The following is a 1,153,433-nucleotide window of genomic DNA, read 5'->3' as shown; positions in this document are numbered from 1 at the left end:
CATAATTAAAAAACAGTTAGTTCCAATGTTGTAGTTATACCCTCAGATATTTGTTGAGCTTGTTGATCAAGTGCCTGTGAATTTATTGAGAGTTCGTTCTGTTAATATACCTTTATTTACCCGGCGTTTCATTTTTCACATAATTAGAAAACTGACCGCAGCTTTTAATGACTGTGTATTTAATGAAGACTATAATTATTTTACACCGCGGACAAATGCGCAGAATGAACTACTATAGGAGGGGACGTAGTCAGACAAGAAATAAACCAAACCTTACAGAGAGAGGACTCTAAGACAGTAATATATTAAATATTGCAGCGATCGATTTCAATACCCTGAGTGGACACGGGAATAAAAATTCACCCCCAAGATGAAATGATTAAGAATTCTTTGTTGGGAGGGAAAAAAAAAAGCGACTATTTTTTTTTTTGTTCCCCCCAGTTCCTTATTGTTCAGGTCAGAAGAGGGCCGGGCGAGCATCTTTCAAGCTCTCGGGTCCCGGTTTGGGATATAACCCTAAAGGTTAGCAGCATCTCAATGGCGTTTCTCCGTGGTAAAAAGACGGGTCTTTGTCCGAAGAGAGCCGTATTAAATATCAAGCCCGGCTCCGGTGCGCGGTACAGGGGCAGGACACCCCCCCCCCCAAACCCCGGGCAGGGCTGCGCACCGGGGGTCCTGCCTGGGGGCAACCGGGAGCCCAGGATGGGCCGGGCCGGGCCGGGCCGGGCAGGGCGGCGGGGGCCGGCTCTCGCCCCGGGACGGCGGCGGCGGGAGCGCGCCCCGGTGACGGCGCTGGGCGGGGGGGAGCGGCACCGGGCCGCTCCCCCCCCCGGCAGCCCCTTTGTAGCCAGGCCAATTAAAACGGCACACAAAGCTGCGCCCCAGCCACCCTCTGCTCCCACCGCTGCCCCCAGCCCTCTCTTCCCTTCCTTCCTTCCCCACACCACCATCCCCCAGCCACGGCCCTTCTCGGCTTTAATTAATAATTAAAAGGCGGAATGAAAATTAAAGAGAGGGCAGAGGAGGGGCGAGGCGTTTCCGAGCCCCGCGGGAGCCCGCCTGGGCGCTGGGGATGGGGGCGAAGGAGGCCGGGAGTCGTGCGGGGCTGTCGGGCTGGGGTCCCCCCGCACCCTCCCGGCCATCTCCCTCCTCCTCCTTATCCTCCTCCTCCTCCTTATCCTCCTCCTTCTCCTCCTCCTCTTTTCGGGGGTGCCGGGGTGGCCGCCCCGCACAAGGCTGTTGGCGGCATCCGGGGCTGAGGGCAGCGGCCGGGGGCTGGGGTCTGCTCCGCTCCCGCTCGGCTGCGGCGGGGAGGAATTACGGTCCAGAAAATGTGAACCTGTTGCCTGCCGCATCCCGAGTGAAAAGGCCGGTAGTCTTTTACATTCCCAAACCTATGAAGTTGGGATGCCACGGCTGGGCCCCTGGATTCACCTGTCACTGCAATCACTGCCCCTGAGCACTGACAAATATTCACAATAAAAGAGTGAAAGGGTCTCTTAAGGTTCACTGATTTGTGTGTAGAACTTTGGAAAACTGCAAACAAGCGAGAAAAATTGTCCATTCTTGTGAAGGGAAATACAAGTTTGCACTTAAACCGTTCAGCGACAAAACCCGAGGACTGGCCAAAGAGGGGGTGACATACACTGTAATCTCCATAACAATTTCATTTCCTCTCTTCCCCCTCTCCCTCTTTACTGGTTAGCAAAGGGGAAAATCTAAGGATTTAATCCCGAGGAAGGCTTTCCATTTATTCCCACTGCAGGGAGAAGGCGATATTGAGAAAAGCCAACAGATCCCCAACAAAATGGAGAGGGAAGTCCTCGGGCTCTGCGCTGGGAGAGGCGGGTTGGGAGCATCCAGCCGAAAGACACATGCGAGTCAGAGTGAAATAGAAACTGGGGCTATTAAATTTCCTTTTAAGTGTGCCTTTGGATTAGTTGTACACGGAATCTAGTAATTAAGGCCCTTCTCTTTAGAGGAAAACCTTTTCGGTTTCGTATTCCAGCGTCGGGCGTGATTGCTGCGTGCCCGAGAGAAAAAAATAAAGGACCAGTTTTTCCTTGGAGCGCAAAAAGTTGCTGCCACGTAAGTGGTTTTTCCTAAAGACGACACTAAATTGTAGGGTATTAGCAATAATCACCGAAGGATCTGTTTGGTACCGTCTGAGGCCTCAGAATCTGCTGTTCCCGTCTTGCTGGGACCAGGGAAAAGCGCTTCCCGATTAAATTCTGCATTAATAGAACTTGGCAACCGGCAACAAAAACCTTGCTTAAGTGAAATGAAGAGACAAAAGGCACTTTAAATGCCGAGGCTGGGGGCTGGGGAGCTTATGCCACTAATTTTAAATGAAGACGACGTTCATGCCTCGCAACCGGTGGAGAGAACCCGTGCTTGGGCTGGGTGAGGTATAGCACTAATTCCCCTCCGAGGGCTCGCCCCGAGGCTTCGGGCAAGGGCTCGCCGCCCCCCCTCCCCCCCCTCCCCGCATCCTCCCGCGCCTCCCGGGGACGAGACCTGGGAGATCCGCAAAAAAAACCCCAACCACCCCACCCCTGAGCTTCCAGCCGGAGCTGCCTCCACCTCATCCGACCTGGCGATTCAAAAGAAGGGACCTCCGTTGCGCCGGCCACCGGGACCGGCGGGGCTGGCGGGAGGCGGGGTAGGAGGGTGTCCCCCACGCACCGCCCGGGAGAAACCTTCGAAATGGGGCATTTCCGCGACTTGCCCCGGGGAAGGTTGTTTCACCTCCCCCTCGAGCCGCCGGTGTCTCTTCCCACGGGGACACGCGACTTCGTAAGCCCCTTCCCGATGCCCATGAGCTCTGTGCTACGTGGGGGGGTGGTGGGGGTGGGGGTGGTGGGGGGGTGGTGTGAGGGCAGCTCCCACGCGTGTCTGCCGCCCGGCAGCGCGGCGGCCGCGGGACGGAGCACCCCCCCCCCCCCTCCTCCCCTTCCCGCGGGGTGTGCGCGGAGCGCGGAGCGGGGCCGCAGCCCGTGCCGGGGGCCGGCTTCTGGGCACGGAAATAGAAATGTAACATCTCTCCAGACAAATTAATTTTTGACGGATTTATGGCACGGTTTGCTTTCAAGATATTCATTGGCTCCTCCGAGCTGTAATAAAGTCCAGAGCGCAGAAATATAAACACACGCCGTCTGCTCGGCGGAAACCCTCCAACAGTATCTGCCAGCCAAAGATCAAGACACTTTGTGCATTTTCCACAGATAATGCCCATATTCCGACTGAGTGATCAGAGAACTCCGGTATTGTTAAGTAAAATGAGAGGAAGGCGAGTGACGTGGGAGCCGAACAATGGCATTTCTGAATCAGTTTGGTTGATTGACATTTGGGGGCTTCATGACCCGAGGGAATAGGACTCATTACCGTGAATACACCAAAACATCAACCGAGATTAGAACTCTGGATCTTTTAAAAATCCTATTTCATTCTAAATTATAGTGGGAAAATACCAATTCTAAGAAAAAAGAAAGAGAGAGGGAAGAAATTACTCCCTTATGCTCCTTTAATTGCTCAAAGCTCCCAAATAGAGTAAGAAATAGCGTTAAGATTTTAGGCAGCATTTAAGAGGAGAAAATTAACTTTACAGACTAAAAAATCTTGCCGCTGACGGAACACTGGAGACGAGGAAATACATATTTCTGGGAGCTGCAGATCTTGCTCCGAGCTGACATGGGAATAGGCTCACGGTGCAGGAATAACTTAATAAGAAAGATATTTGACAGATTGAGATGAATAACAAATTAGTTATTATTCCATTTTCCTTTGCTACGCGTTTTATGTACCAAATCATCAGAAAAAGGGCAAATAAGCGTGAGGGATAAAAAAATAGAGGGGACAATAAAAGAGTGAGGAAAAAAAATGCGTGCAAAGCAGCCCGGAGAGTCCGGACCGGCAACGGCCAGGGGTGCCACGGGATTCTGTCTGGAAGATCGGCTGGCTCCGAACAAAATCCACTTCTCACAAAATTGGGACAAAAAAAAAAAAAAGTAAAAGAGAAAAGAAAATAGTAGGGTGCGCGCAGAGGAGGGCAAATTCCCCAAGGGCCGGTGCCCGTCCTGCCCCGGTAGAACAGCCCCAGCCGCAGGCAGTGGCCATCACGATTTGCCCATCTTCGAAACTATCTCCGGATCCTGAAGCCCAAAAAAACCCCCAAAAACCAAACCCCGTCCCTGTCTCCAGCACAGGGCCAGGGTATTTTAAATATAGTTGTATTTGCTTCTTCCTATCTTTAGGAAATAAATGCCCACGGGGTTCCTGAGAGAGGACGAAGCGCCCAACCGCCGGCATTACGAAGGTGGCTGCAGGGGAAGGTGGCCCTGCTATCAAATTTTTCGGTCGGTTCTGGAAGCTGATCGCTTAGGAGTCACCGCTCTGCACAATAGAAACAAGGACGGTTTCATTTATTCGGCGACCAGAAATACAAATAATGAGGACCTTGGCACTCCTGCCAAATAAATGTAGTGTTTTCAGGTTAAAACACAGACACACAAACAAACCCGATGATTATCTAAATGTTCAATTGTACATTTAATAATACGGCCAATGACTCAAAGCGTCCGCGCGCCTAGATATCATCTTTATACGGAGACATCTTGGTTTTAATTAATGACTGCTTTATTCTCGTTATTGTCCGGAAAACTAGGGGTCACGTCACATTCAAATTAAGTTTATTTTAATTTATTTAGGCTCTTAAGAAAAATCAGTGTAATTATATTTGGAATTGGGAGGGAGAGGCAGTTTAGCTCGTTGGAGGGTTGGAACAAAGACACGCCACCCGGGAACGCGCGGTGCCGAGCCCGGGGCAGGGAGAAGGAGCGACCCCGCTTTCCCCCGGCTTCTCCTTAGGTACCGTCCGGAGGGAAGAGCGGGACAAAGTGCTCCCGCGGCACCGCGCCGGTCACCCGCAGACCCCGGCCGCGACCCACCGGCGGGCACGGCCACTCGGGCGGCAAAAGTTAAACCTGCGGCTCTCCTGCCCGTCAGCTCATCCCTGGGCACGGCGGGGAGAGGCGCGCCCGTCCCCTCCCGCCAGCCTGCCCGGAGCGGGGGCGGCGGGGCACGCTCCGCTCCACCGGGAAGCGGCGGTCCCGACCCCGCACCTGCGCGGGGGCCCGGCGGAGAAGGAGCTCCCCGGGGTGGCGGCGGCGGCGGTGGGGGGAAGGCAGCGTCCCCCGGCCGCCGGGGGAACAAAGGCGGCGGGGCGGGGGGCGCCGGCTCGGCCGCGGCGGCGGGTGCCGGGCGCGAGGAGGCCGCGGCGGAGGGGCCGCCCCGCCACCCCCGGGGCCGCCGCATCCCCCGCCGCCGCCGGTGGCGCCAAACGCGGGCCGGCAGCGCCCCCTGCAGGGCGGCGGCGGCGCAGCAGCGCCCGGGCGGCGACACCGCCCCTTAAAGGGGCAGGAGCTCTTAAGGTGGAACGGGCGAGGAGCGGCGGCCGCGGCGGCGGCGGGGGGACTCCCCGCGTCCCGCCTGACGGCGGCGGCCCGGCCGCTTTTGGCGTCCTGAAATACCCTCGACGCTGCCGACGTCTCCATTCTCGCCCCCCGATCCCCGGCGCCGGCGTTGCTGGTTTTGTCGCGCGCGGCGGTGAAGCGCGGAGTGCTCCCCACGGGCGCGATTTCCCACGCGGAAGCCGCGGGGCGGGTGGAACGGCCGGGGGGTGAGGACGCCGGGGCAACCCCGCCGCCGGCTGTAGCGGGGGCACCCCCGAGGGAGGTGCCGGTGGGGCCGCCTGGGCCGAAACCGCCCCTCCGACGGCCGCGGCGCCGTTCACGGGCCCGATCCTCGTGTGTGTCGTCGTCCCCCCCCCCCGAGACCCCGGCGCTTCGTGCTTCGCTTTGTGGCGGGGAAAACTCCTGCCATCCTCGGGCAGCTTTAGCGGGGGGGTTCGTCCGGTTGCGAGGGCAGATGCTCTCCCGCGGCCCCGTGTTCCCCCCCAGCGCACACGGGGACGGCGACAGTTCCCTTTCGGGGGAGGCGCTGCGGGGGCGTTCCCCGGCAAGCTGTTGCCGTGGAGCATCCTCCCCCTGCCTTGCGCCGCTCGTCCCTAGAGCAAACCAAATAAAGTTAATTAAGAAAAAAATTAAAAGGGCGGGGGGCAAATGTCCCCCTCCACAATGTCTGGCAGCCGTGCGTCCCCGTCTCGCCCTCCTCGGGGCAGCGGGTCCCCTCCCCACCCGTCGGCCTCACCGGGTAATGATTTTATTCTGGCTCTTGGGGTTAGTGAGAAGGCGCGGTGACGCTCGGAGTGACACCCGGAAAAGCGCCGGCGCTGAGCCCCCCGAGGGGGCTGGTGCCAGCGGCGGGGGCGGCCGAACCGCGCAGTTCCCAGCGCCGGGTCCCCGGCCGCGGCGGCGGGACGAGCGGACGCTGGCGAACGTCGGCAAGGACACCCACATCTGCACCTCTTTTGGCCTCAAAAAAGAAGCCGAGAAGGCAGGCGCAGGGCTGGGGGGATGCCTGTCGCTTGCGCAAGGGCGCGATCGTTGCTCTGAAAATTCGGGGCCGAATTTCTCACGTTCCTAGACGAGGGATGGTGGGTGTTTTTGGGGGGTGGGTGGGTGGTGTCGGGAACTAATGAAGAAATCACTCAAACCTACAAATCTACATTAGAGCTACTCCGCTCAGGCCATTAAGCACGACGAGGTTTCCCTCTCGTGTTTTTAAGCGGTGATTTTCGAGCGCCACGTATGGCGGTAGCGGCGGGGCGGCCCTTCCGCGCAGCGCCGCGCAGCGCCCGCGCCCTCACGCTGGCTGCAAGCTCCGAGCCCCCGCCGAGCTGGCCGAAATAAGGGCGAAACGTTTTCAAAATTAGACCCATTTTCTGCGCCCCCCCCCCACGCCCCGCGCAACAGAGCTGAACGACGCCGGCTGGCGCAGCGCTGCGCGGCTCTGCGCGGCGCTGTGCGGAGCCGTCCTCGACCTCGTCCGCCGGCTGTTTTAAGTGAAATAGCCCAGCGAAGCTCTGAAACACGGCGAGGAAGGAAGGGCCGTGTCCTCCGTGCATCGCCACCTTATCTTTTGTTTTCCGCTTGAAGTTTCTGCGGAGTAGCCAAGAAATTAGCGCGGGGTCCCTCCCGGCCATAAATTTGGCATCTCTGTATTTCGCTTGCTGGCAAGCTTTCGTAGACGGTAAAGCTGGAAGCTGAGGAAACTAGACAAAAATCTACACCCTGCCGAATTACCGAAGGCACACAGATGCTGGAGAGGGGAAGCGATGTTTCACCCCGGGGGTTCACGCACAAGAGAATTAAAAATAGTACGCGGCGATTTATTGATTAATCGGATGTTTGGGGAAAGGCTGTAAAATCCTGAAGAGGCAAGCTGTGCCACGAGAAAGCAACAATCCCACAGACTTCAGCGGACCGTGTCACAATAAGCCATAATAACCGCGATTAAAGCGGCAGCAGCAAATCAGGTACCTTATCTCCCCTTTTAATCTAAAGCATCAGAATATTCTGTCTTCCCTTGACAAACGAGCCCTCATCCGAAGCATTTTGTCCCTTGCCGGAATGAAACACATTTTCCTCCCCAAAGTAAACATAATGCATGTGACTAAAACACTGGCAGGGCCAACAGCAGGGAATTTAACTTTTAAAGAAACCGATCTCTGTCCGTGATTGATGCTGTGTCGCTCTGACAACAGAGAGTGTGTAGCTAATTGCCTCTATAAACGAAAAAGATATTGCCCTCATTTTATCAAACACATTCTTTGTCCGGGGCTAAAACAAGTGTCACAGTAAATGAACATGACTGTAGAGATTAATAGTTTCCAAGAGTGAAATCTGAATAAGAACCCCACGTTGGCAACCAGTGTCTGGTTTAAACTGTGAAGGAGGTTTGCATTAATTTTTGAGGAGCAGTTTCCCTTCCAAGGATCCACCTATGGAGCTACGATCACCTGAGCGTTGCTGGGTAGGGTAACCCACAACTCCTGTCACCAGGACCCTGAGGACCTCCTGGAGGCCCTTGGGACCCCTCCAGCTGTAGGGACCTCTCTGGCCCTTGGAGCTTCTCTGGGCAGAGATTTGGCCATGGCTGGTCTACAGGGTACAGCACTCCCACCCACCCAAGCTGTCACGGAAAAGGGACTGCAATAGGTTTCATTTGGGTTTCACTAAAGGACAGGGCAGTCCTGACTTTTTCTTGCAGAGGAGCTTCAGATATTTTCTCTTCAAGAATATTTTTTTTCTTTATATCTTGAAGGCCAACAGATAGTATTAAGAAGAAAAAGTGAAAGCTTTGCAGCAATATTGATTCAAACAGGTAACAGCAAATTCTGTGTGAGCACCTAACAAAATAAAATTTAATCTTTAGTCACACCAAAATGTGACTTCTGGGATCTCCCTTTCACAACTGGCTCAGTTTATACTTTTACTCCCATTCTTTCCATTACAAGCCACTCCCTCAACTTTATAAGGTAATGATGCTTTGGTAAGGTAATGATGCTTTGTCGCACTCTTAGTTTTGTTTTGAAGAGATATTGGAATTTTGAAGAGCATGGAGACCATCCCATGCTTACTTTTTGAAATCCAAAAGTGTCATGTAAGATGTATCCTTTCTTAAGGGACTTGATTACAACATGAAACATGCTCAAGAGATGGAAATGTGAAGTGTAGAAGGTCTCTCTAACCTAGTGGGGAAAGGAATAGCCTGACAAATAGCTGGAAACTGGAGCCAGAAAAATTCGCGTGTGAAGGAAAGCATTCATTTGTAGAACACTGCCCAGGGAAGTGGCAATTCACCGCTATTTGGTGCTTTTAAGCTTTCCTGGAAATTATGCTTTTGTCAGACACAAGTTATGGGGCACAATACTGGGTGAAGTGGATGACATCTAATGGCCAATGCCCAACAAAATGTAGTATCTGCTCCTCTAGATTTGATGGTTTTGTAGATTCATAGAATTTAACACTGAGGGTCACGGTTTCTTCTTCTGCTTAGTTCAAAATCAACGACACTGGTCAAGAAGCATGTGAAGATCCTGAAGCACAGGCACCTTCCCATGAGGCTGCTGTCATGGAGTTTTTAATTTTCCTTCAGTTTATCTGGAGTCGTTGTTGACAAAGTACTACCAGAGTAAAGCATCTTCGCATAATTATTTATGCTCCAGATTTAAACTCTCAAGTCCATTCCCTTGTCTATTCTCTCTGAGATTTTGCCCGTTACACCATGGAATAACAAGCATATTCTCGGTGCTGATGTTTTCCCTGCAGAACCTGCCTTACAGATAGCATGAACAGTGCAGTTATGCCTATTAGTCACAGTGCTCGGCCCTGGTGTTAGACTAATTTGGAAAGACTTCCTGCGTAGCAAGAAACAGCAGGATTTGATCATAGTCGGAGATCCATTACAACGTGCAGCAAGGCTCTTTAAGGAGCCCTTATCACCTGGGACATTTAAAAACCGCGCTCCATGAGGCATCAGTAAAAAAAACCACAAAGAAACATTGCATTCAAAGGAAGACGGATCACTCGATCTGCTAGATCTTCTCCATCACTGAATTCTAGGACAGTGATTTGATTAAATAGTAATAATAATAAAAAAATCTGACAAAACAAGGAGAGAGTGGGCAGCAAATATTGACTCTTTAACTGCACTGTTTTGTGGAATATTGAATTAATGTTCCTGCGTGATGTCCAGGCATCAATCCTGATCTCCCTGGAGTCAATGGTGACATTTCTATTGCCTTCCGTGGAAGAGGGCTATTTATCTGAGGGCATCTTGATCAAAATAAACACAAGGAAATAGATTGTACTTGGAAATATTTTGAACTTCCTTTTGCTTGATTTGAACAATTGCTTTGGTCCGAGGAGGTTATTAAATCTCGACTTTACCCCAAGAGAGGTTGCTGTTGTATTACTATCCTCTTTCCTTTGCTGCAGGGATAATCAAACATTTCAATAGCTTTCTGTTGTCTGTGAGACTATAGTTACTTTTAACCCTTTTTCAGCCTAGTCAAACAAAAATGTTAATGAAAACATCTCCAGACAGTGGTCAATTTAAATATCGATTAGACTTAAAAAAGAAAAACCGAGTACTCTATCAACTGTTAAAAAGCAGGTATTTTACAGAGAGGGAAATGCATTGATACACTTTGTATTGAAAAGAAAATCACCTTGTGAAATTTGAGCACCCGTGCTAGGCAAATATACAGCAGATTTGGAGGACATCTTCTGTTTTAAAGTGCTACCCTAGAGCTCACAGCTCATATCTTGGGCTCACAGCCACTGAAATAGTATTCTTTTTTTTTTTTTTTTTTTTTTAAAATGAAATAAAACATGCTGATCTTTGAATGAGCACTATGGGAAAAAAAGTGCATCTCTTCTGGTTTATATTAGACAGCCTTTTTGCTTCCTTCTTGTAACCCTTTTTTTGCCTCATGAAAACATCCCCGCAATAAGATTCACAGCTGTTTACATGAATGTCTAACTATTAGCTGCGGAGGGAGAGAGCTATAAACTTAACTAGTTATTCTTTGGTTTTAACTAATGAAGCTGTCAGTCAATTTTTTCCCTTGATTCCCAGGACAAAAGTAAGTAGTACTGGGAAAATGTGGTTGGTTTTCCAAGTGTGTTTTTGTAGGATCCTATAAATAATACTCTTCAGAAGCATGCAAGGTACAAGCCCCGTTATATTATCCGTCCTCTTAGGTATGAACATTGTGCATTTCTATAGCCTTATTTAAGCAGTCAAATTACAGATAAACACAGACCAACACAACAAACTCCGAGCAAGGATTTACCAGCGGCATCTCAGTATAAAAACCTTCCCCAATGAGTGGATAATTTACTTCCCTCGTTCAGCAATATAACTCAGCTGGACAATTAGAGGCCCTGGTATTTTAATAAAGGTTCTAGGGGGTGGAGGAGGCAGGGAAGGGTTAAGCTGCTCAGCCTCGCCTGCCTCCCAGCCCCTTCCGCGGGGGTGGGTGCAGGGTAAGGAGTGTGGCCTTTTTCTAAGGAGAGAGGGGTGCGAAGGGAAAGCCCACTGGCTGTGTGTGCTGTTTGCTCAAGGGAAAAAGCTTTGTTTGGTGTTACTTTGTGTATTAATGAACCATGCCTTAAGGGAAGGGCCTACAAGAGATTTGGGAGTTTCCCGGGCGGGCAAGGGTCTCCCCGGGCTGCGAGGGAGCTCGGCGCTCCGGAGGGATGCTGAGATCACCGGCTCCTGGGGTTACACGGGCACAAAGCCGGCAGGGACACGGGCCTGTGGCCGTTCTTCGGTAGAACAAGTTGTCCCATCGGGACCCCCCCTGACACTTTTCCCCTCTCCAGTCCAGGCTCCTTACGAGCTCGTCCAGCGGCAACTCCATCCCCGCCTCCGACCACCCCCCTCTCCCCCCGAGACCCCCCGCGGGCCGGCGGAGGAGGCGGGGGGGTCACAGCCTCCCCCAGACCTGAGCAGCCCAGCCCCATTTTTTGCCCGGCTTTTACAGGAATTTCGTGCCTTTACGGTCGCGGGCACCGTTTTGCCGGGCCGGAGCCGCCCACGCGTGGGAGCCGGGCGGGCAGCGCCGGTGCGCTCGTCTCGTTTCCCGCGGGTACCGCGCTCGAAAGGCAACAGCCGGCTTCAAAAGCCGGGGAGGCACGGGAGCATCTTCTGCTTCTGCGGGGGCCACGCCGCCGGTTTGACCCACGGGCTTAAAAATACCCCAGCGGGGATTTTCCGTCCCATCCCCCGTCCGCCCGCGAACAGCCGGGGGTTCCTAAATAGCTGCTTGGGCGCAGTTGTTTAGCGCTCCCGCGGGAGCCGGTGGAGGTGAAACCCGCCCCCCACCCACGTCGCCAGCCGCCCCCCACCCGCGGGTGGGTGTCCTCTCCCTCCCCCTTGCTCTTTTCTGTAATATGCGGCCCCCTCTCCAAACCCACCCTCCTGTTCTTCCATGCATGCCGTGCTGTGAATGCAGCAAATGGATCAGTAATACCTGGGTTCCGGTATTCCCCAGGAGTTCAAAAAACTCCTTTTGGGAAACTAAGGATGATAGAAAACTGGGAATTGCCTATCCACAACCAAATTCTCCTCCAGAGCTAAAGACAGTGAAATGTATTTAGTACTGAGTCTCAATGGAGTGTTTCCTTAAAAATAACCTCATTTATTACACAAACTTGATTAATGCTTTATGTCTGTAGCTGTTTATTGACTACCGAATCAAGTCTTGTGGAACAAAACCAAAACCCACAACAAATCCTAATAATATATGGTAGTGCAGTTAAAGACTGTCTTATAGTGTGTGCACAAAAGGGACTAAATAAAACCCACACGAGCAGCCTTATGCATCCTAACTCTTCGGTACCTTTCTCTGTAGGCTGGGTTTTCTAAAGGTGAAAACAATCTTTCTGTCTTCCCCCCCTCTCCCTCCGGATTTCAACGTGGAATTCCCAGCGATGGCAGCAGCATTCCTCCTTAGCAGGACCCGAAACCTGAACCTTCAGCCCGGCACCCAATTTGAGTTACAGGATTAACTGAATAACAATAGCGTTATTTTGGGTGTGGAAAACGGGTTGTTGGGGTCACGCTGGGAGCGGGCAGTGGGCTGTGCACCCCTCTGCTCCCCACTTTCACCCTCACTGCTCGCCCTCAGCCTCCGGTGCAGTGGGTGCTACAGCTGCTCCCACAGTAGAACCTTGGCCTGGCCTTCAGTTGAAATGTGCACGCGCAGTTATTTTTGGTGCGTTGCCACCATTTTTGTTGAGAATACGACTGAAAGGAATGTTGGCAGCTTTGTATCTTGACCAAATCATAGCACAAAGCTATGGGGCAGAGCAAAGGCTCTTTCCTGGTGCTGGGTCTTTCCTCTTGCTAAATTTCAAAAATCTTTTGAAAGCAAGTTGAAGATATTATAAATTCCCTAATATGTTCCAAAAATATTTTATAAAGGAAAGTGTTTTGCAGCACAAATGCTAGGGCAATCACTTAGTTTACCAATATTTTAATTCAATTGTGAAAATTCCGAGGCACCATTGACAAGGCATTCATTGCTTGTCGTCTCCATCCTCATTTCAAAATTGCTAATACTTCTGTTGTGACAAAGGACTGATTTTACTGTTGTCTGTGTCTACATGTGAAAATTTACCACTAGATGGATTTTTTTTAGAGAAGTACATAGGGAAGACTGTTTCTATGGTCTCTTTGCAAGAGGTTTGCTTATCCCTGTCAGAGTTCTACAGGCCACTACTGATTTTACTAAAACTGAAACGCTTACTTTGACTTTGCATTGTGCATTGTTTTAACAGCAGAAGATGGCATATAAACACCTTTTATCTACTTTCCCTCCTACCGGGCTTGTAACATCAAAGATCATCCCATTCATCTTTGTTTCAAGGCGGGCTGTAAGTTTTCATCTGACAGGGTTGTTGAAAATCAAACTGACTATACTTGATCACAGTGAGATCTGCATGAAAACCCATCTACAAGTTGAGCTGTAACATTTACCTGTCTAGGTCAATTTGAGAACAACAAGAATGATAAGCACATGAAGCTGAAATAGCGTTGTTTCACAGTAGGACTGTTCCACCGCCAGTATAGCAGAAAAGGCTGATTTAAGTAAACGTGGAGCTGCATGCAAAGCCACACGATTTTATCCTAGAGGTTATTAGATGCAATTCGTTGGGATAATTTGTCTTTCCACTTGCCCTGACTTCACGTGCCACATTGCCTGGGGATTATCCCAGCTGAAGAAGGAGGGTTAAGGTATGTGAAGGAATGTAGTGGAAGTGTCAGTAGAGGTTTCCTGTTGAACAGGAGAAGAGAAAAAAAAATAATCCATTCATATGCCTCAGTGTCGTGGGAGCGAAAATGCTGGTCTCCACTGGGGCTCGAGCTCTCACTGTAAAGCTTACAGGTACAGGGCACAACCACAGCCAGCATGAGCTGGAGATTCAGCTCCAGCCTATTGTGGGGGAGCCCTGGGAGGCCACGGTTTCTTGTTGGTGTAGTTTTGGCATTGCTAAGCAAAACAGACCCAGCAGCGGATCATATATTTATTTATACCTTGTTATTCTATCAATTATATAATTTATATATGCAGAAAAGTGGAAAAATGAGAAAAATCATTTCCCTTTTCAACAGGAAATGACAGTATGCTACGATGTTCTGCCACTTTTGTACAGTCTTATATATCAAATAACCTAACTATATTAATCAGATAAGTAAGCAAAATACTTTTTTTTTTGCCTGGAGAGTTAGCCTTGGCTGAAAAAAAAGGGTTTTTTTGACTTAGATATACTGGCTCTCCATGGACATGAGTAGCCCTAAAGAAGCTATTCCCATAAGTAAGTCTTGGACATCATGTATTTATTTGGAAATTCAGTCATTAGCTGAATGACTATAATAGTTTGAGCAAGTTAGCCAGATATATGAGTGTTTATATGTGTATTAGTGGTTGAGCTAGTAATATTGCCTATAACTAAAGCTTTCTGACTCTATCCATTATGTGGCCATGTTTATAACTCAGCCAAACTTTAACTACTGGGACTGAAACTTTTCCAAAGAAATATTGAGCCTGAGGCAGAACTTGCAACAGAAAGTTTCAACTAAAAGAGTTCAGATTTCTCTAAAAACAAGAGTGAGAAAATTGCTTTGTTTGGCTCATGTTAACAAAATAAAAAAAAAAAAATCCCAAACCTTACAGAAAAGCTGTAGTGTTTTCTATAACAGTGTCATGATCCACTGTTTGGGGGAACAACAGTATTTGGAAAGACACTTTTAGCTGCTCCTGGGAAAACATGTGGGAGTTTGGTCAAGCCATGATCCTCAGGGTGGTTACGGTTTGAGAGTCTTTGGGCTTTTCTGTTCAAGTCTCCCAAGGATTTGACCCGACTGGAGCCCTTGTTTCTTCCAAGCTGGGAGGCTGCCATGGGGCTGCCATGGGGAGCAACCTGGAGGGGCTGGGGCAGTGCCTCAGAGCATTCCACGCTTCGGGCCAGGAAGGCTGTGGGGTGCTGCCTATCCTTTCCATGAAGGAAATTTCCATTCGGAAATTATGTACAAAAATAAGTAGAGGTTGTGAAGTCAAGTGCTCAGGAATTAGGAAATGCCAGAGTGACATTTCCTGTGCTGTCTTCCCTTTTTATCCCCCTTCTGTGTAGCCGTTATGATGCAACCTTTGAGCACTCAAACTGTTTTTACAGCTTTCTCCTTAAAGGCTTTTCTTTTCTTGTGATAATTATTTTTTTTTTAATTGTTTAGCAGCAATCGCCTGGTGGCTGTGCATATTACAGAATAAAAATGGAGGTTTTTTTCTTGAGCAAAGTGGTTTTAGTCAAAATCTGATGCTGTTGAAACCGAGTGTTCTGCGATCCTGATGGAGATAGACATCAGTAAATGAATTGGATCTGTAAGAGCTGTTGTCTCTCTTCTTCATCTTTTGTTTGATGCTGTCTTGTCATTTTTGACCATTCTTAGTCCTTATCTCGATGCTGGAGCAAGGAGGCCAGTATTCAGCAAAACAAAACAAAAAAACCAGGCTGGCTAAAACGGAGCAGTTCATGTTGCCCCAAAGAGGAAGGAAGGATGCCTCTTCCTGCCCAACCGACGGCGTGTTCTGCAAGGCGTTACTTATTGCTCTGCCTTCCCCTGCCTGTTTCCTGGAGAAGGTGGAAAGCAAAATGATAAACGTCCTTGGCTGAAGCTTGCACAAATTAAGTTTCAGAGACAGATTACTTCCCAGATCTTATTGTAAATCCTTGGCAGGTTTTGTCTAAACATTAAAAAAAGGTGTTCTGTATATTCCTGTCCCATTATTGCCTGCAAATATATAAATTAAACATACTGAAGCAGAATAAACTTTAATTGTGTCAGATGCAAGTTGTACTTCCAAAAAGAAAGAAGTCTGAATAAGGAAGATGTAACAGCAGTGGTGAAGTTCCTACTTTCATACTGACTCAAATCTGATGATTGTCTTCTAGCATTTAAAAGGCAAATTTTTACAACTGTCCGTAGAAAGCAGTGAGCTTTTTGAAATATAATAGATGAAAACTTCATTGGCTAATATAAAACCAGAGATCAGTTGACTGCCATAGAAGACAGGGTTCTAGATTTCTACACTTGGTAGAAAAGCTAAATGAATTATTTCCCTCCCCCTCCGGGAAGTTTAACAAAATTTAAAAGCAATTGCAGAAATGCCATCGCTGTTGTGACTTGCAGGGGTGTGGACAGCCTTCCCCCCTGTTGCTGCTGCCAGCCTGCCTGCCCAGCCCTGCAGGGAGAGGATGATGCTCTGTCGGGGGAGGCGGCTAGGGGCAGGCAGGGCTCATGGTTCCCCCCAGCCCCTTAGCCCCCCCGCCGGCCACACAGGCTCTCTGACACACTCTGCCATCTGGGGGGTGTTTGAGCGTGCCAGAGCAGCTCCTTGGGTGCTATGAGTCCTATCTCTTATCAGGAGAAATAAGATTCTTCTAGAATATCATCAAGTTCCCTTTAGCACCTGTCTGGAAGAGTTTCTGTGGGTTTTTTTTTTTTTTTAGTATTTTGATTTTTCCAGTCTTTCACTGAATCTGCATAGCTTTTCTTAACATATTACAAGGTATTGTGCACCGGCTTTTTCTTCAGCAGGCACAGATTGTGTTGTTCCCCAATTATTAACATTCCCTTTGAATAAATGTGTGCTTGGGAGTTTCCCCCCAGATTTCTCCTGTTGCTCAGACCCACTGCCCTGCTTGCAGAATGGGCACTTATCCCTGCTCTCACTGCCCATCTCCATCCTGGCACCTCCTCTTCTGCCTCAAGCTCTCTTCTACCTCCTGGCACCGTGTTGCCCTGGAGTCACTGAAACAGGTCTCTCTCCTCTCACACACCTGTAGAAACGCTAGACACCATGTCTGAAAATCAAGCTAGGGTTTGTGGGGTTAAAAATAGCTCCACCGGGAGACAGACAGGCAGCTGAGCCCTATCTCGTTAATTGTAATTAGTTGAAGGTATCTTCCAAACACAGTCCTGTTGTTCTTGGATGAGAAGTGTGAGCATGGAGCCAGTAGGGTGATTCCTCTTAATTCCTTTCACAAACCACCTTATAATATATTTACCTTATGTTATACTATGTATAATGTGATCATATGTTTACCTTAAGCTTTTGGCACACACACGTCAGGTTCTTTCTCGGTATCACCAGAGATGCGGCCTTGTGGGCTGAACCACAGCATTACAGGTCTCATCAACGTGTCTGTAACAGTCTCAAGCTCCTTTTCATGCTCTGCTGTTATGTATTTCCAGAAGTGTCATACACAACCAGAAAGTTGTGATTTTCAGATGGTATTTTTCAGTCCTTGAAATTAATCTGTATGAACTCCAGGCGATTACCCTGTCTATGCTCTGTTTGAACTGGGGTCTCCTTTGATAGACACTTTTGTGCACAAGAAGTAACCAGGATCCTCAGGTCGGTCGTGTCCTATATAGGCAGACCAGAGGGAGCCTGAGCACACTTGTGACCTGCAAACAGCAGCCACATTTTCCTTTTGTTTTCTGTTGAGCTGCAAATGTTTATTTGGCTGGTTTGTGAATCCATCTCCATGGATGTTTTGCTAGGCTGTGCTTGATAAGGAGTTGCTACAGGCTGTTGTGAGCCTGTGTACACTGACTTCCTTATTGAGGAAATGTAAATGAGAGGATTTGAGGACTTCCACAACAATTGAACTCTCCAGTTCTGTAGCAACCCTCATTTAATCTGTGGGAAACTCATCAAAGAGCACCTACCAGCCTCATCAGTTTTGGATCTCCCCAGGAGATTTTGGGGCATTGCAATCTCCTGCAGACTGAGGGGTGGATCTGAAAACGTGAGCAAAACATGGCTCAGAAACCATTCCTTTGTTTTACTCATCAGCTTTTCTTCTTCCTTTGTCTAGACTGTTTGTTTCTTAAATGACAAGATGGTGTTGTCAGTTCTGATAATGTGCTCAAAGCTTTTGTAGATGTGGTGTCTTCTGTGCAGATAGCCTGTGGTTTTGCCGGTAGTTTTTGTTTTGTATGCTTTCTGGTGGTGGTCTGAAACTTTCAGCCTGTCCTCACTGACTATATGCTCAGGATGCAGCGCCTTACAGGCTGCTAATTGTTTCTTGAGGTTTAAGCCTTTAAAAGCTTAAAAATTGTTGCCACTCTTAATGTGTCTTATGAAATATGCGAAGGCTTCTTCGGTTCTCAGAAACAATATTTTGAACTGAATGAAAATCTCTTTAGTTCTTTTCATTTAAAAGTCTCTATATATCCTTCAGTACCTCTAAATTGTGCCTGATTCATTCCAGGTGCAGAAGACACTCTGAAGGACTGAAGCAATCCAAATAGGCAGTTTATTTCCTTGGTCCTTTGCTCCCATCATTACCTAAGATTATCCAAATTAAAACTGTTGAAATGTCTTGGTCCTAATATTTTATCCATGTGTTTGACCCTCCTGTGCATTATGTCTCATGCAGACAGTGCATGTTTTTACATCTCTTTCGGGCTTTTGAGGGTGTGCAAGTGGGCATGTCCAGGGTTAGGCATGTTGTCCAGTCAGGTTAACCTCCAGAATATCTCTTAACTTCGCTGATACCTGATATTCAGGGAATTCAAGCTGGGAACTGCCTGCCAGGAATGTTCCTTAGTTTCAGCGTGATCTGATGTTGCGCTTGATCATATCTTGACCAGCTCCCCTTTATTCCTGAAGGATGCACTGGTGCAGCATTACCGCAGCTGTGCTAATTGCTTCTTTTCACTGCCTTCCACCAAGGCTTATGTTAAGTCAATCCCTAACTTGTACCAGCCAGGCTGCCTCACCACTTTTCACCTCTGTCGCTGTCAGAGGCTTTGAGATGCTGTCTCCACCGTCTGATTTTTCACTAGCCGCACCTCCTGCTCAGGCTTAGCGATGGCTCCCGTGCACAGCTCATTCTTCGGTTCAGCCTGAGGCACACTTCTGCTGAACAGCAATCTTGCTCTTGCACAAGAACGTGGATCTTGCCAGGTTCAGGAAGAGTGGGATTTCCACTGTTGCCTGCAGTAGGTGCTCGGCGACAGCCATTACTTTAATTTGTATGGTCCACACTTGCTCTTCTTCCAGCATGTCGGTTTGTGCAAGAGCTGGAGTCGTTTCAGATCTCGGAGCCATCACTGTGGTGTGCTGGCTACTGATGTCCTCAAGCCCAAAGGTGCAAGTACAGCTCTTTGCATGGATCAAACTAGCAGTTGCTGGCAATGGCTCTTTTCTGCCAGGAGCTTTATTCTCTTGCCTACGGTTTCCCCCTGGACAACCCGTGCTTAGCGTTGTTGCCTGCCTAGCAGGGCCTGTGGGCATCACCTGGCCTGGGACCCAGTGGGGAAAATGCTTCTTTCATCCACTGTAGGTCAGAGCTTCTGCCATTACCCTCTCTAATGTGTAATTGCTCCGCTAGCCACTATTTCTTCAAGTGCATAAAGGTTTGACAAAGGAGCCCTCCTCTGGTAGAGAATTAGCAGCCAATGCCCCTAAAGAAACTGCATTTCTGTTTTCACACTTCTAATTCTCCAGAAGTAACCTGTACCAGGACCTGCGCCTGTAGAAAGCAGGCAGTTGCCAGGGGCACTAAACTGCTGGGGACAGGAAAAATGGTCACAGATTTGCTGCCTGCTTTGCTTGTGTCAAGATGCAGGAGGACCAGGCTGGTTTCTTTTTCTGGGGGAAAGGCACGTTGGCTTCGCTTGGTGCAGAGAGGCAGCTCCGGGCAGCAGTCGTGCTGCTTCCCACTCCTCTCTGCAAGCCTGGATCTGGCCTCTTCTTCTGTCTGGTCCCATCTGCTCTGCCCCTTTCCAGTAGCCTCTTGTTGCGGCTGAGCTGGGCCCCTCTTTCCCGGAGTTGTCACCTCCCTCCTGCTGAGCTCCGAGCTGCTCTATGAGGGTGATGGAGACCTCTCAGCGTGCTGGGCTCTCCTCCACAGGGGTGACCTGCCAAGCCCCCTCCTCCCAGCCCCTCTCCGGCCGCTGGTACAGCCTGGGGTGCTGCGTGTTGCTGCCTGACTGCCGTCCTTCGTCATCTGGCAGGGGCCAGCCCCCCATTTGTCGCTGGCTGTCTCGGAGGGACACTGGTGGGTGCTAAATTGTCTGAAGCTGATAAAAAGCAACTGGGTGCATATTTTAAACAGAGCATTCACTGCATCTGTAAATCTGTAAAAACAAATGCCAAGACAAACCTCCAGCAAGTTTATAGCCCTGTTTTGTGTTTCCAGCCCTTCAGCTCCAGCTTTTCTGGCTCTGAAGAGAGGATGCTGGTGGCACAGGCATTTGTGCCCTCAAACACGGTCTTCGGCCAACAGTCTGAAACCATATAATACAATCTTTAAAATTCCACTTCTTTTTCAGTTTGGGTGAAGTTTCTTCCTCCTTGTGATTAAGACAATATGTTTATTGTCTTTTCTGGGTGAGATGAAACCCACTCTGTGGACGACTTTGTGCCACTACATCCACAGCTGACCTTCCTACATATATTGGGAGTGGGGCTGCTAGAGAGCCTGCATTACTCTAGCTCATGTCACTGTGTTGAAATGCTCACACCCAATCTGCTGGGGAAAGGGAGGTTTGTCCTCATCCAGGTCACAAAAGCTTTCCTCACAGCTCAGGGTTCCCAAAATACCGTTCTTCCCTTTACCCATTTTTCTTCAGCTTTCCAAAACTCTTTGCCTTAACTATCACTTCAAGTCTATTCAACATGATTTATTTACTGTCAAATTCTGTTAATTCCTAAAGGGGGATGGTTTCTTTGTTTCATGCCTAATAAACATGTTACGCTGTGGTTTTGCCCAGTGAAGAAATGACAAATGTGGTCAGAGCCTTGGTCAGCTGCCAGGTGGTGAAGAGCTTGCAGAAGGAGCAGGGAGGGCAGTGCACACAGGAGAGGACAGAAAAAGGGTTTCCTCTCCTTCTTCTGCCGGCTTCTTCTCCCACCGGCCAGCCAAGAGATGGTAGGACCTTGCTCTCCCCCTTTCATTGACATGGTGAACGGGTTGGAGGCAAACATCAGGAAGGAAGAAGAGCAATCTGAGCTAACAGGCAGCATTGGGTCAAGTGGGGTATAAGCTGCCAGTGATTGAATTTTGGGTAGAAATTAGAAGAATGTTTCCCATCATTAGAAGAGCATGGTTTTGGAGGCTTTGTGGTGCTTTTGGAGCTTATGTGACATAGTGTGTGCTGTAGTCGGGAACTCTGATTAATTTAAATTGTATCTTCATTCTTGACTTGTAGTTATAATTTAGGAACCATGTTTTCAGGAGCTTGCAGATTTAACAGGCTACCTGTTTTGATGTCAGAATAACATATTTTCCTACTAGTATAAAACTGAGGAAGGACAGATTTTTAATGTCTTATTTGCCTGGTTTTCCACTCATATGCCATTATGGCAATAAATCTGGCATGGGACATGGGTATAAATATTAAGTACATTTTATACCTTTGTAATATTTAGTGTAATAATTACTTTGAAACTTGAAGCTGGTATCCAGCATGGACAGGAGGCTGAAGTCTGATCTCCCAGAAGTGAAGAGCTGGGGTTTTCCTGGCAGAGTGCTGAAAAAGGAGACCCAGAGCCTCTGCAGGTTGAGAGCCCCCCCTCTGTGCTCCTCTCTTTCTCTTTAAGGTGAGAAGATGTCATATGTCTGAAAGTGGTTTCTGTAGGTAGGCTGAGGACAGTCGACCATGAATTATAAGTTGTATGGTGGGAGTCCTGTAACTCCTACACTGGATCCACTTAAATGCTTGGATATGTTAAGCTAATAAAGCTGCAGGCTGCTGCTGAAATCCATCCCAGAGTCTGTCTTCAATAGCCTCCTTGTAGTGATTAATGACAGCAAGCCCGTTGCTGTTTGCAATGAAGGATTTGCTTGTATCTGTCTGCGTTTGCAGATAGCGAAGTTTCAGATAACGGATTATAGTTCCTGTGGTTCTTTGTTGCCTAGATCACGGCACAGAAATTTTACACCCCTGTAAATTGTTGTCAAATGCTGCTATTCTGGTTTAGTAATCCACGTGCTCATTTTGCATAGCTGTAACTGAATAGGAGGAGAATCGGGACCCTTGATTCCAGTCGTGTTGCTGTACCAGTAGTTCAGACAGCTTTTCCCCTTCCAGTTCTGAGTAGATGTGTACTGGAATATTTTTATAGATGCTGGCAGCCCAGGAAAGAATAATTAGCATGATGATGACTAGTAAATTGCCATCAATGGCTTGTTTTATTTACAAAACATCTGTTTTTCATAAGTCCTCCTCTTCTTTCCCTTTTTCATCATGCTTATGCCCATGACATTAAAAAAAAATTCTTAATTTTTTTTCTCTTAAAAAAAATGACATGAAAGTTGCTCAAGTATAAGTAAAACAAACTCCAGGAATTATTAAGCTATCAAATGTTTTCTGTGTAAGTACCAATAACCATTCTCTAATTGTATTGCAACAACAATACAACAGTTTGTCGTTTAAATATTCTGCAGTTCTTGATGGGATGAAGATATAGAAAAGCAAAAAGAAAGATCTGATTTCCCAAGGCCATGTCTTGGCTATTGTCAAGGCTCCTGATTCCTTGAGGATGTCTTCTTTCTCGTGGTCAAACCTCAGACAAAGAAACAGATTTGCTGGAGTTCCCTCATCCTGCCTTCCTGCTAAAACTCAAAATGTTTTTTAGATTCCTTCAGTGCTTTCTGCAATAGCCTCAGGCATTAGTTAGATCTCTCAATTAGAAGCATATTATAATGTCATTTATAATACAGCTGTGAGGTCCAACACACATGTACATATACTTGCAAATCAAAAGTGTCTTTCTGTTTGGTTTGGTACCAGTCACAGTGCGTACAAGTGCTGCAGGTCTGATGTGTGCAGCCACAGGGCTTCTTGTTCACTTTGTTAAAGGAAATACCTCCCATTAGACTCAGGCGAGTGATTAAAAAAAAAATAATTATGCAGATTTCCACAAACAGGTTTCACCCACTTGACTTGGAGTGTTCAAACACCACTTGTACTATTGATATTTTCTTCACTATATTTATAATTTTGTGTTACATTTACAGATATTTTTGGGTTGTATCCTTCACTTTGGATCCTTCCAGTGTCCTTCCCATTAAAATTAATCTGAATATTTCCTTACTGGAGGAAAGCAGGGAGAGGCAGGGGAAATTCCCATTCATCGGTTCGGCAGCGCTGATGGAGCTGAATGACATCTTTCCGCTCATTCAGTTTCTACTGCCTAATATTCACCGCCTTGTGACTCCTTGGCTTGTGCCCATGGCACACTGAATTCCCAGATGGTTGCCGCATTGAAACGCTAGCCAGGCCTGTTCAGCTAGTTCAGCTTCCAAGATGAGGCAAAACTGGGTGCATTGAGTCTAGCATGGCGAAAGGCCAACCTGCACCTAACCATGTAATAATTTACAGATACATACGAATCCTTCATATTCTGGAAGATATTTTTCATTTGCTATACATACATATGTCCCATTAAATTGAGTAACAGTTACACGTGTTCATGGAGAGGAGAATAACTTCTGTGTTTTCCTTCTTACAAGGCATATGCTGTTAAGATATATATTTTTAATTGATTAAGAGGTGGGAACAGTAACAGTGTATCTGATCCAAGTTTTTAGCAAAAGACTCTTTATTGGCCTCCATACTGTAAAACATTATTCTAGGCATGATCCCAAAGGCATTTTTAATCATCAGGGTAGATGAAAAGAATATACATTTCTAAGTATCCTGGAAGTACTAGTAATTTAAATTACAAGTTTATCTTGTTAACATTTTGTTTGGTGGGCAATAAGCCACAATTCAAAAATGTTAAACAAAATCCTGTCTTTTTTATAAAAATATGTTTCAGAGCTTTGGAAGCTTTTCTCTTCTCAGTCCTTTGCTGTTTGCATGGTAGGATCTCAAATACTTATCAGAAATACTCTCCTTGTTTTTAGCAGAAGAATGGTCCTTGCACCCTGAATTTGGGGTGGCTGTGGCACCCCAGGTTATCGCTCAGTATGGGCCCATGTTTGTCCATGCCATGAGGGTCCTGAGACCTATCAACTTGTCCTAGGCATTATATGATCAAAAATGATGCCTCATATCCGAAGCACACGGGAGGTGACTTTTCTGGTATTTTCAAGGCAAGGAAGTGGCTGTGGCTGGACTCGCAGTGTTAGGTAGTTGTGGGGTCGTCTTGTGAATCTGTAATTAATCTATTTGGGACTGTAGCCCTCACTTAGCACTTATCCTGCACCCACAGCCAGAATGTGCTTCCTTGAAAGGTACTCTCTTAAATTCCTCCCCTCATTGTATTTTTACACTTTAAATAATGCTCAAGCATTTTAATACTAAAGGCCAATGTAAACATTTATATACACTTAAGTAACCCAAATTAGTGTGCATGGTCTATAGACTCTTTTCTGAAAAAAAAAATAAAATAAAAAATCACCTTCCTTTCCTTTGCAAATGATTTATAGCATGAGAATCTATCATTATTTTCATAAGCTCATACTGTATGAAAGTGTAGCATGGACTATCTCAGAGCTATTGAAATAGGTGATGAAAACCATAAAGTTAGGAAAGTACACAATTGTATGATAAGTATTCATACGTCCGCTTTGAAATAAGGATATGCCACGTAAAAGTTAAGTTTTATGAGCAGACATGTTAGCACGACCTCTTATTGAGGTCTCCTGTTAGTTTTTACTAAAAGACTCAGTCCTCAGTTGTTTATAACTCTGCCATCTGTTATCTGCTTAGACTGAAATTTCCCGTAGCGTGAACCTGGGTTGTGCTGTATTAGTTTGGAAAACTTGAGCCAGAACGGTTCAGCTGGTAGGGGGAAACGGCTTTAGCCATGTTGAAACTCCTTTTTGAATGGCATAAGAGCTTCTTGCTTTGGAACAAACTTCTTGATAAAGGGATGGGGAAGAAGGGTCTTGGATCAGGATTTTTGTCTTATTCTGAAACTAAAAACCTGGTTAAACGTGGTTTATAAAACAAAGCCATTGTGTGCAGGTGCCCTGTAGAGATACTGTAGACTATAGTCTCTATGCTTCTAACCAGAAATCTCATGCATGGAGAGCATCTCAAGCCTCTGATAGCTCATGTGTGTGATTTGAAACCATGTTTCTGACAGCATAGGAGGGTGATGGTGAACCCCAGCTTTGGAGGGTGAGTGCCTAGGACGGCCTTGCGTGATGGTGCCATTCCCAAACAGGACAGAGTTTAATGGGACAAGGACAGTCCTGCCTGGGCAATTATTTTGTGAAGGACAGTTGGCAGGCAATGCTGAGCATTTCAGAGGGATCACCTTGTCACGTTCAGTAGCAACATTACGACCCTGAAGGCTGCCACCATGCCTTAACATGCCAAGGCTCACAAGAACTTGCCATCAGTGGCCTTCAGTGGTCTAACTCATGATCTCTTCCCAGAGAGGCCAGAGAGCACAAATGGGACATCATTGCTCTGTGTTGAGCCTGTCTTGGGGGACAAGTTTAACATTTCAGCTTCCTCCCACCTCTCTCCATTAGCTGCATTTGTGTGTGTGCCTGTGCGTGGTTCTATTTACCAAGAATCAATTGCTGCTGTCTGAGCCATATCTGCCCCTGTAATTCTCGCTGTGCCCAGAGTGCCGAGCTAAAAGAGATGCCTGAGCAGTCCAGATGTAGTGAGGATTTGCCATGTTGCTAACAAAGGTCTGCAGTTTTCAATAAACTGAACTGTGAGTATTGAAGGCAGAACTGCAGTTTCCTATCTTTCATCATTTTTCTTCCTTCTTGTTATTTATCTTGTTTGACCCTAAAAATAAAAGGAATTAGTCTTTAACCATTTACACCATTTACCATGAAAGCTGAGAGCTATCATTTAAATATTTTTACCAACAAGATACATTTGATACTCTTTGGGACATTGCCAAGTGAAGAAAAATGTTATAAATAGAGAAGAAGAAGGAGATTGTATAAAATTTGGCATAGCAAGTATTTGATTTGTTTTTCCCTTTTGTTTCTGTGTGTGTTCAATCAGTTATCTTGGTGGGTGAAATATTACAAGTGAAACCAACTTATTGGTAACAAAATCTCACTGCAAAACTGAATTTGCTTGGGCTGGACGGGGACTGTGGGCTGAGCCCACAGCATTATCCTCCGCTTTAGCTTTGGTTTTCGATGTATCTGTTTTGGCTGGAGGCTTGACATAGATAGTGACTCCAGCTTTTAAGGGAAATATCTGTTTACTGGAGATTTTCTACCCCATACCTAAAGCTTCGCGCATGACTTCAAAATAAATATTATGTTGAGCTTTTTAATGTGTAATTAAATTATTGAAGTGAGTAACATATTGACTGACATTAATAGTTTCAGTCAGGGTTCAATGGAGTTAACCCAAACACTCCTTACTAAGGGACAGTAACCAGAGAGACCCCCAAACAAAGGCCTAAAATATCCCTGGAATGGATGTGATGTTGGTTAAAATCATTCTCCCTGATGAGGCAGAGAAACACAAAGGAGAGACTTTTCTTAAAGTCTGGGTAGGGAAATAAGTGCAAGTCACCTGAGATTCTCCAGCCAGGGATGATGAGTCTGGCCTGGGTGCCTGTGCTCCAGCCCCAGCAGCGTGGTGCTCACTAGAAGCAGAGAGTCTGGGTCCGAGAATTGATATGAGGCACCAGAAGTGAAGATCTGGCCAACACGCTCTTCCTTTTTTGATAAAAACAGAAATAGGCATCTGTGAAAAGAGGGACTTCTGGAGGGCAGCTCAGACCATGACTCGGTCTGGGCTGAAGACCTGGAGAGCTGCGGAGAAGCTGATAAATGTTTGTCTGATGTGAACTTTGAAGTTCACAGACACATAGAAATCCCAAGGAATGATGCAGACTCAGAGAGACAAAAGATAGTCTCTAGCTGAAAGCATCTGCAAGTTATTTGCCAAAAGTGTAGCTATAAAATAGAGCTTGTAGAGTCCTTTTAATCTGTACAGCCTTTAATCTGTACAGCCTGGTAAGGAAGGGTATTTCACATGGTCTAGCATTTGGGCAGCAAGTCTTTATTTAGACAGAGATGGTGAAGGTGGCTTTGGTTAATGTGATTAAAATAAAAAGCATCTACTTTCATATGGATGTATTCCTGCACATTAGTAAGTCAAAAAAGATTCATATTTAAATATAATTACTGTAAACAGGGAATTTGCTGAAATAACTGTCTAAAAATGATGTTGCATGAAAAGTATTCTTTTATGAAGATTATTAAGATGCAGTTATTTCATTTATGCTTCATGTTACCTTAGGTTAATGGGCATTTATTTCAAAAGAAAAATTCACTGAGATAATATAATCATGTAGTCAATTGTACTGGCTATGCTAGGAATGATTGTATCGAATACCGATACAAGAATTGTGACAAGAATGATTGTAACTTCTACAGAAAAAAAATGTATAAGGAATGAATTACTGGTGTAAAAATGTAGAATTATCTTTCTTCATGCCAATCTGTAAAATTCAAATTTACAAGTCCAACACTGGACTTCATCAAAGAAAAACACTGTTTTCATTTATATTATTTAAAATCTTATAAAAATCAGCAGTTTTAAATGACATTAGGATTTTTAAAATTACTTTCATTTACTTTATTCTTATAGGATACTTCTAAATTTTTAGGTTTTATTTTGTTTATATATATGATATGCATTGGAAAGAAATTAAATCTCATTGTAAGATTTTCTGCAGCTATTAGCCCTCTAAACCAGTCTCAAATTCTGCTTTTTGCCAATTTTGCAGTAGGGGAGTATTTAGATTCCATGTGTTTTTTTAGTGGTAGAGTAGAAGGACATCTAAGAACAAAGCTCCTCTTTTATCTGCATTTTGCTTCTTATCCACAACATTTGATTCACATCACGGTGAATCGAATCTGCTTCTAGCCGAGAGGTACACAATCAGCTAGCGGGGATGAAATGGAGTGATATTCCTGAAATATCTGTTTACTTCTGCCCTAAAACCTAATGCCACGTGCTCTTATTGTGTTTCTAAACCGGTCTGAACCTGGAACTTGTTTCCTTGTAACCTGGCTATTAGACTCTTTTTCCATTGGCACGAGACAGACAACTTGGTGTGTTCACCCAGCTCAGGGCCCCTTTTATACAGACAAATTTACTGTGCCAGAAGTTACATTAAAGCATCATACTGCCCTAGTTGTTTTAGAACAGGATTCTGTAACATGCGAAACTTTCCTACATAAACATTTACCTATGCAGAATTTATGCCTGTACATTTTTTGCTTTTTTAAAAAATAAAAATCACATTTTTCATTCTTGAAGTGGTGAAGACAACTTTCACATATATACTACTACATTGCCTTTTCCTGTTTCCAGAGAAAAAATATTGTCTACTATGAAGGCTAACCCTTTCCTTTAGATTTACAGCATTATCTGCACACCTACTCAGCTGAAAGGGATGAAGAGACGGGAGTCAAATAAATGGATACCGCTGGGCTTACCAGCCCAGAAAAAAAAATGAAGAAAAGCGGCCTCAACATATTTTATTTCCCACTAAATGACGATAAACATAACATAAATTAGCTCTCCTAATGACCCTATCTATACTAACTGTCATATGTGGGTATCTGGTACTCCAAAGTGATTGCAACGCAGTCTGTTAACAATCTTTGGAAAGTCACAGCGTTTTGGATGGAGACCAGCGTACACATTGACTTAAAATATCCTGGTAAGTAAGAATCAAGTCTTCAGGGCAGGGCTTTAGAAAGCTCTTCCTCTGAATGGTATGTGTATCAGTAACCGGGTATGTGCACCAGGGAAGCGGAGCGCTTCCAGCATTATTATGAAGTATAACTAGGGCAATTTGCTGAAATAAAAATAAGAATCGGATCTCTAGAAGAATTGCGTTCTGATTCATAGATGTGTTTGATTGTATGATAACTTGGAAATTGCTAGCTGAAGAAAGTTGTTGAAACACTGCTGTTGAGGTGTTTATAATGAAAATGGTTGTGTTCAGATCAAAACGGGACGGATGCTGGACACAGTAAGTCATTGGGAGGCCTTTCTGCCTTTCTTCCTTTCATTTACTTTGTCCTGCAAGTCATCACCCAGCCTGTGAAAACTGCGGAAATTTGTCTTTATTTGATATTAATACATGCCAACATTCTTTAATTGATGTAATTGAATAGTGATAGTACTGTTTCCTCTTTGTGGTATTTAATGTTGGGAAAACCTCTGGGGAACGCCCCTACTGCCCGGCTGGGTTCAGCGTGGTGGTCCTCAGGCTGCAGCTGCTCCGGCGCCGTGGCCCCAAGCAGCACTGTGTGGGTTTTGGCAGGAGTCCTGGCTGCAGCGTGACTGCATGAGCGTGATGAGGGCTGCCTTTTTGCAGGCAAACGGCTGTCCTGGGTGCGGCACTCAGGAGACGTGGCTCTGCTGCTTCGGTGCCGGCAGCTAGCTTGGTTGGAGCGAGCTTAAATCTCCCCGCACCAGGCTCCACGGAGAGGCACAGAGTGGCCTTGAAGAGCCTTGGGATAATTAAGTTTTGCTTTAGAAGTCTTGCCCCACTGAACTCCATGGCAAAACTGCAGTTGACTTCACAGGGATAAAACCTGTCTCTTATTCTTGCTAGGTTTGGACTAGAAATCTCAGCTTCCACTAAAGCTAATGGAAGTCACATGCACGTTCCAGGAGGAGAGCAGATCTCTTTCATCTCTTGAGTACCATGCTCCTCTGTGGCACTTCCAAGGCTGCATCAGTTATCACAGGTCCGTTTATTTTAATGATGCAGCAGGAGTGTCCTAACTTCCTATGAAGGTACTTTGTTGTAATTATCTTGTATGTCTAGGGGCACCACAAGGGGTTACATTTATTTTACTGCCAAAGAACTGTTGTTTCAGCTGCAGTTCTATGAAGAAACAATCACATCTCCAGCAGTTTGTTAGATTAATCACAGGTGTGTAATCCCAGCGCATACCCTAGAGGGTATATCCTTTGACCCGTTTCCTTTTTTAAAGGGGAAACTCTGAATTAATATCAGTTGCATTGCTTATCGCCATTCACATTGGGTTTCTGCAAGACGCTGCGGAAAATATACTAAAAGTTTCTATGACCTTTATTTTACTTGTGTATAAGTGAGTATTGTAAGTTAACAAACTTGAATTGCTCATTGGCAAAACACACTGAAAACTGAAAGTTAATGATAAGAGTTTGAATTCAGAAGTGGTTCGGGAGCTAAGTGAAGTCTGTAGAAGAAAAGAATTTGTCTACTCAGCACCTAGCTGTGCTTCAGAGTTTTATCCCAATGGCATTAAAATAATTAGCTCATCAACTCATTATTTATTACATTGTAGTTTGCAGTAGCTAAAGATCTCTGATCCTCGGCAATCTATGTGGTCATTGAACAGGTTTAAAATAGGATCACCTTTGATTTTAACCTGTTCCTTCAGGTTAACAGTAGCACAAGGATGCACCATTTCCAGCTTCATTCGATGTCTTGTGCTACAAAACAGCAGGTTTAACAGAAGGTTAAGCATCTTTAGAGACAAACCAGAAGGTTTTCTGGACTTTTATATTTCAATCATGTAACCATCTAATGTAGAAACAAGTAAATATCTAAGAACTAGACCTTTTGTAAACTACAGTATGTTTAAAAGCCTCATCTGGGGAAAATTCAATGAGTATATGAGAAAGGATATGCACTTACCTTTATTATAAGCTGGATTCTTACAATAAAATAGCCTTAGGAATAGAATCTCTGTAGGGGAATGGATTTCTGTACATTAAATATGTCTAATGATTCATAGAAACATATGAACTGTTTTACCCAGGAGTATAGTTTTAAGTAATTTTTGGCTGCTTAGTCCTCTCGTGTTTTTTTTGGAAATGAGGTTTTTGTTTTACCTGAAACAGTGAACATGGTGGGTTGGTATCAGTGTCTACCACAGGACTCCAGAGACATGTGTGCTCTGTGAGAAAGCGGGATGAAATATTAGGGCTTCAGAATAACTGTATCTGTATTTCTGAACTTCCATGTTGAGCCCTATCCTTAAACAAATTCAGACCAAAGAAAAATCTTTGCTGAAGGATTGTTCCGTACCAAGACTCAGCTCCACACCAAAATGTAGCAGTACGTGAATCAGAGAATGTGCACCTGAATAGGTATTTAATTAAGGTGATGAATGCAAATGATGAATGACTACTGGCATGGATTTTGCAAGGGCTTGTGCAGGAATGCAGCTCTTCCCAAGCGCAGAGCCCTGTGGACTGCTAGTCTGTGGCGGTGCAGATGTGCACAGTTTGTAAAGCAGAGAGGAAGTTTGGGAAAACACCATTCTGGAAGGGGTTATACCTGAGTTTTCTTGCTGTCTGTATTCTTCACTCATGCTATCCTGGAAGTCTAGAGTGACTCTTGGATATTTAGAAGTTGACCTTAATATAAGCCTTTTGTATAAGCTAAATAAAAGTCTTTTGTATGTCCTAAGGATCTGTTCAAAATGCACAGTACATCCTTAGTTCCCCAATTTATCACTAAGCACAGAAAAGCAGGTTTGCTATTGTTTTAGCAGAAGTCTCTCTAGGAAAGGAGTGGTCTGTTTGGTCTTGCAGAACAAGGCAATAGCTGCAGTTCTTCAAGATATTTATATGAAACGCATCCAATGGGAATTCAGATTCCTTCTGGGATTTCTTTCTTGGACAGGGTATTGCAAGTAATAACCTTTAACTGCTATTAATAATCTATTAACTCCTTTGATAGCTCTAGTGAACACAGCTGTGTGACAGGAAATCTTGGTTTGGGAGAATGGATGTACAGAGTCCACCCTGAAAAAGATATTTGTGGGAAGAAGGGATTTTAAAAAAAATACATGTGCCTTGCCTTAGCTGAGTGTTTGTTTCTCATATTATTGTGCTTTATAATAGCACCATCTTCAAAGCCCAATTAACACTTCTGTGAACACAGTAAGGCTGGTGAAATAGTTCACATGTTTTTTTCTAGAGACAATGTTGTTCTCTGCTAGGGCAAATTCATACGAAGGCTTTCTCAAAACAGACACTACTTGAAACCTAATTGAAAATGACAACTTACAATTCTGAAAAATACTGCAAAAATTAACATTAATTTTTTTTTGCTGTAAGGTTTTGTTTAGCATCACTGGGATTGAGCTAGTGACAAATGCCTATTTGGCTTCCTACATGAAGCTGCTATATTGCAGTAATAGAAGATTAATCAGAGAAAATGACTAATACTGGAAATATAATACTTAATTTTTCAGGCACTGCTAATTTGTTAAATTTGGCCTGCAATGATCCAAACTGCTAACAACCACTGTGTTGCAAAAGGAGCAAAACCCCCCTTTGTTCCTACTGAATCATTTCATATGCTGGTATTTTTGCTTTGAGACTTGTCGAAAGAGTACTAACAGTAAGAGGAAAGCATATTAAATTTATAAAAAAAGAATAAGCCTCCCACTTTGATTGTTTCCATTGAATGCTTAGTGATGTAAGTTTTACCCAAGGATCACATAAGAACTGAATAAAGCCTTCAGAATTTCTCTGCACAGTGATAACTTGGATTTGTACCAGACATCTCTCTTGCAAAATCCTGGGAGTGCTTTCCCTCTGCATAAGTCTTGGCAGCAGAAAGTCATAGCAATTGCCACCACCAGGCTGTGGAATAAGTTTGTTAGTATTTGCAGACAGAAGAAACTGAATGATCATACATCCTAGTCCAGTGGGGCACTTTATATTGTTGTTGTTATTTGAATTTTAAATTGGGAAATGATAACATATGAAAACCCAATTTTACTGAAATCAAAGGGGAAAAATTGCAGTGACTCTAATTAAGCAGAATTTCATCCAAGATCCCTATTCAAAGTGTTTTGGTTTTTTTTTTAACAAGAACAATATATATTGAATACTTTGTAGGGATATAGTACAGAGAAAGACCATCTCCCTCAGTTTTGTATGTGTTTTAATTAAGACTCGCAGGTCCTCTGAACAGGGAGGTAGAGCCACTTCGCTTGGAAAGAATTAGATTTCTTAAAACAGAATAGAACGATGGGAAATGCATGCAAAGCCTGGGCCAGGTATGACTTATTTACATATATACTTATGTACACTTTACATAAAGCTGTATACCACTCCCTGACAATCTTGCTTGACCCCAGCACTTGACTTGTGGCATAGTTACTGCTGGCCAACATTAGTAAAACTGGTAGACCATATGCCTCTAGGAAAGCTAGCATTAAAAGCTGGATCTCAGGGGTTAAACCCAGTGCACTATCCATAGGCGACCCTTTCTCTGATTTTCAAGGACAGCCCAATACTAGAACATATTAATGCAATAAATCTCTTTTTTTATTTATTTATTTTTCCATTTTAAAACCCACCAGGTGTAAGGAATGCTGTTAAGATTTAAAGTTTTGAAATTCCATGAAACCGCCTTCTGACAGCTCACACCCCCGTGTTTTGCAGAGGACACCCCCTCGCTCAGCACACGTCTTTCCCACCACCATAAACAGCCGGGAGCAGGGAGAGGGAGAGGTGGCTTGGTCAGGGCACGGGAGGCTGAGAAGCCGCACATGGCCATGTCCCCGTGGGCAGCCTGCCTGGCAGGTCCCACCCGGCTTGGAGCTGGGGACATGGGGAAGGTGGAGCTGGAGACCCCTTGGCTGATTGATGCTGGCTGGGGGCTGGCCTGGCCGGGTGCCAGAACCTCCGCCACTTTGAAAGACTTCTTTGAACCACATCTGTTTTTTCCAGCGATGGAGGACGAGTCAGTGCTAATCCAAGGACTAGTCCTGCAAAGTATGAAAAGTCCAAATTTGTTGTTTGCTGACAGGGTTCTGTTTTTTTTTGTTGGTTTTTTTTTTGTTTTTTTTTTTTTAAATTATTTTAGAGGATTTCTTCATCTTAGCTGTATGTTCCAGCACATAAGGCATATCGATTTGAGAATAAAGACTGTGATTCTTGTGTATTTAAGTGAGTTCTGCTGTATCCTGTAGCTGCTTCTCTAAGCAGCAGAGTGTGTAAATGCAAATGATACATTTAATTCTTGCAATTAAGTGTAGATATCTAACAGAAGGAAAGGGAAAGAGAAGGGAAGGGAAGGTAAGGTAAGGTCTAGAATACAGGATAAATTTTATTTTAAAATTACCTATAGTATCTCAGATATGTCTATTGTTGATTTATATTATTTGTCATGCATGTGTTTATTTAATGTAACCAATGGTAACCTCTTTGAAATTAACTGTGTACTAGTAACACCTGTTTGTCAGTTTTACATGCAGTTGCTCTGGGATTTAATGCTGTGTAACCCTTCCTGGAAAAACAGAACTCTCTTCTTCAGCAAAGATTTAAAGTGAGAAGGAGATGTAGCAGAATTGCAGAGGACATTCATTCAGTGCCCTTGTTCTGTGAAATCATTTTTTAAAATCTAAAAACCTAATATTTTTTTTTCCAGCAGAAGGAAGATCTTTTATTCAGAGAATGAAGACTTAATCTGTACTTTAATTCCTCACCACTCGCTGTTTGCCATATGTAATATAGTGTGTTCAAAGTCATCTGAATAAAAAAAAAAATTGTCCAGATCTTTGCTGAGACACTCTATCACTGGGTCAGTGCTTTATGAAAATGATTTTTCTTTACACCACACAGATGTGTGATTTTATTATTATCATTATTTATATATCAGTGTTGGAGAGCTGTGGCTCAGGAATGTTATTATAAAAACTAAGGAGACCTTTTTGAGATTCTCAGACCTGTTCTTTCAGAGCATCCAGATAACAGATCAATTTTTATGTTCAGAGGCTGACTTGGGTTGACTTTGGGTGAGGGTGGGAGAGTTGAGGACCTCTGCGAGTTCCCCAGCCCCAGGGCGCGGGTTCGGCTTGCCAGAAAAGAGGAACTTACGGTTAGTGACTGTGTGTGAACTCTTTGCTGTAGGCTAGCTCTCGAAGAAGTCTGTGGCAGAAGCAGGGCTAGAATAGAAAGGCAACGCTCAACTGTCTTAACCACAGCGCCAATTCTCTCTTCTTGCAAGTCACCAGCAAGGCTGAAACCTGTAGATTTACCGCCAAGATTGCTGATGCTGGACGTAACGGAATAACTGTTTGCCACAGCAGGTTCTCATCCTCCTTGCCCTGGGATGCTGTGCTGTGGTGGGGGATCCCAGAGCTGCCGGGGTAGCAGCCCGGGGCACCCTGCTCTGCTCTGGAGCCCTTTACTTGGGCTTTGTTTTCTTCAGCCTGTCTCACATCTATTTCAACCCTCTGAACCCCCGTTTCAGTGCCAGGCTTCCTGTCCCCTTCAGAAGCCCTTCTCTAGGGCTTCTCATCCCAGATATCTGGCTCAGCCAGGGAGTATAATTTTGAAGAACATAGTTCGAGTGGTTTCCTCACTTCTACCCCTTCCCAGAATAGCAAGAGACAAAGCCCAGACACTTAGATAACTGCTTTCACAAGTTTTTAGTTCCCTAGCCAGAAATACAAAGACTGTCCTGACGCAGTTTCAGGTTTTGGGACCAGTTTTCTCCTTCACTTTTGTCTTTGGATAGAGCTGAACTGTTTTCCTTGAAGTTTTCAAGTCAGACAGAGGCAGGCCCTCTGCATGAAAATTTTAGCCTGGAAGTTCAAGTGAAAACATAATCTTGGAATAGAAAGTGCCAGGACCACATTCAGTGCAGGCAGAATGATCAGCTTATCCTGTAATTCTCCTTTATTCTTTCCATTCCTTCCTACTGTTGCTCCCCATTAGGATCTCTTAATCAAAAAAGTTTGAGGAATGAGTTCCAGGAAAAAAAAAAAAACAACCCAAAGTATTCCAAATAACTGATTTTGAGAGAATTTTACCAGGAGAATAAATGATAGAATACAGCAAATAAGACAAATCAATTTTAAATGAATATCACATGGAAGATATGTATAATTAGTGTAATAGTATAACAGAAAGAGAATAGTCTTAATACAGAAGTTCTTGTAAGATTTAAAGAAAACTTTCAGAAGTTAAATGGTAAGAAACACTAACAGGTAACAGGTGAACAGTCAGTTAGGGCTAATCCTCTTCCAGGTGTGGGGTTGTCCATCCAGAGGGGCCTCATAGCACCTGCAGGCAGAGGGCATTGCTCGAGCAGCAGGTCAGAGCTGGAGGAACCAGCTGCAGGGCAGAGCTGGGCCTCTTGCTATTTAATTGCTAATATAAAGCTGTGTTATTTTAAGTATGGAAAGTGCATGCACTCAGTGTATCACCTTGTTTTTGGAGAGGCTAGATTTAACCCTTAGCTTGATTTTCTTTTTTTTTTTTTTTTTTAAATAGTCTGTGTTTACTCAGGCCAGTCTGGCTTGTTCTGGTCATTCCTGTGACTGTTTTTCTTATTGCTGCTGCTTCTTTTGCCTTCTCTTTTGAGCTTAGGCTAGAAGCTTAACTGTCAGAAAGATAGTAAAACTGTCACATTTTAGTCGACCTGTGTCCTTACTGCCATTTTCTTCAATATTTCCTGCTTGTCCTTTACCTTATCAGGGGGCTCTGAATGCTGCTTGTACCCTGCTGCATCTGGCAGAGCTGTGGGGTGGGAGCTGGGCTCCCAGGTGCTGCTCAGAGTCCTCAGGTGATACTGGAGACATTGCAGGTACATCTGTTTTGTCCCAGATATGCTGAAATGTCAGAGTGTGCAGCAGAAACGGCCTGGGTAAGTACAACTATCAAAGCTTTATCGCTTACCAAAAAGATGCTGTATTGTCCTCTGAACTGGGTTTTTATAAGTGGAAGTGCCGCTTGCTCTTTGGTGTTGCCGAAGATGTTTTTTAATCCTTTGCTACTTCCTTATTTGCCAGGGAGAGGAATCACATAAATGGAGGGAGTAGAGAGAAGTCAGGTTTTGGCAGTATTTCGGTTAGAGGAGGTAAAGGAGCCAGTGCTCAGTTAAGGACTGCATTACCTGCACTTCAGGAAAAACAATTTTCCTTTATAGCTAGCTGGGAAACTGCTGCAGTCATGTTAAAACTGAAGATTGAGCTGAGCTCAAACCTCGACCGTGAATTCCCAAGTAGATTTCACAGAAATTTGGGCAGTGTTTACCTGTGGCTGATGTGGTGTTTCTGCTTTGGACAATCTCATTCTTGTTGAAAATGATGCTAAATAGTACCTACGTCAAAATGACTTCCGGTAACACCATATAAACAAGACTGAGGTGTATTCTGAGATAATGAGTATTAATCATTGCTCAAATACAGTACCTATGCCTCAATATGTTTTTGAAACAAAATAATCAGTGATGTTTACATTTGTTTCTCCTTCCTTAAAAAGTAGATCCAGTGCCTTTGTCTGTAGCTGGAATCTCTCCTGTGAAACTCTTTCAGCCGGAGAGCAGCTTTATGAACGCTGAATTTGAGTCCCAAACTTGCAGTATTTCTCCCAAGCTTTAACTGTCATATACTAGTTAAATAAAACTTGATATTTGTAGTAATGCCTTCTAGCCATTTACAGTAATATTGCTTCTTTCAGTTAATATTTGATATCTTGTACTGCATATTGTGATTGACTTGTGGCTGAAGAGCAAAATAAGTGGAAATAAAAGATTTCCTAGGGGTGATGGCTGATCACAAGAGAGAGAAAAATCCCAGCACCTTCAAGATACTAAGTAACTCTTTGGGAATAGGGCAGTTGTGATTAAATATATCTTGATAGCTAAGTGTTGATTCAATAGTGCTTCAGCTTCAATAAATGCTTGGTTACCCTCCTCGGTTTGCTCTCACTGGAAAACTTACTGATCTGAATAGTTTTGTTAAGTGCTTGCCTATCACTTCAAGTCACTTGCAATCTGATTTTTAGCAATTAAATGTAGTCAAAGTCTGTCAGCAAGTAGCTGCCTTATCCCTTTCAGTCACTGCCAAAACCAATAACAACAGGTCAAAACTTATCCTTTTCTGGGCTTTGATTTTTCTCTAAGAAAATAAAATGAAAACACAAAATCCACTCCAAGTCATCTTTCCAGGGCTGGCTGCTTTCCAAGGTTCGCTCAGCTCACGCCCCCTCGTCCTCTTGTAATAAACAGTAACGAACATACGAGTCATAGTGAACATAGAGAGCCACCACACCTTTCTTTAGTGTGGTTGGGAAAGTGTGCTACCTGCCTTGTCCCTTTTGAAGGCTTTGGTAGTCAGATCAGCTTGTACCCTGTAACAGGGTACGTGGAATTGGTTTCCAGTGAATCCAGCTGTTGAAAAAGTTTTTTCATACAAACAAAACCCATTCTTGTACCTGATTAAAGACAAATCTTTGCCTTTGATGTAGTGTTAAGATGCTTCAGTCATGGTTCACCTTTGGTGATGTTCAGGCAGAAGGTGATGCTCTTTAATTCGGACCCTCAGAGCTCCCACTTCACCTCAGGATAACTCAAAAACACAAAATGAAACAAAGCCAAAAGCATCTGTACTGAAGCAGATGAAACACGTGTAAAATGTTTGTAGGGTTTCAGCCCAATATCACTTCAATATGATGAACTGAAATCAAAGAATGAATTTGTCTCACTGTAGTTACTTTACTAGTAAAACTTCAGTGTGGCAAATTCAGGTCAGGAAAAGCTTGCTAATAGGACATTGCATTTATAACTTCTTGCCATAATTATTTAGAAAAAAAAAAAGAATGTTTTTGCCATGTAACCTCCTCCTGCTAATTTTCAAATTTGCTTTGGTGTAGAAATCCACCTCAGTCAGGGCTTCTTATCAGGATATAATCACCCACCCTTGTTTCTGATTCTAAAGCAAATTTAAGAAGATAAGAGGAGAAATTAGACAAGTGCTTTCCTTCCCTCTGGAGGCTGAAGGTGACACTTCTGAGCTATAGCTGCTTCCTCTCAGTCCTGGCCCTTGCAGCTCAAGTCTTTCAAAGAGTGAGGGTGTGTCACTGCAGCTGCTGCATCAAACGAAATCAAAGAGATTTGATTAATATAAACTTCAAAATCAGTGCCATCTTTCCTTCACAAAATGCTTCAAACACAGCAAGAAATGTCATCTCCCAGATGATGGGAGTTAATCTACTTAATCTCCTCTTTTCCTTGCATCTGAATGCAAGCTACTGGAATATACACAATTACATCTTGCCAGTCAGAATAAATTCCTCATTCCAATAACTTCAATCAGATTTTAAGAGGAGACTTGCAGTCCTTTTGTAATACCAACTTGGCTTCTGAACCCATAAAGCAGGATGGACAAAACAGCAACCACAAACTCCTGCTTGTCACACTGTCAGAGCGGGCGATTAAAAAGTCCTGGGCTAAAATTTGTTCTTTGATTGGAAACCTTGGAGTTCAATGGATGTGGCAGGGGCTGGAGTCAACAGGATTTGGCCAACTGTCTGTAGCAGCAGTGTGACTCTATTATTTTAGACAGGAAAATCTTCATAACGCCATCAGATTTATAATCCAGAAACTCCTAAATTTACACATGAAAGGCTCGTTTCTGGTGTTGAAACTCATTGCTTACAGGAGCTTTCTCCCATCAATGATTTTTAAGACTGAAGTAAACATGTATGTGCATACCAACCTCAAACTTTTCTATTCACACGATTATACTGTCTACTCTTTAAAATTGCTGAAATGATAGAAAGATAAATTTATTGCTATCCTAAGAAATTTCCTACTGCCAGTCCAACACTGCTTTGCTCAGTGACTAATACATTTTTATGGACTAGCATTTTCGTTTGTTTGTTTCATGTTTTCTAATGTTATTTTACTCTCTTGTATTGTTTGCCTTCTGTTTGTTGTTTCGAATCAGACATTTAGAATGTTTGAATACTCAGTGAAACTGCATACATCTTTCTTAGTGGTCTGAAAGTGCAGAAGGGTTAACTCTGTCCCCCAGTCCCTGCAAAACATTAAACAAACAGACACGTGAGCAGGATTCCACACGTGTTCCGGTTCTTAGCGTAATACAAGACTATAAATGAAATGTTCAGCTTTAAGTTTGCAGAAAAGAACAATTCTAAATCCCTTCTGTAAGGTTATGTAGCAAAGCAATTTAAATGAGATTGAAATGAAACCAAGCCCCCCCCCCCCAGTACTTGTATCGTGCCCGGAGAATAGCGCAGTCCATATTCAGGGGTACGCAGCAAATTCAAGTGACAAAATGTGATATACTCACATCTTAAAATTCAGTTGCTGCCATTTAAAAACTCATTACAACTTGGTAGTTGTACTAAGATAATGACTGAAAGTTTACCCCTCGCAGAATTAAGTAATTTGATGTAGATACTGGAATAATAGAAACCAACAAATATAATCACCTAATGTTTCAGTTAGCATTATTTTTAACTTGATGATTCATATGCTTTTTGAAACTACGTTATTTATCTCAACTTTTCTAACTATAGAAGATTTTTATGTCTGTCTTAAGTGTTTATTTCAGAAGAGAAAATCTAGGCTGTAATTTTCCTTAGTACTTTCCTGTATTTAAATAGTCCCTTGGAACCAGTCATGGTGAGATTGCTGCCAAATTCCCAATTGCTACTGAATAAAAAACAAATACAACAAATCGTTGCCAGACAGGGCAATACTCTGATGCTTTTGGCAATAATAAATATGCATATGAAGTTTTGGTATTGCGTTTGTCAACTGTGGTGATTGAATGGAGATGGAATTGAAGACATTTCAACCTCGGCAGTAAGCTCCCTGCTGTCCCTGCAGGCACCTCCTGGTGAGCCATGCTGGGAAACAATGAACTCGGGAACAAAAGGACAACTACTCAAAGAAACTACCAAAAGAAACTTTTAACTCCTGCCCATAATCCCAGGGTTTGAGAAAAGTCACACAGAGTGGAGCATAGCTGCATTTTGGCTGAAAGGTATGGGAGGGCAGGGCAGAAGCAGATTTGGTCTGATCATACTGTCCTTTTTCAAGAAGGGAGAGAAGTCGCGGTAAAGGTTGGGCAGGGAACAATGCTGGAGCTCTGTCCACTGTGGTCCAAGCAGCCACACTGAAGGACAAGGCAGGGGAGCATCGGCTGCCCTGGCCCCTGGGGAGCAAGGGAAGATGCAGACAAAGCCAGCTCTGCTCCATATCTACTTTTCTGAATCTCATCTGTGGGATTGGATAGCACCAATAAGGGCTCACTAAGTCCAGCAGTGGCTGAAATAAAAATACAAATGTTCAGAATCTTTACTGTGGCATGATTAGGTTACTTTGGCAAACTTTTTTACATCAGGATTTCCTGTATTTTGTAACACATCCAACAGTTAATGTTGGCCAGTTGACAACAACCAAGGAGTGCAATGAAAAATCAACTCCCAGCGTGGTAAAATTAACAGGAGAATGCTTTGAGATGCCATGCAAAACCCTCTGCTGTTGCATATACTTTTTTGTAATCTGGAAAGAAAAGAGACAAAGGGGGACAGGTAGCTTGCTCTTCAAATTCCTCTATGTAGGTTAGCCACTATAAAAGAAAACTGTGGGGAAGCTGATTGAGATTTAAACCTGCTAGAGAAACAAGCAAAAAGATGGTGAATTAACTTCAGTGTTGATAAATGCAAAAAAAGTATACACTGGATGGAAAAATACAGAATTTTTCTATTCTTTGAAAGACCCTTGATTATAACAGCTTTATGGCGTTAGATTACATATGCACAGAAAAGTGATCAATATTGTAATACTTTTACAGAAACGAGGGTGAGATCCCCCTTGGGAGAACAAGTACGTTCTGCTCTACAAGGATGTTCTAGAATTAAAGCACTCAGAGATGGGCAGGACTAAATTATTCACATCTAATCACACATAACATATACTGAGGACAAGATTCAGTTAGTTAAATGTAGGTGCTGGTTTCATTTTAGATGCAGCAGAGAATCTTCCCTGGTGTCCAGTTGCAGCTCAAAAGCAGACAGTCTTGGAAATACAAAGCAATTAAAATTGCACTGTTTGGGTAGATTAATTTACTTCTAAGTCCTCTTCCTTGCTGCTTTTTGGGTGCTCTTTAGCTCCCAGAAATGCCACTAATGCCTAGACAAATTGTTACCCTCTTTGGTGTACAGTTGAAGAAAATACTCATGATGCTATTCACTGGTCTTACTGGGAAGCTGTGAAAACCAGCTTTCAGCTAATCACTATATAGTAATTCTTTACCCAGTGTTATATGGTCTCTGTTTGCTAGAAGACTATTAAGAGAGATCATGATCTTGTCCTTACAGCAGTTTGAGCTGCCTGTTTCTTTTGACATCCCCAGCAAATAGAACACCCTCGCAGTATAATGTTATATGCCTGCCCAGCTGGCAACTGTGCAATGACAAAGACCATGGAAATTTGTCAAGGAAAATTATGGACACAAGCAAGAGGCTCAGGTTTTTTTGTTTCTTTGCATTTTTTTTATTGCTAGCTGACAGTAGAATTAAGCAGGTCATTCATATAACTACAGTAGTTCGCATTCAGGGAGCTATTTTCACAACTGTGAGGGCTGGATTTTCCTTTTTATCCTTAAAATAGAGCTTAAGTTCTGATTAAATTGCTTGGGGTCACCTGCAGTGCACACGATGTCGCATTAGTAAGTAAGCATTAGTAAGTTAAATATAAGCACTGTTAGCTTTGTCTGGCCCTGCATTCAATCACTTGTCGAGGAACTGCACTGACCAACTTCTTTCTAATCCTTTGTATAGTTACAGTGAATTAATCTAATATACCTGACATCCTCCCCCTTTAATGCAGTTAGTGGTATTTTCCATACTTGCCTCTGGGATTTCATACTATTTATAGCACAGTAATACCACAAATATACTGGGCAGTTTCCAGACATATAGCTGACCATGCTTGATTAGCTGGAGGATAGACATCCTAACTGTAGGCATGACCTGACCAAGACAGTGCGAGGTGATGAATTAATGGGAGACCAAGAACTCTAATGATTGTTAAGTTGTTATGCAGATTTCCCAGCCTTTCCAAATTCCTTTCTGAAGTAACGTGCCTCCTTAAATTACGACCATCTTCACCTGTATAGCCTCACATACACATGCTGTCTCTCCTCTCTTCTTATTCTGGTCTCCTCCACCAGCCACCAGCTTAACTGGCCTTGTCCATGCTGGTGTCCTGCTTCGCCACCCAGCTGCCTTGCACTGATGGGGCTGGACACAGCCCATTTGCGAGCAGCTGGGCTCTTCCCTCAGCATGACTCCTCTCTCCTTTTATGACTCTGCTGTTAGATGTTTCCAGGCCTGCTTTTCCCATTCCCGCTGGCTTTCCCAGCCCAAATTGCGTGAGCAGACCTCACTCCAGGGAGTGTTCCCACATGCCCTGGCAGGGCTACTCACTCCCTACTCAGCTGGGGAAGGTCTGCTGGGACTGAGGACCCCACAGATTACTCAGTTATGAATTGACTCTTGTTCCCAGTGTGACATACTCTATCTAAAAGTCATGAGTTGGGAAGAGCCAGCAGCTCTGGCTAGGCTGATCTCATTATCTGGCTGGCACAAACCCCACCGTTACTGGTGCAGTTTCTGCCTTCTAGACCTTGAAAATCCAAAACTTTTCTCTTATCAACCAGTGTTTATGTTTTGTAGTCTTGCAGGGTATGAAATTTTTCTTTGATGAAGCAGCTGGCTCGCTCTGTCCTCCCCTTTGTTTATTATATCTTGACACCTGGTTCTTTCATTTGTGTTTATGGTGAGATGCTTTTCTTCTCTGCGAGCGTTCAGAACCCAGATTCCTTTTTAAAAATATCGATTTATCCACTTATAAACACGACTGGGGATGTTTTTTCCTTTAATTTTCCTGCTTAATGGTGAGATTTCCCCATGCAGAAAAGCTACATTATTTTATTACATTGTTGTGAATTGCTACAAGACTAGAACAAGGGACTAGCTGAGGCGTGGGGAAAGGTGGCAGTATTCTTTTGTGCACATACATTGCCTGCAAATGGTCTTAAGTGTGCCTGACTATGTCTTGGTATTTTCCAAAACTGACCATTCCTCCTATATTTCTGTGAAGCAGCAAAAAAGCACTATGAACATTTGAGCCTGCCACATGCATCCTCATGACTCTCGTGAGGACTCTTTAGTAGTCCAATGACACATTGACCAGTATAATGTTGAACTTAATTTTATTACTGTTTTTATTTTTTAGCTTTATTATTTGTTTTTTCTTTACACTTTATCATTTATTCTGTCTGCTTTTGCTTACTTTGTTCTTCTCTGCTTCCGTTTCCTTTTCCCAAGGTTAATAAGTACCAAATATTTAGTTGCTGCTGGTGGCAGCCACATTAAAGGTTCATCTGGCCCAATTTAATGTCATACGCTGTGGCCAGCTCCAGAGAAAGAATTAGAGGCTGCATAATTACCTTTCAGTTCCCTAAAGAACCTAATCAGTCTCATTCCCTGAAGAACAAAGGTTTACAGCCTCATTTTTTAAAATAAAGTTTTTTCTTTCTAATTTGTGAATGATTCCTGTGGAATACATGTAGTAGTCTTAAGCAATTTTTTCAGTTCTCCTGAGCGCTTTACCTATTCTTGTAAATTCATTTCGCAAACTAGTAATACATATTTTTCTGAGTAAAGAGGTGTTTTCTTCTATCAGATCTGTTTGTTACTGCCACTGGCTGTCTCCATGCTCTTGTACTAAAAAAATTATGCTTGTTTCCTCTGTACATTTTTAATTTCTCTCCTGTTCCCTCTCTCAATTAAACAGTCCCAAGTTTTTCCTATGTTTCTTTTCCTTTGCCATCTATCTCTAAAGCCATTCTGCAGCTCATGTGTCTTTTCTGAGATAAGCTGACCAGAGGACATCAGTCCAAGTGCAAGATTCATACAGTGCTATTTCCAGTTCTTTCTATCCACATCTGTAAGTGCTCACACTTCATTTGCTTACTTGTCCACCACTGTAAGTTAAACACAGCCACAAGTACACATCAGAGGTCCTCAGGGACTGTAAAGAGGGATCTTTATTCTGTAGTCCAGTTGTTAGAGCACTTGTTAGGCAGTAAGTCCATTTTCTCATGCAAGAAATCTGAATTTGAATGGAAAGTGCACAAGTTGCCCAGGACCAAAATCCACATCTACCCCCTCTTGGGTGGATTCCTGAACATTGGGCCACTGTGCAGTCTTGGGTGGTCTCCCTACACATATCCATACCCATGACCCACCACCTGTGATATCTCAGCTACCTCATTGCTTACCTCAGGTCAGCAGAGTTTTTGCATAGATAATTAGGAAGTACCTGACTTCCATGCAAATTGCACTGTAAGTGCTTGTGTTTGCTTTTGAGACTCACTGTAAGGGTACATCTATACGAATCTGGAACTGCAAGAAGTGATGTCCAGGCTGGCAAAGACCAAGTGAGCTCCAGTCTGAGAAGAAGGATGATCACATCAGCACATGTGGTGCCTTGGTGAGAGAGTCAAGCTTGTTAGGGTGGCTGCACAGCTTCAGGGCTGTGGTTAGTTTACCTCTGAGAGGGTGGTGTATCTGCTCAGCACGAGCATGTGCAGTGCAGATGGGTGCCCTGGGATAGGTATGATCATCTCTGCAGAAATGGCTGGGAAACAAAAGCTAGCAAAGAAGGAGAGATACCTAAGACGAAGGATATTGCTGGTGTAAGAGCAAGTGGACATGTGCTTAGGCTAGAAATAGTGCCAATGTGTTTAATGGTTCAAAGAACCAGTTTTTGGAACAACATTCCAGAAGTAATGGGGACTGCTATTGCTAAAATGAAGCTTGATAAATTTAAGGGCAGGCTTTATGGGATCCTTTACAGGCACAGGTTTGAACTGATGAACCCACATGGTCAATTTGGGTCCTGTGTCTTCTTTCCTAATAATTCAGGAGGTTTTCCAAATCCCTATAAACATCCAGTCCTTTCAGAATTTCATAACGCTCTTTCTTTATTAACCTCCTGAGGCAGCAAGTTACACCATTTAATTATACAAACAGTTTAATAGGAATGTATTTTACTGCTTTGCAGTATCCCATCCTAAATTTAATCAAGTGCTCCTTTACTGTTATATATGATGGATAGACCATAACCCCATCTCTGTGCTACTCTTCAGAACCTACATCTTTTTATGTTCCCTCTTTTTCATTTTCTTTGTAAGATACTTCCAGAGAAAAAGTTTTTGGAAATTTTTGCCCTGCCTTTATGTAGGAGTTTTCTGTACCCTTGATCATTCCTGTTTTAGATAAAAAAAGTCAATTGAGTGAGCAAAAGCAGCAATGCTGAGAAATGAGTACCCTTGCTACAAGTATTTAAATGAATGAACGAGCATGCCCTTTCTGTGTTTCCCTCTACCTCCCTCTGGCTTCCTCCTCCTTGGAAGATACCACATTATAAAAGTGACTGCACTTCAGATGAAAGCATTGAGAAAAAAGGAAAATATGTCCAGAAACTCTGTGTCTAAATACTTTTATGAATGTCATAACTGCTGGCATTTGGATTTTCAGTGTTTCTTTCCTTGCGTGGCATTCTTGAAGGGATGGTAGAAGTAGACAGCTCTGCATGAGCTACTCATGGTCTGAGATATCGGCTGTGGACAGCATGTATAATGAGTGTATGAGTCTTGGGAAACATCCAAATATAGCCCCCATAGTAACACTGCTTAGGCATGAACTGAATGCATGATGTTAATGACTGGAATTTGATTATACATTTAGTGTCTAGATAAGATAATTAACCAGTTGAGAAATGTATGATGGGCACACAATAAAAGGTAATAACTACTAACACGTGACACAGCATAATGGACATAATCAAATACTTGTAAGGGGAAACCAGGGTCACGATTGAAACCAGTTCATCATTTGGAGTGATTCAAACCATTGGATGCATGGGATCCTGCAAGGTACAGTACTAGTACAACTAGTCCCAGTGCTTACTGTCTTCTCTACTGCTCCAGAAAGGAAATCTGAGAGTCAAGTGTTCAGCTGAGTCTTGAGGCTGGCCAGAAGGTGGTTGAGTCTAGTGTTTGGAAAAGACGAGTAAGAAACAAACTTGGGCAGACTGGGCCCTGGAGAGCTGGCCATCCCTGCAGTGAGGGACAGTCACTGTGGGACAGAGTGGCCAAAGGGAGAAGCAAGGCTCTAAGGAGCAGACAAGCTACATATTTGATTTTAGCTAAGAGCATGCAAGACTGAATCTTGCAAGGCCTGGAAAACGTGTACAGCTGTCTCAGTGCATAGCTCTGAAACTTCGGGATGGCTGGTAGTGACTCCCATCTCTCTTCGGTTCTGCAGGTAGACTGTGGAGAGCTGGTTTAAATTGTTTATTTTATGGGGACATATGGAAAATTTTGCTTCTTTATTTTATCCGTGGGTGTCTTTCATTAGATTGATCTGGATTTCAGTTTCAGTATTGAACTATGCTTTACTGTGGTATGTAAGTGCTGTCCTTACATTAACTTTGGGGGTTGGCTGAGAACAATATGGCAAATGTGTTTAATGAGCTGTTGTGTTTCAGTGTTGACTAGAAGCTGTTATCTTACATGAGGCAAAGACATATGCACAGGACACAGACATATGCCAGCAGATCCAGAGAAGTGATTCTGCCACTTTACACTGCTCTGGTGAGACCTCACCTGGAGTACTGTGTGCAGGTCTGGAGCCCTCAACATAGGAAGGACATGGACCTGATGGAGAGGGTCCAGAGGAGGGCCACGAAAATGATCAGGGGGTTGGAGCACCTCTGCTACGAGGACAGGCTGAGGGATCTGGGGTTGTTCAGCCTGGAGAAGAGGAGGCTCCGGGGAGACCTTATAGCAACCTTCCAGTACCTGAGGGGGGCCTACAGGAAGGCTGGAGACAGTCTGTTTACAAAGGCCGGCAATGACAGAAGAAGGGGTAATGGCTTTAAACTGGAAAAAAGCAGATTTAGATTAGACATTAGGAATAAGTTCTTTACCATGAGGGTGGTGGAGCACTGGAATAGGTTGCCCAGGGAGGTGGTTGAGGCCCCTTCCCTTGAGATATTCAAGGTGAGGCTCGACGAGGCCCTGGGCAACCTGGTCTAGTTGGGGGTGTCCCCGCTGACTGCGGCGGGGGTCGGACTAGATGACCTTTGAAGGTCCCTTCTGGCCCAGATGATTCTATGATTCTATGACAGGCTTAGCATGCAAGCTAAAAGGCTGTGTAAAAACTTCCCTGAGTCCTAAAAGTCTCCTCTAAAATTGCCTCTAGCTGGCACAGTGCAAGGTATCCTGCATCTTTTTAATAACTTTAATGCAATATATTCAAAGCATAAAACCATCAAGGAAGCATATACTTTTCATTTAGGCCTGGAATTGATTTCCTCGTCAATATGAGGAAAGAGCTAAGTGAAAGACATGTGACTGTACGAGTGAAATGGCAACAGCAGTGATATCTTAGCTCATAAGGTCGTTCATCTAAAATCTTCAAACAGTTGGCTCAAAGCCTAAAGAGAGTACAAGTTTAGGTATAGATGAGTTGTCCGGAAATATTTGTTGCCTCTAGCACAGACTGTGTAGGTAGAAAAAAAAAAAAAGGGGAAAAAAAAAAAAGAAGGGGTGTGGTAATATTGCTCTTTCAGACAGTGAGAATTTATATTCCCCCTCCTTTGTATTGAATGCTTCTCCACAACTTTTTAGGTCTTTTCTCTTGGCTTTAATGGTTTTCCATGTGATTAGAAGTGTTATTATGAAGTGTCAAGATAGATGGTATTTTTCAGAAACGCAAAATTCCTGGAATCAAATAATTTGTGAGAATTTCAGCTTTTTATGTCTGAAGTTTTCTGAGATAATGGTTGAGGAGAAACATTTGTGACTATTAAAAGAAAAAGAGGCATAAACCCTGAACACTAACAAAAAAAAGTTTCAAATAGTAAAATTATTCTACTTTAGATTTCAACTCTTCTCCTTGTTAGCCTATTTTGTTATTATGTACTATAACATCTCTAATAATAATCTACCTTCAATTTAGTATCCTGTAATTCTGCAACTTTACAGAGATGTCAATGAAAACATCACCCTTGAATTAAATAGGTTAATGACATAAAGCTATATTTTCAACAATCTTTAAACTATTTAACTTTCAGTCTTGCAAACTGATGTAAAACATACATCTGTATAAACTTAAGAATGATGCAGAAAGGTGCCAGAGGAATGTTTTAACATTATTTTTCCGTATTCGTGTAACAGTATTTGAATAAGCTCACCAGCAGAAGGTCCTGCTTATGGTGATACTGGAAGACTTCTGTATCCGTTTAAGGCGATCCTTTTAAGAAAGAGTACCGGCTCCCAAGTTGGGGGGCAGAGGTGGCTTCCCACGGGCGGGCCCTACCTGCTGCATCCACCAGATGGTGCCACTCTTCAGCAGAAGCCACCATCTCTATTTGGAGGGAGCCTGCACGTTTCAAGCTCGCAGAAGGAAACTTTTCTTTCTTTTCCTAAGAACAGAGTTCAGGTTCTCAGACACACTCTTTAGTCTCTGATATGTCTTATTTGTGTGACAACCTACAAAAGCTTTTTTGGTTATTTTTTTTCTCTGAATTACCTAAATTAATTGTTCTTCTGCTGTACGGAAACTGAAGGGAGCAAGAGCCTTAAAAAAAAAAAAAAATCACAAAGAAGCTCTGTTACACAAGCCCACTTAAGTGCTGTCTCCATCAAGCAGTTGATACTTTATTCTACTTTCCACCTACATTTACCACCGATATAATTTTTCACTTTAAAAATAATATGCACACTACTGGATATGCAAATGCATTCAGTGCTTTTATAAAGTGCAGAAAACTCTTCTCTTCAGTTATATTCAACACTAAGAAGTCAGGGCTGAGGTGAGGGTGGGCTGTTGTAATGAACTGATACTTCCATTTTCTGTGTTAAAAAAAAAAAAAAGAGAAAAGAACTGCTAAAATCCCAAAGAGCTGAACATGGTCGATTTTTCTAGTTGTTGAAACTCTATTTTTTTTTTTTTTTTTTTTAATTATGTCTTGGCACTATAAGTTTGTTGAGTTCTCCTGTGCAATGTGGGTACGTTTTATGGCACTGGCAGCACAACTCACTGTTGTGATTCAAAGGAAGACATTTCATTGCAAGAGTGATCTTGTAGAGAGGCCCTGTGACCCTCACGCTCTGTGGGAGCCAGCTTATGTCTACTCCCTTCCCACGATGTTCTTCCAAGGCAGGCAGAACAGACTGGGTTACAGGGAAAACTATGGCTGGAACAGCCCCTTCACTCTCCATCCTTCAGTGCACACCCCTGACTTGTACATCCACCCACCACTCTTCAACCTACAGCGAACCACAGCTCTGGCAAAATTCTGGCAGCTTACATCAACTAGCTTTCCATCCTTTCTTGGATGTGGGGGGAAACGTAATGACAAAGGATGAGGAAATGGCTGAGGTACTTAATGCCTTCTTTGCCTCAGTCTTTAGTAGTAGGACCAGTTCTCTGGGCACTCAGCCCCCTGGGCTGGAAGATAGGAAAGAGGAGCAGAAAGAAGCCCCTGTAATCCAAGCAGAAATAGTTAGTGACTTGCTACAGCACTTAGACATACAGAAGTCTATGGGGCCAGATGGGGTCCACCCAAGGGTACTGAGGGAGCTGGCAGAAGTGCTCATCAAGCCACTTTCCATTGTTTATCAGCAGTCTTGGCAAACCGAGGAGGTCTCCGTTGACTACAATTCGGCAAATGTGATACCCAGCTGCAAGAAGGGTTGGAAGGAGGAACCAGAGAACTATAGGCCTGTCAGTCTGACCTTGGTGCTGGGAAAGGTTATGGAGCAGATCATCTTGAGTACCATCATGTGGCACATGCAGGACAACCAGCCGATCAGACCCAGTCAGCATGGGTTCATGAAAGGCAGTTCCTGCTTGACTAACCTGATCTCCTTCTATGACAAGGTGACCGGCTATGAAGGAAAGGCTGTAGATGTTGTCTACCTGGACTTTAGTAAAGCCTTTGGCACCATTTTGCGCTGTGTTCTCCTGGAGAAACTGGCTGCTTGTGGCTTGGATGGGCGTATGCTTCACTGAGTAAAAAAACTGGCTGGGCAGGCCCAAAGAGTGGTGGTGAGTGGAGTTAAATCTAGTTGGCGGCCACGCACAATGGTACTCCCCAGGGCTTGGTATTGGGGCCAGTTCTCTTTAATATCTTCGTAAAATACCTGGACAAGGAGATCAAGTGCACCCTCAGTAAGGTTGCAGGCAGAACCAAGTTGGGCAGGAGTGTTGACCTGCTTGAGGGTAGGAAGACTCTACAGAGGGATTTGGACAGGCTGGATCAATGGGTTGAGGCCAATGGTATGAGGTTTAGGAAGGCCAAGTGCTGGGTCCTGCACTTGGGTCACAACAACCCCATGCAAGGCCTGGGGAAGTGGCTGGAGAGCTGTCTGACAGAAAAAGACCTGGAGGTGTTGGTCGACAGCCGACTGAATATGAACCACCAACATGCCCAGGTGGCCAAAAAGGTCAGTAGCTTCCTGGTTTGTATCAGAAATAGGGTGGCCAGCAGGACTGGGGAAGTGATTGTCCCCCTGTGCTCATCACTGGTGAGGTTACACCTCGAATACTGTGTCCAGTTTTGGGCCACTCCCTAGTGGAAAGACATTGAGGTGCTGGAGCATGTCCAGAGAAGGGCAATGAAGCTGGTGAGGGGTCTGGAGCACAAGTCTTATGAGGAGCGGCTGAGAGAATTGGGGTTATTTAGTCTGGAGAAAAGGAAGCTGAGGGGAGACCTTATGTCTCTACAACTACCTGAAAGGAGGGTGTAGAGAGGTGGGAGGTGGTCTCTTCTCCCAAGTAACAGGTGATAGGACAAGAGGAAATGGCCTCAAGTTGCACCACGGAGGTTTAGAATGGATATTAGGAAAAATTTCTTCACTGAAAGGGTTATTAAGCATTGGAATGGGCTGCCCAGGGAGGTGGTTGAGGCACCATCCCTGGAGGTATTTAAAACGCATGTAGATGTGGTGCTGAGGGACATGGTTTAGTGGTGGATTTGGCAGTGCTACATTAATTGTTGGACTTGATGATCTTAAAGGTCTTTTCCAAGCTAAATAATTTTGTGATTCTATAATTGGTGGCGGGATTAGAGCATTTTAAAGGAAAGTTTTCTGCCAGACCTCTACTTCCACATTTTGTGGAACTAGATTCACAAAACATTGGGTGGAAGCAAGTGAAACAGAACTAATTGTTTAACTTAAAAGAGACTAAAGATCATAGTTAAATACATCTGTGAGCAAGAGCTAGATCTTTTAACTTTAATGCTGTTGCAGTTTCTCTCCACCAATAACTGGAGGTCTGTATTACTCTTATACTCTTATATACTTGCTACAAGTAGTCAGTAAGAGAAGATTTGCTTTTGACAGCAAAGGAAGTGGCATAAAAAAGCCTGCATGGGCTCTCTATGCCATGCACCCTATTTACCAAAAAACTAGGAGAACCACAGCTAAAAAGAATGATCAGTAGTAACCACCCACTAATGTCCACTGAGCTAACGTTTTCTAACTCACACAAAAAGTCTGTCAATTAGTCTGTCTAGCATCTTAATCATCTCACTGATTAAATCTCTTTTAAAAATTCACATATAATTCCGTCCACGTAATTTTACTGGAAACCATAGAATTTACAAACCTTTCAAAGCTGCAGTCTGTGAATTTCCCTGAGCTGGCCCATCATTGACAAGAAAATGCTGCCAGTGATTACTTCTGCATGTTGTGACCTATCACAGTGATTCCAAAAACCAAATATTCAGAACTAGTTACAGGTCTCCTGCAGGTCACTTCCAAACAAACCCATCTTAAATAAGTAGTAAATGTGGATTACTTTGGAGCACATTTGTATTACCAATTACTATTGTAAGGGTAAAATTGAGAAGTAGCTATTGGTAGTGTTCAACATAATTATATTTTATCTCATTTCTTAGTCTTAATCAACTAATGCTGTCTTTTATCAGACTCAGCTGCTGGCTATCATTCTGTTATCTTCCAAAATTTGCTGCATATTTTGCTTTAAAGACCACTGTTGTGATGTGAGGAGTAGTAGGTCATAGCTGCCTGAAGGTGCTGGTTGATCGGTCAGGAGACTACATGCGTACTTTTCTGTTTTACCCCTGAGTCTGAGTAAGAGCATTTACTGGCTTCCACAGAAACTCCAGGTTTGGTTTCTTTTCTTCAAAAGGCTTTATAATGCTGCACAAAGTAACAGTAAGTTACTTTAACTACTAACAATTACTACTTTAATTACTAACAATAAGTCGTAAAAAAGTACAGTATGGCATGGGATATATTTGAATATAAAGACATATATCCTGGGTCAACAGAAGCTATGATGTTTTCTATTAGATTTTTAATAACCACAATTTATTTCTTATGCATTATTTTACAAATTACTAAGCGTGAGGTGTGCGCACAGTTCCTTACATTAACTGCAGAAAAGATATGATGGTGGAGTTTGCTTTAGAGAAGTGGCTGAGATATTCTGCAAAAGAAAAGTATTGTATCTTTTGTACTTATTTGAAATAAAGCATATTTTTGGCTATATCAGTCTAACAAGCTTAGCATGTTCAAAACATTTAATTCTGATTTGTATTTGAGTTGCCACTTTCCCCAGCTATTTATCCTGATTCTCATGAGCTGTCAGGGACAAACCACTCTGCCAAGAAGCCATCCTCCTGGAGGATATAAGCAAGGTTTTCCTCTGAGCCAAGAGCTCCAGGGCGCATAGGAATGAAGCAGGCTCTGTTCTCCCTTCGCAGAGGTACAATGCTCCTGGATGCCACTGACCTGGTGAGGAAAAGCCACAAACTTGCTCCAGAGCCCTGAGACACCTGGCCAGCTTCTTCAACCTTTCAGTGACACCCTTTAAGCTCACAAATTTGTTTATAGTAATATTTATCCCTCACAGACATTTTCCTGGGGCGGTCTCTCTCATATTTCTGCTCATTTGATTAGTTTCCATAGTGACACTTATTTGTAGAGTTGCTCATAGCAGGTTTCTGCAAATGCTAGCCGTTTGTGTGCCATGTTAATAAGACAAAGTCAGTCCTATTTCTTTCTCTTTGGTGCCCTGGTTTTGCTCTGCAGTTGGGGGTATCCTTGGGGGGAAAAAAAAAGAAAGTGTATGTGAGGCTCCTTTGGATTCAAGATCCAGGGGCTGTTAGCTTATTATTCTGGATGGTATTTTTGACTGGACTCGTTCTGTCTGAATCACAGTGGCAGCCTCTGAAGGGCTTTCTGTCTGTGTGAACTATTTTGTAAGCTGGGGAAACCTTCCATTACAGCAAGGCCTTTAGACTGATGCTTTATTTAAAATGCGGAATTACATGAAAAAGCAATTCACTTGAGTGGTGCCTTGTAGGTTGCCTTTTATCCCAGGTTGAGGTAGGAATTTTCTTTTCTTCAAGTTACTACTATTTTAAAAATAGGAGTGATAAAATCAGATACAAACTCGTGTACACACACACACACATCTTACCAGTGTGCTTGCCTGTGGAAGGGATAAACAAGTATCTGCAATAAATGAATAAAAGGTGACTTCCACACTGACAAGAAGAATTTCAGGGGCATGGTTATTTAAAACAATGCTGATTCTTACTAGCAATCAAAACAATTTCATAGCAGACTGGAAGAGAATTAGGAAAAAAAAGTACGAGCTAAGTATGGGCCACAGACAGGTATCCCCACCAGATAGGTATCCTCACAGGACAGCTTCTGGAATTTATATAATAGGTCATTGTACATATTTTTTTCCACTTTTGGGGAAGAATATGTAGAGGGAAAACTAGATTTGACAAGGATTTTGTCACACTGGGTATTCTCTTAGGTTTCTTGCAGAGGCTTTGAGGCCTCTCATGTTAGTTTGATATATTTCTTTCTGCAATACACTGGGAAGTTTTTTGAGCCACTGACATTTATGCACAAAAATAAAGCAACAATTACAGGAGCTCCTAATAGCGTCTGGCCAGAGGAAAGACAAGGAGCAGCACTCCCAGGAGACCAGAGTTACGATTCTGCTCTTGTATAGCAGAGAAAATAAAGAACAGACTCTCTGAAGCCACAGCAATTAAATTGGGGTAAAAGTGATGTGAGTCCAGCTGGACACTGGCCCTGGAGTTCACAAGCAATCTTGAATGCACTGCTAAGGTGGAGGCCAAAGGAAGCTGTACATGTCACGGAAGGACTCTCCTGACCTACACAAGGGCAAATGCTAACCTCTGTAGCACTTTCCCCAGCAGCCTTTGACTCTCAGTAATGTAAAGGAAGTTTTATTATTTTATTAAGATAACTCAATAAAAAGAAAACCAAAAGAAATGCTTAAACCTGTTGATTATTTAAAGAAAAGTGAAAATAAGAGGCAAAAACTGTTTTCCTCAAGAGCATTTTAAGGAAAAATATTGTAATTGTAAAATGAGAGCTAAAATTTTAAAGTTTCTGTTTTCTCCACCCTCCTCCCTCTCCCTCCCCCCCGCAATCTTTACAAAAAGTAAGTATTCAGAGGAGGGAAAGAAGAAATTTCATATTTAATATTTATAAAACACTAAACCTCCTTGACATCAGTTTGTGATAATTTTTAACAGCTAGGCAACTGTGCCCCGTATCAGATCCAGCAATGGAAGGGTGACATCAAATTGTGAATTTCATGCGATGCAGTCAGCCTTCAGGAACACTGCAAAGAGGAGGACAAAGAGGTCCTCAAAAGCATCCCATGCTACTCAACAGGATTAATGGGATCTACTGGGGAAGCTCTTCAGCTCTGTCTCAGTGAGCCAGATGGTGGCTGCAGGTGAAATCTTTCCAAGAAATCAATTTAAATCTCCTGTGAATATTATTACGGGTCTAAGATCAGTGCTCTCTTTATTTAGGTTGCCAATTTTCTCTATTTAAAGAATATTTATTAGCAGCTTTGTTTTGTGGAAACCCTTAGAAATTTGGGAGGGAGAAAGTCTCTAGTGACTAGAAAAGTGCATTTTCTTTGCCCTATGAAATTCCACTCGGATTTGATTGAGAGATTAAGCTTGACAGGAAGAAAATGATGATTTTTTTTTTCAGTTGCATAGCCAACAAAATAATGGCAGCGTGTCAAAAACAAGTGGTAAAGATGAAAAAACTTGTCTAAGACCGATTCTGTGCAACCACAAAGGAAAGCAGCACTGAGAAGAACAGATGGCCTTTCTGGAAGCAGGGAGGGAGAGCGAGGCCAAGCTCCTTGGACCCATCCACCCTCCAGATAAGGTGTGTGCGTTCAGGCTTGTGTCAGGACGGAGCAGTCATGGATGTGCTGGGGCAGTGGTCACCATGTGGTAGCTTTGGCAGATAGGCAATGTGCCATAGAGCAAAACGCTGGTTTTCAACTTGGGAGATATTCACTTGACATCCCAGCCCCAGCTTCAAAACAGGTTGTATCTACAGACATTTAGCTCATTTTACCCATTTGTGCTATCAAAACAGTAATATTCTTGTCCTGGAATGGAGATTATACATTTGTGAGGCACAAAGAAATGTGAGTTTTGTAAGAAAAGCCTTGAGGAAACAAGTAGCTCTGCATTAATTGCTGCCATTGGGTGGATCACTGGAAAGAAATATGCTCTACTAATTAAAAGATGAAGGATAAAAATATCAAATGCCTTTCTCATTATATGAGCATCAGTCAGAGAGATGAGGGGAGGCAGTAACTGGTAATGATACACATATATAGGCTGACAATGCCTATAACCGTAGGTTATGAATCTGTCCCTGTTTACCTTGGTTTCCCAAGGAAGAGAGACTTCCGTGAGTGTGCTCTTGATCTGTCCATCCATCAGTCTTTCTGTCATTTCACCCCAGTAACTTTTGAACTCGTCTAAATGCAATCAAATCTGATGGAAAACCAAGAAGTCTCAAAGTTATGAAAATCGGTGTCTGAGTAAGAAATAGAGTCTTGATGACTGTCCTGGCTTTGGAGAGGCTTCAGTGGGAAGTTGAGAGCTTCTTTTTCAGATGGCTAGTTTGCCATCTAGCCCATCAGCACATGCACTGGCTGGCCAGTCACTGCAGATGTGTCTTAGACACTGCACGTGCTGCCTCTTGGCTAGGAGGTATTTTACAGACATGAGAAACAGATGAAAGTAAGATGGGGCTTTACAGAGTATGAAGGAGAACTGGAAGTACTGCACAAAGGTCACGGTTATTTTAGCGGGGTCTACTGAGGCAGGACACACTTCTCCGGGAGACCAGACATCACTAGATCTGGAACTGTTCACTGATTTCCAGTCAGGAGGTGCATCTCTATAAAGAATACAGACTTAGGAGAAGATTTTAGTGGCATTCAAAACTGCAAAGACAACATTATTCTTTTTCAAAGTATTTTGGCATTCGTGTCTACCGACGGATTCATGCCTATTGACTGATTCCATGGGCTAAGCCTGCACTTGCTCTGCTGCAGTGGAGACATGATTCAAACTGTTCAAGACTACCAAGGTCAAAAGCTTGTTCTTGTGTGAAAACACTTACAATTTGAAATTCTGATTCTATCTATAGATAAATGAAAATTTTCCTTTACAAGTCTGATGTCATCCAGATTGAAGATGAAAGAAAGGCTTCGGCTGACTACAGAAACAGATATATATGTTGCTTTAGAGTAAAAAAAAAATAAAAAAAATATACATATATATATATGTAAAATAAATTATCTGAAAGATCTGGAAAGTAAAACTTGGAGTAGAACTCCCATGGTTGCAGAAGACATCACAGCTTTAGTAATCTTGGCAGTAGATGTCCAGGAGTGGTAGACAGGCCACAGCTGTCGGTTGTACAGGTAATGCTCTTGGTTAGGACCACTGGTGGGTTTTGTCCCCCTCTTTTTTTTTTTTTTAAGAGAAGTGTTAATGGACAGACAGAAACTCATACAATAATTTTGATGGCGTTCATTTATTATGTGCCACCATGTGTCACTGATCTTACAAACATCCCTTAAAAACAGTCTGCTACCTGATTTTTTTTTTTTAATATAAATTGAGTTCTGCACTGGTGCTTTGGAGCAAGTCAAAATTTATGTGCACAGGTCAACTTCTGTAAGAAGTAGTCTAGAAACCCATCTCAGCAGCCACAGTCTATTGGGTGTTCTGTAAATACTCCATATTTGTAAGGTACCCACCAGCTTAACATTTTTTGTAACGTAATTGGTTTAGATAATATGTTTATGTTTGAATTATCACATCATTTCCCTTGAAAACAATTAGCCACTGCAGAAATGGAAAATTACTTATCTTTCATATGGTCAGGCCATGGGTATGTTGTTTACCACAAGATCACAGAATCACAGGATATTTTTGGTTGGATGGGACCTTTCAGATCATAGAGTCCAACCAACAAAAAAACCCAAACAAACAAAAAAACAAAACAAATCACCAAAAACAAACAACCCCCCCCCCCAAAATCCCAGAACACCAAACACCAAAACCAAACCAAAACAAACGCCCACAACCACACACCACACCCACCCACAAACAGACACAAACCAACAATCTCGGGCACTAAAGCATGCCCTGAAGTGCCATGTCTACACGTTTCTTAAATACCTCCAGGGATGGCGACTCCACCATCTCCCTGGGCAGGCTGTTCCAGTGCCTGACCACTCTCTCAGTAAAGGAATTCTTCCTAATATCTAATCTAAACCTCCCCTGCCGCAACTTCAGACCATTTCCTCTGGTCCTGTCATGATTCCCTTTGGAGAAGAGTCCAACATCCACCTCTCTACACCCTCCTTTCAGGTAGTTGTAGAGGGCAATGAGGTCCCTCCTCAGCCTCCTCTTCTCCAAACTAAACATGCCCAGTTCCCTCAGCCTCTCCTCATATGGCTTGTTCTCTAGACCCCTCACCAGCTTGGTGGCTCTCCTCTGGACATGCTCCAGCACTTCAAGGTCCTTCCTGTAGTGAGGGGCCCAGAACTGAACACAGCCCTCGAGGTGAGGCCTCACCAGCGCCCAGTACAGAGGCACCATCACTGCCCTACTCCTGCTGGCCATGCTGTTCCTGATACAGGCCAGGATGCTGTTGGCCTTCTTGGTCACCTGGGCACACTGCTGGCTCATGTTCAGCCGGCTGTCCACCAACACCCCCAGGTCCTTTTCTGCCAGGCAGCTTTCCAGCCACTCTTCCCCAAGCCTGTAGTGTTGCCTGGGGTTGTTGTGACCGAAATGCAGGACCCGGCACTTGGCCTTATTAAACCTCATCTCATTGGCCTTGGCCCATTGATCCAACCTGTCCAGGTCCCTCTGTAGAGCCTTCCGACCCTCAAGCAGATCAACACTCCCACCTAGTTTGGTGTCATCTGCAAAGTTACTGAGGGTGCACTCAATCCCCTTATCCAGATCATCAGTAAAGATATTAAACAAGACCGGCCCCAAAACTGAGCCCTGAGGGACACCACTGGTGACCGGCCGCCAACTGGATTTCACCCCATTAACTATAACTCTCTGGGTACGGCCATCCAGCCAGTTTTTTACCCAGTGAAGGGTACACTTGTCTATGCCATGATTCACCAGCTTCTCCAGGAGAACGCTGTGGGGGACGGTGTCAAAGGCCTTACCAAAGTCCAGGTAGACAATGTCCCCAGCCTTCCCCGCATTGAGAAGGCGGGTCACATGGTCATAGAAAGAGATCAAGTTGGTTAAGCAGGATCTCCCTTTCATAAAGCCATGCTGGCTGGCCCTGATCCCTTGGCTGCCCTGCACTTGCCGTGAGAGCTCACTCAAGATGATCCTCTCCATGATCTTTCCCAGTACCGAGGTCAGACTGACAGGCCTATAGTTTCCCAGATCATCCTTCCGGCCCTTCTTGTAGATGGGCGTCATATTGGCCACCCTCCAGTCATCTGGTACCTCTCCTGTTGACCAGGACTGTTGATAGATAATGGGGAGAGGCTTGGTGAGCTCTCCCGCCAGCGAATAAAAGATGAATTGGTATCCAAAAAACCAGAGTGGATTCTCACATAATTTAATTGCACCTTTCATAACAGGTCCAGAAATATCTAGGAGGTTACAGAAGTTTTTGTCTTTGTGGTCATATCTTGCCTCTTCCCACCTACCCAATACCAGTCGACTCATTTCTTGTGAGACTTGGTTGCTTCTTATCTGCTCCTTGTGTTACAAGCATTTATACAATGATATCCTATAATGAAGTTCATCTTCTTCCTTAATAATTAAGTAGGAATTTACTTGATCACTGTGACTTAGATAAAAAGTGCAGCCTGATGCATTTTGGCATTCAAAATGCCGTTTTGAAAGAGGAGTGAACTGAACACTATATTAAAACCGAAATTAAGTGTTTGGCAGTGTGCCATTTATCCATACTGCCAGGGACAGGTACTGAAGGTGCTTTATAGGCACTAGATAGGTCTCAGAGAAGTATTCATCCCGTAGGTTTGGGCCTCCAAGCCTCCTGCCTCCCTCATTACCCCCAGCTGGTTTATCACCCTCTTGAGAAGAAAACAGACCACACTGTCTCTTTTCTGAGCCTGAACTCATCAGCTGATGCAGGGCCTAATCATTTAAGTGTGGTGCGCGTGCCAATACCACGCAGAGATGTAAGAGCTGCCTTTGAACCAAACCTGGTGGGGTAGCAAAACTAACTCTGTTAAATCATCCCCCTCAGAGTGCTTTGCAGCTTTGCTTTTCCTGTCTGAATGAGCTCGCCCAGGTAAAACCGCTCTACGTTGTGATGAGTACACCAGTTGCTTGTCCCTCTCCACTACCCGACGTCTTCTTGCGCCCCCTGCTCAGTCAAGGCAGTTTCTTCTCTGCAAACTAAAAAATCAAGCACCTATTCTAGTAATGATTTCTGTGTATCTTCTGCATCTTTAGATCTCATGCCATGTTGACGATGCTGGGCCTTTTGTTTAGCATGCACTAAAATTTCAGTGTAAGATTGTGTAATATTTAAGAATTTTAGCTTAGTTTAAAAATTTTCTTTCGTGTAGGACTCCAAGTAATTTTCCAGGCTGCTGCCATGCTCCAAAGAAAAAGAAACATCAACATTCAAAGGATTTATTTTCCTCCTCAAAAACTTATATTATACTTCCAGTTGTAGAATCTTCAAATATAGATTAAGTTTTCTCCTCAGGCATTTAAATAGTGCAAACATTTTATTCAAGGGTAAATAGCTGTTAAACTAATTTTGGCTTATCTAGCAATTAAAAAATCTCCAGTAAACCAGCTAGAGTTATAACATAAAGCTCAGTGCCTTAGAAGACTATTGAAACAATACCAGGAAGAGCTCAGAAAGGAAGCCCATGAAAATGGATGTATCTGGAAAACCTTGTTATAAAGCACAGTCAGTTTTGAATATTTCTTTCTTGATTCTTCTTGAATGAAGTGACTTCTTTTCATAGTAAACTATTTCAGAAAAAAAGGTTATATTTATACACATACACACACTCCACTCATGTAATATTCATGGTGTCTCTCTGAAGTGCCTGTGTCCTCTCACCTGGGCTTTATTACACTTTGCAGTGTTTGTGCCTACAAATTTAGGCATAGATGATAAAAAACGAAGTCTGTCCGATAAAAAAGCTGGTCAGGAATGACTGAAGTTGCTAATGACTCTAGATTTCATAGCAATCAGGGAAAGGATTAAGGGATTAATATGTGCTAATCTTGTTATCAATGAGGTCCTGAAGCTGCAAAATTTGATATTGAAGCTAAACTAGGACAATGTGCGAGGTTGAACTCATACTTTATAATCAACTCTATGTAATGGTAACATAACACTTAGTTTTGTCACCTTTATTTGAATGATTAATTACAAATAAAAAAATATATACCATGCAGTGTATAACTGGAGGCATGGGTTCCTAAATCTTTATGCTGTACTCTGTATGTCCTCTGTGGTTACTGGCTGCCTTCAAGGGTAGTCTTGAAACGTATATAAAAACATAAATGGTAGAAAAGAAGTAGATTCTGTGGAAATAAGAAAACTTAGAATTAAAGTTCATCTTAAGTTCAGAACAGAAAATATTTCTCTATACTTGATTCCAACTTCTTCTATTATATTTATTATATTCGTATAGATGTTACCCTGTACTGCTGAATTCATAGTATTCTGAAGTCATGAATCAGAGATGAATAAATACACAGGAAATATAAAATTTACTTAATTTTACTTTCTATTTTTGATATCCATAAACCCCCAAAAATACAAATACTCAACCTAGAGAACTAGAGTCATTACAAAATTAAAAATAAATCAAATTGAAATTAATGCAGTTTTACAATTTCTAGATTGCATTGTCTGGAGTTTTAATAAAAAAGAGACTGTTGGTGGAATGGCACGTTACTCTCAATAATGCTTTCTTACTAAGAATAAAAGCATTACCTTTGATTTCAGCTATTTTTAAAGCATTTCCCATAACAACCTATAAGTTATTCCTGCTAATTATCTATAAGCAATTGTCTTGTGTTGTGGAAGTGCTGTTCTTTCTCATTAATTTGATCTTGGTTATCCTGTGCGTGAAAAACAAATGGCTGCAACCCAATCGAGTGCCTCGTGAACGGAGGTGGCACATGCGATTCTCCCCATCCTTTTGTGAGGGCCTGCTGTTGGTTCCCAACACAGGACAAGAAGCGAACTTTACTGAGATGAGGGCAGGGACAAGAGGTATTTAAGGAGCCCTGTGAAGAATACAGTCCCCTGGCTGCAGTGGTAGCCCCTCACTGGTGTTACCACGTGTCCCTGCTTTGGGTAGGACATGTGGGAAGTATACGAAAGCAGGGATGCTGATTTGGAATTGGATCACTGCTTTCTGCTATATTGTAACTCTCTGTACAGACATCCCTTTAAATTCTAAAGGGACATATCGTCTTTAGCATTTTTAAAGTCTACCACACCGTGATGTGCATGCGTTAGGGGGACTTTGCCACTTACAGCTATTTTGCACAGTCAGAGCAATTTAGAGTGAACACTGACGAAAAAAGAAATCTGTTGTGTACATCTTTGCTTTTTTTTTTTTACCTCACTAGATGCTTTATTTATTATGTCAGAAACTATTCAATTTTGGAATAAATCCTCAACATTCTTAATTTCATTTTCTATTGATTTAGTTTAAAACTAGTTTGTTTTATAAGTATATTTCACAGAAACGTCTTATATCGTCATGAGCTGCCACTTCTGCTGGGCATGGTAATGTTACCAACAATTGCAAGTGAAATACGGATCCCATATCTCAGCATGTAGGAAAAAGATGCATATGCTTGTTCAAATGTGATTTTTAAGTGCGCTTACTTGCAAATGTTAAAGCCCACAGACAAATTGCACTCTGATGCTAAATGCTGACTGAACTCATCAGATGAAAGAGGCTGATGCTGTGGGAGCACAGGGTACTCTCCCCACAAAACTGTGAGTCAGCTTTGTGGAGAGACTACTGAAGCAGTTTCTGAAGGATACCATGCTTCTGGAGGGTTTCCATGGCTTGGTGAGCCCTGGCCTGAATCTCTCAGCCCTGGATCTCCCATGCCCTCTGCCTGCTGCTGGGGAAGAGACCTGCACAGTCGGGTGATGACCAGCAGACCCCCAAGATTCAGAGGACTGGAGGTTCCATCTGAAGCCTCATAAGGCAGGTAAAACATATTTCTAAAATAATCTGCATTTGCCTTAAAACAAAATTTAAAAAAAAAAAAAGGAATTTTGGATTCCTGTTAGGAACTCACAATTAAAAAAAAATAAATTAGTTTCACTTGGAGCCAGTTGTTAGAATTAGATAATAGGCTCTGCTGGATCAATGGGTTACTGGTATTTCAGTAGATCAGGCCTGAGGCAACAAAGAAATGCTTTCAAAGGAATTCTAATTCATTTATTAGCATTTTCTTCAGGTTCTATTAAACACTTCTAGATGGAGGTCTCGCAGATACGGGCCAGTGAACAAGGATAATCTTATGCTTTAAAGAATGTGCTCAAGTTATGTAGTTTGCTGAATCTGGGACAGCTTTTCACTGCTGGGCTTCAGGGTAGCGCTTCTGCCACACTGAAAGATCTGAGGAGAGGCATCAATGGCAAATCCTGGTAGCTGGTTAGCGAGCTACATAATGAACTACTTGTCTTTGATCTCCAGGTTCTTCAAAGTCATCTCATACACTACCATTTCTACCAGGCTGCCTATACACCTCTGATCGATCTGCTGCCTTTGTGGGCCACTTGCTAAATTTTTAAATGAAGTTTCTCTGTTCTTTCTCTCTTGCTGGAAAGAAGCTCACAGATATTCACCAGGTCAACTTTTCTTTTCAAAACTTTCCTTCTTCCAGCAAGAACTGAAGTTAGTCTGTGCGTGCGTGTGTAAATTACCACAGTCACCAACCGACTCATTCTGTTTTTTTCATTTCTCTTATGTCTTTAACTACTTCTTGTCCTTTGCCTTATCTGTATCTTGTCCTTTGCCACGTTATCTATGAGACTGAATGTCTTCTGATTTTTTGTTTATCTAGGAACTCATAAAATAGAATCTGGTTCAGTAAATGGCATGAATACGTACTGCAGTAACAAATGTAAGCATCTTGGGGAGGTAGTCCCCTTGTGACATGCCCCATTTTGTGATTGTGCTTTTTCTTTGCCAGCCTTAATTAAACCACAGTGTTGTGTTGACTTGTTTTTATTCAAACTTTCCTAATCCTTATTTTAACCATAGCTCTCAAGATTCTTTGTCCCTTAAATGAAATTGCAGACTCTCTGTACCATTTAGATCTCTCTCAAAGGCAGAGAAATCTGCTTAGACCCAATTCTTCTTTAAAATGGGGAACTAATGAGCACTCACAATCCTTCTGGATTTAATATACGCTACTCTATCCCTGCTGAGAGACGGGTTCCCTAACTGCAGCTTTCCAGACCAAATACCTGTGCCTGCAGAGGTTCTGTGTCTGTTTTCATATTAGTATCCATATTTGTCTTCAAGTCATCTGACTTCCTAAATTCCTTAGCCAAGCTGAGTGGCCCATGCAGACACCCAACCCCCTTACACCCCTGTGCCCCTGCCATCTCCAGAGGAGAATTGGGATCTCTTTAAGGTCTCCATTTGCAGCAGGTGATCCAGCCCTACCCAAGCATCAGGGTACAGCCACGAGCCCTGAATGTCTGTGATCAGCAATGAGCAAACCTTGATGGTTACTAAGCCAAACTTTTCTTGGGCTCTTCCTATTCATCATGATTGTTCTGCATGGTTTTGGAGACCACAGGAAGACACACTTCTAGCTTTCAGTCCAGGAATAAGATTTTTTTTTTTTTTTTTCCAACAAAGCCTTCTTTAAAAGCCACTTTATAACTTGCTGTGGCAGTGTTTATGTCCAGCAGAGTATCTCATCAAGCCTTGACCAATGCTTCTCTGCCTCACCACACATCAGCTACCGAGAATGCTTTTCCCAGCCCTTGGGTGTACATATTCCTGCTTTGTTAGGACTGGACAGGGTTTAGTTGCTGTATCACTGGCTGGGTTTCTGTAGTTACATGGTTTTTGGAGGAGTGTCTGACATAAGAGCTCTCCCAGCATTAGCAGTGACATTCTGAAAACATGCAGCTGCTACCAGAAATGAAACATTTGATTTAGTTTCAGTCCAATTACTCTGAAACTAGCACTAACCCTCTCAGTCCCACTCCTTGCTGAACACTCACCAGAGTCCTAGTGAAATGATGTGCCCTTTTGTTTTGGGGCAAATTCAGCCCTGAATGGGTGATGTGAGCCCCTGTGTTGAGCCACTGCATCCGTACTGGCTCACATGAAAGAGGTGCTAACAGCCAGAAGAGGAAAGAGGACACAAACTCACACCTTCACATGTCTGGAGCACAACAGTGTAGCTTCCCTTTGGCCATGTAAGACCAGGGAGAAGCTGCAGTACTGTTCTGCTCTATGGGAGCCACCAGTGTCACAGTGGAGTGGGTGAAATGGAGCCAAAGCCGGGGGCTAAGGTCTTTCCAGCCTCCCCGTGGAAATCCGTGTTTATATTTCACTCATCAGAAAATGTACATTAGCACAAGTTATTAACATGCAGATTCGGAACAGGCACTGTTATGTAAGCACGTGCTGTCTTCCCTCTAACCTAAATTTCCCTTACAGAGAAAATACAGAAGGCATGCAGATCCACGTGAAAATAACATCCAAGTGTCTTCAGCCATCTAAGCCCTGCCAGGTTTTTGTCAGCCCTCTTAAGGTATGAAGACCCTTGGTATCACCTTCCTTTCCATTCTTTGGCCATTCTTTTTCTGTCCTAGTTGCTGAGACAGAGCTACTCAGAAGAGATCTTACTCTATTACAACCTTCTAGGCCTTTTCCATCATCCTTAAAGCTTCCCCTCAGGATTATTGAGATCTACTGAATTTTTCAGATTTACCATCAGCTTAACATGTAGGCTCAAAAATGTGATTGCTGCTGCTCAGCCACCCCTTGTAGTTAGCATCAACTCACTGTATCAATAAGATAGTCCTATTCATAGTTATAAGACTCGATAATATTGCAACATGGCTTCTGTGCAGTATGTGACAGTTCCTCTTAGCCAATCGCTGATTCAGTCCACATGGAAACATTCAGTGATACAGAGCTTTTATAAAATCAATCAGAGTTTGCAGGCTTACATAGACAGATTTCCTGGTGTCAAAAAATACTAAGAAAATGATAATAATTTTTCTTATAGATTTATTCAGAAGATAATGATTTTTAACAATTATTAAAAGACAGTGTCTATAAGGCAGCCATTTAAATCTCATTATTTTTTCAAAGACTTCCAATAAGTATGAGAGACCGTGGCAGTGGAAACCGATATATCACACTATGAGTCTGTCTTTGGGCAGTCAATTCAGCATTCTGTTTGGAGCATGTACCACAGCAATTCTGCATCCCTGGAGAAATGTGTTTGCTAGATTGCAAATAACAGGCTGATCAATTCAAATTCTTGGAATAGCAAGCTAGTTCTACACCCATTTTATTTATAATTATTTTTCTGTGAAAAAGCCCTTTCCCAAATTTCGTATTGGTATGTTCTTAGAACTAACCTAGTTCAATAAAAGGATAGGGTCAGCTTTCCCCCCGCCCCCAATTTCCCTACACTGGTCTGTAGTGTTTACTGCATTTTAGACAGAGGCATTTCCATATTAGATAAATTACTCTGATCTCTGCATTGAATGATGAAGCTAATGCTTCTTCCAGGCAGACAAAAGAAAAGAAAAAAATTTCCTCCCTCGCTTTTACCTGAATTTTGCCAATGTATTAATTTATTAAGGAAAAGATCTTTAAATATCACAGTAAAACCAAACAGTAAGTAAAATATAATGGCCACACATTTTCTACTAAGCAAATATTTAGCATACTTAAATATATGCGTCCTTCTCAGGTTATTGAAGACATCTTATGCAGAGAGCACTCACCATTTTAGGGAGAGGTAAATAAATTCATTCAAGCTCCATTATGGACCTTCTATGCAGAATAACACTATTACTACTATTTCTACTTATATAGAGAGGATACTCAATGAATGTTCTCTTCTATTAGCATTTCCTTTGGGTAAATGCTTTCTGTTTTCTGTCAAAGAGCAATCCAAAATATTAACCATCCTTGAAATGTTAAGTAATAGTGTTCCAATCTGTCATTAAAGCAGCAATGCTGGGCAGTAGTAAACCTGCAATTTTCAAAGTTGGGTGGTGCACAGAAAAAAACCCTGTGAAATCCTTAATTATAAGCAGTCATTCATTATCTTCAGTGAACCCTGTAAGCTGCTGGAGTACTGTAAACATGAACCATTATAGTTAAAATCGAAAAAACAGCATTTAAATATTTTTTTCCTCTGAACAAAATGTTTTCATCTTTTCCAGGAAGACATGCACTTTGAAAGAATCTTGACACTTAATAAAGCTTCCAGAAATGTAAATATACATTTTAAATCACCTAAGTAACTTTGTCACTGCCTCCTTACAAGTAAAAACATAAAATTAACCAAAATATAGGACTGAAATAAAAAGTCAGCAGTTAGTTAGTCCTCTCTTCAAACAACTGATATCTTCACTGCTTCAGTGGCTTGGAAAATTGTGAAGCTATCTAGCTGAACCTCTGTATGGCTTGTTTACAAACCAGTTGTATTTTAGGCTCTTCTAATATTTAGATTGAATTTCAGTTGCTTTTATATCAGCAGAGCCAAATACTGATGTCTTCTTAAATAATTAGATGAAGTTTTTGAAGACAATATTATTGTAAATTACTTTCCCATTCACTAGATAAGAGATACAATCTTCTTACCAACTTAGACCTTTTTTGCCTCAGAAATTCATTTTTCCAATGTCAGAATTGCCCACCGGTAAAGGTCACTGTAAATTTTGCAAGGCGTTATCCTGCTGCTGCCCAGTTTTAGTTTCCTGTCCCCTCATAGTCTTGTCCTGGTGATGGGGCTCTTTGCTCCCCTCTGGTGCGGTCTGGGCCCACTGCTGGCTCATTCGCAGCAGAAAGGCACATGAAATGGGAAGGAAATTCCCTCCCACGTAAAGCTGGGTGGATGTTCAGACACAGTTAACGTGGAGGAGCTGCCTAATCAAATCATTGGGCTGAAAGGTACTTCAAAAGGTCGACCAAACCCAAGTTCCTGCCTCACGGCACGATCAGTATTATCTGCATCATTCTCAATAGAAAACCATAGAACAATTTAGGTTGGGAGAGACCTCAGGGGACTACCTCGCTCAGCCTCTCACCCGATGTGGGCTAACATCAGCACTGGCTAACCTGTTTTTAAAGCCCAGCAAAGATGGAGACTATCATACCACCCTCCCACCCCCAGCAGTTTATTCCAGTGCTTTACTGTCCCCGCTCTTATAAATTTTTCTTAATATCTAACCTGGATTTAATTAATTAATAATAAAATAAAGAGTTTGTGATCTTTTTCGTCTTTGTCCAAGAAGAACCTGTTGACAGGAGAGATAAAAAATAAATCTGTTTTCAGTGCTATAAGAACAGCCATCTCCGTGCAACACAGCCCAAAGCTTGCCAGGCTTAGACCTTCCTTAATCTGCTGTAGTCGTGAGGGCTGGATATCAGCTGGGTTCTTGTTATCATTAGTTCTCATCTCTTACATTATTTTGTAATAAGTATGCTTCAATTTCACACATACTTTTGTGCTCAAACTTTCTGTTATTCTTTATTAACAATATCACTGATTATTTTAGCTCTGTAAGTTACATTTGATTATTATTATTTTTGGGGAGATTATGTTACCTAAAAGAAATGTGTGGTTTGTGTTCCAGGAGGTTTGGTGGGTTAGCAGAAGGTCTTGACTTACATTTGGAACACTTTGCAGGTTAGTTGATAAGAACAGCAAAAGAGAATAAAGGAAATTTCACATGACAGTTATTATATGTAATTATGAGGATATACTCGAGAAATTTTGGTATAATTTGAAAACCTGACAGCTTGTGGGTTTTCTGATCTATCATTAGTTCAGTGGATTAATTTTACAACTGTAACTCATATGCAACCAAGATCTTTCCTTAATGATTTTTCATATTTTCTTCCTTTCCAGGATCATGAAGAGCTTTGCAGTATTGTAAGTGTTAGAAAAATTATATCCTAGTAAGAGGAGCATATTTGAGTTGAAAACAAATTAAATTCAACAAACTTTTGAGTGCAGATTTCCCATTCTATTTTCTTTTTTCTTGCCTTTATGCTTGCTGTTGAATTGTGATTTTATTTTTTCTTCTAAAAATAGGGCTGTGATCTCAGTAATTACTGAGTAGGACTGCATAATATTAAGTAATATGCTGGATCCGTCATACCAGTCACTCTCCCACTGCAGAGGCACTCAGAAGTTACGAAGGGGAGCATGAAGGCATGATAAAAATACATTATGGACTAAGTGACTGATTCAGTGTGGAGATGATCTTGATGTTAGAGCTGGTCATACTGTCTACATCAGCTTAGATATTCACAAGTGCAATTCCAGTTTTGCTTATGAGGAAAGTTTTCTGATAGGATATAACATTTGATCTGCAGTGCAATCCTGCCTTATTTAACTGGATTTATGGAGAGTAGATGTACTGTAGTTATACAGAGCAGTTATCCAAAATGTAATTTATGCATTGACCTCAATATTTATCCCAGCTGGAATACAGGCTGAGCAAAGGATCAGCCAAGTGCTGATTCAAAAAAGTCTAGAAAAGATGGTAATCTTTTCTTTTGCTCCTGAAGAGCTGGGTACAGTATGTGTTGTGGCCTTAAGTACATGGACTGAGGCACCATTTCTGAATGATAATTGAAGGGGCATGTATTTACTACACCAGAGAAATGTCATGTTGACATTTTCCTCTTGAAGTAATTTGATAACATTGAAGCGGAGAAGGTTACTACTTTCTGTGTTTTGTTTGAAAGTTTTCCCTTAGTACAATTTCCAGGGTGATGCACTATTTAATAAGCTTTCTGCGAGCATGAAGAATTTGTTTTTACTAAGAATCTCTTTGAAAGATGACTTGGAGGGGTTGACACCTATTTATCAGGATATTATGGATAAATAGTTCTAGATTTTAATTCAGTATAATAGTATCTGAAATAGCCCCCAGAAACCCAGCCTCTCTTTCATCAAAGAGCTAACTATGACAAAGAGAAAAATAAAAGCTATGCATAACATTGTCTCAGTAGCTTCCTATGCACTTGCACCAACCGGTGTTGTGAAAGGAGCTTATGACATTTAAAATTGGTGTGTGGTGCCAGCACGTAACCAACCACACTGTTTTCTGTTTATGCTGAACCTCCTCCTTAGTGCAAATTAAATAGTCTATTGTATTTAAGCTCTAATCTAGCACACCCTGATGTTAGAGGGACTCTTTCAGTTGGTTTCAACGTGTTGGATCAATCCCAATCAGACTAGCAAACTACGTCAATGTTTCTTTGGTGTGAAGACTTGCCTCTGGAGGGAGTCTTGGGCTGGTGCATTGAGTATCTACAACTACATTCCTGGGCACAACAGGTATCGTATGAGCCCTCACCGAAGAGAAGACAAGGCCCTTATAGCCCTTACCTCACTTCTTTACTTCTCATTTGTGATTCGCCTTAAAAAGAGACAGTCCTATCCTATATTTGTCATTATTTATTGCTATCTCTTAGCAGAGGGACTGAAGGTAGATAATCAGGTTCAGCCCGGCTCAGATGGCTGCAAGGATCTCAGCCCACCCTAGCATCATTTTTAGTAACCTAAGTGCACATGGGCTTGTGGTAGGGATGGGGGGTTAATTAGGCTAGATGGGTGAATGTGTTTAAATTGTTTGTGGTAGGAGGAAGGAGAGCTAAACGGATTCCCTTCTGCTTGCCCCAGACGATGCCATCCTGGAAAACCTGCTGGCTCTGAACTGTGTTTCTCTGCACCACATAGCAGACAGGAGCTTCTAAGGAAAAAAATGTACCAGGTGCACCAACGTGTGTGGTCAGAAGCAGCAGGGCATGGTACCGCGCTCTCATTGCAGATGGATGGTAGCTCGTTGTGAGGTTGATGTGAGTTGATGGCCACTGGTGGGTTGGTACCTAGTTATTAGTGTCGGAGCAAGGGCCTGGCCTGGGGAAGCTGGAAAATTGGGGAAGATCAGGTGCTGTAGCCGCACTGGTAAATTTGGGAAGCTCTCTTAGAAAGATTGGCGTGGTTATTTCAGGGCTGCAGCGCTAATTCTTCATAAAATATTTCTCTACACTGTGGCAGGAGATGCTGCTGGCTGTGACGTGCTGCCTCACACAATTGCTGCTGCTGGTACGGGCAGCTCTGGCTGCCTGATGAGTCACACCAGCAGGGACTCTGAAAACCAAATCCTCTGGCGTTTTCCCTCCTCCCCTCGATGGACCAAGTAGGTCACTCTCATGGTAATGTGAAATGTACTCTGCTGCCAAGCCAATGCGGACAGTTAGAAGATTTGGTTTAGAGTGTACGGCAGGAGAAGGTGCGGACATGGCTAAATCATCAGGGCTCTTACAATGTGAATAAAACAAATGAAACATCCTGGGTAATGTAACTTCATCATAATTTCCTCTGTGGCATGTTCCAAAACTGTAACCTTCACGGGCAACTCAACCACTGCTTGCCACAATGTAACTTTAGAACCATTTAACAATGCTGTTTTCCTTCCTTTATGGTTCGGTAGTCAAAGGAAAATTAACCGGTATCTCTGCAGTGTACCAATATTTGTGCTCTACTTAATGCTCCACATAATAATTGCCTTTTCTAAGATAACATTTAAGATAATTCATAGATAGCTGTCAGGGAAAAATGAGAACTTCACACTGAAAACCTTCAATTACATGTTAGAAAATTTAATTTATGTGAAATGTTGCTCTCCATTTACTTCTTGAGACTAAAGCTAATGTGCTACCTGTAATTCTAAAGTTAGAAGGAAAAAAAGTTAAGTAGCCCCTTTTAAAGTTCCTCTTTCTTTTGTATATGCCTTTGTACTGTATCTAAAAAGAAACTCTAAAATGCAACATTACTGAGAAGCTTACTCAAGGTCTAGAGTATTCAGATGAACTTTTGGCTGAATAATTACTATATTTTTGTTTCTTCTCTTCTAATTTTTTATTAATGAGCAAGTGCAGACATCTGATGAAAAGAAAGACACTTGTATCTTCTTCATCACAGCAGCATAGAGCCTGCTATTGTCTATGTTGTCTATTGCAGAGTGGAAATAAATAAAAACAATAGGTTCAGACTAAAGAGATAATACAGATTTTATAAAGTCATTGTATGTACAGCACAACTAGCTTTCATAGCATAACTATCAGTTAAATAGTCAAGCTGTTTAAAAACACTTGCAATGGATTTATTATTAGTTTTCTAATGCAGTTATATTTAATTTAAACTAAACAAGTAGAAGATTAAATAAGTATTTTGCCATCCAAGGCTCATATAACCCCATATGATAGTTCTGTGTTTAGGAAGATGGTTCAAATTAGACCTTGTTCTGGGCCCAGTAAAGAAGCCTATGGAAAAAAACATGGAAAGATGTTGGAGAGAGAAGACTTTGCTTCTAAGTTGTTATCCCTGACTTTTCAATGAAAGCCACAGTGTACCAGGCCACAAATGGTGCCCTTCAGGTCACCAGAGATCCATATGGTGGTGAGGGTGAGGACTGGGTCTCTGCCTCGGCCTTTTGTTCCCAACCTTTCAATCCTTTGAAGCTCTGTTAAAAATTCAGGGGTAAGGCAGAACTCACAGCCACATCCTTAAAGTGTCTGAGCTGAGCTTAAAGTGAGATAGGCTTTACTAAATTTATTGTTTGTTTTGATTTTAGCACTTTGTCTCCAAGTACGTTGAGGAAGGTGAATATTCCTCAATCCTGTCTCATATTCTACCAGCATGTTCTGTGAGCTTGAGACCGGGAATGGTGCTGCAGAAGCCAATGTTGTTGCTGGGAGAAGACTATCACCAGTCATTGTCTTGCTGACCTAAGCCTGTAACATACCTGAACTGTGTTTTTTTTAATTTGTTTATTTATAAATTATAATTTAGAAAGTTTATAACATTTTATTTAATAGCCTTGGAGCTCATAGTATCTCTGTTCAGAACAGAAGATTTAAAAAGTAACATAAATTGGAAAAACGCTAACATTGAATTATGAATTACTTTTTACTTTCTGGAAAGGGATTTTACTATTTCCAGGAATTCCCCCAGAATCTATCCTTCTTTTTGGCAATGCAGCCATCCTAGACTGTGCCTCCTCCTCCTCCTCTCTTGCTCCCTGATGTCCCACGGTAGCTGCAGCTGTTTGGCAGGTCGCAGGCTGGGCCATCCAGCTGTGCCCGGCATGTGGGGGTAGAGGATGGGAGAGGAGCCATGGTGCAGTGTTGCAAATGAGCACGATACAGGTCAACTCGCAGGGGAGGTAGGTTGGGAGCCAAACGTGTGAGACTCCCTCTCAACGTGTGAGATTTGACAGGTCTGGACTGTGAAGGCTATAATTTTAAAATCTTGCTACGAGGGTTGGAAATAAAGTTTCCTCTGAAGCCTGCAGTCAGGCTTGTTAATGATTCTGTATCTTTATGACAAGAAGCTGTTTCTTTTGGCAATGGAGGGAGCATATTCCCTATGATACTTTCAGGCCATCTACAGATTAAGCGTATTTAGTTACTCTGAACTGGTCACGTAACCTTTTAAAACACTAAATTCAAGAATCCGGTCCAATCACAGCCCAACCCTTCCTGTATTTCAGCATGCTGTTCAGTTTTAAAAAGGAAACCTTATTTTAAATGCTTTATAGACCAAGTTCCATCTACGTGAACTGTTTATTTAGGCAGGAAGCTACTCGACTACTATTTCTGGAAATAATGGGAAAGTAGTTGCATAGACAAGAGTATGAATAATGCCATTGTTGTCCTTTTATTCAAAGCCACCAGAACCCTCTCATTAGATTTGAAAATTCAGTTTAGAATCCTAATTCTATCTCTAAATTCCTATTTTGTTCTCAGGCTAAACATAGGCCAGTAAACAATACCCACAATTAACAAATAATCTTTTATTTCTATTTCATCTTCATAAGCAAAACCAATTGGCTTTATATTTTTACTCAATACAGCAAATAAAAAGTGATAGCTATTAAAACAGAATGAATAATTAACATTTTGTCCATCCACAGCTGACAGTCCAGCATAGAGCCTTTTGCCTGGGCTGTGTTGTATTGGTTGTCTGTGGTGGTAAAGTTTTTGAAAATCTCTTTGAATTGGGATTAAGCAACTAGTTTTGCTTCTTGACACAGGGTAGTAGATCTGACTGAAGACATTCTCCTCCTGCAGCTTCTCCAAGAGCTCTGATGATGGCTTTTCATTCCTGTATCAATTAGTTGTTCATGCAAATTAATTGCTTTAGTAAATAAAATATATAGACTTTTTATCTCCACCAATCCTTATTTCTATTTAATGTGTTTTTATTCCTTCAAAATATGGTAGGAATCTCTAATTCTGACAGGAAAGGGAGGAAAGGCAGCTGGTAGAGAATTTACCAATGCATTCAACGCAATATACATAAAATGTTTCGCTCCATTTATGTGGCTGAAACATCCTCTGAGCTGTAACTGGATTGAAAAATTACAGAGACTGTAACAGAGAGAAGGGATTAAAAGAAGGTACTAATAATGCGTATTTCTTCTAAGCACTGTCACTGAATATGGAAATTTCATTTGAAAGCTTCCAGAATCCAAGCTACTTTCTGCGGGAACAGTGTTTTGGGCTCTGCAAGCTCCTCACCTCGGTCTGCAAATGAAACGATAGAGCGAATGGTTGAATGGAGGCGCTGGGACCAGCGTAGCTCTGGCAGCGAGGAACGCGGCTCTTGCTGCGCTCTGCCTGCACCTGTTCACATTGCTCATTCCGCCCAAACTATAGACATGCAAGTTTCATGTGGAGGGTGCCCAGGCACCCCAACCTCTGGTATTAGAATATGTTGCTGAGCCATAAATCAGGTTGACTGTTGCTACGCTCCCAAAACACAGAAGATGCATTGTACAAAATACTGGCTGTATGGTTACAGCCTCCTGCTTGTGCTCATTGGCCTCCACCTCTGGATATGCCAGCTCAAAAAGCTAACACCGAAGCATGCGCTGCCAAATTCTCAAAACACCCTGTGTATTGCTATCCACAGAACTCTACCTGCTTTATGCACCTGAATTATAAAGTGCATATGCCTCACTGATGCTGGCTGCTTTTTCTGAAATACATACATATGCACACAGGTAATAAGATTTGCACCAGAATGAAGTTTTCAATCTGGCTTTTTGCTCATAAATCAGCTATTCTAGGTTCAAACGAAACCAAATGAGCTAGGCAACAACCTTCTGTTCAGCATAATCTGAGTATCCAGCCCATTTTTACTAAGCTTTATTACAGCTGGCTTTTGCCTTCAGTCAAACATAAAACCAAATTTTTTTTTCCCTTCACAATTTGAAGAGAAATTATCAGCCAAGTATCCTGAAAGACCTATTAACAAGGGAAAATCCTGACCCCATGCCTGAAGCAATAGAAAATTCCATTGCAACTTTAATACTGAGAGAATAAAAGCCCCTTCTTCTAGACAATTCCATAGTCACACCGACTCTTCATTATTACTTTTTCATATAGCTGTTAAGCATATAACCATTGTGGAATGCAATATTTGGTTTGCACAATTTTTGAGTGAAGAAAGGAGATCCTAAGAACAGAAAACACTGCTGGTGATTGACTAAGCACTTTTGTTCTAGTGTTTCCTTGCTCTATTAGATTAATCTGAACAGCTAAAGATTGCCTAATTCTGGAAACGCATATTGAGATTCCACTGCAGATTATTGTTTGGATCGTATTACAGAAAATAATAAAGTCTAACCATTGGTGGTTTTGTTTCGGTTTCATTAGGAAAACATTCCCTTTTGGTTTTAGCTTTTCTAAAGCTGAAGTTGAAAACACGCTTCCACTGACCCTTGCATACAAAGAGTATAAATTCCTCTTTCACAGTTGAGAATTTAAAAGCACATTTCTCTAACAGTACCCCGGGTAGCTCTAAACAAGGTCACATTAAAGTTGCATTGTTCCTATTTGAAATGTAACTATGCAGTTTCTCCTTTTATGTGGTTAAATGCAAGCTCAAACAGTAAGGGTCAAAAATTGACTGGCAACTCCTGTGCCAACCAATATATGTTTAATGTTTTCCCTTCCTACATAATTAAGGACAGCCGCAGAGTTTCACAAAACCTCTTTCCGTATTATTTATCTGTATTGCAGTACTGCTCAGAGGCTTCATCTGCAATTCTCAATGCAGTGCCTTAACTGTGAAATCATCCTTCCACTTAAATATAATACCTGTTATCTGCTGGAGCTTATACACAAACCTTATGAGCTGGTTACAGCAGTAAGATCATATTTTGCGTACATTACCCTAACCTGTTAGTTATCCCACCTTTTATACTGGTATAAAGAATAGATGTGGTATGAAAAATCAGTGAAATATACAGAACATTATTTTTACAACAGTCCTTCAGAGTATAAGAACATATTGTCACATTTATTTCAGAAAAAACACCAAATTATGACACTGCAAGTGGGTCATCAGCCGTTAACCGAGGCATACTGCATTCAGCATTTTTTTCCACAAAATGTAATTAAATGTATCCATATCTGAATGAAAGAAAACTACATTCTTTGCTGTGAAAATGATAGATCACTATGCTTACATGAACTCCTATTTGTCCGATAGGGCTCTATACATCCATAACATTGTGAGCAAACTCCATTTGTAGAAACTTAGGTGAAGAGACAATACCTTCATGTGATCCTGGAAGGCAGTAAGCACCTTCTCAGAGCTTTTATGTATGGCCTGGGAAATGCATTCAAGACAGAAGCCTTGGCTTTCTTGTGATGCTTAGAAGTTCACTTGATGGCTCCAACAGGTCTTAACCACAGCCATGAAAGATGGGTTATAAGGAGCCTATTTTATGGGAAAGAGAACTGAGGAAGTTCATGAGAAACCTTTTAGAAGAACTAGATTTAAAACAGAGATCCCTATGATCCCATAGAAACAAGTCTGTATGGGTCACCTCTTTCAAGATGTTTTCATGTCGCTTTCAATAACATAGGCTAACTTTATAGTTTAACAGTGTTTTTAAACATTTCTGTCTCATGTAAAATTCAGTATCAACGTGTGAAATCACACATTAACTTTTTTTTTCCTACAGCACACATTTTCATGTTTATCATCCAAATAAACAGAAAGGAGCACTGAAAACCCTCCTCTCAAATAAATAAACAAATAAAAATGCAGTTGGTGATGGTATTGGCCCACATAAATAGGAACTTTAGTAATCACCATTTTACCCAGTCATAATACTTCTAATGCTGTATCACTGCTGCCCCAGAAGGTTTTTCTCACTGGGACCACTGTAGGTATGCTGACAAAAATTTAGTTGCAGGTGTTGCTGATTTGCATTGCTCAGCTAAACACTCACTTTTCAATCACCTAGGCTAGATAAAGAGCCCTGAAATGCACCAGATGATAGTCTAAACATTTGGGATACAACTTAAAACTTGTTAATACGTACCAGTTGTGAACCAATGCTGAATCCTATCTAGAGGTCCACCACCTACTACAGTCTCGATGTTTGTGGCAACAGTTCTTTAGCTAGGGCGCAAAGTCTTTGCTCTTCTGTGTTTCATAGTCTTTGGTTGACACGCTCTTAGCCAGTGACAGAGCTGGGTTGTTGTGTTTTGCTTTGCTGGACTTCACCATTGCATCAATGTTCAGAAAAAAAAGAATGACTACTGATGATTAACATTTCACTGCTTTCCCACAGACACGGGTGAAGGAGATTTCTCTCTCCCACTGGTTTGTATAGAGCAAAAGAACCTGCTTGCTTTTCAATACAGTAGCACTAGGAAAAAAAAGTTGTGCCTGATGAGGAAAGAGCTCTGTGCTGTGGAAATGAAGACTGTGATTCAGACACTATTTTCCTTCCTTGTGGAGAAAACTAATAAAAGTTAATAAAAGGAACCTGAAATAATGATAAACATTTGAATGCTTTTATACTGCCAAACCACTAATTTTGGATTTAACTGTAGGTACTCCTATTGATTTTACTGTTCCATTTTTAGTGTTGATATTTTGGTTAATACAAGTTTTCCCTTCAAGAATAAGGTGGGAATAATAGCATTGAGAGTAATATCCAAATGATTTTTGTCTGCACACCGAGGAGAAGGCTCTGAATGTTATTTTAATAAACTGGAACTTCCAGGAATGAAGCCTCTATCTCAAGGATTTCATATCAGTGGTTTGGAGGAGCTGTATGCTTCTAGTTATTTCTAATGAGCTATGGGACCTTTCCACCCGTAAACCATCAGGTTGAATCTAAGCAAAGAAAGAAGTCAGCTAAGAAAGTTTTTTTTTTTTTCCATGTAAGTAACTTTCACTGCCCTCTATTTGAGATTAATTTAGCTGTCTCCACCCCAGCTCCTACTTTGCAGAACAGCGATTGCTTACCTACGTGTTAGGCCTAATTCAACTCAGATGTGATCTTAGATGGATCCGCAAATGACAGTTCCTGCAGAAAACACTGAGTTACCATGTATTCAAGTTTCCTTTACCAACATACTCAGATGCCTAGCATTCAGAGTTCCTTGAATAAAAGCTATTGTTCACTGCCAGTCAGACCTTCCAACAGAAAACGTAAGGTGATCTGTATAGCACAGATGCAGCAGATGATGAGACTCACTACATCGGCGTTGCAGAGTGCATATGCACCTATTTCAATCTGGGGAATCTTAGACTGAGGCCAAATTGGTCTTCAGGTATTTGTGAAAAATTACCATGCAACTGTCAGTGACGAACAGTGAGAAGACAAAACCAATTTGGTTGACCACCACACCATTTAAAAAAAAATAATAAAAAAAAATCTGATTCTGGATTTTTGAGAACTGCAAATCGGTAGTATTGGCCCCGAAATGGACAAGCCTGCAGCCTGCAGGAATGGAAACGGAGCTGGTCAGCAGTTTGTCTATTTCCTACTGCCCCGAGACAGCCAAAGCAGACAATAGGCATTTACAAGACTGCCTGCAAATCTGCTTTCCTGTGGCTTGCAGCATGGCCAGCATCTCAACCTTATGAGTTTCACTGGGTGCCAGATGTTTATGTCTAGATGAGGCAGAAGTTCTACAACTTCTGTCATGTAATATTTAAATGATTAGGTATTTCTCATTTAATCACATATATTACTAATTTCAATGAAATTACTGTTCCCCCCCCCCTGCCTTTAACCAGCCAGTGCATAAAAGTTGGGTTGCTAAGGAAGGATTATAGCCAACTATTCCAGTTTAGCTGACTGCGTTCTGATTACTTAATAACGCCCAAGTATGTGCAGAATTTGTCCTTGCTGTGCGCCACTCGGAGTGCTGCACTACTGAAAAAAAATAAAAAAACCAAAGCCTCAGAAAAGGCTGCACTGCACTGGCTTAAGCACTTTCCTCCGCGTGGTTTATATTCCAGGTAGTTAAACGAAGTCCACAGCGAAGGAAAAACGCGTGACTTCTTGCTGTACCGTTCCCACAGCGCTAATGAGCGTGTGAAAAAAAAAATTAAAAAAAAAAAAATGGCAAAAGCCTGCTCTGAGGAGCTGAATTTACCGTTCTGGCTGAGATTTGCTTGCCCCGTGGGGCGGCTGCCGTGCCCCGGAGGGACTCAGCCTCGGAAAGGCAGCGGCACCCAGCCCGAAAGCCGGCATTCCTCACCCCGCCAACCCGCACCGCCGCCCGGCCTGTCAAGCTGCCCTGAGGCTGCGCCCCCCCCTCCCCCCCGCCCACACCGGCGCCGCCCCGCCCGGCAGGTGCCCTCCGGCGCACGGCCAGGCCTGGGGCCTAACTTCGGGGAACGGCTGAGCTCCCCCGCCGCCCCCGTCCATCTCTCCCTCCCGCCGGGCCCTTAAGGGTCTGGGGCCGCCTCAGCGGGCCTCGCACAGGTGCGCCCGGGAGGCGGCCGCAGGCTGGCGCACCCCCCCCACCCGGCAACCTCCGCGCCTCAGGGCGGCGGCGCGGGGCCCGCCATCTCGCCCCCCTCGGGGCTCGCCCTCCCCTTCCTCCCTCCCCTCGCTGCGGGCCGCGCTGGTGGGCTTGGCTTGGCTTGCGGCTGCAGCGCGGGGCTCGGCGTGAGTCACCCAGCTCCGCGGTGCGGGGAGCCGAGCGCGCAGGCACCCGGAGGAGGAGGAGGAGGCGGCGGGGGCGGGCGGCGGCGGGGCGGCGAGCGGGCGGGGGCGACAGGCACCGGCTCCCCGCCCGCCCACTCACACATGCTGCCGAGCCGCAGTCAGCTGGAGCGCCGCTCCCTCCTCAGCCGCCGCCGATGACCTCCTCGCCCGCCGGCAGCCGCTGAGGACCCCCGGCGTCCCCGCCAGGGCAGGGGATGGTAGATCGGCCGCCCGGAGCCCACTCCAGCCCAGCCCGCCGCACCGCAGCCTCGGCCGCCGCCGCCCGCGGGAGCCGCCGCCGCCCGAGAGGAGCCGAAAAATGAACCCCCAGTGCGCCCGCTGTGGCAAAGTGGTCTATCCCACCGAGAAAGTCAACTGCCTGGACAAGGTGCTGGGGGGCGGGCGAGCGGGAGGGGATGGCGCCTGCCGGGCGCGCCCGCCCTGTGCCCCTCTCCCCCCGGCTCCGGCGGAGCGGGCCGGGCCGGGCCGGCGGGGGAGCGGGGCGAGCCGGCAGGTGGCAAACGCAGCGCCTCAGGGGGCTAGCGCTGCGCCGGCATCCGCGCCGCCACCGCCGGGTGACAACCGCCGTGTCACCGCGCCAGTGCGGGGCGGGGAGCGAGTCGGGCCGGAGAGACGCTGCCGGGGGGTGGGGTGGTGGTGGATGGGTCCCTCCGGCATCGTCCCCCCGGCCCCAGCTTCCAGAGGGATGAAGTTGTAGGCGGACCCCCCCGGCTGTAGCTGTCGGTGCCTCCCCGAGCTGGGGCGGCTTCGGCTGCCCCGCACGCCATGGCCGCCGCGGCGGGGGGGACGGTGGCTGGGGCACTGGGGGTGGCGACAGCCCCGTTCCCTCGGGGGTATCCCCCGGTGATGCTGGTTACCGCCGAGCGCGGTAGCTCCGTAAATAACAGCAGTGAGGCTGTGACAGATGCGCCAAATTAACGTCCTCGGAAAGGCAAAGCGGCAGGAGCTACCGGAGGCAAATTCTGTATTACGTGCTAAATTTAGTGTCTGTTCAGTGTGCCCAACAGCCAGCCGTCACGTTAGTTAGTGATTTTATTCACATCGTATAGCATCCTTAGCAAGCTCTGTTGTGATTTTTTTTTTTTTTTTTTTTTTTTCTTTAACGAGGCAAAATGTCAAACTCTTGCTTTAGTTATGTTTAAAATAATCCTGACACGGTCAGCGTGCGGGAGGTCTTGGCATTCACCTTAGCAGAGAATTTATGTTTCTGGGAGTGTTTCAGAAGCACCTTTGGTCTCGTGTGAAAGTAATTGTTTTGATTTAGTTTACAGAGACCTATAATGCATGGGCAAAATATTGATGTGTAATTGTGTTTTTACATTTGCTGTACCCTAATATAGCTTTCAAAATGTCAGTATCGTAAGTAATTCTACTTTATGTTTCTTTACAGTACTGGCATAAAGGATGTTTCCACTGTGAAGTTTGCAAAATGGCTCTGAACATGAATAACTACAAAGGATATGAAAAGAAACCTTATTGCAATGCGTAAGTATTGTAAATGTCAAGTCTTGCAGAAATGCACATGAAAAGAAAACCTGGCTGTGGATATTGTCAAATAGGTATTGTCGTGCTTTAAAAACTTAATCTAGAGATGTGGCAGTGCAGTCTAAGGCAGTTCAGTATCTCTTCAGATGGCGTATTCTACTTGTATTGAATTGATAAAAGATAAAAATACTTGATTATGATGTGGTTAGGCAGTGTTTTAATATCAGATCTCAGGATGCAGGTCCTTTCCTCCCAGAAAGTGTCGGATCTGGCGCTGACTCCTTTTACGTTCATTATTGGCCTGCTGGATTACAGTGGTCCATTATGCAGCTCTCTGTTCAGGGTTATGGACCTCATCAGCATTTTATAATAAGAAAACCAAGTGCTTCTCGTTTGTGTAGTTTGCCAGAGACAATATTCTGTTAGAGATAGTGGCAACCTATTTTTAAAACTGTTATGTCGTTCACATATCTCAGATTACTAAGGTAGATATTTACAAAATCCCTGCTTCTAGTGCCTCATGCTATTTTCATTCTCTCTTAGATTTTGATAAGGAAAATAGATTAATTTTGGTCGTAGAGTATAATCATGTTGTATTCCACTTTTAGATTTTGTTGTGTGGATTTGAAGAGTGCTTTGGTGTTTGGCTTGCAAATACTGCAGAAGAGCATTATGATACATGTAGAAAAAAGGTGCTTATTGTTCTTTGTAATGCTCCTAAGATTTGCTAAGTGCATTTCAGTGTGTTTTAATCTTTAATATGCTTTGTTAGAAGGATATCTCTAAAGAATTTGGCATCAAAAGTGATCTTATATATTGTTCATATATTGTAATTATTTTCACCTTTACCTACTTAAAACATATGTTTTAAGAGACAGACTTTTGAAACTATAGGCACATTGTATTTTTCCCAGAAATAGACTCCTATGCTCATCTTAAAATATTTGTTTCATGTTGAGGTAGACAGTCTGTGGCTGGCCGTCACAGAATAGCTCAACAGCATATGCTCATTTCTTCCAGGCTAAAATTGAAGCCAGCCAGTGCCTATCTCTCTAAAATATGAGTTTTGTTATAAAAGCTGCTGTCCTGCCAAAACTTGAAACACCTGTTTCAATGTGCACAGTTGTACTTAGATTGCTTTAGGAACATATGGGGTTGAACACATACATTTCTAGCTTTCCTTGAAGTGCTCTACAGTGTAGGGGGGTGACGTTAGACCTCTTGTAATAAAGTGTGGTTGGTTGCCAGCTTTACGTGCTGTAGAGAAGGATCTGTGGGAAGGGAGGTTCATGCTTCAACAGGTGGCACACAGCAAGTCAAGACTAACCTAAAGGTTATTTGCCCTAGATGGGGCTCCACTTTTGGTACTATTTGAGTTGAAGTATAAGTACTGGTTTACATCCTTTACAGTGTTTAAAACTCTGATAATACTTTGAGCCTTTTGCCTAAACTTTTGTGGTTAAATTTCACTGCTGATACTTTGGTTGCTTGATATTTCATAAGTAACTGGATCCTTGTACTTAATAGCGCTGTTTGTTACAGAGTCTCCTCCATGTATTGGTGTTTCTGTGCTGTACATATTTAACTTCTGTTGTAGGAGAGTTTTTCATCTGTGTAGTTATGCTATGTGGTGTGTCCGTCTGTTTACAGATGAGGTGTTTAAGGATGATGGATATGTTACGTACCGTTGAAGTGCTAGTCTTTCTAGTAGTTGTTTTAATGAGCTTTGTAATACTGATCCTTGAAAAAATAATCTCTATCTTTGAAATATGTCCCTCAAACCTGAGGTATGAAACAGGAAAACATGATGTAAAAACATGAAAGAATGGGTTCCATGTATTAAGGAAGAGAGAAAATTTAATATATATTATCAGTGATGTGTATTTTGTTCTTAAGTTTCGGTAAAGGTAAGGTGGTGTGGTGTGTTTTTTTTTTTTTTTTTTAATAGAGATACTTTAAGTAATCTAAATAATTTTAAGCTCTGTATGGATCCACTAAGGGAAGACCAAGGTGTGTTCTGTGGTTTCAACAAACTTTAATATCCTTCAAAGGAGGGATAAGATGTTTATGCAAAACTGTGTTTTGAAAATACAGTTGACTTAAATTATCATATTTTGACACAGTACTCTTGCATCTCAAAGGTTACTTATTTGCAAAGCAGACACCATTATTGTATTTCAAATTATGATGTGTCTTATCCAGTGTTCATTAGTAAGAGGCAAATCCATTTTTATGTTAAACACTGCTTGATCAGAAAATCTGTGAAGAAAAGAATGCAAATGTACTCATACAAACACCTACAAGCCCTTGACAAAGAGCAATTACTGTTAGACTGTTTATTGAGGCTATCCATCAATGAGAGTGCAATTGGTAGATAAAAGTGAAGAAGTATGCACTAATTTGAATGGAAGAGAATACCATAAAGTTGTTTAATGGGTTTGGAAGCCATAGTTGGCTTTTTGTAAGGTTGCGTCAAAAAGCATGTATCTACAATAATTTCTGTATCTGTTTGTTAGTTCACAGATTAGATAATGTGCTTGAGTATATTTTGACCTTAAAGAATTCCATGCTTTTTTTTTGGATGCTGAAGCAAATAATTTTGGCTGCACTACTGGGAAAAAACACAAGTTACTATACCACTAACACATTATTGCATTTCTGTTAATATAAGAAAAAGATACTGATTTGTGACTGTTCAAACTGTACTTCTGATGGAGGAGAGTGGAGTCAGATGGATTAACAGGAACTGCCAAGCCAAGAAGGAATATATTGTGAAATACTTTATTTCAGTGTCCATTAGAAAAGAACAGAAATATTTGTAAATGCAGGATTCTACTTTTTTTAAGGGCAAGTTTTCCGTTGAGCAGCTTGTTGCATTTCTAGCTAAATGGTTGTATATGTTCCTTGTGATAAGGGTACAGTGATAGCAAAGTGATGACTGGGCTACAGACGTTGTAGAACCGGTATAGGTCAAGAAGCTGAGTTTCTTAGTATCGCACTTCGGATACTGCTTTTGTAAGATGTAGATTTATGAGAGATTTTGCAGCTGGGTTATAAGGGGAAACTTTTTCTACATGTGCTTGTGTATATATGGCTTTGAATAGAATGATCTTTGTATCGCAGAGTTTCTGTGAAGTTTCTTGATCTATCTCCTTTAAACATTTCAGTTCTCTTTTTCAGTTCTCATCTTTTTTATTATTTACATAATTTTAAGCTGTTTGAATCAGGATAGTTTCTCTCTGCTTGTTTGCATGGTGCCTACGGTATCATGCTTTGATCTCAGCTGGGACCTCTAAGTAGTACAGTACTCTGATGACTTATTGTGTTTCTCACTTTACTTGTATTCATGTTTCATCTGAAAGGCTTCATACACAACATTTTGAAGCTTGTAGATGCTTAGCACGTGGACATTGCTAGGCTTGCCTTACAATGTTAGTCTTGCCTTTTTCTTGCTGTGTGACTTTAGATGTGCCACGTTGCCAGAGAACTGCCTGATTTGTGAAAGAATGTTGATGAGGTTAAGGGCGTAGACTTGTAGTCCAGTTTTGCAGTTCAGCCAGACACTATGCGTTGCCTGATGCAGGTCAATGAGCCATGCTTTGAATGTGCATATAGATAGTAAAAGAAGGGTTAGGACAATTAAAATGGCTTGGATAATCTGATGATTTGTTAAATCAAGGTGGCTTTAATGCAAATCCAAAGAGGAATCCTATTCCTCTTTGATATTTGCAGGTAGAGGTTATTAAATATTTGTTTAATATACATGGAAATGATAAGAAGAAAAGTTGTTGCTATTATTTGCAAACTCAGAGCTGATTCTTCTCAGCTGTAAATAACCAAGATGATGCAAGGAAATGAATGGCATTTTGGCAACTAACCATCTGTGTACTAGTTCTCAAGCTTGTTAAATGATTGAATCATGTAGGATGATTACATGGTAACTTATTCTTACAAATATTCATATAAATACTTTTTTGACAGATTCACCAGACCAAAACACACGACTACTTTTTATGCAAAATGTAGAAGATGAAATGCATATTTTTGGAATGTTCTCTCCACATTAGCTATACCTGCTGATGCAAACAGGCTTCCTGCATGTGTGAACGCATCCAACAGAGATGTATTTTTTAATTTTTGCAAAACCTAACAGCTTAAGCTTCTGCAGACCTGATATACCCTCTTGCCAAAGGCAAATAACCTCGCTATTGGAGTAAATACTTCTTGAAATATTTAGTATCTAAAATTTTGCTAATCACCTGCACACAGGGTACTTGAACTTCGTTCAAGTTTTTATTTATGACAGTCACCATATGGAATGATTACATAACTTTGAAATTTAAATCTACTGTCATCAGTCTTAGTGTGAATTATTGACATGAAGAAAAACTCATCATAACTTTATTTTTTCTAGATTTAATTTCTTTCTAACTCATGCCAGTAGGAAATAGATATGCAAATACATTTGAAATATTGAGATGTTGTTAGTAGAATTGTACTACAGTTTCAATCTGCAAGTGCAGCCAAACCTTACATTTTAAGATACTATAGGGGAGGGATGAAAAATGTCAAAGTTATTTTATACCAGCCTGAAATGGTAAGAACATGGTACAACTTTCTGGACAGTCAGGTGGGCTGGAAAGTGGAAGCAGCTGCTTGTAATCAGTGGATGAATGTGGCCATTAAATATGATCTGTTGTCCTGAAAGGTGAATTTGTCTGTTGAAGTTTGATTTTAGTTGTGAAACATGGAGTGAGTTTTCTTTCTACCAGTCAGAAAACTTCTAGAAAGTGACTGGGAGTGTGATGATATATTCTCGCTAGAAATAGCTAGCTTTATCTTATTTTTCAGTATTGATTTCAGCAGGTGATTATTTATCAGTTTAAATATGGCAGGAAGGAAGAAAATGAGGGGTAAGGAGCAGCAAGAGTAATCATTCTGATGTATGATGGAGCCAGTTCTAGGAGTTTGCACTGGGTTTGCGTGTCAAGGTTTTGTTAGTGGAGGGGCTTCTGTGAGAAGCTGCTAGAAGTTTCCCTTGTGTCCGATAGAGCCAATGCCAGCTAGCTCCAAGACAGACCCACTGCTGGCCAAGCCCATCAGCAACAGTGGTAGTGCTTCTAGGATAACGTTTTTAAGAAGGGGAAAAACCCCCCTGTGTGACAGCAACCAGGAGAGGTGTGAAACGGCTATGTAGAAGCCAAGGTCAGTGAAGAAGGAGGGGGAGGAGGTGCTCCAGGTGCCAGAGCAGATTCCCCTGCAGCCTGTAGTGAAGACCACGGTGAGGTAGGCTGTCCCTCTGCAGCCTGTGGAGGTTAATGGTGGAGCAGATATCCACCTGCAGCCCATGGAGGTTAATGGTGGAGCAGATATCCACCTGCAGCCCGTGGAGGTTAATGGTGGAGCAGATGGCTGCACCTGAAGGAGGCTGTGACCCTGTGGGAAGCCTGTGCTGGAGCAGGCTCTAGGCAGGACCTGTGGACCCATGGAGAGAGGAGGCCACACTGGAGCAAGTTTGCTGGCAGGACTTAAGACCCCATGTGGGGCTCACACTGGAGCAGTCTGTTCCTGAAGGAGCCCATGGAAGGACTCAAGATGGAGAGCTGTCTCCCATGGGAGGGACCCCATGACGGAGCAGGGGACGAATGTAAGGAGTCTTCCCCCTGAGGAGGCAGGAGAGGCAGAAAAACATGTGATGAGCTGACCACAACCCCCATTCCCCATCCCCTTGCATGGCTTGGGGGGAGGAGGTAGAGAAAATCGGGAGTGAAGTTGAGCCTGAGTAAGTTGGAAGAAGGAAGGGGTGGGAGGAAAGATTTTTTTAAAATTTATTTTTTATTTGTCATTATCCTACTCTGATTGGATTGTAATAGATTAAATTAATTTTCCCCAAGTCAAGTCTGTTTTGCCCATGACAATAATTGCTGAGTTATCTCCCTGTCCTTATCTTGACCCACGAGCCTTTTGTTATATTTTCTTTCCCTCTGTCCAGTTGGGGAGGGGGAGTGACAGAGCAGCTTTGGTGGGCACCTGGTGTCCAGCCAGGGTCAACCCACCACAGAGTTGTAGTAAAGAGAACATACAGAGTATTGTTTTCTAATTCTCCATCTTCAACTGAACAGCAATTTAGTTAGTGTAAAAGGATAACAGTGAGTTTGCGTTGGGGAGGAAGATTGTTTTATGGCATGGTTAATCTTACAGTCAGTTACATGTATGTGTGGTTTTGTTTTTTCCCCTCTCATCATTTTGGGCTTTTCAGCTGTTTCTGATCATTAGATTTGATCAAAAGTAAGCTATTATATAGGTTAACCCAATATGGCCATTCTTATAAAAAGAAACAACCCAGAAACTCCCATGCAAACCTTGGCAGAGAGGCAAGAGATAAAGGCAAGGATTTGCACTTTATCACTGTACTAACTTTGTGTATTCACAACTTTCCTCTTAGGATGTAGTGTAAAATGAGTAATGTGAATAACAGAACCACTAGAAAAACAGCTGGTAAGGGCCTCAAATCAGCCAAATGCACCTATGTCATTCAGGTCCATTATTTCTTGTTCAGCATCTCATTAAATACAGACTTCAGTATTTGAAAACAGTTATCATGTCTCCCCTTGGCCATCTTTTCTTTAAACAGAACAGCTCTAACTGTTTCCTTGTAGATCATATTTTCTGGTAATTCTTGTCTCTCTGCCTTCAATTGTCTCTGAATAGTCCACATATATATGTGTATATGTATGTATATTTGAATTGCAGTGCCCAGTGGAGCATTACCAGAGCTGGTAGAATAGCAAGTGTGCCCATGCAACTCATTTCTCCTAAGTCCCCATACAGTCACTGCCATTTTTTTGTTGTTGTTGCAAAACTCAAACTGTTAAGTCATATTCAGATTGTTGTGTGCTACAGTTTTATCTTTCTATGCAGAATCGCAGCCTCAGCAGTTGTTGTTATCCATTATCTGAGCAGCTAATTGTTCTTGGCTAAGCACAGAATCTTCCACTTGGTTCTTATTGAACTGAATCTCCATTTTTCCCTAGGCTGTTTCTCCAATTTGTCAAGTTCATTTTATATTCTAATTTTGTTCTTTCATGTGCTTGCAGCCCCTTCTTATCAACCTATCAACCTTCCCACCAGACAGCCTGTAAGCACACTGCAGATTTAATAAGTGTAATCTTCATTTCATCACCCAGGTTGCAGGCTGAAGGCCTGGAAGGGTGTTGGGCGCAGTATGTGCCTCTGTGGTCTAATGCAGCCTTCCCTCCTGTAGTGAGCAGTGAAGTACTTTATCTTCTCTACCTATTCATGGAGCGCTACATCAAGCGTTAAGAAAGAAAATAAAATTGTGAAAGAGCGTGATCATAGTGGATATTTATACAAGCTCTGCTTGAATATGAGGAACAGCTACAAGTACTCCTGTTGAGGAAACGTGTTCCTGTTGAGGAAACTTGTTCCTGCTGCTCCTTGTTGAGGTATCTTGCTTGGTTAATTAAGTCCAAATTAGTATTGGTGGTATCCAGTAATGAAAAGGAAAGTAGGACAAGAAGCTGAGCCTATTTGCTAGAACGGTTGAAGGAGCTTCTTAGGCAAAATATATTTGAGTCTCTGAATGGTGTTCAATGCATATCTTTAAACTCTTTTAAGAAGGCACATGAGAACGCTTTGTCAGAGTTGCTGAATACTGTGCACGAGGCGGGTGGTGGTTATTTGTAAAGAAGTTACTAGAGAATAATCATCGCAGACATTCAGATCTTGGGAAGAGTTGGGCTGCGTTTGATCCCCATGACTGTGTCTGAGTAAGGGGGTGCAAAAATATTTCTCAGGTTCCATTTCACCATGTTCAGTTGGCCGTGTTCTGATTTCGCATTTGAACGAGACCCGCGTATGACGCCTTACACGCGTGTGCTGGTGGGTGTGCAGGGAGAGGACTCCGTGTGCTCCAACAGGCCCCTTGGTTTGCGTTGCTGCTAGCTGTGGAGAGCACCACAGCTTAGCTGCAGCCAGCCTGCTTCCCTGCTGCTGCAAATGGAGTAGAAAAACTGCCCCAAGGGAGATGAGTTGTTACCTTTTTTTTTTTTTTTTCCCCTCTCTCAGAGCAGGTGAATTCTCAGACTGCGTTGAGCAAGTACTGTCACGTCTAGTACCTGATGTGAGTATAGGCTCTGTGTTTAGAATTCATATCTTTTAATATTCTGCCTGTTGGTGAAATTCCTCTACAAGGACAATTAGAAGTTTGTGTTATTTAGGACGTTGCTGGGGCAAATAAATAGAAAATACAAAAATTAATATTACATATTTTATTTTTATTTTTCTGTGAGAATGCAATAAACATGGCAGAGCTATTTGCAAGAAGTGCTTGTAGAAATCCTTGCGGTGTGGAATCCTGATCTGTTGCCAGTTTATATCTTGGCTTGAGTAAATAGGCGTTTTTAATTTGTATGATCATTGGTCATCGTAGACTGCAGATAATTTTTCCAGGGAAGAATATGTGCATCTCCTCAACACCTGTTGACATAGAATATATTGAATGTGTATTATTAGGGGGCTGTAGTTACTGAGACACAATTTCAGTAAGTGGGATTTTCTTTGCTTGCTAGTATCTTAGCCACTGTTGATGCTCAACATAATCTTGATTTTTCTTAATAACTATTACTTTCTGTACTCATTCCTAAAGATTGATGAATTTTGTTTCATTATATTTACTAAAATATTTAGGCAACAGAACAAGAACAATAGATGAAATTTTGGGATTCCAAATAATTTACTTATTTGCATTTCATAGCTAGAGCTTTGAAAGAGGTAATAACCAGTTGGAGCAGGCCTGTGAAATCTTAATGGTATGTTTTGTTAGCAGCTTTGTCATTTAACTGTTTGGGGTTTTAAATGTTCTAAGCCATGGAATTTTCTATCATATTTGCCAAAGAAAAAAAAAAAAAAAAAAGTATTTTTACTTTGCTGAATTTTAAGTTCTGTGTAGCTCTGCTTATGTTGATGGTCACAAGTAAACCTGCTGTCCTGATTTACTCTATATACTTTATAAAACTTGAATAAAAATAAGTTTATGTTCCAATCTTTCATGTCACTTTGAATTTTTAGTCAGTGATGTCAATAGAGAATGACAACATCATGTCAGTCAATTCAGTGTCAAGAGGCATGTTTTGCTGTTTACATATAATGTCAGTGGAAGCTTCCTGTAATTATCCAGACAATGTACGGTCTTGGCTGAGTGGACAGTTATTTTCATAATTTTGAATATTGTGGGGTGCTTACAGAAACCTTGCTAAATTTAGAGATTGTAGAAGTTACACTGAGGGCAGAGTTTGGCTATGTGATGTTGAGATTTCTTGAAAAGAGAGTAGGCAGGACTTGCAAGGGGAAAGTTTGCTGCAAGAAGAGATGGGTGAAATACTTGTTGAATAACTGGACTGTTCATGCTGCCCCTAGTTATGTCATCTCATGCAGTAACTTTCTGAAAAAAGAGAAACCTGCAGTTAATTCTCCTTCTTGATTTGCAGATTAGTCCATTTCTTTTCTCTGTGCCTCCCTCTGTCTTCTGATGTTAGAGTTGATGTTGCATCAGAGTTGTCCAAACTATTTTACTTTGCTTTTTATTCGTGTTGCCTGTGTAACTTTTCTTTGTACCAGGAGGAAATGTCTGGATGATGAGCAGTGCAGAATTTTTAGTTTTTTGTATTTCCTCCACCTGTATCTTTTGCTCCCCTCCTCCAAATCCTCCTGTTCTCAGTTGTGGTGGAATTGCATGATGGTAGCTGATCTCATAACATCTTAATGTGAGGAGGGCACAAAAATGTGCAATCAGCGTCACACCTGAGAGAAGACTACAGCGGCTTAGTTTTTAAAAATGAAAAACTTAATTGTAATTTGGCCCGTAATTGTTTAAGCATATATATTGCAATATACGGGAAGTGCAGCGTTTCTTAAAATGTAAAACTATATGGAACCTGTGTAAGTTTCTTCCTTCTTTCAAAGTTTCAAAAATTCACACTAGATCTTTTTTTTTTTTTTTCCCTGCTTAAGAGAGCAAATGTTTGGAGGTAGTCCATCATTAAATGGCAGCATTTTTCACACAGGTGTATTGGTGTAATGCCAATTTCACAAATTTAAAAATAATTTAGTGCTGCATTATAATTTAGTTATACCTCAGATATCTTTTTGAACTGGCAAACTAAATGGTAATAGCTGGTTTTTGGTTTGGTTTTTTTTTTTTTTTTTCCAGTTTTACTCTGGAAGAATTCAATACTTGTATGCAATTCCTTCTAGCATCAGAAAGCTGTAACTAGAAATACTTAGGGAAGGATTTCTTTAAAAATTGATGATTTTAGACATAATTAAAATGCAAGTGGCTAGGTTTGTGGAGGGGAAAAAGTGGTAAATTACCAAACCCCCCCCCCAAAACCAAAAAAAAACCCCCCAAAAACCAAACCAAACCAAAAACAAAAAACCAACATAAACCATTTCTGCTGAATGGTGTAGAGTGGCATACGTTCAACACAGTAGCGTGTTCACGTGTTGCATAGTACTGGTTGTGTGCATCTGCAAATGCAAGAGAGAAGAAATTTCTGACTGCCATTTGCCAGGTGATACTAGAGGAAAAGGGGCCGGTATGAGGATTTCTAGCAACAGAAGTGCTCAATAGGTGGTTGACCAGGAGATGATTACCACTGTTAGAATTGGCAGCATGCTTGGTATGTTGCTGTAAGGGAGGTTGTAGTTCAAGTTTTAAAGAACCTGCCTGAAAATATATATTTAGGAAAGCAAAGCTTCCTAAAGGACTCAAATTTATTTTTTTGGAGCTTCTATTTGTGTTTGATACAGTGATGCTAGTGCCTTTGTTGATGTTCATATTTGATGGGTAGTAGAGAAGTGATATTGATTGGGGGTGAATGAAGAGAAGGAATGACAGTTGAAAGAAGCTTTCTTAAAAAAATAGTTGCTGAGTGGCCCATTGTGTAGGTGTACTTGATATAAATTTTGCTCTAACATAGGAAGGTCTTGAGTGTTTTACTTTGAAGTAGTTGATTGGATTTTGTCAGGCTATCAGAAACAGAGCCGAAGTTTGTTACAACAGTTACTAGCGTAACTTGTTGAAACACTGTGGCGTTAGCATAAAATTGTTAGGAGGAAAGGGGAAAGGAGGCTGGAAGAAAAAATATATAAAGATATATTTAGAAGAACAACATTCCTTGAAATATGTGAAAGAAATTGCCACCTCTAGTAAATGAGACTGAGAAATAATTATTATGGGTAACTTACCAGTGATAATGTGTCTACTTACACACGGGGGGAAAAAAGAGTATGCATGCAGAGAAAGCAAGGATAGATGGAAAAGAGAAATAATTAATTTATAAAAATGTTTGTTGAGCTTTTCAATGTAGCAGTAACAAATTAAATTTCTGAAATGGTCGCACTTTTGAGTCTTTGATTAGGAACAGGGTACTGTCATGGTGAGTGATCAGTCAGGATATGTCATGAGCTTTTTGGCTTCTTTTGATCTGAAGATCAAAAGGGAGATTAAACACAGTCATTCTCAGATAGCAGTTTAAATAGTGAGTTATGTGGCTTACATCGTAGTTGTGTCAGAAATGCTGGAAATCCATATTAAAAAGTATGGCAGAAGCTAGAAGAAGAAAAAGGAAGAGCAAGTAGATGAGCTTTAGTTGAGTTAATGGTCAGCCTGCTCCATTTATGCTTCTCTCCGTGCAGTCAGGTCTCAATTCTTGCAGGGGCTGAAACTATTTGCTCACAGTCCAACTTCTGTTAGTTCTGTCATTATTTTAACAATAGTAAATTGATATTCAGACTAGAAAAAGAGATACTGTTATTGGGTCAAATATCATGTGGTTTATTTGCACTGCAGGTACTGAAGACTTTGTCCTGCTTTGAGGAACTTGCAAATTGTTATGTAGTAATTAATAAGAAATACCAGGACAATTGGAAAAAATACAGTTTCTCACTTAATTTTGTGCCCCCTGAAAAATGCTCTGTACACTGAAACAGTAGGCTACTAAATAGCATCCCCAGGAAGATGAAAAGCTTGAGGGGAAACTAAGAAGTACGGTGAGAGTTGTGTGAAAATGAGATCAGTGTGTGTGATTAGTTTTTCTGATAATCTAATGCAAACTTTCACACAAAAGTATGTTGCGAACTTTATTTTTTTTTCCAATAAGATGTAGGTGGATATTCTTCTGAGCAGTAATGACTTAGTTGCTGTAGTGTTTTGTGTTTATCAGTTATCAACAACTCAACATAGCCAGATAATTATATTGGAGTTTGTTTTGAAATGTAGGAGATCATCTGGTTCTACAGGCTACTAAGCTGCTTCAGTACCAATGAATATTTTTGTAGGACCTGAAGAACTTAAAAATGATGTGTAAAATAGGGCTTTTTGTATTTTTTACTTCAGGAAGTTTGGGAAGAAGTTCTGAAGTCTGAACACAAGCTGGTCGAGCCTTGTATTAATTCCTCCTTGAGCTAAAGAACTTCTTTCAGATGACTCTTGCCTTTGTGGAGGAGAAAGTCAAAAGTGTAACATCCAGTTTCTTGCACTGATTGAATGCTTAACTTTCATCACCATGCTACTTCTGTTTCAAGCCTCATTTGGGTCAACAGCAGGAGTCTTTCTTACTGCCCAAAAAGCAATGACAGATTATATCTCCTATACAGAATAATACTGTATATGGAAAAGATTAACAAAAGGGAAAATTAAACTTGTCATCTGGGTATGGATGTAAAGGAGACTGTAATATGCTTTTAGAAATTGAAGGAAATGGGGTTTAAAAAAAAAAAAAGAAAAGGTTATTTTGCTCTAATTTCACCCTGAGGAGAATGGCAGCTCCTCTTTTTCATACCTCACTTCACCCAGTTGCTTCTGCTGTGCTGGAGGTGTAGAGATGTAGGCTCTGGTGGACTTAGTTTGGTGACCAAACAGGCCCTTTTATTTTCCTCTGCCATTTTTCTTTGTGCATTGGCACAGCCACCTGGCTGTTGGGTGTCAGGTGCGAGACACGTGTGTCTCCCTTGGATTTTCCATCTGCACTGTTTGTATACAACTTGGGTCTCATGTGGAAATGTTTCAGGGTCTCTCTTTGATGTGTATCTTCAAAAAGACTGCTACAAAAAGGCACTACTTCACAACTGGGATAAGAAATGTTAATACATGCAGTTACTATTAACTATACGTTTTATACCAAAGAAATCAGAACTGGCTGTTCAGGAACAGACTTATAATGGATCTTTGAAATTGATAGTATAGTAGATTAACAGTTCATAGTAATAATTAATACTAATTAATTTTATACCTGCTCTACTTGATTTTCAGTGGACCAGTTTCTTACTAGATGTTTTGCATTAATCTGCTGGTTTCAAGTCTTTTGTTTTTTTTTTATGTGTGTATAGGAAACTGTGTTTTAACTGTGTTGGTTTCATAGTAGCAGAATGCTCAATTTCAGGGACAAATTTAGCTTTGTCAGTTGGACTTATTTTGCTTAGGTGTATTTTTACCAGAACAGCTTTTATAAAAACATTAAAATATTATGTGTTAATTATATATGTTAATTTAATTATAGTTGTATATTATATTTAGCATTATGATGACAATATACAAATAAGAATCTCTAAATGCTGAAGGAGATAAAACACATTATTTTCAAGAGGATGGAGTTGTAATATAGCAGGGGTTCTTTGCTATAGCTTGTGAAGAACAGCCATTTTAAGAGAAAATGTTTTTTGAAGAAAAGTTTGAATATTAAAAAAAATCCAGATCACAGTTCTTCTCAAAAAAGAACTGGTTTTCCCAATCACATGTAATGTTAAGAATGTTTTGTGTATTTGTGCGAGAAGCTCTGCTGCTCCCCAAGGTGTGGGAGGAAGTCTAAAGGAAGTTCATAGTAGTGGTGGCCTTGTGGAGCGCTTTTACACATGGACTTTATAGTTGTTGCAGCCTACAATCTTTATTTTCGTCTTATTAGGCATACGCTCTTTTAATTTTATTGGGGCTTTATTAACAGCTGTGATGTTTCTTTTTTATGTAGGCTTCAATTAACATTTCTGGTCCACTCCCTATTACTTTAATATGTCAAGCAGTGTGTTGAAAAGACTGTGAAAAGACAACAAATATGTTGAATATTGCCCTGGAAAGCAGAGTCCTGAGCCTCAAGCATAGTTAACTCCAAACAATCCCAAGACGGTTAAAATGCTTACAAAGACAGTATTTCAATATATTCCAATTTGTTTCTCTCCTAAACACATAGATCTAACTTATTTTGAATTGGATTCCTTACCCTCTATGGTTTGTGTTTCCTGTATGATTGTTCTGTAAGGTTTTGGCTCGAGGTCTAAAACTGATATCGTGTCTGCTGAAATTTTTGCTCTTGCAATGAAGTTACGGAGTAAAACTTAGTCTTATAATCCAGTCATCCTTTGGAACTTGATGTCTTTTGTAATCATGCGTATGATTAATATATTGCTAGAATGGAGACTATACCTTTAAACACAAAATAATTTAAAAGTTGCTAACAAATGTGTTTCATATCCCATGAATGATCATTCTTTTGCTGTATGTATATCTTTTTTGAGAGAAACCTTTTAGAGAAGAGGCACTCTTGTATTTGCACAATTGGCTTTTCTTACCTGAGATACAGACTAATGTCAATTTGTATTTTGTTACTGGGAACAGCTATGTGCCACGTATGCAATGAAAAAGAAAGATACTGCTCTGACTAGTATCCTGACAGTTTTAGTTTAGACTGTTGAAGTTAGGGAGATTTTAAATTTGACTCCTTGGCACTTTGTTGTTTTTCACAGTGAAATTACATGTCATGGTTTTGTACGTTTTCCTATGCAACGTAACTACTTGATAACTGTAAGCAAATTAAAGTTAAGATAAAAATGATTCCTCTACTTTTCATCACAGCTGTATGCACACCTGCTTTCACTCAAACCAAATTTTCACAGAATCATAGGGGTTGGAAGGGACCTTTGGAGATCATCTAGTCCAAACCACCTGCCAAAGCAGGTTCACCCAGAGCAGGCTGGACAGGAATGCAGCCAGGCAGGTTTTGAATATCTCCAGAGAAGGAGACTCCACAACCTCTTTGGGCAGCCTGTTCCAGTGCTTTGTTACTCTCAAAGTAAAGAAGTTTTTCCTCATGTTGAGAGGGAATTTCATGTGTTCCAGTTTGGGCCTGTTGCTCCTTGTCCTGTCACCAGGCACCACTGAAAAGAGCCTGACCCCATCCTCTTGGCACCCACCCTTTAGATATTTATAAGCATTGATAAGATCTGCCTCTCAGTCTTCTCTTGTCCAGGCTAAACAGACCCAGGTCCCTCAGCCTTTCCTCATGAGAGAGATGCTCCAGTCCCCTGATCATCTTTGTAGCCCTCTGCTGGACTCTTTTCAGTAGTTCCCTGTCCTTCTTGAACTGGAGGGCCAGAATTTTTTTTAATTCCAGACTTGAAAAAATACATCCTCTAAGTGCTAGACAAAAATATATCAATGGTATTGTTTTCCTATGCTTATTATAGTGAAAAAGTGTACTGAGCTATAGAAGATATTATTATTTGAAAAATGTTTATTGTGGAAAGAGCTGTGCTGGTCATTTCAGTACATGAGTTGCTTGCTATTTTTAGTTTGGGCAGTAATGGTCACTGAGACAATTTAATAGTAAATTGTCGTCTTACAAATTTTTTTCTGTCTCAATGTACCTTGTGAGAATGCTTATGTTAATTTTCAAAAGTTCTTTTTCTAAAGCAAAATAAGTGAAAAGTAGTAATCTGACACTTTCTTTAAAGAGAAATAAACTACACTGGAAGCCTTCATGGCACCATTTTCATATATGCTATAAAGCAACTATACTAAAGCAATTCATCTGTTTTGGTTATAGTAAATTAAGGCGTAGATGGACAAGAGTTGGGAAAACATAGCATTCAGAGCTCTACAAATAGTCAAGCAACTATCAATTTCCCCAAAGAAGCGATGGGATTATTTTTGAATAGGAGAGGCATAATCACACCTTTAGTATGTGGAAGACGCTGGATGTAAAACCGGCGGGTAATGTTAGAAGTAGACATCTGAGCTGGAAAGATTTTCCATATGCCACAATCTTCATGAAGACTGTACTAAGTAGACCTTCATAAACAATTCTGTTGATGCATAGGAATTTATCTCAGCTGTGTTAGCCTTGCAATATAGATGGGCAAAAAGCAGAAAATACCTGCTGTTCCCGTAAAAAATCAGACCTTAAAATAGGAATGCACTGAACACACAAAAGAAAAAGATCCCACAGAGTCAGAATGTCATTTGTAATGTCATTTTTAAAGTGAAACACTTTAAAAGCACTATTGTCAATTATTTTGTTGTTTGCAGAGTACCTGTTATTGTCATAGTTGAATACCTTTTACCCAGGGGATGTTAGTTTATGTAGAACTGATGGGCCAATATATTATAAAACAGTGCATGTCTGATGGGGGGCTGGAATTCATCATGTCCTGGGACATCGTTGTGAAGACTGACTTAAAAGTGAGGACAGTTGACTGAAACAGCCTTGCCATAAGTGTAGCGTATCAAGGGAAGATTGGCAGAATTAAATACTCAAAAATATCTTGTGGACTGTAGTATGGTGGTAGGTTTTTTTTCAGACACTGCTTTGAAGAGGATCCCTTAAAAGTTTTAAAAGCACCTTAAAAGGTGCTTTTTAGATGTGGTTGCAAATAGTTGGCTTAGAACTGTTGCTCATATCTCCTAAGCTTCTCCCATCACAGGAAAACAGTAGTGTAGATGGTGTCTCTGGAAAGTAATTGAAAAAAATAATTGAAGTAGGCCACTATCTACTCTGTGTTATGTTTTCTCAATGGAAGGAATTAAGAAATACAGTGTTTTGTACTTTCTTGAGTGTTCCATTTGTCACCCTTTTCCCAGTGGGAGAGACGTGCTCAGTGGAATATCTTCTAATGGTTTGATTTCATACTTGCTGTAAGCAGAACAGCTTTTATTGGCCTTACAAGAAGATGTAGACATTAGGCTAGTGGAGAGTGTGGTTAATGTATATTTTGACTGACATAAAATGTTAAAACTCGTAACCATTTTTGTGAGACAAGAAATATGTAAAGCAGTGGGTAGAGAAGTACTCACTGCACGGTATTTCTGGCACAAAGCGGTGGTATATTAAAGTACATCCTGGGTGAAAGAAGAGTGGGGAGGTACAGAAATGTGGCATTTCAAGAAGGCTAGGGTATGGACCAAGTTGTCACTGCAGGAGAATTCAGAATAGAAAGGGCTATGCACATATTATATGGTCTTAAAATGTTTAAAACAGAAGAACTTAAAAATCATGAGTGAATAAAGCTGGCAAGTTTCCCCTTCTGCTCCATCCACACAGGTTGTTAAATGATTCTCCTTGCTGTGGTAGCGGAAAGCATGCTGCCAGGAGTGCATTAAGCATCGTGATTAATGTCTGTCACATGTTTATTCTCTCATCTTCTCCCCAGCAGGTGGTGTGTATATGCAGTGCAGGGTGTTTTTTTTGTAGGTTTAAAGAAAACAAGACTGTTTGCTAAGATGCATGTATGTGTGAGACAATATCAAAGAAATAGAACATGTGCTTGGAGCAGAAAGGGCTTATGGTGGCCCCACGCTCCTGGAAACCAGGCTGAACAAGAAACAAATCACCTCCAGGAAGGTTCTGTCTCCACTGTAGGTGATCTCTGCTCTCGTTGTAGAGATTTCTTGTGAGCCAGAAATAGTAAAATCAGAGTCATCCTTCCTTAAATTTGAGTTGCCTTTTAAAATAGTCACATTCAGTATGAGGTCAGGTAACTCGAACTTTGAAACTCTGTGGGAAGGCAGCACTGACAGTGGCAGAGAGGTTTCAAGTGTTTATGGCAACCTCTTCTGGTTAGAGGGTATTCTGGTCTACTCTGCCTGAACTGGAGTTGCCTCGGTTACTTGATGTGCCCAGTGCTGGAATGATGGGGACATGCATACCAAGTGCAGCCAGTTCTTAGAAAGGTGCTTATACTAAAGTGTATTTACGACTGGGGAAAAAAGGCTATTTTATGTTGAAGTGCAGCAAAACAAATTAACCACTGTATTACAGTATTCTTCTTACACACTGTCTATGTGAGTGTGATGTTTTTTCTTAAGAGTCTTAATAATAACTAATAATACATTACTTATGGTAGTGTCAATTTTTGTATGGTTTGGATACCATTAGGTGGAAGAATGAAATGTATATGAAGAATAGTGAAAGTAATTTGACCAAGTTTCTAGTTATTTTATCTGAAAAATATACCGGGATTGTTAGATCTTTGCACGGTTCATTGTATGGTGTAAATGCCTACAACTGATATATACAGATCTACATTTTCTACATATCTAAACTATTTCAACAACCATAAAACTAAACAGACCTTTTTCCTTTAATATGAACACGTTTGACTCTTTGGCTTTTGAATGTGAGGTTGTATTTGAGTATCATTACCTTGGAATTTTAATCTCATTTACACAAGGTCTTGGTTACAGTTGCTTAGTAACACGCTGCAGAAACAGATTTGTTGATTTATGATAATATATCTACAATATCCTTATAATTAAAGATGTTGTAAGGAAAGCAAGTACACAATGTGGGCGTGTATTTCAGCTGAATGTTTTCCAATAACCCCTGTCTTCACACTGTATCTTACAGTGAGTGTCTTTGTACAGATGTCAACCATTTATGTCACTCACCTGACACCTGACTCACACCGTTGTGTGTGGTTTGGTGGTAGTTTTGGGTAATGCTGATTTGCAATTTGCAGGTGAGTCCGAAATACTGAGGTTTAGCAATTTACTTCCATGGGGCAGCAATTCTGATGTGGCAGTTGTTTTGTAAGACTTGCACTGATATCAGGAACGCATCAGGGACAAGTTGTGAGAGAGTGAGAGAGAGTCTCGTGGTTCATTTTTACATGGTGTTACACTTTCATTCCCAGGAGAGAGAAGTGTGTTAGAGATTAAACATCATGAGACTTGTAAAACATCTCTTTTTTTTTTTTTTTTTTGACAGCTAAATGAAGTATCTAGAGAAGTGTTGGCTGTTGTGTGTTGCATGTCCTCAAGTATTTGCAATTAGTGTATTTTAAGGTTTCCTGAAATCTTTAAGGTCTTTCATGTCTTTGCAAACAGGGCTCAAGATTTGTTTACCTCCTCTGCAATATATCGCAGGAGAATTCAAAACCTGAGACATTTCTAACACTAGCATGTTTATTATGTAAAATGTCTATGAAAGCAAAAATTAAGCAAGTGCCTCTGTGTCAGATGAAGTGTTATTAAAATCCTGGAGCCTGCTCTAAGCAGAGACCCAACCCCAGGGAAAAAAAAGGCAAATAAACAAATTTATAAATAAAACTAAACAGCCTGTGTGATGAGACCTGAGTTTATTCTGCTGTTCTATATATATTTTAAAGCATAAAAAGCTTGTGTTCTTCAGCTCAGAACATTTAAACAACACTTAGGCCACACACCTGGATGTTTTGCGTGAGGCCAAACATGTTGGTGTTACATAATGAAATAATAATAGTTTTGCCTCTCTGCCAAATACGTTTACCTCAGTTTCCTTGTGAAATTAAGTGATTCAAGTTCCTATCAGGATTAAAAATTTACAAAGACCCGTATAAATTGATATCTGTAACTTCTTCAGACTTTTTTTTTCCTGTAATGCAAGAATGCAGAAGAAATTATTATTATTTTAAAAGTGTCATTCACGTGGTTCTGTTCAGTTCAATGTTTTGCTTTCTGCTTTCAAATGCTTGTAAGCTATTATGGTTGTTCCACTACTGTTATATCCCTTTACTGGAAAACTGTGGGTGGCATTCATCTCACCTTTGACATATCCCATGCTGGTGTACGTTGGCTGAAATAATTGCTCTAGTCCCATTTTTGTATTCAGTGGAGAAATAAATGCTTTAAGATTTCAGTTCATCTGACTCATTTGACGATAGGTGAAACAGACTTATTCATTGTTAGTTATGTTAATCTTCATGGACTGACTCGGATACAGAGGTTTACCTTTCAAGTGGATCTTCTGTGTGTGGGAGAGCCAGTTTACAATGGCTGTCAGAACAAAATATCTTCATTTTTTGGTGCTCCTACCAGCTCATGTTTCCAACCCTTTGGTGTTTTGTAGGCACTTGCTCAAGTCTGTGGGAGAGGAAAGATTTTGGTTGTTCCATTCCATTTTTAAGCCTATTTCTGAGCTCTGCTTGTCACCTCACTGCACACAGAGCCCTAGAAGACTGTTTCTGCATCGTTGCCTTCTTCAGATTCTTGTGTTATTCAAACCTGCATCATTAGTATAAAAACAAACCAAAAAACAACTACAAAAAATTTAGCATTTTGTATCTCCAAAATATTTATTATCCCAGTTTAAAAAGAAAAATAGTTGTTGTTCTGTTTTTGGTGATCGCTTGTTCTGCATCTCCAGGCTGCACCTGGAGATCTGTGTCTAGTTTTCATCCCCACCATTCAAGAAAGACACAAAAAGACTGGAGAGGGTCCAAAGGAGGGCTGCAAAGATGATCAAAGGACAGGAGAAACTGCTGTATGAAGGCTTTAGGTCTTTTCTCTCTGGAGAAGAGAAGGCTCAAGGGGAACATCATCACAGTATTCCAGTACTTAAAGGGCAGCTACAAAGAGGAAGGAGGCTCTCTCTTCACAAGGAGACACATGGAGAAGAGAAGGGACAATGGGTACAAGTTGCACTGGGAGAAGATTTATCTTGACACACGAAAGAAATATTTCTTTTTTTTTTTGTTATTTTTTTATAGTAAGAACAATCATTCACTGGAACAGCCTCCCCGGGGATGTGGTAGCATCCCCATTGCTGGAGGTTTTCAAAATGCTAGAACAGGGTGCTAGATATTCTCACCTAGGCTCCTTTTCCCAAGAAAGGTTGGATCAGATGATTTCTTGAGGTCCCTTCCGACCTGGGCTGTGTTATGATTGATCTGAAATTTATGGCAGTATTGTCTTGGGCCTAATAACTAAGGGCAGTTTGTGAATTTCTCAAGTATAGCTATGAGGAAAATTAGGTGAGTTCAAACATAATTTATTTTGTATTGATGGTTTCATGGAGATTGGATTTGCTATAAGTCACATTAAAACTGACAATGCAGGATTCATTCAGCTGAGATATTTTTGCATTTTGAGTTACATTTTGGATTGACATTTTTAAAAATGTCTAATATCCTGAAAAAAAAAATGTGTTTCAGCCAAATGTGTAACAGCCAATTAAATATATTACAAAAAGTCTGAATTTAGTCATACGCCTTTTTTAAATCTTAATGAAAAATGTGGAGTAACTCAGCAATGAGCATCTGTTATTTTAAAAAATATTTTTCTAAATGTACTTTTAAAAAGAAAATTGTACAGCATTGGACTGGTTTCTGAAACTACATGCAGAGAACAATGAGGTAAAATGATTTATGACATGGAGAAATAAGCAATAACGCTGTATGGTAGGCTCTCCAACAAGCAGAGGCCTTTTTCTTCCAAGATGCAGGATTTCAGTCACTTTGGGCAACCCTGCAGCCAGACAGCACAGAAAGGCTATACTCTTTATACTCTTTTAGTATAAGATCTGATGGACTACTCATGGTTTTTTTTTTTCTTTTTTTCCCCTGGTTTACTTTTGCCTTTTCAGAATGATTCGATTAATTTGTGTTCAGTGTATGGAAACCCTTTCTATGGTCTTTCATTAAAAAAAAAAAATATTAATTTGCTAAATCCAAGTCAGCAATTTATTTCCTCTCTCCAAGCTCTCTGTTTTATAATCTCCTGTGTGTTTTTTCTGTCTTTTATTAAATCTTTATTTATATATAAAGGAAGACACGTACAAATTCTTCAACGGAAGATCTATGCTCATGATACTGTATACCCAGTAAATCTTAAATTTATATAATAAAGATCTGTCCTTGACATTTTTTGGATAGGAACTGGAAAAAACCAAATACTATTAAAATGTAACTTTTTCTGTTAATTTAAAAGCTCAAGAAAACATTTTGCTTATTTTGGTGATAACTGTGTAGGCAATGAAAGCGGTATTTTCAGAATACTCTGCTAGTTAGTCATGAGACTTTTTTATTTACCAGGCTCTATGGAGGTGGTGGTTGGCATTAACCATGCTTTTTAGTCAGCGCTGCAACACCAGCATATTGCTTTGACCACATTTCTCATAGTGTAAAGTTCTGGCCTTAGCCTTACAGTGGCTGGATTTACTTTTGAAAGAAAAAGGAAACCATGGTGTGAGACCCTGCCTATAGAAGGGCCAGAATTCTTCTTCTTCTTTTTTTTTTTAATCCGGTGGACTTTCTGTCCACAGCAAATCATCGCACTGCCTTTCACACCATGAAATCGCTCAGTTGGTAATGTAGTTTCCATCAAGCGAGTACCCACGTTGTTCTGCTTTTTGAAGTGTTTGCTTCTCAGTTGTGTCGAAACATGGAGACTGCTTTCTGCTGCTGCTTTTAGGGGTTCTCCTGGGTCTGCCAGGTGACATTCCCTTACAACTTTTGAAAAAGCAAGAATCGAACAGTTGTTATTTATATAATATATTTTTTTCTGTTTGATTAACAAAGGTGAGTGATGGCCATTTTGAGGTAGAAAAAACCCTTTATTAATATTTTAGAAATGCAACTCCATATGAAGGTCCTTCTGCATTGCCTTTAGATTTCCCCCTACACTTGTACAACTCGCATGCTATATGAATAAAATAAAAGAAACACTATTGCAAAATGTTCCTTTTGTTTCAGTTTGAGGGTTGAAGTTAATGAACTGTCCAACTAATAACATGGATCCAGATTTAATAGAGAAGTTAACAGTTGGTCTGTGTATGGCTGTTGTCTGTGACTATTTTTGCTGCCACTCACTGAGTGTTTAACAGACTTCTGAAAAAACCTTGAAGCTGGAGAGCCCAGTGACCTATAATCTGTTACAGTGAGAGAACCCACAGAAGTGTTTTCTTTGTTTGAAAGAGGATAAAATTCTTTATTGAAGAACCTTGCTTCTTAAGAACATAATACTGAAAATATCTAACTATTTAACAGTTTAACTAATGGGAAAAAATTCCATTTGATTTATTGTTACTTATTCTTTTTTGAGGGACCCATTCCCTGCTCATTTACTTGAGAAGCTAAATTTTCCATAAGATAGACATTTAATATTAAATTTCTGGCCTAGTTATAAATGTACCCATAATCTCGTAAATATTGTCCTGACATTATCTCTAAAGTAAAAGGGAAGTTATGAATATGTTTCTTGTTCTGGTTTATAATATCTTATGTAAAATGTATACTTCAGACTATACATAAATTAGGATTTTCTTTTTTCATAGAACAGTTCCTGTATAATAAAAGTTTAGCGTATTTGGACATTTAGGTTTAGTTTACTTTGAGTATTGATTAGATCTTTGACCAGCAGGGATGGCTGGTGGAAATATATCAGCCCCATATTAATATTCTTTGTAAATAAAATACATGGAAAAAATGGTGAATATGGTTAGATACTGAATGTCATGTTAGTCTGACTAGACATTAAGTATTAATTTTCATTCTGTCAATTAATATAGTGATATGTAAAACCAGAAGACAACACCTCCCTAACCCCAAGCTTCCTTATTGCTGATAAGATCCTATCTATCTAAAAGCATACACTGCCCTTCATGGTTACGTGTTGCCTTTAGGTAATGAGGAGAGTGAGCAAGCCCCATACCTGGGGTGTTGAGTCCTTTAATAGTGCGCTGCTGGAGCGGCTCTGAAGTGTTGCAAGAGACAAAAAATAGGGTGTGAGAGCTGAAAGGTGGTGGGTGTGCTGGGTAAGGGAAATTCTGTGGAAATGGGGCTTATTGCTTTTCAAGTATTGTTATGTTACCTCTTACAAAGCAAAAGAGGCCAAAGACTTGTCCCTGCTTTTGCTGGCTCGTAGCAGTAGTCTAGGTAAGACATAAATTTTTGTAGTAAGTGGCACATAAGGAGTTGACATACCCAGCATCATGTCTGAAACTATTTCAGCTCTCTGGTGTAAGTGACAAAGAGCGTACCCAGTGCAGGTCTGTGATAGGACACTGAAAAGGGTGTACGGTAATAATATCTAGGGGTAGAGAAGTGTCATTTTGTCTACCGGAAGTGGAAATAAATTAATCTTTATGAAGATACTTGTGAATATTAAATGGCGAATCAATATAATTATTCTAATTGTTCTGTCTTTTCATAAAAGTATAGCTAATGCATGCATTTGTCTTAGTGAAGTGCATGGAAGAGCTAAAGACTGGAAAACAACTTTAGATCATTTTAGCCTGCCTTGTACTGCAGTAGGACTAAGTTTACCTAAATTATGCTGAATATGTGTTTGCCTAATCTGTTCTTAAAATTCAGTTTTCGTAGAGTCCTTGCTCTATTATGTCCTTACAGTTCATAGTTTTTCTGAAATTAATCTTATTTTCTGCAGTTTTATCTTAATTATTTTTTTTTCTTCCCTAGTGGATGTGGAGAACAACTGCTAGCTTTGCTTTTTTTGTAACATTTTATGCATTAGAATGCTGTTACCATGGCTCACCTCAGACTTTGTCTTTTTAGACTGAAAAAACTTAATTCCTCTAGCCCTTTTTCCTAAATTATACTTTCAGAAACTCTTCTAATTCCTGCTGCTTTCTACAGATCCCTCCTACTTTGTCTTTTCCAGAGTGACACTTACATTTTAACAACAGTATCATAGTGCTGACTTGTATTTAGCCTGTCTTCTCTATCACTTCCAAAGGCTTTCTTCCCAATCACTGCATAGGCAAAAATGAACTAATGGAAATGTGACTCTTAAGAAAATTTTTGAGAAAGTGTCTAAAAGATGGAATATACTGAAGGTGGCTGAAACGGACGTCTTCAGAGGAGAGCACGACAAAGTGAGAGAGTAATACGTGCTGTTCAGTGGGAAGACACTGCCATCCCTGTGTTAATCCTCCTATCTCTTTTCCAAAATGAGGGCCTGCTGTCCTGGGGTTGGTATCTGGTATTTGTGGTTTTTAGTAAGATAAGCTATCTAGAGTCAGGTTCAAAACAGGTACAGGATCTGGGCTATGGTTCTTATACTATATACGTGTTAATATCCAGGTAGCCAGTTACACTTGAGAGTTGAGAAGAACTCAGAGAGGACCTAGAAATTATGTCTCAATGAGATAGCGATAGTAGTCCCACCTAATGCTACCACAGTGCAGACTCTGCAGCAGGACCATGCCCTGTTGTTTACCCGTGCATGTGCTGCAATTTTGACCGTACGTAGGCTGGCTGTGATTATGTGGCTTTGCCTGAAATGTTTACCCAGCAGGGACTGTATCAGCACTGTGCCCAGTGTCCAAAATACACAGGACCTCGCCGTGCTGTGGGCTTAAATGGACCTAGGAGAAGGTCAGATGCAGTGAGGAAACGGCAGAGAGGCCGCCTGATCTGGTGAGCTGGTTATGGACGGATGTTGGTTTTCATTTAAAGGTATTTCTCGGTGATCCTGGCAAAAAAAATTAAATAATTCTCTGAAAGTTCTTTAACTGCAAAATATCACTTGTCTTCTAGAGGCAGGAATAGCATAGAGAGGGCACGTTAGGAAAGCTTATTTACATTTTTATTTAAAAAAAGACAATACACTCTTGCCTCTGTCCTCCTACGCACCTCCAAAAATGCGCAGCACTTTGATCTTCCCGCGACTGAGGTATGCAGGTCCCTTGTTCTCTGCAAACCAGGGCATTATTGCATCAGCAGCGCGGAGCAGAGCTGAGTCCTGGTCCCTTGAACAGGGTGCTAAAGTGCTGCTTAGCAACACGCGCCTGCCAGTGCCAGCGGCCGCCCCAGCCTGTGGAGGCTGCCAGGGGAGACGAGTTTTCAAAGTGAGATCTTCTATTTAAATATTTCTTACAGTGTACAGATAGCTGGAAAAGAGGGCAGCAGGCAGAATGAAAGCAAAGAAACTGCGGAGGAGGAATGAGAAATAAAGGAAGGGTGTCGAGGCTCTGATTGAGCGAGGATCCAAGGCAAAAGAAAAGGAGAAGAGAGTAAAATTGGGGAAGGAAAACTGCAGGATATAAGAGGGGATGTGATTAAAGAAATCAGCAGATACTGAGAACTATAACTGCTAGAAGAGGGATGTTTTCATCTTCAGGATGAATGTTTGGGGATAAAATCTTACCAAAGTGAAATGATGTTGAAATAAGATGTTATAACAGTTGAGATTTCGGTATTGTTTTTCTTTTGTCCACCTCTTTTCAGAATTTATTCAGAAACAGTTAAATACAATTATGCAGTAACTATGCAGAATACTATTCACAGTAAAATGGCATAGCCCTTATTGAGAATTAAAAAAATAAGCAAGTTCTGTGCAACTTCTTATGCTGCTAACCTCACAGAGAGGGCTATAATTTCTCCTTATTTAAGACAGCATTGAATTAGTCTGTATTACTAGAAGTGCTTTCTGCCCTTTTCTGTATAGACATAGACCAGTTAGGAGTTTCATTTATCATTGGAATTTTGTGGATATAATAAAATAGAGAGTTGGCAACATTGGCTTTTTCTTTCCAGCTTCCTTAGCAGCTACAATTGCCCTTTCCTTCTCCCTTATGCTTCTGTGCTGCTTGAGAATGCTGTCTACTCTCTTACCCTTGACATTATTGCTAGTTCTCTGTTTGGCCGTTTCTTCTTTGGTCTCCTTTATTCCCTGGAAATTGCACTTTAGACTCGATAACAACAGTGTTTACCTGGCCACATTGTAAGACACCTTTTTATACTTCTAGTACCTGGGTATTTCTGACGACATCAGTCTCATTAATCACTCACATGAGAAATGCTTTTTTCCTTCAGGCTTCACAATGTTGGTTGTTTTTTTTTTTTTTTTTTTTTCCCCTCTCTCTTTTTTTTTTTCTTTGCTTTTTTCCTTCCAAGTTTGGGCATGGGTTTTGCCAACATTTGTGGTATCTTCTAGTGCTTAATCTGCTGTTTTATTTATGGTGTGGGGAAAGAGAACTTCCATTAGGTCTCTCCTCGTATAACTTGGTAACTTATCCCCAGGTAACTTCATCTCATTTTGGGATTTTATATGCTAGGTGTGCATAAGGGTTTAATAGATGATCTTTCTCTCCTTACCTCAGACTTTCCCACATGGCATTTTGCCAATAAAATGTAAACATGGCAAAACCTGCCCACCTCTTTCGCTCAGGCTCTTGTACTTATGCTCTTCCTTGAGGGCCACTGGCTTCATCTTCCTGTCTTGCGTAAGCAAAACTGTGGTATGTAACTTTCCCACCTCTTCTTTCTCCCTCAGCTTGATACCATTGCCTACTGCATTTCACTTGTAGCATCTCCAGTAGTGTCCTCCTTGTCTCCACTTCTGCTTTGAAACTGTTGTCTTGGCACTGATGGTTTGTTTGTCACAATACCTTTTTCTTATTTGAATGTCCAGATCTCCAGCCTTTCTAAATGTGGCTGGGAGCTGCCCTATTTCGTCTCTGATTTTGACTATACCTACTGGATGATATGTAACTAATAATTCCTTTTTTATTCCTTTCACTTCCACCCTTGTCTTTCATGTCTTGATTCCATTCTCATTCAAATTCCTCTTTTGTGAACAGGCATTCAAAGGAGCCTTTAAATCCTGGCTTTTTAGTTGCATCTTCACTAAGGCTTAATTTAAGAAGTAAAACGACTCAGAAAATACAGAAAGTAAGCACAAACTAACCCCTCCTAACCTTATACGAATACAACATCTCTGCTTTATTCTGCCTTCCAACTGCATTGACCTTCATTACTGGTTCTTCTTGTATTGTCTATATATATTAAAAAGCTGTATCAAGGATCGAGTTGTACCTGCAAAGTACTGGCACGCTGTGGGTGTTCTATAAAGAGAATGGTGATGATGATTTAGCAAATCTAGTACATTTTGAAATTGGATACATTTTAGTGTTTGACGGATTTTTTTTTTTTTATTTTATTAGCATTTTCCTCATGTAATAGAATGACTCCTGCATTATGCACCTTGCAGTGAAAGTACATGGATTTTAAGCTCTTTTTATTATTCAGAATTTTTTTGAAATAGTATTTTCCATTCAGCTTGTTGCTAATAACATATTTATATGTTCTCATCCAGTCCCCTCTGTCTCCTCAGTTGTTAAGCTTTGCAAGCTGAATTTTCGTAAATCACATAAAGTGTAATAACTTGATTATTGAACTCTGAGATGTTCTTGGGTGCTACATAAAATAGTATTTAACTTCCAGACTGTATCAAGAAAGAATGAACTTCACAGCAAGTTCTGCTCAGATTAAATGGCTCTCACTAGATGCAGAGAAGAGATTATAAGCAGTGTCATGTGGTTGAATAGTTGCGTTTGTTTCAGGCAGTAATTCCTGCTGAAAATTCCTGAGTATCGGTTTAGGGAGGCTGGTGAGGAGATACTGGGGAAAGGCTACTTCTACACGAAGGATAGCAAGAAGTAAAGCCTGAGAAGGACCACAAAATTCAACTGGTTCATGAAGCCTGTGGAAGGTAATGGGGCTGATGAACATGGGAAGGACGATCCACACATCTTCTGTAGGCATTAAAATGAGCAGAAGCAAGGTGTGTGTATCTGAGGTCAAGACAGCTGAAGCTAGAGGTGGCTTCAAAAGAGCAGCACAGGGAAAAAAGCAGGTGAAAATTCAGACAGAGATAAGAGTCAGGCTGCAAAATGTGTGAGAATAGTTGTTTTGATCTGCAGTAAGCTGCATTGAACATACAAGTTTTTATTGAATGCATGTTGAATACACTTATTTTGCCTAGCCAGTAATCTCTGTATGTGTTGTGACTGTGAGATGAGTACACTTAAGAGTTATGACAAGTTTCAATAATTCGTAAGGCAAAAGCAATGTGTTGATTTAACTTTTGTTTCTATTGGTGCAGGTATTCTGACTGAATTTGTTTTCCAGTTTTGAATACTTTTTATGTATAAGATCCAAATTCACCTTTAAAGTATGCAAGGAATGGAAATTTCCACTGTCAGATTTTCCTTGCAGTGAAATATTTTGCCTCCCACACGCTGTAGTAGTATTATATTCGCAGTCCTACGCAGGGTATGCCTGATCTGTTTCTTCATCTTGTCATACTCAAACAGGGGCTGAGGTGTAGCTTTAGATGTCACTGTACAAGTACATGTAGATTTGCATCATTTCTGTGGCTCTTTGAGCTGTCCATCTCCGAAGAATAATTGACATACTGTGGCAATATCTCTACCAGAATATAACTGTGGAATGGTAGAGAACAGATGTAGTAAGATAAAGCCCTGCAGTTACGTTCCATGTGCAAGAGTCCGTAAATTGTAGGTTCTATTTATTTATCTTTATAATAAATGGAAAAAAGTTCACACCCAGAGGGGAATCACCACTAGGTAATCAGAATTTTCCAACAATGACTTGAATAAGCTGAGACATTCTAAGTCTTGTGTTTTGCAGTTTTGTGTTGTGCTCCAAGGTAACATCAGCTGTTTTAAAGGTGGTAGAGAAAGTACTTATTTCTGTGTCAGCCACAGTTACAAGTGCAGGTCTATCTGCAGTGTCCTGGTAACTTCTACGCTTGATTTTTAGTGTTTGCATACTGAAAGAGATTTTGACTTGACTTTGAAAGTGGAATAGTATTTTCTTTTTTCCTCCTAGTGTCCTACTTTAAAGTTACCACAGCCTGGGGAGAATTCAAAGCAAAGAAGTGCAGGCTAGTGAACGGTTAACTCAATTTTTGAATGTGATGTTTGCGTTGTAAGGTTAGACACTGTGAATGTGCGGTGGAACGTCATGGAAAGCCTTGGCAATTGCAGAGCAGCCTTGAATGGTAAAGGTTTAGAAAATGTGTAAGTCTATAGCTGACCTGCTATGAGAAAAGCTGAAAAGCCACTGCTCCCGCTGTGTGTTGCTTACTGCTGGGTGCTCAGCAGTTGGGACAATAGGATGTATTATTTCAGTAGGGCAGAGCATTTGTAAGAGTTTCTAAGCCACTCTTATTGAAACGAAAACTGAGTTCCTTTTGTTTTGTTTTTTTTCTTGTAAAAATTGATGATGATTTTTTTTTTTTACACTCAGTTTGAATGCTTATGACTTCGAACTCTCCCAACTTTTTGTCTGCCACACTCAGCACTTATTTCTGTGAATCTTTAGAACTGATTCTGTCTGTAATTGTAATCAGCTGTATTGTTGGAAAACTTGTTTTAAACACTGCTCGCTACATGTCTGTGATTTATAGTGACTGCTACAATTCATGGCTTGATATTGGCTGGGGGTATCAGTAAGAAATCGCAAGGGTGTTATTTCGGCGAGCTGCATTTGACCATCTTCCAGCTACTCTTGTTTTGAACTGATGTCAGAGAAGTACAAGGTTTTGCAGGCATGAGATAGTGTTAGAGCCTTGGCATAGTGATTCGATACATGGGCCAGACCGGCTGGTGCATTTTGCCTGGGAAAAAGATGCAAAATTCTGTCATTGCACATTTAACAAAAATTATGGACAAAACTGATGGAAACTGTGCGTGTTCCTTTTAGGGCCAATTCTGATCAGTGTAACTATTCAGTGACAAGCGGTGGTGAGATAGCATGATTGCCTGTTAGTGTAAAAGGAATCTGCCATTGCGGTATCAAATTTAATAGCTGCAGTTTAAATGCTTGAGTTGTCTCCGTATGTTTGGCACAGTTTTAGTATTACTATTTCCAGCTGTTTAGTATTAAGCATTAATTTTTGAGATTGTTAGATGCTGTAAATTAGAATGTTGTCTTTCTTTTTTGAATCAGTTACAAAGGAAATTAAGTATCTCTACTGAAATGCTTATTCAGTAAGTTAATGTAATTTAACAATACATTATGCAAAAGAAGCCAAAAATCAAACTAGAAGATTATTTAACAATTAGTGAATCTTTCATGAATAGACACTGGGAGAGACTGGAGAAGGAGAAGTGTTGCTTCCCTCTCAGATTTCTAGTAGAATGATCCTATGATGATTTAAAATACAAGATCAAATCACTTCTTAACATTAATTTGATGAGTTTGAAAGAATGAAAAATCCAAGGAAGTTATAAAACAGTTGATGACATCCAGAAAAAGCTATGCACAAAAGGTCAGAGAAATTTTGCATGATTCAGCGTATGAATAATACATTATTTTTCAGAGAATATTTTATGAAGTGATTGTCCTTTGTTATGTTTATGTGTGAGAACTGGGTTTTGTCACCGGCAAGAAGAATTCATTTTCCTGTAGCTTTTTCTTAAATGCTAATTTATTGCTATGAAAGATGCCAAAGTGACAGATCTGAAGAATGAAGCCCTCTATTTATCTTCTGAATGGATGGAGCATGAGTAGCAGTGAAGCCTTTCTCATGCTCTTTTGCCAGTGTGCCACAATCTTTTTACCATGTCCTGAGCATATTTTTACCAGTGAGAGGTGCTTATTCATTCCATAGTTTCCCTAATGGACTACCAAGGGTATCAATTAGTGACAAGTGAACAGTAGCTTTATAGCTTGGATACCTGCCCAGTAGGAACAGAAACTACCAACTCTTTCACATAGGCCATAGGACAACCATCAGAGTAGAGAATTAGTGTCACTGCAGATAGGAGCTTTTTGCAGTTGAGCAAAGGGAAGACAGAAGGATCTTGTTTTTACCACCAAGCATCTTAATGAGTGGAAAGGGATTCCAGTTTCACTCACTTGTCTTTACACCATGGAATAGTTTTTTACTTATGACAGTAAAGTTGCAGTGCTACAGATGCTGCAAGTATAAGTGAATAATAGATGAAGTATTTTTTGTGTGGATGTTATCTCAGTGCCCTTTTGTGTACTTTGTATAAGCTTCATATGAGTGGTATTAGTGCCTTTAAAAACCTAGGACTAGACAATAGGGTTGTTGTGGCTTAGAACTAGCATTTATATTCCAAATTTATTTGCAGTGTTGTGCTTTGTTTGGTTATGGGTACTGAATTTAATTCCTTAGTCCTGCAAACATTCAAACAGAAACAAGAAAAAAACATAGCAGAAAAGAGCATGATAAATTGGAATCTTGTATAAAACATGCCTAAGATAAAAGCAGTACTTGTTTAGGTTAGTCTTCTTGAGCATTCAGGTAATACAGCTTTCCGTGTTCTTAACAATTGTTCCTGTGCCTAACACCGTATCACATCAGTTATTCAACAGCAGATTTGTTCCTGTAAATCTTGTCCAGGCTTGTCCAGACTTGCATATTGAGTTTGAAACTCTCCTAATTCCCTCCTACTTCCAGCTCCCCTGCTGTTAGGCTTGTGCTCCAAATGCAAGCACAATTCTGTCTCCTCGCACTGGTCCTGGCTTACACAAAAGCCAGTGCAGAACCGGGGAGAGAAGATTGCAGGGCCTGGGTTTCACAGAGTGACTGTATGGGCATGCTCAGGAAAGTGAAGTTTAATTAACGAGGGGGTGAATTTGTGACATATTAATTAAATCAGATTAAACTGGGCCACTTATGAATTAAAATGTCCACATGGGGGTTTAATATGTTTTAACTAATGTGTTTTAAACTCACACTTGAAGTCAGTTTGGCTCAGTGTTCACAATTTTCACTGCGCAGATATGCCCACAGACTTTTAAATAAGAAAAAGGTTTGATCCAATTTCTAATAAAGATCCCTCCCCAGAAGTAGATCTGCAAGCTTTATCTGTCAGTGAATAGAAACAGTAGAAGAGGTGGAAGCTAGATACTGAGCAGAGGTGGGGTGATGCTCCTTTCTCATGCTCCCAGCAGTTGCCATTACTGAGAAGCAGGAATTAGGGAACCAGGTTCCTGTTCCAAAGCAGGCTGAACTCCTGGATCTCACTGCTCATGCACTCTAGAATCGGTAAGGGAGCATTTGGGATGGCACGCTCTCATACTTAAGCACTGTGTGTTTTTTCTTTTTTTTTTTTTTTTTTTGTCCTACCTCCCAAGTAAGAGCCTAAAACTAAAACATCCCACTATAGACTCATTCTGACTGTGCTGACCTCTGACTCGATGAATACTTAAATACTTCATGGAAAGTTAGATATCTCTGAGGAAAGAAAGATTAAAGGAGTACTCCGGAGTACTTAGTGATGCAACAATTAATGCAAGATGATGTCTATAATGCTTTGACTCAAAGAAAATTACAGATCTGAGCAGGTGAGGTAGTGTTTCTTAAAATAAAAATAGTTACATTCAATTTGCCCAGAAGAGAGATTTAAAAAATTTGGCTCTTTTATTGAAATGAGCAGACATTTTGTGTAGCCTTAAGTTTTGGAGAAGAAAATTAATCGATTGGGAATGAAAATAACATTACTCATAAGAGACAAGCTATAATCCTAACAGAATTATTTTTTTTTTCTCTTTTAAAAGTGAGAGAGGGGGGTGACAATTTAGTTGTGTGTTTTTTTTTTTTTTACTTGTAAGCATGTAAATGTGGAATAATTTTTACGTCATTATATAGTATCTGAATGAGAGTGACATTGGGGATCTTGAATAATATTGATTTCTTATTTAATATAAGTGACTAATAAAACAGTAGTAAATATGCTTGTAATCCCTGTAAAAAGATCATAAAATGTGGCTAAATTGTGTGAAGTTTTAGATATCAGGTTTTTTTAAAATGTGCTTTTTCTAGTTACCAGATTACACTTTTTTTTCATAGCCATGAGTAGCCATTTTTCTCTCTTTTACAACGTCAGAAATTTTGAGATTCTCATTCTACTGTCTTCACTGACTCTTCCTTGATTTCACTGTTCTTAGAAGATAAAGCAGACCATAAGGATCTGTTCATAGTAATTCCTGTCCGGTATCTTTATCTTTAGTCTATTTAGAGGTAAGCTGTCCTGTTTTTCTCAAATCTCTTCTAGATGCAAAGATTAAAGTTCATAAAAATTGCTATGTATACACATAGTTTAAAAGTTTTTACTGTACAAAATCGGAATTTTCAGCTGTGCGTTGTCTCTTCTGGAGTCATTGAGCAAACTGTTTGTAGTCCTGGCATTAGTTTGGGTGTTGCTTTGTGATCATTGTTCAAGTTGAGCTCAGACTGGACTGCCATTGAAGGTCTTAGTTCTGCCCTCCCTTCTCCTGCTCCCAACACTCTTCTACCTCCTTCTTGGGGTCAGTATTGGTGGTCCTGGGGCTGTGTGATTAGCAGTACTGAAACTAGAGGGACATCAGATTTACATAGCAGAGTGGTGAGGGAGAGGTGGTGGTGGATCCCGTCTCTTGACAGTAACGTGGTGTTAGGTTCCTAGGTTCTTGCATTGGTGTAAGCTGATTAAGAAACTGTACTTTTGGCCTATTTAAATGATTTGTAATTTCAGCTGGGACAAGTGTGTGGCTTGTAGTTTCTGCCCCAATTTGAAGTGGGATACTGGTCCAGATAACCTCAGTACATGTGAAGATGCTTCAGTCAAAGTGGTAACAAATAAAAGTTCGTCTGAATCATCCTGTGATCTTTTTGGCCCTCCTGCTGTTTGTTTCAATGTGCCTCTCAATTATTTCCTGCTCACAGAAAGCATGTGCTGTGTTAGCAGTGAGTAACTTTTTATTTTTTTTTTTTTTTTTTTTTAATGTGTGTGTTGGACATGCCACCACCTGGTGACCAGGTTTTGAACTACCATATTGCTTCTAGTTCTTTCTGAATTGTTTCCACGTTGGGAGATACTGTGTGGAGTGAGCAGATGGACAGGATTTTCCAGACAACCTCAGGAGCAGCTATGGTAAAGTACACACTCAGACTATAAAGGACTATCATCTAGACAGATCATGGGCTTTAACTATCCTGGGTTCTGTTACTGATGATTCTGTGGCTTGGCTTGACCAGCTGTGCATACCATAATAGCAGTAATTATAATGGAAAACACTGAGATAATGGCACTGCTTTGAGCTGTCAAGTTAGACACAATCCTCCTTCCTCCTCCTCCAAATCCAATTAATTCCATCTGCAGTTTCTTCTAATTCCCATTGGTATTTATGAAATAAAATCTTAAGTTTCTAATCTAAGAAATAATTGTAAATTAATAGCACTAGTATGTAACAAAGAGAAGGATTAATGCAGGCCCACACATTCACTTTTCCTTTTTGATTACATTTCTGTATTGGATGGATCTCTCAGGACTGCTACCAAGCTGTAACACAGTCAGAAAAGCATTTTATACAGTGATGAGAGAGGTGTGGGGTTTTTTCATACTTATTGCTTGTCTAGGTTTCTGATTTTTTTTTTTTTTTTTTTTAAGAATTCTGTGTTGCTGTCCTGTGAACAGTCTTTTCATGGTTTTGATGAATTGTTGTATTTATTACTGGGGGCATGGGAATGATTTAGAGTAACTATAGATGGTTTTGCAAGAAAATCAATGAAGTTTGTTGGTTTGCTTTTGTGTTTAAGTGTCGCCAGAATTACTTGCAAAATGGAAAGCCTAAAATTTACTGTTCTTTTTACTATTCGAACAATATTCCTGAGCTGTATTTTGAATGTCCTGGATTTGTTACCTACTATCATTTCTTGTGTCCTTTATACTTGTATAACTGAAGACATCTCTCTTACTAGCTTTCTAAATGTTAAAGTGCATTTGCTTGCGATGCATGAATTTGCATTTGTCTTGGAAAGGTAATGTTTTCAACTTGAAGACTGCTGATAGTCTGATGATGATTAGTGTCTTTTCTTGTTAATCAAACTGTGCTGCTTTTCTCTTTGTGTCTCTCTCTGCTTTTCATTAGTGTAAATGTTTAGTACTCTATGCAGGCTCTGTATGATGCTGGAGGAAATATCTGCAGCTTGGCTCTTGTTTCCCCTTAAATCTTATGCTCTGTTACTACTTTGGTCTTGTAGGGACTGTCCTTTATCATTTCCTATATTATCCATATGTGTCTGACCATCATTGATATTAATAACAGATTAGACCTTTGCTGTCTGCCATGAGATCTTCCAAACTTCCACTGGGCTTAACATCCTACCAAAGAAGAAAGAGCTCTTCTAGGAGAGGGAGAAGTCTATTTAGAGAGCTGAAAAGACAACAAACCAAGATTGCTCCTTAGTGTCCATCTCTGGGACACATCTAGTTCTCTTCACACAACAGACTTTTTGAGACAGGACTGCTTTATCTTTTCAGAATCAAGCATTTTGTTGGCATGCAGCATAATAGTGCGGATGCATTATTGCAGCTAAAAAAAACAATCTTGTGTGAAATTATTTACGCTTAACAAAAGTAAATGCTTCCTTGGACTGGAGTGTTTAGGATTCAGTTCACTTTCTAACCCTTCTCTGTCATTGTGCTAGTTTGAGAGCTGTGCAAATAATTTTTTGACAGGAGTCCTGTTAAGCTTAATGACAAAAGTTGTTAAATTTTCTCAGCATCTGTATCGTGTGTTTTCTCAAAGGAATCATAAAAGTAGATGTAAACACCGAAGCGCATTCAGTTATCCAGTGGCTCAATTCTGACTCTGTCAGTTCATTTTTTTATCACTCCTCTGGAGCAAAGAGGTCCAGTGTCTGGTGGGTTTTTCTGCTGTGAAGTGGAGCTCCTGAGCACTGGAGCATGGAGTTGTCTGTGTGGCCTCTTCCAGGCTCAGGTGGCTGAGCTATGCCCAGAGGTTCCCAGCTACCAGACTGGCTTTTGGAGTCTCTGTGCCCTGGATTTTAAAATAGTAACATCACGAAGGCCTGTTAGGACAGTTAGGAGGAGACAGACAGCATCCTTTGAGGCTTCTTAAGCTGGAAGTGAGCAGTCTGTCTTTATTAAATATAGTTAACCACCTTGTTCAGGTGAAGATGCTAGTTGTTCTGGAAGAGGCTCATGGTAAAGGGTTATGAAGCCTTTCCTGGCTGGAGGGAGTGCAGCTTTGTCTGCAACTAGTGACTCAGCCAAATGTCAGAACAGTTTGGTTTCTAGCTGACTAGCAAACCTTTCCTTTCTGAGCATGGTGATGGACAAATCAGCCAATGACTCTCTTCAGACCCATCAAATTGAAGCCAGTATCCTTGGTTGTGCCCAAGGGTCAGACTTGAGATAAAAAGGCATTAGTATCGTTGAACAATTCTGCCAATGAGTAGTGGACAAACATGTAACTACTTTTCTCTGATTTATTTAAAGAATTTGATAGTTTGAGATACTGATGACTCTCCTTAATGGCAGTAGCAAGGGCTTTATTTTTCTTGCAGTAGGAAAGGGGAGACTGTTCATTAATATGGGGTGGTTCATTTTTACTGCTTAATAATCAGACCAACAACTACTGAAGCTGTTAGGATTCAGATCACCCCTCTCTGGAAAGACTTTTTGCATGATGTTGTGGCTAGGACAGCAAGCAATTAAAATGAAAGTTTTGAGAAAGGAGAAAGCTATGTTGCTGTTGCTGATTTTTAAGTGTATAATAGACAAATGCTGCCTAAAAAAAACAGATGGGAAGCGCGGGTATTGAATTCACTCCATACAGCCCATTTAACATGTAGTAGATGGAAGGAATGTTACTTATTTCTAACAAGCTTGGCACAGCAGCAGTATGCATTAGAAGTAAACACTTTTGCTGAAGTACACTAAACCGTGTTAGTTGTTTCAATTGACTTGTGTTGTAACTGATATATTTCTTAAATATATCTGGTTGGGATATTTTTTGTAATACAAAGCAAGCAATAGATGCCTTTGTTTATAAAGATGAAACGTTAACATTGGTAACACTATAATTGATAGTACTAAACATACATACCAGGCAGTTATCAGTAATTTTAATTTACTTTGCTGTGTTAAGTAAATATACAAAAGTTTTCATCTAATTTAAGGTGCGAGTTACTTTCAATCTACTGTCAAATTCTATTTCACTACAGGCCAGTGTTCTCTTCTGTCTCCTGTATCTTTGTACTTTGACTCCAATTGTCAATATCTTATGCTGGATTGTTGCTAGAGACTTGCGCATGCCGGTGCAGATCTCTGCCATGTGGCCCAGCATGTAGTTGATTGAAGATTATCAAAACATTAAACAAAATGTCTTTGAGCAGAAAGTGTGATTAAATTTCCAAAGGAGAAATTCTATTTCTTGACCAACTACGCCATTAGTATTGATACTTGGAACCTGGTATGTCTTCCTCCTGTAATTAACGAACCTTTATGATCCTCGTACACATTCACAATGATGCCCCAAATGACCGTCTCAACATGGAAATTACCCTCTCTATCACTTCTTCTCTGCTTCCTGTTCCTTTGTCAGGACACATGGCTTTTGGAATTGAGCTTATTAGAGTCAGAATCGTGTGGTTTTGTTTGTGGCTGTTTTAAGCTTTTCAGCCCTCTTTTTCTGACAGGGGCTGCTGTGTTGTTCAGGGTGTTTTCGATCCGTTTCCTCTCCTTCCTACATCTTGCTGGTAAGGAGGTTGGGCTTCCACCCCTGTCATTTGGCCCTTTGCTGCAGTTGGCATCTTCCAGGAGTGAACTCTATGACAGCTGTTGAGAGATTTTATTTTGCTATAATAATGATATTTTATTCCCAGACTTTTCTCCTGCTTGTAGGAATTAGATATGCTCCCATTACCAAGAGACATGCCGATTTTAGAGACTCTGTTCTGCTTGCATTGAGCAGCCATACATCTAGCTTCACCAGTCAATAAAAAGGACGAATTTCATTTTGATAATTAAAAGAAGCTGAGTCAGTGATTGAAGTTGCCATTCTTTTAAGAGCTCCATTCACATGCTTCAGCTTCAGAAGGCATAATTGTAGTGGTATGCCCTGTTTGTAAGGAGTAGGAAGGAAATTACATCATTCAGGAGGGACATAATTGTGCAAAAGGTGCAAATTATAGCTGGCTTTAAAGCTGCAAATAATTGCTTTGATTTGTTGACTTAAAATTATAGTGGGGGCAAAAAGAAAGCACGGCTAGTGTTTCTTCATGCAACCTCCACTGGAAGCTCTTGGTGGCATGTTGTGTGTGTGTAAATTGACACTGTTCCACTGCTGTTATTGTAAACAAGCAAACTCGAACCAGCTGAGGCTCTGCCCCTATATGTTTTGTGTACAATATTACTTTGTCTCATGCTAAGAGAACAACTGTTTTCCTACTTGGCTTTGCACAACAGTGAAAGATTTATAGCTTTGTTCCATCTCTTGTGCTCTTTCCAGAAAGGAACCCGAACAGAGTTCAAATTACTGTGTGCCAAAGGAGTTAGAGAAGTGAGCTACGCTCTTGAAATTAAGAACATCCATTAGAACTGGTTTGTGAAAACATCTATTATACATATTTGAATAATTTATACAAACCGAAGGCTATATTGAAACAGCAACTTGTATCCGGGGCTATGGTATTAAGCCACACCAGTGCTCTTAGCTGTCTGTCAGTAAAATAGAGATTGCATGTAGGTCCTAGCTGTATTTATTTTCTTCTGTTCACCTGTCACCTTACAAAGACTATTAATACTGTGTATCCTTTCCACGTGGATGAATTTATAAATGGGAAGAATGCCTCCAAACCCCTGTTCCTCAGCTCCTGTGTTTCACCAACCTCTGCTTTAAGAGTTGAGGATTATGATCTTGCATGGGGTAAGGAGGGGGTTGTGCTGTTACCCAGGATTCCTCTTTCCCTGGTAGCCAGTACTAAAATGTTGAGTAAAGATACAGAAACAGCCATATGGGTTCATGCAGTCATCCGGTCCATGTAATATGTATCCTACTTATAAGAGTGGCCAGTGATAGATGCTTGAGAATGTCTGTCTGAATATGTCAGACAGACAAGAACTTGGAAGGTTTCTGTCACATATATTCCTATTTTCCAGCACTCTGTGATATGATGCTTCCTCAGTTAAAGCTCTGTCATTGTGTTGAACTGTTCTGAACAGACTTTTTTTTTCTTCTAATTTAATAAATTTTTGAATCCAACATCTGGCTTCCTTTATGTTCTCTCAGATTTTCTGTCATGAAGAACACCTAGCGAAGATTTTTTTTTTTTTTTTTTTTTTTTTTTTTGTTTCTTCTCTAGCCTTTGCAGCGCTGACCCTGCATTATTAATGTGGAGTTAGGAGTCTGTATGAAATTGAGAATTTCCTCCCAGGTTGTCTTTATACTTGCTTCTGGGATTCAACGGTTGTGTATCAGGCCTGCTCTTCTCTGGGGATTTTCTTTCTCTAATTCCTCATCTGCTGTTTCATAGGAGCAGAACATATACCTGACTGTCTTATTTGTGAGCAATCTTTAAAGTGCTTTGTTTTTGAAATACGTCAATTCAATTTGTGAACCCACTTTCTGACAAGATTGCAGAGTGAAAAGTAATTGGACTGAGTGAAATTTTGCATTTGAAAATGTGTGAAACTAGATTGTTTTTACTTGAAAAGCAAGTGGAAAAAATATCAAATCTGTCATTCAGAGTGGATGTGAAACTTGTATCTTGGTCACTTGTAGTCATTAAAGAATTTGTAGCAATTCTGGAAATATTAGAATGGTCTGTTTCTATGGTATACTGATGGTATTTTGTATTTCTGTTTCTTAAACTGAAATTTCATTATAAATATAATTCTTTTTCCTCCTAAATGGGTCTCCTAATGTATGCGTAAACAGTTCCTTTTTGCTAGGAAGTGAGTGAAGTAAGCTAACACAGACAGTAGTTTAAATCACAGAACAACTGAGGTTGGAGAGATCTCTGGAGACCATCTAGTCTGTTCCCTTGCTCAAAGCACAGTCAACTAGAGCAGGTTGCTCAGGACCATGCCCAGACCTCTTCTGAATATCTTCAAGGATGGATATTCCACGACCTCTCTGGGCAACCCATGCATCTTTGTTCTTGAATCTGAGAGCATAGTTTAGCCTAAAAGTTCATACCAGGAGTACTCATTCTGTGGATATTGGTAGATTTGAATAACGTAGATTCAGATCTTAGTGATGGTATGTGTTAGGTGGGGTAAAATGCAGATTGTCTAAGACAAAGGAAGGACAGTTATTATTTGCAGTGTTCCATTGTATGGGTTTTTTTATTTATTTTATTTTTCTTATATACTGCAAGCTATTCTTGATAAATAGAATGGGATATCCTGAAAGACAGAACATATATCTGCAGTCCTATCTAGATAGGACTATACCGTTTGGGTAACTGGCTTTGCATCTAGATAGTCAACTGAAGTCCTTGTAGGAGCTCTTTATGATTTATCTAGAAGACAGCAAAACCAGCAATTATTTACATGGAACTTTTCTTAGTATCATCGTAAAAAATTACATTCAGGTGGTATCTTGAGAATGTGTTATTTTTGCCATGAGATGACAAGAAATTACCAATTTAGCAACAACCTGTGCATGTGTCTGTGGCTATAAACTGATTATTTTATTGCCTCTTTAGAGCTGTCCTTTATAATAGAGCGATTGCAGTTGAGAATTGTTAAGTTCAACCAAGGATTTCGCACCCTACTGAAGAGAGAGCCATTATTATCATTATTATTTTGGAGAAAACAAAGCTGAGTGTAGGTGTTTTAAAAGTGCCTAGAGGATGGATGTAGGTATCTAGCTCTCGTTTAGGGAGCTGGTGCACAACTTCAAGGTGCTTATAAGAATGCAGCTCTCGGGATATGTCCCTGAGGCACAGTACAGTGCTATGCAGAGATGCACTCAAGAGGCTCTAAACAAGCTTGTTCAAGTACTAAAAGCAATACTGCTGTGTTAGCACAAAGGTCTGCCCAAGTTAATTAACCCTGCAGAGGAACTCGATAAAATAAGTGTGGTAGAGGGCTATACTTACACCGCAGAGCAGGTTAGTGGAAAAGAACAGGCTATGCGGTACTTCTGTTGAATTACATTAATGTATGCTATAGAGCTATGCAGTAATAATGTGAAAAGAAAATCGTATTGCTGGGAATGTTACGAAATAAAATCACAGGTTGTGTCTGGTCAAGGACCATAAGTTACCCGTCTCTCATGGATTCAGTCATGAAGGGAGATTGTTGGTAAAGCATTTTTAGCCCTTCTCCAAGCATTGCACCATGCTGTGTGTGAGATTCAAGTCATATGACATTATTGGTTATTGCAGCTCTTCTGTCCCTTTCTTCTCATCTTCTTTTCCACACTGTGGCCGTAACTAGACCCAGACATACTCTTAACTGCTTATTTTAAGGCGTATTTGCTCTGTATGCAAGCAGAGTGACTCATGGTTGATAACCAGTGGCTTAACATCTCTTCAACTCTGCTGTCAGATAAGAGTTAAATAGTAACGGGGGATGTTTTGGATTTGTATATACAAGTGGCCAAACCACGTTCACAAAAAACTGGTGAAGTGTGATTGAAGTAATTGACAGTTGTTGTTGTTTTTGTGTGTTCCTTGCACAGACGCAGATAGAACTGCACGGTCCAGGTGTTGAAATATGGGAAGCAGCAACAGCAATAAAAATCATGGTGTTTGATATCAATGGCACTCTGCTTGCAATTAAGTGCTGCCTTGAAGTGGAGCTTCAGAGTTGCATTTCATGGCTTTTGCATCAACTCCTGTGTTCTATTGGAAGTGCCAGGGATCCTCCGGCAGGAAGGGATGGAGCCAGAGGGTAGCTGGGCAGGAGCGCGGGGGCTGCAGGACAGCCTGCCATCAGCTGACACATAGCTGCGCCGGGAAGCTGGGGCAGATCTGTTTGAGGAGGGTATGAAAGCTGCGGGGAGAAGGCAGAAGGGAAAGGCTCTAATAGGAAAAAAAAGAGCAGCAGAATGAAATAAAAAGTCTGATTTATTACTGAAGAATTTCAGGATTCTGAAATTGCTGAATTCTTTTATATTGCCGGCAACTGTCAGCACATCACTGAAGTAAAAGTCTAGATAGAAGGGTCAAAACCAGAACCAGAGATGTAATGGAGTTGTATAATCTGCCTTTCAGTGAATAGGAAACCTGCAAGAGGATAACGATCCCAAAATAAATTCTAAAATTTTTTTCTAGGATTTACAAATAGAGTATAGTGTGTTTCAGTTAGTAAGTCTTTAAAAATAAATTACTGCTGCATTGGGTTGATGCCATTATAGTGACAGATGACCTGGATTGTTTTGCTGGGAAGGAAACACCCTTCCCTTGAGAAAAAGTCACAGCTGCTTATCTTGGCTGTGCAAAAACAAACCCTTAAATATTTATTTATTTATTTATTTATTTATGTATTTTACATGGAGAGTTCAAAGGGGAAACATAATTCCTTTTATTTACAGTAACAGTGAAATAATGCAGATTTCTTTTTGCTTTGAGGACCTGTTATGGATACTAAAAATACCTGCGGAGAGTTTGCAGTGGTCATTGACAGGCCTCCTCTTTTCATAACAAAAGGTGTAGTGAGATATAGATGATAACTTTCTGCGAACTGATAGTTGAAAAATAGCCATAACAAAGTCGTCATAATTTGTGAACTTTGCTTCAAAGGGCATGGTTGTTTCTCTAAACCTAGCTAATGGAAAACCAGTCATGTCTGGCTATTTGCTCTAGTGGCTAATTTTAAATTCTTCGTTCTTGTGCTTTAATCAATGGCATTCAGAAAGACTGGTGTGAAAAAAGTGTCATTTGTTTTGAGATCATAGGAAGTAGACAGAGAGAGCCTATGTCTCCCTGTTCGTGGTTGCTTCTGCATGGGCAGGGCTGCCTTGCATAGATGCTAGAAGGTGTTAGAATCCCCTCTCCTCCCCCAATTTAAATTTAGATACGCTAAATTGTGTCTTTGAAAAAATGAACTTGAAACTTTATTTACTGAATGTGTATCTTGTACATAGGCTTGAGAAATTTTATTTTCCATTGTGAAAATTTGTAATTTTAAATGCAGAACAGTGTATCTCTAAATCTCTAAGTCCTGTCACTTTAATGTAACTTCTTGATGACATGTAATCAAGCATGTATTAATCAAAGGAGAACTGAAGCATGTCAGCAATTTAAAACAAAAGCAAAATATTTTTGACTGCGCACATGCAGTGATGCTATGAGAAATACAACAGTTTGCTGAAAGCATGCAAGTTGTCATGTTGGCACGGTTTTAAACAAGCAAGGCTAAATGAGGCACAATATGACATTTTGGAGTTCATGTTGGGAGTAAACATGCCATAACAATTAACGGTCTTGTCAAAGAGCTACAAAAATAATTTATTTCCCCTCCAGAGCAACTCCTAGGGAAAGAATAGTTAGTGTATTAGCTGTCTGGGAAAAAATTAATATGCAGATATGAAAGGGGAGAATGTTTGGGTCATGCGAAAAAGAAACATCAAAAGGAAATGTAGTTGTTGAATCTATTTTTTTGAGCACCAAAGTGAACAGCTCACCATAATTTCCGTTTACGCCTGTTTCATAATCAAGTATATTTCACCAGCAGGATGTATAGATGAGACCGCTGTTTGAATATAAAATATGTTCTTGGCTGTTCGGCAAATCCTTCCAGTATTTTCTTTGATCTGTTTTATTTATTCTAAAACTGTAATAAATAAGCATAAGTGTATATCAGATATTGCTATATATATCAGGGGATTATTTTTTAAATGGTGGTTTTCTATGTAGTTGTTGAAGAATCTTTAAAATTAAAAGTTGTATTTGTAAATATTTTGCATTGGCATCATAGTAAATACAGTGACTTTAATTTCCTCCTTGAGTTACCATCTGAAACCAGCAACAAGATCTACTTATGAGACCTTTCCCATCAGAAGTGTTTGAGCAGGAAGTAGGATGCTGTCAGATGCTGTCAAGGACTTTTCTGTAAATTGCAACGACTTTGACAGGCAGGATTTTAGGAAGCCTGCTTTTCTTGGCCAATGACGGGTGCCGAGGGTCCAAGTCCTTCCTGTAGCACTCCACCATCACGTTATTTTGTGCAAGGTTTTATTGTGAATCATAAAAAGGTTTCTGTTTCATACAGAAAACAGCTCCTGAATTTAAGGAATTAAAGAGAATCTGAAAACAAATCTGTAAGCCTCATTCAGAGAAGTTTTTAGCAAAACTTTACATCATGACAGTAAGACTACAATGCTGGGCATTGACATGGAGACTTCTTTTTTTTTTTTTTTTTTTTTTTACAAAGCTTTTGGGGGTCACTTAGGCCACCTAATTTAAGGACCGACTTTGAGATGAATCTGGACTGCAAATATATACCATGTTCATAAGCAGACATGTGAGGATGCTGTGCTTGGTAAGAAGACTTTGCCACTTTTTTGATTTTTTGATTGTACTGTCAATCGCTTTTTGTCCGGACAAACGTGATGGCAGTCTGCTTTCCTCATTATGCTGAGGACATGCCACGTGTCTGTCTGGTCATTTCTCGGCAACTGTTAAGCCTTTTGCTTGGTTTCAACCAAATTTGATGGGAGGTCAGATGGCTGATGGTTTGTGTGGGTTTCCCAGAAAGGCACCCAAAGAGAAGGAGGAGAGAAAGCTTACTCAGATGAAAGCGTGTGATAAAGCAAGGTCATGAATTCACTGCTTCTGGGATATCAGGAATCTGCATGCAATATTGTCTTCCAAAATTGTATCTACAGAACCCCAAATTTCAGCTGTTTTGTACTTGTTTTCTGCCATGTTTCACTATTGCTTTTCTATCACACTGTTTGTTGCCAGCTTTTCCTTTGTTTTCTTTCACATTGAAAAACTTCATCTCAAAACTGTCTTCTAAAATATCTGCGTGGTGTTCTCCTTAATTGCTGATGAAGGCCTTGGTAAGATTCAGGCTATAATAGGAGATGCTGTGACCTCGTTTCTGAGATTTCAAGAGGGTTTTTTTTGGCAGGATGGTGGTGTATCTTTTGTAACAGATATTACCAAGGGACAATGCAAAGTATGTATGTGGTACTGTTTGGGCTGGGGGGAGATGCATATTAACGTGATTACTTGCAGGAAGAAAGATGGTGAGGTATTTAAACTGGCCCTGGATTTATACCAAACTGAAAAATTAATGGGCTGTAATGTCGTTGGCTTTGTTTGATGAAGTGCTCAGTGAATGTTCTTCAACTGAAGAATAAATATTCTTGATACAGTTGTTGAGAGGACAGCAAAAACATTGCAGCACACTGTAAATTGCTGGTGTTAAGCATTCATTTAACCAGCATGTTAATCATTAGCTTTGGATTTGTCTTTCAAGTTCTGGAGTGAGGCAAGGCTGTTCACAAAAGTACATTTAAGAATGTGAGGTGGCCAAATCAGAGGCTTAATTACTGAGCAGGTTTTGTTTCAGTAACTATGTGGTGTATTGCAAAGGGCTAGAGACTATGAAGCTTTGCCTGACTGTTCTAAATTTAGATCTAGGTACTGTATTTCATTGCAATGCCTGTGACTTTCTGTTGCCTTTACATCAACAGGATCCCTCTAAGGTCATTGTGGGCAGCTCTTACAGCCAGTAAGTGCAAGATACGTGGGTATGTGATTGAAGAGATGTAACAAGGAGAGGCACATTGAAAATATCAGTGGATGAATAAATAGTTGAATAAACTTTTTATGAAGAAGTTTGTGGTGAATGCAAAGCATATAGTGCAAGTAAAAATTTTTTTTTTTTTTTTAGCCATTGCTACAACACTCTTCTGGATATATTAACGATAATCATCCAAACTGAGTAGCACTTTGCAGAGAAGGGTATGATGGTGTGTGGGGGTGTTTGCCCTTCGACATATTATTATTGTATGCTTGTAATGTGAAATTTTTCTAAGTGAGAAATACAAGTTGTGATTGAAATCTGAGAGAAAATGTCTGGGGGATGCTTGGGGCGAGGCATTTTAACTGCAGAATGAGGGAAAGAAACTTTGAAGAAATTTCTTATCTAAATGTGGGATGATGTCGTCTTGGATAAAATATTGAATCATACAAGCTGTTGGCTTTTCTTGATAGTTTGAAGTTTCAGCTATTGCTACAGAAGATTATTAAATACTTTTTTTTGTTCTTATATCTTTCTTACATTGTGTAAGAGAGTGTTGATGGAGTTGGTGGACATCTCTCGACTATAGTACCCTGTATTATCTTTCCATTATTGAATTACTTTTATTAGTTTTTATTTTTATTTGGTTAAGGTAGCACAAAAATTCTTAATTAAGTTTGACTAGTCTGGCATGTGCATTCATTTATCTGATTTTGTGAATCAAACCAGAAAAAGAGAAGTTAATTTGTACTATAAAGTGACTTGGCTACTGCAGCTGCGATAGAGTAATACTGATAATGTGTAACTTTAGCCAGTTACGATACAGGATAAAGATGTACAGACTTTTCTCTTTATAAATATCTCATTTTTTTGTGAGTAGCAAAAGTTAGTTTTTAGTATATTATAAAAAGGGTACACAGTTAGCACTGGCAATTAAATTTAAGAAAGGATTAGAACTGACCAATTTAATAAGGGCTGTAAATAAATATAAGATCTCCTACCCCCTGCCCAAAGCTTTTGAAGTATCTGTTGAAAGAGTGTTGACAAAGATACATCGTATCTGCAACATGGAGCTTTCTGAGGTGAAAGCTGCCTGTTAGGCTAGCATCAAAGTATTTTTATTTAGAAACTGCTTAAAACACTACCTGGGAGGCCGATGTGTATTTTAAAAGAACAGCACCAGTGAAAGCCGCTTGGGTGGTAGGTTTCACAATCATGAAATATTTCGTGTTGAGTAAGGAGACTTCCCTTGTGTGGCACAGCTGACCTGTTGTGCTGCAGATTTTAGACACTCAGTGAAACCACAAATCTTCCTGCAAGGGCAAAGGACTCCTAGAAATGTGACATGGAGTCACACTTGTTGGTATGAGAAATCCCAGTAATGCACGGATCTTTTGGAACAGAAGTAAACTTGGAGATGATGTTGTTTCATGTGAATTTTCAGAGTACTGCTGTTCTGGATATATGAAACTTCAGTCCTAAAAACCTGAAAGCGTAAGTTGGTTTTTGATGCCCCCCTAGCCCCTGGGATCAGAAATGGCCTTCATTACAGTACGCTACACTGGCCTTTAAGAACTGGAGTCCTAAGGCCAGGATCCTGTCAGCTGCCCAGGCAGCGTTATTTCCTATTTGTTATAACCAGATAATAACTGAACTGAATAAAAGCCCACCTAATCTTTTCTTTGTTTAAAAAAACCAATCAATTTGTGCATAATACTTGCCCTTGATGGCAAAGTACAGCCTTTCTTTGTGAAGCAGGAAGATTGATATCCATGAGATTTGTTGAGATGACCGAGAGGGGAAATAAGCAGATCTGTCAAACCAAAACATTGAATTTTTTAATTAACGTTTTTGTAATTCTGCCTGTGTCTGGGTCCTGTGTGAAATTCTCAGAATAGCTTGATTCTATGGAGATTTTAAAACGGTAATGACAATTTTTTTTTTTTTAAACTAAAGTATTAGTAAACCCCCTCCCCTCCCCCTCCGCCCCCTGATAATGAAAGGTCACTGTAAAATGGACACAGAAGAGAGTAGTTTCTATTAAGAAAAGTACTTCAGTTTTGTTTAGGCCAACGATCCCCATACGGAAGCGTATATACCACTGGTGGTAAAGTGAACTGCTTTAAACTGGTGTGGTGTGGCGGCAGCTGGAGTGAGGTTCCCTCCCACACCATGGGACAGTGCCATGGCAGCTCCCACGAGCAGCCTGGTGGTCCTGGCTCTCCACTTCTTCCTCTCAACACCCAGAAGGCAGCGCGCATGAGGCCAGGAGCGGTCTGTTGTAGAGCCCAAGTTTGGTGGCAGCAGATGGGCTTTGCCGTGTGGCAGAATGAAGGGCTCTGGTTTTGACTGGGGGGTGATCAGGAGGAGGGTGAAGGTGAGGACCTGCCATATCCCCTGTACACAGGGGCTGGGATAAGGGGGGACATGGAGGTGAAGTCCCAGCTGGGGCTTTGAAATACTGATGCTGTTGTTGATGCCCACTGCTCTTGAGCCAGCTGAGCTGAGTTGTTTTTTCCTTCCAGTAGTTCATTTGTGTAGTAATATGTAACTCTTCACCTTTTTTTTTTCTAACCTGTGTGGCTGTTCATTACTAATGACACAAAAGAGGATAGCATGATAACGTGAAAATGTGTACAATTTACCCAGTGCGTGTGAAAGCAAGGATGCGTATAACACCAAAACACTGAGGATTGCCAAAATACAGGAATCTGCGTTATCTTATGGCTCACATTTGAGTCAGTTACCTTAGCAGCAGAAGGACTTTGCAAAAAATAGGCTGGAACTGTGAAATCTCTTGTGTGCATTATGGATACTAGTTTCCATTTCAGGGCTGTACAAAACTTTACTAATTTTAAAGGAGAATCCTAGGGTTTTTTTTGCCATATGGCAAACAGTTCCCATGTGTATTGGAGGTGATGAGTGCAGGCAACGTCGCTCTGAGAGTCTGCTCCCTGGAAGAATTCCTTTGCATGAGTGTGCTGCTTCTGGCTCTCTTATTCACTATTTCTTTTGAATCTGTATTGTGCTTGCTTGTGGAGACATGACCTAATGTAAATAGGATCTAATCCATTAATGACTTAAAAGTAAGGTCTGGTCTAAAACTTAGGCTGGCATTGGGAACAGACCCAGGAAGTTGCGGAAAGAAAGTTACTGTTGCCCTTGTTCTGCTCGTCGTCACTTAAACAGGAGATAAAGTGTATTTGGAGCTTATATCAGTGTGAGTACATCCTTGTTTGGGAGAGCGGCAAAAAGGCACTTGCTGAACTAGAACTGAAAAAAGCCAGCAAACAAACCCACTACTTTACAGGACAATGCTATGTATACTTTACATAGCAGGTGTCACAAGAAACTGTCAGGCTATGACTGTGGGCTTGACAACACCAGTGGAAAAGAAGTAAGGATACAGCCTTCCTGCTAGCTAGTTGGCAGGTTTACACATCCAAATAGATTCGCTTTGTGTTCTAACTGTGGTGGGTTTTAGCCCAATTTCTTGGACGTTCAACCTGCACCTAAATAGTTGTGTCACTCAGCCATGAGTATTTAAAAAGAATAATTTACTGATAATATTAACAGTAACAGCAGCTGAGGATGGGGTATACAGGTTGTCACTGACCTCTCCTGGGTTATTGTCTTGATAAAGGCACATGCGGTTTTGCATGAATTTTCAAGATAAAAGGGCATCATATACATTGTTGAAGATGAAGGCCTGGCTCAGCGAGGAACAACTCCTTTTTTTTTTTTTTCCTGTTAAAGAAAATACTGATCTTTGTGTTATCTTGGAAGATATTAAACAAAAACTACAAAAGAAGTCTCACCTTGAATATCTGTTCACACTCATTTCCACAAACTGTCCTGTTGAGAATCATAGCTGAATGCTGGAAAAGAGCCTTTTCTCATTCACTTGGGTTGTTACATCAGTGAAGTTCACAGGAGCTTTGAGCACCATTAACTGGTATATATCTTCACCTTGTGCTTTGGAAAGCCTCTGCAGAGATTTCTGGAAATGCTTTTTAGCCTGTGCTTTGGTGGAACTTAGAAAGAAACTCAGGGAGCAAGTAAGCTAGTGCCCAGTTCAAAAGTCAAACTCTCTGGGGCTGTGTGATTTCTACCTTTTGCTCGTCTAAGGGACTGCTATCATAGCAGTTCTGAAAGGAGGTCACTGAATGGTTTCTAATTCCTTCCAGACTTGTATTTAATAGATGATCTTCTCCACAACTGTTAATTTAATGCTTGTGCAGCACTTTGATTAGGAGAGCAGTAAAATAAATTTAAACTTTAGCATGAAGTGCTTGGAAGAATTACACTAATGCCAGGATCTAATTCTGCATTTGTTATGTATTGCTCTATAGAGCATTACATTGTATTGCAGTATATCCTTCATGTTTGAGGCAGTATTTGTGTTGTTAATAGTTCTTGTAGCCAAGTTTTGCTCTTCGACTCTTTCAGTTTAGAAGTAATAATGATTGGGTGCATTGTAAGTGATGACTCTTTAGTATAAAGTCATGTATCTTGTGGAAAATGAGCATTTTTCAGCATGACAACAGTATTTAATCTCAGAACGTTTGCTTCGGAAGCACAGAAAAACCCCGTGCAGAAGAATTTCAGTGTGGTTTGGTGGAAGGAGTAATCACTTCTGCATTCTGCCTCTCACTCTCCAGTTGGCTGCAGACTCTCACAACACCAGGCACCTGTGTTGTGGACACTGTTCTTTGGCAAGAAAAGCTGCCTGCTCTCACCCATAAAATTATCAAGTCCCATGGCTGGGCCTACGCTGCCTCCCCCTGCTCATCCCTCCAGACCTTTTCTGGAGCTGAAGCTCAAGGTGCCCAGTTATTCTGGCCTGTCACCCATCCAGCCATCTCTTACACACTGCGTCCAGCTATTCAGGTTACAACAGACAAAGGCTCAGAGTTAGGAGGACAGCCTCGGGTATTTCCACTCCATCCTTTAGTCCTCACAATTTAAGGAATCCCCTCTGGTCCCACCCTTACTACAGCTGCAGAAGGATGAGGAGGGAGATAATCTGTTTTACATATCTGTTTCGTTTAGATGGTAAGATAATATAACCCTGTACCTACGCGCTGGAATAGGTTGCAGGGGGTGGTGGTGGTGAGGGATGCCATGGAGTCTCCGTGCCTGAAGATTGTTTGTCAGAAACAGTCTGGGTGGTCATATTGCAGTTCTGAAGCAAGGGATGAACCAGGTGATGCCTTGAGCTTTCTTCAAAGCCCATGTTTTAGGATGGTGTGTTTTTGTATTGAAGCAAAGCCAGTGACTATACTGTTATCAGGGTCAGATTTGCACTATAATCCTTTTGAAAAGAAACAGTGCTTTGCTAAGAGTTAAAAAAAATTACCTAGAGAATATTTTTAATGATCTCTCTCCCTTGCAGGATTTAATTTTTCAAATGTTTATTTTACATTTTACTGCAGTACAGGTAACCTGACATGAAAGGGAAAATTTAACCATTTGTTTGTTTTTTCCTTCCTTCCTTGTATAGTTTTTTCCTCTCTTGCTTGAGACCATTCAGAAGCTATTTCATAGCATACAGAAAGGGAAGTAAAAGAATGAACAAAATGATTAATGTGGAGGAAAACTCCGAATTCAAGAGAGATTGGAGAGAAATTTGTGGTTGAGAAACCGAGACTGTTTCTGGGAGGAATTGTGCTCACTGGGCATCCTGCTCCATACTCCTTTCAAAACCATCCCTTTGCTGACTCTCTGGGAGGCCACACATGCACCTAGCAGCAATCATCCTGACTGGCTTCTCCCTCGCACACTTGCAACAGCCACTCTTCCTATCAGCCCAGGTCCAGATATTGTTTTGCAAGGACAAATTTTATGCCAGCTCTTCTTTTTCTGCTGTTTCTTCCCCTTCCAAAGCACTGGGCTAGTCTGATATCAGAGTATGATGAATATGTTGTACTGTTGTTGATTGAGCAGAAGAACTTGTATTTTTTTCTTTTCTAAAATTGTGTTACTACTACTCTGTTAGTACCAGAATGGTATTTTTTTCTTTCCGCCTTTCAAATTTATTTTAGGAGTTGAAATCAGGTATAAAACCCCTAAATTGTTTTCATGGCTAAATGAGAATGGAATTATTTTCAAGGGGTAATATTATTTCTCAAGCCTGCTTTAATTAGTGTATTTCATTTTGGTTGTGGTTTTTTTTTTAATTATTATTGTAATGTATTTCAAGTAGACGGTTTTTGTTTTATTGTTTTTAAAGCATACTGGCAAAATAGGGTATTGTTGTGGTTTAACCCTGGCTGGCAACCAAGCAGCACACAGCTGCTCTCTCACTTCCCCCCATGGCGGGATGGGGGAGAGAATCAAAAGAGTAAAAGTGAGAAATGTTGTGGATTTGAGATAAAGACAGTTTAATAAGTCAAGCAAAAGCTGCACACACAAGCAAAGCAAAACAAGGAACTAATTCACTGCTTCCCATTGGCAGGCAGGTGCTCAGCCATCTGCAGGAGAGCAGGGCTCCATCGTGTTTAATGGTTACTTGGGAAGACAAATGCCATAACTCTGAATGTCTTCCCCTTCCTTCTACTTCCCCAGCTTTCTATGCTGAGCATGACATCAAATGGTATGGAATATCCTTTTGGCCAGTTTGGGTCAGCTGTCCTGGCCATGTCTACTCCCAGCTTCCTGTGTGCCCCTTGCCTTCTTGTTGGCAGGCCAGTATGAGAAGCTGAAAAGTCCTTGAGGGCTCAGCAACAACTAAAATATTAGTGTATTATCAACATTTAGGATGAGAATAATCCAAAACACAGCACTGTACCAGCTGCTAGTAAGAAAATTAACTCTATCCCAGCCGAAACCAGGATACGTACACACAAATTTTCCATTGTTGTCTGTTAGAAAGCACCATAAATCAAAAGATGTCTTCAGGTTAGGGCCCTCTGACCAGTAGTTCACTGAGTTTCGCTTAGAGGATATAAAAACATAGCTAATGTATTATTATGAAAAATAACTTATTTCCAATTAGCTACCCAAAGGCATGCAGAAAATATGTAGGATGGATGTCTTTTTTGTTTTTTTGAGAAAATCAGCCTGTGCAAATGCATGTGTCTGATGTATGCTCAGAACTTTGAAAATATATTTTTTTAATGCTAAGTTGCAACAGTACATTGGAATGTGGTGGATCAAAACCTTTATTTTGGAAAAAAGTGTCTGTCATTAGTTGATTTAGTAGTTTTAATACAAAGGTTAAATATTGTAGGTGTATTACAAATATTGTAAGTATAAAATAAGAAACAGTAGGTAGGTATGACAAATAGTGGAAGCAGAAAAATAGTAACAAGGAGGCTAGGGGTTGAATAGTGTGTGCCTTAGAAGGATAGCAGGCTGTTTCTAAAGAGCTGTTAGAGAAGTAGAGTTTACACAGTATACTGAACTTTTACATTGTAGGAGTCAGTATCACCTGAAATCTGTTTGTAGTCGATGGAGAGGAATAGTCCCTTTTAAGACATGACTCTTCAGATCTATATTAGATATCTAGGAAGTGCCTCTCTGTTAATTAGCAATGGAGTCTAGATGACTAGCCTCAGATGTAGACGCATATATTGTAGATGTCTGTGTTTGATTAGGTGAATCTAGTTAGATGAACCCCCCTGCCTGAGGAGAGAGATCCTGACAGCAAAGTCACAGCTGGAAGTTTTAGGCAGAATGGAAATTTGCTTGCAAATGCAAGTTGTGAAGAGAGAGCTAGGGGGAAAGGGGCCAAAGATGGAGTGCTGTTGGATTGCCATAAGAAAGCGGAAGCTGCCTGGGGAGAAACTCCTGGATAAAGCATCAATAGTGTGGTTAGAGGGTAAGGCAGGAAAAAACAAACCAGCCAAGGAGATGGTTCCAAAAGCAAGTTCAGATGTTACAAACTCTAGATGATTTCAAGATTGGGAATCGAGCATGATTTAATTGCTCATCGTTGATTATGACCCAAAATCTTTGGGAAAATGTCCTCCCATTCTAGGCTGTACTCTCATTAGATCTTCTTATAAACAGCTTAGAAAAATTCTACCACAATTGCTTCCACAGCTAGAACATAATGGACAATTTCATTCACAACATTTGATTCTTTGGTTTTTGATAGAGGGTGTGAAAAATAGAGGGAACTAGAGAAATTCTGTGGATATGATCAAGCATTTCTAACTGGAGAAACCAGTTAAAAAGTTCTAGACTTTAGCTATAAAAATGGAATTGAAACTATAGTGACCATCAAACAATATGATGCTAAAAGAGAAATTTTGCTGGTGTGAAAAATTTATAATAAAGTGTGTGATGTTTGTGGGGGTACTAAGAACCAAAAAATAGATGAATTTCAGTTGGTTTTAAATTTCAAGCATGTTTCATGATTGCAGAGCAACATGGTAGGACTTTCCAGTATCCCAGGAGCTGAGACTCCATGCTATTCTGCATATTGGAAGAATAATCAAACAACGAAAAAAAGCCCACCCCCAAACCCAACCCAATCGGATTCACTTCTCTGTGACCTGACTCTAGGAATATGAGAGAAATTGTCACAAATTGATGGTCCCTGTTCCTCTTTTTGCCAGACTTGCAGTCAACAGAAAAAGGGTTTATTGGAAAAAAAAATTGAAATTAAATTGGAATGCTTCAAAAAGCAGTAAGATACTTTATGAAATGCATGATAAGGCTTCTGTAATTCTCTGTATAGGAAGCAGTCATAATCCTGAAAAGTTTCTCTGTACTTTTTTTTTTTAAGAATAGCACTATAGTCACTTATATTTGGTATTCAAGGAAAAAAAATAAGTTCTCGGAAAACTTTTTCCAGAAGTGTGACAAACACTGATTAGTCATTTGATTTATTAAACATGTCTACATAAATGTAGTGATGTTTTTTATTTTATTTTTTAAACCTGAATTCTTTGATACGAGAAAGGAAACAAGTATGTTGTTCCACATACAGTAGGCCTTTGATGCTGTCTTGCTGATAGAGCACTTTCCCTATATGAAAAGTGGTATAGATTTTTCCAAATTGGGCAACATAAACTGTATTACACTCTTGAAGTTTACTTTGCAACCAAAATAATATTGTGCCGCAGCATTTCTTGGTAAAAAGCAAGAGTAGGTGATAAGATCCAATGATTATTGCTTAGGAAGGAGCGTCAGGACTGATTAGTATCTCATTCAGGTTCAGCAGCTTCCCAGGGCTGCTTGTGTTAGATTGCTATCGACTTCTTCCCCTGTTATTGGGGAAGGTCAGTAATAGCTTGTTGCAGGAAGTACCTTGCTTGTTTTTTCTCCTTGGTGTAGAAACCTGAGCAGAGAATCTGTTTTACACTGCCTTGCCAATGTTTGTCTTATTTACACATGAACTCCGAAGTGTTTGTTGCACTAAAAACATGAATTGAAACCAAGTGCCTTCCCTCAGTTACCTAATAGTTGATTCTAGGAATATGTGCTTGATTTAGTGTCTTTCTGGGCATTTTTGATTTGATGCATCTTTGTCTGTTGTGAGAAGTTTATGGAACACACTAGCATTTTATATAATCAATATTAGTGAACTTTGAAATATCACCCCTCCTGATCACAGTAGTATTTCCACTTACTTTGTGTGCAATAGCTCTGCAGCTGGACTGTCAACAGGTGTAAAAAGAATTTTTAGACTTTAAACATTTTTTTTAATATTTCCATCTAACAACAAGTCTCCCAAGTTCAGTGTCACACTTGAAATAAAAATTACCAAGTGAACTGAAGACATAAATATTTTTTAGCTTTTACTATATTTTTCACACGTGAAATATACATATTATTAGTGCCTAGGAACAGAGGACTCAAGTTGGCTGAGGTTGGGGGGACTCCTCCATCTTGCTGTACTTTAATAATCTATATGCATGTGGAAATGCTGAAAATTCTATATGATGTTTGAGTGTACTCTTTCTCAACCATATTTTTCTGTCTCTCCAGTGCCATAGTGAAAATCTGGGTGAGAGTAGTTTCAGGTTTCTTTTACCAGTATAGTTATTTACTCTGTTCTCAATGGTTGTGAAGATTATCTTATTAACTAAATATTCATTTCTGTCCGTAAAGTAAAAATTTTCCAATGGCTCATAGCCTCTCCCAGAATCTTCAATGCTCTCATTTCCAGGCTCTAATGAGGGAAGAACTAGATGCAGAGAGGTTGAGTAGGATAAATGATGACAGTGGAAGAGGAAACTTGAATCGTCCTTCAGTGATGTTGCATTACATAGGAGTCTCAGGCAGTACTAGTTGATCTGCTGGGAAGTTCTCAAAAAGCCAGGTGGTATCTGTCAGCTGCTGCGAGTCATCCCCTTCCAAGAGGTTCCATGGACAGGTGATGGGTTGTGGCTTTTCTTCACCTTGTCTTGCATAAGCCGTTTGGAAAGATGATTGCTGAATCTTTTATATACGGTGTCTCAGCTCTTACAGAATGTGATGTTTGAGGCACCCTTCGAAGGTGTCTGTCTTTATCCATTGATGGCAGCCTTGTGGTTACTTAAATGAGATAGCTGATTCACATTCCACCTTGGCTGTGACAAATTGTTTGCAGTCTGTTAGTTTCTTTTTGGAGGAAAGCCTGATTCTTACCCCCTTACAACTAATCTGTCCCTGCTTTAGTCCGCTGACACAACTTATTGTACCATTACTGATGTTCAGGTAACCATTCAGGAGATACACTTGGGCCTTGAAAACCCTGTTAGATGTAGCTCAACTGTTACCAGAAAATTGTTCAGTTGTTCAATGAAACTTGACCCAGTGTCAGATTTTTGGTTAGAGATCACAAAGAAAGAAACAAAATGAAAAATAAAATAAAATCCCACATACCTGTGTACTTCACTGGGTGAAGAAAATTCTGGTAACTTTAATTTTCTCAGCATTTGTATGTTTTTATGCCTTTGCCAAGTTTGATAGTGACCTTGGTAAGGAGTTTCAGAAATCCATGTGATGTTTTTGGGTAGAGAATAGCAACATTCTTGAGGCTACATTGGAGACCAATTGGGGAACTGTCTCCAAACCCCAAAATGTTCATTGGTGGCATTTAGCTAAGGCAGACTGAGCCATGTTTTTTTTCGGAGGTGCACGTGTAATTTGTTCAGGTTTGTTCATTTGACCTAATGCCTCATTGGTAATTTTACTGTAGCTCACATAACAGGAGGCAGCATGCCAACTTCCAGGCTGGCCAGGACACTGGCTTTTTGACTGGAGGCTGCGGACCGTCCCTTGAGTGGATCAATTTCTCACAGGTCCCATCAGCAAAACCAATTAAGCTCTTACTGAAGAAAGTGTAAGCAATGCATGTACTTTAAGGTAGTCTGTATTCAAACACACAGCTATTGGTGATTGTTTTAGATACCAGCATTGGGGATCTGTTGGCGAAACGTTACTTTATATAGCTGTTGGCCATAGGCTATAGCAATATAAATGGTTGTTTCTTTTAATTGACCTTAAAAAGAGTAATTTATTCCATATAGTGATGTCTGGACAGTAAACTAAGAACCCATTATGAAATGCCTTCTCCGGAGAGGAGAGAGCCCACGTTTTGGCTCAGCAACAAACCGATAGGTACTATTTACTGTGGGGGTAGAACATCGCTGTATTTGCAATTGGCTTTACACCTTTTAAAGAGAGTAATCTCTTTACCAAAGTTATTACCAAAGTAATAATCTAAAAGTAAACAAAAAACCAAACAAAACCACTCCGCCAAACCCGAACAAAGAATCTCTGTATATTAATTTACTGACTTTCTGTGTTGCTGCTGCCCAGTGAATTACCAGTCAATAACCATTTTCCATATTCTGACTCCCATTATGTGGTTGTCTGAAGATCTGCTTTTGACAATTTTTTTTTTTAAAGTTTTCTCTCTTTCCTTTTCTCTTTTCTTTTTGTGCTCAGCCAACAGTCATGTGCTGACAATGACACGCTTTCTTCTAGCTACTGCTTCAGCGGTGTTTATTAAAGATGATGATTGTGCCCTCCTCCGTGTTTCCTTCCCTGCAAATCTTTCTGATTGCAGTCGTGAGGGAGTAATTTTCCCTGCTATGCAGTTGCTGTAATTGTGATTTCTAACCTAATCGATATCTCGAGAGATTTTTAAAGTTTAGCAGGCTCTGGATGGTAGGCCCACAAATGCTGAGTCATTTTCCCTGAGCTGCAATAAAATGTCACTTTTTGTTGCTTCTGACTTCTTTTTTTCCCTCACTAATTTGCTCTTTGGTATCTTTTTTTCCTTTGTCACTTCATATTTACAAAACTCTCTGTGTGTGTGTATATATATTTTATTTTCTTGGCCTGACTGCCCCGTCTCCTTTATTTTCTTTCCCGCTTTATTTTTATTTTTTATTAAAAGAGTCCTACAGTGGCAGTGTTTGTGTGCTGCTGGTAATGTTTCCTTTCCCTTGTGATGGCTTTTGCAGGCTTGCTATTGTCCACCTGCAGAAGTCAGGCGCTTTACTCAAAGCTGTGAACTGTGGTTAAAAATACAATTAAAAACGGTAGCAAAGCCTTTAGAGCAGTGAATGGTCACCTTGCTCAGGATATATGCCACTAAAAAGTCCAGATTGAGCAGGTTTGCAATTCCATGCAGGATTTTTCTGAGAACCTTTGAATAAAAGGCATCTTGTTTTTATGTTATCTTCTAAATGTGAAATTCTTTAGATCTGATTTAATGCACTTGAATTATAAAGGGCACTCTACATTCCTGAGGATCAGCTAAGGAGGAGTCAGTGGGGAACCCTCCAATTGCATAGGAACATGTTGGATCTGGTTTTGTTTATTTTAAATATATTTTAGCTAAATCAAACAGAAAATGTAGCACTTGGACACCATATGGATTCATGATGTTTATGAGAAGTATTACAAGGGATATGAGATCCATAAATCAGGGAGTGGCTCCCATTGATCTGTAAGTGTATTCCCTTTCCCAGCGACAGAGATAGATAGTCATGTTCAGATTTCTTGACATTTCAGGGCAGATTGTAGATAGCAGGCACGAGAGACTTGCTTGTACTTTGCTTGCATCTCGTGTTATGTGTTTCTAAAAGACCATCCTGTCCTCTTTTCTTCTGGACAGAGACAGCAATGTGGAGTTTTCTGTTCTTCTAGCTTTGTTCACCTGTTTTCCATCTATTTCTGTTACTGTGTCAGTTAATAGTACATTGTCAGGAAAGAAAATAGTTTATGCTCTCTTCTTCAGCTGCTTTCCTCCACTTCCTTTAGTTATGAAATGCTATTTTTTGGGAGCCTCCTTTTTCCTCAGCCTCTTTCTTCTTTTTTTTTTTTTTTTTCCCGAGATACAACTGTGTACTTTATCATATTTCCCTGCATGCTTCAGATGGTTCTGCCTCTCAATGAAAGGTTAGTTTTCTAATCTACGTGAAATAGGTCTTTTAAAAACAGGCAAAGCTCAATTGAACTTATCAACTCAAGAGAAAGGAAATGGGAAAACATGAAACTGCTTTAACTCAAAACTTGTATTTAAGGCTAGTATGGATTAGGTCACATTTGGCAAGAGCGTGCATCTCTGAGTTGCATCCATTAACTGGGTGCATGGTCCCAGAATCAGTGGAAAAATAAAGAGAAAAGTAATCGGTGGAACTTAAAGTCACAACACTGACCAGTGACAGGAGATAACTTTGCATTTGCTGTTCTGGCTGCATATACAGGTTTTACATTTGAAAGTGGTGCTTTGTTTTAATTTCTACTGCATCACTATTTTCTGTCTCAGCAGAGGTCAATAAATGCAAAGTTATGAAAATTTCCTCTTTTAATTATAAGAGGTCTGTGATCCACGTTCAAAACAGCATATAACTGAAGAGGTCTTTCAATTAAGTAGCTAATTGTTTTAACTGCTCACCGTTTTAGTCTTTGAATTATTGCTTATTTCTAATATTATGCCATTTGGTAGCACCTTGGGTGTGTGTTGCAGGTAACAAATAAGGAGCTGTGCAGATATCTGATGTTTTAAACTGTCAGACTTTGGTACCACGAGGTCTTTCCTCAGGCAGTTATCTACAAGGGGGACTGCAGTGAGAAGCCTTAACAGTCCTTCCCTTCCTTAAGTCAAGTTCAGCTGTCAGTGGGATGCAAAGCTGTGGGAAGCTATACTGCGTTCCCATTCCATTGAAGAGTTTCTTGGAGGTATTCGGGACTGTGTTGCGGTCACATAGTGCAGTCAGTCCACTTTCATCTGCCGAGCCAGTCGTTCACTTTCTTTCTGTTCCAGTGACAGCCCCTGCTGCCCATGTGCATCAGGACCAGCTGCTTCTTAGCCTGGGTCACCTTTGCTTCCTTCAAAGGCAATTGTGGCTTGAGTGCTTTTGGACCAGTGAGGATCTCAGTGGAGTGTTTTGTAGTAGATAGGTGTGCATGTGTATAATGCAGCAGTGCTGTAAGTAAGGAATGTGCTACGAGCAAGGGCAGGATAGGTTATTCAGTATCAGGGTAATAGTAACATGTGAGAATACTTAGTTACTGTAGCCTGGAAAAACAGAAAAAATAGCCATTACTTTGCAAAGGACCTTGTAAATTTTTTCCTCTATGCTCTTGTTCTGTGCTCAGTCCAATTTATCAGCCCATCTCTGTGCACTGACAAGATTCCTGCTGAGGGCTACTGAGCTGGTACATGCATGCATGAGTACTCTGTAGGACACTTACTGAACTTGTTTTTCATTACACAAAATCTATTTTGTTCAACTTCACTCTACCTGGGAGGGTCGAAGCACATGCTTGTACATGAGCTTCATGTATAAATACGTGCATGGATGAATTCTCACTGCTCACCTCACAAATGAAGTCACAAGACAACTCGGTTGTTGGCACCTCCTAACTTCTGCACTTTGTGCTCAGCCTGGTTGTTGCACGCTCATCTTTGATGAAACTCAGGGAAAACTCCACTGAGGTCATAGTACATTTTCTATTCTGGTATATATTTGCTTTTCCAGCATGCTGGGGCACGGTGCACTTTCTTGACTTAGTTCAAGAGGGAATTCAGATTTTAGCAAAGGACTAAAGTTCTGTGGGGTGTGGACCCCACTTTCCACAACATAAGAGCCATCCCAGATCAAAGATATCTGTACAGAGCCTTATGAATGTGAATGGAAGCTACCATGGGGTCATATGATAATTCACAGTGAAGGGACCTCCTGAGGTCCTGTTCAAAGTATAGTCAGCTGTGATCAGTCAAATCTTGAAAACATCCAAGGATGGAGCCCATGTAACCTCTTTGGGTAGTCTTTTCCATTACTTGACTATCCTCATGGTGGAAGAGTTTCTTGTTATGTCCAGTCTGAGGCTCTCTTTTTCAATTTATGAACACTGTCTACTGTGTTCCCACAAGGCACCACTGCGAAGAGCCTGGCTCCCTGTTCTTGATGTTCCTTGCAGGAGTTCTTCAACTCCTTGTAAGCATTAGAAGGCTGCTCTTAGGTCCTTTCAAAACCATCTCTTCGCTAGCCTGAACAAGCCTTGTTCCCTTAGCCTGTTCTCACCGGGCAGGTGCTCAGCCACCTGACCATCTTGGTAGCCCTTGTTGCTCTCACTCCTGTTTATTGATTTTTCTGGTATTGGAAGCCCAGTGCTGGATGCAGTATTGCAGATGCGGTCAGAGTAATTGCTTCTCTCAATCTGCTAGCTGTGTTCCTGTTAACACAGCCCCAGGCGTCCTCCTGTGTAAGGAAAAGCTGTGTTGCCCCATGCAGGGTGTAAGCAGAGGGCTCAGGCTCTCTAACAAAACCAGGGTGTTTTAAACTGCAGCTTGCATTGTCAAGCAAGTAGCAGGAGGCAGATGGTTGAGCCTTCTTCTCTAGTAGTGATCAGTATGCCACCGTGGTATGTCTCTTTCTGCCTCCATCTGTTGTCAGGCTGGTGGTAGAGTAACCTATGGTGGGACATATGCAAGGCTATCATTGTATGCTGCACCACAGAGAGAGAATTGTACACATGATTAGCTGTACTGCTGTCCCTTTTTTCAAGAATTATTGTTGGAAACAGAACTCTTTTCTGGCACATCAGAGTCCTTGTTCGTTTGTGCTTCTTTCCCAACACTTTCAGCTAAGAAGCAATAGGCAGAATTTTAAGGGTAGATATTTGAGAAGAAGCTAATCAATGACAGAAGAAAGGGACGAGAAGTGAAAGGCAATGAGAGGGTTTGAGTTGTGTTTCCCCGGCCAGATGCAGTGCTGGCCACTGGAAAGATTTCACCTTGATCCCACTACTGGTTTTACTTTGGTGAGTGTTTGCAGCTGTGTTTTCCTCATTTACTTCAGCAGTTGTTGGCTTTGGGGAGAAAAAAACCTATATGAGAGCTCTTAATAGTGGGAAATTTACCATTAAGGCATAGTAGTGACAAGAAACTAGCAACCATAACAAAATTTGACTGTTGAAATATTAAATTTATGTGTCTTTTTCTTTCTTATTTAAACCACTAATAGAAAGATAGGGTTTTGAACCCTATTTTCAATTTTTATCCTGGCATCAGAGAATAAAGGTGGGAGCATCTCAGAAAGTCCAGGAGTTGTGAATAGGAGGGTAGATACATATAGCTGTCTCTGAAAAGCACATCAGTATTATTGTAATCTCTGCCATTTAATCTATTGTTTGTATGAGTGAATTGTGTAGTCTGATAGTTCTTAAGTGCATTGTATCATCAAGATATTTTAGTTTTCAGTTGGATAACATACTTAGCAAACTTGGGCTATGGTGTGCAGAGGTTTTCCCTTTGCTTTTCTTGGCCACTGCTCTGCTCCAGAGACACCTTGAGCTTTCTCAGGTGACATCTTCCACACTGTGATTTGAGTAGAAGTGATGGTGCTAAACACCTTGGAAATCTTTGTGGGTTTTGATGAAAATGCCAGCAGACCTCCATCAGCCAAAGACTTGTGTGTATTGGTGCAGGAGGACAGATAGATGAAGGAGCGTGATAGAACTGAGCTTTTCTGCAGACTTCAGCAATGTGTTTTAAGTTTTGAATGTGTTCCAAGTTGTTGCAGTTTTAAGCAGGTGCTTAAGAGATGCTTTAAGCACTTGGAAATGCTTTAGTTTGAATGTTGAAACTGTTTTTATTTGGTGTATTTGTTCTTGTGTTAAAAGTTATTTGTGGAAGGAACCCTATGCTGCTGTCTGGTTGTAGACTTTTTTCAGTGTAAACATCCATATGAAGCCCCCAGGAGTAATCTCAATGCAAGTAAAGAAGTATGGTTATATATCCAAGAGACATTTGCAGTACAGTTCAGTTTTGGCAGAAGGCATATGGCTCTTTAAGCTTTAAAATATTGTTTTATTTTCTGAAATATACAGAAAATACAGAGTTCTTGGAATCAAAAATATTTTTTAGTGTAAATTGCAACAGCTCCATAGAAGAAGCCATGTGCTTTACCAGTGATTTGATGCGAGTTGGCTGGCACTCAGGTGATTTTTAGTCACTGAACTGCTTCAGAGGCTTCAGGCTTCTTCCTCGCTAAGTTGCAAGAAATTGGTAGAAACATACTTCTTGTTCCTATGAACAGACAGGGTTGGCTGGCTCACTGTGTGCAAAGATTATCGGTAAGTCTGTTGGGGGAAAAAAAAAAAATCTAACTCCCAATAGAAAAATTAGTGATTCTGTGGAAACTGAGTTAAAGTTGCATATAAATAATTAAATAATTTTCTGGATTGCTCTTTCCTTCATTTTTATAAAATAAGTATTTTGTTATTTTTTAAAAATAGTTTGTTAATAATAATCAGTATGCAATTGGAATAAAGAGAGAAAGTCATTAGCATTGAAGTGAAAATGCAGAACAAAGTACTTTTTGTCAAAAAAATTAGCTTACCAGCTGAAATAAATCCTCAGCTTAAAGAAAACTCTGTGGTCTTGCAACCTTGATTTATTAACTTAAGATGACCATTTAATTGTTTAACTTTCTTTTACGGTAGCAGGGAAAAGAGGTGGTACTGAGCACGCACACAAATAATAATAGTATAAATAATAGTTTTTCAACCATGGGACTAGTTTTAGGTGTTCATGTGGAAGCTTCAGCTATGAACATATTTCCTGCAAGTCATTGTGAACTTCAATACAGCAGCTACAAATAGTTTGCTTTGTGTTCCCTATCATCTCTCTCTCTGTGTCTTACTCAAAGACACGTTCAGTTTTATTCTGGAGGGATTCAGTTGCTCCTTGAGGGCTCTGGCCATAGAGGATCTAGGTGATGGGTTTGCAGGAGATATAGAGGAGTAGAAGGGGCTCAGACAGTGACATCTGACAGGTTTGGGGCCTTCAGCATTTAGGAATAAGGAGGAAAGTTAGGAGATGTTTCACTTTCTTTTTTTTCATGATTATAAGTACCCTCCCAGATCTTCTGTGTTCCTGTGGTGTAAATGCTATTTACGGGCTAAGCTGTGTGATTTGAAGCACAAGCTTTCCCTTTCATCTTACACATACCACATGTTTTCATGATTAGTTCAGTGACTTCCTTTCTTCTCCATCTATCCCATAACTCACCTTTTTGCACTTGATCTGACAGACACTACATCTGCCCTTATAGGCTGAAGTTTTACATAGCTCATGGAAATTACTTTTTCTTCTGCATTTTGTTGTAGTTAAAATACTTGGTTTATGCTTTGGAAAGCCCATCTTTGTGAATTAGCTTAGGAATAGTTTGCATTCCTCTTATATGCTATGCAAGTAACACGGTTTTGTTTGTGACTATTTTACATCTTAAAAGCTTTGTTGGTTGGGATATGGACAGCCATTCAGCAGCGCCTCTCCTCTTTCCAGGAAGGAGATGGGAAAGGTGCCTTTGCCTTTTGATCTGAAGTTGTTGAGAGAGGCAAATCAAGAGTGAGGCCTTCAGGCTAAAGGAGTGAAAAGCTCAGATGTTACCATGTTCTGCTCGTTTGAGTAACTTTCTCTGTGGAAACTTGTGAAAGTCACCTGGGATGGCATCCAGTGCAGTTGCTTTGGTCTCTGAAGCAATACTTGGGTAGAATTTAGGGTCTGTGTCCAAGAAAGCGATGAGAAAGTCCATGCTCTATTAGTTATCTAAAGCTTATTCATTTGTCTGAGTCTTTATTGAGAATGCTAAGGGCTGTGACACCAACCCCTGTACTTTAATGGGAAGATACATAGTGGTATAGTTTCAAGCAGGGAGAAAAGAGAGAAAGCAAAGAGGGGAGAATACAGCCTTTGTAGCAATACTGATGGAGCATTTAATTAGCAATGGCAACTGCACCTGATTCTACTCAAAATAATTAACAGTCCATGAGGTGTAGAGAGCATAATGTATGCAGAAATTCTGGAGGTGTTTGCAGGGTATTAGTGAAAATATGTTACCTGGTTGTTGCACTTTCACGGTAAATAAATAAATAAAAAAAAAATAACTGTTGTTTAGCCTAATTATATAGGCTTTAGAGTCTGGTACTTACAGACTGCATATTCTATGAAGTATTGTTGCCGGTCATCATGAGGGGCCTATGGAGTGTTGTATGAAATTGTATTAAATTAATGTAATAATACATTGACTTTTGCCAAGTATTTACATTAAAAGTTACAGCATTTGCTTTTACATTCTCTTATCGTTTCAGCAGAATAGGCCAAAGCAGGCTTTAATGAGACAATTTTTCATTTGCAAGCAAAAGCTGGATGTGTCATCCAGTAATTTTGTGTAGGTAAATGTGCTGTAATATGAGATCTTATATGCTATCTTTTCTAAAATGCTTGCATGGTATAACAATTTTTCTTGTTCTGCTATTACTAATTTTATACAAGTGCATACGTTAAAGGGGACGGTTCATAAAGCTGTACAGATAACACATCCACTTAAAATTTAAAATATGTGAACAAGCAACTAGTAAAATTTTTGAAATGATTAGAAATATTGTATTGAATGTAAAAATACAAATCCATACTTTCTCAAGGTATTTCTTTACAGTATTAACTAATTTAAAACTTGTACTGTAATAAAAAACTCTTCCAAAGAGGAAATGATTTCTAAATAAATAAAATGTAAAAATGGTAGTAATAACAGGTCAAGGTCTTTATGTTTGAGGCTGAAAAAAGTAAATACTGAATATTTTTTATCAACCATGAGTTTGTATACAGTATTAGCCATGAGCAGGTAGAAAGCTTGTGGGTAGGAATTAGAGATCGGGACAACAAAGGAAACCTTGTGGTAGGAGTCTACTACAGGCCCCCTGACCAGGCAGAGCCTGTTGACAATGCCTTCTTACTCCAGCTGGAAGAGGCATCACGATCACAGGCTTTCATCCTGCTGGGTGACTTTAACCACCCTGACATCTGTTGGAAAAGCAACACGGCTGGCTGCAGGCACTCCAGAAAGCTTCTAGAGTGCCTAGACGACAACTTCTTGAGACAAGAAATCACCAGCCCTACTCGAGGAGATGCATTGTCGGACCTGTTGGTCACAAATGCAAGTGAGGCCATCAGGGATATCAAAGTTGAAGGCAGTCTGGGCTGCAGTGATCATGCTCTAGTGCAGTTCACTCTCTTAAGAAGTTTGAAGCCCAAGAGGAACACCGTCAGGACGCTAAATTTTATGAAAGCAAACTTCCAACTCTTCAAGGAGTTAGTAAATAGGACCCCATGGGAAACTGCCCTTAGGGACAAGGGAGCAGAACAAAGCTGGCAGATCTTTAAGGATGCTCTCCATAGAGCACAAAAGATCTCAATCCCAACATGTAGGAAATTGGGTAAGGAAGGCAAGAAACCACCATGGTTGAGCTGGGACCTGCTGGTCAAACTAAGGGGTAAGATGGGGCTACACAGGAAATGGAAGAAGGGACAGGCAACCTGGGAAGAGTATAGGGATGTTGCCCGGCTGTGTAGGGATGAGGTCAGAGAGGCCAAGGCACAGCTAGAATTGGACTTGGCAAGGGACATAAAGAAAAACAAGAAAGGCTTCTACAGGTACATTAATCAGAAAAGGAAGGTTAAAGAAAATGTACCCCCCCCTAATGAGCAGCAATGGGGAACTTGTATCAACGGAGGAAGAGAAGGCAGAAGTTCTCAATAATTTTTTTGCCTCAGTCTTCACTGGCAACCCCTCTCCTCCTAGCTCTTGTGTTGATGGCCCACAAGTTGAGGATCCAGGTGACAAAGTCCATCCCACTATAACTGAAGGCATGGTATGTGATCACCTAAGGAATCTAAAGATATACAAGTCCATGGGACCTGATGAAATCCATCCCAGAGTCCTGAAGGAACTGGCTGATGAAGTTGCAAAGCCACTTTCCATGATATTCGAAAAGTCATGGCAGTCAGGTGAAGTCCCTGCAGACTGGAAGAAAGGAAACATCACACCCATTTTTAAAAAGGGAAGAAAGGAGGACCCTGGGAGCTACCGACCTGTCAGCCTCACCTCTGTGCCTGGGAAGATCATGGAGCAGATCCTTCTGGATGCCATGCTTGGGCACATGGAGGACAGGGGGATGATTCAGGACAGCCAACATGGCTTTACTAGGGGCAAGTCCTGCCTGACTAACCTAGTGGCCTTCTATGATGAAGTGACTAGGTCAGTAGACAAGGGGCGACCTATGGATGTGATCTATCTGGACTTCTGTAAGGCCTTTGACACGGTTCCTCACAACATCCTGCTTGCCAAATTGGAGGGATACGGATTTGATGGGTGGACAGTTCGGTGGATAAGGAATTGGCTGAATGGTCACACCCAGAAGGTGGTACTCAATGGCTTTAAGTCCAGATGGAGAGCAGTGACAAGTGGTGTCCCTCAAGGGTCCGTCCTGGGACCAGTACTGTTTAACATTTTTATCAAAGACATAGACAGAGGGATTGAGAGCACCATCAGCAAGTTTGCAGATGACACCAAGCTGTGTGGTGTTGTCGATACACCAGAGGGACGGGATGTCATTCAGAGGGACCTGGACAGGCTGGAGAGGTGGGCCCAGTTGAACCTCATGAGGTTCAACAAAAGCAAGTGCAGGATTCTGCACCTGGGAAGAAACAATCCTCAGTATAAATACAGACTGGGGGATGAGGTATTAGAAAGCAGCCCTGAGGAAAGGGACTTGGGGGTGCTGATGGACGAGAAGCTGGACATGAGCAGGCAATGTGCTCTCGCAGCCCAGAAGGCCAATCACATCCTGGGCTGCATCAAAAGAAGTGTTGCCAGCAGATCCAGAGAGGTGATTCTGCCACTTTACTCTGCTCTGGTGAGACCTCACCTGGAGTACTGTGTGCAGGTCTGGAGCCCTTAATATAGAAAGGACATGGACCTGATGGAGCGGGTCCAGAGGAGGGCCACCAAAATGATCAGGGGGCTGGAGCACCTCTCCTATGAGGACAGACTGAGGGAGCTGGGGTTGTTTAGCTTGGAGAAAAGGAGGCTCCGGGGAGACCTCATAGCGGCCTTCCAGTACCTGAGGGGGGCCTACAGGAAGGCTGGGGAGGGTCTGTTTACAAAGGCCTGCAGTGACAGGATGAGGGGCAATGGCTTTAAGTTGGAGAAGGGGAGATTTAGATTGGATATTAGGAAAAAATTCTTTACCATGAGGGTGGTGGAGCACTGGAACAGGTTGCCCAGGGAGGTGGTTGAGGCCCCTTCCCTGGAGATATTCAGGGTGAAGCTCGACGAGGCCCTGGGCAACCTGGTCTAGTTGGGGGTGTCCCTGCTGACTGCGGGGAAGTCGGACTAGATGACCCTTGGAGGTCCCTTCCGGCCTGGACCAATCTATGAATTTGCCAACCCTATTAGAAATGTAAAAGCAGAATGGTGTCTTTCCCCTACTAATTTTGTCATTTTCCACGTGGCAAAAAGCCAGCTTTTCCCTTCTTTTTTCCTCTAGTGCACATGTAAACATAACTGTTTAATGTACTTTTTTTTGCTCCTAGCTTGGAGTTGCTGATGTTGGCACAGTTTTAGAGGACAAACGCTTAACACACTGCGGTTATAGTTAAAGAGGCAGCAATATTAAGACCTTGGAGACAAGTTGTTTCCATCTCCCTTCTGGTCTCCTCCCCTTATTTTTTCATAGTGTCCAAATTACTGAAGTTACAATATCTGATGTTTACTACTATAGGTAGTTGCAGAAACAGGCCCTTTAAAGGGAGTAGTGCATTATGTAGATGGCTAAGCTCTCCATGATGACACCTCTAGCTCCTGAGGAGCTCAGTCAGTTCTGACTTGAGCTTAGTAGCCTGATGATTTGGCAGATGCCTTTTGGCTTTTAGGGGTCTTAGATTTTTTCCACCCTCTTGATAGCCATCTAAGTAGTATTTTTTGTGAGGTCGAAAAACGCTGTGATGTCTTTCTAGCACTCACTTCTTTTCTGTCTTCCAGGTGGCTTATTAGTGTTTCCTTGGTCCTATTTGCCATGTCTTTGAATGATAACTTTGGAATTACTAAAATGGAACTTTGGATTTACAGGTTGGATCAATGGGCTGAGACCAACGGGATGAGGTTCAACAAGGCGAAGTGCCGGGTCCTCCACTTGGGTCATTACAACCCCAGGCAGCTCTACAGGCTTGGGGAAGAGTGGCTGGAGAGCTGCCTGGCAGAAAAGGACCTGGGGGTGTTGGTGGACAGCTGGCTAAACATGAGCCAGCAGTGTGCCCAGGTGGCCAAGAAGGCCAACAGCATCCTGGCCTGTATCAGGAATAGTGTGGCGAGTAGGACTCGGGAGGTGATCGTCCCCCTGTACTCGGCACTGGTGAGGCCCCACCTCAAGTACTGTGTCCAGTTTTGGGCCCCCTACCACAAAAAAGACATCGAGGTGCTGGAGCGGGTCCAGAGAAGAGCAACAAGGCTGGTGAGGGGTCTGGAGCACAAGTCTTATGAGGAGAGGCTGAGGGAACTAGGGTTATTCAGCCTGGAGAAAAGGAGGCTGAGGGGAGACCTTATGGCTCTCTCCAACTACCTGAAAGGAGGCTGTAGAGAGGCGGGGGTCGGTCTCTTCTCCCAAGTCAAGGGCAACAGGACTAGAGGAAACGGCCTCAAGTTGCACCAGGGGAGGTTCAGGCTGGATTTTAGGAAAAATTTTTTCACCGAAAGGGTTATCAGACATTGGAATGGGCTGCCCAGGGAGGTGGTTGAGGCACCATCCCTGGAAGTGTTCAAAAGACAGGCTGACGTGGTGCCAGGAGACATGGTTTAGTGATGGTGTTGCATTTTGTTGTTTTGTGGGTGTTTATTTTTGTCAGTTAGGTTGATGGTTGGACAAGATGATCTTGAAGGTCCCTTCCAACCTAGAAGATTCTGTGATTCTGTGAATTCAGAAGCACCAATAAATTGTCTAATATAGCTTGGCTTTATAGCTTTGCAAAAGAAACAAAGAAAAGCTCAAAGATTAAAAGCCAGTAAGCTTACATAGAAGAGTTAAGAATTAGAAAACATGGAAGCTAGGAGCTAGAAGAAAAATCTAGTCCATATTGTTTCCCAGGTTTTGGGTTTATAAGTAGCTTTCTTCCTTCAGTTTTAGGAGACTGCAAGAGCCGCACTGCAATTTCATTACAACTTTGATCTGCTGATACATGGCCTAACAGTTTTTCAATGAATGAATGAGAATTCAATTTTTTTAGTAGCCAATATTCTTTTAGTCAGTATTTTCTTGGAAGACAAGGGCTTAATACAAGCAGTAAGCAGTAGATAATCAGTCTTTCTGGATCTCTGATGTTATTGTAATAGATTTTTGACATAAAAAATTTTAGAATGAGAGTTCTGTTGTATTTCTTGCATTTGAAAAGCTGGCAGAGAAAAAGGCATTATTAGGATAGGTTCAAGCTTTACTTCTCTTCTGCTTGTAGATGGGCTTAGTATCAGGAAGCCTTACATTTAGATGCCTGTTTAGATGTTGCATTTAAATCCCCATACTGAGTGCTTCCGATTGCCTAGGAGCTTTTGAAACTGCCTGATCTGTTCTTAAGTATGTGTTTGTAAGACATGGCTACTGGCAAGATTTCCTCAGAATGACTAAGTGAACATTGGAGTGTTTCTTGAGTACAGTGTTTTGTCTTAAATGCCAACCACTGGTGTGCTGCACAGAACATTAATAACATTAATAATAAAGCATAGAAAAAATAATAATTCAGGGTGAAACCCTTTTCTTTATGTTCATCAGTTGAGTGGGACTCTTAATTCTAGGCAGGAATGCAAAGACTCTTGGATATTCAGCCAAAGGTTGTTCAGCCTGGAGAAGAGAAGGCTCTGGGGAGATCTTATAGCGGCCTTCCACTATCTGAAGGGTGCCTATAGGAGAGCTGGAGGAGGGACTTTTTGCAAGGGCATGTAGTGATAGGACCAAGAGGTAATGGCTTCAAACTGGAAGACGTTAGATTTAAATTAGGTATCAGGAAGAAATTTTTCACTGTGAGGGTGGTGAGACACTGGAACAGGTTGCCCAGAGAAGCTGTGGATGCCCCATCCCTGTGTTTAAGGCCAGGTTGAATGGGGCTTTGAGCAACCTGGTCTAGTGGGAGGTGTCCCTGCCCATGGCAGAGGGGTTGGAACTCCATGATCTATCTTTAAGGTCCCTTCCAACCTAAACCATTCTATGATTCACAAAGTAGCTTTAATTTCTGCTAATGGAAGGATATGCAACAATGTTACCCAACTGGCTACGTGTTTCAGCGCAGAAAAGATGAGTTAGGTGTAGAGCCTGTAACTGGGCTTGATTTCCAATTTGCTTGTCGGGATTTGCAGTCACGTAGGGCTGGACAAAACCCTATACCAGCTGGGTTGTGGTGTTTACCATCCCTACAATTTTCTGTTATAAATATGCTATTGCAGTACTGAAACAGTATTTTTTCCAATATTCAGATGAAGAATGTAGTTTCTATCTTAGGCTGTTTCTTTGTTGTGCTATGATATTTAATGTGAATAGTTCTTTTGAAATCCTCCTTGATTAAGGGAGGTCACTTAACATGTCTTAACTGCTGCTTGTGGGGAGACCTTTCACGTCTTTATCAGTCATGAGAAAGCTTGACTTGCTATACAAGCACAGAAAGAGTTGCTGCTTCTAAATGTGGCAGGCTGAGGTATAACACCGTTCTTTCTATTAAAAGTACCTCACTGTGTATGAAGGATAGGAATAGGCTAGATGTGCTGTTGGAATATCAGGGAAGTAATGTTGGTTAAGCTACTTGTAAAGATGCAGTTTAATGTAACATGGCATTCCTTTTGGTAATAAAATGATTAAATAAATTACCTATATAGTCTTGGACACATTTCACTGAATACAAATAGATTTTATTACCTGGGAAAGACTTACGTAAAAGATTTAAGTGTACATACCTGTGGTTAGAAATCGGATGATGAAATGACAGTATTTGGAAGAAAGGAAACTACGTAACTTTCAGCTGTAAACCTGTCAAGACTCGTCAGTGTTGATGTGTAAGATGGGAACCCCTGGGGTTACTCATGTACAGAAATACTGACTTGTGGTAAGCAGAGAAAGCTTTTACACGAGTAAATATTTTTTTTTTCTCATATAAGTTCTTATTACTTGAAAATATTCCAGAACTGAGGGGTGGGGTGGGTGGGTGGGAGGAAGGGACATGGATGATGGGACAGATGGGTCAGACGGACGGAAACAAACCACATTTATCAGTGTCATGCTGTGTGAGATACTGATCCATTTCTGAAAGAATAATTAAGAGGAAAATTTAGGAAATCTGTAAGAAAATATGCCACTGCTGTGTGCATGAATTATACCCAGCCAAGCCTAGAACTTGAGTAGAGGTTTGATAAATATCTATATCCGTAGCACATCAGGACTATGCTGAAGTAGGCAGACCAAGCATTTAGACCTCTGCAAAACATGCTGCTTTTATGGTGTATTTCTGTGTACTCTTGCTGACGTTCTTTAAAGATGACAGCAAGATGTTGAAGGGATAAAAAAAATAGGCCATAGCAACTATAGGTCATACTATGTACTATGTGGTTTTTTTACCCTGGTAGATCTGCTGTAAATCTGCAAGTGAAGTTATTGAGAAAGTCAGCTTCAGTCTGTGTTTTTTGCTGCTCATATTCATGGACTTTTGTCTCCTGGATATTTTCAAAGAAATAGTAATAGTCACACTATCTGGAAGAAAAGTATTTGGAAATGCTGAAGCACCAGCCTTTTGTTGTGCCACTGGTGATCACTTTAAAATATATAAAAGCAAAGTTTCCATAAACACCTGTGGAGTTTTCTGTGTCTAAGTAATGTACAAACCCAGGTGAGCTCTGGGTGATCTCACCGGGTGATATCCTGGGAGCAGTCTAGCAGTGGGAAGTGGTAAGATATGTGTGTGTCTTCTCCCTTCTTGGCTGATTTCCTGTGCTCTTCAGTGGATTTTGCTGTTGCAGTCAGATTTTTGTTTATTGTTTATTTGCCACAGTTGCCTTCGCCTGCCAAGTCTCCTTGAACTTCTTGTGCATCTTTTGTGGATCCTCTTCCATCAGTGGCTCTCACTTTTTGATCTGTTGTCAATACCAATTAGTGTGCTGCTGATGGCTTCCTGCACAGCTCCTGGCTACCCTGTAGTTCTCAGTGTGCTGCTTATCATTTTCTTTCCCCAAGCATTGGCATCCCATAGCTGAGGAATAGGTAAATTATAGAAATGGTGGGTGCCTGGCTCCACTGAAAATTCTGGCAGTTCTACTTTTGACATTCATGGTGCTTGGATTTTACTCTTTTTGATCTTTTTTCTAAATCCACTTACAACGATGCCACTTGTATTATGACAGTTATTTTTATTATATGGTAAGTTTCTTAAAGATGAACTGTGTTCCTTCTACTGTATTTTTTCAAATTTTTAAGATGAAAAGGTTTTGACCTGGATTTCTTGAGAATAAAGACTCACTCATCTCCTTAACAATGTATCTTTCTATGTATAATAAATATGAAATTGCACAAGAGATTTAAAAGAAAAATGTAAGAAATGGGAAAAATGCGAGTATCGCCTAAGAGCTGGAGGATTTTTTCATTCTGAGACAATTTTGGGTAGGAAGTGGGAAGACAGCAATCCATGGTGGTCAAAGCATGTGCCACACTGCCTGCGTGACGCAGTGCTGGTGGTGGCCTGGCGGCGCTTGTCCTTCTGTCTTCACCAGCCCTTCTCAGAGCAGTTCTCAGGGCAACTGATTGAAATCAAAATCTCAGTACGGGAACACTGCAGATTCAGAGAACCCATTTATCTGCTGACTGATATCTGAAAATGTATTTGGAGTAGGTTTCTTGGTCATTTTAGTATTGTAAGTACAAAGTAATTTAATGTTGCTATGTCTGCGCTTTTTTTCTAAAACATAGTCAATACTGTCTGCTTGAGGAACGTTAATGCTTTTGGATATAGGCTGTGAAAACATTGGAAGTTTACAAGATTTTACTATTTTTTCAAAATAAATTGGCTTTTAAAATTCCAAACTAAGCTACTGTAGGTTCCAGATCTTCTATCTAACCTGTTTTCCACAGCTGCCCCTTCTGCCAGTGCTTATAAGATTACTGTGTAGACCTGAACTCTGTGAGTTCAGGTGTTCTTCATCCTGTGACACGCATTTGCAGAGCTGACCACTCCACTGATGCAGTAGAATTTCTGTACGTTATCTCAAATGGAGTAAAATGAAAGTTGATATTAGCATTGGCTCCTCAATTTTTTCACCGTTTTATCTGAAATGTTAACACCATTTTTTGCCTTGCTATTTTTCAGCCTCTAGCAGAGGACACTAAGGCACTGACCTGTGTCTTGGGGCCAGATCCAGTGGGAATTTTTATTTTTTTTTAATATATTATATATTATTATATATATTTGTAATTAATTTAAGGTCCCTAACCTTAGCTTTTATCAGGAGGCCCAGATATGGGTCTCTGTAGACAGGTATCAGGTGCACGTCTGGTAGCACAATGGTGTGCAACATATCTCTGGTTGTATGATAGTGTGATGTGGATGTTTCACTCACTGCAGGAGGGAGGATGTTATGGCTTACCCCAACAGCCAGGTGGAATATCCTTGCTTGTGACATTTTTTTTCATGGATCTTACGGTTTGCTAAATCTCCTCCAAACCAATGCAAACTCATTTCTCCAGGGGGATTTTTCTCAAACACAGGATCTTGTATTTAGCTAGCATATGGGAATATCTTTCTCTTTAACTTCAAATAAGAAGTACAGATGCACAAATTAAATATCTGAAAAAGTAAGTCCCTTGAACAATAGAAGACAAAGACGGAAAAATATTTTCCAAAGCAAGCTAATTGCAGCCAGAGTATCTATTCTTCATGCAGCAGGGTAGATACCAGTTGCCAAAGAGAATGCCACCTTCAGAGTCATTTGTAGAGAATTGTGAAATCTTCCTTGTGCACTTCATTCCCTGAGTTCTGCCATACTGAAACTGTATTATCCGCTAGTTACATTATTCCTCCACCAGAGGCCTTTATAATCGCATGTGAAAAAGTGATCTTGCACAGAAAGTTCAAAACAAAACCCAGAGAAATCCCTCCCGGAGCTTCAGAGCAGAAAGCACAACCGAGCAAGAATTTCAAAGCAAGAATTCCAAAGCAAGAATTCAGCTGTGGGCAAGGTTTCCCCCCTGCTGCTTCTTTCTCTGCTGTTGTGCATTTTGCAGGTCTTTCTGCGAAGGTAAGGAGTGGAAAGCAGTCCCATGCCTCTTCAAACCTGGGGGTAAACTGCCAGTTTAAACACTCCCTGCTCAGCACAACTTAATATCTTATCACCTTTTTCCTGGGTAATTTATTTCATCTCGTGTCTTTTATATGAGAGTTAATTGGAGATCTCCTGTGTTTGTTCTCTGTGTTTGTGGATGTGGGCTCAGATCACAATTAACAGACTGGGCCCTTGCAGGTCTGAGATGGAGCTTCCCTACACGTCCATCAGTTGTGAACTTGAGTTGCATCCAAACTGCTACATCATTATCCACTATTTAATTTCAATTTGAAACTTTTGCGTACATGATACTGCACTGCTACTTGTAAAAGCACAACTAGCTTTTATAATCTTTTGTAACTCTTGTAAAATTTGTTTAAATTAATTTTGTTATTTTTCAGGTTTTTTTTTTGTTACACTCTGTATTACTGCAACTGAAAATAAGTATATTTCCCCCCTACCCCCTCCCTGCTTATCTTTTAGAGTTCACATTAATTAGAAGAACAGTTATTACAAACAGAAAGTAGGAGAGGACAGATATAGCCTAACGTGATAGCAGTGATGGTAATTGGTATTATGAAAAGATGTGATGGAGCTGACACTCTGCTTAGGAGAGTAATTTTTTTTGGTGTAGTTTGTGGCTGTTCTCTGGTTAAAAGATATCACAGATTGTAGATTGCAGGCAATTTACTGCATAGGTATTCTAGGGGAGTGATAACCCAACAGAAATCTAGTAATTCTGACAAGGGTTATAATTCTGTAACTATGAACAGTTAGTGTTACAGTTAGAAAATACACACACACACAACAATCTCCTAGTCTTATCGTAAATGTTGAATAAGTCAGAATGAGGCATGAACAAGTTAATTTTAGTACAGGCTTGAATTAATCTCAGGTTTTGAATCTGACCCTTTTCAAAAGAGGGAAAGCTGAGTCTTCATCCCAGTATCTCTCAGAACATGTTTTTTATTCCTTTTGTTGGTTTGAAAGTGTGAAAAAGCTGATGAAAACCTTACAGCTAAACAAGTATTTGGGAGAATTTCTATGTTTAGTCATTGGAAAAGCTAGGAAACTTTCAGGTAATTTCCTGAATTCTTGGAGGTTTTACTGATGATGTTTCCAAATATCAAAAGTGAAGGAGTTTCCTCATAAGGAGCCAGAGATTGAGTTGTGGTTTGATTTATTAATCAAGCTGTGCAGCTGAAGCAGGCAATATAGTAACCCGCAGCAGAGATGCCATACTGTGTATCCTGATTTGTTCTGGAACTTCTTGTATAGGTCTTTATACAGGATTAATCCTAATAGCATTAGTGGGGTAAGACATATTGCTAAGTAGACTTAGACTGCTAACAAAGACTTAAAACAAACAAAAAAAAGTCCTTTGGACATTGCTATTAAATAGCTGACATGACATCAACCTCTTTAACCAATTCTCTGCTTTTTCTCAGACATCATCTCAGACAAAAGGGAAAGTGAGCAACGGATTACCAGAGACCATGATAGCACTGTTAGCATTTTGAATTAAAGGCAGTTGCCATCCAGTTACTCATCCTTATACAGAACATTGTAATAAAAGGTCGTATACTCTTAAACTGATAGTTAAAAAGCACATTTGATCATTTTAATGCTTGTGTTTACAAGCCTTCTATTTCAGTCAAAAGTATCCAATGGTACAATGCATCTTAGATAGTTTTCAGATAATTTAGTATCTTAAATACTGATACTTTAGATGATCCCGAAGGCATAATATCAGTAAGCTTAAAACAAATGTGAATGCTGAAGATAGGATTTAAATTTAACAGTAGTCTTTTTAATGGTTCTGAGGCAAGAATTTCCATAAATTAGAAGGCTGTATCTAAACCCGTGTCTTTCTGGTTTGATATACTGTGTAGGTGGTTTCATAAATCAGCTGCAGTTAAAATGACAACCCATAGTAGAATGCTCTGCTAATTTAATTTTGCTAAATGATTCTTTTTTTTTTTTAATCACTGTAATACATTGCGATAAATGGTTAATGTGATCAGTTTAAAGGCCGATTTAAATTTCAGCAGGCTTTCTCACTTCTGTCATGTGTATTGTTTACTTCCATGGTCAAATGCAAATACTTTTCATTGATATAATCAGTTTACATAGTCATTTCAAGCATAATAAAGCACTGTTTGGTCAAGGCTAAGCATACCTTTTTTTACTTGAAGTATGGAGCTACTGCTTCTAAAATAAGTGAAATAGGTACATTGGTTCTTAAGTAGTTTGCTCTGACTGTTGAAATACCTATGAACCTCTCAATACTAATTATTTGGTACTCAATACTAATTATTATTAGTATCTCAATACTAATTATTACTAATTATAAATACTATTACGGTGGAAGAAACCATTTCGTTTGCAAATGATCACAAGTAAAAGCTGGTATATTATAGGGACAAGGTATACGTTCCTATGCTTCAAATTTGGAAGCCTGGTTTTACAGAGACATTCTCTGCCGCTGTTGCTAACAGGCTACCCAAGCGTTGTGACTGTGACACCTGCCTCGGTGTTGTCCACGTGTCACAAAGGGATTAGGCCAAAACCCCCATCTGAAAGGCGTGAGTGCAGGTAATTGCTATGTTCACAGTGCCAGGGTCATGGTATGTGACCGCAGTGGAACGCTGTCCTATGAAAGTTTGTGGGAATGCTTTTGGTATTCAATATGTGCACGGCATCAATTTTTAATTGCCTGTGTGGTAGTTGAGTTTCTTGGGGGCAGGAATTCTGTCATCTATGTGAGTTACGCATGGATATCTGAATGGCTGCTATTTTTTTAAGGTGTGCGTTACGCACCGTTCATGGCTACAATCTTCCTTGGATATCAGCAAGCCCTGGCTGTGCAGTGGCTTGTTGCCTTCCCCATCTGTCCATTGCTGCTTTCCAAACAGGGCTTATGACACTACTTGTGGCTAGTCTGGCATTTGCTTTTCTCCTCTATACAGAATAAGGAAGGGTGAGATAGAAAAGGTGAAATAAAGGAAAAAAAAAAAAAAAAGAAAAAAAAAAAGAAAAAAGAAGCCTTTCTGGAAGCATCTTCCTTGTCCCAAGGTATTACACTGTGTTGATACCATTTGCTTCATGCAAGAGTGAGTTCCACTTGATGTCCTCTAAGCAAAACCTATTTCTATCTCCCTGTGTGTTGCTGGAGCTGTGGCTAAGCTATTTGGCTCGCTGGCATTGCCTGGCTGTAAGGGGGGTGGTGGTGAAAAGGGAGGGAGACAGGCAGCAGCATATGGAGCACCCCTAGTGGTTTCTCTATCCAAAGCTATACCTTAGGTGGGAATCGGGAGGACTTGGCTGTCACTACAAAAGAACAGGCTGGAGGATGTCATGTCTAGAAATTCCGTTTTCCAGTTTTCAGTGACATGAGCTATCTGAGACAAGTGGCTAACATAATGGGTGAGAATCACAGAATCACCTAGGTTGGAAGGGACCCTTTAAGATCATCTAGTCCAACCAATGAAAAAAAAAAAAACAAAACAAAAAACCACAACACACATACCCCACCACACCACCCAACACTAATCCATATCCCCAAGCACCATGTCAACTCCTCTCTTGAATACCTCCAGGGATGGTGCCTCAACCACCTCCCTGGGCAGCCCATTCCAATGCCTGATAACCCTTTCAGTAAAGAAATATTTCCTAATATCTAACCTGAACTTCCCCTGGCGTAACTTGAGGCCATTACCCCTTGTCCTATCATCTGTAACGTGGGAGAAGAGACCGACCCCCGCCTCTCTACAGCCTCCTTTCAGTAGTTGTAGAGAGCGATAAGGTTTCCCCTCAGTCTCCTCTTCCCCAGACTGAACAACCCCAGCTCCCTCAGCCTCTCCTCGTAAGACTTGTGCTCCAGACCCCTCACCAGCTTCGTTGCCCTTCTCTGGACCTGCTCCAGCACCTCAATGTCTTTCCTGTGGTAGGGGGCCCAAAGCTGGACACAGTACTCGAGGTGGGGTCTCACCAGTGCCGAGTACAGGGGGACGATCACCTCTCGGGTCCTACTCACCACACTGTTCTTGATACAGGTCAGGATGCTGTTGGCCTTTTTGGCCACCTGGGCACACTGCTGGCTCATGTTCAGCCGACAGTCGACCAACACCCCCAGGTCCTTTTCTGCCAGGCAGCTCTCCAGCCATTCTTCCCCAAGCCTGTAGCGCTGCCTGGGATTGTTGTGACCCAAGTGCAGGACCCGGCACTTGGCCTTATTGAACCTCATTCCGTTGGTCTCAGCCCATCCAGCCAGCCTGTCTAGATCCCTCTGCAAAGGCTCTCTACCCTCCAGCAGATCAACACTCCCACCCAACTTGGTGTCGTCTGCAAATTTGCTGAGGGTGCATTCGATCCCCTCGTCCAGATCATTGATAAAGATGTTGAAGAGAACCGGCCCCAGTACCGAGCCCTGTGGGACACCACTCGTGACCAGTCGCCAACTGGACTTCATTCACCACCACTCCCTGGGCCCGGCCCTCCAGCCAGTTTTTAACCCAGCGGAGAGTATACCCATCTAAGCCATGAGCATCCAGTTTCTCCAGCAGAATACTGTGGGACACTGTATCAAAGGCCTTGCTAAAGTCTAGGTAGATAACATCCACAGCCTTTCCTTCATCCACCAAGTGAGTCACTTTGTCATAGAAGGAGATCAGGTTTGTCAAGCAGGACCTGCCCCTCGTGAACCCATGCTGGCTGGGCCTGATCACCTGGGCATTCTTCATGTGTTGCATAATGGCACTCAGGATGACCTGTTCCATCACCTTCCCAGGCACCAAGGTCAGACTGACAGGCCTGTAGTTCCCTGGATCATCCTTCCGGCCCTTCTTGTGGATGGGCGTCACATTTGCTAGGTGCCAGTTGGCTGGGACCTCCCCAGTTTGCCACGACTGTTGGTAGATGATGGAAAGTGGCTCTGCAAGCACTTCTGCCAGCTCCCTCAGAACCCTCAGGTGAATCCCATCTGGGCCCATAGACTTGTTTATGTCGAGGTTCTGGAACAAGTCCCTCACCATCTCCCTTAGAATTACGGGGGCTTCATCCTGCTCCCCGCCCCTAACTGCTAGCTCAGGGGTCTGGGTACTTGGGGGACACCCTACTCCACTGCTAAAGACTGAGGCAAAGAAGGCATTCAGTACCTCAGCCTTCTCCTCATCCTTTGTCACTATGTTACCTCCCATATCCAGGAGAGAGTGGAGGTTCTCCCGAGTCCTCCTCTTGCTATTAATATATTTATAGAAATTCTTTTTATTGTTTTTAACATCCAGGGCCAGGTTAAGTTCTAGCTGAGCTTTGGCCTTCCTAATCTTTTCCCTGCATAACTTTACTACACCTTTGTAATCTTCCCAAGTAGCCCGTCCTTTTTTCCAAAGGACATAAACTTTCCTTTTTTCCCTGAGCTGTGACCTTATCTCCTTGTTCAGCCAGGCCAGTCTCTTCCCTCGACAGCTCGCTTTCCTGCACACAGGGACGGCCTGCTCCTGCGCTTTTAAGACTTCCTCCTTGAAAAATGTCCAGCCTTCCTGGACTCCTTTGCCCTTCAGGGCTGCCTCCCAAGGGACTCTGTCAAGCAGACTTTTGAAAAGACCAAAGTCTGCCCTCTGAAAGTCCATGATGGCAGTCCTGCTGGTTCCCCTTCTCGCTTCCCTGAGAATCAGAAACTCTATCATTTCATGATCACTGTACCCCAGACAGCCTCCAACTGTTACATCCCCCACAAGTTCCTCTCTGTTTACAAACAGCAGATCTAGTAGTGCTCCTTCCCTAGTTGGCTCACTCACCAGCTGTGTCAGGAAGTTATCCCCGACACACTCCAGGAATCTCCTAGACTGTTCCCTCTCAGCTGTATGGAGTGCCCAGCTGATATCTGGTAGGTTGAAGTCACCCACCAGGACAAGTGCAAGTGATCTCGAGACACCTGCTAGCTGCTTATAGAACATTTCATCAACCTCTGCATCCTGGTTGGGTGGTCTGTAATAGACTCCCACCACAATATCAGCCTTGCTGGTCCTCCCCTTGATTCGTACCCACAGGCACTCAACTCTACTATTACCCTCATTTATCTCCACACATTCATATTCCTCCCTAACATACAGGGCCACTCCTCCTCCTCTCCTTCCTTGCCTGTCCCTTCTGAAGAGCTTGTAGCCATCCATTGCAGCACTCCAGTCATTCGATTCATCCCACCACGTTTCCGTGATGGCAACTACATCACAGCTTTCATGCCGTACAATGGCTTCCAGCTCCTCCTGTTTGTTGCCCATACTATGTGCATTTGTGTAAATGCACTTTAGCTGGGCTAGTTTTCTTGCCATTTTTATGGGGGGGTGAGGCCCAACACCTCCCTGACCATGCTCAGACCCTTCTGTGGTTGCCAGCCTATCACTGTCCCTCATGTCATTACCACATGGGTTACGATCCTCCACCTCTGCTGAGGCAACAGGCCACAAGACCTTGCTAGCACTTTTACCCATCGGCACTGGTAATCTGCTCCCAGGCTCCTCTTTAGTAATCCTGCTTTCATCCCCATCCCCCTTCAACCCTAGTTTAAAGTCCTTTCAATGAGCCCTGCTAATTCTTGTCCTAGTATTCCTCTTTCCCTTTGGGTAAGGCTTGCCCTACCAGTTGCCACCAGGTCTAATGTCCTATAGATCATCCCATGATGAAAGAAACCAAAGTACTGACGGTGACACCAGCCTTGGAGCCAAGAGTTAATCTGCTGGCTCTTCCTGTTTATACCCTCATCAATTCCTGCAAGTAATGGGATGGAGGAGAACACAATTTGTGCTCCTCATCCCTTAACCAGCTGTCCAAGGGCCCTAAAGTCTTTCTCCAGGGCCCTTGGACTACTGTTAGCTACCTGATCCCTGCCTACTTGAAATACCAATAATGGATAGTAATCCGAGGGGCGGACCAGGGTAGGGAGATTTTTCTTTATATCCTTAATCCTGGCCCCAGGGAGGCAGCAGACTTCTCTGTGGGAAGGATCTGGTCTGCAAATGGGGCCTTCTGTTCCCCGCAAAAGAGAGTCACCCACCACAATTACCTTCCTCTTTTTTTTTGTTGCTGAAGTCGGAAGGCGTGGGGGTGGCTGGCTGACTCTGGGTAGTTCACTGTCTAAATCCTTGTCCCTATCCTCATATGCCTGGCCCTCGATTTCCAAAGCACCGTACCTATTTTCTAAGTGCAACTGGGAAGGTGAGGGGGGCTGGCAGGAGTTTTGCTTGCCCTTCCGAGGAGGGACCTGCCTCCATTCCTCATTGTCCCTTAGGTTCCTTTCTTCTGCCTGGTGACAAGCAGAAGGGAGATCTTCCACATCCTGCAGAGCCTCTGCCCCACTCCTGCGCCTCAGTGTACGGCTCCACCAATCTATTTCGCTTTCACTGTCTCTAATACTTCTAAGTCTATCCACCTCTTCCTTCAGTTCAACCACCTGCCTGAGCAGGTGGTTTATTTGATCACACCGCACACATGTGGTGTCTCTGGCTCCATTAGGAACACATGCCAGGCTGAGGCATTCACTGCAGCTGGAGAGCTGCACAGACACGTGTTTTTGTGGGAGCTCCGTCTGAGTTTCCACATTCTTCCTTGTGGGGCATTTTGCACGTGTTGGGGCCATGTTCTTGTCTAGAGCCATGAGGGGATCGACAACTGATGGCTGCTCCCACCCGCTGTGCGCTCGTGCGCTAATATACTCGCTCTTGCTCTCGCGCGCACCCGGCACACGCTCTGACCCTGTTGCGGCTATGTATTTCACCATAAGCTTTTAAACTGTACTGGGCACTGGTGAGGCCCCACCTCGAGTGCTGTGTCCCCTTGCCACAAAAAGGACATTGAGGTGCTGGAGTGGGTCCAGAGAAGGGCAACGGAGCTGGTGAGGGGTCTGGAGAGTAAGCCTTGTGAGGAAAGACTGAGGGAGCTGGGACTGTTTAGCATAGAGAAAAGGAGGCTGAGGGGAGACCTTCTCGCCCTCTACAACTCCCTGAAAGGAGGTCGTAGAGAAGTGGGAATTGGTCTCTTCTCCCAAGTCACAAGTGACAGGACAAGAGGAAATGGCCTCAAGTTGCGCCAGGGGAGGTTCAGATTGGATAGTAGGAAAAATTTTTACACTGAAAGAGTGTAAGCATTGGAATGGGCTGCCCAGGGAAGTGGTTAGGGCACCATCCCTGAAAGTTTTCAAAAGATGGGTTGACATAGTGCTTAGTGACATAGTTTAGTGATTTTTTTTTTTTTTTATGGTTTTCTTTTTTTTTTTTTTTTTTATTATCAGAAGTTAGGTTGATGGAAGGGACCTTTAAGGTCATCTAGTCCAACCAACCTAGACAATTCTATGATTCTAAACTTACATTGGCGTTATTCATCCATCCAGTATCCAACTTGGGATGGCTTTTACATTTCTGTCAGGAAAAAGTTCCTTCCATCAAAGTGTTGTATCTTTGCCCTTTCTGTGCAGTTATTAGTCCTTGGGAACCCGAAATCCCCAGGTTGTCCTGTATTTCTCCTCTGTTTTCCTGTGTAGTGACACCATAAATGAGGGGATGTTTCACAGCCTCTTAATGCATCAGTCTATGGTATGGAAGTCTGGCAATTGCAAGATGGGGGACATCAGGCCTGTAGCAGAGACTGGACTTTATGAAATCCAGGCAGCGTTTCTTGTCAAGTATTGCTTTTGTATTTCTGAACAGGAAACATTCAACTTTTGGCTAAGATCCAAAATCCTTCTTCATGGAAATAAAGCTTGTAAATGGAAAATAAAACTTTCTTACAAAATACAATTTTGAATGAAAATATGTATCATCTTTACATCTTTACAAGGCACAGAAATTTTATGATGGAGCCGTAGCTACTGAACTAGTTGCTGGAAGAGCACATTAGAGATAGTCTGGAGTTTGAACATGGAAATGTTTAATACTGAATATCTTCAGTCCTTAGATGCTTGCTTACTGCTTACTCCCTCTGTAGAAATTAATGCTACAAATGTTATTGTGTCTAAAATGCTATGCCTGTTGTCTTGTACATCTGAAATATTGGAGTGACAAATGGGGTAGCTGGCAGACATAGGAACCTGTGAGTGGTAACTGAAGGCACGAGTACCTCACTTGGTTGTAAGGTGTCCCGGTTTGAAGTAAAACCGAACCAATTTTCTGTTCTGTAACTTTACATCCTCGCTAGGCCTCCTCTAACTCTCTGAAATTAACGGCATATTGTGGAGAAATATTTCGGCTTGAGACTGAAGATGCTGGAAACTAGTTAGTTAGAATCAGTTTCCTTATAGTGTTGCTGGCTCATAATAATATATCTATTTTGGGATAGACTGTTTAATTTTGTTATTTCCCTCTTTTTGTGGCCTTTCCATACTAGAACTTTGGTATTTTTTTGGCTGTAAAGTTGCAGCATAAGTCCATGAAAATGAATAAATCATGGTTCTGTAAATGAGTAGGATTTGACTATTAAAGTTGTTTATCAAATGGCAAAGCAAATAGAAGGAACATATTGTAAAGGTTTAAAATTTCAAATGAAAAGACAGATGCCTGATAGATTGCAGTTCTGAGAAACTACAATCTTTGGTACTGGATATTACAGCACTGTATTGACACATTGACCATTAAAGTATTTGACTTTCCTGTACCCAGAATGTACCTGCCTTGATCGTTCTGGTTTCTGCACTAATGGATTTAAAACACCATGGTACTCCAGCTGCACTCATTGATGTAACTTCAGTTTCTGTAAAACACTTCTATTTTAAGGCCTTTTAGTTTAGTCTTTGTTCAGCATGTGACTATAACAGGACGATGCAATTAAACATAATTTTGTTCAGTTTATTGAAAACAAATTTTGGCTGGTCAGTCTCTACAGTCTATGGGCAGGATAAATGGGTGGGACTTAGACTCATTATAGGAACCTCTTCATGTTGCTTCTGCAAGGCACGACCGACACAATATTTTTAGAGAAAATACTTCTAACACAAACCCAGTAAACTATGAAAGAGTTCTGTACACTGTAGGAAAGAGAGGTGGGGGGCATTTGACTTTCTAGCACGTGTAAATATTTACTGTTTGGCTTTGTGCTTCTTCTTCTAGACATTACCCAAAGCAGTCCTTCACTACAGTGGCCGATACACCAGAAAATCTTCGCCTGAAGCAACAAAGTGAATTGCAAAGCCAGGTAAATCAAATAATTCTTTGGGTTCATTATTATTAGACTGTCAGTCCACTTCTCTATAGTTTTTCTAAGTAGCATTAGTATTTCTTTGTACTAATATATAGTAGCACTCTAACTGTAATAAATATTTTTAGGTTGGTATAACACTGCAAAGCTTAGGGGTTTATTTTTGATCTCACTTATACTAGTTACCATATGATGTTACGTACTAGTTACTGTTCTAGTTACACAGATGTAAGTCCATTGACATCACTGAAACGTTATCACTCAACCCAGTGTTCATTTGTGTTAGACAAACTGTCATTGTTAGCTTGCATCAAACTTAGTCATAAAATAGCTGTGTGATTAGCAAACAATTAATTTGTCATGAGCAAACATTTAGAAGCCTTTAATACTTGTCAACACTGAACTGACTGATCAGTTTGTGGATCTGTTATGTCCTTTGTGAACTCATATATGGAGCAGTCTGTAAGCCAGTTGTGATAAATGTTATCAATCAAAACTTGTGTAAGCTATCAAGAAATACATAATTCCTTTACCTCCTCCCTCCTTCCTCTTCCCCATCCCGCCTCCAGTAACTTTCCTGTTGTTTGATTTTATGCAACACTGGAAGTTGGCCTGGCTGTGAGACAATTGATAATATTTGATTGCATTTTATTTTGTGAAAGTTGTTTTTTGTTGTTGGTTTTTTTTTTCTATTGTTGTTGTAGTCTGGATTTAGTTGTAATCTCTCATTATAAATTGATAATTATTGTTGTCAATTAATATAGTAAAAACCTGTAGCAGAAAACAGACAGTAGGCAACAAAAGCTTTCTTGTTTAGGAACTTCTCTGTAGGTTAATGGGTGAAATTAAAGGAGTGCTAAGGAGAAATGCTAGCACAGATATTTAGCATGATATAAATTTTTCAAAATTCTTTACCTTTTGCCATTACAGTTATTGATTATAAAAGTTAGAGAAATTCTTTTGTGCTGAAATTGTGCCATCTGGAAAGATGAGAGTTTGTGGAATGTGCATCTCTTGACTTTAGCGGTTTTTAGAGCAGAGTTGCTTCATTTTCTCATAGTTCAGTGGTTCTGTGTACCCTAATTACCCTTCTGTCACAGAGTTAAGAGGAACTTGTAAACTATACCTTTTACAGGTCTGTTTAAAAGAATATAAACTTTGAGCCCACTATTTTTTAGTGGCTTGATAGAAAATGTTGGGATTCAGGACAACAATAAAATTTTCCTCTTCTTTCTGTTGGTTTTTCACTGGATTGTCTTGTGTATCTGTACACACAGCCACGTGCACATGGATATATATAAATCTCAGGCCAAAGCTTAAAGCAGTGAGGTGTATGCTTTGCCAATGGCTACCGCTGTCTGCTTATTCCCAGGATATCAGTTACACCATGGGCAAGTTTGCCCTCTGGGACTTTATAAGGATTCAGCTACATGAGTCTAATTTGGTGACAGCTCTCTGGTGACGGGTGGAGTGGAAGAGAAGCCGGCTGACTTCCTCAAGGCTGTGTCACCTGCTTCGGGAGCCCGTGGTGAAAAAAGCTGAAGCAAAGATTTCAAACCTTGTGCTCACAATTCTGTACCTTTACTGTCATGTGAGTTGTGAACCTTAATCTAAAAGGCCCACAGGGAAGCCTCCAGAGACATATTATTTAAGATACTGGCAAAAGACAGATTTTAATGGGACTGATTTCTGTAGGCAGGTAGGCTTTAACTGGAGAGCTTGTTTGAAGTTAGTTAAGAAAAGTATGGATGGGAAGAATCCTGATTGGGTGCTTAGAGAGGACAACTCTTGAGTATGAAGTTCAGACAGATTAGACACTCATTTAGGAAATTTACCTTGTCTTAAAGCAGTCTACTTACTCCGTGGTTATTGTGATAGTACTTCTGAGGGATGTGGGGCTGTTGAGAATTGTCAGGGAGGTGTAGAGGTCAACTGGTAGTCATCAGTCTGAGTTAAGACTAATGTAGCAAGGACTGAAATAATTTCTTGTTTATGACTCTGTGCCATCGCAAGACGTGATGGGCTTGGTACATCCGCAGTTTAGCTCGCATGTTCCAAGCTTGCCTGGATCAATTGTCTGCTTTGGCTAAATGTTGACTAACCCAAGGACTGTGGTCTATTTCTAGAGCGTGTAAGAGAAATTGCTTTCCCTAACCTATTTGAAACATGCTGACATGGCACTTTGGAAGTGTAAGGAAACTTGTTCTGTTATTGTTCTCTATTTGTAAACAGAGGACCTAGTATTCTAGGACTGGATAAGCAATATCAATGAGAAACTTGGAGTTTGTTTATGTATAATCTTGCTGCAACTGCCCACAATGCACTGGCATAAAATGCTAGATAAGGATCTACTCAAAGCTTGGAAATTGAGAGAAACCCTTAATTTGTGCAATGTGCCTTTTTTTCTGAGGCAGTAAAAGATTTGCAGTTGATGCAAATATAGTTCTAAATTGTAAGGGCAAAAATTTACCTGCTTGGGAGAAAGGCCATAATATTTCTGATCATCATTTGCTTCCTTGATGTTGATTCACATCAAGACTGTGTAAAGTAGCCTAGCCTGTAAACTGTTTTAATGCTGAAACAAAGATTCCAGAGACTTTTCATAATCCAATTTAAATCTCGTCGTAAAATAAAACTGTAAATTCTGAATAATTTCTGTAATATTTTGAAGAGTGTAAGGACAGAGAAATTGCCATCCTGAATCAGCCCTATTGGCCGTCTAGTCCATCATCCTATCTTCCCTGAGAAAGTTGCAAGGCTCCCAACAGAAACAAGTACATGATGTATAATTTGCCATCGTTCAGGTCTCATCCTATTTTAGTGCTGTGCAGTAGAAAACACTCTGTACATGGTTTAAGAAAAGCCTTTCACATGAAACCAAGCTTGGCTGGATAGAATCACTTTATTACTACCTTCCAGTATTCATCAGAGCTGCTTGAGCATCCTGCCAATGCAGTGACAATTTGGGATTGAACAAATTCCGTGTTAGGTAATGTAAAAAATTATGTTAACTTCTGAGTGAGAAGAAATGCTTTTCTACAGTAATAGATGCTTTCTGGTTTCTAAGTAAACATCTTTAATGCTTTTAGTTCTGAAGAGGCAACAACCCTGTGTTTAACTGCAGGACTCCAAGCGGCTTTTCATAATCTGTAGCTTTAGAACTATTGTTTGTCTTACTCAGCAAAGCAGGAGGAATTGGTAAAGGAAACACCATTAAATATTGTATATGCTAAAAGACATGTGTAGTTGTAAATTTGTTGTTTGGATTTTCATTTAAGCAGCAATTGACAGGGCTTTAAGTTGAAGTGCTGGGTCCTCTATCAAGACTCCATTAAGGTCAGCGTCAGGTGCCAGGCTGTCATGTTGACATAACATGACAAGAGCAAAACAAACAAAACCAAAATACTGTTTTCTGGAGGAGTCAATAGAAAATGGATTGCTCTTTAGAACACTTGAAAAATGATGCTGTTAAGAAGTCGAAGGGCAACATTTCAAAGCTTTCCGGAGAACGTTCTTCTATATAATATAATTTCAGAGCTTTTCCCTCCTTTAGCCTTTTGCTTACACGGGCTTCCATTCAACTCCGTAGTTTGAAGGAGACACAAATACGTTTTAGGAGGAGCCTGTAAGTTTGATTTCCCATTCTGGAAAACTCCCCAGTTCAGTGTGCCTCCTGACTGAAGAAAAATGAGTTTTAAGGTCTTTCATCCTTTGAATAAAGAGTATAGACAGGGATCCAGTGTCTTCAATAAGATTATGGCTCTCTGATGAAAAATCCCTGTCTTTACTGTGGTGGAGATTAATGCATTCTCTTGCTCCATAGCATACAATGGATACTTTCCACATGCACTTGCCTCTCCTAGATGAACTGAGCTACAGAAGTTACCAATATGCTTACCTCAACTATATTTACTTGGGAATTTCCTTTATGTACCTTAGCTACTGATCTCTCTAACTTTATAACAGTGTAAATTGCTCCGTGGCCTTTAGTTCTTGTCTGTGGCAATGCTGTGGAGATCAAAAGCAGCAACTTCAGTTGAACTTGCAGAAAGAAACAGAGGTGTTCTGCAGGAGCTCTTGGCAGGAAGGATATCAAAATACCGGATCAAAGGGAGGGCTGATATTTAAGGCGGGTTCTCACACTCTCTGACACTTCCTGAGGTAATCTGCTTTCCGCTAAGTCTTGGGGAACGTGATACAAAATCACAGGTATCGTCCTACTGCCGCCTTGTCCTAAATATCTGGTGACACAGCCTGAGGCTGCTCTTCTTGGAAACTCCTCGTGCTCCTTTTCATAAGGGAGAAAATATTTTTCTTGTATTTCCTTTACAGCAGCTCAGATACTGAAAGTGTATGGGGTGTTTTTCTGTGGGAAGAAACATACTTGCAGTTTTTCTTGTTAAATTGAGTTCATAAAATGTTGATTTTCAAGAAGTATCATCTTTCCTTAGGAGACATACCCAACTGCATCAGGCTATTATCCGAATAGTCTAATAATTTAAGAGTCCTTACTTTCTCAGGAGTTGGTTGTGTTTGTATCTTTATCTGCCAGCTCTCACCAGGATAATCATGGTAATACTGAGCATTTGGAAGACAGTGAACCTCAGAAAAGGGCACAAAAAATCCTTGTGGTCAGATGTTTGCCTCTAGGATGGCCATACTGCTCTCCGTTCAGGTTGAAGAAGATATAGACTCTGCCTAGCAGTTCCCTGTGGAAGCACAAGAGATGATGGTTGTAAACTGAAATACGGAAAATTCCGTTTATACATAGGGAAAAACTTTTCCAATGTGAGTGTGACTGAACACTGGCAGGGGTGGCCTGGAGAGGCTGTGGAGTGTCCATCTTCAGAGATTTTCTGAAAAGGACTGGGCACAGTCCTGAGCAATCTGCTGTAGTTAACTGTGCTTCAAGTAGGGTGATGCACTAGATGATCTCCAGAGCTCCCCTCCAGCTTCAGCTGTTCTCAGATTCTATGATTCCTCTCTGTTCTGTCCTTCCTTGGGTTCCTCTTGACCATTTCTGTCTTCTTCTTTCATGCTGTCTTCTCTTTGCTTCCTCCAAGAATATGTGCTAGCAAACTTCCAGGCAGATTCTTTTTATTAGCTGTTTTTCTTGATGTGTTAAAAAGCTTTTTCAGTTTATATTCTCTGCTTTTATGAAGTCTTTGGAATGAACTGACACAGTGAATGCTATAGGGGAACAAAATGCTGGATGGATTACTAAAGCAGACATTTAATGGATTTCCTGGGGTATGAGTGAGCTCATTGGAGAAGTCATGGAGAAAACAGTCCTTGGAGCTAGAGGCCAAGATAAAAATATCCTCATTCAGCTGAGGAAAGGAGGAAGAAATATGGGATAGCAAGGAGACAGGCCTGGTTGTAGATTTATGGGTGATTTTGGAAGTTGTGCCAGAGGACCCTGGAATAGAATTTAAAGATGGGATTTTTCCAGATAGCCATCAGGCACTGATTATTTATCTGCTCCTCTCTCCAGTTGTCCAAGGATCTGAACCCAATCGACCGTATGTGTATGAGGAGAGGAGTGAGATACAAAAGTAGTGCAGGCTTCTCAGTCGTTTAATTGCTATTACTTGTGAGTGAGAAGTCCTGGAGTAGCTGATTGCCTTTTTGCATTAATATAAACCCAGGCTGCCTGCAGGAGGTTCTCCCTTGCTCCCCTGTAAGCCCCTGCACAGCAGCATTTTGTAGATCATGCTCACCTACTAAATGTGATTTTTTTTTCAACTTGTGGTTGGTTCCTTCTTCCCCTTTGAAGACTATTTAAATGACTTGTTTTATCTGCATGAGTCAAAGGCATAAAAATCTTTCTTGATGTGAATAATACAAAGCTCGGGAGGAGTGCAGGAGGCAAAATGGATTTCAGTCTTCTGGGAAAATGGTTGTCACCTCTTCTGATTGTTATCTTGCTAAGTACATGAGGGATTCTGTCTACATCCTCTCTGCACTGGGCTGGCTCCTGTTACAGTGCTACCCTGTATCTACATGGTTTCTGGGGTTTTTTTTGGTTGTTTTGGTTGGGTTTTTTTTTTTGTTTGTGTGGTGTGTGGGTGTGGTGTGGTTTTTTTGTTTTTTTGGTTTTTTTTTTTTGGTGGTGTTTTTTTGTTTTTTCTTCCTGCAGTTACTAGACAGGCTGTAAGATTCAGGATGTGACAGTAGTGCTTCTCCTTTCCTGTCTGCTGCTCCTCACTGGCACAGAGGCTGGACCAGCATGTGGAGATAAACAAGCTGTAACCCTCTGGTCAGGAGTCACCAGAACATGAAGCAAAGACACCAAACAGTGTGTTGTACTGTAATAGTTGATAAACAGATTGAAAGGCAGAGAGGGAGTTTCTCTGTGGAATACATTAACTTATTTCTGCGTTACTGACATGTTTCTAGTATCCTGAAATTCTTTGATTTCACAGTTGGAAACACAAATCTGCTGGGATATAAGATGTGATTATGGACTACTTTTTAAAATAGAAAAGAAGAATGGTTTGCTTTAGCTTGAAGTTGTTAAGACTTAAGTCTTAAATCTGATTCCTGGTACTGTCTGCATATTCTACATTTTTGTAAAATTGTTTTTTTTATCAAATATCATTGGCCTGCATAATTATACAGAATTTAAACTAACTTCCAATGGTATTGTGCTGGTCACTGTAACAAAAGTTACCTGTATAAACGGGTTGAGATAGTAGTATTTTTTTGTTGTTGTTGTTTTTACTTGTTTATGAAAATAACTATTTTTTTTCTTATGATGTTGACTGTTCTTTCACCTGTTTTCTTCTTGGGCCAGATCACGCCTTGAAAATCAGTGGGTTAAGCTGTGTAGATAAAAGCAATTCTTTTCTTTTTTTTTTTTTTTGAACCTATGCTATTATGTGTATCTGCTATATCTAAGGACACAAGTTTCAGTGCCTAAGCAAAACAACTGCTTCAGACCATTCTTTTTGTAGTATTTCTTCATTTCTTTGCAAAAAAAAAAATAATCTGCAATGATGATGGAAGGAGCACATTGCAAAGCAAAGATGAATACTTGCCCAACATTCAGAGGGAACTTTAGACAGACTCTTGCATGTGAGCATCTGTGGAAAATGTCCACCTGTCTAACTTCTCAGCTTTTCACTATTGATTTGACGATAGAAAAGTAAAAGTGACAGCATTTTTTTTTTTTTGCATTAATGCTTGACCTGTTATTAATGTCCATAATGATTTGAAAACCTGATGTAATTTGCTAGGGGAAGGGAAAAAACAGAATTGAAGTACATTTAAGGAAGCACAGTAGTGCTTCCTTCTGCAGAGACTCCTAAGCAAGCAGTGCAAACTGTTCCTGCTGGCCAGAAAATTATGAAATCTATAAAAGTCACAGTCACAGGAGAAAAATCACCTCTCCCAGTGCAAATACTCAGAAGTGGGATGCAAAATATATGAATATAATGAGATCTGTTTTTCTACTATATATTGAAGAGGGGAAAAAAAATTGTATGTTTTCTCTTTCATATGCCTATTTCAGATGCACATAATGTTTACCTGTAAAAAGTGAAGGGATAATACATTTACATGAAATATAGGTAATTTTTGTGGTAGGATGAGGGCAGAGTGGTCATGATTGTTAAATAGAGTACTTACTGAGCAAACCCATTTTTATAGACTTTCTTATGACATCCAATCAATGTGCAGCAAGTAGGACATCCTTAATAGAAAACCTAAGGATCAATAAAATTGAAAGTGATTCAGATCACCTTTATTTGTACAACCAGCAGTAATAGAAAAGGAATGAAAGAGAGCCACAGAATTCATGGCTGTTACTTGTAAGTTGAGTTGTGGAATTCTTAACTGCATCAACACTAGTATTGAAATGTCTATAACTTTTTAGAGGAACAATTAATAAAAATACTACCTTAAAAATTAAGATGTTATCAGAATTTCTATGATTTAAAAAAATTATTCACTTAATCTCTTATATTCTAATCTTTAAAAAACAATTTGTTTTTTTCTGGGTAAGTGAGCACAGGCCATGCTAACTTGTATGTTCCTTTGCAAGTCTTGTCAAGTTTATCTTCTGTATATGTTGAGCTTCTTTCTGCTGTTTATTTTTGGAACTAGATTTTTTTTAATGGTTGGTCTGTGTAACTCTGTTGCAGGAAATTGGATGCTGTGATTCTTGTTATGTTTTTGTTGCATTACTGCACGGCATTTAAACCCACATGAAGGAAAAATACATTCAGTTGTAGAGAACTTAAAATGAAGAACAAGAACAGAACAATTGTCATAGGAAGTGAAACATCCAGGGACCGCAAATCGGATGTTGAGGGCATATCTGTACTGCTAAATACAAGAGCGGCTGAAAGACATTCCTAATCCAAAAGACAAGTAGTGGCTTATGTACACATTCTGCTCCCCTTATAATGGAGAGAGAGAGAGAGATATTTTGTAGTATTTATATTTTAATATATATATTATTTTATATATAATATATTGTACTGTATATATTTTAATAGTGTTTGAGAGAGTGTGAGGGCTGCATACCAGCCCATCAGAGTGGCACTCGTGCAGCATGACATTGAATGTCTGTGAAACCTGATGGCACGTGGGGAGTTTGCAGGGTCAGTATCCTGTTGGTTGTGTGGTTTGCTGCCCAGAGGGGTGGTGGAGTCTCCTTCTCTGGAGACATTCAAAACCCGCTTGGATATGTTCCTATGCAACCTGCTCTAGGTGGACCTGCTTTGGCAGGGGGATTGGACTAGATGATCTCCAGAGGTCCGTTCCAACCCCATGATTCGGTGATTCTGTGTGGAATGGCTGTTCGGGTCAAAGGGAGCAAAACTGGTGCTGGCGTGTCCATGCTGCCTTTTGGGCGTGCTTCCTCAGCTGCAATAGACACAGAGTTGTGTGTGGTCTTGCCTTGCGGATGGCAGTACAGCAGAGCTGGGGAACAGGCTCAGCAGTGTGAGGTATTGACGTGCCAGTACCGGAGTTCATTCCCTTGCCCTCTCCTGTTTGCAGAGTAGTTGTACTGAGGAAGTCTGTCAAAGCCAGAAAATGAAATCACATCACTCTTCCTTCCTTTCTGGGCTTCAGATCTGCATCTTTCAGAGACTGCCATGTTTAATCAAAAAAGGTCCATGTAGTCTCGCTTCCAATTGCTGACACTGCCGTTTTTTCCTGCAACACTTCGTACTTATTGAGATCAGCAAGAGGAAACTTGACTCGATGGGTGACTGGTTTGATCCAGTGTGGAGTATTGGTAATATCAGCATTAAAAGGAAGGACAGCTAAGGAGCATGCCTTTACTTATTCACCCTGGGATGTAAAAAAGGAATTTTCAGGAATATGTTTTTATTCAATGTACTGAATCAGGAGAACTTGTTTTTGTGTGGTGTGTTTTTTTTTTTTTTTTTTTCCCCCCCTTAATGTTGCCAGTGTCTTCCTCTCGGAAGTCCTTAGTTTTTGCCCTGGACTTCCATTTGTGTAATTGTGGGGATAAATTATCTCCTTTTTTTCCCAGAAAATTGTAGTGTCTGGCATATTTAATAATTTGTAAGTGGCATTATGAGTATTTTTGTTAATATCCTTTCATCCAAAGTAAAAGCTCAACATTTTCATTTTCAGTGTGAGATTATAACAATGAATTCTTCATACATCAAAGCATTGGATTAACCCATTTGGCATTTCACATTGTGACAATTAATGGCTTCCATTTAGTTCCTCATTTTAACCTCATATCTTTTCAGAAGTCCTGACCTGTTTCTTACCAAGGAAGGAAGCTAGTGATCCATCCTGTTATAATGTAACCAATTTTTATGTTCATCTGTGGCAATTTCTTAACAAACTTCAGAGGTTCTGGACTGAGAATTTCTAGAGGCAAGGTTAATTTTGCTCTTCATTTTTTCTTGTCCTTATTCTTATGGCCTTACATTATATGCGTTGAAAGAATATGATGAATGACCATATTTCTCCTAATTGTATTGGTTCTTTGAAAATGTTTTGAATTTGGTCCTTATCCCTTTGCAAAGTTTTATTCAACAAGGATGAACCACTTTTGCTCTTTGGACATTATTATTTTTTTTTTTTTTCCCCGCTGATGCTGCAAGCTTAACCTGTCAGTTTTTCTAGCTCAAGGGATTCTTGAGAGTGATCGTTGCTCACACTGTTGTGTTGATTTGCAGATATCCATGATTCCCTTTCCAAGGAGAAAGCAAACAGAAAGTTTTAACATATATTTGAGTTTAACATATATTTGAGTATATATCTATCTACCAATAGATATAGAGATAAAAGCCTACTCTAACATACCTCTGGAAATTGCCTCAAGTCCATAGTTAGTTTGTGCCATAGTTGAATATTTTTTCCTGGCATGCAATTGGAGAACAGAATTTCTATGAGCACGATTATATTTCTTTTTATTTCATGCAGTTACTTTTTTTCGTAGAACACCTGCACTCTTTAGATCTGAATTGAAAAAAAGGAAAATATTGATTTACCTACAGACTTCTCCCATGTGATTAACTGTGATGTAAGTCTGATTTTGAAGAGCCTTTATAAGTATGCATTTTGTTTAGCAGTTACACATATCTGCTAAAGTATTTTAAATTGCTGAAGATTTCTATATAACAGTTGAGAGTGGCTGGATTTCTTTATCTTTTCGTTTTTGGTTTTTTTTTTTTTTTTGAGTTTAACAAAAAAAGTCTATCCAAATGCGTATCTTTGCTTTGTGTAAAACAGCTGTCCCCATTGTGTGCATTGGCAATTGAGTAGTACCCTTTAAATCCATTATTAATTCTGGTTTTGGTCAGCATTTGTTCTGGAGGTGGCCTTAACAAAATGACCAGCAAAGCTGCTTAATAGGAGAAATCCAAGCCTGGTGAGAGAGTCACATTCTCTCAATTGGAAGTCTTACAAAATAAAAGCTTTAAGCAAATGAAACAGCAAAAAGAGAACTTTAGCCTTCGTGGACAAATTAAAAACTGAATAAAAAAAGTCTCTCTCATCCCCCGTGTTCCCCAACAAAATGTAGTGCGCTGGCTTCTGGAGTTTGCATAGCTGCAGAAGGGCTTTGTCTGCTCCAGCCAGAGATGCTTTTTGCACTTTGAAGCTTTGTGGATCTTTCTCACTGCCTCTCTCTTTGACTTTCTTTTTCAGTTCTTTGTAATTTCTGACTGTTAAGTCTGAGCCGTCTGCTCATGGTGCAAAGAGCGCTTGTAATGTGCTGATGATGGCTATGAGAAGGAGAAAGGAGAAGCTGGCCTTGGCTTGCTTGGTGGTGCAAGGCCAAAACAACACATGAATCAGAAATCGCATGGTATTAGGCCTTTCAGAATATTTGGAAGAAGAAGAAAGGCTGGAGGGTTCCTGGGCAGTCCTACCCCTTGACCCCAATAAAAGGCCATGAGTGTTCGTCAGCATTTTAGTTGGTCATTTTCCTGATGCTTAGGTTACTTATTGATGGGGCTGGTTTAGATCCAAGAAATATATTGTCCTCCTGATTTATTCTCAGATGGTGCAGGGACCATTCAGAGTTCAACGATTTCTTGTAACTGCTGCCTCGCAGGATGGATTGAGGTCTATTCGGGGTGATAGTTTGTCAGGTAGTGCTATGCTTGCAGGAGATTATGTTGATGGGCTTTCAAGTGAAAGGGTCAGGAAAGAAAGAGAAAGGAAAAAGGGTAGGATTAGTATAATCTTTAACCTTGCCCAAAACAAAGTGAGTAGAATAAAATACTAAATGCTTTCATTGCACCAAGTGTTAGTGTTAGAGCTCTGAAGATATTTGGTGGAAATACTTTTGTTTGCAAAAAAGTTAATGTTAGAATCTGCCCGGAGGAAGGTTTTGTGTTTGGTGTGTGGTTTTTTTTTTTTTTTTTCCCCAGTAGCTTACTAGACTGGAAATTTTGAAGGGAAAAATACATAAGCTGTTTTAATTAAAAAAAAAAAAAAAGGCAAAAAGCTGTTGCCTACTGGCACTAAAAAATCAGAAACCTAAATTAAAAATACTGATTTGTTATCAATGACCTAAATGTAAATATTTTGCATTAATATAAACTTACAGTTCAGTTTTATTTAAATTTTAAACATCTATATAAAAATATATCTACACTTAGTATATTGATTTTTAATCCCTTATGAATTAAAAATAGTTGAATTTCACTTGAAAAAAAATAATTTTACTGTGTAAAATTAAGCATAAATTCCTTGTTTTAACATTTTTTCAGGAACTATAAGTAAATTGCTTTAAAGCTTTAGAAGAATAGATGCGAATGCGAGTGGAGCTACCCCATATATGAAGAGCTGTCCTCATTTTTGCAAACAAGATAACTTTTTAATAACGTAACAAACAGTAAACGTTACTTGACATAAACTTCAATATGGAAACAAGGTCAGCAGAACGGTGCAAGTTGCTTAACCCTGTCAAGAAGAGAGTAAGAGAGATAAGAGCGTCCAGCATGGGATGCTCCAGTGCTTGTGTGATGAAGCTGGAATGCGAGCACCCATCGCAGAGGCAGGTTGAGCATACGGTACTGCACCATTTGAGATAAATGAGAAGTGGGATATGTGGCTTGTGTTAATTGACGTAAAACGTTTTGATCACTGTATAAGAGGAGAATTAAAAAAATCAAGTAATGCTATTCTGCTACACCGTTGGTCTGTCCACCCTTACGTTGTTAGCTCCATGCCTTGTGAACACTTTGCTACCAGCCTGCGCCCGTGGTCACTCCATATGGAATAACAGGAGCACTGGAGTCTTGTGATACTGCTGCTGTCTCCATGAGCTACTGCAACAGAAGCTACTTTTCCTTTTCTATCTTCTTAAATGTAACTCACTTCTTCAGTTAAATTCCATCCTTTTCCAATATCCCAACCAATCTTACAGCCTTAAGTCCAGCTCTTGCTTTTGGCCTTTGTTTTTACTTCATGTTAATTCTGCTTTTGCAGTCTGGGCTGCCAGGCTTTCTCAGTGATATGTGAACTGGGCGTGCAGGAATTGGAATACTTTGAAAGAAGTGATACTAATGAAAAATGGAGCTGCCGCGCTGGAAGGTTGTCAGCAGGGCACAGCACGAGAAACGGCAGAGCTCAATAGGTCAGCAGTTGCTAAGTGAAGTGGGGGGGTTGCGGAGAGCAGGCAAAAAGGGAGGACCAAGGGTAAAATGCTATGCTTAAGGCAGGGCTTGGGTGCAGGTAGAGTCAGACATTAGAGAAGCTTCCAGCACATGAAGAGTTGCGCTAAGGAGAGCTCATCGCTGTGCTGAGAGCTGCCTCTCTGGACTTCAGCTCCATCACCCCTGTGCTCTGAGTTATAGTTACAAATACATATGTACTGATGATGGATTAAGTTAGTAGGTGAAAACTTTTAAAATTCCCTCTGTTTTGCTGAAGCCATGGGGCAGTATTCTTCTGACATCTGGGATGTAATATGACCTGGATGAATCAGAACATCTAAAATAGGTTGTATGAATAGTGCCCCTAAAAACTCCTGTTTCTGCCCATTAACTATGAAGAAAGTGTCAGATGGCTGTCTCGAGTAAACCTACTTTAAACACTTTTAAAGCAGGGTAGAATCCAATGCCTTGTTACTTAGCAGGTGGTGTTTGAATACTGAACGACATGATAACCAGACCACGTTTGGCTTTGCAGAGGCTGGAGTCAAATGTAAGAAAAAAAGACTAGAGAGCGATAGGGCACATCAGAAATCTAGTGAAAAGCACATCTGCTGTCCTGAACCAGCAAGTTGTGGAAGGTTATATTGGTCATCTTATTTTATAGAACCCTATAGTACATTCTTGTTCCCAGAAGCATAGCAAGGGGGCTCACCAAAAACATTTTTCGTTAATGTTTTACTTCTGCTGCTTTCTCCTCTTCAGAAAGCATGGGAAGAAACTTCCTAGTGAACATAGGTATAGAAGGTATTTATTTTAAATAGAAACATAGGGTGTGCAGAAATATATAACTTGGCCTCTTTCTAAGGGAAGTCCCACCTGCTTCTGGTGTGTTGAGGAGTGGATGTTCATAAATGTTCTTAACGGGCTTCTCTAATTATTCGTTAGACTTTGTTTAATGGCAACTGATTTGACATAAGCATTAATTCTTGGAGCATTTAAGTGTTTCTGATTCATTACGCCTGTCTACTTCCAAGAAAATTGTGTTTTACAAGTTAAGAGTTTATGTACTTTAGGGACTTCTTCATTAATTTTGTTACTGAGCTCTCTGGAGCCATTTGGGTTTTATATCTCCCTGATGAAGGAAGAACCTCTAGGTGCGATGTACAAAGAATACAATCATATGATTTTTTTTTTTTTTCTTTTGGCAATAATGAACAATTCTAGTGGTTAAAATTTTTGTTTTATTACTCTCCTGAGAAACCAGTTTCTTGTTATGACTCCGAATGGACTTTTGTCAGCTCTTGTAAGCTTTAACTAGGTAGAAGTATTTAAGATCTACTGCAGCTCTTGTTACAGAGCCCAATATTACAAAAACACAAGGTGTTGATTTTAAATATGACTAAGCAGATAACCAGGAAGATGATGCAGGCTAAGATGATAGAAAAGATTATGTATATCTCCAGATATATTGAGGAAATGGCAACTAATCGCTGGATTTACACTTATTCCAGATCTGTCTAATTAGTTGAAAGGCTGATTTGTGACTAATTCTTTCGATATGCTATAAGTGACAAATTCAAAACATTGTTTTGAAGGGATTTTTTTTTTTCCAGAAATGTTGGCCCAGAAGTTGAAAACAATGGAAATTCAAAAGTTGAAAAAATATTTTAAGAATCTGAGTACTTAGTTTTAGAAAAACAAATCGGAAAAAAAATTCAAGTAGAAATATTAAGAATTAAAATTGACACATAAAATGTGTCTGAGTTCTCAGATACACTTCCCCCCTTCTTAAAAACATGTTGTTAGAAAATATTCCTGTAGACATTTCACTCATCTCTGAGTGGTCTAGAGACCAGGAAGGCTTAGCTATATTCCACTCAGTCTGTATTGTAACGGCTTCCAGCCAGCTTCTCTCACTTCCTAGGTCCAGTAGAAATAGAGAAGAAAACGTATTTCACACAGCTAATTTCTCTCTTTCCATGAACAAACCTCAAAGCATTAAGAATTCCTCTACAAGCACACTGAGCCAAATCCTGAACTTGTGCAAAATGTCTTTATCTTATTGGTTTCTTTTGTTTCCCAATTTAGTTAAAGCTGGTTTTCAGTACTGGAGAGTGGCAGCTTTTGCTGTCAATGGCATTGCAGTGTTTTCAGCATAAAAATTAAATTTCTTTATTAAATGTATACATTTAATTTTAAGGTTATCCATATGCTTTGTTATGGAAAAGTTACTTTTGAGATAAATCAGCAGCAGCAAGAGAAATAATAGTTGGGGAAATAGAACTTATAGGACTCAGTCAAGCGTATTAAATTAAAGTTAGTTTTCTCCACTTTTAATAATTACAATACAAAATAATAAGATAATTTAGATCATTCTTAGCAAATGTTTCTTTAACCCTGTAAATCACGTAAGCCTGAAAGATGTTAGTCCGGTGAGTTATTTTTAGTATCTATATATCTTGCTTCTGATGCAGTTAAAACAGAGGGTTTTTGGCTAGAATGGAGTGTTTCAATAATCATCAAATTTGTCTCTAACATATGCTGAAGGAAGCCCATATTTTATTTCAAAATAATATGGTCTTAATTTTTCATTCATTTCCCTCTGCTTCAAAACTTTGGGTGCATCACTGATGATGGGAATCAGAACTTGGAATTTTACTGAAATCAAAGAAAAATATTCCTTTGCTGAAATGAGCTGACAGTGTGAAGTCACAGCAGGAACTTCCTCTGCGTGGTACAGTCATCTCAAGCTGCTTGGGAACTGGATGCAGTATAGCTGCTGCTGTGGCACGGGTACTCAGCTAAGGGAATTTATTCAGCTGAGTAGTTCGTATTGCAAAGAGAGTTAAACAGCAATACTTCAGTATCTTGATACCTCTCTATGAGGCTGGATGGAGCAATGCAGACCTTGGATCTGTAAATAAATTGACTACAAAAGACTTCACTGGGAATCATAGTTAAGTAGCCAAAATCAAAATATCACATAGGAACTTCTTCATATTATTGGATATTTGGTTTACAGAGATTTTTTTTTTTCAGTTGTATGCTGATGTTATTACAAGTCTCCCAGAAATAAGTACTAAAGAAGCCAAGTAAATATATTTTGTTGTGCCACTTGGCTATTAAATGGTAAATATTTATATTGTAGGGAAAAAAAAATAGTAGCTTTACACTGGAATAATACTTTGAGGGGAAAAAAGTTAGCAAATATAATCCCAGGGTTAAATTGGGCATTTATCAATAATGTTGCTTTATAAATAAATAGACCATTTCCTTTTTATAATCGTTGGGATGACAGCAGCAAATTTTTCATCTGCGAGCTCTGTTTCTGTACTGAATTGATGGCTGAGGTCCATTGTGCTTACCAGGTTGATTCATGTTCGCTATGTAAATGGTTGAATAGCTGGCTGTTGTTACTACCTTGGTAATGAGCTACAACAGTGATCGGGAGATGTTGTCTGTCTAAGGAAAAAGATGTATTTCACCTAGGAAAGGAAAGGTTGGGAAAATGTATTTCCTGTTCGAGATTTTATTTGAAAGAGCAGATCAGAAAGAAACATGTGAGTTACAATTGGTTTATATCAATCCTATCTTCCTTTACTTACCAGGCTTTTCTTCTTTGTGGTGTGCGTTCTTTGCAGCAGAAGTGAAACAAATACTAACAGCTGTCCTGACCCTGATTTGGAAATAAATTACTGAAGCATATTATATCTTAAGGGTGTCTGCTTTGTGTATATTTCAATTATTGTAGGAATGTATGCTGTTGAAAAACAGAGGTTATTGCCCTAGTTCTTACCTCGCTTTCAATTAAATCTTATTTCTGTTGCCATAGCATTGCCTGCTCCTGTGCTGCTCAGTCCAGTGCTGGTCATTTGTGCGTATTTTCTATTTGACTGTGTGGCTGTTCTTACACTTTTGGCACCAGCAGCCCCGTCCAGTATTTTTGGTCTGTGGAGGGTGGTCAGGCAGCTGTTTTTCACAACCGATGCAATTGCTAATATGTTTCCTATGCATGAAGGCAGACTTCTATTCAGTGCCCCTGGGGACTGTAAACATCGTTTTTATCATGTTGGAACTACAGGCTCTGTCAGCCCGGTGAAGTTGTTCTCAATTAGTACGAGGCAGCCCAATTCAGAAGGGAATAGCTGCTCCTGTTCGAGCCTATTTTTCTTTGAGTGTTGCCTACACTGATTTCCAGCTGTTACTGTGCAGCTTTGGGGAGCTCATGGGGTGCATTGGGAACATCTATCTCAAAAGGAAATGCCTGAGCCAGTGTCTAGTTGAATGATTGGAGGTTTTCACACACACAAAAAAACAATTAATACCCACTTAGCTAATTATCTCTCAATATACGTGATCATCCTTTCCAGTCCAGTAATTAAAGAAAATTAAGTGGAACCTTGCTAATTTGCACTAATGTTGGGAACAGCCTATTGTCAATTACTGAATTTTGTGAATTAGTGCAAATGAAAACAAGCACTTTTTACAAACTGTAGAGTAACATGTGCTGAACCTTATCCAATAATGCCATATTATTATTACACTGCCAGTAACTCACCTGTACATGCAGGGGAAGTTAATATGTTATAAATTGAGGACAGAGTCTTTCTCATGCTGAAGCTTGCCCTTTGTTAACTGTGTAAAGATTACTATACTGAGGTTTAAATTCGTATAATGCTTCTTGACTACCATTACCCTGCTTTCTCGTAGAGTTCAACGTGACCTTTAGAGATCTCCTTGCATTCTAATATAACTTAAGTTTCTTCTCTTTTGAAGCAGCTGCAATTGTCCCCATGGCTGCTGAAGCTAGCACAGCATCTTGCTTTCATCCTTTTGAGCTGTTGTGAGAGGCTGAGAAGCTGGAAAAAGCAGCCCTTCTGAAAAACACAGAATCACATGGGGTTGGAAGGGACCTCTGGAGATCATCTAGTCCGACCCCCCTGCCAAAGCAGGTCCACCTAGAGCAGGTTGCACAGGAATGTGTCCAGGCAGGTTTTGAATGTCTCCAGAGAAGGAGACTCCACCACCTCCTCTCTGGGCAGCCTGTTCCAGTGCTCTGCCACCCTCAAAGTAAAGAAGTTCCTCCTCATGTTTAGGTGGAACTTCTTGTATTCAAGTTTGTGCCCATTTTCTCTTGTACTGAGATCCAGTGCAAGTGAAAGATCATTAACTGCTGTGTTTTCAAACTGCCCCTGTTACCTTTTCCTCCATGAAAGCAGTTTTGCTGACAAGCTCAGTCCTAATCTTTCTTTCAGAAGGATCCTCCTCCACTCCGGTTTGTAGTGCCAGAGCTAAACCCGTGTTTCCCAGACATCCAGTTTTCTCTCAGACTTGGTTGGGTCGCCCCTAGAAAGCAGGCTGCCTTCTCGCCCACATCCGTTATACGAGCTCTGCCCATTGCTTTTGGCATGACCATTGTCCAGACCCCAATAAAATGCTAAAGCCTCTGGTGAGCATGTGCTAAATAACTCCTGGCTGTTGCCAAAAAGTTAGCTGTCACTTGCAAACCTAATCATTTAGAGGCAAAAGGCTATTTTGACACATTTTGAGGTTTCTGTACCATCCCCGTCTCCCTCATCTGAACACCAAATAATGGCAAATTTTTTGTGTTCAGATATAATTTATCCTAATGTTTTTGCATATGCTCTGAGGCTTGGTGAGAAACAATTGAGACCACCTTGCACCAAAGTTTATTAGATGTCTGTTCCCTTGTTCCAGTCACCATCTTTCAATTGTTTTCCTATCCGTGTTCTCACCCTCCACCTTTCTTTGGGAAAATTTCACTTCTGAAATGAGTTAAATTTATCTCCAAAGCCAAAATATTTCCTTCGCAACTTCAGCTTTGCAGTCATCCTCTTTAATAGCTGTGCATCTTTCCAAGGTGCCTCTCCATCCAGTCCGAGGTGGTAATCTGAATTTCTTTTATTGTAATCTCTCCGGTCACAGTAACACAAAACTGATGAAACCTGGATGCCTGTAACTTTCCAGAGCTCCAGCTTACAGATAGGAAGGTGAAATGCTGTAGGTAGAGCAGCCAAGTATGCAGTCTCTGACCTAATGGCAAGAGTATGGCAATCTAGTTAGATGACCTGCTTTTCATTTTAGGCTACCTTTTACTTTTCTGTTGAGACACCTAGTTATAGGAAACTGCCTGTAAGATGTAGGAGCCAAATGCCTCAAGGTATTCATTTTATATGGTGTAAAAAGTGGGAAACTAATGAAGATTGTGGGTTTTTGCTTGTATTCTACCAGCTGTCCTTTTTGGTCATGGAAGAACTCCTACTGGCATAAAAATGATGTTTGGTAAACTTAAAGTTATGAGGAATGAAACAGAAGATAAGGGTTGGTTTTTTTTTTTTTTTTATCCCCACTCCTTTACATTCTGATTTCCAAACCAGAGTCAGTTCCCCAAAGGGCCTAAGCCAAATTTATTTTCATTACAACCAGAACACCTGAATATTTAAATCAGTCCTAGGAACTAAAACGATTAAGTTGCTTCTTGACACTTAGCCTTCTGGGTCATGCAGTAGCTTTTTGAAAAGCATAAAAAATTCAAACCAATTCTATTAAGAACTCTGTTTTAATGGTCTCATTCCATTATTTTTAGATGTTAGCCCCTGGATTTGGTTAATTAGAAGTAAAAAACAGTACTAAGATAACTAGTACATAAAAGCCAGTGTCATTTTTTTCATAAAATCAGGTATAAAAACCAAATACTCTACCCTCACTGCTCTTGCTCTCTACAGTCCTCCCAGCCACCTTTCTATAGAACAATAAGGAGCTACAGCAAATTCATAATGTTGTTTTTACTTTTCTGTCAAAAAAAAAAAAAAATTGAAGCTCAAGAAGAATTTATGTGATTTTACTGAATGTGTTTTTTTCTTTTTTTTTTTTTGTCAAATCTGAAGCCCATATAGTAATTTCAGGATAAGCAAGGTTGAGAATAAACATTGCTTATTTAGCAATTAAAATTTGTTTTGGTTGAACACCTAGAACAATTCCATTAAATTTAGTCACACTTAATGAGCTATCGTAGAAGCTGGAAATGGCTTATGAAAAATTCTGTGATGGATCTTACATCATGACTAATATGTTCTCTGCAGAGCGTTCTGTAACTGTTTATATACTGGTCAACATTTTTGCAAAAGGCCTGTGTAGGGGAACATTTGTGCTTGGGAAAGTTATGGCTGTATCCAAATGCTGTTCAAGTGCTCAGGAAGAAATATTATGAACAAGTTTCCCTATGGAAGCATTCCAGCTGCATAGCTTGGGATGCAAATTTAGCCGCAGCCATACAGTACAGACTATGCTGACTCTGGGCCTGCCAATATGGATCAGATTATATGGTTTATTAAGAAAATTTGGCCCTTACTGTGCTATATGGCCAGACCGTTGTTACAACAGCAGCCTAGAAAATAAGGATAATTGCTTTAGTATGACATTACACGTGATCGTCTTGTGTGTGTTTGCGTAGTTTTATAATACTGGAGCTAATGCAGAAGGCCTTTGGTTTGTGCAGAGGCGTAAAGCATTCCCTGCAAAATTTGAGCTTAATGCTGAGTGCTGGAAGATTAGTTGGACTATTTCTTGGAGAGGGTCCAGGGGAAGGCCACTGTCATGGGTTAGCTCTGCTAGGCAGCACACAGCCTCAGTTTCCCTGCCGGCCCCCTCCTAGTAGGATGCGGGGAGAGAAAAGGAAGAGTAAAAGCAAGAAAACTCTTTGGTTGAGATAAAAATAGCTTAATAAGGAGACGTTGAAGAGGAAAGAAAGAAAGGACAACACAACCAGTGATATAAAAGCAATCTACTCTGCACCTTCCATAGGTAGATAATACCCAGATGTTTCCCCCCCAAAATATGGCTAACCTACCTAAACACCTCTCCTCTCTGTTTTATTGCTGAGTGTGATGTTAAATAGCATGGAACATCTCTTAGGTTAGCTTGGGTCATCTGCCTGACTGTGTCCCCTCCCAACCTCTTGCACACCCCCAATCTAATCACTGGGGGTGCAGGATGAGAAACAGAGAAGACCTTGATGCTGTGCAAATGCTGTTCAGCAACAGCTAAGACGTTAATGTGCTATCAGCATTGCTTTGGTCACAAATCTAAAACACAGCACCATACCAGCTGCTATGAAGAAAACCTAACTCCACCCCAGCCAGATCCCAATACAGCCACAAAGATGATAAAAGGGCTGGAGAACTTGACATCTGAAGTAGGACTGATAGAACTGGGTTTTCTCAGCCTAAAGAAGAGAAGGCTAAGGGGAAATATTATCACAGTCTTCCAATAACTAAAAAGGTAGCTACAGACAACGTTGGACGTTCTCTCTTTACAAGGTTGTGTGGTGGTAGGAGAAGATGCAAAGGGAATAGTTGCTTCGGGAGAAATTCTGTCCTGGGTATGAGAAAAACGTCTTCACCATGTGAACAATTAACCATCAGAATAAGTTGCCCAGAGAAGTGGTGAAATCCCCCTTGTTGGAAAAATCCAAGATTTGTCTTATTTTTAACACACTAGAAGAGTAATATCCAATAAGCACCATCTAACAGTTAAAGTGCTGTTTGTGATGCTGTATAGTTGCTTTTAGCCAAGCATTTCTTGTATTTAGCAGATATTCCTCAGGGACAAGGTCATTTCGGGTTGAAATATAGTGGTGTTTAAACAGCAGTGAGATTTCTTATTTTTTCTGTCTTTTAAAACAGTACAATTTTAAATCTTAAATAGGATACAAGCTCTCCTAGGAATTATGTTGTAGATGTATATTTTTCTGTTACTGTTTATGTAAAATTTTTGGAGCTGTTTATTTTTAGTTTGAAGGGAAAATTCTCAAATTATGCTTTAAAATGTTTATTTTTGAATTTTTGGAAAGGGCAATAAAAATACATTCCTGATATTGATAGAGATACATTAATTTTTGTGTTGCAGTCCCTGATAACACTATTCAAGGGGCAGTAATTGTGAATGCAACGAAAACCATCAGACAAATGCTGTCAGGAGTGGGAGGAGGAGTTCACTGGAGTTCACTGAGAGTGTCATGTGAAAAAAATTCCCGTGTTGAATTTTTTTTTTTTTTCCTTCGAAATATGATGAGCATTTATTGTAGCACATATGTAGCCACATATGTGGCTTTACATGGGTTTATAGGAGAAACTGAAAGCAAAAATTGTGGCAAAATGATGACAATCACGTTTGCATAAGCAATATATGCTGTAAACATTTGTCTTGTCATTTTAAAATATAAAGTGAAGCAGGACAGTAGATCAGATTCTGTCCTTCATCAAAAGAAGAGTGGATTAAAGCATCTGAATTATGTGGATGCAGCAAAATAATTGTACAGGGACCCTTAAAAACTGTAAGGCTCACAGATGCAGTGTTTCAAAAAGGAAGGAAAAAAAATCTCCCAGATTAAAGCAACTTCTTTTTTAAAAAAATGGTTTTAGTCATAAAATGGAAATAAAGAACAAGGAAGAGGGTTAACTGTTGCCTTCTTCCCTCCTGGGAAATATATCAGACCATATGTTTGAAAATAAGAAAACTTTCTTTCAATTCTATGGCAGCTGATGTTAGGAAACTCTTAAGATAGTGCAGTACTGACCTCCTGTGTTTCAGGATATAACAAAATAAATGTGTGAGAAAATGTCTAGCAGTTATGAAATAACATATCAATGGCTTTTTGCTGATGTGTAGGAAGAGAAGAGAAACCAGTAATGCTGTCTTCTAGTTCAGCATTATAAACACACTCATTTGGGACTTCAGATTTAGCCTGCTGGTATCAGGCAGTAGATAGGTAGTTTTTGCCAGGAAACTTCATATTAGCACTTGTATTTTCCTAAGAATGGGTGAACCCATGGGTTTTGGATCTTACTTTCTTCTTTAAAACATTTACCATCTTAGTATTGCCCCTGTTGTTATCCCATTTTCTTTCTTCAACAGTCTTGGGGTGAGATGAATCACCAAATAAAAATGCCTGAGTTGTGAATTAGACAAGGAAAAGGTACTCATAAATGAGGCTGATGCTGTGAAGGTCCTGAATGTAGCCCATCTGTTATTTATTTCCTATTAATTTTTTTTGTCTTACCACTCTGTTCATTTTTATTTCAGTTACTTTCCTTTTGTTTCTCCAGTCTTCTATTAATAATCTGTTCTTCATTTTTCACATTTCCCCCTTCTCACACTTTTAGGTCTCTTAACTTCTCTAAAAAGAATTTTGCATGTACTCAAATGACAGAGTTATCTGTCAAACTCATAGCTATGTCATCCCTAAAATTTTGTTCAAAAGTTCATGTTTGCTTTTGTAAAACAAATAAGGAAAGCTTTATGTTGAACTCTTTTTCTCTGGAAACCCTTGGTTGTGGAAAGTAATTGATTGTTATGTCAAGATGTAGTGGCATCCAGCTTGGGAAGGATTGATTATGAGCGTAAAGAAAAAGGCTCCATCTCTGCTGATGGGTTAGGGGGGAAGGGAGATGAAAAAGAGAAGAAAAAGCGGGAGAGCGGGGAGAAAGAAGAGGTTAAGAAGAAAAAGCTTTAAACGTTTAGAGCTCTCAAGATGGGCTTTGAAGTATTGTGGCAAAGAGACGCTTTTAAAACATGTTCTGTGCTCTTGCTAATTATTGTGTGATACTTGTACACTCATGTGATAGAGGCTGGAGAAATATCTACAATGGAGGTAAATCCGCCTTGCATTATTCATTCAGTTTTGCAAGTGTCCATGGCAGAATTTGTATTAAAAATAGTCAATAGTGTTTCTGGCTTATTATGGATAGTTTTGAATCCTTTGCAGTGTTACATTGGGTTTTGGGTGGTGAATATCTTTTATAGTTGTAATTATTTAATGCTATATTCAGTGCTCTCTGCTGCCTGAGAAGGGAAGGTTGAGCACTATATTTGCGTTTCCCACCTGTACATTTAGGACTTAGAGATGAATAAGTAAATTACAAGAAATTTTACTATTCTTAAGTGGGGGTTTTAGACTATGCCTGTATTGTTTTCAGCAAAGAAAAAAGAATAAATAGCTAGTATTTCAGAATGTATTGCAGAAAGGTATCCAGGAGCAAACTCTGCTTTCTCCACATTGAGGGTCAGTCGATACTGTGAGTGATGGCTCAGCAGGGGCCTGAGAAGCCTTTCCCAACCTCATCTAGAGTCTCTGTGCATCCCAGTATGGATGGAGATAGCACATCTGGCAGTATTTGCTCTGAAGCAGGAAGCGTGAGTTTGCGATTGTGGCACCGTCTCTGTTGCACTGGCTGGCAGAGCAACTCAAGCACGTGAAAAGCATACACTGCATCCATTCAAAATGTGGTCGAGCATCTGTAGCCATCATACACTCCCTTGAATTCCTGGCATAAATTCCAGCTGAATCAGCTAGAATTGCACCTGGCACTTCCATCGCGCTATGGTAAAAGGAACGGGTTGACCTAAACTCCAGATTTATGTGGATTTAGTTATGGAACTCTCAATAAAATCAGTGCTAACTTTGAGGGCTGTATATCACTTTGGAGTAGATAATATTTACTGCATTTGGGTAATTTTTGCATTTTTCCTGAGGAGAAAGAATAGCATCCTGTTCTGCTTAGTGAGTCTTTCTTGGTTGTAAGATAGGTATGTAATTACTGGAGTCACAGAATTGCTTTAGTATAAGCTGAAGGAATCATAAAAAGTTTCATGGGAAAGGTGGTGTTTCTCTGGGATATGCTGAAGCTTTTTTGACGTTTAAAGAAGCAAGATGTGGTGTGGAGTTCACAGAGGATTTCAAGCTGTAGTTAAAAGTAAGTTGGAATTTGTTTGACCTTTTTCCCTGCACATTCTTCCCAGATCATTAGGTGGCTGAGGTCAAGCTGAAATGTGTCACTGGTCAGTGTCTGAATTTAATTAGTAAGCAAGGACTCTGAGAACTCTAAAGTACAAGATGCTTGATCACCACCTACCCATTTCAAATAAAAACAGAACATGATCTGTTTGTGTTTTCCTTCCACCAGCTGGTACAGTTTTCTTGAATTTGTTTGTTTCTAAATTCAAGGTTTAAATGTGGGAAATGTTACAGAAAACTGTTGTGCTACCAGGCTGCTTACTCAGCCTGGTTTATGACATCTGCAATGGTTTATGTGGACAGTCCCTACTATATATTATACTTAATAACAGAAATTATAAACGGTTACCATACTTGCTGAACTAATTTCCTTGCTTCCTAGTCAAAATGACAAGCTTTGTGTTGATTTATAGATAAATCTAAGAAAAATTAAATGAATACAATTTACTCTTTAAGAGACAGAGACTGTTGTAGATGATTGGGATGAAGTGCGATATAAATACCCACTGACACTTAAAAAAAGCAACAATTTCAGCTAGTCGAGCATGGCTTTCCTAAGCCAAAACACAGTAGTAACACTCTGCATCTTGGTAACAAGTATGTTTGCAATAACTCAAACATTTTTGTTCCTGCAACTCAGCCTGCCTGATTTCTTTACATACTACTCTCAGCATTTAAAATAATGGCAAGCTTGAATAGCTCAAGAGAATGATGTGCCCCCAGTTTGAAAACACTGTGCAAATAGTTGACTCTTTTTACACATAGTCTTTTAATAGTTATCATATCAAAAGAGAAGAATCAAGAAATTCTAGGAGGTAAATGTGCATGATAGGGAGTTTTAGTAAAATAATCCACCTTTGATATGTATTGATTATTTCCATGTTACCAAAATGACTCTTGCCAAAATACAATTTAGATATGGCCTTTAATTCCAAGTCCTCAAGTATTCACTAAAAGTCGTGGCAGCACAGATATATGTCAACTTTCCCCTTGTAAAACTGGAAAATCTTTTATATTGACTATTAATAAAGAGTAATAGAAATGGAAATGAAATTTAATAGAATAGTTTGAAGTATAGGATTATACCAAGAGTGTTTTCTCAGGTAATTTTCTGTTCTTTCTCTGAAGAGCTCTCTACATCATCACTTAGTCATGTATTTTCTGTGCTTTAAGTTTTAAATTCTTGACTGACTTAGCAAAGTGATGGGCGGCTGAGAAGAGACAGGGTCATTGGTCTCCTGTTAACGGGTGTTTCCACAGTGTAGTTATTTTTGTCATGGTATCAATAGAGTAGATAGGGTATTGAGGCTACAGTGCTCCAATTAACACTGCATTGTGCATTCGGTAAAAGATGCCAGTGCAGAGCCCTCGATACCAAGTTTGAACTGGATTCCTGTTGGATGCCACGGGGATGCAGCCCTGTGACAGCACTGCTGTATTTTCAGGATTCCTGATGTTTATTGGAGGTTCTTTCTCACTGTGCCTGGTGTGTCCTTCGATTTCTGTTCATCAGGATTCCTCTTATTAGCTTGAACTAATAACAGCCTTAGTTCGCATTTAACAGTAATTAATACTTTCAGACGATAAAGCATTTGTCAGAAATTTAGCTGGCAGGTGCAAATGGGCAGAGCAAGTTTGTCCGATACAGTGCTGGTGAAAAGAAGTAGTTAATAAAAAGAAATAAAAGAAAAAGAATCAAGTTACCAGTCAAGAGTTATCTCAGAGCAGAGTCGTGTTTAATCTTCTTAGTGCACAATATGATTGTGATGACAAGCTTCTGCACATATACCATGATAAATGGATGCTATTCTTTTATGGCAATGATTGCATTATACATTTTGGCGTTTATGGGGCATAATTGCATTTTTTTAGAATATTCAATCTTCTTGACGTGTTTTCATCTATTGTTTTCTCTGACAGCTGGAATAAGACCATGAAGTCAAGTGGCAAAGGCCATAAGGGCCTGGGGTTGCTGAACTGCTTCTGAGCTTCAATTTTCAAGTTAGATTTGCTTGCTATACTTGTTATTTTTCTATTTCTATTTGGTGATTTATTTCATATCTAAAATAAAAAAAGCAAACACTTTGAGCCAAAGTCTTTAAACTCTGTGTGCAAAATTGTCATTAGATATTTTGTGGGTGTGGATCAGTAATGTGCAAAAGCAACGTATCATGTAACTGCCTACTGCAGATGTGCAAACAAGAGGTTTTTCATGGAGGCAAATGAACCTGCAGATTGCCTTTGCTCTCCCCCATCTGAAAAATTAGCCTTGCATACGCTTCATATTTTGAAGTAATAACTGATCTTAGTTTGGGACGGTAATAACCATCTTGAAGCAATGAGACTTCAGAGAACTATCTTTGGGGGAAAAAAAAAGTCTATGTGAAATTCAAATGTGGTTTCTTTTTAATTTAATTTTAAATGACAGATCAATAAATTTTGGTCTTTGGTTTCGTCCTTTGTACTCACCTACAGTTCTGCCCCCCCCTGCTTTTTCCCTCCTTCCTCTGTATTTTTCTCTTTTGTGTTGAGTTGCCTTCTTTGTAATCTGAACATTTCTGGCTGTTTCGCAGCTTTTTTACTGTATGGTATGTGGAGGAGCTGGACGGGAGGACAATGATAAACCATTAGCAAAAATATCATAATTCATGTGTAATATTACGAGCATTAAATTAACTGCTATTTAGATATAATTCAGGATGGCCTTGCCTGTAATTTTTTCTTTTTTAACGAGTTGCCATGTATTTAACACTGCTGTCCATTTGCTGGATTCCCTTTGCTTTATGGTAGCTTTTATTTGTCTAATTGTGTATATTTTAATAGTTAACAGTTCCTATTTCTGTCTCATTTGATGCTGGTGCTATTAACAAAGAGAAAACTGAGACCAGATGGTTGCCAAACAGTGAAGCCACCTGGTATACTAGCAATGCCAAATATATTTTCCCCTTCCATTTTTCTTCAGAAAATTACTGAGATGGGTCCACGATTTTTTGAGGATCCCAAGAATGTATGCATGCAACCAGACAAATATCCCAAGCCCTCTTAAGTTTATCCTCACAATTCTCTTCCCTGCTGTTCTCTCTCAGGTAATTCCATCTCTCTCCCTCTTTCTGGTGTCCCACTCCCGTCTTCCAGCCAAGTTCCGTGCTGCCGGCTCTCAGGTTTGCAGACCTTGCTCCACTGAGCTGCCTCTTCACTGAGGCTGTAGGTGCTTGCTCTACCACCTCTGAAGCCACCAGCGCTGCCGGGGTGGGACGAGGAGCTCTCATTGCAAGCAGAATCCAACAGGGTGAACCTGCCAGGAGTCCCCCAGGAGCTTCTCCCCACCTCTTGGGCGATTACTGTTGTGCAGCAAACGAGATAAAAAACACCTTGAAGAGCAAGGCGTTTCGGATGCAGCAGTCTGTGGCTTGCCGTCTGATGCCTCATTGAATCGAGGGCCAAATCTGGACTGAAGCTGTTGTCAGGGATGTGACAGTGTGAGTTGGGACTGACGTGATCACAGACTGCGTACACAATAGTGCACACACCGTGCACAGTTTGCTTCGAGTGGCAGGAGCTAGACTAAGCCAACCAAAAATATTTTTTTCTCTGGTACAAACAGCATCTAGGCTCTGCTCCCCATGGCAGTGCCATACGCTGGTATGAGCTGCACCATGTGCACGGTGACAGACGAGCTCCTCGAATGTGTGCTTCTCACACATTTCAGAAGCCTGGTATAGGCAGTGCCTGCGTCAGTATTGATATATCTTTGAGACAAGCAGCGTTAACACACCATATTGACACAGGTCTGGGTCAGGGAATGGAGTGTAACTCCTCACTCAGCCGCTGCCAGTCCTCCTCTGCCTCCTCTCTTTCCTTCCTCTGCCTTTGTAGCCGACTTCCTGGACCCTGCTGGTTTGTAGACTCCGAATACCTTGAATGATACTGTTGTGAACCCCTGGGTCCTGTGGGTGACTGAGTGTAGGTGTCCGTCTGAACACCCCGGTTGAATTCTGGTGGAGAGAACAACTACCACTATCTCACCTCTCGGCAAATACCCAAATTGCTGCAGTATCTAGTGGATTGAGGGCCAGCACGCTGTGCTAGGAGCTGCACAAATTCAACACCCCCCCCACCCCCCCCCCCCCCCCGCCTGGTATCTGCCTGAAAAGAGCTTATACTCCATTTGTAAGAGCCAGGAGAAGGGTGTAAACAGATGAGATATTCAGCAGTGTGACAGATAGCTGTCTGGAATGCTGTATGTACGATATATCTGTACCTGTTCATTTCTTATGACTCCTTTCCTGTGCTGTGGTGTGACAGTGGTGGTGGCAGCATTGAACTCTCTTCTTGGAGCCCTCTGTCTTGTGCTGGGTGTATGGTGCCTTTATTCCTTTGCTCACCATCCTCTTATGTTATGTACCTGTTCCCAGCATATTCTGAAAGTGTCAGAAGAAAGTGTAGGTCATCCTCCAGTTGGCAGGATTTGAGCTTCGCTATCGCTCTACCAATGATTGCCTCACTGCTCGCATGGTTTCCCTAGCCTGCTGCAGGCCACCATGCAGAACAGTCCCCTTAATACACTGACTCTAGTTGAAGTTGGATTTCTAGAGGTCCGTGTTCCTGCTGGTTACAGGGTGCTGGACACAGTCCCATTACAGCACACGCAGACCAGTTCAGCAGCAGGAGATCTTCCAGAAAAAAAACATCATCAGAATGGCCTCCCTTCAAAACTTTCCATCCTTTGGGAAAGTACTCCAGCATATCTTTCCAGCAGGTAGGGCTTACAATGTGAGTTTAAGCTTTGTCATAGGAAAATAACATAAAAACACTATCTTGGTGGAAATACTGCCCATAAAGTGCCTGCCTAGAATTACTCCTATTTGGCCTGTTTCAGCAACAAGGCATAATGATTCAAATGTGCTTTCCAGAGGAAGTCGCCTGGAGTGACAAGGATGTTGCTTTTTGGGGCTTTTCTGTTGTGAAAGACTGTGTTTACCTTCACACTTCTTTTCTGTATTATATTAAAACTAATTTTTCAATATTTACCTTTTCTCAAAATATGTGAATGTGCATTGAAGTTGACAGTAGACCCAATGATCAAACTTACTGCTGTGAGTAACTGCGTTTCCCCGCAGCCAAAAATATTAAAAATTACCAAGGAAAAGGACAATCATTCTTTGGAATCTGGGAAGTTTGTATCTAATCTCTGTCATTCAAATAAGTATGTTGGAAAGCACATTATGCAATTGCCAGAAGTTGTGCATTTTTCTCTTATGCCAGTGCATGAGGGCCCTCTGGGCTTTGGATGAAATTCTCTACAATTAATGAACGTTTCAGTGCATTTAAATGGGGCTTTTTTTCTGCCTTTTTGATTTGTGGAGGCTGGTTGTATTACTCGCAGAAGCAGTATTGGCCTTCATTGGAATATACCTCCCTCCACGGGTGAATTGAACAGCACAGACCAAAATCCCTGTTGCATCTCACCTATAGGATATCGTATTTCCTGAGAGATTAAAAAGGGGCTAGTGTGCTGGCTGAATGTAGGCTCAGCCTTCTCCCTTCTAGATAAGCAAATCTCTAAAAAATATGCGAACCATTTCATATCTGAGAAAATTAGCATCTTTCGGAGTTTTATTTTAACATCGTGTGCCAGTCCTCCTGTCTCCTTGCATACAAATGACACATACAGTTTGTATCATTACTGTCAGACTATCCCTGCAACTATTCTCCCTCCCCTAAAATAAAAAGATTAGGTTGTCTTGGGAGGTGTAATTTCCTGATTATTAGAAGTGAGAAAGGAATAAAAAAAACAAAACCACAAACAAAAAAACAACAACCCAACCCACCAATATTGAAAGTTATGACAAAGTTATTTTCATCGGTCTACTTTGTTTCACAAGTAGAAAGCTTTACGGTAATGATAAAGCTCATCTGTGTAGAGGTTTTCAAAACCTAAAAGCAATCAGAAGGTAGGATACGTACAGATTTAGGAATGTCATTCCAGTCTTCTATAAGTCAATGACCTCTTTCCTGGTTTCCCCTGGTCACTAAAGAGGAAAAAAACCAAACAACCCAAAACCCAAGCCTGTGGTCTTTAGTGCTTGGAACTAAAAAATAGTTGGTTTTATTATACATTTCTAAGGAGGTTTTGAAAAAGCAGCACAGGATAGCATTTAAATAACAAAGATCCTTCGTTAAATTCCCACCTTCTCTCCACTAACTGCCATTTAACAAAGGGTGCAGTTTTTACGGCTGGGGTGATTTGTAACTGTTCTCTTCTTTCTCTTCCCTCCCTCCTCTCCTACTCATTGTTATTAGCTAACATCTCTGATAAGAAATGCAATATACGGCCCCTGTCTGCTCCTTCAGGATGCCCGGTCTTGCTTTTCTGAAACAGTTTTTTGGTGTTTTTTTTGTTTGTTTGTTTTGTGGGGTTTTTGTTTGTTTGTTTTTTAAAGTTTTCAGTTCATATCTGGAATAATTTCTCTAATTTGTGGACCCTTCTTTTCTTTCCACTTTTTTTTCTGTGTGTAAGCAGGCCCTGCTGCTACACCCCACTTTTTGCTCTGATCCTAGCCCAACCAACTGTCACTTTTTAGCCTGCAGGGAACCTTCTGGTACTAGCATTCCTGCCTTGTTTTTATTAGAAGGGCATCTCTCACAACATATCCCTCGCTGTTTGAAGCAGAAGTCATGTGTATTCAGTAGGAATGAATAATGGATATATTTAAAGGGTACCTTGCCCTTCTCGTTCCTTTGCACGTCATAAATAACCATTCTTTTAGTTTGGATTTACATATTGCTCTACAGGCACAGTTTGGAAAAAATCTGGTGATTCAGCTCTCAACTCAAAAAGCACTGTGCTGTATGCAGCTGATAGTTTCTGTGTCTGAAAACTGATCCCAAACCAAACTCAGTACTGGCCTCTAGAGTTCTGAAGATCTAGGAAACTGGTCATGAATTTATTTTGAAACATCTCACAAAAATACAGCATGACAGGACATATATAGACAACATGATGGGGAACGTTTGAGCTCTGGATAGAGTTCATTTCACCTGGCTTTAGATGTCTTTTTAAGATACCTAAATATATTTTAAGTATTTTTAAGATGTATTTTTATATTTTAAGGTATTTTTAAGATGTTTAAAATGTCTTTTTCAGGGTGAGCTGAGTTGTTACCTGTTTCTCTCCACTCACTGTAAAAGCAAGTTGGTTGATGAGGTTGTGTGTAGATGTCTGTATGAGAGACATCTGCTTTTTGTCCGATGAGCCCGCTGTTCCTGGCCACTTATCACCATCTGAGAGTTCTCTGGAATAATGGCTGTATTAAAGGATAAACTGAATTTGCTCAGAATTTTCCTATTAGCTGTAACAAGCTTTAGCTGAGGCTCCCAAAGAAGATCCCAAAATTGAAGGCCAGGCTTGGAGGATGATTTAATTACCTGAGCTCAGTTTAAGGATGTTAAAGTGAGAGTCTGAGCAACAAATGTTTTTGATGGGGGTGGGATGAGGGGACTGGATGTATTTTTATTGCCTAGATAACTGATAAATGGAGTGGCCTGATTTCCCTGTTACCATCAACGCTGTAAAACTATTCCCAAGATATCATGTTCTCACTGTAGTGCTTTCCCTTGAGCATGTGGCTAAGATTTTTTGATACGTGTCCCTGTGTCTTGTAGCTTCAGGAGTCTAGGACAACCTATGTCTCTTTCCCCCTGAGTTGTGGCAGGACTGTGGTCCAATTCCTGGTGTGCACAGGGAAGCGTGGGCTTGAGCCAGGGACTCTGGAGTGATGAGCCAACGTTCTCTTTGTGAATGAGGTAGATTACCCATCTAAGCGTTTTCTAGGTGTAGAGGCAAACAATCTGGAGGTATTGGAAAGAGTATACTCAGATGATTCAAGCATCAGAGTGGATGCAGAAAAGGCAGTCAGAACCAGGTTGCAACACTTGATTTTACTGGTGGCCTTTGGCATCTTCTGACCTCAGTTCATGTGGCAATTTTGGAATTGTATGACTTTTCTGTGTTTCTAACAGTTTCACTCTGCTTGTTGTCATGATAATTGAGAGGCTGATGATGTAAATATCAGGTTTGCATCTACAGGAAGGTGCCTACATACTGAAGGGCAGGGGAGAGGAACTACCTATCTTGCCCATTTAACTGTAAGCAGATTCTGAAATCCTTAAATTTTTTCTGCCCTCCAAGCTATTTTTCCTCCACTCAGTAATGAAGATAAAACCCTATACGGAGGCAGAGGAATGGACTGCGTGAGACATCTATAACTAATATGGCAAAGGGGGTACAGAGCTTGTACAACAGGTATGGATTTTGCAACCAGGGTTGCACTGCAGGCTTCCACTTGATAAATCAGTTTCCAAGAAATAACTGATAAATGATGGAATAAACAGTTGTAAGGAGCTTCCATAAGAGCACATAAAGGCAAATGGTACATTAACTCCATAGAATAAGAGATGGCATGTCCTTATCAAGGAAATATATAAGAGAAGCTGTAGGATAATAAGGCATGGGGATAGTTTACTATGTAAATGGTATATAAGGTGCCAGCTACATGGCACCTGAGTGACAGACATGAGACACCCCGAGTTTGCTAAGCTGTTAGCAGAGGCCAGAAGGTATAATTGCCATTGCATTTCATCATTTTCTGTAATGCCTGTGTGCCTGCATGTTTGCTTTGCTCGCATCTAGATTTTTTTTCACATCTCTTTCCTCTGCACTTTGTTTGGGGCTGCATTCTGGTTGCTCTCAGTTGGACTCATTTCAGCCCCTTTCTTCTGCTAGAGCAGCGAATGTTCCCTGATTTTTTGGCAGTTGTTCATGGAAGTTTTACAGACTTTTTTTTTTTTCCCCATGCGTGTCATTTGCTGGTTTCTGCTGCCTGATAGTATTTGTTTTGGTTACCTTTTGCATTATATGATTACAACTTGCACACTTGCTCTATACAGTTTTCTGAAGCCGATCTTCTTTACATCCCATGCTATATGTTTTAGTTCAGTTTTTGGCTTGGCTTTTTGAATTTTTTTGCTCTCTTTGGACTAATATGGTCCTTGTGTTATATGAAAGATTTATTAGGTGGGTTATTGGTGGTTTTTTTTGGGGGGGTGGGGGTTGGGGAGAGAGGGCAGGACTTAGTGTTTGGTTTTTTTCCTCCTTTTTTATTTTCCTCCCCAGAATGGTTGTTGTGGCTGCCTGTCTTTTCTGTGGATGTGCATTTTTGGGTTATAACTTTCTGGAACATAGTGGGCAGATGCCTCTGAGCTCTGCTAGTACTATGAGCCAACTAAAGGCTGCATGGCCATGGTTTGTGTGGCACTGAGCCCAAGCTAACATATCCTGCCTCTCAGCAGGACTTACTAGCTCAATCTCGGTGCCCTAGCCAACCAGCAGTTACGCATTTTCTGTCCAGCTTGGAGAGTAGGCAGAGCAAGCTCACACGTGCTTGTGATTTTCTGCGTACTTCCTTCAGAGTACACAGCTCATGAGCTCATCAATTTCCTGGTGGATGCCTGAGCATTCTCCTTCCTGATGGAGAGAACGGCAATACAGTGACTGTTTAGTTCAGAACCTGGAGTTAAAACCATATTCCAAGATTTAGTTGGTTTTTTTTTTTTAATTTTATTTTTTCCTCTTGTACCCACTTTATGTCTGATAATTATCCTTCTCTTTGGAGGAGTTTGCTGTCACTAGTTTCATTTTTGAGGTTATTATTAAAATTTGTGGTAAAATATCAGGTTGCATTTAGATTATATATATGTATATATCTCTCATTTTCTGCCTGGAGATGAGATACGGTAAAAGCAGATCTATTTCTGTTGTGGCAGAGTAAGAAATCCTTCACATCCTCAGACTTCTGTTCCTTGGAGATAAACTAGTTCAAATAGAGAATATACCAAATGATAAAGTGGACAGAAGATCTGACAGTATTTCTCTGAAACGAGATGAGGTTGCAACTTCATCTCTCCTTGGCTGCAGTTCTGCACGGAATTTGTTTACTGCTTCTCAAATGTTGATGTAAAGTTTCTTTCACAAATTAAATGGATGATAATTGCTGGTGGAAATGGGGGCAAAGCAGTTAATCTGCCACTGGCTCGTTCTTTATGTAGCCTTCTCTGGGCACGTGGACTTTGAAGAATATTAGTGCTGTTTTAATAAAAAAGGATATGACTGGCCTCCACTTTGCCCAATAGCAAAACAAGGTGCAAGGCACTTGAGCAGCATATTTAGTGACATAAAAATAATTTCTTGAGCGGAAGCACCTAAGTAGTTTCAGTGGCAATAACTTTTGATGGAGTGGAGCCTCGGTGATTTGTTTGGATGTCAGCCTGTTGAAACAGTCTTGGATCGCCCTCTACTCAGTCATAATTTTACTTGGATCCCAGCTACTGTTCACATGCTGTTGTGATACATCCAAATGGAGGACTCCATCTTTCTCTCATTCTGAAATTATTGATCTCTCACTGCCTCCAGTTTCCTGTCCCTGCACATCCCGGGGTCTAGAACGCTTTTTCGTGTGATTTTTCTGTGAACCACTCTCACCATCCTCGGTATAAAGAGACCACATTATAGAGACATTATCTTAGAGTTACTATTTATACATTTTAATTTGCACCCATCCAACATTTTAACTCTTCTGACGTGGATTCCAAGATTTTTATTTGTTAGAAGTAGTTCCCTGGCAAAACTGTGAAGGTCCTCAGGGAATTACAGTGCAGAGATTTGCAGATGGTCGGAGACTTGCTCAGATGTACTCTACAGGGTTGCAGAGACAGACTTGCCCAATGTTTGAATGGTGTATATAGAAAGACCGTATATTTAATGTTAGTGATGGCACTTGAACCTTTTAACTCAGTATATTTGAAAATGTTTTTTGTAGTGTTGGAGTGCTGGCCTTTTCAGATTTAAAACATCTTTAAATGAGAAACTTTCTTCTCTCAGAAAGTTTCAACTATTATGATGAAGGCTTCAGAGCTGTGAGTTCTGAAAATGTCTTTTTTACTATATTAAAAGGAAAGATTTCTGAAATATGACCGTGTGCATTCTAAAGACTGAAAAAATTACAAAATGCAGTCTTGGGGAATTTTTGTTTTGTTTTATTTTACTCCCTACAGGTGTTTTTTTTTTTTCTTTTAGCACAGATTCCTTTAGCTGACTAAGAACAGTAAAACTAAGGGGGTGAAATCTTCAACCCTGTAGTCCCCTCGTTCCACCAACACTCATTCATCAGTGGCCTTTTAGGATTCCATAGCTCCTTGATTTCCCTAAGGAATGCCCAACCTGTAGCTTCCAGTTCATATAAAAACCTGAGGACAGTTTAGTCTGCCCTGATGGCTGTTCCCAGTTCTTGTCTTCCAGATGTCTCTTTAGATTTACTGTGGACAATATTTCTAATTGAGTGACAGTGGGAGGGCCATGTTTTACTGCCATTAGGAGAAGCAGTGCTTGGGGAGGTTGGGTACCAGCTGTTGTTGGGTCTTGGATGGTACTTAAATGTAGCTCTAATACAAGCAGGATATGAATGGGATTTAGAGTTACGGGCGATGTTAGAAGACAGGCTATGCCATGAAGACTGAAACCTAGCTTTGTCAGGTAGGATAATGTTGGGGATCCTTCGTAAGAGAGATTAGTCAAATTAAAGGAAGTCTTATTGAGTTTAATCATGAATTGTTTTTTATGTTTGATTTACCTGTAAACACTTTTTTTTTTTTAGCCATGTTCATAAAACCCTAAATTGCAGAGTAAATTTTTTCTCTGTCTTGCTATTATGTTTATAAGAAGCAAGATAAATCAAGGCAAAATCAACAGATGTAGGTGCTCTATGGAAGAAAAGGATCCAAACAAAAGCATCTTTGCCAAAATGTACCTGAAGGACCTGTACTGTGGGAGAGGATTTCTTGCCAGTCTGTAAAAACCAGTGCATTAGCAGATGGTGACCTTTGGGAAAGTGTTGTGTGTGCTGGGCACAGAAGGAGCAGATGGCTCTGGGCAAACCTCAAAAACGACATACTGAAACAAATTCATAAATATTCAGGGTGTGGTAAAGATTGTAGGTCTGTGAACATTCCCCTCGGGGCAAACATGGTGTGAGGGGTCCCGTTCTCTCTCTGCTTACTCCTTCCTTGCTGGACATCAGGCATTGATGATGCCACAGTCTATGGGGCTGTGCAGTGTGTGAGAGTAAGGAAAGGTGATATTTTGGAAGCAGGTTATTGGCATAGTTACCTGGTCTGTACAGGAAAGTGAAGAAGGGACTGTACATGAAACCAGCTTTGATATTGCCTTAGCTTTGGGGGATTTAATATTCACTTTGTAGTGGCTGAGTAACTTTTTGAGGTAGAGATGGAACGAAGAGTGTTTATGAAGTCGACATTATTCACAGCTCTCTGGTGATGATAAGAGCATGAGGGTCCACCATGCTGAATTCTTTTTATGATTTTGTTTTATTTGGTGTTCCTGGATTCCTATATTTGTCCAACTGATATGCGCTTCTGTTATTGCAAATGAGTCTGGACTAAGGGTAGGTGCCAAAAAACGCAAGAGAATAATCAATCTTTTAGGCTCTGTTTATATTTTCAGTGTATTTTTCTCAGGAAAAATTAATCTTGTTTTGCTAATAGGTGGCTTTGCTGCCAAGTACCAAGTATATAAAAAAAAAAAAAGTGCAGCATTTTCTCCAGCATAAGATTTTATGTACAGAGTAAGGTGGACCCTCTGTCCTTGGCTGACAGGATTTACACAATCCTGTCTTTGAGCCTCTCAGAGATATCTTGCTGATGCCACGAATTTGAGAAGTTTAGTTTGTTAAAGATCTGTTGGATCACTTAGTCCTTTCACTGTGGGTCTGTGCAGAATTACTTCTCGTGAAGTATTTTCACTTAAAACTTTTTCATTTATGGTGATTTATTACTGTTTTATTTCTAATGTTTATGCCACACGTTGTTTCTCAAAGGATCAATTTTTCAGGGCACACACTACCGAGGGTGCTCTGCATTTGTGAGGCTGCACTGAATTTTGGAGCCAAGAGGGAGGCATTACAAACCACTGGCTGGGATTTTGGTGAGGAGTTGTTAAAAAGCATCTTTGTAGGAAATTACCTCATTTATTATTCCATCATTAGGGGTTATAGACATTTCCATTTCAAAACTAAATTTCAAGGGTTCCAGTTTGGTGTGGGTTGACCTTGGCTGGCTGCTGGGTGCCCACCAAGATGTGCTCTCACTCTCCCTCCTTGGCAGGACAGAGGGAGAAAATACGATGAAAAAAACCTTGTAGTTTTAATGGAAAAAAAAAAAGCAAAGGCCATGCATGGAAGCAAAGGAAAAAAAAAAATCTATTCTCTACTTCCCATCAGCAGGCGATGTCCATCCACTTCCTGGGAAGTAGGGCCTCAGTACACTTATTGGTTGCTTCAGAAGACAAATGCCGCTCCCCTCCCTAGCTTTTGTTGCTGAGTGTGTTGGTTTACGGTATGGAATATCCCTTTGGTCAGCTTGGGTCAGCTGTCCTGGCTGTGTCCTCTCCCAACCTCTCACTCACCCTCCACCTTTGGGTGGGGTTGGCAAGATACTCTTGATGCTACGCAAGCACTGCTTAGCAATAGCCAGGACGCTGGTGTGTTATCAACACTGTTGTAGCTAGAAATACAAAGCATAGCACTCTATGGGCTGCTGTGAGGAAAATTAACTCCATCCCAGCCAGACCCAGTATGCAGTTAAGTCATTCACTGTAGTGATATTTACAGCTCCTATACAGAATATTCTTTTGTGTTGTAAATTGGTTTAAAGTCATTAAATTGCATTTTACTCCCTGATTTTGCAGTTACAAAAATTTTATGGGTAAGAAAAATTTGAATTTTTTAATTATCTAAAATTGGGGGTCAGTCAGAAGTTGTTTTCTCCCATCTTCATTCAGATGCATTCTTGATACTGAATAGGACGTTTTTGGATCCAAATTCTGAATTACTGATGGTATCTTAATTGTCTGACATTTTCTGGAAGCTGCAGGGTTTTGTTCTTTTGGGCTGAACTGTGGCCTTCATGAAACGTTAAATTTCTTTGTGATTTTTTTTTATAACTTAAAACTACATTTTGAAGTTAGATAGCAAAATCCGGTAATGCATATATTAACTCTGCTAATATTTTAAATTCATAGATTCATAGATTGGTCCAGGCCAGAAGGGACCTCCAAAGGTCATCTAGTCCAACCTCCCCGCAGTCAGCAGGGACACCCCCAACTAGACCAGGTTGCCCAGGGCCTCGTCGAGCTTCACCTTGAATATCTCCAGGGAAGGGGCCTCAACCACCTCCCTGGGCAACCTGTTCCAGTGCTCCACCACCCTCATGGTAAAGAATTTTTTCCTAATATCCAATCTAAATCTCCCCTTCTCCAACTTAAAACCATTGCCCCTTGTCCTGTCACTGGCGGCCTTTGTAAACAGACCCTCCCCAGCCTTCCTGTAGGCCCCCCTCAGGTACTGGAAGGCCGCTATGAGGTCTCCCCGGAGCCTCCTTTTCTCCAAGCTAAACAACCCCAGCTCCCTCAGTCTGTCCTCATAGGAGAGGTGCTCCAGCCCCCTGATCATTTTGGTGGCCCTCCTCTGGACCCGCTCCATCAGGTCCATGTCCTTTCTATATTAAGGGCTCCAGACCTGCACACGGTACTCCAGGTGAGGTCTCACCAGAGCAGAGTAAAGTGGCAGAATCACCTCTCTGGATCTGCTGGCAACACTTCTCTTGATGCAGCCCAGGATGTGATTGGCCTTCTGGGCTGCGAGAGCACATTGCCTGCTCCTGTCCAGCTTCTCGTCCATCAGCACCCCCAAGTCCCTTTCCTCAGGGCTGCTTTCTAATACCTCATCCCCCAGTCTGTATTTATACTGAGGATTGTTTCTTCCCAGGTGCAGAATCCTGCACTTGCTTTTGTTGAACCTCATGAGGTTCATCTGGGCCCACCTCTCCAGCCTGTCCAGGTCCCTCTGAATGACATCCCGTCCCTCTGGTGTATCGACAACACCACACAGCTTGGTGTCATCTGCAAACTTGCTGATGGTGCTCTCAATCCCTCTGTCTATGTCTTTGATAAAAATGTTAAACAGTACTGGTCCCAGGACGGACCCTTGAGGGACACCACTTGTCACTGCTCTCCATCTGGACTTAAAGCCATTGAGTACCACCTTCTGGGTGCGACCATTCAGCCAATTCCTTATCCACCGAACCGTCCACCCATCAAATCCGTATCCCTCCAATTTGGCAAGCAGGATGTTGTGAGGAACCGTGTCAAAGGCCTTACAGAAGTCCAGATAGATCACATCCATAGGTCGCCCCTTGTCTACTGACCTAGTCACTTCATCATAGAAGGCCACTAGGTTAGTCAGGCAGGACTTGCCCCTAGTAAAGCCATGTTGGCTGTCCTGAATCATCCCCCTGTCCTCCATGTGCCCAAGCATGGCGTCCAGAAGGATCTGCTCCATGATCTTCCCAGGCACAGAGGTGAGGCTGACAGGTCGGTAGTTCCCAGGGTCCTCCTTTCTTCCCTTTTTAAAAATGGGTGTGATGTTTCCTTTCTTCCAGTCTGCAGGGACTTCACCTGACTGCCATGACTTTTCGAATATCATGGAAAGTGGCTTTGCAACTTCATCAGCCAGTTCCTTCAGGACTCTGGGATGGATTTCATCAGGTCCCATGGACTTGTATATCTTTAGATTCCTTAGGTGATCACGTACCATGCCTTCAGTTATAGTGGGATGGACTTTGTCACCTGGATCCTCAACTTGTGGGCCATCAACACAAGAGCTAGGAGGAGAGGGGTTGCCAGTGAAGACTGAGGCAAAAAAATTATTGAGAACTGCCTTCTCTTCCTCCGTTGATACAAGTTCCCCATTGCTGCTCATTAGGGGGGGTACATTTTCTTTAACCTTCCTTTTCTGATTAATGTACCTGTAGAAGCCTTTCTTGTTTTTCTTTATGTCCCTTGCCAAGTCCAATTCTAGCGGTGCCTTGGCCTCCCTGACCTCATCCCTACACAGCCGGGCAACATCCCTATACTCTTCCCAGGTTGCCTGTCCCTTCTTCCATTTCCTGTGTAGCCCCATCTTACCCCTTAGTTTGACCAGCAGGTCCCGTCTCAACCATGGTGGTTTCTTGCCTTCCTTACCCAATTTCCTTACCCAATTTCCTACATGTTGGGATTGAGATCTTATGATCTCTGATTGAGATCATAAATTATTTATTTATGATTTCAGAGTAGTTGCTCTAAAGGATATAGTTAACCTTACTCCTCTGAAGTGATTTATTAATAGCGAGTAGGAGTCCTTTTTATCTGACTGACGGATTAAAATAATGCGAAGTTAAAACTATCTAGTTCCCTCCCTCTCCTGTTCTTTTGTAAGACCAAAAAAGCTCATTTGAAGTTAACGGCTGGTACATTTGGAACTAGTAACAGGAAATGCTCTTTCTAACAATAGGTAATCTTTCTTATAGGCAGGGTTGAGCCCATTTCCCATTACAAGATGTGTTCGCTTCGTCATAATTCTGGTAAACTTTAAGCAGTAAGGCTGATCATTTCCGTGTCAGCTGTCCCCCTCAGGCCAAATTTGGAATTTTTATGCAAAATACTCAGCTGTTTCCAAGGCTGAGAGCAGAACAGACTTTATTCTCTTAGTTGAAATTCTTGACACTTTTGGTTTGGTTTTTTTTTTTTTTTTTTTTTTTTTGTGTGTGTTGAACAGCTCTGTTGTGTTAGCATTTAGGGCTGAAGATTTGAAGCTTTCTGAGATGGAAGAAAGTCTTTTGTGTTAGGCACGTGTCCTTGGCTGTAGAAGTCTGTCCAAATCTGGTAAAGTTTTGTATGACTTCAAATAAAGTTCACATATACTTATAAGACCTCTTTCTTAGCACCAGACAGTCTGGAATATTATGTCCAGCCAGTATGATCAAGGAAGCCTCTGCGAGTCAGTGGGAAGATGGAGAGCCATTTGGTAGAAGTAAAGGGAGGTAATAGGCAAGGAAAAAAGTGTATTTGAGAAAGGTATTTGAAGTGCCTTGGGTAAAGTGACTTAGCAAGAAGCCATGGAGAAGTGGACTAGACTAGTTTAGAAGCTCAGAGGGAGACAAAGTGATGCCTGATAATGGTGGTCAAATGGAAAGAAATGGCTTGAACCTGGGGGAGAGGAACAGAAGGGCATGGGCCACCAGTCCATGCTTTCCTCAAAAGCCTGAGTGGAAGCTCTGTTTCCTTAGTCTGAGGGTGACATGAAAAGAATATACTGGTCTGAAGTCATTTGTGTGTGAATTTCAGCTAACTCTGCAGGTGGAACACAGGAAAAATGGTTGTTGCTGTGGTCATTTACTACTACAGTGTCTTAAGGATTTGTATGATGTGCCTATGTGTGAACAGTATACAATGATATCTATATGAACTAAAGCTGCATTTAAAGAAAACGCAAAGGGTTTTTTTGAGGATTAGGATGGGCAGGATAAACTGTATTCTATCGCCTTGTGAAACTTTACTTTTTATGATCGAGGGTATTTTTTCCTGTATACCACCATGATAATATTAAGTGCTTGGTGGTGAATTAAACCTCAGCCAGCCTTGAACTAAATGTTTGGTGCATTAGCTGGATGTTTTCTGGTTACCAATTGTGTGAAGGAGAATACTGCTTTTTCTACTACTGCTCTCCCATGTGTTGCAAAATCTGGATGTGTATAGTGAATAACGCAGGGGACATAAGAAGTGAAAGGAAAATGTTATGGATAAGGCAGCTGAATTCATCTGTGGAGACATGGGTCCCAACTCTGTTTTTGCTACGGAGTTCTGTCTGTTGCTCAACAGTGACTTAAGATTTTGTGGATTTCATCTTGTTTCTTTATGTTGAAATTGAGATTGCCCAAGACTCATTTACAGAAGTGCTGAGTATTTGTACAAGTGACTTAAGTCCATAATTTGAACATATTCAAGTGTTAGGAATGTGCCAGTGAACACCCTCAGACCCCTGTATGGTTTTAGAAATTAAGCCTTTTTCACCTCGGTTTGCAGGTTGCTCTAGAAGTACAGATAATACCATTCCTGCTTTCCAGGGTGCATTATGAAAATTGATTAATGACTGTGATGAGAGCTATAACGCCCCACCGCCCTGAGGAAACTAATATCCCTACCTTGATGGTAGGATTTGAATAATCTGGTCCAAAAAAGGATACAACCACCTATAGAGCCATCTCTGCTGTGTACAGAATAAAGCAGGGGGCTGTCAAAGGGTGATAAACGAGGACCCGATTAAAGACAATATCCAAATGCATACATGCGAGAGGGACAAATTAAGCTTGTATAGGCAGCCATTCCCTAACTTGTGAATGTTTGACTTTGCAATTTTCTAAATACTCTTTTCATGCAGCATTTTTTTAAATGAGTAATTTACGTTTCAACTGGGGAGGAGAATGGTAGGCTCATCATGAAGAGAAGCTGGAATGCGAAGGTGCCTATCAGAAGACTCCAGATACAGTTATAGCTATTTTTTTTGTGTGGGAAAATAAGTGCTTGCTTGATGCTGTGCTGGCATCCGTAGTTCTGTGGTTACTGCTCTGAGAATGAAGTGACCACGGAGAGGGAGAGATCTCTCTACAGTTACTGTATGCATGGAGGTGAGCCCACGGCACCCCCGGGGGAGGCAGTTGCCCGGGTACTGGGGAATTTTGCCCAGTTGCTGCCTATCTCTGTCTGGATGAAGGAAGGCTTTCCCTTTAAGGGCTGAAAGCCTTTCTCAAATGCTTTATTTACAGTAAAAAAGAATTGCTACATTGCTAGAGGCACATTGTGGAAAATGAAAACAACCCTGTTCTTCTGTATTTTCTATTCTGTAGGTAAAATACAAAAGAGACTTTGAAGAAAGCAAAGGAAGAGGGTTCAGTATTGTGACCGATACGCCCGAGTTACAAAGACTGAAAAGGACTCAGGAACAAATCAGTAATGTATGTGACTGCCACCTAAAGTGATTGTAGATGGAGAAATAGTGTGTCTAAGAAAAGGCGTGTTTGGTGTTTCTGATGAAGTCTGTGAGAGTGAAGAATCTGATTTTGGTGACCGATTTGTGTATGTCAGATTTTGAAGTGTGTGTAACTTTATACCACGGACTTGTACAGCACATGGGTGATGTGTGTTCACCTCTCCAGCTTTCAGCAAGTATGCTCAAAGTATTTTCTATATTAAAATGATTTGACCCTTTTTGCTTTTTTAATAGATTTGCCAGCAAGTAAAATTACTTTTGTAACTTTTTATTTACATGTAAACTGTATAAATTATGTAAGTTATAAAGTTTGATCTTTTTTTTAGCAGGGGCTGTCAAAATTAGCATAACTGCCAAGATGGAGTTTTCTAGAAGCAGATAAGGTCCTGATACTGGGTTTTAAAAGAAAATATAAGCAAGACAATGTTCTGCAAGATGAGAAAGGAATGGCAAATAACAAAACCATGTGTTTCATTAGCTTAGAGCTTGAATGGAGACCGCTTTCAGGAGTAGGATTTTTAAAAATGGGACTTTTCCTGACTTATGTTTTCACTAGGAAAGTTATTTATTTATATTGTATTCCCTTGTTGCACACTTAACTCACTGCATGATGGAATATTGGATGATATGTAGTGCAAGTTATGATATGTATGAAATAGGTTAAGAACTAGAGGGAGCTAGAAGTGATACAGAATCAACACCATCACCTTGTCCTTGCTTCCCTCCTGATTGTCCTTCTGCTGCGAGAACTTGTCTCCATAGATAATTTTGTGAATTTTTTTTTTAATCCTTCCATGTAGTAATGAAATAACGGCATGGCATCAGAAGCACCCAGTGTAAGTACAATCAGAAGAAAATGATGGAGTTTATTTACTTGAAAGAAAAAAATTTTTTCTTGGTTGGGATGTTATTGAAAAGAAAAAAAAGAGTCACTGAAAAATACTAGTTTATCACAGCAATGGAGATGTACCATTCTTGCTGAAGCATTCCCTAGTTAAGATTTTGATGTCAAGAGCTGGTCTTTGAGGTGAAAAATTGGGGCTCGTTTCCTGGAGCCCTGGCCAATGGGGAAGACAGTTAATTTAAGAGCCATGCAATTGCTCCTGTGGGTAGGTAAGACGAGAACAAAAGCTCATACCTTATATTAATGCTGGGGCTGACTGAAATGTCTGATTTTTGAGAGAGAAAGATGTATTCTTCAGAGTGACAAAAAGCGTGGCTATTAAGGCTTCCTTGTGGGATCTGGGAAACTTCAGTGAGTCCCTGCTTTTAATCAGCTGTATTTTTTATTCAGACCAGGGACTTAAATTAGGTCCTCTCATGACCTACATAGCTTCTTCGAGCAAGAGTGATTCTTTTGTGTGGGGTAGTTCTGGAACACATCAAGGAGATGAAACGAGCAATGCTCTGATGAATACTTAATCCTTTGCATGGGTCTGCCCTGATAGGAGAGGTTGGGAGGAGTCCTCTGCAGCAGGCCTGTGGTACTCACTTTTGGACACTGGCATGCCAAGAAATTTAATTAGATCTCCCAAGCTCAGTACCCTCAACATTAGAATATAGAATCGTATGACACAGCTCACTTGCATACTCTTTCTCTCTCTCTTGTTCAAAGCATATTGGGTTTTCTGTTGTGGGAAAGGGGGAAAATAAAAACAAACAAGTAGTTTTGTGAAATGGGAAGGAGTTTTCTTCCCATCTCTATTTTTGAGTGGGACATGGGAGTTTCTCTTCTAGCAGAAGACCTTGTGCAATTTATGATACTGTTTGGCTCCTGAATGAAAGGTATCTACTTGACTTTTCAGACCCTGAAATATATTTTTAAGTGTGAAAAGTGTTCTTCTTTTCTATTTTTTTTTTTTCAGTTTTTTTTCTTGGTGGTTGGATGTACCACTTCTGTCACTTCATTCCTAACCACCCAGTCTTAACAATATAGATTTGTTCCATCCAGCCTTAACAATAGGGAGTTGTTCTATTCAGCCTTAACAGTGCAGAGTTGTTTTCTTTTCCTGATTTATGTAGCTGACAGAGAGTCCAAGTCATGGACTCTATTAGAAATAATTATTATTGAAGGGTAAAAAGGAGTTTTAAAACGTGCATGATAAAAGAATTTGCATTTCATTTACGCTTAAACTAAAATAATAATTTGATTTATAGCATTACATCCTAGAAAAATAATTCTGCATAGGCCACAGTTTGACTCTAATTAGAAGACTCCTGTACTATAAAAGTGCATTCCACACAGAGTAGTTTCTGTATTTATCAGATTAACAGTATACATCACGGACTAAGGATCTAATTAAGGTTTCAAGACATTGAAAGGTAAGCACTTTAATAATTCTAAAATAATTTTACTTTTCATATGTAGCAAAATGGAAGAATACTAATATATATATTTAATTTTCAGTTTTGTTTTGATTTCACCTTGAAGTATTTAGAAACTTCTCAAAGAGCCTATTTGAAACAAAATTGTAACAACTTCATTGAAGGGGTAAGTGAGCACAGTTAAGTGCTATTCTTGATGAAGATAAATAACAAAATAAACCTAATGATAATAGACGTTACTTAGCAGAAATCTTTGTAAAATAATGTCTTTTTGTCCTGGTATGAAGTTTTGCAGCATACATTAGGTCCCTTCCAACCCCATATCATTCTGTGATTCATTCTGTGATTCTGTGAACATTAATATTAGCACAGTGCTCTGACTTTTTATAGAATCTCTTATGCTATCAATATAACCCTTGCAAGGAAAAAAGATAGTGGGGGGAGTGGGAGGAGAGTGGGTTGATGGAAGGGGCTGGATTTCGGTTGCTATTTTGCCACCAGCGATCCTGCCTCTGAAGACTTAGGCCAAACTAGTGGAATTTATTTTGTGGCTCCATGGACGTGTCAGGATCAGAATGGAGTTTCTTAGAAAAGAATGAAATTTACCTGTGTCTCACGTTTTTTAGCATTAAAAGCCTAATTCTGCAGGTTTAACACATGCTCGTTAGAAAGAATCATGAATTCTCTCTGGGACATTCAGGTTCAGCTGCCCCAAACTGCAACAGTTATAGCTGCTTAGCACTGAGTTAGCTTGAAAGGTGGAAACCACACGTACTAATGTGCTAGTCTAGGTTGGTGTGGGGAAGACTGCATAAACTAAGCAGCTTTTTTAACCGATGGGTTTGCAGGACTTATAGTACCCTTGGCATGACTGAGCAGGCTTTTTAAAATTAAAATAAATTTTACATGTTAATATGTGTGAAAATGTTTATAAGTGTTATAAAAAATGTAGAAGTTTATAAGTATTATAGAAGGTTTCCAATTATTCCAAATATAAAATTTCCATCACTACTTCTGCAGATGTCATTGTTTCTTGGCATTGAATAGGTAGTTAATACACACAAAATTTATACTGTTCATACAGAGAAATGTGTTAATTTTTTTAAAAGACCTTGCAGTGGTTTTTGTCCGTCTTGAACTTTGAGAGGATTTTCAATAGGAACGCAAATATTATCAAAACAAAAAATACCACGTATTTTTAGGTGATTTTGCCAATAAACTAACTGTAAACTGATTTTACAAGGAAAAAGTTAAGGTGGCAAAAGGAACACAATAATTAAAGAAGATGGCAAAAGTCTTTTTATTGATCTATCATGGCACACGGCTAAATGAAGAAGTGGGAACTCAATCTAATAATATTTCCTTTGGGGAAATGGAACACTTTCAGCAGTTTGCAGCAATGAGCTGCAGCTTACTGCCACTGCACTTTTATGTCTAGATATATGGTTTGAAGCATGTTTTGTCCTATGTGAAATAAGTCGCTCTTTCCTAAATATGTTCCTGGTAAATGTCTGCAAACTATAAAGCAAAACAGGTGTCCATACAAATTGATGGAGTGAGAAGCTTTCATTAAGATAAAGGCCAGTGCTTGGATAGTAGAGATTGCTGGCATGGCTGTATGGCTGGAAGGGCACATGGAAGCTTTCACAGTGGCTGCCCTCATTACATTGAGAGCCCGTGTAAGCATTTCTCACTTCCACATTCGTGCTGTTGTGAACTGAAGTCATGTGGGAGCAAGAAGCAGTACACATCTGTGCCTTTCTTCCCTTCGAGAACTAGCAAAATGGAATCGTGCAGTTCGTTTATGTGTATGTGACTAGTTTTCCAGGAGGTTTGGATTGTATATGAAATGAAGACTATACCTTAAGGTAAAAAAGGAAAATAATAAACCAGATTAAATTTGGTTTACATCGGATGTTTCTAAGGTGTAAGATCTTCACCTATTTTGGTGAAGACCTTAAGTTAGAAAGAACAGTAGAGTTAGTAAAGAGAATGTCACTGAATCACCCCTGGGAGTTGGCGATGTCTCCCCCATGTACTAGGAGTTGAATTCTTTACTGAAGTTAGAGAAGCTTGGATGCAAAGAGAGAGAGAATGAAATCCAGCTGATTTTGGGAAAGCCACAAATAAAGCTAACCAGTAGCAATTTTTTTTTTAAAATTAAAAAAAATCCTGATTCCAAGAAATAAATTAACATACTTTAGCTTATTTGTGTGAAAACAATGTTTTAAACATTCATTGAATTATTATGTAAAATTGTACTTTCTTTAGATATAATTTTTGGTTACATACAATATAATTTTCTTATAAATTAAAATCTTGTAACATTCTCAAATACAGTGTATGTGGATTTGAATGACAAAGGCTGTTTATTCATTGTCTTTAATGAAATATGGTGCATGTTTGTTTTTTTTTTTTTTTTTAAGTATGAAGGGTCACATTCTACCTCCATTTAAATGTATACAGCTTCAGGGGAAGGATTCCCCCCATGATTTGAATCAGCTAAACACCTGTTTTCTGGACAAAGACACATATGATAAGGAGTTGGGTACTACCTCAGACGTGATCTAAATACGTCTTCATGTAGCAACTAAAAGAGGAAACAAATGACATTGCTACTGTGCTTGTGCACATCTGAAATTAGAAACTCTCCCTAGCAGACACTGAGCCGTGGGTCTGTATTTGGAAGCTATTGGCAGAGTTGTTCAACCTATTTACTTCCTCAAACATAAAATGGCCTCTTAAGTTGCCAAAACAGATTGTAGAGAAAATTGGCAGGAGAAGATGTTAACAACAAGGCCCAGAGCTCCACTTGTAGGATTCACAGCGTAAAGCCTCATCTCTAAGGGCTTTTTTCCCTCCATTGAATTCAAGTGAAGGAGAAGAATAGCATGAAAGGGAACAAGAAAAATTGACAGCAACATCAATGTCTACATTTCACAAAACCAACCATGGCATATCAATGAAGAGACTGCGTAAGCATGTTAAATTGCATACAAAAAGAGCTTATATTGTTCTGGGCAATGCTGGGATTTTCACTGTTTCTGAAGTGATTCACGTTTTTTCTGGCTTTCATATGCCTAAGCATGATTTTTCTTTTTGTTGTTTCATTTGGAAAATATGCATTTAATCATATATGTCAGCCATGTCTACTATCACAGTCAGAATAGCACTCGCTGACCAGTGTACAAAGTGCTGCTTGCCCATAGCAGGCATGGAAGGCTCGGTGTCCCATGGTACCGATTGTCTTCTGCTCCCCTTGGTTCCTCTGACCTCCAAGAACTCCTCCAAGAGCTATTCCAACTCCAAGAGCTATTCCTTATTTGGTATGCTGTAGGCTTAGTTCCACACAACTGCATTTCGAATATACTGCATATAACTCACGTGATTAAGCTGGAACACCAGTTGTGTTCCACGGCTTTTTTTTTTTTTCTGTCTGGAAGCTAGGAGGTTGAATATGTTATTCCTATTGCTAATACTAGTGTACCACTGCAAGAAGGTGGAGTTCCTACTGTGCTCCGGTATGGTGAACATGCATGCGTAGAGTCATGTCCAACCTTGTCCCTTTACTAGGTTTTATTTCTAATCTTCCTTTGTATAGATACGCACAAATGGAAATTCTGAGAAGTGCCAGGTCATTTGGCTTTCTAATATTTCTGTGTTGAAGTGTTTTTGAGTTTTCGTTTTGGCTAAGCAGAAATAATTCTGCCTTTAAATGCAGAGTTCTAATAAATGCTTTAGAAATGACTTAGCAGAAGAATCACATTAATAGTCAATGACTATGAGTATTTTTTGCAGATTTTTTTTATAGCTTTCATATACTGTACAGCTTTCAGAAATTTGTAAAATGACAGAAGACATGCTTAAAAAATAATGAGTCTAAGGAAATGTAACTAATATTTTAGATGGAATTTGCACTAAGTGAGCAACTGGAAATTTTTGAGAGTTCATGTCAAACCTCAATGTGTATTGTACTTAAAAAAGAAAATCTTTCTTTAATGATCATTATCAAAGTATTATGCAAAGTTAGGAAAAGACAGAGTTAAATTAGCCCCTATGCGTATGAATTCTTTACCTACACTTTCAGTAAAAAGTCTTAGATTATTTGTTGGCATGCTGCTTTGTCCGCTTCTTCCTTTTTTTGATCCCTGGCTAGAACAACAGTCACCTAGCAGTCAGCTTCATAATATTTGCTTTTATTTACTGTTTATTTTCTATTACATATGATTTTCCACACACCATAAAATGTTGTAACTTCTTTGTGGAGTTTCCCTCAAAGCTTTTTTCTCACTTCTTTAACTGTGTGGAATGAAATTGTTTTCAGAGTTGCCTAAGAAATGGGGAGGTATTGGAATCCCCTTTTGTACAGTCCCTATTTACATGAAGAACTAGAGCACAAAGATTAAATGCTAATCCAGGAAGTGGCACCTAGAGTAAACCATTATCTTCTATGTCAGTCTTCCATTAGAGATAGAGGGAGGCACAACCTTTGCTAGGGAATTTTACAGCTCTTTGTTGGGGAGGAAAAGATGAGTGAGAATCCAGAGCAGTGTTTGTGATTCATCATGGGTGGCAATGACTTCTTTTTCAGTCCCCGTGAATTTTTCAGATTCTCTTTGTTGGTCTCCCTTTCTTAATCTTGTCATATACATGATAGTAACTCACACCATGTGGGAAGAAACTGTATTTTTAGACCCCAGAATGCCAAGCTGAAGGATACTTTTTGGACTATCAGATACCCATTACAATTGTTATGTGGGAATCTGTCAGTACAGGTGGAATTGAGTAATTTAGTTGACTTTAACTACTGCAAAAGTTCTACTGAGCAGGTGGACTTTCAATTTGCAGCAGGGTATAACTCAGTCACATTAGGTCATGTTCTATGGGGCTAGAAAAATGGGTATCCCTAACATGGTGACGTTCTTCACCTGCTGAAGATCAGCTTCCTGGTCCAGAGCAGGAAAAGCATTAGAGTCTATCAAAGACATTGTTATAAGACTACTTTTGTAACGCAGGTGGAAAGGTGCGTGACTCTTCACCAGAAAGAAGTATTTTACCACTGAGAAGCTGGAAAACAAATCCCTGCCCAAGAGAGGCAACTGCGTTTGGGAAAACTGTTAGCATTAGAAACAGGGATTTATAACGGGTGTTAGTGACTTGTTTGACCTATTATATGCCATGCTGCCCATAATAGCATCAGATGTGTAAATTCAGATAGGCATTTGGGTAAATCCATTGAAATGCAACTCCCAAATCTATACTGAAGTTCTGGTAAGCTACTAAGGTGTTGAGAGAAACACCACATCAGCAAATTGTATAAAATGGAAGTGCTTGTCTGTCAGATGCAAGTCTATTTGGACTTGCATGGCATGTGACCTTGAGACAATTTCTCCTTGGGGAAGGCTCCCTTTCAGCACCCCCACAGTGAAGATGGGTAAGTGACCTCAAAAGAACCCTCACAAATGTGAAGCTGAAACTGTCCTCAGATATATAGGGGGAAATATTTTAGGTTAAGTGGATCTCTGGTAGTCAAAGCAAGCAGATGTGACGCTTATGTAGCTGCCTTTGTAAATGGTCTTATTCCATCTGGCTTCATTCTACAGGCTTGGTTAGAAAAAACTATTTTCTCTCCTTTTTTAGGAAATAGAATATGATGCATATTGTGGTCTATTATATTTTTCTAGGATTTCAGAAGCCTTTTTTTAAAGTTTATCGAAGAAAATGTTGTAACTATTGCTTATTTTCTTCTATATCACTGCTTTCATATGAAATCGGTTGATTACAAAAGTTATAGAGCCTTTATGATGTTGAAATAGATCTCAAAGTTTCAAAAAGTTTTCAGTGAAGTTCCACAGGGAATAGTATAGTCTTTCTGATTCTAATTCAAATAAATAAATTTGACAGGATGACTGTAACCTTGCTCACCATATTGACAAAATAGAGTGAGTTGTGTGGTGGAAGTAAAACAAGCCATCCAGAAAAATTCCCAAGGGTATGGATTTACTGCATTGTGTAAGTGGGTCATCTCATGCCTGAGAAACGAATGCTAATTGTAAACTGGTTGCAAGACTGTATACATTAAACTGAATTGAATCAAATGATAACCTAAATATTTTGATAGAGATGTCCTATCATGCTTCTCTTTGGAAAACAGCAAGAAAGCTGAGCATTACAGAGAACAGTGTCATTCAACTCCAAAATCAAAGGCATTGTATTCATTTATGTCACTGGCACCGGTAAACTTTAAGTTGAACCGGTATTTGGGTAAACCTATATTTGGGTTGATTGTTTTACATGAGATACACTTTAATTCAGTAAGGAATGCTCTAATATTTTGATGATCAAAATGTTCAATCCAGTCTAGAAAAATACCTCTTGGGCTTTTCCTGATAAAATAGAAATATCTAGTTAAGAGATACAAAGCAAAAAGATAGAAATTTCTGTTTTACTTGGTTCATCTTCTATTTGTGATATTCATATTGCAAGGCAAGGCTTACATGAAAGGCATCAGTAGTTTAAGAAACTACTATATAATCTTCAAATGGACTTCATTTTTAGTGGACTTCATTTTTAATCCATGGTAATTACTGTATCTTGTCAACAGATGCATGTGTTCCAGAAATAGAAGTAAACCTCTAGGTCAATATATACTTATTTAAAACTCTGAACATCCTAATTGGTGGCTAAAAATGTGAACAATAAATTGACAGTTATGCTATTTTCATATTTTCCTGCAGTATTGACTGTATTGCACATGCGTCTGTACTGTAGTATATGGAATGAAAAATTCCAAGCAGTAATAAAGACAACTATGAACAGTGTTTTGTGGCAGTTGTTGCAAGCACTAGTCTGTCATCTGACTAAAGGACTTGAGTCTCTAAGCGCTAGAGACTGCAAGACTTAATTGACTTGGAACTTCTGATATTTAAATATATGGCTTTTTTGTGTTATGATTTAGTTGCTTAGTGCCACGACAAAACCTCAGCAACTTCTTTTTCCTGTGTCACTTGAATGTATTTAAGCAATATCAAAATCATTATTTTTAATGAGTACATACTTTTGAAGCCAGTGTTTTTTACATATAGTGAAAAGAATGAAAATAAAATCTCTTCATTGTAGCTCAACTTGGGAGCTAATTAAAATGAAACTTTTAAAATGAGAAAAAATTAATTAGTCAAAAAGTTGAGAACCAAGAGTTAGCACCTCCAGAGTAGTTAAATGCTTGCAAGGAAAAAATAATTTCTGATTTGTTTGTTTTCCTATATTGTCCGTTACCCTCTTATCATTTTAGCTTTTAATTCTGTCTTATCTGATGCTTTTGTACTGTGCATCAGTTGCTAGGGCAGCTTCTTAGGCAGTAAACCTTCTGCTGAAGAACAAGATGGTCTGTTTCTTCTAAAGCTAATACCATCTTTAATCTTGATCCCTGGAGATTTGAATGTCTCGCCCCTATGATGCTCACAGGCTTCGTTGACCTTGACAGCAGGAGTGTCTGGTCCTCTATGTCACTCAGCTATTTTTTTTTTTTCGCATGTTAACACGTATGTCTTGTGATTTCCTTAGCCTGTCAGTACATGCATTAGTTGTGACAAAACCAGCACTGTAGTCTGTGTAATGATTAAACTTTTTAACCATCCTAACACAAGAGGGGAAGTAGCAAAAGTTTGCATATGATGCTTCTGCTTGTGTCTACAAAGATCTTGGATGATAAGAGTTTACTTTTCCAAAAAGCAGATTAGAGGGACACAAGTATTGCTGTCTAACCCTTTCTGCTCTCAGTATTACTCAATTATTTAGTTACAGAAATTTTTATGTACTTTTTTGAAAGGTTCTTTCTCTGGCTCACACCAATATAGTCTAGCTGTTAGCAACAACAGTATTTTCATGGAAAATTGAAGTTTGGTTGTTTGTTTTTTTTTTTCCCCAGATCTGCCTTGTTTTAGTTTCTTTCTCTCCTGTCTTTTCTCAGTTGGTAAGTAAGTGACCCTGTTGAGTCCTTCAGAAAGATGAGGTATAAAGGGGCAGATACTGAATATTTCATTAAGCAAGCCACAGGCACCAAATAGAGGGAGTCTGAACCTCAGTCCCTGTAGTGACTAAATACTGGACTTTGGGGTAGTCTAGTCTCAGGAAAATGTCATTTGAGAGGTGGTTGTTTTGAACTTCAAGGCTGGTTGTTTTCAGCCTTTCTGAGATTCACTCTTGCTGCGCTCCTGTTCTGTATCAGTTTCCCCCTTTCTTCACTGGGGAATGATGTTGTAAAGTGAATCCCTACCCAGTTTGACCAGTCCAGCCCTTTTTCAGCCTTTAGAAGAGAAATATACTCTGGAGTGAATGACTTATTTTGCAGGGGTTAGCTGATTTTTATAGGGTTTGTCATAATAGGGTATCTCTTTCCAGTCTCCAGAATCATAGAATGGCTAGAGTTGGAAGGGACTTTAAAGATCATCACACAAATCCCTATGCTTATTATTTCAGGCCAAGGCAGGTAAGTTCCTCTTTAGTCAAGTACATTAAAGTAGATGTTCAGCTCAAAATCATAGCATCATAGAGTGGTTAGTGTTGAAAGGGACTTTAAAGATCATCTAGTTCCAACACCTTTGCCTTGGTCAGCCACACCTCCCACTAGACCAGGTTGCTCAAAGCTCCATTGAGCCTGGTCTTGAACAATTCCAGGGATGGAGCACACACAACTTCTCTGGGCAACCTGTTCCAGTGTCTCACCATCCTCACAGTAAAGAATTTCTTCCTGATATCTAAATCTCCCCTCTTTCAGTTTAAAACTGTTACCCCTCGTTCTATCGCTCCACTGCCTGATAAAGAGTCCCTCTCCACATTTTCTGTCGGCCCCCTTTAAGTACTGAAAGGCTGCAATAATGTCTCCCTGTAGCCTTCTCTTCTCCAGACTGAACAACACCAACTCTCTCAGCTTGTCCTTCATAGGAGGGGTGCTCCAGCCCTCTCGTCATCTTCGTGACCTTCCTTTGGACCTGTTCCAACAGGTCCATGTCCTTCCTGTGCTGAGGACTCCAGAGCCACATACAGTACTCCAGGTGAGGTCTCGCCAGAGCTGAGAAGAGGGGAGGAATCACCTCCCTCACCCTGCTGGCTGCACTTGTTTTGGTGTAGCCCAGGATACGGTTGGCTTTTTGGGCTGATCTCAATCCATTCTCCACCCAGCCTATATTTGTGCTTGGGATTGCTGTGACCCATGTGCAAGACCTTGCAGTTAGTCTTATCAAACTTCATGAGGTTTGCACAGGCCCACCTCTCAAGCCTGTCAAGGTCCCTCTGAATGGCATCTCTCTTCCTCCAGTATGTTGACCATGCCACGCAGGTTGGTGTTGTCAGCAAACTTATTGAGAATAGCAACTGGGTAAGCAACTGAGGAGAATAGTGAGGATGGTGTGGGTTTTGGCACCGCAGAGGTGGTCTTTGGGGGAAAAGAGGAGGATTAGCTTAAGGGAAAGCTGTGGCAAGACCCAGAGTCTGCATCAGGGCAAGGTCTGTGTGTCTTCAGGTTGTGCCTCAGGGTACCAATATTGAGCAGGGATTGTACTCCCTCCTATTCTCAGCTAGTGGGACAAAGGCACTTTGTCACCTTTTATCTTGAATGGTATTGGCTACCATTTTGTTTCAGATTTGGAGCCAGTCAATAGTGCTGCTCCTTCAGGCACCACTCAGAACTGTTTAATTCTAGAGATCTGCTCCTATTGTGCTGCAGTACTTGCTAATGGAAACATTGCTAATGTTATCCTGTTTAGGGAACAATCTTCTCTTTGAAGTTGTGTTCCTATGAGACTGGAGAGTGATACTAACTAAACTACAGGCTGTAAAATTCAGAAAGTAGAAGGGTGGAAATAGTGGGTGCTGAAAATCAGATTGTTGCATGACCTCTGTTTGCCCTGTCAAGGGGTCACTGAGACTTGTCTAGTGTGTGCACTAAACTTGTAATTTATGTTTGTGGAGGATGTCAGGAGGAAGATTCATGTCTGGATGTGCAGGTGCTCCATTAGGACTTAGAAAGACGTGAATTGATTAGGTGGTTATTGCCACATGCAAAATTAGCCTGGTCAGAGACCCTTGACAGGGAAGCTTAGTGCATAACCAGTGAGCCAGGCTGCAGCTGATAGAGCCTCAAAACGTTAACAGTGGATGACTAAGATAACTTTGGGAGTTATTGCATCTGATACGCTGGGCCTGAACTTTGCAGATGACGTACTGCACCTGTCAGATGCGGGAACTGATTTTTGCCATGGTTTTTGAGTCTGGATCAGCAGATGATAGGCACACAGCCCCTTTGTCTGTGTGGGTATATGTATGTGTGATACAGGAGGGAAGGCAGGTAGCCAGAAATGTAGCCGTGCTGGTTGCTGTTGCTTTGGCAGCAGTGTATAAATATATGCCAGATGTATAAATGAGACTTGGGAATGGAGTATATCCCACAGGTATAAATGAGACTTAGGAGTTAGCTGGTAGGCTTATGTCTGTAGGAATAGATATTCTGTGGTTCAGAACAGCTTGAGGAACCTGGGCAATCCAAGAAAATCTGCTCCATGTTAGCAATTTGTTTATATTTTGCAACACGACCCTTTCTGACACCAACTCCAAATAAAATGAGAGGGTTGAGAGCTGAGGCACACAGTTCTTCTCTGTTAAACTAACAAAGCTGGCTGTTAAAATGTATCCTGTGGATCTGGCGTTCATTCACCTGTGTATCCTGGCTCTGTCTTTGGTTTCTGTTCTGAGATGTCTACTGCACAGAAATGGGTCCATTTGCTCAGTCCTATTTCTTAAGGTTTTCAAGGACTGGCTGGACAGAAGAGAGGGGGTTCAGAAAGTGTTTCCCGTTGCATGAGCACTTGGACTCACTCTAGTTCGGAACCCTGGGTTGTAAGGGGCACTGAATCAGGTCCTCAGCTGTCAACAGCGCTTCCTTACACAAATCTTGCCATGCATGTTTTGAACCTGATCTTGAAAGCCTTGAGTTTTTTTGTCTTCAGTATCTGACCAGGTGTTACCTTCAGTGTTTCTTGTTTGTCAGACAATTTCTCTTAGACACGATGGAATGCATGGATCAGCCATTGCTGGTTCCTATGAAGAGAGGGCAATACAGCTCATTACACCTGGATTTTGGAAGTCTGCTCTTTATTCCTAACCTTGCTAGATGGCTTTCTTTGTTGCTGTATCACTTCTGTTTCCCTTTCTGCAAAATGGTGCTGAGGCCCTTTGTAACACTGTTTAAATTTATAATGAAAATGACAGAACTGCTGAATGGCCACACTCACTGACTGCAATGTCTAATCGCAGTCCTTTTTCCCTTATTTCCTTTTTCTTTTTTTTTTTTTTACATATTTCCTTGATTATGTTAAGTTTTTATCTAAGTGAAGTTGAGAGAGTCATTGCTTATTGAAATGATGGTTTCTAAATACCCCGAAGTCGTTTAAACTAAATTTCTTTTTGGTATCTTAAAAGTCTTGTTCTTGTACAGGGTTTTGCCAACATCTCTGCTTTGTCTGTGCTTTCCCACACAGATGCCTTCCACACTTCCCCCTCATACATCTGTAGCTTTGGCAGGTTGGTTAGAAATACTCTTAAGTCAGCACAAAGGAAATCAAGGCTTTTAAAATGCTCACTTTTTTTTCTTTCCTGGATTTTCTGGCTCTGTCTTAATTCAGTAAACTTTGCTAGAATTCTATTATGGAAATGCTATGTCAGATAATAATGATGAGAATTCCCTACTCCACTGCTTTGTGGGAACCTGCTTGAGAGAGTGTTAAAAAGTATCCTTAATAAAAATAAATTAATGTGACTGATAAAAGTTCTAATAGTGAATGTGGTGACAAGCGGTGCTGTTTTGAAAAAACAATTTAAAAACCTTAAATCATCATTTAAGTTATTCAGGATAGTGCAAGAGTAGAATGTGAAGAATTAAAAAAGGCTTCACAAGTAACTGAACAATTAAATAGAAAATGGGATTAAAAGGGCAGATAAATGCATATGTATAGCTCTGAACTGACCATTACCTGTCATGAACTATTTCTGTGAAGACACTCAGTGCTTAATAGCAGTCAAAAAAGCAATTCAAACATTAGAAATAAACAGGAAAACAATGGAAAACGAAAGAAAAAAATGATTATATCTCTGTGGAAATCCCTTTTTCACCCATACTTTGAATCATGTTTTTGCTTCTGGTATCTTCAACTTAAAAAATAAAAGTTTTTGGAAAGTCACCGTGATCACATTCAATGGGTGAAATAAACGAGTTTAGGAGTCTACAGCCTGTCTGAAAGGTGTTAAGGAATTTCCAAAGGTCGTGTAGAAAGGTCTACAAAATCATCATAGAGAGTGCAGTCAGGGAGTGACTACTCTCCCTGTCTTCTAATGCAAGAACTAGGAATTCACAAATGAAGCTTCTCAAAAGCACAATAAACCAAGCAAAAGGAGATGCTTATTTGTGGAAAGTATTAAATGATGGATTTTAGTACTAGAAGGTGATTCAAGTACAAAAAAGTTTAGGTTAGTTCAAGGACAGGGCAAACATTGAGAGGAAAAATCCGCTGTGGAATAAGACAAACCACACCAGTTTCAGGAAAAATGCCAGACTGAAAACAGTTGGAGTCAGGGAGTGTGTAAGTGGGGGAAGTATCATGTGTGTTTACTCTGTCCATACTGCTTCCTACTAATGCTTGTGGCCATTCTTGGATAAAGAACACTAGGCCAGATGGACCTTTGGTCTGAGCCAGTACCAGACACTCTTAAATTCTTTCTTAATATAGAAGCAGTGATAAAACATTTTTATAAAATATTTTTATAAAAATATAAAATTAAAAAATGTATATAATAGATGGAAAGAAATTGATGCTGAATATAAGTTACTAGCTAAATACAAAGGATATAGAAAGGTGAAAGAGTCCATTATAAATGGCTAACAGAGTTAAAAATAATAAAGCTTTTAAAATAAAGGATCATTATAAGATGTAGTTTTTAGCTATAACCAAGATAACTTCTGCCAATGTAATCTTATTTCTAGGCAATGGAATGCGGTTTCTAATCTGATCCTTTCCAATTTGTTTTAGTGTTTTGCATGTTGAATTTATATTTGAAATCGGAAAGCTCTTATTTCACATTTGGGATTTAGGCTTTTTAAAGTTACAACTAGGAGATAGAAAAAGTTACAGTATTTTTTGAATGAAGCAGAAAGATGTGTCCACCCGGCTTCCTCAAGGTATCTGAAGCTGGACCACATGACTGTTTAAAGAGGGTTTGTTTTCTGTGATTAACGAGGCATATGTTAGTTGTCTAACTGGCAGATTTCAAGAGGTAGTTGTTACCAAAGGGATATCTCAAATGGGGATGCTTTTAGTAGTTTCCCCAGGGGCTAGTCCTTGGTCAAAGACTTGAAGTGTTTTTATTGGTACTCTAGTGAGATGAGACGTTTGCTGGTAAATTATGCAGATACAATGTTAAATAATGCCAGAAGTAAAAGGAAACTTGGTGATCTTTCAACAAGTACCATTATAGAGTGCTTCTGGAACAAACAAAAGGATAGAAAACCTAACAATATGATGCTTGAATGTGAGTTGGGATATAGATACTTCATGCAAGATGGACATCAGCTGCTTATGCAGGAACCAGAAGAATTAACACAATCCTTACAGGTATAAACCTAGAGAAGTCATTGTCTCTTTCTCTATTAGTATTCCTCAGTAGAAGCAACAGTTTCAGTTCTGATGAAACTGTTGAAAAAGCCCAACAAACTAAGGAAGGTTTGGAGAAATGCTAAAGGATTGCTCTAAGGCAAGATTTTAGTCCTTAGAGAGGGTAATCCTTTTTTTTTTCTTGTTTTTGAATAAAATACTGAAAATATTTCATGTTTTTGAAGGATCAACCATGGGGGTTTGTCAGAAAAAGTTCGTATTTGTTACGACCAAGGGTAAGTCACGCTTATGTTTGTATGAGCAAAAGCTCGTCTTTTACAACAGTTTGGGGATTCATGGCAAGAAAACTGGTCAAATGTCACAGAGCAGGTCGACTCAAGAAGGGCTTACCTACTCTGGCCAGGAGTTGGGGGTGGCAAAGAACAAAATTTGTAGAAGGGAAACGCTTACTATTCTGCAGGGGTCGTTCTGCATACAGGGCTCATGGTTGACCAGAAGGACGCGTGTCAGGCTGCGGTGTGGCAGTCATCTTGATCTGATCTAACATTACATTGCTGCTAAAGGAGGTGCTTCTGCTGCCCACTGCGACAGTGACAGATCCGTTCCCATCCATCTGCGCTGGAAGTTAACATGTGGGAGTTGTGTGACAAGACAGGGAAAGGACAGGATTGCTCTCTTTAAGTGACAATGAAGTTCTGAGGTGGATTAAAGAGAATGAGAAGAATTTTATTGTTTAATTGGTCAGTTCAAAGACAATATGTGACATAATGCCGGAACTGTATTAAACTTCTTAAATGAAAGTTATGCTGCAATTTCAGTCCATTTTGCTACAGAGAAAAATTTTCCTATCATAATTTGGTTTTATGTAGATAATGGATGAAATTAATTTTGCAGAGACTTCATAATTTTGTTTTGGTATATGAAATACCACTTTATATTTTCCTTTTGGCATTTTTCATGAAAATTACCGTTTCATCAAATGTGGGTTTTGTAGTACGAGCTCTGATTTTTCAGAAGATTAGCGTTCAGAATAAATGGATGCATAAATATTGAATTTGTGCAATTAAAATGGTTTCCAAGAAGACGGAGGAAGTGGTTTAAGAGTGTGCTGAGTTGCTTATTGTGCTTATATCTGTTGCAATGACAATAGATGCTGGTGTTGACCCTCTGTTACCAATTTAATTGCGTGTAGGGATATAAATTTTCCCTTATAAAGCAATAAAGACACTGTTCTTATAGAATCAGTGGCAAACGTTGAGGCATCCATTGCGTTTTATCCATAATGTAAAACAGTCTCTCATAGAGATAAATAAAAGTCAATTAAATTCCACATGGTAGTGGCTGGGATTATTTGTTTCTTGTGAGCCGGAATCAGAAGTGGGCATCAGGTTTTTATTTCCTGTGCTGTTAGACGATGGCTCTAAAGTCCCTGCTGGTTGGCACTCTGACTATTTCATCCATAACTGTTGCAAAATGCAAGTCATTATTTTGTGAATCATGTATAACTTGCTAGTAGTTTAAATAAGTAGAATATGAGTTAGAGTGGCTTAAACCAGGTCTATTTCTATGCATGGAGCAATTTCTGGATTATTCAAAATTATTGAGGCAATTTCTAGTAAATACCAATTATAGACATGTATTTCTCCCTTCAAATTAGATAAGTAATTTGCATTTCCTATCGCATACAATTTTGATCATAGTGTTAAGCACTGCTCCTATGAGGAAACTCATATGGGTGCACAATTTTGTGCAGTGAAGTCTTTGTACTGTGAAGTCTTTAGTACTTTGCATAAAGGCGGATCTTTACCTGTGTGGAGCTCAATGCAGGACTGTAGATGTAAAGTCTGCATTAAAAAACCTGGAAAGTATGAAAACTTGTATAATTCCTATGAGAAAAATATTATTTGCCACCTTCTAAAGATTAAACAGAGTAGTTCATGCTTTAAGTTACTCTAAAGATACTTGGGCTGGATTCGGCTCCTGCATACTTGTTGATATGATTATGGTTAAGTATAAATCCCTGTATTTAAATGTAATTTGATCTCTGCTGATGCATACATTTCTATATAAGAATATACACTTACACTGTGCTCTACTGGCAGTGGTGGAAATCCCTAGGGATGTGAAACGCAGAATTCCAAGCAGAATTAGAGCCATAAGTTCAGTTTCCACTTTATGAAATATTTTTTTTGCAAAGAAAATATTGGAAAATGAATGGAAATAGATTGAGATTGCTGGAAAATATGAGGACCATGCCACAAGAAGTAAATTTCTCTTGTTCTTCCCTTAAGCAAAAACTCCATGGTAATCGAAATGGACAGAATGAATATCAATTCCTCAGCCCTAGTATTCTGACTAGCAATGCCATGGCCCCTGTCACTGCCTGGTCAACATTTATTAAATGATAACAAAATAAACGTAGATTAAGGCTTTTCATTTTTAGATGTAATTACAGAAAAATGCATTTGTGTATTTATGCTATATACTCTGATGCAGGAATTACTATATGAAATTTTATGAGTTTTCATAAACCAGAAGTTAAGAATATGTAGTGGTCTCTTGGCTGAAAACTCATGATTTCAGGATTGGTTTCTTTCAACTGTAACTCTGGATAGTCTATACTTTATTTTTGAATAATTAGAACTATTGTTGTTGGGTTTTTTTGCCTAATCTCCCTGAGAAATGCGGACATGGTTTAGTGGTAAATTGGCAGTGCTGGGTTAACGGTTGGACTTGGTGGTCTTAAAGCTCTCTTCCAACCGAAACAATTCTATGATACTATGAATCTGTCATTTCCATTACCGGCTGAATTTTCAGTAGTCAGTAGAACATTCTATTAATGCATGTTTACAATGTCCGTTTATCATGCCTGTGACCTGAGCCCAGGTTTAAGGCAGTTTCTGTTCTATTCTCTTTTAGAGGTTTTCAAAACTTTTTTGTTTAACAGCATAGTGAAGGAAAAGCAATTACTTTAAGGTGCATCTAAAACAACTCAAACATTAAAAAAAAGGAAAGTATAATTTATATTTACCTTTTCAATAGCATTAGCATTAACCATTTCTAATCATAGAATCATAGAATCATTCATGTTGGAAAAGACCCTTGGGATCATCGAGTCCAACCATCTACCCTACTCTACAAAGTTCTTCCCTACACCATATCCCCCAACGCCACATCTAAACGACTCTTAAACTCATCCAAGGATGGTGACTCAACCACCTCCCTGGGCAGCCTGTTCCAGTGTCTGATCACTCTTACTGTGAAGAACTTCTTCCTAATGTCTAGTCTAAACCTATCCTGTTGCAACTTGAAGCCATTACCTCTTGTTCTATCGCTGTTTGCTTGTGAGAAGAGACCAGCACCAACCTCTCTACCATGTCCTTTCAAGTAGTTATAGAGAATGATGAGGTCACCCCTCAGTCTCCTCTTCCTCGAACTAAACAGTCCCAGCTCCCTCAATCGTTCTTCGTACGATTTATTCTCCAGCCCCTTCACCAGCTTTGTTGCCCTCCTCTGCACCCGCTCCAGCACCTCGATATCTCTCTTGTATTGAGGTGCCCAAAACTGGACACAATACTCGAGGTGTGGCCTCACCAGTGCTGAGTACAGGGGGACAATCACCTCCCTACTTCTGCTGGTCACACTATTTCTAATACAAGCCAGGGTGCCATTGGCTTTCTTGGCCACCTGGGCACACTGCTGGCTCATATTCAGCCGCTTGTCAATTAGAACCCCCAAGTCCTTTTCCGCCAGGCAGCTTTCCAGCCACACTTCCCCAAGCCTGTACCGATGCATGGGGTTGTTGTGGCCCAAGTGCGAAATGGAACACATTTTTTGCAGTATTGAGTGACTCAAATGACCTTTCAGTTGAGTTTGGCAGTCTGTGGTGACTTGGTGTGATTTTGGCATCAGTTGGTGTTTCTATAGAAAATGTCACTACCAGTGGCTCTCTTCCCTTAAAGAGATGCCTAGAAGGGAAAGCAAGCCTGCATTGTAACTTAGAGAAATTACAGTGATCAATGCAGAGTTCTAGTGTCAGCGTGCAGTAGTGAATATTGTATATGGTCCACATTTGTTTTTCTTGGAGAAAGCTTGAAAAAGGTCCTGTTACTAAGGGGGAGGACTAGACTAGTTTTTGGGCAATGTGTGTTACTTATGTGTAGCCGGTTCTGTAGAATATTAATAAAACTGCACCTCCTTCTTGGGTGTTCCAAAACTGCTGATATGATAGTTTCTGAAATTAAACAGCACTTTTGAGACCCACAGTTTACAGATTGCATTTTGAACTTAACTTTTGTGACATTTCTCTGTTTGAGTTGGGTTTTTTTTTTTGTATATATACTTCATGGGGAAAAAACCCGTAGTGTTATATGGCATTATGAAAGAAAGAATTGGTTTCATATGCCACTGCTTGTATAGAAAAAAGTTTCAAAAAAATGGAACCTAGTCAGCAGAGCCATGAGTTTTATTCTGACGTTAGTATGTTAAGAGTATCTTTCTTCCTTTTGCCTTGTTTTTTCAAGGGCACCAGTAAAATGCTGAGAAGGCAGAGAGCTCACAGTCATTTTTTTTTCCACTTTTTTTTTTTTTTTTTTTTCCTTTCTAGAGACTTCATAGAAGTTTAGAGATGTAAAAGGAGAGTAAGTGGGGGGAAATTTGTTTCAAATCCAAAGCAGAGTTAGGATAATAAATTAAAAAAAAAGATCTCAAACTGGTAGGTAATGGGAGGCATACAGACGGACTTTGTGATGTTTTGAATACAACTGTACTGTTAGCCAGAAAGAATACACTGGGAAAGAGGAAGTGCAGTCCCGTATTCACAGACTTGTATATGTTTGCTGGTCTTCCATGGACTTTTCTGTGACCTTGGACCACTCGTAATCTTCCTAGATGAGGAAAAATACCCCATCTGATTCAGAAGCAAGTAGATTTATATCTAAGAGGAGGTGGCATCCTATGATGAGGAATGCTATAGAAATGTAAATGAATTATTATGCTTTCATGTTTATTCTCAGCAGAACCCACATTGTGCAAGACAATTACAGAGTACAGAAGATAAACAGTGGTGGAGTTCAGGATTGCATAAAGGCTGACAACAACTTGTATTTAGAATATAAGCTGTCTAGGGGGGAGGGAGTTTTGGCAGCTCTTAAGACCTAGCACAGTGGAGACATAATTGCAGATCAGGACCACTCAGCAATACCTCAATAAAATCTGAAAGCATAGTTTGCAATTCAGCCAGATAGTATGTTATCGGTTAAGAAGAATCTAAACATAATTAGAGAAATAGGGGTGCCAAAATAGGAAAATTAACCATATCCAGAGATACTGTGGTGATGTGGTGACATTGAAGCATTCTTGACTCGTAGCTTTCATACTTGATTTTTTTTTTTCAATGGACAGAAAGAAAAAGGAGAGTAGTTAATGAAAGATTCAGAGAGGAAGCAGGGAGAGAAAGCTGGAGGAAGACAAAAGCTACTGGATTAGAATTAGATTAATGTGACTCTTGTCTCTTCCTATCCTAATGCTGCATTTGTACATTGTAATAGGATGTACCCAGGAAGCACTAAATGTGACCAGAAGTACAGTCTTCATTTTTTTTTTCAAATAGAGAACAAGAATGTTGTTAACAAGAGAAGGGACCTTCTGGGGTTCTTTTTGTTTAGGAGTATGTGATAAATCAAACACCCCTAAATCACAGTGTCAGTCTTACTTATTATATTTTAATATACCCAGCAATGACAGGGTTTACTTTTATCCTCTCTAAGATTTCATAAGACCTTGAATGAAGTCACAGTACTTGCCAAGTTTTCATTGGAAATAATGATGGTCAGCCAGAACAACATGTATTAATGTTGGACATACTGGTTTGGATAGGAATAGACTACAGTCATTGTGTCTGTAACTCAGAGGGAATTGAAGACAAATACTAATTTTATGTATTTGTTTGTTTGCTTTACTGGATGTAAAGTAATAAAATTTGTTAAGTTGTATGCTTATTCAAAGCAAAGGTAAGCAAGTTTTCTTCTAAAACCAGAATACAGATGAAAGCTGCATAGCTTTTCAGTAAGAGTAGCTCCATACCTTTTCTATGTCAAAAGTTATTGGTAGTTTGTAATTTCTCATCTTCAGTCTAGTTTTGCTACAATTATCTGTTTCCATTGCTGGTAACTCTCCTTTCTTTCATTGTGTAGAGAGTTTCTCCACCAAGTACAGTAGCTTTTCAGCAGTACTTATCAGGGTGCTCAAAGGTGAACTCTGAGGCACAGGTTTAGATATGGATAGGAGGATATGGAGCTGTCTGTTGCAGTGTTTGTCCCATAGTTTCTATTGTAAATGCTTCCTTCTGTCTAACCTTTCTACTTGGAAATGAAAATTCCCATGTCAGTTGTCATGCTGGAGCAGCTCTTCCAAAGACTAAGGAAAATGTATACTACTTTGCTTATGTTTTAAAAATGTATCTGTTTTTTTTTCTTTGAATAACTTCATTTTATTTTGTGCTGTATTTGCTAGTGTTGCCAAAAAATGAAATGAGGCAGTAGAGGAGGATGATTTATATGATGGGTGAATGTTTTTCTTTTGATCTCTAATTTGCTTTAGTATTACAGCATGGCTAGAATTTGGTATATGACAACTATTCAGGATTGCCTCTGCGTTTGCTACTGGATGTTGGGCTGCTGCATATTGGATCAAGCTGAAATATCTGAAATATGAATAGGGAATTTCTCCTTTCTATACCATCAGTGCCCTGACAGTCTACAGGTGATTCCTGCGTAAAGGAGAAGAAAACAAATTTATGGGAAGATGTAAAGAGATTGAAAAAAACTGAGAAGGAAGAGCATTGAAATTGGGACTAGCTATTGTTTGGTGGAGATGGAAGAAAATAGGACAATCTGAACATGGAAACTGGGACAAATCAGTTTGGAAATAACTAATAGTGTTTGGGGAAAGGTATAGCAGAAACGTTAATTTTCACAGGGAGCTATTTTGAGCCTGGCAGGACTGGAAGCCTGAGGTGTGTGGCAGAGGACATGACGGTCTGCTCTTGTCAGCTCTTGCATTTTCATTGTCAGGCACTTGTCTTGCCACCCCATGATTATGTATCCAAGACTGACCTTGAATTATAAATATGAGACATGAAGTTCATTCCAGCTTCTAACACATCTTGGCTCATCTTCCTACTTTTGGTCCACAGTTGTTCCAGTGACTCTTTACCTGAAAGACCTTTTTTTCTTTATTCTTATTATTCACTTTGTGTTATTTCATAAAAACTGATTTAAAAGTTGACTTAGACCTTTTAAAGTTCTTCACAATGTGTAAATTTTCTGGAGAAGTATGGGGTTTTTTTTCACACTGCTTTTGTGAAGGATTGGTTTTTGGTGTGTGTTTTGGTGTGCTAAAAGTAGAGTTCTCATCTGAGGAGCGACAATGTAAAGCTGACATCTTGAGATTGAACACATCTGCTTTTTGTGTACTCACAATCATCTGTTGATTTAATTTGAAAATTAATGTTCACTGCTCTATATCTTTCCTGGTGGTATTGACTCTGTTTTATGAGGTAGAAAAGTATGAACTCAGCGGACTTCCATAGAATACGTTTTTCATATGATAGCCTGCTCTGGTCATAGTCATACATTCTTTGTAGAAATTGTTGTCTTACTGTGTGCCAGCATCTGCTTTGCTAGGGACAGTCTGCAAAAGATCATTGACCAGAAAACAGTGGAATTAAACTACCTTGGTTGACTTTGCACTGGAGCATATTTGGTATATAAAGAAATATTAAAGATTGTAGTCTTTAAACTCTCACATGCCCAGAGTGAGTGTGCTGCAACTCAAATATAAGGAGACTTGCACAAGTGTCACCAGTGGAAGGAGCGTAGCAGCGGGAGAGGAATGGGGATCGTGCTGGAACAGACAAGAAGTTAGCCTGCGGGAGCATTGGAAAACTAGTTGGCAGTTTTTAGTATGAATGTCTTCATCTCGGCAGTTTTGTGAGAGCTGACCTTTCTTCCCTTCCCCCTCCTCAGCTCCTTGTCATAGAAACCCTGCATTAATGCAAACAGCATGCTCGCAATATTGCCTGTGCGGTGTGTTAGACCAGCTCTGATTTTCACAGTATCATGGGATACGCAGTATGCTTTCTGTGTAGGTGGTCTCACCAAAATTACCTCTGAACTGGTATGTGGAGCTACAGTGATATTGTCTGAGAATGGGCTAGTATGACATAGCCCGTGAGTTCTGTTCAGGCTAAACAGACTTGGGGAGGGGAAGCACGAGGTCAGTGATTCTTGAGGTTCATTCAGTCTGGCCAGGAGGAACTTCACATCGTTTAGGGTTTCTGGAGATGGAAGCAGGATGAGAAGGGTGAGGCAGAGGAAGTAGAACGGTCACTCTGACATCTTTAATTGCTTTCATACCATGTCTTGTGCAAAGTTGAGTATGTGGCAGCAGTCTTCAGTAAATAAGATCAGGCTGTAGGATTTAAGTAAAAAACATTTTTAACTGTACCATACAATACAAGAACATGTTATTGAAAGTATCACACAGTGCTCTATTTTCACAAATGTTTTCAGCTTTAGTTTTTGGAAGAAGAATGGGTGCTCTGTGCTGCCAGCTTTCCCTTCTGCTTGTTTCTTCCATAAATCTTGAAACGATAGTGGGAACTGTGCAGCCAAGCACTGCTGGTGAATGGAGGTTGGAAAAAAGAATGAGAAGCCACAGTGGTATGGAGGAAATCATGTGGCTACAGCTATCTGTAGGAAAAATAAACATTCTTTTTACCACTTCCCCACAAAAATGTTTTTGTATCTGGGAAAAATATGGAGCGAAGGCAGATAGAATACTGAAAGGAATTAACATTTATACACAAAAGACACTGCTCATGTAAATACAGTATTTAACAAACCGTTTCACCTGAGAGGAAGAATCTGTCATTACAGATAAATTTGAGAATTAAAACAAGTCTATGGAAGGGAATATAACAATATAGTTGAAAATAAAATTTCTTGCACAGTCTAAAAATATTGACAATAATGCATGGAAGATAAAAGGAAAAGAATACATACACCATTTATAATTTTGTTTCAATAAGTTTATGACAGAGCTCAGGACTGTCCCTGGCTATAAAAGATTTTCTTGTCTAGGCTTTTGTACCTGTGCGTTCTTTCTTTATTTTTTCTTCTTTTTTTCTTTTTATGCAGCATCTTTTTTGCCATCCACAGTCATTCTTGTCTTAAACTGTCTTTAGTCTGTATTTTTCCAATTTGGTTTCAAGAGTAGAAGTGCAAAGAGACATTTTCAAAATCACAAAGCTGGGTCATGAAAAGCATGTTATTTAAGCTTACCATATAAAGCACTTATTCAGAAGACAAACGTGCGCTTTAAAAATGTTTATTGTTGTAGCTGTTGCCAGCTTCTGATTCAGCAATGACATGAGTACGTCTCTCCAAGTGGAGCATTTTTTCCAATAACATAGCATTCTGAATGAATTTTTGATGAAAGACTGGGCAGGAGTCATTAATATTCACTCAGAACAAAAGAGGAGCTTTACTAATGTCAACTCTCACTCCATTTTTCTCTTGATTCTGAACACCGTCCATCATTCTGAACACTCATTCCACTGGACTGCCCAGGGTAGATGCAGAGCATTTACGTTCATGCTGATATGTTTTGAACAAATACTTCTTAGTTACGTAAAAAGACAAAGCTTTTTTATTTTTTATTTATTTAATGAAAAATTAGGACACCTAGGTGTCCTGAAAGGATGAGTTGGGAAACTAAGAAACTATGTGGAAAAACACAGGGCTGTCCAGTTAAGACCAGGATAAATACTCTTTTTGGTTCTTCAAACAAGAAATTTCTGCATCCTTATGAATCTTAAATAGTGACAGACTGTATTTAGCATACTTTGACTCCAAACCTATACATTGTCTTTCACAATAAGCAAAGACATGAAAACCTTTTGTCTTTTTCTGTTTAGGTTTGAATCAAGACAAATAATGCATATTTCAGTATGTAACAGGTGATAGAGGAACATTGTTCCATTCCAAATTATTTCTTCCCATGGATAGAGAATATATGAGTAGAATTCTTTCATACCAATGAGTACATTTACCGGTTTTGGCAGGGTATAATCTACAATTCAGAGTGCACTAAACTAAACCATACTGTGGAAAATACATCCTTTAAAAGAAGGAAATCTGAATTTTCGTTGTAAACTGAGACTTACTTAATGAGCTCATCTTCTATTTATACCTAATTGTTTTTAAAGTTTAGCTAACTTTAGCCTTTTTTCCAAGCTCTCCCCAGCTCCAGAAAAATGAAAACAAACCCATTTTTGGACTCTGCAATACCTATATTGATTGCATTGGTAATCAATACGTATCAGCTACTGTATCTAAAAGCTGTATGTAGAGCTACTCTTTACAGTTTGCCTGAAAAGATCTCATCTTAAAGGGTTCTGAACATATGAATTAGCTTGATAGTGATTCAGCAGTTTCTTCTCTCAATGCCTTAGATAAATGGACTACATCGCGTTAAACAGATATTTGCAAAACTTTCTGAAGTCTTGTGTTTTTCGCATTATTGTGATCTGAGTGTGAGTTGCTTCAAAGCTCGCATGAGGTTAACCTGTTAATAATGAGAATTGTTTTTCACAGATAAGATTATTTTTTAATGAATAGTTGAAAGCATTTCTATTCAGGATAGTCTATGAAAGGTCAGATAGTGGTAAGCTACAAACTGAATTTGCGCTAAACTAATCTTAACACTATCTTTGCATTGTGCAAGTAAATATGCATGCTTTTGACTAAAATAAAGATATTGAAACAGAAAATAACTAAACTATTGTTTCTTCAGACATAATGATACAGATGCATAGCCAATTATGCTATTTTACAGTGCTTGGGAATAGTTATATAATGAGTTCTGGTCATCTGTGATATTTTCTCCTAGTTATGGATTCTGCTATTTTCATAAATGTTAATTGTAAATGGCAGAGAATTTCACATATATTTGGTCTTAAACATAGCTGATTTGACAGGACTTAATTGGGACCCTTAGGGATTATTTTTGTGTGGTCCTTGTTAATGGAAAGATAATGGCTATCTACATGGGATGAAAACTGTTGGCTTTTTTTAGAACATAGAACTTTGTTTATTTTTAAACACTCCTCTCTTTTGTGCGTAGAATACAAGGAAGGAGTAGTGGATTAAAGTACATCGTTAATTTTAATCCCCAGCAGAATGAATTATAATTTGTAGTGGACAGAAAATCTATGAGGAATGTCCATATTCTTGCATTGTCTGGAAGTCATTTTACACTAAAAGAAACGAATAATAACAGAAAATCTGTGCTTTTTCAAATGAAAGCAAAGCACCAGAGTCTGATAGACCTGAGCAGGAAGTAAAGGCAAACCAAATTTTATGTAACAAAAATTGATTTTGATTAAATTGGAAAAATCACAATTTAATCTAGATTTCTACATGTGGACAAAATTCATTTATCTGCTTGCATAACTTGTATCTGTACATCTATTTACTCATAACAGGGAAAAAGATGGCATTTTTGCAGTTAAAATGCAGATAAAAGCAGCTTTCAAAGAAAAAGCTAATTAAAATTTATGAAGTTAAATCTTAATATTTTATCTGAATCAACATGGGACAGAGAACGTATACTTCAAGGTTATTAAACCCAAGTGCAGAATTAAAATCTTAGTCATTTTCTCTGGTTTACTTATCTTTTTTTTTTTTTTTGTCTTATGTTTTTGAATTTAAGGATTTTTTAAAAATTCTATGAGATTCAGGAGTTCTGTCCTTGTCGTGACCCTATGCTTCTTACAAGTTGAGTTTCAGAAATTGGAGTGTCACTTCTCTAGACTAGGTCTTAACAAAATGGTGATTCTTTATTCTCCATATTAAGATGGTTAGTAGTTTCAGGTAGGGTGGTTTGTGTTGTCCTTTTTGAAACTGAGTAGCAACTATATAAAACTTTCATTTGGCAAATAACTGCTTTTATTTTTAAAATTTTGATCTAGCAAAGTTCATGAGCACTTTTTAAATTTTAGTCTCGTAATTTGAATTTAATGCTGTTGGTCTGATAAATGATATCTTCGCCTGCTTCTACATCATTATGAAGTTATCCAAATACTATTCGGAAAAGCTACTGGGGCTGGCCCACTGATCCATCGTTGTAAAGTTTTGATATTAAAAAAGATTCTGTCTGCAGTTATGTTGTAAACTATAGTCTGGTAATCTGAGTTCTTAAATTAAGGAGTTGAAGATCGTGGCATCCACAAAAGATTTGGATGCTGATGATGTGAAGTGAGATGTGCCCGGAATGTCATTTTCAAAACTCTGAGTCTGCGGATCTGTTACAGCATCCTGCAGGTATTCAGTATCCTCCCTCCAAACGGTCCCTTGTCTGCCCTTTACTTATATCCTGTCAGAGTCCCCCATATTTAGGTGGAATTTGGAGCCTGCCTGCCACTCTGCAACTGCAAACACACTTGCTCAGAAACTGGCTGTGTGTTTAGAGAGGGGAAGGCTTGTGGCCATTTTTCTATTAGTTCAGGTGTGATGGCATTCCTCTTGGAAATATTTCTTCCAGCCCAACAGGTGTTTGAGCCCGCAGTTGAGTGGCCTAATCCAGGCTGTGATGGGGGTCCTGACAGGCACTTTGCTGAAGTTACACCATGGCATAGACAAGAACATAAGATTCGTGGGCCATGGAAGGGTCTAGGGAGGGAGCAGGGCTCTCTGGCTGAGTCCTGTGGTTATCACGCAGTAGGGACAGGGTAGCTGGGTTCTGACTGCTTCCCCAAAGGCTGTTTGTATGTTTAATGATGGTGAAAAAATAAGATTAAACTCATTATTTGCCTTACAACCAACATGAGATTAACCAGACTTGTGCTCTTATATTCATTTTTCACCTCAGTTTGATTTTTAGCTGTAGAAAGTTCTAACATCTTAAGAAAACCCTGCGGGTAGCATTAGTCAAATACTGTGCTGTATGGGGTGTTAATATCCTAGGATTTAAATATAAGCTTGGGGAAGCTGAGTCTGACATATTTTGAATGTCTATAGAGAGCATATTATAGCTGCATCTTCATCTTGCAAAGAAATGGTTTAAAATTGTTAAAAGGAAGTGAAATATGTAGTCACTTCTGGGGCTGTAGAATAGCATCCATGTATGTAAGATTAGGCACTTCCCACCCCCAGGGTTTGCAGTTTTGTATTACAGATTAACGTTATTCCGTACACTTTTCTGATGAGATTGAGAAATTTCTTTAACTGTAGTGTAAAACTGCCAAAATACATCTACCACAGACCTGAAGGCGAATATAATTCTTCCAGAGGGAGCCTCAGGCTTTGGAGGTTTTTTTGCTGAAAGGCAGGCTCAGACTTCCCATGAGATCATCTGAGAGATAAAAAGACTAAAAGCTCTTCAAAGCTAGGCCTTAGGCCCTAACATAAATTAATTCTCTGGTGATGGTTTATGTATGTAAAAAAATGAATAAATATTTACAAAAATGCAATTTAAATAGAACCTTACCCAACTGCACTTGAAATTAACTTTTTAATATCACCTATTTGTTTGAATTCAAAACAAAAACTTCTTAATGTAATTTTAATTTAGACTTCAGAGGGCAAGGAAGGAACATGGTATTTTGTCTTTCTTTCTATATGCCAGGTTTCAGAGAGGTTATCTTGCTTGTTTCATGCCAAATAGTTACTACCCATAACTCAATAGACATTGAAATTAATTTGCATAACAAATAACTATTCTGTTATTCTAACTCTATGCTGCACATTAACCCAGTTGCTTACTAATTAAAATGTAGTATAAGGTCCTAAATGAAAGACAGCTCTGTGTTCTGTTCTCCTCCCCCTTTTTCCCTTCTGACTTTTAAAGTTATATTAACACTAAAATTTTTTCTAAAATTTTGTTCAGCAAAATGTTCTAGAAAAAAACCCATCTTCAATGTGTAAGTAGAGTATTATAGTTTATGCTGGAAACGACTTAACAGGAATATCACTGAAAAAGAGCCACGAAAAATCCTGCTGAGAAGTTCTATGATATCAGCATTAAAACTGTAGGGCCTGGGAGTCAAGAGATCTTGATTTATCACAGGCTTCCTTTCTTTACTCTGAGAACGCTGCTTTACATCATGGCCCCATATTCTCCACCTTGTAAAACAGAATTTTAGGATAATCATACATCTTCAGGTACATAGCAAGGAGCAGTTCTATAGAGTAGTTATTTATCCTGGTCTGAATTCTCTTACAAAATTCTAGATTTGAAGAAGACTTAAGACAACTTGTTCCTTGAATCAAGCCCTCTGCACCTCCCAAACCTCTGGTCATACTGTGATTGTCAAGTAGCCGAGAGTCAGCAGTATGATCTGGAGCGGGTTTTCCGGTTAGGCCTAAGCCTAACCTACCCGTAGCTGGTCTTTCAGCTGACTCCAGTCTAGTCCTTAAATGCCTGAGGACAGGGAGAGGACTTGGCTTGCTCTGCGTCAGTACCCTCCATCAAAGGCTCTAGCCTTGTATCTATAAAATTCTTTAAAATCCTATCCCCAAGAAGCTATATGAGTGTAAAGTAGTTACTGTTCTTTAATGTTATTAAACAGCAACAAGCGATCATGCCTAAAGGTGTTATTTCTGGATAATTTGTAGTGTACAAAACATTGCTATATTATTTCTTTTACCTTCCTCCTCTCAGAAGGTACTTACTGCATTATTTCATGTGGTGCAGGCATTAGCTTTCCTGGATTTGAAGAACTGTAATTCAGTGTGCTTTTAATGTGGTAATAATGTGGTACTGTGTTATATGAAGAGCACTGGTAGGGCTAAATTTTTATTATTAATTCATAGGAACTATTTTTTCCTATAGTAATATGTAAGAACTGACATTTTAATAAGTATTATGATGGTACTTTATAGATTGAGAAGTATGCTTACCGAGAAGTAACAATATTGAGATAACTGCAAGTTTAAATTCCACTGATGTCATCGGAATTGCTTATTTTCAGGGGCAACCAGATCCCAGAAATGGCTATAAAGTAGCTGGAGCAAGAAATGCCAGTTTTGTGGCCACTACTGTTTTGAAGAAAACCATTCAGACTAGAAGTAAGATGGTGCTCTAATGTGAAAGCAAATTATGTAACTGATAAAGCAGAACTGCCTTATCATTTTTTGTGAATGATGGAGCAAAATGAAGCTAATTTAAAAATAAGGCATTCTTCTGCTAAAATCTATACTGTTTCTTTGGGAAATGCTAGATCAACTTTTGTTTGATCTATGCATAAGAGACTTCCACAGGAGAAAATTTTTTTTAAGTTGAAATTTGCAGCTAAACTATGGAAAATGACTAAAGTAAAAGGTAAAGTTGTGTGTAACTTCATTTAAAAGACAATAAGATCAGATCATGAATCATTTTAATCTGCTTCAGATATTCAGTTAAATCCTTTAAAGATATGAAGTGCATTTCTCTGAATATAAAAATACGTTACTAAATGCAAGTCGACATTTCTAAATTAGGTGCTTGCCACTTCATCAATGATATAAGCATAAATGTGTTTTTCAGCGGATGATGGAAGAAGATGTTTTTATCATCTTGTCACTGTTGTCATGGAAACTTGTGTATATCATTGTTAAACAGAGTGTACGTAAGGATCTAACATTCCTGTGACATATTATTGCTAGCTATTGTATTTTTAGTGTATTTTCTTCAATGCTGTAGTCAATGCTTAAGAACTTGTGAGGTGCTCTCCTGAGTTACAACCATGAACTCAATTACAGGATTAGGCTGTCCAGAGAGCACTTAGTATAGGATTCTTTGCTATAAGATTCTTTTCAATACAGGGTTATTAACAGTTGTATTTCCAAATCCATTGTAGCCTATTATAAGCACTTCAAAAATAATATTTACTCTATTCAAGCAGACTGTTTTGCCACAGCAGCTTTCCAGAAGGAATGAGCTATCCATCGGTCATTATAAACAACTCTCTATCTTGAAAATTACGGATATTTTCTGAATGCGCATTTTGTATATTAAGTGCTTTGTCTTTGAACACACTGCTAAATTCATAGCACAGCTCTTGTGTTCAGTTGTCTTAACCTGTCATGCACAGAATGGTAGGTTGAGAGGGAAGCTTGTCTGTTACAATCCAGACTTAAACCCACCTGGACACAAAGTAGGTGTAATTTGTATTCTTGTTTAAATCTTATGATAAGCACAGTTCACAAAGTAGAAAAAAAGGTAAACTAGTTTCTCCAAATGAGAACTCTTTAAGAGTCAGTAATTTTAAGCACAATAAGGGCATTGTATGTTTTACATAATTAAGGTTTTATTTTTGTCTTTTTGGGTCTGAAGATATTTCAAAATATACCTTCTTCATCAGTTATTTATGACTTGAAATTATTTGTCTTGATCGAAAAATGAGGTTACTGGAATAAATTTTTCATCATTGAACAAGTGACTTCTGTTGCTTCAAATGTGTTCATTAAATCATAGTAACATGAAATGTTCCAGAATAGTAAAGTTATAAAGGTTTTTTTAAAGAGGTGTATTTCTTATGGTATTGTTCCCTCCAGAGAGAGTACGACTGAAGTTACAATATTAGGTCTATCAAAACACAAGAAGAGCAAAAATATGGAGAAGAAAAAACTCAGTTAAATACAAGTAAAATAAACCACTGTGGTTTTAGTTTCTAGAAAAATGCATGCATTAAGTAAGTGAGGGTAATAGGCTGGTGGATGTAGTTACAACTGAAATTAAATTTATAGGAAAGGTCCAATTTTCTCTTCCTGCCTCAGGAGATTTTGTCTCTTCAGGCAGTTGAAGTAATGCCACAAGAAAAATTCCTGGTCAGTACACGTGCTCAGTCTATAGGGCTAAGAAGATGCATGCAAGAGTCTCTGTATAAGCCGAATATGTCTTTCTATTATTTCAGATTGCAGTAAGCTGTATATGAAAAGAGAAAGGGAGTATCTTCAGCTTTTTAGGATTTATTGAGGCAAAACAGAACTTATTACTGGCTTCATACCTCTTACATACAATTACTGATAATTATAGCTGTGATTTATAGCAAGGTAAAATTGTCAAATTCTTATTATATAGTCCTGGCTCATTCTTCCATAGGATTTATGTTTGGATAAAATGAAAATTTTTTGAATGGAAAACTTTGATCTATTATCTAAGCTTTTCCCCATTTAAGAAGTCCTGCGAGAAAAGCTGTAACTTCTCTGTTGAATCCCTCTTCTGCCGAATGTGATCTTGCTTTTATCGCTACCTCACACACTAACCCAGGCAGGGGATAATTTCATTCGCTAGCCATCTTCTGTAGAAAAGCCTTATGAAATCTCAGCCACAAGTTTCAGGGCAGAGGGATTGCTACAGGGCAGGAGTGTGCAGGTTCTCTCAATTACTAGCATACGGGACTAGCGTCAGGGCTCCAGTTTTGTAGGTAATAGGAATAAATGTCTTGACTATTTAATGTTGTAATGGCACTAGTGAGAGATTGAGGAGTGCTGAAGAGCCTGAGCTGCTGGGCTCCAGAGCTGTTATCTCTGGTGGACTCCTGTACCTAGCTGGACACTTGAATAAGGGGAGGGAGGTTTTATGATACTCAGTGAGAAAGAGAAATGCTACGTCAGGAAGAGTGGATTAAACAGTTGCAATGCAGTCAAATGTGGCTGATTCTGATCTTAGCTCCTGATGCATCAACGTGTAAAGAGAGCTGTAGGAGTGGTAGATTTTTCAGGCTTTGGGTTAAACTGAAAATATTAGGGGATGGAAAGACCAAATTCTTCCATTATTGAGGATTTAATTTCTTGACAAATGAAAAATTAGAAAAAAAAAAAAAGGTGAAACTGTACATCCCACTTAGGAAATGCCATCTTTGAGGGTTGAAAACTATTGTGTAAACGTAATAGGCGATTATGAATATTGTCAGAAAAATGAAGCTGAGTTTTTTTAGAATACATTAGTATCTGAAAAAGCTTTATGCTGGTTTATTTCAATGTATTGTTGCTGATCACAGCTAAGGTTACATCTGCCATGGCACAATCTTGTGCCCTGATAAATACTCCCACTTCTGAATGAGTTCATTTTTCAGGATAATTAGCAGTGTGGGAAAGAGCTTATTAACTCAGGCAGTGTCATGCTAGTGTAGCTATCCTGCTTCTGGTAACTAGATTAGATTGGCTATTATTATGTGAAACTAGTTGCATGTTAACAGACATCTTAAATGCTCTGTCATCAAGATCCAGTTGGGCTAGATGTCTCCGTGAGTACGTGTTTGCAAAAAATGTCCGTATTTATGTATTCATTAGGTTTTCTGGGATTTGCAAATCAGTATTCTCACGTCTCATTTGTATTCATCTTTAAAAATACCATTGCCACTTCTCTACTTTACCAAAACCTTAAATGAAATAACTTTCACTGAATGAAAATATTAGGTTAGAACCAGGAGATATTTGCAGGTTTTGAGGTGTTGTTGATAAATGCAGTGCTAATGATCTGACAGATACGAGTTTATTGACAAGCTTTTTTTCTAAATAGAACTATCTCTTGAATTTCTTCTGTTAAAGTTAATTAGTATTTCATGTTCAGGGGAAGTTAAAATTGGCAGGCTGGGATCCCTTGCTTTCTTTCTGTTTGTGATTGCAATGCTGATAGCCTAACTATGAACTTCCTTATGCAGGGCTGCTAGTAACTTCCAGTCTGATAGATGAGTATTTCTAGAAATGAGAAGTAATTGGATCTCAGCACTTACAAATGCCTTGTGTGCTTCTTGAAAAGAGGCCACCAGCTGTGTTGTGTTGAATTAATTGTACTTATTTCAGTGATGTGTGTGTCTGTCCAGCGAGAACAGAAAGTAACATTTTCATTTCAGGGACCTATGTGGGTTGATTTTTAACTCATTGGAAGCAGAATAGTTAAAGCACTAAAACTCTACCTCTTTTCTTACTACATTTTCAGTCCAGAATTGAAAGGAGCGTATTCATTGCATGTATATACCTCTCACTGTAATGCTGTGCAGGTTTTCCAGCTGAAGTGCCTCAGTCTTTAACTTCTGTAGAAAACTTGTGACCTATGTCCAAGTACCCCATGAGGAACTCTGCTAAATACGTTTGAGATTGTGATGTTTCTAGTATCTTTTCTAGGACAAGCACAGTTCCTGATATTCTGTGAAATGGTAGAGAAGTCTTTTCAGCTCAACAGTACATGTGGATGTTGCAGATCTCAGAAGGCTTTTGGGGATTATGCCAAAAAAGTCCAATGATGTTGTCTGTTCGGTGACAGAACTGTGCGCAACTACTATATTGTTATGTGTATCAGGGCCAAACGGAGATGAAGCCTTTTAACTTTCTGGGCTAACATCTCCCAAATGTATTTCTTAAAAGATTGATAAAGGGACGAGAAGATGGCAGGGCTTTGGCCAGATGGGGACACAGCTGTGTCTGATCAAAGCAGGAAAGGTGCACAGCTGTGTGCCTGAACCATTGGCATGCAGGGCCATGGGGGACTCATGGGGACTTGGGCTCCTTTACAGTAACCACCATGTTTCTTCCCCTTCTGCCTCATCAGCAGATATGCATTTAGGCCAAGTATTTGACTATCGTTCTGTGTCAAAAAATAGTACATCGATACAACTGAATGATGGCTGTAAGCATGGGGAGATTAAGCTGTCTCCTTTCTTAGGATAAACTGTACAGTTTGCTTATAGAAGGCTTGTCTTCTCTATCAGAAGTTCATGCACAATGAAGACTGTGTACTGCAAATACTGTGCTTCTGTGAACAATCTGGACACGGCACAGTTATATTGATTTTATTGCAGCTTCTTCAACAAAATAACCTCATTCTTAAGGCTGAATTTGAACCAAGATGTGAAACTTCCATGCGGGGTGGCTGGAAGTGGCAATGTGGAGCTATGCAGCATTCCCTTACAAAATTTGAATGAGTTCATATTGAGTACTTCCCTGAAGAACCATTTTCTACCTGTTTTGTGCATTTTAAGATATCTATAATGCAATAATAAAGTTATTTTTTGCTCTGTATGCATACAAATATTGTTGTGTATACACAGCTTAGCAGTCCATTACAGCGTTTCCTTAAAATTCTGTGCAATTGGATTTTGTTTAATGTGTGCTGTTTCATGCCAGAACAAATGACTACAGATTATTCCATTATATACAGTGGAAAATGGTTTAGAAGTGTCAGTTTGGAGGTTTGGTAAAATGCAGGTTTTGTAGGTGAAAAGTCGTCTTTACAACATCCTTCAAAGACTTTTTGGGGATGCAAAGCTCATCATTTTAACTAGGTCTTTATTCAGATTAGATTTAGTATTTTTAGAGTAGTTTTTAAAGTATCTGTAAATATACACAAACATTTGCTGTGCCAAACATGCCTGCTGATCCTAATTCTTTTTAATATTGCTTCTTATGGAAGTAATCTAAGCTTCCTCTTGACCTGCAGGCTGCTAGTAGAATGACAATGCACTTCTAAACCATGCAACTCTTAAATGGTCATAACAAACTCTTCTCTGAATTATATCTGGATATATTTAATTTTCAGGCTTGCTTTATTGCACAATGAGTGTTATCTCACAGGATTCAGTGTTTTGAGGAGGATGCTAAAAAGGGAGGCAGGTTTCTGTGTCATAGTCTCTTATTGCATCTGTTATGCGAAGAGTGCCATTTTGAATAACTTGTGTATGGTTAGTTGATAGTGTGATATTTTTTCCCTTGCTCCCTTTGTGCAGAGTATTATATTTTTCTTTAATATGATGAGTTATAGCAGCTGTCTTGCAATTCCCATATTAATAAGTTACATGGAACGTAGCATATTTGGACGCTCAGTTATGCCTGACCCAGATGATGTAAAAATGGAAAAAATAAATTCTATCAAATGACTTGAAGATCATGCTAAAGAGAAAGCAGATCTTCATTAAGTAGAAACCATTACAGGAAAACCATGATTAATATGTAAGCTTTGGTATGCAGCTGCTGAACAACCAGCAGATACAATGTAAGCATGTTAAAAAGCTGAACAGCCTCCTCTTCCCCCTGCAAACCTGAACAGTTTTGACTTTGTGATTTTGACCATATTTGCTTTCCGGTGCAAAAAATAGCAAAAGATTTCCTCATATTCAGCAAGCTTTGCAGCTACTAATAGCTCTTCTCAACTCTGTAAAATATTTTTCAATGTCTCCACTTAAGAATTTTATTAAATGTAGGAAGGAAAGGGAAATTAACTGTGCTGGAAGAATGTAGTATTTGCAATATTATCACAAAAATCTCCAAATGAAGCCTTGGTGCTGTATTTCTGTCTGGCACTTTTGTAGGCACTCTGTGTCCTTAACATGTGGTCCTTGAAATCATGCACGAGTCTGTTGTTTATGAATATATTTCCTGTGGCCATAATCTTCAAAAATGACCTGTTACTGTGAATACCCATCTTATAAGACTAAACCATTTGTTTCTATAATGGTGAAACATCCTGAGCTCCAAAAGTAGTCAGCATAAATTACAGGTAATCCTCACCTATATAAGCCAGACTTCTTGGTTTCAGCCTTAACTTCAGCAATGCCAATCCAAATCTGAACTTTAGGAGCTCATACTTGAAATAGTTGAATGGAAAATCTTGAAGCTCTCTGTACTATTAACGTATAAAGAATCCGACCTCTTGGTTACTATAGACTGAAAGCAGCCTGTGCCTTTGTTCTTGATATTTTTTTCAGGTTTTCAGACCTTAACTAAGTCAAATACTGTATTTGTCCTTCTCTTTGAAATGTTTCTTTTTCTAAGGAAATGTGTGTTTTTAAATAAGCTCTAAGGACATTGTGTTTGGGCACAAGTACTTAAAATTCTTGGAAGAGGTTATTTAACAGTACACATTCCATATATCTTTGCCTGATTGCAAAGCTGTGTAGCGGTGAATCACTTTGCTAGATAAAGTTGAAAATCATGACCTCTATAAAATGAGAAGAAAAAGAATGTTAAAATGCTGGTTACTCCAACTAGTCCTGTAATACCTCTTTGCTTGTTTTACAGAAACAAGCACTGTGACACTCTATCCATCGGCACAAGGATATCTATCAGTTTCATTGCAGCTGGAGTCAATGACTTCATACTGAAAAAGGCTGGTTTTGAGTCTACAGACAAGACAGTTTTTAACAGTGAAGGAAAATTCATGTTTGTGTAAATACATAGCCATGTATACTTGTAAGTATAGAGATGTGTTTGTATCTATGTATGCACAGGCTTAACCTTCAGCTGACCTAATATGCAAAACATTTAAGGAATTTTATGTGCTTTGTGGAAAAGGGGTATTTCCTGAAAAAATTTACTAGCGGTTACACCTACTGGAAAATGAGAATAGCGTGGGGTTTTTTTTAATCAGAAAGCTCTGTTATTGAACCAAGAAAATATTTGTGATAACTGTTTTTGGAGTCGGTGATGCCTTGGATCTTAGAACTGGGCAGTTTTCCCATAACCCTGGAGTCAATATTCCCCTTTTAAGCCTGCTAATTTTACTAAATTACTTAAGTTATGAATTAGCAGCATCACAGTATTTTAATTAAGTGTGTTCATAGTCATTAAAAATAGTTGACTGGGATAGGTCATTTAATTATATTTTATCTGTAAGAAAGCATTAGCTCTGGTGCGACTGATAGCTAACAAGGCCATCTGCAATGCCTTTCGGTTCACTCACTGAATTGTTCAGATAAAGACTGTCAAGTGCTGCCTAAATAAGGAAGGAGCCTTGGTAGAGTTAAGTGCAGTGGAGGACACAAATGAAGCATTGATTCCAGGCATACTGTAGGGTCTGAGCCATTTCCTGCAGCCCTGAACCTTGTTAGAGTTCTCATTGTTGTTTTCTGCAAAGTATTAAAATGCGAGTATCTGTCATTCAGGATTTCAGGGAAGATGAAAATGAGGATGGGGAGGAAGAAGAAAAGGTGAGTTAAACCCCAATAGCTTTGAAAAGTACTTATTTCCTTCTATTGGTACCCTTTTAGGACAATAAACCTGAAATGATTCCTTTTCTCTTACAGGTCTTCCTCAAGCCTGTTATTGAGGACAGAAATATGGAACTGGCCCGAAAATGCAGTGAAATAATAAGTGACGTAAGTGGTGGTGACTGTTTGCATCCTTACATTTGCATTTCTCTTTCCAGTGGCTTTATGTTTACGATACGTATTTTTTTCAGATATGTACAGTGCAGTGTGTGCCCATCCAAGGGTCAAATATAAAAGCACACAGAATAATAGAAAAGCAGAGCCTACTCTGGTACCTTAAATTATCAGCTGCAAAAGTATGAGCTTTTCAGAGCATTTGAACGGTATGAAGCCTAGGCCTTAGGAAGGAGAATGTTCCAAAAAGTGGGTCTCGGGCGGAGGGTGTTGCCCATGAGAACACCTTGGCTGATTTCATTGGAAAAATGTAGGTTTTTTTGGAGTTATAGCCTAATGCTATGAAGCTTGATTGGTTAGAACAGATCTGGGTGCCAGTATACATAGCTGTAAGGAGGGAGGATAAAAATAGATGAATTTTCAGTGTTATCTATTAGTCTGTGGTGATAGGTGCTCAAAACTGCATAGCATATTATTATTGACTTACACTTATGGAAAGATTCCACTGAAATGCTAGAATATGTTTAAAAATTATTTAGCTAGAAAATTCTTGACTTAGTTACTATAGATTTTTAAAGCTGCCAATCAGATATAGACATTACATAAGCATGATAGATTAGATCCAAGACATTTCAAATTGGAGGAGATCCAATTGCTTCCACATAACAGCATCAGATTTACCTTGGTGGAAGTTTATTTCTGTGTCCCTCAGGGAATGTGTGTCTGAAAAGTAACTTTGTCCCTTCGTGTGAATGGGAGTTAGGGTGATGTTTCTCCTGTGAAGATGGTGGCTGTCAGCAGATGAGACATTACTGAGGAGAGAGGGACTTTAACAAGCGTTCTTCTGAAGAAACCAAAAATTGACTTCTGGCTCCTGTTATGTTGTAATCTGATATTTAGATTTGGGATGTTATTGTTCAAGGTGAAATGAGTATGTTGATTTTATGAGAACATACAGAATCTACGCTTAAGGTATAAATTATTAGGGCTTATGTACCAGAAAAGAATAGGTAACTCAGAAAACCACTATCTGGGATGTGTAGGTGTTACGGTGTCGGCTTGAAAGTGTGACTTGACATACTTTAATTTTCCCAAAAAGATTACTGAAAATTGGATAGAACCTTAAGAGAAGCTACCAAGATGGCTCCTTTGTAATCTCAAGCTACTTTAGATAGTAGCTATTAGGTGTTAATGTTTTTACTGGTGGTTATCTACATGCTTTCTTTGGGAAAATAATGGCATATGGTACAATAAGTCCCTGTCAACTCATGTAAAGGCCAAAATGAAAATGGACCTAGAGCACTTATCTGACCCAAAATATATTTATTGCTTCCATGCCACTCATTTCTATACATGGTTGCTGTTCTTAAAGGCAAAAACTCCCTGAAAAATGCTAAAGAAATATTTTCTTTAATTGAAAAGGAATTATTACTGTGCTGTGTACCCATTAAGAATAATATTGGCTGTGGCTGTTAATTAACTGATAAATGGAGTGGCTGTACTTTCTCTGATTGTCTGCAGGGGCTTGGGAGCTAAGATGAATAACTAAGTCAAGCCAGGTTTCTGAAGCCTATAATGGTTCGATGTTGTGGGCTTTTGCTGAAAATTTGTGATGCCTTTACCCTGCAAGTGTGTTAAATTTTCCTTGAGATATGTAAAGTATAATGGCAAAGTGCCATTCCTGCTTTCAAAGCAGTAGAAATATGTAATGGTCCAGACCAATTTAATTTCAAAGAAGAGACTCTGTGTTTAAAAATGGCATCCAGTATTGGGGCCCTATTCAGCCTCCACTGAAATCAGCAGGTGTTTCTTCATCGGCTTCATTGGCGTATATAAGGGGGTGAATTTTGTTTCCCAGATTTTTTTCTATAATTGGAATTTCTTATGACCGGTGAAGTCCTTTGTGCTGAGGCATAAGTTCCTTACCCTGCACACTTCATTGTGGAGGCCAATAGACTGCAAGGAATTTGCATTCTTGCCTTTGTTTTTTGACTCACTAATGTTCAGAAATTTTTATATATTCTTTATCCTTTTTAGCATGAGTCTTTGCACAAATTGCTGTTTGTGTGGATGTACCGTTGATGTACATCTGTACATTTTAGGTGTGCAACGGTTTCATGGTGCTTGCCTAAGATGACCTTGACGCAGCAGCCTGTGTCCTTACTGACCACGAGACCAGGTGATTGTCCTTTTCTGCCGGTGGAGCTGTCAGCGCAGCTCCTCCATCAGAACACAGGGCCAGGAGTGCTCTTGAGTGAGATACTGGAGTTGCATTATGCTTGCCCTGCGTTCTTCGCAGGCTGACTTTAATTTGGCAAGCTGGTTTTAAAAAAGTGTTAGGCCGGCAGCCCGTAGTGCGTGCGTAACTGCCATCCTTGAACTGTAGGTAGGGGAAGGTGTGAAGTGTTTATGTCCTCCAGTTCTTGAGGAAATCCCCCTTTTCATTTGAGGTTGGCAGATGTTTGTTCTGTGGCTGTGATACCCCCTGGATTGCTTCTCCCTAAAGCCATTTCATTTAATCTTCCTCCATTATGCAATTTTATTTGACAGATATTTTCAGAAAGTCAGGTGTGTTTGATTTTTATGAATTACCTTCCTTTCCAGGTCTTTTCTCTTCCATATTGAAATTGAGCCTGTCCATTTGCTTGTATTATTTACATTTTGGTATATTTTCATCTCTTCTTTGTTTCGATGCTGTGGTGCCATGTTGTGAATACTGTCATAAACAGAGAGCAGAATTATTATTTTAAAAAAATGATCATTGATCAAACTATCATAATCCTTTTTGATAGAGAGGCAGACACTCTTCTTCTGAAGATTCTGCAGAATTTTGGTAATGTGTGGTACCAGTGCTTCTTTTCCCCTATAGCAAAAAATGCTACTTGCCATTTAACTGTCCTTATACAGAGTCCAACTTTGCTTTAGCATGTCTCTTTGTTATAAAGCAAGGACCAAGAAGACCTAAGAGTCAAGTACAGAAAAGGAGTTCCTTTCCACTGATATCAATAGGCTTGTGACCACCTAATTCATGGTGGAGCTGTTCCTCTGCCATCACTAGTAACAGCCCCTAACTCAGGAGGACTTTGAGGTCCAAATTGCTGGAGACTAGTAAAATACTGTGGGGCAGTGATACTGTATGCTTGGCCTGTTCTCATATTCTTTTTTACATTTCTGTGGCCACAGAGGATTTTGTATTAGATGGATCTGTGGTCTGACACAGCTCTTGGTCTTACGAGATATAAATTCAGAAATGTAGGGTTGAGAAGGGAATCCTTAATAGAAGAAAGTTCCCTTTCGGTTTAGCGTAAGAGCTAGATAAGAACATTAAGATGTTTTTGTGGCTTTTCTAAGTTTAAAGGGGTCTTTGAGAGATGACAGTTCTCTAATGGATCTTGGCACGATGACTGTCAACATAGTTACCTCACTGATGTCAAGATACCAAGAACAGTTTTTTGAGTATACTCAGATTAATACGTGTCCCTGAATACAAAGGAAAGGTGGCTGCTCAGATTAAGCTGTTACCCTCAGAGCCTTCCTTTTTGCCCACAGTGTCCTCCTGTGTTTCCCCTGGGAAAAATGCTGATGGAACAGGCCATGGTGAGATGAATTGCCTTGGTGAGCTAGGAAGGTTCAGCCTAAAGAGTGGATGCCCTTGTTTCATAAAGTTGATCTTGCCACATAACATCCATTAAGAAAAAAATGCAATTTTAAGTTTACTGTTTTGGTGGTTGTCTAGGAATTTTAATCCACCCTTACTGTATAGCTGTGCTGCTGGTCAGGGTAGTTTTATCATGAGTCAGGGAGAAGAAAGAGATCAGGAGAGAGCTATTAAAAATTGGGCCCTTAGTGAGCTATTGGACTTCAAAAGTATATCAAAAGAGCAGTGGTTGCTCCAGGCCGCCTTTTGCAAATTCTACTACTTATCTGCTTTTTCGCAAGGCTTACCAGATCTACTCAACCTAAACAGTGTATTTTGTGGTGAAGGATAAGTCACACTCACAGGCAAAATTTCCAATTCAGTATTTTAGACATTTGAGTTTGTAACCCCAAACTTTGAAGAGGGATATTAACTTCTCTGCATATTCCTTCCAGCCATTGGTTATGTTCAGTCATAGCCAACCTCTTAAGCCTCTAGCTTACATCATTTACCATAAATACACTTTATAAGTGCAGATGTAATGACTTCATTATACTTATCCCATCTAATCTTCCATCTTTCTGATTCCAAGTGATGCAGACGCTTCTGTAACAGAACAGAGTGTGTTGGATCAGAGTTTACCACGCATTTTGTTACACGTCCTCTCTAAATTGCTCGTTTGAGCCTACGTGCATCTTGTGGCCTCTATGGGTTACTGTAATAAATGTGAATAATAAAGGAATAAGGAGGTGGCATTTATCCTTACTGCTTTCAGTTATTTTGAAAGCATGATTTCTACAGCACAATGACTTTATTTCTTCTAGTTGCGTCATGTCATCCCCCCCAGTTAAGAGATACCTTAGCAGGCTTTCATGTTTGATTTAAAAATGGAATTATTGCTCTGTAATTAAAATGGATGTAATTACAGCCAGCTCTCAGTTATTTGTGAGTGATTTATCTAAGCTGGGAGCCGCAAGACTCTCCCATCTCCCCTAAGAGAATCTCAAACCTAACCAGTAGACAGTCAGCTCTTTAGATTTCCCCCATCACTTCTCAGCTGTATCACCACGAATGACCATAATTCTACGAAGCCTTTTAAAGCTGTTCATGTACACATTCTCTGCCCCCCTGGCCTTGCAAGTCCATGCACGCATGCTGGTACTCGTGTGCAGAATGACAGTAAGTGCCTGCTCATGCTTATCACAAAACTGCCCTTTTTTTGTATTGCTCTATAGTTACCTAGGGGTACGGTGTCACATACAGGTTACATGAACCATTGGATTTGTGTGTCTCGGAGTAAAATGATGGCATACAGTAATTTTACACTCGTTGTTCGCCAAACAGTTTTTATTTAGAATACACTGTAATCCACATAGGCAGACAATACGATTCGGTAATGGGATGTACAACCCTTCAGTAGTCCAAACCTAGATGAGCTTAATAGTAACCAAAATTATTTCATGTGTGAGGATTATGTAGCCATCAGTTTGAGATGAATCTGGCATTTTCTAATCCCATTTTGTGGTGAGCAAAAAGTTTGCATCAGAAAGTACAGGAGCTGATTCTGTGTCAGCCACCATCCTTCTCATGAATTTTCCAAGTCCCTGTAGAGGAGCATAGACTAGACCTTGTGATATCCATTAAGGATTCAGAGAGAGAGGAAATTAAGACTGCATATTTCTGTACTGCTCAGATGCAGATCATATTGCTTCTGTCAGTGCTTGTCAGCAAGTCTAGAGTGCATGAATGCAAGCTGCTGTTGTGCAGAATGTGAAAACGAGGTTAGAGAAATGGTAGCAGATAATAACCGTGAAAGCTTAATACTAAATAATTCATTTTACATTGAAGTAAACTATTCTGTGCACAAAGAAAGAAATATTACAAAAAGCATTTAAGGCTATCCATGTAAGATGTCTATCTTTAAAATGTATTTAGTCTGTCTCATCACAGACATGCTGTTCTTACATAATAAAGATCCCTGCACATTCACCACGTTCATGGACTTCATCCTCTTTGCAATCTCACCACTCCAAACTGTGGTTCTGACTTCATCAATAGTCATGCATTTATTTTTTGGTAACTGCTTGCTACACCTGCCCACATTGTTTGCCCCGTGGTAAGAAAAAGGTTGGCTCTTTAAACAGAACACAACAAACACCTTTGGGTTTTTTTCCCCCAAAATACCTTGTGGTGTTTTGCATCAAAAATTGTTCCTGTTGTGCATACGTATAACTTAAAAAATGGCTCAATTTAAAATTGAAATGCTCTTAAACTCTGATATTACCTGCGTGTCACAACTGTTGGGGTGCTCTGTAGGCAATGATTTGGCAGTGCCCTTCTGAATTTCTTCATTTAACTCTTGGATTCATAAAGCCTTTGGCAGTGGCTTTTGATTGGTTTATACAGATATAAGACCTAGTGCTTGCTAGGTCTGTGTTAGAAGTTAGTTTAGCAATTTTATTTTTGAGATCAAGGCGAAAATACTTTATTCAATTCTCCTTCCTCTCTAAAGGAACTACTAGAACATCTATGTGATGAAAGTGGTGAAAATGTGTTGTAGATGTAGAAAAAAAAAAAATCTTTTTCATCTTTATTATTAAAGAGTTCTGTGCCTTTTTCATAACCCTGGTACTGTGTGTGAGAACTGGGCATTTCCCTGTGTGGCCTAATTTGATCCAGCCTGAGGTGTTTGCAAGCTACCCAGCATAATATCTATAAATATTAATATGACAACACCACCAATAAAAGTAGCCATTGTTTCTTTTTCTGTTGTGGTTTTTTTTTTTTTAAAAGAACAATTAAACTTTTTTCTCCTCTTTGTAGATACACTATAAAGAAGAATTTAAAAAATCTAAGGGCAAGTGTATATTTGTACCTGACACCCCGCAGCTAAAACATGTGAAAAGTCTCGGTGCTTTTATTTCTGAGGTAAGACCTAAAAGATTGAAGAATTTTCTTTGCTTCTTATGCCTCATAAAAACTCTCTGAATTGACTATGGTGTTTTTTAAGCAGCGGAAAGATGGCTTATTTCAAATAACAATTCTGTTTGAAGTGACTTAAAGCGCTGTAATTAGTGTAAACTGTATATATGAGTAATAATAATTTGGAATTATGCAACGCTTTTATTCTGGGATTCAAAGATGTTTTATTAATGGTTCCGAGGTGGTCTTAGCTATCGCATTTTATGGATGGATAAACTGAGGAGTCAGAAAAGGATTTCTTCTTAGTTATTCTGCAGCGGTGGGGTTTTCAAATTATACCTGTGCGCACTTTCCCGGCTGCGGAGAATTCACAGCCTGACTATCAAGCAGAAGGAGGGAAGGACATCGTTACCCTGTCATCACCCTTGTCCTCCTTCAGCGAGGGGACTGAGGCAGAGATCTGCCATCTGCAGGTCCCCTGAGCGCTTGCATGCATATGTCTGCGTACCCACATCAGAGTTTCTAGGTCTTCGCATACACACAGGCATAGACACAGAGCTGCGGTGGCAAAGGGAGAACGGCAGCTTCCAAAATGCCAGAGCAGAGTTTACTCCCAGCTCTTCATGTCCCAGGATTGCATCTCTGATTATTTCCACAAGTGAGAACAACAGCAGGAGTTCTACCTGACAGAGTTGCTTTTGTTCAGGAACTGCTGGTTCCGAGTGATTTTTCTGTCACTGTGACCCTTGGAAGACTTAAAGTTTTAGTGCCTCAATTTTTGTCCTACCTTCATCGTTACGAATAAGAACATCCCAATAACCCTGTCTGGAGTTATGTAATTTATATACATCCTATATTCTGTTTCTGACACACATCGGTTTGCTGTGTGGCTACATTCATTATAAATGCATCTAATGAACATTTTTGTTATATTTGTCTTCATATTTTATGAGAAAGAGTGGCACGTCCCAAGAGGCATAAACGTAATGAAAGTATACTTTCTAAGAGACAGACTACTGTAGTCTACAAAAGTACAATATAGAGAATTTACTGAATCCATCTGTCTGCTTCCAAAGAAAAGCTGCTAATTATTAATCAAAGTCTTTGAGATATAAAGGAATTTCAAAATTTAAAACCCTGTGTATTTTATGATATTACACTGTTGAGCACTCTGTTGCTTATTGCAGCATTACCTGCAGCCAGTGATGTGACGGATGGTTTATCTTGTAAATTACTGACCTCTAGTGTCCCATAACCTGTTTTTGCAAAACGTGTATGCTGAAATTCTCAGCAGCACCTATTGCAGTGAAAAAGAGCCCTCTGTTTTGGGAAGCAGCAACAAATACTACAGCAAATTATTGATATATATAATATATATGGGGAACTAGTCTCTAATGAACAGTTGTATATCACAGAGAAAATAAATTAATTAGACAATATCATTTAAGATATCCTTGATATTTATGATTACTTTCACAGCAATCCTTGACATTATTGTTTTATGAATTTGAAAAACTTAGATCTGAGGCAAAAGCCTCTCAGATTTTGAACTTTTATTCTGGCCTGTCTCATAAAACCCTTTTGTGAGGAACTGCTAGTACTGAACAGGGGAGAAAGTACAGGATAAATAAAAAGTAATTTAAAAATGAGGCTGTGATATGAGATGACTAACTAGAAATGATAGCAGACATGCTAACTTCAATGTTCCTGTCCTTTCTGATTACATTTAATTGCTACCACTGTAAAATATTTTTTGTTGGCCTCTCATTGCTCCCATTGTGCAAAATTTGGGAAAATGGAAAGAAAAAAGATAATTTTGGTTTTTTTTGGAAATTATTTAAGAAAAGACAGAAAAAATAACTGCCTTGCTTACCTTATTTTATACTTCCTCCCAAATTATTGAATTTAACTAGGAGATACTTTGCATTGCTTTGGGAATTAGACACATCCACCTAAAGTATTTTAAAATTGTTATTTAAAGATCTGATTTGCTTGAAAGTTTATTAGATTTTTCCAGTTCTAACGGTCTATACCATTTTATTTAAAAGAAAAAATAGGTTGTATGATTACTGTATTTTAGTTTTTGCGTTATATGTCGCCTTTTTCTCCTCTCTAGGTGAAGTATAAAGGAGCTGCTAAGAAAGACCTTTCCAACTCTCTCTATCAGCAGATGCCAGCCACAATTGACAGTGTATTTGCAAAAGAATTAACACAACTTCAGAGCAAGGTACAATTTTAGAATGATTTTTAGATAAATTGTGTGACAGATTATCACCAATTTGAACAATATATTTGAACAGATACTTGACTTCCTGCTTGATTTATCTGGGTGAGTGTATCACCCCAAGTTTATGACCATAACTTCTTAACTTCAAGAACTACTCACTTTTAAAATGTTGACAATTTTACTCGTTATGTTTATTAAATATAAGTTTAAAAACTGCTAGTGCATTCATCAATCCAATGAAATCCGTTAGAAATATATCAATGCAATAAGGAATTATTGAATTCAGTAACATTGCACTGCGTTTACAGTATCTTCTGTAATAAGGATTTCAATTTGGGTGTTGTATTAGCTTTATAAAATGTTTGATACTGAAGGGAAAAAATATAATACTTTAATGACTTTTGAAGGCACTTACTGGTAACAATAAATGTATTTCTGATGGTCTACATACTACCACTCACAATAAATTTTATAGAATTAAAAGATATAAAAACAAGTATATTGAACATAGTGTTAACCATGCAAACCATGAGTGAAATAGTAAATTCCAGTTTGATTGCCTCGAGGGCCTTAAAAATATAATACCCTTAATGTAGGCAGGTGACCCTTCACTTCCATTGATCTCAGTAGAATTGTGAGTATTAAGTATGTGTAATATGAATGTAGTTGCAGATTTTCATTGTTACTCATGGGAATTACAGCTAATAGATGGTCATGGCTTTCTGTCCAACAAGCATTTCCACGTTTTTCTGGTTTTGTCTTTCTTCTCTCTTAAAAAGATAAACTACGTATAGTTTTAATACAGCAAGTCTGTGAAGTGAACATGGTCCTAAATCCATATTATTGATTGTATCTCAATATACATGCTTCTAATGCAGTAATTTATTTTCTTTCAAACAAAGGAAAATATTCATAAAAAAAGAAAGCACTAAAATGTCAGGACAGCTTGTGAAGAAATATTTTGGTTTAAAACAATGTGTTAATCAAGGCTATATTAAGCAAATATAATAACATATATAAAGAATATTTTAGTTTTCATGGTTTGAAATGGAACATATACTCTCAATTTAAAGCAGCACAGTAGCTGAAAAGACATTAGTGTGACATTTCATTATAAAGTGAGTGATTAGAAGAATTACAGTAGAAATAAATTGGGATTTAAACTTGTATAACATTATTTAAACCATTAGCTTGATTTATAAAACATTAGTTAACTAGTTTGCCACAGATTTACTCCTGGATTCATTCCAAATGAATACATTCTACATTAGTTTACCCAAATGAGTTTAATTAACATCAGTGATGTGGCAGAAAAGATAAATAACTGAGACTAAAAATGGAACCATTTGATTCACCAAAAAAACCCCACCCTTTTAAGGAAAAGACTGACATTTTCATTTGATATTTTTGGAGGGATTTCTTCAGTCATCCAACAGTCATAAAGAAACAAATATGCATATAGCATGAGTTATATTTTAGCAGAAACTTTTCCTGTAAAATTCATACCATCCTCTTAGGAATAGATGCATTATAAATCATAATCTATCATAAAACTGAAAGATACGCTGACACATTTTCCCAACTTGTGGTTACTGTTGCAGTGGACCTGAATTTAATGCTACTTTGAGAGAGATCCTAGGGGATTTTCTAGTGGAAAATCTTCTCTACAGTGTTCAAATCTAATCCATATTGTGCCTATCACTGCGGTACCTAAGTAGTAGCTAATACAAGGATTTCAGATTTCAACTGGGTCAGGATATGGCAGAGAGGATTTCTGCTGCATCTTTTTAGCTGAGATTTTTAATTTCCAGGTCATCACTTCAGCAAGAGGAGACCAAGGGTATGCCATAGCAGAGAGAACAGCACCAGCCGGCCATTGTGCCAACTCTTCTGCCACAAGGCTGTTGCATGTATGCAACTACAGTCTGTTTCTCAGTTAGAGTAAGTTGATTTTAAATAGATGCTGATTTCCTGAGAGGTGGAAAATACAAGTACGTGTCTTCCTCCCCATACATTAGAAGAATGTGCATCACATTAGAAGATGTGTGCACCTTTGACTCCCTTTTCATGCTTCTGGGATGCAAGGCCAGGCTTGACAGCTTTTGAAGGCAGATCGAGCAGGTGCTTTCTCGCTCTGTGATGGCATGTTCTTGGCAGGATCCGTAGCCTCATCTGCCAAGCAGGTGTGTCGGGTCTAGGGGATGACGGTGTGGAAGAAAGCAAGCTATTGACTCTTCCCGTTACTGCTGGCTGGCACAGGACTGCTGAGGCTGGTATGCCTCTGCCGGGTGACTTCCTTACACAGCTGTGTCCTCAGCAAATGGTGCCTCCCATGATTTGATGTTTAATACTGAAATGGTGCTGCTGCACTGCTGCTGACCAGCCCCTCTGTTTTCAGCCTACCTAGATGTAGCCCAATTTATTAATTTTATCCACTGTTTCAGATCACACTCATGCTTTAGGAAGTTGGAGGCAACTAGGGGAAATTTCCTTTTTCTCACAAGAAATTATTACAAGAAATTATTCCCCGCCTACCATTGCCCTCCACTGTCCTCTCCAGAGACGGGCTGCCATAGCACCATCTATCACTTTTGCACGCTCTAGCTGACACGGCAATTGTCCTTGACTTCCGCAGAGCCAGGACTTTGTTCCGCAGGTTCCAGCCATACAATGTCGGCACTGACAGGATCTTGCCATAATGGAGAGTTCAACACCCTGACAGTTGTGGTTCTCCTCCTGTGGAGCTTTCTCCCTGTATTGGCTCTATAGATTTATGCTCAATTCCCTCTTCAAAATACACAGGAAAGACTAAATCAAGACTGCCTTTGGGGGCTTTTGCATAAAGCCCACATTTGCTCTTCTGTGTTTTATACAGAAGTGGCACGAAGGTGGAAATAAATACCCATAGAGAAGGAAATCCGTCTGAAATTTTGACAAAAAATCATGGCGTTATTGATGGAAAAAAAAATGCTTCAGGAGAATGAAAACAAAGATTCGTAGCCCCACATACTTGGGTGGCTTTTATCAATTTCATTTTTTCCTCTATGCAGAAAATTTGACTGTTGCCTTCTAAATAGCTTGAGGCTGAGCAACCACATTTTCCTCCCTCTGTCTCTTTTGTCGTAGCTATCCCCGGGGTAAACTAGAGAGAGCAGAAGTCCCAGTCCCCAGTGCGTAACGTCAGCCTCCTTGCCAGCCTCCGAAGCTCTCACCAGTTTCCCTGTTCTCTGCAATGACAAAGTTGATGAGAGCAGTCTGGGCAGGGAGCCCTCATTTTGATTTTCCTGAGAGGAAATGGACATTTTCTGGAAAAATTGCAATTTTCCTGTGGAAAATATTTCTGAAGGAAAATTTCTGATTATTGCTAGCTTTGTGCCAAGTCTCTTTCTTGTCTTGAAGTATACTTGAAGACCAGTATACTCAGTTCTTCCTTACGCAGAACATTTTTTTAATAAGGTGTCACAAGCAATGATAAAGGTATTTAAAATTGCTTGAGGGGGAAACAATGTTGAAAAAAAAGTATGTTTCATCACTTTTTTCATCACTTTATTTCTGCCATAAGAAGAGATTGCAGTGTTTTTCTTCTTATCTGAAAGGAATAATCTAAAGCAAACTGAAGGCAGTTTAATTTTCTCCTTTGCACAGGGCAATATCTCAAATAGTAACTATATGTCAATGCTCAACAGTATTTTCTTTTTGTTTTTAAAGGTGATGAGCCAAGTGAATCTTAAGCAATATTTTTAACTTCCAAAGAGAGTTTCAGAGTTTTTCTTACTTGTTGGCAGAATCCTCCTTTTATTTTCATATGTATTTTTTTACTATGATAAAGTTATTTTTTGGTTTACTGCATTATTCACAATTATATTACACATGATCAGACTGTTTTGTGTAATTCTTCATGGCTTTTTATAGTATCAAATCTCATGTTCAAGACTACTTCTTTTTTATGGTAGCAGGTGTTAGTCTCCTGGACTTCTCTGGTATTGTTTTACACAAATACATTGGATAATCTTATTCTCTATCTAGAGATTAAAATGGTATTCTTTGTGTTCTTGAACATTTCCTCCTACAAAATCCTACATTGTGGATTTTAAGTTCGCAGCTCAACTTACTGACTATAAAGGGAGATATAAAAATAAAAATTTAATAGTGTTTAAAGTATTCCAAACCAGAGGGTCAGTCAGAGTTAAGTTAAAAGAGCACAAAGCCTTCCTTAATGCAGCTTCTTATTGACACACTGGTGTACAAGAGAGATAAGAAAAATAAAAAATGAGTACTTACAAATTAGTTCAATCTGAAGTCATACGTACTTAAATAATTGCCTTGTATTTCTGGAGTTAATAAATGGTGCCACTACACAGTAGAGGTTATGTCAGTGACCTGTAATACCTGATCTCTCTGTAGACTAGTTTCGTATATAGATTTGAGAAAGAAAATTCAGTTTAGCTAAAGCTTGAAAATTAACATGAAATGAGAAATAAATGTACATGCGCTAACATGTGAAATAATGATTCTAAGAATATTGGTGAAATAATAATATTTTTTTCATGCTTCCGTGGAACTGGTTTACAGATCTGAGAATAGTTTTGCCCTAAACTGTCCAAAACTAAAAGTTATTGAACTCCTCCTAGCCTGTGGTGGCTTCAAGGTTACTTAAGTCAGTTAATAAGAATAATTTAAAAGATAGGAAGAACACAGCCATCAAATATCAAGTCAAATATTCCTACATTAAGCTAAAGAAACAGTCATTTTTTACAATTGGACACTCAATTGTAATTTTTGTTCTTTTTCTCATGTTGGGAGTTGATGTGCTTTTGTTTTTTGATATCTTGGTTACATAGCCCATGTGCCAAAAGAAAAATATGGATGCTGAACCAGCAAAGTGGCAATGTAATAAAATAACTGTAAATTAGTAGATTTTGGAAGTAATGGTACGGGTCTGCTTTTCAGAACGGTATTAAGTGGTGAACGTCTTAAAAGTGACAATCTGAAGCCGAAGTAGCAAGAGTTTGTAAGGCATATGTTTATATAGTAATTACACTTTTGCAGGGAATCATTTGTTAGTGATGCTTCAGTCTTGTTAAAGATTATTTGCTTTGCCAGTTGCAAGATGTAATCAGTATAGGGAGGTTATAGACCGTTTTTTGTTTCAATTTAATTTGTGTTTGTTTCCCCAGAGGCCTGATCATGTTGGATTTACACTGTATAAGGAGATGACACATTTTAGGTTTCCTAATTTGATACTTTCATTCATATAGGAGCAGTGCTACTATAAAACCCCACCATCTTTTTGTCTAAATCTCTCAACCTATATATCATTTTGTAATCTGAGATAGTCAGGGCAGATACTAATATATTGCCTTGGGCACCCTGATCTGTGACTCAGATGCAATCTTGCTGCCTTAAACACAAATAGATACAACATTTTCTCACAGTTCTAGTATCCTGTCCTAAAAGAGTTTGAATCACCATAGTCAAGAGTTCCCATCACAAAACTTTCGCAGTATTCTTTTATTGCTATCAAGGGTTTTAGTTTCAAATCCTTCTCCTCCTGGTCAGCTTTCAATCTCATTTAGTATTTGCTGTTTTCTTAGGGATTATTTTAATGCTTGCTTCTGCAAGCTATTAGTAAATGAATTCACTTGATGCTTGCTGCTTCTCTAGGCATCAAAACCTGGTGAATTTTCTTAATGTAAGCCTAAAAGCTTCTGACAAGGATAAGTGCAAGATCAGCTTTTCAGGCAGTTTTAGTATGTGAGTGTGTGTATATGTAAGTATAACACAGTACAGTGAAAGCTGGATGAATGCCCAACACTGAGCTCAGTTTCTATTATAAAAATAAATTTGTTTATAAACTCACAATCCAATTCCATTTTCCTTTCTGTGGTGACAATTGAATGTAAATATTATTTCTCTTTGTGAACCTGGAGGCTAGTCAAAATGTGTATTGTGCTAGTAATTTCCTTATAGTGGAATAAATAGATGTTTGGGCTATGAGTATTTCATGGAAGCCTGTTTATTTATGAGGAATGTACAAAATCTTAGCTTTTTTTTTTTTTCTCTGAAAACAGGGAAAAAAAAAACCCCAAACCCACAAGGAAATATTTATTTAGCTGATAGATTCAAGTGTGTTTTGAGCAAAAGAACTTTCCCTTATGCTTTTCCCTGGACTGCCTTCGCACTGTGTTGATTTTCTGTTTCTGTGTATTTCTTTTTCTTCCTTCTGTCTACTCATACCTCTGCTGCAATAACAGACTCGGAGAAACCTCTCTGCTGACTGTGCCTCATATGTCTCTGTTTTGGGTAGAAGCTGCTCTTGTTTCAGGGTTCTGGTTCCATTAAGGAGCTTAATTATTTATTACATTTCTTCCTGAATACAGGCACACTATGACGCTAGGCTTAACCCAGCTCATATAATAATACCTGCTCTGCCGAGGTCACAGAAGTATAATGTTGCTCTTTTTCAGGTTCTCTACAAACAAAAACATGATGCTGAGAAAGGAACTTCAGATTATGCACATATGAAGGAGCCTCCAGATGTTAAGCATGCCATGGAAGTCAATAAATATCAGAGTGATGTAAGTACTTCCCCATCTGAAATGAGTTCACTTGTTTGGGGTAGAAACATCTATTATAGCTAACTGAAATGAATTGGGCATGGAATATTTTCCTATTTCATTAGTTGGTATTTTTTTACATTATTTGCTCTGAGTAATATGGGACACGATGTGTGTTTAAAATATGCTATGAGTAATGGTATGTGACTTTTATTCTAAACTGCAGCGGAAAGCAGTTCTTATTGTTTATTAGTGGGAATTGTTATTAAGTGCAATCAGTTTGTAACGAAATTACAAAGACAGGTTCTCTGAATTCGTTTGTACCTACTTGTACTTTAAAAGCATATAAAGCTCTTTGTTTACATGAACACAGAATGGCTTCAGTGTCTTAGACTGTCAACATTTGGGTAGTTCTTCAAGGGTTTTGTGTAGGGAGGGTGGCTGTTTCTGCCTTGCTCTTCACTCTTTTATGCTTATGAATAACTTTGTTCCCGCCTCTTGAATACGTATGAAATGAGTTCTAAAGAACAATTTATGACTTATTTTACATATTTTGAGCCATAAAGTTCAATTTGATACCTGGCACTAGTTTATGCCATTGACCAGAGTATTTGTTCTTGTAGTCTTACTTGAATAATTTACAAATAAATCATAGTATTTAACAATATTTTTAAAGGTTAGTTTGGGGTTTTTTTTGTTGGTTTTTTACAGCTGCTTGTTAACTTCTTGAAGTTCTTTAGGTTTTCACAATATAAAAAGCCTAATAATAGTATTTACATTTTTTTATTAGTTTCATTTGATTTCATGGTTAAGCTAGCTTATACTAGCTCAATGCACCATTGCTAGGGGTGGAAATGCTACCAAGATTAGCGTCTTGAATTATACCAATGCAACTCTGAAGAAAAATGTCTTAGACTTTGTAAAAGCTTGCTTATGAGAAAAGTAAATTTTTGGAGAAGACTGGCTAAAATAGTGAGGTCATTTTAAGGGTACACAAAAACAATTAGAGCAGCTGGCATGTAAAAACCTTTAAAGTTAGGATACGTTTCCATTTTTCTTAGGCAAGCAAGTCAAGTCAGGTAGGTATGTGATTTTAGAACTCTCATTTCTCTGTTAAACGGGATATTTGATTGCTGCTAATAATATAGAAAATGAAGCTTGGGTGTTCATTTTGAATTAACTTAAATTTACCCTGTCTTCCCTACTGACAGTGTAACAAACACTCTTAGGTTATATAGGCTGAAAGCTAAATGTCAATGTTAGATGTATGTCCGTGTGTGCAGAATCTTGACAGCTGGCCGCTGATTAAAAGGCTGCTGGAAAACTTCAGGGAAGCATTATGTTTGAAGAATAACTTTTTCTTCTGCTGGGAAGTACCTGCCTTGGAACTCCCAGAGGTAATTTGCAACCTGCCTTGATTACAGAATTCCCTCTTCCTGTCAAATTCCGTCCATCTCAGCTGCTGGAAGCGTAAGGATGTCAGATTGGCGGAGGGTAGGACCTGGGAACATGAACTTCACTCCCCATAAGAAAGAGGTTTTTTTACCCAGCAGTAGGAGTGATGGTGGACAACTAGGGAAGGAAGTAATGTTGGGAAGAGAGATGCGAATCCCTCTCGGAGAAGGTGGTGGGACCAGGAGGAATATGAGACGAGTTTTTGAATCAAATTCATCATGGTCTGAGGATTAGTATGCTAGCGAAAAACCCATTCCCTTCTACAGCTGTACATCACCTGCTAACTGAATTAAGGAGTGCAGGGTACAGATGTGAGAGTAAATGAAATTCAGTTGTTTCATCTTCTTTCACCCTTAAAGCAAGCAAAAAAAAAGGAAATGAAAGCAAACATTGGAGAGAAGTATGTTTTGATAAATGAGAACTTTTAACAGCATGTTAAAAATAATGAAAAAATATGAAGGAAATTATTTTCAGCCTGAGCAAACTTAAAAAAAATCAAACAAACCCTCCAACATAAAACTCAAACCAGTTAGTTTCATCTGTTTAAGAACAGTTTCTTTCTGGTTGCTCATGGGGAGCTGCAGTGCAATGGGGATATATCTTTATCACACATAAAGGAGCAAGCTATGTAAGTCCAGTTATTGTTCAGTGGAGTTATACAGCTCCCGTGGGTAATTGTTTGGGCACCATGGTGAATAGCTGCGGATTTCTTATTTTGTAAGCACAGGTTTAATTAAGAGCCGTGTGAGTTTTCATCTTTGAGTCAAAGTGTGGAATAGCGAGCATCCCAAACGTGGAGCATTTGTCTTTCTGAAATATTTCAGGCTATTAGGAGAATCACAGCTTTGAAAGTGCAAGGGAAAAGGAGGGAAACTACTGGGGGAATAGAAGGACAAAGCTCTTTTATCCACCACTCAGTACGGTATACCTATGGGAGCAGAATGCGTGTTTACCTACAATGCTCTGCCAACTCAATTCAACCTTTACATGCAGGGTTTGCATCTAATAGGATTAGGATGTGTTTAAGACTATTTACTCAACCTTAAAATAAGGCTGACATTTATACTCAACTCTGTGAAATGTGCAATTTCTTTTAAAAATTAAGACTGTATTCAACTTACAATACATTTGTGCTGACATTTTGAAACTGTCATGTGCTATAGGCCCTCACACCACTTTGAATACCATTAACATGCTGTATAAGCGTGGGCTGAAGCTACATAATAGGGAAATACTGTAAAATTTCCTGAACAATGTGATCACGTATAAGAAAAACATTTTTCTCTTGTTCATACTCAGACTGAAGAAAATTGTTCTCAAAAGAACAAAAGTGACTTTTTTAATGATAGGGAATTTAACTTGAAAAATAATTTAAATACTACATAATGCTTGAATGAACACATGGTTATCCAAACCAGAGTACTTTTCTCTATAAATCATGTTTGTATTTTGTGAAGTGAATGTTAATGTTGTGACTTTGGCACACAAAGGCATTTGGAGAAAAGTGAAGTAGGAACCATCAGCCTACTTTATGCCTGTCATTTAGCTAATGTCATTTAGCTGTCATTTAGTTCATCTACAGGTTTCCAAACTTGGGACCAAAATTAGGTGGTGGCCCCTAGAAAACCGTAAGGTCACAAAATGGTGGTTTTCCCTATGTGTAGCTGAGGATCAAATGGATGGAAGAACGTAACTGAACAATGAAATGACATGACAGTTAAGTTTCTAAAGCAAAGCAAACAGTTGCCACATTGTGCGTGGGTGGAAGCTGCACATGGCATTTGATGAAGGTACTCAAAGCTGTGGATCACAGTTTCATCTGTTCCATTACCTGGTCCATCACTGGGCATTATGAATAGCAAAATAGGGTTAAGTATTTGTACAGCAATTTATATGTTCTGCTTGGTTAAAGTTATTGATTCTCCTCACAGCATTACATTGTATGAAATAAGGAAGTAGTGTTCTGATTTTACAAATAAGAAAACTACAATAGACTCATCTATGGACATTTAAAAGGCAGTTGCAGAAATGAGGTTGGAGCTCTGGTATCTTTTCTCTTATGCTTATGTAGAAAACAATATTGCTTTAAAAAATGTTAGTTGACAGTTGGGCAAACCTTTGATGTATATGCATTCTCTTTGCAGTCCATATGATGTCAGTAGTGGTAATTTATAATGTTTCATGGATCATCTAAATTTGAATATTTAAGATGTCTATATTGTCTTAGGAGTAAGCTTTTTTTTTCATGTGCAGGATATTGTGCAGTCACAATCCATACACAAAAATTTACATTCTTTCTGGTACGACCAAATCAACAGCTCTTAAACTTGATGTGCTTAAACACCACCAATAACATACCAAAATGTCGATGTTTGTTTTGATGCAGATCGTATTAAAGTCAAGCTTCTCCCGGCTTGCTGTTCAGCATCTGCATTAGAAAAATCACCTTTCACTGACTAACTTTCTGCTGACAGTGGTTGTCAACAGCAGGTCCCCCTGGACCACTTCCAACTGGTGCTGAAAATGATGTGTTTACTCCTGATGTAATTGGGACCAATCAATTTTCAAGCCCATTACTGGAAAGGATGACTGCATCAATCTGTAATGGGCCAGAAATGTGTTTGTCTCTCCTACACGAGCCGGGAAACCGTTTTCAACACCATTTGAGTGGGGATCAGAAAAGCTCTTGCCAATGATGATTGTCACCAGCTAGTCATTTTCTTGGTGCTGATGGACCCCAAAGTGCAGATGAGAGAAAAGGGGGCAGAGACACAGCTGACAGGCCATTAGTTAGTGGACTTGCAGCTCTTAGATAACACTAAGCAGGGGTGAACACTAAGAGACAGATTCTCTTGCAGATAGGTGTGCCCAGCTCCTTGCTGACTTCTGTGTGTGCATTTCAAGAGGGCAAAATGTGTTCATAGCTGCTTGTGCATATTTTAATAATTACCTATAGTTATCGAATTGGCATAGAGGAGAAGACAAAAGACTGCAAGGAAGGTCTGAGTCCTTTAAGCCTAGGTGTGCTTGGGTCACCATGTAGCAGAGGTTTCTGTTGTTGATTGACAACTGGAGATGTTTTGCAGTCTTGTTAGAAATCTGATTACTTTGCAGCATTGTAGTGCATTCCAGTGCACTGGCACCATCATGAAAGGTGAAGCATCTTCAGGACCCTCAGTTGGAGTAAATGGACCGGCATGTTTGTCCTCAGGGGACCTTATGCCTTTTTATAAGAGCTAGAGGTTTGGCCCTGTTACAATTAGTCTACCAATTATGAGCAAGCCCTGAATATTTTCCATGCTTTGCAAAAACTGCTGGCAATTCAGAGTATGTAATCACATTTGGGATTGAAGATGAGAAATGTCTTTTATTCAGATTATCAATGTTTTTTTGAAATATTCAACAATGGAGCTACTTCTTACTGTAATTTCAAGTTGGGGTAGAAATATGCTTTAAATTTAGTTAGTATTTGTAATTGACTATTTGCAACTTCAAAACTAGAGATGGTACAATTTTTTCCCCTTTTTGTTCCAGCTTCTTTCTCACTCGCATTTCTCACTGGTCTGCTGTAACTCTCCATTTAGGTCTTTCACTGCTGGTGTTGTCAGTATCTCGGTTACTTTTTCCTATGCAAAGGCCAGTTTGTGCAGATGTTCCGTAGACCTGTGGTCCTCATAAAAATGAGTAATTCCTGAGCCTTTGGTGATGGTTTTTGGTCCAGTCTGAGAAACCTTTTGAAGTGAAGATTGAGTAAAGACACTCAGTAATGCCTGGAGGTTCCAGTCAGGGTTGGAGCCTCTTGGTAAGGGTCTGAACGAGCTTAGGAGAAAAGATGTCCCCTTCCCTAGGTGCTTCTGCTGTTTCCTTTCTTTTGTTGCTTGGCCAGGCTTCGTTTTCTCTTCTCCCCTCTTGTAGGCTTCTCTACTTTCCATCTTCTTGGTGCCTATTGGTGCACACACTAACCTGGTTGCCTTGCCCTGTCTACATCTGTTCCCTGCTCTCTCGGAATAGCTCTGGTTTTACTGTTTTAACATAGCACTAGAAACAAAAAGCAACAACAGAAAAAATATATGTATTTCACTAGATGGAACAGAATAGCAGCTGTGTAATAGAGGCCAGCACACTGTCCCAGTGGGAAAGGGTCAGCATCCAGGGATTGAGGTTATTCAGGAAATGGGAAACATATTTTTTCTTTCTTTGGCCTACCTCTGACAAACTACTGTTCTGCTGCATAACATTTTTATTCTCACCGGAGTATGACAAGCTGCAGAATGGAGCAAATATATATTGCAGACATTTGTAAAATGCTAGATGACTTTCCCTCAGACATAAGTAATAGGTATACTGGTTTAGGTGCAGGAAGAATAATAATTCACTCAGGGAAAGCTATAGCAATTGGCCTTGCATCTAATATAATTGAAAATGGTGAAATATAAAGGACTGTCACTGTCTTATCCCCACCCCCCCCCGCCCTACCCCCTCCCGCCCTTTCTCTCTGAAATTAACCACAATCCATTATTTCATGTACTATATGATCATGTCATTTGGGAGCAATAAGTGACCACATTTCCTCAACTTTATCACCACTATTCTTGATTCTCTGTTGTTAAATTCACTCCATTCCTAATTTCTATTTTGAGCACATATGCTGGCCTTTAATTTGCAATTTACATGGATGATAGGGCGCTATTCAGAAACCTGTTTCTGCTGCCTTTGTGGTTTTCACCTCACCTCATGTGGTCATTAGGATGAACAGCATATAATTAACTAAATTCATGTAAAGCCCTGAATTGCAAATGCTTGTCTGTACAACTAGTTTCTTAAAAAAATAGAGGAAATCCAAACCTAACCAAAACAAAACTTCAGTGGTTTTAACGAACTGTAAGAAACAGTTTCTGTTTTCTTGGTAGGTGATACTTTGGGGCTGTATTCATCCAACCTATTTATTTATTTATTTTATCAGTGATTACACTTGTGTGTCACTCCTTGTAGGTTAAAAATTATAAGATCTATTTGTGGGCAAGCAGCCAACAATGAAGCCTATTTAGCTTGTCTACTTAGCTGAAGCCATATGGGCACAAAATTACTTTCCTGTTGCCTGTAAAATATTTGCCAAAAAAGTAAAATTTTTTTTCTTTTCTTTTTACAGTAAAATTTCTACAAATTATATATTATTTGTTGGGTACTGCAGTTTACGAGTTTGTTGCATTGTACCCAAAGTAAAACTTTACATTGGAAATAGGAGCTAGATGTGGAGGTCATAAGTGAAGCTTCAAGCTGAGGACTTTCTTGATGGTGAAATACGATCTTGAGAGGTTGGTTAACTTTGTTAAACAACAGAAGAAGATCTAAAAGACTGTCCAGTAAAGCAGGAATTATTCCAATACTTTCTATTTCCTGTAGACTTTGTTTTCTAACTTTTGCCTGAAACTTCAGTTTCTCAGACACTTTTAAATACCAGGGATGATTTTCTTAATAATTCAGAATAATTCAGTATGACAGCTCTTAGAAATTGGCTTAGATTGGCACATGTACAAGGGAGAGGAAAAAGTCTACAGACCCTGGAGAGGGAGAAGAAGGATAACTTGTGGTCTCCGCGTTCTGTAACGTCCCTGAGGTCTATGCTGTTTCTGTGATTGGTTTGCTGAATGGAGAATGTTTGGACTCTCCTACCCTGTGGTTTACCTTCAGGCCAAAGTTTTCTGAGGCCATTCATTATAGTAGCGGCTTTTGCATAAACCAAAAGATTCAGTCTTGTACTCCACATGCTGGAACACTCAGCCTTCTTGTTCCCGTGATTGTGCAAAGGAGCAGACAAGTGAAGTTGTGGGGAGTGGGGGATGCTGGGGTGGAGTCATGTCATTGAATTACATACCAGCTACACGGCTGCCTATTACTGAGAAAGATGTTCACCGTGGAGAATGACAGTCTGTTCAGTGTAGCTGTAATCTGCTAGGCTGCGGTGCTCAGTATCATAGGGGAGGTAATTTATATTAAGAAAGAGTACAGCATAGAAAAAATGCTGTACTCTTGGAAATCCTCTAAAATGTAACGATAAAACCCAATATTTGGGTCTTTGCAGTGCTTTCAATTTCTTCTATGCTTCTAAGCAAAACCATTTTTTATTTTAATATTGTATTTTATGCTTTTGAATTTCTTCCTTATCCTGTTAACCTGTGTGTGGGTCTTACTAAATAATGCCTGTCAAGCAGGACTGTGTTGCAATAAATTAGGCAGAGTTCTGTTGAATGTGATGGCTGAGTTGATAGGTCATTCAAAGATTATTTATAAACTTTAAAAGTTTTTGTTTGTTTGTTTTAAACAAAACTGTTTTTTGTTTGACAGGTATCCTATAAGAAGGATGTGCAAGATACTCATAGATACACTGAAGTGCTGAACAGGCCAGACATAAAGATAGCAACTGAGTTAACAAAGATAATAAGTGATGTATGTTCTCCTGTTACTCTATCTGTATTTTTTAGACATGTTATTTTATTTATTCCAATTTCAGTCAGATTGAGAATTTCAGCAGCATTCTAAACGTCATGAGCAGAAAACTTGCAACCCCAAATCTGATATGGAGGTTTGATTAAAAAAAAGACCAAAACCCAACAAAATAAAACTCCTTGCCTGGTACGTTACAAAGTTATGGGTTTCTCCTATTTTGATGTACGAACCTTTGCAATTATTGGTCATTGATCTAAAGACAACGTCAAGCTTACTAAAGTTGGTTTTGTTTCAGCTTTATTCGTGATAACCGTTCTCAAAATAAGTCATATGCTCGTATGCTATACTACACTTCAGAAGACATACCAAGTCTTTTTTCACCTCAGCACAAGGGACACTCGCATCCCAGGACTCTCCTTCCTCCTTCCATCTCAGCCATCAGCAACAGGGAAATGCAATTCCCCACTGTCCTTCTGGGAGCTGTGCAAACACACCGCCTCTTGCGTGGGGGCTCTCCTCCCCGAACTCCCCTCTCAAATTCTTTTCCCTCTGACGGTGACATCTGCTAACGGATAGGTCAAGGAGCAGTTTGAGAAGCAGTGATGTGTGATGCGGTTTAATATTTTATTGTAGATAACTCAAACAATGTGTATATTAAAAGCCCTGAGCCAAGATTTTAATTAACTGCTGATAGTTTCATGTGAGACTGACGAAGCACCTATGGAGGGACAGTTTTAAGAGACCTGAGATTCACCTTTTGAATATTCAGGATTTTCTGAAAACCAAGAACTTCTACTAAGTCTTATGTTCAACACCCAATTTACTAATTGCTGTTCAAGCCGCCTTGAGTTAGAATGGCTTTGGGACTTTTATTTCTCTCAGTCTGTTGTTATGACGTGTCCTTGCTGATTCACAGCGCCTGAGTAATGCAATATGCCTATTTTAGGCAATGGGTAATTTTGTGAATATCGCAAAGCGCCTATTGTCGATTCATCTGTGCTGATTCCTAATGCACTGTGGAAAAAAATTGCAGCAATTTGCATGGGAGGCAGTTCAGCTGGAAAGATCACATAACACCGGCCCTATGGGACTAATTCCGCTCTGTTACACCAATGCAACCTCACTGACATCCAGCAAGATTGCAGTGGTAAAACTGAGAGTGGAATTTGACTTAAATTTCAAAAAAGCTGCCCCTCAGCCTAGTTTTTCTTCAAGACTAGTTTCAGCTGCTACAAATAATCTTGTGTAAACTGTAGACCCTGTCGTAAGAAATGCTGAGCCACTGTAACTCCTTCTGCCGTGATTGGGAGAACAATATTTCTCAGGCTTAAGCTATGCATTTGGTTAAAGTTGAATTTTGTGAATGCTGTGCATTATGTTTTACAATAAGTAAATATTATGTGTTGTTAAGGAGCTGAAGCCTGAAAAGGGCTTTTTTTCAGAAAGGCTCTGAAAGTAGTGTCAATGCAGATCACTAAATGAGACTTTTCTACTAGCTTTAATGCTTGAAGTTATCTTGATAAAACAAAAGCAAACAATTTAATAGTGATTCATAATCATTTTTCTTAAGGCTGCATACAAGAAAGGAAGGGGAGAGATGAATAAGGAGCCTGCTGTGCTTGGAAGACCAGATTTTGAACATGCTAAAGGAGTTTCTAAACTGTTAAGCCAAGTAAGATTCTCTGTGATTTTACAATGACTTCATTCAGATATCTTGTTCCTAGTAATGCAAGAAAATACTTAGATTTTTAGATTATTATCTCTAATTGCATGAATTGCATTATGTTCTCAAACGCTTTTCATACAGTATTGCAATGACTTGTGAATTTAAGATTCTTAGGAAATAGAATATACATTTTTATGTAAAAATACAATTAACTTTGTTACAACTCTTCTTTTGTGGAGATGGTGTATATTTACACAGATTACCTAGGATTTCTAAAATATTGACTGTATGTAATATAAAGGCAAATTTTGCTACTTGTTCAGTTTGAGTGGAACCTTACTCTGTGATTAATTCCACTGAAGTAACCGAGGTCTTTTGTGTAACTACTTGCTAATGTGAGTAATGGGATCTGAATTTGGCCTGACATGCTAACAGCCTGCCTTCCCATCCCCGGAAAGGGAACCTTTTATGCACTACTTTCTGTTACATGTTAACCTTAAAAAAAAAAAAAAAAAAAGAAAAAAAAGGAGAAAAATGGAAGGATTACTTTATTCCATAAATAAAAAGATAGCTGAGAACAAAATATTCCCTCTTTTCCTCTTGTGAGTCTTCCACTCATAAGATCTACTCATAAGACCCTACTACAGATCAGCCTGACATCATGAGAAAGGATTTTTGACTGCTGACCTGTTTGGTTTTTTTCCTGTTTTTCTGTTTTTCTGGAGTAGTTCTTTAACAGTGCCTTGCATAATCCTTGCTAGTAATCCTGTCAGGCTACACTTAGAACTTTTGTAAACCTAGGAACAAATTCTGCCTGTCTGTCTTCCCAGAACTAGGGAAAAAACCCAAGTGTAGTGGGGTGTACACTATGACAGTTTGAAAATCAGTGTTGTGTAGCAAATGCTTGTGATTTGGCTGGACAGCAAACGTCTTCCCCAGAACTAGGACAAAATGAGAATAATGTGGCGTAAAGGGCAAGCTGCAAAACAGTGCAGTGTCTGCTTGCCAAGGCTGAGCTCCTTTTGCTGTCACCAAACGCTGTCCTTAGATACCTGCTACGTGAGTTCCTGTTTCACACTAAACCATCATTCACTTTGAAGCATTAATACTACACAAAGGGAAAAAGAGGAAAATAGATGTTTTTTATTGCTTTATTAATGATATGTTCAGAATCAAAATTAGTTTGTGTTTTCCAAATAGATTTCTTTCTTCCGTTTTTCAGTGGATCATGTGCTCACTCCTCTGTTGATGGGCAAGTCTGCTAAGAGATAGATTCTTCTGTGTTTAGCGTTGTGCAGGCTTGGAAGTCAACCCGTGCTTTCTAGGAAGAGCTAGTGCTATGCTACCGTCGCTTAGAGGAAAAGGAGCTGTCTGTCATTTAGCAAGCATCTTTAGCGGGTTTTAAAAGGGTTCATATCTAAATTTAGTGTGTGATATCCTTTATTTCTACTCGGTGGCTGTCTACACACTCCTTGCAGCCTATTTCAGAATCTAGTGGGCTTGCAGCTGCCTGTCATCATAAACGGGACCACAGCGGCTCCCTTTCCGATATCCCTCTCCGTCTCACTAGGCCTGGTAGCCCTGAGGTTGTGGCCAACAATCGCAACAATCAAAAAAATACCAGCTGGATCATGGGGTCCTGCAGGCTGGTGCTGAGCCAGCTGCACCACAGGCTTCATCAATGCACTTTTTATCTCATTTTTATTAGATGTGTTTTTCCTCTTGGACAATGCATGCTGCATCTGCAAAAGCTTTATAATAGAGTCTCTTCACTGCCAGGAGCTGGAGTGACAGCAGTTCCAGTTCAGATCCTTCTGCAGAAGAGGCGATTTGGTGTGAAATTTTAAATTCTTTAGAGAGCCCCAAATAGTGCAGAAGGTATGGCAGGAAGAGAGGGGCGGTTGACAGCTTATTTGCAAAGAAGACCCTTAGTAAACCTTGGTAGTCCAAACTCTGCAGCCACTGGGCCTGGATGCAGGTTTTGGGATCCTTCCTTCTCTTGTCCTCTCCTCATTGTACATTATTGTGGCTGCTTGTGTGTACCCTTGTGGCCAAGAAGGCCAATGGCATCCTGGGGTGCATCAGGAAGAGTGTGACCAGCAGGTCGAGGGAGGTCATCCTCTCCCTCTGCTCTGCCCTGGTGAAGCCCCATCTGGAGCACTGTGTCCTGTTATGGGCTCCCCAGTTCAAGAAGGACAGGCAAGTGCTGGAGAGGGTACAGCAGAGAGCTACAAAGATGATGAGGGGCCTGGAGCATCTCCCTTATGAGGAAAGGCTGAGGGACTTGGGTCTTTTTAGTCTGGAGAAGAGAAGGCTGAGGGGGGATCTGATCAATGCTTATAAATACTTAAAGGGAGGGTGTCAAGAGGATGGGGCTGGTCTTTTTTCAGTGGTGCCCAGGGATAGGACAAGAGGAAATGGGCACAAACTTGAACATAAGAAGTTCCACCTAAACATGAGGAGGAACTTCTTTGAGGGTGGCAGAGCCCTGGAACAGGCTGCCCAGGGAGGTGGTGGAGTATCCTTCTCTGGAGACATTCAAAACCCGCCTGGACAAGTTCCTGTGCAACTTGCTTTGGCAGGGGGGGTTGGACTAGATGATCCCCAGAGGTTCCTTCCAACCCCATGTTATTCTGTGATTCTGTGTGTGTGATACATGTACTTGTAGAAAGGGATGCCTGGCACTGCACTGCCAGCCCTCTGCGTAGAGCAGCACGGAGGCGTAAATACCAGGCAGCTTTCAGCAGTGGGGAGGCACACTCAGCAGTTCCCCCACCTCCTCTGAAGGAAAGGCAGTGGTGGCCATGAGTTGTCTAACATTTTTATATATATTATTTGAATCATCATAACACTTAGACATGCTGGTCATAAATCAAGAGCCCAGCAAAATGAAGATGACCCCTGTGTCCAAAGAGCAGGGTGGTGGGGCAGGATGAGGAATGCACCTGTGCTGCAGGAGAGGAAGAGCCCTAAATGTGGGTCAGTCATGTCAGTCCTCTTCATGCAAGGATCGTGAAGCAGGCTTGTAACAATTACAAGATTTAAAAAATAGTAAAGTTAATGATCTCTTTATTGTCTCCAGACTTTCTGGCTTCTAGAGTTGCCATTTGTTTCTCAGCAAATGGGAGCGTTATAAACTTTTTGTGCTGAAAGTTGATAATCTCCCTTAATAGCATGAATCTGTAAGCTGCGACATGCAGAGAAATATTAGTTATTTGACCCTCACAGTAAATTTGCAAAGTTGACAATTCTGATGGATGTAACGGGAAGAGAAGATGATAACATGTTTTAATGTGGTGCATATGGCTGGTAATTTAGGGAGTATAGAGAACAGGAGCAAGAAGAGGTCAAGCAGTGTGGGTGTAACAAAGGGAGAAAGCAATCAAGACAAGCAGGAAGACAAACAAAGTGAAGAAAATAGTGTTAATGTTTGACTACAAATTCTACAAAATCAGTGGACTCTCACTCTTTCCTTTTTTTCCTTTTTTTTTTCTTTTATTATTTAACAAAGCTTTTGACAACAGCAGCAGCAAAAATAACAGCTCCCAGGACTAGTATATTTACCCACAGCATGCAGTAACCCCTTTCTGTTGATTTTAAACCAAATTTAAAACAGAAACTTTGTTAGCCCTTGTGAAAATATGAAGCTTGTCAATTTGCTGAATGTACATTGTATAATTTGGGTTATTTTTTGTATTTTTTATAAAAACAAGCCCTTGTTTAGGTCTTCTTTATGTCTCCTAATGCATTTTATTAGCTTTTTCAGAACTGCTGATATGAAGCATTTCCCTGATGGTATTCAGTAATTGGTTTTATGATGAATAATTTTGGATATTTGTATTTTATGCTGGATGTGATGCTTATTGTTTCAGGGATAAAATATTTAGAGGTAGAGTGTTTTTTAAACTTTACCTTCTCTGAGATTATCACTAACAACACAAAGAGCCTAGGATTTTCTCAGACTTTCTTTCCTTTAAACTCTGCTAGTGCTTTTAGCAACCAATATTTTAATTTAGCTCTTTGTTTATGTTCCATTTCCTTCAATGTCTGTGTGCTCTGACAGGTTTTTCATTTTTTTTAATATACTTTCATATGGTCATGAGGAAATGCTTTAGCTGCAAGTGTCTGCTTCATCCTGAGATCTCAGTGGTTGAATGATTCAATTTTTGTAGTTTCTTTGTAAATCTGAACAGTGGGTGATGTCATCCACTTCTGAAACTGAACACTCCCTGTGTGAACAGCTTTGAACTACAGATTTGATTTAGGAATGTTGCTGCAAAGCTTCAAAAGACACTGCTCTGTCCAGCTGCAATTCTGACTTTTATAGGTTTTGTGCAAGGCCAATGAGAAGTTTGTTTACCCTGGCCTTATTTAATTCCAGTTTGGTTTTCAGAGATGTTGTTGTGTTAAAAGCCTGCAAAGTCTGCTTTTTCTTTAGCAACAATTAGAGAGCAGCTTACATGCATTTCTTTTAAATTAACCCCCACTACATACTCTCTAAAAAAATAAACAAAGTTAAGACTTTAATTAAGATGTTAAATAAGTAGCCATCATTTTAAACCCTCATTAAAGCAAAGCTTTTGGTTAATGATGAAATTTGTAGATAAGCTTCCACTAACAACTGTCATTTCTACTCCTGCTTTTTGTTTGCTCCTCCACCATGTTTTAACATTGCTACGGCCTCCCCCCTTCAGATGTTTTAGAAAACACTGATGAAGTATTTTTCTTCCTTGTTTTTAATCAGAACCCTTTCTCTCAGGCTTATTTTTCCCCTTTAAACTGCATCCACAACTTTCTCCTGTTGAAAAGAAGGATAAATACCATGTGCGTTACTTCACAGTGACTCATCCATGGGCTTGCTCTTCTTTCCTCTCCCTCTCCCACCCCACGCTTTCTTTCAAAACGGAGAAGGAAACAGGAAAATACCGATAGAAGAGAAAGCGAATATGTGTGTAGCTTTCAGTGAGACGAATCCCCTACGACAAGTCAGAGTTAAATTACTGCTGGAAGTGCTCCTGAGATACTGCCTGGGCCATCTGATATTATTGTGCTGCTTCCATTTTGCCCCAGAGCGCCATGTGCGGTGGTTCTGAGATATCCCTCACTGTGATGGGAAAGTTTACAGTTGGATTGCTGGGCGGTCTCCTTAAATTTGGAACCCTTTCCATACATTTGCATCCAGACACACAGCCTGAGAAGACTGGGTTCACTGTCTCCCCCGCTTACCTTCAGTAGCAGCAATGTGGTCTGAAGTGACACTAATGGGGATTTATTACTGGAATCTCTACATTGAAATGTATTGCTAAAAAAAAAAATCTTCTAAAAAATGGCATGAAATGGCTGCAGCTGAAAGATGGCAAGATGGCAGTTGTGAGGATGGCACTGATTTTTTCACACTTAACAAGAATATCAAGGACCATGTCGTGCATTTGGTCTGCACCGTTTGGGGCCATTTGTTGGCTGGGCAGAAGACAGCCTGCAGTAGTTGGGTATTTAAACTCTTGTGCATGGTGTCGTTATGATGTGAGGTGATGCCCAAGGAGTAAAAGACAATTTTGCTTACCATGCTGACTTGATTGCTGGTTTCAGAGGCTTTTTAAATCACATATTCCAGCACTGCCTGATTTTTATTAGAAGGCAAGGTTTGGATACATCCTTTAAAGAGAAAAGCCCTCTGATTTATTCCTTCACTGCTCATACAGAATGTGGATTTGCCTTTGACAAAGGCAGTGTCTTTGTATTCAGATATATGCTTTTGCACTTGATCCAAAGCCAAGGCAAATATCAAACAATATGAACCATATGAATCTACCAGAAGGCAACAGATATTCTCTTCTAGAGTTAGTGTGAAAGATTATGAAGTTCAGATAAAGTTTCTCTTTAAAAGTGACAATGTTTTAGAATTTCCATCCTTTGAAAAATTAACGTAAGTGCTGGAATCATAATGTAGTTCTTGAACATATATTGTTAGTTTCTGTTTGGGTGGCTTAGTTTTGGTTTCTTGTTATGCTGATTAATGAAATATTGGGCATTGTGGCTAAACATAACAAGGTTGTGTAAGCTAAACCATGTTGAAAGCCTTCTGAAGCAAGGAAAAACTAAAGAGGAAAAAGAAAATTCTTCCCACAACTAAAGCTGAGAAAAAAAATAATTTTTGAAGGAGATTGTTTGAGGTGGTCTAACCACTTTATCAGACATTCATGTGGGAATAGAGAAAAAAGGAGTAAGGAAAAAGCTGTGTATTTATTTGGTGCAGAGCGTGGTAAATTATAATGGATGCTGCATAGGCTGAGATATCAGGTGTCTGACTAACATTCATGAAAGCAGCATAATTCAGACTGAACTTTATTCTCCTCCATTATGCCCAGCTGTTGGAAAGAAGCAAGGCATGTGTGCAAAGTCTCCAGATGTTTGATGATCATGTACAACAAGGGGGGCAAAGGAGGGAGATTTACTATTTGCTCGATTTCATTTTTGCAGATTCTGAATTCAGTTCTTCAGCATGTTTTATGGAATTTTTGTGGTTTATTTACTTTTAATGCCATGGCCTCAACATTTATGTGTTGCTCATTTCCTCTTTTGAACAAGAAGAAAAGAGAGTGAAAGTGGTGGCAGACAGTCTTTTAATTATGCTTTCTAACACTGTAATGAGGTGGGCATTGTCCTCAAGAATGGACTGTGCTACAGAGAAATTCCTGGGGTTCTCTTGGGAAATTTCTGGCAGAATTAAAAATAGACCTGGGGGACTCTGGGGACAGCCTAGCACAGTGTGAGTGACACATGGATCTGGAGGTGGGAAGACGGCTGAGTGGGAAGTTTGATTCTGTCTTCCCACTTTCAAGTGGCTGAAAAGTTTACAAGTGATTTATTTTACAAGTTTTACAGTATATTCATCTTATAATTTTTTTTTTTTTTTTGTTAAAAACATTTTTGATGTTAATTATGAATTGAATGATTCTGAGCAAGTAGATTAGTATTGCTGGTCAAACAGTTCTGGTTTATTTACTGGTTTATTACTCAGGTGATTCATATGGTTTTGTTTCTGTTTGCTTTTTATAAATCCTTCCGCACCAGTAATCACATATGACAATCTTAAAATTATTTTTCTTAATTTAGTAAAATTCAGATACATAAAAATTACTTTGAAACTAGCACAAGACCATCACAGGTGTGGTTAAACTGAGCTTCTTTAAACATCTTCGTTGTTTGAAGATTTATGGAGAAGGCAATTGCCTTTAATAAGCTCCTTTGTAGTCTGGATTCTCAATGCTTTCTTTAAGTGCTACATGTTAATATTAGATATGTTTGTTCTGGTGGAAGGTGAAATACAAAGAGCAGTTCAATAAGGAAATGAAGAGCCACCACTACAATCCTCTTGACAGTGCTTCCTTCAAGCAAGCACAGATTGCATCCACCTTGGCAAGTGATGTAAGTGCTTTGTATTTTACATACATTTACATCCTGAAAAACCTAACATTTGTTCTCAAGCAGAGTTCCTTTTTCCATCTTACAGATTACTCTGAGCAGCAGTCTCTGCTACATGGTGTGTCTGTACAGCAGGTACTGCCTGTTATCCATTTCTTCCTCTGGTTCTGACAAAGCCCTTCTCCGAGGGCCTGCAGAGTTTTTCAGAACCATTTTAGATGAGATTCATCTCGCTTAACTTTGTGAGTCAAAAGATATGGCTGCTTACTCTGAGCTGGTTGCCTCGTACTTGGTCCCTTTGTATTTGGGAAAGAAGTAAGCAGGTATAGAGTAATTCTCCTGACCTGTTGTAGATGCCTGTCTTTGGAGGGGCGAAGTGCTGGCATCTCTTTAGTGGATGTAGAAAGAGATTGTTGCATGAGCACATGAGATTTGGATGTCTGTATTTTAGACTTCATTCTGCTGGTTGATCTTCTGAATGGTATTCCAAAGTACAGCAGTGACCAGATTCTGCAATGGTCACCTGCTACTGGAGCCAGATTGGAGAAAATGTCTATATCAAGTGGTAATATTGTTGGGATGATATATTTAACAGCATGTCTAATGCTAAAAACGTGAGCTCCTTGGGGCTGTGAAGCCAGATAGCTAAGAGACAAGCCTTCATTCTGTAGTCTAGTGTTTCCAAAGTGTGGAGCACCACCCAATGGGAACACGAGAGGCCAGCTCTGGGAGGGGTCCAACAGAATATGTAACTGTTTCCAAAATCTAAGTGTTTCCTAAAAATTTCCTTGAAGTAATTATTATTATAAGAGATATGCAAATTGAGTATTGTTGATTTGAAGTCTGCCTATATCAGTCAAGAACATGATACTTATGTGGAATTGACTGAAGGTATTGGTTTAAAAGATTTGTCATCCAAGATAGGCGAGGTGGCTGGTCTTCCTTAAAGATGGGCACGCAGCTATCAGAAGTATGGCAAATCTTACTAGAGACTGATAGGAAGCTGTCTTCTGCCACTTCATGAAGTGATTATCTTTTGCCTTAGGTGATTATATTGCTTATCTTTTCTGAAAGCAATCTGCATTAAATCATAGAATCATAGAATTGTCTAGCAGCACTTCCCGTTAACTGTTGTATATACAACTTTTTTATTTGGACAGTTAGTGTAATTCCTGAATGAAGAGAAAAAGAAAAAGAATCAACAGTACTTAAAATGAGTAAGCTGGAGAAGATACTCTTGATTTACATTTTATGGTGAAAAAAAAGAAAAAAGAGAAACAATAGTGGTTCCTTTCTAGTCTGAAAGTGATACAAAGTGTGATTTTGTTGTAAGTGTCCTTTTTGAGCAAAAGTTTGAGTAGTTGCCAAATGTTTGCTCAGTAGAATGAATCCTTTATTGATTTTTCCTTTTCCTCCTAATAACAGTGAATGACCACCATCTAGTGGCTGGTAGAGAATGTTCAGGCAAACACGTAATGCTTTCTCTTTCTGGATGGCTGCACTGTACTATGAAGCTATTAATTTTTGTTAGTCTTTATTTACGTAACCTGAATTCTCTTTCCAGGTGAATTACAAGAAAGATTTGGAAAGTCTACATGATCCAGCCTCTGATCTACCAAACCTGCTATATTTAAACCATGCTTTAAATATCAGCAAAACGCATAGCGATGTAAGTTGCCTTTATAAGCATGATCTGAAAAATATATGTAGTAAGGAATGTAGTATGTATAGTCACTGTGGAATACATACATTTTTGGTACTTGCTTCATTGTCTCAAGTAGTAGACTGTAGTGTTGTAACCGTAGTGGTTGGGGGAGGTAGTGCTTTTAGGTAGAGCTATTTCAGTTAATAGAACAAATAATATACAGGGTAAGAATCACACGGACTTCTGATATGTGAGCATTTGTTCTTATATGTCTGAAACTTTGTATGTTTTTTCCTTTATTGATCTAAGGTACTTCTTTCCTTGCAAATCTCGATTTGTCTAAGATATTACTTTCATCTGCAAGTCTCTGTACAAAAGTGAGCATTATGCTAGTTTAATATTTGGACTTTTGCCATCAACAGCCACTCGAGTGCTAGCTTCATTAGAGTTTCTCTGTCTAAGCCTTTTTTTCCTCATCAATGTCTGAGGCTTACTATGCTGGATCTGGTAACAGGCACATATTCCATTCTGCCACGTAACAAGACATACCCCTTGATGGGGCTGGTGGTCTGACATAGGATAGTGATGGGTGTTGAAATAGGGAGGAAGAGGTAGGAAACCCCTGTCTTCTGTGCAATGCTGAAACTTCTCTCCCAGTCCAAGAGCACTTATGCTATATGCACAGTGCTTGTAGGCTGGTTAGCTGCATTTGTCATCTTTTCTCCAGAAACCACAGAATGGCCACAGAACAGCTGTGGAAAGGCATGAGTGGGTGGTTTTTTTCACGCTCAGTAGGAGGCGAGCTCTTCACACACAAAGGGTTAGCCCTAATGACCAGGAACATACTGGGTCATCTTCTGAGTCAAGCTATGGAGGCTTGTGTCTAAAATAATCAAAATAATCCAGCCTTCCTGTTTGTACTTGATTTTTGTGTTGCTCTTTCATAGAATCATGGAATGGTTTGGGTTGGAAGCAACGTTAAAGATCACCTAGTTCCAACCCCCCTGCCATGGGCAGGGACACCTCCCACGAGACCAGGTCGCTCAAAGCCCTGTCCAACCTGGCCTTGAACACTTCCAGGGATGAGGCATCCACAGCTTCCCTGGGCAACCTGTTCCAGTGTCTCACCACCGTCAGAGTGAAAAATTTCTTCCTGATACCTAGTTTAAATCTCCCCTCTTTCAGTATAAAAACATGAGCCCTTGTCCTGTTGCAACAAGTCCTGCTAAAATGTTTGTCATCATCATTCCTGTAGGCCCCCTTTAAGTACTGAAAGGCTGCAATAAAGTCTCCCTGGAGCCTTCTCTTCTCCAGGCTGAACAACCCCAACTCTCTCAGCATAGGAGAGGTGCTCTGGCCCTCTGATCATCTTTGCGTCCCTCCTCTGGACCCATTCCAACAGGTCCATGTCTTTTGTGTGTTGGGGGCCCTAGACCTGGACGCAGTACTCCAGGTGGGGGTCTCATGAGAGCGGAGCAGAGGGAGTGAATTCTTTGGTGAACTGAAACTTGCTTTTTATCTGTCTCACTTCGACATGTGAAGTTAACACTGGCTATCCTCTTTTGTATGGGTAATAAATGAGTTGATAGCTTTCACTTCTTGCATTCTTTGTGTGCATTTTGGCCTACCTAATTCTAGTTTCCTTCAGTGTAAGGTAAGATTGGTGTGTTTTTTTTTTTTTTTGCTGATTAAATGAACACCCTCAGAATGAACTCAATCGATTTGTCATCTTAGATCTAATGAGATAGAAACCTGGACTTTTCCTTAGGACAGCTCACTTCTTGCAAAATTTATTTCTTTCTATTGCCCAGGAAGGGTTGATTCATATTGTCTATGCCCTTTTCTGAGGACATAGACCATAAATACTAAGTCTCTGATTTTTTGTATTGTCCAGATGCTGGTGGATATTTTTTCTGGCTGCGAGCAGGAAGAAAAATGCTTTGTCGATCCCTAAGGTCTCCACTAGCTATTTGTTTTCTACAGAAATCCTGTTTTCAAAATCCTTCTCAGATTTGACCTTGCCATGTCATCTCTTTGATTTTAACATGGCTTACTGTCCTGCCTTTCTCCATACTTTTCCAATACCTTCTTTGTGTTCTCCTTGTCTTTCCACAGCTTGTACCAAATCTTTCTTGAAGTCTGCTTCCACTGTATGAAACAGTCTTCCTGACTGTGCCTTTAACCGGTTTCCAAAAACTGATTGCATGGTCAGTTTTTGGTTCTTTTTCCCCTCTGAAACGTTGAGCTTCTTGCTAATTTCCCAGTTTTGCTCTTTAACTGTAGTATACCTTTCTCCCTTGAACTTTATATGCTTCTCTTCATCTTTTGCATAACATAGCTCCACCTGCCCCAGTGTGATACCTTGTATGGTTAATTAAACTCATAAATTAATATGGTTGATTGAGCTGGTCTGCTGATTGACCTGGAGTGTAGAAGTGTGCGCAACATTATGAAACACATATACTATAATACCAATGCAAAGCTGTTACACAAATCGGCTTCCATGGGAATAAATTCCAGCAGTTAAGAGGAAAGCTTGATGGGCACGTTTGGACACATATAGACAGATTCTGACAGGTTGAACTCATCCTGTTTTCTTTATTTTGATGGGGAAGAATGCTCACAAGGTGAAACTTACCCCTCGTATGGTATACATGTAATTCTCTTTGGCATGAGCTACATTATTTAAAAATTTGATATACGTACAACGGCTTTGCACATTTTAAATCTGTTTCTAATGTAGAGACTTTGAGATACTAATGAACTACTGGCTAAAAAACCCAAAGGAACTTAGATGTGTTTCATTTTATGAAACAGGGTGAATAAATAGGACTTACGAAACGGATTCTGGTGTCTGTAGTTTAGTGTAGCAAAATGTTGTGTGATTTACCTCATTTAATTTTATAGACTTTTTTTTTTTTATTTTTTTTCCATTAGTTGAGGAGTGGAGTAAAAGTATGAAGTCTGTATCTGTAGATGGAGATAATTTTCGTTTCAACTACAGAAGTGATTTTGTTGTATGACATTTATAATTATTTCCACTAGGAGGCAAACCCAGACCATCATATGCATTCCTTTGCACTTCAAATGCAAATAGTAATGGTTATTTTGTAGCAAACATAAACATTTGATGTTGGGATGAGCAGGACAAGCATTTTCTCTAAGAATTTACAAAAGCTATTTTTGCATGATAACCTTTTATAATTTCATCACAGGTTGTAAACTCAAATTTAGCAGTAGAACTTCCGAGTTGAGAGGCCTAAAATATAGTTTCTTTTATGCTGTTTCTCCCATAGTTATTTTAAATGGTATTTAAATTGCAAAACCTTCTAAATTTTGTTTGTGAAAACATTCTTGGATTTTTTTTTTTGTTTCTGTATGAATATAAGAAATCATTTAAGCAAAGCAAGGGCTTCTATCATTTCACCCCAGATACAGCTGAACAAATTCATCACAAAGGAAATGCAGTGCTTCAAAGTCAAGTATACACAAGCATAAATACATCTTGCAAAGTGAAAAATGCAGAATTCTAACAGTGATTAAATCAGGCACAAAAGTGCATGACAAATTAAAGTGATGTAGAGCGCATCTTCACTCAGAAGCATCCCATGAGGAGAGAGGAGAGTGTTTTTGCAGGACCTGAACCAGGCAGAGGCCTGTCAGGGAAAGAGATTAACATTTTTCTCAAATTCAGACATTACTAGTTTTGAAGAGACAAATATATTAAAATATTACTCATTCTGAGTATCATACCTTGATATGTAGCTATTTACTTTCCTCAATGGCTTATTCCTAAAGGAATAAATGACTCCAGAATATTCCACCATATCACAGGCCGGTCGATTGACCTAAATAATGTGTTTGTCCATCTTAATCAAAAGAGTGGGAATGAATGAGTTCAGAAGGGTTCTCCAGGTTTCCAACAAGGTGTATTTGCTTTGTGAGTTAGTAAAAAGCTGCATGTTGGTGTCTTAACCCTGTGCCCTTCAATGTAACTTTGCGGCTACCTTTAAGGTCATGGTCACTGGTAGCTGTGAGGGGAATGTTGGTGCAAGACCAGACTCTACTGAGGCAGTAGTTTCCTTCCCACAGGTACAAAAAAAGTGCATTTTAGAATGGTGCTCCTGAGCCTGGAAGAAAGGCCTGTGGGGCCTGGGTGTGAAAGAGATTTTGTTGTTGTTACAGTAAATGTCTTGTTTAATGGTAACATGACAGGGGATCCTATATAAAAGCTGCCAACTGACAGGGGATCCTATTTAAAAGCTGCCAACATAGGTCATTCAGCCCAAATCATACAATTAGTTTAAGGATCGTGATTGATGCTCCTCACTCCTGCTGTCTTCAAAGTTCACCATTTTAAAGTCTGACATTTTGAAGCAAAGGAATAAATGACTCCGGGAAAAAATTCCTTGTCTAGCTGCCCTATGTCTCCAACAGGTTAAATTTGGGAGGAGTCTTCAAAGTCAAAACCTCTAAGGAGTCTGGCTAAGAGAGGATTTGTCTGTCGCCATAGGAAGCAATCAGATCTCACATTCTCTCAGCTGTTAACAGCATTTATTTTCATTTTCCTAGGTTAAGTACAAAGAGAATTATGAAAAATCTAAAGGCAGATCAATGCTGGAGTTTGTGGATACACCGATGTATCAAGTTTCAAAGGAGGCTCAAAAGATGCAAAGTGAGGTTAGTAAAACTTTGTGCTAACTAAAACTAGCAAAATTTAGGTCAACTGAGAAGCTAACAGACATCTTGTACTCAGGTTAAGAAAATGGATGAAGCGGATTATAAAAGTTTTATAAATTGAGGATATGGTAGAATTAGTACTGAATAGTTCTCTTTGCTATTCTCTGTTCTTCCTTCATTTTTTTTTCTCCAAAGGCCATTGGTGCTAACACTAGGCAGTGATTGTATGTAGCATCATTTGATTGAGAAGAAGCTGAAGAGGCCATCTAGATCAGAGATTACTAACTGTTTCACATTTTGCCTATAATTTCATCTTTAATGATGGAGAGTTCTCAGGTGGGAGTGAGTGAAGCTGCAAAGCCCAGTCCAACCCCATGCCTTAACTGAAATGTGCTGCTGCCTGCTCAGTCTGGGGAGCTCAGCAAGGGGGAAAGACTGTTCCTGGGCTCCAGAACAGCACTGGCTGTCTGAAGCCAGACCATATTTTTCTAACTTTTTTATTAAAAACTCCCAATGGTGGAGGTTTCAAGACCTCCCAGACAACCTAGTCCAGTGCTTCACCATCCATCCTGAGAGAGAGTGTTTCCCTGTGTCTCCCTTGATGCAGTTTGATTCATTATATTTCCGATGTGTCATGAAAACAGATTATTTCATCTTTTTTGGTAGAAACTTTTACGTGTTTAAGCTGTTACCTTGTGTGCCATTTGTCCTCTCTTTTCCCTACTAAAAAAATAGTTTCTTTCATAGATCAGGTTAAACAATCTCTTTGGAGGTATCATACGTGCGTATTTTTGTCTAAATTGTGTGTGTGTCTTGTGTAGATAATTTAGGTAATGAAATGAATAATGAAATTGCTTATTAATGTGATAACTGATTTATAGCACAGCTCACTTCTGGATCTATTTACAGTGTTATTTCTGAAATATGCTTGGAAATGCACATGTATGTACCACTAATTGTTGGGTTTGCTTCAATAGAAAATGTATCGCAAAGATTTTGAAGAAGAGATCAAGGGAAGACCCTCAATGGATTTAGACAAGACCCCAGAGTTCTTGCATATAAAAGAAGTCACTAATCTTCTGAAAGAGGTAGAGGATTTTTGTTTCTTTTTTTGTTGTTGCTTTTAAGTTGTAGCAAGCTGAGCAATAAGCAGCATCACCACAAGCTAGTGAGTGCTGAACAACTTACAGTTAACTTGGTAGCTAAATGCAAAAGTGACTTCATGAGAAAAATTTGCAGCATGTCCTCTTATTCTTATTCTGAATAGTTCTGTAGTAAAAATCAATACTTTTTGAAGTTTCCTTATGAACATAAGGAAACAATAAAGCTCAGCACACCTGAACCAGAAAAACAGAATTAAATGAACAAATCGGATGACTCCATAGAAAATGGATCATTGGCAGGACTTTCCCTCTCAGGGCCTCACTTTTGGAATTTGTTCACCCCCTGGGCTCAAATAGCCCAAATTTGGTGACCTTCCAGGCATGCTGCAAAAGACATCTGTTTGATAGGGTTTTAGAGAGGGCCTGGAGTTTTCTTTCCCTATAGGTGAAGGAGTGGAAAGGAGGATTTCTGTTGGTGTCCAGATGGCAGTTTTTCCTTTTGAGTAATTATTTCAGGTTTATGATAGTCGGTTGTGGTTGTATGGATGCCTCGAGCTGCGTGTGGTCACTTTAAACTAATTTATTTGAAAAAATTATCCATCATACATGTTATGGATGAAAATAAGGAATAACAAACTTTTGTAGTATAGCTGTGATATTATATAATCTACTTTAAGTGTATTTTATTAGAAGGTGCAGATTTCTGTATGCCCACTCTTTCTTTAAGATTTGTCCAATGTTCTTCAGTTGTATGTGGCATTATAAGTGAAATAATTTTTTTTTCCATAACTGAGAATCCTTCTGTCTTTAATATTTTCATATTGTTATTCAAAACTGCTTTCATGTTAGGTTTTGAGTATTGTTTGGTTCTATAGATTAGGCTTACTATTTGATCAAATTTATAAGTAAATATATCAACAAAATTCATAGTTAGAAATAGCAGAGCTGCTAGATATCCTCTATTTGAATTGGGGAGCAAGCAGTACGTTATTTATTGCATTAAGAATTCACATTTTTGTTGCGGCCCGGGCGAACAAATTGAGGGTACTAGAATGAAAAACGTTTGAACTGTGTTCTTTTCCTTGTTCTTTAAACAACTTATCCCAGTCTATGCTAGATTTCATATGGTTAAAGAAAATGTTTTCTTTTCAGATTTTTTTTATTATTCATCCTTTAATAAATAATTTATTCTGATAAGCTTGGCTGTCAGGTAGACAAGTCTCAAGCTAGATCTACTTTGCACAGTACCGTTCTGTGCATACATGTCTCATGTATGGCTACTGTCTAGGGGAAAATGCAAATGCTTGTATTCCATTGAATTAATCTTGCTGAATGTCTACAGAACTGGTTAGTGCTTGCATGGTTGCAGATGTGCTGTATATGTTCATGTTTGAAAATTTTTATGTAACTTCGCTCCATAGTCCTACCCGCATTAAGATCTTCCCTAATTCTTACCTCCACAAGTTTTATGACTTGTTACTTTGGGAGTAGACCATGCTTATAAGCCAGAGAGGAAGAATATGAGAAAATGGAAGTGGTATTTTAATGCATAACAGCATGAATTTCAGATAATTTATATCCACATTCAAGGAACATACATTCCAAAACCAAAGAATCACATAGGTAAAATTAATTATCTTTCAAGATTCAGCAAAATTATATATTTCCTAATAGTCAAGGAAATAGCTCAGTATTTTTGCAGGAAGGCTCATAATAAAGTTTAGATAGATACTGGATGAAACAAGAAGGAGAACCTGGAGTTATTAAAAAATGAATTATTTGTTCAATTACTTTTTTTTTTTAAGTGTCAGCTGTGTTCCAGCTTGTTCTGTTGCCTTCCTACTGTAGAGAATTCTGCAAATATTTTGCATTTTGTGACAATAAGAACTTTCTTCTTGGGAACTACATTCATAGCTCCTTCAGAAGAGATAGGTGAATTTAATAATTCTAAATTAATAGAAGTTGTTTCCTCCTTGTTGTAGGACATGCTTCTGATGATAAAGAGAAGCTTCTTTAAAAATAATTGGTTTCCTTTTGTTTAAGTAAAGAGCTTATACAGAGACAAAGGTGCTCACTACTGCTTATGAAATATAACACATGATTAGAAGTGTTAATTCATGTCTATATAAACCCTTCGAAAAAATATTTTACTGAAATTTTTTCTAGTTTCCTTGCTTATAAAAAGCAAACCCAAACCTGGAGATGGGAAAAGCAATTAAATATCCTTATAAAACTTTGGCTTCAGTGGACTTATGTCAGCTTTCTAGGAATTGAGAAGAAAAAGAACCAAATGTCCATGGGCAGGTTCTGGTGTGGTTTTAATTTTATACTGGAGATTTGAGTACTCTGCAGTTGCTAAATGTTGATAGATCATATCAGTGCAGTGTCTGAGGGGCACAGAAGAGATATGGTAGGAATATTGCTTCTACATTATAATTTATCACACAGTCATTTTAACAGGTCCTAGTATAGTGTTCAGGGCATCCATCCTGATTGCGAAGCCATTAGTGGAACAGAGGTAAAAACTGCAGGACAGCAAATATTGGTCTGTAAAAGCAAATGCTACTGCAGTTACAACGTCTTTAGAGAGGCAGCTGAGGCTCCTAAACAACGTACTGTATAGGAGAGGACTATTTTTCAAGAGCACAACAGGAAAATACATGACTACATTAAAACCTTTTCACTTTTTCAACATTGTACCTTTTGATTTCATAATTTCTAATTCTATTTTAACTCTGAAACCTGTACTTCAGTTAATTCATATTTCATAGAAATTTCAAAGAGACCCTTCAGACATTTAATAAGTGGCATTTCTTTTCAAGATCTTGCACACAATATTAAGTGGAGAAATCTCTCTCTTTTTTTTAAATCCTTAGAAAGAGTACAGAAAAGATTTGGAAGAAGGGATGAAAGGAAAAGGAATGACAGTGTTTGAAGATACACCAGATTTGATAAGAGTGAAAAACGCAGCTCAGATACTAAATGAGGTATGTTATGCTAGTCAAGCTTATTGATGTCACAGAAAGTTCACTCTTTATGTTCTACTCAACTGGAAATATTCCAATTTTTTTTTAATATAATCGGCAATGAAATATGTATCAAAACTAAATCTATTTCTGTTTTGCTTTAAGAATATAGAAAAGCTCTGAGAAAAACCCAATTTATGACAAATATTTCAGGTTTTTACACAATGGAAATTGTTAGTGGGGTCAGTAAATAGAGCATTTAAAACTGGGTTCATTTTTCCATCTATTTATTTGTTCAGCTAGTATAATTAATACTGTAATGGAAAAAGAGTTGACTGTTAATGGACTTGTAAAGAAAAGTCAATGAAATAGTTTTGAGGTTTTGGAATCACAAACCTGCTATCTGAAAATAAATATTGGTAATGACTGCCAGGCATCTTGGGAAGATCTTTTGTCCAAGCTATTCTACTTGTGAAAACATTTTTCCAAAAGTAGAGTTGCTCCTGAAGAAATGGATTTTCTTGAGCTTGTGGTTCATCCCATGCAAACAGACAGGTGGAGGCTCCTTCCAGAGTGTATTTTTAGAACCAAACTTTGGGATTAACTATGCTGGTCTAAGTTGCTCTGGAGGTTACATGGAAGCACGTTAAGTGTGCGACCTACTCCCATTGTGAAGAGTTGGGAGTGGAAGTGGAAGACTCCCTCATCTGGGTACTGTCTCCTGAAGACCATCCTGAGGAACTCATGCGCTCGGCAACGCTGTGTGCTCAGCAGAGCGGCAAGTTTCAAAGCTGGCACGGCAGCAGGTCCTGAGGATGAGCTTGCACAGAGCTTGCACAGGCTGCCTGGGGAGCAGCAGTGGGGCTGGAGGGTGTGGGGAGGAAAGAGGGAAGGCAAAGCTCATGCTGCACTTCACACCTTTGGGGAGTCATTCTTTCAGAGCAATGTATACATTTATTTTATATATTTGTATAAGTTTTTTATTCATTTAATATGTAGATATATGTTTATTTGCACACATATACACACATAGCCATAAGAAGCAGAAGGAATGCAATGCATAGGGCCAACCTTACCACTGTGTACAAGTGCAGGAATATATAGCTGTAACTCCCAGGATTGTCTTTTCCTTGGCGTTTTACACAGTAGGAAGCTAGGAGGAAACATCTGCCATTCCACCTTTAGCAGGGAGGAAGAGAGAGATGATGTCTTCTCACAGATTAACACATACTTTTTGCAAAAAAAACGTGATTTGGGAAGCAGAGTTGCTTTATCACATTTATTTCCATGTCAGAGTGAGACAGAGATGAAAGACTGAAAGTCTTTTTGCTCTTTTTCTCGTAACTTTATGCTATAAGTGATCAGACCATTGCATTGAACAGAAAGATATTTTCCTTCTTCTAACTAAAGTACAACCTAAAAAATATTTAACAAACAGGAAAAGTAATAAGAAAATATTTTAGTTATATGTATTTATTTTGAAAAAAAACCTCCAAACCTGTTTTCCACAGTCAGAAACTATAATAGAAAAGAATGATTACTACTAGAAATAGCACTGCCTAAGAATAACGTAATTTTTTATTAAAAAAAAAAAGTACACGTATTGTATACAATATTTCAATATTACATTCTAATATCATGTGCTGATGAATGAGAAATTTATCCTTGCTTGGATAAGATGAAGATGAAATATTTATTTTGTTTCCTGGTTATTGGTTATTTATAATTTATGTTGTGGGGAAAAAGCAGCAATCGTGGATGAGTACTGCCACTTGCCTAATGGCTGTGGTTCAGGAAAGACCTATTAAATGAATAAATTACAACTTCCTGCTCTGAAAGTTCACTGGAAACAATGCTGTATGGTATCAAATTTCTAACATGTAGTCTTTTCATAAATAAAATATTTTCTTAAATGTAAAATGTGTTTCAATTAGGCTGGCCTCAAGTACCAGCTTATTACACTATGTTCTGCAGAGCTAAACTTCCCCTTTACTTTAGAGGATAATTGTAACAGGCTGTATGGACTGATTTCCCCCATCCTCTGCGAAATTAAAAATTCAGTGGTAGTTTTGTACATTCAGTGAATATATCCTCAAGTTTTCCTTCTGTAGTTTATGTGTTTTCCTGACAAAAGCTTGCCAACACTCTTGAGAGCTGTGACTCTTAACTTGAGATTTTTTGATTGACTCTAAATCTTAAATTGGATCTCTTGTGCAAAAATCTACCTGTAACTCTCTGGCTACTGTGAATATAATCTATGAAGTTTTATCTTCACAGAAACAATACAAGAAAGACTTGGAAACTGAAATTAAAGGAAAGGGTATGCAAGTTGGTCCAGATACTCCTGAGATAAGACGAGCCAAGAGAGCTTCTGAAATTGCAAGCACGGTCAGTACTGTACCTGGTGGAAGCTTTCAATTTGACAGAATGCAGCAGATTATTGTCATTGAGAATTCCAGGTGGTGACCAGTCTAGGCTACCACAAATTTCACCAAACACTTAATCCATTGAGCTGTGTAGAGTCTAAAAGTTGCATCATCAGCATATGGGGGAAGGTTAAGACTTCCCAGGACTTTGACCTTTCCATCATCTTTTGCAGGTGGCTCTTGTTCATTAGGGCCAAATAATAAACAGAGTTAGAGAGAAGCTAAAGCCTTATGACCCCAGTCTTGCGAAGCACTGCTGAGGGAGAAAGTCTGGTCTACGTGTCTGTGATTGTGGCTGCCGAAGCTCAAAGACAGTAGATGTGAAAAGCTATGTGAGATTTGAAGTAAGCAGTCTGTTACAAGAATTTTTTAACTGGTCAGCAGCTACAGCATAGGTGTCTCATAGATAGATCCTACAAAGCTAATGCTGTTGAATCAGAAGTTATTTGGTGTTTTAAGAATGCTGTTCAGTGGAATCGCAAATTAAAGTAGGAAGAATTTAAGAATTTGGCTGTCAGACGCGAGTATTTCCAATGCTGTACTTTTCAGAAAGAATACAAGAAAGACTTGGAGAATGAAATTAAAGGAAAGGGAATGGAAGTGGGCATGGATACCCCTGATATACAACGAGCCAAAAAAGCTTCTGAAATTGTAAGCCAGGTGAGTACAGAATGGATTGCCTAAGATTACTTTGGAAGTAAAACACAGTGAGATGTTAAAAACATACAATCTTCTTGAACAGACTTGGGCTAAAAGGAATAAGCAATGCACAATAAAAAAAAATTAAATTCAACAAATTGAAGAATTAATTTTAAAGTCTGACTCATGCTACCAGAATAGCTTTGAAGATATCATGTACAAATAACTGTAGAATTAGTTATGAGTTTTTTCGTTCTTTTTTTCTTCAGAAAGAATATAAAAAGGATCTGGAGACTGAAATTATAGGAAAAGGGATGCAAGTTGGCCCGTATACTCCGGAAATACAGCGAGTCAAAAGGGCTTCAGAAATAGCAAGCCAGGTAAGCATAGTTCAAAGGCTGAATGTTTTAGTTCTGTATAACAATGAGTGCTTGACATACATTGCTCCAAATACTTCTTCTCTAGCTCTGTAGAGGCTTTCATACCCATATTAAATTAATTTATATGTAGTAAAAAACCTTACTGCCTGATTCTTACTTGTATTTAAGCCTGTCATGCCATGTAAATTGAATTTAATTGTTTAGATCGACTTCCAGGTCTTAATATATTACCTAATGAGAAGGGTATGTATATCCTGAGAGTGAAGGGAAAATATATAATATATATAAGAATATATATTTATAAATATATATATATGATATATTTTCAGTAGGGGCCACAGTGTCAGGTGTCCCACACAGACAATGAGAACAATATCACAGAGGACAGAGGTTGACATAAATACTGTACAAGGACGTTGAGGTTCATCAACAGTAAGCATCTTTTGTTGCAGTTTGGATATTCTGAGCCCAAGAAAGCAGGAAATAGATGTTTTAAAATTATTTTTCAGAAAATGTACAAAGATGAAGCAGAGAAGATGCTCTGTAACTATTCTGCTGTCCCAGACACTCCAGAGATGCAGAGGATAAAAAGTACTCAGAAAAACATCAGTTCAGTGAGTAATAGTGCTTCTCTCTTTGCTTGCAACTGTTCAGATGTTTCTCAGTTTAAATAGGTTCTCTTGTGCTGCAGCATGAAATGGGGAACTTATGAGTAAATGTCCTTTGAACCATTTGCATAATTTTCCTGGCAAAAGCTGTATCACTCACTGCTTTCAGTAAAAAAAACTACCCAGCTTTTCTAGGTGTGACACTGGTATTTTGAATTGCTAAACCACTTATACCACTTTGCCAAGCCACAGTTATTTTTAAATGAAAATTTTTTTTTTTTTTCCATCAAGCCCCAGGAAGAACTTTATTCAAAGGGACAAAAAAATCTAAGGCTTGTTATTATGCATGTAAGATTTTTCATCTGTTTCCTATCATATCTACAGAACATCAAGATTTGGGTATAAACTGTAAGAGATTGGGTTTCATAAATATATATGTCTAATGATTTTATATTATACTGGATATTTTTTTAATTTTATGCTAGATTTAAGTTTCAGTTTATCCCTAAATATAAATTATGAACTTAGATTTCTAAAATCTCTGTTTGTGAGGCATTCAGTTCCATTTCCTTTTTGGGCCCATTAATTCTGCTGTTTCTAATTCTAGCTTTGCTTGTAATATAAGAGAGGAGAGGAGTAAATATAGCCTCTGGAACCAAAGGCTGTTCAGTTAGTGTCTGGTTTTTATGGCAGACTAAGTAATACTAATAAAGCCAATGATTTGAGAGAAAGGAATATAAGTTACTTAAATATCTTAGAGGTTATCTGACACAGATGTTGTTCTTTTGCTTAGAGATATTCTCAGCTTCTCCGGCTCCACAGGAGTACAAGGTCAATTAGTTTCTGTCGGAGGTGTTTGCCTGCAGCTGTCCCATATCACTGTAGCTTCCCTGGGGGAGTAAGAGCCTGTGGGGAGAGGAGAGAAGAAAAGTCTCTGAGGCTGCTCTAGGCAGCGCTCTCTCCTGTAACGTCTTCCAGCTATTACCTGCTCCTTTTCTTCCTTCAGAGGGGAGCAGCTGAAACCTACATCTTTCTGATAGGAACTGTTGACAGGCCCACTGGCCCCAATTTTGGTTTTTGTAATCTGTTACCTCTTGGTTTTGAATGGTGCTCTACGGCACAGAGTGGTGGTGATTAGCACCGTATCTCGTGTCACTGGTGTCCTAACATGCTGTGCCGAAACTCCGTGTAACAGAGGGGATCCAAGCAGGCATCTACTGATCTGCTTTCCTCCCTGCTCCAGTCTTTGATAGCTTTTGATTGAGTCCTCAAAGAGGTCAGCGGGTCTGACATTATGGACTCACTAGCAATTAGATACCAGGCACATAATAACCTTCCACTACTTAATTAAGCCTTGACAAGCCTCTGATGCATCTGAACCCCTTGCAGACCTGTAAGCCAGTCTGAGCTTTCAGTGCCAAGGCTGAAATTATCCTCTTTGTTAGTGTACTAGATAATATGAAATAAAAATATTTTGTCTTTGAGGTGATTTGTATTTGCTTTATTTTGTGATCATCGTTTTACTGTTTCTGAACTGGATCCTCCAAATGTAGGAAACCAATTTATAGCTGTGATTGAATTATCATTTTTTTCTTTCTCTAAATTTTAATCTTTCAGTATTCTGTGCAATTTAGATTATAAAGGTAAGTTACTTTTTTACTAAGTTAAGATATAGCTGGGAACAGTCCTAATAGAAAAAAATTAATGACCACTAATAGGCTTCTGATTTTTGGATTTTGTCTCAAGTATTTTTATGCCTTAAGGGACAAAAAAGCGGCTGGCTTTGCAGATAAGATCAGTGCTGCTTTTGGCAGATGATTTACAATAGGATATTTACTGCACAATCATCTCTTTCATAGAAAAATTCCTAGCTCCAGCATTTTTTACCACTCCTTCCTTGGTAGAGGAGAAAAGTCTATTTTAGTTCAGACCACTATGTAAATCTTTCTACCTGGTCCTAACATGTTGGTGCAGAAGAATTTCCAAGTTGTTACTCATAAACTGTCTCTGCTCTGACATGGTATAACAAAATTCTAAATTGTTAAAGGTTTTCTGAATATTTAAAAAATGAGTTATGGTTATAAATTATTGCCTGTCCTCTAGAATATTTGGTGGTACTGATTCCCCTAGGTTAGAGAGGACTTCAAGGAAGTAGGAGAGAGGCATCAAGAGTGAGGTTTTATTGTTTAAGGTTTATTGACAGGAAAAAAGAAAAAAGTTAAATAAATCTTGGTTTAAGAAAGGCAGAAATACTGAATGGTAAAGATTTATTTTATAAACTCCAGGATCAGACTGGTTTTTACACTACCAGCCTGGAAATACTTATTGGACCGGCAACAGCTGTGTCACCAAATACTGAAATTCAAATAAAACTTCTTTATGAGTTTTGCAGCATGAACTGGTGCTCCATGGTTATTGCAATTATACCCACATTTGGAATTTGTGGAGCAGTTATTTACTGTCACTTTCAGTAACTTTGAATGATTGATTCTAGTGATGCGCTTTGGGTTTTATCGTTCACTGAAACAATTGAAATAGAGAAGAGAATTATGTACACAGCATGTGTATCTTTTTCAGAAGTGAGCTTTGGTTTTAGATGTAGTCCTCAGCTTTCTGGCTTGAACCCAGAAATCAAAAAATTGCTTGACTTGCATTGTGGCTCTGGCTGTTCTGGTTATTTTGTCATAAATACATCAATTTTCTAGTTTGCTAAATTAGAAATAATAGTATCTGTTCACTTCTCAGTATTTTAAAATCCAAAGATTAAAAAAAACAATTCAAATATTGCAGGTACATGCACGTTCAAATACATTGAATTGAGTGAGGTTACTCAAGCCTAAAGTTGCATTTGTAAACACTTATAGATTATGATCTAAGTTTTAATATTATTTCCAAAGTTAAAACTATCATTACAAGTACTTACAAATGTTTGAAGTCAGTCTGAAGGGTAATAATAGAATATCTGGGTTACAGTTGAAAACAAACAGAATGTTATTATAGTTATTGATAATTGGTCTGATTTATGAAAAATTAAAGTATTTGCTTTCTTAGCAAGGTTTATGATCAGACCAATTTGGAACTTGGAAAATTGCCCATTCTTTTTATGAGAGCTTGTACTTGCATTGCTAACAGTCTCATAATTACTTTTTCTTTTGGGGAACTGGAGGTGTTTTATAAGAAGGAAGTAGGAGCTGGCACAGCTGTAAAAGAGACTCCAGAGATTGAAAGAGTAAAGAAAAATCAACAGATTATTAGTTCGGTAAGTGCTGTGAACATTAATTACGCTTATGTGCGTAAATACTTGTCAAAAATTCTGTGTTTTCATACCACACATCTCATTCAAATACTACTTCACTGGATTTTGGATATAGAGCTCTATTCTGGTAGAGTTAGAGCTCCACTCTAGTGTAGTTCTGTGTCCAAAGGTAGAGTTTCAAATTGAAGCATCATGAAAAACAGGAAAAAAAGTTTTAACTAAATATGTGAGGAAAGACTTCTGTCTTTCAAGAGCGGGAAACATGAAATGTATTTCCTGATATGACAGACTGAATGGCAATTGTAGTTTACAATTTAGAAAAATGTCAAGTCACAAAATAGAAAATTTCTGAAGTTCCTGTAGAGTCTGCGTGTATTACACTTCAAGAGGAGGAAAATTATGTCCAGGCTCAAGCTATGTGAAAAGCTGGAGGGTTTGTGCCTCTTTACGTGCTGATGTCAAGTGGATCTGTGGATCTGATAAGGCTGGTTCTGAATTGAAATTATGGTTTATCTATGGATGCTCAATGTCTTTGGCACGTTAATGGGCAACTAAAAAGAAAGTATCAAAATGAGAGGCTTCTACAAGTAGAACATGCTCTTCTAATAAGTACCTGGCAAAACTTGGAAAAAAAGTGGAGAAATGACTGCCAAGCAAGAAAACACTTGTACCTGCATTGTTCTCTTGTTTGGACTTTTTGGTGGAGAGTCTCCTGGGGCCATTTTTATGTTTGTGATGTGACTTTTCTGATGATTAGATGCTTTTTAAAAAATAAAGTTTGAAAGTAATGCATAGACATGACACTAGATTGTGTTTAAATATTAGTTGAAATTCAGATAAGGGTCTCTGGGCACGTATTCTACTAGAGTTTCCTTGTTTACTGAGTAGTGTTAAATAGGGCATTTCCCACCAAAGTAAGGTCAGGTAGGGATTTTCCATAAAAATTTGAAACACTCATATTTTCCTTGGAATTTTTCTCTGTCCCATCCATCACTTTTCATCTTGTCATTTTGAGTCACAGTGCAATTTGAAGATTGAGTGCAACCTACCGTGTGTTCTGAATCCTGAAGCAGTGTTTCTGGTTGGGAAGCTGAAGGTTGTCGTGATTTTTGTTGTTCTTTTTTGGGTTTTTTGTTTGTTTTTTCCCCCACCCTGTGCAATTATGGTTTTGGGGCTTTTTTTAGCCAGATTTGTACTGGTGTTCTAGAAACAGAAACCTAATCTCTTGCTACCTATTTGATTTCCAGTTACCACAGACATTTATTCTGAGTGTAGTGACACACACACACACAGAGGTTTATTAGGGCTAGTCTTCCGCTAATGCTTTTTCTCGATACCTTTCAAAGTGAAATGGAAAAATAGTCTTCAGTGCACTTGCTGTTTTAGAAATCCTAAACAGTGGTGAAGAGGGGAAAATGAAAGGTGGGTCAGTATGCTCGTAAACACACTTGAACAAAAGCATATCAAGAGAAACACAAAATGCATTAGTGTTTTAGTGGTATGATGTATGTAGCATGGCCTTTACCTTGCTAGTCTGTGTGCAGGGTTAATATTTCATAAAAGATATTTTATTACGTGGAGTGTATTTTAGATTATTTATTAAAAGTGTAGAATGCCAAATTTAAAGGCAATGTGCAAGAAAGTTTTAAATTATATGTCAGTAAGAGGGAAATTATATTGTCTAATTTACAGGAGTCCCAAAGGGACGGTAAATCACACCAATTTTGACTCCATTAAATTTAAACATTTTACAAATGTCTTTGAATTTGGCCAGAAGGACTTATGACAGCTTTAAAACTATTTGCTGAGCTAAATGAAACTGTAGAATGTGAAGCACATCTGCAGTGCAAAACAACCCGGAACACCAAACCAAAATAACACTCACAACCAAACCGTGCAAAAAAAGTCTATTGCATCATATTCTGAAAGTGATCAGATTCTTCCAGATGACATATATTGGAGACAAAGATCAGAACAGTCTGTTTTCAAATCATAAAAAACAAGGTGGTGACAGCCAAGAGGGTTGAGCTCATCTCACCTGTTGTGATGATTGGCTTGGAAGAAGCAGCCTCCTAAATAGTTGGAATCAAGATCTCACAGAAGCAAACACCAGACCCATGGATTGTAACTGAATGTGAACTGAGAAGCTACAAATAACTAAGGGTTTTTTAAAAAAGTTTTTATATTGAGGGACAAGCAGGGCTGGACACAGTACTGGGAAGAAGGCTTTTGGGGGAAGATGTGTTTTTGTTTGTGTGCAATCCATGAGGAAACGCCTGTGATAAGTCAGTCAACACCACAAAGCTAGGGTCTGACTAAAACTCAAGCAATGGACATTTTGAAGCTTTTTAAGGACTGGTAGCACTGCCAATTCTTAAGCTTACCTAATAGTCACTATTAAAAGACCCTTTTTTCCAGTGGTTTAATACTTCTGCCAGTCCTAAACTGTCTGGACTGAAATTTTCCATTCCTGGTTTGTGCTTTGGGCTGGTTTGGTTTTATTTATTTATTTATAAATTTCAGCCAAAGCAGCTTCCAAGTATGAGCTTAGAGAAAAACAAGTTGTTTTGTCTGTGTTAAAAATTTGGCACTCTTCAGAAGTACCATGTCTTGGAGAAGAGAGATGAAAATTATCTAAGTGACATTTGGTACAGTGGATTTGGGAAAAAAGAGTCTGGGGTAAGGAACTGAAAGTGTAGAAGGGCTTAGTCAAAGTGGACAGGCTAAATGTGGGGAAAGATGGGCAGAGTGAGGTGCTCCTGTGCATAGGTGCTTCCTTCCAGAAGAACTGAATCACAGAATCACAGAATATTTTTGATTGGATGGGACCTTTGAGATCATCGGGTCCAACTAGCAAAAAAAAAAAAAAAACACACACCAAAAAAACCCACAACACAAAAAACCCCAAACACACCAAAAACAAACAAACCCCCCCCCCCCCCCCCCCAAAATCCCAGAACACCAAACACCAAAACCAAACCAAAACAAACACCCACAACCACACCCCACCCCACCCACAGACAGACACAAACCAACAATCTCAGGCACTAGAGCATGCCCTGAAGTGCCATGTCTACACGTTTCTTAAATACCTCCAGGGATGGTGACTCCGCCACCTCCCTGGGCAGGCTGTTCCAGAGCCTGACCACTCTCTCAGTAAAGGAATTCTTCCTAATATCTAATCTAAACCTCCCCTGCCGCAACTTCAGACCATTTCCTCTGGTCCTGTCATGATTCCCTTTGGAGAAGAGTCCAACATCCACCTCTCTACACCCTCCTTTCAGGTAGTTGTAGAGGGCAATGAGGTCCCTCCTCAGCCTCCTCTTCTCCAAACTAAACATGCCCAGTTCCCTCAGCCTCTCCTCATATGGCTTGTTCTCTAGACCCCTCACCAGCTTGGTGGCTCTCCTCTGGACATGCTCCAGCACTTCAAGGTCCTTCCTGTAGTGAGGGGCCCAGAACTGAACACAGCCCTCGAGGTGAGGCCTCACCAGTGCCCAGTACAGAGGCACCATCACTGCCCTACTCCTGCTGGCCACGCTGTTCCTGAGACAGGCCAGGATGCTGTTGGCCTTCTTGGCCACCTGGGCACACTGCTGGCTCATGTTCAGCCGGCTGTCCACCAACACCCCCAGGTCCTTTTCTGCCGGGCAGCTTTCCAGCCACTCTTCCCCAAGCCTGTAGTGTTGCCTGGGGTTGTTGTGACCGAAATGCAGGACCCGGCACTTGGCCTTATTAAACCTCATCTCATTGGCCTTGGCCCATTGATCCAACCTGTCCAGGTCCCTCTGTAGAGCCTTCCGACCCTCAAGCAGATCAACACTCCCACCTAGTTTGGTGTCATCTGCAAAGTTACTGAGGGTGCACTCAATCCCCTTATCCAGATCATCAGTAAAGATATTAAACAAGACCGGCCCCAAAACTGAGCCCTGAGGGACACCACTGGTGACTGGCTGCCAATTGGATTTCACCCCATTAATTACAACTCTCTGGGTACGGCCATCCAGCCAGTTTTTTACCCAGTGAAGGGTACACTTGTCTATGCCATGATTCGCCAGCTTCTCCAGGAGAACGCTGTGGGGGACGGTGTCAAAGGCCTTACCAAAGTCCAGGTAGACAATGTCCCCAGCCTTCCCCGCATTGAGAAGGCGGGTCACATGGTCATAGAAAGAGATCAAGTTGGTTAAGCAGGATCTCCCTTTCATAAAGCCATGCTGGCTGGCCCTGATCCCTTGGCTGCCCTGCACTTGCCGTGAGAGCTCACTCAAGATGATCCTCTCCATGATCTTTCCCAGTACCGAGGTCAGACTGACAGGCCTATAGTTTCCCAGATCATCCTTCCGGCCCTTCTTGTAGATGGGCGTCACATTGGCCACCCTCCAGTCATCTGGTACCTCTCCTGTTGACCAGGACTGTTGATAGATAATGGAGAGAGGCTTGGTGAGCTCTCCCGCCAGCTCTCTGAGTACCCTTGGGTGAATCCCACCCAGCCCCATGGACTTATGCCTGTCCAGGTGCATAAGCAAATCATTAACTACTTCCTCCTGGATTACGGGGCGGTCGTTCTGCTCTCCATCCTTATCTTCCAGCCCAGGAGGCTGTACACCCTGGGGGTAGCTAGTCCGACTATTGAAGACAGAGGCAAAGAAGGCATTAAGTATCTCAGCCTTCTCCTCGTCCTTGGTCGCAATGTTTACCACTGCATCCAGTAAGGGATGGAGATTCTCCCTGACTCTTTTTGTTGATGTATTTATAAAAACTTTTTTTGTTGTCCCTTATATTAATGGCCAGGTTGAGTACCAGCTGGGCTTTTGCCTTCCTATTTTTTTCTCTGTATAACCTAACAAGATCTCTGTACTCTTCCTGAATTGCTTGTCCCTTCTTCCAAAGGTGATAAACCTTCCTTTTTTCCCTAAGTCCCATCAAAAGCTCTTTGTTCATCCAGGCTGGCCATTTTCCCCTCCCTTTAATTTTGCGCCTCATGGGAACAGCCTGCTCCTGGGCCTTTAGGATTTCCTTCTTGAAGACCGTCCAGCCTTCCTGGACCCCTTTGCCCCGCAGGATTATCTCCCAAGGGACCCTCCCAACCAGGGTTCTAAACAGGCTAAAGTCCACCCTCCGGAAGTCCAAGGTGGAGGTTTTGCTAACCCCCTTCCTTACTTCACTAAGAATTGAAAACTTGACCATTTCATGATCACTAAGACCAAGACGGCCTCCGACCTCTACATCTCCCACTAGTCCTTCTTTGTTTGTGAAAAGTAGGTCTAGCGAGGCACCTCCCCTGGTAGGCTCTCCTACCAGTTGTGTCAGGAAGTTATCTTCCATACACTCAAGGAACCTCCTAGACTGCCTGCTCTCTGCTGTGTTATATTTCCAGCAGGTATCCGGTAGGTTGAAGTCCCCAACCAGAACAAGGGCTGGTGATTGTGAGACTTCAGCCAGCCTCTTATAGAATACTTCATCAACCTGCTCATCCTGGTTGGGTGGTCTATAGCAGACTCCCAACACAAAATCCCCCTTGTTAGCCTTCCCCTTCATCCTTACCCACAAACATTCAACTTCATCGTCACTGGAATCTAGCTCTATGCAGTCAAAACACTCCCGAATGTACAGAGCCACACTCCCGCCTCTCTTTCCTTGCCTATTCCTCCTGAAGAGCTTATAGCCACTCATTGCAGTATTCCAGTCGTGACTGTCATCCCACCATGTTTCCGTGATGGCGGCTACGTCACAGCTGTCCTGCTGCACCATGGCTTCCAGCTCATCCTGTTTGTTGCCCATGCTATGTGCATTAGCATAGATGCGCTTGAGCTGGGTTCCCGATTTCACCCCCATCCTTGGCCCTTTACCCCCAGGCTCATTATCAGTGGGCCTGGTTTTATCCCCTTCCCCCTCCACCTCTAGTTTAAAGCTCTGTCCATGAGCTTTGTTAACTCCTGGCCTAGTACCCTTTTCCACTTTCGGGATAGGGTTTTCCCATTGTTCGTAATCAGAAACTTCTAAATGTCTATCGCTTTTCTCAGATCAAATGACAGAGCGAGAGTCCTCACTAACCCAGCATCCTTCAAGCCTTGGCATGCTTCCCTTGGGTTTAATCCTGACAGGCCCAGTTAGTTCCCCATCCCCCCTCATATCTAGTTTAAAGCCCTACCAATGAGCCCTGCTAACTCCTGCCCCAAAATTCTTTTCCCCCTCTGGGACAGGTGCATCCCACCTGCCCCCAGCATGCCAGGTGTCTCGTATAGCTGCCTATGCTGAAAAAACCCAAAACCCTGCCGATAACTCCAGTCCCGGAGCCACGAGTTGACCTGTTGCCACTTCCTATTAATTTCCTCATTCATAGTTGCACTGAAGGGATAGAGGAGAACACAACTTGCGTTCCTGATCCCTTAAGCAGCCATCCCAGGGCTTTAAAATCTCTTTTAATGGATTTTGGCCTCCTTCTACCCACTTCCTCACTACCCACCCGAAATACTAACAGGGTTAATAATCAGAGTGGTTTCCCAGGGCAGGAAGTTTTTCCAACATGTCCCTAACCCGTGCCCCAGGCAGGCAGCAGACTTCCCTGTGAAGTGGGTCAGGGCGGCATATTGGTCCCTCTGCCCCCCTCACTAGAGAGTTGCGCACAACAATGACCCGTCTGCTTTTCCTTTTGGAGCTAGTAGTGATGCCGGGTCTATGGTGACTTGTTCTATCTGACTTCTCCAGCCTGGGTGTACCGTCCTCCTCTCCAACAGCCAGTTCCTCCTGCAGGACTCCATACCTGTTCTGCAAGGGTAACTGGGAAGATGAGAGGGGCCGGGAGGGGGCTCACCTGCTTCCCCGAGCAGGGACCTGTTTCCATTCCCCCTCTTCTCTGAGATCTCCTCCTATTGCTTGGTGACAAGAGGGGAGGGGGTTCTCTGATTTATGTGTGGCCTCAACCTGTTCCCTTACTCTCAGGGAGCGGGCCCACCAGTCAATCTCTCTTTCACACTCCCTGATACTCCTCAGCCTCTCCACTTCATCATTCAGCTTGGCCACCAGGCTGAGCAGATCCTTCACCTGTTCACATCTGATACAGGTGTTGTCTCCCCTACCCTCCATGGCAAGAGCCAGGCCCCGGCACTCTCTGCAGCCAGAGGCCTGAACGCCCACATGTTTGTGTGAGGCCTCTGTCTGGGTGCCCACAGCTTTCCTAACAGTCTTTGACCAGGTAGCAACCATGGCTGGATCTCTACAAGCAACTGGTACCTTGCGACTCGAAGGTCAGTTGGGATGAGCTCCCTAGTCCTCTGGCCTCTTGGAGGGGTTGAACTTACCTCGTACACTGGTAGAGGTTCAGCACCCTGCCGTACAGACTACAGCTGGCTGAGGGACCCGCCGGGGCACACAGACAAGCACCGGGTGCTCGCTCTGGGCTCTATAGGCAGGGACTAGTCCCTGTCCTCCCTGAGGCTTCTTATAACCTGGAGGCTTGGTGAACCGGGGGGGGGGGGTGGTGGCTCCACCCAGGCTCCCTCAGCAGCACCTCCCACCAGCTGTCAGCCCCAGCACAAGCAGAGGGCTTGTCCCGGCTTCAAAAAACAGAACCCAAGTCATATAGACTCATCACTCCCTTGCTGTCAGCATGTATCTGAAGTACCCTTGTGTTGTGGTTTCGGCCGAATTTACTGAAACCAGACCGACAGATGGCCCTTTCCCCCCTCCCCCCAAAATAGAGAGAGAGAAGAGAAAGAGATAAGGAGATTCAGAAGTTTAGAATGAACTAAACTACTTTAATGAAGAATTAATATTAAAATAAAAATAAAGAAGAAAATAATGAAATAGATACAATATATACAAAACCGTATCAAGCTCCCAGGATGACAGTCACGTCACCGGCAGGCACTGGGGAAGTCCCAGACTAGACTCAGTGACGAATGGGAACTGGATTCCAGCTCTGGAGTCAGGAACACACGGATTGGGATCAAAGGCAGATGAACAGACAGAGTCCTCTCTGGACGTCGGCCATCGCAGGAAGGGGGTTGACTCTTTGATCCCTCAGCTTTTATACTGAGCATGGGGCAGATGGGATGGAATAGCCCAGTTGGTCAGGTTTGGGTCACCTGTCCTGTCCACTTCTCCCCACTGATGTGACCCCTCTACGTTTTTTCCGTTTCCGACCCTCTAAGGGGGCAAATAACGAAATTGGCTGACCTTGGTTGTTATAGCAATAAGTATAAGCAAGGGCCTCCTGCATACCATTCCTTGGCATGGAGCACAAACATTGGTCTTATCATTCTGAGAACGAGCAGTTTTCTCCACAATATACCGTTAATTTCAGAGAGTTAGAGGAGGCCTAGCTAGGATGTAAAGTTACAGAACAGAAAATTGGTTTGGTTTTACTTCAAACCGGGACACCTTGGTCAAATATTTTCCCTTTCTTTAATGGTGGTGTCCATAGAGGTAACAAATTACGATTGTTCTCATGGGTTTGGGCAGTCAATCTAAACAAACCACAAAGGGCTTAAGATGAAGGGGCACAAGAAGGAATGTACATCATGAGAAACTGTGTCCCCAAGAGATACCTTTAGGGAGTATTATTAAGGTCACTAAGTCAATATTCCAAAGCAAGAACCTGAATTCAAGTTCCTGTGTCTAGACCTGATGATCCGTTGCCAAAGTATATGATTTTATACTTTGCCACGGAGGCGGACCTGCTCTGGTTTTGCATTTTGCAGATGTTCAATGGGAATTCTCATTTGAATGCAGGTGCTGTATAATCCTATGTTTTTTAAAATTATGTAGCCAGATTAGCTGTTACTTTTCTGCGCTCTCTAGTAAAAATAGTACTTTTCCTTGTCACAATTCTCTTTTTTCTCATTTCACAGCAAAATTAGTGAATTAATGTGTGTGGAAAAACTCAGATACTTTAGCGAGGAGCAACATAGAAAAGTTCCTGAAGAAATTAGTCATTCTGTCATCAAGCAGGACCTTAGAGCAGTTAAAGAAAAAAAACCCACCCATGAGTCATGGTCCGCATGTGAACTACTCACTAAGTAAGGGTCATTGATTATGTGTAGTGAATTCTCTTCAGAGGCAGAATTCTCTTGAGCAAAGCAGCTTTTGGTAATAGATAAAGAAGATTATTAAGCACTTAAAGAGGAAAATAATGAAGTGGTATAAAATATATTAAAATCTGGTTATGGAGCATATTTGTACAAAGGGCAAAACTAAGGTTACAATTAAGTGAATTGTGTCATTTTCTGATTTTTGCAGCCTTAAAATGTATTTAACAGAAGTTTTGTATGCTGCGTTATATAAAACTGTACAAATCGATTCATTATACAGTTCCCTTGTTCTTAAAGTACTTTTCCTTCCTTGAGTCTTGCTAATGAAAAATGTTTCCAGCTATTACGTATTGCCACACACACAATTTTGAATGTTTTTGTGAATTTTGCTGGTTTATTACCATTGTAAAGAAAAAGAAAGCATGCCATATCCCTGTAAAGGATGGCATGGTCTAAAAGTATTGCTTATTTTACAGTGGCATAAGAGATTTAAAGCTGAATGTGCTGAATACTGGACAGGTATTTAGTAACAGTAAAACAAATACACAGATTTGTCCAAGATGACCCTTCTGGATAGCATACGGAAAACGAGAAAATATGATGCCTTTCTTTTTAGTACTACATCCACTTAACCTTAGAATTCTTTCTTGTTAAATTCAATTCCAGTTTTGGTACATATGGTGTATAATTGGAAAAATTCTGGTTCTGTGCATTTTTCAAATTATGGAGTCTACCATATCCAAACATGCTGCTGCTTAGAAGAGATTAAATGTGGCAAAAGCAACAGTAAATATCTGACGGCATCTTCAAAGGCATCATCCATCCAAACATCTGCATTCTCCCTGATGTGTCTGTGTGTTTTTAGAGAACTTGAATGAGACTTTGAAGTCATCTTTTAAGAACACATCTGGGAAATGTTTGGTTTCTGAAATGGACTGGTAGACTCCATAGCAAGATAACAGCAAGACCAAGTAATTGTGCAGCATCCCAATTATCATGAAGATAGCCACAATCCCATCTGATGTATATTCCCACTGTAAGAGTCTTACGATACGAGGCTTGTTATATGTGCTCTCTGCTGCATGGTATCAAACAAGATGCATTGGAGACTCTAGTAGCCTGTTTCAGAAATTTGATATAACTGTTTCTTTTCAGGTCAGTAGCATTGATAGGTGTGGTCTAGCTGTGCAGTACGTGTAAGGGAGAGATTGCAAAATGTTTGTTGTGGTTTAGCGCTTGTCTGTATCATCTTTGATTGCTAATATTTTGTAATATTTATTGTCCAGATTAAATACAAGGAAGAAATCCAGCATGCAACAACTATTTCTGATCCACCTGAACTAAGGAGGGTTAAGGAAAACCAGAAGTATATTAGCAATGTGTGTCTCATTTTCATTGCTTGCAGACTTCTCTCTGATGTATTACATGTGTTTGTGCCTCAGTAAATATGTCTGCAGTGTTTGTGCTAGTTCCTGTTTGTCCACACAGACTAATCTAATCAATTAATGGTAAAATGATAACTGCTTAGCCTTGCACTTTGATTACCATCAATGAGAGTGAAGTATTTGTGTTGAAGTATCAGTTGTCTGTGTCTGAAATGGAAGAATTGCCAGAAGGTGGGTACTAAGTATTGTGTGGAAAGATGTGGGTATTTATTAACGAACGGTAATGCAGTGTGCTCTTTAATGATGTCTAATACGCTGTTGTATTTCTGTTACTTGAAAGTCTCTGTGTAACATCTTCTGCGATGTTTGCCAGGTTCAGTACAAAGAACAGCTCTGCAAAGCGACACCTGTGACTATCACCCCTGAGATCGAAAGAGTCAAGAGGAATCAAGAGAATGTCAGCATGGGAAGTTGCTCTCATTTAATCCTTTGTATAATTTTTGGGTGCAGAGGACGAGTACAAAGTTCTGCCTTCAGAAACTGTGACTGTTCTTTATTAAAGAGCAGGCTCAGTAATGGAATTACTTGAAAACCCTGATTTAGGAAGAAATTTTGAAAAGCCGTTGCTTGGTTTGGGAAACGGCATGTGAAGCATCACATATTCCACTAAAGAAAGGGCTGCGATGTTTTGAAATGTGATTCTCTGTCTTGGATATTTGCAGGAAATCTTGACAGATTTTTTTCTTTTTTTAAAAAACAGAATATATTTTTCCATCTTATTTTTTTTTTAATTATTATTTTTGTAAAAAATTGGCTATAGTTGTACTCAAACTCCAGCTCTTTTACTTGTCTCTTTTTGGTTCCTCAGTAACCTTCCTATCAGTCTAATGGTTGATACAGCCATTAGAAAGTCATGCTGTTTGCAGGAGCGCAGGGAAGGCGGCAAGGACTTGTGGAGCGCACTGCTGCCTTCCTCCATTGTTGAAGTTGTACCCCGTTAATGAGTCTTTGAGAGACCACCTGCTCTCCTCACTGGGAACTTCCATCACCAGCCCTATTTCATGGTGCTACAAATAGCTACAGTGTTTCTCTGGGGTGTTTTCTGACACATTCCTCAAATTAATCTAGTTACAATTTTCAAGAATTTTGTATGCTTATATTCCTGGATTTATGTTGATAAATCTAGCTCTTCTAAAATGCACGCTATTTAAACAAACCTGTTTTCCCAAGTGATTCAAGCCAGTCTCTGTAGTCGTTCTATTCACATAATTGTTTACCTTTTACCAATTTTTGTGTTGTGTACATTTCATTGGAAAGTTTAAATTCTCGTTCAGGACACTGAAATAGCTTTTCTTTAACTTCAGACATTTCTAGAAACATGAAGTCTTGAAAAATCATTTTGCCTTTACAAATGTCAGTTTGCAAGTTTAATCCATTTGATAGCTTACCATCATTTTTATAAGATGTTAATTTTTCAATTGGAATATGGTATGCTTATAAATATCTTAAGGGCGGGTGTCAAGAGGTTGGGGTCAAACTCTTCTCAGTGGTGCCCAGTGACAGGACAAAGGGCAACGGACACAGGCTGGAACACGGGAAATTCCATCTCAACATGAAGAAAAACTTCTTTACTTTGAGGGTAGCAGAGCACTGGAACAGGCTGCCCGGAGAGGTTGTGGAGCCTACTTCTCTGGAGACATTCAAAACCCACCTGGATGCGTTCCTGTCCAGCCTGCTCTGGGTGGACCTGCTTTGGCAGGGGGGTTGGACTTGATCTCCAAAGGTCCCTTCCAACCCCTACCATTCTGTGATTCTGTGATGTGGACGGACCAAAACTGTGTTGTGTGGGAAGACAATTGCTTGAACAATACGTACATTGCTCCCACAGTGCATTACAGAATCATGACCATAATGTATCAGCACAGTCATCCTTATCACATAAAACCAAGAGCGTATTAAAAAAAAAAAAACAAAAAAAGAAAAAAATGTTTGTATGAAAAGATTTATTTTACATAAAACTACATGGATTGGCATAAATAATGCAAGAATCTGTAATTATTTACTAAATATTTACCGTATCTGACTTCCTAGTATTTGAGGCCAGGGTTAACATTAGACTGATTGGTCTGTCAATGCCACATCCTATCCTTTATCTTCTTTAGATACTGATCCTGCCTTGTGTGTGCATTTGGTTAATGCATCGTTGCTACAAACATATGTTGTTAAAAAGCAATAGAGGGGATGTTCCTACATGGTGAAATTTAGGCAGTTTTATTCATTGGCACTTGCCTGATGTATTGCACCCACTGTGTTTAATCACCTTTGTATATATAGAGTATAAAAGTTCGAACATTGATGGTATCCTTATGGAATGTCTGTGTCTGGATAAACATACATTTACACTGGGCATTGCTGAAATTCAGTTTTTTGTGTGCTCTGTCTGACTTTACTGCATTATTTGTGCTGTACTCCATTCCAAATATATTTCTGTATACAGCCAAGGACCAGTGTGGTAAATGTCAAGATGTTGTGTGCCTATGTGTGTATATATCCACACAAACGCATTAATAAGAATACTATACAGAAAGAATTCAAGGTTATGCTTCAAAAATCAAGTTTTATAAGCTTTAATAAACTTCAAATGCATTTTAGCTTTTCAGTTGTTTCCTTTATGACCTTTTAAATCATACATTTTAATGTAAAACAATGTGATATTCCTCTAGCTGAAATAGTATGTACCATTTTATTCTGTTAAATAATAGGTTCACTACAGAGAGCAGCCTGGCAAAGCTACTGCTGTGAGCGTCACTCCTGAGATAGAGAGAGTCAAGAAAAATCAAGACAACATCAGCTCGGCAAGTTGTTTGAATCTTTTTGTCATTTAGATTTTCAGTCATTGTAGGAATATAACAAGGATATGCTTTTCCATTTAGATTTGATGCATCAAATGAATCCGACTGCATCATCCGTTGAGTGGATTTTATTTTTTTTTCCTTTGAGTACATGCACTGCACATATGGGCAACAAAAATATTTAGACTTGACTGATTATTCTTGCAAAAAAGTAAGTGGTTGTGTTGGCGCAAGTATTTTTCAAGAAGGGAGTCAGTAGAGGTTAGTTATTCTTTCAAGAACCTTTGTCTCTTGTTACCAAGTTTTAGTTGCTAGGTTGCAGGAGTAGATTACAGTAAAGAACAAAGGAAATGAGAATTTAACTTTAATGCAAATTTCATTTTTTTTGTGATTCAAAGGATGGAAGTATATAGTCATTCATTCCACTCTGTAACATGCCACCTGTGTCAGAACTGAGTAGTCATAAGTAAATCCTGTCCTAGTGTCCTTAGTGTTTAGTCCTAAACACTAAAGAGTAAAATACTAATTTTTTTCTTGACTTTTATGATAATACTTACTTTTTTTTTTTTTTAATTGCCACTACAGTGGTGTAAGAAGCAGCAGACAGTTTTAATCAGGAGCAAAGAAGTCAAAACAGCGTGGTGAAGTAAAGGACCAGAGTAGTTGCATTACAGTCTGTGTCCTCAACCCTGACACAACATCAGTGACAAAGCCCCTGCAGGCAGTAAATAGAACAGGTTTCATGCAGAGCCACTGTTTCAAGGTGGCAGAAAAGAATTAATAGTAGTGAATGCTTTAGAACTGAGTGTAGGAGTGAAAAGTAAAGCAAGTTGGATTTGTCAGGGCGTTTGTCTAAGAGCAAAGGAATGGAATCTGACCTTGTAACTACATATGTCTTAAGTATGTTCTTAAAATGCTCATGCATATGTACCAAAGTCAATCAGTTTTGAGGTGCATAGTTAAAAATAAGAGGAAAACTACCCAACAATTCTTTCAATTTAAATATTTTTTTTATTTCTGAAAATTAAGCTTTTTTTTTTCCCCCAAGTGACTCCTTCACTTTTTCTCAAGATTTACAGGCATAAATAGTCCTCTATGTTAATAAGCAGTGAATGAACCCCAAACTGTTGGCTGTAATTATTCTGTCCAGACAATGCCCTATTTATAGCATATGTAGCTGAATATATTTGCTAAGAAAATTTACTGTTTAATAAAGAAGGGTTTGAAGAATATGCAGTACCATATAATTCTGTTTCTCTGTACATTACTTCAAACTAACATATGAAACAGATACCAGGATTCATATTTGCATAGGTATGTTGTGCTTAGCTAATATGTAATTTTAAGGAGGTTTAGAAAATTTCAATACTTCGTATCTCTCAGCACAAATGCATGGTGAAATAGATTTGCACAGCTGATTTGAGAGGTAATACTTTGAGCGTCAATATATAGGTAAATCTAAAATATTTACTAACGCTCAGTGCACAGGTTACAATGCAATGTAGGAGCTAAGAGGGTCCATTAGTAGAAGAATTTAACCAGCCAGAAGAAACTGTAAGAGTACTTGCTCTAGAACCAACAAGTAGGAACAACTACTTGTACTGTTTTACAATTTTGAGGCAGGGGGGGGTTGCCCCTGTTGTTTTTAAAACAGGCAATTAACCTTGCATCTTTATAAGTCTGTAAAATACCACAAAAGGAGCTAATAAAAAGAAAGGTGACATAGGAGGTTCTGTACTTACTGATGCACAAAACACAGGGCTCAAACGTTCTCTTTGAAAACAGCATATTCTGATTTGTGCCAGATGTGTTGCTTTTGTGCTGCTGGCAATGACCTAGCTACTGAACAGGAGTAAGAAGGCTACCAAAGGAATAATCTGCTGTAAGGGTTCAATTCCCTGGGGACCCACGGGTTCTCAGCTAATCCACAGCTGAAAGGAGACTAAGGACAGAATCTAGGTCTGTCTGGGTAATAAGAAGGTAGCTTATCATCAGCCGTTCAAATACTTTTTACAGATGTCCCAAGTCACAGTGGTGTTTTCTTATTAAACTTGTTATCTTATTTTTCAGTTGATAAATGAATTTTTTCATTTATGTCATGTAAACAGTCAAGAGTTTCAGCTTTCAGGTAAATACTATTTTCTTGAGTCATTGATAGAATAAACATGCCCTTTGGTCTTACCAATATACGAGGTTTATCTCTATCCTCTGAAATAAGTTACTAGAAAATTAGTATAAAGAAATAAACAAGAAGAATGTCAGGAATTGTTATTTGCAAAGGGTACCATTGCATGATACGAGTCTTACCATCCATTCTACTGTAAACAAAAACTTCATGTGTGCTGTTGTTGCTGTTTTGCAGGTCAAGTACAGCAGTGAGCAGAGGCAGATGAAAGGTAGACCTAGTGTGCTTCTAGACACACCTGAGCTAAGGCATGTCAAAGAAACACAAAACAACATCTCAATGGTAGGGTACTTTCTTCCTATAACTAGAGTATACTAAAGAATGGCACTTGACTTCCACTGGATTTTGCCTTCCGTTAATATAGGTAACTAATGAAACTCTCTGCTCAAGTATGGAAGGAATATTTTCTTCTTATGCCTGTGGAAGGAGTGTTTGCTAACTGCATATGACTGTAATGAACATTTTCAAAATACTAATAAACAGTTTTCTAACAGTTAAATGTCTGTTCTTTTGTTTCATTTTTTTTTCTTTAAAAAAGTACACACCTCATTTGAGCATCACATAATTTGACTGGATTAGGTGACACACTTCACCTTGTGCCTGTGCACGTTCCTGGTTTCTGCGTGACTTTTGTTCTTGGAATGGGTTGTTTTGTGTGCATTTGCTTGCGTGAGAATGTTTGTCAATTTAATTCTTTGATGATTAAGACAATTAAAAAGTAAATATGCATAGTCAGGGGTACTACCTTCATAACTCTTACTAATATTGGTTTTGTTCCAACACTTGGTTATATAACACTTTCCACCCTAATGTTCTTGGTCCTTGTTTTTAATTTTTTTTTTTTTTTGAAAGCAGGCTGCTCTAGAATAACTGCAATTCTTTCTAAAAACCTATGTTTAAAGCCAGCTGGCATATGATGAAACAAAAGAGCAAAAGAGTACCTTTTGTATGAAACTGTATAATCAAAATACTCAGTGAATGAAAATACGCGAGTTCTTTAGAACTATTGCTGCTGGAACATTTTTTACTGACAGATGTAGTTGTCTACATCAGTAGGGAGCTATCCTATCTTAGAGAAGAAGAGACCAGATAACCTCCTGAGGGCCTTTCCTGTCCTGTGTGACTGTAAGATGATGCTTTGCTGCTTGAGTTAATGCCTAATTCAGTGGCAATGGAAAACATGCAAAAGTGATAATAAAATATCAGGAAATCAAGTTAGGGAGAGAGAAAAGAGTTGGCCAGCTATCCAGCCTATCTCATCTGTATAACAATTCTATTATGGTGCGAACTCCGAAGAATATAAGTGCCTCATAAAGCAAACACATATGCAGTCCTGCATAGAATAACCATTTGCTGGCAATTGCAGTTTGGGGAAAAATGTAATTCTTCTTGTTTTCCTAGGTAAAATACCATGAAGATTTTGAGAAGACAAAGGGCAGAGGCTTCACCCCAGTGGTAGATGATCCTGTAACAGAGCGTGTGCGGAAAAACACCCAAATTGTGAGTGATGCAGCATATAAAGGTGTGCATCCACATATCGTTGAAATGGATAGAAGACCTGGAATAATTGTTGGTAAGTTGTTAAATACTGTTGCCATTGAAAACATTGTGGGGAAGATGAAAGCCTCTGCTTGTGTTGTCCATTGTAACCAAGAAAAAGTACTCCCAGATTTCATTTTCACTCTTTTCTCAGCATGAAACCTGTGTTGAACCACTGGGTCAAGGCCAGATTCTAACGAAGTAAAAATGGGAATGAATGGGAGATATGGTATCGTTTGCTCTGTAATATGTTTTTTTAAAATATGGATAATCACTATTATTTTAAATTTGAATTTTGACTCTTCAAGAAAGGCCAAAATATCTGCAATAATCTTCATTTTGCACAGGAGATGATTAAAGCTGTGGTCCTCCAAGATTTCAATGTTTAAGACCAGTTTGAGATTTCACCTGCTGTCAGTCAGCAATTTCTCCAGAGCTGCACATGCTACATTTACCTCTTGTTTTAGAATTTCACACAGCTTTCAAAATACCTCAAGCTATAATTCATCAGTTCATTCATTGGATCTCTGGTAAGCCAAACACCAGTGTTCAGAAGTGATGTTCTAAAAGATCGTCCAAGATAAGATCTGGCATTCACGGGGTAGAATACAGATTGGTTTTGTATGTAGAGACAGAGTATTAAGAGCATTAAGATGTCATTTGGGGTATTCATAATAAACGCCAGTTCAAAATCACAATGAATATTTGAAATCTCTTAAAAGTTAGCAAGTCTGCTATGGCAAAGGAAATGGTGACCCGACATTTTTATTTTTTGCTCCTTTGTTTTTCTTTTGGTGTGCCCTTTTTCTGTTTTTCTGTGATTTACAACAATGTAAACCTTTGCATATGGAAAAACATGCTGAGATGGCACTCTTAAATCCTTCATAAGTAGTAATAATAGCAAGGGTTGACTTAGTCTACCTCTCAAAAATCTGAGAAATTGCAGGTCAAATGGTCCAATCAGTGGGTCATGTAGTCCATCCTTCTGCCTAAAGCAAGGTTAACTTATATCTATATCATCCCTAGCGTCCCTTCAGTCTTTTTCTTAAAGTCTCCAAATGAGTCTCCACCACATAAAGAAGTGCATTTCTTTCCTTTTGTACAGCCAACTTTTACATGTTTGTAACTACAGCCTTATGTCAGGAGCGATTTTGCAAGTGAGAAAGTGAGATTTCTCTGCCTGGGGAAGGTGCTGATGCTTTTAAGATCATGCAAGTATCAGAGGGTCACACATACTGGATCTAGGGCAACAACTTGTTCAGAAAACCATTGTCTGTAGATACCCAAGCAGTTGAATTCATTTCCATAGCTAGAAGTGGTACAGCCAAAGAGAGAGAGAGAAAAGCTCCTGCAAAATTGCAGTTCAATACAGAGTTTGCAATATGCTATTTAGTGCACTTCCAGCCTCCCACTCTGTGCTGTGTTGCGCATGTGCTGTAGCCCTGTGCAAGAATCATGTGTTCAATAACTAAGGGCATGCTAGCACAAGCAGATTAGGATTAAGAACATCCTTGAGATAAATTCTTGAGCTGTAAGTAACTGAAATATTGGTACTGTTTATCACCTTAAAATACTCCAGTATCAAAACACACAGAATTCTTAACTTCCCATGCCCACCAAACAGCAAAAATAGCACAACTATTTAAAGGAAAGAGGCCATGACATACCTGTGAGCCTAATATCCAGTGATATTTCACCTAATGCTTTTTCAGAGTGAACTGCAATTATAATATCTGTTTGTTTAAAACAAAGCAGTGAACTCCCTGCTCGTGGAATGTCCCTGGCAGTTAGAAAAAAAAATCACAGACTGAAAAAAACAACTATGACTCTCTTGAGTTTTTTCGTAGCTGATAATTGTTCAGCCAGTTCGGAAAAGTACTTCTCTGTTAGAAGTCCATCTGGTTGTTTTTTAAAGTATTATCGGTGAAGCTGTAACAACTTTTTCAAATGCCTGATTCCTAAAATGAATGGCTCTGTTTTGGAAAATAGGCCCTAGTTTTAACCATGCTAAAGCCATTCTAAACCCATCAAGATAAACTAATCTGACTGAGCTTTGGATCTGTGACTAAAGAAGCTCCATAATTCTCACGTGAGTATAAGGATATTTTAAATTGGCAAAAGTTACCAGGAAGTTAAAATTGATTGGTGTTATAAATTGCCAACATTCTGTTTCTGTGTATGTTATTTCAGATTACAGAGATGGATCAAATCAGTAGAAATCAATGGCTGCTTCACTGGTGCTGCCATGAAGCCATACTTACTACGTTTTTACTTACTAAGGCATGATCAAACAGGAAAAGTTGGGCATTCACCAGTTCCCCACCCCTCTCATGCCTGTCAGTGCTTTATGTAGTTGCATAATTTATCACTGTTAGGACTAACACGTAGTTTATCAAAAGATTTTGCATTGGATGTATATGTCTTGTCAAGAGGGAGTTAGCACTATGCCTTACCTTATGGGAGTTGCAGTAGATAACACATAATGTACATACATTGAATGTATTCTAAAGCCGTGGGATTTATTTTATTAGCTCTGTCTGTTCTTTCCATTGCCTGTAGGCTGTTAATCATTTAAAACATGACATATTTGGGGTCCCCACAGTCTTACTTTACCTACCAACCAACCCATTATTTAGCTTGGTACCACTCAAACCAGCAAAGGGACAAAGCTGGGCAATTATTTTTCCCACTTTCAATGCAATGAGTAAATCTTGCAGACAGGTCTGCCCAAGAAACAAACCACTAGTAAAAAGGTGTGATATAGTAGATTTGTGCTTTAACTGATTGTACTTTACATCAAGGTTTTATTTTAAACTGGTTTGGAGAGATTAAATGATTATTGTCTTTTTAGATATAGCAGATATGAATTGTATATATTAGATTGATGTGAGTAGATCAAGAATTTACACTGTAGTTGCTTCTGCATTTGTTATAAGCCCCCTTTTAACTTGTAAAACACTGTAATTATTTGTCAAATGTTTGTTAATAACATAGTTGAATCTGTGTTCACATTTCTGCTGTAGTTATAACTTAAACACAGATATAAAATTTATTATTTCTTATGGGCTCTTTTTTTCTTTCAATATCCAGTTCAGATGTGAATTCAAGAGATATTAATAGCTTACTTGTATGAATTAAAGCTGAAAATATTACAATTAATACTGTTATTGAATCCATACATTGAATTCCAAAAATGCTTTTTGATAGTGGGGTAATGAATCCACAGTAAGTCTGTGTCCCAGGAAACTTAGATATTTGGAAGACAAAGGGAATTGCTAGTTAAGATCAAGAGTGGGCTTCATTTTACCCAGCTGTAGTTGTCTACAATGTAGATTTCTACAGCTGAGGTTGCCACCCTAGTCCATTTTTTCTATTAAGAAAGATGGATACTTTACAGTTTATATGAATTCCACAACTTGTAGAAATTTATATTGGATAAGATGAACTATGCCCCTGATTCTGCCTGTTAGGCTGACTGATCTCTTCTGCACGCAAAGGAAGGCCTGTAGTGCCTCTGTCAGCTGTGGAGGTGTACACTGCCAACTGTCAGCTATAGGGATATATATACTGCAGCATCTCCATGGAGTAAGGATGCTGTTGGTGGACTGGGGAAATAATTTTGTAGCTCTGATGATTTTGGTTCTTCTAGTGGAAAAGAGCTCTGGTATGTGATATTTCATTTGTTTCCATTTATTTAGACTTAAGAAAATGCTAGGGTCATATTCAGAAAAGGAAAACAAAAGTTGTAAGAAAAAGTCTCCTAAAAACTGTCAACACTGAAAATGAATAGACTAAGTTCTTTTAAGCAGGAAATTAATGCTTTCCAGTCCTTTCAGGTGAATATCTATGTCTATATAGGTGTATATCTAGGTAATTTCTAGGATGAAGAAAATTGGTTGCTGATTGTTCAAACTCATTCCTTTCATGCTTTTACTTCCTTTGTTGTTTGTCTGTCTTATAATTTCTGTGCTTTGGGAAAAGATCTTAAAGTTTGGCGCACAGATCCTGGCTCCATCTTCGACATTGATCCTCTGGAGGACAATATTCAGTCTAGGAGTCTGCATATGCTTTCTGGTATTGCTTATATCCTGACTTTTCCCCAATTCAGCTTTTTATGTTTATGAAACTAAGTTGATACAGTAAATTTTCAGGCCAATATGCCTGCCATATGTTTTATAAGTATGTTTTCATATACATATATGTATAAAACTAGTATTTTAAAAGCAGTGTTTTATAGGAACTTCAGCTGTAATCACAAGTGCAGCTAAGAAATAGTGAAATAAATCTTATCCTAAACAACAGTTATTCATACCACTTACAAGTGGTCACTTAAAAAGCGTTGACCTACTTTGTTCTCACTGTAAGTAGAATTTTCAAATAGTTAGACCTTATTAAAATTTCAGAGATATAGATGGTGGCCTATTTCTGAAAATGATTTCTTTTCTATGAACATTTTGCTTATATGACACATGATATTTTGCCTTGTGCTGTTGTTTTCAGCTCCAAGGTGTTCATAATCTAAGGCTAGATAGAAAAGGAGAGAAGGTAATGTAATAATAGGCAGCGATGTTTTGGGTCTACAAGTTTTCAGATTTTTTTTTCTCCCTAGAAGTGTTTATTTTGAATGTTTAAATTTGCACGTGTATTTTCTTTGCTACTAATAGTGGAACTTTAAATATTAGTTTGAATATCATACAGCAATATTTCCACATGCCACTTGTATGCATGCTGGGATAAAGGAACATTTTGATTTTCCACTGGAAATTTTCATATGCTACATCTTCATCCCCTTTTTTTTCCAGTATCTCAATCCTACCTTCAATTTTTGCTATTCTTTTAAGGCAGAGAACAAGCTTAGTTGTACCTGGTTTTGAAGCCACCTTTTGAACTAATGGTGTTCAAAACGGATACAAAATTGTGAACAATTCAGTTTTCTCTAATTTTAATGCCATCAGTGTATGAATTTCAGTGTTAGAAGTGTTGGGGTTTTTGTTGTTGCTTGTCTTTGCACTTCTGTCATCTATTTACTGTGATATTCATTCATTCTTTCTTTCTTTCTTTCTTTCTACCTTTGTAGAAAGAGCAAGCCGTTACAGTAAGCTGTATTTACATTCTACCAGTTTGGGAGATTATAAGTCAGATGGCTCTGACACGAACCCTACCTTTTCTTACTGCAGTGAGATAACAAGGCCATCTGATGAAGGAGGTACCCCTTATTCCCACCTTTTTCACTAATGACACTGTCCCGGTGTCTTGACACCTCACAGACCTGTATTAACGCCGTGTCCTTGTATAGTCACAAATCATTAGCAACTATGTGAGCTGTTGCCTGATTGATTAAGGAAGCAAAGCAAAATCTGAAGACTGTAGTTTCTTGCATGCCATATTGGTTTATCCTGTATTCTCTTTCCCCACGTGGTAACGCTGTCAATCTGAAGGCTCTACTAACTCCCATTTACAGTGGTTAAGACAGGATGTGTTGTGTTTCTGCAAAATGCCCTTGAATCTGTTTTGTTTTGCTCTTGAAAGACACGACGTAACTGAAAACATACACCTCTGAATGTAAAAAAATAAATTCACATTGTGCTCCTCAGTGGACAAATCAAACATATAATAGTATTTTAGTGAGTGAAGTACCTCCCACATTAAACTGTGCAGGTGCTTGTGGCTCTCTGTTTCCATCCCGATAAAAGTGTATCAACTGGCAACTTTCGCACATATGAAAGTTTTTTTATACTCTCAGCAGTTTGGGAACCAGGGTTAATATTCAGCTGGGAATTTTATATAGTCTGATGATGTTTAATGTGGATTAATATTAGAATACTTTGATGAACCTGCATTCCCAGGTAAAAAACACGTCTTGCATCTGTTTGATGCCATAGGTTAGAACAAAATACATGAAAATGATGAATAAGTGTCTAGTAATCCTAGTGGCATTACAGTGCATACTAGATAACTGGTGAATAGTAAATATTCAGAAACACTGCATTTTAAATATATGGTTTTTAAAAATAGTGATTTCTACTTCTCAGTTGCTAAAGAAGGTGCATTGAAAAGGTTATCCAAAGGGTTACTGTATTTATTTTTTTTTTAAAGAAGGTGTTAAAGATATTGCTATGATTTAGTTGCCTGGCATCCTTGAATTATCCATGCTTTTACATTTTAAAGCATCTTAATTGTAGACTGTGCCTGTTTATGTTCTCCCACTCACCAGAGTAATAGGTTGTTGTTTAGGGAGTCTATGTTGCGTTAGGAGCCATGTAAATACATACAAGCAGCTCTGATGAGGAAAGGATAAGGAAGAAAGTGCGCAGACGGAAAAACTAACTCTGAACAAAGAAAGAAACACATGTCTTTGACAGAACTGGAATCCCTTATATCATGTCTGTCCATCTTTATTTGATATTTTAACTATATTCCCAACTCTTTTCATAGATGATAGCAATAATGTACATCATGCTGTTTTTTATGTCTCTTCCTGTGATGATGGAAAGTGGACTTCACAGTCCAGTGCATATTGCCTCTCTGTATCTGTTCTGATCTTTTTTGGCTCTATTCCAAGCCATTTTAACATTGCCTTGTCAGCTTGATTTGATTGTTAACAGATATTTTTTATTACTAGCCATATTGAGAATAGGAAATGGGCTTTATTTTCCCCTGTTGTTTTGGCACTAGCAAGCTTGCTTTCTGTGTCTCTATTTAAACCTATTGTTGTGGTGATGTGTTGAATAGATCCTTGCCAAGACCAACATACTTTAGCAAGATATTGTTTCCGCTTTTGACCCAGCTGGCTAGCTGGGGTTTGAGCACTTGCAGACAGTTCCCATTGCGGGGAAGAAATAAATGCCAGTGCTAAGTAATTTGACATAATCCTAATGCTTTACAAGAAAATGCCATTTCTGTGAACACAGTCAGAAAAAAACAGCAGAAGATAGCATCTTTGGTCAAAAATACCAACCTTTTTCATGGCAGCATCCCATCTAAAATGTCGTTTAGCACATAGCCACAAGGTGAGTTTGCCCTTGACTGTTATGGAGTATCTCTTATGGCATATCCCTGTAAATGAGAACCATTTTGTTGAGAATTCATGTCTGTTTCTCATGGAGTTTGTACTTTTGGATCCAGCAGTGTTTCTCACTGGCAATTGTTCAAGCTGATGGCTTGATGCCAACAAGAAGGACAGTTAGAGACCTGTGACCAATTTTACAGCCCCTAAGTGTCTTTGGCCTTGTCTCGTTATCTTTCAGTTATTTCTGTGTTGTTCAATTGCTAATTTGCTCTAGATACCTTTGCTGATATTTGACCCACAATTCAAGTCTTCCACTGCTGATGGAACTGTTCCTTAACCACCTCTCCCAGCCATTAGCTGGGTCCCTGGCCTCATACCACATGTTAAAAGCTTATTTAGATCTAAATAAGTCTCTCTCTTGTCTTTGGGGAATTTCAGTAACAGCATCACAGGGAGGTTACTAACATTGTTCACTAGAATTACTTCTTCCTATTTGATTCCCTGACCATTATTTTAGATGATGAAGTAGAGCTGAGCCAAGTGTGCCACCCAGGGATCTTTCCCTACAAAATCAGTAGATTTTTGCATGATGTAAGTTCAGGTAAATCCCGGTTCTCCCTTTTAGACTACTGCAGGTAAAACTGAATAGGAAACAATTGTTAACACTTTCCAGGAAGCCTGGTGCAGGTGATGAACTTACATTTTGATACTCCTTTTGAAATTACTTTCAGCTTTATCCGTCCTTTTTGCAGCTTCTCTCTGATAGTGTTTTTCAAGGTGACTTTATTACTTCATCGTATCATTGAATTTTTTTGCCATGCTGGACAGAAGGTGTTGCACTAGAGCTTCTCAGTGTACCTAAATGCTTTGTAATTAATTACCACCCTAACAAAGATTTCCTTTTTACCTGCAAGCCATTCTGTAGCACTTCCCAGAAACAGCTGGGTGCCACATTAGTTCTTGCAAAATTCTCAGCTATTTTTCAAGTAGTTATTTTCAGCTTGGCTAAAGAGGAACAGAGGCTAACGATTTCTCTCTTTCAATGCTGCTTTTAACACTGGTGTTGCAACTTCTTAGACATGGAGCTATTCACTCATTTTTGGAAGGATTTTCAGATTATTTTCGTCAGAAACAGAACTCGAGATATATGGATATCAGATTTTTTTTTTGTTTATAAAGACAGACTAGACAGTTCCTTCTTCACACACCACTGTAGGAAAAAAGGCAACTAGAGACAGTTTCTTTGCTTTCAATTAAGGTCTTTCTAGACAGCATTGTGTCTGACAAGTTTCTCAACTGTTTTTTTGGTTGTTTTTCTTTTTTTTTCTTGAGTTTTTTTGTAGCGTCTTTTCTGTCTGTCCTGGTTTTCTGTGCAGTCTTACACACTGTTTTTCTCCCAATTCTTTTCAGACTCACTCTTTTGCTCCCCTTCTTTTCCTACAAGTAAGGTCCCATCCTGTTAGTTTGCATTCAGGAACCAGGAGAGGATGATCTGGTTCATATGGCTCAACACCTTTTCCAGTCTTGCATTATTTTAGACAGTCATATTTGTATTTCAGCCATCTACCCCATGAAGGAGATTAATTGCTTTTACATATAACTCCCATTTATGTATAATCATAGAGATTTCAGTGGCTGGTGACAGAAAGGAACACAGATATCACCTAATTTGACTTCTTGCATTCATGGTCTCAACAGCGCTTCTCAGAAGTTGTGCTAAAGCATGTATTTTTATGAAGATATCTTATCCAATTTTATTGTCTTCATATAAAATTAATCTACCATCTTCTGCTAGTAATTAACGTCAGTAAGTGAAAATGGCATGATCTCACACACTCACGGCTCAAGACTCTAGTTGCATTCCCACAAAAGTAAGAGTAAAAATGCTTGAAAGTAGCACAAGTTCACAATATTGGAGACTTTTTTTTTAAGGCTTGTTATTTTAAAACATTTTCTACATATATTCTTCTCAGTACCTCCATCTCCGGAGACTGAGGCGAGGAAAGGACTGTTTAACACTTGAGTGTTAATATGTGGTACAATGTAAGATACGGAAATGAATTTGTGGTGTATGATCCAGTGCCAATCCCAGAAACCAAGCTCAGTTGCTCAAAGCTGTGTGTGTGCAAGTATAGACAAAGAGTGGCAAGATAAAGTGAATTCTGGTTTAGGTTTAAAATATCAAACAACATAAGTCTTTGAGAGTGCAGAAACTTGTCCTTAAGGGAGTTGACCCAGTGTCTACAGGGGTCACTTAGCTACTACTGGAGCAAATGCCAGGCTTTGACATGATGGCAGGGAAGTGGTTTATGCATTTGTGTATTACTAGAACACTGTGTCCTGATGACTGGCTAGATGATAGCAGATGAGCCATGGCACTGCTACTAGGGCTACCGTTTTTGTCACTCTGACTCATTTTGAGGTGAAGAATTCCTCTTAGTGTGTTTGGAATGACAAGACTCACCTGTGCCAAAGGGTATCACTGTTATTCTCATTTCACTGTTATTTATTCATTCTCTCTCTCTCTGTCTTTTATTATGCAACAATTTGTGTGCACATTTTCTTTGCGGTATACCCCAGTGAAAGTGTTTTCCTTAGGGTTTCTCCTCTTGTTTTAGTTTATGCCTTTCATGCTGCTTTCCTTCATTCCTGTTAGAACTGCAGAATGTTTTCATTTCACTTTCTAATATTCTTCCCTCTCTCAGTTTTTACTGTAATTATCTTTCAATTTATTGTATCTCTGTGGGGCTTGCTGTTTATTTTTCTGCTATTTTTCTTTGATTTAAATCAGTGGGATTTTATTTAATATTACCAAGTTTTGCTCTCAGTCTGAAGGTTTCTACTTTAAAATTATCTTCATGAACATCTTGCAATAGATGAACCTAACTTTTTTTGTCCCTGGTACACCTTTTTTTTTTCTCTTTAGTTGAAACCTTTTAGTTTGGTTTTCTCTCCTTTGCTTTTGACCTTCCTTTTTCTTGCCTTCCATTTCCTATTAATTTCTAGTTTAATTGGTGTGCATCAGAATATAGACATTTTTCCTTACCATACGTTCACAATTTTTCAGTGTATTAAAGTGTCCCTTTGTTCTTATTTTAAAATGTGTGTAGTCTGTAGATGAAGAAAAATTAGAGATGAGTATCAGATCCTTTCAGTCATGGATATATTATTACTCTTCTGGGAAAAAAAAAATGATTTCTTAGTTATTTTCTAAGTCTTCATCACATTCTCTTAAAAGCTATCTAGGAGTCAGTCTGTAGGAGACAGAAATCAGGTTCACTGTACTCCCAAAAGCTCATGTTATGTAGGAAATGTTAGTGGATATTAGGACAGAATTTTCAAGTGCCTTTCATTGCATTTTAAATATGAGTGCTAAAATTTTCATGGATTTGGTCGGAGTCAGTGTGTTACTGATTGGCTGCATGTTCAGTATTTACACTTGTCTCCTTCAGGCTGAGAGAACTCTTCAGGTGCAGTTCACCTGCTGTCACCAGAAAAGTAGTGAGAATTAACATAAAGAGGCCTTGATCTGAGATTTAAGGACTTCCTTCCTTTATTCTGATGAAAAGGATCTGCCCTCACGTCTCTTACTTTGCCTTTGCCTGGGAAGCTACCTTCTTTTACTCACACTGGCAATCCAAATACATGGATTTCAATGAACCATGAAATTCCACTTATATTTTATAATCTCTTAATTTTTCTTATCAACCTTAAAAGTAACCTGTAGGTTGCTATGAGAAAACTGAGAATTTGTATTAGGTACTTGATTGATACTACATAACAGTTGGTCAGATCCAGAAAAGATTAGTGCAAACAACCTTTGAGAAATAAATATGGCAAATGGGCATGCTGGCAATTTGACTCCAAAGTCTATAAAGACTGCAGAACACACAGTACACGGTATCTTCCTGTGGGATATGGGTACTTGAAGTTTTGAAGTCTTTGTATAGCTTGGAGTGAAAGATAAGTCAATAAGAAACAGTAAGTCCTTTCATCTCTCTCCCTAGTGGCGTGTCCTCCTTGTGTGATACGAGCCTTCTGAAGAAGAAGTGCTCCAGAGTAGCTGAGCCTGCTCCCCTCCCTTTCTCCAGACTCTAGGGGTTATCTTTTTCCTTTCCTCACCAAGGCAGGAATGTATTATAGGCCATTAGAACTATTGTTTGAACTGCAGTGTGAGCATAGCCCTGCAAAGAGCAAATGTATTATTGAGTGTCACTGGCAGCAGCCTCTCACTCTGTACCAGCTCATGGAGAGGGCTTTTGTTGCTCAGCCCACCACTGGCGTTTTAAACATCAATTTCAGAGATGTCTCCTGCTCTCCCCCTAGCACACCCCAATATCTGTGGCTCTGTTATGTAAAATGTTTATTTGTAGGATTTGCCTGAGTGTTTGACACCCATGCATATGTACCACAGAAAATCCTGTGCTGCTGCTTCTTCTCCTGGTTAGTCTGGTCATAAGACAAGTTAGTCAGATGAAATGGAGAAAAAAACCTGTTCATTTCACACACTGGAATTGCAAAGATGCTCCCTGGTACGTGGGCCAAGGAGTCTACTTGTGCTGGAGCAGTGGTAATACTCTTCTGCCAATAGATGGAAGGAGGAGAGGAAAGGAAACAGGGTTTGGTTCCCTTCCTTGCTCTGTCCTTCCCATCATTTTTTATAAAAAAAAAAAACAACTTTGGTTTTGAGGATGGGAAAAATCACCATTAGTAAAAGACAAGTCAAAAAAAAGAGGGAATAATACCTGACTGCTCTTTATGTTATAGTGTAAAGATCTGTCTTCCATTTCCAGGTGCAGCTGGCAGGAACACGGGGCAGAAATCCTTCACCCCTCTTCATATTCAGTTGTTAAACTCTGTCATTTTAAGGAGGTCAAGCAGAATGACACAGCAGTTACATTTTCTTCTCTGGCAGCCAAGGAAGAATGGTTCTTTTATGCTAGGTAGCTGAACTCTCTTTCCGTAACGTTGCTCCCTAGAGTCTGGTAATCAAATGTGGCATTTGGAGGGAGAGGAATTGTAGATTTCATAGGAAGAACTATAGACTCTTTGGGTTTCTTGTCTCCTTTCAAGCGTATCAGCAGGCTGCACTGCCACAGAAGGCTGAACACATCAAAACAACGGTCTGTGTACTCCCTCTTGGTGAGGGTCACATCCACGCTTCTCTTATCCAACAGATTCTTACATCTGTTTCTGCCTCTTTTTTTATTTTTATTTCGGACTAGATGGTGCTTTGGTTTTGCCTCTTTTACATTCAAGCCTCTAGCAGATCTGCCAACCTGAAAGCTAATGTGTGGGAAAAAGTAGTCTTCCACTGAACAGCATCATGGTAAAACTGTGCTTTTTCAGCTTGGTAATCAGATGATTTTCCGTTCTTAAGTGTATGATGTAGTACAAATGCTTGCAGTCAAATAATAATAACCTCACCCGTAAACCTCTCTTGATATTTTTGAACTGGGCTAAATACTTCTCTGTGTATGTAATATGGGCAGAAGTGCATACATGTGTTTCATACCTAGCTGATACCACAAATTATTTAGCATGAACAGGTTTAGTTGTTAGAGAGCTTACAATCCTTCAGAATTGTTGACTCCTGGTCTCCCATTCTCAGAGTTTTGCTGAAATGATATAGCTTCCTTTGTAAAGGTTTGCTGTAACCACATTGTACCCCAAAAGGACAGTGGTTGTTCAGGCAGCAAGACATAGCTCTCTCCCTTCTCCCTTCTCTCCCCACCTTTCATTTGAAGGAGGTGTGTTTTGCTTTTTCCACTTCTGCCTCCTGTTTTGCAGTGATTCTTAATGTTCAAATGACATTTTATTTTATTTTTTTCTGATTAAAAATAATGACATTACAGATAGAGGAGTTTTCAAAAACAGTGGGAGGTTTCCTAGTATTAGAAAGGTGGTATCTTTCTAGATTTGAGGTAAAAAGAAAATTAAATGCAAGGTTAGTTGTGAGATTTCAGATTTCAGTTAGAAACAGGTTAGGTGTGTTCCCTATACATGTGCTAATTTCTATATAAGTTTCTGTGAAAGAAGATTTCTGGCTGCTTAATATATATTTTGGTCTCTCAATAATCAATGTCGGTCTTTTAAGCCATCTAAGTAGAGGAATGCAGAATAGGAATAGGACCACATTTATGCGCTGTCTTGAGCATTATTGAATCTCTCTGTCCTAGTCTGGACCATCAGACTCTTTAGCACTCTGCCGAGTGCTTTGTTATATGCAGAACATGAGAGAAATGAGTCCAGAAAATTAGATTTCATTCTTTTCCACTACAAAGAGGCATGAAGTATCTGTAAAACATTTTTTATGTAAAACTTGAAACTTCATATAGGACTCCAAGTGAGGGCTTAGGTAAGTTTTGATTAAGGTTTGATTTAGGGCTCTGGGAATAAAACTAAATATCCCACATTGGTTGTAATACATTAAGATATAAATCATCATTCTTCCGAAAGCACATTTTCATTCAGTGTGTGTTCACTGAGGATGAGTTAATGTTCCAGGGAGAGCTTTACATTTCACACTTCCAAAATATTTTTGCTTAGATTCCCTCTGCCTATCTTTGATTCCTGTGCTCTCTCCCACACCTTTGACATCTGCCAGCATCAAAAGGCAATTCCCACACATACAGGTGGAGCAGAATCCAGAAGAGATGTCCCATTTTCAGTTTCTGTAGCGTGGCAGCAGTTCAGGGGATCCTTCTGTTTGCCCTGCCAGCTGTCCGAGTTTGATGTTCCTTTAAATAGTTAGCGAGCCAAAAGTGGAAAGGAGATTTCCAAGTGACTCAACAGTTGGAAGTGTTAATGGCACCCTTGGCAAGTAGTTGTTTCAGTTGTTCAGTGTGGCTCCCTAAAGCAGCTTTTGATGCACTTCAGAGGACTTTATATCCAGCAGACAAATAAATATCATTAGTAGAATTATGTGCAGTCACATACTTGATCCTGGTTGATGCTATCCTTCCACCATTGTTCAGGTTGGTTATATCCACTATGCAAATAAATAGCTGCACAGAAATCAAAGCACAGCTTCCATGAGAACTTGCAGGCTCCTCTCTTTAATGTAAATGAGCAACAGTTGATGTTCCGTAAATGTGAGGGAGTTCAAATTGTAATTGAAGGTGTGTGGGTAATATAACATGTTAACATAACCTTCATTTTACTAACTCTTTCCATTTGTGAGGAAGCCTAGAGCAAAAACCTGCCTATTCACAATGTAAGAGGGAATTGCAGCTTCCTGTGGTACACCATGGCCCCGCTAGGACTGAGGATGCCTCAGGCTGGCTTCCAGACATTTTGTGCCTTCATAAATAAAAGAATGTGATGTGGCGTGTGAGGGAAGGAAAGGCATATTGTACTCTTGTTTTCTCAGCTGAGACATGCTGCAGTTTAGCTGGAATGTCAGGCAAAAAAGTCGGCTGGCAATAAGGTTTATTTGTCAGTGACACCAAATCCTGACTGCAATTTATATTCAGAACTCCAGAGCCTTGTGATTTGGTTATGTCCCAGTTACAACACCAGTAGGAGAAATGGGGACACATGTTATAATATACCAGCTGTTAATAGGTACATAGGGTAAGCTCTTTGGACTGTATGGCTACCATTGAAAGCTAATTCCAAAATAATATTCATAGTGGTTTCTGTTATTATCCATATAAAATGAATGGGAGCAGTCCTTTTATGTTTGAACTGCTCGAACAATTTCTAAGACATAATGCACTTAGAACATATATGTGGAAATACATGCATTAGAAGTTGTAAAGATGAGTTGAAGACCTCAGCTTTTAGAATCTATGGTTAAAAAAACTCATTTTCACAGTCTAGATAGGTTAATGGGTCTGCCAAAGCAAAAACAGCCAGCCAAGCACCTCCCCACTTCGATAGCGTCTGTATAAACTGTGCTCCAAATATACAATCCGTTCTCCTTAGTCCCAGCTAGTAATTCTTTTGTCCTTAGTTTGCAATAGAGTATTTAATGTATTAAATCTGATTTTGTGAGGCAAATGAGTGAATTAAATATCTAGAAAAGATTTTGTGGTTGAATATTCAAAGTGTAATTTTTTGTAGTCGCACTACGTTTAACTGGTTTAGAATATTCTGTCTTAATCATAACAACCCTGAAATGACATTTTAGGATTCAAAACTGGGGACGAATAGGACTCCAGTTTTAGGGTTAGAAGCCAAATACTTGAGGTAGTTTTATTTTTACAGTACTGTAGGAAGAACTGGTTGGTGGCATCTGGAAGGGGGATAAATGATTTGTATTTTAAGTGAATTAAATTGTAAGTGAAGTACCCTTGTGAAAATTCTAAATGTCAAATATAGACTTCATACAGTTTTTAAAATTCCAAAAACAACTGTTCGTAGAAGTTGGATGAAGACAATAATTTTGTCATTAATTCTAAATTGTAATTTTGTGTTGTGTTCACTCCTATTTTATCCTGGTTTTTAGCAAAACACAAAAAAATACATCAGTATGAGCGAATACTACAAACAGCCTCTTCCTATATTTTGAAGGCTTTTGAAACATCTTCTAATTGAGTTTCCTGGTAGATCATTTACCACCCTATTTTATAACAAATATCTTTAGCTTCTGTGTGAAAAAAAGCTTTTGTTTCAAGGGGCTGCTATGGAATTACACTTATCAGATCTGTTTTTCTGAGTGTTTATGGTCTTACAGTACTAAATGGCCATTCCAAAGGCAGTCTGGGGGAGCTGATGGCATTTGCTGTTCATCAGAATTGTCTGCTCTGCCAGGACAGGACGGGCTTGTGCTCTTTGCAGGCTATGAGGCTGCCACTCACCACCTCACTGCTCCACAGTCAGACACAGTTACAGACAGGGACTCTATGGGTTGTTTGAGATCCGGCGGCTTCTCCTCTCCTGTTGGCAGAGCACAAGATTGTGTGCATGTAATACCTTACAACTCTGTGATGCTTTGCAATGACAATAATGTGCTAATGATCACAAAAGCTCTTGAGCTGTCACTCAGTATCCTCCACCCCTGGGTTCTTCAGTAGAAAGGATGCTCTAAGGAGTACCCACTTCCTCTCAAAAATATTCCCTTTGCTATTGTCTTTTGATGGAGAGGGTGGATGTTAGTTGACCATCCTCTTTCTTTTAATGCCGACAATAGAAAACAGGACATCCTGGGGTTCCTTTCATTTTTTTTCTCAACTATGACATTTAATACCTGCTTGCAGACGTAGCTTCTGGAGACTGTGCTACCCTGGGCTTTCTCTGAATATAGCCTTTCTTGTGCAGTTCCTCTGAAGGGAAATGAAAGCTGTACTACTTTTATTTAAAGGAAAATATGTCCACGACAGACTGGCTTTTTGTAGTACAGACATTTTAGACCCCTCAGAGAGGCCACAGTGTACCTCAAGAAATAGATTGCCCTGAAAAAGTATATAACACAATTGACTGATCCACCGTTCTTCAAAATATGAAGAGTTAAGGAGAAGGGCTGAATGACCAAACACGTAGACCATGATGTACTGGAGAGGCAATTTGCCAACCGTTCTTCCACTGGACTAGCTAATACTTCCTGAATTCCCACTCCATCTGCTATTGGATGTATGATGGACTTGTACAACAAAGACCAGTGTAACCAGTATTAGTGATATTGGCTGTTCATAGAAATCAGGAATTTTGGAACAGGTGAATATTTTGTGACTGTGTTTGCTCTTGGGAGTAACTGAAATATGAGATAGTTCCCCCCTAAAAGGAAAACAAATTACGAACAAAATACAGGATTCCATGTGGCATAAGCACATTAGACGTTCTTTTTGTCATTTCTTTGAAAATTTCTTTGTTTCCTTTGACATATGCTAAACAGCTATGTGTGATCTTCTGGTGTAATTTAATGCAAAATCAAATTTTAATTTCTTATATTGAAACTGCTTTGAGGAGTTATAATTGTATGATTCTGCGTTTCCCATAATAACCTACTTCAGCTTACATGGTGGGTACAAATAGTTAGGCTCAAATATTACTAGCTGATAAAATGGTGTTATAAAATAATAGCACTTAAAACAGTCTTAGTCTAATCACGACACTAATGAAGTTTAGTTTAAAACATTTTATTTTACCCATTGTAGTGTATCACTAAGTAGTCTTGAGAGTAGAGACATTTTGATTTTTTGCACCATGCATAATTAATGTTAGTAATTTTAAATACAAGTTTAATAATTTTGTTGATCTCCCTCCCCCATTTTTTTCAAGTATTTGAAGATTGCATGGTTTATTTTTTATATCTTTAAAATTTAGGTTATGGAAACTTCCTAAGCTTGTAACGTTCTGAATTTACCATTGACTCCAAGTAGTTAAGAGCTTCAATTATAATGAGGTCAGTGCGCATGGCAGATATTTATTAGCACCCTGTGTGAATTAGGCCATACTTTCAGGTTGTTATTTCAACAACCTAATTATATCTGGGTTTGATATTCCAATTTACTAACTGATAGTGACTCCTGTAATGGATAGTATGCAGACAAACTGCTGCTTCTGACAGCACCACTGAGAGCAACAAGCCTGGTAGCTTGGAGAGCCGTGAAAGCAGCCTAACTGACGAGTAAAGGTCAAGAAAAAGAGGAAAAACAAAGAAAGGAAAGAAATGAAGGGAAAGTTAATGTTACAAGAAAAAATGCCAAGATGCCTTACCATGTTGTTTTCTACTGTTCTAAAAACAGCACTCTTCTGTATCAGGTCTCAGCATCTGCAGTCTTCAGGTTAGTGCTTTTTATATGCTTATGCAGTCTGACCTATTCCCAGTAAATTTGGCTGTGCTGTGCTACTCTTTCTGACTAGAAAATAATAAAACTCTATAATAGATAAGAGTTATCATCAGTTTAGAGTATGTGTTTCTATTTTCTAGGTTATTTGAAAAGTTAATGCTGAGCAATTTAATTTTAGAGATGGCTGGGAATTTTTCAATATTTTTCATCGGAAGATAGCAGTTCAATGCCAAACTTCTTTATAGGAATGGATCACTTGTGATTAATGTCTTAATGCCAAACACACCGTTTTATTCAGTTTTGAGATTGTTAGAATTATAGCTTGACTTTTTTGAAATAAAGAATCCAGCTTTATGTTGAACTATGTTTTGAAGAGTCACATAAATTATAATAAACATTGAAAATGATCAAAATTAAACCTAGAACTTTTGAAATGTTTGGCATAAAATTGTTTCTTTATCTGATTTTTAAAAGTTATTTTTGTGTGAAACTTTTGAGGATTTTTTTAGGTTTGTTTTTTTTTTTTTTTTTTTTTTTTAATCCTAGTTTGGGACAGGAGCATTCTTGGAAATCTGTTCTGTGCTGGAAAATTATTACTGATGTTTTCCTAATGTTGTCTGTATGTAACATATCTGTGCTTTTCTGTTTGTTCTCTATAATCCTGTGACTGCTTTTTTTATCGTGTACTTTAGAGGCTATCCCCTTGCTCTGTACCATGGGGTTGCTGCGGAGTTCTCAGCCTCTTCACCATCTCTATCTCTGGGCAGTCCTTGCACGCTCGTCAAAGTATTTAAGTTCTATGATACCTGTTTTTACTGTCAAGTAAACTGCTCTTGCTGGCTACATTAGGCTTAATCTTCTCTAAACTTCCACTGTGACTTTTTTCAAGTACTGCGGAGACCTATGATACAAGTAGTTGAGCAGTGCATGCCCCATGCTAGCGCACAGGAGCATTCTGCATTACATGGGATGCATTGTTTGGAGCTGGATGACGGGACATCCAGAGGGAAGCATCTCTAGTAGGCTCAGCTCTTTTGTGGTTTGAACCCAGAGGGAGCTTGCACAGAAGTGAGGTGCTTGGGGGTGGGGGTTATACCTTGGGAGAGCTGATCTGATCTAGTGGTTTGCTGCTTTCTGCTGCCTGTGGCCTTGGGTACCTGCTCCTGCCTCCTTCCTTGCACTGCATCTGTCATGGGTCTGATCCCTTGCTGAGCTGGCTTAGCTCACCAAGCCAGCAGAAAAACAACATAGCTGAGAGGAAGGGAAAGGGTGGTAGGACTGTTAGGTTGCCTCAGCCAGCTCATAGAGCATCAGCCTCAGATGTGCAGTGGGAATCGGGGATGGACTGCCTCTTTGAGACTTATCACCTCATCACTCCTGCTGAGTTTTTCCAACACTTAACTTTAGCAGAGAATGATGTTTAGCACATCATCTTTAAAAGCTTTCTAAAAACTCATTTGTCATAGCAGTCAAGTCACTTCTCTTTTTATGTCTTTCACATCCTAGCCTCATCATATCTATCCTGCCTTACTTGCTGCCAAAGTATCAAGATTCTTGTTTCTGATCAGCCCGTGATACAAGCCTTCTTTAAAACGTTCATTAAATTCTTGGTTGACAACAATTATGTTCCATTTGTCCTGCTGTTCATGCTTGAGCAGGACGTGAACTTCTGCAGAATTCATGAGTTAACCTTCTTCAAACCGTTTCTCAAGATGATTGTATGGTTAACACAATGCTGGACTGAGCTCATCTCAAGAGCTTGTACAGGAATATACAATGCATGGGAAATAAAAAGGAGGAGTGATAGGGTTTGTGGTTACCCAAAGAGATGTAGTGAAAACTCCATCCCGAACTCAAAACTGATAGGACAAGGCCTGAAGAAACCAACCTAACTGCAAATTTGGCCCTGATTTTAAATGGAGGATGGACTATATTACTCCTGGAAGTCTTTTCCAGTGCAAATCACTTTAAATATTTTAATGATGGGGAGCAGCAGCTGACATCTGGGGAAAGTGATAGAAAATCAAAAATAAAGTGCTGAGTCAGAGTTTGTAACCAAAGTTACCTCTGTGCCACTTTCGGGAGAAGGCTTAAAAAAGGGATCAGTTGTTATTTTTCACCAGCTTCAGCACAGCAATAAGAGTTCACCCTGGGGCTGTATTCCCTTAGCTATGTATTCTTGTAACTTGGATTGGGAAGCGGTCAAGGAGGTTGTGCAGTCCGGGCAGTGACCCATCCACATGAACAACACATAGGGTGTACCCGGGTACCCCAGAAGTCTACTCTAGAGCCACGCTTCCCACATGTGATTGCATCACAACTTTGACAATGTTTTCTGCTGCACGGGACATAGCTGAGTAATTTCTAAGGGAAGGGCAGCAGAAAGAAGGAACTGAAAGCTATGGGAGAGGCCTTCTAAAGTAAGGCCATGAGGCCTGCTGTAGATGTTGCAACCTGTGGAAAATAAGGCAGCAGCAACGCAAAATGGGGGAAGGACTTCAATATATGTGGAGCAACATGATTCCCATAAGCAAATTTCGGGGGAGCTAGTCATAAAGTCAGTAACACAAAGACATATGGTGATGCTGTATTCTGGCTCTATTGCAACTTTTGTGCTCCTCGGAAAATCTCCAGCTTGATTTCTAGTGTCTTGCAGACACTAGAATTAAGCACATAATAATCATCATCTTTCTTTTTACTTCCTGCTCTCTCATGTTGTTATTACAAAGTGTTGCAATGTTCTTTGTGAGTTCTCTGAAGTCTTAGGAATGAAACCGTGAATTGAGATAGCATCAACATATGAAGTGAAATAAATGCTTAAAACTGCATGATATCTGTAAGAATGAATGAAGTGATTGTTATTTTACATCTGGTCCAGTAAGTGGCATGTATTGCAGTACATTGCGAAAGTGCAGTACTTAGCAGTCGAGGGTACATTATTTTACCATGGATTGTCCAGGTTCTGCTGTACAAAAGAATGGAAGAGAGTCTAAGTACGGTTTTGATAAAATATATCTTGAAACCTACCCTTTAAATGACTTTTCAGCATAAAGTTTTTTTAACCTCGTAGTTATACAATGCTCTCTTAATTATTCCTTTCCTGTTTCCACAGTCTGATCTTTTTCTTTCCCAGTCCTTTTCAAAGCATGTCCTGATTGGTACACACTGTGCAGACCCCGTTGTCTGCTGCGGCAAGCTGATACTCACTATCATTCTTCCAGCTTCTTTCTCTTGGAGGCTTCCTCTCTGTTTGCTTTTTATCATGTTCATTCAGTTTTCTCTCTTTCCTCTGGGGAAGCCTATAAAGATATAGTAAGAGATATATGATAAATTTCTTCAAGTAGATAATTTAAAATTAACATCTGGCTTGTTTGGTAAGTGGGACAAGAAAAAAAGTAAGTTTTGATACATCAGAATGCATCTGGTAAAGTTTTAATGCAACAAGAAAAAACATTCATCTGTACTTCTGGGAGCAATGGTCAGCCCTCAGCTCCCTCACCAATAAATCTGGTTTCAGCTAAATGAATTTCATGTTCCACCACTGTGTTTTATTGTTCCCTTAGGTTAACTAAAACCATTGCTTTTGCTGCTGCTGCAGTCAATGATGTTATAGAACTTTATACTTTGGTCTGAGCCAAAAGATTGCAGTTAACTATGGGTGATGATGATGAAGAAAAGTCAAAATCTTTCTCTGCATCATTTAATCTCACCTTGAATTATCTGTATATCACCAAAACCACAGCTCAGCTCTGTTACCTCTTCACTAATCTGCTTATTTATGTGATTCCCAAATTATCTTCCAAATGGACAACCATCTGGAGATTTCTTACATATTTTTTGTAAAAAATTGTTACAAACTATTGATTTTTTTTTTTGGTAGTCTCAATACAGTATTCTTAATGGAAAAAAAAGGGTGGAATTAATCAAGTGTCTTCAGCACTGATATGTGCTGATATATATGCTCGTATGTATGATACCCTTAATTAAAGGACTAGAAGATAATTAGCAAAGCGTATCCTAGAAATTCCTTAATTTTGTCTCTATAGAATCTTTTTTGAATGCTTCTAACACTTCCCAGATTTTCTCCTGCTTTGGAAGACATGCTTTATTTCCCCGGGTTTATGTTTTCCATTGTTGCAGGTGAATTAGCAAACAGGTTCGCTGAGGCAGTTTGATAGAATTCTCTCAGCTTGTGAAAAGCTGACTGCAAAACAGGAAAGCACGTCTCAGACCTGCTGCTGACAATTGTCACAGAGGCAGGAGGCATGGGTTATTGTTCCCAAACTAAGCCTGTAGATTTGGAGGCTCTAATGACACTGACCGTCAGTAGGCTTGCTGCCTTACGCTGACAAGGGATGATTGGTAGGAATTGAGAAAGACCTGTTTTGAGGAGAAGGAATCAAGAGCAAAAAGTTTCTACCAGCATCTTCACTTGTCTTAGGAAGAAGAAAGGGACTCTGAGAGTGTCTGCTCCTGCCAGGGACCAGGGAAAAACTACCAGCCTTTTGTCGCTGTAGAGCAGGCAGTGTGCTGACTGATCAGTGGCCAATGTCAGCTTAAGAAACTACTTCTTATTAAGTTAAAAAGTTCAAGCTGTGCTCAGTTTTCAACCCGCATAATGGATTTACTGCTGTTATGAGGAGATGAGACTCTGTTGGCTTCTGTGAACTGACCTACGTTTATGCTGGTGGTGAATTAGGCAAAATATATTCATTCTGGCTTGATCGCAAAACCTTTGATTAAATTATGGGGTTTTTTTATATTCTCATGAAGCGCTACATCTGGACATGTAGCAATAGCTTGTATCAACACTGAAACATAAATTATTTGATGAACTATTTAGGACTATTCACTTAATGCATGATAATCCTGTGAACATGTTAACAAGCAGCAATTCTCTGGTGATTAAACTGCTTTAAAATGTCTTTGTACTCATATGTCATTAGAATGAACTTGGCGTTTCTAAAACATCCATTATTCATCATGTTCCAGTGTTGCATCTGACTGTGTATCACTTTAATTTCACTCACTTAACAGAGCAATCTATTCATTACAATAGTTTGAAACGTGTTTTCTAAATCAGAAAAACTCTAGCTGAATATACAGCGTTACTTATCTTTGCAAGTATAGTGGAGCAAAAAGTAACATCCCAAGTTGTAATTACATACTTAGTGCATTTGAATATACTAACCAAAACTAAATGGATATTTTAAGAAGAACTTTTGTTGAAAACAATTATTTTGTTATCTGGGAATTTTGTTAGCTGGACTTTTTAGTAGGATAGGTAAAGCAGTAAAACACCTTGCTGAAAGCAGAAGATTGACTTTTTTTTTTCTTAAATAGTTCAGCAAACAACTTTTCGGTAATCCTCTTTTACATGCATTTGTTGTCCTCGTCACTCAAGAAGCAGAGAAGGATAGAATATTATTACTGCAAATATGAATACTACTTTTTTTTTTTTTTTTTTTTTGAGGTTTCCTGCTTCTTCCGTGTTTTTTCATTTTACAAGCCCTGGGTTCTTCCATACATTGCGAACCCTATTAAATCCTACATTAGCTTTGCTCTTTCTGAATCTGTGTGTGATGGCTGCTCCAGAAGTGGTTCTTACTTCCCAGCAAGCCCAAGAGATGTATCTGAGAACGTATTGGACTGCTGAATGACTCCATGTTTGAAGATTTTTGGCTTATGGGCTTCATGGGCTCCATCTCCTGTAAGAGAAAGATGGCTATTGTCAGAGGAGTTAGATAGAATACCAGCTAAATGGACCACTTGAAGAAGTATCAACAGAAATGCATTTTCTTTCCATTACAGCTAAATGAATTTCCAGTTGAACTAGTAAAATTCTGGTAAATAACAGTGGAGATGGGCTAATGACCTCCCATACAAGCCAGAAGTCTTTATTCTCAGAGTGTAAAACATGCACAAATATTGGTGACTAAACTTTTAATCTTTAGATTTTGAAAACCACTTTAGTCTCTTAGTTTTGCTTTAAAAATGCATATTGGGCTTACTAGGAAAATGGTGAGTAGTCACTTATGCGGTGCTTATTTCTGACAGATTTTTGATCAACTGTGTTTTTAACACATTCTGTTTCGATGTGTTGCTGAAGTAAGGTGTTTGAGCAGATATGGAAAGTTTATGAATGCTTTCTAGTAAGCAATAGAGGTAGGGAGTCCTTACTGATTATATTAACTCTTTCAGCAGATTTTGGTACAATAAAAGTCAACATATTAATGATTAGCATGCAGGATCATTAAAGTAATGTAACTTAAAATAATGTGAATAACATATGTGTGAAAGAGATGGAACATTTGAGCGGTAAGAGGAAGATACTGAAAAAAGTGGACTTGGAAATGTTTAAATAACTATTGATCTCTCTGTGTTTGGCTAAGAATGCTAATTGAATCAGAATAAACTAAGAAACACAGCTGTGGGCTCACTTTTTTATATTTCTGTCTCTTCCTGTGAGTCACAGTCCTTTGTTCATGGCCAAATAAATAAGAGTTAGTTTGCAACAAGTTAAGAATTAATTGCAGATAATTTCTACTGAAACATTTCAAAATTATATTGGTATGTAGCTTTTTTCATCAATCTTACCTTAAAAAATGGCAGTTTATGGCACATGATATTTAGTGCATCATCTGTGCCAGTATCAAAATTGAGTTTGTGGTGTCTCAAGCTTTCATACACCTTTTCTGTGGTCCGAGGGTATGTTAAGCTTTTCCTTCCAACTAACCTTGATAGTGTTTGTGGATATATTGCTATAGCTTTGGCTATATTTATGTGTATTCAATCTATGAAAAGCCTTATGTTATATATGGAAATCATTCTGAACTGTTTCATACTGAGGAATTGTTATTTACAGGGCAAGTAATCTACAGTTTCTACACAATGCTAGATAAGGACTTTTTTCTAAACTTAATTAATGTGTCTGTATTTCTTTAACACACAGCCCCTGTTCTCCCTGGGGCATATCAGCAAAGTCAGTCCCAAGGATATGGATACATGCACCAGACCAGTATGTCATCCATGAGGTCCATGCATTCACAGCCTCATTCAGCAGCTCTGGTGAGTATTAGATTTAAAGAATGCTTTTCTTTGGTCAGCAACATAATCAGCTATTGTGAAATCTCTTAAACATGAGTGAATTGGTCCTCTTGAGTTCTATAGTTGGACTATTTGACTGTCCTAGTCCTAAATGTGACAGTCCTCGTATATAAAAAAGGTTAAGTGACTGAGGGTGATGGCAAGGACTTTTATGTTAGAAACCATTAAAAAAAAATCATTTATGATCTCCAGAAGGCAGAGAAATAACTGACTCTTCTACCTGCTTAAAACAAGTAGTAAACGCTTGGACAGTATTTCACAGGTTGAGCTTTGATGTTATGCTCTGTGATGAATTCAGGCTCTTAGGGCCGGATGAAAACCACTGATTTCTTAAGATCACCCTGTTGGTTTAAATTTGTTTCAAATCTTTTGACTTGTTGATTTTGTACTAGCAGGCTTTTTTCCTATCTGTATTACTCATCTCTGCTTGCATAATAACTAGCTCAGGCTCTGTATTGGTGTGCCCTTTCTAATTCAACAGAACAGTCATGCACCCACGCGTGCCTGATCCCAATTGAGTTATACTGCTGGGCAACTGAGAGAAAGGTTTATCATGAAACCATAGCTACAGTCATGAAGTTCTTAATTGTGGTGGATGGCAATGTAAAGCTGGAGTGAATATTTTGTTTTTAGAAGTAACTGGTCATGGAAGGAGAGCTGAATGGATATTCAGCTTGGATTTTTAGGAAATTGAGCTTCTTTTTTCTTTTTGAACTCTTTATATATAAAGTTAGATTTTATGATTATAATTTTTTTTTCTCGTATCACTGCCTAGAGATTTCATAGTTCAGATCCAGTCACCTTTTACCTTAAAAATATCGACTTGTAATTTTGCATTTTAAACTATTTTGAACAGATGTATATTTAGTATCTCTGTCACCTTTTTTAGAGATGAAGAAGTATTTTATTATGAACCAAACTCAGATCGTGCTGAACTGGAAAAAACTGCTTTCAAGATTATTGGAAATTTGTGTTTTTCTTTAAGACTGAAACTCCACGGCATTTATTGCAAAGATCATGACATTCTTTGAGGTTTGGGTACTTTCAGGCTTGCTGGTTTCTCAGCTGCTTGGAGGCTGAGGGGGCTAACTTGCTGGGAAGTCTGGGATCCAGATACCTTCATCTTTGGGTGAGCCAGTAACCTGAGAAACTCTCTGGAGACCTGCAATGGCAGCTGTGAGGCAGCTGATACTGGAATCAACCATTAATTTCCAAGGATATCGCAAGGCACTTGGGGAGCTGCATGCTTTCCCAGAGGGACAGACTCCAAAAATTGGGATACCTGGAAGTCTGGGCTTTGCCAGCAGATTTGCTAGTCACTGGGGAGCAAAGCAAAGAGTCTTCAAGTCCAGGGGGTAGAGATTAGAGATGCCTGCAAATCTCAAAATGCATGTAGCAACCTTCGCAGCTATGTGGGCAGGTAGATGGCTACTGTTTCCCTAATATCTCTACCTCCCAGTGACTTACCTGGTGGGCTGCCTGTCGAAACAATATAATTTCAGTCATCTTGAGAATCATCATTTGCCTCTCCTTCCAGAATTGGGAATGCGGAGGAAAAGGAAGAGTGATGTTAAAGCATTTTAAAAATGAAGAATTGACTCAGTGACTCCTTTCAACAGGATTTCTTATCCCCTTTGTGAAACTGTTGTCATTTGACATTCTTTTAAGTGATAATAGCTGTTTTTCTTGGGGAGAAAAGGAAACGGCAAACTTCATGGTTGGAAAAGATCTTGTTGCTGTTAAAAACTGTGTGGGTTTCCTTGAGGACAATAAACCTCAAACGTTTCCAGAGAGAGAAAAACAAGGACTGCTGGTCTGGTGCTGACTGCTAACTTGCCAGTCTGGTGAGGAAGGTAGAGTGTGGTCTTATTACCCCCAGGGTGATGATTCTGCTCCAAAAGAAGCATCTTGGATGCAGCTAGAAACCTGGCATGCTCCCTTGTTTTTCCACATCCTCATCAAAAGACTATCTTTTCTCTAGCCTGTGCAGCTTTATCCAGGTGTGCTGGGCATGTTACATTCAGCTATTGGGCTGATACCGAGGGCTCTCAGTGTGTGCTGGGGGAAACCCCTGGTTGGGGATGTGTTTAAATGTAGTGATTTTGCACAGGCTGAAGACTGATGGCAGTCTTGGAGTACTTTTAAAATGCAGTGTGGACATGCCCTAGGAGATCTGACAAACTTACACAACGTTAGATTCATTGCTTTCAGAAGCAGAGGGGAGAAGAAAGTAAGAGGGGGAGAAGACTGGCAGTAAGAAATCCTAGCCTGAATACAGATCTCAAAGCACAAGCAGTTTTTCAGACTTAAGGAAAAGCAATAAAGGTGAAGTCACCCATCAGCACCTGAGTTTGGCCAGGACATCTCTAGGGTGAGAGAGATTAAGATCCCATGGGCTATATCAGGGCAGGGAAGATTGGAGAGTTAGCTGCTGTAGTAAAACCTACTCCTTCCAGCCAGTTTGTTGCACTGTTATCAAATCAGGGTCCCCAAAAGACATAGGTTAATTTTATAATCACATTCACCAATTTCCTATATTGAGAAATAGAAATGTTTTAATTTCTAAATTTTGGTTTATTTAATTTTGAGCTGTGTGTGTTTTGTGTCAGGCATGATTCTAACACAGACTTTGGGTAGATTTTTTTTTTTTCTCCATATAAATTGCATTGTTTTCTGATTCTTAACTTTTGCTCACTTCCTATGAGCAGTTCTGCATAATGGGCCAGCTTAAATTGTTGCTCAGAGTACAGAATGTTTTATAACAGACCCCTGAAGGCTGTGTGCCTCTTTGGAAAATAACAGAGGGTGTTCTCAGGCCTTTAGATAACTAGAAGTGAAAACAAAACCTGGGTTGCAAGTTGGCTTTCCTTGATAGCTGTTGTATGGGAAGGACACTGCAACAGGTACCACTCTTTGCAAGGAGGGATCCATAGAATAAGTATAAACTGGTGGAGGAAGTGGAAATGTGCATCTGTCAGCTCACATCTGGCTGGGGAGCTGGGAATATGACAGCTGGGCTTTAGTTCTTCATATGCACAAGACTTACCATTCTGTCTGAGTGGTAGCTGCAAGTTAGACCTTTGAGGAGGTGGGAGATAACTGAGTATTTGTTTTACAAACCCCCAACCTTTTCTTATAGCCTCTTGTACTCTCAGTACCTGCTAAACTCACGACTGACAGAGGAATAATTCACTAAAATGCATTTTAAAAATCCCTGCTTTCAGTCCTTTAAGCATTGTAATTCTCAATTATACAGCCCAGACTACACTCTGAAGTGATAATTAGGCATTAAATGCTAACAGGATTATTATGGAGATTTCTCCTGACAGCCATTTAGCACCTAATTAGGTGTTAAGGCCATAAATTTAGGTTTCTCAGCAGCATTTAGGGCCCTAATAAATTTTTTTTAAAGTTTGAAATTACAAGCTTGTCTCCACAACTGTGCCACCACAGTGATGTAGTCAAGCTGCCTTAAAGGAGACAGCAGTAGTGTGTCCTGCACCATGATGCTCTAAGGATGAGTGAGCATCCTTCTGGGTGAGCAAAAACTCTGTTTTTTCACAATTATGTGTTAGTTTAATAAAAAATTTAATCTCTTCCCCCAATCTTTGCCCATTTAAGGGAGACATATAAGCACGGCTCAGAGGAAAATCCATTCTCTGCATTATGCCACATATGGACTTGCTACCATTTTTCTTGAATAGACTTTTTTTTAAAATAAATTGTTTAAAGGACTAACTGCTGCTGAGCAGTAATAGCATCTTTTTCACTGTTTTTTTTTGAGTTAGTTTCAAGGCTCAGTGGAGAGATTGGTTGAAATAGTTGGAAGAAAGATTCTCAAAGGCAGAGATGATTCCTTAGGAACTTCCAGCAGTTAGTTTTTGAGTTTGCGAATCTTTAAGGAATTTTTTGGTGATGATAGAATCCTCCCAATTAGCTGCTTCAATGTAGTACATAATCATAGAATCATAGAATGGTTAGAGTTGGAAGGGACCTTAAAGATCATCTAGTTCCAACCCCCCTGCCATGGGCAGGGACACCTCCCACTAGAGCAGGTTGCTCAAAGTCCCATCCAGCCTGGCCTTGAACACCTCCAGGGATGGTGCATCCACAACTTCTCTGGGCAACCTGTTGCATGATGCTTTTTTTTCCTTCACTTTCCGTAAACACTTGGAAGACATTAACGAACCACCAAGAAACCACATACATCTGTTTGAAAATCACTCTTGGTCAGAGCCTGTAGGGCAGCAACATTACAAAGCGTGGCAGAGAACAGTTATACAGAGCAAGATTCAAATACAGTACAGAGTAGGCTTGTCAGGAAAGGTAGTGGTCTCCAGTGTTTAACCAGGAGTTGATTTCTCTGTAGTGTTTAATCTGCATTACCAATGATAAAGGCAGAATCAAGACAAAAAGTGTATTTCTAGCATGGGAGCAGTAATAATGAGTTGCCCTATAGTGTTTGGATTAGATGACCCCATATTTCCAATGTGACAAATGGCCTACTCACTGTGTATGGAGGAATCTCCATCTTTTCTGAAAATAATTTCATGAAAAAACCTCAAAAAAACATATATGAGACGAACTAAAACTTAGAGTTGTTTTCCTCAGCTGGGAAGCAGAACAAAGTTTGCTGTCTCTTAACAGGTTCAGACAATAGTACTAGGCATTAACTCAAACATTGACTGTTTTTTCCTTTTTTCCTCTATAAACCATTGTACCAGAAAAATTCAGCTAGATATGGTGACATATCAAAAGTTACTGGTAGGGAAATTGGATATTATCAGTGATGCTTGAACTGCTCTTGATTTCTGTTAAGAGACAGGATAAGGAAAAGAAAATACTGCTGGGAATTATTAAATGAGGTAGTTTTGTTCTGCTGTTACGATACAAAGGGAGACTGTTCCCTCTGAGTTTGAAAATCCACTTTGAATTCCAGTAAATGATAACATTTTACTGGTTATGAGTGGGAATAAATACTCTGTTTAGAAAGAAAATGGAAATCTTGGCTTACAGTGGACAGAGGTGTAGAGAAATTTTGGGTTAGTTAATTACAGGACATCGTGTTCTGTTTAAATCAATCTTTTATCTGAATATGCAAAAATGAGTATTCATTAAAATTATTTTTGCAGACTTTTGGAAATCTTGTCTTTTTTTTTCATTAGGTAATGATATATTCCTAATTCTTAATTTGGGCTAAAATCCTAATGAAATGAAGGACGTTCAGTGAGATGGGAAAGTTAATGACCTGGACGAAGACTGTATTTCTTTTCTGTAGTGAAGGCACAGGAGAAGCTATTTGGGAATCATGCAAATAAGGAGCAGAAGCACTGCTAGTCACGGCTGGATGTAATGAACTGTTACTAGTGAATATACGAAACAACAGTTGGAATATTTCAAGAGGCGGTGAATGACTTGAAATCTGTTTGTATGAGAACTTTGGGCAGTGTAGGTTCACAAAAATAATTATTTTGGTACTCAGAAAAAGGAGCTGTATTCATTGTATATTTGACAGGGCGGAGGGTGTACTGTTTCTTTTCAGTAGATAGCTTGTGATTTCTCTCTCTGCCTTGCTCCCTGTTTCCTTATTCCAGCTCTTTTCATTTTCTTTATACAAAAAAGAAAAGGAATCTATCTCTGTTTAGGCTTGAGACTTTACAGCTTTGTTTTCTTTCCTTCAACAGAGAACATACAGAGCTATGTATGACTACAGTGCTCAAGATGAAGATGAAGTTTCCTTCAGGGATGGTGATTATATCATCAATGTGCAACCAATTGATGATGGCTGGATGTATGGTACTGTTCAGAGAACTGGGAAAACAGGAATGCTTCCAGCAAATTATATTGAGTTTGTTAACTAATTTTTGTCTCTAGTCCTTTGAGCTTTATGATTTACTCAAAATCTAACCTTTTAGAAAAAGTCAGAGGAATCTTTTCAGAGTACATGTTCATTACTTTATCACTGCTATAACAGTCTGCATTCTCACTCAGAATCCAATTTAGAATCCTTTAAAGTAAAGATAAAGAATCAACAAGAAGCTCAGAGCTTTGAAAACGGCATTGTTTATAATAGTGCTCTCTCAAAATGAAAAACATATATGGAAGCCCGGTGCTGCCAATCCTATAAAGTTTTCAGTCAATTAGCTATAAAGGGAAAATACCTTTTCCCTACACCTCAAAGACATTATTTCTCTTTATAATAACAACCATAAAATTCATTCACTTCTTATGGCACTCTGAAGTCACAGGAGGTTAACACACTGTGTTTGAACACGTCTTCAAATTATTAGGGGGATGTTTAATGTTTTAGCAGTTAGCATCCTAATAAAAACAAAAATGTTGAGCAGATAATTCAATCATTTGAAATAATGACAAGTAATATGCTAGTAAAAAAAACAACAAATAAAGCCCCCCCTACTCCCCAGCAGCCTTACAGCAAAGAGGTCTATTTTGACAGCAAAAATTTCCTGACTCTTGGAAGCCCACATTGTTTATTCCTGGATTGCTCATTTTCTCTGATTTCCAACAGTGACCTCTTCTATCAGCTTTGCTTGCGACCCAGTCCATCAGTTATATCCATGCCTGGATTCCTAGTTCTTCAGTATCTTTTCCACAGAAAATTCCGTGCAAAGACTATCTAGAGTATAAAACCTGTCAACTCTTCTGTTTCCTTCTAATAATACTTAGCATTTAAATAGAAGCTTCCATTAGGGCAATGTACAACCAATACTTCATATTAGTTCCTTTACCTTCTGCTGTACTGCTGTAAATAAATATCCTGTGTGAGGCCCCAGTGCTGTGCAGTCACACAACGCCTGCCGTCACATCCCTCCTCCTTATCACAGGTAACTCGCTTAATGGCTGCTTTGCTGATGAGCTAATGTACCTACCCCCGCTGCAAAAATACTTGCACCTCCATTGAGGGAGCAGAGGAGAGCTCTGGTTATTGTAGTGCATTTCAGCTCAATGGCCCATTGCTTTAGTTTCCTCCAAAAATCTTGGTGATCCAACAGTGGGTTGTAAGCTTGCCAAATGATTAATGATGGAGAAATATTATGTTTTCTTTTACTGATTTAATCCTTCTCGTAACTGACACCGAAGGGAAAACTAACCAAACAGTAGTCCAACATACTCTATGCTATCATGCTTCAGTTTAGCCATCCGTAGAAAACAGTGAAAATATTTTGCTGACAAACCTTCACACGTGCTATTTGCTGTCCGTTAACTTACCATCAGAACTGAAGGATGCAGGTCTCAGTCTGTGAGGCGGAGGAGAGGATCAGATATGTGGTGACGTAATGGACCTGCAAGAGGGACTATGTCAGCAGGCTTGGGTCTCAGGGAAGTTGCTTTTACTTTGACTGGGTGCCAGGAGAGTGCCACGTTCCCTCCCAGGGAGAAACTCTGGGAGGAAGGAAAAAGAGTTAAAGATTCAAGTGGGAACTTACTCATGTGGATGCATACATGTGTAAGGAAGGAAATGAAAATGGTTTTGCTGATAATATAATTTCAGCCATGTGCTAGAGAGGTTAATTTTGGAGCAGCTCTCAGAATTTGAGCCTGCACTGGCTTTCTTCATTTCTGAAATTTTAAAAGTAGAATTAAATATAGAGTTAATAGACAATTTTGTATTTCTCATTTCACAAAGTAAGCAAGCCTGCAGTATCTGTTTAAAGAATAAAGAAGGAAGGCAGTATGGATTTGTTATGTCAACTGAAAGTTGTCAATGCAAATACCTGCTAGGTCTATTTTTGCATACCATTAGGAATTGGATAGCTTAGGCGATTTTTTTTTTAGGTGTTGCTAACATGGGGCTGATTCCAGCTGCCAAACAGACTGTGGAATTGCCTGTGCTTTCTTGTCAGCTGCCTGATTTACAACTCTTGAAAGTTTTGCATATAGAGCTGCTGCTGTAACAGACCCTTATGCATTACTGTTGACTTGCACGTTAAATTAGCAAACTTTGCAAGTCAAGTGGCTTTTTCAAAAGGCCGATGTGGTAAGCTGAGCTAGAAGCTCTGAAGCAAGCAGTCTGCTTCTGTGTTGGTTTTCATCACCAGCCATCAACAAAAAGGAGGGGAATCCCATCTTATGATGGCTGACAAATTTTTCTGGTGATTCCTGAGGCAGAATTGGCTATCATTGCTAATTGCAATTTTTAGTGACTTATAAAAAAGAAAGTCTCCACCTATAAATACACTATAAATACACAGCATTCTTTCTAAGCGAGGAGACAGTTTGCAGTGTTGAACACTGTATGTATAGTGAAAAGTAAATCAGAGAACGAGCATTTGATGACATAGAGGACTACGTTTTGCTAGACAATGGAACTAAAATTTCCTTTATGAATTTTGATATTCATTAGCTTGGCAAAGCAGCTAAAGCAATGTGCAAAATAAAAAAGATCAAGAAAACAAAGCAGTATGTGAACTGTATTTCTGTTGAGAATGGTATGTCAGCAGAATTATTAAGATCTGTTTTAAGTTACACATTCATGTAGTCAGGTTTTTATGTTGTATATGCTTAATAATTTGTGTTCATATGGAATGGTTCTGCTTTTTGATATAAAACAAACTTTAGTGACATTATGCAGCTTTGTTCTAAGCAGTGCTATCAGAAGCCCAAAATTATCAGAGTGCACTTATAAAAATGTTTTTTAAGATCTAAAATTTGTAAGGTAGGGTAAGTCAGCCAGCACTAAATTGTGTCAGCACAGGTTTTACAAGACATATGTTGGAGCCTGTTACATGCAGTGGGATATGGGGGTGAACAGATGTTATATGCTGTCTTGTCACCTTTAAAGTATATATTCCTTTTTAACACAGCATGTTCCCCTCACTGTACTTCCTTCCTGTAGACAATGTTTTTCTGGGGAAAGGAAAAGACTTTTAAGGAGCAAAATTTCCCAAGATGTTCCAAAGTTCAGGTTGGAAGTTCAAACATTCCCATTTTAAGCATTCTAGAAATAAAGAAGATACAATGTGCTATAATTCTTGCTAACATGAGTATAAACGTGAGAAACAACATAGAGCATATTCATACATATGGACAAGAACAAATGGGTGCCTTGCTTTTCATTACTCTTTCTTGCCTGGCTAATCTTCATTTTCTAAACAAAGCTACTTACAGATACTGCAATTGTAATTTTTCATTATGGAACATTAGCATTTAATCTTGATGAAACAGGGTTTTCTTGATTACATTTGACATACCATAAAACACTTCAGCAGATTGGAATTTGACAGAGAATCACCTCCCATGGATGATATTTTTGACAAATGTGTCCCTACCGAGTGTTCCTTGGGGGTATGGAAGGTCTCCAATACTTGGAAAAGGTAATAATTCTAGTTTTTATTGTACGGTGACTGCATGTCATCTTGTACAATGAAAAAGAAATGACAAATACCGAACTCTTTGGCAGAAAGTGGTACAGGGTATAAAATGTTAGATTTTAATTATGTTGATTAATGCTCCATTTAAATTGCAGAATATGCTTTAGTTAGTAAATGTTTAAATAATATACTGAAACAGACAAAAGATGCTGTTGAAAGAAGATCTCCAAACTGATGTGCTGGCAAATGCAAAGTATTGGTGAGCTGTAGAAGAATAAACCATTCAGCAATGCTTTAGTGATTTTCTCCAGCTTTATGCCATAGGAACCCCATCTCTCCTTTTGAAGGAAAACCTGAAAGCTGTATTTCCTAAACTGCCTGCACTACAACAGTATATTCAAAGGAATTTCATATGCTTCTTGTGTCTGATGAATAGAATTTGCATATTGTACTTAAGTTGTAATCCAGTTGTTGTTGACATTTGTTTAATTATTATTATTATTTTAGGGGAGAAAATAAGCTATACTGTAGCATTTCAATCATGTTGTATTTAATATTACTATTAGAAACTGCTAGGCCATTGGAAGACAGCAATGACTGTATTGACACTGATTAGCATGATGTGGAAAACCCTCTCAGCTGTTGGTTTTTGCAGTGTGATATAAAAAGCAAAAATGAACCGCTGTGCAGTTTGGCTTATGTTTGCTTTGAAGTGTGTAAAGTTTTAGTTATTTTGCAAACTGTACTGTATTTTGGGAGTATACAGTTATGAAGGTAACAATTGTTTTTCAAAGGACAGATGAACTTACTCTTGGATCATATGATGTATCATCTTAATTTGGCTTTTGTTATGCAGGAAGTTAACACCAGCTATTAAAATATATTTTAGTAGAAATGCTTTAATTCCTGTTTCTTCCTCTACACTGTGAATATTTAAGCCTTGGTGGACTAGAGCAACATCATGCTGCCCAAAGTACTAACCTATGCAAACTAGTTCACATATTAGTTGATGTCACAGTGGATGTAACATAATGATTTATTTTGCATAACATTAAACGTCATTCAAATAAAATATTAAACCCAGCACTATGTATGTATTATATTCATAAACAGTACCCTGCAAAGCTGCCATACCCATTAATATAACCTATCAGAGAAATATATTGTTTTAACTAAGGATGCTTTGAGTTTTTAAACTTAAGTAGAATATTTAGCACTATTACTCTTCAAGCTTGACCTCAGAAAATAGTTTTCTAAAGCACCATTTTATTTTCAGAATTGCCCTCTCCACAGAGGGTTAATTTACTTTTTCAGTCTGTATTTGTAACCCTTCAATAGAAGAGCAAGTTACATTCCGTGTTCCTTGGTTGTAAGTGTAAGTAGTAAGTGAAGGAGGTCTGGTGATTTGACTGATACCAGTTTGCTGGTCTTTGAACAGGCATTTGGTGAGGTATGCTCTCAGTGCAACACTAATGAGAACAAATTGTGTTACTGGCCTCTTAAAGACAATTTTATACACAAATGTGGTTCTTGGGTTATCCTTATTCACTTACATGATTTTATTTTTACAACACTGTAAGAAAGTTTAAGATAAAATAAAATCCAGAAGTTTTTTGGAACTGCTCTGCCTGTACTTGAAGAAGATTATTATACTTAGGGACACGTTTTATTTATTTGAGTGTTAAGCATACAGTCCAATTGTACTGCATTAGAATCTTTTAATTTTTATCAAGTGCTAGTTTGAAGAAGGCTGTTAACAATGAATGAGGACAAATGGCAGCTAGAAATGAAGCTGTTTAGTTCATTATAGGTAAGTGATGTGCAGTTGCTACCACACTAACCTCCTTAAAAAATACATGTTAGCATTTCCTATGAAGTTTAATTAGTTACAGAATTCTGTGGTGCTTTTATATATTGAAATGCTGCCAGTAGAGCAAAATCCAGTCTTTATATATACTGTAGGAAATAACAGTTTTCAGTAAGAAAAAAAGATTTAACAGCTGCCAAAATGGACCTCAAGCACTTGGAATGTGTTTTATTTGTAAATCTCTCCATAATCTGCTAGAGCAACTTGGGTACTTGATTTTCTATTTCTGTGCTAAATATATGTTTCAGGTGAAGGTTCTTCTCCTGAGAGCCACTGATGTGAAGTCAGTAGGAGTCGTTGGTTTGACATCTGAAGGATTATGTCCTTACTCACTAGCAGTGTCAAATCTAACAAATGACTGAAATGGAGAAGTCTTTCCTGTCTTTACTGACCCTAGAGAGTATCATTATCAAAAGCACCTTTCTTAAAGGTCCCTTCCAACGTAGACGATTCTATGATTCTATGTATTGGCACTTCAAAATCCTGTGGAGATCCTCCACACTGTGTATTGGATAGACTGAGAGTTTCTAGCTCCTGCTGCTTTTAGGATTCCCTCATTTCTCCTCTGTCACAGAACTAGGCTTTTGATTTTCTCTGTTGTGTTAATTAGCAAGAGTTAGCTAATTTTATGTAGAGTTCTCTGGGCTGAGGGAATAGCTGCCCAATGCATTGGCTGTAACAAGTACTGCCTTCCTTCCCTCTGCCTGCTTAAAGCCCAACCATGTTTCCAATCCTGTCCTGCAGTGTACCTCTCTCTTCTTTCCATGAAGCTACCTGTGGGACACGCTGAAACGGTATCAACAAATGATCCAGATTTGGGTTTTTTCTTCCAAATGATTCCTTTTATCATCATTCTTTCAGTGATATAGTTTATTGCACAACCTCAAAATCAGTAATCTCAGCATAAGGAAAGAGGTAACATAAAGTAAGGAGGCATGGCCAAAGTGAAAAGCCACAGATTTCTTACTTGGGTTTTTCTGCAGAGGTTAGTACAAGTCAACCATCTATCTGAGAGTGCTGGCTGAACAACTAACCTGTAAGCTGAGCAAATCTGTGTAGATGTGCTTGGCCTGTCTCTGTGCTTATGTCCATGCTGTGGCATCAGAAGTGACTATGGACAGTCACAGTCATGTCAGTAGTGGGCTTACACCTAGTCCAGCTTTTGAGCAATTACTCTGAGACCCAGTGGCAGGCCATCCACTGACATGGCATTTGTAAGGGCAAATTTGTCCTGGCAGAAAATGAGGCTTCAGATACTACAGAGGAAACAAATTGTCAGTCAGTTTAAACTGCATGGTCTTGTGCCCTGCAGGAAGGAAATCCCTCGTGTACAGTCAGGAGATTGAGGCCCGTGGCACCATGGCAAGTTCCTAACTCTGAACTGTGTAAGTAGGAGGGTGAGATGATGTGCCACAGAGCTAACCTGCTCCACAAATTGGATATGACGTGCTGGGTGTGCGTTTAACAATGCCAGTGAAAACTGGAGATTCATATTTATGCACTATGTCCTAAACAGAGTCTAAGCAGTCCTTGATTTTATATATTTTAACTTTGATTTCTTTTCCCACTTGCCTGCTGTTGATAAAATCTACATATGGAGAGGCCTGTTCTCATGCAGGAGACTACTGGCTTGTGGCTTTGACCCCTTGTGTCTACAAAGAGAGATCTCCAGGTGTTACCATCTGTCTCTTAAAATATTGCTTGGCATATAAATATCCATTTTCAATGATTTCACAAACAGCTGGCAGCTTTTGTTGTTGGTCTGATTCAAACCATAATTTTTCTGTGTTATTTCTCCTCCTCCTCCATCTTTCCTCTCCTTGACATGCCTACAGCCTCAGGGACTGCATTGCTTTGGACAGCAGCTTTTCCAGGACCCAAAGGAGATATTTTTAATAGGCTTTCACTGAATTTCACTGAATTTTTAGAGTTGGAAGGGACCATAAAGATCATCTAGTCCAACTTCTCAAGGCACTGAGAAGAATTTAAATTGCTTTAAAATTGCTAGTGTTATCTCCCCATTAAGCTCTCCCTCACACAGCAGTTGTACAGTGGCTTCGCTGTACATCTTGGCCTTTTGCCTCCTCTTTCAGCCAGGCTGACATCTCTGTTACCAAACCCAATGGGTTTGGGGTCTCTCCAGTCAGGCCTTCAGACCACTCTCTGGCTTCTGTAGTTCCTGCATTCAGGATTGGAACTGTAGCCTGGCTCACCTGCTGCTTCTTCTGTCAAAACCTTTGAGCAGAACTCAAAGAATATTGACATGTGCCCGTTTGTCCCAGGGGGTGTTAGAGTTCTGCTGACTCAGCTGTGAACAATTCTCTTCACTGTGAAGAGTCCCCTTGACTGTGCTTTCATTGTCTCTCCTTGCCTCTGAGTGCTTCTGTCTGCTTCTGAGCTCAGCTGCTGATTTCAGAAAAGAGGGGATCACATTTCTCTCTGTCTTACCAGTACCCAAAACAGTTCTTGTTCATTCTCTTCTTCAGAGAATTATAGATTTGCATTATGTTATCCCTGACTCTGAGCTGAACTCTTGATTCAGGAGTCTTTCTCTCCATCGGTGTTAGAGCGAAGGTTCCATGCCATGTAGCTGTAGTGTGTTGCTCACTGTGGAAGCTGTGTTGGTAGGCACTGTCCTGCTTACTGGAACCTTTCCATTCCTTGCACTGCTTGTTCTGAATTTGTCAGATAGGATCTGTGTGAGACACAATTATCTGTACCAAAATCAAGCCTTTCGATAAATAAATATGTCATTATAAAATAAACACTTTTTCCTGACATGTTTCCTCTGACTCAAGATGACATTGACATCTTCCAATTTCATAGCTTGAACTGACCTCGGGAAGCGTATATCTAGAATGAGTTAGATGAATTAGGCTCTAAGGGACTGTTCAGGCAGACCTCGATGACTGCAGCTGTGATACAGTATGGATATCTCAAGTTAGATGGGATAAATGGCAGATGAGGTCTTGCTGGGAAGTGTTTATTTGAGTGACCCAGCTATTCAAGAGACTGTCATTTAATTTCTACTCCAGCAGTTGAAAACACAAGAATTAGATGACAACTATTTATAATCAGCTAATTAGCTGTGCGGCTTAAACAATTACTTGATCAACACGGAAATAGAGAAAGTGAATCGGATAGTTTTGGCAAACCATGTGCAAGGCAGAGCAAACAAGCAGGTTGAATGTCAGGCTGGATTGACATTCAGTGTGCTTGCATTTCCAACCTTTATCTTTACTTCTAACTTTTTCAAAACAGTAATGGGAACGCTCTGCTCCTCACAGCATGACTTGGTGTGCTGTTAGACAAATTATTCTTTAATGGAAGAATAGGTTCAAGGGCAGGGGTGAGATCTTGGAAGACAACATTTCACAGTTATGCTTTCAAATCTTGAAGTTACCAAGGTCCTGTTATTAAATGAACTTTTGCTTTGGTCCTCAGCATTTTCTATTGGCCCTCAAAACACACTAAAATTATTTTACTCTGCTGTACTTTCAGTGTTACGTTCCTTGTGGCAGTTACCTTTGTGACAAGGGAAAAAGACCAGAAATTTTGGAGTACTTCAAATAACTTTCTCTTCCTACAATTTTTCATTGCTATGCTAAATAACATCTGTGAAATATCCTCCATTCCAAAAGCCCTTTATTCCACTCTCAAGCAACGTATCAAAAGAAGTAACATATTCCCTGTCCAAATGCCACTGGCCATGATGCTTTGTTGTGCAGCTGTGATTATTATGAAAGGGAAGACGTGCTCCAATGACAACTGCTACAGTCTTGATGTTTGAGCAAGCACCTAGCAAAGACTCCTGCGAGAACTTTCTCAGCTCGTTACTCCTTTGAAATCAGTAGCCATCACTACGGTACCAGTGCTCTGTGAGATCAGTAAAGTTGTAACTTTGCAATTTGGTTTATTTTCTGGATGCTATCAAGTAAACACAGCTGCAGTTGCTTTTGGGCAAATTGATTTTAGATGTTTTGACTAGTTGCTACTTACATTTTTGTTGGTGTTCTACTGCCTTTTTTTTTTTCCCTACTTCTCATGATATGGTGGCCAAGCCAGAAGAACACATCAGATCTGTTCATTTGAGAGCCTTCTGCCAGTCTAGAGATGTATGTTTTCTTATTTTAAGCCTTTCCCCACACTGCCAAACTGGTTGTCAAAGATCAAGGATATGTGCAGGAGTGTACTTGCCCTCCTACAAGAAGGCCAGAACTTTGATCTGAGCTGGTACGAAATGACTCAAAACAAGAGCATGTTCATTCTTCACAATCAAAATAATTTGTTCCCTAAGTTCAATGCATGATCCATGAAGCACACACAGTCCTGTGCCCCTAAAAATTTTCTTTCTCTAAGTGCTGCTGGTCTAGTGCTGGTCTAGGGTTACATGAACCTTGTCTGAAAAACACGCTTTTTTGGGTAAAATAACAACAGGCTTTTCATGTCTTATTGCCACATACCTTAACCCTGATGACTATAAGGAACCTACAACTGGACCAGATCTTCACAGCTTAATAAGGTAAGTGGAACAAGCTTACTTAGTCTGTGCATTAGTTTATTTTAAAAAGCTTTTTCTCATTTGAATTCTGTACAAAGGACTGAACCTTTTTATCTGGTTTTGGAAAGCAACGTTGGGAAACCACGTATCATATCAGAGTAACCGGACCTTGTTTTTTAGGCCAGACTAAGGTTTCTTAGTCTGCTGTATTTCTTGTGTGTATCATGCTGTGTGTTCAGCTGGGGCAAAAACAAGATGGAAGAGGCAGATTTCATAATATATTTAGGTTCAGAACCAAGAAGATGAGACAAGTGGGATGTTTAAATCGCATCTGAAATTGCCAGCATTGGTTACAGAGTGGTGTTGGAAATTTCACTCAATATTTTTAGACTCCAATCTACTTTAAGAAATCAGTTATCATCCTTTAATGACTTACCTATAAATGGTGAAATGTTCACTGAATTAAAGCTCATAAAAATTTTGATTACCCTTAAACCAAGTATCTAGCAACTGGGTAGAGCTATGTTGACTCTTTTTCCATCTCATTAGTCTGAGGAATGTTTAATTAGGCTAATGAAATGGGACATCATCAGTGAAATGGATGTCAGTTCTGAATTCTCCATGTAGTTATTCTTGTACAAGATACTTATTCAAAACCCCTTCAATGGTGAGAAGAACAAACAAATCCTGGGTGAGGATTTGAGTTACTGGATTAAGAGAGAGCTAAATATGTGCCCTAGTCATGCTCTGAAAGACAATCTCTTCTTGATTTTTTTTAATAAGACTGAGATACACCCTCAGCAAAGCGTTCAGGGTTGCGAAACATGGGATGGATGAGTACTTTTGCCATCCCAGGTAGGGAGCTTCAGCTCGGAGATATTTGAGACCTGTTTTTGGCCTCAGCAGTTCCTACCTGCTGTCAAGAAACTGTGAAGGGGTGATAAATAGCATATAGCTCTGACGCAGTATGTCCTTTGTGGCAGGACACATGTCCATGGGTATTTTTTGAATCATGTTATGTGGAATGGATGGGAGAATGCTCATGTTGGTCTTTAACAGATAGGAAATTCTCAAGCAGAAATGGGCCATTTGGAAGAAGTAAGAGCCAAATCCTAGTTTAATGTCCCAGCTTTGTTAAGAGTATGGGTGCTCTTCACAAAGCTCCAAGGAATTGAGAGATTTTGCCCCCAGTGGGCTGGTAGTGCCTCACATCTGCTGGTTGTAGCAGGTCCTGAGCGCAGACCTCTTTGGGGTAGGTCACTTTGTGTGGGCGGCCTTCCTCAAACCTGCAGCTCAGCCTCACCATTCAGCATTGTCTCAGTACTAGCAGATTCCTGAGCCCTCCTCTTTCTTTATGTGGTTTTTTTTTGTTGTTTTGGGGTTTTTTTGTTGTTTTTGGTGTTTTTTTTTTTCCCCTGTGAGTTGCTCTTTCTACTTTGTGGCATATTTTTATCTCGGGAAGCAGAGCAGTAGCTGTGGCAGGAGGGACATCTGTGAGTTGCTCTTTCTACTTTGTGGCATATTTTTATCTCGGGAAGCAGAGCAGTAGCTGTGGCAGGAGGGACATGTCGTTGTGTTATCTGGAGGTGGGAGTGCAGCTATGGAGGAAATGTGGCTGGTGTGCCAGCAGGGGATACAGACCTGGGGGAGGCAGAAGGAGCTGCAGAGCTGGAGGTACCCCAGTGAGCTGCAATAGACTGAGTTGCCCAGGAACTGAGCCCCACCACTCCTTCCTGCTCATGAAGGGCAAGAAAGTGTGGTGTATGTTCAAGCACCATTGCTCCTAAGTGGATATAACTTCTTAATAAATAAAATAACTTCTTAATCCAGGTAATAGCCCTATCGGAGGAGATGTGATACTGGACCTGATGGTTACAAGTGAGCTTACCAGTGATGTCAAGACTGGAGGTAGCCTGGGCTGCAGTGATCATGCCCTGGTGGAGTTTACAGTCCTGAGGGATATAGGTCAGGGGAAGAGTAAAGTGAGGACCCTGAGTTTTAGGATACTAAACTTTCAGCTCTTCAAGGAGTTAGTCAATAGGACCCCCTGGGAAACTGTGCTCACGGACAAGGGAGAAGAAACAGAGCTGGCAGATCTTTAAGGATACTTTCCATAAAGTGCAAGACTTCTTGATCCCCAGGTGTTAAAAAATCAGAAAAGGAGGGGAAGAGACTGGCATGGCTGAGTTTTGACCTGTTGGTCAAACTAAAGGGCAAGAAAGAGATGTACAGGCAGTAGAAGCAGGGACAGGTGTCACTGCCCGGTTGTGTAGGGAAGGCCAAGGTGTAGCTGGAGCTGAACGTGGCAAGGGATGCAAAGAATAATAAGAAGGGCTTCTACAGGTATGTCAGCCAAAAAGGCAGGTCAAAGAAAGTATATCCCCCCTGATAAGCAAGATTGGCAAACTGGTAACAACAGAGGAGGAGAAAGCTAAGGTACTCAACAACTTTTTTGCCTCAGTCTTCACTGGCAACCCTTCTCCCCACACCTCTTGAGATGATGGACCACAAGGCAGGGACTGGGGGAGAAAAGTCCCTTCCACTGTAAGAGAGGTCAGATTCATGATCACCTGAGGAACCTGAACACAGAGAAATCTATGGGAGCTGACAAGATGAATCCCAGAGTCCCGAGGGAACTGGCTGATGGAGTTGCCAAGCCACTCTCCATGATGTTTGAAAAGTCGTGGAAGTCAGGTGAAGTCCTCGGTGACTGGAGAAAGGGAAACATTGCACCCATTTTTAAAAAGGGTAGAAAGGAGGACCCTGGGAACTACTGACCTGTCAGCCTCATCTCTGCACCTTGAAAGATCATGGAACAGATCTTCCTAGAAGCTATGCTAAGGCACACGGTGGACAGGAAGGTGATTCGAGACAGCCAGCATGGCTTCACTGGGCGCAAGTCCTGTCTGACCAACCTAGTGGCCTGCTATAATGGAGTGACTGCATCAGAGGACAAGGAAAGTGCTATGGATGTTGTCTATCTCAACTTCTGTAAGGCCTTTCACACGGGCTCCCACATCATTCTCTTTAAACTGGAGATAATGGATTTGGTGGATGAGGAATTGGTTGGATGGTCACATCCATGTTTTGGTCAAAGGTGCAATGTCCAGATGGAGCTTGGTAACAAGTGGTGTCCCTCAGGAGTCTGTACTAGGACCAATACTGTTCAATATCTTCATCAATGACATAGTGGGATCAAGTGCACCCTCAGCAAGTTTGTGGATGACGCTAAGCTGAGTGTTGTGGTTGACACGCCTGACAGATGGAATGCCATCCAGAGGGACCTGGACAGGCTCGAGAAGTGGGCCTGTGTGAACTTCATGAGGTTCAACAAGGCCAAGTGTGAGGTCTTGCACTTGGGTTGGGGCAACCCCCAGTATCAATACAGGCTGGGAAATGAAGGCATTGAGAATAGCCCTGCCAAGAAGATCTTGGGGATACTGGTGAATGAGAAGCTGGACAGGAGATGACAATGTGCGCTTGCAGCCCAGAAAGCTGGGCCGTATCCTGTGCAGCATCAGAAGAAGTGTGGCCAGCAAGTCAAGGGAAGTGATTCTGCCCCACTACAGCACTCTGGTGATACCCCACCTGGAGTACTACATCCAGCTCTGGACCCCTCAGCGCAGGAAAGATATAGACCTGTTGGAGTGGGTCCAGAGGAGGGCCACAAAATGATCAGGGGGATGGAGAACCTCTCCTGTGAGGACAGGCTGAGAAAGTTGGGGTTGTTCAGCCTCAGGGACACCTTATTATGGCCTTTCAGTACTTAAAGGGAGCCTACAGCAAAGATGGGGACAAACTTTTTAGCAGGGCCTATTGCGATAGGACAAGGGGTAATGGCTTTAAACTAAAAGAAGGAAGATTGCAATTAGATGTAAGGAAGAAATTTTTTACATCCCTGGAAATATTCAAGGCCAGGTTGGATGGGGCTCTGAGCAGCCTGATCTAGTTGAAGATGTCCTTGCTCATTGCAGGGAGGTTGGACTAGATGACCTTAAAGATCCCTTCCAACCCAAATTATTCTATGATTTTATGATGCACTTCTGAATGATATGCGCACTTCTGAAAAGTATTTTCACAGGTTCCAGGCCAACTACAAAACCTGGAGGAACAGAAGGAGCAATGCTAGAATAAAATTTAATTTTTTTACTTCAAATCAAATTATCCTTGAAAGCACATGATGCCTCCCTTGGCCTACCATTTTCCAACTGTGGTAGATTTTACCATGAAAAACAGCCTTCATGGTTTATTTTCTTTCTTTTTGAAGTGCAAAGCAAACTTCCTTTTGTTTCTTCTTTTATTTGAGCAGTTTCCTGCTGTGATGGGTGCAAAGGCCCCTCTACCTAGGGAGTAATAAAGACATTCAGAAACTACCACTGGCCACAGTTACTTGCTGTAATCCTCCTGATACACGTAGCACTGGTAGCTATGTACCTATCCACATTTTTCTAAATCTCTCTGCGTTTTTAGAAAAAATGTCCAGGAGCTGAGATGGAGATAGACAATAATATCTCTTTTCCTCTTTTCTATTGTACACTGAAAGGGAAGCTAAGGAGCAAAATACCTCCATGTGAGCTTTTGAAACAGGACTGGATGAGCCGTAGTTCATTAGTCCCCTTAGCAATAAAAAAGACAGTCATGTAAAACTGGCACAAGGGGGCAGATGTGCACCATTAAAAAGTCTTCATAGTTGAAGCTTGAAATTGTTTTTATGAATGATCAGAATTAGCTGCAGGACGTAGTCTGGTAATTGTCTTGTTATGTGCATAAATAGCTATGTTAATTGTGTTTTAAGTAAAATTGTACTGTATATTTAATTAGAATGAAAACTCACATTTCTACATAAAATCAAAATGGTTTAGCAATACAAATGGATTGCAAAATTTGATTTCCAGTGCAGATCAATAGCAGAGATAACTAGGGAATAATAATATGTTTCTTCAGTATTTTTTACTGGATCAGATGAGACGAGCCATTCAACTATCATAATTCAATGTTTAAAATATAAACATATTTGCACCATATTGTTGTGGTGCTTAAAGGTGTCCTAGTACTTAAAAATGTGTATGTGCTCCCTGAGCAGTGATAATTACTTGGAAACCTGTGGTGGTGCCTATGATGGTGTCTTAGGAGTTCGTGGAGTTAAATATGTGTACGAAATGCTGTATATGACTGCAAGAAGAAAGCTGGTACAGGAAGCATGGTGAAGGAAAAGCTTCAGTAAGAGATGCTACAGCAGCAGAGGTTTCATTATGCTATTAAGACAAATTAATCTGCTGGAGAGAGAACTACTCATGCAGTGATAGGATTTTTCTCCCCAAACCTCTCCTTGCTGTGACATACACTGCATCTTCATTGCCTGATCTTTTCCACACTTCATCCAAAGCAAATTAATATTTTTTGATTTTTCTTTTTTTTTAACTAAAACACAAAACTCAGGTACTGGAGATAAAAGCAGTAATTTTATTTCATGTGATTCCATTAAAATCGAGCTTTTATTGCTGGCTGGAATTGGACTTAACATAGCACTTTGTTGCTTGACCAATGGCAAATTAAAAAATCGTATCCTATTTAGATTCATCTCCTTTTTCAATATGCAAGACATGGAGATAAGGCTTTGCAAGAACAGGAGTGTTTCATGAGAATTTCACTGTGGCTGAGTTGAAATTAATGGAATTAATACAGGAGAATAAACTATTTGTACATATGTATACAGGGTGAGTCTGCAATTCAGTTTTCATTTGGGAGACTTTCTGTGGAAGGAAAAGGCACTCAAGACTGTTTAAAAATCTCACTGTTTTATTGTTACGATAACATTGTGCCAGCAGATGATTAAAACTTGCCTCGAAGCACTGGGGGCTCTGTTCAGCTGGAGACAGTGCAGAGATGAGTAGATGATGCTTCCCTGCCACCTTTCATGTTTCCAAGCACAGTTCTCAGCCTCACTTGGATTGTTCCAGGACAGAAATGAGGATATTCCTTTCCAAACCGTTGGTATCTGGCTGTCAGAGTCATCCCTGACTGATGTTCCCTAAATATTTCAATTCTTCATTTTACCTACTGACCTGTATTACTGACATGATAAGCAGTTCCTTTGCCTTTTCTTTATGCAGATGCTTTCTATAAGAGCATAGCTTTAATTTCTCTTTCATATTTGCCAAATGTATTATTTTCTTAAAAAAATTCTTCATATGCCAGTTGCAAATAATTTCAGTTCTTCTCTCAATTTCCTCCATTTTCTCTCTGTTTCTCTCATTGCCTAAAATGAGTACAAGGATTAAGAAAGCTCCAGCAGAAGTGCAGAAAGATGGACAACTTCTATCTTGCTCTAAGAAGTGGAGCCAGTTGCGTAGGGCCCACCTGAGGTCCATGACTGTGATGGAGAGAAAAGCCTGGGCAGCATCTGATCCATCAGACACTGCTAAGACTTGGCTTCTGCTCCTCTTGGGCCTCTGTAGAAAGTCTGGTGCTCTTATAGCTCTGCTTGTTTCCTCATATTTATTAGGTCTACAAAATTACATCTCCTTTACCGCTTTCTTCCAACTTGGGTGCATGTGCCTGGGTCCTCTGTGGCTCTTCCTTACACTTGGGTATCCTGGTCTTGGAGATCCAGCTGATGTGCTCCAAACTAGAACTGGATAACATGGCAATAAAAAAAATAATCATTTGGCATGAAAGTGAATTCAAACTCAGGCTGATGTAGAGTTTTAGATGTGGCTGTGTGGTTTCACTTCCCTGAGTAGAATCAAAGACTGGCTCAAGTCCCTGGGAATGAGCCTCTGTGAAAAGCCGTGCATTGAAGGCCTGCTTCTCCTAGCTTTCTGTGTGGCACCATACCATCTCCTCTCCTTTATTTTAGAATATAATAAAGTGGCTGATAAGTGGTTAGTTGCCATGATTGCCCTTTTCCAAGCTTTAAGTGTAGATCCTACAGCTACTTTTAAGGAATCTCCATGGCCTTGAATTTTAATTGCTTGTGGTTCATTAAACTCCTTAGTTATGTCCCTAGCTCCTTAGCCTGAATATCACCGGGATGCATTTTTTAACATTTTTCTACGTATTCTCTTTTCCAGTCATAATGTTACAAATAAGAGTTCCAAACCTGCTTTCAGCTTGTATTTTTGTTGGGTTTTTTTTCTCTACAAACAACAATTTACCTAATTAATTTTGACTGTAGAATTGCTGAATTCCTACACTGTGCTTTGGGAACGTAATAAGAGCAGAAGATATGAGAACTTAATTTTAATTTCAGATTTTAATTTTTTTTTTTATAGCTGATCATTGCCAAGATGTTATAGAGACACTTTGACTAAAACAAAAAATAAATAAATTACTAAAAGCAGGAAGACTGAGTACTAAAATAAAGCTATTTAGCATGTCATAATCTTTTAAATTCTAGTTACCTGCTCTTTAAACCCAGGCTAAAAGTGATTTCTTTGTAACATGATCCAGTCCCACAGGAAATGTCCTGACATTATAAAAGTAATTTTAAACTTTGTACATTATTTACACAATATGATCAAGAACATTTCCAAGTACATTGATGAAGACTTAATTTATGGTCTGTCAAGAGGAAATGTCTGGCATTGAAACAATTTCCCTGGTTCATCTTTCAACTCCAGTTTGTTTTCTTTCTCAAGTTTTACTTGTCAGTGTTTATTAACCTACATTTGACAAGACATATAGTTTTAGCCAATCCATTCTTGTAGGTTGATCATCGTTGTCCTGGCATATTGTACAAGTTGTTTCTGACCTCAGTCCTCTGAAAACATGGAAAACAGTATTTCCTAAGTTTTAGTGGAAGATTTGTGATAAACATTGCTATATTTACTGAGTGTTTGTAAAGCACCAAATTATGTTCAGCTAATGACTGTTTAGTGCTGAAGTCCAGCACATCTCACAGCTGGACATTAGCTAAAGAACACAAGCTGGTCTAAATGTAATAGCTGTTTATTGTCTCAAGAAAAAAACAACTAAGTTTTATCCCAGAAAGCCTGGGTAAAACTTTTAAACCAGACAGTTTTACAGACGTGTTGTCATTCCTCAAATTAAGAATATTTCTGCACCGCCTGTCCCTGCTGTAGGAGCTATGAATGGTGACTCAGTAAAGGATCACTTTCTGTAGCTGTTTTTTTCAAAGGTGCTGACACAGAGTGCTGTAGAGCAATATTCTGCCATGCATAAAACCAAGTCATTAAAATCGTGCGCTGCTCTTAAAGTACAACTTAGAACAGGAGGAGTATTATTCCCTGTGTCCTGACCCAATTTGTGTTTGCATCATTATTTTCTATTTTCATAATTCTAATTATTTTCTATTTTGGTATTAATTTACTGGTTTCGGTGGAGAGGAAACTGATTTTGTTGGTATACAGTGTTGGTATACTAGGTAGTGTCCAGGCTGCTGCACTGGTACAGAGTTGGGCTGTTGAGTTCTTTATTACACTAGAATTGCTGCTGCTTCCCAAGATGGCTTGTTGGTACCTTTTGTAAGCAACAAGTAATTAATAGAGAATTTTTTAGTGAGTTTTGCTTAAATAGTTATCTCTGGTGGTGCTATAACTTAGAAGTCATGCTATGAGAAAATTTTATATGCAGTGACTAGAAAATAAGTCTGGATGAAACAATACCGGATTTTCCAGTGAAAACTTGGACATTTGTTCCCTGAAGATTTTAGTGACTATTTCTCCTGGTTTTGTATCTGTGCTTTGCAAAACTCTTCGTGAACAAGCAGACAGGTGATCTGCTCAGTCAGCCCCAGCTTTAAACTCTGAGAGAAGTGACAGGTGGAAGAAAAGAGAGAAAACAGGACAATAGAACATGTCTTACAGAGTTGAGAAGTGCTTGTGATGTTTTTTTCCTTTTTTTGCCAGATCTTCAAACATCATCAGTCAAATAATATAGAGGAATTCATTCTGTAACCCTTGTTGACTCCATGTGGCAGAATTCAATGAGGATGTGACAGGTATTTTGAAGTTGCACCACAAAGCTTGCAGTTCAGCTCTTGCTTCCCTGGCTGAAAACATCGTCACTGCCAAAAAACTATCAAAGGCGGTAACTAATTTTCAGGACCAGAACTGAAAAGGTTACTATGGCCCGTAGATATCTCTTCCACTTCTTGATTTCAAATATTCAGTGTTTCATTTTGCTCATGGGGTGGATTTGTTGTGAAATGAATCATACATTTACATCTCTGCATTCAGACTGAGATCTTACGTGTAGCAATATGCATCAGATGTTAAATACAATATTAACAATGGCATAAAAAGACAATCCATTGTATATATTGAGGTTCACGAATCCTTAATTTCTGTCCTACATATAACAAAGGAAGTGATCTATGCTGTCCAAAATGAAACCTGAAGTAATGCTAAAAAGTAAAAAGCAAAATATGCTTGGATACTGGATATGCTAAGATCAGGAGTGTCTTATTATGTCTTAGAAGTGTCTTATGTCAAGTGTCCCTGGAAGAAATACTGCGAATTTGGAGAAGAATCACAATTTATTAATAGCTTATTGGTGACTGAGTAGCTTTTCTTGGCAGTACGTCATGGATGCAAAACAAATTCCTGAGTGACTAATGTCTTTTTGCTCTCATTTAATATTATCAAGTGGTTATTACATGATTGTCTGGTGGAAGAACATTATGGGATGAAGTTTTGACCCTTTTACTTTCCTTAGGTTCTTGTTCCTACCAAGAGTTTACATGCAAGTTGAGCAAGTTGCTTACTTTTGTATAAACTAGTGAAGGATGGCTCTCAATATTTTCACTTTTAAACAAGTCTATTATATTAAAGATGCTGCTTTAGTTACGATTTAAGATCTCACTTCAGCTTTCTTTGAAGTGTATTTCAATGTGTACGTACGTATATGTGCCTACCTCTCACCATTGTTAACAGATACATGAAAAGCTTACTGGGACTTTACTGTTTAGAATTTACTTTTGGTTGTGTAAGGCGAAGTCGAAAGCAGAGATGCAGTTCTGTGGGTGGTTTTGCCTGATGTGATCTATGTCAGTAAGAAAAGGAACCAGCCCTGCCCAGCCAGCCTTTTGTTTTGCCCTGTACTCTCCTCACTATTACGCCAGCAGAAGTGTCTGCACAGCCCATCAGTGAACAAATCCAGCAGCTGAGCACGACTACAGCTAACTCACAAAAAAAAAAACCCCAAAACCCAGAAGTTAGTTTTAACCTTGATCAATTCCCTATCCCAGGTCCTGGCATGACTGATGAATGCAATCCGCTACTCGGTACTAGAGGTCAGCCAAGAAAGAGCAAAAAGCCTGTCAGAGCTTATTAGTAGAAGATAAATTTCTGAGTAGAGAATCTTTCTTCAGTGACATTATAGCGTTGTTTTCACTGCTGTTTTCCAGAGTGTAGGACACCTTTCTTTTTTAAAAAAGTAAAGAATCTAGTTAGATTTGTGTCCAATTTTTGTGTGTGTGTGAAAGGTTTTTTTCCTGTCTTTTAGGGTATTTGCAATAAAGAGCAATGAAGTTTCAGTCTTGGTAAAGAACTCTAATAGAACAGGAACAGTAAAGGGTAGGTGTCCTACCTTGCTAACACCAGTTTAATTTCATCAGTTGTAGGCATACAGGAAGCTCTGGGTGTGGTGTGGGGTTTCGCTGGAGATTGTCATGTTGCTGTCATGGTACATTTGTCCTGTGTAGATGGGGTTTGAGCCAAAGCATAGCTACTGATTCGCAGTTCAATATCAGTAAGAATTTTAAAGTCAAATTTTGTGTGGAAGTAGAAACATAATCATTAGAATTTAAATTCTTCTGACAATGTTTTGAGCTTATTCCTACTCTGTTTGAAGGAGGTTTGCTAAGATTCTTAAGCTAAATATGGGATGTTTTGCTATGCAGCTTGGATAAACATATTCGAGGTATGTTAAGATAACTAGCCTGGATCCTGCCAATTGTGAAGGCATGGTTTGCGAAGTAAAACCTGATCAAGGAGCTAGGTGAGAGCTTCAGTGTTTTGCTGTGCTGAACTCTACATTACTGTAGCTGTCAATACTGAATTAGCTACATCAAGGCTAACTTGGACGTGTTTACCTGAACTGCAGGGACTTCAGCAGACATGCCCATTGTGTACTTCCAGCAAATATAAGAGAAACTATAATGCAAAGTACTCATTAGAAGATAAACAACAATTCAGTTTCTGGTGTCAGTAAAACTTAATAGGATTCATGGGGGTTAGGGAAAGCATTCCAATTTGAGATGACAGTCTACTAGCCAAAGTAGAGACTGTGGGCGGGAAGTTGTGCTTGGCTCTTTCCCTTGATTACGTCCAAAGTGAAAAATAGAAACAAAGATCTAGTAAGCCCAAAAAGCAAGGTAGTCTGGGGCTTGATTTTACTTGAGCTATACCAATGCCAAACACTTGAGAGTGAAATTCAGACACTATAGCACTCACTGAGGAACATTCATTTCTGCCCTTGATTTGGTGGGCAAAGATGTTGTCCAGTCTGCTTAGGAGAGGAAAACTGGGGTTTCTGTGGAAAAAAGTCCACTTTTATCTGCTTTCTTAAAAGGGAGAAACTTCCTGGGCTACCTGGAAAATCCATGCCCTTTCACTTGGCAGCTATATTTTGAGCAAACTTTTCAGGCTGTTACAGGAAACAGATGTAGGTTTTAAGATCTGTCATTACATATTTATCTATTGTGTATGTGTGGCCTTGCAGCAGAAAAATGTTCTGTACCAACAGTATCTGCATCTTGTTTTATATAATCCCTATAATATTAATGGGATAACATTAGAGATAGCTTTAAAAATAAGTAGTGTATCATTTCATGTTAGTGTTCATTGCTTTCTAGGTCTATATTTAGAAATAAGCATGTAAGCCTCTTCTGCTTGGGCCAACAGAGATAATACAAGAAAACTATAAATGTTGGGTTGCCTGTGTCCTGATTTCCCATGCAGACCCTCAATAATGCAAATTGTTGAGCCAGCTCTGGTTACGGGTGTTGATAAACAGGTAGGGAGTTTTTTTCTCTCTGTGATGACAATTCTTTCCCTTCCTTGCTCCTAACCTGTGGGCATAAACTCAATAAACTTAATAAAATCAATAAACTTAGCAATAATAGACTCGTTACCTTCAGTAATTTTAGTAATTTCAGTAATTTTAGTTACCTTCAGTAATTTTTCAGTAATACCTTCAGTATTTTTTTTTCCCTCACAGGAATCTAAATATATTTTCTTCATCAAAGACAAGATCGTGAATGAGAGTGACTACTTTATAAAACAAGACATTATAAAAAGAAAGGAAACCGTGTTTGAATGCCTAAGCTTTCTGCAGGCAGCCCAATTAGCAATAAAGGAGCTTTGACTTTATGGAAAAGCTATGATGGTAACTCTATTAGAATGAAAAAAGACAGACTTTTTTCAGTCTTTATCCCTTTAAAAATCTTATGGCCATTTGCATTTTTTTTTTACTATTGAATTTCTAACCTATTCATCAAGAGACAGACACTTTACACATTAAATTATGCTTTTGTGTGTGTATATTCAATAGGTCCTTTCACTCCCCTAAATCCACTATTAGTCCTATTACAATGTTTGCTTACGTCTTTTCTGTGTCAGGAAGCTTCTTGCTATTCAAGTCTGCATGAAATAACAACATTTCCTAATTTCATACAGTCCTAGGATATCAGAGCAACCCACTGAGCAGTTGTTCAGCTGGTGAATTAGCTGTATGAATTCGTTGGTCCTTCGCCCATTGTATCTGCTCGGGCACCTGGTGTGGGAGAAGTCCCAACTTTCCCATCACAGCAACCCTGTTAGATGTTCCCCTCCCCCTTCTGCTCAGCAAACAGCACATACCTAAAATGTCTTTGGTGATGATGAAGGCTCCCTGTCTTAATTTTAAACCTGACATACCCAGTGTAGTGGTGTAATTCAGGCTTTGTCTGTCACGCATCCTGTGCCCTGGGATACAGGAGGGCAAGACTTAAAAAGCGTTAGGTTCTTCTTCCTCTCCCCTCCATTATCCCAGCAAGTAAGTGCCATGTACTCATGAATCATTTATGTATGATGTTTTTTTCCAGTTAAACTACAGCCACAAGAGCTTGGAAATGCATAAATTTAAATATATTTAAAGAATTTTAAAATTAACACGACATACACCAAGTCCCTTGAGAGTGACTGAGTGACGTTCTTTCTCTCAGAGGGACTGCAGTTTAATAAAATAACCAGGACTTCATAATAGATTTTATGTCTGAAATGTAAAGTTCCAAACTTACTGCGCACTCCCAGAATGATCATATATCATCATTAAAACTGGGCAGATAGTGAGAAATTGTTTGTAAACATGACTTAATTAGATGCACACTACTGAGTCATTCTTTTCTTTTAAAGGTTTGGTGAGAAGCGGGCAGGAAAAAAGAGATTGAATGAGCTTCGAAGCCTTAATTTGGTCAGCCAGGCTTTTTCAAATGGAGAGAGAAGAATGAACAGCCTATGCCTTTGCAAACTCAAACCACATTGTCTTAATTCCTCCAATTCATCACTCCGATGTTCACCTTATACACAGAATGGGAGTCTGGACAAAGTTAGCATCCCCTGTCCTGCTATAAGTAGCAGCATTTTGTGTTATATTGGATGAAGTTCATTCAAAATAACTCTTCATCGGCCTTGGAGCTCGGGCAGCAGTTGGGTATTTGAACTATTAGGGGCAGTGTAAAGTTTACAGAACACTCTAAAAGTGCGGCCTTGAATCCTGTGCAGTTTGGAAGGCTGACATGAGGCGCAGTATATGAATCACAAAAACCTCTAAACCCTTTTGCAGGGGAATGCCGCTTTTGAGAGACATTTTAGGCAGCGAGGGGGAAATACTGGCCTGAATGTAAATTTTGTGAAGTTAAAATAATTTTCAGCAGCTCCAGAAGGCCAGCATGCTTTAGCAAGATATTGGAACTCTTATAATAACAATGTACTTTTAGAGATAACAGTAGGTAATAGAGCCTGTAGGGCAAACAAGGATAGGAGATATCCTAACATTCTGAGATTTGATGCTGCAGCTCACTCCAGAGAAACAGAGTTTACTTCAGTTCCAAGGGCTTCAGAACCAGGCACAATCTAACGTAGAGAGAATTAAAAAAGAATAAACTCAAAATTCTGTTACTGTTTTCTTTATTCTGCTAGCCAGCACTTTCAACTTATGGCTAAAACATTAATATTCCAGGAACAGAAGAAAAGACCTTTTCTGGACAGCTGTTTCCATAGCTTCTGTCTCATTGCGTCCTCTTTTAATAATAGTAAATGGAGATGGCTTTTGAAAGTGTGATAATTGCCACACTAGCTTAAACATGATAAAAGAAGAATAATGAATTTATTTTTCAGGCAATCGGATAATTTAAGCAGTACTGTATGATGGCCAGGAAGGTTTCACAAAGTGCTGTGAAATACAAAAGGACCAAGAACATTATAATGAAAACAGACAAAATTATGGTATCAGCTCCTGGAAAGTAAAATCACGCTGAGGATGTCACCTCAGTGTTGCAACTTTCTGACTCTGATAGTCTGCTTGATCAGTTTGCACTAATAAGCAAAGATCTATTTTATGCTGTGACTCTGAGCAATCAGGCAGCAGAGAAGCAAAAGTTTCTTTTCTCACAGGACTAGAATATAGTGGAAATAGCTGAGTCTGTATTATGTGTGTTAGCATTACAACTACTGCAATTCTCTTTCTTGTACTTTCACAAGTAGGTTTAGCCTCTTGTCACAGTAGGGTGGTATTCTGTTGTGAAAAAGCCGTTAGAAACAGTGGGAGAAAGGTGCCATAACTGCTATGCTGTGCTGCAGAAAATCAAGTTCAACTCTGATACCAACATTACACTTTTTAATGATAATATTAATTACATTCAACTGACAAGTATTTTAAACAAATACAGTGGACTTTGGTTCCACTATGTAAACCCGGTCACTCTAATAATAACACTTGGCATTTTTATACATTCTTAGTGCTTCATATCTATCAATTAGTCAATACAACATTCTTATAAAGTAGGTGGGTAGAATGTAGTACTCCTCCTTTACAACAAATAAAATGAGTCAAAAAGGCAAATGACTGCCCAAGGCTGTGCACTGAGAGAGTTGCAGAATTGGGATTAAAGCTGTAAGGAACTTGTGAACATGCTGCTTCATTGGTGATACTTGTTCTGCACAAATGGCCAATAAACAAAGAGGAATGCAAAGTTCCCTGTTGATAGAGAGATGAAGAGAGATGAACTCTAGATTTTTTTTTAAGAGCAGAATCTCTTCAGTGGAGCTGTAAGTACTTTGTTTAAATAGTTTAAAAAAGCTACTCTCTAGACTGCATTACTTTGCCAGCTCAGCATAAAACAAAACAGATATAGAAGGAATAGCATCTAGATCATGACCCAAAGTAGAGATGTTAGTAAAAAAATCAACAAGGACCTTTAAAATGTCTGAATCTGAATGGTGACATTTTGTCTGCTGCCTTATATGACGTATCTTCAAGATGATGTTGAATATTTATTTTTATTGAAAAGATCAAAGCATACTCCTGAAACCTTTAAGGGAAATTGTGGCTTCTTCATCCTCTCCCTTTTAGTGAAAAGAAGATGGAGCTGATTGATAACAAAGCAGAGTACTTGATAGACAATCAGTGGTACACGTAGTAAGTTGGTAAATGTCCTGAGAACATTTTGATAATCCAGCCAATCTGTACCTGTAGGGTGCTGTATTTGTATGAATTTTTATCTTGGTGGAATAAGGCATATCTGATTAATTAAACAACCCGTAAATGAAATCACAAAAGATGTGCTTAAAGGTATCCAATTGTTATAAGGTATCCTAAAATAATATAATAATTTTTTAAAATCAATAAATTTTTGCAGATTAGCCCAATAGAGTGCTTATGTGTTGTGTCCAAAATGTTTCTAGTACCTGGTTTAACTCACAGCTAATACAGGAGTCTCCCTTGGACAGGAGAGATCTTGACCTTTTAGGTCAGATTATGTTTTGCTTTCTTAAATTGAAAGTTAAATAACCCTACTGCAAGAGGGAAGTGAATGAGGTTCATTAGACTTCAGTTTAAGGCTCGATTTGGGTGCCTACACTCAGCTCACATACCCTGGCATTTCCCACCTGGCCTCCAGCTGCCAGTGCAGCGGGGCACCGATCTCTCTTAGATCTCCTGGCTTATCTATAGCCCTAAATAAATAAACTCTGCCCTAGGAGTCAATGCAGATGTCAACTTCAGTTGAGTTGGTCACTGTAGTGCTCTCTTTGTAGTAAATGCAATGAGAGGAGTTGTGGAGTGAGACTAGTCTGACCTATTTTAAATGTTTTCCTTAGGGTGAGAAGAACTGCACCCTGGAGTCTATCGAACATTAGCTCGTTCTCCATTGAATGGAGCAGGCTGGGAAGGCTAGCTCTGGTGTGTTTACACTGGAGACGTGTGTCGTTAATCATATGAACCTTGTCGAGTGTGACTGAGCACAGAGCAGCCTGGAGCAGTTTGGGGCAGCTGATCTATCACTTTGTTATTGGTTTCTTGGGACATCACTTTGCATTATGTCTGAATTAAGCTGCAGAATCCCGTCTGTGCTCAAGCTGGTGTGCAAGGAGGAAACCTGCCACAAGATTCTCCAGGTACAGTATATCCAGCTGTTCTGTAGGAAATTTCGATCCTTTTTTTTGGCCATTGTAGGCCCAGAGGAATTTTTAAGCATAGAATTCAGAATCAAGTAATCAAAGGAATCCTGAGGTGGCAAGAACTTCTAATCAGTTCAGCTGCCATTTTCAGTCAGAATTTATACGTCTATACCACTGATTAATATGGCTGCTGACTTCACCAATGTTAACAGGCTTTGCTGAAGAGATATTATTACATTAAGAGTGATTAAAGATATATTGCAAGAAGTAATGATTCACAGGACCATACTTGTTATTGAAATGTTGACAACATTGATATCAGGATTTTAATATCCTGCTTGATAATTAAACTTCTGCCTGGCAAAGATTTCCTCTGGGTCTGCTGTATGGGAACCAGATACTACCTCTGAGTTACTGAAGAGAATTATATTCATGTACTGGTCAGTGAAAGATTGCCACTAGTGCTTTATTCTTGGTAATGTTTCATAAAGATGAGCCTAAAGTTACAAAGAGCAGCTGCCAGCTGAGGAGAAAAAATCAGGCTCTCTACTCTTTGAATCTTCCAGCTTGTCTTCAGTTTCAGGCTAACATGCTTTAGGGTACTCTGTGCTGTCAGGCTTTCATTTGATATGGGGGTGTGGTTAGACTAAGGAAAAGAGAGAAGCTTTATAAAAGAAAACATCAAAGAATGATGAGCTCCTTGCAGATGTCAGCGTTGTACAGCACATTTTACATGAATTATTGGTGTTGTCGACTCTTCTGCTGGAGCACAGAGAAGAATGGGCTCTGCTTCAGTTCACTGCTCGATTCTTGATTTCCCTTAAAATAAATGAAACAAAAGACAGCTTATTAAAGAGAAGGCGTTGTTTGGAGGCTGCCATGGAATGATAACTGCTATTTTACTGTTTTTCTAATGGATTTCTTATTTTTTCAGACTTTTTAATTAAAATATCTTTAGTGTGGCTTCCTAGGGGAAGAAGGGTTGTAGTAACACGCCACATTTCTTTGCATAGCTTTCCAAATCCTCTTCTGGAGAAAGTCTGTTGACTAATACCAATCCAATGTAACAAAAAGGGGAAGTGCTATGAAGAATCATAATTTCCTATATGGTTTAAGAAAATATAAAGCCAGGCTAAAAAAACAGGCTCTGCTATATCCTTATTGAAACAAAGACTGCAGAGAGAATTCAGACACCAGGTAATCCATGTGCAACAGAGAAAATAGCAGCTATCCTGTTTTTTGAAAACACACCATTTGTTGGTCACAATTTGTTAGATATCGGAGCCGAAATTCATATAAGCTGATTGTAAACATCTACAGTGTGGACAGCTACACCTGAGCTGTTCACCCTGGAATTCCTTTAAATCAGTGGAGAAAAATATGCAAATTGTGGCTTGTTTTGTATGGCTTTTTTAGGATAAGAAGAGTGATTTTTAATAAGGGTCTTATCAAGAGTTTCTTGGAAGCTGATGCCTCCAGCAGTCAGACTGAAAGGACTCAGGTATGCCACAGGCTTTGTCATATCTTCCAGGTATAGCTTACATATTCTAGGGCATGTCATATGGCACTAAATGCCTGTCCTTGAACACCTAAGTCGAGCCCTCCCAGTCCTAGACTCAGCCAGTGCTTCCTGTATGCATCTTCTTATGCCGCTGTCCCCATGCTGTGACTGAGTGCAAAATGCTTCCCCTAAAACTTTGCTTTACTTCATGTGCTTCTGGGTGCTGCCCAGAGTATCTTGGCTGAGCGTTTCCCCCGCCTCCCACGCCACAGCACAGTCCTCCTCTTGGCAGCAACAAAAGCCAAACTCGGTTGTATAAAACTTTTAAAACATACTAACTCAAGCCCTGTCCAGAATCCTTTTGAAGCACAATGAACGAGGTATTGAATAACTGTCTGTAACTGACAGAACTTTATTGGAGAAGGGGAAAATAAAATCAGCTATAATTATGGGAATCTGAATGGCCGATGACAGGCAAGATTACAAGAGTCTTTGCCCTTTCCCTCACTATGCTGGTCAGCCGTGCTGTTTGCTGTGCTCAGTGCTAACTGGGTTCACCCTTAATTGTGCCACTTAGTGTTCCTCACCACCTTCTCCTGCCTGGGTTCACCGTTAGCTGCTCGTGGAGCGCTGCACGCAGCCAGCCCCATGGTTTCTCTGCCGTGGCAGAAAGGAACAACTCGCTGAACAGAATTGCTCTCTTCCCTTATATACCCTTCCATCCCAGTGTTGTTCACCTGGAGGTGAAGGCACGCTTTCCACCCCACAAAGGCACACTCCTAACTGGCCAGGTGAGTATTCTTTCTCTAATTTTATTGTAACTACTGTATATATACACATACCTATATCTCAGAGCCAGCAAAATCTACTACCGTAGCTCTTCTGCCACCAGGTAAATAAAAAAAAAGTTTTGTTTTCTGTCTCCCCAGTGAATCTTGTACAGGATATGAATGTTCTGTTCTTTCTCAAACATCAGCCCACACTCAGAAATGAGACTAGATACCTAATTCCCATTGATTTCCAATTGGTTTCAGTGCAAGTTGGACACCCAGTTGGAAATTAGATTCCCAAGTATCTTTATGAATCTGGATCTTGCTTCCTGATGTCACAAGATCAAGTTGAGGAGGAGGAGGAGGAGGAGAACGGAAAAGGAGAAAGAAGAACAAATTAAGATTTTTTTGGTAACATGAACTTATTTCCTGAGCTATTTTCCAGGTTATTTTGAAATTTATTTTGAGGCATTTCAGTTGCTGCATACCGAAAATGTCATTCTAAGTGGCTAGTGAGAATCGTATTATTCCAGCCACAGATGGGAAAGGTAGTATACAAAAAAAACTATGCCTGTCAGGTTTCTAGGGATTTATGCATGGCCGGGTTTAATCTTGAAGTGGGAAGTTCTAATGTTCTGTATGTAGATGTTATAGGTAATTTATAAAGATATGTATTTTAATGGATTGCTAGATTGGGGCTTTATAGAACAGTTTTGGCATTATTGTTTAGAGTCACATTGCATAATTATATAATTTTGAATTCAGAAGGACAAAGTGCTCTTTTTCCTTTGATAATAGCATATATAACAGGTGTATTTTAGGCTATTAATTCTTCCACAAAAAATGCCTTATAGCTTTATCTAGTAGTTTTTATGTCAAGCTGAAAATGAATGGGTAAAACTTGAAAGAGATAAAGGAGAATGATCATAATTATGTAAATACAACTTTGCAATGAAAGCAGGAGTTTTTTCTCTCTAGTGGGGTCTGGCAAGATTTTATGTAGCAGAGGTTTGGAAGATAGTGTAGGTAAATGATAATGATCTCTACACTTCGGTATTTAAATCTGCAGCTCATCCATTTTAACAGAGTTCTTTGGATAGAGGATTCTTTTCAAACTTTTGTTTAGACTTCAGAAAGCTGAACATCTGATTGAGCCAGGGTGTCCCACTGAGCTATAGAAAGACCAGTTTTCTGTGGCTGACAGCACACAGAAACCAGTATGGCTATCATTGCATCCAGCTGCCTTTGATGCCTCAGGTCTATTAACTTTGTATTATTTATAGCTTCATAGAGCAGGAGTTTGCTTCCTCATGAGTCTGAAAGAAGGTCTGAACTCTTGTCTCTGAGTCTGTAATAAAAATAGCTAAACTGTTTTGTCACAATATCTTCTTGCTCTGAGGTTAGTGTATAAGTATACGCATGTTGTGTGTACATAAAATTATCAATGTACACATTGATAATTTTATGTATCACAGTCTTGCTTGACTAGACCATGTGTCATGATGTCAGCAGCCTGGAAGGTTTTGTGTTTACTATGTCATTATCAACTTAAAATTATTGTTGCCAATGAGGGCAGGTTTTAATTTTTAAGTTGTTGATAGATATGAATGGATGTTATTGCAAGAAGATAAATGGCCACTCACACAGAGGACACGTCCAGTGTTTTGAGGGAGACTGGCAAAAATGGTGTATCTAGGGAAGAGTTAGTGAACTCAGTTTAAAGCCGTCAATGTATAAGGTCCTCCCAGTGGACTTTATTAAATATTTTGACAGGATTTGAAGTCGGGATTAACACTTCCACTTTGTTGCAAAGAGAAGGCAGAGGATCAGATTCCTTGGGCTGCTTTGGCAGCTTTACACTGTGTCAGCAACACAAAGCAATAATAAAGCTAGTTTAACTGGCTTGTTAAACCTGGTTTACAGCTGCTTCGCATCACTGGAGTGGTACAAAGCAGCCGGTATCCACCGGTGAGTCTGGCCCTACATGCTTAGTAGTCTGCTGCTGATGCTGGTAGCGGCAGGATGGTTGTGAATGACCCCAATGTGAACTGTGTGAGTGATGTTTGGTAGTGTTAGGGTTGGACTGCTGGCAAGGAGAAGTTACTAAATTTTATTCTCTAATGAGTACATGGCTAAGAGCCCTTTCTGAATGGCTGTTTCTCGTTTGTTTCCCTTTGAAGCAAAGAAAGGTATCAAAAGGCAGCGAAAAGCTTTGATGGCGCTAGAGCTGAACTGATTTGCAGTGAAACTTAAGGTCATTTTTTTCCTAATGTTTCTTATGTCCTGTCCAGTGTTTCTCTGCTTCAGAGAGCTTTTTGCTGTGAATGCCTTTGGACCAAGTTTCTTTTAAGATAGCACAGTTTTCGATAAAAGGGGAAAGCCTCTGTCTCTAGTCCCTCCGCCTTCTTTTCATGACTGCTGCTCTAGTCTGAAATGGCTGACACAGCATCACCATGCATCAACCCTTTCTGCATCAACTGTCACCAAAGCGTTGTTTTCTTATTCCCTGGTATTTCCATGACCTGAAATCACAAGGATGCCAAAGCTGTGCATGACTTGGGGGCAAACCCATGGGTTCGACTTGTGACAAGGACAGGTCTCCTTGTTTACCTTCCCTGGAGATTTTTTCTGGAAATATTTGCTTCCTAATACAAATCTACGTGATCTGTGTTTGTGAATTCTTGTGCAGTGAACTTGTCCACCTTGCAGGCTGGGATGTAAACAAAACCTTTAAGTTCATGATGCTCTCATGCAGTTGAATTTCTGCTTTGTGAGCTGAGGAGACAACATTATATAGTGGTTTCAGTAGGCTTCCTCTGGGTGGAGGACGCTGATGGTTGGAGGCTGTGCTCCAAGCTGGAGGCCGGTAACACCTCCTTTGGAAATCTCTTGCAGGGATCTGCTATCCCAGAGTGTCCATTGGTTTGTTTAGAGATGGGAGGAAATGCAACAAACTTAATATCAACAAATGCCATCAAACTTTAGCTATTTGTGTATTCACTAATGGGGCAGCTAAAAAGTCACTTTGGCACTAAGAAATCATCTTTTGGCTGAGCAGCGACCACTTCAACTAAACTGAACTCAAATTTAGAGCGAAGGCACTGGAAAACTACCTGGAACCTTGTTTCTCTTCCTCTAAAGCTCCCATTCATCAAAGCGCACAACATCTTGCTGGCCTCCTTGCTAAGATGGGGTAACTGGGAAATGTCAGTATTTAAAATTGCCTTTTCTCACCTCCAGCTTCTCAAGAAACAGCCCCTCTTTTCGAGCAAAGAGCTATCCACAGCAAATACTGAATGAGCACATTTGTCACAGCTAGCCATTTGTCAGCTCCAATTGGGATTACTGTATAATGGTCTTCCTGCTGGTCACAATATGGCTCAGGCTACCACATACTCCAGTTCCCACAGTGATTGCTGGGCTCCTGGTGACTGTTTAGTGTCCTGGTTCACTCTCCAGAGCTACCGGTGCAGCAGTCCCCGGTTACTTTAAAGCGTCTTTTCCAGTTTGACTTTTTGACTGCCACAGCAGACCAAGAAATAAGGATAAGGTTTATAAGTACCTGGATCAAAGTTTTCTCTGTTGAAAAAAAAAAAGAAAAAAACCCTATGAAACCAAATTTCAGAGCAGAATAAATGAATCGAGTTCTCTAGAGGTGGCTGCATAATGTTCCTCTCTCTAACATGGTGAGAATGATGGTCTCAACCTCTCAGCATTGGCAGCCCTTTTTATCCCAAATCCACCCAAACAAAAGAGGAAAGAAAATATGGCAAGCAAAAAAACCCCGACACAAAAAACAACACACAAGGATACTCCTAACAGCATTTTGACAATGGAAACAGAAGTGTTGAATACTGCACAAAGTCATCTGGACACCTAGACATAGGTACAGAGTGTGAGATAATTAGACAGAGGGATGATGGGCAGTGATATAACACAGCACATTAATAATTCTGATAATAATAATAAAATTATAATAATATAATAATAATAATTCTCTTTTGTGATTGTCCTGTAATGCTCTCTCCTGCCTGTTAGGCAGGATGTTGGTGTGGGCATGTACCCACTTACATGTGCAAGAAAGAGAGAAGCAGAGTAAGATGGGGGACAAATGTCTCACGTTAAAACGAGTTTGCTGACAAGGCAAAGAAATGTGTGAAGAGCCCCGCAGCAAACATTCGGTATGCTCCAGTTTACACCAGAGGACAGCTGCTACACGGACGGCCTGGGATCTGAGGGGTACAAAGCTGCTTTAAGCCACACATACTTTCCCTCGTGAGTCGGCGTGTGCATGGTTGCTGTGAGCAAAGTTTTCTTCTGCCAGCCCAGCCCAGGGGGGTGGGACAAGGCAGATCGTGAGGAAGGGATTGCATTGTTGCCTAACAGTCTTCTTGATCCTTTTGGTTAATTATATCAGGTTTTGGAATACACTGTCATCTTGGAAAGCTGGCTTGGGCTATCACGATCTCAGAAAAGCTTTGTCTTCTGCACGCAGTGTTTTTGGAGTAGATTGGAATGCAAATGATGTAGCTTACTATATATTTTTTCCTAAAAATCCAAATGCAAAATGAATACTTCAGATGAAGGGTCCTAGCTGGCACCAGTCCAGTTCTTCAAAAGGAAAGGACTGTGCTTGTTTTCCTTGTCCATAAGTGTTGCACAGGAGTCTTTGTATATTGAGATTCTCTGTAGAGACCACTAATCCCGAGAGAACGCAATGTGAGGGAGCAGATTTCCACATCCTGCATATGTGCCAAGGATGGATAAGGCAAAACAGTTCTCTCTGTGTCTTAGATTTTCCTGTGGGGGCATAATTACCTGACATACAGTAAAATTTGTAGGGCAGTGTGTCTTGTTCAGTTTTAGCCTTACCTGAGAGTGAATGCCCTGCCTGGTTCTTTACTCTGTGCTTTCCTGGCATCATCTTTGTACATTGGGAGTTATTTTCTTTTAATGATCAGAGGCAGTGGAGGGTGGGAGGATGGACAGTCGGTAGTCAAAAGGATGCCTCTGAGTGGGGATCATTGACTCAGTGTGGTAACGGGCTTTCACATCTGTGACTTAAAATGTTCATGAGTTTTACAGTGGAAAGATAGTAATGGGCAATGATGTGATCCAAATTGCCATCACAAAACACCAAGCTCTGTGTTTCTGATTTCTGTTGCTTTCTGCTGCTCTCTGTATTCAAAAAAACACATACAGGCAATCCTGTCTCTAAATACAAAAAAGCTGAAGTGTTGTTTTCCATGTGCTTAAAAAATATGAATGCAATGGCACTTGCAGTGGATAACTGCTGATTTTATCAAATAATCTTTGATTTGAACAGCATGTTGGTTACATATACAAGGAACTCTAAAAAACCTCCAACCTTCTTTTGAAATTCTTATTTTGTTCCAAAACAGAAATAACTGCTGCTGTGGAAAACAAATTATCTAGGATATGTTTCACAGATTTATTATCCAATCCACAAAAGAACAATTTTTCATGTTGTTGTTTGCTTATTATTTTTTTTTCCCCCAAAGATTTGTGATTTGTGTTTGCTAAGGAAAAAAGCCTCTCTCTGTGATGTTAATTCTGTTTGTTTATAGTGAGTCGGGCACCACCCTGGAGAGTCACAATTATTGTGATGGAAGATTTGCAGAAAATGCATATTGGTTGTGGAATTAATTCAGTGCATCTCTCTTGAAAATGAAATATCTCATGAAAATACTACTAATAATATCGTACTTGTGCTCTTGTCTTTCATTTTAAAGTATTCAATAATTTTGCTCATATTATTCCTAGTGGCTGAAATGTACTGGAGTGACAATTCACTTTACAAGTGTCACTTAGAGAGTGTACTGGAGCAGACTTTGGAGTGATTCGTATCAACTGCTATGTGCTTTGGAGCAGCCTTTCGGTTCATATCTCCATAGGGTATCTCTAAGGTCACTTGATATTTAGACAGCTAAGTACATATTTGCATGTACTTTTATGACAGTTCTGTGTGAATTATGGTTAATGTATTTGCCAATGTAGGCAGAAGTAGTATTTCATACAAACGGAGTCCTAGTCATAGCTGAGGTGATGCATCTGTGTAACATGATTTGAATAATGTATCTCTACCACATGTACAGTTTTTACAGTGTATAGTACAACAGGAATTCCTTGGTTGGTTAGCATAGTTATGGTGATTGAAACATAAAGAAGTGAAAATGCAGCAGCTTTTCTTCTTACCTTGTAAAAAATGTAACCAAAAAACCAAATAATCTGTCAGACTGCAGATTGAGAAGATGTGGCTATATATCATCAATATCACAGCAAGCTTCATTTCCCTGCTACTTAGAGGAAATTTGTAAGGTAAGTAAGGAGGTAGTTTATATCTTCATTTTGTGCCCCTAGAATTTTAAGAGTTGACAGTTTTTAATTTATAGTTCACCTTCCTTTACTGAAGGCAGTAGCCTTTCTCTTACTCTGTTTTCTGCTTCTAAAACTATAAAATCACCTATGGACATGAGATATTAGAAATGTTCCTGTCACTGATTAATTTAGTCACTTTCTCTCTGCCAGAATTTTACCAATAAAAGAGGATCGTGGGTGTGAGATTACTTTAAAGCAACACTGGGGAAACTGGGAAGTGTTAAACTTGAATTGCAATAAATGTTTGAATGTTCAGGGTGAAATTACTCTTGCTTGAGTTTAGACGCCTATAATACAGATGTTTATTTGTGCTAGTGGTCAGTGGAGAGCAACGGGCATTTCTGGGGTGTGATTCAGCTGATCTGTTTTAGATTTCTTAGGGTCTTAGATCTTAGGGTGTGATGAATTTCAGTTTAAATGTAGTTCGCCATTGACATGAAAAGGAGTCTGACCTGCAGGTTGGGAAATGAGTGCCAGACTTTGGCATTAAACACATTTAAGTTTGGGGGCAGGAGTCCTACTCTGTGCCTCACACATTTTCCTTCCATTCTGAATTCCCATTCTGTTGCATACTTTTTTGTTATATTGCACAAACTATGACTTTTTTCTTTAATCCAGCTAGGTAGCAGGAATAATTGTCATATTTTAGGTAAGGCTGAACATGAAGCTAACATGCCAGGATTGATTGTCCAGGGTAGTGTATGGCCTTTTTAAAAATACTGTAACGAAAAGGATATTTCCTCAGAGATTTCTTCAGAAATATAGCTATAAGTGTAAAATTGGCATTTAAACATTTGGGAAGCAAAATGTTTATACCCGTAAGCTGTTAACCTTAGAATCAATAACACTGATTTCTCACAGGGTCTGCAAAACAAACTCATGGCAGCAGTTTCCAAAGACGTGTGCATTATAAAAAAAACCTTAACCTGTAGGCTGCAGCATAATTGACTTCCAGAGAGTGGTAATTAGATATGGACATTTTTATGTAGAATATTCCCTTTACTGTGACATCACTTGAGATGTTCACAACAGCTTCATTAAGCTCAGCAGACACTGTCGGCTCTAATTTTTTAATGAGCCAATGAACATTTAATTGTGGTCTGCTGTCAAAGCATGTGTGACGAAGTCCACACTAATTAAAGGCAATATACAATCTGAATCAGTGCAGTAGAAAATACCTGTGGTAAGCAAAATATTAAAGATTAATGTCAAAGCATTGGTAAGGGCAAATATGGCAAACTGACTTCATTTTAGATGGGTGTGAAAGTGAAATTCCTTTTGTGTTCAGTAATCTGTTTTATAGAGTATCTGAGTGTGAAAACATGTTGCACATAAATTTCATTTCACCTGAACTCCCTCATAAACAGTGCATTCTTTTAACTCCTCTGCCACATTTAAAAATAAAACGTTCAGAAAAAAGTTGCCTAGATGCACCGCTAATATCTTCTATTTCTGAAAACACTGAATCCTATGGAAAGAATTCCTACATTGTTGTAACAAGTCTAGTATGTAAAGGTATTGAGCTGTCTTTTGTCAAGAAGTATATTATTCTCGCAAAAGTAATTCTTGAAGTTTTGCTTTCTCAAGAAAATGACAGAAGTTCTGTCCAACTAATTAGAAAGGTTGTTTACTTTTTTATACTTTCCTACTTATAGTAGACAAGTGCTTCCTCAGCAGAAAAAAGAAAGATGTGCTGGATAAGTAAGACAAATGAAGTGCATATGGAATATAAAGCAGAAAGGTAGAAATAATCCAAAATTTTAAACAATGTGTCCAGAAAACAAAGGGAAAAAATAAATGTTTCAGCAAATATGAGAAAAAGAGTAGCAAATGTGAGCAAACTGGAAAAAAAGTGAAAAATTACATGAGATAAAAATTCATTGACCAAACTAAAGAAGGCTGAGCTGACATGAGAAACAAGTTCATAAATGGCTGAGCCACAGGTTTACAATGTTAATCAGTCTACACATTTCTTGTTCATATTCTTGAATGTGAAAATGAAGTCCAATTTAATGTTATTCCAAATTGTTTCATTAATTGAAGTGTGATCTGATAATACATCATTATAACTCTAACTAGAGTTATCAGATTTCCCAGGAATGGTAATTTACTAGATTAAATTACAAATGCTACCAGAAAAAAATACCACTAAGCAACTATTTTGATTTTAATTCAGTGATAAGATTTGATAGACAAATTCGGATCAATGTAAAAAATTTCAGCTGTAAGTTGCAGGATATGGAAGTGTATTTCTGCAAGACATTTATGTTGTCCAAATGTAACCGAGTCCTAACAAACCTCTTTTCAATGCCTGCTTAGAAAATAGTACATAATAACAGAAAGATTTGAGTTGGAAGAATCCCCTCTAGGTCACGAAGTTCAATCATCTCTCAAAACAGGGCTAGCATTAAATCTAGAGCAGGATGCTCAGGGCACAGTCCAGTAGAGGTTTGAAAATCTCCAGGGATGGCAGATCCACAGTCTCTCTGAGCATCCTGTTCTAGTGCCTTAGCTACTCACATGGTAAAGAATATTTTCCTGTGTATAATCAGAATTTCCATTGTCACAACTTGTAAGCCTTGCTTCTTGTCCTTTGGCTGTGCACCAAAGTGGAAGTACAGGTCTCTTCTGTATAATGTTCTTTCAGGTTGTACATAGCTGCAACTAAATTTCTCTTTTAGCCTTCTCTTCACAAGGCTTAATAAATCCTGATTTTATAGAAGAGTTCCAGTAATTTTGATCTAACATTTAGATACAAATACAGGCCATTGAATGGAGTTCAGTTTTATATAAAGTACCTTCAGAAAAATCTGAGCAGTGACCATCTGACTCCATGGGAGTGTAGACTTGCAGCACACATCTTTATTTGGCCCCAGACCTGTGCATCTGTATTTGCCTCATGGTGCAGGTTGTGTCCAGCTGCCTTGTTTTGGGAATCAGATCATTCACTAAGTGCCCTTGTGAAGGATTTCTGTTGGGGGGTATCTTTGATTGGAGAAGCTGACAAAGGACTCCAATCCACTAAATGTCTAAGCACACGTAGCACTCAGTAACTCTAAGAAAATGTAGCTGTATCATAGCATCACAGAATAATCCAGGTTAGAAGGGACCTCTGGAGTCCTCTTTGCCCTGCACAATGCAGGTCATACCATACTAAGCCTGACAAAGTCATGTTGGCTTTGCCTAACAGCCTTGGGACTAGGGCACTCCAGAGACTGGAGAGTCCAGGTCTGTCCACTCCTGCATTCAGGGGGCTCTGACCCACAAATCTTCTCCCTGTGGACAGGTCTGTGATGGCCAGGCTATAAGCTGAAGAGGCATAGGGGCACCCTCTCGTGCTGCTGGCAAAAGCAGGAATCAAGGAGAATGTTCTGTATGAGTGCATTAAACAGTTCTGGGGAATCATAGAATGGTTAGAGTTGGAAGCGACCCTAAAGATCACCCAGTTCCAACCCCCCTGCCCTGGGCAGGGACACCTCCACTAGACCAGGTTGCTCAAAGCCCCATCCAGCCTGGCCTTGAACGCTTCCAGGGATGGGGCATCCACAGCTTCCCTGGACAGCACTTCACCACCCTCACAGTAAAGAATTTCTTTCTGGTATCTAATCTAAATCTCCCCTCTTCCCATTTAAAACCATTACCCCTTGTCCTGTCACTACATTTCCTGACAAAGAGTCCCTCTCCGGCTCTCCTGTAGGCTCCCTTCAGATATTGGAAGGCTGCTATGAGGTCTCCCCGGAGCCTTGCCTTCTCCAGGCTGAACAACCCCAGCTCTCTCAGCCTGTCTTCATAGGAGAGGTGCTCCAGCCCTCTGACCATCTTCATGGCCCTCCGCTGGACCCGTTCCAACAGATCCATGTCCTTCCTGTGCTGAGGACTCCAAAATTGGACACAGTACTCCGGGTGGGATGCTGCCAGTTGTTGGGAAATCAGTGTTTACTCTTAAATCCTCTAAATAGGCAATTGTGTGGCTTTGGCTTCCTGATTTTCCAAATTGTTCCCCTACCTGGTTTGGGAGCTACTGCAGGCCAGGGACCTCTTCCAGCTGGCAGTTTACATGTGGCCACCTTGTTTTGGAAGTTAGGAAAGTTTGGAGGCATGAATGTGGCTTGATCCATGCCACCTGACCTCAGGGCCAGGCGATGGTCATGAACACATCTAGTTTATTTACAGAGACATCACTACTGGCTTAGAGAAAGATGGTGTGCGTGAGAGGAAACATGATTCAGCCCTGGGGCTCACTGCTGAGATCATCCTGGACTCGTCTCTCTCTTCTGAGTGGTGTCTGCATTTTACATTAAACAGTTGGTTGCTAAACTATAGCAGTAGAAGCTGTGACCACAAATACAGAAATGCTTGAATAAATGATGTGAACACTGGGTTACAAAGTCAAACCCTTCCCTGCCATTGCTTCCTCTTTCTCTGATCCTGTAAATTTTCATTTTCAGCTCAGTGCACATACCCAATAGGATCTGCATTCCCATTCATGAATGTTTAGAATTGGCAGTTTGGGTGCTCTCCTGGGAAGTGGTAATTGCTTGGAAAGTGTGAAATGTAGGTTCTTATCTCTCTAGGCAGAGAATCTTATCGAACCCTTGCTTCCCACTGCCAAGATGGGCACAGGAGCAAGTAAGAGTTTATATGAAAGCAGCAATTGGTGTATCCTTCTCTGTGGCTTTTAAAGGAAAGTAGACACTGTTGCATTTTTGTGATATTGATTTCATTTTGCATGGAAGAGGTGTGCTCTGAAAATATCTGCTAGATCAATTATCAAAGGGACTTAAATATGGAGATAACTCTCATCTGAATCAAACCAGGTTTAGACAATTAACTTAGCCGGTAAGCTCTACAGGCTTCCTGTTCTGCACAAAATTACAAGTCCAGGCAGATGGCTGGGGGTCTATTTTGTCAGCAAAATGTGTTTTTGAGGATGGCAGTTTGGCCACGGACACTTATGCCATTCATGTCTCTGGCTCTCTCTTCTTAAGTACTTCCCCAACCAACTCCTGCCAAAGAAAGAGCATTAACCCACAGGAGTACCTTCTATGTCCAGGATGGCATGGCTTCTGTCTTCAACACGACACAGCCTGCAGTGTCTAATGTCATGACTGGAAGACTGCATGCTAGTGCTGTAAGCTATGAAGCTAGCCAGGATTTGAAACACTAGGATCATAAAAAGTAAGGTGGCTACATCTGTGCCTAGTACGCCACAGAATCAGTTAGATTTTAAAGCATTTGCTTAGGACCTTGTATATGGAAATGGTTGCCTAACACTTTTTAGGATTTTACCTTTCAAAATCTTGGCTGGAGTCCCAAATGCATGTGAAAGAACAATCTGAGCTTTCTAAACATGGCAATCAGCCATTACCAGTTGCTGAAAGCCCATGCAGCAAAAGCAGTGCCAAGAGCCGAGCTGCGAAACAGCTCAGCTCAGTAGCAGTCATCACCTGCAGCTGCTTGTCAACTTGTTGATTCTAATGTGATAATGAGAAATGCATTGGTCCTGACATTAAATGCTTGTGCAGGCATCCAGAGAGAGGATGTTTAGGATGTTGTGGGATCAGGAAACAGGTGAGGGTTGGAAGCTTGTGTTCTTCTGTTCTTCGTGTTCAAGGCAAACTTCAGTGAAGTGCAAGGAACTGACAAGGTAACGATTGGGTAACAAATGGTAATGAGTCCATTAGGTATTACTGAGCTGTAGAGGCTAACAAAATTAACATTTTCTTTGAAAGGGGGATGTGGCTTCCAAAGACTGCTGAAAAGTATCACTCTTTGGCATGCAGACTGAGTTGTGCTGTTGAGACGGAAGGTTTTATAATCCAGGTTTAACACACTGACCCTAGAAAAACATGAAGCATGAGGGAACCTGTCTGTGTCCTTTTGATTTAAATCACCACCTGATCAACTAAGATACAATGTGCACACAAGGTACCCAATTTAATTTTTTCCCCAGCAGGGCCTTTTTTTGAATATTACATTTTTTTGACGTCACACCACCATGTAGTTAAGTTTTCTTTGTGAATGAATAAAGGCATTTAAGTACATTCTGTTAGTGTAGGGCAATCACAATTAACATGATACATTTGGTTAGAAAGTTCTGATTTGTTATAGGACAATTATATCTCCAGATATAAATTCACCTATTAATGCTTCTAGGTTTAGTTTAAAAGGGTCTGGAAAATATAATAATTTTCCAGGTTTCATTTTTAATGCTATTACAATCAAGCAAAACCAGCTGGTACTGCACTATTTCTTCTCTTCAGAATAGTGAAAATCTTTGAAAATTTTTATTGTGAGATTTCCAGAGATCATACCACAATGAGGAAGAAATCTTTTAAGAATTACTAAAGAGATTTCAAGCACAGATATTATGGACTGTATTCACTCTCACGCACACAGAAAATTGCACACATGGCTAGAATTAATACACACTTACTTCTGAACACACACCTAGGTGGCTGATACCTACTTCTGATAAAACTCCTGGTAAGAAAGATTTCTGACATATACATTCTAAAACTTTTCCAAATACCGTATCTCTAGACGCCTCTATACACATGCTTTTAGTGTCTTTATGGTGTACCAAATAGCTTTCCTATTCAAATCTTCAAGCCATTTCTCCCCCAGAAGCCACAGCTGTAGCTTGTTAACATCTTGAAAAGTCATGGTTACTAAACACTATTTACTGTCTAATCTGTCTATTGTATTGAATTTAACTGCTATACTAGGCAACTAAGGAAGAATTAAAATGATTTAAAGTTTTCTGCATTTTATGTGTGTCCTATGAGTTTGCAAAACTATTAATAGGTGCTACAGATACTGCAGATACTAGGTTTTAGATGTTTTGTAGCTGGATTATTAGTACCAATAACGTAATTATTGCTGTTTTTTTTTTCTGGAGGTGTTCACAATATGCTGTTATTTTGCCAGCAGAATAAGAAATGCAGCAGTTTCATCTACAGCCCTTGAAAATCCCTTGGGCCCAGGATGTTGCTAACAAGCTACAATCCTGGCTGGTGGAAGAAAAAAAAAGTGTGTTTGATATTTGATGTGAGAGAGAATCCAAAGCTAACAGGACATTTATTGGCTTCAGTTCACATAGGTTCATACTCCAGCATTTCTGAATGCACTTGGGATTTAAACAAATCTCCCCATGAAAACTAAAATTCTACTGGATCCATAGAGTTGTTTTTTTTTAAACATGCTTTCAGGTCCTTCAAGCTTTTGATCTGCATTCATGGGAAATTCAAGCCAACTTTGACATGTGGCTTGCAAACTCAGGTGAACCTGAGCTTCCATTCTGGAATCTGATAGTAGAGCTGCAGCACTATGAAAACTGGTTTAGGACCCTTCACAGCACATGCAGTTAAGCATGACTTGATGCCAAGTAAATGGGGTGTCTCAAAGTAACCAAACTTATCAATTGTCTGAAACAGGAGTCCAATAGTCAATATTTGATCTACACCAGGCTGGGACTGGATAATGCTTTTGTTCATATGCACTGATTGCTACCAATAGACAAAAGAGAAAAAAATTGCATCGTAGGAAAATAAAAGGGACATTTAAATGTAAGAAAGTGTAAAGGAAAACAGTTTCTTAGCTGCACTGTAGATATTCAGTCTACCTCCAATCCCTGTTAATTCAGCCTAAATCAAGCACTAAACATATGGTATGTGCAGATGGCTCATGCAGCTGCTTGTGCCTAGAATCCAGGTGGGTGTTTCTCTGCAGTTTCATCATATTTTGTTTCAAAATTGTGTTCCAATTTTTAATGAGGAAGTTCATGAGAATGCAGTAATAAGAAATGTCTCTGGTTAAGGACTCTGGGCAATAGACAGTATCCTCATTTGGGGTTAACTTGCATTACTATTAGGTGTCAGGCCCTTGATCTGAAATAGGGATCCTCAGGGCATTTTTCCCAATAGGTCTTCCAGCACGTTATTCAGGGTCTTACCCATTTGCTTACCTACAGATGCTGTACACAGGTGCTGAGATTCCTGCACCAAATCACCACCACACAGTGTATGTAAAGATACATACATGAGGAGCAATACCAGATTTCTTTCCCTAGAAAAGAAGATACCAGTGATGAAATCCTCCCAACAGGGCAGGTGGCCAGTGGGAGTTCTTTGGATCAGATAAAGTTATTTAGAGATTTTCTAATGCTAACTGTTCATCCCAAGACTAACAATGATGCCTCTGGATAGTGTTGTTTTCACTTTGCAGAGCAACGGACTGAATCAAATATGCCTTCAGAAACACATGGCCATTCAGGGTTGTCTTGTCCTTCCTCTGTTGATAGCTCTGTTCTATTCTCAGTCAGTAAATTACTCAATACAAACCATGGCTGTTAAGAAACTTCAGTATTGATGCTTCCTGCCTCATCACCCTAACTTGATTCCTGCCTTTTCTGCAGCTCTCTCTTTCCTATTTTGAAGTGCATGTGAAGGGGATCTGTAGTTTTTCTTTCAAAAGCTATTTGTATCTTGCTCATTACATTGGTATTGTCTCTTTAATTACCTTTGTGTGGGTTACATGAAAGAGTTGTTAGTGCCATGCTGTCTGATCCACCAGAGTCTCACAGAGCTGGGAAAAAAAGTCACTCTGCTTATGGTGGGCTGCAACGGACCTGCCTGGAGGAATGCTGCATCCCTGTTTCCTAAGGTACTGTGGTCTTAGAGTGGTGGGTGGCTAAAAGCCTCAGAAACACAATTAGATTAAATACAACATCTGATATTTTTGTAATTGAAATAAAGTTGTAACTTTTACTGACTATATGACTATGTCTTGTTCGGATACTGCTCTTAGGATTTACAAACTGAAGTGGACTTGAGTGTTTAGGGCTTTGTATCTTGATCAAAGGAAGGTTTCTTCCTGAAGTTCAGAAAAAGACAAGCCAAGCAGAGTTGATCTATTAAGTTGGTGCTGTAAAAGGAGTCATCCTGCTTTTCTCTCCTCTCCTGCTTTATGCGTACACTCCCAACCTGTATCTTGTTCTGGAGTTTGTCAGAGCATTGATTTGTTTCACTGAATTTGGCAGAAAACTGACCCAGCAATAAAACAAGTAGTTTACTGAGTTTAGCTGATCACTGAGGGACCAGGTAATTGTCAAAACTGGAAGAAGGAAGAGGAGAAGAATCAGGATAGGACCATCATTCATGGCAGCAGTTGGCAATTAAATCTGACATTGGCTCACCCATCTCACTAAACTTCATCTCATGGAAATATTGCCACAGAGATGGTTGGGATTGAGGACATATTCCTTAGTTCAATATTTCCTTGTTAGCTAGCTTGTATTGTTTCATACTTTGTTTATAAGGATTTAAGTCTGAGGTGCTTTTCTCCCTCTACTCATTGATTCTGTATAGGACTGTGAATTCTATCATTTAAGTCAGTTAGGCAATGTGCTGCTCATCGTTGCAGTCCCTAACTCCACTCCGGATCTGTGCCTGCCTTCTCCATGGGGTGGATGTTGAAATCTTCCTTACTTTTCTCTGAGGCAAATTTCACGTAGACTAAAATTCAATTCATGTTTTTCCTGGATCTGCAGGGGATTAGTAGAAAGAGGACAAACAAAACAGAGAAGAGATTGCTTGGTATAAATCAAATAACATTAGCTAAAAGTAATGGAGTTATCCACCAGCTGAGGATCTTATCTGTTTTTTTTCATCTTTGGTTCAAACCATTCAGACTGTGATTTTTGTTTACCTGTGTTTAAATAGGCTCATCTCCATTGCAATTTTAAACATTTGTTTGATTGAAAACTAAAGAAGGACCTCAAGTTCCAGGCTTTTGTTAATTTAATATAAGTCCTTTTAGATGAAACCACTTCAAGATATGGTTCCTTTCGGCTCTTCAGTATAATTTAATTAAGTGGCTCAATCTAAAATATTGAATGTATTTCTTTCAAAGTAAACATTTTGTTTATCCCCTTCAGGATAAAACTCTTCTCTAAGAAAAAGATGAAAAGATTACTTTCTACTGATATGACTACAGTGTAATAATAATTGAGGTGATTCCTAGATCCTTTGTAAGGCATGGCATTTGTCCTGGTTTGAAGTAAAACAGAATCATCTTTCTGTTCAGTAATTTTACCTTTTAGCATTTTTCTTCCTGGAAGGTTTCATGTGAATACTTTGTCATTGCCTGTAAAAGAGAGCCTCCCCAGTCTAACCTACTTCAGTTCGATCAGGAGACAGGGGTGTACACATTACAGGAAATCTTCTAAACCTGGAGTCGTAAGTTATGAAAGAAGTGAAAGGTATAGGGAAGCAGTTTAGGTGAAATGTTTTGCTGCAGAATAATAGAATCCAGGTTTTGTTGAGAATATATGACTACAGTTCATATAAGCAGTCTTCTTAAATTAGAAAATAGAAAGTTTGATGAGTATTTTTACAATAATGTTGTAATGTGCCTTTGTGCAATATTAATCACAAAATTTTACCTCAAATAAATAGTCATTATTAGTTTACTTTTTTTTTTTAAAGTTGAATCAACTGTTTTTCAGGAACTTGGCTATAAAAATGCTCTGGACTTGCAGATGTGGTCCAGAGTAGGAATGTGTAACATGTAGGAGGCATTAGGGGCATATATGTACTAAGCATTTATGTATCCATAGTGAGATGAAAGGATACTTGAAGTTATTAAGAATGTTATAGCTCAAGAATCATCTTTTGATTATTGCTCGCTCAATTTCTTATTCACATTTTAGGGTTATTAAAGAGGTAACTTTCAGTACAAAATTCGTATACACTTCAATGTCTAACATGGCATCTGAAATATATTCAGTTTTTATATCATCTCTGTACAGATTTGAGGAGAAAAAACAGTAAGACTATTAGTACAAGTATCGTAAATATATTCATTTGATAGTGCTTTAAGTGTGTGTTGATGAAACACCTATGCATACTGAGTTTCAGGACAAAATATCTCAAAACATACCAACATTGAATATTGAAACAAAAGCCCTCATCCAGAAAGTAAGTTCAATTCTTTTTGAGCCTTTGAGACAGCTCGGCCAACTTCTCCTCTTTATATTTGCCTTTCTATATATCTGCTCTTGGGCTATTTCCAGACAACTGGAAGCATAAAATGCAAGAATACCTGGTCTCTTGAGATTTTCAGCCCAAATTTACTCACTTCAGAGTGTAACAGGGCTCTGACTTGATTTTTAAGATGAATAATAGTGTAGATGAGCAAACATATTTTTGTGGGCCTATTCAAACTGAATTTCAGCTTAGTTTAGGGCTCTAAACACATTTATTCATACAGAGTATGGACAGAATATAAAGTGGTGATTGTACAAAAGCCTCAGGAATCAGTCATTCTAGGCATACCAGTGGATTTAGACTAGCCTTTTAATCTCTCAGCTCTGATTTAAAAATGAAACACAAAGAAACAATTATATATTAAGCTTTACTTTTCTCTCTACTACCTAGTTATATTCTTTATTGTTTAAAAACACTATGCAAAGCTGCAGACCTTTTGGATTTACTCCCTAGAAATCTTCAGTTATCGAGCTGAGGTGGGGGTGAATGGCTCCGCATTTTATTTTTTATGGTTGGTGAATGACATCTGAGGAAACTTTGCAAATAGGAGTACATGACAAGAGGGTGCAGAGGGACTATCAGCACTAGTGCCAAAGCTTGAATGCTGTCATATGCTTGCATAAAAGCAACGCTCGCAAGTGCTGCTGCTGGCTACGGAGGAATTTCTAATCCCATCTGAAGTTCATTCCAGAACCTCGCAGCAGAATAACAAAGTAACCTTCTAGCAATAGAGCTAATCACCTTTGGGACAACAAAATGTAAACAAAGAAATATTCTTAAAAATTATGATTGAAGCCTGTAACGGTGTAATGACTTGGCAGCTAGCACAGTATTGCTTTACAAACAAACAGAAACCAATACCAATGTGTCTCTTGGGCTGGGAAGTAAATGTATAATCACTCAGATTAAACCCTTTGCTTTTAATGCAAATCTCAAGGCTGCATAATAAGGTATACTTAGACTCAAGCTGCAGTGGGAACCGGTGAACCAATTTGTCGGGTCACTTTGCCATAGAGTTAATGAGCAGACAAGATGTCCTCCATGCAGAAAAACTATTATATTCTCTACCTCACTAGCTACTTCAGATTCTTTGATGACTGAAAAAGTATTAGGAAGTGAGTAGAGGCACATTAAACAAGGGCACACACTGGAGTGAAGGATAATACTGCTGAATTCCTTATTCCTGCCATAAGAAAGAAGTAAATTGGGTGGTGATTCTCTAAAATTTGAGGTTGCCTCCTATAAAATACACATGAGCAAATAAGAAGAATGTTTTATGGAGTAGACTATCAAATCTGATTACTTCATGCATATTATTTGTTGGTTTTCCTTGTGGAGTTCATTTTAGATCCTGTGATTGGGTGATGAGAGAAGAGAGAAAGAATTCCAGCTGAGCGCAGAGGGAAGGTTTTATACCTGTCATCAAATGTCAGATCCCTCATCCTGGGTGTGGATCAGATGTGCCTTGCATCAAGGTAGGAGCTGTAGTGTGGCAAGTTTCTAAGGACAATAGAGCTCAGGAAAGGACACTAGGTAAGAGGAAAGGGAAAACGCAGAAAAATTATGTTAGCGTGTGTATTAAAAGAGAAGGATATCTCTGGAGACATATCCTGTGGCAAATTTTTATAGCACTAAAGATGAACGAGCCAGTAGTATTTTCCAGAAACCTAATAGAGACCTTAAGGAATTACGCAAAATACTTCACTGAATGATTTTTCTCTTCTACACTCTTTCAATCTTTTTGTAAAATTCCTCAGCAGCAACAATGGACCAAGACCTATCAAGTTAACGTGGTTAAGGTATGTTTATTTTTGAATCATGTGTAGAAGAATAATATGGCACCATGTCTGGCCATCTTTGATTCCTTAGCTCAGCAAGCCAGTGCACATTTGCAGCTTGCTTGCTTGGAGGCAGTGCTCAGCAGGAGTTCAGGGCAGGGCTTAGACCTGTGCTGCACCCTCTTAGTGAGACCTTCTGACTATTCTACTCCTCTAATTACCCAATTTTTGAACATATAAATATAGAAAATACGTGGATTACAAAGATGTGTGCATGTATGCACATATAATCATACCTTGCAGATATACACAGAGGTAATCCTTCATCCCAGAATTCTAGAGGATGTCTCTGTAAAATGATATTTCAAATTTGCTGTCACAGTGGGCTTCAGAAAGCAGCAAAACAAATGGAGGATGTACTGCATGCAGGGTAACCTGGAGCTCTGCTGCATGGAAATACTAAGCATAACATGAGCAATTAGTTATTACTAAACTCCTGTCCAGTGTAATGATCAGGTTTGGAACAGAAAAATACATGGCAGGGAACTGCTGCACTTGGGAGGGAAAAGGCAATAGAGCAGCAGACAGCCTTCATTTTTCAGAATGCTGTAGAGAGCAACGCTAAAACAATGTTCTGCATAAGTGAGTGAAAAAATGCTTTTAAAGTCAAGTCACAAACACTTTTAACACATGAAATAAGATGGGAATCTGTGACCTATTTCCAGAAGTGACATAGATGTAACTTATATTAAGGAAATACAAGTTACATGCAGAGGTGTAGGATTTTTCATTTGCATCATTAAGCAAGTAAAATTCCCTAGGTAGATGCTGTCATCACTAGGAAGGTGTCAGTGTGACCACTTTTGTATGAGCATAGCTGTGTTTCTGGGTGGGAGGTGTTGGAGCTGCTGATGTAATTAGGGTGGTATAGATAAAGGAGAACAAAGTTTTAGTGTAGGCATGAGGACCTACTTTCACCCAATGGATGGATGCAATCACACTCAAAGTTTAATGTGACACCTTATTTTCAAAGGATGATTTAGCTCTTAGTTGAGCTGAATCATCCTAGTAGTTCCCATGATGTCCAGACATCCTAGAAGTCTAATAGAGGCACTACATTTAAATGCCTAAACCAAGATGGGTTATATCCAGACCTTCTTCACAGTAAGGTCCAGCCCCAGCATTTATGTGTATGTTTGCTAAGTTTTTGGTTACCATTCCTCCGTAACCAGCTTCTGCTTATCACAGACCACCCTACCAGACTACAGAAGGGCAGAGATGTCCTATAAATATTTGACACAGAAGGTAAATGACACAGAGTCATCCTAGAGTATGCAAAAATTTGAGCTCTATTATACTCATCTTGCTACAACTGACACCAGCTACCAGTTCCTTGTATCCCCAGTGATTCTTTTCCATCACGTTGCCCTTTCAAGGATTGGTACAAAAGGTGAATTTTTAGGAATTGACTTGCATTAAAAGGACACATAGACTTTATACATTTGCTGTGTCTTCAGTTGTTATACGTTGTGGAACCCAAAGCCCAGCTCTGCCCATCTCAGCTGCTCGTGTACCCAGCACTTAGAAATGTGGTGTTATGTGGGACAAAACCTCTGTGCTTAGAGCTGAGGAAGCCATTTGTTTCATTTCATTTAAGCTGGTGATCTCATAAAGCTTTTCCACTTGAGGAAACTGACTGATAGATTAATAGTCTTTTATTTTTAATAAAGCTATTGTTTAATAAAATCAGTTTAATCTGGAATCATATCCACATGGAGTAGGTAAACTGGGATAGTTAAGGGGAGGAAGGAGAATACATTATTCTGTTAAATTACACTGTCATTATGCCAATCAATTTCCCTAAGTAGGCATGCTCTAATGGCCTGATTCTATGAGACTGGAAACGTATCCTGCAAATCTTATTTGCAGCAGTTCATATCACTTTTTGTTATTTTTTAATTGCTTTTCTAATTATTTACTTCATTGCCTGCCAGATATTAGACATTTCTGGACATGGACAGTAATGTTCTGTGCCCGCACCTCTAATTTATGTATTCTTCTCTCAAAAGCAAATTGTGCAGATAATAAAATATTGTAGAAAAATTACTTTATCTGGACGAAGTATTTCAAGCTGAATTCAGCATAGTTATAAACCTTTCTAGATGTGCCATGATAATGGCAATGGAAGCGCAGTCTTAAATTAGAAAGCACTTTGGTGACAGGTGTGATGGCAGTGAATTATGGATCCCTTTAGAAAGGCATGAAAAATCTTCATATTCCTGTTATAATTAGCTGAGTGTGTGTCCCTTTGTTCTGATTGTTGCTGGATTTTTTCCCATTAAGAAGGAAAAGGACCATCTGCCTCAGTTCCTTATTAACCACCAGTCTGGAGGACATGTTGGTGGGAAGGCAGCCATGTCCTCAGAGTTACTGGACCTGATAGTTCCCTCTCAGTACCTCTTGTGTCAGCTAGAGGAGATCAGAGGCACTGAAAGATGCTGGTGTTTGAAGCCACCCTTATTCTGTGTTGGAAAGCTGATGTTAAATTACTTGGGAGATATAATCCCCTTGTCCCAAATGGTTGGGACTTACTATCTTCTGTCAAATGCAGCTGGAATTGCTCAATGTTTCAAAAGCTGTGGGAGGAAGATAAGGAGGATGGGGTCTGACAGATGGGCAGAGTGACTGACAGGTGCCCACATACAGCCATCGTGGTCCCTTTTTGCCTGAAAGCAGGAAAATGAATGTGTCCCTCCACCAATTGAGGATGGGGAGGAGGCACTTGGCAGGGTTAGAGTGACTCTATATAATGTTTAAAAGAAAGTCTTCAAGAGGAATTACTTCTTCTTCACTGTGGGCTTGATGTCAGTCACTGAACCTCAGTGAACCTCAGACCCACGGTAACTCCCCCCTCCCCTCCTGCCTCCGGCAGCATCAGCAGGAGGTGCTTCAGGCCCTAGGGGAGGCAGGTATTAAATGCTAAGCTTTACAGGGACATCTAACAAGTTCTGACACAAAACTTGTTGTTTCCCCTGCAGTTTTCCTTAAAATTAATTACTGGCACCATGAACGTTTCTTTCATTCATGTCCATGTCCTGCCCGTCTCCAGATCTTGGCTTATAAACTGTTGGCTTCTCAGCAAAAGTCTCCTCCAACCTCTCTCTCAGATGGATTTTCACACTGTTTCTTGTCTCCAGAGTATCTGCTCAGCCTCCATGAAAAAATAATTATAGTAAAGTTAATTGGGTTACTATAGATTTACACACTTGTGTAGAAAATACAGTTGCCTTTTGTTTCCCAGGTTTCACTCTTTATATTCTGGTAGGGAATGATGAATCTTAGTCAGTGATCCAGAGCACATTCATTCTGTCTCTGGCCTTGCTTGTGTTAGGTGGTTTTCTTTAAAAGAAAAATTATTTTTGCTATCCAAACAGAGTCAATTCAACAAAATGTGGGAATGAGATATGAAAAAAGTCACAATTAGTAAAGAAAAAATAAAAAATACTGTAAGTGGCATTGGAGTCACTGGTAGAAGCTTTGTTTGTTACAGAGATGTTTTGACAAATACAGTAAATGGCTGTGAGACTCTAGCTCCTGGTAGTTGGGTAGCTTGCAGAAAGGAGCTGTTTGGGGTTATAAAGAGAATATGATTGCTCAGGGGTTTGTCTGTTTTTCCCTTCTTTGTGTTAGCCAACTTTATTGGGCCCTATTCTGTGCCCAAGAATTTGAGGTGTTTTTCCCAGAACTCCTGAGTCTGTGACGTATAAAGCATCCTCAGTTTCTATAGATTCTGATGGGAACTGGAAGTCTCCTCAGGCCAGTGGCCTGTAACTGTACCATGGGTTTATATCCTGTATTTCCATTTTTACCTCTCACAACAGCAGTGAAGAAACCATCTGAAGTGGTTGCAGGTTCAGTGTTGCAGGCAATATGATGTCTCTAGAAGCTTCTGAAAGTGTAAGAGTAAACACGATAGCTTCTGGGCATGTTCCAAGACTGAAAAACAAACCCTTCTGCATCTCCTCAATCTCCTTCTGTTTGGAGACGTGAACACTGTCAACAGTGCTTGCTTCACTCCGGGGAGCATATGCATTGCAATATGGCCTTTAATTACTCAGTCATAAACTATTCCTCAAGTAATATGGAGTTGTATCCATATTGCTCTGCAACCTCAGATCACTGTTTGCTGCTCTGCATGTGCCAGGCAAACACAGCCCTGGAGCCCCTTGTGAGGGAAGTACAGAGAATTACATAGTAATACATAATAAAATATTTGCACGTTTGGTGTATTGTCTGTAGGCCACGTTAATTTTCAGCTGACAAAAAAAAAAAAAAAAGGCATGCTCTTGTAAGGCTGCTGTTTTGCAGTGTATTTTTCTACCCAGGAACTCAGTACAGCTTTGGTGTGTGTCGTTGGTCTTGGAGGATAGATCCTCGCTGGGCTCTCAAGAGGCACTGTGTGACATCAGGAAGGTTCTTGGGAGCAGTAGTGAATATGAATACATTTTTCAGTCATGATGAACTTACGTCTCGCTGTGGGTTTATACTGAGAAACTACAAATGTCAGCTTAAGATTGGCTCCTTCTGGAATTCCTAATGATTGAAGTTTCCATTAATCTGTTGATTTTAGTGATATTATTTGAAACGTAGGCCTTAATTCTTCCATCTAGACATGTTTTGCACAGACCTGCTTATGTAGAATTCTGCAGGGCTCAAATCTTACACTGCAATAGGCCATGGTTTTTCTTCTTTTTTTCTTTCCTGCTCTGTAAGTTAAGAATGGACATATTTAAAATATTTGACAATCAAATGCATGACCTCAGATGTCATATGCAGAGTGTCAAGCCATTGAAGTGTGTAATTTGAGGGATGAAAATGGGTATTGGTAAAAGGAAATGCTGATGCATCCAAAACTCTGCAGTCCCAAAGGTTGCCACCGTAATGTAATTTACTAGAGATTAAAGCAAGAGGGGAAGGGTCTCTAATGCCTGTCATACTGCACTAACAACAAACACGGCACATTTAAAAATGATTAATGGTGAGAGGATAAAAAAAGTATTAATTTTAACAGATGTTAATAAACAGTATTTAATAAGAAGAAGGCTGTGCAGGATGTCTGATATTTATTTATGTCTACTCAGGGGTACAAAAAGAGAAGAGTATAAATTCTTCCTGACATGTCAATTCTCAACAGAATTCTGCTGCATGTAGAAAAGCTATGCAATATCTTTAGTTTATTATAAGCTATGTGACCAGGGCGTGTAGTTATGAAATAAGGTGTTGACAAATGCTTTCCTCTAAGCCGAAAATAGTGCTGTCAGCCTGGAAATGTGTAATTGCTGTGCTTCAGCTAGCACTAAGTCTTAGGCTCTGTTCAGTCTTTTTGAGGTGATGGCTGTAATGCAAAAAATGCAGGCTTAAAGAGAGGTGCTTTTATCAAACTTGGGAGTAGGGCACTGGAAATTATGTCCATGGCTGAGGATAAAGAAAAGGGGTAAAAAAGACAGGGAGGGGGTGGTCATGACTTTGTCTTTCTCTCAGAATCCTCGTGCTGGTATGGAAAAGGTTTAGAAGTGATGTCCCAAGAGAAAAGACAGTTAAATATAAAAACTAAAAGCATCAGGAATCTACTGCACAAGGAGGAAATCTGCGAATGAATTGTGGTGTGAAAAAAGGAGGAGAAACCAGATCCTTAGTGGTATACGTCAACACAACCCCATGTGAATGAATGAATAAGTACTAAAGGAACAAATTTAGGAAGAAAGGTGCCTGGTTGCTCAGCATGCACCCAGAATAGTGGGGCACGGAAGATGCTGCATGTGCTGAGGGTGAAAGCATGGGTGTGGAAAGAAGAGCCAGAGGCAAACAAAAGCAGTTAACATGATGAAATCCCCTCTGTCCCCTGCCCTGTGTGTACAAGACACTCACTGCTAGCCCTGAGGAACAGACCTGGCTGCAGAGCTATGGGCGGTTGACTGCACAGAGCCAGGTATGACAGTGGGAATCTGGCACTGAAGGGTTTCATTTTAGATGCTCCACTCTTGCCACCCTCCATGGTTGCTATAGAAGGAAGCTTTGCTTTTCTTGGCTTCAGTACCTCTTGCCAATCAACTTCTCTAGGAGTTGAATCAATTTGCAATAAATGTCCCACTCACAATAATTATGCAATCCTTGTCTAACAACTAGCACGCTCTGCGTAAAGACATGATACTTATATTTATGAAATTAAGAGAATAGTATGTTCAGCTGTATTATTAATACCAGAACTTGCTGTGAGTAGTAATATATTTTCTGTAGTAAAAGCAGGAAGAGATTGAGATGGGAACCAAGGAAGTCCTGGGCAAGGGTCCTGGGGAGCAGAAGTCCTATGTAATATCAGAGGGGCTACTGAAAGTGTAGTTACATACTACAAAACAGCTTCCTAGGAAGAAGCACCTGAAGAAGAAGATGCTCTGTGTTATTTCCCACTCTTTGATTTCAAAATCTTCAGCACTTCTTAATGTAGACAGAACCCCAAGTTGTCATCCTTGCTGTCTCAATGATCAGCTTCCACTAGTCTCACCACCACAACTCTTACACAAGCTCCTCTCAAACTCTTGCTACTCTTTTCTGTCCAGAACTACTCTCTTTTCCTCAATAATCTATTTCAGAGCACCTTGTCTCCTACTGATCCTTTCCATTTTTTCATGGTGCTCCCATCCCCCACCAAACATCCTTCTACTGAAGCTCTTTTGTCCTTCCTTCCTCGGTCCCCAGTCACAGCCTTCTCACCTCAGGCACTCCATCACTGCCCATTCTCTGTTCACTGATTTTGATGGAACAAGCTGGCACTTCTTGCTGCTGTGCCTGTTGCTGGTTTTGTGTTTTTTGGGGAAAAGGAAGGAGGAAGGGCAGAAACTTCCCCTCTCTGTCCAACCCAGAAGCAGCCAGCAATTATTAAAAAATAAATCCATATAGAACAGACCTTGGGGATATATCTTAGGAAGATTAGACATATGGTAATCCCAGCTGTGAAGTCCCCAGGACTTGGCAAAGCATATTGAAGCCCCAGAGCAAAACACCTGTTGAAGACAGAAGGGTGAGAGCAGGAAGGTGATTGATGTGGGACTACCTTCTTCCCCGCTTCTCATTGCTCACTGTTAGCAGCTAAGCTTGCTAAAGTGAATCACCGTCCTGTTACCAAACTGTTAAGAGTGCGAATTTGTTAATGTATTTGGCTTGCTTATTTTTAATTGCATTTGTCAGGAAAGAGAAATCTTAGAGATCCTCTGAAGTCCAGCACTCATCCAAAGGAACGCCACATAACACTTCATTCGGGTTGCTGATGCAGTCTCGCAAAGTGCATTTAAGTTCCAAAACAAGCCTTTTTTCCTTGTCTTCTCATCTATCACAGGGCCACGCTCTGGGAACATATACAATGCAGTTGACTTATTGCATGACACAACCAATCTCAGTTGTTCCTCAGATGTTCCTCGGTGGTCCATAGGAAGGAAAATAGCTGGAACCAGGTTACAGCTGCCCAAAGAAGATAACAGGCCAGCTCATCCTGGTAGGCTGTTAAGTCAACCTCAGACTAGATATAAAAGAAAGTCATCAACATTTATATTTAGGTTTTATTTCCTGTGGTTTGGGTCTTCAATCCTTGGTATTGTCTCAGCCACTTCAGCTTACAGCCTGGCTGGGTCTGTGCTGTCTCAGCACTGAGAGGACCTGGAGAGAATGACTCTAGTGATGCAGGCATTTATGCAGCCTGGTGATCTGTTATACATATTTCCCAAAGCCTTTTTTTGATGCAGGTTTGGAGACGTCAGTGCTAAATTCCCTGGTACGGGTGCTCCTGAGGAATAATAGAAATTCTCTAACTTGCATTCTGGGACAAGACATACCCCATTAGTTGTGAACTACATTGGCACAACAGAGTATTGTAAAATTCTCTGAGAATAGCAAGGAACAGGCAATCACCAGTAGCCTGTGGTCAGAAAGAAGCTTCCTCTCACGGGTATGTCATTATATGTTTGTCTTGCATTTTCTTCTGAAGCAGGTGGTGCTACTGTTGTTAGAACAGGATATCAGATTCAACAGCCCCAGGGCAATGCATGCTCCTTTTTTCCTCTTCTTTCTGCCTCTGAGGCAGCTGGAGGTGGAGTACACATTTTCCTTTCTCTCCTAGAGTCCAGGAAAGGCCTGTTGCAGGTAGAATATTGCCTTTCACTGTAGTGGGGTTCCTTATTTCTGTTGCACATCAGTCTTGAATTCTTTAGTGAAAAGTGTTGTAAAAGTTTGTAGTGCAAGGTGACCACCTAAAAGGGGGGACTTTATGTGACATTACTCTTCTAAATGCTTGTGCATTGCAGCATGCAGGGAAGGGTGGCTGTGCATACAAAAGCACAGGACATTTGGGGAAGGGAGGAAACCGTTTTAATAGAAAGGGGAAAGACACAGTGGTCTCCCAGGTGGGAAAGGCGGGCAGCAGGGAGAAGGGACTGCACTTCTTCACAAAGTTTGACTTGCAGGCTTTCATCTTCACACGTGTCTGAACATGTGGATGATCTTCCAGCCGAATCCATGAACCTCCCATCTGTCCTCAGCCTGTGTGGCTGTTCTCAGAGAGGCCAGGGCCTCAGCACTGCATGCCATGTCACCAGGGTCCTGTAACGAATAAGCCCATCAGACCTGAGGCCACACGCAGGTTTTGTCCAGAATTCCCTCCAGAGTGCAAACCTGCATTACTGATCCTTAATTCTATTTTCACTTATCATCTCCAGCTGTTTCAGCCTGCAGCACTAGCTCTTTTATTAGTAACAGCTGCACCAAATTTCAGAGGCAATACTCTTGTTAATTTTGCCTGAAGCAGACTCTGAATGGCTTGAAATGTCTCTAACGTATTTATGTATGTTTAATATTTCTGTTACCATTCAACAGCAGAAGTGGAGACTAGAATTATACTCAAATACAGAGAAAGAAGAAAATATTATTAAGTAAGTGGGCTACCTTTAGCTTTTATCTTTCTGCTACTGTATTTGTTTTGGGGTTTATGAACATAATAAATTTCAGGGACTAAGTGGAGTCTATTCAGTCTATTAAGGTTCATTTTCTTTTAATACTCTAATCCCCTCAGGATGCCATTTGCCGTAATTGTTTCTTGAATGATCCTCCAGTGTTTAAGCTTCAGCCTCTGACTCATAAGCTATTCTGCATACACTTGTGGCTCTGTGCAAAGAAAAAATGGGACACATGACATCTGTTTCAAATTTGTTTTTCTTTACTTTGCAATTATGCCCCTTGTCCTCTTATCTGTCTCCCAGCAAAAAAATAGTAAGTGCATTTGGCATTAACTATAGTGTTTAAGATTTTATATACCAAAATTAAATCTCCTCAGACTGCATTTTTATAGTCTATAAATTCAGATTTTATGGTCCCTTCTCATACTTTTTTGTCCTTGGATCAATAGTACTGCCCTTCTTCTGAACTTTACAAACATTACAAACATTAGGCAGGCCCATGAAGTTGTGCTGGCCAGAACAATATATTGCATTGAAGGGAGAGTGCAGCCAGACTGCAATTTTTCCACTTATAATGGTTTTGACTTGTGGCTTAAATTCTATGTATACTTTTACATTCAGTTCTTTTAAAATTCCTTAGCATTTTTTTGATTAATCTAGTTCACGAGCAAGTATTTATTTTTAACTGTTCAATATTTTTAGACTAATATCTGTTATTCTCAACACTACAATTTTATTTCCATGGAAGTCTTACTGAAAAAAAGACAAAAGATCTTTAAAAAAAAAATCCAGTCTGTGTTCCTGGTGAAGCTTCTTTCTCTGTATTTTCTTAGTGTTTTGTCCAGCCTGACTCGAAAAGTCTCTGAGTTTCTCTGATATTCTTTGGAAACCATTTTAGTCTTATAGAACATAATATGAGGAAGGAAATTTGCCTGACATTCAGTCTGAATTTCCGCTTCTTAAATTCATGTCACTTATACTGTATTTTAATATTACCGATACTGTATTTTCAGGTATCGTACTAAAGGATGCCTCACAACAAGACCCCCTCCCCTTGCCCTTCAATACTACACTTAGCCAAGCTACACATCCTCATCTCTTTTGATTTACTCATAAATCAGTCCCACTGTGCCCTGAACATTCCCGTTTCTGCTTTCTGAGCTTCCGCCCAGGCTCCCCGGAGGTGACAAAGCACCCCCAGCTGAGTGGAGCACCGTAGTGCAATAGCGCCAGAACCCATCCTGCAGCTGTGCCAGCTGTCAGCAGTGAAAAAGGCAATGGACCCATCATAATTTACACTATTTACAGATTTCCTCCCGTGCTTAATCTTGTGCACCCCTGCTATTGTATTGCAATATGATGCCTTCATTTAGGCTCTCTGAAACTGCTCAAGTAGTTTCTGCAGTACATCTCCTTGCATGTATATCTTACATGTACTGCTCTATCACTCAAACTTCTGTTACAGCATTGACACTTCCCACATTTCTCACTTACATTGAGTATTTCATGTATGAGGTTAAGTTCCTCTCAACAGCCATACAGGAGCATGCTTTTATTTCAGTGTATCTACTTGTGGGATTTTTCTACTGTATTTCTATAATTTCCAGATCTGTTCTGCGTTATTTCTTTACCACAACCAGTTTTTGCTGCACTTTCCAAGGGACTATATGCAAATTTTGCGCTATACAATTCTATGCTGTACTACATATATTAATTATACATCGTATTTATTGTTTACATTTATATGTAATACTATGTCTCAAACTTTGCTTTTCCTTAATTTATGTTTCTTTACTTTTCTAGATGATTGATAAAAAATGAAAACATCAATATGTGCAGAATTTTATCAAACGAGTACTTCACCTGGTTAGGAACTTTTGTTTTTATCCCTGGTTTACTTGTTTGTTTTTTTTTTTTTTTCCAAAAATTCTAGACTACAGTGATGTTTTTATTCAAGCTGTTGATTTTCATCCAGATAAGCGTTAGTGAGACATAGTATTTACAGTAGGTAAAGGTAGAATGCAAACTTTAAAAAGTAATTCCCACAAGACCATTTTTCTTAAGTAAATTTTAACAAGAACTTTCCCAAGATGATACGAACATGCTGTCATTTTATACGTGGGTTTTTTCCTCTGAAAGAAAGGAAGGGAGAAGGAAAAGCATTAATTGGTGAGTGGTGGAGAAAACAGTCCTGTCATCAATTTACGGGTTCTTACTCGGGAAAGACAGAAAAATAGGAAAAAGGGAGAGAATTTGAAAAACGTATCTTTTATCTTCTTTCCTCTTTTCGATACTAAGAAATGAGGAAAGTAAAGAGGAGAAAATTAGAACAGTTTAATTTTTCTTTTTCTTTTTTTTTTTTTAAATGTACTTCAAATGTTTCTTATTAAAATAGGAGAATTTTAAAATGGAATTTGTTCTTACTGAGGATATTTTGAGGACAGTGTAAAAACCACGAATTTTCAGTAGGTCCAACTGCTGCCATATAGCAGATGCTGTTTAAGATCTGGGGGTATTATGTAAAGTGTATCTGTACAGCTCATGTGTCCCTTCTTCAGGCTCCTTTCTACTCCCCACCCTCCTCTTTTCCTAAAATGTTAGTGTGACTGGTGATGCCTGTAACCTTTCATTGACATAGTTACCAACAAATGCTTGCGCAGTGAGGGCTAGTCCAATGCAGTTTATCAGACTGCAAGTGGTACAACAGTCAGGGATGTTTCATCAATGAAATACGCAGCAGTGAGTAAGTAGAGTGGAAAATATGGTGATAGGTTCTGGGATGTTGCTTTCCCAGCCACACACCTTAACGTTGAATTGTTCAGTTTGCTGAGGCTATGGGGATGGCTCCAGCTTCTGCATGTGTAATTTTCTCCCTGCTGCTTTCAGCTGACAAATTTCTCTGGTGGGGGGTGTATAAAACCTGATTGATTTGCCTTAATGGAATGCTCTGCTTCCTAGAGATTGCTCCTGGGCTTTCCAGCAACTGCAGGGGTGTGTTTTACTGAGGACCATACTTGGCGTTCTGTGCATTGCTCTGCCAAAGTGCAGGATTCAACCAAAGCTTGTGTCTCAGCATCCCTGAGCCTTTTGCTTTATTACACTAGAGAAAATCGATTGTTGCAGCATAAAAATGTGGGTCATCAATGTACGTTCTCTTTCCTTCTCCTTGAAATGACGAATGTAGACGATTAATCTCCATGCTATCTATTTCCAGCTTTGGCTTCCAAACAGAGGACATCAGAGAAAGTGGTACATATATTCTTTAAACTAAGCGACATGAGGCAGCAGCCAGATAAATAAATGTCTTTCATGTTCAGAGCTCTAAGTAACAATTACAGTATTACAATGAGAGGTATGTGAGCTCATGGGGATTAAACTATACTGACTAAATACAGAGCAACTGCTGGGAAAGCTTTGTGAATAATGGGAAGAGCTTGCCTAGCTGGCTCTACAAAGCGAACAGCAGCCCTTTGGGGAGTGTGTGATACCTTTGTTACGGAGGGCTGTGGGTGAACACAGATACAGAAAATAAGAGTACACCCAAGTGATAGGGAAAGGTGGCTTGCAAGCACTATGCTGAAAGAAAACTAGTGAAAGAAGACCAGAAAGCTGAAAAAAACCTTTTTCTCATCAAACGGCAGTGCTCAAAGAAGGAAAACAGCTGGTAAGGGGAAGTGAGAGCAGTATCACTGGTGATCAATTGTCTTTACAAAAGAGAGGTCAGTCATCCCATAGTGGGTGTTTAGTATATGAGGCAGGACAGCTGGTGGGTGAAAACACCTCATATACATCTAGCATTTTATCCCAGCTGCTGTATGGCTTAAAAAAGCCTACCCTTTGACTGTTGCTCAGTTATTCAGAGAACTTGAAACTCAAGTCCACTCAGGAATTTTAAAAATACTCCTTCAAAATTCAATGAGACCATAAAAGTTTCTTTACAGAAGCAACTTTTCCAAGACACTAATGGGATTAAATGCTCAAGTCCTATTGACTTTTAATGCGAGTTAGGCATCTGACTTCCCTTTATGCCTTTGAAAAACTCCTTGTTAATCTTCACAGTTTACAATTTACCCTCTGAGACTGCTCCCTCTTAAAATAAATAAGCTCTGATCATCCTGAGAGTTTGAAGGGCTGTAGATCTAGCAAAATCCCCCCAGGAATGCAGTATATGTGGTGAGCGAGGATTCTTGTTTGTTATTTTGCTCGGGATCTCTTATGCAGTTTCATGCATAAATCGGAGACCCTGAACATCCACCAGTTCAACTAATAACTGAAAGTAAAGGTGCAAAGTATCTCAGTCTTGTGGTCCACTGTAGTAATAGCAAATCTAAATCACTGCGGTGGTATTTGATACATGATTAATACAGTCTGATGTTATTTAATGGTACTACTCAGATAGAAAGTCTCCAACAAGTCCCAGAAACTGAACACTTGCTTGTGAGTCCTGCCTAAAGAGATGCTAAGCAGAGAGATACCCTTGCCCAAAGGTTACATTTTATGAAGAACCACTTCTGTTGCCTCTTTCCAGACTTATAAAGCCACAAATGCCTCTACAGTTTTGAAATAAGCTGCACTACTTCAGGTAATGCCCTGAGAGTCTCATCTACAAACATCTTTGCTGCTTCAATAATTCACGTTGGTTTATGTTCTCCAAGGTATATTACTCATGACTTGATTAGTGGCCATATCACATCCTGAACTACAGTCATCCTGCACTAAACCATAAACAGATGTGTGTGCTCCACACTCACTTAACAGATTTCTCTGTTCGCGTTGCAAATAAGAGCAAGAGCAGGTTAGAGAGGCAGTGTATGGAAGCAGAATGAAGAACGTAGAAGCACCAGGGGAGGAAAAGATCCAGAAAAGTGCGTATTCCCTGTGTCAACCAAATACCAGCAGAACCAAAGGTAGTTTGAACTGCTAAACTTAATGATCTCTGAAGCCAGCGAAGCCAGCTTGCATAGATAATCTCTACAAAATTTGAGTGATAGTAAAAATCAGTGAAGCCACAAACATTCCAGATACAGTGAAAGAGATTCAGTCTGATTGTCCTCAGATTAGGCAAACCTGAACACACGCAGACCAACTTTGAGGTGAGATTAAGGATGCTATTTTACAAAACATAATGAAACAAATAATTGAACAGAACAAGTGCCTCTTGGACAAAAAGAGCAATGTCTTTTCCCAAAGACAGCAGACACTTAATGAGATACTCAGCAAGAAATGAATTCAAGTCCTCACATTTTATTTAAAAAAACTGAACATTTATGTTTCTCTCTTTCTGAATTTAGAAACAGAAAACATTTTACAGAGACTGGGATTGCATCAGTCCCTTAGACTTATGCAGGCTTTGTGTGGGAAGGTAATTTTAGTGATAGTCTTCTTGCTGGTAGACCAGAACTGTCAGACTCTCATAGCCTGCAGTTTTTTTTGGCACCTGAGGAGTGAGTGATTCAGTGGAAGCCAAATTTATATTTGTAAATTGCTTTGATTTCCATGGAAATCTGGACTAAACTGATTTTGCACAATTTACATAAAGATTTAGCAAGATTCCTTAACTATTATTATTCTTCTGGATGTCATATCAAGGAAAATAACTTCCCAAACACTGACCAATTTCTATCATTGTTTCTGTTTCTGATTAGTTTGTCCAGAACAAAGGCAAGGTTCTCTTTGCATACTTCTTAAGTTATTAATCTGTCTGAGCAGTCAGTGCTATTTTGTTTTCAAGTGTGCGACTGAGCCCCTGGGGTAATGGTTTCTGTCTTGTTGTGTCTCAGCCTACCAACAAAAGCAATTGTCCTCAGAAGAAGAAAAAAACTGTGCATGTGACATTTAGCTATATTTAGTACAACCGTAACATTTGCCTGCCTTTTCATTATTTATTAAATAATATACTGATGTCACCACTCATACATTAAAGGCTGGCTTTGGCAAACCAGATTGAAAACATATAGCAATACACGTAATAGTCTAGAAGCACAGCAATAAAAAAAAGCACGTAGCTAATTATATGAGTATTGAAGATTTTCACTTGAAATGTATGTACATCCGCTGATCTATTTCATGCTAAACCAGAAAAAAAATTAGAGCAATAATTATACTTTTGCACTGATAGCAGAAAATGCTGATATATCCCATTCCAGAACTCCTCAGAAGTCAAATATGTACCTTATTATACTTATTTGGAATTTAAAGATTAAAACAAGGAGTAGATTTGTAGTTTTGAGTTGCTGATTTGTAGTTATCCTTTTTTTCTGGACAGCTGACTGTGCATATATGCAGCGTAACGCTAAGATATATGAGTCACCTCTGAACTCATTACCTGTGGCACTACAAGTTGTGTAGGTACTTCAGAACTCATCTATGCATGGGTTTCTCAGCAAACCTAACAAGCCTGCAAGACGTGCTGACAGCTACGCTGCATCTTGCAGCACAGTAGCTCTGTGTGCACTGGGTGGGGAAGTATCCTTCTACTCCTGCACAGCTTGAGTTGATGAGATGAATTTACTTATTCCTGTAAAACAGCATTGGTATGGTAACATTTCTGAAACAGATGTAGTATTCTCAGTGGCAGTGGGTTTCCACTGCTGAAGCAACAATTTCTCTGCATGAGATTTGGAAAACACACAGAGACCTTTCTATAGTGGTTGCTGTGGAAAAATCAGCATCTGTTAGCAACTACCACAGAGCAAGAAGTCTAGGGTGCCTGACTTGCTGGGCTATAGCAATAGACTGTAATAGCCCCTGTACTGCATGGTTAATTTAATGTAATCTCAAGCACTGAATACATCTGAATAGCTGTAAGGTTGCAGCAAATGTTTCAAAAGTGAAGAAATAATGGAGAGTGAAGAAACACTTTGTTACAGTGGGATATAAAAGGACAATATATGTTAGTGAAATATCTTTCTACTAATTATTCTTTCCCTACCTAATTCATTTTAACCCTTCAAGAAAACTGTTACTGATGCGTTTATTTTTGCTGTAAAGGTTGCTAGGAAGTGTTAGTCTGGCTTCTCAGAGTTTCTACAGCTGCAGTTACAACTGAGATTGAAAATCCTTTCGGTCAAAGAAGGGAAAGATCTTTCTTTTGCTTTCTGAGATATATGTTGAGTGTATGGTTACTAGCTTACTGCAATTTAGGTTTCATATAACAGCTGGAACCAGATATTGTACTGTCTGCCAATAGCTGTTCTCATAGGGTCCAGGGTGGGGCGACCACAGAGGCTTTATTGTACCTTTCCCTTTGCACGCTCACAACCTCATTTTACTCCTTAGCAAGGAAAACTTTATTTTGGATTAGGTTTCCCTGTGACATATCAGAATAGCGTAAAGATGATTTGCTCCTTGTGTTTGTCTTCTCCTAGAAAATAAGTTTCAGCATTAGAATGATTTTGCACCCCTCTTGCACCTGCATTGCAGTCTCCAAGCCTCAAGCTTGGGGTTCTGTGTTACACAAAGACCAGAAAATAATGCTGATGGGGAGTGGGAATGTACTGAAATTATCAAACATCCATTACTACACAATTTACATAAAAAATTTTTTAGCAAAATTAAATGCTTTCCTCATTAAAGCTATTCTCCTTAAATAGGGCATATATTTCATGGCCATCTTGCAAACTTTAAAGAAAACGCATGAACACTTCTGGCCTCAATCTAGGTGCTTTGTTAACTTTTGTATTTTTTTGTGTACTAATAGAACCAATGAAGACCATTGTATTTGTTTTTAAGGACAAGGAGAGTAAAAGGTTGAACTAGTTTTTCATCAGAGTACATGTTATAATCTGTTTTACAAAATACTGTACACAACCAGAAGATATGAGAAAATATAGTGTAGAGTACCATAACTGCACTGAATCTAAGTATTTTCCAACAGTGTTTTGTGTTGAAAATCAATCTGATGGCATATAAAGCTCCAGTATTTTCTGTAAATTGATTATAGCAGGACTCTTCCTTGCGCTATATATATATTTGATATATAATGGTTTTTCCTTGAGCTGCAAGTAACATATCAGCACTTTCCATTTCAAGGCTGGTAGTCCAGAGACAGATGTTTCCCTATACTAAATAAAAACTATTTCTGCCACTGTTGGGCACTTACAGAGACCAATGGGGCTGAAATTCTCATCATTCCCTTCAGCCAATCTACACTTCCATCTAAAACTGACACATTTTTTCAGGTTTGTCTCAGAAACACTCAACCCAAGCATTCTGTCAGAAGGAAAAGACCAAAGAAGGGTGAGTCCCTCCACATGCTGTGACAGTAATATATATGACAATGGGGTAATTCAGCAGGAAATACTACCACAAGATGATAAGTCACCGGTGTATCTACTGATTTCAATAAGACTGACTCATAGAAAAATGTACAACCCTAAGACAGACCTACTGCAAGATACAATTTTCACTTCAACACATGGATGTAAAATTTGGAAATATCAATGGGATAAACGTGTCTAAATCGTTTGAAAGTGAACATCTCAGGGAAAAACAAAGTTGTAAATGGAAAGAATCTACAATAATTGCTCAGATTTATTAGAAATTTCACTTTCTGGAAAGGAAAATGGAACTATTTAGAATATATTAAGGGTGAGGTCAATGGCAACCAACTATTAGGCATCTGGGAAACAGGGAGGATCCAGTGCAAAGAATCTGCTAAAAGTCCTCAGGAAGGGAAAACTTTCAGGAAGACAAGGAGAGAGAAGTAGAGAGTACACAGTGATGGGGCAATATAAATTTGTACAATATGAAATTTGATGATGGGAAAAGGACTTGTGCAGGAATCTGATAGAAAGAGGAGAGCATACCATGGACTCCAAGGTAGAGTAGAAGTTCCTCAGCTCTGAATTAAAGCAGATTGAATGAATAAGAAGAAAAAATGATTTGTGTTTGTATTTATATTCGTATACAGGTCTTCGTTAGAAGGTTCTAAGGAATATTTGGAATCTTTTTTTTCCCTGGAAAATGCAGCAGAACTAGGTCTAAAGATTTTTTTTTAACTCTGGGGGAGTTAAAACCTGGTGGGAGGCTTTCAAAGCTGGCATTCACGAGGAGTTTATGTCTTTGTTGCAGTGCACATGATCTTGTCAAACAATGCCTAGAAATTCATACTCAGCACAAACTCTCTGGTGCAGGGCTCTACACATAGTTTTTATCTGGTTAAATTTGATTCATGTTTTTTTTCCCAAACCTTAAGACTTAACTTAATAAGAATGTACAGATACCAATGTGGCATTGCATTTTTTCATTATATACAATACACCTATGTCTAAGAAAATACCATAGCCACGTCAAATTAAATGGCAAGCATTGAAAGAAAACTTGTTAAAAGGAAATATTTTCTTCTCTTTTTGAATATGAAATACAAATAACAGTTTTTTACTTTAACCAGCACTACAGTGGACAAGCAGCGGGCAAGCCATCTGCCGTGATAACGACAGTCCCACTTACTACTGGCCTATTTACATGTTTAAGTGTTTTAGAAATATAAAGTGAGAAAGAAAAACTATTTATCTGGACAGTGACTGTATGAAAACGAGACTTCAAAAGTGAATATGCCTGACTACTGGCTTTTAGCTGCCTGTTTTCCCTGTTCCTCAATTCAGCCCTGCTTCTGGTCCTTTTTTCTTTTTCTTTTTTGTTTTTTAAAAGAAGAATATATAGCAAAATTATCTTCATAGCATCTTTATAGGTGACCTAGAGTCACACATGTGAGTGTAAATATTTTTTCTCTCAGCTAAATAGAATGAACTGAGGGAAAACATCTCATATCATCATTTGCAAAAAGAGGAGGAAAACTTTGAATTTAATACTCTGAGAGATCTTGTTTCATGGTTTAAAAATCCACAAATATGTTGTATGCATGTCCTGGAAGTATCTCCCTAGACAGTGAATGACAGCTTCAGGTTTTATACAATTGGAACACCTGATCCACATTATCGATTTTCAATGATTTGAGTAAGTTTTGGATCAAGTGCTGGGCCAATCTCATTTTCAGGGAATAAGTCATATTCTTTTGTGATGTGAGCATGCGGAGTCTGTCATAGTAAGTTCTGCCAACCTCAGAGGTCTGCAGTGTACTCATCTATATGTGAACTCTTCTCCTAAGGATCCGTTTATAGCTAATGAAGGGAAATAGGCACTTTTTGGGTGCATTTCCTCTTAACTATTCTATGCATGTATTTAGGGTAAGATGAATCATGTCTCTGCTATACTGACTAGACAGATTTCCATTGACGGTAGACAAAGCCTTAGTGATTAGCTCATATAGATGTCTGCATTAGGCAGATGAATGCCACCTCTTAGTGTTCAAAGCTGACCCTGATAATTTCAAACAAGCTGCCAAGAAGAATAGATAACCATTGCTGATACAGGATTAAATTCAAATAATTACCTAAAGGCTTGAAGATATTTATCAAATTTTCAGTAACTTGAATCAGTCAATATTCCTAATTGTTTGTTTTGGTGAGTACATCAGAATCCTTCACATTAAGCACATTACTAGTAATTTAAACATCTTTTAAAATATTCTTAACTCTTTCGTGGAGCACTGCAGTCATTTAATGACAAGTGGCTCCTCTTGTATGTAAAAATTGATTGCTGGCACCCAGTGTTTTATTACCTATTTTTTTTTCCCATTTCTAGACCCTGAACTGCTGACTGACTTCCTGGCTTGACCTTGGATTCACCTCAGCACTGGGCACGTGCCTGGCAAACGCTGGGCTGTGTCTGACCCTGATCGTGCACACTGGTCCAGCTCTGTTTGCCCCGCTTGTGCGTTGTGGGACCTTGCCAGTGAGGCCCCTGCCCGGCTGGTGTCTGCCTCCCCATGCCTGTGGGGCACCCCCCGGCTTGCTGCACCGTGATGCTCAGGATAGAGAAGAAAAAGTCTTCTTTACAAGAAAACCCTTTACTTGCTTCTTTACAAGTGAAGGTAAAGTGTCTGAAGGGAAAAACTCCTGTATCAGAAACACCGTGTATGCGGTTCTCAAGCCTCAACAAGAACACAACTAGTGATTTCTTAAGACAGCTAAAAGGATGCATACATTATTGCACTCATGCAGTATGTGTGCTTTCATTGCTCAGTTGACACTGTCCTCAATTCCCATTTCAGAACCTACCTGCAGTCCTGTCCTCACCAAAGACTATGTGTATACCTTGGTTTTCCCTTCTTGTATTAAGTTTTCTCATCCTCTTTTCCTGAGAGAAGTTCTGTATACCAACTTTCCTCCCATGCCGAGCCACTGATGTCCCATAAGTCACCAAAAGTTTTCATTTTTTGGACGCTCCTTTTCTGATTCTGTCTTTTTGGGTATTTCAGGGCCTCGTGCCTCTATAATTAATTTACAAGTTCATCTTTCCTCAGGCAAGCTTAATTTATATGCTGGCATCTTATAAGAATAATTTGCTTCCCCTTTCCAGTTAGTATGTTTTGCATGTTCACTCGGGGAGCATCTCTTATCTCACTGACTCTGCTTTGGTTGTGCTTTGTTCCTTCCCGGGTTTAGTTGTTGCGAGTTGCCATGAGTTTGTTTCTGAAGAAGAAAAAAAAGGCTTAATGAAGTTCCAGCCTTTTTAGTATGTTTGTGATGTCTTGTTTGTGACAGAAAGAGGTGAGATGGGAGAAAACCTCTGCTTTGGCAGACCTTACACTAGCTCTCCAAGGTTTCAAGCAGCCAAATATGTGTTGCTTATGCAAGAATCGTACAAATGGGAATGTCTATGTTGACCTCTTATAAAGCAAGTACATTTGTCTGAATAGTTTGGTAGTTGATAGGAACCGAATGAATAAACTACTTGAAGAAAATGTATCCTTGACCTCTTCTTTGAATTCCTTACATCAACATCCTGTTTAACTTCTCATAAAGCTTTAATTCCTGAGAGAATATTTGTTAAATCTTCAGTTTTATATTGGTGATGATCTTATTGCCCAGTTTGTCTGTGTCTGGAGGTCTGAGGTGCCTTTGAAGAAAAAGGAGTAATAGCAATTTTGGTGAAGCTGCATCCCTAGAAGCAGCACCAGAAGAGAGAGTTTTTGGAGCAATATTTTTTCCCTTCCTGAACTCTGACCGTGCATGGACTGTGAAACTAAGCCATGAACTTTGTTTTCTGTTTCATTCTCAAGTTCACTTTTTTTCCTTCTCTCTCTCTGTCGGCAGGAGTTTGACATCTCTCTGGACTGGGGGACTTGAGTTACAGACCACATTTTGTCTACTGAATTGCTATGCCAACCTGAAGAAATATTATGAACTACTGCCACATGAGTACCAATTTTTTGCAAATCTTTTCAATGTATCATGTTCCATGCTCCATAGTTCGGAGAATTTAATTGAAAAAAACCACCATATTAAACTTTGTTATTGTTGTCATGGGGACTTCTCCCTCCCACAGATCAGTCTGAGATGCAGTTCCTCCCTCATGGTTGCCTCAGCAAGCCTCAGTTCCTTGTGTGCCCTTTTGTCCCTGGTACCGGTAACCAAAGCCCAGAGGTCAGCATGGGGTAAACCAGAAGGAAGATATTCCAGCTCAGTAGGAACTGGACTCCGAAACTTTCCCACACCTGAGCTCAGCAGGCTTTGGAAGTCATTCTGGCTCTATGGCAATACCCAAAATCAGGAAGTGAGTCTAGATTAGTCTGGATAAAGAATGAACTTCTGAAATTAGTCTCCTGCTGAGCCCTCTAAGGCTCCCAGAGAAACTCAGCTTCCTGTAGGCTATGAGCCTGTGCAGCTGCAAGTGCATTGGCCCAGTGTGTTCTGAGATGATTGAAGGCTGGGTGATGGGGTGATACATGGAGTCAAGATTTTTGTCCCCTTCTGGGTGTTATGGCTTCTGTAAACTCGGAATTTTCTCAGAAAACCCCACACTGGGTTCCAGCAAACATTTCAAATGGAGTCTTTATCCCTTGAAAGCTGATATGTGTCTGTCTCCAAGCGAACAAGTGAGCAAACAGACTTAAAAAAAAGAAAAAAGTAAAAGCACAATATTCTTCTTTATGCCTTTGTATACCGAGTGCTGCCCATGACACACAACATTTTTAAAGTATTGTTTATTTAGAACCAAAGACTGACTGAGAAATCATATCATAAGCCACTAATCTATCTGTATGATTTCTGCCTCCTTCCAAGTCTCACTTTTTTTTAGTTCAGAGAAGGACTCTGATCCTCACTGTACTTGTCACTCTTGCCAGCCCCTGGTCTGTTTTATTTCACCATCCCTCTTTTTAAGGCACCATTTTTGAGTATTTTTAATATATCTTTCTTTGTAGGATAGTTTCTAGAGATTAGGAAAGCTTATAGGCAAGAGCTTTAGCTATCATCTTTCAAGTTTGATCCTGATTATTTGTATCTGAGAAAGTATTACATTACCTTCCTTTTTGTTCTTTCTATAGCTGTCATTGAAATAAACAATGCTAAGGCTTATAAGAAACATTGCACTATAAATAAGACCTAATCAGAATTCTTAATTTATTGAATAGTAAGTAGTCCTATCTGCTACAACATTATCCTATGAAATATGAATTAAACATCTGAAAAAGGAAAAATAACAGATGTATAATGTTTAGCTATGCTATTCCATTTGTAACTTCTTTATTTAAAGAAGTTGGATTCTCATTCCACAGACGATTTGAAATATGGATTTAATTAGTCATTTTATAGTAATTGTAGATTGATAGTAATAAAATTTTTGTTGTAATTGCTGCAGCATAAAGCAATGAAAGCTGGGCACTGCATAGAAAACAGGATGCACAGTATTCTGTTATTAGGATCCATTGTTTGTTATTCCTAACTATTTCCTGAGTTAGCTGTACACAGTCTTTGTAGCATAATGCATTCTTTGTCCTGATCTTCCTTGATTTTTTTAATTGAAAAGTTTTATATTTAGACATACTTTGAGGCCAATGCTCTGTGACATGACACTGGAGGTGAGGCACCTGTTTCCTCGCATTACGTTCCCAGAATGGGTGCATTTAGAACAAGTGTCACGTGGTGGTTGTACCGACTTGAGTCATTCCCGGGACCACATAGCAGGCATGTTCCGGGCAGAGACTTCCTCTTCTCCAAGTTTTTTATTAAAAGCACCTTTAGGAATATGGAAACAACACAATAATGAGGCATCCCTGTGAAATGACATGCTCTAGGTAAGATAACTCAGAAAATTTTGTAAGTAATCCCAGGATATCCAAACCTTATCCATCTTAAGTCTGTGTTCTGGAACCTAAACCTGTTGAGATATATCTAAACAATCTATGAAATTCTTGAAATCTTTGCTGTGTAACATGTTTTACTTATCTGCATGCATGAAAAGCCCTGGTGTTTTAACATTGTCTTGAAATCTGGAGGTCTCAATTCAGTTGTTGAACATAGGTGTCTCTAGTGTGTCTTTGAGATGCCACAGGGATTGAAATCTCTGCTTGTGATGAGGACGTACCGTGCCTTTGGATGATTTTCAGTGGCTATATTTGTGCAACAGGATCAAGATTGGTGTGTCTCTTGCTAAGTTGTCTGGTCTCAAAGTGTAGCACTAGCAAAGTCTTCCTGAAACAGCACAAACAAGGCCAGGTGGAACTGCTTAGGAATTCTGAACCTTACGCAATCAAACTAAAGGAATAATCAATCCCTTCCAAACGACTTCTCTCCTCAAATTCTTAGCCTTAGAACAGGAGAAGGTCAGAAGTAGAGCCAATGGCATAAGGATAATGAATATCTATGGCCCATTTAAATTCTTGCATCAACTTTATGCTTTTTGACTTTCTTTTACATAAGTAAGTGTATCTCAGCAGCTTAGCTAAGAATAGTCTGGCTCTATTCATATCATAATAATAATTGACAGAAAAAGACATATAATAAGGAACTTTACAGATCTGTAGATTCCAGGACATAATGCTAAATTAAAAATATATTTGGGCACCAGGAATCTGTTGTTTGTAATAGTAAGCTGTTAGCATGGTCTCAGGTATGGTTCTGGTGATTCCCAAAGGTGTTTTGGATGAGGACAGTCTTCTGTAGGATACTTTACCTACGTCTCCAAAGCCATTCTGTTTTGGCTGGCCTTGGTGCCAGAGAAAAATTCTGGCTATGTCTAATTTACTAATACAGACATAGCCCAAGAGTTGGCAAAAACCAAGTTCCAGCCCATTTTCTTGATATTATCTATATGGCAAAAGAGACAATCCCATACTAAGTGATAAAAACTCTTCACAGAATTTAATAAGGCCTGTAACCTTGAAAATATCAACAAAAACCTCCCTTTCCTCCAGGAAAAAAAATCTAATAGAGTTTCACTCTGGAACTTCTTTCTTAAATCCTCAGTTGTTTACAACGTCGGTTTTGTTAGGTTTGTCCCACAAAAAAATGTTGTGGTTTCGGCCGAATTTACCAAAACCAGACCGACAGATGGCCCTTCCCCCCCTCTTCTCCGCCCCAAAAGAGTAGAGAGGAGGAGAAAGAGATAAGGATATTCAGAAGTTTAGAATGAACTAAACTACTTTAATGAAGAATTAATATTAAAATAAAAATAAAGAAGAAAATAATGAAATAGATACAATATATACAAAACCATATCAAGCTCCCAGGATGACAGTCACATCACCGGCAGGCACTGGGGAAGTCCCAGACTGGACTCAGTGATGAATGGAAACTGGATTCCAGCTCTGGAGTCAGGAACACACGGATCGGGATCAAAGGCAGATGAACAGAGTCGTCTCTGGACGTCGGCCATCGCAGGAAGGGGGTTGACCCTTTGATCCCTCAGCTTTTATACTGAGAATGGGGCGGATGGGATGGAATACCCCAGTTGGTCAGGTTTGGGTCACCTGTCCTGTCCACTCCTCCCCACTGATGTGACCCCTCTACGTTTTTTCCGTTTCCGACCCTCTAAGGGGCAAATAACGAAATTGGCTGACCTTGGTTGTTATAGCAATAAGTATAAGCAAGGGCCTCTCTGCACGCCATTCCTTGGCATGGAGCACAAACATTGGTCTTATCACTCTGAGAACGAGCAGTTTTCTCCACAATATACTGTTATACTCTCCGCTGGGTTAAAAACTGGCTGGAGGGCCGGGCCCAGAGAGTGGTGGTGAACGGAGTGAAGTCCAGTTGGCGACCGGTCACGAGTGATGTCCCACAGGGCTCGGTACTGGGGCCGGTTCTCTTCAACATCTATATCAATGATCTGGATGAGGGGATCGAATGCACCCTCAGCAAATTTGCAGATGACACCAAGTTGGGTGGGAGTGTTGATCTGCTGGAGGGTAGAGAGGCTTTGCAGAGGGATCTAGACAGGCTGGCTGGATGGGCTGAGACCAACGGGATGAGGTTCAATAAGGCCAAGTGCCGGGTCCTGCACTTGGGTCACAACAATCCCAGGCAGCACTACAGGCTTGGGGCAGAGTGGCTGGAGAGCTGCCTGGCAGAAAAGGACCTGGGGGTGTTGGTCGACTGTCGGCTGAACATGAGCCAGCAGTGTGCCCAGGTGGCCAAAAAGGCCAACAGCATCCTGACCTGTATCAAGAACAGTGTGGTGAGTAGGACCCGAGAGGTGATCGTCCCCCTGTACTCGGCACTGGTGAGACCCCACCTCGAGTACTGTGTCCAGTTTTGGGCCCTCTACCACAGGAAAGACATTGAGGTGCTGGAGCAGGTCCAGAGAAGGGCAACGAAGCTGGTGAGGGGTCTGGAGCACAAGTCTTACGAGGAGAGGCTGAGGGAGCTGGGGTTGTTCAGTCTGGGGAAGAGGAGACTGAGGGGAAACCTTATCGCTCTCTACAACTACTGAAAGGAGGCTGTAGAGAGGCGGGGGTCGGTCTCTTCTCCCACGTTACAGATGATAGGACAAGGGGTAATGGCCTCAAGTTACGGCAGGGGAAGTTCAGGTTAGATATTAGGAAATATTTCTTTACTGAAAGGGTTATCAGGCATTGGAATGGGCTGCCCAGGGAGGTGGTTGAGGCACCATCCCTGGAGGTATTCAAGAGAGGAGTTGACATGATGCTTGGGGATATGGATTAGTGTTGGGTGGTGTGGTGGTGTGTGTGTGGGTTGTGTGTGGTGTGTGTGTGTGGTTTTTGTTTGGGTTTTTTTTGTTTGTTTGTTTTTTTCCATTGGTTGGACTAGATGATCTTAAAGGGTCCCTTCCAACCTAGGTGATTCTGTGATTCTGTTAATTTCAGAGAGTTAGAGGAGGCCTAGCTAGGATGTAAAGTTACAGAACAGAAAATTGGTTCGGTTTTACTTCAGACCGGGACAAAAAATTATTGCATTAAGTTGTATTTTTAATATGGAGAAAAACAAAAAAACAGATCATCTTTATTGTTAAAATAAAACTCAGTTGCAAAAAAATCAATCGTTTTCTGCAGTCTTGTAGCACTGAATATGAAACAAATGACTGGCCCTGAGGAATCATCTTGTAGAAAAGCTCTGAAGGTTGTTTTTAATATAATTTTCACTTTGAATCAGCTTAATTATAGAGTCATCAATGTGATTCACTTAACATATTCCAGACCCAACAATAAATCTGGTATGCAACATTTCATTTGTGAAACATTGCATTATACATTAAATTACAGCATCATCTATACTTAACCTTGTGTACACACACGCACACACGCACGTGCTCACATTTCTTCAGTTAAAATAGTTTGTCTTGTGAAATATCGTTCATAACTACCAAAATGATTTTTCTTTCTATTTTGTAAAAAGCTACTCTGATTTTACCAAACTGATGCATCACATCAACATGAAAACCTGATTTATTAAAAAAGAGATGTTCTTCATTTCAATGTTAAATTATGTTTCCCTCCATTCGTTATCAGCTTATGGTTCATTAGGCCCTTGCAGTTTTAAACCCCAGTCTTTCCCTTACTAGTTTCAACAAAGCTACTAAAATTAAATCTTTATATGAGTGCCACAGCTGTCTCCTTTGAGATCAGTAGTTTAATTATGAATAGTCATTACCTGGTTATTTCCATTACCTGGTTGATTTCCATTACACAAAATCTTTGCATTTTGTTAGCAGTCTAAGCTGTAAATTTAGCAATAAGTTTGTTTTTCAAATTCAAGGGTAATTGCTTCAAGCAAAGTTTAGTAGTTAGGATAGCCTATAACATTTAATTTTTAAAATTGGAGATAGGGAAAATATTTGTGTGACCAGTTATATTGGGCTTACAGGAAATAAAATAAAAAGAAAATGGTCTAATTCTAGCCATAGTAAAATGTTACAATACTAGTTCCGATACAGTACAGAACGTTTCTGGTGGCTATAATCCTGCTGTATTAAGCTATGTGGTGACCTTCATTGCATGTGTTACAAGTGAAGGTGACGAGGATTGTGACTGGTGTCTCTGCAAAAATTTATGTACGTTTTTGCTGAGCTTAGTCATGTGAGTACAATGTTTGGCACCTTTAACTCAAGCATCTTAGCAGTCTCACAGAAAACAAGTACTGTTGGAAAATCTTCAACATACATATTCAGAAGGAAAAGCTTAAGAAAAGAACAAGTCAACATGTAAGCAAGCAAAACCAAGCAATCCCCTCATGTACTCTCGCTTCAATACTGTCATAGGTTTTGTCTTCAAAAATTGTTAAGTCACTTTCTGTCAGGCAAGAGACTTTCCCAGCCTTTAGCTAAATTATCATCTCAAGAAAAACAGCCTTTGTAGTAGAAGTGCTGACAAAAGCTTAACTACATTATTATGAAGCCATGCATAGCTAATAAATGACACCACCTTTCCCAGCAGCTTTTCATTGCATGTTGTAGGTAATTATTAAAACTCTCTGATCTTATACCAACCAGAAATTCCTAGATGCCCCTAGTTCTCATTTCTTTTTGTGTCAGAGGAACACTGAATTATTTGTTGTGGTCTTGATAGGTATAATGTGTCCCATGCTGATGGAATTCTGTCTGGGATTTTATAAAAGAGCCAAAAATGACAGTTCCCTGGTTTGGCACGCACAGACGCTACAAAATGTCACAGACGCTGGGGATTGCCTGCAAGTGTGTTCAGATTGGTGAGTAGACTTCAGGGACAATTTTGGCATGGGCTCAAATCCAGTTCAGAGAAGTGGCAAAACCAATGATTTACTGTGTATTATAAAAAACACCTGAAACATTATTGTGAAGAAACAGGAAAGATGTAAGTTTCTGTAAAGTGTAGACTTTAGGAACACATTTGAAAATTATATTTACTTACAATAATACAGTGTACTGGCAGCTATTGTTATAACATAGCTACAAGCACATGCAGGGACACATGAGTGATGCATAGTTAATGAGCTCCAGGCAGCGTACATACCCCTTAGCCAGAATCCTGTCACCTCTGTTGAGTAATATCTCCCTACACACTGTATCAATTAGAGGTCTGTACAGTGGTAGGAGAAGACTGACTACTGGGGAAGGGAGGCTTTGTAGTGTCAAAAACCTGTGCCTCTGTTAATAAAGAGGACGCTTTGGTCTAGCATCCATGATATATACAAAAATAAATCAGAGCTTCATGTATTAGGCCTTAGACAGACAAAACTTGTACTATCGGTAACGGTAATCTTGTGAATGATAAACAGTGGGAAAGTTATAAGCAGAGGGCACATTATAAAGCCCCTTTATTAGTAACCCATGCTCGTACTGAGCTTGTAGTCATGCGTGATGTTGTTTTACCCTTAGGCTCTAAGGGTGAGTGAAGGAAAAGTTGGTTGGCAGTAGCTAGTAACAGGTATTGAGATGTGTATGATACACAGGGTTGCCCTTCTTAGTCACCAATTCTTAGCAGCAAGTGTGTATTTAGCATCATGTGTGCTATAAAATATGGAACATGTTAGCTTTTTGTTTTGTTACCTATTTGAATTCACATACCTGGTGATAAAACCTTAATTAGGCAGATATGTCAGCTGAGCATGTCTGCATGTTGCTGTCAGTATTCCTCTCGGCTTTATTTCCTCTGATTGAGTTGTGGGTGTGGAGAGCTGTTTCCTTCAAAGGGTCAGTTTTCTGTGGAACCCCATTTCCGATTTTAAAAAGATCTCAATCAATCAGGAGGGAGCTTTAATATATTTTTTTTTTTAACTATGGAAGAAAAATATTGGCCTTCCTGCTAATTAAATTGGACCAGTCATCAAAATCTCTGGGATTTCTGGCAAAAGGGAGAAGTACATTTTGGCATGATGTTTGTACAATGCTCTTTCTACATTTCCTATGAAAAGGACAGGAAAAAAGGTAAATCACCTCTTATATTTATCTTCATCTCTGTTTCCATTGTACTTCACATACGTATCTGGAGTACTGTGTCCAGCTCTGAAGTTCTCAGCACAGGAAAGACATGGACCTGTTGGAGCAGGTCCAGAGGTGTGCCACAAAAATGATCAGAGAGATGGAACACCTCTCTGATGAAAACAGGTTGAGAGAATTGGGGTTGCTCAGCCTGGAGAAGAGAAGGCTCTGGGGAGACCTTATAGTAGCCTTCCAGTACTTAAAGGAAGCTTATAAGTAAGATGGTGACAGACTTTTTAATAGGTCCTGTAGCCATAGCACAAGGAGTAATGGTTTTAAACTAAAAGAGGGTAGATTCAGACTAGTTATAAAGAAGAAATTTTTTATGATGGGGGTGGTGAAACACAGGAACAGGTTGCCCAGAGAGGTGGTAGATGCCCTGTCCCTGGAACCATTCAAGGTCAGGTTGGACAGGGCTCTAAGAAACCTGATCTAGTTGAAGATGTTCCTGCCCATGGCAGGGGGGTTGGACTAGATGACCTTTGAAGGTCCCTTCCAACCCCAACTATTCTGTGATTCTATGATTCATACCTAGATTCAGAACACATTTTTCAGCAAAATAAAATGGATGAGCACAATGAGAAAGGGAATAAAAATCACACTTGATTTTAATCCAAGCTCACATTTGTTTTATTCTGTTCCCTCTTTTATTCCTTTATTTAGAACAAACATTAATAAGATTATGGCTCTAATTCTTATTTTCATTATGGATGTTTTGGAGGCTCTGCCTCATTCCAGCCCAGAGCTTTGACCACCTGTACACACAAATACAACAGTCTGGGCCAGCTACCCAGAGTATGGCATTTGATTTTGTTCTGTTCTCCTTCTGTTCTCCCCCCTGCATTACTGCATTACCAGGGAGGACAAGACAACAGATACACAGTAGGCATAGTTTAACCAGGTGGTACAGGGAGACCTGGGATGTACAGACTGGCATTTCTTAGAACATTTGGGCTCTGTGCCACAGAGGCAGCATGTGGTCCAAAGGACACCATGGGACATGTGGGGATGGCATATACTCAAGTCTCATTCTAAAAGGCAGAGAGAATATGGCAGGACACGTGGCTGAGGATAAGAATGCCAATATGCCACAGTTCAGACACAACCCATGCTTTTTATATATTTCCATGATATCTCCACTCTACGGGTTAACTGGTTCATCTGCTGTAGACTCTTAGATGACAGAAAGGAGTATGAAGTGGGATATGTCCACAGCTGGAGAAGAATGTATGATGTGGGCGGAAATAGCTTCCCATGACAGAGTGAAGAAATAATCCAGGGAAGTGGGATTATTGGCAATGGGGGGAACTAGTGCTATTTTAAGACCTGGTCCCACTGAGCTTGAGTCCTGGCATTCCAGGTAGAACAAGAGTCCCAAAGTGTATTAGGCAGTGCATGCACAAGGACTCAATGCCAGATGGTCTGGACTTATCTGTCTATCCAGTTCATGTTACTTCCACATCTCACGTGGTGCATCCTGTCTCATTGATCATGCATTGTAAAATCATTCTATTTTGGTAAGCAAGTCTAACATTTTGGGTTGATGTGTGGGCTTAGGCAAAAACTGTCCAGTGTGCCTAAAATCCTAAAAATGGCTCTAGATGGAATAAATTCCAGCTGCTTCACACCAACAGAAAACCAAAAGCCTGGACAGTCCACCTCCACCAAGCTGCTGGGACATCTGGGAGTGTAATTTCCCACAGCCACTGATTCCTGGCTCAAGGTATAGAGCTCCAAACTGTGCTACTTTGGCAGAGGAGAAGTGGGCAGCTATTTTCCAGGAGGCAGGGGACAAGCAAAGGAGTGAAAGAGTAATTATGAAGTGTACTGTCATCTTGTGCTGTCCTTACCCCTTCCTCATTATAATGTAATATGTGAGTAAAGTTAGGCTCAGATAGTTGTGGGGGGGTTTTGTAGCAACTAAAGTATTAGTAACTTGAGAACGTGTGGGCCTGTTTTTCTATATGTTAGAGAGCATTAAGAAACCTGGTCACAAGAACATGCGAAAACAAAAAAGTGAAGAAGTGGTGAAAGACTACTTGTTATTAAAAAAGAATAAAAATAGCAATAATGGAAAGGACACACAAAAGCATGGAAGATTTTCAGTTTAATGAGAATGGTAAGAATATGAAATACAAGTTCAAGATGTGCAGTCGTATTTTTATGTATGTACTTTCAGAGACAGTAGTAAGGAAAATCTGCCTGAATTATAGTTGGAAAAGTGTCATTTATGTTATGAAGAGATTCAAATTTTGTGCAGGCATTGGGTGAATTTCACTATGAAGATTTAGCAAAAACCTTATAACTGCAAGATTGGTTTTGTTTAAAGAGAGAGGTGAGAGCAAAATGAGGCTTTATGGCCATCTAAAACAAATCCCAAGATGTCCTTTCCCTGTTGAATTGGTTTCTGTGGAAAAAGTGAGAAAACGTTTTGCTTAATAATACAAAAGAGCCTGAGAGGGAGAACTGGGCAACCAAGGAACAAACTGTACTATTTGATTTAGAAAAAAAGCCTCCACTTCACATTTTAAAAAAGTTTCCTTTAGCTTTCAGTATGTAGGAAGAAAGACTCTATCTGAAAGTAAAGAAGAGATAATAATTAATAAATTGTGAATGGTAAAAGTTTCCATTATTCAAGGACTTTATGTTTATATGCTCTTTAATAAGCTTCAGTCCAAAAAGGATAATAAGAAGGTCTGTTGAATATAGTAATGCTGAGAAAAAAATATTAGTTACTCTAAACATGGAGATTAGAGCACTTATTTCACTTCTCCGAGACAGACATGACAGGTGAACAGATTGTACCTTATATTTAAAGACTGTCTCTTAAAACAGCACATTATACTTTCTTATCATCATATTAAGTGTCAGAGGAGATTCTTTACTATGGTTACATGAATTTTAATGTAAAAGAGATATGCATGTTAAGATGCTGGTTAAGTTGGAAGGAATACTTCATACTTTGGAAACAAACAAAAAAAGAATATGAATTATTTTCAGCAGAATACTGACCATAGTGAATTAGCTGTATTTGCAGAGATGTCTTAACCATACTTGATTTATTTAGTAGCGACCAGACAGGTTAGAGCCTTTTCCTTCTCACCTGTAACTGAATTGTATCCCGAAAAGTGTAGGCAAGTGCCTAATTGGGTTTAGGATGGCCAAACACAATCCACAAGATTAGTACTTCAGCTGCTGAGGTGAGCTGAGGCACAGTCTTTTGTTGCTTATGGATTACCTGAAGAGATTAGTTCAGATAAAGGTCCTCAGTCTGTTCCTGAAGAGTTTCAAATACTCCTAAGGAGAAATTCAGTAAAGCACACTCCGTCTATTGCTTCTCAGCTAACAGTATCAGATAGGGTAGCTAAATGCTTTTGCAGACTCTTTCAAAGGGTCCTAGGAAAGAAACAATAATCAATAGTCTGCCATACAGAAAATTCCAGCAGTTATTTCTGAAATGTCAGATATTAATTAGGTTTGATTTATTGGATTTTGTTTTAGCAAAACAACTAAGAAAACAGCAGAGTAGATGTTTTTGAGTACACATGCTTTGACTAAGGAGTTAGTTCAGGGAAGTATATTTTGGGAGGCGTGTTGCAGTCCATATTTTCTGCAGCAGGATTAAAATGACAGATAATGAAGAAATGGGATGACCGTTTGCTCTAATGTAGAAACTTCCAGAAAGGGAACAGGTTTGGCAGTACTGAGGATGTTTCTAGAAAGGGAGAAATGAGATACATATATTGCTGTAGAGGCATGAAGGCAGATATTCACATTTTGATCTGGGGGACAGTAAAGTCATTTCTGGATCAAGCATCTGGGGTCATAATGAAATATAATGCTTTACAAGTCCAGTTGTACAAACACTTAAAAAATTGAATAGTATATAGCTACTTCAGTGCTATTCCAGTATGATTATATAAAGTATATGTAATTCATGTATACATAGTGGGTAAATATAGTATACATGAAAAATACAGCTGCAATGGTTTTCATTTTCATGCATGTCACCTCTATCTTTATAGGATGTCACTGTGGCAAACGGAACCCTTCCATGAGGAAAACCTGTTATAATGATCACTGGAGAAGAAACACTCTGCTGCCTCCAAGGGCCTGACATTTGGTCTTTCTTACCTGGCTACTTCACTTAATCTAGAGGAAATCTTGTTATGACTCATGGTGTATGACATTCCCTCTGTATATGAACTGCAGCCAGTCCCATTACCAACCTTGTGAGTTAACTAGTCATCCCTTTACTCCTGGGAACTTTCTGAACCTATAAAACCACTTTCCTTTCTGAAATAGCTGAGTTTTCTTTTTTTATTAAGAGCCAGTCACAAAGGAAACTAGAGGCATCGGTATGTCGTCTCCGATTTCAAAAAGTACTGAGCAGACAACATTTGATATTTATTAACCCTAGATAAAAAAAAGCAGTATCTTAAACTGGAAGCCTTAAATGTCATCCTTTAGTTTTTTACCTGGAAGTGGTGGGAATTATATCTTCCGAAGACTAACCAGCAGTTTGCAGCAGGCAAACGAGTGAGATGATAAAATGCAAGGGATCTTTTGTCATTGTTATTGATAGCACCTTACATTATCTTAACACATTTTATCAGTCTCCAAGACTGATCTCTGCTATTACTGAACATGGTTTATTTTTTTAATTCTCTTTTTGTGAAGCTTGCTTGAATATTAAGCCATGACAAACATAAATTACATTTAATAATTATGCTAAACATGCATTCAAATCTGTCACACAACAAGCAGAAGTGTCTAAGAAGCATTTTAAAGCACTATATTAATTTATTCTAAAACATGATAGTGTCTTACGTTAGATTAAAAATGTTGTTGTGTTGAGCGACCCTGAAAGATTTGCTGAACTAAAGGAGAAAGATTTTTAAAATTATGAGAGTTAGAAATATCTAAGTTATCTAAGATATTTAAGTATCTAAAGGGTGGGTTGAAGGAGGAGGGAGCCAGACTCTTTTCACTGGTTGCCAGTGAGAGGACGAGGGGCAACGGGCACAAGCTGGAACATAGGAGGTTCCACTCAAATATGAGAAGAAACTTCTTTACGGTGAGGGTGACAGAGCCCTGGAACAGGCTGCCCAGGGAGGTTGTGGAGTCCCCTTCTTTGGAGATTTTCAAGACCTGCCTGGATGCAGTCCTGAGTAACATGCTCTGACATGCTCTGGGCAATCCTGCTTCGGCAGGGGAGTTGGACTAGATGATCTTTATGGTCCCTTCCAACTCTAAAAATTCAGTGAAATTCAGTGAAATAGAAGAAAATTACAGCTTTGCACACCAGATTGTTGTGTGTGAGATCCCTTGTAAATGAGGGATATGAACACCAAATAATTTGATGCACCCAGCTGAAGGAAATGAGCAGTGTGATCAAATTGAAGCCTGGGAAAGTAAATATGAATATTTATGAGATTTCTGGAAGTAGGAAATAACCATGTGATGAAAAATATCATTACTTGCTACGTTAGTGGAGTAGGTTTTGTAGGTTGCTGTTACTTTGGTGGGTATCTACTTGCCGGTTGAGTGCACAGTTGCCTGCACAAGACGGATCCGCCATGGCACAAGAACAGGAGGATCTGATGCCTTTGCAGAGACATTTCTCACAGATGAACTCTGCAAAACCCACATTGGCATGCTTTATGGCCACAATTCTAAGAATCAGAGAAAATTTGCAGACCAACAAAAGAGCGGACTGGGGAGTAGAAAGAAATGCTTTCTCTCTCATATGACACCATCAAAATCAGATCAGAAAGTAAGTAAAGATCATAGATAAAGAATTATTTCTGTAAATAGTTCATCCTTAACAAGAGTAACTATTGCCTGAGAAGAATTCTTTTCTTTTTAGCATCATAGAAATCACTGGTGTGGAACTGGAGTCCTGCCTGCAAATATTCCCCTCTGTGACAGATCCCACATCTGTTATTCGCTGAGGCAACATTTCTCTAACCACTATTGTAGAGAACTGTGTGTCTTGAAAGGCTCTTGGAGGAGTATATTTTACCAAAATTTTCATGTATTATCCAATCTCCCTTTTGGCCTTTCACACAAGAGGCACAACCTGGCACAGCAGAGGTCTGACATGATGGTAAGCAAGCAGGAGAACAGATTTTTTTTCTACGTTTAGGCATATTATTTTGTTGTTAGCAGGCATCACAAATGTTCCCCTTTTATTTTATCGGTGTATTAAACCAGTGTCTGAGTTGTCAAAAATGTTGATCACCAATACTGAAAATGAAATATTTTAACATCACCTTGAATTGGGGAAACAAGTCTTGAGCAGCAAGATGCTCAAAAAGGTAATGTTTATACTGGAAGTCTTGGATCTTAGATTTCCCCTCAAAGTTTGCAAGTACTCATTAGAACTATTTGTAAGGTATTTGCTTTAGAAATCGGCTGTGGGGTACCTGATGCTAACAGTAGCCGGAAGCTGATAATTGAGAGTGGGCAAGTGAAGAGCTCCACAGTCTTGACTGTGCTTATGATTTACTCATAGCCTCATCTCAGGCTCACCAGCCACTCTAGCACTGCCCCACAGTAGTGACCCATTGCTCTCCTAGAGGTGATAATTTACTACCAACACTAGATGTCGCCTCACCTAAGAAACATAAATAACCAAAATTTCTGTGTATTTCTGTATTTTATGGTTTTATAAAGGTTAATCCGATCCCTGCTCTAACAATAAGAAAATTTCTTCGCTGACAAATTTTGCCTATCATGACGTTCATATTTCATTTTTATAGCTGGGAGTTCAAGCCAAAACCACAAAGTAAGAAACTGAAGCAGAACATTGTTTACATTTCCTCTGCCTGTTTAGATAGGTAGGGTAATAGCACTTTATTTGCAAGACAAACAGAACACTTAAGAGGATAATACAGAATTTCTAGGTTAACAAATTGTGGCAGCAGGATTAATGCTTCATTGATAAAACAATTCATAGTGCCACTTCATGGATAGATTCATTGTAGGAAAACACATGGTTAGTCATAGGATTGAGCTTGGTGGTAAGAAACTCCACTCCAGACCAGACTTTATTGCAGTCTGCACTGTCGTGTTAAATTAGGGTTCCAGCTTGCACTTGCATCCACACGTCTGCTTATTGATTTATACTCCAACTAATGTCTGGAGCATACCAGCCAATTGACCAGGTTGGAGAAAGATAGACACGGGAAATTGAATCCTGCCTTTTTAAGCCGGGGCAACTCCAATCTCTCAAACCACAGGGCATAAACTCTGGGTTATCCTTCATCATAATTAGCTACTTAATACGGATTAGAACAGCATAGAAATCACCCCCAAAATCCCCGCCAAGCTCCACAATATCAAGTATCACGATCTGATATTGTGATTTCTCCTGGGGCTGTATCTGATCAATATGCATTTTTTTTTTTTCATTCTTTCTCTCTGCACACCAATGCTTCTGATTTTTATCAAGACAGCAAAGAGTGACAGAACAGAAAAGATGTTAAGGCTGAAACATTATCTTCCTTAACTTCCTTAGAGTGTTCAGGATTATGCAGGAAGCGAAAAAACAACCCTCAAGAACATTGAAACCACTGTTGACTTCTTTCCAGATGTTTCTAAGATCATAACATTTGATTCTGGCCAGAGCCTGAGGTCAGTAGTACATTTTAATTTCAGCTAATTTCCTGCATTCCAGTAATTTTGCTTTTGATTCCAGTTAATGCCAGAAAATATAGTTGTGCAATTTCCAAACATGAATTTAACTGTACTTTTTCTAACCCCACAATACAGTTTATCAGTAAAGTCCATGAATTTTGTCACACGGCTCGATGGGCCACCCAGACTATTTTGCCCACCTCTCACTGAAAACTTGCCTATTTTTATCTTTTTTATTTGTTGCTTCACTGCCTGCTACTGCCAAAATATTTCTCAAAAAAAAAAAAAGGTAAATTCTCTGTAATCAGCCATCTATGCATTAAAACTTGCACCTCCAAAGTAATCAACGCCTTTTACTCCCAATTGCCATGTAATTATTGAATTTCTGGTGCATACCTTCTTATTAAGCTCATTATACCTTCACCCTTGCAAAAACATGGGGAATGGGAACTGCTGGAACTGTAGTCCCAAACAGTTGTAGTTTCCAACCAGTTGCTCAGTTGGCGATGTTGTTAGCAATACAGGGCGGCAAATTGCTCAGGCTACCCAGATTATGTATCATACTCCAAAAGAGTTAAGGATTGAGATGACTTCCACTTTCATAGTTAATATAAAAGTTTTCTACAAAGACGGTTGTAAGAAATTCTCTGTACACCAACAATAAAAATATTTTCAGGTATTATGCTTTATTTTTTTGTGTATAACCTCCTTAATAAGGGACTGATTCTATCCCTGGACGTATGTACGTAAAATGAAACAAGCTCTGTGCATGTGTAAGGTGTGATTAGAGATTTCTGTTTTTTAATTTAAAGTCTGCTCTCCCTGACCTTTCAACAGAAATGGGTTACTCATAATACCTATGTGCTCCAGAGTCTAAAAATACACCTGTAATATAGATCTGAATTGCAGAATATATGGTGTCAAATGGAATAATATTTTCCCCTTAAGACTGCATTCTCTGAATAAAAATGGGGTAATAGTTCTTTAACATACTTGCTAGAAATCTCTGTCCTGACCAGAACATTTTTTTTCTATGAATAAGTTTTTCTCAGTGGGGAAAAGGGAGTATGATTCAATGTTCTTTAAAAATATCACCACTTCTAAATATATAAAGAGTGAGTGAATTCAGAATAATCCCGATACATTCCTGTATTTATGGAAATGCTTGGGTTGAGAGTGGGAGAACATTATCTGTTTAGACTTCCTCATCTTCTGAGAAAGTGAGGAAGAGAGAAAGGTACTTCCATTTCTTAAAATTATACCTTTCACAGAATTACTTTCTCTTTAATTAAGAGAAAGCTGAACATATTTTTCCTATCTGAAAAATATCCAGAAAATGGAAAAATAAATATGGGGAATTTAATCTGAATTCTTTCTCCTTTTTTTCTACTGGAAGTCAGATTTTTTTGTTAGAAAATTAAATGAGAACACTGCAAAAAAAGTGAAAATGCTTAAATTTTTTTGAAATTATTATTTATTTGGACTAAAATACTTTGGTGAATATTTATGGGAAAAAGATATTTTCCATTCGACTTTTAAATCTGTATATTTGTATTATGACTTAGAATTCACTGAACAAAAAAAAATATTTCAAAGTGACCAGATTCCAATGGGTTAAATTCAACCTTAGTTCTTGTTTCAAGTGTCTCTTTTCCTTTGAAAAGCAGCTAAGGGTTAGTGTCAGCCAGTAACAAGCACCAGGAATAAAACACTTGTGTTGATAATCAATTAACTGGTGTGGACTGAAAAGTCTTCTTAGGAGAAGGGAGCAGGTGGTAATGATTCAAATGAAGTCACTCTTGGATCTGACTGGGAGGCTGAGCTTACCAAGGAAGAGAAGATCTGACAATTTACATTTATGTCACAAGGTAAAAACTCAAAAAAGGGTCACTTGAAGATCACATAAGATATTCAAAATTATTTTTGTAACTTTAAAATTTTGGTTTTCTGATGTTATATCTTTTCAGAATATTTTGAAAATTGGGTATTTTCAAGTTTTTACTAGTACTTGAAAGATTTATGAGGTGTTTAACAAAAACTATGTAAGTTTGTATTCCAATCTCTGAAGCTACATGGGTATTTAATCTTTCTACGGATGGTATATTCTGAATTTCACTGAATTTCACTGAATTTTTTGAGTTGGAAGGGACCATAGAGATCATCTAGTCCAACTCCCCTGCCGAAGCAGGATTGCCTAGAGCATGTTACTCAGGACTGCATCCAGGCAGGTCTTGAAAATCTCCAAAGAAGGGGACTCCACAACCTCCCTGGGCAGCCTGTTCCAGGGCTCTGTCAAATTCTGATGATCTAAATTTCATTTAAACAACACAAATGGTCTCCTTTTGTCGTTTCCTTAAAAATAAAGTGCAGCCAGTTGGTTCATTATGACTAGTATACTTTGTATTCCAGATGTATTGAGCTGTTCTTGTCTTTGTGTATTGTAAGTTACCTTAAAATTGTGCTTCCTTTGTGGATATTGATTTATTTAAAAATTTATTTAGCCAGAAGCGTACAGAAAGATAAACTACATATTTTTTTTTAATTTATTTAAAACTAGAGTTGAAAGTGCATCTAATGCTATTTTGAATTATCCCAGGTTACAAATTGTAGGAATTAAATATCTGCCCATGCTCTCTGTAGTGAAATGTGGAGTCTAAACTGAAATAGTTGAGTCCAAAGTAAGTAATTGAACTCCAAGTAATAGAATTGCGGAAGTGCTGAGGATAAGTAAAGTTCAGTTGTTCAGCACAAAACCAAAAGGCACGCCACATCAGGAGAGATGAGATAGAAGGAGGAATAAATAAAAAAAGTATTTTTCAATTAAAAAAATATCTAGCTGGTTTTTTTTGTTTGTTTTGTTTTGTTTCTTTTTCTCCAGAAAGATTCTTTTTTTCAAAGAGTTTTACAATCTGGAAAACTAGCTTTTTGGTGCTTGCAGTTGTCAGTAGGTTTTGTATTTCGTTCACCAAAGCCGCTGGAGCGCAAAAGCTGCAGAGTGCCGGGGGTGAGCACAAAGGGAAGATCATCAAACTGGTGCATGTGAGTCCCAGCATGTGGCACAAAGGCAGGGCTGAGACTGCCCTTGGGATGGGTCTGGGTTTCCTTTGGGTATTACATCTTCATTTTACTTTGCAGCATAGCCCACAGACAGCCTGGACTCCTCCTATTTGCCTGACTATTTCCTCAGGCAAATAGGAAGGGATTGATTAAGATCAGAAGACTGGTATTTATGTAAGGGGCTTGTAATCTTGGCTGTGCTTTCAGGACTTTCCTTCCACTTGCCTGATGCTCTGGTAGGGAAAAGCAGATGCTGAGGTCAATGCTTGGCTCAGCCAGGTGGAGTGACTGATGTCTCCATCCTTTAGGTAATCCTCTGAGTATATCTACTGCAAACAAGAGTAGCTCTGACTGCTCAATTAAAATTTCCAGCTGGCAACATTAGCTCCCTAATTTTTTTTGTAGAGTAGCTTCAAGTAGGCTTCCAAGGAAATAGGGTAGACACCAAGGCATGAGTTGAGGTGGAGGAGAGGAGCATGGCACCCTGCCTCTTGCCATGCAAGCCTGTCATAGAGCAAACATATTGTGGCCAGGAGGTGAGTCCTAGCTGTGGTTCCTGTACTGAAGCTTTTTATGGCTATTACAGTTTGCTTTTTCCCCTAAGATTGTCTAGTCTCAATGCTTAGGTGAGATGAAATGCATAAATGATTCCTGTAGAAGCAAAGCCATCTCCTGAGCCAGCCCTGAGTTGGGTTTCTGAGCTCCCTGGAGCAGTCAGAGCTCAGAAATGTCCTGCTGGCTAGTGCATTGGGGTTTGGGCATACCTCATGTGGTACCCACTTTTCCCTGGGGAATCTATAGAAACCTCAGTTCCTGTCATTGGCTTTTGGCTTCTCACTCCCAAATCCAGGTATTTGGAAAAAAACCAAACAAACCCACAACAAAAAAAACACAAACCACAAAGAAACCCACAACATACACTGCCTAAAGGCCAGACCAAGACCTTGACAAACTCCTGGTCTTTGAATTTAGGATGTCTTGACTTGGTACTCAGACTGCCCAGACTGTTGACATGGTGTAGCTAAGCTGTTAGATGATTGCACAGCAAATTTAATTTTACCATGAGCTATTATGGATATAAATCACAATGACAGAAACCATTTGTTTAAAAAGAAAAATTGATGAAAGGGATAAAAGAAAACTTTTTGCAAAGAGTTGCTGATTTGATGAATATCTTTGGGGGGAGGGGGGATAATCACTACTATATCAGCACTAAAGAAGTCTACCAAGACAGCTTGATTAATAGAAAAAATATTACCTGAATGTATGAGTGCAGAGATAAGATGAATTTTTATAATTCTGAAGTTTTATAAAATACCAGCTAGAAGATTAGAAAGATAGAGTATTACTTTAAAAAAAATTGGTACAAGGAAGATTCAGTGTAAGTCAGTTCAGTTCTGAGTAAGAGTAAAATAAGAGACAGTCATATAATATTTGATTTTGAAAAGATAACATTTGTTAACATACATACAACATCTTAAATGTTATGTAAGTCTGGACGTAATTCAACAGGAGTTACTGATACATTACCTTTTTTGATCAAATATATCTTCTGTGACTGTGATAAATTATTATTTTTGACTGATTACTTCCTGCTTAAAGAGACCCCATTAATATAGAAAGTGTAGCATATCAGGAACTTTCCTCATATGTTTAAAGATATGCCATTTCTTGGCATATCTGGGTTTGTTTCTTTATTAAAGAATAGAAAAAACTTTTCATTAGCTACATTTATGAGATTATGGGGCTCATCTGAATTTGTTTCTATGAGGAAGTTGGAAATGAAATGTCGTGATGTTTTGAAGTGGATAATTTCTGTTCTAGGCATAAAAACTTTTACAGTAGAACAATTAATTTTGCTTATATTAAAATAAAGAAAACACAGTTACTTAGAAGCTAAATACTTTAAATATTGCCATTTTTCATAAAACTGCAATATCAGTCTATCTTCAGATAATGCATCATGACATGATCCTGAGTTCTTAGCTCTCACATCTGTTTGCTGGTACCGTGGATGGCATGCCACCTCCATATTTAGTAATTTTCAGCTCCTAAACATAGTTTCAGTATGAGATGAGACACAAATAGACACAGGTGCACTGTTAGTAGCAACTGATGCAGATGGAAAAGCTGCACATCAAATGCTGTAAAATGCATGCATAAGTTGGTCTGAGTGTAATATTTTGGGGGGAAAAGAGTAAATTTATTAACTCTTTTGAAAAGCTCATCAATAAGCTGATCAATGCACCTGGAGAAGACTAATTGGCTACCACCTGCTCCTCCTGCTGGTTATCTGAAATTATTCTGTTTACGGGAATCCTAAACCCAATAAAACTTTACCTGTCATGGATCTTCCTTGACTCTTATAGGTGTCACTACAGATCTTGCTTCACTGTCGCACAGCCACTGAGACTATTCCAGGCATGTGCCTGGTATGACCAGAGGTTGCCTTTCCCTTTATCTTTCATGGTATGTCCATAATTCTGCTGTAGCTTGGTGTTTAGTACCAAGACCACATCCCCTTGCCATATGCGTATGGTCTGTGCTTAAAAGTCTCTGCACAGATAGTGTTATGATAGTACAAGCTTTTGAGGAGTACCAATAACTATTTAAATTTGGGTTTAGAAACTTAAGTTGTATGTACCAAGATGAACTGGCTGGATGCTTTATAATGAATGCTGCATACACAATAGTCTTATTCACTTAGCACTCTGCATTTTTTTTTCTGGATTGTTTTGGCACAGGACAGAGTGTCAGGTTTAATCACCTGGAAAATTTTAGGTAGAATATTCAATAACTTTAGGGTAATATGTGATAGGGTAATATGTAAAGTAAGTGTCTTAAGAAATTATTTTTGGCTTTAGAAAGAATTTTTTTAGGCTTATATACTGTGTCTAAAAATGGCTGGGTGCAGTTAAGTTTGTAGGATGCTCTCTTCAAAAGTCCAAATCTCCAGTCGAAACCATTCATAATTAATTGCAAGAAGAATATGTATTTAAATAATAAACTCTATTTATGCTAATTTCACCCTCCCCACCCCCCCAATCACTTTCATCTGCAGCGTGACACCTGGGGTAGGTGGTTTTTTGCCATGGACCTGCTTTCTTTTGACATAACTATGAAAAGCATGACAGGCATTTCAGAAGTATGGTAGTTTTTTTTTTTTTTTTTTTATATAATTGAAAGGATTTTTATGTACCTCTGATTTTGGATGGGGGTTTGTGTACAGTAGAGGGCTTAGCAGTGGTAAACAGCCTGCGAGTGTAGTCTATGAGTGAAGTTCAGGCTTAAGCCAATGAGGTCCCTGGTGAAGAAAAGCATGTCTGGAAAGCAAGTGAGAAACGTGAAGCACTTGCAACCGCTCGCTCTTTTGGGAACTGTGTGTGTGTATCTGAAACCACAGTTTGGTCTGCTGTTTGAAAAGGTTGCTTGGGGTTAAATTCTGCCATAAGATTTTGGCATCTGGCTCTGATTGGAGTCAATGGGAGTCCTCTGAGCGCATCTGAGGGCACAGCATGACCCTTACTGCTTGTTTTCACTCACTATGTTTTTATGCTGTGGCATCTCTGAGCAGGGAAATCTCAACTGCTCACTCACTTTAAAGGCCATCTGTAAGGAAAGCTATTGTGTTTCCTTTCATTCTCTAAGCAGTCCTTAGCCTTCTTTCATGACTTCCTTTCTTGTTGATTTATTAAGCTACTAATGCTCACATCACAGTCTATAAAAATTAAAACTTCAATCTGAAAAAAAATAACCAAGTAGATAACGTAAGTACAAGATAATAGCACAAGCAGCTACTGGCAGACACAGTATATTTCATTTTCAGCCATCTTCTCAAAGATAAAGAACAGTTCAATCAAATTAAAAATGTGGAGAGATTTTCCTTCAAGCCACATTGAGAAATCAAGTCTGAAAAACCCAGCCATACTGTGCTCCTGAAGCAGATAATAATATCAGTGATGAGGTATTACTATTAGCAGTAAATGGCTCCTGTAAAATAATAAACTGATTTAATGGGCCAAATGATGATAAGGTAGTTTTCATGGATATGCCAGAGGCAGAAATTATTTCATCAGGATTGGAGTCCTAACTTGACATTCCTGTTGCAAAGCTCCAGAAGGCTTGAGGCTCATAGCAGTCTTGTGATTATCATGATGGAAACTGAGGTGGGACCCTGAAAGTGGAATGCTCCACAGCCCGTTTAAGTATTCTTTAGGATGGGCAATGCTTAAAGTTCTGGCTTTTGTTCTGTGTTGAAGCTTGTGTGATTGCAGGATCACTGTGCTCACAACTGAAGCTACTACTGAGCAAAGCTCCTTTAGTCAAAAGTGGTACAGGCATGGCATGTTTATGAGGATGATTCATGAAATATTTTATGTTACATTTAAATATTAAATATCTTGCTTTTGTTTGGAGTTCATGACTTTTCCCCTGTAGATCTTCTTTTCTCCCTTCCTTTCCATAGAGCCAATTACATTCCCTGGAGCCTGATTTGAAGGCACCTCTGTCCGATAGCTTTGCCCAAGTGCTAGTTCTCTGTCCTGTTGCCTGAATTTGTTATTGTGCATTTCAACTACTTTCCCTTATTTTAAAGCTTTCTGAGGAGTGCTAGTTTCAGGAGTCATAGCCACTCAAAAACTAGATTACAGATCACTCTGTAATATTAGTGATATAATATTTAAATATGCTGTTGCTGTAGCAGGATCCTAGTATGACACCAGGATTTGTTGCACAATACAGGAAGAATTAGACACCTCAGAAAAGTTATCTATAGGGGGCATGTTGTTGCCTAGAGGTAGCCTACAGGGCAATGATAAACAGAAAAGGAGTATCTGCATGTTTGCCCACCTCTGTCATTGGAACATGCATGAACAAGCTAAGGTGCTAGGGAAGGACTCCATACAAGAAGATATGAATGAGGAACCTTTAATGGAGAAAGGCTTTCTCTGTTCAAAATGCACTTCTACCTTGTGGACAAAAGAAGCTGGCCTTGGTGAGCTATGAACTCTTCTGTAGCCTGTATCACTTGTTTCTATATTTGCTGGATTCCTGATTCACAAGGAAGGCACAGGGATACCTGCTCTGAAGAGTAGAAAACCCATGTTGTCTCCAAAATCCTATGATTTCCCTACAGTTCTACTGCTTGCAATCTGCAAACTGTCCTCCAGCCCTTCTTCCTAAAGAGCTGGCGTCATGTCAAAGTGAGACACAGAGTGCTCTGTTTTCATGGTATTACCAGAGGATTTGTTGTGTCAATGACTGCTTGCAATGCAGATGTCCAGATGCTGATCCCTGACTCTGCATCATGCGGTGGAAAGGTAGAGCTGGCACAGGTGTTTCTTGTCCTGTTACCCAAATGGAAAATGCTCTAAATGATCTTACCTTTCATATTTCGATGGCCTGCTGGAGAGAGATTCAAGAGGAAGACTCAGTTTGTAGAGGGAAGAGCTGAACAACTTGGTCTGACTTTGTAGCTGATCCTGTTATGAACAGGAGGTTAGACTGGAGACCTCCTGAGGTCCCTTCCAGCTTGAACTATCTGATGAGCTTATGAGAACAGGACTCCAAATACCTTTTCACCTAACTGAGCTTTCAGGCAGTTGCAGGAAAAGTCAGTATGTGGATGTTTAGACACTCTATTTTCTGAAGAGAGCTCAGATTCCTGAAGTACTTATGGAAGTATCTTTTGGTAAAAAAATTCAGTAAATAAACAAAAAGCTGCCATCTTTGCAGTGAGTATTTTATTATTGTAATTTACTGTTTTCTGTACCATACCCGTGTCTCCTTGGAAATGTTCATCTCTGTGACAGTTCAGGCCAAGAATATGAATGGAATTTGGGAGTTTCCTAAATTGTCTGGTGCCATCTTTTTGTGCCTTGATATTTTTATTCAGGTGCAAGAAGAAAGTAGCCACAGTAAAAAACTTTGCTAATAGTACTTTAAGGAAGACATGGCTCCTAGGATATGCCTTTCAGATTCTAGATGACACTGAAAGTACTTTCTAATTGTTGGGTCCCCAATGTAAATGAAACGTGAAGCAGATTTTCGTTCAAAAATTGCACCGTCCTCATGAGTTTTTCCTTTACTTGGAATTCCCCAATAGCCAGTGACTTGAATGTAACATTGATTTTAAATAAAAATATAATGTCAAAACTATTCTCAATCTAGTTTGAGAAAAAGAAATTAAGCAATAAATCAGTGTAAATAGGGATTTTCCTTATAGAGCATATTCTGCAAATTAGACTCTTTTTTTTTTTTTTTAGTGTGTTTTTTGCGTGGTTAGTATCCAGTTGTGGAGAGACTTTAAAACAGTTGCTAGAGCCTTGATGAATATAGAGAAAGGGAAAAATGAACATGTAACTTTGAATGAAATGCAAATATTTTAGTTGCAAAATGTTTGGTTTATGCAGAGATATGACCAAGTTCAGCCGTAATTCAAATAAAATGTTTTAGTGTCCTAGGAAGTTTTATTGTTGGAACCAAAGATTCTTCTGAAACTTTTTTTTTTATGTCCTCATATATCTTTCTTACTATAAAAGTAATGAATTTACAGAAGAAAAGAAACAGCTGAAAAAATACTGTGGAAAGAGTTTGGAGGGTTCAAACTAGATATGATGAATAAACTTGCCTTCTGTATATTGGTAAGACAGGGAGAAGGACAAATTGATTTACTCCCAGTTTTCAAAACATGAGACCCAAAGCATAAAAACATATAGAACTTAAGGAAGTATCACCTCACGTTTTAATATTGAACTTTGTTTTCTCAGGATGGCATTTTGTGACTAAAAATTGCCTAAAGCATAGATCTAAATGCAGTTCCTGACATTCTAACAACTTATTATCTCACGGGGGTTGCACTATGCACTTACTATGAAGTTATCTTTCTCAGCTTACAATATTTTTATTTTGGTTTTGTATTTGGGTATATACCTGTGAACTGATTTCCTCAATTTTCTGTTCTATATATTAAAAAATATTCTGACATTTCTGGGTTTTTTATTTGGGTAAACATATCACAAAGATACGTATAATCCCACAACAACAGGAAAAGTGTTGGCTGAAAAAAACCTTCATTATCAGTAACATTCAGGGAGTATTAAGTCATCTGAGAACACACAATGAGTGCCTTTTCAGGTCTGCATTTCTGATATGTTTCCATGAAAATTTCCTGAATGTTTTATGAAGGCTTCTGCATTTTCTATGAGACTGGCCATGCATAATCTCTTTTCCTTGCAAATCAGCTTCAAAAAACTATCTTATCACTGCTTAGCACTTTTGTGATGGGCTCAGATGTGTCTCACTAGTGGTGTTAAGTGTATGTATAACATAATAGCTTTTGCTGATAAATGATAACATTATTTAGGCAAAAGCACTTGAGAACCATCAAGAATTGTATTCTGATGAACAGATATCAGTCTAAATGGCTCATATTCCGACAGTTGTTGGGAGTACTACATGGAAGGCTAAGGCACAGGAGGAGGATACAGCCCCTGCTTGGCTAATTATTGCTTGGAAGAAGAGAGACTTTTTTTTCTTTGGAGATTGCAGTGTCTGAAGGTTATGTTAATTGTTTAATCTGTTGTGACAAAAATCTGGTTAAGAAATAGAACAAGAGAGAAAAATGCACATGTGGGGAACTTTTGTTAAACTGAGTATATGGTTTACTGAATCTCTAGTCCAGTAAAACCCCTCTGTTTGCTTTTCTCTGCATAGTTGGAATACTTGATCAGTGATTGTGTTCAGAGGCATGCAGGGCTTCTAGGACACAGTAGAAACATAGCATATCTCCTTGGTGCAGAGAAGTGCATTCTACCTTTGAGGTTAATACTTCAGAAGAATCCTTGGATTCGGCATGTTGACTTGTGGTTGGTGGTGATTTTTCTCCTTATACATCACATGTCTGAGGTCTTTTGGGGGACTGATGAAGACAGATGATCTGTTATGTATTTTCACCAAGTAGCTTTTGAATTTCTATAAAGGGTTTCCTTGGCCAGATTACCTGAAGAGAAAAAGAAAAGGCCATCCTAATAATCTGTTTTCTCTAGACCCATTGCCAGCACTGCCACAAGAGTAAGTATATATTTCAGTGTTGTAAATGCTTTTCCATTGATCACTACATCTGACAGCGTAAAAATATAACTTCCTTTTCATGCTTGGATTTTTTTTCTTGTTCCATTAGCATTGATAATAGTTATCTCTGCATAGATTAATGGAATTCCATACCTCTAATTAATATATCATTCATACAGATAACATATGTTTCTAACTTTTAAAATTCCTTGAATTAAAAAAGGCATTTATTGTTCAAAGATCTACTCAGACATCTTTCTGTGATATTTTTTCCAATTGATTAATCTCTACTATGTATTTTGAATATTACAACTTGAAAGCTTGTATTTGAAAGACATAACTGTATTGTGATATCTATAGCAAACTACTACAATTCATAAATGGAAATTACGTTACTTTTAGACACTAGTGCAATGCAGTTGGTCTGGATTCTTAACACAGTTGGCATTTTTTTTTTAATATCTTCCCTCCCCCGCCCCCAGTGATTCTACAGTTAGAAAGTTATTATTTCGTTGATTAAGAGATTCAGAAAAGGATCGACCTGACTTTTTCCGAACACTAGCTCTTTTGTCTTAGCACTGATGCCACCTGTTTGTTGACCTGGATAAGAAAGGATGCAGTCTTATACAAGAGTTTAATCCCACCACGTTGAAGTTAATAGGAACTCTTTCATGAATGGAGATGGGAGCAGCAGCAAGGTTGTACAACACTCACTGCATACAAATTACTTAACTTTCCTTTGAAAAAAGACGAGGACAGGAAAGTGTCAGCAGCAGAAATGGCAGTAAGGAAGAAAATTTTTACTATTAATACAAGTTCCTTCCAGGTTCCTTTCTTGGATGTGGACATGGAGAAAAAAGCTTCCTTGCACTCTGCTGTGTTTATGGCAGAGATGGAAGTACTCCTTTAACTGACATTGTCCAAATGCCTTTTATGAGACAGTTAACAAATACTTAGAAACTTTGCCAAAACATTACTTCAATTACGTTGATATATTCGATGTTAGATGTCTGGGTAAGCCAAAACACCTCTGTGTCAAGCAGCAGGGCTGAGGAAGCACATTGTTTTGCCATGTTGTCTTTGAAGTGCTCTAACTCCAAATCCAAAACTGAGAGGGAATCTAAATTCTTTCTTTGTCATTACCTCTGTACCTTTACATGGCAATCAAGAAGAGGAATATATTTCTGCTATACCTCATTCAAAGAAAATCAATACATTTTTTTTAGTCTGACCTAATGCAGTCTAGGCTGATTACGTTTTTGCTTTTATTGATATAAATAGTGGATTTCTGTGTTTCAGCAAGTAACCTAATAATATAGCAATGTACTTTGCAGAAATATGAATTCCTTCAGGACAGGAAAATTATTTTACTTTCCTAAACTTTTTTTCTGATCATTGATCTGTCACTTAAAAGTTAAGAAATGAAAATAAACCACAATGGTGAGAAGCCACTCTGGGCCTATAAAAATTACTGGAAGAGCTTCACCTTCTAGGAAAATACTGGATGAACCACCTATTGAAAGGATCCTGTAATTAAAAGGTAGAAATTTTTTTCTTCCAATAATTGAAACCCATGAAACTCTTGTCACCAAGTTAACTTGGTGAGATTGGCTGTTTAAGGAGGTTTCCTCTCTGGGCTAACAAGATAAAGATGGGGCAGGATGTCAGGACCATTATTTCTACAATTTCTACAGCTTCAGCTCAGTAGATTGTCTGGGAGTTAAGCTGGTGGGCTGGTAGGAAAATATACAAGTTTCAAACAAGCTTATCCAAAATCTGTCCAAATGGATTTATTTATTTATTTTCCAAAAGTGCTCCGTTTTCAACAAAAGTGCAAATTCTAAAGAAAAATGTTTTGTTGGATCCTCCCCTCCTCCTGCCCCAGCTCTAGAATGTGAAATTACATTATGAAGGTCAGATTCAAGATGATGCAATAATGAAACATTCTTATTTATGTTTTAGGGGAAAGAATTAAGCCTTAAATATTGGAAATTACTTAAGACATTGCTGGCACTCTTCGAGTATGCAGACATAGTTAGCACTGCCCAGAAAGTTAAACACTTATTCAGCGTCTTTAGATCCACAAACATGAATGAATTGGTGTCATTGTTGCTCAGTAGGTTTTACAAAATTAATATTAAGGAAACATGTTGCCTTCCGTATGATCGATGCTGTGGCACAAAGAAAAGATGAGGAATGTATGGAGTAATTTGCTTTCACTTGCAGAAAAGTAGGGCTGCATTGAAAATCTATCAGTTGAAAATTAAAGAGAGGCTGAAATAAGGCAGCTGTGTTGTCTTCAGTAGCGATGTTGAAACTGAAGAAGTGAAGGCTTTGAAAATTTGAAATGCTAATGAATAATAGGAAAGAATAGCCAGTTTAATTTAATTTTGATACCATATATAAAATGATGTTCTATCTTAATAGAATAAACCATGTGACAATTTCTCTTTTCATTTGTATCGCAAGATTGCTTCCTTCTATTTTACAAAAGTGTTGTTATGTTAAACCTTAGCAACCATCCTTACTGAGATGCAAACATTGATCTCCACCTCTTTCATATATATTTTAGTGAATTTTATAGATTTTTGTGTTCAGGTCTTAATTACCTTCATATAAAGTATTCTGCATACAAGAAGGTTAAATCTGAATCTATTCCCTCAGTGACTCTACTGCATAAATCTGCTACCATGGAAGATATAAATATATTGCATTTTTAATTTGCCATGAAGCAAAGATGAAAACTAAGTATGAAAATGATTTTTATGTATTTCAAGACTGACATTAAAAAATAGAGACCTTCATTTCTCATGAAAAGACAGTGATGGCTGTTTTTAGTATGAAAATAAAAAGCAAATTGTTCTTCCATCAGTCTCATTATTTCCATTTAAAATAATATAAATTAACAGGCTTTATCAAGCACATGGCAGTCTGCCTATTTTCATGCTAAAGAAAACGGATACTTAAATATGAGAGCACAGTGTTGAATTTCTGAAAGAAATAGGGACCAGATCCAGTAAATCACTTGAACTGGATCTGCAGGTACTGGCGTGTGACAGGGCTGAGGCTGCTTAACCCACTCTTTAGGGAACACCTCTGGAAGTGAAAACTGCATTCTGTTCCTAGGCTGCCTTTTACAACAGTTAAGAGAACAAATGTACCTCAGAATAAGATGCAAACCCATCACCTTATTTGGGTGGGATGCTGCTGAAATCTGTGTAGGAGTGCTTCAAGCCAGCCAAATGGAAACACTGAGCACAGGCATGTTTCTGTAATGTCATGCCCTTCCACCATGCAAATGCTTCTGGTGCCTTCGGATCCAAAAGCTGGACCTCTACTTGAAGACTGGTATCTATAATCTTTCTTCCAAAGGAGTAAGCTCTCTCTCTGCTTAGAGGAAGGAAGGTTGGTTATTTCTATAGCTGCATATTTCTTCTAGCCTAGTCTCTCAGAGCAGTCACTCTGCAAGTGCTTCAGGCTATGAAGATTCAAATCCACAGCTCTCTCCTAGGCTCTTTTGGCAGGTGAAGACAATTCAAGATGCCTTAGGAAGTGGAAAGAGAGAGGGAGGAAATAACTATAGACCTGTAAACTAATGCTTGTCACAGTCACCTCAAAGGTGATTATTTTGAGGTTATCATCTGCGTGTCCAGGTTTTTAGGCTGTTATCTGACATTAATCACTCACAATAAGGAAAGTCCTGGGCTTAAGTGCTGTTAAGTGTGAGGATAGTTGCAGGAGAGAAGTACATTTGGATCTTTGAAGGCAAAACAAGGAATCATCCAGTGTTGTAATGACTAATTAGCTGCACAAAAGACAAAACCAGCAAGCTGTAGGGAACCAGCACTGATGGTGTATCTTTGTGTGTCTTGAGAACATCTATAGGTCAAGCTTCCTGAAAGACAAAGGTGGAGGAGCACCTAGTCTATGCAGACATCAGACATGCCTAGTTCCAGTTCAGAAAATAAAATTTTGAGACTGAAAGTCCCTTAAGTAGTACAGCAGATATTTTGGAAAAAACAGCGCAAAAAACTCTTAGAAAAAAGATCAATAATAGAATGCTTGGTAATAGTAATTCTTGTCCCCTGGCCATTACATTAATGTATCTACATAAATCAGATCAGACTTTGCAACAAAACTTACATGGAATGAGCCCTTTCTTCTAATTACCTTATGGGCAGTGACTCTTAAATAATTGTTGTTCATTTCCAGGGTTTATGAAGCAAAGTTAACTGCTCAGTTTTTGAAGCTGCTGGTCTAGACTTGTAGGGCCAACTGGCAAAGACCTCACCTATACCAATTTGGAAATGGATGGAAAAGAAACAATCTTACCTCTTGCAGGAGACTTGAAAAATTTTCTCAAAGATGCCAAGTGTCAGGAAGTAACCCGAGTGTCTTCAACTCAAGGCGTCCAGTGGAGAGGTGAGAGATGGCTTTGAAGACTTCTTATATCCATGTTATTTTGTCAGTTGAGCAGGAATTTGTTTACGAGAGCCAGGGAGATTTCAGCAATGGTCATACCAAAGATTTTGTGTGAATCAAATGAAGTTTGGACAAGCATCTGAATGACAGAGACCATTTGGTCCCAAAGGCTAACTGATACAACACAGTTTACATCCATAGAGCTAAATTATTTTACCCTTAACTCACCTATTTTTGTGTTAACTTGGAGTTTGTGACTGTGAATTTTTTTTTGAGAGGGTGCTAACTGGTAGGAGCTAAAAGTATACAAGGACTATGCTAAAACTAAATGGTGATGATGATGATAGGATGGTGGCAGTAGGTTTGCTTTGACAGAGTTTTGTTTACAGTTTACCTGCACAAAAGGTATTGAAGAGAAACCCTCAGTTGAATACACTACCCCATGAGCAAGTTTGTTTGTTCTCTTGTCTCTGTTCTAACCCGGTCCATGGTACCTGACAGAATTTGTAGGTAGACAGACTGTGCAGGTCAGGCTGATTTACAGCATTGTTAATCGTTCCTTTTCTGCTTAGAAAGAAAGTTTCTATCCAACTTGTGCAGTGAATTCTCTTGTATTTGAGCAGATCTTTTGCAATTGTGCTTGACTGGCACGTAATGGTTTGGAGGACTGTGTCCTAATTGTTGAAATCCTGAAATAACTGTTTATTAGTGCCTGGAGCTCTAAACTTTCACCCTCACTCAAGCTCGAACCTCAAAGCTACCCTTGACCATTTCCAGTCTGACCCTCTAAAAAACAGGAGACACCACTGCATACACCATCAGTCCTATTAACTGACCATATCTTGCAAAATTTAGCAATAAACGGAATTCCACAGCCACTTCTGTCCATAGCGTTATGATAAGGGTTAATAACTCAAGGGTTAATAGCAGGGTCATTGCTTGGCTTAAGCTGTGTATCTATAGCCTAAAGCCATTGCCAAGATGTTTAGGCAAAGAAAGGATGTGTTGAAACCATAAAGTGGTCACATCGGCCTTGCTGGGAGATAACGGAACAATTGGTATTCTCAGTTGTCTTGACAGAGCGATCATCTGGTTTCCCAACCCCGTGGCCGGGAGCAACACATTAACATTAAAAGCGAGAGGTACACAGCGAGGAAGACATATGGCCTTCATCCCTGAGACCCCGGCCCACGACCACCAGGAGACACTGCGCATGTGCAGCTGGGAGGAGTTAAAGGCGGAGACTATGGAAATGATTGCTCGTAACTCATTGTAATAAAGACCGCCTTTTCGGGGAAAGGTCATGGATATAGGTGCATCTTGAATATGTAAAGTGTGATTGTATAAATCCTAAGCTAACTGCTGCGGTGGGTGCTTATGATTTTGGTGGGGTGACCCCCCGTGCTGCCCGGCGCCGAATAAACATACCTACTTTGCAACCTCACAGGTTGTGGAGTCTGCTTCCGCATGTCAGTTGCCCTAATCATAGCCATATCTCTTCCCTGATTAGTATTAGTACCATTGTGTTAAATTTCCTAGTCCAATTTCCCAGTCCAAATCAGTTAATCAACCTGCCTGACAGCTCATTATGAAGCCTTGTAGACCTTGCTGTCTGAAGTAGTACAAAGAGTTTTCTATGCAGATTCGGGAAGCATGTTCTGCCGGAGATGAAAGCTGTATATTAAGCTAGGCATGGGTCATAGTGATGGTGTAATGCTTAAGCTTAGAATTAGCTTAATCTTAGGGTATGGGGAAGAGTAACTGCAATTTTGCTTACTGACGTGTTCTTTCATGCTTATTTGATCTAGGAAGACTGGTCATCAGTCAGAATAGCTGGGTATAAAATGAGAGGCAGAGAAGGTGTTTGGAGGAGGATGACTGCGGAATTTTATTAATCCCTAAATTTTTCAAATCTGATGACATCGGGAAAAGGGCTGTTGCTGCCAGAAGCTCAAGATCTCATCATTGTACTGACGGGATTGGAAAGTTCTACGAAACTAAAATGCGATGCTTACAGAAATCCGTGAACAGAAATCTTCTGTTTAACTTCAGATAATGATGCTTTTGTAATGATTAAGACCAGCTTTAGGGCTGGCAGGAGAGTTAGGATTCAGAAAATCAACATCTGAGGAACTGGCCTGTTGCTGTTTTCTGCTGAGGTCACCAAGCTGAGGTAAGTGTGGTAGAGGCAGAGGCCAATGTTGTCCAGTGAATGAGGCAGTATATTGGGATCACCAGGTCATACTCAAACGACAGGTTGATCAGGAAAATATGGGCATGGGGAATTGTTTTCTTTCCAGTTCAAGAACTCCACCCCTTGTGAAGCTGTTTGGCAGAAGGTTGTCCCGAATGCATTTTAGCAGAGGAGATCTAACACTTGAAAGTCCTCTTCAGGTTGCTGCTCTTTGTAAACTCGCTCAAGAGGGAATAATACCATGCAAAGGTTTGCTGTTTAAAATTTAACTGTAGCTTAACATGCATTAATTTATCAGGAAATTTACTTCTAAGGTGAAAAGAGACAAATAACTGTAGTATAAATTGTCCTGTTGCAAGACTATATACCATTTCAACTGGAGGCACTCGGTGTCCTGCAGGATCAGTAGTTTAATATCTGTAAATGGGACAGATGGTGGGCCAATTAGAGTATATCCTGTTTGTCAGGAGAATTTCAGCAACACTAAGCACTCCTAGGCTGAGAACTGTGTTTTTCCAGGGGAATGAAATCAGTTCCATTGCTGAGCCATTTTATATGAGGCTGGGCCAGACCTTCCTGAGAGCAAGAATCTTGAAGGAAATGGAAAAAAAAATAATTGTAGCTTTTTCCTGCCTCCTGTGGAGTGAAATACTGTCTGCTGGGTAAATGACACGTCTGTGACATTAGCATATGAGATCTATATAAGAGCACAAGTACAGAAATGAAACTTGGAAAGTTCTTTGGCCTGATCCTGCTATTTATATACAAGAAAGATTCCCCAAGGAGTATGAGCTCGTGTCTTTTGACTGAAAACTCCACAGATCCATAAATTGCTTACACAGACTTACTATTAGACTGCTTATTTATATAGTTTTATTTATAAGCCAGAAGTTAATAATATGTTCAAAAATAGATTCCTAACTTCAGTTTTAATAAATGATTTTGGATGTTTTACTTTGGAAAAACCTATTTCATGAGAGGTCCAGGAAGTATCAAATGGGAGTTACAGTGTACATAGGTTTGTGCTCTTCCAAGCTGCATAATTCTGAAGTGTGAAAAGGCTAATCTGATACGCATTCTAGTTATTTTTAATGCATAAGTCTTTTGATATTGGAGCATTACAAATCTCTCAGAGGGAAGCCATTATCCAGTATTTATGCAAAGCTATGTGAATACTCTGTTATCCCTCTGCAAGCTTTGCTTCCTCTTGCTGGACATTATGCAGTGACAATAACCAGGCAGCACTCACTTGTGGAATTTACAGAGAGATTATGTATTCCCTAAATTGGGTGGACCACAGGCAGGGCTAGGATGCTGCTAGGGAAATAAAGACAAAGAGTGCTTCCGCTTTTGTTCCCTCACTAGTTGTTTAATATAAAATGCATTACTTTTGGTATTTAAATAAATTAGCTGGCAGCTGTAGAAGATCAGTTTTCTAACATTCAGCAAGGTGTTTGATATTTGCAAACATAAAGGTCTTAGTAGAATATCCATTAAAAACCTGAAAAAATGAATGTGATACTTCACAATTCAGGTTAAGCAAGGGTCGTGGGGAGATGTAAAACCTTTTACTAGATCAGCTGACACAATTAGAAAAAACAGGTAAGTTTAAAGTAATGAAAACCTTTCTACACTTTTGAAACATAAGACATCAACTTTCAAAGCTAAGTACTAGTGGAGAATAATTGCTCAGAATTTAACTTGCTTATGTTCAATTCAAGACTCAGAGAAAAAAAGCTGGTTACAATTAGTAGAGCAAAGCTCCAAGGGAATATCATAGTGAGGGAAGAGCCCAGGTGGTGCTGAGAGGGGAAGAAAAGGGAGTAAGTTTCTGATGAACACTCAATGGTTAGAAGTAGAAAGAGAAAAAAGAAAATCAGTCTGTCACAAAAACAGAATATTTTTTGTCTTTGATATTTAATGTTCAGGATGGTTACAAATTTGAGTTTCTGCACAGTAAAACCACACTATAGCACAGGTGACTCTTTCTGTATTTTCCTGTGCAACAATATATAATATTTGTATAGAGCTAAAGAGGCATTTTTAAACAGAAAAAACTGTCATCTTTGATGCAGTTAAGGAAAAAAACTAAGCACATGTCACATTATGTACTCCCGTTTGGCACAAGTGTTTCTGCAGACTAGAAGGATCAATGATACAGAGGATCACAGGGTTAAGAAAATAATTTTGCACCAGTTTTATTAAAGAACTGTGCACTGGATGCATATCAGAATAAGTGTAGCTTTCCACAGAATCACTGAAGAAGAGTTTTCGCAAACCATGGATACTATCTAAGAGTTAGAGACTCTTGGAAGGATTTTTTTTTTTTTTTTTTTTTCCCCTGGGTAACTCATCAATGAACCATTCCATCAAGTTTTCCATGTAAGAAATGACTAGATGTGATTTATTGTGTGTTTTGTGTATTTACAGTTGCGTAGACCAACAAAAGAGAGTTTTACTGTCCACTCCCTCCCCAGCTTATTTTTCCCGAGTCTACAAATTACAAATCTTTGCTTATGGATATATGTCATTGTCTGTTGAAATATCACAAAGCTGTTTAGTATCTGTACGTGTATGCAGGAAAAGGGAGAAGCTGTTATTTCTCGTGGGAGTGGAAGAGGATTCAGCAGAAAGCTGTGTGTTTAAAGGAAGAAAGGATCAGTCCTGAGGGACTGGCTCAAGCTGTGAAGATTTAAGCCTTAGTCATGTCCACACTTTCCTCCTATAGAACTAATATTTTATCTGATGTATTGAGGTTAGAGTTTTCATGAAAAAGGAGCAATAGCTGAGAACTGTCTGAATTTTCAGCTCAGCCTGAAAAATTCCCTCCAAGTGTCTTGGAAGGAATACTAAGCACACATGGAGTGGTGATATACTGGGCTGGGGGACCTGCCCAGACTGTTTGTTAGTCTGAGTATTTGATTTTGTGAATAGCACTGAAGTCTTTTTCATTGACCTCTGAAGGATTAATTTCTTAATTTAACACTCATTGACAAAGAAGCCTGGAGGAAAAAAAAAACATTGGATGTGCATATAATGAATTGCAGTGTTTATATAGTTTGTATAAGGCACAAACCCCATAATCTGCTGATTGGAGTTGAATTTGAAAAGTACTAATTCATGAGCTTTGACATTCCAATTATTTTGTTATTAATATGTTCTGCATCCACCTGTACTGCTGTCTTAGCATCATTTCAATAGCCCTGCTAAACAGACAATGGGAAATACCATATCGTTGTGCATTTTTCTAAAGGAGGGTGTGGGAAATTTAGTGATACTTTTATTTGATTTAAGGTGGCTGCTTTTCAAAGCAGAAATACAAGGTGGTGTTTAATTGTGCTGACAAAGGAAAGTAGAAAGTGAATAAAAATTTCACTCCATTGAAATTTTAGACTTGTTCAACCAATAATTTTTGTGCTTGGCATATTTACTGGTGGCCTGCTGCAAATGGCTTAATATTTCTTAAAAGTGTTGCAATCATTTTAGCTATAAATTATTCTTTTTCTTTTTATCTCTAGATGGATTTAACCTCAAATACAAATATCCAAGTCATGTTGCCCTATAATTAAAGCGCGTAAGAAGGGAAACAAATATAAAGGAATATAGAGGATTACCTGAAAGTGCTTTTCAAGGAGTAAGTTCTTCCTGGTTACAGTGAAATTATTATAGAAGTAAGACAGTGATATGGCTTTAATGGTGTGACATGAAGACTGTGTAATATGATAACACCAGACAACCTTTCCTGGAGTGACTAAAAAAGAGACTAAAGGCATTTAAAACCACCTGTATCACCACCACACCCACAAGGAGGAAAAGAAGGGTTATAGCTGTTGGGGACTCCTTCCTGAGGGGGACGGAGGGCCCAATATGCCAGGTGACCCTCCTCATAGGGAAGTCTGCTGTCTTCCTGGGGCCCAGGTTAAGGACGTCACCAGGATACTTCCTGGCGTGGTATGGTCCTCAGACTATTACCCGTTATTGATCTTCCATGTAGGTGGGGAGGAAGCTGTGACACTTAGTTCAAAAGCAATAAAAAGAAACTTCAGGGCCTTGGGAGGGTTGGTGACGGAATGTGGGCACAGGTTATTTTTTCCTCACTCCTTCCAGTTGCAGGCACTGACACTGGGAGGAGCAGACAGATCCAGTCCATTAATACATGGCTCTGTGGCTGGTGTCACCACCACAATTTTGTTTTTTTTGACAATGGGATGGCCTACACAGCACCAGGCTTGCTGGCATCAAATTGGAGACACCTTTCTTAAAGGGGGAAGAGGTCCAAGAGATTGCTGGGCTGATTGACAGGGCTTTAAAAGAGTTGTGAAGGGGGAGGGGGATAATATAATCAGGCTTGTCTGGGACAAGCTGTGGGATAACAAATCAGGGTTAGAGGGATGGGGTGCTAGTTAGGGCCTTGAGCCTGTTGCCCTGAGGCATGCTGGGAACACTGCATTGCGGGTAAAACCTGTACTTGAGCCTAGAGATACTCAGGATAAAGTGCTAGTTTTCTTCAAGTCAATGGCAAAGCTTCTTCTGGCTATCATGTGGCCTGGATTTCACCCAAGTCTCGTTAATGAATCGCATGTTCTTCATATAGCATTATCACCAAATATGTATGAAGAGTGGGAATTTTAGTCGAAAGTAAAGAATCGGAAGTTGTTTTGTCTCCAGGAGAATGAAAGACAAAATCACCTAAACTTTAATATGGTTGGACAGAAGAACAGAATGTATTTCAAGCCATAGCAAGGCTGAAATTTTCTGTTTTGCTCTTGGGGAGGGGGAGTAATTGCCTTTTCACTTCTGATTTAATGGAATCAAGATCTTCTGCACATTCGTAAGTACTCTTCTCCCTACTAGAGCACCAATTAGAGGCCCATGAGATTCCTGTTGAGCCATGCACAATAAAAACAACTTTTTTGTTTGTTAACTTAATGAAAAAGGAGGTAGCTGGTACGTTAAGGGTGGACAGGAAAAAACCCAGAAGCATGAAGAAATGAAGAGACCAACTGCAGTTGTACTTAGACCACTGAACTGACAGGTTTCTGTCCAGTAAGTTGCAGTTCTCTTCAAACAGGACTTCTTTCTTTTGGAAATGTAAGCCAGAGATGGCTACGGTGAATATCTACTGTGAATATGCCTTTAACAACTCCTACTTTATTCCTTCTGTATTCTATTATAGAATAGAGCTTGAGGTACTGATTTTTTTCTGTGACTTGAGATATGTTTGGGCAAAACTCTCGCACAAAAAGCCCTTGTTAGGTACCATGCTGTCTTTATCTGAGATAAATAGGGAAATGGAGATTGACGGTGTTTGCTACCAGCAGACTTGAGACATCTCCCAGTGTCTGGAATAGAAAATCAATGTGAGGATCTGGAAGAGAAAATGAAGCAATTAACAGGTAAATTGATTCCACCTGATCTACTTGGAAAAGTAGCTATCTCTTCTCAGACCTGGGAAGAGCTTTGTTCTCATCACCAACAATGCACATTGTCTGATGTTTATTTACTATATTTATAGGTAATGAAAGTATGTAAATCTGATATGAAAGAAGCAGAAAGCAATTCTATTTTATTCTTCTACTAGTTTTCTTTTTGCATTTTTTTAAATGATAGATGCAAGAAATTACAACTGTCAGTGGTGCAAATGTGTCTATGTATGTCCCCTAAAGAGGCTTACTGCATTTATGTTCTTTACCGATATAGGAACTCGCAGAAAGAGCATATGATTAGCTCAAAGTCAGCCCCCCCTTTTCAAGTATTTTTAAAAAAGACATATTCTTGAAATTTTGGGTTCTAATCTAAGATGCATTTAATCTTGGTGCCCCTCTGATAGCAAGGGTTTATTTTCTGTGCTAAACTGTTGTTTCACTAAAATAAATAAATAAGCCTGATGATTTCCTGCAACTCTGCTTACACAGAATTATAAAAGCTTTTATGGAAACTTACAATGGGTCTCAACTGAAAATTCCTCAGAAAAAAAGAAATTTCTTGACAGCTTATGTTGGCTTGAGAATGTTAGTCTTGAGATCCAAATAATGGCCAAACTGTGGGGAGTCCATAATTAAAATCAGACATGGCCTGATGAGGCTTCAGTAGTGGTAGATTATCCCCCACAGCTCATATGAGTTATGGTACTATCACATCTACATGTTCTCAGAAAAGATCCTACTTAATCTGTAGTAAAAAATGAAAAAGAAAGCTTTATGGCTGAAAGCTAATTCATTAGTCTTCCCTGCCATATATAAAAATCTGCTGCATTTAGTAATGGTAGATTTAGAAGTGAAAGTGTAGAAAGCGTGGCTATATTAATCGTGTATTTCATATCATGGTTAGTTACAACTCTGCAATGCGGGAAAGGGGTATCTTCACTGAGCCTGCGTATAAGCAGAAAAACCTGTCAAATGTGTTTCAAAGTGTGTCAGTTGTTTTTTGTTTTGCTTGTTTGCTTGTTTTGTATTTTTTTTTTTCTTTTAAATTGTGAGACAGAAGATCATTGTCTTTACATCTTTAAAGCTGTAAGATTGACTGCCCTTTAAGTATTCTGGTAGCAGTCCTGCCGTACTTGCTAGACCCACTGAGAAAGGTTGTCATGTACATATATGTAATCTTCTTTTATTTATTTTTTCACTTTTTATTTTCCCCTGGGTCAGGAATCGTTGTTGTGGTCATTCCACCTGGTGCCATCCTTTTAAGGTAGGACTACATTCACCAGGAGGGTGTAGGATTACTGTTTTCACTAATCCTGTGAGATTATGGGTTGAGTTTGGTGCAGATAAGAAAAGGTGTAAATTGTAGAAATAACCAATTGTGAGAAGATAAGAGCCTGTCACGTCCATGAGTATCCTGTTCATGTTATAAAGAGAGGTACATGGGTGGCTGTGCAAGCATCCTAAGTGCCTGTAGTGTGGATATAGATGGTGCTCCAGACTGGGATGCCCACACTGGAATAACCTAAGAAGGTACTGAAGAGATTTGAAAAACTTTCAGTAAAGGCCATAGATGAAAATACAAGGATCTGAGACCTGACATGGCCCTGGAGAACTGAGAAGTCCCACTGTACACGTTGAAGAAATATCTGTTGAGGAAATCTTTGATTTAAATTGCTCTTCGGTGAAGGGCTGCATTTTTATGAGCATTCTCAGGGCTGGAAAAGCAGAAGGTGGGAGAAACTTGTAAAAGAGATGGGTTTTTTCTGTGGATTATTTTCCAAGATCATTTAGTGAACTTTACTGTGTGACCTCCGCAAACCACTCTGTTTGTCCATCTGTGAGGTTGCAATAAATGTTAACAGAGGAGCAAAAGTAAGTTAGGGGAGTGGGAAGGCAAAAAACTTTAAGAGCTCCTTAAGCCAGATTTGCCACTAAAATCAGTACATTATGAAATTAATCTTATATTGGTGTAAATTTCTGTAAGTTAAAAACTAAGAGTTTTGACAATCTATAAGTTGCCTTTATAAACTGGGCCTGATTGATAAGTTGAATTATTTTCTTCCACTTATCTTCTGATAAGTCCAAAATATGATGTCGTTGTCTGAAATGAGTCAAGTCCTGGGAATGAAAGCGTATTATATAGAGATACATAGCATCATCCTAGTTTGCTGAGAGACTGCTATCAGAAGCTATTTAATGACTTTTCTGACTGTATTCCCACGTTGTCTTTCATCCAGCAAAGAGGATCTGTTCTAGTTTCAAACAGGCGATGGAGGATGCAGAGTTGGAGTGTCTAAAGTCAGTCAACATGCTTTTCACTTGGTTTAGGGAATACCTAAGGCTGCTAGTTGTCTGCCTGAAATTCAAATAGTAGTAAAGATATTTTCACAAAGGAATATTTATCCAGACTTAATTTTGAAAGGGCACCAATTGTGGTGGAGCAAGAAAATGAGCTGACACTACATATGCTGACAATTACCCTTTTCAAAACCTGTGTGTGAGAATGGGCCTGGTAACTTATGTCAGATGCTGAACTCAAGCCCATCTGCCTCGGGGATTAAGGTGGGAAGGAGCAAAATACACCCATAGCCATCCACATGACTGTTTTGTTTGTGGATGAACAGTGGGTTTATGTGCTTGGCTCCTATCGGCGCTGTTCCACATGCACTGCACAGATGATGGGGGTGATGATGACCTTTGCTTTAACACATGCATGGTAAGTCTGAGACATCGCACAATGATGAACTCACTGTCTAGCCACTGTACAGTTCTTGTGCACATATTTCAGTCTCAGAAATCCCAGACAGAAATATGAATCCCCAGGGTTGTAAATCACCATTTTCTTGCTGAACCCTAAGGCTGATGAAGCTCGGGTTGGCTTCAAGCCTCTACACAAGCAATGGAGATGTTTGGGCTGTGGAAAGTCTAGAGGTTTTAAATAAATCGCTGAAGTCTTCAGACTGTGGAGATTTCAGAAGTGGAAAAGGGGGTGATCGAAGAGAGTCAAACAGATGACAGATTTCAATATTTTAAAATATTTTTTTAGATTAATATTTCTTAAATCCAATGTGACTTGCCACATCTAGGTGTGGAGATTAAATGTTGAAGTGTTAGTATTGCTAGGTAGGCAATCCCTTTCCTGTCTCTTTTTAGTTTGGTAAATCAGGAGACATCTTATTTCATCCCCAAATCACTTCTTAAGTTCTATCTCAAGCAATAAAATTCCCATCTCCACAACAGGTTTTTCCACATATAGGTCTTTCAGGCTACAGAAAAGAATAAGCCAAAAATTCCTTTGCGCCTCAGACCACTTTAATTTTACTCAAAGTGTTTTTTGCATTTTTCTACTGACTAAAGATGGATGAAGGTTGTTTGGGTTGGCTTGATGAAGGGTGTTTGGGTTGGCCTGTTCTGTTTGCTGCAACGCAGCTGTACTGACAACATCCTTTTATTTCTTTTTTTTTTTTTTTCCTTATGAACGCATATTGAATAGCGCACGCGCGCACACACACACACCCTTGCCCTGCAGCTGAGGAAATCCGCATGGGAGTCCTCGCCACCGGAAAACGTTCATTAGAAAAAGGTAATCAAAAGCAGTAGGTAAAGTTCTTCATCTCAACACATTTAAATGCATTTCCAGTTCTTCGTCTCAGTGCATTTGAATGCACTTTCCGTTGTCATTGTATTCAGCTACCAGAGCTCTTTGCCTTCTGTCCATTAAGAGCTTTAGGAGCATACCTGAAACATCTTAGCAGCTGCAAATCAAAGATGGGCTTTTCTTGTGATACTTTCATTTTCTGATTAAAGTTGCCATATGCTCATAAAGAAGGTATTTTGCCTGGTACTGAGCAGGCAGATACGGTGGCTGATGCAGGCCGGCTATACACTTAACCAGTCATGTTCAGGACTCGAATGCCTTCCTATGGAACAGAGACTGACAGGATGGGACACAAGCAAAAGTAAGAGGACCCCAAGCCATTGGACAGGCAGAGCAAAGGTTGAGCTGCCCCACGCTCACAGAACCAGCGGGTTGCACCTTCCAGCCATGTGCTTAATCAAGCTATGACATTTTGGTTTTACCATGGGCTGGCAGAACAATTTGCTTAGTAATTTAAAAATTTAAACCAGACTTGTAACTAGGGCTTAAAGCTACAGGATGAGAGAATTGGCCTTTGTGTTGTTTATAAAATGTCACAACCATCTATAGCTTTAGAAGGAAAATATTTATTGTTGTTCCTCTTGCTCAGCTCTAGCCATTGTGCCTTCTACAAATTGTGTGAATCTCTCTAGAGTTACTTGTTCTGCCTTTAGTTAAGATTCACAATGTCACTTGCCATTGTAAGATTTTTTTTTTTTTCAGTTTCACTTATGCTTCTGTAAGTCTACGCTCAGGGATATACCATATAGTCAGGTTTTCATTATAGTCTAAAAGATTAATCAAAACCAATCTGAGCATTAAAAAAAAATAGATGGAAAATATTGTTTGCTTATATTAAAAACGTTTAAATGAGAAGCATTTATTATCTGTGTCCTTTGTAGTAGAAGCTGGAAGAGTGGTTCATGATTATTTCTCTGTTGCCAGGTGAAACTGCTCAACTATGCCAAAATCTGAGCATTTAAATTTAAAATCTCCAAGAGAAACATTTGCCATGTGTGAGACAAGAAGACCAATATTTCTCACCTTGTGGTCTGTACCAGAAAGCTAGTCATTAAATGACTGCAACTCTTCTTTTTGGATATTTACACATCCACCCACAAAAGCATGAAAATAAACAAAATGGAAAGAATGTCCAATGTTAGTTAGTTGCCTTCCTTTTTTTGATTTTTTTTTTTTTTTTTTTCCTTTTTCCAGAAAGGGTGGGTCAAACTTAATTTTGCTTCAGAATGACTGTGGGATTCTGTTTAAAAAAAAAAAAAAGAAAGAAGGAAAGAAAAAAGAAAGAAAGAAATAAACTTGGCAATGCTATGCATGATAGTCATATCATGCATAGGCACTTATTCCTAGGATGCTCCTCCTCCCGTGCACAGAACAAGAGAGACATCCCACATCCCTTAGAAGAAGAGCATGGAAACTTGTATTTAAAGGCAGAATTGTATCTGAGGACTGAATCGCAGCATGCAAACACAAATGTGCTGTGACAAACCAGGTATTTTAATTCTTGCTTTCCTCATTATAAGCAATTTCAAGGAGGTAGTAAACACAACTATGCTTAGATATATTGTCCGTAATTTTATTTGGTATCCATTTTTAGAGTGTATGCTAATTGCTCCTAGAAAACATTAAGTCACAGTGTCATTTGCCCAGCTCGTTTTACATATACAATTTTCCATTAATATTACATACACAGATGTCTCTGTTCCATCCTGCTGCTCTTTTTTGTTCAGCATGAAATCAGTGTAATTTTAAATATCATACCTGTCAAATTAGATGTATTATATTACTCATAAAACATATTAAAGCAGTTAAGGTTTTTTATTGATCCTTAAAAATATCCCAACATAACAGTGAATTTAATAACATTATATTTGGGAGGAAGAACTAAATAACAGGAAATAATCTATATTTCGTAGCTCCAAGTATCAAGCAAATAATATATACTACTCAATTTCCTTATTGCTGATATGACTTTTTTTAGGAATAACAAATTAGAAATTTAAAAATGTCCTCTTCTCTCATTTTAATATATTTTCCTGACATGAAATTTGATCATGTTGGATCAGTCTTCAGGAATGGAAAAAAGATAGATAAAAAGCTGTAGCTTGGAGACAAGCAGGAAGAGCAAATAAGCTATTTAGCGTAGCAATACTTTGTCTCTTTAATGGTTTTCTGCTGATTGTACAACTTCATCTGGAGAACATTAATGAAATAGCAGTGTGAAATATATGTCTGGTGAGACTAAGGCAATGTAATAAGCAACTTTGTAGGTAACGTTTTGTGATTTTTAAAGAGTATTTTTGGTTTGTTATTGCCTTAAGCTTGTTCGATGTGCTCAATTTACATTTGACTTTTTCTCAGATATGCCTTCTATGTTATGGGTTCTTTCAAACAGAAAATAGTGAAGATGCCAAAACTTATAATAAAGGAGGGTTTAGAAATGAAGTTTTAATCTGAGGCAGACAGATTAAGGTCCTGACTTTTTGCAGCACTGAATACCAAAGGGTTCCTGCTGATTTCAAGGTTTAATAACAGTGACTCTTTTGTTTGCTACAGGGTAGTTACAATTTTGTGCTATACCTGTCCTGGCTCTCCCTACCTAACCTGGCATGCTGGGAGGACAGCTGGACCACAGGCGCTGGCAGTTCACTTTCCTGGAGGGCGGTGACACCATGGCAGGACTAGACAACTGGCCAGTACTAAACACAAAATGTTTGCAAGCAGCTTTACTTTTAAATGTGGGTTTTTTTGGCTGCTACTCCTTTAAAAACAGGTCTTTCCACTCTGTTTCCATTGTTTCTTAGTCCTCCTCCTGCCCATGTAATGCTGTGCCCTGCAGGATGAGGTGGGCTTCATGTACGCAGGGCTGGTGCCTGCCCTGTCTTTGTCAGCTGGCTCAGCACAGGGCTCCTGCCTTGCCCTGTTGAGGGGGTGGATAAATGGGGATAAGCTCCTTGCAGCACTTCTCCCCAGCAAGACCACACAAGATTCTCATGCACATTGTGTAGTCCCTGTGTGTTAGGGGTATTCTCATTCATAAAATTTTGTTCCAGCTTTGTTCCAGGAAGGATCACGTAGCGCAGTGCCAGACAGAGCTCATTTTAGCAGCCTGTAATATATTTGCACTTAAACTTCTTGCCCGCGCCCTTACAGCTCTATTCCACTGAGCACATTTCCTCTAGCTGGAAGACCCATGGAATTTTGTTTGCACTTTGTCAGTGGGGAAATTGCATGAGAGTCTAACATTCCTCACTTCTGGGCTTGAATTACACTGTTATCCTGCTGTCTGCTGTGAAGAGCTTTTAAGTGGAGTGTTTGCCATTATGAGCCTCTCCACGTGAATTATTTACTATTGACAGTGGTAGCTAGTAGGGAACATTTCTGTGGGATATGGATTTATAATTACACTGTTAGCTTAAGGATTAAAGCTTTTTTTTCATGGCTCAGAGAAAAGCATTTTTTGGTTTTGAAACCATAGGAGACGTATGAGAAATCTGACCTATCATGTTGCCTCTGGCTCGGGAGAGGGAACATGGGATGAATAATAATAATAATAAATATAAGACAAAGAATTATTTTCTCTAAAAGCACTTTAATCTGATTCCATGGACAGATGGCCAAAGCAGAAATTGTTGTGTTATTTTGAAAGGTTTGTGTGGCTGCCTGGAAGCTATTGTCCCTGCAGCAGGGCAGGCAGAGTGAGCCAAAGAAATTCTCCTGGTGAGCTTCGATGAGAAGTCAGCCAGATTCAATCAGCAGCCAAAGAACTATAACTTAAAAGTAAGGCAAAAATAATGTCATCATGTCTGTTTCTGTGCCACCCTGGATTTACGGTACACATATCATACAGTATGTCTCCACATACTCCGGACCAGGAGTGGAAGGATGGCTGCCATCCGACAGGACACGGCTCTGCAGTGTGTCCCTTGGATCTGGACAGAGGTCTGGCTGCTCGCCTGGGGAGCGCCACTGCTGGGATGCTGTGCTCGGCTTCTTCACTGGGGAGGCTCTGCCTTCAGCTGGCTCTGGCTATGATCAGAGAAGTGTTTGCCTGGAGTGCATGTCAAGAAGGATATATCCCACGTTAAAGTTTTATAAAGAGCTTTGACTCTAACCTTGGGTGTTAGTATCCAAATGAAGACTATGAACAGGGAAAGTCTTATTTAGTGACCATAGAAGTAAGATTTAAAATATACAACTCCATTAGGCCCTCCTAACTTTATTCCCTCTAAAAGTGTAATACTTTTGAAGTACAGCTTTTTAAAAGTAATTTGATAAATTATGACAATATAACAAGTTGTCATTTATTTATTTAAGGTAATTATTCAAAATAACCTTAGAAAGACAGCCTAAGAATATCGTCCAGCACAAGGTGGATATGTTTCTTTAAGCAACCAGTTTGAAAGTGGTAGGCTTCTAACAGTGGAAAAAAAAATTGGCTATTCTCTGAATCAAAATAAAAAGCTTAACTAATTTTTAGTCTACTTCCTAACTGAAATAGCAAAGGGTAATGAGTACAAATGTAGTTTTCCAATCGGACAATTACAATTGTCCTTGTTTTTGGAAGCCAGTGCGATGGTCGTACAAGGAATTTCAGAAAACCACAATCCTGAAAATGTGAGATTGCCTGAGGAGGTGGGCAGTGTGCCGGAAAGATATTACATTAACTTACAAACAAGTTGCTAGAAATTATAATGACTGACTGTCTCTAGCTGTGTTACAAATGGGTGTAAAGCAGTCACTGAGGATACAGCCTGGCAGCGGTGGTGTGGTGCTGCCAGTGAGGTGCCACTCACCGTCCAGGTGAAGCACCTGCTGGAAGAGCTGCCATGTGCCAATTGCGAAGCCATTGTGACCATGGCTGTTAGCTTTTCCTGCCTATAGTGTTTTTCCCAGCTATGGTAAAATGGTTCAGACAAGTGCCAGACTGAAATCTCAGAAAAATTCTATTTTTCTACAAGCCTTACTCTTTAAAGTGACATAAAATAATGGTGTTCCTCTGTCTTTGTATAAATGACTAAGCATGTGTCATCAAACTGTTGAGTAGATTTTAAGTACATCCATTTTTAATATTATATTTATTTTACAATGGCTTTCACAGTGAGCTGACTGACAAAACCATATGAAATGTGTGTTTTTGCTTAAATATTCAGATAAATCAAAAAGCCATTCTCCTAGAATGCTTTTTCAGGGCAGAAAAAAATATGGTGATTGACTTACAAACCCTTGACAGTCATTTACAGTAAAAATGCTGATACAGCAGGAACTGTGATGCTGTGACCTATATTTCTAGAATGTAAATATTCTACTTTCCTGTTTTATTTTGCTTTTCTCTTCAGCAGCTTGTTGAGAGCATTAACTAATGCATTTGAAATATGCGACAATCATTTCTTGCTCTACCTCTTCCAGAAAGAGAATTCCACAGGCACAATGAAAACTTAATGATCAAAACAAAGTTGTGAACTGAGAAAATAATCTCAAATTTTCACAAAGACTGCTTAACTCTGTTCTGGTAAGGTTATGGCTGATTTTAAGCTTGAGCTTTTGTTGGGATTAAACCTTGTTTCATTGAGACCCTCCCATTCAACATGAATTAATAACAACCATATTAATACATAGAATTACATAAAATGTATAAGAGATCTGAATTCATAGAATTAAAATAAAATGTTCAGAATAGCTAGAGTTACATGAGAATAAGAATCCATGTCCACAAGAAAAAAATCATAGAAGAGAGCACCAGATTTGGTATATCCTACTTTATAACAGTTCTTACAGCATTGAGAAGGCCTCAAGGCATCCTAGATGTTCCAGAAGCTGGGCTGGAAGGGGCACAGAACTTCTGCTTTGGATGGACTCTGGGGGTGCATAGAAGAGAGCCTGGTCCTGGGCAGAGGGAAGAAGAATAGGGAACCTAACAACCGGGTCTTAACACATGAGATTCGAAAGATGTGTACTAGTGGTTTGCCGAGATGTTACACACACTGACCTCTGACTTAATTAATACCTGGGATTTCATTTATGTATATTAGAAAGATGGAATAGTCGTTTGTCATCCTGAAGTAAATTAGTGCAATTACAGAAACAAGTCTTTCCGTTTCAAGATCACAGGAGAAATTTTATCTCACAAGAAATATACTTGTTAGACAGATGAGGCTGAAGTCACAAAGCAAACAAGAAATCACTCAAATACATTGTGTCTGACTGTCTTAGAGGCCCCTGTGGCTTGTCATCTGGATTTACTGGGTATTCACGACATGTTCTAGTCTTATGAAATGTAAAAAGATAACCCAAAAGGTAACAGTGAAATCAGGCTGACAAGCAAGTTTACGTTTATAATATGCCATGAACCAGAAAGGAAGAGTGGATGCTGTTTGCTGAGTGAACACAACAAGGATTACAATATTTACCTACATGGTCTATTGACAACATCAGACTAGAGCAGTCTCAGGATCCTGGGTTGCTTTTTATGTGTGAATAGATCCACTAAGGGACCGAGTAGATTTTCCACAGGTCAGGGGAAATTCTCATTTGATCAGGGTATTGATGATCTAGTTTTGAAGTCACTGACACTGCCTTGCCAGCAAATTTACAGATAATTAGTTCTATAGGGTCTTTATGCTAATAAAGTAGCCCACCACCATTAAACACAGTGTCTTTTTGTGTTGCAAATGCTAAGAGATGGAAAATGCTAAAAGGGACAACTGACTCTCTTGGGGGGGGGGAAAAAAATCAGAACGTCTTGATGTAGAAAGTACTTGAAATTCCTACAGCTTGTTTCAAGAAAGCTGCAATCTAATACTCCAGACTGGAAATCACTGCCAGTGGGATGGACAGCATTTTCTCAAAGGATGAGATAATGCAGATATTGGGATGAAGCAATGGAGAAAATTATGACTGTGCTGAAGAAGCTTGGAATAGTACGGTGCATCCAAACTGCCCCCACAGCGACCTGGGGACCATTAGCGGGGATCTGCTGAGCCACTCACCAGGATGCTGGACAGCCTGCCTATGCTGCAGCTACTGGGGAAGTAAAGAGAGTAGAACGTGCTGAGGGCTCCATGACTGGAGTATTAATCAGTGAAAATGTGGGATGTAGAGAAACTTCATCTTTGCATATAATTAGCTGGCATTCCAGCCACTGTCTCTACGGGATTAGGTTTAGGCTCCGGTGATGCAGCTGAGCGGGGCATGTTAATTCAGCACAGTTGCATGTGCAGATAGTAGCTCTTGGATGCTGGCTCGAGTCCTGAAAGCAGTACAACAGTGTTGGCTATAAATAATACAGCAGGGAATATGCAGGCAATGCTGTTTTCAATCCTCATGTTAATCTATTGCAAGTTTGCTTTGGTATCTCTCCCTGACACAGCGTTGTGCTGACTGACTTACCCTGCGTGTGCAAGCAGTGAAACTCACTGGTTTTCCTGCGCTTAGGCAATATGTAGCTTTATAGTCACAGCTGTACTCTGGAAAGGGGAGGAACAGCTGGGGTGAAAGTGAGCATGCCACGTTCAAAATGTCAATTAAAGGAAAATTTTATGCTTCTTGTTGAGGGATAAAAATCCAAAGGAGAAAAGTCATTAGTTTATTTTGGTTCAGACTGTCATATGAAAACGAGGACCTCATGGTTTCACTGGAAAACCACGGAAGGAGAATGCTGAGAACGGACAAGAGAGAGGGACAAGAGAAGAGGACTTTGAAATATTGCATAAACTTTTCATCCTGGTAGTAATGGAGAAAGAATGGCCAGTCTTCAGGCTGCAGACACACCGTGTTCGTTCATACTTCTGCCTACAGACTGGAGGAGCTTTGGCTGTGCTTGGAGATATGAACCCTGCAGGCGGCAGTCTTAATTCTAATGGCAGGTGAGAAGTGAGTGGCTGAACACAGGGTTAGCAAACACCTATACTGTGCCCCTTGTAATTGCCACAATAATAAAACATTACTACCTTTCTCAGATTTCTGAAAAACTACAAACAAGAAGGTCACAGTAAGGCCAACAGGGAACATTTCTGAATTTATTTTATTGTCTGTTTTATATTATGTTGTGTCTGATTTGTGGAACTCAAAGTGAGGTAAGTCACGGGTAAGTATGTGCATGCCTCTGCACCCACATATACTGAAGTTGTTCCTTACAGTTGGTCAAAAATCCTCTGGTTTCTATAAATTATTATGATAAAATGTAACAATATTAAAATAAAAAAAAAAAGGCAATGTCCTTACCTAGTTTTGTACATGGTGGTAGAAGAGATTAAGGTGACAACAGTAATGTATGAGGAAGGATGAAGCTTGAAAGAGTAATACAAATCAGTTTGATCAGGTACGCATACTTCACTAGAATTTTCAAATTATTTTTTTTTCCCTTCTTATCCACATATTAAAAATCACTTATTTCTTCTCAGAAGCCTCTTTGCAGTCAATAGCATCTTGTGGGATCTGGTGTACTGTCAGGGAACTTTGGCGCTTGAAGAAAAGGGCGGGCAGAAATGGACAGGTCTGTGGGTTTCCTGGCTGCTTATGAGCTTTGCTGGGAGCAAGGGCAATGCTCCACAGCTTGGAGGAAATCACAGGGTCATGTCTTAAGGCTATAGGGTCACTAAATCTGTGTATGCCTCTTTCTTAATCCATCTGCATACCAAGCTTTTCCTTTTTCATATGAATGGTTTTGAAAGTGTTTCTGATCTATATTTGCATATGGATGCCAGATGATGGTGCGTTGAGTCTTCAAGCTGAGCTGAGCGTAAAAACATGCTCAAATGAAGCAGGAAAATATTGCTGTGTCAAAGCCATAGATAATATTCCAGACACAAAATTTACCCAGCAAGTTGCTGGAAAAGAGCCATCTCTTGAGTCTTGCAGCAATAAGATTAATATTTAACTAAAACAGCAATATTTCTCATTGACAAAGAGTACATAAGAAAGTAATAGGTCAGATCTTTAAAAGGACCTAAAATCTATCTAGCACTGGAAATCAGTTATGGAATGGATTTTGACTAAAACCAATATATGAGTATCACCTGATAAGGCTATTTAGAAAAAAAAAATTGCTTGAACATGTAATTCACATTGCTTCTTAAGTCACCTGAGACTTAAAGATTAAGAGTATGTTATGCATGCCTTCTGATGATAATATAATACACTTGGTGTGCCACATTTGACTCTGTTGTATCTGGCCATGCTTCAAGAGCTATTTCTAAAGTGTATTTTATCACTTCCAGTACACAGCATTGCTTTAAGGATTGGTGTGTGATGGCTGAGATGATGGTGTGCTACAAATGGGATTTCCATTACTACAGGCGCCAAATAAGACTTACCTGAAAAGTCTCTTCTTCCTGAATCTGCAAGGTTTTCTTTAACAATTGCAATAATAGAAAAACAGTTTTTGGATTCTTTGCAGAGAGAGATGAGAGTACCAAAGGCCTCTCTATTTTCAAAGAAAAAGTTTGAAATTTTCTCTATCTTTCATATTTCATTCTTTGAACTCTGATTTAGCAACAGACGGCTTGACTGTCTTGACAACTTGAGTACTACAGACAGCAGGCACTTTTTTCCTTATGAGCAACCAAACTTCTGTTTTAAGTATAAGTGACATTACAGGATGTCAACAAAATATATGGAGTTGTGCTGCTCCTCGGATCTTGGCTATGCAAGTGTACTCCTCTTGCTTTCAATGCCTCTCTGTTCCAAATTCAAAGCAGAAGACTTCAGGACATGGAAAAAGTAAAGCAGCATAATTTTCATATGTTCTTCCACTCATGACTCAGTACATTTTTTTTGCACCATGAAGTTTGCATTAGACTTCATTCTTTCCTTGGACCTACACCTTTCTCTCTTCTGTATGAGACATTTTGCTTGGTAAATGGACGCTTACTGCAGCTAAAATGTGTTTCAATTACTGCAGTGTGAATGACACTTACTGTCTACTAAATAACTTTTTCAGCTGTACGTAACAACCATCTGAAAGTCAGACAAGGTTGTGTCTTTTCCCAAGGACATAGTTTCAAATTTACCAGGCAAAGTTGCAACCTGCAATTTTTATGCAAGGCAAGGAACTAATGAGATAGATAGTGCTCATCATTTGATTTCATACTTGTTCCACAAGCTTTAAGCACAGGAAACCTATGTTAGATTTATTTCATTGCTCGCTCAGATCTTTACTGTTCAGGATAAAGAACAAGAATGTCTGCAAGGACATCTTTGAATTCTTTCTTTTAATTTCCTGTAAGAGAGGATACCGGAAAGGTTTTTAGTACTACACGTACTTCATTGCTATCTATAGCCAAGGGTGACTTCTGATCAAACATGTATCTTAGAAAGAAGGTTAGTGGTGGTCCTTGAAATAAATGCAAACTTTCTTGCCCAAGGGCTAGAGAGAAGCAGGAGTAAGTCTATAAAGAGGGAACGGGGCAGTATTATTAGTGTAAGTGCACTACAGCCAACAAAAACTATTCCGTAAAAGGCCTGTTTCCTCAATGGAAAAGGGCTTTGTTTCAGTAATCTAATACAGAGTTTAATAAAACTTTGGGAAATGTCTTCATTTTTAGATATTGCTGTGACAAACATCACCAACTAGAATGTTTATAGGTAAAATTTTCTCTGTTCTGTTTTTTAACACACTGGCAAATTTTGTGGTGTTTGCAAAGTCTCTACCGTGTTACCTCTTAAGGGAGAGCCAGTGTCCACAAACCAGAAGCTGGTCCTGAGCTAAGCTTCCTGGGAGCAGGAGTTAACCCACGTGCTGATTGGTTGTCTGGTTTAATAATTCATATATGTATATAATGCTGATGTGATAAAACTATTTTGAAATTCAATGTCATTAATATCCTCTTTCCTCCATGAGAAGCCAGTCCATTGCCACTTGGCAGGAAGTGGCCTGGTATGACATAGTAAGAACACATACTGTGACATAACTTGGCATATATCAGTATCTTTCCTTTAATAATATATACAAAATTTCTCTTTGATAATAATTTGTTCCTCATTTATTTCATCGTAGTTTGAATTGTATAGATACCTATTTTAAGCTCTCCAGTTATTGCCAGAACTTGCATGTGAAAGAATTTAATTTAATAGTTTTCAGTAGTCCTGATCCATGAGTAGTGTCATTCGGCATTTAAGAAAGCTGTAAAATGTGAGCTATCCCAGAAGAACATACATCAGGCACATCTAGATAGTCATATTCTGCTTGAAAACCAAAACATTCCACAGCACTTTCTTCTAGTACTATTTTCTTTTCAACTTTGTGTGAAGACGACCTTTGGTGCAGACATTTGATTTTTCAAATAAGTATTGAAATAAAGTGTATTAAAAGTTGCAAGTAAGTCCAGAGCCTTGAGTTTTGTTCATATTTGCTTCATATATAACCCAGTTTTCTTCCACTTAGAAAGAACTCAGGAATTGTCAACTGATCTCTTTGAAGTGGCATTAAGCATTGTCAGATAGAAGAATGCTTTGAATTGAACCTGGAAGTAGATTTCTTGGTCATCTGTATAAATGTGATGTCTGTGGTCTACTCTGGAGCTAGTCAACCAGCTTCCTCCAGAGCAATGCCCGGGATGGCTGTAGGGACCCCTTCCTCTAGGCAGGATGAATGACTTTATTGGGTTTGCGTGGCAAGGTTTTAGTGGGAGAGGGATACAGGGGTGGCTTCACTGAGAAGCTGCTAGAGGCTTCCCCCATGTCCCATAGAGCCAATGTCAGCCAGCTCCTAGATGGACCTGCTGCTGACCAAGGCTGAGCCCATCACTGGATGGTGGTAGCGCCTCTGGGATAACATATTTAAGAAGCAGGAGGAAAAACCCAACTGCACAATTGCAGCCAGAGGGAGGATTGAGGGTATGTGAGAGCAACAACTCTGTAGACATCAAGGTCAGTGAAGAAGCAGGGACAGGAAATGCTCCAGACACTGGAGTAGAGATTCCCCTGCAGCCTGTAGTGAAGACCATGGCGAGGCAGGCTAAGTTAATTTTCCCCAAGTCAAGTCTGTTTTTCCCATGATGGTAATCGTTAAATGATCCCTCCTGTCCTTATCTTGACCTATGAATCTTTTCATTACATTTTCTCTCCCCTGTCCAGCTGAGGAGGGGGAGTGACAGATGGGCACCTGGCATCCAGCCAGGGTCAACCCACCACAGTGAAAATGCACCAAGCTGGGCTCATAGGTACCCTGTACAGCTGCCCAGTGCTAACACAACTAACTTCACCTTTGTATGTGTCTTAATGCTGCACAATGTGTTAGGACCCAAAAAGGCCTGTAGTATTTTACTGTAGAACCATCGTTCCTCCCTTGCAACACCACCCAGTAAAGGCTAGTAACTGTACCTTACCACTAAGGGGGACCTTCCTGCCGTTCTGAAGAAAACAGGACATTAGTCTCCATATACATTGAAATTCCCCCAAAGTAGAAATGTTTTGCCTCAGTCTGGACCAGATACCATCCAGTGCTTCTGAGCTGATAGAGAGCTGACTGTGAATGCCCACCCATCTGCCTCATAGTCTTTGTAGACCCTATGTCTCTATGGGATAGACAAAAGAAAATGTGAGCTTTTATTTTCTCTCTCCCTGCCCTCTCCCCGCCCGCCCCCCCCTCAGTTTTTCAGTCAATCTTTATGACAGAAATGATATAAAACAGAATGTTTTTCTTTTTTCTTTGAATTCTCTGTTGGCGGTGCTAGTCCTAAAACACTACAAATTTAGCCTTGCCTGAATATCTTTTTAAAATGAAGTTTCTTTTAACTCATTGGAATGTTCCAGCTGTTTCAATGTTTCTGTATGTGGATCTGACGAAAACTTTTGAGTTATAGAGGACTGCAGAGACATCCAGAGGCTCCAATTTAGAAAGGCATTTAATGCATTCAGGAAGTCCACAGAGTTTTTGTTCTACTGAAGCTGGGGAACCTGAAGTATATCCTTAAATAAACTCTAGTTTTAAAAATAAAAATACTTCAAACTGCAGACGAGAACTGTTAAATTACCTTGATATACCCTTTGTTTCAGGAGATTATCCCAAAGAATCATTCAATCTTTTCCAGCAAAAATGGTCTCAAATTTAGCAATGTTTTAATGTATTATATGTACAAGGTTTTAGGGTGATAGTATCTTTTAGTAAAAGAACTAACATAGTTCAGAGCTTGATAGCCCCCAGACATATCTGTTTTTTCCAGCTTTATCATTCAGGCTAATAAAAGACACTATTTCTTCCTCTAAACTCTGCTTGTTTCAGCATAATCATTCCTTGGTAGGAAATGATAGTTTTTGCAAATTTCTCCTTTGCCATTTAGACAAGACACTGTCTGATATTACAGCAGAAAGACATATGGAGAGAGACCTTGGCATTTACAGAAGTAGGAAAATCCTCAGATGGAGATAACATTAACATCTGAATGTCCCTTAGCCCTCTTAAATCCCTTGATACGAAGAGGTGGAGCACCACAGAACAATTATACAAAAGACCGGAGAAAAAATGAATGGGGTGTTTAACTGTATGAAAATGTGTTTGCTGGATAAGAACCTCTAGTTTCTTGACCATCAGAGTTTATTTTCCCCTTACCTCTTATGCCCTTAATCCCAGGCATATTCTCGTACAGAGGCAGTATTTTAAGTGTGACGATGAATAGTGCCTTTGCCAATGGTGCATTGACAAGGAGAGAGATTTCAGACCAGAAATCTCTCAAGCTGTCACCTAGATAAAGTCATCTTTAAAATAAAGGGGTATACACTTTCTTTGGTGGGAATAGGGTGCAATGCAGCTACAGGCAATGGTAGGATAATGTAGCGGAGAGAAGAGATACTTTGTTTATGCTGTTATCAGAAGACAGTTAAATGAAAAATCAGTGAATATGTACAAATTCTGTTGGCCTTGCTCCTCTCAGGATCATAAGATATATGATGGAAAAACAAATATGAACTAAACGGAAAAATATTTCCCCAACAATTTATGCTGTCAGAATACCTTGTGCGTTGTGTACTATTGTTTATTTACTGTTACAGTTTCCTAATATCAGATATTGTGCTGCCTCCTTTTACGTTATGGAGATATTATATCCAGATGATATATAGATTGGGAAGATTATAATAGTGTTTGGGAACAAAAGGCTAAATAATAAGGCTAAATTCCTCTTCTGCCTTCAGACAGCAGTTGTATAAGGAAAAACGGCTTACATGAAAAAAGAGTAAAGAAGTGTTTAAGAGGAAGGTTAATGATTGGTTAATAACCAGTTAAAGAAACTGTAGCAAGGTCCCTATGAACAGATTTCTTTAATTTTGCCATTTTTTAACTAGAGTGCTTGATTTTTCAAATTTGCAAAAGACATTTTTAGCATCTTCCAATAACTTTTAAAAAATGCACCTCCTACTACTTTAAAATTAATTGAGAAAACAGAAATTCTGTCTGTTGGAATGACACAGAACAAACACTGTGTTTTCAACTAGGGGAACTGATGGGAATAATAATGTTAGCCTTCATGCCGCTTTGTCTTTAGAAGGAAGGAAAAGAAACATTTTAGTAGTGGATTATGCTGAATTTTACTAAAAAGAGGGGGAATGAGCCCTGGAAATGCTGAATCCAGTGGCAGGTTCTGAAGAAAAGTATGCTACCACCATCTGACTCCTTCACCTTTTCCTGCCTCACTCTTCCAAATGATCTCATCACCTGTTTTTCCTCTCTGCTTTTTTATCAATGTGGCTTTGATTGTTTTTTTCACCTTTCTATTTCTTCCTTCTACTAGAAAACTCTTTTTTTGGTCTCCTGTTCTTTTCCTGCAGTATTTTAAGTCTCATCTTGATCTTTTTTCCTCTTCCTATTTGCACTGGAGCTAGAAATGCAGTGCTTGGGAGGGTAGGAAGAGGGATTAGGGAAGTGTGGGTAGGGAAAAGAAGCAGGGAAGGCATTAGGGTTTCTAGGGTGAGAGAGGTTTGGCAGGGCTCCAGGGTAAGGATAAAAAATTCTGGACATCAACTCTTGCTCCCAGGAGGGAAGACAGATGGGGGTGGAAGGGAGAACGACTAAAAACAGCATCTTTAGAAAACTGTGCAAAGGGAATCCGCAGTTTGAATGATGTTTGCTGCTGTAACAGGTGAGATATGTCTCTCTCTTCTGCCTAGCAAACTGAGCAGCCTGCAGCCCTAGCCGCCAGCTTGTGACCCCAGGCCGGCTTTCCTTTGTCTAAAGATGTTTGTGCCACTCTTGGTCACATTCCTTGGAATGACCCAGGAATTCCTGCTTCTAATCTCTTTCCAGGGCTGGCAGTTTTATTTTTGCCAGTGAATGGGTGCTGGCTGAAGAATCACTCAGCTCCCACAGGCTCTGTGCCATTGCCCACTGCTTGACACTTGGGTGTGAGGAACTGAAGGGAGGGTGACCCCAGAACTAGAGATGCTCTATCAGTTTGTGAATGTTCAGTGGTGGTGTTATCTCCAGATGGTTTAGTGAGCAGCAAATATCTCCTTTTTGATTTACCACGTGTATTTTTAGTGAAGTTTGGTTACACAGGGGTAAATTGTGTCCCTGAGGTGAGGATAACCATACTCCTTGATTTGAAATCTCTGATTAAGAGCGTTTCAATGATTCCACACACTCCTTCAAATATACTCAAACATCAGTGTTTTTCAATCAATAGTAATTTCTTCTTCTCCAATCCCATAGCATATAATGTATCACTGTTTATCAACTTTTTATCTATGTGAAATGGAATCCACAGCCTATTTCTTTATTCTTGTTCATTGATGAACTTCCACTACTTCAGTTTTTCCAGAAAGCCTGAAATACTTTACATTTTTTCCTTTCCTTTGAATTTTCTGTGTTGTCTAGATTTTTGTTCATGTATAATGTTAAAAGACAGAGGCCTTGCTCAATATATTACATATAGTCCCAGATATAGTAAAATGATTAAGTTATAATAGCACCTTTAGAATATGCTATAAAGAGATTTGCCTTTTTTTTTTGAAGCAGCATTATGATTTACAATATACTTTTAATCCTTTCCTAAAGTAGTTTTTAAACTTTTTACTCCATATTTTTCATTTATGCATTCTATCTATTCCCTTCTCATGTGGTCTACCTTATATGTAACACATCATATATCAACTTCTTAACAACTTTGAGAAATCATCTGAAAGATAATTTTAAATTTTAATTCTCTTATCCAGAGAGCTTTGTATTTGGTGTTGTCCATTAATTTTGCCAATATATTCTCTGTATAATTTTTCACCTTAATGAAAATATTGAAGAATTTAAGACATAGGCCATACCTGTGTGAGAATCCATTTAATCTCCTTTTGATAGAAAACAGACTTTGCTGTACAGAAAGTTGAATACAGAATAGTTCAGTTTTACCTAGAATATATTTCTCTAGTTTGATTATGAAGATGTCACGTCAGTCTGTGTCAAAAGCCGTAATAAAGACAAGATATGTCACATTTCATGCTTCCCACTCATCAACTTAATCAATTATGTTGTTGAAGGACGAAATTATATTGCATGAGCACAATTTGTTTCAGACAAATACATGTTAAATGGTTCTTATTACCCTCTTGGTGTTAACAAACTGATAGATTGTTTGATAATTTATTCCAGTACCCTTTGAGGTACTGAAGATAGGTTGAATAGCCACTAATTCCTGAGATACATCTTTTTTTATATTTGAGAAAGATTTTCTTTTAGCCCTTTTCCAGTCCTCTGCGATCTCACTGTCTTCTAAGCATCTTCAGAAATCAATGCTGATAGTTCTGAGACTGCTCTGGCTACTGTTCCGAGTACCCAGTGGGATATTTTGGCGGGTGTTGCTGACTTCGGTTTCTCTAACACCTAAATAGTCTTCCATGCTTCTAGCTTATCTCCCTTCCTCTTGCTACTAATTACACAATAATTTTGGTATTATTTACTAAGAGCTTGCACCCATAGGTATTTTGCTCTGAAACGCTGCAATTCATTGAGGGACTCCCCACAAAACCCAAGTGTTCACCAGGTATCCACATCTATGGCCGTGGTTAGATCCATGTCCTACTCTCCTTTGCTGCCTGGGGAAGAGAAGTGCCAAGCTTTCCCCTGGCACCCACAGGCATTTGAAGCTTCATGAGCACTGAGCTCAGCACAAGGCCTGCTTCAAATACAATCTATCTCTCATAAGAGTAATGGAGGGTTCAGTTTTCCTTTAAAGCAAAATGAATCTAACAGCTGGCACCCTGAGGTGAAGTCGCAGTGCCCAGGCTCTGGCCCTGCATACCCCTATCACTCCCTCATGAGAGCCAGCGCCATGCCAGGGACACACTGGGAGAGCACAGGAGGGAAACAGAAAGGAAGGGCCAGGACAAGAAGGAGTGATCCTCGTGCTGTTCTACTGGTACGTAGGAAGAGAAAAGGTTAAGCTATGGTCTCTGCTCCAATGATTGTTCCTGATTCTTTTGATCACAGAACTGTTAAAGTTTAGGAAATTTCTAAAATTGGCAAGTTTTATGAAAATTTTATGAAAAACTCATTTTGTAAAGAAGATGTGTTACATTGTGAAATAATGTTTTAAATAACTTGGTTATCTATTAGCAAGTACTCATCGTGTCATATTTGTCATGCCTTCTGGCATAACAAATTTAGCATTTACTGCAAGACACATTGGCTGCTGTCACAGGAGGTGACAAAATTGATTTAAAAGAGGGACAGCATATGGAAAAAATATCACTTTGGTAAAGGACATAATAGTGTAATTAATAAAAGAATAAAATAATCTTCTTGTATAGAAAAATCTAATACATTTAAAGTACATCCCCAGAGCAGTCTGCTGTGCTTCCAAGCCTAGGTGAGTTCTCTTAGGTACAGTAAACTTCCAGTGTAATTGACTTTATCAGGACTATGCCAAGCAGGAACACGTAGCAGCTAGAGCATAGAATATACAATAAGCTAGAATCTTTCCCTCCCTCCCTGACATTTTGACTTGATGAACTTTTGTACAGAGGTCTTTCTTCCTTGAAAAAGAAAACAGTATATATACCTGAGCTGTACTGTCATACCTCTTCCTTGCTGCTGCATCACAGTGAAATAAATTTTTTGGTGGCATGTGTTGGTATCTCTGAATTCTGGTTTGCCTAGAAGCAGAGCTGAAGCAAGGACGTCAGTAAAATACTGCTCTTTGATCGGGGAAGGGGGCAAAAAACCAATGCACATGGATTCAATAAAAAAGTGGGTAAAACTCCCATCTTTAGAAGGCCAGGTGGCTGTTGCAAGTCCACTTAGGTGTTTATTCTAAAAGTTATAGCAAATGAAAATACAAAGCAAAGCCTCCTGAAGAGGTGTGCGTTCCCTATTTTTCCAGAAGATAAGGAGAGGTTAATTCAGTTATAGAAGAGAAGGAAGTTGACCTGCTAGATTGTTGCAATTGCTTTTAAGGACTTTTACTTTTTAGAGAACAAGGAATGTGGGATAGTATAGGAGTAGATGTTTGACTTTGTAAAGCTCTGAAGAGTGGGTTTGGCACATTGCAAACAAGTGAGAAGCAGATCCCTGGAGCGGTTTGCTGGTAGGCCAGAGAGATCTCAGGCAGTAAATAGAGTTTGTTAAAGTGATTGACTCAAATAGACTAATCTGTGCTTATTTCCATGGAAAAGCTGCAGCAAGTCCTCCAGGAACCTTTAGATTGCAGTTTGTCCAAGGTCATGTCATGCACACAGCATCAGCTATCGGTGCACAGAACAAAATGCACCCGCGGTCATACAGACTGAGGAGCGTAGAAAGGGTCATATGCAAAAGCTATGCAAGTCATCTGTAGTTCCTCAGCTCCACACCAGGGATCCTTCTTGAGATTGGTCATAGGGCAGGGAAATGGAAGGTGAATAAAAAAAAAAACAACCCAAAAAGCAACACCACCACTGCCACCCCTCTCCTTCTGAGAAATTAACAACATGGAAACTTATGTAAAAGGAAAGTTGTATCCAAGGAATGTGATATTTTATTGATATGGTCAGACTACCTGTGGATTTTCTTCTAAAAAATCAGTAGAAATGAAGTGCACAAACCTGGGGGCAACTTATCTCTTCCTGGCATAAATCTCCTCTTAGTTTTCCAAGCACTCAATTTTTCAACAGTTTCTCTGAAATACTGATAAGCTTTCAAAGAAGAGATTGGGGGAACGAAGAATGATAACCATATGAAAATGTATTTTCTTTCTGCTTTATAAAAAAAAGCATAAAGCAAGGTAAGAAAGAATTCTTGTTTATTATACTATAATAACAAGAATCTGGTCTCTCGGTTTATTATTAGTCATGTTCCAGCCAGCCTGATAAATAGACTTACATCATTTGCACTTTATACATAGTACGCAGCCAAATGAAAATTTAATTTGTTCTCCTTTATAACATTCATATGAAAGATTATTTTTTGAGATTTAGAATTTTTAAGTGGTTTTATTTATAGAGTGTTGTTTTGCTTATTTCCTATTTTGTAATAACAAATAGTGACTTAGCCTCCAAACAACATTTCTTTTAACGTAATCCTTTTTAGGAGCAAAGAAGTCACAAAGCTGCTTGCAACAACAAATAAGCCATCAGGAGCTCAAGAGAACCTGTTTGTTTCTAGCTGCCCAGTACTACACCTTCAAAGCAAAATCTGTAGAGACAGCCCTGCTCTGCGTATCAAACTGTCAGTCTAGCAGGAATAACCACTGACTAATACATAAGAGCACAGAGAAGGACCCAGTATAATGGGAATGAAGGGGTTTTTCAGACATGTCTGCGAAAACATCCATGTCGGTTTGTACCAATCACATCTCATTGACACCCGAAAGCACAAACTGGCAACAGAGAATAGAATCAAGTTTGTAAAGACTTGATATTTACATTTGCTTGCTTTTCAAGAGAGAGTTGTAACATAGTGCTGGGCACAGACCAAAGAATGACTGACTTTTGTTCTATATATTCTCCTTAAATATCTGCTAGTGGATTAAGACAAATCTGGGTGAAATCTCACCAGAACTGAGATGTCAGATCACTAGCAGGGAGCCTTAATAACCATGTATCTTCCTCATTATTAATATATATATATTTTTTTTTTTTTTCCAGAATCAAAAGCTCAAAATGCTCTTTTTGAGCATCTCTCAGAGGACAATTTCTGTGCTGGTCAAGGATGGAGTCTCTTCAAGGGTGTTGTACATGACAATGTTACAGCTGAAAGTTGCTGAGAACTGATATGTTTTGCCCCACGACTTCCTACTGGTACAAACTGCCAAAGCATCCAGGACAAGAAGAAAATTACTGAGGAGTTACTCTGGCCATGTAGGAATACAGTTGAACAGAACAGTGTGAGAAAGGTTTTTGGTTTGATGATCCACAAGCACTGCTCTTTTAATAGGTATGCAATTTTGGGGGGGTGGTAAATAATGCAAAAGTGTATTTCATAGGGGAGGTCATTCACGTAGCCACAGCTAACTTGCAGGCTTGAAGACAATAGAAAAGCACACATTATTAGCAAGGTGCAAAAATAATGTATTTTGTTTTCTTTGGCGAAGAATTCACGTCGGAGTGGGAGACGGACCCAGAGTAACGATGAGTCTCAATATGAGTATGGTCGTTCTCACTTTATTCAAGTTCACACAGAGTATATAAAGACAGACAAGCAGAGCACGCGCTAGCAACAGTTATACGATTGGCTTACAGTCTCTGTTCACGCGCCTAGAGCGCTCACACAATTAGTGCAGACCTCTTGTCCACGCGCAGCAGATGTTTCTCTATCTCCCGGAGGCAGTACCGCTTATCACTTACTTATCATGTAGCTACTTCTTCATACTTCTGTTTCTCAAGGAGAGTTCACAGCCTCCTCCGGGCTTTCATCCCTATCAAAGACTGGGTTGCTCATTGTAATCAAGTCATGCCCTTTTTCACTCAGCCATTCCTCCACAAATTCAGATTCATTTTTGTATCTGGGTTTGGATGAAATGTTACTGCCATTTGTGCAGCACAGTGATAACTGCAAAGCATTCTGAATATTTGTCTGTGTACAGCAATATTTTGTGTCATAAATCATGGATCACATTAGCCAGGCCATTCATAAACTCAGTAGGTAATGACAAATGGAAAGCCAAATTTGTTTTTCAGTTGTGCTGGTGTAAATCTGTAGTAGCTTTGAAATCTACGGAACACTCAATTTTAGAAGAAACTCTGTATTTTCAATATTCCCAGATGACCTGAAAAATCAAAGGGCTACTTTCAGAGCACTAAGAGCAGCATATCATTTAAGGTAAAAGTTTGAGAAATCCAGAGATTTTTGTGAAAAAGAAACCTGTTTTCTAAATTTGCATGTTCCAATAAATGTTTTCATAGTTAAATATATGGTGGCAAATGTTCTGATTAGCAAATCTTAAATCTGAAGTGACCACAGAAGGCAATAAGCTGAAGCAGCATAGGAACTAAATTGTTCTGGATCAGTTTGTGTGGATGTACTGGTACCTTCTTGTTCCTCTGCTCAGGGCTGGTAGGAAGGCTCTGGTTCATTTTTCAGCTGTGTTGTGTCCTGTGGGTGGGAGAAAAGTCTTCCTGACCTCAGCTGGGAGGATGTTGTAGCTGATACTCCAGACTTTACCTGAAGACCTAGTTCTTGGTAAGCATTCTCCCTGCTTTCCAGTACTAATAGGTCTGGTTGTTGCTCTTTAATTAATTAATGGGGACCTGATTATTATGCTGCTAGTTGGTAGCTGTAGATGGTGAGGAGACTAAAGATAACTAAAATCAGATGGAGACGAAGGTGGTATTGTTCTACGTAAATAGGAAAGAAAACAAGGGTAAGACCTCCCTCATCCTTCAGTCCTGAGATGCCAGAATTATGTCAGTTTTTGCCATTGTGCCCTGTGAGCAGGGCAGGAGGGCCAGAAGTCCAGTGTTTCTGCAGAACAGGTCTAATCTGTTAGGGGTCTGGGGTTTTAGGAATTATGTCTTAGTCTATCTCTCCATTGGTAGAGGTTTCCGTCTAAGGGTCTTTACACATGGGTCTTGGAGGATTTTGTGCATGGAAACTCATATGCTCAGAGAAGCAATTCGGAGTGTGTCCTCATTTGAGTGCATCAGAAGCACAGCTAGTAAAACAGCAGTGAGACAGAAAAGGAGTAACAATTGGACACTGAATATATCAGGTATTAACTTGATGTAAAACAAGTCTGTGCAGAGATATGCGTGGAGTTTGTAGTGCTTTTGGGATGAACCCAGAACATGGACGTCTAAACTCCCTTCAAATGTGGACCAGTGTCCCTGTTGCCTAAATCAATGGGGGACAATGTAGTAAAGCCACAGGTCACTAGAACTAGTTATTTGCTAAGAGGTCTGCAAGGTCTGCTCTGGTACTGACCAGTTTTGGGTGAAGAGCAGACATGAAGTTCAACCAGGCCAAGTGCAGGGTCCTGCACCTGGGACGTGGCAATCCCAGGCACAAATACAGGTTGGGCGGAGAATTGCTAGAGAGCAGCCCTGAGGAGAAGGACTTGGGGGTGTTGGTGGATGAGAAGCTTAACATGAGCTGGCAACGTGCACTGGCAGCCCAGAAAGCCAACCACATCCTGTGCTGCATCAAGAGAAGCGTGGCCAGCAGGTTGCAGGAGGTGATTCTACCCCTCTACTCTGCGTTCGTGAGACCCCACCTGGAGTACTGTGTCCAGCTCTGGAGTCCTCAACACAGGAAGGACATGGACCTGTTGGAACGGGTCCAGCAGAGGGCCACAAAGATGATCAGAGGGCTGGAGCACCTCTCCTATGAAGACAGGCTGAGAGAGCTGGGGTTGTTCAGCCTGGAGAAGAGAAGGCTCTGGGGAGACCTCATAGCTGCCTTCCAGTACCTAAAGGGAGCCTGCAGGGGAGCCGGAGAGGGACTCTTTGTCAGGAAATGTAGTGACAGGACAAGGGGTAATGGTTTTAAATTGGAAGAGGGGAGATTTAGATTAGATCTTAGGAGGAAATTCTTTCCTGTGAGGGTGGTGAAGCACTGGAACAGGTTGCCCAGGGAAGTTGTGGATGCCCCATCCCTGGAAGTGTTTAAGGCCAGGCTGGATGGGGCTTTGAGCAACCTGCTCTAGTGGGAAGTGTCCCTGCCCATGGCAGGGGGTGGGAACTAGATGATCTTTAAGGTCCCTTCCAACTCTAACCATTCTATGATTCTATGATCAGACTATCCTGATTTAATACATATTCTAAGCTTATGCACATGCTTCCTTTGGTGTGTGAATATCTATGAAAAGCAGTGTGTCCATATTGCTGTGTGGAGGAGGTAGGGATGAAGTTGTCAAAATCCATGTGTAAGCAGCAAAGCTGCTGTACTTCAGGGATACTTGGCTCTGGAGCAGAGGAGAAGTAGGGAGGTATTTGAGTTATGCCTACTGCTAATCTGTATTAACAAAAAAGCGCTGCAAGCTATTTTCATTATCCTTTCCTTGCTTTTTGCTAATCCTTCACTAGTCAGAAAAAAAACAGTGGCATTTTGAAGACTCAAATTTATTTGCATCTGTTGTAGATTCACAAGTAGTGAGGAGCACAAGCACATGCTTAGAATATTATCAGTCCAGGTGTTGTATACATTCCTCTAATTGAAGACCACCTGACTGCTTGAATGAATTCCTATTAACTAGAGTTGGCTGAACTGTTACCTTTTTTTGTTTCCTCTCCTACCACTAGATCATATGGAAAAAACAGTTTCTCAGATAGTCAGACAGAACTTTTTATATTGGAATTGAACAGCAATGCAGCCTCCCACTTGTTGCCAGATTCCTTGTGTGAATTGGTAGCAAAAATAAAAAAAAAGATACTTACCATTTACATCCTCAAAGTACTTTCTCTCTACAATGCCCAAACCACCTATCATCTCCAGTTTGGTCAGCTGCAAATGAAAGATTAATGATTTGCTCAAGACAACATGAGTAATCACATAGGTTTTTTTCCTGCCTTTTCAGCATTGCAATTAATCATCTGACATACTGCTTTTTCAAGATGATAGCAGAATTCTATTCAACTTGACTCTAGCATAGTGATACAAAGTGATATTTGCCCAAAATTTTCAAGTTCAAAGCGAAAGCTACAAACTTTCAGACATATCTACATTGTGTATCCTGACTGTAAATAACAGGAGCATCCCAGATGTTTTTGGTAATACGTGGGGAGCAAACAGAGCAGGCACATTCAAGAGAAAAGCTAGAAGACTTTACAAAGCTAAAAGAGCTCATGAGATTTAGAAAACTTGTATTGGATCTCTACATTTGAACAAAATAATTTGTTCCTGCAGGATCTGAATTCTGCTGACAGCACTCTCAGAGCTTCATAAAAAAACATATTGTCATACCAGAAAAATATCTGACCCAAATAGCTGAATTTATAGGTATTTTCTTACTGAACCACATGGTGACAGTTACTTGCAGCAGAAAAGGAAAATGAGTTGAAATAAACTGAAAAAGAGAAAGCTGAGCTAGAAAGGGGAATAGAGGAATGAAATAATAGAGCAATAATGGGTGACTGTGACACAGATGGGTTTTGAGTTCAGTTTTGACCAGTCTTATAAGGTACAAAAAATGTCCTTTCCCCAACTTTCTACTGTTCAAATTGATCCATTACACTATTTCTATTTTTCTAGTCTCGGATAGATTTCTTCTAAAGACTGCTTCAAAACGTTTGGAGAAATCCCCTCTGATGAGGTCTTGAAACATACGTTTCTTTTTTTTTCCTGGAAAAGGCTATTCTGCCCTGCTGGCAAGCTTGCCTTCTTTCCTCAGGCTCTGTTTCTCTTACACAAGAACTAGTTTGCCAGAAATTATCAAGTTTCTGCAAAGGCTAGGGTAGACTGACCTGCTTTTAGCTACCAAGAAAGTCTTTTTAGTCCATGGCCTAGTGCAGGTCCATTTCAAAGGGACAGACAATGTATTATGACGTCCCTGTATTGTGTACATTCTCTAGGAGCCTCATGTGAGCCCGTTCTAGTGTAACATGTTTTCCATCCATTTAATTAATTGAATCCTTCCTGCCATTATCTAGCTACGTACATCTTTTCCTAGCTTCTCATATATGTATTTTGAATTGAGTTTGTAAAGCTTGTTAGCTGATGATTGGCGATTCTGTCCCTTTTCTTGGTGCTTTCCAATTAGGTAATTTTCTCAATCTTCTTTAAACTTCCTCTTCTGTGATCCGCACTTCACTTTGATTAATCACATCACTCCATTCACAGGTCCTTTTTTCAATCTACTTTGCCAAAGGGTTATATGATGCCTCCCATTCCCATTGTTCTTTCCAAAAATCAGTCATGCTTAGTTCATTTGTCACTGCATTCTTCTCATCTTTCTGCCTGACAGTTTGAAAGATTTCCTCTGGTCATCTCCACTTCACTGGTAATGGTGTTGTTCGTGTGTGTATTCCCTTAGTTCTTGTGTCTGTATCAATAAGTTCTCCTTCAACTCCACTTCAACTTGTGCAATGTTATGATATGAGATTAAGATTTTTTTCCTGTGATTGCATTAGTATTGATTGACTTTTCAGTTTCCCCTTACTCACGTCACCCCAAGTAAAGCTGCTGTCATTACAATGTTCCTGTAGACACAGTGGGACAAGTACAGGGTGGATATGAAATGGAGCCATGCCTATAAATCAATAAGTATAATTTTATACATGGAACAGGTTCAAAAATGTAAACTGTGCAGCATCATGGCTATTTAGATCTCTTTATTATTATGGCTATGTCTTTTAAAGTAACACTCTCCTGTAGGAGTCTTCCATGATTCTTTACCGATTCCCTCAGGAATTTTCACTTCTTTCCCAGGTAAAATGCTTACTACATAAATGCATATATAATGTTATATTTCACACTAAAAGTGAGAAACTAAGACACGAAATTCTACAATATATTCTGTTTCTCTGTCTCTCCCCTGCTATCCTGATGGATGAAATAGGACAGAAACGTGGCGGAATTCCTATGGCTTTCTGTTCACAACTTCTGTGTCAACTGGAAGCTGAGGTTTCTCAAAGTGACAACTATCATGCTGTCTGAAGAAAAGTTTCAGAATTTGAAGAAAAAATTATGTAATGTTTGGTTTTCTGCTCTGCTCTGCATCAATTTTTTTTTTTTTATTTGGAAAAATCAGTATTTTCATTGTGCTTTGTTTCTGAACTAGGTAATAAAATTTAGAACCTGTCGTAGTGAGTGACTGACCATGTGATTTAGGTCAGGATTGCCAACATTATGGTCTACCATATATGAGGAAACCAGCTATACTAAATGTATTAATTTCTGGTAAATCAGTCAGAAAGAGAACTGTGCATGTTCTTTTAACACTGTGAGTTTCTATGCTCTTGATAAATATTGCCCCTATCTGCATGATAATAAAGGACCTATTTTATTTTTACATGATCACTTACAACTCACTGTAAGTAAAATATATTTTCTGAGACCTGTGCCTTGATAGAACACATGGGAGTCTGTTCCTCCTGTGAAAAAAGTGGATGACTTGCATACAACATAGAGACATTATTTTAAATTTTAAATCTGCTTACTGGAGAGAGGAATGTGTCTGAAGCAACAGTTTCATAATTTGGAACTAGCTAGAGCATCTGTTGTTTTGCAGATAAAGGGCAAGTGTAGTCTGAATCAAATTACATCAACCATTATTTTATCTCTGTGTTGGTGGTGTTCTTGCACTTAACCTCATCACTTCTGTCTAAACTCTTGAATACTGGAAGTGACTTGGTGAGAAATAATTTTTTCCCACATTAGGATTTATTTTGTTGCCTACCATTTGTTTTATATTCTTTCTTCCCATTGTTATGCTACCTTTGTCAGCTCTTTTGAAAGTGTATCGTGTGAAACACATAATTAAATAGAAATAATTCTACAAAATGTGACTACAAAGTACCAATACTTCAGAAGAAAATCCTGTTAACACACTTATTTTCCCTTCTTCTGCACTGCTTCCTTCCTCTCTGCATTAACTCTGTACATGGAGATATGCAAAACTCCTGGCAATTACTGTGTTTGAAAACTTCTACCTTATGCAACCTAAGAAGCACTGCGTAAGTAAACAGCACATCCACATCACAGTAATTCTTTGATGTTGTAGGGTCAGTACAAGCTTCTCCTATGAATTCTTGTCCATTATAATTAAGGATTGCCAAAATCTTTTTCTCATGTGCTCTCTAAACACCCTTTCTCTTAGGCTAGAAATCTCTGCTGCATAAATATAGTTTGGTTAGTGATGTCTAGACTAGCTTTAATACTTCACAGCTGCTAGCAATGAAGTAAAACTTTGGCAGCCCCCTTGGCAGATCCCTTAATAAATTCTCAGGACTTTTAACCACCATACTGCTAATTTCTGGGTAGATGGTCATAGAATTTAGCTAAATCTTTTATAGTCCCCAGATATGCCCACTGATTTCAAAGCCCTAGTATGAATAGTTCCACACCTAAAATATCAAGCTGAATAGCAGTCAGCCATGGGAAGCAAACTAGACTGGATAGTTTAGTGGACAAGATACCTGGGAAGATCTTAAAGCTAGTCTTGGCTGTACAGTCATGTCTTAAATTTCTTTAAGAAATACAGTAAACTGTCTCTGTCTCAGTTCTTTCAGTGTAAAATGGGATTTCTAGTGCCTCCTGATCGTGTGTTTGTATATACATATATACATACACATACTCACACATACGAGGCCATGTCCATCCTTGTCCTTAGTGTTGTGAAGAGGCTGGTAGAGCTCTTAAATGTTTAATACTTATGGATAAAAGTGAGATTCATCTCAGTCAGCAACAGGCTTCTGAAAATTTAGGCATCTAGGATCTCCCAATAATTAAGAGAAAGTGAAAGCCTCAGTCTTGCCTGCCTCAGACACCTATCAGCAGATGGAATGAATCACTGCTCTGAAGGTGCATATGTCTCCTCAGGGATGACAGAGGTTACTGGATTAATCTATAATTCCTGCTTTCAGAGGCTATATTTGATTGAGGTTCATATTCTAAATGGAAATCTATATTATGGTTGTAAGTAGAAAGTACCGTTTGTTACATTAGAATGAATCAGAGATGATGATGATATACCAGGAAACGGCCATATCAGAAACTTCTAAATGAATAGAATTTCTGAACTTAGAGACAAAAAAAATTTTTTTAGAAACTGAAGTTAAAGGAAAAGAAAGTAACTGAGTGAAGTTCGTTTTTTCTTCTATTCTAGGTGTTGAAGCATAAAATAAGCTCCTGTCCAGATTGGATGTTGACTTCTCTTTACTACCTCAGACACTTGTTAGCTTCAGTCTGCATTGTGTTTTATTACCAGTTCTATGCAGAATCAGTAGGAAATCCTGACTGGGGTACTATGAGTCTGAGGTAGCCATTAGTGAGTAGCTGTGAATGTAAAATGAGTATCAGTCACATTATACTATTTTAAATACCTACCTCTATGCAACAGAGAGTACAGAGAAGCTGTGGCTCCACATCAGATTACCGCTCAAATCTTTAAGCACACATTTATTCAGGAAAAGCATGGCATGTAGACACTCATCTTCCACTGAGATTCGAGCAGATCCACCACATTACTAAGCAAGCATCAGCTTTTTGCTTCTTTACATGTTACCCTGGAAAGCTTAGAGGTATTAGGTGAATGGTTAGGGACGTATTTTGACCAAGATGTGCAAGAGAAGAGCTTCGCTTTTTTCAAAATCTTGCATTGGTACTCAGCACAGTCTCTGAACATGCTTGGAAATCTGAATAAAATGCATAAACAATAGGTAATGAGAAAGAAAAAGGCTATGTGAATAACTTAAATCATTCCAAGTTGTGTCTGCAATTCTGGCACTTTTTGCCAATTAAAATAATGATGGTTTTGTCACTTAAAACTGAATGTATGGAGAAAGCTACTTGGTTCAGTCCTGTATATTCTAAAGTCCTTGCTATGAAATAATTGAAAAATTTTCTGTCCACATGTGCTGAAGTGGATTCTCTTTAAAAGTTTTCTTGCTTAAAGGTCATTGACTCCTGTCTGTGGTGGATAAATAACAGGATCTGAGGATCTATTTATCATAAGAAAAGGCATTGTATGAAGGAACAGGGTGGTAACATTCCCCTTCAAAACAGCTGTGCTGCAACACTGCATTCATTTCTGAACACCTTGTTTCTATGTAAATTATTGATGGGATATCTAAGAAAAGAAATTATAATGATGAGAGAGACAGAGAGACAAAGAGACAAAGAGACTGACTTCCTAGAGAAGACAAAGAGCCACACGTACATATGGTGGCTTGGAAAAGTGATTAATGGCTACTGGAACTATGACAGAGGTGTTCCAATATTTAATGGGCATGAACACAGAGAAGTGATTGAACTTTTTAGAATAATGAAAGTGAAGAAAGTGTAAATCTTTTTGGATAGGAGCCTGTTGTATAGGAGATGGTCTATTAACTCTGTTGAAATAATCTCTGTCCGTGATTGTCCTAGTTTTGGTTCATAACTTATACATGACTGCTAGAAATTTGCTTTAATAACAATAAGGAGAAATGCAGTCAAAGTAACAAGAATAGAAAAACTCAATTTTGAGAGGAAAATCTTCCTGACTGGTGACTTTGATGAGCTCTAAAACTTGAAATGTAGAAAAAGTCCTGTGTCTTGAAACAATTAGTAGGAGAATGGGAAAGATGTAGCAAATGCATAATAGAAAGATTGATAAAGAGGAAACCTAGATTTCCTGGGGATTATCCATTTCAAGTTTCAAAGATAATCAAAGCCTTTAACTTAAAAGCACATTTCCCTTTGGTGCATCTATAATTCAGAAAACACTAGAAAAGCTAAGCAAAAGAAATATGCAAAAGGTCCTACTGTGTTGAGGCACGTCTCGTCCTCCTCTTCTGAGAACTATGCCCCAGAGGGAGCAATGGAGTGAGGATCATTCAAGTTTATTCTGGAATACAAGCATCTTCACCAGGACTGGCATGCGCTTACGTTGCTTTATGTACCAGAATAGGATGACAAACTTCAGCAATTTTTATCATCCACTTAAATGTTTGCAGCATGACCAGGACCAGCGAGCCATATGATGCAGCATCTCAGAAGCTCACTCCTAGAAAGTGTGGGGCAGTTACTGATGCTACCAGGCCTGGGATGGGCACTCAGGGTGATGTCAGGGTGCTCAGGCCATCTGTACTGGTTACTCTCCTGTTTACTTTGGGAAGAAACCTACTTCCCCAGTCTATCCTCCTGACTACAGAGACATGGTCGACTCCTGTCAGGTGGTCAGAAGAGTGTGTTTGGTTTATTTTCCTGCTTTGGCTGTGGTGATGAAGTACAAAGCTGCTTGACAGGTACCCCTGAACAGCACTGGCTGCACACTTTATTACCTCTTTTTTTTTCCTTTTTTTCTCTGCTCTTGCACATACAGTTCTCTGACCTGATCTTCTCCCAGATAAACAACCAATCCCTAACTACTTTATCCCCATTTTTGTCAGTTTGGTGACATTCACACCCATGTTCTGTATATGTGTTACCATTCTTTAGTTAATCTTAACGTTATATGGTATTACTGCTCTAGTCACTCAGACACTGTTGACCTTGCAATACTTGATTACCCCAGGAGTCCCCAGTGCTCCCCTCTAGTTATCTGTGAAGTCTGGCCATTTCACATGTAACTTCTCATTAACCACCCGTGAAATTCAGACCTCTCCTACAGCACTCTCTGTAACTTTTGATAGCATCTCACACTGTTATCTGTCACATCCAAGGACTTCTCAGGTTGAGTTCATCCAGTGGATTTTCATGCCCTGTCCAGCTTAGCCTCACTGGGACTCAGTCCAGAAGCCCTGGCACCTGCCTACAGCACACTTGATCTATGCTCTTCTGTCTTTCTCTTATTTTCCTCCACTTGGCATATTTTACTCTTTCTGAGGTTGTTTCCTTTTCTACTTTTCAGCTTCCTTCCACTTTGAAAAAAAAATCTTTCCATAAATAAAAATGTAAAAGACCAGTGCGTTGTGGTCTTAACCTATATCTGGCTACAGTCTCTGAAAGAAAGAGTGAATCAGAGTCTGGAGTAACCTGCATGAGCTCTGATGTCTTGTGTGATTTCATAGTACTGTACGATTTAAGTGCTTACACATATCACTCCTTTCTCTCTCCCTAGAGGAAGGGAATGTCATAGTTGGTAAGAGATAATGGGTGCAAAATTGCACTATTTCATGTAATTTCTATCAGTGTTGCCAATGTATTTTACATTTTTAAGGTTTCTTTTATAAAATACCTCCCCCTTTACTTTTTCCTATTAAAAGAAATAATTAAATAGTATATGTGCATGTGTGTGTGTGCATGCCCTTTTCTATTCAACAACAAAAATCTTCCATCAGGACAACGTAGCCGTTTACTGAGCAGGCATAAGATGGACTGTACCTTAAATAGTAAGATATCACTTGCTAGTTGGGTGTGTTTAACACACACTATGGGTGAGGACAAATTTAGCACTTTTTTTTTGGCCTCAACTGTAAAAAGACTTTCTACAGTAGAGCTGAATTTCAATTTACACAGTACTGATGTGTTATCCTTATGATAAAATCCCAGTGCACTACAAATGACTGGTATTCCATTTCTGCTTTCCATCTCCTATATTTTCTCCAATTCTGATCATTGCTGATTGTTGCTGCTCAATATTTTCTGTATTTTCAATGTGATAAGGATCTCTGCCTTTCTTTGCTTTCTTTGCCACATCTGGTCTTTTCACATATATTCCAACTCCAACAACAGTAACATTTGAAAAAATTGGCAATACTTTTTCGCTTCTTATTTTCTACATCTTTGTGTCTTATGAAGATAACATTCCTTTCTTACTTGCTGCACATTACTGCCAAGTTTCTAATATAGTAATTTATACTCATCTCCAGACAGCTAGATGTATCAATTGAAATGTGATTTATAGTTAATGGGGCTCGATTACACATTTTATTGTCTGAATTCACATTTTCCCTGTCTTCTGTTTTTGCATTAACATATCTTATGCAAATGACCTATTTTGAGCAGTCATATTTAAAACTTTAGTCTGTTCTGTCCTTTCTCCTTTGTCAGGTCACTTGTAATTTTCCATTTTGTTCAATGAGATGTTGTAAAAGATACTCCATGTGGGGTTTTTCCATCTCTTTCTGCTTGGGTATCTTTTCCTGTTGGCTAATGACTTATTGTCAGAAATAGTATATTCCTCAGATAGTTTTGGTTTTGATCCAGTAAGTCCATCTCTCATAGTTTCCTGTCATTACTCATTGTATTCCCCGACATCCTTCACTGATCTCATCTTTTCTTCTGTACACTTCATGCCGACATAAAGTCACTTCAGGTCAGAGTTCATACAGTGCTAACTTCCTCCCTCCTGCTGCTCCTGTCAGATTCTCTTAAATCCACTTTTCATCAAGTCACTAATCCCAGGCATATGATCTAATTGGGTGATATGTTGCAGCTCCTTAAGTAAGCCTAAACATTACTGAATTTCCCTTAAAAATACTCTTTATTTTCTTCATTTCCTTATCACAACTCTCTTCTATTGAACTCCTGTATAAAGCTGTCTACATCTGCACTGTCAGAGCCCATGCCTCTTTCCTGTGGCATTTGTGCAACTCCTTTCAGTATCACAAGACACTATTAAATCTAAATACTACCTCTCAAGTCTCAGAAAATTTTCACTGAGCGATTAATATCAAGGAAAACCTGCATATTTTAAAACCCATTTCAATATGTGCAACTTAAAACCCCAAGGAGACAAGCAAGAGCAAACTAGGCCTTTCCTAAACTCGTCTTCCTGTTGTAACAATCCATTCTTTTTATCTCACAGCCTATTTTAAATCCTAATCTCAGATAGCCTTAAAAGATTCAAACATATTATTGCAAATTTCTATCAATGTGATACTGTTGTATACTGCAGTGTAATTTGCTCAACTAAACTGCAGGCTTTTCCTCGTTTGTTTGGCAAGGCTTTGCTCTCCATGTCATCCTTGTCTGCTATCTGATGGCTCTTTACAACCTGAAGCTTTGGCATCTTGCTTGCTCTCGAGGAGTCCTATCATTACTTTCAACATGCTTGACATTTTTTTTGCTATTAATACAGTTAATGCAGTTCAGTTACACCCAGATCTCGGGAAAGCAGAATATAGACTTTAAAGTTTAGCTGGAACATTTTACTTTGTAACACTATTTTTCATTAACAAAAAATCTTTCATCCCATCATTCAGTTAAACACATCTTTTCCTGATTGCATACATTTTCTGAGCAGATTTATGTTTGCAACCCCCTTGATTTTAGATTCCTGTCATTCCCCGTTGCTTTCCAGTTTGGTAATTCTCTCTGAACATCCTCATTTGTGATATGCACTTAATTCTGATTACCCACATCATGTTATTTGCGCTTTGTTTATAATATCCACTTCTCAAAGAAGTCTTTTTTTCCCTTCAATCAAGAAACCAAGAATACTTTTTCTTCAGTAGTTGTATTTTAATTTGTTTCAATCATCTATGCAATTTCCTCTTCATTTACAAATTGCTTTTTTGGTGGAAGCATCATCCTTATAAGCAAAGCTAGTAGCAATCTGGAAGGTTATCCCCACATTAGAAGGTTATCCCCACATTTAAGCTGTAACAAACATAATATTACTGACTCTAAGTATGCCCTTCTTCAAAATAAATTATATTATTTCAATTTAATTTTGAGATTGAAGGTCTGTGGAAGGAAAACCATGTATGAATTTTTAATTGGGAATGATAAGGGCTCCCCAAATTGGTTACCAAGTAATGATTAATTCCACTTCATACGGAAAGTGCCTTCTGCCATTGTTTGTGAGCACAGTAAATATACATCAATGGTGATCTTTTCTATTGGTACTGTTTAAAAGAAGACACACACACAGAATTCAAGGATTTCTTTCTTTAAGTAATGGTATATGAGAGTCTTTCAGGCTCTGAGTCTTGGAAAGATTTGCTTCTCTGCCAGCCTCATGACTGCCAAAGAATAGAACAGGTCGCCATCCTACTGCGTTAATACACAAAAAGCCTACATGGCCTGCAGCATGCCTGACTGCCTTTGCTTACTGAAGAAAGTAGTCTGGCAAGAAGCCCTAGATAAAGTTACCATCTGTTGGGCCTTTGTATTTTCTCAATAAGGCTCCCCTGCCCTCCATAGCCAAGTCTCTATGGAGAAATCAGCATTGGACAACGTCATGCTTTGCCTTTCCATGTTGGTGCCGCAAAATGAGACCACTGACAACAAGGAAAGGAACTGGGATTTTGGCAACTACATCGGAGCGCATGATTCTTGGCAGTGAAGGTTGTTATGAGGAGCACATAATTCAACACAAAAACTCTTAGTAATGTAATAACTGGCCCAGAATTTGCTGACTGCTTGTTAATTATTTAACAATCCCAAACTGTCTGACCAAAATCCTACCCTATGTCTCCTCAGCTGCTTGTCCCAGATGACTAATAGCAACAGTTTTTGAAAGAGATCCAGGAATGTCTTTGTAGTGCCTTTATTTTTCCACAGCTCTAGGCAAGCGTCTATGTACCAAGAACCCTGAAACTCTGAGCCAAAACCTCTCTCTCCTGGTACTTCTTCCATAAACAAGTTCTCTGGTAGATTTCAAATACAGCTGACACTGAATTATGCCAAAAAAGAAGCTTGAACAGAAGGATTCTTTGATTAGAAATTCTCTTATAATCTTAAAAAAAATATGGCTTCTTTGTTACAATTAGTGAGAGTAACAGAGAGAGGAAGGGAAAAATGCAAAACATCAACTCCTTAGACAAGCAACAAGAGGTAATAGTCTCTAAATTCAGCTGTGAATAACAGAAAAAGGACATTTTGTACACAAGGTGCCTGTTCCTGTATCTCTCTAAGTTTTCAGAGGAATTTGGGGAACGAAGACCAGATATTATCTTCTGGCCTGAATTTTCAGAGGTGACACCTCTAAAAATTAGTTTTAAAATGCTTTTCTTTAGAAACTTGTGCTTACTTTTGACAAATAAGAAAAAGGTGGTTAGTTTTACAAAATCAGCTGCAACCGAAAGAGAAGCTATAACAAAGGTTCATTTCCAGAACAGGTATCTGTCTTATTTCTGTCATAGCTTGCAAATACTACTGTTGTGAGGTTTGTAAAAGGAGAACAAGATTATTCCTTGATCAGCCCTGATTCGCTACTGTGTAAAGAACTTGTCAAATGAGATCCATGACTAGTTTATTCAGTCTTATTCCTCAGATGTTGTGCAAGCACAGGCTTTATTCATATTCTGAATTTTAACAGTACCATGTGCTAACCCTTCCAACACGATTCAGAGACTCTTTTCTCATTAAGAAAAGCTTTCATTTCTTCCTTTTGTGATGTGGTCACATCTACTAATCAAGCCAAAGGAAGAAGAAATACTTAAAATCCTCTTCTTCAGCATAATAGAAATTAATATACCTTGACCCTTTCCTGTCCCTAGTGTCCACAGAAGTGACTAAAAAGCACTGCAATAGTCTTTCTTGCTATGTCCTATACCCTTGTGTATTCATCAGGCAGGCAAAGCAATTTCATTTGCTTTTCCTCTCTCTCTCTATGGAAATGTTGCCATTTCCCCTTTAACTCTTTTGATTTACTCTTTGCTTGGGAATTTGACCTGTAAGTAGCCTAGTCTTTTAACAAGCACTTTTGTGCCACTGTATATCCTCTTAGTCTCTCCAGATGGCTTAGTGAAAATCTTGACACTTTTAGGTGGAAAATTAGAATACATAGAAACTAGCAATTTTGTCTATTTTATACTTAGCAGCATGCTTTTCTCATAATCCCTCTCTTCAGTTTGGTTACTTGCCATTTAAACGTGTATTATTGTTCTACCTGCTAAAATATGTATCCTAATCTATCCTTTGTCTCCTTGGTCTCCATATTCATACTAAATCAGAAATCTTGAGAATCAGTGGCAACCAAAAAAATAATGCTCCTCTCCATGTCTCACCCCAATATCTTCTCTTAAATCTTCTACCTGATGCCACATCAGACAGTGTTTCTTCAACTCAGTTCTTAGGGAGGAATCCAGAACTGTGAATTAGTTGTGAAGGTGCCTCCTACAGTTTAGGAGAAAAATTAGAGACATCAGGATGGGACTGAAAATAACCAATGGAGTGATCCATCTAGTGCAAGTTAATGGGAAATACCGAGGATGGGAAGTCCTCTGATTTTTTCCTAGGCATTTTCAGGGTTGTACCTTTATATAGGGACTTACAGTCATAGCCTTGGATTCCCTCCTCGTAACAGCTCCAAATAATGGTTCTTCCCATGAGCTTAGCAGCGTTCGTTCTATTTATTTACAGGAGGAGGATGGTGACATCACCTATTTTTTGTAGAAAAGTGTAATTACTATGGACATTCTGAAAAACAGAAGAAAATTCAGTTTAGTCAGGCTGCTGCAAGTTCTTTGTATTGCAATTTGAACAGTTACCTAAATCCTCTGTTGTTACGAAAAAAAAAAATCTCTCCTGAAGACAAGTCAGTGTTATAAAACTATGTGTTTTAAATTGTCATTATATTGGTGAGAAAACTGGAATTAAATCAGCTATCTAGGATGTTTGACGGAAATGTTTTCACCTACTTGAGTTGGAAAATGTATTTCATATTTATTTGTTAAATAAGCTATCTTTAGCTTTAATAATTAATGAATTTCTGGAATGTGTGAACTGTAACCTGCATCAGGAAGGTTATGAAGAGGAAAGGACGACAGGTCAAACAGCTATACTGCAATTTGTTTATTGGAGTTGTGTTTATAGTAGGGTTTCAAAGAACAAGAATGGTATTCCTGTGCTAGAATTCAGGCAATACATCTGGGGTCTTAGAATTATATTGCATTTTGACTAATGTTCTCATCACAAAGTTTGATTTTTCATTGAACAGCACCTTATGTAACCATTTGGCAGGTATTACGAGGTACACACATTTTGAGACACTGGAGGAAAGGTCCTAAAACTATCAGGAGCGATTTAAACACTTTTCCCTGAGCTCTGTGAACCCTCTCTCACTCAATTTGTGGCACATACGGTAAAATGTAACCTGGAAGGGAGAAGTTTCTAGTTTTGCAACAGGCATTTTGCAGAATGACTGTTTTTAAACCTCCAATTTCTCTCTTTTCATGGCTACGAACACAAACAAGAACCAAACTCTTAGCCAAATAAGTTTCCATCTCTGGTATGCTTTGGTGGTAGGCTGAAGGGAAAAGTAAGTCCAAACCAGCTTTGGCTTTGCTTTTGCAAAATTAAATATCTTATGATAAGGTTTTGAAAGACCAAAACCAAAATCTGATTAATATGTCTTGGTATAGTTAACTTCCCTAAGGTAAATTTGATCAAAGTTGAACATACCAGGATTTTAGCTAATTGGCTGCCTTAGTATCTTTCTTCATCTCTTGTCTCTGTTTTTAATATGACAGTTCCCTCTGTGGCCTCAGATTCCCTTTCAGTCGTAACCTTCAAGTCTGACCTCCTTCTTTGTCTTTCTCCCCTACAACCCTTATTACCCACAGACTTCCTGACCATGTTATTGAAATAATATTTCTCACAAGAGATACTCCAAAACACACTTTTTACCAAGCCAGAGAATACACTGTGTGGCTACTTCCCTGGTATTTTGTCTATATCTTGTCTTTGTGCATGAAGAAGTGGTTCCCTGGGTTTTGCTCTTGGAGCCTACATGTCTGTGATTATGTCTACCCTTAAAGTGATGGTAATCCAGTGCTGGCTGCCCGTCGCTGTCAGACCTCAGGATCCGGAGCAGATCTTTGTGCTTGGGCCCTCCGCCAATATTTATCATTAATAATATTAGTTAGAGAACTAATCGGTCTCCAACTTTAGGTTTTTACAGTATGATTTGGTCTAGGAGAGCAACTGTGCTGAATTTAGAGATTTAAACTCTAAGAGTTGCATCATTATTTACAAAAATGAGTTAAAGAGCTTGATGATTTAAAAAAAAGTAATAATCCAGACATCTGTCCTGCCTTTTCTTTTCATGGGCATACATTCTCTCATTTCAATAGTTTCTTTGTTTTGATGTCACCACATACCAACTAGTGGTTGAAAGGCTGATGATGTCACTTGGAGATTGTTCAGTGACTAAGAGCTGTGTAGTTATCATGCAAATTGAATCTGCAAAATGAACCTGAACTTTTCCAAATATAACTCTATTATGAGTAGTCTATTGATTAGTGGCTGTACTTTGTGCTAAGTAGCCACATCCCAGCTGCTTCCCAGAGCGGATGAAAGGCTGCCATGCTATTGCACCCGCACAAGGTATGACTGTCACATCTGGGGCTGGCAAGATGAGCACCAACAGTATGAGTTTAAAGTACACAGGAGACATCACAGACCAGACTGAGGTGCCAGCTGGGGTTTTTTTCAGTGCACTGAACAAGTTAGGTACCACATACTTAACAGTTTCACAGGATGGTGGACGTTTAACCCATTTTGAAAAACCAAGTAAGCACATATTTAGCATCTAAATATTTCTGAATAGCTGCTTCATGATGACTAGAAACAGTTTGTCCTTTTGTTCAGTATAGGTGGTGTCACTATTTAATAAGATATTTTTATGTGCCTTTTTTGTTTTATATTCTGAATGTATAAGGCTTCATTCAGTCAATAAAAACATGTTGATTTGGCAGATTTTTAATGTACTTCTAGTTTCCACCAGAATACAGAGTGGCACAAATCCCAATTAAAAAAAAAAATACCCTTGGCATGCCAATAAGTAATGCAACATATGTTGTTTTTTGAACAAAATGGAAAAAATGCAAAAATTAAGAAGCTGGCTATTTTGGATTACGATGAATCACACTTTAGAAGTGCATGTCTTGTGCAACTAGCTAGAGTGGATTTAACTTAAATTGGGTGCTGAGTTTCTAGATGTCTAAAGTTAAGTTACATGACTCACGCCTTCCCTGGATGGTCTATAACTGCAAATTAAACAGAACCAAATTTTCTTTAATAACTGACCATAAACAGAGATTCATTGTTTTGAGGGAAATGTTATACAAACACATAACATGACAAAAATCAATATTGTAAAAAAACCTTATTTTAAAACTTACAATTTTAAATCACAAATAAAAAATGGTTTTAAATCTCTTGGCCTTAATACAATTCACCACAATGATAACAGATCATCAAAATAATAGTTTAGCTTTCCAAGCTACTGGAGAACTTGAAAAGAGATGAAATGGTGCAAACACTATGTGGTTGCTCCATTGATTTGAAGCACAGTGTCAAAGGCATGAAGTACAGGACCATGTTTTAATGAGAACTTGAAGTATCTATTGTGGGAAGAAAATATTTTTTTAAATTATTATTTTAAAATTAAAATGATTAGGCATCAGTGAAATTTGGAATTGGGTACAAGTATTCTGTGCAACACATGAACTTCCTGTGTGCATTAAGTCACTGCTCATTTTTAGATTTGCATAGATTTAATTCAATATTGTGATTCAAAATGTCTCAACCCCATTTCTTCATGTAACACTTAGAAATGAGCAAATATTGAGATACTTTCTCTTTTTGGTACACTGCAGCCAGTGCAAATAGGAGAGGTCTGATGTGAGAGGCCAGTCATCTGGGACTTACTACCTCTAGAAACTGGGGCAACTAAGAAAACTGTCCATATTTTTAGATGTTTATTTGAGCTCTCCAAATAAGCTAATAACTTTGAGAGATTCTTGGGTCCTTATGCATTTTTATGAGCAGGTAGTAAAAACAATATTTCAGTTCCTATCATTGTAGATACATTTCAGAAATTGAGTGTGCTGATCTTATGATATCTAGACCTAAAAATGAAGACAACAGAGAGAGTTTCCATTAAAGAAGGAAGGTGGTTAACATACTCTGATAAAAGGAAGTAAATATACAGAAAAAATTAAGAGTATATGCATGTGTGCCATTGAAGTCGAGATTTACGTGTCCAAACAGAAGCTTATATAAAGAAATGGCAATAAGAATTATTTCACAGACTCTGGATGTATTTGGCCCACTGAGTCAGTTCATAAGCTCTTAGGACCCAGCAGTAAAAAAGGATACCTCAAAATGCATAAAAGCAGTGAACTGAATATTAATGAAACTACATGCAAATATGACTAAGTAGATTGCAGACTGGAATGTATTCAACCCAGCCTATACACGTATAATTTTTTCCTGGGCAATATTTTTCTGCTATGTCCCTTTCTCTACCCTTTGCCCAATTCTTTCTTTCAGTGAAGAATTAGAATCATAGAATCATAGAATGGTTAGAGTTGCAAGGGATCTTAAAGATCATTGAGTTCCAACCCCCCTGCCATGGGCAGGGACACCTCCCACTAGACCAGGTTGCCCAAAGCCCCATCCAGCCTGGTCTTGAACACTTCCAGGGATGGGGCATTCACAACTTCTCCGGGCAACCTGTTCCACTGTCTCACCACCCTCACAGTAAAGAATTTCTTTCTAATATCTAATCTAAATCTGCCCTCTTTCAGTTTAAAACCACTACCTCTCGTCCTATTGCTACAGGCCCTGATACAACCCCAGCTATCTCAGCTTGTCCTATAGGAGAGGTGCTCCAGCCCTCTGATCATCTTTGTGACCCTCTGCTGGACCTATTCCAACAGGTCTATGTCTTTCCTGTGTTGAGGACTCCAGAGCTGGACACAGTACTCCAGGTGGGGTCTCATGAGCACAGAGTAGAGGGGTAGAATCACTTCCTTTGACCTGCTGGACACGCTTCTTTTGATGCAGCCCATGATGCGGTTGGCTTTCTGGGCTGCCAGCATGCATTGTCAGCTCATGTTGAGCTTCTTGTCCACTGTCACCCCCAAGTCCTTCTCCTCAGGGCTGCTCTCTAGCAATTCTTCGCCCAACCTGTATTTGTGCCTGGGATTGATGTGACCTAGGTGCAGGACCTTGCAGGCCTGGTTGAACTTCATGAGGTTTGCATGGGCCCACCTCTCAAGCCTATCTGGCCCCCTCTGGATGGCATCCCTTCCCTACAGCATGTTGATGGCACCACACAGCTTGGTGTTGTTGAAAAACTTGCTGAGGGTGCACTCTATCCCACTGTCCATGTCTCCGACAAAGATGTAAAACAACACTGGTCCCCGTACTGACCCCTGAGGAACGCCACTCGTCACTGGCTTCCACTTGGACATTGAGCTGTTGACCACAACCCTTTGAGTGCTGCCATCTATCCAGTTCCTGATCCATCCACCAAATCCATGACTTTCCAATTTAGAGATCAAGATGTCATGCGGGACAGTGTCAAACGCTTTGCATAAGTCCAGGTAGATGACGCCTGTTGCTCTCTCCTTATCCACCAATGCTGTGGCAATATCATAAAAGGCCACCAAATTTGTCAGGCATGACTTCCCCTTGTTGAAGCCATGTTGGCTGTCACCAGTTGATAAAGTGCATGTTGCTTCTTCATGCTGTTTCAGTTTATCCACACAAGACACATGAAACATTAATCGTTGTCATCTAATTATGATATAGGCAGAGCTATGTTAGAAAATAAAGATTTCCAGTGCACACGTGGCTGTATATTTTAGTCTGCTAACCTTCCCAGTATTCAGTGGGCTGGAGAGAAACTATATATTTGATATTTCTTTCAAGATAACTGAGAAAGAAATGAATGAAAGGAATGCAAGTAAGTGCCATTGACCTTCTCCCCTCTTTCTTTTTGAATCTTTTCGTAAACCTGCTCATATAAATTCCTTTGGTTCTGACAATTTAGCTGTTGACTGCAATAAAACTGAACAATGTAGGCAGGCAATGAGTCGCTTAAATTTTCAGATTGAGAGTGACTGTCTCCAAATAAGTGCTAATGAACAATCTGAACAGCACAGATTCTGAAAACATCACTAGCTCAGTTGCACCTCACTTCACAGACAAGCCTTGGAAAGAGTGAGGCCACTTGCAGGGTAAGGATCAATTTTGCAGCTGTGAGCTTATCATCATTTACTTACATAGTGGACTTTAGAGGGTGCTTTATGTATTTCTAGTAATGTTATTTTCAATCCCGCAGAACAGAGGAAAAATACACCCTCTGCCAATACTTTGCATTTTTTCTTACAGAAACCTTTAGTGCTTACTGGCTTCAGAAGAAGATGTATATTATTACATTTTGACATTTGTTTTTTGCCAAAGAAGCAGGGAATGTTTTGAAGAACTTTGGTCATGGAGCAAAAAGAAAAGTATTTCCAGTCCTTTGTTTTATTTTTTTTTTCCTCTTTGCCACATCCAGTACTGTCCCAGAAGCATGTCCTTAGTGTACTTTCAGAGTAGCATGGCAGTTTCTGAATACCTACCTGTAATGTCACTACTTATACCCATATGAATACCTACCTATAATGTCACAAGGAATTGTGTATAATTTTCATGTAAAATAGCTGGTTGCGTCTTTTATGTCAACAGAAATGTGACAACAATAATGAATGGGATGCAATGCAGATTAACTAAATTATGTAAAAAGTCATATGTTGGCTACACAATATTGAAACATCCACTTTCTTCCTGATTAAATTTCAGAGGGCACTGCGCGTACAAAGAGGATTCGTAGCTCCTATCTGCTGTTCAGTAGGTGCTAAGCTCTCAGATCTGAACTCAGCAGTATACCACTGATAAACGGTGTGCAGACTGAAGGAATCCATATATATGTTGTAGCCATTTTTATATATATTATTCCAAAGTTAATAAGTTATTCATAAGAGTACAAACCTTTGACAGATACTGTTCTCTTCTCGAGGAAATTGTCACCTATATTTATTCTCTCTGTAAACCCACAGCTCCTTCAAGCAGACTGGATTACCTTCTCACCGAAAGTGTAATGGCGTCTGATCAGCTGGAGAATCCTTATTCAATCCTTATTCTTATTAAAATATTCAACCACATTCTGATAAAGGTGACGTCTGAACTGAAACAGACATACAAGTTTCAAAAAGCAATGCAAGTCTGAAACTAGGAGCTCATCATAAGCAAAAAATATTGGTATCACAAGTTACTATGATATTTAACCTGGGACTATCACAAATTGCAAGAGGGAAGTGGGAAAACTATCCTAGCTGTTAGATTTCTATTTAATGAATCACATTTCCTTTCTGTGAAAATGAAACCTTATACATCAATGCCCAGTTGATCATGAATAAAAGAAATTGAAAAGCTGAAATATGATCTCAAACTTAGAATAGCATGTAATAGTTCTATGTTTATTTCAGAGCACAGAACAATGTAATTGAAAGAACACAGCATTTTAGAGTTTAAAAATATATAATTTTTCTGTCCAGTTGATGTTTCAAGCTATTTGTACATGAACCTCTCTGTATCAATGAAAGCTCTAAGAGCATGTTTGTGTCATCTTCTCAAATGATAATATGCTCTATGATAGACTTATACATTTGTCCTTAATGACAGAAATAGTCTTCAATTTGGGCATGTTTGCACAGTTAATTCAGGACATCGAATTGTCCTGCCAGAACTGCAGGCTGGCTTGAAACCACTTATTTTAAACAAACAACTGTGCTCCTTTTAATATCCTCTACTGCCTCAGTTGAAGAACATGTCACATATCTCCTCAGTAAACAGAAGTGATGGAAGTTTGGAAAAGCCCTTCCTCTTACCTGGTGGACTTTCTATAGGTGACTTTTTCTAGACATGAGTTTTTGGAAGTAATAAAATTCTCTCCCCCAGTCTTTCAGTGGGTTCTGTAGATGGTCATGACCCAGGCGTATCAGTGTCCATAGCCACCCTCAGTTTATGGCTCTGTGTAAGCCAAAACCATCATCTATCACAAATTATTACAGCTGTCTCAGTGTTCTTTAGCAATTGGTTTTAGACAACAGACCCTGCTGAAGCAGACAACCAAGAATTAGAAACAAGAGCAGTTTAAAACTACACTTCTATCACATCATTTCCTCAATTCATCTCCTGCTTTTCATTCTCTTCTTTAACTTTGCATCCCAGAATGATGAGGTAGATGTCAAAGAGACATAGACTTTGCACTGACCGCACCAGGAGAGCAGGTCAGCAGGGCTCCTTTGTCGGCCAGCCCCAGTATGGCTCCTGAGTCGTATCCACAGAGATCTATCTGCAAGCTGACGGGAGAGCAACACCTTAGTAGCTGATTTTAAGGCATGGTTAAGATTTCAGATGTAAAATTTAGCTTTGCAGTGAAATTGTCCCGGTTTGAAGTAAAACCGAACCAATTTTCTGTTCTGTAACTTTACATCCTAGCTAGGCTTCCTCTAACTCTCTGAAATTAACGGCATATTGTGGAGAAAACTGCTCATTCTCAGAATGATAAGACCAATGTTTGTGCTCCATGCCAAGGAATGGTATGCAGGGAGGCCCTTGCTTATACTTATTGCTATAACAACCAAGGTCGGCCAATTTCGTTATTTGCCCCCTTAGAGGGTCGGAAACGGAAAAAACGTAGAGGGGTCACATCGGTCCGGAGGAGCGGACAGGACAGGTGACCCAAACCTGACCAACTGGGGTATTCCATCCCATCTGCCCCATGCTCAGTATAAAGGCTGAGGGATCAAAGGGTCAGCCCCCTTCCTGCGATGGCCGACGTCCAGAGAGGACTCTGTCTGTTCATCTGCCTTTGATCCTGATCCGTGTGTTCCTGACTCCAGAGCTGGAATCCAGTTCCCATTTGTCACTGAGTCCAGTCTGGGACTTCCCCAGTGCCTGCCGGTGATGTGACTGTCATCCTGGGAGCTTGATACGATTTTGTATATATTGTACCTATTTCATTATTTTCTTCTTTATTTTTATTTTAATATTAATTCTTCATTAAAGTAGTTTAGTTCATTCTAAACTTCTGAATATCCTTATCTCTTTCTCCTCCTCTCTCCTCTTTTGAGGGGGGGAGAAGGGGGGGGAAGGGCCATCTGTTGGTCTGGTTTTGGTAAATTCAGCCGAAACCACGACAGAAATAAGGAAAAACAGAAGGGAACCAGCGGTGAAGGAAAAGTCTGACAGACATGTCAGTCTAATGGAGAATCCCAAGGGTTTTGGTTACCTTTGCTCAAACCCAGAGGATGAGATCCTGGTATGAATCAGGAGAATCACCTAGGTAAAAAGGATAATACTGACTTCTCCAGCTGAAAATCTGATCTGCAATTATTTCCCATCTCCTCTCTCTCAAAGTTTATTGAACGAAGCTCATTTAGAAGACAACTGGAGAAAAGGAACTAGAAACATTCTCTGCCTCCAGCTTTAATTTAACACAGCAAACCTTGGAGTTTTCTTCTTCATGGTGTTATGGTCTGAGAATTGTCCTGCTGGGAGCCTGCCCTGCAGCTTTATAGTACAAACTTTGGGTAATTCCTTTCTAAAACCAGCTGGTATATCTGGCCTTGCTACTGACCTATCTGTTTGAAGCATGTTCATATTAGCTGAGGCTAAACTTCTGTTTGCAGGGAATTAGCACAGCTCAGAGCGCAGTCTCATGCAGTCTTACTGACTCGTGCATACTGATGAGAAAGAAGTTTCACCTTTTTAGTTTCCTGGAAGCTAACGCCTGTCTTTCAGCTTATTACTGTCGTCATTGGTATTACATTCTTGCAAAATAATTAACTGAGCTTTGCTTTCTTTTCTAAGATCTTTTACAGCAACATGAGCTCAATTACATCTCATTTAGATTTATAAAACATTTTACTTAAATACCTTTTGATACATGATGCTAGTTCATATTAACTATATAATTTTGAGTGCTTCTCATGCTCTTGAATAACTTTGTCATTTTCATCCATATAGCTGATGTCAGGCTAACTCTACTTTAAATATAACAGACTGTAACACTGGATCAGGAAATAATAACAGTGCAAGAGATGAAAGATGCAAAATGTGCTTGTGCTTCTCTCCAGCAACGCAATGAAATGCATTAGAGTCAAAAGCGCATCATGGACAGAGGAACTCCTAAGAACATTATTTATTCAGCCTTGACTGGCATCTCTCTGTACCCTCTTCCTCTCTTGTAGAAAATGTTGTTTTGTTGATGGAAAGTGAAAGCTTACAGTCTACCTTGGTGGGGGGTATCCTCTGCTGCTATAGAGTTGCTATCTCGTGCACCCTCTGGTTCCTAGAAAGCTGATCTCTCTAGGGCTAGGCTAGGACCAGAAAAACACCACTGCTCTCCAGCAGTGCCTGTGTTGTGCAGTTGCCCAGCCGAGCAGCAGATCTGCTTTTTGTGCACCTTGATAATGCATCAGCAGTCAGGGACCCGGTCATGAGCAATTCTGACCTGTTCCATCAGTGAGAGACTGTAAATCTCAGCCTCTGCCAAGACTGGCAGCCAGTTGACAGCTAATATCTGTTGTGACATCTTTGCTTGGTGACACCCGTACATAGAAAGAAGCCAGTGATCATCACTTAATTGTTCTCATCCTCAGTTAGAATCTCCAAGTCACCCATTTTTTAAAGCAGACCATATGAACTATGAACAAATGCATCTTCTGGATAAGCGGTTATGGGAAAATAGTTTTTACAGTAGATATTTACAATTTATTTTTTTTTATTTGTAGCAATGATAAATGTAGTTGTCTGTAAATAAGCCTTTCAAATGAACTGATGGTTTAGATTATTTTTATAGCATTAAGTTTGGTAAATACTGAAATTTCAGAAGTTACTTGGCAAGTCAGTCTAAGGTTTCCCTTATTTACAGTGATCTACAATAAAAACATCTGCTGCTACTGTTGCTGTTTTTTATATGTTCCCTTCTGTGCAGCATGTTTTTTTGGCTATGTGCTGAAACACAGCCTATGCAGAAGAGCGTAAAACAACAACTTAATTGCTATGTTGATGCTTTCTTGGATCCCGTTGACTTTCTTGGGCAGCCTGGAAGCCCAATCAGAATGTAGAAATTTGGCATACCATAGGCGTGTGTGAAATGTTCAGGGACAGGAGAAGGACAGGAAACCTGTGGCTCTAATGAAATAGAGGAGAATCAATTTACCAGCTTGAAGGCAAAGCAGATACATTAACTGACAACAGCTAAAGTGCTTTGTAAATAGTTTTAACTAATTCAAATAACAGCGGAATAAACAAACAAACCTTAATATTGACAAATGCTGAGGGAGGGATATTTTTGTTGGTAGAAAGGGATGGGTAAGTGTACCAAGAGGGGGAGAGGGGCAGAGGAGGGAAGGGTGACCTCCATCCCTCCACCCTTGCATTGGATTCTTGGCTGATTCTGTTCTACAGACACTAGATGGTACCTCAGCCGAGAGAAACAGAGAAAACAGGAAATTTATTTTTATTATAATAGCAATAATTTCAAGACTGATCTTCCAAAGAGATTGCTGCTTTTCACAGGTGGTTGAAGCTGCTTGTCTTGCTGCCCTCATGCCTTACACCAGGGAACTATAATTGCCTACAAACACACTGCCAGTCTTTTCTGATGGCTTCATTATAGCTCGGGTTTGTTAGCTCCCACTCTCCTTTTCTTTATCTGCAAATTTATTTAGCATTCCCTGTATTTGGAATGGTGGGTAATGACAAGTAGGATATCAGTGTGTTAAATCTGTTTGCTAAATTACTACAAATGTTTTTTAAACATTTAACATTATTTACCAATATTCCTTAGATGATATTTAAAGGTAATGATATGGGCAATGTAGTTGGTTCTCTCTTGGAATTATTTTTTTGTAAAAACTAAAAGGATTAGAAAGCTGCTTGGAATTATTCTGTTTGGATTAATGCAGGGTTAGTACATTTTCAAATTCACTGCCTTAATGTAGTGCTAAATAAAGAAAACTAAAGGTGTACTCTCAGTAAACTCTTAATAATGCACTTCCAGCTATCACCGGTTTTGCTTGAGAGTATCAAAATTAGCAGATGTGTAAACATCCTGGTAGTAAAGGACCCTAAGGGCGCTAAAATTCTGAAGAATTTCATTTAGAGAAAACAATTCAAAGCTTGTGTTGACCCTGTCAAAACCATTTTGCTGCACAGTACTTTCATTTCTAAATGGATGTTTTTTCTTCTTGGAAAAACAAGAGAAAATACATTTAGGTTAATAAAATCCTAGTCATATAAGTACCATGAAGGAAAGGAAAAGATATGTTTTAATTGGGAATGAACAGCTCAGGGGTTTATTTCATGTGAAAGCTTTTGAAAATTTATGGGAATAAATGCCTAAATTATTAAATACATGAAATTAGGCAGAGTTTTTAAAATTATAATGTTACACATAGTCAAGACAGCAAGGTCACTGCTACTCCATCCAAAGGCACAGATATGTTTCCGTATCCTGTGATGAATTGTTTCTTAATACTGCATTACTTTAGGCATGTGTGCTCCTGGAGGAGATCCACCAAAGAATATAATCTATATTGCTGGCAGTGTTTGTCAATTATCTTTCCCTATGAACGATATTATTTTTTGTTAAGTGAAATAGCTCTCCTAGGAACAATAAAATTGTTCATTGTCTATAAAGGATATGGTGAAAAATATTTTTGGCATCTTGGCCTTGGAATAGCAACCTAGGTACCTGGCTTAGGGGACTTACGGGTTGAGATAAGAAAATACAAAACCACTGCACCCCTAGTAGGGAGTTGGATTAACATTAGTACATCTCCAAAGACTAAGTGTCTTCTGTCCATCAACTAACCTAGGTACTTCCCTGATTTCTATGTCCGAAGAGGGCACAGGAGTTTATAGTTTGGGTGGTGAGACTGATGTGGTCACGGAAGCTAACTTTGAGGTGTAGTGAGCATCCTTGGGATCACTAATAAGAACCGAATGAATTTTCAACAGCTTCAGCATTAAATATCAGCTTAAGGTAGTTGGATGTTTTTATGATTGGGGAGGTAGGAATTTCCACTTTGAATATACAAACCTATAGGTTACTTAAAACCTCACCTATGTAAGCACACGATTTCTTTTTAAGATAAACTCTACAGTGAATATCTAGAGGCTTCGTCTCTCCCTTATAAAAGGAGGACTCTCAGGCACAACTGAAGGGATGGATGTTGATGATTCCATCCTCAGCTGCTCTCAGACTTAACTGTCTAATACCAGAGTATGGCCATTACATATAATAATATTTTGATAGAGAAAATAAACCAAAGACCTGAAATGAGGTTGTAGAGAAGCAGGGATTGGTCTGTTCTCCCAAGTCACAGGCAATAGGACAAGAGGAAATGGCCTCAAGTTGCACCAGGGGAGATTCAGGTTGGATATTAGGAAAAATTTTTACACTGAAAGGGTTATTAAGCATTGGAATGGCCTGCCCAGGGAGGTGGTTGAGGCACCATCCCTGAAGGTATTTAAAAGACAGGTTGATACAGTAATTAGAGACATGGTTTAGTAATGTGGGTGTGTTTCGGTTTTTTGTTTGTTTTGGTTTTCTTTTTTTTTCTAGAGTTAGGTTGATGGTTGGACTAGATGATCTTAAAGGTCCCTTCCAACCTAGACAATTCTATGATTCTAAGATGGGCTTCTAACTAGGCTGATAACTTCAAGTCCTTTAGAGCAAGTGATAAGAGATAGATGCCCCCATAGTTTGTTTCAGTTTATTCTAAGGTATAGATGAGGAAAATCTGTCTCTGGAAGTGCCAGTTTCTGTTCACCAGCTGCACTTTGGTCCTAGATAGCTAATAGAAAGAGATATTTCTGTATTTTCAGACAGCAAAAAAAGGCGTGAGGTAAATCCTGCCCTTTGTATGTAGCCTTTGCTTTTAGTTACGATTATGGTCATTCATGGATATATGAGCTTTTTCATCTCTTTTAAGATTATCTGAAGTGGTAACTTACTTAATGAGTATATGCCTTCATTCTTCTCCACTAACAGGCAAAGGAAATTCAGGCACCTTTGTAGTTTTGGAATGTTGTAAAATACTATAGTTCAGCTTTTAGTAGTTTGAAAAATCAAGCAAAAAGATTAAACTTGTAGTAAGACCTTTTATATGATTACATCTGCTGCACTGGGAGGAATAGTACCTTATCTCACTGCAGCAGATGACCTCCAGGACCTCTTTCACTTGTGAGCTTGCTGCTGAGACCTTTGTGTTATACTGCTTGTAAAAATCCTGGGAGGAACATTTCATTTCCCTTGCTGTCAAATTGTTATCTATTCATCCACTTCAAATTCATCATGAGCACAGGGAACTCAAATGTGTTGGAGAAAACACATAGCTCATAATTTTAGTGATGTTTAGTGCTATTAAGAAGTGCTCAGTTTAGAAAGATTTATCTTCATAAGCTGTCTCCTCTTTATCTATACAGTTGCAATTCCTATATTTCCCATAGAAGACAAACCATAATGGTAAAAAGAAGGCAGTGCCTGTCAGGGCTACTAGTTCATTTTATGCTAAATTGCATATTTGAATATTCTTATTTACTAAGAAAACACTGTGAAGTCCACGATTTTTTGATCTGTGGATATATATTTTCAAGAGACTTGCACTAGCATTTTTGCCAGCGTGGTGATTTTCACCCAAGGGTACCTGTTTTGAAATCAGCAGAGGAGTGTCTGAATCTCACTAACAGCAAGAAAATAATGGTTAATCATTAGTTAGGCTTGATTACACAGGGCACAACCAAAATATAACCTCTTTTCTGAACATTGCAGAATGTTTTTCAGAGTTGACAACAGTGACTCTTAAATGTAGCTTCTGGGCTCATTCCAGCTAAGCTTCATGCAGTCAGCTGGACCACTCACCAGCAAGGCTTAAATGGGGGTCCAGCACTCCCTCTGTAACTTTAAAAGAAATTGAATATCTTTTACCTGTATGGCAGGTCTGGGATCTTATCCAAATTTTGTCTGAAAGGGATCATAATTGATAGTACTAACTAATGAAGTCATGCTAATGTATGAATGTGTCCCAGTGCGAGCCAGCTAGCCAGGAAACAGAGGAGCTGTGAAACCTCTCTTTGGATTTTCTTCAACAGTGCCAAGTTTTCCTGTGGCCCAGAGAAAAAGTGAGGACCTAGTATTTCCAATCTGAAAGGGAGACAATGCAAAAAAGCAAAAAAAGTCCGATTATTTTGAAAGATAAATTCTTGAATCTTCTTTACACAAGATAAATAAACATTCAAGAATGGAAAATGAATAAATAAGCATTAAAGATATCTTCTGCTTTGTAGGTCACCTTTCAGGCTTCCAGCTCTTAGAGAGTCTTTTGCCTAAAGATATCACAAATCTACTGCTTTAAAATATCTTATTATCAGATAAAAAAAGAAGAATCTTTCATTTTGATACTAATTGAAATGCTTTGACAAATTTTTACCGGACAGAGACAGCAGGAATAAACATTATTTAGCAAAGTTATGCACTCAAGAAAGATACTCAGAGGATGATTTAAGTACATAAGGAAAAACGAGTATATTTTTCCCATCAAGTGTCTGCCCAAAGCTGTATTAGGGGTATTGCCAAAACTGAGTATTTCTGGCACATTCCTCTCCTTGACTTCCTCACTTATCAGTTTCTATAACTACCCGAAAGGAGGTGGTAGCGAGGTGGGTGTTGGTCTCTTCTCCCACGTAATAAGTGACAGGATGAGACGAATTGGCCTCAAGCTGCTCCAGGAGATGTTGAAATTGGATACTAGGAAAAATTTCTTCACTGAAAGGACTATCAAGCATTGGAACAGGCTGCCCAGGGTAGAGGTTGAGTCACCATCCCTGGAGGTATTTAAAAGACATGTAGATGTAGTGCTGAGGGACCTGTTTAAGTGGTAGACTTGGCAGTTCTAGGCTAACGGTTGGACTTGATGATCTTAAAAGTCTTTTCCATTCTAAATGATTCTATGATTCTATGAGTGGGAAGTTTAAGTCTTGCTTCCACTCTGCCTGTTATGGATCAAAGTGCTGAGCCCCAGCACATACACAGGTAAGACACTATGGACAAGCTGGGTTATTTCACAGGGGTTGGTGAACCCCCTTTCCTAAAGCAAGCTCCTAGAGTTAAGGTGCTGCCATCATCACAGGATGGCAAGGATAGCATTTCTTTGTCCTAGAATCCCCTTGAGAGTCAGGGCCATGGTGATTTGCCCAGACTCGTGGAGGAGGAAGCAGGTGGGTAATCAGGGAACTGCATGGAAATCTCTCAGATCTGTAGTGGCCACTAAATGTACTTGTCTTCTAACTATTTTTATCAGCTATATGTGACTCTCCAGGGTGGAACCCACCATCTTAATCATGTAATCAACACTGACAAAAGTAAAGGGTAACCTTCCAAACAAATCCTGTTCTTTTTAAAACAAAGACAACTCCCTCTTTGCCTTGTGCAAAAGAAGCTGACAAATATGTCTTTTTCTCCTCTTTCACTCAGAAACATGTAGGCACTGAACTGATGGGTATCTGCAGTGTTCTAATATAACTGTTGAGGGCAAAGAATAAAAAAGAACAAGGACAAAAAAACCGTTTCCTTCAGTGCCGATGGCAAGTTCTGCTCTAATAGCAAAAGGAGCACTGCTACCGCCTGTTGAAGCAGAAAGAATATATTGCTGGAGGAAAAAAAAAATCAATGTAAATTATTTTAAATGTCCTGCATTATATTACTCTCTAAGTCAGACAAACCAGATGAAAGCAATGCCGCCGTATGTGATGGAGAAAGGATGTAGCTAAATACAGAAAGGCATGAATTATTTAAAGGCTAATGGATGACAGAAACAATTCAACGCAGATGACTTATGATCTGAGAATTCGCCTTACAAGTTTATATAATGTAAAGAAGAGAAGCAGTTGGGAACTAATGCAGGAAGATGATGTGAAATGATAATGAATGAGAAGGAAAAGAAAAGCAAGTGAGAAACCAACATAACTGCACCGGAGTAAAGGCTGTGCCTCTATCAAGTCACCTTTTTTGCCACAACCTCTTGAGCAGGAGGCATTGGTGTGTCCCAAACCGTGGGCTTCTGAGGCCATACTAGCTGAGCAGTATATCCCATGAGGCTCTGTGGTCCAAGAATGCCTAGTTCATAGAGGGCTTTTCAACTGCAGTGTAGTGCTGGGCTCTCCCCCTCCTCTGTGGCCCACAGTCCTTCCCCATCATCTCTCCTGCCATGTGAGATACCATGGTCAAGTGGACAAAAGTGGAGACACCTTTGTAATCAGATGTAGCTTTGTTATCTCATGAAGGACAAGGGCCAGAGCTGCTTTGCTCTGTAACACACAAAAATGTTATTGCTGTTGAATGACTTCTTAGCAGCGTTAAACAACCTGGGACCAACTCTGCCCAGATGTTGTGGTCAGCACATCTGGCAGGTTGAGCAAACTGAAAAAATTACTGCTATAATAAGATACTCATAAGGCTGCTGAAAAATCACCCACATAGCAGCATCTGGAGATGGGGAGCTCTACCCTGCCAGGAGGTATGGGATCTTCCCCATTGCCCCCAGAAGACACCTTCAAAACTACATAAGCCTTTCACAGGGTTGTGAGGTAATGAAAACCTGTTAAACATTTAAAAAAATTTCCTTATGTTTACCAATTTCAGAGGCAAATTGGTATTTAAATCAGCACTAAAATCTTAGCTTCAACTGTATGAGCTCATCACTAGCACATACAGAGCCTTACCAACTATGTTCCTATGGTTTCTTATATGTCAGAGTCATTCTTTACTTTTGGAAGTAACACTATAATCACACTATAATCAAGCACCTGATAAAATTCTATGAATAGCAATTGAAATCCCAAGATCACCACTTCAAATGATAAAATGTACTTAGGAAGCAAGATATACCTATAACATCTCATAAACAAGATGTAACACATTACATTAGAGTTCTAGACCATCTTGAAGGTCTCAGTTTCAGTTTTTTTTCTCTTGGGCACCTGGAGCCTTTAAAGGTTCCCACCTTCAGCTTTGAGCAATGCATTCAGAGCACTGGGTTTCAATTGCAAGAATATTTTGACTGTTGTGAAATAGAGAATCAGGAACAAAGAAAAGTATGCTGGCTGGTGATGCTAGCAGAGATTGAAGAAATATATTTCTCCCATTTCTGCACAACCTGTAAAAAAGGATGTTTTGGTGGTTGTTGCTCTGATTTTGAACTCAGTTTTAGGCAAGAAGGTGAGTTTTCAAATGCCTAAGTAATGTGCTCTAGCAGTCCACTTGGTTACCTTCCTTAACCCATTTCATTTGGTCTTTCAGAAAGCTAGGGCAGGTGGGTCCTCTGTCATCTGCTGGCTTTCACAGATCAAATGCTGACACTGCTTGTTGCTAGTGCAATGTAAAGTCAGTGTCTCACCCTCAACTTGAACAATGCAGAACAATGTGGCTCTAAGATTTTACTCTCAATGGCTTTGTGCAATGGTTGACATTTAACTTATAAGTTATATTTAACTTATAAGTCTCCCAGTGTTTTATAAATAAATGGCCTGAGCAAGTAAATCCTAAACTAAGAATTCAGTTTTTCAATATTTAAGTTTTCCCTTTCCAGTAGGTATCAAGCATAAATAATCTACAATCAGGTGTAATTTTTTCTGTACCAGCCTTCATAATGCATCCATTAAATAAATGTTCTTTATTCCAACAAGAAAGCCCATTGCCACTCTTTTTTAGCAGGTAAACAACAGTAATCTGTGTAATATGTTCCTTTGGCTGAAATCAATATTCAAACGTATTTAAGAGGAATAAAAGTAACGGAATAAAATATTTTTATTTAAATCTAAAGGCTTCCCAGGGATTTTAAATGCCATTAGCGCAATTTCATTGTGGGAAGAGATAGTAAGAAAAGGCTCCTCAAATATTTTTTAATTTGGCAAAACTGGAAGGCACGCTTATGAGTAGCAAAAGATCTTGTATGGGAGAATGCTGGAAAATACTACAGAGAAGTGGTAAGTTTTATGTGTAATAGGATATATTGAAGTTTCACCTTGTTTTTTAATGCAGGCTCAAACTCACTAATTCTAAAGAAAATGGGAGCTCTGACTGACACTAGACAATATGCTGCCATTGGAAAGGTTTCCATTGCCGGTTAAAAAAGTTCATTTCTATACCTGTATCAAAATTGAGTACTCAGTTCAACTGTATACAAATCAATTGAGGTCAAGCTATTTCTTGCAGTTATTTCCCTCAAGCTTCATTGAAGCCCTTTTTGGTTTTTAGGATAGTACAAAAACTCAAGTTAAGTCAATATAAGTTTCTAGTTTGCCCCCAAGTATGAATAAAATTGAAAAGATTTTGTTTGCTTGGGTCTAAAGCAGTGGCTTTAATCAGACATCATAGGTAATATGTAATGTATTGTTCAATAAGGTTTGCCACCATGACTCAGCTGTAGGAAGTTGCCTTTATTATAGACCATTTTGAAAGGGAGAATATAATATGACACTGCCTACATCTGTCTGTCTACTCTAGATTGCTGCCCAGGGGCTACTAAAGGTGAAGGACGGATGATTTGAACATTATACTGATTTATTTTGTGTTGTTTTCTTCTTCTGAGATGCACACAGTTCTTAATTTCATCCTAAATAGTCAAGCATTTGGCTGTAACAGACATTTATACCAAGCTATACCTGTGCTATCAGCAATCACGTTAATTGGAACATAATAGCAGTGTATAATCTGGACAGGCTGTAAACAAGGCGCCATGAGCTAAGTGTGTGCACATTTCAGATCATTACCCACACACTCTGTTTTTGCTTTCTGCGCAAAAAATGACTGACTGCATTTCCTGAACTTCTCTGGAAATTCAGCATACATCAGGCTGTATGAATGTGGGGAGCACCAGAGGGAGAAGAAAGGAACAACACTGTAGTGCAAAGAAAACCCCCTGACATTCTGGAAGAATTATAAATATGTGTGTGAAGGACATTTGGAAATAAAATAACCCTGACTACCATTTTCACACTCATATAGGTATTTCCAGAAGAAGAATAGTGATGAGTATGGGAACAATGATGAGCTGGAATGACAAAGTGTCAATAAACCCCTCAAATTTGGCTCTTTAAAGGTCAGAAACTTTTTAACATTAGAACATTGAAGGACTGGGAAATAGCATAGAACACGCTATAAATCTTCTAGCAGAAGCCTGCAGAAAGCTATAAAAAATCAGTGTTACAACATACATATGATTGAATTTCAATGAATCATCATTTTATAGTGTCCAAGATGTGAAATCTCCATCTTCCTCTGAAATTGAAGGTTAAGAGTGATACGCTACTTTACATTGCCCTGGTGTTTATATAGAATTCTGAAAACAGCATAAAGAAAAGCAAAAAAATAAAGGAGACACACTAAAAACTATGTAAGATAACAGGGCAACCACTGTTCTGTTATACATAGATAGTTAACTGGGGAAAAAACCCACCTTAAATTAGTACTGTCCTTCATTTTATTCGTGTAATGATCAAGACTGCCTTGCTTTGGCAGCTGTAGCTTTATATATAACAACATATATATCTAAACAACATATCCAAAGCTTTTAGAAGTAGAAGTAATTTTGATTTCATTTTTTAAGTGACTAGCTCAAGCTTTGATTTCATCCTGCAATTGATTTGTTCACAATATGGCACCAAGATTTTAAATACAATTCTGGGAAAATCCAAAAAAACCATAATGAAGACTCTTATGGCTCTATGAGTTTTGACTTCTGGCTGGAGGTATAACTGGTCATCTAGTAAGAGTGCTAAACACTCCTACATCAGGAATTTTCACATGCCAGTTGACTTCTAATTTTCCTGTGCTAAGTCAATAGTCATACATATTGCAGTTAGTAATACTCCCATGGGTTTGGTAACTGGCTCTTTGCAAAATAATGGAGGCTGATCCTACTGTAAATAACAGTAGTTACATGTGGTGTATGAGATATGTAATATGCATTATAGGCCTAATTTAGGAAGTGACTTTTCCTATTTTTCCAACCAAATAAAAACTTAGGTGCACCATCCTATTTGGATAAAAAAAATTTAAATAAGTTTATGAAAGATAAACCCAATATATTCACAGAACAAGAGAGTGAAGAGAGAAAAGATTATTGCATTACTGGCCTCTTAGAACGGGATTTAGACACTATGGTCCATTTTCTGATTATAACACTGATTCTGACACCACCTGGGACAACTTCTTGTAATCTCAGTACCTAGTATCCTTTCTTGTCTCCCAAAGATATTTGGCATCAAGCTAAATTGACTTATATTTAGGGGCTCAGTTCTATCACTTTAAAGGATTTTGGTGCTCAGGATAACAAAAACTGCCTAAGTACATACAGCAGGCAGAGTAGTAATAATAATAATAATAATAGTAATGATAATAATAAAATAATAAAATACCAGTGCCAGAAAAAAATCTACCCTACCTCCTTTTGGTAACATGTCCCAGATGGCAACAGATGATCTGGTAGGTATGTGAATGTAAACCTTGTATGTGAATGGAATATCAAAACCTGTCTGTTCTGAGAGGATGTTCGCTCCAAAACTAATGACACAAACAGGAAACTAACAATGTGTTGTTTATCTGTTGCATTGCTGGTACTGTATCCTGAATGTGTAGTTCAGGATAACTACACATTTGCTTGGTAATTGTGTGTCATTAGTAAATCAATAAACTGTTTCCATCCCACTTCCCACTGCTTCCCTGTATCATAACCAGTGTTGTTTATGGTCTTGACACCTACAACTGAAAAAATTTGGAAAAGACAGTAGGCTCAAACAAAAGAATAAGAAAGCACAAAAATCAAAATGCAAGGGTCAAGATTTCTTCTGTAAGTTGTAATTAATTGTACTTGCACGGTTAAGATATGCTGTTGATAGAGATTACTGTAAATCTCCTTTTTGCTAGCTGAGATATGTCGCCAACTAGCAGGGAGGAGAGCACAAGACCTGTCTTGCATTCAACATGAGATTTTTATGCCAATTCAGTTTCTTATAGTATAAACTAGTGACGGGAAAATTAGCAAAGTAGTAACTTTGATATAGTACTTATATGGAACTTTTTGTCTGAAATAATTTTGTTCCATTGTACTAGCTCTTCTATAAACTTAAAAGTTAAAAGACGCTTCCCTGAGCGAGATGCTCAGTGCTGGACTTTTTGCAGGTGAAGCCCCGAACTTGCACATGCCTGGGGTGAGGAGTGCTGTGGTGGTTTGGCTTCTGCCCTGAGTTTGGTCAGCCCTCAGGTCTGAATATAATGTGACTATGCATGCTGTGGCAGTCCCTGTGACATTCAGTAGAGGCTGTTGTATTGCCTGGAGTTACTTACACAAGAGCTCTGCTTTCCAACCGCAGCTGGAAACCTGTACATTTATGGTGATGTTGGAGGACAGTGCATAGGTTGCTGAGGCACAATTACTCCACTGTGGGGAAGCCTTCTCACCAGCAACAGGATCTGATAGAGCTGTATGGCTTTGGGTGTATAGTTTATCTACATGATGCTTTTCCACACAATGGATGCACCAGTTCAGAGGAAGCTGCATTGGCAGTCTCTATCACCATACTCCTGAGGCTTGAAATGCCTTCAAAGTGCACTGTATCCTTCAATTATCAAAAAGAAAATTTAATGTTAAGATGGGATACCTAAGAGAAAATATGTTTTAGTGGTAACCATTACAGATTTTGAACAGACTAACGTGACTGGGCTCACTTGAGCAGTAAGTGCTTGTTGTACATTGGCCACAGATATGTAGGAGGTACACCAGTTGGTTTAGTGGTCCTTTGTGGTTTCAGACTTGATGGTGAGAATGAGCAGGGATAGCATAAATCACTGACATAAGTATTTTCATACTAATTCTTTGGTTTCATCGGGTTTCATTTTTGACTTGAGTCAAAACTGAAACTTCTGGGCATTTGTCACTCTCAAGATTTAGCAAGAGCTTTTGGAAGTTCCATAAAACAGGAGTGAGAGGCATTTCTATCATAGCAATTACAAATTTTATCTTTTCTGGACAAGGTGATGGTTTGATTTTGTTTGGTGGGAGGTGGAATGAATGAAGGCCTATGGTAGGAAGAATAACTAAAAATCATCAGCATGTCTGCAGTAGCTCAATTACAGCAACCATGAAATAACCTTGAGAGCAAAGCCAAATTGTCTGAGATGAACAATAGATAGCAATCACAAAAAGGCCTGCAACACCACAAGCTTAATCACAGCTAGTGGTAATAACCAGGACTGAGAGTGTTTGTTCATTTAGTTTGTCATTAGTGTTTGACCACTAATGACTGTAGCTAGAAAATGCATTGCAGTAGAGCTGAAAGGTGTGTGTGGGCAAATATTGTGCAGTACATTTACATTGCAATTGTAAATGCCTCTCATGGTGTTTTGTATCGGAAGGCGAAGAACAGATGACAACTTTTGTTTTACACCAAGACCAAATTCTGCATTGGCGTGCATATATTTTATTTGTTACTGACCAGCAAACCTAATGCTGAAAAGAGCTTAGCACCTCTTGGGCAGTATGTGTGGGAATCTGGGGTACATCGTATCTTCTGGGCCTCATATCATTCAACTAAGTAATAAGCCTTTTATTTCAAACCTGGCTGTTTTAACAGACATGACACTAAAAGCCCCATGACTTTAGCCACCTGAGAATTGCAATATATCATTACCATGAAATGCTCAGCCTGAAATGTCTGCTTATAATAAAAGTGAATAGATAAGAAAGGAGAATTTATAGTTCCACACATTTATTAGACTTTTTATATGCAAGGAGTGAATTTTATGAATCAGATCATCAGGACATTCCAGTTACTTCTGCTTGTCTGAAAACCTTATTAACAGTGTATAATGCTTTTCCTGTCACTTTTATTGTTTTAAGTAAGGCTGGATCATGATAAGGTCTTGTGTAAAAATGACCCCACATTATTTAATAGATTTGGTTCCCTGTTTAGTTCATCTATGTATTAATATATATGGTTAAGTAGGATCGGTTTGTAATAATCCCTTCACGCCAGGCTGCACAATTTGCCAAGGCAGTAAAAGAGAGCAAGCTGGATTGTACTCCTGCTCACACCTCATCAGCAGATTGTTGCCTGCAGACCAGTTCCTGGAGGAGTGTTAGATGTGAGCAAATCCACCGAGGGCATTCAAAATGCACTCAAGGTAGAAAAGGAAAACAATCCGCCAGCCCAGACCTCTGACATCAGTGTTTAGCCTTATGTGACCTGTATTACTGGAGCTGATATATGGGGAGGAAAACAGTTGTACTGACCTTCAAAGCCCAGCTATGATTTTTCCAGGGTAATATTTAGTCAAGGATACAATTAGGTTCATATCCTATAAAACAAAATAATTATGTTTGGAATTACCAAGGACAAAAGATATGGATGCTCACAATGACACTTTTACCAGATGCTTTGTATTATGACTCTACATTAGTTCAGGATGACAATTTCTAAAGGGAATTTTATTGATTTTTTTTTCTTGTAAAGTTCCTGGTTCAGAGCCTCAGCTGTGTGGATCACCACGTCTCATTTGAAGTTGGCAACATAACTGATGGTCATATTCATCCACGGTGTGAGCTTTTTATGAATATGAGTTTGGCGTGGTATGCCGCTGAACATTTTTTTGGAAATATTTTAAGATACACCTCCAAGGTTTCCATCAGAAAACTGAATAACGCCAGACTGGGAGTCCACAAAGTCATATTTTGGTGCTGTCCTTCCACAAATAACTAACTAGTAAGCAACAAAGAAACAGAGTTTTATATTAAACATATATTTGTTTAATATAGCATTAAAAAAAGAGAGACTAATTCATAACACTTTTGGCACCCTTAGGGAGAAAAAAGCAAAAAAAAAAAAGGAAAAAAGTAAGAAATAAAATGGACAGAAGAATATAAATGCAACACTGCTTCATTTGTATGCAGAGGAAAAAAAAGACTTTTGGTGTGATGGCTGACCTCTGTCAAAAGATGAAAAGATTTGATTACAATACATAACAAAGCAGGTATAATTTTTATTAATGTATTTTAAATTTGTAGGCTTACAAGTTCATTTTTTTTTCTTTTTTAACAGAAGCTTTTACAGAATTCAAGAGCTTACATTGAATTCCTCCTAGATATATTTCTTCCCTTGTGTTCTGTTTAACCAAAGTGAGATATTCTATTTTATGGTAAACTGACTATTTTAGAAATTTACCTAGCTATCTGTAAGTCCATAAATGGATCCAGCATTTTCTTTGCCCTGTTTCTTATTAATCTATATACCAGATGTATTATCTCACCTCCAGTTCCATTGAAATGAGAAAGAGGATTACTTTTTGTAATTCCCATTTGTCATCAGTGCAGCAGTCCTGGAGCATTAGAAGTCCATCTCTCCATTTATTTTTTGTAGTCTGATTATTGCCCACTGTTTGGAAACAACTTCTGCAATACCCAGGACTGCAAGATGGATCCCCATTCAAGTATTAACTAGCCTATCTTGGACCCAAATAGCGTTTCTGACAAAATTAAATTGGCAACATTGAGTTTTGAATTTCATTTGAGAGTGGTGGAAATAAACTGACACTTGCTGGTCAGTATATGCTCAATACTAGGAAAATCTGACAAGGAAACACTAGTTCTCTTTTTTTTTTTTTTTTTTTGTGTTGAGATAAAAGACTAATCCTTGGATGACAATGTTTGGAAACAGAGTTTCTTGAGTTATTAACAATAAAATACATTGCCAACGGGTCTTGAAAGCCTGGCTCTGTATACAGCCAGTACTTCAGGATTCCTCCCAAGGTTGTTGTCCTGTACAGAGATCTCATTACTTCCTGGCATATGGCAAGGATGGAAATGGAGAATGCTCAGATTTGCCGTTGCTGTTCAAATTGCACTTGGATTTTTGAGTCTGATATTGAATCAGACACTGCTTTCTCCTGGTGTTTCTACCCACATTTCCTCTTGTATGCATTAACCTGCCCGTACTCCCACTTTGACTTACTCATCTATTACAAGGAAAATAAAGGTTCTAAGGCCTAGGAGCTCTTGTTAGCAGTCCAGAAATAAGGTTGTACTTTTAAGTTTGTAGAGTTGTCCCATAAAAGCAGAGGAGAGAAGATAAACTTGAGCACTGGAAAGCTCAGGCTTTACAGTAGAAATCTTACGGAATCACAGAATTGTTAGAGTTGGAAGGGACCTCTAGAGATCATCTAGTCCAACTCCCCTGCTAAAGCAGGATTTCCTATAGCACATCACTCAGGACTGCATCCAGGCGGGTCTTGAAAATCTCCAGAGTAGGGGACTCCATGACCTCCCTGGGCAGCCTGTTCCAGGGCTCTGCCACCCTCACCAGAAAGAAGTTTCTCCTCATATTTAAATGGAACTTCCTATGTCCACCAGGACTCCCAGATTCTTCTCCTCAATAGTGCTTTCCAGAAGATCCATCCCTAACCTATATTGGTGCCTGGGGTTCTTCCTCCCCAGGTGCAGGACCCTACGCTTGCCCTTGTTGAACCTCATTAGGTTCTTCTTGGTCCAGCTCTCCAGCCTGTTCAGGTCACGCTGGATGGTGGCACAGCCCTCTGGAGTGTCGGCTAGCCCTCCCAGTTTGGTATCATCAGCGAACTTGCTGAGGATACACTCTGTCCTCTCGTCCAGGTCATTGATGAATATGTTGAACAGGACTGGGCCTACACCTATAAAGGACTCGGTTACAGCTGCTCTGTGGTAACAGGTGAGCAGATAGGATCTTCCTTCGCTCATGTTTCAGTTCAGATAGACTTGAGCTAGCTGGGTACGTGATGCAAGGTACCTGTCATATTACTGGGCTGAGGCTATGCTGACAATTTTAGGAGGTCATTTGTGTAATATCTGTATAATGACAAAGAGTTTGGCCTTTCCTTAAGAGGAGTTACAGAGCCCCCATACAATTCAGGTTTAAGAATAAGGATTTTTATAGTAAATGACTGAGGTTTCTTTTATGTGTGCACTTTAAATTGCTTTCTGGAGGTTTTGAAGTACTTCAGGTACAGAAACCACGTGTAATTTTGGCTTCACTTGTGGTGTTGTCCACTCAGTTCTACTAGGAAGGCTAAGGGTATATGCGCTTTTGTGTTGGGAATTTTCTCAAATTGAACATTTCTGTGCTAGTTCACACTGAAACAAGAGTCAGAGAAAAGATACCGCAAGTAGACGGGAGAACCACCTCCACCTCTGCAGAAAAGCCACATTTTGTTGTGCTTTCTTTGTGCATGGTTGCCCTGTTTCTTGTTTTTCTCTTTTTCCACTGCTATGCCAATTATCTTGATACCGGAAACACACTTCAGGGATCCAAGACTTGCCAAGCTCAGTCCTGACTGTTAGCAGCTGGAACTGGAGTTTGCATGGCCATTTATCATTGGTTTTCTGAAATTTCTGAAATGCTTAATTTCTACCTGTAAAACCACCACCACTAGAAATGTTGGTGTGTGGAAGAGCTCATTTCATGCCTTTTGGGTTTCTGCCTCTGGTGCGACAAGAGCAGAGGCGACTAATGACCTCAGTGGTGCTGCATTCTTGAGGCAAGCATGCTGGTGGCACGTGTCCCCTCCTCCTGAAGCCCAGCCTCTTGCCTTTGCCCATGCCGATGACCAGCTGTCAGCTGCTTCCCCGGCTGGGCTCCCAGCAAACACTTCACCAACTGCCTGTTGTTGTGAGGGCGTGCTCGTTCCCACAGCAACCTGCTCCCCCAGCAATGTCTGTGTGGACAGGCATCAGACCAGAAAATTCCCTGTGGGAACTGGATTTCTGTTTTCCCTTCTAATGCAACAACATGTGTTTCAACGCAGGGCTCTTTATTGGTTGCTGACAATATTCTCCTGTAAAGGGTTGTGTCTCTGCCAAAGTCATATATGAGCATGACACGAATTATCATCCTGAGTAAAGTTGTGTACTGCATTACACAGACCCTTAGAAGAAAAAAAAAAGGAGCAACAGCTATAGCAGCACTTATATTTATGAGCAGTATTTCATGGCATTAGTTCCATTTAGGCTGTAATGCTTCTCTGACACAGATGCTTAATCTGCTCTTTATTTTCAAGAATGCCATGCTAATGTTATCCAATAATTCTCATTTCAAATCTACCAGCACACCCTCCCCCAGCCCTTTGGCTAATCACTGGGTCAAGGATTTTTTCATAAATCTTTCCTTTCAGGTACTATAATGAATTAGCTGAGCTTTTTTTTGGTTATGTTTTTATTGGGGTTTATTTTTGGGAAGTGGTGAGCTACAACAGGACTGACTGCTGCGTAGAGTCAGAGGGGAAGCCATCCTGCAGTAGCCTACAATAGCTGATGTATCTGCTCTAAAGGAAGAAATCAGGAAATAGCACAGTGTTTAAGCTGATTTGGGAATTCACAAGTTTCAGTAAACTGGTTGGGCATAAAATTGAGCTGTCCTCTTTCTCTCCAGGTTTGCATACCTTTGCCCCCCTAGGAGGTGTCAGTCAGCTGAAGCACCCTATTTTTGGGCACTTCAGTAACTGGTGGATGATTCTTAATGGTTTCCATATTCCAATTTAATGTCAGTAGAAGGGAACTAAAGCTTTGCCATGGAAATAGCCATTTTTGGATCTAGCTTTTCAAGGATGCTCTTCATTTGGTCACTGAGGTCAGTGGGATGATTGACAAAGAAAGATGTTAACTTTGATGTTTGTCAGTGTATTTAAATATCACTTCCCTCTTTTCTTTTTTCCTCCACAATTTGGAGTTCTTTTGAGTAAAATGTGTAAAAAGGCATCTATATTTTGAATCTTTATGTATAAGGTTTTGTTAGTATTTACATGCCACTGCTAAATGTTTGCTTATATTCCTTTCAATATTTGAAATATTTCAGTGGTTTTAGTGCTGATGTCAAAGATTACATTAATTAAATATATGATGTCAAAGATTACATTAATTAAATATAGAACATTAATATAAATATAGAAAATTAATTTCAAAACATCTGAAATGCTTTTACTGACAATACACAGCACAACAGGCTGGCATCCCACATGTAATCAGTAAGGAAAAAACCACTAATGCTATCCAACCAGACAGGCATTCATATTTTTAAACCTAATGAAAAAAGTTTGCCTTTTATTTATTTTGGGCTGCTGACTATGATTATAACTTCATGGAAGTTATAACTAATATATATTATATATATAGTTATAATATATATAGTATATATTATAACTAATATATATATAACTTCTCCTTTATTCAGATCAAATATACTGCTGCTTATTTAACACGCAGAAACATTCCATGACAATTTTCATTAAAATATCTGAGTGCTAGCAGATCTGGTGAGTGTTGTTTGTCTGAGTGCGGTTTTACTCATTCTTTTCCCATTACCATGTGCAGCAATTGACATTCACTTGCAGTACGTCAGCTGAGCTGTCTACATGCTGTACAAATATTAATATCCACTGCAGGGAGAAAGAAGGAGCAAAACCATGGGGCTCAGAGTTTCTCTCGAAGCTAAAGCATCATTGCTTATTCAATATAGGGACAGCTGGCAGAACTTTTACAAAACCTATAATAACCTAGATATGTCTCTATAAACCTCAGTTTTACATATACACTATCTTAGAAGCAGAAAAGCTGACATATTTCCGAGCAGCAATAGGCAGTGACTGGAGAGAAGACACAGACCACACAAATAAAAGCTCCATACATCATTTAGTTCCCAATGTACAAGGTGACTGTGCTAAACCATTAGAACAGATTGTGGCTGGACTAGCCTACACACAGCACTTCATTGCTTCTGCAGTGAAGGGTTCATCTGATTTCATTAATGTCTTGCTCAGGATTTCCTACTGTGCAGCAGAGAGAAGTGTTTGGCTTTTCTTTGTGTGTGTGTGTTCTTTATTCCTACTGATGCTCATCATTAACACCTCAGCATCCTAGAGTAATGCTTTACATGTCCTCACTCCTAAGGCACCTAGCAAGTCAGGGAAGAGCATACAGTGATGAAGAGAATTTCCATATTAGTTCCAGCAATTAAATTCCCCAGACAAATGTTCGCAAGCACATGTATACCTAAGTCTATATATTGGAGGCTTGGATTCCTGAGAATGAGGCTGATGAAAAATGACATGATGTACAAGGCAAGGGTGTTTTATGCCTAGGCTGTTCCTAGTAAAATAGCAGCATATGTCTGAAAATCCATGTCTTACTCATTTTGGGAGTCCAGCATTCCTGATTTAAGTGTATATTTGAGTCAGAGCCACAACCTGAAACTGCTTCCTACTTCTACAAGTTCAAATGCCACCTCTAGAGCAGAATCCAGGACCCAGCACATCCCTTGTCCCTTGTCAGTTGGGCACTGACTAATCCCGTCCCACCCTCACTCACTCTTTTGGGGTCAAAGACTCTTGCATCTTTTCTGCACTGGGGCGAGGAGCAGCTTCTGTAGAAAAGGGTTGTGGAAGCTTAATCTTTATGCCATTAGTTGAGGTGTTCTCTTGGATGAGGATACTTTACATGCCTCCCAGGCTGAGGGCTGCTTCTGTCATGGTCAAATGAGCTAATTGGTAAGCTTAGTCTCTAAGAGGGGTCAGAGATCACCATTAGCTCTGAATATAGGCGGAGGTGGCTGCTGAGTTCTCTGCTGCGATCTTTGCTCTTGGCTAGTGCTAATTGTAGGCTGTGTCCTCCTCTTTGCTCTGGCCCTTGAGGTCACTGCTGTGTAGGATAACTCAGCCAATGCTGGTCATATGTGTCAAATAACTCCACATACCAAAGTCAGTTCACTAAGGAAAATTTAATCCTTAGCTGTATTTTTAGATGTTAGGTCTTTCCTAAAATATTGGTTGTCAGCTCCCACCAGGCTCCTTGTCATGCCTGGTTCTCTCTAGGCAGTAGTCTGCAGGCCAAGTCAAACCCCAAACACTTGCCACCTTTCACTGACATGTTCACCCGCACCTCAGGCGATGAGGACTGTCCGGGTTTGAAGTAAAACCGAACCAATTTTCTGTTCTGTAACTTTACATCCTAGCTAGGCCTCCTCTAACTCTCTGAAATTAACGGCACATTGTGGAAAAAACTGCTCGTTCTCAGAATGATAAGACCAATGTTTGTGCTCCATGCCAAGGAATGGTATGCAGGGAGGCCCTTGCTTATACTTATTGCTATAACAACCAAGGTCAGCCAATTTTGTTATTTGCCCCCTTAGAGGGTCGGAAACGGAAAAAACGTAGAGGGGTCACATCGGTCCGGAGGAGCGGACAGGACAGGTGACCCAAACCTGACCAACTGGGGTATTCCATCCCATCCGCCCCATGCTCAGTATAAAAGCTGAGGGATCAAAGGGTCAGCCCCCTTCCTGCGATGGCCGACGTCCAGAGAGGACTCTGTCTGTTCATCTGCCTTTGATCCTGATCCGTGTGTTCCTGACTCCAGAGCTGGAATCCAGTTCCCATCCGTTGCTGAGTCCAGTCTGGGACTTCCCCAGTGCCTGCCGGTGATGTGACTGTCATCCTGGGAGCTTGATACGATTTTGTATATATTGTACCTATTTCATTATTTTCTTCTTTATTTTTATTTTAATATTAATTCTTCATTAAAGTAGTTTAGTTCATTCTAAACTTCTGAATCTCCTTATCTCTTTCTCCTGCTCTCTCCTCTTTTGAGGGGGGGAGAAGGGGGGGGAAGGGCCATCTGTTGGTCTGGTTTTGGTAAATTAGGCCAAAACCACGACAAGGACGAAGTACTAGGAGGAGATCTGTCAGGTCCTCACAACAGGATGCACATTGGTGCTGTGGGAGACAGAGAGTGAAATAGAGTGAAATGACTTTGTGTCATCTTTTACGGTAACAGAGTGCTCTTGTTTTTGTATTATCCACGTTGCTCACTACTCTAGGCCCTGCACTGAGGAGACAGTTGAAACCCAACATGCAGGGTCGACAGCAGCTGGAAGAAGCGGGTGAGTGTGATGGGGTGCACGTGGGCACCTGCACAGCTGTGGGGTGCCATCCCGCATGGAAACATGGTTGTGCTCATGGTTCCTGTCTTACCCTGCTGCGCTTTTCTCGTGGGGTCACTGAGGAGACCCTCTGCTCATCCTCAGTGCTGAGAGGACAGGAGGTGGCATGAGGTCATCCACTTTTTCTGGAGAGTGGAAGTCTTAGTGAAGGTTGTCTCTGTGCAGGAATGCCATCTGCAGTCCTCCAAGCATCTCCTGCCCTGCCTTCTCCTCAGCCCACAGCCTGCTGTGCTGAGGTCCCAGGCTGGAGGCTGATGAGCACTGGAGGTATTTTCATCCAGCGACACTGGAGCCGCACATGGTTTATATTTTGCAGAGTTAGTTATTTTCAGTCACACTCCGTTTGTAATCTAGACTGCCAGACTCATCTCTCTAGGAACAGGATTCATTCTGGAAACAGGCCATTGTGAAAATACCCACATGTCTATGAAAGGCACACCATTTCCTTCCTTTGGAAAGCTGCATTTTGTCATTAAAACAGGGGTGTGTGGTGTGATCCTGACGTCTGCACAGGCAAGGTAGAGCTGGAAAGCTTCAAGCTGAAAAGCTTAGATAAAAGGACACCGTTGCTGATGTGTAGTGAAATGTGACAATCAGATCACAGTATCATTTGCTATCTCCCACAGCAAAATTTAATGACTGTTATGGAAATTGAAAAAAAAACCACCAAACAACCTAGTAATAAAAACAGCAGTCCAAAGCAAGCTAGACAGGCTCAAGTGATATTTATTCCTAATAGCTTCTAGGTGTCTGAGGAAACATTGTGCCATCCAAGCAGTCAATAAACTAAGTCTCTTTCAAACTAACATTAGCAATTAAAAAAACCAGCTTTTTTGTTTTTCAAATAAGAGCTACTCTAATGGAAATAATGCAAACTGCATGGGAAGGATTTAATTAATATCCCTAAACACTATCTTCCTAGAGAGACAACAAAGAAGCAGGCATCTATATTAATTAATTGGGAAAAAATATCTGCTTAGTTGAATGGATGTAATTAAAAGTAATGTCTTGAGGCTGCTTCTAAAGTCCTTTTGCTGCTTTAAAAAATTATCTGGGACAAGTTTTCCACTGAAGAGACTAGTAGAGAGAGACGTGTTTGACCATAATGTCTAAACAAAAACTTTCCAAGAGATTCAGAATTTAGCTTGCTAACTGCCGTGGACAGAATTCAGTCAATAACAGGAAAACATACCTTCAGATAGTTGTATTAACCAGAACCTACATAACAAAAGAAAAATCAAGTGGGCCTTTCTTCAGACTGAGGCTTATTTTGAGCGACACTGAAAGTGGTTGTTTCAGCATGAAATTCAGGGCTTACAGGAGTGCAAGAAAGTAAAGTAGTAAGAAAGCAGAATTAGATCAGAAGTGGAGAAGAACCGAAGACAAGAATAAAAAAGTGAGGCAGCAGGTAGATATTCAAAAATCTTGCATGAGACAAAGAATTGCACTGAAAAGCATGAAACGTGTCCTGAGAAAGACAGTGGAGTCATCATGAGACCTGCTGAAATGACCTGTGCACAGGTCTCTACTCCAGTCAGGACAAAACTATGTCAGGAGATGAGACTTTTCTTATCAGAAAGATACTTTATTCCTCTTGAAATTCTCAACAGCTTTCAACTCCATACAAAATGAAAAAGTCAAGGAAGAGTTCTAAGATTTGACAATAAACTGGTTGTTAAAGGCCAGTTTTAGGATTGTGGTATTGCCTAAATCAAGTCAAATCAGCCCACTGAACTTGAATATTTTATCAGTGCTCCAGCCATAAAGATATTGTCTGTTCTGGATAAAATTAATCTCATTTGACCATTTCAAGTTTTATGCAAGCTGCATCCTGCTTTGTCACATTTGGCTTCTGGTAAAGCACTACTGGCACGCTGTTACACTGTTTGCAGTTCAAGCTTTTTTCGCTACGGAGAGACATTAACTTTCCATCAGGTGAAATATGGACTCCTGCAGATTTAGACAGAAGCTAGTGGTTCTGGTGACATTTCTGATTTTTCAATGATGGAGCTGGACATGAAGGAAAACCTCATGTTTTCACTCAGTGCCACTGGCTCACGGTACTGATGCTTTCAAGGGTGTACATAAGGTTTCTTGCCCTGCCTCTAGAACATCCGGGAATGCTGGCACCCATCCCTTCCTCTCCTGCATTTTTCCCTTCTCCTCCTACTCCAAATAAAACCAAATCCCAAAACCCAGCACCCAAACCCAGCTTACCATTACATCCATAAAGAAAAGCAGGTATCAGTTCCTGAAGACTGATATTAGGGTGAATGCTACATTTTCGCTCAGTAGCATTTCATTCTGGAGTTTTTCAGGCTAGAGGCTTCAAGTAGTTCTCTGCAAGCAGGTACACGGGTAGAAGGACTCCAATGACCTTGCTCCGGACAACAGTGCTTGCTGCTGTTCTTTCTCCTCACTGGAAGCAACACATTCCCCGAGATCAAAAAATGTTGATCTGAGCTGAATTTGTGCTCTATTCCAGTTCTTCTCCTAATGGCTAATACTATGGCTGTAGGCACTACGATTTTGCGCAGCTGAGATAGGTGGATGCCAAATCTTGTCTTTATACAAAGTTTCCTTGCTGGTGTCAGAAAACAACAACATAGCCATTTCTTCAGTAACTGCAAGCACTCAAAATGAATTTTTTCCTTTGATGGTCTGTGAGCTGGAACATGAACCAATACAGGGTACTCTGCATGCTCTAGTCATCCACCTACTATATGAAACACTGCCAGCTCATGACAACTGCTTGTAGAATCTTGTTTAGAGATTCTCTACAAATAAAAGAGATGGATGTTGTCATTTACAGTTTCTTTTGCTTATCCAAGAGGTGCTCTAATAGAATTTCTAATAGAAATATTCTCATGTTTTTCTTGGAAGTCTTATTACTCTTCTGTTAAGAGCACCTCTTCCCCGCTCACTGGCAAACTGGCTCACCATTTCCTCTTCCATTGCTATTCACATTTGGATGGCAAACTAGTGATTCAGCTATTCAGTTGGCTGAGATACTTGTGTAGTGAGTTTTATGGTTTGAACTCTGTTGAGCAAGGAAAAATGGTGAAATTTGCAAAGTCAAATATTCTGTTCAGCTTGCAGGAATTTAATTTTGCTCCCACAGTTTTTCAAAATAAGGAGGAGAAAAACATGGAATAGTTGCTTCTTACAAGCAGTCTGCATTCTCTATGTCCAATGCATCATAGGGTGCACTGAGGAACATGGCAGGCAATTAAATAAGACCACATCATCATATACATGTACATGGGAGTGAGATTACAATTGTACTTCTTCTGTAGTTCCAGAATTTCTTAATGTCTGAATATAATTTTGCAAATTTAAGGGTCTTTTTTTAACAGTCTCTGTGTGTGATACATGTCGTTTCATCTTACTGAGATTTAAAGAGTAAAGTTCTTTGAATCCTTGTAGTTCAAATTTTCCTTTTTTTTTCTGTGAAACAGGATGAGCTGAAGCATAGCACTGAGAGTGTTAGATGTTATGGAACATTTAACACTAAAATGGAAAATAATAACAAATGATAATTTTGGGAGGTCTTGCAATCATTAAATGCATTAGATACATGAATTTACAGAAAAGTTTGAGTTAAAATAACTATTAGAATAAATGATTCTGTAAGGAAGCATTTAAGCAAATGAAATATTCTGAAGTACTTTCAAAGGAAGGACCAGTGGGAATGCTAGTGAAGCCACTGTTTCAGAGACCTAGATGGAAATCTCTTTATGAATTGTTGAATAACAGATCAGCTGGAGCTCTGAGAGGGGGTTACAGGACACTTCTTTGGTCTGGATAAATTGATCTGGGACTTTATAAAATTATAAGAATCAGTTTCTTAGTTAATTTTAATATTTCATCACACCTATAGATTAATATTTGTATAATTTTTAATGTGGCAATTTTAATTATTAAAAAATTAGAAAACTAGATGGAATTACAAAACAGCAACAGATTACTTAATTAACTTTTGCCTACTGAGATAAATAGAACATACCACAGAATATATCAAAGCAGACACCAATGAGACACTATACATCCATTAGTATGCAGGAGGTTTTCTCTTCAAATATCAGTTGTTATCAGACATAAGCATATGCCTATCAATCTTATTAAGTAAACCCAGCAACTCATCATGTGATAATCCATACATTTAACATCATGGCAAAAATCAAAAGAAGTCCACTGTGATGCTCCCCATAGACCAGTGAAATCTGCCACCAAATTACTAGAGCTGGTGAACAAAGAGTGAAAAAAATAATTGCTATTATTTTATGAAGGAGTATGAAATTTAACTTAATTTGCAAATACTAGTAAACATCCTTCAGCTGTGCAAGAGGGCCTTAAAACAAAAGTAATCAAAATACTGTTTCTTAAAATTGCTACCGTATTTGTCTCATCATGTCACAAACATTCTGAAAGTTCCATCGCATGACTTGCATCACATACATGGATAAAAATGTGAAAAACGTAAGTGAATCAGTCAAAGTGCAGACCTGTCAACTCATAATAATATAAATATTCTTTACTTATATGAAATATCCCTTCAACTTATTGCAGTACTGTGTAGATTTTTCTAAATCTCTTAGTATAATTTGCCAAGATGTGCTCTGAAATAGGAATTATTTAAACAGGATTCCAGCATGCTTCAAATAGAAGCTCTACAACTGCTTCATGTGGACAATGAACCCTAGCTGATGACTTCCAAGATTCCTAGAAAAACTGATACGTGTATAGATGATGTGCACTGATACCTTTTTATTCAACAAAAATGAGTGTCACCAGGTATATATGTGCATACATTTGGTTATTGCTATTGGAATTTACAGCCTGCAATTTAATCCCCGTCTATTAGAAACAGGGCTCAGCAGACCCAGACAAATTGAAATGAATACTTGCCACAGGCTTTTCACCAGGCTTCAAGACAATGTGTTTGTTAGTACCTTCAGATTAATACCAGTTATGTTTTGAGCAGTTTCAATCTCACGCTAGATGATTTAAAACAGATGAAAATAAAAGTGTGTTACACAAAATAAAAGAATACAGAAAATACAGTATTGTATTATTTACTGAACAAAATAACAAGTAAAAATCATGTTTGTTTTTGTTTTTAAACAGTATTAAGTAATCAAATTTAGGCCATACAAGCATCAACAAGAAATGTAAATAACTGTACTATTAAGGTGGTATCTACAACTTTTTTTAACTGCTTGAGATCCGAAACTGCAAATGTTGTATACCTCACTTTAAAATTATTCAAGTGCCTTATACAGTATGTAAAAAATTTTATAGTCAATGACTACAATGAAATGTACATACAATACCTGAATTTAGTATTTTATTATTTTAGGCCCAGATCATTAAAGTATTTAGGTTGCCACTCCTCGAGGAAAATCTGGGTCTCAGTGTATATTAATCCCTTCCATGAAAGGCATAACTGTTTTTGATGGTGTGAATTTATAGTCTTGTCTTTCCCTATACAGGGAGGGAAAGGGTCGATACTTAAGAAAGAGTGGTTCCAATAAGCAGAAAGGGTATGGCACTGCAACTACATGAACCACCTTCCCTACACAACATAAAAATATTCTAATATTAAGGATTATTTTACAACTCAGTGGAAATATGCAGTAATGCAATCCATTTCCTTTGTCTGGATGACAAAAATGCAGTCTTAACAGTCACAAGAGCCTGCCTTGTGTTAGCTATAAAAAAAAATATATTTATATATATATTTATGCAACTACTATGTGCATTAAACAAAATCATTGTATGAATCAGCAGGGTTCAGTAACACTTGTATCTGCATCTCTGGAAGGGGTGCATTGAAATCTCAGTAAGGGGTGCTTCTCAGTAAGGACTCAATGAAATGGCAAAGGATAGAAACCCATTTGTTTAAAATCTTGTATTTCATATCACATTGCCTAAGAAATGGTCCAAAAGATCTCTGGCAGCTAAAAGCATCTGTTGCTGTGACTTCAGCCTAATGCTCAGAAATGAAAGATAACCATCAAAACAAACCTGATAATTAATTTTTAGTGAGCACTGAAACTGAAGATCAGCCCAATTTCATTGTGAACTCCCACGAAATAAAATAATTTCACCATTGTGAAAATTCTCTGTTGTCTTAATTTCTTACCAATTTGTACATCATGAGTTGTTTAGAAGGACAGTAATCAGCAATGTGCAAGAAACATTGCACTACTCCTGGAAAGCGTATATATCGTGACTCGCTCAGACAGGTGGGAAGGTTAATTCAGAATTGAAAAGTGAGTGTATTTCATTCACTATTCCACTTGCAGAAGTACTGGAAAATTAATTTTCTTCCTCTTTACCTGCATTGACATACTTTTCTCAATCACCTGTGAACACTGATCAGTGCTCTTTGCACTGAAAGGGTACAGATTTGTCACTGAGTCTTTGCGATACCAGAGAAAAACACTTGAAGCAAAGGGTAATACCCTTGTGCACCAAAGCTTTATTATGTTTTTGATTACTGTGCACCCCCATACCTAAAGCCAATAACACGGCACTTGTGCCACAGTTCCGATACCGTAGGTGTCCACTGACAAGTGTTCTGCATGACCCACCGTGTCTCAGTCCACTAACAAAAACTACTGAGCAGTGGTAATCTGGTATCTTAGATAGTTTTTCTTCTTGGACAAAGCTTATCCAAAATCTTCTTTCTATCAGGCTACAGCAGCTTAGGGCTCCTTTTCTTTAAAGAGAGGCAAAGTAAATGTCTTACACCTGTAGGCCAGTACTGGTGTTCTGTCCTAGAAATTTTAGCACTGCTCTGATACAATGAACCCTTCTTTTTCTCCAACTGGTTCCACTTCAGCATAGGCAGGATGTCCAGATCCTCTTCTGAATTTCATTGCTGGCCATCTGCTTGGACGTCGCTGTAACAGCAACAGTAAGAAAATAAACTTTCAGAATATGAAGAGTACAAGAATAAATTAATAATAATAAACTTTAACGATGCCCTGTAATTTTGGTCTTTCTCTCATGCATAAACCCACTCTGTGTAGTTGTTACGGGTATGGAGAAGCACAGTTCAGCAACAAAAGTCAGAGGAATTAATCCCTCTTTCTAAATCTGTGGTTGCTGGCTGTTCTCAAAGACCTAAATAATTGCCACTAGTCCTAGCAATGAAGATGATGAAATAGCTCCTGTCTAAAACTGTAGATTAGCGGATTTTTTCATATAAAGGCCTGCTGATCCACTACCCTCTAAAGGATCCGTTCACTGCTCTTCCTTCCTAGTTCTGCATAGGAATTTGCTAACATACTCTACTCCATGGGAGAATGTGTAGCAGAGTCCACAGAAACTGTACTTATAAAAATTATTTTGAACAAAATTCTGGCATGTTGTGGCAGGACTGCCAAAATAATGACTTTCTATTCAAGGGACATCATTTCTACTTAAGTAGTTTACTTTGATGGTTCAAATAGAAGCAACCTCTTTGTTTTAACTCTTGTGACCTTTGGGCACAAGGGTCTTAAGAGGTCCTAAACAATTTTCATTAGGATCTTTTCTGCCTGCTTTAAAAACAGCTAACAAACAGAGAAAAAAAGTAGATCTTCTCTAGGAAAGATAAAACAATTCTTGTATGATTGTGATACCTCTAGGAAGGAAAAGTGCTTCAATAATCCTGTATTTTCAAACCAATTAATGTCTGGGAAGGCTCAGACTTTGGATGACCAAGCTGAGATTCTGTTAAAGGGAATAGTTTTCAGGAAAGTAAGGAAACTCTTTTTTAAAGTCAGTTAGCAGAAAAAGCTATCCTGAAATTATTATTCCCTATTGAAAACTTTATCTGCCAAATATGCTGATACATATTTGTTTTTATTTACTGACAGCAGTTACAATCTGCTTGAAAAGAGGGCCGGAAGATATAGTAACCTATATAGAAAAATTGCATGAAAATGAGAGGACAAACAGTGAAGATAAGTTACAGCCTATATTTCCACTGACAGTTCAAAATCCGAACAATTTCACTTTATGATCTTTCTTCTGAAAATAAACATTGTATTTGATATTCTGTCCCCATAATACCCCACTTTGATTGCCTTCTGATCACTAAGGGTATTTCATGATGCTGAGGGGCAGCACTGGGGACCACAGAACAGCCACAGCCATGACATTATGCTAGGACTCATGGTGCTGTTGGGCAGCAGTCACTAAAGAAATCTTGAGGGACCATTGAATCTTGTTACCAACAAACCACACATCTGTCTGCAGGTTTAGCACAAAGTCTTCCTCAGTCAGTGATCACTGTTAGGAAGACACAATATAAAAGGAACTGGTTTCTTTTTCTCCCATTTCAGGATCAGGTTACTTTTGAGGCATCCAGAGTTAAATTCTACTTGGCAGGTAATTTAAAATCCCAAGCCTTTCAGTGCAACACCTTCCTACCAAGTAGGAAGACAGAACACTGTTCTCTTTAATGGATGTCTTTTCCTAATAAGAAAATTTGGTCTATTCAAACTTTGGAGACTTTTTTCTATCTAAGCTTGATTCAGCATAGTTTCAAAATCAAGGACAGTTTGGTTACTGCTAAAGAAAAAGGATCATATTATGTTCTCAGACTCACTAAAGCAAATAAAGAATAATTCAATTAAATGTAAAGGACTTATTCCAGATTTATACTGGTATAAATAAGTAAAGAATTTGGCTGAGAAGTCTCTAATGAAAAGAGAAAATAAAAAAAACCCAAAACATTGGAAAGCCAGCAGGAAAAAATAATTAGAAACAGTCTCAAATGGCAGCGTATAAGGATGAGCTGAGTTTTAATCTATTAAGTTGCTCCCTAACTTCATTTTAAGATGTACCCATGATTAGCCACTACTTCCTTGCTCCGTTGCTGTCAGAAATATCTACCATTTTGGGCTACTCTTTTTAATTGACCTTTCCAGATGATGAAATATGGAACAGGTGTGTATCAATTCTTATGATACAATGCCATACAACATAAACATCAGCTGTTGTTCCAGAAATAAACAAACAGATTCAAAGGTCATCTCCAAATGTTACAATTACAGCTTTCTGTGGTTTCTCTTCATGACTGAGGTGAGATTTTCCATTCCTACCAACAGGCTGTTTAATTTCAACTTCTTTGTGTGCATGTGGCTAATGCAAGTGGTTGCCAGTCTTAAAAGAGACCACTGATGAGCTATCAATTCATTGACTTGCGTGTGGACCCCAGAAGGCTGTAGAGACATTACGGTATTAATTGATAAAACCAAAAGTAACTTAATTGATATCAGGAAATACAAAGTTCCTTGAGTTACTGAAACAGCTCAGGAAATACCTAGTACATTCTGCCCTTTTATTCTCTGTGAAACAGAGTAGTAAGAAGATTAAAAAAAAACCTAGTCGTGTCCCCAACCCCCCCCCCCCCCCAAAAAAAAACCCCAAACAACAAAAAAACAGGGAGAAAACAAGCTGAGTATTTTAACTAATTCCTTAGTTTTGTCATCCAATTTAGCGGGAAAAAATATGCTTCTTTCTCTGGAATTAGAACTCTTAGAGGAAATCCTCTGATCTGTAGCTGGAGTGTTGTAACTCTTGTTTCCTTTCAATGTATTACAAACCAAGAAAGCAGGACTAGGATTTTTTCTCACAGGACTGAAGCTTCCTTGGATTCTTTATTTTAAGCAAATAAGGATGAGGGAAAAGTACTTGTGACCTTATATGACCAGGATAAGAAGGTACATCAGGTGCAGAAGAATAATTTGATACACATTAAAAAAAAGTTAGTTCCTATTGAAGATCAATAAGACAAAATGAAAGAAACTAGCTGTTGGATAATCCATAGAAAGCGAGATCTACCTTTCATGTTTCTTACATTATGCCTGTCTACACCACTCTTGGTGGCTCTGCAGTGTATTTGACTTCCTACAGCAATACTGAGGTTAGATTAAGTGTCTTTACATAAATCTTGTAGTAGAGGCAGAATGGATACTATTTGTCTTGCTTGCGAGAAAAAAAAAGAGGGTATTCAATGCATTTTAACTAAAGGGTGGAGACTGGAGTATCTTCTCATTGTTGTTGCATGGACAGGTCTCCTAGGGTGTTCTTGTGGTTGACCAGTTTCTTCTTTTGACATCTTTCAATATGAGGGAATTTTGAGCCTTATAAGGCCTCTTTTATCCATCAAAATGGTATGATGTCATTAAGATGTGATAAAACCAAAGAGGTTTGGTACATATCTGAGTGCACTAGATTGAATATTGCCTAAACAAAACTCAGTTGGTATGATCTGAACATGGTTTCCAGTGCTACAGTCTATGACATTTTTGAGGTTGCTAGCTTTCCTACTGAACGTAACTTTTTAAGCGAAAGAGAAAAACGCGGCTCAAGTTGAAAACTACAGGAGTGTCAGACAGGTCAGTGCTTTCTGTATGTGTTTTACTGTATTGGAATTTTACAAAGAAATTTCCTGTAAACTTGATCATATTTAAAGAGAGGAAAGGGAAAAGGACCCATCAGTTTTTATATTAACTCTGCTAATTGTCCAGAGATCAATTAAGTTAAGCCATTTATTTTTTGCTGTCAGTAAGGCTCCTGCCTATTATGAGCCACTACATCACCAGTAATGCAACTACAAAATAAGAGCAGAATAGTCTGCTACAATTTAGTAAGAAGGTAAAATTCAGTAAGAATTATATATTTCTACACTGACTTACAGACTAGAACCCAATCAGTGTCTCAAATTAATATTATATTGAAAACAAAGGAAGCAATCAATTCCGACTTCCATGAAGAAGCTGGTACAAAATAAATTCAAGATTTTTTCATGGATTTTAAAAGTCTTTGAAAAGAATAAACTGCATACCCATAAACAAGAAATGAAATCTACTTTGTACATGCCATAAGAAAATAAATTGTAAGGGATAAGCAATATACAAGACCAATTACAGGAAGACACACAGTTGTATAAAGTTGTATTGAAATACTGGTATATGAAGATTGGTGCCCTGCTCCTGAGAGATTCTAGTGCTGACATTATACACTATCTCTAAAATTTATGCCAGTTAACACTTTTCACCCGAGATGGTAATTCATTAAAAGCAATTGCCTCATCATTGCTTATAAATTTATATGTCAAGAGGATGTCAAGAGGATTGAGCCAGACTCTTTTCAGTGGTGTCCAGCAACAGGACAAGGGGTAATGGGCACAAACTGGAACACAGAAAGTTCCATCTGCACATAAAGAATAACTTTACTTTGAGGGTAACAGGGCACTGGAACAGGTTGCCCAGAGAGGCTGTGGAATCTCCTTCTCTGGAGGTATTCAAAACCTGCCTGGCTGCATTCCTGTCCAACCTGCTCTAGGTGAACCTGCTTTGGCAGGGGGGTTGGACTAGATGATCTTCAAAGGTCCCTTCCAACCCCTACCATTCTGTGATTCTGTGATTGTAATAATGTATGTTTTGTTAGCGGCAGTAATTCTAAGCTTTTACATTTCCTTTCACACATCTGCATTAAGACAAGTTTCTATCAGTAATGGACAGAAGGAACCTGGCAATGTGTATTACATGTTTGATATTCTTACATCCTATCCTCTACTATCGCCATCCCATCCTCACCCTATCTTTCAATACAGAAAAATGGAATGAGCATGATTCTGTACAGATCTGCAATGTCAGAAAAGCAGTGAAGGGAAAACATAATGAAAAATCTGCCCCTCTGCCATCTCCCCAGCCCTGCCACACACACATTTTGTTCGGAAAATTTTCTAAAAGATTATCAAAAGTTCCTGTGCATATTTCAACCAGCATAAAGTCCCAGAGTGCTTATGCATGGACCAACTCTTCATTCCTATTCAGTAGTAAACTTGAACAGCAGATTTCACCAACACACAGAGATTCTCTTTTCAAACTGAGTTTATGTGAGTATAAATACTTGAATTAGCATGAGAAGGTCAATCTTTCACAGTCTTGAAAGACTCTCCAGAGCTCCCTAGCAAACTTCATTTCCCACTAGTCATGGTTTCAGCTGGGATGGAGTTGACTTTCTTACCAGCATCTGGATCTGGTATAGTGCTATGATCTGGATTTGGGATGAGAATGGTATTTATTGCACACTGGTGTTTTTGGTTGTTGCTGGCAGTGTCAAAAAGTCGGGAGGAGACACAGCCCAGCTGACCCCAACTGACCAAAGGCATATTCCATACCATATGACATCATGCTCAGTATACAAAGCTGGCGGAAGAAGGTGGGAGACGTTCAGAATTATGGCATTTTGTCTTCCCAAGCAATCACTATGCGTGATGGAGCCCTGCTTTCCTGGACATGGCTGAACACCTACCTGTTGATGGGAAGTAGTGAATGAATTCCTTGTTTTGCTTTGCTTGTGCGTGCGGCTTTTGCTTTGCTTATTAAACTGTCTTTATCTCAACCCATGAGTTTTCTCACTTTTACTCTTCCGATTCTCTTGCCCATCCCAACTCGGGAGGGCAGTGAGCAAGTGGATGCATGGTGCTTGGTTGCTGGCTGGGGTTAAACTACAATGCCACTAAACTACACAAAAGCTTAAGTTATTGAATACTTTTTGGGCTGAATGCTCTGATGCAACTTTGTCTTCTCTATTTATTGATTATTTTCCTATATTTCAAGTCTTCCAAACTTTCAGAGAATTGTTTCACTGTTTCTACTGAAGTCTGGATCTTACATTTCCACTGATGTCAAGTTCCATGTCTTATTCAAGGGCATATATTTAAAAACTGTATTCTATAACCATTCTTCGCCATAAGGCCTATTTAACTCTCTTAACTGGAAATATGTAAATACAGAGCTATCCAAATTCCAGATCAATTCTCAAAACCCCAGAAAAATCATAATGACTTATTCAAATGGATTAAGAAAAGGACAAAAAAGTATAGTAAGGTCTAATACTGTATGACCATATGTTAACCTGAAACCATCAAGACCCATTAGTCTAAGTACTTGTCCACTGCTAATCTGTCTGGGTATCCAGGCCTTCTGTGTTTTCATGACAAGGAAAGATCTTTCTGTTACCAACTACCTTGCCCAAAACATGTGTTTGTGTGCTCAAAGTTACCTGAAATATCGTTTAAGCAGTTGTAATTTGTGCATCAGTCTTTAATCTCTCCTAGAAACACCCAGTTTATTTGTCAAATCACAGTTAGAAATGGATGAGGCTTCAAATATCTGAAACTGTACTTCTGATATGCATTTCCAGGAATAAGAAAAGATCAATTGCCTGACACTATGTTAAATTAATATTTTGAAGAAAATGTTCTGAAATAAAGATTGCTTCAGACTTAAAATGCAGTCTGATCATTTACCAGCTTCATTTATTTTTCTTTTTGATAGAAGAGCTTGTTTAAACTATCTCTCTGTGATTTAAACCCCTTCTTGTTATAACAGTGTTTCTGCAGTCTTAGGTTGATCTAAGTAGCTGGCTGCTGATGGACGAGAAACAGAATGCCTTCTTCCTCCCCACCTTTGACTTTTATTGTCAGTGTTGATTATTTATTTTAGTGCTTCTCCCTTGTGGCTGATTTAGGTTTCCTTTGCTGAGCTGCTGGTTCCTGCTGAACTGGATAAGCTTTGGAAAAAATAACTTTACAGTACAGGACAATGACAGCGAGATCAATGACAATACCCCAAATGCCAGGACACTGCAGGACTTTGAAAGAGGAGAAGAATAATACTTGTTCTCTTCTTTTAAATCATCATTTTCATGAAATGCAATTCAGCCCAAACTTCTGGACAAAACCAAATTGATTACTGTGTCAAGCCTTCTTCAAACTAAAAGGAAAATCCCCTGCAAAATGTATACACAATAAAAACAATGGGCCATGTCCCAAAAGAAATCAGCACAGCTGTGTGAGCTTCATCAACTGTCCAAGCCAGCTAAGGATCCTATGCTTTTTCAAAAAATTCCTTCTTTCTTTTTTACTCTGTCTCCTATTTACTTCTCATTTGTTTGAAGACATTCACTGCATCTGCGACATTAATGCAGAAACCTGGAAATGGTGCATGGAGAACAGCGCTGGCTGCTAAATGATGGCTCTTATTTGTGTTGTGCTGCTATGAGCAAAGATGTTAACAGTGAGCCAGAAATGTCCATTAATTCCCTGAGCTCTGAAACATTAAGAACTGTCTCCGGCTTTTTTGACTATTTTCTCTTTCTATTTCCTTCCTCTAAGCAGACAGGGGATGAGAAGGTCAAAATCTGAAGAAAATCTACCACTAGATCTGAATGTTTCCAGATACTGCAACAGTGAATGTTTCCAGACATTGCAACACAGTCCACTATACAGCTCAGTTGTTAGAAAAAGTACCCAACAATTACTGTTTTCTCAGACCACCCCAGCTAGGGCTCAGGATTCAGGAACCATCCTCAGTCCATGCTTATAGTCTGCATGCCGTCACATTACAGTGAGGCTGACAGAGTCAAATGACAGGAATACAGATCCCTCCATGCTGGTTGGTCTCTATGCTAAAAACAGTCTCAGGCTTATTTAATTTACCAGTAAAGACATAATTCAAGTTAAATCAGGAAGAGTTGAGGTGCATCCCCCAGGCTCTGATCACTCACTATTATTTTATTTGCTGAAGATCTGCAGCTGCTCATTCCTTCCTCCCTCCCTCTCTTTCTCCCCAAGGTCACCTTCTGGCTCCATATCACCAGTTCAACTCTCTATGTGGCCATTTGAAAAAGCAGATTTGTGAAATTATCCAGCTTAAATATCCAACACGAAGTAAAACAAACAACTAAAAAAGACATAGCAATGTGCATGTGTGTGTACAAGTGTACACGCGTGTTTCTAAGCAGCTGAATCAGCTGAATAAAGCTCTGGAAAACCTCCAGAAAGGGGGGGAACATGAAGGCAAAGGCTATGACCTTTAAAATGAGATCTTAACTCAAAAGAATGATAACTTGTAATCACAAACACCCACACTTCTCTTCAGTGTGTGACGTATTAACTACTGTTAAGACATACACAGCTGCCATTAAGAAATACACAGGCTCTGAATGCACTCATATCCCTGCAGCTTCAGAGTCTACATAAGTTGAATTTGGTTTTGTACCTGTAAGCTGAATACAGGAGAAAGGCTCTTCACCTGAGGTTAAGGTGGTCCCAACTTGCAATGTTAGCTTAGACTTCTTAAAAGCCTCTACCCGCAGAGAACTGCCACAGAAAAAGTTTATTCTGCTGTTGTTGAGCCTTACATAAGGACATTTGGCAACGGTATCTCTGTGTCCAGCTGGGGAAAGTCATCACGATGTCTGACTCCCTGCCTTCATATTGGCCAGCAATTCCTCTGCTTTCTTCTCAGCTGTGGCCAGATCATGTTGCCTTTGTTCCCCAAAGGCAGAGCACTGGGATGACCGCTGAGGTAAACTTCAAAGATTAAAAGGACTTTGGACCAATGCATAAGTAAGAAAGGTAAGAAAACACATGAAAGCATGCACATGAAAACTTATTGTGTCACGTGGAACCCTTTTGTCCACAAATAACTGGGTGCAAACAGGCAAAGTCAACCGAGTAAAAGACAGTTTGCCTTACGCTCAGCTTTTCGATTTGCTAAATGTTCCCTGGACATTAACGGCTTTCAGTGCCATAGTTTGCACACAAATGTAAATCAATAAAGGCTAAAAATATAAGAAAAAAAGAACATGAAAAAAAAGAAGGGAAGAAGTAAAATCTAAAATACTACTCAACCTGCTATTTGGCCCATAACTCAATGACACTTCAGCAAATCCACCTGACTCACGAATTTCTTTACTCCTGTTTGCATTCAGCTCCAGATATCTCTATCACTTTTGCTATGATCTATATCACAGGCATGCAATCCACTACAACTGGGACATCATGCTCGGCTTCTTGGCCACCAAACCTCAAATCCTGAATGCAAGTATACTACATAAATTAGTGAATAAATTAATTACTTTTAATTGTGGTATAGCTAGTGTGTAGCTATACGTGCTATAGCTAGACTACCGACATAAGCTTCTGCTTTGTTAAAAAGACATGGAGAGCACTATTTGACATGTATGTTACTTTTAAAAAATCAGTTCATATAAGTTCAAAGTATACTCAAGAGACATAAGATTCCTCAAAGTAAGAGTAGGTATGTAACTTGATTCAAAAGGGGAAATTCTTTGCAACAAAATCAAATTCAAGGGAGACAAAATACCACAGGGCTAACCACAAATAAATAAAAGAGCAAAATATACAACATCTCTTCAGCCACTCTGCAAGATAATCTCTAATCAACATTTACTCTCAGCTTTTAGAAACAGCCTGCATTCATTGGAACTTTGACTGGCACCCCCCTTAACTTTAAAAGTTGGTAATTCTTCTGTCTTTACGTCACCAGAGATGTGTCCAACTCAAACAGTGAAACACATGTTGAATAGTGTGGGGGCTGGAAGAAACAGGAAAACATTGCATTTTGACTTGAATCTTCTACACACTTAACAAAACGGGGAACTTTTTTGGAAAAAGTATTGAACTATTTGGATTACTTTCTTTCAAAATGATACGCTATCATGGGCAAATTGAATAGGATTGGCATTCAAGACTTCTCAAGCTGTTTGTTCAAAATAGCTATTTTTTTCCAGGTGGGGCTGCACATATGCAGTGTGCACAACAGCTATGAAAAAAAACACTAGAGGAAACATTTCCTTCTGGCTTTAGGGGTAAAAAAAAAATCACAGAATAGTGTTACTGTTCTAAAAAAATAGTTGCTTTTGGAACAAATGGCATTTTTCTTGGCTTTTGTGTACCACTTATTTAAATCAACTAATGCACTCAGGATATCATTTAATGGTGCTCAAAGGTGTCATAAGGGATTGTATTTATCAGTGCAAAGTTAAACAGTGCAGTCAAAATGTGGGTGTATTTATCCTTATCTGGGGGACTTCAGTGAGAAAAGGGACTGCATGACAAACATGAGTGGCATCATGAGTAGGATTCGAGATGAGCTATGTGAAAACCTGAACCAGGTGGTAAGTGAATATTGGATGGTATCTGCAGAGAGCACAAGGGAGAAAGAGTCTTAAAGTCTCCAATATGGGATCAGTTTATTATACTTTTCTTTATTCAGTAACCAGCCACAACTATAAACAAATTCAACCCAAAATTTCCTACATAGCCCTTAACCTAAAAAACCCATGAGAATCTGACTGAAAATGATGCTTTACCTACAAAACCATGACAGCATCCTAGAATCTTAGACATAAAAAGTAGTTTCTCTCTTAGTCATGTTATAGTTTTGAATGTGTGCTATGTTCATGTCAATATAATGTCTCTGTAAAGTATCTTCTTTAAAAGTAAATATAAATGGGGCAGGTCCCTGTTCTTCATTTTGCCCAGCCTTAGATTTATATTAATTACTAACAATAGAGAAACTGATGCAGATCTTGATTTGGCTAGGAGACTTGATGGCAGACTACAGTGTTCTAGTAATTTTTTAGACAACTTCATGAGGGAGCTGCCTGTCCATCTGTCACTTCTTGTGTTAACTGTGCAACTTGCTTTATGAATCAAGAGACTCATGCAAAACAATACTATTTTCTGAAATATTTATGTGCTTGTTCTCATTTCATGACCAAGCCCATGGCAATCCTCTTGAGCTCTTTCCCCAGAATGGTAACATCAGATCCACATTTCATTTGTTTCCGATAAGTAATACAGCTTGTCTGTTGTGGTATATGCAGTACCATGTTATCTGTAACAGCTTACTCAGAAATATTTTTCAATTGCTTCAATAGGAATGCTTTTTTGTAACAGTGGCCTATTTATACCAGTTATGCCTTATTATTTTTTTGCACTTCAGTTTCAAAATGCAAGTCTGAGAAGATTCATTCTCCTCTTTATTTGAAACATGTACATCCTATAGATCAGATGAATATAAGAATAATATATTCTACTCTCTATTTCTTGAATTGGTCGAACTATTTTTTTCCTTTGGAAATTAAATTATTAAGCTTCCTACAAAAAATTTCATTTGGGGAATGAAATTCTGCTCTCCTATGCTTATGATACCAGCAATGGCTTTAAAATTTTGGAATTTATGGAAATGTTCTGAAATACAGAGGAATCCCTCTCTCCACCCCTTGTGGTTTTACCTCTGCATCAGTGGTTTTACCGCTTACAGGGAAACGCCACCCCTTCATGGCTACATTATTTTTTGTAATTCTTGCTAAATAGCTGATTCTTCACAAATATCACAATTTTCCTAGTAACCAAAAGAGGATGTAGTTTATACCACATTTTGCATAAATTTGATTTTGACTGATTTACTTCCTCCTGTCCTTATTCAATTATTTCTTCTTAATTTTAAACAGAAAGACTATGTTTTTCTACTTTTTCTAAAAGCCTACGCTGCTTGCTAAAAGACATTTTAGCTTTGATTGCATAGATTGATTAATGCCACCTAAAGATTAAATTCAGTGGAGCAGGTTTAACAAAACTGATTAGGACACCACTGTTTGCATGATGAGTATGATATCTATGAATGAAAAAAATTAACAGGTGTGTTTTAATTTGGTATTCTTCTCTTCTTTTTAAATAATAATGTTGCCATTTACTTAGCCTTTTCAGTCACATCATAACAGGTAAGAAACGTGTATTTATTAGAGTGAAATAACAGCAATTTAATCTGTGTGAAAAAAAGAAAGGGACAAATCCTTCTCTTTTGTACAAGCATTTCAGTGGAGTTTTGTTTGCCTACATCAATACAGAACTGGCTTGAAATGTCACGTAGACATGAAAGAAAACTATTGATTTTATTACGTGGATGCTGTTCCCTGTTGGTTAACACAGTTACATCACTTGAGCCTGGAATACTGATAAACAATTCATTTTGATTTCTGCCACTACCGTTGCATCTAAGCAGTATATTTATTACAGTATGATTTTAAAGATCAATCATTCTGTTCATGTTCATGTCTCACTTCAATTCACGCTGCTGTCGCTAAGAATGAATATCTATATCTTCCTGGTCCAGGCTTTTTCCTAAGCAATTCCTAGGTACGTCCCTAGTGACGCTTCCAGTGGTTCTGCATCTTCACTATTGCCCATTAGAAAGTGCCCAGGCTCTTAAAAGTAAGAGAGTAGTTCAGGTGGGGGTTATGAACAATCATTTTCCTTCATGATTCGCAATTCTATACTTATGATAAGGTAGAGGAACACTGCTGAGTCGAAGAAAACACAAGTAAGTGTAGGTATTCACAGTTTTTTGTAGAATCAAACTCCTATGGAAAATGTTCCTTTCTGATATTGTCACGTACAGTGGAGCTGAACTGACTAAATGTCAGCATCTGCAATGTAGATGTCTGCACCTGAGATAGCTAGCTATATTTGAGGGAGAAAAATGGTAATTCACCTAATCCTAGAGGAGATGTCTCAAATATGTCAGATGAATCATGGTCTAAAAGAGTTTGTTTCTCTCCACACTAATAAAAGGAGCAAAGGGAGATTATATTAAATTTAGATGTTAAAATTAGGTGAAAAGAATCTTTTCCACACTCTGTGGCCAAGCGTTAAAAAAGATTTCTCCAAATGAATGTATGGAACAGCTAATACATGTTTCCAGCTAAAAATTTACTTTAAGTCAGCTTTTCTGGAGAATTAATGAATGCAAACATTTTATTTTTCCACAGGAAATTAATTAAAAAAAAAAAAAAGTCCCAAAATAAAATGTCAGTGCACATGACAGCTAATGGAAAAATGCTATGGTGAGGACAACGAAGGAAAAGAAAGAGAGGTAGAGTGGTATCTGAGATATATCTTTTAGGTATATGTCCTGTGTGAAAACAAAAAAAGTTAATAGCAATAGTAGTTAAAGAGGCAGCTGAGTGACAAACATGTTAACAAAACAGCACCACCTGATAGGTGAGGCAGGTCCATTTCTTCAAAGTTTACACTACAAACACAAGGATATTTTCCAGATTTAGTTAAGAATGTTCTATTCTGGAGAGCCCAATTACACGAGCCGAGTGACAAGACTAGCAACATAACATGTTACTTACCTCTATAAAGAAGAGACTAGCCGCTGACGTTGGATGATGATACATATAGACGGTCACGAGGATGGCTGCAGCCACAATGAGGACCAGGACTAGAATGCCAACAATTAAGCCAGCATGAAGCGTTCCACCTTTCTTCTCCGCCGCACTGTCGTCTGTGGAAGCTGCACAAATGGCACACTTATTAGCACAGTAACTTATGTCTGATCCATTCCACTTCACAGCTGGCAATTGAGCATTTGCTTTTTCTGTGTTACATGTCCCTCATTTTCCACAGCCCAAGTTAGAAAAAGATGTTAGATATCTCTTCCCACAACTGAATACTCTCATAATCTTAATGAACAGACATTTCGAAATGTTTTACTAATTCTAAGTCAATAAGCAAAATTAATATCCTTTTTTTTGAATGCAATCTGGTCATTCTGAAGTTCCTAATTACCTTCATAATGAATTTTGCTTTGATTTTCTCATAAAACTACTGCAGTTGCCCTACAGACAAAAAGTACTAATTGAATATATTTTGAATTATTTTTTTTTAAAGCTTCAAGTTGAGACACACCACAAACCCATGTGAGGTCTAGCTAATAAATACATTCTGAAAGCCTGATTCATTAGCTTGGAGAGGGGTTTTGAATCATCCTGTGCAACTGAATCAGACAGCCAAAAGTGTAACAGATGGATGTTAAATGACCCTGCAATATTCTAATCTTGGTCTGAATGGCACCCTCATCATAACAAAGTATTACAGAAGACCATCCATTTACTAAACTTGATACCTAGAGGCTGCTCATTCTATGCTCCCATCAGGAGAAAAGAGGACTGTCTCTGCCACACAAGCGACTTGTCAGCAGGGCTTCCAAATAAGTGATAGAAACTGTAACCTTTGTGGAAAAAGTCTCTCAATAAATTAACCAGCATCTGCAGAACTGCCTGCGCTCAGGTGTGATTTGTACTTTGGACAACCTGGAATATCGCAGCAAATACAAACATAGTGATAAGCAATGATTCTTCAGCATCCTTGTACACAGAAAGAGAAGAGCTGTTCTACCTACCACTGCAGGCAAGAGTGGTTCAGAAGCCCTAGGTTTAAGAAACACCATCAGAGCACTAGCCAGTTGACTTTACAAACTTACATCATTCTCCTAATATTCCCACTGCTTTCTGTCTTTCTGTCAATCCTTAAAATCACCTCCATTCCTTACTCCATACAAAACCTGTCTCTGATCTTGCTTATGAGAAATTTTCTTTCGATTCCACTTTTAAATTTCCTCTCAAAATGCTTGTTTTCCAAGCTGACTATAATGAAAACTTTTGGTTTTTACAGTCATCCTTTTTGTTGTGCCAGCCCCCTGAACTATTTGTTTGGTTGTCTTAGAGTGTCATGATCTGTGAGGTGAGGCACTGTCCTTTTATTTGTTCTTGGAAAACAGCTATTGAGTTATAGGTACCAATTACAAACAAGTTACTGCTATTGTTATTAATAGTAACAATAACAATAACTGTACATGCTCTTTTACCATTCATCAGATTGTAAGCAGAGCACTGCACACTAATATTAAAAAAAGAGAACTGGAAATAATAGAAGAAAGGTCCTTATACAATTGATCTAGGTCCTTATACAATGTTAAATGCCTTGTATGAGGGGCAATAAAAGAAAATAGGAACATTTAACCTCAGTGTAACAGCTCATCCACGTGTGGCAGCACTTTTTCTTGCCAGACCGAGGAAGATTGCATGGCCCAGTGGATTGCACAGCACCATTGTGACAATAGGGAGAAAAGGAAAATGAAAATGCATTATCTTAGCCAAAAGCTACATCTAACTATAATATGGAAGTGAATCTATGGGAGAGTGAAGAGATTCATCTAAATTTCCCGTGCTTTAGTTCATATTTCCTCAATCTTGAGTCAAGATAGCTGAAACCCTGCAGCGTTGCTCTGCTCTTTCCCATGAAGTCAGTAAGGCAGCTTGCAGAGTAAGGAGATGAGTAACAGAATCAGAGGATAAAGAAAAAGAACCCAATAATTTGGGGGGCTGAACTAAGACATGGGAGGCATTAATGAACCTAATAAAAAGTTGCAAGCATGAACCCCCACTCAGGTACTGCTGAATCCTGAAGGTATCTTTCTTTTTACTGAAAAGTTCACACAAGAACTTCAGTTTTAATTTTGCTGACTGTGAACATCAAGTTTGAGCTTAGGTGTGAACAGGATCCAAGAATCAGGCCTCTCCCTGCTTAAATCCTACGAAGAGATTTACTTAGCTCTCTTAAAGCTTAGTTCACACAGATTTATTGGCACTTTTAAAAAATAAAAGCAGTGTCAGCCCTATTTGATTTTTCTTTTCTTTTTTTTTTTTTAACACAGTACATACAGTGAAAAATTCCAGGCTATCCTTTACATTGCAGTAAAAAGGTGATATTGCCTAGGATATGGAAAATCTATTTTCAAATGTATTCCCACCCAAAGGACACTTAAAACATTTCCTGGTAGTTGTAGCACTGTATAGCAAAGGATGCAAGATTCATGGTGGAGAAAGGAAAGATACGTGACCCTAAAAAAGGTTCCTCTAACTTTCGTACAGCAGAGTCTTTTACTTGACTTAACCATTAATAATTTATTAAATAGCTATTCACTTTCAGCAGAGAATAGATGAATGTATACAAGCTCCAGTTTTAATTTCTGTTCATGCACTGTAACAATACTTAGTACTTGCACATATCTTTCAAATCACGAAGCAAATGCAAATTAAGCAACTGAAAGGCCATCAGGAAAGGCCTGCTTTATCGTACATGCTCTGGGCTGGGCTATTAATTCCCAGTGATAAGCATTTAGTTGTGTGAGTCACCCTACTGAGATGTAACTGCTCCCCAGAAGGAGCAGGGGATTCATAGTTTTTCTGTCTCATAATGGTCTTTTTGACAACTTCATACTCTTCAACTCTTCCCTTCAGTGGCCACATCGGTGCATCATAAACTACTTTATCATTTGTACCTATTTTCAGGCCAATTTGCACTAAATGAGTAATCTGTATTGTTACTATGTTACGGTTGAAGGCAGAACATCATATTCTGCATATTAAAAATCGCTGGACTTCAGCAAAAGTCCTAACCACCCAGTAAAGGTCATCAAATTAATCCCCTTTGAGCTGATATTTTCTCAGTGTTTAGCATCCAGCTTTGCAAACGAGAACACCATCTCTTCCAAATAACACAGGTGACAAGTGCCTGCCCAGATTTCTACTGGTCTAGAGTGGAGCAATGCATGGACATCAGTGCAGTGATCAGAATGCCAAATGCAAAAAGTAATGAAATACAAGAAATGCTTTTTTTAAATGACAAGTGTAAGTAACTTGTAATTTCCATAATCGAAATTTAGTTCATTGACCCCAGGGCTCAAATACTCATGAGAAATTGATTTCACTCTCTTTGCACAGAGACAATAAACAGTGTTGTTAACTTAGAAAATGCTCTCTGCTGCAAAATTAACTGACAGTTCTTTTAAAAAGCCACCAGTTCTTTTAAACAGCCCACCAAGGGAAACAGATGAAAAAAAGGACTCATAAACTTCTTCAGGTGCAGAAATCTTACTATGATTATCACACACATCTGCTGTTTCGAGCAAGGCTAAACCCTTGGGAAGATATTTGTCTTATGACCAGCCATTTCCATAAGGAGCTCTCAGCAGAACTTTCCCCACACTTTCCTTTTCTTGTGGTCAAAAAACCAGTTGTTACATACAATATGCTCTATTTATAACTCTTTCCCTAATTCTTACATATTTAAACCGTTTAAGCAGAAGGACCATGTTAACATCACCAAGGTTAGTCTGCTTCTCATTAGGAGCTGAATGACAGACAGAAACAGCAAGTAACATTTTTTCCCAAATATAAAGGCACGCAATACAAAAATGAAATAACTGCTCTCCTGCTGGAATGCTGTTTAAAAAACAAAAGTGAAAACACAATAAAAATGTTCTCTTTGTTTGCATGACAAACACGTAAAGACTATATAATCTTTTATTTTAAATTAGTATGTTATGTCTCATGTTACAGTTGGGCTAGCTTCTTTTGGTGTAGGAAAACCAAAAAAATTCAAGGAATTTTAATGAATGAAAATTTTGTCCTGGCCCACGGGGACTGTGATGCTGACTTCAACAGGAACAAAGGTGTGTACAAACTAGGACTGCTCTTTAGAGTGTTTGCAAACATATTGTGTATACTTACTCAACATTATTTTACTCACTATTGCATATTAACCATTGAGGTCAGCTAAGTAATGAAATACATTACTTTCTATTATCTAAATTGAAGGTTTACACAAATTTTCTATTGTGATAGTTTTATATATGAGCAAAATTGTGATACACCTCTCATGATATGAGATGGAAAAGCATTTATTTACCAGAGATTAATATCTCCTTCTGTGAGAGCAGAGAAACAAAAAAGTTTTATGGTAAAATGGAGGAAAAATAGATGAACTTCTGATACCTCCTGGCTAGAAACTTCCCTTTATATAATGAGACATGGAACCAAGGGCAAATGACAGAAAAAAAGGAGAATTTCATTGTGTGGACTTGGAAAATAAAGCTTTGTTTTTCCCGTCCAAAAGCCATGTCATTCCTTTTTACTCTTGCATTGTGATCAGATGGTAAAAAGCACCAATTCAGACTTCAGACTCACTTATTTTATTACAACCTCAGCATGTTTTCTGATGACACCATGCTGTGTGGTGTGGTTGGCACACTGGAGGGAAGGGATGCCATCCAGAGGTGCCTGGACAGGTTTGAGAGGTGGGCCTGTGCAAACCTCATGAAGTTCCACAAGGCCAAGTGCAAGATCCTGCAGCTGAGTAGGGGCAATCCCAAGCACAAATACAGGCTGGGCAGAGAATGGATTGAGAGGAGCCCTGAGAAGGACTTGGGGGTGTTGGTGGATCAGAAGCTTGACATGAACTGGCAATGTGCGCTGGCAGCCCAGAAAGCTAAATGTATCAAAAGAAGTTTTGTCAGCAGGTTGAGGGAGGTGATTCTGCCCCTCTACTCCACTGTCATGAGACCCCATCTGGAGTACTGTGTCCAGCTCTGGGTCACCCAACATAAGAAAGATAGGGACCTATTGGAATGAGTCCAGCTGAGGGCCACAAAAATGATCAGAGGACTGGAGCACCCCTCCTGTGGAGACAGGCTGAGAGAGTTGGAGTTGTTCAGCCTGGAGAAGAGAAGGCTCCGGGGAGACCTTATAACGGCCTTCTAAAGGAGGCCTACAGGAGAGATGGGGAGGGACTCTTTATCAGGGCCTGTAGGAATAGGACAAGGGGTAATGGTTTTAAACTGAAAGAGGGGAGATTTAGATTAGATATGGGGAAGAAATTCTTTATTCTGAGGGTAGTGAGACACGGAAACAGGTTGCCCAGAGAAGATGTGAATGCCCCATCCCTAGAAGTGTTCAAGGCCAGGCTGGATGGGGCCTTGAGCAACCTGGTCTATTGGAAGGCGTCCCTGCTTATGGCAAGGGGGTTGGAAGCAGATGACTTTTATGTCCCTTCCAACTCTAACTAGTCTATGGCTCTATGCACATGCAACTTTAAAAGATAAAATGCTTATTTGACCCTCCTGACTGACGGCTATACTAGCAAAGCCAGGGACACAGATGACCTAAATAGCAGCAATCAGCCTAAAGATGATAACTCAGTACTGAGCTCTGTTCTTTTCTCCCCTCCTTTTACCAGAAGACTGAATTTTCATGGCAAACCCCTGAATTTGTCACAGAGACAGAGTATGAACCCTGCAATTTCTTCTCATGCTTTGTGATAAAATGAGTATTTGCTGTTGGGTGATGTGGCAGGAATTGGATGAATTCTTATGTTCATCAACAGCCATGATTTTTTTAGCTGGTTGGTCAGATGAATATGAAACTATCACATGGGTATAAGAGCATCTATTCAGTCCTATTGGTACAGAAATGCTGGATTATTAAATTAACAGTGGTCTGTCATGTTCTTAGCTTTATGGCAAAACGGGTCTGGGTACAAGTGCATGAGAACAGCTCCTACAGATGAAGCAGACTGGAAAAAATTATGGATTCAGATATAACCACTTCTCCAGTAAAGATGTACATTCTTTTACTCCTATTACTTATGAGCATGCACTAGATAGACTAATCATTACAGAAACAGAATGTGTGATAATATTTTCAGAGCCTCCATGCAATCATGCAATTTTTTTAATAGTTTAAGTTGTTAACTGCAGAAGTTCCCTTGCATTCCCCAACGTACACGGGTGCATTAGGTAATGACTATTTTGGTATTGGCCTTGATTTTGAAGCTGTAGCACATCCAGCTTTATAAAAACATTTATTGATTAAAGTAGATTATGCCATACTATTAGTACTAATGCAAAACAAGTATCTTACTGTTCTTACATAAACACCACTATCCTTCAAATACTAACTTAGGAAAGTCAAATGTGTTTATTTATTTTTATTACTATTATTATTATTACTATTACTATTATCATTATTACTATTACTTTGAAATTATTCTAGAATCACAGAAACTTGATGATCCTTAAAGAATGCAGCGTTTAGATAACTTAGAATTTGCTGTCACAACAGAATACCGCTTTTTCATATTGTTCACAGGGATGCCATCAGAGACTGCAAGTTTTGTAATTCACTCTGTATAAAATATCTCAGTCTGAAGGCCTGAGCCGTGGGGAAAAGTGAGATATTGAAAGCTGATTTCTTCCTGCCCATTTCTACTTCTTGGTTGGGTGCTGGGTACTACTTTTGCTAGTTATATAAATTTGATAAATAAACGAAGGCATGTACTGCTTAGGATAGATGCTATTTGATGTATCAGAAATCCAGGATAATACATACCCATCTTTTTAAAAGTAATCTAAGCAAGAAATTAAGCAATTTTAAACTCTCTCCAAGGTTTATTTCAGGGTAATAAAACTGTCTGCCAGTGACAGTGCTGGAACATTCTGACTTTGGGCAAATCAGCTGAATCTGGCAGCTCAAACCCATCTCTCCTCGCTACTATCCCTGTTATTTGTCCAATACACTAATGTACCTATGCTAATCTCATTGGACCGTCCTTACACCCATGATTATTCTTCCATAGCCATCCTTGGACCAATATTGATCTGGTTCTTCTCATCCAGGAGCTTCATGGTGTCCGTTAGCTGTTTCCACATGAGAGATCCCTACAAGCCATTTGGCAACGTCTCCTCTCCATGTGTTTGCTCTCCTCTTTGGGCAGCCAAAGAGCAGAAACCCTTTCTTGCTGCATGGACCGAGACTAACATGGACCTCCAGATCCAAGTTCACTCCACCAGCCCTCCACCATGTCATTTCTAGCCTGGAAGCTATATTACCCTATTTGCATGACCATGTGGGTTTTAGCTAATATGCACCTGCAAAGAGGGAGACATAATGTTCAGGACAGCTGAGCACACAGGGTTACAGCCTACAGTGAGCTCAGAAGACCCACTGGATTTTTCCCCTCTTTGGGCCCCCATTTACATCTGGAATGTGAGTCTACCAGGAGACTGCAGGTATATGGTTCTCCAATTCTAAGCTTTTTTCCTGTACATAATGCAGATTCCGGAACAGATGATTAACAACCTACATATAGTGACTGTGGGAGGGAATAAGGGAATGTACAACTGGAAGGATTCTCCAGAGGCTTAGAGGAATCTACATAAAAAAGTTCTTTCTGCCTCTTTTGGGAACAGCATGCTCTGGACTTCTCAGCTTCTTCATGGTAATGGAGTGTGATTTTCTTGCTTTTGTGGGTTCATTCCCTTAGCGTTTGTTAACATTCTGAGGCTAAGCCATTGATACACTTTACTCGGTTTCATGATGATTTATAAAGTTATGGTTCAGCTAACACCTTAAAAATTGGTTTCCGATTGCATGTAAGGAATGAAAGGTGGTCTTTGAGTGCAAATATTATGAACTGTAACCCACAAATTCTGAATTCAATATCTGGTTTGCTATCAATTTTCTGTAGGACTCAGGGCAACTCAGTAAGTCTCTGAGTGATCAACCGCTTAGTGCAGTAAATGGATGAGAGTGCACTAAAATCAAATCCTTCTGTTTATAGGATGACAGCACTCTAAATATGTTAGCTAAGGACTTTCATTCTTCTTCTCTAAAATATCGTCTAACACTACAACAGTTGTCATCAGTATTAATTTTAGTTTGAGTCACTTGAGGCCATGAAAGCAATTACAATACTTTGTAGCACCAAGCAGTGGCCATCACAAAGCTCAGGATTATACTGTATTGTACCATGCCATTTGGCCTGGCAAGGCAGCTGACTGTTGCCAAATCCAGAAGAACAACAAGTTACCAGATTACATGAATTTCAATTCAATCGGCCCATTGACTCATCTTAAACCTACTGGAAGCAAACAGAAGACCATTGGGTCAAGCAGGCTGTTCCTCTCTAAAGCTGTGTCTAATGCTTCCAGAGTTAGTTACCCCCATGCCCCCTCACCTTGTGGAATCATAGAATCATAGAATGGTCAGAGTTGGAAGGGACCTTAAAGATCATCGAGTTCCAACCCCCCTGCCATGGGCAGGGACACCTCCACTAGAGCAGGTTGCTCAAAGCCCCATCCAGCCTGGCCTTAAACACTTCCAGGGATGCGGCATTGTCCTGGGTCTGGCGGGGATAGGGTTAATTCTCCCCAGGACCTAGCAGGGGCACAGGTATTCCATCCCATGTGAGCCATGCCCAGGGGGTAACAGGAGCTAGCCGGGGAAGGGGAGGGGCAGGAAGTCGGGGGGGCGGGGGAAGGAAGTCATCCCCCGGGGGAGCGGAGCGGTCGGGGGGCGTCCCGGGTGCGGTCGGCAAGCGGTAGTATCGTACTCGTGGTTGTATATTCCTCTGTCGGTGTTATTATTGTTGTTTCTTGCTCCCCTTGCTGTTCTGTTAAATTGCCTTTGTCTCAACCCACGAGTTTTTGCCTTTTTCTTCCGATTCTCCCCTCCCCGCCGCGCTGGCGGGGGTGGGGGGGCGATCTGAGCGAGAGGCTGCCACGTGGTCCTTCGTTGCCGTCTGAGGCTAAACCACGACAGGCATCCACAGCTTCCCTGGGCAACCTTCCCTGGGTGTTCCAGTGCTTCACCACCTGCACAGTAAAGAATTTCCTCCTAATATCTAATCGAAATCTCCCCTCTTCCAATTTAAAACTATTACCCCTTGTCCTGTCAGAGGAGTGGAGACAGAACAACTTCAGATACATCAGCTTAAATGCAAAATGTACATCTATATATTAGTCTTCTTTCACTTGACCTCCATCTTCATCATCCTTCACAATTACCCATGGACACTTATGACAAAGATGAGCGAGCAATGTAGAGGAGATTGCAGGAGGCTGCTGACTGCAACTACTGGGTTCACTCCACACAGAATAGGTAGTTAAAAAGACCAGAGGACCTTTGAGTGCCCTAGCTGTCATACTGCCACAGTACTGTGACAGCAACAGGAACAGATTATAAGCTAAAACATTAAGTAATGCAGCCTTGTCTTAAAAGTTTATCTACTCCATTCTGCTGAGAGCCCAGATGGAGTACTGTGTCCAGTTCTGGAACCCTCAGCATAAGAAAGACATGGACCTGTTGGAACGGGTCCAGCGGAGGGCCACAAAAATGATCAGAGGGCTGGAGCACCTCTCCTATGAAGAGAAGCTGATAGAGTTGGGGTCGTTCAGCCTGGAGAAAAGAAGGCCTTGGGGACACCTTATTGTGGCCTTTCAGTACTTAAAGGGGGCTTATAAGAAAGACAGGGACAAGCTTCTTGGCAGGCCCTGTTGCAGTAGGAGAAGGGGTAATGGCTTTAAACTAAAAGAGGGTAGGATCAGACTAGAGATAAGGAAGAAATTTTTCACTCCAAGGGTGGTTTGACACCGGAACACGTTGCCCAGAGAGGTAGTAGATGCCCCATCCCTGGAAACATTCAAGGTCAGGTTGGACAGGGCTCTGAGCAACCTGACCTAGTTGAAGATGTCCCTGCTCATTGCAGGGTGTTTGGACTATAGGACATTTAAATGTCCCTTCCCATCCAAACTGTTCTATGATTTTATGACTTAGCCCTTCACAAGATCTCCATTGAAATCTTCATGTGGTTTTCACATTAATTCTTTGAGCTGGCAGAAATTGTGTTTAACAAAATCAGTTAAATGTGTGCCTTTATAGCAAAGTCATGACAATTTTAAGGGTAGATACTGTATATCATTTTATGTCTGGCTTAGAAAACTGATGTAAAACTACACTGGTGTAAGTCAGACTTCAATATAAGTCAAAAGGTCTACACATAGTTGTTCTGGTTTAGCTACACTGTTTTAACATCATACTGCTTTAACATAATATGGTATATAATGCCTAATATGATGTAAAAATTCAGAAATGTAAAAATGATTTCTGGGGGATGCATTCCAGTGCCACTACTTTGGATAAACCTCTGTCATTATTTGTTTGACTTTCTGCAGATTGGATTGGCGTTTTTCACATATTCTGTGATGATAGCTGTAATATGATGCTGACAGCAAAATTGGGATACAGTGGAGATGCAAGAAATTCTGTTCTAAGTAACATTTAAGTACAATCCAGTGTACCATGAAGCAAACAGAAAATATCACAATTTATTAATTCTAACACTTTAAATGTCCTATGAATAAATGTTATTCATCCGTGATTCTATTTTTCACCCAGAATGGATGAGTTCAGCACTTTTCATTTGTATTTGCTTTAAAAACCACACATGCAGCCCACTGTGTGCTGTGTATAGTATGTAGAATATGTTTTTCCTGTGTCTGATGCACAATAGGAATATTTATCAGAGGCCGTTGCTTTACGAAGCTTATGTTCTTGCCTTTGAAAGGCTCTGTTTCTGTAAGATATCTGCCAGTAGGCACTGATGTAGTATCATACTGAACACCAGCAAGACTGTACAGGTTTTCCTTAAGTCACAGGATTTCCTGAGAAGGAAGAACTGGAATTACACTGGGCACACAATTTCTTCTTTCTTACAGCAACGTACTATGGTAGATCCCATACTTTTTCCTAAGAATAATGTTTTCCTATTCTGAGTGCTACAGCTGAACTTGCAGAAAGCAGTGAGCAGCATTTAGCAAATTGCTTGGCGTCTAAAGTTCAACTTCGATCATGCTTTGATCATACTGAAGAAAACAAGAGAGATCTCTGATATATCTTAAGACCTGTCTCTAACTAGTACTGAGAATAGACTGCTGAGAAATGATAGAGGAGGAGCAGCTTGGAAATGATCAGGGAGAAACAGAGAATAAAATGTGGAGATGTATCAGCATTTCTTAGCTTGTAATCTACAGTGTGAAATACAATATATGGGAAGACTCGCTGGATTATTTGAGTTATATTTTATGTGTTCCCTTTGGAATTTTCCTCTACCTAGGTGTAACGAAAAGGATAAACAATCTGATAAACTGTTTACAAGGCTCTTTCTGGTTTATTTGATAATCAAGGTGGCTAATTGTTCTTCTTTAATCTACCTTTCTTCATATTCTTATTCTTATAACACATTTCTATCCATCACCACCTCTAGTGGAAGGTGTCCCTGCCCACAGCAGGGTGGTTAGATTTAAGGTCCCTTCCAACCTATGATTCTACGATTTTGCTTATCTCTGTGTTAGGATACTTTCCTCTATGTCTTCTATTTCCATCACTATTGAAACTGTCCCAAGGCTACTCCTTGATAAAAAATTTTTTATCCAAGCACAGCATATAGTACAGCATAGATAAATGAAACTTCATGACAAGTTGTCTCCAAGGAAATCCTTGCTTGCCTAAAAGTGTACGAACCACACAATTTTAGGGGAACAACAGCAGTTTTGAGTAAGGGGAACATACAGAAGTAAACACATATATTATCCATAACCTAGGCTCAACAGGATTTTTGGAATAATGGTAAAAACCTTATATCCTCCATTTTTCATGAGAGAAGAGTGGAAGAAGTCTGAATTTTGGTCTGCCAGGTTTCTGGACAGGGATGGAAACAGAATACATTAGCTAGGACACCCTGAGGAGAGTTTATGTAAGAAAACCTTGGGTACCTACAAGTAAGATGCCTACTCTTAGTGTGTAATTTGGATTTTTCTCTGTAGCTGATAAGAGACAGGCACCTCTACATAGTAACTTATCCCACTTTGGGTACTTCTTTTACCATGACATAAAAGACTTCCTCTTGCCTGTTGCTTGCCACTGGCTATGAGAAAGGCCAAAAAGAATAATTTGTGGCTTTCTGGCTAACGCCACTTGATATTAAGCTTCTGGAAAGTCATATCCTGTGGCCAGGCCAAGATCTGGCAATAAACCAAAACCATATCCTGTGGATCTTATCCCATACAAGGTCCATTTAAAACGTTTTTAAATCAACACAAAGATTAGGTTTAGCATTGTTTAATGTGTTTTACTTTAAAATGGGAGAGGACTCAGCTAATCTGTAGTGACTTGTTAGCCTGAGTTAGCCATTTTGGACTGTGTGGTCATAATAACTTTTGTTATTTCAAAAATATTTGTTTTCCCTAAAAGGTTGGCTTGTCTCTTTCTTGAAATAGGTCTCATTTTCTGGATCATTTAGAAACTTAATATATTAGAAAGAAATAAGATGATTACTAGCAGGCATGAACTAGTGTTACATATGTTGCAGCTAAAGTTCAGGGTACACAAGAAAAACAGGCCTGAGACGTCTCCATAATTTGTCAAGAATTCCTATGGTAGGAAGAGCTCAGACTGCAATTTTAAAGGGAAATTAAGAAGACAGATGTCTAATGGGAGCTAGTTTCCAGGCATAGGGGACTATTAAAAAAATAGCCTTGGGTAAATTTATCATTGTATATAAAATATATAAAAATTGGTTTCTTTTTTCAAAACTTGGGCCTGCATTTTGGTCATTTGTTATCGAGTTCCCTAACCTTTCAAATTAAGATCTATACAGCGCTAATGTTAATCTTGTAGATTACTAATGTCTGTATCTAGACCATCTCTGAAAAAGTCCACCAGAGAGTGAAAGTAGCAGGACACATACATTTCCTAGCAATATATATGTTCTCAAATAAATAAAACAGCTTTCTCCCTCAGGCAGATTTTTTTTGCATAGCTTTACTTTTTTTAACAGTAATTTCTGTACATCTTGATGAATGAGAAGTGTAGCAGTTTCTCTGACACTTTCTGTCCAACCCACATGCACTTTTCTTTTGAGTTATAAAGCTGAGGCACTGAGAGGGACTCATAGCAATCAAATCATCACAATAAGGTGTCTAGAAAGGTCAAATAAAATGTCTAGATGTGCTGGCCAATCAGCTAAATCATTCACCAAAGAGCCCTCAACAGAAAAATACTCCATTACTGTATAGCCAGAGCCAAATGCTCACAATTTTTATGAAAAATTAGGCTTTTAAACTGTTTAGTCAGCTGTGTTGTGCTATAAGAAAAAATGAAAAAAACCAACAGAATTTGCAATTAATAACAAAAATATACATTTGTAGTGCTGGCCACATCTTAAAATTTATAAAATGTTTGTTATTTTAAAGAGAATTAAATTTAACAAAAGTTGCAACAGCATGCCAGCTGTTTTTTAAAATGGTTTAGGCATGTATATATTAGGCATCTATCATGTGTCTAGGAGAAAGAGGGAAGACAGAAGAAACAGAAGCAAGCAAATTTAAAACGTATGTTTAAAATAGGCCACAGAAGACTCGGTGAATTACAGCACTAACTTGCAAGTGATTTTCTCATATAATTAAAAGGTCAAAGCAGTTTGACGAAATTGAATGTAAATTTAATTCCTGCTTTAGAACATTTGGCTTCAAAAGTTCCAGGTAGAGGTGAGATGCAGACTTTCTATACAATCCTTTTGTTGTACCTAACCAGATATTGACTGCTATCATCCAAGGACACATGAAGCTATAGGCTATCATTGATCTAATATAGCTTTGGTTTTCCATTATAAAAGGTTCCTTTTCATTAGAGTTTTAAAGGATCTAGTGTGAGAAAGTAAAGACCCTGCATTCGTGACCTGAAATAATCTACTCTTTATGAAAGGCTGACAAATCACAGAGAATCAAAGAACGTGCCTGCGGCTTGCAGAGGTTTTATCTGAGCCTAATCTAGGGGTCACTGGAAAATTCAATGCATAATTGAAGATTCATCAAAAAGAACTTCTCAGATTAAAAGCTACGTTTACTGTGTGAATGAGAAATCCTGGTGTGTTGCTTTGCTTCAGTGTTGTTTGAAGTCAGTTTCTTTTTTTAAAAATTCAAGAATAAAAGAAACAGCTCAAGGAAAATGAATAATTGCATCAGCTGCTGGTTTATCCTCCTAAAATGCAGCAGCTTTCCGCACAGAAGTGGACTTCCTATATTTAAGATAAGTGATGCCACTAATCCTATCACCTCACTCTACCAAGTAGGTCACAGCCGTCTCCCACTTGCTCTAGTATTCAATATTTTGTTTGCTTTCACAGGGTTTTTCTGTTCAGATCCTGGGCAAGGATTGGACAAGTGGAAAAATAATCTTGAAAGAAACTTGGATGTATTGTCCAAAGCCCACCTTTTGAATTATTTTTTTATTATATTTTTTTATTTAACAGCGTATTATTCTTAGCTGTTCACAAGATGCTCAAGACAGAGCACTGCCTGGTCCCAGGCCAGCCGCCTGCCATGAAGCAGCGTCTCATGAGGGAGAGTGTGGATGCAGCTCGGCTGGGACTGCGCCTCATGGACAGAGCAGACATGAAGCAGGAGAGTGCAGCGTGAAGCGAGGAAGCTGATTTGCCTTGCCTGTTGATCTGTAAGAGCACTGAAGCACTTTTCACAACAAAATAAAAAGCAATTTGATTTCAAGAAGAGTAAGAGAAAGTAGGTTCAGGGACATTCTGGTAGAAAAAATGCCTAAGAGTACCACCCTGAGTTTACAGATGACCTTATTCCAAGGGATCATTTTTGTGTCAAAGCCACGTCAAACAACAACACTACCAACAAACGGACAATTCAATGCCCAGTATAGCATGTGACTGGCCATGCCATGGTTAGTGACAGTAAAATGACAGAGGAACAACTGGCGATGAAGGGGATGGCAACTGCATCCTGTGGAGTGAGCAGATCTTTAATTTGAGGGATATATAATGGCTGAATATTACTGAAGAACAAACAACAGGAAAAAAGACCAAAATGCTAAGTGGCATCCACACACTGTGCTTTTTCAAAACTTGAACAATTCTCTGTGAGGGCCCTGAGAGACCACAACTATGCCTCAGCTGACCTGATCAGCCGCACCTGGGGCTCCTGCCCATGGGGACTCCATGTAAGCTCAAGCGCAAGACTCAGCTATGTTGTAGGTGTACCTGTGTTCAGTCCCATCCCTGATCTTGTTTCCTGCACCAACCTTGGATCAGTGCTGCAAGTAGCTTGTCTGCAGTCCTGTCCCTGGCCATGTCTCCTTGAATGGACCTTGGAGCTGTGTTGTAGCCTTAACTGTGGTCCTGTCTCCTTTTGCTGGTTGCTGGACTCCCTGTATGGACCTGGTTTATCATCTCACCTTCTCTGGGACTGTGGATGGCAGCTGCTTCCTTTGGTCCTTGACTGAGCTGTGCTGCTGGCTGCTGTGCCTCGCCTGCTCCCTCACTGCTCCTAGCCTTGCCTTGCCATCCTGGCTTCCTGCCTTGACCCTGGGCTTGCCTCCTCACTGCAGACTCAGCTGATGATCACTAGGCTGGGGTTGACCCCAATTGCTGTCCCTGAGCTGCTGGACTCACCCTGCACCTTGCCCATGCCCGCTGCCATGCTTGCTGCCGGAGGAAAGGCAATCAAAGCCAATAATATGCCCCTTCATATCGAATTTATTTCAATTTGCTCAGCAAATCATCCCTGCTTTGATAGACCATTCTGAAGTCTGCAGAAATCAACCCAAATCTTTCCTTTCTCCTCAGCAAGCTCTACATTGGCAGTGAACACAGATGCTGCTTACATCTAATGAACCAGTGCTATTCTAATAGCAAAATTCTCATCAATTTCAAAGGGAGAGGGAACAAACCTCAGGTCTCAGTCCTTGAACCCACAAAGAAGATGACAAAAGCAGTCCCTTGCAGAGCCTCTTTTAACAGAGGCCTTTATCAGTAAGACAAGGTGATCTTATTAACTTGCATGGGGAATGTGCATGGATACATACAGGATCTCTGCTAGCACAGAAATACAGATATTACAGGGATTTGTTTATTAATAAATCATCATGTAATAATTCACTATTATGAAGGAATTTATAACACAATATTATTATTTAGAACTAGCATCATATCCTCTCTTAGTACAGTTAAATAATACTGTATTATTATACTACAGTTACTAATTGTATTAATACAGTTAAAAATTTACTTAATATGTCCATATTTGGAAGTTAATTAAACCTGTTGTTTTATTAAAGAGTTTTAAAGATAGTTGTAAATGTTTAATTTGCTAAGCAGTTGCTATACTTATTTGCCCTGTTGTTCTTCCACATAGATGCGGAAGGCTGAAGTTCTTTGAAAGCCTGGTAAAAGTTATTTCTATGATCTGATTCTGATTAATGAAGTTCAGTGGGGCATAATTTGAGAAACTACTGACATTATTTACATACAAAAAATTAATCTCTTACCTCCGTTATCTTTTAGGTGTAGCGCTATCTTGGTGTCATCTATAAAGAAAAATCAAAGTTAGTTGTAGGAAAATTTTTCTAGGTCATGAGTCATTTTAGGAATGACTTTCTAATGTCAAAGAAATTCCACAATTAGAAAATGATTTGTGACTGAACTCAATGAGAATTAGATTGTGGTGTTCTTACTTACACTGAGCAACACTTTACTTTCTTACTACTAAATAAACATTTATGAAAGTGTTACAGTGTAAAGGAGGATTCAAAATACTTGTAAATAAGGGTACTAGAATCTGTCTCATAACACAAATAATACATGTGTGTCACATGTTCATACATAGTTTGAGCATTCTATCATATTAAGGATTATGAATGAACATATGACAGTGAAGTAAAACAATGACTTAATTCCTCTTCTAAGAAACATAAAAGTTCTATCAGTTTTAAATCCTATTTATTTCCATATTCCTCTTCTTGTGAGTTTTAATGAACAAAATGCCAGGAAACAATGCTGCTAATGCAGTCCAAATCCTGCACTGACAGTTCCTGAACTCTTGCAGCAAACAAAACCAAGATTCCCACCTTGTAATGCCTTTAGCTCAAGTTTTGCTGTCACAGGCCACTTAAAAAAAATCTGCACTCACTCATTATCTTTTCTTGAGTTAACACACAACTCCAACAGAAACATCCTTCTTGCCTCATTCTATTTTGTAGATTCTATTTGATTAATCTGGGTTAGCTGAATTTTCTCCAGAAGCAGGAAAGCAGGGTATCTCAACTGCAGAAAGGCAAGATTTAAGCAGCCAGTGGAACAAGGATGAGAACTGACATGCCATCACTTACCCAGTTAATTCGGTTCAGAAGCCCTATAGAAACTATTTCATAACAGTGAGCACTACATGAAAAGAACAGTGTCAACTGACTGAAAAAAAGTAAACAGGCAAATTTCAAAGAGGTTTTTAATTTGGGCTATCTCTAATTTTCACCTGGCTAAGTAAAATACTTAAAGGGATGCAAAATTCATTAAGTCTGAGATGGGAGTTCCTTCACTAACTTTAGCAGGACTCTCTCCATCTCCCATTTCAACAGGTTTTGGACTGTGGCCTGATAGGTAAAGGAACACAAGAAACTCATTATAACCACAAGTTCTCCAGACGTCTGCCTGGTTTGTCCATGCTCCCACAGTGCCTCCCCCTCCTCCAGCACTCATCCCCTTTGCACCGAACTGTTACGAGAGCAAGTTGCAATTTAAAAGCAGTAGCATACATTGCCTTGACTGCAACTCCCCACTCCTTCCACTGTCCCAAAGAGAAAAGGTCAACACGAACACATACTTAAAGGAAATAAATTACTTTTAGGCTTGTAAATGACACATTTGTACTATAGAATGATGCAGTCTATACACTTCACCTTCTGTGGGCAGGCTAGTTGGCAGGTGGGAAGTGGTGGATCCTCTGGTGGTCGTTAAAACTCTGAACTTTGTGGTGGTTGGCATAAGGGTGGTGATGGAATATGGCGGTGTTTCTGTTGTATCTATATTCTTCTCACAAATCTTATCTTTTGACTGTTAGGAAACAAAAAAAAATGAAGAGAAAATTAATTCTCAGTGGAGACTGTCACTGAATGAAGAATTTAAGCATGAACAAGCTGCAGAACAAAAACAATGAAAACAGAAACCCTTAATCACGGAATTTCAAGAGCTTGCTTTTCTTTTTTTCCCTTTGAAGTGCTCTACACAGCATTCAGCAACATATATTTTTCATTTAGCTGCAAAACTTATAATGCTCAATGGTTAACGACAAGGCTTCAAAGTCATCCCTGAATGCCAAACGTTATTTCCCCCAATCAGATTTTAACAACTGAGATTATAATTTAAATTCTCATTCTTCTATTGTAAATTCTTACTGCCATTGGTCTGGGTGCCATAATGCTTCTTAAAAAAGATATGCAGGAATTAAATTGTTGTTATTCATAGTGAGTAATGTGTAGTTATCTGGAACACTTAATTAAGCTTTACATGCAGTTATCACAGAAGATTATGCATATGTATGTAAAATGTGTGCACATATAAAGTCTATAGAGTATGTATATACCACACTACAGACCAACACATTCACTATATGTGTATTAATTCTATATAATATTAAAATTTCATGTATTATATGTGTATATATAATATAAAAATTACTATGTATTATAAAGTATAAACGATATATAAATCTTTTAATAATAATGATATATTATTTATATATACTATTTATTATATACTATAATATTTAATAATATATATTTATAATATTATATATTATAATTATACATAATAATATATAATAATAAAATAATATTTATATATACTATTTATTATATACTATAATACTACTACAATATTTTGATAAAAATCTCAAGTCATTTTTTCCCCCCAATTTCTACACACTTTAAAAATTCTGCAGGTGTAATGAATGTTTTCTTTTATGGATCACACAGTTTTTCAGGAAAATACATCCAATTAGCTAGCAGAAAATATGGGAACTGCCTGTAACTCCTGCTGTCCCCATTCAATTTAATGAGAAGTGGAATCCCACAAAGCCTCTTCATTTTATTGAGATCTGCCTGTCAAAAGCCAGTGGATGTTGTCTTTCTTTTAATATGTATGGTATTTTATTGTCCTTCATTTTACCAGAAACAATATATTACATTAAGAAAAGATATCAGTACCTGCAGTATAATTATTCTTTAAATTTCTTTATGTTTTAGCTTGTTAATTTCACTGATGCAATTTAATCAAAATTTAACTCAAAATCTATATTACAAAGAAGGAAACATTATTATAAGAATCCTCATTACTCATCCTCTTGAATGAATGCATCTACAAGTAACCTTTGTGTGCTAATTATTGATCCTTCGTTGAGCTCCAGCAGTCAGCTCAGGCATCATTCTGGAAGATGCTAAATAAGCTGTTGTTTCTACTCCAGGGAGCCTGAAAGCTAGACTGTGAGCAGCAATCAAGTAGCCTGAAATTGGCAAATCAAACTATCAGTTTCTCAGATACACTTAGTGTATCAATAACTTCCTCCCAGATCACGCACCAAGGCTTGGAGCACTAGTTGTGTTGACACAGGGGAGAAGCAGAATGGGATGCTACTGTCATGCAGAGAGCAGCTTTTGGATAACTTCATCTACAGGCACAACTGAGTCCTAGCTAATTATAATCCAGATTAAGGCAATACAAAAGTCGTGCACTATAATAACAAATGCTCCCAGTAACGTTTATTGTATGTTCTTGAACAGGTTGTCCTCCACAGACAAAAAATCTCACATAAATTCAGTTCTTAAATCAGCAGATTACAAACTGCAAAACTGAAGCTTCAACCTCATGTAACAAGGCAGTATGTAAGATGCAGTTATTTTGCAATTACTGTTATAAGAAAAGAAATTTCTTCCATCAGTCTGGATTTATATCATTACTTCTCTTTGCTTCTACTGAGAATAAAACAGAATGTGCTTTCCTAACTAGATACTTGGGGCTACACTTTGGCCTCACTTTCACCTGGCATTACACTTCAGAAAGGCTATGTTGCTGAAACTCAGGACAGAATTTAGCCCTTTCAACTAAAATGCAAAAATAGCTGCTTTTTAAAGGCCACCAGATTAAAAGTGTTGTAAAAAGAATTTGTTCCTATTACGACAATCCCCATATGAAAAAAAAAAAACCAAACCCCAAAAAACCCCAATCCCCAAACCAAAAAACCTTCTAAAGGGGGGACACTGGGAAAGAATCAGTAGCAATATATTTATGTATGTGTCTTGAAAATGAACTGCTCCGTACCAGGAATACCTGGAGTAACTCTCTTAGAAGCTATAGTCCACCACTGTCACAGTCAGATATCTTTCTGCTTGTCTCACTGCCTCTCCATGAAAGGAAATTCAAATGTCTTGTAGGTTTTTTGTTTTGTTTGGTTTTTGGTTTTTTTTTTTAATCTATTTGAATTCATCTATGTAATTCCTTCTGTATGAAATGATTTGGCCAGATTTCATAATCAAAATGCAAGCATTGCCTGTTTTTCACTTGAGATTACTCTGGCAGAGGGTTTTCTAAACTGTGGAACATCACAGTTTCTTCCCCTTTTCTGCCAAGAGTCAGAGATCTAAGAGAAAAACAGTGCAGGGACACTGTTTAGGGGCAGGCTTTCTGGAATTTTAACTTTTTATTTAAAGTATTTTCTCAGAGATAAAATTTTTACTTTGTCTCCATTTTATTCCCTCAAATGGGGAGTGAAATTGCTCAGCCTATTTTTCTTTATTATGGCTTACAGCATTTCCACTGAATGATAAATACAGCATGTCTTTGGCCCTGAAACCGTGCTTCATAATCTGAAGAATTTAATCAAATGCATCATAAGTGTATAAATGGCCTCTGATGGGCTGAGGATGTAAACTGTTCACATACCTCTTCAGGGCAGCCACTGTCTACCCAATCTTGCCGGTGACGGTCAAATCCACTGGAGCATCTTTAAATGATGAAATAGATAGAAGTTGTTGGGATGGAAATAGAAGGAAAACAAGAACAAGAAAGAAAGGGAGATGAAGAGAAGAGAATGACAGAGAGAATAAGTAAATGATGTGATTTAATTTAACATCCATATGATTTATGTGTTATTACTTTTATTTAAGATGCTGTCGCTTGCAATATGAATCAATCATTTAATCCATTTCAGTGAAAGGCACTTCAATGAATGAACCATTATTTTCTTCTTTTTTTTTTAATTTAGAGTTTTTAAATAAGAATATCTCCCTTCCACTGGATAATTATTCTTAAAACCACACCGAGCCATGGCATTTTTAAGTTTGATGTCAGCCATCTGGATGTAAATTGGTTTAATTATTTCTGTCCAACTTCTTAGCCATCAAAATTTAATCCCACCAAGGATGTAGTGAACCAGTCGCTGCTTTTGTCAGGCAAGGTAATCTGAGACATCATGATATACATATAACGATGCGATCAATGTTCACAGATTTAGGTAACACTCCTTAGAACACCCTTCATGACGATTAGAGAATACTATACAGCTGCTTCTACCTCCTCACTAGCTGCAGAAATTTTAAGTTGCATGCACATTTATCAAATTGTGTGATAACCTGTTCGCCATATCCTTTCGTATTTGCAATATGTAACAAAGAAATTTTAAAGCAACTTCTAACACTTTAATATAATGATTCCCAGGGCAATCCCCGTCTCACGAGAGTGTTATCAGTGTTTGTACAGTACCTTAGAGTTTCCTAGACAACAGGTAGAATTACAAATGCAAATGGAAAGCAGCATTAAAACATCAAGCAAATAACTAAACCATGACGCCTGTCTTTGAAAGACATTCTCTCCAGTTAGGATTTTAAAATATTTTCTTTTTTTTTTTCCTGCATTCATTTTCTGCAGTATTTTGTTATGAGACAGAATGGTATCATTTGGCATCCATGGTCATAACATACCTGACACTACAGCAAATAACCTTCTCTCTTTTAATAAGACTGGGAAAGCAAATAGCGCCACTGCTATGGTTAGCTCTATTTATGGGGCAATTTTTTTGTTCTCAATGAACTGAAAGATACCAAGACATGCCAAGTATGCTACTTCAGCCAAGGTAAATAGGGATCCACTTTGGAAGAGTGGAACAGCAGAATTGTTCTGAAAGTAGAAGAGGATATTCCAATAGGATGTAAACAACATTAACAACTCACTCGGGATTATAAACTTCTCTGCGTAATTATTCTGAGCAGAATCTGTAATGTCTTTGACAAAAGAGTTTGAGAAAATGTTGATTCTCATTAGCTGTACTTGCACTGATCTGCATTCCACCATTTGCAATGTTACTAAAAACAACACCCCAACCCTAACAGGTGAGCATTGGCTCACTCTATAGCAAATGACTTTTCCAAAAACCCACTGTAGTGAAGAAAAAAGATGCCCAAACCAGAAATGTATTCTAGAGAGTACAGAGACCTCCTTCCCAATACACGGGAATAGGGAATAAAGAGGAATTGAAGAATATGAAGAATTTTTTCTTCTTGCTGATGGGGAGTGTTGCCTCCCCATCTTTGGGGTGTTCTGTCTCCATGAATGTTTGAGAGAACAAGGAGGACCTTGCTAAGCAGAAAGAAATGACGTGACCTTCCAGTTATGAATACAACAAATTTTTTTGAAGTCTCAGTCTCTCCTACTTTTCTCTAAAGTTTAAAGAACTTCATTATCAACTGATGTGCCTATCTTGAAGGAGAACCAGACTAATTTTCAGGTGTACTGAATATGCACATACGCATTACATTTCAGTCATACTGCTCTGGATAAATTCTAATAAGCTTGACGCTAATCTCTACATCTGAAAATCAAGCCCAACATTTAGATATCACATCAAGCCACTCTGTAAATTTCTACAGTAGAAGCAATTACTGGAGTTACATATCCATGCTAATTCAAACCCAACTCTACTTAGACTAGTAAGGATTAATGACCTTCTATCTTAGATTTCATCTTGTATCTAAATGGCATCAACCTTAAGGCTCCAAAGATTGAATAAAAGCTTATCCCAGGTGCATTCATTTACAGTTATTAAGTCTTTTCTGACAAACTTCTGAAATGCCATGGCAGTAATGGCGCTAGTGCTGATTTTTACCCAGGAATTAACAAACCACCAAAAGTTGAATGCAACACGCAAGGACTTGGGATAGCTCTTTGAAATATCTGAGACACTCTTCAGATGACCCTACTTTAAAGAAAAATACATTAAACCCTGGACACTGTTTATTTAACATTTTCTATTGATGTAATGTTGAGTCCAAACAATATTATCAGAAGGCAGCTCTGTCAGGAACTAGATAGGCTCCAAGCAAACCTGTTTGTGAACTTCCTTTGAGGCATGAGTCAATGAGATATCAGCTGTAGCAGATACTATCATTGCTGCATTGTTAAGTTAGAATTCTGGGAACTGTCATTTCAGTGCACCACCCACTCTACCAACTGCATTTTTAAGACCTTCATCTAGTAGCATGGTGATAATTCCCTGTTGCCATTAAAACATTGGAGCAGATCTGATTAGCTATGCCATTTACGCCATCTGTCAACATGGCCATTTTATAACAACTTCATTTTCAAGTGATGACTGAAATCAGCTCCTAGCAAAGCAATAACAAAGATGTTCTAGGACATGAAAATAGGGACATTCATGAAATGTAAGGAACTCCAGGATTTGTGTGGAACTTGGGAATAACGGTTCAGGGAGCAAAGGGAGAATTTGAGCCTTTGCACGTATAGCAATGATGATTTGGTACAACTAATGCAGCTGAGTCTGGGTAACAAGAGAGATGTCAGAATCCTTTCAGTGAACTCTACGGAGATGAAGATGTCATCAGATCTACCAGATGCCATTTACCACTATTCGGCAGAGAATATTTAAATGACAAGAAGTGTCCATTCAGTGTATGAGCTGAAATGCTTTACTTCTATTTTAAGAGAGCTCAATGAGGATTGATAATAATAATAAAAAAAATTAGATACTGTGTATATAGAAAATTCATCAAGGTTTAACCTGTAAAAGCTAAAAACATAATGGAAAAATATTGTGAAGGAAAGGGACAAAATCTGAATGGAAAAATCTTTTCACCAGGTTGAGCTGGTATAAAACAAGAGCATTAAAATGCACAACACGTGTCCTATAAACCAACTATTCCCTAGTTCGTTTTTTTGTTTGTTGGTTGTTCCCCCACCCCCCACTAGGATATCTGTAACAGCATATGAAGAATGGATTTCTGGGAACTGAAGGGCATTCCAGAAATATGAAATGATTTCTTAAATACCATGTAATTACTCAGCTCAGTTAAAATGTTTATTAACTCCTCTAAATAGAAAGTTAAACTGGAAAATTAAATAGAAAATTGAACAGACAGAACTCTTTTCTGCCTTTAACCACTAAGGAAGACACATCACATTAAGAAGAGTAAGACACTTGCCAAGTTGTTTGAATTACTAAAAATAAAGTTAGAACACTTTAAAGTGGAATTTCTTTCCAAGCTGAGGGAGATAGGAAGTAAAATATAAAAATAAATAAATATATTAAAAATACATATATACATGTAATTTAATTTAAAATTTAATTTAAAAAAAAAAATAATAAAAAAACTGGAAGCCTTGAACTTTGTGTCTGTCCAACTGAAAAAAAACCCTAATCACAGAGCAATTTTGGGAGGAAAAAAGCACTATCTTTGTGCTCTGTCTGGCTTTTCCTCTCTTTACCACAAAGCAGGCTCCATTTTGGTTCCTCCATCCTTTGAATATCACTTTCTTGTCACTCTGAGCTATCTGGGAAAAGACTGCATTTTCCTCCCTTTGTTATTTTCCACTTTCCCTTGTCACAAATGCAGAACTTTATCACAGCTTGAAGTGCTTATGAAGTTCATGTGAAGTGTCACTGTGAGTGACTGTGGTATGAATTTGTAAGGTATTTGAATGGTATTTGTGCTTATCATTTAGCTCAATACACCTAGTTTAGATCTGAATTCAAGCATAAATGTGTTTTCTGCATTTACCCTTTATTTAAATGTATTGCTTAATTAAACTGTACTTCAGAATAGAATGACAATTTGAATTGTTAGAAGATGATTTGCTCATAAGGTAAGAATAGCTAAGAATATTAAACATGCAGCACTACAAACAGGCTGTACCATTTCATTGTTTATGAAAAATTCAAATATAATTACTAAGGCATAGTTAATACTTGATGCAGCCTATCTGTGTCTGCAGTGCTGAATTCCATCACTGTCTTAACGTTGCTTGTCTCTCAAAATTTCCACCATTCAGGTGATGATAGGGAGGATCGGAGGGTGGTACATGTTTCAGCAGGTAATCTTCAACCTGATGATGGTTCCACAATTTCATGGGCTGGAAAGTTTGGAAAAATACAGCTACATATTCTGTACAATATAAAGTACTCCTGCTATATTATGTAAACCGAGAATTGAAAAGATGTTAAAAAAAAAGCTGCTATTTTACAGTAAAAGAGATTGAACACGAGTAAGACTTGATATTTGTAGCTCTGACATAACATGTGAATAGGCAGTAAGAAATAAGGACTCCCATAGGGAATTCTAGCAGTTGGAAGAGTGTAAGAATAAAAGTGGGCTAAATGAAGTAAGTTTTATTTCCAATTCAACTGAAAGAAAGGAAAAAAACTCGAGTTAAAGTGAGACTTGGCAGAGTTCTGGTTAAAAAAGAATAGGAGGATATTTTCTATAATCTTAATGTCAGTTACAACAACAAAGGAAACAAGTTGAGAAGCAAAAAAAGAATAAAAAATAAGCTTTTGCTAAAGGCTCGGCTTTGAATAACTAGAAGGAAAAAGAAAGTATAAGAGGAGGGCCCTAGAGTCAAATCTATGAGATTATGGTATCAGAATTTCCAACAGAATCAGCAGAAAATAATAACAACCAAACATGTTCTCTGGGAAGGAGCCACACTAAAATTACTCTCTGATAGTAGATTACATTCCCCACTGCCTTTGACTTTGTGCATTTGTACCTGCACAAAGTGGGTGTAAAGAGGTAATAGCAACAGAAATTAGCAGAGAATTCTGATCTGTTGGCATCGGTACCTGTTTTACACACAAGAAATTACTCGGGGTTCGAGGCAAAGAGCTCTGAAGCACTACTGGGTGTACTTCACACTCTTGTTGTTGATCCCAACTAGCACAATTGACCTGCCTTTCTCACCTTTACCTCATTGTCTGAACTATTTCCTATCTTTGAAAATTCAAAATTATCTCTTCAATTTTAGGGTGGATGCTCCCATGATCTTACACTTTTTTCCCCAGTATTACATGTTACGTTTCCTTCTGGTTAAATAAATAAAAGTGAAGGGCCAGCTGTATTTTGAAAACTGCTTTATAATGCTTTGCACTGACAACTTCAGAAATACAGTTAGCCTCACATACCCCTTGCTTCGTCTCTTGTTTTTAAAATAAAAATATGAAGGTCACCTTTGGAGAAAATATTTCCTTTTCTACTTTAGAGATGAGGAAATAGAGCATAGGGACATGGAAAAGATTCAGCTGAGATAACATAGAATTCCATAACAGAACCTAAAGTCAAACCCAGATTTTCTGAAAACCTGACAAGCATACACTAATTTGTAGCTCCTACGCTTCCCATAGTACTCCCAGACATATCAATTGTAGAACTGGGAATGATATTGAAAAACATCAAGTCTCTAGTGGCAGGCACCAAGGCACAGATCTCATTTACACATCGGCTAAGCTCCGTTTTTTATTCATATACTTTTACTGGGATTTTGCTCCTTTATAAAAAAACACTGATAACATTAACAAGTAGTAGAGTCCTTGGGACAGGATGAAAGTGGCCTGGTGCCTAGAGATTGTATGAAATAGGGCTATTCACATCTCTGTTATCACACATGGAGGCCCAGCAATTGTGCAATACATAACATGGCTGTTTCAGTACTAGTGGGCATCAGCATCTGGGCTGATGGAAAGAGAAGTGCAGAGATGTTTTGGTTAGGCTAGGTTACTGCTCCTGTTATATCTCATTCCCAAACATAAAAAGACTAAGAAGTCAAGGGAAGCAGGAGCTATGACAGAAGAAGGAGGCATAATGTGCTAACTTGACTCTACATAAGCCAATGTTTATATGCTTATAAAAGTGTGCCAACAAATCAGGAGAACATTCTGCACAAAGAACACAGTTTTGAAACTGCATATTCATACTACTGCGTTTGTGGAAAGTATGGATGAATTAGGGTTAAGAAAAACACCTGCTGTAAAGGCTCAGTGAATTCTTCAGCTACTGAACAAAAGAAAGGAAAGGCATGAATCATCCTGTAACTGATTTTGTTCAAAGGACCTTAAAGTTCAGAAAGTTACTTGTTTCCCAAATTAGTATTCTACTTGCATCTCATTTTTTTCTCTAAAAGTGAGTCAAATTCTGAAGTCAACGTTTAGCAAGAGCAGTCTGCAAAACAGATTACCAAAGAATTACAGAACAGTTGGGGCTCATCAGTTTCTTCATTAATTGTATATATTAATATTTGTTTTGATATCTGGTGGGAAGCAAGTGGCTTCATTAATGGTATATGATAATGTAGATATTGGAAGAGTTAATAGACCTGAATAGAAGGGGACTGAAGATGTAATGGTGCACAGAAAAGCCTTGATATTTAGGAAGAATACTGAGAAAACTTCGTTTATTTCCCTGAAACTGGGAATACCTCCTGCAGAGAAATATTAGAGTCCCCACTATTTAGGTGACTGGAAAGACTGATAAAGAATATATCCTATAGAGAATCAGTAGAATATGTTGAGAAATTGAACAGTTTGCCTTAGCAGGTCTTCATCTCAGTTTATCCGAATTTTATGAAGAGACATGCAGATTTCAGATTTGTCTAAGTAAAAATTTCTGGCAACATCGCATAGGAGTCTGTGTATAGCAATATGTCAAATTTAAGATATTATGCTAATAAAAAGAGACTTTTCATTTATGGCCCTTCCTTAAAGGAAGGCTAGGAGACAGATATGATTTCAGTGATGCTCAAGCTTTATTGAGGAGTACAACCATCAGAGGCTAGCTCTTCTGGAAGGCAGTTAAGACTATTGTGATCATTCTAGCTATTTCTATACTAGTAAAATAAACATGCCCAGAAATGTTCCTTGGCACTGAAGACTGCTGGCACAGAATGGCTTACGCCTGAACAAGTAAACTCTCTCAACCTTGAAAAGAAGGAGGCTGCACATAAACTGCCAATTGGGAATAATCCCTGGAACACTCCAACTCCTGCACCATGCCTGGGAACTGTTCTGGACAGTGCTCCTGGGCATGGACTGAAATCACATCAGGGAACATCATAACTATTTAATGGCACACATAATTGTTTTCCAATGCACAGGAAGCTTCTCAGGCTCTGTTTAATTTGCAAGTAATTCTATGTCGAAAAATATTTGGTATGGGAAGATGAACTACAGCTGTAGAAGTGGCTGTTTTGTACAAGTGCTGAACTGACCATTAAACAAATCTGACTGTGACTGCCATTCTGCATTATATTTCAGTGAAACAAAAAAAAAAAAAGTAAAGAAAAAGAAAATTTTATATAGTGTAAAACTTTCAATTGAAAAAATTCTTGATTTATTCCATTAAAAAATACTTGATTTATTTAATTCTTTATTTTATTTATCTCCCTTGGAATGACAGCAGAGGAAATGAAGAGCGACAGTCACAAAATTGGTGGAAGACAGATTTCTCCACAGTAATGCAGTGGGTTAGATGCTTATATGAAGGGAAGAAAACTAATTTCCACAAAAGTACATTAACAATCATCCTATAAAGTATCCTAGAGTCAGGGATGATAACGTGGGCTGCCTGTCTCCACAGACTTGTCCTGAATTTCTGTCCTGAACATGGAGGTCTTCTTAAATGCTTTGTTATCAGTTTCTGTTCTTTCACTTTTTATATACACTTGGAATAAGGAAAGAAAGAGGCAGTTGAGAAAATAATTATCTAGCACAAGAATTTAGGATACGATGGGGAGGTGGCACGTGGGTTCTGTAATATAGTCTCGTGAACATCAAATATTCGATAAAAGATACACAGCAACTAACTTCTTGGAACGTACCATTTTCCCACAGTCAAGAAAGGAGTTAGGAACTACAAATTAAATTCATCTCAGACATGAAAGGAAGAAATTTGATACCTTGTTCCTGACTAAATTAGTGTTCTGCCAAGAGGGCCTATTGGACAAAATGCACCTACTGCACAATCATTATTTTTGCTAATCCATTAATGAAGCTTTTTCTGTAACTGAATTTATCCAACAATTTGTCCTGAAGTCATAAAGCTTGGGTTGGTCAAATTTATGTATTTTCTTTGTTCATTGTTGGAAAAGAAAAAAAATCCCAAGTCGTCCAGCTGTTGTAAGCAGTAAAGTTGATTTACTTCAGTCCATTGGAGAAGAAGGCAAGGTAACTGGAAAATAGCAGTAGCACTGCTCTGTGTATAGTGATGCAAAAAAGTATTACAAAATGAGGAATTACAGATAATGGAACTAACCTGTTTCAGTACTATCCTACCTTTTAGGATTAAGAATTCAGTTAGGACTACAAAAAATAATTCATTTCATTAGAAGTACCTTGCTTATATATTTGGTTCATAAACTAGGACAACTGCTGTTGTAGGGCCTAACTGCTCTCTTTAGAAACTAAACACCACTTAAGTTTTCTTTTTTTTTAAATTTTTTTCCCTTAGTTTCCATATTAGAACTTTGAAGCATTTTTGTCTCCAAAGTCAAAACTCCTTATATCCTGCTGTACTTGATTTCAGGAGTAGTGACCATGAACTTCTTAAAAATTCACTATTTTCATTAAGGGAAGAGACCAGATAATTTACTTCTAACTTTTCTAGTGGCACAGGAATAGTAGGTAGCATAAAATAATAAAAAAAACCCTATATATGATAGTCAACAGAGAGAGAAGTGGAAAAAATATCAGTAGTTTAGCAAATAAAGGTAACTCTTCCGGATAAACGATTGTTAAGGAAAAGGTTAAGGATAGGTTAAGGAAAAGTTAGCAAATTTCAGAGGTATGAAAAAGAAATGGGTTGGGGCTTTACACACACAAGAAGTGGAAGAAATAGCCTCAGGACCGAGAAGACAACCTAAGCAGGGTAAAAATTAATCTGTAGACAAGATGATATCTGATTATTTTAGGTCAAGATACACAATAGTGAGACAACCAAAAAGGATTTTGAGACCCTGACTTCATTCCTGTGTCTTTGAACCTGTGCTCATACAGAAGAGGTTCTGACCTGCAGATGTCAAAACCTTCTTGAAGCTCTGTCTCTGAATTCAGGTAAAGTAGGTAAAATTTCTGCCTTACCTGGTAACTTCCCTCTCAGTGTTTTTGAAGTAATCTTTACTCTTGTGTTTAAGTAGTTGTCTTGTTTTTGTTCTCATTTCTGTTCTGTATTCACTTCATCATCCTCTACCTGTATCTCACATTACTGTACCATGCAAATTAACTTCATAACTCTTTTGCATTATACTTTATTTACCCAGCATAATGCATGAGCATTAAAGCAGAAATCTTTTCATTTATTATCAGGAAAGCCTGTTTTCTTTGAGCTGTGTTCCTTGCACTCTTCTGATTATACAATTAAGTCTAATAGTTGCATGAGACCACCATTTGAGACATTATTTGGGAATCAGCTGGACTATAATGCCTGGTATAGAAATTCAGTCCTTAGGTAGCCCATCACATGGTATAGAAGAATGACCAGAAGTCTGAGCCAAGCTTCTTAAAATCTCTAGGATACGTATGAGTTGCCTGCTGATGCATCTGTCTGTGGAGCCCTTTCAAGTGTCAGCTTTCACCAGTGACATAGGAACATGTTTGAATCCGAACTTGCCGGTAGTAGCTATCAATGTAAGAAATGAACAGATCAAAATGAAAAAAAAGCAGAGAAGAATTTGGGGCTGCTGTGTGACTGACCATCGTGCAGTTCTGCCAGAAAATGACTGTTTAATCCCAGAGTGAATGCCGGTTTAATAAAGCAGGGCAATACCCACTATTATGGCTATAGCACTCAGGGTAAACAAACAATGCAGAATTAAGCCTGATCTCAAATCCGTTGTGATTTGAAAGATTTATGGCTGGCATAGAATTTGTAGTTCTAGTTATAAATGGTTCATCAAAGACTGAACGTGGTTTTGTCTTATTGTTCTAATACAACAAACGAAGAATAAAAAGTTACTAGTATATAAAAGAATTGCAAAAAAAATTTCTACAGAAAAGAGCTGTGCTACCTACCTATTTATCTAGTGTTTTATCACTGTGGTATCTTAAGTCCATCTGTGAAATTAAACATGGAAATTAAACACAGATTTTGTGATCTTCCTTCCAAATTAATCAGCAAAAGTAAATATTCTCAAAGGTATAAATAACAGATGGATGTCTATTTTCCCTCCTCTCAACAGGATTTAAGTACTTAACTGTCGTCTGTATCTTTGATAACTACTTCCCACATTTATAATAAACACCCTTAGGAATGTGATATATTTGGTAGACCTACATGAGACAGACTTTGCATTAAGATCTTAAAACAGTCCAGACAGTGGTCGTTTTTGTATCGACTGTGATATCTATGTCATGGCCAAGCTGTGTTGCAAAACTGGATACCACAGAAACCTGAAGAGGGAATAATGAACAGAGTTTCTAAGTCCCAGAAGACACAGCAATGTCTCTGGCAAGGGAACCAATTGTCTAGTGAAACCAATCTCAAATTTTGAAAGGCAAATAATATGGTAAGAAACACAAGTATACAATATGAGTAGTGCGAGTGATGTGGCTTAAATAAATCACTGTGTTTATATCCAGATTAAGAAATTTCAAAATGTTTCCCAGTCTTCAGATCCAGGATTTAATAGAAAATATTTCAAAAGAAAGATTAGGGTTTCAGAGTAATTAGAATTGTAGCAATCTTTTGCCCATTTCCTAGAAATAATTTAAAGTTTTGTAACCCAGCCTTGCATTTCTTAAAAATCTGCATCAGTTATGAGCATGACTGTTGTCCTCATGTTGTTCTGATTTATTCAGGAAAACAAAGCAGGCACACATATGTAAAAGTGTGTGACTAATGCTTCAGCTGTAAGAAAACTGGCTAGTTTGTGTATTAAAGCAGGATGCAAATTAAGTTGGGTAGATACCAAATCTATTAATGGTAGGATAGCGATAGTTTTATTCTCTAGCTTGGGGCTGCTGAGAAACATCAGCAAGTGGAAAGGAGGACACTGCAGAAGAACATGTGGAGAAAGGAAACTTGAGGAATGAAGCTCATAAGACAAAGTTCTACTTATGCAGGAAAAACGTCAAGTGTTTGCCCTGAAAAAGTATTTCACATAGCTCTCAGGCAGTATCTGTTCGTTTTAAGGTATCAGCTTTGAATCACCAGCAGCAAGAGGACGATTCTACTCTAGAGGGTCCCACACCTTATCTAGCGAATTGGCTGGTCTTGCTCTGACATGTCCTAGGCCCCTGAGAGCTACTGCATCTTCACTAGAGTTCTCTTCAGAGACTGAACTTTTTAGGTATATTTGTATTAATCATAGGAACTGTTCCAGACAATCTGTGCTCAAGGGGAATTACAGAAATTCCACAACAATTCCACGGAATCCAGTGACTAACAAATTCCACAAACTTATCAAAAAATCTAGAAAGGCTGTTTATCTGCTATTTATCCACATATCAATCTCAGCAAAAAGTTAGTTCATCTGGCTGCAGGCTAATGTTCAATAAAAACATTTTAAGAGCTCAGGATCGTCTATGTTCCATAACAGTACTTTAAAATGTACCTTTATGTACATTTTACTGATATGTACATCTTTACCGTTATGTATTTTTAAATATACCTTCAGGCTCACTGAAGCTTACACTATCTTCTAAATAGAACTGCCATCCCACTTGAGAAGATCTATTACTATGATCTTATGATGCTTCTTTCATCAAACAATGCCATCCCTGGGCTCACTCTGGTTTGAGAAAATGCTTTGTTCATTAAGCACTTCGGTGCCACTTTCTTTTCTTGCTTTACTCCCATCAGGCTTGCCGTGCATATAAAATTCTCAATTATTGAATGCTAATTTCCTAACAGTTTCTTGCAGTTCATGTGTTCAAATTAGCTCGTCAAATTAAGAGCGAGCATCTTGAAAAGGATTTGAAGAAGTTGGGTGTGGAGCAATTTTCTGCTCAATAAAGTATAGATCTAGTTATCGTAGTGTTCTTATCAGTAATGTATCAGGGCTGACAATATCTACACATTCATTCTCGATACATTCGTTGCACTTGATTAAAATGACCAATTGCTGTCTCAACACAACTTTCAGAACAGAAGAAAAATATGTTGTGTTTTAATCAGAGCAAAATCTGACGAAGGGCCAGTATTTCTACTTCTCAGATTTTCAATATGATTGCTCCATAATTGGCAAAGAAATAGTATATAATTTAGAAAAATAGTACTGACATTACTTTTCATTTATCACAAGGTAAATTTGATCTAACTCAATAATCTGATGTTAAGACCCAGGTGTTAGGACTCTGCCGTGTTTTCATATAAAACTACTCTGGTATAAAGAACCGCTGTAGTGGAATACAAATTTTAGAGACAGGCAGAATCTGGGCACATTTCCTTGCCTTTGCCTGAAGCAGCAGTATGATCAGCAAATTCATGAAATTATACACACTGATAGAACGGAATATATCTTACAGAATTTTTATTTTAAAACTCTACTCCTTCTGAAACATTTAAAATGAGATCTTCCATGTCATTTGTATATGAATCTATTAGACTGATTGGATTATATATGCTCCCTCTGGTGGTTTACTTAATCCATACAAATGCCTCATTTTTTAAATTTTATTTTGTAATCCAATGGCTAAGATCCTGTGGCCAATTTTGTAACAGCAGCACACTACTGTCAATTAAATAGTGTTGGGATAAAAACAGTCCCAGTAAAAATCAGCAAGTCCTCCTCCCATCTTTTAATTTGGAATTGAAATATGTAATATCCCTAAAGTAAACAAACAAGGAAAATTAAACCTTCAAATAGTTAAAACCAGGAAGCATTTAAAAGTGTGCATTTGAACCAACCTACTGGCCTTCTATGATGGAATGACTACATCAGTGGACACGGAAAGAGCTATGAATGCCATCCATCTGGACTTGTGTAAGGTCTTTCATATGGTCCCCCCCTCAACATCCTTCTCTCTAAATTGGAGAGATATGGATTTGGTGGGTGGACTGTTCAGTGGATAATGAATTGATTGGATGGTCATATCCACAGGGTAGTGGTCAATGGCTCAATATCCAGATAGAGATCAGTGACAAGTGGTGTCCTTCAGGGGTCTCTACTGGGACCAATACTGTTTAATACCTTCATTAATGACAGACAGTGGGACCAAGTGCACCCTCAGCAAGTTTGCGCATGACACCAAGCTGAGTGGTACAGCTGACATTCCTAAAGGACAGGATGCCATACAGAAGGACGTGGACAAGCTTTAAAAGTGGGTCCCTGTGAACCTCATGAGGTTCAACAAGGCCAAGTGCAAGGTCCTGCAACCTCCAGTATCAATACAGTTTGGAGGATGAAGGAATTGAGAGCAGCTCCACCAAGAAGGACTTGAGGATACTATTGGATGAAAAGCTGGACACGAGCTGACAATGTGCACTTGCAGCCCAGAAAGCCAACTGCATTCTGAGCTGCATCAAAAGAAACATGGCCAACAAGTAAAGGGAGGTGATTCTGCCCCTCTGGTCTCATGAGAGCGCACCTGGAGGACTGCATCCAGCCCTAGAACCCCCAGCACAAGAAGGACATGGACCTATTCGAGTGGGTCCAGATGAGGGTCACAAAAATGATCAGAGGACTGGAACACCTCTCCTATGAAGACAGGCTGAGAGAGTTGGGGTTGTTCAGCCTGGAGAAGAGAAGGATCCGGGGAGACCTTATTGTGGCCTTTCAGTTCTTAAAAAGGGCTTATAAAAAAGATAGGTTCAGACATTTTGTCAGGGCCTGTAGTGATAGGGCAAGAGGTAATGGTTTTAAACTAAAAGAGGGAAGATTTAGACTAGATAGAAGGAAGATTTTTTTTTTTTTTCCCCATGAGGGTGGTTTGACACTAGAACAGGTTGTCCAGAGAGGTGGCAGATGCCCCATCCCTGGAAACATTCAAGTTCAGGTTGGACGGGGCTCTGATCAAACTGATCAAGTTGAAGATATCCCTGCTCATTGCAGATGTGTTGGGCTAGATAACCTTTAAAAGTTCCTTCCAACCCAAAGCATTCTACGATTCTGTGAATAAAAATAGAGCTCTACAAATGGTTGCTTATGAATGTAGGGATGAGAGTAAAAATATTTTCAGGCTCATAAGGTAACAGTCCCTTCCTTGCACCATCCTAAGTGTTTTGCCGCCTTGCACTGCAATGCCTAAGCTTGTTATCTCACCCATCAAACCAACAGTAACTTCAGTTCTATGCCCTATTGTAATTTCTTTGCATAAGAACTTTTTTTTAAGAGCTTCATAGTTTTGGTAAAATATGCTGAAGGGCTTAGACCAAAGGATGTCACAACAGGAAATGTTCACTAATATTCACTGCACAATTAAGCTAATGTACCTGCACTCTCAGCTGATGAGTATTTTTGATCCTGATCTCATCCATTGCCTTTCCCTGCTCCCTAATGGAATCTACAGCCTTTGTTATGGTGTCAGCTATAAAATAAAGGGTGAGGGAAATGCAGATACTAAACAGTAAGCAATGTGTAGAGAAAGCCCCTGTGATTCTTCTTTGAATTTAATTAATAAATCCAAGTAAATAATTTAATAAATTAAGGGGTTTACGTAGTCAGAGAGTATGATATTTATTTTTGTGCTTTTTTTGTAATTCTGTATGGGTAGTGCTTTGGTCAGCCAATAAATATTTTAGATTACATACGACTGTTACTTATGCTACAATATTTGATTCAACACAGTGCTTATGGAAACAGGTACTGTCAGGTGGGACATACATAAAACCAAACAAAAACTCTAGTCCTTTTCCTCCTCCTGATATTAAAAATTTCCAGGCATAAACTGAGATTTGAACGTTAACTAGACATGTTTCCAATTTCTTTCTAAAGGAAGAATAAACAAAGAAGACATTTCAAGCTTGCCCAGAAGTTCAAAGACAAATAATAGGTAACCATTTTTTATCTCAATTACCATAGGGGTACTATGGAAAACTGTCACTTCATATTTCAACTGTAAAATATTTTCTTATGAACTGCAAGTACCTAAAGGTTTTCTGTTCCCCGCTTTCCAGCTAATCAGCATGGAATGCAAAACAACTTGTTTCTTTATTACCTGCTTAAATGGGAATAGTGATTAGCATAATAAAAGATTAGAAGTATCGAGACTTAAATCACATTATTGCTACTGTTCCCAGACATATTTCTGATTTCCCACTTTGCTCAGAACACATTCTATAAAAACCAGCTATAACCTTTTCATTTACACAAGTAGTGTGTAGCTGGCATACGGGATTAAGCATTGAAGTGAAATGTATCACAAACGGGATTCTTTCATCTTTTGAGTCTAGGATTGTTTTAAGAGTACAAGAAGCTTAGGGAGCCGTGCACATACACATGGGCAGAATAACTCAGCCTAGAGTGCATGGAGTGTCCTGGCTTGTCACTACACATAGAAAGTCCAACAGGGGAATTTGTGCAGCCCATTCCAGGACACATTTCAAACTGGGGGTTTGTACTCCACAGGTCAATACCATGCACTGGTATGATTTCAAACCAGAAATCAGTCTGGAAAACAGAGACTCTTAAGTATAAAAGTGCATTTTAGCACTTAGCATGAGCAAGACCTTCTTGCGAACCGGGTCACCCTAAGCTGAATCTCTCTTCCCTTGCAGACCTGAAAAAGCCCCCAGCAGGGCTGCCTGGACAGCACTGGCAGGAGCGGAGCCCTTAAATCTCCAGGCAGCCATTGCCTGAGGGTAATGGATCTGCTCTGAGCTGGAGCCGTGCAAGGGGGTATGAGTTTCAGTGCTCAGGCTTAAGGACCTGGACATCTAATGGGCCACCTTTCAGGGGTTACTTAGGTTTAGAGGAACCACGTTCACCTACCTCATGTGCCTTAGGGGATTATCAGATCATTGTGAGACTGTTGTGTAAAGGGCAGTATCACACATAATGAGTAGAGGAGCTTCATGGATCTCAGAGACTTTACTGCTGAACCCTGCTCAGACCCAAGCAGCTGTAGGTATTACCTCAGACAAAGTATCTAAGCCCTAGAGTCTTAGATACTTTAAACAAGTTTGGTGAAAAGGTACTTTTGATACTGCTCTCCTATTCTGCATAACGTCCCTTGAAAACCTAAGTGAGTCAGCCAGCAAAACACCCTTGTGGATCTAGCTGTTAGGCTTTTGTCTGCCCTTGGCATAAGGCAGCCACTTCTGAAGATTTAAAGTTTGAATATAAGTACCAACAGTGATAGCTAAATAAAACTATCAGCTAAGTTGTTCACAGCTCTTGCTCTTAGTCCTTCAGTAATCCAGTTCCCTATCTCCAATGTTGGAATGATAGTAGCACACTGAACCTGAGGGATGTTGCAAGGATTGAGAGATGCTTCTATCCTGTGTTAATGAACTGAAGCATGAGACACAAACCTGAGTCTACAGCATGCATAGATTGCAAGCGTGTGCTATTTGTCTGCTTATTTCTGAACTCACTGAAATATCACTATCACTTCACTGCTGAAATCTGAGACTTTCCTGAAGTTCATCAAAACAAAACCACCAATATCTACAGAATCTGAACATAAGTCTTTTCAAAACTTTGTATAAAGGTGGCTTTTAAAAATTCCTTGATCATTTAAGTGTCGTATTTCCATTCTATTGCAGTGCCAACTCTTTTGAAGTTAATAAACACAATTTATTTCTTGGGCAGTCAGCTCCAAATCTTTCCAGGGGAACTCACTATTTCAATAACACGAGCAAGTTGTACAAATTGAACCTATAATATAACAGCAAAGTTGCCTTAAAGATTCCAAAAACTTCCCTAGGAAACGACATCTCTAACATGCAGGCTACACCAAGTCCCTAAAGTATATAAACATTTTCAGAAGCATGAAAAGACGATATAAACAGATCTAACATTAATGAATTATCCCAATTTTAACATACTGGGAAGTCAGAGATAATGAAGAGCATACAATCCAAGTTTCAGCCACAGGTGACTACTCTGAGACAGATGCTAAGTGTTTGTGGCATTTTGTAGACATAGATCCTTGTGCAGGAGAAAGCTATGATACCATCTTAGCTTATATATTTATAGTTAGTTTCTTTTACTTATGGAACAGTTTTACTTATGGAATAGTTACAGAACATACATAGTTTAAAAAAAAATAAAGCTCCTAGGGGCATCCGTCTGCTGAAGTCAAAAGAAAATGATATGCCTTTGCTTTAGTCATGATGAAACTGTATGACATATGGCATATTGGATTTCAGAGTGGATAGTTTGATGATCCCTTATGAAAAGGGAAACTGTGATTTAAGCCTGTAGAGAGTGACAGGAATAGAGGATTTTGCTCTGAATGACCTACAAGAAGAACCTGACTCTCTGAAGATTGCAGAGTTTGCACAACAGCTGGCTGAAGTTACAGGTGGGAAACAGCCCGCTGTTGTAGAATAGTTATTTTCCTTCCAACACAGATTGCCCACATGGGGGAGTACAGTAATTCTGCAATAGTTCTGCTGGTCAATTTTCCTTGTACAGCTACAGGTTTTATATACACTTTCTGTTTTTCCAAAAACCATACTTTGTTGTGTGAATGCTGCAATATATGGTTTAAATTTCATGCAAGTAAAAAAAATATGCAAGACGCTGTTCTCAGTAGTAATGTTGCTCTGGCTAAGTGGGGTCATAATTTGTTGAGAAAAAAGGGTTGAAGAACTGGTATAGAGTTTTGTTTCTCACTGGATACATGTTTGCTTGTTATCCACATGGAAGTCTGTCTACTCTGGGAGATCTCACTTTAGAGTACAGAAGTGTTGCTGCAGCTCCACAGGAGGAACATCACTGTCTGTTACAGCCAAATCTGACCCTCATTGCTCCCTAACAGCAAACAGGCATTTTCCCTTGGCAGAAATTGGAGCACTAGATTAGTCAGAATATTATTGCCACGCTGGAAACCTGTCACTATCAGCTCAAAGCCTTCTTCAGGCTTTTGCACCAAAGACTAATTACCTTCCCCACTCTGGGCCTTACCTACAGCCAAGAGAGACAGCTTTTGGTTTCTCACCTCCTAGACCAATGTGTCCACTCAGATTTGCAACCCAGAAGCAGTGCTACAGAAGCAACCCAGGCATTACTCCTAAGCATCTGCTTCTGCTTACTTAAAAAACCCCTACAAGCATTCATTTGAAAGTAGACCGCAAATATTAATTTTCTTTGTATCCTAGGCACTTCTGAAATGTCTAAGTTAATACTTCACGTAATGCTTTGCTCTTGTTTTTCCAAGCAGATTTTCTTCTGCTGCAGCAGAGCAATGTATATCACAAGAAGAGATAACAGTCCAGGTTGATTTACAAGGCTGGTGACTGAAGAGCAGTGACACAGAGAAAAAGCTGGAGCACTGTGATGAAAGAACTTTCCATCCTTTGTGATTTTTAACCACGACAGTTAGGTTTTCTTGTTGACCAGGTGCTTCTTTATCACATGCAAAAAGAACATTTTAACACAGTGAATTTATTTCTGAGGGGAGCAAAATCACAACGTGATCCTGAGCAGTCTCCTGTGATCCAGTCATCTCCACGGAGAATGGAATAAGGCCTTTTTTTGTGTCCCCCTAAAATGAATAACCATGATGAGGAACAGCAAGCTAAAAAAAGACAGGAACTGGACTAGAAGGAAAGCGAGAGTATCTAGAACTGGTAGGGAGCAGAAAATTGTCACAGTTAAGACAGGAAGGAGTCCTGATCACAATGATTCTGCAGTGTAATGTACTCTAACTAAATAAACATTCAGTCTTCACATTTTGGAAAGCCTCTTTTCACAATATATGTATCCTCTTATTATTTCAGATGTGCTTCTCTATAGAACTGAACTGGTTGAAATAAGCTGCCTATTTCAGAAGCTGGAGGAGATGGGCCAAGCAAAGCAATGGGGCCTAAACCAGCCATCATCACCAAACCCAAGTTTCTGGAGAAAATAAAAATTAAAAAATAAGGTGTAAAATCTAGTATAAAATTCAGGGGACTGGACCATATCCTCACAGGTTTCCAAGATCCAACTGAACAAAGTCATGAACAAACTGGTCTAATCTCACAGCTGGCCCTGCTTTGAGCAGGAGGTTAGACTGAATGACCTCTAGTGGATCCTTCCATTCTGATATATTTTATGATTCTATACACAATTCTCCATTTGCTTAAATCTGGCTGAATACCACTCATCTTTATAGATACAAATTGAATGGTATGACTGTTTTTAACCTACTGAAATTCCAGTGCGGAGGCATAATCTTAGTCTGCTTTTCTGGATCCATCTTTTTTTTTTTTTTTTTTTTTTTACTGCTAGTCAAACAATGTCCATACACAGCCTACATGAAATGACAGTCTCGCTACTGTCAGTAATGGGCTAATTAAGAGCAATAAAACTGTTCAGTCTATCTGCTGCAGCTTGTCAAAGGCACAACTGTGCTGCAGCGTGGAGCCAGCTGTTTTTGGGGAAAAGTGCAGGACTGTCTCACAGTAGGTTCATCTTTGATTGCAGTATGATCTTCACAGGCAAAATGAAAAGCATTTTTTTCATGCAAACTTTAATTGAATAGAAATTGGTGTGTGGAGACCGTCTATTTTTCAGCAGTAAATTACAACTTGCCGGTTGAGAAGGGGCAGCCACAAATTCACCTAAATATGTGGAAGTGAATACAGTGCAGTGTTGCTTCCTGCTAAAAGTGAAGGATAAAACTCTTCTAGTTCTGCACAGTGAATTTGTGCCTCAGCGAGGAAAACAGATTTTTCAGCAGTTCCAGAATTCGGGAGACTCAGTTCTTCAGAAACAACAAAGCAAAACAAAGGATCTCAAGGTTTGCCTGTTCTTTATAAGAGGTCTGAAATTTACCATCTCTTCAAATATTACCTGCTAGAATTTAATTTATCCAAAGAGAAATGAGAACACTGACCACAAAGTATTAGACCTTGCTCAAACCAAAGCGAACAGATTCTCAGTGCTACAGCATTTATTCATGGAAGTAGAATCAAGCAATGCTTGAAAGCAAGAAATTGGCTAAGGGAAGCAAGATCTCTCCATGCTTGTTTGGAACAGTTTTCTACAAGTATCTTTACTCTTGAAGATGTTTGATATGTTTTCTGTGAAATGATTTCATTTAGTTCTAATTCCATTCAAGAGTTTTTTGCAAGACAAATTGTCAACAGAGTGACTTCTCAAATAACTTAGTAAGGGAGTAGAAGCTTAAGAAAAAATGTGACCTGATGTTCCTAATTCTGTACAGCATTCTTCAGCTATTAGTTCTTCAGCACGGCATCAAATTATTACACTGTTTTAGACTGATAATAACATTTTCTGCTTTCATTATGCATCCATTTTATACATAATATTTCAGAAACTAATCACGAGAGTTGAAAAACACAACAACAATAAATATCCATTATGAACCTGCATTTTGTGTCACAGAACTGGTGTTAAATAAATTCTTGCTGTGAAGGTCCATGAAGGTCAGTCAGTAAAGAACTTTTTGGAAAAGATAAAGGGCAGTTTCCATTTTGCTGTTGATGCTCCAGCTGATCCACAGTTAAATCGCTCCTGCTACTGACTTGACTGTCCTCGTCAGTGTGGCAGCGAGAGGCAGAGGAGACCCAACGTACCCGCTAAGTATAATGTGAGGTTAAAAGACAGAAGGCCCTGAGTCTTTGAATGTGTATGTCTTCCTACTCTTAAGAGAATAAGCATGTCTTTCATAGTTACATTACCACCCCACATCTCCATGTGATTAAATTATTTTTGATGAAGCCAGGGATATAGAGAGAAAATACGAATTTTATTATGATTTTTACTTCTCATTCTCCTTCAAAAGGATTTTAAAGTAGGGTTAAGGAAATAGGACCAAGGGCTTAAGTCCCCAAACAACTTATTGACTAATTTTTTTCCTGAAGTGAAATGGAACAATGATGTGTTGCTAGTAATCGCAACTGAGGTGTATATTTGTGTGAATACATGTATATAAGACCTAAATATAACAACCCTCTGTGCTGAATAACCTATGGACAATGTTTTTGGATATCCTTTGAGCGCAGCTGCATACCCACACAAAAAGGAAAAATCTCTTTCCTTACCTTTGGAGTTTACTGCACCAGCTGCAGTTGAAACCAATCTGGGCAGTGACACAGGGACCACAGCTGGTAAACTGGAGACAAGCTGGGATGTAGATAAACAAACACAAATTATTACATTAGTCTCACAAATAATTTTCATAAAAAACACAAATGAAGGATATCTCTTCTGATAATACATACTTAGGGACTCAACAGGTTCACACGTGTTCAAAATAAAACACTAAATCCAGACTATATACAGACAATAAGGCAGACATCGTGGTGGGAATTTGTTATAGACCCCCAAACCAGGATATAAAGGCAGATGAAATATTCTATAAGCAGCTGGCAGAGGCCTCACAATCACTCCCCCTTGTACTCATGGGGGACTTCAAATTCCCAGATATCTGCTGGAAATATAACACAGCAGAGAGGCAACAGTCCTGGAGATTCTTAGAGTGCATGGAAGACAACTTCCTAACGCAGCTGGTGAGAGAACCGACTAGGGAAAGTGCCCTACTGGACCTGCTGATAGTTAACTCAGAAGGTCTTGTGGGGGATGTAAACGTTGGAGGTCATCTTGGACAGAATGATCATGAAATGATACAATTTTCAATTCTTGCTGAAGCAAGGAGGGGGGCCAGCAAAACTGCCACCTTGGACTTCCGAAGGGCAGACTTTGGCCTCTTCAGGAGCATGGCTGAAAGTGTCCCTTGGGAGACAGTCCTGAAGGGCAAAGGTGCCCAGGAAGGCTGGTCGTACTTCAAGGAGGCACTCTTAAAAGCCCAGGAAAGAGCCATACCCAAATCCCAAAAAACAAGCAGGAAGGGAAGAAGACCAGCCTGGCTAAATAGAGAGCTTTGGCTGGAGATCAGGAACAAAAAGAAGCTTTATGATCTTTGGAAAAGGGGCCTGGCAGGCAAGGAGAAATACCAGGAAGCGGTGAAGATATGCAGGGGGAAAATTAGAAGGGCCAAGGCTCAAGCCGAGCTCATCTTGGCCACTACAGTTAAGAATAACAAAAGGGTTTTTTTCGGTATGTAAACAGTAAAAGGAAGATTAGGGATAATGTGGGCCCACTGATGAATGAGATGGGCACCCTAGTGGTGGAAGACACGGAGAAGGCAGAGTTGCTGAATGCCTTCTTTTCTTCAGTCTTCACTGCTAAGGCTGTCCCTCATGAATCTCTGGCCTTGGAGGCAAGGGGGAGGGTATGGAGAGAGGAAGTTTTTCCTCCAGTAGAGGAGGACCAGGTTCGGGACCACTTGGCCAAACTGGAAATTCATAAGTCCATGGGCCCTGATGGGATGCACCCACGAGTGCTGAGAGAGCTGGCAGATGTTATCACTGGGCCACTCTCTATCATCTTTGAAAGGTCATGGAGAACAGGAGAGGTGCCTGAAGACTGGAGGAAGGCCAACATCACTCCAGTCTTCAAAAAGGGCAAGAAGGAGGACCCTGGGAACTACAGACCAGTTAGTCTCACCTCCATCCTTGGGAAGGTAATGGAGAGACTCATTCTAGATGTCATCTCCAAACAAGTTGAAGAGCGGGGAGTTATTGGAAGTGGGCAACATGGGTTTACCATGGGTAAATCATGTTTGACCAATCTGATAGCTTTCTACGATGCTGTAACTGGTTGGTTGGATGAGGGGAGGGCAGCAGATGTCATCTACCTTGACTTCAGCAAGGCTTTTGACACAGTCTCCCATAGCATCCTCATTGGGAAACTAAGGAAGTGTGGGCTGGATGAGGGGACAGTGAGGTGGATTGAGAACTGGCTGTGTGACAGGACCCAAAGGGTAATGATTAACGGAGCAGGTTCAAGCTGGAGGCCTGTAACCAGTAGTGTCCCCCAGGGGTCAATACTCGGTCCAGTCCTGTTCAACATATTCATCAGCGACCTGGATGAGGGGACCGAGTGTATCCTCAGCAAGTTTGCTGATGACACCAAACTGGGAGGGGTGGCTGACACCCTGGAGGGCCGTGCTGCCATCCAGCAAGACCTGGACAGGCTGGAGAGCTGGGCAAGGAAGAACCTCATGAGGTTCAACAGGGAAAAGTGAAGGGTCCTGCACCTGGGGAAGAAGAATGTTAGGCACCAATACAGGTTAGGTGTAGACCTGCTGGAGTCAAGTTCTGAAGAGAAAGATCTGGGGGTCCTCGTAGAAAAGAAAAATGACAATGAGCAGTGTGCTCTTGTGGCCAGGAAGGCCAATGGAATCCTGGGCTGCATAGGGAAAAGTGTGGCCAGTAGGTCGAGGGAAGTCATTCTCCCCCTCTACTCTGCACTGGTGAGGCCACAACTGGAGTATTGCATCCAGTTCTGGGCTCCCCAATTCAAGAGGGATAGGGAACTACTGGAAAGAGTCCAGCGAAGGGCAACAAGGATGATACAAGGATTGGAGCATCTCCCTTATGAGGAAAGGCTGAGAGAGCTGGGACTCTTTAGCCTGGAGAAGAGAAGGCTGAGGGGAGACCTTATCAATGCCTGTAAGTATCTAAACAGTGGGTTGAAGGAGGAGGGAGCCAGACTCTTTTCAGTGGTTCCCAGTGACAGGACGAGGGGCAACGGGCACAAGTTGGAACATGGGAGGTTCCACTCAAATATGAGAAGAAACTTCTTTACGGTGAGGATGACAGAGCACTGGAACAGGCTGCCCAGGGAGGTTGTGGAGTCCCCTTCTTTGGAGATTTTCAAGACCCGCCTGGATGCAGTCCTGAGTAACATGCTCTGAGATGCTCTGGGCAATCCTGCTTCAGCAGGGGAGTTGGACTAGATGATCTTTATGGTCCCTTCCAACTCTAAAAATTCAGTGAAATTCAGTGAAAATTCAGTGACTATTACAATGCATTGCATTTGTACACAGAGGTACTTTTTGTCTGTAGGAGTAAATGTAATCCCATTTCCACATCTGTTCACTCAGCTTCATGGCTATGTTTTTATCTTTTTGCTTAATATTAAGTATTCCCTTAAATCTCTTTCTTCCCTGGCTCCAGTATTCCTTGCTGTTGCTAACATTCAGACATACACAGATAATACGACTGGCAGGCAAGTGTGCAAGAACTATAATTGGATTAGAAAAAAGAAAAATAGCCGTTTCTCTTTTTTTTTTTTCCACAGTAGTACAGCTGGCAGTTTAAACCCAGACATTTCTAAACAATGTAGTTTTACCTTGGACAAAAGAGGAAGATGAACTGCAAAATGTATTTGGGGGATATTCCTGTGAAACACAGTACACCGAAGAATTTGTGTTTGCCTTGCAAGCATGAAAACTGTTCTTTTTTTCTTGAGGAAACAAATTTAAGGTCAATATAATCATTCTTCTGAAAAAGTGATTTGGCACAGATTTCATTCAAAACATACAGGGAGCTATATACCTATAAACTAACTTGAGATACATGAGGGTGCACTGAATAATGCATCATCCACCTGGGAATAAATCTGAGAGAGGATCAGTGAATTCATCCATGATTCCAAGTCCACAGATAAACAAAATATTTAAAATTGTGTCCCTCCTCCTCTGTGAGGAGGGGTACCCTCCCCAGATCTGGCTCCTGCCCATGTTATGTTCTACTTACTTGGAAGAGGTATCATTTCAACAGCTGAGAGATTGGTAATCTTTGACATCTGTAGCTCGACCCTGTGGTACTCGTATATTGTTCTTCTACGGACATCTACCAGGAAAGAAAAATAAAAATATTTTCACACTTAACTATTCTGCAGTCTGTAGATTGTGAACTGTAGGTGATGTAATGGTTGCTCACAGTTCCTTAGATGCACATGACACCGATTTTCCTCAAGAATATAGTTTTAACTTTAGACACCATGAGGGAACATGTAAAAGGTAGAGACAGAATTTTTCACTTGAGAAACCACCAGAGCTGACAAAATAGGTACCTATTCCCACCAAGGGATTATGAAAACGCTGAGTGTGCTCTCAGGCATCTTAGCCATTCATTTAGGCAGAAATTCTAGAGAGAACACTGTCAGGCATTTTTGGGTACATTTCAGATGCTTGCTTTCCTAAGACATTTCTCAGCTTACAGACTTGAGAGAAATGCTTTATATGCTCACTTTGTCAGTTGTCAAGATGAGCAAACAAAACTGATTTCATCGCTTAATCAAATTTGTTAGCTACAAGCTGCCTCACATCTAAATGCACTAGAACATTTTTTTTCATATTATAACATTAGAGAAGACAAGTCTTCCTAAACAGCCAATGCTATGCATAATATTTACACAAGCTAACTGCACCTAAGTTTCTCAGAAATTCAATATAATCAATATACTGTTCTTATGGGCTTCAAACACACAGATGACTGTAAGACCCAAGCACAAGGTAAGTGTGAAAAAAAAAATAAAATCACGTAACTGTTAGTTTCCAGATCAATATCCTATGATATATTCCAAGTATTCCAGATTTCAAGTGCACGGCTGCAATGCAGACTGGTGAGCTTGTATATTTGCAAATTAAAAGTACAGGCTATACTGGCAACCTGACACAATAACGATGGTTTCCTGGTCCACTGGATAGAAATTTATGTCCTTTTTGAAGGCCTGCTAAACTAATTGCAATGAATGCTAAATATAATCACAGACCTTGTGGAATCATGCCGGAGAGGAATAAAGGGTTACATACAAAGGATTAACAGGTTACTCTGGTCAATGGCTGGTTTGAGCCTACAGAAGATAAGGAATTGCAGAAAGCCACAAATTCAATCATAGTCAGTGTTCTGTGTTGCCAGCCCCGTATGGATTAAGGCACACCTTGTTGCTTGGTATAGAGGCTGCATTTCTGCAGGTTAAGTGGGATCACGTGGGCTCCCCAACTGTTAAGCAATCACATGGCACCAAATCCCCATCCCTGGAAGCGTTCAAGGCCAGGCTGGATGGGGCTTTGAGCAACCTGCTCTAGTGGAGGTGTCCCTGCCCATGGCAGGGGGGTTGGAACTTGATGATCTTTAAGGTCCCTTCCAACTCTAATCATTCTATGATTCTAAATCCGAAGTTTTTCACAATCTCTTGTTAGGAGGGATGTTGTAGGCATTTTTCAGACAGAAAAAGGAATCTCAACTAAAGTAAATCAAGGAATAAATACTAAATTTTAAGGGAAGAGAGAAAGTACACTAAGGTGTCCTGTGGCTAAGGTGCCTCTTGGCTCATGTGGATGATGCTTTGGCCAACCTCTAAAAGGGAATCCCCCTTACACCATACAGCAAATAACCATCAACCTACTGATGTCAGATGGAACAGACAGGGGAATCTCTGAGGAGGGAGGGGAAGCAGAAGCAGAGCTGTACTGCCTGGGATAACTCTCTCCTGCATCAGCTGGGGCCCTGTGGGGGAAGCAGCTTCTCTGCCCTTTCTCACTGCATAAGCTCTCAGCTACAGGTAGGCAATGTCTGGCTTTCAGACAATAAAATTTCTATTTAGCTCCAAATTAGAACCTTTGCCAAGCAGTTCCTCTTTCCATTTATTTGAAGCTGACTTTGCTATGGCTTCACCCCTTCTGACAACAAATTTTTCTTTTGGTATGAAACACACATATAATTGAGCTAGTTTTATGTTTTACCTACAAAAGTAATTCTGACAAGTTAAAGGATAAATACAGGGATGTCCCAAATGTTTACTCCAATAAATGCCTTAGTCATGTCCTTCAAAAACACCAGTCAGAAGGGTTTTCAAGACAAAGCTAATCTTGTGCTAAGGTGGGGAAAATCTCTTGCCAGCAGTGAGAGGTTTATGCTCCCAGGATGGTAAGTCCCATAAAAGCAGCTGCCAAATCAGAGCGATCGGGAAATGTGTTTGAAATGAACTCTTGCCAATGCTGAAGGCTGTAATTTGTTTCCACAGAAATCTTTATCCTTCTGTCCAAAAAAATAAGCAAATGAATGCACAAATTAACATGGCGAGTGCCGGCACTTTAATTGAACTCCCTTTCATCTCATCAGTGGTGGTATAAACTGGCATGCCATAATTCTGTTTACTCTGAACCTTTCCTAACAGACTCTTCCACAGGGCTTACAAGAAATAAGGAGCTCCTGGCTTTCCAAAAATCTAGTAAGAATCACTAACTCAAGTCACAGGCACTTCTATCTCACCCAGTGCAGGAAGTTTCTAAAAAAAACATTGATTTTAAGAGGATTATGTATGTTATTAAAAAAACATAATTTGTAATCAGGCATAGTTCAACATGACTATTGATCCCATTAAATTCCCTGCCTAGTAGGCTGTGGTTTGATCTCTTTGGGAAGAAAACTGTGCCAACTACAGGTGGTGAGTTTGCATATGAGGGGTCCATCTACTGTAAGAAACCTAAGCACAGAGAGATATTTGCATAGTCACCTTCTAACAGCTTTGTATATACTTGCAAGTAGGTGGTTGGAAACATGAGTGTTCAAATGTATCTGCATGGCCAGGTTGCAAAAAAATGCAGGTGTAGATTCTTTTGAAAGTCTGACTTGAAACATGCCATGCTTAGCTCCTCAAAATGCACTTTTTCCTCCCAATTTCAAATTCTGAGCCTGCGTCCCCTTAACAAAACAGGCTAGAAAAGGTAGACTCAACAAGATAAACAAAAATGAATATTCTCCCCTGACACTTTCCCCCTCAACTTCTCCAAACAACACTCCTGCTCCCAGCTAAGACACACACTGCCTTTCACTCAGGTGGAACTTGTTCTTTGTCTTATGCTGTCTATTTAGGTCTTTTACAAACACCTTAACTTGAAAGGAACTAGTGAAATCATATGATGTAGTAACAGACAAAAATTTAAGCATCATATGTAGGTATTTTACTGAAAAGAGGCATTACAGAGAAGGCAGAAAAGGAAAAGAACATTTTTGCATGCATATATACTCTTGAAGTACCATTCCTGGTTCTGAATTTCAGAAAACATGTATGTACTCTTCTCCTAGTCATAAAAATATTTTAATTTTCTGTAGGTCTGAGTATCTCAAATACCCTTTTTAACAGAATGACATAAATGTGTTTTTTTGTTTGTTTGTTCAATAACAGTATCCATTTTTTTTGCATTTGTTTTAATTTACAGCATGGTCCAAATTGTTCTTTGGTTTGTTTCTGTGGCATGTACATGTGCTATTTTTGAATACAAGGCCAAAAGATACAGTCCCAGCAGAAAAAGCTGAAGAAAACACCAGTACTTACTTGAGGTTAAGTACATTCCTCAGTGACCTAGAGAGATAACGTGGTGGATCAGAAGGCCAGTTGAAAGAATCCCTTCAAGGGATTAACAACGGATCAGTAAATTATAGATGTGTAAGATTCTGGTGCGACAAAACATTTCTACATAGTTTTATCACAGTAGTTTTAAACTAAATAATGGCATATAAATATTCTATGAAACAGAACTTCCAGAGCTAACTAAATATATTAAACAGAGAGAGTGCTCTGGAGATGGAGCCGTGCCAGAAGAGCACCATTGACTTCCTAAAATACCTGAAGGGCCAGTAGCTAGTAATAAACCATTCTAAATATGTGTCCAACAGATGCACAATTTCTCTCGTACTTCTCCATCACATAATCACTTTTCCTCACACAGCATTCCTCAGCTAAAACCTGCAACCCAGTGAAATGTGAAAATATTGAAGAAGTCAGTCTGATTTTTTTAAATTGTATGTTCACACAAATAAAAATCTTTGTCAGTAAAAGACTTCTAGGGAATTGAGATCGGCCATAAAGCCAGCAAAAACTGCTAAACAAGGCCATATGTATTCATATAGCTACACTTTAATTTTTAAGTCTAGCTGATAGAGAAAACACAAATGGTAGGAGGGTGCATCTGATTATGCAGAAGTCAATTTGAAGCAAACAATTTATGAAACATATCCAGCTTACACTGCAAGCAATTTGTGAAAAATATAAGGGTGAAAAACAGAAGGGTTGGGCACAGCTGCTGTACTATACAGCCACTGGTTTTGCTTAATAGGGACTTCGTTTAGCACCACTGGCTGAATAAAATTGTCATGCAAATATATGTTTTGCCAGCCTTGTCTGTCTGATTGCCATCGCTACAAAAGGCAAGGGAATCAGAATGTCAAAGAAATCTTTGTTCTTTGTTTTTAACAGCTTCGTATTGCTAAACTTATCAATATTAACTAATTAATTCATGAGGCACTGACACTGAAATCAAACACGCCTGTAATCAAACCACCACCACAATTGCTCTTGGTCATGGACTATTACGCACATGTCTTAATCTAGATCAAAACTCAGATTCTCTAATTGTATTAAATTTTATCATTTTCCTTAAAGTTACTAAGAAATCCTTTAAAACCTGGAAGCTGCACCTCAAAGACATATGATCTGTGAATAAGCAAACCAGTGAGGTAGGCTCTGAAAATACCTGCTTTCTGAATACTATAGAAAAACCTGTTCTCCACTAACGCTCTGTGCCTAGCACACATCGTCTACTTTGAAACTCTCCATATCCTTTCAGATTTACCCCAACTCCTGATACCAGCTGAGCTGCTCCTAGTACAGGATATAGTTGTGAAAAACATGTTTTAACCCCTTAAGCCACCATGCACCGAACCACCTAGCTCTGAGATTCGTCAATGGCCAGTTAAGGCTTTGGCTAAAATGAGAACATTTTAAACTTTAGTGACCTCGTGCCAGTCCCTGAAGTGCTGTTATGCCGCCTAAGATTGCCAGCATGCCCATCTCTTTCCCACACTGCTCCTGAATTGCATTGTGGCACCAAGGAACGCAGCTGTCTAGCTAAACCCTTTTGGGCCAGTAGATAAACATGCAGGGCTGGAGGTGTTTGCACTCTGTTGAATTAGTTATACTAGTGGAAAGCAAGAATAAATACTGTGAGTTTAGAGCAATGACTTCAGGGCCCGTTTTGCACAGAGGTAAATGACATTACTAGTAAGGCAGCAGCAAACTAGACTTTGGGATTTCCCGGATGGTGCCGCACCTTTATACAATAAACAGCACAACATAAACTGCTAGTCTTCTTTTACCCTTCAGGAAGGTAATGTTAAGGTTCTTTCAGGGGCTCCACCATTGTAAACAAACTGGAGAGAAATCTTCAACAAACAGTTATAACATGCAGAGTTGTCACTTAATTATATGCTTGAGTTACACTACATATTGAGTAGCACTAATTGCACCGAAACTGGAATATTACTAACACATAGCTCAACTATTTCATTTGTGTACACAGTGTTGTTGAGTAATTTCAGTGTCATTAAATGTTGGGTTGTCAAAGTATGGATTTCTTAAAAGAGTAAAGTCTTCTTTACTCTTAAGTCTACTTCTTAAAAGTACCCGATACAGTAGAGGCCAAGATAACGGAGAGCTATGTCTCATCGTGGAGAAAAACCCAGCCATTATCTGTAAGTGCAAGTAACTCACTGTGTAGACCCCCTGAATCTGGCACTCTCTCATTTTAGCAGTGAATTTCATGCTCTCATGGAAAACAAAGCACAGTCTGGGCGTGCTTACCAGTGGGATTGCTAAAATTTCCTGGGTTGCAGGAAATACTTTTTCTTTTCTTCTTCATGCACAATAAAAAGCTAATTGAAAGACAAAAGGGAAGAGAGCACTGAAACAAAGAAGAGAAATCTGGTAACCCTGAAGGAAAGGAAAGGTGTAGAAGAAGAAAGATAGTAATGAAATTAGAGAGAGATCTTGGGATTCTGCAGAAAGGGAGAGCAAAGGACACTGTAGGCGACTGAAAGAAGGAGCAAGAACAGAATGCCAAGGATGGCTGAGAAAAAAACAAGAAATAAGAAGGAACAGGGAAGAGAAGGTGGTTGCAACGGGACAGGGCCAAGGTTTCTGATGCAGTGAAGATGTTGAAAAAAAGGGAGGAGACAAGACTTGCTGAAAGAACTATCTCCCAGCTTTGTCTTCACCAACCATGTGTTGTCTAACTGCGAGACATCCATTAAACATTCTTATTGTCTTTGTTAGAAGAGGAAAAATAGTTAGTGTACAAGTGTTCAGCCTGTCTGAAGAAGAAGAAGAAATCAGGGTGGTCCCTCTAACTTATCAGACAGACCAAAAGCAAAGGTCCAGAGCCTGGCTCACTTCACTTGAATTACCTGGAAGAAGCAGAAACTTTTCCTCTAAAAATCAATCAGTGGACTTAGTTTGCCATTTTGCTATCATATAAATCAGAATTTAGGGCTTTTCTTTTTGACCTTGGTGTCAAGCAAAAATTCGCTTCCCTTCACCCATAACCGTGTATTCCAAAGCACCTCTAGAGTATATACAGGCATAAGTATCTATACATATATATATAAAAATATAAAATAGTGGCCAATCTGCATCAATAGTACCACATATAAGCTCAAAAATAAAGACATTGTCTATATATAAGCAGCAGTTGCAGATCAATAAAAAAAATTAAACATAGAAAACAGGGAGAAAGCCATCTGCCCCAAATCTCTCCTCTCATGCTCTAATTCTTAAAAGATAAGGAGAAAATACGTAGGTACCTGTACTCTTTTAGAGAGAGATAAAGAGCGTAATACTGCAATGCCTTTATATGTAGGAGTACATTAACAAAAATAGGTATGAAATACTCAAGGTCCTCCATTTCAAAAAGGTCAGAGAAGCCTTTCTTTTTGCTCTTGGCTCTTGAAGAGGATCCTTTTCAGCACTCATTAAAATGCACTTTTGAAATGAAATGGCTGATCAAAAAGCATGTTTTTCTCTCCTCAGAATGAAATAGGTTTGCCTGGCTTTGGAATTCACCTTTCACAAGTATTAAAAAGTTATTACTAATGTTTTGGGCAGTATGTCTGAAAAAATCTGATAAAATCTAAGTCTTCCAAAATTAATTCAATAAAACTGGGACTATTATACTGTAATTTTAAAACACTGAGCATACAAAGTGCACCAAAGACACTCAGCATTTTAGAAAATTGACAGGATATTTTTGTTCAAATAGGCTTATTTTGCACTTAATGTCTCCTTTTCAAATGCAAGATGTATACAAAAATAATTGACAAAAACCAAACATGAAGCAGTAGAGTTGGGTTTTTTTTTTGATTTGCGTGTTTTTTTTTTTGTTTGTTTGTTTTTTTTTTTTTTTATAACTAGCCATGAACATAAAGGGAAACTGGGTTCTCTTGATGGAAATGTCTTTGCTAAAGTGGTAAGCAAGAACTAATAGCTATACTATCTTTGCCTTCTTTTGGGACAAACAAACAGCATTTTATATTCTTCCCTTCTCTTTAGGAGCTAACAAATAAACTAAAACAACAATTCTATCATATCACTTTTTCAGTAATTAACTAGAGCCATGGTTGATTTAACACCTCTGAAAAACAAGAATGCAAGAACATGCATATTTTAAGAGCATCTGACAATGGCTCTCTATAGACCAACATTATTTACCAGTTCTGTCAGGGTGCTATTATGTTGCCTGTACATACTAATATAAACCTGTATCATTGAAAGCACAATTTAGCTTCAGGAAAATCTACTGCATACTGATGGTTCCCTTGATTAATACTAGCTCTAGTGTAAGCTGCAAACTAGCAAAAATAATCATGAATTACCACCATCCAGAGAACCAGCCATTAAGGAGAAAAGTGCTGCGTTCCACACAGTAATACAGAAATAATGCTATCAAAACTGTTGCTGCAGTGGCACATTTTAGACTCTTCACCCACATTCTATTCTTCTTATCTGCCACTCCTTAATGTAACTTAATGAACAGAGTAAGTTTAAGATGAAACACTAGACCGATTTTCTGGTAATTACAGTCATTTCACTTAGCAGAAAGTGTCATATGACAAAAAGATTTACAGAGATACTAAAACCAGAAGACTAGTAAGTAACCACGTATTCAACAAAACCAATGTTATGTAGTGGTAGTAAAACAAGGTGCACATCCGAAACATTGCTACAGAATGAAACATTCAAAGTAGAACAAAGACTCACATATACCACATATTTTACATACGGAATATGCAATTCTAAAATAAGTCCTTTAGTGTTGCTTGATGATGGAGGCCTGGTGCCAAAAGCTCTGCATACTGCTTGCATCTCTTACACTGAATTTCTGTGGGACTGTTCTCATAAACCACCTGCACAAGTCAATCAACCTAATTTCCACCTGAATCCATTTTAGGAGCTCTTACAAGCTGAAGACTCACAAAAATATTCAGATCATTCACTCACAAACATCACTCCAATTGCTGAAACCAGTTGCCTAGATTCATTTGTTCCTAAGCACTCAAAAGCAATCCATGCAACCATAGGCACATCACAGCTATCTATCATACTTCAGAATCAAATTTCTTCCAAGATCTGATCTTGTAAGTGTAATCTGGACATGCCAACCTCCTTCACACTAATCTGAGTTCACAACAAGCAATAGATGGTATGGAAATTTTCCATTTTCCCTATGGCAAAGACACGTAAAACTCCCTCATACCAAAGACTGTTTAAATGTGATGAGGAGGTAGCATAAGCTGAAACGCAATGGCACCTGCAACTTCAGTGTCAGCCCCATCTGCAGACTGCCTTAAAGATGGGATGGATCAGGCCAGTACTTATGAGCTTATCTGCATTACATCTCTGTCAGGGTTTGCTTTAGGAGAATGTGCCTGGACTTAGTCCTAGGATGCTGGTTCAAGCACAGCTCCTTCCATTTACATCCTGCTATTAGGGGATCATCAAAAATTGAACTTAATAAATTTTCTCCAAATAAATAAAACCAGCAGACTTGGAAAGTGAGTGTACTCTCTAATGGCTAAACAACCTCAAAGGGTTCTGGTTGTGTACACAGTTCATTAAAACAAGCCATTCATTTTCAGTCAAGCCATACAAAGTATAATTAAAGCCAGAGAAAATTAAACGTCACCTGTATTACTGTTGCCACAATTATGTGAGCCCAGGATGTTATTTAATAACTATATTTCCTCTTCTCTCACTAAAGTGTATATATGAATTTGAAGTTCAGAATATAAAGCATCAAGAACTTCCAGCCTGGATATTTTTCTCTTTTGGAGACAGATGATTTTTCTAAACAGGTTGCTTCTTCCTTACCATGGATATGGAGAAATATTCCAGATAAAGTATCTTATGGAATACCAAATTGTGCTGGTTGATAGTTTATTTTTACATTATTTGGCTGGCCATTTAGTTTTATTTACTTAATTTATCAGCTCAAAAGAAACAATGACAGAGAAAGCCACATCGGGAATTATCAAGCAAATAAAATTATACTTGAATTAACAAGCTGAAATTAGCTAAGTGATTTGTTGTGCAGCTAATCACCCTTGATGAAATCAGCTTACACTCATTTCTCAGGCTCCAAACCATTAGCACCATTACAATTCTACATACTGGGAATTTGCTGGATCCTGTGCACGACCACAAACGCATCTGAGAGTCCCACTTTCACTGGGTGGTTGGTCGAACTTATCTGTGTCACAGCAACAGGAATCTGGAAGACAAAGCAGGAAGATATATATGAAATACTGAAGTAAGAAAATTCAGATTAAAAATAACAGCACTGCCAGAATGAACCAGTGTAAATTAAAAGTCCTGAACAAATATTTTATACAATACAGCATAATATGACTAAGGGTTTATTGAAGATCGAACTTACTGGGTTTAATTTTTATTTTATCCCAGTTTGCTTTGCTTCTTATATAACAATATTCACATCAACACTTAGAGGTGTAACAATTGTTAATGATGAAACAGAAAAGGGTAGTAATTTTCAGTAACTTATTTCCCCCAGTTGAAGAAAAAGTGGGATGATGTGCTAGCATCAGACAAAGAGGAGGAGGTAATACCTCTGTCTACTATTGAACACACAAACTGTGGAAGTTCAGCTGAGATGAACATTTTTAAAGCTTATGGATCAGTTAATTTGCACTGAAAACTGTGTGAAGAGCTATCTGAAGAGAGATTTGGCCCAATGATACTCATGCTTAATAAATCTTGGAATAGAGGAGAAAAAACCAATGTCATGAAAAATGCAAGTGCTCACTTGCTAATATCTAGGTGGAAGAAATAAAAAGACTTAGATAACCATAGACTAGTTCAGCTTTACATAATAGAGATATTGATGCTGGCAACGTGGTTGTATGAAAATAGGTGTCAAGTTTGATTTCGCTATTTGGGCAAGACCGTGGCTTTGGCTGATACTTGTATAGATGTAATAGCTTTTGCAAGGTGTTTGACTTAGTGACATGTAGCATTTATACATTATTAATACAGTTAACAAGACTGACATCACAAACAGCCACCATCACTAAAGAAGCCCAGACTGACAGTGTGTCTTTACAGTATATCTTGCTTCTCCAGACGTCAGACCTAGTATTCAAAAGTTTTATCAAAGACTGGGAAGGAAACGTAAATTTACTGTCTAGCAGTTCTGCACATGACACTGGCAGAGTAAAAATAATGAAATTCCTGGATCAATTAGTAAAGTTAGACCTTTGCAAAAATGACAAAGTTATAAGTTGGAGAAAAAATAGTGCAAGGTAGGGGTTTGGGGACCATGTTCTAGAAAGTAGCAGTTCTGGAAGGAATCTCAGTATTGTAGTGAACGAACAACTCTAGCTGTCAGAAGGGACGTCACAGCAAGAAAACTTAATTGAATAGATATTTGGTTACACAAACAGTGACACACAGCCTAGGAGGGGGTGGCCATTTTACTTGTACCTGCGCATTAGATCATATCTGAAATGTTACACAGACTTTGGGAGTATCTATTTCTTAAAAACATGCTGAAAACTTAAGAGAAGGAAGATTAAAAGACTCATAAAAATATTTTAAAAGCTTTTGCAGTTCTCAAATGCCACTAACAGAAGAGTCAAAGATCTCCATCTATTTGGCTTCGCAAAGGGAAAATGGGAAGCTGGCTAGATTACCATAAACAAGTACAGCCATGGGGAGAAATTATTCAGGGGCTAAAGAGCGTTTTCATCTAGCACACAAAGATATAACCAGAAGCTGGAAGTCACAGACAGATTTCTTCAAAGTTGAATAAGCCACATGTTTCTATGACTGAATGTTATTAACCACTGCGATGAACTACCAAGGGAAATTATGATTCTCTACCCATTGCTGATTTCAAATCACAGCTGGATATCTTATTTCTCAGAGTTGACCTTCAGTTAACCAGAAATTACTAGGCTGAAGACAGATGAAACAGGATCAAGTGTAAGAAACTGAGATACAAGGTGCTAGCTCAGCTAATCTAACAGCCTGCTCTGGCTTTATCTGTGTAAAACTACCAAAATTATTCTGTTGGCCAATATTTTTCAGATAGCAGAAAAATGCCAAAGTAAAAAGCTGGTAACGCATCCAGTGAACGAGGATTCAGTATTGTCTACATGTCAATTAATGGCATGACTGCTGGTTGAACATCAATAGTTGTTCTTCTCCTTGTTCCCAAAATATCATTTAGCTGTGCATTTTCTTTATTACAGTTAGCTGTCTAGGAAAAGTTAAATTTGAGAATATTAACAGAAAAAGTGAGTTGTGGTGAATAAATAGTGTCATAAAGGTCCATTTCTTTTACTTGATTTAGGGACTGCTTTAGCTGATTTATTTAAGGGTTCTTACATACATAATCTGCTTTGGTATAATAAAGAGAATGATGTTAAACCAACATGAAAAACAGAAGTGACTTGGAAGCTATTGTAGAATGGAAGTTATTGGAGAATGTTACATATTTCTGCAAAATAATAATTAGGAACACAATAGTACTTATATAGGGTTTTCATATGTCGTGACAGGCTGATGTGTTAAACAGTTGAACAGTAAGCTAAGGATGTGCCAGTGGTTGCTAATGGGTGGCAGAGGTTTTATGGAATTATATTGAGAGGATGAATTTTAAATAGAATTATTCCAAAGTGTGTGTTACCATAGACAATATGAACTCTTGTGTTGTAAAAGCCACCAGTTTACGAATAAGCTTCCAAAACGCACCCTACTGCTGGGCCAGTGACATCTATATTTTGGATTATATACTTTAACAATAGGGAGTAAGATATTTAAAATTCATGTTGAATTCTATTCATCATTGAGATCAGTGATTTAGTCAGAGTTCTCAAATTTTATTCTTTTCAACTTTGAGGACGTCAGAACCTTACCCTTCAAAAAAGAATAAAATAATGGCCTCTGACCTTATTCAGAAGGAGATGGTAAGCAGGGAGCAACTACTGCCCCAATTCAAAACTGAGTCAAAGACAAGAGCCAGAGTATGCTGCAAAATAATAATTAGGAACACAATAGTACTTTATATAGAGTTTTCATTGCCAGTTTCCTAAATAGTTATTAATTACTCTACAGGTAAAACTGCACAAAACTTAATCAGGAATTTTAAATTGCATACATTGATCACTTTATAAAATCAAAGATCCTGTTTCCATGTTAATATTTGTGGTAATAATAACGGAAGCAAAGAAATGCTAGGCATTTAGAATGCAGGCAGAATATCCATGAAGACTGTGGATTATTTTTATTATTTTATTTTCAGGAAACAATCACAAGGTTTGGAGTCTTGTTACTGAAAACAGAATATTTTCCATCATGCATAGCAGGAGCATCTATTGTAAGTGCTAGCACTTAATCAGTTCCATTCAATTCTGCCTCCTTTCACAGTAGAAAGAAATTCTACTACAAGTCTCTTTTAGAATTATTTTCCAACTTCACATATATTGGGCAATTTGAACAAGCATTTCAACTTTAATAATGGTTTCTGGATGACTACATAAATAGTCATTACTATTTAAATGAACAAAGAAAGCCTGCAAGCCAATGAAATTAAGAAAAATATCCAAAACCATTAACAAAGCCTTTGGTACCTTTGCCTAATTTGTCCTGTATTAATCATGGACAGAAAAAGAAAACAAATGCTACACTAAGGAACATTAGCTGTAAGCACTAATGGGAAAAGACTATATAGAATAGTTATTTTGTTCAAAAACAAGTAAAGCTATTGAGAGTTGAAATTTAGAACATAAGAAATGAGTATTCACTACTAATACACAAAAAAAGTATGCCTTTGCAGAAAATTTTCTTTATTACTATGTTCTGTTGGCTAGTTTGCCTTGTAATGTATTTCATGCGTAGTAGAGATGTACCAGTAAAATTTTCCTGCCAGCCGATGTTTCCTGAAATATTGACCATTTGCCAGAACACTAACAGTTGTAAGCAAAGCTATATTTAAAATGGAAGGTGTATGCACTGTAAACAAAGTAAATTGATAAGGAAATAAACATTTGACTTACTATAGGACCTTCCTGTATTTCAAATTGTTTTTACATTTTGAAAACTTTACTGCACCGCTCCTTCTCCTACCCATTAACTCTTCTGAAAGGTATTCTGATATCTCCAGATTTCACGATCCTGGTGGCTCAGCTCCCTTTCTAATTTTTTTTTTATTTCTGAATCAATTCTGGATTCTGGATAACAATTGTGCGTTTCAGACTGCTTCCTGTTGGGCAAACAATAGAACACAGAAGACCGGGCAGAACAGCTTCTTTGATTCTCAGCAAACCTCAGCCAATATCCTGCCTTAGTGGTCAACACCAGGTTTATGAGGTAGCAAACCTGATGTGGGAGCAGGAAGGATATGAAAAAAGGCATCTCAAATGGTTTGAATAAATCAGAAATAAAAGATAAAACTTACCTGAAGTCCCTTAGACATAAAGGTTCCTATTTGTAGCTCCCTTAAATGTATAATAGCTTTTATTTTAAAAGTAGTTTTTTCAAGATAGATGCCTGATGTTACTAGTACAGAACCCCTGTGGGATGCTTTATAAAGTTACAGGCAACCTCTCTGCTGCATTTCTTATGTGGTGTTTCAGCTTGGAGACTTTCAATGACAATGCAATGAAGACCTCACAGATTTGCCATACATCACTGTCATTTTTGATGAACTATGAGGCTGAAATGAAATGGCACCAAAAAGATGGTAGAAATCTTCTCTTGCAACTTTTACTCATGCTAGTGAGCACTCACACAAGTAATCTTACTGGAGTTAATGGGGCTCCTGACAGCATGACTCACCAGCAAGAGAAATGGTTCCAGAAGGAAGGACTTCCTCAGAAACCAACGGATTCAGCAATGGAAAATAAGTAATTTTCTAGCCAGATTTATAAGCACCAGTGTCAAGTTTAAATTTACAAGACTCTAGTTTTTCTTTTCCGACAACTTGTGTCTGATCAGTAACTGGAAATTTTATTCAGTTGTCCTCATTTAAGTGAAAAGCTGAGTTTTAATGGAGTAGGTAGTTTTAATGGAGTAAAAGCTACAAATAAAGTGTGTAGATTTCTGGAAATATAAGCCTCCAATTCCATTCCCCAAGTAGTTCCCAATGGAATACACTAGTTGTAACGTTCTAAGATTTTACAAAAATCTTTTGTCAAAAGATTTACAGATCACTAGTACGTCACTATTACCACTTTTAAAAGTATCTTTCCTTACCTATGTGCAATAGTTCTAAAGCGATGCTTGATAATACCGTTCAGGACAAGAATAACTCATGACAGAGGATTTCAAAGACCCAGCAACGTAAAAAATGCAGATTATCCCATTTGTAAAATCCAATTCTTTCTGTCTCAGGATTAATAAAAATAACATTAATAACTCCTACCCACAAAAGCACTGTGGCTCTGGAAGAAGCTTCCAGTAGTGCAGTGAGAGCAAGTAGCCTACACCACCGAAGCACAGAAATTTTTTATCCACAGATTAAATGGCATACTTGCATGCAATTCTAGGGATCCAAATGTGATTAAGGAGGTAGCCTATTTCCTCCTCTCTGCCTAAATGAATATAGTTTTCCACTGCCTGGCACTCTGCATCATCATTTACATTTATGCAAAATGAACACAAGATACTACCAATTTAGAGCAACAGCTTTTATCACCAATATTAGCTTCATTTTGCACAGGGCTGCACAGTAACAGACAGGGCAGAGCATCTCATATCCAAGAACAGTAGTCTCCTGAAAATATCCCCATTTTCATGTCAGAATGGGTGTATAGTTCTTGTCAAATTTATCTTAAAATTACAAATTGAAGTAGTGTTCCTCCCCACTTCTCTGGGTCTTGAAGGCAGGAACTTTTCTGCAGTCTTTAAAAATACTGTTTTTTCTTTAAAAAGGTTTCGACAACAGGAGATAAACAAAACTTTGGAGTAAATTCCTTTGATCAAGTACAGACTTCTTTGTGCTAAGCAGAGAAAAACTTTCACGAAGGTGGAGTCAAAACGAAAATAAAATGCATTTTCATAGATTAAGGCTGCTAACCTGTACATAACATTCAGAAACAGAGCCAAAGCAGACCTTGCATCAGCACGTCTTGTATAAGATAAAGAAACTCAGGGATGTAGGCATACCAGAAGTTTCTTGTGTCTACAAAACTAATCCAGTAAAAGCATTCTGTTTGCAAGGTGCAAAGACATCTATCTTAGGTGAAAATATGACTCCAGCTAGTAGAATAACCAAGAGTCTCACCAGCTTTCTAATGAAGGGGAGAGGAGTACTATTATTTCTGCTTCATTCAGGTGCATGGCTTCAACACAGGCATGAAAAACGAGCCTGAAGGCTCACAACTAGTTTATTGCAGAAAGAGAAGAGAACCCAGATTTCTTCAAGTTTGGACAATCAGTCATGTAACTCATTATATTTTTTTTAATATAAGGAAGAAAACGGAGAGACTTACATCTTGAAGAGAAGGTCACACTATGCATGCCAAAATGAGATTAAAATAACCAAAAAAAGAAAGAATTTGTTCTTTGCCCCTTGAGATTTGAGCTTATCTACCTTCTGATTCTCACTTGCATGAAATTCAACTGGAGGTATAGCCCCTAGGCTATAGCCTCCAGGACTTTAGCAACTCCAGCAAGAAAAGAAAATCACCTAAAGGAACAACTGAAATTCTGAAACACTTGGAGAATGCAGAAGAGCCCAACCGAGACAACAACATATTGCTGCTATGAAGACAAACCAAATGGCCTCAATCTCACCAGGGTTATCACCAAATAGATGGAAAACCTCACAGAGCTGCACATACAAACCAATCATTTCTTACTTGAAATACCTGAACTTTGAAATGTGTTGGTTGCCCAGAAATGATAGCAGCAGGAAAAAGGTGACCTTTTGATACTAATCATTGATCCTAGAGTGTTTTCAAACAGGCCCAAATTAAGTGAACTACTCAAGCAAATTAGACCCTACCTTTCAAAACCCAAGAGGAATTTAATAAACAATCAAGAATTTACTAAACACTTAACACTTACAACAACCCAAAAAAGGCCAGCTGAAATCCAGGAGTAGCACATTTGAGCCATGTTGACAGTTTTCAAGTCCATCACATGAACATCACTTTTACAATAAAATGACATTTTCAGCAAAATAGTGATCTTAGAAGCCATATAATGAAATGATTTTATATAGCTTAACTTTCAAATATCCCCCCCCCCCCCCCCCAAAAAAAAAAAAGTGTAGGGAAATTCCTGCCAGGTATAAAGTAATTTGTCTACTTAAATGACAATTTTCAGACCCAACTTACTTCTTTGTAGCCGAAAATGATACGCCCGTCATTGAGAAGGGTGGCCTGAAAAGTGAAACTGCCCAGGTTGTAATTATCCTGCAGATGTACATGGTCCCACTGGACAACTAGTGCTGTGCCTGTGAACCCCAGAGTGGGGGTAGAGAGGCAAAGGGAAGAAAAAAATGTGAGAAAAATGTTAACTGACTGTAGGAATAGACTGAAGAAAAACTTCACTGCTGTTACTTGAAACAAGAACAGTGATTTGTCTCTTTTTAGCAACTTTCCACCCAACATCTTAAAATGCTTGATACCACAAACACAAGTTGCAACTGAAATCCTTTTAAAGGTAGACACCACAGCGTCACAAATAACTACCCTAACTACTTGCACAAAAGTCTGCTAAAGCAAGAGTGGTCAAGTAATTTGTTTGGTATTGCGCAAGGAGTTCAACCATCACTAAAGGTAGGATCCAGCAGAGTTTAGGTGTGCTGCTGCAACCACTGCTCTGCAGTGGCTTTTTTTACACTACATATATATATAAAAATATATACATACTTTGATGACTTTGAAATGTGAAGTGCTAATAGTATTGCCTGTTTAGTAAAAGTTATTATTTGAGGAATTCAGATTCCTCCATTAACTATGCATTAATATAAATAGCATTAATTTTTTTCTGCATGGTGCAAGCCCTTGCTGAGGTTCTGCAAGTTGAAAAATATTAGGCGTTGGCAATAAATAAATGTAGTTTAAATTAAAACCACTAAAAATTCATAGACGGGGTAAATATTGAGTCTGGTGTGCAGAGATTTAGTTGCAAGAGGCTCATTAATATTCATGCAAGTTCTGTGGCTGAATATCCACTTATCTCAGTAAAAATGTACCTCATGCATACCTTGTGAGCATGTTTTACAGATGTTGAGGGTTATAGACACATTCAAGCAGCTTGGCTGAAAGACACTTATCACTAAAACTGTGTTTACTGAAAATGACTTTTTCTTATTTATAAGCCTTCCTCAACATACTTCTCTCTTTGGCACTAATGGGAGTTATGTGCTTTGATTCATAACACTTTAATTTCATTTTTTCCCGGAGTGTGGATCAGTATACATCCAGCTCAATCCATGTTTGATACATCCTTGAAACATCTTTTGGCACAGGTCTTCTGTGCTGTACCTTTCATTTACATATTTTGTCAGGGGATGTCATGAAACTATAAGCAGGCAAATTTTTGGTGAATACTGCACAAAGTCCACTACGTTGTTGTCCCATATGTCTTTCATAAGTATAGCACGTGCTCATTAATTGTGCACACAGTGTATTTTTCCTTCTGTGACCACATTCATTAACTGCTTTCTGAATACTTATTTGATTGTATTAAATAAGGAATCGCAAGCAACTTTTAAAAGTATTGGAAGAAAAATAGCCAGAACTTCTTGTAGTCAGTCTTTGAGTACCTTGCATCTATGTGCATCTCAGACCCCCAAGCTAAAGTGGAAGTTAGCTGCCTCCAAAACAGCCTTCTCATTCCCAGGGCCTTTATGGAGATTTGTGTGTACATAGGTTCCTTGCAGTTAGCTCCATGAGTGAGACTTCAACGGATCACCACACTCTGTCCTTGCTCACTACAGATGCCGCTCTAAAGCAGTACACTTACTCACAGGGATAAAACACAGATGAATAAGAAATAAGGAGGTAAAGATACAATTTGCTCAGTTCCTTTTTATTTGGGGTAAGAAAGCAAATTCTTTGTCCTAAAGCACAGGGGGTCCAAAAGATTAGCATGCCTTACACATCAAGAGAGATCCAAAATCTCAAAGAAGTATGTATTCAACCTTGTCACAAAAACCATGAGATATGGCCTGATACACCTGGTATTAAGACTGGAAGTCAGGAATACAGTGAGAATTAGCAATGTCATTAGCGATGTCTTCCCCAGAAACCTCAGATTCTTTCAGTAAAGATGACAAATCTCAGGCCATAACATCAAATAATTTATGAACCAAAAATAATATATTTTTCTGTTTGAAAATTCTCCATGCAAGGAGTAGGATTTTTTCACTTAAGTCTATTTTATTGGAATTTTAACAAACAAATGCTGCAAGTAATGACTAGATTGAAAGGAAAGGTTATGACTAGGTGCAAAGGTTATTTTCATCCTCCCTGATCCAAAGAACAAAAATTAAATTCACTATAAATAAACATACATAGAATGGCAGAGGCTTATCCACGAATATTTAAACAAACAATCATTGATCTCATGATATTAAGTCGTGGTACTAAACTCTCTGAGTTTTAAATTCAGAATAGACATTGTATTTGATTGCTAAAGGCCCGAGGAGAGGAACTAGATGCTTTTTAATCACGTAGGTCATGTTTTCAAAACATATTGATTATAACTGACTTCATGAGACAAATATCCACAATTCAAGGCCTTTGAAATATCTCACAAAACTTCAAGTATAACACTGCAGTTCGCCTTTTACCCTTTCAATCTCTTGTACAAGGAACTGTTGAGGACTTGTGGTGTAGATAAGTGTATTGGATTCCAATCCTGGGACTCCATGCACATTTAGTCATTGACAGGTTTATTAACCTTATACCTGCCCTGCTTCTATGTATTCTTGCTATTGCATTCCACAAATGCTGTTTTCATTTCAGCTAGTGGGTAGACAGTATTTACTATATATATTTTGAAGTAACAGGAACTTGAACTTTTTTTATACAAGACAGATTTTTCCTTTTAAAACTGATAAACTACATTGCTAGTTTGAGTTTATGTACTTTAACATCCAGAAGATATCTGTCCAGTTAGAAAAAAGAACTCATGACTCTTTAACTGTGTTCTAAATTAAGAACTGTTTATGGCTGTCTAGGCACATGCTTTAAAGAGCCTGTGAGTGAAAAAAAAGAACAAAAGAAGTATTAAAAATCTTCAATTTTGCCTTCAAAAATAGTTATGTAGGAAAATATGAAGAGCCAAGGGATACAGACACATTCATTTATGAAGAACTACTACATACCATTATCAAAGTATCTGACTGTTGAATTTCTTGACACACTGGGGTCAAAATTTGCCATTAAGGGTGCAATATATTGTGTAGCTGTTAGCATTCGGTGCACAACTTCTCCAGTATATATGAAACCTACAATAAAAAAAAAATAAAATTAAGACCATTTCAGTAACTTCTGAAAAGATTTAATATAACGACAAGTTGAACTAGGCATTGCCACAGCATTAAAAGGTCATCTGAGAGAAATTAATCCCACCATCAGTTTTATAATGAATTAAGTAAGAGCTAAAATTTCAGGAAAATGTCTGTGATGGCTGCCAGAAAAACAAGATCCAAGAAGAACAATGCAACAATTATTTCAAGAAGCAAATTTTCATACAGAAATAAAGACAGAGCAAACTCAAGGAAGAATAACTCCAGTTATGGACAAAATGCAGAAATGTGGTGTTGTCAAAATGGGCCATTTACCACCATGCGTATTCCATAGTGCTTTCTATCCCTTCCAAAAATCTGCATTTTTTTTTACTTTTGCCAACTGTTACATCTTCAAAAGTTAGTCTAAACTTTTTTCATATTTCTAGAGACACAGACTAAGAGACTATTTCAGACAAGAAGAGGTGACAACCTTTAAAAAAAAAGAAGTCAGATGAAGAGCTGAACAGATAGCATTTTTTCATGATTATAAGACAAGCAACATTTCTGCTACATTCTCTGCAGTGTCAGGTCTCAGAAGTTTATCCTATTCATCCCTGAATTCACAGTACTCCTTAGATCAACAGTGGGATTCTTCCATCAGAAGTGCTCACCCAAAACCTCTTACTGGTTTGGAACTGGAGTTCTTCCTTCAAGGATGAACAGTCATCTACAGTGAATATAGTAATGCTGCAGTTCTCTTCAAAGCAAAACCTGTGTATTTTAATGGCAGGAACCTCTTGCTATTTTAAACAATAAATGGTCTACAAATAAACCTGCATTGTTTAGGTTTGCCAACTCCACTTCAACTGACTAATGGGACTAACGGGACTAACTTCTTCAGATGCCTCAACCTAAAGCCTGACTTAAAATCTCCCATTGCCCTAGAGAGTCCTTTCTTAAGTTTTATTTTAGATTTTGCCTTGCTGGTCAAAACTGACAAACTTTAGGTCGATTTGAGCTACAGATAAATCTTCAAAACTCTCCTCTCCTCTTATGCTAATGTGTTTGCTTTTTCTCCTTCTATTGATTTAATGAAGTATGTTCCAACACCAAACACCCCAATAACAACAAGAATATTCAAATTGGCTGAAAATTTTCTAACAGAAAAAATTCTATTTGGAAGACGTCTCACAGAAATTCAGGTCTTTATTGGCAAATTATAGTATCCACTGCAACAGTATTTATGCTGGTTTGTGTTTTCTTTTCCTTCTTCAGTCATAATGAGAGTCTCTTTCTCCACAACCCCTTTTACTGTCAAGCCCAAGAGGTCCTTTCTGCTCACATTTAGTATCATCGAATTACAACACGTGATGAAGGAGCATATAAATCTATCCCTAAAACACAATTGTGAAATTCCAGAACTAAACACAAACCTGAACAACTGGAATTACCACCAAGCTAGAAATACCATTTTCCAGCCAACTCAGTTAATATATGATATTAAAAAACTGTTAGAGTGCAACCCCACTTTCTAAACAGTAGCATCTCCATCCTAATCATTGTGAAATGAGACACATTTGGTAAAAGGAAATCTCTGAGAACATGAAAAAAAATAACAGGTTTCTGGAGTGCATTAGGCATCCTTTTACTCCTGGCCTCTTCTGAAACACATTGGTAAATGCTTGCTAACTTCACGGAACTAATTCTAGAAGTCATAAGATGCTATAAACAAATGAAAAAGGTGGTTCTTTGGATTAATTTTTCTGCATGGCTGCTAGCAGTTAAGGTCAAGTACCATAAAGTCAATTCAAGTGGAGGTGATGGGAGACCTAAGAAAAAGACAGGTGTGGAGAAAATACAATAAAATATTCAGTTGGAAACATCTGGCATTGACAAAGGGGTGAGCTAGGAACATAGCTGCCTTGTTTCTTTTAGTATACACCTATGTATTCAAATGATACAGTATTTTAATATCTGGACTCCTCCTAACTACTAAATTAATTCTTAGGACTAAATTACAAATGTCCTTTTTTCAGGGCGGGGAGAGGGGAAATTCATTCAGTTAAATATCTAAATACCACTTTTCTCTTTTGCTAATTGATAGGGAGAGAGAAACACCAATTAAAAAAGATAAATTTGCCCACACATATTTACAAGTCATGTATAAACATGAACTTTCAGAATATACAACTGTGGCTGTAATTTTACCTTATTACTCATCATTTTAGGATAGCCAACAGTCCTGCCAAAGTATAGTCCCTGAAATGCATTTTCTTTATTTCCTATTTATTGCTGTCTGCTTATAAAATGTCATTCCCTTGAGAAGTATTCCCTCATGCTTATTTAGACATTTTAAATACATATAATTTCACAGAATATTTGTGCTGCTTATTATCTCTATGGCCATGTGCACGCATATTTTAACACAATCTTGGGTAGGTCTATAACCCTGAAACCATTCCTCAAAAGTATTTTGAAGACAATATAAATAAAATCTTTGAATCCATAGTCATGTATTACAATTAGCCTTAATACTTCAGTACTTATTCATCCCCTGCACAATGGTCCTATCTTTACACACAGTTTCCCTTTCATGCTTTCATCTCATTTACAGTATAAATGTCACCATTATAACTAATAATGAAGCAGATACAATAGAAAAAGAAAGGACTTAATTGTGCTGGAACACATAACTAAGTAAATCAGCCCAGGTAATTAGTAACCACAGAGCGTATTTCCAAGTGTTTGCCGGATGCAGCTTTACTTTAGACAAAAATGGAAAGCAGGAGGTGGATGATAGCTGGGAAGCAGGCAGGCCTTGCATGAAGATCATTCTAATGAGAACTCCAGTCATGCATTGGAACAACTTGAAAAGAAACACAAAGTCATTTCAAATCATCCCAGAGATTCAAAGGCTGAAGCCACTGTTGAGCATGGACATTTTATCATTGCCACTACAACTTAAAGAAAGCAGCATGTAAAATTAACTTATTCCAGAATGGACTTCCGCAGAAAATTGGCTTGTACTATCTGTGACCTAATTTTCTGACAGTGGTAAATGCCCATGGTTGATTCATTTAGTCAAGGAAGAATTTTTCAGACCTGTAATTTCCTGAACCACTTAATCTCTCCTTTGTTGAAGGGGCTGGTAGAGCTCTTTTCCAAAACTCTCCACAAGCACTATACCTAGAAGCATAATATGCTCCTAAATACTGGAATGAAGACAAATAGGAAAGTGCTCAGCATTTTGTAAGTTTTATATGTGTATATAAATCTAACTAAAACTAGGGATGAACTAATACTAAAGCCACTTGTAAATCAAGGAGGGTATACTCCTAGTCTTCATAGTGTACAAATGCACACTCACACAAACAGAGAAGAAAAAAAAAAAACAAACATATATAACCACTTAAATACGAAAGCACAATTCCACTTGATGCCTGACTCTGACTTGATATAAAAATGGATTTTACATCTGAATTTATCCATTCCAAAATATGCTTCATATCTGTTGCATTTTAACATATTAGATTTACATATAAGATTTAACATACAAGATTACAAGAATCTGCACATAAGATTTCTGTGGTTTCTTTTTTCTACTCCTAGCTGTGCACAAAATCAGTATGACTTAGAAAGTTTTTTGGCAATGTTTGCCAAGTGTGCAGAATAACAGAATACAGGTTCAAAGAAGCACAAGTTTGAAGTTGCTATTCTGCGTCTAAAAAGATATAATAGGTTATGGGATATGCAGGCAACATAAAAATGAAACATCTAGGTTGATAACTATCTTGTCGTTAATAAGACCATGAATAAGTTATACAAACCTGCCCCTGGTTTTGTATATGTGACATTATGATACACTGGTTTTGCACTTTAGCATTTAGCTGAATTAGAACAAAAAAAATCACATTAGGTTATAATTTCACGTGTGATTTATATTCAAAAATCTGAAACAACTGGTCATATCTTAAAAGCAGCATACTGAATACAGGATATAAATGAATTATACTTCTGTGCTTGTGATGAGTAGGCTCCATTTTGAGAATATTTCAGATGCTCAATACATCTTCAAAGCTATTATGACAGTTCAGTCTTTACCTGTGGGGTGGGTTGATGTTTGCAAGCTGCCAGATGCCCACCCAGCTGCTCTCTCACTCCCCTTCCTCAGCAGGACAGGGGGACAAAATAAGATAAAAAAGCTTGTGGTTCCAGATACAGACAGGGAGAGCTTGCCAACTACTGTCATGGACAAACCAGAACTGACTTGGGGAAAATTAGTGTAATTAATTGGTAGATAAAATAGGTTTGGATAGTGAGAAACAAAGGCACATTAAAACAATACCTTCCCCCCACCCCTCCCATTTTCCCAGGCTCAATGTCACTCCTTCATTCCCAACCCTTCTACCTCCTCCTCCCCGATGAGCAGTGCAGGGAAATGGGGAATGTGAGTTCCAGTCAGTTCATAACACTTCATCTCAGCCGCTCCTTCCTCCTAACATTTTTTTCTGCTCCAGTGTAGGTCCTTCTCACAGGCTTCAGTCCTTCAGAATAAACCTGCTCCCACATGGTTCGTCCAAGGGCCATGATTCCTTCAGAACATGTCCACATTTCCAGTTTGGGTTTCTCCATAGGCTGCAGTGTGGATATCTGCTTCAGTCTGGGCTCTTCAACGGGCTTCAGAGGAATACCTGCTCCAGCCTGGTCTCCTCCACAGATGCTCTGGTGCCTGGATGACCTCCTCCCCCTCTTTCTCTCACATTGGTGTTCACAGGGTTGTTTATCATGCTTTTTCCCATGCTCTTCACACTGCTGTGCAACATTTTTTACCCTTTCTTAAACACATTTTCCCAGAGGTGCCACCAGCTTGGCTGATGGCCTTAGCTGTCTCCTGCAGTGGGTCAACTGGAGCTGGCTGGATCTGTCTCTGTCTGACACAGGACAGCCTCTCACCTCCTTCTACAGAGGCAGCCACCCCACTAACAAAACCTTGCCACAGACCCCTAATACAACCTAAGACTTAATCTAATATTTTACTTGTTTTATATATTACCTGCTTCATATTTTATTTTATATATCAACTATTTTACCTAATATGCAACAATAATATTATTTATCTGAATGACTGGAATGTCTAGCATCTTGTTAAAAGTTTGGTTTTTTTTAAAAAAAACTCTACTGATTTTCTAGTAGAAGATAGATGGAAAGTTGCAGCTGAAACAGAGCACTTAATGTACTCGGCAATTGCTAGCTCTTGCCCAGGTCAGGTCACTCCCACTGTATAATACCCTTTGTCTTCTAAAAAGGGAAAAATGTTCTGGGAAACAGAAAATGATCTAGAGAAAAATCATTGTGTAGGCTGAAAAATAGAAGAGTTAATGGTGCTAAATAACAGCACTGAAATAAGTTGATGTGGAATTACTCCTTCAAATAGCCATAACATTGCTTTCATAAAAAGTGTATAAAATTTTGCTTATTTACAAAATTATCTGTATTGGAAATAAATACCTGAAGCAATACTTCTTTCAACCTGAAATACCAAAGAACGCATTTGACAGAATAGGAATGCTCAAAACCACTTTGTATAGCTGCCAACAAGCAGTTTGACACATGCCTCAAAAAAACCCCTGTAATTACCTCTCCCTTCTTTTCATTGTTCTGCAGAATTTGAGAGCTTGACTGAATGGCAGGTAAGTCCCACCAAAGATCCATAAACCAACTTTACTTTTCAAGTGTTTTTGCCATCATGGTACAAGTTGGCTCGTGTACCTTTTTTACAGCAGCATTCATGTTCCAGGTACAGAAATCAAGATTGCTTTTATGATCTACAAAGCCTGATATGCTTTAAAGGTAACTTACTGCTCCCTTTCCACATCGGCTGACGTTATCCGAAGTGTGTCAGGGAGTCCCCAGTGAAGGCTTTTTCTGCCATACAACGTGCCTTAAGATACTGACTCAGAGGGAAGCAAAAGACACGTGATGTACATTTTTCTTGAGCGAGCTCACTTAATTCCAGATCAGAGATGTGAAAAGATGACACTTGGAATTTAAGACCAAATGAAAAAATATGCATTAAAAAAGCCCCAAACAAATGGAGTGGTAAAAGAACCTAGATCTCAAAATAAAGAACAAATCTAACCATCTCATACAAAATATTAAATGTAGAAAGAAACAAGACTGCTTTGGAAAAAAAAGTTCATTTCCGTATCAGGCAGCTAATGTTAGGCAAAACCCTATGTTAAAACCCTTAGTAATACAACAAGCTGTGGTTACTTAGCTGGAAAAGGAACTGCCTGCCAGCAGTGGCTGAACAATTAATGGTTTTGCATGAGACTGTCACTGGGCAGAGGCAGAGATGCCACTTGAGTGCACAGCTCAGTTTACTCGAGTGCCCTTGCAGCATATAAACGAGAGGGGAAATAGCAGAGCAGCTTCCATAAAACGGAACCAGAGGAAAGTGGTCACCCTAAGAGGCCAGGCTCCAACCCAGGTCACCCAAGGGAACGTCTTGATTTCAGCTTGTATATTCAGATATGCAACAAGGTTTGTAAAGATGTAACAACACAGTCTCACACCCCTCTGCCCTCCCCCGAAATGTCCTGTTGCATAGAGGAATCACTTTCATTTCTCTCTTTTAATTTTCTTACTTAAGCACGGTGACGGTACACGACTTCTGCTGCTCATTTTCCTCCAAAACATTCTGGAAACTGTTTGTGCAGCCAAGAGAGAAAACTGCAGACAATCTGGCAGGAGCTTCCTGGTTCTCTGGCTGCTTCTCTTTTGGTCTGAGCATAATCAAAGCCCTCTGAGAGGGTCTACCCTGAGGCATTTGGTGGTATCTCAAATGACCCCAAAGCTACCTCAATGGGTAGCAGAGCATCTACTCCATCTTTACCATCTTAGACCCAGCGCACTACCCATTTTTGATGGACACCAGGGTCAGCAGAAGTACAGTACTGTACAGATTAAGATTTATTACAATTTTCACAACTTTACAACCAACTTAGCAACTATGTATTGTTGAAACACTGACATAAAACCGGATATGTTATCTATCTCCTCCGAGGATCTAATTCCCCATCCCTGATGAAGAAGATAGTATAAGAGAAATTATCAGAGACTTACCATGGGCCTGTTTAAAAAAAAAAACACCATAACCAGCTGTGGGGCCACAAAGTGTTTAAAGCCTGGTTTCTGTCAAGGAGAATTGGGCATCGCTGACCAAGACAAAGCTAAGCTGCTCACAGCTTCAGGGGAGCAAAAAGCTCTGACATTCTAAAATTGATTCATATTCCAGAGATACTGTCTTGGCAAAGAAAAAGATTTTGAAAGTGGATCAAAAATTCTTCCTCTGACTTCTCCCATTTGCTGACTAGGATCATTGGTAATGCAAAAAGGTGCATTCGTTTCTCTTGTTAAAGTAGTATTTGCCGTGGCAGTAGGAAAAATAGACCAGAGACAGGGACTGAGAAATAGGACATCAGAATTTATATAAACATCCTGTAAGACTGAAGATCTAATAGTAACTTCAAAAATTAAAATAATTCTCAGACTTAGCACATTCGGAGACAAATATTACTGTATTTAATTCTACCCAGCAACATCTCAGCATATCTGCATGAGATTAGCCTTAAAGACCATTTCAGCAATTTCTGGATATTCCCATTTGCAAATGGAAAGCTGCAAATAAATTAAATAGGGAAATCAGAGTATAGTTTGTAGCTATTTGTAGCTAGGAAAACCCAGATTTACGTAGTGAAATAAGAGCTAGTGAAACATACCTGCACCCTCTGTAAAGATTACTGGAATGCAGCAATGGCTTTGCCAAAGGCAGGAAGGGAACTGCAGCCTCTGCCCCAGGGCCACTCCATGCTGTGTGGGCTCTGTATAATATGCTCCCTTGCTCAAATCACCCCAATACCTTGAGTCCAGACCTACTAGTGAGTCCAGCTCAATGGGCCTAGCCCACAGACATCCCATCTAAGATGTCTTTGATTTGCCAGCCACAGGCTAATATGTACCTACAAAAAGAAAGCCCCAAACCAAAAATCAAACCACTAAAATCTTTCACTATATGAACAGATATTCCTTAATGCCCTTTTTCCATAGTGAGATGGTGGAGAACACAGCCATCATTTGGGAAAGCCATGGCCTCATCTGCCTTCAGCACAAACCAAGCTTTCCCTAGTAGGAAGGCCAGCAAATTTTAGGAGCATTGTTACTTAGGCACATATAACCATCAGCTGAGATCAACATAAGATAGAGAACACGAGCATAACTCATGAAGATATTCACTTGTGTTTTCAAAGTGTCAAAAAAATTCCAAATCGTTCTACGACTGGAAAACACCACCTTTTAAGCAACTGGTTCTCACACAGTCATTCACTTCTAGAAGATTTTGGTAAACAAAGCTTTATTAAAAATCAGTGCCTAATAAAATACAACATCCTTTTATTCATTAGCCATTCAGGAAAACTCATTTCAATTGCAGCACACAAAGCAATTCATTTGCAAAAACCTCTGCTCTGTTCAAACAAGAGAATAAATAATGTTTTGTACCACATGTAAATGAGACTATAGAAACCGGACTCCTCCTATTAAAGACTCTTCCACACACATGAACACCTCTGAAAGGTCCCTTCCAACCTAGACAATTCTATGATTCTATCTCTTTCTTTTTAATAAATATAAATAGTTCTAAGTCATAGGGTAAGATTCAGCCATTTTGCGCAGCTGCTCTTCTCAGGGGGGATAAAACATTATTACTTCAGATGCATCGTCTCATTAGGTTCGAAGAAATTTGTTTGGACTGACACTGTATAAACATGTTCTTGAAATAGTTACTACGTCAGTTTAATTCCACTCTTTTCTTTAATTTACCTTAGTGCAATTACAACCAAGATCATAGAAGTTAATTGAAAATAAGCAGACCAGATCCCTAACCAATAAAAAGGTATTAGAGCTTTATCAACCAGTAGCATTCTCTTTCTGTCTATAAAGTCGTCACACATTATTTCCATTTCAAAGTACATAAAAATATTTTTCATCAATTTATGATCATATCTGATACCTCAATTGGGAAAGGTCAGAGCTGCTAATTTTTTCTTCGATTGAAAGCCCAGCAGGATACTAATTTTTGGTAACTATTTTAATTAGAGCTGCTGAGAACAGCTTCTAAATTTTGACTTGCATTTTATTTTCAGGATGTTTCTTGTTCTCCATCTTGCTTTTTCTGACATCTTACATTCTTTTTTGCTCTTCAGCAGTAACAGTAAAAACCTGATGAATCTCTTCTTGTTTCTGGAATTAAACTACAAAAAGACTCAAAAGACACTTTCACATTCAATGGAAAAATGGCAAGATGTGTCATGGGGGAAATAAAACATATCAGGAATAGTGTTGCTCACATATTTATTTGGTGAAGCTGCCAAATATTGCACAGGTGTGTAAAGGATAGCTCACAAAACTCTGCACTGCATATTTTTCAACTATGCTAAAATGTTTTCTCAGTTCTTTTCCTGATATTTCTCCACCAACTATTTCATGATGAAGCATATTCAAGAATATGCTATGCTATTAAGCCTGTAAACTATACTGGAATGCTTAATTCTAGAAACAGATAATGTCATTTACTTTCAAACACTGTCCTATATAGCCTTATTAATATTTCTTTGATACTTCACTGAAGTAAGCTTTAAGTAATGTCATTCATCCCTAGATGGCTAATGTATTGTTATGTCTGTAGAAGAATGTTATCATCGCTGTAATTGCATGAAGATTACAGTGTAATTAAACAAAAGGATAACAGCAACTCCAGATCCTTCAGACAATCCATGAAAGTTAAATACCTTAATGGGCTTTCAAAATCAGTGTAAAAATGAACCAATCTCTCATGCTATTTTATAATTTTTTTCAGCCTTCTGGGGAAAATGAATTAGAGACAGATTATACATATTTTTTGGCTTTGCTTTTGCTTGACTAGATTGAATGCACCAACCCATTTCTTCTTTCAGCCTGCAAAGTGGGCTATCTGAAAGCTAAACCCCAGAAGGCATAAGAATAACACTGTTTTTTAATTGCATAACCTTACAAGGACTTCTTCTGTGTGTCTGTGCATGAGAGAAATAAGAAAAGCTAGCCAGAATCCTCATACTCTTGGCTGTACTTCTGTATTGTCTTATCTAGATATTTAAAGGCCAGAAGATCAGTTTTTCACCATTATTTTTCCCTGCTGCTTTGTTAATACTGAAAGCATTATCTGGAAAAATGGCGAATGTGTAACGTATGTCATTCAGTAAATGCCAATACGTTTCCCAGCTTGCTGTAGTTTCCCCACTACTGACAGTTGTTGTGAAAAGTATATGATCTGGTGGAATGTAACCCATTCTGATGACTATCCTATTCAATTCAGCAAAGGGATTTAGGGGATTATGTATCATGAAACTCTTCCAGTAGAGGCTTTTTTTCTGACATGCCACAAGACATCCTTTGCCAGGAGGTTGTTAGATATCACTAGGAAGAGTACAGGAGCAAGAGAAGCACTTTTAAGTAAGGACACTGTGATGAACTGCAAACAACTTGAAAATTTAATTGTAACTTTTAATGACTCTAAATTGTGAATGCTCTCAAGTTCAGGAGAAACAAACACAGAGGTTATTTAGAACCTAATGACTTGCATCAGTTCCTGTCTGATCAGGCACATACTTCCCCAGAGAAAATTCTTGGACAGAGGCACGAAATACAGTATCTACTCGCTGAGATACCGCTATGCGATAGCTCCCAAGTGCCTCTCAGCTCTGGTCAAACAAAGACCAATGCGGTTCCTAGACAGGCCGGAACCAGAGAAAAGATATTGGCGGGAGGATTATCTTGCTTGGGCCGAATATCTTAGCAGCTGTGTCATTGCAGTAACCTTGGTGCTGCTAAATCCTAGGATGAGGCTTGAATAGACCTGTTGGGGGGAAATAAAATTTTGCAGTCTCTTTCTGATATAAGTGTCTCTTCTCCTGGTTGGGTAAAATATCCTCATGCCTGAACAGCTCTTGTCAGCAATAAAAAAGTTTGAATGGAACAGAGGAAAATGGTCTTTTAATGTTTGAAAACATTAAATAAAAAATGGTTCATCTTTGAATCAAACTGTTGTAATATCAATAGAGTTTTTTCTTTTGCTGCTGTGTCTCTCTCCTCCTATATTGCCACAGAGTCTAATAAAAATAACTGTCATATGCTTTTCTGCTTGCCCTGTTTATTTTCCTCTTCCTTCTAGCTCTTAAAGCTAGCTCTTACCTGGAAAAATCACATGAAATGTCAACCACATGAATCGTGTGAATTTAATGAAAAATGAAAGACTTTCAGGTTATGATGAAATAATTATTTTCCAAAGTTTCAAAAAATTAAGAAAAGAATAATAGTTTAGAAAAATGGTGAATGGTTTTCATTAATTTTATAGAAGTTTACAACAAAAAGAAAACTATGTTGCAGAAGAGAAAGATTATTTTTAGAATTTTTAAAAGTCTGCTTAAAATTAAGGCATAACTGGTTCCTACTGTAGTAAATCACTGTTATTTGAAATAGAACTTTGGGATTATTAAGTATTAGATTAATTCCACACCCATTATATAATGCTATTATATTAGTCATAGTAATCCTTCCTAAATTATTCAAGCTAATCCTATGTATATAATATTCACATCTATCCATGTAAAACAACATCAAAGAACACGTCAGAGAAGACTGCAGGGGCTAGCATGCATCATTAGATAAGTTTCAGAGAAGCCATTATCTACATTTCACCTAGATACATAAAAACTAAGATTGAAATAGCATGGCATGAAGGCATTTTTATGCTAGCAGGAAGCTTTTCAGAAGGGAATTTAGCTTTGTGTTCTTCTACTGCCAACATCTTCCCGTAGCTACGTGCTCTCTAGTTCCTTGTTTGCCCACCACATTTGTTCGTGCTGGACACAGAGTTCAGAGGGGACACAGTATGCATTTGCCTCAAGCAGGACTACTCAGCAGTGAACATACAGCTCAAAACAACAAGATAGAAGCTGATAGATGTTCACGTGCAACTTGGGCTTCAGGGGAGCAAGGTCGTGTGTATCTATTCAGCCTTCCAATATCTGAAGGGAGCCTACAGGAGAGCCGGAGAGGGACTCTTTGTCAGGAAATGTAGTGACAGGACAAGGGGTAATGGTTTTAAATTGGAAGAGGGGAGATTTAGATTAGATACCAGAAAGAAATTCTTTACTGTGAGGGTGGTGAAGCACTGGCTCAGGTTGCCCAGAGAAGTCGTGGATGCCCCATCCCTGGAAGTGTTCAAGACCAGGCTGGATGGGGCTTTGAGCAACCTGGTCTGGTGGGAGGTGTCTCTGCCCATGGCAGGGGGTTTGGAACTCGATGATCTTTAAGGTCCCTTCCAACTCTAACCATTCTAGGATTCTATGATTCTATTCAGAAAGAGGTTCTTGTTCATGCATGTTTCTCAGTTAAAGGCTGTGTGTACATAAGCATATTACCCTGGTCTCTTGTTCAACTCCGCATCCGCCCCCATCCCAGGAGGAACCCTCTAATGCAGCCATTGTAAGGGAAGGCAGATGGTTCTGCCCCTTTCTGTGACTTAACCGTGATGATTCGAGCTGGATATACCACTCATCAGAACTCACTGCACAATTTATTTCCCCCCTTTGTGAACTACTGGAGGGTAGTGCTTTGATGAGGAATCTCTACCCTGGGTCAAAAATAAATAAAACCCATCCCAGACCAAGAAACATTTTTGACCAAGATTGATTTGCTGGTCTGCCTCTTACTGAACTAGAGAGAGGTTGCATGGGCGGGGGGGGGGGGGGTGGCGCTGGTGAGCCAAAGAGGAAGAGAGAGCAAGCAGGGAAACCAATAACCAATACCCAAACAGAATTGTAACAGACACACCATATCCTGAAGTTGAAACTACCAATTTTGGGCTTGTCCTTTCTTTGCCTCCTTTCTCCACTCATTACCTCATTATCACTTTGGACCACTCTCTTCCATTGTGGAGTGAATCTATGAAAACATCTGGCTTAGAGCAACACCAGCAGAACAAAACAGAGAACAGGCAAAAATCTAAGTGGGTAAAAATTAGAATATATTAGTCTCAGTGTTTAGAGTTTGGGAATTAGCTCTGGTATCATCAGTTAATTCCCTTGTGTTTCCTCTCTTGCTGCATTAGTTTACATTAAAGCAAATTACATTACATGAAAGCTCTGTATTCATCTGTACTTCAAAGCACACAAACAAAACTTCTACAAACTGATGGGGAAATGGACCAATTTCCCTTCGATAAAGGCAAAGATTGCCTGCATAAAGCGTTCCTTTATTATATTCAAGTTTTTACATAATTTCAATACAAAACATCCTCATGAGAAATATGGATATTCACACATAATTTAGTGATACATGATGGCGATAGAAAAAGCAAAATGTCTTTCTCAGTGTCAGTTAATACAGGAAGATATCAACTCAGATCCAGAAAGATTAAATTTTCTCTAAGAAAGTACCTTAACAAAGGACCTATAAAGGTAGCAGGAAAATCTGTAGTGTCAAACTGGGTAATTGCACTCTCTTTTAGGATTAATTCTTTTAATCAGAGAAAAAGCTTTTCTGTATCTTCCTATTAGGACAAAACCTGTGCTATATCACAGTTCCACCAAGTCCAAGGTTTTAATAATCTGATCAAAAAGAATGAATGGAAAAAACATTCAATACCAGTTTGCACCAGCTCATGACAAACTTCTGCCCTGGGAAGCATACTAGCCTCTACTCTGAACACAAAGATTGCAGTAAAAGTAACAGCAGTATGGTTGTAACTTTTAAAATAGTGTTTGTGTGTGTGAATAAGGGCTCTAAAGAGAAGGATGAAATGATTTCTCTTATGGACATAAAAAGAAAAAAAACCAGGAAAAGTCTTTGGTTCCAATTCAAATAATGTTTTTAAAATGTGGGTTTCCCCTTAAAGAAAAAGAATCTTAGCAGCGGTGACCCTGTGTTGGAGTTGTGCCTGCAGAGGTTTAGGAGCACAAGGGAATAAATCCTTCCCTCTGAAGGCTTCAGAACTGTAATAACCCATCTGTTCCGTACAGTAAGTGTGGAAATGAGCCACGGCTGGGCAGTTGGTAACATGTAGCTGTGCTGTTCAGAGTTCACTCGTCATAGGCATAAATAGTCAACAGTAGGAAGCTGATTTGCCTGCAATCACTGCAAACCCCTTCAGCAAATACAGTTCTGCCAAGTCTCATGGCTCTATTTGTTAATACTTTTTTAACAGGCTGAAGTGTAGGGTCACCAGTGGGATGCACGTGCTGTGATAAGTAGCTGTGCATCTCTGGACACTTTACTGTACACTAGCATTAGCCCTGCTAGGCAGATGCCTTTAATGAGTGAATTCTATCCCAATGCCTTGAAACATGAGTGTGTACTAACAAAAGCATGAAACTGGATTTGTGTTTCTATGCCTCAGTATAATACATGTAAAAACACACATGGTTCACGTCTTACAGACATTTGCAAATGACTGGAAGGGTCACCCTTCATAAATTCGGTATGGCATGCTATATGATCTGAAAACAACTCTGATTGAATGTCTCAGATTGCAAATGTTTTGTATAAGTCTTTCAAGAAATACCTGATGAGCTTAAATATGACAATTGGAGGAAGAGTCATAAGAAGTAAACAGAAAACATCTTTAGACTAAACTCGACCAAAAATTAATTTTAAAAGGGCTGAGATCTTAAGTTACAATACTGTTCTACTTTGTGGAAGATGTATCATGCAACACACACTTCACTCTGATGATAAATGTTGGTCATTTAATCATATGGTAAGTTACAAGCAGCAGTAGGATATCTGTGGTAAATACTATGTAATTACAGGGAACATAAACAGTGATCCGTGCCTCCTAAACCAAAGTGCAGGCTACAACATAAGTATGTTTAGACTTACTAAAAGTAATCATCACTTGTGGCTGGATGGTATTTGCCACGAAAAAGCCATTTAGGTTCTGCCCAAAGAAAACATATTCATTCCTTTCAACATTAGGAGCTGGTGAAGCATAGCTGTAGTCCCATGACTCATCACCCATCCAAAAGATGAAAGTTACGGCAGGAGAGCTAGAAGACTACTCTTAATGTATGAAGCCTCAGACAGACATTAGCTGTAATGAGGATAAGGCTGTTTCATCATGCTGTGGTGGAAAATGCCTATGTGCTGCATAATGTCTATTGTGCTACACAATAGGCTGCTCTTCCCATCAGATGACAGCTACAGAAGAGTGGTGACATTTTTTTCCATGTGCATTTTACCCACTTCCTTTTGAATGAATAACAAAATGGAGAGTACGGATTAAACCATCAGGATGCAAGAAGAAAATCTTGCCTCCCATTAAATCTCAGAAGCCAAAATACAGTTTTGTTCACATTCTGTTATTTTTTAAGGAATGAAGTTCCTGAAAGATTAAATTCAGGAAGCATGCACAGGCAGATGAAGGAACAAAACTGCTTTCAGCTACCACCTGCACTCACAGTTGTTTTCATTGTTGGAGGTCATGAATGGTGGCAGAGGAAAAATGGAGACCCTATGAATTTTTTTACTTCATTCAGCTTGTAGAAAAAAATGCAGGTTCTATTTATTTACCTTGAAAGTGTATAGGCATATGTTTTGACATGCTTCTGGCTGCTGTCATGGCTGCCATGGCTTTATTAGGGAACTCATTACTTTTACTCTTGTCTAAATATTATACCCCAAAAGCTGCTACTTTCACAAGTTGCATTGATAAACAATACATGCACTGAAGACACTAATAAGATTGAGAAAAGTAGACATGTCTGCAGGGTAGAGCCAGGTTCTCTATACAGGCGAGTGAGTTGAGGAGCACACTAAAGCCATGAGTAGCTGTATCAACCTGAAGGACACAGAGGCACAAAATTTTTCTGCCTCTTGACAGAAAAGCCAGAGCTGTGAGAACGGTGAGAAGTCTGGATATTACCAGGAGATACACTGAAGCAAAAATTCTGCAGACAACTGTCCTGATCCCAGCCTCCAGATAGTGTTCTTACATTGTGGAATAAAAACATGAAAGAAGCCCTGGTGTATCAGGCAAAACTCTGGAAAGGCAGTTTCCAAATGGCTGTGTCAACTCTCTTCTCCTGTCACCTGAAACACTGCATGAGAGACAAGTTCAACACAGATTTTTGAGAACAGTCATATTTCTTTCCCTAAATTCTCTCTTCACTGCCCGTCTTCCTCTATTTGCAGATGAACTTTAACTACAAACTCTTCACACAAACTCCAGTACCATGCAGAATGGGCAACACCTCAAAAAAAAGAAATCACTGCTGAGGATTTCTACCAATGTGACTCATGTGACTTACACTGATTCTATCCATGTCTGCTCAAGCAAATAATGTGAAATCACACAGAATCACAGAATCTTCATGGTTGGAAGGGCCTTTGAGATCATCGAGTCCAACCACAAAAAACCAACCAACCAAACAAAAAACCAAAACAAACACCCTCCCACAACACACCCACAGCCATACACCACACCCACCCACAAACAAACACAACCCAACAATCTCGGGCACTAGAGCATGCCCTGAAGTGCCATGTCTACACGTTTCTTAAATACCTCCAGGGATGGCGACTCCACCACCTCCCTGGGCAGGCTGTTCCAGTGCCTGACCACTCTCTCAGTAAAGTAATTCTTCCTAATATCTAATCTAAACCTCCTCTGCCGCAACTTTAGACCATTAATGCCAGTGAAGCTCTCAATGCGGGGAAGCTTTTTGCAGGTATACCATAGTATGAGTGCAACTATGTACAGATCCGTGCTGTTGCTGCTCCTCTCCCTTCTGCAGATGCCTAAGGCAGCAGTGCCTAAATTCAAACAGCAGTCACTAAAGCACCATGGCTGTTGGCTTTCTCTGATGCTGTTTGCTGAAATGATGGTTGGTATCAGAAGTGAAAGCTTTCCCCTTCCTACTTTCTTGGGGAAACAGCTTTGAAATCCCCATTGCAGAACAGGGCTGCCTTCCCTTTGCATACTGTACAGATGGCTGGCACCAGACCCTTGGCTTACACCAAAATAAATGGCCACTATGTGTTTATAACCTTGAAAGAGTTTGTCACTGATCTGGCACTAATGATCTTCATGCCACAGCCTTTTTGCCCCCAATACTAGACTCACATTTCCCAAAATTCAACTTCTCAGTTCTTAGTTTAATGAACACACCAAGGTGATGTAAATCCACATCTTCATGCAACATACCGTCCCCAGCCACTGCCCTGCTTCCACACCCCTCCTACCAGGGGACTGAAAACTAAGCCAGCAAAAATACCAGAAGAAAAGCTTCATTACTTCACTGTATGGCAGCCCAAGTGCTTCTGCTATCATAAGGACAGTACCCTAAAATTAGCAGGCAGGGTCAGCAGTGAGTGAAACTCTTTATTCTGTTGGCTGTGCAGGCTTATGCCTATTCAAAGTCTTTATGAACTTCCAGCCTTAGACTGGTCAGCATGATTAACGTTACTTTGCAAATCTCTTGAACTTTCAATTTCCACTTGAGACTCTAAGGTGGCTAATCAAACTTCTAAAATTTTTGGCCTAAATTGCATCTAACAAAAATTTTTACTCCTGCAAGTGTAAAGTAAGTATAAATCTGCTAGTTAGTCTTTACCTTTTTCTTCAGTTCTAGGATGACCGAATGACCTCTTCCTGAACTCAAATCATGTGCCTGCAAGTCTGAGATATCTAAAAACCCTTTCTCAATAGTGACTGAAAGATGCTTCTGACAGCAGAAGAGACATGCCCTAGAGACAGATTTTCTTATTTGCAAATACACAGATGCAGTGATGAGGCATGAGGAAGCAATCACATGGTACGAAAATTCTGGCCCTGAATGTTTAACTTTAGATCAGCCACAAAAGTAAGCCAGTAAAGAAAAAAGGAATATCTTTATAACAGGATACTTAAAAACACTCAACTAGAAAATTTAGAAAGGATCATAAACCTGTCTTTCATTAGATATGTTTCTCTATGGTGGAAACAACATTGTTTCTTAGAAATCATAGCCCCACAGTTTATTTCAGCTTTTGAAAACTCATTAAACCCCACCATGTTGAAAACAATGGCTTATAAATTTGATTTAAATGAATGCCAAGCCATTTTGCAATAGTAAAAATGCAGGCATGCCTCTTTAATTCTAGTCACTTACATAAACTATAGAAACAATAGAAGGACCAAGCCCCATTAAAAATCCCTATCGAAATAAGACTGATGAATCCACAAGATGGAATCACAAAAAGAGGGAACTCAACTATTCAATTTATGTTAAATATCAAACCTAAATATCAAAACTTATTTGCACATTTTCTCTTCAGTACAACGTATCTCACTTTCTCAGTAGAGATGTGCAGTCAAAAATATTTCTGCAGTGACAGTTTGTTTTCAGCCACACTTAACCTTTCATTTGGGAACGTGCCATTTGCTTGGTTTTGCACATTTCATCCTCTTATACAATGTGTGAGTTGTGCCCTTTCACTTGACCTGCAAATTAATAAGCTAGGAAAACTCATACATTCTAGAACAAGTGCCAATATCAGCTAGTAGGAGCACTTCTTGGGTGAAGCCCAAATGAAACTGCTGTGTTTCTTTTTTTTTTTTTTTTATTCTCTAAGTGCAGAGGACAAAATGCATACATACATCATACATAGTACACATCAGCCAAGCTCAGCAAACAACTTTAGACTAACTTTAGACCTGATGGATACATCCTTCTGAGCAGCAGAAGGAGGCTCTCTTGACAGAGCACACACAGGTACGGCTGGTTCCTAAGACAGTACGGCTCAGCTCCCATCAAGTTAGTAATGCGAAACATAAAGCACAAGTTCTCCTGTCACATGTTAGCAAGAAAGTTGTAATGAAATCTATTTTAATCAGTGAAAAAACTTTCTTCCTGGATATCCCAGGCACAATTTTGCCAGGCCCCTAACAAAAAAAAAAAAAAAAAAAAAAGGCTGGAATCTCATGGGAACTTACCATTGAGAAATCACATCATCAGTGTTTCATTTCCATGAGACTACAGAGGAAAAGTGGCCTTCTTCCAAAGTTCTATCTAAATTTCATATATAAAACCAACTTGTTCGTGCTGTGTTCATAGGGACTCCTTGGGAAAATCTGCATGTGCATGTACAACATTTGTTATTCATAGCAGACAGTATCCACTTTTAGCAAAGCTGACTGCACAGACAGAACACAGCGCAAGAGCAATATTTCACTCATCTAATTCATGCAGTTCCTGGGTGCCATTCTTCACTGGATTTACACCCTTTAATTTTATGCATAGTCAGCCGAATGTTTTCTGAATGAGGTGCCAGAAAAGAAAGTACTCAGCTGATTTTTTGATACCTTAATAAAAGTTGGCAGGATTTACCAAAGTACTCCCCGCTTTTCCTTCCTTTCAGTGCTGATGAAAGGAACATAAGATACGAATGTTGCAGATTTAGCCCTTTGCAGGGTATTACTTGCTACTCAGTTGCATATATTGAATATTTCATCTTGACTTTTCACTGCTACTGATCTGTTTGTGCTCAAAGATAAATTTTCCTGTACTGTCAGCTCTCAACATACCACATTTCAAAGTCTTTTTCTTTGCCATCCTCCTTAATCTGAGCAGGTCTTTCCTGAGGCACTTGCATTGGTCTTTTAAATACTTAAACTCTGTAATCAAGTCCTCTCGTCTCTCTCAAGGCTGCATATTTGCAATACATTGGGTCTTTCCCCATGAAACAGGCTTTCTGATCTCCAGGTTAGAATTGTACCCTTTTCTGTTACTGACATTCTGCAAGAATTTTAATACTTTTTATGAACTTCACTGCTTAATTTTGACTATGTATTTCTATCTGAGGGACTTTGCAAAAAGTGCAGGGCAAGGGATTCTGTGCCTATCAGAGAAACTCTTTTGATTTTAACTAATTATCTGTGTTATGCAGCCTGCATACTTCACAACATTTTTGGCAGTATTATAATACCGTGGGTTTTTTAATCTAATTGTTTTTTACATTTAATGACTATTTCACCTCTTGTATCAAGTACGCTACCAAAGGTAACTAGAACAGCACGGGACTACTAGTTCCCTAAACTACAGAAGTTTTATCTGCTGCCCCAAACACACGTCCAATTGCTGTGTGTTTTCCTGTCCCACTAAGTCTCCTGCTGATGACATCTTCCATCTCGCATATTTTGACACTGCACTTCAACAAAGGACTGCTTATTTTATTTATTGGCACATTTACAGTCTTTTCTCCCAGACATCCGAGAACCTCACAGGGTTGAGATAAATCACTTAACTTCAACAGGTGTAACTCACTCTCTTACCCCATTTCTTGGAGTGAAGGTCTGCTGGTAATATATTCCTTTAGTTCATCAGGTATGACCTGCTCTTGGTTTCTCACCAACAGCCTTTTAATGTGAGTGAATTCCTATACCAGGAGCAAAGTGAAAATGTGCTGGAGTGCTACAATGCTCTGCTACAAAGATTTACTTCAGGCAGTGACTGTGACTTCTGAAACAGCAGATAAATAGGAAGAAAAACGGTGTCCTAGTGGGTAAGATATTTGTTATTAAGCTGCATAAGAAACCTCCCTGCCACGTTATCATTTGACTACCCGAGGAAGGGAGTTGATGGGACATTAAGAATTCATACTCTCACATTCAGGCACTACTTTATATTTACCCTGTTATAAAGAGTCTCACAGAACGCTTTCCTGGGTTTGCATACTGCTTTTCACTGTGTCAAGCTTTTCCTTCATTACATGGGCTAAGGAGAATCCAATTTTAAGTAACCTGTTCCTGGAGCGTTAGTTTGCTTGGAAATGATCTTTGCTCAATGTGACATACTATATCCTCACCAAATGTTAATCAGTTAAGTGCCTGCTAGATCTGTACTCCTTTTTTTTTTTTTTTTTTTTCACATTAGTGCTGCATAACAAAGCCTCTACTATGTATAATAATGAAAGTGATACATCTTCCCCAGTAGCAGGACCCCAGATGAGGAATACCTTTCCAAATGCAATCAGACTCACTGAAAACAGATTGTGTTGAGATATAGATATATTACAAAACTAAACATTTTTGCAAAGGCATTCTCAATCAACACCATTTGGAAAAAAAAAAACAAACCTCACCAAAAAGCCTTTTACAAGCACAAACCAAAAATTTTCTTTCTTGAAAAAAAAAAAAAAGGCCATTCTGAACTTTGGGGGCTTTTTTAATTCCATGGATTTTAATTTTTAGTCTTTCTAATTCTAATATCATAAGAGCATGTTCTATGTGCATAAAATCAGTGGAATGAGACTCACTGAAGTATATACCTAGATATACTATAATATTCTTCTGCCAGTTGCTTTTTGTCTGTTTTCAGAAAATTAGCTGGTGAAAAGTCAGATGAATGTACTACTACCTTTGCTGACAGCAAGAAAGCACCAACAGTTGAAGCAAAGCTTTGTGAGATCCCTCCCATCACAGCTGGATGTTGTCAGGTGTCTTTCCTTCAAATTCTAAAACAAGAGTCTGCAGATAGATTTATAGCATGCCATTTACATTGAAATTTGATCTTAACATAAATTTTTATTGCTGATCCAAAATCACAGGTCCATTCAAGTGGTGTAACTGATTTTATTCATTTTAGATTTTTCTGAGCAAAAGGACAAGACCATGCCATTAGATAAATACAGTTTGGCAAGCTCTCATTTTAAGGTTAGATGACACCAACACAGAGACACGTAACTCCAGCATTTATGAGATACTGAGTAATCTGGATATTGGTTGGAGCTCAGACTTCATGGGTTTTGTTAGTTTGTTTGTTTTTTAAGAGTATATACTGGAGGTGACTGACTAGAAAGGAGCTTTGTAGAAAAAGACCTGAGAGTTCTGGTGGACACCAAATTGAACATGAGCCAGTAATGGTGGGACACATCCAGAATGCTGTGTCCAGCTCTGGGCTCCCAAGCACAACAGAGATATGGAGCTACTGGTGAGAGTTTATGGAAGACTCTCCAGCGAGGGTAGTCCAGCAAAGATAATTAAGAGACTGTTTAGTCTTGAGAACACAAGGCTCAGGGTGGATTTTGTCAAGCTACATAAATGCTTGAAGGGAGGGTGCAAAGAAGGTGGAAATAGAGCCAGGCTTTTCTCAGTGGTGCCCAATGACAGGACCAGAGGTAATGGCACATACTGAAACACAGGAGGCTCTGTCTAAACATCAGAAAGCACACTTTTACTGTGAGGGTGATTCTGCACTGCCACAGGTGGCCCAGAGAGGTTGTGGAGTCTCCATCGCTGGAGATATTCAAGAGATTTCTGGACACTGTCCTGGGCAACCAGCGCTAGGCAGCCCTGCTTGAGTCAGGGGTTGGACTTGATGACCTCCAGAGGTCCTTTCCAACCTTAACCCCTCTGTGATTCTTTTATGTTTAAAAATTACTTTCTCTATGACTGACAGAAAGCAAATGCATGCAAGGCTATAATATGTATATTTTGTGACACAGACATTAATTTTCAGTCTAATAAGAAATACTGCCTGAAAAAGCATTATTCTGTAAATAAGCATTTTGTGAATTATCTTTCCAACCTCAGCAGTTTAATGAGATCAAGCTGATATATTAGGAAACACAACATTTAATGGAGATCAAAATCATTAAAACACCAGCAGACCTGCTAAACTAATCCAGTCATGGTCCTTTGTATTTATTGCCTGACTATTAAAGTTATTATCACCCTCCCCATGGGGCACAACAATTTCATTCTTAAATTGTACTGTTGGAGAAACAGGAGTTACAGAATAGGGAAGTCTTATAGGATGAAGTTAGTCATCCATGAATAACACTAAGTGGACGGCTGAATTACACAAACTGTCTGTGGTTTGCTGATAACTATACTGTTTTCTTACTGCTTCAAACTTTACCTGCAGGTGAGGCACTGTTTAGATCACACCACAACTTTTATCGATTTTCTGCTGTGTTACCATGGAAACTTTCCCCACAAAAAAATGCACATTACATTACAAATTTATACATACACCATGTTCATTTTGTTAATGGGTTACAGGAGGAGCCAAATCTAAATACTCCTTCATTTTAATCATCCAGTTAACTGATAACAATGTACTGAGTCCTATTCAGTAATTTTTCTTATGGCTATTTATTTTCTCAACCTTCTTACAAGGTTGAGAAGGTTTCCATGGATATCAATCAGCTCTTATAATGAGATTCTTCTACTCAATGTCTCCTTAAAGTTTCTCCACTCATTCATTACAGAGGCAACCATTTATTTGTTTCTTCCTCAGGTTTATTGCAGTGAAACCACTGGGCTAGAACCCGCTTATGGGTGTTGTGACACAAAATGGTTTTTAGGCCAGTGCTTTTAAATTGTTCATTTTCTTGAGCAGGTGAAAGGAAAAATGTTTCATGCAGTTACATTTGCTTTCATGCAGTCAATCAGGGAAGCAGTCAGGCTTCAATTCTTTCTGTGGTAAGGACCAGTCAACATATACTCAGAATAACTGGAATAAATGGCAGTAGTTACTTTTGTTTCTTTTTAGAAAAATCACAACAAATCACCTGAAAATTCCTGTGTTTATGAAAACAGCTTCATACAGCTGTCCTCAGCTCTTTAATTTTATCCAAGGATCACGTAACATCTGATTAAGGTGAAAATAGTGAATTAGGCTAATAACATGAGGATGACTTTAATGGATAAAGAAGTTCCTGCAATCCTACGGAAATTAAGTGGAACAAACAGTAACAGAAATGTAATGGGTCCTTCGCCTGAATGACTGTGATCTGCCTTGCTTCACTGAATCTACTAGGGCTTTTACCCTCTGACTACAGCTGAACTGGAAGGTCAGATGAATATTTATGAAGCAGGGATACCTAGAGGCACCCCATGGTTTGCTCATTTCACGTTGCAAAATCCCTTTTCACCGATCAGTGTACTAGTCAGTTTTCCTTGATCCCTGTTTTAAGCTTATTCTGTGGTTCTGCCTCCCTAATATTACTGGAAATGCTTAAAGTAAAGTTTAAGTACCTAATTCCAAATTTTATTGCAACTTTAATATTGATTTTAATTAAATATCTACCTGCATGGTTTGTATATTTTAAATACATTGAAGAAGTAAATATTTCAGGCAAGACTAATTTATTAGCCCTCTGCTTGGAGCACAGGATTGGACACAGTGACATCTGAAGGCTCTTCTCAATCTGAAGTGTTCAACATTCCGATGATTATTTATATGGCATGCAGAGTTCACAATCAGAGGTTCAGGTATTTTTTTGTGAAGGCTTAGCATAACATTCCATAAACAGAACTGCTCTGTCATCCAACAGCTTACAGTCTGTTAATGATGAGACACAATAGGTGGATGAGGTTAAACTGCATCAGAGATTGATTCCCACTCTCGCCCAAGTCAATAACAAATCTCCTGAGGATTTTTGAGGAGATAATGTTGAGGTTTCAGCTAACAGGTTCTGTTTCGACCATTGTTTTAGAGCTTGAGAATATGCTAAAATATAGGCAGAAATGAGCTCCAGAATGAGCATTGTTAAATAAAAACAATATAGAGAAGAAGCCAAAACAACAGCAAGAAGACAATGAAGTGACTAGAGACAAGGAGAAGAGACAAATCAGGCTGAAGCGCTGAGACTGTCAACAGGACAAGACAACTTGATATAACCAGATGAATGTCCCTGCCCATGGCAGGTGGGTTGGAACAAGATGATCTTTAAGGTCCCTCCCAACCCAAACCATTCCATGATTCTATGATTCTAAATAAGATCAAGAATATATTTGTTCATTCATCTTTCTGAAACAGAAATCTAATGATGTATATGTATATCATAAAGAAACTAAAGGAGAGAAAACAAATACAAGCCTGAGATACTCACGTCATTAAATTCAACAGAGAAAAAAAAGTATTTTTTTAAAAGCTAATGGATTGATCAATGCCCTTTCCTCCTACTTCCAGAGAGCGAAAAACTCTAAACATCCAGGATCTACAGGAGAGGTCATCAAAGAACACAAACAGAGTTACGGGTGCAACTACAATTAGGTATTATTACTGGAAACGGAATAGGAAAAAAATATTAAAATCTTTCAACAGAATACCCAGAAAATGTTCATCATAGTTTTATGACATGCAGCAATCTAGTAACATGACCCTTTTTCTGTCTAGTCATACATCAACAACTGTAATGTTCTTAAATATGTATTTATACAGCTTATTACCATGACTTTATAGCAATTTAACCAAGTAACTTACATTTTTCATAATCCTGATGTCATATAAACAAATGCATATAAGGATATGCTCGATCAGATGCATTTCCCCACATTCCCAGGAACAGTTATGTTGGTTTTTATTTTTCCTTTTTCTTTCCCTCCGGCAAAAAAATTACCCAAATCAATGAATGTTTTTGTGAATTTATAATCTTATTGTGACCCCATAAAGACACATTTCAATACTGTTCTTAGTATAGAAATGCCCATAAGCTATGTCTGGACACAGGCTATCTGCCTGGATCAGCTATTGCCTCTTTCTCCACAAAAGGATGGCCATCCAATATTAAGGTCAAGTAGACTTTTCAGGACACACTGACCCCACCTAGTTCTTCACTTTTAGGAACTGTGAAGGGATTTCCGTTTTCTGTGTATCAATGTACAAGAGATGCTAGTTGAGCTGGTTGAGGCTTTTGTGCTGGCTTGCCTGTAGGGATGGGTTCCACCAAGTTATGCAGTTATGTGACCTTCTGTCATGCCAAGACTCATCTCATTACTCCAAAATATGAGACCAAAGAATGCACGATAATACTTACACACACAGAAACACATGAGAGCAAAATATTTGTCTTTTGATTGACCTTTTGATATATAACTCAAAATCATAATATTATTAAGTGCATAGTTCCTGTTGTGTGGAAGCTAGGGCCATCAGTTTTAAGAAAGACAGTGACAAAAAAAATAATACTGCCAAACATACTGACATAATGATATTAGATTATTTGAAGTCAAAATATTCATAGGAGTGCTACTCTGCCACAGAAAATAAAGATGAGATGAAAAAATCTCTGTAAAGCTATTCAAAATGAGCTCTCCTTTCTGCTACTCCTTACATTTTCTTTTGACTGAAGCTTCTTCTGGTACGTTGTTATCTTTGGAGACTACTTGTTTAACATTGCTGTCCAGTAAATATACTTTCAGTGCCTGCTGGCTTAAAAGACAACTTGACTGCTCGCTGAACAGAATCTTTTTCCACACTGTCCCAATTTTTACATTAATGTACTGAGGTGGCAAAGTTATTTGCCCTATTATCAAAATGCATAGCTTAATTGTTGCAATAAAACCATCATTCTCCTACAGAATTGTTCCATTGCAATACAATTAAGGGGCACATCAGACAGTTATGCATTAGTGAAAATGTACTGGTAAGCTGCCTACCAACCCTGTGCTGGTGTTTGCTCTTGCAGTAAGGAAGCTTCCAACAAGTCCAGAGAAGTCAACTGCCTGCTGAGGGTAACACTAAAGCAGCACTGAAGAACAGACAAAGAGAATTCAGTATGGTGCCAACAAAAAGCCACATATAGCACCCTCTGACCATCCAGCTACCTGTCATACAGCAGCAACATCAACAGGCAGAAAACTCACTTCAGAAGTTTCTCAAAGTTGAACCATGCCTTGTTAATGCCAGGGCTCTGGTAGCAGAGGACACTAGCTCTTATGTTTTGGAGCTGGAGGATTAGAGTCCTCAATCCTTCGTTTTGCATCTTAAGAGCTGCACTATTTTTTCTAATAGGAACATTTTTTATCTGTGTAAAAGAGGAAGAACAATGTTAATATGGCTCATAGCCATCCATCATTATTGGATTTGCAAGACCAAAAAGTATCTCTATTAGATGGGCAATTTCATGCAGACCCCATCGACAAGGCCATGCCTCCCAAGCTGCTATGGAAGGGACAAAAGCGACCTTGCGTTCTCATCAGTGATCACTCATCTAAATGCGCACGACTGAAAAAGCCTTTCCCAGGGAACAGTTTTATATAAGCTGCATGATGCCAAACTCAGCAGATTCTGAGTGACCTAAGAGGAGTGGCAAGTTGATAATGTTGCTTGCATTTCATTTCACAAGACATCATCTAAAACATAACCAGGAAAAACCTACCTGACTGTGGCATCCTGATAACATGACTACAAGGTAAAAATCCCCGACCATAAATGTAGTAGAAAAAAATAGGTATCTAAATGGGAAACACTGAATAAAAAACCATGCCTTTATTAGTTTTAAAATATTTGATAAGTTTAGAGTGCTTTTGTGAGTGGAGCTGACCTTTAATATCTATACTGACTGCCAAAACTACTAAATTTAAAAGAAAACAAAATGCCAACACTGCTATACTTCACAACAACTACATTTCAACCTCAGAAATATTTGAGAATCTTCTTGACTACCTAGCCAGTACTGCATTTTTGCCTGAAAGATGAGTAATTTCAACACTTGTGAAAGGAAAACATGTCATATTAGATTCATGAAAATTCTAATCCTTCCCATCTCCCCGGTCTGAACAAGAATATGTAATAGAAATAGGTTAGGCTTCTGTCAATAAACCATATACATGAAAATCTGTCTCCAAACTAGAAACTGCCCACTACACGGATTTTAAAATATTTTTTTTTATTTTTCTACTTTTTTTATTTCACAGTAAACCAAATACACCATTTACTAAATAAAATCCACATCTTACCACTGTGTTCTAGCCTGCATAAAAAGCCATTACACCTACTGTAATAACTGATAATTATACTGCTGTAATGTATTGGTGTCTATCTTTCAAGATGCACATTTATGGATAGGTATTATTTGTGCTCCATTTCAGTTTCCAGCAAAATTGTATTTTCTCAATAAATGTCAGTTATGATAGAATAAACTCCACAGAGCTAGTAGTGAAAACAGCATGTCTCAAACAATGGAATGACCCCAGTTACTTTTTTCAAATGTCCAGCGTGCTTGATAAGACATACTTGAGTTACATTTCTTGTAGGGTAAAGCCAGCTGTATGCCTCATAAACGCCTGGTCTGCTCCTTCCCTCACAATGGAGATAAATGAAAAAAATATTTATAAAAATTGGAATAAATGCATTTTGCAGTTGGAGATCTGGGATAGATTTTAAAGCACTCTTGAGTTCTGAGAAGTACCAGAGGATGCAAGTTGCTCCACCAAGCTTTTTCGTTATTTGTTGATTTAATACTTATGAAGTAATGACAAATATTATTCCTTGGACATTTTCACAGTTGAATACACAACTTTCTCATCTCTGTGTTATCAGAAGCCCGTGTTCATACCAGAAGTTGGAATTAACAAATAAAATACTGGTAAAATCTATAACTGTAGAAGCATGAAAAAAGTATTTGTAAAACCTCAGAAATTCTCCATAAAGAGAATTTTTTATGTATCTAATCAAGGTGCTGGCTGGCTGTTTGTAGGCAGCACAAGCACGTGTTCTCCAAAGTAAAAAAAGCTTTCTCTTTCACATAACTATTAAAAAGAAGCCAATAATGTAGCAGGATGGCTAAGAACAAAACCTTTTTTCAAAGAAGGCCTAAATACCTTTTCTTTCCTCAAAATGTGGACATAGATCTTTATGTGGAGAGTAATGTCCTCACTGTCCTAACCCTGCTCTGGTCAGGTGTTCAGTTCACATAATTGCTCTGATCATTAAGGAGGCCCACCAGTCTCCAGGTCTAATGGCTTACAGAATTGCCCTCAGGGAATAAAAGCGGGCCATCGGTTAAGAAACACAATTTTGCCCTTAAAACGCTGGTTGTAATGCATTTTGTGTGTGAGAGAGAGAGAAATTAGAGGGTAGGAATCTGAAAGTAAAAGGTATTAATGGGTATAATGCCTCCTAATCACATTTCATAGAAATCTATTAGAAAGAAGGAGAGTCTTCATTTTATGTATAGGCTTGAGAGAAATGTAATTTAAGAATCTTAGTGAACACTCCAGAGATAGTTTTATTCCTTTATATTTCATGCCTCCCCCACATAAGGCAAGGAATGAAAGCAGAACATAAACTGTAGTAAAAAAGAATGGGCTTACAGAAATTGACTTTTATTGCACTACTAAGCCATTGCCAAATAACACCTTCTTTTATTTGGCTTCGTTACAACTAACCAGTGAGATACATGATATCACACACCTACTGCCATTCAGCTGAGGATATAACAATTATGCACCTAGCTCACTCCAACTGATAAACTCTTTTGATTAATAAGAATTTATTTCTTTGAAGAAACAACAGTATAATACCACACTCATTATTTAGCAAGCCAGTTAAGTCCTTTGATTCTTAAAACAGCCATCATTCAAGTTCTCTTCAACAGCCTTTAGACTTTCTCTGCTCTCAGCTGCGCAGGCATGTACCAGACTGGTACGTGCAGCATCTTGAAATCAAAAGTCACCATTTCTACTCCAGCAAATAGCTACAAAAGGATTTTTCAGGGTAAGTGGCCCCAGGCATCAAGGGTCATGATGCAGTTTTACAAGGTCTGGCTTTCTTTTTTCAGGTTGGTTAAAAGCAGAGTTACAGGCTATACTTAGCCTGAACAGATTTTGTAGTATCATAATGGGTGAAGTTAAAACACTTCTAACAGGAACTGCAGGGCAGACCCTGCCTCCTAGGTTATACCAACATTGTCACTGGCAATACAAGGCAGCTTTGAGCCCACTAGCACTTGAAGGAGAAGCAGCATTTGCACAGATGGCCCTAACGCCTTGTCTATTCCTTCCCATACTTTTTAAGAGCTGAGATCTGGACTGGTTGGTGAGGCAGAGTAAGAACCGCACGCCAGTGATTCTGGCTACCTTATAATTTCCTGGAGCCACACTAGACAGGCATGACAACAAGCTGCTTTTCCAGACTGAACTAGGAGCCTCTTTGAATGTCACTATCAAAATGACACACATAACGTGAAATTATTACTATATTATGGGCTAGAGGTAGTAGTTCTAAAATAAAAGCCGCATCTAGAAGAGTTACTGCAATGGGCTGGAACATAAAGCAGCTGTGCAAAATAAATGGAACTAAACCACACAGAATCATAGAATATCTCAAGTTGGAAGGGGCCCATAAGGATCATTGAGTCCAACTCCCTGCTTCTTGCTGGGCTACCTAAAACCAAATCACATGACTAAGAGTGTCGTCCAGAACATTTTTGAAAAACTGCACAGATGCCTCTTTGTAACTTATCTCTTCTCATGACTAAATCCTTGCTCTATAGGATTGTTGGTATCTCTGTGAGATCAGAGAAGGCTGTCTCAGCCCCTCAGGCCCATAGCGGTGGTTTTAGCCTTTCCAAGATCACAGATGTAGGAAGAAAGACATGTTCAGAGAGGGGCACACACTATGGTCTCATAAAGCTTCCTGGAAAATTTAAAATTTTTTTTTGTCAGAAAATTACATTAACATGAAAATGTATGAACTACTGGTCTGTGGCAATTCAGATGTCTTCTTCTGAGATTGCTTTTTTTTACTGGAACTTAACTAATTTTGTGATTCTACAGAACTTTCTCTGATTAGCATATTTTTTGTGTGCTTGTGTATGTGTGGTACAGAAAAAACCTGTTATTAATTCTAACCATCTCCACAAGACCATAGGAAGAAAGTGAGCACAGCAGAATTTTCCTCAGTTACTCTTGGAATGTCTCAATTAGCCATGTCTTCTTTTTTTTTGGTAGTGAATCAGTGTTGCAAAGCAGACTTCTAGCTACGTTTATTGCAGTATGACTACAGACTACACATCCCCACTTGCTCACACACACACACGCACACTCATTCCGCACCCTCTGGCAACAAGTCATTTCAGGTGTTACCTATTTGAGGCAATGAACAGTATTGAGCTGAAAAACATAATTCTTTTTCCCCAATAACCATCTGAGCCTTAAAGTGCTGACTCTACTTTAAAAAGTGAAAACAAATATCTAGTTTTGAGGTAAACTTTCCATGAAAAAAACAAAAACTATGTTGTATTTGTTCAGTTTTTCATGACGTGTTCTTATCATTAAATCAAAGCTTTGTCAAAAAATTATCAGTGCAAGATGTAGCAAGGAAAAAAAACCAAAAACCTCTGATGACTTTTTTCCTAAGATTTGTTTAAGAAGCAGACTATTATTTAGTCCTAAATGCTTCTTTTCCACTGCTCACACCTGGAACCAACTCCTCAGGAACAAGCACATGCATGAAAAAGCTTGAAGGTTGGGGATGTCACAGCCAAATGACAACACTGGCAGAAGAAAGGGGGTAAAGGATGTGAATGGAGCCAAGGCCAAGATTGTAATGAGGAGTGGGAAGCGAGCGAAGAAATTTAGGTCCCAGTTCAAAACTGACAAAGATCCATGGGAACCTGTTTATTTCAATGGCCTTGGTTTCAGAAAACAGACTGATATCAATCTGAAAAATTTGCAAGGGTAATGAATTTAGCAAGGACTGGCTTGAAACAAGGTTGTTGCCAAGTAAGGAATGATGTTATAATGAAGAAGCTGGCAACGAGCGAGTGATTTTTCAAAATGTGACTCAGACAACAGTTGCATGCATTCTGTTTTCCAACTGTTGATCACACAAACCACGCAGCAGCATTTGCTTTTCTTAAGGCGTTCCAAGAGTCAGAGGGGAACAGTCATCATACCCACATTGCAGCACAGTAGAAATATTAAGAAAGTCTATATTCCCTATATTGTCTGTTAGAGATGCTAACGAAATTCCAGGTGCAGACATTTCCTCTGACATTGACAGATACCAAGTAGGGAAATTAGAATACTTTATCTGAAGTAATAAACATAAAAAGGCTTACTAGGATTGATTTGTGTGCTTTTCATACTCCCTAGCAGTCTTTCTTCAGACACGCAGATAGGAAAATGGAAATTATGGATGATCAGAAGCTTTGGATACAAAAAAACAGGTACTCTTAATAGCAAGAAGAAAGAGGAATTATATCTATTTTTTAATAATGCTTCTGGTAACATGTAAAACTAAATGACTAAATAGCCCCTTCTTAACGTGATGGTGTCCCATCTGTAGGATGGCTCCAGTTGTCTTTGCTGGTGCCTTCTTTCAGCTCCCAGAGTGTTTCCTGCTTCCTCATCAGTGAAGACTGGCACTGGGTCCCTGTGGGCTGGTCTGGAACCATTTTAGGATGCAATTTACTTTGTTAATTATATTTTTCCAGTAATAATTTCAGTGTTCACTTTAAAATCCTTCATTGATTTTAATTAAGCCTGCATAAGCTCCCAAACTTTTCTTTCAGATAACAAGAAGCTGCTTGCTGCACAACAACCCAAAACTCCACACTCGCTAACGCAGCTGGAAACCAAACCTACTGTCACTTGCTAAAATTGCTTTGGACATATTGCCAGTGGCCCAACGAATTAGTAAGCTTGAAGTGAAACAAAGGGGGAAAAAATAAGCTTCTCTTCCAAGATATTATGGGTTGCAAACTAGGACATTGTTTCAAGGCTTTAAATTTCTCTTTTTCTTACAGTTTATTTTCCTTATTAATTAGTTCTCTGGATGATGGCTCTACAGGTTATTTATTTATTTAAATCAGGCCTTTACCAGCACATCTATACTATGTATTGCAGCATCATATTAGAAATACTGAAGCTAGTGCAATGCAGAGGTATTATTAGATTAAGTTACAAAGGTAATCTAGCACAAATGCTTAACGGTTGTACTAATGTTGCACTAACTTAAACACCTTGCTATACATCATCATATGAGTTGTTGAAATACCATTTAAGGTATTAAACCACACAGCATAGAAGTGGAGAAAGACCTCTTCGTTGCTAGAACAAAAAATTATTAACTGGATAGGACTGTCATCTAATCATAGCTTTAAAAGCACTGTTTAGTTGAACTGACATAGCAGTCTATGACTTCTTCCAAATATAATATTTCTAATATCCTTTCCTGACAGAATTAAAATCATTTATCTACACACATGCAAAAACCTTGCCAATTCGGTACTTCTTGTATCTAATACTATCCACGTAAGTGGAAAAAAAACCCCACAGACTTTGACACTTTACCCGTTGACTGTTGCTCTGCTACAACTTTTGTCTATGCTCAGCTATTTTAGAAGAGGAGGAGGGGTGAGCATTGGTGCTACCTGCCGTGGTAGAACACGATTTTAATAAACTAGCTATCTTGAATTGGAGTGTTGCCCTGATATGAAATACAATTAAATGTGAGGCAATAAGGTAAGCAACCTGTGGCAACACGAGGAACTTTACGGCCTATTTGACAGCAGTAAGTTCAGGCTATTGTTTATGTGATCAGTTATTTTAACGGCCATCTCTTAAGGAAGCCAAATCATCAGTCAAATGCAGGAGTCTGTAGATTTCAGCAGAAACATAAGGAACAAGGTGAATTTCATAAGTATTTTAGGAATCAGAACATAAATATATGATGTTTACAGGTAGGGATGATGACCTGTGAAGGAGATGACGCCTTCGGTTTCCCTGGCTGTTATGAGTAATCAGCAACAGCACATGGTCCTATGGTACCAGACCGCAATAGTATCACATAATGTACTGGGGTTTATGTCCAGGATTTTAATACCGCATTTACAGCAGCCTGATTTGAGGCCTAAAACAAGTTCCCCTGAAAGATGAAAGGAAAGAGCCTTCACTAAGATGCACGTGGGACCAACTGACCGAAAAGCTTTTAATGGCCCTTTGCATTGAAATTGATATATATGGAATATATATATATGGAATTCAAGACATTAAAAAAAAAAAAAAAAAGGCAAAAACTTTCTTAATAGGACAAGGAACAGAACTTTTGCCAAAGTTAGACATTAACTTTTTGGAAAAGAACACCTCTTAATTATATTTGGAGAGAATTTAAACTAACAAGACCCCACTTTTTATTAGAAATACTACAACAGTCCTTAAATTCAGTAATGAATATTGACTATGAGCTGAATTTTCAACACGTTTTCTATTGGTCTCTAAATGCTCTATACTTTGAAATATTTCATTTTTTAAAAATGTTTGTAACCAAGTGCCAACATGTTTTTTAGATATATACAAGTACTATTTTACAAATCTTAGGAACTTCATGGACTGAGCACATTTCATTAGGCCCAGCACTTCCACACTAATACATCATTTTTATGACGTATTGCCTTACAGCACAACTCTTTATCAGGAATTTCCTCTTTTAATTAGAAACTAAATATTTTATCCATTTTTCTCATCATCTTCCAGTTGCTTAGTTTTGGATTGAGATTGATTTTTTGTTTTTCTCAGTAAACGACTTTTCAACTGGGGTTTGCAGAGTTCCGTTATTCAATCTTTTACATTGAAGACAGGAGCTAAAATTGTGTTATAAGGTAGGAAAGACCAAATAAAACCACATAAAATTTTATGACACTGGACTTTTAAAAGAGCTTTTAAAAAGTCAGTTGGTAAAAAGGCAGAAATGGATTGAAGTTTATTTTTTAACTCATAATCATGAAGCAAACCAAAAAAACATTATATTTTTTAGGAGGTGCAGAAAATAAAGACTTGTCTTGCATCAAAAAACTTTACTATGGTGTAAAAGCCCAACATTATTGAAACTTTGCAATGCTACTGTAAAGGCTGAACATAAAATATAGGCCTACTATAAAATTCTACAATAAAATGTGATGGATCTGTCTTAGGCATAGCTTATACCTAACAACTTCCCAGTGTTCAGTGAAGGAGTTGCTGGCTATCCTGAAGGCTCTTTGCATTAACGTTAAGCCATTTAATTTATTATTAAGTGTCTGATCTGCAAAATTATTTAAGTGCTTGTTTGACATTACATGTGGGCCAATGATTTGGCTAGTTATCTGTTATTCTACAAAACAGAACCTTACAGACTAACACAAATGTAATTTTAAATCCTGTTGCTACTTCAGTGCAACTACTCCCCATAAGCCTCGCAGTTGAAGTCAACAAATCACAGAATCACAGAATCACCTAGGTTGGAAGGGACCTTTTAAGATCATCTAGTCCAACCGATGCAAAAAAAAAAAAAACAAAAAAAAAAACCACAACACACACACACCACCACACCACCCAACACTAATCCATATTCCCAAGCACCATGTCAACTCCTCTCTTGAATACCTCCAGGGATGGTGCCTCAACCACCTCCCTGGGCAGCCCATTCCAATGCCTGATAACCCTTTCAGTAAAGAAATATTTCCTAATATCTAACCTGAACTTCCCCTGCCGTAACTTGAGGCCATTACCCCTTGTCCTATCATCTGTAACTTGGGAGAAGAGACCGACCCCCGCCTCTCTACAGCCTCCTTTCAGGTAGTTGTAGAGAGCGAGAAGGTCTCCCCTCAGTCTCCTCTTCCCCAGACTGAACAACCCCAGCTCCCTCAGCCTCTCTTCGTAAGACTTGTGCTCCAGAAATGCCCTCCTATATGAAGGTCAGTCATGTCAAGGCATATGTATTTTTTTTATTTTTTCCCCCCAAAGCTTACCATTCTTTTTGCCCTAAGTGTTTCTGATCCAAATCGTAAAGATAAAGCATAAGGGGCAGGAACAGAAAGAGTTGTAAGAGTTGACCGGCAGAAAACAAGACAAAACAGAGTTTTAGGGGAAAGCTGACAGAAGGGCTACACCCTTACAGAAACAGGAGAGCTAGTTCCAGAAGGGACACTTGACACAGGAATGACAGGAAAAGGAAGTTTTATAGGTAGAAAAGAATTTTAACGGCTGTGTGGCAACATAAGGCATCAGAAACAGAGGATGTAAATAGAAGGCAATTGTGTGAGCTGATATTTGCCAGTCAACAGCCCGACCTCTATAGTTCTTACAGAGTGAGCTGCCCACTGGTGATGACAAGTGTAATTCCCTGCAACAGACACAGGGTAGCCCAAGTCACTGATTTTGGCTAGAAACACTAGCTCGACTTTATATCACCTTTGCCATTTAACAGATGTTGCCCACAGGGTAATTTTTTGTTATCAAAGAGCTCTTCATTAAGTGATGAGCACACCTCCTGCTGACTCCTGTGCCGAAGGGGCTAGAGCAGCAGGAACAACCAGAAAAGCCTCACTGAGATTTCTGGCAGGCTCCAACAAGATGTTCCACTCAGTACAGTGATACTCCAGAGAGCCAGGCAAATTTTACTCCACCTATCCACTGGCTTTGAAAGTTTAAGAAAGCAAATTTATGAGATGCGGCAAAAATGCACGTAAGCATAATTGTCCTCTGAGGACTGGAAATCTCCAGTTAATGTTCAAGTAGCAGAGGCTAGAAATTCACAATGATCCTCACCCTTAACGATCTCAGATCCTAAGCCTGTGGATCCTTCTTCCCTAGCACCTCCAAGCTAGGTGGTCAGATTTCCCTCCTGCTCAGAGGTATTGCTCTGTGTGCAAACACAGCAAGAGGAAGTGCAACACCAGGCTTTATTCCTTTCCCCACAGCATCCCACTCCTCTTTCATTGATCCTCTTTCTCTGAAAGTCCTGCAAAACGCGATGCCAAATTACATTAGGATTCTTGTGCTCATTCAAGGTGCTTGTTTTTCATAATATCCCTCCAGATGTATTGAAAACAATACAAATAAACATCAATACTATAATACTGTTTACACATTCAATGTCCAGAATGGGAATTCAAAATATGCTATCTCTGTACAGAACTTAAACTTTTAAGCAGCCAACCAGCTAGCCAGCTAACCCAAAATTTTTTGTCTCTGTTACTTTGCCACAAGTTATATGCATATTTATAAACAGCTTGATATTGGAGTAAGCGTGATTCTTTCTTGTGTGAATAAAAGATGACTTTGAATCCATTGTCCTGAGTGGTCAGTGTTTAGAGACCATGCTCAAGGACCTCACATCTGCTCATCAGCACAGGTTCCAATAATATCAGACTTCACTGGAAAATTTATTTCAGTGCCTTCAGTGATTTTATCTTGCCTGTGATTTTATCTTGGTTCAATAACGGGTAAAACAGTTGCAGTTTTAACAAAAACCTGTGTGTATCTTATATGCACAAAGACCTCTCCCTTTAATAACTACAAATGTCTTTTAAACATACGATCTGACCTTAGGAAGTAACACAATCATACAAAGTGTTATTGATTTCAGTTTTAGAAAATTACCAGCTTTAATTTGATCACAGTGGGATTTAATATTGGGGTGCCTTTTTATTTCTTTTTTTGGTACTCCTTCCATCATCAGCAGTGGTAGAAATGCTCAGACAGCATCTCCACCATAAGAATTATTTCAAATAATTCCTCTGTCTGCTGCTCAGGAATGTTCCTCTACTGAAGGATGATTTATCAAATATTATCTCACCAGATTTTAATACAGTTTTTACACATTCAACTGCTTGCTCCAACTTCAGCAGGGCTATATGTGACTGAATGTCCCATCCTCAGACAAATGGCAGAAACTCACTACAGGACAACTGGGAGTCATCACGTCAAATGTCTCAGGCTGAACAGCCTATTGCTCTGCTGAAATGTGTCAGTGCTTTGGGTCTATTGCTTGCTGTGGAAGTGTCTGACAGGATGTCTAGTTTCCAGATCTCTGAGCAGTAAGCTACAGCAAAGAGGTAATTCATGGCTTGCTTTTTAAAGACCCATCCCTACTTTGCTTCAAAACCTATTGCACATTTTAATTGGCTCTTACTGCTGTTCTCCCCATACAGTCCCATCAGCCCTCTAATACCCTTAGTTATATTTGGCGAATTCACGCTGTCTTTGGCATTCCAGGTTGTTTCAAACATCCAAAGTATTTTATTTTCAGTGGTTTCATCTTGATTGCCTACAAGATGCCATTTTAGCTATCTTTTGACTGATTTAGCAGTTGCAAGCTTTCTAACAGCAGTTCCTTGTTGTAATTCTTATATAAGGTGTCTACCTATGCAGCACATTTTCGATTCACGTTTTCTTCCTGCAACATCTTTGAGTTCCATTTTTTTCCTGATTTGTATTTGTGTGTTTGCTAGTGCATGAGGTAGGTGGATATCTCTGGAGCCTTCTTCACATTAGTTGGTATAATAGTCAACTTACCCAGCTGTATAAATCTAAAAATATAAACAACTATATCTGAGCTGATCAACCCAGGCTTTCTTTGTAACAATATATATATTGACATAGAGAGAGAATTAGACACAGGATGCTATTCATTCAATCTACTTTAAACATCTGCCGTCAGCGTTCATAGACTCTGCTGACTATATTGATTACCTCTCTACTGACTATATATGAGTTTAGGCTGACAAACATGGATATAGATGTTGGCACAGCTAGATGAATTGTACCCTTTGTATATAATCTATTTGTTTTACTTGTAAATTTGCCTGTGGACTGTTGCCCATGCTTGTAGCTCATAGCAGAGTTATTTCAGACTCTGTGCACTGTCACTGCACAGTGTCTCTTTCCAGCACTATTGGTGATCAACCCAGCCACTGTGAATCAGCTAAGCTTCCACAAAGGAATAACCACGTCACTCAGTCTCTTTGCTTTCCTTCACCAAACACTAGCCTCTTGTTTTCTACTTACTTCTTGATAGCACACATTTTATAAGTTATGCTCATAAAGATGTTTCTTTCAAACCGAATTTTTCATGGGATTTCCAGACTGTTACTGACATGTTCAGAGGCTGCTAGAGTAGACAGTGATCTTTGCCTACTAGAGGTCACCAGGTCATTGCTCTTACCTTGTTCAGTTTATAATCTACCCCCTACAATTCTGTGGTTTTCCTAGTGTAACTTACCTACTATTAACCACGCTGTTTTTAATAGTTTTTCCACATTTATTTGCTTTGTATCCTCCTGTCATTTCTACAGTATTCTTGTTTTCAATTTCACATACCTGCAGAAATGCACTCATTTCCAACATAATAACCTGCATGACAGTGTACAGAGAGCACCAAAGAGGTGTAACACTGACATTTCATCTTTTCATTCACACCTGTTTTTCTCTCTTTGGTCGCTCATCTGTGCTCCTCCACACCAGTACAACAGCTTCCCCACTGGGAGCTACTTCTGAAATTGCCAATCTATTAAAGGGCTATTATTTATCCTAATAGTAGTGACCTCCAGCTTGATTTCTCCCTCCATCCATTTCTCCTACAGTTTTTCTTCCCTCAAACTTTTTCAGGATAATACCATCTCCTTGCTACAGTCCAGAGCTCCCTGTCAAATGAAATCACATCCAGCTATACTCTACCTTTTCAGTGTATAAACTTCCTTCAGCTCATTTACCTCACAAGTCTCCTGGCTCCTTAATACACCACTGCAACTCCAACAAGGAACCCCTTCCTCTCACTCATCCTGGCCCCTAATTGTCAGCATCCTCTTATCCTGATACAGTCCATCTAGTTTGGGTCTACACTGTCATGTCTCAGAGCAAACAAAGCTTCAAGCTTCCACCGCCTTTCATCTCCTTCTCTCCTAGATTCAGACCTTCTTTTCTCCCTTTTGAGCTTGAATATCAGTAGTTACTTGCCTGAGTTAAGACTGAGTGAAAAACTAACCAGAGACTTCAGGATTTACCTCACAGACCTAATATCCATTTTAAGTTTGCTGAAAATAATTACTCCTACATTTTTGGACTGATGTTCAAGGAGTAACAGTTTCTTTCAATTCTGAAAATTTCATTTAATTAATGAGATCATAATTAATTGAAATGAATTTGCTAGCAACACATTAAAGTTTACAGTTATAATTAACTGGTTAATACTTGCATTGGCTTCTGTTTTGCAAAGCAGTTACTGGCTTTGGGAATAAAACATGATGGATAGTTCAAAGCAAACAACCTCAAAGTCAGAAAATTCTAGTCATGATCAAATTTTCTGGATTTGTCTAGAAATGTTCACTAGATGTAAAGAAAAATTAACAATAACAAGCTTTGAAAAACCTTAACAAAAACCACAACAGAAACCAAGCTGACAGTTACTTATCAGAAAACTAACGTTTTTAGGTGATGCAGACGTGGCTTTCATTTTAATGACAATTTCTGAAAGATTGGCTAAATCAAAGGTCATATTGACTGGCAGGATCATCTACTCTGTTTTGGAGCTTCCAGATGTTGCGCTGCCAGAAAAAAAAAAAAAAAAAAAGCGAAGGGGAAGTAAAGAAACTGTCAAAATAAGGAAAGTTATTGCCACCATAGACTTACAGGCACCTCTAGTAAGAATTAGCCCCAAATTAACCCCAAGATTTACATGTCTATCTGAGGAAAACTTTTGCTTTATTTTGACCTGTACAGATACTTTGGTCAAATTTTAAACACCTTTTCTATGTATTTACTGCAATATTCACTATTGCATCCTTCCTGCTACAGACAAAACCATGAGAGCACAGAGGATAGAAGAAAACTCATCTTAGCCCCAGCGAGCAGATATTCAGTGCGACTGTTGGGGGGTTCATGGGATGAATGGGGTCAGACAGGCTGGGGCAAACATACCATTTCCTTGAGAGTATAATTCTAGAGAAAAATTCCACGACCAAAAAATTGTTTTCCCAGTATATGATAATACAGAACTATGTTTTTATTTGCTGTTTCCTTTGCTATATATCTATAGTTAAATGTGAAAATCAAGTATGTTATATGTTTCTAAGCAGTTTGGTTCTATTACATGTTCTTGATTTACAGGTTATAGACAGTAATATTCAGTAATATGGAAAGAAAAGAGACTGAAACTACCTTAAGATCCCTTATGACCTCTGATCATTCAAACCATCAGGAAAAATTTAAAAAAGAGAAAATTAAAACCTTTCTTAATGCCGGGCAACAAATATAAGGTTTAATGAAAATCCGTAATAATTTGGGTTAGCTACCACCCTCCTCTGCAACCCTGCTGCAGGCATAGCAATACCATAGAGAAATGTAACATCAAGGAGAGGTGCCACACAAGGAAGAAGAATTCCTAAATAATTTACAGTATCTGATACTAGGCTGCACTAGAAAACAGACTTATAAACAACAACAACAACAAAGGTACTGACAATAAGCAAGAGGGACTTATTACCATGAGCACGGAAAATTAATACAACCAAGTATGAAGCATGTTGAGTAGGATGTTGGGTCACAGAGCTCCAAGGACTCCGGTAGAAAGGCTGTGTTTCAGCCTGGAGAGCCATAACACAGAGATGGTTTTCCCACCTCCACAGTCACTGAGCTCTGTTAGGGATATCAGTGACAGGCAACAAACCAGACTTCATGAGTTTATCTTCCTGATGTTCACAACATGACTCACTGACTCACGAGTGGTCGTTACAGAAATAACCGCACTTGTGGCTTGTAGAGCACAAACTTTAGAAACCTTCATAAAAAACAAAACTCAGCTTCTTCTTTTGTTATCTACCATTATTAAAGCTTTGAGAGCTCTCCAGAGGTTGCTTTAAAAATTCTCTCTAAAAAATGTGGGGAGATAGATGCCCATATCCAAAAGAACCATAAATTACTAATTATGCTAATAATACTATCAACTGTCTTATCTCCTAGTTATGAATTAAACAGCCTTGTCAAACACAAACTAAGGACAACAGTGAATAAAGCCCTCATACTAGTTATTTTCACTCTTTGTTCTTCCTTTAATTAGTGAAGCACAATCAGCTCAGCAAAAACATTTGGAAGAGGAAATAAGTATTAGTTAAACCAAAGAAAAAGTTGAGGTTTACACCTCAGCAATTTCAAAGACATCTTAAGTAACTTGGAAACCCTGCTACACCACAATACAACCTCTATAAAAAATGGCAGAAACCATGTGGGTAAATGTTTTTTTATTGTGACAGGGATTTAATGTGTCATTTGTCCTCCACTTTTCTTTTAACAAGGTTATTTAATCTATGATTTGGAGGTAAAAACAGTTTGTAGTGTTGTTATTAGCATAATTAATCATATCCTGCTCTCCAGGAAGTGGACATCTGTCATGTGAGACTCCTGTACACATTAACTCTGTCATTCTTTTGATCTCAGAATAACCTCTGGAGGTGTTCCAGATCTCTAATAATAGTAAGGCCATTGTAAAAATTTTGGTTACTAAGAAATAGTAAACCATACAGTATAAAAAGAACTTGGAACTTTATCCTTTGTTGCTAGGCTATAAGCTACACTGCACCACCAACAACTTATTAACAAAATTTGCAAATATAGCCAAAGCAAAACATTTATCAGAGAGTTAGGACAGAAACAGATCTTTCTTTTTCCACTAAATGTATCTAGGAGTCAGAAAGTTGTGGAGAAGGTTGCATCCTGTCCTGGATTGACAGGATGACTTCAGTTGCTGGGCTTTGTTAAGATAATATTTTTAAAGCCATTATTGACTAGATCTTACTTTTTCATGCTTAATTATGAGGTTGAAAATCATGGAAGTGTCACATAAAAGACAAGTCTCTCTGTGCTAATGTCAGTAGCCTGTACAAGAAAGACTGATGTTATGGTCCTATTTAGCTTCACTATAATCCATTGCTCTGTTTTCACCAATATTATTTTATTTAGTACAGGTGGCACAAAAAAAAAAAAAGCAGAATTATCATTCAGTGTTCTATTAATAGCAAGAGAAAAGAGTGCTGCAGAGTGCCAGCTATTCTTAGAATGCTTCCATGCTTTTTCCAAAAAAAACCCCGAAGTCAAAACACCTAAATTCCGCAAATGCACTACACCAAAAGAAAAATGTTTTCCTCTCAAATTACTACTACACATATCTCCTCAGGAGTTTACCTTTACTCCCAAGTCTTTGGGTGCAGATGGGGGAGACTGGTGACAGCAGTGGTGAAAATTCATGGCTTCTATTAAAAGTGAAGGCCCAGCAGAGTGACCACACAAGAGTTACTTGGGGAAAGAGTGAACATTGTGAATTTTTAAGGTACCAAGTTCAGCAGTAAGAATAAGGAGCATTTATAGAATGAACACTGGTCCCACTGCTGCTGTTTTAACTGTGCAGGATCCATCCCACCCCGTTCTTTCATGCTATACAGATCATGCACCTGATTTGGCACCCCATCAAATGTAACACCCCTAATAAGAGAATACAGAACTAGACACCGATGATCAAGCACCAAAAGGAAACTAAAGGAAAGTAGAATGGAAATCAGAGAAGTCTCAAAATCCCAATCAGTAGTTCATGGCTCATCTGATCCAAATCAGCATCAAAATGTCACTGCTGATCAAGAAGAGAAAATCCTGGTACTGAAGTCATCCCATAATTCTGCATCCCTTTTTATCATTCTGACTGCAAATCAATCATTTAATGTGAGCTTTTATTCACCTCTGTCCCTCTCTTGTATTCTGCTTTGGTAGAAAAATGGAGATTCTGACACAGGGCATGGCAGAACCCTCTGTTTCAGCTCCTAATCCTGTTGAGACACTGGCTGCAATGCTTCCCATGCCTTTTAGTTATACCCTCCCCATTCAGAGCTCCAGTGGGACATGGGCATCCCCTGACCCTGGCCAGCTGGTCACCCATAGCATGAGAAGGAGAAACCCTGACCAGGGACAGTGTGGGATTGGTCCTGGTGATGGTGGCCCCTATTTCTGTTTGCTTGTCCTGTCACACTTCGAAGCAGAGCACTACCAGCCAGGGTCCATGAACTTGCTGGACACATTCAAGGACCAGAGGATGCTGTGGGTGCGCTCACAGAAGGAGGAGAGAAACACCATGGTACTGTTCCAGACACTGTACCACACTAAGGCAAAACATTCAAATGGGTTTGCCTTATAGGTGACAAGTTAGGTACTTCTAGCAGCACTTCTTATCTTTGGATAGTAAATCCTCTGCCCTCATGCAGGTAAAACCTGTTTCCCTCCTTGTTTTGGCTCCAGCACTATCTCCACAGGTGCAACTGCTCCAGATACACACACACGATTTCTGGGGGGAAATGCCTAAACAGAAAACGATTAATGCTATAAAGTCTTACCCTGAGAGTGTTTTACAAGAGTTCAACTTGAGCAGCTGGAGGTTTTTCATCATATGTTTTGTAATTTTCTTTTTGTAGAAAGCAAAATTTCCTAAATAAATGCTGCAGTTTATCTCTTGACATATACAGGGGAAAAAAGGTATTTTAAATAGCTGCAAGAAACTCTTCTCATATTACTCAAACTAAATGGTTAGAAAGCCACTTACCCCCAGTTGCCACAGTAATTTCACGTAGAAAATGGCCATAAAATGGAAAATCGAAGGACAGATTCACTCTCTGAAAGGAACAACACCAGAAAATAAAATTGATATTGTGCACAAAGGTAAGAGAAAACAAAATGAACAGTCCTCCACTTCAAACATCTGTTTCATTGTTTTTTATTTTTCACTAAAGCTTTGCTATTCCTAATCTGGAATTGCCAATAGCTAATTGGAAACAATTCTGTGCAGCACTTAAACACCTGAAAGCAGTGGATCTTCATAACTGAAGACTTCAGAAAATAAAATACATTAACAGACATTATAACTCTCTCACAAGAATTAAATTAATAAAGATGCGTAGAGTTTTCCCTTAAAATAATGTTGCTTTAACCTCTTTCTTAAGAGGACCCATCAATATTCAGGGCTTTGGCAACATCTAAATTTTATGGGATCCCCACTACCTTGGCTGTGGGTGGTTTGCTCCTCTGCCACATGCCCCTTCAGATTCAAGTGCTCTCCCTGACATCCTGCTGCTGCCTGGGTGCCTATCTGATGAAGGCTGGTCACTGGAAGGGAATTCCTCCATCAAACTCACATGACACCAATTCCCAAAACTTTCTATACTAACTAGTAGCTGAAATGATTTATACAAAATATTAAACAGAAGTGTCAACAAACTCTACTTAAAGAAGTTACTGCAAAATAAAAAAGAAATAAAAATCTTTTTTTCCTCTGTCAGCCTACAGGTGACCATCCTCTAATCAGCTGAATTCACAGCAGAGAATTGTAATTTGGAGAACAGACTCTCCTCACCTAAACTCACCATAAAGCACCATTCAAATTCAAACTTGTTTTCCCTCTCCGCCTATGGTGCTCTCTTTCCTATCTATTCCACTCCTTTCCCAAAGCTCACTGGTTATTGCAGCCACCCATAATCATCACTTGGTGTGCTACCTGGTTAAACTCTGAACAAATCAGTAGCCATGACAGAAAGGAGTGCTGAAATCCCAGTGAGGACTGTTCACTGTGTAAATGTAGTATCTCATAAAAAGCACATCACTTCCATCATGGCCCGAAGCCCAAACAGGAACTGGGTATTGAGCCCATTTTTATTTGTTATTACAAGGAGTTACTAAAGTAAAAATTGGTGTGAAGGTAGATTGTCGGTGACTAACAAACCCTAACCTTTGATGTCTCCACTTAAGAAAGGGCAATAGTCCATACATTTAAAAAAAAGGGGGGGAAAAAACATTTTGCTTTTATTTTCCCTACCATTCTTTCTACCCTAGGTTTATTATTTTCAGATTATAACTGAGTATTTCTTCTCTCAGGAAGAAACATTTTTGCATCCACCAGAAATGCTTAAAGTATTATTTAGCATGAAATTAACAGCTGAAGATTTACAGTAACTTTAAATTAGATTTTCTTTCTACTTAAATGGAAGACAGAATTTTGACAGGACCCATTAGCCCCTTTTTGTTTGTTTTTAATTGGAATGCAAAATTGATTTACATTGTATTAATTGGACTGAATAGGTTCTAATGACCTTTTCTGTATATACGTATATATTTAGATATACAACCAAACACTACTGATCAAAATGGCAAATGTCAAGACAGCTCATGAATTAACTTAAACAATTCTTTTCCATGTTTCAAAGTTTTCACAGCTGAGGTGTATGTTATGTTTATGTATGTGCTCAATTTAAATTATGTCCTTGCTCTACCAAACCTAGTTTCCAAGAACACTGTTAAAAACATCAATTTTCTGACCAAACCTTCCCTCTTTCCTTTATACACTATTGCCTGTTTTACCTATTATCGTTAACTTTCTGAATAACGTAATCATTAAACTGCTTCAAAAGACAACTGTGACCTCTTAACAGTCTTCTGAATTGCTATAATATAAATATTAGTATAAAGATGTTTGCCATAAAGACTTGAGCCTATGCCCACCCAAGCCAGATACAGATCTCCCACTGACTTCAATCAAAAAGTGATGACCTAAATTCTGTCAATGTAATCATGCTTAATATAAACAATTGTTTAGCATAATACTGTAATAAAGAACTTGAAAGCACATCTCATTTTTCAGACAGAATATTTGAATTTTTGACCCACTGGAATAAAAATGTGTTCTTCATGCGCATCTCCATGCACGTCAGTCTATTCTCCATGTGCTCTAGAATAGACTGACAGAAAATGGAACCGAGCTTCACAAATATTAGGTGATCTAAACACACTGAGCATCCAAGCCACACCTAAAATTTTATTACACAGTTAAGAAGATGGTGGCAACGTATTGAAAAAAAACCTCAACCACTAATACTGATATAAATCCTGTAGTGCTAGATGTTTTATTTGTTCCATTAATATTTGTTACTTTCCCCAAACAATGATTATGCTGTTTATAGAGCCAAACCATCTCACAGATCCTCTCTTTATTACTTTTTCGTGTAGAAGCAAAAACAACTGACAACTTGTGGGAGCTCTTAGGATTACATACTTCCAAATGAAGGTAAACACACAAATTCAGTGTAAAATTTTTACCATTCAAAGAATCCCTGACATTATTAGAAAAATTCATTAATACTTAGCACATAGTAATTTAACTCCTTGTTCTCCTGCCAAATTGGAGAGCAATCTTTAGATATTATCAGCGTGTAAATCACCAAGTCACAGAAAGTTGTGCAAAATACCCTTTTAAAAAGACTAATGGCAAAGTCTATCTCTATGGAAGAGAGGGGAAGAGATTGTCACTTGTATGTATGATCCGCTCATGTATGATGTATGATCTGCTCAGAATACATGACTCTCTGGTTATTAAACAGTTATAGAGAACACATCTTTTTAAAAATAACTTCTTTGTGTAATCCACATGGGTGTTGCTTGCTCGGACACCTACATGAAATCAATTACAGACCAAGAAATAAACTATAAAGCTTTCCAAGATGACTCACTGGTACTTTTTCATCCTTCAGAAGAAACATAAAACAAATCTCTGATAAAGAGGTCTTTAAAACAGCATGCAGACATGGCTGCAGCCACTTGAGTTCACAGACCAAGTTACTTGGGCAAGTATGAACAGAGATAGATACCAGTGTGCTTAACTGGGACCACAGCCTTCTCTAGGGTAGAGCTGGGAGAAAGGTGGTGTGGGCACCTGACATTCAGCAGAAAAGTCTTAATTAAACTGCTTGCTTTGGGGGAGACAGAGTTGAAGCCCTCATGCTGCCAAGCTCCCCTCTGCGCTCCTCTCTGCCAAGCTGAACGGTTCTCCCCACTAATTCCATAAGCATTATTCCATTTTATACCTCTTGTTCAATAACTTCAACAAAATGACCCCCTTGGAATGGACATTTTTACGTGCATAATCTCAGGGATCCAACTGGAAACAAAAGTGCTTAGAACAAACGCATGGAAGGCTGTCATCTTCACAAATCATTAAACAACAGGTTAACATTTCTCAAAGACATTTCACTAATGTTGAAGTCCTGAGCCTCATAAATCACTGTTATTAGGGAAAGGTGTTTTACCTTATATAGGTATTTTTAATTTATTACATTTTTTTGCATGTTTCTATTCTCTCCCTCAACATAGAGCACCGGGATCCCAGATGAAGAAGGAAAGGCAGACAAAGTTCTCACTTTTAGGTACCCTTGAGGTTTTTTTCTCATTAGAAAAAAATTGTCTTAAGAGAATAGCCAATAGAGTGTTTTATTAAATCTAATCCAAAGATATACAAATGCCTGAACCCTCTGCATTTGCATTATCCCTGCTTCCTTACAGTCTTTTTGGGTACAAGGAATATATTTTATGTATTGGACTCTCTGTTAGTCACATGTAGTGGATTTATCACCTTACTCTGCTTTTTGTATTCCGAGTTAAATACCACAGTATTTCTTCTTGCTGCCTCTTACATTCCTCTGAGACAGTCACCTAGCTGCTCCCAAGGAGATAACAGATAAACTGAGAGAAATGATGAATTAAACTGGGATTTTCTCTCAACTTTAAAACTGTCAAACACACCTGTATCTTTAAAAACTGTACAACTTTTAAATAAGGCATTAACTAGATTTGTTTTTAAACTGGCAAAACCCAAGTGCTAATATTGGCTCTTCTATGCATGCAGTTGCCAGCCACAGGTGAGATCTGAGAATACAAACTGTAAATCACGCAACATTCAATTTCACTTCTAAGCATTTAAGTCCATTATTTTCATACCCATTTTACCAGGCAGCATGATTACAGTAAGTTAAACAAGACTGTTATTTAAACTGTGATATTTACTTGTTGATCCCCTGAAATTGTGATCACACAGAATCATAGAATGGTTCGGGTTGGAAGGGACCTTAAAGATCACCAAGTTCCAAGCCCCTGCCATGGGCAGGGACACCTCCCACTAGACCAGATTACTCAAAGCCCCGTCCAGCCTGGCCTTGAACACTTCCAGGGATGAGGCAACTTCTCTGGGCAACCTGTTCCAGTGTCTAGCCACCCTCACAGTAAAGAATTTCTTTCTAATATCTAATCTAAATCTGCCCTCTCTCAGTTTAAAACCATTACCCCTTGTCCTATCACTACACTCCCTGATAAGGAGTCCCTCCCCATCTCTCCTGTAGGCTCCCTTCACATATTGGAAGGCTGCTATAAGGTCTCCCTGGAGCCCTCTCTTCTCCAGGCTGAACAACCCCAACTCTCTCAGCCTGTCTTCATAGGGGAGGTGCTCCAGCCCTCTGATCATCTTTGTGACCCTTTGCTGGACCTATTCCAACAGGTCCATGTCCTTCCTGTGTTGAGGACTCCAGAGCTGGACACAGTACTCCAGGTGGGGTCTCACCAGAGCAGAGTAGAGGGGTAGAATCACTTCCTTTGACCTGCTGGCCACGCTTCTTTTGATGCAGCCCAGGATACAGATGGCATTCTGGGCTGTCAGTGCACATTGCCAGCTCGTGTTGAGCTTCTCATCCACCGACACTCCCAAATCCTTCTCCTCAGGGCCGCTCTCAATCCGTTCTCTGCCCAGCCTGTATTTGTGCTTGGCATTGACCTGACTCACATCTAACACTTCTGTAATTATATGACACTCTCATGAATTTTATCAGTGCTCCAAAAGAAAAAATAAGTGTGACACCTCATACAAAATGGAAGTGCAAACACTTGCACTTGGGAGACCTAAACTTCAGCAACTTAATCCTGAACCCAGTTCCGTTGCTATTGAAGTCAATGGTAAAATTCCCTCGGACTTCCACAACACAACTAGTTTGTTTTTTGATAGTTTGTGATCCTTAAAAACAGAGGTGAATCTTAAATATATCTGTAAAGGTGTCTCTAAAGGACTGTTATAGCAGGTGCAAAAAGGCAACTTGGAATCATTTGATAGCAACACTGTGCAGATTTTCATAACTTAACTAAAATAAAGCTCTGTGAACAGTAGTCACAATATTTAGTAAGGTTTAGCGTTGGTCACTGGTAAAAAATACCCTTGTCAGTCAAAGAAGAAAAAGGTGTAACAACTTACTGCTGCTTGCCGATGCGTATTGGAAAGGATCCCATGAATCTTTACTTTGTCTTTCTCCATTTGGTCTATATTAACCCACAAATCCCGGCTCGTAGAATCATATGGGCCATACGTCCTTGAAGTATAATAATTATGATCTGTATCCTCCTGAAAGGGGGAGAAAAAACCACAGCAAATACACATTAGAATGGAAGATACACCTTAGCTCTATATAATATTCACCCTTGAAATGCTGAGTCCTGTTGCTCCTGTGAACAGCAGAAAACACTACACTGCAAGTCAGCAATGAAGAAAAAAGTACAAATTGCAAATGGGTTGCAGAAGACAGCTCTGCTCCTAACCACAAGCAGTTGGTAGGGCAAACAGTTACCTCATGCAATCATCTTATATTATAATCATAATGTTCACTATCCTCAAATCCCAATCATACGGTTCCTGTAACCACATCAGTGAAATCTACGGCAAAATTTGTGAAGGCTTTCAAGGCAAGATGGCCAGTAAATTCCTGTAACAACGGCTATGCTCTAACAAAGCAATGAGCAGTACTTTAAAATGAGCAATGAGCAACATCTTTAAAAAAAAAAAATCACATTTTTTGACATTTCTAAACATAATTTCCTAGAATATTACATATTCACTAGAATACCCTTTATAAGAACTTCCAAAAAAAATCCTAATAGATATAGGTTTACGATGTTATTTGTTACAATGTTATTATTTTAAATCTCTGAAAGATTGCTTTTACTGTATATTTGCTACTCTGAGACAAATACATACATATTTGTGGAAGAAAGCTTCCTAGTTCTCATGGTCTTTAAAATGACAGTAGCTGTTGTCATGCTCATGCCACAGCAAATTCAGACGTAAAATATATGAATCCTACATATGCCATGGGAAACTGTGCTAGCGGTCCATCAAATCCTCAAGCTAGCAGATATCCAACTCCCCAGTCGAGTGCGTGGTTCAGGAGACAGTCAAAGTCTTTGCAATGTCTACTTATTTCAAACACAAAGCTGAGACTCCAACACTCAAAATACTCTGTAAGCCACTCCACCTCACTGCAATCAATTTACACTTAAAATCATACACATTTAGCACAGTAAAAAAAGTAAAATTTTGAAATATTATGCAAAAAATTCAGTAAATGTTTAAAAACCTAAAAATAGGAAATTCCAAAATTTCTGTCAATGTCAGTAGCTATGATGGTCTGTACCTTCCTAAGACATCTAAGACGGCAAAAGGAAAAATATAAAAGTGCATGGTCTGAGGTGAGAGATGAAACACATCCCAAATTCCCAGTCTTCATTAACTTGTTCCAAGTTGTCATAACCATAAAATATTTAAATCAACAGCATTGCCAGTTTTACTGCTGAATAGCTACAAGTAATACTATAAAAGAAGTACATGCTGGTATTTATCAGTTCCTTCCTTCCTTCCTTCTCCTGTGTGCCAAAGCAAAATAAACAAAGGAAGCCTCAATGGTAGTGTTTTCAAATTAGAATAAACTTAGAAAATAAACAGTGGCAAAGAAAATGGAAGAGCTGGATTTAGAATTTAGAATTCCCCCCGGTGATGGAGAAGATCCTCTCCTGCAGCACCTCCTATACGCAGCAAGCAGCATGGGACCACCCTCATACCCCTCCGTGCTCCCATGCAGACCAGACATCCCCTCCCCACAACCCATTCCCCAGAACATACACAACCCATCCCTACTGACACAGTCCTGAGCTGAAGATATAGTTGGTGAGGGCTTATATTCCAGGTGAAACTGTTCATGTTCTAGGTGAAATATATTGACCATAAATCCTGTTTCAGCTGGAATTCATCCTACATGAACACCATCACAGATGCATTTTACTTAAGCTGTTGCAGACACAACCAGGTTATTTTCTCTTTGACGTTTTCTATATCTTCTGCTGTACTTTTTATGCCAGGATCTACTTGCGCAGTAAATCTCATTGACGCTTTTGAAGCAACTTCTAACAACTTCAGCAGCTCTAGGTTAGTCACAAGAGTAAACATCATTAAAACTACACTGTCAGGAAGATGACAAAAGCCAACTACCTTACCAAATTCTTTTCTTCTTTAATGGTCAATAGAAACAGTTATTACTGTCATAGAAAAAGAGAAGGTACAGCAAATTATAAAGTTTTGACAACAAAGATACATTTTCCCAGTCTAGTTTATCATTCTGACAGAATTTCCATAGAAATTAAAAGTTACATTTAAGGCATCATAAAGTCTCAAGGTAAGAGTTCTGAGAGACAAAGGAGAAGAAATAATTACCAAAATAGCTTGTTTCAGATAAACATGCAATATTTGAACTATAGTTAAAACGGTGCAGAGTTTTTGCAGTTCCAGTTTTTCACAACTCATAAAGCTACTTCAGTCAATTACTAGTAGCTAAGCCCTTACCTCCCCAACAAGAAAGCTCTAACACTGAGCCTAGCTGGTTGCTCTGTAAGAACGCTTTAAATGGTATCTTCATCCAGGCTTAAAGCAGACTCATCATGCATCTTCTAAATCAAACACTTAAATTATACCCTTCAGCTCAACAATATTGTCAGTGTGTGAGGAAATACTCATGTATAAACAACTACCAAATTTTGTGTAAAATAAAGTCTCATTTACTGTTTTAATTCAAGTTAAATAACCTTAGATAGTTCTGGAAGGAAACAAATTCACTTCCACTTGGATGCTAGAAAGAAAATTGAATTCTTCTTGCTCTTCGGAAAACATTCACAACCTGCACGTAGATATATTTTATCAATGTACCATTAAACATTTCTTTCTCACACCCTAACTTTTTAAAATCCTATCTGTAAATTTGCAATATGACTACAAAAAGGAACACAGAGCTAACTATTAATGTTGGCCCGAGAAGCTCAGGACCTCTTAGTAAGGTTGGGATCCATGCTGGTATTTCAAGTTGCTGCCTTCATAGTTTTTAAGATGCATCACCATGAAAATTAAATTGTTGGTGTCCACAAATTTCCCAGCTGTAGAGAAACTTTTTATTGGTAACAATAGATACCTATGAGTTTTCACTCTGACAGACCTCTTTATTTGATTGCACCTGCTTCATAACACATTTCATCCCCTACAGGTACTATACGCATAAGAAGATGAAAAATGATTCAGAAATTATGCTGAATTTGCATGTACATTACTGAATTAAGAAAATAATTTTAATAGTTATATGACCCACAGATGCAGATTTCTGCAGATAAGTAGAATTATATAAACTTTACAGTATCTTTTAATGACACAGAAGCATGTTACCAAATGAAAGAACCTGCAGAGAAAGTAGAGAATATACTCATTACTACTACAAGATTTTTTTTTATTTTGTTTTCCAGATATTTTGGGTATATGAGAATTATTCCCCATCTTCCCATTGCTTCTCTAGATGTACAGTCCCATCCAAATATTGCATAGATATGAAGTAGGAAGCACCTCTCTTCTACTGAGAAGTACAGCTTTTAAGCAAAAGATTTTTCCAGAGATTTTTTGCACCAGCTATGAGGGTTACTGTTGGCAACCTCTGTGAGTATAAAGGCGATATTTATTAGAACCTTTCTCATAAGTCTTCCCTCTTGGGGAAATAAGTTATTTTTTACCCGAGGCAATCTTTGATGCTGAGTTGCCATTTTACCATAGATTGCAAAGAAAATTAATTTCTTATGGTTTTCACAAGGGATATTGTCTGATGATACCTTGAATATATTTCCATACTTCTCCAGCTACAACTGAGTTTTCTCAAGAAAGCTGAATGCATGCACTATTCATGAAAGCTTAGCACAACTGAAGATTAAGTCTTCTTTAAATTCTTGGTGTTCGTTATTTGTCAAATTCAATGACTGAACATCCATTCCATACATTACATATATGGATACTCCCAAATACAGTCCAAACATCACATACCTGTTTCCTTGATAACTGCTGTCCCTTAACAGATTAAGGCTTCAAATGTGTGAGATGAGCTGTCACAATAAAGATAGTATGATGTAGCTACGTGTAATATTTAAAAGTAAAAAATATATTACGCCTCTGAAAAGCTTTCAAATTACTAACCGGGATTCTGACCAAAGACAACACGAAAATAGAACAGAAACAGACATGAAACAATAAAATTCCCTCTCAATTAATGTATGACATCAAAATTCAATGATGATGCAATCATACATGTAAGCATGGGACTTTACAGGTTTAATTCTCTTCCTGTCATATTTTTCCTTTAACAGAAATTGAAAAACACTGTAAATCTCTAGGAGACAGAGGATATTATCAAACAAGATTTAGGTTAAGAATAAGAGCCACTGTTAAATCTAGCTGCATGAATATTTTGGTTTTTTAATACTGGATCAAATTAGATCCAAACCACAGACTCTACTGAACAAAAAGTTTTGCCATATATATATACACACACACACACATATACACACATATCTGTAAAGCTGTAACTGAAACAACCTAGTAACTTCAACCAGAGAAAAAACACAGCTGGCACCCAGGAAAGAGCTTTTTGCTGTTGCACAATAGTATGCTGTAGTTTTTCTGTAGTTGAAAGAAGAGAGAGAGACATTCACAAAGCAAACCATTAGAGATCAGCCAGCCAGATGGCAGTTACATTTTGGTAGCTTGAGTTTTAGTTGCCTTCTTCCAGTCCTGGGAGACTGTTTGTGACATTAACGATTAAAAAAATAAAAAAAATCAAAAAAATCATCCAAGGCTCCTTGTCTTCAAATATCTAGATAACCTAGACAATTCTGATTCTATCTGTGATTAAGTGTCATGACATATTGCCGGCTGCCAGCTGCAATGAAAGACAATTAGACTGCATTTAATTTGATAACTGTTGTCCCTTTTAATATTCCGTTTATTGAAACTGCATTTTCAGGCTTCTATTGAGACAACACCACAACGAACAAACTCTGAAGCCATCAAGGATATGGAGTTAGACTTTATAGATGCTTAATTTTACCACTGTAAAAGGAAGGTCTGTTAGCTAATTTTTAATAAAACACATTAACAAATTGCCTAATTGTTGCTAAAATCGCTAGGCATAATTTTACGTTAACTGAGAGTGCTGCTGGTATTTTTCCCCAAAAATTAGTGCTGAGGCAATTCATCACCAAATACTAAGTTTAGAAAGTGATCTTTAACTCTGACTATACGACGAGCATTTATCAATGAATGGTCTATGAAATTGATAAGACAATTCTGCTTTCTAAACGCTGCATTTGTAGAATAAAACGGAAACACTGGAAGGAGAGAACAGGCAATTATATATTTAAAAATAGACTACTTTTCAAGGAGAAAGCAAAGATAATAATAAAATACTTCTTGGGAAATTTAGAGGAAGGAAATGAGCCAGAAATTAAAAGTATTTCCCTAATGAAGAAATGCAGTTCTGGGAATTCATTTTGCAGAAGAAAAAGGAACATCGCTTCTATTAAAATAAGCCAGCAACAAGGCAGCCCTGAACACATACAACAAAACCAGCTTCCTTGAAACTATTTGCACTCTTACCCAATCTCATGTAATGCTTGTTACTCTCTTACTGTATCTCTGCCTACCTACCCTGTCAGTAAAATCCAGCTAAAATTAATTTCTGAATTGTTTCTTTTTTTTTCCTAAAAAATTGCTCTTAGATTTCTGAATATTACTAGTACCTACCAGCTAAAATACAGCACAGGAGAGGAGAACAGAAATAACAACTTGTGTAGGACTTGAGCTCTGCATTGCAGCTGACGGAAAGCCACCTCCAGCCAGCACGTTTGGGCACTGAAAAGGGGTGGGAGAGATGTACGGTCACACTCCGTGTTACCAGTGCAGAGGAAGCATGTGTGTATACTCTTGCAACTGAACTTCCTCATTTACTTATCATTTCTTTAGGCAGGCACTGACTGAGGCAGGGGCAGGCGTTAAGGGTACATGGACAATATCCCCAGTCTAACAGCCATTAGAGAGAGTATGAGAAAAGATCATCTATCCTAAGATGGGGTCCTAATGGGAAGATTAAAGCCAGAGAAAAATGGGAAAAGAGACACTTTGCGCGTTGTGGCGTACGGGCATCTTAATACAGAGTATTGTAATTGTAATCACAACATGGCAATGTTATGATGCAGTTCTACAGCTTTATAGGACCTGATAACCGCAGGACCCTGAGGAATGCTTAATTTGAACTGGCCTCTCAAAATGTGAAAGCTCTAATTTCAGTAGATAAGCTACATGCGAACTGCCACATGAAAGTCTTGCAGAGGATATATATAGTGGATGCTACTTAGGAAGCTCAATTGTTATGAATGGCTTTCTGATGCCCAGAAGTACCAATTTCATTTCATACCATTTCATTTCAGTACCACTTTGCATCAAGGATAAGAAATTGAACAGCAGAGAGTTTAACAAAAGCATTTGTTCTGTCTGAATTTCTACTGAGGAAACACAATTTACAAAGCTACCTTGCTGCTTTCATAATGACAAAGCTACAATCTGTTGAGTTTTTGGGGGGTTGTTTTGGGGTTTTGTTAGGGGTTTTGGGGGGTTTTTTTTGGGTTTTGGGTTGTTTTTTTTTGTGTGTTTTTTTTTTTTTTTTTTAAATATCTGATACGGGAAGAACTTAGGAAATATATATATATGGACATAGCATACAGATTCCACATCAAGTCAGCAGAAACGTGAAGACAGCCTGCAAATATCACTGTGGATTACACAAGCCTTAGCAAAACCCTTTTTTAACAGCAAATACCATGTCTAATGAATGAGGGGAGCCCAATCTAACAAAGGAGGAAATCTTTTGTCTGTGTGCAGTGGGATGAAAACCTTCATCTCGCTCTATATTCTCCAAGAAGAGGCTACATGAGTGCTCTGCAGAGTCCTGAAAGCCTGTGGTGTGTGTGCAGGAGCCCTCAAGTCTCAGGTTTTCACTAGGGCCAGTCACTTTGCCCAGAGTCTCACAGATTTAAATCTGGAGGTTGTCATTCTAAACATTAACTGATGTCATCAGCTGGGATGAAACAAAAGCGCTGAGCTCACAGCTCTCGCCCCTACATACAGACAAGACTTTACACAGCTCTACATCATCTTAAACTCCCAGGTTTTCAAACCACACTTTTCTCAGTGCCTGACAGCACCTATAATGGAGAGTCACACGTTGACAGACAGTCTGGCAGAGAAGGATGCCATAAACCTGTTATTAATCCAAAAAGCCATTTAGTCTTTCCAGCATTGTGAAAAGTCAACGTGGAGCCACTGCCTTTTTCATGATATTCAGCTGCTTCTGAAAGGAAGCTTCCCTCTTGGGGACTGCTATAAAACTGTCAGCCTATTTAGGGGTCATTACAGCGGTCTTATAAAGCCCCTTGGATTGTCTTGTCAGAAAAGACAAGCTTCAAAAGTGCAAAAGCCTCTGCAATGCCTTACTTAAGAGAGGAAGAAAGCCAAATCACCAAGTCACTCAAAAACCAATTACAGTAGGGAAACATTTATTATGCAGTTTTGTTCCTGATTTGCTGGAGCAGAAGTTTGAGAAATTACATTCTCGAAACAAGCCTTTATTAGCAGCTCAGTAGCATCCTCTCCACCAAAAGAAAATAATAGGAACATTTACAATAAAATGACCATAAAAACACCTAGCAGCAATTTGATTTTGGTTTAATTATCAAACATGTTATAAAGTTTATTTTCTCATTTTTAGATATGCATAAATGACTGAAGTGTTCATAAAACTGAAACTCTAAAAATGACTGACTGTAAACATAAAAAACCTGCCTGACAGGCCCAGACTACAGGGCATTAGTGGTTATGACCCCATGTCTGTTAGCAGCCCCATTCCTGGGGGCTCGTGACTTCAGATAATGCCACAAATAATTAAATTTTTGTCAGATTAAAGATTTAATATTTTAGCCCTTTAAAGATTTGCTTCTCATGTGGAATATAACCACAACGCATTTTGAGTGTATGTATTTTTACATACTTACAGTCATTTTTTTGTCGTCTTTCCCCCCCCCCCTTCCCAGTTCACTTCAGTATTATTCCCTTTTTTTTAATAAAAAGTCCAGGTATTGGTGCAATTTTAAACTCTCTGTAGCCTATTTCTTCCTCTGGAGCATATTCAGAAGCTGGGGTGGGTAACTGGTCCTTGTTTTCCATTCTTTGTCCCTTCTCTATCAGAAAGGGCAGGAAGAAAAGAGAGCAACCAAGACCCAGCAGTCCAGACAACTCACATGAAAAGGGAAGATGGCAAATCTAAACCAGTATGAAAAGTGTCACAGATCTGGAGGATTAAATTAACATTAGCAGGTATAGTTTCTAGTTGACCAGGTCTTGCTGTAGGAAAGCAAGAGGCAGCGCAGGAAGCTGCCTCCACACTCACTTGTGTGTGCTCCAATTCCTGAGCAGTCAATATTGCGTCTTAGGCATTCATTAGGGCTCACAGCTGAACAGGTAGGGCAACCAGTTGTAAGAATGCATACGACTGATATTAAGTCAATACAGGCAGGAACACTAGTTTATTAATGCGGTAGCTGTGTACCTGTGGGGATAAAGCCTAATTTGAAGCTTTTAAAGGTGTCCTGTGTTCACCTCATTCAGCACCAGTCTTTGCCAAAGCCGTGGTGCTCAGCATCCAGCCAGGCAGCAGCACACTCACCACAGAGCCTGGGCACCGAAGGACAAAATGCATCAGCATGGCTTCTCTGGCCAACACTCGGTTTGAACAGATTGCAACCAAAACCGGAGCACTTTCTGGTTTAGCTCTCACGTACAATACACCCAAATCTTTTAGTTACTAAAACGTGGGTCTGGCTGGAATCCACAATCGATATGCAAAATTTCAAAATTACCATTCGTGTCTTAGAGGGATAAGATAGTGATGATTAAAGTGCTTAAGCTGCAGCCCAGATTTCTACTGCTCTTTGGAAAAAAATATGCATTTTGCTATGTTCACATGTATTTTTCCATATACATATGTAACAGCAGTTCAGTCAGGATAATCTATACAATACTAAAAAGAATGCTATGTGCAATTTTAACAACCTGTTCTCACCAGCCATGTTTCTTGAGGACTTGTCACAAAAATGCCTCTTTACCTGATGTTGCAGTCATGCTCCAAAAAATAAATAAATCCCTTGAGAGGTCTCTAATATAAGTGTCACAACAGTAAGACATCATATTGAATTGAGATGCTTGATGAGGTACGTGTTGGCTAGAGAGGTGCTTCCAAGTCATTCCCTTTGCATAACATCTGGGGGGAGAGGGGTACTCTGAGCACTTTGCAATTATTCAGACAAGATTCAATAGCATAAATTTCAAATATGTGAGAACACCACATATTTTCTTTTTGATAGGTATTATTCTTTCTTGTGTATCGTTTCCAACTCTATGTTGCTCTTTAAGAGTAGGGTGATTCACAGTGGAAAATTTATTGCTGTTTTTGGCTTTCAGCAAAATAACAGGACATCTGAAGACAAAGGTGCTACAGAATTACTTTTTACTTGAAGGGTGTCTTTTCACAATTTCAAGCAAAAAAGTGATGGAATATGTATATCCCCTCCTAACCACTGAAAAACAGAGATGAAGACATGAGATTTCACTTCCAAATCAATCTTTTTTTATTTGTGGAGTTGGAGGGAGTGAGGAAGAATCTCAACATTTTGACCCTGCCCAGAAACAAGCCATTTTTATTTCACTTCAGGTTTAGATAAGCAAATAGATAGCCGAGCAGGGTGGTATCTGGTTTGCAGGTTAGACACTTCAGTGCAGCTGTCTGCGTAAGAGCTAGGTTTCCAAGCTCTCGGTATCAGAACCCACAGACCTAGTAAATGCTGCCAACAAAGATTTGTCAGCTCAGCTCAGCAAGCTTTCAGGTCCACTTTAGAGCAAACTGAATACCTACCTTGACTGCACTGCCTGTACTGACCATAAATGAGATGCAGTTGCCTAAGCACAGGAGGAACCCAGGGCTGTTTGAGACTTACAGGTATCATCTGGGACCTAAAGCAAAGTTCCAAAGGAGGAACGACAGACCCTTCAGTATAATCACAGTCCCTAAAATGATACCAGACACCTGTAGCTAGGCAACTGAATTTCACCTTAGATTTCCAGCATCTGTGATAGGATAGTTTACCTCATATGCAAGAACTTGCACTTACTTCATCTACTTAGGGATCCAAACTGGGGAGCTGAATTTCACCTTCAATTTCAATATTAACTACAACTGAAAAAGAAGACCACCTCTACAGACTCCACTCTACTGTCATGAATATCACAGTAGCCTAGTATTTTATATGAGTTCATATACATTATTTGAGCAGTATACAGATATGTACCACCCTTAATTGAATGTTTATGTAAGACACAAACTTCTGCCCTTATTTAAGAAACGACTTTGGATTTCCAAGGTGAGGGAATAACATGCTTGACATCATACTAATAAGGAAGTTAACATTTATACACTGTTAATGACCAAATGATAACATCAAATGTTCTATTTTCATTTTATTGGGGAAAAAAAAACAAACCAAAACCCAAAAGTTAAACCGTTTTCTCACATTACTATAATTCCAGTCCAGCTGTATAGCACATGGATTACTTTTTCAACAGAATGAAAATTCTCAGAAATAAATTGCTACTTAATTCAACTATGCAGTCATCAATTGTGCAACTCTAAGAACTGGGGTTTTCTTTTCTAAACAAATAGGGACATTTGGGGCACTTGCTTATAACTATGGAAGGAAGATGACACTAATGTCCTCACTAAACTTGTAATAAACCACTGTGCCAGCCCAGTCAGTTTTACCCCCACAAGCGAGCACCCACTAGGCTGCTGACTTGTGGATGCCGCTTTGTTGGCCCACTCCCAGACATGGCTAAACTCAGCAGTAGCACTTTGGAGCCAGATTATGTCTGTTCTAGCCCTGGAAGGTACTTTTCCTCTCATAGACCAGGAAAAAGGCATCCATGCTTTGTCTGAGGCAGGAATAACCTGAGAAAGCTGCTTGTTTTGTTGTTAGTACCGGAGCAAAAGGGGAGTACTTCTGAGAGATCATGGCATTTTATCCCTCAGTGCATTTTACTGCTCTACCTATATGAGATCAGACAGATAGGCTTTCCATCTGCAGTTTCTCCCTCTTCGTACTTCTTTTGCTGCTAAGCCTACAGAAAGAATCCTCTAAGAGAGTGATGCTTTCGTTTATTTAAAAGTTTTAATAGGAACTCTTGAACAGTCACGCAGCTTGATACAAACGCATGAAGCGAACCTCGAGTAACCCTGGCACATCTCTTTAATTCTGTTAAATGTTGTGCTGCTAAGAAGTCTGGTGAATATGTGAAAGTTTGCTGTTCTTTTTGTTTTTCTCCCTGTTATTCACACTGCAATTTGCTGCAAACTCTCCCAAATCTCCATTGCCAATTTTGTGTCCTATAAATAAATATACTGTTTTCTTACTGATGGTCTGTGAAAAGCTAGATGTGCTGCACGTGAATGCTTACCAGTGTTACAGAAGAAAGAAAAAAAAAAATCTGTTATTTTCATTACTTATTAATTTGTGCTCTGTGTATGAAATACTACAGCTATTAGAAGCGTTTCATCAGCATTTTCTTCAGCAGTTGATTTAGTTGGCATTTTGGAAGGACAAATGGACATTTTACAAATGGAACTTTATTAACTCTGATCCCCGTCTTGATACAAGTTTTGAGCTTTGGCCCCATTTATTCTCTTTGAAAAGTCTGTATAACCTCACACAACCACAATGAAAACTGATCATTGACTTCCTGATAGATCCCGAAAGTTCTCAAGTTATAATTACTAAGTTTACACCCAAAGGAAGCATCTGACCGAATATGACACAATGTGCCCATCTGCTACATGCCAAGTTGTTCCTGTTTTGGGATAACAGATAATCAACACTCCCATATTACAAAAAAAAAAAAGAAAGATTTTCAGGGTGGCACAGAGTAATCCATCAATGTCAGCAGGATTCCTACAGCTTTGAAATTCTATCCCTAAGGATTGGCGTTATCCAAACTAGAATGATGTGGCTTAGTGTAACAACTTTTTTCTTACCTACCCAAGTTCCCCTGCACTAACAACTCGCTGCTCCAAATCAGCTATGTACAATTTTCAGTGTGCTGTGAAATTAGCTCGCACTGTTAGTTTTGCATGGGCTGAAGTGAGTATCATTCTCTGCTTTTTGCATGACTGGATCAGTGCAAGCCTCCCCTATCAGGGCGCTCTGAGGTGAATGTGGTGAAGAGTGTCAGAAGGAAAACTCGCTGGAAAGGAGAGAACTTCACAGCCACACTAATATTCAGCTTTCACCAGCTGAATCTATTTTCAGCCAGCTTCTGCAAGCAAGGGCTGAGGCATGTATGACTGAAATAATTAATTCAGAAAGAAAGTACAAGGTCTGTTGTTGCTACTGCTTGTAGCTCTTTTCAGTCACGAGTTCAGCGATTCTGGAATAACTGTAACATGCTTCAGGAACTTAGAGATGAAGAGGGATATGGAAATGTAAAATATTATCATCAAGAAAATTCAAAGGCTGATTCCATTAAATTCTGAATCCCCTTGCTATATATCCCCTTCCTTGCTACAAAAATTCATTATCATCAGCATGTTAAATTAAATGCCTTATGCTCCAACATAGCTAAGCACGTGGAAATGAACTCAGGATTACCATGGAGAACTGCAAATTCCTTTGCTTAGGAGTGGGAAAACTTGTTTTTAAATCCCCCTCGCCCCTCCTCAAGTTTAAAAGACGTACAGAGTGAGTCTCACTTCCAGTCTTTGCTGTTTTCTTTTTCAGCTATATTCGAGGTATAAGTAGAACCATCACCACTTGAATTTAGATTGAGAATAATGGAAACGTTGACAGGCTCACTGCTACAACACTTCCTGCAGAGCTGGTAATGAATTCAATCTAGCTGAAGACTGTAGCAAGACCCAGTGGAAGTGTCAAGATCACCTTGATTTAAGTAAGCAATTAATAAATTCAATACAAAAAGATATATGAGGCTTTTGTCTAGCTTACCATTATGCAGCTGAAAGCCTGAAAGAAAACAAGACAGTGATAGATCAGTCTGCTAGCCAGCTAGAAAGGATGACATCACTGGTGGAAAACTCAGCTGGACAAGTGGAAAGAAGTGAGTAAATTAATGATTGTCCCAGATTCTAATTCCAGTTGCAGGTAACATACTGTTGGTGTGATTTAGTGAGAGTAGAGGACTAGGATATTTTGTGTGTGACCTATGCTGCTTCCAGACCAATTCACTTTCTGGCTTTTCTTTATAGCAATTAAAATAATCAGGTAGATACTGGATTTAGCAATAATTTACAGAAATTTTAATTTGACTTAGGATGTCATCTGAAGCAGTGTGTTATTTGAGAAAATCCAAATACTTGACCTAACATCACATAAAGAAGTAAGGAAAATTTATTTCCCTTGACTCAGTTTGAAAAAAAGAGACTTGATTTTTTGGAAAATAAATTATATTACCCTGTTACTTTGGAGATGGAGAATCTTCTAAAATAAACTCTTGAAAAGTGTGAATAAAAACATTTTAAAATAACAATAACAACCTTTGCAGAAAAGCGTAATAAAAGTTGTTTAGAAACACTGCAAAAGATCGTATACATCTTAGCCTTCAATTACAATATCATTTAGCAGCAAATTTTAGCTCTCTTACAACAAAAAATATCACATCTAAATATTCTGCTACATAGAAAAGCAAAAGATGGTTTCAGTGCAACTCCAGCACATCCCAAGACTGTTCCTCCAGTTCATCCTAAATCTCTGTTGTAACTTTCAAGCTTCTAACTGTGAAAACAATACTACGGTATTTATCTTAGTGAGTGGATACCAATAAGAGCACAAGAACAGCTGTACTCTCTTAGGCCAAACATCCTTTTAGTCTGGTCCCCAGAACTGACTGGGAATGATGCCTAGGATGAGTAAAGGATCTGGGGCAAGCTGGTAATTCCCCATTTTAACTAGGTTCCAGTGCTCTGCTTCTCAGGAACTTCTTTCTGTTTAATAATCCTTGACAAATTTCTGTTCCATGAGTTTGTCTAATTTTGTAAATTTTGGCATCTACAATGTTCAGTGTCAACGAGCTCCAGAGCTTTCACAGTTTAATGACACGCAGTAGAGAAGAATCATATGGGACACTTGTTTAATCCTCTAGAGCATCACAGAAACAACAGAGTGTGAAAGCACACACCCAAACAGACTTCTGGGCTTAATTTACACTGGATAAAAATCAGCAAGACAACTTTCTTTTAAATACAACTGTGCATGAAATGGTCTAAGGCAGCATAAGGGTCTGAAATGGCAGAGAGCCTGATGTAATACCACCTTCAACTCTAAAACCACATTTTTTAGTCACATTAGTTTTAGCCATGGCAATGTCAGTAAACTTCAGCTGTACTAAATGACCTAAGGTTAATTGAAGATTGGGAAAAATATTTGCATGCCTACAAGAGGAACTCAAATTTTCCCTCCCTCTCCTGAAAGAATCCTTTACGTACACCAAAAAAAAAATAAATCACCTGATGTAGAAATTATTAACCTTGAACACGAAATTACTATACTTCCCTAAAACTAAAAATAAGAATGAATGCAACTTTTGTTATGATAAAGATCTTGCGAGTAGACCAGATAAGCTGCAGCTGTGTAATTATATCAGTTAAAGTGGATTTCTTCACTTAGAACTTAAAGTGGCCTTAAAATAAAAATTGCTGTTTCCCTTATTTTGGGGAAAGGCTCAATATTATTTGGGCTCAATAATATAGCCTATGATCTGTTCCCAAAAGGAAGTAACATTAGAAAGCAGGCATCAAAGACAGAAATGATTGTCTCTTTATTTCTTTAGGGTTGTTTTCACATTGCTTTTTTTTTTTTTCAAATACAGATTTCAGAACAGAAGTACTACTTTATTGCTCTCTAAAGAATCAGTGAACTCCAGTGACAAATCCATGTTGTGCAAAGCTTCGTTCCTCCTCAGTTATATGTCAAATGTTTTAATGCAAATAAAAATTAAAAACCTAAATTCTGGTTAAACCTTTTTACTGAATATGCATTACTTCAATACTTTATAATCCACATTAAAATGTGACTATGCTTTAAAAAAATTCCATCATGATGCAGAGATTAGTAGCATCCACGAGTTTATTACACTAAAGGAGTCTATAAAAATCTTGTCTATGGAATTCATTCTTGCATTGCTGAGAATCACTAAAAGGGAAAGCAAGTTACAAACACTATTTAAGGAAAATATTTAAACTACAAATTGAAAAGCTAAACAAGCTGGCAACTCTACACAGATAATTAAAGGCTCTAAGAGATGGCAAGTCAGAAAACAGACTTTAGAAGTAAAGCACGTCTCTCATAGCTTGGGATGAGGAAAGAGAATAGAAACACTCATTAAACTTATATAATAATAATAATAATAATGATTTTTTCTTAAATATAGAACATTTTTCTCAGTAACTTCGAGGGACTGTGGTTTCAGAATACAGTGCTAGTAACACCACTCTCTAAGTCCTTCAGATCTAACTGACATCCCATTTTCATTGGGATGAAAGAAAAAAAAAAAAAAAGGAATAAAACAGAGTCAGGCTTGGCCAAACTGAGAGCTTTCTACGTGACTATGCTATTGTTTAGTTTTGAGGCTTCAATTACGCATGGACAAGGTTTTCCACTTTTAATACAGTGCATTAGAGCAGTAATCGCAGCAGTGCCTTACCATTTGTCCTGAGTGAAATTTAATCTTTACTACTGGTCTTTTTTTTTTTTTCCCTTCTTCTTTTCAAGACTTGCAGTAAGAACACCGCAGTGGGCACACTGACACAGCTGTCAGTAGCTGAGAGTAATTGCTCTCAAATCCCAAGGGCTGTAAAACTTGATCCCTTCTGTTGTTTTTGCCAGTCAGAATCAGACATCTTCACTTCCATGAGTGACTGGGACTGATAAGGGAGAAGCCTTCTGGACAGAAACTCTGACAGAAAATGTGAAATTCAGCAACAGATTGTTGCCACTAGGGAATCCACTGGTGGTGTTCTGATAGGGGCAAGACACTTTTCAGGTCTAAACTACAGGAATTGCTAAAATTTACATTTCAAACAACATCTAGAGAAACTAAAGGAGAGAAAAAAGATAGAAGGTTGTCTTCAGTTAGCAACAACCCTATTTTGGTTAAAAGCAATACACAGCAGGAGATACCAGTGAGATCCACAGGAATAAACAAATCACTACCTAAAATATAAATTTGTTTTGTGCTGATATAGCCACAATTTTCTATGCTCACAAGTATTATGCTGGGAGGAGTGGAGAAAGTGAGACACACTTAAGTTTGATTTGACTTAGCATGCTGTTTCTCACTTGTAACTGAATCTTTTCCTGTCATACAGTTGCAATCATTCATTCTGTTCTAAGACTTTATATGAAAAATTATGTTTTTCTTACTCTTTTCATGGTGCAAAGTAATAAAACCTTATTGCTAGCATTGCTGCACCCAGCTCAAGCCTGACTATGATTTAATCTATTATTTTATTGCTGGATTTCTGTTTGTTATTGGAAGTTTGTGAAAGACTCTTGTTTTGATGTAGTATCTCTACACAGTGGCAACACATTCGAAAGTAATTCACAAATCCCAAAGTTATTTTGCAAAGTTTGTCATCCTCTGCTAATGCAAGCTATATATTAGAGAGTGCTCCATCTCAATTTCTCTGTATTTTACTTTTCAGTGTTTCAGGTAGAAGACTTTAATTTTTGGTTTGTGACCCTTGGGAAGAAAAACTTCAAATTCATTTGAGCTCTCCTTAAGCACTATGAACTAACCATCTTGTATAAGTGGAAGTTTCCCCTTCAGGTAAAAGGTTAAATCCTTAATTACCAAACAGAAAGCCAAACTACAGAGAAAACCATAGAAAGAACAAAAGAAGTTAGACTATACTAATAATATGCCTTTAAAAAAAAAAAAACACCACAAAACAACCCCAAGAAGTTGTCAGTTGAAGTTTCTCTAAGATATGCCTTAGCCATGGATGCTCCCGTCTTCAGAGGGAGACTCTGATTCTTTCATTTGCCATGCAGCCAAGAAGCCAATTTAGTTGCACTACATCACTATTTTGGGATTGACCTTGCAGTTAATTTGGACCGTTGAAAATTTATTTCTCCACCTGTCCTAAGGCTATCTGCTTTGGGGATTTCTCTAGGACTGTAACATTTGTGCCCACCTGTACAAGGCGGGATCTCACCCTTTTTAGACCTGTCCCTAATCAGAGGTTTCTCACTCTCTCTGGCCATGTTACGTAGTGAGAATGAAACTTTAATAAACCACTTAACGGAGTATGGCCATAGACTTACATGTTCTCCCTCCTCTTTATTTGAGCTCTAAAGTACCAATTGCAGATAAAGCAAATGGGACCAATCTCCATCCTAGGGAACCTTTTTGTATTTACAACATTCTAGTCCCTAACTGCTACATTATAAGAAACGTACTAAGCAAGGAGGAGAGAAGAATATTTTAAAGATTCTCACACCGTTTTATAAAGTGTTTACGATTACCATTTGTTATACATTGGTTTTACCTTCGAATCTCCAGCTTGCTATCAGCTCTCCAGAAATACCACAAATGCTACGCGCATGAAAATCTAGCTTGCAGCAGAAACCTGTTCTTCTTGTCCTTTGCCTTTTGCTTGGCGTTTCCAGTTTTGTGGGTTTGTGCTGCCACAACACTGCACCTGTGGACCACAAAATTCCTGTTCTCCAGCAACACAGTGGGACTTGGAGGTCTTGTCTTCTCCTTCCCAAGGCCCTGCTCATTTCTGAAGGTCTTCCACATGAAATGGCTATAGCCATTGCTTCTGCTAGTCTCTGCAATGCCATGCAACTTCCAGAGTCCAGTTCAAAAGAATATCTTTATTCAAAAAAGCACCTGAATATGTCCACTTTTTTGCATGAGTTCTGTCCAGAATCACAGTGCAAAAGAAATGGAGAAGGCAAAACAGAGCTGTGAAAAGAGACAGCAAATGTCCTGGAGTCCCTTGGACCAGAGAGAGAGCATATCTAAAGGGAATCTGGCCATGATCATCTTTCCGACATATAGGAGCGTGTCCACCCTAGCTACTGCAAAGATGTGATAAACTGACTTACAATGCACTCCCTGTAACTGTTCACGAAGGCCTGAACTTCACATTACACTCAAGTTGATTGCAAAGAGCCTATGAATTAGGGCTGATTGGAGACCCAGGATGTGAAGTTACAGAACAACTCCCAATAGCTCCAACGGAAAAACATGAATGAAAAGTTCCATTACCTTAAAATATCAAGAAAAGCCAGGGGAACTAAGCTTTGCTCTGCACAGGTTGATTTTATTGTTTTTCCACATTATGACTGTACAGATTTGATAACACAGGAAATATTTAGAGTTATTTTTAGGCAGCGTGCAGAAATTTCTGCATACTGCCTTCCCTTTTGTCCTTGGTTGGTTTTGGTGTTTTTTAGTGTGTGGGGGTTTGGTTTGGTTTTTCAAAGCGGAATAGCAAGTAAACTCATCATTATAATGAAGAACAGAAAACAATATCAAGTGAAAATTAAAGCTATGTTCAACTCTGTTAGCCTTCCAGTAAGAGAAGTCTTCCATCTTTGCGTGGCAAGCCCAAGCAAATACTTTAGAAAGAAACAGTATCTCTGATGGAGAGATGTTTTAATTTTGTAGTATCATTAAATACAAGTGGCAGGTTGTACTCATTCTCCACATTTTCTTCAGCAAGAACTGCAACACACACAGCAGAAGGGTTTCAAAAATCAATATGCTCTTCAGCGCTACCGATAAGCTCCCAACGTGTAGAAGACTGCGACATATGGATTCTTCTGCTGTGAATATCTGTTGTACTCTTTACGCCCTCTACAAAGCTGGGCATCAAGATTTCTTTTGTAAAATGCCTGTGTAGGGATTTACAACAGAATCCAATAATGTGTAAAACCACAACTCTGTTATCTTATTGTGCTGGGAAGACATTAGAAAAAGAGGGGGTTGCGACTGAACACAAAACCTGAATTCAGTAAACTCAGTAAGGGTGATATACTTTTCAGGTTAAAAATCTATAATGCCATTACTATACCAGGAAAGACAAACCTGGAAAAACACCATTCTATGTACGTCCATTTGCAAATATTCTTTTTTTTTCCTGAACGTTGCCATATGTGAATGTTAGAGGGGGAGCTCCAACCCGTTTTGCTTCATAAGAGCTTGGAACTCAACTCAATGGAGACACTGAGGATCTACTGCTAAGCCATGGAAAGATCAGCTACGTGAACTTTCCTGTATTTGAGACACCTTCCACTTTACCTGCTAAAATAGTTAGAAGGAGGATTAAGCTATATCATGCCTGAGTGAATTTCTACAAATATGGCCAGATGAAGGTTACAAGGGGCAAGAAACAAATCATAAAATGAACATGCAATTCAAAAATATAGTTTACCAACTAGCAACTTCCATCTTTATGCGAGAGAAAACACAATTAGTACTGTGCAAACTGGGAAGCTTAAAAACCAACAAACAAAAACCACTCCTGTTGGAAAGCATTATTATTTTTTAACTCATGCTGTAGGGACACCATTGTCTCTACAGATGAGTTTTATATTGCTTTGCATTTGTTATTGTGTAAGATAACAACCCAAAATCTGAAAGCTGTTTTGTTTGTCTGAGAGTGAGCTCCTCAGAACTAAAAATAAATAGCAATGTTGCTTTGGAAGCAGAATATAAAGACTGAAAATGCTAAGCATAGCTTATTCCAAGGTGCATTTTATAGAAAAATAGTATGTAGATTTTATTATTAAGAAAAACCCAAACGTAATACTTAAAAACAAAACAACCAAAAAAACAGTAAAAATACAATAATTTTAATATTAAACCTTGCTATCTGCACATAAAGACAAAATCAATTCAGCCAGTGTGTTCATGTAGAACCACTAAGATAAAATAGCAGAATAGAAGAATTCCCACAAATCATCATAGGTGAAGACATATTGCACCAGTCAATCACAACATAACATTATGGTCAACTTCTGCTTTCCCTACACTGAAACTGAGGGCAGCTTTAAAGACAGAACTGGTGTTCACTTGGATTTACATTATGCCCATATGAGGGCCATCTGGCAGTTAATGCTTTTTGATTAAGCAATCAGACATTGAATGAAACCATAAAACAGAGAGAGGATGTCCCAAGCTTTCATTTAGATGGATTTGATCCATGTTATTCTTCTTTCAAAGATCAACAATCACGTAGTATGGGCAAATTCTTTTAATGACCAACCTGGATTTTTTTCCAATTTTTTATTTCCCTAGGGTTTTTTCCCCTTCATGTCTGGATATCACTCTCCATAAATAACAGGCAAAATTTCACAAATGGAGATGTTTACCCAAACTTTTAAGAAATAGTTATTTTTTTATTATTATTTTTTTAATACTACTTCATTTTCCAGTTCTCCAGCAACAAGTGCTACAACGTGGGACTTCCCATGACTGTTTTCCAGCAGAGACAGACATCCTCAAGAGACTATCTTCAAAAGTCAGACAGGATGGGTTCCAGCCCCAGAACAAGAGAAAAAGGTGGCTTCCATGTGCTGACAGGGCCCCAGATACAAAGACCACAAGGTTCTCTTCCCCATCAATTTTCAATACACTAAAGTAAATATCTTCATTTTTTTTTCACTTGCCCAAAATCAAAGATAACAAATTGAATAAAAGAAAAAATAAAATTAATTTCTACCTCAATCTGTGTGGTGTTGTCATGTCCCTCTTCAAGCAGCAGATCTGTGAAACCCCCTGGCTCAGCAGAATCCTGCCCCATGCTGGCTCTGTTGGTATCGACTGATTTGAGAGACTCTGAATGCCTTCTCCACCTGTGGCTGCTTACATGGGAATCCACTAGCACATTGTCCTCCACGTGAGGGAAGCTCTGAACAACTTCGTAAAACACACCTGTTTGACCAAAAAAAAAAAAAAAAAAAGAACAAAAAAATAAGTGAGTGGAACTCTGGTTTACTAATCGTAACTGAAAAACTAAGAATAGTAATCTTTTAATAAATGTTTTTAACCACTGTATAGCATAACTAATTATATCTCTGATAAAGTTTCTACAACAACATAAGAGCTTAAAAGAATGGATAACATATTATACTTCTACAAAATTCAAAAATTTGGACTAAGCTTTGTAGACTCCTCTAAACAGCCCAACTGTTTTATTTTCCTGCTTATTTTATGTCTGGGAAAATTCTTCCCTGTAACTTTAATGCTTGCCTACCCATAGGTGTCACCTTTCAAAATAAAATAAATCTAAGAAAAAAATCACTTAATGATCTAACAAAACAAAAGTAGAAGAGGCAGAGAAATACTGGTACGGACTTAGTTTTTGCTACTGATTTTATGTAGAAAGAGCTTGGAAGCCATGGTGAAAGGCAGCCAAATAGACATTGTGTGATGCATGAAACATCTGTTCCAATGTAAAAATAAAGCTGCCCCATTGTATAAGTGATAAATGCAAATGATGTGTGAAGTCTACAGACACAGACACCCACTCTGTCCCCTGCAAAGGGTGAGCAGTTGGGTGGTGTGTTTTACATATTCCTTTGGACTTTATTCATCCTCATTCACAACTTTTTCATGCTAGTAAAACTATCACCAGGGCAAAACCATAAATTCCTCAGTAGTTTCCAGTTTGCCCAATTGAAAAGCCAATCAAAGTATTTTTTGTTAATTTGTTTCAGTTAACACCATCAAGCGGGGGTAATTTTGCATACTTTGCACTAAAAGCATGTGCTTTTCATACTGTCTTTGGGTCTAAAAGGAGTGGTTGAGGGGTTCTTTGTGCTTTCCATGTGCCAGGAAGAAGAGGATCTTGTTCAAAAAACAGAACTGTGAGGTTCCAAATGAACTCTCAAGAGAAGTGGGAAAGTAAAAGAAAAATACAGAGAGAAAGGAAAGACTGGTAAATAAATTATTTGTAGAAATATTTCCATCGCTTCTGTGTTGGCAGAAGCAAAAAGAAGGCACCACTTTCAAGGTCCTTACTGAGCATCGTGTACGTTGTCTAGGTATAGAAGAGATGGAAAAATAGAAAATCACCTATCAAAGGTTTCAACAAGAAGTAATCTGTTATACATCATAACAGGAACAGGTATATGAGTCATGGATATAGGAGAATCTGCCAGACATTGTTCCTGACAGATCAGAAAGAGTTAAGAGTACAGAAACAGTCCCTAATATGATTTAGGCTCTGTGTGATTCTATTTTTCTATCAAATTCCCCAAAATCTACTAAACTTATTTCCTACACTATTTGATCACTCTCAACCACACTGAAATTAATGTGAGCTGAAGGTGCTTTGTCACCTAGAGAAATCAGAATTTAATAGAGGTGCAAAATAAGCAATCTCAGGCCATAACTCTCCTCAGAACCCAAGTCATCAGACTTCTTTTATTTTAATTGGTGGCTTTTTGAAACCTGTTTCCTTGCATTTCTTAAAAAGCCTTAGGACACTTGTCTTCAACAAATTGCCACCACGCTGACTGTTTTATCAAGCGATCAGCTGCCAGATGCAGAGGGACGGCTCAGCAGACGAACTAACTTATTCCGACGTAGTCTTTATCAAAATCTATCCAAAGCTGTCCTCCCCGCTTTAGCTTGGAGGCACTTGCCATGCTGTTATGGGGATAAGGGCATCGGAAAGCTGACAGACACAGCAAACTTCTCAGGTACGATCACAGATGGGCACTTTCTGCCTGTGATATGCAAAGCCTGAAGCCGGAGCTGTGGAGGCAACGTTTGCCCCCCCATCGTGGCTGGGTCTGCGGCACCAAGGCAGCTCAGCACCTTCTGCGAGGCTCAGGGAAGCATTACACACTTACAAACAGGGATCCCAGGCTACAGCGCAACAGCTACATGTCTGCAGGACCTTGCTCCCTTCTTCTCAAGCATCTTCCCCGGCTGCCTTTGGTGGCTCAAACCTCACATTCAGAGAGAGGCAAAAAGCAAATTTACCCTCATTTTGCACTCCCACTGCAGCCTACTCTTTTTATGGTCAACAATCAACGTGTTGAGGCACTCACCAAAATTAGCAAATGGAAAATGGGACAGTTAGGGGAGGGTCTTAAATCCTATTCACCTCAGGCTGAGCCTCATCTCTAAAGGAAAGCAATTATACTTTGTTCTCCCACATCCTGAATAGAAATGAATATGCTTTCTACGCTTTAAGGTGTTGTAACATAAACTGCTTTTAAAAATAATAATAACATAGTGCTGGAAAGAAATTTACTAGTAGGATTAAAAGCATGAATTGATAAAGTTTTCAGTTTAAAACTAGTCTGTGGGGTTTTTTCACCATTGTCCGTGAAAGCTTCTACCAGTGTTAGCACTAGGCTAGTTTACTGTCCTGGATTGGCAGAGGTAGGATACTGAAGCTAAAACATGAGATAAAGTCTGGATGTGTTTTCAGGGAATAAAGACAGATATTTACTGTAGGCTTCCTCCTTCCCTAAACCTTTTCCTTAAGCTACTGGGGATGGAAAGCGAGAGGTGATGGGAGCTGGCCAGACCAGCTCTGATCCAGCGGTCTCTGGTTTATGCGGACACATCTTTAATGCCGAGACACTGACAAAGAAGATTTTTTTTTTAAGTGAGCTGAACAGGTTTTTTTCTGTTCCTTTTATGTAAATATGATTGAAATAGGTAATTTATATAAATTCTCAGATAATTGAAAGATAAATTAATTTTCAAGTTCTAAACGCAGGCAGCTCATGAAGAAAAAGCATTCAGAGACCTAAAATTCCAATACGTTACAAGTTAGAACTATTTCATGTTTCTGGTTGAAATCTCTGTGTAGTTAATAAATCACATAAAAGGCATTTTAGAGGAAATGTACCAAAGTATTATACTCTTATCTTTTAGATCTCGGAGCTTGCACCTAATTAACACTGAATAAGAACATGTCATTCAAATCAATTGGAAAGCAGCCAAATGCTGTAATATCTGATTAATTATAAAATCATAATATTGGCAAACATAGGTGAGTAGTAGCTTGTTCAACCTGTATGAACAGAGACTCAGAACTATAACAAGCCTGCAAATCAGTTAAAATCGAATTACAGTTTTCCACTGATATTTTTATGTGCAAACTGCAGTGTTATATATAGTCCTGTCAATGGCATGGAAATACCTCACTGTGAAGGTCTATAGAACTGATACTGTACTGTAGTATTTTGGAAGCAGTAAAAAAAGACTACAGGACTTTCTAATGAACATGCAACTCAGCTGGTGTTTTGGTCTGATCTTTAATCTTTTGTCCTTGAAGCTTTCATAAAATTAGCAACAAAAATCGTTATGACTGCAGCTCCTTTCCCCCTTTAGCTAAGTTAAAATTTAAGATTTCAACTCTGTGCTGAATAAAGCTAGAAAGGCAGTGGCATGTGGGCGAGGGAAACAAATCTATAAAAAGCTTTCAGTGCTCTGAGATGATTTGGAGTTAATGACTGATTGTTGGCGAGTTCAGGAAAATCTTGTCGCACTTGGCCAGTTCAACCCTTTGTAGTTGATGTGATTGATCAGAATTACCACCAAAGCCTTCCAGGGAATAGGGGCCTTAATCACACAAACTGGAAAGACATATGCTGAATATTTAGAGAGGAGACTGAGGAAGGGGAATGAGTAAAAATTACAGACAAGCTCACTTTTGCTTACATTAGCACAGGTGCTTCAAATTTCCTTCTGTACAGGTTTACACGCTCACAGGAAAAAGTCTTTTAGAAGACTTTGGCATCTATTGCCTAAACCACCATGTACCTGGATAATAGTTTTTTGACTACCTTAGCTTACGTTTTAATAAGTAGTAGAAAAGCTTTTAAACTGTATTAAGCTAATCTGATGTAGGACACACAACCGAGACCTGTATCTTCTTGTACATCAGGACCTGAATTTTAGGGCAACTAAGATGATTAAGGGATTAGAGCACCTCCCTTACTAGGAAAGGCTGAGAGAGCTGGGGCTCTTTAGCCTGGAGAAGAGAAGGCTGAGGGGAGACCTTATCTATGTTTACAAGTACCTAAAGGGTGGGTTGAAGGGGGATGGAGCCAGACTCTTTTCAGAGGTTTCCAGCGATAGGACGAAGGGCAACAGGCACAAGCTGGAACATAGGAAGTTCCATTCAAATAGAAGGAAAAACTTCTTTATGGTGAGGGTGTCAGAGCCCTGGAACAGGCTGCCCAGGGAGGTCGTGGAGTCCCCTTCTCTGGAGATCTTCAAGACCTGCCTGGATGCAGTCCTGAGTGATGTGCTCGGGGCAACCCTGCTTTGGCAGGGGAGTTGGACTAGATGATCTCTAGAGGTCCCTTCCAACTCTGACAAGTCCATGATTCCGTGAGGTGGCTCTGCTACTCTGAGGTTTTGCGCAGGAAGATGTGTCCCCTGTACTACAAAATACACAGAACTGCTTAACACTTATGTCATTAACATAAATCAATGCTAAAAATGGCCAACAGCTGAACATGTAGAGAAGTTTGTCTACTTCAATATTGTGAATTATGCAAGCAGCTTTTACAGTTTGTAAGTACGGATTGGGCTATACAAGAAAGATGTGCTGAAAGGGAAGAAGCCACCTGATGATGGTGGGGGCACAGGTTCTCTGCTTTGCCACGCCTGTCCTCAAACAAAAAAGGGGAAAATTCTAAGTAAATAAAACCAAAATGAAACAGCAGAGCTTGACAAGTAAGACAGGTGTGATTTAGTAGGGAAGTCTGGTCTGCATAAAGCTTTATTTAGAATGAAGATCTAGCTCTCACTTTCCAAGAAAAAAGAAACATTCAAAATTTTATGGACACCAATGTAACTAAAGGGGAAAGAAACCCCATTTTGAAACAAAAAAGGCGAATAGGTAAATCATCTGCCACTCATTCAAATGTTTTTGTTTTTTTTTCCCATTTTACATGAGGTCAAACAGAGGTTTGCGGAATGTTTCAGCACATCAGAATTTCAGAATTGCATTTCTGAAAAACGTGTTAATTACATTTCATGATTGCACATATTTAGGCGAACTCTGCAATTTGACTAATTTCATAAATGCACCATAATCAACAGGACTTTTTTTGTTGAAAGCCCAGAAATAGATATTGAAACCTCTATTCAAAACATTGCTTATGAGATATAGTATTATCTCTCGAAATCTGCCACAGCCCAAAAGCCAGCAAAATTAAATATCAAATACACAAATTTATTCATCAAGAAACTGAGAATGCCATCATACTCCTTTAACTTAAGTAACTTTCTATTGCCTATCTCATGAATCTTTATTTCTACTATGACCATTTTATTAGTGAAGTTACAAAACCAACAAATGTTGGTGGAAGATATGAATAGTGGACCCATGAAGTGATAGACTTCAAAACATAAATGTTTTGAATCCTTTAAAAGGATTCTCCAACTAGAGTGCTCATATACTGAAGGCCCAATATCATGGCAAAATCAATCATACTTCTCGTAAGAAGAAGAAATTCCAGTTTAAATTATCTCTTCTTATGAATAGCTCAACACAATAGAGACTTCTTTTTCTGCTGTACCTGATTCATGGGACTAGGACCCATTCCATGTTTCTGACCTTAATTTAGGAAAGAAATAACAGATATCCTTGACTTTTGTTATGTCCATGATAACGATAGGATAAATTTCTTTACAACTCATAACACGACTTTTAAAAACTACCCTGCAGTGACAATGACTGTCAATTTGGATCATGATTTTGAAAACAACACAAGACAACATCCTGACATTTTCTTTTTAAAGCTTGGCTGAGACTGCTAAAATAATTTTAATATTATGTGTGAATATGATGCTTAGGATGATCCTATGTTCACCAAGCAGGGGATGAGAATTTGTGTGACCTGCAAAGGGAGTCAGAGGTTAATGATAATAAAATACTGAATGATTGCAGGTTATGATCACAGTACTGCCCCTGAATTGTATGCTCAGAACAAAAAATAACATCTCAAATAACGTCTCAAATAACCACACAATCTTGATGCATGTTTTTCTTGCAATTATACAATAAACAGCTGCTAAGAGTCATGTCTAACATGGAGTTAGTATCAATAATAATGAGTACTATGACAGGGAAATAACATAACCAGGAATTTCCTTACATGTACCTTTTACCCACAAAACGAATTTAGACTTTTCCCTTCTCAATATCTTTCCATTAAAAAAATATTTTTCACCACTACAAGTGATGCCAAAGAGCATATTACCACTTTTCTAGAACTTCATCAAAACTATAACTGCTTCAGGTCTGGGGTTTTTTTTTGTTTGTTTTGCTTTGGGTTTTGTTTTTGTGTTTGGTTTTCTTTTTTTTTTTTTTTAATTGTCTGATTTACTTTCATTTTGCAATTATTGTTATAATCATACTGGTAAATTAAAATGGTATTAGTAAAGTCAGGAGTCCGAGTCTACTGGCTGCTTTGTTTAGTGTACATCAACACCAAGGAAATATTGTCTAATCCCAGCTTCACTCATGCTCTCCAGCTATGAGTGAGAGTCTCCAGCTATGAGTCCAACATACAAGTTGGACTTATAAGCAATCTGATTAGACCTTCATAATGTATTATGAATTTGTTTTCCTTCTCTTCCTGTCATTTCCACTTGGGGACCAGGACCTAAGTTTATTGCTAACAGGATACATGCAGAGTGAAAAGAAAAAAAAAAAAAGACAACTCATGCCTCAAAGAAGGCTTTGAAGATGCTGGGTAATAAGAGAAGGGAGAGTTTTGGTCAGTAAACAGTGATATCAGTCATCATCAAAATGATCAAGATGTATCAAGATTTTTGAAGCCATTATACTAAGAAGATTTTAAAAGGAAAAAAAAAAGACATGTCTTATCATTTGATGACCTTAAATTTTTTTATTCACACAATCTAGATGGATTTAAGTTGCTTTCACAACTGAGGTTTAAACAGTGACAAGAGTCCAGGGAACACCAATGATAACAGAAGTGGAAGGCATATAATATTTCTCACCTACTAGGCTCTTACATCTCATGCATATCTGCATCCCACAGGCACAGACCTTTTGTATTACTTTTGGAACAGTAAAAACACAATTATGTTTACGCTAACAAGGCATAATCCTTTATTGCAATCCTCCACTTTCTGAGACAGGGAGACAAAAATCACTTTGAAAGGAAGCCACAGAAAATGAAGATGGAATTGATTCTGATTTAGCCTTTCCTTACAAAAGAAGAAGCTCTAATAGGCTTGGATACCCAGCCATGGAAAATTCAATTTGAGTACTAGTCAGCTTCCCTATTAACAAAAAAAAAGGAAAAACAGAGTTGTGTAGTTCTGATTTAATATAAAACTCCACAGATGTACTGTTACTAATGTGATATTTTCACATTAGTAACAGAGCTTTCAGGTGGATCAGGTCAGAGAGCTGGACCTCATGGAGCGCACAAGCAAATTCAAACCCATGCTATTAGTGCCTATCTAAACTCAGTATGCGCAATGGAAATAGTTTCTCCAGTTGAAAAATGGTAAAGAGTTTTCTTTCTCCTTAAGTTTTTCTTGTCTCAGCTGCTGTAACTTCAGTATAGCTTCTCTTCACGTAGCTTTGGTTTTTGCTATGCATACAACCATTTTTTAACACTGGCCTTCAAACATTTTTTCAGCTGGAGATCCCTAAAAATTTCCTAGTAGTAGATTTAATTAAAATTTTCTAGTTGTAGAGTCAAGCCTACTCAAAGGAATACTTCCCAGTTCTTGTTTTCCTCTTCACTCCAGGTCACAATTTTGCATTATAGAAGGGAAGCCTGACTCTCTAATCTCACCTGACTAGCAGAAAAGAGGTGCTTCCTCTTTTCTCAGCTTCCTCTGCTGAGATTCTTCCTTTTAGCCTTTTACTTTCAGCTACCCATCATTCAGCATGGTTAACATCACTTCATGTTTGCACACCATACAAATAGGTTTCATATCCACATTCCCAGTAGCACTTCCAATAATTATTAGTAATGCAGATATCCAGTGTGCCTAGATGAATATTTATCACATACTAAGTTTCCACTTAAAGCAAAAGGAATTATAGCTATAATGTTGTTGTGTCCCTGGCACACAACTCGAAATATTTGTAATTGTATTTTCTTGTGGATTATATAGCTACAGCATAGAAAAGGAGGAAGTTAATGTGTTTTAAATCATCTGAGGTTTTCTGATTAACCATCATAGCAATAATGTCAAAATGTTGATTCATGTGTAATTTATATATCTAACCAAACCTCACTATATCAGAAACCCTCACTAAGCCACAAAATTCTTCGTGTAAAAAGCATCAAAAAAATACAGAATTCAACAAAGAATTGTCCAGCTAAGAGAAATGGAAATCTTTCTATAATATTCTATTTATATGCAAACTCTTGCTTTTCCAACCCAGATTCAAAGGTTTTCCAGAGAATACTAATACCAACTGCACCTTGTTTAAACGTATTGGACCAAAGTTTATAAAAGCTTTCTTCTAGTCAATAACTGGATTACAGTACAATTTCCAATATCAGACACTAGCATTTAGAGCTGTATCCAGTGTGTCTACCTAACAGTTTCAATTTGAAAGCATCTTTCTTTTTCCTGAAGGGTCTAGCAAACCTGTGCACTAGGACAACCCAAGGATGCCAGCCCCATGGTAGGTCAGCTTCTCTTCTAGATCCAGGCTTAACCAGAATGAACGAGCAATCCTGTCAGCTAGGAGATATGCACAGATAGGTAGATGACAAAATGGAGTTAAAAAGTTAGATGGACAATTTTGCAGTCATGCCATTAGGGCTAATTTCTGTTTCTAGGCAGCAGAGAAAAGCATACAAAAATGAACTCGCTATTCATCCTTTGAACTGCACCATACATCTGGAAGGGACTCCTTTTGCATGACTTGTCAAGGGAGAAGACAGCAAATATCTGGGATGTACTGAACTGTGTTATCTGGGCTAATTTATGCCCTTCCCAGCAGTCAGTGGCAAATGCAACCTTGGTAGAAGGATTATCTTCAGGTTTAGCCCAAGGAAAAGCCAGAGGCTAAGACAGATGCAAGCCTATCTCCATGCGCAGGCAGCGCTAGTCTTTTTGTAGTGTGCAGAGGCAAAGAGCAGCAATGCTGGGACACCGCTCTGGCCGAGACAACATCAGTTAGCTCTCCACGGGCCTGTCACTCACTGGTGCTGGAGTGGCATCAGAGGGAAATTGGCTTCCTGGGTAGCCCTGTCAGGCTGACTTCGAGTCAGGCAGAAGGATCAATGTCAGCACTCACACCAAAGGCAACCACGCTGGGTTTGGCGGCTCAAGCAGAGAGACAGACAGGAAAACTAAGCTCACATATCAACACAATGGAGCTACCCACACATACGTCTATATGTAGCATCATCTCACAAGCAGACATTAAAATCTGAGCTACCCGGCACAGTGGAAATAAGAGAAGAAAAGCAGCATAATACCTCATCTGGTACAACAAACACTGACGGACACACGGACCAAGGTTTTCCTCTCCTCTCTTGTCAGAAGTGCCCACAGACTGGGCCAAAATACAGCTTAGATCACGAGTGCCACCACTCAGAACTCAAAGCAACCTGGGCACCTTCGAACAAGGCAGATCACGCAATGTAACCCCAGTGCAACTGAAAACACAACACATTTCTCCTGCTGTGTGCTCAGTTTCCTCTGCCCCCCTCACAGGAGCAGAAAGGAAGTGGTTTGCGGTATTAGATGTTTCTCAGAGCCCAGGATTTAGAAAACTGGAAAATGAACAAGCAATTACTGTTGCCCAGAAATGCATAGCAGGGAATGCAATAGTATCTGACATTATAAAAGCTGAATAAAAAAGCTGCATGACTTTTCTTCCACTGTGCTGGTAAAGGAAAGATTTCGAAGATGGGAAGGTTAAAATTTACAACTGTTTGTGGAGACATAACTTGGGCTTTCCTTCAGCTCAATGCTAAAATGCATAAAGTGATTTCAGACAGAACTTAAAATTTAAACACCCTCATTTTCATTATGGATTAAATAAGGAAATTTTATATCTTCTTTCATTTTCTGCACATGAAGGTTTCCCACACCAACAATGATTCAGGATTTAGAAAGATTATACCAGCTCCAAGTAAGTAGATTGATCGTTTCTGGAATTAATGAATTCATTTAATAAAAAGTGAAGGCTTAGTGCCAGAACTTACTACACTGTGGTGTCAAGACAGAGTTTTCATAAAAAGTCCTGCAAAAAGTAAAAGTAGTAAATTGGCACATTCAAACATGGAATTGCTCCAAGGTTCAGAAAAAATAAAGATGGTGTCACTGGGCTTATGTGGTGGGGTTAAATGTTTAGGTCAGCAATTATTGGGAAATACATTCAAGGTTACTACTTTAAAATTCTCAAGACATTTTTGATCTAATTTTCTTGGCTTTAAAGATACACTGAATTATGCTTACTGTGTTTTATTCTTAAGGCTTTTTCTGTAGAGATGGGATGGTCAAGAAATGACAATGACAGTTTTTTAAGAAGATGACTTTTTAGCTTGTTTCAATGTCTCTTCACCCTCAACCCGTAATTGCTGTTGAACTTAAATTTCTCTATACATTTACCCAGCTCACACATTTCTTTAAAAAGAACTTTAAAAACATGATATCTTGCCTTCCATTTTCATCCATATGCATTAAGTTGATATTTTCAGGCCTTCAGAAAACACAATAATGATTTTAAACAATAAGGCCTCCAGGCTGGCCCGATGCAGTAAGTCAGTACTGTAGATATGGCCCTCTGTAAGACCAGACACTAGAGAAGTCAGAACCTTCAACTTTCTAGGAAGCACAAGAGAAAACTAAGTAACTATAGTAAATACATATGGTGTAAAGAAGGATTCTATAAAAGGAATCAAAAATGTACTGTGAAGGCCTGGGTTACTTAATTTTTTATAGTACATTTTTGCATAATTGCTCGATGGCATAACAGTTCAATGGATGCTTCATTTTTGCTGTCTGTAAGATTCAGATAATGATACTTGCTTTGTGTCTTAAATATATACTGTGTTACTGATGACAAGCACTAGATAATAGCTATGTACTATCTTATTACTGAAATGTCATTGTTTATTTCTTTCAGACTCTCTTTAACTGTGCAGGGGCAAACTATTTTCTGTTTTATCAAAGGAAGATTAAATTTTTCATTGAAATTAGAATGGGTCTAAATGCCTTCAGCTTCTTTTCAGGAAAAATTCTCATTTTAGCTTCATCAGGAGATCTGCTGAAGAAAAACATCATGATTCTAGTACACTGATGGGAGGAAATTAGAGCGGAGACTGTTCTTAAGCTCTGGCACAAAATCTGCATTGCTAGACTTGATGTGGGAACAAAAAAATAAATAAATCATACATTAAGGAGGAATTGTTATAGATATGTTTTTAGAGTCAAAGAACAGCTGTATTAAAGCTATCAAGAAACCGAGACATAAAAATAAGAATTAAGCCAGTTAGAGACATGAATGATAGAAGACATTATTTGTTTGCCAGAAAAGAAATAATCCATTTGAAAACGGGCAGAGATACTGGGGAAACAGAAGAGAAAATATTGTATCAATCTTGAAACTTGTCAAAGCAATGAAATTATCTAGCAAATGTTTAATTGGACTGCCTGACATTTGGAGCATTGGATATTGCCTTTCTCTTCTCCCAAAAGACAGACAAACTAGCACTGTGGACTGTGCAGATACGGGGAGTAGAATGCAGGAAGGGCATGTTTTCACAGTTTTTAACTAACAAACAGGGCTGGAAGGACTCAACTCCTATAGAGGGGTTCAAGAATTTACAAAAATAGTATTTTTTTTTTATATATATTACATTTCACACTGTTTACATGCATTTGCATTGTGCCTAAATAAAATGAGGGAACTGCATTGCTGACATCCACTTTTAATATAATACATGGAACTTACATGGAACTTAGCTATTTGGATAGACATGTTCTGGGAAAAGACAGAATAAATGTGGGGTTTTTTTTTTGTTATACACCTTCCAATTCTAACACAGCATTCTCAAGAAAAAACATTAACAGCTTTGCAGCACTCCTGCTGGGGGAGCTTTGCTGACATGCCGTGTACATACGTTTCATCTGTGCATTTTCTTAATGAGGAGGCAGAGATGGGTACCGCTGCGCTGCAGAGCACGTGGTGCTTTGGAAGCTGTGCAGGGATGAGCCAGCTCAAATGACATCACTCTACACTTATGACAGATTTACAACCCTCTCTGCTGTGGTTTTCTAAGTGGAAGATAGGACATTATGTAATGTGTGAAGATCCTTACACATTGACCATCACATGAAGAGTATGTTATTTTACTTTTCAGAGGGTAAAAAAGAATAGAGGCAACACACAGAACAAGGCAGTTCAGTACATTTCTTAAAAAACCACAAGTGTGCTTAAGTGCTTCGGAGGGGCTTATTTGTTAAATGGAGCAGAGTTTATAGGGGCTCAGACTTGGTAGACTGATTGAGAGGCATGCAAACACTGACCATTGCATTAAGAGAACTATGAGGAGGAGACCTTCTCCACAAGAAGGTTCCTGCTCTTCTTGGGTAATCACTATGGTCCGGAGCATTTACACTTCTATTCAGCGACTTGCTCGAGTTCAGGTTCTTTATTATCACTTATTAGAAGGCAAATTCAAAGAAGAAAGAGGGAAAAATGTTTAGAAATAAGAGTGAATACAGTGAGTTTTAGAAGTTTTTGGACACAAGGACATTTGAATGTTTACCTCCTCCTGGCTTATTAATCAAAGACAGGATAGCTCCATGTACAGAATGATTTGTGAAAGTAAGTCGGTTGAAATGTGGCCTATTTTGTTAGACAGAGACTGATATATCTGTAAAATATACTTGAAAAAACACCTCTGTTTCTTCTCATTCTGCCCACTACAGATTTTATTCCTAACAAGCACATATTAACACTGCCTCAATGTGCTATCTTCCTCCCTTTCCGAATGAAGCACAGTGCCAACAGTCAGCTGTGACTCCCCATACCCTGTCCTTGAGACTCAGTGACAGTAAAGCACTAGCCAGTTGCACAGAAAAACATCTTTTACAGCAGTCTTATATTTCTATGTTAATGCATCTTGCTGCCAAGGTTTTAACCCACAGACTGGCTGACAGCCCATACAGAGCCACAGCGGCCACAGCAAGGTTTGGAAACCAACTCTTTACGTCTTGCAACAGGGAACAGCAGCTAGACTTCATTCAGTGTTGTAAGAGTACAGTGCAAAGATTTACCTCATTCCTCGATAGAATAGCACCCTAGAAATCATATTTACATTTCTTAAGAACATATTCATAGTCATTTGGGGTTTGCTCCTAATTAGTTCAATGCAGAGAAGCAGCGCAGCACAAACTTTGCCTCTGTACCCTATATATTCACACTGTCAAATCACTTACATCTCATGCAAGTCTCAACCTGGTGAACTTGAATGGGACTTTAACAGTCTCTAGAACTGCTCATCTTACACAGAGCTGTCAATTCTGTCCACTGAGGAGTTAATCTGTCTTCTTGCTGAATGCAGACTGCCTTCCTCAACACGTACACCTCATTTACACATGCAAAGAAAAAGCTTGGTCACTACAGATGTATCATTACATGTTTCAATTGTAAAGGAATAAATTACCAATTCCTGGATGTCTAGGTGTCCTAGAAAAGCAACTGCAAAGCTTGTAGAGGATGGTTCTCCTTGTGCAGTATGTCCCCACGGACCCATCTCTTCCAAACCCACTACAGTTAACAGACCTTGTCTGTGGTATTTTCTCTTCAGATAAACCTAAGGACTGGGCTATCTAGCAGTAAAGGACGCAGACAGGGCTCAGTCAGTAAAAGACTCTGGCAGACTACATGTCCCCACCTTACTAAGAGCTGGCTTGGGCACCTTTCTTCCCTGCCTGAGCAGCTCACTTGCTCCTGCCTTCCAGTTTTGGAAAACATGTGCTGACTATGACAGAGCTGTCTCTGCAGAGTAAACTCTTTTCTTCTTAAATCAGGGCTAGTGACAGTCCCCATGGATTTTCAAAACTGTCCATCCCACTCCCTCTCTTTTGTTCCAATTAGTTGTCAATATTTTCTGGAACAACTTCAAAAGCAGGACACTTTGCTAGGAGATGGAAGACCTCCTCCAGGGTAAAGGGAGCCTTGAAGTGTCTGTCCCACTTCCCTGGAGAGTGCATAACCATTAGGTTATTATGCAAATAAAAGACAGCAGTACTTGGTCTTAGAACTGAGAGCTTTTCCTGTTTCTTGCAAAGACCAACTGCAGGTGCCACTCTCAGAAGTGAATTGCACATGCTGGATCCTGAGGCAATTAGGTCTCTTCTTGCAGCCCTTAACTAAGCAGTTAATTCTCAGAAAGAAGCAGGATTGCAGACACATAATGGGCATTGCTTGGTTCTGTTTCGCATTTTCAGATAAATCCCAGATCTGCAAATGGGTGTTTGGGATTACAATTTAAGTATTAACAGTAATAACTATCACAAGGCTTTAATTCCACTTGGGAATTAGAAAGCTACGAATTTGCCATGAAAACGCTAAGTTTGTAGGTGACTGAGTCCTTTATCACATTTGTAACCTTAAACAAATTTGGGAGGAAGAGTTTGTTGAATACTAATCACTGTTGACTGAAAATGCCCCCTTTCGTCAAAGACTAAGTCTGCTTCTGTAGCCCATGTATCACATCTGAGTTTTCTGGTTCCATGTTAGTCATGTGGAAGTTTCTCATAGTTTGGTGCATTTGGGCACACTGTTTGGCTCTAAATGAGCTCCCAAAACCACTGACACTTCCATGAACCAGGGCCTGTTATTTCATTGAACTCTATTGCATAACTCCTAGTGGCCATTTTCCCTCTTTTCCACTAACGGTAAACCAAAAACTCACAACTGCTTGTGCCCCAAATTAATCTCCACTTCTGCCTGGTTATGCCATAAGCTGCAGAATTTCCACAAACTGTATGCTTCCCTTCACATGATTTAGCTAAACTGTTTCTAAGCATCTGTCTACTATCATCTGTTTGTAAAAATGATGGAGCGTATATCACTTTTTACCTACTCCTGAAGGAGAAAAGTAATAAAAGACAGCACATTCAGCCTCCTCCTCTCGTATAAATGCAGTAAGAAGGGAAAAAGCATCAACTTTATTACCCCCACCAGTTTTGCTGAAGTAAGGAGACTGGAAGCTGTGGGAGAAAACTTTTGGAGTCATTAATACAGCTTCTCCACAGGAAACATGGGTTCATCAATAGACTGTTTTCAGATTAAGCTTTAAATATGAGTGATTTCACAAGCACCGGCTCAAACAACGTCTTTTAAGTCTGTAAAGCACTGGTACTCAAATATCTGCAAAGTGAATCTCCTTTTCTTGTGTTTCTCTCACTTTCCCTACCTGTGCATGTGCCCCCACCCCTCACTGTGTGCCCTCACCCTCCCCTCTGTAGGGTACAATAACCCAGACTGACTATTCCCTCCAATGTCTTGGACTCCAAAGCAAGTGCCTCCCCATCCAACCTAAGTTATCCTTCCCATATCCTGAACGCCAGCTTTTATTAGAGGCTACACCACCCAGAGCCCTGAGAGTTCTATCGTGACAGCTACAAACCTATACAGGGAAATCCTCCTTTTAGGTGTTTCCTCAGGTTTCCTTCTGCCTTCAACTCAGTAAATCAGCACTTTGAAGCTCTACCCTGATCATCTCCTCCCTTTTCGCCAGCTGCCTGGTTGCTCTAGGTCAGCCTGTGCTCTCCAAGGAAGAGGCATGATGTTGCATCCCTTTTGTTTAGCCTGGCTGCCAGGGAGGAGGAGGAGCAAAGCAGAGAGGAAAAGGTGATGCTGCATGCAGAGACTGTCTCGTAGCCTCAGCCACAGGCTTTGGCCCCACTTGCCTGCTACCTCTTCCCAACCTTATTGTCTGAAATTAGATGTTGTCCTCTTCAGTGGCCTGTCAGAGGAAGATAAAACAGCAGAGAGGAGAGTAAGACTGCATGGAGCTCTGCACAGAGTCAGAAAATCGCTGCTCTGATAACCAACATGACAAGCCTGAACTCTATTTTGCTATCATATATTTTCTCAGTATCACAAAAGAAATCTTGTTTCTGGTTTTAAAATTTTAAAATTAGGATCTTTCATGTCTGAACTTAATATCAGAAACGTGTTACATTATGAGTGCGTAACAGCAGCACTGGGTTTACTTCACACACTTCACACCTGTGGACAATGAACTTACATGTTTTAATCTACAGTACAGTCTATATATTTGTTACTCCTGTTCCATGAATAAATGTGAAATAAAGCACTAAGAAAATCACTCAGTCAAGGCAGTGGCAAAACAGCGAAGTTGTTTTTGGGCACTTAGGGACTGGAATGAAATGACTTTGAGTCCAGTGGGATGTTTGGATTCCAGGAAAAAGAAGAAAGTAATGTACTGGTGATGTCTAACACAGCAACACCGTAAAACTTCTAGTCATAGAGTGGGCTTGTCTTGCCTCTCTTAGAACTAAAACTCAGATGCTAAAAACTCTGAAAGAGACAGAATTCTAGTATTTTTCTACTGCAAGATGAACTATATAACCAAGAAATGGACATCTTTATATCTCACAAAGTGATCTGGAAGCCAAACACTGTGCATTACAGTGATTAGGAGAACTTGCTGGTGGTCTGCAGAGAGCTGATTAGTCACAGCATGCTGCTTCCTCTGTATTCAGCTATTAAACAACATTTAAAAAGTTAAACTCATATTAAATATTTATCTGATATTTATTGTTCCATGTAAGCAATTGCTGCAATTGCCACAGGAATATTATTCTGTTACCAGAAAGAAGATAATGATCTATGCAATGGCAAATAGGCCGGGAAGTAGGCCCATGAGGCAACATCTCTGTTGAAACATGAACTTATTAATGTTTTGCATTACCAAACCCTTTGGCCAGCATTTCTCAACATGACTGAGCATTTCACATTTTGCAGGTGCCTGAGTCAAGCATCTTAAAGAGACATAATTTTTGCAGGGTGCCCTGTTAGCACTTTCTGAACATCATTCCATCCAGAAGCATGTCCCCACAGGCATCCACCAACTCTTGATCTTCTGGTTCTTCTCATTAGTAAACTCAGTTTCTTCCTTATATTAGCACTATCCCCACAGAGTTAAGACTTAGAATTATAATAACTTCTGAGATAGGTAAATGGCAAACGTGCGACCTCCTGAAGATCTAATGATTTGAGTGGAGTTGTGGATGCTCAGAGTCACTTTTATGTCAAGCGGCTTCCAGTATGGCATAGTGTCTGACTGGAGGCAGTAACCTCTCTGAAACATCCAGCTGTGGAAAACTGAGTTGAACTCAACTGTAGCAGACTCTCAAATTTCTGGAAACAGGTATTGCTACCTTCTTGCAAATGTATATGCCTCATACAACATGAGGTAGAGGAGATGATCTCCCCAACTTTTAAATCCTCTTGAATACTGCAATTCTGAAGGTTGCCCTAGCTTGAGTGTTACTGGATTAGCTTTCTTCCATGGACCAAACCTTTTTTGTCTTAACTAACTTGAAATCCTTTAAACCTGGAATATTCTGGGTGATCAACACCAAAGGTTTTTCACTTTGTGTACTGAAGATGTCTTAGGTAGGCTCACTGCCTATACAATAATAACTGCTTTGATGTTTTGACAGTGTTCTAAATTTCAATTTGGCATACAAGTAACCTCATTTTTCTCAAACTAGCACCCACGAACATTGCCTGCTCTGAAATTCCCTGTCATTGCTAGGAAAGTAAACATTGGGTCACTGTCAGGCATCTGCATTTTCAGTTAGGTAACTACTATTTGTGGGGGGGAGGGCTTGCCAGAAAGGACAAAGTTCAAGAACACAACATCCCCCATTAGCATAGTTCAATTCTAGTCAAAATAGATTTTCTATTTCCTTATTTGAAATTAAATCCCCTCAAATAAAATCCAGATGTCCTGTGTTTATTTATTTATTTATATTTTTAGAAGCAGAAAGTGATGCAGGAATGGTGAGAAACAGTCTGAAAGCTCTGAGGAAAAGCCTTGATCCCAGAATCACTGCTAAAACTGTTGTAAAACATGGTTTTTTTCTCAACCAAAACACTAGGGGAAGAAAAAAAAGGAAAAAAAAGCTAATGAACCATATACTCAAACCAACTAAAAAAAAAAAATAAAGTGCTTCTAAACACTTTCTATGTATTTCTGCCCTGTATTGCGATTCTAACCAAATGCATCTGCTTTCTCCTTTACTTATTGAAAATGCAATCAGCAATGAAGTTAATTTGTGTCTGACCAAAGCTCTTACAGTAACTGATTACTTACAGATGCCAAGTCTCCAAGTGAAATTTTTGCCACCTGTTTTCAATTTCAGGATTGGCAGTTTTGTATTTCCACAGCTTACTGACCTCGTGCGGGGCTATACCATCTGTTGCTGTATTCTCCATGCTCAATCACCAGTTTCCACAGGACATCAACAACATAAGAATAGCTTCATCAGGAGTTTTCCTCCTTTGCACAAGGAGGCACACTAAATACTCTAGCCTGGAAATATCAAAACTGCCTCCCATATAAAAAAGATGAAACAAGACTACTTTTCATTAGTAAGTGGTTTCATTTAGGGTTTATTTATGTGTCAAACTAAACATATCAAGATGTTTCTGTGTGGTGCAGGCCAACTTTTACTGCATTTTGATTTGGATATCCATTATCTAGCATAAATCCTGTGTATGGCCTGAAGTTCTTTAGGAGAGCCCATTCAATTCTTGGAAACAGCGCTGTCAACATTAAATCTATTTACTAGAAAACATAACAGTTTAATCCATTTTAAAAGGGTAATATATACACTTGGGAAATAAACAGAGTTGGTCGTGATAGAGCAATGAACAGAAATACAGAATAGCTCAATTTTTGCAACAGTCTGCAAAAGATATGATGCTAAATAGTGTTGTGAAACATTTTTCTTTCAGTGAGACTCTTTTTCCAAAATGTATCACCAATATTGTTTAAGCCATTACTCATCTTACAAACTAATTCCAACACCTATGCTTATTATAATGATTACTAGGTAGTATCCATAAGAGAAGACAGTTATGGAAAGGGACCATTCAATTATCCAGACTGTAAGCTGCAGCACAAACCTCTAGAGGATGCTGTGTAGATCAAATGCATACCACATTTTCACTTTTGGACTCTTTCCACTATGGAAGTCCCAGCTGATACCAACCCACATGGCCTACAGCTGGCTGACATTATTTTTTGCTTGTATGATCATAATGGTTAAGTTCCCTTGCTGTTGACGACCCAGGATGGTAGATGCCCTGCAAACACAGAAGACAACTGTCCCAGCCTTCCTGTTGTTGAATAAAGAGTTAAGCACCTGCTAAAGGCTGTGCTCTGAGATAAGCTATGGAGGACAACTGATTCCTTGTAACATTTTAATTGGATTTAATCACAGCCCACTGAAGGCATCTTGCCTGCAAATTCGCATTTTCTCATCTGCTGAGCCTCCTCCCTCTCCCCAGGTGGCCCAGCAGCAGAGGAGGCAGCAGGGCTCTGGGAGAGGGGGAGGTCTAAGGTGGGAGCTCTTTCCGCAGCTGTGGAGCAGGATATCAGGGGTGGAAGGGGCAGCCCCAGGCATGAAGGGCAGAGCGGACATGCATCACAGACCATGGAAAATTCACTTGGGACGGGAAAAAGGGAGACTGGGTTTAGAAATATTGACCCAAGGCTGGGAATAAGGGGAAGGGGGAAAATGATAGCTTTTTGCTAAGATACCAAAGTCCTTAAAATGATTATTTCCCCATTTCAACACCAACCACAGAGATTTCAATACCGTTTTCTTCCCGCTGCAGGAAATGACGGGTGTCCCCATCCCCCAGTTCATGCGGCAATTGAAGCTATTTCCTGATCTCCAAAAGAAGCTGCTGAGCTATTCCTCTCAGGTCCAGTATTGGTAGAGGCAAGAGACAAGCACAAGACCAAAAGGCATGCTCCAGCCAGCCACTGCTATTCCAAGCCCATCAGACTGTGGTTATGGCTCTCGTGCGGATGCTGATAGACACAGAACCCTTTACTCCTCATAACAATTTGATTAACCTTCTGCCATATCATTTGCTCTTGCTCCATCTCTAGAAGAGCAAGGGTGACTTTGGCATCAGTCTCAAGCCACTAGAGTTTTTATGTCTTTTGCTTAAAGAACTCCACCAGGCAAAAATTAGACAGGATTGTGGCCCACTCACTGCGATGTCCTATGACCTCAGTTAACACTGACATAAAACTAGAAGAATGCTGTTGACGAGAGTGCAGCTATTCCCATTGTATGGGAGTGCATCTGAGGTCAGAATCTGACTCAAACTGCTTGCCAAAGACTGCAAAATATTATGAAAGAATGGCTAACAGAAGCTACCCACACCCACTGAGCCATGGATGTTCAGCTGAGACGCAGATGTTTTAAGGGTCAGTACTTCTGCAATAAGTAAACACATTTATTGTAATGTAGAACACTGAGCTAATAATATAAATACCAAATTGGACACTTGAAATACCATGCAAACAACAACATACATCTGAAAAAGAACTACAACAAATGCTTGTTTTTCACCAGAAAGATCACAGGATCAGCAGCTGTTTACTGCTTCAGCACAGCAATTACGATGTAAGCTTAGCCAATGTTTCCAGTAAAGCCTGCTCCCATCCATCCCATTTCTAATAATCTGTGACATTTTTTCCTGGGTCTGATATTCAGAGAGTTTGCTGTCCAAAATACTAGCTGAGCTACTCTCAGAGCAAGACCAAAAGATCACGTGCTCTGCTTTTCAGATGCAGTTAGGTAAAACTAATTCACTTTGTTCTTTGCAAAGACCCCCTGTCTCTTACTCAGCAGTAGAACTGCAGAACACAAATAAGGAAGTTTCTGAAGACTAAACATTTTAATTAGAAGTAAAAAAAAAAAAAGCCCTGCCAGAAAAATAAATCTTTGCATTTACTTTTGTTTCTGTGATTTGGCTAAAGAAAATACACTGATATTATAGCAGCTAAGCTTTCAGCCAAAAAGATGACACCCAGACAGACTCAAGAACAGACCCAGTATTTGGACTTCTGCTGACTTTGGTGGGCTCTGGGCCAGCCCCTAACAAGGCAAATAAAGTCTCACTTTTACCAGGGCTCCTGCTTATCTGGATCACTGTGCAAGCTCTCCCTAAGCTCCTGTGCTTTCAGAGAGAAACCACAGAGCCTCTCTGGGCTCTCTAGCAGAAGCCTGAGCTGTGAGTCCAGAGCCCCAAGCCGTGGGTAAGGAGAGGATGTTGGTCACAAAGGGGCTGCCCATGCCCGTGTCCACACCTACCATGGGGGTGCCTTGCTCTGATTGCCCCACATCTGCCCACATCAGACCTGTCCACCAGCCCTATCTGGTGGTCTGGGTACCCTGGAGGGTTAGAAATGGGTCCAGAGCCTAATGCCATGGTGACACTTGCATTCGTCACACAATCTTTTCAGATACTTTCAAAATTGCAAAAATATGTACATGTGCTCTAATGTAGGAGAAACATTCTCACCAGATCAGTATAGCTGTTGCATCCACAGGGACATTTTCTGTTGATCTACATGCCAACTATTTTGTGTCTATTTTTCATTTTAGTCAACACGGCAAAGCAAGGGATCAACCACTTTTTTTTTTTTTCAGGAGAGAAAAAGGCTGAAAATCACAGTGAAAATGCAGATATACCTGCACATTTGTGCTAGCATATCTGATGTTTTGCAGACAGATCTCTTCCCTCCTGTTTCCTTTTCTGAAAGAAAATTTGACATGTTTTTTTGGTTTTGTTCAAAACTGTTGTTCAAAATTTCAAAGCAAAAGCTCTACCTACTGTTGCACAGAACTCCCTTTCAGAAGTGAGGGCTTCCACACCAAGCAGGGAAGATACTGCAGGAGAAGCAAGCAAACTAAGCAGCCCGCTCACAACCCAGCAAAGAACTCCTCATAATCCACTCCGACATGCTTAAAATCCTCTTCTGACCTACAGTTTTGCACATACCAGCCTGGGGTGAATGAAACTAGTTTGCTGGCTCCATTTACCAGGAAAAACTTTGGAGCAACTAAGCAAGAATTTGCATGTAGAGGATCATCTAGAACTGTACTGGTTTATTTTCTTCTTTGAACATAGTTTCTGTCTATTTCTTTATTTATTTTTAAATCAAGAACACACTCCTCTGCTTGGATGAAGATAATTTCCATCTGAAGCTTCTGTAGTCTATAAAGGTACACACGTGTTTCTGATAAATTGGGGGTTCTTCCTCTGTCCGTGAAGTAAAAAACGTGAATACAAATGTTGATACAGATAAACATGGGTCAAGATTAGAAAACTCAGGAGCTGGACTGAGCCATCAAGTTCAGAAGGTGAATTAGGTAACGTCAGATGCCAGGATGAAGGAAGAAGTTTTTCATCAGAGCATCAACTAGCACCCTCTGGCAAATGGCACGCAGGGGGGAAGAGCTCAGGTAAGTATCTCACCACCAGACCTGTATCTGGATTTTAAATCAGTTCCAAGTTATAAAATTGTTTGCAGAGTTTTACATTACTGACCTTCTCCAAAGATTTACTTCTGATGTGTTCTAGCTGCTTAATGTTGTTTTACATAGAGTTCCCTCTTTTGTCTACTGGTTGGGTAACTTTTCTCAAACAGAGTTCAGAAAGCCATACCATTAATGCAGATGTAAAAAAATGTTGGTCTTTTTGAGTTCAAGCTGTTAGGATTTATACAGTTTTGCACCTCGACGTTGCAGCTCTGGGTTAGAAAAACACAGATAATGAAAAGGGTTGTAACAGATAAATGGATGACTTGCTTATTTTTCATTGGCCAAGTAGTATCAAATGGAAAAAAACAAGAGAGTTTTAAAAAACAAGTTAAGGTTAAAAACACAGCTGGACAGAGACAGACACATAGTTTAAAAGCGTAAATTATCTAACTGTGGACTCTAATGCTCTCTACCAGAATGTGAAACAGAAAGGTGACCACATTGAAAACAGTACAGTCTGGTCTAACATGAAAGAGTTAATTCATGAATCTAGTAATGAATTTCAGTTGTATTTCCCTAATTCAGAGTGAGATTTATGCTATTTGCACAGTGGAGGCCTGCAGGACAAGACCAATGACTGTGATAAAGGGCTTTCACAAAACAGCTTGCTTTGTGCACTGCTTCAAAAAAAGCAAAGGTACAAACAGAGCTGGAGGGCTAATTCCTTTCACATACAGACCATTCCTGCAAAAATTACACAATGTAATAACCTCGGAATATTCCATTAAACTTTAGATTTCAGTGAATAAATAACTTAAAATAATACACATGCATCAAGCAGCTAACTACAGCTTCTGAAGGAGACCTGGATATAAGGATAGAGCGATGTACAGTTCATCTCTAAATAGAAAGCTTGTTACTGGACAGAACAACAAATAAAGAACTTAAATCTTTTAAGTTTTGGTTCAACATAAGGAAATTGCAAACATTTTGGAGTTATATAATAGGATAACATAAACCAAGCTTTTTGTAAATCTCCTCTTCACTGTATTTAACTGCTTTTTATGTACATTTTCTTCCTTGAGAAAAGTAGAGATTTAGTTGCCTTTTCAAAATATATTGAAAGTATGAAATGTAATCATCATTCATGTCTGTTAGCTGAAGTTTTATCAAATAACATTTTGCCTATTTTAAAATATTTTCTTCCTACATTGCTAAAGCAATTAATCTAGATTAGTGTAAATTGACTGCCTGTTAAATTAGCTCAAGAATGCATGGGAAAATCTTTGAGGTTAATATCTAGTTGCTCAGCTGTGTTTTAGAAGACACTTCAAACAATATTCTCCAGGATGTAAAACCTCTTCAGCCAGCTAAGCAAGTTTTACCAGTAATTATGGTATTAATCTTCAGTATGACTTCAGTGATTTTGTGAATTCTACAAGTGTCAAAAAGTATAATTATATTTATAAATTAGCCTCTTTAATATTGTAAAATACAAAATTAGAAACAAAGATCTGGCACGGCAGAGGGAAAACTCAGTGTATGCAAAGTATCAACATAAGATTTACTCTCTAGATTTCCAGAGGGAGAAGAGGAGATTTAACATGGCAACTACTGTTGCAGTCTTAAAACTCAAATGTATTCAAAATGCAGTCAGGCCATTAGGAGTAATATACCAAAAAAAAGTGACAAATTAATACAGAGATTTTTATACTTTAAAAGCAAGAACAGCGAAACTCCATGAAGTCCACCAAGCACCTCATTACCATTCCCAATTCTCAAGGAAATTGTTGCTCTAATAGCTGTATATAATCCTAAAATTACTTTAAACCCATTTTTTATCTGTTCTCAGTCATTTACTCTGCAGACAGAAAAGTCACTATATGTTTTCCTTGTCTAATTTTGGGGCAGAAAATAGTCTCCTCATATGGATTAGTGCCTCTTGGCCTTGTGGAAGAGTGAAGCTGCTAGTAGGCATTTTATGTCCTGAAGAATAAAAGGGTGAAGGATACTGAAAGTATCCGAACTCAAGATTTTTACATTTTCTTCCACATAGTATGAATTTGAACCAGAAGTAGCACATGTACTAGTGTACTGTAATGAAGGTGAGGCTTCTTGGACATGCACTGAGACTAACGGCATCTTTCATGAACGTTAATTCTCACATTAGTTGGGAAAAAAAAAAAGAGCAAAATTATTTTAGATAACATAAGGGAAGCATTTTATCTACACCCTGTCATTTTCTAGCTTTCAAAATAGGCTTGTGCTTCAGCATATGAAAATGCAGTTAGGCAAAGCATCAAGGGCATAACCTTCACCTTCCCATGACACATCCACAAGTCTGAATAATGAAAACACATAGCAAATCTCTGGAAATTTATCAGCTCTACATGCGCTCACATGCGCTTTAGTCTACCCAGCTACAAGAAGAATGTGAACGGTGTCAAAAACCAGGGCCAAACTTGCCCAAGGGTAAAATCTCAATGGATTGGATGCTCCCCCCGCCCTGCCAAAAAAAATGGACAACACTCTGCAAAAGGAACTGCAACCTGAAGACAACATTCTCATGAGCATGCGGCAACTTTCTTAACATCCCAGGGAATACATGGATAAGCACTTCCTTCCCAATTAAATATTTATAGAGACTACAGGTGTAAAAGTAAGTAAACACCAAAAAAATTTCTTGTGGTCATATAAAATATTTTCCAGATTTTATCACCCAGATTTTACTATTTTTTTCGGGATGTAAGCTCTGCATTTTTCTTCTTGATTTTACCTGGAGACAGCATTTTTTAAGATGTGTCAGACTGTGAAGCTCAGTCCTGCAGGTAAACTGGCAGTGCTGTCAAGAGCTATACAGAATGCTCTGAAGAGCGCTGTAAATCTTAATTTCTAAATGCAACTGACTGAAAAGCGAATATACATTGTGAGATCCCACGCAATGAACTGTTGTTAACAAACTACTTCTCAGTGATGGTTTAATAGCAGCAGTATTTTCTAAAGCATCTTAGTTCCTCTGATTGCTGAAATAATGTTGCCTTTATGCACTAGATTCTGGGTCAAGTAAATCCCTGGTGTGACTCAGATGTGAGGCTACAGATTACAGACATTTCCCTATCTCTTCAAAATATCTCTACAAGGGAAAATTGGGTAAATTTCTCACTCTAAAAGAAACCGTGCTATGCTCTCAAAACAAGAATGCAGCCTTGCAAGTGGATTGCTGTCTTTTTCATTCATGCCCAAAGGATATGTTAAGAACATGGGAAGGTCTCTGCTGAGTTGCGCTGCCAGCATTAATTGCTGTTTCACGAAGAAATATCAAGGAGTAAACTAGGGACCAATGGAGAGGTTGATTCACTGACAGGAAAAGTACTTCAAAGAAAGCAGTGGAGTCGTACCAGCTGGGATAGAAAGGGAAAAAGCATACGGCACCTCAAAAAATTCAGTGCATTCACCATGGGTGCGCTGACCACTGATATAAAACAATTCTAGTTTCAAATATCTGGAGTTCTTTACATTAATAATGCCCAGATTTACTTGTAAAAAGTTTCAGCACGATGGTAATCATTCTAAAATGTAAAATGGAAACTTCTCTTAGTATTTCTAAAAACACGAAAGTTTCCTGTCATTAATTTTAATGAATTTCTACAGATAATCAATATTTTTCTAGAAAATATCATCAAAATAGTGCAATCTTACAGCTCTAAATATTACAGTTAATATTTTATTTATCACCTGGTTGTCTTATTTGCATTTCTGCACCTGAGGAAGCAAATTTTTCCTGTCATCTCCTACCTGCCAAAGAGTCTAACTTGACCATAACCATTTTCTCCTCTTGGAACAGACTGTATTTTTGCTCAATCTGAAGGCATCTTTTAATAAATAAACTTTGAACTAATCTATTTTAGCTTTTTACATCAAAAAGTAGTGCATGGAATGTGGTAATACCAGTGATTCAAGAAACTAAAACAATTATCCTCATTCAAAAGTAATGGAGCCTCTTGAAAACAAAGGTAGTCTATTACTAACTGTAATATTGGCTCATTAAATAGCAAGTTGGCTCATAGCAACTTCTGGATTAGGCAGAAATAATAATCCACGTAGCCACACAAATTTTACTCCATCACTAAACCCACCTCTAAGTATGTATGCAATACTGCAATTCAGAAATTCTGCAAGCTGTGAGATGACGTTTTGAAGGTACCACTTCAGTTGAAGTCTGCCGCTGCCTTTAGCCCTGCCTTTCTCCTGCTCCCCTCCCCGCGTGCAGCTGTGATCCGACGAGCAGCAGGGGTACAACTGCAACCAGGGCTTTATTTTGGTGTCCTCACTTCTGCATGCAGGCAGAGAAGGGATTAGTACTAGCCAGCACACACAAAAGACAACACAGTTTCCCTTCTCCCTGATACCAGCACTAGAGAATTACCAGAATCAATACAGATATTAGGCACTAAGGCTATTGAGGCAGTCTTAGGTCCAGAATAATCTTGGCCCTAAAGATCCTGTGTCCAGCGGCTGGGAGAGGAGAGGTGTGTGGGTTGCACAGACATCTGTAGTGATGGTACGCTGCAGCATTTCATTTCAACATCCTGTTTATCCTGGCCTGAATTTTAGCTCATTGCTGGGTAATGATGCAAGAGATCATCTGATGAAGCAGGAACTCTGAACATGCAACCAAATTTCCAGGCAAAGCAGGTTTTCCATTTTCTCCTTGCTCAAAAGCCCCTTCTGCTTTAACCTGGTAATCACACACCAGAAGATGAAGAACATTATGGCATAGACAGATGACCACCTACTGCAGTCTTTACTCCAGGATCTCCCAGAAAGTTCCTATTTTCTATTGCCAACACAACCACAAATAATAGAGAGCCTTGACTTCTTCAGGCTATATATCAAAGTACCTAATACCCCATCTTTATTGTATTGTTTTTTCTTTAGTATAAATCACACAGTACATTCTTACTGCCTAAAAGGTTGAGAAGAGAGAGGAGCAGAGCTGGAACAAGTTACAGAATTCATGGCTACAGGGGTAAAACTTGCAATTTCCTTTCGAGCAAGTCAGAGAGAAGACATTTCTCCCTTGCTTCCTCTCTTTTCTGGTACAGGGAAAATCATGTATCTGCAGGATGCAAGCATCTCTACTCTTTGCATAAAAACAAAGGTGATCTAAGGAGTTGAAGGACTTCACAAGTAAAAAGCACCAGCATCTGCAGCACAAACCGTGCTTAACACGGGAAAGCTAATAACAGACGACCCTGAGCTGGACGGGGTGATGAAGGAGCAGAAATGCCATTGGCATCGTAAAGCCTGCAGACAGCTGCTTGCATGCGGCAGCGGGACACAGCACTGAAGATGCTGGTCCTGCTCAAGACCCAGCCTCTTAGGATGGCTGCCCTTGCCGCTAGCAATCCTCGCGGCCCTGGGCAACTGTGGTTCAGGGAGAGGCAGCAGGGGCAAGCCCCCGAGCCCCCTTCTGCCGCAGTCTGTGCGTAACTGCAGAGCCAGTGCGAGGTCACCTATGAGGGCGTTGCACTGCAGGCTTGATGTTTTCTGAGCTGCCTGTCATTTTGACTTTTAATAAAGTATTTTCCCATGCAGCATCTCAGAGGAGAAGCGTTCGAGAGAGAACAAACACATTTCAAACCAAAGGTTTTAATAAAGCCTCAAAATAAGAACATATGAAACTGCTTGTCTCAAATGCAAACTCACACAAGTCACCAAGGCTGTGCTCCATACCCGTGGTCACAACACGTTCTCAATACAGGTTTCTTCACACTAAAGATACAGGTATGCAACCCATTTTCAGATTTTCTGGACTATGCCGGAGTAACCAAAGGTGCACTTTCTGGTTATCTAAGTGTTTTATTTTCTTGCTTTTGCCCTTTATCATCACAGCATGCTACAATCCCAGAAATGGCAATGTAATTGTTGGTGTCTAACAGGCTTTTTTGCTTCCAGATGTGAAGTTTATGATTCTGTCATCACACTGTAACTTGTACATGTATGATTATAACTTTTCAGAGAGCCACTTGTAGTATTAATAAGAGGCAGAAGATAACAGGCAGTGTTTCCCAAAATAGCTGTCAACACTGATATTCCACTTTACTGGTGGGAAGACCGGGTACAGACAGAAATCTAGAGCATTACAGACTGGAATAAAATGGTTTGACTTCAATGACGGGCTAACCTCGTATCTGCTAGGGTATGAAAATAGTAGAATCTCTCTTCCGCTTTATATAAGGAAATAATTAAACCAAAGGCATGCAGTCGAATGCAGCTCTGAGAACCATGGGATATATTCCCCTGTACACCTCACTGTTTCATAAGAGAGAATGCAATTCCTGTTTGAACAAACAGCTCTAATAGAGCTTTTTTATACAGGAAGTACATACCTAGACTAGTCTAACCCAGGCACTAATTTGCCTGATTAACTCGGCTGTGAACAGCTGCTACACCAAAAGTATATTCTAAGTACATCTGACTGAAACCAAAGGCAGGCAGAATGATTTCTTCTTCCATCTCAACACAGGTAGACCATTCTCCGGGAGAAATTCTGCTTCTAAAACAGGCTCTGATGCAAGGCCAATGCCAACACCAGGCTCTAGTATTGGTCATATAATTTTGTCTCCAAGCACCATTATTTCTGCCAAGTCTAATGAAACAGAAGACAAATGCTGCAGCGTGTCCTTCCCAAGACTGTGCACTACATTGCACATGAAGGAAAAGAACTTGGAAGCACATGCGCAACAGTGACATCTGCCTTAACACTTATCTGCTATCAACTACGTATCATAATAAAACAGAGATAAAATAACATCTGTGACTCCTACTACAGGAATCCAGCATTCAGGAAGTCTTAAGGACTTTGTTTTACTTTCCATGAGGTCAGCAGTAATTTTGTTATTGACATTAGGGGACGTACAACTGAGGAAAAACACTTATTTCAAAATAGCTGCTGACTGAGGTGGAAGAATGATAAATTGTTTGAAGAAACCTTTATTGTAATGGTGGGGCATTTTCTTGGCGTGATTAACTGGAGTATAATAGGCATAAAGGGATTAAGATAACATGACTTATAAAATGATTACCTACAGAGATGATTCAAGTTTAACGTGAAGTATTTCAGCTACCCAACGTTGCTTTTCAAGATCAGAGCGTAAGGGGCTCTGCTGCTTCCTCAGTTAACCAGAACATTACCTGACTCGTATAGTGGGCTACCCAGCACCAATGTCCTTCCAGAGTTTGAATGCTATAGTAGATATATCTATCCCCTTGGATTTTACAGGGATTCTTTAAATTACAAAATAGATTCAAATCTGTGTGCAATCTGCAGACACAAATTTGGATCTGCAACTGCTGCTCCCTTGACAATTTACTCTGAAGTGCCATACACTGGTTTCATTGAAGTTAATAAGAATTTTCAATTCATTTATTAAGACCTGAATTTGTCTTCCTTGTGTTGTTCTAACCTAATGAAGCCCATATATTCACTACCCGACTGTCCCAAGATATCCCCTACTAAACGTGCTTGGAAAGATGAGGATGGACAGACATTTTTGGGGACTAATTTTGAATGCTTTGTATCCCTTTGGGAAAACAATGTAATTCCTCTTGCTTCAAAGATGCTCTGCTGAACTGAATGGAAGATAATTTTTGGTGAGTTTGGGGTTTTTTTAAAGGAAAAAGAATTCTTTTATTTATTTCATGTTTTGAGTCAGACTTGTAATGCTGCTTAAACACAGTCTGCAGAACAACCAAAGTTTCAATTATCACTTTTTTTGCTGAGCTGACTTACATGTGCACACAATTGTTAAGCCTTGACCAAATACCACTTTATCCAGCAGATTTACAGAATTTCACGTTAAAGGAAATGTGATAACCTATCTGATTTTATTTTATTCTACTTTTTGAAAACCAGAACCAGGAACTACAGACTGAGAGGGAACCTCACCTCACATCTAGTGATTTTCATCTCTTAACACTTATGACTTTTTTGATCACTTTGAATTATTTTCTTCAAATTCAAGTTGAGGAGGCATTTCTAGTTTGACAGCATTAGAAATTAAAGTGCCCTTTATTTAAGGGAGAAGAAGCAGAAAAGCAACCTTACCTACCAAAATATCTTGACTTGGAGATCACAAATTTAGAAGTAGAAGATAATTCAATTTACATCCATTTGATTTTTGGCAACTTAACAGAGTGAGCTAAAAAAGGGTGACAATTAGTATCCATTTCAGTATAAGTTTTGCCAAGTCCAATTGAAACAATTGCAGTCATATCTACCACACACCAAATATAAAACTAATTAATGGACAGGTAATGAAACACGAGCACTTCAGCTTATGCTGTCACTGGTCAGATTTGGACAGAATGATTCATATTTTAGGAAGAGAGTTAATGTTTTTTTCCACTCTGACCCTCAGTTAATTTCATTCAATGAGTATTATATCTCCCTAGTGCTATCCAAATTACTGTTTTAAGTACCAGCACTTACTGTCTCTCTAGGTCTAACCCTGCATACTCCCAGAAGATATGCAGATGCCATTGCAGTTAGACATGCAGGTGTCTTTGAGCTCAGGACGAAGTCACTGCCCGCTGCACTAGTTAACTTTGAACATTACAGAGGAGTTAGCATCTTGCATTAAGCCTTGCATATTATTAAATCTTTATCACAATGGTGGTTATTGAAGTTGACTAGTAGTTGGACTTTTCCTATCACTACATCAGTTTGTTACAACCTGCCTTTCACAAAATTAATTCTCAGGCTGCTGCCCTAAACTACAGATGACTGTGGAATATATGTCCAAAATATACAGAAACTAGGAATGACAATTTCAGTTGTGATAGTCTGAATCAGTGCGCTCTTAATCAGTTTGCTCTTCTGACATTTAAGTACTGTCACTATCCTTTAAAAAAAACCTGGTTGAGTCAGTGTGGAATTTAAGCATATTCCTGACTCTTAATGTGCCACGTTTTTCTGTACTGCCTTCTGGAAGCCACACATCCTACCACTAATGCTGCCTAGGAGACTATTCTCCATCTTGACAAATAAGCTTTTGGATTTAGCAAGACAGACATGCATTTAGTATTTCCGCTTTGGACTGCAACCCCCAGAAACACAAAACTACGCACTCTCAGAGGATTATAGCTGTTACGAACACAAACATTGTATTTTCTCCACAATTTGGGTTGCTGCAAACACCTTCCTTTAGACTACAGTTACACCAACAGGCAATATCGAGCAAAGCTGTATGCAAGCATATAATTTTTAAAAAATCTAGCCATTCAGACTTATACAAGATTAATCCTTTCATGATGCTAATTCCTTATGAAATATCATGTCAGACTGATTTTATTCTTTGTCTTTAAGGATCTCAGTAAGAAATTTGCCAAGTTAGGTACAGGTCGAATGATGCAGATCACTGGCTTGATTTTCAGTGCTCAATTCCAGCTGATTGAAATGAAAGGCTTACAAAAGCGCTTCTGAAAGTCCCAGTATACCTGCTTGCATCAACTGACACTTCTGCTTTTGAAATCATGACCCTTAATGATTGCTGGAGTATCTAAAACCTTTCCTCAGGCACTAGTTTAAAGAATGCAGTCAGGATGTTCCACACTCTCTCCTATAACTTGACCAGAACACAGATCTCAATACAAGAATATAGGATCAAGTTTGCACCTTGCCCACACATGCTATGAGAAAGTCCATTTTTCAGCATGCCTTCCAACATATTTTTGTGTGCCTCCGTGTGTGTGTTCGTCACAGCTCTTTTTCCTGAAGACTATGAGAAAGAAAGAGAGAGAGAAGCATTTCTATGACACATTATAATCATATTAGTTAACACATTTCTGAAAAGTGCTTGGATACCACAAAAAGAAGCACGGAATAAGAACAGAAGGGTGGATTTAAAGTGTACATGGCTCATAGCAGGAAGAGTTTAGTCCTCAAGTAAAGTAAACCTGTGGTATTTATGATAGAACAGTAAACTCTTAAGGGAAAACATCTCAAGTCTAATATATTCAATTGAGTGCATAATAAAAATAAAGATGGCCCAAATGTATAATTCTGTATCTTTATCTTGTTCACTAATATAGAAAACTGAATGCCCCCATGATTTACAAGCTCCTTCGTAAATTGATCATAGTCGATCGGTAGCTTGGTCTTACTAACCTAGCAGAAAGTTATCCAAAAATGTCTTATGTATTTCTCCTAAACTGACTTGAATGCATTCATAAGTAGTATATGCGTATTTATTCTTGTGCCAATATGTTCTTTAGCTTAAATAGGTCTTTTCCTCTATGTTAGGTACCCTGCTAATTGGGCATGAATATCAACCAGCTCTGCCTTCATTTTTGAGGACTAAATAAACCAAGGCTTCATAGTCTTCTCTCTTTTGACAGTTCTCCATTTAATTTCGCTTTTCCGTCAGTTCCAGTTTTAGTTAATCCTTCCAGAAGATTAAAGCAGCACTGTGCAGCACTGCTGCAGCACTGCAGAAAAAGTCTTACCAGTTCTCTGCACAATGTAATTAGCTTCCATTTACCAGAAGTGCCTCAAATACCACATACCACACCTTATGATCACATCAACATTGGAACATATTTATTTCTGTGATCCTTCTGAAATTTCCTTCGTGAACTGTGGCAGATTAACTGAAGCCAAAACCTGACATATCGCACGGGGTTTCTGTTCTGAGCTGCCTGGTTTACTCCCAAACCAAACTAGGTTTTGTATCTCAGTGAGATGGCATTGCCATGTTTTCCAGTCAAGTAAAAAAAAAAAGTCAAGCAAGCAAGGTAAAACACAAAATCAATTTTTCCAAGGAACCATATGCCAGGCTCTGAAAACTCTGATAATTTGTCATTTACTAACTTTTTGCTGAGAATAGATACGGAAAACCACATCTTTGTTTCAGTGCCATAACACACTGCAGAGAACATCTGTCTTATAAAAGCTCTGAACATAAGCTATCATTTCTCATACTGTCCATTACATTTGCTTAAGACTTTCTTAGTTTTTCAGATATTCAAATAATCAATGATATATAACCTCAACTTCAGATCACAAGAAATTAAAAGCTTGAACACTACCCAGCAGACTAGTCCTTTGAGCAATCCATCTGGCTAATTAGAAATAAATTTACTTTTAATTTACCTGCAGTAGAACAAGACAGGACATATCAGAATGTATTACAACCCTCAGAACTATCATCCAGCATTGTTCAGTCCCAAAAGAACTAAAGGCTTTAAGATGGGAGGATTATTCAAAGAGATTATACACTGTATTCCTACATGTTGAATAATTTATCAGAATTAATTCTACATATATTAACAGCTTTTTTCTCCTTTGCACAAGTCCCAAAGATCAGTTTATAAGAATATGAAGTGATTCAGATGTCCTTATCATATTTTTCAGGTGTTTGTTGCGTTTTTTTAGAATGGCCACAAAAAAGGGACAACATATGACAAAAAGCCAAACAGAGGTAAGGGTTAATAGCAGTCTACTTGAGCAAGTGAAAGGGCCTCACGTTGGACAAATTTTGATTTCTTGGATGTCTGAAGTCCATCTTTTCAAAAAAAAAGGTCACAAATAATTTTTATTGCTGTCTTCTCCTCCAAGAAGACAAGCTATCAGCGTAATTCACTCCACAAAAATAGTTTAATACACTTAAAAGAGTAAAGTGCTACATTTCTCACATGGTTGGAACTAAGCCAAAGCAAAGAAAACACAAATTTTGCTTCCAGTGCTCAAAAGCACTATTATATTAGCAGGGTTGATACAGGAAACTAGCTGTGCTGACAGGTTTGTCTTATCTTATATTTCCCGAACAAAGTGAAGTACACTTACTCTTTGATGATTCCTGAACACTGTGCTAAGCTATTAAACTAAGCTAAAAGCCGTTTGGGACAAAGATGATCTTTAATATTTATGAATAGGCTTGTTCAACACGTTACATGTTGAACAGCTGAAATCAAGAGAGCTGAGGGGATGGGTTCTTCTAGTAAGTGCCCCCTTATTTTGTCCTGTCTCTCTGAAGACATTATCTCTCTCCAGAGATACTGTCCATCTCTTTCTAGAGATGATCAACATGGCCCTTCTTTACTGTACTCATGTGTAAAGCACAACACACTTTGTTCACTACGTCACAACTTTAATTTAGATCCCTTCACTCCCTCGCTATCACATATCTCAGTTGGTAGGGCTGGACTCCATCACCTCGCTCCAAGGTAAATTCCCTTATGATCTGATTCTCCTTGGCCTGGATTAGGAAAAGATCCTGTTCACTACTTCTAAGAATAAGGCAGGCCCCGCAGATACTGTACTTGAAAAAAAAAAACCTTCTCTCTGGAACACAAAGATTTTTAAAGATATGAAAGTGTTTCACCAAAATAATATATTAGTTATTTGCTCAATGGGGACTAAAACAGTAAATAGCAGCTTGGTCCAGAACCTCAGAAATATTTAGATGATTCAGTGTTTAGCATCCCTAACTCCCACTGAAACGAGAAATGTGTTTAGTGATCCAGGCTGTAAGTTTTTATTTAAATATTGTCCTTTCATTCCAAGTGTAGCTGAGATAAAGTCAAAGAATCATAGCCCTGCTGCTACAGTTTTTCACCAATTCGTCCGAAAAACTTTTCCAGAAGTTTTGGCTAGCTCTCGTTTCTCCTGGGCTAAAAGGTACTTCTAAGCTTTCTCTCTCTTTCAATCCTAAACCTTATGATCTTGTTAGCCCACCTGGATCGAGGCTGACATGCCCCTGTTATTAGCACTCCCACTACTCTCACAGGGCCTCTTGTTTCTCTTGGTGACATCTCAGCTTTGAAAGTGTTCTGTCGTTTTTTCTTCCTAACAGCTTTGTCTGCAACTCTGATCCTGCTGAATAATATCAAGCAGGTAAAGTAATCCTAAATAGGAGTGATACAACAACAGTAACAAAAAGATGTATTTTTTACTCAATACGTAAATGAACACTGTCTCGTATAAGTTTTGAGTTCGGTCTCATCCTCCGGTGAAGCCTCTGACCATGGTGGATTGATAGAGAGCTGCCCCTGCCCACCATTTATATAGCACAACTCCTGCCATATTTTCTTTTCATCCATCTTCCTCCCTCTTTTGCAGCCTATTCTTTATTTTCTGTTTCTTCTCTTTCCCTCCTTCTCACCTCTTTCTCCTTCTCACTATTTTTTCTAGTGTTTGTATGCCTCTGCTTTATTTTCCCCACTAAGAAAAATGCTTCTTGGCGTGGAGTCCTCCTGATGACTTCAACAAGCCACACTGGAAACTTTTTTGGAACTTAAAATGGAGCATTCCTGCCGGAAAAAGAAGCTCAAAAAAAGAAGTACTGGTCTTGTTTCTTCTCTTACTTCTTCATGAAAAGCAGCAGCTCTTTTTATGTCTAGCTGGAATAAAAAGCCACTGGTAAAGGACAGCACAGGTATAAGTCGTGACAATTATTGAGGCAACTAAGACAAAATAAGGCAATAGATTAATGGGAAAGATGACTGCATAGGATTAAGCAACTTAATCTCCAAGCTACTATCCACTCTGAAGTGGTTTATACCTTAACAGAGGAAAGTAATCTGCTTGAAAGAAAAGATCTATCATAATTTCAAACACTTGTTCTCATTTTAGAAGGGGTCATTATAAGTTTTATTTCTCAGATATGCATATCTACCTTTCCTTCTGCAAACACGCTCACGTGTGCGCGCGCGCACATACTGAGGGGTACCTCAGGCTGTGGAAAGGCGACAGACACTTCTGCTCTCACCACCACTCCTCAGTGAGTATGAAGTACTCTGCATACACCTCAGATGAAACTTTGATTTAGCTCGTCAAACACCACTAAACATGCTATTATTAGCTGTAAAGTATGTAAAGTCAAATAAAGAATATGTAGAAAAATATTGAAAAACATAAATATGATTACTTATTGCAGCAGGTTCTGGAAAAATGCCTTGACCATTTCCCCTTCACCCCCAACAGTGAAAGAAATGGGAAAAAAAACCAACAAAAAACTATTTACTGCCAGCAAAGACCAGACCATAACCAAAGATTAAAACTGTACTCATCATTATGCCCTTAAAACCAATTCTTTTTTGCCCTGGTGAGACTTGTGTGACAGTGCACAAATGTGGAATATTTTCAAAAATTCAAGCATATTTTCTTTGTGCTGAAAACTTCAGACCGGTGTTGCTAAAAGCTTTGCAATATATGGTTGATAAAATATTTATACAGCGCATACTTAGAACAAAAATATTAAGTGTCCCAATCTCATTTTACAAGGAATATAAACCATGGCACAGATCTGATTAAAAGCTATGCAAGTTCTCTGATCAAATACAGATAAGCAACATAATTCTGATTTTGCAGTACGTGTTGTTGATCTGCATCATGTAATAACTCTAAAAACATTTGGTGAATATGTTTAAACAAACTCTTTGCCTAGAGGAGTAAGCTACAAGTCAGCAAGCTCTTCTGAGCTGAGAAAGAGAGGCCAACTTTATCACAATTTATTGCTGACAGCTACTCACCACTGGTAAATTAGCTACTGATGTGAAAGGTTCTACTCCATACACCTAAATGGCATCTGCCACCAAGAATTTAGGCTTCTCAAGTGTAAACATGGCCCTAGGACTTTCTGAACTCGTTAAATGATTTTGTTGGTGTAAACCTTTGGAGCATGATGATTATAGAGATAATATTAAGCTTGGCTTGTGACAGAGAGTTGCATAAAAACCCAGTGAATCTTGCTGCCAGCCACAGCTTCAGCAGTATGGTAAAATACGTAAATATCATAACATTCTTATTGCAATCCTCAAGTCATTTAAGTAGGGAAAAGTAACACGGCGTTTTGTAAGAGAAAATGCTGATTTATTCTGCCATAATGAATTAAAGTAAATACCTGGTTAAAATAAATATCTGTAAAATAATCGACAAAATACAAGAAAAGTAAACAGTTAAAAATAATTCTGTATTTTCTGAAGTGTTCAGAGAAATGTGTTTCTTCTTAGACATGTCAGATGTAAAAAATATTTTATATAACAGAATTTTTCAGATTTCGGCCATATATAAGGGGAGAAGGAGATCAAGGGAGGAAGGGAGAGAGAGAGAGGAAGAAGGAGGCATGGAGGGACAGCGAGAGAGAATCTTTGCATTTAGAGCAGCTCTGAAAATAAAATGTTTTCATCCTGATCTTTGAAATAGGAGGACTTTGACAGGGAATGGAAGCATCCTTTCCTTGAAATTTCCAGGATAAACTAATTCGCTAGATGTAAGAAATCAGGAAACATATGTCCCACTAATACACTAGAGAATGTGAAAATAAGGTCTCTGTAATGCTACTGTGTTTAACGAGACTCGCAGATCACCTGTGATTAAATGCAGGTCACATAAAATAACACCTGTAATGCTGCCAACTTCAGTGAAGTTCAAGCATGACAGTGATTATACGCCGGTCACATAAAATAACCTCTGGATTCTAAAAAACACAGAATAGATTTGCATCTCAAGTGCACCCCCACAGATACATACACGTATTCAGATTATAACTGCTGGAAATTAACTAGCAGGAAATTCTTATGTTCTTCACCAAGGCTTAGAAGGTTGCAAAGTAGGTATAAGTGTGCACAGAAATGTCTCATGACATCAGGACCTTTACAAACACGTAGGAGTGGTGACGTTGCTCCTCACGTGCAGGAGCGCTGCTGGAGGAAGCTCTGTAGTTCATCCCACAACACTGCTAATTAAATATATTCCCACATGTCAACAGCACGCCTTTTCTAAACACCACACTATCTTTATTGAACATTTGGGTGATTTATAAGAAAATAAATAAGAGGACCATTTCTCTCCCCTCTTTCCCCCCCCCCCCCCCCCCCAATCACTTGAAGTGCTGTCAGTACAGTAAAAATAAGCAGGGCAGAGCACTGCTGCGGGACCTGAACTTGCTGAGGGGTGGCGAGTCAGGGGAATAACTGCTTCCTGTGTCACACACAAAGCAGAGTTGGGTGGCAAAAATAAAGCCCCTCACATCAGCTGCTGCTGCTGCCTTTTGTACCAACAACTGACAAAGACCCATTCAATCACACGGGTGGGCTGAAAACGAAACATTATCAACTTTTGTTAGCGCTGTTTTCAGAATAATTGACATTGGTGTATCCTAAAAAAGAAAAGGACAGTTTCAGGAACAGAAGAAAATAAATAAAATGAAATCTCCATTACATTTCTTGCATTTTCAAAATTGTTCTGCTTCAAAGTCCTGACAGCTCAAGCTACTTTTTCTAACATTTAGAACGCCAGGTGTCACACCAAGATATCAGCCAGTTTGTAAAATCCTGTTTGTCTATAATGAAAACATCCCTTTTGTATCAGTTTAAGAGCTAAAGGCGCTTTTTCTTTTTCCTGATAAAGTCATGCTGACACACTGAATACACACACCCTGCAGTCTTTCCCAGCCCAATAATGGAAGCCTGTTTAGCTGAACCTTACCTGATGCTTTTCATTTACTTTTTACACGTACACTAAACCACTGATGTTTTTTCTGCTGTACTCTTACTTCTCCTTTCCTGACCTACTTTTTAAACCTGAGGCTTTGGGAATACTATTATGCTTACATTTGCCTACCAGATGTCTGGACTTCTGCTAAAGTGATCTGTTCATTCCTACTACAGCATATGTGCCTATTTTCAGAGGAATAATAAACTAGCATGTTAGATTATTCACTGCCAGCATGAAAAGCTAACCTTAAATATTTCAGGACAATGTCACAAATGAATGCATTTGTTGAAGGCTTGTTAGAAGAGTTGACATTTTCTGAAGATGAATTTTGACTTACAAGTTGAGCAGGTTTGCTAGGAGTACTAGCAAGCATATTGACAAAACATACAGTTCTGTCAGCTGTCATCAATTTAGTCCTTTGACCTTTGAAATCCAGTGGGAAGTCTAGCAAAATGCACTGCATTGCTGAACGTATTTGAATCAGAAATACAATACAAATAACCTGTCAATGAATTTGGCTTCCAATCCCAGCTCCAACTTGAATTTCCACAGCCATTTTGTACTGGCACTTTAGATACGAAAATAATAGGTCTTAAAAAAATATAACTCTCCTTCCCTGTTAACAGTCTTAAAGTTGAAGAAGTGGTTTTATAAAAGCACAAATATTCTACTTATTTACTCTTGTCTTTCTTTAAGTTCTGCCTAGTTCACAGACCAGCTGTTGGAGGAACCAAGCAAAATCTTCTTGTGACTCACTTCAGCCACTTAGAGAAGAAAGTCTTCAACAATCCCACTTCTGAGGTAGAACTTGTAGATTAAGTGGTTAACATCTGTATCATCTCTTTAAAGAAAATATGAAACTATAAATTAACACTAAAAACAAGACTAGCTCGTAATTAAAACAGAAATCTTATTCTCCAAGAACTATTCCCTGCAAAGACTTGCGCAGGTGCTTTGCTTTGCACATGAAATAGACTCATTAAAATTAATGGGACAAGTCACTCTACAATGACACCTGAGTGTACAGATTTAAATCAAAATGATTGGAATCACCAAATTTAATCAGGAGTTAAGTCAGTAAGCAGAAGATCTTGACTTAAATCTTCGAGTTTAAGCCTGTTTTTCATTTGTAGCGTTTTTTCTTTAAAGAAAATTTGAGTCTTTTTGGTTGGTATAATTTTTCGTCTCTTCTTGCAATGGAAGAACATTAGATACAATATATCCATAAGCAGTGACCAATATAATAGTGTCACTTAGTACAAATATATTCAAATTCTTAATTTTTACTTAATATATTAAGTATGAAAATCATGAATAGAATATTTCTTATTACTTGGATAATGCTTAAATCTTATTCTTTTATTTTGGTCTATGCATATGAATAGTAAATTGTATCTTAGTTTAAGTAAACAGAAAAAAAATTAAACTACTTTAGTCGGGGAGTAACCTCACTTAATTTCATCCATCTAAAAGTTAAGCACCTAGTCCCAGCCAGTAACCAAGGCTAGAGGCTCTGTTTGTAGTTAGTGGAGATAGGAGGCAGCTTCGGTGAGTGATTTCTCTTTCTAATGATGAGATGATTTCCCACCTGTAATGGCTATCTTCTCCCATTGACTAAGAAGGGATGGCAAACCTTTTGCTTGGAATTCAGCAGCTAATGCTAGGTGGAATGATTCTCAGTCATATTATTTAATCTAAACACTCAAGTGCACCAGAGACATAAAAAAAAAAATAATCTACCAAAACTTACACTATTAAATAATGAAATAATTTCAATGCAAAGGAAGTACTAGCTATATTTTAGAATTCAAATAGATTGATCTTGGTTATCCCAGCCTTTAAAATTTTAGAACTAGTAAGCAGTACCCTCTCTCATATTGTATTTTAACCATAGAATGAAAATTAAATTAAGACCAACTTTCAGGCTTTTCTAATTTCAAATCATTTCTTAACTTTTAGGGAACAAATCACTGAATAGGACTCCCGTGAAGATTAGGATATTTCTGTCAGAAGATGATTTTGCGCTTCAGCAAACATGTTTCAGGTGATTGGCCAATGATTTCAAGTGGTTCACTCAGATGCCTCTCTAAAAAGCATCTACCTCAAACACAGGATGCTTAAATAAGGGTGGGTTTTTTTTGTTGTTTTTCTTATTTCTCTTTTTTTAATGTGTGCTGCAAATTGGCTCTAGGCAAAACAAATGTTTGGAAAATACTCACACATAGGACCATATCAGCTCATTATAATTTTATGGTTTGTCATTATAAGAACGTAAGCATTTTGCAACCTTCTCTATACAAAATTTCATCTAAAGAACACACATTTCTTACAAGTTTTACATGTCTCTCGAGGACAAAAGTGTTAGAGATAAAAAAAAAACCAAGAAAAAAATTAGTAGTTTTCTTGTAGACTATCCAAAGAAAGAAAAAACCTAAAGTATGTCTTTCACCTCTATTTCAGAACTTTAAAATGAACAATTAAGCCAGTGTTTGTTAGTAATTGCTTATTACATTTCCTATGCCTGATGAAAACACTATAGGAGAAGGAAAAACAAAAAGAGATTGAGAATTCCACCTGCTGGTGCTTCTATTAAATAGAAAATCACATCTCCCCTGCCCCTGAGGCATTCTGCTAACAATGTGCTGCTATAAAGTGCTGTTTAGACACTTGTTCTTTTCACAGCAAATTTACAGCTAAAAGGAAAACCAGACTTATTAAAAGTACACACCACCACCACTACTCACCCCAGACCTCTCTGTGGAGGTTGAGTCACGCAAACAGAGATATTAAAAAGCTCACAATCTCAGAGGAAACTCTTTTTGTAAGCCAAATTAGTAAAATGAAGCTTTATGGTCGAAACATGCAAGGTTATTAGAGACCCTCTACTCCTAGGTAAAAATAGAGAAAGAGGAATGTATCTTTCTTTATGAAAAAGATGGAAAGAAACTTCCTACTTGAGCAGGATAGGTCTGTGATAACATGTTTAGGATAAAGCAAAATTGATGTACGATACCTGAAACTGTGAATACTTCAGTTGAGAAGCTACTGCAGAAGTTATTTACTGTCAGCTCTATCTAGACAACACATGAAGAAGGATTCCTATCATAAAATTAATGTGTCACAACACCAGTTAGAAAATAACCTCTTGCTTGGCTTTGAGGTAGTCCATTTTGATCTATTACCTTGTTGTAGACACTGTGATAACACTAGAAAATGAAAATATAATAACGTGCATAACAACTTTGGATTCTCCTTGGTGCCTTTCTCTGAACTTTTTCCAGTTCTGCCACACTCTTTTTGGGATAGGGAGACCAGGACATCACACAATATTCAAGTGCCTTGTGTAATTTTACAATCGCACAGTGATGCTGTCACGTTTAGTTTTCTATTCCTTTCCCAGTAAGCCCTACATTTCTATTTGGTTTTGGACCACTCCTGTACATTTATCTGAAGCTTTCATAGTACTAGCCACCATATCCCTTAGATCTTGCTTTTCAGCAGTAGTGGTCAGCAGCTCAAGGTCCATCATTCTATTTGTGAAGTTAGCATTGTTTTTTCATGCATGAGCATCACTTTACTTGTACTGAATTTCATCTACATCTCTGGCCTTTACATGACCAGAGATATCAAGCCTGTAGTTTCCTACATACACCCAAGAACCTGTTAGAAATAACAGCACTACATTTGCTGGTAGTCCTCAGGGTCCAAGGCCATTTTAAGCAAGAGGTTAGGTGTTCTCATTGTATTCACCCAGGACTTCTGTGAGAACTTTGCTGAACACTCATCCTTCAGACTTAATATTTTTTTTCAATTTGTTCCATAACATCTTCTACAGTCTTTTTATTTTCAACAGATTCTCCATCAAGAAATCCACAAGATTTCACTGTTCTTCAATCACAAGATTTCCATAATGAAAAACACTACAGCTCGTTTTTCAACACAAAGACATAATTTAGCTTTTCTGTTATGGTCTTATCTTCATCTCTTCTTCTATTCTAATCCTACTGGATCTGCAGACACTCTTGCAGGTTTATTGCTTTTAGTGTGCTTGAAGAAAACTTCACTGTAATTTAGATTTCCTTTACTAACAGGTCTCCAAAAATTGCTCCCAGAAACATGTCACGAGTTAAAATTCTAAGCATGTTAGTTATCTAGACTTCTGCTAAAATCAGTGTGCGTGGCAAAGGAAACTCCACGATGTTTATCCTAGCTGTTTTAGAGTGGGGTACATTGCTTCTGGAGCTACGTCGACCTCTCTATTTATTATGGAATATGGGAAACCATATTTTATACACAAAGCTGTGTAAAATGACCTACATATATAATGTCACATCTAGAGTATAACAATTACTAATAACCTCAAAGGAACATTTAATTGCTCCCAGACAACATGAATTCACGAGGTAATTGAAGGTTACTGTTGGAGAGATGGTCAGTAAATTAAAATTTTAGAGCAGAATATGTTTGAGCAAAAAGAAAGCTCACATTTGTGAAAGCATTATGATTCGTGCCCATATTTACCATGGGAGAAACACTGGCCCCAGATTCTTAAATTATGTGAAACCTGATTTGCAAACACCTGATGCTCAAACCCTCCTCCATTGCAGTAGCTTATGAATCTTCAGTTTTATTCTAGCAGCACTGTTGGGTTCATGTACATATGTGGACACTATGAAGTCAGGAAGCCATGGAAGTTCTTCAGTTAGAGCCATTACCTTTTCAAATCCCGTAATCTTTGTAACATTGAGGTAACAAATAGATATATCACTACATGTGGTATGCAACTGCACTTGAGAGTAGTTACTGCAGTTACTCAGGGGATTTTAAGTACCTTATTTAATTTCAAGGAGAATTCTCCATCTAACGGCCATGCAGCAGTGTACAAAAACCACTTGAATGAACAGAACACCATTAAATTGATTGCACTCATCGCGGCTTTAACTGTGAAAGCATTCAAGAGTAAGAGCTGAACAGTCAATGGGTAACTTCATAAATGGAAATCAGTAGATACGGGTGTTAAGCCACTCTGTCTCTTCTAATTATCTGCATATGACAATTTTAGGAATCTTTCCAAAGAAAGATAAAACCCTTTGTGCAGAATGAAAACTGCATGGTATCACATGCAAAACATCTCATGTCAAAGGTAGTACTAACCCAACATTTTCTAGAAAATCACTAGGTGAGGAGGAACCTCTTTGTTCCCTAATCCCCTTTAAGCAATCTCTACAAGCTCTCGACTGCCTTTCTGCATGCTGCAGACTGCTCTAAGAAAACGCAGCTCTCCCTGTATAAATCAGTGCAAAGAAGTTGTGGGGCATGTTGTTGATACAGCAAAGGAAGAGGGGTAACTCCATAGCTAGAGTCACTTACCTACATTCCTATCTTCCCTGACTTATTAACGACACAGATGCCTCTTAAAAATAGTGTTTCCCCTTTCACTTACAGGCAGGAACTGCTGCAGCAGTGGGGAGTCATTTTGCCTAGCAAACAACTGACTCAAGACTCCTTAGGATTACCAGGAACTTCTTTCCCATGAAAATCTGAAGCCCTCTCTGCTGCTGTTAGAGAGCTATGCCTATTCCTTTCTTTTAATTCATTTATTTAATTTTTTCCCCCTAAAGAATTTATTCTTTGGGGGGAGCACATAGCAAACTGCCCTTCACAGGGACTGCCACCTTTGACAATTCAACCAAATTAGAGGATGTGAGCAATTAGTGCCTGGTACGTGCAAAGATTTTGATATGGTTTCAGGCACTGAGGATGACACCTCCATTAAGGAAGCACACCTGGAAGCTGCAGGCTGGGTTCACCAAGTACCAGGTCTGCCTGTGTGTCACTAGCTGCTGACTCACCCCGTCCTAATGCAAGTATCTGAAGTAAGGGAGGGCTCACTCTCTCCTCGTTAGCTTAAGACAAAGCCTCCCTCATTGGTATAAACTTAAGCTGTGGTCAAATAAACACAGTAACCACTTTGCATTTTACTGTGATTATTTCAAGAAACAGTCTCCACCAATGAAGCAACAAAAATTTAAAGAAAAAAAAATCATCCAAATGATGAATGAATGTTTGAACTGTTGAAAGTTAATAAGAACATCCTAAATACAATTTAAAAATAGAATAGCAGAAGGAGAAATAGATCTATACAAGAATTATAAACATGAAAATACATGGCCACAGAAAGAGTATAACAAAACCAAACCACATGGAGAGAAATAATGCATCTTTCAGGTTTTCTAATCAGCTCTAATTATCAACAATAATTAATCCCTGTTCAGAGCCAGAAAACTAAGACTGGCGTTGGTGACAGGAACTGGAAATACTACTACCTGGCATCTGCAGTAAACCCAACCCTGAATCAAAAATGCTAACTCCAGGGCTGACAGGAGAACCTGCTTGATCTTGAGTTCTCCAGTTTAAGACTTCACCACAACTCCGGCAAAGGATCCAGCCAAAGTGTCCAAGAGACATTTGTTCTCTTTTCAGGAAAAAAACCCAACATTTAAAACGTGCATCTTGGAGGTCCCTTGGTAACAGCTCTGAGACCTTCACAGCATTCTCTGGCACCTATCCACTGCGTGCTGCTTTTAGCTAGGCTGATAAGTCATCTCATTCTATTTTGTCTATTTTCTTTACAGTGGAATTGTATTTTCCACTAACAGCAAGAGAACTAAATACAAAAATATATTTTATTAAAATGCTCATATTTAAAAAAAAATAAAAATAAACGGAAATAGTTTCTAAGCCATTAATATTGCAGATTTCTGGGCATCAAAGTGAAAGAAACATGTTAGGTAAATAAATTTAATTGCCAAATTTACCTAAGGTGATGAACATTGCCAGGCTTCTTCCTAGATTACTATTTGCCCTGACCCAGCACTATGGGCATCTAATGCTCTCATCTTCATTGCATATACAGAACCCAAGCATTAAAAACTAGGATATCCATTTCCCTATCTTGGAGCCACACACTCTACTCTTCAGTTTGAAACACAAATGCCACAATAAAACCTCTGTTCTTGATACAAGGAAGGAAGGAAGGAGAGAAGAAAGGAAGGAACAGAGGGAGGAAAGAGTGTAATGCAAGAGAAAGTTTCTGAGCTGTTAATCTATACAGTTTAAGCACTTTAATGAGCACTTCTACGAGTTAACAACTGAATGGATTGTCTGCCACATACATCTCAGCACAGATACAGTATTTTTATAATACAAAGGTGATGTTTACATAAATGTGCCACGCTCATTCCTTTTCTCCCACACTCCTTTTTTCAGTTTGGGTATTGCAACCCAAACTATTAAAAAAAATGTTTTCAGGAATATTACTTTGAGATTTATCAAGTAAAGCATTACGCAGGGTATTTTTAAAAATGTGAAAAATATAACTGGCTTTACTAAGAGGATTCTAAAACCAGTCACATTTTTAAGGTCCAAATTTTATTAAACTTGAATTTAAAATCTAGAGTCACCATGTAGATGCCTAGGGGTAAGCTCAGATTTCACTTGCTTCAGTTTAAAAGTATTTTGTTCAAGATTCTGTGTCATCTTCTTCATTTCTAGGTCTGTCCTCAAAAAGGCTAGAAATTGTGTCCCTGGCTCTGATTTGAATACTTTCACAGTATTACATAATTTTTTACTAAGGATGAAAACCTATTTGGTGTCCAAAAATGCTTGTGAGCCAGATGTATTGAATTAATGATAAAGATTGCTTTGTAAAAAAACAACCAAACAAACAAACAAACAAAAAAGACGGATAGAAAAACATCAGCATCTGAATAACTTTTCCTATGTATGAGTTAATGGCACATGTGAGCTGACCCGGGTAATGTCTACCCAGAAAATAAATCCCAAGCATGAAGATTTTTGTCTACAGTTGTGGAACATGATAGTTTTAATCTAGCCAGCCTGGTTGCCAAAGACAAGGTAGCTACAGGGGCGGGCTTGGGATTGATGCATTCTTGGATCACAAAGCATTTGCTACGCTTGCACTTCTGCTGGCATGGGAATTAATGGGATTAAATTAAAGTTGTGCATGCCTATGCATGGGGCAGTCATCTTCATTTTATGCATGGACATATTCAAAGTCTAACGCAGGGGGTTTAGGTTGATGCATAATTTTAGGCGATTCATTTTAGCTGCATGTAAACAACATAGCAGGAAGGATTCAAATACAAAAAATAAGTAGAAGATACTTAAAGTATGTTAGAAAAGTTTTGTGGAAGTTACTATTTGCAAAACAATGCAAAATACTCAGAAGAAATATTTATAGATGTTTGAGGTTATTAATCATTGCATACTTTGCTTCCTCAGGGAACAGAGTACATACTAACAAAATTCTTTTATTATTAAATCAGAAGCCAGATTTTGAACAGAACATGCACATCATGAGGGACTCTGTTGCTAAGACCAATGGCCAGCAGGTCAGGTGCTTAGCCTCTTCTGCCACGATGCAAAGAATCATCTATCAAAGTATTTAACCAGGTTGCAGTTTTACGAAGAACAGGTTTTTTGCTTACAATGCAAAGCAAGTGGTAGCAAAAACTGTAGCATATTGTAAACAACAAACACATCATATAAAAGACTTTAAAAATACAGCTATCTCATGTTCTCCAACACTGCACACAAAACCAAAAATTACAGAAAAATCACATTTATTTAAAAAATAAAGGAATAAAAAGAATGAGAACCAAACATCAAATTATTTTTCTGATAACAGAATACAAAACTTGCATTCAGACTTCATAATCTGAAGCATTAATCTTTCATTGGGAAAGTAAATAATGTTCAGATGACATCTCCACCTTAGGATGAGACTGCAGACATCCAAGGGTGGCAATGAGACAAGAAATTATCTTTTTCCCCTAGACTGGGAAGTATCAGGGAAGTTGTTCCGAGCAGACTGCTCAATTTCATATCTCTGGCATGGCCCCTTTTGCAACAGGCTCCTCATCAAGCTGAGCAAATATGACAGCTTGAATCAGGAGTTCACATTCCTTTTAACAAGCATTTACACGCAAGATAATGTGGTTTTAACCATCTTATGCTAGTGAACAGAACTGACATGAGAACAGCAGTGTCTATCACTGGATACCCCTCTGCCTCCAGGGCTGCACTTGGGGAAAAGGAAAGGAACAGATTTGTTTTCACAATCAAATGTTCTAGAAAAGCCAAAGCATAAGATCTCTACCTGAGTAAAGATACTTTAAATCAGGTAACATTTTGGAGAATTTTGTGTTTTATTCTGTGTTGTGAAGGAAATACAGAGTGGTTTCTCTATAAAACCAACAGCCACATACAAGAACCCTATAAACATTTAAGCAGTCTTTTAAAAGTACAGAAAAATTAAATATTTTTGTACTTAAACTAATTTTCTGTTCCAAACCCTTCTCCTCTACTTTGCCTTCCTTCCCTAGATTAATTTTGCCAAGTGTCTTTGCTGTCTTCATAAATTTTTTAAATTCTGCCTTGATCTTCCCCATTATTCACCTGTTATGATACAGAGCAGACCTGATGCTGAAGTAGGGCTGTATCTTACTAATTTATTTTTAGTAGCTTGCATTATTCCTTCCTACAGAGGATTAAGTATAGTAAATTTCTAAATCATGCATCATGCTTTGGATGTAAAGAGTGTCCAGAGCTAAAGAAATGTAAATCAATAAATCAGTAAATCAATACAGTGTAATTTCAGTGCCCCAAAATGCTTCTCTAGGTAGCAATTTGCCAGTAGGAATATCTACTCTTTAACTATTCAATCTCGTTCCACTGAAATTAACAACAAAACTCTTGGGTAATTCTGGAGTGCCAAACTGACCTAAAAATTTGCTCCATAAAGCATGCAAATATGGCAGTATTTTAATTCCCTGATGCAGAAAATAATGCTTACACTGATAGAAGTAATATTTTTCCCTCAAAATTAAGAGGCAAAACCAATGAGAGGTTAAACCACATTTCCTCCACACTGCCTTCAGTAATGTTGCTTGGGAATAATCACCACCAAATTTCATGTCATCACAACAAATCTGTGTATTGATTCACCTTCTCCTTGAATCACGGGTTTTTGAGGGCAGAATCCCAACATAAGGTGGGAAACCAGGAAGGCATGAAACAACAGACCAGCCATCTCACCATCCCTAAGAGCCCCACATGGGAAACCTTTTCCTTGTGAGAAAAAAATAACTTTTTGAAGTGTAAAACAACTAAAACAGTAAAACAAAAAAAATTTAAATCTCTTAATGAGCCTTGTGTTAAGTCACATCTTAGTAGCTCAGGCCAGTGAAACGGAGCTTCAGGCAATCTGCAGGCTCAGAGCTACATTTATGCAGGGTTGTAGGTTTTTTACTCTTGATCAGGACCGAACAGGAGATGAACGTGAAAGCGCCAGCCAAGGATGTGAAAGACCTATGCTGCTCTGCCCATAGCAGGTTATCCGGTATTAAACCTCTTGTTTCTGATCTTTCCAACTTGAAAACCAGAGGAGTTAGGAGCCCTGCTGCTACAATTAAAAAAAACCCACACTCGGAAGCATTCATTGTCATTCCACTTAAAAATAAAACAAAACAAAGTAAACCAGAACAAATCAATTGTTGTGGGTTTTGGTTTGTTGTTATTGTTTTTTAAATAGCCACGTTCTTGGATAGATTCATTGTCTAGCTTGCAAGCTCTTCAAGGTAAATACTACATCTCATGTGTCTGCACATTGGCTGAAGTAGCAAGATTGTCAGCTCATTTGAAGCCCCTGTATGTAGGAATTTATATATTAAAATACCAGAAATGCATAAGATTCTCCTGTGATTGTAAGAGTTAGGAGAATAAGAATGTCAATTTTAACGTTTTATAACTGTTTTCTTTCAAATATTTATCTGCTCTTCTACAACATATCCCATTTTTGTTCTCCTTTCTTTTTCCATTTCTTATTTCTCTCTAGTATCATTGCTTATCTGTTCTCACAGTTGCTTTTAGAAATGGAACCTAGAGAAAACTCCTGCTGAAAGATAACAGCTCTGTTTGCAGATTAAATAGTTCATGAGGAGATTTAGCACATGCAGGGGAGCCGATTCTGCTCAGCGCTAAGCACCATCAGTCACGCTGAGCATCAACAATCACAGCTAGCTTCAGCTGGCTTAAAAGTTGCATCATTTTACTGGATTCAACCCTCTCAAAGAAGAGAGAAATAAAAGCAAAAAGAAAAATAAAGCCATGGGTTAAACATGAGCGAAGGAAAATGTTGCAATATAGATGTAAGGTAACGTAATTTTGAGGGGGATTTTTTGTACATACTAAAGCCAGAATTACCAATACTCTTTTAAATCAAGCATCAGATATTAAATACTATATGTACTGAAAACCTCACTCTTGTACACCTTACCTATTCTGCCAGCCTCTGCCAGCACAAAAATCTGAAGACAGCCTAAGAGAGTTCCTGAGACTTAGAGATAAATATATGTCATAATACAGTGACAGGCAATCATTAAGGAAAGATTTTGTATGCAGTAATACTCTTCAAAGCCTAAGAAATTAATCATAAAGTATGTTTAAAAAAATATTGAAATTTTGAAGAAAAAAAAAAAAAATCACTGGACTTTCTGTGATTCAGCCTCCCAAAATGTTCCCTGGTCTCTGCGAATGACATAAAGTCTGAGGCACTAATCTAGCATTTCCCTATGAGATATCCTACTTAGAATTACCTAAGAAAAAAAAACAAAAACCACAAAACCAAAACCAAACCAACCAACCAACCAAAAAAAACTAACAAAAAAACCAAAAGAGAATTGTTTTCTAAGTTTTGGAAAATGAGGCATTCTGAATTAAATGCATTAAGTTCAGTTAAAGCTGAACTAGCCCCAAGAAATGGTCTTTTCTCCACCTTCTTAACACTCTGTGAGTCTTAACGCTCTGTGCATGTCTAAAGCTAAGACATACATGTGCTTAGACTTTACAGTGGTGGGAGAGTCAAAAATAGTAGTAAGTCTTAGTCACTGATATAAGCACTTCACAGTTTCTAGTGTTTTTATCTTCACGGTATCCACCTAGTGTCCTGACCATAGAGGAGAACAAACAGAGCTGGAGGTTCATTTCACTTAACTTCAGCAACTCAAAGTTACTAGTTATATTTAGCCTGAATAGATGTCTCAGCTCCTACAATGTTGAAAGACAACACACCAGCACATCCAGAAGTTCACTCGTCCCAGCATTTCACACACCCACCTTAGACTGGGCTGAATCAAACCTGGCAGTATTTACCTCTCCCCACTGATCACAAGAGGTTCCTAGATGATTAATCAATTAGACTCAGGCTAACCCAGCTCCATGGGCAGCTACAGTTCATGAAAAGATTTCCAAAAATTAAGTGAGGCTCATGCCTAGCAATACATTTATGCACCCAAGTTACACAGACTTGCTTATCTTGACCACAGTAATCTGGTAAACTTCATACAGGGAAAAAACTACAGAGCAAATTTCACAGTTACGCCAAGTCCTTGTCTAGTATTTTACTCAGTGGATCATCCTGCCTCTTGGAATTGCACAGAATGAAGAGGCCTTATTTTCACAGAACTGCAAGGCATTTACTCAGTAGGAGTATGGCTTACATGACTATCACAGTGGAACTCTTGGGTTTCACATTAGTGAAATGAGAGATTGGCTCTGCTCGGGAAGATTAACTCCACCTTTTTTTTTTTCTTAGTATTTTTAAAACCATTTTTAAAACCTGAAATCACGTTCTGTTTTGTTTATGTAGTGAAATTGGGACATATATCTATAGCCAACATACAAGTAAATACGGGTTTCGAACATACTTTGGAGGTATGCAGAGATGTTCAGAAAGCAAGGTTGAGTTATTATTCCCAACTCTCTTAACGGGCACATCACATAAATGAAGGTTCTGTAAATTCACTTAGCACAAGATCCAGTGTGACTTTTGTTGAACTTGTACAAAAAAACTACCTTGCTAGGGATCCATCACAGCACTGAGACAGCCAGGTGCGCATCCTGATACGCAGTACAGATGATGCTAAAGGGCAACCCTTCTTCTTCTTCCTGCCCACCCCTCCCCTCCATCTCTTCTTATTCAGCAAAACAGCTGAATAAGCAGAGACAGCTCATTTCCATGAACTCCATTTTAAAATCACTGACATACTACTGTGCTGACTTAGAAAAATCCAGCAGCCTTGGATTCAACAATATAGAAAAAAGAAGCAGCACAGATGACTATGAACACCTGGAAGTGCCCCGAGTTTGACTTTCAAGAGCCAGACATGTCTGCATATTTAAACCACTCGCGCACTGAAAGTTATCTTAAACATTTTAATGAATACACCTTTCTGAAAGCTGCAGTAAAGCTGGTGATTTTGGATACATTAATTAGGGGAGCATCATGCTGAATACATCTACTTAAAATGCTGTTATAAATGTCATATGCACAAATGAATGCAGTCTATCTGTCAGCGGAGTTTTTTTACTATGTTTCAGGGCAAAGCGCAGGCAATTGAACAATATCAAGGGAAGAAGTGCAAGTTTCTGGTTCCTACTGAGCACATGCTGCAAGAAGGAGACAGAATTCCTTTCATCAAATTTACAGGGAAATAAGGTGTGGGGGGAAGGGGAAGGGGATGGGTAGAAGGAAGGAAAAAAGACAGAGATGACTCAAAAGAAGTAATTTCATTGTGCACAGGGTGTCTGACTGTTGATGAATAAAACAGACAATTTGATTCATTAAATGAAGATTGCCACTTCGTAAACATAGACTGCAGGCTATTGATTTAACTGAGTAAATTTCATCTATACTGGGATATTGTAGGCATGCACTAAGCTTTTTATACCTCTCCAAGAAATTTGGCATATTTCTCTGTGTTGTACTTTTAGCTCTCATTAACAAGTGTTTATTTAATTTAATAGCACTTGTAGTGGGAGTACTGAATGTGTGCAAATTCTTGTAACCTTTATTAATAGGCTTCCAGCTCAGGGATACAAGACTCAGCTCCAATAAGCTACGAAGACAGTCAGATGCCTTTAGCAAGGAGCAAGCCTGACAATGCTGGTCTTCATTTTGCTGTGGTGATACTATAATTGGAAACAATTTCTCGAAGCTAGGCCAGAACCCGAATCTATCAAAACATTCAAAGGACTTGAGAACTGCAAGATATTGGTTACCAGAGCCTAAAATTAAAATGTCATGGTGTCCCAGCTTGGAAATAACAGAAATTCAATGCCTGAAACTGTATTTTAGATAATCATTTCCCCACAGAAGAGAGAAAGCCTGTAAGCAGAACAATGCCAACACCTTTTTGGTTCCATCTAAATTAAGTATGAAATTTGGAAGAGCTGTGCTATTGCAGTCTTACTGATAGAGCAAAAGGGAACAAGCCAGGAGGAAAGAGAGGTTTCATTTAGTCCACCCATTATAATTTTGGAGGGACCAGTTCATACAAAGTCATGCTCCGCTCAGTGCCTCACTTTCTCTATTTAGAAAAGTGTATATGTCCATGGAGCTGCTTGCCTGCTTTTCATCATATTCCCAGAGACTGCTCAGCATTACAGTATGCCCTAGGAAAGTACACCTCACTTCTTGTTCCACAGAAGTTCTCATTCATCATCTCTTATTAAGTCTCAAGGTAAAAAAATGCATCTGTTTACTTCAATTGTTGAAACAGAGCAATCCATCACGGCCCATTCATTCTGCATGAATTACTGGCACATGCGTAACACATTTACCGTGGTCCCTGCCCTGCAGATCAAAAGGTAAAATCTCAAACAAATGTAAAAATTACTGAAAAATGCCAATGTAGAAATGATTGAATATAAATTCTCTTCTGCTTGCTAAATGTAAACTGACTTTTCCTGGTATTAGACTTCTTTTTTTTTTATCTTTTTTTTTCCTGTTTCCTTTTCCTTTTTTTTTTTTTTTTTTTTTATCTCCAGGGGGTCGAATGCATTCTTAATGAACCACTAAGGGAGAAAAAAAACCATTCAGTTATGGTTAAAATCGATGCTTCTTATAGCACAGAAAAAAAAGAATCTTGCTATAATGTACCAGGAGAATGAGAAAAATGACAGGAATTCTGATACTATAGAATTGGAATTTTGCATATTCCCTAAAGATTTTGCTTTTTTCCAATGAAGAATGAATAGAAAACTACAAATCATACAGACATGAAACAAGTATTCTCAATTTTAAGAAAACGGAAGTGTTGCTCATGCAAATAACAGTCTCCTAAGCATGTATGACACTTTGAAAGCAATGGACAGTGGAATGGACCATGTTTAGGTACATCCCATGATTTGAGATAAATGAAAAAAATCTCATATATTGGTGCTTTTTTTCCTTCCCAAACAATGACCCAACTTTGTTTCTTGCCAGCTGGTCTACAACAGACCAATATGAGTAATCAACTGGAAAGAAACTCTAAGCCAAACATTATAGTGATCTTTGCTTATATGGTGACAAACGTTAAAATGCCATCTCAACTTCCATGTGCTATTTCTTACAGCCAAGAAATCTAATGATCTCCTTCCATAACAAGACTGCCATAGCTACAGACAGAAAAAGTGTTTGTCACAACTGAAAAAAGCTCAGCTGGGCAGAAGACAATTTTCAGAGCGGAACAAGCGTCTGTGAGAGCTGAAAATCTCACCATCTTGGTTTTTTCCAAGTGCAATAGGCATTCCTTTGACTTTAATAACACAGAAAATATACAGTGTACACATAATTTAGAAAACCCTCCTAGAAGTAAAACAATGTTGTATAAACAATCTCCCACCTGGAGAAAGGAGGAGATAAAAAAATGAACTGCATATGACAGACGTTAGTCGAGCTGCTTAGCATGTTTTTGCAAGGCAGAGAGAAACTCCCTGAGAATGGGAATAGTAAGAATATAAACACAGCAGATGTTGAGCAAGCAGACAAGGGAAGAGGATAAATTATTTGAAAGGAAATGCGGCAAACACTCCTATCTTTATAAAGGACCCATGGTGCTCATTACATAAGTACCTAAAAATTGTATAGAAGTGTTAAATATATATTACAGAACTGATAAACAGAGTTCACAGTCATTTCTGAAAGGAAATAAGATAATGCAGGGTATTAAAAGTCAAATCAAAGATTTATAAAAACCCAAGACATCAGCTTTTGGTGTCAGGTAAATCAAAGTCGCCCCAGCAGTCACAGGAAGGTCACACCTATTTAGAGAAGATGAAAACTGCGGTGTTGAAGTCAGTTGATTTGGACTTATGAAGAGAGCACTTGCCAGCTCAACAAAGTGCAGTCTTGTTCCTGTTAAGCTCCTTTTCATCCACATCTTTCCTTTTGATTATTAATGCCTTTATTCAGGTACAAGTGCACTGCTGCTAAACCTACTGCAAGTCACCTGCTATAAATCTGTTGGGAAGTTTGATCGTATGGTCAGGGGACTCTGACAGCATGTTTATGAATTAAACATACACATCACACCTACAGATACATTTTGCTTGCCTCTTGAGTCTCCCCGTGCATTTTATCCTTCTAGGTCTCTCTGGACTATGGCTCTCTGCAAGCAGAACTGGCTTGGTGTTTGTGTCTGACACAGTGTCATAGCTTAACAAATAAGAATTAGTAAGAATATCCCGGAGGGTGTTGTACAGCGCCAGAGGAAAGCTGTCACCAGGTCACACGTCAGCGGTGTCTGCTCGCTGCCAGCAGGCTTTAAAGGGTTTCGAGGAGAACCCCTGCAGAATACTGAGCAGGAGAGCCCCCGCGGAGTCATTCATCCAAACCCTGCATCCAGCTACCAGAAATAATGTCCGGGGGAATCAGGTTGGGGAAAGAAAAAAAAGGCAAGGAAAAATAAAATAAGCAATAAACTAGACACATATATACAGCTAAACTTCTTGGAAGTCAAAACTCAGCAGGGAGGTAAATGTTGGTACGTAATTCTGAGACCACATATGACACAGACAGTCCTGAAGACCCTCCAATTTCCATGCAGTTTAATTGTGAGTTCTTTCTTCTTTCAGGAATTAAATCAGTGAGAACCATATAACCTAAAGTGGCTTGTTGTGGGGGTCTATCTCCCGCAATCAGCACCTAGTTCCATTTTTTCATGAATGCTGCCTCTGTTGTTGCAAGCATTATTTCTCTGCTCCTGTATAACCAGATTGCAGAAAAAGGTGTGTGGGAATTTTTAGATGGAAAAGTCTGTCGAATCTGAATGAGACAGCTCTACTCTCTCATTTCAAATCATGCCAAAGGGTAGATGCAGAGGCTGTAAATGACATGCAACTAAGGGCTCAACAAGGCATCCATAAAAAAGATTGAAATGCAAACTGAGCGGTCCAAATAAAAAAGGCTGAGCCTTGCCTTTTATTTTTTAATTAAAAATCCACTGCATGAATGCCTTATAATAAGTTAAAAGGGGTAAATGAATGATCTTGACAATATTTGCAGAACAAAGTGGAACACTACATTTTTCTGTGACTGAAAGGGACGTGGTGAAAGTCAATCAGAACCAAGATGCAGCCTTCTTTCCTCTTATTATACTTTTATTAATTCAATTATTGAATTCTTTGAGACTGTTCTCCCCCACTGTTTCCACTCCGCTCCCAGAATGAGAAGTTTCACCTTGACACCACCTTTTCTGCATTCATGGCTGGTGGCAGTTCATTGCACAGAAAGAAGATGGACAACAGAAAATTGCTTTGCAGATGTCCTCCCAGCCCGGGTACAAAGAGGATAATTTTAATGCCAATTTGGATGCATGTAGTTGCGACAGCCAGTGAGTATGCTGGTTGTGATTTACCCATCCAAATAATAGTTGCAGTACTTTGTTTTAAGATGATGACCATCCAGGACCATTGCAGTTGCTACATACTTCAGTGAAGCATAAGATCAAACCCTATCAGGTTAACTTCACATTGAATTCATTCTCAGCACTTGGTATTTTCAGTGCTTGGTGATATCTAGGTGCAGTGATCCCACCACTCCTTGTATTGTCACAGGAAAAAATTAAACAACTCAAAATAATCTGCCATTACTTCAAAAAGTTTTAGACCAGAGTCATTTTTGACATCACTTCTGGTGATTCCAGAAGGGTGAATGTTTCCTGCACTAAGTGCTAGAAAAGTACAACACTGTACTGAAGCAAGAAAAAAAAAAAAAAAGTAGCTCCTTATTAAGACAGCTATTCACCTTAAGAGATGCATCCATAGCGTACTTCCAAGCCACGTGCACACATTTCCAAGCTTTCTTCCCTCCACACCAACCTCTCCCGTCATGTTCCTGACGTCATTGCCCTCTACAACTCCCTGAAAGGAGGTTGTAGAGAGGTGAGTGTTGGCCTCTTCTCCTAAGGGAATAATGACAGGAGCAGAGGAAATGGTCTGAAGTTGCAGCAGGGGAGGTTTAGATTAGATATTAGGAAGAATTACGTTACTGAGAGGGTGGTCAGGCACTGGAACAGCCTGCCCAGGGAGGTGGTGGAGTCGCCATCCCTGGAGGTATTTAAGCAACGTGTAGACATGGCACTTCAGGGCATGCTCTAGTGCCCGAGATTGTTGGTTTGTGTCTGTTTGTGGGTGGGTGTGGGTGTTTGTTTTGGTTTGGTTTTGGTGTTTGGTGTTGTGTTGTTGGGTTTTTTTTGTTTAGTTGGTGGGTTTGGGGTTTTTTTTTGTTTTGTTTTGTTTTGTTTTTTTTTGTTGGTTGGACTCGATGATCTCAAAGGTCCCTTGCAACCAAGATGATTTTGTGATTCTGTGATTCTGTTCCATGCAGGTTTCTACAGCAAGGCTTACGGTCTTGTGCCAGGAAAACACACACAACAGCAAAACATCCTTTATGAGCCAATGAGGATTAAAACAGCACGTGTTGCTGCCTCGGACAGAACACAATTAAAATGAAAACAGCACAGTGCTTGATTCATTCATTCACTCTTGGTCTCTGACAGCTAGAGGACATAATCCTTTACAATATTTGCTGATAGTGAAGAGAATAAAAAGTGCTAGAAGTCATCTTTCTGGGGCAAGAGGCAGCTGTGATGAGCAAAAAGGAAAGGAGGGTGTCGCCCAGGCAAACACCTGCTCACATGCTGTGTGTCCGGGGAGCTCCTGCCCCTTTCGGTGAATCACAAGAGCCGCACGGTGGGGCGGCCCCAGCCACTGCTCACCTGCCATGGCACCTCCTGCCCGGCCCTGGTGTCGATTCCTCGCATCAAACAGGACTGTGCACGGTGCTCTCTGGTTTAATGGGGAGCTAATGCACTCTGAGTGCTCCCCACAGGCATGCTGGGCCTGAAGTGACTTGTTCTGGAACAGGCGGGAACCAGTGTCTCCATAAACCACCATCTCCATAAAGCAGCTCTCAGGTATCACTCACCGCACAGGTATGCTCTCTCCGTTTTTGCTGGCTGAAGATAACCCACTCGGATTCATGCTTAAATAGACTCCAAAGGGCTCACACAGTTTAAAAAGCTCTCTCAACCACTTCTCAGTAGGCAGTTCGTGCCTGTCACCAAATTTCAGCATGGTTTGCCACCACCCTGTCCTTGCGTCAAAGAGAACTTTATCTGGAAGGCCTTGATTTTCCCTGACAGTAAATTCTCCATAAGATTTCAAACTACAAAATATGCCCAGATTCAGGAATGGATGTTCTGGATGCTGGGAGAGACACGGCAGAGGCCCCGGTTTAGCTCAATGTGCAGACACACATCTCTATCTTTGGATCAAGCCTGTAAACTCCTGTCAGCTACAACACAGCTTTCAGAAAGACATGCAAAAACCTCTCTGTAAAGATTTTTGCGTGAAGGAGAATCTGCTGAATACCTGTGCAAGCTGTTCTCAGGGTTAATTATTCTAACCATTCTAAAATCATGTCTCATTTCAAGTATTAATATATTAGATTGAAGCCTTCGGTCTCTAGAACACTTTATGCCTTTCTGCTAAATTAGGTGGCTCTCTACTAGAATAAGTGTTTTCTCCAGGATTTCTCTAGAATATGAAATGTCACCCTCTTGCTCTCTCATTGATAAACTAAACAGATCAAGCTTCCCACTGGGAGAAACACCACCTTTGGCAATCCTTTCAAGTTTATCGATATTATTTCTGAAGGGACAAGGTGATGGCCTCTAATAATGCATATTATTTCTAGTCCCTTTTAGCTGGTTCACGCATCTGCAGATGGTGCTTGGTCTCCAAGTCCCCTCAGCACACTGGAAATCATGTTCCACTGGTCACCGCCAAAGCTCTTAAACTGACCTAGAGTGACTGCTTTTGGAAACACCTCCTTTTCTAGAAAGGTTACTTTCGTGTAACTCTGTTTTCAGTGGCATTGGGTGGGTCTTTTTTAAAAGTTTATGTATTGCAGATTGAAATCTATCATTATGTCATGTTTTTCTTCTATGCTGAAGTTCAGGAGGATTGAGGAGGAAAAGTCTGTGTATGGGCGAAAAAAAATAAATAAGACTGTTTTCAAATGGGAGAAAATACCTTCCTGAATTGCCAGGAAATACGATTATAATTTGCCCACATGTACCAGTATGTATTAGATTATCCCTCACTTGAAATAATATAATGCAGTCTGTCACTTCGGTCATGTCATAATTTTTTTAAAAACACTACAAAAATTCCCATTTGCTTTCAGCATAAGCATGATGTGAAATTTCTGACTTAACCACCTCTGTTAAAAACTTCAGAAGAATGAAGATTAAGCTGAAGCTCACTTTCATTATATATTGCTAGTCGTGGCAGAGCATTGATCCTTTGAACAACCATTTCCTACTTCACACAGGAAAAGAAAAGTAATAAAATGTTAAAAATAATCAGAAAAGGGCTGGCTATGAATGTTACAATGCACAATGTTGGTGCAATGGAAGAGTACAATTTAAAATGTAATGACTTGCAGCATTACATTCATTTCTGCAGTACTGCAACCAATTTACAAATAACAGGGACACCATCTGTTCTCTAAGGAACCACAGGAAAAAATGCCTGCTAGCAATTAAGAGGTTGTACGTGAGACACGGGTTCTGGAGATTTCACTTTTTTTTTTTTTTTTTTTTCCTGTTTTGTTTTGTTTACTTGGTCTGGAAACTATGCCATCACAAATACCAGTGGATGGTCTTACCAGTGGTTTTTTTTTTTTCTGTTCTAGCCTACTTAGCTTACAGATGTACTTTTTTAATCAGTGTATTTGGTATTCATGACTAATGTGAATTTGTAGAGTAGAGATCTGAGAGAATTATGTGGATTTAGGTTTAGAGCTTTTCCCATCCTGGCAGACTGACATTAGTTGAACATTTATTCTGCTCTGGCTAATGTATTGTCTCTCTCTGGCCTCTCAATTATTCTTAGTTTTCCCTTTCTCTTTTTAATAGTTATGGTACATTAGTGTAAGTACTGCTTCGTTCGAGTTATGGTATTACTGAGACTTTGTGAACATGTGGACAGCAATGCTGTCACAACTGATTTCACCGTTACAGACTTCCACAGTCCTAGGGGGTTTAAATTTAAAAGAGACTATAGATTTGTTAATGCATTTTGCAATTTGATTGTGTTAATGCGTTCAGTAATGTGCTCAGATGTTCGGAACGAGTCTGTGGCCTTTGAATTGTATTTGAGAGTGATTCCTGTGTACACAATACCATTCTAGCACGTGATATAATTGCTATCCAAATAAGTCAATAAAGACACAGTGAAATGCAAAACAAAGTCATACAGGAGAAGTAAATAACACAGGCTGCAGTATTACTTGCTGCTATATATGTTCTCTTTGGCCAAAAAAGCTTTCCCTTAAAAAAAAAAAAAAAAAAAAAAAAAAAAGGTGTACCAGTTCACTACTACTATAATGCCTTGAACAGTTTGCTGAGTTTTGGCAGCTAGGATGCAATGATTATTTCAGGTTCCCTTTACCAGCTAGCTGCAGTAGGTCCGAACAACACCAGATGCATTCCTCTAATGTGTCCCCACCCTTGAAAGAGGACATAACCCTCCTGTAGGCAGAACAGCATAAAGATTAGGACGAGCAGGAATTCGTCTGTAATTTTAAGCTACACAAACACCTTGGCTCCTGCAAAAATCTATCCTTATTGTAAAAAAAGCTTCCACAGACACTGTGCTAAATCAATCCTCTGTGCCAAACCCCCCAAAAGCCTGTATAAGCGTGACTAGTAAGATATGATTGCATTTGTCAGTCACACCGAAAAACAGGATTACTGCTTTTCATAGAGAGGAAGGTCAGGACCATGCCCTTAGGACAGAAGATAAACCAGAAAAGCATCTTCCAAATGTCTACGAAGAACAATCCTGACTCATGAGACGCAGAGGAAGCTGAGGAGCACTTCGGCCACACTGGCATTAAGAAACAGAAACTTACAATATTAGTTCCTCTCAGCTGCTAAGAGATGTGTTTCAAGACTGACAAATACTGAGTACGTGTAAATTCAGAGCTACACAGAGAACATATAAAGGGAGTTCACATTCATTTACTGAATGATTTTAACAGCTGAGAATTTAATGCCAGGATTTGAAATCAGAGCATTTTACAGCTGCCAATAAAATTACCCCAATACAACTGAGCACAGGCTTGGATTTCCTGGAACTGAACCTTAATTTTGAAAGAACTCTGCTCTTGCTGATGTCTGGTAACAGCCAGCATTACACTGTGGTAGGCAGAACCAGACTTTGATCAGTGAGAAAAATTCAATAGTAAGCAGCAATTAAGTGGATCAGAGACGAACGCAATAGATGTTATTTTCAGCATGGAGAAAACCAGCCACACTGGCTGCCCTAATGGGAGTTACGCTTTTAAATTTGATTTGTACTGTATGCTGAAATCTTTTTCTGTTCCTCTGAGCTACATGATCACTATACCTAAAAATGAAAATTAAGAATGATTATCCTGTTTCACCTTTTGCTAATGTGAGCCTCTGAAAGTTTAACTACAAATAGCAAGTCCTGACTTACCGCTTTATATAAGAGGAATCTCTGCTCATAGGAAACAGAGAGGAGTGGGCAGGCACATCTCTAGACCAGACCTCAGAGCACACCAGGGGCAAGGAAAGCATGAACCTGGGCTCCTCTGGCACAGCCAAAGACACAGGGGATGCGAGGTGGTGGCAGGGGCCAGCAGCGTCCGTCTCTCTCAGCAGCAGGCAGGCAGTGCGTGTGAAGTAAGGGGGGACAGGATGGGGCTCTCTGATGGGATGTCTTCTGCTACAGGTATGAGCAGGGATGAACACAGGCAGCACGTGCTGCTCCCTCTGGGCTTCAGAAGCGGAGCTTCAAATTTCATGAGCTAACAGAACATTCAGAGGTACCCACAGGCCAGAAATGATAGTATTTTTATTTACATTTGAGAAACAATTTGTAGCCTGTTTATGAAAATGCGTGTATAGACATATGTCATAAGAAAGCTCAAACATATCTGGCTATTTTAAATTGGAAGAGGGAAGATTTAGATTAGATACCAGAAAGAAATTCTTTACTGTGAGGGTGGTGAGACACTGGAACAGGTTGCCCAGGGAAGTTGTGGATGCCCCATCCCTGGAAGTGTTCAAGGCCAGGCTGGATGGGGCTTTGAGCAACGTGCTCTAGTGGGAGGTGTCCCTGCCTAGGGCGGGGGGGGTTGGAACTCAGTGATCTTTAAGGTCCCTTCCAACTCTAACCATTCTATGATTCTATTTAATTGCTTTGCTTGTTCAGAAAAGGCTCAACAAGTAAAACTAGTCCTTGTTTGTGTTTGTGGAATTGAGCCTTAGTGATTGCATCAGAGCAGAACTCATCTAAGAGAAAAACAAAACTACTCACTAACACTTGTCTTTAGGGTGCTTTATGGAAACAGGCTATTCACGCTACTGTAGCTACAGGAAGATTAGATATGCTAGGAAACCAAAAGCTTGCCACATGGGCTGTATTTGGGTGGATGGTGTGTATGTCTTTGTACATGATCAAATATTGCTGTGTTCTGTCTGTCTCTGGTTTACCTCAAAAGACATGGTGTTGAAATGTGCAAAAATCATATTTTTTAAAACAATATTTAAAAATATTTTTTAAACAAACAACTGCGTATTTCAGTACCCTGCCTGCCCACAGGATCAGAAGGGCAGAATAGCTCTTTTCACATAGCTACAAATGAAAAATACTCTCAAAACACCACTCTGCTGCTGTTTGATCTTCCATTCAGCAGAAGAGGCCATTTAATGAAGTTCACCGAGTTTTGCCTTATTCCTCCTTCACTGCTCCCACTATAATTTCACTCTTGAGAAAGGAGACGGGTGTATTTTTTATATAAAATAGATTACATTTTGAAACTGCCATCCATGAGTAATCCCTGTAAGGTGGTATTGTGCTCACTTCCATTTAACTCTCCAGTTTCAGAAATTTGTATATTTTTCAAAGTGAAAAAATTGTTCATTTTGGCACTCAACAATTTGGCCTTGAAGAAAAATAGTGACAGCTCTGAGAAATCATTCTTGCAGTGATCAAGCTGCAAAAAAAAAAAAAAGAGATGCCTAGGTAAGGCAGAAAATCTCTTTTTACAACTCATTTCTACCATCATTTTCAGTTTGGTAATGCAGGCAAAGATTCTCATTTCCACTTGTGGCACCAACATAAACCTCTGTTTTCTGTATCTCCATTTAATAGCCCATGCCCTGCTCCTAAGGGAATAAAATAAACATGCAAACACCTGGCTCAGTACTACAAGTCTGCAGGTCAAACACTGACAGGGCACCTCTACCACAAGGGAAAATGTGGTCTGTAGGGGAGAAACTGTCTCAGAGCCTGGTCCAAGGCAGCATGAATGACCGTCACAACTCTCATCACTACCACCTGCATGCACAGGGCCCATTTCTGTATCCTTGCCCTTTTTCCACATAGGGGTCTACAATTTGTGTAGAGATGTAAGACACTACCACAACAAAACCTCCATCACAAAAAAGCCCTATGAAAACAAGGTAACTCACTGCAGACACACAGGTGCTTTCACTGTGGAAGAAGATGAGGGGATAAACACGTACAAAAATACATTCTATATCATATGGCCTGATAGCAATGGGGTAAGAGCCTACGGAGTACAGAAAAGCTGTACTTCAGGTCCAAATACTGATGTAAACAGGAAGTGTTTTATCGCTTATCCATTAGCAGAAATGGTGCAGTGGCATGTCCCTCCTATGAGTAGACCCAGGTTCAGCCTTCAGCCCTGCCCCACTGACTGCTCTGTTCCACAGGCTCCAACCCTCTACCTTTTTTGGGGACTCGAGCAGAGTCCCAGTCCTCCAGCTACTGCTTTGGAGGACTAAGTATCCAACACAGACAGCACAATGTAAAGCTGCATACAAGCATGAGGCCATGCCCAGTGAACAGCAAGGAACACGGTCTACCCTGGAGCCAGCTCAACTGCAGTAAACCATCCACCACCTCTGCAGACAACTCAGGAAAGGAACTGGCATTTGCTACAGATTCCTCACTGGTCCCATACAAATCAAGTGTGGTTTTATTACTGATTTGCTTGAAACACTTTACCTTCCATGCCTGGTTTCAATGAGGTGGTTGTCCTTTATGCTCCCTTCCTCCCTTGATGAGGGCACTCCTGATGGACTAATGAGGAGGAAAGCAGCAGCTACTCATTCCACAGCTAATGAGTCTTGTTTCTGAAGTGTGTCATCCAAAACAGCTGGTGACACTTTTAATGAATGTCTATCAAATATTTATCACTTTAACTACAGCCAAGCTTTAATTTAAACTCTACCGATTATGACCTCAGGAAAATCACTTAAAAAAAAAATCACTAGAAACCAGAAAAAGAGAAATCTGATTGTAACTCTCATTTGTAATATGCCATGCAGCCATCATGATTTATCAAAGTATAGCAAAAACTGGTGAGTTTATTAACATACTACAAAAGTACTTCCCTACCACTCAGGTAGCTGTTTGGTTGTAGTAATAAATAATCTGTATTTAAATCATTGATTCACTACAAAGCAAACATGCAAATTTCAAAACAAGCTATGAGCTCTTGTGTTCTGTTTCGTGAAAGAGAGGAAAAGAATAGGGAGGAAAGGAAAGAGGGAAAGGGGGAGAAAGAAGGAAAAGGAAACAAAGAAAAAAATGGAACTGACTTACAGTTTAATTAATGGTCAAATAATTTGTTGAACATCAACAAGGTTTTAACAGTGCCCTGAAGGACTATCTGGAAGTTCAATATTGTGTTAAGACTATAGCATGCTTCAGTGACCAAGATAAATCAATAGTCAACAAATCAAGGATCTGTATTTGAAAAATAGAAATCTGCTGTTTTCTCCTAAATGCTGGATTAATCAGTATTGTCAAAAAATATTTTTGCCATTTTCAATACCACAAAAAAGTAGCCCATTACTCACTTGTTATTCCTTCCCTTTTTTTACTTGCAAAGCTGTTAACCCCTCCAAAGATGCTAGTCAGTTGAGAAAACCAGGAAGGAGCAAGAGCAAATGGCACAAAAGATCATTTCACTTGCTTGACTAGGCACATTAATGAATTACACTTAGACTAGAAAAATGCAGTGAGCACCACAGCATCATACATTGCTTTAGCTTGAGTGATTCAGAGTCTGTGCCATTAAAATGTACTGTAAACTGTAATTAGGCAATTAAACATGAAAGAGCATAGGCTGGGCTGAAAGAATGTTAGACCCCAAATGCCTTGTTTGTCTTACGCCTTCAGCAGCTTCAGCTTTAACTCTATTTCAAAATGACATATGCCCTGACAGAGCTGTCTAACTGTGGTTATAAAAAGCTACATCTTTTTCTTTCCTACCGCAAAACAATTCTTTAATTATTTTGTTCTTACACTTTTGTGTAAGCTCTTTCAATTCCTGTTAACCCTTTCGCTGCTCATAGCAGCTGCCTTCCAGACAGCGTGATGATGGCTAAGAGGCAGGAAATGAAGAGAAAAGATGGGCAGGCTTTCCTTAACATTAGTAGAAATAATAATTTAGTCTACAGAATTATTTTAGTATAACCTAAGAAGAGTGGCAACATGAAAAATTATTTTAATTAGGACTATAGGTAATTGTAAAACCTTATTGGAAGAGGCAGATTCTCTGCACCTCTCAGATCAGAAATCAAAATAGAAAACCAGGAAACTCAGATGAAGGACATAAACTCAGACAAGATAAGGTGACATACACTGCAACATTTATGACTATATCCCCTTTGTACAGTTTTTCCAGTAATTTCAATAATGTTAAAAAAATTCAGGTCTCACAAAGACTTATTGATGAAGTCTACCCTATATGCAGCAGCAAAGAGAATACATTTTAGTAAAAGAAAGTAGAGATCAGTACAGAAATATTACAACATAAGACTTCATAGATCATAGCAGTGTTTGAAATGGTCTAGGGCATGATGATATGCCATATCCATCTTTTAAACATATGTTTTGGTGATCTCAGATGAAGCCTTAAAGAATGAACTTGTTCAGTGCCAGGATGTCAATGTTTTTGTATCAGAACTTGTAAATATTCATTCTGACCACTGGCTGACCTCATTCTGATTCTCATAAAGCAGAGATGACAGTTGCTGAAAGTGTTCAGAAAAGATTAGAAAAAATAACTATAATTATATAGAAAGTGTTTTGTAAGAAGAGTTTAAAAACAACCCCCCAAAATCCTACAGAGTTCAGGGAAAAGCATAGCTATAACTGAATCTGTCATAGTGGGGTCTTTAAGCACCAGGATTCACATTTTCACAGGTATATTAACTGATTTTTAGGATGTTATGTTGCATTCCAAAGCATATTTCTTTTGGAGCAAACAGGAAGGGAAAATTGTAAGAAATATTATTGTATAACAGCTACTACCCAGCTAGATATGCTTCCAATTTTCTTTCCAAGAGAACAAAGACATATAAGAGATCTATAGAGTTTATTTTTTCCCTCTTCCTTTTTTTCAAACAGATAATATGTATTTGTGTTGCAAATACAAGAGCCACTAAAAAAAAAAATATTAAAAGGAAGCATAAAGGACTTATAAGTAACTTGCGAGATGTGTTTTAAGGGAAAAACAAACAAACAGACAAACCTCATCAACTTTTAAGATTAGAAAAAAACAGGTATGTAAGGTGCATAAAATGGTTTCTACATCTTAGCCTGCAGCAGCTGCTATTGAACATCAAAGGGATAAATCTAGTGAGATTGAACGTTGGCCTGATTCAGTGCCACAAATTTAATTTTACAAGGCCTTCTCCCTGTTTTCAGCACTGACTTGATCCCAGGCAGCATAAGACTTTCCTCCACCCTCAGAAAACACAGGGAATTCGTGTTCAGCAAAAGCGAATAGTGTTCATGAGGCATCAAACCCCTCCCTCCTCTCTGCATAGCAGGAAAAACATCTGTGCAGGGTCCAAGGCAGAACTTGGCTCCCAACAAAGGAACTGTCATGAAAAACACATGAATCTCAAAAAGACCTTTCTAGCCTTTTTCTAACACACACACACACTTATTTCTTCAAATAGCTTATTCATTAGTCTATGGGGAGTCTTCTACAGCACTCCTAACCTCTGTGCAGAGTCATCTTCAGAAGAATGACAGTGAAGAAATTAGAGACATTTGTGAGATCATGCCATATTTTGGAGACAGGGAACTCTCTTTTTTTTCTACTCCAGTGACAGTCTAGTCATGTTCCTGCCAAAAATTTGTTTTTCTCTTTCCATGTTTTCTGTTCTTCCTTTTTAAATTAAGATCATATTTGAGTCAAAGATTTCAACCGGCTGAGTTTTCAGGTCTGAATTGAGAATAGTCATTTACCCATTTGAACTCTCAAAATTTCACTTACATTTTACTTATTTCCTCCAAAACTTTTATTTTTTCCAAATAATTTTGTTAACTGAGCCATACTGCAACTATATAATTAAGCAGGCTGTGATTTATTAACAAAAATATAAAATGGCAGTATTAAATACTTTACATTCTGATTTTGGCATAAGTCTTTCAGCAACAACACCACAAACTTCATTTTGCTGACATCTTTCCAAAATAAATATATGAAAAGAAATTAATTTAAAGGTTACGAAAGGGTTTGGCTCGACAGAGTTGCAGACTCGTGCTCTGTTTTTCAGAACAGGAGGAATGTGGATAGTGGCCAGGACATCTGTCAGACAAACTCCATCAACAGCCATAACTCAGTGAGCCGGACGCGTGCAATCTAATAATCCTGGCAAATCAATATTATGTAACATTGAACTTGGACTTGCAGTAGAGAAGAATTTAGCTGTGAGTAATTATTACGATCAATTTATTGTGTTAGAAAACACAAGTACAGGATTGGTACTGCAGGCCAAACCAAGCTTTTTTTTTTTTTTCCCTTCTTTCTTTTTAAAAGACAAATACAAATCACCAAAAACAGTGAAGGGATAAGAGACTAAAAGGAACTGTGGCTCAAAAGCAAACAAAAAGGAGCCAGAGTCATTTATCAGAGAGATATAATGAGTCATCAGTCCATGACATATCATACCCCAAAAAACATAGGATCATCAGTCAGAGATTAATTACCTTTGGGGGTCATGTGGTCCAGTCCCTCACTCAAACCTTGACCGGTATTGTGATTTTTTTTTCCCTAAAATCTAACTAGATTTCTTTTGTTGCAACTTGTATCCATTTCTACTTGTCCTACGATCTCCCAATTTTAGCTGCAGACAGCAGTGAAGTCCCACCTCACCCTTTTTTCTTAAGGCTGAACAACCCCAGGCCCCTCAGCCTCTCCTCACCTTTTCCTTGTTCTCCTTTTTCTTCCAAAATACGCTCTCTGCCAATAAACCTTCACAAAGAACAGTTCTTGAAAGGTAGGAAAAGCCAATGCAAATTTACTTAGTCTTTGTGTATGCTTTATGGTGGCATTTCTGAATACACGGTTACACTATTTTCTTCACAAAGCTTCCAAGTCATTCACAACCCAACTCTTCTCCAGTGAGTGCATACAGCTGGTACATTATTCAGTGTAGGACCTCTCCTCCATTGCTTCCAGGGCTAAATGACAGCTTGAGAGTGAGGCAGCAGATACTTCCACAGGCCAAAGCCTGACCTGACAAGACTGCTGAGCAGAGTCGTCAGGTCACCATCACTGGAGTGACCCATCTCTCTCTCCCCCTCCTGGTCGCACAGTCCTGCCCTGTTGACCTTGTGTTGACTCTAACTTTATAGCCTGACCACTCGATCAGCCAAATCACCTCACCAAGCTGCAAAGGAATTTTGTTGGATTTTTTTCTGATTTAAAGAGTCACATTAGCTGACACAAGCCAATGCATGAGAGGGGCTGTGGCCAGGCAGCCAGACCTGGGGACAAGCAGTGGGGAGAAGGAAAGCACCGTCCTTTTGGTGTGCCACCATGCCTGCTCCCCTGGCTCACTTAACCCTGTGCTAAACAGGTTAACAGGTACTCAGGAGAGTACTTTGTACTTCCCCTCAGGCATATATTCCTCATATCAATGCTGGATGGTATTGTGTTAACAGAAATATTCCTGAATGGAGGACTTCACTTTCTGACTATACAATCACTGGCATTCATATCCTGGCTTTCAGAAGCCCTAAATATTCCTGTGTTTCCATGCAGAATCTGGACAGTGCTGGTCTACTGGAACAAAAGACATGGGAGCTTGCTCATGATGGGCAGCAAGTGGAGAGCTTCTAGCTGCTGCCAAACTCAGTGGAGCACAACGCTCACCACAGGCAGGAAATTTTAAAAACACGTAACTTAGCTAAATCCACATGGAGCTTGGAAAAGGGGTAGGGAATTTCTGTAATACAGAATATATCACCGCAAGATTTTAAAATCAGGCAGAAACCTAGAGACACCAGAATTTCTCAAAACCACAATCTTATATACTGCAGATGTACAGGTAAGACAGGAAGTAATTGCTATAATAGTAAACCATTACTATACATGTATAGGTAAACTAGGAAAGTAAGTAATTGCTTTAATAGTAAGCCATTACTGCCCTCTGCACATTAAAAAAAAAATTATCCCCAAATCCTGTTTTCACTGGAGAGACTGTTTTGCACCTAGAATTAACAGACTATATGTAAGCCTATCTCCCATGGATCTCTAGTAATAGTGTGTATAATAAACTCCCATTGGACAGAATCAAGTACAGCCTATGTTTTTGTTAGAGAACGAAGGACAAGAACATGAAAGCCACAGAACCACACTACTATGACTCTGGCTAAAGAAGGAGAAACATCTCCCTTCCACCGGGGTCATAAGCACTCTCCACAATGGGTCAGGACCAGTGTTTTTCTCAGTTTTACAGTGAGCAAGAGAAGCAGTAATTGTTGAGATCTGTGCACGTGATAAGAAGTTAAAACAATGGAAGAACATAATGTTCAGCTACACATAGTACTAAATACATCTCCAGAGGCATTCTATCTCCTAGGATATGTTTAAAGCCAACTATTCTTCCTCTCCTGAAAACCAAGTATGTATTTCCTAGAAACAAGAGAAAGGAAAAGAGATTAAGTCATAAGTTTTTAAGAGGTGTTACAGTAACCTGAGCTACATATTAATTGCAGAATTGGTGCCATCCTCTCATGACAGTGTTCCCACAATAGGGTCAGGGACAGCCCAACGTTTCCTGGCAACAAAAGCAAAACTCAGCTACACCAGTAATAAAGACCCTGTTGCTGGAGCCAAGGGGCTCAGCTTGGATGCCTGAGAGAAAGGGCAACGACCACAGGGAGCTGGGCTTTCTGCTCCCATGGCCCATCACATGGTGCAGCAGACCTCCAGGTCCTCCTTGCCTGTGGGATGGGCAAAGCAGAAAGCACAGCCACGCTGTTTGAGTGCCCCTGGCACTTAGCTGCCCTGGCTTTGTCCATGCCCACAGCAAGCCCTAGTATAACAAACTGCTCAGTTTTTCTCTCACGAGCATGGGACATGCAATGACGTGCACCATTTTATCCCTTGAAACTACTACTTTCTCAGTATTAAAAGAGAAGATATTTTGTATGTATTTTATTACATATTATACATTTCAGTTAAAGTGGTAAGATCCTGTGGCGGTCCCTGAACTGTACTGTCACTCTGAAAAGCCTATGAACAGTATAACACAGAGAAGCAACCTGCTCCAAACTTTAAGTGCATTGCCATATCCTGCTTGCTTATCTTAGGTAGAAGGAGAAAAAGGCATGTACTCCCAGTAAGCAAGCAGCGATACATCTATAAATCAAGTTGCGCTTATATATGCAAAGAGCATGGGTATTTTACCATTTGGTCTATTACAGAAGTGCTCATCCTTATCTAGGTTTATTTCTTTAGCAATTTTTTAGCAATTACTTCCTAATGGAGCTTATTAAACCTCTTTTTATTTTAAAGACAGGACTGAACAAATATTTAGGTGCGATTTTGATCTTTATATCTCATATATTGCTTGACAAATGCAGATTATCATATGAGCACAGAAGCATATAGCTGGCAAAAATTACATGTAAGTTTTTGAGTTTTAAATTATATTGTTCTGTAACAGGAACATTAAGCTTTAAAGCTATTTTGCATCCAGCAGTACCTACTTGACAATCCCACATGAAGAGCACAGCTGAACTCCCCATGTCGCACGATGTGTTGGGAGCAAAACCAGCTTACTCCCTGACTGTGAGACAACAGCAGATCAGACTGAAAATATAAACTTCTCCTTTTTAAAAAACCAAGAGATTACCAGTGTGTTAGGAGCAAAATTCCAGCCAATGCTGTTGAAAATTTTATGCCAGATTTTAATATCTTAGCAGTTCAACAAACCACATTCTTTTTAGCCCAAAACCAATGTAATAAAATATTTGAGATTTCTATCATCCCACTTTGCAAAGTAATGAAGAATGTCTCTGCAAGAACATGAGAAAGCTGATTAGTCTCCCAAGATAACTACACAGAGGTAGACTGGATATGAAAACAGAGCCTTAAGGGATCTTAAATTATTCCAGAGACAATCTGATAAGATTTACTATTATGTTATGAATATTATGCCATGTTGTCTTCTATCTCCCATGAAAAAGTACTAAGGACCATGCTCCATGTAAATAATTTATGTTAGTTCTGGGTCAGCTAATTAACAGAATTCACAGTTTTTAACTTGTGGTTTGTGGGTCTGAAGCTCTGTGAACTCCATCCAAGTGGTTCTCCATAGGTAATTACCAAAAGCAAACCCACTTTCAGTAAAGTAAGATTAGCTGCACAAGCAGTCAGCAGTCATTAGAAAAACATAGCAGCCTGTGAATTTAGTGTTAAAAGCTCTACCTTATTGGTTTTTAATTGTCTAGTGTATCAGGCAGATAAGTAGGATTATTAAAAAAATAAAGGAGAAAAAGCTTTCAATATGTCAGAGAAAAGCAAGTTACCTGTCTTTACTTAATTGTTTTTAAATTCAAACTGATCTCCTCCTCACTGCCTCATAGTGCAATATGACAAGCCATTTAATTTTGACATTTGCTACAATGCACAATTGCATCTTATGCAAAGGCTTGAAGATATCCAAAGGGCAGCATTTTTACTCACCTTTTCTCTCAGCACCTTCGAGAATTTGACTCCTCTTCAAATAAAGAATGTTAAAAATCAAAGTTACCACAAATAATGGCAAGGTAAAATCAAAGCGAGATCACTAAATTCGAGCAGTTTCTTTCATGAGTAGGTCAGAGCCATGTCGGACTCTCACAATGTAAGAACTCAAACAACCCTGGAGTTAGAATGGAAGAAAGAAAGACTCCTTCCTTTCAGATTAGAGAAAAGCAATCTTTACTTATTAATGGGCCAGATTTCCCTACACTTACCACAACTGGAGCCATAAAATTTCATACTGTCACCAACCACACACTGTTTGTTCTTAATTATATTCTGAGAAGTCTGGGGTTACTAGATTCTTTAATTAAATGTTTCCCTATTTGCTTTAACATATCACTGAACGGGTAGTATTCTGATAGTCCAAAGACATCTGTTTGAGAGATATGAACTATCCCTACTCCTAGGGATAGATAAATGAGTCATCATATAATTATAAAAGCCACAACTAAGACTATCGATAATCCCATTTATTTACTGACGAACTGTGAATGACACAATTCCACAGAGAGCAATACTGAAAGAAGCTGAGCAGCCAGCAGGCCAGACATGAGTACAGACCAGAAACTTTCAATTTGCATCTGGGCTTGTTATTGTCCACAGATTACACTCATTCAAAACTTCTGTCCAGCCAAAGCAATGAGAATCAACAGGAAACAGAAAGGATGCAGTAACATGACTCCTAAATGATGCTGAAAGGCAAGTTTTGCTTTTCCTCGTTGATTAACATCTCAAAGCAATCCTTTAAATTTAGGAAAAATGGTGGTTAAGATTAAGCATCACTTAAAAAAAACCTCTAAAAACATAAAAAGGGTAAATCAAGTCATAGAAGCTAGGACGCTGTCTCGCTCCCTTGCAATGGAGGAGGTTCACACTGATGCTAAGGGCAAATGTCAGCGTACCTTGATGCAGACAGAACACACATCAACACAGAGTGTTAATAAAACACTTGGCAATTGCAAGACTGATTAAGAGCTCACCACTACAAATGGTTATTCACAGAAAAAATTGCTATTCAGATAAGACAGCCTAGTGAAAACAATGGGTCTACTAAGATGCTCACAAGGACTAAAGTCAGGGTAAGACTGTTTTTAGCTTCCCATTTGTAGAACAATCTAAAGCAGCCTGGACTATTTTCTGTCTTCCAGACAAGTCACACACATTCTTGAAGCAAGAAAGTAGGGCCTTAGTTTTGGGTCATGTGTTTCCTTGGTAAAGCTTATTCTATGCTGTGTTGTGCAAGAAATACCTATGATTTAGCTAAGCTGTGGGCGGACAACAGTCCCCGACAGATTTAGCAATCTCTACCAAGCACTCTAGCTAATTACTCAATAATAAAATGCATTATTTTTATCTCCGTTTCACATTGAAATTACCCTGATTGCAAAATGTGACAGTGACCTTTAAAAAACACTTTGTCCCAACACAATAACAAGAAATCAGATACAAAAATAATAGGATTATAATTCTACTGTCCTTTTGCATTTTGCAATACTGAAAATAAGAATTCATTTTGCAATGCTTCAGTCCTATTGCTGTTATTTCAACAAGTGCTTTAACACAGCACACAGCAAAGACAGCTAACTTGTGGCTTCCAAACCAACATTTCTCTTGTGCTGATCATAAAGCTGGTACCTTCCTGGTATATGGTTGGCATTAGAAGCAATCCAGCATAAAACCAACTGAGAATATAAAAAGGGAGCTGCTGAGACCAGGTTTTTGGGGTTACACAAAGCACAGCTGTATGCTCAAACCAGCCTAGTCCCCAGCACACACGATGCAGTATTAGCCTTGCCATATAACTGCTTCTTGCCTTTGAGATACATACATGCTTTCTCCTCCTCTTGCCTTTCTGAATTATGTGCTGTGTGAGTTGTGGCCACATAAAGGTTGCTTTGGACATCGTAGGACCAGAAGCAATCTGAAGTGTATCTAACGTTGGAAGAGAGAAATGATACTTTTATAAAACTCTTTTACCATTAAAATTCCTTTCATGGAGACATATGTTTTGGTCTACAACTCAAGATGGGTGATGAGTGTTAACTTTAAATGAGAAGTTTTCAGAAAGATAAACAGTTGCGTAATTTAGCCAGTAAAGTTCTGGCATAGTCTTCCCCAGATCCACAGGCATAATTTCTATTAACATCAATGAGAACAAAGTATACACAGAAAGGTAAATGAAAAAAGCAATCATTTATCATATTCTTCTGAATATGTTAATGTAGATTTCACACAGCAGACATGGATTTTCATTTTCACAGTCTATGCCATGTTAATATACATATTTTTCTGCCTCTAGGTTTAGCACTTGGCAATAAGCCATTAGGTAGAACATGAAGTACAAAGGAAAAAGCAAAACAAAAGCATGCTCAGAGTCTCTACAATCAGCAGTGCAGACTTTGCCAGACAGAGCAGATGATGTGGTCAATGAAGGTGCAGAAGGTGAAAGAATTAATCTAAGGGAATTAACAGAATGCCTGACACCAGACTGCTCCCCAAAATCTCTTGTGTCAGCTTCAGCTGTCTGTGCAGTCAAGTGCACATGGTGGACACACACTAATTGTGAGTGCCTCTCTGCTGCTACTGAATTTGATCGTTTTTACTGTGCTCCTTGCATTTCTTTTCCATTGTTTTGTTTGATCAAGAAGTCTCTACTCCAAAACCTTTGAATTGTAAATTACAGTTGCTAAAAACTAACCTCTGTTTCTTGTGCATTTTCCACATTGTTGCCAAAGGTATCCAAAAATGCCCTTTCTAGAGAACTCCTACCACCTTCTTTCCATCTACTGTATTTTTTCAATTCAGCTACTTAGCACATTGAAGATGCTAAAGAAGAAGTACATAGTCCTGGATGAAAACATTTTTTCCAATTTAGACTTCAATGGCTCCCAAAATGTTTTATCTTTAAGACACAGAATACCCCTATTCAGTTACAAACATTGGAAGACTTAGATATAAAGATCTACTTCCCATATCAAGGGCTGATTTTTGCCCTGTACTACAGTGTCAGATTTTTCTGCATGAAGTATAGAACAAAGAAAGTAAGTATATTTGTGTAAAAAATTCAGAGGTAATAATTTCCAAATGATGGAAGATAACTTCCATTCCCACAAGGTCTTTGTGAGCACAAGCACGTAAGGAAAAGGAAAGGCTTGTGGCCATTTTGCTATTTAGAAGGTTCACACTTACTCCCTCCAGTTTCCTGTAGTTGTTTTTAACTCTGCTCCAAGTCCTTCCTCTTAAAACTGCTGCAGGCCCCCTGGGCACACGTACAGCTCCAAGCAGTATTATTACATCAGAGTGATGTCACAGCTGACCTAATAAGGGCCATCTCTGACCGACTGGCTCAGGTTCCAACCACTCGTCTCAGTGGAACTCACTGCAGGGAGAGGTTAACAAGGCTTATTAACTGGTTTAACAACATGCTGCCATTATGCCAGAAATACCCATGCACACTCCTGCATACACACTGTGTAACCTAAAACACCCGAGGGAACCAGCACGGCCTTCCATGGAATGGGACAGCCTGTTCAGACAAGCACATCCTTCGGGACTCTCCCACACTCACAGCTTCTTCACCCTGTTACTCCCAAAAGCACGCTTCCAGGAACTTACCCTTCTTCTCTGTATCTCTCCAAACTCACCATGGTCTCACCTAAACTGAAAAAACTAGGAATCAGATTCTGTTCAGAATTACCCTTCAAGGGAAAAGCACAACATAGTACCTCTCCTTTCTCAAACCCTCTGCAGTAGAAAACCATTAATCTTTTCTTCCAAACACCCCAACAGTCCCATAAGTATGGCAGGATATATAGTTTGAAGACTTATCAGAAGAATTGAGTTTTTTCATCTTTTTTTCTAACTATTGTTGGGGTGACTTCAGTGAAAATGAAACATAAAATGAAAAAATGAAACAAAAAATGAAGATATTGTGAATCTATCTGACTCAACAGTTGACACTTTTATCCCTTTCTATGGCATCTAGATATTATTTGTACTTTTAATCTTGTTCTAAGACCTCTGCTTCACTGCCAGGAAGAAACCTACGAGTTTCAAATATACCCTTTACATTTTACTCTTTCCTTGCTGTCACATGTTGGCAACAGTTGATCAAGAAATCAATGACAGCAACAGACTCTGCCTTTTGTAATATATGCCATACTGTATATGGAAGTGGCAAATGCATATGCAAAAAAATCTAAAGAAATTACCTTTTGCCTCATCTTCCCCTTTGTAGATTTGTGGGCCTACTGAATCACCAAACTATGCAGAAATGCTGACTAATACACCTTGTGTTACAATTCCTGCTTTCTTAACTAGCTCTAAGTCAAAAGCGGCAATAACAATTATTTGTTGCCTTGGAAACATGAACTACACATTCATTCCTTTCTCAATGTATGCTTTTTTTTTCTATAGTGCTGTAACAGAGACCTACCAACGTCTGCAATTTATCAGCTGGAATAAGCATCACCTTCTACAAATCAATATTTTATCAGCTGCTGATGGCCAAATTTGACTTTCAACAAGACGACTTTTACCAAGTCCACCTCTGACCAATGTAACTAAATTTTTTTATCAAATAACGTCTTTTTTACCCCAGTAAAAATAAAAAAGATAAAATTTGCCTTTTATTGTAGAAGAAAGAGATTACTAGCAGTTATTATTTATCCTTTTCATATCCAGAGTTTCTTTGGCTTGGCAAAGTAAACCAGCTGCTGGCTTTTAAAGATAGCATGTTGGAGGACATTCCTAAACCACCTCTTTATACTTATTTCCATATTAAAAGTCTTTGCGTGCCCTACAGTGTATTTGGGAGTCTGTTAGCAAAAATAAGTAAAAGTGCTTTTATGTTACTTCCACATTAATTATACCACAGTAACTATATAAATATGAATCAAAATCACTGGTTTCAGAACAGCCAAACCTCACAAGCATCCCCTGTTATCAAAATAGTCTTACCGTCCAGGCTAAATACATTCCTACCCACCAAATTAGCACCAGGATTTATTTACCTCATTAGTCAATTAATAATAAACAACTGCCTGCTTTCGGAGTCAAAGGCAACTGATTAAAAGTATCAACCAAGTTACGCTTCTATTACACTAACCAAGAATGCTCCAAATAAGCAAGGTCACTAAGCAGTCTACATTTGGTGTTGCTTCATAGAATCATAGAATCACAGAATGGTTAGACTTGGAAGGGACCTTAAAGATCATCTAGTTCCCACCCCCTGCCGTGGGCAGGGACACCTCCACTAGAGCAGGTTGCTCAAAGCCCCATCCAGCCTGGCCTTGAACACTTCCAGGGATGGGGCAGCCACAGCTTCCCCGGGCAACCTGTTCCAGTGTCTCACCACCCTCACGGTAAAGAATTTCTTCCTAATATCTAATCTAAATCTCCCCTCTTCCAATTTAAAACCATTACCCCTTGTCCTGTCACTACACTTCCTGACAAAGAGTCCCTCTCTGGCTCTCCTGTAGGCTCCCTTCAGATATTGGAAGGCTGCTATGAGATCTCCCTGGAGCCTTCTCTTCTCCAGGCTGAACAACCCCAGCTCTCTCAGCCTCTCTTCATAGGGGAGGTGCTCCATCCCTCCGATCATCGTGATCATCTTCGTGGCCCTCCGCTTGCTTTTCACTTGCTCTACTACAATAGCTAAAAATGAAAACATAGCCAACGTCATTTTCAAATGCCATTTTAAACAGCATGCTTACATCCCATTTTCTAAAAGGCGGACACCTAAATTGCAGTCAGGCAAGCCCTGCTCCACCGAGAGCTTGGGGAGAGATGCCAGTGGGAGCTGGGCAGCTTCAGGGCACCCACTGCCACTGCATCTCTGCAAAGAGAATCACACAAAAAGGGGATGAAAGTTGCCCGAAAAGCACATTGTGAAAATTGGGCTGAGATTTCAATAATACCTGGACCTCAAAGAAGGTGTTATGTTCCTTAAAAACATGAAGAACCAAAGTCCTAATTAGATTTGTAACACTGTGGCTGTCCCGGTTTGAAGTTTGTGGCGTAGTTTAGGCTGAATTGACCTATGATGATGACAGATACTCTCCCCGCATCTCTCGCTCCGAGGAGAGGAGGAGGAGAGATAAAGAGATTTACAAGTTTAGAAGGAACTAAACTACTTTAATGAAATAATAATAATATTAAAAGGAAATAAGGAAATATATACAATATTTACAAAACCGTATTGAGCTCCCAGAATGATGTCACCGGCAGGCACTGGGGAAGTCCCAGACTGGACTCAGTGACGGATGGGAACCGGATTTCAGCTCTGGATTCAGGAATGCTTGGATCAGGATCAAAGGCAGATGAACAGACAGGGTCCTCTTTGGACGTCGGCCATTGAAGAAAGAGGTCTGACCCTTTGATCCCTCAGCTTTTATACTGAGCATGGGGCAGATGGGATGGAATACCCCAGCTGGTCAGGTTTGGGTCACCTGTCCTGTCCGCTTCTCCCCACAGGTGGGACCCCTCTATACTTTTCTGTTTCCAACCCTCCAGTGGGGCAAATAACAAAACTGGCTGATCTTGGTTGTTATAGCAATAAGTAAAAGCAAGAGCCTCTTTGCATACCGCCCCTTGGCATGAAGTACAAACATTGGTCTTATCACTCTGAGAATGAACAGTTTTCTGCACAATATGCTGTTAATTTCAGAGAGTTAGAAGAGACCTAGCTAAGAAGTAAAATTACTGAACAGAAAGTTGGTTCTATTTTACCTCAAACCAGGACACACTGTGTTCGGGTTTCCCAGGTATAAGCAATTAGCCAGGAACTTTATAACTGAGCTTGAAAAGCAACAGACTGCCATTTTACTACTGCTCCATGAATGATGTCTCAGAGCACAGTATTATAATAACAGCAGCTATACCTAAAGTTTCAGAAAAATCTTTTCTTTATAAGCACAGTGTTTTTTATTAATGGTATTAATGGTACTGTAAGTGAAACATATGAGCAAATAAAGACCATGAAGAGTATGAAGTCTATGACTGAGACGTACAAATTGATGCAGCAATCAGGCCTCAAGTTCACATGCTAAGGAAAAGACCTAATATACTTATGATTTTATTCACAACATAAAATCCTCGCTTTTCTTCCCTGCCCATTTTTCATCTAGATTTCCAAAGGTACTTTATGGGAAATTATTCTAAATGGCAGGTGATTCTATACCCTACACTGAGAAAGAAGAAGAAAGCAATTTCCCAACAGTCCCCAGCCATCAATCCTCTTGAAAAATAAGCTTCACCATAAGCTTGAGGCACCACCAGCCTGAGTTGGAAAAACCCCAATGGGCATTCCAAGCTATGCTGGAGCCACTGACATTTCTTATGTGAAATGTGACTTCTAAAAACTTTCTAGTTGAAAAAGTTTTTTATTAAGGTAAGATTTACAGAATGCGAACACAGTGAAAGGCATGAAAGATAATAGATACTTGCATTTTCATTACCTAATGCTCCACAGACTTTAATTAGAATGAACTTTCTCATTAGTTTCCTTATTTTCAGGAAAATTCTCACTTCTCTAAATGAGATCAATCAATTTGTTTCTCTGCACTAGGAGTTTTTTGATGATCAGTTATGGCGACCATTTACACTGGCTTGTGAAGGACTTGACAATGTGGCAAAAAGATAAAGCATTGACCTTTCAGAGATTACTATTGTAGTGTGCTATATACTTTCTGATGCATATTGATGATCTTTTTGCCTGCTTCAATAGGAAAAGATAATTAAATTTAACTTGAGCAATGTACTAGCCATTCTTCACAGCTTGGGATTCTTTGCAGCAAACAGTGCCCACAGCCGACATCAACATCATTAATATAAGAGGAAACAATCAGCAACAGAAACCAAGCATAGACGGCCACCCTCCAGTTTAATTCTGCCCCTCCTTCTAGACACAACCTGCTGCTTAACTTCAGAGATTTCAAGATAGAGTTAATGTTTAAGAATGCAAAACATCCTGGCATTTTTGAATACCTAACCTTTTAGCCAGATAAATCTGTGTGTGAGCTGGATCTACAGAGGTACCATATTTCAGAAAAAACAGTCTTATAATTTGTGCAATTCATTATTATAGACACCCCTGAAAACTTTTGTCCAAATCACATCACAGATCAGATACACCTTGCCAGGACATTTTAAGAGAACCCCAAAGACCTACCACTAAGTAATAAGACAATTAAAAAAATCTGCCTGTCCTCTTGTGGTGGATTACTCAAACTAAGGATTGATAATTATTCATAAAGAAAAAAGGATCCTGGCTATAATTTTCTAAATTAAAGAAAAATGTCTAAGTCTTTAAAAGCAAAAATAATACCCATGCCTTGGGTATAGTGGTTAAGTTTTTGTTTAACTGCTAAGAGTTGCTGAATTTACATTCCCCAGCTTTCTCCAATGCTGTATTCACTAAAGAAAATATTCTAGTCAGTAAGACCTCTCAAAAAAATCCTTACCTGCTCGCTTCCTCCTATTATTATCCAGCTCGTTTCCTCCTATCACTTCTACTACCCTCATTGCTAATTATTTTCTTCCAATGAAAATCAAGGGACACGTCAAGAAGAATAATTTCCTTCACCTGTCAGTTCCTTTTTCCCTTCCCTTCCATTAGCCCTCTCTAATGCCTGCTGCTCCAACACTCCTTCCAGCACCAATATCTCAGAGCTCCTAGCTGACATTTCTGAAAAATTAAGTGTTTACCGTCCTTGCAACTTTTTTCTGACCTATTTAAAACTTTTATCTATAGTTTATTATAGTTGATTTATTTTACAAATACATATATTCTTATAAGTTGTTTATATAGCATCAAAATCTGAATTACAGCTTGTCTCTAAAACCTGCTTTTCAGTACCTTTGTAAATATGTAGGTACATATTTACATAGATACAAATAAATGGAAAACCCCTTGTGTTTCTTTGTGATTAGACAGAGCCTACAGTAGACAGTTTGATAATGCACAAATTGGTTATTGCAATAAAACAGATGAACAAGTGTTTGATGACTAAGTTACTACAGATCAAGTCCTTAATATGTGAAACTAGACGTTCCTGTAACATCTCACCCCTCTGGCTTGTCAGTGGACTGCAGAGCACTGTCTTGGGGGAATCCAGCTTTACCATTACCTGTTTTTATGGCAGAGTCTGAGAATGCCACAGGAAACAGATAATGGTGCTGCTGTTCAAAACACCACAAAATATCATTATCTACCATCATCATCGCAGAGTATTTTCTAGATATGGAGAGCTAAAGTTATGAATAGTGCACAGTGGGAACTGAGGTCTTCCTTGCAAAGTTAGGCTGATGGTTTTTATGTGTGTGTGTGTGCATACATGTGTGAGTGTGTGAAGGTGAGGTAAGTGTATAGACAAGCTTCATCCAGAAGCTTTACATCAAACACCAAAGTACAACACATCTTGAGTTTGTCTGTTTATGGGAACGAATGTCTGAAGTTTAGTCCAGTACAGGTAGAATAATACATCTTAGGATATTGATATTCAATAATATTAGACTAGCATTTTCTCCATGGAAGTCAAGATGTTTTAAACAGATAGACTTTCCACTGGTCCACTTTTAAAGCATAGATCATAAACAATGTGTCTTGCTTCCATTTTTAATATATTGGGTTGTGGAGGAAGGAAGAGAATCCTTGGGGTTATTCAATGTTTTCCCTCATACGGCACCAGTTTCTAGGAGATTGTCTTACTTTAGCCTTGTTAGACAAGATTTACTTAAATTAACTGGATTAGATTTGAGGATTAGTGCTTATTAGCAAATCAGTAGATCAGCATGTTGATTTGACAATATTTTCACCAACTTTTGAATTCACCAGCATTAATTGTACTTTGCTAGCATTTTTAGCTAGCAATGTGCAGACTCAGAGCTTAAGGACATGATCCAGAAACTAATGTTGCTGTGGGATGCAGAGTCAGAACTGCTTTAATGTGTTGCTGTCAGATATCTGACAGCACTGGCAGGTAAAGGGTACAAAGTCGTACCATGAAACAACGATTGTTGCTATTTTCTGAGCATTTAAATTCTAAGTTACTTGTTATTCCGAAGTTCTTTGATAAGAATCAAAAATGACTGAGAAAAAGGTTTTTAGAAGCCCATAAAGAATATAATAAAATCTTTAGGAAATCCTCCTGAAAGTGAGGGAGCAAAACACAAAACTTGTAGAGACTAATTTTTCTGGCAATTGCATTTCAGACCTAAGTGGAATACTTAATTCTGTTTTACTGTGTTCACAAAGGTCAGTGTTATAATCCTGTTGGCCAGTGGCATACTGTTTAACCTCTGTAGCTTTTCCTCAGCTGTATTAGAATAATAGCTGTCCAGCACTATAGGCACAGACAGTATATACCTGCAACATACTGTTACTTCACTAGCTCATTTCTAAGGGAAATGACAGCATGATTTAATTTGGTTTCATTTTTTAAATACCTTCTCGTAATTGAGACAAGGAGAATACTTTGCTGTCAACTAGTCAGCACTAGAATGCTGCTTATTGTAGACAATTGGCATAAAGCTTTCAAGTATTTTAAAATTAAATTAGAAGTTAGGAACATATCTTTACCAAGAGGGTGGTCAGAGACTGGAACAGGCTTCCTAGAGAGGTAGTTTATGCCCCTAGCCTGTTAGTGTTCAAGAGGCATTTAGACAGTGCCTTTAATAATATGGTTTAACTTTTGATCAGCCCTGAAGTGGTCAGGTGGTTGGATCATCATAGGTCCCTTCCCACTGGAACTACTCTATTCTAGTCTAGTCCATTCCATTCCATTCTAAATAAGTTGTAAAATAAATAAATAGATGAATAAATAAATCAGAGACAGAAAAAGTAATAAACTGCCGCTCCCAGGAAACGCTGTGTAAGGTGCCTAGCAATGCACATCAGGGCTGCTACACTTTTTTATGGGTAGATGGAAAGCAAGCATCAAAGCATTAGCTCATGTCTACTATCAGCCTAGGGCAGCAAGTTGCGGTTGAGTTTGCATTTGGAGAAAGACTGCTTGGTTGATAGTAATTAGTGCCGCAGTATTTTTTCTGTAGGTTTTGAGTAGCTCTTTCTTTTCTCTCTGAAACACTGTTGTCATTTTGCTGCCAGGAGTCCTTCCAACCTCTGCGTTACACTGCCTGTGCTCCAGCATAGCCCTTAGAGCACTGACACCTAGAAGAGTGAAGGGACAGCTCTAAGAAAGGTCTGGAGTGGCTAAAATGTAATCTCAAATGGATCCTGAATGATTTTTTCCGCAAATGATCTCACTGTGTCAAAAGATGGCAATGCTCAGCATTTTGTTGGTCATTACCTTGCTTTAAAATAACCAACAAACACACACGTTTAATCAGTGAAGTAAGATCACCATGAATGCTATGATTTAAAGATCTATACAACATTTCGTTATCAAACATTATCAGATAAAGCCCTGTTTTGGTTAGCAAACATTTTTGAAAGACGGTTGCCCAGTTTTCAGCCCATCATCTGTAAAACAGATGTATCCTACTGCCATCTCCCACATTGTCTTTTCATTGTCAAATTCAGGCATGCAATATGATTTGTAAAAGCCAAAACACTAAACCCAAAAATGTGGCATGCATTTAGATGCTTAACTATGCATTTAACAGCCAGATCTTCTACCCTACCTTGAATGAATGGATGAGTAACAATAATCTTGACAGAATGATACATGCTTTATGATTGTTTCATCAAAAGTGCATCTGAAGAACTAATTTATTTTTTTTTACAATGTCATTCATGACAAAGACATACCTAACCCATAAATACATTACTATATAACAGCTATGTATCTCCTCTCATCATCCTGAGCTTTGAAAACTTAACACAAACATATTGGCTTGTTATCCTTTAAAACGTATTGATGGACACTTTCTTTCTTCCTCTGTTTCATCTGTCAAGCATTAATCACTGCCTTAGTTGCAAATGAAATTTTTACTGGGCAATTATCATCTAGATCTATATAAAATTATTTTCCTTCACTCCGTGTATTAGGTAAAAATGCCATTGCCTGAGGAACACAGCAATAATACATTATAAAATATGAAATCTAATAAAACAGGTGCTGCGTTTCTTGTACCATCAAATTCCTGGATTTAACTAGTCTGAAGAGCCTGATGAGAAATGCCTGATGTCCCTCCCTAACAACTCCCACCATTACATCAGCGAAAACAGAATGTTCTCCTGGCGTTGCAATACATGCACAAAATCCAAGCATAGTGTTTCTTAATCTTTTTCAGTTGAGAGGAAAAAAAAATAATAAAAAAATCTCCTCCCTTCTTGCTCTCCCCCCCCGACCTATGGCCCCTCTGGTATTCCTTTACATACTTCTGGAAACTGAGAGTAAGGAGTAAAGAAGCAAATATAAAAAATAAAATGTTATTGCTTTCAAAAACTGTAGTTTTACCTTTATAATTGAAAATGAAAAAAATCTCAGTGATTAGTATGCTTCTGTCTATGTCTGGTGAGAGACTTTGGCAAGACAGAACCTACACTAACATTGGAGAATTATTGTATTACCTTTATTTTCCCCCATTGTTTGCTCATATGCACAGGGATGTTATGGTGGCTCTATGCTTCTTTAAAATTTCTACAGATGCCTGATATTTTAGGCTGAATAATGATCACAGTGAGTGAGCAAAACCATGCTAAATAATTAACGAGGAGTCGGTAACACTCAGGCTGTCTAGAATATCTGGCCTAATCTTTCACTCTTTACTACATGAAAAGCAGTTTCTGGCCAACTCAGCTGTCTATACACAACAGGCAGAAAGGGAAAAATGTTAGGTGTGTGCCAGCATCTCCAGTCTTGAAGTAATAGGATGTCAACTGGCAGCTGTTTCTGTAACAATTCCCTCAAATAAGTATTCTTTTGAACTGGGATTTGTGCAGATGTTTATGTCAATACAACTTTAGCATGAACATCTAACAGGGGATGAAGCAAGAACCTTCAAAATAAATAATTTAAGGTAGCCCCTGGGACAAAGAATGGAAAGCCAAGGCCGGGGGAGGGGGGGGGGGGGGGGGAACCCAAACCTACGATTCCTTTAACAATGAAACTTCTGATTTTTTTTCCCATTTTTTCCTCAGAGGCTATTCAGAAAGTAAATGTTAAATAGATATGGAGCTACTCATCAATTTAAGCTATTTTAGCCACAGCATTTCCTGCTAGCCTTTGCAAAAGGAAAAATACCCTGCACCCCAGAATGTTCTCTCTATGCCTAGAACAGGTAGCAGATTAGAAGCTTTTCACAGGCTGAAAAAACAAAAAAAGCAGGTAGCAATACAAGTTAAGTAGGAAGCCTTAGCAGTTGGTTCAGGTATCACTTAATCAACCTGATTCTAAATGTCCCTAATATACAAAGCCCAAACATGAAAAAAAAGCATTGATTAAATAAAATCCAAAAGAAATGGCAAAAAGATTTTAAATGAAAACATAAGATGTTTTGACTACATTCTTTTATTTTATTCTCTACAATCTCACTGCCATGAGCTTTTTTTTTTTTTTTCCCCATAAAGATTGCTTTCAAACAATGAAACTGAAATAGTATCAAGTTCAGTGTATAATGAGGTTGGGATTAATACTAGCAAAATCCTTCAGATGTCTAATGTTGAGATGCATAATTTTCTTCTTAACATATTCATACTGAAAAGCTAAATTGGTTCTCTCTTTTTTGATGTTTTGTTTTCTTATATGGGTTTGCCACTTGCAAATTCAAGTGTTACAATAATGACCCAGATGAGTGGAGGCTTATGTAATTCTCTGATCTCTTTTTTAAAACCTGCTATTTGAGTTTTAATACATTGATTGACCAGTGGAGCTTTCCTAGAAGCAGACTTCCAGAGCAGAAGACACACAAAACTTACCCACAAATAACAGCTTTGAACTGAGCACATAAAGGACACAGCAGGGTGCCAATATGTGAAAGTTTAACCTTATGTGATCCTCATCCTTATCTTCACTCAGACATATCCAAAAAAACAGGAATTCTATGCCAGACCAAATTACAGACAGATTACAAAATTTGTATTGGAAAAATCTTTACTAAGTAGTAAATCAATACTGAGGGAAGGCAAAATTACAAGTAAGAAAATTAATTTTTCCTTTTTCTTGTATCATATCCACTGTTGGGGACAGAACTAATAGTTCATGGGAAGCAGAAAAGAATGACCATCATCCATCAACTGCACAGAAATGGTAATGAGAGTAAAAACCCCTGCCCCCATGGAACTCCACAACTCTAAAAACTATGGGAATTGAGAGAAAACCACACCAAAACCTCTGAGCAAGTCAGTAAATCTTGTAGAAGGTAGAATTAGCTGGAGATTATTTTTTTCCTTAAATGAGTTAGATACCGTTCAATTATTTTAGAACACAAGATTTCTTCTTCTACCCAGAACAAAGAGAGGACAGGCAGCAATTCCTGCTGCAGAGCAGCAATAGTCTCCAAATCCTAAGCACAAGCTACAGTATTTTTTTTTTTGGTGTGTTTTCAAGATCTTTCACTAACTCAAATTTGTGAAAGACATATTCTTTTCTGTATGCATAAAAAAGTATATCTTCTCCAATTAATAGCATTTAATTTCTGAGTAAACATTAAATATTCTAGGAAGATGTAGATACACAGAGAAGTGAATTTTAGACATCAGCTTTTCACTGAATTTCACTGAATTTCACTGAATTTTTTTAGAGTTGGAAGGGACCGTATAGATCATCTAGTCCAACTCCCCTGCTGAAGCAGGATTGCTTAGAGAATGCTACTCAGGACTGCATCCAGGCGGGTCTTGAAAATCTCCAAAGAAGGGGACTCCACAACCTCCCTGGGCAGCCTGTTCCAGGGCTCTGTCACCCTCACCGTGAAGAAATTCCTTCTCATATTCGAGTGGAACCTCCTATGTTCCAACTTGTGCCCGTTGCCCCTCGTCCTGTCACTGGGAACCACTGAAAAGAGTCTGGCTCCCTCCTCCTTCAACCCACCCTTGAGATACTTATAGGCATTAATAAGGTCTCCCCTCAGCCTTCTCTTCTCCAGGCTAAAGAGTCCCAGCTCTCTTAGCCTTTCTTCATAAGGGAGATGCTCCAATCCCTTAATCATCCTTGTTGCCCTTCGCTGGACTCTTTCCAGTAGTTCCCTATCCCTCTTGAATTGGGGAGCCCAGAACTGGATGCAGTATTCCAGTTGTGGCCTCACCAGTGCAGAGTAGAGGGGGAGAATGACTTCCCTCGACCTACTAGCCACACTCTTCCCTATGCAGCCCAGGATTCCGTTGGCCTTCCTGGCCACAAGAGCACACTGCTTGCTCATTGTCATTTTGCTGTCTACCAGGACTCCCAGATCTTTCTCTTCGGAGCTTGTCTCCAGCAGGTCCACGCCTAACCTGTATTGGTGCAGACTTCCTTTTTCATGCACTAAGCAGATAAAATAGGTATGTGTCCTTAGATTGGTTTCTATTAATAGTATGAATCTTCCTTCCAAAGGTGTTTCTGAGAAGACTGGATGATTTGCTATCTAAATAATATATACACAGTTCTGGAAGAAAACTGATGTTTCTCCATCCAGAAGCATCATACCTCCTCATAATCGTATCTTTGGCAAAACTGAACGGTGAAAGAGTGTTTCCAGATTGACAGCTTTCCTGCCTGAAAAAAATCCAGTAATTTGACCTGGCAAATTAGGGCACAGAATGATATAGCTATTCATGAAACTGCCATACACCACAGGAAGTGCAAATAGGCTTCTTCAACAGCTCAGAATGCTTCAGATACACATTATTGTCAAGACTATTCCCAAGAAGACAGAATGCATTTCAAAGTTCTTGAAAAAAAAAAAAAATCATTCCACCAAAATGGTAGAAAAATGGGTAAAAGAACTGGATGTTTTAGGTTGAAATCACCCATCTCCTAGTAAGTTCTAAGCAGCTACATATGGGGTTTTTAATATATCAAACCAATAATATCGGTTAGTAAGTAAGAAAGAGACCTCTGTTAGAGCAACACTCCTCAGCACATGTTCCTTGTCTGGTCCGAAGAAATTATTTTAAGGAACAGCATAATAAGAAGGAGAAAATAGAGCAGCATGAGGATGCAGCACAGCTAGATGTGCTGGAGGTGGGTTCATTAACTCAGGCTTTCAGAAACCACATGCTATTCAAGCGTTCTCATGCTCTCCTTCGAAAAGAGTTTACTCCAAGTTCTCTCACAAAGTCAGTTCATATCCTAATATCCTCATTATGTGTCCCACTAAGTACTAGGCAAGACACTCCTACAGGTGCTGTGCATTAAGTTACCGGACATAAAACCAGAGCGCAAAGATTTTGCTATATTCCTCACTCCTGCTGGCTTGAACGGTGATAGAGAAAAAAATCTGCCTAGATTTTAGTTTTGCTTGAAAAGTGCTCAGATTCTGATTCATTTTCAAAAGACGAACATATTGACATAATTAGCCACCAGTCTCTGAGGGAAGGAAAACGGCTGTGGTTTTGTATTTGGTTTGGTTTCTTTTGTCTTGAGAAGGCCTCAATAAACTACAGAAAACAAAGAGTTCAAAGGAGGATTAAAGACAAAAACCGAAACAGTACATTTAGAAAAGACTTGGAAAAGCTTTAATTGAAGACTGTTTGGTACCATCCAAGTGCAAACAAGAAAACCTGCACTATAATTATTTGTTCGTGGACAAAATAGTAATTAAGCAAATAAGCTAAATGCATATGTAAAGAAAGGTGTTTGTTTCATCTCTCTCAGCTTTGGGACAGACCTACCAAATGCTGAACCAGTCAGCTCCTAAAAAATAAACAAATTTTAAATCTACTAATGCATGGAGACTAGGGTTTTCTTAAACTCTCAAGCAATCAAATACTACTGGATCTAGAAGATACACATGTAGTGATCTGCAGCTGCTCTGTCCTGTTCTTTAGCTCCTGCAAACACTAGCTTTCTGAAGGAGGATATTTGCCAGGTAAAGGTTGGGAGCCAGGGCAGCTGCCTGGATTCAGAGCCAGAGATGGTTCTGAACGATACAACACAGAATGTGAATCCAACCAAAACCATTTTGGATTATACAAGGAACCACACTTGCTAAATAAAATATGAATTCAATTATTTTATTTGTTATTTAAAGTGCTTAACACTTCAGGACTGGCTGAGCAACAAAAGCAATGAAATTCATGTTCAACAAGACAACAGTTATCCCAGAGGAGTAACTGCAATATGTACTTTAATTCTCAAGCTTGAAACTTGGGGTGATTACACAACCTGGAATTTAGAGCATCTGAAAGTCACTCACAAACATATCCATTATCTACTATTCTGGGGAAAAGGCATCAACGTATCTGGCAGCTTGGAACATTTGAGTCCCAATGTCAGATCATATCACAAATAAGCACAAGACATTTGCCACTAGTCTGTCCAGAAGTCCATTCATATAACACTGCTCCAGTTCTACTTTATTTCTTTTTACTTTTAGAAAAATTCCCATGAGTCTCAGGTTTCATAAAGTCCCTGGACTTCCATCTACCATCCTGAAGGCAAGAATACAAATGAAGAAAGTTCCCACTATTACATGAGGAGAAAAAGAACAGACTGGAGATGAAGTTGTGACCTCATTCAAGACACTGGCAAAGTTCACTGACTCAGGGGAACCCAAACCTTACCCTAAGGCCCCTGTGTCAGCATATACAGACACAGACAGTCATAGCTGACATTTTAAAATGGAACAAAAGGCAAACACAGTGACAATCAAAGGGTGATAACAACGAATCTCCAGGGTAAATACATGGATTCCTCTGCCTCAATCACAGGGTCCATCTAAGCAGCAACAGTAAAGATTTAGCCAGCAATAGTTCTTCAGCACTGGAATCAACCAAAATGACTCAAACTAATATTATTTGGGAAACATAAATGACACTCTGGAAAAAGATGGTATCTTTCTATGTATTTCACAGAAAGCATAGAAAATTAAGCCAGAAGAAATAAATCACATCCCTTTGCATGGAAGCAGGCTCAATTATACATCAGATGGTCCTGCCAGACATATCATAGAATCATAGAATGGTTAGAGTTGGAAGGGACCTTAAGGATCATCGAGTTCCAAGCCCCCTGCCATGGGCAGAGACACCTCCCACTAGACTAGGTTGCTCAAAGCCCCATCCAAACTGGACTTGAACACTTCCAGGGACGGGGCATCCACAACTTCCCTGGGCAACCTGTTCCAGGGTCTCACCACCCTCACAGTAAAGAATTTCTAATATCTAATCTAAATCTCCCCTCTTCCAGTTTAAAACCATTACCCGTCCTCCTATTGCTACAGGCCCTGATAAAGAGTCCCTCTCTGCCTCTCCTTTAGGTACTGGAAGGCCACTATAAGGTCTCCTCGGAGCCTTCTCTTTTCCAGACTGAACAACCCCAACTCTCTCAGCCTGTCTTCATAGGAGAGGTGCTCCAGCCCTCTGATCATTTTCGTGGCCCTCCGCTGGACTTGCTCCAACAGGTCCATGTCCTTCCTGTGCTGAGGACTCAAAAGCTGGACACAGTAATCAAGGTGGGGTCTCACCAGAGCAGAGAGGTAGAATCACCTCCCTTGACCTGCTTCTTTTGATACAGTCCAGGATGCAGTTGGCTTTCTGGGCTGCCGAGTGCATTGCTGGGTCATGTTGAGCTTCTTGTCCACCATCAGCCCCAAGTCCTTCTCCTCAGGACTGCTCAATGTCCAGTGGAAGCCTGGCGTTCCTCAGGGGTCAGTACTGGGACCACGCTGTTTAACATCTTTGTCGGAGACATGGACAGTGGGATTGAGTGCACCCTCAACAAGTTTGCCAACAACACCAAGCTGTGTGGTGCCGTCGACACGCTGGAGGGAAGGGATGCCATCCAGAGGAACCTGGACAGGCTTGAGAAGTGGGCCTGTGTGAACCTCATGAAGTTCAACCAAGCCAAGTGCAAGGGTCCAGCACCTAGGTCATGGCAATCCCAGGCACAAACACAGGCTGGGCAGAGAATGGAGTGCCTGTCCCTTCTGAACAGCTTGCAGCCATCAGTAGCCACACTCCAGCCGCAAAACTCGTCCCACTAGGTTTCAGTAATGGCCATTATGTCATAGTTTTCCAGCAGCATAGTGGCTTCCACCTCCTCCTGTTTGTTGCCCATGCTTCATGCATTTGTGCAGAGGCACTTCAGATGGGCTGTTGGCTGTGTCACCTTCTTAGAGGAACACTCCTTGAGACGTTTCCCAGGTGTTTCCCTGTTGACTCCAACTACCTCAGGAGGCCCTGGCTCATCTCCATAAGACTTTGACTGTGACACAGTGTCCCCAGCATGCCTCAGGGCAACAGGTTGAAGGCCCTTACTAGCACCCCATCCCTCTAACCCCGATGCATTATCCCACAGCTTGTCACAGACAAGCCTGATATTATTATCCCCCTCCCCCTTCGTTAGACATTTGTCTAATGCATTCTCAAGTATCTCTACCAGTGGAGATTTTCCATGTCATTAGGCAATTTACTGTAGAGCTTAACTGCTTATACAGTCACATGGGTTTTCCTAAGCCCCTACTTTCATTTACCTTGCTGCAATCTAAGCCCAGCATGGCTTATCCTATCCACAATGGACAGGGAGAGCAAACTATTCACTTTCCCTTTATAACTACTTTTGAAGCACCTGAAAAATATTTTTGTGTTCCACTTCAGTCCGCTGCCTGTTTTACCAACCAAGCTTCTTTAATGTTTGTCTACACTTTCCAGACATGTAGGTCCCATATGCTACGTCTTCTTTGTCCTCTCCTTCAGTCTACTTAATTGGTTTGCATCCTTCCTGATCTGCAACATGCAAACTTGGATGCAGGCTTGTGTAAGCTCAGACGAGAATAGACAGCCTTATGTTCTTCTTCGGATCCATTTTAGCCTTTAAAATTTTTAATATCAATCCTCTGTCTCACCCATCTTTTGTCATTCCTGTAATGGTGTGTATACTATTCTGAGAAACAGATTCTTGAACATTTTTACATAGAATTTGCTTCTGTTTCTTTCAGAATGCTGCTCTTGTTTGTCATGATCATCTTGAATCCAGCCCTCTGACGTACTTTTAATCCTCTCACCTTTGCTTCATCTGCAAATTTAGTATTTCTCAGTTGATTTTTCAAAGCTGACAACCTATTGGTAAACGTGTCTAGCATCTGCAATATCATCCAAGTTCTCAGATGAGAGCACAGAATTGCTCACTTCTTTAGTTTCTCTTCAATATTATAGAATCAATAGCTACAGAGCAAAACATACCTATTTCCCTTCCATTATATCTTGAACCCTTTCCCCCCCCCCGAGGTATACTGTCACCTAAGTAATTTTCCTGTCCTGTATAACTGTGTTATACAATCTGTACTAAGCCTCTCATTGCTGAAGGAATGTTAGGACAGTGTTTGTCCCTGCTACCCTTGCTATTGTGCAACTTAAGACAATATTTACTTTTAAAAGCCTAAAATGTTGTATAAGCATGGCATTGTAGCCCTCACTCTTTGCAGATAATCTGCTTGATATCAATGCAGCTGTTCATATGAGTTACACAACAGATTCCAAAAAAGCCTATTATTTGTTTGGTTTTAAAGTTAACACATGTATATATTTGCGACATAATTTTTGGGCAAAGCTATCCATATTTCTTGGACAAAGTCCCTAGTCTAATAGGCTGCACTGCCTAGTATCACAGTATACATAGTACCCAACTCTCCATTTTTCATGGGCCTGTGCAGAAGTCATGTCACACTGAAGCCCACTGAATTTCAGTCTTAACCTTCATGCAAACAAAACTCACTGCTTTAACTGATCTTTCTTGTAGCAAAGGCCTGGAGGATGGGCTCTGGTCAACAGTCAATAATTTCATGAACATATCCTACTCTGGTGTGAATACTCTTAATCAAAGTGTGGAGAGACCTTAAAGACATTTCAGATAGGAGGTTCTGTGAAATAAGGGGTGTAATTAGGAAATATTTCAGGATGATGGAAAGGGTTTTTTCCATCAACACCGTCTCCATCATTTGAGGCCAACCACTGATCTATGCAGAAAGGAGTTTCTGAAAAACGGGAATGTGGAACACAGCTATTATTACTGTCAATGAAATATGACACATAGCTGAGAAACAAAAACTATCCCTTTGTCACAGTTAGAAAATCATAGCTCTGGCTAATAAAAGCTCTATGTTTCATCTATGGTCTTTACTACAGAATTGTTTAAAACTATTAGCAGCGTCTTCTGTTTTCTCAGAATGAAAGCTGATAAATTAGCAACAGGGAGAAGAGCTCCTAAGCTAGACAGTTCACTTGGAGTTGTTATATAAATGGCCTTTCTGAAATGTGTCCAAGACTTAAATTATTCTGATTAGTTGACGTCTGTGAAACTGGCAACAAGCCTTGTCACTGTTGCTCTCATGGCAATTATTATCCTTGTTTCACTGCATATTTTACTAGCATTTCTCAAGTGTCTAGATATAAATCTCTTAAAAGCCTGAGGACGGTTGAATCAGTAGAGATGAAACAAGAACAGATCCAAGCTGATACGATCCTTGCTTTTCCTGTACAACTATTTTTGAAGTTGGAAACAAGTGTCTCCTCATGTCCAAGCTGTACTTGATCAGAATGCACTTCAAAAAGGAACAGGGGTGCTCTTAAGCCTATCCATTACACTTATATATCACAAAAGGATATAAAAGTCAGAACAACAAAGTTATGAGTTACTGCATGCAGTTTGCTTCTTTTTGTTCAACTAACTTTTCTTGGAAAATGAAGCTAACTGTAAAAATAGGATTTCTAATATTCATCTCCAAACCACATTTTTTCCTTGTAGATAACAGCTCTCCTCAGATTCAAGAAAGCTCTAAAAGATCTCATTTATCTAGTCTATCAGAACCAATTAATTTTACCAGAAAAATATTCCTCTCATATCCTCAAACATCAGACCTTTCGTGTTCCCATAATTCATCTCCCCAAACTGCTATCAACTCTGTAATTGGAGTTTGTGTCTCTTTGTTCCCACAGTTCTTTCAAACACCACTTCAAGTCCCATCACTTCTCATTAACTAGTAACTTCTGCAACTCTCTTTGATAGAAGAGTCAAATCCCTCAAGTCAAAACTTTGTAAATTAACATTCATTATTCCATATTTCACCCTGATCTGTATTATCCGCCGCTGATTCTGAATAGAAACTGCTGTCTTGGTTCCTAACATGTTAAATAACTTTAGAAAACTGCTCTTTCATTGCCCTTCGTACAGATCATTCCTTTGACCCCTGTGCTGCCTAAGAGTGATACAATCCACAAGGTATTTCTCTAACAATATAGTGTGACATGCCATTGAAAATCAGCTTTGAAGTATTCTCCGACAGATGCTCTAAGAAATTTTCCATGCTGCATGATGAAAGCAGATGCAAGCAACCTTTTAATTACTTGCACCATATTTCAGCTCTCTTCTCACTTTCCTTCTTGATCTCCCACACCCAAAAAGGTAAAGGGCTTAATTCTGGTATTTTTGAAAGATCCAGCCAAAGTAATCTTAAATGAAATATACCTTTATACTGATGCAAAAAAAACCCAAAACACTAAACATGCATCAGTACAGAAACTGTTTCCATTTCAGTGGGTTTGATATGGAAATACAAGGCTGTCGATTCCCAAAGATGTTAACCATCATTTTTTGCACAGAGGACTCAGTAAAACTTTCCTATTCTACCAATGCTCCTTCACTGTTCAACAGTACAGAATAAAATAACCAGACAATAACTAGTTCCATATATATGAATACCATGAATGTCACCAAAAAGGCAAGGAGATAAGAAGGAAATTCTTCATAACCAAGAAGCTGGATTACTGACTGAAAAATTCTCTATGTGAAATACAAGATGATAGCGAAGGAAAAAATGGTGAGTGGGCTTAGGCACTCAAGAATCAAAGCTGAGAGCTATCAGTACAGAGAGACGTTCCCTGGACAGAATATGATTAATGTGCAGAGAAACTCTTTGTAAACTGAGAATTCATCCAGCTGATCAGTCAGAAACAAATTTTCCTTAGGATCTTAGCAGGGTTTTTTGTTTTGTTTTGTTTTCTCATCTGACAGTACTTTCAATTATTGAGACAGAATGACAAAAGAGCATATGCACTCAATGATCAGAGGACCTGTACCATCAAACTGGGCATCTGCTACTCATTTCTGAAGGATGCTGCAAGTGAGACTCAAGTGAAAAGCAGAATACTGAATAGTGCTGAGCTGGGCCAGCTGGAGCAGGATCAAGAAATGGGGCTATTTGCAGAGGAATTTAACACAAGTGGTCTGTAGAAAGTAATTTGTACGAGGGAATGCACCCTCTAATTGTTTCATTGTCTTTGATCAGCTACATTACAGAGAGATGACTTAGGCATACATACAGCCAACGACAGACCAAAGAGAGGTGCAAAAGCAATTCTATTTCAATAAAATATCCTTGGCTTTGCTCCTAAAGAGAGTCAAAGTGCACTGCCATGACCCAGGCATTAATCCATGAAAATATAACTGAATCTGGAGGTACTGTATCCTTGAAGAGGATGCATGACAGAAATAATCACCTAATTTATGAAGCTGAAGAGTCTCCTCTGACTTGATTTCATTCTAACCTGGCTTGCACCTGCCCCATGCTGTCCTGAATTGCTTACTCATTTTTGAAAATATTATGACTACCTACCGCATTCACCAGCTGTAACAGCAGCTGTTATTGCTGTTGCCCTTTTTTCCACTAAAAAAAAAAAGGTCTTTTTCCTTCCATCTTTCTCTGTAAACTGACAGTCTGGTAAAACACATTTTGCAAACAAAATTCTGAAGCATTTCAGAAATGGGGAGTCCAACCAATGCATTGAAAAACAGTTGCTCAGTGACAGAATCAATAGGGGTAAAACATCTCTTATAACTCCTTTCTATTGACTGCACAGCATTTACAGGAAAGATGGTCTTACTTCAATTAATTTTTATTTCAATAAGTCTTGCAAACAACCTCTCTGTGCATCCTATTCCAGTATTTGATCATCCTCATGGTAAAAAGAAAAATCTTAATATCTAATCAGAATATTCCACATTAATATAATCTTTGTTACCCAAACTTTTAAAATATATGACTGATTTAAAATAACACTAATTACAAAAAGACCTCTGTATTCATAGATTTTTTCCCCCCAACCCCACTAATGCAAAGTTTTATTTGAATTTCTTTTGTCTCTCCATTCAATATCTGAGTGCTAAATGAAAACATGTAAAGAAAATCAGTACAGGAATTCTGGACAGATGTAGGGGGGAGAAAAAGGGATCCAGAATAGAGAATGAATGTGGCAGAACATCATCCCACAGCCAGAGCAAGCCTGACTTGTCCCACAAACCATTATTACAAAAAAAATATCTTTACTCGGTCCCCTACTACTCCAGTACATAGAGCTAAAAATGTAAACAAAGGTGGTTTGCATTTCCTTAGGTAAGCACCACAACTTCCACTTAAGGAAGTTTCCATTTATATTATTATAATTATGTTCTTATAACAGAAAGCCCTTTTCAAACTGGTGACAGAACAAACTTTTTAAAACTTTGAAGCTGTTTAACAGTTAATGCTCCCCTGCAGAATATCAGGAAAGAAGGAATACTTGTAGCCTCTGAGGAAAATTAAGTTCCTGTGAAATAACAGCATTTGAGAATTTTATATATCACAGCCTGAAGAATCGTACATACTCCTGAAGCACATTTTTATCACCTATATTGGGGATGTTCACATTATCCTTGTAAGTGACTTAATCTCTTTGAAATTCAGCAGAGCTCTCAGATTCCGTAACTTTTGGCAGTGAGTTCTTACAGTTTAAGCAGGAGTCACACGAAAAACAAAACAAAACCAAAAAAAATCACGCCTTCCTGTTTTCTTCATCTTTTTTAATTGTTCCTTTCAGTTTTACTGGATATGTTTTTCCAATAGTATGGGAAGACAAAAGCATGGTTTGGTTTGCATGCGCCATCTTTGTTAGTTTTTCCATCTTTCCTTATTTCGTGCCTTTCAGAACAAACAAGTCCAAGACAAAGAGATCTGGGCAGGTCTTTTAACCCTCACTTATTTTCTAGCTCAGCTTAGTTTCTGAACACCCTTGTCTTTTGATTTCACATAGGATGACCTTAAATGAATTCTGCATTCAAGCAAAAGACAGTCACTGATATATCTTTAGAGAACAGCAAGAGAAAAAAAAGCACAGGGAACCTGTGCTATACCCAGAACAGATACAATGAGGCAAGACAGGTGGCTACCTGGGTTAAACAGAAACTAGACATTTTTTTTCTAAAAATGGATAATATGCAACCTCAGAGACACTGAAAATGCAACATCGAAAGTCACCTTTACAGAAAGCCCTACCATGTCACACAATGAAATCCCATGTTATCCCATTCTGATCATCAGGATGACTGGGAATAACATAGAAGGAATAAATCAGGTATTCGATCCGCTTGCATCTCAAGGTAGCAATTTGTTTTCTATAACTACTGCAGCTATAGTTCTACAAGGCCTGGTAAACATTTCCCATTTTGGGTACTGCCAACTCTACAAAGAATTTCAATGGCTGAAATGAGTATCCATAGCCTTAAACAAAGATTGCTGAAGCGTTTACCAGGTCTTTTCCCTAAAAAAGCTCTCATGTAGATGGGACTAAATGGAGCTATGATGGTAAGAACAGAAGGCAAAATTATTTCTTAAGTCATGTTAAATCATTGTTTTGCTCATTCTGTTTTCCATACTTTAAATTAAATGACCAATGGTGGTAAAATTTGTCTTTTGCAGCAATAGCAACAGATTTTGCTACTGCCAGGAGCCTTGAATTTTACTTGGGAAATTATGGAGGCAAAAGGCTATACCATCCCCTTAATCATTCTATTTTATATCTCAGCTCTTGTAAGGTGCTTCAGGTGTAGAGTCTCAGACTAAAGTGATTTAGTAGTTTGTATTTTCAGAGAATACAGTCACTCTGAAAGGAGTTACTCTACTTATAAGGTCAATATGAGAACATGCTTCCACATTACCCCTGAAGTTTCAGGAGACTTCTCCTGAGACACAGAAGGCAAGTTCTGTCCTCAGCTGGAGAGGGCTGAATATAGGTAAGTTTGTAAAATGTTACCTGGGTTATCTGGATCTATTTCAACATCCACCTGCATTTTGAAAGATAGAAGAGTCAGGTGGCTGATTTGTGAGGGTATAAATCACCCCTTAACAAAAACTCCTAGGAATTCCTTAACATCTCTCTTGGAGGCAGCACAACTTCTGCCTCCAGTGTTTGTTTCACTGCCTTATGTTAGCTGCTAATTTAAAGCTAATTGTAGAGCAGGTCACATTCAAGTCAGTGGAAAAAAGCCCAGTTACTTTTATGGTGCATGACCAAGCCCTAAAATAAAATAATAAAAACATTAATTAATCCTATTTAAAAGGAAAAACAACAACAAGAAAATGCAACCCAGCTGTAGTTATTTACAATTATGTGTAATTTTTCTAACCAGTTACTTTCCCAGGTAAGCACAGGGGCCATTGCTTTCTTAATCTTTATGAAAAACAAATCACAGAGCACCTCCTGTTGTCACACACTGCCACACCTGGCTTGGCCTTTGTAATCACAGTATTTGGGCTGTAATTTGCAGACATCTACTGGCACTTTCAGCTAATACCTTCTCTTATCCATCCCTTCTTTCCCCCAACAAGATGGGAAGACATCTATGAAACATCAGACCTGGGAACTGAAGCAATGTTTCCTCTGTGTGCCATGCAAAAACTCCATTATCATCAGAAAGCAAACAGGTTGCATTTTTCCGTAAAAAGGTGAATTCAAAACATTAAGTAATTATCACATTTCATAGACTATGAGTGCACTCAAGCCAAAAATACTGGCTTTAGAATATAGCATCTTCATTTTACATCGGTGATAATATGGAGACTCAAAACATTCCCTCCTTTACTTATTTGTGTGCAACAATAACCAAGACCCTTTTCCAGGCAGCAACACGAATACCAAAAAATAGTCTCTACTGCTATTCTGTGACTCAAGATTGAGAAGAGAGAAATCCCAGCAGCATGACACAAGATAATTAAAACATAATAAACTATAGTTCAGCTTTACAAATAAAGTAATCTTCACAAGAGTGACAGGAAGCCAAAGCTTTGGCAGCTACAATGCGTGAACAGACAACATACCTGTCAAGACTGGGCAGAGCATGATAGCTGTTGTTCACTAGGCTATGTGAAAAGCTTACTGAGACTCTGGACTAAGTACACCTCGTGCATTCCTTCTGTTCATCCACCATCAGGCTCAGTAAAGCAAACAGGCTGTGAAATCAATAGCTTCCCGTTTGTTCATTTTTAGGATGGGCACAAGGCTGTTTTATATAAAAGAGCCTGAACTGCCAACATTTCAATAAATCTGAAAGGACTTACCAGTCACTGACCCCAAAAGATAATCAGCACACACCAGTGAGCACTCAGTGCTTCCCCAGTAGAGAGACGGTTTGTAATGGTGACATAACCTTTAACTTCTGGGTCATCAGATAGAAAATATCATTACTGTCCAGTGACTATTCATTGACCCAAAGGACACAAGAAGAGTTGGCAATCACAGTCCTTTTTTTGGGTTTCTGATGAGCAATTTCTGGCTAGACAAGTAGTTCTGTACAGTGCCAGGCTAAAGGATGCCAAGTCTATTCTGTTCCAGCCAAGGATTCACACAGGTATTTCAATGGGATTACCCAAGAGCTTAACAATTGAGTACAGGTTTGAAGGTTATGTTGGACTGGGACCAAAGTGCTCAGTGCTAAGTCGCTCTTGATGAACTTCTCTGTATGCATATGTATTCCACAAAAAACAATGAGAAAGACCTAGATCCTGAAAAGTATTTAGATACTAAAATCCCACTGTTGTAACATGCTTAAATATCTCTGAAGACGTGAGACAAACCCATCCTCTACAGTCCCAATTACTGTTTGTTGGGAGCCTTAGCAAAGAGGCCAGTGACAGGACAAGCATGCAGACAGCCAAATCCCACATGGAAACCCAAGATGCTAGAGAGAGCCATCACGGTTCACTGTACCATAGCTCAGACTCTTTCATAACCATACAAGTTTCTACTTCTCTCATTTTGCTGTCATCCATCAGCACTAAGACTCTTCAAAACAAAAAAAGAAAATGCTTCCAATTCTACAACAGTCCTACAAAAGTAGCCATAGATTAATTACAGTTACAAAACAACCAATGAATTACACTGAGTCATACAGACCCATTTTCCTAACCTTTATCATGGAAATATCTACCTTATTTATAGACACCCATTTCAACAGGTCAACTAAAACTCTGTTACAGCTGGATGCTGACGGAAAGAAGCCATACTGGTCCTTAAATGGATAGTCAAGTAGCACATTCAGCTGTGGCACATGTTTTCTCTGTAATTTCCCTTCTCTGAGTGTGCAGTCTTTGCGATGCAGAAGAATGGACAGCACTTGTCAAACTATGATTACTCCACAAATTGAAATACATAAAATAATAACTGATGCTATCAAATGGACATCCAACTCTCATTTGCTTGGAACATAGACAAACAGCTAGCAAATGATTCAATTTGTAATTAATTCACAGAAAGAATAAGGATTTGGAAAAAAAACTTATATAAATATGTTCTTTAGGAACCTAGCAGAAAATAATGACTGAACAAGCATGTCAAAAGGAAAATTAATGAATGACAACAGGAGCAGCACATGTGTAATGTGGAGATAGACTGCAAGAAAATTAAACAGGTTGCTTATGGGAAAACAGCCACCTTCTCCATATTTTGCTCAGAAAAAACCACATGGTTCCTAATTGAATTCAAGGATATTACTGAATCAGAAGCTTCTCATGAAGTCAGAAACTGTGAAAGTATGCTTCTGGAAGCAGAGCCCCAGGAGATAATTGAAGCCTCAGAATCACAGTGGTGATTTTCTTGAATGTTCATGCCCAGGTTACCTAAAATAAAATCCATCAGACAAGAAAATACAATGCAGTGACATAAAGGTTATAGTGAGTGAGATGTAAATAAAGTGGAAGAATATAAAATGTATAAACAATTTTTTGGGAAAACTATGCTTGAGTATGAACACCTGTATGCATGCAAATTCAACTTTACTATATAAAATATATACCTGAAAAAAGCTAGCATTTAAAGAAATCCTAATTCCCCTTTGAAAGGGCTGTCCAGAATCTTCACATACTTTAGCAGTGTTTAAGAGCCTTGTGATATCTGCAGTTTTCAGAACTTAACCACAGTTTTCAAGATCACACTCAGGCAGGTTTTCTAAAGGAAACACTGATTAAAGGGGACATGACATGTATAAACGCCCCAGATGTCATAGCAGTACCATGTGAATAGCCACAATCCCTGGCTTTAAACTGATGGAGATTTAAATGGAAGCCAAACTCACAAAGCAGATCACAGCTTGACGATTCACACATCACTACCGCCTCACTAACAGCAATAAACGTTTTTATGGAAGTTGTAGGGGAAAAAAAAAAGTATTATTGAATTAAAAATTCAGTTCATAAATCCTATGATGCTATGGGATTGGAGAGAGAAGAAAATAGAACATGAATTTTTTTTCCAGGATCAGTACTGAAATTAATTCTGTGGTCTTCTCAGCCACTCAGCCAGCTCTCAAGAACATTCAGTGCTAAAATAACAATAATAAAAGAGCCTTATATTCCTCATATAAGGAGTAGACCCCACTCTGTGTTCCTGTTCCAGATGCTAGCAGATAATGGCTTGCTAAGCTTTTTGTTTGCCTTCAAATTTCTCTCACCACCAACTGAACTTTGTCACTGCTGCTCTGAAGTTAGGGTCAGAGGACAGCAAGGTCAGAGATCTGTTTGCACCACTTGCCGTTTAGTGCTACATAAAACCACTGCACTCATTAAATGCCAACCGTGTGAAAAATCCATTGGCCAGGTCCTGCAGCCATGGAGAGTGATGCAATTTTTTGCCTAAATGAGAGAATTTACCCATTCTTCAGTCCCAAGCTAGACAGAAAGCACACTGTACATCATATAGGGATGCCAAACCGTCTCTCTCTACAGCAAGGTGCAGCACCAGCAAGGAAGGCTTAAAGAATTATCAGCCTAGGGTATGGCAACACAAGTTGGCACAGTCTAATTTATTGGGTAACAAGTGTGTGGAGAGACCTTCAAATAGGGAAGCAATACAAACTACTCAGAGTATCTAAGACCCAGTGGGCAAAGGTGGCCAAATAATGGCAAGAGATTAAATAGATTTAATATACTACTGAGCTCTCATAAATAAGTGCCATTAGCTCACACATACTTTTCTAAAACATCAATTACAAAAGTCTTGCCACTGAATAAAGATCGCAGCTTTTACTCTTTGGCTTCTAGAAAGAAAAAAAAAAGAATAGTCTGGACAACTCAGAAATTATACAAGAAATAAACAAAAAAAAAAGCCAATAGATTATTTCTTAACAAATCCCATGGTTTTTTGAGACTTTACTTTTGGAGTCAGTAAAGCTGAAGACATCACTGCAACATACAGGTGCATGATAAAGCTTGATTCATGAAGGCAGGGGTATGAGCATATCATCATCAGTATTGAAAAAGCCTGACCACTGCACCAGAGTGAATCTGTTGCTTATTCAGTCTATACGTTGGAGTAAGAAATATATAATCCAACATCACCAAAGAAAAATTATGCATTTCTCTTTTATCCAATTAGGCTGGTAAAAATCACTTTGAAGAATACATTAAACTAGTGTCAGGCAAAACTCTTGCTCCTCACAAGGAAGAGGTTTCCCGCCAGAGCAAAATTTGGCTGCTACATTCATGTCCTTATTACTATAATGTTTTTCTGACATCTGCTGCGCTATAATCAGTCCTTGGATGCTAATAATGACATGGGATATGATACTGTACATCTAATCAGTGTTTCAGCAAACCAAAGTAACAGACAGTCAGAAGCAAAAGAAAGAATTCAATATCAAACTAACATGCAATGGAAGTTTGGGTTCTCAAGTGTTCCCATTATCAGATACATTTTTGATACACAGTAAAAAAAATTATTTTTATTAAATGACGTACTACCAAAAATCAGTTCCTAAATCACAACTGTATTTCAAACAATGGCTCCAACACACGTCTTTCCTGGGAGCCCTAAGGGCAGAGGTGGTTTAACCTCCTAGAACTTCTCTTCACCTGATGCTGAAATGTGTGCATTTGGTGCTGATGGGGCAGGGTACTCTCTTTCTCCCTCCCCTTCCTGCTAAAGTTTTTGGAGATAGGTCTTCATTTTTGTGTGAGGAAGCACGAGCAACATAAATACCAGCTTGCTTGAATCCTGTGGCCCAGAAAACACAGTTGTGATTTCACTCCCCCTGTGATTTGAAACAGGATGGAAGCTTTTTTGCTATAGAAATCATTCAGATGATTTAGAAATTGTCACTGCCCTCAAAGAGAAAAGGCAGAAAGAAGGAAACGCTATTCTCAAAACTGCTGAAGACCAGACACAGAAATTGATTTTCAGCTGGGTCCTTCCTTTCACACAGACAACACTTGAAAGAACTGGGATTAGAACTCGATCCCCTACAAACAGGTTTGGTAACTATCCTACAACTGTGGGATGAAACTATATGTTGGAGTCCTCATTACTTGAAGTCTTTAAGTAAGAACTCTTTCAAAATACACATATACTCAGACCTTAACAATATAATATCAAAGTTGCAAACTCCTGGAGAACCCTAGGAACTGACACTGTTACTCAGTTGCCCACCACAAAGCTTTTTAGGTTAGTTTGATGATGAATAGGTGCTTCTTACACACAGATATTCCTGAATCTGTCTTCCAATTTTTAAACTAGCCTGTACAGCCCTGCTATTGCTTGGATACTCTGAAGAAAGATGCTGAGACAGTGGCCAATGGAAGAGTGGTTTAGTGCTCTTTGTCTCCTCTAAACAGATTTGCAAGGCTGAAGCAAGCTCCAAAAAGACAGAAGCTAAAGAACATACTACTATCAGCACCTCCAACAGTACAGTTACTTTTTTAGGCTGACCAGTTAGTTTCTCAAGCTTTCCACATCATCAAGCTTTTGGAGCTACATTTGCTTGGTCTCTCTGAAGCAGCCCTTCCGGCCACCGGTTCTACCACTTTTTCAAGATTCTCTTTGCTACTCAATCTTATATTAGAATCATAGAATCATAGAATCATTCAGGTTGGAAAAGACCCTTGGGATCATCGAGTCCAACCATCTACCCTACTCTACAAAGCTTTTCCCTACACCATATCCCCCAACACCACATCTAAATGACTCTTAAACTCATCCAAGGATGGTGACTCAACCAGCTCCCTGGGCAGCCTGTTCCAGTGTCTGATCACTCTTACTGTGAAGAATTTCTTCCTAACGTCTAGTCTAAACCTATCCTGTTGCAACTTGAAGCCATTCCCTCTTGTTCTGTCGCTATTTGCTTGTGAGAAGAGACCAGCACCAACCTCTCTACAACGTCCTTTCAAGTAGTTGTAGAGAGTGATGAGGTCTCCCCTCAGTCTCCTCTTCCTCAAACTAAACAGTCCCAGCTCCCTCAATCGTTCTTCATAAGATTTATTCTCCAGGCCCTTCACCAGCTTCGTTGCCCTCCTCTGCACCCGCTCCAGCACCTCGATATCTCTCTTGTATTGAGGTGCCCAAAACTGGACACAATACTCCAGGTGTGGCCTCACCAGTGCTGAGTACAGGGGGACAATCACCTCCCTACTTCTGCTGGTCACGCTATTTCTAATACAAGCCAGGGTGCCATTGGCTTTCTTGGCCACCTGGGCACACTGCTGGCTCATATTCAGCCACTTGTCAATCAGAACCCCCAAGTCCTTTTCCGCCAGGCAGCTTTCCAGCCACACTTCCCCAAGCCTGTACCGATGCATGGGGTTGTTGTGGCCCAAGTGCAGGACCTGGCACTTGGTCTTGTTGAAGTTCATACCATTAATGTTAGTCCATCGATCCAACCTATCTAGGTCTCTCTGTAGAGCCTCCCTGTCCACATGCAGATCAACACTCCCGCTTAACTTGGTGTCATCTGCAAACTTACAGATGATACACTCTATGTCATTATCAAGATCATCAATGAAGATGTTAAACAGAAATGGCCCCAACACTGAGCCCTGGGGAACACCACTTGTGACCAGCCACCAGCTGGATTTAACTCCAGCTGGACTTGAGACTTGAGACTTTCTGATTTCTTTTGCCCAAATGACATTTCGGAAAAGGGAGGAATGGCAAAGAATCAGGTGCTGGGATCCTCTCACTGTTTCACAACTGCAATATTTTTTTTTTTTTTTTTTTTTTTTTTTAGAGTTGGAAGGGACCGTATAGATCATCTAGTCCAACTCCCCTGCTGAAGCAGGATTGCTTAGAGAATGCTACTCAGGACTGCATCCAGGCGGGTCTTGAAAATCTCCAAAGAAGGGGACTCCACAACCTCCCTGGGCAGCCTGTTCCAGGGCTCTGTCACCCTCACCGTGAAGAAATTCCTTCTCATATTCGAGTGGAACCTCCTATGTTCCAACTTGTGCCCGTTGCCCCTCGTCCTGTCACTGGGAACCACTGAAAAGAGTCTGGCTCCCTCCTCCTTCAACCCACCCTTGAGATACTTATAGGCATTAATAAGGTCTCCCCTCAGCCTTCTCTTCTCCAGGCTAAAGAGTCCCAGCTCTCTTAGCCTTTCTTCATAAGGGAGATGCTCCAATCCCTTAATCATCCTTGTTGCCCTTCGCTGGACTCTTTCCAGTAGTTCCCTATCCCTCTTGAATTGGGGAGCCCAGAACTGGATGCAGTATTCCAGTTGTGGCCTCACCAGTGCAGAGTAGAGGGGGAGAATGACTTCCCTCGACCTACTAGTCACACTCTTCCCTATGCAGCCCAGGATTCCGTTGGCCTTCCTGGCCACAAGAGCACACTGCTTGCTCATTGTCATTTTGACAATGCCAGAGCCCTGCTCATTTGTCCTTTCAAAGGTTGCTTCCTCTTCTCCTGTCAGTGGGTGCTGGAACACACACACTTCCCCTGCCTCACCCCCGTTTTTTTTTTTTTTTTAACTATTTCTAGATTTTTTCTTAATTATATTAAATTTCTGGCTTACCTTTGAACTGCTTTTACTGGTTAAAAGTCTAATACATAATGATAAAATTTTACTAATTGTTATCACATCAACTTTGCAATGACACATGCATTAGTCACACAACTGAAATTACTTCACCTTCAGGAGCCAACACGATCTAAACATGGTATTTGAGCATAACTTAATTACAGGATTAGGGAACGTGTTGTCTGATATGCACGATGTGCCTGTACCCCTTTCAGGGTGATGCTTGAAGGGCTCAAACACAGTGGTTTGATGCTTCATTTTCAGTCCTTCACTACACAGGGGCCACGGTGGTTTTAAAAGCCAATGGCCATCCATCCTCTCGGAATTTAAAACCGTGCTGCAAGGTTTGGACAGACTGCAAATGAGTACAGCAGGGCCATGTAAGTACCTATCACAGCATCATTATAGAAAAACCTAGTGTGAAATCCACAGTTAAACAGCCATGCCATAAAGGCTGTGTAGAAGCCAGTAGGTTACACACACAACTGTGATGCTAAGAAACGGCTCTTGTTAGGACAGCTGGAGCAGAAACGGCAAAGTTATGATATAACCCATGCCTTCAGACAGCATTGCTGGTGACAATGCAAGCTGAGGCTCCTGGACAAAGCCCTGTGGAGATGCTCTCCAGGAAGCAGAAGCTGTAGAGTTCATTTTAGAGTGTAGCACAAGTGATTTGTCTTTTCAGATCATGGCAGAACAGGAATTGCCAGGCCAGAACATGCCAAAAAAAATTGCCTGTGAACATGTCTATTTCTCTTACACCTCCAACCACAATTTTGGGCAACACCCTTCCCTTGCCCTGTTCCTGTGGGTCTTTATCTGTGGAAGGTTCACTGAGCAGCATTGAATGGCTCATTCATCACCTCCCAAGATGGACAAAACTCTCCTCCACAGTATTGCACAACTGGACCTGAGAGGAGCAGTTGAAATTATGCAGCAGTTACACTGGAGTTAGGATTCCATCACCCTAGGGCCATGTGCGTCAACTCTATATTCTTTCTTAAGTTTTAGTTATGCACTCTTAAGAGAGCTCTTTGACTTTGAAACCGAAGCACATTCAGAACCTCACTGCTTTATTGGTTACTGATGTTTGTATTTACAGCACAAATTTATTCACGGCAATATATAACTTTGGTTTTGCCTCAAATATATTTATAGAAAACTATTACATCTTCTTCTAGACTTTATTTTGTGAGACTAAAGAAATTTATCCTACCTCACAGAGGATAAATTGTCCCTTTTCATCCCAAGTGGGCTTCATCTGCACCTGTTACAATTTGAATGAATTTTTATTGCAAGTGAACGATCAGAACTTTATTCAATATTTTATGCTCAGTTATACCAGAGTACTTCCTTCTCACTGCTGAAAAAGCTGGTTCTCACATCTTTTAGCAGCACATTCACTTTTTCCACATCTGTTTCACATTTTTAAGGTCCAATCTTTCTGCAGTAAGGAGGCAAAGGATGTTTTTTTCAGCTTAGAAGCAGAAATTTTGGCTATCAATCATCAAATGGGTGAATTTTAACTTTGTATTATTTCATGCCTTCTTCATACTCCACCATCTCCTAATTATCTTTTACATGATTTTCTAGTCCTCCTCTGACAAAAATTAAAAGGAATTGTCAGTACAACAGCAGAATTTCCTGGCACGCTCACACTTTTTATGACAAATTTATTATGGAAATACTAAAAAAGATCAGTCCCAAAGCCAATTTACAAGAATTTCCATTTGCTTGGAGGGAAGCTGCTCCTACTTTCTCTTTCACAGAGTCTTGCCATGTCCATTACAATTCTTCTGTTAGTAACGATTTTCCCTAGCTGAACTAATAACTTCCATGTGATACGATACTAAACGCCCTTGGGAAGAAAAGTAAAATAAGAGTTGCCACAAACTCCTTTCACTAAAGAGTAAAACAATAAGCTTCCCTTTCTCAAAAATTCCATCACCTAGATCTTACAACAATTCAATGGTAAATCATTATGTCAGTATGTAATTGAAATTCTAAAATCATTGTTTCAAGATGTGTTCTAAAGCCTAAGAGTATAATTGCTTGTATCACTGTTTTTCTTATTCTGAAAAATGAGATACATGACAACATGTCATGTATTACCATATAAAAAAAAAAAAGATATTATTTTTTCCTAGAGAAACAATGAAAATCAAAGGGTGAAAAGGTGGAAGTTTTTTTCTTGAATGAATAAATGAATACATTTTCCCAATTTATTCAAGTCTTAAAAAAAAAAAACCAATGAAGAAAAAAAATGTTTCTTACAAAACCATCTGTAAAACAAACAACCCTCCCCTATTAAAATACAGATTGAGCCTGGACTGATATTCAGTTCAGAATGTTTTTGATTTGTATTATCATTATGGTGTGAAGGGGGTAGGGAATTTCTTTGCTGAAACTGTTGGATAAAGTTATGAGAGATCCGAGACATCATTTTGAGTATCTATGTTTGAAAAGGTTCCTCTTTCAACAAAGCGCTTTGTATAATTTACTTTAACATCTGTGGGCCTGCTGAGTTCCTTCTTTATTCAGGTTTCACTAAACCTATAATTAAACCCTCTTCAAAAATGCATCACTTCAGGTGTCCTAATGAAGAATCCTGAGGAAGCTGGTAATAGTTTGCTAAGGTAGAGCAACAAAGCTGCTTTGCTACTTACAACTACTTCTCACAAGATTCATTCTTTTCAGCAGATGGAAAGTTGCAGTAAAAGACAGAGACTCAGGGCTGAAGAGGTCGTAAAACTCTCAAGAGCAGGAAATTACATAGGCATATCTGCTGATGTGGTCTATTTATGAAAAGTCATTAGGCGTTCCCAGTATCTTCAGTTCCTGCTTCCCCAAATAAAAGAACAGTATTTTAAGAGCAGTAAACTCAAATCATCTTGTTTTAATTTAAGTTTATACTTGCGATTTGTTTTTATAGGCTAAGCATGTAAATTATGCCAAACATAAAAAGTATCCACCTGCCACAGAGAAACCAATTAGAAGTATAAGTAAATAGGGGACTTTCTCCCTTGAAATTTGATCCTGCAGCCCACGGAGAGATGTGAAGCAGTAAATACCTACTACAGTATTGATAGCACATGATCCGACCTTTGTTTGAACACGGGTTTTAGCCCCCGATGCTTACAGCCTTTGAGGGTCCTGCATTATTATGCCACAGCCGCAAGAATCAGGGAGAAGAAGACACCAGCGTCCCAAGAGCTGTGCCACACGTCAGTTGACTGGACCGTGCTGTGGGACCCTTTTTCCCCTGGACTGGAGAGCTCCCTGAGCCTCAGTGCCTTCTCCCTCTTGGGCTCCAGACAGCCACAGTGAGCAGCTGGACCCAGGCTCCTCCGTCAGGGACAGCTATAAACCTTAATAAGCAAATCGTGACTGGGCCACTGGGATGAGAAACAGTATGAGGTACTAATAGAAGTGAAAAGTTGAAAAGTAAAAGTAAACTTCAAGAAAAGATAATTACTAGATACTCTTTGCAGTCTTCTATTGATTTATCGTTTTGATTTGTACTAAGTATAAAAAGCATGATAAAATACTGAAAACAGTAATCAAGCTAGGATAAAAAGGGTTGTTCTTTCCTGAATACATCATGTTGTATCAATAAACGAAAGTAAAACTTGGAGTGGAATACACTCTTAGAACAGTAAAAGGAATGGTACCTCTGGGAAGTAAATACACCAAGTGTTCAAAATAATATCCTTGTTATAGACACCATGAAAACCAATGTATAAATAGGCAAATAAAGAATGAAGAAAGAAGAAAACTTACAGTATAAATAGGTGTATCTACAGAATCACAGAACCACCTAGGTTGGAAGGGACCCTTTAAGATCATCTAGTCCAACCAATGAAAAAAAAAAAAAAAAAAAAAACCACACACACACAACACACCACACACAACCCACACACACACCACCACACGACCCAACACTAATCCATATCCCCGAGCACCATGTCAACTCCTCTCTTGAATACCTCCAGGGATGGTGCCTCAACCACCTCCCTGGGCAGCCCATTCCAATGCCTGATAACCCTTTCAGTAAAGAAATATTTCCTAATATCTAACCTGAACTTCCCCTGCCGTAACTTGAGGCCATTACCCCTTGTCCTATCATCTGTAACGTGGGAGAAGAGACTGACCCCCGCCTCTCTACAGCCTCCTTTCAGGTAGTTGTAGAGAGCGAGAAGGTCTCCCCTCAGTCTTCTCTTCCCCAGACTGAACAACCCCAGCTCCCTCAGCCTCTCCTCGTAAGACTTGTGCTCCAGACCCCTCACCAGCTTCGTTGCCCTTCTCTGGACCTGCTCCAGCACCTCAATGTCTTTCCTGTGGTAGGGGGCCCAAAACTGGACACAGTACTCGAGGTGGGGCCTCACCAGTGCCCAGTACAGGGGAACGATCACCTCTCGGGTCCTACTCATCACACTGTTCTTGATACAGGCCAAGATGCTGTTGGCCTTCTTGGCCACCTGGGCACACTGCTGGCTCATGTTCAGCCTGCTGTCGACCAACACCCCCAGGTCCTTTTCTGCCAGGCAGCTCTCCAGCCACTCTGCCCCAAGCCTGTAGCGCTGCCTGGGGTTGTTGTGACCCAAGTGCAGGACCCGGCACTTGGCCTTATTGAACCTCATCCCGTTGGTCTCAGCCCGTCCAGCCAGCCTGTCTAGATCCCTCTGCAAAGGCTCTCTACCCTCCAGCAGATCAACACTCCCACCCAACTTGATGTCATCTGCAAATTTGCTGAGGGTGCATTCGATCCCCTCGTCCAGATCATTGATAAAGATGTTGAAGAGAACCGGCCCCAGTACCGAGCCCTGTGGGACACCACTTGTGACCGGTCGCCAACTGGACTTCATTCCATTCACCACCACTCTCTGGGCCCGGCCCTCCAGCCAGTTTTTAACCCAGCGGAGAGTATACCCATCTAAGCCATGAGCATCCAGTTTCTCCAGGAGAATACTGTGGGACACTGTATCAAAGGCCTTGCTAAAGTCTAGGTAAATAACATCCACAGCCTTTCCTTCATCCACCAAGCGAGTCACTTTGTCATAGAAGGAGATCAGGTTTGTCAAGCAGGACCTGCCCCTCATGAACCCATGCTGGCTGGGCCTGATCACCTGGGCATCCTTCATGTGTTGCATAATGGCACTCAGGATGACCTGTTCCATCACCTTCCCAGGCACCAAGGTCAGACTGCCAGGCCTGTAGTTCCCTGGATCATCCTTCCGACCCTTCTTGTGGATGGGCGTCACATTTGCTAGGTGCCAGTTGGCTGGGACCTCCCCAGTTTGCCACGACTGTGGGTAGATGATGGAAAGTGGCTCTGCAAGCACTTCTGCCAGCTCCCTCAGAACCCTCAGGTGAATCCCATCTGGGCCCATAGACTTGTTTATGTCGAGGTTCTGGAACAAGTCCCTCACCATCTCCTTTAGAATTACGGGGGCTTCGTCCTGCTCCCCGCCCCTAACTGCTAGCTCAGGGGTCTGGGTACTCGGGGGACACCCGACTCCACTGCTAAAGACTGAGACAAAGAAGGCATTCAGTACCTCAGCCTTCTCCTCATCCTTTGTCACTATGTTACCTCCCATATCCAGGAGAGAGTGGAGGTTCTCCCGAGTCCTCCTCTTGCTATTAATATATTTATAGAAATTCTTTTTATTGTTTTTAACATCCAGGGCCAGGTTAAGTTCTAGCTGAGCTTTGGCCTTTCTAATCTTTTCCCTGCATAACTTTACTACACCTTTGTAATCTTCCCAAGTAGCCCGTCCTTTTTTCCAAAGGACATAAACTTTCCTTTTTTCCCTGAGCTGTGACCTTATCTCCTTGTTCAGCCAGGCCGGTCTCTTCCCTCGACAGCTCGCTTTCCTGCACACAGGGACGGCCTGCTCCTGCGCTTTTAAGACTTCCTCCTTGAAAAATGTCCAGCCTTCCTCAGGGCTGCCTCCCAAGGGACTCTGTCAAGCAGACTCTTGAAAAGACCAAAGTCTGCCCTCTGGAAGTCCATGATGGCAGTCCTGCTGGCTCCCCTTCTCGCTTCCCTGAGAATCAGAAACTATCATTTCATGATCACTGTACCCCAGACAGCCTCCAACTGTTACATCCCCCACAAGTTCCTCTCTGTTTACAAATAGCAGATCTAGTAGTGCTCCTTCCCTAGTTGGCTCACTTACCAGCTGTGTCAGGAAGTTATCCCCGACACACTCCAGGAATCTCCTAGACTGTAGACTCCTACACACACCCATTCTATATGTACATTTATATATGATGTTACACACTGATGACAGAATGACTTGCAATTAGGCACCAGTCAAAATGGGTTCATAAATACTATCAACATAGAAATCTACGATGTCCTGCAGCTCCTTCTAAATATTTCTAATTTATTTTGCATCTTTCCGACACAGTTGTGACATTATACGTGTCTTTAAAAAATAATTAGCAGCAAGACACAAAGACAACTGGGATCATAAGACGTGGCAGCCCCTTGTACATCCAGCGCTGTTCTTCCCAGAGCAGCAGCTTCCCCCAAGCCAGTGAGAGCTGCAGAGCTGAGCTCTTCAGGAATCAGTGGGAAATGTTCTTCAAGAAACACATTCAAATGCCCTGTGAGTTTATGGGACAACAGATCAGAAGTCATCGTGTCCAAAGACTATTATCTTTTCTTTCTATTTTGTTTCAAGGACTGAATGGCTGGGATTCAATCTGCTCCCGAGTGAAAGGCTTCCTAAGCTGCAGAACCTCCACATTACCAGCTATTATTAAAAGTGAATAGAAAATAAATTCACCCAAACTAAATGCAAAATATAATCTTGTACACTGTACATCTAGGAAGTGTTTAAGGAGATTTGGGGCATTTAGCTCTCACTGACATCGGTGCTAAATGCCCAAGATAAAGCACTTAGGGAACCGTACAGTAACAGTCACAGAACTGCATGGTGTAAGTGTAAGCTAATTTCATCTTATTAACTAAATTCTCATTTTTTTAGTTTTGCTGAGAGGGTCCTAAATGTATTGTGGTCACTGTAAAGCCAGACATTCCAAGCTAAATGGAGCACGTGTTTCATGAAAGTTATTAAGCAACGGATTAGAAAACTTCTAATGTGGTTTTTTTCCTATAAATCTGCTCTAAATATTCAGATAATTGTATAACTTTCAAAACTGAGAAAATAATTTTACTTGATTACGATTAAATTTCCAAACCAGATAATTGTTCTTTAGAGAAAATAAAAACATCCAGCTGATGCATCTAATTTATAGCAGACCTTAAAATAAATCATACAGGTCATTAATTTTATATTGCAAAAGGCCTATAAATTAGATTAAATGCTCAGTTGCATATATTGCACAAGGAAATTAACAGTTCATATTTGGCTGCCTTTTCCAGGTCATCATTTCTTTGGGAACAACTCTTCAGCAACTTGGCATATCTTTTTCAAGGTAAACTGAGCTGACAAATGATTTATATATTTATTTCTAGGCTACACACTATACAAACTGCAGATCAAGGAAAAAATCCAAAAAGTTGTTGTGCTGGACTCCACATCCTAAAGAATATGGGGTTCTTCTAGCACCAGAGCTTAAATTTTGGAGTACCTCTGTTGCTGGTAAGTCCCAAAGCCAAGCACAGTCACAATTTCAAGTCAGTTTTTTGCTACCTGTGAATACACAGTGTAATTTAGTGAAAGACCAGGTACATTTACGTGTAGGCCAGAAGAAACGTTAGGGAGTCACATAGCTTTTCTGAGGCAGAAGAACTCACGCTCTTAGTGAAATACAACTGAAGGAAGCGTTTGGAAAAGTGTCTTAGTAACATAACTATCCTTGGGCTGTGGCATTTCTCCAGATTTGTCCTCTTCAGGGAGATTTCTAGGGCCTTCATTAGCTTGTTCACATAGACACAAGAGATGCCAAATGTAAGCCTAGACCCTTCTAGGTCTCCACTTCCCTGACAAGCCTTTGCTCCAGGACAGCGCAAATCCCTCCCTGCTCCTTTGGCCTCACATAATTTCCACTTCTACTTCTTGGTCATAGCACTGAAGGAAAAATTAAAAAGTAAGAAGATGGGAAAGAGGAGAACAGAATTGCAGGAAGGTTTTCAAAAAACTAAAATGGCAAATAACTACAATCCGTAACTGAAGTAATAACTTCACACAGAGGCAAGGTTTTCCTTTTGGTTTGGGGGGGAGTGTTTGCTCTTTTTGTGGATTTTTGGGTTTGTTTGTCTGTTTGTTGTTTTTCTTTTTTTGTTGGTTTGGGGTTTTTTCATAAAGTGTATATTAGTAACCCCATGGAAGCAAAACAGATTCCCTAATTACTTTAAGAGACTGCAGCTCTACTCAGCAGTAAGCTTGAATGGCATCTTGCAGCAACAGAGAGAGGAAAAATCCGGTCTTGGATTGCCAAATATTTAAATGGAAGTTAAAGAGCTGTTGGCAGGATGGTGGAGTTCTGATAGAAATTGTAAAGAACCTATCAGCTTGTGTTTTAGTGAGTAATTCTTGTATATTCAATTTTAAGTCTGTAGTTCCATCACTATGAAGTATACAGTGTCTGCTCTGAAGGTTAAACATGAAAACACGAATTAGAACCCCGACATTTTTCTCTTGTGCCTACACCAAATTTGTTGTGTGTGATCTTGGCAAGTCATTCAATACTGCAGTGCTCCATTGGTAAAATGAAAATAAATAATAGTAGTTATTAGACATGGCAGTTTTGTGGCTAAATCCATCAGTCTTTACAAAGTACTTCAATATATGGTGATGATGAAACCTATAGAAAAGCTTATAAATAGTTATTTCAAAATTCAAAGCCATCCATTCTAAATCCACAAATGCTAAGTAAAATATATTACAGCATAAATATCAAGAGGGATGGGAGGGAGAATAAGCACATGAAAACTTTAAATCATGAAATGCACATGAGATTTCTCAGTGTGTTCGTAGAATGATGGCTATTATTCTTGAAATGCCATATGGCTGGATAAATATCAACAGCAGGAACACCTATAGTTCAATGAATTTCCTACTAATACTTTGGCAGGTGGGTATCAAAATCCCTAAGTAAGAGCAGAGATGCCTTGTTACTGATAAGAGCAAGTTGAGGGGGATGGGCATCTCTGAACCAGAAACATGTTTTAGGATTCCTGGGAAAGACAAAGACTGGAGCAATTTGCCTTGGCAAACGAAGATAAATGATCTATCATGTCAGTTAACAAGTTAAGGAAATACAGCCCACAATTGCAGAGGGATGCACAGTGAGAGCAGAACACATTCACGTTCAGCATCCCATTTATAATGAAGCCATTATTTTGGGTTATATCTTAGTGCTTTCTGCTGTGATTTGCAGTGCCACAATGATGGTCAGAGGATACTCTGTCAAGCTACAAGTTAAACCACTACTGCCACAGTACAGCTGTAAATATACAGAAAATTACCATAGGCCAAACGAACTCAGCCTGTACTTATCTTTATCATCACTGTTCATGTTTTTTTCCTCTTTCCCCCTCAGAAAAGCATGTTTATAGGTGCATATAAAAAACTGGATCTTTGAAGAAGTGCTGCAGACCAGAAGGGTCCCAGTCTGCCTTCCTGGTCTGTCCTCCTCCCATCCTGCAATGCCTTGCTAAAACAGGTGTTCAGGGATGAAAAAGGAAGCATTGCTCCTGAATGCCTAGAAGCATACCCCAGCACAGACCCAGACAAAAAGTCTTTTCATTCCTCAGATATTTTTTTACAAGGCAGCCATTGATAAGAGCAGTCACCTGGCAGGGAGATACAGGTTGGGAACCTTCCTTTTCCAGTTTAGCCGTCCTATATAATTAAGAAGTTTCTGACATTTCTAAAAACAGACAGTTTCTCCTTTCTGTAATTTTCAGGAGTACAGAATCAGAGAAAGTCTCTCTCTCTTTTTTTTTTTCATTTTTATTTCTTTTTAAAGACTGAAAAATAAACTGAATTAGAATAGAAAATACAGTACTTTCCCCGAAAAGGACACTGCTTCCCTACAGAGCTTCTGAATATACCCTTCCCTATCTCTGCTTTCTGGCTCCCTACAGATTTAAATTACAGAAGCAGAATATTTGTCCTCAAAGTAACCTATTTTATTTTAATCAACATGGATGTTTTGATCTCTTTCCTCTAGACTTCCAGGCTGAATAGTCCCACAGAATTAATACGGCTGCTGAAATGTATAGGGTGAACTGAATCAGGCCTTTCATTCCTGCCCAGCAAATATTCTGATAGCTCTCACAGTCAACCCATGGACTCTGCTCTGCGTGCTCCTCTTTTTCCCACTTCAAGAGCCTCAAGCCTGCTGAAAGCCAATGCACTTCCTTTACCCTTACAGTTAAGCAAATTACATTATCATAAATCATAAGTAGATAAAGCAAATATAAACATCAGCAACGAAACAGGCAACCAGAACCTTCCAGCCTCGAAATCCCAAATACCTTCAAAGAGTATAATGAACAACTTTGGGAAATGCAGTACGTTTTTAGTACTGAGGTAAAAATCATTCCCATTCATTCTCTTCCTAAGAGTGTACAAGCCATGCTTACTGCCCATGGGAAAGTGGTGTCTAGCTGCACTGTGACCAAAGATCCCACACTGCCATATTTCACATACACTAAGGGTTGTTGAGCACAGTACAGAATTAGAGGGAAGGCTTTGTGGGCTAAAAATTCTTTTCAAATTTGCCCATACTGGTCTTATGGGAGTAAACTGTGGCTGTGTTGAAGTACGTGAGGGCAGAATTTAACCTTTTTTCCCTACATTAAATTCTAGATATAAAAGGCCTTATAAACATTTTAGTGACACCTACCAGCATGTTCTAGCACAAGCCAGTTCAGTAAAGGCTTTTCATATGTACTTCTCTTCAAGCACACACCTCAGTCACATTTTCAAGTGCTGTGCCAAATTGAGACTTGCAAGGGTAGCAACTGTTTTTCTTTTTATGATTAACTTGCATCTTTCCTCTCTTTGCCTTCTCCTGCTTTATGGAAAACCTCAAAATGGACTTGAATTCTACTTAAAAGTTGAAAAACATTTCCCTAGATCTCCAAACAATAGATTATTGGAAAAAGAGGGCCAACTGGCTTGCTCTACAACTTTACCAGCAGCAGTCTCAAAGACTCTCAGATAATTAGAGAGGTGCATTTGAAACTGCAGTGGATTTATGATGATCAATAAAACATGATTGTGTCAGTGCAAGACATAAACAAACACTGGACAATCTCCCTGGTCACAGGGTTTTAAAATTTCGGTAGGAATGCTGGCTTGGTATGCACCCCCACTAAGCTGTGCCATAAACCAGCAGAATAAGGATAAAATAAGGATTCAAATACAGGCATGGGAGGGTCAAGGCTAAAGCTAGAAGAATTGGGTTTATTTCATAGCCTACACTAACTAAAGCAAACTTACACAGAAAAAGCTAAACATAACTTCCTATCCTGAAGACCTCACCTTCAGATTATTATCTATGCCTGCCTGGGGAAAAAAATGTGATTCATTAACATCTCTGGGTCATGCCTTGAAGCTAACAGGAACTTCGATTGTGCAAAGAGTAGAACAATAAAACATAAATTTGCATTCAAGAAGTAGCATGTAATAAGTGTTTACACTTAAATTTGATGTGAGCTGTGTGTGCTTATTGCTTCTCAGGCTCAGGCCACATTTCAGCCCCTTGGAGACAGATCATAAAATCTAAGCGAATAGTTAGCTTGTGCAGCTCCTAAATGTGTCTTGCACATCATCAAAAAAAAAAAATTAAAAAATATCCCAATGCCTGGCTATTAAAGGAGAATGCCACATGCATGCACTAGAGGATAGATTAGTCTCCGTAATCCTCTGCTGTTACCCGCTACAAGACGATGGGGAGGTGGCAGTTGGTCTTTTCTGGAGGCTGAAAGACCCTTCATTCCACAAACTTTTTCAAGATCTACAACAACATCGCAAAACTTATTTCCACTGTTGTAAATGACCTGGGGCTTTCGGGCCAACTAAATCCCAAGGTCCAACATCAGAGAGAAATCTTAAACACCTGCAACTTTTTCAGTCCACTCATCTGTAGGATACCACTTGTATAAAGGTTTATTTACCAGTAGCAATGTACGTGCAGTACTAAGTAAGAAAAGTTTTCCATAACTGGAGCCTAGATATGGGAATGCAAGCCCAGGTATTCCAAAGCAAAGCCCAAGTATTCCAAAGCATAAACTCTGGTTTTGGTTTTTTTTTTTTGGTGGTGGTGCTGTTTTGTAGTGTTGTTTTGGGTTGTTTGGTTTTTCTTCCCCCCCAAGCTGTACTAGTCGGGAAAAGATAATTTTAATTCCTTTTCAAATTAAGGTGGGGGGGTGGGGGAAGAAAGAGGGAGGGGGGAATGCACGGACCATATACCTTGCAAGCAAAGAATAACAGCTTTTTAAAATCTAATATATATATTTTTTAAAACCTATCACTCTTTCTGCAGAACAAAAAAAACCAAAACCAAACAAAACTAAACAAACCCACCATCAGTGATAAAACAGCTGATGCTGAAAAGCACTGATTCTATTAGAAGATCTATCAGTTCTGTTTTCAGCCAGATACTTACTTTACAGGAAGCTTCAGCATGATTTGTAGCATCAGAGGCACAGCATTCTACATCAACTCCATAAAATACACGTGTTATACAGCATTTGTCAATAACCTTTTGCTTAAAAGTTCATGAAGAATTCTGGAGTACTGGGCCCACTTCTGCCCCCCCCCCCAGTTCAAGAAGGACAGGGAACTACTGGAAAGAATCCAGCAGAGGGCTACAAAGATGATCAAGGTAATGGAGCACCTCTCTTATGAGGAAAGGCTGAGGGACCTGGGTCTGTTTAGCCTGGAGAAGAGAAGACTGAGAGGGGATCTCATCAATGCTTACAAATATCTCAAGGGCGGGTGTCAAGAGGATGGGGTCAGGCTCTTCTCAGCGGAGCCTGGTGACAGGAAAAGGGGCAACAGGCACAAGCTGGAACACAGGAAGTTCTGTCTGAACATGCAGAAAAACTTCTTTACTTTGAGGGTAACAGAGCCCTGGAACAGACTGCCCAGAGGTTGTGGAGTCTCCTTCTCTGGAGACATTCAAAACCCGCCTGGATGCGTTCCTGTCCAGCTTGCTCTGGGTGAACCTGCTTTGGCAGGGGGATTGGACTAGATGATCTCCAAAGGTCCTTTCCAACCCCTACAATCCTGTGATTCTGTGATATACTCCCAGTAAAAGCTGCTATCATATTTGTGCAGTAAAATATTAGTATTCTACCTCTTGAAATGCTCGTTTTTCTGAGGAGGATAAACTTTTTGAACAGTCAAAAAAATTAAGTCAGCAGTGCTGCAAACTGATTGCTTTGGAAATCTTACTTCTGACTAGTAATTACTGAATCTGGGTTATTATTCTTGAAGTTCAACTATAGGAAAAATGATTTTACAGTTCATGAAACACCATCATTCTCTTCTCTCCAAGAACTCTATGGCAAAACAAAATAGATTGGGACATAGTCCTTCCAAATTGTCAAAGTGCCAACTAGCAGAAATCTGACCCAGTATTTGTCTATCCTTCAGATACACGTGTGTTTAGGAAAGAAACTTAATATAGTAGACTCTAAAATGTGGCAGTTTGGGATCTGCTGTATAAAGAGCTGAGAGACACATCCTTTTCCTGTTGCCAGCCTGAATGGAGAGAGCAACATCAGAAACGGCAAAATCTACAGCAGTCCCAAACTAAGCCTTCTTGTCTCTGCACTGATCAGACCCTTAGTCAACTCTAATCGGGATTTTTTTTTTCCAAGATAGACAAAGGTTATTTGATCAAAGATCTGACTGGGATTTAAAAGCTTAGATAAGGGAATTCAAGGATGAGAACGAAGAGAGAAATTACAGCCCTGAATTTGGTGAAGCAAGAGGGAAGTGGAAAGATAACTGGGCTATTGCAGAAGAAAGCAACTCATACACTCCAGGACATGAATGATGCATTTTTTAACTTTGGCAAAATAGTCATATTTTCTAAACCACCTTCCTATTTGTAAAATTAGGATATTACCTCACATCTAAAAGGTCTTCCATGAATAAGAATTTGAAGTGCATAGCTATGGGGATTATAGGAATAATTGAGAAAGCTGTAAGACAAGTGAGGCCTGCAAACAGCAATGCAGAATTAAAGAGCACAAATTGCATGCTGACAAGTGATGCAAATCAGAGTCTGGGGTTGAACCTCAGAGAACACCTAAACAAAGTTAGGAACACAAGTTGGATTCAAGCCTGCATTAAGACACAATGTTAAAGGATTAAAATTAGTCCAAGGAGCTCAAATAACACAAATTAATATTCATGGAAAAGAAAAAAAAAAAAAAAGCAGCCAAAAAAACCCCCCAAAACCACAATTAAGTACAAAGTTTGACCTTGGTATGGCACAACTACCAATCCTCAGGCTTCTCAGCTGAGGTAGAATATAAACCTGCCTCCTTTTAAACACAAGAACTCTTTTTGGGATGTATACATAAAGAGGCTGACAAAAGATAATGGTAGTTCCTTTTCTCCATTCCAACTGACAAGTTTAGTATAAGAAGAGCCATGTTGCAGGTCATTTGTGCTATTCTAGAAAATGACTCTGAATTGAAACAAAACAAGTATTACCAACTCCGCAATAAGCGTCCACACAATCATGCATGCAAGAAAACAGAGGCTGAAAAAGCAAAGTACATTAGGTCAAAAAAACAAACAGAAAAACAGGCTAGGCAAAAACAGTTAATGAAAGACAAGCTTTCAAACAAAGCGTACTAAAATTAAAAATTCATTGCTATTGTAGAAACTGAAACTGTTGTCAATGCCCTTGTCTTCTGTGGCATGTTATACTTGTGGCTGCTGCTATTTTACCATATGCCTGAGGACTTTTATGGGGAAGATGGGCAAGTTAGGTGGCAGTGTCGACCTGCTTGAGGGTAGAAAGGCTTTGCAGAGGGATCTGGACAGGCTGGATCGATGCGCCGAGGCCAATAGTATGAGGTTCAACAAGGCCAAGTGCTGGGTCCTGCACTTGGGTCACAACAACCCCAGGCAGCGCTACAGGCTTGGGGGCAGAGTGGCTGGAGAGCTGCCTGGCAGAAAAGGACCTGGGGGCGTTGGTCGACTGTCGGCTGAACATGAGCCAGCAGTGTGCCCAGGTGGCCAAGAAGGCCAACAGCATCTTGGCCTGTATCAGGAACAGCGTGGTGAGTAGGACTTGGGAGGTGATCGTTCCCCTGTACTGGGCACTGGTGAGGCCCCACCTCGAGTGCCGTGTCCAGTTTTGGGCCCCTGACCACAAAAAAGACATTGAAGGGCTGGAGCAGGTCCAGAGAAGGGCAACGGAGCTGGTGAGGGGTCTGGAGAATAAGTCTTATGAGGAGAAGCTGAGGGAGCTGGGAGTGTTCAGCCTGGAGAAAAGGAGGCAGAGGGTAGACCTTAATGCTCTCTACAACTACCTGAGAGAAGGGTGTAGAGAGGTGGGTGTCCATCTCTTCTCCCAAGTCATGGGCAATAGGACAAGAAGAAATGGCCTCAAGTTGTGCCAGGGGAGGCTCAGAATGGATATTAGGAAAAATGTTTACACTGAAAGGGTTATTGTGCATTGGAATGGGCTGCCCAGAGAAGCGGCTGAGGCACCATCCCTGGAGGTATTTAAAAGATGGGTTGTCATGGTGCTTAGAGACATGGTTTAGTGATGGTTTTTCTCAGAGTTAGGTTGATGGTTGGACTAGATGATCTTAAAGGTCTCTTCCAAACTAGGCAATTCTATGATTCTAAGGGCATTACTGGTGGCCTGTGGTGCATGGGGGCACGTGGAACAGACATCCATGACAGAGCTTCTTATCCCAGGCAAAGATGTGATGACCAAGGTGGTCCCTTTTAGCTAAGTGGTTCTAGGAAAGAAACTGTTAGGACAACTTACTACTATTATTATTATTTTATTTGTGCATTGGAAAGATGGAAATACCTTCAGCAGCTTTCAGTATTAGAAGTGAAATGAGAAGGTTTGGGAAGGGTAAATACATTAATATTAGCAAAACTGGCAGCAATTACGTTTTTCCTTAGCTTCATGTTTACATAGAGGAAAGGCCCCTTTGGGTTTCCGTGGTTGAATGCAAACACGAAAAGCTGTGTACTTCCACAGTGTACAACTATACATTTCAACTATTTATTATGCAAATTATGCAAGACTTAACTAAGAAGATTACATTACATACACTTTATTCATAAAAACTGTTTTTATAGAAAATGAATAACAGATGTAATAGAAAGTAAATGGAAACCAAAACTGATGATAATCTATAACGATAATTCACCCTATCCATTTTCTTTGTTTTGAGACTACAACTTAGATCAGTATATATATGTTTAAATAGGAACCAGTAATAAATTGTGTTGATATTGAGGTCAGGTTTCTGCAATACACCAAATGTTAAGCTTCTAGTCCATAAATGCTTTCACTGCAAATAAACCATAAATCTATTATCTTTACAGCAGCTGCAATCTGGAAAATGTGTTCTCTTTTAATTTAGTTGCCTCATGAATATCATATTAACCAAGAAGCCACCTGAATGAGAAATATGTTATAAAGTAAAAAAAAAAAATCCAAACAAGAAATCTAACTGGATGATCAAGATGACTTTTTTTTCAGCCATTCCCTCCTTTCCTGTCATCAAATAAAAGTAAGGTTTCTACAAGATAAAATGGTCTGTTCTTGTAGGGATTACAGTACGTAGCTAAATTCTTAACAACGGTAAGTCTCATTTAGAGACGACTAGAAAGTTAATTTCCCACCCTAAGTCACAATTTTGATCTTGTTCTGATTAAAAGTAAAGAGTCAATTTTTGCTGGAGGATATGAATTCAAATACACACACACACACAAACTCCAAAACAAAGTGCGTATCAATTATGCTTATACATTCTAATATAATAATTTTAATCTAAAAGTCAAAATGAAAAACCTGAAACGAGACACTTTATCATCATCAAAGTAAGAAACTCAAAATTACTTGTTTTGACACTTCACAGCTGAAATATTTGACAAGAGCATGTCAAATCTGACACAGTTTTTCAATTCCAGCTTGTTGTTTCTTTGAACATTTTGTGACTAAGCCTATATAACACCTGGTAGTATTAAATAGAAGCCAGGTATTCTACTTTTCTAGAGTTTTTCTGTTGTTGTAAGAGGATTTATAATGCTCAGAGGTTTAAAAATACTACATTCATTCTCCTGAATTTTATTCTCACCTCCCCTACCTCTTCCAAAATGCAATCTTTTTTCTCTCTCTCTTTTTTAACTCTCACTTGACTAACGAGAGCAAGTCCGATCCATCCGACCTAGTGCATGGCCACATGAACTACTGAAACAGTGCAAGTGAGGAGGAAGCAATCTCCAAAGCAGGCAGGAAGGGCAATGAGGAGATGAAGGATGAGAAAGAAGAGCCTAGGAACTCTGAAACGAATTCTGCCGCGAAAGGATTCCTAACAGAGGGCCTTGGGTTTATATCTCAGGGTGACTGAGGTTGAATTGCAAATACATACTGGCTGGCTTGCAAATTCAAAGGAGAGTTACAAACACCCACACAGGAAAGCAGAAACATGCAGCTGGAGAATATCATGGAGCAACTGTATTAATAAAGACTCATGCTGGCTTCCAGTTCTCTATGGAGGCCAAGATAGCGTTTTCCAATGGTTTTTTAGTTCAACTGCTGACTCATCAAAAGAATAACCTGCATAGTGATGAACTCCCTTCTCTTTAACACTTCACCCTTTGGAAAACACTGATTTTACAATACATGACATTTGCCTTTTACAGTCAGCCTCCTAACAACTCTGGTGAAGAAAAAAAGCTGTAATTATTCAGCTCAGATGCACTACTGCCCATTTAATATTTACAGGATTCACAGTATCACCAAAGGGAAAAAAATAAACAAAACAGGTAACGCTTGAATAGAAGAAAAAATTAAATACAACTCAAAGTGCTTATTACTGGATAACCACCACATTCTATTCTGCTACTAAATGCAGATTAAAATCCCAATGGACTCTGCTTTACTAACTACAGTAGTTAAGGAAGGCTGCACTAAAAACTGTAAATGGCATTGCATCCCTGTAACATAAGCAGCCCTTTAACACAGTTCAATTACATCTATAAAGAAAAGGAACAGAGCTCCTAGCATCAGCTGTGAAACAACATATACTTGAAATATTACCAGAGATAGGTTAAATGGAAAAGTTTTTATATTCCATTTGTGGAAATCTCCCTATTCAAGTCAAAGATTTTTTACTCAGTAAAGTGACATGAGATAAGTGATGCTTGCCTAAAGTCCAAAAAAGTCACCACGAGAATATATTAAAAGAAAAAAAATTATCTGCTTATAATGGAACCTAGGCAGTGTTCATATTAGAAGATAAAAGTTCTAAAACAAGCAAGAATAAAATCTGATTATAAAAGCTTTATTTCATCACATAAGAACTCTAACTAAAGTAGCATTTTAAATGTCTTTATCTTGTCTGCAGCCAGAAAAAGTATATGTTAAAATCACATTAGAGCCACATATATCATTGACAAATGCAAGGAGGAGGCCTCAAGCTAAGACAGCACTTGAATTCATGCTTGTGTTTTATCTAGTTGCTGAGTTCAAGGTGAACCCTTTTGTACTTAAAGGTACCCACACAGAATGGTTCAAGAGAGCTGGGTGAGACCTTGAAAGGTCACATTGTCCAGCCATTGACTCCAAGGCAGGAACAGCTACCTTTCTGGACAGAATGACATTTTGGACATATGTCTGGGAGTCCTGGTGGACAATAGGATGACCATGAGTCAGCAATGTGCCCTTGTGGCCAAGAAGGCCAATGGCATCCTGGGGTGCATCAAGAGTGTGGCCAGCAGGTCGAGGGAGGTCATCCTCCCCTTCTACTCTGCCCTGGTGAGGCCCCATCTGCAGTACTGTGTCCAGTTCTGGGCTCCCCAGTTCAAGAAGGACAGGGAACTACTGGAGAGGGTACAGCAGAGGGCTACCAAGATAATTAGGGGCCTAGAACATCTCTCTTATGAGGAGAGGCTGAGGGACTTGCATCTTTTTAGTCTGGAGAAGAGAAGGCTGAGGGGGGATCTGATCAATGCCTATAAATACTTAAAGGGAGGGTGTCAAGAGGATGGGGCCTGTCTTTTTTCAGTGGTGCCCAGGGACAGGACGAGAGGAAATGGGCACAAACTTGAATATAAGAAGTTCCATCTAAACATGAGGAGGAACTTCTTCACTTTTGAGGGTGTCAGAGCACTGGAACAGGCTGCCCAGGGAGGTGGTAGAGTCTCCTTCTCTGGAGACACTCAAAACCCGCCTGGACACGTTCCTGTGCAACTTGCTCTAGGTGGACCTGCTCTGGCAGGCAGTTGGACTAGATGATCTCCAGAGGTCCCTTCCAAACCCATATCATTCTGTGATTCTGTTTATCTAACCTGCTTCAGTGATGAAGACTAGTCAGAGTTAATTTGCTCTCCCAGCCTGCACGTTTAGAAGTCTGCCTTGCTGCAATGTAAGTCATTACTTGCTGCTGAGGAAAAGTTATTCCTTTCTTCCCTGTGGAAGCCTTTTACACGCTTGAAGGTCGTTACCATGTCACCTCTTAGTTTAATTCTCTCTAGCATTGTTCTTTCCTTTTTTTTTTTTCATAAGGCACTCCTCAACTAGCCCGTGTATTTCGTAAAGTGCAGCACTTGAAACCAGAGGGAATATTTCTGTTGGGATCTTACCATTGTCAATTAGAGCAGATGCATCACTCTTGTGATGTCTTCTATCTATCTTCATATTAATCCTTACATTTCTCTTGACGTGTCATCCCATCAAGATGTTTGCTACTTTTGAAACTGTGTTCAAGTGTTATGCCTGACTCTGGATCTGGCCTATGAACCCACTCCATTTGCCCGTTTCTGAGGAGAAAAAGGTTGGTGTTGGTCCAAATCCAACTTGAAAACACACTCCTACACGCTGCCTTTGGTCAAGGGACATGAAAATATTACACAAGCTGCTTCAAGCAGAGAATTTACAAGGACGCTTAGCACAACTGATTGCTTAATGTTGACAGCAAGGAGTGCTAATTGAAGCTATGTTTATTAGATGGATGAGGAAAAAGAAAAGAGGAGGAAGGGGAGGAAGTGTTCCATGATGAGACACAGCACCCAGAACTCACAAACATTACCTCAGGGCAATGTTTTATGCTCATTTGTCAGAAGCCACAAACAAAAACAAAACCCACGTGCACTTAGCATGGTTCCTCTGCATACTTCTCCATGGAAAGTAATCTCCTGGGTTCTTCCAGTTCCTGCTGTGATTATGCAATTCTCTAGTTTAGTAAATACGACATCTGCCAATTGCACCGCATTAACAGTCCCAGCTCAGCCCTCATCAAACCTAATAGCTGGATATAATTTCACACTGCTGGCAAGCTTGCAACATTTCCTTGTACTAGATGAGAAATGCTCCTGTCAAATTACCTTTCCTTCACTCTGTAGAAAGCCCCCAGCACATGCTTACCCTAACTTCTGCCTTCTCAAATTGCTTCGGCATTCATTTTCCTCAGGAAGCATGAACCACACCGGGAATTCAAAACACACTCACACCAGTTACATCAACTGTGTTCTCAGTCTAAGAGGCTGCGGCCTCAATAGATTTTGAAACTGGGGCTGCTATATAGCTTTCTTCTTGCCAGCGCTTTCAAGGTTATAAGCAGAACTGCTCGGTACTTCAGACAGTCCAATGATACCACAATGACTTTTATCAAAAGAGTCAAACGCTGCTTTTATTTTTTTTTACTTTTTTAAAATAAGAACTTTTTTATTCCCTTTGTGGAGAAAACCAGTAGGATTCAACTGAGCATGTGTCTCGTGTGATAACTGTCTTCAGCATAATTCAAAGCAAAGCAACTTTCGGGGCATTGCTGCACAGTAGTCCTGCAGGAAACACAAGCTTCGGGTCCAACCCTCCTTCTCCTGCAATCTGTGCAAGTGCAGGGATCTGCAGCACTGTTGCACCAGAAACATGCCAAAAAGTCCTTAATAAATGTGCTAACTCAATGTAGGTCTGGGATTATTTTACTCGGTGGGTCTCTCTCATCACCTGACATTATGAATTCCCTCATCTACCTCCTTCACAGTCTCAGGAGTCTCTTCCCCTAAAGGTAACAGCCCTACTGAACTTCAAATTGTTTTAGAGGAATCTCGTATTCAGCATGGCAGTAGATTTAAAGAATTTTGCTTTAAATGGCCTGTATGCAGTGTTAATAAATTGTTGCCCAGGACAAAATAACTTTTCAAACTATAAAGACCTTTTCCTCATTTTCTACATTTGTTTACAGTGTAGAGAGCTGGTGTCTCTGTTATTTACCATCAACTCCAAGTTAAGTGTGAGACAAAACCTAGAGTTTGAGTCAAGTGTTTGCTGAGTTTTAAGTGCCTGTGGGAGGATGTAAACTCTGAAGAAGAATATTTACAGCCAAACAAAAACAGTTTTCCCCAAGGGATTTTTAAACCTTCAGTGAACTATGAGTATTGATCTTACTCTAAAATTGTGGAAATGAGTTTCTGTGAAATGGAATTTAATACCTAAGTCAACCTTATGATAGTCTTAATTTACCCACTATTTACTAGCAATATTTCAAACCATGCAGTCAGAGGAAATGAAAATGGCAAAAAGCACAAAAAAATAAAAGTAAGAACAAGGATGAAAGTAAAAAAAATTACTTCTTCAGAGGGAGTTCTTAGTAAAATACATATGATACATAAATAGAATTTACACTTAAAGGTCACTGGGATCCTCTAACCCAATTGTCCCCATTTACACATCATGTACAGAAAAAAAAATACGTAATTTTGAATGCAAAGAGAAAAAAAACCCACGTTGTCTAATATTGTATTTCTCTTAATATTTCTAAGATAAAAGCTGAAGGTCCTAATGTGTAACGAGGAAAGTTTGGCTTCAGCTGTTTGGTTTCTTTTTTTTGGGGGGGGAGGGGGAGAGGGCGTTGGTTGGTTGGTTGGTTTTTTGTTTGTTTGTTTTTTCGAACAAGTAAGAGTTTGAAGAGTTTACAAGAGTAAAGCTCAGGCAATACAGAAAATGTGACTATTTCCGCAGTAGATAAATGCTAGATAAACACTGCTTAATAGTAGTTTATCCCATAAAAATAATTCTACCCCTCTCTGAATGCTGATGCCTGGAGACAGCAGCAGTCCAATGAATATAAATTATACCAGCATTCTGGAATATACTTTGACAGAAGAAAAATTACAATAACAGCCTTCTTATTTTGACTGATGGTGTTTGCAAAAGAATATAACATTTTCAAGGCTTCTTGTGGCAGCACTTCAACAAGCAGCGCACCCTCACTTAAACAACTGAGAGCTTTAATTGTGCACACTTTCAAAAGATCCTTTGATTCAGTTCACGAAATTCATGTCGTATTCGGTTTGGTTATTGTAAAACACAAATGCACAAAAAGCTTGTGTTTAAGAACCTGCATCCTTGATTTACAGCATTTTTGTCAGCAAAAACGAAGCTCCGAGGAGGCGGAGGGGAGGAGGGATGGAGCGCTCCCGGGGGAGAGCCGCATCCTGCGCGGCCGCCGCTGTGCCCTCTGGCGGGGACAGCCCGGCTCCCGCCAGCGCAGCCCCGCGGCCTCACACCTTGGTCACAAACCCCTGGGTTTTTTAACAAACACCCAGAGGCAGCCAGACAAGTTCCGGCATGCCTAGCAAAATCATCTGACTCGAATTGATCTGACCTGATTTTACCCAGCAAGGTAATTCTGAGGAGCTGGCAAAAAAATTGCCTGTGCGGTTTTTTTTCCTGTCTCTGTTGGAATCACGGCATATCCCTTTGGTAGCATCCCCAGAAATCCTCTCCTGGCTCCAGCTCTGCCAAGGCATACTACACGCTTGCGTTTCTTGATACTGTTATTTCATTCAGTTTCAATAAGGTGTTTTGCTGCTGAGTATTCAAAGAATGTGTCAAAACAGTCTCCTTTAAAGAATTTGCAGCTACTTCAAAGATTTATTTTTTACTTTAATTCTTCACAGGTTTTATGTGAGCTACCTGAAGTATACAGTAGGTGCTAAACGGAATAAAACTTTGAAACAGCACTTTTTATTTTGACTCACAGAGCCTGATGTTGAATTTCCCTGGCTTTACATAATTATCCTCTTCTTACTGATTAGACACAGTCCCTCATTGCATTTTTCCAAAGAGCAGAATTAAAGACAAAAAAAAAAAAGTAATTATGAAAACATGTTAAATACAGCTCTGATTATGTTAATGACATTTAATTATTGCTGTCATAATACAGATTTTTTAACCAAGAGGGAAGGAAAAGACACGGAGGCTATAAACATCTAGCTGTCAAAACTGACATCAGATTGTCCATCTTACTAGCTGAAGAACACAGTCGCTTGGCATATCTTCTCCAGAAAGTGTTAAATATCAAAATAATATTTGCCCGATTATAAACTCCTTGATACTTCATATCACATTCAGGAAAACACAAGACACTAATAAACGATTTACAGGTAAGCAAGCTGTTTGTGTATCTTCTATTTAGCACCTCCTGATGCACACATTGATGACTACTACAACTTAATAGCCTAAATTAGTGATATGCAGTAATTATTTGTCCTTGCCCACCGTTAAATTATCTTTCATTCAGTCAGCATTGACATTTTCTTTTTCCAGATACCATAGCTGGAAGGTTAATAAACTTTGTGAGCTCAGTCCACTGCCACACAATATAGTAATTTTCTTCTTCTAATCTCACCACCACACTTCATTTTCCTGTATAACTAACATTAACAAACACCAGCATTTGTTGCCTACAGCCCCGAGAGCAGCAGCATGAATTTTGCAGCAGTACATGAAAAGCCTCCTCCTGGTTTTTTCCCTTTGGCCCCAAGTGACATGTGAGCCCCAGCAACCTGCTGAGCTACCTTGTCATTTAGCAATTCCCAAACCCAGTGGCAGGCCCCAGCCTGGGAAAATCCCCGCTCTGTCTGGCACATTATCTCACCGGACATTTCAAATAACTCCCCAGTCTCTCTTGTTCGGGTCAGTTATGCCGTGACCACAAAACTCCTCACGTTTGTATCAAACCCTTTAGAAAAGAAAGAAGGGGCAATTCTGTTGCACCAGGGAGGCCAGTGGACACACTTCATCTGATAATGGTCCGGCTGTTATTTTGAATATAAAGGCCCAGCTTTTGAAAATATGCATAAGCTAGAAGCTGCTGCAGCAAGGTGCCCTGACACACAAACCCCACAACTTTCCTCACTCCTTCCCCAAACATCTATCCGCAAACGCACCGAGCTTCCCTTTGGCAGCTTTCCCCTCCACAGCACAGGAATGCGGGATACAGAAGGCTTTAGCGATCAAAAGGGAACCCCACGCTGTGGGAAACAGTGGCCCGAGAGAAAGCACTACAGGTGCTGCGTGTCGTGCATTAACAGGTGTCTCCGAGAAGGTCTGACAAGGGGACCCTAATACTATCACAAGCAAACTTGGTCAACACAGTGAGCCCCTCGCTCCTTCCAACAGGTTCTCGCAGCCCTGTGGGGCTCCTTCCATCATCTTGCTCCTTCTCTCACCGCCTGGTTTCCAGGGAAGGCTGCAAGCTACTGACTTCCGCGGGGGAGGAGAGTGCCCGCTAGCTCTCCCAGGCAGGATCTGCAGGGAAACTTTGCCTCCCCTTCCGCGGCTCTCTGCCGGGAGAGCAGCGGGGCCCCGCCGCGGGCGGGCGGGGGGCAGGCTGCCGGGCCGCCCCGGCCCGCCGCTCCCCGCTGCCTCGGGCTCCCGGGGGCGCCTCTGGCCCCGTCCCTCCCTCCCTCCCTCCCTTCCCGGCGCTTGAGTGGGAGCCCTTCGCCTTCGGGAGCGCCTCGTACACGGCTGGGAAGGAGGCTCCGGGGACCCCGAGAATGGGCTGGGGAGAGGAACAGCACCGTCTCCCGGTGACCGTGGGGCAGATTTATGAAGGGAGGAAAGTCCCGAATTCTCATTAAAATATGAAGTAATGGAGAGCTCTCTCCGGTGGAGGGAAGGGTGAGAAGCCGGGACCACCGCCACCCCAGGCTTCTCTTGGGAGCAGGGGGAGCCAACCCCCACAAGCCGTTTGCCCTCTCCGAGTACGCGGCCCACAGAGCTGCCACCAGAGCCCACACCGCGCCGGTGCGGCGGGGAGACGGCCCCGGCCCCCCCTCCCCCGGCCCGCCCCGGCCCGGCCGTGCTGCCCCGGGGTCCGCGGCCCCGCCCGGCAGGTACCGGCCTCGCTTACCGCGGCTCTGCCTCGGCGTCTCCCCGCCGGCGAGCTGGCAGCGCTCGCTCAGGCACTGGAAAAGTAATAGAAATCCAGCGGCTAGTTTGCTTCTCCGCAGCCTCGCCATAGCACGGAGCCTGCCGAGACAACTCTCCGGGGTCCGGGATGCGCGCCGCTCCTCGTCGGGGGTGGGAAAGTCCGGGGGGGGGGGGAGGGGGGCGCAGCGGAGAACAGCCTTTAGCAGGCGCCGAGTCGCCCTGTCCTCGCACCGGCTCTCATTTAGCGGGGCAGCAGGGACAAGCCAGCGGGGCTGAAAGCGCTGGACCGGGTCTGGGGGGAGGCGAAGGAGGAGGGGAGGGGGCTCTGTTCCCCCAACTTGCACGGCCGCGCCACTCTCAGTCCAGCGGCATCACCGCTGGGGAAAACAAGCCCAGCCTCGCCTGCGAAGTGCCAAACTCTTCCCTCCTCGCAAGCCTGCTGATAGATTTTAGGAGAGCCACTGAGATCCTCCCTTCCTGGCTTGCCCCCACCCAGCTCCCTTCCCCCGCAGGGTGCCTTAGGGACGGAGCCTCCCCTCGGCACACCGCTGCCGACAAAACCCCTCCAAGGGAAACGAGCTGGGGGAAATCTTCCAGCCGGAGCCGGCGGGGCGGCCCTGAGCCCCGCGGGGCGGGGGGAGCAGGACCCGGAGGGCGGGCGGATGCGCCGCGGGAGAGGATGTGCGGGCGGAGGAGACGCACAAGTTCTCCTTCTCTTTCGGGGCGGTTTCCGCGGCCGGCGCTGCTAGTGCGGGGCCGAGGGCAGCCGCAGGAGGCGAGCGCTCCCCCCGGCCCGCAGCCGCCGTGCGCGCCCGCGCTGTCGCCGCCGCCCGCTGCGCAGGGGCGGGGGGGGACACTCGCCCGGGGCCGGGTCCCGGCCACCCCTCTCGCTCTGCCCCCCGCCTCCCGCCGCAGGAGCGCGGTGGGGCGCAGGCGCCGGGGCTGCACCGTCTCTCCCGCGGCTGCCGGCGGTGGAGCGCTCCCGCAGCCGCGCTCCGCTCCGCGGGCTGCAGCTCGGCCACGGCAGCGAGCCGCATGGAGGTCTCGCACCCGGCTGTAGCGCGGCTCCCCGCGCAGAGCGGCTCGCTGCCCCGCAGCGCCGGGAACCTACAAGGGCAGGGCGGAAGACTGGGCCCGGTGCTCGCTCGCCCTTTTGCGCGGCCGCGGAACGGCACGGTGTGTGCGTGGGCAGAGGATGGCGGACGGCACGGGTAGCTCGGCGGGACGGAGAGAGCCCAGCCCGCCGTCGCCTGGTTACTCAGAAGTTGCTCCGTAAAGATAACCGTCCGTGTTACGGAGTGACAAACTAAAACATCCCCCAAATCCGCCTTCCCTGACCCCCGCAATTGTCCCTGTGCTGCCGGGAAAACTAGCCCCCCCTTTACATTCCCCCCTCTCCCCGCCCCCCCCTTTTATTTTATTTTTCCCTTCGCAAATCGAAGAGTTGGTTATGTTGGTTATGTACGCTCATGGCTGCGAAAGTGCAAGGACTGAGGGCTCCTTCCTGCAAAAAAAAATCGATCTAGATGCTTAATTTAACGCACCGTGAATAATCCCGTCCCCTGCATTAATCTGGGAACAACGGCGCGGAGACAGAAAGGAGCAGAGGGCCCATCAGTCAAACCCACACAAGCGAAAGGGGCAACGGGGACCTGGCGGCGGCTTTTTCCCAGTTCAGCAAACTGTGGAGCTGGTAATCAGCCGAGCTCCACGTAAAGAGTCGGGAATGCCCCCCGCTTCTCAACCCATGCTACAAAGTAATTAAATTAATTAGGGCGACAATTAAATTAATCAAATAAATAGGGCTACAGAATGTCAAACACAGCAGATAACTAATACTTAATCACAAAAGAACAACCAGTAACGAGACTGTGTTTTCCCCTAATTTACTGCTGTTTCTGAGATTAAGAATTCATCAGCTCCATTGTAATTGTCTTGCTCTTTAATCTTTGATGTGCTTATGTGTAAACAGAAACAGAACACTTGTGATTTTAGGAAGTATGTTTTAAGTATAACCAGAAATATGCAAAATCTTTTCAACATATATTCAAATAGGATACTGGAGGCTAACACCACTAAGGTTTTTATACTTCGGGCCCTTCTAGTTCAACCTTTTTATGTATACCGTTGGAAAAAAATAAAGATCCTTTTCAACAACTCCGAATATTGTAAAAAAATAACTGCAGAAATTCTTTCCTAGGAGAAGATGACACTGAAGATCTTATGCTAAGTAACAGCAGGAATGAAATCCCGGCCTTGCTGCAATCTATGGGAACTTGGAGTGTTACTACCCCGTATACCAGGTGATTAGAAGTACGCCACAGACTTTGGTGCAGATTTGGTGAAGTTATTATTAAAGCTATTGCTGTTTCTGAAACAAAATCAGAGAGGGAGGTTTCTTCATGCTGTTTGAATACCAGTTTTTTCCATGACGCTTGGTGGGATTGCCCAATTTTCCGCAAGTTTGGCTGGAGTTGCGGAGAAGGCTATTGAGCTTTTGGCCTTTCCTGGAAAGGGTAGGGAGGTAGTGTTAAAGAAGGACTGCCTCTCCCTCAGCTGTTTGTCAGCAATACTGTTAGATGGGTTTAAGAACAGTAAGGTCTGGAGAACTTTCTAAATCTGTTTTCATCTGTACTTTTTTATCATAAATTAGCATATTATACATTTAGAGTAAATCTTAAAATACAAAATACTTGAATGATTTGAGAATAAAAGTTTACATGTTGATAAAACAGATAATAATAAATCCTTCAAGCCCCCTATGTGTAACATAAAAAAGCCTAAATGAAGGCAACTCAATTTTTTTTCATTTGCTGTGTGCTTCTAAGTCTTATAGAGTTTCATAGTATTAGATTTATATTCTGCATAGATGGACTACAAACACTTTGTGTGCTGAAGAAAGGAAATGATTAGCAATAGTCAGCTGAAGCATGCAGTTGCAGATAAAAGTACTAGCTACGTAATAGGTCCCACAGTTCTAATTTGCAATGCTCTGTGCAGTGGTGTGATAGTTTTGCAGTGTGCGTGCTGGGAGGTTAGCATACAGTTACTGCATTCAGCACCTCTTGTGCTCCACAGTAAAAATCAAACCATGCGCCGCAAGGAAGGCTGTATGCATTGTATTGAAATAGATAATCGGGACATAGCTATAACTTGGTATAATTGTGTGTAAAAGCACAAGCAAAGCATTTCATTGCACTGAAAAAAAAACAAAACCAACCCTCAGATGAAAGCTAATAATGAATTCTATAATGATTAATGACAACTGTCATTGCTGGAGAGGCATTCATAACAGAGAAGTATGTGTTCATTGTTTTTTATAAAGCAAAAGTAAAACTGAAAGAACAACTTGAAGGCTTGCTGAGGTTATGAGCTATATTTACTTGGAACTCAGTGGCTGTGATAAGTTTTCATTTCTCTTGTGTGCTTTTATCTTTGCCATCCTTGCGCATTATCTCACCTCTCTTAGGGATATATCTTGCAGCAGCATAAACAGCAGTGGCTCCATGGAAATCAATGTGAATGCTTTCATTTTCACCAGTCAAGAGTATGGCCTTATATTTTTCTCTTCTTGCGTAGCTCCAGCATTCCTGATTATAGCATCAATCATTCAGGACAGAAGGGTGGGAAGATTCTCCCTGTTCATTGTGTTCCACTGTCATACTGCTTGCAAGTGCTCACTCTCATTCACACATTCACTTAAGAATCTGCTTTTTTTTTTTTTGTCTTTTTTTTTTTTTCTTTCTGTATCAACACAGTCTTTTCAACCTACACGTCTTCTGGGTTTATTGCATCTGATTATGAAAAGCAAAGTTTTTAACATTTATTTTTTCTGTCTTTTTTAACATGCTGTTATATATTCTGCTTTGATAGGTACAGGTGAGGCACCCCTCAGCTGTGCTCCATTCAATGCTAGCCTGGAAGGATACCAGCTTTTGAATTTGAGAAATAAGGGGAGGATCTTTGCTTCATTTGGGAAAAAGAAACCAGTAAGTAATTGCAGCATCCGTGAGAGCGCAGAGAATACCTCTGTATTCTATTCCAGGAACAAACCAAAGTGAGTTTTCCTGTTTAGTAAACTTGCAGTTGCTGTTGCTCTGCAGAGGATTGTGCCTACATATTAATAAATAGACTACAACCAGCAATATCTTCTTCTGTAACTGAGCAATGTCTAAAAATTACCTACCTTCCCAGCTGCAGAGAAAAAAATTAGGTAATTTTAGAGACATAAATAATACTTAATCTGCCAGGACTAGTCTCCACAGGGACAAAATTGAGTACGTCATCTTTATGGGGCAAGTAGTCTGCAGCTTGGTGTTAGGAGTATCACAGATTGAAGCTGCACAAAGACTTTAATGCCCTGGAGTGAGTTTGCCACAGAGATTCATCTTCCTCCCTTTGGAGCTCTGCTGATAGCTGATCGGGGCTCGAGAAGGTGAATAGTATTGCTGTTGGGAATTTGGCTGAGGCATTAGGTATTGTCAAAGTGAGGTGTTAGAGCTGTGAATTTAGAGTGCTGCCCAGCTGGCAGCTGCCTTTGACTCTGCCAGTTCAAAGGAAGAGCACAGCATTGTTTGGGCATGTTTAGTTTGGAGAAGAGGAGGCTGAGGGGGGACCTCATTGCCCTCTACAACTCCCTGAAAGGAGGTTGTAGAGAGGTGGGTGTTGGCCTCTTCTCCCAAGGGAATCATGACAGGAGCAGAGGGAATGGTCTGAAGTTGCGGCAGGGAAGGATTAGATTAGATATTAGGAAGAATTACATTACTGAGAGGGTGGTCAGGCACTGGAACAGCCTGCCCAGGGAGGTGGTGGAGTCGCCATCCCTGGAGGTATTTAAGAAACGTGTAGACATGGCACTTCAGGGCATGCTCTAGTGCCCGAGATTGTTGGTTTGTGTCTGTTTGTGGGTGGGAGTGGTGTGTGGTTGTGGGTGGTTGGGGGGGGGTTTTTTGTTTGTTTGTTTGTTTGTTTTGTGGTTGGACTCGATGATCTCAAAGGTCCCTTCCAACCATGAAGATTCTGTGATTCATTTTAGCCGAATCACTAAAGGGCCGTGCAAAACTTAGTATGAAGAAGAGAGGTAGCTTCCTTCTAAACAGGGAAATATGGTAGCTTTCCAGAGAAGTGGCACTGCACTCTTAAATGAGTCTTTGTTTCTTCCCTTGGCTGGGAGAGCGTTGGGTCTCACCACGCAGCTTGATTTCCTGGGGCAAGCACTGAGGTTCCCTTCCTGGCTGAGTCACATCCAACAGGCATCTGCCAAATTCCCTCTAACTCCGTGCAGCGCTATATGCAAATCCATGAGTATGCATAATTGTGATTAATTAGAATGTGCCCGTACTGTGGCTCTAAGAGCTGTGTGGTTAATGCTAGCACAGCTTTGTTCAGTGAAGCTTTCTGCTTATCTCTAGGACAGCAGTATGACAAACCTCCCACGTGCACTGCCTTATGCCTGTGTCTCAATCTATGGTTAGGGAGAGGTTTTGTTGGGGGTGAAGAGACAGTTCAGATTCATGGTGTGGTAGACACTTTGTGATGTGGAAATTGGAACTCAGTCTCATTATGGATCTCACATTGTGATAAAGTGCTTCACTGGCAATTTAAGGGGCGGGGGGCATTAAAGAGAAACATTTCAGCAAGCAAGGCAGCATGAAAAAATAAAGTTTGAGGTTAAACAGAAAGTGTAACACAAATCAGTTTTGATTCCTATTTGAGTTCTGTAATGATTTTAAAAGAATGGAATAGTTTTTGAACTGGAACATCCTTTCAAAATGAGAAACCAAAAAGTTCCAGCTAAAGTTCAGTTGTTTGAACTAGAGATGCTGCAAACATATTCTTCCAATGAATTTGCCTTTGCAACAACATTGACACAGGCACCAGCAACACTGCACCAAACAATGCCTTTGCCTGCTTGTGATGGGGAGCTCTGAGGACGTTACTCAGCTTTGAAAACCACAAGGCAGCAAAGCCCAAAACAGGGCCTGGGACTTCCAAGTCCCACATCCCATCCTTGCGACTCCAGTAAAGGCTGTGGTTGTGACCCTTATGCGACACGTGTCCGGTACAGTGACAGCTATGGGCGCAGGAATGGAAAAAGAACCAGAAAGCTCCCTGAATGCTTGTGACAGGGCCAAGTTTAACAGAGAAGTTCATATTTCAGTATAGCAGTGGTCAGCAGGCTAAGTTAAAGCCATAGGAGAACTGAAAGAGGCTAAAGGATGACACAAAAGAGAAACCAAGGAAATAAAAGTGAAAGTAAAAAGCAGTTTTGCCAGGGCCATTTCTCTGTTGCTGTGACAGAAACAAAATATATATGGACACAAAATTGGGTGTGGTGAACCAGATGTGAACAGCACCCAAATCTTTTATCATGGATGGCCACAAGGAAGGTGGGATGGGCAGAAGAGAGAAATGGCAGCCAGAGCAATCTATTAGGTCTCATTCAGCCAGGGCAGTGGGGCTCAGCAGAGGATGATATTCATAATGGACACATTTCTCAGTGGATATATTAGTACCAGTAGTCACTGCAGTAGTTCATTTAAAGAAAGCTGATGGAAGTTTCTAAATAGAACAAAATTTTCCAGGTAAAATTAAAACCCAATAAGTTTCAAAAATAGCTTTTCAGTGACGACATTTTCCAAGAAAGCAATCTTTGTTAGGATCTGAAGAAGTATACCAAACAATTCAACGCTAGGGCCTTTCTTACTCATGTTCTGAAGCTGGTAAGAGGGCCTGAGTACTTACTATAGCCCATACAGTTGTGAGTAGAGTTAACTTTTTTTTAATCAGTTGAGACCAAAGAACAAAATCTGCTGCTGGGCACAGCAGGGGAAGTCAGACAAGGGTTGGGACTGGTGTTATAAAAAGTAATTGGGTTGGGATTAGGTTTTAGGTCAGCAAGCCTGGACAAACTTTAATGCTAGAATGATCTTAACAAGTGCTTAGTTGAGACAACTGACACAGGAGTAGCTGTGGCCCAGATCTTCTGTGGAGGGTCAATGCCTGGTATTAATTATGGTTGCGGGGGGAGGGGACAGCTGCCACCAGTAGCAAAAATTTGGGAGTTAAGTCCTGAAAACAACCAGCACATTTTTGTCCAGTGGCCACTGCAGCACAACAATCTGCTGCCCATCCATCAGCTCATTGCCCATTTGCCTTTTCCAACTTGCTTGCAGATGAAACCACACCACAGTCTGCTCTAGCAGGCTGCGGCCAGAAAGACCTCTGTTGCTTGGACTGCCACAGCTTGGTCTATTATGGGCATCAAGACTGTGCAACATTATTTAGAGTGCAGCTCATATACAGTGTTTTTCCTTCAGTTTAACACCTGGAAGAAATAAAACTGTTGAACAAGTAGATCCTTTACAGTACGGGGACTATGCAGTACAGAACTTGGGTTTCTCCCCTGCCATATGGACTGATGTCTCTAGGTGCAGCTGTCACATCTGATGAGCCACGAACCAGTGATGATGCTGCATTGGGCCATGCCACAGGGAAGAGACATATTTATCCTTCAACTCAGGTTTTCCCCTCCTCACATGTGTTCAACCATTTTTCCCTTCAGCTCAATTCTCCATCCTCCTGATCCTCTCTGGAGTTGAGCCGCATCTCTGAAATCCAAGAATCTGTTTTGAACTCCCTATTCACATCTCTGTCTCCACTGTACAAACTTTGGTTTATGTTGACCTTTCCTCTTTCTGAAGCATTTCCCCCACTCCCCCTTAATTAAACAAGTCCTGCTTTTGTTCTGGACCTATGTGTGTATATATATCCTTATGTGGTATTTACATAGGGTAAACAAGACCAACAGTCCCATTAGACAATATGTGCTCTTTTCTGAAAAAGAGTATAGCATTTTGCTGTATTAAGGCTCCATGTTTTTTTCCTCTATCAGTCTAATGTATCCCTTCATATCTCTTCTGCAAAGCTGTTGAGAGGAATTTGAACTGCTTTCAAGGAGCAGTTTTGAAGAGTCTGTATCAACCAACAAGATAATCATCAAACCTCACTAGCTAGCACAATCTAGCCAAAGACTATAAGTTTATGCTTAGGTCCGTATCATTTTCCTCTGCACAGTTTTAACAAACAGGAGAATTTAAAGGCCCAGATTGACATGGAACAGTTTGGAAGAGCATTTCTCAACTGCAAAGAGAAGAGGAGGAATTTTCAAATGCAAGACAGTCCTGTTTCTGCATCCTCTCTGATCTCCAGAACTTCATGTAGAAATAGCATAGGAATACCCTGGAACAGGCTTCAGAAGCATGGCAGCATCAGAAGCATGCATCCCCATCATGGGCGTTCCAGGATCATGGCAAGGTGGGCAAGGAGGGTCCCGTCCAGTTAAGCCAGTCACAGAGACTGCAGCCTGTGCAGACAGAGAATGGAGTTTGCCAGAGATATTTTTTTTTGACACTGGTTCAATTGAGCTGAATTAAATCACTGTTATGGTTTGAGAGAATCCATAACAACCTATTGTCGTTAGACAATTATTCTATCACCCGATGACCCCTCCCCACCCGGAAAGGGGAATTGGGGAACGCAAAGAAACACAAGGGTTGAAATATAAATAGATTTAATAGACTAAGACTAAATAATTAACAATAATACTAAAGAACCAGTATTAATCCCGGTACTGATATCAGATATACAGGAGTTATACTCAGCCCATTCTCTCAGCAGAAGCCGTGCACTCCCAGCAGGGACAGCAAATGTTGGACACTGGGAGCGCAATGGCTTCAGGAGGAAGGGAAGGCCTCAGGGCTCCGGCACCAGGGCAAAGAGTTGTCTGGACCCGCCGCCATCAGGGAGAGAGCCCGCTACGCAGCAAACTTTTCTAATTTATATTGGATGTGCTGTTCATGGTATGAAATAATCCTGTTGGCCAGCCTGGGTCAAATGCCCAGGCCTTGCTCCTCCTCATCCCTGCACCCGGCAAGGCTCAAAAACACTAAAACCTTGAATCCCACAGAGCCTGGCTGGCTAGAAAGTAAATACTTTCACAAATTCAGACACTAGAGTCTTCTAAAAATGCAATTTTCCCCAGCATTAGAAGAAAAGTTAGTCCTGTGTCTCTCAACCCAGGATAATCACCTTCAGTACAGCTCTGCTCTGGCTACAAAGAAATGAGAAATACATAGTCACTCAGAAGCTGCATTGTCTTAGATTTCACCTTAGCATATTTCCCCTGTGTTATGATTGAGCATCTTAAAACGCATAATAAATATTCAGTGTGGAGGCATGCACAGCAGATTCGCAAAATGCCACTGTGACTTGTGCTGATAACAGGCCTGAGGAGGGGATATACTTTCAAAGAAGAGCATAACCTAGCAAGTTTTCTTCCTTTCAGTCACTGTGGCAATAATTCCTTTGCCAGGGAAGTCTTCAAGAAGGGGAGAACTCTCCAGGAGCAGTTGGAGGCCAAAGGAGATTAATTTCTCCTTTTATTTTGTTCTGAAGTGGTCCCAACCCGGATATTGCAGATTGAAAAAGTTTCTGTAGTGGTTCCCAGCTCTCAGAAATACACAAATTATTTCTCTGAAGATAGGTATAGCCATTTGTCAGGCAATGGGCTTGCCCCAAGAAATAAGTCCCAAGTCCTGCTCTGACAGCTTCCACTCCTCTCTGCAATAAGGTTTCCCTGAGATTTGTCCCTGCGCATTGGTCCAAGCTACCCTGGAACACTTTAGCCTTATACAAGCATCCAGATGTGATTCTTTGTGTCTTCCACATACACCATGGAGCCTGGCTCTGTGCCTAATAAGAGAAATGGTAAGCAAGAGTCCAGTGAAGGGTAGCACTTACTTGATGATTTTTCATGTCAGAAATCCACCCCAGCTAAGTGTTTATCGTGAGACTTTGATCTCAAAGATTTAGCTCTCCCTGTGGAGCAAAAGCAGATGCTTGGTAAGCTGTAGCTGTAGTCCTGACAACCCTTTCAAACGTCTAGACACTGGAAAGAGATGATTACATCCTCTTTTAAAGTCAACTGCAACAATTCAAGGCGCTTAACATGTTTACCTCAGGATGACCCTATTTACACTGCTGTGTTTGGTGGTACCGCAAGCATCTAAATCTATTAAAAGATGAAAGGCGATAAGGTGGTTCCAGATTAAAAAAACACTTTTATTAACAGCAACAAATCTGTCAGATGTGCTAGGTCACATATGGTCCATATGTAGACTTTAACGTGGACCTAGACATTAAGGAGTTTGATAACATGCATTTACAGCTAATATTTCTCATTTAAGAGTCTTGAAAATATTAACACTTGCAGAAAGGCTATTTAATTAATGCTAATTGAGGAACACATTAAATCTCGGACATAAGTCCAGGAAGTGTCCAACATTGCTGCATTTACCTTATGCAATATATTGAACAGGGGAAGAGAAAAGTAAGTTATTGTACTCATAACTGATGAAGAGCTATCTTAGTGTAGTCTTACATGATAACAGACTTAGGAAAAGAGATCTGAAAGAGAAGGTAAGGAGATTCCAGTTTAAGCAGCATCCTCAAAATAAATATAGGTTTTAAAGGTTCTCCAAGACAAGCCAGTCATGAAAACAGTAGATGCTAACATGCCAAGTCTGCCTCATGTCAGCCAAGCCACTGGAGGAAGTATGGAGGAAGTTTAGAGGTAACATGATTCAGGACCACATTAACTGTTTCCCAGTTTTTTAATTAAGAACCTAAACCTTTTCATTTTGGTAGAATAAAGCTTCTGATTTCCTTGTTAATCTGTTGCAGTGTTTAAAACGACGTCAGGAAGTTCTCTCCCTGGGAAGCCAAACACACTGGTATTGATGACAAACCCTTTGGTTGCCTGGGAACTCAGACAAGTTTAGGAATCTCAGAAAATGTATCTAGTTCCATGCCAAATTTTGTCTGGATATTACCTCCAAGGGCCAAATTTTAAAACAAAGCTCTGAGTAAATGTGAACTATTCTTACCTCTGACAAAGGTGAGCAGCTGACATCTTCAGGAAAACCCATCTTAAGGTATGCTTCTTCATTCTTGTTACGTAGTCAATTGTCCAGGTCAAAGTACCAGCTCATGCAAAAAAATTGAGGTTACTGTTGTCAAAGTGTGGTCTTCAGCTTGATTCAGAAATGTTTTGTGGACTTCTTTATCAACTTACCTTTCTCCTAACATTAATCTTGAACAATCTTATTTCATGTGATCACTAAAAACAATTTCACAGTAGTATTTGTATGATGCCACTAAGTGAAGTCTTATTAAACCAATGGGAGTTCTCATTTTTCAGGGATGAAGTACAAAACATCTGGATGTATTTTAATGCTTAGTTACAATTTCAATTTGTTGCATCAATTTCATTCACACAATACTGAAGAAATAAGTCTTTAAAGAGGTTGCCAGTATGGTCATGTCACCATATATACACTCAGTAACTATAAGAATTTTCTGAGGTTATGACCTCTTAGTTTTATGCTTCACCATGAAGGCTGATCTGAGTTGCCCAGCTACAACCATCAAAATTGCTCCGCTAACCTTAAGAAGAATCAGGTCTTTTTACTTCTAGTGCACAATGAATATTGCATACAGAAGACAGACAGTGCATATGCAGATTGCAAAACAAAAGGTTTTAAAAATGAAAATAGAAAATAGCATCTTGAACTGGCAGTGTTTGAATCCTAGCAAACAAAAGGAGAAAGAGGCTAAATTTTATTAAGTTTGGAAGCACTTTGTGAATTTTTAGGGACAGTTGACAGATGAAGGCTAACTCATGAAGTCATAACTCACAGTTTCTCCTCAACCCACACAGTTGTGTTGGCAACAAGCAGTTATTTAATAATATCAAGGAAGCAAACGATGCAAAAGAAACAATTCTCTTATGTTCCTTTCAGCAATAAAATGAGAAGTCTATACAGCTAATATCTTTGCACACAAGCTGAGGATTTTATCTTAAATTAAGATAAATCTTATTAGGTATTTTGGCACCTATAAATTTCCACGTTATGAAACGTACCTCAAAGATGAAGGTCAATCAGTGTCACAAGTCAAATTCTGTTCTGAAAAAGAAACTTCTCTGCTTTATAATCCATCGTCCATTTCTTTCCTCCTTTATATTTTCTTTGCATTTTCCCTTATCTATTTCTTTTTTTTTTTGTTCTCATGGTGCTTTGAAGCAAGGAAGCTATAAACTAGACTGTGCAAATAAGTCAACGGCAAGCTTACTTAAATGATAGATTGTAAATCTTTGAAGTGAATTGTTTTTTAGAGGTTTGACGTAGAGTAGTTCTGCCCAAACATTTTTGAAAATACTCTAACTACTTTTTTTTTTAAATTAGATTTTTTTAATTTTTGGATACATCTACCTTTTTTTTTTTTTTTTTGCTTAGGAAAGACAACAGGATATTTTCCCAAATTCAGTATTTTGTTCAATGCTGTTACTCATATCAGTTCATAGAGTTAATACTGTTGCTTTCAGTTGTTTAAACACAAATAGGAGGAAGCCTTACATTCCCCATTTATCTACATTCCTTGTAAGATTAGTTACATTGGTCTGAATAAAAATCAAATGTGCAGGACCATAGGGAGAGGTTCTTGGTTAGCATCATCCACATAGCACTGTGGTTTCAACTGCTAAGGTAATTTAGCCAAGTTAGACAACTGAACCATTATGTGTAAAATAATAGCCTGCTGTGGCCTAGGGAGAAAAAAAATGCATCTACTACTGGCCTGGGCCTCCTGATATTTTTATCTGTAGAATTGTAGAATATTTTCACTTTCTTCTATGGATGAACAAAAACTCCTGGAAATCAATGTCAGAGGTCCAGCCCAACACCAGGCAAAAAGTTATCTGGCTATGATATCAGAGCAAGATCTTCACCTGGTGTGAAGTGAAGTACATCCAAGAAAGTTATGTCAGTTCAGATTATTTGAGCATCTGGAATATTGTGGAAGTACACAGCTGGACTTCACAGCCCTTCTCCAGAACACCCATTCGAATGAGTTACAGACTTGCCAGCGGTCTGTCAGCAGGTGAAGGCTGGCCATGCAGGTAACAGAAAATGGCGATATTCTTAATGACATCCAGCCTTTAGAAACATGTCATTTTTTGTTTTCATGAAAATAAATGAGCTAAGTCTAGCATGTTACTACATGTTACCTTTACTTTTGCTGGATAACAGTCAGATGAAATGTAATTATCAGCTAACATGACCAAAACTTGGAGATTTTTACAGAACTGATTTAGGAAGGAAAAGGTGGGGCGGGGGGTTTTGAGGAGTGCATGTATGTACATACACCTCTGCCTGTTGGAAAATGTGAGACCAGGCTTCTTTGGTAGCAATAGAGTTGCGAGTTAATTCTTTCCGATTTGAACTTGGGGCAAGTTTTATTTAGCATTTATGTGATATTCCAAAAGGTCGTTACATTATGACAGTTGCCTTTTTTTTTTCTTCAAGTAGCTACTGTGAAATACTATCAGCTCTCAACAAGATCTTAAAGACAGGTTCTTCTCATTATATGGAAATACAGCAATGCAGTCTTTTTTTTTTCCCCTTCATATTTTCTTTAGTAGATTTTTCTCCATTTCAGTAACTATAGTCCAAGTTTGCCAAATGATTATTTGTGTCTGGTTTACTTCTCCAGTTATTGACCCTCTTGGTAGAGCTAACTCTGTCTGAACAGACTTATTGAAATTCAACGCTTATTTCAGGAGTCACATGATAGCAGGTAAAAAAATTAAAAACATTCTGTAGAAATGACACATGGAATCATGGATGTGATGTTTCTAAATCCCTTTCCTGCTTTTTGACAACTGTGGTTTGTGGACAAATACTGATTTTCAAAGAGGAAGCTGTTCTAACATGTTGCCTTTCTTTCTTTTCCCATCTGCTAAACTGCATTTTCAAAACATTAGCTCTGCTTGAATCTTTCAAATTAAAACAAAATAAGAAGGAATTATTGCAATTTTATTTTTCTTTCTGAAGTGGCAGCTATTTTCCAAGCTTCAAAGTTGGATTTTTAGAAGGTTTTAGCGTATATATATTCTCTTGGTTTCCACTTCCCTATATAAATCTCTTTCTACCTGCAACTCTAGAATTCCCAATGCAAGCATTCAGTTTTTTGAGTGCCTGCAAAATGTAATGCAATTGTAATTGAAAGATAGCATAGCTGATAAGTGGAAAGGTAAGGGTAAATATGTTCCCTAAGATTAGTGGAAAGAGATATAGTTACAAGTGGTCTTGTCCACCTGATTTATCAAGGTTCTCAAGCAGATGAGACCTCTTAGTAGGAGAGGAAACAGCCAGAAGTTACAGCATGAGCTTGTCATTCAGAAGAACTGGACTCAGTTCCTCCTTTATCACTGCCTTTTTGCGAGCCACAAGGAAAGCAGATCCCCCTCCTAAATTAAGAACATATTCTGTCCTTACCTCACAAAGCTGTTGCTAGGGCCATGCAGGGAAGGATGTGCGGTCTGATAAGGGTGGCCATGCAATAGATGGTGCTATTCCCACACTGCAGAACCTGGGTGACCTGGTGTCTGTCAAGCTGCAGGTCATGTGCTGAGGATGTCTTGATATTATTTTTTTTTCTCCAATGATGTTCACACAGAGAGCAGGATTATTAAAACATTTCCCCCACCTTCCTCAAGTATTATTCAGCTTCCTTGCTTTGGGGTTTTTTATTTGTTCCCATAATATTATCTCTCCCTACAGCAGTTTTCCTCTACAAAATCAGGTCATTATTCTTCTCACTCTCCACACATTGCCCTCTCTCCCTAGAGCAAGTAGAAGAGGCTCATTCATTCCATTTAAGTATGGAAAAACAATTTCAAAATGCTAGTCCTAACTGCTATGTCTTGGAATCAGCTTAATAATTTGAATCAAATCCTTTGTTCAGAAGACAAAAGAACCAGCAAAGAGGATAATAGATTATCCACTGTCATGTTTCATCTGGAAGTTATCTAAAGGCTGCTTTGATAACTAGAGTGAGAATCGGTGGTGTGACTAATGTAGCATCATTATATTGCTATAACCTGTAACACACAGAGATACTAGGAGCACAAGAAATACTGTTACAGAATATCCAAACCGGATAACAGCAATGAAGTAAAGTCTGGCATTTCATCCATTATATATATTGCATTGATATAAAAAAATTATTTTTCTAGTAGGAGTGAGGTATTAGAAGTCTTTACACAAAACAGCTTCTAGTTGATGACGAGAGAAGTTAGATGTTTTTAGCATGGCATAAAGGATTAATTAGGTGAATATAAGCATACACATATTCAGACAGAAATCTTATTACTCAGTTGTGGTAACTATAATAATATGTACCTCTGTCAAAAAAATCTAGATACCGCCCTTTAGCAACAGAGATAAGCAGGGTAATGTGCTGTCCTGAGCTCTGCTGATGGCTGCCTGTAAGGAAACAATGCCACTGGCCTACCATTTTACAACAGGAAACTTGGTTTTCCTTTCATGCTACTCTCCAATCCACTTGCAATACTTTAAGTAGCTCTTAAGACCTCCCTGTACTAAAAAAAAAAAAGAAGTTTAATATTTCCAGTAATTTGTCAGACAAAGTGTTTTCCAAAAGCTTAACAGAGATTTTGGCACTATCTTTGTTTTCCTCCTCCTGGTTAAAGGAGCTGCGATGAGCAATAGCGGGTATTTAACTCAGAATTTCCCCAAAGGACAGAATATTTGTTGATGTGTCCTATTTGCTCTATGCACTGCATGTTTTATTTCCCGTTGTATGTTGCTCCATCAAAACATCCACAACTCTCACGCCCCTCTCAAAATCTTTGCAGTACAAAGAGGAGAATGAGGGTATTCATGAGAAGTGTCTCGTGGATTTTGTGTTCCTGCATGTGGTAAATTGGTTTTGCCCTAAAAGTCAATCATTGTTCCTAAAGACTTTGATGGTGGTTACTTAAGAATAAGAAATGTAAGTTTATGCATAAAAATCCAGGAAATAGATCACAGTAATAAACTCCAGGAAATATTCATGGGTGAGAGGGTCAACAGAAGTTAAGCAGTGACCCACAAGTAACCGTACATTATGGTTTCCTACTCCAATATACTGAGTACAAAGCAACAAATTGATTTTTTTAAAGCTTTGAAAATTAAACCAACCACAGTAAAAGTGTTTTACTACACATCAGCAGAAAAACGTAAACCCTGCCATAAAAGCTATTCAAGTAAAAACAAATGTCACCACAGACACAGAAGACAATATTCTGCTCTTCTTAATTCAGGTGATGCCTCTCTAGGGCCGTCATTCCCTAATGGCTTCATTGCTGCAACTAGCAGCAGAATTTGGCCTGGCCCTGGGGATCGGGGCAGTGTGACAGTACAGAATTGGCTTTCTCTTGGAAAAGAGGGAGTTGAAGAAAGAGTTGTGAGGTGAAATAGAGGACAAAATGAATGCAACATTTTCTTCTTAATAATCTAATCACGCTGCTGTAAAAACTCAGGGTAGAGTACCAAAAGCCAACATCCATGTCTAAGGCATGCCCCACAGTGTCTGCTCAGCAGCCCCTCGCTACCCCTACATACAGCACATATCACCCACCTCTGAGTAACATAAAACTGGATGGATTAGTCCTGCATTATCAGTCCTTTAATCTCAGGGCCACCATTTCCCCTTTTGCAAGGGAATCCAGACCCAAGTTCAGCCTCTCTTGCAGGCTGCAACCTGTGTTAGGCTGCTGCTATCTCCTGTCACAGGCAAGGCCCCTTTCCCCACCAGACTGTTCCAGCCACTCCAAAATCACCTGCAGTATCTTCATCCATCACCTTTACACAGGCTGATTTGCAGTCTTTTATAGCAGCTGCCCTTCATTAGCTGCTTGGTGGGGAAGTAAGGGGGGAAAGAGCAGATGGGGGTTTTATTTAACCCTTCCTGGGTGACTGCTGTGGTGTGAAGTATATATTCTTCATCAATGTCTTTGGTAGTACCAGCTAGTGTGACTGGGGGTAGATGTTTCTAATTGTCAGATAAGAGCAGTCTGAAAAGCTATAACGTTTAAATTATAATCTGCATAAAGCCCCCCCTGTGGCTGAAATTATTAAGGTAGCAGGAAGAGAGAGCTCAAAGGGACATCATGTGATTGACCTGCATTGGTACTGGTCTCAGTAGTCGTTTCTTGAAATCAGATGTAACCATCTTCCTGCATCTGCAGCTCACAAAGAAACGTGTGACTTTCAGGGAGGATGGTGTGGTAAAGATATTTGTTGATGAAAATCTCAACTACCAATTTATATCTTTTTTTACCGTTGCTCAGAAATATCAATGATAAAAGATCTCATTCTACTTTTTGATTGATTGCTGTGATTATGAAAACAAAGTAATTTCCCCAGATCTTGGCTCTGAATTGATAATGTATTAAAAACACTGTTGAGAAAGTAATTGGATTTTAAAATGTATAAAGCATGTGCAAATTTGTGTTTATCTGTGTGAATTCTTATGTGTGTATATTCTAAGTTTAGAAACAGAAAAAGAAGAAAACACTGGTCAATGAGACAAATCATGTTTATTCTGAGTACATGGAGACATGTTTTGGTTTTAATAAGGATCCAAAATGTACCATCTGGGGGGAACTGTATAATAGAAAACCTATGCTAAACATTATTCCTTATACAGTAACATAATTAGGTTCCAATCCCTTCCCTCCCCTTTAAATAATGTACAGCACAAGAATAAAAAAAAATAAAATAAAATGCCTGGATACTCAGGACTTAAACCAAATAAAGGTATCTTTTAGATACTGTAATAAAATCTTCTGTTAGAAATATTGCTAGCACAGTATCTCAAATTGCATTTTAAAAATATATGCCCAGATGCCAAATATAGTCTTGTCTGCTGTCAGGATAGACAGATCTTTAATCGTTGCAGACACAAATAAGCTCTCCAGAATTTCGTGCATTTTATACAATAGGTTGAATTAACCCTGCATAGTAAGGCACTCCGCACTTCCAGTCTTTGCTAAAGGGAAAGGTATAGACAAGTATACATTGTGTTGTCTGGATTTGCATTTCCAGATGGCAGTATCCATCCAGACGGTAGCACAGGCTACTTGTTATTTATTCTAGCAACAAAGACACCTGCACTTTTAAGTTTCAAAGCTTTTAAGGAAAAAAAAAATCCTTCGTCATTTATTACTACTAAGCTAAATCTTTGTTCAGCTGGATCTCTTGATGGTGTTAGCTGAGGACAGTAGTTTTGTAAACTGTGAGAACCAAGGGGAAGTGGTCTTTTACTGGTTTGTGGTCTTCAGCAAGCACTAGGCTCAAAGGAGCCAGAGCAAAGAACTGTGTTTACTGCTTCACCGTGTAGCACATACAGCCCCCAGCGAATGGTCCGCTCCATCAGGACCCAAGACCACTTGAAAAAACTGTTTTTTCCATGAAAGAAAAACCTTTTCAATCACTAGTCTGCAAGATGGAGTGCCTTGATTCAACTCCTTGACCCCAGCGTGTTTCTTCTGCGGGCTTGATCAAACCCCTGTGGTGCAGACTTACAGAACAGTGTCCCAGTGGAACAGGGTACGCAATGAGTGAGTCACCACTCTGGAGAAGGTGGGGGGGAAGTCACCAACCAAATTTCCCTATCAAGCAAACAAAGTAAGCCAGGTGCAGAAGAAGATGCTTCTCACTAAAGGCAGCACACTCAGGAGAAGCAATCAAGTCAGCTGCTGAGAGATTCAGAAGAGAAAGGGGCACCTCCCTTCTCAGAGCTCTCCAACGCTTGGCCACCTGCAAACCCAATGATAAAAGTGGGGTTCATTGCATGAAATCCCCTTCCTGGGGTTGATTTTGGATAACAAACTCGTTCCCTTGAAGTCTGTGATGCGGGCTGGGTCTTGGAGTCTGGTCGTGGCTCCTGAGAAGACATGCATTTTCTTTTAAGGAATCAGTGATGAAAATATATGAAGCATACGAACCAGAAATCAAGACCCATAGGCAAGGATCTGGTTCTCTGGTAATGAATCTTGGATTCACTCCAAAAACATGTGTTTGCAAGAGATTTTGTGGAGAGTGTCTACAGCTTGCCCTTAACTATGTACGTTTCTGGGTTTGACAGTTACTTTATTTTCCTTCTCACTCCTTTTCACCAGGTAAGTAACATAGTTGAGGAATCCATAGCTCGCTATTCTGAGATAAGTGCACTAACCACCAGGCAATTGTCCTGCCCATATTTGTGAACGTGCGTATTACTGCATGTTTGACCCTCACATGAGGGAATGTTCAGCGTGCTCTGGTAACCAGCCTGGTGCCAGTAGACTTTGTGAATTAAGCAGGAGACTAAAGTTGTCACAGGTCTCGGGCAGGATATTTGGCTTTGCTTGCTTGAATAAAGTCATCTGAATCCATATGTTGCATTGCATACATTTAAACCCTTGCAGCCAGAGTGGAGAGTGAGATCCAGACCTTGGACTCTGCCTCAAGTCACACATTGAAACTGAAACTCAGCTACTGACTGCTTACCAGACAGTTTAATGGACCATTTAGTAAGGATGAAGAAGCTTTTGGATATTATGGTAATAGGGGCCATGAGAGTTCTTTAAACGGTTACATGCTTAAAAGTTAACACAGAATATCTGATTTTTTTTCACAAAACTCCCTGACCAAGAGCCTGTGGCAGAGTGTAGGGATTAAAGTATGCTACTCAGGGAAAATATCTATGTGGTCAGGCCCAGAAACTATTAATTCTGATTTCCATCTCTACAGCTAAAATGGCTTAGCACAAATGTAATACTGTTTTCAAAACTGAAGAAGATTTCCTTCTTTGGTAGCTGGACATTTGTTTGCTAGTTAAACAGTATCACATTTCGTTTTAGTGAGTGGGATAGGAGACAACCGTGGATCGTCTAGTGGCTGCAGCAGTTGGGGAACTGCTCTTGTTTTCATCTCCACACTGGGCTTGGGCTGAGCAGCAGCCCCACATAAGTGCTCTGCTCTTTCCTCCTGTGGGAGCAGAGGCTCAAGGGTCTGATGGATGCAGCTTTGGGGCTGTGTTGAGGAATCAGATCTCTGTGCAAGGGCATAGAAGGATGGTTATGGGAAAGGAGAAGAGGTGGAAGGGGGTTTCTGAGGCCAGTGCAAGAGGAGTCCTTTAGAGAAGCTGGAGAGTAGCATTTGTGCTTTTAGTTTTCACGAGGCACACTAGGACACAACTCAGGTAGTCCATGCTGACTCCCACATGCAAGGTGCACATGGAGTGCACACCAAGTGATAGGGGGTTGCTGGCTGAAGTGAGGAGGTTTAAGTGTGTGAGATGTATGAAGGTGAGGGTAACTATTATTGAAAAGGAAAAACCTACTTAGCCTTGAAACATTTAAGAACTGCTTTAACTGCTCAGACCTTTAGTGCTTAAGGTAGTTAAGAAGTAAATCACAGCAATGAAATTTAAGGATGTATTCCAGTAAAGCTTAAGCAAGTGCTTTCAGCAGATGCTTAAAAGTTAAATGTGTGTTTAAAAACTTTACTCAGTTTCCCCCTTGAACAGAACTAGTCTGAATAGTGTCATTTACTGTAGTTACATCTCTTTCTTCATAACTAAAACTTAACTTGTGCTTCCCACCATTTTATGGACATTAAAGAGAAGCTGATGGGCACTCCAACTTTTAGGGTATTTAGTTAGACCAGCAAATAATTATCTATTACTACTTAGAAAAAGGTAATTTCATGTGAGAGCAGTTCAGAATTTTGTGTTTCTGAGAAAGCATATTCATATTTTGGCATTCTCATTACATAACCTTGTAATACAAAATTAATCCCATCTAAGATTATCCATGATCATCAATATTGTGTAATCATGGAGTCAAGTATGATGTATTTTCTAAACAGAGTTTTTGACAACTTATAATGGTGACCCTAATGCCATAAAAAACTATGGCCATGCTTGTCTTAAACCATTTGTTTAACCTTGATTTTGATGGGACTGCTCTGGGATTAGTGACATGTTTAAAATGAAGCCTGAGCTATGTACTTTGTTGGAATGTGATTGGGGGAAGGCTTGATAAAATGATTCGTTGGCATCTTCCTTTTAGTTTCAGAACTAGTATACCTATTCTTTTTTGATCAATCACAAATACATTGTGCAGAAGTACACTATAACTAGATCATTGAACATGTAATTACATGTTGCACATAACTTCAGGATCTATTTCTGTTGCTTTTTAAGGGCTGCCATTACTGTTTAACAGCAATAATATGTAATGTTACTTTCCATTGAAAAATTATATAGAAAATGTTATGATTAACAGAAAATAACTTTAAATAATTATTAGTCAAACCGAGTATTTCTTTTCGTTAGGCTACTCCTTAAAATTACATTTAACACAGCCCCCTAAATATAATGGAAAATACATATTTTGTAAAATATTTATGCATAATACATAAAATGTATAAATATAAACAAGAACAGAAGGTAGTTATATATGCATGTATGAAAATTAAAATCAGCTCCTTTAGAATTTAGATTCTGAGGATATTGCTAAAGGAAAGAATTTCACAGGGAGCTGTTAAACATATATGGATAGAATATATCCTGTAAAGCATCACTGCCTAAATTTTGCTACTAGATAAGATGTATTTAGCAGTAGTGGGTTTTTTTCCTCCTTTTTAAATTTGAACTTGATTGTTAAGGTTAAAAGTTCTCAATGTGCAATATGTATCAGCATAGCTCAGATTAAATATTTTGGGCATTTCCTTTGGGCAGTTTGCCATTGTTCTATTGGATTGGAAGTTACAGCAACTTGACTGGTATGTCTATTAATCTGTTTTTTCCCTTAGCTATTGAAAGCAAGTATTGTTGTGTCTGTACTGCAGCTGAAGTGGTTTTGCAATTGAAAACTTGCATGTTTGCTTTCTGCTTACACAATGATCTATTTTGATACAGAGTTCTGTTGACTGCTGCATAAAGTAGCAAGTGCTATCACCAAAAAAAGTACAGCTTTACTAGAATAGCAATACTTCTTTGTTAAATAGAAAAGACTGTCTGTGTGATTTACAGTGCTGGCAGTGTATTAAATGTGTCACGTGGGTGCCAGAGAAGGACAAAATATCTTCTGATATACAGGCTCCTCCTGTAAGTGTGCTCTTGGTCCTACAAAAAAGTATTTTCTATTTTGACATAATGTCAATGGAAAAGTGGTGTGATGTACTTTTGTGGTGCACTGCAATGCTGTAATAGTTAGTAAATTCATAGTATAAAATAAACATACCAATATACACTCACTATTCACATATTGTTAAGGTCAGGATGTGTCATGAAACTTGAAGCCAAGTAGAGAAAAAAAGGTTAAGTGAAAATGAATTTCTCTTAAGTGGACTATTTCTGCTCTTTTCTCAAATGTTTCTTGAGGAATTTGAATTCACTATTTAAAACACTCATTATACAAGTTTTTATTTAGTATGGTACTGTAGTTCTCTGGAACACTGCTGCCCTTTGGGCATACTTTCACATAGATTAGGCCATTTTAGAAGATTAAAGACAAATCTAAGACAATCTGTCCCCATCAGGCAGCGCATAGCACTCATTTCACTCATGGTGTCCCAAGATAGCATAACGTAATGGAGAAGAACAATAATGCTTCAAATGTCTGTGTTGGTATGTTTTAGGTCCAGTTCCTACAATGTGGTTTTGAACTGTCTGAAAGTGATTTGATCCAATAATGCAAGTTTCTTCTATGAGAAATGGCAATGGGACAGGGCTGAAGCAAAATACGTGATTATTTAAAACATTGAAACCAAGGCGCCTGAAGCTAGGACTTTCAATCCAAATTTTGGCTGTTAAATAAGAGTTTATTAGTGTGTCTGGAATTTCTTGAGGTCCTAGGGCTGCAGTTCCCATTGGCTTCAGTAAGATTTATAAGCAATTGAAACTCTTGAAAATCAGATGACATTATTCAAGATAATCAAGGTAGTAGTGCCTGAGGACAAAGAAAGCCTTGAGGAATTTGCAATCCAATATATAAATTAGAGACAGTATAAAAGGTGAGTATAACCTAACCAGCATGATTGAAACAAATGACATATTTGTTCAAAAATCCATTTCCCTTTCATGTAGGAAAGACAGTAAGTGAAGGGTTGAATTATCAGTGAAAGAGGATAAAAAGGGAGATATGAAGATTGAAAGGCTGAAAACGATTGAAAGATTGAAAGTTGAAATAAACAGCCCGTTGGCACAGGAAAAGAAAAGTCCAGCCAAAAGCATAGACAGTTCTCTGAAGGTGCTTGTGTTGCATGTACATTGGTGTCGAATGCATGTGTGTTGCTTGCCTTTCCTCATGGCAGCTAGCATATGTGTATGTGTATAGATACGTGATTAATTTATGTCAGAATATAATGCAAGCTTAACTTAATTTAAAACAACACGCATGTGCAACTTGATTAGTCAGTATCATGGTAAAAGAAATCAAAGCTGTCCATATGACCTCTTCAGTGAGAGATTGTACATTTTCTCTTGTAAGGCTCTATTTAAATAATCATATTTGCAAATTATCTTTTCAGTTTGAGATAAAAAGTTATACATCAGTCTGAGATCTGTGTGTGGTATGCACTGGGTACCACTTATGTTTTAGTTTCACTTCCAGAGAACTTTGAAGGAATGTATGAGGTGGTGAGTGAGTTTAGTTGCTGTTTATAGGAGGATGACAAGCTAAATATAAGGAGTGAGCCCACATGACCCTGTTCATAGGCAACGTTCTATGCAACAATTTTCCACCAGAGATTTTTTTCAAGAATTCCCACTGCTACTGCAAAACACAAATTTTGGTCTGAATCATTTTAGTTGTTTGGTTTGGTTTTTTTTTTTCCTCTTCCAGTTAAATGCCTTAAGAATTTTCTTAGGATAATTTGCTGCAAACTTAAAGAAGGAGCATGTTAGTTTATTCTTTGATTTTTATCTGTAAGTAGGAAGTGGGCCACAAACAGGATACAAATGTGAAAATAATAAACTTGATCCCTAGATATCTTAGTATGTTGAATATTTATTCAGGTTAATTCTCTCCCTTACCTCTCATAATTCTACTCCATACATATTCCAAGAAAGTTTTGCCAGAGTTGAACTGAATAGGCTTTCCCATGTATCTGCTTTTTTGGTAGAAAAGTTAGAGTGAAATACAAAGACGTACAAACAGGAAAAAAAAAATCGTGTTGATTGTTTAACACATTCAAAGGAAGTTATTGTGAGTTATCAGAACTTTTCAACCTGAGCATCCTTTGGCCACTGAATTTTCTCAAGGGTGTCCAGAGAAACGACCTGCAGACCAAGACAGCTAAGTAGAAACTGCAGAGTAATTTAATCCTTTTTATATTCCAGATATTCTACATAGGTACAGGAGTATATATATTGGAATATATTCATAGGAATATATTCCTTTATCTTTTTTGTTTGCTTTGTGTCAGTAGCAATTTTGCATATAGGCTCAGGGCAGCGCTAACCCTGAGAGTCCTACTTACCTCCTTGAGTTAATTTATTACACGATTAATCATGTTGTTACAATGAGTACAGCTCCTTTTTACAAAAAGAAGAGAATCATTATTAATTCCCTGACAACACTTTACATGAATCATGTTGCATACTTTAACTACTAAGGTAGGTGGAATACACAGTTGCACTGGAGACCAATTGAAGTATAGTGCTTGTTAATGTCCACTTCTGGCTGACTAAAGCTTTACAAATTCATATACCATACATGTTGTAAAATACTTAAAATACTTCATAAAATCACAGAATTATACTGTTTTATGACCTGCATTAAGCAGTTAAAAAAAAAGAAAAATGAATGACTTAAAGAAGTAGGACTCTAAATTAAGGACTAAAATGAAGAACAAAATGAAAATAGCTTTCTTTTGAGAAAAAAAGAGATTACTTATAATTACCTTTAAATTATTTAGACTTAGCAACCCAAACCTTCAAAATATGCAGAAAATATTAAAGCACTAGATTATGACTCTTTTTTTTTTTGTTCTCCTTAGCTGGATGCTAATCATTGTGCTGGGTGCGAACTGACTTTTTCCTGCCGTTATGATCAATCAAAGTCTTTATTGTGGGAATGATCACATAATTACACAGAAGATTAAAGAATTCCCATGAATAATCGGTGCTCATTTCTCTCTGTTAAACCCATTTAACCCAGTTGAGCGTGCCTTCCTAATTTACCTCAGAGATTCACATTTTCATTGGAAAAGTAGAATACCCACCCTCCCCCGGTAGCTGGTAACTTTTTCTGGCTTCATCCTGTTGCCTAAATATTTCCCTGAACTTGATCAGATTTCCTCCAAAGCATAATAATTTGACATTGTTCATAAATAAAAGGACAAATGAACTGGTTTTATAAAGAAATGGTCAAAAGGAGAGATATAAATTCAAAAATTCATTGAACTGTCAGAATGGAAAATTATTTCTAGTAGTTGGAACCAATGTTGGGAGACGTATTTTAGTTTGTGATCCATGGACGGCCAGAGGACTGCAAGAAACTCATCATCACATCACAAGCTGCTCTACTTTACCTACTACAACCCTATTCTCACCACTTGAACTCTCAGGTCAAGCGTTACGTTCTTGGATCCTCTTCTAGGCTGAACACTATGTTGCACCTTGGCCATATTAAGATGAGAGCAAAAGTAGTGTGGGTTTATAATAGATCAGTAAATATGCTATATGTTCCTGGTATGATTAAGGTTATGTTTTGATCTATTCCATTCCCCCCACCTTTAAGATTCACCTTGAGCAACGTCATAAAAGTGGCGTGTGAACCCACCAAGACTAATATAGACTAGTTTACCGTATCTTAGTTGTCACATATTTAATATCCTATAGAAAAGCACACCTATTTTTTCGAGCATGGAACGTGTCCCTAAAAATTATTATGTCTGCAGATGGTGAATTAAAATCCAAATATGAATATTAACTTGTTTGACATTTTTGAAGATCTGTCATTGGCTGCTGCAGGACCATGTATCGCCATGTATAGCTACCCTTCTGGTCTACAGGGGCTACGATATAAGAGCTACAGGCAGTGAAGTGGTAACAGTGTAGAACAGTTTGGAATGATGTTATTGCACATGGTCTTAGTACTGTCTTCCCCTCCTTTGGTGCCTTTTGTACTTCTTCACCTCCACACAGTGGAGAACAATTTCCTATTCACAAGTCTTAGTAACTGACTTGTACCTTGGAAAATAAATGACTGTTTTTAAGTACTTAGCAGAGAAGAATACTATTGCATGTGTTTAATTATAGCATACGGTAATCTACGTGGAGCAACGCAGCCCTCAATGGATTTTTCTGCATAAGTGTTTATGAACTTCCATTTTGTGTTAACTTATATGTGAATTCTCCCCACCTGCTTCTCCTCTTCCCCAACACAAACTGAAAATGAAAGACAGATGTCAGGTTTTGACAAATGCATTACTGCATGTTATATGTACACACTAAGCTCTTTTTGTCAGATTTTGATTTATACAAACAGAGAGAAGTCTGGAAAATGTGTAAGAGAGCATTTGTATGTACACTTGTAAGGAGGATTATCCAGTGAGAATCTCCATAATATAGACATACATTAATGAAATTTGAGTTAATCAAGACAGTTTGAATTGGATTCATATAATTAAATCTAGTCATCTCCATTGCAGACATCATGTCCGGCAAAATGTCTATACAGTCAACAGAAAGAATTAAGAGCTGCTAGAATTCCATTTACTGCACTCTAATCTACCTGAGGACAAGATTAATTGAACCCTTGCTATTTTTTAACTTGATGGCTATTAAGACTGGGCATTTTTTAGGTGACTCTAGTGTCCATATATGGTAGCAAGTCCAATTAAGATGTAGCAGATCACATTCAAGCTCTAAAGCTCCAACCCGAGAGGCTATTTCCAGGTGTGTCAGATGCAGAAACAGGTCATGAAAAAAATCAAAAGCTGTGCCTGACACCTCTGCCACAACCGAGCAAATAACGAAGAAACTATAAGGTGGACCTGAGGATACCCTTGGCTTCAGAAAGATCTCAGCAAACATATGCCCACATGGCACAAACTGGAGACAGAGCTGAATAAGGACAATGTTGTCAAGGAGGAACTGGGTGCCACCATCACCATGGAATCACAGAATTACAAGGACACTTACTTTGGAGAGGACTTCTGGATGTCATCTAACCCATCCCCCAGCTCAAAGCCAGGATAACTGCAAAATTAGATCATGAGATTGATAATTTTTATTGTCTTTATGTTGTTGCTGGGGAAACAGGACATGGATAAGGGAAGGTCATTGTCAGCAAGCACCTGGACTACATCCATGAAGATCTCAATAATAATGGCCAGCACAGCAGGAACACTTAAGCCTTCAAGCTAAAAATTACTACCATATTATTCAAGTAGGAATTATGGAAGATGACATACTGTCAGGTTATTTAAAGTGTAAACACTATTACAAGCTACGCCTGGTATCACAGAAGATGACACTCAAAATTAGGAGGCAATCCAGAATTCCCGCTCCATGTCTTTCTTATGTAGGCATGGGACAACTAAGTTTCAGCTGTGTGGGAGGTCAGACTATTCAGCAGAAATAGTTTCCTGAACATGCTAGTTTCCACCCTCTGTAAACCACTAAGCTAAATATATCAGTAGCGCTGTGGTAAGCACTGCAGAGCTGACCAGAAGGGAGTTTGGTCAGATATGGCTATCAAGGTTAATAATAAACATATTTTTTAAAAATAAGTGTACATACCACTATGTCACATTGATGAATCATACACTGAGCTGATATGCAAATTCATGATTCATGGCCATCTTTGATTTAGCTCTATATGTTTCTAATTATATAGATTTTTCTATTGAAAAATCATGATTCATGACCATCTTTGATTTAGCTCTATACGTTTCTAATTATATAGATTTTTCTATTGCTTCTGCCCCTTGGAACACTAAAAGAGCCATTTAAAATCCCTTTCTAACACAAAATTACAGAAATATTTAAGTCATAATTTCTCAAATAATAGACATAAAATTATGATTCCCAAACCCCCAAAATCTGGATTTGATTAAACATTTTATTAACATACTGGAATTTGAACTGTACAAATGTAAAATATATTCATAGTTATAGTTACCAATCTCTTTCTGCACCAACAAAAATGACAGAACACTAGAAGACTATATATATGTTTATGTTTTACTTATGTATGGATTCAATTTCTAATATAAAGTTATTTTCTGAACATAATTATTTTAATAAAAGTTATTCTGTGAAGATTTATTCATTCATATTGCAAATGCTTCAGTATCATGACATACTTCCAGATTTTAGAACAAATCTTCAGGCAAAGAGTTACAATTAATATTGATCCTATTTTCTGTCTATTTGCAAGGAACTGCATAATTTCTCCATGTCTTTGGATGCTTCACCATAGAGAGGATTTGGAAAAGAAGTAGCATTCACATCTTCATTAAATGGACACTAAAAGAATGAAATATCCAAACCAAGTCATTCAATTCATTTGTTAGAATGGACACATGAATGGCTGTAAATTCATTACAACAGTAACATGGATGTTAAGTTCAAAGAAAACTATAAAATCTCCCAAGTTTTTAGACCAGATTTTCAGCTGATAAAAATTAGCACAGCTCCACCAGAACCATTATCCGCCACATACACTGAATCAAGCCCTTAAACATTCTTCTGCATCCATTCCCACCTTGTTTTACCTTTGTTTTCAGAGCTCTTGCTCTAACACACATATAGCATTATTTTGGAAGAATCTGTGTACAACAGTGTAATTGCAGTGGGTCACTAATTGTGGTAGATGGCATCGTAATTTAGATGACCAGTTCTAATTTTCTTGACTGAGGAATGTATGAGAAAAGAGATAATATGAACTCTTCAGGTAAGGACTTCTGTATTACTAAATGTTTTCTTCAGCATCAGCCTTACTGGCAAGTCTTGAACTACTGTATGGTTTAACAAGTGGCTACGGTAAGCAAAATTAATGAAATTGCTATTATGAGGTTCTTGACAGCCAATCCAACCCTGGTCATCTTTCTCAGATTTCCAGAGGTGCTAACATTATAGCAATATACCATTGACTTTAAGTGACTTTTTTCCCTTTCCTCTGCAAATGAATTTTATTTAATAGCCCAACACATATCCTACTTTAGAAGAGAAATGTGTTATTACATACCTCTTGCCATGGGGAAACACTGATTTGAACAGCAGGTGAGGTGGCATACCCAGGAGACTATAAAAAGAAAAAAAACTGCTTCAGAATATTTTTAGTGAACTGTAAATAATCTGAAAATATCCTTCCCTGTGGCTGAGTAACACACTCTATGGATCCAAAGCTATGAGACAATATTATAGGCAAGTGTGTGGCAACACCAGGCCCACGTGGTTTTGGTGTTCAGAAAGGTCTAGGGAGAATTGAAGTTTCTTTACAAAACTTAGTGACACCCGCAAGTACGTAACGTGAATATTCAGCTGGACATAAGAGCTGTTGCTCATGTTTTAACACACCTTTTGATTGGTCGTACACCTTTCAGAGTTAAGGCTCATCACATTCAGAGCAAACTCATAACTTGTTTTCCCTTTTAAAGGAAATATGTAAAGAAAATATGTATTTTTCCAGTCTTAAAGAAAATAGAGAAAAATGTGGTACAGCACTGGACTTCAATCACAGTGCCTGGGGCTGTCTTCTATGAAAATGTCTCTCCTGATGCTGTGCTTCTGTTTTCCAACTTGCTATTAAATGAAGCCTGTCAGGAATCCATTTCAACTAAAATAAAAATGTCCTGATAAATTGGACATGATTGTGATGGGAATATTTCCAACTTGGAGCTCTCACAAACCCCAACCCGTAAGTGAATTAATTTGATCTAATGTCTCTAAAATCAGGTGTAAGGAACCTTTTATAGAAAGTAAATGGCATGTCATAGTTAATCCTATTCAAAGCTGCACTGGAACCTTATATTACTGACTGTGGAAAGGACAAGGAAGTTTTGTTTTCTATTTCAAACCAAGCCCAGTTCTTTCAATGCTAATAGAGTAGCATCAAAATGAGGGCAGGAAGGATGTTTTAACACTTTTTTTTCCCTCCTTTTAGCCCCAAGATCCTTTTTTTTCTGTATTATTTTCAACTATAAATCAAATAGCAGAGATAGCTGCATTTTAAGTCAATCGTATTTCTCTTGTTAAATGTGAAATATAAATTTTAGCTACCACTGTAATATGATAATTAAATCTTGCCTTGAAATCTTCTGTTGCAATATATTCACTTTTAGATATATTTTTTATTCACAAACCTTTTTGTTACCCTAGCAGTCTCTTAATTATGATCAACAAATGGTATTAGGGAAATATGTGAAAAAGTGTTTGTTTAGCATCAAGATGAATTTTACAGTGATGGGAATAGTAATGCTCATTTAAGGTATTGGGAAGTTATAAACTATTTTATTGAAGTTAAGTGACTGTGCAAAGGCAACCTGGGTGCTGAATCATGCATTTTGTGTTTTTCTTGTTGGTGGATTTTTTTGTTGTTGTTGAGTGTTTGCTTTGGTGGGGTTTTGTTTGTTTGTTTGTTTTGTTGTTGGTTTTTTTTTTTTTATTCCAAAGAAAAGGAGAGCCTTGTCTTTCACTTCTTTCACAAGTCTCAGTGAGCTTTTTCTTCTATATGTCTGGCTAAATATTTGATCCAAAACTCTTTTTTTTCTCTGATTCGCAGCCCACAGTCAGTATTCATTATAAACATCAAGATGTTCTCAAAAACGAGTTGATTTAAAATCTGCCTGTGTTTTGAAAATGCACTGGAACTGATCTGAGTGATGCAGCAATTTTTAATTCTTACTTCTTTAATTAAATAACAGTGAGGGATTATGCTAGGTTTTTTTAATAGAAAACTTATTTGAGGACTACAGTCTCACGTTTTTCTGAATGTATAGAAGCAGTTGTTGCTACTTGCCTTTACTTTCCCAGATGAACTAAGGTCTTCATACAATGGGTTGGCAAATGAAGCATTATTGGTTTCCTCCAGTTTCCTTGAAAAGTCAAGCAAACAAGAACAAAACCAGCCACAATATCACACAGGTTGTCAAAGAACCAAACAATTTCAGGTTGAAAAGGCTTGAGTCAAAAAATATAGATGGCTAAATATATTTCCGACTGAATATTTCGACTGAATGTGGCTAAATATATTTCTGACTCTACTTAAATGAATGAAATGAAACCAATGTTCTGTGTAAGTTGTGTGTACGTTAAAATAATAATTTTTCATTTGCTGCTGCTAAAAGTATATATGCTTTTGGATAAGCATAGAGCTGTTCGGTATTCATAAAATGCAGGTACAGTGCTATACATTAAACAAAACATGATATTAGCTAAAAAGTTGCATTTCTATAACGTGTTTCTATGTGATGAGTTCATGTTTCTGCATTTCGCTACTATGTCACTAACAATTCAGTAAGTAACATGATCTTAGACTCTGAGTTTAAAAACTCTTTAGTTATTTAATTGGCATAAGAACTCTTCTTTTCCAATGAATTAAGAAATAACTTGCATTTTAGGCCAAAACCATCAGAATTATTTTTAAAGCTATAGAAGCTCCCCATACCTTTTGCTACAAAGTCAGAAATATTTAAAGAATCACTGAAGTTATTGGAATGCAAAGGTTTCCATGAATGAACACAACGCCTTAAGCAATTTATAACAGACGAATAGGACAAATTGTACTAATTATGGGTCTCATGTCCATTGCCTCAGCTAGACGTTTAATGATATGCTTTCCTGACAGAGGTCTTCACATATTCCTTTTTTTTTTTTTTGGAAGCACTTATGACCTGTGTAGTAAATCCCATTAATTCTGCAAAAGCAAAGGACATTTGGGGATGGAACTTTTTGCTGATGTCTAAATGTTTTTTCCATATAGATGACTGGTTGCTAATATTCCACAAAGCTTGAAATCACCAAAACTGTTCCAATGCCATATAAAAAGAAATGGCTGCGTTAGTTAAAATTACTGAAGAATGAAGCAGAAGCACACTTTCTTTTTTTAAAATCTTTGTTTTTGGAGAGATGCATTTACTTGGTGTTTTTTTTTTTAATGTCACTAATGCTTTTATGAATAAGAGCATATCCATGCTTTTGTGTACATAGAAAGCTGTGTTTGTATAGTATTCTAAAATAAAAGGTTCCCTAAAGCTAATACTCAATCTCAATGATTGAGAGATGGATTTTCTTGCATTAAAAAGTGCTTTTATATGCTGTTGCTCCTACAGATGGTTTAAGCAGTATCTCCCTAGGAACCGATAGATAGGTTTTGCATTACTGTTGCAGGCAAGGCCAAGGGGACAAGAGCAGTCACGGAGACACAGGCGATGGAGATATTGGGAAGGGAAGCTGTTGTTCCTCAGCAAGAGCCATGGGAGAGACACACTGCATGATCTATTTTGCAAAGAACTAAAACCAGAATGGATGCTTAGCAGGAAGGCACAGGTAGGCTACAGAAATATATCACCTTAGGAATTAAATCAGTGCAAGAATCAAAGTTTGGGTTTTAGACTAAAATGGACATGTGTCCTTAAAATCTTTCACAAGACTGCTGGAAAGTGATTATTTGTAATGCCAGTCTCCTAATTCAGTTTGATTACCTGACACAGCAGTGTGGAGACCTGAATATTTGAACCTGTTGATTTGTTCATTTGATCTTAAACTTAACTGTAATAAATCATTATATTCTGGTGCTTTTAGTTAGTTTATTGAAGCTATAATATATTAGGTTATTTATATGCCTGCTAAGTGTATATTTGCATACTAATCCTCCTGAACAAAGTCCACAAAATGTACACAGAATTGATTTTTTTACTCTAAAATCACACCATGGCTCACAAAACCTGAGGCCAAAAGCAAACTCAGATAAGAAGTTTTCAAGGAACACAGCTTTGCTTCTAAACTAGTGCCCAAAGGCCCAGATCTGCATGCCTTAATTTTGGTGTCTCATTTAGACATCACAAACCAACTGTATGGCCTGACAGCACGGCACAGAATCAAGCAGAGTGATTCTGCTTACAGTCAGTGGAGACACTTCTAAAGGGCAACGTAAGTCATGCAATTCACAATGGGAACCACCTTTAATTTGCCAAAAGGAAATTATAAGAATGGGGATGGGTCTGAGTGTCTTTCATCCCCCTCTCCCTTATTGAACTTAAGCAATTTGTGAAAGACATACATATTGCTTATTTGGGCAAGAATACGCCAAGTACTTAGGTCTGTCCTGGGGGCAAGAAGGATGCTGAAAACAGATCTCAAGCTTCCTCTGAAAGGAGGATAACTAACCAGCAGGATACTATGCCAAACTGTGGGCACCAAAAAGAGTGCTGCCTCAGTTCTTCAACGGCATGTCTGTGGTTGCTGTATTTAGTGCTGAAATTGGTCCTGTCTATGTGTGTGAGGTTTTCTCAAGCATGAATATGAGTCTTGCTCAGGTTGCCCAGTAGATTTCAGGTGTCCCTCCACTTTAGGTCTGAATCATGAAAGAGCATATGTACTTAGACACCTTATGTTAGGGACCATGGGAATTTTATGGCCCATATATGGGCACTGGTTGAATTTATGGACCCCAGATTTAAGTGAAGTAGAGAATAAGCTTTCTTAAGTCCTATCCTGTTCTTAGGAACCTTTTTGCCAAAGCAGGGCTTTGGAAGTCTCCTTGAATATATTACCTTACATGTAATATGTATGTTATACATATATTTGTATATATTTTCATGTATATGAATGAATTTCTACAAACATATGTATGGTTACACCCTGTTTGTGAATGTAGCAAACAGTTCTTTCTAAGGGATACCGATTATTATCCTTAAAAATTTCTGAAAAATTTTTGAATTTCTTAAAAGACCTCAAAAAATTTACAAGTGAAAATTTAATCACATGTTTACACAAGTGCTATAATCCATCAGTTGAATGAGGTGGTAACTGCCTGAAGAAGTCTGTGCTTGGGAACTGAGATGACATATTCACATTACTTTACATGTTGTGCATAAATAAATCCCGAGAAGTAAACTCAATACTTTAGATCTTTAGTTAATTAGAAATAAGAAACTTTCCTTACTAGAGCAAAGCAATGGTGTGCCCACTCCATTACTCTGTCACCAATATAGATACTACTGAGGAAAGCATAAAAGTGCAATATTAGTCAGTGGGGTGAGTGTTGTCATCTGGTCGTCGGTTTACACCCTAATTTTAAACAGGTTGGGCAGTTTAACTAAATGTATTGCAGTGACCTGAATAAAGCTCATTCTTGCAGTGCTTGCTGTTACTTGACAAAAGTGAAGCATTACCCTGATAGAAAATGATAGCTTATTGCGACAGTAAAGAGCAATATGCCCATCACCAGGTCTCATGATGTGAAGAAAGTTGTGAGTGTTACTACTGTACAGTAAGGGCAAGGGTAACTCATCACTCACAAAAATTACGGTCCAGAAAAATTAATCAATGTGAAATGTTTATAAATCCCGTTTATGAAGAAAACCCATAAACGCCAAGTTCAGAAAACTGTACTAATCAGGAAATAATTAGGGTTAAAAATGCCAAGCATAGGATGGTTTCGGAAAAAAACCCCAAAATTAAGATTCAAACATGTTGGTAAGGCAGCTCAGAGAGAACTGGGTTTTCTAACATAACCAGAAATACCACAGTAGGAAAGGAGAGGATTAATCACGTTGGGATGAGTTCACATGGGTCATAGCTTTGCTGAGCTCATCTGCATTCTTTAGTAGCAAAAACTACTGCCTTGTCATAGGTTTCTCCACTACAGCTTCACAGAGATGGGAGAAAGTTGTATGCTGCACAAAATACCTGCAAGTGTATAAAGGGAGTGCTGAGTAACATCATGCTTTTTAATGGAAAATGAAAATATCTAGATTTCATCCATTTGGAGGTAATAGCTCAGAATTTTGTGCTTTCTGATGTACCTTTCAATTAAAAATCAAATATTTATTTTTGACAGTAGACAAATTTGTAGGAAATACAGTAATAGAAGAATGTTTATCATCAGGTCCATAACAACAATGACAAAATCCTAGTGGGCCAAAGATTCAATTACAATTAAGCTACTAATGAAAATAATCCCTTAAAAGAATTCTTTATAGATGTTCTAAAGCATCTATAGGTGTTCTAAACAAAAACTATAATTCAAGACATCAATTTACAAAGCATTTATAAAATCTTTTAAACTAAATTTAGGTTTGCAGAAGTAGGCTGTATTTTGCACATCCTACAGAAGAAATGGAGGCGTGATGCAAGGAGGGCTGACTTGCCAAAAGCTGCATTTAGAATCATCTACAAGTCACCTGGATGCTTGATTAGACTGTTAATGTGCTGTCTGGTCTTCCTACATCTGCACTTTGTACCTTTCGAGTCACCTTAGGAAACTTCTTTTTTTTTTCCCTAAAAATTAGTCCTTTGTATTTTTCCTCCTGGTGATCTTGAAGGCTAAAGACTGAGAGATTTGTTCTGTTCTTTCAGCGTGTCACCTCTTGTTTCTTTGCAACCTTCCCTATGTGTGGTGGTTGTGAGATGGACATTTCAGAAAAACCGAAGACTTCTGACTACAACACTAGCTTTCATCCTTCAGAAAAAAATATTCTACAGAAGAAGGAATGGATTTGGATAGCAGCAGACTAATAAAACAACCCCCAAACAACAGTTATGGCTACTGCTTCGTAGTTTTGTTTTTCTTATAAAACTGCACATTTTTCTCTTGTTCCACAAGAGCAGTATCTGTCTCCATTCCAGTTCACAAGCTGAAAATGGTTCAATAAATGTCATTCTATTGTCACTCTGTTTGTCACTTTGGGATACAGGAGCAGAGGCACAGCCAGCAACAACCTCTGGCAGTCCTTCAGATCCATTTGGAGAGCCTCCCCTGGAATAGGTTTTCCGTTCCCCCACACCAGACCTCCAGAAGGGTATGGTCTAATTGGAGAAAGTCTTGGCAACAACAACTGGGAATCATCATAATTCTAAGAAAACGTTAACCATGAAGAAAGGCTGAAAGCACTGAGCTTGTTTAGCCTAAAGAAAGCAGCCTGTAAGGAGGCGTAACAACTGCCTTCAAGTGCGTAAAAGCTTTTTGCAAGGAGGAAAGGAATGATCTGTTCTTGTCCATGGTGAATAGGGATGAACTTAAATTGTAAACAGACATATCAGCAGTTAGAAAACAACTTTCTAACAACAAACTTTCTTTTTACCTAGGGTACCAATATTGCCGGAGGATGCCACCAAATTCATGTTGCTAGAGGTATTTAAGTGTAAACCCAGAAGTGCTACAACTGGCAGGATGAAAAATGGCCTCTGTTGGTCCCGTTTTCCCATGATTTTCTATCATTTTAAAATATTTTCCCAGAGCACCTCAGTTTTTCACTCTGTTGCCTGTGTGGCAAGATACATTATTGATAGGCTTTGGAAAATTTAATGTTCGGTGTTTATTATGACTGACTGGACTGATAACAGCTGTGGTACATTAGCATTGCAGCTGATGGCACAGATCAAGAATAGGAAAGAAACAAGCTGAAAGAGTCCAGGGACGTTGACTGCTTTGGAGGCAACAGCAAAGAAGCATAGCTTAGCTGGGTGCAAAGTGTTTGATTCTCACTTTTTAAAGTAAAATGAAGCATGAGAAGGTGGCTGCATTAAAATGGAAGCTAAAATGAATCTTTGCTGCTATTTGGTCAATAAGGACAGATGTCACTGAAGGGGTGGAGTAACTGGCAGCTTTCCCTTCCGGACTGGAAAACGTCATCTCTGGAGTATGAACAGGAATGTGAGAAACTTATAAGCTTCCCCTGATTTGGGGTTTCTGTACAAAAGTTTCACATATCCCCAGCTGGGAGCTGGGAAGTGGTTTGCATATCTGAATGCTATAGTGGTAATGAAGTACACTGCTGCCAAGCCATGTGGTGGGCTGCTTTTGTCTATTAGGAAATAAACTTACATGATGACTTCCAGTAACTCCCACTCAGACATTGAAGAGTTTAAAGCCTGCAGATGAGAGATGAGATTCTTGCTAAGGAAGAAGAAGAAAGAGAGAGCCAAAGGGAAGCAGGGCATTCTTTCTGGGTTGAAAGGAGGGGTTAAGGCACTATCAATCTTTCCAGTGAAGAAAAAGGGGGACAAGTGTAACTCTCAGTTTCTCACCGCTGTTAGCGACAACTTCTTAGCCGGCAGTCGTCTAAGGGATCACCAGCCTACCCCTACTGCCTGCTACCTGTTTTTTTGGACTCAAACTTCTCCTCCAACTCTTGTACACATTCCTGTGCTATTTCCATTGTTGGCCTCTTAAACTTCTCCTCCAACTCTTGCATACGTCCCTGTGCTATTTCTGTTGAAGCATAGATGGACCTACACTTAATTTTAAAATGTCCTGGAGCTAACACCTACAACTGTTGATGTGCCTCTGGAGGACCATCTGCCAATGCCTGCATGTGTGGTTCTATACCAACCAGGAAAAAAGAGACACTAATAGAAATTGTTAAAAAATAGCTAGCAAAAGAACTTATCAAAAGGCAGTAAATACAGGCTCAAGTGTGTAAAAGCTTCCCTGTGAAAGAATGCTCAAGCAGGCACTTCTAAAATGTCTCTATTGCCTCATGACTTGAAGAACACAGCATGACCCAGGAAAGCTAAAAGTAGACAAAAGCCTTTGAAGTGAAAATGAATTGTAGGAAAGTATCATTCATGTGCACAGTTAAAGTCTTCTCGCTCATCAAATCCCCTTAAAAAAAAAATCAGGAATAAAATCTCATGCCTCTGTGTGGTGCTGTCACATTGTACATTTTACAACTTATGCAAACACAAGTCAGTTCTTATTCTAAAGCCTTATCTTAAAGACCCAAACTTCAGTAAAATAACATTGGCTGCATTTTGACTAGTCACTTCTGATTGATTATTAAGCAATTAAGAAATAACATGCTTTAATTTACTACTATGTTTCCAGCTGTGATTTTTATATATGAAATCATGCTAGGCACTAGGTAGTCTAAGAGGGAGAAACAAACTGCCCGGATGAGCTTATCTTCTCAAATTCAAAGTTTCAGATTTCATTATTTTCACAATTTTACAATTTCAATCAAATTGGCATTTATTAATTAGAGTATTTCTTCATAAGATGCCTATAAAATGCATTTTAACTTACATGTTAAGTCAACTGTGATTAAAAACAATGAAAATAAAAATTTTTATCCTGTACCATGGGCAAAATGATATGACAATCTTAGTTCCTAATAGCCAAAACTTGGAACCACAAAAACCACAAAAATTACCCCGGTGAAAACAATCAAGACCAGAATGAGCTTTGCTGTGTAGACTACCTAACCCTCTGTTCCACACCTCTGATTCTCTTCATGTCAGGGCTGTAATATTTTCTTAGTGCCATAGTAGGAAGATCCTCATTCATCCCTGTTTTATTACATACCTAATGCAATGCTTAAGTGTTTGGCATCATATTGCAACAAGGTACCTTTTCATGTACAAAAAAGACTCTATTTTTTTTAGTATGTATAATTACAAGAAAGGAAAAAATATTCCTTGAATACAGATATGTGGGTAGAAGAGATGTGTGTGGCAGTGCAGTAACTCTTAAATAGATATTTATGAAAGAAAAAGCTAAAAAGGAGTGTTTAGAGCACAGGAGAAGTAGTGTAAAGAAATAATCATTTGTTGATTAAAAGGTTATCAAACACATTTTGAGAGAAAACATTACACTTTTTTTTTTTTTTGCAAAAATATTAATTGAAATTACAAAAAAAAAAAAAATTAAGCAGCTCTTACAATACAACTAATCTTTCACTTCTGAGGCTCCTTTCCATACGTGTACCTTAGCAGGTGGTACACATAAATGTGAATGAATTAAGTCTTAAAGCCCCTGTGAAGTAAGATAAGGAAATGCTATTATTCCCACTTCACAGAAGAGGAAGCAGACATAAAGAAAGTAGGTGAAGCTATGCACTCAACTAACAGTAGCAGAACTACCAAATGTTCCTGCTTCAACATTTTTCTTCTGTGTCCACTTCTACCTGTGTTAGGAGACGTGCCAGCGGCAATAATGTCAGGACAGGAATCTACAGAGTTTAGCAGATAATTTGGCAGATAACAACATCCCCAAAGAGAACAAGGTCTATAGCAAAGCACACATTTAAAGGAAGAGAGAGCTTTGAAGATGAATTCTGGGGAAGAAAATGAGGGGTGAGGGAAATCTAACAACGTGAAAATGGACAAGACAATGCACAACAGGAATTACTGAAAGGGAGAAAAGGTCAGTGGTAGGTACCTGCTGACAGAGAAGGATCCAGCGGAGTAAGTCAAGAGACGGACAGAGAAGAAATACAAGTGTTAGAGGAAAATAAGAAACAGCAAAAAAATTTTTTTAAGTCTTAAATTTGGAAGGAAAGAGAAAGCAGAGATTATCACAGGAATGACAGGAAGGGTTAGGAAATATGTCTCTGAAAAAATGAGTTGTCAGTTATATCTTAAAGAAACTCTGAAATCTAATAAATGGATGGGGAGATATCTCTAGTAATACTAGTACTGTTATTCAAAGCACTTGAAATAAATTTTGAAATAAACCACTACTGATTTTGCTGATTTTTTTTCATTTACTGAGGATGCTTTATGCTGTATTGCTTTATGCTGTAGGGCGTCAAAAGACAAATTAGTTGCTATTTACACAGTACTAATAGCAAACATAGTACTGGATGGAAGAAACGTGGATTTTGAAAAATAAAAAATCACCATCCAGAGCACTCCACCACAGGTCCTTGCACTACAAGTCAAGAGGTCTGTACTAGGGTGATCCTAGTGCAAGATGGCAGTATTGGATAATAGGTGTGAGATGAAGTGGTAGGGGAAATGAGTGAAGGAACAGATAAGGTGACATTGGTGAGACACATCTAAAGAACCACTGATTAAGATTAAACATTAAAACAGAGAGTCAGATAGTAAGCATGTCTGTAGGAACTTAAGGAGAGGGGGCAAACTATGAGTTGTAAAAAAGGTTGTGTAATTCTGCAGTCTCATAGCTTGCATTTTTTTCAGTCTATAAAAACCTCTAGTATTTCAAAATAGAATACCCCCCCCACACACACTTTTATTCCATCTGATTATCACAGGGAAAGCTTTCAAATGTGTGTAAATATTGAAATATTTAGGGAAAAAATGTTCCCCGAGTGCATGTGGTACTCAGTAGATTCAGGAAGAGCTTTGAATCCGCCCGTAAGAAACTAATTTGGCCTTGGAGGTTTCCAGCAACAATAAATATCTTCTATTTTCCACATTTAACTGTTTCGTACAAAAATCAGGGCTACTGCTGTTAAGGACAAATGGTGAATTTTATAATTTAGGAACAATCATACAACGTTACAATCAAAACATTCTAAGCAGTCAAGCCATAACTCATTGTTTCCACACTGGGGTCCACTAAGGTCAGCTTTTGTTGCAAAGCTAGGTTTTATGCTTAGTGTTGCATATGACAGCAAACAGATTGTGGGGTGATTTAAAAGTTGAAACCAAAGAGACTGGGCAGTTAGCCATTGCTTTGTGCCACATTTGTGTCGGCTTTACACAAAATAAAAGTTTCACTTACGTTTCTGGCACTTTCTTCTTCGAAAGGAAATACAAGACAGCAGCTGTAATTTTAATCAGCAAGAAACCGATACCCAACCCAATCCAAATATCTGCAAAATCAGAGCAATCAAAGAGAGAAATAAGTAAAAGGAAACACTCAAAGAATGAATTGAAAGATATTTCTTTCTTTTTACAGACCCACCGTTTCGAAGGAGACTTGGAGGCTGAAGAGGCTTAGCACTTATGTGGCAACGGTTTCCTTTCCATTCTTTTCCACATCTGTGAATAAAACAACAATTTTTGAAAAAGGGAGAAGCAAGGATCATAAACAGTGACAAGCATACAAGAAATGCAAATCCTTCTGAGCATTTTGCCAGTGAGTAAAGCTCACCCAGGAATCACAAAGAGCAGCATCAAAGTTAATAGAATGAAATGGAAGTGAGAAATACATAAAACAAACCTAAGAGAGAAAAAAAATAAAACAAAAAAATTTTCAAATATTAGAATTGACTGCCGTGTCCATGTTGCCATCGTATTGGTCTCCCACAGCAAAAGATATTTGAATAATTTCCCTGTTATTCCCCATGTGAGGGTTAAATACATTTCTGAGCTGAGGATCTGGGAGTGTAATGTGGAGAAAGATACATGATTAGTGATAAGAAAGATGTTTTTCTCCCCCCACCCAACCTGTATCTCTTTTGTTTTTCTGTTTTCTTATAAAAATTATACCCCTTAAACAACTGCCTCTTCAAAACCAAAGCACTACATTTGCGCTAACAACTGCAGCCATGACAAATTATCCTAAATTTGCCATTTGGTTCAAATCCAGTCTTGACATGAAGTAAGCAAAATACAAACAATCTGACAAAAGCTTGTATGTTTTACTTTACATTGGTGGCTTAACAGTTAATCACAGTCACCAAAAATGTATGTGTCATTTCTCACTTCAATTTTTCTGGGTTTAGCTTTTGGCTACTTGGTTTTATTGTGGCCTTCTCCATCAGAATGAAGGGACCTTGGAGACCCAGGTGAGGATCGGCTGCCTCTGGTGAGACAGGTGCCAGTTTGGAGCACCCCATGCAGCCTTTCTGGGTACTCAGGGAGTCTCAAAATGGCTGTAGGCACCTACATTTACAAACCTTAAATGATGACTAGTGTTGTTAGACGTATAGCTACATATTGACACCTAAATTTCAGGCACCCCACTTGATAAGCTGAACCCGACCCCGAGTGCCACACCAGAATGGCTTCTACCAACTTTTCAATTATCTGCACAGCTGGTGGTTTATGAGCTTCATAAATTTTCAAAGTGATATCTATTTTGTAATTGTGGTTTCCTCTCCTGCCTTTAAATGTGTAACATGAAATCTTACATATCCACAATCAAATCTTTATATTAAGGCTATTTATTTGACCATGTGAGAGAGAACTTTGTGTTGGTTGTCCCGGTTTAGCACACGGTATTGCCTATGTGCCTTATCCTAGCAGTTGCACACTGAGTTAACTGAGGCACTCCAGAGGGAGAGTATTTAATTTTCCCAGAAAATGAGTGTTGTGGATGTAGGGAAAGGAAGGGTAGGATGATAGGAGCAGCAAGTGTCTGTCTGCAGCCTCAGTGAAATTTAGGAGAATCCTGAAAGGATCAGGGCATGTTGGAAAGCAGATCTATATCCCAGTCTCAGACATAACAGGAGGAAGAAGACTTCACTAAAGACCAAGAGAGGCTGATGTAGGATTTGTTGCAACTCAGGGGACCATTCAAAAATAGCAGGCAGAGAACATGCTGCGAAGAAAGTACCAGCCCTACTCAAACACAGTGGGCAGAGATTTATTTAATCCATCTCACCCCAAAGACCTGAGTTTTCTCTGGTTAAAGGGTTACCTTGTTCAAGGGTAGTAATTGATGTAGTAAGGAATGCTAGCTTTAGAGACTGGAGCCAGTATATATATATATAGCATATCTTGATATGCTCATTTTAAAGAAAAAAGTGGCACAATTTTGGCTGACAGCTCTGGCTGAGCTGGAGACTCATTGTATTCAGTGACTGAAAGTACCTGGTCCCTCCAGTCCTTCAGCATATTACAAAAAATCATGTCATCCATAAGCTGTTCTTTTATGCGGACTGATGATTTTATACAAATGTCAAATTGCGGTTGGGCTCATACCAAGCCCTGCGGATCCATGTAAAAACATTGCAATCTGATGGTAATCACCCATCAAAATCATTTTCTGATTGCTCTCAATTGTATAATTTCCTTTCTCCCCACGTGCCAGATTTTCTGTTGAGCTAGATATGCTTTTAACCAAAATTGCCCTCTTTCTTGTCACTGCAGAACTTACTTGACTGTAAAAGAAAGAATGAGAAAACAGATTTGCAGCTGTGCACACACTACTTAGACGTGGCAAGAGAGGGGCCATCTGCTGCTTTGGAGCCATTGGGGCACGGTTCACCTCAGAGCTGCGAAGAGGTAGTTCTCATAAAGCAAGTGTGTGTGCTGGTAAGAGTACGGGAATAATCCTAGTACCCAGTAAATATGGGTAATGTATGAAGAAATATATCTTCATATGCTATTTTTCCATTTATTGATGAAATATTGCCACATATTCATGCTATCTGTGATAGAATTATGAATAAAAAAGTTAAGCACCTTTTAGTCTTATAAATAACTAGTTTATCTTCCTATATATTCATAATTCATAGAAGTTTTATAACCAACTACTACCTACCTTAGGTTGGCCATTTATTCCCCTCCAAATCTCTGAATCCCAATAGCGTCGGTTTATGTTACATGACACATACCACTTAGGAATCTGATGTCAGACTATCAACAGACAGAATTTTGGCCAGTGAAATGATTTTCCACTGTGTGGAACTAGGTTGCTACCAAAAGCGTCACCTTAAAATACTGCAATTGCTTATTAAAAAAAAAAAAAAAAAGGGTAAAAAATGGATTAAGGTGGAGTAGAGGTAGTAGACCACTGGGTAAGTGCTTAAGACAAATTCAAAACCAAATAGGTGGGAAAAATATTGTAAAGCATAAAGCATGGCCACTGTTTATAGGGAGAAGGAGAAGGCAAGGCAAAAAAGATAGAAGGCAACAGAGGTCATACTCAAAGACCAGGATGGAAAAGGAGTGCTAAACAACAAAAAACTTGAAGAGTGAGTCTATCAGTTGGTTAAGAACTCCCATTTGTATCTTCACACATTAATTTATTTGTTAATTTTTATTTTTGGTGGGATAACTTAGCAATCATCCCTACCACTGAGGGAAGATAAAAGACTATCAGAAAAAAACGTGTTGTAATTTGGAGATTCATTCACCTCTTCCCAAGGTTTGGTTGTTCCTTACAAAATGCTGTTTTCTCAAGGTAAAAAAACCCAAACAACTCCCCCACCTCCCCCAACAAAAAAAAACCCCGAAAACCCCAAGAGAAAATAAGACCTACAGTTAGCTGAGAAGCCTACAACTTTCGGCGAGACTGTGAGACAAACATGGGAAAATTGTTCATTAATATCTTTGGCTCTCAGCTGATACAAGCATTGCCTCTGGCTTTTACTGTAGCCAAGCATTTCTGTGCACAGAACAGAGGGGAGCTTGGCTTAAATATCTGAAACAATCTTGTTTTATAGATGTCTTACAAGATTTTCATCATTTTATATCTATGCTCTGTAGAAAATGTAGCTGACTACAATGATAGCTGTGATGGAGAAATCACTCTCTAACTTGAGGAGCGAGAATAAAATGAGATTTTTAATGGCACCAGTATCTGCCAATAACTCAGATTAGAGAAGATAACAGTTCTAGACCATGAATTTAAAACAGAATATAAATAATTCTAAACAAGCTACGCCAGTTATTTCACTCCATTGAAAAGCTGAGGGATATTTTCAAAACAAATAAATATTTTGGGCTTTGTCTTCTATAGAATAATAAGAGGTTATGATAAGAAATCCAGAAGATTGAGAATACTTTACAGGTCTGAAAATCTATACCACTATATATCATTTTATATTAAACAAAATCTAGAAGCCATTGCAGGCCATAACCAACCAACCAAACTATTTTAGAAACTAATCAAAACTTATACAACAAAACACAGAATCTATTGTCCTGAAGGAATGAGATAGATGTACCCACTTCTCTGAGTCTGACTCTGCAGTCTTCTGCCTGTGCTGTCCAATGCAACTGTGTGAGGTAGGCGTTGAAATGATGTTTCTCATCTAGTGACATTTCCTGTAGACTTTACTTTCTGTCTGATGCATGTAGGACTGGCTGGTTGGTAAAAGAACAGAAGCCTCCCTCTTTTCATCAAGGAATAAAACAAAACTATCAGGAAAAAAGGTGTGAAAAACAAATTCATAGAATCATAGAATGGTTAGAGTTGGAAGGGACCTTAAAGATCATCAGGTTCCAACCCACCCCGACACAGGCAGAGACACCTCCCACCAGAACAGGTTGCTCAAAGCCCCATCCAGCCTGGTCTTGAACACCTCCAGGGATGGGGAGCCACAACTTCTCTGGGCAAGCTGTTCCAGTGTCTCACCACCCTCATGGTAAAGATTTTCTTCCTAATATCTAATCTAAATCTCCCCTCATTCAGTTTAGAACCATTACCCCTCATCCTATCACTACACTCCCTCATATATAGTCCCTCCCCATCTCTCCTGTAGGCCTCCTTTAGGTACTGGAAGGCTGCTATAAGGTCTCCTCGGAGCCTTCTCTTCTCCAGGCTGAACAACCCCATCTGTCTCAGCCTGTCTTCATAGGAGAGGTGCTCCAGCCCTCTGATCATCTTTGTGGCCCTCCTCTCGGGGGCCAAAACCAAATTCCAAACCAAGCAAAATATTAGTTCATAGTATTTTTGAGGATATGGAAGAGGTTTCCTTAGGTGTTTGTCCTGAGGGCACAGAATACATATTCCTGTGCTTTTGCAGTCACAATTATACAGTCTCAACTCCGGGACTTGGGCCTTTGGCTGTTACTTGAAAACTGTATGAGTGAATAGCAGTAATAATATCAGGCAGTTTTATAGGAGATGAAGTCAAACGTCACCTTTCTACTGTGCAGTCCTTGACACATGCAATCCTGAAGTGGACTTTAATTACTCTAACAGCTCCAGGTAGCTCAGAGCAACCTGTGGTACGCACCCAGGAGATGGCTCACTTGAAGTCTGGTTAATGAAGGAGAACACTCTTAATTACCTACCCACTGCTGTGCATGGACAGTACTTACAGCGCTTCACTTTTGGTTGGGAGGCAGGTAAGTTGCCACTTCAAAGTCACTATTAGCTTTCTCTCTGATGAGAGCAGCTGGGGATACGCAGATGCTGATGTGGTGGAAGGACCCTACACAGTGCAGATCAACCATGTCTTCTGGGCAATGTGTTAAATCTTCATTAGCAGGGTAATGGGAATTTTGAAGAGCTTCCTTAATAATCCTTTTTTGCTATTTTATTTTTAAGACAGACAACTCCAAAAAGGCTCTGAATTTATCTCTTGAGCCATGAAGCTGAAATTCCACATTATTTATGTGCAATTAATTTCCTTGGACTAATTACATCTTGACTAATTAGCAGCAGCACATTTTACATGAGTCTTAATCGTATCTGAAATACAGAGATAGCCATTGCAATCCATTCAGATTGGAAGCTCCTCATAGTTGAAGCAGGAGGAGCAAGAAAGACAGATGAAATAGCACTTGAATACTTCCATCCCAGTGCGCATCCTAATCTATCCTGCCTGACAAAATGTCTTCTGCTATTAGCAAGTTCTTATGGGAGAGTCACCCCAGAGGAGAGAACGTTAACCCTCCAAATATGCTTCTAGGATTTCCAACTCATTATTTCCTAATACAGATATTGGTAATGCAGAGGAATGAACTTAGCATTGCCTGTGTTGCTGTATCCTGTGCCTGGGGTTATGGCTCATTTCACTCAGAATGAAAAATAAAAACCAGACAAGATATCTGTTGGTTTTGATGTTCTTTCAGGGCAGGTTTAATTTACAAGGACATGTCTGGTTGATACACTGCTGCATTTCAGAATATCAAACTTTATGCTCTATTAAAGATAGCATATGCAAAACTCAAAATAAATACAGATGTGTACTTGATTGCTCATTTTCCTCCTGGCATCTGATTCCTTACTTGTGCAATTATTTTCTCCAGTCTGAGATAGATAAACTCTATCAGTCTAATTCATCAGTATTACATATGGCTCTTGGGTAGGGGCAAAGGACAAGAGAAGAGCTTTGCAGTAGGGAATCAAATCCATGACCTCCAAGAAGAAGCATGAATTTAGCTCCTTATTAACTTGGACAGAAAAAGTTCCAACAAGCTGTATTTTCAAGGAAAACTTTGATGCATGTGGAAAGTTTAATGCTGAAATCTGGTGCGTTGGGGATTTTTTTTCCTTCCTTTTTTTCTCCCCCCCGCCCCCAAACCCGAGCAGTAATTACTAGTGTTTCATAATGACTAAGGTTGTTCAGTATAAAGCAGCATTCTGTATTTTCATTTTTGAAAGTTGTTTGCTTTTGTCAATACATTGGTTTCGTTTTTCTCAAGAGCCCTCATGTTTTATGCTGAACCAAATAAAAGGTTAAAAAAAAATTAAATCTTATATGATGTTAATCTAGCAGTATTCAGAGTATTAAATACTAAATATCCATTCAGCATCTCCTCTGCACTTCTTCAGATTTAATAATTTAAGCACCAATCTTGTTTATGTTAAAAAAGACTTGCATTAAAAGGCAGACTGAACATTAAGAAAATCTCCTGAAATGTTAATTAATTTTTGTGATCATGGAAATGACTACAGAATTTTTATTTTTACTTATTTATTTAAATCTACACAGATGTGTAAAAGGAATTGATTAACAAGTAATGGAGACAAAACAGAAAAATTAGCTGCAAGACAAACAACAGTAACCAAAGCAGCTTCTGCCCAATTAAATTTCATAAGTAGATGGCAGTGAGGTGCACTCAGCATGTGATATATGTTAAAACAACACTAATTTCTATTTTTGACTGCAAGTGTCCGTAACAGTTCACACAGTTACTGACAGACAACAATTAACAAATGGGAACTAACTATTCCTACTTGCAAAAGCTCTCTTGGCCGTTCTCACCAATACCTCTTGGCCAAAGTACACCTTTTCTCTGCTGTGAGACACATCTGCTTTCTTATTTTTATCTGAAAAACTTGTCATACAGAAAACCTAATCTGTTATCTCATGTGTACATTCAGAATGACCAACAGATAGTCAACTAACTATTTAGTGTGCATGGTATTAGTAGTATGTAAATTAAGGCAGTAATATGTGGATGATTGTAGTTATATTTTCCTGTGAGTATGACTGTACACTTTGTAGTATCCTCTAGAGACTTACTTATGAATCTGCCCCACTCCAAACTAGTATCTTCTGTGTGACCCCAGATTTGTGATTGCTATGTTTATTCTTTCTGACTATTCTTTATTGATGAATTAAAGCATACAAAATTCCAATAGTGAATGTTGCATGAATGGCCTCAGACGATATCACACTTATGATAAGTGTAACCTGTTACCTGCTGACTATAGCTGGAATTAGGACCCTCGTTATTCTATTTGTGCTTAAACTCACAGGAGATGTGGGACAAGGAGAAACCTCTCTTGGAAAAGACAGGTGAAGTAGATGGTAACCTTGAATGTCAGGAAGCTGTAGCATGTAGATAAGGACACATTAACCCACTGGGAGAGAATCAGATGTTTTCTGAAACACTGTGCACAGATCTGATCATTCCTGTGTAGGAAGATGGAACAAGGCAGAGGAGGACTACTAAGGTGAGCAGAAAAATAGAAAGTTTTTCTCACAAGAGGATTTCAAAAGAGTTCAGCTTGTGTAGTCTACTGAAAGAAAAGCTGAAAGGAACGTGTCTTTTCTCTAGAAACACTCTGGAGGATAAACAACAGAGTTATTGAGCGACTTTTTAGGTTAATGGAGGATACTAGCACAAGCACAAATGGGTTTGAACTGGCTATGAATAAATTTATGGGGAAATTATTAGAAAGTATCTAAATAGAAGAGCAAGGCTTTTATCCTTCCTGTATTTCTCATAAGGTGTTGGTTCAGAAGAGTCAGCTGGTTTGGTACCACATACTCCAAAGATCCTTAGATGCTGGAAACTCCCAGTCACACAGCAAGGTGGAGAGGAATATGCAAGCCAAGAATTCCCCATAATCGGTCATAAAAGAAAGCTAACTAAACTAGAATTATATGATGTGACTGTATGTGATAACAAGGCCTGGATTTGAGGACCCAGATATAACTTCTATTCTGAAAACTGCTAAAATTCATAACTGGCAAATATAAAAGAATCAACACGAGGCAGAGTAATACGAGGTATAAACAGATTCTGAATGAAATGTAAGTATTTTGAGAAAAGATCTATGCATCCTCATAGATTACTCAACAAAAGGAACTTTTGATCATAAAAGCATGCACTATGCATAAAGATAGAAAACATTAGAGATTACAGTAATTAAAATCTTATGGCAGAGACAGAAAAGATCAGATTTAATTTATACAGAAGGTGAGTGGAAGCAGATACGATGAAGGTAAACAAAATGATATATGGTAAATGGAAGAAAAATTGTGTGTTACTGTCTATCCTCTAGAACATTCAATCAAACTAAGAAATACATCTTAAACTAATAATAAGGAAACAATTTGTCACATAGTGCTTAACTGACCTGGAGGAGTCCTTGCCATAGTAAGTCTTAGAAGCCAAGACCTTAATGATACATACTGGAGAGAGCTGCTTGAAACAGTGAATGAAACTCTTTAGAGATTGCAAAGCTTGAAGTGCTAACTGATGGCAATTTGGAAGAATATTTCTATATTTGCATCATCATTTTCTACATGTATTTTCTGGTTTCTTTGCTCCCAGGGTGTGCTATCAGCTACTCCCAGGTCCTCAGCATGACACACTGTGACTACTCATTGCTCTTATAGCCACAATAAGAGGTTCTAATTACAGTCTGAGTTGAATAAGCAAAGGTAACTGTTAGAAGGAAGGACTCAGTGTGTCTAATTGTTTTTTATATAGATACACGATGAAACCATGGTGACCAATTGTAAGGTTTAGAGTGGGACTTAATTTTTCTAACATTAACCCCCTGAAAAGAGAGGTACCTAGAGACAGTCCAGACGAGCTTACACTATGTGAAATAAGGAGAGAAATTCTCATCTGGATCCTTTACCGTTGGTTATAACAGTGTCACGATGACTAGTTCAGATTAGATAGGTGCATTTAGCTGTTACACAGCTAGGCAAGAGGAACACCTTGATTCTTGCTGTTAAATGTTTAAACAGAAAACAAGCAGTGTCTGATGTTAGAGTAGGAGGAGCACAAGGGTGAGCTTTGTATCACAGACAGCTTGTGAATGATATCCCACTAGGTCTAGGCAAACCATTTATTAAAGCAGGGAGGGTAAATACTACCTCTAGGTTCACTCATTTTAAATATAGATGATCGGAGCAAATATTTCTTCACTGAAATTAGTTGACACATGAAACCTGCCTGATCTCCTGCCTGATGTTTTTTTTTTTCTGGCTCCCACCCTAAAAACCTCAGGAAAAACCCAAATTTTGAAGTTACTCTACTGAGAATTACAGTGATTTGAAAAACAAATCACTTTATGGCCTCACTAAAATTCTTCCTGATCCAAACTGTTGTGATACTTTTGTACGTGACAGATTTTTTTTCAGTGTATTTTATCCTATCGCAAGGAGATGCAGACCTCTACGGAAACTATTTGCTCTGTCATTTGCTTTTGTGTCTACTCTTCAATGAAATAGGCCCCAGTAGAATTCACTGAAGGCCGGTATGTGGAGCACATTATTTTATGGCACAGATTCATTCAGCTACAGCAATGAAGCAGAAGTATGTGCTCACAGCAAATGGTCAGACCTGAAATTCACCATTTGAAACAATTATGCTCTTTCTTTTTGCTACTTTTTGTTACCTTCTCAAATAATATTTCTTTGGTAACAGATTTTCCACTATCATAAAATAACACTGATGGTTAAAAACCCCAGTGAGACAAATCATGAAGCTACTCCTGGCACTGAAAAAAGGATGCGGTGCTAGATTCAACAGGGAAATGACTATCCACTTAGCTAACCATTAAACAAAATAAAAGTCTTAAGATTTCTTCCGGAAAAAAAAAAAAAAAGAAAAGAAAAAAAAGCTTTTAAAATGGAATTTTCTCTAGTACAAAACAAGTATTTTAACCCAGCTTTATTTAAAGGTCAAATCACCAGAAAGCATATGGTTTAACTCTAACTGATGCTGACATGAGGCATTCACACAACAGAAAAGGAAACAGCTTGGAACAATGTAGTAGGTACCTTGATCGCTGACCACCGGAGATCAGAGTTCAAATCACTGCTGAGTCCTGAGTTTCAGCCCACTGCTTTTGAGGCTGGAGCCGTGCTTTGTAAAAAGTGACCATCAGAATAAATAACCTTGCCCATAAAAGACTCTTGTCATTTTAAACTTGGATAAACCAGTGAAAATTTGTCATTTTGTGAATTCGAATTAAAAAATGGGATACTGGTAGTACAGGGCTGGTACTTTGCAGACTGAGGGAGGTTTGGTGCAGGTACTCCAGGTGGTATGCGTAGCACAGAGAGTGTTTCACTAGTGAGGAAAGGGACTTATGTCCATTTTCTGTTACTCTAAGGAACCTAGGAGACTGAACTAATACAAATTACCATTTACGATACCTACCCAAGAGGGCTATAGCAGTACCTCAGTATCTGAATTGTTGAAGCAGAGCAAAAAAGCTCACTGAAGAGATATGCCTTAGCATAAATCATTTTACAGTAAAGAAGCAGTCCTTTATGCCAGTCTGCCTGTCCATCTTTCTTTGCCCGTCTTGTCTTTCTCTTTCTTCTATTCTTTCCCTCCCTCCCTTTTCCTAATCGTAGAATATGCACTGGAGCTGATGCTTGATTTACTCTTGGAGTACACTTGTCTCAGATATAGCCCCTAGATGCAACTTCTAGAGGACTAAATAAAGATTAAGGAATGATGTAACAGAAATCCCAACTGTGCAGCTGTACTGACAGCTGGTAGCAAAATTCTTTTGCTTTCCGAAATGGCACTGATTTTATATTTAGGCAAAATTATGAAATGATGCAATAAAGTATAGGAGACATCTAGTTTTAAGATAGACCTGTTAATTTCACAGAAAAAAGCTTTTTGCTTAAATGACAATTATGTTGATAGAACAGATGGGATTGTGTATCAGTAGGAAACCTAATAAAAGATCTGAATATATTTACAGTGGCTGGATTTTTCCACAGAAACCTCCCTTTTCTTGCTTTGTTTTTGCTAGACTGTGAGTTTGTTTTCTGGGGGGTAGAGAGTTTTGGTTTGCTTTTTAATGTTTGCTCTTACTGCCTTTAATCAGAGTGTAACAGTACTACATAGTCAGTAGTTTATTATCTGCACTATAGCTACTTTGTTAAGAAATAATAGGTATTTATTGCAAAATCAGTTCACATATCTGCCTTTTACTGCTGTTTACCCTCTGAATAGCTTTCGTATGGATAAATCTGCAATGTCCAGGTGAAATTGAATAGTTATTTAAAAAGCTTGAGCAATGGAAGTGTTTTGTCTGTATTAAACCACACATTTAGCAAAAATAAAGAAAAAAAAGGTGATAAAATGATTTTCTTTCCTTTCCTGCTGCCCCTTTCCAGCATTGGTCTAGTCTTTTTATCAGCTGAAATGGTCTGCTTTAACCGCAGCCTGCCAACACTGGGCATTGCTCCTGGCAGGTGGATTGTAGTATATATTGGAGATTATAAATCATGTTGTCATTCTCAGACAGTTGTAGATTTATCTGCTTACATGGGAGACAACACCATACAATAACATCTAATGCTGCTGCTTCTCAACATTGTTCAAGCTAGGTGCACAAGTACAGGCTAAGATTACATTAACACAAATATATTCTTTAAAACTTTTTGCTTGTATTTTAAATGCATGTCTATAAGAAAGAAACAAACAAAACCACCACAAAGCTTCTCTTCTCCTTACCCTCTATGTTATATAGAGACAGAGGTTTATACTCTGAATCACTCATCCTCCAGAAAAGGCTTAAACTCTGCAATGTTCTACATGTGCCAATGTGATCCATGGAAAAGAACAACACTAGGACGCCATCTCTGCATAAATTTTACAGTTCTCTTCTGATATTAGAGATGAATTCCACAGAAGCTTGGGGAATTTACTTTCTAGTTTCTTGCTAACAAGTTAAATTTATGAAATCTTCAGAGAAATGACCTTTAAACAATTTATGAGAACCTAAGACACTTTAGATGCAATAAAAATAATTTCACCACAACCTTTCTCCCAGTTCCACATTCTGTTAGCGTTGTTATGGTTACAGAGTCAAGACTTGAGAGGCTGGAATTAAGGATTCCCACGCAATTTCAATTCAAACCCTCATGCACGCGTGTTCAGGCACAGTATTTAATTGGAAGATCACAAAGTCCCCCTGCACCTCCCTCCCAAATCAAAAACTTTAATTCTGGTATTCAGTGCTTAGCTTTGCAACAAGATTATTATCATGGCATACAGCAGAGGTAATTCATTATACCTAATAAAAAAAAAAAGAAAAAAACCATTGTTATTATGAATAGCTAAATCATCTCTTCTGTCATCAGCATTCAAACCTTCAAACTTCAGCACTTAATACTACTCTATTAGTTGACATGAAGAGAAATTTGAACTCCAAGCACATTCTGCCAACTTTTATTGAGGAGAACAGATAGCTCTAAATCTCGCTTATTTGCCTAAATTTAATAAAAGATGGAATGGCTTGTTTCAACTGTTATACCTGGCACTTTGATAAAGCAAAATCTTTCCCATGGTCTTTAGTGTGCCACATATTGTTAATAATATATGGTGAGGCATGGCTAATGATAGAATAATTTCTAACAGAATTCCAGCATCCATTCAGTAAAGTCTTTTTTTGGTTGCAGCCAAGGAATATGCAGTACAAGTGAAAAATGGGGAGCTATTCCCCTGATGTCACTGCTGTGCAATGAATCGCTGTATTTGTACAATTCAGAGCAGTCTTTATGCTCCTTTAACGTGTACCACCAGGCAGAACAAAAACCTAGTTAACCTGCATTGCTGATCAACAGCCCTAACAGACCGAGGTAGTATCCAAAAATCTAGGAGGTCAAAGAATCCTTGCTATGCTCTGGTTTTCTCCTGGTGATTTTATGTCAACAGTTGGGATAAGGTGGCAGGGAGCCATGACAAACATTCCGTATTAATAAGGGACAGATTTACATTTTGCAAAGGCATGGGACTTTTATATAAGCTGAAGTCAGCTTTTATGTAGCTGAGAACCTGATTTCACTAACCCACTACTCTGAATGCAAGGACATCGCAATTTTTCCTCTATTTGGAATAAAAAGTGTGATTTTTTTCTGCATGGTTCCTAGCCAATGATTTCTTTGTACTACTCTTGAAACATTCTGTTAAAAAGCTGGTACAATGCCCTGCCTTTATTCTTCCATGTAAAATAGCTGAAAATCAAGACAAGACATCTTAATTTCATAAATCTTTTCAAAGAATTAGAGTAAGAAATGTATCACATTACTGCATTTCAGTTAATTTTTACATTTATAGTAAAAAAAATCAATTATATCAAAGCATAAAATATTCTGAAATGTGTTCTTAAATATAACCTGAGTTAGCCAACTCTGTAATGTGCAAAAGGAGACTGAACTGATTTGCACATAAGTGTTCTATCTTTCGAATAAGATTAAATATTGATAAGATGTTTACTAATTTCTTTTCCTAGTTTTTCTTACTAGAAGGATTTTCTCATAGCAGCTCTTTTGAATCTGTTAGTGTAAAAAAGACAATAACCCAAAGTTTTATCCTCCTTTTCATGATGTACCTGATGACCTACTGCTTCACAGAGTTCCTAGTTTTATCATCTAAAAAATTTCCTGCCCATTTTGTCTGTCCTTTTTCTTATCTGGGGAAGTACTCTTAATTTCAGAGCTCAGTAGTCTATGGTACCTTTTTTCTTTCTCCAAAACTTGTACAGTATAAATTTTGGTTATGTTGTGATATTAACCAAAACTCAGCATCAGAACTGATGTTACATCTGGAGCTGAACTATTAAACCCCAGGAAATACAGTCTGGGCAAAAAATGTATGCACAGAGTTGTGAAAATAGTGACAGGCTAATGCAAGGCTCGCATGGTGGCCATTCTTGCTTGTCATTTTATCACAGGATGTATGACGCTTGTTTTTCATATTGAATATTTGAGAATCCCAGCCCATTTCTTTCCAAATATATATATAGATAGATTGCATGTTTGTTTTCAGCTTTATGTTAAGTTCCTTTAATCAGTGTGATTAGCTTCGGTTAAGGAAGCAGGTTGCTCCTCTCCTGCAAAACTGCTGAGCAGCCAGAGAAGAGCTGGGGAGGAGAGTGGAGATCGCAGATGAAATCAGGCTCGGCAGGACAGGGACACACAGCACAGAGCTGCCAGCCTGCAGCTCACATAAAAAAGAACTGAGAAAACAGAAAGGAGAGAGAGAGAGAGACAGGCCCTGAGAGCCAAGGGGATGCTTCCTTGGGGCCAGAGGAGAAGAAGCAGAGCATGTAGCCACTCAGAGAGTGTTCCAGTTAACTACAACAAGCTGGGAAGCAAGGACACATCTGTGAGGACAAGTAGGCAAGGGGACAGCTGTGAGTAAATCCTTTTATTTCTACTCTATTGTCCCTAGTCACACTGAGTTTGCTCAACTGAAATAGTATTCTAATTCAGATTCCAGTAAAAGCTGGCTCTTAGTTTAAAAGCCTTTTTGTGTTCAGTCTGGGCACATCCACTTTTAAGATAGAGCATGTTGCAAGTACATATTAACACAACAATATTATTAGAAAAAAATATCCATTAAGATTTGTACATCCCAATAACGATCACAGACATACCTTTTCTCTTAAATGATTATGTCTGAATAGACTAAGGGAAGGCTCGCCAGCTATTTACTATAAATCCTAGAGAGCAGCCCTGTGCCAGAGTTATACCTTGGTGAACAGTGCAAGAGGACATCTTGATGAACATAGATGCTTCTAGAGTAGGCAGCTGTTAGCGTACATTGCCACAGACAACCAGTGCCCAGAATTTTTGGTGATTTCCCTCTTTTCTTTCTTCCCTCATGCCTTTCTTCCTTCCCTCTCACCCTCTCTCCTTTCCCAGCAAATTAGTTGTGAAAAATCTTGTAGTCAGGCTCATCCCAGAGGAAATGGAAAGGAAAAACAATGCCTGTTTTCTTCTCTTAGCTCTTACATAGTAAGGGACAACACTAACAAGACTTGGAGAAAACAGTGTTTCGTCAGTATTTCCACCTCTGTGTGCTTATTGTCCTGAATGTGCTACCTTCAACTTAATTTTTAGCTCTTCCTGCACTCTACCTCCACCTCCATCGTTGACGTTGCCCTATTTCAGTTATTAACCAAACACACCGCTCTCTTAGTTAAAGGTCTTAAAAATGTTTTCAGATCACTCAGAGCTCCACCAGTTCCTCCAACACACCTACATGCCCCCACAAGAGAGATTTCATTCTTACACTGCATGTCCTTCCAGTTTTTTCATCCTACCTGAGCTTAACTGAGCAAGACGGGTTCAGAGGACTCACCTTTCTGCTCAGGCTGACCTGATGAAACGTTAAATTAACTGTCTTGTAGGAGAGTGAATAACTTCCATTTAGAATGGATCAGAGAACAAATTTTGGCTCAGGACTCATGCATATACATGACCAAGGCCCCTGCCACCCCTTCTCCCCACTTCTTAATGAACTCTAAAATGACTTGACACAATAGAAAGCCAAAAACTGAACTGTAGTCCTACATATATTAAAAATAAAAAATATATAATTGTTTCTCGCCTGCTTATAATAAACAAGAATTTTAAATGAAAGTACTTAAGAAACAACATTTACGGACGCTGTACAGCAGTTCCCTAAGTTTGATTTATAAGTATATTTGTAATACTATATAGATATATAGATATATAGATTTTCTCCTTCATTTAAAGTTATGGAAGACTTCTATTACAAAGAATTCAATTCAGGATCTTTTGCTCAAATATCCAGGAGAGAAAGGAATGTTTATAATCCTCTTTTATGTTCAAAGACTTACTTTGAAGGTCAGTATTTAGATGGGGATATAATCACAAGCATTGGAGCAGATAGGATTTCTGAAGATGGAAGAGTAATAGTGCTGCCCACCCATAACAGGCCGCAGATTATAATCTTTTCTGACCTTCTTTGCTTGTTTTGGTTTGGAATTCCAATGAAAAAGTATCTTTCCTGATATTTTATATTTTGGACAGGTGGCAAATACCAATGAATAGTTTGTAGGATATTTCTACAGAGGATCTTAATAAGAAAAAGAAGGGAGGAAGCAAAGCAAACTTACCAACCGAAAACAAGATAATGAGTTGTTCTAAATACAAATGAAAAATAATACCCGTGTCACTGGTTTCACCTAATAGACACCTGGTTCTTACTACTTTAGAAAAAAAGACATTTCGTGCTGGATCTGAAGAAACCTCAGTATCAAGAAATTAAGACTACAACAAAATAAGACTATAACAAAGAACAAAACCAAATCAGCTATCTTAAGTGTCATGAGAAAAACCCTGGAATTTTAAATTTGGGAAGCCCTTTCATAAGGATTATAAAAATTATTCTTTGAATATTCAAAAATGACAACTGCTAGTCAAACACAATGTGTACTTGAAGGACTGGGCTTTGTCACAAACTTCAAATATGAGGATGAAAAGAATCAAGGTCAAGTCCTGTGTTTAAGTCACTTATAGAGTTCAATACCATGATAGAATTGTTTCACTGTTCAGCAGACCAGCAACTGATTTCTGATCACTTAAAAGTTTGACTCTGTGAAGGACAGTTTAGCAACAAATTCAAAATCAAATGGAAAAAAGAAGTCCAGGGTTTCATTAAAAACAACGTCTGCAAGTCTAACACTAAATCAGTCAAAACAACATTCTATTTCAGAGTAATTCCTTTTGGTAAAATGAACAAAGGCCTGCCCAATTTATAGAGTGAATGTTGGTGTAAGGTTGGACGGCTTTTTCACTTTATACTTTCAGAGGGAGATGAGAACTTTTACATCATCTGAAGAATTAGTTCAGTTATTACTGTGGTGTTACTGCTACAAGCTTCTTTTAGTGCTCAAGAACGAAGCTAGAAGTACAAAACCTATGAGGCCAAAGTATTAACAAGAGTGGAAATAGGATTTGTTGCAGGCATGTACAAATTGTAGAACTTGTATGGACATCAGTGCAAATTGAAGGACATACTCAGTTTTGTAAGCTGAGTAGTGAATTTTGGTTTTAATTTCACCATTGAATTGTCACCAGTATTTCAGATTACCCTCAGTCTTTTCTTGAAGGGTTAAGGGTTATGAGAACAACACTTGGTGTTCATGCACTTGGTGTTCTTGTGAATAACCCTTTAAGTGAGTTTATTTACCTTTGAGGTTAATTATGCTGCTCTGGTGCTTGTCCCTAAGTAGTTCCGTTCCAGCTCTTCTTCTATTTCTTCCTCAAGAAAGAAACTTTGAGAACTTACTTTCCATGAGGATTTAATAAAAACATCCTTCCTGTTGCTCTGGTCACCCACAAAGCAAAAAGGAAGTTTAACTGTTTGCTGACATATCTCTTATGGTTTGGGTCTGAGCTTTTGCTCATCAGCCTGCTGCCAAAAGTTTTATTTGCACAGACAATACTTTGTGGGTGGTGACTTCACTGGAAATCAAGAGCCAAGAATTGGAGAAATGTCCTGTGTGCCATATCTGTGGTGATTAGGAAAGCATTACTGGATCCACACTTTTAAAGTTACAGCAGATGTGCTTATTTTGTGGTAACCATGCAGTGGAAGAGAGACATTCTCTGGCCCCTAAACCCCAGCTTAGCTAATCACAAGGAAGGTTAGCAAATGCAGTATTTTTCTCATGATATTTCATGAACACAGGGTTTCAAAATGAATGTGGATGGAAAGGCCAATAATCCTTCCATCCCTTGTGGTCTGCATAGAATTGTGGTTTGCCTGAACTGGCTGGAAGCTCAGAGTAATTATGCAGAAAGATCGGCACTATTTAGAGAGCTAACATATCTGTATTGATTTCTAACTTACCTTTGAATTCTTTGGAAAATAGCAGATGAATCTTGATACATTCATTTCTAATGGATATGTAAGGTCTATCCTAGATCCACATGTGGAATTTCTATTAATATGATTGATACTTCCCTATAAGGAATTTAGTTCACAGCCAGCCCTAAGAAAGCAGAAATGGGCACATAAACCAACATCTGCATAAAAGAAGAGAGTAGAAATTAAAGATTTAGAGATATTTATTGCTGTTATAGCCTAAGGATATCTGATTTACTCCTGCATGTACTATGTCACGTTATGAACACAAAGTTAAAAGGTCCAGTGAAAGCTGAGCAGCGATTCCAGGTAGAGTAAACCATTCCAGTTTTGCTTTACCACATTACTGAAAATAATCTTTACTGAATATTTTTAACTAGAGTCTGGTACTTCATCACTGAACTCCAGCAGAGTCTATTCATCAAACTGTTATGTACATCTGTCATTGCCTTACTCTGACACTAGTCTTCCAGAAGCCTCAGTAACATTAAAAAATATATAGCAAAAGTGTGCTGTTTATTAATTTGGTTTTCAACTTTTTGAAATAAGCACATAAGAAAATCCAGGTGTTCTGCAATAACTCATATTATGCTTCCACATTTTACAGCAGTATTGTGCATGTAGAACCTTAACATTTGTTTATGTACTTAAAATTTACTATTTCAGTTCTTATGTTTGTTATTATATCTGGGTCCCATTTCATTACGGCAAACAAAACCCCCTCTTGAAGAGCTTGAAACAAACACATGAAAAAGGCTTGGAGGAGAGGGAACATCATTATAGGTTCATTACTTATGAGAAAGTAAGTCACAGAGAGTAAAAGGGTGAACTTTATAAATACTTAAGTGATATGGTGTCAAAAAGCCTCTTGAAAGTAGGTAGGATATGAACTTTTAAATTGCTTGTGTGCTTCGGGAGACTTTATCTTAGGGGAGCTGCACATGCTGAGCTCAGAAATCCTCAATTCCAGTATTTAAAGGACTGGTTTTATACTCTAACAGAAGCAGAATGAATGGATGTGCACATTAAGTGCTCAGTCACTAAGCTCTTCTGCCTGTGGCTGTAGAATTTTTCCTTCAAAACTTTGGGTTTTTTTAAATGTCCAGACATCCTTCTTGCCAGGCGTCATAAATCTGTGCCTGAAACTGCTTGAACTGCCCTAAAATTAACAACAGGAAAAAAAATTTTCCATGTGGGCTCCCTGTTGCAGAAGAGTGAAATTATTCATGAGGAATGCACACACTCATACTGCTCTGAACACTTAGCTTCAATAATTCTTCAAACCTCTAAAAAAATATGTTTTACAATTTTTCAATGCTTCCTGTTTCACTGATGCTACACCTGAGTACAAGTGACAGATAAAAGAGTCTTCTGACAACTTTGGTATTTTGGTAACATTAGAAGGAAGATTGTTTTGGGATGTAAGGTGGAAATACTTGGTAAAGAGGACACACTTTATTCACAAGAAGGAAAATTATTTTTCAGATGCTGAAAAAGTACTACAACTCCCGATAACCTCTTCCCTTCATCATGTAACATATACGTGTTCCTGTTGTGTTTGTACAGTGACAGCCCAGGCTTGTACTGAGAATAGTGAATCTTGACTGGATACTTCCTTAAAATTTACAACCAAAAAAACTCCAGAAAGGTGCAATCTTGAAGACAAGTATTCTTCCTTTCTAAATATTCCAGAGATTTTGACTTGGCCAGATGAGATATTTTCCCTCAAATCTTTGTAGACACTTTTCTGACTAGACAGATTTTTGCAGAATATTTTGTTGAAATTTCTACTTTACACCAGAAAACTTTAAAATGTTTGTTACTCTAGCAAAAAATGATTCCTTGTATTGAGAATTTGAGCAAGAATAACACTATTATCTTTTCATTGCAATGTCCTTGGGTGAGGGGAGTGAAAGGAGAAAAAGAGATCAATCTTCTAACTTTCAATTCAATTGTGTAACATTTAGCAAAGTCTAAGCAAATTAGAATTTACAGAATTAGGGAAAAATCTGACTGTCTATTTAAGAAATAATACTACATCCCCAGCATCCTATAAATTGCATGTAAACTGTTCTCCCAGTTCCAAGTAAAAACAAAAAGATACAAATCAATGTGTTTAGCCCATGGCATTAACGAAGGTTTTATTTGGGGTTTTTTTGGTCTTTTTTTTTTTTTCCCAAAGACCTGATGAACTGTAATTTGTTTTTTTGAGCTAGCCTGAAAAAAGGGGAAAGTTTTCATTTTGATTACTATTGCAGCACAGGTGTGCTTCTGAAATGTCATCAGCAGAGCTTTGAAAGTTGCAGTCTAACTTGCCTTTAAAAAAGAATTTTACAGTTCACCACTGTGCATTTTTTTGGGAATACTTGTACATTCTTCACAGTTACAAGAAAATATGGTCAAATAAAGATGGCCTTGAAAATTTACCAAAGTATTTTCTCCAGCTTTTGCATGCCAATACCAGCTGTGAGGATTTTGTACTACCGGAACAAAATAGATTATTAAAAAAGAAGGCTAGAGACTGAAGATGAAAATGTTGTAAAAGAAGCTTAAATGTCAAAGGCAGGATTATTGTACTATGCTTTGATTCTCTGGATTTATAGGGAAAGCATATGCCTAATTCCTTCCTGTGCTCAGTCCTTGTTTCATGCATATTTACAATGAAATTATTTTGAAAACGATACCTGCTTTCTGTTCAGAAAGTATGAAGGGTTTTGTCAAATTGTGCTCTAAACTTTGACACCGTGCAGAGATCAGTTAAAACACAGACAATCTATTGCTATGGTTGTGTGCTGGGTAGGGGACAGGTTATACTCTCCATATTACACTCTGGATTAGCATCCAGTATTTGAAACGTATTCAAATTATCCTTGCTAAATGAGGAATGATAGATGGAGTGGGAATAAATTATGAAGATTTTGGAAGCAGGATCAATAATTAACATTTGGTACAATAAGAAAGAGGGAGCAGAGATGCAAAAAGAAGAACGATACAGTCAAAGCATTGGTCAGAAGAATCCTCTCGGCAGCTGCTCTCTGCGGGACATCAGCCTAAAAAACTTGCAGTCATCCAAGCAAGGAGGAATGATTCTGCAGTAAATGATGACAGCTTGGGCAAAAACTTTTCCTAGATGCTTTACAGTTACTTGTATCTTGCTGTCTGTAGTAACAGCATGCTGAAAAGTATTCCAAGGGCACAAAGTACTAGAAAGATAGCTGTAGAAGCATTATATATATCTTTCTATAGATATAAAAGCTAAATGAAGCATACTTAGTATACTGGTATAAACTAGTTTATGTTACTGGTTACACAGCTATACGCACATTTTTAGCTTTTCTCTACTATCTTATGATCTATCAGGAAAAAAATCTCAGCTACTTACATTAAGTAAAACATTCTCAGTCTGTGGCTTTTTGCTGATCTTATTACAAAAAACATAATGATAGACTTTATTGATAGCATAAGGGAAGCTCTGACAAATGAAGAAAAAGTTGATAAGTTGATATTAAAATGCTAGAACTATAATAATGAATAGCTGCTGTGTAACCTCCAAACGTATTCTGCCAAATCACCTCACCTTCACCTCTAGAAGCAAAAGTGATGGGAAGATAATCTCCGTGGATTTCTATGGCTATGTAAACACAATATTTTCCACATACTAAAATATTAAACAAGTTTTAGGAGATCTTACTTCCATTTTCCTAACTCCCAAACAAATTTCACATTAATAAACTATTAATTTACAGAAGGGATAAAGAAAAGCAAAGCAAATAAAACCTTTTTCCACCTACCAAAGGCTGTTAATATTGGATGGTTAAAAAAATTCCTCCTGGCCTATTTTTAATTTTATTTTTTTTTTAATAAACTACAATACAATGCAGTTTAATTCACCTGATAAAAATCAGTGGTTTGCAAGAGTACCTGAAATCTCAAAATAAAGTTACCAGAGGAGAAATAACTATTTATTAACTAGAATTCTGCTCTGTGAAAAACACTGCTTAAAAGCATTTTGTTCAGCTCCTAGTCATGCAAAGTGGCACTATCAGTAACTTCTGTAGGAAACTCAGGCATGCAAGGACTGCACAATACAGGCTCCATTTAACTGTAGGTAGTCATCTTGTTAGCTTCATTTTACAATCCTAAGCAATCCCACCAAACTCAGTTAGGCAGGCATTTCAATCAATAGTTAATAAGGGTGAATGACAAAAGGATTAAAGTACAGAAATGGAAAGTTCTAAGTGGAAACAATAAACTCATGAAGCAATAAAAATAATTTTCTAATATACTAAGTTAATGAATCGGAGCTTAAACACATTTAATGTTGGAGTTAGATTTAGACCATCCCTACTTAATCTCACCTAGCACTGACATTAAAGAAGCCATGATCACATATTGTCGGGTTCAGTCCTTTCCAACAAAGACACTTGCCAAGTACTAGCTGAGGTGCAATGGAAATGTTAATACACGGTTGATACCCAAAATCCATCCAAGGAATTTGTACAACTTCCAAGGTGCTCTAAAGACATACAGAACCAGAGATAATAATGGAGAAATCAGTTTGCGCCCGTTGACAATCCTTTCTCACTGACCACAGAAAGAATCACCACAGTTTTGGCTTCCATGTGGCTGCACAGAGAGTGAGTTAAAGCACAGGTTAGTTCAATGTAGTTAGGAAGCCATATGATAACTTTCCAGAAATCTGGCATATGATTTATCTGTGTTCTGCTTTGTTATCTAGTCGGCTGATACAAAAGCACACATACTGCAAATAAACAAAGGCTAAGATAAAATACCATGCATCCTGGCCAATTAGTTTTCCCATCCACAGGGAAATAATTCACTTAAATCCAAACTTTTCTCACCTCTACCATTTAAAAACAAACAAGCGAAATCTCAACCTCCTGTAGTTTACAGAATTCTGAAGCCTGGCTTGATGGCTGATGTTTATTCATGCAGTAACTCTGGTGTTGAGATCAATACTGTAAGTCTTGCATGAACCACATTAGCTTGACAGACTTTAAAGGATATTTCAAAGTTCACATATATCTTACAACCAACATATACATTTAAAAGAAAAATATTTCTGTACATTGAAAATATGACTTGCAGACCAGATGAAGACAAAAATATTTTAGTTTAAGTGTACTTTTTCCCTTAAGGACATACAAAAGTCTGTGTGGGAATAGCACATAGTTGCTGCTTCCCGCTTAGAGATGTAGCCTAGTAGCTGAGTAGGGCAATAGCAAACATGAAAAGATCCTTCCAAGCGTTGAGAAAACTCCTCTATGTTTGTGTGTGTGTTTAAAATTAAAATGCATGGAACTTTCGAGATCAGTCAACACTGCAAAAGCTGGCAAGAAAAGTTCAAAAGTTCTTAATTTAGTAGAATTTGCTGCTTTTGGGCAATCCCTTAGCCACCTAGCAACAGCACAAAGGGTATAATTCTTGGAGATTTAAATTCACACTGGCTGAACAAGGGTGAAAATTGCAAACATGCATGAAAGCTTGAGGACATTGTGACAACAGGGTGTCTTGTGGGTCAGACTGAGCAGGATGCAGTTAGTGCAGAATAGAAGACATGTCTTTCCTACAAAACTTATACAATAACACAGATTCTCAAGTACAGATCTCTACCATCCCCATCTTTCCTGCCATCCTCAGCACAGGCATATCTACATCACGATCTTCCTTACTGTAGTGAAAGTTCAAAACTTTTACCAACATGCTTGATGGTATATGTTTTCCAAAAGTCTCCCTTTCAACTTTTGTGATATATTTTGTCCTGTTTTAGGTGTGCCCAACCAGTAGCCTCAAGGTACCTCCCACACAGAGAGATCTACTGGTGAGCTGATTCTAGACAATGAAGTTTTGATATGCAGACATGCAGATGTAATTTTAGGGTATGAGAATACTGGTTTTCATGACAAGTACTGTCTCTTACTTTCATTTAAATCCAGGAAGCCTGAGTCTGGAAGATTGTTACTCACGCTAAGTAAGGCAATCTGAACCCAGACTGTGTTAATTATTGTTTCATTTCATATAATCCAAAAGATGTAGTGTAATTTATGTGTCTTTAAATAGATATACCCAAAGATGTTTTTAAATTTCTGAGGACAAAAGGCAGCTACATGAATGTGAAAGAGAGGGGGCTGTAGCACAAAAATCTTTGCAACTCTTGTGTTTATACTTCCTTCATTGGTATGTAATTCTTCAATTGTTCCCTATTTTTCTCTCTTTTGAAATGTATTTCTTATTTTACAGCTATTCTTTCCTGTTTTGAACAAAACAACCAAAACAAAACCGTGATTTAAAGCTTTTCATCTACGTTTCCTACTCTTCAGCATCTGGAGTTCATAGGAGTAATTCTTCAGGGAACCCTCCGTACTTTGGCAAACATCCAATATCCAACATCAATTCACATTCTCCCATATAAAATTCTCTCATATTATCTATCACTCAACAAGTATCCTCTCCTGCAGATACATTTCCCAGATCCTAAGCTTGTACCTATTGTAGACAAAGCTATCTTCTGAATTTTAAATGTAATAATGCTTATAGTTCTGGGTTATAAGTCATTCTGAGGTAAAGGTGCATTGCACTTAGTAATAATAAAAATCTCACTGTGATTTCCTACACCTCATAGTTACCTCATTTCACTTTGACTCTTTTTAAAGAGTGAATTGAAAATCAAAATAGAAGTGTAGAATACTTATCAGAGAGGTTGAATGCTTTTAGCCTCTTAAGCACTACTGATACTAAATTTTGTAGGGAGAGGAAATCCAACTGAGGAGAAAATTTTTCCCGTAACCATTCTTATACACACAAGTGATTTTCACTGTATCTGCTAAATTATACTTATTTGCCTACACCCTTCTCAGTAAGATTATAGTATCTTCATATTAAAACATAAATTATTTCGATCAGACTCTAAATGTAATTCCCGCTCTGTGAGAGTTGAAGTGAGGTTGATATTGTATTAAACTCACCTTTTAAAAGGCAGCACAGTTACTTTTATTCCCAAAACTGTTAGCCCTCTCAACTCCAAAATCTTGCAATAAAGGGTTGTACATAAAGTTCAATACACTCTTTGATTTAGAAATCATCCCAGAAATTCCTTGCTGATTTTCTATGCAAGTAAAAACCTCCCCACTCAGCAAACATATCATAAAAAGACAGTCTGAAAATATCTAGGTCACGGTTTGCTTTCCAGCATCACCAATGGGCTATATCTAAACTATGTCCTTCCATTATATTTGCTATCCACATTCTAGCAATGAGCCATTCAGGAGAGACTTTTTCCATTTGTCAGAGTAATATTTCACCTCAGGAAGACAGAGAAAGCCTGTAAGCTACTTTGCTTTTTTCCTGTTTTACAGATATCTTGAGCTTTAGTTCTCCATAGAAAAAAAAGACCAAAACCCAAGAGTTAAGTGTTTAATTTATATTTGAATCAGGTGCTAGAGATTTCTCAAAAACATCATCAGAAACATTTGTTATGAAACCAAGCTTTGGGTCTGTTAAGTCCTATCTGTTTAATTGAGTAAAACATCTGGTTTTCAATTACGTGCAGTCAAACTTTAAGTTACATACTTGTTTTAGAATAAAGAAACTGAAAAAGACAGATTCCTTCTGAAATCATTGGATTTAGCAACCAGCTGATTCAAACAACTCACAGGTGAACTTCACAGTATGTCACTGTGGCAAAGTGCACTATATATTTGATTAACTTTAGCTGAGATAAAAGTTGTTTGGGTTTTTTTCATCATTTCTAGGAGTTGCAAACTGCATGAAGCAGGTGGCTCCAGTGTGATAAGTATAATCCTGATAACAGTAGATAATAGTATAATCCTGACCTCAAGATTATACTATTATCTGCAAAGAGGAGGAAAAAGAGCAAAGGTCAAAGTAACTGCTTCTAAATAGAAAAAGATAGCCAGTGTTGCCATTTCTAAAGAAATAATTGATAATTTGTTCAATGGAAAGGTTCTCGCTAGGTAAAACTGCTTTGGGCAAATGTATTTACTTTGAAGTCACTTGGTACAAGTGAGGAAAATATAAATAAAGACAAAAAAATTGTTAGACAAATTCGGCATATTTCTTTCCTTATGGAGGAATTCCTGAATTCTTGTGTATGAAGAATGCAATGGATTTTGCAAATTTTTTTTCAGTTTATTTATATTGTGAAATGATTGATGAAAGCCCTTTGATCAGCATCAAAATCAGAAGCTGTTTCATTCCAACTATTAAAAACTAGACCAAACGCATAAGATTTATGAATCTATGTTTCTGTCACATTGCACCATAATCTTTAGTGTTTGAGGGTGGGGGAGAAACAAACAAAAATGCATGCGGGTCATATAACGCATACCTGAAGGGAAATCAACACTCTGATTCTCCACAAGAGCAATCTTCTGGCACTATTTGGATATCCTGAGGATAGATAAGGAGTAACCATCTGAGTGGACTAAATGCCACCGCCAGATTCAATGGAAAACAAAAATACCTCAATGTAGAGGTCCAGACCTCTGAATGAACTATGCAGTTTGGACAGAGAAGTAATAACATTGGTCCAGGCCTAGGACAGGGAACTATAACAGACAATGTATAAATTTCAGAAATGTTTTAGGCTCTACAATAAGGGATTTATACCTAGATTATGTATATGATGATTATTGTCCAGCAGGGGAAAAAGAACGAAAAACAATTAGAAATACTTGAATATGTAAAATGCCACAAACGTCCAGGTGATCTCAACTGACCATTTCATATGAATGGCAAATGCAATCACGAAAGGTGCGAGCTTAAAAAAATTATTTTTAAATCAAAGCCCTTGAGAAAAAAAAATTGCTATTCAATTGTTTTACTTCTGTTTGTATAGATCTGATCACTGATTTTTTATGAAATGGAATAAATGTGCTACTGAAGAGTTCAATTTCCTCTGATGTTTAGTGTTCTCTTATCTCATACGTATTCTTAATGACATCATGTTTGCCTTTTTTGGAAAAGACATGATGTTAGAAACATGGAAAGCCAAAAAACAACAGTATTATTGTATCAGGAACAGGCACCTTGATTTTATGAAACTTTTCTGAATAAGAAAGGATAAAGAGTAAACAGGCAATAATATATGGAATAGAAACTTTAGGAAAGAGTTTTCTGCAAGGAAATCTTCAAAGGTGCATTTCCACCAATATACTGTATATTTTCCTTCACAACAAGCTATGTTTCATTCATTCTGGAGAACAGAGATATTAACTTGTCTTCCCATTTTCAATTTTATCCAACTCAGGCAACATGAATTTGTTACCTTATTTGCCTCAGCATCATTTTTCAGATGGCACTTGGGTACCGGGAAGATATGAAAAAAACTCCTCTATGCTAGCTACGTGTATTTGTATGTGTCTCCATATAACAATATGCCTTCATTTCCAGAAGCAAAATCTTAGCATAACATTAATTTTCAATGCCTTATTTTTTGACTTCTCATGATGGGTTTTGGTTTTATTCATGGTTACTTCCTTGTTCAATTCCTCCTCTACCTACAATTGCTTTTGCATGACTACCACTATCTTGAGTAGATACACAGGCTCTATATAACTTTATCAATTTACTTAGGTCACCCTTGTTCAGTAAATCTAAAAGAAAATTCTTCGGAAGGAAGTAAAATCATTACCAATTTCTTTTACTTCAACAGTTAATAATCTGCAGTGATTGGGCAGCTGCTGCATCAGCAATCCTCCCTGTAACTGAGGTGGGAATCTTTGAGAGCAACAGTAAGCTGAAATGGAAACTGCCATCTTCTCCCATTGTAAACTCTCTTTACTCATGAATTGGGTGTGGCTATCTTGTCAGTCTCTAGGCTTCGTATTTCCATCAAATCAGAAGCTGGATGCTTCCAAGCATTTTATATTCTTAGGTATGAATACCGTTATCATTCCATTTTCATGACATACTGTGTGATATTAAAACAATCGCCCAACTTTCAGTTTTTAAAGATTACCACCATCATTCCTCAAAAGTCCAGTAAAACAGTATATATGAGTACATCCAAAGGCAAATATGTTTAGAAAAAATGGCCTACATTCTTCACTGGAAGACATTGCCTAGAGAGGATGTGGAGGATGTGGATTTTCTGGTTTTTGGCATATATGAGCCTTGATTGGAAAAGCTATTGAACAGATCTACTGTGGCATTATTTAAAGTTGCATAATACCTTGTAGGGCTTCTCCTCAAAAATGTACTGTGCTTACAAGAAGTTAGTATTTTAAAGACAAAATCAGATTGTGACAAAATGTCTCAACTACCAGAAAAGTAATAAGTTTTTAAAAATTTTGTGGAATATTATTTTTTATTGTATCACTGGGGATAAAATAATTTATTTGCACATTAAAACAGACCATTCTTGGTTATAATAATGAGGTCATTTTAAACATGAGAAGAAGAGAAGTAAAAAATAGAGGACCAAATAGGCTTCAGCTTTTCTAAGGAGAAAGAACAAAAATCCCCTCCTCTTAATAATTACCCTGTAAAATCAATTCTTTTCTAAAACATAAAAGGGAAAGTAATCTTTTTCACTTTTATCACATAAAGCAAACAAACAAAATAATTCAGTTTCTATACTTTGGCCAAATCAGCATTTAGATACACAACTAAAAAGATAACCTTAATTAATTATCTATATATAATGACTCCTTGAAATTCTAATCTCCACAGCTCAGATAGCTAGATGGTACATATTTGATGTAATTTAAAAATTGTTTAATGAAGATGTATTTCTAATTTATAACATGATTGTTTAATTACAGGCCAGTGAATGCAATTACATTTGCTGCTTAAGGATAGAGCCTTCTTACAGCTCAGACATTAATAAAAACACTCTACTTATAGTATTTAGTATTAAGAAGTGTAACTGCTGTGAAATTTTTATGTTACATAGAAAATGTTTGTATAAAATAAAAGGAAAGACAAGCACTGTATTATGTTTATTGTATGTGAGTTTTAGTAGATTTTAAATGTGAATGTATTGTCTAGCTCGTTAAAATTATGTATTATCAGTCTAGTGAAATATTTTTTTCTGTTCTCAGGGTTTTATTTCAGCACCAGAACAATTTTTGAAGCCTCACCCTTCCACTTCAGTGTGTTCCAAACACACATTTTTACAGCTTGCTTGTTCTCATCAATATTTCTTTCCTATGCCTCCAGGGGTCTGTGTCTTTAAAAAAAAATAAAACAAACATAAAAAAACACTGGACAAACAATTAGGGAAAGTACGAATACAATCAAAGGAATAACTGTGAAATCAGACTATTGAAACTGCAAAAATTCTAGCCATTACTGCTCAAACTGTCATGATCTACATGTGCAGCCACAGTAGCTGACGGCCAGCACTAGCCACTTAGCCGCTCATCCACTACAGAAGGGAACTCAGTCAGCACAAAAAGGAGTAAAGTTTTGTGAAATGAGAGTGGCGGTAAAATTTCAGACTAAAGCTCCATACAGTCTGGCAGCCACAGAGGATACTCAAGAATTAGTAAGCACAAGATAAATGTATTTGATATGCACCCCAAGCACTCTCCTGACCAAATAGGAGAAGCAAATGCGAATTTGGTTAGGTTTGCTTCAAACCTAACTCAGAAGTCAAACACCAGAGAGGATCAGGACAGCCACCAAGCTGTATTTCATTCAAGTAGGAAGCTAACCATCACCCGCAAAGCACCATTGCTCTGCACTTACTTGCAAACTCCCACTGAGAACATCTGCTACCACATAGTCACATTCCCAAATACTGTGGCCTCTCACTGAAGTTAATACAACTGTTACGGACCAGCTAAGAAAAGCTGTTCTCAGTAGCATGAGCAGAAATGATAGCAACCTTATATACCTGTTACCCACTCCAATATACACTGAAACTTTATTTGGACTTGTTATCTTTTCCACCTGTTCTACAGATACTTCTTCATCAGTGGATGTCAGAGCTCACCTTCCACCTTCTGCAGATGCCTCTTAGCTAAATACTACTGAAAGTCAGGTTGACATCCTAAGTATTCACTTTATATATCTAAGCAAAACTAGTGCACACATACAAAAACATACAGCATCAAAGAAACTTGAGAAGTACTAAATGTATAAAATCTGCTATCAACTTTCAATCTCTTCAAATAGTTAATTTCTTTTGCCTAAGCAGCTACTGTAAATTCACTCTGTTCTCATTCACTCTGTTCTCATGCTGACATATTAAACCATTTGGAGGAGTCTATATAGTTAATTACTTCAACCACATTGCATTAAAAACACAGAAAAAACTCACACATCACCAACAAAAATGTTTTTTTAGAGACTGCATTCTTTTCTATCAACATACTTCAAAGTAAGGTAAGAGAAGCAGCAATTTCAGTTTTTATAGGAATGTGATGGAACCTTGAATCGAATGAAGCTTAGAGACCTGTCCAGACTTGTTTTGTTAAACCATCATCCTCAGGGAGGCCAAAGAGATTTTTAAAATCTCAGGTTTTGTTTTATAGAAACTAGAACACAAGCATCTCAAGTGGAGGAAGATTGGAATCCATTGTGTAAGAAAAAAACAGCAATAAAAGGATGTGTTAACAATTTTTCCCCTTGCCCACTGTGTCACTGAAGAATATTAGTCAAACTGAGTGACTTTTAAAACCACTGTACTCTCCACACAATTAACTCTGGATATCCAGAAAGACTCTCTTTCTCTGACACTTCTCTGACAGGGCAGTATCTATACTCTGCTCGTTTCAGGGGTTTCCTTGCTGTCCCACAGGCTTCCTGAATTCTTACACATTCTGCTTTTTCTCCTGACGTCCCCTGCAGTCTAGAAGAACAGTTGCTCTCAAGAGAAGAAGATACCTCCGCCTAAATCTATCATCCTTTTTTTTCAGGAAATGTAAGGTAAGAACTGAGAACAAACAGGTAAAAAATAGTGTCTTTTCCACGTTAATTTCTAGGGTTTTCATTGTGGGTTTTTTTTTTCCTAGGAAATGAAAACTGGGACACTTCTATATTTTTTATTATTTAAGGTACAGTTTTATTCTTTTCTTTCTTTTCATAATGTTGACATGTAGGATTTTCAAATATCATGCAGAAGCTTATCTTAGAAATGGCTAACTCCACTGTTATCACACGTATGAGTAATTCCTTCAAAATATTATAAAGTCTTGAATGGTACTGATATCAGACTGTTGATCTGGCTATTCCTTTTCTTCTCCATTTGCTATTCTCCAGTCACATCCCTTATCAGCAGAGCTTTCAGAAAGGCTTCCATTAGTGCAACATGTACTACTTTTGTAGTATTCTTGAACAGAGATGACGTATTTCCCCAAAAGGAACACACACAACTCTTGGAGTTATGTTAGCTCATCAGGTAGGTCATTTTCACTTCTGTGCCTTTGCTCCAATTACATATCCATTAGAATTACATATGCATTACATATTGCATTAGAATTCAATATCTTGTTTCTTACTGAATGCTGAAGAAAAGTATCCTATTTACTATTCTACTATTCCAACTATCTTTTATTTCTGTGGATAAAGAACACTTGGTAATTTGGTTTCCTTTCATTTGCAAGTCCTAATATAAGTTCAGTTTTTATAATTCCCTTGTATCCCTAAAATCTCAATTAATCCCCGAGTGCCTTTGTCTCTACAAGCAATTTTCTTGTTGATCAATGGTTTAATCTATGAACTGTAAACTTTCTGGCTATTCCCAATCCCTTTATTTTCTGCTAGCTATCCACTTAATTTCATTTAAAACTTTCCCCTATGTTTTTTGTCCCCTTTCTCTCTTTCTGTGTCCCAAGAAGTTTTGAAACAGCCACCTTAATGAAATTCCAAGTTTCTTGCAGGGACAACACTCTATTCTGCAATAGAGAAGATTCTTTGGGAAATCTGCAAGTAATTAACAGAATCTTCTGAGAGCTAAATCAAAGTACTCTATATGAAAGTGTATTTTCTGAATATTTTGTTTATCACATTTCTTCAACCAGGAAAGGATAAACCTGTCTTGAAAGATACAAATTCTGCAATAACTGAAGTTTGGCCAGCAGGCCTATTAATGTGAGTTTCCTATAGACTAGGAGACAAACCTTAATGCCCGGTCTCGACTAAGATAGATACTCTGATAAAACAGTCACTTTAGTAATTTGGCAAATGTTTTGGCAAGATCTCCTGAAGCACATGAAGGACAAAAGTATGGTAATATATATCATCGCTTTCTTTGCACTTTAAAAAATCCCTTGTAATATCCAAGTGGGAAACAGAGTGATACCTTGTGTAAAAGAGTCCTTCAGCTATACTGAGACACTTCCTAATGACTCCTACATTCCAAATCAGAATTGTGTTCTTTATTTGGTTTTCAGCATAGAGTATTTCCAGAAAAATAAAAGCATATGTTTAACCTTTTGTTTGGCATAAATGGAAAAACATTACCCTCTTTCTCCAAACATATGCAAAAAATAACATTATAACAGAAATACATCCCAGGTGCAGGTAAAGTTGAGAACACGGCCTGCTGTATATCTCCTCTTAGGTACACAACACCTCCTGCATGTAAGGCATCATTTTTCATAGAAGCATGTATTGTTAAATATTGGTGTGAAACATAAGACACAGAAAACTTAAGGTGTCAGGCAAGCAGGTTTTCTCACTTAATGATAGACAAAAGGTACAGAAAATTCTATTTGATAAATAATATTTTTCTAAAAATGTGGTTTTAGTCAGCAACTGTAAATAAAAATAACGTAGACATGCAGAGACTTCTAAAAATACACTTCTACTGAAGGTAATTTCAGTCCCGGGGGAACAAAACAGCTCTTTCAACAGCACCTTTTCCCAACTTCAAACACAAAACAATCCCCAATGAAACTTACTGGCATAATGGAATGTCATCTTTGATGATGCATCTCCCTCCATTTTTGCAGTATTCTTCAGGACAAACTGCAAACATAACAGTAAAAAACATAATTTAAAATTTACCATCCTTGCTTTTATATTTGTCATTGCCTAATTTTGAAAATGGTGGAATATTCATACCTGTCATTTTGTGCGCTTAACGCTTCCAAAAACTGTTCCTTTAGACCTTAACTTGGTGATACAATTGTCAAGTCATAAATATGTTAAAGTCAATGGGCTCCTCTTGAACTTATAGAAATCCTGTTGCTTCACTTGAACAAGCTTCTAATTTTTCTCAAGTCAGGGTTTCATTGGACTCCAGAAATCAAGCTTTTGCCACTTCAGACAAACGGGAATATATAAAATAAGAGCCAAACCTGCTGAACTTAAATATAAGTAGTACCTAAGTCTACTTTATTATTAATAGCTTTTCTATATGGGTGATGAACACACACGCCTGTGTCACCAACCTAATAAAAGATGTCCCAAATTTTAACACTTAGAATCACATTCTTATAAGAACTAGAGAAATCAGTCTTGAAAAGAGCAAAGGTGTTTTAAGTAGAGGGGAATGTCAGTGGTACACTATTATCAACTTTTGACATCCCTTAAAATGGATTTCCACATCATCAGATTTAGTTTTACAGAAGTTTAATTCTACACACCAACAGCAAGAAAAACTTCAAATCAAAAATGAGTCCCCTCAATCTTCTTTAGTAAGAAAATAACTGGTAAAATGCAAATTAGACCTAAAGAACTATGTCTAATTCTTTAACTTTTGTGTATATGCCCCATAAAATCATTTGCTGAGACACATAAACAGTGCTATTCAGTATGGACACCTCCAGTTTTAAGAAGAAATTGTGGAAAACAAATCCTCACAGGTGGATGAGACCCCACCTGGAGTACTGTGTTCAGCTCTGGATCCACCAACATAAGAGGGACACGGACCTTTTGGAGCAGGTCCAGAGGAGGGCCACAGAGATTATCAGAGGGCTGGAGAATCTTTCCTGTGAAGACAGGCTGAGAGAGTGGGGTTGTTCAGCCTGGAGAAGAGAAGGCTCCGGGAAGACCTTACAGCAGCCTTCCAGTGCCAAAAGGGGGCCTACAGGAGAGATGGGGAGGGACTCTTTGTCAGGAAGTGTAGTGACAGGATGAGGGGTAATGGTTTTAAACTGAAAGAGGGAGATTTAGATTAGATATTAGGAGGAAAATCTTTTCTGTGAGGGTGGTGAGACAGTGGAACAGGTTGCCCAGAGAAGTTGCGGATGCCCCATCCCTGGAGGTGTTCAAGACCAGGCTGGATGGGGCTTTGAGCAACCTGGTCTAGTGGGAAGTGCACATGGCAGGGGGGTTGGAACTTGATGATCTTTAAGGTCCCTTCTGACTCTAACCATTCTATGATTTCATGCTTGTACTGTTAACACAGAACTGGCCCAGGGTTAGTAATCAGCTCGGGGAAGAACTGCAGTAACTTTGTGTTACTGAATGAGATGCTTTGAATCTAAATTTAATTACTTATATCATTATCTATGCTTTTGTTAAATTTTGTTAATAAAAATCTGATTCAGATTGGATGTATATTATTGTGTTCTTACCTTTCTCCAGAATTTCCCTATTGCAAAACAAACCTGAATTTTGTGGGAAATGCACTGTGCTAAAACAAATGCTACATGTTTTGGTTTATTTTTCCAACCTGGATTTCCATTACTCTTAAGAAAAAAAGAAAACCAAAAACTCCTGTTAACTCAGAAATGTTGAGCTCACTTAAGTGGGTTAATTCATTGGCCAAAATCGAGAGTGCTTTAGTAGGATACCATGGAAGCTTTTTTTTTTAAGCAATGCGTTTATACCTTTAGAAACAGCCCTTTTGAAGACATTAACTAAGCATATTATTTTCCATCTTTTTCTCACTATTTTAGCTGTGTCATACTTTCATCAGGAAAATTCATTCCTGATGTTATCTGATTAAGTTTTAGCAGAGAGAATTCAGTCTAGTTTGAGAACTGCCTAAAGATTCAGCAAGAAATGACTATATGTTTTTCTTTCAAATGATATTTTTATGCAAAATTAAGTACCTGAACAGCTGGACTCATCAAGGCTGAAATCAATGCAGTCTGCAATGCCATCACAACGCTGGGAGATTGCTATACATTGATTAGTTGACGCACATAACAAAGAACCATTGAAACAGTCTTTAATGGCTGGAATGAAAAGTAACACGACAGTTATTAATCACCTATATTTCTTTTTCTCACTGTTAAAAAACTACTACAGAACTTGATTTGTACTGGAGTATATAAACTTGGATCTCTGTGACCTCTACAAGCTTTCATCTTCAAAGACATACAACTTTACTACTGAATAGAAAAATAAGTAAACAAACACAGACCACAGATGTTACAGAAGCTGGATTTTCCCATGTTATATTTGTGAAGGAGAGGGGGCTGTATTTAATTAAAATATTGAAAAAGTAAGCTGCAAAACCCAAACCAGAACCCATAAAAAGATATCACAAAACCTAATTCACTCTCATTCATAACCTAGTTTTAAAAAGATAGAATTAATTTTTAAACACAAAACAAAAAATTGACATTATATAGTTTTCTTCTATTACGAGGAACCAAATACTAAGAGACAACGTATAAAAAGCAGAGAAACACTATACTGAAAAATCTAAACTTGCACATCTTTTTTATTCTTGGGAATTCAGTTATATTTTCTATGTTTGTCCAGAAGAATTATGAGGGGTAAATGTTGCTGCAATCATGTAAGCCTCCAGGTACTGAATTATTCCTGAGTCACTGATCTACAGGATGTACCTGGTGGTCCTGCAGACTATAAGACCATTTTGTCATTTTATCTCATTATTAAAAAACTATTGTTTTCTAAGACTTTTATTAGGTAATTTAAGCTAAATTCTGTCACCGTGACACTAATACAAATCAGAAGGAACTCTTCTAATTCCATCAGAGTTAGATATATTCATATCAGCTTGTGAGTTTAGAGTGGGAGAAAGAATCCAGTAATATTAAAAATACCCCACTGCCACATTTAAATTTCACAATACTTTCCTGCTCCTGGGTTCAAGAGCCAGTGTATATGGCAATAAGCCTCCCAGGCTGGATGGCCAGGCTGCTGTAGGTTATATTTGTTCCACTCTTAGATATAATTTAAATCACTGGCCTATATAGACTGCAAGAGTGTGCCAAGTTTAAAATACTGCAGTTCAATTTAGACCACAACAATGGAGGCAAATCTTGCCAGTTTTGGTCTTGCCAGTAAACTCTTGCCAGGTTTGATATTCTTTCAGAACTATGAAATTACTCATGTGAGTAAGGGTTTGTGGGATCAGACCTTTCAATTACATACACTGACCATTTATTGAAGTCTGCAGACAATTCTCTAGGAGAATACTAGCAACTATAAAGAGGAGCTTGCTTTTGATTCCGATTTCAATTCACTTTTATAAAAACTTAAAAGATCTGGCTGATTTTAAACTATCTCTATGCTGTTCTGCACGTGTGTTTATATCGATGTCTCTTCAATTGACTGAAGAAGTCTTGATATTGAACAGGGAATTTGCTGGTAGTGACAGCAGGATAAAACCAACAGCAAGAAGAACAAAAATTTCTTTTTCTGCTCTCCATTCCCCTGACTACTCCGTCTGGTGGAACAAGTTGTGGCAGACTGAAAAAACCCGGCGGATTACAGCATCACTCCACATTTGTAGCATATCCTACCATCTATCTCTTATGATCATCAGCTTTCCAGAAAGTAACTGATGGTCCCATGTCCTCTGCTGCACTTTCCTAGCCAAATAATAATCTCATACTTATTTTGTGTGCAATCAGATCTAAATCCTGGACACTCTTTGCACTCTGGGGAATGATGTCCCAATGGTATTTGAACCAGTTTTGTAAGTTATTTATAACCACAAATACTCAGTTGTAAACAATTATATGTTCAGACTATAACTTCAACAGAAACAAAGTTGGAAATGCGACATAAATATATTCTTCTTATGTGCTTTAGACCATTTTTTGCCTGCACATATATTTTGAAGATGCTGTAAACTATGTGGATATAGACTACTGCTTATGGCTTGTCATGTATATTGTGACTAATACAGAGATTCAGCTCCTGAGCTCTAACTTGCATTGAGGTTCGTGGTAAGAAAAGAGAGTGTCATTTAGGCCTTTATTATTTCCCCTACTCCTGGACTGGTTGCTGGACTCATACCTGAAAATAAGACAGACGGACTGCTAATTATTTTTGTCCAATTTGTACCTGTTGATCATCAAGGTGGTTTTCACACCTCCCTTTACCTTGAACGAGCTTATTGCACTGAGATTTTTATACTACTTACAGAGGGAACGGTCTTAGCAATGGATCTGACTACTGAATACTTTGCACAGATCCAGCATTTAAGACAGGAAGGAAAATAACACTAAGTTATTGCTGCTTAGGTAAAGAATGTTAAGAGCACATTTTAAAAATCATGTTATTTCTCTTATTGCATTGAAACTAAAATTAATATTGCTTACTGTTAACACAGTTATAAGTAGCTTCAAATTTCTCCAACTAGTTATTCTTTACTTTCATGGGAGGCCTTCAAGTGTTTTTGGGATAAAGATATGAAATGGAAACATTAACAATAGTGAAGAGATGAAAGTAAAAATATCAGCTTTTGCCTATATTTCATTTTCGAGGTCCAAATGAATCTGTAGAAAGGCTAAAAATATCACAGCCCCTTTGAAAGTATACTATTTTTTAATATCTACTAGCTATTTATAGTTTACCAGGACTACAGCAGATACTTTTTGGTGCACTACAGAGAACTGAGCAATTGATTTTTACTCATTGCTGTTAGCACTTCAGTCAGCTGGTGTTGGGGCCTGTGGAAATGTAATGTATGCACCTTATTGGTGCTAATATGTTTGTTTTACACCCTTAACATTGTAATCAGGCAATTTAAAAAAAAAAAAAAAATTAAAAATTAGATTAAATAGGTGAGATAAAGTATCCTTCACTACAATTGACAGCAAGAAGAGCGCTGGGCAAGTAGAACATCTATAACTGAAAGCAATTCCAAGGTTTTCTTGTTAAAATCATCAAGTAACAAAATCCACCACGTTAGTAGGTATAAAATAGCATTAACATAACACTGTACAACCTAACTGCTGAGTGAACTCTATGAGAAATTCTGTCTGCATAAATCTGTAAGTCATGCAGAAAAGCATTTCTGTGGTAGAAGTTGTGGTTGTAGTAGAGATCTGACTAATGTGTTTTTTTGTTTGTTTTTCTTTGTCTGGCCTTCTTTTGGGTTTTATACTTAATCTCTGCAAGATGCATTTTGACAACTAGTCTTCATCCCAGAAGAAAACTTTCTTGGATGAATTCCTATCAGAAGCCAGAACATTTTTGTCCCTCTGCTGTTACATTTAAGAGAATGAAATTGCTCAGGGACACGGCACACAAAAAATGGAAGGGGCCAGTAATTCCTAAACTAAAATTTTCCGAAATCAGCAAGAAGAATTGATATGCACCAAGAAAAAAAAAACAAAACAAACCACCAAAATAAAAAACCAACAACCCAAACCACAAAACTTTTCTTCTTAAATATTACTCTGTGTTAACTACTTAGAAAAAAAATTCAATTTCAATGTAAAAAAACTCCACTCCCAATCTGTGTTATTATCACAGTACACATAGGCCGGGGTTACTAGACCAGCAATTGATTTTAAAAAATATGCAAATATTTCAATAAAATAAACAAAATTTGTGAAATATTTACTTTTTCCCTCTCTGAATTTCTGCTGACAAACCTACACAGCATTTCTCACATGTTAAAAGTCGGCAGCTAGAAATGAAATGTTGCACTCGTGGTATGTATGTTTCGATGGAAGAATGAACTGTGACAGTAATCAGCTTTTCACTGATTTTACTCCAAACTACCGCTAACCACTTTTTGCTTTGCCCTGCAACCAATACCTTCTTCAGAGAACATGTTTGTATAGTCAAAACCTGAATTTTGGAGTAACAATGTGATTACTGACTTGACTGTTTCCACCCAACTCAGAACCCCAAGGTGTGCAATATCTATGGAGAATTTTTGTTCTTTGTATAGATCAGGACTTAATTTCCCCTCATTCATTGAGCACTGCTTAGAAGCCAAAGGCACTGAAACAAAACCTCATTTGTTTTGGGAATATTGATACTCAGGGAAATCTTGTGGCCCTAGGATTTTGGGATTTTCAAAGAACACAGCTGCTGTGGTCTGGCGTTGGGATGTACATGCATTAGGATACATCAAAGAGATCTCAGCTACAGGAAAAATTGAGGAGGAGGCAGGAGTCAATGAAGATTAATGATGAGGGGTTTATTTGAATTTAGGGGCATCTAGAACTTAAGAGATATCCCCAAAGTCATGCCTTTTGGAACAAAACCACTTCTAAACAAAATTGCCTAGAAAGGTATGCACAAATAGTCTGCAAAGTCCATGCCAGTTTTATAAGGTCATTTTTTAAAAGAAATGGCATGTGCAGTGGCCTGCATGCATATTCAATAGTTTTGATACAGATTATGAAAGAACTTGAATTTCTATCCCACTGGAAACTGAAATTAAGCATTCGGTCTCAATTCATCTGCCAATAATGAAATATTTTAAAATGGGCAGACACCCACTTTTTCATGTGTCTGAAACTTCATGGTACCTCGTTGCAGTTACAGAGTTCAAAACCTGTTGTCCTTGCATTTTGCTTGTGAGCCCTTTTCCTTGATTGGGCCAGAGATTGCTGCTACTGCAGGAACACTCTTGATTTCAAAATCCTTGAAAGGTCAGGATTGCCTTGAATGTTACTGAATTACAGAACTGCAAAATTCTATCTGTCATATTGTAATCAGAGATGAGGCAATGCCAATGCAGCTGACTGATCTATGGGAAAAAGTGGAAGTGTAATTATTAACAGAAATACAATACAAACAATTTTAAGCGTTTACCAGTTGGTATCCAGGGAATAAAAATGCATAAGCAAAATTATTTGCAAATGTAGAGCGTCTCTCCAGGTAACACATTATACATGATACAAATAATAGTTTTCTAGATGAGGGAATAGTGAATTTTATACTTCATTACGTTGCTCTTCTTCACATCACTGTTTTAGGCAAGTAAGTTAGCATGGCCTTAACTATAGCAATGAAATTAACTTACGGCAGCCAACTTCATCTTCATTAAGGGGGCAGTCAGGCACACCATCGCATTTCAGGAGGGATGGGACACAGGCTTTGGAAGGACACAGGAACTCAGTTTGCTTGCAGGAGCTTGGAGACGTGGTGGTAGGCATCTCTGTGGGACAGGCCATTTCATCACTTCCATCCATGCAATCTTCAGCCCCATTGCATTTTGCAGTTAAGGGTAAACATTGCTGCACATACGCACATGTGAACTGGTCGCTATTGCAAGTTGGAGGGCGTGGATCAGCTGATCCTTCAAGAAAAGAAAAGGCATATTGATTCTCTTCTTTCAGTCGTCATCTATACTGCCTTTGAGATATACATAGGGACTGCTGGGAAGGCAGCTGATTTTGATTACTAAACTCTAAAAAAAACCCAACTTGTATAAAACGAGAGCTCCTACATACAGAACACACTATTAAAAACACTTCATCTCCTTTTTAGCATTTGTTTTGATCCTATTGTTGCGTGTGCCGTGTACGTATAGAAGGGTTAATACAAAAGTATTAATAAAACTTATCTTTCAGGAAAGGGTTAAAAATATTCTTGACAGCCCTCAATTTACAATCTTCCTCTACTTGCTTACTGAATGGGTGAACAAAAATCAAAGAAAGATTATGTAAGTTTGGATCTACAAGGGACTCATTTCATGGAAAGCTATTATCTATGGTAAGGTCTGAACCCTCAGCAGAGTGAGAAAAAGACTTTCATAAAGTAACAAAGATTTTTACTGGCATAGTTTATTATCACTCTGCTTCTGTAGCTTAGCTTTATGTGATAGAGAATTAAATCAAAGAAAACACTAGACAAAAGTTGCCAGGGTACAACTGAAAAAAATGCATTTTTAAATTTCAGACTTTAAGTAATTCAGAAAGCTGACAAAACAAGAAATATCCCATGCTTACTTACATTGCTGGAAAAAATACCAGAAAAATATTTCTGTGGTCACTTATACAAATAAATTTGTCTCAGACACACAAGTCCCTCTTTCTTCCTATGAAAATAATTGCAACTGAATTTTACCAGCAGACGCATCAGAACTCTTTGTGGAAACTGAATTCTAAGAAGACAGCTATGTTAACACCGTGTTCTTTATACCAACAGTGTCTCCCATGGGAGCAATGTGATGGATTCCTGTAATTTTTGTTTTACGTGCAAGGAAAAGAGAAGAAGCTCCAGAATTTAACTCTATGCATTTAATCTTTTCTAGGCCAATTTGCAGCAGGTGAGTAAAGAAAATAATACCATGATTGCTGGAGACAAGGAAAGACAAATTAATGTCACTGCTTCAGTAAAAGGAAGGAGGAGTTTTGCTGTTAACTTGGGCTGACGTACAACAGGTCAAGTGCAAAAGTTCATGGGTGGTTTTCATCTTGCCTTTTGAAATGGTGCAAGCATTGCTCTCTGACCTCAGAAAGCAAATGTTGCTTCTGCATTATGGCACGATGATATATGGATTTTAGCATTATTTTACTACTTTTAGTCCACTGGGCTTGGCAGTGTGTTTGTGTATTCTGTGATACCAGGCTCTGGTTTTACAATAGGAGAACTTTGTTGAAACATGCTCAGTTTCTAAAATACCTGCATTGTGGATAACAATAGCATTTTGTACAAAAAAATTAACTGCTAATGTACAGGTTGCCCAGGGAAGTTGTGGATGCCCCATCCCTGGAAGTGTTCAAGACCAGGCTGCACGGGGTTTTGAGCAACCTGGTCTGGTGGGAGGTGTCCCTGCCCATGGCAGGGGGGTTGGAACTTGATGATCTTCAAGGTCCCTTCCAATTCTAACCATTCTATGATTACATAATTCTATTATTTTACCATCTGGTTGCTTGTGAAACATTTATAAGGAAAAAGCGAAATATGCTGTCTAACATTGACACTTGCTAGCTCAGAAATTTTTAATTTTCATGTTGACTTTATGTCACAAAATTATAATTGAAAAGCTTCATACAACAGAATATTCCTGACATCATTTCATACCACTAGTGTTGTTAAATTCTATCATGCTACTAGAAAAAATGTTTCATATATTGGACATAATCTAAACATAAACCAGCAATAATGGATTTTGACACAGTGAAAATAGTAACCTACTGATCTTTTGGCTTGTTTGTATTCAAAATTATATCATAAATCCCTCAAAGACATATACTTTTAAATGGGATTGAAAAGATTGCACTTTTCTGCTCTGTGTTTTATAAATATGTTAGTCTCAAGAAATTGTTTTCATTTATGGTACTTCAAAAAGGCTTATGAAAGTTGTCTTTAGATAGGTGATTATAGACATTTAAATCATAGAGTGAACATATTTTTGAAAAAAAATTAAAAGTATTTTAGATTTTGCAATTTTTTCTCCTCTTTTCCCATATTTTAGCAGATAATTAATAGTAGTAGCACATAAAGATGTTAGAATTGGGTTCATCATGAAGAATTTGTATATAAGGCCATGATTCTGCCAAGCTGCCAATGAAATGTATGGAAAAACATTGGAAGAACATATTTCTCTCTTTATTGTTATGAAGCTGGCATTATTAAACGTAGAACAAATCTTATGCAATGCATTTTGAAAAAAAGGAATTATTTTATATTTTTAGTTTGCACTTGCTCCGGAAAAAAAAAGAAAGATATGATTAGATTAGATGGCTTTTTTTTTCCTTCTGTTATGTCTGACCCTCTTCCTCACAGTGCCTAGGGGGCATTTATGCAGTGAAAATGAGTTAAGCTGCAGTCAGTTCCACTTAGGCATGCACTTTTGTCATTGTGTAGTCCAGTTTGTTTTCCTGTGTTTGCTTTGATACAGTGGGAATTAACCCCATACAGTTCCAATACTGTTGACTTTCTTATGGTCACTTGTTTATGTTGCAGGAAAGATTGTGTTTATAGTTTATTTGTGAACATTTTTGACCCAGTTTAGATCTCTATACCTGTCCTGTTCATTATATGTTTGCTAACAGATTTCTGCCCAACTTTGTTCTGACAATAGAAATCCCCTCTTAAACTGAATAATGCTTGAATGTGTTGCTTGTTATGAATCTGGTCTTGAGTATTAAACTGGTTTTGGGCTTTTGTAGTATTGATCAGGTTAGCCTTATGGTCCCAAAAATATAAAGCACTTAGGCATGTAAATGATCCCATACTAAATCTGGTAGTTAAGCAAATGCTTGAATGCTTTATCAAATAGGTGATTATTATTTTTATTATTATTATTATTTTCTACCATGACTCTCTATTATTGTTGTTCGAAAAAAAAATCTGTAGGAAGAAGTTCTTCCTGACTTGCCTACCAATTATTTTAGAGTGTGCAATATTCACTGAGAGCAGTGAAGATGTCTCCAATTTATGCTAGATATTAAATTAGGGGTAAGGTTAACCAGGGGTCTTGTTGAGGTCTGTTTTGTTTCCAGTACATTAATACAAATCCAAAGCAATACCCTGAAATCAGCAAAATCATTTTAGACCAGAATAATAAACGAGAATATACCTCAAAGATCGTAAGAATATCACCTTCCTCTTAACTCACATTATGTATTAATTAGTTCACATCTGTTTGCTTTCAGATGCAATAGGAAAGTCTGGATGACATTCTATAAAACATTATGATTGCTGTGGTCTGCCAAAACTGTACACCCAAGTTCAATCTATTTTCTTTACATAAAGTAGGTTATAAATGCGTTTCTTAATTATAATTTAAATGTGCCTGGTAAAAATTTTGAAAATTTATAAAACATTAATTTGTATATAGCTAACATTTAAAACTGACTAATTAGGAATATGCAAATCTAGAAAATCATTAACTAATTCCAACTGAAAAGATGCCTCAAGCAACACGTTATTGCAAAACTAATTACTTGCATTCAAAGCTACTATCTATGCAATTATTTATATTAAGCTCATCACTGCAGTATCTGCTACTGACGTTTCATTCTAGGGTGGCAACATTCATTCTTTTTTCTTGCCACTGGGAAGAACTGAACTAAAACGTTAACACTACAGTGTGGTTTGCAGTGAAAAATGAGTTGCACTAATGAGAGGCTCATCACAAATACTCTCCATTGTGCTGAGTTACACAGTGGTATACACATCCGACTCAGCTGTTGAAGCTAACTGTAAATTTATGCATATACATGAATACTATATCTACTCTTGTAGCTATATAGGAAGGTTATGTAAACAGCAGAAGCTGAAGAGTCTTTTTTCAATGCAAACTTCACTATCTGTCTGTGGCCCATGGACCATTTCAGTCACTTAAAATCATTAGATACAAGAGTCTGGCATGCCAAAAAAATGTTTCTCTCGCCTTTTGCCAAATATAGAAAAGATGTTCCCAACCCAGCACTCATCTCCTAAGTGTTGTGTGGCTGTCATTTTCAGACCACATTCAGGAGTGGAGGAGATAGTGCATAGGTTACTTTTTTTAAAAGCAGTATCTATTTGATGCTGTTTAAGGATTTGGAGATAAATTCTACTGAAAATTATGTGTTCTAAGGAACACAGGATAAAAGCTTAGCTTTCTGCACCTAGGCTGCATGATCTCTGTAAAGCAGGACTGGAGATTCTCAGAAATATTTTCAGTATTTTCACACAGATGAAAAGCAAACTAATCAAAAACAATTTCAGAGAAAATAACCTCTGCTCTGCAGAACACTGAGTCTGGATTTAGATCCGCATGAAAAACAGTAGCAAATTATTGATGTTCTATTATAGCTAAAGGAATAAAGCTAAAGGACGTGTCTTTATTTATTTTACTTTGTACTGGGTATTTTATTTTACATTTATTTTTACCTTGCATATGGCAAATAACCAAAATTAAAGAAAGGGTTTAAAAATGTGCATGTAAGATCTACTTATACATCATTAAAAAGACGTTTTAACTAGGTCCTAAAAAATGACATTTTAGTTCAGTCCAAATCCTTTGTGAAATGTACTCATGCAGCTGTGCTGGGTGAATTATCACCCAAGGACCAAGAAGTGCTCCCTTACACTCCCCACTTTGAAGAGAAATTAAGTAGTTGAGGCAGATACAAAAAAGGAAAAATCAGACCAATGTATGAAGCAAACGAAATTTGGTATGTACTGCTTCATGAACTGCAATAACCACAGCTGAATAAACCTGTATTTCATTGTTGTCAGATAAAATGCATGCTTTTAGATACATTTTTCTTTCAGTGCGCTAACCACCAAAACATCTGTTACACTAAATAGAGCTCATGAACTGACGATTTGGGAATAAGGAGTCTTTACATTATGAAAAGTGTTGAACTAATAAATGTTCATCGTCAAGGACATAATTACCTATTTGTGGGACAGGGATTTGTTAAAGGCTTACTGTTGTTTGACGAACATTTTCTGTACACTTTGAGCTAGAGCTAGTTTCTGTACACTAGAGCTTTGCTCTACTGCTGTCTTTGTCATCCATGGAGTGTACTGATCCTGTTTCCTTACTGTATGCCAAACTTCATAGGTCAGCACTATAAACATTTTGCCTATGAATCACAGAAATTCAGTCACAGGAAACCACAGAACTGCTGTTCCCCGAATGATAATATAAAATAACTGTTTGTATTACATAGTCATTAGCACTGCCAGAAACACACAAACGTGCTTAATTTGAATGAAACATCTCCATGCTACTCTTCTCTTTTCTGCCTTTCTTGTTCAGATGCCAAGACTTCTGGTGCAGAGCAGGTCTCCATTTATATTTGTATATCACCTATAACAGTGTATTCTAATTAAGACTGGTAGACATTGGCATTAAAGACAACACCACGAAGCATGAAATAAAGTTACCACGTGCTATTACGCAGCATTAACTCAGTTGTATCAGACCTTGCTCTAAAGCCCATTTGGGTAAATGGGACAACTCATATTGATTTTAATGAGCCTTGCATCAGACCCTTGAAAACTAACAACCTGTCTGATATATTTGCATAAGTAATTTGCCTAGTAAATCTAATAAAAACAGTGGACCTATTAACTGTAGCTAAAAGAGGCCAAAAATACCCCCCTCCAATGGTTTTCGTTAGACAAGAGTATAAATTAATTACATGTCCAATCCAATATATTAATTAAGTTGAAATAAGTGGCAGTCCTCACTTTCACTTCAGTAAACATTGGAACAGGGCATGAAATCAGCCCATTCAAGGTGTCTGCAAGGAAATAATCTTTTTTACAAAAATTAACCACACTAAAGTTGTCCAAATATATTAATAATCTGTCCATGAGTCTTTATCAGTGTCAATAAAGCTGCTGTTAGAAAATAAAATGCTAATCTCAAAGCTTCTAAAAAGATGAAAAAAAAAAAAGGGGGAAATCGAGTCTGGCTGATAGAATCTTTAAATCTCTTCCCCTTGTGAGAACACAGAAGTATGGGGAAGGGTGCTGAAAAGGATCCCAGAGATGCTGCTACAAAGCCAGAATTAATGAAAACAGAACTTGTCCAAATGACTTTAGAGTTTTATATGTCTGTGCAGAATTGATTTTGAATGATCACAGTTTGTTAATATACAAATATAATGTAAAGTAGACAGGTTTACTGCCAGTAAAATCAAGCTATGATTTACAGCTTTTACTCAGAGAACTACTGCTTCTGGCTGGAACACACTAACCACCTGTGACAGAAATATGGCAATATTTGCTATATTTCTGCTAAGAACAGTCCAGGAAATGTTAGCTATGCCTGCTATTGTAATGGATTTATTTATTTCTTTACTTATTAGGAGCAATGAAGACTGGAGAAGCTGTGAATCTTTAGTTTCCAACAAAATGAGGTGGGCTGGACTACAGAACAGGTTTAGAGTGGAGAAGAGAGCAGTTTCGTGGAATCAGCACATTTTCACAGGTGGGCTGGGAGCACAGCACTATGCTAAATCTTTTATTTCTCAAATTCTAAAGAAAGGTAGTTTCTACAGGTACAAATTTATCATCAACCGAGAAAAGCCCTGAAGAAAACTATGGTAAAGTCTCTATAATTTCTGACTTAAATCTGAGCTTGCGATTTACTCCTATTGAGGAGACAGGTAAGTTTTACATAATGAAGAATCTGAGAATTCTCTTCTCTCCAAGATAGTATCATGAAACTATTTCATTCCAAAAATTATTTCTTTCTATCCCTCCAAGGAAATATGTTGATTTTTATGAACAAACTTAGCAAGGCAAAATATCATCTCTGTGCTTTGAGGCTTGCTTGGGGTTTTTTGGTGTAAACAGATGGGTTTTGGAGATTCAATATTAATGAAATTATTTTAGTACACTATTAATAAATCCAAAGATTTTTAATTTCCCAAAAGACTTCTAGCTTGAATCGGAAGATTTTGGTATTCTCTACAGATATAAGAAGGCAGAGAGAAACTAAAATATTTGGAAAAAAATATTATATCTGTTTAAACATACATTACATAATTGCTTTCAGGACTTGCCACTAATTTTGCCGGTTTATTTAGTGTAACCATCTTATCCTAAAATTATTCCCAGTTTCTCTTACTGTGAAATCCATAAAAAATTGTGGCTTCACCACCAGCTAGGTCTGTGCACTGGAAGATACTGAAATAGGCTGAAGAATCTCTCTAAGGTACTATGCCCTGGCTCATAATTGTTACTCTTTAAAAATGCAGAAATGCCCTATCTCTGCCAAGCAATAGGGATCTAAATCATATTCTGATTCATTTCAGGGAGAAACTAATTTTAACTATAGTAACTATTCACAAATATCCCCACTATCACCATCATCTCTACCACCACTAACCTTGCTTTCCTCTTCCCCTCCTTTCTTTACACAGGCAGCGTCCCCCAGCAGCTCCCCCTAAATCATCTCTTGCCCTTGAGGAGAGAAACTCCTTGAGCTCTCAGCCTGAGAGAGATTTCTGCTTGACTGCAAGCACGAGCAGACAAGCTAACAGTGATTCCCCTGGCTCTGCAACTTAAAGAAATCAGAAATTAAGTCTCCTCTACAGGGTTATTGTTGGTGATCTAACACTGTAGTATCAGCAACTCAGGCAGTTAACCCTTCCAATATCTCCTGCATTCAGGCTCTGGGTCATTCAGAGATGAATCATTGACTTTGTCTAAGCCTTTGTCAGGTGAATTCTGTTTTGCTGCAGAATTTTCTCACTATTGCTTCACATGCACCCATGCACACATTCACACACACCCCCTTCAGCAAGACTCTCTTGCATCACTGGGCTATTTCTTTCACAAACAACGCACAAACATCCACTGTACTTTTTGGGTTGTTGTCTCTAATTAGATACAGGTGTCAGTTATGCTGTTCTTATAAGATCTAGTGAAATGGGATGTACCAAAAGTGCCAGAGAACATACAAAATTATCTGGATGGTTTCTAGGCTGCTTGGTTATTTGATTCTTTCCCAGGCATCCGTAACTGTTGGAGACAGGTTATATTGATAGCTGCACCTTTTTTTTACTTACTATGGCTGACCTGAAGTTCTGAGTATATCTATCCTAAATTTTGTCATTGAAATACAGTTTCCTTCATCCCAGGACTTTGCAATGTCATTTCTCCTAGAAAGTTAGGAAAGATGATCTATAGGAATGGATCTGGCTATCTCTCATGGCTGTCTTATTGCTCAAAGAAATTCAAGATTCAATTTCTCAAGGATATTAGGTTTTAGAGTAGTGGGAAGCCTTTGTGTGCATTAAAAAAAACCCTTTAAAGTACTATGTAGCTTGGGCTTGAACGTAGAGCTAAATTCAGTCTTGTAATTCACAGATTCTGATTTGCTTCTTCCATTTGTTTCTTCATGACAAGTGAAAGCTTGCTCAATGTAAGGATTCTTTAAAGCCCTTACAACAGGTCTAGTTTGTGGTTTGCTACAGAGCAATCGGAAGATGCAATGAGTTATGGCATGTCAAAGCAAACTTTTCATCTAAGTGAAAGCTATCAAAAACCACTGAAAATTTTACTGCACTTTGGTACCTAAATGGCAAATCCGACCCTTTTGTTGGTAACCTGTGCAGTGAAGTCAAGAACAATGACAACATTAGAAAGAAAACAACCCACAGCATTCTGGGAAATAGTATTGGGTTTTGTGCAATTCCACCATGCTCGATGAAATAGAGGGAGATACAACACATCCCGTCTGAGTGTGCATTATTTGAGTTTTCCTTTTACCTTTAATGTATCCTTACATAATGACATTTTCTACTGCAGACAAATTTTCTGGGGTGAAAATGAAATGCAGCAGAGTGTGCGAGGAAATTTGTAACATTGGCAGTCCTTTCTCATCTGCTAAGTTGATAGGCTAAAAAGACTTTTTTTAAAAAAATGTTTTGTAAAGAACGAAGAAAAGAATGGATGAAAAAGAAAAGCACGGGAGTAGAAAAGACTTTACAGTAAAATGATGAGATGATAAAAGGTAGTTCACAAAACTGAAGAGAAGAAGGAAAATAGTTCAGATAGCAAAGAGCAGCTGCAGGAAGTAAACTATGAAAGCAAAGGGAGGCTAAAAAAAGGAAATAAAAACCCCAGAATGATAAGGAAAGGTGCAGTAGAAGATTATTTTCTTAGAGTTGTTAATTATTTTACTAAGCAATGTTAATACTGAAGTGGTGATAAACACTGAAAGCATGACTGATGGTGGAAAAACATATACTGTTTTTTCAAACACTCTAGAGCCTAGGGTGCTGCATGATGTTTGCACTCCTGTTTATACCCAAGATGCAGCCCAAATAGTCATCTTAAAGTGTCAAAACTATTCTTTTTGAATAAATCAAAACATAAAGCAGTTACTTAAAGCAGTACTATTTAGAAGTATAAGTTCACAAAGAGCTGTTGCTAAACAGGGGGTAGTGGGCAACTTCACTGCATGAAAGGGCTTGATCAGCAGCCAGTGCTGACTTTATACTGAGATTTACCTTCTTCCAGCAGATCTCCATAAGCACAAATATTTTGCTTGGGTGATCTCTGGAAAAGATTACAAAATATATTTACTACTTAGTTGTTTCTTGAGAATTCTCTCCTGATACATAGAAGCACTATGTAACTAGAACCTCACAACTTGAATTACACAGACTTTGTCCATCTAGTTTATTTCTCCAGTAACAAGTGGTGAAGCCTAGCATTCTGACTTATATAAGCAGAAGAAAGTTTGGGTGTAAGACATCTTTGGGTTAATGCTGGGATTTAAATTAAGTAGAACAAAAATTTTAAGAATTTCTGTGGTGCCGCCTGTTTCAGCTGAACTAGAAAATACTACGAGACAGGTATTAGTGAATAGAAAATCTAATTCAATACTTCGATATTCCTGGTCCATCTGAAACTATAAATGGAAAGGTTTTTTAACTTTTATTTTCTAAAAAATAAGATATTAAAAAAAATAAAGTCATTAAAAAATCAAGGTATTACTTAAATTTTTAAAGAAGATGGTTAGAACTGAGTAAAAATTAATTCTTTGGTCCCTAAGATAGACTAATTCCAGTAATATAAGATCTTCACACACCTTTATCAGCAGAAAATAAAAGACCTGGAAAAGTGGTAAGAGTGCATCTCATTTAGCAGTTAATTCTGAACTAAGCTAGATCCTGTGCCACTGACAGCTGGCACTGAAGCTCTCTCCATGCATGGGCATCAACTAGAAGTTACTTCTGCAATAGGCCAGGGAATAACTTGACCACACTTGGTTTAAATGTTCAGAAATAATCTTGGATCTGATGGTAATGAGGGCTGACTACTTAAAAACAAATAAAAACCTCATCTGAATTAGAGCTGCTGATAATGCTTTATTGCTTATAGGTCCCACCCAGCTAAACTGTGATTGCTTCTATTTAGAACATGTTGCCTCAGGACACTCAAGTAATTAAAGACACTGAAAAATAACAATACAGAGAGAAGAAAAAGATCTGCAGCAGCAAAGCTAACTTCTAAAAGGGAGAACATTACACAAAACCTGTACTGCAGGTAATACACTTTTCTTTGAGCTAAGTCTTTGAATAAACATGATGAGCAAAAATCAAAGCAGGACTGGCAGTGGAGTAGGTAAACTTTCCCACCGTTTTTGTTAAAGGAAAATGTTCCTTCTCAAATATCTACAGGGCAGTGATTTTATACTACTTGTGGGAAATACCTTCAAATTTTATTATCTGAATTCTTAAGTGTTTACTCAGAAACAATTAGTAATGAAATAGCACCTCCTCCTAAGCAGCTGCTCTTTGTCAGGAACAATATTAAAAAGTCAGAGGTAGGTTCTTCCCCCTAAATTTCTGTGGTTTATTTTATTATACAGATTCTCTGTAGTTCTCTTGCCTCTTCACAAGCACAGATTTGGCCTATCCAGCCAGCAAGGATTATTAGGATAGGACTCTTCCTAGGACAGTATAAAACCATGAAAAATCAGAGTCAGTGCACACTTAAGTAACAGCATCTAGACATAATTCTTTTTCTGGAGACGAAATTACATATTGTTACAAACTCAATAGGAGATTGCCTTCCATAACACAACAGTAAGAGTGACTATAAAACTGAGGGAGTGGGGTGGATAATAGAAGAAACTGGCAGAATTGTCAGGGTTTACATACAAGTGTGGAGTGGTTGGTGGAGGCAAAAAATGTGTGGAGAATGTAAAAATAGCATGCCTGAAATGGGATGAACAATTAAGTGAGGAACAAGAGGTGGATTAGTAGAATTTGGAACTGTGGAAGCATCAGCACCGAGGAGGATAGGTCTAGGATAGCACACTTAATGCAAGCTAAAGGTTATGAATGGAGGTATAAAAAGTGGTAAAGAGAGAATACTCTGTACTCAAATTTGAATTAATGGATTTAAACGAGTGGAAGATGATGTACAGTAGAACATGGGAGAGGGATGCAATGTAGCAAGAATTAAAAAACGTGAAAAAGACCTCCTGCAACCAAGGTTTGCCAACTGATGTTTTTCCAATAACAACTAAAGAATAAATGATTTTCCAATAATAACTAAAAGTTTGTGTACATTCAGAAAGAACTGGCTAATTCATAGAAGAAAAGTTAGCCGAGAGTTATCAGAAAGCATGACCTTCAGAGCTTCAGAAAGTGTCTGAATCAGATTAACACAGATTGGGAAAGACTGAGGGAGAGCGGAATTTTGTTCTTTCATTCTAATACATTTCCTTGGGTATCCATTCTTAGCCACACGAGAAGACTTGCCTAGACTGCTTTTAGGGTAGTATAATTTATGTCACTGTTGCAAGACCATAAAGAATAGACATAAAGAACAATGTTTTCTAAAAAATTCATGTACAGATCCTTCCTATACCTCTAGAAATCACCATTAAAAATACATTGAAATGGTCTGGACCATACAAGTGAATACCAAGACAAGAATCCCACATTTAAGTTAAACATGTCAACTGTCCAGGGAAAAGTCTGTTTCTTCTTCAGACAAGACCATAATGATATAATACAGATCAGAGCAAGATAAACTACTATTTCCATCATGTAAGTATTGCAGCTTGTACTAACTAACTCCAGGCTGATTGCCAGCTTACCATGCAAAGGAATATAAATTGACTCCTGAATACATCTGCCTCTTCTGCAGCTGGAAAAAAAGCCTAGATGACCAACTAATACTGTCTAATTTATTTTTAGGTGGTTAAATGTAGATGTTAAATGTAGAGTTTTTGACTTATCTGACAAACCGTAAGTAACCAATATAAATCTAATAATTTTTCTTAAGGCTTTCCTTATGTTATACCATATTTCTAAGACAGAGTGTGCTAGAAGTTAGATACTTTAAAGTACTCTATAATTGGAAAATCTATGGGGAAAAATAAGGTGATAAGAAAAAGTTGCTCCATAAAAATTACCTTATTTCTATAGTTATTGTTTCAGAATATCTTAACATATATTTTCCATGGAAGTTTTTTTCCTTTCTCTGAATTCATGCTTGTTCCTAATAAATTACCAAAGTATAAGTTCCTTTAAAATTAGAAAATTGATTTATATACATTGTTGGAATATAAACTTAGATCTTCCAATTAATTACAGGTACTTAAAATACAAAATACTTCTACCAGCAGTATACTCTATACTTCTCTATTCTATGCCACTCTATATTTCATTTGCAGAGTAAACCACTATCTTTCTCACAGAATAAGCATGGCATTATAAGGCATTGGTTTTTAACTTTTTTTTTTTTTTACACATTTCAAGTCACTTAGCTTGTGTAGCAGAAGTGAGATCATAAATTCTCAAAGAGCCTGGCAACAAGGCAAATTTGCTATACTACTGAGATATTTTATGAAGAGATAAAAGAACAAACCATTTTCTTTTTAAAATAATTGTGAACCACTTTGATACTCATAAAACTCTTACATCCCAAACTAAGGCCTTCTCTAACTATTTTCATACAGGAGAAAACCAATACTGTTGCGTGATGGTAGATCCCTCTCAAGTATGGTTCATGGAAACACTAACAGGCCCTCAGTGACAATAACATTCTGAGTTGCTATAATTACTCATATGTTCAACTGCTAGTTATAACACAAAACTGTCTTCCACAATCCATGGGCAAATATCTTTGTTCAGCTACTGCAGTCAGACAACAAATAGATAGGAGTCCCTCTGATGGGTATAATGGCTCCTTTCCTTCAGGGAAAATGTGCCAGCTAAAAATTTGCCATGAGGGTCATATATGATAAATTTGATGTTTCTTTTCTTTATACTTTTTTACACTTTTTTACTTTCCTTGAAAACCCATCCTTTTGTATGATTGTGCTGCACCCACTTCTTTTCTACATTTTTTTGGAATGAAGTAAAAGCATAGCAGTATTGCAATAATTTCAAAAGAAAAAAAATCCAGGTTTTCTTACTGTGATATACATTGAAATATGAAATACCACAATTTTCCTCTGCCCTCTGAAAAGAAAACATGTATTGTATATATTTGTGAAATAGCATACCTCCATCAATGCATTCTGGGGTGAAAGAAATATCATCAAGAGCAAATTCGGTGGGTTCACTGCACCCCACTTCAGCTTCGAAGGCAACTCTGAAAGGGCTGTTACGGGAGAGGACTACATTTGCATACATCCATTTGTTTTCTTTGTTTCTACTAGAAGACCACATAAGAATATCCATTCCATGTTCTTCAGTTGTGTATACCTGTTGACAATGAAATCCAAGAGATGTAACTGAGTCAGCTTTAAGCAATGGAGAAGTGCAGCAGAGTAGCACAGCCCAAGCCCAGTAGTGGAGCTGCCTGCCTGGGTGGTACTGGCTCACTTAGATAGGGTTCAAACCCACACCTTATTGGTGATGACCAAATGTTACTGAATACTTTTGCTAATGTTAGTTCAGTTGCAAATAAAAAACTACTATAGAAACAAAATAAAATAAAAAAGACTACTAATACAATCATTCATAGGAAAACCTACAGAGAATCTCAACCTGACATATAGAAACTAATGATAAAGACCTAAGCCCAAAGTCATCTAAACATTGAAGAAAACACTGAAGAGGATCTTGAACTATCCTTTCATCTCTAAAAGGTGACCTCCTTATAGTTGTTAGACTGGGTGAAGATTTTAGAGATACAAATAAAAGGTTTAACTGCTAGGGATTTCAGTCTATCATCTGGTACAAGCAATTTATAATAAGATGTTTCAGGCAGTCCCAGTAAATTAGCTCGAGCATATTTAGCAAAGCCATAAATAAAAAATAAATAAAATAATCAAATAGTGAAAGCAATAAGAATGACAATGAATGAATTCACAATTAACCAGCAACTGAGAAATTGCACAGGAAATTCTGGAGGTTACGCAGGTAGTTACTCTTCCCACTCAGGTGTCCAAAATCCTTATACAATCTAAACCAGGTCAGAAATAATGAAAAAGAACTGCAGTAATGAAAGTAAGCATATTCTAGCCATTCCAGATGATAACTATTTCTTTAAGGGACTGAATATTGTAATCATTATCCTCTCCTCATCACTTTCAAGAGCATCCGCATCCTTCTGTTAAGACTTTAGACTAATGTTCCAGTAACCCATGGATTATGTTCCCACTTGAGTGCCCCATTTTAACTATGAAACACAAAACCTAAGACCCAAGAAAATTATAAACTTAAGCCCATACTAATGATCTGTATACTACACACCTTTGCCTCTCCCAGCCCACCTGGTGGGTCAAATAAGCTAAAAACCCAAATGGCACCGTGAACCACATACTTCATAGAAGTTGGTGTATTGATTAAAATATCTCCAGTGGGTGAACACTTCTGCAAGTTATTTAATTTTTGGAGGAGAGAAGCATCAAGAAGACTGACATAAATAGCCCAAAGAATCTGCTCCTTTAGCTGAGGATACGGATCTTATTCTCCCAGAGATTGTGCCCACAGAAAGTTGAGAAGCAATTATAAGATGTGATACTGTATTATTCGCTGAGGTTACCCATGTCACTGAGAGTTTGAAACATCTTCTGGGTCAGGGAGTTCATTTAGTGTATACAAGTTTTCTGCTGGCCTGCGTAAACATATACCGCACATGAAAGGTAGAGCAAATTCTCATGGATATGAGGTCCCTAGAGCCCTGGAGACCTACAGCTGTGTGGTGCTTAGTGCCTCCAGAGACTCCAACACCTCCCTATGCAGCATCCTATGAATTGCGCATAAGCTAGCCTGGCAGTGGAAACAATTTAACGCGTGAAAGAGGAAAAAGCTAGCAAGGTGAATCCCACTACATGGCATGTAATGAAAAACAAAACCACAACAACTCTAGCGAAGTCCCATTGAACAACTCTGTATCTGTCTGGGGAGATTGTGCTCCAGCTAATACTGTCCTAGTTGCGAGCTAAATGCCAACATTTTAATTTAAAAGTAACAAAGGTGCATTGTACTAACTAGTCACTGTATCTGTCTATTCCTCATTCTGTGCTGACACTGTTTCCAGATCGCACACACAATCTAAATCACAAAGAACAGGAACCAACAGAAATAGAGCTTCACAACAGAAATAGAGAAATCACTTCATTCACTGCAGAGTGAAGAGCTCAGTAGTGAAGATACCCAATACACGCTTCATGGTGACTTTAAGAAGAATTTAGCAAGATAATCTTCATGAGATGAATCTGTGAGTGAAGCTTTTATACTGGCTTCTTGATCTTTCTCCAAGGTGCCTTTGCCAGCTGGTTCATTTGTAGTCCATATGTGAATAGCATTCTTTAGCAAATCCCATTTCCCAGCCTTAAAATCATGACTCAGTTCTAATTCTCAGCAGCACGTCCTGTGTGTTAGAAACTCCTGAATTTTTTTCAACTTCTATTTCATTTTGGTGATGGCGGAAGTGCATGTACATTTGAAGGTCATGAAATATAAACTGCCATTTTCTACTTAGTCATCAGCAGTTACAACTCATGTGGCTCTCCTGTACCCTCTTGCTGACTTTTCAAGATATGTCTTTCTGATCTCGCCTGGACTTAGCAGTTGGCATGCTGGAGGGTACTATGTTCCATCTGGAGGGTTAATTAACTGACTAATAACCAAGAAGCCAAGGCAGATCTGAAGGGTGCATAATAAGAGTTGCATTCTCCCATAATTCCCAACATATAGTCTTTAATCACCAGACAAGGGAGCAGGAAAATCATGTGAAAGACAACCTGTATTTTCACTTCACTAGGCACCAGAGACTTGTGTCAGCTGAGGAAACTTCCCACTGACTCCAGTGAGTAATGATACTATGTTTTCTGCTCCACATCCTTAGGGTCATGCCTTTGAACTTCTCACATTACTTGGCAGCCATCATTGCACATCTTCCTTGGACTGAAGCTACACTAGAGGCAGATTGAAGTTGTTTCTCTAAAGCCCACATATCAGATCCACAAAATTGTATCACAATTCACTGTCACAATAGGAAGCACTTTAAAAAGTTTTCTACCCATTTTCTACCTGTCCTATACAAAAACTTACTACACCTCAGTTCTGTGAGTATCACCAAATACCAAGGCACAAAATTGGTATCACATTGAGAATTTTGGTTTTAATTCCTAATTGTATGACAAACTCCTGAAGCAAACAGACAGAGACAGAATATTGAAGCTTAATGAAACCTGAATGTTTTCTGTCTCTCTGAGAGACGATCAATAGAATCCCCACTGGAATAAAACAGGTGTGAAAATAACCTCTATTCATTAAATGCCACTAAATAGTCATAAAAATGTAAAGAAAAACACATTTTCGAAATTTACATTTACAGCACAATGCAGTAATAATAGTTTATATTAAGAGCTGTTCTTGTTCAGAGCACATTAATTGATATATTACACCAGTCATGTATTTGGTGCTCAATACCTCACCTCTCAAAGGTTGTTACTAAATAAAGCTTAGTGGTTTTGTAATTAGTCACTATGAAACAACTTTTTTCTCCTGTTGGTTAAGAGTTGATTGATGTCCTAAAGCATTAGTATTCAGATCTCTTTGAAATAGCATCCATTCTGTGTTAATGCAAGTGTTGCTGTAAACATTGTGTCCTTTTTAAAGATAATAATAATAGACCATGCTTTTGATTTCCCTATGAACAGATTATAGAGTTTATGACAATAGAATTCTGTAATTGAAATGTGCATTGCAAATACAGAAGTGAAGCACTTTTAATTCCTTTTTCTGTATTCTCAGTTAATAGTTCCTTTTCTGGGTAAAAATAGGATTATTCCCATAACTTCACATTATTGTAGTTCTTCCACATCTACTTCCTATGCCAATACATTCTTCATTTTTATCTTTCTGTTCCACAGATTCCCCGTATGTCATTTTAATCACACATCTCAGTGTGTTCTGTCTTTGCAGTCCTTTTTTTTATTTTTTTTTTTAAATTGAGACTTGACCAGATAGCTGTATTTCAGATAATAACTATAACTTATAGTACAGGGTTTGTACTGATGTTATTATAGTCTAACACATTATTCAGACTTCCCATTACAGTTTGACTTTTTTCACCTCTAGTGCAACCTGAACAAAAATCTCACTGAGCTGTTGCTTTTGAAGCTTTGGTTTTGTTGTTTTTCTCATTTGTTCCTTTGGGCTTTTTTTGCACTTTATAGTCTTGATTTTATAACAGCAACAGTTGATGCTGAAATAGGTTATTAGTTTGATAGAAAAAAGAAAAACATCCATAAGAGTAAATTGGGTCTGTGACAGGATGATAATTTTTTGCTGAGTACTTCAGCCTGTTACGAATATTGTTGTATGTTTATACATAAAGAGTACGTGTTACAAAGCCATAAAGAGGGAATCTTATTTGTATGTGGGTGTAAGACATTCATTTATGGATCTCATTATGAAAATGAAGGTAATGAGAGTTAATTAAACTAGTCTGTTTGAAATGCAAAAAGAAATAACTAAGAAGCAGGCTCTGTTTGGCTGTCTGCCTACTCAGTCACACATAGGCCACACACATCTACTTATTCACTAATTCTGAGTGTTCTGTGATGCTTGAAAAACTTCAGAAGCTCCTTCAAAAGATTTTGTCTGTACTCTTGTATGCGGTAATGTCCAGGAGACTTGAATTTAAACAAATTGATAGTCATAGATAATCTCACAGTATTTCAGTTACCAACAGATCCAAAAAGCAATTGCTGTTTACTCTCTACTTCAATTTAGTCCGGAACTGCTCTCGATCTCTACCTACTGTTTTGTTTTCTTAATCTAATGTGCAAAGTTTGTGTATGTGTAAGGATAAATAAAATAAACTGGAAAGAATGGACTTGAAGACATGACGGAGTATTTTAAAAGCTATAATCAGATAATAATATTATAAGATTGCAGATACTTCTTAAAAATTAATCTCAACTGAAGTATCTGTGAAGAATACATTATGAGCACTGAATAGAAAGAAATATTAAAAATAAAATAACAATTAGAAACTCATTTAAAATCAGTTTGAAAATCAGAAGTATTGGCTATTTATGCTAATTTCACTCAATACAGCTTTCTTTCTCTATCGTTTTTAATTGTTTATAGAAATACTCAGAGTCTCCATGAACTAGCTGCTAGAGATAAAATTGAGATGGAAATCCCATCCTGAAAAAATTTACTTCAAAAAAGATAGACAAAAGGTGGAATGAAAGGTAACATTATTCTTTGGCTGGATACAAGGAGAAACCTTGTCAAGCTGGACAGTCGAGCAGTGGCAGAGGCTTCTCAGAAAGGTTGGTTAGTTTTCAGCTATGAAAATTCTCAAGACTCAACTGGGGAAATTCCTGAGCCACTTAATGTGATCTTGTAAATTACCCTGCTTGGAGTAGCAGGTTGGATGAGAGACCTCCTAAGGCCCTTCCAGCCTGAACTGCACTGTAATCCCATGAAATTGTGCTATGACTGATTTTTACAGTAGAGAAACAGACCAAAGATGATCAGAATAAGTACAAAAACAGTGGCCCAAACTTCCTCACCTAATTCCAGGTCCAAGACCACAAAAATATTCTTGCTCACTTTTAACATAGACTAATTTGCCCACTGTAGGAGAAGATCAGGTTTGAGACCATCTAAGGAACCTGAATCTGCGTAAGACCATGGGACTCAAAATCCATCCACGGGTCCTGAGGGAGCTGGCGAATGAAGTTGCTAAGCCACTTTCCATTGTATTTGAAAAGTCATGGCAGTCTGGTGAAGTTCCCACTGACTGAAAAAGGGGAAACATAACCCCCATTTTTGAAAAGAGAAAAAAGGAAGACCCAGGGAACTACAGGCCAGTCAGTCTCATCTCTGTGCCCGGCAAGCTCATGGAGCAGATCCTGCTGGAATCACTGCTAAGACACATAGAAAATAAGGAGGTGATTGGTGACAGCCAACATGGCTTCACAAAGGGCATCATGCCTGACAAATTTGGTGGCCTTTTATGATATTGCCACAGCATTGGTAGGTAAGGGAAGAACAACAGGCGTCATCTACCTGGACTTATGCAAAGCATTTGACGCTGTCCCACGTGACATTCTGGTCTCAAAATTGGAAAGTCATGAATTTGATGAATGGACCACTCGATGGATCAGGAACTGGCTGGGTGGCTGCACTTGAAGTGTTGCGGTCAACGACTCAATATCCAAGTGGAAGACTGTGACGCGTGGCGTTCCTCAGGGGTCAGTACTGGGACCCATGCTGTTCAACATCTTTGTTCAAGACATGGACAGTGGGATAGAGTGCACCCTCAGCAAGTTTTTCGACGACACCAAGCTGTGTGGTGCCATTGACAAGCTGGAGGAAAGGGATGCCATGCAGAGGGACCTGAACAGGCTTGAGAGGTGGGCCCCTGCAAACTTCATGAAGTTCAACCAGGCCAAGGGCAAAGTCCTGCACCTGGGACGTGGCAATCACAGGCACAAATACAGGTTGGGCGGAGAATGGCTGGAGAGCAGCCCTGAGGAGAAGGACTTGGGGGTGTTGGTGGATGAGAGGTTCAACATGAGCTAGCAATGTGCGCTTGCAGCCCAGAAAGCCAACTGCATCTTGGGATGCACCAAGAGAAGTGTGGCCAGCAGGTCACAGGAGGTGATTCTGCCCCTCTACTCTGCTCTGGTGAGACCCCACCTGGAGTACTGTGTCCAGCTTTGGAGTCCTCAGCACAGGAAGGACATGGACCTTTTGGAATAGGTCCAGCGGATGGCCGTGAATATGATCAGAGGGCTGTAGCACCCTATGAGGACAGGCTGAGAGAGTTGGGGTTGTTCAGCCTGGAGAAGAGAAGGCTCCGGGGAGACCTTATAACGGCCTTCCAGTATCTGAAGTGAGCCTATAGCAGAGATGGGGAGGGACTCTTCATCAGGGAGTGCAGCAATAGGAAGAGGGGTAATGGTTTTAAACTGAAAGAGGGAGATTTAGATTAGATATTAGGAAGAAATTCTTTCCTGTGAGGGTGGTGAAGCACTGAAACAGGTTGCCCAGGGAAGTTGTGGACGCCCCATCCCTGGAAGTGTTCAAGACCAGGCTGGATGGGGCTTTGAGCAACCTGGTCTAGCGGGAGGTGTCCCTGCCCATGGCAGGGGATGTTGATTAAGCTCCCTTCCAACTCTAACCATTCTATGATTCTACGATTCTAATTTAGTTCAGGAGTATGATAGTATATGCAAATTTATATATTCTGCACTATTTACACATAGTAATACTGACATAATGTGTATTTTCAAAACTTAACAAACTGCCACAGATAGGAGTCTTGCTCAGACCTCTAAAAAAAGGCAGTATGTAACATATTTGTTCAGTGAGCCACATGAAATGAGTTGTTTGCCAAGGGGTCACATCACTGCTTGGACTTTTACTGGGGTACTTAACAAGTAAAAATGTGCCCAGTAAGGATCAGCAAGAAGATACTTTCATGAAAGCTTGAGGTGGGGAACAGCAAGAAGATACTTTCATGAAAGCTTGAGTTATAATTGTTAATAAAGTTAAATGCTTTGTTTCCAGTAATTTTAATCAAACACCCTCCATACATGATGACATTAATATATTTAAAACTTTTCTTTTAAAACACATCTTATTTTTGTCCTAAATGTTGGAAACTGCCTCTATTTTATGCTAAAGGGTCAATTGGGCAGAGAAGTGTGATGATGTTTGGTAGGTTTAAGTATGGTAGTCAAACATGCAATGTTAATTTATACATACGTAGCAAAATGAGTTCAAGTGGGATTAGAACTAAAACAGAATGGTCTTGTTGGCAAAAATTTTGTACATAGGTGTAACTGCAGTGAAGTTGTGATGAAGTACTGCTAATAAAAGCTCTGAGATTTTGCTCATTCTAGACACAGAAATGTGAATGCTACTAAAGCAAATATTAGTATGTCATGATGTCGTACAAGTGCTTTTTCTCTTACCTTTAAGACTCCTGTTTTCCTAGAGGCAAACATCCAGAACCAGAACCGAACCCTACAGACTCCGAGGCTAGCTGGGAACAGGTTAGTGGTAATTATCCTCGCTCTGTTCCCTTCCTTCTGGGCAGATGAGTTTACATACAAAAAATGCTGTCCTTTACCTTAATAAAAGATAAAAAACATTTATATTTTTTCAATATTACTTGATGCTTCAGAGCATTTTATACACACAGATACTGATATCTTTTACAACATATACATACACCCTACCTTGGTTGTACAGAGAACTTCCATGTTAATACAGAGAACTTCCATGTTAATACTTTGTGTATTTCTGGTTTTACAATATTAATATAACCTTCCTCAGAGCTCACTCTGTTTTGTTTTTTTTTTTTTTTGTTGTTTTTATCCTTGCGTAAATACTTGATTTGTATTTGAATAACAAATTTAAAACATGTTGCAAACACAAACACTCACTCACAGATTCTAAGGATCGGTTTGAAGGTTGACATTGCAGGAGTTAGGAGCCCCTTTGCTGATAGCTCAACATTTCCTTGACAGCCATAATAATTTGCAAATAGTCCAAATAGTTTGAAGCAATCTTATTGGAGATGATGATTTCAGGTGAGATAGTCTGGGTTTCATGTTATGCCTCAAGCTTTTTCAAAAACATGTAAATTTTCTCAGGAGAGAAAAAAACTATTTAAGTATTATAATGACATGGATAGACTATATTCTTCATAAGTAGAATGGTCCCATATAGTTGCATACTGACCAGCAAACTGGAAGACCGAGGTGCCTGGCTTCTTGATATATGGCAAAATTATATATGATATATAGCAAAAGTTAAACAAGCTTGCTTTGGCATTTGGCTGAAGCTTTTGAGGGTGAAATGTTCTGCACTTGATCAGCTACATCCTCTGAATATTTAAATCAATCATGGATAAGGTGGCAAGAGGATTAAAGTGTCCTGATTTTAAGCAAGAAAGAATGATTTGAGAAGGAAATGTATGAAAAGGAATATTTTTAAATTTGAGACCTGCATAAGGTGAACACTGGTCAGATGGCAGAATGTCAAATAAAAAGGTAAAGCAGTTGTTAATTGCCGCTGAAAGTCTTGGTTTTCAAACCACAGGGCTTATCTTCTCCCAGAGGCTGTACCAATGCAATGTTAGTCTTGTTAAAAACATGTACATTTTTTTCAAATGGACATTTCTATCCATCTGAAATCTGTAGTGTCAATTGAAGTTGTGCTAGATGAAGCTATATAGGACACATTTAAACCAACGTGAAATTCCTCCACACAAAGTTGTGCCAATATGCTAAATAAAAAGTTGGTACAATATCACAGGCTTCTTTATATTGCTATAATGGCACGTATGGTGTGTACAATGAATTTATACTCTTAGTAACTACATGAAATGAGTCTGGAAAAAGGAGGAGTTGGATTTGGGTCAGGAATGTGCTGATAGTTTTGGACATTACAGGTCATCAGTATCTAGGCTGTTGGCAATTCTGACAAGTGATTCCATTTCTCTATAGCTAATGTGAATATTTCTTGCTCTATTAATTTACAAGTAAATTACAAATCTGGGTAATTTTGCAAACACATTTGCTCTAATTTTGTTTTCCTTTTGCTTGGTTTTTTATTAACTTTGTTTTTCTTACAATTGCTGGGTAATTTCACAGAAGCAAAGAAGAACCAATTAAATGAGAGAAACTGAACGAGAAAAGCACACAAAATCTCGTCAAAGAGCCAAGGGCTAGTTGTTGTTTTGTCATCACACTGCATCAAAGGAACAGCAAGAATGGAAGTCAGACTACTGATTTGCAAGGAACAGCTTTCCTGGGACAAGTGCAATAGATTCTACCTCTACCTGTCTGCATTGCCTGCAATAGCAACACAAACTCATGTGGATATCTGCTTCCTCTAAAATGAAAAACTGTGATTTGTGGCAGATAAGCACTTCCCTCATGATCACGTGAGCAGTTCCTGTAGCAGGTGCAGAATCCTCTAAAGGAAAATGGAAGATGAGTAGGACAGAAATGGTTACAGCCCCACACTGATAAGGTGTCTCTGTTTTTGGAAATGTAAAACACCAAAAAGGAGTCAAAACCTGGAGATCATGCTGCTTACAAATTCAAGTGAAAAACACTAGAGATTGTGATACTTCTGCATCGAATACTAAGTATTCATTGCTGATTAGACAGAAATTAAAATATGGTTTCTAACCTTTAAAGTTTCTGGAAAGGAAAGCTAAGCAATTCTCAAATAGAGACTGGTACATTTATGATGGAAATTAATATTCCATCCAGGTTTATTGCACTATATTATATACTCTATAGAATATATTATATGATTTTATATTTATATAATATATAGTCATAGCTCGCTGTCTATGTAACACAGATAACTGTACTTGCCCGTCAATAAATTTCATTCTCCTAACAATCAATAGGGATTCTGGTAGTAGTCTGTCAGCAACATCTTGGAGGGACATCTAAGGAAACACTTCTATATTATTCCTGGAAAGCCAATGTTGGCAAGATAAGTTAAACCAAGATCTTGGGTAGGAATCTTAATCATGTGCACCTACACATACTGCTCCTCAGCCATTCTTTAAGGACTAGTGTATGACTGCATGTTTTTCTAGAATTCATTAGGATGGTACAACACTCCAGGAAAAGTAGATTATTTAAAATGTTGACAAGGAGATGAGTACTATTGTAGCCAGTCACACTTTCAGAGAATTCAACTTTTAAAGTCAGACTGTTTGTAGAGTAGAAATTTGTCATTCGTACTGCAGTCACATTAACAGAGACAGTGAGTATTCGGACTTGACACACGAGGTTTCATACAGAGATTTAATTTGAATCCAGTCACTTCTATAAAGATTGAATACTAGTGAAAGGTGAGAATAACACAGAGTTGGTGATTGGGAGAAGGAAGGATAACAACAGATTAAGCTGCATTCTCAGAAAAAACGGTTCTTGAACATGAGCAAGCGAGAGGTTAGCAAGATGTCCTAATGTTGCTTTGTCCTGGTGCAAGGTGATACTGGAAACACAAAGCTGATATTTACATGGGGCTGCCTATAAAAACGCCTACAATGCAACAAGGTCTTCCAAAGATTGACTACAGCCCAGTCAGGGTCATCAGATGATCTCAGTCATAAGTGCTACATAATATAGACTCTACACTGTGTGCTCACATGACCTAAGAGGAACGGATGGCTTTGTTTGTGATGTATTTGCACCTTTGTTTATCCACAGGTGTTCAGCCATTCAGCAGTGGATGGATTCACTGTCACGGCATTTCTGAGTGAGACCTGATGGATTATCTTAGTAACCCATGATTGGAGACTTGGAGACAGTTACTGCATTTGCACAGGCATGCTGGACTGCTTTAGAAAGAGGTCTGTTGTGTCCCAGAGGTGATGATTAATTAGCAGCTCATTGTCTAGGAAATTACTAAACAAATGTATCAAACTGGAGTATAAAGAATGATATAATCAGGACCACTCTGAAAAAAGCAATCTACAAAATTACAGTGCTGCTGATTAAAAAGGTTGGTAATAGGGTACTGCGCCAGGCTGTTTGGTTTTGTGTTCAGACACAACTAGAAGTTACCAGATTGTATAAATGACAAAACCTAGTGTGTTAAAACATTTAATATATTTTTGTATGGCTTTTTTATGATATCCTCTATTGTAACTTTAGTATAAAAAGGAACATTTTAAATGCTTGTTGGAACTGCTTTGTGAACTGTGCTAATTGTTCACTATTATTTGTCTGCATATACAGTAAGCTCAATGGAGATTTGCTTTTATCTTGACACTAATTTACAGGATTTATGTTTTCAAATTCGGTGAATATTTCAAATTCCCCAAATTGACATAGGACACACGCCAATACCTGGTGTATGGTCAGTATGAGGACCCGTTTGCCCAGTGACAGCACTGTTGCTAATATCCCAGTCAAAATCATCGCTAGGGTCTTGTGTTAATCCACATACAGTGGTCCATTCTTGATCTTGTGTTTCAAAGTTACAGCTTCCAGGAATACTTGTGTAGTAACCTGAAAATATAGCAAGAAATAAATTATTATCCCAGGTCTTATATGTAAAAGGCTATAATGAACATACTGTGAATGGTAATGGAAAGGATTCTGTTTGGCTAATGCTACGATTCCTTGTGTTACATGTACTGACATAAGTAGTATATGGTAATTAGTATGGAAAAAAATTCACCCTTTGCTTCCTGAGCAGGTATAAACAGCCTTAAATGTTATTCCAGATATATGCCCATGTAAGTCTTGAGGAAAAACAGATGACCACCAATTTTAGTTATTATTCAAGGTGAATGGACAGAATGATTCCCAGTCAATTAGCTAGCAAAACTGGACTCCACTTCCATAGTGTCATTTTTCATGAACATATGTTGTCTTATCCTTGGGAGTATTATGCATGAAGGCAGTTTTATGATGAGAGAGAATTTCTAGTGAGTAGGAAACTGACTGAATTTGGGCGATCTTTGTTAAACTTCCCATTTCTAGATCTGCTGTTGACATTTCAGGTGAGTTTGGAAAAGTAATTAATGAACAAAATTATACAAATGCTGTAGAGGACATGAAGAGATGAATCAAACAGCATCACAAACTCTTCCTTGGTTTTTAAAGGTCTCTTCCTGAGCTATAAAGCAGAGGCGGCTACACAATTGCTGTGTGTGATTGAGTGAGAGCGAAAAATATCCCTCTGAGAGGATTCTGGGAAAATCTTCCAAACTATTAAACATCACAGTCAGTCATGCATTTTAGAAACAGGTCTGACTGCGACTATTTCAGAACCTCAAATGGATTTGAGGATTTAGAGAGTGTTTCTTGATCTAGAAGAATTCTGCAACATTAAAATACGATAATTTATGTATCATCGTCTATCTAAAAGATACAGATAAAAAGAATAGATTTAATTACCTTTTAGTAATCTGTTTTGGTTTTTTCCTGTTTTCTACTTTGATGCTACAAGAACTGAAACAATTCTTTGTAAAAATAACATAATTATCATAAACCTGTTTTGTGTGACCAAGATCTGTACACACACTGACAGCAACTCCATGGACTTGCTTTTCTGTAAAAATGTGTCACCTTAGTTAAATGTATAGGACAAATATCTTCAAAGAAGAATAATTTTGATCTGATGAATAATATATATCCCACTGAATACTAGGACACTGTACTTTTCTGTAATGTACTGTACTCTTACTGTATTGCAAGAGACTGAAATGTCTGTCATGAGGAGAGGCTGAGAGACCTGAGACTGTTCAGCCTCGAGAAGAGAAGGCTCAGTGTGATTTTATCAGTGTGTATAAATACTTGCTGGGTAGTTGTTAAGACAAGAAAGCCAGATTCTTCTCAGTGGCGCCCAGTGTCAGGAGAAGAGGCAGTGGACACATATACAGGAAGCACTTTTTTTTTTTTTTTTTTTTTTTTTTACTGTCAGACTAGTCAACCACTGGCACAGGTTGCCCCAGAGAAGTTGTGGAGACTCCATTCTTGGAGCTATTCAAAACCTGACTGGCATAGCCCTGGGCAATTTATTGCAGTAGACTCTGCTTTCAGCAGGATGCTTGACTAGACAACCTCCAGAGGTGCCTTCCCACCTCAGCTGTTCTGGGCTTGTGTTAGTGCTATTCACAGCACAGCCTTCAGGAATCATAAAAGGAATAAACAAATGCCCTGAGCATCCACACTGATGCTGTATTACAAGCATCATGTAAGCCTAATAAAGCCTAACTCCAACACCAAACAGCCTCACGGGCAGGTAGGGCAAAGAAGGGAACCCATTAATCAAAACAGCAAGCACGATTTTCTTGTACAGTTCTAACAAGATTGAAGTCCAAATGCATTTGGAATTTATACTATTCATAATAGATTGCCTGACTTTAGGAACTTTATCCTAACAGGGCTTTCAGAAGGCAATTATTAATAAATATTTATGGACAATATTTACAATCTTGACAGAGTCACATGACATATGCACCTGCTGGGTACTTTTTATTTTATGGGTAAACAGAGCATATTTAGAAGCCATGGGGAGAGGATTGTTCCATTTATATGAAAAATTGCTTTTATTTCTATAATTTAAGCACTCTTCTAGCTGGTTCATCCACACTGAGGTTTGCTATTAATCAAATCTGGGTGTATAATTGGCTGCAATTCATGAAAATTGAAACTGCTTTCATGTGTGCTTTTTTCACCTCAATACTTTTCAACTCAGCGAGTTACTGAAAGAGAACGAAAATTTTGCAAGATTGCCTGACTGGATTGAATGAAGCATAGAGTAAGTAATTTCCATGAGTTTATTTAAAAAAACTCAAAAAACCGACCACCAGCCTACGTAGGTACAATTCGTTTCATCTGAATGCTGTTGTAAATCCTGCACAGAGGAATTGCTGCTGAGTAGATTATGGTCCATTTACTTCTTTCGAGTTACACTACTATAAAACCATAGTAGAACATGAAATAAGCTCTGATCATGAGCTCAGAGAAAACGAGAAAAAATGCAGAAAAATGTGGCCATAACCATTTCTGATGAGGTAGGTTTGACTGTGAAGGGCTTTCTCTGTACCTGTTCTGCTCTCCTGTCTGCTTAAGCAGCTCCTGCTCCCTTTTCATTAAAAAATTGTGTTTCCGTATCTAAAAGGTATTAAATGAGAGATGTTGTTTATTCTCATCTATAAGATATATATGCTCAGGGAAAATGTGTGTTTATCCAAAGGTAAGGTCTCATTTGTTGGAACTAAGATATAGAAGATACGGAAATATTATACTTGAGGATTATCTGGGTATTCTGTATTCCAAATTACAGTATCTCTCCCCTATCCTTAACTTGATATTGTGTCAGTTCTGCAGCAACTGCAAGACTAAAGACTGATGAAAACATTTTGATGTAACTATAGCCTTTCCATCTACAATAAAAGGATATTTCATTCTATTTATTTAAAGTGAATATCAGTTGTTTTGGTTTTTTTTTTTTCTTCCCTTGGAAAACTTTTCTGCAATATAGCAAAGTCTGTTTTACTTTACTGTGGTTCAAGATCATTTATGGCCTGAAATGTTTCCATCTGTTATCTGACTAAGAAAAGAGAGTTGATGCTATCTCAGTCCTTCTAGACAACACAGAACTCTCCCCCCCTCAATGAAGCTACTATATCCTGTAACAATATTTACAGAATAAATCAAGTGTCTCAATAGTTTTCCGAATATCTTTACAGAGCAGTTCAAGTTGGACAGCAATTCGGACTTACTGTGTCTCTATTAGGTCTGTAAAATGTTACAAGGGTGAGTTAACAGAGTATTTTCCTGCACTTACTTTGTCTAACTCCTGAAAAAAATATTAATATTATATGCAGAAATAAAGATTATTGTTTAAAATCTTTTCTTGGAATCTACTTGAAAAAAGCTAGTCTTTTAAAGTTATCGTTCAACATAGATTCATTGCCATGAATATATGACTCAAAAGATCACTGGAACGCAAAGCACTGAAGGAGGTGGAAACCAGAAATAGAGACACCAGCTTCAGTGTGTACTTCAGAACTTTTACTTAAAAGTTATTTAATTTTATGAAAACAACAAAGTGGAAGAAAATCAAAGTTAAGTCTCCTATAGTGACATCTGCACATGTATTCCAAATTGTAAGTCTGCTGTATGGCTAAAACATTATAATTTACATCACCCAATAAAGCGTTATTATTTTTGTAACCCTTTCCAGTCAAAGCATTTAGCAACCCCATGCAAAAGAAAATGCCTTTGACTTTCAGGGGATCACCAAGTATTAGTTGATTTCAATGGGGTACTTGGACTTCAACCCAATGCGAGCATTGAATCTATGCATGTAATGCATTTACTTTCTCTGTCTACCAAGATTACTTTTATCATATCTGCATTATGGCAGAATTTGGCCCTCAAGCTCAAAGATTAAGAATCAGACTGATTATTGAACTGTATATATGGACTATGTAACTCCAAAAATCTGGTCTGGTCAGTGACTGCAAATAAACAAAGACATGGAGCAGGAACAAAGGCACAATGTTTCACTGCTTTTGAGTTTCAAGTTTGAATTGGAAAGCCTGTTAACTTGATCCAGATTTTCAAAATTGAGCTGTGCTCTTCCATCTCTGACAATTACTGAAGAATACCTACAGACAAACTTGGTCTCAGTGTTCACTAGGACTGTAAAAATATAAACAGACTGAATTTTGTGTGTAACAGTAATAGCAAGATAATATTTTCCTACCTCTGTACTAGCAGCAAAAATAAAGAACAACGAATGTGTAGTAGTGACACAAGTCAGATCACAAAGACAGGATAAATTTGAAAGGAACATGGGACTGTTTTTAAATAATCACTTTTTATAGCAGAATCATGTCTAAATGTTATTATGCATTAGTTTGCTTACTTAGCTTTTTTGTTCAACATTGAAAGCTCAACTTGCTTTCAACTTAATAAATGAGTTTACATTTCTTCTCATAGTTAATTTGTATTGTTAGCCATGGATTTTATCCCTAAAGTCGGTTTTTAGTCCTTAATCTGTTTTTGGAGTTTGGGGTTTTTTTTATATATATTCAATCTTTGGTTTGAGTAAGGTACACTTTCGCAACTAAATCACGCTTAAATACTTTTTGCAGCAAATGTCTCTGAGGATCTGAAAATGTCAGAACTTCTGTGTTGGGGGAGCAGTCAATCTGCTTGTAATTATCTTCTGAGCAGCTGTGTGAATTCACCTAAGCTATGCTACAGAATTTAAAGTTATAATTTTAACTGGAGATTGCATTAATACATGAAGAGATACTTACTGCAGTCAGTTTCATCAGATAGGTCTTCACAGTCCGGTTTATAGTCGCAGACAAACTGAGACTCTATGCAATTCTCATTTCCACACACAAAATCAGTGAGGGCAGGGCATTCCCTGGGATTCTCTCCAGCTGGAACCAACAGGACATTTAAATCAATATTGTAACTGAATCCAACGCTGCTCTTTTTTATATTTGTTTAGCCATTATACACCAAACAGTGATTTACTGCTTCCAACAGATGTTATTTGGTCTAACTCTTTTAATGGTGCATTACACGTGTCTTAGACTAGCCTTGCCCAAAGCTTCCAGGGTAGGATGTTTTGCCTGGGAGAAAATTCAGTTCAGCATCAGCACGACTGTTTCCCCAGTGTATTTGTTGTGCATGTGCCATAAAAAAGGGATGTGTGAGCTGTTGAAAAGTACACAGGGTAAGGGCTTTATTCTGCTCATAAATACAGGACATCATTTGGAAAATAAGAACATTTTAAACTGAGAAAAATCACTGTTATCCAACATTTACATAATGCATAAACTTTTAAAGCTGTTAAAAGACATTTACATTTTTGAAGAGTTTAGAGAAACTTCTGCTCTGAGTGTATGAACTGCCCAGAAATTCCTTTTATGGTATTTAATATGATGATCTGTTTTACAACAACAATTTTTGATCATCTCTGAAAGTGAGTGAAAATTGTGTCATAAAATGAGAGTAAGTTAGTAACTTGCACATAAAGTGCTAGGGTCAAAACCAAAGAGTGCTGAGATTCAGCCATCTCTGAATTGTCAGACTACAAAGAAATTTACATAAATTATTTTTTACTTCAGTGCACTGGGTGCATAATTTCAATTAGCACTAATTGAAACAGTTCTGATAATCCCAAATGCAGCATTTAAGATGTACTCCTATTAACCTAAGACTGTTTTTCAGTCTAGAGCTCCAAGTCGTGCAATAAAACATTTAGGAGAATGTATTTTCACTCAATTCATAGTATATGTTTCCTTTTTTCCTTCAAACATGACTAAAATGTAACACATCATTAACTACAGTCTGGACAGAACACCTTGATATTTACCTTTGTGCAGGCCCATATTTTCAGGAGGGAAAGTTATTGTTGTCAGGATATTAATCTCCTCAAATAGAGGTACTTACTGAATTTTACAGACTGAGGAATTACGTTCTCATTGAAGCTAAATAGGAAAGGAGAACTAAATTTTTGCTTTAGCTTAAACATGTACACATAGTAATATTCAAAAGAGCAACAAAACAGCATTAAAATGTAATTCAAATACTTAGAATGTATAGTTAAAAAAACCCAATAGTGATAGTTAAAAAAAAAAAAAAACAACAGTCATAAGGTTGGCTACCTGCAGGACCTGACTTAAATTTTCAGTTTTGAAATACATACATACTTGAGCATTGGTATAAATGAAATCTGGCTTCAAATTCATATCTGTCTTGGTTTGGTTTTTAATTTTACACTGTCAATTTGAACTGAACCTATTAGGTCTCAGGGAATCCACAGAAAAGAGCATTGCCACGAATGCCTTAAATACAGTAAAAGCTGTGGCTGCCTGTTACAGAGAATCCATGTGGCAAAGAGCCCTTAGCAATGGAGTGAAGTCTTGAGGAAAAAAATGACTGAATCATTTATGATGGTTAAGGCAGTTTTCACACATCTCCCAAATAGTGTGATAAAACTTGATTAAAAATACCACCAAAAATTTACTAAAATGGTTTCTCCTAAATTCTGGAAAATCACAGAATAGTTGAGGTTGGCAGAGGTCTCTCAGGATCGTCTAGTCCAAAGCCCTGCTAAAGCAGACTCTACCACAACAGGTTGTGCAGGACCATGTCTGGCTGGGTTTCGAATATATCCACAGCTGGAGACTCAATAACCTCTCTGGACAACTTGTGTTTGTGTTTAACCACAGTCACAGTACAAAAGCATTTTCTTGTGTTCAGATTAAATATTCTGGCATTTTTTTGTTGTTGTTGTGTTGTTGTTTTTTTTTAAATTTTGCCCATTGCCTTCTGTTTTGTCAGTGTGCACTTATGAGAGGAGTCTGACTACCGCATTGCCATTCACTCCCATGCACTGGAAAATTAAGTGATTTCCTTAAGTGACTTAAATAATGATAGAAATCATATAATGGCAGTCATTAGGATACAATATTTTTCACATCTTATTTCACTGCATATGAAAGAGGTACATTATCACCATACATAGGAATGACGTGAAAATCCATGGCTTTGTGATTCATCATAATCCTCACCTTTACCTCCTTTCACCTTTAATCAAGACAATGCTATGTTACTCTATCATTTATATTTAGTATTACTAATATATTTATGTTACTAATATTAAAGTTATTCTTTTTTTAATAAGCTACTTTACAGCACTTCAAATGTACCAGAAAACAGCGTTTCAGAATATTATTTATTTCTTAGCTTATCTGAAAATAAAACATGTGATCCATATACAGTCCTAATGAAAACTCGTATCTCAACAGATGCGAATGCCATAAAGTCCAAACACAGAGTCACATATCTGTGAATTTTATCCTTGTGGTTGGATATAAAAAATATCCAATTTAGTCATCAAAATTACAGGGTTGCCAAAATCTGAGTTTGAGTTTCTATCAGTACTGAATTTGGAGATGGGTGTTTCCAAGAATGGTATTCAATCCTCCCTCTAGGGATCTGCAGTATAAAGCAAAACAATGTTTCCTAGTGAACAGCTTAAAATATTTTTAAAACTGACATTTCAGACAAAATGAGAAATTTTCATTACGACTTATTTCATTGCATATTTTGGTTGTGACTACGTGTAAAAATATATAGCTTTTTGACTGATCATGTCCCTCAGTTGTACTTTGATCAGCAGTAAGTAGAAAGATATTGGACAACAGCTGATTATATATGGCATGTAATATTATATATATTTTTTTCAAATAGTCTAACTCACAACATTCCATGAAAATCCAAGCATACAAAAAAAACCTATTCTAAGCAGAAAAAAACCATGAGAAAATATGCCAAATTTCTTTCTCACCTCTTTCTTCCAACTACAGCTCAAGAAATCTATAAGGAAGAAATTAACATACTGTTGAATATACTCCAAACAAATTAGGGCAAAATTTATAATTAAAAAAAAAAATAATAAAAATTACCAGTTGTGCTTTGCTGACTGTGTTACTCTGAAGTTATCTTGGAGAAGATACAACATTAAAATGGACCACTGAGCCACAGCAAGCAAAAGAATGATCTGACTCCATGTATGAAAATGTCAGAGGTGGAAAACAGTGAAATATCCAACATACAAATATGCATTTGTCACACAGTGGGAATGACAGGAATTACAGGGAGTTGAAATGTTTTTGATAAGGGCTAAGCTTTTTTCTGAATATGCTATAAAATTTTGAATACAGCCAAGATATGTAAAAGCAAAAAAAAAAGACATTCCATTTTAAGAAAATGCTTGACCAGAAAGAAACTTGCGCTTAATGAAAAAGCTATAAATGTTCTTTTTTGACATCATCTTCTTCCAAACTTTTGGTTTAGCCACTAAACTAAACAATCCATTGTTTGCTCAATTCTACACAAAATTTTACATCATGGAAAATATCCATACAGACATGGACTGTTGGTCTACAGCACGAGTGATACAGGAATAGCATACAGCTATAAAAATTCGGGGGAGTGTGTGTTTGGTTATTTTAACGAGAAGAGGCTCCAATGATGTTTATTCATTTCCAGCAGCCTTGTAAATTTCCTGGGCAAGTTGCTTTTGTTTTTCATTATGCTTTGCTCTCTCTTCTCCTACAATTATTCAGTCCATAAACTTGTGGGGTCTGAAGACTATATGGATATGCTGTAAGTGAAAAGACCACAATCCATTCCTTTCCCACAAAAAGAGACTACAGATAACAAAAAAACCCACCGCAAAACAAAACAATATAGTATAGAATATAGAACACAAAAACACAAAGAAGCATTTCATAGCTTTCAAAGCCAACTGAGCTTTGAATCAGCATAGAAATGACTAGATTAACAAGAATCAGTGGAACAATTAAACTGTTGATTTTCTCCTAGATCAAAGTTGACAGGCCACAGCACATATCCTTGTTAAACTACCTTTTTTTTTACAGTAAATACTTGGGGATTAGACACTCATAAATTAAAAAAAAATAAAACAATTATTATGGCACAGCAAAATGCTAATGGTTTATCGTACCCATTTATTTGGTTTCTCCCTGGAACTGTAGCAATTCCCGAAAACCAGGACACCACAAGAATCTAGCATAGGACATATTCTAGATGAAGTAGTAACTACTGACTACATGTTATGCAAATCCCTGTGCCAAATGAAATGGCAGCACTTGAAAAGGAAAAAGCATACACAGGATATCACTTTTCAATTAAGTACAATTTGGAATTGTGCAGCAAAGAGCCATATAATCTTCTAAGTAGTTTTTAAGAGACCAGTAGAACTGGCTTGGCTTTTGGATCACTAAACCCTACACAAAACAAGCATGTTAATGATGGCTGCCATAGAACTTGCATTTACATCCCCTCATTTTCATTTCTTCATATTTGGTTCTTTACAATGTAATTCTCAGAACACTAGCAAAGATAAGACCTTCCCTGGCAAGAATACAAGCAAGACACAGATGCACATCATGCATACCATAAATAAATTGTGAGTCTACCGTGGATACATCACAAGCTATATATTTATATCCATGTCCAGTAAATGTTATCTATGGAAAACTAGCCCATACGGTACTCCCAGAATTTATAGACATAACCAGATTTATTTGGAGATAACTGATAACCACAACGCTACTAACCCAGACACTTTGTTTCAGTTACCAGGAAAAGATTGTCTATGGAAGAACTCACAAAAATGGTTGTCTTTCTTTTAAGTTTCCTACTAGAAGACAGCACTGGGCCAGCGACTTTTCTCTGACTGTGAGTGCAAGAGCTTTCTTTTACCAATGTTTTGTAAGATGAAAATATTCCTATGATATCCATTACATCTAAAACCATGGAAAGAACTGTACAGGGCAAATATCAGCTCTATAAGCTATAGATGTTGACTGTCTGAAACAAAATAGATAACTGCAAAAAATCTTTTCATTTGATAGATACCAGTAAGTTTCATAGATTGGGTGTTAGGTTGACACGATGAATGTTCTCCTATTTATCATGATATTTATCATGAAAGAACTGATCGATCACACAGCCATAAAGAAGAGATGCACTTGCTGTGTTGCATTACAACATTTATGACTTGAAAAGGCTGTCAGAAGTTATGTTTGGCCAGTGCTATGTGCTTCTGACAGGCATAGGGTGAATCCTGAGTTATTATGGTTGCTAAAGGCTGCAGTGAGCAAGACCTTGAGCTGTTTTCAAAAGCAACAAGTAACTCAACTACACCGAGCTGCTGTTTAGCAAGAGTATCATCTTCTCTGCTCTCTCCAAGAGGAATTCATATACTCACTCAATAGTAAAACTTCATCATGTCAACAGTATGAAATGAAACATGTAATGTATATTCAAGGAAAATGAGACTTTCCCCTCCCTATTTATCTTTTTTAGAAGGTAAGGCCCTTTCTGAGTAGAAAATGTTTCAAATTATAATTGAAAAATCACCTCTTTTTATTATTTGTTGTTTGAATTGCAATGTGCAGTTAGAATGCTTACATCACTTCCCTCCCCCGTTTCATAACACCTGAAACATAGGAATAATCAAAGATTAAAAAAAATAAAAATGTCTTGTTGAATATGTTACTCAATGAAAGTAACTTTACAAGTTTCACCTTCTGTTTAAATTAAAATGCATGAAATAAAAGCTCCTAGAAGGTTTCATTAGAACTAGAACTCCACTGTACTCAGTACTCTGAAGTTCAGAAATTATGAAACAGTTTGCCTCAAGCTTTTCATTTGCTTATCCCAACTGTTCAGTACCCTTTTCTACATGACTTTTTATAGAACATTAAAACTCTATTAGAAACTCATCAATAATGTTTCTGTCCAAGAATGACCTTGGCAGTCTTTTGCAGGGAGAACTAGATGAAAAGTTTCTACTCATGCCAACTAGATATCATTTCAAATAAAGTTCTTTTGCAATTCAAAAGCCATAGGGAGTTGTCCTCACAGAATGGGTGATTTAAAAGGCCAGATTTAATTCAAAGATATGTGTTGGCTCTGACATAAACAGCACATCTAACAAATTGTATTAACTCTTAGGGAAGATTTTCACCTGTAGATACAAATGTCTGCCAATGGACTTAAAGATGCTCAAGGCAAGCAGCATTACGGTGGCCAAGGCCGACCAAACAAACTGGAAGAGTAAAAAAACAATCCATAGTTCTGGAAATGTACAAATGACACTAAATCAAGTGATACAAAAGATAAGAAAAAAAATCCTCTTCAACTTCTAGTGCTGATATCATGGAGTATAAAAAGCCATACCAGACAAGGATAAAAGCTTTTGTATTTGATTAAGACTGAAAGACTGGCCTTAGCGTAGGATGTATGAGTAGGATAAGGAGCTCCTACTCACAATACCAGCATGCAGGAAGCTGCTATAATTTGCTTAATATTAAAGAAGACACTAGGGAGAAGCACTGAGAACTGGGCATGCAGTGAGGGTCTGGTGTTCTGGGCTTTATTGGTTTGGAGTCTGAAGTCAGAAACTTGTTTTCAGAAGATTCACATAAGATAAACAGAAACTGAAAAAAACTGCTGACTTCTCTTCATGAAAAATTATGTAAAAGCTAAAACTTGTTTCTCATATTCAAAATCTGTAGCAAATGACTTCAAATGTTTTCCTAATGAGAATCTGAGATTTGCAAAATCAAGAAAAGATGGCCAAAAGAATCTTTTGGTTAAGCTCTTGTGCATTTTGTACATAATCTCAAACAGTCCTGGAGTATTACAGGTGTGTAAATGACTGCTGTACAGTGTAACAAAAGTAGAGAATACTGTTACCTTCAAACTGGTGCCATATTTATCTTCTTTCCTTTCTTTTAATCTTTTCAAAGACAACTGCCAAACGCAATATTAGTCATTCCCTGAAGCCAAGCTATATAACATTTGCTTCTTCAGTAAAAATGAATTCATATTTTTTCATACATTTCTAGAACGTCTTAATATGCAATGCTATTTTAGCAATCGCCTTGTGCATAACATGACTTGTGCAGGGATTCAAGTCTTCCCCCAGTCTAACTGCAGCAGCCCTGGCAAGCTGGGTGGAGGGAGCCTGTATTTCTCCCGCATCCCTCCTGAGCACACTGCCTTCCCCACGGAGTCCTTTGTGTGAGGACATTCGGGATGTCCTGTGGAAGACAGCTGTGGCTGACTTTCACATTTCCAGAAGGGAGATTATTTCTTGCCTAAAAGCAATTTGTGCATCATCTGTACCCTATGCTGAGTGTAATGAGGTCTGAGTTCTGTAAGATTTTCCCTCCAAAAAGATAAAGCACTTTCAAGTTAATGTATGTTACAGTAACACAAATTAAGTTAAAGCTACCAAAAATTACTAGACTTCTCAAAATGAGCTTGCTTCCTCTACAATGAAGCAGATTCAATGGATATCAGCAATTTGTAAACTGGCAGCTCGCCATGAAATCAAAGAATAATTTCCTTCTAGAGGCAAAATCCTAACACCCAAACATTAGACTAACAAATAAGAATTTTATCATTAATTTCAGTACATTTACTTAGAAGTTTTAGCCCAGTGGTGCAATTCCAGTGTCCCATGTCAGAATACCCTAACCTTGACCTATTTATAAAAACAAGTGAAAAACATCATAAAACATTAAAATATTTTGAAGAGGAAAAAAAAGAATAAGGAAAAGATTTAAAAAAAAAAAAACCCACAAAAAATAACAGGTAACGGGACATACATTCTGGCTGAATACAAATGTTTATCTTGAGTGAATGAGCACCGGCAGCTTTCTCCGCCTGAATTCCCTTCCCTCTCACTTCAGAGCCAGGTTTGCACTGAATATTTCTGTTATAAGAGTTTGAACTTTTCTCAAGTGTCTGAGCAGAAGGAACTAAATTCTCCACTAAATGTAAAGCTTTGCATGATACATAGCTGAGGATTCAAAGAAAACACTGGCTTATTTTAAAAATAAAAAAATTGGCCTAAGCACCCAAACAGTAGGATACTTTAGTTGCCTTCTCTCTGATCTGCAAAGCCAGGATGGAATTCTAATGAGAAAGTTCTTTACTGACACTTTCAAAGATTCTTGTTTATGGGAGCATGGAAGCAAAGTTGTTCAAAAGATTGCAGTGCCTTCACCTATGGTCTTTGCCGTAAACAGTAGGTGAGGAAGAATACAAATATATGAGGAGAAAGGGAAAGAAGAAGTTTACCACTGGGCAAAGCAAGCTTTTCTATATTTAAAAAAAAAATTCTATTCAGCTCAATTTGGTAAATCAATTTCCTATTGATAGGAAATGTGCCATTTTGATGTTGCTTTCTTTTAAAAACTAAATATAATTTTAATACCACTTCAAGCATGACTGAATGTGTACCCAATTTAACTTAAACATGAGAAGAAAAGCTTGTGAAGTCTCATCCCAAACAGGAAACCCACAAAGATCACTGGAGCTTTAATGTCTCTTTCTTCTTCCTGGACTTCTATTGCACTGAATTGCCAGACCATGAAAAAAAATATATATCAACTAAATAATCAACTATTCCAGAAATTTCTGTTTAATTTGAATATAGAGTTATGAGTCACTTATTTTCATTTATCTTCCACTGTTGGTTTTTCAGGTGATGACCTGGGATGCCAAAATCAGTATGTATGGTACAGCTGAGTAAGGTATATGTCCAAGATTCCTTTTCTTTAAAATTATGAATGTACAAAATTCAGACTAGTGGCAACAGCACATCTGACGAGTTGCATTCTTGATTCACTATTAGATGACAGTGAGCCATCAGCTGGAAAAGCAAATTAATTATGCTCGAACTGCTCTATAAGGTTACCAGACTACAGGTTATTTCTGATGGGATTTTTAGAAGATGTAATCATAAAGATAAGTGTCAGAAGTCTCAAAAATAGAATTATAATTAGGAATTATTATGTACAGTAATCATAGGTATTTTACCTTTTTATTAAGGCAAAATTGCAGGTATTTATTTTGTAGCCTGCAAATAATCTAATGCATGGTCAAAGCCAATTAGTAAAAAGCGCAAGAGATGACCACCCTAAACTCCATTCAGGTCACATAAGATCAACTGTCACTAAAGTTGTATAAAGAATTGTATTGTACAAGAAGGAAAAAAAAAATCAAATGTAATTAATAAATTAATTAACTTACTATTAAGAACAATCTTCCTCGGGCTCTAATGTAACTCCACTATTTTTCATAGTTTTAAATTAAAACCACAAAATAAAAAGATATCAAATTTGGAATTTAAATTATTTTTGCTATCAAAACATAACTTACCCACTCACAACCAACTGATAAGACTCTTTTATACCTTCTTTTTTTCTATTTCCAAGACCTCTCGCATTTTCTATGAATCCACAGCTGCTTCTTGACCTTCACTTCCACAGAAATCAGTGAGAGCTGAGGGAAACGAGCCTAGCAGGACAGGGTCCCAGAAGCTCAGATCATAATAAATAAAGTTATCTGTAGTATTCTACTGATATAGAAGCTTTTAACTATTTTTAAAAGGAAATAGTGAAAGTATTCTCCTTTGTTGGTTGAAAAACTTTATATAATGAGCTATGCATACAGCTATGCAAGTGAAGAGCAAAGAAGTCTGCAGAGCTAACCCACCTCAATGCAGACTCCCTTATGATGTGTACAGCTTCTTGCTATAACACACTATATGAAAGCAAGCTAAAGGAGAACACGTACAATAAAATAAGTCTTTGGATTTATTAAACTCTACTCTAACCATTGAATATTACCATACTACATAAAAGAATTTCTAATATCCGCATGTCAAAAATCCTCACACAGACTGTCTCTCTCTTCCCTCCTCACTCTCTCCACTCGAGTACATTATTTCTGCAGAGAAGCAACTATTTTATTGTGTTGACTGTAAACCATGATCCAGGAATACCATTCAGTAACTTCCAAAAGGACAGTCTGTGAGGAGAAGGCTATGTTAAATATCTGAAAGGTCCAGAATTGCTCTAATGTTCTTCCCCACCACTACATCCATCTGCTGGGGAGCAGCTAAGTATTCCGTTTTTTCCCCATGCACTTTAAGGCTTTCTCATTTCCATTCCTTTCTGTTTATTTCAAATGTACTATTTAAGTTTTAATTATTTTCAATTATCTTCTAGTTTTTCCCTCTGCTTATGTAATTACTGTGGCTAGCATACCCATAGTATCATACAAGATTTTAGTATAACCTAATAAGTCTCAGTGGAAAATACAGATGTGGCCTTCAGTTCCCCAAGAGGACCCTGACTGTGTCTAGCTCAGCAATTCTGCAGCTACAAACACAGTACATGAATATGTGTTGTAAATCAAGTCATTTTGTTGAGAAGAAACCCCTGACCCCTTCTGTTTTGTATGCTGCTCTTCTCCTTGAGTTTGGACACAGCAAGATTGTGTTTGCTGTCTTTTAGCTTTGTTACAACAGACACAATAAACCTGTGAACCCTGTGCTGCAAAAAAACAATTTAGACATGACATGCTTTCTCTATCCTGCATGCCCCAGTCCTGGGTCAGACTGAAATGTTATTTGTGAGAATCTGGCAAAATGTATTTTGTTTGTTTGTTTTTTCTACAAAGGTAAAGAATCAATAACAAGAATGAAAAAGGTCAGACCATGTTGCTTCATGTCATCATGCCAACCGGAAGGCCAACATACCAAAAGTCTCAAGAAATTTAAGCAAGCAGATCTCAACTTGTGGAGTAGAAGGCCAAAAAATCATACACAGAGCTGATGGGAAAGGCACTAAAGACAATGCAATGATACCCTCTTGACTTCAGTTTGAGCTCAAATATCATTGTAGAGACAAGGAAATAATGGGTGGGAGGAAGCTGTTTTTTGTTTGGTTTGGTTTTTTACAAACATACACTTGCACACATGCACATACATGCAGTTAGAAAGCAAATATATGAAAGGGCTCTTACCCTGCTGAAGAGCAAAGAGATAAGCATAAAACCATTCCCATAGGATACATAAACCCAAACTTTAATGATACCCTGCTATGCCTAGCGTATACTACTGAAGATGCTGTAAGTGAGCGTTTCTTGATTATATAAACATTGTATCTTACTACAGTGTAAAAACATCCACCATATGAGTGACAGCTCTATAAAGGGTTAGCACCTTGGATTTCCAAGTTTTCTAATTCAATCTTTAAAAAGTGTGTATTTGTATTGTACGTTGAGCTCCAATTGTGATTTCAAAATTCTATGAGAAAAGCCTCCTATGAATCACCCATTTTTACAAAAATACACAGGAATATTATTATGCCAAAACTGTAAGTATGTGAAAGTAGTCGGAGCACATGGTGCAACTCGTTTCCCTATAGAGTTTCTTGCTGAAGCAGTGCTGTAAAACAAATAGTTGCTATAAGTTAATAAACCCAAGTTACTTTCTGAACTGTTTCACTGCTAAGGTATTTTAATGCAACACTGGTTATAAAACAGTATTAACATTCAGATTCGTAGGGTCACAGACTAAAACCAATGTAAATTTTAGCAGTCTTAATATTTTAAGGTCCTTCATATGACAGCTTTCCAACTCTCTATTGAAACAATTTCCTTCCTTGCAATGACAACTCTGTGGAATAGTTCCAGTTATGTTTATATAAATATAACATCTATTTTCAGGTTATTATAAAATATGTGGGTTTAAGAGTAAGCAGAAATATTTTTATGTTTTATGAAGATATGTTGATACCATCTCTATGAACTTACCAGGAAGTTTTCTTCTTCCTTAGAAAAATAAATCTTGCTATTTTTATTTGCTGAATATCTTCATGAATCTCACTATGAAATGAAGTGTTTAAATTGTTCTAGCCCCCAAACGGGACAGAATCCCATAAATGCGATTTAATTAGACCCTAACATATGAATTAATACATCTTAGCACAATTTAGCACAAGAGAGATAGGCATCATTTTCATTATTCAAGACAAGAGGGGAATGTTGACCTCTCATCACCACTAGAACTTGATTTTCCATCTACCCTTGTCCACTGGAGAATGATCACATGCATAGCCATGGGGACTATGAAACACTTAGAAAAAGTATAAGGGAATCACTAGCATTCATGTCCCTGGAACACTTTTTAAGGGTATATCTGCCTTAGAGTTTTATTAAAGTGCATTTCTGAAGTAGGTCTCAAGTTGTATCCAGTTTTCATTATTTGGTTTACACCATAGAATAATTCCTAAATGCAAAACTTCATTTTTTCAGATGACGCTAGATGCTCTCCAGAAGTGCATTTTCCACACTCCAACTGATGATGGGCATCCAGACCACAGCAGGAGGTTAAAGCTTGCCCAAAAAACTTCCCCAAAACTCATAGATTGTTGATATGTGGCATCAGCAATGATGATCACTCAACAAATCCACTTATATTGCGTCACACTGTTTCTTAGCAGGGAAAAAGATCACATCCTTCCTTCACAGAAGCCATGATCCACCCAGTTTTTATCTTTCCTATTTTCGCCTATGTCCACAAAAAGATGAATTAAATAGAGTGTGTACCCCATGAAGGAGTCAAAGGTTTTCTTTACTTTGCTGGCCTTAACACTTGAACTGAACTGGGAAAAGGAATAGTGACAGTGGTTGATTTGTGATCTCAACTCATTTTTATGGCAAGAGCCTTTATGATAAAATAGTGAGATCACAGGCTTCACTTGATATAAACTGAAATAATTTATATAAAATTACTATATACAATATCAGAGACTCAATAACTTACCGGTGAATTGAAGAAGGAAAATTCTTACACAAAACCAAATAAATTCAGGAAACAAAACCTCAGGCATTTCTTAGATTTAGCTGCAATAATTTAGTGTGAGAACACTGCACTAATACAAGACTTTCCGTATGAGTAAAAAATGGTAATGAAGTTATAAGAGTGAAAACAATGTATTCATAACTGATTCTATGAACACTGACATTTTGATAAAAACAGTAAAACCATGATGTACTTAAAAACAAGCAAGAACATTCTACTTCTCCTCTAGCATCCCTCTAGAAAGTTCCCTCTTGAACTTACATGTGGTGCAGTTGTTGAACTCTATGTCATCTATTGCTGCTCCTCCTCCTAGGTCTCTGGTACGAACGCCTTCAAAGATAATTTCAAAATTCCTCCGTTTCCCCAAGTGTAACTCGACTTTGTTCCACTTGTTACCATGATTTCCTGATTCACTCCATATTTTCTCAATCCCATCAGCAGTCTGAAGTTTGAAAAAAAAAAAAAAATGTAGTAAGATACATGCAAGTATGTATTATCAAATACCAGTTTTGGAAAAAAATAACAAACCAAAAAAAAAACCAGAGAGAAGGCTGGAAGACACCTCTTGACAGCTTTGTCAAGAAATGGTAAACGTATGTTTTGCTAGGATAATAAGTAGCAAAATGAGATGATTACCATACAAATCACCTGAACTTCAATAGTAGATGGAGTCTTGGTACAGAAATTACTGTGTGTATGATTGAACTCCAAAACAGTACATTTTGGTAGAGTTGTATTTCACTTTACATATTACTGAGATTCATTCTTTGTGTTTGGAATATATTACTGGAAGCAAGGTTAGTCTACTATTTTATAATTATGGTCTCAAATAGGTAAAATCTTTTAAAAGTTGTTACAATGATAGTACAAGGGAGAAAAAACTAACAAATGTAAGGTAATCATATGTTTAGTGTAGTTTATTTGAAGGTAAATAGGAGCATTCTGACTGTCAAATATGCTAAAATATTTTAAAGCTTTTCTTTAAGTGTCCAATCATACCACCTAACTGGTAAGTAAGCAGCAAACATGCTTCATTTTTTAATAGTGGTATTAGAATGCAGATGCACCAGTTTCAATTGCTGTGAATAAATGATACCTATATATGATGGCACCAAACTAAATATTTGCAAAATTTTGTATATGTCACAATTTATTTTTATTATGACTGTGTGACTAATCATCCCAATTGTAAATGAGAAAATTTTTCCTAGCCTTGTCTTATCAAAACCCACTAGTACTCCACCTAGAGTTAATAAAAACTGTACAATGCATCAAACAGCTAAATGTAATGCACAAGAGTTCTAAGAAAGCAGTACATGAACAAGCAAAATCTAAGGGAAATAGAGACAACAGTAAAAATAGGCAGGGAAGAAAATTGGTCACATTTCTTTATACATGGTGAACCTGTTAGATCAGATTTACGTTAATAAGATTGTCTTATGCATATTTATGATGAGGAAATTAAGTTTGGTGCTTTATTATTTTCTCAATGTATTTCTCCCAGTGAACTCCTGACTCTATTTATGTGCCATCATGTCAGAGACCCATTCATTTACAGGGTCCAACAAGCCCCTCTTAGGTCTATATCAATGCAATTAAGGGGACCAGGAATCAGAACAACTGTGATACCCTTTCTAAAAATTCCACTTAAATTTCAACCTGGAAACACAGCATAGAGGACTCTATATTAGCACTGAGCTTAAAAAAAAGAGTAGATACAGTAATCAAAACTGATTTTAACAGTTTTTCAAATGTAACAACTTTAATCATATTATTCTTGTTTATCAAATATGTAGTCAACAATTTAATTATTTGAGTAACTCAACAATATCTAATCCATTGATTGTGATATTTATGAATAATCTCTGAAAGAGTATTACATATTAGTGGCATAATTTTTTTATTCTGGAAACATCTTCCATTTATCCATGACATGAATAAAACGGATAGTTATGATGAGTTACATTTGGCTTTAAAGTCTCCAACACGGAATACAAAACAAAATGTAGAAGAGAAGCACTTTTTAACATGTAATCCATTTGTTGTCTCTGGGACCTCTTCTGTCTGCCCTTGAGAACTCTTTGGAACGGGAAAATTTCCCAAAAATTATTTATAAAAAATTACTGATTAATTTTACAAAAGTAGTTCAGTGCTGTACATTAGAGGTGAATTTAAGAGAATTAAAAAGAAGTCGAAAATATTACTAAATGACAAGGGAAATCCTTTACTTTTGTGCATTTAAACAAGACAGAAAAATTCAGAACTTCAAAATTCATAAGCCTCAAATCTATAAAAAAATTAAATACATTTATGTTTGGATGTATGGAAGTCAGTGGAACTTCTTAAAATATACAGAGATAAATATCTGTACAAAATCTGGAAGTGGTAAATGTAGCACAGTTAACTAGAATATGAGCCTCACTTCTGCTGTTAGCCTGATTTTGATTGATTTCATATTATATTTAATGCATTATATTCTGTTCACAATTATGTTGCATTTATCATGCTGGTTTTTGAGTAATGGATGCTGCAAGTACCACATAACAGTGATCACATACTTCTTTAGAAATATCCAAATAAAATGTTATAGCAATCAATTTGTATACAGTGTCATAACCATAAAGTATCAAGTGTTTATGTAGTTATGGGAAGTGGGGTATTTTTCCCCACAGAGAGTCACTGAAATATGTAGAAAACTTTTTGCTAGAAAGAATTTTTTTCAGATAGAAACTTTACAACAGAAATGGTAGTCTTCTTGGAGTTCACAAATTCCTGAATATGGATACACAAATAAAATGCAGGAGAGACACATTTCTTTTACTGTCTAGGTTCGGCAGTAGCAGTTCCTAAACAACAGCAGTACATCATAAAGCATAAAAGGCTGATTTTTCACTTTCTCAGCTACAGCTCTGCATAACAAAATGAAAAGCAAGCTCATCCCCTGCGTAACCACATGAAGGCTGTTCTAATCCAGAGTGAAAAATCCCTTCAAAAACACAAGCCGTGCATGTTGGCTGCATGCGACAGCCAAGGAAGAAGTGGGAAAGGGAGACAAGCAGGAAGCTTGGCTCTCCTCTTCTCCCTGGGCCCAGACAGTGGAGCTGATTTGGCTAAGGGGCGTAAGCTATACATTTCTAGATACATACTTGGCATAAGAGGATCATTGTTTATAAGCTTTGCAGACTCCATTTCATGAATTATTGTTTTGCTTTCTGCATTCTCCAGCCGTTTAATCTGTCTGGTGCTTTGGTATTTCTTTCATATCATTGGAATGTGTTTTCTTCTAAAACAAACACAAATATGGCCTGGGGGGGGGGGGGGGGAAAGTCTGTGCTTTGACCTGCCCATTGCATCCGGAAATCCTTTGAGTCCTTTTTCACTCCCATATATTTGTATTAATGTAAAAGAGATATATGACAATCAGAAGAAATGTCTCCCAGTGTAGAGGAGGCTGGAGGCCACAGTGTTAGCTTTCTTTCTGTTTCTATGAGGCTTATTCTTCTACTGACACATACTCATACTGATTGTCTAGATTGCTCTTCAACCTGGGCTTGTGGCAAAATGCCCAGTCTAACTCTATGCTCCAACAGACTGATAAAATATGGTTAAGATCTGTGGCTTTGGCAGATAGTATCAGTGCTGCCTGTGTGTGTGGGGGTTGATCATGCTGGCTGTTGGTCAGGGCAGAAATCCCATTTTCCAGTTAAACTGCAGGAGTCTAGCTACATGTGGTCATTTATGAAAAAAACACAAAGCTGTGATCTCTCTTGCTGCCATTCATTACTACCTTCCTTATGTTTCCTTATATTTGCCTTGGCCTTCCTTCCAGTTCAGATTTGTTCATCCCACACTCTGCCTTACATTCCTAAAACAATGTCATCATCTAGTTTCCCATTTGCATCCTCTTACTGCCTGCATTTCTACTCCAGCTAAGCAGGGTGACAGACAGGATTCTTGAATCACTTAAACCACCAGCCTACCATCCTCAGCCAAAGAGGGTATTACAAAGTAACATGGAAAAACAGCATCCAGAAACAAGTGTATGTGAAAGGAAAAACCCTTCTCTTTCCAAACAAATAGCTAAATAGCATTCTGAACTATGAGACTTGATTATAATTTTTGTCTGTTATGTATATGCAAGTCTTTGAAAGAGGAGGGAAGAGAGGGTCTCATATCTCACTGACACAGAACACACAAGCGAAATATTTGTGCACTAAGAATTGGCCAAAATCTTTTTCCTTAGCAAGATATCTCATTTGACAGTAAAATGCTAACAATGACACATCGGTGCTAACACATGACAATCACCAGATTTTCATCTGTTCAGACTAAAGTTTTATACTGTCTCTTCAATATCTTTCTGTAGATGTCTCCCTCATTTGAGGGGAAATGTGGCTAAAATAACTTAATCTTTCTTTCTCGTGTTTACTTTTACAACTTTTGTGAATAACCCCACAACCTGCATACCACTCAAGCTTGTAATTTTATAGTTGCTATAATCCTTCTAAATCTTTGTGCTAATATGTTAATATTTTGTAAACTCTTTCTGCGTAACATCTCAAATAACATCATAAGCGCTCATCATCTCATGGGTTGAGGAGTGCTAAAGCCTTCATCCAACTCGTTTTATCATCTAGACAGCCCATTCTTTTGATTATTTTGCCTCTTTGTGAACTGATTTTAACTGATTTTTAGCCGAATTTTATATGTAATACCAAAATAAACTATTTTAAAGTGTCTTTTATACCACAGACCCAGCTTTCTCTTTTATTCATTATCAAGAAGCTCTTCCTCTGCCGGTCTAACTTATGATACAGGAATCCATTGCCCATTTATTACCTATTCAAATGTAAATATACAAGTTTCCTCCTGAGCCCCATCCCTCTTCTGGGAAAAGGATTTTGTAAATATTTTTTCTTCGTTTGCAAGTGAAGTGTAGAAAAAAAATCTTGCCGACAGTTAAGATCTGGATGCATTTCTGTGACTCTTAGCCACAACGAACAAGTTTCATAGCTTCTTTAAAAACTCAGTGAATCAATGTGTCCTTTCAAAAGCCTGCATTTGTATGTGTACATACCTATCAATATTTCAATTACAATACCTAATACTTAATTGGCACTTAGGTAATGTCAGGAAGCAACAGTACAGCACTGAGTTATCAATAAAAACTCCAGGTATTATAATAATTCTTGTTCTTGGGATCTCAGATGTTTTCCTTATGCAAATACATAGGGAACCACTAGAACTTCCTAGAAAGAAAAGAGGTGCAGAACATCATCACAAGAACACACAGAAGTTGCACTTCGCATGCACAATCACAGCAGCCAGCATAGTCCAAACATTTCCATGGACCAGAAATTAAAAAGTCATGTTTCCCAATTACAGCTCCTGACAGACAAAAAGTTCTTTTGGTACCACACAAGCTAACCTGACAACATGTATCTCTACCTACAGCAGAAAAGAGAGAAATTTAGTCTGATTTATCAATAGCTTCCTCATGATAGGTCCAGATTGCAATAAGCTTATTTGTTTCATCCCAGAACAGTGGGAAGGGAGGGACCAAGCAGTTCAAATAGCCTTAATGATCACCTAATCTTGTTGTAGACAAAAACAGGTAAGGAGGATTATTTGTTGGTCATATCCATAAGCTTTACAGTACAAGTGGACAACAGGCTACAATAGAAGAACACTTGCTAGACTATCATGTTCTACTTTGAACTTATTTCTTCATGACATGTGGTCCACCATTTATTAGTACAGACTACTTCTGGGCAACACCTCTGGAAAGCTCCTCAGAATATAATTTTTACAACCTATTTTCTAATTCTGTACTTTAAAATCCCCTAAACTCGAGAAAACCTGGAAGTTCAATGTTATTGACAGATCAGCTAACAACATTTCATTTCTTCCCCAAAACACACACTGAGACCACAAAAAATAGACGTGAGAGAGTTTTTTCACTTAAGGTCTGAAAAGTTATTAATTGCATGTCACTGCCCTCTATGGGTTGGACATAGTCAAAGGTCAAGCTGAGGTGATGAGCCATCATTAAGGAAAACTTAACAGTTAAAAGGCATGTTTTCCCATTGACTGCTAGCAGTGGGTCCTGCTCTTCCACTGTCCCATCATGCTGAGCAATAAACACTCTCAGACAATAGCAGAACTACTCCTAAGAAGACCATAACCTATTTAGATCTATATGTCTGTATGTCTAGCCATATTGGAAAATTCTTACTTGTATTTAGAGGATTTTTAATCTATCTTCTGATAGTCTGAGGGGAATTATTTCTTAATGATTACATTACATTGCAATTCCGAATCTTCTTCATGCTTGTCTTCATCTGAAGAATGATCTAAAGTGTTTATAACCTCTCTTCTGAGAACTTCAGGGGGAAAGTATATCTTACTGGGCTCAATATCCTCATTAATTCACCTGGGGATATTAAGAATGAAGGAGAGGGAAGAATTTCTTTCTGTCTTAGAATTCCTCTTATTTTGTGGTTGGGTTTAATATTTTTCCTACACAGCAGAGACCACCATTATTCTCACGGCTACATTTCTAACACAGTCAGAACAATATTATGAACCGAATCCAAAGCATGCAAGAGGAGTATGTAATTTTCTGTTACAAGATATTGCAAAGAAACTTCTTATGAATACACTTTCTGTCAGAAGAATACACTAAGTATTTCAAGATGCAATTATAAAAGTTCCACTATGAGACAATCTACCTTGTTGTGTCTGCAGTGAAACAGCAATGAAACACAGATTTTGTTCTTGATCTGCACCGCTCCTTCTGTTCATGTTCTGAGCTGGGTTCAAAATCTTTCCGTGGTTCATTTGCATCTGATATTTATTTCAGCAGAGCCACGGGAAATGAAGCTGAGCTTACCAAATGGATGGAAGCAATAAAAACACTCTCTAAATATTCCTGGACTCTTCAAACCAAATATACTTGAGGGCTTTTCAATCAGAGACAGAATATTTTGAAATGATTCATCAAAAAATATTAACTGTTTATTACTAATACCATAAAAAGACTTTCAGGATTCACTGTATCAAAAGGGTTGTCTTTCTGCAGCACCCTTCAGACTTTTGAAAGAAGTCAAACTCTTTTTACATAACTTTTAAAATGATAGGAAAAAGCTTTTCTCCTCTTCTTTCAGGTTCCTTTGAAAACAGTATCTTCCTGGCAAGCTGTTACTATCCAGAATTTTTAAAACAAGGTATGTGTTATGCAAAGCACAGAAACATAGTATAGTGCAAATGAAGTTAACTAACAAACCTAGTTTTAACGAAATATTAATCTCCTTGATGTAGTATCGTCATTCAAGCCGTTTGATGGCTAACCAAGTAGTTTAAAGATGAAGTATTCCACGTGAGCTATGTTCCTTCCATGCTTCCTCCTTTCACTCAACAAGGAGTGGAGTGCAGTCCTGCACTTTTACATGTACATCTAAATTCTCCAAATCACAAAACAACGACTGTCTTTGCTGACATTTCTAATACCATCTACCCACTAATTTAGGTCTCATTGGTTGAGAGCGAGTCCCATTTTCAGAGGGTTCTGAGCACCTTCCCTATATATTTCGGTGGTTCCTACCTCAACAATGCAGTACACAGAATACCTGCTTATTTTTAAAGATCTCTGTTCCTAGGATTAAATCTTTCATATGTAGCTTGAAAAAACCTGCACATTAAAATGCAATAAAACTGAAGACTGATGCTGTAGAGCAGAATCTCTTATCTTAAAAGAAAATGATTTGAATTATTGTGTCTTCTTCACCTCAAGTTATTTTCAAAGCACATGACAGATTCTATCTCTTTTTCATTTCTCACTGATTTTCTCTTAAAACTTAACTTCCTAAAAACATTACTTACATTATTTGAAAACTGTAACTGAATGCTACAGTTTGACCTTGTATTTCATTCAAGCAAAAAAAGCTCTACATCAGATTAATCCACATGCAGTATCAAATTATTACAATTATTTAAATGAGTCAAAGAATGAACTGAAGTCAAAATTTGTTCGCCCAAGGTTTTAATTTTTCACTTATTTCTTTTCTTTCCTCTTTCCTTATTTTCCTTTTTTCCATTCTTATTCTTTCCTTCTGTTCTCTCTTCTCTCTTTTCTTCACGGTGACATGAAGAAAAACGAGAACAGACAATAAGGTCATGAAGACGTGAGTTATGAAAGAGCACGTGTGCCCTCTGGCACACTGTCAATCATCGGGCTGATAACAATGCAATACAAACAGTTCAGCAGTACTTTATAACAGCACTAATTACAATAACTCACTTCAGCTTTGACAGGCCACTTTATTTTAGAGAGAGACGCATACTCTGTATGGTAAGTTTAAGGTTGGCAAGTGTATGCAAACAAACCAAATAAAACATTTGTACATGTCGTTAATCACGTAGCAAAATCAGGTGCAGCAGCAGTTATTTACTACTCTGCCGTTAGCTACTGCTTTGAAAATTTCTCTCCTATTAAATAACCCACAGAGACTTGTGGTTAAGATTACCACTACATTTAGAAAATTACTGCTTATTATCTGAATGTTGCAGCTTTGCATTAAATATATCATTCCAAAATTATTAACTCCACCTAGAAAAAGCTCTGAGAGAGATAAATAGAAACAATTTCAATGTAGAGAGAGATTTTAAACTCAAAATTTACATGTTCCACCACTATGCTAAGGGATGCTGTAGGATGCACACTATAGGATTCTGAAGTATTCAGCAAATGGAGGTAGCAAAACAAAGAAGAAGAAAACAACAACAACAAAAAGGCAGATAACAGAACTGCAACAATCTACAGAGTAGTGGTCCCAAAAGACAGGAAAATGTTAGTGAATGCAAAAGGGTGAGTTTTACTTTAGGGATATGCTTCTGAAAGTGATGAGCTTAGTCAAGTTCCAGTGACTTTAATGAAGATTCATGAGTCTCAGCACTGAAGAGAATACATTAAAAATAAGCTTCTAATTTTTCAGTCCTATTTTGACAGAAAAAGCTCTTTAGTATATCTCTGCCTTCTATAAAAACACTTGAAAAAGAAACATCAAGCTGATCAAATGGTGTCTTTAAGAAATTATTTCATCCAGACAAAATGTATACTGCATAAGTACATTAGTATGCACGAAAAATTGGCTTCACTTTTAAGGATAACTTACAAAATCACATAATTGCATTTTCACAGTGCATTATAAAAAGAAGGAAAACAGCAAGATGAAACACTGATATTTCAGCCTTCAAGACTTTTATTAGAAAGTCTGCATGTATTAGTCTCAGCAGGTTTTCATAATAGGAGTTAATGACAAAGCCCATCCATCCATCCCTTTCATTTCCTCCTCTGTGCAGAGCATTAAGATGATTCTCACTCTCTGAAATATCTTTTCTCCAATTTTCAATTCCAAAATTAACATCACTGTAATAAAGGAATATGCATTTCAGCAGGGAACAAGCATTCTAATGAACACATTTGATAAATAAACTTATACCACTGATGAAATTCCTTTTTTAAAATGCACACCACTTTTGGAATTCTGGAATTTCATAGTGAATTCCTTTAGAGCATCAGAAGGCGTTAACAGTCACCCTGTCATGAGTGTCAGCACTTGCAATATTTCTAGAAGCTAAATGGGATGCTCTTAGTTCTTAATTGCTCTAAGTGCTGAGTTGAGAAAAGCCAGTTTCAAAAACACTTTGATAAAAAACAACTGGTAATTCATCTGGAGACAGGATTTTGTTTCAAGCAAGTAGGCATTTCAAGGAATGACAATTAAGTTGCTCATTAGCAAACATGAAGTTAAACTTTTACATTCTTATTTTGGAAAAGAATTCTATACTGGGAAGGCAAGAATAATGTATTAATTTTCTTTGAATTATTCTGTATCACCTTAAAACTTTGATTTATCACAGAATCACAGAATGACAGGGTTTGGAAGGGACCTCTGGACATCATCTAGTCCAATTCCCCTGCCAGAGCAGGTCCACCCGGAGCAGGCTGGACAGGAACGTGTCCAGGCGGGTTTTCAATGTCTCCAAAGACAGAGACTCCACAACCCCTCTGGGCAGCCTGTTCCAGTGCTCTGCCACCCTCAGAGTGAAGAAGTTCCTCCTCATTTATCCTGTCACAGCTATTAAACCTACTAAATTTCCTTATAGCCAGCTTTCATTTATAACCAAGCAAACTCTTCTGTTTCTTGTTTGCATCTTTCTACATTCCCATGATACTCTTTCCATCAAATACACTTTTATGTGTTTAGGCTCTTAAAATACATCTTCATTCTATATGCTATCCTTACCAATTAGAGAAATAAAACAACACTTTGTAAAAGAGGATTCATTAGGTACCTTGCACTACTTCATCCTGTCTTCATTTCCTAGCCCTCTTGGCCCTCCTTTCTCCTCAAATGTAAAAATTTCTTCTTCATTTCTGAGCATAATCCACCTTTGATTTTGGTTTTTAGGTATCTTAATGGATACAATTGTGATTTCTTGGATTTCATTTTTTTTTCCTTCAGCTCTGCTGCTAAGACTGAGTAACAATAAACATCAAAGCCATTTCAGTAGACCATTAACATTTCAAGCAACTTGGTTCCATTTTGTCTCAAACCTTGTCACACCTTTGTTTTAGTCATGTTTTACAGGTTTCCTCAGACTGTCCATATCTTATAGTTGAGGCAACTGGAATTCTCCCGAAAACCAAAACTTCAAAGAGAAATAATCAGAGTTGCAAAAACACCAGGAAGACTGGACAACTGTAACAACCCTCCATAGTGCCAAACTTAAGGACAGTGTGCTAAACATCGTGCAATGCTAGATGCCTCAGATTATTAGATAAAAGTCAAACCTTTACTTATACTGGTTGCCTAACAAATGCAGAATGTATACAGCAAGAGATGCAACAAAACTGCTTATGAATCAAGATCATAAAGGGACATCCAGAAATGAGATACCTCAGATCTGTCATGTTTTTTCTTCTATAGAGAATACTCTGAATACCGTATTTGAAGATGTAAGGCAAAACCACATATCAAATTTCATCTTTTTATTAAGAAACTTTAACTCTTTAACTTATGTTCTATACATCTTTTCCCCATTAGTGTTCTCCTTTATCAGTTGGATTATGGAATGAGAAAAAGGATACAAGCTTGTTGTCCAAATAGGAGGTGCATGCTCTAATAACTCTAGAACCAGTGGTGACATCCATGTTGCAACCTAACCTCAGAGCACCCATCAGGGAGGGAGCTGGCAAGGCACAGCCCCCCGAGTGCCTTAGAAAGTCTGTGCATGTGACCAGCCACAGTGAAACTGAGGCACGGGCAAAACTCATATCTCAGAGCCACAGGTCAAACCAGGTACCACTAACGTGTATTTGTCCAGGATGTCTTTTAGGAGGATGGTGAAACACCTTTCTTTTCATGTATGCCTGTGACCATCTATTTATGTACGCTGTCTGAAGTAAGTCAGATGGTGGAGGGTTGTTTGGCACTTTCATTGCCTTTACTGAATGTTGACTAAAACTTTCAGCTAGGACAGAAAGTATTGCTTTGCTGCATCAAAAAAGTTACTTTGTCAGTTTTGCCTGTGGCCACTGAAACAGAAAGAAAAAAAAAATCCCTCTCCTAAAAATGAAAGAAATTAATCTGGCCCAGATGTTCTCACACTGAATCAGTGTTTAATACAAACTAAATGGAAAGATTGATAAATTGCTCAACTCGGATAAGTATCTACCAGTTTGGATACTCATTCAATATTTAATTGAACTACAATTTAAAACTTTTCAGGCAATGTTACTAAAATTGACTTATTCATCGACACATCTTATTTTGGAACAATTTATCATTGTGTGTGGTCCACTCCTGGGCAAAGGTCTGCTTGCAGGAGGAGCACCTTACTCTTCTCAACCACCTGGATCAAGGTAATGTTCAAGCAACATAGTGGGCAGGCAGAAGGTGTGCTGGTGGGACTAACTTTTCTTACCGGAAACTTTGATAGTTAGTGGCTAAGGTCAGACGCATTTTCCTATTCACGGACCTACAGTGTTTACAAAATCACTTCCACAACATGGGAATCATGGAATCAGTCTTTGTGAAAGTCCACTCAGCTCTTCAAAATGTGAAGATTTGTTCATGAAGAATTAAAGCATTATCATTACAGCTGCCTTGAAAAATAAAAGCCAATTCAGCTGAACAGCGCATCTGGAACATTTCAGAGGTTTTGTTTATTTTAATCAATATTTCAATTTAGTAATTCACATCTAATACCACCTTGATTCTGTATCTAAAACTAAATGTTAGGAGTGGGAAAATATAACTTTATGGGGATTCTGCTGACACAAAACATAAAAAATTAAAAAGAAAAAGGAAAAAGGAAAATAAGCACATATATTTGCTGTAAACTAAACATACTTTTTTTTAAAAAATGTAAGATTATTTTAGGGCAGTATAATAAAATCATAATACCAGTAAAAATTCTGAAGACTAGCAATAGTAATTCTTAATTCTTGTACATTGACAATAAAACATTGAAGGTTTTACTAAATATTTCATCTGTGACTTCTTCAAAGAGACAAATCTGCAGGACAAGGATTGATATGAATATTCCCTACTAATTGTCAAAGACTATTTTATGATTTTTCATAGCTAAAAGAGAGTGATTACTGTCAGTAAGGTGTCACCCCTACCTTTGATGTAATGGGATGTTCACTGGGCTATAACTGTATTTCTTTCTTTGTGACATTTACTCTTACAGCCTATTTGTATTCTGTTAGAATATTCTTTTCAACTGGATTGTAGCTTAGGCTTGTAGTTATATAGAACAGATCCTCTGGGATATTAGAAGAACTGGACTGGCTCAGAGGAATCAAAATGATAAGGCTGAAAAAAATAGTAATCTCTTTATATAGTCAAAGCTTGATTAAGTATTTTTAAGCTTCACTGAATTGATCCTGAGCGGAGACATCTTTAATAGGAGTGTTCAAGTCCTGTCTCTGTAATATCTGATTGATACAACTATTTATTCCTTAAAGAATACCAAGGAACCAAACATAAACTGTAGTTTATGAAATACATTCTCTACAAATTGAGATCTCTCATAAATGACAGATCTTATTATATTAAAACACTTCAGTGAGATTCTCTGTCTTTCTCTACTTCTCTCCCCAGTGGTCGCCACCTTAATTGTTCAAGGACGTATAAAGTTATAAATATATATAATATGGTAGGGATGTAGAAGATAAAAGTTTGCAAACAGATTCATGAGGTGTTGGTGTTTGCGCTGCCAGCATAGATATGAAATATCTACATAAGTATCCAAAAATATTTACAGAAATATCCAAAATTCAAATATTTATCCAATGATATTCCTGAATGTACCCGATATTGTTTATCAAATGTTACACATCTAGAGGAATCTATATCGAAAGCAATAGACGTGTTTCCTCTTATAGAAGCTTACTTTAGAATGAGATAAATCATATCTAAGACTCCCTTTGACCCCACCATTAGCAAAGAGACCCTGGGGTGACCACTGCAGTGGCTGCACAGGTGGCATCTATGACTTTAAGTAACAGGAATCCCACCCACATTGGGTCAAATTACAATTTAAGAGCAGGTTCTTCGATCTTAAGATATTTCTTAGAAAAGAAATCTACCTACTGGAGAAAGTACAGAGACCTCTAAGATGTCTTTCCTGTGGTAACAAAGAAATAATTTGGCTGCATACAGCAAAAGGTTAAACGATTCTCCTGATTTGTTAATTCCACTCTTATAATAATGGTAGGTTTTTTATTTTCATTTGCACTAGCCTTTGAAAACCTTCATGTCATCTAAAACTCCTAGAGCTAAAGACAAATTAGTATCCCGGATTGAATAACAGCTTCAACTATTCTGATATGTGGGAGGTAGAAAATACAATTTTTAGTGTTCATTTCCATCTTTCAGTGCTCCTGCTGAAGGCAAAATCAAATACACTCCGCAGACCACACAGTTAAACCCATATATTCCAGTGACTTATGCAACCGGTCTTTTTGATTGCTGATTTTAGTAGTACTACCATATCATCTCAAATTACTTCATGAAGTCAAACAGAAAATCACATTAGCATGGTTTCTTCTGTTAAAAAGCCTTTTCTTAAGAGTAACACTAAAATTCCTTATATAGGCCCCTTAGTTTTTTAATTTTGCAGATATAGCCTGGCAAAACTTGTGGGAACAAGTTACAAATTAATGAGGCAAGGTGGGAAGTGATGAGAGTAGCTGGACAACCCGAGGTGTGTGACTGAATATAAAGGCCTGTCGAAAGAATTTGAGTCTAAATACCTAGATAAGAAACTCATATGAATGGACTATGGGTTTTCAATGAGTCTGCAGGCAATTAATCTCTGAGCTGCAATGACCCTCTCATAGGCAAGTAATACAAAGTTATCAGGTTATGGAAAGGTATAACTCCATGGTAAGTAAGGTAGTGGGAAGAAACTGAAGTCTCTCAAATCTGCCATTACACCGACACTATTAGTCTCTGCTGTAAGTGATAATGTGCGTTGTAGGATGTCAGTGCATGCAACGATAAGACAATTCCACCTGAAGCAGCCTTTCATCTTTCATTTAATCCACCATTACATAGTGCAATGGGGTTAACCTACAAACAGATACACATACAGATTATTAAAGTCATACATATAAGTACTAAAAAATTCCTAGTCTGATACTTGCATGAAATGAATTGGAATCAGATACTTCCGTCTTTGTGATATAAATTAGAGCAAATACAGAAACACATTTGTTTTTTTTCTGAAGCTACTGTGGCTTCAAAGCTGTAGGCCAGAAACTGGAAAGATTTCTGGAAGCATAAAAATTAGACTCTTCATGCTAAGACCCTTTATTGATTCATCAAAGTAATTTTAAGCACACTACAGCTTGATACTGCAAGATCAAAGACAACCAGAAACTAGAACATCTCCAAGACACTAAAAACGGATTGTGAATTCAAAATAAAAGTCACATTAAAGAAGGATAAAACTGGAAACAAATTAATGTTCTACAATGAGCACTAGTGCTAGACTGGTGCTTGCTGAAGTTTTGCTAGTATAACATCAGTTCAGTCTGTGTTTAACAAAGGGAAGATGCTTTTCTCAATGGAAGACCAAGGGGCCTTGGTGCATAAAAAGAGATGAGAAAGGAAAAAGGAAAAAAGATAGATCTTTCACCTCATGTGAGATTAAATGGAAGTCTTGGAAATGTTCAGTGTTGGTTTTTTTTTTCAAGTAGGATTGTTGATCAGGAAAATTAGATACTGTCTTGGGATTTCGAGTCTGATCAATGCTCTATAATTTCTAAAAGATATCAGCAGGCACTAGGTTACACATTGCATTAATTGTTTTTCTTAAAAAAAAAAGATACGTTAATTTTCTACATGTACCTATTTTGAAGAACTGATATGAAAAACTAACAAAAATGCTCAAAGCTCAAGACTACATCTCTATCGTTTAGAAAAAGTCCTTTTGTCTTCATAAGAATATGCTTCTGTTTTACAGTTGCTATATTAAAAACTCCTAATCCTGATGTCTGTTACTTCAGTAAAAAGCATTCAACAGCAACTCTATGATCTTTTAAAAGAACTCTACCCTGAGACACATCGAAATTACAACTTTCGCTCTTGAATGTCTGCCCTGAAAAGTGTTAGAAAAAAGCAAAAGAAGTCTGACTTGCAAAGATTCCAGAGGTGCCTCAAAGCCTCATATGCTAAAAAAGCTGCAATGTAACCAACGTCACCCGGTGAGATTATGAACCCACAAATCAATAATGTAAACCACTCCCAGAGATCTCTGATTTGGGGAAGGAGTTTAGTGAAACACTGGAGAATTGTGTAGTGTGGTGGAGACCGAAAATGCATTGTTCATCTATGTCACTGTGCAATATGGTGTAAAGCCGGGATAGAAAATAGGATAGTGGTATTAGACCTGAAAGGCAGGGCTTGTGATTTCAGGTGTAATGCTACAGGATATTGCTGTGTTGCTTCCCTGGTTTGTTATGCATTGTGCTGTCTAAATCTGTCAGCCTGCTCAGTTTTCTAACCAGGCACTGCTCTACCTGACAGAGACATGCCCTTAGTCACACTAATTCTTTACTACTCATCATCCTCGTCTCCTAAGGGGGAAAAAGGTCAAGTTCTCAAAGAATTTAAACAAAAAATGCTTAATAATTCACATATGAACACTTTCTCTTCTATGTGTTCCTAGGAACATGATGATTTTAATTTACAAATCCTCTGATGAACCTCTTGTCTTCACAAGCAAGATTACAAAATACAAGGGTGTTTCTCTAACCCTTGTTCAAAATATGTTTTTCCTTCAAAGCACATCCAAATGTATTATTGCAGCTCACCAACTCTTTGGAATGAATGCTTACATCTGATTGCAGTATAAGAATACAATATATTATGTGCTTCCCATAATTTACAGTGAAGATTGAAATAACTTCCTAATGTACTCATCTGAGAAAATAAAATGCCCTGAATGGTGTTTGCCCTTATCTACAGTTGTACATATTTGTTTGTTTCTTCTATGTAAACTGTTTTTCAGAAACGATGCTTCCATTGAAAACTGACATTTCTATTTAATCACTGTTTCAGTTTCAATTTACTTGGAGATATGCTTATGTCGTGGGGTCAAAATCAGGCCTAAAACAATCCTGTTTGAAAGAATGCCTGAAAAGGTGGAAAGTGCTGTTTCGGATTCTGCATTCAAATCAGGAAATGTAAATATAAAATTATCTTGCTCTGGGAAGTAAAGCTGCCATGAAAGTTAATCTGCCTTTCTTTCTTGACGATACTGTATTTCACAGTGTCCCCACTGATTTCCTTTAAAGGTCCTGGGACTGAGGTAGTGTTCCCTTATTCTCACTTATTAGTCAGATCAGACATTTCATCAACTCAAATATAATTTTTAATAACAGTTCACAGGTCAAAAATGGGAGCAAAGACTTTAAAACTGAGTCCCATTTGAGAGCTATATAGATACTCATTAAATAAAGGCCGTCACCCTTGTGCTGCTACGTGAAAACAAATTCTCCTGAATATGTCTTTTATTGGATTTAATAAAGGAAAACTATTTGAAATAAACAAAGATTAATAATAAATAAATAAACTAGGATTCAAAGTAAAAAAAAAAAAGATAAATGTGAGCTACTGAACATATAGCTAGCTATGTTCATATATCTATATCACCCATATACAAGTACTAATAAACCTTACAATTCCGTTAGATTTAAAGAATTTCTCTAAAATGTTTATTATGTCTAAGAGGGCAAACAAAAAACCTACGTATTTTCTACATTGTTTGGAGCATGCTTTGAAGTTCAGCAGACTCGAGTAAAACATTTGAGTGAATCTTTGGAAATTTCGTTTCTTCCTCTAGCTGCATGAAAGTCAGATAATCTGCTTTGAGGCTACCTGAACCCAATGAAATCTGTAACTTCTACATTACTGTGAGGAGTTGATTGTTTTTCATGCAGCCAGTGAGGAGAATGGATCAGTCTATTTTAAGCTGTGAAGTAGAATAAGTTGTTTCCTCAGACTTTATTTTTGAGTGACTTCCCATAGAAGTAGGGTCAATGATACTGATTTGTGAAAATTTCATTTTAAACTACTCCATCCTAGAAATACAAATGCCCAGAAGGTAGCTGGCATTCGCAGCAAGTCTGCTGCAGGTTTTCCTGTTGACATCTTGGGACAGTAAGCTGCTTCATTAAAAATAACCAAAGAATTACAAATACTACCATGAATCATCCATTCCTGAGCTGTGGTGCCTGCTAAGCCACATTTCTACAGCACTAGCTCTCTTCTTCTCTCTGCCTTAGACTAGCTAAAACCAATCACAATATCAAGGGAACTGTGACAGCTTCCAGCTTGTGCTGAGAAGCTGCAGCAGCCAGGTGGCCAGGTGACAGGGTCTGTGCTACATCAGCCCTGGGCCACTGGAGGTGGCTGGCTGCTGGCTCCCACTGCCTGTTGCCCTGGCCGGATTAGTCTATCACTCAGTGGCGCTGATGGGGCCCTGCTTCACTTGCCATGAATTGGCCAGGACTTCTTGTCCTCCTGAATATCATTCCATCCTTGCTCATTTGTAACTGGATGGAATTAATTCACTATGACAAACACCTGAGTAAGGTCCACTGGAACTTCCTAACGAGATCCTGTGTATATTGGCCTTGTCACAGGCAGTGGACATAGTTACTAATGGAAGGTTTCACCTTCCTTATACATCTGCATATTTCTTTTTAGAGGCTTCTTTCAAATCCTTGAAAGAGGCCCCCCTAACTGTATTAAATCCTAAATCATCTATTTTAATGACAATGTCTATCTGCAGGGCAATCAACGTTGATCCCACAAAAATTATCTTCAACAAAAGGTTTTATCCTTGGTTGTTGTTCCTTTCCCACTGTGATACCTAAGGCTTGCTTCTTTTTTATGACAGCAACAGCTTAAGCACCAGTAAGAACCAGGCACCATCCCTGAAGGTATTCAAAAGACGGGTTCATATAGTGCTCAGAGACATGGTTTAGTAATGTGATTGGGTTTTTTTGTTTGTTTTTCTTTTCTTTTCTTTTTTTTAATCAGAGTTAGGTTGATGGTTGGACTAAATGATCTTAAAGGTCCCTTCCAACCTAGACAATTCTATGATTCTGTGATTACAAAGGAAACATGTTCAGATCAGCAGAACAATAAAATGTATCATTCTTTCCACCTAAGAATTCTTGCTTGCCACTTTGGAAGCACATTTAAAAATGATACTGTTTCTTCTGACTCACAAAATAAACCAGTATTTAGTGCCAATGAGGAACCCCACCACCACTAAAACAGACACACTGAATATGCTCCACTTTAGCTTCAGAATATCTCCTACACTGGATTGTATTCTTTTACAACTGCCACAGAGATTAGAAGTATCTCAAAATCTCACTGCAGTAGCAAAATTTTGACTGGTAATACCCAGATCTCTCCTGGTAATACTCAGTTTTCCCTGTGAGCTTTTGCACTGCTATTAAACACTGTAATTTCAATTTGGATGGATGGTGAGTTGGATATTGCATTAACAGCTGTAATGTCAACACCTTTCATTTGCATAAATGTTGTGGGGGTTGATTTGAAGAATATGGTATTTTTGCAACTAGTTCAATGGCCCATCATTTTGATTGTATTATTATTCCATGTACAGAGAGGTTTATATGAAGAATTTGTACTACAATTTGAGGTAAAAAAACCCCAGTAACTGCAGAGAAATTCCCCTAGAAAATGAATTTGTTTTCTCTAAGTGCAAACATTAACATAAAAGTTCATGCTTGGCTGTAGTATCCCTTTTATGATCCTGCAGATTTATTGATTATATCATAATCTGAGATACTATTTTAGTAGGATAAGAGAGAATAGTCTTAAACTTCCTGTGGACAAACAATACGAATATTAACAGAAGACGCCAATACATACTATGAACTATGATTTTTGAAAAATGGCTTTTTACTCTTGATTACCATTTTTCTCCCACTGTGATATTCAGGAGGAGGAGAAATGTATTCCTCATTCTGCTTCCATATGATATTTTCTCATCATATTATTCATTACTGTGCCATTGGTGTGTAGTGTTCACTCTCATCCAACTTGTAGTGGACGTGATGCCTTTAGTTGGAGATAGTTTGCTCACTTGTCAAACTTGAGATGGTAAATTCCTTCCCAGGTCATCTTCTTGTCCTAGCGTTTTCAAGTAATCACAATCTATTGATCTGCTTTCGCTGACGTTAACTTAACCTTGAATCAGGAGATACTCATACTGGATGGAAATATATTGGTACTGCAATTTGAACTAGCAAGAGAAGCTACAGCATGACTTCCCATGACTATGTGTTGTTTAATTAGATTTATTCATACAGACACTGCTAAATAAAATCTTTAATTATAATATTGACTTCTGAGTTCTTATAAGCAACATAATGGGTAAACTATGCTCATCTGACAAAACAATCCCAGATACAGTAACGAGAATAATTTTTCCTACCTCCATGTAGAATTCTTGCCTTCAGTAAAAAAAAATGAATAAGAATAATAAGTCATTACTCAAATGTCTTATATTTACACAGCCTTTAAAAATCTCTTAAAGCTCACTGGAGACAAAGATTTAAAATAACATAAAAATAATGTCTGAAAAGTTTATTAGGATAGTAAAATTAGATGAAAATAAGAAGAGGGCAATGACTCACTGTAATAAGAAAAAAAATAATTATAAAAATAAGAATAAAGAATATTTCCCCAAACCTAGAGAACTATTAGTGACCGTGATCTAGAAAATTCCATAGAAGTCATATATTTGAACACTATCTTTAAAAAAAAAAAAATTAAAATGTACAGTAGAAAAGGTTCTCTGCAGGCTTTTATCAATGGGGTAACTATCTAGTAAAACTCTGCTCAGGTTAATTTTGTAAAAAAATAATAAAAAAAAATTAAATTGCTTTGTCCATCCCAAGGATGGAAAAGATTTTTAACTACTGGACTTGAACACTTCAGAGACAATATCCCAACAGAGAATAAATGTCTGGCTTTAATTCATTTTAGGTGGTTTGTTTGATTTTCCTTTATTTCACTTCTGTTGTCTTCTGTTTAACAGAAGTATTTGCTTGTGTATTATTGATTTCACTGTGTGTAATAAAAAGCAAAATAACTATTTTTCTGTTTTTAAGGCAACTGCAACATACAATGTCATAATTACTGTATGCAACCCACAGTGATAATTTAAGTGCAACCTACTCACACATAACTAATGCAGCTGCTATTTATTTTCCACCAAAGTTAGTTTGCAATTTAGTTTATAATTAAAATTAAGCAATCCTAAAATGTTTATAATTACAATATTTGAGTGCTACAAGATCCACCTTTGAGTAATGCAATGAGAACATAATTTGGACTTTGAGTTAAAATACATGTTTATTTTTGCACCTAATTCATTGTAAGTAACAGGATCAATTTTTGTTTCAATTTTGAATACTTTACCAAAGAAAAGTTATTTTCAAAAAACATTTTTTTAAATCTACTTTCCTCCTTTATGGATTTGAGCTTTTCTTGGGAAAATAGCTGTATAAATATATCTCATTAACTATACAGCTACTTGATGAGTGGCCTGTTGTCATTTGTAGGTTTTTAGACTAATCCATGAAAAAATATACTAATGGCTGTCAAAGGACTCCTTGTTTTTATATTTCAGACAGACTTAGCCTAGGCTGTCTTTAGATGTTAAAGACTATGGAAGTGTTTTATCTTTCAGGCTTTTGAATTATTCTCATAATATCCAGAACATTTGAGAAGCAGTTTTTACCAATTTATTTTCAAGGACAAAATATGATTTATCATTAAAAGTTAAGGTATTCAACATGTGCACTGGAAATAAAACAGAAGTTTTAATGCAGTTCACTACAATAATTTCTAACCCAAGATTTTACTAGAGATATTGAAGAAAGAGAAGTTAACAGATGTGGCAAATAAATTGCCGCCATGATTTATACTTGAGTAGCCAGAACTCCATGCACAGATACAGGTAAGAAAAAATACACAAACTGACATTTGCAAAGGTTTGTACTATATCTAGAAGTGGTATATTGGGTCATTGTTTTGAAACGCCATTAAAATGCTCAGTAGCATTAAAATGCATAGCATGCACAGGGAGGTGAAATATATGCTTTTGCTACAGTGATCATTAATTTCTACATTTTACTCAGCATCATATGATTTAAAACTTGCTTTTACAAGCATTTAATCCTTTTTCTTTTTAATGAACAGCCAATTTTCAAGGCACGTATCTGTTTTCACTTGTAACTGAATAATTAGTTTTTTCTGGGTTTTCTATATTTTTTGTCATCCCACACTTGGTGAAGAAAATGCCGTTTCCAAAGAAAATTGATTATATATTCTGTACCTGTCTACATAAAAATATAAACAATTTAATACAGTCATATTTTTGTATTTCATTCCCATTTTGTGCAGGTTGCTAATTCATTTTTTTGGTGGATGTCGTCCTGTCAGAATGATAGGGTTGTAGCTACCAATAAGGATTGCAGCAAAAGATGAAAATAGCTCTCACATGGAGAATATCAAAGAGAAAGGTACTGTATTTGAGGAGGGAAAATGGAAAGAAGTTTTAAACAGATTTTCTCTGGCTTTTCAGAGAAATTTCTTTTGGAAGGGAAATGGTAAAAACATTTTTAAGAGACTAGAATAATTAAAACCAGCACTGAACTAGGAGGAGCTCTTCCAATCTACAAACCCAACAGCAGAACTTCAGAGTGTCAAAGTGCTCTCTGCTGGAGCACGTACACCCTTACATATATAAGATATTCAAAAGAAAAAGGCCTTTCTATTACCTTAATCAGAACCTGAATATGTCCCATGGCTTTTGATGACTTGAAGTACCAGAAGCTCATCACACAAGTCCTGCTTGATTCTTTCCATCTGGAACTCTTCACATGGGCTTTTTCATTTTTTAGACCTATTGCAGTGGCCTCAAGATACAGGAATTTTCCTGAAATCAAATGATGGATTACTGAAAAGTTGTTTTAGACTTTCAAATTAGATTCTAAAACTCAGCAAAGTAAATGCAGAGACATATGAAATATACTTCCCATATAGGTAGGTTGAGGTACTAGTGAACCTCAGTGCATGGTAAAAAATTACTGGATCACATTCATTGTGTACTTGTTATATCAGGAATAAACTGGGAGCAGCTTAAGATTTAGATGGGCCTGTGTAGAAGAGAAAGAATACTTCCATGTTTCCCAGCTACTCTGATTACATGTCCTTGCCCAACAGCATTAGATGTTATTTTGACAGTACATAATACAATAGCCAGACTGGTATCCCTAGTGATTCATATTACCTTTGGCCATCTGTACTCTTTAGTGTATGAATATTAACTCACATTTAAATTATTCAGTCAGCAGAAATTGCAAAAAACACATGCCTACAGTTAATATTTTCCAACACTGATATGGTCCTTCAGTTTTACATTTTCATTTTTTCCTTTGTACAAAACCCAAATGTGTAGTTCGCATAAACATAAATGTATAAATAACACACTGTTAAATTATAACTGCACATCTACTCAAGTTTGTATATGAATTAGAGAGAAAAAATTTTACTTCATTAGAGATGGAGTGAAATGGGTTCATTCTAACTTTGACACTTCTCTGGCTAATTTACAACCATAGATGTTTCCCATAATATTATGGGATGAAAAATTTGCTTTTTTCCTGAGGTCAAGCATATATTTGAGAAGTGTAGTGACATATTCACGATAATATTTTTAAAAAAATATAATTAGAAAACACAAATTAACCTTTTTATTTTTCTCTATCTGCTATTTTGTGTGTTAAAAAGCCATGTACATAAACACTAGGAGATACCAAAAGCTAGACTGGGTTGAATGCTGGGCATGTTGATGTTTGTTAATGCCTGTTTAATATTAGGCAAATGACTTGTTTTCTGAGGAGACCATACCAAACAACAGCATCCAACCCAAAAAACTTTCGCAGTCTTCTTTGGAAGGAAACTTGAATGACTGTGGTGGCAGATACGTGGCATTCTGAAAGGCCTCTTGATCTGAATGACTGGAACCAGTACTGTGGGACAGTGGGCTGATCACAGCTAGCCCAGCTTGGCTAGGAGATAATACGACAAATCACTTAATTCCAACCAGAATGGTGTAATTCTAGTAATGTACAATTTTTCAACATTTTAATGCTGAAAACAGAGGTACTAATAGGGGAGTTATAATTAAGTAATTGTAATGAATGTAAGCTCAAGAGCTGTACTTTAGGAAGTAAATGATGAAATCCATCTTTGTACCACTGAATACTGCAGTATTCATAGATTCATAGATTGGTCCAGGCTGGAAGGGACCTCTAAAGGTCATCTAGTCCGACCTCCCCGCAGTCAGCAGGGACACCCCCAACTAGACCAGGTTGCCCAGGGCCTTGTCGAGCTTCACCTTGAATATCTCAAGGGAAGAGGCCTCAACCACCTCCCTGGGCAACCTGTTCCAGTGTTCTACCACCCTCATGGTAAAGAACTTTTTCCTAATATCCAATCTAAATCTCCCCTTCTCCAACTTAAAACCATTGCCCCTCGTCCTGTCACTGCAGGCCTTTGTAAACAGACCCTCCCCAGCCTTCCTGCAGGCCCCCCTCAGGTACTGGAAGGCCGCTATGAGGTCTCCCCGGAGCCTCCTTTTCTCCAAGCTAAACAACCCCAGCTCCCTCAGTCTGTCCTCATAGGAGAGGTGCTCCAGCCCCCTGATCATTTTGGTGGCCCTCCTCTGGACCCGCTCCATCAGGTCCATGTCCTTTCTATATTGAGGGCTCCAGACCTGCACACAGTACTACAGGTGAGGTCTCACCAGAGCAGAGTAAAGTGGCAGAATCACCTCTCTGGATCTGCTGGCAACACATCTCTTGATGCAGCCCAGGATGTGATTGGCCTTCTGGGCTGCGAGAGCACATTGCCTGCTCATGTCCAGCTTCTCATCCACCAGCACCCCCAAGTCCCTTTCCTCAGGGCTGTTTTCTAATATCTCATCCCCCAGTCTGTATTTATACTGAGGATTGTTTCTTCCCAGGTGCAGAATCCTGCACTTGCTTTTGTTGAACCTCATGAGGTTCATCTGGGCCCACCTCTCCAGCCTGTCCAGGTCCCTCTGGATGACATCCCATCCCTCTGGTGTATCGACAACACCACACAGCTTGGTGTATATATGGATATATAATCTATAGATTATAGAGTAAGTTTCCAGGCTTGAGAATTAGATCAGCAGGAATTGTACTCATATGTGTAGCGGATTCAACATATATACCATGGAGATACATAAATCTGTATTCTAACTGCACCGGCTATTTTAAAAGCCAAATCTAAGACAGGGACACGTTGGAGGGCGGTTCTTTTGTACTGCACCTTACTTTGAGATCAGTGAAATGCAGCCAGGCTGGACTGTCTCAAAATTTAAAAACATACGAACATATAATTTTTGTGATTATTTCTGCCTGTTTCACCCTCAGTTACCTTTCACTGAGGTGAAAGCAAGCTTTCACTAGCCCCTGAGTTTCCATGTATCTTCAAGTAAACTTTGGTTTTATTAGGTTTTATCCTGCAGTAGTTCATGTAAACGTTCAACAACTGTTAAAGACAAGTCATACTCTTTTGTGCAACTCTGCTGTGGAATATTTCAGTTTAAGATCAGTTCTGAGCCCAGCTTTGGTAATGTCTTTGTATGAGCTATGACACCTTCAAAGGCAGACAATGAGGCACAGCACTTGTAGCAAGAACAAGAGCAGACAACTGGATTCTTTGGCCAAAATAAACCAGGAGCTGCACTGCCCCTAACAAAGGAGGCTTATTTATTTAAATTTATTTATTTAAAATTGCCTAAAAATAAACTATGTATAGTCACTATGAGTAACTTTAAGCTTCTAGGTAATGAGCTCAAGCTCTTATGGAGTGTGACCCAGCGGATCTCAGAGCTGAGCTAACTCATCCTTGCAAGCTGCTGCCAGACCAAATGCCTCTCTCCAGACAAGTAGCAAATTAACTTGCTTAACTCATACAGCAATACTTAAAGGAGAAACAACTGAGAATCAATTCTTCTTAATTTAATTTTGTAACAGTAATTAATATTTTAATATTGTTACACATTCAATTCATTAAAAACGACACCCTGATTAGACCTGTTAGAACCCCCCTGCTGCCTGTGAAAGGAGGTGTGAGAATCTCCATGAAGACAGTTACATCTTGTTTGTGAACTGACAACATACCAGTGCTATTTCCAAGTGTGTGGTCTCCGGGAGGTCTAAGACTTTGAGGTGAGCTGACCCCTAGCACCCAGTTAAAACTGTCCGCCAGGGAATTTTGCCAGCCACATCTGCCATTCTCAAAGGTGCAGGAAGTTCCACATTTGCTCTCGTCTGTATTATCCCCACAGTTGTCTTCAAAATCACAGCTTTGTTCTGGTCTATAGCACTCGCTGTTCTGACATTGCCAATAGCCATGTGAGCAGGAGCCTGAAAAGAGAAGAAAGGGGGAATCGCACTGTCATGCATCCCAACAAGGTTACTGGAAGGTTACCTCTCAGAGACTTTGATATTTAGGAGGAGGAGGGTGGTCCAGAGCAGTTTTATTAAAAGCCTTTGGTTCCCCTGAAGTGCCAATCCATTATCAGTTTATTTCTTTTGTATTTTGTCAAGAGATTGCTTAAATAAATGACTGTTTCCCTTGTAAAGCCTTTGAGGGCAAGCTCCAGCCAGGCATTCCTTCACTAACAAAGCTTTCTAGTCTGACTTAATTGCTGACATTCTCCTTTCATGTGGTGTAGGATTAAACCATTTCATTTTAGCTGCAAAATTGAGCTTAGTTTAGCAGCCCCAATTTGGAAGAAAAAGCTTTTCTATTTTAACTAAGGAGGTTTGCCTTTTAAAGGATTTCTTTTTTTTCTTTTTTTTTCCCCAGACAAGTTTAGTGGGGTGATGCTGTCCTTTTTGTGCAGTATTCCTGGCATTAGTGAGGGATAATTCTGCTATTGTAGAGCCTAAAAACTGCAGGACTCATTTCACAGGATCCATTTCCAAGCTTCATGTTTTCATTTCAGATCAGTTTCTACAGGGCTCTGGATAAAAGCAGCCCCTTCAGTACATTCTCTAATCAGAAGGAGAGACACAAAATTCTGAAATGGACCCTCCCTATTTCCATTTTCCATTCTCCTTTGCCAGAAATAAATGCACAAGCATAATTTTATTTAAAAATAAGAATATCACTATATTAGCTCATCGAACATAAAATTATAATATGCACATGTATGAAAGTTGCACAACTATGGGAAGAATTTGAGTTAATTGATATTAAAAATCTCATGGTAATACAAAAGTGTTTCCATTGCCATTATTTTAATTTAAAGGAGGGCCTGATGGACCTAAATGAAATTCACATAAGGCTGGATTTTATTAAGAGGTCAGAATAACAGATTTATTAACAAAAAGAAAATAAGAATGGGTTTGTGTGTTGGCAACCTCCATCCCTAGGACTTTTTCTGGATGTACTTCCACAGTATGTTTTTTCTTAAAATTACATATTTCTAAGGCTTTATGACTGTTAAAAAACAAACACACAAACCCCAAAACTAAACAACAACAAAAAAATATCAAAAAACCTATAAGAAAATTCTTTTTTTTTTTTGAGTTCTCTTCCTTTTTTCCCTTCTTTTTCTCAATCCTAGCAATCCAAATGCTGTCTGTATAGGTGCTTGTGGGTATAATAGGGATATTTAATTGAGAGGAACTTCTCCTTAGCAAGGTTTAGTAACTTTTTCCTCCAAGCAGTGTTTCTTAAATATTATTAGCAGGTAGACTTTTTGCCCCATGTGGTAACTGCATCAACACACTAGGCTGCAGTGGACCCAAAGGAGCTGTTAGTGTCTTCCAGATCAATAATCTTTGAATTGAGGAGGATTTACATAACAGAGGAAAACAGCTGCAGCAGTAAATAATCCCCTTGTTTTATATACCCTGAGAAAAATCAACAGATGGAACACTTATATTTTAAAATATGACATTAAGACAAACATTAATCCCCTTTATTTTATAAAGGTGTTTCTCTTAAATTTATTTTTAAAAAAATGTACCTGCAAGAAAGAGAGAAAATCAAGAGAGAAAATAATCTTACTAGCACAACTGAAATATGGTTTATTTTCTACATCAATGAACTTTGAATAGCAATAAAGATAACACAGTATATAGGTTGCAGCATTGAGGCAGAACAGCAATAAATTACAGAAAAGACATTCATGTTAAGAAACAGCATATATGTGTGTTATTCATGTAATCTTCAAACTGTGGCAAGAACAGTTGTGTTCTCAAAGAATTAATTCCAGAGGGGAAAAAATTATTCTTTAATCTTTGAAACCATAGCCTGTGTCACAACAGGACTTTTCTATGAGGTAGTTAATTTTTATGTCACTCTGTATCATAGTAATAATTTTATTGCTTGTTTAGCTCCTCTCTGAAAATAAATTAAAATATAATTTTAAATCCTCTAAAATAAATTAACTCTATTAATGTATGATAAGATGATGCACAAGCACCCTTTTATTTATTATTTGCTTTCACTTTAGCAGGCATAGATATTTGAGAAGGACCTGATTTTTTCCACTATCACTTAAAAGGCCTACAGATCTTCAGATGATTTTCCTACATCTGTGTTCAGAAACACCTTATACTTAAAGCTAATTTTTTATCACCCAAAATCTTTATCAGTTTTTTGTTTTCTCCACGATATTTAGGTTGCCTTTTATTTCAGGATGAGAATCCTTCCTCTTATAAAAATAATAGGGTTTTTTATTATTATTATTTTTTAAATGCCATTTTAAAAGTGGCGTTTACCATTAAAATGCATTATAAGTTCTCACAAGGTGTCCGGACTTATATCTGAGTATGCAATCTTTTCATTTTCACTCAACATTGATGAAAGCAAATTGTGTCATATTTGCTTGGATTGGCCACGAAAGATTCTTAAAGGAATTCTATGATTACACACTTACATTGAGTAACCAAATGGACCCCAATTAACATAATTTATCAGAGACAAGCTGAAGAAATAGCTTGATCATGTTCTGTAATTATCTGTAAGACGACAAACACTGACAGCAGAAAGCTCTAATCTAGTAGAAAAAAACCCTAACATCACATGCTAGAAAACTGAAGTTAGTGAAGTTCAAATTAAAATAATATGATTGAGTAATTAACCATTGAACAGATAACCAAAGACTGTGATAAATTCTCTATCAGTTAAGGGCTTTAGAGACTGAATTTTTTTTTCCCCCAAGAGATTACTTTAACTTAAAATTATTTGATAAATCAAGGAAAACTCTAGATGAAAACCTGGTTAATGTTATACAGGAGATTAAATTTCATATTAATAGTAGTGCCTTTTGGTTTTAAAAATCAAAGCATAGTTGTAGACCTTAATTTGCTAATATAATTATGAAAATTTATAACAGATAAACTAAATATTTATCCTGCCTATAGTAGCTACAAAATCAAGATGAAAATATCATATTTCTCCATTAGAGTCCAATCATCTTGAAGCTCGTCCTTCAAGTAGCTTTCTTTATTGGAAATAAATTAAGTATGATAATTAAACTGATAAAAATAAATAAGAACAGAACTTCTAGAAAATTGCAAAAATATGATTGTATATGGGATGAGAGGCAACAGGCACAAGCTGGAACACAGGAAATTCTATCTGAACGCGAGGAAAAACTTCTTTACTTTAAGGGTAACAGAGCACTGGAACAGGCTGCCCAGAGGTTGTGGAGTCTCCTTCTCTGGAGACATTCAAAACCCACCTGGATGTGTTCCTGTCCAGCCTGCTCTGGGTGACCCTGCTTTGGCAGGGAGATTGGACTAGATGATCTCCAAAGGTCCCTTCCAACCCTGTGATTCTGTGATTCCACTAGTCATGACTCTAGTCATAAGCGTTTAACACTTAAATATCATAATTTCAAATTGTTTCTTCAGTTCTTATTTTATATCAGCATTGCTTTAAAATCACCAGCAATCCAATTCAAGTTTTAGAAAGACAGGAAACAGATTGGTGATAAGGGTATTCCAAGTTGTTAAACTTGTGCTTCTTAAACTTATTATGTTTAATGGTATGATCACCTATGTTTTCCAAAACTAAATCCAGTCAAATGAATGAGATAGTTTACAATTCTCAGAATAACACATCAGTAGGCTTGAAAAGCTAGATCTGCTTCAAAATACTTTCAAAAGATTTTATTTACATTCACATAGCTAAAAGCATACCAGTTCCTAAATCAAAGCTGGAGTTCCTGTAGTACCATAATCTGGTATAGAGGCCAGAGTAATTAATCAGCAGGCTAAGAGTTTGACATCCCAGGGATATGAGCTCTCTAGATAATTTAGATCTCTGAGGTTTTCCCTGCAACTATTACTCCATTATCATTCTTGCTCTAAGTTGACATTACTGTATGACCGAATTTTATGTGTCCTTAAAAAAAATTGCTAATAAGAACATCTTTCCTCTAATATGTCACCACTATAACCCAAGGACACAGAGTAAAGTGCTTTCATCACAGCTGATGATGCATAGTAATAATGACTTGTCAGCACAGGAATGTGAAAAATGCATCTCATTTCAAAAGCAAAGCTTTGGAAATTGCAGGAATTTTTAAAGACTTTCAGAAGGTGAAGTGCTGGAAAAAAAAAAGACGACTTAAAAACTAGTACATATTATCAGTTATTTCTATGTAAAGTGCCTGTTTTTTCTACGACTGAATGTGAACATTTAAATTTTTGGTTTTGCAAGACTCTCAAGTACTCTGACATATTGATTTGCATTCTGAGAAACCCAAAGTTTAAAACACAACAGCTTGAGTTCATTTGCAAAGAGGACTTTGAGAAGAAACTGTTAACCTAAGTTTCTCCCATGACAAAGAGCTGATGAAGGCTTCTCCAACAATCAAAACTTGCTCAGTTGGTTTCTTATCTTGTCCTAACCTAGGTGGGAGAAGGCAGTGAATATGGAGGCCCAGAACTTGAGAAATGCTGGATCCACAGCTGGAACTATAAACCCAAGTACTTTTAGAAACCCCTTCTCTGGCAAATAAAGACATGAAAAAACTCATAACTTAAGCAGTAAAAGTACAAAATAGTCACTGAGTAGTTATATTATACATCTGCAAGATCTCAGAAGTCTCTTCCAGGAAGTGTTGGGTTTTTTTTGACAAGTTAGACACCATGAGGTGATCCAGAAATGGCTTTAAATTGACATAAGACTGGTCACTATTCAAAGGGGAAGATAATGAATTATGTATACCTGTTTTAAGTTGTGGGCTTCTACTATTTATGAAGGTCAATATTTTCCCTTAAATCAGTATTAATGTTCAAAAATACAAATGTAAATTACAAAGGAAACTCCTCTGGAATATTCGCAGTTATGTATAAGTGAGATGAAAATGTGAAAGACCTACAATAAATGTAATTTGCATAGAATTTCTATAAACAGTTACAGCATTTAAACACAACAGTATTTCAACTCTTTAGCAATATCTGAGTAAGAATCAGGTGTAGGAGAAGTGAAAAAAGTCCAAAACTGATTAAATTGAATCTCATGACCCCTATGAATCCTTCATCTCTCATTGCTCACAAGGAATACATTTCAGGATTACTCTATTTACCATATGATATTACAAAACTTCCTGTCTATATTAGACAGAACTCTGTAGTGAGCTGAAGAGGACATGATGATTAAAAGATTTTATTGATGTCTTGAACAGCCTTCCACACACCTTTGAGCCTCCACCGGAAAGGTCAATTAGAGAATGAAAAACATGTTATACTTGATGGAAAAGAAAGATACCAACAAACTCTTTAATCACTCAGTATCTCAAAGAAATACAGCTTCTAATATAGTAAGCTTTCCCCTTTCCTTTGTGTAACAGTCATGTTTGTTCTCAGATAATGAAAGAAAAAGATGAAAAATATACCTATAAAGTCAGCATAAGTGGTTTGAGATGAGTTTCTGCAAGTAACAGCAACTGCATGTGGAACCTGTATGCTCTGATGTCACTTACATGTTAACATCTCCTAATGTCATCAAGTAGTTCCTCGGTTCCTTATTTTTTTCCAGCCACTATGAACAATTCTGACAAAAGCTCTTTTAATTGATTACCCTCATTTAACATTAGTCCAATCCAACATGGTAATTTATTCCCAAAAGCAATAATTGCTTTATTAACTGTACCTCAATTCAGTAGGTGTTCATGTTTAGCAGCACTCTTTGAGGTAAGCAAATATTAGCACATGAGATGAGCAAGTGACTGAACAAGGAAACAGCAGCAAAGTTTATTGTTGGAAAGAAAGGCCTAATGAAATTGTTTTATCCAATTTCATGGGAACCTGGGCTTTAACAGGAATTTCTCAAATCACCAGGCCTGGTTCACTTTTATGAAAAGAAACAACCTCAAGCAACTCCTGTGCTTTCAATATAATCAGTAACTTTCTCCATTGCTGCTACCGGAAGGCTATTTTTTGGTTTTCAGATAAGAGACCTTTTTAACTTCTAGCCTAAATTTATTCATAACCAGTTCAGATACAAATTTGTATGCAAGCTCTGCTACTCAGCTCTCTTCGATGCAGAAAGGAAGGTAAGGGAAACACAGAATATAATACAAAGAGATCTGAAACCCAAACCCCAATACTACTCAAAACCCTCATATTTTCCTGGCCCAAAACTTCATCTGAAAGTCCAACAGAAGCTGAATATTTTCTTATACCAGTCCTCTTTTGAAGCCTAGCCACACAACACTAGACAACTTCAAAATACAGAAAAAAATAATTTTATATCTATGGCTGTGACAAAATACTGAGAAAGACTTCTGTGACATTTCTGTTTTGTGACAAACTAGGTCTCAGTAATTTGAGGTTGGGTATCCAAATTAAGGATTTTTTTTTTTTTTAAATTGAAAATACATCTCTGAGTCTTTACAAGTTCACAAACCAGTAGATCATGTTTTGAATGCGCTAGAACACTGAATACTGGCATGGCTAACAAAGCTCTCAAATTAGCTATTTCAGCACTTATAACTCCTTATTAAGAGGCAAATGTTCTCTCAAAACTCACAGATTCAATCCTGGGTTATTCTTCAGGGACAGAATGAGACAATTGTACTCTGCCTGAGTTATAACAGACCTACGATGATAGCTTCATAGCTACAGCTTTTTGACCAACAGCTATAAGCAGCTTTTTGACCAACACATAGGTTCTTCGTAGAGAAGGAAGTCGTCCTCTTGGGCTTTTACACCAGGATGCATCTGCACCTCTCCTAAAAGTCACTGCTCAGAATCATATAAGCATCCTTCACAGAAATTGATTACAAAGGGAGTAAGCTGTAAGATGTGTATGAAGCCAACTCTGTTTCTGCCTGGCACAACAGAACAGCAAGAGCTCTACTACAGAAAGGATCTTTTCCTCCTTTTACAAAGAGAGACACAAGATTTTCTCTTTTGATATTATCTATTGACAATTCGTTATCCTATTGCAAAAAAGTTAAGAATAACAATTAAGTTTCTCTCTTGGATATTGTATCTTTATTTGTCATGTCAGCTACTGTTTATTCTTGATCACTAGACAAAGTAACTTGTTATCTATCATGCTAATTAGGCTTTATAGATCCCACTGAAATAATTGTGTTAAGACTTAAGAATAAGAGAGAAGTAGGCTTAAAACTTATGATCAAAATCACGCCTGAGTTTATCATCATGGAATAATTATAACTTGCTATTAATATTGTCACTTGAAAGGGGACCAGAATACCTGTTACACATTTTCTCAGTAGGGAAATACTTTCTCTAGAACAGATATTCTGTTCGCATAGAACCTTTTGGTGTGTGCTGGTTTCTTGCAGAAGCACGAAAAAAATCAAAATATTACAAGAAGAGATGTTTCAACCATGCTTCCCAAATTTACAGTCTCAAACAGTTTAAGAATGAGAAGTCAGTATTTTCTCTAAGACTGTGCAAGTGATTGCATATATACACACGCGTACATATGCATACATTCGCTCTCTACAACTACCTGAAAGGAGGTTGTGGAGAGGTGGGAGTCAGTCTCTTCTTCCAAGTAATAGGTGATAGAACAAGAGGAAACAGCCTCAAGCTATGCCAGGGGAGGCTTAGATTGGATATTAGGAAAGTTTTTAACACTGGACGGGTTATTAAGCAATGGAACAGGCTGCCCAGGGAAGTGATGGAGTCACCATCCCTGGAGGTACTTAAAAGATGGGTAGAAATCGTGCTTAGCGATAGGGTTTAGTGATGTTTTTTGTCAGTGTTAGGTTGATGGTTGGACTAGATGATCTGAAAGCTCCTTTCCAACCTAGGCAATTCTATGGTTCTATATGTAGGGGGGAAACAAATGTGTGTGCCTCAATTGGGAGGGACAGAGTAGATGCATTTTGCCACTGTTCAGAACATTTCTGTAGGCAGCAGTAGATTTCATATTCAGCTTTCTAACCCCACGTTTCAAGCAATGTTCCAAACAGATATCATGGCTAAACAGCAGCTGTAAGTTGAAACCCTCAGTGGCTAATGTAAACTCTTGCCCAGACAAGTGAAAGTTGTTGGTATAGAAAAGACAGTTTGCTATAAGGATGAATTTAGACCATTACCTCAAAGTGTTGTGAATCTACAAAGTTCACAAAGTACATTTTAGATGAGCTACAACAAGAAATCAGTCTCTGGTGGCTTTTTCCTGAGATTTTAGTAGCTTTTTTATTATATAGATCATAAAAGTGTTTTGGAACATTCTTTACTATCAAGACCAAAGCTTTTAAAGTTTCTAACATTGCCACAGGGACTCGCATCTGCCATTAAGAGGATAGAGTCTGAAAGCATCAAAAATAAAGAATCAGAAATCTCAGCTAGTGTTCCTCTTGGGGTAACATTCATATAAAGCTAAACTTTAAAATATCAATCTCATTTGCAGTAAATTTCCATGACTGTTTTGACAGAAGTAGGAAGCCAATACTATGTACTGTAATGGGCAACTGGAATGGGCAATATCTGGAAAACATCACTCATTTCTTTCCTGCTTATCTTGTGCACAACGAACAGTATAATTTCTTAGGCTTGATGTAGTCTCATCAGTGTTATTTCCCAGTGCCTGAGCAGTACTTAACGATACCCTAAAGGGGAAAGCTACTCATTAGCCGCAGTAACAAAGTCAAGCAGCTCTCATAAATTAATGATCCATTCTCCCAGTAGTCTTTGACATTGGGAAATATTAACTTTGTTTTATTGATCAGAAAGTCAGAGAAGTGAGATAAAATGACTTGCTACAGCTGTGAAGGAAGTTTGTAGTAGGCCCAGGAACAAAATGCATCTCTTAAGTTCCACTTCAGGGGTTTACATTTCAGTAGCTCTGGTGATAAATGTGGAAGGAGGACAGATATTTGTCCTGTTCCACTAGAAAGAGTGTCTCCTTTACCATTTGTGTCCAAGCAAATATTAGTAATGAACAACATCAGAGCTTTAAGGACCAGCTCTTACTTGGGGTTATTGGGATCCATCACCAACACAACTTTATTATTTTTGGTAAAATTTTTCTGAGTCTTATTTCCCTTGTGCAGTAACTGAGGATGATGCAAATAATTGCACCAATGCTGGCACTGCACCACATGGGAACAAGATGTATATGGTGCCTAAACAGTATAAATAAGAATTACCACTAACCAAAAAGCATTAAAGCATGCTGGCCTTATTGCAGTCTATCCATATTGGCTCTGTCCCACTCTTAGTTCCTTATTTTACAACAACTGTATTTTACAACTATTGATAAATAAATCCCACTGAATTAAGCAGGATATTGTCTAAATATATATGGCTGGACAATAAGTCTTGCAGAGTCACAAGTGTTGACTCAATACCCAAACGATTATTTCATAAAATAATTTTACTAGAATTTCAAAGATCTACTTAAAAGCATGCTAGTTTCAATATGTCTTTAGTGAACTATGCATTCTATTCTTCTTTTGAAGGACAAACAAAGAAATGAAAACAATGCTGCTATTCATTCTATCCAGATTTCCAGACTCTATTTGTCCATAGCAGGAACATACCTGTTGGAGGCAACATTGTGGGCTCTGCTGGTAAAAACTCCTGGGATGGTAAGCACTCCCTGGATAACGTGAGGTCATCAAGTGCTATGCCATCTTGGGGACCTTTTCCAGCTATCCCTTCAAAGACAACTTGGAAATCTTCATCTCCATCTCCTCCCAGGACCAGTGTCTTCCGCTGCCAGAAATTTCCCTGGTTTCCAGTAAGATTAAGGAGAATTTTTTCATGTTTCATTGTAGTCCTCTGATAGACAACCAATGATCCAATGTGAGCTCCATACATATGGTAATAGAATAGTATCTGTAACCAAGAACAATATCATCAAGTATACACTAGGTGACTTCAGACACATTCTGTTATTGTATTTACCCTAATTGCTAAATGGAGCATCATTAGTGGCATTCAGAATAGCCCTTAATTTTACCGATTCAAAAACAATTTAATTAAAATCCACACAAAAAGACTTACTAGTGAAAATTTTTGAGCTATTCCATAAGCCAAACTCGGAAGCCAGCATTACAATACTGTGACAGCTGATCTTGCATTTCTTTTTAACAACTCTTGCATGTAAATGTAAAAGAATGAAAATACTCAATAAGAAAATGGGAATGGAGCACTGCCATTCACAATATGAGAAGTAACTTCAATTTACTCAACACTGCTCTGGTTATAAGTGTGTTTGTGCTAGGTTATAGAGTGTGCAATTAGAAAATAATCTTCTCTAACCTAATGCAGCAGCAAAACTTCTACATGGACTGCAGAAATGCAAAGCAATAGCTAAAATAAAACATAAGAGGTCCTTGGATAAGAAAACAGTGATTTTATATTTTTAGTAAAAATGGGGAAAACAAACTATGAAGTACAGAAATAAGATCAACAGAACGTTAAAAAAAAAAAATCACTGCAAAGAGTCATCACCATTTACTGCTCCCTCAGTTATTTTCAATTCAAGAGCAACAAAGGAATACTTGTATTTGACTAAATGAATACTTAATCTAGTTCAATATCTTGTTTTTGAAAACTATGAGAATATTTCCAAGAATGATGTAGGACCCTGCAAGAAGGCAATTCATCCTATAATATGTGAGACCATGTCTATAGCTCAAATTTCTTCCTCATCTTATGCATAGCACAAGCTCTAAAGAATGAAAACTATCTTATTTATTATAGCCATAAAAACATAATAGCAAATATTATGATACACATGTAAATATGAAGTCACATCCTTTTGTGTTACCTGGTGCTGTAGGATTTCATAGGCTTCTGCAGTCTATTGTATTGCATAACTATATTATTTAAAAAAAAAAAAAAACAACTCATAAATATCTATTTAATTGTTTTTCTCTAATATTGATTAGTAAAGCTACCAAGGGCTTTGTGTTAAAATTCTTTTGAAAGTTTTATTATGTTCACATTCAGAATGTCTCCTGTGCAAGGAAGTGGCCAGCAGGTCGAGGGAGGGGATTCTGCCTCTCTACTCCACATTTGTGAGACTCCACCTGGAGTGCTGCATCCATGTCTGGAGCCCCCAACATAAGAATGATATGGATCTGTTGGAGAGAGTCCAGAGGAAGGCCACAAAGATGATCAGAGGGCGGGAGCACCTTTCTTATGAAGACAGGCTGAGAGAGTTGGGGTTGTTCAGCCTGGAGAAGAGAAGGCTCCAGGGAGATCTTTCAGTACCTGAAGGGGTCTTACAGGAAAGATGGGGAGAGACCCTTTATCAGGGAAGGTAGTGATAGGACGTCGGGTAACAGTTTTACACTGAAAGAGGGGAGATTTAGATTAGATATTAGGAATTCTTTCCTGTGAGGGTGGTGAGACACTAGAACCGGTTGCCCGGAGAAGCTGTGGATAACACATCCCTGAAGGTGTTCAAGATGAGGCTGGATGGGGCTTTGAGCAACCTGCTCTAGCGGAGGTGTCCCTGCGCATGGCAAGGGGTTTTAAACTAGATTATCTTTAAGGTCCCTTCCAACTCTAACCATTCTATGAAATATAGTTTTCTTGTATGGAGATATTTCCTGTCCTGCAACTAGTCTGTTTCTCTTAAAATCATTCTTTAAATGAGGTTTATCTGTATGTATATCTTTAAACTATATCATGATTTTCACATTTTAGGATTAAGCTCTATTTCTTTTTACTACTGCTGAATTGTGTTTGATTTTCTAACTGCAATTAAATTCTAGCAAATATTTTCACCGAACTGTCCACCACGCTGCTCCTGATTGGCTACAGTTTTTTTCAAAACTACCAGACTGTATTTTGTATGCTTGCCTTTCTTTTATGATTATTGAATTCATATACCTCCCCCACTCCTCCAGCCCTCAACATCACTTTCCAGACTTCATATTTATTTGCAATACCCTTATCTCAATTACACTGAATAGTTTTATGTATTGGAGTCAACATACTGTTCCTCTGTTCTATTACATCATTTCTAGATATATTATATAGTAATAGCATCATCTTGATAAGTCATGCACAAATTTAATTTTAAAATTAAAGCACATATCCAAGCCCTTTCCGGGCAGGTGCCTCCCATTACTCAGGCTTGAATTACAATGCATGTGAAATATTTGTTCCCATACTTAATTTACTTTGCATCAGAACATAGGCCAGCTCTCTAGTCTTAGCTCTCCAAGGTTCTCTGGGTCTTGTCATCCATCAGTTGGCTACTTAATCTTTTCAGGTTTATCCTGAAGAATTTATTATAGATTTTTGAGAACTAAAAGAATTATAACAACTGGTTGTGTTTGTATCTAATTTTCTGACACTGAAGTAAAATTGGAAAACTGGAATTCCTGATACTGAATAAAATTAGTTCACAGATGTGAACTTGCCATTCTCAGTTATTCTATATTTATTTGCATATATGGTTTGCTCTTCATAGGTAGAAGCCAAATAGCAGAAAAGTTATTTTTAAAGCATAGAACCAGATAAGGTTGAGAAAGAGCTGTTTTCAAATATGATTCTAGAGAAAGAAGTGAACATTTCCAAGCTTATGTAAGTAGAATTTTTAAAAAAAATATGTATTTTAGGTAATATAGAAAATTAACTTATAAAACATGAGATCAGAGTTCAAATTTTCAAGATATTTTATAATGGCTAGATTAAATTTTGCTCCTGATATATCAAAATTAGTAGAGTTTTGTTTGGATCATAAAATCAAGCCATTTATGTTTAGTACTTCCTGATTTTCTCATCTATAAAGAGTTTTAGGAGTTTTTAAACAACCAGAAGAATTTCAATCAAATGAAACGCTTAGAAATCTCAAGCATAAGCAGAACTCCTTCAAAGTTTCAGACAAACTCTTTACGAGTTTTGATTTTCCTCCTGAGTTGTGAGTAGGAGAAAAATGGACCTAGAGGCAAATGAGTGGACATTTTGAACAGAGATGTCATTTACATATACAGTAAAACTGTTCAGGACTATTTCAGTCTCTGGCAACTTTCATTTGATGAGCATAGTGCGGTGATCACACAATCAGTTAAATTCAAAGGCTTTTAAAAAAATTACTTCTCTTCACCGAGATATGCTCTTGAGAGAGCTAGTTATTAGATAGAGGTATAAAGGTGAACTTGCAAAAAAAGACCACTGAGGACAAAAATCTAATGTAAAATGATTATATATCCTATTTTACAGGCAGAAACTCAATGAAATTTTACATCTTCTATAAATATAAACATACTGATATTATCTCTTAGGCAAGTTACTAGACCAGTGTCTCCAACAAAAGGATGGAGTAAGAATTTCAAGTGTGGCCATCAGTAGTGAAGATGCTCCAAATGCTGGAGAGCAAAGTAGCTATTTTATGGGCAGATCATTAGAGACCTCTTGAGCTTATTTAACTGGGTAAAGCAGATAGCCAACAAACATTCTTGCTGCCAAGTTAGACAGACCTTCATGTATAATAGCAAAATAATAGCCTGAATGTTGTTTTTACTTATAGCAGTTCCAAAATTCTTCACCCTAGATTCTAGGCTGGCATATGACTTAGACCACTTGTTCTTCACACTTCCTTTCAACTCTAATAACTCAGAGTGGAGTAAAATAGATTTAGGGACTGTCTGATCATTAAGATGAAGTTTTGGGTCTTAATCAATTATTTGAGAGATTAATTCCTTCATCTCAAATCAGATGTTCAAATAACTTCATGTACTAATACCTTCTTTTTCTCTTCACTAGATCTTTTTATCTTTATAAATTTTCCTTTGCTAATTTTCCAAAGGCTAAAAGTACCACTTTGCCTCTCACAGCAGCTCCATTTATGCACACTATTCCTCTTCATGGAAATAATGTATGTAAATACTTCATTAGCTCTATTTCTAATTACTGTTTTAGAATTATTACTAATTTTGTTAGTAATTGCAATTATTGGCAACTATTTATGTTTAAAGTTTTATTTTGTGTTTGACACTCATGTTAGAAACTGAGATACCACTCATTTTTGCCTTGACACTTAAAGACTATGAAAATTTAGAAAAACACCATTTCAAAGTTACGCATAGTTCAACTTTCTGTAAAATTCACTTTTTCAGCATGTTGTTCCTCTAGCAGGTTCTGGTTGATATGTCCTTAAAGATGTCTTATGAAACTACAAGTTGCCATTTTAGCAAAGACTGTAAAAGATGTTTCAAAACTAGAAAACTTTTTAATCCAGTTTTGCAAAGAAATCACCAAACTCAAATCACTGTGCTGTAATGTTTTGGAAAATAAAGGCTTACTTTTCTCCATTCCCTAGAGGAGTGTCAGTGACAAAGCCTTCTGTCACACATCCTTCCACTTGCAGTTGTACTCTTTGAAAGCCAATTGTTACTGTATTTATACACATTTTCTCCATGAAATAACAAACCATTGCATAGTTTTATGCTACTCGGATCTGGTGCCACATAAGACATATTCTAAATCAGACACTGTGTTCACTGTCAACTTTGTCTGAATCTCCCAGAGTACTTATTTACTTTCAGACATCATCATTCTCCTGCAACAAGATACATGTTTTCTTATTATTTCAAGGAAATAAGATCAGGCCCTGACTCTTCTCAATATGTTTTGGTTTGTTGTTAGTGGTTTTTTTTTCCTCAAGAAATATTTCACTGATCATCTCTATTCAATTTAGGAATTTTATTTTATGCAATCTAGAAATCAAATTCTGCACTCCTGCTAGTACCCACACATACCTTGCAGACTTTATTCCTTCTGCTTAGGATAGGACTGGCAATTCTTGCTTTCTGTCCTGGCAGCTGAAGAAATGAACTCCTTATAAAAATATAGTGACCAGATGGCTCTTGTAATGTATGATCAGTTGCTGGTCCAGCGCCTATTTTTCTAGTACTGCTAGTTCTGAGATTCCAGTCAAAATCATCATTTTCATCTTGCTTCCATCCACAAAGATCAAACTCAAAATTGCAATGCCCAATAGATGTACCTGAAAGACATTTCCACACACACATGAAAAGATATTTTTTCAAGAATTAAGTTCTTATACTACAACTTAGTACTCAAATCCATAAAAGAAAAAATAACACTTCAATAAAAAAATATCCATGTATCTTATTAAACAGAACATTTTTAATGTTCTAGGATATAATAATAGGATAAGATAAAACTGAATATATATATATATATGAGGTACATATCTGTGCTCTCATTACAGTCACCAAAGTCCTTGGTATAAAAGCAACCAGATATAGCAATCTATTTTATGTCAAACTGAATAGCTTTTTTGGGTTTTACAGGCAGAGGTCAATTGGTGCCCTCCATAGGGTGTCCAAGACATCTGCAGAAAACTTTATGGAGGAACATGTTAAGATCAGGTGAAAATTATGCCAAATGCCTACATTTAGGGAACGGAAACCCATCCAAATGAAAGTATTGAACATCATAAAGACACCACCTTCATACAGACACATATAGTACACCTGCATTTCTGTTTCACCTAACTTTGAGGTGAATCACACCCATAGCTTACTTTTGCATGTTTCCAGAAGAATTCACACATGTAATTTCTTAGCCAACACGCAAACATAAATGATTAACAACATCGCTCCTCAAATTGTATTTAATGACTAGAAAAAGATCAAGCTGTCATAATTTTGGTTGATTTTTATATGAAACAATATGCATGCTCTTTACTGATTTTCCAATCTTGAAATAGCCAGTATGGTGAGTCAAATGTCCCCATAAATTAAAGTTAAGTCAATTGCATCACTCCAAAAGTTTAAGCTGTGTATATTTTTTCCTCTTTGCATCTATAACTTCATTATAATTATTACCAAGTAAGAGTAAACTTGCTGAAATAAACTGGAATTTCGGCAGAGCCTTCAAGAGACTTTCAACTGTGCCCTGAATATTCTTACTATTACTGCTGGAAAGGAAAGTGCTTTGAAGATAAATTTGGAAACTGTATGGATTATTTGGTCTGACAATATAAGACATGACAAAAGCTCTCCTCTAAAATGTAAACAGAATCTAAGCCTCTTCTGGGGTCTGATAAAGTTCAACCACTTAAAAGTAGCTTTTTTTTTTAATTAGCAGCTGGTTGGAAGCCTTCGTAATGAGGCCAAGGAGCTAAAATCCATGGAGTCTACACATGGACCAAAACCATACAGACAGCTAACTCTAAAATTTCAGGCTGAAATCAGATTAAAGATTTCTTCCTTGAATTTTTCTTTGTCGAAGTGATAAGGGTAGAAAAGAAGCTAGAAATTCTGTCTTTAAAATATGGACTGTTTTGCAAAAATAGCTTCACTGTCTTTTCCCTTTGTCTGCAAACATGATGACATCTGAAATAAGAATTTAAAAAAAAAACAAACCGAAACCTGATGTGCTAAATGATATGATTATCATTTATGCAAAACATAACCTGTTTAATAACAATAATATTTAATTAATAACATTATCTGAACTGAATGTAACTGTCCATAAAATTTGTCACTTCTCATCTTTTGCCTTATGATCATTTAGTTAGTTAATATTTCATTATGCTAGTTAAATTCCTTCAATTACTTACAAATTCCACCTCAAGTCAATAAAATTCATGCATGCAACTGATCATTTTATTTTAAAGACATGTTTCAGGAATCAAGGCATGAGCACTGAACATCCCTGCTAATGCTGTATAAATTGTGTGTTACTACATCTAAATTTAGATGTCCTTGTAGGATCTCTATAGTCAACAAAGAAAAATAGTCATATCTAGAAGACAATTTATCTCATCTAACTCAAACAACCGATTTTAAATTACATGAACTTCAGTCTGGAAGTGAGTCACTCCACTGATGAAAAAGAGAACTTAGGCAGCCTGCTTAGAAACAGAAGTTACAGCAGATGACTGTGGCCTTGAGTATTAAATCTTTGGTAGGAGACACTTCTATGAAGAGCTGTGAACTCTTAGTAATGAAGTACAAAAGAAAAGGTAATCCTTTTGTCTGTGGAGCAGTGACACATGGTTGCTGAACATCTACTGGATGAGAGCTTAATAATTTAAGAATAACACTTAACAGTAAGTATACGAAACATATTATATTGATCACAAAAGATTTAATGAATCTTTGTAATAAACCAAGTAATTAAATGGAGAAAAATTTAAACTATTTTAAGTCATACTATTCCCAACAGTTATGCCTAGATGAACAAGAAGTACAGAGCTATAGCAGCAGATCTGTAGAACAAAACACCTGATGGGGAGGACCTGATGGCATTTAGGGGGGCAGTGGAGGAAAGAGGGCTGAGGTGGTATAGACTGATCCTGTGGGCTGAATGACCACTAGTGGTTAGAATACATTTGATGTCCTCCTAGAGCTCATATTTCAATTTATTTTCTAATGAAATGTACTTGAGCACATTCTACAATGCAAACCAAATCATAATAAACGATAACCATAATAAATCATATCATCATAATACAATGCAAACCAAATAATAATAAACAGGAATGAGAGACTTGCTTCAGAAGAACACTGATGAGCTTGCTAAACCAAACATTAACCAAGCTCACACAAAACCAAACATCTACCAAGTATAGTCACCTGCACTAGCGTTAATCCATATTTCAGACTGGAAAGACACTAGTGCTTCACAGCCTTTTCTACAAAATTAAGTTTACTAGATCTCATAAAACACCCTTTCTGCTTCAAGGAGTCACGCCCAACACAATCTAATCAGAGCTGCCTCACAGACCTTCCTCTGATAGAGTGATAACCTCAAGCAGCATAAGACAACCCTTGACAGCTTCTAAACAAGGTTGAAGGAGCGTTACAATACATTACCTCTCCAGCACTGTTGTGGTATTTTGTTATCATATACTTGTAGTAAGAAAATATTACCAATGATATTATACTTAAAGAAACCTCTTAGCATGGATCATTCATTCAGTATCTAATGGAATAATTTCTAAACATTTGACAAATCAGTATATCTGTTAAAATGTGTACTTATGTTATGGCACTGCCATCATGCAAGTAGCTAAAAAGAGCCCTCTACAAAGCAAGCAAAACCAAGGCCCAGATCTTTCAACAGTAATTTAACAGCTTTATGAGTCACAGTTTATATCTCAGCAGCACTGGCTTTGTCTAGACACTTCTAATTAGTCTTGGGGAGTATCATCGTGTGACACAGTCCTATTAACATTCTGGACTTTCGGGAATATTACAGAGACTAGAGATTAGTTTCTTTCAACATGGTGCAGAAAGATTTCATTAACTAATATATGATGACTCTTGGTGCACATAGCAAACAACATCTACAGTTAGAGCTTGCAATCAAGGAAGGCCTACTGTGAAAAGGTACTATGGAGATGTCTTGCAGCTGCAGTTTTCATGGTTTTTAAAGTTTTTTGCCATACCTTTGCAAAACTGCCCATTTCTTGTTTCCTATGCTTTGGTCTACCATGCTTTGCCCTCCTAAAGCCTTCCTCAGGCTTCCGAGTTTGAGATTTTCAAGCTACAGTTCTATGGTTCAACAGTGAGGAAACAACTCTTTTCTGATGGCTGGAAGGAATGGAAAAACCTCAACAAAGAGTGGAAATATGTTCTTCCAACCATTATGTTCTCTTCAGAGGCAGCCTGCCTCATGAAAAAGCTGTGAAAACAGAACTAGCATCTTTATGTTAGACATATTTTCAGCAAGTGCTATATTACGTATTTCTTCTTTATTAAATATGTAAGGCAAAGGCAGCGCCAATAAAAGAATCCTCAAATTCTCCAGAATATAGTAGAGATTTAAAGCAGCACACCTATTCCAAAACTGAAAAAAAAAGAAGGAAAATTTAGTCTAATTCCTGACACTGTTATTGAAAATGCTATTGAATAAAGAACTCCCAGACCTAACGAAGAAAGTCGTAATTGGTCACCAAGCATTTTAAAGAACAACTAGACATTATGAAATGGCATGAATTTTTTATCTGAGGTAAAATCCATGTTGACACAAAAGTTTCAGTGCAGTAATGACCCCTGTGCTCTTAAGGCTCCTTAATACTTCATCATAAAAATTCCTGTTAAAAAGCAGTCAGGAAAGTTATTTTCTTATTTTTTTTAAATAATTTTTTCCTTTTTTTTTTTTAACTTAAAAATAGTAAGTAAAAAAAGCACTTTACAAGAAAATATTTTCTTTGTGGGACTGTGTCAGTTCACCTCTTTTCCAATGAAGAATGAGAATGAAATACTTACTTTAGGGCATTGCAAAACTAAATCTCATCAGCCTCTTTGAACCATCTTGCCTCTGATACTTCAGTCTTTACTTGGCCGATGATGTTTCATGGGAAATACAGACAACCCAGAAAACTCAAAAAAGTCATGGGTAAACAGCTTTTAAATATTTCAGAAAATAAAGCCGAAACATGAGAATCTTTTTCGACAGAGAATTTCCAACTTGATATACCCCTCATTTTTAGTTACAGAGGATCTGAACTGGTCCATACGTGCTTTAGTGAGATGCTATTCCTGGCTTGGAAACAACTGAGAAATTTAATAGTATGAAAATAATTTGCAAAACACAATCCCTTTGCCATGTACCTTAGCTTCATAGGATATCAGCATACCTTTGCTTCATAGAATTGTATTCACTGACAATTTGGTAAAGTGTATTCATAATCTCAATAAAAATGAGACAAGTGTTCATGCAGTACCAAACAAGGCAGATTTCATTGTGTGAGCATTTCCCACCATCGTACTAGAAAAAAGAAAGTGTTAGTATGTTATTGTGATCCATTTCTCCAGAGGAGAACCCAATTGATATGAAACAAGGTTCTTTGAATCTGATACTACAGATGCTGTTTCTTGATATCTGTTGTAAAACCAAAATTGTACAGTATTCAGATTAAAATGATTTGCTAAGACACCTGACAATCCTCAAAATATCAAAGGAGGTAGGTCCCTCATATCCCAAGGTATTACGTTTGAAGTACTTTTTTCAGCCTTAATACATTCTTTTCATATGGAAAGCAGGAGAATTTTATTCTGCTTTTAAAGACAGCTGCTTTCTGAGTTATTTTAAGAAATTCACTAACAGCTCTTTTCATTTTCTATAATATGATTTCAAATTAAATAATAGTAATTTAAAATCTTTAAAAACCAAGGACTAGAATTAAATTATTACCTTCTTGTTTGCTTTCTTAGCTGATGAGCTGCCAACAGCATTCAAGTAATAACAATTCCCAGCAAGCATGGTTATTTATGATAATTAGATTTTAAAAACTACCATACTTACTGCAAATAGTAGGACTCTCATCTGAGTTATCTGCACAGTCATTTACAAAATCACACAATTTATCCTTTGGAATGCAGTACATGTTGGCACATGTGAATTCCTCTGATGTGCAAGGTCTGCCTGGGATGAGCAAAGGGGAACAATCTTCAAAGGTAATGTCATCCACTGCCACGTCTCCCATGTAACTGACACCACGTTTTGCCCTGAAAACAACCTAATAAAAATTACAGAGCTATTACAGTAAGACACCATTAAGGTATATAAAAGCTTTTACATTCAAAATGAACATAACAGACTATGACAGTCCTTGCAAATCTTGAAATAAGAAGTGGTCAGTCCTTACTGTCGTAGCGCAGTCCTATGAAAGTTTGTACTACTACTCGTACAGATCTGTCACTATAGTTATTGAAGGACCATCTTCTAACATCAACCAAGTACCAAAAAAAAAAAAAAAAGGGAAAGAAAATGAGCAACACAAACTGGTACTAATCCCCACTTCTAATAGTAAGGCTTCCACTTACTTCTGCTAAGTAAGCATGAAAAAGGCTAGTCTGAGTCATTCATCAGTTATTCCCATTAATATAAAAAGAATGTTAAAGTTTCATTAAAAGCCATCCAAGACAGAAGTACCAGAGAACATAACACATTTTTAAATACATTCCTGGCTGTCTGTGTCTTTTTATAAGTTTACAACTAAGCATGGCATACCCATGACTAAGTATCTCTAAGAGGCTTCAGAATCTGCTCATATTTCAAAGTGAACATCACGCTCAAGACTCTTTTTTTCATAACCAGATGTAATACTGCTACACACTAAGGAGAAGGAAGTGGAATAGTTTATTCTGAATTGGATTCCAGAATAGAAGGGATTCTCCATCTTAAAAACGGATATCAGTCCGAGATTGAAGGGGATTGAGAAATTTCCAAAACCTTGTGTCCAGCTCAGATAACTGATCAGCCAGCCAAAAAGATGTCTTTTGCTATTCAGAAGTGGAGGTACTCTATGTGTATGGGGCAAAAAGGGAAGTGAGGAGTTGAAGAATGCATAATATAAAAATACCTAAAGCCAGCTGTCTAGAGAGCATATAATATAGGAATATATACCTGAAAATTTGAACGAATTCCTAAGAACACTTCTGCTCTGTTCCATTGGGGACCTTGGTTGCCACTTTGAGTCCACAGTTTAGAAGTCTTATTACCGGTTTTACAGAGTACCTAAAAAGGAAATAATTCTAGGTCACAAAAAATCCTTCCGTTTCCAACTCACTTCAGGTCTCTTAATCGTGTACAAAAGTATGACAGTATCTTGTATAACTTATCTCTATACCACCATTAAATATCATAGGATCATAGATTTCTGGAGTTGGAAGGGAACCTTAAGGATCATCAAGTCCAACTCCCTGCTCCTAGAAGGACTACCTAAAACCAAACTATATGACTAAGTGCGTTGTCCAGACACTCTTTGAACTCTGACAGGCTTGGTGCCATGACCACTTCCCTGAGGAGCCTGTTGGAGTGAGCGACCACCCTCTCAGTGAAGAACCTTTCCTAATGTCCTATCTTACTCAAAATGATTTGCCAGTGTAAATGACTATTCTAAGAAAATAAGACTTTAAGATTTTCTGATCTCTTCATAAACACAATCAGTCCAGAACCTCACCTGGAGTAACTTATTCCCTTAATTTATCCAGAGTGGCTAGCTGCAAATAAAAAATTGCTCATTAATAGGTCGAGATCCATTTGTAAAACATGGAAAAAGCATTAACAGAAAGAGTTACTGAAAAATATATTAGTTTTTTCTTCTACAAATCAAAACTTGTTCTTTTCTTCTAAAGACCAAATTTTACCTGTCAGGGCAGCGGAAGACCCTTACCCCTGTGAATAGTCATTGAACTGGGGAAAGCCGACACTTTTCGACCTGAGCACAAAGTCCTAAATATGCTTTGCTCCAACCTCTTGGGCATCCAGATTCAACTGAGCTGACAATAATGACAGGATGGGTGCTTGATGAAGTGTATCAAGCTGTTTCTCCAGCCAGTACTCCCAGAGCTAAATATCGGTTCACCAGTTGCCTGAACCACTTCTGCTTTCAAGGATTTATTGCTACTCTGTGTAATCTTCTTAGGGCAGCCCAGGCATTTTTCATCTTAATGAAAAAAAAAAGGGGGGGTTTTTTTGAAGATGCATGCAGTCTTATGAGTGTACACGATATTGCATAACAGGTAAGCTCTGCCAGGCAAATAGAAGATCCTCACGCTGAAGAGCTTTCATTTCAAGGAACATGAGAAACAGGTGCAATATATTAAATTGAATAGAAAAACAAAGTGACACCTGGCTTTATAGAAAAGAATAACTGCCTCCAGAAGACATGAATTTTAAGGGGAAAAAAGTAAATTGGAGAGAAACAAGGATTAAAGATATTATTTGAGAGAACAAGAAAAGGTTTTTCTTACGCTCACATACAAGCTGTGTTTATATGAATATAGATATAAATGTGAGTATGTAGACACATACACACATGCTTTTACATACACTGTAAATTACCTTCTGAGTTGTAAATCCAAGTCCTTCATCAGAATATCATATTTTCTGTCATATCATGCTAAAGGTTATAATTTTAGAGTTAAACATGCCCATAAATTTATGCGCTATCAAAATCCAAAGCTTCTGTGTGCCCTGATGTGCTTTGAAGCCCTATGCATTTCGATTACGTTACGAGTTATTGAAAAAGCACATCTAATACTTTGGTAGAGTTACCCATGCCAAATCAGAGGGCAGAAGCCAGACAAAAATGATTCCAACAAATATTCAAACTGAGGTGGCACAATAAAGTGACAGCTAATCAATGCTTAAGAAAGTCATAAGACAACAGGAGGGCAGCCATTCATGTGAACAGCATGAATCTTGGGGTAAGAGATGGATAAAAGTGATTTTTAAGCACAGAAAGATTCACATTCATATAATACTTAGGACCTTTAGAAGAAAATAATGAGAAATTACATAAATAATTTTGTATTCTGAGTTATTCCTACATTCGTTACTAATTGCTTAATTAACCAGTTGAAATCAGGTAATTATTTACAATGTTTAAAATGCAAAGGTGTTGTGATTTTCCTTTGGTACATTTTAAAATCAATTAAATTATAGAGGGGAGGAAAAATCAGTTAAGGAATAGAGGGCAATTATAGTCTCCTGTGTTGAAACTGAGAAAAAAATTAAAATCTATATACATTTGCCTTTTGTGGTGGCAATATGGCCATGGCTCCATAGAATTTGCTGTTAATTTCTACAAAACACTCTGTGGACTCAATTCCTACTAATATGGGTTCCTACACTCTAAAGAATCCCTGAACTCCAGAGTAAATGCAAAAAAGTCTCAAAGCAAATTGAACTGTCCCGAATCTTAAAACTGAGGACAAATTATCTTTATACTCTGATTTCCCACTAATTCTGATGAATTAAAATTTTACTACTTGCCAAGCAACCTAGAAAGATCTTTCTTGCTTGGGAGAAATTCAGAGATTTTTTTTTTAAAAGACGATTTTAAAATTTAAAATATAATTTTAAAAAAAAAAAAATCAAGAAAACACAAAACACACTTCCTCTGAATGTCTAGCAGGTCACACGCATGGGTTGAAGAACACCACATCTTAGATTTCAGTTTAATGTCAACATACATTTTAATTTCACCTTCAAAATAGTTGAATTCTACCTAGCTAGTTGAATTCTAGCTTTTTATTGTATTTGTCTTTTGTTATTCTAGTGAGAATTTATTTGTACAATGAAATTCACACACATTGGCCACACCCAACTTGATACAGGTGACTGGGTAATTTATTCTGAGTATTTTTTTCAACCCATTTCTGAAGCTGTAGTTATTGTGTAACATTCATGGGAAATCACATTATAGTTACTCAGATGTGTGGCAAAAAAACCGTTGAGAACAATGTTGTTGTTTTATTCATTCAGTTTGCAGTGAGTCATTTGATCTACAAGCTGCTGAATGAGTCACATTTCCTTCACAGAAGTCTTTTCTTTAACTGGAGTGAAGAAAAGGGTATGGGTAAGCAAGTTTGTTGCGGTTATGTCCTAGGAGCAGTCCAATGCTGCTTAATTAATGTAATTAACCTCTGAAAGATATGTGTTAAACTTTCAGAGGAATAAGCTGTTTATATAAAACTTTACAGCAAATTTTAATAAATTACTTATATTTTTCATGCTCCCACATTCAGCCAAAGACCTTGATGTCCAAGAATCTACTGATGCTTTTCAGTGTCAAAGGGTATTATGCAATACAAGGCTTTTTCTTGTATGGAAGTTCCAACCATGGTATGTCTACAACGGTCATAGCTTTTGGTTGTTGTAGAAAGTTACATTTTCCCCAGCTCACTTGAGCTAGTGGTTCCTGCAGATCATAACATATTGAGAGCAGTGGAGTGTTAGTAATTGTTTGTTTTCATTTACTAGCCTAGGCTTTAATGAAACTAAATGACAGGGCATGAATTTTCTCACAGCAATTTTGGGCAGAAAAAAACCCAAAACCCAACCCAAACCAAAGAACATCTCCATACCTCCAGAGAGCCTATTGTTGAACCATTCATGTGGTTCCAGAATATGATTTTGCATTTGGGCCCCGTAAGGGAGATGACTGGGGTAGCGATGTCAGCAGTGTGACCAAATTCTCCATTCGAGCTGTCTGCAAACAGATACCAGCCTTCTTCAGTAGACCTGCTCAGAGAGAAATGTTTTTCTTTATCAAAACAAAACATTTAATCAAAATTAAATTCTTGTTAAAGTTAAAATAGTAGTGTTTCCTTATATGGATACAACATCTTTTGTCTGGTTATCTGGATGCTTTTAGTTTAACAGCGTGTAGCTGGAATCCCAAAAAGCCCTTGTAAAGGAAGCTAGTATTTTTATATCAGAGATTGGTAAAATAAAATACAGAGCTGAAGTCAGTCTTTACCCACAGGGTTGTAGAGGTGAGGGCTGGAGGGCATCCGAGTGTCATCCCCCCCTCCCCACCTTTCCTCAGAGAAATTGGAGGGTTTAATCCTGGCTCTTGAGCTGCTGGGAAAGATGCAGCTGGTTTTGCAGTAAGCATCAGACTCTGAGTGTACAGAAAGACCAGAAGTGCAGTTTCAGTGTTTTGGGTGTCTAAGATTTGCCTTCCAAAATCCTTGCTTTTCAAAATTGAAAACAGCTGTTCACCAAAGATAAGATTCTGTTCTCTTCAGTGGAGCTGCTACACACCCAGTGCTTCTCAAAAGAAAGAACCTTTCCAACAAGGGATTACAAACCTGACAACAGGATCTATGTTTTTTAAAGGGTCCTGGTATCAGGCTTTCCTTGCTTTTCAGTTTTCCTTTTTGGCCAAGCACTGAGCAACCACTCCATAAAGTTGCACCACTGCAACTGTGAGAAGGCAGTGACCATGCCCTGCAAGCACTGATGAGAGAAATGCTTGGTGCCCAGAGTGTGTTCACAGACTGAAAGTCCTGCCAAATAGGAAGAGTAAGGCCTTCAATGGTGCAGATTCAAGAATTTATTGGCTTTTTACCCACCCTCTCTAAGTTTTTATACTTAGAGCAGTCTAAATGACTAAAAGACTTTGGTGCCTGTAGTGAGAACTCAGTTTGATGCAGTCTTTTCTGCAGCAGCCCCACAGTATTAAACAAATACTATAAAAGCTACTTTTTTAATAATCTAGTAAAGTCGCTTTGAAATCTTGTAAAAAAATTAAAACTTGTTATAAAACTTAAGAAAATATCTTCACTATTTATCTAGACACAATTTATCTCAGATCGCAATGCATATGTTGAACTCAACATGTACTGATCTGTGTGATAAAATAACTATGAATTTAGCACATACAGGTTTATCACTGCTAAGTTACAACAAAACTAATAGGTTACATTTATTGTATAGAATAATTTACACTCAATAATCACAAAATACTTTAACACATTAATTTAGGACTGTCATGTACTCTGAAAGCCAAGGAGAGACTGAATTATACATACATTCAGTCAGTTTAAGAATAGCATGTTGTATCTACTATAGTATGTGATAAAAAATAGGCTAGAGACAACTTTTATCTCTGTAGACACACAGCAATTTCCTCTGAGGATCTGAAGTCCTTTAATTAATTCACTCATCCTTAGAATCACGTATGCAGTAACCTGTTCCTAACACGACCAGTGACAGATTGATAGACTACAAACAGCCTGATCTTCTTTTTGCCCAGGGCAAAAAAATTCATAGAGTATCTTCTTATTCTTCCTATAACCTGTGGTTGATCTTAAGAATATATATTTAAATGAAAATAATTTTCCATCTCTTTCTCTTTCTTAATGTTTAAGACTTAAATCTTTGCTTCATAGGAAAATTGAAACCTAGTAATAGCCATTGACACAAAACAACCCTTCAAAAATTTGTGCAAATCAGTGGCTGGTTCATTGCTCGTTACGCAGAGTACTGCTTCTGCCTCTCCTGGTATCACACCAGAAAAAAAAGGGATTAAAAAGGCAAGTGCTGTAGCCATGGGAAACCACAGAATATATTTTGTTAGATGAAAATAAAAAAAAAAACTATTCTGGTAGTTATAAAACATTTTGGTGCAGAAATCCCAGGCTATTTCCTGTACCGCAGCGAAGTGTAACTCCAACACTTTCGTGGGTCAGAAGGGGGGGGAGCACTTTTACTAGTTAATCAGCCACAGTTCAATCCTGTAATCATTACACCCTTCTCAGAGGTTTCCCAAAACCTTACCTAGCATGCAAGAACAAGAGAATCACTGTATATGTATGTACTGGTAAATACCTACATATTTATTTTCACAGTTATATGTGAAATACCAGCAAATGTCAAAAGGCACAGAAGCGGATTATTCCCATAATTTCTCTTTAGCTAGGAAAGATGATTCTCAGATCTAAACTATTAATACATTTGTTGTATTTAAAGTGAAGTACCAAAAGATCCCATAAAATGAAGGAACTTATGCAAGAAAAGATAACATTCTGCAGAGAGTTTCTTACATGTTAATTGGAGCATATGAAGTTAACCTGATTCATAATTGAAAAATAAAAGCTTGTACATAAAATATCAGTAATGTGTGGGGTGGGTTGCCTATGTACATATTTTTACGTAGAAATCAAATACATGAAGGAACATAGTAGTAATAATCAGAGTTAACATTTCTAGTGCCACCCATAACAAAAATGCCCAGTACTTTATAGTAATTTTTTTCTCTAAACCACATACAAGTAGATATTTTTGAATGAGGAATAATATGTTTTTAGAATACATCTTAAAATGCGGGGCAGAACTTCGTTTGTGTAGATCAGACGCTTTACAGGTAAAACCCCTGGGGACTGCTGATAAAGCCAAGAAGGACTAAAGTCAGTCTGGTGGGATTCTAGGGGAAGAATAATGATCTGGAGAAATCTGAATCTTCTCCACAGTCTTACTTATTTTTTCATTCAGAAGAAGATGAGAGAAGTGTCGTTGAAGCTTTACTTTTATCACTGTATCCTGGCAATCCAGACATCTTTGTAATTACTGCATGCATTTACATCGTCCTTGAGACAGCAGCATAAATATTTTAAAGTGAACTACTGCAGAAAATAAGGAGAAAAGAGAGTAAGATATATGCAAGCCTTAGGGTAATTAGGTGAAAAAAAATCCTAAAATAAAAAGTAATAGAGCATTTTTGTTAAATGACCTTCTCCTAATAAACTGCATGTACTATAAGTGATAACTGAAAACTTTGAAAACTACATAGTTACAAATGTTTCAAGCAAGTTTGCCTTTGAAATATTCATTTATTTTCCTCTTTTCTGCTAAAGAAGGCTGTTCTTTCAACGGAGCAATTTTGCCTTTCTTTTTTTCTTTGGTGCTGAGAATTCTACCAGAGTCTTGCCTGGAGGTACAATAATATCCAGTTGTCTTATGTTTTGCAAAAACATTTAAAAATTCAGAGTTTACTCTGTTACTGGGAACTCATGCCCTCAGTGGTCCAATAGTTGCAGCACGGTATTTACAATAGCATTCAAGAGTGCTGTAGAATGATAAAGAGCTCTGAAAAGCAATAAAACTTTCAGCCCTCATACGTCCCAGAGTATTCAGTATTATGTCCAGGTCTCTCAGTGAGATTAGTTTGAAACACTGGTAGGGTACAATCAGCACTATGATGAAGTTCAAACGCCCATCTTTTATTTGGTGTCTTCTGTCAGATATGTCTTTGTCCTGAAGGTAGACCAAAAATCACACCTCTGCCTAGATACTAGTGGTCCCACAGAGCATCCTAAGGGAGCAGGCATCATTACAATTTTTGTGCCATTTTTTCAGTGTTTGCTATAATGTCACATTTAAAACTAACAAACCAGATTGAAGTCCCCTCTACGATACATGGAGTGCTAGCCATTAAACATGGTTGGTGCTATGTGATTACAAGAACACTAAGGATGTGTGGGAAAGTAAGGGGAAATGGAAGGATCAGAAGGGGTTGGATAAGTGTATGTGGAGCATCCTTGTTCACCTTCACTCCTATCACAGAAATTTTCACACTTAGGACTACAAGACTGATATATTTTGACCTGTCCATGCTGTTGTTTAAAAGGAAAGGTTTCTTCTACTGCTGTCTGTAGCTGATATGAACTTGCACCATGTTTGCTCACAGAGCAAAGCAATCTCTCTCTGTCTTGAATTGATGATTCTATGATTCTATGAATTCTTTCAACTGTCTGGTATAGCAATCTGTTGAATTTACAGGTAGATGCACATTCTATAGGGGGAAGAGTTTGAAGAAAGTAATAAGAAATCATTCTATTTGCATATAGTTTACATGCTAGAGTAAATGCACTTTCTGTGGATGAATCTTTTGTAGCAGACCCAGTTAACATACATGAAATCATCTGTTCAGTTTGTCAAGCTGTGACTTTTAGAGTAAGAGATTTCTCAGCCAGCCTACGTGTATTTTAAACCAGTAAGTAATATACAGTCACAAGGTATTCCACAACTTTCCATCTTTTTTCTTTGAGTGATCTTCAGCCAAGGTAGCAGTTTCTTCATTGTGCAATTTGATCATCTGACCCCTCCTAAATTCCTTTCTTCCCTATTCCACTCCTCTTCTTTTCTTTTTTTTTTTTTTTTTTTTTTTCAAATGAGTCCTCAGGCATTTGATGGTAACAAGTGTAAAACAAGATATTGTTCAACATGTATAAGAGTGAATAAATCTGGCTTTCAATGTTGATCTTACATAAGTGTTGAAACTCAGCAGAATACATGCAGGCTCCCCTGCCAGTAGCTGCAAGATCTCAGGCTCATCTGGAAAATTACCCCATGGAAAACCTCTTAGTTGGCAGCTACAATATGTGTCATTAAAATCTTGATATTTACCCTTTGAAAATAATTAATTTTACTTCTGTACTGTAAGTATTCCTTATATAGAAACATTCCTGTGCCAGTGCAATAATCCTAATTAATTTCAGAGGGAAATTCACAACATTTTAACGGATGTAAAAAATTCACCGTAAGCAACTGAGCTACATTTCCATACTAGATTTTGGTAATAGCTTGATATTTCAACTATCTTTTAAAATGTAGTTAGCAAAGAATGGGCATTGTATTTCCCCCTTCAAAACATTCAGAAGAACACGGGGAACTGAATATAATAAATTGGAATTAGTACTGAGGGAAGGATTATGTGTGTTAAAAAAAAGTCACACGCCTATTCAAAAAATTAGGTCCAGCTTAAATCTGGTAGTGTTATCAAGTAGTCTCATGCTGTGAATTCTCATTTCACAGTAGTAATTGTCTATTGTTATAATTTCTGAGAGTGGGTCAAAAGTTTATCAGCTGAACTTTCCCGTACAGAAAATTCAAGCTCTGATTTAATTAATTGTTGGACACCTCTCACTTTCTAAAGTGTTAATTCATCTATGTACCTTCTACAAATTGTTTGAGAATCCCTGATAAAGTAGTTAAATGGACTTATAAAATACCCTTTACTCTTTGTTTTTCTTTTAGTTTGAAAACTAAATCTGGTTAGAAAACAAACAACTCCATTTCATTGAGTTCTGATTTCCTTTCAAATCTCAGCAAAAATTAGAGAAACGAACGAGCAAAAAAGGCAAACATGAGAGAGAAATTTCAATTTCCTTAGAGGGATAAGCATCCAAACAATTAGCATACCATATTAAAATTTGAAGTACAAAACTAGCAGCTGCCACATTCCTTTCCATTTTTCCTGGATATATATGCCCATAAACACTGCGCAGCATCTATGTAACAAATCAGACCTATTGACCTATTACGCATTTAAAGTGTTACTCTTCAGCTTTCCACCACCATATGTCCAGGATCTCCCAAGCCAGTCACCTTTCTTTACAGGACCTCTCTCTACAGGGAGAAACCCCAAACTAGTGGTCAAAAACCCAGTAGGGCACTAGATGACCTCTAAAAGAAGCACTCTCTTGATGAAAGGGGAAGGATTGTGAGATACTAGACACATCGTGAAAATGTGGGCCATCAAAGCTCGGGTTGATGGTTTGAATCAAACAAGACAGTGGTTTTGATTTGTGTTTATCACATCCTATGCATCCTTTATCAGGGTCGTGGGGCTGGGGGAGCTCAGTCTCTTCTCTATCTATTCCCTTTCCTCCAAAAGCATAGGTAACCAGCTGACAAAAGTTTTGCCAAAGTTAACATATTTGCAAGAGAATTTTAGTTTTAGATTAGCTAAGATTTCTTAATTAGAAAACATTTCATCAAAAGATTTCTGCAAAAATTTTTTACATTATTATTTCATTAGCTGAGAGAGTTAAATTCTCCCTTTTTCTTCCTAACAAACATATTTATGAGCAAAGATTTATAATAGTGTCATTATTTTCTTGTACTATGTCATCAGAGAATAATATTGGTATTTCAGTGCCTTATATATTTGGCACAAGGTGGTTGTGAACTGTGATACTTTGACCTTTCCACCATGCTAGCTTCATTTTCTGTTGATTCACACTACTTCTTGTTTATAACATCAGAAACCAGACAATATGAAAGTTTTGATAAAAAATTAAGGACATACAAAAGTCTATATTAAAAATCTTTTAGAAGATGCTAATCTTTCATATTTTCTAGCATTGACAAAGGTTGCAATATAATTATAAAGCATCCAAAAGTCATTAGTATTACAATATTACTTAGGAAACAGGCAAAGATACATGGAAGGCTTAATCTTTATCTCTGTATGTGTCCATATAGAGTCCACTGTAACTACAATATATTAACAGTGAAATGGGAAACGTACACATTGTAGCTATAGCACTGTTTACTTGAAATTTAGCTTTAAGGTGGGAAACTGCTGAAAGGTGAGTAGAAGCAATATAGAAATATTACAGAAAGTATTCTAGAAATACACCGAAAGAGCAAGCCTTTTGTAAAAAATACTGAAAAACAACCAAAAAAACCCAAACCCTAACAGCTCCCTCAACACTGACTGCATCTGCCTGTAGAAATCACAAAAAGATGCTGAAAATTTTCATAAGTGAAAGAGACCTTAATATTCAATCACTTATTCAGGAAGAAATTTTATCATCTCCTTTATACTCTGGGCAACAACTACCCATTATTTCAACCAGAAGGCAGCACATGATACAGGAAGGAGAGGATAGTCTGTGGACAGTGGCCAAGGTTTCACTCAAGATGTATAATAGCTGCGAATCTGAAAGAAGTGTGATAAAGCACACTTCTCTAGGAAGCATAAGTCTTATGAGGAGAAAGAAGGAGAATGAGAAGAAAATACCTTATTTCTTTAGTATCTGTATATGCTAGATATTCAGTGTCTGCACCAGAAATAGTTTGACTACTTATCCTTCTGTAGGTAATATAGGATGGCCTATTATAGATCAGGACATATGAACAAATCTTTTACAGCCCCTGTCTTGCAGTGACTTACACATAACATATTCATTGGCTTCAACAGGGTTCGTTCCTTGAATAAAGGATTGCAGCTGTGAGGATACTATTGCAGAAAAAGAATCTATATTCAAACTTAAAGTGTCATAAAACACATAACTTTCAGTAATATTAAAAGACAATAAGAACTCCAAGAACCTAACTAATTCTACTATGTGTCAGAGAAAGATTTCCCCACTTAACACTTCTAACCACTTAACTAATAATAGGTTTAAAATAGTCAGTAACTCAAATCTGTATTTAACAACTAGAAAGAAAAAAAAGGAAGGTTTTCTTCAATTGAATTTAAGCATTTCTGTAAGCATTTTAAAAAAATGAAAAGTAATTGAAAGCAAATAATGATCAGGAACGATGATCTTCACTTACAGCAACATGTGACAAATTTAATTTCACACAGCGGTAATTCCAAAAAGAGTAAGTTCTTTTACTGTGATTTGAAACATATTTTTTATCTAGTAACCTCCCACTTCCGTTAACATTTAACATGTAATAAACTCAGAATCAAAAAAGTGATATCTTTGTCATCCCATAACAAAGCAGATGTAAATTTTTTTGAATACTGCTTTGAGAAAGAGTATAATAGAGCTATTTCCTATTGCAGAAGCTATCCTCTAGCTGTGTTTACAGACAACTGTCTGTAAATTACTGGATGCCAACAGACCTGGTCCTTTGCACAGTGCTGGAGATAAAATTCTACCTTGAGCATCTAAGCTTTGGCACATGAATACAGGATTGACCTTCAATGGATAATTCAAACTGAACAGAAATAAAGGTGCTTAACACACCAAAACACTAGCAACATACTGAGACATGTAACTGGACACTGAGATTAGAAAGGTGCTCCAAAGAAAATCACCACAAATGCGAGAAGGAAGTCTTGCACCAAATCAAAGTGTGTTATACTTGTTATCACATGCTAAGAGTCAAAATTCCAAAAGAATCTTGCTATCTTTGACCACGATACAAGTGTAACACATAAAGCTTTGTAGACAACTTTGATGCCTTGTTTTCATGAATTCCAGAAAAAAAAAAGAAAAGTGTGCTGGTTATGTTTTACCCACACACAATGATTATATTCTTCAGAGTTTAATCTATTTTCATTATAAGATCAATCCCGTGCTGTGGCATCCAAATATACAGAGCTAAAAAATACTTTGAGTTCATTATCTTTCTTCATACAAAATTAGGTTTGATTAAATTACAATTACTTGAAATGGACTAGTTATTTGACATTATCCTGTAAATAATTTCTGACCATTAGCTTATTCTTAAAAGTAATCAGTATTTCACAACTACATATTTAAGTTGGACACACAGGTAATATGAACACTTTTGCTCCCCAAGCGGATGGTGCAAAACTTAGAATTACTTTTTCAGCACTTTTCAACCCAAAACTTTTTTTTCCCCAAAAAAGAATTATTATATTTGCTTCAGTTTCATTAAACACACAGTACAGGGTTTTCTCTTACAAAAATATGAAATGTACGGTCTTCAGCATTTACTTTTTAATGAACATATTGTTTCAGGTGATACTAATGTGTCCAGAGCATATTCTGAACAAGGCTTTACAGAAGAAACCAGAACTTTATAAACTAATCTGAATTACTTCTTTTAGATTCATCTGGCAGTATTATTCAGGTAGGGGGAAAAGAATGCAAATGGCTAAGCAGACTTGGTTGGAGATCAGATTGGAAAATTGGTGCACATTAACATAAATTTAGTTCTTTAGATTATTTAGTGATATATAGATTAGAGATAAGTGACATGTAGCAACCCAAGTCAATTTTGTGCACCATGCTGAGTGCCACAATCCTGTATTGCGGCAGTCGGAACCGGTGGTAGCTAAAATTGGGCTGAAGCAGGCATGTCCACATCAGCTCTAATCACACCTGAACTGCAGCCCTGACACACAGTTTGCAATCAGAGGAAAGTGCACGATGCTGAATGAACCACAAATCCAAAGTACGTCAAATACTGTTTTCCTTCTCTCACTATCTGAGCAGAACAACATTTTGGAAGTAGCAACGATGCTTTAAAAAAACCATTAGATTTCTTGCACAGACAAAACATGGTCACTGGACACTCCTGCCTTTCTGTATGGATTGTGCATTTACAACTTTTGCAAATCTCTAAACCCTCTAAGCTGTAGGTATGTCTTTTAAAAGTACACAGATGTGTCTTTATACCTACATAAAAGTGCTGGGTCCTTTAAAAGCAAGAACTGTATCATTGGTTTGAGGCTACCTTAAGATAGCAGAAGGCTAAAATTACAGAACAGCTGATATAAAAAACTAAAGCCTAATAAACTTAACTGCAAACAAATAAGCCTTTATAGTTGAACAATAGAGCAGAGATAAATATGTTATTAACTGGTCTAATCCCCCCCTTTTTTTTTCCTTTGTTCTGTCAGCATCACTGTTCTCAGAGAATCTGTGTTCAAACTCTCTCAAGATTTACCAATGGCACTTAAAAGCATTTGCAACATACCAACCACCACACAAAGCAAATGGCATCAGAGATGAAAGAGTCCATGTTTTGACCATAACATAACAGTCAGTAGCTCTTAGTAGGATTTTCTCCATTGGTGATTTTAGTCTGATGGCTTCTAACTGACACAGGGCTGAGATTAATTCATGGTGTTTCCATGGCTCATCTGAACCTGCCACATCTCATTAGCATTCTGTCATATCTGTAAATTCTGTGAGGTTGAAGGCAAAAGGAAACAAGAGTGTATTCCTTCTCAAATAACCAAGCTCAAGGTGAAAAAGCCACCAAAATTTCTAATCACAATGGGCATTAGTTTCAATTAGCAATTCTCTGCATGACAGATTAGTATAAAATGGTGTGTTACTGTAGAAAACCCCTCAGTAACTATATTTTTACTTAGCATCAAATGTCTGGTTCTATAGCCTTTTTTCTTGCCTTATCGTAACCCTTATCATAACCCCTTATCAAAAACCATTTACTAGCATGCACAGTAAAGTATTTGATTACCTGTGATGCTTTGTTAATACTTCAATGAAGTACTAATATAAATTAGTCCATATTTCACAAAAACTTAGAGAACAAGCATATACTAAGCTGCACCTCGTTCAAAATTACTGTGGAGGAAAACTTGTTTTCTGAACCTTCATTATCTGAATTCTTATTCTCTTAAAAAATCTTAATTAAATAAAAAAAATTATAGAATAAATTGTCACAGATTTTTTTTTTGTGTGAATGACCTAGTAAAGACTTAAGAAACAAGTCTTCAATTATTTGTAGTAATATAAATATAATAATAAATATGAAAATGGCAATATATTACTTTGATCTTCCTGGGTAGAAAGAAAGGCTACATTTCTTTTCTTAGAAAAATATTTGGCTGAATCCCTTTTATAAGAAAATATGTGTTTTAAATATCTGCTGGGCTAACTGTAAGCATCTTCCTGTAACTTCTGCATAGCAAGTATTTTGAGACACATGTAAGATAATCCAAGTGAATAAATCATCTTCCAGCCTTTGAATGAATGAATGAATGAATATAGCACACAAGTGCCTCAAGGGCTATTTCTAAACATCCCATCGACCAAGCTATCCCAATATTGGAAAAGGATTTTAAAAGGTTTGCTTTTAAAGCACTCCTCGAATCAGGAAGGTGGCTGGAATGAAGAATAAAGTATTGGTATGAAGTACTGTGAGGACTGAGAGCTCCAGCTGACCTTTTGGTAGCACAAAAGGCAGCTACTGCGGTGCCTGGAGGAGGGATGGCCTTGACTCCTCACATCCTCCCATTTGCATCTCTACAGTCTGCCTTTGACTTCCAACTTTTCACCCTTCCATCTAAGCATTAGGAGGCTGCTGTAGCAATGATTTTCTCTCTGTTGTTCTTATGGGTTGTTTCATGACCTTGATCCTCCAAAGCCCTGAGACAGTTCAATCCTGAGGAAAACCATGTAGCTGCTATGGAAAAGCAGTTATAGGGGTGAAATATGCTGTACTGGAGAGGATCCTCTGTGAAACACCCCATTGCTTCTCTTCTTGTCTAGCCGCTGGAGACAGTTTTCCCTTTATCTCCTTTGGTTTTTCACTAAGAGAAAATTTTACGTTTAGAGTCAATGTATCCAGCTATGGATGCTCCAAATAAAGCTTTGTGCATATAAAGCTGTCTCAGCATTCCTTGCACAACACTTTCCAGGTCATAGTTAATCAGGTCTCTGACCACTACACACAAATTATTCCTTAACTGGACTTGACTCTTTTGGAAACTACCTAGCATTTACCATGTACTCAAAAATGCATTTCAATGTAGATTTCAATACTCCTTTTATTATCTCTTCTCTGTCAGGCTAACTGGCATGGAACAAGGGCGGTTTGTATATGCAATATAATAGAAATGGTTTGGGGTTTTGGTTATATCAGCTAAGTGAAATGCAATCAGAAAAAAAGAAGTGCCTTCAAGTAGTTAAATTCAGTTTTCTCCTTTGCAATGTTTTATGGGTAGTGTCCTGTGGGATTACAATTTTTTTCACCTACTTTGAAGTTCTTAGACTCTCAATTTTAAAACAGTTCTTGACTGCTGAAAAAAACTGGTGAGCTTAAAATATTACATAAAGCCTTTAGTTTATCCAATTTTTTCCTGTGCTAAATTCTGCTAATGTATGAAAAGTAGACACAAAAGCAAGACAGATGTGTTAAACATATGGTTATCAAGGGAGGTATTTACACAGCAATAATTATTATGTGAGCTTAGAATTTTAGTTCCACATCCTTTTTTTTGTTTTGATTCATTAGTTTTGATGACAGAGCTGGGTATGAATTATCATATCAATTAAGTGCTTACAAAGTTTTCAAATAACAGTTGTACCCAAATATCATTAATAATGTCAAAGAGTTTCCTACATCACTAACCAGTTTCTCTAAAATGGAAATAAATTTATGGAGTTATCCATTTGCTGGTGTCTATTCTACACACTAGTTTAAGCCTACACAAATTTATACTTTCATTATTACACCATTTAAAAACCTAACTGCAATAGAGAATTCCCATTTGCTAAGGGTAGAAACATGCTGTAAGAGCTCTACATTCACATACATATAATGGTCTTGTCAGTGCATAATGCCAATGTTGCACAGCGCTTTGCAAAACATGTGCCAGCCTTTCTCCAGCTCAAGCCAAGGACTGTCAGGCTGCCACAGCAGACTCCCGTAACAGCTTCTGCTCCTCCAGCCTTGGGCTTACATATGCACATACAAGCTGCTCTTTCCTCCATTTCTGTAGTCATTACTTTTACTTAATTAATGTAATTACAGCTTCAAAGACTCACACCTCCACCGTACAATTTATCAGCCTACATGTGTCTAGCCCAAATACATATTCTGTGGGAAGCAGATGGTTTGAATCTCCAACTATTTACAGGTTGGAGTTTCTTTTGCTAAAAGAACTCACGTAAGATGCAATGTCACCCTCTCTTGCATCAGGATAATCCTGCATGTTTTATTTTAATTAGCAAACACACAGGATTACAGTGTTACAGCTTCTCTCATCTAACACCATAGAAATGTGGGGAAAATGGATGAGAAAATGAACCAAAACATTGCAGGGTTTTAATTCAACAAAACTGCTGCTCTGCATCTCCCGCTGTAATTTGGAAGCACCATACTCCTGTTCTCTTCTGTAGGCCAATAAACAAAGAGAACAGGGAAACAGCACAACCAAATTATATCTCATGTGAACCATCACAACAACAATGCCTTTCAGTGGTGCCTGAAAACTGCAATCTCCATGGATCATTTACTTTCTCTTTTCATCGGTCCTTTTCAATATACTGCTAGTTGCATCAAATTCTGAAAATATGTTGAAAACCAGTAATACACTTTCAGGTATCGCTGTGCCAATGTGAATTGGGAGCAGAAAGGCTGTGAGAGAATTTACTAAGTACACATACAGTGCTGGTATCAGCTAATATATAACAATTAAATAGCAGCCAATGAAATATTTGACAGCAAATTTAACATAAATAGTTGCTCTTTTTTCACAGAACACACTTCCTATACATATATATAACGTAGAGACCTTGAAACATTAGGTAGCACTGTAATTCTTTTTTGATATTGTTGAACGATGACTTTTTTGTGGGTGGTTGTTGTTTTTTTTTAAATATACAGTGATTTTAATGAAGTACATAGTGAGACAAATATATTGAGCTGACACTTTTGTAGTGACATAAATACTCTCAAGTTGAGTAAATACAATATAATCTCATTTTAAACTAGTAGCAATATAGCAAAGACTGTTGGAGTGGTTATAATTTAAAGTCAAATTTTGCACTCTGTGGACTATTGTCACAGAAAGTAAACATGCTTGTCACTAGAACTAGGCAAGTGTTTTTCTGTTCAGAAGAATGATGCTGTACAGAAATTTCCTTATTAGATGAAGCTGTATGACATTGAAAGTTGTTTATTCTTAATACATTTTCTAGTCACCTGTAGGGATTTTGTTTCAATAAATCTTAGCTGTTATCTTTAACTGGAATATAAATTACATTAATGCATTTTTTAAATCACAATTCTTACTTAAAACAAAAAAAACCCAAAAGAAACCAAAAAACAGGTAAACCAAATCTCCATGGCAAAAAGCTAATTTTTGCTCCTTGAGACAAATCAAGGAGTGTCTTTGGGAGGAGTCAGTAATTATCATAAACAATCTACCTAGAATTCAAAACTAATTTAGAAATCTTCACTGAGAGAACATAAACATTTTTCATTTTATTGTGAAATTATATAATTTATCAGAAAAATGGTAAAATATCAACCAAACTGAATTTAACTCAAACTACATTCATTTTAAACAGCATTAGTTAATTATTGACTGACGGCAGAATTTACAAGACCCATTGTTGGGGTAACTTGTACTGCCCACCTTTAAGCAAAGCTGCCAGGATGACAGCAGCCAGTAAGGTAGAAAAGTGAGCGTACACTGTCTGCGAGAATAAAGACTATCTGAGAAGGTATTCACCAAAGATGATGACCACAATCTAAATTAGACAGTAGCCAGTGAATTGCAAAGGCAGCTTTCAAACAAAGGAGAAGTCAGCTTGAAAAGAAGTATAAAAGTAGGACGAAAACTTGTAATAGTCATGAGAGATTACGGAGTGGAAACAGCAGCAGCCAAAACCTGTTTTTGACATGTCAGAGGTCATTTTGCTGGTACCACAACCACTGCATAGACCAGACAGAGTAGCATCCACACTGGATGGTGCAAATAGCCTGAATCCAGCTGGTGGGCTGATAGGGGTGCTTTAAAGAGGGCTGATTTCTCATGGCATATATATTAACAGATTGCAAGCAGCCATGTCTCCAAACTTGTTTTCCTGTAGGGGGAACATTCTTGTACCTCAGAAGTCCTCTGGGAGAGGGAGTGTACACGTATTTCTCTGGATGAGGAGGTAGTGAAACTTTTGGGAATTACTTATAGAAGAGTGTTTAGAAATTTGTACCTGTTTATTAACATTTTGTATTTTGATTCATCTGTTGTATTGATGCTATTGATCCTGTATATCTGCTTCACTGACTGTCAGTTAATTACATGCCATTAACAAATCAGTAAACTGCTTCAATACCGTGAACTGAACAGTTTTTCCTCCTGACAATTCATATGTGGCTAAACTCACACAGTCCAAGAAAGATTCAAGTATCTGAAAAATTGTACTCACATAGTATGATCAATTAATGGGCAGTATTTTTCTTGCCCAGGATAGAGATTTGCCCCTCTTCCAAGTTCCCACTTGAATATGTTTGTGGTACGGACGGAATAATTTCCTGACATCTGTTCCAAGGCTGGTTGATACCATCCACACTGGTTTTTATCCTCAAAGTTGCAGACTTCCCTAACTTTAGAGATGAAGAGTGAATATTTCAGGTTTATATAAAAATTGGAAATCATTAGTTGATGTTATGATAAAGTAAACAACATGGCAATAAAAGGGATTCCATCTATAGTATCCATGAATACTTACCCAGTACTAACATGCATAGTTTCTCTTCTATAAATAAAATATCAATTATATTTTCTATGTTGTTTTCAATTAGGCAGACTCTAATTTTGGGAATATACCAATTTGTTTACACCTCAGTATCTACCTTCATATACCATTCTAATAATCTGTTGTTTGATATACACTGAAATGGATATAAAATTCATCAGCTACAAATCTGCCAGCTGCTACGTGGTTCCTTCTTCAGTCCTGTAGACCGATGACATTAAAAACTCATTGCACACTGTGTACAAAGTCCATGACCAAAACTCTAAAAATCCAAATCAGTATTTCAAGCAGTCACTACAATACCTGAAAGCCGCATAAAAATGCAGCTATTTGGTATTGGTGTCAGATACTGAATTATTATCTTACTAAATAAATATGCAGCTGCTTGTGCCTCAGTTTTTGATTCCTGAGCAACTGGACAAGAAAAGTGAGCTCATTACCGTCCCTCCATCACAATGCATCCCCCTGTAAGAACATTTAGGGGAAAGAAGCCCACTTACTTTCCATTTCTGCAATGAACATTTATTCTCCAGTACATCTTCCTGAATATTTTGCAGAAACTTTTTCTAGGTGATCCAAGGTGAGTCTTGTCCCTCTCCAGAACTTTGAAACAGATTATTATACTCAAATCTAAGTGAGTGCTGTGAGAACTGCATAAGGAAATGAGAATTTATTTTAACCCATGAAGTTGAAATGCTAGTGTACCTGTGGTAACTTCTACATCCAGAAATCAGAGCATGTTAGGAGAATATGCCTGACGCTTCCTTCCTTGGAGACTAAAAATGGTAGACTAAGGAAGGAGTGAGTTTTGATTTATAGATTCTGTATCTCCAGTAAGGAGGGAAACCACAGCCAGTGCAGTTTCATAAGTTAGCAACATAAAGATCTGTGACGTTTCCAGGGAACAATGAGTGGCATAGTATTAAGTGTTTATTCCCCCTTTTTAATGTGTTTTATAAACATTATGTTTCAAATGCCTCCAAGAGAGATAACACCTTCCTGAGAACATATTTCTGCCCTCAGTCAGGACATGCTTAACTCCTACTCCAGCATTGTCATTCGAGTGATAAATTGCCATCATTGCTGTAGTGATGGGAGACTTCAGACAGAGCAAATATATGAAAGTGTATCCTCCACAATATTTCTCTCTCTCAGAAGGAAAACATGTTTTATAAGATAACGTAAATTTCTGGGGGGAAAAGAAGTTCTATCCAAAGGGCTCTGCATTTATGTTTCAGGGCAGAATTTCAGTGGATGGTGTTCTTTCACACTATAGGAAATTACTCAGTGATATTTATATATCAGATTCATTTCTTCCAGAGCTATTCCCACATGAGAAATAGACAGAGGGAGTCCAATGTTACTTTTCTTCATTGAGCCCTTAGCCCTGAGAGAGGTGGTTGAGTTCCCTACACAATGTGTAAGGAACGCAGAGTTTTGATCTTCAGTGAGAATAGTTTAGCTTACAAAGCTGATGAGGTCACTGTCTCTAGATGTCTGTCCCCCTCATTAATCAGCTTGGTACAGCAGTATTTTCAAGTACTGTGCTTTAAGGCATAACAAAGTCATTGACAATTTCTTCTAAAACGCTATCTTGTGAACTACTGCAACTCAGAAGCAATCAACAAATGTCTTAGACCTCTATGGACAACATATAGTGACCCTGTCTGTTGTCCCAGTCCCAGTGTTCCTATCTGACCATCGGAGCTCTAGGAAATTACAGGCTGGAACTCACTTCTGTGTGGAGTGAGCTGAATTTCACAATCGTTGCTGCTGATGAAAATACTTTGTATTAAAAAAGAAACCCCAAACCTCATTATCATTGAAGTAGGCAAGAAGTGGACCCAAGTCTCCCAGATGTGCAACCCAAACATGAGACTGTAAAGTTATTCTCTCATCCGGTCTGGACTCGAAAACATTTGAAAAATTTAAGTGTCATAGGTTATTCAATTTGAGAAGCTATGCTCACTTAAAAAAATTGTCATGCATAGCTACAAACCATCGGGAACTAAGGATTCCTTCCCCCCTAACCCCCATTTCAATAGTAAGTTGAATTGGAACTCCAGGTCTGCATCAGCTCATTAGAAGGCAGAAAGTACATAACATCTCAGATTCACACATTAAGAGCAAAATGTTATTATTTTTCTGGGGAAAGTCACATTAATAATAGCATCTATTTTTAGATACCTTTGCATACCTTTGCAATGTCAAATTGCAAAGGTAAATACAGAGTAGTTAAAGCAATGTGTTTAATAGCCACAAACTAATAAGGTAGCAAACTACAAGATTTAGTACACTCACCACAAGCTGATTCATCAGACTTATCAGAGCAGTCAGGTCTAAAATCACACTTCTGGATCATCTGGATGCAATGGCCAGAGGCTCTACAGACAAACTCCTCCTCTGTGCAGTTGTTCATGGGAAGCGTGGCAGGAACTGAAGTTCCTGAAGTAGTTGTAGAGATTGTTGGCAAGTTTCCTTTGAAAAACAAACCAACAAAATGTTGAGTGATGGGACTAAGACATTCTAGTTTTGTAATGATTTCTCCCCTTGCTACTCCCACCCTTTACTGGAAACATGTCTGAGTGGCCAAGGTGAATGACTTAAATTCTGCCCAGCAGGAATGGAGTTGAATATTTCCTCAGTGGAAAGCACTAGGTTGGTCATGCTAGCCTACCATCATTCATACAGTCTTCAACGTTTGCGCAATATATTTACACCTCTTACCTGTCTTTCAAATTCGGATTAAGTCAGTGAGTAATTTCAAAAAACTAATACCACGGAGACTGACAGAACAATCACAAAAACTTAATCTTCCTGTGAACCAAGGCTGACAGATTATTCTGATGATAATGGCTTTTTTTTTTTTTTTTAACGCATTGATTACTGCAATCAACTGTGGAAATTACTATGTCGCCTTCTAACCTTGTAATTTCATCACTGAAAAAAATATTGTTTTCTCATTAGAAAAATTATTTTGAGGTCACCATCTTGTTCCCCACTTCCTTTATGGTTCACTCAAACTCATTACCATTTCTTTCAAATCAATTGTCTTTGCTTGTCCTCCTATTCTTTACGATGCACCTTTCTTCAGGCTTACTCTAATTTCTTGAAAACCCTTACTATTATTGTTCACAAAAGGAATTTTCATTATATAACTCCTTCTTTAAATTTAATCATTAATTAACTTATTAGCTGTAGTGCACAATGCACCTGAGCAATACACCTGAGTTAATTAAAAAGTATAAGTGAAGGCTTTTTATATAAAAAAATGTGTCTGGACAGCGAGGATTTTTTTTTTCCCCTGAGGCCTGGAGCACTAAGACTTATAATAAATTCTCCATGAGCAGGAGCTATTTCTGTTTCATAAAGTAGAAAGCACATCTATGACATCGAATTAATTATACTCCAATCAAATGAGTGATACTTCCATAATATCCTAAGACTCAAACAAAAGACTTAGAGGAAGGAACGTTTGAAGGAATAATTCCACGATATAATAAATGTATGTACAATTCATAATAATAGAAAGCACCTTATTGGTCAGAAATTTCTAATTAGAAATGCCACATTCAAGTCTCTACTACTAATCCACTAGAACAGGAAAAAAAGTACCATAACCTTCACGACATCTGAAAAGAAAGGAGAATCCGCTCCTTTCTCTCTTCTTAAATTATTTATTTTCTATAATTTCTGAAATAACATTTTGTCCAGAGTAAGTATCATTGAACAGCCATTGGTTAGGGCATTCAAATGATGCATCAAAGAAGTATGCTCAAGTTTTGACATCTTTAACATTGCTTATGAGGGACTTCAACTTCAAGCTATCAAGCCCATCTCTCCCTGGTCAGTATTTGATTATTTAAAGTGGAAAAAAAGCAACTGGGCAGCTAGTGGTTAATTCTAGGGTTCAGGGAAGTGAGAGCTCCACTTTTTTTCCCTGATTCAACTTGTGTTAAATATGGTGAAATATGCCATAATATTGACTATTTTGCAGACTATTCCCAAAGTCTCTTTGACTCTTTTTTGGTTGTTGGGATTATTTTATGGTGTGAAGGAAACAAAATAGAGGCAGGATGATGGACTGTCTCAAAAATTGCTCCCAATACTAAAAGTGTTTTAAAAAATGCACAGAACACAACAACTAGTTCCTATTAAGCTCTGTGTACCATTATACTTGAGTATTTTTATTTTAGTTTTCCACAAAATATCAGGGTTTTTTTCTTATTTATGAACTTTTAAACTCTGACCGTCTGTACTTTACAACTTTCTTCTTGTTTATTTGTAAAACTTTTTCTTCATACCTTATTTGTAAAGATGTAGGAATTTTTTATTAGCTCTTTTAACATTTTATTCCTCGAATATAAGGCATTGTACATTAATTATTAAAAAAAATTATATTCAAAATTTTATAATGAATGATGTACACTGTATATCCTTGGTAAAATGTGAGATAATTATCTGCAGAAGAAACATGCCATATGCACTTGATATTCCTGGTAGACCTAATTATATCTACACGAAATTTTTGGAGTAGCAGAATAAAATGCATCTGCACAAGGGTTTTTAGAGTTAGTGCTAGGATCCTAATATTCTGTTCTAAGTTGTTTGCTGTTCTACAGCCCTATTATGACTGTACATCAGCTGTCATACCATATATAACACTGCAATGCCTGCTGCAGCTAAGACTAGTCCTCTTAAAATCCCTTCTGTGATGAAGTGACAGGTCTGCAATCTGGCATCTTGAAGTACATGTATTTTGGGACATAATATTTTACAATTCTGTAGACATTGTGCTACCCTAGGTAGCAATGACTTCTGAGGACAGGCTGCTCTGTCACCTGAATTGTTTGTGTCCTGTAATGTGAGAGCAATTGGCACGGTAAAAACGTTAAGAATTATTGACATCATCTATCTGGACTTGTGCAAGGCATTTGACACTGTCCCGCACGACTTCCTTGTCTCTAAATTGCAGAGACATGGTTTTGCTGGGTGGAACACTAGCTGGATAAGGAATTGGCTGGATGGCTGCACTCAAAGGGGTTGTGTTCAACGGCTTGATGTCCAAGTGGCAAGCAGTGGTGAGTGGCATTCCTCAGGGGTCTGTACTGAGACCGGTATTATTTAACACCTTTGTTGACAACACGGATGGTGGGATTGAGTACATCCTCAGCAAATTTGTGGACGACACCCAGCTGCGTGGATTGGTTGACACACTGGAGGGAAAGGATGCCATCCAGAGGAACCTGAACAGGCTTGAGAAGTGGGCCCATGCAAACCTCATGAAGTTCAACAAGACCAAATGCAAGGTCCTGCAGGTAGGTTGGGGCAATCCCAAGCATAAATACAGGCTAGGTGGAGAATGGATTGAGAGCAGCCTTGAGGAGATGTTCTCTCGCAGTCCAGAAAGCCAAATGTATCTTGGGCTGCATCAAAAGAAGCACAGCCAGCAGGTCAAGGGAGATGTTTCTGCCCCTCTGCTCTCATGAGACGCCACCTGGAGCTGTGTCCACAGCATTGTGTCCAGCTCTGGGGCCTCCAGCATAAGAAGGACATAAAACTACTGGAATAAGTCCAGAAGAGGGCCATGAAGATGATCAGAGGGCTGGAACACCTCTCCTGTGAACACAGGCTGGGAGCGTCGGGGTTGTTCAGCCTGAAGAAGAGAAGGCTCCGAGGAGACCTTATTGTGGTCTTCCCATACCTAAAGGGGGCCTACAGGAGAGATGAGGAGGGATTCTTCATAAGGGAGTGTAGTGATAGGATGAGGGGTAATGGTTTTACACTGAAAGAGGGGAGAGGATGCTAGGAAGAAATTCTTTACTGTGAGGGTGGTGAGGCACTGGAACAGGTTGCCCAGAGAAGTTGTGGGTGCCCCATCCCTGGAAGTGTTCAAGGCCAGGTTGGATGGGGCTTTGAGCAACCTGGTCTGGTGGGAGGTGTTCCTGCATATGCCAAGGGAGTTGGAACCAGATGATCTTTAAGGTCCCTTCCAGCTGTAACCATTCTATAATTCTATGATTCCCCTGGGGGATAGGGGGAGGCAGAAGGCTGTCTCAAACTGAGCTTTCTTAATGAAAAGTCAGTTTGTTTACACACTGTTAAATTTCTTTTTCCTTCTAGGAATTAAGATCTCAAAGAGTTTAGAAACTGCACGCTTCTTACTGAGGGTCTTTTGGACCTTATCTGCACAGCAGAAACTATTTTGTGCTGATGCCTGGATATGAGGGTCTAAGAAGCAGGGAAACAAGTCTGGGTTCCTTGTCGGGCATGAGTCACAGTTTGATCTGGTTTTTGCTTTTCCAGTAGCAATATTTACAAATTACAGCAAAGAATCAGCTCACAGCTAGGAGATGTACACTTTAACTCTGTTCTTACCATTGTAAAGACTGCAGCCTAGAAAAGACATGTCATCAAGTCCAATGTCTCCAGTGAAACCATCTCCTACGACACCTTTCACCAAGATCTAGGGAAACAAGAATTACAAAAACATGTTTCATTGTATAGTAAGCTTCCACTTCTCACTAAATATTTCATATCAATTGATAGAGCAGTCATTTACCATGTTTCACACTTAAAATGAGATTAAATTCATTCTAGGGGATATATTCTATTTAGTGACACTTTACAAAAAAGACTAATTACTATCAGCTTTTACTGGTGGTCACATTAATCACAGTGAACTATAACAGAATGGTTGTCTTCGCAATTGTGCAAATCCACTGAAATCCACCATTGTGATATAAAATGATGGCAAGACATTATCATAAGTGGCATATTATGATTAGGTCCTTTGGTACTTATTGTAACAACATTAATCATGATTAATTATAATAACATTCATGTGAATAAATTATATACCCTTATAAAAATCCCACTGTGATGAAAACAATTAAGCAGGCTAGAGATGTGCTATGAAACCTTTTAAAGAAAAATATTTTATTATTTTATTAGAGATTTTATTAGAGTTGCCAGTGCTGTATATGCTTGCTTCTTGTTATTGTCTACTGTCAAGGAATGGGAGAGGTTAGCATTTGTAAAATACTCTCTGGATGACTGAATAATCCTCTTTTCTTCTGACTGTTGCTGAATGGTAAAAATCCAAGCAGGCAATTAGGGAAAGATTTACTAAGAATTCTCTTAATTCTTAATTTAGCTAATTTATAAATTCCTATTAATAAAAAAATAAAGCCTCCTCAGACCATACATTTTAAAAAAAGATAAATAAATGCTTTTGCTGATCAATGGAGTTCCAATGTTAAAGTTACTTATTTGCCGTATTTTTAAAAATGCTTATGTCACATCTTACACACACACACATTCAAGCTTCAAGATTATGCATTTTTCACTGTTTCTTCATCAGTTCAATAGAGAATTCCTGCAAAGGAATGAAGTATAAATAGTGGCAAAAATACTGTAATACTGCTTCACAGTACTGTTAGTTCTAATATTTTTGTTGTGATTTACTTGTTTGCAATTTTATTTGCAAAGACAGCTTATTTTCAACAAGTAATGAAGCACTGCTCCATACTCAAAGATACAAAGCACTTCTGTGGAGATAAGCGCCTCAATTCTTTTGATCAAATATCATTGATATTTTGGAAACATGCTCACATCAAATGTAATTTCAAAAATATATGCTTGCATTTCAAATTTCAGTATTTCTTCTGTCCTATAGTAAATGGAGCCCTGTAAAGGATTTCCAGTTTCAGAAATCAGCACTGTGTATTAAACAAGTGTCTCAGTAGCTTGAGGGAAATAAGAGAATTCATTTACACACTAAGAACCATTGTTCACCTGGTAGGCATGCAGAGCTTTTATAAGTCACACTTTACTTTTACAGTGTTAAGGCCATTCCTTGCACCTTTTAAATATTTTTTCCTCCTGTTACATGTTAATTAATGTAAGAGAATAACATCAGTCTTAATACGTTACTGCTGACAAATTTATTTCTGCTATTCTGAAGCTGAATGTGGATAGCAAATTTATTAGTGATGCTACCACCAGGATAAACAGAAATGATTGCACTTCGTTTATGGATTATGTCCATTAAGCAAAATAAATGAGTATGCTAAAAGAAAATGGATATATGTCCCTTACTATGGATACGCTGAAGATGGGTTATTTTAGCATAAAATGTATCTAGTGTGAATGACAACAGTAAATGATAGCATTTCTTCTTACTGCTCTCATCTCAGAATGGGATTCTTATTTTTCCCTCAGAACATTCACAAATATTCTTTGCAGTACTACTGCAATCTTTGTTTCTTGTTTAGGTTAAAATGGGGGCAGTGCTACAGTATAGTACCAATAGCATAAAAATGCTTAGAAACAGGACATATCAAGACATGTATTATTTGGAATTGCCATGCAAGAAAATATATTATTCCAAAACAACAAAATTCCTTTTAGTGTAATTTTGACTGGCAAATACACAGCAGTTTAAATAAATTTTTTACTTTGTTTTCAAAGCTTGAATGACTAACTACCCAAAATTAATTACTTATAAATGAGCTAAAATTCAGATGAAGAGTCAAAGGGTTTGTTAACTCAATTTACACAGTTATTACTAAGACAAACCCAACCCCCTCAAAACCACAATGTTTTTCAGTGGGATTGTGCTGTGCTCTGACAGATGTTAATGATTAGGTCGAGGGGGTTCTCTCCCCATAGCTCCCTGTGCCCATCTCCCCTGCCATGATGTTCACACACTCTGAGGCCATCCTTATGTATCATCTTCCACCAGCCTTTCCATGGAGGACACTGCATATCTGCACCTTAGAAGGAATACTTTTATTCAGGGCATAAAAATATCCAAAGATAGAAGCGGCAGGACATAGTTCTGCAGGGACAATTAAATTCAGAGTACCTCCCTTATTGTTATGATGATGATTGTGATTGTATTACTTAAAATCTCCCCAACCAAATTAATTTTTTAAAATTTATTTACGTGCTGACTTGGGTAGTCTGACACTTTGGCATATAGCATGAACTCAGTAAGTAACACAGAAAATATAACAGAGTTGTAGACTCTGACTCAAAACTGAAAATAGGACCAATTTATGAGTTAGTGCTGCAGTATAAAACTTAGTCTTTCTGCAGCTGTGGTTAAACATTGACCACTTAAATTAATTTGCCAGCTAAAATTCTGCAAACTTCATAAGCTATTATTAAACAACCTCGAGGGAATTCATCTACCATGAAGCTCATTTCACATCTCATTTATTATTTGAATGAGGATAAATAGTTCCCAATTTCTCTAGTTTTCAGAACTCTAGAGATCCAGTCTCAATGAAATCTATAAAGGTAACAAAAGGTATGCTACACAAAAAAGGGGAAAAAAAACCTTCATGAAAAGCAAAATGTGTTAGAATGACTCTATAGAGAAAAGGATTGAACAATCAAAAGATTTTGAGCGAAATAGGTTTTTGAAGGGTAAAGGAACATTATGACAAGTGTTAATAGAGGAATTACAAAAGTACTACTGTTATGTACAAATGTTCTATTTTTACACTGTCACTAGCCAATTCCCACTGAAGGTTAGCAAAATAAAATCCTAATTTTCATACAAATGTAGTTTAAACTAGATTGGAATTAATCCCCCAAAACTGTGACATATTCAAGATTCTGAAGATTTCTGAATTTCTACAAAACAGTGATACTAGTTACAATGTATTTACCTAGTAATATAACCAAACAATATCTCAGGTTTGTCACAGGAAGTGTCAACTGTGTTAGTGATTTTATTAGTAGTTAGAGCATGCAATTTTAACTAGGTTTGCTATGATCATTTCTGGCAAGAAACTATGTGATTTGGTTAGAAGAGAAAAGAACAACCAAGAGAACAACGGCACAAACAACTGACAGAACTTTTGTCATAGCTTACTGAAAGCCAATGCAAGATTGAAAGTCATATGCATTTCACTGCATATCTCTGCAGTAAACTACTCCTATGTTTTAATGCTATGTATAAATAATGGAAAATTTCTCATAACTTTTGATTAAGGAAAGCAATCAATTTTGTACAATATGGTGGAACTTTTAAAATTATAGATAAAGGACAAGCCATAGAACCATGAGTTGCGTGAAATCTGCACCAAAATTTCTTTCTACAAAACTCCTTTTTATCAAGATATCTTAATCCAACAATCATGTCACTATAAGTTTTCACAGTAGGATAATTTTTTCAAGAACACATGAACATATTCCTATAATGATAACCCAAGTAGTACATAAAAAAGGGAAACACATTTTTTTCAGAAAAAAAATGTGATTTTAAAAATGTCTGAGAAATTTAGATTTAATTTGACTTCTTAAGTTATTAGCTCATGTCAAATAAGATGCATTGGCTTCTTTGATAAGTCAGTCCAAGCACAGTATTTATTCTGCCCTGGTTTTGTCTCTCTGCTTCCTCAGCTGCCATCAAAGGAATAGGCACTGTGGAACTTGAGACTATTTCCCAGATCTCTCGTCTAGGTGTCCACTAGTTGCATCCTGACTACATGGCACTGAACTTTTCCTCTGTACCTTTCACACCATAGTTTATCTTCGGGGGAAAAAAAAAATAAATAAATCTGTGTGCTCTGGCAGAAGGGGTGCCACAGCATGTTTCAGCTTTCCCTCTCATAGAGGAAATGACCAGGCAATCAGGGCTACTACACATAGCGTGGAGCCCTTCTACTCCCAAAAGCAAGCACAAGTGGAGACAGCCTATCAGCTGCTGAAAAGATTATCAACATTAGGTCACCACGACATTTTAACAATACACATGCAAAAGCTGCCCCTGTTCAAAGCCTATCAGCCCCTTCCTTTTGTGTCCATCAAAAATACATTATAAGTTTGTCTTAAGACTTCAAAAAATTGAAATAAAGTCCCTTCACACAGGTGTCCAAATGAATTCTTAACAATGATCTTAAGCATATACACATCAAATATGAAAAATCTTGTGTCAAATATTTGATGTTTTACAGTGCTTGGCTTTACAAGAGACTGAAAAACACTAGTTCTAATTCAGTAAAGCACTTTATCACACTTCACTATAAGCCTGTGAACTCTCATGCTGATTTATAATGTTTTTTCAAGCATTTCTCTGAAGCACAGGGAAGAATCACATTTCTATCCTGTTTCAGCTTCTTCACTGATGTTGGTGGGACTGCTGACAAGCATAATATTAATAACTGTTTATATATTCTGGGAGTCAGTACTTTGTGGTATTAAGGCCCTGAAACTTCAAACAAAAGATCTTGTTTTCACTCTCTTAATATTAATGTTGGAAGAATTACTGCACAAGTAGTATATAGCCAGTGCCTAAAAATTTCTGAGAGCTTTTATAAAACAACATGGTTATCCTGTCCACTTGGGAAACATCTATCTAGTAATTATAATGATAAAGCTATATTTAATCCAATTTAAGGTCATAGTTATTTTAGACTTCATTACAAAGATTTACAGAAATCTCCTCTATTTCAAAAGATTATAGCAGAAAAAGATTATTTTCAAAAGCAACCCAGATTGTAAATATTAAGTGTTAAAGAAAACAAACAAACAAAAACCAACAAGAAAACCCCAAACCACAAAAGAGACAGAAAAATGGACAACCCTCCCTTTAAACCTTAAGATATTTTTCAGTCTCAAAATTAATTTAATTTCCGTTCAGCTGGCTACAGGGGCACAAAAAATGCATAAATATCCTTTATCATATCTACTTCTTGCAATATTAAATGTGTAAATGTTTTCTTTCACTAAAGAGGATGGATGATGGTATTTTTTTTCTAATTACTTAAAAATCACTTAGTAATCAAAATACTTCACAGATAAGGATATAGTCACAGACAATACTAAAACATCCATGGTTAATTGAGCAAGGCCAAATCTAGTACCAAAAAAACCAAAAAAAAGATACCAAAAATTTTCTCCCATATTTAAGCTACAAGTCCCTTTAGTGTTCCTGTATAAATTTAGGGAGATTTTTTTAGAGCATCAGTCATTTCTAATGGCCTTGCAGTTAATTATGCAGGCAGTTTGAGGATTCAAAGTCTGGATGTAAGTGATCGGCTACATACAAGCGGAAGTGGGTTAGTTGTAGTATGGGAATAAAGAACATACTGATGTATGTATGTTCTTTATTCCCATAAAGGCAAAGATGGGACAAGGCTGATGGTGTTTTTTCATACTATGGTACCCTGGACTACTTTCTTATGGAATCTCATCATCACTGCCATACGATAAGTGTAGTTTTGCTGCTTGGGTGATCTTCTATGACAGGTGTACGCAGATTCAGCAGCTTACACACATATTCCCTTATGCTACACAGATTGTTTCTTTCTCCCTACCACCATTTCCCCAGATTTAATAGATAAATAAATAAATAATACAATTACAGGATTCTGTCCGAGTTACTAAGTTAATTCCTGGGACTTATGGTCCTAAAAGATGTGCCCCACATTTATCAGGTTGGCTTCTTATGACCTGAGTATTTCTGTCCCTCCCTCTTGTACCCTGGAGCATGTCAAGATGTCAAGGGCTGCATACAGACATCTCCACGTCTCTCCAGAGAAGTCTGAATAGGGCCTTCAAGGACAGACTTGTATCTGATCTATGCAATGCTTACTGCTAAGGCAATTCTTCCACGCTGAGCTAAGGAGTATCCCGAAAGAAGACATGCATAGCTTTCTTTTCACTGCTTACAAGAGAGCTGAGTTTGTTCAGCCTGCAGAAGAGAAGGCTCAGGTGAGAACTTATTGCAGCTTTTCAATACTTACAGGGGGGCTTATAGGACAGATGGAGAGAGACTTTTTACCAAGGTCTGTAGTGACAGGACAAGGGGCAATAGTTTTAAATTGAAAGAGGATAGATTTAGATTGGACAAAATTATGAAATTTTTTATGGTGATGGTGGCGAGACACTGGAACAGGTTGCCAAGAAAAGTTCTTGGATGTCCCATAATTGAAAGTGTTCAAGGTCCACTTGGATGGGGATTTAAACACCCTGATCTAGATGTCCCTGCCCATGTCAATGGGGTTCACTGGATGATCTTTAAAGGTCCCTTCCAACACAAACCACTCTGTGATTTTATGATCAATGAAGGATTAAAAAATATGGGTAGCACTTCTCTGCCAACATTAATCTATTAGCCAATTAATAAACAACTGCTCAGAGGCAACTGTGTACCAAACTGTATAGGTCAGCCAGCAACCACAGGCTTTACATTGCCACAGTGAAAATAAGACTGAGATTGATGACTACAAACAGATCAGAAACCAATAGTACAATGTAAATCTGAAAACCAGAGTTGCATGCAACATGCAAGCAGGTATCAGGGATGAAATAAGTCAACATGCAGATCAGAGATGAAGAAACATAGTTAGTTCCCAGAAAGAATGCTACCAAGCTGCAGCAAATATGGCTGGACATCCATGTATTTGGAGTAAAAATAGAGGATTAAGAAGCAACGGTAAAAAAAAGTAAAAGAAACAGTAAGAAAAAAAAAAAAAAAAATCACAGAATGATATGGGGTTGAAAGAGACCTCTGGAGATCCTCTAGTCCAACCCCCCTGCCAGAGCAGGTCCATCTAGAGCAGGCTGCATCGGAATGTGTCCAGGCAGGCTTTGACTGTCTCTAGAGAAGGAGACTCCACCACCTCCCTGGGCAGCCTCTTCCAGGGCTCTGCCACTCTCAAAGTAAAGAAGCTCCTCCTCATGTTTAGATGGAACTTCTTATATTCAAGTTTGTGCCCATTTCCTCTTGTCCTGTCACTGGGCACCACTGAAAAAAGACCAGCCCTATCCTCTTGACACCCTCCCTTTAAGTATTTATAGGCATTGATCAGATCCCCCCCTCAGCCTTCTCTTCTCCAGACTAAAAAGACCCAAGTCCCTCAGCCTTTCCTCATAAGGGAGATGCTCCAGGCCCCTCATCATCTTTGTAGTCCTCTGCTGTACCCTCTCCAGCAGTTCCCTGTCCCTATTGAACTGGGGAGCCCAGAACTGGACACACTACTCCAGATGGGGCCTCACCAGGGCAGAGTAGAGGGGGAGGATGACCTCCCTCGACCTGCTGGTCACACTCTTCCTGATGCACCCCAAGATGCCACTGGCCTTCTTGGCCACAAGGGCACATTGCTGACTCACGGTCATCCTGTTGTCCACCAGGACTCCCAGGTCTTTCTCCTCAGAGCTGCTCTCCAGCAAGTCAGCCCCCAACCTGTACTGGCTCAAGGGATTATTCCTCCCCAGGTGCAGCACCCTACACTTGCCCTTGTTGACTTTCACCAGGTTCCTCTCTGCCCAATTCTCCAGTCTGTCCAGGTCTCGCTGTATGGTGGCACAGCCTTCTGGTGTGTCTGCGACCCCTCCCAGTTTTGTATCATCAGCAAACTTGCTGAGGGTACATTCCATCCCTTCATCCAGGTCATTGATGAATATATTGAAGAGGACTGGACCCAGAACTGACCCCTGGGGGACTCCACTTGCTGCGGACCTCCAACTAGATTCTGTGCCACTAAATCCCTGAATACTAATCTCAGCAGTTTATTAGGGAAAGTGCAAAGGAGAAGAGTAGAAGGTAGATGAGGAATGACAAATTGAAAGTTGAAATTGGAGCTGTTGCTAGAGTGGAAATCTGTGATGGCTAAATCTTTGTGTGAAAGTCACTACCAGGGAATGGATCAAAAGCAATAACAGAAAAATGACCACTAGTGGGTATTAGAAGTGTAATAAACATCTTAGAAAAGTCCTTGATAAATTCAGAGCTGTTTCAACACCAGATTTTAATGAAAGATATATATCTGACCAATTAAACATTAAAGAACTCCCATTGGTATGTCAGCATGCACTGAAAATGAGGCCCTGAACAAGCAAGCAAGCAGACAATCAAATCAAGGCAGAAGGCTAACAATACTTGACAACAATAAATCTAGTTCGATAAGAGTGAAAGCAACTGCAGAAAATCTGAAATCATAGTTAGAATATCAAGAAGGGTGTGCGTCTCCATGCACTGAAAGCTGTCTGCAGCACGGTACCTCACAGCATGAGGACAGATGTACCAGAGGTTAAGTTGGCTGTCCCTCTAGCTGCAACGTGTATCTCACAGTGGACTCCTGCCACATTCACAATGAGAATAAAACAGGCATGAAGTGGTACCTCCCAAACTCTTGGCAGTATGTCACAGGTGGGAGGCTATAGCCTCACTGCTGTGCTAGTAGCCCTTAACAGACTTTTCTTTCAATAATTTGCCAAGTTACTTATTGATCCCATTCATACTTCCTTGTACCTAAAATATGCCTCGGCAGTTGTACAACAGACCATCCTATAATATTTCCTTTTGTTTTGATTGTTTTGCCTAGTAAGTTCACATAGTAACTCTCATTCTCTGTATTCAGATAAATCATTAATGATCACTCTCTATGCAGCTTCTCTATTACACTGTTGGCTTGATGTTTCTCTGTTACATCTCAGTCATCTCTCTAAGAACATTCTTTACCAAAGTATTCCAGAAAGGGTCAAATATTTCTACTTCAATTATTTTTTTTTCAGCTTAAAATTCCAAACATAAGGGCAAATACGCAATTACTTTGATTTGTTTTCTTCGGATGTATAGAAGAAAGACCACGAACTGTGCAGAACCGGTTTCCTTCTAGCAACACCGTGAGTAGTAAGGATAAGACCTGTCTGCGTGTGCACGTTGCATGTGCAACTGTAACAGGCTGAAACATGGTCTCCTCACATTGCTTTTCACTCCAAGAAATAGTACTTCTTTTTGGGGCAATAAAAAGGTATGTGCATTCTTCCAGAAGTGCTGTGAAATGTGATATGAGATCTGGAACCTGCAATTTCAATAGTTCTGACGTTTGTTATGTAGGAAATGAAACTTGAAATTTTCTTACTTCAAGAGTATTACAGCTGATGAGGAAACCTAGCAAGTCATTGTCTTTTCTTAAATTGATACAAATGGTATTTAGTCTGCTATAACAAGTCCTGCTATATTATTCATGAATTAAATATAATTATCACCACTAGAGATGCATGAAATAAAAACATTAAATTCTGAAACCTCACAATGTGCCACAGCACATGGTTTTTGTTTGAAACAGAACTCAAAACCACTTTAAAAATAGTTTGTAAAGTAGAATTATGCCAAAAAGCCCCTTTTCCACTGGAAACCTGAGTTTTCCATTACAGAAATGGAGGGAGGTGGGGTGGGTTTGATCAATCTGCTCACTTCACAGAAAAGTAATGGCAAGGAACAGGTAGAATTGCAGAAATAATTAAAGATTGAGCTTTGTGATTCTGTTTCACTTATTACAGAATGGATCAGAATCTCCAAAAAAGAATCACTATCTCATTTCACTGAGGAATGAAAAGGGAGGGAGTAGAGGGTGAGAAAATAGGTACTGCTTATGTGAATGTGACCAGCTACCTGGCAGTACCTTAAATACAGTTTTTAACTCTTCGTGTCTCTCTTTTTAGATGAATGTTAAGAGCCTGAACGTAAATAATGCATATTAACTACTCATGTATTTGACACCAAACCAACCATATGTCAAGATTATACCAAAACTATAATACAAGAAGTAGCTGGTTATATTTAAGGAAAAACTAACACAGCCTTATAATCAAGGTTAAAAACTCAATGTAACTACACACCTCCATAACTAACTCTATGACTAAAAGATAAGAGTAACTGAAGATAAAATGTGTTCAGAGTGAGCTAATTTGCCTTTGAATTTGAAAATCTTTGTAAGAAATGGTATAATATGCCCTGTATCTCTTTAGCAGAAAAAGATGAAGACTGAAGATTTAAATGAATGTATTAAAAGACAAAACAATCACCTTAATCTAGTGTCTCAGAAATGAAGACAACTTCCTTTAGATTCTTGCCTGTTTTTAGACAAATTCTGCTGCTAAAAAAATTAAGTCGATTCTTGATTTAACATCATTCAAGAAGTATATTTGAAGATTTACATGTTGAAACTAATTATGACTAACAATTCACCGTTCCCATTTGAATGGCCATACAATCCATATTATATTTGATGATATCGTCACAGATCAAAAATAATATATTATTATGGCTGTGACTTAGAAAATAATTTTAGAAATATTGAATATTGAGCATTTGCACTTTGCAGAAGCTGCACAAGACAACTCACATCACACTATGTAACACCAAATAAGATTTAAGTCCTTTATGTGAGAACATCTGAAATAGGACTGCTCAGTGTTTATGCTTTGATAGCTCAGCCTGAATAAGAGATGGGGATACTCAGAACATCAGAAGAATGCAAAAATACAAGTCATATTTTGCTTTAACAAAACAGAGGTCAGTTTCAGGACAGAAGGAATTTTTTCCCCAAACAGACAAAAATTTTGAATATACAAAATTGTCTGAAGTTATGAGCAACAAATGGTGCAATCACTATAGCTGATAACAGCACATTAGAGTGTCAAAGGTACAAATAGCAATGTACAAATCAAAGGGAAAGGGATCCACTGCGCTTCAGCTATCTGTCTTCCAGTGTTTGGTCATATTCCAGACCATTATATTTGATTTAAAATGCTGCTCAGGAGGCTTGAGAAATCTAATTTGCACCATTATCAATATAGTCAGGCATACATGTTTTAGAATCAGGCCCTTAAAACACAAACAATTTGGATTCTACACTGAGGGCATGAAAATAGCACATTTTAACACTAATAACACTAATACCTACTTGATAATAAGAGTAAAATTATTACAGTGGATTTGGTTGTTTACTTTTCTTAACCACTTGTAAAATAGGAAAATACCAAATACATTTAATATTCACTTAACTGCAATTTTATTTTGCATATAAGCTTCCATAAGCTAGCATTTATCAATAAATTTTCATTATGTGTTTTCTCCTGATCTTGGTCCTTGTTTTTCACACTTAAAGGGAGAAAGTTTTATATTTGAAGGGAGATGTAGGGGTTTTTACATGATACTCAAAATATTAAAGGTTTTAGTAACTATATTCAATATAGCATTAATAATTAATCTGTACTTAATCAGTGTATTTGCATTTTTAAGTTTCTTAACAGCCAGATTGACCATTATAAAATAATCACAGAGTACTATACTTCTTTATGTATTACATATGCTTTGGAGTATCAAATATCTATAACAGTCTTTGTTTACAGACATATGCATACATATTGCAGATGGGCAGAAAGTGAATTGGATTGTGGTAAAAGTCTTTCTGTTTTTAATAATATGATTTGCAATATAGTAAAGCTGCCCTAGATATCATAACAGACACTGTGGGTGTGTGATTTATATCATGACTAAAAAGACCCTACACTGCCCAAAAGGATTGCAGTACAGAATTTCGCCATTGTTCACATAATATCACCATTTCCTTTTCCCGTTTCCACAGAAATTTGAATGAATAGAGCAAGCTAAGACAGCTACATTTATCTAAGACGTTAAAATAGAATCTTTGAACTTTCTTCCGAGCAGAAACTATTTCAGGTATTATGATTATTCACAGAAGATAAAAGCAAACACTATTCATGGTCATTGTAAGTAGGTTACCATGGACAGATTGTTATTACTTTTCCAAATGTACTTTTAAGGAAAAGATAGGTAAGCAAACTTCTCAGGGAGATTAAAATAAATGTAGATCAACTAAAGTGACAAGTACACTCAACAGCCTATAATTTTTCGTGTTGAAATAAGCGTCTCATGTAGTAAAAAGGAATATCTTTAAAAGGAATATATTCTTAACCTAAAATCTGTACCAGAAAAAAATAAAGCATGATTTCTTACATATTATTAAATCCTTTGCAGATTTCTATGTCATACATGGACTCAAAAGGAAAGTCTAGATCACTAAAGCTGCAAAAGTTTTATAAGCGTGTGTATTTTGGATCACTTTTGTGATCTTGTCAGTATTACTATTTGAGAGAAATGGTTAATTTTGTCTCCGAGAACTGCATTCCTTTCATTTAAATAAGTTACCTCTACATTTCCCTTTTCACTCATCCAGCTATTCCTGTTCTGCTCACTGATGTCACATTTAGCATTCTACTGTAAAAATATCTGACAGAACAGCAACAAACTTCAGCCCTGGTTTGATGGCAGCTAGAACAAAGGTTTCCTGAGAAATTTAAGATTCTGAGGTTTAGTGGGAGCTGGTGTGAGCAAAAGAAGTCTTCACATATTGTTCCCTTTGGGTTTCTGGAAGAGCATTCAATTAAAGGCCCTACATAGGTATAGAACTCCAAACTTTCAAAAAGGGATGTGGCTTTCCAGATGTCCTCAAGTATCTTTCTCTGCCACTTTGAATTTTTGGCTGTGAGCTCCTCCTTTTCCTAACAGTTAGTGTATAGATACAATTGTGTATATGACCCCAAAGTTGGCTTTCCATGCTAGTAAATAAACTGAAAATGTGAATTTGAGGGATTTACTATTCGTTGTTAGCATTATGTTGATACTCTATATTTCAAAAAGGGTCTTTGCAAAAAAATGAGCACTTCCAGGTCCCTCCATGCAATCACAGTAATAATTAAGGCCTTTTCCTCCAAAGAGGATAGAACTTCTCTCTACCTAAAACTAATCTTTTGGGAACTAAATGCAGGACAGTCTAAAGCAAATATTACATTATAACAGATTTAAAAGGTGTTTCTTTCTATAATATGTTATGGGGGTTTTTTTAAGTTAATTTTACAACCAATTGGCAGTCAAGTGAACTACTGTCTCTAATAAACCTGCAGGTTCATTAACCCAGCCAGCATAAACAGTTCACACATAGTGAAGGGTAAACAACATACATAATTTTTTAAAAGTGATAAAATAAATCAAGATTTGTAGCTGTATCTTACTATTATCACATACTTGTCCAAATGATACTTGACTGATGGCCTAGCCTTGCGCCCAAATATTTTGAACTGATATTTTTTCTGACATATAATGAAAGATTAATGGAAAAGTAAGGCACAGAAAAGGATATTCCTTTTAACAGTCCTTTTTTCATCAAAATTTTGCCAAGCTCTTCTGTAGTGGATTCAGACAATTTTGTTTCACCACATGCTTGAAAGCAAAAATTACATCTACTTTAAATACCCCATGTTCCTATTCAAAACATTATAATCATGTGTTTTAGGGGCAAAAGTAAATTCTACCAAAAAGAAATTTCAGACATATTTCCTCAAAAAAATCGTATAAATGTATTTCAAAGTCAATTTGATCAGACAGTTCCAAATAGGTTTCAGATTGCAGAGTCATTTATTTATATACTCGCAGTGTTTTACAAGGCAGCAAATAAGCACTTCACAAGCCAGAAGAATCATACCTGAAATGGCTTAAAGCTGCTGATGTAGAGCATCTGTCTGATCCATCTGTTTCCTTGATTTCCAAACTTGTACCACAACAGCCACCCCTTGGTGTTACTCACAGTTCTCTGGAAGACTGACAGTGTGTAAACTTGCTTTCCGAACATGTGATAATGGAAACGGAAAATGCAGGTTCTGTTGCCAGTAGGGTTGAAGAGAGGACTAAGCAAAATCGCTTTATCTTGAAACTGGTGTGGCTCAGAGGATTCCATGTAGAGGTAGTGTCCCCTGGCTGTGCCTGTCGTGTGATCCTTCAACGGGCCTGTATTAACCGTGGGGGTTGGACCTTGTATTCTGATCCAGTCCAAGTCATCCCCAACATCCTGCTCCCAATTGCACAACCCATTTTCAAAGTTACACTGTAGGTCAGGGTCTGAAATGTAAACACAACAGACTGCCGAGTGAAAGCAGAAACAAAGGTAATTGTGTTTTAATATACTTTCATTAACTTTCTAACACAATGAAAAAAGAAAAAAAAAGCCTTTGCCTTCTTGCAAAAATTTCTTTCTAATATAGAGAAAAACACATATCTTTTTCTCCTTCCAAAAATTCACTTCTAAGAATATACACTTGCTTTGAGGAAAAAAAAATAAAAATCAATCTTTACTTAATTACCTTCTCTTTCAATATATATCTGGCAAACCGTATATCATTAATTTATTGAATAAACAGAACTGTGAAGAATATTTTATTATTTATATTATTAAATTTATGTATTTTTGTAATTAAAGCATTCAAGGTTCTTTAACTGACATTTAACTGAGTAAAGGACTTTAAAACTGAGATAATTGGATGAAATGAACAACAGGATAGTCTTGTAGGTATGTGTAATAAGTGACCTAATACATTTTTGCATGACTAAAGTAGTCCAAAAAACAGGTTGTTTTGGAGCTTTATTTTCCTCAACAATAGGAGCTTGATAGTTTTATCAAAACTAAATTCAAGAGAAGTATTTATAACACAACACACTTTATTATTTGACACCATGGCAAAATATATTGATTAGACCCATTGCTTCTAATGTAAAAAAATAAAAAGTGTATCAGAGGTAGAGAACTGCATTTCATCTTTGCATCTGTTCTTCATAAACAGTAACTGACATAACAGCCATTCCCTTTTTTTTAATTAAGCTATTATTTTTTATGATGTTTAAAACTGCAAGTCATATAATACTTCGTTACTATAGACCTCAAAATGGGTTATTAAGAAGATCGACATTTTACAAGTGGGAAAACTGAGGTAGGCTGAAAAGCCTTCACTTTCTTTTAAATTCAGATCAGTTTTAAGTTGATATTCAGCAAATATCAGTGTAGGCTTGTATCCCCTCAAGCATGTAAGGTGTCTCCTCTTTCTCAAACTCATTGTGATTTGCATAATTTAGTTACCATTACCTTGGGATGTGATAAAACAACTGCTAGTTAATTTTATTTTATATTAATGTTCTTGAGTTCTTAAAATTGATGAATGAATGCTTTGGGGAGAAAATCGTCACCACCACCCTTCAGCACTGCAAGGTGAATGTCAAAAATGTGAATGACCCATAGCTTTCCTCAGTTCTTACAAGTTCTTTCTTTGAAAGGAACAATTATACCCAGCATGATTAATATCTTCTAGTACAGACAACTTTAACATTTTCTAGGTAGAAGAGTTACAGGTCATAAAAAGATATAGGACATCACTCCTTTTAGTTCATATAGGTCTTCCACTGTACTTCCATCAGTGTAATCAAAGACAGCATGATAACCCAAACCAACTGGCAGACTGGGAATTCTCTCTTTTAAAATAAACTTGTAATGCATGTGTGTGTTTTACAAAACTTAAAGAAATACGACTTGTTTGAATAAAGGAGATTGAATTACATTTCCCTCAGTTGTAGAACTCATCGCATGCATTTAAGTTAAAAATTTTCAGAGTCTATTTCATCAGTAACTGTGTTCAGTTGAATCATCACTGGCTCTGACGTTGATAGGCTGTAACAGTACTGAGCTTTTTTACTCCAGTGCTGAATTTGGCATGGAGGTTTTTGTTTGATATAAAGTAAGCAGTGATGGAAAGTACTTACTACAGTTGTCTTCATCTGATCCATCCCCACAGTTATCCACAAGATCACAGACCAATAAACTGTCGATACATGCTTTTGTGTCTCTGCACCAGAAACGACTGGGACCTTCACAACTTAATGCTGGAGGTGGAAGAGCACAATTTTCAAATGTAATATCATCAATTGCTGAGACGCCATCATAAAAACCCAGACTGATTTTATCAAGTGATAATTGGAAAGGATGTGGAAGGCGTCCAAGCTGAATGACTGCCTTCAACCATTGATTTCCTTCATTGTAATATGCCCTCCAAAGGACAGTAGGCAGACTCAGCCCATCCACAAGCAATTCCATCTCTGCTGCTCCAACTGACTGTCCATAGTTGTAATACCTAAAATGATAAAAAAAGTTAATAGTGCAAACAGTGAGAATGGGCCACATCAAGTATAATGGCTTTTCTGTCAGCTCCGTGAAATATAGGAAGTCCACAGTGCCTATTTCCAGTTTACCTGTAATTCAATGCACTTTCTCTATGATGGTAGGGTAGGCTGCTGTATCAGTCTAGGGCTCATTTCAAGAATTGAAGATTATGAGAGAAGAAGCACACTTCATTAAACTATAACCCACAATTGAAAAGCCGTATTTGCTCTCATATTAAGCAACAAGCACTGCTCACTCAGATGCATAATATGTGCTTAATAAATTTAATTCAATACATAATTGTAAAGTTTCAAGAAGGAAGAACAGAACACTGAATGCAAAAATCACACTTTATGTTAGTTATTATTTACATGTTGCATTTTTACAGCATTTTTGGAGAATCTCAAAGCATTTAAAAATCATAAAGACTTAGGTGAGCAATTGTACAATGAAACTAGGAACACAACCAGGAACAGAACCAACAACTTGTAATTTCCAGACCTCTACTTCAATTCTTGAGTCTTTGATAAAAAAAAAAAAAGATATTTCCTCTTCCTATGGCAAATGTACTTGATATTACTGAGGAAAACTGCACTTAATAATGTCAAAGTCAGGCCAAACATTTGTTTAAAAAGTAGCACCACTTTTGGCCTTGGTAAACAGATCATCCCAGTATACTTTTTCTGTCCCTCTTTGGCAAGATTGCACAAAGACTGAAACTGCACAACAACTGAAAGGTTGGGTTTTTTTTCCCCTATGTATATAAAGAAAGAATTGGAAGCAAAGCTCCAACTCTTGCACTGGAGCTTTCCCTTAAAGATCATACAATCTAACTTCAGATATTGTAAGTAGCTCAAGGAGCTACTAGATTTTTGGATGGTTTCCTGTTCTTAAACCAAATTCCACAACATTTTCAAATTTACTTAACAAAAGTAGAAATGAAAGCAAAATGACTGTGGTATTTGTCTATGTATATGCAGACACAATCCTTTAATATAATTTTGCTCAAAGTGTTTCAGTTCCATTCGCCTACTGTTTCAGCTTATTTCTGCATATTGTTCATAATGAAGACTATGTGATTAAAGAATAAGAAACAAATACTATAGAGGAAGGTGTGTCTATTGCAAACTATAATCTCAATTTCAGTCCAAGAGAATCAATGGGCGATGACTCACGAATTTTAAATATAAATTATTTCATACCAGAAGGACAATGTGCAATTTGATCCAGTTTGCCTGAACTTTGGGCTTCTTAGCCGAGCTACTTGTGAAATGCTGCTGCTGTTTTTCAGAATGAACATAAAATGACCTATCAAATAAAACAGAAAACAACTTTTCAGGCTGAAGAAAGAAAGCGTTTCTAAAGGTTTTCAAAGCATTCACGGCCTCCACTTTAAATATGATTAAAGAGCAGGTATATCTAATGTCATTTCTCTGTTCCTAGGCCTGGCTTGTCTTACCTTCAGATTTGTTGCAGGTGTGATCCTGTGGAGGAGCTTGCTTCTGAAAAGCAGGTGCGAGAGCACTACTGGAACTTCTTACCCAGTCAAAGCCATCTCCATTTACACTTTCAATCCAGCCACAGCTCTCTCTTTCAAAGTCACATACAGCAGCTGAAATGAGGAGGCATTCCGTTTTATCTCCGTATATGACATTACTAAACAAGCTTTGCAGTATGAAAAGGAAATAAAAGGTTTCTAGTAAGTCACCGGTGTTCTAGGAAGAAGCCTAGGAAAGAAGTCTACAGGGCTTTGAGCAACCTGCTCTAGTGGAGGTGTCCCTTCCCATGGCAGGGGGGTTGGAACTCAATGATCTTTAAGGTCCCTTCCAACTCTTACCATTCTATGATTCTATGAAAGGGGTGTGGGGAGATAGAGTACAAGATGGGGTATTTATTTCATAATGGGTAAAACAGCATTCCCAGAGGAACAATCAGCCATCATTATATGCACTGTATTTAGTAAAATAAGTCCTTCCCTCTTAAGGCACTGCAGCCAACACACACAAAGCAGGCGAGGAGGTGCTGACAACAGGCCTCACATTTCTCATCCTACAGAGCAGGAACACAGAGCACGCAAAGCAGCAACAAGCCTTCTGCAAGATCTTTTAGGGAATCAGTGTTGGAGCCAGAAATCAAATCCCTTTTTTCCTGAATCTCAGCAAGTATACTAACAATAACAAAATCTTTCCTCTAGTTATAAAAAGAGTCAAGTTAAATATCCATGCATAACTGAGACACTATGTTATTGGTAGAAGAAGGAAATCTCTGAAACACAAACTACTGCAGTGAAAAGATCTGAAAAATATATTCAGCTGCTTTCTTCTGTTCTACATCGAAAGGAGAAGCAACATTTTAGAAAACGTGTCTAATACAAAATGAAGGAAAGAAAGGAGTGGAAGGGTGTCATGTCTGAATGAATGTAAATTGACAAATATTTATTATGTTAGAATGAAAAAACATTGAATTTCTCTCTTCTGCACTTTAAAAAATCCTCATTAAATCACAAAATTATATTTTTAAGCTCTGCAATAGAAAAGGCTTTTAATGGAAAACATTAAGAAAATTATTTCAATAATTTTTAAGCAATAATTTATTAATTATATACATAGAATAACTAAACAAATATTCAGACATGACTGTCAGAATTCTACCATTATAACACCTTTATCATAACTCCCAGTGGCAATACCATTATGGTATAGAAAATGTACATTCCAGAATCAAATGAAGTCTCTTGGAAAACAGGATTACATAAATGTTTATTGATGGAAGATATGGGAATTTCTTTGTTTTGTTTGTTTGTTTTTTTCTTTTTGTTCTTCTTTAAGAACTGTGTCACATTAACTTCTACATAATTTGTTAGAAAGAATGAAAAAATTATTAACCAGGCAAGTTAGTGTTACTGTTGGCTAGGGCTTCTAAAAATACGATTTTGTGGGTTATTATGCAAAGCACAGTTTTTAACGCTGCTTAAAAAAATAATCATTCATCAAATATGGAAGACCAAATAACATTTAAGAGACCAAAGAAAATATGTTTACTATACATACAGTATATGCGTATCAGAAATATCAACGATAAAATGATGTAGATCCAATATGACAAAAAAACAGAAGGAAGAAATTTTTTGATAGAATAAAATGAAGATAAAATATATACAAACATTCAAGGACCTAGGCATGATGGAAATCACTGAGAATCCACTGACCTAACACAATGGCAAGGAGAGCTATTTCTGATTTGTTTTTTGCTCGATAGAAGAAACTGTCCCATATTCCCAGGAGAACAGCAACAAAGAATATGAAAAACTTTGGACACAGATGATTACACCAAAAGAGGCAAATAAACAAGATAAAACTGTTAAGTCTGAGCCCAGACTTCTTGAATCTGTGACTTATAACAGAGACAAAACATAAAAGATGCAACAGACCATACATTTAACTTAAGCGTGGATGAATACATTGAGATAAAATAACCCTGAAACCTTCAACTGAATCTCAAACCAAGTATTTAACACCTAGGGAATATACAAGAACAGAGCAAGCTGGTAGAGCCTGGTGAAATGCACTTGGTTCTTGGTGCTTGATAACACTTCAATTACCTAATTGTCCCATAACCTCTTTGACTCGCATTTCTGTTTCAGACAGATTATTCAGAAAGAAAGGCTATGGTTTAGGTATCTCTGTAGTTTCTTTCACAGTGAACACAGATAAACTAATCTGCCTTCCCTTCTAGTACTTCATTTTCTGCCTTTCTCCTATTTCTTATTTTCTTACATGCTCTTTTTAACCATCAGATGGCCCTACAGATTCTGGAGGCTTTATGCTCCTCAGGTTTTTAAGGAATTTATTGCTAGTTTTTCTTAAACATTGTTCGTCATTCTTATGGTGTCAAGTGCTTGGTTTTTTATGTCCATTAGAATGCTCTTTCTATATAACTGAAGAGGAAAGTTCCTGATTTTATTGAACTAAACAAAAATAAGATCTGATGGCCATTATTCAGGCCATCTTGTTATTTACCCTGTAGTTCTCTGTCACTGGAGTTCATGCAATAATTTTTGTCACAGTGCATAATTTGCAAGAAAACAGATAGGAGTAACCATACGAGATATACTTTTTCTCCAAAATATTACATAAGATATTTGCTGGCAGAAGTAAAAAAGTTGCATTAATGACTTTTGGGTTCTATAGAAATTCTGAAAACGTGTGTGGTCTCCGGCAGAAAAATGTTGCCCTTTTCTCAATGGTCTTCCTTACCACGGCCTATTTCTCCTTTTACCTATTCCCCAGAACTCTTCTTTGACCCCCTATCTCAGTCCTAAGTCTCACTGGAAAGCTGGAAATCCTCACTGTCTTTCCTCATCCTCATCCTCTTCTCTTTGCCTGGCTGTTTCCCCAGCTCTTTGCTCCAGGTTCTCTCAAGACAGTATCAGTTCTCTGCCACTTACTGCCACGCTTTATACTAATCCTTCCCAAAGCATCACTGCTCCACATCTGTGTTCCTCATTCCTGTTCTCTCCTTGTTTTATTCTCTCTTACCAAGCATTTTATCTTTCATTATTGTTCCCTCTCCTGACACCGTATGGCTCTTTGCCCAGCTGGTCTTAATCCTTCCTCCTGCAGCAGCCTGTGTCCTTCCTGCCCTGTCTTCTTCCAGCCCCCGGGTTACTTCTTTCCCACACCAATAAGCTCAAGCAATGCAGCATCTGCAGTCGTTCCTTGTTCTTCACAGACAAAAGTGGTTTCCTGTCACTGTAGATGGCATTTTAGTCCCATCTCATCCTCACTTAACTTCTACAAACTGATCCTAATGCAGCTGCTTATGCAATGCCAGTCTCAGGTCCCCTTGAACTTAAGCCCGTTCCTGTGAGCTGGCTGTTGTTCCCGGCCTCACCTTTAAAAACAACTGGTTTGTCTGGCTGAAATGAAGGAGTAGAAAGCATATGAGACAGACATATTGGCGTGCAAAAATTAGATTGTGGAAGAGTTCCCTTGTAACCACAGCGGAAGTGCATCATAATTCTTTGGTTGGAAAAGTGAGCATTAAGACTCCACCAAATGCATAGGATTATACTTTAGAAATTATACTGTACATTTGTATTGGATTTGCATGGGGCAGTACAGGATTCTTCTCAGTGGTGCCCAGTGAAATGAGCAGAAGCAATAGACACTGGTGGTTGTTGTTGTTGTCCTGTAAGAGTGATCAAACACTGGAACAGGTTGCCCTGAACAGTTGTGTAGTATCTATCCTTTGAGATATTCAGAACCCAACTGTGTAAGGTCCTGGGCACCCTGCTCCAGTGGACTCTGCTTTAAGCAGGGACGTTGAACTGGATGGTCTTCAGAAGTCCCTTCCAACCTCAACTATTCTATGGTAATAGCAGAACTTTTTCCCTGTCTTCACTCTGGCCCTCAAGAGGAAAGATATTCTGCCTAGTGAACATCTAATAGTTATTTCTGGGTTTAGCTAATCAAAAGTTACCCAATTAAAGAGAGTGCAACTTCCTAACTTAAAGCTCTGTATATTTTGGACACATCTTTCTAAACAACTAAAACACTGGACATCAGTGCTCTAGCCAACAAAGTCTGGATACTAAAACTGTAGAGATACTACATGACTAGAAATAGAAGCTGTAATTATTGATTTTATCTGCTAAAAGTCAAATTGAATTTTATTTATCTGAGCAACACCTCTCAAATTTCCTAAGAAAAACTCTAAAGTATATGAATGGATTGTGGATTACATTAGCACCGAGAAGAAGTTTATGCTTTGTGATGCATAACAGTTGTGGTTTAACTGTAACCAACAAGCAGGACCATGCAGCTGCTCACTCACCACCCTCTCAGCAGGATGGGGGAGAGAACCAGAACAGTAAAAATGAGAAAGCCTGTCGGTTCAGAGAAAGACAGTTTAATAGGTAAAGCAAAAGCCACGCGTGCAAGCAAAGCAAAACAAGGAATTCACTCACTGCTTCCCATCAGCAGGCAGGTGCTCAGCCATCTCTAGGAAAGCAGGGCCCCATCATGCATAATGGTTATTTGGGAAGACAAACGCCATCACTCCAAATGTCCCCCCCCCGCCCCTTCCTTCTTCTTCCCCCAGCTTTATATGCTGAGCATAGAATCATAGAATCATAGAATCATAGAATGGCTAGAGTTGGAAAGGACCTTAAAGATCATCTAGTTCCAACCCCCCTGCCATGGGCAGGGACACCTCTCACTAGAGCAGGTTGCTTAAAGCCCCATCCAGCCTGGCCTTGAACACTTCCAGGGATGGGGCATCCACAACTTCCCTGGGCAACCTGTTCCAGTGCCTCACCACCCTCACTGTAAAGAATTTCTTCCTTATATCTAATCTAAATCTCTTCTCTTCCAATTTAAAACCATTGCCCCTTGTCCTGTCACCACTCTTCCTGACAAAGAGTCCCTCTTCAGCTCTTCTGTAGGCTCCCTTCAGGTATTGATAGGCTGTTATAAGGTCTCCCCGGAGCCTTCTCTTCTCCAGGCTGAACAACCCCAGCTCTCTCAGTCTGTCTTCATAGGAGAGGTGCTCCATCCCTCTGATCATCCTCGTGGCCCTCCGCTGGACCCGTTCCAACAGGTCCATGTCCTTTCTGTGTTGAGGACTCCAAAGCTGGACACAGTACTCCAGGAGGGGTCTCACGAGCGCAGAGTAGAGGGGCAGAATCACCTCGCGAGACCTGCTGGCCACACTTCTCCCGATGCAGCCCAGGACACGGTTGGCTCTCTGGGCTGCCAGTGCACACTGCCTGCTCATGTTGAGCTTCTCATCCATAAGCACTCCCAAGTCCTTCTCCTCGGGGCTGCTCTCCAGCCATTCTCCACCCAACTTGTATTTGTGCCTGGGGTTGCCACGTCCCAGGTGCAGGACCCTGCACTTGGCTTGGTTGAACTTCATGCAATTTGCACGAGCCCACCTCTCCAGCCTGTCTAGGTCCCTCTGGATGGCATCCCTTCCCTCCAGCGTGTCAACTGCGCCACCGAGCTTGGTGTCATCAGCAAACTTGCTGAGGGTGCACTCTATCCCACTGTCCATGTCACCGACAAAGATGTTAAACAGTACTGGTCCCAGTACCGACCCCTGCGGAACACCACTCGTTACTGGCCGCCACCTGGACATTGAGCCATTGATTGTAACCCTTTGGATGCGGCCATCCAGCCAGTTCCCTATCCACCGAGTGGTCCATCCATCGAATCCATGAGTTTCCAATTTTGAGACCAGGATGTCGTGCGGGACAGTGTCAAATGCTTTGCATAAGTCCAGGTAAATGACGTCAGTCGCTCTGCCCTTGTCTACCAAGTCTGTGGCAGTATTGTAAAAGGCCACCAAATTTGTCAGGCACGATTTGCCCTTGGTGAAGCCATGTTGGCTGTCTCCAATCACCTCTTTATTCTCCATGTGCCTTAGCAAGGATTTCAGGAGGATCTGCTCCATGATCTTGCCAGGCACAGAGGTGAGACTGACCGGCCTGTAGTTTCCCGAGTCTTCTTTGTTTCCTTTTTTGAATATTGGAGTTATGTTCCCTTTTTTCCAGTCAGTGGGAACTTCACCAGACTGCCACGATTTCTCAAATATGATGGAGAGGGGCTTAGCAACTTCGTCCGCCAGTTCTCTCAGGACCCGTGGATGGATTTCATCAGGTCCCATGGACTTATGCACCTTCAGGTTCTTTAAGAGGTCTCGAACCTCGTCTTCTTCTTGTACTGTGGGTGACGGGCATGACGTCATATGGTATGGAATATCCCTTTGGTCAGTTGGGATCAGCTGTTCCGTCTGTGTTCCATCCCAATTTTCTCCACACTCCCAGCCCAGCCACTGGTGAGGCAGTATGAGGAGCACAAAAGGCCTTGACTGCCCAGCAACAACTGAAAACATTAGTGGATTTTCAATACCATTCTCATCTCAAATCCAGAACATAACACTATAGCAGCTGCTAGTAAGAAACCCAACTCTACCCCAGCTGAAGCCATTGCAATAACACAGCACAGTCAGAAAATATAAGGATCTTGTCTACAATATTTGTTATTTGTGAGAATGCTAGAAACCATCATGGTCTATTTAAAAAAAAAAAAAAAAAAAAAAAAAAAAAAAAGCCCCAACTGAACTAAATATTACTCATGGCAACTCCATTTGAAATTGCATCATGGCTTTTATAGCAGTCGATAGTTCAACGCGAAAGCAAGGGACTCATTTTCAAAGATGGAAAGTATGACCATGATTTCTTATGCAGAGCAGGTAATTGAAGGAATCACAAAGATTTTTGAAGCTACAAATTAGAGGCTCCGAAACATTTCTAAGCTCTCTCCTGACTGTACACTGGAGAGGGACTCCAAGATGCACCATCTCCCTCTATTTTCCCACGTTAGTTTCCATGCAGAGAAAAACCAGGCACGTAACCCAGACAGGAGTCACAGCAAATCTGAACAGAACGTGTTGACATAGTCTAAATTACATCTTTGACCATGTTTGTGCACAGATGCTTTATTTCCTAGTCCAGCTGTGGTATCTTCACATCAAAACTGAGTATACAAAACACACAATTTAAATGCAAGTCTGTGACCCCTCTGGTTTTGGTGCTTTGATATTTTCTATCTCTCTGTTTCTCAGGTCTAATTGTCGGACCATCTACCCTTTAAGAAGAGGCATCTTACACATTGAAGCCACAGAATTACCAAATCTGTACAAATGTAACATATTTTCCTCACATATTTTAGCATAATTTTGTAGTGTGACAGCATGTGTGCAAAAGTGTGTGCACAAGTTCCGTCTGGTTTATTTTACAATGGTTTCCTGAATCACCTTCCAGTATCTTACAGATTAAAATTTTATTCAGTATAACACTGTGCCTGGTATTTAGCATCTTACGAGATATAAAATAAAATACTGCACTTTAAGCAACTCTTTCCACTAAATAATTAATCAAAGACCTTTTTTCTAGTTTTAATGCTAAGAGGGAATTTGTTACAGAAAATAAAAAGGCAAAAATCAGAATAGAATCAAAATGAAGTAACTATTTCTCAAGACCTTTTACTCTTAATTAAATTGCATTTATGAAGTGGTGAAAGCCTGGCAAATAGGACAAACATACACAGTCACAGGAGCCTACAACCCAGATTTTTAAAATTTTCACTTACGGCACTTGGCTTCATCATGGTTATTTGAACAGTCAGGTGTGAAATCACAAAATTTGTCAGATGAAATACATTGTCCATCCCCACATGAAAAAAGTCCCAGTGGACAGTAAAAAGGTGAAGAATTAACATCAGCAAATTCTGTTTTCCCTTAAAATTCAGAAAGGAAAATATAAGTGAAAACACACACATATTAAATACTAAACAATATTTTTTGTTTTCTTTGAATACATTAACATACATGGCTTATGGACCATATTACCACCTATGAAGTGAGCTAGATTATACCACAACATATTAATGTCTGATGTTATTAAATCATATTTTACTTCCCACAATAATTAAACGCTTGTGTGAAGGAGTATCAAAACCCCCTTAGTTTTACACGGCCAGGTTCCAGTTCAGAGGCGAGATGTTGTGTACATCAGCCTGATCTTTGCCCCACAGGCAGGAGCAGGTCTTGCACAAAAAAACCTTCTGCTGTAGCAGTGCTTTCTCTGCATTCAGCTCACAATGAAAATTCCAAGAAGCCAGAAGTTTGATGCTGTACCACTAGTGGCTTGCACCTCAAACCACACATTAGAAAACACCCCAAATTTCAATGAATGGAGAAACCCAGGACAATTGGGATTTTTTCTTCAGTAGATTTCTGGAAGGAGCACGAGAGGAATGACATGCAGCTTTTCAATTTTTTGTTTAACTTAGCTTATTTCAATACTTGTACTGTTATCCAGACAGACCTTTTTTTAAAAAGCCCTCCTTTCTAAAAATAATATCTTCATGACTGATAAGTAAGCAGGGGAGTTGTAGGGAAAATAGTTAAAGTAAATCAATGTTTCTTCAAATACCTAGCTAACATCAACCTGACTGCAAATAGGGATCAGAGAAGTCTTAAAAACACAACACTGAAGTTCTCTATTATGCCTTTAAATTTTCCAATAAAGAAGAAATTCAGACATCTGCTGGGTATAACCCTCAGTATTCCCACTGGCTATGTATGTGCCGGTGCCATTTTAGAACAGTAGTCATTAATATTCAAGAGGACCAGAAGAAGCAGTTTGATAGAAGGTTACAGTTATTTTTGTTTACATCCATTTGCACTTCAAGATTACACAGTGCAGGTACGCAGAGAAGTTTGGTGCGCACTTAGGGCTTGACAGTAAGGATGGGAGCACCCTCTTGCCCTAAAGATAATGCAGTGGAATTTGCTTTGCTTCTCTCTCTGCATCCAAGTCTAAATGTGGGCAGGTACTACGTAGTATCTGGAAATTCCCACCCCAGATTACTTCCCAGAAGTAGTGCAAACTACTTATAGCAGCTAGTGTGTAACATAGGATGAGAGGCTTCATTGTAGATGATTGATTACAGCAGATAGACTTTTTCCTCAGATTGTCCCCTACCTTCTTAAAGATATCTTCAAGTTGTCAGTCAAATGAATCAGAGTTATACTTAACAGACATTGGGTAAAATGCACTGAAAACAATCAAACTTACCTTCACTTTCCTGGCTGACACCTGGAAAGGATTTATTCACAACTCCACATCCCTTTGTTATACTGATGTCATCAACAGCAACAGTAGCGTTTGTTGTAAGAATGGTAGCTCGTAAAATAATCTTTAAAGACAAAGAAGTAAATTAGCTCATTAAAGGTGACATAATAAAAACACACACATATGTATTTACTACATGTGCTCAGGAGGTAAATACCATCTACAGCAAACTCTGAATGCCAGCCAGCAAAACCTACAACTGAGATTTGATCAAAGTCAGAAATTTACTCCTCAACTGTCAAAGCCATAACTGTTAAGTTATACACTTTTTAAAAAGCTATTCAGGGTTACCAAATATGATGGTTTACAACTCCATTTAATTGTGTTCACCTATATTATGCCCTCTGAAGTCAACAATATGTGGTACAGTAAACCTGCTAATTGTTTTTGTGATCAATGCTGCAAATTGAAGTATCTGCAGTTCTGCCTTTAGCCAACATAATGAGGCCCTCACTCTGATCAGCAGTTTTTATAGCAAGCTCATTTTATAAAAGCTACTGTGCTATTGCCACTTGATTTTTATTACGAAAAGGTGATTCTCATGTATACAATACCAAAACAACGGTGATGTTCTTTAATAGCTACATCTATTGAAAGAGTTAAATGTCTGGGTTTTTTAATATATGAGCACTAAAGAATAGAAGTTCTCTTTTTATATTTGATTATGAAAGTAAATTAATTCTAAAGGCCAAATTAGAGTAAATTTCTAATTACCTGAAAAGTTAAGTCCTCAGCTGCACTTTCTATAGGTATATTCACTTTTGCCCACTGCATTTCAGGCGATGTTGAAATGTCACGCAGTTTTTCCAAACTTCCATCTGATGCAGTTCTCTTAAAGACAGAAAGCTGGGAATCCTGAGATAACCAGTACCAAAATCTTACCTGTTGAGAGAGTTTTTAATGAAGCACATTAAAAACCATATCGCCAATCTGCAATAAATTCAGTACCAAGTCACATACGTACGCAATGACACAGAGTGACACGACAGGTCTAAGCACAGTCTTGGCATAATAGAAAGAGATGTATGAAACTATGGCATGTTGAGGAGCAGTATTATGTCCAAAGATAAAACCATAATTAAAAGTAAAGCTTATTTTTAAAACTTACTTTTAACTTGTATCTATCAACTTACGCAGACCAACTGATATGACCTCCCTTAACTCTTTTTAGCGTAGTAAGGACTTAGAAACATCTCAAAGATTATTTTCCTTCACCAATGCTGAATATAGGACAGCTTCATAAGCGTGTTAATCTCAGAAGTGCAACAGTCAAGGTGCTTATATGAAAGAAACCTTCTGATCTTCTATTTCCACAAGCAACACGACTGAAAATTATCTGAAGACAGGTGTTTAAAATAACCTATTTATCTCCTGAAACAAGTGGATTGACAAATATATGGAAAGGAAAAACAACAACTGTAGGTGGATGAGGCTACAAAAATCTGTTTGCCAAGCAGAAAAAAACCCCAGAAAACAGTCCGAACTCCAGTTCACTATGGTTCCCTTGCAATACACAGTAAACCTGATGCATTTAATTTTATTTATTAAAATACTACCCAGACAAAAACTGCAGGGAAAAAAAAAAGATTTTGAAAGACTAATATATTTTTTTTTTTCATTCTCCTGAGTCCTTCGTGCTTCTTCAGATAGCAAAAGTCTAAAATTTCTTCAACTGCAGACTCTCCACTTCCCTGCAAAAGCCTTGAATAATACTCGAATCTTCATGAAGGTGAAAGAAGAGCTGTAAAAATAGCTTTTCCCACCCAATTCTCTACCCATCTTCATATGATCTTACACTGCGAATCTTGGATCATCACACTACAGAAAGTTTCCTTTTATTTTTTAGCGTTATATCAACTTTTAAACAGAGTTAAAGAATACAGGCCATTTTGGCCTAGTAGCCAAATAAAAAGGTTTTTTTGCAAGACAATAATGAATACAAGAACACCCATCTTTAGCCTCAGGACAAACACAGATGCTGTGCTAGCCACCTCTCAGTTAGACATGAAACAATTAAAGTATTTTATTTGAGCAAGATAGCTGACACAAGAGGCTCTGCAGGTTGCGGAAAAGCATTATATTAGGGACTGTAACAGGCAAAACAGCCTGAGGGCGGTGGTGTAATTTTTACTTAATTTAGTTTACTGTGAATCAAAAAGAAAACCTTCTAATCACTGTTTGGACTACTGAGAAAAAAAGGAAAAAGAAAACAAACACTTAAACACACACTTGAGCAAACAGCTTTCCTCCTGCTTACCCAGGCCAGTTTAAGCCAAACTTTTAGCCTGTCCCCTTCCCCTTAAGACTTCCCAGTCTTAATTTCCCTATTTTTTGTTGCAGGTTATACTCAGTCTTGCCCAATTCCTTTGGTGAGGCAACAGGTGGAGCCAGAGGCTGGGTATGTGATCAGTGGGGTTTTTTCTGATGTTCCCTACAAGTTCACTTCCTCCACACACTGCTTCTTGCTCTTCTTGCTCTGCTTCAGCTCAGGGCTTTAACAGGCCATGGTCCCCCTGGGGTGTCCCCACTCCAACATGTGTCACCCACAGCCACAGTCTCTTGGGGGTATCCATGTCCCAGCATGGGTCACCCACAGCTGCAGTACTCTCAGAACCATACCTCCTCCAGCATGGACAACTTCCTTCCACAGGTGCATCTCCACCTCTCTTCCTTGTTTGTCCCCAAGACATGTTTTTATAAAATTTATGTATTTATTTATTTATAACTTTCAAGGAAAGTAGTAGTTTAAGAGTAACCAGACTCAGAGAGGAGTCTTTCTTCAATAAATTATCATATTAGTGTCTTTGTTAAGTCTGTGTGTGTAAAACATGCATTTTACACACATTTACTAAGGGTGTAGCACACCCTTAGTGTGCCAAGGAAGTTGAAGAACAGAATTGATGAATTTGAGAACTCCTTACACTCAAATCATTGACTAATAATCTGAAAATCATCATGCATGTGGATTCACTACCTTTCACTTCTGGACCTGAACTTAATCCATAAAACTGGCACATTCACCTAAGACACAACATCTGCTATATCTGAAGGGAGAGTTTCTTTTTGCTCGTGTTACATAGTGCCAGGTAGACCAGTGGTTACTGGTGGAAATATTCTTGTTACAACACTCTCTTACTTTTTTGTGTCTTTTGGCTTCAAGGCTGGTGGACTCAGTCTCTTAATTTCCCATAGCGTTTCTTCCCCCCCTGCCCTCCCTCATGAAAATCATGCATTATATAAAATTATCTCAAGACTTAATTATAAATTGAAATACTTTCATGTAACTTTTTTTTTTCTCTCACCAGAAAGCTTAAGGAATACAAAGCAGCAGCTATACAAACACTTTTCAAAATTAGTTGTTTGAAGAACTATGCCCTAAACAATCTAGATGTAAGGTTTATGTTTATAAAATAGCTTTTAAAAAAAAATTTGTTTTCATTACATAAGAAATAAAATTACCCTCCCTCTCTATGTCTACATGTTCTACTTTACAATCACTGCTCTGTCCATTAAAGAGCTGTAAACAGAGGGCTAGGACTATAAATTTGCTTCTACAACTCCAAAACTTAAGCTAAATGAAGATGTTTCTTAGCTGACATCTGCAGAATGACTCAGCTACAAGAAGCTGCAGAAAGAAGTTACTTCTAAGCTTCAATTGGCCAGTAAGGCACAATATAAAACTGTTATCCCTCAACTCCAACTTTCTTTCTTTCTTTTTTAAACAACTGGAGCCAAAGAACTTGTAAAGCTATTAATAAACATAGATGCCTTTATGTAGATCCTTTTATCCTCTCAGTGGGACATCCAACAGAGGGCAACATCCCACATTTATACGCAGGGAGCATAACACACCAATACACATCCTAATGAGCAACTGCTACTCCTTGCTTTTTCCCAGAAATAAAAGTCTGCAGGGAAAATGTGGCAGAAAGCCACGCTTCCAGTCTTCAAAAACATTCTCTTTTCAGACATGTATAGCTGGATAAGAATTTGGTCTAGTTTTTGTTGAATCTCGGAACTTCAAATACATTCAATACATGCATGCTCAAAATAAGTAGTTTATTTTCTCCCTTTGAACTAGAGAAATGTATGTGCATCCCTGCTGCATTTGGATTTGTTTTGAATGCAGACCAAACTCTGCAATAGATCTAACCAGAGTGATTCATTGATTCACACACCAGTTGTGCCCAGTTCACCTTGAGAGATTCTAAGATAAGTTAATCTGAATTTGGAAGGTGCTTATCTACTCAGTATCAAAGTCTACAAAAGAGATATGGAACTGCCTGAATGAATCCACTGTGTGTACAAAGGCTGTTGGTTTCCCAGGAATAATGCAACACACAGGGCTCCCATGGGATGCCGAGAGACCTTCTGTGTTCCCTGCAGCAGCATTTTGTCTAATTTCATTCTGTATCTATTCAATTTCTGATTCTTTACAATACTAAGAAGCCATGCGAAGATTAAAAACTGAGAGAGTGCTTTAAGCGACAGGAAGGTGTTGTTCTTAAATTGTTAAGAGACTTCTACTCGCCAGTTGCAAGTTGCAACTATTCAGCTGAGATCTGGTGACCCATCGAAGTGCAGATTCCGTGTCAGCTACAGTCTCAAGTAAAACAGATTTATCTAAGCCAACATTTGATTCAGGTCCCTTACACTAGAAAAAAAACTAAGAAGCCTAGGTCCTGTTGTAATAAAATTCTGCTATTTGTTGGGCCTTCCAAATGCAGTTCCTCCACACGTTGTGTTTTGAAAAAAAGCTTTCCTAAGTGCAATTACAGTTTCTGTTCTACATTGAGCTGAAAGACTAAGCAACCAGTCTAAATTTTATTTTGTTTCTTTACACTGAACACAATAAAATTATTTCGGCAAGCTCTCCCTCCTTTTCTTCTCTGTGTCTTCTTAAATCAGGAGGCACTATGAGGTAGCAGAAAAAACATAACACCGTAACTACACAACTTAACTTCTCCCCAGCATGGCATAAGCTTTGAAAAGTTACAGAATAGAAAACAAAAAAAAAGCTTCAGAAAAAAGAAAAAAAACCAACAACTTACAAAAATCTGCAGCATCTATTTACTTTACTCAGTGGCCAAAATGATAAATAAAAATACAGTTAGGAATGTTTTCTTTCATTATGTTCTTTAATAATATAGTTATATATATTTAATATATTTCTTCAAATTCTGTTATAAAAATATGTATTTTATTAAAAATTACAACATTCTAGTTGAAAAATGAAAATGCAGTTTTGTATCTAAGACTTTTCTACTTTTTAGCCATTCTGACCCATTTTTTTCCAGGTAGCAGCCTAGTTTCTCAGATCAACCACTGCTCTGGCTTGTTGCATCTGCATTCCTCTACAGAGTCACAAGACATTTGACCAAAAAAAAACCACTTCAAGGTAAACTCTCCAGTACTGTGCTGAGATCAGCTCAAGGCGTATCATCCTGAAACCACCAATTAAAATTCAGTATGTGTCTGGAGCACAGTAGCTAATTCTCTCTGGCCACACCAACATAGTTAATCTATATAGATACTTCAGACAACAGGTCTCCTGTTATGGGACACTAGAGGTGTGAGTCACGGAATCGCGGAATTGTCAGAGTTGGAAGGGACCTCTAGAGATCATCTAGTCCAACTCCCCTGCCAAAGCAGGGTTGCCCAGAGCACATCACTCAGGACTGCATCCAGGCGGGTCTTGAAGATCTCCAGAGAAGGGGACTCCACGACCTCCCTGGGCAGCCTGTTCCAGGGCTCTGGCACCCTCACCGGAAAGAAGTTCTTCCTCATATTTGAATGGAACTCCCCATGTTCCAGCTTGTGCCCGTTGCCCTTCATCCTATTGCTGGGAACCACTGAAAAGAGTCTGGCTCCATCCTCCTTCAACCCACCCTTTAGATACTTGTAAGCATTAATAAGGTCTCCCCTCAGCCTTATCTTCTCCAGGCTAAAGAGCCCCAGCTCTCTCAGCCTTTCCTCATAAGGGAGATGCTCCAATCCCTTAATCATCTTAGTTGCCCTATGTTAGACTCTCTCCAGTAGTTCCTTGTCTCTCTTGAACTGGGGAGCCCAGAACTGGATGCGGTATTCCAGTTGTGGCCTCACCAGTGCAGAGTAGAGTCTTTCCTGCCTATATACGACAGTGTGACTCTTGGCCAATTTTTGCTTGAAAGGCTGCTTTGACTGTGAGTTGACGTGGCCCTGATGATGTTGTCTGGCTCGGTTTCTCACAGCATACAAAAACCTGAAGCACAGTCTTAAATCTGAGTTACCTGGTGGATGCTTTAGAAAGAATAATAATCAGATACAAAAATTTGGCAGCAAAGCAGTAAAAAACCTGCTGCATCTCCTTCTTCCCAAAGAACTAGTCTCTGACTCCTTCCACTGGTATTGAAATGGAGCCAGATTTTCAACAGCAATACTTACAGCGTTACGAATACCAGATCTGCACATCAGGTGAGTGATAGCTTACAAAATGTGGGGACAGTTAATATCAATCTGTTACCTGACAGCAGTAAAGCCCAGAGGACAGCTTGACAAGCAAAGGGCTCCCCAGATGAGACATGGCCACCTTTGTGTTCATCTGATGTGAGCCACTGAAGTAAATGAATGCTCCTGTAAACAAAAATCAAAGAAATATAAGAAATATGTTATGTTCCAATGGTATATAGCTACCTCAGAGAGGTAACTATGTGCTCTATGAGGCACCTAAAGCTTATTTATAAATTTAGACAAACAAAACATCTTTGACATCAGTTCAGTCTGTCGATAACGAGGAGGGTCTTGTGACAGGCTGCAACAACCAATGTCTATGTAGGCAAAAACAAAATAGAACTGCTAAACACTCCTGCCTCTTTCCTCCACAGTAAAATTAACATGACTGAATGCAAGGGGAAGGAAAAGAGGGTATTTGGGCAGCTATTGCAAAGGCCACCCTGTCATGGTGCCTGCAAGCACTTCAGCCTGAGGAAGTAAATACAGAGCCCTGCAAAGGGAGTTCAGATGTTGCTTCTGTGAGGGCATTACTGTGCAGACCCACCGGATGTATTTTTTTCATCTGCCCTCTTTAGGAAAAACCGTAAGACCTCCATCCTCCAAACACTACAACTACCTCCCATCACCTCCGCACAGGAACCGCAGGAGCGGCAACACGGAGCAGCCTGGAGATCAAACAGTATAGATCTCAGCTGGGATCCCTAAAGGACACATTTTAATTGGCTTAAATAATGGTTCAAACAGAATGTAGAACAAAAATTAATTTCCTTTAGGGTACAGTATTCACTGTCAGGGCAGCCCAGCCAGTTTTAAGCATGCTAACAATGTTGCAAGACCATGGGAGCCAATGGAATGAGCTATATTTTCTCATGGGGTCCACAGACTTGACATTGTTGTCTGTGCTAGTGGGGATGAAAGCTTAATTAAAGATCTAATCTAAACTCTGGCAAACGAACTGCCTTTGGATTTGAACTACAGCAGATGTGCTTCAGACAAAGGTAGGGAAGGATAAACATCTTCAAGGGGCCCTAAAGCAGCATATTTTGAATGCCGTCAGTGCTGCCTTCACTGAATACTGAGAGTTTTTCATGAAAGTCTATGCAAAACAACACTAAAGGCTCAGTCTTGTTTGCGCATTGATATTACACATATTGCCTTACATCTTGGAAAATCAGCTATTGTGCTGCCACAGTCATACTCCTCATCCATTTATTTCCCATGGATACATAATGAAGCAGAGGGTTAAGTCCAGCCCCACGTGAATAATCGCATCGCTTTAGCAAGGCTGGCACAAAGAGGTGACATTACAGCTCCCTGTACAAACCAGCGTGCTGCTCTCCACGGCTCGAGGGAAGCTCCCCTCATTGGGATGCAAGAGTACTTCAAAGGATCCTCTTTTAATTTGCAGCTGAGGCTCTACAGCAGCCTTGTTAAGATCTTCATTAATCAAAATTTACTGCTGCCCTCCCCAGGAGAGAAGAGAGATGAGCACTGTGGTATCAGAGGCAACTGTTGCAACCTGAAGGACCTTGATCTAATGCTGGCAAAAACTTGCTCAAATTCTGGAAGCCTAATTCTAAAGCTGTAATGTAGCTGCAGCAGGCACAGTGATAGATGGGTACAAAACCACCTCGGAAAGACCTTTGCACTAGCTTATGTGGGGAATGCATCATTACCAGGCTTGAGAGGTTCTGCATGGTAACCTCAAGTCTGCTTGAGCCTTCAACTTTCAGCAACATATAAAGATGTGAACCTAACTTGTAATGAGTCAGGTATCGAAGCAGCTTAAGTGCAGCAGCACATAATTCCATATGGGCTGATTTAACACGCTGCTTAGAGCAGATGTTTCTACCAGCAGCCTTCATTATTACCACATTACACCTAAGGTCTCAGCAGCACCTAAAATAACCCACATGGGAAAGACACAGGCATCTCAGTGCCCTTCTCTGGAGCTGTGAGAGTTCAGAAGCTGTGACACAGTAACGCTTGCAGACAATACAGTGATGCAGATCAAATACCACTCTAGAGAGACAATAAAATGAAATATCAAATAGTTGCTGAGAAAGTGAATAGTAACTTTGGTGCACTTCATCACTTGGGGACCAAAGGAAAAAAAGGCATATGATTATGCAGTTAGAATTGTTATATAGCATGCACACACATACTCGCACCCCACTAGAGTTTGCTCGGGCGAATTTTAATCCTGGAATTCCTCTACCTTTCAATGCTCGAGGTGGAACACTTAATATTTCACATACAAGAGAAGCGTGGAGGTCTGGCTATAAGATGTTATACATCATTTAAAAAATTTAACTTAAAGGGGTATTGAACTGTAGACCCAGATTTTAAAGTAATCTAATCACTGGAAGCAGTGTAATAGACACATTTTAAAAAAGTGAAATAACAAATATTTACCAATATTATTTGACAATGACAAACATGCTAGGCAGTTTTAGTTTTATACAGTATGCTGTAATAACACTTTCATTTTGGAAAAATACTTTAAAACAACCCTCTACTGGAATAAACTTTTTCCAGCTGAACACATTTTATAGCAACTATGGGCTGAAGGAAGAACAACTGTTCAGAGGATGTTACATTCACTGTATTTTTCCCCAGACAAAACTAATTAATTTACCTGCACTCTGCAAAAAGCTAGAGTCATATTTTTTCCAAATATTTTCAAGAATGGCCCCTGTGTGAATATTTGATACAAATATGACTTGCGTGAACGAAGTTAGCTATGTCAGTTCAAAGGTCAGTATCTCAAAAAAATAAGGCTGCAGGAAGCCTCATACCTCATTGTTTGTCCCAGCAGAAAATGAAGGTCACAAAGGCATAATAACCAAATCACATCTAAAAAAGAGCATCCCCAGAAGACCAGCATTCTGTAGCATGTTACCTATATTACATGCATACTACGTAGCACCCATTTCAAATCAGTTTTTATTATCAGTCTGTCACCATTTTCAAGTACAAATACTCCTCCTCTTATCACAGAAGGAGGAAAATAATAAAAGAAATCTCACCATGTCCAGTATTAGTTGCATGACCTCTGCCAGGGAGTCTCCTGTTGAGGGGAGCCTGTTCCTTCATTATGTTCCAGCCAGCATCACCTAGGCTTAGTGGCTTCCATCCACAGAGGTCAGTCTCGAAATCACATATAGTGTAATTAGCTGCTGTAAGAAGAACAAGAGATCCTTAAGTTGAACTTAATACAACAGTTTAATATCAAAACTATGACTGGTTTGTATTTGGGTGTACAGAAAGTCTTAAAGAAGCACTGGTGTGTTTCACTGAAATCCAGGTGATTCAGATGGACAAAAAGTTCTAGAATACAGGTAACAGGTCAGGCAGGCCCTTCTCAGTCAAACTCGGAACAATCAGAACTCAGAAGGAAATCCCCTATGAGAGAATAAACTATATCATATTAAATATGAGACCTGTACATAGGCTGCTGATAGATTATGAAAGTAACATTATATATTTTTAGCAGATGAATTTTACTGGAAAGTTAATTATGAATGTGTGGGAAAAAAATCAAATTTATTTAGTGCTTTAAATATACTGAAAGTAAAGATGAATTAAGCTTCCACTTAATTTACTTTTGAAAATGAGATTTATGAATTATTTAGGTCTCCTAGAAATTTTTATTGCAAAGTAAAAGACCATTTTCTGCGTTGGTATGGATTAGACCAACTTAAACTGTGTAACAATCTCACATACTCTTTCATTTCTTGAGTGAAACTAATTATTTTATAAGAAAATAGTATAATCTAAGAGTTTTCTTTCCTAGTCCAGAACAGTTTCACAAAGTGCTACACTCAGCTCTTTGGGTCACTTACCACAATTGTAAAAATTGGGTTTGAACTATACCTGGCACTTTCCAAAATTTCATGGCACATTTATCCTGTCATATCAGCCTCAGACATGATTATACATATTACTCCAATTTTCAGATTGTACAAAACCAAAATTAAATGCATCTTTGCTGAAACACCACGGTAGTAAAGGTACCAGTAATGCTGGTAAATGTCCAGACATTTTTTCAAACTTTATTCAAATCCAAACACAATTATAAAGGTAGGAAGAACGTTCATGGTGGTGTGCTTTTTATTTTTTTTTTTTTTTTTTTTTTGGGGGGGGGGGGAGGATAAAAAAATGTGGCTCCAGTTTACTAAATGTGATAATGTTCATCATGTTTTTCATTGCAATTGCACCTGTGTTTTCAAAATTACAAGCTCTATAGAAACAACCAGTCATGCAGAAACACTGGGCCAGATTCACTTACCAAGCCCAGCCATATTGAGTTTCTGGAAGTGATACTTCATTTTTAAAAGTATTAATATGTTAGGGAACAGCTAGGCTATAAATGTGAGTTAAACCCTATTGTCTGAGTTACCAGTTTCACTTAAATTTTATCCCTGCTTAACTCTGAAAACTTAAGGTGTGCTTATAAATGCTTAATCAAGCTTGAAAAAAAAAGTTCCGCGCTTTGGCTGGAACACAAATCCAAGTAAGACAGTTTCTCAGTTATTTTTTCATGGCTCAAACATTAATAATCTCCAAGAAATGCTCCTTTCCCACCAAAATAGTGCAAAATTTTTATTATTCACAGCCTTTTTCTACATTTTTTTTTTTGAACCTTCAAGAGATTATAAGGAAGGTTTCACTATCTATAGTTGGGGAAATAAATGACTGCACAACCTATATTTTTTGAGGACTCATAATGCACTTATGTAAGTTAGACAGCAAAGCATATTTCTGGTTTATTATGTCCTTTCCCACTGCACCTCTTACCATCAGCGCTTATATTTTTTTATTTCAAAGGGAAGATTTCACTGGATTCAAACTGCAGAAAGATTTTCCACATTCTGAAAACAAAACCAGTTAATTCTCATTTTTGAACATTCATTTATTTATAATTCAGAAAAACAGAAAGGAAATTAGAAAGAAATCAACAGTCTGCATTCATTTTAATAAAAAGCCAAGGCTGAAAATTTTTTTTTTCATATGGGTATACCAGTAAATCTCAACTAGTCAAAGAGTAAATTATTACACCAGTTCTGCAAAAACAATGACTCCAGGATGTAACAGAGAAAAATATGTTCCCCAAGCACAACTCCTTGAATTTCAAGAAATAAGTGGAACTCATTAAAGTCATAAAATACGCTGGAAAGATTTTTCAATAGAAAACATTTTTCTACTTTACTTTTTTTAAAAAAAAAAAAAAGGAAACAAAGCACATATTCCAAGAGAATTGAGAGGTTAAATGGAAATGTTTTTTTCTTTGACTAGCTTACTCTGCCTTTCCCAGCTCCTCTTGATCCTCTTGGGGGAAAAACAAAGCTAGGCTGGTTTACCAGTCAATTAACATTACTTCAACTTTGCTAGCCTGTAACTGGATGAAGCTTTTCAATTCTACTCTGGTAGCTAAATCAAATGAACACAACTGGGGACACACAACTTGTGTCTCCATCAGGTTGTTGTTCCCCCGACTAATAGTATTAAATGAGGAGGGCTGCTACCCTCGCTCAGTGTGGCAGCACCCCAGCTCCTATGGAATTCGGGCTATAAACTATTTGTATGATAAGCAATGAAAGCACCTCTGCGTGATTAGTTTGGCATTTATATTTTGCCATTTCTGGCTAATATTCAATGTCATTTTTGGAAAGGGAGTCTTATGTTGACCACAGGTCTGCAGAGGGTACACTTACTTTGAGGTAACCGCTCTGGTGAAACAGAAAGATGATGCTACCCAGTGTTCATAAGCAATGAAGAACTCTGAAAATAATATGGGCACAGCTTCTTTTTCTCCACATGCACATACAAGATTGATGGATAGATACTGACAATTCCAAACAATTTATGTGTCACCACAAACACATAAATGTGTAGTCAAAAAAACGTTTCAGACTAAAAAATGCTCTATTTTTAAAGTTGACTGGTAATAAAAGGATTTGCATATGTGTTTATAGAAGGTTTCAAGGATTTGCCATTGTAAATTGCTATACTGTAAATGAAATGCAGTAAAAGGTATACAGCTTTAAAATTATACAACTTTCCTTCATTCTACATATATTTAATACATAAATGATACAAATCCTATGAAAGGCTGAGAATATTTAAGATAATACTAAAGATGCAGAATTAAAACCAGACAAGTTAAAGACAGGTGTTTTAAGGAAGTTTCTAATTAAGTTAAATGGAAGGTGATGTTCTTTCAGAAACAGCTCTAGGAAGTCCCACCCCACAATCATTTCCAATCTACATGAATGCTGATGAGTAGGATTGCTAACTACTGATTAATTTGGGATGTTTTTATATATACTGTGCATGTTACATATAAATAATGTATAATAGTATTAAATATAGTGCTTTAAATATTTGTTATTTGCCATGGCATTTCATGCAAAACTTCCTTTATATTAGGCAGGAAATGAAGCACAAAAGGGGTCTTCTTAATCCTTTAAATGATCTAAGTACTGTATGTCACTTTCTCCATTTTGAATATATTAACTAGACTTTGATAACTTATTATCAGTCACTGTGAAATAAGAAATCTGGAAGTGATCTCAAATAATTGGCGTCAAAGACAACAATGAAAATGTAGAATTTAATACTAAAAACATTAATTTCACAATTTGTCACATCATTAGATTCACTGATTTCAAAAAAACTACTCAAAGGTGGTGACTAGGAAACAGGTACACACATAAGTAAAGTTCCTAATTTTTCAATACTTATAAATTTCATTTACTTAAATATATATTTATGTAAGCAGGCAGAGATTAAATAGAAAGTTTAAGGATAATTTTAAAACATATATGTATTTGATCTTGTAATAAATTACATTATTATAAGACCATTCATTCCAAATTAACAAGAGCGAAGAGAAACATTGTTTTTTCCTTCCCCATTATAATGAAGCAAAGAAAATCCTCAAAGAAGAGGGAAATGCTTCACGTTGCTGAGTAAGAGCTGTCTGCCTTTGTTTTCATTCAGTGTGGAGATCTGTCAGCTCTTTCAGGACATGAGAGTACTTCATCAAAGGAAAATACTGAGGATGTGTCCAAGGACAGATGCTAAAATACCTAAAAGAATAGAGGCTAAAATATGCAGTATTGTACCAGATAGGAATTTTTACTGAAAATTAATGTGAAGAAATGTAGTGCACTCTAAATACCATGGAGGACAATTTCAAGATCATGTAGGAAAAGTACCTAATAGGAGGTAGGTACTCCTAGTACAAAAAGAACAAAAGACAGAAATAAAGGATGATTTTTCCTTTAGGTTTCTTTTGTTCAAGACTGCAGAAGATGTCAGAAAGATGAATTTTCTAAGCCAACCAAACTGCTGAAGAGCTATATTCCACCTTTAGGGTCCTCATTCCTGAAAATGAATATATGAAGTACCCAAGACAATATTAGCCATTTAAATGGGCCAACTTTAAAAACAGTTATTGTTATTTTAGAGATAGTTATTTTTTTCTATCTTTCTTTTAGCCAGTAGTCAGAGCAACATGCGACTACTATGGGTTACTTATATTTTAGAAGAGCACCTCTTTTCACCTTTTTTTGAGAGGTCGAGTATACTTTTGTGCACTGCTCCAACAAAATGATACATCTTCAACCTGCAAATGGCTCAACACAGAGCGAAGCACACAATCCCTATGTCTCAGGTTTATCCGAGTGTGATATTTTGTTTAAATTGAAGTGCACTAGGAGTTAGTGGAGAATCAGTGCGATGTGATAAACCAAAGGTAACTGCAGGGGCAGCAGCAGACAGGGGAGCACTAGGGCAACCTGTTGAAGAGGGATTTGCACTGTCTGGGGCTCCTGTCAGTCCTTGCCCCAGCACCCTAATTCTGGAGGTGCCACAAAGGACAGTGTTGAGACTCCCAGGCCATTCTCACTTTTCTTTCTTCTGCTCACTCTCCAGTTTTTCTAACCCATCCACATGAGCACGACAGAAATGATATTCTCAAGAGTGAGTGCTACTGCAATTTTTCTTTAACTCTAAAATACTGACTATATTTAGGTTATTTCGGCTTTCAGCTACACAATACCAATGCCCAGTGTCTGAAGCACAGGGGTAAAAATAAAATAAGAAAGTGTAATTCAATGCATGCAAAAAGTAACTGCCTGTAGGCATTTAGAGTTGCCTATATTTTCACTTTGTGTAGTACTATAAACAGCTACCCTTCAACTGGGACAATTATTTTTCATCGTCCTTTTAAATCTTAAAATTATTCTTCTGTATTCCCAGTTATGATTCACAATTCTCTCACATTATTACCAAAGTGGGAACAGAAAATTGGTGAGAAATAAATTCCAATTTATAAAGTACTATTCGCTCTCATTCCATCCCTCTTCCTAAGGAGCACGAGACTACTCTCTGCACTCCTGCCAGCACACATACAGAGCTAGCAGCGTAGGATCAAGTCTTGTAAAAATGGAAAACGGATGTCAGAGAGGGATCCCCTATAGACTTTAATGTTGGCTTAGACTCCACCCAGAGATAGAACAGTATAAACCTTCCTATTTGAAATGTAATTTCAACATTTGCACATATTACTCATTTCAGAGATGTTTCCTGCACGGCTTTTTAAGTGATTGAAAAGATTAAAGGTTCAGACTGTGAGTTAAAAAAACCTCATAGTCACAAACAATTCCTAAAGTCTTCTCATGAAGTTTGAAAATAAAACCTGTCCTTTATCCTGAGTGACACTAAAAATATTAATTTCCTCCTTCCAGAGGGAATGTATATAATTACCAATATCTGAAATATGTTCACAATTTTCATCTATAACACACATTTAAGTGTTACTACCACAGTCAAATGTACATACAGATGCATGCTGTATAATATTAATTTTAGAAAGAACAGGGTCCCTAAAACTCCTTTCACATGGAGCTCTAAAACATTTCAGAATCATTAGAGACATCTTCCAGTAATTTTAATTATTTTTTTTCTCTTGAATGTACAGTTGAAACTGTGGCTTCTAAGCAAAGTTACCTTCAATTGAAAATATCATGACAAATGTGTAGTTCCTGAACGGTAGCCGATTTGCACAGTGATTTGAATCACCATTCAAATATCATGTCACCTAATGAATTTTCTGACAATAAATCATAGACAATCTAAATTAGAAAAGTGTTCAAACAACAAACCCCAAAGCAGATTTCAGTCCCTCTCAGATTAGGGAAGTAGATGTTATAAATGTTGTATGTAGGGAATACATTTAAGAAAAAAATACCGAAATGGTGCATTTCTGCAGACACTTAAATTATTGTCTGGATTCAAAACATACTGATGAGGCCAGACAGAGAAACAGAAAACAATGAGAAGAAGAAAATTCTATGAACACTGTAACTAACCTGTACATCATTAAATATCCTGGTGAAAAGAAGCCATATAAATAATAATTAGGTTTTTTAGCCATTTCTTGGATAGACCTCTTAGGTTTCACAACGCTCAGTGTCCTTCTAAAGCAATGCACTTACAGCAGGCTGCTGGATCTTCATCGCTACCGTCAGAACAATCCAGGTGAGAATCACAGGCTGATCCAGGCTCCATGGACTGCCCATCAGTGCAGGTAAATTCTTCTATGGAGCAGAAACCTGGTGGCTCTGATGGTGTAGCATCCAAGAGCTGGATGCTATTCAAACATATGAAACTTGCTCTGCTTTGGAATGTTCCTTTAAACATAAGCTGTTATAACAGTTAAAATATTTGCATTAACAGAAAAAAGAGCGAAACTGGTTTTTATCTCCATAAAACAGTAATGTGCTGTGTGTAGAAAGCACTGGATAGCTTCCATTACCGAACTACAACAAATTTCAAACCAGAAGCTGAAATTTTGTATGACTATCTCATGATGAATTTTCTGAAAATTGTCAGCTTAAATGGTTTGACAAATTCCAAGAATGAAGTTAAGTAGAAACCTATTTTAAAGAAAAACTCCTAATCTCATAACCATTTGGTTAAAAAGTTGCAAAGCCTTTGTGATTTTAAAAGAGTCACGAGAAATGTAACACCTTAAGGACTCCATCTTCTGCTCTGAAGTCTCTTCAGAACCTCATTTTGCAGATGCCCAAGAGAAAAAATTACAGTTACACTCACAGGTGAATAAAATGGGTTAGGAATTGTCCTCGGACATGAACTGCAACAGCGTAGCTTAATAACCAATATCTCTTTCACCTCTTCAGAGAAGATGGCTGCATCCAGCCTATGCAGTCGGATTGGTCCCTGACTGATAATAACCCTTAAAACTGTTCCAGGGACATTTAATCTTCAAGAACTGAGCAAATGCCTTTTTCACTAATACCTTTAATTTTTCTAGCTGTGTTGGCAGCTGTATATCCACTTTGACCCATTCCTTCTTAGTCATGATGTTGGTTTCCCATAAGACATGTTCCTCCTGTAAAATGTTGAACATAATGTTATAAAGCTGAATTTTGTTCCTCCATAAATTATCAAGGCCATTTTTTGTCCTTAGTCTTTTCATATCCTAGCCAAACAACCACTATATACAAAGTGGCTCTATGTGAGAGCTTCACATAGTCATGTGCAATCTTTGCACTGAACTCTATGGGGGAGTAGGGAAACAAGACATGTTTACTGGATTAAACAGGCTAGTAATATAATTATCAGGAGTTGGCTTGGTAAAATTAAAGTGAATTCATATGTAAATTAAGCCATTTTATTGCTGAATTTAACAATGATTCCATGGTGCTCTCTTTTCTTATATTATGTTGTATTATAATTAGATTTAGTTTTCCTAGAACTTAATTTGGGGCCTGTCGAAATTACCCAATAATCTGTGCTAAAAACTTTTTTTTTTTTTTTTTAAATCTGTAAAACAAGCAGGCAGAGTACTATTTAAGAAGTCCTTGTCATGTTCTGAGTTACCTCAATCCCTATTTTCACTCCACTTCCTAAGGAGGGATAACAGCGAGAATGCCAAATATGGTAAGGCTCCATTTATGCAAGCACTCCAAGCTCTTTCGACTCAATAATCTGACAAAACCAGCTCACACTCTTTCTGCTTCTGGTCATGATCTTAACTGGAACATGCTGAGGCCAGTATAAAGAAAAGAAATGTAGCAACGTGAACTTCATATCCCTAAATAAAATCTTTTCAAGAACCAGCTCCAAAATAGAGCAAACCCAGAAAGACAGGATGCAGGAAAATTAACACAGGCTATACATACAGACAGACTTTCAATTACAAACATGAATAGCGAAACCCCTTTTAGGATACTGTGTAAAGGATATTACAGAATTAGAGGTAGTTCAGAAAAAGATGCGAAGCAGGAGAAGAGAAATGGAAACTCTCTTGTATGGAGAGAAATTGAAAGCATAAAAATCAGTTTACCTTACAGAAGATAAATAAAAGGGGATATGATAGGTATGTGAAATGTTATCAATACTATAGCCAAGGACAGTTATCTTTTTTTCCTTTCGTGCAATATAAAAAAAGAGGAGGAAGATTCTGTCTACTGTTTGATAGACCACAAGGTCTGAGCCAGCAGAACAGTGGTATGATTTCAGACAGATAGCCAACTACTTATGCTCTTTTCCTACTAAAGCTTCAACTCTTTTGACACATTAACAAAGCTGGAAGACTAAACCTCTATTGAATTTTCATTTCGTTCAAAGACCAGTTTTTTAAAAACTGCAGGACAGGGCCAAGCCAATACCCTAATTCCAAACACTAAATGACATAAGAAATCAAATTTGGATAAACCACGACATACTTGATTTCAGAAATAAAAATCAGTATAGGATATTTGTCAACTTGTTCATGCGATAGATATTCAGCAAAAGTCTTTCAATGACGAGGACACTTCATTCTGCGTAAAACTTGCTTCATTTTGCTAAATAATTCAGCTTCCAAAGAAAATCTATTAATGTTATTAGCCTACAATAGCCAAAAGACACAGAAAAGGAACCATACATGGCAGGTTAAAAACAGCCTGTGGTCAAATGTCTGCTTTTAAAAATACTTTAGTTAATGTATTCCCCCTCACGTATATATAAAAACCCTTCAAACACATTTGTATACCTTGTGGGAACACTCTACATTTGCTGTTTATTTGATTGGATGCATCTGGACGCTATAATTTTGTTCACATTCAATTAACAGTTTAGATAGCCATGACCATCTTTCTCTCAAAATTACTTTAATAAAAACAGCTCGTAGCAGTGAACTTGATTTTTCTGTGCGTATGCCAGTATCCAGACCTGCTAGTGCTGGTTTTTTGCATTGCAAGCTACAAATCACCTCAGATGCAAAAACTTTTTAAATTGGCTGTTGTTCCACGAAACAGGCATTACCCTCTGATTTTATACAGCTTTAATAAACCAATAATATTATTTATCTTCCTCACAATGTTTTCTCTGTAGTAACCTTCCTGCTCGTCAGATTTTTTCTACCTCTTCCATGTACAAATAGGTTAACTCCTCCAGCACATTCCTTGTATCTTTAGCCTTCTTTTAAAATGTTGAATGTATTGCTTTTTCAGTACTTTCACTCAAGATTTATTTCGGTGATGCAGGGGAGCAGTTGCTCAAAACACCTTCACTCTATTCCCCTTATTGCGATGTATTACTATCTATAAACAATATTTTGTAAAGCTAAATTGTGTGTAAATGGGCAACAATTGTTTCTTTTTCCTGCAATGTTTTTTTCAAGATAACAGTACTCAGATTTGAAGGATGGAAGAGAAAATCATTACTTTTTCTTATCAATTCCATTTATAAAATACAACTTTTTTTTTTTTTTTTTAATTTTTGTCATTTCTCTACAGATACAGTCACTGCTGGGCACCTGCACTCATCATTTTGTCTTTGCTACTCTCATTTCAGAGACTAATTTGGATCAAATGCTTGTTTGTTCCCTCCCAATCATTACCGGATCACCTTTAACTTCTGCAGAGGAGTGTACTTGCATGGTTTTTGCAAGTGTTTCTGCACACTTAAAGAAATTTTAGTGCATTAGGCTACAAATATGCCTGCACTCATAAACATCAGTCGAAATTATCTTTTGTTGTTTAGCGTTCATCTGTTTTGTAAGCCATACAAGATGTAAATATTAAGAAGATAAAAGAAGAAGTATAAGCCTATTACTTAATGTGAGGAATGAGAAGGTAATTAATGGCAAATGATAGACTGAAGACAAAATTCTCATCTTTGGTTTCAGTTTGTTCCAGTTTGAAGTAAAACCGAACCAATTTTCTGTTCTGTAACTTTACATCCTAGCTAGGCCTCCTCTAACTCTCTGAAATTAACGGCATATTGTGGAGAAAACTGCTCGTTCTCAGAATGATAAGACCAATGTTTGTGCTCCATGCCAAGGAATGGTATGCAGAGAGGCCCTTGCTTATACTTACTGCTATAACAACCAAGGTCAGCCAATTTCGTTATTTGCCCCTTAGAGGGTGGGAAATGGAAAAATGTAGAGGGGTCACATCAGTGGGGAGGAGGGGAAAGGACAGGTGACCCAAACCTGACCAACTGGGGTATTCCATCCCATCTGCCCCATGCTCAGTATAAAAGCTGAAGGATCAAAGGGTCAACCCTCCTTCTTCGATGGCCGACGTCCAAAGAGGACTCTGTCTGTTCATCTGCCTTTGATCCTGATCCGTGAGTTCCTGACTCCAGAGCTGGAATCCAGTTCCCATTCGTCACTGAGTCCAGTCTGGGACTTCCCCAGTGCCTGCCGGTGACGTGACTGTCATCCTGGGAGCTTTACACAGTTTTGTATATATTGTATCTATTTCATTATTTTCTTTTTTTTTGTTTTGTTTTATTTTAATATTAATTCTTCATTAAAGTAGTTTAGTTCATTCTAAACTTCTAAATCTCCTTATCTCTTCCTCTCCTCTCCTCTCTATTGGGGAGAGGGAGAGGGGGGGAAGGGCCATTTGTCAGTCTGGTTTTGGTAAATTCGGCCAAAACCACGACACAGTTTTCACTGAAAAGTTTCAAATTTATCAGGAAGTTAATAGACAGTTAATACTGTTAATATTTTATGTTAATAATACAGGTGATATTGCCAAATGTGAATGTGAACACAGACTGGAATAGAAGAACAATATTACGAATATATATAAGTCAGAAGTACTGAAACTGGAAGGGAAACCGGAAGTTTTAATGTTGATATGTTACTATCAACAATTAACTCTGAGAACCTGAGGAGAATCTATAGGAAACTAGAGAACTGTGAGAACAAAGGGTATATATTGAGGGAAAAATACAGACTATGCAATTATAGCCAATCGGCTGAAAGTTGACAACTCATAAAATACTGGAACAAATTGCTAACAATAATCTTGGAAGTAGCTAGAGAATTAGAAAGTGAGAAACCTACCTTAGCTACTTCTGATGAGGAACAAGTCACATCACATTTTTTTCATCACAGAGTTGAAAAAGTAGAAATTACTTTACTTTTTAAAGGCTTTTAACATAATGTCATTGGACACTCTTGAAGCAAATTAAGGAAATTTGGTGCAGACGGAATTACTCTAAAATGGGTGTACAAATAGGAGTGTGACCTTATTTAAAAGGGGAGTTGTCAATAGTTTTCTATCAAACTAAAAGAAACTGATAACAGGGTTCTGCATAGGTCTGGTTCCAGGGCCTGGCGTAGTTGTAGTGCTGACTAACTGTTTGGATAGTGGAATGAAAAATAAAATTGAAAAAAAAAATAAAATGTGGATAACGCTAAATTGTGAGGAATTACAAACACCCTGAAGGACATTGTTAGAATGTAAAATCATCTCAGTATACAAAAAACAGTTTCAAACCAATAACACAAAGTTCAAAGACATGAATCACAGTCAGGAAGGAAAAATTAAATGTTCAACTGCAGTATTACTGAATGAAGAGCAACGTTGCTAAGCCAGCAATAAAACAGGAAACGTTCTGCAGATTATCATGGACTGCAAGTTAAATATAAGTCAAGAACAGGTTACTGTCAACAAAAAGAGTCCATTTCCCTTATCTTTCTTTGTAACCAAGAGCAATTTAAATTCCCTGACTTCCAACTGATGACATAATGTCTATAGTAGAAAATACGTTGACTCATCTTTGGCCTCTCTGTGGAAAGGGTGAGGAAGACTAGGGGTACTTTCCAAGATCTGTGGTGCTTGTCCTCTAAGAACTGTGCATTAAATGTAATCCGGTCTCCCTTTGCATCAGGCCTGTTGGTGCCGGCACGTAGAAGAGTTGTTCAGAGATAAGAGGTTCTGACCAACAAATACAGTTAAAGGGGGTGCAGGGAAACTGCATGGTAGTGGACTGCGAAATTGAGAGGTTATTTTGAATTACAGCCTCCAGGACAGCATCTCCATTGTCTTTCAGGGTCAGAATCAGCACTCGGTTCTCACTTATCTTTCTCTGTATTTGGTTAGTTTTGAAGATTTGTTTGTTTTCATAAACAACTTAACAATTCAGTAGCAAAACGTGTAAAAGCTACGCCTCCATTTCAGTTTAAGAAGTCTTTAATATGAGTTTTGTTAATGTTAAATATGGAGTTTGGTTTTGAAGCTACCATCAGAAGCTTGTGTTTCTAAAGACTTTTCTGGCAAATTTTCTAGTATGAGTAACTCATATCAGCTTTAAATAAGTCTATGTGCAATAAATACATTTCTGACTGAAGGAGAAATTCAATAACTAAACCATCAAAGGCTAAGAGAAGCTGTGGAAACACTAGACTGAACTGATGTAATAACTGCCAAAAACATTCTTCTAATGCATATGTAAGGAACTGACTAACAATTAAGTAAATCTATGGGAACTCAAATGCCAGTTTTCCCATGTTTTTAGCTCACAGGATTTTCTCTATTTTCAGGGAAAGGAAGCTCTTAAATTGGATCTATTGATGTTATTTAGCTGAATGATAGAAATCAGTATTCCTATTCTGTCTCGATGTTGCCATAGGCATCATACCTGGGAAATTACTGGCAAGTGCTATGGCACAAATCTCCACCACGCATTCTGACCAGAACACTGATAATGTTACAATTCCTTGATACGGTAATGGGTGATAGCAAAATACAACTATTCCCTTTTATAAATGAAAAATGAGCAAGAGCCTGGAGTTGTTTTCATGAGTACTTGAAAACATAATGGGCAAGAAATAAGGCATTTCCATCACCTGTTCCTGTATTTAGACCCCTCAATAGTGTTACACCTCAGGGCTTTTTTTTCATCTTATCTTTGTGAATGAAGTGGATCTGTCTCTTTAAATACTTGTATTGTTGGGTGAAACTAATTCAACTCCAACATCAAGATATGAGAGCCATTAACTTAATGAGACCAGCTCTACTGCTCTTGCTTTCATTAAGTAGCAGTACAATAGTATCAATATTAACTTATTAAACAAGACTTTAAAAAGGGAACATTCTAACAGCAGAAAGCCTTCACAGGGCAAGGGAGGTAAGAAAAACGGAAATAGTTATCATTGCTCAACTGGCATTTGTGCTTCAGTTAGACATGGCTATTTTATCTAATAATAGGCAGAAGAAAGGAAAATTATGGCTCTGAAACACGGGCAAAGCAAATCAGGTGGCCAGGAAAGAGCTTTCCAGACATTCTGAGCCAGCAACTTTCCTTTTTTCTCTGTCTCCACACAGAAAAGCATTAATTTTCCCGTTTCCAGAATGGGAAGAAGGCTAGAAAAGCTGTTACTATAGATTTTTTTCCCCATGAAATCCCCAAAGTATTTAATTCTGTAACAGCTGGGTTTTGTCCTTTAAGTCTTATTGCAGAACATTCACCCATCAAATTAGTTTATACCTGAGATGGCAAATACCCAGGTTTTACGATTGCATAGATCAGTGGAACAATACCAAGTTGCTGTTTTGCACAAACTTGGGGTGCAGGCAGACTTCCCTGCGCTTTGGCTGGTAACACCTGGGCTGCCTATCTGAAAATGAATGCATGTTTCTTCTTACCTGATTATTAAACAGCACCGCCTTGAGAACGCTGCTATCTGCCATCCAGTAATGAAACTGAAAGCGGCAGTTCTTGCTGGAGCAATGACACACCGAATTGTTAAGATAAGCACTTTTGTATAATGCATTGACATTCACTTCTAACCACTCAAAATGGCCTGAAAAAAAAAAATAAAAATTAACAGGTGCAACTTTTCACAAGACAAATATTTTTTCTGAGTCTATGAAAATAAGGACTCTCTTCCTGTAATTAAACCATGGGCCCATCCTCTCAACAATGGAGTCTGACTGTCATGCTGATGATGTGACTTGCATGCCATCTAAGTGTTTCCTATTAAAAAGGTAGATATTTATCTTCCTTTGACTCGCAGATAGCCCCAGCAACCAAGAATTACGTCAGTTGATGGTATCTTGGAGTTGTCACTTTGCACGTTAAAAGCTGTAAGCAGCCCCACCTTCAGCTCAGCCTCTTTACGTTTACAACCATTCAATGCCTAATCACAAATTTAATTGAAAACTGGGGTTTCTTCCTTCTTCCACTATGCAAAAACATTCCAGGAAATATGTTTTTTTACAATGATACTTATGTACACTCTTCAAAATTAAAAATAAAATGGAGGGGGAGGGGAAATGATTGGGGAGGGAGGGGGAGAAGGAAGAGGAGTAGTATTTTGCCTTATTGCTACAGGAGACAGTAGCATCTCCACCATGTAATCAAGGTCTTTACTTCTCAGTCAGAATTTCTGCACCAAAATGTTGGAAGCATATTGTCTTCCCATCTGAAGGAGAAAAGTAATTTCTGCTCTTCTTAACCTACTGCCCCTTATAAAAGCATTCCTACAGTGATCTAAGAGTATTCCATCACCTCAGCAGTGTCTTATATTTGTCAGAAATAAAAAGGCTAAATACTTTTTACCAAAGAAATCACGTCTTTTTTCCTCCCTCCTGAGTCACTGAATATTTTGCTGCCTTCTGAACCAGCTATTAAAATAACAAACAAGGATTGATTAAAGGTCTTAAGTCCACTGTTTCTGTGTTTATGTCTCTAAACACAACTTATCTCAAATGCAGTTACACAGCAGAACTGTTACACAGTTCATTTCAAACTGAAGGGATAAAGTGCCATTTCACAAGGAAAATGATCAATTTTTATAAGGGACCACACTCTTTTCCTTTTGCTGCCAGTTTACTCTTTTCATTACACAACTTTTTATACTGAAATACGTGGTTATAATTTCATTGGAATTCAGTTTATAATTTCATGCCACAGTGATTAACATTGATATAAGGAAACATTACAGATTTAACCCACCACCATTCTGTTTTAGAGATCAACTAAGCACCTCTGCTTCTATGGCTACTGCCTTGTGAAGAAGAGAAATATGCATCAACATCAGAATTTACACTACCAGTTCTTCATTTAACTTCAGAGTTCTCTGATGCCATTATAAAACCAACCAATTTGATTTTCTGAGCCAAACGATAATTAACATTCCTTTCATTCTTTCAATTTAAATTTCTGAATCTTTAAGAACAGGGCAAAGTGGAGCTGACATGATTTTTCGATAAGAAAGCAAGTGAACAGCACTAGATAAACAAAAGTTCTATGAAACATCCAGAATGATCCTGTGTTCTTAAGGGATACTGACCATTCTTCAGGGAATATGTTTTATCCAAGTATTGTGAATGCTTCTGAGACAAATTGAGGCCTACTTTCAGAAATTAAGATCCCACATACTCCTAACCTGAAAATATTGATTTTTTTTTATTATTATTATTTTCCTCTTCTCTGTAGCCTGTAAGAGTAGAACCATGTCAGTTTAACTGAACAGGCAATAAATTATGATACTCTACTTATTTGTTTCCATCTTCCAGGGATTTCTTTTTTTATTACTACTTTTAGCCAACAACTACCGAGTAGCTTTCTAAACATTAACAGTATTAGGAATGTTATTCTTTCATTTGTTACAAACTTTGCAGCTCTTCTTTAAGGTCTGAATTTCCCTCAGTTCACCACACTACATAGCATGTTGCTGTGTTTATGCTCTGACCTTCTTTACCTCCTGTTCTCTTGAACTTCCATGACACTCTCTTTCTGAAGTGCCAAACTTTCCCATGTTTTTAGAAGTAGAACAGGAATCCCAGAAACGCCACTTCATTCCTGCCAATGTGGTAGTAGGGTTATCGAGTCAGACGTGTGTGTTTCTGGCAAGAGATGCAGGGCTCATTGCCAGGACAAAGAGTGTAGACTTTAATATCTTTCCATAGAGCCTTTTATTTTCCCCATGTGTCTGCTTAATCAGGTTTTAGACTGACAGTCTTGTTTCCTTCAGCTTTGAAGACAAATTTTGTCTGTTGTAAGCAAAATCCTGGAGTGCTGTGGAAAGATCATCCACTGGCAGCAATGGAGCCCAACTGGAATCAGAGCTCACAATTTACTCCTGATGTGGCCCAGTGTCTTCCTAGAGCTCGGGTGGGCTAGTGAACCTGCCTGTATTCTGATACACTGAATATTCAAAGCCTATAAATACTTTGCTGCTTGGCTCCAGCTTAACCATTTTGTGACCAAAATCTTTTGTTACTCCTTCTCCTTTAATTCCTGTTTGTTTGGGTTTTTTTTTTTTATTTCATTAAGTACACAACTTTGAATCGCACTACTAGTTTTAGACTAACAACTGAGCCTTCAGTCAACACTGAACCACAGAGTGGGACCCTTTCTTTTCTGGCAAGTTCTCTTCCACAGCAGGCTCTGAACTAGTTGCCTGCCACCTTCTCACTCAACCATTTTGAGGAAAGAAGAGGTCAAATTTGAACTGCTATTGTTTCTACTCTTTGGAGATGTTTTTTCATGAACTGACAAGTCATAGGTGAAATATTGAAGAAAAAGAAAAAAAGTGTAATGTAATAGAAGCACATTATCTAATGATTTGGCTGTTTTTTCATGTTTAAACTTGAGGGATTTTTATCATTAGTCCTCTGACATGTTGGCTTTAAAAGCCATAGATCTTCCTTTGATTTCTTTTTGCATCTCATAATCTTTGTTTTTACTGTGCAGAGAATTGCTTTCATTAGTTCCTTATTAAAAAAGTGTTACCCCAGATGTAGGAAACTAGATTAATCCAATGTAAGAAGAATGAACTATGGAAAGTACATAGCATCCTGGAAATATCAATAAAGAAAAAAGCAACACCACCTAAGTATTTTCTGAACAATATTGCAGAGGAATATAGAACCTCCATAATTTCTCTAGTGTCAAAAGCTCTTAAGAGGGAAAGTTATAGAGAAAGTGCCAACAATACAACACTGGAGAAAAGAAGCAATAAAAGAACAAAGAAAAAGAGTTCACCAAGGAGAGAATGCATTTTATTAAATTTAAGAATACCATGAAAGGGAGATTATTCAAAGCCTATAAGCAATCCTTTCTTTATAAATATAATTGTCTAGCCCTCTGCTTTATAATTTAGTTTCTTACCTCTCTTCTATTTATAGTAGTGAAAGCTTTGATCAAAATCAGAAAGTAAAGCTTAGTCGAGCTCTATTTGCATTGCAAGTTTGAGCCCTCAAGCATGGCATTTTTGCAGTTTGCATACCATTTCTTTAGTTTTTAGAATTTTAGTTAATATTCAAGCTCTTCATTTATGCTTCAACAAATCTACATGAATAGAAATATTGAATGTATTGAGGTGAGAAATCATAGTTCAAATTTTTCAATACTTTCCAATATTAAATTCTGTGTGTTGTCTTGGTGCTTATTTTTTCTCACATTTTTTTATTCTCCTTTACAACATGGAAGCACAGAGAAGTACTTCAGTGCAGTTGTTGGTGTTATATGTTCAGCCTACTCAGTTACCTGTGCATATTTATACAATAATGCCCAAGAAACTATACAACAGACGTTTCAAAATGTGTTCTGTTTCAATAGACATTGCTTGACTGGTGACCTGGTCTTGTAAAAGACACAGAATTTCAGTATCTTTTCTGTTAACACAATATTTCCATAAAAGTGAAATCCATACCCATAGAGGTATCATGTTAAGGCATGGCACTGATACAACACCTTTCACAGAGATTTTTAAAATATAATAAAATGAAAAGTCTCTTTTTTGATAGATATCCCAGTGGAGATTGAAATGTGCTGTGGGTCTTTTTTTTTTTTTTAAGCTAAGAAAAAAAAACCTACTTTACTAGTCTATATGCTCACCACTGTACATAAATGTCAGCATGTAAAAATTCATCTTAATAGAGTGTATACACTCAAGCGCTTCTGTTTGCTATTCCATTATGATCTGACTTATAGTTACTAGAGTGTATTGAAATGCATGCTAAAATTAGTTTAAAAATCTTTCCAAAATGAACACAATATCTAAGCATTCATCCCGCTGCTCAATGAGGTGCACTTCGTTTCTGTGAGCTCAGAGTTCAAGCAATCATCTCCACACGATCAGTTCTTCAAAGCTAACTCACAAATTATACCATTACCACTAGTGCTGCTTAACTCCTATATGAAGGCAGTCTCAGTAGATAAGCCAAACACTTAGGTGACAAGGAGATTCCATTTCACATTACAACACTTAGACATTTATATTCACTAAGCTTTCAAAAACCTTTCCCATAAACCCATGGACAAGCACTACACAGTGACTTCAAAACAAGTCCTGTTTTCACTTATGAAAATTGCAGCTGGATTAAATTTGTTTTTAAAATTAATAAACTATTTTGGATGATAAATGTTTCTCTACAGCTCCCTTAATTAAAGATTTGAAGTGAATTTCCTGACTTTTTGCTCAAACATAGTAGTAATACGCAAGTAAAACTACCAAGCATCAAAACCAAAACAAATCAGAAAATGCACACACAAGGGCTGCAGGCTTAGATGGATTTAATTTAATTTCACCAAATTGTTGCATAGATCTCATAGAAAGAATTAACTGGAGAATATATCAGTTATCTTTTTATATGGAAATTTTTACATTGAAATCTTTCATGTTTTACCAGCACGGTTGCCACAGCACCCTGACTAAATGGTCAAAGCAAAAGCTAATTTAAGTCCAAAATACATACAATTACTTTTCAGGGGTTTTTTTCTGTTTCTACATTGGGTCACCACCTTGTCCTAAAAAGCACAATGTTCTTGACAGCTAGTAATTGTGCATTAACTTAGATTTCCCACCTTCAGTGTTGTTGCTCCGATCATTTAGGAAGGAACAGGTGGCAACCTTGTGCCCGGCTTGCAGTTGTGCCAACAGATCAGGCTCAGTCGGTTGATCTGAACGCCACTCGCACACACCAAGCTCAAAACTGGAACTCTGCGGTGCTAAACGACAAAGAAAAGCAATCACTTAGCTTCTTAAGAAGCCATTATTCATGAGACTACTTCCCATTAGAAACAGATGTTTATTAGACTACTTGACAGCATTTCTGTCTCTGGTTACTTAAAAGCGTCGTGTATCACTGAGTGCTGTCTAATATTTCAGGCTGCCATCTTTAATGATACCATTTTGAAAAGTCGTTCCCCAAAGATGGATGCTTCTTTCAGAGCAATGCAGCGCTCTTTACATTAGCCAGTTTTTGCAACCTTCATGAAATCACTTCTGCAGAGAGAGTTGCCAAGAAACATAAAAAAATACATGTCATAACAAGAAATACCCACTTACTTTTCTAGATGATAGATATAGAAAAATCACTTCTAACTGAGAGGTTAAACTCAGCAGCATCTCCACATACTTGCAACAGAACGCTTTTATCTATAACAAAAAAATTTCTGAATACATCACCACATATTTTCAAGAACTGTTTAAGGGCAAATCAAGCCTGACTAATCTAGTGGCCTTCTAGAATGGAGTGACTGCATCAGCAGACAAGAGCTATGGATGTCATCTACCCGGACTTCTATAAAGCCTTTGATACAGTCCCCCACAACATTCTTACCTCTAAATTGGAGAGAGATGGGTTTGATGGATGGACTGTGAGAAGGATAAAGAATTGGCTGGATGGCTGTCAATGGCTTAATGTCCATTTGGAAACCAGTTATGAGTGGTATCCCTCAAGGGTCCATATGGGGACCAATACTATGAAATATCTTCTTTACGATGTAGATAGTGGGATTGAGCGTACCCTCAGCAAGTTTGCACTAAGCTCAGTGGTGCAGTTAATATGCTAGAAGGAAGGGATGCCATCCAGAGGGACCTTGACAGACTTGAAGAGTGGGTCCATGTAAACCTCATGAAGTTCAAGATCTTGCACCTGGGTCAGGGCAATCACCACTATCAGTACAGATTGGGGGACTAATTGGTTGAAAGCAGCCCTGCCGAGAAGGACTTGGGGGTGTTGGTGGATGAAAAATTGGACTTGAGCTGGCAACGTGCACTTGCAGCCCAGAAAGCCAATTGCATCCTGGGCTGCATCAAAAGAAGTGTGGCCAGCAGGTCAAGGGAGGTGATTCTGCCCCTCTACTCTGCTCTCGTAAGATCCCACTTGGAGTACTGTGAACAGCTCTGGGATTCCTGGCATAAGACAGACATGGACCTATTAGAGTGGGCCCACAAAAATTATCAGAGGTTTGGAATGCCTCTCCTATGAAGAAAGGTTGAAAAGGTTAGAGTTGTTCAGCCTGGAGAAGAGAAGGCTCCAGGGAGAACTTATTGTGGCCTTCCTCCTTTTAAAAAAGATGGAGAGACTTTTTAGCAAGGTCTGTAGTGACAGGACAAGGGGCAATTGTTTTAAACTGAAAGAGAGTAGATTTAGATGGATAGAAGTAAGAAATTTTTTACAATGATGGGGGTAAGACACTGGAACAGGTTGCAGAGAACACAACAAGAGAAGTTGTGGATGCCCCATCGCTGGAAGTGTTCAAAGTCTGGTTGGATGGGGCTTTGAGCAACTTGATCTAGTGGAAGACATCCCTGCCTATGTCAGTGGGGTTGGACTGGATGGTCCTTAAAGGTCCCAAACCATTCTGTGATTCTATGAAGTTTGAGGTGCCAGATTGTAGCTTCATAATTTGTGTAATTAATAATGGCTACAGAAAGAAAATCATGATTTTGAGCAGGATTGCACTACGATAATGGAAGTTCCATTTCTTAATATAACTGCGGGGGAAAGGCAAATCTTCTGGTTAAGACAGATTTTTAACTAACAGTCAAGGTATCTCAGGGAAAACATGGAGATTCCTAACCGGAGGAAACAATTTTATGTCAGTATATTGTCTACTGCACCTCAGAATTACTGTGTTACTCACAGTATTGACATCTCGGTGAAACGTCCTGTCCAGCTGATGCTACAAACCTCTAATTTCTTCCTTGTTCCAGTCTTGCATAAACATGTGCACTTTTTTCAAACCACGTGTATTAAGTGAGAAGACCTTGTGGAAAATTTATTTCCCATGGAAAATGCAAAATTCTAGAACAGTCTAGAAAGGGATGGATTTTGTCAAATTTCAACACTTGAAAAAAGTGGCAAATACATTAAAAGTTAATCAAGCTCCTCTTTAACCACTTTTTTAATTACTAAAACAAAATATTTTGATTCATTCTGCATTTTTTTCATTTAGTTGTAAATATTTCTGAGGCTGGTTATTTTGACAATAATCTCAATCTCTTGGGACAAAATACTTATTTCCCAGCTCTTAATTGTGCAGTACATCAGACGACAGTAAGATTAGTATTTTAGATTTTCTGACTCCCATCCCTGTAGCAGTTCATCTGAAAGACCCTGCATCTGGTTCTACAGCTGTGATGTTAAAGGCAACATGTTTGCATGTTTAGAATTAACGAAGGAATGAAGTTTGAGATGTTTCCAGTTGAATTATTCATACCTGATTTTTTGTCAAAATGTATACATTATAAACAATACATATATAATTACTCCAGTTTTCAAGACAAAAAAAAAAGCTTTGCAGAAAAGGAATATCACTTTGGCATTACAAGTGACTTAAGGACCCCTCACTCTCCATTCCGCTTTTATGCCTTGTAGATATTTGCTTTCAATCCTATGGCAAGATCAGAACGACAATCTTAATAGAGTTCTTCCCATATATAATTCATCAGGAGTCAAGAGGGAGTTCTGCAGAGCAATCAAATACTTGGATAAGAGTATGATGCCTGTGAACAGGCGGCCTACTAAAGGTGAAACTAAAGGAGGTTTTATATTACATGTGTTTCAGAGCATAACTTTAAGATTTTTATTTGAAAGCAAAAATGTTTTTTCTGCAGTGTATATGTATAATAAAAGGCTGTGGTATTTTTTGAGTGATAACTAAAACAGTTTTGACAGCTGTTGGGAAAACTACAAACTGTAGAGTATTTTAATTGCTAGATTGAAGACAGGGTTTTGGTTGTTTTTTTCCTTTGAATGCATGAGGTTTACTGTCCAGCCGAACTGGACAAGAGAATGAAGGAGGGCAGTTTGGGAGGGGGGGGAAATGAAAGAAAAAAAGAAACCTTAAAACTTAATGAATTTATGTTTATATTTAACCATCACAGTTTGTATCAAGAAACTCCTGAAAGCAGGAATATTTAAGCTATTTTATTCATGACCACAGTCATACTAATGAGTATAAATGCACAGGTCATTTCTTATGTGCATTTACGCTGGGATTGAGAATCATGAAGGGTACAATAAAAATGCAAATTTTAACTACGAATTTCATGCAATTAAAGTGGTCGTTATTTAAAGTCCTCTTATCCAGACTTTCCATAAGGAAGAGCGAAGAAAATATTTCAAATTCAAGCACCCATTAATCTGACCTTTTGTTTTAATTATTGAAAAATGTTCAGTAGGAAAATTCCCCTTTCAGGGAGAAAATTAAGATCCTTTCACCTTGGTTTTGGCTGCTGTGAACAACTTAGATGTCACCTCGTGAAGTTGACTTTGTCTAATGGGGAAGCACAGGATAAGAACTGGCTCTTATTAGAATATACCTCAGGTATATTAACAGTGCAGCAGCCCAACCTGTGTGCCACAACATATACTTCAAGAGCTGCAATGTAAAGGTAAGTTTAACACCTAGATTTATAAGCTCTGCTGAGTATACCCTGTTTCTGTTTCAATTTCTTATTTTTTTTTCTCTCTGAGACAGTATTTAATCTCTATAGCTGAGGGGTTTTTTTCAGTTTTGTTTGCTTTAGAAGCACTTGGTTTATGAAAAAAGCCAATATATTTGTACAGAGAGATTTATATCCTCCTGTGGGAACTGGTTAAGCAATCGTATAGGTTGTTAGAAACTAGCAATGCGTTTTTTTTTTTCCATTTTAAACCTGCTCTTTCACCTGCAGAAATCCTCCAAGGAACAGAGAGAAGCTGGAAGAATCACACATCTGTTCTCTCTTCATTGTCAGTTTCAAATTCATTGTTTCAAAGAAAGCCCATTGTAAACTTACCTGAGTTCATAGACAAGTGTGCCCAAAGTTATAAATTAACATCCTACTCATTTGAGTAGCACTGCTAGAAAACCTCTACAAAACAGAAAAGCAAGATGGGCCATAGCATGAAAATACTTATATAACTTTTGCTTCTATAATTCTCCTTTGTAAGAAAGTTGAAACATGAAGAGAGTGAATAAAGTTTAGCCAGCTGAAATTGCATTTCCCCAATACAGATGCTCTTTGAAATACGTATGTATGCCTGCCTGAATCATTACACTAGAATTGGTATCTTGCTCTTACGGTGATCTGCCAACAATCGCTCAGCACTTCAATATTTTAATAAACACGTGCATCTCTTTTCAATAGGTTTTCCTACTGGGAAATCTAGAGCGCTTTATTTCAGACCACAGTACACAAAACAAATCGTGTAACTTCGGTTGGTCCACGTCAAACACTGTATTCCATACCTCAAACTAAATTTAAAGACCAAACCCTCGGTGCCTGCGCTACAACTCAGAGGCAGGAAAACAAAGGGGGTGCTTTCAATCAGGAGTGTGCTCATCTGAGGATGTGACATAGGTGCAACAGCACAATGTTCTTGTGTGACACGGAGAAACAAGCAATCTAATTTATGCTAGGATGGATAGCTCTCCTTTTCCGTGAAAATCGGGTGGGTTGAAAAGAGAAATAGGAAATGTTTTGCTAAAAAATCCCGACATGCATGGATGGTCTGACTGCAAAGCTGACCAGCCTGACATTACAGCTCCTGGATGTAGCAGAGCGGAACAAAATATCCTCAACTACACAGCTGAGGATCACGACCTTCAGGCATGTAAAAATGCACACAAGTGCTTTGGGAATCTCCTAAAGTTGACTCCAAAGCTTTTCCTGAGCTGGCAAAACACATCAATTCTTTGGCCAAAACCAGTAGATCTTTTCTACCTACTGAGGCCTTAGTACTCTCCTGGCTGCAGGAAGCTACATTTATACTGTATGAGATTTCTTAAGGTATTTATTATCATTTGTAACTGTGTTTAGGTGCGATATGACAGATGATGATTTAGAAAAATGCAAATAAGCAACATGAAAACGCTTACGGAGTTAAGAAAACCTTTGAATACCAAAAGGCTTTCCTTTATATTTTCTCTTCTAATCCAAAGGAAAGATGAAGTAAAATGATCTGTCTCCTGAAAAGGTAGGTATTCTTACCACTTGCCAGAGAACATCCTTCACTGAAAGTAATATCATCAATGGCAACAGTTTGATCTTGTCTCTGGGTCTCCACCATCCCCAAAAAGATAACCTGCAGAGATTAACAGCAAATCAACAAGAAATGGCATTCACCAGTGTCACAGACAAGAGGAGAAAAACCTTTCAAGGCATGCCAGTCTAGTCCATATTGTTTCTATTAGAAACATGAGAACTCAAATCATGCACTTAACAATTCTGGAGAATTAACATCCTGGCTTTTTCACATATCTGTGGCTTGTCAGCACAGTTATATAGTCTAATCATCTAACTTAAGAGTGAAGTAGCATTTAATAGGAAAGATCTGAAGACCACAATAAAATACATTAAAACCTAAGCAAGGATTATGACAGTTAAGAAATACAAAGGATTTTGTGTTTCATCAGGCCATTACTCCACCAGAGACTGGAAATGTGAAACTTTTCTGGTTGTTCTCAGAATTTATCAGAAACCTGGAGCAAAGTCAGAGCAACAAACACCATTAGTCAGAAGCCTTTCATCAAGTTTTTAGCAAAAAAAAAAAAAAAAACAAAAAACAAACCTTGAGCAGTACTTGGCCAACTGCTATTCTGCTCTAATGTTGCAAGGGATTTTTTTTTTCCTAAACAGTCTTCTATACACAAGAAAATACAAATATCTTACATTTCCATCTTAAAAGCAGAAACTTTTGTGACTTTTTGAGACTTGTGGTAGACACTATCACATTTTTTCTGCAGTGATATAGAAGGAGACTGATCAATCACAGTCCTTGGGAAAACCCAACAAAACCCACACCAATAAAACAACCCAACAAGTCAATCGTAGGAATAACATTCCTTAAATTATTCCCTAGCCATATCTTGGGATGTTACAGCTCCAGAATTTTCCAGAGCCCTAGAGGTAAAAATCTATCTAGAGGTACGTTCTGTACCTCTTAATAGGGAATGTACAGTGGTAGCTAGATAATACATTTTCAAAGACAACCTTTGGAGTTCAGGGTATTTTTGTGCATAGTTTAAGTGACTGTAGCAGAAAACCTGCATTTATCCTCTAAATTATCATCAAGAGTGCAGTATTCCACTGTACAAGATGTCAGAAGTCAGATAAGGTCATCTTTCCAGGGATAGAGGTGAGGCTGACCAGCCTGTAGTTTCCTGGGTCTTCTTTCTTGCCCTTTTTGAAGGCTGGAGTCTTTACTACTGACTGAAATAGGAGCAAAGTCAGTGCTGCAACTCTGAACTCATCTCTCTAGAAAAGTGTCAGTTCTATTTTTTTCTTCATCGTGTCTTAACTTCCCCACTTCCACAATGACAGAAAAATCATGCTAGATGCCTCCAGCTGCTCTTGAGTATAAAAAAAAATTAGCAAGGCTTTATCTGGCACAGGTACCCATCTGTCCTCCCCTGAGGAGGTCAGTCCACTAATAATCAAACTGATTCCCATCCACACTTAATTGCGCAAGAGATTGGTCAGTTTGCCCTCTCACACAAAATCCAGAGCTCTTCAGTCCAAAAATCTGTAATGAAAACATCGACTTAATGACACTACTTGCTCATAATGGTAATTAACAAGTGTTACCTAAACATGCAATATCTATGACCAAATTAACATTGCAGCTCCATTAGTGGGAAGGAAAGCTCAAGTGGGAACATAGGTAGGGGGGTAAAACAGGCTGGGCTTCCCCCAGAAGTGCAGCCATGGGGACAGATTCCCACTGCAGCAGCAACGCCCAAGGTAAAACACAGTAATCAAGCACAAAGACAAAGAAGTGAACCCCAAGCTCAGAACTGGTTTCCTTAATGAACTCTGGGAGACAGAAATTTGTTCTCAATAGAACAGGGGACAGTAGTTTAAGAGAGCAAATCATCATACGGTTCTCCAAAACCCAGCCAGAACTGACATACTGAGCTTGTGGTGTTAAGTAATTAAAGCAGTGGTAATCTTTGTATTTGGTGGAGATTTTTGAAAGCCAAAACCAAATTTCCTATCCCATAAAGATAACAAAGATTTTTCTTGTTTGTTTTGAGAAAGAAGAGACAATGGTATTTAATAGTCAATATCAAAATGAGCAAAGAAAATAAGCAGTAGAAGTTGATTTTAGTTAAAATCAACTTTGAGTGTGCTTGCAAAATTGACAAAAATAGTCAAGCACCCTAATTCAAATAAATTTCTACACCCCCAAAAAAATTTTTTTCCTGTTCATTTTTTTAATAGAAACTTTCATTGTCACTAAGAAATTTTTGAACTAAGAAATCTGAATATATGATTAAAGTATTTAATGAACCTGACAATTTCTTGAGAAAAATGGGATGTCAGTTCACAATGAGGTTAAATATTTTTATTATTTTGCAAGTTTGGAACAGGAAAAAGCATATTTCTAATAGTGCTATTGCAATGGGAATTTTCAATGTGCCTGCAATAGACCAGTATGACAACTAATTATTTAACTGCAGCTTTTTTGTAGTTTAATTGTGCATGACTTGAAATATGACACAGGTAGCCCTGTTGGCTAAAGATCTTGTCATATCAAAAGGGCTAGTGCAAAAAGGCAAGTGAATTGTATTCACTTGTAGGATCAGCATCTTACAAGTTGTCACCGGAGGAAAAAGCGTTGTCGAGGTTTTGGCTGAATTTACCAAAACCGGACCGGCAGATGGCCCTTCCCCCCCCTTCCCCCCCCCCCCAAAAGAGGAGAGAGGAGGAGAAAGAGATAAGGAGATTCAGAAGTTTAGAATGAACTAAACTACTTTAATGAAGAATTAATATTAAAATAAAAATAAAGAAGAAAATAATGAAATAGATACAATATATACAAAACCGTATCAAGCTCCCAGGATGACAGTCACATCACCGGCAGGCACCGGGGAAGTCCCAGACTGGACTCAGTGACGAATGGGAACTGGATTCCAGCTCTGGAGTCAGGAACACACGGATCGGGATCAAAGGTGGATGAACAGACAGAGTCCTCTCTGGACGTCGGCCATCGCAGGAAGGGGGCTGACCCTTTGATCCCTCAGCCTTTATACTGAGCATGGGGCAGATGGGATGGAATACCCCAGTTGGTCAGGTTTGGGTCACCTGTCCTGTCCACTCCTCCCCACTGATGTGACCCCTCTACGTTTTTTCCGTTTCCGACCCCCCCCAAGGGGGCAAATAACGAAATTGGCTGACCTTGGTTGTTATAGCAATAAGTATAAGCAAGGGCCTCCCTGCATACCATTCCTTGGCATGGAGCACAAACATTGGGCTTATCATTCTGAGAACGAGCAGTTTTCTCCACAATATGCCGTTAATTTCAGAGAGTTAGAGAAGGCCTAGCTAGGATGTAAAGTTACAGAACAGAAAATTGGTTCGGTTTTACTTCAAACCGGGACAAGCGTTCAACCAAAGTTTGCTCAGCTTCAGGTTCTAGCTTAGGTGAGGTGCCCAGCTACATTTCTTTGGCTAAATGTAATGATTACTGCCGTAAGTTTGACACATGCCTCTTTAAATCTGGACCGTGCCCATCAGTTCACTTTACAGAGGCTGAAGTATAACAAGGTTTGCAAGGAATAATCTAATTAGGATTTGATCCAGCAGTTCAGAGTAAGAAGATGCATATTACATTAACCATTCCCAGGCTCGGTCAATTTGCTAAACAATATGAAGCATGATGAAGTAAATCTAGAAGTAAACCCTTCTAGTACAATCTCACATTGCTATACATACACCCATATCAGGTAGAGGTAAGCTATTGACAAGTAACAACATTGGTACTTGTGTTGAGTTAGGTACCAGTATTGCATAACATCTACCCTCAGTCAGGGTTGAGCACACAAGTATTACTTCAAAAACCCAGATTTAGTTGGATATTTTAGCACAACATTGCCTCTGCAAGTCAAGTAATTGGGTTTCTCATATGGTTTATTGAAATGAGGTTATGCTTTCATGCCTTCAGGTTTGTATGCTAACGAACTCTTCATAGTAACTACTGCAGGAGGAAATGCCTCTCATTTTCTTCTCTGCTCCCCACTTTCCCTCCAGTATTATGCATAATAGTGAGTGTACATCATCCACGATATTGTAGCTCTAAGTTGCATTTACTGTGCTAATGCTTTGTGTAAATGCACATGTAAAAACATTTAAATAACCATGAGACTTACATTGTTTTTCGGCAGCTTTGAGCAAAATAAAACCACATGCATGTGTTCCGTGACAAAGGCTCAAAGCTACAATGAATAGTTAAGTACAGCATATCCCTATAGAACAGTAACCTGTAGCATAGAATGGTATTTCCTATATAAATTAAACTTTGAGTTTATCGGTACATTTAGATTGAGGCTAAGGCAATACTGTATTGAAAGTTAAGATCCTGAGGGTATCACCTCTATGGACAGGTAGATAATTTATGATGTAATGAGACTGTTTTATTTAAGACACAAGCACAGTTTAAGTAAGGTTTGGCATTACTTTCAACACCACCAAGAGATAAGAACAAGCAATATTTGTTAATGCCAAGCATGGACTTCCTCATGATAACACTTTCCATTTACAAAACATTCAGTTTTGACTTATTAAAAACCCCGTAATTTATAAATCATTTAACAAGTGCAATTTACAGTCACCTCTATGTACCAACCTCATACTTTTCAGTGCTATTGATTATGATGGTCTTTGCTTTCCACTGATTTTGCAGTTCTCCTGAATCTTGCCAGATGTTTGTAATAGTATCTTCAGAGTGCTTTTGAAGCCCCACCATCAATGTTCCACTCATTTGACCAATCCAATAATGAAATGTAATCTAGGACAAAAAAAGGTCTGATTATTCCAGAGAAATACTGTGACAAACAATGAAATACAAGGACTATGCATCAAAATACCTGGCAAACGTGTTCTTCATCAGTTGGAAGGAAAACATTGGTCCTTAAAGTTGCAGAAGAGGATTGCATTTCAGAAGACAATGAGAGGAAATAAGCTATTAAAAGGAATAAAAAGTTAAATCTTAGAAGCTTGGAGAAAAGTTGTATAACATATAACAGTAAAACAAGAAGAGGCCCATATAAAGGTAATAACTAAAAAGCCAACTAGAAGTTTTTACCCAGAAAAGATTCTTATCACACTTGTAGCCACTGCGTGCCAAGCCTTTGCTCATATTAAATACTGACATAGTATGCTGCACATGCTTGCTGAAATTTCAAGGAGAGTTCCAAAATGTTTCCTATTTGACTTGAATACTAAATAAGCACAAATTGGGGGACAAAGCTAAGACTAACTCAGCAAGCTGACCAAAGAGCTTAAACCCCAATGACTGAATAGATTGCATATTTCATGCATAAACAACAAACTATTGTGAGCAACAATACAGATTTACTACAGCGGCTCAAGTCTTTGAAGAGCTGATGGAAAATGGGAGAGGAGGCTATGGTGTTCCTCTGTTCCACAAGACATGGGTCTGTTTTTCGGTTGCTCAGAAAACTGTCTCATTGCAGGGAGGAGGCTGTGGTATCCCCTGTATATACTCCCAATACAAATGATTGTCCTCAGAATCTTCACAATACCATTAAAGATACCATTATCTTTCCATTTACAAAACAAGTCCAAATTAAAGCTTTGCTTTACTTGAAAAATGTAACAGCTCAACAATTTAGTAAAAAACATGGTTGTTGCTATGCCTTTTGACTGATTTTGTCTCTTCCTGACAATATTGTTTCAGATGATCTAGAAGATAGAAGGCAACCACCCTATTTTAGGATATCGAATACCAATAGTCAAAATTTCGTCTTTTCTGAACATGAAGTCTTGAGATACGTGAGATATTAAAGGATGCAATGGGATTCAGCTTTCTGCTCCCCCCCACCTTCCTTTCCCTTCTCCCCTCCTTCCCAAACTCCAAGCAATGTCAGGTAAACTGTTGCCCTCTGACATTAACATGTAAGTGAAGGGAGAAAGATGAAGAAAGGAGAGAAAAAAAAGGAAGTGGGACTGCAAGGAAAAAAGTGTCCTAAAAATAAAGATTTCTACAGAAACCAAATATCAGAGGATACGTAGGATACTACCCACTCTGACCTCTCATCCTTGCGTGCAACAGGAAACTCACTGCCAAAGGACCAGGAGTCTAGTTCAGTGTTGGAGCCAGCTAAGGAATCACAGAATCACAGAATCATCTTGGTTGGATGGGACCTTTGAGATCGAGTCCAACCAACAAAAAAAACAAACCAAAAACAACCCCACAAAATACAAAAAAACCCACACCCAAAAAATCCCAGAACACCAACACCAAAACAAAACAAATGCCCACAACCACACACCACCCCACCCACAAACAGACACAAACCAACAGTCTTGGGCACTAGAGCATGCCCTGAAGTGCCATGTCTACACGTTTCTTAAAGACCTCCAGGGGTGGCGACTCCACCACCTCCCTGGGCAGGCTGTTCCAGTGCCTGACCACCCTCTCAGTAAAGTCATTCTTCCTAATATCTAATCTAATCCTCCCCTGCCACAACTTCAGACCATTTCCTCTGGTCCTGTCATGATTCCCTTGGGAGAAGAGGCCAACACCCACCTCTCTGCAACCTCTTTTCAGGTAGTTGTAGAGGGCAATGAGGTCCCCCCTCAGCCTCCTCTTCTCCAAACTAAACATGCCCAGTTCCCTCAGCCTCTCCTCATAGGACTTGTTTTCTAGACCCCTCACCAGCTTGGTGGCTCTCCTCTGGACACGCTCCAGCACTTCAACGTCCTTCCTGTAGTGAGGGGCCCAGAACTGAACACAGCCCTCGAGGTGAGGCCTCACCAGTGCCCAGTACAGAGGCACCATCACTGCCCTACTCCTGCTGGCCACGCTGTTCCTGATACAGGCCAGGGTGCCGTTGGCTTTCTTGGCCACCTGGGCACACTGCTGGCTCATGTTCAGCCGGCTGTCCACCAAGACCCCCAGGTCCTTTTCTGCTGGGCAGCTTCCCAGCCACTCTTCCCCAAGCCTGTAGCATTGCCTGGGGTTGTTGTGACCGAAATGCAGGACCCGGCACTTGGCCTTATTAAACCTCATCTCATTGGCCTTGACCCATCGATCCAACCTGTCCAGGTCCCCCTGTAGAGCCTGCCGACCCTCAAGCAGATCAACACTCCCACCTAGTTTGGTGTCATCTGCAAAGTTACTGAGGGTGCACTCAATCCCCTTATTCAGATCATCAATAAAGATATTAAACAAGACCGGCCCCAAAACTGAGCCCTGAGGGACACCACTGGTGACCGGCCGCCAACAAGATTTCACCCGAGAAAAGCACAGAAATCCACCACAGAAAAGCATTTTACAGGCTGCTACCAGAGCAGTGGCTGTGTTCTCCCTAGGTTTTCAGCCTTTCACAACTGCTCAGGCAGCGCTTTCAGAGCCTGCCAGCTGCAAGGATATTCTTCCTACCCACAACAGATGGCTTGGTGCCTCAGCAGAGCCCTATCCCTGACTCCGCTGGTTTTTAGCTTCCATAAAATTTTGAACCTTTTTCTTTTAATTCCCAAAAGATAAATGTATCTAAGACTCATAAAAAAGGTTAGATTTCACTTGCCACTGGAATTTTGTCTTATACAGGTGGGGCAGAAATGATAGTTTAAGAAATTCCTTGAACAGTGATTTTATATTAAACCTCTGCATAGATAATAGGCTTCAATTAGTAAAAACAGGTTTGCTTTGGGTTCTTTTGAGTGGTTGTCACTGGTCTGTTCAACTATATTTTCTATGAAAATAAGAATCCTGAGGAGAGACAGAGCTAAGCAAAACCTGTTACGTCCTGGTAAATGATTACATAAATCTTCACAGGAGTTACATGTAAAAAGCGATCTTTGCTCTTCTGCTAACGTGTGTGCAATTACTTACCCTGATGGCAGGATCTCTTCCCTTTCATTTCAGTGTGCTCTGCCATAGAGCATACTCTGCTCAATTGTCACTGTACAATGTAATTTCTGGTCTTTAGGCAGGAACCAACATAAAAGTGATTACACAATCTGTTGAGTCACCAGCAGTGGGAAAACTTGAACAGTTGCCATAAGGAGATAAATATTTCCTAGGCAATTAGAACGAGCATTCAGAAGATGAAAATACAGTTTACCCATTCTCCAGGTAGAAAAACAAAATACGCTTAACTCTCCTTAGCCATTCAGTTCACAGATCTGCGTACACAGCCTCTCAGCAAGCTGAATAAGTACAAGTATTCAAGCCTTCTGTTATGTGATCAAAACAGCTTAGATGCAACACTCCTCCCTCCCCCTTTAGGTCACTCAGTGCTTAGTGCGATTTCCTCCCCACATAACTATACAATGGACAAGAACTTTACTGGAACGTAATGGTCCAACATAAAAGAAAGAAAAAAGGTGGAGGGTAACGAACCAGAACACTATGGCAGCCCCTTAGCACACCAGGCTCCCGTGGCTCCTATTATTTGGAAATGATAGCAATAATTGATCACTCCTGACAACACATAGAACACAGCCCAAAGAGGGGAGGGTGATACCAGAACATCAAGCTCTAGCAAGTTCTGGGCAACTGGTGGAAAGTACCAGAATATCCCATTGTCTGAGTTGGGCCAGAGTGGAAAAGTACCTGATGAAAGTAAATTATCTCAGACCCTATAAGCAGCAATTCTAGTAAGACCCTTTGAGCTCTTCTGGATTGCAGCAGGCAACAACCAGCATCCCCCTTGCATTTGGACACCGCTCAAGGCAGACGCCTCGAGGCGTAGAAGGCCAGGGCGAGTCAACATTCCCCCTCAAGTCTCAGTTATCACCCACTGAGGAATGCCAATGCATTTTAAGTATTTACTCCAAACTCAAAAAGAGGGAAATTTTAACTATTGAACTGTGCCTCTCTTTCATCCACCTCTCTATCCACGTGTCTTTAATATACACATTAGCTCTTACGAGTGTTGGTGTTATACTTTACCAGATCCAAATACATTCTGTCCACTTGTCTGTGTGTGCGTAAGGCATTGAAAGGGGCACCCATGGGCTCGCTGGAGTCACCTGCTGTGAAGGGACCTTTGGTCTTAGCAGTTAAAGACTGGGGGAGAGGGGGTGTGTGACCCCTCAAGTGTTGTGCATTTGTATGTTTGTGCTCACATGCACATATGTGTATTGGTTCAGGATACCTTATAGTAAGTCAGTGTGAATCTTGCCATTTTCAAATCTGTAGTTAAGTTGCTGTACAATTATTTTGCTAAATCATCTTGTAAATCCTTAAGTTGGTTAATGATTAAGTGCTGCTAAAATTTAACCTCTTGATCTACCTCAAGTCATTAAAAAAATTTTGAAGTGCTGCTAAATCATAACCATCTCCAATATTTCCATCCACAACGTATGGCTACCACACAATTCAGACCTAGGAGATACGATGGTGACTGAGCACCCAAAACAAGTTGACAGGAATATACAGATGACCAAACAGTTTGCTTCCTCTGTAACAAACACTTGAAGTTGATGGTTCTCAATCTTTTGCTGACTTTGTGTGTCCGCGTAAGTTAAATATCCTTCCCCCCCCCCCCCCCCTCAGTTTTTTCCAAGTTAAAGGTAATCTTTTTTATTAGATATAGAATATCTTTCAAGTTTTTTGCTACATCCTGATGCGGTGTATACTATCAGTCAAGCACAAACCCTAGAAACTTCAACTAGAGCAAGACTCTGTTGCCTGGTTAATTAATTATGATTCTAGCCAAGAGTTTGCTATATTTTTATTCCATAGTATTTATCCCCTCTGCTTCTTTATAAGAAGACCTGTTAGTATTTTAAAGTGTTTCACAACTTACACGCTTGAAATAAAACTTATTTTTATGAAAAAAGTTTGGTAGTTACTCAAATTTGTGTGCCAACATCAGTTTAAATCAACATTTATTTAAAAAGAACCTTATTTTCAGAAGCTTGGTACACTGTACTGGTTTTGGCTTGGATAGCGTTACATTTCTTCCTAGTAGCTTGTAAGGGGCTATGTTTTGGATTTGTGCTGAAAATGGTGTTGTTCAACACATTGATGGTTTTTCAGCTACTGCTGAGCAGTGCTTATACAGAGTCAAGGCCTTTTCTGCTTCTCACCCCACCAGTGAACAGGCTGGGGGTACACAAAAAGTTAGGAGGGGATACAGCTGTGACAGCTGACCCCAACTGAGTAAAGGGATATTCCACGCTATATGACGTCATGTTTTTAAATAAAACTAGGGGGGAGGCTGGCAGGGTGGCTGCTGCTCAGGGACTGGCCGGACATTGGTCAGTTGGTGGTGAGCAATTGTTTTCAATTGCATCACTTGTCTTTCTTGGGGTTTATTTTTCTCTCTCTTTTTTTTTTTTTTCTTCTTTTCCTTACAATTTTTTAAAATTATTATTTCATTTTAATTAATAAACTGTTTTTACCTCAACCCATGAGTTTTTTCACTTTTACTCTTCCACTTCTCTCCCCCATCCCACCGGGGGCAGGAAGCGAGTGGCTGTGTCTTTCTTAAATTCTGGCTGGGATTAAACCTCAACAGTCCTTTTTTGGCACCCAACTTGTGGCACGAAGGGTTTGAGATAACAGATTCGACCAGAACATAATAGAAGTTATTTATATCTGTTAATAGGTGTGGTTCACAGAATTGATTAGCCTGGTTTGATCTTTATCATGCTTTTTTTTTTTTTTTCTTCTTGCTGTACCTGTTGACTTTTGCAGGATGTGCTTGTATGCTAAACACAAGCAAAACCGAAGCTCTTAGAAGTGTACTATGTGGGTAAAGTTTCCTAATTGCAGAGCATCATGAAAATCATCAGCTGTGGAACAAGAACTTGCAGGAAAATGTAGAGGTTTTTTTCTGTTGATTTTTTTTCTATGAAAAGTTTTTAAATTTATGTGCCATTTTCATTTTGCTAATTTCTAAGCAGGTTTTAAACATATTCACCTTTAAACCACCAACTCATATTATCATTATATGGAACTTCTACCTGTTTGGTAGCTTATGCAATGTGTAGATGCCACTTGCTTTAGAACAGTACAGACTTCCACACCCCCAGATAATCAGTTTGGGAATGAGGTGAAAAACACCTAGGCTAATCAGTCTCACAGCAACACTTCAGTCCCACATAAGGTTATATTCTTGTACACTCTCCAATACCGCATGCTTGCCTTCAGGTGCTTGCTCTGAGGGCTGCTGCACCACTGTTTGTGCGCAGGAGAGGTGAGAGGGAGTGGGTGGAGAAAAAGAAAGAGAACAACAGAAAATACAGAGAAGAGAATTAAACAGTTTGGGGTGACTATTTCAACCAGCTCACATCTTTAGCGTGGGACTAGAGGTTCCCATCAAATTCACTCCCTCCTTCCTTGCTTTCTTCCAAACAAGCTTTCTAATAACTTTGGAAAGCAGGAGAAGGCTTACTGCAGCTAAAGAAGTTGGCTCCAATTAACTAAAAAGGCATGAACTAAATCACATATTACAGAAGGAAGAAGCCAGGTTTTGGAAAGTGGGGTTAACCTGGCAATTAGACAAGCATAAGGAACATATTTTATCTAAGGACAGGGACAATGAATTACTTAGTGAAGGGACAGTCTTTGATGCAAAGTGGAATTTTAATAAGAGTTAGAGAGGACCTGGCTCAAACAGACTATCAAAGCTCTTCTTGTCCCCAGACCAAAGTCACCTTCTCTCAAAATATTTAGAACTGTAATATTAGCCAGAGATAATAGATACACATACTCCAGGCATTCACCAATCCAAGAAAAGATGAAAAAAATGTCTTGAAATGGGGGACCCGATACTCATTTCTAAACTTTGCAACCATCAAGACTGAAATTATCACCTGATATCTCTAAAACAGGTAAAGGTCACTCAGATAAACATGACTCTTGATGACTGATTACTTGCTCCTCCATGATAACAAGAATTGCTTTCTGGAATATTGTCTTTTTTTCTGGAAACCTGGGTTATTGTAATTACAATCACCTAGAAACTTGCACACAAGTGCCCACAAAATGTGACAGAATCCAACTGAACTCTCAAGAAATTAGTAAAATTAAGCAAATTAAAAAAAAAAAAGAGGACTATATAATTTGTAAGAGCCCACGGTTCCTTCAAAATCCATGAGGATTCTTACCACTGTCATTTCCAGTGTGGTCAGAGTATGGTGGTCCCATGCCAGATCGACCATTTCTTTGTATCCATCCAGGCTGTAAATTCAATTCACGAAGAGCTTTGCATCGATCAGTTTCAAAGTCACACTTTTCACAGGAGGAACCTGAATTGAATCAAACAAACAAAAAATTAAAACCTCAAAAACAGAAACAAAGGGACATGTTCTCACCATCATTTGCTATTTAATTAGCACACAGAAACACTCTGAATGGTTTCCTAGAAAAAGTAAGAAACACCAGAATTTTCAAGTCATGAACAAAAAGAAACAGGACAGTGGAAGAGGGACAAGAGAGAATGAACACTGAAAAAAACCCACAACAACCAAGAACAAACCACCAGCCCCCACTCCACCCCAGCCAAACCAAGCCCAAATAAGTCCATTTATATTATGTCACTAATTTGGGAATGTGTTGGGAAAAGCATATGTTAATATGCTTTTTTTCTTCACAAATATGTCTGTAGGAAACTTGTAGGAAACTGTCCAAGCTAGCACAGGTTATATGCAGACGCTGTTTTTAAAATGTATTGCAGCTATTAGCTGAAGAACTTCAGTATATCCTCTGTTTATTCAGGGTTCTCACATAGAAAAACAAAGACTTAACACCAGGAAATAACCAGATAGAAAAAAACATTTCTTTATTCCACTATTATTTATTTCATCATTTTGCAACCTGCATTTTTGGGGAACTTGGAGTATAAGCCCATTCCCAGAAACACCCCAGGGCCTAATAACAGAAAGGTGAGGGTTTCATCATCCCACATACTCCAAAGTTTACCACTGGTCATTGTCTTTACTAAGCTGCTGCATTAAAGCAAGAACCACACTGTTCAGAGAAGAGCTGAAACAAGTCCTCAGAATGACACAGTCTCCCCACTTGCCTTTCCTCTGGCCTTATTTCTTCCAGTGCACATAGTAACGGGGTGGTAAAGGACTGCTTTTCTCCCCCTTCCACATTCCCCTGTAGGGCACCGCAGGTTAGAGAAAGGAGGCAGAACGTTCTTTTTCCATAGCATCAAAGCTGAATTAAAAGAGCTTACACATGACTAAGAGGCTGGACAGTCCTGTTCCTTGAACCACTTATTGTAGTAGTGGAAGGATTTAAAAAAAAAAAAAAAAAAGTCTAATCAGATGCATCTCTAAAGAGCAAGTTTATTGCAACTTCATCCCAAGCAGAAGGACAGATATGTGGAACTGTCTGCAGATTTCATTTGCTGTATGGAAACCTTCAGTTCACTCACATTTTCTGTTACACAGTGTAGGACAACAGGTCCTGCCTGCTAGTCAGGATTCTGGTTAGACCTGAGAGCTTCAATGGCTTTGCGTTCTCTCTCAAACTGGTGCTCACTCCAGGCCCCTGCTAATGCCTTCAGACTATTCTATGTTATCACAGTTCACTAATCATTTTAAATGATGTTGCAACTGCAACATTTATAGTCACACTATGATGTTCAATTTCATGGCTTTCATATTCACATCCACTTACTGCAACAGTTAATTATAAGGTGAGAGAAGGGAAAATAGATATATTCTATATAAGCATTCCAGGCTCAAGTTAATGTGCAGATTGGCTGATTCATCAAGTAACATTTTATTGCTACTTTTATTCCTTAGCTCTTTAAGTGGCTGAAAAGCATATCAGCGGTTCATCAAAAGCACAAGCACTGCTGAGGCATATCTGCTTCACATTACATGAAATGCACCAAATCAGTCAGTATTCCTCAGAAATTTTCTTATAGCTGAAAAAAAAAAACAATTTAAAATCAATATGTACAAAATAACAAGAATAGTATCTTTTTAAATTAAAAAAAAAACCCAACCTTGATCATTCATGACTATTTTCCAAGGCAATATTTCACAGAAAATATAATTTGAAAGCAAACCAAAGTAAATTTGCTGAAAGATAGATTTACAGAGATAAAGTCACTGCTTAGAGAAGAAAAAGCCAGAAGGAAGAAATGTGTGGGATGTTCTAGATATCTTATGCAGAATTTCCTGTGAACATAACAAATGTTTAAAATAACCTCTAAGGACAAATTCCAAGTGTCACAAACACATTACAGTTTAAGGTTCTATTTCAAGTCTATATATGTATAAAATCTCAGTTTAGGATATTCTGGGAGCAAAATATTTTTAAGAGTAGTTAGTTATCATTCATTCCTTAGATAAAATTTTGCAATAGTTCCAAGATAAAAAAAAAAAAAAAAAAAAAAGACTGTAGGGTTTATTCCATTCCTTTTCCAATGCTGTGGCAAAGCAAGAACCAACCAAATACAAAGTCAAAAATGACAACAAAAGCACATCATCTGAAATTACAACTCTCATATATTTTTGGTGCAGAAACATCCTTAAGAGCCCAGAGAAAACAGCAGAGAACCATCACAAACATGAGATTGGAGAGATGAAACCTAAGTAGAAAAATAAATTTGCAATAATCCCAAACCAGAAGAGTGGGTGGCAGCAGGATGACTCTTCAATTGACACTTTGATCTGTATCTTTATGTGACAGTTAACTCCAGGAGAGAAGTTATCCAGAGCATATCCAAACACCCCCAGCATCCACGGCCTGTCACTCAGAGCTGAGTTCCATACCTCTTGGTCATCCATACTGCAAGTACAACATTATCTGGTATTTAGGTCTTTCACAGAGCCTACAGGCTCATATTTCTAAACTAGTCTTTCGAGCAGTTTTAATTTCTCTGCTTTCATATAAGCATTTGTCTGTCACAGTATTCACTTAACAAACAAGGGTAAAAAGCCTCTGTAAAAATTAATGGAAGAATGCATCTCTTGCTGCATATTCTGCAATTATAATAGAAAGCGCTGCCTGGAGGAAATGCTCTTTTCCAGGGAAATTAAGACCAAGCACAATGAGGATTTCAAGGCTATGCAGGGAAATGTAGCATAACCATCTCTTGTGCAAGTGAAAAAAAAAACAAAACGTTAACCTGACCTGTGTTAGTCACACATCAGGGGATTCAACAGGCATAATACCCAGCCACTGGCATTTTAATACATTTTAGTACAGCAGAAAAATAGTTTAAAATGTACTGGTATCCAACAGAGTCTTAGCAATTGTCTTATTTTCAGAGGCACAAAAATCAAGTATCCTAGAGGTGATTCTAGTCTCCTGTTCCAATCATATTTCTACATTGTTATTGGGTGAAACAGGAAGTCATATTAGAAGAAGAAAAAGCCCAGGTATCTGGGCACACAGCTCTAATTTGAGGAATCTGTATTTATATTATTTTTCTTTCTCCCAGATTTAATCTGAATGCAATGATCACTAATATGCTTTAGTTAGCATTTTTCAGTGCACACAGAAACACACAGGCTCATCTAAAGAGCATCTACTTTGAATGTAAAGATAAGCTCCCAAAATACAACAAATATAGTAGCTTCCTACGTTGCACAGAAAATGGAAGATCTTAGATAAGCATTTTGTTAAAAGTAGAATTTTTTTATAAATCCAAGCTCTTCTTTGTACTCCAGAACGAAGATCCTCAAAGAGCAGGCTTCTTATGCATCACATAAAATCATTTGCATGATTTTACATGTGATTTTGTGTAACACATGATTTTGTTTTACGGTATTCTGGAAATAGTAGATTTCTGATGCAAATTTACTCAGACTGTAGCAGTTAAAATTCACTCTCACTGCTTAGATCTTTCCTTTAAGGAAAAGAGCAACAGCCATATTCATAGGCTTTGATTCTGTCAAAGATTAAGCTAGGATTGTCAGTTCATGAATTCAAGAACATTTCCCCCCCCTTGCCTAGACTGGAAGAAAAAAAAAAAAAAAAAAAAGGAAAAAAGTTTCTGTTGCTTATACCTTTGTCTAGGTATTTTGAATGAAACCTGACTTTCAGCAAGAACTTTTAACATCAATCATGGAAAAAAAAGTTATACTTGTTGAATTGCCATTGAATTTTAAGTGGATAAGGAACCACCTACCTTACTACATAATATCTGTATGAAGATTTATGAAAGAGGTGCACTGTACAGAGGTTGAAAATTAAGCAGGAAAAATCAAATTGAAGCAGGAAAAAATTGTTTGAGAAAATCAGATGAAGAAGAGAGTGGAAAAAAAGATAATTCCTGAATATTTTTATAACATTAAAAAAATCCCCCCCCAGTTCTCTCTGCTGCCATGTTTGGGTATCAAACTGTATCACACTTATTACAAAGCCCACTGACACTTACCTTGTTTCTCATCACTGCTGCCTCCACACTGGCTGGAAAAAACACAAAATTCCCCAGATGGAGCAGAGGAGCCATCACCACGCTGGCATTCGCTTCCTGTAGATGACCAGGTATCTACCAGAGCAAAGCAATATAATGCACAGAAATATACGAATTTGTTCATGGGCTATGCTACTATCCAAGCTTTCACTCGGAAAAGAATTACTTTAACTGTCTAGTTTTGGTCATGAAGTGTCTTTGAAAAAGCTGTGTTTACACACATCTCGCAAAGACGTTTTTAGAACCTCACTTTCTGAATCTGCAGCTTAAGGGAAATATGGCTTCTGTGAAGCAGTGACTTTCAACCTGGTGTGTCTTTGGATAATATTTAACTACATTATAACACTGTTTTATGACTAAAAAATTGTGGTTCATGCTAAGTCAAGTGGATGTCATTAACTTATTGACTGGATTTATTGCTCAATAGTTTGCAAATACATTAGATAAGAAAATAACAGGACAACAGAGTAGAATTACTAAATCACCAACATTCATAAAGATCTCTTCTTTTTCCTCAGTAGGAGTTGGCAAATTTTTACAAAACTTATGAATAGTTTGTGTACCAAATGTAGGAAACAGTTGAGAAATTCAAAGTTGATTTGGCATCAAAGGGATTGAGATTGATATAGGGAAAGAATTAGAATTTTCAGAGTCTGTAGATATATGATGTCGATAGTTGAAATTGGTATTTATTATTTACTTGGGCCACAATTGCAGATAACAACTGAATTATTTCAGAGTACCTGGTTGTTAACGGAATCATATCTGCAACCACAACTTGCATAAATACACAACTGGATATCAATGAATATTTCCAAATTACTAAATTCCTGTATTTTCTGAAATAAAATCACATTTTATGTGATACTATAGCATTTCCCAAGGTTAGGAAACAATTAGGGATACCTAGGATCCTGTATCCAAATTCTTATGAACAGTGAACAATTTGATCATACAAACAAGCACAGTCAGAATTCATCAAAATAGTAATTTGCCACTCACTGCAGGAATCCATCTTTAGGAGAAACTACCATTTATATCAACCTCCAATATATTACCCTGCTGTAGCAGTGTGCTCTCCCTGTTTCCCCCCCTCTCTGGCTCCTGCTCAAGCCATAATCATCAGAGGGAGTTGTGATAAGTTGAACCTGAATTTTGGGGGATGGCTGGCAACATAGCCAAACCCTGGCTGGAGTGGGGACCTAGGTATCTTGCTCCCATGAGAATACGACTATAGGTCAATTATCTTACTCTATAAATAGCAGACAGCCCAAGAGCCCTTTGACCTCTCCTGTATGGCACTGGGCTGCACACCAGGATCTCCCCTTGAGTGAGGATGCTCGCTTAAGGTACTACTCCTCAAGGCTGAGAGATTCCTTGCTGCAAGGATTCTCAGTAAGTGACTAATAGCATGCTAAACTTTGAAATCTTAGCTAAGTGATATAAAGGACTGATTGCGCATATATAATCCTTTAGACATAAACGGTTGGCCAAGTCTGGGACTAGGATTGGATCCAGCTGCACCCAGACTCCGCTCTGAGAAGGGGTTTAGAAAGCCAGGGGGTCCTTTCTGAACCTCGTGACTCAACGGGAGGGTCTCCCTGACAGCGTGTCTGACCCTGTCCTCTGGGCAGTAAATAACCAAGTGTGCCTTGCCATCGAATCTCATAAAACACCGTCACATTTACTACTAATTTTGTTAAATCACCGTTTCACCTTAATAAATATTTCACTACTACTCTCTTATGCTTAAAGTCAATCACTCCACCCGCGACAACTGGCATGGTCGGCAGGATGGCAGGCGTTATCACTGATTATTTAAAGGAGGCGTGGAGCGAAGCCTCGAATGCTCAGAGGAGTGGGCTCATGATAATTGGTGCAATTAGGAAGTTGTTGAAGAGCACTTAAAAGCAACTAGGGGCCGAACAAAGAATAGAAAAAGATAAGGGAGTTATCTGCAAGACGTTAGGCACCTGTTTAGAAGCCACCTATCAAGCCAGGGAGAATAGAAAAAGGAGAGAGCAGGACCTAGAGAAGGAAATAGAGAGCAGGAAGGCAACTGAGTTACAGCTGTCTTTTAAAATCAAACAGCTGCAAAAACAACTGCAGGAACAAAAGGAGAAAAGGCAAAAATTGGGAGAAAAGGTCAAAATGATGCATACACAGGCTCCCCACCCGCCTGACATTGTACAGATTAGGAAGATCCCCTGAAGATTGGGATGGAGACATTTGGGGTGGTCCTGATGATAGCAAGTCAGAAGACATTTCTTTGTTCCCCACAGATCCTCCTGAATATGAAGCCAGAACCCATTGTAAAAACAGAAATAACTATCACCAGCCAAGTAGCTTATTGGGCAGGAGGAGCTGACATCCTGGAGTGGGGTGAGCCCTCCCTGATCCCCATTAAATCTCTAAGCAAGTTACCCACAGACGTCACAAAAGCCACTTGCATACAAGCCATGCATGAACGAGGACACCATGATGTCCCACTATCTGCTACAGTAGATTTTACACTGTTAAAACCCCTGATCAAAGTTAAAACCACTCCGCCCGTGGCACCTGCCAACATATTCAGTCTCTGTCCAGTGTTATTTAGTAATAGACACAATCCTCCCCCTTCCCTCATAATTTGGATAATGACTAGTTCTGAAATAATGTATTTAGGAGAAAAAGTGTCTAGTCAGAGGTGACACAGCAGTTCCTGATTAAGCTGTCAAGAGTATTTGCATTGTGTAAATAGATTTACAGTGCATTATATGGTAGGCCAGTCAGGGCTCAGCCGGCAGATATGGGCATTACTAAAGCATTCTTGTACAAAAGGACTCCATCAGTACAAGAGACAGGAGTCAGTGCGTTGACTTACAATACTTTTGATGCAAAAATCGACAGCATTTCTCAACTATGTTTCACTGAAACACAACAGTTCTCACAAAGCTTTTACATGGATGAATTCAGGACCTTTAAACTGAGGGGGGGATAGGGGGGAAGAGGAGAGAGATATCCAACCAGTCCAAAAAGCCAATCTTGTGAGAGAAGATTGAATGAACTTGTGTTCAGCTTAGCAACACAAGAAAACAGGTAAATGATATTAATGAAGTATCTTTAAGTACTTTAGATGCCACAAACCCAGGGGAAGAAGAGACAGTAGGAAAAAGAAAAGACAATCGCAAAAGTTAGAGGGCAGTATTAGTCCAAGGCAAATGAGTGTGAAAATGAGACAAAATTAGAGACACAGTTTAGTAATGTTGGGCCGGGGGGTGGGTGGGGGGGTGGGTGGGGGTGTGTGTGTATGGTTTTCTTTTGGGTTTTTTTTGTTGTTGTTGTTTTTTTGTTTTTTTTTAAATCAGAGTTTGATGGTTGGACTAGATGATCTTAAAGGTCCTTTCCAACCTAGACGATTCTATGATTCTAAATTAGGCTGACAATCATCCAAGGCTGGCACTTCTTTAATAGGAATAGTGGGATGAAAGAAAAAAACTAAATTAATCTACCTACTCCTATGACAGGGTTGTATTATTTTCTAAAAGGATCATACAATTGTCCAAACGGCAGCTTGTAATAAGTAACTGATGCCAGCAGCTCTGGAGATTTCTTCATCTGTAAGTTCCCAAGATAAAATAACTGGAATTCACATACCACTGTGCATACCTCCAATTTTTTATTACCCCTGGTGAGCAGCATTAAGACAAGGTATACCTCTGTAAAGTATGCTGATTAGGAAGCACAAGTGCTATAGTATCTACAAAGGGAAACAGACAACTTATGTCTGGAGACGTATCAATCACTGCAGATCCATATTTTCATAATGTAAGATATCTCTTGTCAGGGTAAAAAGACTACTATTCCAACATTGCCGGAAGGTCTGATGCAACTTCCTATTATCTCTGGCACCAGAGGAAAACATATGTTTATTGTAATAAAGGTTTCAGTTCTGCCTAGAAAACATTTTCCAGCTGATTTGGTTCAAATCCATCCTTTTCATCACTATCCTTCTGTGGACATCATTTTGTGTGCTTCATTTTAATACTTTGTCCTCAGGCCACAGAGCTGATTGGAAAACCTCCTGAAGAAAAGCAAAGCAAAGCAAAATAAATTAATTAAGAGTTTGTATATATATAAACAGACTTCATCAAGAACGTGTATCATTGAATTGCTTGCTTCACTTCCATAAGTACAGCTTAGACTAGAAGCTTATACAAAAAAATCCCTGTTCCATATAATATAATAGTAGGTTTCTATAGGCTAAAATATTTTCTGCTCTTCAGCTCTTTGTTTTCCCATTTATTTTTTCCCATTTATTATTCTCCAACATACAATCTCATTCCTTCGCTTCCCCTACACCTTCTAAAACTCCTCCTCACTCTGTTGTACTTCACAATGACTCGCCAGTCTTTCAGCTTTCTTTTATTTTATTAAGACTTCTGCTGCAATATTCTAAGTGGTTCTCCTGCTCTGTCTGGAGCACAGAATCTGTGTAAAAGCTCTGTGAGAGGGTGATTTTCAGCAGAAAATTGTATCCATTTTCAGTATGCTCTACAACATCAATAAGAAGTAAAATTACATAACCCAAGCCAGTCAGAATCACCATAAGATCTGTTATGAGTGGAAAGAGATGAAAAATGTATCCAATATTCAGAAAGCGTTTAGGGTGTGACCCAAGGATTTTTAGTGAAGAGGAAAAAAAAAAAAATCATATCTGAGTGAAGATCTAGCAAAAAGTGCAAATCCAAAAAAAAGGTGTCTTTTTTGCAAGTGTGCAGCTATGTACAAGTAGGGAGAGTTTCTTGACAAGTGCAACAAATTAGCCCTCTCATCAATTAACAAGACCACCATAGTATTTCATAGCTCTGAGAAACATATACAGGACAAAAAGATGACTCGGAAGCAAAAGACTTGCAGGGAAAGTCCAAAGGACAAACACTTCAAGTAGTGAACTGAAAGCACCTTGAAAGCAGAAGAATCAAGATCTAGAAAAAGGAGGAGGAGAGAGAGAATGGACATATATAAACCAGTAAAAATACGCACGATGTCAGAAAAGCAGAGGGATGGGCAATAATCAAAGGGGATTTTTGAAGGCAAGAGAGAAATTGTGCAGAGAAACTAAAAGAACAAGCAGGATCAGGCATTATGTCTATTTTCAAAATTACTTTAGCAAATAAGCAGTTCTCAAAAAGGAAAAATAAATAAATAAAACACTGCTCGAATTTACATGAGAATTTGATTTATCCAATTTTATCCTAATTTATTTCCTTTAAGCTAAGAAAAATACATTTACTGTAAGTGAAAAAAAGATTGCCCTCTCAATCTTTCCACTTGTTTAAGTAAACCTTTTGAAAAAGTTGTAGATATTTAAACTAGGATTTTTAAATAATAAGTCGGAACAGGCTCTGAAACAGGGCCAGAAAAGTTTTGCATTTTTAAGTCTATTTTTCATGTCAACAGAAAGTTATCTGCTTAAGCAGAAAATGGATTGCAGTTGGCAATTCTACATTATGTTTTTGTAGAGCCAGCTATTAGCAACGCATGGGACAGAGGAAAGAACTCAAAAAATGGGATATTACTTTCACCACATGAAAACAGTGTCAAATTTCGCTGCCACTACAAACTTTCAGAGAAAATTCTTACAGAATAGAAAAAATAGTCACATCTTCAGAGAAATAAAAATGTTATTAAATTTAATCTAACCTTTTAATGGCATGACTGTAACATTTTTATACGTGATCAGAGTAGAGAACACTACAGCAGCAGTGAATATACTTTTAACATATATCTAATTTTTCTCCTAAACTGCCATTTTAGTAAAAATCCTTCATTTTCATAAAAAACAATTCTCCAAATTTGTTTATACAAAAACAATTTTATCTGATCATTAGGAAACCACCAAAATTTTATTTTTGAAATAATTCACAACTATTCATCCACGACTCCCCTTTGAGAACCCCCTCCCAAAAATATGCTATTCATATTATCATATGACCGCTCTGGTATCTAATTGTCAAATTGGAACTGAAGGACTTCTGTGAAGTAGAAGAAAGTCAAGCAACGGCAGTAACCCCTAATTGATCTTTTTTTAACAAGAATTGACAGAATTCTTTACTTTGATGTGAAAGGCAATAATTGCATACCTTCTGCTTCTAGTCAAGTGACACTAATTCAATAGTTAACTTGAAAGAGGACTAAGATATTAATACATTCGATTAAAAACGAGTCTGTGTAGGTTTTCTTCCCACCCATCTCCATTTGCTAAAAGGAATTAGTAGAATCAATTAAGAGGTTAAACCCAAACTTAATATATTAGTAACCGTACAGCATGAACACCACAGTCAAAACTAGTGAAGGAAAAATCCCATAATATTAATGCATGGTGTGGTGAACTAGATAAGATCAGATCAAAGTCCTAGATCATTACAGACTGAAATAAGATAACATTTTGGGAAAATTTTTGATAGCATAATTTCTCTCTTTGTAATGACAGACCATATCACATTCAAGAAGAGACGACAAGCGCTAATAGAAGGGAAAGAAAAGAAAATAATCAAGGGGAGATATGCAAGACTAATCTGATCCCAATGCGTACCATGTGCTAAAGTTTGCTCCTGTTCCTAGAGTTTGGAGGAAAAAAATATTTCAATTCTAAACAATTAAGAGCTCAGTAGAACTGCCCTTCTCTCTCCCACCTCTAAAATAAGAATGGAAAACCACCACCAAAAGTGCTTCTAGTCCATAAAGTAATATCCTATTGTAAGAGAAAACTACTAACTGGAATAAGGTAACTCTGATCAGGCAAAAAATATTTCTACCCCATGTACGCTTCTCCAGAGAAATTAGAGGTTGGTGCAAGAGCAAAATAATGATTTTCCTCAGCATTTGCTTTCCAGTCCAACAACCTACAATAGATTTCAGCACATACCATTCCCACACAGTCTTCTCCAAGTCAATAAGAAAGTCTTTCTTCCTTCGTGTCACTCTACCAAGCATTTTGCTTCTGTTCTCTGCTATAAAGCAGGACCTCCTTATTCCTTTAAACTCTCTTCAGCTGTAACTAATTTATCAAGTAGCACTGTCTCACAGGAGCAGAGTTGTGTGTGAAACCCATGGGGCTCAGGACCTCACGCATTATGTGACACAAACCATTACATCACATGATTACATGCATTTCACAAGGCGTTTAACTCAAACTAGCTCCGGTCTAGTCCCATGGACCAAACACCCACCAATGGCCAAGGTCTATTAGGTGTGTTCCTGGAACTCATCCTCTGCTCTAGTCTAATGCAAAGGTACTCGTTTCACACTCACCATGGCTGCTCTGCTGTAGGTCACACAGTGAGCAAGAATAGTTGGAACATTTCTTTCCATAAGGCACCCCTCACTGGAACCAAAAATGCTAGTGCGCTCAGCATGCTTAATGGCGCTTAGAACAAGACTTAGCCTTCTCCTCACCCCCAAGAAATTTAAATAAGTGTATCTTTCTTCCAAAGTTTGGAGAGAAAATATACTACAAAGATTAAACTGGAACCATATTAAACAGTTTTGCTGTCCATCACAACTGTATACACTGGACAGTTTGTCAACCCTAACCTTGGTTGCTCAAGACTTAGCCAATGACCAAAGGCTTTGTGATAGCAGAAGCAGACAAACACGTTCCTGGGGAAAATCACCCAAAGGTGTCTGTCTCCAAGCGAAACAAGTCCTTTAGATATGCCTGGTGTTTTCCATCAACAATAAAACAAGATTGCTCTTTGGTATCACTTCTAGGTATGCAAAACAAGGCAAATAAAACATTCCCATGACCTGTCCGCCTGTTTCTGTCTGTCACCACATAATGTTATTTAGAAAAAACAGCAAGATCAGGGAGAAATCTGGAAGAAAACAATCTCCCTGGGCTTATCTCTCACAACTGAAACAGAACCAGCATAGCCCAGAGTTGCGACTGCAACAATATTCATCTTTAGTCCTGAAACACATCCATGCACCCAAGAACTGGCTATCAAAACCTAGAGGGAGTCTCAACAGAGCATATACATTAGTAAGTAGATTAAAAATAAATAAATTTATCCACCAGGCTTTCTCATGTTATTGATTTTGTCTTAAGACATCTCTGGCACGACACTGCTCCTGAAGCTTTCTCAGTAATCATGCTTGCTCCACACATTTCTAGAAGTTATACCAAACAAAAGATACAGGAAATATATTCTTACAAATATTTCTTGAGCAAAACTCTCATTTATCTCAATTTTATCATCTGGAAACAGATAAGTTGTCTTAAATTTTCTGAATTGCTCTGATGCCTTCTGATAAATAAGACTAAATAGAAACTAATATCAACAAGTAACTTTTCTCTACCAATTTTAAGTTGATTTTCAATATAAGGGGAAAATCGTGATATCCAAAGACATATTTTACTAGAAGTAACAGAGGGATGCTTTCCAGCCATGATTGTCAGAGACATTAAATGAAAGGGTGACAGTCTCAACAGAGAATAGCTCCTTCAAAACATACTTTCAGTGCAATTAATATCAAGTTGAACTTTATGCAATAAAGGCACATGCATGGTTTGGGAAGAATCCTAGGCATTAAAGCACTTGGGAGATTAACGATAGAAGCTTAACGCTTACACAGTGTGTAAAATTCAAAGTGCATGCTTTATTTGGAAAAAAATTAATTAAAATAAACCACAGGGCCACTATATACTGTCTCATTAAAGCAGCTTTATCCTAAGTCTAAAATGCTTAGTTATACTTCTTAACACAGACAACACTAGAAACTGTATTTAAAATATCCACTTTTCAATTGGAGCTATGTAATACTTAGAGCAATTTCACACAAGTTAACATGAAATTTAATACATTCTCATAGATCATCAGAAGATATTAGCAAGTACCATATACCTTCCTTACTCATTCTAACCTCTTGTTAATGTTGTTTCGCACTTTGAGTGACTTTGCTTACAGTGAAAGATCAGTGGGATGAGCAAAGAAATGAAAAAGCAAAATAAATAAACAATCCCCCTCTTATGTTCTTCCTAAGATGACTGCCACTAAGATACAGTAATTTTTTCACTACTCTAAAAACTCTCACAGAACAGCAGTTGTAGGTATGGCTTAGAGGGACCTTGAAGATGTTCCAAACGATATTTCTAGAGCCACCCCAGACAGTGAATGAATCAGAAAAGAGTGATCGGAAATGAATGAATTAGAAAGAGTGGTCGGGCATTGGAACAGGCTGCCCAGGGAAGTGGTTGAGTCACCATCCCTGGATGTGTTTAAGAGACGTTTAGATGTGGTGTTGGGGGATACGGTATAGGGGAGAACTTTGTAGAGAAGGGTAGATGGTTGGACTCGATGATCCCAAGGGTCTCTTCCAACCTAGACAATTCTATGATTCTATGAAACACACACACCCCCAACACTATTCCCATCTCCCAACCACATAAAGCAGCCCCAGAACTACTAGCTGCCTCTAGGAAAGGGTGTAGAGTTAGCAGGCTGGACAAGCCCCAAACAGCCAAAGGAAACACATTATTCTCCCCAATCACAAAAAAAACAAAAAAACAAAAAAACAAACAAAAAAAACCCCAAAAAAACCCAACCAAAAAACCGAACTAAATTCCATTCACAATCTAAAACTCCCCAGTACCTTGGTCTAGCATGCAGTCTCCAGATCATCCTGAATTCCTACTCTTCCTCTACAGTCCTTGCCCCACCTGTTGCTTTTGCCCAGGTGATTCATCAGGTAGTAATCCACTACACCTGCATTGAAGCAAACAGCTTTCAGCTCCTCTCTTAGAAAAAAACATCATGGTTTTATCTACAAGCTGCCTAGACAGTTGACAGATTTTCTTTTCTTGCAAAAGCTTGAAGTCTCAGAGTACAGAAGCCAGAGAAGCTGCTGCGGCAAGGGTCTACTGCCATGGGGGTGGTCCTCCTGCAGCAAACAAAACTACTTCCAGAGTTGCTTTGAGTGTAGTTGCAGTGTATCAAAAACTGAGATAAAAAGAAATGTTTTTTCACCTCATTTACTCTTCTATGAGATGCACTGCACATTGTCAGACTGCAGCTGACAAAGGTGTGATTGAGGTTTTATATCAAGCATTTGTTTCCAAAGTCTGCCATGCTTGGTATTTTTCACAGTTATGTATTGCCAACCATGCACAGCAATAGTTTTCAGTCTTTATCAGAGTTATTGGAAGTTTCTGCTGAATTACAAAATTTAAAATGAATGTAATGATTATATATAATGACAGGCTATTTCAAGTACAGCAACAAACTTTTATTGATTTTCCTTACTGATTTAAAATTCTAGACAGCTGTCATGAATTAGGTATTTACCACATCAAAAAGGCAACTCATCTGAGTGAACAAATTCCTACATGCATTTTTTTTCAACTCTATAAGCAGCAGCTCCATTAAACAACTCTAATGAAGTCTTTGGCTGAAAGTTATCAGAACATTCAGGAAAAATTTGAGACTTGAGAAGTTCTAAGTCAGACCAAAAATTTCCCCAAACTGATAAACGTTTAGAGTTTCATCACACTAATGAGAGACAGAATTGTTCCACCCACTCCAGCAGCTGTATTTCAATATCAAATAACTTAAATCTGAAATATATGAAACACTCAAAATCTTGCAAGAGTAATAAGGAAACACATAAATATGAGGTAAGAATTTTAAACAGTCCAATTTCTGTTTTAATAGTCCAAATTTTCTAAGAAAATCCCCATTAATGCAGTTGATGTACATGACTTTCCAGATATCTAACCCTTTTCTTCCTAGCATGTTCCTTGGGTCCTAACATCAGCAAGTTCAGTCTCCCTCAAGAAGCATGAGGGAGTACTGAGACAAGTCATGAGAACCCTGAAGTCTTCACCAGGAGGGCAATTATGCCTTTTTAGGGGCATAATTCAGAGAGTCTTCATCTTTGGCCTAGGGTACACTTGGGTATAATTTAGCATGTTTTCTTGCAAGAGCTTTCTTTCTTCTCGTTGTTTCCCAGATGAAGTTTGAAAGCCACCCAATGACTCCCTTATCATCGGCTGAAATAAAAGGCTATCGTTTGTTCAGGGACTACCTAAATTTCTCAGAACTTTGCTATACATAGTTATCACAGAGCTTATGCTAAAATGGGCTAGGCTACAGGGACTTGGCCATGAGAAAATTGTTGGAACAAGCTCAAACAGGACAAAACATGCCCTGATGAGTCCTGAGACCCTTCACTGTCAAACTGATGGAAACGCTATGGCCTGTGACTAGTAATAGCAAACGTCTTATACACTGGGCTATACAAAAGAATGAAGAACAATACACTATTTTGACATTTTTATCCTTGACCACTTATCCAAGTCATCCAGAGCTGTTCTGTGAGCCCTTTCAACAAAAAGGGAGTGGTGCTTTCCATCAGCAGCATATAATTTCAAATCTACAGTTTCAAAATGTCCAAGATGTAGTACCTACCATTGAAACTCAGCACATTCTTATTCCCAGTAAAAGCTTACAGATTAATGAGCCTTCTGCTTGTCCTTATAAGGCCAAAAGCCTCACTGACTGCAATCAGGGAAATCTGAGGACTCCAGATAATACTGCAGCAATTTCAGCATGACCTTCATAGGAGACAAAATCAGAAATCAAATAGTAATCAATATCAAAAGATGATTTCTTGAAAGTAGTCAGAGCTCTACCCTAAACGGTTAATCTTCAAAGATTGGCAAATGGATATTAGTTGATTTCATGCCTATTAAAATTCTATTTTGGAAAGTAAATTCCCAAGACACAATAAATAAATGATTGGATATCCATCACTGCAAGAAAATTACATTTTTAGCATGAATTATGTAGAAATGAGGTAACTCATCAAAGAATATTTGCATAACTTAATATCAGGTAAAGTTACAGTTGTGGAGGCTCTAGAAGCCCAGTGTAATGTTTCACAAGAAGATAGAAATTACTTTATAACAAGCAATTAATTATTTTCTATATACATGGTAAATACAGACCACACATTACATTCTATCTTCAATATTCTGCTAAGATTACAAGAAACAACTATTAATGGCAATTCAATTTTAAAACAAATCTCATGACAAGATCATATTAAAAAACAAAAATTGAGAGGAAATGACCAGTAAATTCAGACTCATCTGTAAATATGTACCTACACAAGCTTTCTTTAAAATTCAGTTTCAATAATGGAAGTTTTCAATTAACATAAAGAGTTAGAAAAAGTATCATCTCCTTTCCAAAGAAGTAGAACACACCCAAGTACTATGGTGAACTTTTACTTTACCGATCGCCACTTCATACACGGGAACAAGAAGCTAGCAATGTTCCTGAAGCAGATTCTCAAGAGATTTAAAATGTCAGAGCTCCTTTAGATTTTTGTCACTTTACTTCAGACTTCATGCTCTTCAGTTCCTTTGTTCTTCTGAGGCTGTTGGCAGCAAAGGAGCCAGTTTTGGCTGTAGTCGTTTCTGAGGCATAAACCACGGACAGGGTTGATATAGCCGACCCATTTCATGGGAGAAAAGCAAACAGCCGCTGACAGATACTAACGAATTTCAGCCCCTGGTGGCACAAATGAAATGTTCACAGCAATAGGTGAAGATACATATTGAGAAAGTAGGTAGCATAAAATTTTGCTGTACAAACCTACTACTGGAGGCTGGAATCTGAGCTGCTTGTTTCTAACCCCTAATTCGTGATTTATAGGAAACTAAAATCATTAGTATCCCTATATGCAGAAGGACCAAAATGGTATTTACTACTGATGCACAACTGCTGGATGAAATTATTGTGGATGTTCAGACCAGATGATCAGAACAACCTGCTTTTGTCTTAAATTCTGTCCTGCCTTAAGTTACTTATGTCAGACAAAACTAGATCTATTAACGTTTTGAGGTATCTCTAAGATCCTCGGAAAGGCACTATTAACACTCATCTGAGACACGGCTGGTTTTTTTATTGATCAAGCGCAAATGACAGAGTATTTCTGATGACAGGTTACCATATTACTGGCAGAGGCCTGAGTATACAAGAATGGAAAATATTTAAGAAAGGAAGGGAGTGTGGATTTTAAACATCAGAGTGCAAAAGAAAATAAAGCTAGGACTGCAAAGACAGCCTTAGAACCTTAGAAGAAAACATAATGAAAAAAAAATAAAATGGACTAGAAATGTGTCAGGATGGACAAGACAGATTGGGTAAGAGTTGTTATATTTGAATTCCATACAAATGTCCAAACAAGGAAATTAAAACTAGTTATTTAGATGACAGAAGCAAACACATCTCTGCTAGAAGATCAACCACTAAAGGGCACGATGTCAGAATTCTCAGTGCTGCAATCTGCAGTTAATTTAATTTGTTAGCAGAATTACTTTGTGAAATTTAAAATAATACTGTTACATGCCTCCCACAGTCACTCACAGCTAAAAGCACTTACAAAATGAAAGCACTGTGCAGCAAAATGAAAACAAATCTGTCACCCACACAGAAGTATACGCATCCCCAAACCAACAGAAAAGGGCCAAATGGTTGTTATCCAAATAGTTTGCTAGCACAACACTAAGTTAATCTTTGGCTTGGTTCGCTTTTGAAAAAAATAATTGGGATTGTTATTGAGCAGGACTTCCCTAAATTTAAATCCCATTGCATTTTGGAGGGAGAAAAGCAAGGACAGCAAGTTGTTGCACAGCTGTCTATTTTAGGAAAAGCACTCCTTTCTCTTTGTTTTCTTAAATCTGTATGAAAGAAGTTGGCCAAGAAGGTACAATATTCCTTTTTCATACATAGCCAACAAAATGAGTCTCCAAGATTTTTAACTTATCTTCACAGGCTGGCGTCTATTTTAAAGACTATACTTTCTCCAAGTGTTTGTTCCAGTCTGCTGGTACTAGAACACGGAGAAAGAGAATACAAGGTAAACAATTAAAAGAGAACTACATAACTTATAGCTACAGCTCCTATGCCACCTTGGGCATGGAGACATCAACAGGAATATGCAGTATATGCAAGTACATAAAAGTTACCCACAGGAGGAAAGATTTGGCAAACATCAGGTTTGTGGAGGATGGAGTGGGTGTTAACTAGCAATAAGGTGTCTGTGCATATGCGTGTTCACATGGTGTAACACTGGGGACACTTAAATTGCCATATTTGCTCCTGAATATGAACTTTGTTTGAAGCTAAGGCTACTAGCAGAACAAGTCCAACCACATGGACAAGCTTTCAGAACAAAAAAGAAGATTTGCATGAAATACATGCAGTTAAAGAACCTTTCTCAGAATTCTGTAGGAAACGAAGATCATGCAGTACCATCCCAGTGTAATGCTGGAGTTGAACCAACTCCTCTCCCATCCGCAGAATTAAAATTCCAATAAAATTAAGAGGAATTAAGATATAAACTGATCCAGAAAATGAATGGTTAAAGGTTGTTAGTGTGGATTTAGTACAGCCTGGGAAAGAACAAAGCTTGGAGCCCAGCATTCCAAGATAAAGAAATGGCCTTGTGTATAAGATAGCGGGAACAGCCTGCATGCTAAGGAGGAACCTAACTGTCTGGGTAAAGTGTCCATCTGGTCGGGACCAGTTTCGTGGTTTGGGGTCCAGCCAACCCAGCATTCTAGGACAAAGGTAAAGGTACACGGTGAAGAAGACTGCGAGCCTTCCTCCAGAAGACCCCGGCCCACGACCACCAGGCGACAGTACGCATGCGGCAAGGGGAGGAGACTTATGATAATGAGTTCCTAGAAATAATTAGAATAGTAACGCCTTTTCTTAGAATCAATTATAATAACCCAGCCCACATTAATGAATATGTATGCTTTTCATCATAAATAGACACTTGTTTTACAAACCGGTGTGCAAGTTTGGAGGAGCAATCCCCCTTGCACCCGGCGCCGCAATAAACATACCTGCTTTATAACTCTCTGCGAGTTGTAAGGTTTGTTTCCGCGCATCAAAACTTAGTTATGACAATAAAAATTAAGCTTTAAAGCCAAAAGAAGTGTTCTTTTAATTACTGACAGTAAGTAAAAATGAATGAATGGGGCATAAATTGGAAAACCATTCACTGTGTAACAGAAGCTCCAAATAGGCTTATAGATGGAAAGTAAATGAGCTGGAAAAGAAAGAACAAATGCTCTGGGAATGCTGTTTTTCATATTATGCATTGTGTGAATGTGAAGAGATCCCATTGTATTGGCTTTTTCCCTTCAGGTTAGATGGAAAAGTACTGGCTTAATAGAGAAACGTATTTACATTTCACTTTTAACTTTTCTAAGCATTTAAGAATATTAAATCCATTTCCTTGCCAGAAGTAGTAAAAAAAATACATAATTCCTTGTCAAAATCATATTACTCATCATCATAATAATATTTTTCCCAGGTTCATTAATCTCCAGGTACAGGAGATATATCTATTTTAAATATTAAATAATTGGCTTTATTTTATTGAGAACTGAAGTGAAAGTAGAGACATGAAAAAGAAATCAAACCCTGGTTGGATCTGAGTTTAAGAACATTCTAAATTTTATCTTACTATAAAATTAACATATTTTTAAGAGTAACGAGAAACCCAAAATGAATACATAGGGCAGAATGCAGATAGCATCCTCTCCCTTCTCAGCCAATGTGTAGGACAGCTCATGCAGCCAAAGGAAGTTCTGTCAATGACTTCAAAAAGCTTTCGATCAAACCCTTTGGAAGTCACCAGGACTACTCACGAGTGTAACATTAAACTGTAGTCCTATGCTTCAGTGCCTTGCTAAGTCAGTGTACCATTCTGCTACTGACTGTAAACCCTAAGCCTACTTTTGCCATTGTGTGAAAAAGTATTGATGATTAGTCCATACCTCCCTAGTATAGTAATTAATTCAGGTAACAAATGCTTTATCTTTCCTAGTTTTACTCTTCTGTTTATCTTTCTCTTACAGGCACCCAGTTCCAATATTTTCTTCTAAATTTATATAAATTATATTGTTTCTTTTTCTTTTAATATCTGTCACTGCTGTTTTCTTCCTAATATGCAAATATGACTGTAACTAGTGCAGAAATATGTGTCTCAACACACTCCCTCCAAGTCTCTCTAAAGCTTTTCATTACATGGGCTGATGATGTTTTCAGATTGACATTCTTAAGATAAATGAGATTTTTATTATGATCAATGAAGACAGTCAAGACTTTTCTTCCTTCCAGCCCCTCAATGAGTAAATTAAGACTGTGCAATGCCCGTTTTTATCATACAACTACTATTCCTTTACCAGCATCCTCAGATTTTCTACCCAGGTGAACATTGGATGAACCTAGAATATAGATAAAAATTGAAAGACAAAGATGAAGAAATTGTCAAATAGCACCATTTCCTAAAACGTTATAAATCCTAAAAAAATAATTACAGTTAGGCACCCTAACCTCATGTGTTTTGGTTTTTTGTTGGGTTTTTGGTTGTTTTTTTTTTAATTTAACTTGGGTTTGCTTCTTAGTATCAGGCCTTTTAAATAAAATTCATAGAGGTAAATCAAATAAAATCTGATGGGTTGCCCTATGGGGCCCAAATGATGCCAGTCAAATGACATTGATAACCGCTATTTTTGATTCAATTCTTCATATTTCTAAAAAAAATATGAGAAGCCTTGTTTTTCCAAATATACCACGAGTCAAGTACAGATGGATGGTTAGTTAACGCCCAGTGTAAGACTCCTTCATCCAGGACTTTGTCTAAAACCTATCTACAGTTTCTCTCAGGCCTATGTTCCAAATATCTATTCTTGCTGTGGCTTTGACTTTCACTGATATACCCACAGTTTTTCTTCTCTTTCTCTCAGATACAGTCACGTTCATCCACCAAGAGAGGGACAGCCAGCTGCTTTCTTGGTTTAGTTTGTCTGAGGTTTGGGTAGTGCCAAGTACCAGCACGTCAGGTGACGGTTTTTGGTTTAGCTACCTGATTACGTGAAATAGCTAATCTTTTGTTTCATTTACTGTAATGAAGAGCAATTTCATTCACAAGTGAACAAGTTTTAACCCAGCACCTACAATTCATAAAATTCATACAAACAGAAGAGCTAATTGGCTTCAAATTGCTCTGCCCACCTGCTTTGACTGCCATTGGTGGCGGTAGAGCTTAATCACCTTAAGTACGGCTTATGTCATTGTGTCCATTCCAGGCATAATATAGTTAATATAGATAATCGGGCAATTGTAGGTTTAATACAGATGATTTCTGATTTTTTAGGTTTCTCTGAGTACATTTATTATTAGGATTTTAGCAGATATATAAGGTTTTGTAAAATGGTCTTGATTGATCTCAAACTTTTACTAATACAGTGCTAACCTCTGAATTGCATAAAATTATTTTTTCTTTTAGTTATTCAAACTGATATTTTATCTACTTAGTCTCCTCTCAGAGAAAGATCCTTTATTATATCTCAAATTTTTGATAACTCCCTTTTGTCAAATATGCTGCATCTATGATATGATTTTCTTGAATTTTTAAGAGAGCATTTTACTTTATATATTGTTTTCTTTAATGAAATATAAAAATGGGGGAAACAATTTGTGTGTACAGATATTTTTATAGCATTACCATATCATTTTTTTGACTTAGAATCTCCACGTGCTTAATTCAGGATGAGCACAGCAAGAAAAAATGGCTGTTAGTTTCTTGGTGCTTTGTTTCAATGAATGGATTTGTCTCATGCAAGCAGATTCCTGAGGGAAAGCTAAGATACAGGAATAGATCTTGGATTTGGTCCTGAAAATTATTAAATCCCTGCTCAACTTTCTTCTCACATTTTTTCTGAAAGACATGAAACTATTTTCTGAGCAGAACTGAAAAATTCAGTCAGCTATACAAAACTTTCCCACTTTTTGTTTAGTGATTTTACTGCTGTTGAGTATAGGGAAAGTCAGCTCACATTCACTTGGTGCCTTCATTGTAAGGGCACAGGAGCACACTGGCCCAAGGGGAATTTTATTCTGATGTTCTGTTGCAGTCTTACACTTTGTAATACCAATGAGAAAACTCTGCAGAAACAAGCTGATTTAAAAAAAAAAAAAAAAAAAAAAGAAAGAAAAAAGCAGAAACCATGGAGTAAAGTGACTTTTTTAATGGAGATATTAAATTATACTCACAACGCATAATTTATGCCTTCTATAACCATAAGCATTAAACCTGCAGAGTTAAAACAATACTGTGTCCTCAAATACATCAACTTCTACAGAACAGCTTCCCTAATAGCTGTGCATATGCCAGCTATGAATCGTCCCACAGGAACCGCAACACGCATAAAAGAGAGGAGACCAAATCCTGGCCTGATTTACAATAAAATTAAGCAAAGGCAGGCAGTATAGCAAAACTAATCTGATGTAATCACCATTTTGAAGGAATGACAATCACTCTTTTGCTTCTCATCACCTTCTTGAAAATTCATTCATTAGTAAATTAGATTTACTGTTTTTTTACATAATGGGACAAAGTCGTAGCTGATCATGAAGGAAACAAAAATTCTGTTCTACTTCCGTCCCACTAAGTAAATAGATCTGCAGAATTTGCAGCTCTGAAGGAACAAGCACCTAACGTCAAGTTGTTCTATTTTAGTTCTTTTGTTCTAGTTTAACTATTAGCATAGTTATAATCATCGAAGCAACACTGCAGACTGTTTTTCTAATATTGTTTAACTCAACAAGCAATTTTGTTGGAATTCTTTGTTGAACTGACAGACTTCGCCAGTAAAAACTGTATTTGCTGCTTTTGTCTCTCTAACAATCAATTATGGGAGCATTTGCCATTAGTCCACAACGTGCACAAACATTATATGTCATTAAAACCATTAAAGTTCTTCTGAGGAACTGATTGCCACTCTTATTGTTATACTTTGGGTAGATAAAAAATACAGAGGGAAGTTCATATCTATTAGTCATTGTATCTTTGTTGGGTGTTTAGTTATGGTTTCTTTATGTGACATCAGAATATGAGCAGAATCTGTGAAAGAGAAAACTTGTTGTCATGGACATGTCCAGGTAAAACTATGTTTCTTAGGTCATAAGTTGGTGTGTGCATATGGTCTTAGTGAAAGGTTTGTAAGCTATAGGAAACAGAACCAATTTCAAATCATCATACATTACATATGAATAATTTTTTATGCAGTGGGAGGCTATTCAATGAAATTATAAACAAATGAGAATTTGTTTTATTAGCAAAGAAAATATTACTGGCATTATGTTTTACTGTTCAACCCTACCAAGTAGGCTTGCAATTAAATGTCTGATGAAAGAACATTTTCTTCTTGCATGCGGGTAAAACTAATTAATTAAAAAGCACAAAGCAAAGCACTTGCAATAATTTAACTAAGACACAATGAAAAGTAGAGTGGATATTTTGGTTTAAATTTCTACTATGGTTTATTCTGTTTACCATAATGCACTTGTCCCTTTGTGTTAACTTACCATGCTTAAAATGATAGGGTCTTTAAAGATGATGCAATCTCCAGCAGCTTGGATTCAGTATTTCAAGTTCATGGACGGGAAGAAGACTCCAAATGTAGTATTGAAAACCACAAATATATCTCATCAGCAAGTCAAACTCAGATACGCAAGTAATTAGCTGTGTCAGAAGAATAAGCATTCTGCCTTCAAGGAAATAACAAAAGTTGCATAGAATTTGCATATAGTATATGAAATATGGTAATGTCTCTGTAAACAGATGTGTTTTCAGTTTTGATTTACTGTCATCACTAAATGATAAGGATGTGCATGAATACTAATATGATGGTATTAAATTATTCATTTAGTAGAAAGGTAGAAGAGAGAAAGGAAATGATCTTACATTCGCTGAAAGAACTATTCTATTTGATGAGGGGTTAAGTAGATAGAGAAACAACTTAATCAACTTGATGCTGGAAAAGACAGTAGGACATTCATACAGAACATTTTAAAATAATGTGGACATGAGTGCTGGAAACAAAGAAGGGATGATACTAATTGACTGGGAACTGAGGGGAAGGCTACTAATGGCTTCAGAAGTAATGTACAGAGAATTCATCTTCTTTTTGCAGCCTTCTTTAATATTCCTTTTCTTGCTAACAAATTTTCAAACGCTTCTAATATATCTGAGAATGTTATTACATGAGCGAGTAAAAATTTTGTACATTCCTTATATCTTAGGCTCAGTGAGGCTTAAGGAAGAATTTTAAATCTGAGCAAACCTTTGTACCTAAATCCATGGATAGACATGTAAGTCAAAGCAAACTGATTTTCATGAATGCTAATCATCCTCATAGTCATTACAGTTAGCCAGAATCGGAAGTATTTAGGATTCTGACATCAGTTTGTATTTCATCATCATTTCTGACATCATTTGTATTTCTGTACCTAAATGCAGAATATATGCCTTATATCCATAAATATCAAAGTTAATAATTTCCTTCTGATGCAAAACAGGGGCAAATGGATGAATTTGAAGAGCTTATGTTGAGCCTACCAGTCTAGAGGTCCATCTCAAAAATTGTCATTCTCTTATATTCTTTAGTTACTTCATGAGATACAAGGACTATGTTTACAGAACCCAGAGGCTCTCCCGTGTAATATTGTCCCTGACATATTTTTAAAATTATATTCTGATACAGTTCTTTGCATTGAATAACACTGACTCCACTGAAGTTGAAGACAAATTTCCTGCAGAGTACAACAAAGTACAGGTTTTCATTCTTGTCATTAAGAAAACTGTTTCTGGAAGGGAAAAGGAAATCAACTGAGATTTTAAAATTATTCCTTTATAAAAGTGAGTAAGTTTAAAGTTCTAGTACAAACTTTATTCTTTTTCTCATAACTCTTAAAAATTATTTCCATGGAATTGTGGAATCAGAATGGTTTGGGTTGGAAGGAACCTTAAAGAACATTGAGTTCCAACCCCCCTGCCATGGGCAGGGACACCCCCCACTAGAGCAGGTTGCTCAAAGCCCCATTCAGCCTGGACTTGAACCCCTCCAGCGATGGGGCATCCACAACTTCCCTGGGCAACCTGTTCCAGTGTCTCACCACCCTCATAGTGAAGAATTTCTTCTAATATCTAACTTAAATCTCCCCTGTTTCAGTTTAAAACTGTTACCCCTCGTCCTATCAGTACACTCCCTGATAAAGAGTCCTTCCTCACCTTTCCTGTAGACCCCCTTTATGTACTAAAAGACTACTATAAGGTCTCCTTGGAGCCTTCTCTTCTCCAGGATGACCACCAACTTAGCTTGTCTTCATAGGAGAGGTGTTCCAGCCCTCTGATCATCAATGTTTTTTAGTTCTAGTAACGTGCTCGTGTAGTCAACTCTGGACACAAAAACCTTCCCAATCTAAAAAAAGAAAACTAAAGTTGAATTTTTAAAACCATAAAAGTTATAATTTATTCTAATGCAGGTTAATGAGAAGCTTCAGAGAAACAATGGCACTATGCTTTACCTTTGACATTTTTGTATACAGCCATAACCACGGAAATAGGAAGATTTTTGCTGTACATCAACAAAAATTTTGGTATTGGATTAGTAATTGTGTTAGCTGAATTTTAATATTGAAGTTTTCATGGATTATTGCTACAAAATAACACATTTTTTTCTATATGGTTGAAATTTGAACGCTACAGAATTGATAGCTATTCACTCAAAAGACATATCTGTTCTCATTTTGTGACAGAAATTTTCGTGCGTTCTGACCAAATCTTTTTAACAAATAGCACTGGACAATAATCCAAACCTATATGAATTTTATTTTATCCAGCCTGGCTGACCAGTTTGAATTTTAAGACACTTTGAATGCCTACTTTTCTCTTTAGCCTATGAAAGTAGATGTCAAGATACTACTTAAATGAACAATGTGAAATTCTAAGCAGTGTTGACAATCTCAGCTAGACCCATTGCAAAAAGGAATGGAAAAATAAAATATGAACGGACAATTGTAAGAAAATAAAGAAGGTCTTAAAAAGATTTTTACAGCAGGTTAAATAGATATGCGAAAAAGTTATGATCATTTGCACTTCATATATTTTATTCCAATTTTCTATTTTGTCAGGTTTTGATAATTGTCAAAGCCACTTCTGTACAGTCATTTTCACAGCCCTCTTGCATCCTCTATGAACCCTTTCAATGAATGTATAAGTACACTCTAGGTTAGATTAAGGAGAAAAATATGGATAGTATAATGATGTAGGGGCACAGTTTTGTATCCTGGAAACCTAAACACTATTAGAAGCTGATCTTGTGCATATGCTGATTACATAGAGAGACTTGTTTAGATCAACAATAAAAATACAACATTCACCTAATACTAATCAACTTTTAACTCAATCCCCTTATAAAAATCCTGTTTATCTGAGTTTTATACAGATAACCAGAACATAACACACTAAGAATGCCCAGACTCTTCCCCATATAAAGAGCTTTGGATGTGCAAAAGAAATCTATCTCAGGGTCTTTTGGGTAAAGATTAATTTGCTTTTCATTTCTCAAGTGCAATAAACTATGCCTGTGATTTTCAGCCCAGACATGGGGATATTTATGTATTTCTTTGCCATCAAATCCAGCATCTTTCCTGTCCTCTCTCTGAAATACTTCTATTCCAAACACTCATTTCTACCTGCATTAATGTATATATAGACATAAATTCCCATTGAATATAAATAACATTTAAAAATTACTGTAGCACAAACAAATCATGCAAGTTTCCACACATAGAAGTCCTTTTGGAAGAGTTATACTAACTGATATAAAAACAGACTGTGGAAAAGTCAAAAAAGTTACTTCTGAACATATCGAATAAAAATAGGTGAACTTTTAATACATTATTTTAAATATAATTTTTTTTAAATAAATTAGATGTCATTGTTGCTGATTCTTTGGTAATGAAATAACAGACTGTACAGAACGTTACAGATCTGTGGGTTCAAATGCTTTTAACTAAGGTATCAACAAGAAGTTATGCAATTTCATTAACAGTATTAACGACAATGAAACTGTTAGGTGTAAAGCAAACTCCTATTCTCTAATTACTCTAATTACTTCTGGCATTTCTGTTTTATAAGGATCATTTTATTTATATATGTATACCAAAATGTTGGGCTAATGCTTCTGGACTCAGTTTTGCTCTAACTCAGGAGCATATACAAAGGCACTTAACTTCTCTTTTCTACAGAGACCTGCAAAAAGGTTGGATCAGATAATTTTCAAATACGCATCACATGAGTTTTGTGAGAGTTAAAACCCTCCAATTACAATCCCAGATTCACTGAGCAAATAATCCCGCCTTCAAGAAACCAATCTGTTCATAAAATAATCTGTCTTCAATTACTGTTTGAGTAACGCTTACTGAAGTTTCTTTACATGCCATTAAAATTCAATATTTGAAAGTAATACAACAGTAGCAATAAAGGCCCATTTTGGAATGACAAATGCTGTATGCATCATCAAACCAGATTTTGCCTTGAGTGATTTTATCAGCTCATTTTGAAGTTTCTATCTGACATTTAAGTTAGCTATTAAATATAACTATGGGAACCATCTGGACAGCTATTGTAGATGGAATAGCCTAATAAATGTGACCTGCCATGATGGCATGCCTTTAGATTATTTATATTCTGTTTGATTGCAATCTGAACTAGTAATTTCTTTACTAATTATAGAAAATTCAAATGTAAAGCTTTGCACTATTTCTTAGCTATGATTATATTTGACTACAGTTATCTCTGGAGATCTGACTCTAGAGCTTTGACTCATTACTTAGCTGAATAGAAGACTAGTGATTCAAGTTTGTTTACAAAGCGAGCACTGCCCTAGTGAGGACAAGTTACTGCTGTTTGGTATCTTCACCTTAAAACATGTGGAAATGACAGTGTAAAAGCCAAAATGGTGAGTCGAAAGAGTAAGTGTGGGAAGAACTCTCACACCTCCTTACAGATATGAAATGAAACATTCTCTCTGGAATCAAAAAAATAAATTAAACCAGGAATTTTGTGCTTATTTGTATGTCGTCAGCTACCTCAATATTCACAACACCCTTCAGTACAACGAAAAATTAAGGAATAATTCCTGCTTATTTCTTGGACCAAACCCAGCAATGATTTCACAAATGCACTGAATTAATTATGTGAAATGATTTGAGAGAAGGGGGAAATTTCCGTTATCTTTCCATGTCTGCCGATTTCTCTATTAAGCAATAAATTATACTTTTTTGATATATCCATATTAATTCTGTGAGCTCAACTTCCCAGTGATTCTGATCTCGCATCAGCCCCTGATCACCACCAGAGTTCTGCATATTATCTCCCTCCTGTGGGTCCCGACACCTTCAATAATGCCTGTAGAAGCCTTAAGTGGTTTCTGTTCCCCCCAAGGTTGGGGGAAGGAATAAATCAGAAAGCCTGACTTTCCCATAAGTATTAAACATATGCTGTTCCACTGATCTTGCATTTCAGAAATTATTTTTTCTAGGTCTATGACTCACTGCAATTTATCAGTTTACACTCCAATTAAAATTCTATGAATTGTAGCTAAATAGTCTTTAAATATCTTGGCTTCTTATTCGTAGGGAAATTTAGAATGCTTAAACATGTCAACAAAAGTTATTGTAAACAGTGTTATTTTCATTTTCACTTAGCTGTACATGTGAGGTTTGACCTTGTCAGCCCTGACCCAGCAAGTAAAGCAAGAAAACCAGAGCCTCTTTCTTGGCTCTACTTCAGATTCAGCTGATGGCTTACATTTCATTAGACTTAGATAATTTCATAATATTTCATAGACTTAGACCCTCAAGTGAATCTAGCCGCCATTGGTTTATGAATCATCAGATATAGTCTGGGCGTTTCAAAGCAAGTTACACATGCTTACCAACAAAAATAGTTAGGTGGTCTAAGAAGAAGTCTGAAGAACCCAAGGATGACAATGGCAAATGATCATCAGAGACAGGTGATGTACAGTAAATTTATATCAAGTAATAGTTTAAAAATGTTTTGATTGCTGACTCTGTTTTACTTCTGAAATTCATTCTAACTTGCAGTAAGGTTTTTAGAAAGCATTTGAAATGTGTATCTTGTACATAAGAGAATTATCACTGATGCTAGATATTCTTTGACCACACACTTGTTTTCTTTCTTCCAAAAGCCCCGAAGGAACAAAACCATGCATTTTAAAAGGGAGAATAAACTCTAACCCAGAAAGTCTGTAGTCTTTTCAATTAATAATGTCACAGGCAGTTGAGCACCATGGAATTAGAAACTCCACATTTCGCAAGCAAAAAGTATGACATATAGAGTCTTTTTACTTAGAAGAACAGTGGAGCTTGAAGCCCATGCATTAAGTTTGAGCAGCCTTGGTGAAAATGAGATCTCGTTCCCTCATTATGCAATCCGACATCCTTCATCTAAAACCAAATGAGATAATAAAGTAAGAGAGATGAGATATATTTTCTGCATAAAGAACCATATAATCCTTTATCTCATTTAAATAATAGATTCATAAAATCTTTTTTTAAACATCCACATAAATTATGCAGTGAAATATTAATAAATCTGCATATTTAATAAAACTAATACCACATGCTCAATGATATCCAGATTAATTGATATCCCTAGAGAAACACCAAACACTACCAACATGGTTGTGGTTGGCTGTTGCACCTGAAGTTTGTAAAGGATTGTATGCAGCAACATGTCTCACTCAGTATTGTGCAGATTTTGCCAGGTTCTGTGTGTCAGCACAGCACTAAAATACTGGCTTTATTTTATGTTTGCATACATTTTCATTGAAGAGGGGACTGTGCTGATGTTTGAGGTTGAGTACCAAAAGGCAACAACCTTAGTGCTTTACAAGGCAATTTCTTAACTTCTCATAAGAGGGGAATCTCAACACTGAGAATCAACGTGATTGGGTATTCTCAGGCATATTGAAGGCATTTGCCTCACCCTTGTACAGCAAGTGAGGCCTAAAAAGGCCCTTTTCTCTTCTCTGACTTCCTTGTAGCTGTGCCAAGCATAAATTTCTGATTAGAAATCAAATGTCAGATGAGAATATTGATTAGGAAGCAAAGAGCCATTAAAGGCAAATCAAAAGTGTCCTGACTTTCCCTGGAGAGGATTAAGTAAATGGGAAATGAAGAACCAAATCTACTGTTGGGCAAACGCCTGGCAGACTAAGTCTTCAGAAATAACAGCGCCAGTACCAGGAAAGTGTTTCCTGTTCAATTCTGGTTATAAAGCATTCTGCCTATCTTCTATCATTTTCAAGTAGTGCATAGCCAGGGATTAATTTCTCTCTGTAACAATTCTGCTATGTAAAGGAGACTGAGGCAAATTCTCTGAAGCAGAGAATTTAAGGCTTATATCCAAAATAGACTCTATCAAAATATCTATAGTGACAATTAAGCAAAATACAAACATGTAGTTTCAAATCTGAAATCCTTTAAACCCTGGTCTTTCACTACCTGTTTCTGGAGACCCCTAAAGCTCCAAATGCTTCTTTCATCAACATTAATGGCTCCTGTTTGTCCAAAGAATTTGTACTCTCCCAGAAGTACCTTAGAGTTGACCGTGCAAAGCAATGTGATTAACTAATTAGTCCCTAATCCCAGCCATGGTCTTTAACCTATCTCCCTGCTATTTACTGGGAGTGGCAAGGGGAGTTTCATCTAATAGGCTATTGGGGTGCCTGCAGAATTTAACAACAGATAGCACATACTTCAAAAAATGCAGTGGAAGATACAGATAAAATACATAAATACTCTTTGGAAGAAGGACTTGACCTAGGAGTCTCTGTTAACACCAGGGATAATGTCCTAGCAAAATGTACCTTCCCATTCCAGAAAACAACAAACACTAGGCACTCTGAAGAGATGTATTAGAATAGGGTGAAATAGGAAAGCACAAAGCACAGGGTCATATGAATTTCATTGATGTCTAAAATATGAGTTTAGTGGAGATGAGAGAGAAGGAGAATGACACATCAGCTATCAGATAACAATGTCATGTAGCCACAAAAGAGATATGGTGAACAGAGCTAAGGAAATGTAACTCCATTGTCCAAAGCACTGGTGACAGTGCACAGCAAATAATTTGCAGAGCATTAGTCCTTCATTTACAAAAAAGTTTATTTACAGCAATAAGCATAAATTACCTAGACTGAGAAGAGGCATGAAGATATAACCTTACAAAAAGAGGCTAAAATAAGCTGAAGCAGCAAACCAAGGCAAGCGGTGATATAATTTCTTTCAGTGAGTACCTCAGCAGGCAGGAGGGTAAACACATCTCATCGAAAGGACATACTTGAAATAAAAGGGTGTTGGGAGAAAAATAAACAGTCATAAGCTATCCATGACTAATAAAGATGATCCCTAACATACAGAGCAGTGTAGTTCCAGAATACAAACTGGGGAAAAAATCGACTGTTGATTAGCTAAAGAAAGATGTTATAGTGCACGCAAGGGACTGAGCATCAGCAGCTCAGGAGGTTACTGTTTTTCCCTCTTTCTGATACACAAGTCGAGAATTTTCAATGTAAAGTGAAGAGTTTTCTAAGATTTCTAAATGAACGATAAGGAAAACCTGCTTGGTTAAAAATCATGATGTTAACGAAAGATAAAACCAAAGAGAACAATGTTGCTTATTGCGATGCTTATGATTAGTAATACAGGGAATGTAAATCAAAATACCGAGTATAGAGAATGCTGTCCAAAGAAATTAGTCTAACATTTCTGAAGTCTATAAATATACAAAAATTAGTAAATAGACACTGATTTTCCACTGCTGACACTTACATGCTGTACATTTTATAATATATTTCCAATTTCAGAAAATAATGTGCATTTAATGATTAATTTTCAAAGATCTAAGGTTAGAAATTAATCCAGTTATCCAAATGGAAAAAGCAAAAGATGATGAACCTCCTACTATTGTAGGCCAGGAACCAGATTAGGTGGGCTAATGCCCAGATAGAATTAAATCTGGCCAGGGACATCAAGGACAACAAGAAAAACTTCTACAGGTATGTCAGAGATAAAGATAAGACTAGGGAAGATGTGGGCCCTCTCCTGTAGGAAACAGGAGATCTGGTCACCCAGGATATGGAAAAGGCTGACTACTGAACAACTTTTTCACCTCGGTCTTCACCGGCAAGGGCTCTAACCACACCACCCAAGTCACAAACAAGGCAAAAACAATGGCTATGAGAATAAAGAACCGCCCACTGTAGGAGAAGATCAGATTCAAGACCATCTAAGGAACCTGAAGGTGTTGAAGTCCGTGGGACCTGACAAAATCCATCCACTAGTCCTGAGGGAGTTGGCAAATGAAGTTGTTAAGCCGCTTTCCATTATATTTGAAAAATCGTGGCAGTCTGGTGAAGTTCCCACTGACTGAAAAAGGGGAAACATAACCCCAATTTTTGAAAAGAGAAAAAAGGAAGACGCCGGGGAACTGCAGGCCAGTCAGTCTCACCCCTGTGCCTGGCAAGCTCATGGAGCAAATCCCCCTGGAATCTCTGCTAAGGCACATGGAAAATAAGGAGGTGATTGGTGACAGACAACATGGCTTCACAAAGGGCAAGTCATGCCTGACAAATTTGGTGGTCTTTTTACGATATTGCCACACCACTGGTAGACAAGGGAAGAACAACAGGCATCATCTACCTGGACTTATACAAAGCATTTCACACTGTCCCACATGACATCCTGGTCTCTAAATTGGAAAGTCATGAATTTGATGTATGGACCACTTGGTGGATCAGGAACCGGCTGGATGGCCGCACTCAAAGGCTTGCGGTCAACGGCTCAATGTCCAAGTGGAAGCCAGTGACAAGTGGCGTTCCTCAGGCGTCAGTACTGGGACCAGCGCTGTTCAACATCTTTGTCAGTGACATGGACAGTGGGATTGAGTGCACCCTCAGCAAGTCTGCTGATGACACCAAGCTGTGTGGCGCCGTCAACATGCTGGAGGGAAGAGATGCCATCCAGAAGGACCTGGACAGGCTTGAGAGGTGGGCTCGTGTGAATATCATGAAGTTCAACCAGGCCAAGTGCAGGGTCTGGCACCTGTGACATGGCAATCCCAGGAACAAATACAGGTTGGGCGGAGAATGGCTGGAGAGCAGCTATGAGGAGAAGGACATGGGAGTGTTGGTGGATGAGAAGCTCAACATGAGCTGACAATGCATGCTGACAGCCCAGAAAGCCAACCGCATCCTGGGCTGCATGAAAAGAAGCGTGGCCAGCAGGGCAAGGGAGGTGATTCTGCCCCTGTACTCTGCGCTTGTAAGACCCCACCTGGAGTGCTGTGTCCAGCTTTGGAGTCCTCAACATAGAAAGGACATGGACCTGTTGGAATGGGTCCAGCGGAGGGCCACAAAGATGATCAGAGGGTTGGAGTACATCTCCTATGAAGACAGGCTGAGTCAGCGTGGAGAAGAGAAGGCTCCAAGGAAACCTTATAGTGGCCTTCCAGTACCTGAAGGGGGCTTACAGGAGAGATGGGGGGGATTCTTTATCAGGGAGTGTAGTGATAGGAGGAGGGGTAATGGTTTTAAACTGAAAGAGGGGAGATTTAAGTTAAATATTAGAAGAAATTCTTTAGTGTGAGGGTGATGAGAAACTGGAACAGGTTGCCCAGGGAAGTTGTGGCTGCCCCATCACTGGAGGGGCTCAAGTCCAGGCTGGATGGGGCTTTGAGCAACCTGCTCTAGTGGGAGGTGTCCCTGCCCATGGCAGGGGGGTTGGAAGTCGATGGTCTTTAAGGTTCCTTGCAACTCTAACCGTTCTCTGATTCTATGATTCTAACACATTCTATGGTACAACGACTTATTTATATAAGAATAATTACATTAGAGAACATTAAGTGAAACAGCATAATTGAATACAGGGTGAGCAATGGCTAAAGCATTAATAATAATAATAATAATAATAATAATAATAATAATGCAAAACCGTTGTATTGCCTGCTTTTTTTGCTTACATTTGTTGTGTGCTATACAGTGAAAATGCCAACATGTGTGAGCTCATAATGAAACTCAGTGACTAGTCATGTCCTACAAGCCAAAGATTTGTGTGTCTGTAGATATGCAAATATATATATGGTCCACATATATTTGTATAGGCTTATATACTTAACTGTACACATGTATATATATTGTTCTTGGTGAATATACAGAAAATAATTATATGTTTGCGTATTATGCATGTAAGACATGCAACAGCATATACAGGAAGCACGCCAAAAGTGACTTTGAATTTTTAGATATTAAGAACAAAACAACATGGTGTCTGGGAAATACAAATGCTAAGATCCATACCCCTTTTCCTATTCTTTATATCACTTTGACCACGGAACTGAGAAAGGTCCTAACATCAGAGACTTTCCTGGAATCAGACATGGATGGAATTCGAGTTGCTAGAAGGTGGTGGTTTTTTTTAAAAACAAAAAAAACAACACAAATGCTTGTCATTAACTGTTAATGAATCCCTTAGCCTTGTTCCTTATGAAAAATTTGAATTTTAAACAAAGCTAAAAAAAAACAAACACAAGTCAACTGATTCACATAAGTAACGATCAGACAACATTAAAAACTAAGACTTAACTGTATGTAAAAATAGTAGATTTAAAAATAGTAAATTTTTGCCTACTAAGAACTGCTCGCACAATCATTTGCAGAATCAAGTCAAAGCATTTTTACCCTTGCTAGTCACAATGAAATACTGATAAAATAGTGCATATTTATTTTCGGTAGATGGAATGATTCTAAAGCCTAAATATCCTCAGCTCACTTGCAAGGCCATACTTATCAAGACACATATATTTTCTGTAGAATGTTTCCCATGAACAAAAACCATCCTGTTTCTAAAAAATGTAATGATAAGCTTATTTTCATTCCTTCACACACTTCACCTAAACCAAACGCCGTTTGCTTTCATCACATAATGTCATTATGAAGATTTATCTTCATATTTTCAAATCAAATAGTCACTGTAATAGCAACTTGATTGCATGAAGAACAGTGGCTATCAGGATATATTATCATTATACAATGTGCATCTAAAATGAGGCAAATTTAAAGCAATGTTCTACAATTTCATTATCATGACAAACGAAGACTAAGTCATTTTACCCTGACATTCTCTTACATAACTTCCAAAAGGACTCAAAGTGTACAGCAATTAGTACCACTTTAGAAAGATTATTTTTCTTCAGTAATGCATTATGGATGGAATCAGCTTGAGGAAAGTATTGCCTGATTCAATTGCACCATTCTGGGTTACGCTTTAAGAGTGGCATATCTTAATTTTCAGTGGATCAAATTACATGACAATGAGAGCAATAATACACATGCTGGCTGAATTAATATTCCGCGTCTTCAATTTTTAATACCAAGGTGCACTAATGCGATGGCGTTATTTTTCTTGTCATGATTAGCAAATAACAGTTTTCAACACAATTCAGGAAGGATCTAGTTTGAAATATGCCGTACTCTGGAACTGGAAATCGATCCTCCAAGGTGTTACAAAATGTTGCTGATGTAAAGAGTAAGAAATAAACTGAATTACTGAAATATATATTTCACTGACATGTTTTGATGTAAAATACTCAGCAAACACTTGGGTGTTTCAGGCTTTTTAGAAAATCAGTATCAGAAAAGATTTGGGAGTCTTAATGAAAGCCTAAACACTAAACTGAAAATTCTTTGCAACCCATTTGTTATAATGTATCCTATTTCTGGAGAAAAGAACATTTTTTTATACAAACCATAGACACAATTATGCCATTAAAAAAAAAAAAAAAAAAGGACTGTGTCTTTATACCTGTATGAAGTTTGGCTGATGGCACCATGCTTGGGACAGAAGTGTAACTTCAGTAGTGATGGTTACTTTGGTTACTTCACTGAAGGTGGACCCCTGCCAAAGGAATGGAACTATAGGCATTTCTGCCACCGCATTGTAAGCTTCAGATCCTCAGCATCGCTTGAATAGATCTGGTGGGAACTAGCACAGTATTGTCAAAACACATAGTAGCAACATCGCTAAATTTGACTGTTTTAATCTGTACAACACAAGTAACAACTTATTTCTGTTGTTTATTTTACAGGAAATTGAACAACCCAAATGACTAATTGAAACTGGTAGGTTAGTGAAAATAATAATCACAGCAAGAATGAACTTGTTTCAACAGTTTTGGTAAGGCTGATGAAGACATGCTCCAAGCAAAATTTTATTCAAATACATTCTTGTGGAAATCAACTTTAAAATCATTCCCTTGCATATTCACATCATAAATGCTATCTTCTTTATTGGGCAGGATGTAGTGAACAGAAAGCACTTCAGCTCCAAGAATTAAACCGTATCTGTATCTCTCTGCAAATGGAGGAGCTGAGCAGGTAAAGGTGACTGAGACAACAGTAGTCGTGTGAGGCATTTTGCACCACTGGCTCCAGAAATTGTCAGCCATGCTGGCCACCTTCATCAGACCCTCCTCCTTTCTTTCAAGGGCACAGACCACTTTCTGGTGAAGGAAAGACAGTGGTTACAGACCTATCCCCTGGGACTCTGACATAAGATAGCAGAAGAGAATCTGACTGCATCCCTCCCAGCTCTGCACAGATTGGAAAATACCATTTTGATTATGAGATTATAGTTTGAGAAAATTCATCATAAACTGTGATCAAGCCAGAAATGTATTCATATAAATAATTTTTGGAAGAAGAAAAAACTCTAATTGCAATGTTTCCGAAATTCTCTCCCTGTAACTGTTCTCTAGCTCTTTCTGATGCTACTTCTTCATGAAACAGTGCAAGTCTCGGAAACTTATCCTAGACTTCTCCTTCAGCTAACAAGATATGAAATAACAATGTCACGTGTCTAACCCAGTTCCAATTTGGACCTGGCCAACTTCCTCTCAGTAAAGCAGTGAAAGAAAGTCAATGGTAGTTGTTTATTTGAATCCACAAATCCGCATTCTTACCCCATCTTCTCTCTGCCTTCTTTTTCACTTATGATCTCCACTGCAAGCGCAGCTTCAGCCGTCTCCTCTTTGCTAGAATGCGCAGATCCACTTCTGCCATCAGATTTGTCTCCTTTTAATCAGACTGAAATCTCTGCCAGACCTTCTGACACCTTCTGTCTCTCCATCTGTGTAAGTTAAACATGACGAAGTAGAGTTTGTTGTTTTCCTCAGGAATCACCTCTTCAGCCTGTATTACTTTGGAAAAATTCCTCTTTGTATCCACTATCTACTCAGGCCCAATAAACTAGGTGTTATCCTAACACCTGTCCTGAAATCCAGACAATCTGCAATACTCCCAATTTATCTTGAGAAGTGTCATTAAGGCATAGGCTTTCCTTGTGATTCATACACACAAGTCACTTCAGGCCTTCCTGTTTTTCCAATCTTGACAAACTCAGCTTGACTCTATTTCAAACTATTCAAAGTTGGTTTGCACAGATGACACTCCTGAATTTAACTGAACCATGCCAGTTTTCCTCTGAGTCTCTAAGAAGCCCTAATTTTTTTCACTGCATGTATAAACTATGCATCTTTATCTAAAAGCCCATTCTGCTTTCAATGGGAAAGTTAAGGCAGCAATTGGAAATAAGAAAGCAATTAGAAATAAAAGACTGAGGAAAAGAGAAAATAGAAATGAAAGTAAATTGGAAGTTATGAGGTTTATAGAAATGACAAAGGATAATGAATACATTGGGGAAAACCAATTGCTGGCAGAGCAAAAGACGAAAAGAAAACATTTTAGGGTTACTGAAAAGGAATAGATCTAGCAGCATTTTATAACCATTATTAAATGGAGATGGTAATGGTAATAACAACAACAGGTAATGAACAGACCAAATTGCTCAATAAATATTTCTATTTTTACATTTGGGAAGAAGCAGGATAATGTACAAATCCACAAATGTGGAAGATTTCACAACTAGCGACAACTGAAGAGAGTGTTAATCAACACTTAGTAGTGCTGGTTACTTTCAAACCAGTGAACAATCTCTGGTCTGTGTATATTCCTTCAAATAAATCTGAGATTCCAAGGAAATGCTAAAATATTGCTAGAGAATTAACATTAGGCTAAAGTCACAAAAGTCAAAGAGGATGATAGGAATAACTGCTGACATTAAACAAGATAAACTCATGGAAAATCTGTTACAGGAATCAAATAATTTCCTTTTAATTGTTTTACAGAAAATTGATCTTGTCAAGCAAAATTGACTTAATTATTGGATGAAATGGCAAATTTGTTAAAGTATACTTACTGTAGAAGTATAAGACTCTAGGAATAACAAAGGCATCTGAATTAACACAGCCAGTACGTAATGAGAAGATTACAAATTGGCCTATTAGCCAAGCTTGAAAGGAGTTTCTGTGAGACTCATCAACAAACGGGGATTTTCTAATAGCATCTAGATTTAATAGTATTTAACTATCAGTGGTCAGACAGGAATATAAAGGTATTGCTAGTAAGATAACATACAAAATAATACAGATTTCTTGGTTAAAGAGGTTTTTACAAAACCTTTATTTTAATACAGCTAAATGTAAGCATTTACAGCAAGAAATGAGGAATGTAGGCCTCACTTGGAAACAAAAACTACATAAATTGTGTAGGAGTTATAATAAATAGTCAGCTCCCTAGTAACCACTGTGAGGCAAAAAACGTTTAATACGATAGTTAGTTGAAAAAACAAGGACTAAAAAAAAGGGAACAGAGATGATTTTACTTCTGTTTAATAAGACCAAAGCTAGAATATTCTGAAAGTAGCCTACCTGGGAATAAAAATCCTTCTCAGCTAAAATATAGCTACTTTCAGAAATTAATTAAGATGAAAATAAAAAAATTTTAAAAAAGGCAAGCAACTTCATAAAAATTCTGCACAAATCTGTCTCACAAAACAGAAAACAAACCAAGACAAAAATATGACAAAACTACTTCACACCTGGTGGGCACACAACAAACAGTATCTGAGGCTCTAACTCAGTAGTCTATCAGCTATCACCTTGGGGTTTTTTGTACAGCCTGGTACATTTTATTTGGAAATGGTCTTGGAGAAAGTTTTAGTCTTACAAAAAGGTTTTTTTTTTCCATAGAAATTTTTCATCTATATCCGGCAGTTTAGAATAAATGTTTTAAAACTGCAGAAATTTTAAAATAATAAAGTTCCATAAAAATATTCAAGTACTTAGCATCTTACTTGAGACAATGAACCAGATATGAAGGGGCCACTTAGGTTAGTGAAAGAAGCAGATTACTTCAACTAAACATGAGTGAAACAAGGAATAAGGATTTTTTATGATCAGGGTGATTAGACTTTGGAGGGTATTTCCACAAAACAGTAGCAGGCACCGCAGTTCAGTTTTTTATATCAGAAGTGTTGATTTTTCTGGGAGATAAGTTTTAACAAATACTTCAGTGTCAGGTGATTCCTTGTTCAGCATCTGCAAATGCTATGATCTCTTTTCAGTTAGCCTTCCTTGAAAGGCAGCCTTTGGCATTTCCGTACTAGATTAAGGCAAAAAGCAAATGGAGAAATGTCCCACGGTCTGATTAGAGTTTGCAGTCCTATACACGATGCATACTTAAGCCCATGGTCGCATGACATTTGCCACATCAGAGAAGGATTCTGGAACTACAGACCAAAAATGTCCAAGCTGGGTAGATACTGGCTCAGTGAAAGTATGATGGTATGAAATGCAACACCACGTGGTATAAAGGAGGTCTTACTGGATGGTCCGTGTTCTGGTAGTCTATTCCAGCCTTAAATTTTCAGGCACTCTGCAGCCTTTCTCCCATACTGGTCATTTCTGCAGACAATTTTAATTATGCTTACGGGATGGTTCTGCATAGCACACTATAGCTGGGGTGTCTGATAGAGGGTGTCCTTCCTGACACTGAGAGTGCTTTCCAGTTGTATATGACAGTATGCAAAGTGTTAATTAAGATCCCCATTGCTCTGTAACTGCCAAGGTTATTTCAATAGGTGCAGAAACCAATATAGTATGAATACAGAGGGTTATATACTGAGAGTTGAATTCAATAGATTTCTCCCTTTACTCTCAAAGATGATAGTTACAGCAAAGATCATTCTCCATAGGAAAAATGTAGCATAGAATAATGTATACTAGTTCAACACAAGGAGACAAATTCCCTTCCTTATATCTAAAAACATTATTAATGGAGTTGCTCTGAATAAAGAAGTTATGTTATTCCGTGTGGGATATGTCCAAAGACTTTTACTATTTCTTGCCGGAGCACAGGGAAGTTCATAACTCAACAAGAAATAAATTGTTCTCTTGCTGTTATATTTAATTAGCATTCCACTAAAGGAAATTCTATATTGCATCCAAAGAAAACATCTTTATTTTGGTTGAACAAGTTAATCAATTTGATCAAGAGGGCATAGCATAATAACAGAAAAATTGTCATTCTGTCATGCAACTCTGTTTCACACCATGTCTCAGAAAAGGAAAGGAAATTGCACTTCGTTTAGTTATCTTGCTGTATGTACAACCCTCATTTCCTCTTTCTTCCTGCTGTCATGTATATTCACTTGATCATCTCCTATTTCTGCCTCATGGAGCAAGGCAACCCTCCTACCACCAGGAAACAGATGAAATAGGACTGATTTACATCTGAGTTACAATTCTCATCAAATTACCATACTTAGCAGACATCTTCTTACATTTAAGAAAGTTATACTATTTTTTACACCTTTTATCAAAGTGTCATATCCATTGAAATAGCAAAGAAAATTATGCTTTGTTCAATGCTTACTACAATTGTGCCTACAGTGCTTTAAAAGTATTAAATTAAGAATCAACACTCCCTTGGGAAATAAATGAAGGAGAGACTACGTAAGTAGACAGCTCACCCACTGCAGCATTGCCTCTAGACAGCAATTGCTCACAACAGCTAAGAACAGATAGTGAGAAAAGAATCTCATATCCAGTTGAAATGGCAAAGGGAATTTGGGAAGGCAGAACACAATTATCTGAGATGGAATTTCATCAGAATGCTAAGGTTATACCAAGGGAACATTAATGATCACTTTCGAGCCTCCTTTGAAGTAGAAAAGCGGGACTCGGGTATAATAAATACACTCAAAGAAGTCAGGGTGTAGGACACAGAGAGATTTCAGTTTTCCTGCATCACGTAGTTTGCACACTGGAATAGAGCTTGTCCCTTTTGAGGCATTTTTTTCCCTTCTAGTGGTCATCATTATAGTACCTGAGGGCCAGACCTAAACGAGGACTGACATGCTCTCCTAGTCTGAAATAAAACAGAAGTCATTTTCTGTTCAGTAATTTTACTTTTTAGTGATGCCTCTTCTAACTAACTGAACTCTCTGAAATTAATGGCGTATTTTTAAGACTGTAATCCACTACCAGAGTGATAAGACCTGATTATTTATAATTTATGCCAAGGAATGGTATTCAGAGATGGTCTTGCTTATATTTATTGCAACAACAACCAAGATCAGCTGATTTTGTTATTTGGCCCAGTGAAGGGTTGGAGGCGGAAAAGCGTAGAAGGGTCCCACCTGTGGGGAAGAGCGGACAGGACGGGTGATCCAAAACTGACCAAGAGGGTATTCCATCTCATCTGCCCCATGCTCAGTATAAAAGTTGAGGGATCAAAGGGTCAGTTCTCTTACTTCAATGGCTAGTGTCCATGGGGGACTTTGTCTTTTTGCCTTTGATCCCGATCCGTGTGTTCCTGACTCCAGATGTGGAATCCAGTTCCCGTCCATCGCTGGGACTTTCCCCGTGCCTGCTGGTGATGGGATCACCATCCTGGGAGCTTGATACAGTTTTGTGCATTTTGTCTATTATTTCATTATTTTTTTATTATTATCATTTTATTTATTAATATTTTCATTAAAGTAGTTTAGGTTTTTTCTAAACTCATAAGTCTCTTTCTCCCTCTCCCTTCTCTCCTTGGAGAGAGAGGCGGGGGAGAGCATCTGTTGTTCATTTCAGTGGCCAGTCCAGCCCAAACCATGACACGTGCCAAGAGAATAAGCAGAATTTAAACACAAAACGAAGCTAGAACTGCAAGCCTGAAAGCCTCCTGACTAATCTCAGCAGAAAGCACAGCTAAAATCCAGACGGGTCTTGAGAACGTTCAGGGGGATATGTGCTGTGGAGTGTGTGAGTGTGGAGTGTGAGTATGTGCTCCTTCCTCTTTTATGTTATATAGACCTTACAACAGATGACATTACAACCTCTTTTCAAGGCTCTCTCCTTATTTATCCTTCTGAAACTCTGAACAGCCATGAAGGAGCCAGATGTCACACAGTCCCAAGAACCAGAAGAAGCTCTCAATATAAGATAGCTTTCCTCTGATAGCTATCCTCTGATAAAGATAATAGGACTAAGTTCTACAGATAACTACAGATTATTCCTGTTGCAAAAGTTTGATATAATGTCTTGTCAGATGTAATAAAAAGAAGTTGCAGCACAGTACATCACCACCTCACTAGGGTGTTAAGAAGCACATAAACTCTTTGGATCATTATTCCCTTGACACCTTAGATTTTCTTGGCACTTTTAGGAACTGGAATATAATGAAATTTTGATGAACTGAAATATGGTCTGTTGCTTCTAACAAACAATTGTGACCAAAGCTGACCTCATTAGAAGACTGTGTTTTATACAAAGGACTAACCGTTGGCCAAATACGGTCTGGATTTTTTTTAAGCATTCATAATGAATTTAAACAGCATTTTCTATGTAAAGAAAGACAAACACAATCCTGACTGAAGAGGGGAAAGTAAAAATTAGGTTTATTACAGATTAAACAAGCAGAAAATACACTTGCTGTATCCTCCAAAAATATACAGCTATCAATCATTTTTAGTCAATAAAGGAGCTGCAAATTATCTCTGCTAATTTTAACCCTTTCTATAATTCCAGAATTCCAGGTATACCAGGAATTTTGTATAGCCCTTTTCACTTCTGCTCAGTAGGAGCACTTCTGGTTTCATTGGATTATTTGATTCTAACACCATTTGCCAGTTTATAGACAAGAGTGTTGTCATATACCTATTCAAATTAACCCAGATGTGAATGACAGTGCATGTTGAATGAAAGCAGTGCTGATCTTAAGTCTGGTATACAGAGGTGTCACTGAGGGGTACATAGAGTTACTGTCCCAAAGTGATATGGAAGGAAACTTTCATAATACGCTCTGATATGATGTGATGTGTTGTCATGAATATATTTCAGTTGTTCTTCATCTGTGCCATTACCTCTGGTCTCTTTCCTCTAGGATCAGTGTACTGGCTCTAATCTGTAAAGGTTTGTACATTTAAAGGCCATTTTTCACAGAACTCACTTCCCATACTCTAATGCAGGGCGACAACATAGCCATCCTCTGAACAGTTTCCTATTTCAAGACTCATTCTAATTCTTAGGAATGAAATAATTGACATTGATTTTACTATAAAACCTTCTTTCGGTCAAAATTCTGTATCAACCAGGCAGCATAATGTGAAATTGGCCTACTTCTCTGAGACAAAATGCCTGCTTTACCCAACTTCAAATTTCCTGCTGTCTGATGAAAAGATGGAGCTACATCTGGATATTGATCCATGAAGTCTTCTGCTGCAAAGATTGGCAATCGTTGGAACTGTCTCTCTGCATTTATCATGGGATAGAAAGAGAGAAGTTCTAGAGCAGACATGGTGTTGCTGAGCAGCTTCTATGACTCCACATCATAATCCAAACAGTCCTTTTTCCTTGGTCCTTGATTTTGGTGAGCATATGGAGCTACTTGGAAAATAAAACCTTCTCTGTTTTGGAGACCAAAACCCTTTCGCAGTGGCAGATTTCTCTTATGGGCAGTAATACAAGCAATGAGTCTGAATTCACATAGTATATTATCTATTATTCCACTAAATAAATTAAACAAAATATGCTCCTTTAAATCAGCTAATATCCCATAGGAATTAACATCCCCATTTTTGAACTGATGAAAAAAATACACCAATGTTTATGAAGAAATTAACTTCTGGCAAACACTATCTGAATAACTACTGTTGATAATATTTCTGATCTGTAAATATGCTTCTACTAGACTGTATCTTTATTTAGTACTCACAGAAATTAATTTATAAGTGCCAAAAAGTTCTCCATCCAGGTCATTTTGCACTCCATTTGTAAGCACAGTTGCTTTTTATAGTTTGGTCCAATACTGACTAAAAATGTGCTGCCTTTCTTTTTATTACTCCTTTCTTGGTCGCAATATTGAAGGGAAAATACATTTCAAAAAAACCTCAAAATTCAATTTCTTAATGAAATATTGATTGTTCTCAGCTTCGATATATGCCTATGTCTATCATAATGGTTCCAACAGCCTGTAAGTATATAAGTATAAATGCATCCAATAATGCAAACAAACATATCCACAAAATAGATGTATGTATATAAAAAGAAAAGGTATTTTTCAAAGAATGAAAACGCTGATGAAGTGACATTGACCAACTACTAAAAGTAATAGTGTGCACAAAGAAGTCCTAATGACCTAAAGAAGATAAAGCAAACATTACTTAGACCATAATTCATAGCTATAAGTTAGGACAGGGACCATCCACAGGTGCAGCTGTATTTATTAAAATTCAGTATCACTGCACTGCTGTCTAGCGACATCCTTAAAAATCTTTAGCTTTATCCCCTAAAGACCTTCTGGAAATTGAACTTCTTGACCTCATACTGTCTTCTCCAGACATACACATCATTCTGGTTATCTATTACCTGAAAAGGTCTTGGTGGGGTCAAAGTCATTATCTATCAATTCTGAACACTGCAGAATGAGATGGAAAAAAATGGTAAAAATTTTTCATATCCCTAAACCATAGTTTTGGATAGGGTATTTTTTTCCAAGTATAAATAAATATGATGCACAGCTGATATTTACTTTTAAATACAGTCTATGGACTGCAGTACCTAATTGAACACATAAGGGTTAATGACATAAGGGCTAATAATAAATGTATAATAAGTAACCCAAAATTGGAGATGAACTGTGTGTGGGGCCAGAAAATGAAAGTATAAAAGAAGTTCTAGTAGAGGCGAGATCTTCAAATCACTTATACCTGTAGTCACTGTAGAGATATTAGAAAAGTTCTCATGACTGAAACCTTCTTTACTTGGCATAGACTGAAGAATCTGTCTCTGATAAAAGCATCAGTAGGAGAAGCTTTAGAAAAATACAGAATGTGAAAAGACAGAATTATAACATCAGAAAAAGTTCAGAAAAATTGAAAAATAAAATCTCCCGATTATTAACTGTGCTGCTGAACTGTATTCCTTAAAATTGTATTAGTACCAGGTAGATGAAGCATAATAAAAAAAGCAATCTGTTTTTGAAAGGCTCTGATGGTAAAATATTGACAACTGTTTTTGATATCTGCACTAGGGAACTGGTCAAAACTATAACAGTCACAGAAACATGGAAACACAGAATCACTGAGGTTGGAAGGAATCTCTGGAGACCATCCAGAGGTAGTCCAACACCCTGCTCAAAGCAGGACAATAGAAGACGGGTGCTTACAGCAATGCCCAGTGAAAATCTGAGTGTCTCCAAGAGTCCACACATCTCTGGTCAACCTGTTCCTTGTACAATAACCCTCACAGTAAAAAAGTTTTACTTTTTTATGTGAACTCCCGTGTTTCCATATCTTGCTTGCCCTGGGGAGCCCAACAGTGGACATAGTACTCCCTTCAGATGTGTCTCACCAGGGCAGTGCAGAGGGGAAGGATCACCTCCCTCAATCTGCTGGCAATTCTCTTCCCAACACAGCCCAGGAAGCTGATGGCCATCTTTGCTGCAGGAGTGCATTGCTGACTCAGGACCAACTTCTTGTCTGCCAAGATCCTTAGGGCTTTCCCTGCAAAGCTGCTTTCCAGATGGTTGGCCCCAGCCTGTAGTAGTGCATGGGGTTATTCCTCCCCAGGTACAGGACTTGGCATTTCCATTTTTTAAGCTTCATGAGTTTCCTGTTTATCCCTTTCTCCAGCCTGTAAAGATCCCTTTAAAAGGTAGTGCAACTTCCTGGTGTTATCAGCCACCCCTCCCAATTTTGTATCATCAATAAACTTGGTGATGGCATTTTTTTCCAGTCCTTAGAAAACTTTCCCAGTCACCATGACCTTTCAAGACAAGCAAGAGTGGCCTCACAATGACATCAGCCAGCTCCCTCAGCACTTGGGGGTGCATCCCACCAGGTCCCATGCACTAGAGTATGTCTAGATGGTTTAAACACCTCCTAACCTGTTCCTTCTTCCTTTCTCTGAATTTTTCCACTGGTCTCAGGGACGTGGGATTCCTGAAGGCCTTACTAGTAAAGATGGAGGTGAAGGACGTGGGCCTTTTCTGTGTCCCTTGTCACCAGGTTCCCAGACCCATTCAGCAGTGACCTCACATTTTCCCTCATCTTCCTTTTGCAGATGATTTTGCAGTCTACAACTGCAGAAGCCCTTCTAGTTGTCCTTCATGACCCTCACCAGGCTCAACATCAGAAATGCCTTGGCTTCCTTAACCCCACTCCTGCATGGTCAGACAGTATCTCTGTACTCTTCCCAGGACACCTGTCCCTGCTTCCAACTCTTGTATGCTTCCTTTTCACATCTGATTTTACTCAGGAGCTCTTTGTTCATTCTTACAGGCCTCCTGCTGCCTCTGCTTGACTTCCTGCACATTGGTATGGGTCAATCTTGGGCCTGGAGGAAGTAATCCTTGAAAATCAGGCATCTCTCCTGAACTCCTCCCCAGAGCCATATCCCATGGGATTCTTCCAAGAAAGTCCTTGAACAGGTCAAAGTCTGCTCACCGGAGATCAAGGGTTGTGATCCTGCTTTTTGCCTTGTACTCTGCTCCCAGGATCCTGAACTCCCTGCAGTTTGTTTTTCAATATGTTTCAGTGTGTTTGAACCATGTCCCTCATTGAATGATCTGAAACAATTTTTTGTAAGTTTTTTTAAGGTGAAGAGTCTATGTTCTGAAGAAAATAGCACAAGGTAAGCAAGTTCCCATACTTTTTTTTTAGGGTAGCCTAGCAAAATACACAATGTTTTGTAACTCTGAATAGCTCCATAGTTCACAATACAACATCCTGTAATTGTCTCAGTTGTTCTTGATCAGACATGATTTAGATTGTGAGTCATTCAAATTGACAAACTATTCAAATCCAGAATGGTCACAGAAGGAGCACAAAAGTGTTTCAAATGAAGTCGTTATTACCACTAGGTGATAAATCCAAATGGAAGAGAGAAACTACAAAGCAAGTGACACACAAATATTATCTTTACTACTCAAATCTTTTCCATTTAGCAAAGTCTAAATGTAGATAGAACAAGCTTTTCTGGTTCCTCTCTCAATTCTCTCCTTTCAGTTCGGAGGAGGCTGTTTTGCTACTTTCTAGGGTTTAGAGCTCTCTCAGACATGCCATATACACATAAACAGAAACTAGAAAAAGGAGCAATGAAAAAACACTATTTTCTTTGCTTGGTTACCAGACAGATACATCACTGTATATTTACTGGAGCAGAAATGTCTAATTTTTCTTGGGTTACCTCCTTATTCACACACTTAATTTAGTGGTGACAGTATAGATGTTACCACCGTTTATGACAGAGCTGCTGCAAGAACAGGGCTCAGTAGCTTGTCCTTGGTTCATCTTCTGCCTGACAATCTGTTTCAGTCTCAGTGGTACTAAATCACACACACTATAAAAAATAACTTCTGGCTTTATAAAGCTCAGACATGCTTGACTTTGAAATTAACAGCTCTTGGTATTTCTTAGGTTTTTTTTCATTTCTTGATTTGTGTTGTAGGGATTTTTTTAAAGAAAGAAAGGAGGATTTTCAGTCAGGATGATGTTATCTCATCCTGATACTCTCACAATTTCCACCCTGGATCTAGTAAACCATGTGCTTAACTCAAAGGACACGAGTAATGCCACTGAGTTCTCAGAGTCTGGACTGACATCACTATCGCCCACTTTTACCCTGCTACATAATTCTCTATAAGCAGCAAACACAAGATACAGCAATGTACAATATAATAGTCAGACCACAACTTCAGAGCACCAAATCCTGGTTTTCTTATACTTGGAAGCACTGTCACTGATGTCAGAGTAAACGCTTAAGTGAGATAGCTGAACAGCCCCATCATGGCTTATCTTTCCAAACTAGCATACATACTTTCACTGGATAAATAATACAACTTCCTGCACTCACACAGCATTACGTTTTTAAAACTGCAAGCTTTATACAATCCCTGTATAAGTAACATTAACATCAGTATGCTTCCTCTTTTAATATATAAATCACACACCAAAAAAAACCCCAACCGTTTTTCCAGCTTTTTTTTACCAAAAAAAACCCCACATTTAAAAGGTGTTTAAAAAACCATGATTCCCTGCATGTGAAAGTACATTTTGTTTATTTTTTGCTACATTTTAAAACTTCAGAAGATGCTAGCTCTTATTAAAGATTATGACTAACCTGTCATAGGTAAGGACCTACACATGGCAATAAGAAATCCTTAGGATTTCTAGGTGTGTTTTAAACAAACACAACTCTTTTTTTTTTTTTCTTCTTTTTCTTTCTGAAACAAAAAGGTTATCAGTAATGAAGTGGAATTTGCCTGCTTTCCATTATTAAAGCAGTTGTGCAAAATGCTGTCCTAATCATTGTTCACTTCATCATTCATATTAAGGTATGATAAATTAGCTTCTAGACTTCTTAAATGGCACTGGACCACATCTGCCCCACATGTATGTAAAAATAGGCATTGTGTAGATGCTCACAAAACATGCCCAGCACTAAACAAGTGATAATGGACAATGCTAGATGGTTCAATTGTGCGAGTTAAATGTGATAACTTATTGACTATCCATTAGTTCAAGCTGCTGCAAATTTCTAGCATCGCCATATACTTTGGGTAAGTACAGGATTTCAGGGGTTTTTTACACTCATTTATTTGTTGCCTAAGGCCAGGACAGATCTAGATGTGCAGTGAAGACATCATTATTATTCACAGCTGCTTGTCGCTGAGAGCTGGATGGGTGTTGCTTCTTTCACCTCTGTGTGTGGAGGAGAGTACAAGTGCAGTCTCCTCCCGCTAACTCCAGCCTGCTTAAACCTGCCTTTGCCTGGTCTATAGGGGTAACTGGTCCCTTCTATTAGGTGAGCTATAGGGTGGTAACCCCTAGCAAAGTGCAGGGGATAAAGAGGGCACCAGTGCCTTCTACCAGCACAGATCATAGAATCATAGAATGGTTAGAGTTGGAAGGGACCCTAAAGCTCATCGAGTTCCAACCCCCCTGCCATGGGCCGGGACACCTCCCACTAGAGCAGGTTGCTCAAAGCCCCATCCAGCCTGGACTTGAACCCCTCCAGGGATGGGGCATCTACAGCTTCTCTGGGCAACCTGTTCCAGTGCCTCACCACCCTCACAGGAAAGAATTTCCTCCTAATATCTAATCTAAATCTCCCCTCTTCCAATTTAAAACCATTAACCCTTGTCCTGTCACTACACTTCCTGACAAAGAGTCCCTCTCCGACTCTCCTGTAGGCTCCCTTCAGATATTGGAAGGCTGCTATGAAGTCTCCCCGGAGCCTTTTCTTCTCCAGGCTGAGCAACCCCATGTTTGCAAGGTGTCTACCCCTGCCCTAGTAAGAAAGCTGTGCTGGTATAATTAAAGGTCTTTTTTTCATACTAAAACAGTTAAATTGGCACAAAAAGTTTTGTTGACATGTTTTTTACTTTTAATTCTAAAAAGCAAGGTCTTTGAAAAAGAAGTTACAGTATCCACAAGAGGGAACTGATTGCTCCAGTTTAACTAATTTAAAATGGCACAGCTTCCCCTTGGACAAGCTCCATTTCTAACTGTCAAGCTGACATTTTTTCACAAATGCTACATTTTTAAAATCATTCCTCTTCTAGAAAAGCAGATATGTTGTAATAAACATAAGTGATGAATACGCTTGTGAGATTGGTTAGTTGGAGGTTTTTTGGTTTGGTTTTGATTTTGCATGTTCAAGCTTAAAATTCTGTCTACAAGTGTTAAAATCAACTATATATGTAAAGCCACAACACAGCAACTTCTCCGTCTTCCCCACCTCATGCCCAGTCATTTCTGATTCACCGAACTTGCCTGACTTTGGTGTGGGAACTTTGATTATCCAGCTATGTGCCCCAGCGTTATCCAGAACACACCCCTCAGGAGATGGGCAGCACTCCTAAAGGAGCAGAACAAGAACCGAAAAAACCTCCCTTAAATCACTATTCTCCTCTCACTCATTCTTTTTTCACTATTTTGCTCATGATTTTCCTTTTACCTGCCATTCCTCACAATCTCATCCTTCCCTACGTAATTTTTTTAAAACATTTCTCCAAAGCGCCTTCTGATTCTTCTAGGCTTTGACAGGTTTCCCACATTGAAATCACAGAGTTAAGGAGGTAATCTGACCCAAATGAAACTAAATTGAACACCCAGAATGGTTTAAATAGTAAGAACCTACAAATAGGAAACTTCTCAGACCACTGCAGACAAGGATACTTGTCCAGTTTTGCAAAGGGTCCTGATCCCCATAAGAACCCTGTAGGATGTGATGCAAACTATAAATTGATAATTCCTCAATCTTTAAGAAAAAAACAGTGGCTATATAGGTTTCCAATGCTATGCACAGCTCTGGTTCCCAACATTGTCCAGAGTGAGGGTCTGTCAGACCAAACTAGGGTTCCTTTCTGGCTTGTGTGCCCAAAATACCTTCCACTGGTACAAAGATATGGGGAAGAGAGCTGATGAGAACTTGGATGTCAAGAGATACGGTCAGCTGACAGGGAAGGCCTTATGTGCTCAGGAGATGGGCAGTGCTCCTGAGGCTGCAGCGCAGACTTAACTAACATGTTGGGCTTCCTCCCCTAAGAAATATTGAATAGAAGAGTGTGACAGCAAGGAAAGAAGATGCATACCCTTTCATTATGTGAAGTCCAGCTGCGCACCACATTACAGTGACCTTCTCGGGTTTTCTGTGTTTTGATTGCCTGCTGTCCCATCCACCTCATTCCTCAAAGGTTAATGAAACTAAACAAGAGAGAAACAAAAAGGTCAGCCAACGAAATGCTGATCTTTTGACAAAGGCTAAGGAATGCAAAAGTAATACAAAACTCAAACACTGTTGTTCCTGCATTACTGATACCACGCTAGAGGAAACCCATACACACATGTCCTTCAGAAAATTTTGCTGTGCATGAGGTAGAGAAGTGACCCTCTGTCTCAAGTCCAAGAAGCTTAAGCTTTAGTGAACCAATGCTATTACACCTCGAAAGCTGGAGTTCCTATTTCATTGTAACTGTGGCACGGTGAAGAATGACAAAGAGGGAACCAGGTATGAAGTAAGGAAAGTTACCTCTTTAACTAATTGCCCACTTATTGGAGCAGCTACATGTGGAAGAAGACTAAGTTTTGCCTCCCAGTTGACCACGTCACCTCTGCTCCTCACCTCCAGGCTCAGATCTTTCACCAAAGCCATGTAAATGCTGGTTGTCACAGAAACTTTGCTGCTCTCGGAGCTAGTACCAGCAAATGTATTACAGCTGGAGACTTTCCTCTTCCTGTCACCAAGGCTGAGAGTAGAAAAGGGCAGCGAATCTGTCCCTCAGTTGAAGCGATAACCAAGAATAATGTCTAAAGAGCAATTTATGACAAGAACATTTTTCCATTGTAAAAATTTTATCACTCAGGACCCCAACTTTTCATTGCAAATGACATTTCAGTCAATAGGAAGAAATGTCTGGTCAAAATGAGCGAGGAAAAAACCATCCATTCCTTCTGTGATCTGAGTTGTTATTTTTAAGAGGAGGAGGGAGGATTTGTTTCAGATTCAGAACTCAAGAATCCTGGAGTTCTGATTTGTTTCAGAAAAATGCAAATTTTTAACTTTCACAAAATTTAAAAAAAATCTGTTGGAAACACAGTGAGTATTATTTTAAAATAATCTGCTTTGTTTACCTAATACAGATCTCCATCTATTAAAAAAAGTACTTTGCTTCTTTAGTTAAATTTCTTTGACAAGCAACAGTTTAAAAGAAAGCAATAGTTTGCAAAACCTTTCCTGGACTCCATCTCTAATGAACAATGATGCTGAAGAAACTACTTCTACTGAAAATTACCAGCAAGTTGTAGGACTGTAGAATTAAATCAAAATGGCTAGAGCATCAGATTTGAAAGAATAGTCTATAAACAATACATCTATCTGTAAGAACGAAGATGAGAGCTGATGTGGAAGAAATATTGTATCTTTATGCTTACAAAACTGCCCTTAATGGTTAAATTAGAGAACTTTAAAAGCTGCCTCAGCAGTAAAGCTAAACAGTGAAGGAAGAGGAAAATGAAAAGAGAGGATTGAAAATGTGTTTTCTTAGAAAAATGAACCTCCTTCGTTCTTTGACAAAATGAAAGGATAAATTTCATTATCCAGACCATGTTATATGTTGCAGAGTTAAAAAAAAAAAGAATAAAAATTAATGAATAATCTAATATAGTTGATTCTGGTAATGCCAAAGCATAAAATCATACTAAAGATTTCAAAACACTGTGGTATGTTTTATAGCTCTCCACAATCCCCTTCTGTTTTGTTGCCTTTTGTAGGGACGGTAAGTGAAGCACCCGCACCTGCCACTAGACCGCTAAACAAATAATGTGTCTTCCCTTTGCATGGACCACTGAAAGGAAATTGCTGCCTGGTGTTGCTATTACTTCTTCCTTGACATAAATTATGAGCCACTTACAATGATGTAAAAGGATAGATTTCTTTTCTTTCTTTGACTGGAAACTTACCTGCTGCATACTCTGGAGCTTTGATTAATGTTTCTGCCCCATTTTGTACGAGAGCTAGGAAACTACAGTTGGTACTCAGTAACTGCATCAGTAAAGTGGACAATAATGAGCTATGGCTGGGAAGAACTGAAGGTTTCAAATTGCTAATGGCATAAATGAGGCCTGTTACAGATTTGGAAGCTGAATCAGAATAGGAACTCCTCCATCCTCGGTCACAATGGTGATGGAACAACCAGCTATATACTCAGAAATTTTGAGTATGAAATCTCACATCAGTAGTTGTGGGATCTGTCTCATACCACTGGTAAGTACTTTACTGAGGTATTTCTTCTGTCCTAAATTATTAATGACTTACATTGCCTTGGAGAAAAAACCCAAATGGATATATGAGGCAGTCAGTGCCATGGAGGCACCAGCCAGTAGTGATCCTCGTGTTTGGGGTCCCCAGACAGTGCCTATGTGGCCAGCAGCCACAAGGAAGTTTAAGCCTAAGGAATTCTTGTACTGATTTGCACAACTATGGAGGGACACCAGTTTCCATACAGAAGCTGGATATGACAGCAGGAGGAACACCGCATAGGAAAGGGAGGGTAATCTCCTACTGTTTTGACCAACCGTAAACACAAAGGCTAAGTTCAGAGTCGATTACTACAATTGCAAATTCCTCTTTTTGAAGAAAAAGCTGGAAATTGCTCATTATTAATATCTATTCAACTAAAGTAATATTACTAGCACATTGTTAAATCTGTTGGAAGTAAATTTGCTTGCTTTTCTCCAAGCTACAAGACCCTGCAATCTAAGTGACATTTCAAAGTCTAGATCTGCAGGCCCAAACACGTACATTTCACTGTTTCCATGCGACCAGAGATGGGTGCCTGAAAGTCCACGGAACAATGGGGCAATGAGCCCATCTAATCCAACCCTCTGCATGGCCACTCGTTTTCGTTCACAAGTGAGTTTCCTTCACATTCAGATATTTCCTTATGCACCAGCTTCCTCTAAGACAAAGTCGGTACACTTGCCATTTTTTATAATATATTACTTTTTTAGCCAATAAGCACACATACACACCCCTCTATATATGCATGCAAGCACATAAATAAAGATTATAGTGACTATGTATAAAGCAGTAGTTGGATGACACGTACAAGAACATCACTTAAAAGATAAAAAGACCATCAAGATTGCTGAAAAGGATGAATGAGTTTATACTACAAGGTTACTTGGTCAGGTGCAGGCAAGAATATTTATTATTTCATAGGTTTTACGTACAAAATGGACCATTAGGATTATTTAGTCTAAAACTTTGCATAACAAGTTATAAATGTTATGATGCGTTTCCTGGATTTTAGTTACAGCCTAGTAAACATCAGCCCAGAGGAAGCCAAAAAAGGTAGTAATGGAAATATTTTTCTACTCTTTTAGGGAGATAGACAATGCAATACAGGTCTTACCACATCAATTAGACCACCGTTACAGATACACTCCTGTATCCTGACAGAGAAAACTATGACTACAGTTAAAAGACAATTATGCAAAAGCATTACTATGGGGGAAAAATTGTTATCTTCTGCAGTCATTGCAGTTTCTTTTAGGCACCAGTGATTGAATTTTCCAAATAGAAAGCTCATCAATATTAAAAAGAAGGCTATATTAATTACAAAACAAATTACCCAGTTCTTGCTGATTTGATTAAACATAATGAAAAATTGAGTCAGTCAATGAAAATGAGAATGAGGTAAATTAACTGGTTTTAGACATACCTTCTTAGGCATGTCTGTGTCTTTAGACTATGCAGTGAGGCAAATAGCCACATCTATACCACATCTAAACCATCACCACAGCCATTCTGAGTACCTCCCTTACTGCATGTGCAAACTCCTTCTAGTTACAGTTCTTGCAGCTCAGAATTCATCCAATGTTGAGACCTTAGTAAATTTTGAGGTGGCACAACAAATTCATTTAAAGCCCACTAGAGAACCTCTTTATTAAAGGTCGGTTTTATCCTGTTAGGAGTGGATTTGAATTCCTTTGTGTATAGCAAACTTCCGATTACCTTTGTAGTGGGTTGAGCTTGGCTAGCCACCAGGTGCCCTCAAAGCCACTCTATGACTCCTCCTTCTCAACATAACAGAAGGAGAAAAATATGACAAAAAGCTCATGGGTCAATATAATGACAAGGACATGACTTACCCATTACTGTCACAGGTGAAACAGACTCAGCTTAGGGAAATTTAGATTAAGTTATTGCCAATTAATCAGAGTAGGATAATGAGAAGTAAGAACTAATCTAAAACACCTTCCCCACATCCCTCCTTTCTTCCCAGGCTCAAGATCAGTCCCAACTCTTCTATCTCCTCCTCCTGAGCTATGCAGGGGTATGGGGAATGGGACTTGCATTCTCTGCCACTCTTTCCTCCTCAGTCTTCCCTCACTTCCGTATGTTGTTCCTCCCATGGAATACAGTCCTCCATTAATCTCTCCAACATAGGTCCTTCCCATGGGCTACATTTCTTCAAGAACTGCTCCAGCATGGTTCTCATCCATAGGGTACAGTCCTTCAGGAGCAGACTGCTCCGGTGTGACCCCACAGGGTCACAGGTCCTGCCAGAAAACAGGCTCCTGCATGGACTCCTCTCTATGATACCACAGTTCCTGCCAGGAGCTTGCTCTAGCATAGGCTCTCCACAGAGCCACAGCATCCTTCAGGGCACATCCACCTGATCCAGCATGGTGTCCTCCATGGGCTGCAGGGGAATAACCTGCACCACCATGGTCTTCACCATGGGCTGCAAGGGGAATCTTACCTCCTCCCCCTCCTTCGTTACTGACCTTGGTGTCTGCAGGGCTGTTTCTCTCATTTTTTTCACTTCTCTGCCCCGGCTGCTGTTGCCTAGTGCTTTTTACCCTTTCTTAAAAATGTTGTCACAGAAGTGCTACCAACATCACTGATGGGCTCAGCTTTGGCCAGTGGCAGGTCCATCTTCAAGCCGGCTGGAACTGGCTCTGTCTGACATGGGGGAAGTTTTTGGTGTCTTCTCACAGAAGCCACCCCTGCAGCCTCCCTGCTACCAAAACTTTGCCACTTGAATCCAATGCAACATCTCAAAGTTATGATCAGCTATAGTCACTCATTCATAAAGAATTAGATGACTTTAAAAATTTGTATCATATTGTGCTTAACCTAGAAAATGCCTGACTGATTAAATGGGTGATGGTTAACTTCCTGTATTAGCTAGCCTCACTTTCAGGACTTGAAGTTTTTTATTATCTCAACTAGCAAAAATTACTTATTGCTCCAGGTCTTTTGAAAGAAAAACCCCTCTTCTTTTCACAGAATCAGGTGTTGCTCATTTCCTGCAACACTAACATGTAACTGCTAAAAAAGGAAAAGCTGCAAGTATCTTATTTTTTACAATATATCACTATATATTAAAAAGTATTCAAAATCTATATTGAAGCACGGTCCTTACAGGGACACTCAGAACAGTTAGAATACATTTGCATGTAAACAAAGAAAATAATTGTTAATGGAAAACCTAGTGTCTTCCTTGGTGATTTTCAATTCCTGTTTTGATAATCAAATGATGTTTTTCAACGGCCCTATAGAGGCCCCAGTTAAAGAACTGGCTTGTTAAATCAATTTTGGGCTCCATTAAGTTGATGGAGGTCTAGTTCTCTATTCTGACACCTGAAGTATGTGAAGCATTTCCCCCTCAAATTGTGTGCCACTGGCACTGGGAGCATTCCACATACCAGAGGACTGAGCTTACTCTTGTTCTGCATGGCCAAACTAGGTCTTCTTACAAAGTCTTAATTTTAATTTGATTTAAGCTCCCATTAGGTTAAAGCAGTAAAAACACTATTAAAGAAACTATTTTAGTTTCAAGTGTACAGAAAGAGTATTTAAGTTTAGTTTAAACTATGTCTTAAACTACCAAAGACTCAGATAGCTGATCAAGTTGACATTGTTTAACAAATCAGTAGTAAAACTAGGCTGTGGCAATCTGTCCGCTCCAAAACTATAGCAAAAGGAAGCGGTGCCACTTACTTTAGTCTTGTTTAACTGTGACTTAAGTAGATTTAACTCGTGACTTGTCATGTCTGAAGAGTGCATGAATGAGCAATTATCATGGTCAAGTTGACGCCTGTCAGGCTAACTTGTATGTCTATTCCTTACATTGATAAAAAGTCATCCTTTTGGTTTGCTTTAATTAAATTGATTTTTTAAGACAAACACATCCTTTTTCTGTTTCTATTGCAGTGAACTAATTGGCTTTTTTTCAGGGGGGGAGGAGGGACCATAATTTATACACTGATTTAATTAAATGAAAAAAAAAAAAAAGAAAGAGAAAAAATTAGTAAATAATTGAATTAAGAAAAGAGAATGTGTCCTATCACACATAGAATTTTTTTTTTTTTTTTTGCAATACAACAGTTTCAAATAAACTCTTCCTTTTGAAATAAAATCTGCCTTTGGAACAAGATGCTTCCAAATAATTTATGTTTTCATTAAATAGCTATTTAATTTTGGCCTGCTGATCTGCTAAATTTGTGGTTGCATAATTGGCATAGCTCTGTGAACTTCGAGAAAAGTACTAATTCATAACCAATGTAGAGCCAAGCAATTTCTATTCATCACTTCCATAGTGATTTTTATTTTCTTGCCACTTTCTATCATCTAATTTCCTTTTTCTTTCCAGTTCTCAGAAATAATTATTTTTCTTACTGAAAAAGAATTTCTTCCAGAGATAAGAAGCTTTCTGGTACATTTAATTAATATCAAACAAGGTAACACTGAAAATGGAACCAGTCCCACACGCAAAAAAAAGGGACTGTTGTAGCAGCAAGGAAGGCCAATACAAAACTTAAAAACAAATGCAACAAAAAATTCCCACTAGATTAAGATCTGTGAATAAATTAACTTAATTTTCCCCTAAACAATGTTCTCTCTGTTTTCTTCTTTGAATCTCAGCAGTTATGCCCAAATTCTGTCTTAAGCACCTCCACTGCACTAATCCAGAAAGCAAAACATCTTGTACCACTGCAGCCCATTAAAAATTATATATACAGTAGGACTACTAGAAAGACTTCAAGCTGTGCAATTAGAGCATCAAAAACTCTGAAAGCCAGAATGTCATGTGCCAGGTGACTTGTGTCCAGGACAGTAGTCTGTGCCAGGGTCAGGACTTCCAGGTCTGCTTTTAGAGGAGTCAGTGGTTCTTAGTACCTTGAAAGAGCAACTGAACCAAAATACAGCCTCATATCAATTATATTAATAAGGTGGCTTCGCTCCTCTTCCAATACATGTATGAAAGAGCTCTTGTCTATATGTAACTTTATAATGTATATATGTAAGCTTTGGGGTTAAATATTTGTATCTCCCTTATCATGATTATTAGAGGTGAATAAACTAGACTGAGAGAAATACATGTCTTTAGTCAAATTCCTAAGAGAAATTTGTTTTGCTAAACTAGCAGCAAAGAGACATTTGGGTGGATGCCCCTTTATTCAAAACCTTGATACTCAGGGAGATTCTGATACAGTAGAACCTCATTTTGGGTCTATGTCATCACTTAATTTATGGAAGTATTTTATTTGCAGGTGTATGAGTAAATTTATGTAATAAAATGAATATATTGATAAAAGAAAAACAACAACAACAATAAAAAAATCAAAACTTTAGAGCACATTTACTAAAAGTTATTGAAGTGACAGCTGATGGAATAACAGGGTAGTGGGAGTCTCGTGTTATGTTTGAGTTGTTCACATTAATGAGTTGCAGGTAATCTGATGTTTCATATATATGTGCGTTGACTTTGGCTTTTTGAGCTCATTAAGATGGTGAGGACATCACAGGTTTCTTTATAAATAATAGTTTAAATTTGATTGCTAAGGAGACTTCACAGGTGATTTGGGGATTTCAGTAAAGACATTAGCTCCAGCTAAGCACTTCTAGATTCAAGGAGACTCTATGTCATTATTGGCATTTATGAGCAGTTCAAACAAAGCTCTTATAAATTCTGACATACTGATATTAGTGGAGTGACTTATTCCTGCTGCTACCAGTCTTAAAAGTTCAGAATATTAACGAGAGAAAATGCAGTTAAGCAAAACACTGCCCGAATTAGAAAGAGGTGAGGGTAGGGTAATAGAGAGTGTATGCTACCATCAGTTATGGTATGCCATATATGAGAAAGGTTACTGGCAAATGCAGAATTACAAATAATAAATAGAAATTCTACATATTACTATAGTGCCCTGATGCAGTTTTCAACTGTAGAAATCATTCCTTTTGTACTGATGGGAAAGCTGATGAAAAAAAGATATGCCAAACAAGTAAGAAATCAAATCACCTGCATTTTGTCCCTTGAGGACATGACTAAAATAGTAGAATCTCATATGAACAGATTTATAACCACAGAAAGACAAAGGTACATTCACAATGATTTTACTTACAGGCACAAAAATGCACACAAAGTAATTTTAAGGGCAGTCAGACACTTTATGATGCAATTGCGTGGAGTTAATTGTTAATGAGAAGTATCGGACTATTTCTCCATGTAAAGTGTAATCACTCAGCGTTCCTTCATCCTTCTGCCATGTTGTGCTGTGTGATCTGTAGCAACCTGTACAAAATATAACCTACTGTTTCCTAGTTTGCACTCAGTTGTTGGACTCCCCTCATCTCAATAGACATTTTTGCAGTCCTCCTGGACCTGTTTCTTTGGATGACACTTAACGATGCTAAAGTGGAAGTGCTGCTGCAGCTGCTATTTTAGGGCCAGAGGGTGCACCAGATAGATTTTTTTTCCCCCTTCTATATATATAGCACTACTCTTAGACACAAGACAAGGAACAACCCACCTAAAGAGTTGCCAAAGAGCCACTGAATGCAGATACCTGCAGTTCGTGACTCTATCACTTTCCATGTCCAAAAAAGCATTAAAAATTGGACATGGGAGACTATCTGCCAAAATTGTTACCCAGAGCAAAGTGGGAAAGTAAATCAGCTAGCAATGCTGAACAAAATGATACAGGAAAATTGAAACTGCAAGCTCAGTAACATTATTTAACGGTCTGGAAGAGAAGTCTGCATGTCTTTTAAACATTAATGATTGAACCACACAATTCATGATGAGAATCATCATCCTCAGTTGAGAGATGGAGGTATGACAAAGTGGCAGTTCAAGATGGAAGTCAGAATTGGGCCTTAGCTATGAATCTGGTGCCACTTATCCCAAGAGGGTCAGTGGATCTAAGAAAGTCCATAAAGGACAAGACAAGGAAATTATGAATGCATCTGGCAAGAACAGCCAGCACAAAGACAACAGAAAAGAAAGAAAAAGGCAAAATAATAGGAAAAGAAAAAGCCAAAGAGAAGTAGACTGAGATTAAAAAAAAAAAAAAAAAGGCATAGAAAAGCATGGAAAAGATGAGAAAAGTTGGAATACTAGGTCATCTAGTCGATTTTGAGGTGTCATATTGGTAGGGGTATGGTTTTCCCTAAAAGTAAAAACATTTATCAGGAATAATTAGTGAGCAGGATTGATCTGTACTGTGCCCAGGGGTAAAGTAGCCACCTCAAACTGAAAGCCAGACAAGCTGAGGATGAAAATTCACGGAAGTTGCTCAGGCTACATTTGACACCTTCTCTACATTGTTTACTGTAAAGGATGTCAAGACATCTTACATTTATACTATGGAAAGCACAAATTCAAGTTTCTTCCACGGGAAGGGCTCAGACTCCCAGGAGTCTTTTTGCTACGCACATGATGTCACACCTTATTAAGATTGCATCAAATCATGCTTTGTTAATTCTTTGAAAGATCTCTCTAGTTCCCCTCTATGCACAGGTTCATAAATGGAGGTGATTTCAGCAGTAGGCAGCTGTACTTTGATCAGTATATCATAACATACACTGAGATTTGCATAGTACTTAATTATGATCTTTCTGAATGAAGACTATTGTGGTTCTTTATTCAAGTATTAACAAGTCCCGTTATCCTTCTATCATATCAAGCTGCACACCTGGACAATTTTAATGTCCTTTTTGTAGGTTATCTTGTTGAATGAAACTTTCATTTTGCAACAGTTACTGAAATACCCAATTTTAGAAAAATCTTAATAGCTATCTTTTGTAGACGGTGTACTGATTTTCCACTCTATAGCTATCAGGTGGATTTTTTTGCAGATATAATTTCATTAATTTCCAGTAAGTTATAATGAGCCAAGCATTAATGAGCCAAGCAATAAATGCCATGATAAGAAACAAAGCAGGCTAAAAAGTAGCAAATACAAGACTGGGAAAATGGTGACTTACAGGAGAGAGAGGCAATAAAGAAAATTAAAAATACTGCTCCTCTGAAGACCACGTTCTATCCAGTTTTATCTGGTTACCAAAGGGATAATGGACAGAAACTGTCTGCAGATTTAAGTGTAAGGTGACAAAAAATCCAAGGGTTGACTGTTGCTTTGAGAAGGAACACTACAAGTGTCTTTGGGGGATGCCATCTTGCTTGTATTTCCATTATTCTGTTTCACTTTTGAGGAGCTTTTAACCAAAAAGAAAAATATCCTAGTTGCCAATAGCACAAATTTCTCTGTGCAGGTTTTACCACATCAGTCCCACTAGTAAAGTAAATCAAACTACACCTCTACTGATAGTAGAACTTCCACAAGCAGCTTTCTGTTTGCATGATAAGTGAACAAAAATGAAAGTAAGTCTGTTGTAGGAGATGATGACACTTTAATTTTTCGCAGCATCCAGCCATGCTAGGTTAAACAAGTGTGGAACTGCGTTTACCCTCAGACTGGTGTTTCTCCAGAGTAGTGCTTCCAGTAGGACGTCCACTTCTGTGAACACACCAACCGTCTTCTTTACAGGTTAAAAATGATCAACTTGTTCTGAAGAAACTTTTGTCTGGGTTTTTATTTTGTATGGTGGGTTGTTTTTTTGCAAACCACATTTTAAAAGTGTTTATAGCAAATAGCATTAAGTACTTATCAGTGTATCCAGGTAAATACCACATGGACACACAAAACTACAGTTTTTCACCAAAACTCCATACTTTGACTGCAAAAGTATTGAGGGCTGCAAAATTGTAAATTTGCAACAATTGTCTGGTCTGTCAGAGATACAGTGTATGAAAAACGGTTGTCAACGTGCCTCTACAGGATAAAAAAAAATCAAAGCAAGCTACAGAACTTCCAGCAAACTTATCAGCACAGCAGCATAGATTGTGAAGTACAGATTTTTTTTTTGTTTTTTCTATACGCATGGAAGCACTGACTGAATAAAAAGGAAAACATTCTTGGTCACTTTTAAAGATATATGTTGCTTATATAAATAAAACCTTTGTTTGAGACAGGTTAATAAAGAAAAAAAAACAATGCACAAAATAGACACTGAAATGAGAATGAACGTTTTCCTAGGTTGTTTTTCATAGGCTGTAAGATAGATTTGTTCTCATTTTAACAAGCCTTTATTTACAGTTCCCAAGATTAGCCTCTAAGCAACCAATCAAGTAGCCCTCTATCACCCTGACACAAAAAGATTTGGGAATAGTAATCCTTTGAATAAGAAGATATCAGCATTCGGAAGCATGCAGAGTTATAATAAAAATTTCCACTTCACTTAGTGCATTGTTTCTAATTCTTTACTTGAAAATCCCTTTCCACTGAAGAAATGACAATAGTGTCTAGACTTAGTGGGCTCCAACTAGATCTGGTGCTAAATGGTGTTGTCCACAAAATTTCAACTGAAACAAACCAATTTACTGTAGCTGAATGTTTTGCCTGATTTTTTGTAGCTGTATTTACAGGTAGAAGCAATTGTGCATATTTCTAGCTACCTGCTCCTTACAACTTATGTCATCATCCAATTGCTTTGTTTTATAGCCTGGCAGTTACTATATGGATTTTTCAACAGAAGCTATAGAAGAGGATTGCTGGCACATCATATGCACCATGTATCAGTGCATGGTACATGCAGCCCTACAAGTGCCTTTTATGATGATTGTTTCCCTTGTGGGCTGCGAGCAGAGCAGCTATTGTAGGAGACATAATTCTCACTAGTTCTAGATGGGAAGATCACATTTCCAAATGCTTTTGTTCCTCTTGCAAGTCATATAGTCAAACTTCTTGTCATTAGACTTGCTTTTGTTAGTTGAACCCAGGTGGTGATGCTCCAGAAGGTTCAGAGCAGAATCCAACTCTGTAGGTCTTCATTAAAAGCTTAAAGCTTGTGGAGTTCATCAATCTGTACTGCATATTAATGAGTGTTCATTTACAAATTTAAAATAAGCCCATTAAATATATACTAAAAATTAATATGATAGTTAGAAGCTCCTATTATCATTACTGCATAATAATGGAATGATTTTTTTAAGAAGCAGTTTCTTCTTCTTGATACACCATTAATGTATTCACCTAAATCAATTCTCTTTTATAAAATACATTGAATGTCATCGAGGTTTTCAGTTCTCAAAACACACTATCTTAGAGAGAAACAGAAAATCCAGATTCATCTCTCACCTAAAACTATACCTTTTAGTCCTACTAACAGACAACTTTTATGAAGAAAAAACATAAACTCCTCACTTCAAATACACATTTATCTTGATCTTTTCATAAATCATGCTTTCTTCTAAATCAGGGTTTTAAATTTTAGGACAATTCCAGAACGAGCAGTCAAATTCGTGCTTAGGTCACATACGTGCAGTTATCATAGTTCCAATTAAAGATATTCAAGATAATTTTTCTTCCAATGTCTTAAGTATTTTATTTGCTATCCCAGCACTGGGCTTCTCTTGATCTAGATCAGAAGACGTGTGTAATCTAGTAGAGGGGTTGCAGTTACCACAGATCCGTACTCACTCTTAAAATTCAGGCAACTATCTTGTTTTCCAACATAGATCTGAACCAGAAGTAGATTTGATACATCAGATGTGGGAAGTTCGCTTTGTAGGGGTCTTCTCTGAAACCATTTGTTACCAAGTTCCACCATCCCACCAGCTTTAAATGCCTGTTCTTCCAGGACACGCCCAGGGAAAGAACTCTCAGACTGGCAGAGGTGGAAGACAGACCTGTTGGCCAATTTTGTGATTACGTTGATGAAACGGATATGTTCATTTTGTGACTATGTGTCAGCAGAATGCCATGTTTACCTTAGTCACCATGACTAAGATTACATTTGTTCTGTAGCCTTAGAGCTACAGAAACACTGTGTGTTTTAACACACAGTTTTAGAGCAGATTGGGGTCTATTCTTACGTTTCCCAATCACAGAACATTCACTATTCTTTAATGTTTACAGTTGTCCAGCAATTTACTCTAGGCAATTATATATATGTATATCATGGAATCACGGAATTGTCAGAATTGGAAGGGACCTCTAGAGACCATCTACTCCAACTCCCCTGCCAAAGCAGGGTTGCCCAGAGCACATCACTCAGGACTGCATCCAGGCGGGTCTTGAAGATCTCCAGAGAAGGGGACTCCACAACCTCCCTGGGCAGCCTGTTCCAGGGCTCTGGCACCCTCACCAGAAAGAAGTTCTTCCTCGTATTTGAATGGAACTTCCTATGTTCCAGCTTGTGCCCGTTGCCCCTCGTCCTATCACTGGAAACCACTGAAAAGAGTCCAGCTCCATCCTTCTTCAACCCACCCTTTAGGTACTTGTAAGCATTAATAAGGTCTTCCCTCAGCCTTTGAGCCTTTCCTCATAATATATATTAAGTAGACTACAGTATGTAGCATAATGATATAGCATCTCATAAATAATTTGGGACTATATATATACACTTTATATATTATAGATGAAAATTATTTTAAAATAAATATTTTTATGTATTTTTACCAATATCCAGATATCAGAAGCAATCATACACACAGTAGAAAGAAATCATATATGCCACTTGGGGAACTAAAGGATGCAGAGCTTCTTCTGCAGCAATTACAGTGCTCTGTTGCATTTTCATTTTTCCTACTGGTTGGACACCTCAAATTAAACTAGCAATTTGCAGGACAAAAAAAAAAATAAAGATGTGAAATTTTGCTTCCTACTACTTTGTAAGAACCATAGGCCATTTGTAGGAAACCTTTCCTCTAGGACAACAAAA

The 1,153,433-nt window shown here is 38.7% G+C and overlaps 3 protein-coding genes across 6 annotated transcripts; 1 reads left to right on the top strand and 2 right to left on the bottom strand.

Annotated features, from left to right (window-relative positions):
* Positions 1 to 80,598: 80,598 nt before the first annotated feature.
* On the top strand, positions 80,599 to 353,977 carry NEBL (nebulette). Of its 4 annotated transcripts, XM_074157124.1 has the most exons (27): positions 250,911 to 250,976; positions 251,037 to 251,144; positions 257,611 to 257,715; positions 259,826 to 259,936; positions 266,404 to 266,514; positions 274,294 to 274,395; positions 275,966 to 276,067; positions 283,382 to 283,489; positions 285,051 to 285,144; positions 288,498 to 288,613; positions 289,704 to 289,811; positions 290,789 to 290,899; positions 293,791 to 293,901; positions 296,158 to 296,268; positions 296,856 to 296,966; positions 297,215 to 297,325; positions 297,835 to 297,939; positions 301,100 to 301,192; positions 311,508 to 311,600; positions 311,980 to 312,071; positions 314,368 to 314,461; positions 316,821 to 316,925; positions 318,045 to 318,216; positions 322,164 to 322,256; positions 323,260 to 323,388; positions 342,880 to 342,995; positions 348,719 to 353,977. In XM_074157124.1, the coding sequence occupies exons 1-27, from the start codon at positions 250,911 to 250,913 to the stop codon at positions 348,893 to 348,895; spliced, it is 2,955 nt and encodes a 984-aa protein (XP_074013225.1). In that variant the 3' UTR covers positions 348,896 to 353,977. The 4 variants fall into 4 exon arrangements, with proteins under 4 accessions (XP_074013226.1, XP_074013228.1, XP_074013227.1 ...); XM_074157125.1 differs by lacking the exons at positions 250,911 to 250,976; positions 251,037 to 251,144; positions 257,611 to 257,715; ... (18 more) ...; positions 316,821 to 316,925; positions 323,260 to 323,388 and adding exons at positions 80,599 to 80,886; positions 81,910 to 82,004; positions 168,021 to 168,105; positions 211,879 to 211,986; XM_074157127.1 differs by lacking the exons at positions 250,911 to 250,976; positions 251,037 to 251,144; positions 257,611 to 257,715; ... (19 more) ...; positions 322,164 to 322,256; positions 323,260 to 323,388 and adding exons at positions 80,599 to 80,886; positions 81,910 to 82,004; positions 168,021 to 168,105; positions 211,879 to 211,986 and having other exon boundaries at positions 342,880 to 342,986.
* Positions 353,978 to 534,829: 180,852 nt separating this feature from the next.
* PLXDC2 (plexin domain containing 2) lies at positions 534,830 to 817,963 on the bottom strand. Its single transcript, XM_074157175.1, has 14 exons — positions 817,520 to 817,963; positions 685,129 to 685,340; positions 664,350 to 664,496; positions 658,836 to 658,905; positions 614,503 to 614,625; positions 611,501 to 611,619; positions 604,311 to 604,410; positions 594,557 to 594,652; positions 590,996 to 591,077; positions 569,508 to 569,568; positions 566,471 to 566,624; positions 565,064 to 565,102; positions 548,390 to 548,550; positions 534,830 to 535,272 (listed from the first exon to the last, which is right to left on the bottom strand). The coding sequence occupies exons 1-14, from the start codon at positions 817,626 to 817,628 to the stop codon at positions 535,156 to 535,158; spliced, it is 1,590 nt and encodes a 529-aa protein (XP_074013276.1). The 5' UTR covers positions 817,629 to 817,963; the 3' UTR covers positions 534,830 to 535,155.
* A 27,899-nt stretch (positions 817,964 to 845,862) lies between these two features.
* On the bottom strand, positions 845,863 to 1,092,591 carry MALRD1 (MAM and LDL receptor class A domain containing 1). The gene is made up of 40 exons (XM_074157371.1): positions 1,092,429 to 1,092,591; positions 1,088,191 to 1,088,331; positions 1,080,969 to 1,081,063; positions 1,080,728 to 1,080,889; positions 1,076,092 to 1,076,185; positions 1,070,691 to 1,070,834; positions 1,065,521 to 1,065,678; positions 1,058,887 to 1,058,979; positions 1,058,063 to 1,058,270; positions 1,051,586 to 1,051,732; positions 1,048,567 to 1,048,676; positions 1,042,779 to 1,042,946; positions 1,042,008 to 1,042,128; positions 1,032,822 to 1,032,974; positions 1,032,565 to 1,032,670; positions 1,030,966 to 1,031,333; positions 1,028,864 to 1,029,276; positions 1,014,930 to 1,015,017; positions 1,010,853 to 1,011,029; positions 1,008,222 to 1,008,399; positions 993,126 to 993,282; positions 989,659 to 989,769; positions 988,555 to 988,768; positions 983,028 to 983,275; positions 977,847 to 978,144; positions 967,972 to 968,217; positions 964,534 to 964,691; positions 942,387 to 942,567; positions 929,164 to 929,292; positions 924,227 to 924,388; positions 920,315 to 920,472; positions 912,422 to 912,623; positions 898,508 to 898,783; positions 893,373 to 893,498; positions 891,273 to 891,339; positions 858,326 to 858,402; positions 858,143 to 858,233; positions 848,468 to 848,543; positions 846,695 to 846,751; positions 845,863 to 845,973 (listed from the first exon to the last, which is right to left on the bottom strand). Exons 1-40 carry the CDS (start codon positions 1,092,589 to 1,092,591, stop codon positions 845,863 to 845,865), a joined length of 6,432 nt encoding a protein of 2,143 aa, XP_074013472.1.
* Between the last annotated feature and the right edge of the window lie 60,842 nt (positions 1,092,592 to 1,153,433).

This window comes from Numenius arquata, chromosome 12, assembly GCF_964106895.1.
Source record: "Numenius arquata chromosome 12, bNumArq3.hap1.1, whole genome shotgun sequence".
NCBI lineage: Eukaryota > Metazoa > Chordata > Aves > Charadriiformes > Scolopacidae > Numenius > Numenius arquata.
Note: the sequence above shows the minus strand (reverse complement) of the source record. Positions and strands in the feature narration are given on the sequence as shown.

Bases quoted from the DNA above. Each gene is read 5' to 3' on its own strand.
- NEBL (XM_074157124.1), top strand. From the start codon at position 250,911: ATGCGAGTATCTGTCATTCAGGATTTCAGGGAAGATGAAAATGAGGAT. The intron at 285,145-288,497 runs CGCATAGCGATG...TTGGATTTTTTT, and splicing joins TGCTTTAAATATCAGCAAAA to TTTTGTTTCTGTATGAATAT. The intron at 342,996-348,718 runs GTGAGTATTAGA...TTCCTTCAACAG, and splicing joins AGCCTCATTCAGCAGCTCTG to AGAACATACAGAGCTATGTA.
- MALRD1 (XM_074157371.1), bottom strand. From the start codon at position 1,092,591: ATGAACAAATTCGTATATTTCTGTGCATTATATTGCTTTGCTCTGGTA. The intron at 1,070,835-1,076,091 runs GTAAGAATACCT...TTTGTCGTTTAG, and splicing joins AGGATGTTCTCTGGCAAGTG to CACCGCAGAGTTCCAGTTTT. The intron at 1,042,947-1,048,566 runs GTAACAGATTGA...CTCTCTCAACAG, and splicing joins CTGGGCTTTACTGCTGTCAG to GTAAGATTTTGGTACTGGTT.
- PLXDC2 (XM_074157175.1), bottom strand. From the start codon at position 817,628: ATGGCGAGGCTGCGGAGAAGCAAACTAGCCGCTGGATTTCTATTACTT. The intron at 658,906-664,349 runs GTAAGTTGTTAC...TGTTCCTTTCAG, and splicing joins ATACGCATCGGCAAGCAGCA to AGAGTGAATCTGTCCTTCGA. The intron at 614,626-658,835 runs GTAAGTGGCTTT...TTTTTATTGTAG, and splicing joins AATTACTGTGGCAACTGGGG to GTTTCATATATACTGGAGAA.